Genomic DNA, 1,153,433 nt, shown 5'->3' on the forward strand with positions numbered 1-1,153,433 from the left:
CACTGAGTATTCCTCTGCAGGAGCTGTCCACCAGGAAGTGTGCTCTATGTTGTCACTTGTCACCCGTGTGTGTACTAACAAAATACACTGTTTTTGACCCTGCCCTTGGACCTTTCTCAGCCGTGGGCACACTGGCAATCAGCCCAGATGTCCCAAAGAAACTGTGCTCACAAAACTGTCAGCATGTCTTCTAAAGTCTGACACCCAAACGTGCCATGGAAGCTAAAGGAATTAGTCCAGACCCCAGCCCCGCCTCCATGTGCATGCACCCACAAAGCCTGCAGCTGCTGATACTGGACCCACCCCATCCACGGGAGTGCCAATAATCTGCTCGAATGTCCCTCACGCACTGTGCTCACAAATCTGCTGGTGGCATAAGTTCACACAGCCACCAGGAATTGGCTCAGATCTCAGTCCTGCCTCTGTGTGTGGGCAAACTGCTGGTGCCTGTGTGCTCCCAGAGATGGTAGTGTGGAGTCACGGCCACTGTGAGCACACCGAGAATGAGGCTGCTATAGTGGGGCCATAACCCTAATTTCACACAGGTTAACAATGGGGCTTCTGTGGTGGACCTGGGCTCCACCCTACACACACCCCCAGATGTGTTCCAGACCACACTCCAGGCCCTTTGAGCTGTCTTAGAGCAGCCAAGCCCAGTCCTCTCCCTGGGTCTGTCCACTGAAGCCCAAGTTTCAGCACCCAGCCCCCCTGTGCAACAGTAGGTGTGCGTCTCAGGCTAGGGAGTGCAGCAAGGTAGCCAGGATCATCTGTGCTGGTCTCTCTCTGTTCTGCCTGCCACAAGCCAGGGGCTGAACTCTCCTATGAGCCTGTGTAGCTCCCTATATGTCACAGTTGATCTGCCAGCTGGTGAAGGGGTTCCCAGGGTGAGGGAGCCTTTCCTCTTTCACAGGGACACAGTTCCCATCCCAATTCCTTTTTTTTTTTTTTTTCTTTTCTTTCATCTAAACTTAGTTACATGGTGATCTTTCTTTCTTACAGTTTTGGTTGTTTGAGATCTTCTGCCAGAGTTCAGTAGGTATTCTGTGAGACATGCAGATGTATTTGTGGTAGGAGGTGAGTTCCATGTCCTTCTATTCTGCCATCTGGATCTCCCTCTACAGTATATATTTTTTTAATTTATGAATATGTAAACTTCAACTCCCTTGCCCATTCTTAGCAACATCTCAAAAGAGGTCAAGCCCCACCATACTGGCAAAACACCTTTGTCCCTACTTTCTGCCACATTACGCTATGGTTCATACACAGTTCATCACTGCAGTTATATTATACAGTTAAACTCTTCTTACATATTCATCTCCTCCCATCACACTCCAACACACATTTTCCAAGGAAATAATTTGAGCTTTAGAGAGTGCAGAGGGTCAGAGAGAGATTAGCTTGAGAAGAACCAGCCTTAAGGAGATGAAGTCAACTTCTTCCTTCTAAAATCAGAGACTGAAGTCCTCTCATTTTCCTACTTTTCACCTTAAGCACACATCTCTCTGCTGAGCTGGGCAATTCTGTATAATCCAAAGAAAGTGCTGTGTCTCTAAAAAGCCCCATGGTCCTTCCCTGCACTAGAATAGTCCTTTCTTCTCCCTCCAGAGAGCATCAGGAAACTTTCTACATTAGACTGGAAGCGGTGGAAAGGCCCTTGCTGATGCACACCAGCAATTTCTCTGATGTGCTATGAGGATCAAAAGGAGGTGAACCTGTGACTCATGATTTATGTAAGGCTGAAGTCCTGTTGCACTCAGATATACAGCTGAGTTTGTTTCTCATTTTCATGAGTGTACACTGTGTGTTGACTGTGAAGAAATGTGTGCTAGCACAAGTGGGGTGGGAAGGGACAACAAGGATGAATTGTATGCAGATGAGTTTTTATGCAGAACACGAAGCTTGAGCTGAATCTTGAAAGGTGAGGAGGAAAGTGCAGATGATGAAGGATCTAGAGATAACTTCTTGGTAGAGGGAGCAAAAGGAACAAAGGAGGGGCATAAAGGAACAGTATGATATGTAAGGAGAAGAGTGGTTTCACTAGTGTGGTATTTGGCCTAGGTGTTGGGGTGGAAATGGGAGAGCAGAGAGAGCTAAGATAGAAAGATGGGAAAGGATTTAGGTTTAGACTTTATCTCATGGGTGATAATGGGGAGGGACCACATTTCATGGCTTTGCATTCCATTTTATTTTCACTTTGAGTATTTTTAAAAATCCATATTCTATTTAGATTGAAATACATGATATAAAATCATTGAGCCACATCAAAAATCATTGAGCACACCTTTCACAGGGGAGATTTATTTTCTGCTTTTGAGGAGACAGAAAGGAGGGTCAGAGTGTCTCTCTTGCATTGGCTGTTTCTTAAGTAACTTTAATTCAAAATAATATGCCATTGCTACATACTTGGGGGCAGCCTACTCTGGGACCTAACAATGTCTAGAGTCACGGGTGATAAGACCACTCCGCTTTTTCTTCTCATCTCTTGGAAAAAGTGTCCTATTTATACCTCATTTCTTTCCATCCTCCTTCCAGCTCAAGTAGGATCAATTCCACGGGTACAATTTGAACAGGTACATAACCCAACATTATACCAGGAAACAGTGTAATGTTTTGCAAAGAATCCACCCAAGCCTTGTAATCAGACAAACCTGTGTTCAAAGGCTAGGCCTGCCTCTGTGTTCTCAGTCCAGTTACTTCATCTCTCTGTGCTGATTTTTTTATCTGTCATAACTGTGGACTGTACCCTAGGACTGCTTCATGGACATATGATCTGTCATACAGGAACTTGCACTTAGATGGGTCTCTTGGTTTAATGCTCTGCTGTTGCCATCTTGAAACTCTTAAGAACTTTTTAACAGGAGCCATTCATTTTCATTTTGCATTGGGCCCTGCAAATTATGCTGCCAATTCTGTCTAAACAATCAGGGTAATGTGAAAAGAGCCACATGCAAGTGAGTGAGATTGATCAGCTGTCACAGAGTACTTACCATGATCTGTAGATGAGAAGATTCATAATATCTCATTTCAGAGACAGATGGTAACTTCTGTTAGCATGCCACGTGTGAAGGGTCAGACTGCCCTTTTCATCTGTGCCACCTTGGGAAATCACAATGCCTCTGATGCCCTCAGGGTCATCACTTGTAAGTTGTAGATAATAAAAATATTTACCATGTGGGATTTGGGAGAGGATTAAATGAGGTAATATATGAAATGTGCCTAAAACAGTGCTTAGCACCTAGCAAGCTATTCATATTCTTCTTATTATGTATTTAAAGTTATTTTGTCTGAAACTTGTTTTAGTTTAAATATTATACTGTTCATACAGAGCAATTGTTGTAGACCTCTTAAGAAACTTTCAGACTAAGATTGCATAGAAACAGACAATTGACAGAAAAAGGAATACAAATGGCCAATAAAGATTTGAAAAGATGTTTCGCATTCCACATAACTAAAGAAATAAAAAGTAAATTAGTTATGGGATGGTTATTGTTTACTCATCTCACTGGGGAAAATTTTTTAAATGATAATACTCTATATTAGCCACGATGTGGGGGATAGTTACTCTGGAGCATTGCTGATGAGGAGTACAAACATGTTTACCATTTGAGGACAATATGGCAACGTTTACCTAAATTTCATGCCAACAATCCCAATCCAAGGAGATACAATACTTGCAGAGGTAGTAAAAATATATTCATTCATTTATTTATTCATCAAATATATGTTGAACATCTATTTAGTGTCAGCTGAAGTCACTGATTCACAGACTCCCTTAAAGGAGATAATCAGCTGACATGATTTCAGGTAATTATAAGTAATATTAAGACAAAGAAAGTCAGCTCTTGATTAAAGGATGATGAGATAGGGAGCAGGGTATTCTGTGGATGAACAAGGAAGGCCTTGCTAAAGAAGTGATACTGAAGCAGAGACCTAAAGGAGGACCTGCTTGCTCCCTCTATAGGAAGGTCATCCAGTGAAGGCAACAAGGGCAAAGAGGGCCCAGAGGGAAAACAGTGGCTCTTCAGGGCCCTTCAGCAGGAAGGGAAGTGTAACCAACAAATAACCATTAATAAAGGGGTAAAAGAGTCCTTTCTTGGTGTCATCTGTACACTGGAATATTACAGGGAGCTGCAAAAAAGTGAGAAGACCTACTGGTACAAATCTGGAAATGTATTTGTGATATATTAAGTGGAAATAAAATTACATAAAACAATATATTAATAATCTCATTTCTATAAAAAGATTGAAATGTATGTATGTCTTTTTGTGTAAACATTTGAAAAGATCTAGAGTTACAAAACCAAGTATTATGTAAGGTTGTAGCAAGGGGGTTAGATAGCTGATAATTGGTCTAAAAGGGTAAAAGAGAATGTGACAAATCAGTGGAGTTCCAATGTCATTCCCAAGGTTTCTTAAGTATTCTGCTTCTCTCCAGAGTATAACTGGAAGGTGCTAATCCCATAATTTGCAAGAATCTTCTTGTTATGAAGTGGTTTCCCATGTAAATAGGCCTGCAGGGAAAGAATGTCCAGATCACATTGATGACTTACTTGCCTTTAATTAGTGCATTGTTTTGTGTTATGGTTTTCACATTGGCCTGTTGTAAGCCCATCAGTGAGCAATAGATTCTGGGTGTCCTGCTCTGACTTAGCTCACAGACACTTGATCCAAGGACAGGCATAGGAGCAGCCCCTCCCCACCCATCCCAGGCTCCCTGGGCAGGCTATGGGGCATCCTAAGGCCCCTCCAAGGCAACACCACTCACCCTCTTAGGCTACTGTCAAATTAGATAAACTACCAGGCATAAAGCACCTGACAGTTCTCCTGGAAATATTGCTGTGTGCTAAGCAATATTTATTCTGTCTGCCCTCCTCTCCTTACATCAAAGAATTCTGTACTCACAGAGGTTGTTTTCTGGTTGTCCTGTTCTCCTCCCCTTCCTTCTCCTTTCCTGCTTTCTTTTGGATTAATTAAGCATCATTTAGAATTTCTTTTTAAATTATTTATTGACTTTTAGCTATACCTCTTGGTGTTATTATTTTTAGTGATTGCTAAGGATATTGAAACATAGACCCTTAACTTTTCACAGTCTACATAGAATTAATAATGCACCCTTTCACATAAAATATAAGAACCCTGCAACTGTGCGGGACCAGTTCCCACCCCCTTCTCCTTTATTTTGTAATTGTCATATGTATATATCTGCATATATCCTACACCCCACCACATAGTCATATGTACTTTAAAGGAATGAGGAGGAAAAAGTAGTCTTTTATACTTACCCACATACTTACTATTCCCAACACTCTTCCACAAGAGGGTTATAATGCACTCTGAGGGAAGGGACATAGTCATGGAAGCCAGAGAATAATCGAAGACAACACACAAATACTGTAGAATTTATAGGTCATGAGAAAACATCCTCAAGAGTTGAAGGAATTAACTGGGTTATTCAGATACTGACCTTCACTTTTCCTGTGTTGGATTTTATTCTCTGATAAATTATTCTAAAAGTCATGTGGAATTTTATTTTTCCTCTTTTGCTTTTATGAGATCAGATCTAATAAAAGCACCTGTACTTTCTGTCCTTAAACATTTTACAGTTTGGTTCTACTTTATGATCCCATCTTAGAGGAAGAGTAGGGTTTTTCTGGGTCTCTGTTCCATCACCTGAACATTGTTACCACTTCTCTTAAATCTCCCTTGAGGGACCCAATTTGCTCTGAAAAAATACACCATTTTGCTCTCCTTTTTGGAGACATTTTGCATGAGGGAGGGAGCAGCCTAGTCTCTTCAGTCTCCAGTCCCTCACTGCCTTCCCTGCCTATCCCCTATAGCCACAGGAATATGCTGCCTTTGTTCTGAGAACTGAAAGTCCAGGAGGTTGGTGCAAAGGGAAGAAGGGGAAAAGTAGAAGAGGTGGAGAGGTGGGCAGGGGAGAGATCGGGCAGAACCTTTATTTTCTTAGGATTTTATTCTAAATATGATAAGAAGTCATGAAAGTGTTGCAAGCACCAGGGTGAAATGATCCAATTGACACTTTAAGGTCACTTCTGTGACTGTGCAGAGAAGGGATGGAAGGCAGGAGTAGATGTAGGTGGTCCAGGCTAGAGCATGTGGTTTGGATAAGGGAGTGGCTGGGAAAATGGAGAGCAGTGACAGATCCAAGGGCTAATTTGGAGGTTAAACTGTCAGGGCTTCCTGAGGCACTGGGTGTGGGATTGGGGGAAAGAGAGAAATGCAGGGTGAAGCTCAATGTCAGGCCTGATGCACTACATCGATGGACACTGCTGCCATTTACTGCAGAAGAAAGACCTGCAGGATGAGGCAGTGGGAAGACTACATTTTAGAGAAAACCAACACTTCTTTTTGGACTTCCTAGGTTTAAAATGTCGACAACATCCAAGGGAGACTCCCACCTAAGCAGCTGGGTTTAAGAGTACAGAGCTTGGGAGAGCCCTTCCTCCCCTTTTGTCTTGCATCTTCCTCTGTAAGCTGAACTGCCCTCACCTCCAGCATCACTCACATCTGAGCACTGCAGCAGATTAAAGTCAACGCAGATCCTGAGGGTCTTCTGCACGTGGGGCTGCCCCTGTGCAAGGCCCAAGTCTCCAGCTGGGGAACCTCCCACTCCTCAGGTGCACAGATTTTCCCTGTAGTTGGAGCTCAGGGATGGCTCTCTGACTCATGCTGGGGTATGGACTAAATTGTGCTGGGGGTGGGGACACACACTGGAGATGGTGACCAATCATCAGCATAAGAATCCAAATAATAAGAAGGAGGTAGGGAAAGTAAAAATGGAAGAAACAAAAATCATGGGAATCCACTGAGACACATATCTCCAAGCTATCATTTGAATTGAAACTTGGCATAATTGAGATTGGCTTCTGCCCTCTGACAAGCCCTGTCCTCAGCCCCACCTTTAGATCTGGGCCAGTAAAGCCCTTTCCCTGGCCACTGACTTAAAGCATACTGCTCTGAGCCTCTCTAGCCACAGCCCTCCCCATGGGTCCTAGTCCACGGTGCCCACCTGGAACCCTTGACCCTTCTGAACAGTGCTAGGATACTGAGGCCCCAGAATTACCTACACAAGTTGGTACAACCCACTTCCAGGGCCTGCCTGGACCCTTCCTTGTCTAAGTAAGGCACCTCATGTTATTGGTTAGAGCGAGGAGAGAGACCAAATCTGTGAACCGGGACAGTATCTCCCCCACACATCCCTCTCACCACCACATCATGATGCAGGTTACTAATGGGTCAAACAATTCCAAATTTGAACCTGGCTTTCAAGGTTTTATGAAGGTACATTGTTCAAGGTAGGAAGATGGTATTCCAGAACCAGGTTTGTTTGCCCCCACACAACAAGCCAATCACTGAGACGCCAAGTTTGCAGCAGAGAAAGGATTTAGTCACGAGGCAGCCAAGCAAGATAGGAGAACAAATCTCAGGTACGCCTCCCCAAAAAGATAAAGAAGCAGGGTGGTCTTAGGCATGGGGAAGGGCATACCTGAGTTACATGCTTCTTCATGGGATGTATGTTCAAAACTGGAGGCACTTAGCATGATCTAAGGGTGGAGTTTTCAGCCCTCTGAGGTCAAAATGTCATACATCAGCAGTTCAAAAAATACTTAAGGTGAGCTTGGGCAGTGAAGGCAGATTATAAGCTGAGGGGTTTTTAACAACCTGTTCCCTTACCTGTTGTTCTGTAAGACACAAGCTCAAGAATTCCCGTTTCTATTAATACTATGGGGTACAGTTTCAATAGAACATATTTTTATTTAAATTTTTAGTTTGATTTAAACAATTAACTATTTAAGTATGTGGTATGTAGGCCTTCATTGGTACTTTTACCCTCATTATTATTATGTCTGGATCCAGGTTAAAGTCCTTAAAATTCCTATCTTGGTCAGGCTGTAGGGGAACACAAAGGGATGGTATGGCAGAGGGGAAAAGAGCAGGCAGTCAGTCTTTGGAATCAGGATGAGGTGGGCCCTAGAGTCCCCACTGTTTTCCAGCCCTTCTCTCTCTAGAACCACTGTAGGTATCTGGAAAGTTCCAACTTGTTACAAGAACCCAGAATTTTCTCCATGAGTAAGCTAGTGTCAACCACCACTACCAATTGGCACCAATCTAGCTTTTAACGTCTAGAAGTGTGGGAAGCATTGGATTGTTGTCCAATAAACATGTAAAGATCCAAACCATTTCAAATGTCTTAGTGGGTGTGTATTTCAGAGGAGAGTCCTCTGAAAGGCTGGCATGGGGGAGGCGTGATTACATATAGATGTGGGGGAAGTGTAGCTAGGAAAATTAAATGAGTGTCATTGATGTAAACACTAACCAAGAGGATCCTGAATTAGTCATCCAGAGAAAAGAATAGCTGAGACCTTGAAAGTAACAAAACTTCCTAAAAGAAAGCACAGTCCTCCCAACTCCTGGCATTGCCATGGCAACTGGGGCCCAAATGAGGTCATCCCAAAGGCGGGGAGTGGCCCAGGTGACTGGTGGGGGCAGGGACTGGGATGAAGGCTCAAACCACCAGGAGGGAAATGGAAACCATGGGAAGAAAACAGAGGGAATTTCTGGTAACAGAATAAAATTAGTCACAGCTATTAAGCTACAGCCACAAAATCTTGAACAGAACTTTTGGCTGAAAAAGAAGGGAAAAGACTCGGAATTTATTTTACTCTTGCATATGTCTTTTATGAGAGGATATTAAAACACTTCACTCACACAAAGCACTTTGTTCAGGGAGCAGTTGCATCCAGTTTATGAATATTGCAGTCAAGTCAGTGATTCATGCTAATGGAGAACATGGAATGTATGAATAAAGATATTTCATGGGAGTTGGCCCTGGTATTAAATATTTGCAACTCATTTGGGCCCCCAAGATTAAGCCTCCTGTTTTATCAAACTTGTCTCTAACCTCATGAATAAAAAGATAAGGTTAAAGGAAAATTACCTCTCAAAAACTATATTGATTGTGCAAAACCAAAAAACTAAAACTGAGGGTTTATAATGAGGAAATGGTGTAGATCTGGTTTAACTAATGAGAAGGACAAAGCCAGGACTATAGCAGAGATGACTACCTCAAGTCTACTCCGCAGCTGAAATCACAAGGTTTCTTGGAAAACATAAATAACTGAACTACCTTCCCTAACAATGCTCCTCTACTGCTTGATAGTTTTCAGCTGGAGAAAGAGAAGAGCAGCTCCTCACACAAGCCTAAACCCTTAAGTCTTTTCTAACCCCTCCTACTGGAATGCCCTACAGTTCTTCATGATGTGAGTTCTCCTTTGTTGTAAGGAATTAATAAACTCAACTTTAACTGCAGGTGTGTTCCTGGATGATACTGATAAGACAATTAATTTACTATTCCATATGGTTGGGTGGAGATGGTCACTATTCCATAGACTCCAGATTTGCTTTTATAAAACCCTGCCTTCCTTTGCTCAGAGACTCATCATGGTTTTATCCTCTGCCGATTAGAACATTTTATTATATCTCCCTTTATCTCTTATAATGTTTTTTGTCTTAAGGTCAATTTTGTCTGATATTAACATAGCTATACAGATTTGGGGAAATCAGTGTCTGTATGGTGTATATTTTTCTACTCTTTTACTCTCAGTCTATATGTATGCTTTAGATGTATCTCTCTTTATTGCATAATAGTGACACATTTGGGTTTTACCATAAGGCTTATGCTTTTTGTTTTCCAGTTTTTTTTTCTGGTCTCCATTTATAGTTTATTTGACATCTATTATATTTTATTAATCTACCTTTCTCCACTTTATTAGCTTAGAAGTTATGTGTTTCTGTTCTTTTTGTGGTGGAATGAGAAACTACAATGTGCTTTATTAATTCATTAATGTCTAAATTTAATTTATTTACCTCATTGTAGATAATAAAAGAAATTTAGAACACTTTAACTCCATTTACCACTTCAGGTTACTTCTTTATTTCATGTCTTTTAGTTTTACCCTTTTTAAAAAACTCTCCATTACATTATTTTTCTGTTTGACAAAGTCGACATCTGTCTAGATTTTCCCACATATTTACCACTATAGGTTACTTCTTTATTTCATGTCTTTTAGTTTTACCCTTTTTAAAAAACTCTCCATTACATTATTTTTCTGTTTGACAAAGTCGACATCTGTCTAGATTTTCCCACATATTTACCACTTTCTTTAGAATTTCCTTCAGATGAGAGTCTACAGGTGATGAACTCTCAATTTTCATTTGTTCTGAAAATGTCTTTGTTTTGTTCATGTTCTTGAAAGATATTTCATCCAATATAGGATTGTAGATAATATTTTACTTTTTCTTTGACTGCTTTAAGATATTCCCATTAACTTCTATTTTCTGCAGGTTTACTATGATATATCTAGGTATTGTTTTTAAAAAATTTACTCAACTGGGGATTTATGAGGCCTTTTGAATTGAAATCTTGAATCTTTTATCAGTTCTGGAGAATTCACTGTCATTATTTCTCCATATATTGCCTTTGTCAATTCTCTCTCTTCACTCAATTAAATTGGGACTTTAATTAAATGTATATCAGATCATCTATTCCATCATTCACAACTCTTATACTTGCTGCTGAGACCATGCACCTCAGATTGGGACTTGAACCCATGCTGCCGGGACTCAAACCCAGCCAAAACCCACGATCTTCCAACTGAGGTCACACACCCGGTATCAGGACTTAATGAAGCTCAGGTTCTTGATGTCTCATCACAGAAAGAATTCAGTGAGAGACAAAGTGATAGGTAAGAAATGGATTTATTTAGAGAGAAACACACTCCACAGACAGAAGGTGGGTCAACTCAGAAGGTGAGAAAGGCACCAGGGTATGGGGTTGTCAGTTTTTATAGTGGTGGGTAATTTCATTGGCTAATGAGTGGGAGGAGTATTACAGCTATTTTGGGAAGGGGCAGAGATTTCCAAGAATTGGGACACCACCCGCTTTTTGATCCTTATGGTTGCCTTAGAAGTGTCATGGCACCTGTGGGTGTGTCATTTAGCTTGCTGATGTGTTACAGTGAGCGTATACTGAGGCTCAAGGTCTAGTAGAAGTTGACTTGTCCACCATCTTGGACCCATTTGGTTCTAATTCGTTTATGTCAAGTCCTCAGGCTATGTCATTCTTTCAAAGGTTGTGCCCTGCCCCCTTCCTTCCTGTTTCACTATCATATTTTCCATCTTTTTGTCTGTGTGGCATTGTTCCTTCTGACTTATCTTATAAATCTGTAACTTTCTCTTGTTTTCCAAACTCATTTAGTACATTAATTTTGAATTTTAGTTATTGAATTTTTTCCTTTGTAGAAGTTCCTTTTTCTTTCTTTTTCAAATGTGCTAGAATCCAATTTATAATTTTCTGTTTCTCACAGATATTTTTAGTATGTCTTTTATTTTTTTTAATTTATTTTATTTATTTATTTATTTATTTTTGGCTGTGTTGGGTCTTCATTGCTCTGTGTGGGCTTTCTCTAGTTGCAGTGAGCGGAGGCTACTCTTCATTGCAGTGCGTGGACTTCTCATTGCAGTGGCTTCTCTCATTGCAGAGCATGGGCTCTAGGCATGTGGGCTTCAGTAGTTGTGGCACACGGGCTCAGTAGTTGTGACTCATGGGCTCTAGAGCACAGGCTCAGTAGTTGTGGCACATGGGCTTAGTTGCTCCACGGCATATGGGATCTTCCCGGACCAGGGCTCGAACCCGTGTCCCCTGCATTGGCAAGCGGATTCTCAACCACTGTGCCACCAAGGAAACCCAGTATGTCTTATATTTTAAATACTACAATCATCCTTTAGAATAATTTATGTCTTTTCATTCCAATTGTCAAAGTCATCGGAGGTCAGTGTATGTCATCCATTGTTTTAGCTGATTCCCATTCAAAATGAATTTAGTTATCTTTGATGATAAGCTTCTGATAGCTCTGGAATAGTTACTGGTGTTCCTAGAAGCATAGGCTTATTCCTCTATTGAGGTTTTACATTTGTATTTCTTAAATTCCTGGGGCATTACCAGTCTGCAACCACTTTAAATTCACCATTTGATTCTGATATGAATGGGATACAATTCCCAGGAAAGATGGGCATTATGTTTATAAACTCTCAGAGACACATTTTTCACCCATGCTTCCTCCATCTCTCCCAACAATGAGAAAATTCTTGCTACAACTCTAGAAAGATGGGAAAGGGGAATGGCTTTCTGCTCTTTTGTCTGATTTTTGAGGGAGACATCTGTAGTCTTTCCTCTCTGTAGTGTGCCTTTGGCTTTTACCTCTGTTAGCCTCTCCTCACTGTCAATTTAGCAGCTGTTTTCATCTAGATGAGCAAATGCCCAAAGGGCAAAAGTCAACTGTGGAGTTCCTGTTCTCCTCTCTGTTCTTCCTCCTCCTAGATTTTGGCCTGCATTCCTCACTATATTTTAGTATGCTCCTTCTATGCTTTAAGAAGTCTTCAGATGTCTTCCAGCATTTTCATCTCTTTTCAGTGGGAATGCTGATCTGAATAAACGAGACACCCCCCAGTCCCCATTACCTGACATGGAAGTCCCTCAAATTATATTTCTTTCCTGGCTCCCGCTTTTGTGACCTGCCACAACAGCTGCCAAAGTCATGGCGGTTCACTGGCTTTAGTTTCCTCAACTATAAAGTGGGGTTAGTGATTTTCATTACCTTGTAGAATTATGCAACTCGAATAACAAAGTTCTCAACAAATCATAAATACCATATATATATAATAATGTTTATATATAATAAATTATGTAAATGATAACCATATTATACATAATAAAGATATTTATTTTATCGTGTAGGGGAGGAAAAATATTTTTTTCTTACTTTTCATTGTTCTTGGCTGAGATCCCTCTGTAAAAAGACAAATTAGAGGAGAAAAATTTAATTACAAGCTGTTAAAAGATAAATTGAGGCACATTGGGCTTCCCTGGTGGCGCAGTGGTTGAGAATCTGCCTGCTAATGCAGGGGACACGGGTTCGAGCCCTGGTCTGGGAGGATCCCACATGCCGCGGAGCAACTAGGCCCGTGAGCCACAACTACTGAGCCTGAGCATCTGGAGCCTGTGCTCCACAACAAGAGGGGCCGCGATGGTGAGAGGCCCGCACACCACGATGAAGAGTGGCCCCCGCTTGCCACAACTAGAGAAAGCCCTCACACAGAAACGAAGACCCAACACAGCAAAAATAAATAAATTAATTAATAATTAAAAAAAATTGAGGCACATTAAAAATGTTAACAGGGGCTTCCCTGGTGGCGCAGTGGTTGAGAGTCCGAGGGGATACGGGTTCGTGCCCCGGTCCGGGAACATCCCACATGCGGCGGAGCGGCTAGACCCGTGAGCTATGGCCACTGAGCCTGTGCGTCCGGAGCCTGTGCTCCGCAACGGGAGAGGCCACAACAGTGAGAGGTCCGCGTACCATAAAAAAAAAAAAAAGTTAACAGTTTATTTGAGCAAAAATCAATTAGAATTGAGCAACACCCAATCAAGCAGACAGAAAGGAGCTGTACCTAATGAAAAACTTTTATAGGCAGAAGAGGGTGGGAACAGGGAAGTTATACCAGGCAAAAAAGCAGCTCGGTTATTGCAAGGTCACTTTCCTTTAGGAATGGCAGAGGGTCTACCAGGCAGATTACCCCACTAATCTGCTGATCGGATGATTCCTGATTGACTGGTTTAAAATTCCATTTAAAATTACCTTTCTGGGAGAGCCAACTAATTAAGTCTTGGTTTGGTGATCTGGGGCTTAACATAACTCCATTTTGGGCCTGTTGCCTTATTTTTAAGAGTACATATGTTTTGGGACTTCCCTGGTGGTCCAATGGTTAGGACTCTGAGCTTCCACTGCAGGGGTACAGGTTCAATCTCTGGTCAGGGAACTAAGATCCCACATGCCACGCAACACGGCCAAAAAATTAAAAATTAAAAAAAAAAAGGAGTATGGGACATCCATACTGGCACCGTGGTTAAGAATCTGCCTGCCGGCGCACGGGACACAGATTCAATCGCTGCTCTGAGTTGATCCCAAATGCTGTGGAGCAACTAAGCCCAAGTGCCACAACTACTGAGCCTGCACTCTAGAGCCCGTGAACCACAACTACTGAGCCTGTGTGCTGTAACTACTGAAGCTCACATGCCTAGATCCCATGCTCCTCAGCAAGAGAAACCACTGCAATGAGAAGCCCACACACCACAAAGAAGAGTAGCCCTTCCTTGTCGCAACTAGAGAAATCCCACGGGCAGCAATGAAGACCCAACGCAGACAAAATAATTAATTAATTAATTTTAAAAAAGAGAGTACATATGTTTGTACAGGAGCTGCACAAAGATGTGAGACTCAAAAGGCGGCCAGATGATTGAAGCTTATATAGCATCCTGAGCTAAGGAAAGGGATAGGCATCTGGGGCTTCAAAGTAGGGGAGGCAATTCATAGGAAGGTGAGAGGAAGACATATTTGGAAAACAAATGTTGCCCTGCCAAGCAGGTAAGTCTCTCAGGTGAAGAAGTTGTCTCTGGTAATAACTCCCTTTGTGGCAAGGTCCTAAATTTCCCTTGCAAAAGGGTAACTTCTACTCTGTTTTCATAGCTTCTTCTGTGTCTGTAGTTTCTCAAAATAATCAGCTCAAAGTAATTCTTATGCCAAGGAGGCATATTTTGGGGAAGCACTTTCTGCTGCCTTCAACACACACACACACACACACACACACACACACATTTTTTACAACAACTTTTGTAGTAGCAGCAGTAGTGATAAACATAGTAGTAGGAGAGATATAAGCAGAAATTATGTTGTCATTATGTTCCTTACAGTTCTTTTTAAAAAAATATTTATTTATTTTGGCTGCACTGGATCTTAGTTGTGGCTTGCGGGATCTTTGTTGCGGCATGCAGGATCTTCGTTGCACCACGTGGGATCTTTAGTTGTGGCATGCAGACTTAGTTGTGGCATGTGAACTCTTAGTTGCAGCACGATCTAGTTCCCCGACCAGGGATTGAACCCAGGCCACCTGCATTGGGAGAGTGGAGTCTCACCCACTGGATCACCAAAGAAGTCCCCCTTCCAATTCTAAGATTACAAGATTCCCTTCCTCTGCATGAGTACGCCCCATCTCTGCCTGCTGATTTATAGGACTCCTGTTCATATATTCCCATGCCCTTTCAAAGCACTTTATTCCTCTTTTTTTCTTCTTATATGAATTTACTGATATTTCAAGACCAGATGCAGGTACATCTTCTATCTGTGTGTTTCTCAACGCTGAATGCATTCTGGATCACCTAAAGAGCTTAAGAAAAATGCAGATTCGAGATCTCAAACCAACCAATTAAATCAGAATCTGGGGCTGCCAACAGAAAATTGTCACTTGCCATCTGATTCTACAAGGATTAAGTCACTAGCCACTGCAGCCATTGACTTTCAACATACTCTGAAAGGAGTTCAGGGTTGAGATCAGGAATGAGCCACTCTGTGCCCTGCGAAAAGCTGGAAGAATAGGCCTTCAGTTAGCTAGATATTTTCAGGAGAAGATTTTATGAGCCCAAATTTTCGCATCTCCTCATATCTAGAAAAGCACTTAAATCATTAATGGTGACATCTGCTCCTCATGACTAGCAGCAACCCTCTGCCTAAATGTGTGCTTAGTTGCATGTATCCCCCTTCACCAAAATCACATGATAATACTGACCTTCCCCCCTACTTCTCTGGACGAGATCCTCAGATCTATCTGAGATGTTGTCTCCCTAGCTATTGTCCTCATTTTGCCCCATATAAAACTTAACTCACAACTCTCATGTTGTGCATTTTTTTTCAGTCATTAGTCAATGGGAGGCATTTTTGTTTTTTAAAAGTCCTCAGTGGTTTTTTTTTTCTTTTTGGCTGTGCTAGGTCTTTGTTGTGGCGTGTGGGCTTCTTTCTAGTTGTGGCGTGCAGGCTCCAGAGCGTGTGGGCTCAGCAGTTGTGGCACACAGGCTCTCTGGTTGTGGCCTGAGGGTTTTGTTGCCCTGTGCATGTGGGATCTTAGGTCCCCAACCAGGGATCGAACCCATGTCCCCTGCATTGGAAGGCGGATTCTTAATCACTGGACCACCAGGGAAGTCCCCCTCAGTGATTCTAATGTGCAGCCAGAGTTAAGAATCACTAGTCATGTCTTTCTCCCATTTTTCTTTTGGTTGTTTATTTTTCTAATTGATTTGTAGAAATTCATTATATATTCTGATACTAATCTTTTAACTCATATGTGTTTACAGGGATATCCTATACAGCTAATGATGCTGTCACTTGATAAAATCTTTCAGGGAAGACTATTAGCACAGAATTCCAAAAGAAATTCATAGTCTTTAACACTCTTGCTGCACACTTACCCTAGGACACACACACACACACACACACACACACACACCCCCCTAAATATATTAAAAAATTAAGAAGAATATAACATAAAAACATTGTATAGTTATTGATGAGCTACAGTGAGCTCCTTTTGACAAGAACTAGATTAAGCATGAGGCCTTAGATATAGCAGCTTCAATAAATGTTTATTAAATAAAAATAATCTTTTGAAGTTTTTTTAAAAAAGAAAGGAAAATTATATTCTTAATTATTTTTTTAGAGTGGTCAAGTTTGCATAACTGTGACTAGAGGGGAGAAGGAAAGAATTTTTAAATAAAACAACCACTAGTAAAAGTAGAATAATATACCATCATGTAGTCAGAAAATCTGAATACTTCAGGTTTAGCACTTCATTCATTCAATTATTATTTAATGGGAAAACTGCTGTGTGCCAGGTACTGGGATTAAAGTATCCACAGAAGACAAGGTGACTGAAAATTTTAATACTGTACTTGAACAGGGCTCTCAAGGAAAAAATATGTATTTTTTTTATAATGCCCCTCCTAGAAATCCATCAAGCAAATTTATAGGAAGGGATCTAAGACTGGTGCTGGCCAGGACATTAGAGTAGAAAAAGAAGTACTTGATGAATAAGATTTTCAAACTATCCTTAAATCAAAAGACATCTCAAGAAATGTCAGAGGAAGAGACAAAAGCTCCAATGTATGTCTCCTGTTGCTCTGTCTCAGGATTTGTGTTGGATTTGGCAAGTCCATTTGTCATTGCCTACAGCAGAGGCAGTGAGTCTGCACGTGCTTAGTGGTCTCTGTCTACAGACCAAAAGAACAGTCAGGATTGGGAAGACATCAAGCATGGCTTTTTACAATCCCTGGGCCTCCCTCCTGCTATTTCACAAGTCAACTCAGTTTGTGTGAAAAACGGCTAGACAGAACGAGGACCCTAAACCTACTTGTCAATGTGTTTATGAAACATGGGAACTACAGAAGCACTAAGGTAAGCTTTTATTAATATGAATTTCCCTTATAATAAGGATTAAATGCTGTGCAAAATTTTGAATTACTCATAATCATGAGTTTCTGTTGAAAGTGTTACTGAGTCCAAGCTCATACTGCTTGCAGCACAACAGGTCAATAAGTTGAGAGACAAGGTGTTGAGGCAAGGAATAGCAGCTTTATTTGGAAAGTCAGCAAACTGAGAAGATGGCAGACTAACATCTTAAAGAACCATTTTGTTTGGGCTTGAATACAAGCTTCTTTTATGCTGCGGAGGGGAAGACAGGAGGGAATGAGATCAAGAGGTGAAGGGTTGTTGCAGAATTCTTGGCGCCGGCCAGACCTTGAAGGGGACATGTTAATTCTTTGATATTGCATGTGTTCAACAGAGGCCTGGTCATGATACTCCTGTAAGTCTTCAACAAGTGTTATTTCCTGTCCTAAGACAAATGTTCTTTCCTGTCCTGTAACTCCTTATCTCTATGTGGATACGTGATCAATAAGCAAAGGAGAATTATCTTTCTAATAATTAGGATACCTGTGAGCTAAGCAAAGGCATTTTACCTTTAAAGGTTAAGCATCGGAGGCAGAGTTTCTGGAAGGAAAGGGGCAATTATGTATACTTCAAGCTATAGGTCACAATCCTTTTATAATTAATGTGCTTGAGTGCAGAATTAGCAAGGTAATTAGCTATAGAGTGCAAAGATTAGAGCTTTAAAAAAATAGATTCAATATGGAATCAGATTAGTTCTTCCCTGTTACAAGAGGCAATTGCAAAATAATTATTTATAGAGTAAAAGTAACTTGTTTACAGATAGTGCAAACCAGTTTACATTGTCTACTATTGAGGGAAACAGCCAATCTTTGTAAATTCTGCTTTTGGATGAAAAAAAAAGCTAATTGCAGGGACTTCCCTGGTGGTGCAGTGGTTAAGGCTAGGTGTTCCCAATGCAGGGGGCCTGGGTTCAAACCCTGGTCGGGGAAACTAGATCCCACATACATGCCGCAACTAAGAGTTCACATGCCACAACTAAGGAGCCCGTCTGCTGCAACTAAGGAGCCTGCCTGTTGCAACTAAGGAGCCTGCCTGCCGCAACTAATACCTAGCACAACCGAAAAAAAAAGCTAATTGCAAAAGATCAAAAAGAAATAGTCCCCAAATACTTGGTTACCATTTGCTACTTTTCTGTCGATAGGGAAATGGAACAAGTTACATATAATAAGCACCGTATAGGACAAAGGATGGCTCTGTCATCCTTGAAGAAAAATAAAATTCACATTAAAGGATACCTCTATGGACACGGAGATACATAAATGTGTTAAACGAGAAGGTTAGCGAAGTCTCTGATCATTCAATTCCAATGTGTGGTGGATTTTCACCACCAATAAGCAATTCTTGGGCACCACCCTAGTGTCCTATAATTCAACTCAGTTATGACACTATCTGCCTGGAGATAACATCAGATCCCATGGGTTATGGGCTCAGTTCTACAAGTCTGCCTCTCTCCCACTTCAGATGCCAATTCCAAGCCCAGGTTGTTAACTCTGCTTCTGACACAACTGGCTATAAGTCAGAGGTTCCCAAAACCAGCTTTCTGGTTCAATTAATTTGCTAGAATGGTTGACAGAACTCAGGAAAACGTTTTACTTACTAGATTGCTGGTTTGTTATAAAAAGATATAACTCAGGAACAGCCTGATGGAAGAGACACCCAGGGCAAGCTAGGGGGAAAGGGTGAGGAGCTTCCATGCCTTCTCCGAGTGCATCACTCTCCAAATCTCCACATTTTCACCAACTCAGAAGCTCTCAGAACCCCATCCTTTTGGGTTTTTAATGGAGGCTTCATTACAGAGGCTTGATTGATTAAATAATGATGGGCCACTTGTGATTGATTCAAGCTCCAGCCTCTCTCCCCTCCTCAGAGGTCAGGGGTGGGACTGAAAGTTTTAACCCTCCAATCACTTGGTTGGTTCTCTTGACAATTAGCCCCCATCTGTCAATGTGATTCAAAAGTCACTTCATTAATATAACAAAAAATATCTTTGTCACTCTCATCTCTTAGGAAATTCTAAGGATTTTAGGGGCTCTGGGCCAGGAATGAGGTTGAAGACCAAATATATATTTCTTATTATAAATCACCACATTTATAGAAAAGAGAGCAAACACTTGTAAATCGTTACTTGGGGGGAGGGGGAGGGACTAAAGGTAGAGGATAAAGAAAGGGGTACTTTCCCTCTGTCTTCCATTTCCTCAAAATACTTGAATTTTCTGTAGTGTTAAGTATTTATATATTATTTATGTGATAAAATTAAGGCAACATTTTTTTTAATCTTTTTAACAGAATTCAGCAGTTAATAAAAAAATTATACTTGCTTTTCAGATTTGATGCAAGGATGCACTCATTCACTCAATCATTCATTTAAGTCCCTAATTATTAAGCTCATAAGGTGCCAGGCATAAGGGCCTCAGCAATGAACAAGCTGGATCTACTCCCTAATGTGAGAGAGCCCAAATTCTAATGGGGAAAGACACAGGATAAACAGCTAAGCTACAGCTCAGTTGGGGTAAAGGTGCTCTAACCTAGGTGTACCTGAGGAGCCTTGCTTACACAGAATGGCCAGGTAAGACTTTGAGGATGTGAAATTTAAGCTGAGGCCTGAAGGCAGTCATCTGTGCTTGAAGAGCCATCTAGGAAAAGGAAAGAACTTAGCGTGTTCTAGAAAGAAGAAACTTCCCAATTCTGCATAACTAAGAACAAATAGATTCTGACCCAGGCACAGGCTGTGTGAATTCCTAGACATTAGAGCAGCAGGATAGGGGAAGTAGACCCTTCCTTTAAGCCCTAAAGACACTAACAAAGAAGTTTCTTAGTAGACCACAGGGCCATATTCAACTTCTCTTGGAGCGAGTCTGACCCTGGATGCAGTACATTTGGAAAACAGAAAAGTTACTCAGGCTCTTTGAAAAATATACTTGAAATACCTTTTCTGGTTGACTCCATGAAATCCTGCTGTCCTTCCCCAGCCAATTACCAAACAGCCTTTCCATTCCATGTTACATGGTTTTCCTTTTCCTACTTTCCACTGGTAAGGGACTAGTAAGCCCTGCAGTTCTTCTCCATGCCAGAGCATCATTTTTCACCCCTGAGAGTCACACACAAATACCTGCAAGCATGACTCATGAAAGCAAAAGAGCCATGGCTTCCTGACAGAAGAATGTAGGATCTGTGAGGTAGGGTCATATTGTTTTTATTCTCTCTAAAGGTATTGGAAGCAGTCTGACCATCTGTTAGCTGTGATGCCACTTTGTGGTCTATTCCTAACTATATTATGTATGTTTGGCATATAGGGAGAAGGGAGAGAAGAGGCGGCCAGCATCTGAGCATCTGAGGCTGCTTTGTTTATATAGAACTCATATTAGGACATCTGCTCAGTGGAAGAGTCTGAGACTTTTATACCTAGGGTTACTGGAGGCATGTTCAGTTAACATTTTCTCTAAGACCACAGTTCTATGCTAAGTCAACTTAGCGCACTTTGCTCATCAAGGACTAGAGTTGTTATGTTTTACTGTAAAACATGTTTTTTTTTAATATATTTTATTTATGTATTTGGTTGCAGCAGGTCTTAGTTGTGGCACGTGGTTTCCTTAGTTGCAGCAGCCAGGCTCCTTAGTTGTAGCATGTGAACTCTTAGTTGTGGCATGCATGTGGGATTTAGTTCCCTGACCAGGGATTGAACCCGGGCCCCCTGCATTGGGAGCATGGAGTCGTAACCACTGCACAACCAGGGAATTCCCTGGAAAGCATGGCTTTTGATGTCAAATATGCCTGGGCCTAAATCCCAGCACCTGAGGGATTCTGATATTCACCTTTCTGAGATTCTGTTGCCTGTTTTCAAAGGACTAAAATGAGAAAATACATGTCAAGTGATTAACACTGTGTCTATTAATCAGATTTTGCTGTGATAATAATCCCCCAGTTTTAGTGGCTTACAACTCAAGCATTTATTTCTCAGAGTTTTGCAGGTAGGTTATGGTTGGGTTCTAGATGTCTTCTCATCTGGGGACCAAGGTTAAAGGAGCAGCTCCTTTATGGGATATGCTTGTCTCATGAGGGAGGACAGGAGCAGAAGAGGGTTAGCAGAAACCTGGACTTGGTACTAGCATGTTGTCACTTCAGCCCAGTCCATTGTACAAAATAAGTCCCTATGTGGAGGGAGGGAAGGATGAATATTTGAGCAACAGTAACACAATCTATAAACTAAGCTGGGAACATGACAGGTACTCAACAAATGTTAGCCTCCATCCTTTTCCCAGTGCCTGTAAGGATTCAATAAATGAATGTGATAATGATAAGCTAACTCTGTAGCCAGCCCAAACTTTTGACATAAAGTTGGCTGGCCGCCCTCCATGCTGGCCCCAAATACCTTTGCCTTCATCAGTCTTATTGCCCAGAACTGTTCCACCATTTCCAGATCTAATCCTGTATTCCTCACTCTGACCACTTGTTTCACTCTCCCCTGCAGCACCTCACTTAAACTTGTGCCCTGACAACTGGTAGAGACCCCTCACTTTCCACCTTCTCCATAATTCCAACAGTCCTGGGACCACACAGGATCCTGCCACTCTAGGCTCTGTTTGCTGGGCACATCGTGATGATGTGACCCAGAATTTGGCATCAATCACCAACATCTTTGCCATTGAAACAGTGTGTCAAGCATAAACACTTAGCCCAAGCTACCCAAATAATTGAAAACATAGTCTATAGTCATATGGTCATATCACATAGTTATTTTTGGATGTAAGTCTGTACATTTTAATAAACTCTGGGTTTTAAATGACTTTTCAGTGATATAGTTATGGGTGGAAGGAGAGAGTTTGAGGTGGGCACAAGAACTAGTTGGTAACCCTAACTAAAAGAAATGAAAAAGTTATACACAACTGAGGTTAAGAAGACTTTGAATATCACTTGCTTCAAGTCCCTTAGTTTACAAATGAGAAAACTGAGATGGACAGATAACTATTTGCAGCAAATTATGAGCAGAAACCAAGTTTCCTCAATTAGAGAAGAGCTAACACCTATCCTTCTCAAACTCTTCCAAAATATAGCAGAGGGAGGAACACCCCCAAATTCCTTCTACGAGGCCACCATCACCTTGATACCAAAACCAGACAAGGATGTCACAAAGAAAGAAAACTACAGGCCAATATCACTGATGAACATAGATGCAAAAATCCTCAACAAAATACTAGCAAACAGAATCCAACAGCACATTAAAAGGATCATACACCATGATCAAGTGGGGTTTATTACAGGAATGAAAGGATTCTTCAATATATGCAAATCTATCAATGTGATAAACCATATTAAAAAATTGAAGGAGAAAAACAATATGATCATCTCAATAGATGCAGAGAAATCTTTTGACAAAATTCAACACCCATTTATGATAAAAACCCTGCAGAAAGTAGGCATAGAGGGAACTTTCCTCAACATAATAAAGGCCATATATGACAAGCCCACAGCAAACATCATCCTCAATGGTGAAAAGCTGAAAGCATTTCCACTAAGATCAGGAACAAGACAAGGTTGCCCACTCTCACCACTCTTATTCAACATAGTTTTGGAAGTTTTAGCCACAGCAATCAGAGAAGAAAAGGAAATAAAAGGAATCCAAATCGGAAAAGAAGAAGTAAAGCTGTCAGTGTTTGCAGATGACATGATACTATACATAGAGAATCCTAAAGATGCTACCAGAAAACTACTAGAGCTAATCAATGAATTTGGTAAAGTAGCAGGATACAAAATTAATGCACAGAAATCTCTGGCATTCCTATATACTAATGATGAAAAATCTGAAAGTGAAATCAAGAAAACACTCCCATTTACCATTGCAACATAAAGAATAAAATATCTAGGAATAAACCTACCTAAGGAGACAAAAGACCTGTATGCAGAAAATTATAAGACACTGATGAAAGAAATTAAAGATGATACAAACAGATGGAGAGGTATACTATGTTCTTGGATTGGAAGAATCAACATTGTGAAAATGACTCTACTACCCAAAGCAATCTATAGATTCAATGCAATCCCTATCAAACTACCACTGGCATTTTTCACAGAACTAGAACAAAAAATTTCGCAATTTGTATGGAAACACAAAAGACCCCGAATAGCCAAAGCAATCTTGAGAACGAAAAAAGGAGCTGGAGGAATCAGGCTCCCTGACTTCAGACTATACTACAAAGCTACAGTAATCAAGACAGTATGGTACTGGCACAAAAACAGAAAGATAGATCAATGGAACAGGATAGGAAGCCCACAGATAAACCCACGCACATATGGACACCTTATGTTTGATAAAGGTGGCAGGAATGTACAGTAGAGAAAGGATAGCCTCTTCGATAAGTGGTGCTGGGAAAACTGGACAGGTACATGTAAAAGTATGAGATTAGATCACTCCCTAACACCATACACAAAAATAAGCTCAAAATGGATTAAAGACCTAAATGTAAGGCCAGAAACTATCAAACTCTTAGAGGAAAACATAGGCAGAACACTCTGTGACATAAATCACAGAAAGATCCTTTCTGACCCACCTCCTAGAGTAATGGAAATAAAAACAAAAATAAACAAATGGGACCTAATGAAAATTAAAAGCTTTTGCACAGCAAAAGAAACCATAAACAAGACCAAAAGACAACCCTCAGAATGGGAGAAAATATTTGCAAATGAAGCAACTGACAAAGGATTAATCTCCAAAATTTACAAGCAGCTCATGCAGCTCAATAACAAAAAAACAAAAAACCCAATCCAAAAATGGGCAGAAGACCTAAATAGACATTTCTCCAAAGAAGATATACAGACTGCCAACAAACACATGAAAGAATGCTCAACATCATTAATCATTAGAGAAATGCAAATCAAAACTACAATGAGATATCATCTCACACCAGTCAGAATGGCCATCATCAAAAAATCCAGAAACAATAAATGCTGGAGAGGGTGTGGAGAAAAGGGAACCCTCTTGCACTGCTGGTGGGAATGTGAATTGTTTCAGCCACTATGGAGAACAGTATGGAGGTTCCTTTAAAAACTACAAATAGAACTACCATATGACCCAGCAATCCCACTACTGGGCATATACCCTGAGAAAACCAAAATTCAAAAGGAGTCATGTACCAAAATGTTCATTGCAGCTCTATTTACAATAGCCCGGAGATGGAAACAACCTAAGTGCCCATCATCGGATGAATGGATAAAGAAGATGTGGCACATATAAACAATGGAATATTACTCAGCCATAAAAAGAAACGAAATTGAGCTATTTGTAATGAGGTGGATAGACTTAGAGTCTGTCATACAGAGTGAAGTAAATCAGAAAGAAAAAGACAAATACTGTATGCTAACACATATATATGGAATTTAAGAAAAAAAAATGTCATGAAGAACCTAGGGGTAATGCAGGAATAAAGACGCAGACCTACTGGAGAACAGACTTGAGGATATGGGGAGGGGGAAGGGTGAGCTGTGACAGGGTGAGCGACAGTCATGGACATATACACACTAACAAACGTAAGGTAGATAGCTAGTGGGAAGCAGCCGCATGGCACTGGGATATTGGCTCGGTGGTTTGTGACAGCCTGGAGGGGTGGGATAGGGAGGGTGGGAGGGAGGGAGATGGAAGAGGGAAGACATATGGGAACATATGTATATGTATAACTGATTCACTTTGTTATAAAGCAGAAACTAACACACCATTGTAAAGCAATTATACCCCAATAAAGATGTTAAAAAAAAAAAAAAAAAGAAAGAAACCAAGTTTCCTGAATCCCAGGCCAGAGCTTTTCCTACTATATCAAAACAGAGTAGAAGAAACCAGCTGGCTACCAACAGTCCTAAACCCCAGAACCGGGATGAAAGAAGAGGGTAGTTGTGTTAATTTAGTCTTAGAGAGAGGAAAGATATGTTTAATGGAGCCCATGGCACGGAGGAGAACATCAGAAGCAGTGGGTAGATTGTCGGGGGTGTCAGCATTTGGGTTTCAGCTAGTTTGGCCTTCTATATATTGTCCTGCCTGTGAGCATTCACCATCTTGACAGGAGCTACGTTAGGTCATCAGGATGAGAGCCGCCTCCTGGGGAATTTCCTCTCCCTGATAATGACTATAAGGATGGTAAGGACAAAGTCCTTGAGGTAGGAGATAGATGAGCCCCAGGCTGAGCAACTGCAACAGGTCTCCTGCTGAGGCTCCAAGGTATGACACTAGCAGGAACATCAGGCCCTGACTAGGTAAAAGACAAAGTGACCACATTTTCCTCATTCTTGTGGTCAAGAGGATTTCCCAGCCCACACATGCACAGGGAAGGTCCTCAGTCTAGGGAAGGGGTCAAAAGGAGGGAGGGGCTGCCAGTCCATAACATGTCCTGCCAACCTCCCAGAAACCTTCATGCTGGAATCTATTTTGGCTGAGAGATGCACATGCTCCCACCAGGAAGGACCCTAAGTCAGGCCAAATATGGGCACAAACAAGATGATTGGCTGGAGACAACCCAGAATACTGCCCCCATATAAGCAATCTATGCCACCCCTATTGCACGTAACTCAGAATTTGTCTGTGTGCTCTTCCGCACATACTTTCCTTCTGATAAATGCTTTGTTTGCTTCACAATCTCTGTCTCTTTGCTGAATTCTTTCTTCAAAGAAGATGAGGACCGAGGTCCTGCTTTCCAGCCATCTTGCCCCCCTCCCCTCAAAATCTGCCTGAGCCTAAATATTGAGGATGGTGCATTCCCTGTACAGATAGCCAAGGGCTTTGGGAGTGTGTGATCCCCACAGTTCCCTTGTGAGGTAATGGATGTGTCATCAGGAATATCTAAGGGCCTTTCTTGTGAAAGGGATGAATAATCTGGTACAGGCAATAAAAACTTGATTCCCAGACCCTTAGTCTAATTATCAAATTATTATGATTTCTAAAAAAAAGAATTACCAACACAGTTGGCTGTCCATATCCATGGGTTTCACATCCACAGATGCAATCAACCGAGGATCAAAAATACTCGAAAAAAATAATTCCAGAAAGTTCCAAAATGCAAAACTTGAATTTGTCACCTTGGCAACTATTTACATAGCATTTACATTTTATTTGGTAGCATAAGTAATCCAGAGATGCTTTAAAGTATACGAGAGGATGTGTTTGGGTTATATGCAAATACTGTGTCATTTTTTTGTAAGGGACTTTAGCCTCTGGGGATTTAGGTATCCACAGGGATCCTGGGTCTAATCCCTCGTGGATGTTGAGGGATGACTGTATATTTCATTATAATGAGATGTATGGATTATTTGACTGGAGTCATGAGTCATGGTGTCTAGAAGCCCTTCCATAAGAAGGGGGAAAAAAAGAAGAAAGGAAGGAAGGATAAAATGGAGTCAAGATGTTTCAACAATATTCTTAAGAGGTATATAGTTCAGCGTAGGGGTAAATATACCAAATGCCATTTGCTGAGATCTGTGGATGCAAGTGTCAGTGCCTAGGTGAAAGAGGAGTCAGTCTTCACAGGTAGATGGTCATGGAAGAAAATTCTGACCTTCATTTGGTGTTGAATTCCAATTATGAAGAGTTAATGATCTGTAACACATTAGCCAACAATATACTTCTAGGAATTCTGTGAATGTTTTTTGCAAATAAAGAATATTTGTTTTAGATGTACAATTTCCTCAAGTTAGCTCTGTTGTAATTTTATACTTTACTTTTACAGTGGTGGGGCCCAGAGTAGGCTGCCCCAAAATATGCCTCAATGGTGTGTTGATTATTTTGAATTAAAGTTGCTTAAGAACTTAAGGACTGTACACAGCCAGTGCAAGAGGAACACATGGACCCTCCTTTCTGTCTCCCCAAAAGCAGGAAATAAATTTCCCCTGTGAAAGAATACCCTTATCGCCAGAGATAGGGAATTGGTGCTGAGAAGCCTCTATAAACAAGCCTTGTTACATTTAACATTTACTACCACAAGCCCCAACTCTGTTTAGATTCTTCACTGATTGAGCACCCAAAACCTAAGTTTCTTTGTCCTGTCAATTCCTCACAAATGTATTGTTTCTTTGTCTAAAAAGTTTAAAAGCTGCCTGCTTTGGCCACTTCTTAGGTCCCATTTCTATAGATCTGTGTGTGCACAAATTAAAATTTGTTTACTTTTCTCCTGTTAAACTGTCTTGTGTCAATTTAATTATTAGTCCAGCCACAAGAACTCAGGAGGGGTAGGGGGGAAATTTTCCCCTCCCTGATGATGGCACGGTATTAGAAATGAGTAGGGAGTGGCAGAAGGTGGGAGCTATAGTCCCTCAGTCTGAGCACTTCCGAGCACTGATGGCATGGGAATTTTCAATGATTTACTGAGCACTTAACCCACACACTGTGCCAAGCAAGGAGGGTGCTCAGTGTACTTTGCCTTGTCCATATACTGGAAACCGCTTCGTAGCTGTTGTGAGCAACATTTAATTGCCAGCATTACACCCATTTCACAGAAGTTAACTAAGAAGACTGAGAGCTTAAATGACTTCCTAAATCAGCAGCTGACCTGGGACAGAAAGCCAGAATCTTGGCTCTTTTGATGGTTTGAGTCTTAAAGAAAATATTTTCATTCCAGCTTGATCCAAATAACTTATCTGGAGTCTTGCTAGCAAGGAGACCTTGAAAGGACACCTGGTTAGTCTGAAGCAAAATAAAATGAAATAAAGCTTAAAATCCTTTTCAAGATTTTTTTATGTGAACCATAAAGCTAGCCTCCCCTGTAATTATGATCATTGCCTTTTTATTCTGCATGAGTCACATCTGGGCCCCCCGAGGTCTCTGGCCTCTGCAGCAGCAGAAGTCCTTCCTCAGACACTTTGCATGTCCCACACTCAGTCTGTGGAGGTTTATAAAGGAAACGGGACATTCAAAGGCCCATTGGACAGGGCAGCCTTGAGGTTTTTTTAAATTGTGGTAAGATATATAACATGAAGTTTCCGATTTTAATCATAGCAAACAGAGGTATATTTGGGTAGTCTTTTTGAGCTGTGAATTTTTTTTTTTAGTTAACAATGAGATGGCCTTGCACTTTGAGCCCAGCTGAGAGTCCCAGGACATTTTAAATCTCCAGGAAAATGAACAACATTTCAGTCAGTTTCTTTTGTCTTTTTCTGTCTTTTTTTTTTTTTAAGACCTAATTGGATTTATTAAATGATTCATGAATCGGGCAGCATCCCATCCAGCAAGTAGAAAAGTGCTCTTCAGCCAGTTTCTAATAACTCTCTTACTTACTGCCGAGAGACAGCTGCTTTAAGCAGGTCCTTTAATTTCTTTTATTATTATTTTATTTTTAATTGTGATAAAATACCACCTTAACCATTCTTAGGTATACAGTTAGGTGGTATTAAGTACATTCATATTGTTGTGCAACCATTGCCACTGTCCATCTCCAGAAATTTTTATCTTCCCAAACTAAAACTCTGTCCCCATTAAACACTGACTCCATAATATTCTGACACCATCTAGGATTATGCTCCCAATCACAGTGTGTGGGTCCTTTCCTCACCAAGTAATTCTGACACCAGCTGCATGTCCTACAATTCAACTCAATTCTTATACTATCTACCCAGAGATAGCATCAGATCCCACAGGTTAAGAGATCAGTCCCAAAAGGCAGCCTCCAGCCCCCCACTTCAGATGCCAATAGCAAGTCTTCTTGTCACTTGTGCTTCTGACACGTTGCCTATACATCAGATGTTCCCAACTTCTAGAGGATGCTTCTATAATGGATTGATTTGAGGCATTTCAGAGAGGTTATGAGGGCTAGAAGGACCCTTGACTAGCTGTTCAACCTCTCTTTACCTTAATGCACTTCCAGTCTTCCCATCTCCCAGGAATTTTTGAGGTTCACACACATAGGATAGTGGTGAAGAGCTAAGTGGTAACAAGTGTAAATTACCAATTTCAGCCATGACAGTGACTGATTAAGTGGGGTTTGAAAACTACAGTGAAGGGTGGCCAGCGGGAGGTGTGTTTCCTTGCTAGAGCAAAGTCCCTCAGCATGAAGTGCAGTGCAGCACAACTGCCTCGTGTGCTTAAACTGGTAAGGTCCTGGACCACACTTCAGTGAGTCTGCAGGAAGGCTTCCTGCCCCCGCCCTGAGCCTCTCCTGGTGTGGTTGGCATGCTGCTTCCTGCTGGACACTGGGAGAGAAAGGCCCTATGACTTTACGCCCCTTACTGTGGTCTCCATTTAAGACTGTGTTCTTCTGTGTGCGTTTATCTTATGCTCCACTCCATCAAGTCAATAACTGCGGGTTAGAAGTCCACAAGGGTTTTATTTCAGAACAAGTACTTCTGGCTAACATAATGTGCTTACTTGGGTGGTTGTCTATGGAAGTCAACATACTTGTAAAGTTTTTTGTTATTTGCTCTTTTATGTTACGTAAATGCTTGGCGTATTAATCTCTGGCTGAGCTGATGGCAAAATACATAACCTCCAAACTACATTATTTGGTGTGATTTGTTAATTAAACTAATATATTTTCCATGTATGCCCATTACATGTATGCCCATTACATTACTATGTGATAAAGAATGTGAAATGTGTCATCAGAACAGAAAGCCTAAATTTGGTAGTCAGGGAAGGCTTCCTGAAGGAAATGACACCTAACCCTAAAGGATGGGTAGAAGTTATCCAGGTAAAGAGGGAAAGGAAGAGTGTTCTAGTCAGACGGAACAATAAGAAATGTTGGAAGAACTGAAATTCAGTTATTATGCAGGAGTACATGGTGAGGGTGGCAGGAAATGGGGAGAGGAAAAGCTGGAAAGATGGGCAGAGGTCTTGGTGTCAGGTTAAGATGATTAGACTTTATCTTAAGATAAGGGCATTAAACATTTTAAGGAGGTGTCCATGATCAGATTTTAGTTTTAGAAAGATTACTCTTTAATGTTAAAGGAGGAGTAAGATGATCAGCTTTTCTTTTTAGAAAGAGTCACTTGTCTATAAGGAGTTAAGGGAGGTCTAAAAGTATCTAAGGAGGGTACCATTGTAACGTTTTTAGGACAGTGACAAGATGAGATATGCATTTGAAAAGAATCTCTCCTCTAGAAAGAGTTTTAAAAGGTATAAAGGGTTAATTCCCTGGCGACCGAGGGAGGGAACAGTGTCAAGGTGAGAGTCAAGACCTCCACCATGTCCTCCCTCTGCTTCATTTGCCAACGCTGCAGCCAGCCCCTGAAACTGAATCAGTCCATGGAGACCTCCCAAGAACCTGAAGCTTTGATGCTCATCTCAGCTCAGGGGGAGCCAGGAAAAACCCAGGAGGGAGGCCCTCCTTCCAGGGAGGAGGCAGATTTTGAAAATCTACAGGAAGGTGCCTCTTACAGGACTCTTCCTGGCCTCCCTGGTGGCAGAACGTCCTGGGACAATCCTGACAGCTTCACCCTGCTTGGGAATTTGGGCTCCCTGAGAACTCTCAGTAGCATCCAGAAGGCTGCAGGCGACATGTTTGACATCCTCTCTGGTGAAACAGATGTGGACCACCCCATGTGTGAGGACTGTACTGACAATCTTTTAGAGCAACTGGACGTCCAACTCACCATCACAGAATCCGAGATTCAGAGCTACAAACGCTGTTTGGAGACCAGGGAGTTGATAAGTGAGGAGAGGGAGTCGCTGCAGGAGAAGCTGAAGGGCCTGGAGCTGGAGGAAACGAGGCTGGTCCAGGAGCTGGAGGAGGTGGAAAAGAACCGAGAAAGAGCAGCAGCAGATCTCGAGGCAGCCCAGGCAGAGACTGAGATGCTGGACCAGCGAGAAAAGCAGTACCAGAAGGACTACAGTAAATTGAAATGGCAACAACTAGAACTACATGACGAGCTGAGTAGTGTGGAGAAGCGGCTATGGTACGCCCAGATCCAGTGGCACCAGCTGGAGAAAACCAGTGTCTTTAATGCCACATTTGAGATCTGGCATGATGGCCCCTTAACTACCATCAATAACTTCAGATTGGGCTGCCTCCCCACTGTCCCTGTGTGCTGGAATGAGATTAACATAGCCTGGGGACAGACAGCCTTGCTGCTCCTTGCCCTGTCCAATACAATTGGACTGGAGTTTCAGAGGTACCGACTCATCCCCTGTGGAAACCATTCCTATCTGAAGTCTTTAACAGATGACTGCATTGAGCTGCCATTGTTCTCTAATGGGAAGCGGAATGTTTTCTTGCATAACAAATTTGACCAGGCTATGATGGCTTTCCTGGACTGCATGCAGCAGTTCAAGGAACTGGCTGAGAAAGGTGGGTCAGGTCTCTGTTTGCCCTACAAGATTCATGTGAAGAAAGGCCTGATGGAAGACCCCGGCAGCAGTGGTGGATTCTACTCCATCAGAACCCACTTGAACACAGAGGAGGAGTGGACAAAAGCACTCAAGCTTATGCTTATAAATTTTGAGTGTAGTCTCACTTGGGTCTCCTTAAGATATTGTCAAAAATAACTTTTTTTCTATGAGAGAGAGATTTTTTTTTTTTGCTTTAAGATTTTATTTGTGAAATGTTATCAGATAAAATTTAAAACTGAAGAATATGTTTATAATTTAAAAAATGGATGGCCATACAGGCACTAATTTAAGATTATTGTCCAGAGCAAACCAAAAGACTTTGCTTTGTCCTCCCTCTCCCTTTCTTCCCAGACAAACATTCAAAATGACAAAGGTGAAATCATAGGTTGACAAGAGTATTCCTCCTTAAGAAGGGATAAAGATTGCAGAGAGAACTGAGGGGTGGGTGGGGGGTGAGAGGATGGGGTAGTAAGGAGAGAGGTGGAGGTCTTTAATTTTTTATGAGGAAAGTACTTGGACCATTTTATGTAGTGGAACTTTGGAGTCAGGAAGTAAATGTTGAAAGATTATTACATTTCTGCTGTGATATACAGTGTAAACCCTTCCTCTTCATCCCAGAAAAACTTTCAATAAAGTTCAACACTTTCTTCAATGATTTAAAGTGAAACGTGTGTCATTGGGCTGTGCCATTATGTTGAGACTAACCTGGAGGTGAGGGGCTGTGGTGGCCAGAGAGGACTGGTAACATTTCTGCTGATCAGTGGTCAGGTAAGAGTCACAAGGTAAGCCCTTACAGAGAGCTGAAGGTTGTAAAAGCCAGAGGACTTTTTAAAAATGCAAATTGTGGAACTTCCCTGACAGTCCAGTGGTTAAGACTCTGCCCTTCCACTGCAGGGGGCATGGGTTCCATCCCTGGTTGGGGAACTAAGATCCCACATGCCACTGCGCCGTGCAGTGAAGCCAAAAAATTTAAAAAAAAAAAAATCAAATTGTGTCATGTCATTTACTTGCTTCTCCATTGCTCTCAGAATAAAGTCCCAAATTCTTACCATGGCTTTCAGCCTGGGTGATCTGTCCTGCCTGCCTCTCTAGGCTCACCTTATACTGCTCCCAGCTCCTTTCTGTTCCCAAACATGCTAAGTCCATTCTCCATCTGGTCTTTGCCCATGCTCTTCTGTGTGTTTTCTAACCAAACTACAAACTTCCTGAGAGCTACTTTAGCTTAGTAGTCCAGATGGTGCCTAGAACAGCCTCTCATACATACTCAGCATCTGTAAATGGAAGTCATTGCTGTGGAAAATGTGAACAGGAAGTTGACTAATTTGTCACAGGCTCAGAGGTGATAGAAAACTCCTAGGAGATTGGTTAAATGAATTAAGGTCCAAACATATAATGGAATACCATGTAGGTATTAAGATGTTACAGAAGAATATTTACATAATATTTAATGAAATTGCTTACCATATATTAAGTAAAAAGATTAGGTTATAAAACATGTAATATAAACTGAATATTTAAAAGTAGTTAGAGAAAAAATAACTCCAAGAATATATATTCCTTGAATATATGAAGTATTTCCATGAAAATTTTGTATTTAAAAAAAAAAATCTTTCCACTTGAGATTAGGAAAGGTACAGAATATTAGTTATCAGTATTTCTATTTAACATGTGTTGGTGATCCTAGATAGTACAATAGATTAGAAGTAAAAGGTATAAAGATTAGAAGGGAAAAAATAAAATTTTTATTTGCACATGACATAACTGTGTAATGATATCCCAATAATCAACACATAAATGATTAGAATTAATAAGTGAATTAAGAAATTCACTGACTACAAAGTCAATTACAAAAACCAAATGTATTTCTATATATAAGTAACAATTAGAAAGAGAATTTTAAAATAGTTCAAACTGTTAAATTCCTAAGAATAATGTAACAAAAAGCCTTTTGCACAGAAAACTATATTATCAATTGTTCTAGAACAGGGGTTTGCAAACTTTTTATGTAAAAGGCCAAATAGTGAATACTTTAAGATTTTTGGTCCATGTGGTCTCTGTTGCAATTACTAAATTGTAGCAACTATTCAGTTGTGCTGTTACAGCATAAAACCAGCCACAGAAAATGTGTAAATGAATGGGCATAGCTGTGTTGTAGTGAAACTAATTCATCAAAAAAGATAGCAAGGTGGATTTGGCCTGTGGGCCATAGTTTTCTGACCCCTGCTCTAGGCCATAGTCCATCAAGTCATGGACTATGTATATCGTGTTTGTAGTTATGTCCCCAACAGTTTGCACAATGCCTGCCACATAGTAGATCCTCAATGAATAATTGAATGAATAAATCACAGAATTATTCTGTTTCATTTTGTGACTATCTCCACTCCCTCTCTCCATCTCCAAACTTCTCACATAGGTACATATTTTCCATTGGAGTCATTTGAGTGTCAGAAACTACTAGGCTAAGAGATTTTAGGCACCTGAAATAAAAGGTAAATCAGTTTTATTTATTCACTCATTCACTCACTCATTCATTCATTCATTCAGTGTTAAGAACACTTAACATGAGATTCAACCTCATTAGATTTTGAGTGTACAGTATAGTGTTGTGAAGTATAGGCACAATGTTGTACTGCAGATCTCCAGAACTTAATCACCTTGTACAATTGAAACTATACACACTGAATAGCAACTCTCCATTTCCCCTTTCCCTCAGCCCCCAACAACCACCATTCTACTCTGTTTCTATGTGTTTGACTATTTTAGATTTCTTTCCTTTTTTTAAATAAATTTATTTATTTATTTATTTTGGCTGTGTTAGGTCTTCATTGTTGCATGTGGGCTTTCTCTGGTTGCGGTGAGCGGGAGCTACTCTTTGTTGTGGTACGTGGGCTTCTCATTGCAGTGGCTTTTCTTGTTGCAGAGCACAGGCTCTAGGTGCAGGGGCTCCAGTAGTTGCAGCACAGTAGTTGCAGCACATGGGCTCCGTAGTTGTGGCTTGCGGGCTGTAGAGCACCGGCTCAGTAGTTGTGGCACACGGGTTTAGTTGCTCCGTGGCATGTGGGATCTTCCCGGACCAGGGCTCGAACCTCTGTCCCCCGTGTTGGCAGGCAGAGTCTTAACCACTGCACCACCAGGGAATCCCAGTTTTAGATTTCTCATGAGTGGAACTGTGCAGCATTTGTCCTTCTGTTACTGTCTTAGGTAAATCACTTTTAGAGAAAAAGAAGTTCCAGGCTGTGAAAAGTAAAATATGGAAAAAGGTGTACCAGCATCACTTAAGACTTGTAAGAAATGAAAACTGTCAGGTCCATTCCAGACTTCCAAAGTCACAATCTTTTTAACAGGGGGAGCATTTGGAACAAAGAGAGAAAAGCATAGACAGGCCACCAGCCAGGAGCTGCAGGGCTGCAACTCAGTGTATTTCAGTGGGAGTGTTGCTGTTGAGAAATAAGATGGAGACATAAGAAAAACCATGGTCTTGGAGGGTCATCAATACCACACCAATTTTGAATTTCTAGGCAGTACAGAGCCTTGAAAGCCCACCCCTACACACCTTGGCCACAGTAGACAAATCACCAGAAGTCACAGACTTGCATTTTATAAGTGTCACAGCAGAAGCAGTGTAGACTATAGTGGACGGAACACTCGTTAAGTCAGCAAGTTGGAAGGTGCGGTGTCCCCATAAACACCAGCCCTAGAGAAATTCATGAAGGAAATAGCAGGTGATAGTTAGAGAATTAGGTGAATAAACAGAAGTAAGCAAGAGAAAAGAGAAAAATCTTCCAGAAAGTTATGAGAAGAGAGTGAAGAAAAGTAGGAGATTTTTGTTGCTTTTGATAAGAGAACTTTCAGCGTGATGATGGCAAGATCCAGCCGGCAGTTGATGGAAGAGTGAAAGGGAAGTAAAGAAGAAGAGATAGTGGATGTGGACAATTCTTTTGAGACCTTTGACCAATGGGGAAGAATATAGATAAAGCAGAGGATTCTAAAACTGAGACAAATCTGACAATTTTTACAGTATAAAATTAAGGGTGTATGGGACTTGCTTGGTGGTCCAGTGGTTAAAAATCCACCTTTCAATGCAGGGGATGTGGGTTCGATCCCTGGTCAGGGAACTAAGATCCCACCTGCCACGGGGCTATTAAGTCCGCACTCTAGAGCCCACATGCCACAATGAAGAGCCCATGTGCTGCAACTAAGACCCGATGCAGCCAAATAAATAAATAAATATTTTTTAAAATAAGAGTATAGTAGAGAAAGATTAAAAATACAGTGTGTGCATAAGGGTGGGGTAGGGGTTTACAAAAATTGACAGTGTCAGAGGAGAAATAAACCTAATCATGAAGGAAGTTGAGAGGACTATTCAGAACAGGAGAAAATACAGCTCTTGGAGACTAGGGAGAAAGTGGGAGGAGATGCAGATATGGATAATTTATAACAAAGCTGCAGGTTGTTGGCAAGAAGTAGCAACTTTGAGGAGGTACTGGGGAGAGAATGTGCACATGGTGGTGAGGGGAACTGGGAAGGAGAAGGAGAACAAGTTCTGAAGCCTGAAGTGAATGAGGGAGAGTAAAAGGGCACTGAATAGTGGAAGAAGTTCAGGAAGTTTATCATGGAACAGGGTTACAGGGACCATAGAGAAAGGACTGCATTGAGATTCAAGATCAGAAGGAAGAATCTGAAGAAAAAGTATGTGAAAGGAGAGCTCTCAGAATGGGCTGGTATTTGGCCCGGGGTCAAGGATGACAGAGATGAGAGCCATGTCTGGATTGCCTGTTCTCATGTTTATGACCAGTGCAGATGAAGGCTTCCAGTGGTTGTAGCAGTGCCCAGTTTTGCTCATATTTTCTTTATTCCATTGCTCTAACGGGAAGCTGCTGAGAAGAAAGTCTGGGACCCCTGAAGAGAAGTCTCACTAGAAAGTGAGGAGGATCACTTTGTTCCTGGACATTTATCACCCCAGAGGAAGGTCAACTCTTAGAATTGAAGCTTTGTAGAGAAGAACCAAAGACACTTATTGCCACTTGAGAGACAAAGCCTTTAAGTAGAGTTTTCTGAAAGCAGTTGGGAGCAGACTCATTGAATCCTGGATGGTTGCCTCCTGATGAAATCACAGTGACCCTCAGTGACCAGTAAATAGTTCTATCTGTGGCTACACAGGAGAATCTTGGGCCAGCTTCTAGACAATGGTCTTTGAGCAGATCTCTCTACAGGGAACTGTGCAGGAAGCTGAAAGTCAGTGGCATGGCTAGAAAGCCATGGCTACTCTGCAGTAGAGGGGAAGCAACCCTGGAGTAGAGTTCTCCTCAATCTGGGTCATCTTGGGAAGGATACAAACTCTGGAGAGCTGCACACTCAAGTATCCTTAGCTATAGCCAAGAAGGTAGAAATCTGGCCTCCTAAGAATGTGGCAAACTGGAAAGTGCATGAACTATCTATAGGGGTTGAGGGCTCTGCAGCTTCAACCAATTCCATCCTGGAATCCTGGGTCCCTGCTTCAAGATTTTCCAACTTTTCAGGGGAATCTGGGTATCTAGATTTTTATAAGACGTTTCTTTGTTTCTAAATCACAGTATCTAATCAAAATATTTGAAAACATTTTGAGTCAAATAAAACAGTTATGGGGGCCACATTTGGCCCTTTGGCCAATTTGAAACCTCTGGCTTATTTCACATGGTTTCTCTGAGAACTAAATGAGATACAGTTTATGAAAGAGTTTTATCAATGCGAAAATCCTGTAAAAGCAATGTTATTTGTTCCTAAGTAAATGAATTGGAGTGAGGAGGAGAGACATCTATGCATTCTTGCAAGTGAGGAATTTGATCTTTAGTAATGTTTGGACTTCAATCAGCAACTTGAAATAAGTAAGACACAGCACAACTTCAAGATCTCATTGAAGAGTTCTCTTAAAATAGAGGTTGGTAACAATCTTCTATTTTTCTTAAGATCTTTTTTCTAAAAAAAAAATTATTTATTTATTTTGGCTGCGCTGAGTCTTAGCTGCAGCATGCGGAATCTTTCAGTTGCGGCATGTGGGCTCATGCAGGCTTATAGGCTCATAGTTGAAGCATGCGGGCTTCTTAGTTGCAGTATGTGAACTCTTAGTTGTGGCATGCGTGTGGGATCTAGTTCCCTAACCAGGGATCAAAGCTGGGCCTCCTGCATTGGAAGCGTGGAGTCCTACTCACTGGACTACCAGGGAAGTCCGGTATCAATCTTCATTGGGCATCAGGTAGAGAGGGCCAAGTTGATCATATTTCTGACTTCTTTTCTATTATTTTATAAATTGAGACCATTCTATATGCACTGATTCACAAATCTTTATCACTCTTTTTTGAATGTCATTTTATATCTACATAACCCCAATATCATAGCCATACTAATAAAATTATCATTTATACCTTGGTTTCACCTAAAACTCGAGGAAGAAACTAATTTTACCAATTGTCTCAAAAATGTCTTTCAGCAGTGGTTTTGTTCAATTTAGGTTACCTATTGGAGAAGGAGTGAAGTGGAAGGGATAGAGATGGATGTAAGACTTTTCTGAGCATATTTTTCACAGAATTTTAACTGTTAAATAATGTTTTATATATTCAAAAACTTTTTATTTTATTTTGTTTTATTTTATTTTATTTATTTATTTTGCTTGTGCTGGGTCTTTGTTGAGGCAGGCGGGCTACTTAGTTGTGGCTCATGGGCTCCTTAGTTGCGGCTTGTGGGCTCCGTAGTTGTGGCATGTGAACTCTTAGCTGTGGCATGCATGTGGGATCTAATTCCCTGACCAGGGATCAAACGTTCATACCCTGCATTGGAAGGCAGATTCTTTTTTTTTTTTTAATTTATTTTTGGCTACATTGGGTCTTCATTGCTGCTTGTGGGCTTTCTCTAGTTGCAGTGAGGGGGGATACTCTTCGTTGCGAAGCCTTCATTGCAGGCTTCTCATTGTGGTGGCTTCTCGTTGTGGAGCACGGGCTCTAGGAAAACTGGCTTCAGTAGTTGCGGCTCATGGGCTATACAGCGCAGGCTCAGTAGTTGTGGTGCATGGGCTTAGTTGCTCTGCGTCATGGGGGATCTTTCCGAACCAGGGCTCGAACCTGTGTCCCCTGCATTGGCAGGTGGATTCTTAACCACTGCATCACCAGGGAAGCCTGGAAGGCAGATTCTTAACCACTGTGCCACCAGGGAAGTGTCTCAAAAAACTTTTTTTTTTAACATCTTTATTGCACTATAATTGCTTTACAATGGTGTGTTAGTTTCTGCTTTATAACAAAGTGAATCAGTTATACATATACATATGTCCCCATATCTCCTCCCTCTTGCATCTCCCTTCCTCCCACCCTCCCTATCACACCCCTCTAGGTGGTCACAAAGCACCGAGCTGATCTCCCTGTGCTACGTGGCTGCTTCCCACTAGCTATCTATTTTACGCTTGGTAGTGTATATATGTCCATGCCACTCTCTCACTTTGTCACAGTTTACCCTGCCCCCTCCCCATATCCTCAAGTCCATTCTCTAGTAGGTCTGTGTCTTTATTCCCATCTTGCCCATAGGCTCTTCATGACATTTTTTTTCTTACATTCAATATATATGTGTTAGCATACGGTATTTGTTTTCCTCTTTCTGACTTACTTCACTCTGTATGACAGACTCTAGGTCCATCCACCTCACTACAAAAAACTCAATTTCCTTTTTTTTAAATGTCTGAGTAATATTCCATTATATATATGTGCCCCATCTTCTTTATCTATTCATCTGTTGATGGACACTTAGGTTTCTTCCATGTTCTGGCTATTGTAAATAGAGCTGCAAAGAACATTTTGGTACATGACTCATTTTGAATTATGGTTTTCTCAGGGTATATGCCCAGTAGTGGGATGGCTGGGTTGTATGGTAGTTCTACTTTTAGTTTTTTTTTTTTTTAACATCTTTATTGGGGTATAATTGCTTTACAATGGTGTGTTAGTCTCTGCCCTACAACAAAGTAAACCAGTCATACATAAACACATGCTCTCATATGTCTACTTTTAGTTTTTTAAAGAACCTCCATACTGTTCACCATAGTGGCTGTATCAATTTACATTCCAACCAACAGTGCAAGAGGGTTCCCTTTTCTCCACACCCTCTCCAGCATTTATTGTTTGTACAGATTTTTGAATGATGACCATTTTGACAAGTGTGAGATGATATCTCATTGTAGTTTTGATTTGCATTTCTCTAATGATTAATGATGTTGAGCATTCTTTCATGTGTTTGTTGGCAATCTGTATATCTTCTTTGGAGAAATGTCTATTTAGGTCTTCTGCCCATTTTTGGATTGGGTTGTTCGTATTTTTGATATTGAGCTGCATGAGCTGCTTGTAAATTTTGGAGATTAATCCTTTGTCAGTGGCTTCATTTGCAAATATTTTCTCCCATTCTGAGGGTTGTCTTTTGGTCTTGTTTATGGTCTTCTTTACTGTGCAAACTCTTTTAAGTTTCATTAGGTCCCATTTATTTTTGCTTTTCTTTCCATTTCTCTAGGATGTGGGTCAAAAATAATCTTGCTGTGATTTATGTCAGAGAGTGTTCTGCCTATGTTTTCCTCTAAGAGTTTGATAGTGTCTGGCCTTATATTTAGGTCTTTAATCCATTTAGAGCTTAATTTTGTGTATGGTGTTAGGGAGTGATCTAATCTCATACTTTTACATGTACCTGTCCAGTTTTCCCAGCACCACTTATTGAAGAGGCTATCTTTTCTCTGCTGTATATTCTTGCCTCCTTTAACAAAGATAAGGTGACCATATGTGCATGGGTTTATCTCTGGGCTTTCTATACTGTTCCATTGATCTATATTTCTGCTTTGTGCCAGTACCATACTGTCTTGATTACTGTAGCTTTGTAGTATAGTCCGAAGTCAGGGAGTCTGATTCCTCCAGCTCCGTTTTTCGTTCTCAAGACTGCTTTGGCTATTCGGAGTCTTTTGCATTTCCATACACACTGTGAAATTTTTTGTTCTAGTTCTGTGAAAAATGCCAGTGGTAGTTTGATAGAGATTTCACTGAATCTGTAGATTGCTTTGAGTATTACAGTCATTTTCACAATGTTGATTCTTCCAATCCAAGAACATGGTATATCTCTCCATCTATTTGTATCATCTTTAATTTCTTTCATCAGTGTCTTATAATTTTCTGCATAGAGTTCTTTTGTCTCCTTCGGTAGGTTTATTCCTAGATATTTTATTCTTTTGTTGCAATGGTAAATAGGAGTGTTTACTTAATTTCACTTTCAGATTTTTCATCATTAGTGTATAGGAATGCTAGAGATTTCTGTGCATTAATTTTGTATCCTGCTACTTTACCAAATTCCTTGATTATCTCTAGTAGTTTTCTGGTAGCATCTTTAGGATTCTCTATGTATAGTATTATGTCATCTGCAAACAGTGACAGCTTTACTTCTTCTTTTCCAATTCGTATTCCATTTATTTCTTTTTCTTCTCTGATTGCTCTGGCTAAAACTTCCAAAACTATGTTGAATAAAAGTGGTGAGAGTGGGCAACCTTGTCTTGTTCCTGATCTTAGTGGAAATGGTTTCAGTTTTTCACCATTGAGGACAATGTTGTCTGTGTGTTTGTCATATATGGCCTTTATTATGTTGAGGTAGCTTCCCTCTATGCCTACTTTCTAGAGGGTTTTTATCATAAATGGGTGTTGAATTTTTTTTTTTTTTTTTTTTTTTTTTGCGGTACGTGGGCCTCTCACTGTTGTGGCCTCTTCCATTGTGGAGCACAGGCTCCAGAAGCGCAGGCTCAGTGGCCATGGCTCATGAGCCAGCCACTCTGTGGCATGTGGGATCTTTCTGGACTGGGGCACGAACCCATGTCCCTTGCATCGGCAGGCGGACTCTCAACCACTGTGCCACATGGGAAGCCCGGGTGTTAAATTTTGTCGAAAGCTCTTTCTGCATCGATTGAGATGATCATATGGTTTTTCTCCTTCAATTTGTTAATATGGTGTATCACATTGATTGATTTGCATATATTGAAGAATCCTTGCATTCCTGGGATAAACCCCACTTGATTGTGGTGTATGATCCTTTTAATGTGCTGTTGGATTCTGTTTGCTAGTATTTTGTTGAGGATTTTTGCATCTATGTTCATCAGTGATATTGGCCTTCAATTTTCTTTCTTTGTGATATATTTTTCTGGTTTTGGTATCAGGGTGATGTTGGCCTCGTAGAATGAGCTTGGGAGTGTTCTTCTTTCTGCTATATTTTGGAAGAATTTGAGAAGGATGGGTGTTAGCTCTTCTCTAAATGTTTGATAGAATTCGCCTGTGAAGCCGTCTGGTCCTGGGCTTTTGTTTGCTGGAAGATTTTTAATCACAGTTTCAATTTCAGTGCTTGTGATTGGTTGGTTCATATTTTCTATTTCTTCCTGGTTCAGTCTAGGAAGGTTGTGCATTTCTAAGAATTTCTCCATTTCTTCCAGGTTGTCCATTTTATTGGCATAGAGTTGCTTGCAGTAATCTCTCATGATCCTTTCTATTTCTGCAGTGTCAGTTGTTACTTCTCCTTTTTAATTTCTAATTCTATTGATCTGAGTCTTCTCTCTTTTATTCTTGATGAGTCTGGCTAATGGTTTATCAATTTTGTTTATCTTCTCAAAGAACCAGCTTTTAGTTTTATTGATCTTTGCTATCATTTCCTTCATTTCTTTTTCATTTATTTTTGATCTGATCTTTATGATTTCTTTCCTTCTGCTAATTTTGGGGTATTTTTGTTCTTCTTTCTCCAATTGCTTTAGGTGTAAGTTAGGTTGTTTATTTGAAATGTTTCTTGTGTCTTAAGGTAGGATTGTATTGCTATAAAATTCCCTCTTAGAACTGCTTTTCCTGCATCCCATAGGTTTTGGGTCATCGTGTTTTCATTGTCAGTTGTTTCTAGGTATTTTTTTATTTCCTCTTTGATTTCTTCAGTGACCTCTTGGTTATTAAGTATTGTATTTTTTAGCCTCCATGTGCTTGTATTTTTTACAGATTTATTCCTGTAATTCATATCTAGTCTCATAGCGTTGTGTTCAGAAAAGATACTTGGTATGATTTCAGTTTTCTTAAATTTACCAAGGTTTGATTTGTGACCCAAGATATGATCTATCCTGGAGAATGTTGCATGAACACTTGAGGACAATGTGTATTCTGTTGTTTTTGGATGGAATGTCCTATAAATATCAATGAAGTCCATCTTGTTTAATGTATCATTTAAAGGTTGTGTTTCCTTATTTATTTTCATTTTGGATGATCTGTCCATTGGTGAAAGTGGGGTGTTAAAGTCCCCTACTATGATTGTGTTACTGTCAATATCCACTTTTATGGCTGTTAGTACTTGCCTTATGTATTGATGTGCTCCTATGCTGGGTGCATAAATATTTACAATTGTTATATCTTCTTCTTGGATTGATCCCTTGATCATCATGTAGTGTCTTTCTTTGTCTCTTGTACTAGTATTTGTTTTAAAGTCTATTTTGTCTGATATGAGAATTGCTACTCCAGCTTTCTTTTGATTTCCATTTGCATGGAATACCTTTTTCCATCCCCTCACTTTCAGTCTGTATGTGTCCCTAGGTCTGAAGTGGGACTCTTGTAGACAGCATATATATGGGTCTTGTTTTTGTATCCATTCAGCCAGTCTATGTCTTTTGGTTGGAGCATTTAATCCATTTACATTTAAGGTAATTATCGATATGTATGTTCCTATTCCCATTTTCTTAATTATTTTGTTATTGTAGGTCTTTCTGTTTTCTTGTGTTTCCTGCCTAGAGAAGTCCCTTTAGCATTTGCTGTAAAGCTGGTTTTGTGGTGTTGAATTCTCTTAACCTTTGCTTGTCTGTAAAGATTTTAATTTCCCCATCAAATCTGAAGGAGATCCTTGCTGGGTAGTGTAATCTTGGTTGTAGGTTTTTCCCCTTCATCACTTTAGATATGTCCTGCCAGTCCCTTCTGGCTTGCAGTTTCTGCTGAAAGATCAGCTGTTAACCTTATGGGGATTCCCTTGTATGTTATTTGTTGTTTTTCCCTTGTTGCTTTTAATATTTTTTCTTTGTATTTAATTTTTGATGGTTTGATTAATATGTGTCTTGGTATGTTTCTCCTTGGATTTATCCTGTATGGGACTCTCTGTGCTTCCTGGACTTGATTAACTATTTCCTTTCTCATATTAGGGAAGTTTTCAACTATAATCTCTTCAAATATTTTCCCAGTCCCTTTCTTTTTCTCTTCTTCTTCTGGGACCCCTATAATTCGAATGTTGGTGCGTTTAATGTTGTCCCAGAAGTCTCTGAGACTGTCCTCAGTTCTTTTCATTCTTTTTTCTTTATTCTGCTCTGCAGTAGTTATTTCCACTATTTTATCTTCCAGGTCACTAATCTGTTCTTCTGCCTCAGTTATTCTGCCATTGATCCCTTCTAGAGAATTTTAAATTTCATTTATTGTGGTGTTCATCATTGTTTTTTGCTCTTAGTTCTTCTAGGTCCTTGTTAAACGTTTCTTTTATTTTCTCTATTCTATTTCCAAGGTTTTAGATCATCTTTACTATCATTATTCTGAGTTCTTTTTCAGTTAGACTGCCTATTTCCTCTTCATTTGTTAGGTCTGGTGGGTTTTTACCTTGCTCCTTCATCTGCTGTGTTTTTCTGTCTTCTCATTTTGCTTAACTTACTGTGTTTGGGGTCTCCTGTTTGCAGGCTGCAGGTTCGTAGTTCCCGTTGTTTTTGGTGTCTGTCCCCACTGGCTAAGGTTTGTTCAGTGGGGTGTGTAGGCTTCCTGGTGAAGGGTACTAGTGCCTGTGTTCTGGTGGATGAGGCTGGATCTTGCCTTTCTGCTGGGCAGGTCCACATCTGGTGTTGTGTTTTGGGGTGTCTGTGGTCTTATCATGATTTTAGGCAGCCTGTCTGCTAATGGATTGGCCTGTGTTCCTGTCTTGCTAGTTGTTTGTCATAGGGTGTGTAGCACTGTAGCTTGCTGGTCATTGAGTGAAGGTGGGTCTTGGCATTGAGATGGAGATCTCTGGGAGATTTTCGCCATTTGATATTACGTGGAGTTGGGAGGTCTCTTGTGGACCACTGTCCTGAAGTTGGCTCTCCCACCTCAGAGGCACAGCCCTGACACCTGGCTGGAGCACCAAGAGCCTTTCATCCACATGGCTCAGAATAAAAGGGAGAAAAAATAGAAAGAAAGAAGATAAATAAAATAAAATAAAAAAGGTATTAAAATAAAAAATAATTGTTAAGAAAAAATTTTTAAAAAGAAAAAAAAAACGCATGGACAGAACCGTAGGACAAATGGTAACAGCAAAGCTATACAGACAAAATCACACACAGAAGCATACTCATACACACTCACAAAAAGAGAAAAAGAGGGGAAAAAAATGTATCTTTGCTCCCAAAGTCCACCTCCTCAATTTGGGATGATTCCTTGTCTATTCAGGTATTCCACCGATGCAGGGTACATCAAGTTGATTGTAGAGATTTAATCTGCTGCTCCTGAGGCTGCTGGGAGAGATTTCACTTTCTCTTCTTTGTTCGCACAGCTCCCGGGGTTCAGCTTTGGATTTGGACCCGCCTGTGCGTGTAGGTCGCCTGAGGACATCTGTTCTTCGCTCAGACAGGACAGGGTTAAAGGAGCAGCTAATTTGGGGGCTCTGGCTCACTCAGGACGGGGGGAGGGAGGGGTACGGAGTGCGGGGCGAGCCTGCGGCGGCAGAGGCCAGCGTGACGTTGCAGCAGCCTGAGGCGCGCCGTGTGTTCTCCCTGGGAAGTTGTCCCTGGATCACGGGACCCTGGCAGTGGCGGGCTGCAGAGGCTCCCCGGAAGCGGGGTGTGGATAGTGACCTGTGCTTGCACACAGGCTCTTGGTGGGGGCAGCAGCAACTTTAGCGTCTCATGCCTGTCTCTGGGGTCCGCGCTGTTAGCCGCGGCTCGCGCCCGTCTCTGGAGCTCCTATAAGCAGCGTTCTTAATCCCCTCTCCTCGCGCACCAGGAAACAAAGAGGGAAGAAAAAGTCTCTTGCCTCTTCGGCAGGTCCAGACCTTTTCCCGGATTCCCTCCTGGCTAGCCGTGGTGCACTAACCCCCTGTAGGCTGTGTTCACGACGCCAACCCCAGTCCTCTCCCTGTGCTCCGACCGAAGCCTGAGCCTCAGCTCCCAGCCCCGCCCGCCCCAGCCGGTGAGCAGACAAGCCTCTCGGGCTGGTGAGTGCTGATCGGCACCGATCCTCTGTGCGGGAATCTCTCCGCTTTCCCTCCGCACCCCTGTTGCGCTCTCCTCCGTGGCTCCGAAGCTCCCCCCCTCAAAAAACTTTTAAATACATCAAAGAGAAATAAAAACGAAGTGTAAAACTGGAAACACATAATATACCAAATTTAACATACTCACTTAGAGAAAGGGATTATTTTATGTACTTTTGAAAATAGTAATCTGACTGTATATATACTTTAAGGACAAAAAGTACTATATTGAAATATTAAATATTGCCTGGTAGTTCTATCAGTAGTAGTAATACTGATTTATAATTTTAAATTCGTTTATGTATATTGTAAGATAAAACCATCAACATTTGAATTGGAAATATTAGTATGAATTCTTGTGTGTATTTTTTTTTTTTAGCTGTGTTTACTGAAAGGACCTAGAAGCAATGACAATCCAGTAACCATAAATACCTCCAGTAACTAGATCTTAATTTCTAAATACCTTTCCCCACTAAAATTAAACTTCTTAGAGGAATGGTTAATTCCAGATCTGAGGGGGAAAATAGTACAAGTAAACTTGACATTTTGTTTTTCCATAAATTAAGGAAGCTATTAAAGACTAATGGGGCATTTCAGAAGAATATAGTAGCCCACTTCAAGGAGTTCCACTGACCAAATTTGGGACAATTTGAGCATCAAGAAGGAAACTAATTATAATTTCTTGTAAAGCATTGAATAAGCAAAGATCCACGAATTCTTAGTGATACTAGAAATGGACGTGGAAAAACACTCATTTGTCATGATTTGACGTGACTAATATGGCTAATTCTTACCTTAAAATTCATCATTGAAGGGGAAAAGGATGAAATACACCTTCCTTTTTTAGGAGGAACTGCCATTCATCCCCTAGACCATAAGGAAACATTCTTTATAGAAAAATGCCATCCAATACATGTAGAAGGAACAATAGAATTAGAAGAATAACCATTTTGCAATCCGTGATAAATAATCATCTCAGGTAAGGACAGTCAAAAGATGCTGAGGAGGATTTGGGGAGGAGGATATTTGCACACTACCAAAATATCATCCTACAGACTAATTGGCTAATGAACATACCTTTATAATGGAGAGATTTGCTGTCCACACTTTAACCAGTTATCAAATTTAACATTTCTAATGGTGAGATGAGCTAACATTATGTATCCCCTGATAAGATGCATTATCCTCGTTGCATCACCTCTAAAGTATTATTGCTCAAAAAGTTTAATTTAAATCTTGCCAAGTGGACTTCCCTGGTGGCGCAGTGGTTGGGAGTCCGCCTACCAATGCAGGGGACACAGGTTCGATCCCTGGTCCGGGAAGATCCCATATGCCGCAGAGCAACTAAGTCCATGTGCTGCAACTACTGAAGCCCGTATGCCTAGAGCCCGTGCTTCACAACAAGAGAAGCCACCGAAATGAGAAGTCTGTGCACCACAACAAAGAGTAGCCCCTGCTCGCCACAACTAGAGAAAAGCCCGTGTGCAGCTACAAAGACCCAACACAGCCAAAAATAAATACATTTTAAAAAATAAATCTTACCAAGCCCTCGGACCTATTTACCAGTTTACTGGAACAAGTTAAATGCCATCACAAAGAAATAATCAGATTTGTCTAGAAATGTGGCTACAAGACCAGTGGCCTAGGTTTCAAAAAGTTGATTTTTTTTAAAAAGCAGGAGGTATGTATTAGATTAAAAGAGAAAAATGAGACCTAACAACCAAATATAATGTGAATCCTGAGAAGAAAAAAATCAGCCCCTGACGGCTGTTGGCTGAGCTGGCCTGACTCTAACAGCTGGGTCATGGGGTTCTCCTGGTGAACATAAACGCTTCACAGAGCACCAAAGTCCCTTCACTCTGTGACTTTGATGGAGCAAGACAAGAACAAGACTACTCTGAGGTCCTGTCTAACAGACAAAACAAGAACATTTTCCAAACCACAAAAGGGCCAAACGTTCCTCTTTCCTGCTGTGTTCTTCCTGCTTCCAGATAAAAATCCAGAAAATCCTAGAATTGTCCTTGCTTTTTGACCAGTCCAAGCAAAATCCCCAGGCCCCACACCTTATTGAGATGCCACGTTCAGCCCTTCCACGTGGCAGCTCTTTCTTTCCTTGCAGAGAATCAATCAATCCATATTTGTTCACATATGTTCCTAGTCTTTGGCTGGAGGGCATCACCACTTTGATTAGATCCTGGCTTGAAAAAAGCAAAAGAAAACTCTAAGACATATTGGGAAGAATTATTGAAATTTGATCATATAGTATTTGTCTTTCTCTGTATTATTTGTATTATTATTTGCCTTTCTCTGTATTATTCTTTAACTTTTGAAAAGAAATAGTACAATAGTCAGATATATACAAAACTTTTTTTTTTAATTTGAAAAATGTCATTATCAGAAGTTAAAAAAAATCCCATCTCCCCAGCTTTACTACTTATAAACTAAGTAAATAGAAACTAGGTATTCTTTTTAAACTTTCATCTTATCTTCTATAACATGGAAATAATGGAAGTAATTTAATATAATTGGGGGGGATTCAGTGACAATATTTTAAGTTATCAGTAAAGTACTTGGCACATTTTATTATCATTTATTGTTATAATTATGAAGATGTTATAAACACCTTTGTACATAAAAGTGTGTGTACTTATATGACATATGAGTATTTCCACATCATAAATTTCTGAACAGGGAATTTCTGGGTTAAATGAATATGAATATTTTCTAAATTAAAAAATTTATTTACCAAATATTGCTCTACAATGATTGCCCATAGACCCACCCTGACACCCGTGGAACCTAGAGCAGATGCACAAGTGGAGTATGCACAAATACTTAAAATAAACCAAGCTACAAACTGTTTAATGACATACTTTATATCCTCCTGCCTTGACAAATACACCTTCATTACCACCTGAAAGGCTAGCTTCAACTTTAGAATTCTCAGACACCTTGAAGTTCCAGGATGTTTGAGATGATGTGTGGGTCCACAGCCCATGAACCATCTCCCCTCTTCTTCCCAACCCTGGCTCCTTTCCACAAGGCAGAGCCTTTCATGCTTCCCTGTGAATACCTCAGCTTCAGGCTTTATCCATAGCTCTGCAAGCAGCCATACTTTGGTGGCCCTTTCAGGCCAAAGGTATTAGCAGCACAATCCGACCTTAGGAAAATAGACCAAGGAGAGAGGTCTGTGTAGTTTATGATATAGGCACTGGGCCACTTGTGCAGAGAAGTGAAGGGTCCTAAATACTTGGAGTATGATCTTGAAGGGGAGGGGTATGGGCGCCAGGTGGGTCTGTTGTCTTAACCGCATAGAATCTTACTCCAGTGTGGAGGTATGCAGCAGATGAAGGCCAGAATGGGGTTCTATAAAGTACAGAGAGGCCCCTCTTTGCTCATGTTTAAGGGAGTACTGATTTTATTTTATTTATTTATTTATTTATTTATTTATTTATTTATTTTTGGCTGCGTTGGGTCTTCGTTGCTGCGCGTGGGCTTTTCTCTAGTTGTGGCGAGTGGGGGCTACTCTTCGTTGTGGTGTGCAGGCTTCTTATTGCAGTGGCTTCTCTTGTTGTGGAGCATGGGCTCTAGGCGCACGGGCTTCAGTAGTTGTGGCACGTGGGCTTCAGAAGTTGTGGCTCGCGGGCTCTAGAGTGCAGCCTCAGTAGTTGTGGTGCATGGGCTTAGTTGCTCCGTGGCATGTGGGATCTTCCTGGACCAGGAATCAAACTCGTGTCCCCTGCATTGGCAGGCGGATTCTCAACCACTGCACCACCAGGGAAGCCCCTGACTTTATAAATTTATATTCCCATTGAATTTGCCTATTCCATCACAACATAATAATGCTGGATAATATCCATTTTTGAAAATATTTACTAATTTATTACCTAAGAAAATCTCAATGTTGTTTCAACATGAATTCCTATAATTACTGTTAAACATTTTGGTGTTTGCATCCATTTGGGTTTCCTCCTTGGTGAACCAAGACCATTTTAGTTTTTAATATTTTCCTATTGAATTGCAAGACTTTCTGTATGTTAGGGAAATAAGCAGTTTGTCATATGGGTTGCAAACTTTTCCCCTCTCCCCCTCCCCAGTTTTTCTTTGATCATATTTGTAATAGAGTTGGTCATCTAGAAGTTCTTAGTTTCAACCTTTATGTAGTCAAGATTAATAGTCTTTTCTTTACGGTGTCTGGGTTTTGTGTCATGGTGAGAAAGATGGTCTCCATTCCAAGATTTTGAAGTTATACACCCACACTTTATTTTCATCTAGCACAATACATTTTCATTGTTTTTACATTAAAATATTTGATGCATCTGGAATTTTTTTTAATGTAAGATTTGATTTGGGTCTCATGTTCTCTTTTATTCCAAATGGCAAGCTCATTGTCTCAATTGTATTTATTAAATAATCCATCCTTTGGCACGGATGGTCTGACTTGTCCCTGCTGTAATCATGTTTTATCTCCTTAACAACACTCTAAACTCAAGACAAAGACTGTCTTTCTTCTCTTGGGACCCCCGTGTCTTTGGACAGGTCCTAAGCATTCAACAAATACTCGGGATAAATTGGAGAGCTTTCTGTCATCTAGTGAGAAAATGGTTATTGCAAAGATTAAATGATATAGTACCTGTAAGGTACTACTACTATTCTTTTGTTTAAGTTAAAAAATTATGTCTAATATTATATTTAGACAATGGTATTAACAACGTACTGAGAGAAGAATTTTTATCATTTTGGTCAAGAGACTCTTCATTTCTTACCAACTGCAATGCATGAGTCACTCCTTACCCTCCTATTCTCTATCATCCCCAAAGCACACAGTGGTTAGCAAGACAAATAGCTGTACGTGACAACTGACTTGGTGTTCCCAGCTGACCTCAGATTCTCTTTTGTTTTTTAATTCACATGGTTTACTATCAAGATCAAGATATTATGGGGGAGGAAGGAGTAAAACACAATAGTAATGTGGTTTTCTGTTTTGTTTTGTTTTTTTGCTTTTGTTGTAAATATAATAATGAAGAAAAAAGATTTTTCAAAGCCTGTGTTGAGTTCATATTTACCAATATGTAATTCTAGCTGTGTTAATTTCCCCAGGTCTATTTCCTGCTATGTCTTTGCTTTTTGGTCTCTAAGCCTTGCATATGAGATTTCTAACCAGGTACTGACACTTCACAAAGAGCCTACTTCCCATTTATTTCCCACCAAACTTCCTGAGGGCAGAGCTTCTCAAAGCAGACTGATAGAGTCACATGAGCCAAGTTCTAGCTTCTAGACAGCCCTGGGCAGTATGAACACTGCCCCCCCCCACCATTGAAGAAATGTCCTAATTATGGTGAATCTTTGTCCATTCTGCTTCAGCTCTAGTAAAACCAACTTAACAAACATGTTCTGAGCAAATACTTTGGCCCAGCATTGTCCTGAGTGGCTGAAGTGTCCTGAAAAGAGCACGAGTTTTGTAAGCAGACAGATCTAGTTTGGAAAGATGAGCCTACTGCTTTGGGCCCAGTGAAGTTACTTAATCTCTCAGTTTCCTGATCTATAAAACTTGATCATGTGATTTGGAACAATCCGCATGCAAATGGGTAAGGTCTGTCAACTGTAGCAGAGTAATCCACCCAAGCAGTATCTGGAACCCAGAAGTTCCAGAGAATAAAGACCACATGATGATGTCACTAATTACTAGCAATACTGCTACTCTGCACTGTGCTCTTTTCACCTGAACTCTGTACCTCTTTGGTTATCTGTAAAATGGGGATCACAATTGTACTTACCCAAAGGGTTACTGAGAGGATTAAATGAGATAATACAGAATAGAATTGCTCTGGCACATAGTAAGGAACTCTATTACCATTTCTTTTGTTTGTTTTATTTCTATTTTAGATAATGGGATTAACATGACTAAAATATTAAAAGAGAAATAGCTGTTAATTTACCTTTTGTTTCAGAGGCTCCTTTAAGAATGTAATAGCATGGAACAAGCAAGTCACAAATGAAAAAAGATTAATAATCAATATAATTAAACAGATATTTACTTACTCAAAACTACTTTGTATTTGAAGAAATAATTTGTATTTTAAGAAATACAAATTAAAACAAAGTTAAGTAACCATTTTCCACTTAACATAAGGGAAATATGATACTTAATATAAGTAAATTTACTGATATTTACTGTTAGGATGTGTGAGAAAAGATGGTCTCACACATTTTTAAGCAGTATGAATTAGTGTAACATTTTAGGAGAATAATTTGGCAGTGTCTGTCCCAATTTGAATGAACTTTCTTATATACTAATTATCCTAATTCTAGGACACATGGAATATTTGTAACAAAGTGTGAAAATTAGACATTCACTCATCAAATACTTTCTGAGTGTCAACTCTGGACTAGGATCTCTTCTAGGCACAAAAGGAAAAACTGCTCTCAGGACTCAGAGCTAAGACAGAGAATAAGCACAGATAACACTGTAACTTCTGGTTGCTTTAAAAAGTTATGAAGAAAGTTATGAAGAAAAAGAAAGCAAGTTAAGGAAGTCGAGTATGGGGAGAGGGATGGTTGATTTTGATGGCGTAGAATGGTTTCTCTGAGGAAACAGAGCACAAGGGCACCATCCAGGGGAAGGTCTAGGGCAAGAGATCTCCAAAGGTCTGAGGCAGGAAATTGTTTGACACTTTAGAGAAACAGCATGAAGGACAATAACAACACAATTCAACATAAATGGACACATGGATAAATAAAGATAAACCAATTCTATAGTATACTGTGTAGTTGCTACAAAAAATGTCAAAAAGATGTCTAAGATATAGGAAAAATACATATTGAACAATATATGTATAGTAATTATATATAGTATAATTGCATTGAAAATATAAATATGTACATATATTTGTTATATATATATTTTGTTTGTTTGTTTGTTTTTGTTTTTGTTTTTGTTTTCGCAATACACGGGCCTCTCACTGTTGTGGCCTCTCCCGTTGTGGAGCACAGGCTCTGGACGCGCAGGCTCAGCAGGCCCAGCCACTCCGCGGCATGTGGGATCTTCCCGGACCGGGGCACGAACCCGCATCCCCTGCATTGGCAGGCGGACTCTCAACCACTGTGCCACCAGGGAAGCCCTGTTATATTTTTTAAAAATTAGAATCTGCCACTATGAACTTACGCTACATTACTAATTTTTAAAAATTATATGTGTATATATTTCAAATTCATTGTATAGTACAAACTCTTTCTCTAGTATATACAAAATATGCACAAATTTTGCATGCCCTTTTTGGAGCCTCCTATATTAGATTAAGAATTCCTGAGGCAGAGGTTAGGAAAAGGAGAAAAGAGAGTGAGGCAAATCATGTGATGTCAGCTTTGTTTTTGAGTTGTTTGGAGGGCAAATCACAGTGTATATTTTGGAGTTAAATCTCTTGGGAAGACAGGGCTTCCCTCTTGGTGCAGTGGTTAAGAATCTGCCTGCCAATGCAAGGGACACGGGTTCAAGCCCTGGTCCAGGAAGAGCCCACATGCCGTGGAGCAACTAAGCCCATGCGCCACAACTACTGAGCCTGCACTCTAGAGTCCACAAGCCACAACTACTGAAGCCCATGTGCCAAAACTACTGAAGCCCATGCGCCTAGAGCCCGTGCTCCACAGCAAGAGAAGCCACCACAATGAGAAGCCCGCTCACCGCAACAAAGAGTAGTCCCTGCTCTCAGCAACTAGAGAAAACCAGCGTACAGCAGTGAAGACCCAATGCAGCCAAAAATTAAAGAAAAGAATAAATAAATAAATTTATTAAAAAAAAACTCTTGGGAAGAATTCTTGAGGCTGCTAGCTCTGGAGCTTAATAATCGTACAATTTGACTTTTGCTCTGTATTCATTAGGCAACCCTCTGAATATGACTTATCTTCTTGTGTGAATCAGTTTCCAGGGAAAGATTATGCTGATCACAGTGGTCACTTGACAGTTCTTCTTTTAAAAGATGTTCATTAGTACGGGGGTTTCTCACTGGTCTTCTGTGAGTTTAGTGGCATGAAATTGTCAATAAGAGATGGCCACGTACTGGAGCATGGACAAATATAGAGTCCAGGAACATAAAACTGAAGACCAGTTCAGGGATCAGGGTAACCCAACCCCTTCCCCTTGGGAAGAAGCAGCCAGAGGCGTACTGAGCATCCACAATATTGCTCCAACATTCACCCTTTCAGGCTGATGTGAACATTAGATCAAATACCACATGTAAAGTGCCAGGTGTGGGACCTGGATAGACAATGGTGTTAATGTTGTCTGCTCCTCCTCGACTATACAGCACTCAAAAGAGTTTATAATATTTTCTGAGAGAATGAATTATTTACTGGAAACTAGAGAATACACCACAATGCAAGGTTAGAAAAATATAAGAATTCACAAAATTTATAGTAGTTGAGGAAGTTACAAGGGGCCAATGGAATTTTCCGGATAAGTCAAATTCTAAACTTGACTTACCCTGGATTTGATTGCATTTCCTTGATTAAAAATTCCAAAATTGTGGGATTTTCCAGGCTTCAGAACTGTGAGAAAAAATTTCTATTACTTAAGCCACATAGTCTATGGTATTTTGTTAAAGCAGCCTTGAACAGACTAAGATACCTATTGTTGCTATCATCTCCTTCCCCTTCAGATTCCTAGGTTTGAGTTGCTGTCGAGGAATCTGCCATTTTAACCAGGTAATTCTGAAATGGGGGGGTGGGGGGTGGGGGTGGTCTTCAGAAGACACTTAAAGCACTGAGGGTGGTCCGTTCATACACTGCAAAATTGGTGTCATGCTTTATACCCATCCTGTATCTTTCCACCATGTGCACTCCCACCACTGGACAAACTCTCCTAATGATGCTGCTATTCTGGCTATCTCTCAGGAGGCTCTGACATAAAAAATATAACACTACCACCAATCGCTTTAAAAGGTTGGGGAAAAAAGTTATTTTAAGATCATAATATTTGTAACTTTCAGAAAAGCAAAGAATGTGATCGTTATAAGGGTTTAAAATACATTATAGAAAATTAAAAGAGAGTAATATGATTTAAATAAACAAATAAGGTCTTGCTAACATTTTAACACTGAATTTTTAAAAAATATATATATATAAGCAGACAAAGGACATCTCCATCCCTCCTGTGAAAAGGAATAAAGCTCTGGTCACAGCTGTTTCTAGGTTGTGTTTCCAAAACTAGCTACACCAAGTCTTTATCTTCAGTGGGTGCCTGTCCAGACTACTTTTCCATTTAGCAAAGTAAACTTTTCTCACTGCCACCTCAAGTTTCTTCTTCTTATTAGTTCATTCATTCAAAAAAAAATATGAGGAAGCAAAGGTGAACAACCCAGAAATGGTACTGAAACTGTGTAACTCAGGTTGGGAATTGAACCCACATGGCCTGGACTCCAACCCAGCCAAAACACAGATTGGGACTTAAGCCCATGGTCTTTTAACTGAGATCACATACCTGGTATCAGGACTTAATGAAACTCAGGTTCTTGATGTCTCATCACAGAAAGAATTCAGTGAGAGACAAAGTGATTGGTAAGAAGAGGATTTATTTAGAGAGAAACACACCCCACAGACAGAGTGTGGGCCATCTCAGAAGGCAAGAGCAGCCCCAGGGTATGGGGTTGTCAGCTTTTATAGGCGTGGGTAATTTCATAGGCTAATGAGTGGGAGGAGTATTCCAGCTATTTTGGGGAAGGGGTGGGGATTTCCAAGAATTGAGCCACTGCCCACTTTTTGATCTTTATGGTCAGCCTTGGAACTGTTATGGCGCCTGTGGGTGTGTCATTTATCTTGCTGATGTGTTACAGTGAGCGTATACTGAGACTCAAGGTCTAGTGGAAGTCGACTAGTCCACCATCTTAGACCTATTTGATTCTAATCAGTTTATGTCCTCAAGCTATGTCATTCTTTAAATGTTGTGCCCTGCCCCTTTCCCTCTTGTTTCAGTACATGCCTTCATGGATCTTCCATTCTGTTGGGAAGACAGATGAAGACCAAGATGATCTAAAATTGTGATGAGGTCAATAAAACAAATATAACAAATATGAGATGAGGCAGGATGGGAAGAATAGAATCTGTTTTGTAACTTTTACTATGGAATATTTCAAACATATACAGAAGTTGATAGAAGTATAATAAATACCCATATCATAAAGCTTCACCAGTCTCCAACACATGTCTGATCTTGTTCTGTCTCTAGCCCATTCATTTATTCCTCTCTTAAACCATTATCACACCTGAAGAAAAATAGTCTACTTTTTCTATTTTCAGTGATGGAACCTACTTTTCATAAATTGGTCTAAGAAGTCCTTACAAGCAATAATGAGTGCAAAATCACAGACATGGGAAGAGATTGGCATGGCTTTGGCTAGAAGAGTTGATGGCCATAGGCAGGGTTCCCATATATGGGTATCTTTTGGCCTACACAGTGGTTTAAAACAAATTACAATTCTGTACCAGTATTTTTGCATGGAGTGATTACTTTAAAACCTGGATTTCTGACTTCTTTTGAAAAATCTGAAAATGTGGCAATCATGGACCCACATAGGGATTCTATAATCATGGGGCCAAGAAGCATCTTCCTGTTGGAAAGGGTGCATGTGAATACACTGGTCTACCCCACCTCCCCCTTCATTCACCAACAAAACCTACCTGCCCCTGTAGGCATCAGAGTTTGTGACTCCTCTTTTGTAGCTGACAGGAAGTCAGGGGTCTGGAGCAGAGTGAACAAGGGGAGGAAACCATTTGAAGAGGTAAGTGGGGATCAGATCTTTCAGGACCGATAGGCCCTAAGAAAGAGATTAGGTGCGACATGATGGAAGAGTTTTAAGTAAGGGAGAAAATTTGCATTGTAAGGTCAATCTTTTGGTTATGTTGATGAGACTGAGGGCAAGCGTGAAAGGAGAATGGCTGGGAAGCTATGGCTAAACGCTAGGGAAGAAATGACAGTCTGGACTAGAGATTGGCAGAGGAACTGGGAAATTCAAGTTGTATTATGTAGGAAGAATCAATAGGACTTGTTGACATATTTGAGTTGGGGCTGGAAAAAGAGACAACTCAAGGGCTGAGAATGACATTTGGTTTTCCGACTTGATGCAATGGCTGGGCAATGTGGCCATTTATGACAGGTGAGGACTGGCAGAAGGAGGCAGGGAGATAATGTTCAGGAAGAATCCCAGAGCACAATTTTGGAATCCATGTGAACTGTCTGTGAAAATCAGAAGTGAAGCTGCCACATGGGCCTTTGGCTAGAAGAGTGTGAAGGTTGGCAAACAGGCATTCCTCTCATCTAGTCTTAGAGGAAGAAGCCCAGTCCTTTTTAAAAATCACCACCCTCTGCCCCACACTTTCCCACCCTCAACTTCAACCAGCCACTGCAGCAAATGCAAGAAACATTCAATGAAGATCTTCTTTCTATAAGGTAGTCTCTGATGAAGTCCAAAGATATGAGGATTCCCTACCCTTACAAAGATCACAGTTTGAGGAAAAATTCTAGGCTTTTAACCATGCATAGTTTAATTCTGAGCATGGGTACTCAGCTAACTCCATCACACTTAAGTCAAAGAAATGGTCTGGGAGGGTGGGTACTTGTGTTGGAGGTTGGAAGGGTGGGTGTATGAAGAAGTGGTGGAGGAGGCAGGGGAGTTTGGCTCAGTGCCAGCAGACAGAATCCAAAGAGTACAAAAGAGGTAGGAAGACCATACATGGGAGGGGAGTCCACAAGTGACAGGGGAGGCTGCTCAAAGAAGGGCAGTCCAAGCACAGTCCTTTGGTGGATGACGTCTGTAATGCCAGACACTTCATTCTCCCTCTCTGGCCTTCTGGACTTCAGTTTTTTTCTTATCAATAAAATGAGGATTTAGACTAAATAGATGGTGGTTCTCCATCTCACTGGGGAAATGTGGCTATGGTGGGATCCATTATGAGGTTTGTATCAATTAATATTTTTAAATTTTACAAAGTATTGGATTGGCCTAAAAGTTCATTTTGGGTTTTCTGTAAGATGTTAAAACCCGAATGAACTTTCTGGCCAACCCTATACTAAATGATGCCAATCATTTCTACTGTGTATAAATTATATTGGAATGAATTGCGTTTGTTCTTCAGTAGGAAAAGGACAGGTAGGAATTACAGATAACCTTGAGGAGTTACTTATGAATCATCATCAACGACCCCTCTCATCTGCTTCAGCCCCACTTACCAACATTGAAGAGTTATGGTGATTTTGAATCATCTTTTTTTCTTTTAACCTAATCACTAAGGTTTTAGAGTACTGTCAAAATCTAAGAATAGGTCCTACATGTGACCAACATTCATCATATTCATCATAAATATCTTTTTTTAAAAAAACTAATAATAAAATCTGTGTACCAGTACTGGTACCCTTTATTCAGTGTGGTAACTAAAACAAGTTCCCAACTCCACTGCTAGACTCTAAGTGCCTCGAAACCTGCGGGAAGGGAACAGGTACCCAGGGCATCAAGTCTCATTCAGCTCTGCAGCATGCAGCATATTCTCTGGCACATAATAGAAGCTAAAAAAAGGTTTGTTGAATTCAGTTGACTGATTTGGTCGGAAAAGTTCACATAGCAGTGATGAGAGCCATAAGATACTCCAACTGCTCCAAACTGTAGTCTTTTGCTATGGTGTGTTATTTTGTGTGTATTTTGATTTTTTTTAAATTGTAGTCAATAAATTAAAATGTGGCAAGTTCCCACAAAATACTGGGATTCCAGATTCCACTAAAGTTTGAGAGACCCGGCAACTCTAGGTCTTGTTCTGGAATCGTGCTTATGGACAGGGGTGAGTAGTAGCTGTCCTTGTTGGTTGGCCTTTGCTCTGCACCTGACATTTCCCACCAAATCCCGGGCATGGATATGTATGATGATGTCTCTTCTAATAGAAGAAAAATCCTTGGCCTTTTTTCCATCAACAGTGAGAAAACGGGGGTGCAGGACTTCCAAGAATGATGAAGTGAGGATGTCTGTAAATCTGCTCTTCCATAGAAGCAACAAAAACACGTCTCAATGTGGCTTCTCCTTTGTCTTTGGATGTGGGGTATCTTTTTTGGTGAGTTCCAGTGTCTTCCTGTTGATGATTGTTCAGCAGTTAGTTTCCGGTGCTCTCGCAAGAGACAGTGAGCCCACGTCCTTCTACTCTGCCATCTTGAACCAATCTCCGCATCACAAATATCTTGATGAAGGAGAAGTTTGTAAAACCTCTAAACTAGACCATTTTAAGCCTTCTTCCAACTTTAATATTATATAATTTTGAAATGCCTATGTATGGAAAGCTGGAAGAAACTGTCTCTTCCAGAATCACAGCTAATTATTTCTGTATTAAATTAAGATATAAATTAAAAGTAACACATGAGATTACTATCTTTTAAATTCTCATCGCTATTTTTTAAGTTCTGAAATTCCTATTTGAGAAAGAGAAAAGTGCATACTCTCACATCAAGGAGCTGGCCTGATACTTACAGATATACCACAGTGTCTTCCTGGTGAACATAACAATTTCATAGAGCAGCTACATCAGACAAGTCCACTCTGTGACTGTCATGATGGATCAAGACAAAAACAAGACCTCTCTGTAATCATGTCTGAACACAGGCAAAAACATGAGCATTGTCCAAGGTACAAAAACTATCCAAACCACAAAAATGACCAAACAGCTAGCCATACCTGACCAGTATGAGTCACTGCTTCTTCTTTACCAATCACAGTGTTAGCCTTATTTCATTCTTCTTCTTTTATAGATAAGATTTATTAAGATACCTAATTATGGAATTTTCCCTGCTTCCTGACAGCATCCATTTCAGAGCAAAGCCGTTTTGCTTTAAACCCTCCCCAAGTCACCAACACAAGACCAAATCCTATAACACCTTTCTATCACCTCTTACTGAGACCTGTGGTTTCCATAGGGTGCATTCCCCTTCACTCTAATGGGCAATAACCTAACTTGTTTAATGATAGCTGTGTTTCTATGGCTTTCAGCTGGAGAGCATTAACGCATTCACAGCTGAACTATTCTCCAGAAAATTAACCAAATGACCAATTTCAAGTGCTTTTTGTCTCTCACCAAGAAGCCCAGGGACTTCCTGAATCAGAATATAGTTCAGCTTCATATTTCTGCAATTGTAGAGCATTTAACTCAGATTCTTAGGGCTTGGAAATACCCAAGCAGTACTTGTCCAATACATATCATAAGGCCTAAGAGACTTTAAAAACTTAAATCTGTGTGTTGTACATATGAAACTAATATAATGTGGTAAATCAATTATACCTCAGTGAAAAAATATTTTTTTAAAAAAGATTTAAGAGAAGCCTAAATGAATGAATCCGAATTGTCTGAAAACACCTCAGTCAGTTGGGAGTGAGGGTGGGGTTTGATAGGGCAACAGTGTACAGTGTGGAGGAAAATGGACTCCAAAACTGTGCAGGAGGGGTTCCCACTTCCACTGACCACCATGAGAATAGAAGCCCCTGGAACTGTGTAACATGGCAATCCTGGATTAAAATGTTAGGTGAAGAGTAGCTAGAAATGTTAAAGAGTTTCATTTGACACAAAGATTAACCAAAGGGCATCTAAATTGTCAATCAGATCAGAATGCTTAACTGCTGAGAGTAATGAGATGAGGAATGCAAAAAAAAATCTTAATAAAAGAAAACACAACCTCCAAATCCCTCATGCTGCCATGGCAACTGGAGCTCACAAATGGTGGAATTGTAAAGGCAGCTGGATTTGAGCACATGTAACTGTTGGGAGTTGGAGGGTGGGGAGGAGGATGAGGGCAAGATTCCACCATGAGGGAAATGGAAACTGGGCAAGGGAAAATGTACACTAATTCTGGTAACAAAAATAAAATTGGTCACAGCTGTTAGCTGTAAGAGAGGGAAAGGGGAATAAGTGGATTTTACTTTTGCATGATGTTTTTCATCAGAGATTGTTAAAACACACTTAACTCTCATTAATTCATTCCTTGAGCACTGCACTAAGGGTGCAGTCACCCATTTTATGGGCAATATGGTCAGCTCAGTGACTGATGATTAGGTGGAAAAGGAATAAAACATTCCATAGCAACTGGCTATGGTACTAAATATGAGTTTACAAACTCATTTGAATGCCCAAATTCCCCTTTACCAAAATTTCTCTAACTTTATTCAGTAAAGCTTAACATTAAAAGAAATTTTTTTATCTCAAAATGGGGCTAAATGAAATTCATTGTTGAATCTTGGTAAAGGGCATGGGGGAGTTCCTTGTGCAATTCTTGCAGTTTATCCATACATTTGAATTCTATCAAAACACAAAGCAACAACAAAATAATTAGAGCAGCTGTGTCTGGTGCTTTTCTGAGGGCAGGGCTTTCTAGCTGTTGTGTCCATAGTCATGGCCCAGTGCTAAGTGTAAGGCTTTGCGCACAGTAGGTGCTCAATCAGTGCTTGTTGACTGAATGAGCATTCAGTGAATGGTAGCAACTGTTACTAAGTGTAGTTTGCCAATGCATTCTCACTAAAGTACCAACTAAGCAGCTCCAACAAGTCAAGTATCATGGCGATATTCTCTGATGACTTCCTTGGTCACTAATATTCTTTCATTCATTCCACACATATTTTCCAAGTGATTCTAGGGTGCTGGGAACTGTGCCAGATGCTGGGTATTCAGAGCTGATGAATTTCCAGCATATGTACTCATTGAATTTATAGTCTGGTTGAGGAGACGGACATGAAACAAAAAATTCACAAAAGGGAATTGGCCTACAATGGTGACAAGGATTATGAGAGGAGGGTACAAAGTGCTCAGAGTGCCTGGGGTAGGGAAAAAGAAGAGAATAGAAAGAATGAGCCATGTGTAATGATCAAAGAAGAAAGTGGTATAACATCAGCCTGGAGAACTGTATGGAGATAGGTGTGGGGGAGGAAAAATGAATTTCCCTCTACCCTTCTGAGTTCATGGCTGAGATCCCTGTAATAAAAGACAGATTAACAAACAAAAACAATTATTAACATGAATACATGGGAGATACCTAGGAACAATTAATAACTCAAAGAGGTGGCTTAGAATTCAAGATTAAATACCATCTTAAGAGGAAGGGGAGGGGAGAGGTCTGTAGACCTCTTAAGGGAAAGTAAATGAATTTTAGAAAGGTGACTGGTCCCTTAGAAGAATAGATGGGAGGTATGATAGTTTGTTATAGAGTTTGTCTGGGTGTGGCATTGATGTCTAGTCTCTGCTCCTGTGATAAGAGTCAATCTTCCCTTGGTGATGAAACTCCCAGGGAGGAGATTTATACAGTTGAGCTCCTTTCAGAGGATCTGTCTTTAGGCAGGTTAGGGGAGTTGAGAGAAAGCCCCTGCCTGCATTTGCTGTTTTTCAAGTGCCTACAGCTCAAAATAATCAATATGCCAAAGTGGTGTATTTTGAGGTAACATATTCTGCTATCCTTCACTGGCCACTTCAGACCTTGTAGACAAAGTATGGACTTGAGTTTTACTGTGAGAGCAGCAGGAAGCATGAAGGATGCCAGTCTTAGAAGGAAACTGATTGGACTCTCACCTTCTAAAGATCTCTCAAGCTATTGTCAAAGTCTGAAGTTCTTTCCACTGAGTCTCACTGCCATACACTATGGAGGGACCAAGATGGAATTTTTAAAACCTAACAGAAAATAAAGATAGCTTATCTTTATACAGCCAAGTGAGGATTCTTATGCACTGAAGCTCAGCAGGCCAACTGGCTAATGATAGTAGTTTATACTTATTTGTGCTTAATCTTCCTCAAGCATTATTTGAAACTCATTACACAAAATAACTCATTAAATTTTCATTAAGTCTATGAGGTAGTTATCTCCATTTTTACGGATGAGGGTTTTGAGACTTAGAGAATTTTAAGTAACTTTACCAAAGTCCCAGAGTAAGCGGGGAAACTTTAATCATATCCCAGCAGGCTGGCTTCCAAACCAGTGGTGATGATATTGAAGGGCTCAGGATATGCCACCCCAAAATATGTCATAAGTCTTATTGCTATAAGGATTATTTTGAGCTGAAGGCAATTGAGAATCAATAGATGCAGGAAGAGTTCTCTGCTTTCCCTTATATACCTAAAAGCATGCCATAAATTTCCCTATGTGAAGGTGCTCCCCTGTACCAGGAAGAGTAGAGCAACTCCTCACCAGAGGTGGAGAGAGGAGGTTGCCTAAACAGTCCTTACTAAAATAAAACTTCTCTTCCATTAGTTTCTTCATATACAATTGACCCTTGAACAAATGCAAGGGTTAGGGGTGCCAACACTTTGCAAAGTGGAAAATCCACGTATAACTTATAAATGAGCCTCTATATCTTCAGTTCCACATGCCTGAATTCAACCAGCCAAAGAGTCAACCAACCGTGGGTCATATAGTAGCGTAATATTTACTACTGAAAAAAATCTGGAGAGGACAGACAGCAAAAGCAAGAACTACAATTCTGCAGCCTGTGGAAGGAAAACCACATTCACAGAAAGATAGACAAAATGAAAAGGCAGAGGACTTTGTACCACATGAAGAAACAAGATAAAACTCCAGAAAAACAACTAAATTAAGTGGAGACAAGTAACCTTCCAGAAAAAGAATTCAAAATAATGATAGTGAAGATGATCCAGGACCTTGGAAAAAGAATGAGGCAAAGATCAAGAAGATGCAAGAAATGTTTAACAAAGAACTAGAAGAATTAAAGAACAAACACCTAGAAGAATTAAAGAACAAACAAACAGGTGAACAATACAATAACTGAAATGAAAAATACATTAGAAGGAATAAATAGAATATCTGAGGCAGAAGAACAGATAAGTGACCTGGAAGACAGAATGGTGGAATTCACTGCTGTGGAACAGAATAAAGAAAAAAGAATGAAAAGAAATGAAGACAGCCTAAGAGACCTCTGGGGCAACATTAAACACAACAACATTCACATTATAGGGGTCCCAGAAAGAGAAGAGAGAGAGAGGACTCGAGAAAATATTTGAAGAGATTATAGTGGAAAATTTCCCTAACATGGAAAAAGAAATAGGCATCCAAGTCTAGGAAGTGCAGAGAGTTGCAGGCAGGATAAACCCAAGGAGAAACATACTGAGACATATAGTAATCAAATTGACAAAAAATAAAGACAAAGAAAAATTATTGAAAGCAGCAAGGGAAAAATGACAAATAATATACAAGGGAACTCTCATAAGGTTAACAGCTGATTTCTCAGCAGAAACTCTACAAGCCAGAAGGGAGCAGCATAATATATTTAAAGTGATGAAAGGGAAGAACCTACAACCAAGATTACTCTACCCAGCAAGAATCTCATTCAGATTCAACAGAGAAATCAAAAACTTTTCAGACAAGCAAAAGCTAAGAGAATTCAGCACCACCAAACCAGCTCTACAACAAATGCTAAAGGAACTTCTCTAAGCGGGAAACACAAGAGAAGAAAAGGACCTACAAAAACAAACCCATAACAGTTAAGAAGATGGTAATAGGGACATACATATTGATAATTACCTTAAACATGAATGGATTAAATGCTCCAACCAAAAGACACAGGCTCACAGAATGGATACAAAAACAAGACCCATATATATGCTGTCTACAAGAGTCCCACTGCAGACCTAGGGACATATACAGACTGAGAGTGAGGGGGAGTAGATGGAAAAAGATATTCCATGCAAATGGAAATCAAAAGAAAGGTGGAGTAGCAATACTCACATCAGATAAAATAGACTTTAAAATAAAGAATGTTACAAGAGACAAGGAATAAGACTACATAATGCTCAAGGGATCAATCCAAGAAGAAGATAAAACAATTATAAATATATATGCACCCAACATAGGATCACCTCAATACATAAGGCAACTGCTAACACCTATAAAAGAGGAAATTGACAGTAACACAACAATAGTGGAGGACTTTAACACCTCACTTACACCAATGGACAGATCATCCAAAATGAAAATAAATAAGGAAACACAAGCTTTAAATGACACAATAGACCAGATAGACTTAATTGATATTTATAGGACATTCCATCCAAAAACAGCAGATTACACTTTCTTCTCAAGTGCACATGGAACATTCTCCAGGATAGATAACATCTTGGGTCACAAATCAAGCCTCAGTAAATTTAAGGAAATTGAAATCATATCAAACATATTTTCTGACCACAATACTATGAGATTAGGAAATATTTACAGGCAGAAAAACCGTAAAAGACACAAAACATGGAGGCTAAACCATACGTTACTAAATAACCAAGAGATCACTGAAGAAATCAAAGAGGAATTCAAAAAATACCTAGAGACAAATGACAATGAAAACAAGCTGATCCAAAACCTATGGGATGCAGCAAAAGCAGTTCTAAGAGTGAAATTTATAGCTTTACAAGCCTACTTCAAGAAACAAGAAAAATCTCAAATAAACAATCTAACATTACACCTAAAGGAACTACAGAAAGAACAAACAAAACCAAAAGTTAGCAGAAGGAAAGAAATCATAAAGACCGGAGTAGAAATAAATGAAATAGAAACAAAGAAAGCAATACCAAAGATCAATACAACTAAAAGCTGGTTCTTTGAGAAGATAGACAAAATTGATAAACCTTTAGCCAGACTCATCAAGAAAAAGAGGGAGAGGACTCAAATCAATAAAATTAGAAATGAAAAAGGAGAAGTTACAATGGATACCACAGAAATACAAAGCATCCTAAGAGACTACTACAAGCAACTCTATGCCAATAAAATGGACAACCTGGAAGAAATGGAGAGATTCTTAGAAAGGTATAACCTTCCAAGACTGAACCAGGAAGAAATAGAAAATATGAACACACCAATCACAAGGAATGAAATTGAAACTGTGATTAAAAATCTTCCAACAAACAAAAGTCCAGGACTAGATTCCTTCACAGGTGAATTCTCTCAAACATTCAGAGAAGAGCTAACACCCATCCTTCTCAAACTCTTCCAAACAATTACAGAGGAAGGAAAACTCCCAAACTCATTCTATGAGTCCACCATCACCCTGATACCAAAACCAGACAAAGATACTACAGGAAAAAGAAATTACAGACCAATATCACTGATAAATATAGATGCAAAAATCCTCAACAAAATACTAGCAAACAGAATCCAGCAGCACATTAAAAGGATCATACACCATGATCAAGTGGGATTTATCCCAGGGATGCAAGGATTCTTCAATATACACAAATCAATCAATGTGATACACCATATTAACAAATTGAAGAATAAAAACCATATGATTGTCTCAATAGATGCAGAAAAAGCTTTTGACAAAATTCAATACCATTTATGATAAAAACTCTCCAGAAAGTGGGCCTAGAGGGAACCTACCTCAACATAATAAAGGTCATATATGACAAACACACAGCAAACATCATTCTCAATGGTGAAAAATGGAAAGCATTTTCTCTAAGATCAGGAACAAGACACGGATGTCCACTCTCGCCACTATTACTCAACATAGTTTTGGAAGTCCTAGCCATGGCAATCAGAGAAGAAAAAGAAATAAAAGAAATTCAAATTGGAAAAGAAGAAGTAAATCTGTCACTGGTTGAAGATGACATGGTACTATACATAGAGAACACTAAAGATGCCTCCAGAATACTACTAGAGCTAATCAATGAATCTGGAAAAGTTGCAGGATACAAAATTAATGCACAGAAATCTCTTGCATTCTTATGCACTAACAATGAAAGATCAGAAAGAGAAATTAAGGAAACAATCCCATTCACCATTGCAACAAAAAGAATAAAATAGCTAGGAATAAACCTACCTAAAGATGTAAAAGACCTGTACTCAGAAGACTATAAGACACTAATGAAAGAAATCAAAGATATCTCAAACAGATGGAGAGATATACCATGTTCTTGGATTGGAAGAATCAACATTGTGAAAATGACTATACTACCCAAAGCAATCTACAGATTCAATGCAATCCCTATCAAATTACCAGTGGAATTTTTTACAGAACTAGAACAAAAAATCTTAAAATTTGTGTGGAGACAAAAAAGACCCTGAATAGCTAGAGCAGTCTTGGGGGAAAAAAACGGAGCTGGAGGAATCAGACTCCCTGACTTCAGACTCTACTACAAAGCTACAGTAACCAAGACAATATGGTACTGGCACAAAAACAGAAATATAGATCAATGGAACAGGATAGAAAGCCCAGAGATAAATCCAAGCACCTATGGTCAATTAATCTAAGACAAAGGAGGCAAGGATATACAATGGTGAAAAGACAGCCTCTTCAATAAGTGGTGCTGGGGAAACCGGGCAGCTACATGTAAAAGAATGAAATTAAAACACTCCCTAACACCATACACAAAAACAAACTCAAAATGGATTAGAGACCTAAATGTAAGACTGGACACTATAAAACTCTTAGAGGAAAACATAGGAAGAACACTCTTTGACATAAATCACAGCAAGATCTTTTTTGATCCACCTCCTAGAGTAATGGAAATAAAAACAAAAATAAACAAATAGGACCTAATCAAACTTAAAATCTTTTGTAAAGCAAAGGAAACTACAAAGAAGATGAAAAGGTAACCCTCAAAATGGGAGAAAATATTTGCAAACAAATCAATGGACAAAGGATTAGTATCCAAAATATATAAATAGCTCATGCAGCTAAATATAAAAAAACAAACAACCTAAACAAAAAATGGGCAGAAGACCTAAATAGACATTTCTCCAAAGGAGACATACAGGTGGCCAAAAGCACACAAAACCCTGCTCAACATCACTAATTATTAGAGAAATGCAAATCCAAACTTCAATGAGGAATCACCTCACAACAGTTAGAGTGGGCATCATCAGAAAATCTACAAACAACAAATGCTGGAGAGGGTGTGGAGAAAAGGGAACCCTCTTGCACTCCTGGTGGGAATGTAAATTGATACAGCCACTATGGAGAACAGTATGGAGGTTCCTCAAAAAACTAAAAACAGAATTACTATGACCCAGCAATCCCACTACTGGGCCTATACCCAGAGAAAACCATAATTCAAAAAGACACATGCACCCCAATATTCATTGCAGCACTATTTACAATAACCAGGTCATAGAAGTAACCTAAATGCCCACCGACAGGTGAATGGATAAAGAAGATGTGGTACATATATACAATGGAATATTATTCAGCCATAAAAGGGAACAAAATTGGGTCATTTGTAGAGACGTGGATGGATCTGGAGACTGTCATACAGAGTGAAGTAAGTCAGAAAGAGAAAAACAATTATTGTATATTAACGCATATATGTGGAACCTAGAAAAATGGTACAGATGGACCGGTTTTCAGGGCAGAAATAGAGACACAGAGGCAGAGAACAAACATGGACACCAAGGGGGGAAAGTGGCAGGGATGTTGGTGGTGGTGGGATGAATTGGGAGATTGAGATTGACATATATACACTAATATGTATAAAATGGATAACTAATAAGAACCTTCTGTATAAAAAAATAAATTCAAAAATTAAAAAGAAAAAGAAAAAATTATGCATGTCAGTGAACCTGAGCAGTTGAAATCAATGTTGTTCAATGGTCAACTGTATTTCCTAGCTACTTCATGGTTTATCATTCCTTGAAGCCCAAACCCTTTTCCTTTGTTAAAATGATGTATAAACTCCAGAGTCTAACCATTTCTTTGAGTTTCACTTCTCCTCTGTGAGCTCATCCTGCACATAAATATGAATGAAAGTTGCATGCCTTTTCTCTTGTTAATCTGTCTTTTGTTAGTTTAATTTGCAGGCTCCCAGGGATTGAACCTAAGAGAGTATGGAAAAAGTTTTTCCTCCTTTACAGTAGTAATGGGAGTCTAGATCACAGAGGGACTGAGCATGTCACATAACTATGTGGTGCTCCAAAATTCAGTTACACAGGTCCCTGGATTCCAAACCACCATGAAAGCACTTTGGTGACAGAAAAGAACCACAAAGTAAAACATACATCAATCACATTTTAAAAACAAATAACTCCCCCAAACCCACTTGGATTCTGTTTTCACATAATCTGGTGAAGAAGGTTTCTGCAGAGATCAAGGGAAGTTCAGTCCCTGGTCCCATACACCCCCAGACTTCATACTCTTCCAGGGCCTACTCCCTAACTCTCCACCCTGTTGGGGCTAGGGTTCCTGGACCTCAGTGACAGGACTCAAGTCCCATACCAGGTTTAAGAGATCTCTTCCCAGGCACTCCTAGGAACCTCAGGCTCTCCCAGAATCAGCGTCTTACTCTGTTCTCATCTTGCTGCTTGGCCTGGATATGAATTCTTTTTGTCTTGTCTCCCTCTTGCCCCAAGCCACCTCTGGTGGACTTCTGCCCAGACTTTCTGGACCACAGTCAGAGCTGATCCAGCATGTGGATGACAGCTGTAAGTCATCACACAACAGTGACTGTCAGCAGGGCTGAAACTCTCAGCCCTTGAATAAAATGAGACAGCGGCCTTTCTAGCAGTCTAGACCAGTGTTTCTCAAACTGTGTGTTGACCAGACCTACAGCAACAAATCCCTCAGGAGCCTGTTAGAAGTATTTAGGCCCCTCCCTCAATTTTCTGAATTGGAAATTGTCAGGGTGAGGCAGTTTAATCTTGTTTAATGAGCCCTCCAAGTGTGGTTGATGAGGGCCGAAAGCAGAGTCACTAATCAGCCAGGTTCAGCAAACTGTGGCCCATGGCCAAATTCAGGCTTCCACCTGTTTTTCTACTACTCACAAGCTAAGAATGGTTTTTACATTTTCAAATGGTTGGGGAAAAAAGCTAAAAAAGAATGATATTTCAAGATATGTGAAAAATTATTTTAAATTGAAATTTTGGTGTTCATAACTAAAGTTTTATTGGAACATAGCCATGCCCATTCATATACATATTGAGCTATAATGGCAGAACTGTGACAGAGACCATAGGCCTAAAATATTTGCATCTGACCCTTTGAGAAAAATTTTGTTGACCCCCTGCTCTAGGCAAAGCTGTTTTGGAATCCATAATGTTTGGCAAGGTGTGGCAACTGTCAGCTGAACCCCCAAACACAGGCTAGTTACACAGAGTGGAAGCAGTCATCCCGGACTTTGCTGCATAGAATCTATTTCTGTGCCATGCGGTTAAATTAGTTTATGTCTCTAAAAAATGATAAAAATGGCACTAGGATTTGGAAAAGTTTCCAAAGGCCCATCCAGTCCCATATCCAAATAAATAAATCTGTTTTCTTGCAGCCCAAAACTTCTGCTTTCATGGCTGGAAATTTTGTCAGATATGCCCAGCTGGTATTTACTATGTGTCTGCAGGACAACTATTGGGCAGGGAGCTTTATTTTCTTGGGCTAATTAGGAGTGTCCATGGAAGAAGACTAGTGAGCGCAGGAATTCTGAGAGTCTGAGGAATGTTAAGCTTGGCTTGAGCTGGAACTCAACTATACTTGGCTTAGAGTGAATTGAAACTCCACATACAAAAGCACCATTCACTGAAACAGGCTGTGTGCACAGGGCACAGGCACACATGAAGACACTTCATAAAACATAAATAAAATCTGTAGCTTCTGGTGTAAAGAGTCCCAAGAAACGAGGCTAGGCAGGTAGTTAGATCATTGAGAAACTTGTGTAACACACCATGGAAGCTAGGATTTATCCAATATGTAACTGGGCATAATGGAAGTGTTTTAAGAATGAGGATGTCTGTTTCTTTAATGCCAGGTTGTATTAAACTCCAGGTATACAAAACAATGTTCTTGCTGTAAAGAAATGTCTAGTAGGAGAAACATATATGTAAACAAAAAATGTTAATACTTAAATTTAAAATTTTTAACTTAATGTTAGGATTTTTAAAGTTTGTGAATCCAAGAGCAAGACACCTCCAATTTGGACATGCAGGTTCCCAAGCTCCCCCAACTTCACTGTGGATTTAGTGGGTCTGAGTGGTCCACATGGGATGACTATGATATAGGGATTCCAGGCCAACCACCAGGGAAACCTGCCCCCAAAGGAGGGCACTTCAGAGAGAAGGGTCAGCAGTAACAAGGCTTTGGGCAGGAGATGTGCGTCTGTTCAGGGAAAGTCAAGTTGTTCAATTTGATTGGAATTTAAGACCCTTGCAGGTGATGACAGGGGGGATGTTTGTGATGGAGACTGAGTTCTCGAGTCTGACCAAGTAGTGTTCAATTCCCGGCTTTCTTCTTGTTTGCCAGGTGACCTTTCTTAATCTCACCTCTCAGTTTCCTCATTGCTAAAATGGGGATCATGATTGCTCCTACTTCATAGGATTATTGTGAGGTTTAAATAAAACCTTTCATGGAGATAACATAGCACAAAGCTTGGCTCATTGCTTTCAGTAAATGTTTGCTACTTGGATTTTAAATCATTATTGTATATGAGTCCAAAACATTTAAGCCAAAAACAAATTCTAACTACATTAACCTTGGTGGTTGCCAGAGGTGGGATGTGGGAGGTGGGTGAAATGGGTGAAGGTGGCCAAAAGGTACAAACTTTCAGTTACAAGATAAATAAGTTCAGGGATGTAATATAGAGCATGGTGACTATAGTTAACAATACTGTAGAGTATATTTGAAAGGTTCCAAGAAACTATAGCTTAAAAATTCTCACCACAAGAAAAAGTCATGATTATGTGAGGTGATGGATGTTAACTAAATTTACTGTGGTAATCATTTCACAACATATACATTTATTAAATCATTTATTTAAGGTTGTACACCTTAAACTAATACAATGTTATATCTTAATTATTTCTCAATAAAATTGGAAAAAAAAAATCAAACAGGCCAAGTGCTTCCCTCTCCCCTGGTCAGGTATGACCACACCCATCAGAGTCCTTTCTTAGTGCACACCTGGTACATACATTTATCACTACATTTTCTAAATTATTTTTCTTTACTTAAGTCATCATCATCACTTAGCACATTGACTGTGATGTGGTCAGTATTGAAATCAAGGTTTACTCCCTTTCTTAAACATTAATAGAAAATGTTTCCCAGACTTCAACAGTGGCTGTGCAGAGGCCAGTGTAGGAGATGTGAGATCACTAGGAAAGATTTCCACCTGCTGCAGAGGCAGAAACAACCATCTTGGGATAAGAAAGCACTGCTCATAATTACATTTCACATTAAAAGTTGATTTCAGATTTCATTTCATTTTGTTTTGTTTCAGGTATTTCTTAGATATCTTACTTTTCAATAAGACTACAGACAAGCTAATTTGATCAGGGAGGGAATGAGATAGTTTTCTTAAAGGATTCTGGTTCTCAATCTGGTTTCCTCTTAAATTTAATGTTTTGTTAACCATGCCAAGGATCACACAGTAAAAGATACCCTCAATCCTTTGCCCTTGAGGACTGCAACCTCTATTTAAAAAGTAAAACAGTGTCAACAAAAAATTAATCAGTCGATCTAAGAAAGAAATGGAAAAATTTTATGCCAGCCAAATTTGAGGATTATAACCCAGGAAGAGCATCTCAGAGAACTCTGAGAACTGTTCTGCCCATTAGAAGTCAAGGCACAGTGATATAAGTTTTCTGAGACAGAGGGCTGTACGTTAAACAACGTATTATTGACAGTTTACACAATCCAGATCTAAGCAGTCCCTTGAAAGATCAAGAAGGAATGTTATTTTTTAAGGAGTTGTCTTGTTCGTGCTAGGAAGATGTTGCTCTTTATGGCTGAGCAGGTGATTCTGCCAATGAGGGAGTTTGGTTGATGCATATTACAGATACACAGTGCACAGTGGGGAGCAGAGAGGAGGCCAAAGGGCAGAGAAATTTTTTAAAATAAATTTATTTATTTTTGACTGAGTTTGGTCTTTGTTGCTGTGGTGGGTTTTCTCTAGTTGCGGTGAGCGGGGGCTACTCTTCGTTGCAGTGCACAGGCTTCTCATTGAGGTGGCTTCTCTTGTTGAGGACCACAGGCTCTAGGCACATGGGCTTCAGTAGTTGCAGCACACAGGCTCAGTAGTTGTGGCTCACAGGCTCTAGAGCACAGGCTCAGTAGTTGTGGTATACGGGCTTTGTTGCTCCGCCGCATGTGGGATCTTCCCAGACCAGTGATCAAACCATGTCCCCTGCATTAGCAGGCGGATTCTCAACCACTGTGCCACCAGAGAAGCCGAGAAATTTTTTTAAGTTTAAATTTTCCTTGTCTTGCCATAAAATATGAACTTTATTTCACACCAGAAATGAAGAAGGAAATGAAATGAAAAAGGAAAAGGAAACAGAAAAAATTGGGATTGCCGTCAAACTAGAAAAAAATATTCCATAGGGAGTGGAATAAGATACCACTCATGATTGTCACTCTGGGGTCCACAACCCCCGCCCCCTTCCTGGGCTTCCTGATAACACCTACCCACAGAGACACTGGTCTATAGTCCTTTCCCTACTCCTCTGAGAGATGGGCAGGTTGAAAGCATCCCCAACCAAGCTCGAGGGCAGTTTCTGCCTGACTCCTGGAGGTTTTACTGAGAACTTCAGTTTTTCTCAACTGGCTTCCTACTTTCTGTGGAGACTGATACTTTTTCCTGCCTTCTACCACTTAGTCCATTAATCCAAGTTGAGTTGAAGTCCTGGCTGGCTCACAGCCCTCTGAATGGCTGGTCTATCAAGTCCAAGATTCCCTAGTACTTGTAATCAAGTTACCTGATATGGTCTAAGGAGTCAAAAGTTACGTGGGCAGTTTTTAGCTCTGTGTCAAACACCTACTGGTTATTAAGAAAAAAGAAAAAAGGATGCCAAATTGTCTGAAACTAAGTCAAACTAAATCAATTTTTCTCTGAGTCAGGTAAGATGACAAAAAGTATTTTAAATGGCCCTGATACGTGGGGAACGCTTCCAAATTATACCCTAGATCATTTAGTCCCTTCAGCTGCTCATCTCTCCCAACTGAAATAAGTGACGCACTCAAGGTTTTCATCACTGCTGGGTGCAGGTGATGCCAAAATCTTGGCTGTCTGTACACCAATGCTGAAATGAGATACGGAGACAGAGTTTTGGAGGAGAAAGAAAAGGTGGCTTTATTCTTTGCCAGGCAGAGAGGGGAACACAGCAGGCTAGCGCCTCAAGAACTGTGCCCCCCTCTCTGGGGCATAGGGAGAGGACTATAGTCGGGATTCGTGGTCCGGGGTATGCATAAAGATCAAGGCAGTAACAGTCTTGCATTCTTCTTTCTTCTGCAAAGTTTCAAAACAGCCACAACACTGGGTCTGGTTGTCTCTAAGGTTGCTGACAAGATTGGGGTGTGTGCAGGGTCTCAGGTGATCAGTCTCCTAATCTTGATGAGCTTCTCTGGTCCCTTTAATGTTGCCTCAGGTGGTTTCAAGAGTCTGCTCCTCTCTTGATTAGCAACTGTTGAATCTGCCCTTTGGAACTCAGGGAAGGTCATGGAAGCTTGAGTCTTGCCTACAAGGAATGGGAGATAAAAAGGCCTCCATGCCTGGAAACCCCACAGGGCCCTGCATGGTTTCACAGGGAGGGGTCCCAGCTCTGGCCAGTTGGGGCTTCTCTGTGGCTCTGAAGGTTGGACTGGTACAGGGATCTCAGTGACTCAGCTGAATGACAGGGGGCATCCATATTAAGAGATGTCCACAACTCTGATTTGGGGGAAGTTGTAGTTTTTCAAAGGTTGAGGGTAAAGTCATAAGATTTTAACCTCAAAACCATTTAAGGAATGATAGCCCAACCTTGAGTCAAGACTTAAAGCGGCCCTTGAGAACTGCAGCTGGAAACAGAGTCAATCTAAGTGACTCAGTAGCTAAAGGCAAATATCCATACAGTACTTTGAAGTCAGTCATCCCTTCCTTCCCCACCCCCCATAGGAGAATAAAGTCACTAAAAGGCCTTTGTCTCAGGCCAAACTCAGAAAAGCTCTCTTCACAACTGTGCCAAAAAATCTCTTCACATTTGTACCCTAAAACTTGGCTTATCTTAGAAGGGATTTGGAGTTTCCAAACTCTGGAGTTTTCAAGACACCCAATTCTAATATAATTAATTCTGAAGAATAAAGGGAGGTGCAGCTCTGCTCTCTTTTCCACCCCCACCCACTCCCACCCTCTTACATGCAGAGCAACACCTGCTCTTCGCCCCTCACTCACCTGGTTAATTTCTTCAGGTTTCAACCTGAAATCACCTTTTCTGAGAGGTCTTCAGAAATCTGAGTCTATATACAATCACTAAAACTTGTAGTTATTCATTAGTTTTGCCTTTTATTTGATCTGATTTTCACGAATTAAATATTTGTTTTTTTGTTAGTCATTTGTCTGAAGGTGCTTTGGACACCAAAGTCCTGGTCTGTTATGACGTCTTCATTGTTTTCCAGTGTCTTCACTTCTGTTTTTGTATTTCAACAACCTCCTTGCTATCTTCAAATGAATAGGAATCTTTGAAAAAGTAAATGCAAAGAAGTTGAGGATGTGTTCACTGTCTTAATAATGACTTATTCATTCATTAATTCATTTGTTAATGACACTTAGAGGGAACCATGACACTTAAATTCACAAGATATTATCCATTTTGTTTTATGATTGGGGCTGGTCATTTTCAATGACTGGAAATCTTTTGTTCTCCATCCAGAGCACCCCTTCCAAGGTATTATGGAAGCTGCATCAATTCAAGGAAGATTCTTGCCCACTGACCCCCAGTCCCACTCAGATTCTTGTTTCTTGGTGACCCAGAAATCTACACTGTTGATTTTCAAATGTTAATCTGATTTTGGTCCCTGAAAAGCCATTCTAATACCATAGCTTAGTGTATGAGAGGCATGGTGGTGGATGAGCTATCTGAACTAGGTTCTCGGGGATGAATATTACTCGTGCAGTGCTTGTTTTTTGGTAAAAGGCATCATATAAAGGTAAAATAGTATCAACATCTTGGACTTGTTTTATTTCTGCTTCTAGAAATTCTCCCTCTCCTGACTTCCTTGGCCACATTGTAGTCTGTGATCCTCACTCCCCAACACTGCTCCCAGAATTCACCAGGGCCACTTGTACCTTTATGACGGCTCCAGTTGCCATGACAACACCAGGAGCTGGGAGGACTCTGCTTTACTTTATGATGCTTTGCTGTTTTCAAGGTCTCTGCAGTTTTTTTCTGTGGACTGGTCTGTATTCATGTCAAGGAGATGCATTTAATAGTCTATCTACTTTTTCCTCAACATTTATATCTGATCGCCCCTTTATCTAGACCTAGACTTTTCAGAACTTCTAGATACACCTATTAGGAACTTTAAAATTTGGGAGATTTATATTTATTAGCAACAAACTACTTGGCCATTTCTCAATCAATCAAAGTGGTGTTGGTGCCACCTGGTGGTATTTGTCAACTCTGACTTCAATGCCAATGGAGACCACTGGGGTTCTGAACTAGCTGGAGTCCAGAGTGTAAAGGAAGCAATTCCAGGTATGGTCCTGTTAGTTGGAAACTTGCTGCATCTGTGATTTCATCACTTGTGAGAATCTTATATAAGTGAGTTTAAATTTTGAAAAAGTCTGCTGATCTTTTTTTTTTCACATCTTTATTGGAGTATAATTGCTTTACAATGGTCTGTTAGTTTCTGTTTTATAACAAAGTGAACCAGCTATACCTATACATATATCCCCATATCTCCTCCCTCTTGGGTCTCCCTCCCGGGTCTCCCTCCCACCCTCGCTATCCCACCCTTCCAGGTGGTCACAAAGTACTGAGCTGATCTCCATGTGCTATGGGGCTGCTTCCCACTAGCTATCTATTTTACATTTGGTAGTGTATATATGTCCATGTCACTCTCTCACTTCGTCCCAGCTTACCCTTTCCCCTCCTGCGTCCTCAAGTCCATTCTCTACATCTGTGTCTCTATTCCTGCCCTGGCCTTGGTTCTTCAAAACCATTTTTTAAATTCCATATATATGTGTTAACATACGGTATTTGTTTTTCTCTTTCTGACTTACTTCACTCTGTATGACAGACTCTAGGTCCTTCCACCTCACTACAAATAACTAAATTTCGTTTCTTTTTATGGCTGAGTAATATTTCATTGTATATATTTGCCACATCTTCTTTATGCATTCATCTGTCGACGGACACTTAGATTGCTTCCATGTCCTGGCTATTGTAAATAGAGCTGCAATGAACATTGTGGTACATGACTCTTTGAATTATGGTTTTCTCAGGGTATATACCCAGTAGTGGGAGGGCTGGGACATATGGTAGTTCTATTTTTAGCTTTTTAAGGAACCTCCATACTGTTCTCCATAGTGGCTGTATCAATTTACATTCCCACTAACAGTGCAAGACGGTTCCCTTTTCTCCACACCCTCTCCAGTATTTATTGTTTGTAGATTTTTTGATGATGGCCATTCTGACTGGTGTGAGGTGATACCACATTGTAGTTTTGATTTGCATTTCTCTAATGATTAGTGATGTTGAGCATCCTTTCATGTGTTTGTTGACAACCTGTATATCTCCTTTGGAGAAATGTCTATTCAGGTCTTCTGCCCATATTTGGATTGGGTTGGTTTTTCTTTGATATTGAGTTGTATGACCTGCTTGTAAATTTTGGAGATTAATCCTTTCTCAGTGGCTTCATTTGCAAATATTTTCTCCCATTCTGAGGGTTGGCTTTTGGTCTTGTTTATGGTCTCCTTTGCTGTGCAAACTCTTTTAAGTTTCATTAGGTCCCATTTGTTTATTTTTGCTTTTCTTTCCATTTCTCTAGGATGTGAGTCAAAAAGGATCTTGCTGTGATTTATATCATAGAGTGTTCTGCCTATTTTTTCCTCTAAGAGTTTAATAGTGTCTGGCCTTACATTTAGGTCTTTAATCCATTTTGAGTTTATTTTTGTGTATGGTGTTAGGGAATGTTCTAATTTCATTCTTTTACATGTAGCTGTCCAGTTTTCCTAGAACCACTTATTGAAGAGGCTTTCTTTTCTCCATTGTATATTCTTACCTCCTTTATCAAAAATAGGGTGACCATATGTGCATGGGTTTATCTCTGGGCTTTCTATTCTGTTCCATTGATCTGTATTTCTGTTTTTGTGCCAGTGCCATACTGTCTTGATTAACGTAGCTTTGTAGTAGAGTCTGAAGTCAGGGATCCTGATTCCTCCAGCTCCGTTTTTCTTTCTCAAGATTGCTTTGGCTATTCAGGGTCTTTTGTGTTTCCATACAAATTGTGAAACTTTTTTTCTAGTTCTGTGAAAAATGCCTTTGGTAGTTTGATAGGGATCGCATTGAATCTGTAGATTGCTTTGGGTAGTATAGTCATTTTCACAATGTTGATTCTTCCAATCCAAGAACATGGTATATCTCTCCATCTGTTTGTATCATCTTTAATTTCTTTCATCAGTGTCTTATAGTTTTCTGCATACAAGTCTTCTGTCTCCTTAGGTAGGTTTATTCCTAGCTATTTTGTTCTTTTTGTTGCAATGGTAAATGGGAGTGTTTCCTTAATTTCTCTTTAAGATTTTTCGTCATTAATGTATAGGAATGATAGAGATTTCTGTGCATTAATTTTGTATCCTGCTACTTTACCAAATTCATTGATTAGCTCTAGTAATTTTCTGGTAGCATCTTTTGGATTCTCTATGTATAGTTTCATGTCATCTGCAAACACTGACAGCTTTACTTCTTTTCTGATTTGGATTCCTTTTATTTCTTTTTCTTCTCTGATTGCTGTGGCTAAAACTTCCAAAACTATGTTGAATAACAGTGGTATGAGTGGGCAACCTTGTCTTGTTCCTGATCTTAGTGAAAATGGTTTCAGTTTTTCACCATTGAGAACAATGTTGGCTGTGGGTTAGTCATATATGGCCTCTATTATGTTGAGGTAGCTTCCCTCTATGCCTACTTTCTGGAAGGTTTTTATCATAAATGGGTGTTGAATCTTGTCAAAAGCTTTTTCTGCACCTATTGAGATGATCATATGGTTTTTATTCTTCAATTTGTTAATATGGTGTATCACATTGATTGATTTGCTTATATTGAAGAATCCTTGCATTCCTGGGATAAACCCCACTTGATCATGGTGTATGATCCTTTTAATGTGCTGTTGGATTCTGTTTCCTTCTATTTTGTCGAGGATTTTTGTATCTATGTTCATCAGTGATATTGGCCTTCAATTTTCTTTCTTTGTGATATATTTTTCTGGTTTTGGTATCACGGTGATGGTGGACTCATAGAATGAGTTTGGAAGTGTTCCTCCCTCTGCTATATTTTGGAAGAGTTTGAGAAGGGCAGGTGTTAGTTCTTCTCTAAATGTTTGATAGAATTCACCTGTGAAGCCATCTGGTCCTGGGCTTTTGTTTGTTGGAAGATTTTTAATCACAGTCTCAATCACAGTGCTTGTAATTGGTCTGTTTATATTTTCTATTTCTTCCTGGTTCAGTCTCAGAAGGTTGTGCTTTTCTAAGAATGTGTCTTTTTCTTCCAGGTCGTCCATTTTATTGGCATATAGTTGCTTTTAGTAATCTCTCATGATCCTTTGTATTTCTGCAGTGTCATGTGTTACTTCTCCTTTTTCATTTCTAATTCTATTGATTTGAGTCTTCTCCCTTTTTTCTTGGTGAATCTGGCTAATGGTTTATCAATTTTGTTTATCTTCTCAAAGAATCAACTTTTAGTCTTATTGATCTTTGCTATCGTTTCCTGCATTTCTTTTTCATTTATTTCTGATCTGATCTTTATGATTTCTTTCCTTCTGCTAACTTTGGGGTATTTTTGTTCTTCTTTCTCTAATTGCTTTGGGTGTACTGTTAGGTTGTTCATTTGGGATGTTTCTTGGTTCTTGAGGTACAATTGTATGGCTATAAACTTCCCTCTTAGGGTTGCTTTTGCTGCATTCCATAAGTATTGGGTTGTCATGCTTTCATTGTCATTTGTTTCTAGGTATTTTTTGATTCCTCTTTGATTTCTTCAGTGATCTCTTGGTTATTAAGTAGTCTGTTGTTTAGCCTCCATGTGTTTGTATTTTTTGCAGACTTTTTCCTGTAATTGATATCTAGTCTCATAGCATTGTGTTCAGAAAAGATACTTGATACTCTTTCAATTTTCTTAAATTTATCAAGTCTTGATTTGTGACCCAAGATATGATCTATCCTGGAGAATGTTCCATGAGCACTTGAGAAGAAAGTGTATGCTGTTGTTTTTGGATGGAATGTCCTATAAATATCAATGAAGTCCATCTTGTTTAATGTATCATTTAAAGGTTGTGTTTCCTTATTTATTTTCATTTTGGATGATCTATCCATTGGTGAAAGTGGGGTGTTAAAGTCCCCTACTATGATTGTGTTACTGTCAATTTCCCCTTTTATGGCTGTTAGCATTTGCCTTATGTATTGAAGTGTTCCTGTGTTGGGTGCATAAAGATTTACAATTGTTATATCTTCGTCTGGATTGATCCTTTGATAATTATGTAGTGTCCTTCTTTGTCTCTTGTAATAGTCTTTATTTTAAAGTCTATTTTGTCTGATATGAGAATTGCTACTCCAGCTTTCTTTTGATTTCCACTTGCATGGAATATCTTTTTCCATCTCCTCACTTTCAGTCTATATGTGTCCCTAGGTCTGAAGTAGGTCTCTTGTAGACAGTCTGCTTATCTTTTGATGACAACCTCCTCAGAAAATCTTCACATTCTGAAGTACAAACCAGAGATTTTTCAGATAAGGACACTGACACAGAGATTAAATAATTTCCCTGACCCACAGGGACAGAACCTTCTTTTGAACCCAGGTCTGTCTGATGACAAAAACCTTTCTCTTCCCAGGTCAGCACACTGTCCTTTAATACAGTACTGGGCCAAGGTATGTGCTCAAAACGTTGAAACCAAGTAGACATTAAGGAAGCAGAGTTACTACACTTTACGAAGGAGTGGAAGGAGAAAGCTGCAATGTTGTTACACCCAAAATGTCTAGACCAGGGCTTCTCAAACTGTTATGTGCTTAGGAATCACCTGGGGGACCTTGATAAACTGACGACTCTGATTCAGCAGTTCTGAGGAGGAGCCTGGGATTCTGCATTTTAAAGAAACTCCCAGGTGCGGTTGATGCTGCAGGTATACAGACCACACTGTTTCTAGGGTAGACTCTGTACCAATGGTTTTTCAGCCCTCCCAGGGGACATTTGGCAATGTCTGGAGTCATTCTTTTTTTTTTTTTTTTGCTGTACACCGGGCTCTCACTGTTGTGGCCTCTCCCGTTGAGGAGCACAGGCTCCGGACGCGCAGGCTCAGCGGCCATGGCTCACAGGCCCAGCCGCTCCCGCGGCATGTGGGATCTTCCCGGACCGGGGCACGAGCCCGTGTCCCCTGCTTCAGCAGGTGGACTCTCAACCACTGCGCCACCAGGGAAGCCCTGGAGTCATTCTTGTTATCACTATTGGGGGTGGGGAGCAGTGCTACTGGCATCTAATAGGCACATGCCAGGAATGCTGCTAAACATCCTAAAATGTATATGGTAACCCTCACAACCAAGAATTATTTGCCCAAATGTCAATTGCACAGAGGTTGGGAAACCCTGCTCTAGGCATAGTCTTACATGACTCAAGCCTATCTGCTTGAGAAGCTAAAGTTCTCTAACCTAGAGAGAGTTTGCTGGAAAATAGGTGTGAATTGGTTCCTTTTGTTCATAAAAGAAAACAAAACACAGATATCTTCCACACATATTGTAGAAGCAAACAAAAGATGAGGGAGCATGGATGCAATGCTTGTGACAATGGAGCCATGATTAACAACACCATTTGACCTATGAAGAACTCTGTATATGTGTCTATATTAAAATCCTCCTGTCAAGGAATTGTTAATAAAAAATCAGTGATTCCAGTATAATTGGAAATGCTTTTCTTCTTATCTCATGTAGGACCAAAACCACAACATAATATAATTATTTCTACTTCGATTTATCCCTCAGGATATCTTTTTAAAAATTCATTCATTCATTCATTCATTCATTTATGGCTGCTTTTGTTCTTTGTAGCTGCATGTAGGCTTTCTTTAGTTACGGTGAGCGGGGGCTACTCTTCCTTGCAGTGTGTGGGCTTCTCATGGTGGTGGCTTCTCTTGTTGCAGAGCATGGGCTCTAGGCACACGGGCTTCAGTGGTTGTGGCACATGGGCTCAGTAGTTGTGGCTCTCAGGCTCTAGAGCACAGGCTTAGTAGTTGTGGTGTACGGGCTTAGTTGCTCCGCAGCAATGTGGGATCTTTCTGGACCAGGGCTTGAGCCTATGTCCCCTGCATTGGCAGGCAGATTCTTAATCACTGTGCCACCAGGGAAGTCCCATATCCCTCAGGATATATTTGATAAAATTATTACTGTAAACCTATAGTAAGAGGTCAGCAAACTTTTTCTGTAAAGGGTCAGAGAGTAAATATTTTAGGCTTTGCCTATGTCACAGCTACTCAACTCTGCCACTGAAGCACAAAAGCAGCTAGAGATAATAGTAAACAGATGGGTGTGACTGAGTTCCAATAACATTGTATTTACAAAATGGGCCCCAGGCCAGATGGCCCATGGCAGTAATTGCTGACCTCTGGTCTAGGCAGTCAAAGGAATCTAGGGTCCCTTGTTAGCTATGACACAAACAGCTTCACTTTTTATCTGGCCCTTTTTTCTGGTTGAGGAGAGGGTGACTAATGCATTGCAACAGGCACACACGCACAAAAAGTTTTCCCTGCCTGACCCAATCACTGTGAAAACTGCTGCTAGTCTACAGACAGCACAATCCAACAATCGAATCATTCTATTATCTCCCTCTGAAGTTGACACAAGGTTTTCTAGTTTATCACTGAGTATTAATTAACCACCTAAGATGTGTTTAGCATTACTGGAAGCCATAGAGAATCCAAAAAAGAAGTTACAGTCCATGTTAAGTTTTTTGTTTTTATTATGTTACCAAGTACAAGTTTGTGTGCCCAACACAGTGAGGTCATACAAACTGAAACATTACAGTGAGACCAAACAAACAAAAACATTGGCATTTGGAGCAGAGAAAGGTTTACTGCAAAGAGAAAGGGGGCTCATGCTCAAATATCCTGAATTCCCTGATGGTTTGGGGGGGAAAGTTTTTATAGGCAAAATTTGGGGTGAAGTCTGCAGGGTGTGTGACTTTCTTCTGATTGGTTGGTGGTGAGATAAAAGTGCTCCAGGAATCTTGTACTCAGCCTCCACCTGCAAAAGAACTTTAGTTCCTGCAAAAGAACTCAAAGATATTATTATGTATATTCCTTGAGGAGAAACTAGAACCCTGTCCCAAGGCTGAACTATTGTTTCTTGACTGCTCCTCCCTTGTCTCTGCATCCCCTCCCTTCCCTGATTAGCAACTGTTTGAATCTGCCCTTTGGGACTCAGGGAAGGACAAGGAGGCTGGATGAAGCCTATTTCCTACATACAAGAAATGGGACACAAAGGCTTTTGTGTTCAGGAGCCCCACAGGGTCCTACTTGATTTCAATAGACATAGACTCACAACCCCAGCAAATTCAAATTCCCATGGATAGATTATTCATTATAGGCACATATGACAATTGGTTAAGCATTTGGGAAAAAAAAAAAAACGGAACCTAGGTACTTTCTTCTGTTAACAGAATAAATTCCAGTTGGTTCAAATACTTAAACAAAATGAAACCATAGTGCTAGAAGTAAACACAGGATTTTAAAATTATTTTATATAGACTTAGAGTTGGGATAGTCTTTGTTACCTGCAAAACTGGGTTTGCTTCTTGGTAGCTGTCAAGCCAAAAGACACAATCAAGCCAAAGATGAAGAGAAGGAAAGATTTATTATTACTTGCAGCAAGTGAGGAGAGCACTGGCAATCTTTCCCAAAGCAGTGTCTCCCTGTACAGCAAAACTGGAGAAGCTTACATTTCTATTGAGACAATGAACCTCAAAAATGACAAAGGAAAAGACCACATAAAATAAAATGCATCTATACATGAGAAAGTCTGCCATAAATAAGATCAAAAGGAACTGGGTATTTTTAATACATATGGCATACAAAGAGTTAATATACTCAACCTGTGAACTTGTAAAAATCAATAGAAAATGATGAATGGCCTAAAGGAAAGGTGGTCATAATTTACAGAAGTAAAAATTGCTGATTCATTTTAAGCACCTGATTGGAGGTCAAGAAAAACCCAGACAAAAATCTATTGAAATTCATCATCTATGGACAGGTCAGTTTCAGCCTGGTTTTCTTGGATCACATGCTCTCCAGCTGCTCCTTCTGAGGATGCTGTCTCATGGAACCCATGGGGAGAGTGGCCACAGGGAACCACTACAGTCCACAGTTCCAGCTGAGTCCAACATTGAGTCATCCCAGCCCTGAGATCAGACAAGAGAATGAAGAAGCCTGCAGATGATTCTGACTTTCAGCTGTTCAAGTCACTCCAGTCTTTCAGTTTTTCCAGATTGAGTTCCCAGATACAGTGGAGCAGAGACAAGCTGTCAATTGACACTATGTGTTTGTCAGCTCTGAAATGTTTACCCACAGATTCCATGAGCATAATAAAGTCACAATGGTTTTATACACTGAATTTTAGCTGATTATACAGCAGTAGGAAAGTGAACACTGCTGACCACAAACAGGGCAGCTGGAGCCACCCTGTTCTAGTCACAGGTTGATATAGGAGGGAAGCTACATCAGGAAGGATCTTGCAGACCAAACAGAACACAGCAGCTTACCCAGGGCAGGACAATCTTAGATAATGAGATTTCAAAAAGACCAAAGGCTTAGTCTAGGATGACCAGCACTGGGCACAGGTAGTTAGGTCAAACTGTATTCATTATTTATGCTGTTGCTGCTAAACCAGACACGACACCATTACTGCCTTTGTGGAACTCAGCTGCACTCCCTGGCTTACACCTGTCCCCGGTGTGGGCTAAGTGACGGTACCTGGGCTCTGCTGCTCAGGATCCAGTCAGTCCACATAGAAAGGGTAACTTCACCTGAGATGGGGAGTCAGCAGAGGGCTAGAATCCTTGATCTCAAATCCCAGTAGTCTGTGTTATGTGAATTTGAAAAATGTTTTTGGTCTTTTCTGGACTTCATTTTCCTCATCTGTAAAATGATGGTAACACTAATTAACCATATAGAGTTGTGATGAGGCACTAATTCATGTCAAGTGCTTAGAAAAATGTCTGCCATGTAGTGAACACTCACATGGGTTAAATGACTTTATATGGAGAAGACAGTCTCTTCAATAAGTGGCACTGGGAAAGTTGCAAAGCTACATGTAAAACAATGAAATTAGAACATTCTCTCATACCATATACAAAAATAAACTCAAAATGGATTAAAGACCTAAATATAAGACTAGAAATCATAAAACTCCTAGAGGTAAAACATAGGAAGAAAACTTTGACATAAATCACAGCAATATTTTTTTGGGCCTGTCTCCTAAAGCAAAGAAAATAAGAGCAAAAATAAGCAAATGGGACCTAATTAAACTTAAAAGCTTTTGCACAGCAAAGGAAACCATCAACAAAATGAAAAGACAACCCACTAAAGGGGAGAAAATATCTGTAAATGTTATGGATAAGGAATTAATATCCAAATAAACAGCTCCTACAATTCAACACCAAAAAACAGAGCCCAGGACTTCCCTGGTGGTGCAGTGGTTAAGAATCCGCCAGCCAATGCAGGTACACAGGTTCGAGTCCTGTTGCAGGAAGATCCCACATGCCACGGAGCAACTAAGCCCGTGTGCCACAACTACTGAGCCTACACTCTAAAGCCCGCAAGCCACAACTACTGAGCCCGCATGCCACAACTCATGAAGCCTGCATGCCTAGTGACCATGCTCCACAACAAGAGAAGCCACTGCAATAAGAAGCCTGCACATCACAACAAAGAGTAACCCCCTCTTGCCGCAACTAGAGAAAGCCTACATGCAGCAACGAACACCCAATGCAGCCAAAAATAAATAAATAAATAAACTAATTAATTAATTAATTTTTAAAAGACCCAAACAGCCCTATTTAAAAATGGGCAGAAGAACTATAAGACATTTTTCCGAAGAGGAAATGCAGATGGCCAACAGGCACATGGAAAAGATGCTCAACATTGTTAATCATCAGAGAAATGCAAATGAAAACCATGATAAGATATCACCACACACCTGTCAGAATGGCTACCATGAAAAAGAACACAAGTAACAAATGTTAGCAAGAATGTGGAGAAAAGGGAAGCCAAGCCTTTTACACTGTTGGTGGGAATATATTCAATAAGTTGGTGCAGCCGCTGTGGAAAACAGTATAGAGGTTTCTCAAAAACCTAAAAATAGTACTACCATAAGACCCAACAGTTCCACTCTTGGGTATATATCCAAAAAAAAGAAAAACACTAACTTGAAAAGATACATGTACCCTAATGTTAATAGTAGCATTATTTACAATTGCCAAGGTATGGAAGCAAACTATAAGTCCACTCACAGATGAATGGATAAAGAAGATGTGGTGTATGGATATGAAATACTACTCAGCCATAAAAAAGAATGAAAATTTGCCATTTGTAGCAACATGGAGGGACTTGGTGGGCATCATGCTAAGTGAAATAAGTCAGACAGAGAAAGACAAACACTGTGTGATCTCACATGTGGAATCTAAACAACACAACAAACCAGTGAATATAACAAAAAAGAAGCAGTTCACAGATACTGAGAAAAAACAAGTGGTTACCATTGAAGGGGGGGCGGAGGATGGCAATATAGGGGTTGGGGAGTGAGTGGTACAAACTATTGGGTGTAAGATAGGCTCAAGGATGTATGGGAAATATAGTCAATATGTTGTAATAACTGTAAATGGAAAGTATATTTTTCAATTGAATAAAATTTTTAAAAAAATTTTTAAAAAGAGTTCTTAGCATTCATAATAAAATCAGTAGTGATGTAGTCAAACAGCCTAGGTCTGGGCCAAGGACTCTGGAGTGGTGAAACTCCACATGCTAAAGGCATTTTTGTACTTCAGTAATGAGCTGTCTTGAAGGAAGGCCAAGATGGATTCAACTGCTGCTGAAATAAGCTGGATAGTTCTTGTAACGTTCCTTGCTATTTTTTTTACAGAAAGAAACCTATGATCAGAAAGGTTAAGGAATTTGCCCAAGGTTCCACAGCAATAAGAGGGGCAGTTGAGATTAAAACCCAGATTTGGTACAAGGTGGTATTACATTCCAGGATTTTCTGTCATTTTATCTTCTCCACATTAAAGGAGAGAAGGAAACACAGTTAGCCCCAAGATCTATCTCCCTTTAAGAGATAAGAAATGGAGACCCATAAAAGTTAACTGATTTGCCTGGGATCAAATGACTGGTAAGAGGCAAAACACAGATATCCTATAGCTCCCAGAGTCCAAGGCTTGCCTCCAGATCATCTGCCCATCCAGGTAGACTTTCAGACTTCATGAGCAGGTTTACTTGATTGATTTCTCAGCAGAATCATTCAACACTGGAGTCTCTGAATGAGCAGAGAGTGACATAAAGGAAGGTGATGGCACATTCCCCACATTTGTTGGGTGAATGGTTTATAAGTTCTACGCCAATGATCAGGGATGGACATCAAGTGATTAAATGATGGCATCACTGAAGAGAGAAATGGCCTCATCCTCTCTCTCTCTCTCTGCTGTCCTTTAAAATGTTTTGTGTGCAGGGGGGGAGGGGGGCGTGCCCTCGTGTGAGGTAATAAGGGGCAGGTATGTAGTGCACTTCTGTAGTCAAGCAGCTTTCAAGTCCATGATCTCATTTAAATCTTGATTACCTGCAGGAAGGAAGGTACACTTTGCAGATTCACATCCAGCCAGAATGCACTGAGGTGGGGGCCAACCCATACTGTCTAATTCCCAGGAGCGGGCCTAGCATCCAGGACCAGGCCAAGCTGGTTCCATGCCTGGCCCTTTCTTCTTCTTCTTCTTCTTTTTTTTTTTTTTTGGCCATGCTACCCGGAACGCAGGATCTTACTTCCCCAAACAGGGATCAAACTCATGCCCCCTGCAGTGGAAGTACAGAGTCCTAACAACTGGACCACCTTCTAATCTTGGCCCTCCTTCTAATCTTGGATAAATCGCTTCACTTTACTAAATATGGGTTTCCTTTTTGCAAAATGATTCTTTTTACCTTAATTTAAATGGTTAGTTTTGCCTAACTCAGAGTGTGTATGTGAGACTTAAATGACCTGGCTTATACACAGCAGCTAGACCCACATCTGATGTTCAGTGTATGTATCCTCCTCTCACCTCTCCCCCCACCCCCCCAAAGCCCCCAGGATCCCAGCAAAGTTTACATGCATTCAGGTTTGAAGGCTGAAGGAAATGTCACTGGGTGGGGCCAGGGTAAAGTAAATCCTAGTTGCAGCATTTGGTCGATCATTCCTATGGCTGTGAGATGTTTCTTAACTGTCCTGAGTTTGGCTGACTGAGCTGGCACATGGGATTATTGTCTCAGCCAGGTCTACCTCTTAACATAGAATGGTGGTGAAGGGGTTAATGGAATGAAGAACTTGGGGGAAAAAAATTGGTTATACTTATAGAATGTGTAATCACTCAGCAGAGGAATGGGTTAGATTGTTTTTCCTTGATTCAAAAGTTCCTTTTTTGAAGGGAGCAGGGTATCCATAGGTGCAGTGTGACCCCATCACATTCCTCTGGCCAAGGGGCAGGACCTAGTCAGCCAGAAGGTGACCAAAGCCACATAACGTCGATGCCATGTGAACTGTGGGGAAGGAGATAGGAACAGCACTGGAGAATATGGCTGGAGCAACAGTGCCCAGACTTGATCTGGAGTCCCAGCTACCGATATCTGAATAAACGGAAATGAACTTTGCTCATGATGTGAAGTGAGAACTATTACACTTCTTAGAACTTTATCTGCCCCTAAGACAAAACATGGGAAACACAAGCTGGCTGAGGTCATTTTGATTCCCCACACTCTCACCCCACTGAGCCCTTGCTCTGTCTTCTCAGACCCACATGTTGCACAGAGGGGTGGTGAAAGGACACTTCGAGTTCTGCTACTAGAGAGAGTGAGACGGTAAAATTAGAGCTGACAGAGAGAGTGGGAGTATGCAGTTGGGAAGAGAGGATTTATTCCTTTCTGCCCAGAAACATGCCTATGCCTTCCCCTTCTTAAAATAACAACCAGCCAGCCTTCCCTTGACTCTATCAGACATAGGATTGTCATGGAAAGAACAACTTTGGAAACAAACTTGGCTTCTAAATCTAAATCTTGTAAGTTACTTAACTTCCTTGAGCCTCATGTCATTCATCAGCAAAATAATATGCTTTTCACTCATCTCATAGAGTTGTGTGAAAATGAAATGTGGAAATGGGTGCGATGTATGCATATGTATGGAACGACACAGTAGGAACTCAATAAATGAGTTCTCTTACACTAGCTCACTCTGCTCATACTTCCTGAACTGTTTTCAAGAGTCGTCTGACTTCACTCTTTCCACTTAGCTCACTGCTTCTCCACTCCTTAAACTACTGTAGTCTGGGGTCTGTCCCAACACTAAAGCATGCTCTTGGGAGGTCAGCAACAACACATACAAGCACCTCTTAGTCCTTCTCTTATTTGATCTTTAATCCTTCAGAATTGTGAAATTGTTGTGTGTTTTCTCCTTCTGAAAACTCTCATCTTTTGGATTCCAGGACACTACTTTGTTGGGATTCTTCTCCCCTTTCTCCTCCCTTCTCCAGATACCTCTCTCTCATTTGCAGAACTAGTTTTCCTTAGGGCTCCTAAGGAAATAAATGGAATATCCATTTAGCCATAATACATTCACATTTATTTATGTGAATTAAAACCTTCACACAACGTTCCTATATTTATTATCTGTAGCAATCTCTATTGATTGCATGCAATCTTATGTAAAAGCAGCATACTTGCTTTGAGTTTCCCCACCCCACCCCAAGACCACTATCCTTCCAAACCCATTGCTGTCTCTCGCAGGGCATAACCCATGCTCTGTAGAAAGTTTAGAGCCACTAGTGCCCCTTCTCCTGCCCCTTGATCTTGGCATTTCCCCAGGTTAACCCCAGACATCTTCTTCCTCCATATACTGTCTTTCCTGGGATGACTTGAACCATTCCTGAGGAGTTTCCTAAGGTAACTCAGTTCTCCAATGTGATTAAAAATAAGCCTGTCCCTTGGCAAATGTGTGTGTTTGGGACCAAGCAGAGATTAGGACAAATCTATGTTGCTCCTGTCCTGTCCTATTGTGGTTGTCATTCATCCTTCCTGGCTACAAGCTCTGATTATAGTGGGAAGCAGGTTTGGCAAGTCATAACAACATGGAAGTGAAAAGTGTGCATCTAAAACAGGAGGCCGTGGGACTTTCCTGGTGGCACAGTGGATAAGACTCCAGCTCCCAATGCAGGGGGCCCGGGTTCGATCCCTGGTTGGGGAACTAGATCCCACATGCATGCCACAACTAAGAGTTCACATGCCACAACTAAGGAGGCTGCATGCCTCAATTAAGGAGCCCGTGAGCCACAACTAAGGAACCCTGGAGCTGCAACTAAGGAGCCCGCCTGCCTCAACTAAGCCCCGGTGCAACCAAATAAATAAATATATTTTTTAAATAAAATAAAATAAAATAGGAGGGTACTGCAGGCTGGAGGGCTGTGTAGAAAGAAGTCTTTATCAAGGTGTGCATTTCAGAGAGGATGGAGTTTCTCAAGGTTGCCATAGGATGCACCTGACTCCTCAAGGTAGAAAGCCTAAATTTAAACTTTATTTCATTCTATTTTATTTCTTGCTTTTATCATCAAGTGCCCTTTAAGATGTTACTTACCAGTAAGACTTGTTTATATGATCAGCATGGGATGAAAACATTTTATCAATATTTTGAGACCATCAATCAAAGGAATAAAAGATTCTGGTTCTCAGTCCCAAATTAGCCACTGAATTATGAAGTCACTTAAGCTCACAAATTGCCTGTGACATGGTGTTAATGCTGGCTGTTTTGCTGTCTTGTTCCAAGGGTAAAAGCAACTCACAATAGTTATTAAATGACTGAGGGTAAAACCTTGCCTGTTTGTACATCCCCGGTAGCTAGCACAATGCCTGGCCTATAGTTATGCTTTATAAAAGTTAAATGGATTGTTCTGCATGCAAACTGCTAACACAGAAAAGTGCCCAGTCATACAATGATGTTGCCTGAAACCCTGCATGCAGGAAAGGCAAACTCATATCCAGAATATGTGTTGGTTACAGTCAGGTTGAATTGCAGCTCCTTCCAGCAATAAAATGGGGCCAGTGTTGTCTGTTGTCACTGAGTGGCTGGTGGTCTCCTTGAGGACTCTGTTATATCAGGGTGTCAACATTGGTTTCTTCTGACGGGTGATTGGACATTTGCCAACACTGCAGTGGTAGCTAGACCTGGTGAGTTGGAGTTCATGCTGCTAGGCCCATGCATAGCCCAAGAAGCATCAGTTTATCAGGCATGTTTAACAGTCACTATATGTATCAAACATTGGGTATGAGTTCCTTTAAGGAAAGAACGCAGTGCCAAGTTGTTCTTTCCTCTAGCTTCTTCAAAAATCTATATCTAATATAGAACAAGTCTCTTTATGTCTGCGCAAAAGTTTTCTATATATGTACTGGTAGAACAACACTATGCTCAATGCACCTTGATGGTAGCTGATAGACTCTCCAGGTGACATGACTCACATATAACTCACTACAAGAATTAGACATTGTGGATAAGTCCCAATACCTTAAATAAAACTTACATGAAATCGCCTTTGAGGCAGATTTTAACAAACATTGCCATTAAGAGTATGAGTAATGCTTCAGTGTATGCTGCTGGAAAGGGCTTTTTCTTACATTCACAGATAGAAGTCTGAATGGAGCACAGTATCCAAATAGCTAATAGAATCACTAGTTTCTCAGGCTAGATTCAGAATTAACTACCAGTATTAAACTTTGGGCATCATTTTCTGGAGAATAAGAACATGGCGCCAGTATCTCTTTCATTCAGCTTCACAGAATATCTGTATTGCCTATATAGAAAATTGTCTCTAATTCAGATGCAAAGGTTTCAGTAATATGCACTTCTAGAAGAATGTTCTGAATGCATCGTCAAAGGAGCTTTTAAAAACAATAGCACTACAGAACTTTTAACCAGTTCTCTAGAAGCATGAACCATAAGGTAAAGAAAACCATCACAAAACCATCTTTCAAGTAGGTTTTTGTAAATGTTGGTTAAAAATAGTATGGCAAACGCTTCCCCTAAGGCCTTCCCTTAAGTTCCGTAAGAGAAGTCTGAAGTGGGCACAGCTCCAGACAGCTACAAAAAGTACCAGTTTATTTGGACTATTTAAAAATGCATTATATGAATCAATATTCAGAATGAGTTCCTTTAAGGAAAGAACACTGCTCCAAGTTGTTCTTTCCTCTAGCTTCTTAAAACTAATCTATATCTAATATGGAACAAGTCTACGTGTCTCTGCAATGGTTTCCCATATATTCCCATAAGACAGAGAGTTTATTGCAGCTTGACATTAAACTAAACAGTAGTATTGCAGGGCTTTCAAACAATTCAGGGCCTGCTGCAGATATAAGGTGTAAGACTCATACAGGAAAGCAACATTACGTATAAAATTGCTTTCTAACAAACTGATACTTTTCCTATATGGAGAAAAAGTAACTGCATGCAGTCTGGAGAGCTTTCACTCCAGATATCCTTAGAAATCAAATACTGGAGCTTAAAAGTTCCTGTAGTATGTGATAGTATTACAGGTCTCTTCAACCAGTCACTTCATGCATTTGACGTCAAGTGTGTCTTCCACCCAGTGAAAAAACACTGTGTGTAGAATTATTTGGCCTAGAAAATAAAAACATATATATATTCCCTAAAAGAGACATATGTGTACTCAGGTCCTCTGAAAGACTTTTCTGTCCATTCGCCTGGAGCCCAGTGAGCTAAGGTCAAATTCAAAACAGCGGTTAGAAAGTGTAAAGAGACAACTTTATGAAACGAATCACTACATGAAACACACAACCAGGAATAATTTCCCTTCCCTGAAAGAACACTCTCAGGAAAATATTTTGCTCTAGTTTTGTAGAAAGGTCTTCTGCTTAGTGTACGAATCTCCTCACACTATGCGGGATGAAAGGGATTTTTTGCCATTCTCAGGTGGAACCCATACAGAGCAGACTTTCAAAGTAGCTCAGAGACAGAAGGAAGACTCCTCTGTTAAATAAGGCACTACCTGCATGGGTCATTGGGGGTAAGTTCAATATCTTGAAAGAATGCTGTGTGTAATATTTCTTTCATAGAGCTTGTGAAAGCTAACACATTTACAGTATGGGACACATCTTTCTATGCTGTTTGAAAGGATTTCAAGCAAAGTCACCTCAAGAACACAGGGCTAGCACAGCTTTGCATTAAATGGGGAGGAGTAGTATTGCAAGTATCAATAACAACTCAGAACCTGATGCGGACTTTGCCTAATAAGTTCTCAGTAGAGAAAGAACACAATGTAGTCAATTTCTTTCACCTAGCTTGTAAAAATCACATACAGTCAGTATAAGGAAATAAGACTTTCATGCCTTATAAAAAGCTGTTGCTCCAATTTGCCTTTGGACACATATCTAAGGCAGATTTACCTTAACCTGTGAAAACACTAGCAATGAGGGATTTCAAAAAATGCAGTACCAACAGCCAACTGTGAGTATAAGTTCTATATAGAAAAATAACATTGTATATCAAATTTCACTCATCAACCTTCAAAGAACAAACACGTAAAATGTATGGGAAACGAGACTTTTTCCATGTGGTAGGATTGACTTTCTCTGCAGTTTGCCCTTACAACCCACAAATTAGCACAGCTTTCAAGGAACTTGAAGAAACAATGGTATTGCAGGTCTTTCTAACAAGTCAGGGCCTTGTGAAGATTTGGGATATATGCTCCTGTAAGGAAGCAACACCGTATAAAAATACTATCCTCTAACTTGTAAAATTCCATACAATTCTTATACTGGGAACAGGTACCTTAGCACATTCTGAAGAGTGCTCCCTCTAGATGGTCTCAGAACTATGAGCTTAATAAACCTTTAGTAATCGTGGATGAGAAAGTATTACAGGTTCTTTCAAAAAGTTACTCTGTGTTTTGGATATAGAGTGTGCCTTCTAGGCAAATAATTCTTCTTTCATTGTCTGTAGAATTCTTTTAGCCTAGAAAGTAACAAAAATATAATTCCCCTAAGGAGATACATGTGTAACCAGACCCCATGAACCGTCTTCTCTTTCAGTTCCCCTGGAGCACAGTCAGCTAAGATGAAACTCAAAGTAGCCTTTAGATTCCCTAAAAAAACAACTCTGTGAAAAATCACTAGGGGAATCACACACTGGGTCAAAATTCCCGTCTTGAAAAAATAGACTCAGAAAAAGTCTTTCCGGGAGCGCTCTTCCAAAGTCTTCCAGTTTCAGTTGGAACCCATATTAAGCAGACTTCAAGGTAGCCCAGAGAGAACACAGGAAGATTTCTCTGTTAAATAAGGTACTAACTACATGAGCCACTGCAGTTACCATCATTATCCAGAAAGAAAGCTGCAAAAACCACTTCTTTTATTGCACTTGTAAAAAATTCATACATTAACAAAATGAAACACAGGACCTTTTACTCTGTCTGAAGTTCCTTCAGGCCAGGTCACATCTAGAACACACAGGGAAGCGCACCATCCATACGCTGGGGTGCAGTAGCACTGCAGGACTCACAAACACTTCAGGACTTGCTGTAACCTTTGGCTAGAAATCTCCATAGAGAAAGGACACTGCACATCAACCTCCTTTCAAGGAGGTTGACAAATCACATCCACTATGGTAATGGAAAGAACCCTTTCATGTCTTGTGAAGGGCTCTCACTACCCTTTGCCCTTGGCAAACACTTCTAAGGCAGCGTTCCTCTAACATAAGAAAACACTAGTGCTGCACATATTTCACACAATGCAGAAAGAGGCCTAAGCCTTGGATGAAAGTTCTACATAGAGAAAGAAAACCATGCATTAAACTTCCCTACCTACCTTCAGGTAAACACACACATATACTGTATGGGAAATGAGCTTTTCTGTCTGGTCAGAAAGGTTGTTCTCCAGTTCACCCTGACAACCCACAGAGCATAGCACACATTTCAAGGGCTGAGGGGAATCAGTAGTACTGCAGGTCATTTTCACAAATCAGGGCATGCAAAGATTTGGTCTGAGTGCCCATAGGGATGCAACACTATATATAGTACTTCTTCCATGTAGCTCGTGAAAAATGATGACTACCTATAAGAACAACAAGTCGCTGCATGCTTTCTGGAGACCTTTCTCTCTAGATGTCCTTAGAACTCTTAGCCAAGCTGTAAAGTGTCCGTGGATGAGAAAGTGTAAAGGTCCTTTCAACAAGTCACTCCATGGTTTGTACATAGAGTGTTTTTCCACGCAATGAATTGTTCTTTCCTGTGTGCAGCATTTCTTCAGCTGAGAAACTAACAAGAACAGACTTTCCCTAAAGGAGACACATGTAGTCAGACCCTATGAACGTCTTCTCTTTCCATTCCCCAGAGCACAGTGAGCTAAGATGAAACTCAAAGTAGCCTTTAGATTCCCTAAAAAAACAACTTTGTGAAGAAATCACTAGGGGAATCACACAATGGGTCCAACATCCCTTCTCTGAAAGAACACACAAAGAAAAATGACTTTTCCAGAGCACTCTTCCAAGGACTTCTAGTTACCATAGGAATCACTTTGTATGATGTGGGTCGAAAGGCATTCTTGCCTTTTTCAGTTGGAACCCATGTTGAGCAGACTTCAAGGTAGCTCAGAGAGAGCACAGGAAGATTCCTTTGTTAAATAAGGTACTAACTGCATGAGCCATTGCAGTTACCCTCACTATCCAGAAGGAACACTGCAAAAAACAGTTCTTTCATTGCACTTGTAAAGAACTGATACTTATCTAAAATGAAACACAGGACCTTCTAGGCCGTCCAAAACTCCTTTTGGCCAGGTCGCCTTTGGAACACAGAGGGAAGCACACCTTCCATACACTGGGCAGTGGTAGCACTGCAGGACTCACAAACACTTCAGATGTGCTCTAGCCTTTGGCTAGAACTCTCCACAGAGAATGGACACTGCACATCAACCTTCTTTCAAGGAGCTTGACAAAATCACATCCACTGTGGGAATGGAAACAAGCCTTTCCTGTCTTATGAAAGGTTCTCACTCCCCTTTGCCCTTGGCACACACTTTTAAGTCTGCTGTTCCATAACCTATGAAAACACTAGTGTTGCACATCTTTCACACAATGCAGAAAGAGCCGCAAGCCTTGGGTGAAAGTTCTACATAGAGATGGGGGCCGGAGTCAAGATGACGGAGTAGGCGCTCATGGAGTTCACATTTCCTCAAAACTAAGGCCCTTATCGGGCACTGCTGGGGGACCTGGGACACTTACGGTGACAGGAGGAAGCCCCACACAACAAAGTAGGATGTGGGGGTGAAGGAGGGTGGGAGGAAAAGTGGAAGCAGGACGGGATCATTGCCCCTGAGGCACAGCTCAGGGAAGGGATTGGTTCCCATGCTCAAAGGGGCTCACTCAAGGGGAGGGGTTCAGCAGGGATGGGGAGAGACCTTTGGGTGATTGGGGGATCAGAAGGGAATGCAGCCAGTGTCTCTCTCACCTACTCGGGCCCTGTGAGTCTGCTGGGGTACTCAGCCTGAACCTCTGCCCTCCAGGGCCCCCTCCTGCTGCACGGGTCCTGAACATAAGCTCTGCCCCTCACCCCCATTCACCCCTCACTCCCCACTACCAAGACATTTTCTTTTTTTGGTTCTTTTTTTTTTGCTCTCGTGTTTCTGTTTTGCTTTGTTGTTCTTGTTTCATTTTTATTTTTTCTAAAATATTTTCATTTTTCTAATTTCATATGTATTTTTTATTGTTCTACTCTTTTTGTTTGCTGCTTTTTTTTTTTTTTTTTTTTGCTGTGCCATATGGCTTGTTGCATCTCGGTTCCCAGGCCAGGGGTCAGGCCTGAGCTCCTGTGGTGGAAGTACCAATTCCAAGCTGCTGGAACAACAGAGAACCCAGACTTCAGGGAATATTAATCACTCTGAGATCTCCTGGAGGTCCTCATCTTGGCACCAAAACACAGCTCCACCCCACTGCCTGCAAACTCCAGTTCTGGATGCCTCAGGCCAAACACAAGCAAGACAAGAACACAGCCTCACTCATCAAAAAAAAAAAAAAAAATGAGACGACAAAAAATATGTAATAGATAAAGAGGCAAGATAAAAACCTACAAGATCAAGTAAATGAAGAGGAAATAGGCAACCTATCTGAAAAAGAATTTAGAATAATGATAGTAAAGATGATCCAAAATATCAGAAATAGAATGGAGGCACGGATCAAGAAAATACAAGAAATGTTTACCAAGGACCTAGGAGTACTAAAGAACAAACAAATAGTGATGAACAACACAATAACTGAAATGAAAAATACACTAGAAAGAATCAAGTGAAGAATACTGAAGCAGAAGAATGAATATGTGAGCTAGAAGACAGAATGGTGGAAATAACTACCAAGGAACGGATTAAAGAAAAAAGAATGAAAAGAAATGAGGACAGTGTCAGAGACCTCTGGGACAACATGAAATGCACCAACATTTGCATTATAGGGGTCCCAGAAGAAGACGAGGAAGAGAAAGGGTCTGAGAAAATATTTGAAGAGATTATAGTTGAAAACTTCCCTAACATGGGAAATGAAATAGCCACCAAAGTCCAGGAAGTGCAGAAGGTCCCATACAGGATAAACCCAAGGAGAAACACACCAAGACACATAATAATCAAACTAACAAAAATTAAATTCAAAAAAATATTAAAAGCAGCAAGGGAAAGGCAACAAATAACATACAAGGGAACCCCCATAGGGTTATCAGCTGATTTTTCAGGAGAAACTCTGCAGGCCAGAAGGGAGTGGCATGATATATTTAAAGTGATGAAAGGGAAAAACCTACAACCAAGATTACTCTACCCAGCAAGGATCTCATTCAGATTCGATGGAGAAATTAAAACCTTTACAGACAAGCAAAAGCTAAGAGAATTCAACACCACCTAACCAGCTTTACAACAAATGACAAAGGAACTTCTCTAGGCAGGAAACACAAGGGAAGAAAAAGACTGACAAAAACAAACCCAAAACAATTAAGAAAATGGTAATAGGAACATAAATATCAATAATTACCTTGAATGTAAATGGGTTAAATGCTCCAACCAAAAGACACAGACTGGCTGAATGGATAAAAAAGCAAGAGCAAGACCCATATATATGCTGTCTACAAGAGACCCACTTCAGACCTAGGGACACATACGGACTGAAAGTGAGGAGATGGAAAAAGATATTCCATGCAAATGGAAATCAAAAGAAAGCTGGAGTAGCAATACTCATATCAGATAAAATAGACTTTAAAATAAAGAATGTTACAAGAGACAAGAAAGGACACTACATAATGATTAAGGGATCAATCCAAGAAGATATAACAATTGTAAATATTTATGCACCCAACATAGGAGTACCTCAATACATAAGGCAAATACTAACAGCCATAAAAAAAGAAATTGACAGTAACACAATAGTAGTGGGGGATTTTAACACCCCACTTACACCAGTGGACAGATAGATCATCCAGGCAGAAAATAAATAAGGAACCACAAGCTTTAAATGACACAATAGACCAGACAGACTTAGTTGATATTTATAGAACATTCCACCTGAAAGTGGCAGAATACACTTTCTTCTCAAGTGTACACGGAATGTTCTCCAGGCTAGATCATATCTTGGGTCACAGATCAAGTCTCAGTAAATTTAAAAAAAACTGAAATCATATCAAGCATCTTTTCCAACCACAACACTATGAGATTAGAAATCAGTTACAGGAAAAAAACTATAAAAACCACAAACACATGGAGGCTAAACAATTTGCTACTAAATAACAAAGAGATAACTGAAGAAATCAAAGGGGAAATCAAAAAATACCTAGAGACAAATGACAATGAAAACAGAATGACCCAAAACTTATTGGATGCAGCAAAAGCAGTTCTAAGAGGGAAGTGTGCAGCAATTCAATCTCACCTCAAGAAACAAGAAAAATCTCAAATGAACAATCTAACTTTACATCTAAAGCAACTAGAAAAAGAAGAATAAAGAAACCCCAAAGTTAGTAGAAAGAAAGAAATCATAAAGATTAGAGCAGAAATAAATGAAATGGAAACAAAAAACAATAGCAAAGATAAATAAAATGAAAAGTTAGTTCTTTGAGAAGATAAACAAAATTGATAAACCTTTAGCCAGACTCATCAAGAAAAACAGAGAGAGGACTCAAATCAATAAAATTAGAAATGAAGAAGGAGAAGTAACAACTGACACTGCAGAAATAAAAAGGATCATGAGAGATTACTACAAGCAACATATATGCCAATAAAATGGACAGCATGGAAGAAATGGACAAATTCTTAGAAAAGCACAACCTTCTGAGACTGAACCAGGAAGAAATAGATAATATAAACAGAGCAATCACAAGGAATGAAAGTGACACTGTAATTAAAAAATCTTCCAACAAACAAAAGTCCATGACCAGATGACTTCATAGACAAATTCTATCAAACATTTAGAGAAGAGCTAACACCTATCCTTCTCAAACTCTTCCAAAAACTTGCAGAGGGAGAAATACTCCCAAACTTGTTCTATGAGTCCACCATCACCCTGATACCAAAACCAGACAAAGATATCACAAAAACAAAAGCTACAGACCAATATCACTGATGAACATAGGTGCAAAAATCATCAACAAAATACTAGCAAAGAGAATCCAACAACACATTAAAAAGATCATACACCATGCTCAAGTAGGTTTATCCCAGGGATGCAAGGATTCTTCAACATACACAAATCAATCAATGTGATACACCATTTTAATAAACTAAAGAATAAAAACCATATGATCATCTCAATAGATGCAGAAAAAGCTTTTGACAAAATTCAACACCCATTTATGATCAAAACTCTCCAGAATGTGGGCACAGAGGGAAGCTACCTCAACATAATAAAGGCCATATATGACAAACCCACAGCCAACATCATTCTCAATGGTGAAAATCTAAAAGCATTTCCTCTAAGTTCAGGAACAAAATAACGATGTCCACCTCTCGCCACTATTATTCAACATAGTTTTGGAAGTCCTAGCCATGGCAATCAGAGAAGAAAAAGAAATAAAAGGAATACAAATTGGAAAAGAAGAAGTAAAAGTGTCACTGCTTGTAGATGACATAATACTATGCACAGAAAATCTTAAAGATGCCACCAGAAACCTACTAGAGCTAATCAATAAATTTGGTAAAGTTGGAGGATGCAAAATTAATGCACAGAAAGCTCTTGCATTCCTATACACTAATATTGAAAGACCAGAAAGAGAAATTAATGAAACAATCCCATTTACCATTGCAATGAAAAGAATAAAATACCTAGGAATAAACCTGCCTAAGGAGGCAAAAGACCTGTACTCAGAAAACTATAAAATACGGATGAAAGAAATCAAAGATGACACAAACAGATGGAGAGATATATCATGTTCTTGGATTGGAAGAATCAATATTGTGAAAAAGACTATAGTACCCAAAGCAATCTACAGATTCAATGAAATCCCTATCAAATTATCCATGGCCTTTTCCACACAATTAGAACAAAAAATTTCACAATTTCTGTGGAAACACAAAAGACCCCAAACAGCCAAAGCAATCTTGAGAAAAATACTCTTTGACATAAATTACAGGAAGATCTTTTTTGATCCACCTCCTAGGGTAATGAAAATAAAAACAAAAATAAATAAATGGGACCTAATTAAACTTAAGAGCTTTTGCATAGCAAAAGAAACCATAAAGAAGACAAAAAGAAAACCCTCAGAATGGGAGAAAATAGTTGCAAATGAAGCACCTGACAAAGGATTAATCTCCAAAATATGCAAACAAGTTAGGCAGCTCAATACCGAAAACGCAAACAACCCAATCAAAAAATGGGCAGAAGGGGCTTCCCTGGTGGCGCAGTAGTTGAGAGTCTGCTGCTGATGCAGGGGACACGGGTTCATGCCCTGGTCCAGGAGGATCCCACATGCTGCAGAGCGGCTGGGCCCGTGAGCCATGGCCGCTGAGCCTGTGCGTCCGGAGCCTGTGCTCCTCAATGGAGAGGCCACAACAGTGAGAGGCCCGCATACCGCAAAAAAAAAAAAAAATGGGCAGAAGACCTAATTAGACATTTCTTCAAAGAAAACATACAAATGGCCAAGAGGTACATGAAAAGATGTTCAACAACACTAATTATTAGAGAAATGCAAATCAACACCTCACACCAGTTAGAATGCCCCTCATCAATAAATCTACAAACAATAAATTCTGGAGAGGCTGTGGAGAAAAGGGAACCTTCTTACACTATTCCTGGGAACATAAACTGATATAGCCACTACGGAGAACATTTTGGAGGTTCCTGAAAAAACTAAAAATTGAACTACCATATGACCCAGCAATCCCACTACTGGACATACACCTTGAGAAGACCATAATTCAAAAGCACATGTACCCCAATGTTCATTGCAGCACTATTTACGTTAGCCAGGACATGGAAGCAACTTAAATTTCCATCGACAGATGAATGGGTAAAGAAGATGTGGTATATATATACAATGGGCTATTACTAGGCCTTAAAAAGGAATGAAATCGGGTCATTTGTAGAGTTGTGGATGGACCTAGAGTCTGTCATACAGAGTGAAGTAAGTCAGAAAGAGAAAAACAAATATTGTATATTAATGCATATACATGGAATCTAGAAAAATGGTACAGATGAACCTATTTGCAGGGCAGGGATAGATGTACAGAAGTAGAGAATGGATGGGTGGACACACAGGGGAAAGGGGAGGGTGAGATGAATTGGGAGATTAGGACTGACATACATATACTACCATGTGTGCAATAAATAGCTAGTGGGAACCGGCTGTATAGCACAGGAAGCTCAGCTCGTCGATGCTCTGTAATGACTTGGATGGTGGTATGGGGGCATTGGAGGGAGGTCCCAGAGGGAGGGGATATATGTATACGTATAGCTAATTCACTTCGTTGTACAGCAGAAACTAACATAACATTGTAAAGCAATTATAATCCAATAAAAAGAAAAAGAAAGTTCTACATAGAGAAAGACACCATGTATTAAATTTCTCTACCTACATTTGAGGAAACACACACATTTACCGTATGGGAAATGAGCTTTTCCGTGTGGTCCAAATGGTTGTCCTCCATTTCACCCTGACAACTCACAGAGCTTAGCGTGTGTTTCAAGGGCTGAAGGGAAACAGTAGTACTGCAGGTCTTTCTCACAAATCAGGGCCTTGTAGAGATTTAAGGCATATATATATATATATATATATATATATATATATATGATTTTTTTTTAAGGTAAGAAGTAGATTTATTTAGAGAGAAACACACTCCACAGACAGAGTGTGGGCGATCTCAGAAGGCAAGAGGGTATAGGGTTGTCGGTTTTTATAGTGGTAAGTAATTTCATAGGCTAATGAGTGGGAGGAGTATTCCAGCTATTTCGAGAAGGGGTGGGGATTTCCAGGAATTGGGCCACCACCCACTTTTTGATCCTTATGGTCGGCCTTGGAACTGTCAGGGGGCCTGTGGGTGTGTCATTTAGCTTGCTGATTTGTATACTGAGGCTTAAGGTCCAGTGGAAGTGTTCACCATCTTGGGCGCATTTGGTTCTAGTCAGTGTATGTCATGTCTTGGGCTATGTCATTCTTTCAAAGATTGTGCCCTGCCCCCTTCCCTCCTGTTTTATCCCCCCTTCAGAGATTTTACTCCATATTCTTATGGGAAGAAGAAGTGCAATGGTCCATCTTCTGTAACTGCTTCAAGGCTGAGTAGGGGCGTCGGCCCCGCCTGTCAGGGAGTAAAAATCTCTGGATGCCTGATCTAGGGGCCCCAGGGGCAGGACAGCTGCTTGTTTTAAGTCAGTATGGGCTCGCATAGCCATCATCTTGGTGTGGAACTATTGTATCTGCTTTCATAGCCTTTCTATGAATCTCCTTGATGATGAAGCACTTTTTGTAATAGCATCAGAGTACAAAAATATCTATAAATGACAAAAGAGATTTTAGATGCTATCCCTTCCAAGGTAGTCTCCCAACCAGGTGTTAGTGTCCACAAAGAAATGGAACAGAAGACATCCCCAATGGTGTTGACAACGAGCAGGAATTGGTCTAGCTTATCACTGTCCTTTCATGGTCGCCAGGTGAAACTGTGCACCTCAGACTGGGACTCGAACCCAGCCAAAACCCACAGTCTTCCAATTGGCATCACACACCTGGCTTCAGGACTTAATGAAGCACAGGATCTTGATGTCTCATCACAGAAAGAATTCAATGAGAGACAAAGTGATAGGTAAGAAGTGGATTTATTTAGAGAGAAACACACTCCACAGAAAGAGTGTGGGCCATCTCAGAAGGCAAGAGTGGCCAACACTACATATTGTATAAAACTTCTTATATATATCCTGTGAAAAATTAATACCTTACGTATATGGGTAGGAGGTCACTGCATGCCATCTGGAGAGCTTTCCCTCTAGATGTCGTTAGAAATCTGAAGCTTCTGGGGCTTCATAGTGTTTGTGGATGAGAAAATATTACAAGTCCTTTCAACAAGCCACTCCATGCTTCGGACATCAATTGTTTCTTTTAAGCAATGAATTGTTCTTTCATTGTGTGAAGAATTTCTTTGGCCTAGAAAGTAACAAACACAGACTTTCCCTAGAGAAGACTCATGTGTAACCTGGCCCTATTAAATGCTTTTTTTTTCCCCCATTCTCCTGGAATCTAGTGCACTAAGGTGAAACTCAAAGCAGCCTTCAGAAACCCAAAGGAGACAACTTTACGAAACAAATCAGTACAGGAATCACACACTGGGTCAAACTTCCGTTCATTGAAAGAACCCTCTCAGAAAAACTTCTTTCACTTGGTGCTCTACCAAGGCCTTCTGGTTACCGTCGGAATCTCTTCATACAATGTGGGTGGATAGGCTTTCTTGCTATTCTCAGTTAGAACCCATAATGAGCCGTCTTTCAAAGTAGCCCAGAGAGAAAGTATGAAGACTCGTTTGTTAAATAATTCCCTACCTACATGAGCCAATGGAGTTAAGCTCAGTATTCTGAAGGAAGCTGGGGAAACCATTTCTTTCATCAAACTTGTGAGAAGCTCATACATTTACTGTATGGGATACTAGCCTTTCTATGGTTTCTGAACAGCTTTCACACCAAGTCCACTCTAGAACACAGAGCATATTTCTGTTTTACATTAACTCGGGATGCGGGATGCGGGATGCGGTAGTATTGCAGATCTCATGAACAATTCAGGACTTGCTTGTGGCTTTGTATATAATTTCTGTATAGAGAAAGAACACTGTGTATCTACTTTCTTTCATTTAGCTTATAACACTTCCTTCTGTGTAAGGAAACAACCGTTCATTCCTTCTGTGTAAGGAAACAACCGTTCATTCCTTCTGAAGTGGTTTTCCTTAACCTGTTGAATACCGTAGTTTTCTAGTTCTTTCAATCAATGTAGAACCAGCAGCAGACTTGGATGTCAATACTACAGTATATACTATCTAGCTTTAGAAAACACATACATTTTCTGTTTGGAAACAAGTCTTTCCATGCAGTCTCAAGCACTTTCTCTGCAATTTGTCCTCAGAATTCATAGTTTAGCACAGATTTATTTCATTCTAGCAAGTGAAACCTTTGTTTCTCCCAACTGAGGCTTGTTTCCTATATGAACAAGAGAGAAGTATCTAAGAAGTAATATGAAACATACCACTGGAATACTATTTCTTTCTGATCAGATCTTGTAACTTCCGATGAGCTGTTTCACAGATTCGTTAATCTGGAAGTTCTACTGTCTATTTGGGAGCTTTTTCAGGTCATACTTCTATCTGTGAATGTAAGAAAAAGCCCTTTCCACTCGGCATATGCCGAAATATTTTTCGTAATCTTAATGGCAATATTTGTTAAAATCTGCATCAGGGCTTCCCTGGTGGAGCAGTGGTTGAGAGTCCGCCTGCTGATGCAAGGGACACGGGTTCGTGTCCCGGTCCGGGAAGATCCCACATGCCGGGGAGCGGCTGGTCCCGTGAGCCATGGTCGCTGAGCCTGCGCATCCGGAAAAAAATCTGCATCAAAGGCGATTTCATGAAAGTTTTATTTCAGGTATTGGTACTTATCCTCAACGTCTGATGCCTGTGGTGAGTTGTTTGTGAGTCCTGTCACCTAGACGTTGTTTCTATCAACTACCATCAAGTTGCGTTGAGCACAGTTTTCTAAGCAGTGCATATACGGGAATCCTTTGAGCAGACATGTAGAGACTTGTTTTATATTAAAGATTTTTAAAGAAGCTAGAGGAAAGAACAGCACTGTGTTCTTTTCCTATAGGAACTCATACCCAATGTTTGATGAATATGTGACTTGTTAAATAGATCTGATAAAGTAGTGCTTCTTGTAGGTCTCTGGAACTGCACCCAAGTCAGACTTCTCTTAGGGAACATAAGGGAAGACCCTTTCTTTGAGCATATTAGAACTGTCTCCCATATTGTCCTTAATAAGGTTTGCAAAAAGCTACTTGAAAGACAGTTTCATGACAGTGTCCATTCCTGAAAGGCACTATTGGGCAAATGAAGTTACCTCACATCACTTTATGAGTCAATTCTTCAAATTTAGTAAATGACAAATCTCCACAATGACCAAATTTCCTGAATTTTTCAAAACATAATTTTAAAACTGTAGTTTTAACAGCGCTGATTCAAATGTTCAATTTTTAGTTACTGAAAATGAAATTCTGAATATCAACTAAGCTAATTAATACTCCTAAAAAGTGCTGTAAAACTGGTAAAAATTCTAAGCAAAAATTAGTATGAAATTTAACATTCCCAGGACATTTTCCAACCTAAAATTTGGCACTTCATATAATAATATTAATTCCAGACATCTCTTATTTCATTTGGAATTTTTAAAATGTTATTTCTACTTTTTTAGTACACATTTATTTATTTATTTATTTATTTTAATGACCTATAGTTAACTTACAATATTATATTAGTTTCAGGGATACAACATAGTTATTTGATATTTTTAGATTATACTTCATACTAAGTTATTATGAAATATTGATTATATTCCCTGTGCTGTACATTACATCCTTATAACTTATTTTATGCCTAGTAGTTCTCCCTCTTAATCCCCTTCACCTATTTTGCCCCTCCCCCAAACCCTCTCCCCTCCAGTAACCATTAGTTTGTTTTCTGAATCAGTGAGTCTGTTTCTGTTTATAATTGTTCATTTGTTTTATTTTTTTAGATTCCACATATACATGAAAACATACAGTACCTGTTTTTCTCTGTCTGACTTATTTCACTAAGCATTAGAACTTCCAAGCCCATCCATGTTGTCAAACATGGCAAATTTTTATTCTTTGTTATGGCTGAGTAGTATTCCTTTATATATATATATATATATATATATATATATATACCACATCTTCTTTATCCATTCATCTGTTGATAAAGTTGCTTCCATTATCTTGGTTATTGTAAATAATGCTACTTATGAACATTGGGGTGCATGCAAGTTTTCTGTGAATTAATCTTGTATTCTGCAAGTTTACTGAATTCGTTTATTAGTTCTAATAGTTTTTTGGTGCAGTCTTTAGAATTTTCTGTATATAGTATCATGTCATCTGCAAATAGTGATGGTTTTACTTTCTCCCTTCTAATTTGGATTCTTTTTTTTTTTTTTTTCAGTATGCGGGCCTCTCACTGTTGTGGCCTCTCCCGTTGCGGAGCACAGGCTCCGGACGCACAGGCTCAGTGGCCATGGCTCACGGGCCCAGCCGCTTCGCGACATGTGGGATCTTCCTGGACTGGGGCACGAACCTGTGTCCCCTGCATCAGCAGGCAGACTCTCAACCACTGCGTCACCAGGGAAGCCCTTTTATTCCTTTTTAGTGTCTGATTGCTGTGTCTTGGACATCCACGTGTTAAATAGAAGTGGCAAGAGTGGGCATCCTTGTCTTGTTTCTGATCTTAGAGGAAAAACTTTCAGCTTTTCACTGTTGAATATATTGCTATCTGAGAACATAGACATTTTTAATGTATTTTTTTCCAATTTCTGAAACAGTTTGTTAGGGTTATTTTCTTTAATTTCCAGAAACACCAAGTTTAAAATAAAATAAAACAAAATAGTTTTAAATTAATGATATCAAATGAAAATTTAACATATATTAGCCATATAAAATATTTAAATATATTTTAATTTGATTTAATTTAAATGAATTAACTTTACATATTCCTTCAAAAGCATCCTAAAAAAATCAGAATTAAAATTTAATTACATTTGGGGGCTCCAATCAAGATGGTGGAGCAGAAGGATGTGGAACTCACCTCCTCCCACAAATACATCAAAAATGCATCTACAAATGGAACAATTTTCACAGAACATCTACTGAACACTAGCAGAAGACCTCAAACACCTGAGAGGACCAGAAATATCTCCATGTAACTGGGTAGGACAAAAGAAAAAAAAAAAAAAAGGAAGCAGGATGCGACCTCCACTCCTGGGAGGGAGCTGAAAAAGAGAAAACTTTCTTGCACCTTGGGAAGCTCCCTCACTGGTGGGGAGATCAGCCAGAACACAAAGGAAGCTTCAGAGCCTCAGAGGACAGCACAACTGGTTTGTGGCAGACAGAACAGAAAGAGAACTGCATAGACAGTCGTGCCACCACCCTGCATGTCCCAGCCTGAGACATGCATCCACTGGTATGGGTGGGGAGTGGGTGCTGAAACTCGGGGTTTAGAGGACAGACCCTTGGAGAGGACTGCTGTTGGCTGCATGTGGAGACATCCTGAAGCGGCTGGAGTGTGGTATAGTTGCAACCAGGGCTGTTTGTGGAAGAAGCCTGGGCCAATCACAGAAGCAAACACCATTGTTAAGTGGTATGGGAAGGGAGGGGTGGGACTGCCATTACAACCTCTTTATCCATGTACTGTCCCCCACATCCGTGGACTCCAGGAGAGTGCACGCCAGCCACTGCCTCAGGGGCTCCCATCTAGGTGGGCTTCTGTGCCCCAGCTGCTGCCTCAGTGGGCTCCAGGAGCAGATGCCAGTGGGTTGCCCATGCATAGAGGCAGGGTTGAAACAACAGCTGAGCCCCAGGGGTGACTTAAGGCTGAAATCTCTCCCTGCAGCTGCACAAGCTGTGGATTCACACCTTCACCGGCTTTGTAAATTCAGTGCCTGCAGGACATCCAAGTGGATAACGGGTGCCCTTTGGCTGGGGCGGGTCTGACCTTAGCAGCTGTGGGCTTTGTGGGCATGTGCATGCAGGGCCTGGGACAGGCCAGGGTCTGAGCTGCTTCCATAGCTCCCACTGTGTGTCCGGGTGCACAACTACTGCAGTCCTGGGACCTGACTTCAATGTATCTCTGCTAGTGGCCTTGTGAAAACAATGTCCAACGGAGACCAGGGCTGATTGTTGGCATTCCCAAGGTTGAGATGGGGCCAAGGGAAGTGCCAACAACAGTATAATTTGTGAGCCCACACAATGGGTGACAGGTGACACACAGAGCACACTCACTGGTGAACAGCTCTGGCAGAGGAATAATCAGTGTCTCCTCTCCCAGTGGGAGCACTCCTATCCACCTACCTCACACCACAGCTCAGAAACTGATCTGGGGCTTCTACTCACAACTAAGGAACAGACCCACCCCCTTACAGGGCAGTGACAATGACAGAGAAAAAGAGGAGGTCCTGCTCAATAACCAGTGCAGGTTCTGGTCACCACAACACGGGACACACATCCTGTCAAGGGGATAATATCCATATACATTGAGGAAAGAAGTAGCAGGCATCCACAGTAAAAACAGCCCTCACACCAAAATAATATTAAATCCACACAGGCTACACAGGGATACTCTCACATAAAAATAGCCCTTCAAGACCCCAGCAGATAATTGTTTCTCCTAAATTCATAGAGCAAGAGAAATATAAGTAACATGACGAAATGGAGGAACCACTCCCAATTAAAAGATCAAGAGAATTCCCCTGAAAGAACAAACAATGAAACAGACTTCTTCAATCTAGTAGACACCAAGTTCAAAAAGGAAATAATGAAAATTATTTTCATTAAATAATGAAAATGAGGGATGAGGGAATTAAGGACTATTGGTAGAAATGCAGATTACTATAAAAAGGAACTAGAAACTATAAAAAGGAACCAAGAAAAATTATAGAACTCATTCACCAAGACATAAGCGGAGCTAAAGCAATAGCAGAATGAATAATGCAGAAAAACAAATAAGTGATCTGGAAGATAGAATAATGAAAATTACCCAATCAGAACAGCAGACAGAAAGCCAAATGAAAAAAAAAAGAAACAATATAAGAGACCTATGGGATAATATAAAGCATGCCAATCTATGCATAATAGAAGAGAGAGAAAAGGGGATTGAAAATGTATTTGAAGAAATTATGGCTGAAAACTTCCCAAACCTAAATAAGGAAACAGATAACCATGTACAGGAAGCATAGACAGTCCCAAACAAGATAAACCCAAACAGACCTACACCAAGACATATCAAAATAAAAATGGCAAAAGTTAAAGATAAAGAGAAGATTCTAAAGGCAGCAAGAGAAAAAACAAAGAGATAATTACAAGAAAATCCCTATAAGGCTATTAGATGATTTCTTTACAGAAATGATACAGGTCAGAAGGGAGTGGCAAGATATATTCAAAATCCGGAAAAGGGAAAAATCTGCAACCTAGGACACTCTACCTACCAAGATTATCATTTAGATGAAAGAGAGATATAAGAATTTTTCAGACAAGCAAAAACTAAAAGAGTACAGCAATACAAAACCTATTCTAAAGGAAATATTGAAAAGTCGTCTCTAAAAAGAAAAGGAGTAAGAATCTACAAGAAAGAGAAAATCATAATTGGAAAGTAAATCACTTAAATAAACCAGTACACAGAATTTTTTAAAAATCAAAAAATTCTGTGAAAACAGTGATAACCACAATGAACAGCAAAAGGATGAACATATCATAATAGCACTATTTACAATAGCCAAGACTTGGAAACAGCCTAAATGTCCATCAAAAGATGAATGGTTAAAGAAGGTGTGATATACACACACACACACACACACACACACACACACACACACACTGGAATATTATTCCGCCGTAAAAAAAAAAATGAAATATTGTCATTTGCAGCAGCATGGATGGACCTAGAGACTATCATACTAAGCTAAGTAAGTCAGAAAGAGAAAGACAAATACCATATGATATCACTTATATGTGGAATCTAAAATATGACACAAATGAACCTATCTATGAAACAGAAACAGACTCACAGACATAGCAGAATTGTGGTTGCCAAGGAGGAGGGGAAAGGGGGAGGGAAGGACTGGGAGTTTGGGATTAGCAGATGCAAAGTAGTATATATAGGATGGCTAGACAACAAGGTCCTACTGTATAGCACAGGGAGCTATATTCAATATCCTGTGATAAACCATAATGGAAAAGGATATGAAAAAGAATATATATGTATAACTGAGTCACTTTGCTATACAGTGGAAATTAACACAACATTGTAAATCAACTATACTTCAATAAAATAATATTTTAATTACATTTCAATTTCAACTAAGTTAATGTTAAATTTAAAATAATCAGAAAAAGTCCAGAAATTGCCAAAACTCTTCCGCTACTTATAAGATACTGATATTGATTTTGAACAAGAAACATGTGAAATAGCCCAGCATGGTCAGTTTACCCAAAGATTTTAATGAATCAGTAATTCAAAGAAGCAGAAAGGAAGGGATTATGATAAAGTCTATGAGTGGTAACTCAAATTTGAAAAACAATAGCTATAAACATAAAGTTGTGAGAAACCAAAAATTAAATGAAAAACGTGAAACATGTAATACCTGCCCAAATATCAGCAAGTCAGAAATTAACATAAAAAAGAATTGAGAAACAAAAGAAACAGAAAAAAAATTCCATCTGAAGCAATGAACTTACAAAATGTAATACAAATTCTGGAAGAAATACCTATCCTTACATGTAACCAAAGTGAAAAATGTTAAAAACCTTTTAGGTAAATTGATATATTTAGTAAATTGACCTAGATGCTCTTCCTGGCCACTTTATGGCCTGGGGTTATGATTTTAGGTTAAAAGCATTTCCTTTAGGTTAAAGCATTTCCTTTGTACAATTTGCCTCCTGGCTGCTCACCTAATATAGACACTCTATATGAGTGTAGTACTTTATGGGTTAAAAATCTCTTTTGCACACATTTTCTCAGTTGATCTGCACAGAATTTCTGTGAGGTGTTTTGTAATCCTGTTTTTCAATTAAACAAGCATCTCACAGAAGGTGAGTAATTTTCTCAAAGTTAACCAAATTATAGCCATGTTAGAAACAACACCCAAAGCTTACATTTCAGCCATAATAAAATATGTATTTGCTAGCATCTGTGATTTAACGCCTTATCATTTTATCAAACCCAGGAATTTCTATTCAGTTAGTAGCTGGGACTTTCCTGGGTTCCCCTATTGCTATCACAGCATTTAGAATGCTCTTTAATAGTAGTAAATATTTATTGAGCTACTAGTCTGTACCCGTTGCAGTGCTAAGTATTTCTGTTTGTGGCCCACACTCTAGTCTCAACAATGACCTGTTCAAAGGTGGATCCCAAATTTATGTCTCCAGCCCAGGCCTCGTTCATTTCCATCTGGTTGCCAAACACCTGCTTAAAGGTGGGATAGTTCCAGCTCTAGCAATGCAGTACTAGAATATCTGAATACTTATCTTCCTCCCACACTCTTTGAGTCTGTAAGCTCCAAGGAGAGCAGAGGTAGCACATTTTCACCTCTGAACCCTCCCTTTAGTCCTTAGTTTTGCATTTTACACACAGCAGTTACTCAGTGTTTATCGGTTTCAGTGTGTATTTTATCACTAGTGTCTAAGTCAAGCCAAAGAAGAAAAGGAAATTGGTAACTTTGGCCACTAGATGTCGCACCACATTTAATGGTTAATAGAAAATTCCAAATTTTACTTAGGATGAAAGCAAACCTTGTGTTACTGTAGTCTCTAATCTCAAACAAAATATTGAATAGACTTTTCTTGATGTTAGCATTATCTTTTAATTACTCACTTATATGGGGAGGAGAGGATGTCTGGGGGTAATGTAAAAATAATTTGTAATCGACTTTGGAATGTCCCATGTAATATTTTCCCAGCCTTTTTTTCATTTTTTGTTGTGTCTTTTTAATATTAATTTGCACTTCTGAGTACTGTGTGCAATAAAATAGGTGGAAAAAGGTAGGGAGTCAATCTGGGAATAACACTGTACTAAGCAAACTTCTGATAATGCCAACCTCAAGCTGAAACCTTTCAGTGCATTCCCATTGCTTCTAGAATGACCAGTATGCTGAATGCTGCCTAACTGGTCCTTTCTCTTCAGATACCTGCTGAGCTCATCCACCTCCTCTGACATCATGCCTCCTCTCTCTGCTCTAACTTCATCTGGCAGGTCTGGTTTCCTATTGCTGATGTACAAATCACTCCAACGTGCCACAGATTAATGGTCTAAAACAACACACATTTATTCACTTACAGGTCTAGAGGTCAGCACTCCAAAATGGGCCTCACGGGGCTAAAGTCAAGGTGTCAGCAGGTCTGCATTCCACTTGAAATCTCTAGGAGAGAATCTCTTTTCTTAACGTTTCCTGCTTCTAAAGGCTCCCTATGTCTATGGTACCATTTCCTCCCCTGACTCTACTGACCCTTCCCAAGTTAAGGCCCATGTGATTGCTTTGGGTCCACCCAGGTAATTCAGGGTCATCCCCTTAATTAAAAGTCAGCTAATTAGTATCCATAATTCTATCCAGACCCTCAATTCCCCCTTGCCATGTATCATAACAATAGTCAAAGTTTTAGGGGATTAACATGTGAATGTCTTAGGGGCCATTATTCTGCCAGCCATAGCCACCGAAGTTGAACACTCAATTTAAGCTTTTTCACCACTTCTTAAAGTTAATCATATATATATGTACCTAATTAACAGTAAAAAGTGTGGGGCAACAGTTCTTAGTTGTGTCACATTCAAGTGATGGCAAGCTCAACCTTTTAAGGAAATATATATATTACATCATACATAATATATAGAAAATATATTAAATATTTTAAAATATTTATATATAATATATAGTAAATATAATTATATATAAATATTAAATATTCATATGTAAAATAATACATATTATATAACATAAAATAATATAATATTTATACATATATAATATAATATAAATATAACATGTGAATATTTATATGTATAATATAATATATAAATAATATCATAATATATATTATATTAATTATTATACGTTAGTTATATAATATATTAACATTACATTTTATATAATATATATAATGCATATTATATATAATATATATTAATATAATTATAATATATAATATGAATTATATATTAACAATATTAATGTATAATTAATATATCCTATATATTACATATAATATATAGGATATAATAATATAAAATATAATATTAGATATTATATGTAATATAATAATATTATAAAATATGTAATATATAATATAATATAACATAATATGAATAATGTATATAATATAAAGTATTATATAACATATATTATATATAACATTATATGTTACATATAATATAATTATTATATATTATATAGCATATTGTATATTATATATAATATATTATTAATGTTTATTACTATTATATTATTATATATGTTAATATATAATAATATTTTAGTAATAATAATCAAATTATTATTATATATTCTTTATTACATATTATATAATATATTATATATTTAATATATTTAGTATTATAATATATATTATATATAATATACTTAGCCTATTATATTTATAAATATTTATGTTATATATAATATATACACTATATATAATGTATGTTTTTATATATTATATATAATATATTATATTATACATAATGTATGTTATATAATATATAATATAATATACTTAATATATTATGTATTATATATTATATATATAATATATAATACATATATAATATATAACAAAAATATATAATAAATATAATGTATAATATTATAATAAATATATTTATATTTATTATATATGTAATATATATAATTCATGTACATTATATAAATAATATATTATATAAATTATATATAATGTATATAAATTAATATATTAATATCATAATATATATCATATATGTTAATAATATATAATATAATCTACAATATGTAAAATATAATATAATATATATAAATATAATATAATAATTATATATAATATAAAATATATTATATATTAATAATATATAATATATTATTATATATTACATTTATATAATTATATAAGATTAATATTATATATAATATATTAATATATTAACATAATATAATTTGGTAATATTAATGTTATATAATTATTTTAATAAATATAATTAATATTATACACATAGACATATTAATATATTTTAACATATAATATATTATATACAAATATACAATATATTATAGATTGTAGTTATAATTATTATTTCATTATATATTATATTATTAATATAATATATTATTAATATAATAAAATGTAATTATATTAATAATATAAGTACAATTTATTATATTTTATATTATATTATATATATAAAAATATATATGTACGTAACCCCCCATATTTATTTGTTGTTGTTAGAATAATGACACTCTTCCTTCCTGGTCACGAAACTGCAGATTCCCTTTCTGATCGTCATAGTATCTCCACCTTTTAGCACTCTGCTCAAATAACTTCCAAATATAAGGTTGACCAGTGGGATACATAATGGTTTTGACAGCATTTTCTAAAAAAATAAATTCATTTTATTCCCTTTGACTCCCTCGATCCTTATTTCTCAGTTTAATGAACTTCTAAAAATCTTTAAGTTCTTAGAAGCCTTCCTAAATCTCTGGCAGGTTAGTCACTCTCCTGCAGCATCACACATGTAAGTCAGGCTTGGCTGTGCACACTGGCTCCTCACTGTTATCTGTGTACGTTTGAGCAGTAACATAATCTTGTGAGACTTGCTTTTCTCATCCATCATGTGGGGAAAAGAACACATAATAATATTGTGATGAGGACCAAATGAGCTATTAATACTTAAATGGTGTAACAACATACCAGGCATATAACAAATATTGGTGTATGTCACTAAATGTAATATCCTTCCTCTGGGTAATCTTACTCTTCTTTTTATTCTCAGGCTCTAGAGTGTGAACATGTAAATAAGCTCTAGAAGTGTTGATTGCATTAAAGAAGTATCCCAAATTATAGAGCATCTAGGAATTTAAGAGTTAAGGGTGAAAACGTGGAGAAAGTTAAGAGGAGCTCCAAGCAAAGGGCTCTGGGCCCCAGATCAATGAATAACGGCACATCACAGAGCACCGTCAGTGAGGAGTTTGTTGCTCTTAGATAAGTGTGAGTCAGCCATCCTGCCTCAGAATACCCACATGCTCTCAATTAATAAAGAGCTTAAGTTTTTCTGATAGGGTTCTTTTTTTTTTTAATTTATTTATTTGTTTGTGCCGAGTCTTAGTTACAGTAGGTGGGCTTCTTAGTTGCAGCTTGTGGACTCCTTAGTTGTGGCTTGAGGGCTCCTTAGATGCAGCTGGAGGGCTCCTTAGTTGTGACTCACAAGCTCCTTAGTTGTGGCATGTGAACTCTTAGTTGCAGCATGCATGTGGGATATAGTTCCCTGACCAGGGATCAAACCTGGGCCCCCTGCATTGGGAGTGCCCAGTCTTAATGATTGTTCCACCAGGAAGGGTCCTTAGTGTCCATTTCTTAAGGTTAGTATTGTAGATGCTGTCAACTGCTTAAGCCCAGGCTTTCAGGAAATGCACAGTGTGCCTTTAATTTTAGGCTAAAGAAATCACCTTTCCATCGTGGGAGATAAGCACAGTTACTACTGAGGTGGCTTTTTGCCCAGAATATATGCACAGATCCTTTCTCTCTGGCCAACTTTCCCCAGGTAGTACCACATTTTCTACTGTGAACTAATAGATCAAATCCCACACAGTTCATTCTTTTCCTGTGAAGGGCAGGTACTCACCAATATTTCATTAGCTCTTTACTTCATTTTGTGGTTGGAGGAGTTGCAGGATGCTACTGATTACTTCAATGAAGATTACACCAATTTCACATATCACTTAATAGATGTTAAATAACTCTCTCATTTCATGTAGCAAAGACTTAAAAATAACTTCTCAGACTTTTTCTTTATAGGAGCAATAGATATTTAACATAAAACTTTAGAAATAACCTCTAAAACTAATATTCAGAAGTAACAAGTATTAGCATTTTCCCCCAACTTTGAGGTATAGTCGACAAATAACAACTCTATATATTTAAGACATACAATACAATGTTTTGATATATGCTTACATTGTGAAATGATTTCCACAATCAAGCTAATGACATATCCACAATCTCATATATTTACATTTTTTTGTGTGGTAAAAGTATTTAAGATCAACTCTCTTAGCAATTTTCAAGTATACAGCATAGTATATTAACTATAGTTACCATGATCTCTAGAACTTATTCATCCTGCATAAGTGAAACTTTGTACCCTTTGACAAAAATCTCGGCATTTATCCTACCCACCACCCCTGAAAACCACCATTTTACCCTCAGCTTTCATGAGTTCAACTTTTTTAGATCCTACATATAAGTAAGATCATGCAATATTTGTCATTCTGTGTTGGAGGATTTAATGTAGCATAATGTTCTGCAGGTTTACCCATGTTGTCTCAAATGGCAGGATTTCCTTCTTTTTTGATTGAAGAATATTGGAACACTATTTCATTGTATTTAAATATAGCACATTTTCTTTATTCATTTTGTACACTTGTACATTGAACATTTTAAAACATTGATGAAAAAATTAAAGAAGAAACAGATAAGTGAAAATACTTTACTTTTTCTTGAATTTGAAGAATTAATTTTGTTAAAATGTCCAAAGTGATCTGTAGATTCAATGCAATCCTTATCAGAATCCCAATGGAATTCTTTGCAGGAATAGAACAAAAAATATCCTAAAGCTATCATGAAACTATCACAGGCATTGGGCATCATCAGACATCACACTTCCTGATTTTAAAATATACCACAAAACTACAGTAATCAAAACAATATGATCCTGTCATAAGGAGAGACATAGAGACCAATGGAACAGAATAAAGAGTCCATAAATAAATCTAAACATCTACAGTCAACTGATATTTGACAAGGGTGCCAAGAACATACAGTGGGGAAAAGATAGTCTCTTCAGCAAGTGGTGTTGGGAAAACTGAATATCCACATGCAGAAGGATGAAATTAAACCCTTGTCTCCTACCATATACAAAAATATACTCAAAGCAAATTAAAGACTTAAAAGTAAGACTTGAAACTGTGAAACTACTAGAAAAAAAATAGGGGAAAACCTTCTTGACATCGGTCTGGGCAATGGTTTTTTGGATATAACACCAAAAGCACAGGAAACAAAAGCAAAAATAGGTAAGTGGGATTGCATCAAACTAAAAAGCCTCATACACAGCAAAGGAAATAATCAACAGGGTAAAAAGGCAACCTATGGAATGGGAAAAAAATTTGTAAAGTATAAGTCTGATAAAGAATTAATATCCAAAATATGTAAGTAATTCCAACAACTCAATAGTTAAATAAATAAATAATGTACCTGATTAAAAATGAATAGATATTACTCAAAAAAAGACATACAGTTGGCCAACAGGTACATGTAAAGAAGCTCAACATCACTAATCATCAGGGAAATTCAAATCAAAACCACAATGAGATAGCAAATCCTACTTGTTACGATGGCATTTATCAAAAAGAGAAAAGATAATAAGTGTTGATGAGGATCTGGAGGAAAGGGAACATTTTGTGCACTGTTGGTGGGAATGTAAATTGGTGCAGCCACTGTGGAAAACATTACGGAGATTCCTTAAAAAAAACTAAAATTAGAACTATGATATTATCCAGCAATCCTGCCTCTAGATATAGATTTTTTAAATAAAATTTGTATTTCAAAAAGATATCTCTACTCCCATGTTCATTGCAGCATTATTCACAATAGCCAAGATATGGAAACAACCATTATTAGCATTTTAGTGTGTAAATTTTGCCTTTGCATATAGAAGTCTATTTTCTTGTAACAAAACTAAGATCACAAGGCATATATTATATTTAATTTATTTTTTGATAATCATAATATTGTGAACATTATTCTATGTAGAAAATTTATTATTACATCTCTTTTACAGATGGCCTAGATATTCCACATTTCAATTGCTGCTCTATTTTTGGAGTGACTTTTAATTTATATATATATATATATTTTTCTTATTAGTCATCAATTTTATACACATCAGTGTATACATGTCAATCCCAATCTCCCAATTCATCAGACCACAACCGCCTCCCCCACTTCCCCCCTTGGTGTCCATACTTTTCTTCTCTACTTCTGTGTCTCAATTTCTGCTCTGCAAACCAGTTTATCTGTACCATTTTCTAGGTTCCACGTATATGAGTTAATATACGATATTTGTTTTTCTCTTTCTGACATACTTCACTCTATGACAGTTTCTACAAGTGACCCAACTTCGTTCCTTTTTATGGCTGAGTAATATCCCATTGTATATATGTACCACATCTTCTTTATCCATTGGTCTGTCGTTGGGCATTTAGATTGCTTCCATGACCGGCTATTGTAAATAGTGCTGCAATGAACATTGGGGTGCATGCGTCTTTTTGAATTATGGTTTTCTCTGGATATATGCCCAGTAGTGGGATTGCTGGGTCATATGGTAATTCTATTTTTAGCTCTTTGAGGAACTTCCATGCTGTTCTCCACAGTGGCTGTATCAATTTACATTCCCACCAACAGTGCACGAGGGTTCTCTTTTCTCCACACCCTCTCCAGGATTTGTTGTTTTGTAGATTTTCTGATGATGCCCATTCTAACTGGTGTGAGGTGATACCTCATTATAGTTTTGATTTGCATTTTTCTAATAGTGATGTTGAGCAGCTTTCATGCGCTTCTTGGACATCAGTATGTCTTCTTTGGAGGAATGTCTATTTAGGTCTTCTGCCCATTTTTGGATTGGGTTGTTTGTTTTTTAATACTGAGCTGCATGAGCTGTTTATGTATTTTGGAGATTAATCCTTTGTCCAATGATTCATTTGCAAATATTTTCTCCCATTTTGAGGATCGTCTTTTCATCTTGTTTATGGTTTCCTTTGCTGTGAAAAAGCTTCTAAGTTTCATTAGGTCCCATTTTTTCTTTTGTTTTTATTACCATTACTCTAGGAGGTGGATCAAAAAAGATCTTCCTGTGATTTATGTCAAAGAATGTTCTTCCTATGTTTTCCTCTAAGACTTTTATAGTATGTGGTCTTACATTTAGGCCTCTAATCCATTTTTAGTTTATTTTTGTGTATGGTGTTAGGGAGTATTCTAATTTCATTCTTTTATATGTAGCTGTCCAGTTTTCCCAGCACCACTTATTGAAGAGACTGTCTTTTCTCCACTGTATATCCTTGCCTCCTTTGTCATAGATTAGCTGTCCATAGGTGCATGGGATTATCTCTGGGCTTTCTATCCTGTTCCATTGATCAATATTTCCGTTTTTGTGCCAGTACCATGTTGTCTTGATTATTGTAGTTTTGTAGAATAGTCTGAAGTCAGGGAGTCTGATTCCTCCAGCTCCATTTTTTTCCCTAAAGACTGCTTTTGCTATTCAGGGTCTTTTGTGTCTCCATACAAATTTTAAAACTTTTTGTTCCAGTTCCGTAAAAAATGCCATTGGTAATTTGATAGGAAATTCACTGAATCTGTAGATTGCTTTGGGTAGTATCATCATTTTCACAATATTCTTCGAATCCAAGAACATGGTATATCTCTCCATTTGTTGGCATCATCTTTAATTTCTTTCATCAGTGTTTTATAGTTTTCTGCATACAGGTCTCTTGTCTCCCTAGGTAGGTTTATTCCTAGGTATTTTATCCTTTTTGTTGCAATGGTAAATGGGAGTGTTTCCTTAATTTCTCTTTAAGATTTTTCATCATTAGTGTATAGGAATGCAAGAAATTTCTGTGCATTAATTTTGTATCCTGTAAATTTACCAAATTCATTGATTAGCTCTAGTAGCTTTCTGGTGGCATCTTTAGGGTTCTCTATGTATATTATCACGTCATCTACAAACAGTGACAGTTTTACTTCTTCATTTCCAATATGTATTCTTTTTATTTCTTTTTCTTCTCTGATTGCTGTGGTAGGACTTCCAAAACTAGGTTGAATAATAGTGGTGAGAGTGGACATTCTTGTCTTTTTCCTGATCTTAGAGGAAATGTTTTCAGTTTTTAACCATTGAGAATGATATTGCTGTGGGTTTGTTGTATATGGCCTTTAGTATGTTGAATAGGTTCCCTCTATGCCCACTTTCTGGAGAGTTTTTATCTAAATAGGTGTTGAATTTTGTCAAGAGCTTTTTCTGCCTCTATTGAGATGATCATATGGTTTTTACTCTTCAATTTGTTAATATGGTGTATCACATTGATTGATTTGCGTATGTTGAAGAATCCTTGCATCTCTGGGATAAATCCCACTTGATCAGGGTGTATGATCTTTTTAATGTGCTGTTGGATTCTGTTTGCTACTATTTTGTTGAGGATTTTTGCATCTATATTCATCAGTGATATTGGCCTGTAGTTTTCTTTTTAGGTAGTATCTTTGTCTGGTTTTGGTATCAGGGTGATGGTGGCCTCATAGAATGAGTTTGCGTGTTTTCCTTCCTCTGCAATTTTTTGGAAGAGTTTGAGAAGGATGGGTCTTAGCTCTTCTCTAAATGTTTGACAGAATTCATCTGTGAAGCCATCTGGTCATGGACTTTTGTTTGTTAGAATATTTTTAATCACAATTTCAATCTCATGACTTGTGATTGGTCTGTTCATATTTTCTATTTCTTCCTAGTTCAGTCTAGGAAGGTTACACCTTTCTAAGAATTTGTCCATTTTTTCCAGGTTGTCCATTTTATTGGCATAGAATTGCATGTAGTAGTCTCTTAAGGTGCTTAGTATTTCTGTCATGTCTGTGGTAACTTCTCCTTTTTCATTTCTAATTTTATTGATTTGAGTCCTCTCCCTCTTTTTCTTGATGAGTGTGGTTGATGGTTTATTAATTTTATTTATCTTCTTTTTTTAATTTTATTGATTTATTTATTTATTTTTTGCAGTATGTGGGCCTCTCACTGTTGTGGCCTCTCCCGTTGCAGAGCACAGGCTCTGGACGTGCAGGCTCAACGGCCATGACTCACGGGCCCAGCCACTCTGCGGCATGTGGGATCTTCCCGGAGCGGGGCACAAACCCATGTCCCCTGCATCAGCAGGCGGACTCTCAACCACTGCGCCACCAGGGAAGCCGTAATTTTGTTTATCTTCTGAAAGAACTAGCTTTTAGTTTTATTGATCTGTGCTATTGTTTTCTTTGTTTCTATTTCATGTATTTCTGCTCTGATCTTTATGATTTATTTCCTTCTGCTAACTTTGGGTTTTGTTTGTTCTTCTTTCTCTAGTTCCTTTAGGTGTAACATTAGATGGTTTATTTGAGATTTTTCTTGTTTCTTGAGGTAGGCTTGTATAGCTATAAACTTCCCTCTTAGAACTGCTTTTGCTGCATCCCATAGGTTTTGGATCATTGTGTTTTCATTGTCATTTGTCTCTAGGTATTTTTTGATTTCATCTTTGATTTCTTCAGTGATCTCTTGGTTATTTAGTAATGTATTTCTTAGCCTCAATGTGTTTGTGTTTTTTACGTTTTTTTCCCTGTAATTGATTTCTAATCTCATAGCATTGTGGTCAGAAAAGATGCTTGATCTGGTTTCCAGTTTCTTAAATTTACTGAGGCTTGCTTTGTGACCCAAGATGTGATCTATCCTGGAGAATGTTCCATGCGCACTTGAGAAGATAGTGAAATCTGCTTTTTTTGGATGGAATGTCCTATAAATATCAATTAAATCTATCTGGTCTATTGTGTCATTTAAAGCTTCTGTTTCCTTATTTATTTTAATTTTGGATGATCTGTCCATTGTTGTAAGTAAGTTGTTAAAGTCCCCCACTATTATTGTGTTACTGTCGATTTCCTCTTTTATAGCTGTTAGCAGTTGCCTTATGTATTGAGGTGCTCCTATGTTGGGTGCATATATATTTATAATTGTTATTTCTTCTTCTTGGACTGATTCCTTGATCATTTTGTAGTGTCCTTCCTTGTCTCTTGTAGCATTCTTTATTTTCATGTCTGTTTTATCTGATATGTGTGTTGCTACTCCAGCTTTCCTTTGATTTCCATTTACACGGAATATGTTTTTCCATCCCCCCACTTTCAGTTTGTATGTGCCCCTAGATCTGAAGTGCATCTCTTGTTGACAGCATATATATAGGTCTTCTTTTTGTATCCATTCAGAAAGCCTGTGTCTTTTGGTTGGAGCATTTAATACATTCATGTTTAAGGTAATTATCTATATGTATGTTCCTATTACCATTTTCTTAATTGTTTTGGGTTTGTTTTTGTAAGTCCTTTTCTTCTCTTGTGTTTCCCGCTTAGAGAAGTTCCTTTAGCAGTTGTTGTAGAGCTGGTTTGGTGGTGCTGAATTCTCTTAGCTTTTGTTTGTCTGAAAAGCTTTTGATTTCTCCATCAAATCTGAATGAGATCCTTGCTGGGTAGAGTAATCTTGATTGTAAGTTCTTCCCTTTCATCACTTTAAGTATATCATGCCACTCCCTTCTGGCTTGTAGAGTTTCAGCTGAGAAGTCAGCTCTCAACCTTATGGGACTTCCCTTGTATATCATTTGTCATTTTTCCCTTGCTGCTTTCAATAATTTTTCTTTGTCTTTAATTATTGCCAATTTGATTACTATGTGTCTTGTCATGTTTCTCCTTGCATTTATCCTGTATGGGACTCTCTGTGCTTCCTGGACTTTTGTGGCTATTTTCTTTCTCATGTTAGAGAAATTTTCAACTATAATCTCTTCAAGTATTTTCTCAGGTCCTTTCTCTCTCTCTTCTCCTTCTCAGACCCCTATAATGTGAATGTTGTTGTGTTTAATGTTGTCCCAGAGGTCTCTTAGGCTGTCTTATTTCTTTTCATACTTTTTTCTTTATTCTGTTCCATAGCAGTTACTTCCATCATTCTGTCTTCCAGGTCACTTATCCATTTTTCTGTCTCAGTTATTCTGCTATTGATTCCTTCTAGTTTAGTTTTCATTTCAGTTACTGTATTGTTCATCTCTGTTTGTTTGTTCTTTAATTCTTCTAGATCTTTGTTAAACATTTCTTGCATCTTCTCAATCTTTGCCTCCATTCTTTTTCTGAGGTCCTGGATCATCTTTACTCTCATTATTTTGAATTCTTTTTCTGGAAGATTGCCTATCTCCATTTAATTCAGTTGTTTCTCTGGGTTTTATCTTGTTACTTCATTTGGTACATAGGCCTCTGCCTTTTCATTTTGTCTATCTTTCTGTGACTGTGGTTTATGTTCCACAGGCTGCACAATTATAGCTTTTTTTGTTTCTCTCTGGGGTGAATTTTTCAATTTTCTTGATTAAAAACAATATTGTGATCAACATTTTTATAGCCAAATCTCTATTAATAGTCCAAATTATTCCCATAAGTTTCTATTAGCTCAAATTGTATTTGCATATTAAAATTATTGATACAGTGGCTATCCAGAAAATTTGCCCAGACATATATCTGTGATGCTTGACCTACACACTTACCAATGCTATTTTGGTATTGGCCATGTGGTAAAAATTTCGTAGAGTTAGAAGGGACCTCAGAAATCATCTATTCCAAATCTTTCATGCTGTAGTTTACATCTGGCCTCAGTGAGGGGGAGGGGAAGAGGAGTCATTTATTGATGACTACTTTGTGTCACAAATATCTAGGCAGTTTCACAAACATTGTCTCACTTCATCTTTTTATCACCTCTGGAAGGAAAAGTTATGATTTCAATCTTATAGATAAATAAGTCCAAGCTCAATGAAATTAAGAGGCATGCACAAAGCCACATGCCTTAATAGTGGGAAGACAGTATTGAACTCTGGTCACCTGAAAGACAGCCCAATCTCTTGCCTTAACCACAGCGGCTCTGTACAATTTAGTCTATTGTAGCAACTATATAATAAGTCCTTTTGAATCAATAAGAAGGACTCAGTGGCCTGTCTGAGAATAAGATTTTAAAATATAAAAATCTGTAAGAATATTATTTCATTGTCATTTTCAGAAATAGGAGAATTTATTTATACTAGACTGAATCTCCTAAAACATACTGGCTCAAAAACATAATAACAAAGCTTTTGGAGTGTTTAATTTATGGGTTACTGCTCAGAGGAGATCTCTGAGCTCACTCTCCAGTACTAACCTTGTCCCATTGTGACTTTTGGCACTTGCTATGACCTTTATAGCCCTTGCCATAATCTTAGCCTTGAATTTTATACTAGCTATTGCTCCTAAGTGTTCCATGTGTGTAAGTCTAGATTCTGTATCAGAAAAACTAAAACTCCTAAGGGGTTATCTGATAAACACATTTGTTGGCAATCTAAAATACTTTTTGCTTTATTATTGCTTTAAGCCTGATACTTGAATAATTTCTAAGATTTTATTTATAAAAAATAAAATAGCAGGAAATCCCTGGAGGTCCAGTGGTTAAGACTCAGGGCTTTCACTGCTGTAGGCCGGTGTTCAATCCCTGGTCAGGGAACTAATATCTAATTCAGGGAACTAATATCCAGCCAGCCATGCAGCACAGCCAAAAAAATAAAAAATAGCAAGGAGAGACAAATCACAACCTGAGAAAAAAATATTGCCACAAATGCTCATAGCCTTAATATATAAAGTGCCTCTACATATTTCTAAGAAAGATATTATGACTCCATAGACATGCTAAGAGCATGAAAAGTTTATTCACAAATGAAGGAATAAAAATGGTTAATATACAAGAAAATATCTGAAAGTTCTTTAATAATACAGTAAATGCAAAATTTAACAATAAAGATTCAATTTCTGACAAACTGACAAAGATTTTTAAGCTTTTTTAAAAAATTAGAGATACTGAGTAAAGGCAGTTTATACATGGAGGGCTCGAACAGGACCTGTAACTGGCCATAAAATATTTTCCACAAATTCTCCTATAGTGGGTTGAATGGTGTCCCCCAAAAGATATGTCCATTCAGAACTTCAGAATGGGACCTTATTTGGAATAAGGGCCTTCACAGTTGTAATTAAATAAAAATCTTCAGGTCATCCTGGATTAGGATGGCCCCTAAATCCAATGACAGGTGTCGTTATAAGAGAAAGGAGAGAGAGAACTGAGACACAGGGGAGGAGGCAATGTGACGCCAGAGGCAGAGACTGGGGCAATGCATCCACAAGGCAAGGAACGCCAAGGATTGCTGACAGTCTCCAAAATCTAGGAGAAAGGCATAGATTGTCCTTCAGAGCCTCCAGAAGGAATTTATCATGCTGACAGGTTGATTTTTGACTTCTGGCCTCCTGAACTATGAGTGATTAAATTCCTGTTGTTTAAGTCATCCAGTTTGTAGTACTTTGTTACAGCAGACCTAGGAAATTATTGCACCTACACTCTATTTGCCTGACTAAACAGAAAGGGTTTTTATCAAGCATGTTACATATAAGACTTGGAAATGTTAACTTAACAAATATAAACTGCACACTTACTATATGGCGGCTATTTTTTTCTCACAGATGAAATCTATTTTTACTCAACCTTATTGGGATATCATTTACATATGACAAATGTACAGTTTAGGGAGTTTGACAATTGCATACACCACACACAACCTCCATTAACATAAATACATTTCCAGCACTCCATAAGTTTCCCTTGCATCCCCATCCAGTCAATTCCACCCCATCAACAATTTAGGCTTCCATGGATCTGATTCCTATCACTGTAGATTAACTGTGCCTATTTTTAGAACTTCTTATGAAGGCAACCATTTACTATGCATCCTTTCTTGACTGACTGCTTTCCCTTAAGATAATGTTTTTGAGATTTGTCTATGCTGTGGTATGCATCTACTACTGTCTATTCCTTTTTATTTCTAAGTAATATTCCATTATATGACTATGCTACAATTTGTTTATCCTTTTATCTGTTTTTTTAAAAATATCGGAGTATAATTGATTTACAAGGTTGTGTTAGTTTCAGGTGTACAGCAAACTGATTTAGTTATACATATACATGTATCTATTGTTTTTCGGATTCTTTTCCCATAGGTTATTACAGAGTAGAGTTCCCTGTGCTATATAGTAGGTCCTTGTTCATTATCTATTTTATATATAGTAGTGTGTATATGTTAATCCTAAACTCCTAATTTATCCCTCTCCCCCAACATTTCCCTTTGGTAACTACAAGTTTGTTTTCTGTGAGTCTGTTTCTGTTTTGTAAATAAGTTAATTTGTAACATTTTTTAAGATTCCACATATAAGTGATATTATATGATACTTGTCTTTCTCTGATTTACTTCATTTAGTATGATAATCTCTAGGTCCATCCATGTGGCTAAATGGCATTATTTTATTCTTTTTTATGGCTAATATTCCATTGTATATATGTACCACATCTTCTTTATCCATTCCTCTGTTGATGGACATTTAGGTTGCTTCCATGCCTTGGCTATTGTAAATAGTGCTGCAATAAACATTGGGGTGCATGTATTTTTTGAATTATGGTTTTCTCCAGATATATGCCCAGGAGTCGGATTGCTGGATCTAATGTAGCTCTATTTTGAGTTTTTTTAAGGAACCTCCATAATGTTCTCCATAGTGGCTGTGCCAATTTACATTCCCACCAAGAGTATAGGAGGGCTCCCTTTTCTCCACACCTTCTCCAGAATTTATTGTTTGTAGACTTTTTGATGATGGCCATTCTGACCAATGAAATGATACCTCATTGTACTTTTGATTTGTATTTCTCTAATAATTAGTAATGTTGTGCATCTTTTTATGTGCTTTTTGGCACATCTGTATGTCTTCTTTGGAGAAATGTCTATTTAGATCTTCTGTCCATTTTTTGATTGCATTTTTTGATATTGAGCTGCATGAGCTGTTTGTATATTTTGGAGATTAATCCCTTGTCAGTTGCATCATTTGCAAATATTTTCTCTCATTCTGTGGGTTGTCTTTTCATTTTTTTTATGGTTTCCCTTGTCGTGGAAAAGATTTTAAGTTTAATTAGGTCCCATTTGTTTATTTTTGTTTTTATTTTCATTACTCTAGGAGGTTGATCCAGAAAGATATTGCTGTGATTTATGTCAAAGAGTGTTCGGCCTATATTTTCCTCTAAGGGTTTTAGAGCATCAGGTCTTACATTTAGGTCTTTAATCCATTTGGAGTTTATTTTTATATATGGTGTTAAACAATGCTCTAATTTCATTTTCTTACATGAAACTGTCCAGTTTTCCCTGCACCACTTATTATAGAGCCCATCTTTTCTCCATTGTATATTCTTGCCTCCTTTGTCATAGCTTGGTTGATCATAGGTGCATGACTTATTTCTGGGCTTTCTATCCTGTTCCATTGATCTATAAGTTTTTCTTTGTTCCAGTACAATATGGTTTTGATTACTGTAGCTTTATAGTATAATTTGAAGTCAGGGAGCCTGATTCCTCCAGCTACATTTTTCTTTCTCAAGATTGCTCTGACTAGTCAGGGTCTTTTGCATTTCCATACAAATTGTAAAATTTTTGTTCTAGATCTGCAAAAAATGCATTTTGGTAATTTGATATGGATTACATTGAAACTGTAGATTACCTTGGGTAGTATAGTCATTTTGACAATATTGAGTCTTCCAATCCAAGAACATGATATATCTCTCCATCTGTTTGTGTCACCTTCAATTTTTTTCACCAGGGTCTTATAGTTTTCAGAGTACATGTCTTTTGCTTCCTTCAGTAGATCTGTTTCTAGGTATTTTATTCTTTTTGATGTGATGGTAAATGGGATTGTTTCCTTAATTTCTCTTTCTGATCTTTCATTGTTAGTGTATAGAAATGCAACAGATTATTGTGTATTAATTTTATATCTTGCAACTTTACCAAATTTATTGATGAACGTAATAGTTTTCTCATGGCAACTTTAGGATTTTCTATGTATAGTATCATGTCATCTGCAAACAGTGACAGTTTTACTTCTTCTTTTCCAATTTGGATTCCTTTTATTTCTTTTTCTTCTCTGATTGCCATGACTAAGACTTCCAAAATTATGTTGAATAAAAATAATGAGAGTGGGTATTCTTCTCTTCTTCCCAATCTTAGAGGAAATGTTTTCAGCTTTTCACCATTGAGTATGATGTTAGCTGTGGGTTTGTCATATATGGTCTTTATTATTTTGAGGTATATTCCCTCTATGCCTACTTTCTGGAGATTTTTTTTTATCATAAATGGGTGTTGAATTTTGTCAAATCTCTTTCTGCATCTATTGAGATGATCATATAGATTTTATTCTTCAGTTTGTTAATGTGGTGTATCACACTGACTGATTTGTGGATATTGAAAAATCCACACATCCCTGAGATAAATCTCACTTAATCATCTTGTATGATCCTTTTAACCTATTGTTGGATTTGGTTTGTTAGTATTTTGTTGAAGATTTTTGTGTCTGTGTTCATCAGTGATATTGGCCTGTGAATTTCTTTTCTTGTGTGTGATATCTTTATCTGGTTTTGGTAATAGGGTGATGGTAGCCTCAGAGGATGAGTTTGGGAGTGTTCTTTCCTCTGCAATTTTTTGGAAGAATTTCAGAACTGTAGGTGTTAACTCTTCTCTAAATGTTTGATAGAATTTGCCTGTGAAGCTATCTTGTCCTGAACTTTTGTTTGCTGGTAGTTTTTTAATCAAAGTTTTGATTTCAGTGCCTGTGATTGATCTACTCATATTTTCTATTCCTTCCTGGTTCAGTTTTGGGAGATTGTATCTTTCTAAGAATTTGTGCATTTCTTCTAGTTTGCCCATTTTATTGGCATAGAGTTGCTTGTAGTAATCTCTTATGATACTTTGTATTTCTATGGAGCCCATTGTGACTTCTTTTTCATTCTAACTTTATTGATTTGATCCCTCTCCCTTTTTCTCTTGATGAGTCTGGCTAAAGGTTTCTCAATTTTCTTATCTTTTCAAAGAACCAGCTTTTAGTTTCATTGATCTTTTCTATTGTTTTCTTCATCTCTATTTCATTTATTTCTGCTCTGATCTTTATGATTTCTTTCGTTCTGCTAACTTTGGGTTTTGTTTGTTCTTCTTTATCTAGTTGCTTTAGGTGTAAGGTTAGGTTATTTGGTATTTTCTTGTTTCTTGAGGTAAGATTGTATTGCTATAAACTTCCTTCTTAGAACTGTTTTTGCTGCATCCCATAGGTTTTAGATTGTTGAGTTTTTCTTTTGCTTTGTCTCTAGGTATTTTTGATTTCTTGATTAATTTCTTCAGTGATCCATTGGTTGCTTAGTAGCATATTGTTTAGCCTCCACATGTTTGTGTTTTTTACAGTTTTTTCTTGTACCTGATTTCTAATCTCATAGCATTGTGGCTGGAAAAGATGTTTGATATGATTTCAATTTTTGTCAATTTATTGAGGCTTGCTTTATGGCCCAGCATGTGATCTATCCTGGAGAATGTCCCATGTGCACTTGAAAAGAATGTGTATTCTGCTGCTTTCGAATGGAATGCTCTATAAATATCAATTAAGTTCATCTGGTCTAATGTATCATTTAAGGTCTGTGTTTCTTTATTAATTTTCTGTCTGCATGATCTTTCCAATGATGTAAATGGAGTGTTAAAATTCCCCACTATTATTGTGTTACTGTGAATTAGCCTTTTATGGCTGGTAGCATTTGCCTTATATATTGAGGCACTCCTATGTTGGGTGCATATATGTTTACAGTTGGTATATCTTCTTCTTGAATTGATCCCTTGATCATTATGTAGTGTCCATCTTCTTTGTCTCTTGTAACAGTCTTTATTTTAAAGCCTATTTTGTCTGATAGGAATATTGCTATTCCAGGTTTCTTTGGATTTTCGTTTGCATGGAATACCTATTTCCATCCCTTCTCTTTTAGTCTGTATGTGTCACTAGATATGAAGTGGGTCTCTTGTAGACAGCATATATACAGACCTTTTTGTGTGTCCATTCAGTCAGTCTATGTCTTTGGTTGGAGCCTTTAATCTGTTTGCATTTAAGGTAATTAATGATATGTATGTACTTATTGCCATTTTGTTCATTGTTTTTGGTTTGTTTTTGTAGGGTTTTTTTCTCCCTTCCTTTTTTGTTCTCTTCTCTTGTGATTTGATGACTATTTTTAGTGTTGTACTTGGATTCCTTTTTCTACAAAATATTGTAGTTATTTTGTTTGTGGTTACCATGAAGTTTGGACATAGCATTCTGTATATATATATATACAAGATTGTTTTAGGTTGCTGGTCTCTTAATTTCAAATGCATTTCTAATATCTTGCATTTGTACTCTTCTCTTCTCATGATTGCTGGTTTTGGTATCATATTTGTTTGTGCATGATTTCCTACCTTTACTATATGTCAGCCTTTACCAGTGAGCCTTCTCATTTGTAACTTTCTTGTTTCTAGTTGTGACCTTTTCTTTCCTGTCTAGAGAAGTTCCTTTAGCGCTTTTTGTAACACTAATTTGGTTGTGCTGAATTCTTTTAGCTTTTCTTGTCAGTAAAACTTTTGGTTGTAGGTTTTCCTTTTTTATCACTTTGAGTATATCACTCTGGCCTGCTGAAAAATCAGCTGATAACATTATGTGTATTCCCTTGTATGTTATTTGTTGCTTTTCCCTTGATGCTTTTAATATTTTCTCTTTGTCTTTAATTTTTGTCAGTTTGATTACTATGTGTTCCTCTTTGTGTATGGGGCTCTCTGTGCTTCCTGGACTTAGATGAGTGCTTCCTTTCCCATGTTAGGGAAGTTTTCAGCTATTATCTCCTCAAATATTTTCTCTGGCCCTTTCTCTCTGTCTTCTCCTTCTGGAACCCCTATAATGTGAATATTGGTGCAATTAATATTGTCCCAGGTCTCTTAAACAATCTTCAGTTTTTTCATTCTCTTTTCTTTATTCTGTTCCATGGCAGTGATTTCCACCATTCTGTCTCCCAGCTCACTTAGCCATTCTTCTGCCTTATTTTTTCTGCTCTTGATTCCTTCTAGTGTATTTTTCATTTCAGTTACTGTATTGTTCACCTCTGTTTGTTCTTTAAATCTTCTAGCTCTTTGTTAAAATATTCTTGTATCTTCTCAGTCTGTGCCTTCATTCTTTTTTCAAGATCTTGGATTATCTTTACTATCATTACTCTGATTTCTTTTTCAGGTAGATTCCCTATCTCAGCTTTATGTAGACGTTCCTCTGGGGTTTTATCCTATTCCTTTTTCTGAAACATATTCCTCTGCCATCTCATTTTGTCTAACTTTCTGTGTTTGCATTCCCACAGGCTGCAGGACTGTAGTTCCTTTTGCTTCTAGTGTCTGCTCCCTGGTGGGTGGGGCTGGTCTAAGAGACTTGTTCAGACTTCCTGATGGGAGGGACTGGTGCCTGCCCACTAGTGGGTGGAGCTGGGTCTATTCTTCTGGTGGGCAGAGCTGTGTCAAGTGGTGTGTTTAATGACAGCTGTGGGGTCAGGAAGACTTTAAGCAGCCTGTCTGATGATGGGTGGGCCTGTTGGTTGTTTGGCCTGAGGTTTTCCAGCACTGAAATCTACAGGGGGGGCCAGTTCTTGGTGTCAAAATGGAAGCCTTCAGGATAGCTCACACCAATGAGTACTCTCCAGTACCTCTTCCACTAGTGTACTTCTCCCCACAGTGAGCCAAAGTCACCCCCTGCCTCCACAGGAGACCCTCCAAGACCAGTAGTTATGTCTGACCCAAGTTCCTATGAAGTTATTGCTTTTCCCCTGGGTCTCAGTGCACATGAGACCTTGTGTGCATCCTTCATAAGTGGTGTTTCTGTTTCCCTCAGTCCTGTAGTGTTCCTGCAATGAAGCCTTTCTGGCCTTCAAAGCCAAATGATCTTGGGGGCTCCTCCTCCTGATGCCAGGCCCCAAGACTTGGGAGCCTGAGGTGGGGCTCAGAACTCTCACTCCTGTGGGAGAACATCTGCAATGTAATTATTTTCCAGTTTGTGTGTCACCTACCTGGCGGGTACGGGATTTGACTGTATCACAAATGTGCCCCTCTTACCATCTGGTTGTGGCTTCTTCTTTGTCTTTGGAAGTAGAATATCTTCTTTGGTAGGTTCCAGTCCTTTCTTTGATGGTTGTTCAGCAGTTAGTTGTGATTTTGGTTTTTTCATCAGTTGAGCTCAAGTCCTTCTACTCCACCAAATTGTCAGGAGAGACTATATGGCAGCTCTTAAACCTGGTAATGGAGACATGAGAAATAATAAGACACACGGGAAAAGAATGGAGTGGGATGAAAAGAGACTGGAAATGTTCTAGGGGCCAGATCTTGAATGGTCTTCAGAGTGATGTTAATGAGTTTAAAATTTATCCTCAAGCAGATTCTGGTGTCATCAAAGGTTTTAAGCAGAGGAATAATTATATAGCTTTATTTTGGAAAAACCATTCTGGTTGCAGTATGGAGAATCTGAAGGGACAAGACCAGAGACAAGAGATCAGTTAAGAAGTTGCTGGAATGATATTGGCAAGAGATGATGGTGGCGAAATCTATGGTTGTGCACATACGGAAGAAGAGAAGTGAGAAGATTAGAGAGATAATGAGGAATTTGAATCAGTAATACTTTTTGATTGATTGAAAGTTTGAGGGAGAAAGAAGAACTAAAGAGTTGAGGAGGAACTGTGGATTTCTAGCCTCAACAGGAGAGTGTTGGAGATGGGCAGGGAGCAAGTTCCTGAGGGAGGGGAAATTCACTTTGGGAGGTTTGAGCAGATGATGGGATATCCAAGTTCAATAGGAAGTATAATATGAGGGTCTGGAAATATCACTGAAGCCAGGAGAGTGAATAAATTTGCCTAGAGAGAACAGGTATAGTGAAGAGAGCAGGGGAAATGAGAGGAGAGAGCCCAGGGAAGAACCCTGAGAGGCACTGACATCTCAGTGATTTAGAGTAAGTTGGGCTTGCAAAGGAACCTGATACAGAGTAGCCACAGAGTTAAGAAGAAATCTAGGAGCTCATAACGTGGTGAAAACCAAGGAAAACCAAGAAAATAGAGAATTTCAAATGAGAAATAGTGGTGGATTTTGTCAAATGCCACCAAGAATTTAAGCAAGATAAAGTCTTAAAAAGAGAGATGTTTAATGAAATTGGTACCAGCAATGTCAGTGGAGTGACTAGGATTGGAAAGCCACATTGAACTGTTGAGAAGCACATAGAAGGTGAAGATTAGAAATTTGGCTATGAAAGAAGAAAAATGCTAGAGCAATAAATGGAGACAAGATGGAGTTAAGGACTGGAATAAACCTGTGGAGTATAGCAATCTACTGAGGATGCAGCACTGCTTCTAACCAATGTTGCAAGTCCTTCTGTAGCTACTATGTACCTAAATCTTGTATTGTGTCCAATTTTTTTCTCGTTCTGATAATGTTTCCTTGCTTTTGTTCCAAGCATTTTAAAACCTTTTTTTTAAATTTAATATTTCTATTGGAGTATAATTACTTTACAATGTTGTGTTAATTTCTGCTGTATAACAAAGTGAATCAACTATATGTTTACATATATCCCCATATCCCCTCCCTCTTGCACCTCCCTCCCACTCTCACTATTCCACCCCTCTAGATGGACACAAAGCACTGAGCTGATCTCCCTGTGCTATGCAGCTTCTTCCCACTAGCTATCTATTTTGCATTTGGTAGTGTATATATGTCAATGCTATTCTCTCACATTGTCCCAGCTTACCCTTCCCCCTCCCTGTGTCCTCAAGTCCATTCTCTACATCTGGGTCTTTATTCCTGTCCTGCCCCTAGGATCTTCAGAACCTTTTTTTTTTTACATTCCATATATATTTGTTAGCATCCAGTATTTGTTTTTCTCCTTCTGACTTAACTTCACTCTGTATGACAGACTCTAGGCCCATTCATCTAATTACAAATAACTCAATTTTGTTTCTTTTTATGGCTAAGTAATATTCCATTGATTATATGTGCCACATCTTCTTTATTCATTCATCTGTCAATGGACACTTAGGTTTCTTCCATGTCCTGGCTATTGTAAATAAAGCTGCAATGAATATTGTGGTACTTGACTCCTTTTGAATTATAGTTTTCTCAGGGTATATGCCCAGTAGTGGGATTGTTGGGTCGTATGGTGGTTCTATTTTTAGTTTTCTAAGGAACCTCCATACTGTTCTCCATAGTCTTGGTATCAATTTACATTCCCACCAACAGTGCAAGAGGGTTCCCTTTTCTCCACACTCTCTGCAGCATTTATTTTTGTAGATTTTTTGATGATGGCCATTCTGACCGGAGTGCGGTGATAACCTCATTGTAGTTCTTTATTTTTTAATAGATCTTTATTGGAGTATAATTTCTTCACAACACTGTATTAGTTTCTGTTGCACAACAAAGTGAATAAGGCATATGCATATACATGTCCCCATATCCCCTCCCTCTTGAGCCTCACTCCAATCCTCCATATCTCACCCCTCTAGGTCATTGCAAAACACTGAGCTGATCTCCCTGTGCTATGCTGCTCCTTCCCATCAGTAAACTATTTTACATTTGGTAATATGTATATGTCAAACTTCTCTCACCTAGCTCCAGCTTCACCCTCCCACCCCATGTCCTCAAGTCCATTCTCTATGTCTACCTCTTTATTCCTGCCCTGCAACTAGGTTCACCTTTTTTTTTTTTTTTAGAGTCCATATATATGTGTCAGCATATGGTATTTAGTTTTCTCTTTCTGACTTACTTTGCCCTGTATGACAGACTCTAGGTCCATCCACCTCACTACAAATAACTGAATTTCATTTCTTTTTATGGCTGAGTAATATTCCATTCTATATATGTGTCACATCTTTATCCATTCATCTGTCAATGAACATTTAGGTTGGTTCCATGCCCTGACTATTGTAAATAGTGCTGCAATGAACATTGTGGTACATGTCTTGTTTTGAATTATGGTTTTCTCAGGGTACATGTCCAGTAGTGGTATTGCTGGGTTATATGGTAGGTCTATTTTTAGTTTTTTTTTTTTTTTTGCCGTATGCGGGCCTCTCACTGTTGTGACCTCTCCTGTTGTGGAACACAGGCTCCGGACCAACGCGCAGGCTCAGTGGTCATGGCTCACAGGTCCAGCCGCTCCGCGGCATGTGGGATCTTCCCAGACTGGGGCACGAACCCGCGTCCCCTGCATTGGCAGGCGGACTCTCAACCACTACGCCACCAGGGAAGCCCTATTTTTCGTTTTTTAAGGAAACTCCATTCTGTTTTCCATAGTGGTTTTATCAATTTATATTCCCACAAACAGGGCAGGAGGGTTCATTTTTCACCACACCCTTTCCAGCATTTATTGTTTCTAGATTTTTGGATAATGGCCATTCTGACTGGCATGAGGTGATACCTCATTGTAGTTTTGATTTGCATTTCTCTCATAATTAGTGATGTTGAGCATCTTTTCATGTACCTCTTGACCATCTGTATATCTTCCCTGGTGAAATGTCTATTTAGGTCTTCCACCCATTTTTTAACTGGATTGTTTGTTTTTTAGATATTAAGCTCCATGAGCTGTACGTATATTTTAGAAATTAATCCTTTGTCAGTTGCATCGTTTGCAAATATTTTCTCCCAGTCTGAGGGTTGTCTTTTTATCTTGTTTATGGTTTCCTTCGCTGTGCAAAAGCTTTTAAGTTTAAATCCCATTTGTTTATTTTTGGTTTTATTTCCATTAGTCTAGGAGCGAGTCAAAAAAAGATCTTGCTGGGCTTCCCTGGTGGTGCATTGGTTGAGAGTCCGCCTGCCAATGCAGGAGACACAGGTTCGTGCCCCAGTCTGGGAAGATCCCACATGCCGTGGAGCGGCTGGGCCCATGAGCCATGGCCACTGAGCCTGCGCCTCTGGAGCCTGTGCTCTGCAATGGAAGAGGCCACAACAGTGAGAAGCCCACGTACCACAAAAAAAACCCCACAAAAAAACCCTAAGATCTTGCCGTGGTTTATGTCAAAGAGTGTTTTTCCTTTTTTCCTCTAAGAGTTTTATACTGTCTGGTCTTACATTTAAGTCTTTAATCCACTTGGAGTTTATTTTTGTGTATGGTGTTAGGGAGTGTTCTAATTTCATTCTTTTACATGTAGCTGTCCAGTTTTCCCAGCACCACTTATTGAAGAGACTGTCTTTTCTCCATTGTATGTTCTCGCCTCCTTTGTCATAAATTAGGCACCCATATGTGCGTGGGTTTATCATCCTATCCTGTACATTGATCTATATTTCTGTTTTTGTGGCAGTATCATGCTGTCTTGACTACTGTAGCTTTTTGGTATAGATTGAAGTCAGGGAGCCAGATTCCTCCAACTCCATTTTCCTTTCTCTAGATTGCTTTGGCTATTCAGGGTCTTTTGTGTTTCCATGCAAATTGTAAAATTTTTTCCTTCTAATTCTGTGAAGAATGCCATTGGTAGTTTGATAGGGATTTCTTTGAATCTGTAGATTGCTTTGGGCAGTATAGACATTTTCATAATGTTGATTCTTCCAATCCAAGAACATGGTATATCTCTCCATCTGTTTCTATCATCTTTAATTTCTTTCATCAGTCTCTTATAGTTTTCTGTATACAGGTCTTTTGTCTCCGTAGGTAGGTTTATTCCTAGGTATTTTATTCTTTTTGTTGCAATGGTACATGGGAGTGTTTCCTTAATTTCTCTTTCAGATTTTTCATCATATTAGTGTATAGGAATGCTAGAGATTTCTGTGCCTTAATTTTGTACCCTGCTACTTTACCAAATTAATTGATTAGCTCTAGTAGTTTTCTGGTAGCATCTTTAGTATTCTCTATGTATAGTGTCATGTCATCTGCAAACAGTAACAGTTTTAGTTCTTTTCCAATTTGTATTCCTTTTATTTCTTTTTCTTCTCTGATTGCTGTGGCTAGAACTTCCAAAACAATGTTGAAAAAGAGTGACGAGAGTGGACATCCTTGTCTTTTTCCTGATCTGGAAATTTCAGGAAAGTATTTCCTGGAAATACTTTCAGTTTTTCACCATTGAATATGATGCTTGCTGTGGGTCTGTCATATATGGTCTTTATTATGTTGAGACAGCTTCTCTCTGTGCCCATTTTCTGGAGAGTTTTTATCATAAATGGGTGTTGAATGTTGTCAAAAGTTTTTCTCCATCTACTGAGATGATCATATGGTTTTTATTCTTCAATTTGTTGATGTGGTGTATCACACTGATTTATTTGTAGATATTGTAAAATCCTTACATCCCTGGGATAAATCCCACTTGGTCATGGTATATGAACCTTTTAATGTGCTGTTGGATTCTGTTGGCTGGTATTTTGTGCAGGATTTTTGCATCTATGTTCATCAGTGATATTGGTCTATAATCTTCTATTTTTGTGATATCTTTTTCTGGTTTTGGTATCAGGGTGATGGTGGTTTCATAGAATGAATTTGGGAGTGTTTCTCACTCTGCAATTTTTGGAAGAGTTTGTGAAGAATGACTGTTAGCTCTTCTCTAAATGTTTCATAGAATTCACCTGTGAAAACTGGTCCTGGACCTTTGTGTGTTGGAAGATTTAAAATTATGGTTAAAATTTCATTGCTTGTGATAGGTCTGTTTATGTTTTCTAATTTTTCTTGGTTCTGTCTTGGAAAATTTACCTTTCTAAGAATTTGTCCATTTGTTTGTGGTTGTCCATTTTATTGTCATATAGTTGTTTGTAGTTGTCTCTTATAATCCTTTGTATTTCTGCAGTGTCTGTGGTGATTTCTCCTTTTTCATTTCTAATTTTATTGATTTTCGTCCTCTCCCTTTTTTTCTTGATGAGTCTGGCTAATTGTTTATCAGTTTTGTTTATCTTCTCAAAGAACCAGCTTTTAGTTTTATTAATCTTTGCTACTGTTTTCTTTGTTTCTATTTCATTTATTTATGCTCTGATCTTTATGATTTCTTTCCTTCTACTGACTCTGTGTTTTCTTTGTTCTTCTTTCTCTAGCTGTTTTAAGTGTAGGGTTAGATTGTTTTTGAGATTTTTCTTGTTTCTTGAGGTAAGATTGAATTGCTATAAACTTCCCTCTTAAAATTGCTTTTCCTGTATCCCATAGGTTTTGGGTCATCAAGTTTTTGTTGTCACTTGTTTCTATGTATTTTTAAATTTCTTCTCTGATTTCTTCAATGATTTCTTGGTTATTTAGTAGTGCACTACTAAATATAGTAGTGTATTTGTGTTTTTTACACTTTTTTTTCCTATAATTGATTTCCAATCTCAAAGCGTTTTGGTAAGAAAAGATGCTTGATACGATTTTAATTTTCTTAAGTTTTCCGAGGCTTGATTTGTGACTGAAGATGTGATCTATCCTGGAGAATGTTCTGTGTGCACTTGAGAAGAATGTGTATTCTGCCACTTTGGGGTGGAATGTCCTATAAATATCAATTAGATTTATTTGGTCTATTGTGTCATTTAAAGCTTGTGTTTCCTTATTTATTTTCTGTTTGGATGATCTGTCCATTGGTGTAAGTGGGGTGTTATTGTCTCCTACTATTATTTTGTTACTATCAATTTCTCCTTTCATGGTTGTCAGCATTTGCCTTATGTATTGAGGTGCTCCTATTTTGAGTGCATAAACATTTATAACTGTTATATCTTCTTCTTGCACTGATCCTTTGAACATTATGTAGTGTCCCTCTTTGTCTCTTGTAACAGTCTTTACTTTAAAGACTATTTTATGTGATATGAAAATTGCTACTCCAGCTTTTTTTTGGTTTCCATTTGCATGGAATATCTTTTTCCATCCCTTCACTTTCAGTCTGTATGTGTCCCTATGTCTATAGTGAGTCTCTTTTAGACAGCATATATATGGGTTTTGTTTTTTTATCCATTTAGCCAGTCTGTGTCTTTTAATTCGTACATTTAATCCATTTACATTTAAGGTTATTATCAATATGTATGTTCCTATTACCATTTTCTTAATTGTTTTGGGTTTGTTTTTTTCAGTCTTTTTCTTCTGTTGTGTTTCCACTTAGAGAAGTTTCTTTAGCATTTGTTGTAAAGCTGGTTTGGTGGTGCTGAATTGTCTTAGCTTTTGCTTGTCTGAAAAGATTTTGACTTCTCCATCAAATCTGAATGAGATCCTTGATGGGTGGAGTACTCTTGGTTGTAGGTGTTTCTCTTTCATCACTTTAAGTGTATTGTTCCACTCCCTTCTGGCCTGCAGAGTTTCTGTTGAAAAATCAGCTGATAACTTTATGGGGATACCTTTGTATGTTCTTTTTTGTTTTTCCCTTGCTCCCTTTAATATTTTTTCTTTGAATTTATTTTTTTTTAGTTTGATTAATATGTGTCTTTGTTTTTCTTAGGGATTATCCTGTATGGAACTCTCTGTGCTCCCTGGACTTGGGTGACAATTTCCTTTTTCATATTAGGGAAGTTTTCGACTATAATTTCATGAAATATTTTCTCAGACCTTTTCTTTTTCTCTTCTTCTTCTGGGACCCCTATAATTCGAATGTTGGTGTGTTTAGTGTTGTCCCAGAGGTCTCTGAGATTGTTTTCAATTCTTTTCATTCTTTTTTCTTTATTCTGCTCCTCAGCAGTTATTTTCACCACTTCGTCTTCCAGCTCACTTATTAGTTCTTCTGCCTCAGTTATTCTGTTATTGATTCCTTCTAGTGTATTTTTCATTTCAGTTATTTTGCTGTTCATCTCTGTTTGTTTTTATTTAATTCTTCTAGATCTTTGTTAAACATTTCTTGAATTTTCTCAATTGAAGCCTCCATTCTACTTCTGAGATTGTGGATCATTATTACTATCATTACTCTGAATACTTATTCAGGTAGATTCCCTATTTCCTCCTCATTTATTTAGTCTTGTAGGTTTTTACCTTGCTCCTTCATCTGTGACATACATTTTTCCAACTCATTTTTTTTTCTTTTTATGAGTGGGATTGTGTTCCTGCCTTACAGGTGGTTTGGCCTGAGCCTTCCAACACTGGAGTTTGTATGCTGTTGGGTACAGCTGAGTCTTGTTGCTGAGATGAGGAACTCTGTGCGACCTCACTTTAATGAATATTCCCTAAGGTCTGAGGTTCTCTGTCAGCCCAGTGGTTTGGACTTGGAGTTCCCACCACAGGAACTTTGACCCAAACCTGGGTTCGTGAACCAAGATCTTGCAAGATGTCCTCCAAGTGCCACAAAGCCTAAAGAGGAAGATGTTTGCTCAAGTTATTTTTCAGAGACTTGGAGTCAGCAGCATCAAATTCTAGCTCCAGCCAGCTCTCATTTTAGTTTTGATTTGCATTTCTCTGATTATTAATGATGTTGAGCATCCTTTCATGTGTTTGTTGGCAGTCTGTATGTCTTCTTTGGAGAAATGTCTTTTTAGGTCTTCTGCCCATTTTTGGATTGGGTTGTTTGTTTTTTGATATTGAGTTGTGTGAGCTGCTTGTATATTTTGGAGATAATCCTTTGTCAGTTGCTTCATTTGCAAATATTTTCTCCCATACTAAGGGTTGTCTTTTCATCTTGTTTATGGTTTCCTTTGCTGTGCAAAAACTTTTAAGTTTCATTAGGTCCCATTTGTTTATTTTTGTTTTTATTTCCATTTCTCTAGGAGGTAGGTCAAAAAGGATCTTGCTGTGATTTATGTCGAAGAGTTTTCTTCCTATATTTTCATCTAGGAGTTTTATAGTGTCTGGCCCTACATTTAGGTCTTTAATGCATTTTGAGATTATTTTTGTGTATGACGTTAGGGAGTGCTCTAATTTCATTCTTTTACATGTAGCTGTCCAGTTTTCCCAACACCACTTACTGAAGGGTTTGTCTTTTCTCCATTGTATATTTTTGTCTCCATTATCAAAGATAAGGTGGCCATATGTGCATGGGTTTATCTCTTCTCTCATGTTCCATTGATCTATTTTTGTGCCAGTACCATACTGTCTTGATTACTGTAGCTTTGTAGTATAATCTGAAGTCAAGGAGTCTGGTTCCTCCAGCTCCATTTTTTTCTCTCAAGACTGCTTTTGTTATTCGGGGTCTTTTGTGCCTCCATACAAATGTTAAGATTTTTTGTTCTAGTTCTGTAAAAAAAGCAATTGATAATTTGATAGGGATTGCTTTGGATCTGTAGATTACTTTGGGTAGTATAGTCAATTTCACAATGTTGTTTCTTCCAATCCAAGAACATGGTATATCTCTCCATCTGTTTGTATAATCTTTAATTTCTTTCATCAGTCTTATAGTTTTCTGCATACAGGTCTTTTGTCTCCTTAGGTAAGTTTATTCCTAGGTATTTTATTCTTTTTGTTGCAATGGTAAATGGGAGTGCTTCCTTAATTTCTCTTTCAGATTTTTCATCATTAGTGTATAGGAATGCCAGAGATTTCTGTGCATTAAGTTTGTATCCTGCTACTTTACCAAATTCATTGATTAGCTCTAGTAGCTTTCTGGTAGCATCTTCAAGATTCTCTATGTATAGTATCATGTCATCTTCAAACAGTGACAGTTTTACTTCTTCTTTTCCAATTTGGATTCCTTTTTCATCTCAGATTGCTGTGGATAAAATTTCCAAAACTATGTTGAATAAAAGTGGTGAGAGTGGGCAACCTTGTCTTGTTCCTGATCTTACAAGAAATGGTTTCAATTTTTCACCATTGAGAACAATGTTGGCTATAGGTTTTTCATATATTGCCTTTATTATGTTGAGGTAAGTTCCCTCTATCCCTACTTTCTGTAGAGTTTTTATCATAAATTGCTGTTGAATGTTGTCAAAAGCTTTTTCTGCATCTACTGAGATAATCATATGATTTTTATCCTTCAATTTGTTAATATGGTGTATCATGTTGATCGATTTGAGTATATTGAGGAATCCTTGCATTCCTGGGATAAACCCCACTTGATCATGGTGTATGATCCTTTTAATGTGCTGTTGGATTTTGTTTGTTAGTACTTTTTTTTTTTTTTTGCAGTACGCAGGCCTCTCACTGTTGTGGCCTCTCCTGTTGTGGAGCACAGGCTCTGGACACGCAGGCTCAATGGCCATGGCTCACGCGCCTAGCTGCTCCATGGCATGTGGTATCTTCCTGAACCGGGGCATGAACCCCTCTCCCCTGCATTGGCAGGCAGACTCTCAACCACTGCGCCACCAGGGAAGCCCTGTTTGTTAGTACTTTGTTGAGGATTTTTGCATCTATTTTCATGAGTGATACTGGCCTGTAGTTTTCATTTTTTGTGACATCTTTGTCTGGTTTTGGTGTCAGGGTGATGGTGGCCACATAGAATGAGTTTTGAAGTGTTCCTCCCTCTGCTATATTTTGGAAGAATTTGAGAAGGATAGGTTTTAGCTCTTCTCTAAATGTTTGATAGAATTCACCTAGGAAGCCATATCGTCCTGGCTTTTGTTTGTTGGAAGATTTTTTAAAAATAAATTTATTTATTTTAATTTTGGCTGCCTTGGGTTTTTGCTGATGTCTGTGGGCTTTCTCTAGTTGTGCTGAGCGTCACCTACTCTTCATTGCAGTGCACGGGCTTCTTACTGCAATGTCTTCTCTTGTTGTGGATCACGGGCTCTAGGCGTGTGGGCTTCAGTAGTTGTGGTACACAGGCTCAGTAGTTGTGATGCATGGACTTAGTTGCTCCACGGCATGTGGAATCTTCCCCTACGAGGGCTCGAACCTGTGTCCCCTGCATTGGCAAGTGGATTCTTAATCACTGCACCACCAAGGAAGTCCTGTTGGAAGATTTTTAATCACAGTTTCAATTTCAGTACTTGTGATTGGTCTGTTTATATTTTCTATTTCTTCCTGGTTCTGTCTTGGAAGGTTGTGCTTTTCTAAGAATTTGTCCATTTCTTCCAGGTTGTCCATTTCATTGGCATATAGTTGCTTATAGTAATCTCTCATGATCTTTTGTATTTCTGTAGCGTCAGTTGTTACTTCTCCTTTTTCATTTTTACTTCCATTGATTTGAGTCTTTTGTTTTTCTTGATGAGTCTGGCTAATGGTTTATCAATTTTGTTTATCTTTTCAAAGAACCATCTTTTAGTTTTATTGATCTTTGCTATTGTTTCCTTCATTTCTTTTTCATTTATTTCTGATCTGGTCTTTATGATTTCTTTCCTTCGGCTAACTTTAGTGGGTTTTTTGTTCTTATTTCTCTAACTGCTTTAGGTGTAAGATTAGGTTGTTTATTTGAGATTATTCCTGTTTCTTTAGGTAGGATTGAAAGTCTTCTTGAAAGAGCAGCTGGAGAGAGGAGGATGTGGGAACTTAGGGATCCATTGGGCCACTGTACCTTGCCCTATTGGTGTAATCCCTCTGGTGCTCTACATGATGCCTATGAATTCCTAGGGGCTTATATTCTCCTGCCTACTCTGTCCCTAGGCTCCTGCTCTTATCAGATTATATTGTCTCAGCATTTTTTGTTTATGAGTGTGGATGACATTAAAAACTGGTGGTAGCAGACAGATTTATGTCACAGCTTCATAAACAACTGAAAATGCAATGTTAGCTAGTCCTTTTCAAAAATCATTCAATCCTTTCTTGCCAATTTATGCACAGTTCAGTCCTTCTCTCTACTAAGAGCTCCTTTTCTCTTGCAAACTCTCATTCACATCCAAAGTGCTTTGCTTTCTTTGGTTGCCTTGACTCCTGCTGATGTGTTTCATCAGAGCTTCACCTTTTACCTCCAAGTTGCCTGTGAAGGTATTTTCCTAATAAAAATGGTTCCCTCCATAAAAGAAATTCTATTGATAATGTAATGTGTTTTCAAGTCTGATGCATAATTCAGAAAAGACTAAATACCTTCCCCAGCTCATTCAGCATCAATATATTCTCTGGTCACCTCCACCTGGAGGCATGATCAAAAGTAAAAATCATATCTACCATTTGTATGGAGAATGTGGCTCTTTTACCTTCCTGAGCCCTGTATGAAAATGGGTGCTTTTTTCTGTTTAATGATAAATAACATTTGTGTAGGGATTTCAAACGTATTATCTCATTTTCACAGGAAGTCAATACCAAGACAATATTATTACCTCTTTACAAATGAAGTATCTAGGGCTCAGAAAGAATTGACTTGCCCACCAGCAAGTGGCTGATAAAGCAGCAAGGCCAAGGCCAGCTTCCAAGGCCCCTCTTCTTTCCACTGTAACACCATGCCTGTCTGATTTCAGTGTTTCTACTTCACAATTACAGGTCTTTTTCAATACTGTTGCTTAATTTTGATATCTTAATTGGTTCCTTCCCTTTATAACCACAGTGTGATGCCTGACTTCCTACCTATAGTGGAGTCATACTTGGCTTCATGAGATGTTTGGTTTGACATGGGTTTTCTAGACTTCCTACATAAAATTCACCAAAAGATCACCAATTCTGCAGCTTCTGCTTTAAGTTTTTGAGGGTTAATCATGGGCGACTAGGTAGGAGGATCTTATCCTCAGTTCTCGTCTCCTAAATAATGGATTTTCAAGGATAACATTGATAAATACTGGCAGAATTTGAAATCTGTATTTCCTTTGCTGACTGACTCTCAGTGTGCATCACACAGATGCTATAGCATCATTTGCTATCCACAGAGCAGAGACTCCTAGTATAGGAGCCAAGTGCATTTAAACATTTGTCTACCAGTGCTAATGTATTCGCCTTCATCTCATTCATCTTTGTTAGTAATCAGGCAAGACATCATAAATTGTTTCTTCTCTAATTTTCCTTTTTCTCTAAATAACATAGTGCATATTGATGCAGCCAAGAGTTCAGTGAGTAGGTGTGATGGATGGTTATTAGGAGAAAAAAAAAATCAATGTAGTATAACCTCAAGACTCAACTTGAATTCCACTTTAGGAAACTGTTTTGTGGTTTGGAAAGAAATGATTTTGATACCAGCTGTCTGACTTGACAAGAAAAGAAAAACAAAATGATCTGATGACAGTTCTGTTCAAAACATTAAATCTCAGACAATGGAAGTTAGAAATAGTACAATCTCTGGATGGAGCTTTTGGGACAGAGGTCTCCTTCTGCAATGCTAGATTCTCCTAGTAATAAGGAGATTCATGGCGAGAAGCTGTGTCATAGGGGACAAAACATGGACTTGAAAGTTAAAGCTGGATTTGAATCCAGCATCAAAAAGTGTAACATTGTTATATGAATTTTACCTCAATTTAAAAAATAAAAAGAAAATTGTAAACATGACACAGTGTTTAACTGTTCTGAATCTTACCTTTTCTACCTCTATAGTAGGGATAATAATGACTACTTTGCAGGTAGTGATTATCAATAATGCATGTGCAGTGTCTGACATAGACATGTGCTTAGTAGAGAGTAGCAATTATTCTTACACTTCCTATCAAGGGATCATTTTGTAGAGACATTATAAGATTATTTTCTTACTGATTCACAAATGAATATTTTTACATATGATTCACTCAAGAGCAAATGGTAGTATAAAAAGTCCCCCTGTCCTTCTTCTTAATTAACCTCTCTGAGATCCCTGGTCTTAATCTACAAAACTGAAAGGATAATGCTAATAATAATATCTACCTTAAATATATACCAAGATTTCTGTGAGAGCAATTGAGATGTAATATGCAAAAATACTTTGCAAGATGTAAAATGTGTTGCAATAGTATTTTTAGGCTTCTTTTCTCAATATTGAATGTTAGTACTTTTAAGAGACTCAGTCTTTTGAAAGACTGATAGCAACACAGATGTGCCTTTTTCTACATGTGGATTTTGTAGCAGACCCCAAACTGGTATAGGTAATGGCCAGGAAAAGGTGTTTCTTATAGGAATTTGTCATGTCTGACTAGGTCTTCTTCCCTCATTTGTCTTCTAGTCACTCTGTTATAAGTAAACAGCTGTCTGCTCAAACATCATTGAGCAGTGGAGACAAAAACTGACCAGCAGAATAGTTAATAATAATCTGGATAGCTTGTGATGGAAAATGACAAGGTAAAAAGCTACAAGAGCATAGTGGGTACTTCCTTATTTTTAACCAGAGTCTAACACTTTATATGGCTTTTATTTCTAATACATTTATATGGCTTTTATTTTTAAGTTGTGAAGGCAGTGGTGGGGATGGGTGTCATTCATACTTGTTATAATAAGCCAAATAATACAGGGTGTATAAAAAAATAAATGCTCTTCCCTTCTCTTTTTTAATCCCAACTTTCAGAGGTATAAAATATTGACAATTAGATGTGGCTTCTCCCAGATATAAATGAATTTTTCAGCTATAGTGAAAGCCATTAGTAGAGTGACTTTGAAAGCTGAGATAAGGAATCAATATCTGTATTCTTCAGAAATAGAAGCTCCTGCTGTCAGGCTTTCAAAACAGTCACGAGCAGATTATCTGGGAGAAAAACGATTCTTGGAAACTGTGCATAAGAATACAAACATGACTAAATACGTATGGTATATTTGAAAGCTGTTAAGAAAGTAAATCCTACAAGTTCTCATCACAAGGAAACTAAACTTATTGTAATAATCATTTCACATTATATGTTAAGTCAAATCATTAAGCTGTATGCTTTAAACTTATACAGTGCTGTAGGTCCATTATATCTCAATCAAACAGAAAGATAAAAAGAATGCAAATAATTATTTTTCCAATGGCATAATCCTCCTATACACACATATGGAAGATAATTTATAATCTGATGATGACACTTTTTTTGCAGAAAAAAATTGAAGATTCCCTACCTTGATGCCTAAAAAAAGTCCTTACTCCTTAGAACTGAATTTGATAGTCTTCTGATTTAACTCCAATCTCCTTTTCCAGTTTCACTTTCCACCACACACAAAACCTTAGGTTTGGGAACTCCAAAGATCATCCATCCACAGCAATGTTTCTCAAACTGCAACATGTGTACAGATCACCTGGGGGTGTTGTTTAAACCCAGATTCTGATTCAGTAGCCTGTATGGGGATTGATTTTCTGCATTTCTAGCAAGTCCCCAGGCCTTGAGTAACCACGCATTGAGTAACAAGTTTTGAATTTCCTTGGACAGTGCTTCCCTCTATTCGTCTAAGGTGTGTCTCTGTAGTTATTTTTCCATTAATCTTAGTTCCAAACATGTCAAGGTTGAATCCCTTTTCCACCTAAAAGATCTATAAATATTTGAAGACAGTTATCAGGTCACCTCTAGGTAAACATCCCCATTGCCTTCAACCATTCCCTCATGTCAGGGCATTGCCATCCTTACATACCCAGTATTTCATCCCTACTTCAGTGACATTGCTATTCAGTTTGTTCTGGGTCAAAGACCTTCTTCTCCATCTCATTTGCCAACAAGGGAGGTAGGGTATGAAGAATGGATCGTTGTTTTGTTTTGTTTTTTTAAATAGGCAGATGGAGAAAGAATTCAGAGGAAAAAGTAAATGGAAAAATCCTGGGTCAAGAATGTGCTTGACCTCTGAGAAACATCAAAGAGCCAGAGTAGGTGGAGTGGAGTGAGCAGAGGCAAAGAAAAAGGTGGGGGATGACTGCACAACAGGTAAGGCCACTTGACTTTTACTCTAAGGGAGATGGTTGTAAGGAAGAAATTCAAACAGCTGGCCTTTAATTTAACTTTTTGATCCATTCTCTTGATTATTGGGGTGGAGGCTTCCAGAGAAAGAAAGAAAGAAGGTAACCAGTTTAACATCCTTGTAACGTGCTGTTAACTAGACCTTTTGGTAAATAGACTTGTGGTATTTATTAAAAGAAGAATCCTTCTTTACAAAAGGCTCATAGCAAGATATCTCTGGTTTAGGATTGCTTAGGGTAAACAAACCTAGAACCTATGGGTTTATGAGGCATGGCTCTCTGGAAAAATGTCACAAGCCCTATGATGATAGGAGATTAAAATAGAGAAATTTCATTACCTAAATACTTCCTCCTCTGTGAGGTGACCCACAAACCTTAGTTAGAGACTTTATGTAACATCTGGGCCAGAGGTCATGTGCTTGTTGTGGGAAGAAAGAAGCTGGGAAGCCACATGGTACCCCAGACCTTTCCCTACTTTGCTTGTGTCTTTGAAACTATTAGGAAAGCATGATACTGAATAAGATTACTTGTTTGTGTTAGTCTGATTTGGGAATCCATTTTTTTTAATACAGGTAATTTATTTCAGAGATTCCCAGAAACACAAATGAGGGAGTATGGAAAATGAGACAGAGATGGGAGAAAAGCCAATGAAGAATACAATAATGTGTGAATTATGCTGTAATAATTATGTACATAATCCTTTAGAAGACTTTCTGAGAAACAGGAATCCAATTCTTTAGTTAATTCATATGGGGAGCCATTGAAGAGCTGAGTAGAATGTCATGTTTAAGCTGATGTTTTACAAGGATCACCCTGGCTGTTGTTTTAAATATAAACTCTATAAGGGCAAAGATAGAAGCAAGAAGACCATTTTTGGGCTATTTCAGCAATCTAGATGAGAATTGATGACTTGGACCACTTGGGAGTGATGAAAGGAGGTGCAGAGGACTTTGGGAGGAGATTAGAAGTTTCCTTTAGACATGTTACCATTGAGTTACCTATTGGTCATGTAAATGCATGTGCTACATAAGCAGGCCCATAGTTCAATGGCGAGATCTGGTCAGAAGATATACATTCTGGAGTCAGCAGCATATACATGCATATTGTAGAAGAATGAATACAGAGAAAGAAAAGGTCAAGGTCTAAGCTCTGGAGACCTCTAAAATGAAAGAGATGGGTGAGATGAGAAGGAAGCAGTAAAGGAATCTGAGGAGAAAAACAAAGGGAGAGTAGTATTCTAGAAGCCCAGTGATGACAGTCTTTCCAGGAGAAGCAAGTAGTTGGCTGGGCTAAATGCTGCTTCAAGATCATGCAAGGTGTGACTAAGAATTGGCTCTAAAAATGTGCAAGTCATTAGGGCTTCGGTAAGAGCTGTCTGGTTGGAGAAGTGAGGGTAAAGGTATGATCGAGGTGAGCTCTAGGGAGAATTGGAGGACAGAAATGGGAGATGCAAAAGAAAATTCTATTCAGGAGTTTTGCAATTAAGGGAAGCAAAGAAATGGGGGAGGTACTTGGCAGAGAGTGTGGGTGTGAGAGAGGATTATTTGTTATTATTGTGTGTTTTCCTAAGATGGAACTATAACAGCATGTTTTAATACTGGTGGGAGGGGAGAACTTCAAGATGATGGAAGAGTAAGACGCGGAGATCACCTTCCTCCCCACAAGTACATCAGAAATACATCTACATGTGGAACAACTCCTACAGAACACCTACTGAATGCTGGCAGAAGACCTCAGACCACCCAAAAGGCAAGAAACTCCCCACGTACCTGGGTAGGGCAAAAGAAAAAAGAATAAACAGAGACAAAAGGATAGGGACGGGACCTGCACCAGTGGGAGGGATCTGTGAAGGAGGAAAGGTTTCCACACACTAGGAAGCCCCTTCGCAGGCAGAGACTGTGGGTGACAGAGTGGGGGAAGCTTTGGAGCCACGGAGGAGAGCACAACAACAGGAGTGTGGAGGGCAAAGTGGAGAGATTCCCGCACAGAGGATCGGTGCCGACCAGCACTCATCAACACGAGAGGCTTCTCTGCTCACCTGCCGGGATGGGTGGGGGCTGGGAGCTGAGGCTCAGGCTTCCCTCGGATCGCAGGGAGAGGACTGGGGCTGGCTGCGTGAACACAGCCTGAAGAGGGTTAGTGCACCACGGCTGGCCAGGAGGGAGTCCTAGAAAAAGTCTGGAGCTGCCGAAGAGGCAAGAAAGTTTTTCTTCCTTCTTTGTTTCCTGGTGCGCGAGGAGAGGGGATTAAGAGCGCTGCTTAAAGGAGCTCCAGAGATGGGCGCGAGCTGCGGCTAACAGCGCGGACCCCAGAGAAGGGCATGAGATGCTAAGGCTGCTGCTGCCTCCACAAAGAAGCCTGTGTGCGAGCACAGGTCACTATCCACACCTCCCTTCTGAGAAGCCTGTGCAGCCCGCCACTGCCAGGGTACTGGGATCCAGGGACAACTTCCCGGGAGAACACACGGTGCGCCTCAGGCTGATGCAATGTCATGCTACCTTCTGCTGCCGCAAGCTCGTCCCACATTCAGTACCCCTCCCTCGCCCTGGCCTGAGTGAGCCAGAGCCCCCAGATCAGCTGCTCCTTTAACCCCATCCTGTCTGAGCAAAGAACAGGCGCCCTCAGGCAACCTACACGCAGAGGCGGGTCCAAATCCAAAGTAGAACCCCAGGACCTGTGCGAACAAAGAAGAGAAAGGGAAATCTCTCCCAGCAGCCTCAGGAGCAGTGGATTAAATCTCCACAATCAACTTGATGTACCCTGCATTTGTGGAATACATGAATAGACAACGAATCATCCCAAATTCAGGAGGTGGACTTTGGGAGCAATGACATATATATATTTTTTCCCTTTTTCTCTTTTTGTGTGTATGTGTATGCTTCTGTGTGTGATTTTGTCTGTATAGCTTTGCTTTTACCATTTGTCCTAGGGTTCTTTCTGTCCTTTTTCCTTTTTTTATTTAAAAAATATTTTTTCTTAATTTTTAAAAATTATTTTATTTTACTTCATTTCATTTTATCTTCTTCTTTCTTTCTTTCCTCCATTTTATTCTGAGCTGTGTGGATGAAAGGCTCTTAGTGCTCCAGCCAGGTGTCATGGCTATGCCACTGAGGTGGGAGAGCCAAGTGCAGCACACTGGTCCACAAGAGACCTCCCAACTCCATGTGATATCAAATGGTGAAAATCTCACAGAGATCTCCATCTCAACGCCAAGACCCAGCTCCACTCAACGAACAGCAAGCTACAGTGCAGGACACCCTATGCCAAACAACTAGCAAGACAGGAACACAACCACATCCATTAACACAGAGGCTGCCTAAAATCATAATAAGGCCACAGACACCCCAAAACACACCAACAGACGTGGATCTGCCTAACAGAGAGACAAGATCCAGCCTCATCCACCAGAACACAGGAACTAGTCCCCTCCACCAGGAAGCCTACACAACCCACTGAACCAACCTTAGCCACTGGGGACAGACACCAAAAAAAAACGGGATCTACCAACTTGCAGCATCCAAAATGCAGACCCCAAACACAGTAGTTTAAACAAAATGAGAAGACAGAGAAACACACAGCAGATGAAGGAACAAGGCAAAAACCCACCAGACCTAACAAATGAAGAGGAAATAGGCAGTCTACCTGAAAAAGAATTCAGAATAATGATAGTAAAGATGATCCAAAATCTTGGAAACAGAATGGAGAAAATAAAAGAAACATTTAAAAAGGACCTAGAAGAACTAAAGAGCAAACAAACAGTGATGAACAACACAATACCTGAAATTTAAAATTCTCTAGAAGGGATCAATAGCAGAATAACTGAGGCAGAAGAACGGGTAAGTGACCTGGAAGATAAAATAGTGGAAATAACTACTGCAGGGCAAAATAAAGAAAAAAGAATGAAAAGAATTGAGGACAATCTCAGAGACCTCTGGGACAACTTTAACGCACCAACATTCGAATTATAGCAGTCCCAAAAGAAGAAGAGAAAAAGAAAGGAACTGAGAAAATATTTGAAGAGATTATAGTTGAAAACTTCCCTAATATGGAAAAGGAAATAGTTAATGAAGTCCAGGAAGCACAGAGATTCCCATATAGGATAAATCCAAGGAGAAACATGCCAAGACACATATTAATCAAACTATCAAAAATTAAATACAAAGCACAAATATTAAAAGCAGCAAGGGAAAAACAACAAATAACACATAAGGGAATCCCCATAAGGTTAACAGCTGAACTTTCAGAAGAAACTTTTGCAAGTAAGAAGGCAGTGGCAGGACACATTTAAAGTGATGAAGGAGAAAAACCTACAACCAGGTTTATTTTACCCAACAAGGATCTTATTCAGACTTGATGGAAATTAAAAGCTTTTACAGATAAGCAAAAGCTAAGACAATTCAGCACCACCAAACTAGCTTTACAACAAATGCTAAAGGAACTTCCCTAGGCAGGAAACATAAGAGAAGGAAAAGACCTACAACAATAAACCCAAAACAATTAAGAAAATGGTAATAGGAACATACATATTGATAGTTACCTTAAATATAAATGGATTAAGTGCTCCAACCAAAAGACATAGATTGGCTGAATGAATACAAAAACAAAACTCGTATATATGCTGTCTACAAGAGACCCACTTCAGACCTACAGACACATACAAACTGGAAGTGAAGGGATGGAAAAAGATACTCCATGCAAATGGAAATCAAAAGAAAGCTGGAGTAGCAATTCTCATATCAGACAAAATAGACTTTAAAACAAAGGCTATTACAAGAGAGAAAGAAGGACACTACATAATGATCAAGGGATCAAACCAAGAGGAAGATATAACAATTGTAAATATTTATGCATCCAGCATAGGAGCACAACAATACATAAGGCAAAAACTAACAGCCATAAAACTGGATATTGAGAGTAACACAATCATAGCAGGGGACTTTAACACCCCACTTTCACAATGGACAGCTCATCCAAAATGAAAATAAATAAGGAAACACAACCTTTAAATGATACATTAAACAAGATGGACTTCATTGATATTTACAAGACATTCCATCCAAAAACAACAGAATACACATTTTTCTCAAGTGATCATGGAACATTCTCCAGTGTAGATCCTATCTTGGGTCACAAATCAAGCCTTGGTAAATTTAAGAAAATTGAAATCATATCAAGTATCATTTTTGACCACACTTCTATGAGACTAGATATCAATTACAGGAAAAAATTTGTAAGAAATACAAACACATGGAGGTTAAACAACAGACTACTTAATAACCAAGAGATCACTGAAGAAATCAAAGAGGAAAACAAAAAATGCCTAGAAACAAATGACAATGAAAACACAACCCAAAACCTATGGGATGCAGCAAAAGCAGTTCTAAGAGGAGAGTTTATAGCAATACAATCCTACCTTAAGAAACAAGGAACACCTCAAATAAACCATCTAACCTTACATGAAAGCAATTAGAGAAAGAACAAAAAAAATGCACCCCAAACTTGGGCTTCCCTGGTGGCACAATATTTGAGAGTCTGCCTGCCGATGCAGGGGACACGGGTTCGTGCCCCAGTCCGGGAAGATCCCACATGCTGCGGAATGACTGGGCCCGTGAGCCATGGCCTCTGAGCCTGTGCATCCAGAGCCTGTTCTCCATAATGGGAGAGGCCACAACAGCGAGAGGCCCGCGTACCACAGACAAAAAAACGAAAAAAAACCCCAAAACAACAAACTTAGCAGAAGGAAAGAATTCATAAAGATCAGGTCAGAAATAAATGAAAAAGAAATGAAGGACATGATAGCAAAGATCCATAAGACTAAAAGTTGGTTCTTTGAGAAGATAAACAAAATTGATAAACCATTACCTAGAATTATCAAGATAAAAAAGGAGAAGACTCAGATAAACAGAATTAGAAATGAAAAAGGAGAAATAACAACTAATACTGCAGAAATACAAAAGATCATGGGAGATAACTACAAGCAACTATATGCCAATAAAATGGACGACCTGGAAGAAATGGACAAATTCTGAGAAATGCACAACCTTCCAAGACTGAACCGGGAAGAAATAGAACATATGAACAGACCAATCACAAGCACTGAAATTGAAACTGTGATGAAAAATCTTCCAACAAACAAAAGCCAGGACCAGATGGCTTCACAGGCGAATTCTGTCAAACATTTAGAGAAGAGCTAACACCTATCCTTCTCAAACTCTTCCAAAATATAGCAGAGGGAGGAACACTCACAAACTCATTCTACGAGGCCACCATCACTCTGATACTAAAACCAGACAGATGTCAAAAAAAAAAGAACTACAGGCCAATATCACTGATGAATATAGATGCAAAAATCCTGAACAAAATACTAGCAAACAGATTCCAACAGCACATTAAAAGTATCATACACTATGATCAATTGGGTTTTATCCCAGGAATGCAAGGATTCTTCAATATACGCATTCAATTAACATGATACACCATTTTTTGAAGGGGAAAAACCATATGATCATCTCAATAGATGAAGAGAAAGTTTTTGACAGAATTCAACACTCATCTATGATAAAAACCCTGCAGAAAGTAGGCATAGAGGGAACTTTCCTCAACATAATAAAGGCCATATATGACAAACCCACAGCCAACATCATCCTCAATGATGAAGAACTGAAATCATTTCCACTAAGATCAGGAACAAATCAAGGTTGCCCACTCTCACCACTATTGTTCAACATAGTTGGGGAAGTTTTAGCCAAGCAATCAGAGAAGTAAAGAAACAAAAGGAATCCAAATGGGAAAAGAAGAAGTAAAGCTGTCACTGTTTACAGATGACATGATACTATGCATAGAGAATCCTAAAGATGCTACCAGAAAACTACTAGAGCTAATCAATGAATTTGGTAGAGTAGCAGGATACAAAATTAATGCACAGAAATCTCTTGCATTCCTATACACTAATGATGAAATATCTGAAAGTAAAATTAAGAAAACATTCCCATTTACATTGCAGCAAAAAGAATAAAATATCTAGGAATAAACCTACCTAAGGAGACAAAAGACCTGTATGCAGAAAATTATAAGACACTGATGAAAGAAATTAAAGATGTTACAAATAGATGGAGAGATATACCATGTTCTGGTATTGGAAGAATCAACAATGTGAAAATGACTCTACTATCCAAAGCAATCTACAGATTCAATGCTATCCCTATCAAAGTACCACTGGCATTTTTCACAGACTAGAATAAAAATTTTCACAATTTGTATAGAGACAAAAAAGACCCCAAATAGCAAAAGCAATCTTGAGAAAGAAAAACGGAGCTGGAGGAATCAAGCTTCCTGACTTCAGACTATACTACAAAGCTACAGTAATCAAGGCAGAATGGTACTGGCAAAGAAACAGAAATATGGATCAATGGAACAGGATAGAAGGCCCAGAGATAAACCCACGCACATATGGTTACCTTATCTTTGATAAAGGAGGCAAGAATATACAGTGGAGAAAAGACAGTCTCTTCAGTAAGTGGTGCTGGGGAAACTGGACAGCTACATGTAAAAGAATGAAATTTGAACACTCCCTAAGACCATACACAAAAACTAAGTCAAAATGGATTAAAAACCTAAATGTAAGGCCATACACCATCAAACTCTTAGAAGAAAACAGGCATAACACTCTATGACATAAATCACAGCAAGATCCTTTTTGACCCACCTCCTAGAGAAATGGAAATAAAAACAAAAATAAATAAATGTGACCTAATGAAACCTTAAAGCTTTTGCACAGGAAAGGAAACCATAAACAAGATAAAAAGAAAACCCTCAGAGTGGGAGAAAATATTTGCAAATGAAGCAACTGACAAAGGATTAATCTCAATAATTTACAAGCAGCTCAACATTAAAAAAACAAACAACCCCATCCCAAAATGGGCAGAATATCTAAATAGACATTTCTCCAAAGAGGATATACAGATTTGCAGCAGACACATGAAAGAATGCTCAACATCATTAATCATTAGAGAAATGTAAATCAACGCTACAATGAGATATCATCTCACACTGGTCAGAATGGCCATCATCAAAAATCTACAAACAATAAGTGCTGGAGAGGGTGTGGAGAAAAGGGAACCCTCTTGCACTGTTGGTGGGAATGTAAATTGATACCAACACTATGGAGAACAGTATCCTTAAAAAACTAAAAGTAGAACTTACATACGACTCAGCAATCCCACTACTGGGCATATACCCTGAGAAAACCATGATTCAAAAAGAGTCAAGTACCAAAATATTCATTGACAGCTCTATTTACAATAGCCAGGACATGAAAGCAACTGAAGTATCCATCAACAGATGAATGGTTAAAGAAGATGTGGCACATATATACAATGGAATATTACTGAGCCATAAAAAGGAATGAAACTGAATTATTTGTAGTGAGGTAGATGGACCTAGAGTCTGTCATACAGAGTGAAGTAAGTCAGAAAGACAAAAACAAATACTGTATGGTAACACTTATATATGGAACTAAAAAAAAAAAGGTCATGAGGAACCTAGGGACAAGATGGGAATAAAGAGGCAGACTTACTAGAGAATGGACTTGAGGATACGGGGAGGGGGAAGGGTAAGCTGGGACAAAGTGAGAGAGTGGCATGGACATATATACACTACCAAACGTAAAATAGATATCTAGTGGGGAGCAGCTGTGTAGCACAGGGAGATCAGCTAGGTGCTTTGTGACCACGAAGACGGGTGGGATAGGGAGGGTAGGAGGGAGGGAGATGCAAGAGGGAAGAGATATGGGGACATATGTATATGTATAACTGATTCACTTTGTTATAAAGCAGACCTAACACACCACTTTAAAGCAATTATACTCCAATAAAAATGTTAAAAAAAATACTGGTAGGAGTGTTACAATGAGTGGGAGAAAATGATGATATGGAAAATGATGAGAGCAAATCTTGCAGTGATGTTCTTGAGATGGAGAAAGAGGATGAGATCTAACTCACAAGTGAAGGGATTGGTTTTAGATGAGAATGTAGGTGATTTACCAGTAGGAAAGGAGGGAATGAATAATTTTTTTTAATATCTTTATTGGACTATAATTGCTTTACATTTTTGGGTTAGTTTCTGCTGTATAACAAAGTGAATCAGCTATACATATACATATGTCACCATATCTCCTCCCTCTTCCATCTCTCTCCCACCCTCTATATCCCACCTCTCTAGGTGGTCACAAAGCACTGAGCTGATCTCCATGTGCTATGCACCTGCTTCCCACTAGCTACTGATTTTACATTTGGTAGTGTATATACGTCCATGCCACTCTCTCACTTCGCCCCAGCTTACCCTTCCCCCTCACAGTGTTCTCAAGTCCATTCTCTACATCTGCATCTTTACTCCTCTCCTGCCCTTAGGTTCTTCAGAGACCTTTTTATTATTAATATTTTTTACATTCCATATATATATATATATATATGTGTGTGTGTGTTAGCATACAGTATTTGTTTTTCTCTTTCTGACATACTTCACTATGTATGACAGACGCTATGTCCATCCACCTCACTACAAATAACTTAATTTTGTTTCTTTTTATGGCTAAGTAATAATCCATTCTATATATGTGCCACATCTTCTTTATCCATTCATCTGTTGATTGACACTTTGGTTGCTTCCATGTCCTGGCTATTGTAAATAAAGCTGCAATGAATATTGTGGTACTTGACTCTTTTTGAATTATGGTTTTCTCAGGGTATATGCCCAGTATTGGGATTGCTGGGTTGTATGGTATTTCTATGTTTAGTTTTTTAAGGAACCTCCATACTGTTCTCCATAGTGGCTGTATCAATTTACATTCCCACCAACAGTGCAAGAGGGTTCCCTTTTCTCCACACTCTCTCCAGCATTTATTTTTGTAGACTTTTTAAATGATGGCTATTCTGACCACTGTGAGGTGATATCTCATTGCAGTTTTGATTTTCTTTGCTCTAATGATTAGTGATGTTGAGCATCTTTTCATGTGTTTGTTGGCAATCTGTATATCTTCTTTGGAGAAATGTCTATTTAGGTCTTCTGCCCAGTTTTGGATTGGGTTGTTTGTGTTTTTGATATTTTGCTGCATGAGCTGCTTGTATATTTTAGAGATTAATCCTTTGTCAGTTGCTTCATGTGCAAATATTTTCTCCCATTCTAAGGTTTGCCTTTTCCTGTTGTTTATGGTTTCCTTAGCTGTGCAAAAGCTTTTAAGTTTCATTTGGTCCTATTTAATTATTTTATTTTTCCATTTTTCTAGAACATGGCTCAAAAAGGATCTTGCTGTGATTTATGTCATAGAGTGTTCTGCCTACAGTTTCCTCTAAGAGTTATATAGTGTTTCGACTTACATTTAGGTCTTTAATCCATTTTGAGTTTACTTTTATTTGTGGTGTTAAGGAGTGTTCTAGTTTCATTCTTCTACATGTAGCTGTCCAATTTTGCCAGCACCACTTATGGAAGAACCTGTCTTTTCTCCATTGTATATCCTTGCCTCCTTTATCAAACATAAGGTGACCATATGTGCGTGGCTTTATCTCTGGGTTTTCTATCCTGTTCCTTTTATCTGTATTTCTGTTTTTGTGCCAGTACCATACTGTCTTGATTACTGTATCTTTGTAGTATAGTTTGAAATCAAAGAGTCTGATTCCTCCAGCTCCATTTTTCATTCTCAAGGTTGCTTTGGCTATTAGGGTCTTTTGTGTTTCCATACAAATTGTGAAATTTTTTGTTCTAGTTCTGAGAAAAATGCTTGCGGTAGTTTGACTGGGATTGCATTGAATATGTAGATTGCTTTGGGTAGTAGAATCATTTTCACAATGTTGATTCTTCCAATTGAAGAACATGGTATATCTCTCCATCTATTTGTATCATCTTTAATTTCTTTCATCAGTGTCTTATAGTTTTCTCAGTACAGGTCTTTTACCTTCTTAGGTAGGTTTATTCCTAGGTATTTTATTCTTCTTTTGCAATGGTAAATGGGAGTGTTACCTTAATTTCTCTCAGATATTTCATCATTAGTGTATAGGAATGCAACAAGTTTCTGTGCATTAATTTTGTATCCTGCTACTTTACCAAATTGATTGATTAGCTCTAGTAGTTTTCTGGTAGCATGTTTAGGTTTCTCTATGTATAATATCGTGTCATCTGCAAACAGTGACAGTTTTACTTCTTTTCCAATTTGGATTCCTTTTATTTCTTTTTTTCTCTGATTGCTGTGGCTAAAACTTCCAAAACTATGTTGAACAATAGTGGTGAGAGTGGGCAAACTTGTCTTGTTCCTGATCTTATTGAAAATGGTTTTAGTTTTTCACCATTAAGAACGAGGTTGGATGTGGGTTAGTCATATATAGCCTTCATTATGTTGATGTAGCTTCCCTCTGTGGCTACTTTCTGGGGGGAGTTATTATAAATGGGTTTTGAATCTTGTTGAAAGCTTTTTCCGCATCTATTGAGATTATCATACATTTTTTATCTTCAATTTGTTAATAAGGTGTATCACAGTGATAGATTTGTGTATATTGAAGAATCCTTGCATCCCTGGGATAACCCCACTTGATCATGGTGTATGATCATTTTAATGTGCTGTTGGATTCTGTTTGCCAGTATTTTGTTGAAGATTCTTGCATCTATGTTCATCAGTGATATTGGCCTATAGTTTTCTTTCTTTGGGACATCTTTGTCTGGTTTTGGTATCAGGGTGATGGTGGCCTTGTAGAATGAGTTTGGGAGTGTTCCTCCATCTGCTATATTTTGGAAGACCTTGAGAAGGATAGGTGTTAGCTCTTCTCTAAATGTTTGATAGAATTAGCCTTTGAAGCCATCTGGTCCTGGGCTTTTGTTTGTTGGAAGATTTTTAATCACAGTTTCAATTTCATTGCTTGTGATTTGTCTGTTCGTATTTTCTATTTCTTCCTGGTTCAGTCTTGGAAGGTTGTGCATTTCTCAGAATTTGTCCATTTCTTCCAGGTGGTCCATTTTATTGGCATAGAGTTGTTTGTAGTAATCTCTCATGATCCTTTGTATTTCTACAGTGTCAGTTGTTACTTCTCCTTTTTCATTTGTAATTCTGTTGATTTGAGTCATTTTCCTTTTTTTCTTGTTGAGTCTGGCTAATGGTTTATCAATTTTGGTTATCCTCTCAAAGATCCATCTCTTAGTTTTATTGATTTTTGCTATTGTTTCCTTCATTTATTCCTGATCTGGTCTTTATGATTTCTTTCCTTCTGCCACCTTTGGGGTTTTTTTGTTGTTGTTCTTCTTCTTTCTATAATTGCTTCAGGTGTAAGGTTAGGTTATTTCTTTGAGGTTTTTCATGTTTCTTGAGGTAGGATTTTATTGCCATAAACATCCCTCTTAGAGCTGCTTTTGCTGCATCCCATAAGTTGTGGGTCGTCGTGCTTTTTTTGTTATCTGTTTCAAGATATCTTTTGATTTTGTCTTTGATTCCTTCAATGATCGCTTGATTATTTAGTAGTGCATTGTTTGGCCTCCATGTGTTTGTATTTTTTCCAATTTTTTTCCTGTAATTTGTATCTAGTGTCATGACATTGTTTATTTTAAAGTCTATTTTGTCTGATATGAGAATTGCTACTCCAGCTTTCTTTGATATCTATTTGCATGGAGTATTTTTTTCTATCCCCTCACTTTCAGTCTGTATGGGTCTACAGTGGGTCTCTTGTTGACAACATGTATATGGGCCTCATTTCTGATCCATTCAGCCAGCCTGTGTCTTTTAATTGGAGCATTTAATCCATTTACATTTAAGGTAATTATAGATATGTACGTTCCTATTACCATTTCCTTAATTGTTTTGGGTTTGTTTTTGTGGGTCTTTTTCTTCTCTTTTGTTTCCCACTTAGATAAGTTTCTTTAGCATTTGTTGTAAAGCTGGTTTGGTGGTGCTGAATTCTCTTATCTTTTGCTTGTCTGTAAAGGTTTTAATTTCTCCGTCGAATCTGAATGAGGTCCTTGCTGTGTAGAGTAATCTTAGTTGTAGGTTTTTCCCTTTCATCACTTTGAATATGTCCTGTCACCCCGTTTTGGCTTGCAGAGTTTCTGCTGAAAGATCAGCTGTTAACCTTATGGGGATTCCCTAGTATGTTATTTGTTGCTTTTCCCTTGTTGCTTTTAATATTGTTTCTTTGTATTTAATTTTTGATAGTTTGATAAATATGTGTTTTGGCATGATTTTCCTTGGATTTATCCTGTATGGGACTCTCTGCTCTTCTTGGACTTGATTGACTATTTCCTTTCCCATATTAGGGAATTTTTCAACTATAATCTCTTCAAATATTTTCTCAGTCCCTTTCTTTTTCTCTTCTTCTCCTGGGACCCCTATAATTTGAATGTTGGTGTATTTAATATTGTCCCAGAGGTCTCTGAGGCTGTCCTCAATTCTTTTCATTCTTTTTCTTTATTCTGTTCTGTGGTAGTTATTTCCACTATATTATCTTCCAGGTCACTTATCCATTCTTCTCTCTCAGTTATTCTGCTATTGATTCCTTCTAGAGACTTTTTAATTTCATTTATTGTGGTGTTCATCATTGTGTGTTTGCTCTTTATTTCTTCTAGGCCCTTGTTAAACATTTCTTGTTTTTTCTCCATTGTATTTCCAAGATTTTGGATCATCTTTACTATCATTACTCTGAATTCTTTTCCAGGAAGACTGACTATTTCCTTTTCATTTGTTTGTTCAGGTGGATTTTTACCTGTTCCTTCATCTGCTGTGTTTTTCTCTGTCATCACATTTTGCTTAACTTACTGTATTTGGAGTCTTCTTTTTGCAGGCTGCAGGTTCATAGTTCCCATTGTTTTCATTGTCTGCCCCCAGTGGGTAATGTTGCTTCAGTGAATTTGTAGGCTTCCTGGTAGAGGGAACTTGTGCCTGTGTTCTGGTGGATGAGGCTTGATCTTGTCTTCTTGGTGGACAGTACCATGTCTGGTGTTGTGTTTTGGGGTGTCTCTGAACTTATTATGATTTTAGGCAGCCTCTCTTCTAATGGGTGGGGTGTGTTCCTGTCTTGCTAGTTGTTTTACATGGAGTGCCCAGCACTGGAGATTGCTGGTCATTGAGTGGAGCTGGGTCTTAGCATTGAGACAGAAATCTCTGGGAGAGCTCTCAGCGATTGGTACTATGTTGGGCTAAGAGGTCTCTGCTGGTCCAATTTCCTGAACTCAGCTTTTCCACCTCAGATTCTCAGTCCTGACACCCAGCCAGAGCACCAAGACCTTGTCAGCCTCACAACTCAGAAGAAAAGTGAGAAAAAATAAGAAAGAATAATAAAATAAATAAAGTTATTTAAATAAAAATTTTAAAAAGTATTATTAAAATAAAAAAAATTAAAAAAAATAAAAGGAAAATTAAAGAGAACCAAAGCAATAAACAAATCCACCAGTGATAACAAGCACTAAAAACTATACTAAGATAAACATAAAAGTCAGAAACTAGTCAGTCACATATAGCAAACCCCAATTTTGGGATGATTCGTTGTCTTTTCAGGTATTCCAGAGATGCAGGGTACATCAAGTTGATTGTCACGATTTAATCTGCTGCTCCTGAAGCTGCATGGAGAAATTTCCCTTTCTCTTCTTTGTTCACACAGCTCCTGGGGTTCAGCATTGGATTTGGTGAGTAGGTCGCCCTCTGGTGTCTGTTTTTCGCCCAGACAGGAGGGGGTTAAAGCAGCTGCTGATTAGAGGGCTCTGGCTCACTCAGGCTATGGAGAGGGAGGGGTACGGAATGCAGGGCTAACATGTGGTGACAGAGGCTGGTGTGACTTTGCAACAGCCTGAGGCATGCTGTATGTTCTCCTAGGGAAGTTTTCTGGATCACAGGACCCTGGCATTGGTGGGCTGCACAGGGTCCCAGGAGGGGAGGTGTGGATAGTGACCTGTGCTTGCACACAGGATTCTTGGTAGCTGCAGCAGCAGCCTTAACATTTCATGCCCGTCTCTGGTGTCTGTGCTGATAGCCGTGGCTCACGCCTGTCTCTGAAGATTGTTTAGGCGATGATCTGAATCTCCTCACCTCACGCACCCTGAAGCAATGGTCTCTTGACTCTTAGGCAGTTCCAGACTTTTTCCCGGACACCCTCCTGGCTAGCTGTGGTGCACTAGCCCCCTTCAGGCTGTGTTCATGCAGCCAACCTCAGTCCTCTCCCTGGGATCTGACCTCTGAAGCCTGAGCCTCAGCTCCCAGTGCCCACTCATCCCGGAAGGTGAGCAGACAAGCCTCTCAGGCTGGTGAGTGCTGGTTGGCATTGACCCTCTGTGCAGGAATCTCTCTGCTTTGCCCTCTGCACTTCTTTTGCTGCCCTCTCCTCCGTGGCTCCGAAGCTTCCCCCGCCCAACCCCTATCTCCTCCAGTGAAGGGGCTTCCTAGTGTGTGGAAACATTTCCTCCTTCACAGCTTCCTCCCAGAGGTGCAGGTCCTATCCCTATTCTTTTGTCTCTGGTTTTTCTTTTGCCCTACTCAGGTACGTGGGGAGTTTCTTGCCTTTTGGGAAGTCTGAGGTCTTCTGCCAGTGTTCAGTAGGTGCTCTGTAGGAGTTGTTCCACACGTGGATGTATTTTTGATGTATTTGTGGAGAGGAAGGTGATCTCCACATCTTACTCCTCCACCTTCTTGAAGGTCCTCTTAGGAATACAGAATTTAAGGGCACAGTGCAAGTGGGCGGGTAGATAGATTTAGTGGTGAGAGCAAGTAGAAATTTTCTTTTGGTTGTTTCTATTTTTCTCAGTGAAGTAGAAAGCAATTTTCTGGCATCAAACTCATCTAAGTGTAGTCCATAGAATAGTAACACCATGACATGTGGGAGCTTATTGAAAATGTACACTCTTAGGCTTTACCTGAGATCTCATGAGTTAGAACATTTATTTTAATAAGAAACCTTAGGTGATTCTTACACCCATTAAAGTTTGAGGAGTACTGGTCTAGAATGGTGCCGCTCAAAACCTTGTTCACACATCACTGCCAGTCTGCTAATAATATATGCCACTGGCCTGCAACAAGATTTGTAAGACAAATGAGAGTACTCATTCAGAATCTTTTGTAGGAATTTGACATTGCTGTGACATTGAATCATGTGATCACAGGACTCATCTTGAACAGAATGTAGAACACTTTGGGTATTATGGAACTCAAGAGGTAAATCACATGATGCAAGCTATGTCCTAGGTATAGGGCAGTTAAGACCATGTTACAATGTGTGATATTTCAAATTAATTTGCCAGTTTTAAAGTTCCTTAAATGTAGAATCCATTTTTTTTCATTGAAAGATAATTTAAATTGAATGATAACTTATAGAGTGAATTGTTCAAACTAATGATGGATTGAAGATAATTTTTAAAATAAACTATTCAGATGCAAGCATCTACAGCAAAAGGCAATGAGATATCTCCCTCTTATGATCTGTGATTTTCTGTCCCCCCACTCCATGCTCCACCAAACCCTCTTTCTTACTCCTTAGAGAAAAGAGGGGAGCTCTGTTTGTTGTACAAATGCATCTATATGAGACTGGAAAAGGATGCTTTAGTCTTTGCATCAGGTGATGATGTGTGTATATGTACTGAAGTGAGTCTAACATTGATTCACTAAATGGGAATACATAGTAAAGAATTTGGCCTTGGCCAAAGTGAGGTCTGGCCTTTGCTCTTGGCTTTTAGAAGGTAATCTAAGTCATACCTGATAGGAGTGTCTTGTTTAGGCTGGCCACTCTGACAGTCTTAGGGTGGAAGCTGGCTATGCCAGAATGACCAAAACATGTTATTTAGGGTGAGGGATTTGGCGTCATGTGGTATCAGTCTACCTAGAAGTTAAATTGCACCATCTGGAAAATCAATGTTAGTCAATCCTGCTTACATAATAAAGCTCCAATAAAATCTCTGGATGCTCTGGAATTTCAGGTGAGCTTCGCTGGTTGGCAATACTCCATACATATTGTCACACATAAAAGCTGGGAGGGTAACATGTCCTGAGGACAATGGAAGCTTCATGTTTGGAACTCTCCCAGACTCTGCCCCATATATCTCTTCCTTTGGCTGATTTTAATTCATATCTTTTCCATGTAATAAATCATAATTGTGAGTATAATAGCTTTCAAAGAGTTTGGAGAATCCTTCTAGCTAATTACTGAACTGAAGTAGTTTTGGAATGCCCCTGATCTTGCAGTTGGTGTCAGGAGTGAGGGGATTCTGTAAGGACTCTTTCCCCTAATTTGTACTTGGACACTGTCTTAGTTTGCTCAGATTGCCATAAAAAATACTATAGACTGGGTGGCTTAAACAATAGAAATTAATTTTCTTATAGTTCTGGAGGCTGGAAAATCCAAGATCAAAGTGCTGGCCAGTTTGATTCCTGGTGAGAACTCTCTTCCTGATTTGTAGACAGCTACCTTCTCTCTGTGTGCTCACATGATGGAGACAGAGATATCTCTGATATCTCTCCCTCTTTTATAAAGATACCAGTTTTATTGGATCAGACGACCTCATTAAATCGTGTTAATCGCCTCCTTAAAGGCCCTATCTCCAAAACAGTCACATGGAGGCATTAGGAATTCAACATATTTTGTATTTTGGGGGAACATAATTCAGTCCATAGCAGACTCTAACTCCTGGCAGTGGATTTAGAAGTCTTGAACAGACTTGGCAGTCCCAGGATGTGCCCTTAACCTCAAATTTTGACTGACTCTGGGTAGGAAGGATAATATAGCAAGGTGTTATTTTTAAAGTGTATGTGAAACATTAAGTGAAATAAGCCAGGCACAAAAGGACAAATGTTGTGTGATGCATATGAGATACCTAGAATAGACAGCACAAAGAGAGTAGAATAGAAATACCAGGGGCTAAGGGGTGGAGTGAATGAGAAGTTATTGTTTAATGGTTAGAAAATTTCCATTTAGGATAATGGGAAATTTTTAGAGATGGATGGTGGCAATGGTTGCACAAAAATATGAATCTATTTTGCTACTGAATGGTATACTTAAAAAATGTCAAAATGGTAAGTCTTTTGTTATGTATATTTTAGCACAATTTTTTAAAAGTACATCAACCCATTATAATTTTTCTCATTTCATGGAATTGGAATTCAGCCAGTAGACTGCTAAGACTGTAGCAAAGGGAGCAAGACCATTTCTCCCCTTCATGATCTAGTTCACTCCTCCTGAATTACTGGCACATATTCAGCCATTCCTGTCACTCACTGGAACACAGACTGCTAATGTCCACCAAAATCCATTTCCTTTCCCTTCTGGGCATACAGTTAGATTAGATTTCTAAGTTAGGAGAGACCACATCACTAAGATCTGTGCCATATTCAGGTCCATCTCCCCTGTAGGTGAACTTCTTTTTCTCTGTCTACTGTGAGAATGGAGAGAATTCCAAGGACCCAGAGGAGGGTGAGAGGAGCTCAGTCCAATACCTGCACTGGATTCTCATCGGTCAAGAAATAGATTTATGCATTGTCAAAGCCATGGAGAATATTCTAGTTTTTTCTCTTATGGGAGATTAGGTTACTTTACCTTAAATATCCACTCTTTGGGGAGGTTGTTTCTAATAAGATGTGTTGAAAGAAAAAAGCTAGATGTCCAGGCACTTTTATTATAGAAGTATTGCTATGATAAGAAAATCTTCTGTTCTCTCTCAAAGAAACAAATAGAAATCTTTTTCTTGAAATACATTTCTAAAAAAGTTTACATTAGAACATACCCAGTAATAAATTTTAACAGCTATTACATAGTAGGCTATTAAAGTAAAATGTGAGATACAGGCCCAGTTCCTGCATGGACACAAAAATAGTGTTATGGTTTGTCATAATATAAAAATGTAACATTCTTTAAAAAACAAAGTTAAAAAAAACACAGCACTTCAAACTCATATTAAATTATGTGTACTGCCTCAGCATTTGTATAAAAATTTGTCATAACAAAATATTTCAAATATATAAGGAAAGCACATAATTACTGAATAATATATTTCAGTGTGTGGAAAACCCCAAATAGATATTAGGTATTAGAAATTAGATAATTATGAAACTGGGTTTTTTTCTCTTCCCTATTTTGAATCTATTTGCATACTCAAAGTGTCCCACCACAATATTCCAATGAGATTCTTTCGCATGGGAAAAGTATCCTTTTTAAAAATATATTTTATTTAAGTATAGTTGATTTACAATATTGTGTTAATTTCTGCTGTAACAGAAGAGTGATTCAGTTACATATATACATTCTTTTTCTTATTCTTTTCCCTTATGGTTTATCACAAGATATTGAATATAGTTCCCTGTGCTATACAGTAGGATCTTGTTGTTTAGCCATCCTATATATACTAGTTTGCGTCTGCTAATCCCAAACACCCAATCCTTCCCTCCCCCATCCCCTCCTCCTTGGCAACCACAAGTCTGTTCTCTATGTCTGTGAGTCTGTTTCTGTTTTGTGGATATGTTGTTTTGTGTCGTATTTTAGATTCCACATATAAATGATATCATATGATATTTGTCTTTCTCTTTCTGACTTATTTTGCTTAGTATGATAATCTCTAGGTCTGTCCACATTGCTGCAGATGGCATTATTTTATTCTTTTTTATGACACGTATATATACCACATCTTCTTTATCCATTTATCTGTTGATATACATTTAGGTTGTTTCCATGTCTTGGCTATTGTAAATAGTGCTGCTATGAACACAGGGGTGCATGCATCTGGGAAAAGTATCCTTGATCCCTGAGTATCTTTAAGATATGGTTAAGATATGGTTAACCTCTATGGTTAAGCCATGGCACATTTTCATTGTTTTTTTTTTTAATGTCTTTATTGGAGTATAATTGCTTTACAATGTTATGTTAGTTTCTGCTGTCCAACAAAGTGAATCAGCTATATGTATATATATATATCTCCCCATATTCCCTCACTCTTGAGCCTCCCTCCCACCCTCCCTATCCCACCCCCCTAAATTGTCACAAAGCATCAAGCTGATCTCCCTGTGCTATGCAGCAGCTTCACACTAGCCATCCATTTTACATTTGGTAGTGTATATATGTCAATGCTACTCTCTCACTTCATCTCAGCTTCCCCTTCCCACCCTGTGTCCTCAAGTCTGTTCTCTACTTCTGTGTCTTTATGCCTGCCCTGACACTAAGTTCATCAGTACCATCTTTTTAGATTCCACATATATGCATTAGTATACGGTATTTGTTTTTCTCTTTCTGACTTACTTCACTGTATTTGACAGACCACCTCATTACAAATAACTCAATTTCATTCCTTTTTATGGCTGAGTAATATTCCATTGTATATATGTGCATGGCACATTTTCAGTCTTCATACTCAACCCAAGCATAGGGGTGTACACCACAAGATCTAGAGAGGATATTCTGGGAAAGAAGATACAGTCTGTTTCCATAATCATCTCTTTCCATAAAAGACCATGCTTTAGGTCAACACCCTGGTGTAGCATCCTTCTACATTAGGATGCTCGTGAGTGGTGTAGAATGGGCCCAACATTTGAGGGGTCCAATTTAAGTTGCCTGTGAAGATTAGAATTCAGTTTTCCTGAAACTTACTGTAGTTGGACAGGAGTTAGTGGGAAGGGAAAGGGGATAGAAAAAGAACTGGAAAAGTGTTTCCCTCTCCTTTCTTGTTCCATGTTCCCCATACACTCCATTTCCATTGGAAAGAAAGGAAGTAGGGTAAAAACGACCAGAGAAACAGGATGGAAAATAAGGCATTGCTTTCTCTGGAGTAGCCATCATCCTTATGAGGGCAGGAGGATAGGACCTGTCATGATGTTCCCCACATTTCAAGCACTTAAAATGTAGATTTGAAGTGACAAATGAGACCAAGGACTCTGTTAGTGATATGGCTCTGAAGGGCAGAAAGATGTTTGCCCATAGCATATTGTGACAGGAGCTGAGACTAAGGTGTCTGTATATGTGTTTGTGAAAATGACATTCAAAACTGAATCAATCTCTGAGGTAAAGGACATACTTTTAGTTAGTGAATGGGAGGCTAAAGTGAAGTGTCTAGCAATTATCTGGGAATAAGTTATCTGATAAAAAATAAACTAGTAAAACTGATCACAGAATGTGTGACTATACATTTGTAGAAATTGCTCAAGGGATCATTTATGAATAATAGTGGAAAAGACTTAAGAAAAAGCACTCCAGTCATAGTGACTAGCTTGTGGTCTCAAGAAAGCATGACTGTACCACACAAGAGATGCTGTGACCTAAGCATTTTTGAGACCACAGACTGAACTTGGACAAAATTAAACCTAAAATGAATCCAATAGGTAGTAAGGCCCAGGCACTGTGCTGATACTCAAAATTACCCTGAGAGGTATCTCTTATGATGCCTTTGTTTCAGATGAGGAAACAGAGCTTCTGAGATATTAAGATGCCCAAGATCACACAGTGAATAAGTGACCAAACCAATATTCAAGTCTGCATTTTTCTAATACCATAGTTCTGGAATACTTTTCACTGACATTTACACATTTATATATTAATTTACTCCACAAATATTTATTGAGTCCCAGTCAAGCAGGGATAAGACAGCACTACTATCAAAGACCCCACATTTTGCTGGTACCCACAAGAGGTTTTGAGACCACAGACTGAACTTGAACAAAATTAAACCTAAAATTAATCCAATGTAACTGCTCATTATGTTACAGTGAACCCTGTGGTGAAGGCTGTGGTGGGGGAATACAATGAGCATAACTGGAGAGGACCTGGATCAGCTGGGGGAAAGAGGAAGGAGATCAGGGAAAAAGGAATGGGTGCCTGGGGAAAGTTATAAACACAAGTAGGTATAGACACAGGAAAAGGTGCTTCAGCTGAGGAAACAGCCTGGAAGTGTAAGAAAGTGAGATAAATCTAGGGAGCAACAAAGAGCTGGGGGGAAGGGCAACACTGGAGGCCTGTGGGGAAGGTCAGGGACAAATGTGAAAGGTGCAGGGGCCAGATCTGAGCTCCTCACATGTCAGGCTAAGGAAATAAGATTTTATCCTGCAAAAAGCTTGTCTGTGATTGGGTGAGCATATTGGGAGAGCCCCCAAGCTGTTCTCGATGCAGGCAACACTGGAGACAGGAAGATTGGCTTTTATGCCAGGAAAAAGATAATGGGAAAGTAAGGTTGTAACAGGGGCATCAGGGATATGCAGGAGTAGATTTGGAAATAATGTGGTGGGAGGAGTTAAAATTGCTAATTGTCTAATTGATAGTAGGTAAGAGTGAGAGGCAATAGTAACTCACAGGTTGTTGGTGTGGGTGGTTATCAGATTTGAATGGTGATGCCCATTACTGTGATAGGAAGTACAAGGTAGGATGGTTAGAGGAGGTGTGGTTAAGCATGAACATGTGTGTGCATGTGCACCTGTGTAAGACAGAGGAGGAGAATTCTCTCCGAACACTGATTTGAGCTACCTCAAGTACAGAAGAGCAGACTTGCTCAACTCTACAACTAAAGCAGTTGTACCTGAAGGAAGGCTGTGAATAAAAAAGAAAACCCAAGAAGTAAAACCTCATCAGTGTGTTAAATAACTATTCAGGAGAGGAGCTTAAGGCTCCAGGCAGCTAGCAGAGTTGCTCTGATTCCTTGGCAAGTATGTCCCTATATCCACACAAGTCTCTTGACTTGGATTTCCATGCTCACCAATCAAGCTTATGATTACAGCAGGTTCTCCAGATAGCCTTCCCCATGAAGACAGAATACAGACAGGTGGATACCAGCAGTAGAATTTCTCACAGTAAATTAGTTAGGATTTGCTTATACATTATTCATTTGAGTTTGGTTATTCTGGGTGAATCCTCCTTAAGCCCAATCACTGCAGGGTGTTCTGTCAAATGGGATCTGAACTTTGCTGGCAGCCCAGTTATAGCAGCCAGATGGTCTTTCTAGTTCCCAAATTCAAGTGATTTCAACAACACCTACCAAGGCCAAGAGAGCAGAACAAAGAAACTCTTCAAACACCACATGCTATTGTGGAAACTGCCTGTATCCAACCAGCAGGTTTCATCTGGAACAGTAACTTCTGATCTTTAAAAAAGGACTGTTCAGTTAGCACTACTTAGGGTTTTCAAACCTCAGCTGATCAGGAATCCTGAATCCTGAAAGGCTCTTCCATAGAGCATACAGATGGATTAGCCAAAAACACATCATGGCTTAAAAGGTAGATTTGTTTATGAACCATTCACATATAGGGATGGAAGATGATGTTATGACATGTTACTGATTCCTCTGTAGACTCTTAGTTTGGATCTATAGTTTATCCAGAAAGCTATTTTCCTACCAATGTCCTAGGAACCAGATGCCAATACTCAAGATTTACCTTGTAGAATCATGGAACCTTTCATAGCTCTTTGCATCTTTGTTTTTAAAAATGTCAATTCAAGTTTGTGTTTAAGTGCAATCAATGTCCATATAAATGTAACTACTCAGTTCAGCTACTTATAAGCATCAGACAGGAGAGGGTGTAATCCCTAGGTACAAATAATACTCCAAACTGTATGTCTATATTACATGTTGAAATTTTTTTAAATTTAGGATCTTTTGTCAAATATTATAAAAGAATTTAAAAAGTGGTCCACACATAATGTATATGTTTATTTGAAGACAAGAATAGCTAGGCTGAAAATTAACTTATAGCTAGGAAGCAATGTTAAGATGGAAGAGTAGGAAGACCCTGAGACTCCTCCCACAAACACACCAAAATTACAACTATTTACAGAGCAACTATTCATGAGAGTGACCTGAAGAATAGCAGAAAAGAGCTTCTACAGCAAAAGATATAAAGAAGGAACCACAAGGAGACAGGTAGGAGGGGTGGAGATGCAGTATAGTCAAGACCCAACCCCCAAGTAGAATTGTAGAGGTTTCGTCCAAGGAGTGAGGGGTCCAAGCCCCATATCAGGCTCCTCAGCCTGGGATCCTGCACCAAGAAGATGAGCCCCCAGAATGTTTGGTGTTGAAGGCCTGTAGGGTTTGCTTTTGCGAGAGCCAAGGGGCTGTGAGGAGTAAAGACTCCACTCTTAAAGGGTGCACACTAAATCTTACACAGTCTGAGACCCAGGGAAGAAGCAGTAATTTGAAAGGAGCCTGGGCCAGACTCACTTGCTGATCTTGGACAGCCTCCTGGAGAGGCAGGAGACAACTGAAATTCACACTGGGGCATAGACGCTGGCAGCAGCCATTTGGGGGGAACTTATTCCACCATAGGACACAGGTGCTGGCACACACCATTTTGTAATCCTCCCTCTACCTTATTAGTGCCAAAATCTGGCCCTGCCCACCAGCTAATCAGCATCAGTCCTGGGATGCTCCAGGCCAGGTAGCTACCTGGGTAGGAACATGGCCTTAACCCACCAGCAGGCTGGATGACTTAGGACCCCCTAAACCCTTAACTACCCTGGAACTTGGCCTCACCCACCAGTGGGCCAGGACTAGCTCCCAGACCAGACCTCATCCAGCAGAGAGTGGGCACCAGCCCTGAGATTCCCTGGACACTAGCCCACATACCTCTAGGCTGACACCAACTCCAGGGCCCCCAGGGCCCTGCAGCCGGACTTCAGAACACAGCTCTGCCCATCAGTAGACCAGCACTAGCCCCAGGACCCAGCCTCAACCACTAGTGGGTGGGCATCAGTCCTGGGAACCCCTGGGCTCCAGCCCATCCATCAGCAGGCTGGCATCACCTAGAATACCCTGAGCCCCAGCCCTGCCAAACAGCAAGTGAACACCAGGCCTGGGGCACCATGGGCCCCTCAGCCAGCCATATCAGGGTACAGCCCCACCCACCAGTAGGGGTCACCAGATTTAGGTCACACTGGACCCCATAGCCAGCCATGTTAGGAATCAGCCCTGTCCATCAGCAGGCCAACACTAGCTCTGGGACATCCAGCCCCACAGTCAGCCACCCTGGGACCTGGTTCCACCCATCAGTGGGCCAGCACTAGTCCCAGTAACCCCTGAGGATCAGTAGCCAGTTGCCTTGGTACATGGCCCCAATGACCTGTGGGCCAGCACCAGGAGTGAAACTCCCTTGTGCATGCGGCCAGCCAAACCAGAACCCAACTCCACCCACCAATGAGTGGCTGGCAATCTCTGTACATGGCAGGGCCTCACAACCAACAAAACTAGGGACCCCCCACACCCCCCACTGCCCACAGTAGTCATCACACCATAGCAGAAGGACCCACACAGCCTACATAGAGGGTACCTCTAATGCATATGGCTCTGGTGACCAGAAGGAAGTGTGCTGCTGGGCCCCATAGGACATTTCCTACATAAGGCTACTTCAAGCCTGGGAAATGTGACCAATCTATAAATACAAAGAAATAAAAACAGCAAATTAAGCAGAATGAGGCAATAGAGAATTTGTTCCAAATGAAAAGAACAAGATAAAACCCCAGAAGAAAATCTAAATGAAGATAAGCAATCTATCCAATAAAGAATTTAAGGTAATGATTATAAAGATGCTCAAAGAACTTGAGAGAAGAATGGATAAACAGAGCGAGAAGTTAAAATTTTTAACAAAGAGTCATAAATTATATAGAACCAAACAGAGCTGAAGAAAACAATAACTGAAATAAAAAATACAGTAGAAGGAATCAACAGTAGATTAAATGATAGAGAAATGGATCAGGGAACTGGAGGACAGAGTAGGGGAACTCACTCAAACTGAACAGAAAAAAGAAAAAAAAAATTAAATGAAGACAGTTTAAGAGACCTCTGTGACAACATCAAGCACACTAACATTCACATTATGGTCCCAGAAGGAAAAGAGAGAGAGAAAGAGGCAGAGAACATATTTGAAGACATAATAGTTGAAAACTTCCCTAATCTGGGGAAGGTAACAGACATCCAGGTCTAGGAAGCATAGAAAGTCCCAAACAGAATCAACCCAAAAAAGACCATACCAAGACAAACTGTAATTAAAGTGACAAAAATTATAGATAAGAAAATGTTAAAATCAACAAGTTATTTACAGGGAACTCTCATAATATAGTCAGCTGAATTTTCAGCAGAAACTTTGTAGGCTAGAAGAGAGTTGTATGATATATTTAAAGTGATGAAAAGGAAAAACCTACAACCAAGAATACTCTACCTGGCATTCAGATTTGAAAGAGAGATCAAAAGTATTACAGACAAGCAAAAGCTAAAAGAGTTTAACACCAAAAAACCAGCTTTCCAAGAAATATTAAAGGAACTTCGCTAAGATAAAAAAGCTGCAGCTAGAAATATGAAAATTACAAAAGAAAAAAATCTCATTGGAAAAGGCAAATATGCAGTAAAAGTAGTAGATTAACCACTTACAAAGGTAGTAGAAAGGTTAAAAAACAAAAGTAGTAATATAATCTGTATCCACAATAAGTACTTAAGGGATACACAAAACAAAAGAATGTAAAATAAGATGTCAAAAAAAGTAAACATAGTGAGGTGGAGTAAAAATGAAAGGTTGTTAAAATCTGCTCAAATTTAAGAGGCCAGTGACCTAAAATAATCATACATCTCTATCTATCTATCTATCTAGCTATCATCTATCTATCATCTATCATCTATCTATCTCATGGCAACCACAAAACAAAAATCTATAATAGATACACCTGAATAAAAGAGAAAAAGGAATCCAAACATAACACCAAAGATAGTCATCAAATCATAAGGAAGAGAGAAAAGAAGAAGAAAAGAACAAAAAAGAACCACAAAACAACCCCCCAAACAATTACCAAATGACATTAAATACACATTTATCAATAATTTCTTTAATGTAAATGGACTAAGTGCTCCAATCAATAGACACAGAGTGACTGAATGTATGAGAAAAACAAGACCCATGCTGCCTACAAGAGATTCATTTCAGATCTAAAGACATACAGAGACTGAAAATGAGAGAATGGTAAAAGGTATTCCATCCAAACATAAACAAAAAGAAAGCAGCGTAGCAATGCTTATATCAGTCAAAATAGGCTTTAAAACAAAGACAGTAAGAAGAGACAAAGAAGGACATTATATAATTATCAAAGGATCAATCCAAGAAGAAGATACAATAATTGTAAATATATATGAACCACCTAAATACATAAAGCAAATATTAACACACATGAAGGTAGAAATTGACAGCAACACAATAATAGTAGGGGATCTTAAACACCCCACTTACATCAGTGGACAATTTATCCAGACAGAAAATCACTACAGAAACACTGGCCTTAAATGACACATTAGACAAGATAGACTTAATAGATGGAACATTCCAACCAAAAGTAGCAGAATACACATTCTGTTCAAGTGCACATGGAACACTCTCCAGGATAGAACACATGCTAGACCATAAAAAAAGTCTCAGGAAATTTAAGAAGATTGAAATCAAGCATCATTTTGACCACAGCACTATAAAACTAGAAATCAACTACAAGAAAAAACCTGCAAAAAGCACAAACATGTGGAGGCTAAACAATATACTACTAAACAACAGATGGGTCACTGAAGTTCAAAGATGGACTCAAAAAATACCTGGAGGCAAATGAAAATGAAAACACAATGACCCAAAATCTATGGGATACAACAAATGCATTTCTAAAAGGAAAGTTTATAGTGATACAAGCCTACTTAAGGAAACATTCAAAATCTCAAATAAACAACCTAATTTTAAACCTAAAAGAACTAGAAAAAGAACAAACAAAACCCAAAGTTAATAAAGGGAAGAAATTATGAAGATCAGAGCAGAGATAAATGAGATGTAGGCTAAAAGAAAATGAAAAAGATCAGTGAAATTAAGATCTGGTTCTTTGAAAAGATAAACAAAACTAAAAAAAAAAAAAAAACATTTAGCCAGACTCATCAAGAAAAACAGAGAAAAGGGTCAAAGTAAATAAAATCAGAAATGAAAAAGGAGAAATTACAACTGACACCACAAAGGATCATACAAAGGATACAAAGGATACAAATTACAACTGACACCACAAAAAATCAATACAAAGGATCATAAGAGATTACTACAATTATACACCAATAAAATTCACAACCTAGAAGAAATGAATAAATTCCTTAAAATGTACAGTCTGCCAAGACTGAATCAGGAGAAACAGAAACTATGAACAGACTGATTATCAGTAATGAAATTGAATCAGTATATATATTAAAAAAAAACTCCCAACAAACAAAAGCTTAGGACCAGAAGATTTCACAGGTGAATTCTACCAAACACTTAGAGAAAAGTTAACACCTATCCTTCTCAAACTATTCCAAAAAATTGCAGAGGAAGAAACACTTCCAAATTCATTCTACAAGGCCCGCATCACCCTGATACCAAAACCAAACAAGGACACCACAGAAAAGAAAATTATAGGTCAATATTACTGATGAACATAGATGTAAAAATCCTCAACAAAATATTAGCAAACTGAATTCAACAATACGTTAAAAGAATCATAGATTATGGTCAAGTAAAATTTATCCCAGGGATGCAATGATGGTTCAAAATCAGCAAAGCAATCAATGTGATACACCACATGAACAAATTGAAGAATAAAACTCATATTATCATTTCAATAGATGCAGAAAAAGCTTTTGACAAAATTCAACATTCATCTCTGATAAAACCTCTCAAGAAAGTGGGTATAGAGGGAACATACATCAACATAATAAAGGCCGTAAATGACAAACTCATACCCAACATCATAGTTAATGGTGAAAAGCTGAAAGTATTTCCTCTAAGATCAGGAACAGGACAAAGATTCCATTCTCACCACTTTTATTCAACATGATGCTGGAAGTTTTAGTCACAACAATCAGACAAGAAAAAGCACAAAAAGAAATCAAAATTGGAAAGGAAGAAGTAAAACTCTCACTGTTTGCTGATGACGTGATACTATTCATAGAAATCCCAAAGATGATGCCAAAGAAACCAAAAAACACTATTAGAACTCACCCATGAATTTAGTAAAGCCACAGGATACAAAATTAATATACAGAAATGTGCTACATTTCTATACACTAATAATGAACTGTGAGAAAGAGAAACTAAGAAAACAATTCCATTTACAAGTCCATCAAAGGGAATAAAATATCTAGGAATAATTCTAACCTTGGAGGTTAAAAACTTGTACTCTGAAAACAATAAAACATGGCTGAAAGAAATTGAAGATGACACAAACAAATGGAAAGATATACCATATTCATGGAATGGAAGAATTAATATTGTTAAAATGACTATACTGTCCAAGGCAATCCACAGATTCAATTAAATCCTTATCAAAATACCAATGGCAATTTTTCACAGAACTAGAACAAATGATTTAAAATTTTTTATGGCAACACAAAAGACCCTGAATGTCCAAATCAATCTTGAGGAAGAAGAACAAAGCTGGAGGTATCACATTCCCTGATTTCAAGATAGACAACAAAACTACAGTAATCATAACAGTTTGGTACTGGCACAAAAATAGACACAGAGATCAATGGAACAGAGTACAGAGTCCAGTAATAAACCTATAAGTATATGGTCAATAAATCTACAAAGGATGCAAGGGTATACAATGGACAAAAGACAACCTCTTCAATAAATTGTATTGGGAAGACTGGAAAGCTACATACAAAAGAAACTGGACTACTTTCTCACACCATATACAAAAAAACCACAAAATAGATTAAAGACTTAAATGTAAGACCTGAAACCATACAACTCCTAGAAGAAAATATATGTAGTATGCTCTTTGACATGGGACTTAGCAAATATTTTTTTGGATATATCTCCTCAGACATGGGAAACAAAAACAAAAATAAATAAAGGAGACCAAATCAAGCTAAAAAGCTTTTTCACAGCAGAGAAAACTGTCAAGAAAACAAAAAGACAGCCCACTGAATGGGAAAAGATATTTGCAAATGATATATCCTGTAATGGGTTAATATCTAAAATATACAAAGAACTCATGCAATTCAACAACACAAACAAACAAACAAACAATTAAAAATAGGCAGAGGGGGCTTCCCTGGTGGTGCAGTGGTTGAGAGTCTGCCTGCCGATGCAGGGGACACGGGTTCGTGCCCCGGACCAGGAAGATCCCACATGCCGCAGAGCGGCTGGGCCCGTGAGCCATGGCTGCTGAGCCTGCGCGTCCGGAGCCTGTGCTCTGCAACGGGAGAGGCCACAACAGTGAGAGGCCCGCGTACTGCAAAAAAAAAAAAAAAAAAAAAATAGGCAGAGGACTTGAATAGACATTTTTCCAAAGACACACAGGTCGCCAACAGGCCATGAAAGGACATTCAACATCACTAATCATCTAGGAAATGCATATCAAAACCACAATGGATACAACCTCTTACCTGTCAGAGTGGCTGTCATCCAAAAGACAACAAAGAACAAGTGCTGCTAGGATGTGGAGAAAAGGAAACCTTCGTGTGAATGTAAATTGGTACAACCATACGGAAAGAAGAATGGAGGTTTTCAAAAAAATTAAAAGTAGAACTGCCATATGATTCAGCAAGTTCACTTTTGGGTATTTACTCAAAGAAAACAGAAACACTAATTTGAAAGATATATGCACTCCAATGTTCACAGCATTATTTACAATAGCCAAGATGTGAAAACAACCTAAATGGCCATCAATAGGTACATGGGTAAAAAAGATGTGGTGTGGTGTTTCCCTGGTGTTTCCCTGTTTCCCTGGTGGCGCAGTGGTTGAGAGTCTGCCTGCCGATGCAGGGGACACGGGTTAGTGCCCCTGTCTGGGAATATCCCACATGCTGAGGAGCGGCTAGGCCCGTAAGCCATGGCCACTGAGCCTGCGTGTCCGGAGCCTGTGCTCCGCAATGGGAGAAGCCGCAACAGTGAGAGGCCTGAGTACCACACACACACAAAAAAAGATGTGGGGTGTGTGTGTGTGTGTGTGTATATATCATATACATACAATGGAATATCACTGAACCATAAAAATGTAAATTCTGCCATTCGTGACATGATTGGACCTAGAGAGAATTATATGAACAAGTTAAGTAAGAGAAAGACAAATACCTTATGATCTTACTCATACATGGAATCTAAAAATCAAAACAAAATAAAACAATATTAAAACAGACTAATAGATACAGAGGACAAATGAATCGTTGCCAGAGAGGAGAAGACAGGGATGTGGGTGAAACAGGTGAAGGGAATTAAGAGGTACAAACCTCCAGTTATAAAATAAATAAGCCAGAGGATGTAAAATATGACATGAGGAATATGGTCAATAACATTGTAATAATTTTGTAGGGGGACAGATGGCTACCTGAATTATTGTGGTGATCATTTCATAATGTATGAAAATGTTTTTTAATTAATTTATCAATTAATTATTTATTTTAATACAGCAGGTTCTTATTAGTTATATATTTTATACATATTAGTGTGTATATGTAAATCCCAATCTCCCAATTCATCCCCCTCCCCGCTTTCCCCCCTTGGTGTCCATATGTTTATTCTCTACATCTGTGTCTCTATCTCTGCCTCGTAAACTGGTTCATCTGTACCAGTTTTCTAGATTCCACATATATACATTAATACATGATATTTCTTTTTCTCTATCTGACTTACTTCATTCTATATGACAGTCTCTATGTCCATCCACATCTGTACAAATGACCCAATTTCATTCCTTTTTATGGCTGAGTAATATTCCATTGTATATATGTACCACAATTTTTTTTCCCTTGGTGTACAACATAGAGATTCTCAAATTTTTATATGACCATATACCCTCCCTCTTGCGTCTTCTTCCCCCTTCCCTTTCCCACCCCTCTAGGTGGTCACAAAGCACTGAGCTGATCTCCCTGTGCCATGCAGCTGCTTTCCACTAGCTATCTATTTTACATTTGGTAGTATATATATGTCAATGCCACTCTCTCACTTCGTCTCAGCTTACCCTTCCCCCTCCCCGTGTCTGCAAGTCCATTCTCTATGTCTGTGTCTTTATTCCTGTCCTGTCCCTATGTACAACAACTTCTTTATCCATTCATCTATTGGTGGGCATTTAGGTTGCTTCCGTGACCTGGGTATTGTAAATAGTGCTGCAATGAACATTGGGGTGCATCTGTCTTTCTGTATCAATTTACATTCCCACCAACAGTGTAAGAGGGTTCCCTTTTCTCCACACCCTCTCCAGCATTTGTTGTTTCTATATTTTCTGATGATGGCCACTCTGACCAGTGTGAGGTGATACCTCATTGTACTTTTGATTTGCATTTCTCTAACAATTAGTGATGTTGAGCAGCTTTTCATGTGCCTCTTGGCTATCTGTATGTCTTCTTTGGAGAAATGTCAATTTAGGGCTCCTGTCCATTTTTTGATTGGGTTGTTTGTTTTTTTAATGTTGAGCTGCATGACCTGTTTATATATTTTGGAGATTAATCCTTTGTCTGTTGATTCATTTGCAAATATTTTCTCCCATTTTGAGGACTGTCTTTTCATCTTGTTTATAGTTTCTTTTGCTGTGCAAAAGCGTTTAAGTTTCATTGGGTTCCATTTATTTATTTTTGTTTTTATTTCCTCTATGAGGTGGGTCAAAAAGATCTTGCTGTGATTTATGTCAAAGAGTGTTCTTCCTATGTTTTGCTCTGAGTTTTATGGTGTCCGGTCTTACATTTAGGTCTTTAATCCATTTTGAGTTTATTTTTGTGTATGGTGTTAGGTAGTGTTCTAATTTCATTCTTTTACATGTAGCTGTCCAGTTTTCCCAGCACCACTTATTGAAGAGACTGTCTTTTCTCCATTGTATATCCTTGCCTCCTTTGTCATAGATTAGTTGATGATAGGTGGGTAGGTTTATATTTGGGTTTTCAATTGTGTTCCATTGACCTATATTTCTGTGTTTGTGCCCATACCATATTGTCTTGATTACTGTAGCTTTGTAGTATAGTCTGAAATCTGGGAGTCTGATTCCTCTAGCTCCATTTTTCTCCACTCAACCCTGTTTTAGCTATTAGGGGCCTTTTGTGTCTCCCTACAAGTTTTAAGACTTTTTGTTCTAGTTCTGTTAAAAAATGCCATTGATAATATAGGGATTGCATTGAATCTGTAGATTGCTTTGGGTAATATAGTCATTTTCACAATTTTTTTTGAATTTTTGAAATTCATTTTATTTTTTATACAGCAGTTTCTTATTAGTAAATAATTTTATACACATCAGTGTATACATGTCAATCCCAATTGCCCAATTCATCATACCCCCCCACCCCACCCCACCCCGTTTTCCCCCCTTGGTGTCCATATATTTGTTCTCTACATCTGCATCTCAATTTCTGCCCTGCAAACCAGTTCATCTGTAGCATTTTTCTAGGATCCACATATATGCATTAATATATGATAGTTGTTTTTCTCTTTCTGAGTTACTTCACTCTGTATGAGTCTCTATATCCATCCATGTCTCTACAAATGACCCAATGTCATTCCTTTTTATGGCTGAGTAATATTCCATTTTACATATACACCATATCTTCTTTATCCATTTGTCTGTTGATGGACATTTAGGTTGTTTCCATTACCTGGCTATTGTAAATAGGGCTGCAATGAACATTAGGGTGCGTGTGTCTTTTTGAATTATGGTTTTCTCTAGGTATATGCCCAGTAGTAGGATTGCTGGATGATATGATAATTCTATTTTAAGTTTTTAAGGAACCTCCATATTGTTCTCCATAGTGGGTGTATCAATTTACATTCCCACCAACAGGGTAAGAGGGTTCTCTTTTCTCCACACCCTGTACAGCATTTGTTGTTTCTAGATTTTCTGATGATACCCATTCTAACTTGTGTGAGGTGATACCTCATGGTAGTTTTGATTTGCATTCCTCTAATAATTAGTGATGTTGAGCAGCTTTACATGTGCTTCTTGGCCATCTGTATGTCTTCTTTGGAGAAATGTCTATTTAGATCTTCTGCTCATTTTTGGATTGGGTTGTTTCTTTTTTTAATATTGAACTGCATGACCTGTTTATATATTTTGGAGATTAATCCTTTGTCCATTGATTCGTTTGCAAATATTTTCTCCCATTCTTAGGCTTGTCTTTTTGTCTTGTTTGTAGTTTCCTTTGCTTTGCAAAAGCTTTTAGTTTTATTAGGGCCCATTTGCTTATTTTTGTTTTTGTTTCCATTACTCTAGGAGGTGGATAGGAAAAGATCTTGCTGTGATTTATGTCAAAGAGTGTTTTTCTTATGTTTTCCTCCAAGAGTTTTATAGTATCTGGTCTTACGTTTAGGTCTCTAATCTATTTTGAATTTATTTTTGTGTATAGTGTTAGGTAGTTTTCTAATTTCATTCTTTTACGTGTAGCTGTCCAGTTTTCCCAACACCACTTATTAAAGTGATTATCCTTTCTCCATTGTATATCTTTGCCTCCTTTGTCATAAATTAGTTTACCATAGGTGCTTGGGTTTATCTCTGGGCTTTTTATCTTTTTCCACTGATCTATATTTCTGTTCTTGTGCCAGTACCATATTGTCTTGATTATTGTCACTTGGTAGTCTAGTCTGCAGTCAGGGAGTGTGATTCCTCCAGCTCTGCTTTTTTCCCTCAAGACCACTTTCGCTATTTGGGGTAATTTTTGTCTCCATACAAATTTTAAGATTTTTTGTTCTAGTTCTGTAAAAAATGCCATTGGTAATTTGACAGGGATTACATTGAATCTGTAGATTGCTTTGGGTAGTATAGTCATTTTCACAATATTGATTTTTCCACTCCAAGAACATGGTATATCTCTCCATCTGTTTGTATCATCTTTAATTTCTTTCATCAGTGTCTTATAGTTTTCTGAGTACAAATCTTTTACCTCCTTTGGTAGGTTTATTCCTAGGTATTTTATTCTTTTTGCTGCAATGGTGAATGGGATTGTTTCCTTAATTTCTCTCTGTGATCATTTGTTGTTAGTGTATAGGAATCCAGGTGATTTCTGTGCATTAATTTTATATCCTGCAACTGTACCAAATTCATTGATTAGCTCTAGTAATTTTCTGTTGGCATCTTTAGGATTATCTATGTATAGTATCATGTCATCTGCCAACAGTGACAGTTTTACTTCTTTTCCTATTTGTATTCCTTTTATTTCTTTTCCTTCTCTGATTACTATATCCAAGACTTCCAAAGCTATTAATAATAGTGGCAAGAGTGGACATCCTTGTCTTGTTCCTGATCTTAGAGGAAATGCTTTCAGGTTTTCACCACTGAGAATGATGTTTGCTGTGGGTTTGTCATATATGGCCTCTATTATGTTGAGGTAGGTTCCCTCTATGGCCACTTTGTGGAGAATTTTTAACATAAATGGGTGTTGAATTTTGTCAAAATTTTTCTGCATCTATTGAGATGATCATATGGTTTTTATTCCTCAATTTGTTAATATGGTGTATCACATTGATTAATTTGTGTATATTGAAGAATCCTTGCATCCCTGGGATAAATCCCACTTGATCATGGTGTATGATCCTTTTAATGTGTTGTTGGATTCTGTTTGCTAGCACTTTGTTGAGGATCTTTGCATCTATATTCATCAGTGATATTAGTCTGTAATTTTCTTTTTTTCTAGGATTTTTGTCTGGGTTTGGTATCAGGGTGATGGTGGCCTCGTAGAACGAGTTTAGGAGTGTTTCTACCTCTGCAATTTTTTGGAAGAGCTTGCGAAGGATGGGTGTTAGCTCTTCTCAAATGTTTGATAGAATTCACATGTGAAGCCATCTTGTCTTGGACTTTTGTTTGTTGGAAAATTTTCTTTCTTTCTTTCTTTCTTTCTTTCTTTCTTTCTTTCTTTCTTTCTTTCTTTCTTTCTTTCTTTCTTTCTTTCTTTCTTTCTTTCTTTCTTTCTTTCTTTCTTTCTTCTAGTATAACTGTAACATAGCCTCAAAATACATAAATCAAAAATTCACAGAAATAAAAGGAGAACTGAACAAATCTACACTCACTGAGGGAAATTTTTTAAACTACCTGTTAGTAATTCATAGAACTAGATAAAATATTAGTAATGATGGGGAAGATTTGGTAAGGTTTGGGAAGATTAACAAAGTTAGTCTAATGACATATATTACACATGGCAGCCAGTAAGTGGAGAACACACATTCTTTTTATTATATTATTGAAATGTAGTTGATGTAAAATATTATGTTAGTTTCAGGTGCAATACATAGTGATTTAATATTTTCATACAGGAGATTGGTTCAAGATGGCAGAGTCGAAGGACATGTGCTCACTCCCTCTTGTGAGAACACCGGCATCACAACTAACTGCTGAACAATCATCGACAGGAAGACACTGGAACTCACCAGAAAAGATACTCCACATACAAAGACAAAGGAGAAGCCACAATGAGATGGTAGGAGGGACACAATCACAATAAAGTCAAATCCCATACCCACTGGATGGGTGACTCAGAAACTGGAGAACAACCTTACAATAGAAGTCCAGCCACTGGAGTGAAGGTTCTGAGCTCCACCTCAGGTTTCCCAACCTGGGGGTCTGGCAATGGGAGGAGGACTTCCCAGAGAATCAGACTTTGAAGGCTAGTGGGATTTGATTGCAAGACTTCCACAGGACTGGGGGAAACAGAGACTCCATTCTTGGAGGGCACACACAAAGTAGTGTGTGCATCAGGACTGAGAGGGAAGGAGCAGTGACCCCAGGGGATACTGTACCAGACCAACCTGCTAGTGTTGGAGGGTTTCCTGTAGAGGCAACGGTTGGCTGTGGCTCACCGTGGGGACAAGGACACTGGCAGCAGAAGTTCTGGGAAGTACTCCTTGGAATGAGCCCTCAGAGTCTGCCATGAGCCCCATCAAAGAGCTTGCAGCCTCCAGTGCTGGGTTGCCTCTGGCCAAGGAGGGAACTCAGTCCCACCCATCAGCAGACAAGCAGATTAAAATTTTACTGAGCTCTACCCACCACCAGTCTGTCCCATCAGGAAGCTTGCACAAGCCTCTTAGATAGCCTCATCCACCAGAGGGTAGACAGCAGAAGCAAGAAGAACTACAATCCTGCAGCCTGTGGAATAAAAACCACATTCATAGCAAGATAGACAAAATGAAAAGGCAGAAGGCTATGTACCAGATGAAGGAACACATTAAAACCCCATAAAAACAACTAAATGAAGTAGAGATAGGCAACCTTCCAGAAAAAGAATTCAGAATAATGATAGTGAAGGTGATCCAGGACATCAGAAAAAGAATAGAGGTAAAGATCAAGAAGATGCAAGAAATGTTTAACAAACACCTACAAGAATTAAAGAACGAACAAACAGAGATGAACAATAGAGTAACTGAAATGAAAAATACACTAGAAGGAATAAATAGCAGAATAACTGAGGCAGAAGAATGTATAAGGAACTAAAGAAGAACAAACAAAAACCCAAAGTTAGCAGAAGGAAAGAAATCATAAAGATCAGAGCAGAAATAAATGAAATAGAAACAAAGAAAACAATAGCACAGATTAATAAAACTAAAAGCTTGTTCTTTGAGAAGATAAACAAAATTGATAAACATTTATCCAGACTCATCAAGAAAAAGAGGGAGAGGATTCAAATCAATAAAATCAGAAATGAAAAGGAGACATTACAACAGACACTGCAGAAATACAAAGCATCATAAGAGACTACTACAAGAAACTCTATAGCAATAAAATGGACAACCTGGAAGAAATGGACAAATTCTTAGAAAAGTATAACCTTACTAGACTGAACCAGGAAGAAATAGAAAATATGATCAGACCAATCGTAAGTAAAGAAATTGAACCATGATTAAAAATCTTTCAACAGGACTTCACTGGTGGCACAGTGGTTAAGAATCCACCTGCCAACGCAGGGGGCATGGGTTCAAGCCCTGGTCCAGAAAGAGTCCACATGCTGTGGAGCAATTAAGCCTGTGTGCCACAACTACAGAGCCTGCGCCCTAGAGCCCATGAGCCACAATTCCTGAAGCTCATGCATGTAGAGCTCATGCTCCACAACAAGAGAAGCCAACACAATGAGAAGCCTGCGCACTGCAATGAAGAGTAGTCCTCACTCACCGCAACTAGAGAAAGCCTACACACACAATGAAGACCCAACACAGTCAAAAATAAATAGGTTCTTCCCTTTCATCACTCTAAATATATCATGCCACTCCCTTCAAGCTTGTAGAGTTTCTGCTGAGAAATCAGTTGTTACCTTATGGGAGTTCCTGTGTATATTATTTGTCATTTTTCCCTTGTTCCTTTCAATAATTTTTCTTTCTCTTTAATGTTTGTCAGTTTGATTACTATGTTTCTTGGTGTGTGTCTCTTTGGGTTTATCCCTCCTTGGACTCTGCATTTCCTGGATATGGGTGGCTATTTCCTTTCCCATGTTAAGGAAGTTTTTGACTATAATCTCTTCAAATATTTTCTCAGGTCCTTTCTCTCTCTCTTCTCCTTCTGTGACCCCTATAATGTGAATGTTCTTGCATTTAATGTTGTCCCAGAGGTCTCTTAGGCGATCTTCATTTCTTTTCATTTTTTTTTTTCTTTATTCTGTTTCGTGGCAGTGAATTCCACCATTCTGTCTTCCAGGTCACTTATCCATTCTTCTGCCTCAGTTATTCTGCTATTGATTCCTTCTAGTGTATTTTTCATTTCAGTTATTGTATTGTTTCTCTCTGTCAGTTCTTTAATTCTTCTATGTGTTCGTTCTTTAATTCTTCTTGGTCTTTGTTAAACATTTCTTGCATCTTTGCCTCCATTCTTTTTCTGATGTCCTGGATTCCCTTCACTATCGTTATTCTGAATTCTTTTTCTGGAAGGTTGCCTATCTCCACTTCATTTAGTTATTTTTCTGGGGTTTTATCTTGTTCCTTCATCTGGTACATAGTCCTCTGCCTTTTCATTTTGTCTATCTTTCTGTGAATGTGTTTTTTCTTTCCCACAGGCTGCAGGATTGTAGTTCTTCTTGCTTCTGCTGTCTGCCCTCTGGTAGATGAGGCTCTCTAAGAGGCTTGTGCAAGCTTCTTGATGGGAGGGACTGGTGGTGGGTAGAACTGGATGTTGTTCTGGTGGGCAGAGTTCAGTAAAACTTTAATCTGCTTGTCTGCTGATGGGTGGGGCTGAGCTCCCTCCCTGTTGGTTGTTTGGCCTGAGGTGACACAACACTGGAGGCTACAAGCTCTTTGGTGGAGCTAATGGTGGACTCCAGGAGGGCTCATGCCAAGGAGTACTTCCCAGAACTTCTGCTGCCAGTGTCCTTGTCCCCACGGTGAGCCACAGCCAACCGTTGCCTCTACAGGAAACCCTCCAACACTAGCAGGTTGGTCTGGTACAGTATCCCCTGGGGTCACTGCTCCTTCCCTCTCAGTCCTGATGCACACACTACTTTGTGTGTGCCCTCCAAGAATGGAGTCTCTGTTTCCCCCAGTCCTGTGGAAGTCTTGCAATCAAATCCCACTAGCCTTCAAAGTCTGATTCTCTGGGAAGTCCTCCTCCCATTGCCGGACCCCAGGTTGGGAAGCCTGAGGTGGAGCTCAGAACCTTCACTCCAGTGGCTGGACTTCTATTGTAAGGCTGTTCTCCAGTTTCTGAGTCACCCATCCAGTGGGTATGGGATTTGACTTTATTGTGATTGTGTCCCTCCTACCATCTCATTGTGGCTTCTCCTTTGTCTTTGTATGTGGAGTATCTTTTCTGGTGAGTTCCAGTGTCTTCCTGTCGATGATTGTTCAGCAGTTAGTTGTGATGCCGGTGCTCTCACAAGAGGGAGTGAGCACATGTCCTTCGACTCTGCCATCTTGAACCAATCTCCTGTATGAAAATATTAAATCACTATGTATTGCACCTGAAACTAACATAATATTTTACATCAACTACATTTCAATAATATAATAAAAAGAATGTGTTCTCCACTTACTCGTTGTCATGTGTAATATATGTCATTAGACCAACTTTGTTAATCTTCCCAAACCTTACCAAATCTTCCCCATCATTACTAATATTTTACCTAGTTCTATCAATTACTAAGAGATATTTAAAATTTTCCCTCAGTGAGTGTAGATTTGCTCAGTTCTCCTTTTATTTCTGTCAATTTTTGCTTTATGTATTTTAAGGTTATGTTGCGGTTATACTAAAATTACAGCTTTTATATCTTTCTTGTAAATGTAACTGCTCAAAACTCTGAAATACCATTCTTTATCTTTAATAATATTTAATATCTCCTTTATTTGATATTAACATAGAATTTGAATATGCATTATTTTTCCATCTCTTAATTTTCAAGTTCTTGGTGTCCTTATATTTAAGGTAAGTCTTCTTGAAGCAGCATAGAGTTTGGGTTTTATTTTAATTCAGTTAGAAAATCTTTATCTTTTAAATGGAGTAGGTATATATTCTATTGGAAATTAAGATGATTATGTATAATTTTGTTTTAATGTACCATCATATTATTGCTTTGTATGTGTCTGGCCTGTTCTGTGCTTCTTTGTCTCTCTATTGTTGCTTTCTTGTGAATTATTTTTCAAATGTTTCCCCTCCCATTCATTAGCTTATTGGTTATACATTCTTTTATTATTTATTTAAGGATAACCCTAGAGATTATAACATGCATTCTAGACTTACTAAAATCTAAGATAAATAAATACTCTCATTTTTCCTGGACAATACAAGGCCCTTAGAACCATTTAGCTACATTACTCCTCACCTACCACTGCTCACCAACTTGTATTTCATTGTTGGTATGTGTTTTAATTCTCTCTATATCCAAATATTTTTACATTAAGCTATAAAAAATATTTATCTATAGAGTGCAAATTTGTTTGGATGATCCCACATATTAACTCTTTCTGTTAATTTTCATTGTTGTTTTGCATCTCTGAGCTTCCCTCTGGGTTCATTTGCCTTCTGCATGAAGAAGACCCTTTAGTGTTTCCTTTGGTGAGGGACAAAAGCCTCACTTTTGTTGCCAGAAGATTATTTCAATCATCATTCTTTGAGAACATTTTTTCCTGTGTAGAGAATTCTAGGTTGACAGCTCTTTCAGCACTTTGAATTTATTGTTTATTCCACTCTTTTCTGGATTCTGTTGTTTCTGTTGAGAAAGCAACCACCATTCTTATTGTTATTTCTTTATAGGTAATATGTTGTTTTTAAAAAAAGTCTGTCTAATTTCATTGCCCTTGGTATTTAGGTGTTTTATTATAATGTGCTTTGGAGTGGTTTTCTTTGTATTTATCCTTCTTGGGATTCATAAAAGTCTTGAATTTATGGGTTCATGTCTTTCATTGTTTTTAAAATGAAGGTGGCTAAGCTAGGAGCAACAACAACCCAAATCATCTGAATTCAGAGAGAAAAATGATTTGAAGCTACCTGATAGGGCTTCTCTGTTTCCAATTCATCCTTACTCCTGTGTATTATCCTTTAGAGTCCCAACCCCAAACCTGGGGCTTTTAAGGGCCCATGTTCCTTAGTGGATCTGATTTCCAATACTGTATTTCTAAACCCTTGAGCCTTTTGAAAGTTCTGCTCAGCATCTGTGCTTTTGGAATCAGCAGAATGCCTCTGAGGAAAACTGGCTGCAAATTGATTCACTTCTAGGCATTTCTCTCTCAGTTCCTGACCATGCAATTTTCCTCCTTGCTTTGGTATATCTCTTATGCATTCAAACAAATGTGGTATCAAATATTTTTTCCAGCTTTTCTAGTTTTATGCAGATGGATTGAGCAGTACTACCTACTTGATTATTGTAGGAAGGGAAACATTCTTAAAGTTTTAAATATAGCATTTTACTATTTTTTCTTTTTTTTCCCCCCTAAAACCTGAGAGGAACTATCTTATTCATCTTGAGATGCCCAGCATTCAGCACAGAACTTGCAGTGTAACACAGGATTTTAAAGATTTGTTGAATAAGTGAATAAACACATTTTCTGCTTGGGATTTGTGGCAATAATTTTTTTCTTTTTACCCATTACCAGAAATTGAGAAAAGAGTGTCACTCATAACAGTAGTATACAAAGAGCAGGGCAGTGGGAGCTGTACCCCCTAGATGTAGTCAGTTGGTTAGAACTTAGACCAATATATTTTTTTCCTCAAGGAGGAGTATTTTGTCCTGACATTGTTTAGAATTGCTGATGCATAGTGATAGTAAAAAATAGGTGATTTTAGTTAGCTATTTTATTATTTAAAAATTTCTATATAAAAGGTGACCTTATTGTCTGCATCTAGGAGGAGTTGGTTTGGATGGCTTCCAAGGTATCCTGTAAACCCGAGATTCAATATGGGTTTGCTGAGCAGACACCAGGTGTATCTGATTATGATTTGTGCCTGGAAAGAATAGTGTGGTAGGTAAGTACAGGAGGTAGCTGAACTCCATCCACAAAGGCCTTTTCTGTCACTGGGCCCAAGTGTAGAGCCTGGTCACTGCAATGATTTCTTCATTTTAAAAAAGTTCATTTATTTATTCAAAACCCGTGCCTATTGGAAACAAACTCCTTTTTAAAAAATAGAAAAAGGAATACTGTTACAATGATGCCTTCTTGGGCAAATATACAAAATGGTGGGACTGTAGACACCAGGTCAGCTGTGTTCACATCATTCAGTACATAAAGTACAGCTGGGTACTGATGAGAGATCGTTTGTTTCTGAGATCAAGCTGAGGAGAAACATAAATGCCTCATCTTACAGAATGAAAAAAACATATAACATTTACTTCTGAAAATATTGAGCATTTGCTTATATGAAAGGGTTTAAGAATTTTAATGATGCTCCTAAATTTAGCCCTTTAAAAACACCAATTTATTTAGGGATCTTTAAGTTAATAATATAGATATGTCCAGCACAACTTTATCCTATTTACATAAAGAAGCATTAAAAATTCAAGGTCTCTTTTGTAACAGAATTAGTAGTTTAGTAGTTGAACATAACAAAAGAAAATGCAAAATAACCTATTAAATCTCATCTTTCTTTTCATAAAATTGCCAAAAGAAGCATAAGTGATCAGTAACCTTTTTTAGAACTCTAAGTACAAGACTGCTAATGGGTCAAAAATAAGAAAATTTTTTTACAATTTCAGGAAACTTCTGTAGTATACCTATCTAGTCACCGTAAAACACAGTATCTTTATAATTCAGCCAATGGTAGGAATTCTCTCAAATATGAAAGGTAGGCTATGAACTGGGGTTGACTTCAGGACTATTAAAAAGCTTCCATGAATTTAAATCAATAACATAAAAATAATAAACTGCTATTTGGTTACTGACATGTAAAAAGGAAAGCAAAGATGTTAAATCACAGTGAATGGAAAAATGCTGAATATGGATTAATTTATCCAATGTACCTTAGGCCAAATGGACATTATGATAATTTCTCCTTCAAAATGCTTATAATAAACTGCACCAGTTCATTGAGAATAAGTACAGTAAACCAAAGAATCGAACATTCATCCACAATATATGGGGCTGTTTATAAGGCTCTGAGTTTGAATAACCCATAGCAAAGTATCTTTCATTACAGAAGATAACTGCTCTACTGAGAGTGAAGGTAGCTTTTTACATTCCTTAAATTTTGAAACTAACGAAATGATTTTTGGACAGAGAAACTCACATAAGTGGTACACATATGAAAAAAAAAAAAAGGCAGATTCTGGGATAGAATTCCTGAGACAGATGGCTCTGGGTCTGATCTTATCAAGAAATTCTTATAGTCTTTTTAGTTTTTCCACCTGTAATTTATCTCAATAAAAGTTTCTAAAAACAAACAAAACTCAGAATGAATCAAAGTCACTTGAGGATAGCCGTAGGCTGGCGGAAAATGAGCTTCTGTCAGTTCCAGGTTCAGCAAGGCACTTTTAACAAACCAGTAACTGCAGTAAGAAAACACAGTTTTCAAGGGGTAAGATCAAACAAAACTATGATCAGACCCATCTCACCAAGAACCCAATCAGAAATGAGACAAAGAGACAAACAGCAGCACAAACACAGTCCAAATGGGAAAAGTGGTGCCCAGAGCTACACAGACGCAAAGCTTTCCCACAGCCCTTTCATTTACTTAGTGCGCTTTGACTTTTTAAAGATGTTAGATTTATTCTGTTCCACCAGACTTTGGAAGTCCATGAAGCATCTCTTTACAAAGTGCTTTAGAGACAGTAGGGACATTTTCAGTGTGCCTTGTTTCTATCATTTTCAGGTACTCAAAGTGTGGCATTTATAGAGCATGGATAGAACCCAGAATGTTCCACTTCCTCTCCAGTGGTTTGATAAGCTGTGATTCAATTATCGGATATACTAGTGGCCAGTGGCAGTGCAGTGGAGGTCAACAGTATTGATATTTGACAGTGTGTGTCAACGATTTGATTTGGGAGTGATCAAAGTTGTGTGGTTTGGGAGGACGGCAGGCTGCATAGAACCTATTGACACTCATATGCAAGTTTTCAACCGGAAGGTCCATCAGAAGGTCTACTGGATCCACAGTAAACAGAAGTATTCTAATATAGTGAATCACTATTTTAAATCAATGCTTGAGAACCAAAAAGGCACTAGGTTAATGCTAGCAGCACAGAAACCTAAAATATGGTCTCAAATTGTGCCTGCTTCCCTTTTTTCCCCCTTGGGAAATAATTCCTGGAATGTTTATGGAGAAAAAAATGGATGTTAGTAGTCACCCTCCTCATAATTTCTGACATGGATATCTATCAGATAGATAGTCTTGAATTAAAGTGCTTTTGTTTTGCTTTCTTTTCCTCTTGGGAAATAATTCCGGGGTTGTTTGTTGGTGGGGGAAGATGGAAGTTGGTAGTCTATTTAGCACAGGCACAAAGTATAAAAGAGAGGAAGAATACTTATAGAGGGGTAGACAAAGCACTCAATGAGAAAGTTCTGCAGAAGTAAATTTTCTCTTGGGAGACATGAACCCATTTTTATGACACTTTCTGAACAGGGGCTGTTTTCCTGGCTGCCACTGAAGGTTAACTTTGCTTCCTGGAAACAGGGGCCTGGTTGCTGCTGACTGGACCACCCTGAGGAGGTGGCCTGCTTGGCCAGTTAGGGTTCTGCTGCTGGTGGTGCATGGCAGAAAATCCTGGACACAGTTCCTGGAGCTACCTTTTTGATGGGGCTCAGAGGGAAAAGGCAATAATGGTCATTTCATAAAGGACAAAATTCTCTTCTCCTGTCATATGCAAAAGATAGCAACAGTGAAGGGGTGCCATTATGCCAAGCCTGTGCTTGTCCCATGACTATGACAAATACTGGAGGCAACTTGGGAATGAACAAGGAAGCAACTGACTCTCCAATCTTTAGATGTCCTTTTCAAATTCAGCCCAGTTGCTTTTCCTTGCCCAGGAGTGAAATTATTACGTTTGTTTGTCTCCATGTCAACTATTTTGCTTACTTTCTCTTTTTAATCATCATTAAAACTACCTTTACTGAGATGACTGACAGGATAACTTCCTACTCAAACAAGGATGGGCATATGGTAAATATTTAGAGTCTTATGGGCCGGCCATTACTGATGCAGAATTTCATTAAGAATCCCTTAGTCATTCATAAAAACATGTTACTCTTAAAAATACGTCTCTCGGGTCTTCCCTGGTGGCGCAGTGGCTGAGAATCTGCCTGCCAATGCAGGGGACACGGGTTCGAGCCCTGGTCTGGGAGGATCCCACATGCCGCGGAGCAACTGGGCCCGTGAGCCACAACTGCTGAGCCTGCGCGCCTGGAGCTTGTGCTCCACAACAAGAGAGGCGGCGACAGTGAGAGGCCCGTGCACCGCGATGAAGAGTGGCCCCCACTCGCCGCAACTAGAGAAAGCCCACGCACAGAAACGAAGACCCAACACAGCCAAAAATAAAAATAAATACACAAAATTAAAAAAAAAAATACATCTCTCGTCCAACTCTCTTCACAGCCTGGTTAGATATCCAGTAAAGCAACACTTGGAAACAACAAGAAAGGAAGTTATGGTATCACTAGATGACCAACAATAGCCATTTTCCAACAAGTAAACCCACTGGACAAGACTTGTGGGTTCCTACATCACTCTTTCTGGCATATTAGAAATCAAGTCTCTAGATATAAAAAAATTTGAGATTGCTTTTTCTTGCTCTAAAAACACATGTATATGCCAGTCTTAAAGAAGAACACCAAGCAAACGGTCTAGTTTTGTTTTGATGTTATTTATGCCAAAGTGACCCGACAAAATGTTCCATCAAAACGATGACAATCCAGATCTCCAGCAGGGCTTTTGCGTTGCTGTATTCACCCATATTTGCAGCTGGAAGCTGTGGATTTGTTTTCCCTTGTGAGTTCTCTGGGTGAACCTGTTATTGATTATATCAGGATACCACAAACATTATTTCAAGAAAAAGATTATGCTTCATAATGTTTAGCATTTATATAGGTTCTTTTGATTTCAAAACAAGTTATAAATATTTTCTACTGTGACAACATCTTTCGAGGTAGGTGATTATTACTGTCCCTACATTACCAGTAGAAACCTGAGGCCAAGAAGTACAGGACTCTGTTCCCAGGCCAGGGAGAGTCAGGAGCAACATTACGACTAGACGTCCTGAAGGGCACCTGCTCTGGGTTCTGCAGAGGCCACGCCTCTCTCTAGTGTAGCAAGTCTCCATTAATATAGGGTTATATATTGTATAGATATAAAACAACAACACACAAGGACATCATAGAACAATAATCCAATATTTTTGTTTCTTAGTAAAATATGTTAAGCACAGTATTTAAATTGCATTTCTCTGAAAAGCATTTGGTATATTAAATAGCAGAAGGTATATTAAATAGCTCTATAAATGCTTGCTGGCATACTCTTAACTGCATAAGGATTCTAAAGAAATTAAAATCCACTTATAAACACCATAAACTAAACAAAAATGTGAAAAACTACTTTATTCTTATAATGCAGACTTAATAGCTTGCTGGATATTAGCAGGTGGCTACATAATTTTTCTGAGTTTGAGAGAAAGGATACACATTGTTGGCTGTGGTTTTAAAATATCAATTCGGTAGGGAAAATGCAGTTGAAAGTGAAAATTAAAGACTGCTCTTTACATTTTGCATCCATTCTGAACAATTCATACATATAAAAGATACAATCGCACTTGGAGCTAATGTTTAGGTGAATATAGGGATGCTATATAATATTTTGTGAGAAGAGAAAGTGATAGAAAATAAAAGCTATGGTATTGGAAAAAATGCAGAAGGAGGCAAAAAGGGTATTTTTCAACTGTGTTGAAGATGGGCATGAGATGTAAGTTGTTCATGCTTACATGACTATATAGGTCTTGGAAATGGTTTTCAAGGAAAAATATTTGGTTCAATCAGTCTCTTCTCCAGGGCAAAATCCTCACTCTCCTCTCTAAGTCAGTAGTTCTCAGAATGGTATAAAAGAGCTTACCACATGCTAAGCTTCCTAAGAACTGACCAGGTGGTCAGCAGAAAAAGTTCTAAAACTAGAAAGGAAGAGGCATCAAAGTCTTAAAATTTGTATGCAAACGTAAAAACTAACTTTCAAGCCAAAATGACATTCCCTGTCAGAAGTAACAAATACAAAAGTCTTAAATTTAGTGTACACGCAGCTAAGATATTGTTAGATAAGATATTACATGTCATTCAGAGAATATTTTTTGTGTGCTTTTTCCCTAAAAAAGACATATTAAATTATTTTTCTCTCCTCAGGTCTTTTTTGTATAAATGTGAAATATAAGGTGTCTTGTAAGTTTGTTCATTCAGACTATACACTCTAGGGGTCCTTTCCACTTGCGTTGTAGGTGACAGTTTTATTTGAGGAGGGTCTGAGTTTGAAGAGGCTTGAGCAGTTCGGCTGCTTGGTGGGCTGCAAGGTTCTGGCATAGGGCGAGTACCAGTCCCTTTCAAATACATCCTTAAGTTGCTTAATGATGCTTGTGTTGTTTCTCACATCTGCTTGGTTGATAACAAGGCCTGTGCCAGCATTCTGGGTAAAATCATTCCCTACCCAGTCAAAATTTCCTGCAAAAGACAAAGGAAATGATGGTAAAGAGTTAAGATCCACCAGGGAATATTCTCCATTTAAAGAAATATAGAGCAGATTCTATTAAAAAAAAATACCCGGGAATAGTGACAGGGAGACTGAATTGTGTTGACAGCTCATAAAAAGAAATCCAAGAAGGCTTACATATGGCATATTAATATTTGCATATTATTTTGGCATTTTCTTCAGCTTTGCTCAACTTGAAACTCAAAACAGGAAATCTGATGTTCTTTTTTGGTAAATGTTATTTCTTATTGACATTCACAAGGCACACTAAATACAGCAACATTTAAAATATATAGGAATACACTTAAAAATCCTGTGAACAATTACTACCTTCTCAAAGAGACAACATGTAATCCATACGTACAAATGAGAGATTCTAATTATAATGCTCAGAAGCTTTCACATCAAAGAAAAAGCTGAAGCCAGAGAAGGAGAATCAGTTTTTAACTAAACACACAAAACACTCCTTGCTTGGGTGGTAAGTCATTCCCAGTTCCAGGATCAGGCTTCTCAGCCTAGGAATCAGGGCAGTTGCTGTGACAGCAGGCTCCCCAGAGTGACTGCTGGTATAGGTGCTATATTAGTTTGCTAGGTCTGCCATCACAAAGCACAACAGACTGGGAGCTTAAACAACAGAAATGTATTGTCTCACAGTTCTGGAGGCTAAAAGTCTAAGATCAAGATGTTGGCAGACTGGTTCCTTCTGAGGGCTGTGAAAGCAGGATCTGTGCCAGACCTCTCTCCTTGGCTTATAGATGGCCATCTCCTCCTTGTGTCTCTTCACATCATCTCCCCTCTACACACATCTCTATGTCCAAATTTCCCCTTTTTATAAGGACAGCAACCAAACTGGATGAGAAACCAGCCTAATGACCTCACCTTAACTTGATTTCCCCTGTAAAGACCCTGTCTCCAAATAAGGTCAAATTCTGAGGTACTGGGGTTAGGACTTCAACATACTAATTTTGGGGGGCCGATAATAGGTAGTAAGGCTGGGATCCACCCCAGAAAGGGATAATCATGTCTATGCGACTTGCATGTAGTCCATTTTCAAAGTGGGAGTAGATAAAAGGACCAGACTACCCAAAACTCCCAGATGAATCTCTCGTCTTTGGTATCCAATGGGGAGAGAGTTCCAGTAGGAGAGCAAAGGTACTCTCAGGAGGGTATAGCACCATTTATTTCTTTGCTTTTCTTTGTCTTCATTTACGCATATTTACTGAGTATACAATGTCTACCAGGTACTATATTAGGGGCCATGATATAAAACTTAAAATCACAGTCTCTGCCTTCGAGGAGTCCGGGAGGAAAACACAAAAAGTATAATACAAGGCATATGAGATGGTACAAGAGATGTATGTATACTATGCCATGAGGGCAGGAGAAAGCAATTTCTAATTCTGACTAGATGTGTCAGGAAGAGAGCATTTCACTGAATAATAAGAAAGGCACAGAAACCTATCAATTAGGAAACTAATTCCATAGGGAATATAACATATTTATGCACAAAAAAGATCTGATGAGGATCTTAGAGCGTGAAGGGGAAGAGTCAGGAATGAGGTCGGGACATAAGGAATGTAGAGGGCAGAGGAACTATCAGTTAGTCAGTGCCTAATATGAGCAAAGCACTATGCTTTCTATTTGCATACATTATCTCATATGGTTGGTAGGATTTATGCTCACTTGACAGAAGAGGGCTGTGAGGCTCAAAGAGGTGAATAAATTTGCCCAGCTTCACATCGTTAATCAATGGTCAACCCAGGTCTGTAGACTCCATGAACTATCTTCAATACTATAAATGAAGAATCATTCTAATAAAAATTTACCCATGTCAAGACTGACAAAATTATCTAATAAATTACCACCATCCTCTTTGGTTCAGAGCTGGTTCCATAAGGGAACTGAAGGCTTTTAAGCATAGAGCTTGATTTTCCATTCCCTCAGTGGCTCCTCAGGCATCCTGCAGGAATATTTGCTGAAAGATGCTGAGATCATGGTCCCTGGGCATCCTCGACCCAAGGCCCTGCAGTCACCTGTGGGAGAAGCTGCTGGGAGAAGGGACATCTGTAGGGAAAGCTAATATCTGTTCCTTTATAGCTCTCATTCTTTGGCCCTCCTCTACTCTCTGGAGCCCCCCCTGCACATATCAACTCCCTTTTCCATATGGCACTGCCTGGAATATTGGAAGGTGGTTCCCTTGCCCCTCATTTTACTCCTTAAGTTTATTCCTCTAAGTCAAATATTATCAGCATAGAGAAGGAACTCCTCTCTCTCTCTTTATATCTCACCCCAACCCACACAAACACTACAATGATGCTGTCAATGACTTCATGATAGACATAGTTTTGACTGAATTTTATTGCTATAAATTAGCAAACTGCTTGCTAAGTGGTTTGTAATACTGTGTTAGAGTCTCTGCACAGAGACTCCTTTTGCTGTTGCTGTGTTCCCAACCATGTGCTCTCAGACATGTGGCCATGCTCAGAGGCTCCGGCTTTGTGCAAATGCTCAGTGCCAGGTGAACACCAGCTTGAACCTCTAAACAGAGGATTTGTAGCTACTGCAGGTTGAGAGTTATTCTGGAAACTGCTGGTAGGTGGCACCTTCTATTCATTCCATAAACAGAAGACAGCACACTTTTCAAAGACTTCTTGATAAGACACTAAAATCTCATCTTATGATTAAGTGCAAGGCATTAGACCAAGGGCAGTAATTTTTTATGAGCTATCATAACATTATCTCCTTCAATATTCACTGCAATCCTATGAGGTGACAATATTAACTTCACTGTATTGATGAGGAAATTAAGGCTCAGAAAGGTTAAGTAATTTGTCCAAGGTGGAAGTGAAAAAGTCCCACAGTTGAGGTTCAAAGCCAGGTCTGACTCCGAAGCCCACACTGGTGTACTCGCTTTGTGCTAAATGTGCTCTTCACCCTAGACGTCATCAGCCCCCAGGGCTGGAGCATCAGGCCACACTGAGATCTCTGCTCCATTCATTTGCAGACTTCACTCTCTGAAGGAAACACATATCCTTTGGGGGAAGCATGGAGAGAGGGAATGATGATGGGAGAGAAGTGACAAGATTATGAAGTCTCATTCTGTGAAATTCAGCTTCTTTCCTTTGATACAATGGATGGAGCCAAGATCCTCCATCTTTATTGATTCTCAAAAGTTTCAATTAGTCTGTTCTCAGGAATCATAGCCCTAGGCATCTTTCACAGGACTACAGGGCATTCCTACACCAGAGTGATTGTTTTCCTACCTTTATTTCCTGATGGCTGGGCTAAGCCTCAAAATCATGTATATGCTTCAGTCATTTTTCAATTGGGAAGCAGTTTTACCCAGCTCTTTTTGAGACTGCCATTTCAGCTTCTAGAATGCACATTTAGGCCCCAGATGCCAGGAGAGCTGTAGTGCTACCCTCAGGAACACCCTGTGAGGGTGTAGGTGAACTCACTGGATATAATATATAAATAACCAAACCACCTTTCAGACAACTTTGCCAAGCTTGACTCAAATGTACTCAGATCAAAATTAGAGAGATGATACTGTCTGAGGATTCTTCTGTAAGTCTTGTGAACATTTAATGGAACTATATTTCCATGCAAGGTCTAGTGTGGATTTTTCTTTATTCAGCATTCTCAGCAGGTATCTGAGTGACTTCTTAAGAGATTTCCAGAATATGCTGATAATTATTTAAATTATCAATGAATTTTCCCTCTTTATGCTCTTTAAGTATTTTTATATTAGAACTATGCTTCACTCTAGGGAACTAATGTTTTGCTAAAATGCTATGTGTAAAATGTACTCATTTAAAAATGTATTATAATAAAGAACCCAGAAATAGACCCACATAAATATAGTCAACTGATCATGACAAAGGAGCAAAAGCGATACAATGGAGCAAAAACAGTCCTGTCAACAAGCTATGCTAGAAGAACTAGGCATCTACATGCAAAAGAAAAAGAATCTAGACACAGACCTTACACCCTTCACAAAATGTAACTCAAAATGTGATCATACCTAAATGTAAAATGCACAACTACAAAACTCCTAGAAGATAACATAGGAGAAAACCTGGCTGACCTTGGTTTTGGTGATAACTTTTTAGATACAACACCAAAGGCATGATCCATGAAAGAAATAATTGATAAGTTGGACTTCATTAAAATTAAAAATTTCTGCTCTATGAAAGAGAATGCAAAGATAAACCACAGGCTGGGAGAAAATATTTGCAAAAGACATATCTGATAAAAGACTGTTATCCACAATATACAAAGAACTCTTAAAAATGAACAGTAAGAAAATTAAAAATCTGTTTAAAAAGCCCTTAATAGACACCTCACCTAAGAAGATAGATGGCAAATACACATACGAAAAGATGCTCCACATCATATGTCAAAGGGAAATGAAAACTGAAACAATGAGATGTGTGTCATACACAGCTTTTAGAATGGCCAAAATTCAGAACTGACAATACCAAAGGTTGGTGAGGATGTGGAGCAACAGGAACTCTCACTCATTGTTGGTGGGAATGCAAAATGGTACGTCCACTTTGGCAGACAATTTTGCAGTCTCTCATAAAACTAAACTTGCTCTTACCATATGATTCAGTAATCATGCTCCATGGTATTTACCCAGTGGAGTTGAAAACCTATGTCCACACAAAAATATGCACATGGATGTTTATAGCAGCTTTATTCATAATTGTCAAAACTTGGAGCAACCAAGGTGCCCTTCAATAGATGAGTGGATAAAGTGTGAATCAATAAATAATATTCCAGACAATGGAATATTATTAAGCACTAAAAAGAAATGAGCTATCGAGCCATGAAAAGACATGGAAGAACCTTAAATGCATATTACTAAGTGAAAGAAGCCAATCGTAAAAGTCTACACACTATATAATTTCAACCATATATTTTGAAAAAGACAACACTACGGAGTTAGTTAAAAAAGAAATCAGTGGTTGCCAGGGTAGGGGGAGGGATAAATAGATGGAGCGCAGAGGATTTTTAGGGCAGTGAAACTACTCTATGTGATACTACAATAGCAGATACATGTCTTCATACATTTGCCCAAATCCACAGAATGTACAACACAAAGAGAGAACCCTAATGTAAACAATGGATATTGGGTGATAATCATGTGTCAATGTAAGTTCATCAGTTGTGACAAATGTACCACTCTGGTGAAGGATGTTGGTAATGCGGGAGGCTGTGCACATGTGGGGTTGGTGGGTATATAGGAAATCCCTGTGCCTTCTGCAGTTCTGCTGTGAACTTAAAACTGTTTTTTAAACAAAAGTCTATTTTAAAAAATGCATTACAGGGAAAGAAGAAGGGAGAGAGTCAGGAATCAATATTTAGTAGGAATCTGGCAGAGAGATCAGTGACAGTGTTGGGAGCTTCTCATATATTATCTCATTTAATCCTTATACCACCACCAAAGGATGGGTGCTGTTATCCCTATTTTAAAGATAAGGAAACAGAGGCTCCTCAGAGGCTCAGAGAGATTGTGTGACTTTACCGTCTTCCAGCTTGTAAGTTTCAGTGCTTGAAATCAAAAAAAGGTTTGTCTGACTCCAGTACACTTACTTAATTCATTATAAAGAACATTTGGATATAAGCACATATCACTGCTGAATGTGCACCTAACAACTTACTTTAAGTAAACCCTGCAGGTAGAATATTCAGATTTGAGTCCTTAAATCCCACTGTGCCCAAAACTTAATCCACCCCTATTTTTCCCAATATTGAAGCAAAAGTTCCCATTTTTGACTAAACAACTTTGAGTTTGCTTTTGCCACTTGTTTAAAAAGAAGCTCATTTCATTCTGTTCTCCATGCATTGATGAACATGAGAAAATCTAAATGCCACCTCTTGGGTCACTGAGAGGGACAACATGAATAAAATACTATTGTCATATTCTAGAACTGGAATGATACACATTTTTTAAAATTTCAATACTCTATTCTATTATTCTTATTATTCTACTAATAAGACACACACCTATTTGAAATGGGAAGAAACAGAACATCTCCATGCTGAGAGAGGAGGTAGTAAGTGTTTAATTCATTTCATATCTTATGGCCCAATTTCCTTATTTCTAAATTGCAGGTGATAAAAGCTGCCTTCCCTATTGACAATGTTGCTAAGAGAATCAAATAAGATAAGGTGCTTTACAAAGTTAAAATGGCATATTTTTTTACTCACTGAATTTAGAAAAAATAATGCAGATTCCATATTCCTTCATCCCAGACACATTTTTCTTTTCTGCTTTGAGATTGCTACTTCATTTGTACAGTGGAATAACCATCCTGCTGCTTTGTGATCTATGCACTTTCATTTTGTAGATAATAACTTCCACTCTGCCTGTGACAGCACTAGTAAAGGGGTTACTCTGGATTCATGCACACCATGGGAAAGTGGAATAGATTTAATCCGTTAGTAAGAAATATACCAACACATATTGTTTCTGTATCTGGAGCTTTACTGCCTTAATAATAATAGCTAACATGAATCTAGTATTATCTATGTGTTAGGAGCTTTCATTGTGCAAGGTGCTTTGTACATATTATCCCAATTAAACTTTACCCTATGAAGTAGAAACCATTATTAACTCCATTTTACATATGAGAGAACTGAGGTTTTTAGACAGCTTAAGTAAATTGCCCAAAGTTAGATATTTTTAAAATGGCAGAGGTAGGATTATTGCACAGGTAGTGTTTGTTTGGGCGTCGAATTTCAATGATGTCTGCCTCCTCATTACTCATGACAGGCTGGCTGTGGTACAGTGGGTAGGAAATGAGCACTGGGTTCATTTAAGTGCCAGGACTGGCCTTTCATGAGCCATCCAACTCCTCACCTATAAAATGAGACAAATGGACCATGGAATTTCTGCAAAACATTTACAAAAAGACATCACATATGGTCTCCTAGCATATGAACCAAGCCACAGATGAGATGCTCTGTTAAGGAGCTCTTTGCCCTCACCCTCCTGTTTCCTGACCTCAAGGTCTCCCACTCACTGGCGGGAGCTTCCTCACCATGGGGTACAGAAGAGTACAGCTAGATCACCACTAACCTGCATGATCCCCTAAGGAGCCTTACAGCCCTGACACCTACCAATATAAGCTGCGCCATCCGTCACCATGTACTTGTTGCGATTTAATCTAGGGAAGGTGTGATTCTTTTGTTCTTTTGTAACACAAGCGTTCTCTCTTTCCAGATCAAAAAATTTCTGTAAGACAATAAATAAATAAATAAAGCAGGTGAATATAGAGATCATTTTTGGTTTTGTTCAAACACAAAAGGGTTTCTCATTCAAGTATCAACAATAGACCTCATATTGAGTTATTAAAACCACAATCTTGTTACTTCATATAGATGAAGCTATTTTTGTTCTCAAATCCATATAGGCAACAAGAGAGAAAATTATCATGCTCACCTAGGTCTATAATTAACACTTTTAAACTATAAAATGAACATAAAATTCATTCTTTTAACGGGGAAAGGGCCAGAAGTTGTCTAATTCTTTCGTCTTATTCATCAGAGTGTGCTGGCATTTTAAGTATGCCTCAGGGTGCTTTCTGTCAAGCATGCCAATGAAGTGAATTCTCACATGTGGCATATATTATAAGAAGCAGCAGGTCCATGTCAATGACTAGCTGAATTAATTGGGGATTTGCAAATGTCAAAAAAAGATTTTGCCAAAAGAACAAATATTTCCATCTAAACACCTAGGTCTACAAGCTCTTTTAATAAGCAACTCAAAAAAAATCACAACTTCAAACCATAAATCCTGAATTTCAACTTTAATGTGATCCAAAAAGCAGCATTCCAGTTCACCTGGAATGGGGATGGGGGAGCTAAGAGAGGTAGGTGACATCAGGAGTGGCTTCAGGAATCTGCTGAAATTGGCAAGTGCTCAGATGAGGCTTAAACTGTGACTGAGTTCACAGGAAGACACCATCAAAGGTGAAGACCTCAGGTCTCCTCCACATTGAAAAACGTGGAAAATTTTCAAAACTGCATGGAATATTTCCAGAATGTCTTACATCTGTAGAATCATGTGTGATTGAAGGAAAGAAGAGGCAGTGAGAAAAATAGGATGATACCTCGAAATGGAGATATCATTTACAGTTTTAAAACTGTAAGTGTTCAAATTTGGTTTGGGGAAATAATAAGAGTTGGTTTTTCCCTCCCCTCCAGGTTGAGAAAGGAGTGATAAACCAGTGATCACTAAGGTCTCTTCCAGCCCTGAAAATTCTATTCTGATTTTTTTTTTTTTTTTTTTTTGTAGAACCCTTGAGATCAATGGTACACAGGCCAAAATCTACCACCTAAGAACTGTCTATTGTACATCCCAGAGGAATGTTCTCCCATTGCCATATTTCCATGATTATAGGCAACGCAGACTGGATCACCTTATTTCCTCAGTTCCTATCTTCTGCAAAATCTGTGTCAAGTTTGATGGGTTCACATAGAGCCTTTGTGGACTCTTCAAGTGGACTTAATAAACTGTGAATGCTCTTAAGTTGTGGTTTTATACTTGTGAGGTCACACGAATACTGATAACAGCCAGCAGTCATCTCGCTTGAACATTCTATCACCATACCTGTCTACACACTTGCTATTTCCTTTTGAGGAAGATATTATTGCAGAATCAAGACAAATTTGAAAAAGAATAAATTATACATTCTAATTTAAGTCAATGATGGCATCACAGCTTGAGGCTTTACTGAGAACCCATTTCCTCTAGAAAGTTGAAGATGACCCTAAAGAGGGAAAAGAGCCTTTTCTGGGAGACTAAGACAACAGCAGAAATCACATTGTATTCACTGACATACTATTAGACGCCTAACGTGCCGCAGGTGACAGCAAAGATATTTCAAAAGTGACTTGTTAATTTATTTTTTACAAACCCCAGTTAACTAGGAAAACTTGGTGAGTGCAGTCTCTTTCCACGAGCCTCCTCATGGATACAAACCCACAAAGCCAGGGGGAAGGTGCCTATTCCTCTAAGGACAGAGATTACCAGGCTATCTGCTTTATCAGTGCTCCCAGGCTCCTGAAAACATACTATATGCAAGATTCCAACTCCCACTCTTCTTGGAAAAGCTTTTCATCCATCTGTGGTCTAGATGTCGAGGCCATAAGCTTCCTTCTCCTCAAGGCTTATCTTGATGCTTAGAAATGCATGGCCTGGCTTAAATGAAGATTGGAGTCTCTGTTTTATAAAATGTCCAACAGTGAACTATTAATGTTTGGTTTGTTCGAGTAATGTGACCATGAGTGTTTGAAAAAATGAAGCTGAGTAAATACTGTAGAGGTTAAAATGATGGATTCTACTTTCCTTGTAATTTCTTGTAAGTCTTCAATGAGAGCCTTTAATATTTCATGACACAGATTTCAACTGACAGTGCCTTAGTAGCAGGTGTGCTGTGGGGTCAGGAAACAGTGGGTGGGTGGAGACCACTGAGTTGTTCTGAGGGGAAGTTAAGAGAAGAGATAGGAGCAAATGCATCATGTGTCACAGGCCCCAGATATTCTCCTCTCTGCCTCTGCTTGTATTAAACACGTCTTTTTACTTTCTGTATTCTGGTGCTTTGACATCTAGGCCCTTGCTGAGCACAGAGGGACTGTCTTCCAGAGAATTGAAGGCTACAGGGATATTCACCACCTCTAGGCCTAACTCATAAATGCCTCTTGTGCACTCCTCCACTCTCTCTTCTTCTGATTGGCCTTGGGATATTGAGGCTCAAGGCTATCTTGGAAGCCATGTGTCAAAGTTGACAGTGGAGCCCCTGTCATCCTGGGTCCCTGAATGTTTCATGGAGCACAATTTTATCACCTAGAAGAGAGCCTGGCACAGAGCAGAGTCAGGTCTCAGTGTACATTTGTTGAATGACTGCAGGGGAGGTTGGTGGAAGCTGAGACCTAAAGGATTAGTGGGCTTTAGTCAGGTAATGCATGGAGGAAACTGTTGGAGGAGAGGAAAGCACATGTACAAGGGCCCTGAGGGGAGGAAGAGGATGTTCCATGTGAGGACCAGAGGAGATTCAAAGGCGAGCTAGAGAGTTAGCACGTCTAGGGTAGTACGAATCCTCAACCTTGCCTCCCTCAATGTATGCAGACACGGATTAGGGTGCAGCCCAAGGGACCTGGAACAAGTACAGAAACCCAGGCTGGGGGTTCTTTAGGGCTGGGGGAGTCTGTGCTGGTGCATGTTCCAATGTGGTCACAGTCTCACAAATAAGAATAGTAGGTGAAGGAGGAAGTTCAAACAAAATGGATAGGATGCAACTGAAAGTGTATATAAAGAGGGTTATGCTGGCACCAGGAAACTTGGGTTCTAGTCTCCTTTTTGGGGGGATACGGTTGTTTTGAAAAATTAGTTAACCTACCTTTTGAGGTATTTTTCACTATCAAAGATTGTTGTCCTGGTTCTGACTGGAAGTTCATGTGTATGTGTGCGCTTACAGCTTTCACAGATGTATGAAGGAAATAAACTTTTTTATTTATTTATTTTTTATTTATTTTTTTTTTTGCGTTACACGGGCCTCTCACTGTTGTGGCCTTTCCCATTGCGGAGCACAGGCTCCGGACGCGCAGGCTCAGCGGCCATGGCTCACGGGCCCAGCCGCTCCGCGGCACGTGGGATCTTCCTGGACTGGGGCACGAACCCGTGTCCCCTGCATCGGCAGGCGGACTCTCAACCACTGCGCCACCAGGGAAGCCCGGAAATAAACTTTTAATTTAATAACTCAGTCAATATAATACTTACAACTTTCAAACTGCAGTTGGCTATTTCAGTGCAAATAGCTTTAAGAGATGAAATAAAGTTAAATGTGAGGGGGTCAGTTTCCTTCCAGAAGCTGATAAGGAGTCGAACTTTAACGCTTCGCAAAACTAACGCTTCTCTAATTTTCCCATCCAAGTCTGGCCAGTAAGTCCTGTAGAAATAATATCCATACAGATAAAATAAAGAAGATTAGTTAGTTTGGGGAAATAAATTTTCTAGACTATAGAGAACACTGATGTTAACTTGATCATTACTTTTTTCTGTAATATAAATAACCTTGTAGGATATGTTGAAAAAATGCCAGTCTCCTGGGTTAGGACATTGAGAAATGGTGCTTTACTGGTCCTGTCCAGCCTAAAATGAGGTCTCCTACCACCAGGGCCTCAGGTTGTGTGAGCAGAGGGCACAGACAGACCGACCACCACCACATGTCACCCTCACTACACCTCCAACTCTACCTGGGTCTCAGTTCATATGTGCAAGGAAAATCAACTTTCCAACAGAATTCCAGTTAGGATCCTTGAGCACCCCTTTGTCCCCAAATGCTTCTCAAACCTCTCTTCTTTGGTAAGTGTCACCCCCAATGAGATTTTGCTCTAGTTATCCTAGCTTTCCCACACTCTTATTTCCAAACTGTCTTCATCTCTCCTTACCAAGACCCCCACTACTCTGGGGCCCTAGAATCCTCCATCAGGCTGTTTCCCCTATAGGCTTAGCCTTTTCCCTGAATTCTTAACCTTTTACTTTGACTAAATCTGAACTCTTCCCTAAGGCTATAGCTTCTCTTAAAGTCCTGCTGTGTATTTTCCACCAGATTGTGCTGTCCACTTGATTTAGGATGGAGGGCCAGCCACTGCCCCCCACCCCCTAAAACACAATGTTTCTTTCAGAACTGTAACTTAGTTCTCATGTTAAAAACAAAACAAAAAAAAACAATAAAATTTCACACGTTAAAGACAAGTCTCAAATTGCTCTATCTCTCTGTAGCCCTGTAATTTGTAGACCTTTTTTTTATTCATACAAATCTTCCCCTAATTCTGGACCAATTCATTATTTGGACTAATGATATATTATTCAAAATATATAAGTTTCATAATAATTGCACCTCCAAAGGTCTCCTCTTTATATCTGACCCCAGCTTCCTGTCCTTCACGTTCCTCTACTCTCTTATTTGTACCTGCTCTTTCACCTGTGCGGGCCCCAGATCCAAGGTCCCTCTACTTTTTCCTGGTCCATCAGCTCCTCCTGATCTCCTTTCCCTGACAAGCCTAATATCAGTTCTGATCACATGAAGGACAGTTGCCCCTCTCCCTTCCTTTAGCTCTTGGCAAAATCTGAATCCTAGGTCAGTGCTGTAATACCTTTGGTGTATTTCTATAGCTATAAAGCAGAGGACAACTGGAAAAAGGCATCTCAAGCTTGTGCAGACTGGAGAAAACACAAATGCATTCAGGGCTCTCAATACCATCTGCCAATCCCTATCCTTGTGTTGGGTCAGGTCTACCTCTTGTACCTTTTGTAATTATTCTAAATGTTGCCCCACTCTAGAGAAATTTACTTTTTCCTTCATTCACAAAATTGGGGGTCTTGGTCATGGTCCTCCTCAATGTTCTACCCTGATAGCCACACACATCCTTATCCCCTTCCCTCTAATTCAGAGGATAAGGCATCCCCCCCTTCTCCCCAAGCTGTTCCCTTAGCCCCCTGCAACTGCATTTGATTAGTCATTCCTTCCCGAAAATATCTTCAACTTCTCCCTCTCTGGCTTCTTCATTTGAGAAAAAAACATAAATCTCTCCCATTCAGAGACCTCTCCTTTGACTCTGCATTGCTCTGTGGCTGGTGTACAGTCTCTTTCCTCTTTGAACAAAACTTCTTGATAGTAGAATCTTGAACCTCTGACTCTACTTCATCACCCCCCATTCACTTATCAGCCTACTGATCCCAGCCTCCAGCCCATGAATCTTTTGCAAATTTTCTCAAAGTCAGCAGTGATTATCTTAACTGCCAAATCTAATGGACATCATTCAATTCTTACTTTACTGTTAAACCAGGCTACATGTGGCTATGCTGATGTTTCCTTTTGTTGACCTGAAACAAACAGACTGCCAGGTACTTTTCCAGCAAAGATGGGTTTATTTGGAATCAGCATAGAATTGCAATTCTGGATCTGCAATTATGGGCAAGACACATGCATGACAAGGGAGGGAGAACACTTTTACAGAGGGGAAAAGGAAGTTGGGAGGGCTATGGTAAACAAAGTGTCATGGCCTTTCATTGGCTGAGTCCTTGCCAGGAAAGAAGAGGAATCTGTCTTTTTCCTGTTAGGCTCTGCTATCCTAGCAAGGTGTGAGAACTTCTCCTTCTGGTCTCTCAACTCTGTTTAATTGAGGTTTCTGTTTATTAATTTTTTACACTTTCTTTTTAAAATTGATTCCATTGGCTTCTTTTTCTTTTGCTAGCAATCATCTTTATTTTTTTGAATTTTATTTTTTTTATACAGCAGGTTCTTATTAGTTATCTATTTTATACCTATTAGTGTATACATGTCAAACCCAATCGCCCAATTCAGCACACTACCATCCCCACCCCACCGCGGTTTTCCCCCCTTGGTGTCCATATGTTTGTTCTCTACATCTATGTCTCTATTTCTGCCCTGCAAACCGGTTTATCTGTACCATTTTTCTAGGTTCCACATATATGCATTAATATACGATATTTGTTTTTCTCTGACTGACTTCACTCTGTATGACAGTCTCTAGATCCAACCGTGTCTCTACAAATGACCTAATTTTGTTCCTTTTTATGGCTGAGTAATAATCTATTGTATATATGTATCACATCTTCTTTATCCATTCGTTTGTCGATGGGCATTTAGGTTGCTTCCATGACCTGGCTATTGTAAATAGTGCTGCAATGAACATTGGGGTGCATGTGTCTTTTTTTTTTTTTTTTTTTTTTTTTGCGGTATGCGGGCCTCTCACTGTTGTGGCCTCTCCCGTTTCGGAGCACAGGCTCGGGACGTGCAGGCTCAGTGGCCATGGCTCACAGGCCTAGCCACTCTGCGGCATGTGGGATCTTCCCGGACCGGGGCACGAACCCGTGTCCCCTGCATCAGCAGGTGGACTCTCAACCACTGCGCCACCAGGGAAGCCCTCATGTGTCTTTTTGAATTATGGTTTCCTGTGGGTACATGCCCAGTAGTGGGATTGCTGGATCATATGGTAATTCTATTTTTAGTTTTTTAAGGAACCTCCATACTGTTCTCCATAGTGGCTGTATCAATTTACATTCCCACCAACAGTGCAAGAGGGTTCCCTTTTCTCCACACCCTTGCCAGCATTTGTTGTTTGTAGATTTTCTGATGATGCCCATTCTAACTGGTGTGAGGTGATACCTCATTGTAGTTTTGATTTGCATTTCTCTAATAATTAGTGATATTGAGCAGCTTTTCATGTGCTTCTTGGCCATCTGTGTGTCTTCTTTGGAGAAATGTCTATTTAGGTCTTCTGCCCATTTTTGGATTGGGTTGTTTGTTTTTTTAATATTGAGCTGCCTGAGCTGTTTGTATATTTTGGAGATTAATCCTTTGTCTGTTGACCTGTTTGCAAATATTTTCTCCCATTTTGAGCGTTGTCTTTTCATCTTGTCTACAGTTTCCTTTGCTGTGCAAAAGCATTTAAGTTTCATTAGGTCCCATTTGTTTATTTTTGTTTTTCTTTCCACTACTCTGGGAGGTGGGTCAAAAAAGATCTTGCTGTGATTTATGTCAATGAGTGTTCTTCCTATGTTTTCCTCTAGATTCCATTGGCTTCTATGACTCTATGGCTTGCTGGTCTGTCCCTTATCTCTTGGACTGTAGCAAATAGTCCTTTGATTAAAACACAGTGGAGGCTCCTCAAGGTCACAAGACTCCCCAGTAGTCAGGCCCTCTTACTCCTCGTCCTTGCCCTGTCTCCAATTTGGTCTCTCACCACCTTATCTTGGGCTCTATGTTCCTGCACTGAACTTGTTATAGATCCTGGCATGGACCAGGCTATTTTTTTCCATTTGAAACTTTGCTCAAGCTCTCCTTTCTACCTGGATAACTCCCTTTCTCACACTTTTTTCTAACTCATGCATATGTTTAAAGTAATTTGGGTAGCATTTCCTCTAATAAGCTTCTTCAAACCCTGAAACTGCCATAGAAGCCTTTTCACCAAGTATCTATAATATTCTGTACACATATCTATTGTTCTATCCACCCCACTATGCTATGAAAATCTATTCTGTGTCCAATTTACATTCCCACCAATAGTGTATAAAGGTTCCCTTTTCACCACATCCTTCCTAGCAACTGTTATCTCTTGTCTTCGTCAAGAAGAGTCATTATAACAGTGGGAGGTGATATCTCATTGTGGTTTTGATTTGCATTTCCCTGATAATTAGTGATGATGAGCATTTTTTCATGTATCTGTTGGCCATTTTGATATAGTCTTTGGAGAAATGTCTATTTAGTTCTTTTGCCCATTTTTAAAAATCAATTTTTTTTGTTATTGTTGTTATTGAGTTGACTGAGTTCTTTATATACTTTGGATATTAACCCCTTATCTGATATGAGGTTTAAAAACTTTTCTCCCATTCTGTGGGTTGTCTTTTCATTTTGTTAATTGTTTCTTTTGCTGGGAAAAAGCTTTTGAGTTTGATGTAGTCCTTTTTGTTGATTTCTCTTTTTTACTGTTTGTACTTTTGGCATTATGCTGAAAAATTATTGCCGGGACCAATATCAATGAGCTTCCTCCCTATGTTTTCTTCTAGGAGTTTTATAATATCACGTCTTATGTTTAAGTCTTTGATCCACTTCAAGTTAATTTTCGTGGATGGTGTGAGACAGGGCCCAATATCATCTTTTGGCATGTGTTTCTCCAGTTTTCCCAGCACTATTTGTTGAAGAAACTATCCTTTCCCTGTTGGGTATTCTTGGCTCCCTTGTTGAATATTAGTTGACTGTATATGCTGGGGTTTAATTCTGGCTCTCTATTCTGTTCCATTGTTGACATGTCCATTTTTGTGCCAGTACCATACTGGTTTTATTACTACAGCTTTGTGGTATAGTTTGAAATCTGGAAGTGTGATATTTCCAGCTTTGTTCTTTTTTTCTCAGGATTTGTTTGACTATTCAGGGTCTTTCTTGGTTCTACACAAATTTTCAGATAGTTTCTTCTATTTCAGTGAAGAATGCATTTGTTATTTTGATGGGGATTGCACTGAATCTGTATACTGCTTTGGATAGTATGGCCATTTTAACAATATTAATTCTTCCAATCTATGAATGTGGATGTCTTTTCATTTGTTTGTGTCTTCTTTGATATCTTTCAGCAAAGTTTTGTAGTTTTCATTGTACATATCTTTCACCTACTTGGTTAAATTTATTCCTAAATAGTTTGTGGGGTTTTTTTTATGGTATTGTGAATGGGATGAGTTTCTTTATTTCTTTCTAAGATACTTCATCATTAGTGTAAAGAAATGCAATTGATTTCTGTATGATAATTTTGTATCCTGCCACTTTACTGAAATTATGAATTCAAATATTTTTTGACTGATTCTTTGGGATTTTCTCTATTTAAGAACATATTATCAACAAATAATGGAAACTTTAAATCTTCCTTTCTGATCTGAATGTCTTTCATTTCTTTGTCTTGCCTAATTTGCTCTAGCTAGGACTTCCATTACTATATTGGATAGGAATGGTAAGAGTAGGCATCATTCTTTGTTCCAGATCTTACATTTTCAATTTCTCTCCATTAAATATAATGTTAGCTGTGGGTCTACCATATATGACCTTTATTTTGTTGAGGTATGTTCCTTCCACATCCAGTCTGTTAAGAGTTTTTATCATGAAAGGATGTTGTATTTTGTCAAATGCTTTTTCTGCATTTATTGAGATGATCATGTGATTTTTATCTTTTATTTTATTGATATGATGTGTGTAATAACATTTATTGGTTTGTGTATTTTGAACTATCCTTGCATCCCAGAAATAAATCCCACTTGGTAATGGTGTATTATCTTTTTAATGTGTTCTTGAATTTCGTTTGCTAATCTTTTGTTGAAAATTTTTGCATCTATAATCATCAGGGATATTAATGTATAGTTTTCTTTTTTTGTGCCATCCTTATCTGGCTTTGGATTCAAAGTAATGATGGGCTTGTAGAATGAGTTTGGAACTGTTCTCTCCTCTTGGATATTTTGGAAGAGTTTGAGGAGAATTGGTGTTGTTTTCTGAACATTTGGAAGAATTCTCCAGTGAGATGTCTGGCTCTGGAGTTTTTGATTACTGATTCAATCTCTATACTCAATATTGGTCTGTTCAGATTTTCTATTTCTTCCTGATTCAGAGTTGATAGGTTATGTGTTTCTAGAAATGTATCCATTTCTTCTAGGTTATGTAGTTTGTTGGCATATAATTGTTCATAGTAGCCTCATAGATTCTATGTATTTCTGTAATTTCAGTTGTAACATCTTATCTTTCATTTCAAATTTTACTTATTTGAGTCTTCTCTCTTTTTTTCTTAGTCTAGCTAAAGGTTGGTCAGTTTTTTTAATCTTTTTGAATAACCAGATCTAAGTTACATTGATCCCTTTTATTATTTTTCTAGTCTCTATTTCATTTATTTCTGTTCTGATCTTTATCATTTCCTTCCTTCTGATAACCTGAGGCTTAATTTGTTCTTATTTTTCTAGTTCCTTGAGGTGTAAAGTTAGCTTATTATTTGAGATCCTTCTAATTTTGTAATATATATGTTATATTAAGCATGTATGTTCCTCTCAGAACTGCTTTTGTTGTATCCCACAGTATTTGATATGTTGTCTTGTCTTTCCTTTTTTTAATTGAGGTATAGTTGATTTATAATATTATTGAAGTTTCAGTGATTCAATATTTTTATAGATTATACTACATTTATAGTTATTGTAAGATATTTCATGTGGTGTACAATATATCCTTATAGCTTATTTTATACAGAGCAGTTTGCACCTCTTAATTCCCTATCCTTATCTTGCCCCTCCTCCATTTTCCACTCCCCACTGGTAACCACTAGTTCGTTCTCTATATCTGTGAGTCTGTTTCTCTTTTGTTATATCCACCTATTAAGTGATATCATACAGTATTTGTCTTTCTTTGTCTGACTTATTTCACTAAGCATAATACCCTTCAGGTCCATCCATGTTGTTGCAGATAGCAAAATTTCATTCACTTTTATGACTGAGTAGTATTCCATTACATATATATACCACATCTTCTTTATCCATTCATCTGTTGATGGACACTTAGGCTGCTTCCACATCTTGGCTATTGTAAATAGTGCTGTTATGAATGTTGAGGTGCATGCATCTTTTTGAATTAGTGTTTTCATTTTCTTCAGATATATACCTAGTAGTAGAATTGCTGGATCATACGGTAGTTCTATTTCTAGTTTTTTGAGGAAACTCCACACTGTTTTCCACAGTGGCTGCACCGATTTACATCCCAACCGACAGTGTACAAGGGTTCCATTTTTTTCCACATCCTCACCAACATTTGTTATTTGTGGCCTTTTTGATGACAGCCATTCTGACAGGTGTGAGGTGATATCTCATTATGGTTTTGATTTGCATTTCTCTGATAATTTGTGATGTTGAGCATCTTTTCCTGGCCTGTTGGCCATCTGTATGGCTTCTTTGGAAAAACATCTATTCAGGTCTTCTGTCCATTTTTAAATCAGGATGTTTAGGGTGTTTTTGATGTTGAGTTGTGTGAACTGTTTATATATTTTGGATATTAACCCCTTATTGGCCATATCATTTGCAATATAATAATTTTCATGTTTCTAGTTGTGGGCTTCTTTTTCCTCTTAGAGAAGTCCCTTTAACATTACTTTTAAAACTGCTGCTCTTAAAAAAAAAAAAAAAAAAAGGAAAAAAAAAAACTGCTGCTCTTTTAGCTTTTGCTTGTCTGTAAAACTTTTGATCTCTCCATCAAATCTGAATGAGAGCCTTGCCAGGTAGAGTATTCTTGGTTGTAGGTTTTCCCCTTTCATCATTTTATATCATATCATTCCTTTCTGACCTGCAGAGTTTTTGCTAAGAAGTCAGCTGTTAGCCTTATGGAAGTTCCCTTGTATGTAATGTGCTGCTTTTCCCTTGCTCCTTTTAATATTCTCTCTTATCTTTAATTTTTGCCATTTTAATAACAATGTGTCTTGTTGTGTTCCTCTTTGAGTTGATCCTGTTTGGGACTCTCTGTGATTCCTGGACTTCTATGTCTGTTTCCTTTCCCAGGTTAGGGAAGTTTTCAGCTATTATGTCTTCAAATATGTTCTCTGTCCCTTTCTCTCCCTTCTCATTCTGGGACCCCTATAATGAAAATGTTAGTATTCTTGATGTTGTCCCAGAGGTCTCTTAAACTGTCCTCATTTATTTTTTTTCTTTTTTCTGTTCAATGTCAGTGATTTCTACTACTCTGTCTTCCAGCTTGCTGATCCATTTTCCTCTGTATCATTTAGTCTACCGTTGATTCCTTCTAGTGTATTTTTCATTTTGGTTATTGTAGTCTTCATCTCTGCTTGGTTGTTCTTTATCTTTTCTCTTTGTTAAAAACTTCTAAATTCTCACTGTTTTCATCCATTTTTCTCCTGACTTCTTTGATCATCTTTATGATCATTACCTTGAACTCTTTCTCAGATAAGACTGCCTATCTCCACTTCACTTAGTTCTTCTGGTTTTTAATCTTGTTCCTTAATTTGGAACATGTTCGTCTTTTATCTTTGCCTTCATCTGATATGAACTGAATGATTTTTGCTGATTCAGATGTTTAATGATCATGAGACCCCCTCAGGGGAGGAATAATCTCTGGTGCCTGTCAGTGCAGACATGCTTCTCCCTTAGTAGTCAGTCCTATTTTTACCTTTGGCCCCTTTAAGTCCCCCTGTGCCCCTTTTGGCAGTATGGAGTGCAGCTGAGAATGCCTCTATATCTCCATCTGCCCAATGCTGCCTATATGTAATTTACCCACAATAAACTTCATAATTGCTTGTTTTTTGGTGTCAAAGTTCCTTCCCAGTTTGGAGAATATATTCAATATGTCTGCCTACCAATATCAACCATTTCTAATTTGGAAGCATGTAGAATTTTTCTCTTTCATTTTATGTTTACTGTGCAGACTAAAATTTAAGTTTGTAGGTTATTAACACACTGATAATTTAACACACTCTTTAAAATCTTTTTTCATTCATATGATTGAGAAGAATTTAATTTTAACCTTGATCTGTGAACTACTTCTTATGTCTCTGATGGCTTTTCATTTAAAATGCTAGAGATATTAACAGGTTTGAAATACCATCAGTATAATAAAAGAACTGCTCTTTGAATAATAACAATAATGGTATTTTAATAATCAAAATGCAAGACTTCAGGTCAGTTTCTAGTTCTTTTAGTTTTCTCTAATTTTTGTATTTCCAAGATATTTTAGATTATCCATACTAACTCCTTCCCCCTTGTCTATGAAGGATTCTAATTTTATTTGTTTGAAGGGACTTCATGGAATGAAGGTTTTTCCAATCCTCTGAAATTATCATCCCATCCTAATAAGTCCATAAACTTGAACTTATTCTCCCAAATAACAGGAAAATCAGGTAAAACCTATCATGTTTCAAACTCTTCCCAAAGTGAAGCTGAAGTCTAAGACAAAATCTAAAATCAAATAAACAATAAATGGAAAAAAATAAAAAAGAGGGATTGTAAAAATGAAAGCATGTGGAAAAAATCCATGAATGTTCAAAGGGTGCACAATATTTTAAAGTAAAGGTGTCCTAATAATGTGCATCTTGCAGCCTAAAATTGTTTTTGACAATCATTAGGAGTCATCACTTTCTGGGAGAAACACATCTTTTGCAATCTTAAAGTCATTTGCATAGAGAAGTTGTATATTATGCATATGTGAGGTTGGCAATATGAAAAATATTCAAGCAGTATAGGGCACATCACATTATTTAACCTCAGTAAATGGTTATTCTGAAACTGTAATTTTCCAAATTAAAAAGGTTTCAGGTTGTACCCTTAGAAATTTGCACTTTGGAAACTTTTCCTGGATTAAATAGATTATTCAAAACATTTACAAGCACCCAAATCTCTGCATTCCCTGCAAGAAAGCAAAAGTGGGAAATACTTGGGGCCTAGCCATGCATTCATGACTTAGAGACATAAATTCTGCTCCTAAGTTGATTCTAAGTATTTCCATACTTAAACAGTGATGAATATTAAAAAATAAATCTCCATTTTAAGATACTCTCTTCCTCTTACAGATGGATGGATTGACTGAGAACATACATATTTTAAGTTCCTTTCTCCTTAAGTGGAAAAGATAGTATGAAAATTTAGCATTTAATAAGACCTACATGAATACAACAAAGTGATACCTCCTTTAAGGAAAATCTTGCCAGACCTACTCAGTTTCAGTACGTCCTTCAGGTACCTCTCAACTGATAATTTTCAAAAAATTTTTTTTCAAATAACTTAAATTTATTTACTTATTTTTCCAAATAATTTTCAAGTTGAAAACAACCCAATCTTTATTCTAAAGTTCCTCTCATGCTTATAATGTAAACTACTGAGGTGGTTCTGTGGGATGAGACCCTGAGTCCTTAAAGTGGACTGAGAGAGGAGATGAACCATGGGTGAGCTGCAAATGTACACTGAGATGTGAATGGTGTGCAACCTAATGTGACCTGATAGCATCTCAGTGTCCACGGTGTTTTCTCCTGTGGTCTCCAGTTTAGTGTCTGGCCCTGGAGCCCAGGATCTAAGCTGAGATTGCACACTCACTGACCTTTTGGTGCTTGTGCTGGAGATAGGCAGGTAGTCCATGACTGCGATGTACACGTATTGCTTGGCATCATCTATTACACTGTAGATGGCGTCTATGTCAAAGCTTCTGTTTTTAGGGCAAAACAGTTTGGGAGAATTCTGTGAAGACACAAAAACCAAACTTTTAGAGTATTAATTTTTGCAATCTGGGAATTTCTCTTTTTTGTTGTTATTTAAAATTTTTAAAAAATGAATCTTGGCTTTTAACCAATTTTTGCAAACCTACTTTCCAGTTCTTTATGAGATTAAGACAAATACATTTTCAGTTCTATCAAAGTTGAGGCAAGTAGAAAACAAGGTGTATGGGTCTCAAATCTGTCCTTTAAGTCAGTTTTGGGAGGGAATTCTTGTTTTCAATACACACACCTCTTATTTTTATAAGAGTGCTCTAACTCTAAACTTAACGTGACTCTGGTATACATCCCTGTCATACATAGTTAATTTTCTCAGACATTACCATATATAGTGTATATATGCATACAGCAAGCCATTTATGCTAGAAGTTATTTCACTTGAAAGGTAATGTGGCCATAAAGATGTTCAAGATACATGGTCTAAAAATCTTGTGGTTTTTTTTTTTCCCCAAATCTTTCATCGAGTGAGGAAGAGGAGTGTTGATTGTTGAGAAAGGGTCATCAGTAATTCTAGAGGAAAAACCAAGTGACTTATTAAGATGCCAAGTTCATAAGGAGAGACAGGGCCTTAAGAAAAATGAAAAAAGAGGCAAATTATACTTGAGGTATTTTTCTCATGTTGCTCGAAGTGGTTTCCATCTTACAGAAGTATGATGTTTTTAGATAAAGTTGCTATAGAAAGGGAAAGATGTACTTTGGTTTTCTCATTCGTTTTCCACTGGACAAGACTGAAAGGAGCATTTCTGTAGTTCCTGCATTACTCTGACAAGCAAGAAACCAAGTGAAGGAACACAAAAAAATCAATGGGTGCTTAGTACCAAAGCCCATATAAACAGTTTCTGGAACTGCCTGGAATGGCAGTACTGGGTCCTTCATCAAATGTTCTACCAGTAATGGTGGTCAGGGTCCCTGACAAATGTTTGGGAACAACTCCCCACACAGTGCTGGTGGGAATCCCTATCCCAGCTTAGAGAGAGGGAAGATGAAGCTCTTGGACTGGATGCCCAACTGGGGAGGAGTGTGGAACTGAGAAAGGAGCCTGTTTAAGGGCCAAACCCACCAGGCGTCCCTACTCAGAATGTTGTCTTGGCAGGTGAGTATCAGAATGAGTTTTTGATTTAAATTACTTTCCTTCTGGAATGAGGATGAGCTTTTAAGTATTAAAAAAAAAAAACCCTAATGCTAAAAGAGAGAAATAAACCACAACAAAAAAGCCCAAAACAAAACAATAAAAAATAAATTAAAAAACAAACAAACAAACAAAAGCCAATGCTCATCCTACACTTCTTCCCCAGCACACACATATGCAGATACCCCATCTGTCACCAAGATAGATGGCTTGGGCTTCTGCAGTGTCTCTCATGTTGTCCCTGCCTCTTACTCCAGATTGCTGTTTCCCTCATTCAGGCACTGGTGCTGTTTGCTGGGGCTTTTATATGTCTTCTGAACTCATTTCCTTGTCTCCTCGATGCTTAAAAGACAAACAAACAAACATGTGTCACTCTCAGGACTCCTGGTTTCTTGGAATCCAGTCTGATCTCATTGGGAGGGATGGATCCATGTATCCTCTGAGTTTTGGCCCTCCCATTTCTCTGCCTCCTTCATTTACTGGCTACCATGCCTTCTGTGCCCCAAAATAAAATAATCGTCAGCCCATGGCTATGTTCTCATCTTGTCTGCCTCTGTGTATTTGCTCCTGCCAGCCCCTCCGGCTGATGTGTTTTCCTGTCTCTGCCTATCAGAGTCCTATACATTCTCAAAGTTCTAGCTCATATACTATCTCCTCATGAAACTTTTTAATATTGTCACCTAGAGGCTACTTCTCCTTTTCTGTCCTCCCATAATATGATTTATTTGTTATATTGTTTAGTGTATTCCAACTTATAATTACTCACACTTGTCTCATGTCCTTGCTTGGACTGATATACCTTGATTTTAGGAATTGCATTTTACTCATTTTTCTATCTCCATTAATAAATTAAATATTCAAATTCATTAATTTCCTCAGCCTATTGGGTCTGCTTTAAACATTCTTTAGGTTTAACATGAAGAATCTAAGGATCTTAGCTCTAGACAGGAGCCTAGGTCAACTCTGAAATGTGTCCAAATGCCCATGTTTTTGCTTCAGTTAGGAATTTCCTGAATTTCCTTGCATGTTCCCAAAACTGGATTTTGGTTTCAGGGAGGAACAAATTTAGACACAGAGTTGCTGGTCTCTTTACATTTGCTATTTTCTAATAAGTTTGGATACTGTGCCTTTGGTGATAGAGCATTTATATGCTCGTGATGTGCCAGGTTCCAGCATTTATAACCTGTAGCATGCTAGGCATGTCCCTTACACTTCCTGAGCCTCTGTTTCCAATGAGATAAGAACAGTAACAAATCTTTCACACTGGTTTGCCTTGTGGCTTAAATAAGAGAATGGCCTACTCCTGGCTGGGTCTGCTCCTCTTCTGTACTTGCTTTCATTCATTCATCAAATATTACTAAGTACCTGCCACGCACCTAGGTCTAGTCTAGGCACTTGGCATACATCAGTGATCAACATAAGATTCCTGCTTTGTGCAGCGTCATTCCAGCACATGCTACATTGTACTGCATTCGTCTGTGTGATTCTCCACCAGCTTGTGAACTGCTTGGTTGCATGTCTCTGGCACCTTGTGCCATGCCATACTTAACACATATTATACGCTCAATAAATATTTGTGGAATGAATGTGAAAGTGCTTCTTAAATTAGTAAGTGTTGGAGGCTTGTATGACCCCCAACCTCTACTCCTAGCTGGAGTTGCTTCACTCTAGGTATTTCCATCCATGTGTGAATAGACCTTTATTTGTACATACCTTTTTCTTTCCTATGTTCCCATTGCCAACCCAATGCCTAGAGCATGGCAGATGCTTCATGTGTTTATTAAGGAAATGCATGACTATTTGTATGAGTACCTCTGCCCCTGCGGTCATGGTAGTACTTGACTGTGTCCTCTGATTTGTCAGAGGAAATTAACTAGTTCTGATTGTTTAATTACAGAGAAGGCTGTTAACTTCCCTTTTTATCATTCCTGAATTAATTTTCTGAGCCTTGCACTGTGTACTCCTTTATTCCATAGCAAAATATAAGGAGAAGGAAAATACAGATCCTTTTCTTTATTTCAGCTCTGTGATGATCTTTTACCAATCAAGTGCTCTTGAGACATCTTGATAATAAGTAATCTATGTTTCTTTCTTACATCTATAAATGCCTTATATTTGCATGTACCTTGTTTTGCATATTCATTAAATACTTGCTTTAGTAGGGTTTTGATTTATTTCATAACAGTTTCCTGGTTTTTTTAAAAAATTCATACTCCATTCCCAGAATATATATGTTAAAATGTAATTAAACATGAAAAGACAACCCACAGAATGGGAGAAAATATTTGCAAATCAAGTACATTCTTGTATCTAGAATGTATAAAAAACTCTTACAACTCAATAACAAAAAAACAAGTAATCTAATTGAAAAATGGGCAGAGGATTTGACAGACAGTTCTCTAAAAAGATATACAAATGGACAGTAAGTGTATTAAGATATACAAATGGCCAGTAAGTGCATTAAAATATGTAAATCAAAATCATAAGACAAATTTCACACCTGCCAGGAAGGCTAAAATAAAACAGAAAATAGCAGGTGTTGGCAAAGATGTGGAGAAACTGAAACCCTCATTTATTGCTGATGGAATTGTAAAATGGTGCAGCCAATTTGGAAAAGTTTGTCAATGCCTCAGAATGTTTAACATAGAGTTACCACAGTACCCAGCAATTTCACTCCTAAGCATAAACCCAAAAGAACTGAAAATGGATATTCAAATAAATATTTGTACATGAAGGTTCATAGGAGTACTATTCACAATAGCCAAAAGGTAAAAACACTCAAATGTCCATCAGCTGATGGACAGATAAACAAAATGTGATATATCCATACAGTGGAATATTATTTGGCCATAAAAAGGGAAAAGTACTGAGTCTTGCACTTCAAAAACATTATACTAAGTGAAAGAAGTCAGTTACAAAAGACTGCATATTGTATTACTTCATGTATATGAAGTGTCTAGAAAAAGGCAAATCCTTAGACACAGAAAGTAGATTAGTGGTTTCTAAGGGCTGAGAGAAGGGGAAAATGGAGAGTGACTACTAATGCTTTTTCCTTTGTGGTGATGAAAATATTCTAAAATTAGAAGGTGGAGAAGATGGAGAAGGTAAAACTCTGTGACTATACTAAAACCCACTGAGTTTTATACTTTAAAAGGATGAATTTTATGGTAGTAAGTTATATATCAATAAATCTATTAAAATGTAATTAAAATATATAGCAGAGATTATAAAGGGGTATTTAATTATATTTTTCAGAGTAGCACCAAGTTCTATTCAATGCCTGCCCTCACTCACTAAATAAATCTCAGTTTAATGATTGGTGGATGAATGCACTAAACAATAAACAACAAGAAATGAAATCTGTCTAGCACCCAAATTGATAAAAACAGACCTTGAACTAACTAGTCTTTATCTTGGAAATCAAATGCATAATCTCAAGAGCTCTAAAAAGAACTCCACCAAATAGGACAAAAACTCAGCCTATTGTTCCTATCTTCTGATTTCAATGGGGAATGTAAGAAAATTAGAATGATCTGGCCCCAAGTTATTAGAAATCACATACTTAAATCTAACCAAGTGTCTCTTTGTGTTCCATGAGAAAATTAGAAATAATTCATATCTATATCATAACTTAAAATTTATATTTAACCATGCTAAGTTATTATCACCTAAAATCTAATTTTGGTAATGATAATTCTTAAGGCCTTCAAATATATATATTTTGTGTGTTAATTTAGTCGGGACTGTCAGCTTATAAAAATATAATATACTATTTTAAGATATTTTACAACAAATATTTTGAACTTAAATAAATTTGTCTTGGCATTTGTTAGGCACATATACTCAGAAAACTATATGTATCCTGGAACTTCTTATTGATATTACTACTAGTAGAACCAATCTAACATTTATTGCTGCTTTAGGGAGGCTTGAGGGAGGTACCGGGAATAACAATAATGAAGAAAGTACAGTATATAACCTTCAGAGCCTGATAAAATAGTGGGAGAGATAATAAATAAATAGTTACAAAAATGTGATAAATGCTATAAAAGAAGCGATATCAAGGAGCTCTAAGTAAATGATACCAATTCCAATATTGGGAATATTGACTTTTATTTATCTTATACCTGTAAGATTTTATACCTCTGTAAAAATGGTGTTCAATTAATATCTGTTGAACTGAAATTCAAAGGTAGGCTTGAGATATTAATAAGAAATGGAAAATAAAATAATTTAAATTAATAAAATAAATAAAAATAGAAAACAAAGGTGCTGTATGGTTTAAAAGACTATACTTGAAGGACTGTTAAAAAAGCTCAACTTATTTTGTGGCAAACCATTTAATAAAAATCAGTTTATAAATTTGCCCTGGAATACAGCAAAGCCCTTGCATTTTCATACATTTTATTAAAGGCTTGGGCCCTCTCTCTGAAGTAGAGATGTTAACTTTGGGATCAACAAAGGAGGACTCCCCCACTTTTTTAAGGGTCAGAATTTAAATTTATGCAACAATGACATTCACTTATCTCTAAGATTCAAACTGTAAATTCAAAATCCAGCAACTATCTGAAATTTGCTTATAATTCATCTATTTCTTGCTGCTTCAATCTGTTCTACTGGACTCCTGGGGTGTGATGTTACCATATGGATTAGTGGTTCCTTGGCAAATTTCTTATTGCAACTAATCTACAAATTGAGAATAATATCTGGTTTTCTTGTCTTATAGGGTTGTCTTGAGAGGAAATAAAATTGAATATATGCATTTTATTAGTAAAATGCCCTATATGATATGCTACATGCTACTGTATTATTGACCTCCACACATACCAAAAAAAGGGTTTTTTTTTTAGTTCTACTTGATGAAAATCTTTCATAGTCTATTTTATATTATTCACACTTATGTGAATTTGTTTAAGACAAGCAACTTCAATTTTCTCTCCACTGCTAGATTTCTAAATTTTCAAAATGTGCTTTCATTTTAATAGGCAAAAAGGCTACTATCACTCTTCCATGAAACGCTCTTCAGTGACATAAAAGTTGTTGGCATAGAAGCACAGCTTGACAGTGGAGAAACAGCCATATTAAATTGGGAGAAGTTTACCTGAGCATCAGGATCATTCAGAAGCCTGATTCAAATCAAAATTCTAAGGTCTCACCCAGGTCCAGTGGATCAGATCCTGGTGAGGATGGGGGGACTGTAAGCTTGCATTTTAAACAGGTTCCCCCTCTGGTTCTTAGATACTTTAAAGTTTGAGGACCAGAACTGTAGGTCCAGATATTTACATTGCCCACTCTCAGCAACACTGGGGATAACTGTGGTGTGTGGGCAGGGGGGGATGGTTTTCAAGTGTAATCAGAGGCCTGGAAACAGTGCCCTGCCCTTTTGGATGGGCCTCTTGCCCTCCAGCCCCAATCAAATACAATAGTTCTGCTTTTGTCTGTTTTACACACTGGGGTTCCCTCAGATTTGTTTCATCAGAGGGTTCTACTGCTAAGATCAAGTCTGAAAATCATTGATGAAAGGCATCAAAAATAGCGTCTGGTGTCAGAAGACCTGGGCACTTGTGTTTCTCTTGGCACCTGCCATCTGACAGTCTTTGTGCTAGTAGATAAACTTCAATATCTTCATTTGTAACACAGTCATAATCCTGGGTCTACCTTAAGGGGTGACTGGGGGGGATCAAATCAGATAATGCAAAGTATCTGAAACTAGGAATGATTATTCACATGTATTGTTATTATAACTAGGGACAGCATATGATTGAGTATAAGAATGGATATATTTTAACTCTTCAAGGGATGTGTTGAACTGATCTGTCAAATTCATTTTTGCCCAACACAAGATCACACTTGAACATTGCAACATAATAAAGGGCCTTTGGAGGAAGGAGGGAGGAGGAGAAGAGGGCAAAACTCACCGACACAAATGCTTGAGATTTGGTTTCATTCAACTGAAGCTGCAATTTCTTTTCATTGTCATAGATCCCATAGAGCCTCTTGGACCAGGTCTGAGGTACTCTGCTCTTGAATTTTAATGAACTATATAAAGCAAATATCCTTTGTAAATCTAGGACCAGACAGCTGCAGTTGTAGAAGATGACACCAAGTTCTTTCATCTGTGAAAGTAAAACGAAAGCATCAATGCCATGTACATGTGATGGTGTTACTCTCAGAGAAAAAAATGTAGTATTCTCAGAGAAAAGACTGCAATAATAGCAATAGCGATATTTTCTTCTTGCAATTGTTATACTCTAACAACTATATATATACACTGTATCTGTAAGTATGTAGATACAGTCACATTATGGTATACAGAAATGATGCATCATTAAAATGCTTAAATATTTAAGGAAAACTTTTGCTGGAGTTTTGCATTTGAGCTCTTATGGATAATTTTTCCATATTCACCTACACTTTTTATATCAGCTCTTCAGATTGTTTTCTTCAACATTAAATTTTTTGGTATGAATCCTTAGATCGTGCAGCAATATAAAGATTGACTTTTAGTTGCAACATAACAGAATGGTTTAGATCATGGATTCTGGAATCAGATTGCCTGAAATTAGGTTCCAACTCTACAAATTTCTACTGTGTGACTTTGTGTGACTTTTTTTAAAAAATAAATTTATTTTTGGCTGCACTGGGTCTTTGTTGCTGTGTGCAGGCTTTCTCTAGTTGTGGCAAGCGAGGGCTACTCTTCGTTGTGGTGTGCGGGCTTCTCATTGTGGTGGCTTCTCTTGTTATGAAGCATGGGCTCTAGGGCACAGGCTCAGTAGTTGTGGTGCATGGGCTTAGTTGCTCTGCGGCATGTGGGATCTTCCCGGACTAGGCCTTGAACCCGTGTCCCCTGCATCGGCAGGCGGATTCTTAACCACTGCGCCACGAGGGAAGCCCTGTGTGACTTTTAAGATACTTAATCTCTGGGCATCATTTTCTTCTTCCATAAAAAGGAGACAATAGTATTTATTTCATACAATTGCTATGATGCATAACACGGTTAATATATTTTATGGGCTTAGAATAGTGCCTATCACATCGTAACCATTTAAAATATATTAGCAATTATTATTCTTATTAACATTGCACAAGCCTCAAGAGTAAGAGACCAATAGAATCTTGCAACAAAGATATCATAGAGATTATTTTGTCCACCTCCCTCGATGCACAGATGAGGAAAGTAAATCTTACACAGGTAAGCAAAAATATATCCCCCCGAGTGAGAGATCTAGTCAGGAGTAGATTCAGAATTTGATGCAGGTTTTCTCACCCTTGATCAAATACACCCAGGAACGTAGCAGCACTGGCTTCAAGTCTATTATCACTTTGAAAAATTATAGATGATTTCTGATTTAGTCAATGAAAGTGAAAAAGTGAAATTTTGGTCTTAACAGCATAAATACACATGCCTCATGGTCTGAACACCCAGTGAGGGGTTTGTCAGGGACACCTTGGAAGGTGTTTAACTTCATTCCTTTCCTCCACCCCCCTACTCAATACTCTTCTCAGGATTATAGGAGAGGTCACCAGCTGTGTAGGGGCCCATCTCTCCTTTCCTATTAGGACTCCCTAATACAGTGCATCATGGAGATCTTTTCACATTCATCTATACCTGGCTGGCATCATTTTAGCAGCTCCACAGCGACCACAGAATAGATGGACACAAGTTATTTAACCTGCTGATGGACTTGTCCTTATTTTTCCTCTAATACAAAATATAAAGCAACGAGCACCCTTGTACACACATCTCTGTGCGCCTGTACAAGGATTGCTTTAGTACAGATTTCTAGAATTGAATGGACACAAACATTAAGGACAATTAAGAAAGGTTAAGAAAGTGGGAGGAACTAGAGTGGGGAGGGCGTATCAGGTATGTGCAAAGGCACTGAGGTCAGTGGGATAGAATCAGAGTTGTGCAGCTGAAGCTGAGGGAGATAAGGGAGAATGTGTATGTGTATGTGAGTGGGTAAATAATTTGATGGCAGGGGGTAAAACTGGTGGGACAGGTGTGTCAGATTCCCAGAGGCCTCTGTGCTGGGATGGGCAGTTTGGCATTTATGCCAAAGGACATGGGGAGGGAGGTGGTGAGGCAGAGGGGGTGTGGACAGGCTATGAACTGGAAAGGTCCCTTTGCCTGGCTGTGGAGAAAGGATGAGGGAGTTGGAGGCAGGGTCTTCAACACCCAGGCCTTAACAGTGGCAAGGGGAGAGACTTACACATACTTATGTGTTTTCTAATCTCAGGGATTTTCAAAAACTGTGTAGCATAACTGCTAATAATTGCTAATCCCATTCCAGGTTGAGACGGGGCCCACCTTGCTGTTTTCACAGTCTCTGCTGATAGAATCTCAGGAATAGCAGGCTCTGCATTTGACCTTCACACTTCTGTGCCTTTTCCCAGATTGAGTCAATGCTGCCACATTATCTTCTCCAAGGAAGCCTTGATCATTTCAGGGTTTTCAACTTTGTATCAGTTTAGCTTTATAAATAGGCTCTTTGTCTGGTGGTGGCAGTGGGGGCAGCAGAGCTGAGACTCAGGTTGCCACATAAGTAAGCAGCTGCCCCTCCCAGACACGCTTCCTTGCCTGCCAGACACAGGCAAGGTTAGTGCATGTCCAGGGGGCTGGCCTGGCCTGGGGCCATCCTCAGGAAAAAGGGACAAACAACAATGACCTGAGGCCAAAGATGTGGACTGAACGCTAGGCTCTTTCACCAACCAGATTATAGGGTCTCGGGCAAGTCATCCAATTCTGAGTCCTTTTTTTCCTTTTCTGAACAATGAAGGGGTTGGGCTTATAAAGTCTACAGGGGTCTTCCAGCCTTGCCATCTATGGCTTTGGGACATCAATTTCCTGCCCACCATGCATTCCCTTCTCCCTGCCCAACCTGCCTCTCAATACTGACCAGCGACTTCTGTTTGTGTGTCAAGATCAGCTCCTTCTGGCTCCTGCCTGAATGTGGCTGGCGACCCTCCCAGGTTTTAAAGTCAGATGAGGCAGATTTGCATCTTGGTTCTGCAGCTTACTTGTTGACTAGCCTTGGGTAAATTACTTAACCCTTAAATTCTAGTTTATTGTTCGATGAGGATAATATCTATCTACAAGTTTTGCTGTTAGAATTTAATAATAATCCTAATTTTAATAGCTAGTATTGACTGAGGGCTCACTTGTTGTGGGCACTGTGTTGAATAGTGTCCCCTCGTCCCATTCATTTCTACACAGAACCTGTGAATGTGACTTTATTAGGAAATATGGTGTCTGCAGATGCAATCAAGATGAAATCACACTGAATTATGGTAGGCCCTAAATCTAATATGACTGGCATCCTTATAAGAAAAGGAAAATTTGGACACTGTGCCACATACACACAGGGGAGGTGAACATATGAACATAGGCACTGGAATGATGCATCAGCAAGCCAATGTGCCAAGGATTGCTGGCCACTACCAGAGGTTAGGAGGACAGGAAACATTCTCCATTAGCACCTTCAGAGACCTGTGAGAGAAAAGGTCCTGCTCTTTTAAGCCACCAAGTTTGTGGTTTAGAAGCCCTAGGAAACTGGTGCAGTGTGCCTTTCACCTTGATAGTAGATATAATGGTATTTATTCCTTCCACTTTATATAGAAGGAAACTGAGGTTTGGATGGTTGTTTGCTAAATGATACAGCTAAGATTTGAGTTTTGGTCTAACTTCAAAGCCTGTGTGCTTGGTCCCTTATGCTATACTGACCTTAGCACATGGCTAGTAAGCAACCCATGGGTCTACTGCTGTTAATTCTATGAAGCCTTTTCTGGCCATGTTTCCTGTTTTGTCTAGTACCGTACTTGCACATATTTCTGATGTGGCACATTTTTACGCGGTATTATCGTTTTAAAAAATATTTTGTGTCTGTTTCCCCTAAGTGACTCTACAGTCTCTGAAGGCATCAAGTTCATATTTCTATTTCCAGTGCTGGGCTATAGTGCTTGCTTGGAAAATGTTTAACAAACGAATACCTGGCCTTCAAGATGAATTTATGGTGGTCAGAGATGAAAACAAGCTTCCTTCTCAACCCAGAAGCCCTGGTTCTGGGTCAGCCTGAGGGCCTCTGATACTGAGCACCCAAATCTAACAAGAACCTCTCTTCTGGTGCCAAGGGTCCTGGAGCAGCAAACCTGGACATGGACACATAAAACCTGTGGCTGTGCTGGCCCCAGAGATCCACCTGGAATACTTTCACAAGCACGGTGCTCAATGATGGCATCAATGACAGTTCTTGTATTGGTCAATGAGCCAACTGTCCTCTAACCATGTTTCCTGCACCTACCAACAATGGGGTACAGAACCTGACACAGTCTTTTGAGTGGAAACTGCCTTATCCACAGCTCTATCCAAGCCCAGTAGAGCCAGAGGCAGAATGCCATGAAAGTACAAATCCAGGGAATCATTTGATTTTTGTGACCAAAAGTTGAACTCGGTGGCCATGATTGGCTTTCAGTATGTTTGGATCTCTTTGGTATCCTTTGTTTTTCCACATCAGACCTTTAGAGATTTCAGGTTACTTGCAACACATGGCAAACAAGTATGTTTGGAGTCTTCTGTTCAAAGGCTGGACAAGAATACGGTGCTCTCCTGTGTACCTCTTTCCTTGGGAACATCTGTCCCCTAGTCTCCACACGGGGGTTACATCATCTCTGCTGTCATTGGGGAACAAAGCCACTGCCCCCTGTCATTGTCTACTGACTCTTTCCTAATACACAGAATAATGTTAAGTGAAGTACTCACTACACTAGTGCAAGCTCCCCATACCTAGTAAGAAAGCAACCACTCTGCAATACGGTATGGCGTGAATAATCTGGGTAAGTGTTAATGTGAAATTTGAAATCTAGAAGGGTGCCAGGGTAGCAGCTCTGAAAGCTTTCCCCTGCAGAGGAACAGGGGAGAGAGAGAGAGACCTCTCCATATGACCTAACAAGACGCAGGAAGTCATCTCCCAGAACAGGCTCTGAAGACAGACTAACTCCGCCAAGGGCAAGGTACTTAATCTGTTTGCTTCCTTTATCTGTAAATGGGTATTTATCATAGAATTGCTACAAAGAATAGATGAAAACATGTATGTAAGACATTTAGCTCAGTGCCTGGCTCAAACAGTGTTAGCTTGAGCTATACCAAGGTCCACCTTTCTTCTCTGCCTGCTGAGGATGCTTCTACTACATCCTTTGTTTGAATCAGGAACAGATATGGCAGAATTCTTTATCTGTGAACGATTTTACTGTAACTACCAACAGATTCCACACACTCAGTCAAGTGTGAGGGCATAAAATTCATTCCTCAGAGACTGTTTGTGGCTAGGTTGAGTTGGTGCCGGAATGGTCACATGCCGGGTTCTGAGGCTGCAGCAGGGAATAAGTCAGACCCGGTTCCTGCCCTTGGGGGCTCAGAGCATGGACCATAGCAGGGGATACAGACAGAAACCATAAAGTTACATGTTAAGGTTTGTTATGTTAACAGTACACGTTTTAAGGTAGATGTTCTAATTCCCATTTTAGAGTTAAGAGCACTGAGGCCATGGTCACTAATCTTGCCCAAGGTAACTGCAAATACGTAGCAGAGCTTATCTCTGCACTCTGTTTTGTCTCCTTAGTCTGTTTTTTTCACGGCTTCACCTGCCTTAGGCTGTCTGTACCCCTATGTCCTTGAGGGAAGTTTCCTCAGCACTTTCTACCATACTAAAAGAATATTTAAAAAGGGGTTCACTTTATTAACCTCAAGACACTTCTATCAAACTGAGTGGCTGGAGCTAAAAGGCAGGAGATCACCAACTAAGGGTGTTTCTAACCATACACATGAATACTTGAACAAGATCTGATTTCTGACAAAGGCACAGAAGGAGGACGGCAAGAGACTGTCATTGAAATAGATTGTGTTTAGGTCACATTAGACTTGGATCCTTACTGAAGTCAGTGTTGCTCTCCAGACTCAATCCAATTCATTCCACAGAATATGCCAGGAAGCTTAGCTGGATTCTCCTGGGAAATCCAGGAAGGTGAAAATGGATGTTTCATAAAAGCTGAATGAGGGCAAATCGTTTGTAAGTGTTTGGGCTTAGGGACCAGATTGAGTTGTATTAACATTATGCCTCTTCAACTCATGAGCTGTATGACTTTGGCCTAGCTCTTCAACTTCTTAACACCGCTGAGAATGATAAATAGCCCTTGACGCCCGGAAGCTGGTACGGGACTGTCAGCTTGGCCTTGATATTTCTAAGAACTCACCTGGCATTCAAGCTATGCCCTGGTTATCTCCTGTTAAACATGAACTCTTTCACAGAACACTGGCATCAGACCAGGCCACTCTGTTGACTGTCCAGGATGAAGTTGAGACAAAAAAAAAAAAGACGTCTCTGTAATCGTGTGTGAACACAGACAAAACATGAGCATTGTCCAAGCCACAGAAATGACCAAAGACCCCCCATCCTGGCTAATATGGGTGACTGCTGCTTCTTTACCAATCACAGTTTTAGCCTTGCTTCATCCCCCTCCCATACAGATGACTTATTATTTTTTTAAAAAATTTTAATCACATTGCATTTAAAAATTATTTATTTATTTACTTTTGGCTGCATCACGTCTTAGTTGCGTCACACAGGCTCTTTCATTGTGGCGCACGGGCTTCTCTCTAGTTGTGGCGCGTGGGCTCAGTAGCCCTGCGGCATGTGGGATCTTAGTTCCCCTGATCAGGGATCAAACCCGCGTCCCCTACATTGAAAAGCAGATTCTTAACCACTGGACCATCAGGGAAGTTCCCAGATAGCTTATTAAAACACCCAATCACAAAGTTGCCCTGCTCCTGATAGCACCCAATCCTGAGCAAAGCCCTTGATTACTTATACCCTCCCCAACAGAACCTTGCACAAAGTCCGAACCCCATAAGGCCTTCCTAAAACCAGCTTCCTTACATCCTGCAGGTGGCCACAGTGTCACTCTTCCTCCTTGTTATGAGCAACTTGCTCATCTCGAGCATGCAGGCTGGCTTTTGGCTTGAGGGCAATGACACCTCCTTATCCCCAGAACATTCACATCACACGGTTGTGAGTGCAGTAAGCAGACAAGTTAGTGCAGGAAGCACAGTGACCAGCACTCAATGTGTGTTGTCTGCTGCTCTTCTATCCTAAGTCACACTGTAGAGGGAGTACTAGGTAGTCAACACGGTTCCAGTTGAAACAGGAAGTGGCCTAGGCAGCAAAGCAGGAAGCATTTAGGGGGAATGAACGAATGAAGGCAATAATGGCTCTGTGTAAAGGCATACAGAAAGGCTGCATTTGGGGAAGAGACTTCGCCCATTAAAACCTAAGGCCAAGTGGTGCTCCTGAAACATTTTCCATGTTTCTCTGTCTTCCAGTTGCTGAATCTGTTATGTATCTTGTGTTGGAATGCATACCATCACACATTTTAATCTGGAAATCTGATGAACCAATTCTTTAAAAGCTAATGGAAAACCTGGAAGCAATAAAATAAACAGGTTTATTTTAATGACACCATAATTATGAATGATGTTTGTCCCTTTAGGTATGATCAGATAGGGGGAAACATATTTATAAACATTCTCAGCATTTATCATCCCCAGGGCTCCCCTTATGTACCATTTATCATCATCAACATGCAAGTGGTCACTTCACTTAGATTTTCTCCAGCAACAAATATTCCCAATGACCATATTCTAAACAAAGATTTAGTGTTCCTTTCCCCCTGTTGTGTAAGCTGCTTTTTGTGACCTTTTATCTGCAATCTCTGACATCATTCTGCTGTGACTACATTACAGCTTTAGAATCGAAAGGCAATGGAAGAAGCCAAGCTTTGCCCTCTAGAGATGTAAAGAGAATTTTACTTCCTCTCTGTATCATTCTCCCAATCTTAGAATGACTCAAAACCATTTCTAAATATACATATTTGGTTTAGGCTGGTATCAAGTGAAGATGGAAAAAAAAAAGAAATTGGCTTTTGTTTTTTCAACCAGAGCAAAAATTTTCTGAAGTGTTGGGTTTGAGACAATCCAGCAGATACTATAACTTACTGCTTAGGGAGAAATAACAACAGAGGTAGTACTAGTTTACTATAGTGCTTACTGTGCACCAGACACTGTTCTAAATGCTTTACAAGTCTGTGTTCATTTAAACCTCACAATAACCCATTGCATGGGTAAGGAAACTAAGGTATGGAGAGACTAAGGGACTTTTCCAAACACACAGCTAGCGAGCAGGGAAGCTGAAAGATTAGTTTAATATTTCATCTTCGGGAAGAATTACAAAGAGGAACTAGAAGTTCCCCTGGGTGAGGGTTAAGTCCTACTGTTTATATGCATGTCCTCTTTTTTTCTGCCCTGGAATTTCTGTTTATATTAGCAGTCTCCATTTCAAAGCAAAATAAGAATCAGGGGAAATGTAATTATACCAAAAGAACATTTTTCTTTATTTTCTCAAAATTAGTGGAAGGGAGTTATGAAAGGAAATGCAGTGAGAGAAGAAAAGAAACCCCTTCTACTCAGGACATGAGAGGCAGCATGAAGGGAGACAGGCTTGGTTTCCTGGGTTTTACTGGTGATGCAGAAGCCAAAGCAGGCATCTGATGGATGCTCTTGTCAGCAGAATAAGGGGAGGCATTAGCATTGTTCTTTGCTGTAACTCAGAATAATTAATTCAGATTAGCCTAACCACAGCTCAATCTATCATTTATGGATGTCTGGTTTGTTGTTTTCATGGTTTTATAGAAATGTGAACAAGTATTTCTTTAATTTTCTTGACAAAGACGAACTTGCAACTGTAAGCAACTCCCATGCATCCAGTTAGCTGCTGATTTATATTCTGAGTTACTGCAGGAAACTTAATCACTAGGAGCTCTAACTTGATTTTGTTTCTGCCCTCAAGGTGAAATTTTTGTTACTAGGGATGGCAAATAAAAATTGAATCTCAGCAGCTCAAAGACAGCCTCCTGCCCAGAAATGTGCTCTCTAGCCCCTTCACTTCCACAGTGGGTGGTCTATACCACTTAACTTCCTGATGTCTTATTTTCTTTGTTACCAAGTGGGAATAAAAATGCTTGCCAGAAGGAACGTGACTAATTGAAAAAAGGAGAATGTAAGATCCTTAGAGAACAGCTAGTTCAACCTTATTTCAAAATTAAGGAAACTGAGCTCCCCAAAGGGGAAGTGACTTGCAAGATCACAGAATAATGTCCGGTGATTCCAGTCCTGGCTCTTTTGCCCAATAATGCTGTGTAGATACCTCACAGTGTTCCTTCATAGTGTGGATGAAGAATGTTGCCTGCCATATAAGTAGACAAAGGATGTTACTTTCCAAAGTACCACTCTTCACTTGTCATCTTTGACTTTTGGCTGTAAGGAACTCACAAATCAATTTCTTGCCTGCAATCACCCCAGACTGTTCACCCAGAGGGCTTTCAGGATGGAGAAAAATAGGATACTGGCCCTAGATAAGGTGCATATCAAAGGAATGATTTCAATGAGCCCAGACTCTTGCATCTTCCCATACTAGAAAGGTGCTAAATTCATTAACTTGAAATGTTTGTTTTTTCTTTAGTTAGCAGAAATCTTTTGATGTTCAACTACCTGGTTTGTTTTTGCAAAACTCCTATATATCCTGGCTCCTCCGTTACTTCTCAGAGCTATCTGAAAACCTGTCTCCCAGGCTTAAATCTTCAGTATGTCCATCTGACAAAACATATTTCTCAACTTCTAGGTTGTGCATTTTTTGTCAGTTGACAGTAGAATGAATGAGGGTGTTGCTTTTTCTTTTCCCCTCCTTCCCTCACTTCCTTCCCTCCCTGCCTTCCTTCCTTCCATCAGTGCTTCATCTTTTATAAGTACCATTATTCCTTTGGCATCTTTGACTTTTGGCTGTAAGGAATTCATACATCGATTTCTTGGCTAGTCAAAGGAAAATCAATAGATAAAACAGTGAGCAGAGAATGTTAATGGGAGGAATTTTATTTTATTTTATTTATTTATTTTAACATCTTTATTGGAGTATAATTGCTTTACAATGGTGTGTTAGTTTCTGCTTTATAACAAAGTGAATCAGTTATACATACACATATGTTCAATGGGAGGAATTTTAAAAGAATGGGGCTGAGAGTAGAAGGGGATGAAACAAATTGGAAACACATTTCAGTTATTTTTTGGACTACTTTAATTTTATCCTGCTTCTTTAGAAGAGTTGAAAATGATTCCAAAATGTTACTACAGCTTCTCCTATCATTCCTGTTTAATCTCTTGTCTTCTAAATGAGCAGTGAGGAAGCTGAGATCATGCCACTTTCAGTTCATTGCATTTGATCCCCTTTTCAAACCCTCCAAGGATCTACTCTCTTTTGACAAAATGTTGGGCCAGACCTGAGTGACTGTATCTACCTTTCAGGCTTGTACAATAAACACCTGGCCCATGTATGTACCAGGATATTAATATCAATGTGAATTGCACCCATTTGCCCCCTTCTTATTCATGCAAAGATGAAATACTTAAGGAAATTGGAGAGAAAATCTTTTCTAAAAAAAAAACCCACCAAATGTATAAATCTCATGCTACTCTTCTTCGCAGCCAAGTCATCCAATTGTGGGAAGAAGGGGCAAGTGGATAGAACTTAGTGGGTTTTCATTTGTATATTATAATTAAACAAACTCTTTTAGTATTCAGGGTCTGCTTTGAGACCTTGAAGTACAGAAAAGCTCTGAAATTTTTCAAAACAAAGGATCCCCTTCTTGTTCCAGAGAAATGCTTTGCCCTCTGTCTGGTCCCTTCCTCCTGATTCATTCCTTGGTAGCTTGGAGCAGAGGTTCCCAGGTTTCCCCCATCCGTGATTCCTTCATGGGCAGCACTGTGACACTTTTCTGACACCACAGTGGTGGAACAACGAGGGCGGGAGGCTACCTAGCTTTTAAAATGAAATGTTACACCTATACTCGCAGCCCCGTTGGTTCTCATCTCCTCCCTGTCTGTGTAGCTCTAGAAACATCTCAGAATGGTGAAAAGACACTGTTCTCCTCTGGTCTGGGCCACCACTGGGCTGGCTGTCAACCCTGAGTGCAATGGCCATCCAGTCAGGGTGATTATCTGCTTTAGAGGGTACAGCAAGGACCCAGGCTCAAATTCTAGTTCACACAACCTTCTCCAGTATGACTCTGGGCAAGTTCCTTAACCTTTTGTGTCGGTAGCAGACCAGTTCCTTAATCTCTCTGTCAAGAAGGGATGATAATAATGCTCATAGGGTTGTTGCAATGATTAAATAAACATTTAGAATCTGCTTAGGACAGTGTCCCTCACGAAGAATAACAAGTGTTTGCTGTTATTATTATTATCCAATTTTATGCACACTTCTGACACACCTACACTCTTCAGAGAAGGTTCCAGGCCATGAAGTGACCTGCTGCACTTTACATAGGAACATTATGAATGCACTTGCCCAGCTCTGCCGTGGTGTGTGGCTCAGGCAGATTTCCCTCGCTCCCTTCCTTACTGTCAGCAGGAATTGTATTGAAAAGGGTAACTTCTATCTTCTTTCTACCACCCGCTCCCTCACTCCTCCCATGGAAGAAAGAGTGACATCCCTAGGGAATAAATACAGCAGCAGCAGCAGCAGCAGCAGCAGGCCCAGTGCAGGCCTGTCCTCATCAGAGCAGCTTAGTCTCTCCCTGGACATTTGGCTTCTGCCCTCCATGGGGCATGCACAGAAGCAGCCTACAGATTTGCAGTGGCCATGCCTTGAACTTGGGCATGTTTAATTCTTGGGAAAGTAGCAGGAGGCCCAATTTTGACCACATATCTAAACTACGTTTTCCATTCTGGCTTCATCAGTGATAAAGCTGACAGTTTAATCACCATCTGTCTGATTCCTGGAGGTATTTTAAAAAATGGCCTGGAGCTCAGGTGGGTAAGAGAAGGGTGTTTTTGTTTTTGTGGTACGCGGGACTCTCACTGTTGTGGCCTCTCCCATTGCGGAGCACAGGCTCTGGACGCGCAGGCTCAGCGGCCATGGCTCATGGGACCAGCCGCTCCGCGGCATGTGGGATCTTCCCTGACCGGGGCACAAACCTGCGTCCCCTGCATCAGCAGGCAGACCCTCAACCACTGCGTCACCAGGGAAGCCCAAGGGTGTTGTTTATTGGCTTCCTAAACTTCCACGAATGAACTCCCACATCTAATGACCTCAACTGCATTCTCCTATGGCTATTTCCATGGATTTGAATCAGGAATGAACACCCCAAGCTGCTTCTGCCCTGCCTTTCATAAGGGAAACATTCAGCCAGAATTTTTGAAAGATATTTCTTTTTGTTCTGTGTCATAATGTACCTTTGACTCATCTATGTTGTTCACAGACCTATTGTGTCTTTCATCTTAGCATTCACCACACTCTCCTTACCTGATGCTTGGAATAGAACATTGCTCAAGGTGTTCCAACATTGTTTAATGCATTGCTTTCCTAACTTTACAAACATGGACTGGGGTATGAAGATACAACTTTTATGATTCAGTTAGTTCCCAGAGCTTAACTGCCACAAAAACTCAAAGCACAACTCTATTGAGACTATGATGTCATGTCTGTGTCCCTTTGGTGTTTCTGATTCCTTTCAATACATATGCAACCAACATCTCTCTCAAGTTTGTGAGATAGGATGCTATAGAAAGTGTGAATATTCAAAAATAGAGTAATATTTGAAATGTGGAAATCCTATCATGTAACACCAATGGCATCAATTTATTTGCAAATTGTTTGGCTCAGTTTTTCAGCTCATGGGAAGTCACCTTCTTAAAAATCTGGAGTGGGAAGACCCTCTCTAAGGAAGTGGGAGGCAGCCCAGCCGTTGCTGCTAACTGGCTAGTCAAAGGCCATAAACTAGGAACCACGGTGTGGGCTTGCATGGGTATAGGCAGGTGGGTGAGAATGGGAAAACTTACTGCAGTAATTAGTATGGTTTAATAATTTAGTATTGTTTCACCCTTAAATATATAATTTAGTTTTTTTCCCCCAAGAATATGACCAACATTGACTTGAAAGACCACCACAGTAAAAAAGGGCTTTAAGGATATCTTATTTGGAACCAGACTGGCAATCTTATAGGGTGGAGATGTTTCAAACTATTGTATAGGTGAAAGTGTTGTGAGGATGATCCATTAGCTAGCCCAGTGTGTTTTGAACATGACAGATTCTTTAACGTTTTCCTACAAAGTGTAGCCAAGTCTAGCATGAGTGGGAGAGCAGTAGGATCTGATCAACCATGAATGTGGCCTGTGAGCTTCTTAAAAAATGCATCAGAGCCACTAAAACACCAAATACCAATGACAGAGAAAACTGGTCAGTAAGAGTGACCTGATGGAAACAAACGAATGTAATGTCACTGAACGTGAAAATAAATAAATTTTTAAAAAGGCCAGATGTTTCATTCACCAACTTCAACATTCTTATTTGGACCTGAAATAAAAGTTAAATTACTCAATTCTTTCCACACATTTTTTGCATTACTAAGATATGGCTGTCATAAATAATTCAAAAGAAATAAATGTGTAAGGGCAGTTATAGCACAGAAAACAGTCTGGCAAACAAACATTACCAGAAAGGTATGTTTGTCCCTTGTATAATTTATAAAATGACAAATTTCTCCAATCTTATAAGTAATGCAATTTTGTAAAATAGTAACTGCTTAGTCAGGTCACAGACTGGTATCCAGGCTTTATAAATAATTCAGTTCAATTCAATAATTAAACACTGAGCATATCTGATGCGCAACTATGAGCATGGGTGGGCTGGGGTGTGAAGGAATGGTGGCAGTTGGGAGAGAACAAAAACAAGCTATAAATCAAGGTAGAAACTGTAAGTAGCGTAAGGAAAAGATCACCAACAATCTGTAGGATTCAAGTAAGAGAGATAGATATTGCATCTGATTAGAAGGGATTCTTAACCTGTGGATCATAATGGAGTTCAGCAGGTGTGGTGTATATCTGCTGGTTTATAAGGAGATTTTTCATAAGTTTTAGCAAAATACTCTGTGATGAAAATAGCTAATAACTTGAGTGGCAGATGACTGCCAAATTAGGTGGATGTGGAATGGCCTCATGGGGGTAGAGAAATTTGAAAAAGATCTTGAAGGATCTTGAGACTCTACAGTTTCAACAAGCAGAGTTGGGAGGACAAGTCTGGCAGAATAAAGGGTGTGAACAAAGACAGGGAGGTGAGAAATGTCAGGAGCATAAGCTCTGAGAGAATGAGTGGTAGGAGGGGAAGGTCTGGTAAGTGGTGGGATGCAGATCTGAAAGGCTGGTATAGTAAGGAGTGGGCCCATTACCCTTCATGTTAGAGGTCAGAAACCCAACTGTCTCGGGCACCAGAACAAACATGTGACGTAAATGCATGTAAAACCTTATGAATAGAGGAGACTGAGGCTGACCTAGGCAGTGTATGCCCCACATGATGGCATTAAATTTAAATTTTATTGTTTAGTATTGCTGGACAACCCGAACATCTGCCTGGAGTTGGCCTTCAGGCCACCAGTTTGGGAATTGTGCTTGGAATGTTAATGAAGTGAAGTGACGTTACCCAATTCCTCTGACACTGAACTGGTGGGAGAGAAACAAGGAAACAAGCAGCAGGGCCAGGAAGAGATGATGAAGTCCTGAACCACAGAAATAGGAGGTAATTGTTGCAGGACCTGGGGGAGGATTGAATGTGTGGGGACGGGGAATGGAAAGAGACAGAGCTGACTCCTGGGTTTCTAAAGTGGGTGACTAGAGTGAACAATGAACAGAGCACATCTGACTGCAGACCCCGTGAGTTTGAAGTTCATCTGAGAACTGTATCTGAGAAATTCAACTGGTGAAAACAGTTAACATTTATTGAGGTCTTACTGCTTTAGTCTTCAGAACAAGTAAGTCAGGCAGGCACTATCATTATCCCCCTTTAATACACAGGGGGACTGAGGCACATAACAATTAAGGCCAAATACTTGGTAAGGAGTGGAATTAGAATATGAGCACAATCAGAGCAGGATCCACACTCTAAACCACTACGCTCTGCATAGTGGTCCAGTGGGTTGGCAACTCTGAGTCTGAGCCGGTAACAGAAATGTGAGAGCCATCATCACAGAAATGATGGGTGCCACTACCAGAGTAGATGATTATTGCAGGAAGAATAGGTAGGCTGTTCAGAATGGATTATAATGTGAGTGCTTTTGTCTTTTATATAGTCCCTTATCAAGAACAATGTTGACTGCTGTATTTCCAAGGGCCTAATAGATTTTTTTTTTTTTTTTGCGGTACGCGGGTCTCTCACTGCCGTGTCCTCTCCCGTTGCAGAGCACAGGCTCCGGACGCGCGGGCCCAGCGGCCATGGCTCACGGGCCCAGCCGCTCCGCAGCACGTGGGATCCTCCCGGACCGGGGCACGAACCCGCGTCCCCTGCATTGGCAGGCGGACTCTCAACCACTGTGCCACCAGGGAAGCCCCCATAATGGATTTTTGATAAGTATTTCTTAAATGAATGAATGGATGAATGAAATCACAGGGAACACCATTAATTAAGGGAAGAACTCAGTACATAAGAAGAACCCACAAAAGGATACAAAGGACCAATCAAAAAGGCAGGAGATGAACTGAAAGTATTCATTGTCATAGAAGAAAAATGTTTGAAAAATTAAAGAACCGAGGGGCATTTCAAGAAGGAAGAGATGAACATGGTCCATGCAGAAAAGAGGTTCATAAGATGAGTAACTGAAGTGTCTCTTTTGTTGATGTTGCTGTTGGTGATTAGGAAACCTTTCCCCTCAGACCTTTGCCAATTTTCTTAAGTGTGTATAGGAAAGTTTTCTATCCTTTTGAGAGGATCTTCTTAAAGGAAGTTGGGCAGGAGATAGTTGAGCAGGGACTAGATAGGAAGTAGTCTCTCGTGAATTCCTCAGTCAAGCCACGCTTCACCAGCATTCTCAGTGCTGTTTACGAAGCCCAAGAATGAGCACAGAGCGTGGAAGGGTGGGTAAGGAAAGAAATAGCTTCTTACTTGTGCCTTGTTTCCCCATAGTTCAGTTTCTTTTCTTCTTCCTGCCATTAAACATTTCTATTCAGTTTTTAACAGTTTTTAACAGTTCAATAGATTTCACTTTTTGATCCCAAATAACCTTTTTACTTGTAAATTAGAGGTGAAATTAACAAAAAGGTGATACAACCAGCACATGCCTGAACATTTAAATGAAAGGGCAGAGTAATTTTTCTATATCTGTTACATTACCTTTATGCAAATACAGACAATATGGTAATAGTGACTAAATCTAGGTCTCTACTTATTTAAAAAATCCTACTTTGATTTTTACAGGAGAGATGGCTTCAATTTCTCCTTCTCAGATAATTTCACATTTTTCTACAACATGCACTTAAATTTGTTTTTAGAATGCAGCAATTTTAGAAGCGTTAAGAGCAACACCTCAGATATTATTTTTTTCTCTAGTTATCTTTGTGACATAGAAAAATTGTGATCCTATATACATATTAAAAGGCTCTTATGTTAAAATGACAGCAAGAAACATAGAGCATAATTTATATGAGCAGCTCATCAATATTCACTGAGGTGACTCAGGCTTAGCACATGTACAACAGAACGTTGAAACTCAGCCATGTTTTATCCTATTACTAGTTTTGTTTTCTCCTTAAGAATCATGGACCTACAAGAAGCCTGTTCTAAAATCCTGTGATCGATTATCCAGAACTACCAGACTGTACTGCATTACTAAATAGCTGACATATTTAAGACTATGTTTAGTTTACTGATAGTTTTTGAAGCCAATACCATTTTAAAACCACAGGTTTTAAAAAATTATTTTCCATTTTCATTAATGTACAATTTACCTATAGTAAAATTCACCCTTTTTAGCATACAGCTCTTTTTTAAAAATCCAGGAATAGTTAATTGACAATGTTTTGTTTATTTCTGTTGTACCACAAAGTGATTCAGTTATACATATATATACATTTTTTACATTCTTTTCCATTATGGTTTATCACAAGATATTGAATACAGTTCCCTGTGCTACACAGTAGGACCATGTTATTTATCCATTCTATATATACTAGTCTGCATCTGCTAGTCCCAAACTCCCATTCCATCCCTCCCCACTCCCCCTTCTCCTTGGCAACCACAAGTCTGTTCTCTGTGTCTGTAAGTCTGTTTCCGTTTCATAGATAGGTTCATTTGTGTCATGTTTTAGATTCCACGTATAAGTGATATCATATGGTATTTGTCTTTCTCTTTGACTTATGTCACTTAGTATGATAATCTATGTCCATCCATGTTGCTGCAAATGGCATTATTTCATCGTTTTTTATGGCTGAATAGTATTCCACTGTGTGTATGTACCGCATCTTCTTTATCCATTCATCTGTCAATGGCCATTTAGGTTGTTTCCATGTCTTGGCTATTGTGAATAGTGCTGCTGTGAACAGAGGGGTGCATGCATCTTTTTGAATTATAGTTTTGCCTGGATACACGCCCAGGAGTGGGATTGCTGGATCCCACTCTATTTTTAGTTTTTTGAGGAACCTCCATACTGTTTTTCACAGTGGCTGCACCAACTTACATTCCCACCAGCAGTGTAGGAAGGTTCCCTTTTCTCCATACACTCTTCAGCATTTGTTATTTGTAGACTTTACAATGATGGCCATTCTGACCGGTGTGAGGTTTGATTGTAGGTTTGATTTGCATTCTCTAACAATTAGTGATGTTGAGCACCTTTTCATGTGCCTGTTGGCCATCTGTATGTCTTCTTTGGAGAAATGTCTTTTTAGGTCTTCTGTCCATTTTTCTATTGAATTGTCTTTTTGTTGTTGAGTTGTATGAACTATTTGTATATTTTGGAAATTAAGCCCTTGTTGGTCACATCATTTGCAAATATTTCCTTCCTGTCTGTAGGTTGTCTTTTCATTTTGTTTATGGTTTCCTTTGCTGTACAAAAGCTTGTAAGTTTGATTAGGTCCCATTTGTTTATCTTTGCTTTTATTTCTATTGCCTTGGGAGACTGACCTACAAAAACATTTGTATGATTCATAGCATACAGCTCTTAGAGTTTTGATATACAGTCTGTAACCACCACCATGATCAGTGTATAGAACAGTGTCATCACCCATAAAAGTTACCCCGTGCCTCTTTGTAGTCACCCCTTCTTCAAACCTCAGCTTTTGGAAAGCACTGACTTTTTGGTCCCTATAGTTTGGCTTTGTAAGAATGTCATATGTATATATTTCTTGACTCTCTATTCTGTTTTATTGATCTAGATATCTATACTGTCTCTAGTACAATACTGTCTGGACTTTTTTTTTTAACATCTTTATTGGAGTATAATTGCTTTACAATGGTGTGTTAGTTTCTGCTGTATAACAAAGTGAATCAGCTATACATATACATGGGGATATATGTCTGGACTTTTTAGCTTTTATAGTAGGTCAGAAAATCAGGTAATGTGAATCTTCCAACATTGTTCTTCAATTTCAAATTGTTTTGGCTCTTCTAATTCCTTGACTTCTATAAATAAATTTTAGAATCAGCTTGCCAATTTCTACAAAAGTCTTGCAGGGGTTTCGGATCAGAATTGCACTGAATCTGTAGATCAGTTTGGGGTGAAGTGACATCATAAAAATACTGCATCTTCCAAACCACAAATACAGCATATCTCTACATTTTTAAGATCCTTTTTTATCTCTTTCATCAGTGCTTTGCAGTTTTTAGCATAAAGATCTTTCACATATTTTAAAGAGATATTCTTAAATATTTCATGGTTTGGATACTATTTTAGATGGTAATTTTTTTTTAATTTTAATTTCCACTGTTCATGCTATTATATAGGAATGCTGGCTTTTATAATGTTTCTCTTTTATATATAAAAATATTGTATATAGAAAACCGATAATGTTTCTATAGATGGAATCATTCCTTTTTTATGTTGACCTCATATCATGCAACTGTTATAAATTGCCCTATTAGTTTTTGTAACTATTTTGTAGAGTCTTTGGGAAATTTTACATAGACGTTCATGTCATCTACAAATAGAGTTTTATTTCATCCTTTCCAATCCATATGCCTTTTATTTATTTTCCTTGCCCTACTGCACTGGCTATGATTTCCAGCACAATATGCCTTAGGACTGGTAAGAAGAGATATCCTTGCCCTGATATCCTTGCCTTGTTGTTGGCCTTAGGGGGAAATCATTTAGTGTTTCACTATTAAGTATGATGTTAGCTATAGGTCTTTTTCAGATACTTTTTATCAGGTTAACAATAGTTCCTTTTATTCCCAGTTTTCTGACTGTATCATAAATGAATGGTGAATTTTGTCAAAGGCTTTATCTGTACCCATTGCTATAATTCTATGGTTTATACTTTGTTAGTGTTTTGTTATAATGTATTATGTTGGTTGATTTTTGAATAGTGAAATAGCCTTGCATTCCTGGGATAAACTCTATTTGGTCATCATGTATTATCTTTTTATATTGCATTTTATTTGCTATATAAAATGTTGTTGAGCATTTCACATTTATGTTCATGACAAATATTGGTCTTCCTTCCTTGTATTTGTCTCAGTTTGGTATTTGGGAAATGCTTATAAGATTGGTTAGGAAGTATTTCCTTCTTTTTTAGATTCTGGAAGAGTTTGTGAAGAATTACTTTAATTCCTTAACTATTTAGAATATTAAATGAAGCCATCTGGGCCTGGAGTTTTCTTTATGGGAAGTATTTACTACATATTCAACTCCTTTAATAGATAAAATACTATTAGTGTTATCTTTTTCTTATTGACTGAGCTTTGGTAGTTGGTATTTTTGAAGGAATTTATCCATTTCATTTAAGTCATCAAAATTATGGCCATAGAGTTGATTATGGTATTCTGTTATTATCTTTTTAATGTCTGTATAATCTGTAGTGATGTTCCCCTCTTGAATTCCTGATATTTATAATTTGTGTCTTCTCTCCTTTTTTCTTGGTTGGTTAGGCTAGATGTTTATCAATTTTGCTAATTTGTTCAAAGAACCAGTTTTTTATTTCATTCATCTGAAATATTCTTTCTAATATAAGTATTTTGTGTTATAAATTTCCCTCAAGGCACTGCTTTAGTTGCATCCACAAATTTTGAAATGTTGTATTTTCATTTTCATTCAATTTCCCTTATGATCTACTCTTGACTTAGTCAATATATATTTTCCAGATATCATTTTTTTAAATTGATATCACTTCATGACATTTTTTTATTAAATTCCATATATATGTGTTAGCATACGGTATTTGTCTTTGTAAACCAATTATACTCCAATAAAGATGTAAAAAAATTGATTTCACTTTTTCATTTATAGATTCATAGATTTCATTATGATATGGGAACATATTTTGTATAATTTCAATTTTTGAAAGGTTCAAGTTTTGTTTCACAGCTGATGATTTGAGATATATTGGTAATTGTTCCATGTACACTTGAAAATAATATCAGTTCTACTGTTTTGGGATAAAGTGTTCTATAAACATCAATTAGGTCAAGTTGTTGATAGTGTTTTTCAAGTTTTCCATATCCTTACTGATTTTCTCTACTTAGTCTATCAATTACTGCAAGGTGAATGCAAGTCTTCAATTATAACTGTGGATTTGTTTATTTCTCTGACAATTTTTGTCTTTTAAGTGGCATGTTTAGACCAATTATATTTAATGTAATTGATAATATGGTTGTATTAAAATATACCATCTTGATAGCTCTTTTCTATTGTTTTTTTTTTTTTTTTTTTTGCGGTACGTGGGCCTCTCACTGTTGTGGCCTCTCCCGTTGCGGAGCACAGGCTCCGGACGCGCAGGCTCAGCGGCCATGGCTCATGGGCCTAGCTGCTCCGCGGCATGTGGGATCTTCCTGGACCGGGGCACGAACCCGCGTCCCCTGCATCGGCAGGCGGACTCTCAACCACTGCGCCACCAGGGAAGCCCTTTTCTATTGTTTTTGACCTAAATTTTGTGTTTAAAAATTTTCCTTCCTTCTTTTGAATAAATTATTATTCAATATTCCATTTTTATCCCCATCCTTATCTCATTATTTATGCATTTTTTCAAATAGTTTTAAGTGGTTTTAATTATTGCCCTAGACATTAAAATATAATTTATTTATTTATTTTTAAATAAGAGTTTTGATATTTATTGCCTACTTTGTCCCATAATAATTGTGGGGGTTATCAAACTATTTAAAAATTTAGTTAGCAAAATTTTATACCACTTTATACATAATATAAGGACCTTACAATAATATACTCTCAACTTATCCTTCCCATCCTTTGTGTTATTGTCATACATTTTACTTTTACATGTGGTAAAACTCAAAGTACATTGCTATTTTTTCTTTATAGACAGCAGTTGTTTTCTAGAACAATTAAAGTGAGAAAAAATTACATTTACTTTATTTCTTTTCCAGTGTTCTTCATTTCTTAGTGTAAATTCAAGTTACTTTTATCATATTTCTTCTTCCTGAAGAACTTCTTTTAACATCTCTTGTTCAGTTCTGCTGGTAAGGACTTTTCTCAATTTGGTTTGTCAGAGAAAGTCTTTATTTCTTCTTCAATACTTCTTTCTAATTTTGAAATACATTTTCATTAATTACAAAATTCTGGATTGACAGTTTTCTTCTCCAGCACTTTAAAAATGTCACTTCATTGTTTTCTGGTCTGTACAGCATTTGACAGGAGTGTTCTTTAATTCTTGTTGTTCCTATATGTAACATGTCTTTTCTATTTTTCTCTTTGTCTTTGACTCTTTGGTTTTCAACGGTTTGAATATGATATGCCTAGTTTCTATTTGTTTGCTTGTTTTTTTTTCTGTTTTTTTTTTTTTTTTTTTTTGTATTTCTAATGCTTGGTATTTTCTGCACTTCTTGTTTCTGTATTTGGTGTCTGTCAATTTTGGAACATTCTTGGCTATTATCTTCAAACATTTCTTTTATTCTATTTTCTCTCCTCCTTCTGGTAATTCAATTATACATATGTTTAATTTTTAATATTGTCTTACAGCTTTTGGATTCTGTTATTCTCACTGCTTTTTCTTTGTCCTTTCAGCTTGGGTAATTTCTATTGACCTGTCTTTAAGTCAGTTGATTCTTCCCTTAACTGTGCCCATTCTACCAATGAACCTATTGAAGGCATTCTTTATTTTATTTTTCATTTCTAATGTTTCCATTTAATTATTTCTCATATATTCCATCTCTCTACTGAAATTGACCATCTGATATTGCATGTTGTCCACTTTTTCCATTAAAATCTTTAATATATTAATCATAGTTATTTTAAGCTCCTTGTCTGATAGTTTCAATATCTGTTTCATATCTGAATCTGGTTCTGCTGATTGCTTTGTCTCTCTCTTTTTTTTTCTTGATATGTACCACAATTTTTGGTTGTTGTTGAAAGCTTGTCTCATATAGGACAGTATAGACTGAGGCAAATAGTTTTTATGCTTGTAGATGATGGGAATACCTTTCTTTCTTCCAGGGCTTGGGAATGGTGGAAAGGTTAAGTCGATCTAGTTAGAATTTTAATTGATTTTAGATTTGTTGTTTCTGTGGTTACCCTTGGGTCATCAAGGGCTTCAGATTCCCTAGTGGTTGCCTTGTATTTGGGGGATGGATGGTTTGCAAGGTGGGTATTTTCAATGTATGCTTCACCCTCAGCTTAGGTCTCTCCTTTGCACTGCACCTCAGGGGTGGGCTCTGCTTTTGCCCCTCTCCCAGCAAGAAAATACTGTTAACTTGTTATAGAGAAATTGTTTTTCTGATTAAACTTTAATATTAGGTACACACTGTGTGTCTGGTTTCTCAGAGGTGGGGCTTTCTCAGTGATTCTATTCCCACCCCGCTGTAGGTCTGTGACTAACAGGTGGATCTGCCCTTCCCCAAAGGCAGAGGGTTTTTCAGTTCCCTTCCCCCAGCTTCATTGGGTTTTTACCAGAAAGAAAGCATAGTGTTTTACGCTTTTCCTAGTACTTTGAGGATTCTGTCCCATAGAAGAAATGGGAGAGAAATCCAGGTAGAATTTCATGCCTTTTCTGGAGGCTTACACAAGTAGGGAGGCTTTCTTAGGAATCTTGCCAATTGTTTTTGTGAGTACCTAGTGAGGTTCATGGAGAAAAGCCTAAGACTGGGTGCTATTTCTCCTTTTCTTTTGCATTCCACAGAAACTCTATATTCTCTTGGTAGACAACACTTGCTTTTAGCAATTCATTTAAAAAATTCTAGCTAAATTCTTCTTTACCAATGTATGGCAGACTCTTCCTTAGGTGAGTCAGTGCTTATGTCCTGTCTCTTCCAAGAGGCAACTGTCTTTTCTTGGATTTTGGATTAGTTGTTTTCCCTGTAACGTGAACTTTATGATGTATTCAAGAAAAGTTGTGAATTTTTGGATTGTATGGTTTTCTTTCTTTCTTTCTTTCTTTCTTTCTTTCTTTCTTTCTTCCTTCCTTCCTCTCTCTCTCTCTCTCTTCCTTCCTTCCTTTTTCCTTTCTTGTTTTTTTCATCTTAAGCAGAAGCCCCACAGATTTTTAAAAGCAAGTTTCCTTAGAACTAACTATTTGAAACCTCTCATTTTAAAAATTAAGAAGTCAAAACCTACAGAAATCACATCCCTAATTCAACAGTCATTGAGCTGTTCAACACAGCATTCATGAGATAATAGGTACAAGTTAGAAGAGCAGAAAATTAGAAGTAATCTAAATGGCCACTAGGATATTGGTTAAATAAATTACAATCTACCCATATATGTTAATATACTAATGATTATTTCATAGTATTGTAAATATGTACTTATTGAGACTAGAAAATGTTCATTTCATAGTTAAAGTAAAACCAGCATACTACAAAATACTATGAATAGTAGGATTGCTTTTTATTGTAAGAGAAAAATAAACAGCAATGTATAGGGGCTTATGGTCTCTATTTTATCAGTATTTTTATTAATATTTTTAATTTGGTACAATAATATTTGTTGTATTTTCAGTAAGAGAATAGTTAAATATATATTTTTGTGCATTTTAGATATGCTCTATTTGTGGCCAAAAAAAAGTATATGTACCTATGGACAATGATTGGTGGGAACAGAAAAAAATAGTATTAAAGTGGTTAGATTTTGGATGTATTTTTCCCTTTTCAGTCTCCCATATTATAATAATGAACATTATTTGGGGGGAATAGACATTGTGCATATTTAAGATGCCTCCCTTAAAGTTTATCCAGAGGTCTTGAGGTAGGTGAAAGGAGATGATTATGCATACTGTAGATACAGTTTATGCACACACGGTTAGAGCAGTTGATTCTTAGGAAGAGTTCACCCTCTGGTTATCCTTCCCTTCCTTCTTTCCTTTTGTTGTCTTTGCTCATTTTAGTGACGAAGATCTCTTCTAGAAGTAATATGCATCAAGGAAGAAGAAGTTATAAATTTCTATCAAGGACTCTTAGAAATATACTTGGAGGGCTTGATGATTTCTCAAGACGATGAACACTGAGGTGCAACCACATGGAGAATCAGAGCTACCAAACAAAGGAGGAGAACTTCCTCAGCTGGTTTATGGCTTGGATCCTTGCCAGGACAACATACACAGCAGCTCAACCTTGGCAGTGGAAAAAACACTGTCATCTTCTGCATGTTTCAAATATTTGGCATAATTAAAAAATATATATAAAATGAATTCAGTCACAAAGAGAAGGACGACATTTATTTAACTAACAAGTTGGGACTGGAAGTTAAATTCTCCTCTGAATCTTACACAAAATTAAATTTCCAAAGATTGACATCACTGAATGAAAGAACAGGGAACACAGACACAGGAATCTTTGTTTTTTATTCAGTAGGAAGGAGCTTTCTTTCTCCTCTGAATAAACTGAATGCTTTTTGCTGAGTACTGTCACTGCTAAAGTGCTTTTTCATTGTTACACTCTATCAATCATTTTCCTCAGCAGGGCACTAATTTATCAGTTGAAAGCCGCTATGCGATGACTGCAACCATTACCTTGGAAGCAGGTCAATATGATTGTAACTGAGAAAGCTAAAACGCACAGAAAATTGTCTAGCCCTAATCCCCGGGAATCCATGTGTGTTTGTTTCTCAGGCTTACGTATTTCTTGTTTTCAGTCCTATAGGCAACTTTAATGTATTAAAAAATTGCACAAAGGATGAGAGCCCAACAATTAATTATACAGAATGTTACTGTATGTTCATTTGAATATTTCTAACAAACATTTAGTTCTAGCTTCTCTTTTAGGATCAAGGTTGTGGTACTAAAAAGCTACAAGGAGCTTTGCTCTGGCTCACTTAAAATAATAAACCTTGCAAAATAGTTTTCTGCTAATTTGGAAAGAATAAACAGCTTAAGTCATACTGGAATCATAAAGCATATACATTATTTTTAGGTTAGAAATATTTGCGAGGGAGGAGGAGATGGCAGCATGGCAGCAAAATTACCCACCAACCTGGCAAGATGAAGAAGAAGCATGAGGGTTGCCCATTTATGCTTGGAACACAAAAGAAGAAGGTAATAAATGCAAGAAAAATCATGTTAGCAATAATCAATACCATTCTTCCCAGAAATAGTCAGCATAGAACCTATGGTTTTCTGACCCAGTTCTTCCTAATCCTTGTGTCTACTGGTATCATCAGATGTGTTTTGGTTCTGCATGCCATAAACATCTTACGACTATGCAAAGAATTAAGGAATCCATAGAAATATAAGCAAAGAAAAGGAGAGAGGGAAGTATTTTTCTCAAGTCTTAATTGTTGTCATGGAGAGGGCAGAGATCCTGTGTGGATTTTTAAAGAAGTGAACTAGAGGCTTCCCTGGTGGCGCAGTGATTGAAAGTCCGCCTGCCGATGCAGGGGACACGGGTTCGTGCCCCGGTCTGGGAAGATACCACATGCCGCGGAGCGGTTGGGCCCGTGGGCCCGTGGGCCATGGCCGCTGAGCCTGCGCGTCCGGAGCCTGTGCTCCGCAACGCGAGAGGCCACAATAGCGGGAGGCCACAACAGGGAGAGGCCCGCGTACGGCAAAAAAAAAAAAAAAAAAGAAGTGAACTAGAATTCAAACAATCAAAAAAAAAAAAAAAAAAGATGGAAATTAGGGGGTAAGGATCTTGATCAACATATCAAAAAAAGTAAGGAAATTCTTTCTCTTAAATCTGAACTTGGACAGTTACATCTCTTAATCTTTGTAAGTATTTCATGTGAAAGCTGCTGTTTATCCGTTTTTTTCTCCCAGCATTCTTCCTTTCCTCTTGTATCTCAATACTTGGGCCAGGTTGAATTTGCATTCTCTACCACTCAGCAAGGGGAGGAGAGGAAGAAAAAGGTGAAAGAAGATGAGGTTTAAGAGGAGGCTGAGGAAAGAAGTAGAAGAGAAGATGAGGAAAGGGTAGGAAGAAGAGGGACATTAGAACAGCAAAGGACAACTGTCTTCATCTGAAAAAAAAACCCAATATCCTTTATTTTATTTTGGCAGGGGACCCTCTAAAGAAAACTGTAATGGAATACATATATATATTCATATATATATATTCACATTCCAGATGTGAATAAATCTCCAAGTGTCTACAGGTAATTTCATCATTCAATTCATTGATGTTGGCAAAGTTTGAGGCTTTTTAGGGAGTCAATTTAGAAGACCATATATAGGCAAGGGATAAGTCAGTGTCTGTAAAAGCCATTATCTTTTAGAGAAAAAGAGGTATTTGGGTAAAGGAGGTAAAACCCACACTACCTATACATTGGTCATGTATCTGAAAACAGCAAAAAAGAAATTCATGCAGTTATACACAATTATTCAAAGTACAGAAAAATCATCTGTTCTTGGAAATCAAATTCTCTCAACCTCATCGATGTCAAAAATCCAAGTGAGGGGCTTCCCTGGTGGCGCAGTGGTTGAGAGTCCGCCTGCCGATGCAGGGGACATGGGTTCGTGCCCCAGTCCGGGAAGATCCCACACGCCGCGGAGCGGCTGGGCCCGTGAGCCATGGCCCTGAGCCTGCGCGTCCGGAGCCTGTGCTCCGCAACGGGAGAGGCCACAACAGTGAGAGGCCCACGTACCTCAAAAAAAAAAAAAAAAAAAAATCCAAGTGAATGTTGGGGAGGTAGTGAAAAATGTCTATACTTTATGCAAGTGAACCTGTATACACCCCAGGAAGTTTCTATCAAATTTATCCAGCAAGTTACCAAATATTTTAGAAATTTAAAAATGCTCTCCAATATCATTTTTGAGACATATCTACTTTACAAATTCAATGATGTCTTGCAAACACTGAGCCATGTCAATTATCAGTATTTGGCTATTTCACTTGCAAATAGAATTCGGGGCAAGAGAAAGAGAGTAGAAGAAAAGAAAGGAAGTTTTAGAAATGTCTATCTTAAGAACCCAAATTCAATTTATTTGTCTGTTTTTGCATGTAGAAGCAAATCAAGCATTCAGTAAGTTAATAAATCTATTTGACAGCTATGACGGGTTTATGATGGGTGTGGATAAAAAGGTACTTCCCATCTCTACATTACTTCAGGTTTTCATTTTCAAAGCTTCATTACTTTTGGTAAGCTCTGCTTAAGTTATCTCACTTGAGTCTCCAATTTTGTCTGCAACCTATTTTATATAGCTGCTTAGTGCTTCTATACTTGGCACTTTTCTTTAGTGGATCTTATGCTCTGTCTAAAATGCAAATGCTGTTTATATCCTTCCACAGACCCAATGTCTGACTGTTTTCTTACCTGCCAGTATCAACCTAGCCTTAAGAGAAAATTTATCAACCTACAAAGGGCTTTTCCCTAAGGAGGAGGAAGACTATAGGGTAGCATATACTAGGGGTAAGAGATCTTTCTCAGTTGAAATAGCTGCCCACCTCCTCTTCTTCTCATTCTTCTTTTTACTTACATTTCTTTTACAGAAGCAAAATGTTCATTTTTGAGAGGAAGCAAGAATAGGCCTCCATATTTTACTTAAACAAGAAAAACAAGTGATTGCAGTCTGAACAGTGTTTACCATACACAGTAATCTTTCAAGGACAAGCTGCTTTCACTACCTTGAGGTTTTAATGTCCTTTTGCAAGAGGGCATCTTCTCCAGTACAAGTTGTAACTTTTATTTATGGAAAATTAAGTAAAGCCTTTTCCATCCATAGCCTAATATATAGGTTGTGCGTGGCCTTAAATAAAATGAGTGCCTGCCAGCAACCAGCTGGAAGTGAAATATAGACTATGAAAAAAAGTATTTTTCAAATCTTTACAACAGTAAACACTTGGAAGCCAACCAGAACCCCTGAGATCCTTGCCTGAGTGATGTGTGTAATTAAGGAAAAGATGAAAGCTAATGCTATTCTAACACTTGCCTCTCTTCACACATGCCCATGTACCCATGTACACATACTCTTGCACACAGGCCCTAATGGGCACTGAATACCACCAGGCTTTTCCCTTTAGCACAGAAGCATCATTAATTTCCCAAGCCCCGACAACTTCCAAGATCTAATGAAAGTGGATGGCATGTCAGGAGAGACACTGATTTTATTCAGCAAGTGATCTTCCACCTCTTCAGGTACTAAAGGTTTCTTGAAATCCTTCCTAATTTTCTTTTCTAATGGAGAGAGAAAATTAAATAAGGTTTCCTCAAAAAATTGACTAAATTTGACTTGAAGTTATTGACTGAATAGGTGTTGGCTGATAACAGTTATTTAGGAAGGAAGCCACTTTGGGGAAAATGGAAGAATTCACTCTTTTTTACGATTCACAGATTAATGATATATTTAATGGACTCTTGTGGCCAGTGTCACGATACGCTTGCATGTCTCGTTGGGTTGTTAGTTGTACATAAAACTCTGTTACTGATAAAATACAAGAACCAAAGACTGAAACCTATTTTGGCTTAATAAACCAAATAAATTAAGAATGGATTTAAGATTATCTTTATTGTAGAGTCACTGTCACTCGCTTGCTTTCTGGCATCCTTTCTGGAGTGGGATACAAAAGGAGGTAGACTTACAGCTAGTTGGCTTGAGCAGGAGCCTGGTCACAGTGGTGACAGTAGCAGTAGCACTCTCAGGGACAGCAGTAATAACTAACATCAATAATGCTGACAGAGCTCTAAGTGTTACCTCGTTAAACCTCACAACACTCTGTTTTCTAATCCCCATTTTACCGATGAGGAAATCAAGGCAAAGAGAGGTGCAAGTACTTACCTAAAATCACACATCTAGTAAATACATCCATGGCATGCACTGCCTACATGAATGCAATCTGTGAAGGGTATCATGGCAGCTATAAAAACAAAGTCATTTGGCATCTATTAGACACCCATTTGTGCAAAGATTTAGGTAGGGTTAGGTAACTTGCTCGTGCTTTTTTGTTGATCTGCTATTTGCCTTTGGAATATTTCAATAATTGTTACTCAATCACTACTGAATATAAAGACGTAAAATTCACATCAGTGTATGTTGCTACATATAAACACTGGGAAATGTTCCCTTGAGGAGGAAGTGGGTCCTCATCAGGTTGCACAGAAGAATATACTGGGAAAGCATTTTCAAAATGCATATGCTAAGGTGCAACCGCAAATCTATGGAAACAGAATATCCAGCATTTACAAAAGCAATCAAACAAAGAAAAACCAAGTGAAAATGATACAATAATTAAGAATAGCTGATATTTTAATAACTTTACAGATGTTTGTTTATCCATCTTATTATCATAAATAACTGAACAACAGCCTTTAAAAAAAGCCTGTGGTTGAATACAAAGAATAAGTGAACTGGGCCAACAAACCAAATATGCATGTCTTTATAATACCAGAGTAATATAAATATGCCACTGATGAAAACAATTTCAAATTTTGATTTTGACTTAATAAATACTTTTTGCTTAGAATATAGTATGGTAACTATCAATGTATCAAAGATGATGGGAAAAGACGCACACTGAAGCTATAACAACTCCACTGCTATCTGGGCAGAGGGGAGATGACAGAAATTGTTGGCCAAAATAGTCTTAAGAATGAGAGTTTTTCATTTTCATGTCCAAGTTTATATGAGAAGTAGAATATGTACAATAAGTCCTTATTAATTTTAAACAACACAAATTTAAGATTGTACTTGTACTGAAACTACAGTATACTTTTCCACTATTTATTAGCCGAGAGGATTTTAAACGTTTTTAGGAGTATCACTTTAACCTGTTTAAATGTACAAACTCATTTTGAGTACCACTGAGCAAACCATGCTAGTTAAACATAAGTTATCTGCTCATTAAAGAAACAACTGAGGCTAAACATCTGCTTGAAAATTACATCTATAGCTGGTTTGATGTTTTATATATGCACTTAATAAATAGCACTTCTTTAAATGAGACCACTCATTCACACTGAGTTTCTATGTAATCATTTTGAATTAATGAAGTTTTATAGAATAAAGTTCTGGGCCTCTGCTACTTATTATAAAGCCAAAGAAAAGAACGGGAAGATGTTCTAATGAATTTAGGCCCACTATGTAAGTAATAAAGAATTTCAAACCACTTCAGATGGCTGGGACTGCCTTAATTCCCTCATAAGAAGCACCGTTTAATACTGGAAAGACTGCCCTAATATACACTAAAGCTCCCTTTCTTGTCCAACCATTAGTAGCTCCAAAAACACAGGATACAATTCCAACTAAATGGTTTTAAATTAGAGCAGGTTAACCTAATTGGTTTCCTCTGTTCAGACTGTAAACTCTTGAGAATCTCGTAATTTTCCATAAAATCTATGAATAAATATTCCTTTCAAGAATAGGCCATTTCCATATAAAATTCTGGGCCCCACAGATATTTGTAGCATAATCTAAATGATTAGTATTATATAGGACATGCTATTATTGATAATACATAGTCCATTAAGTCAAATCACTTCCAGTCAACATGCTTATCATAACCAATGACCAGTGCTTAATCACCAGGCCTCAAGAAACAAGCAACCAGTCCACAAATGTGTTTCTCTTCTTACTCTGGGCCAATGGCACGTGGCGGTTTTTAGCAATGAACTATATCTGGCACCTGATTCTTACTTCAGGACCATCTCACCTAAAATCGCCCACTCTTTCCTCTTAAATAAGACATCTTGGTGAACTAATAATGACTACTCAGCCCAATGCTCATATATAACTGTGCTGTCATATATTTGGTATTTTTATATTTGGGAGGATACTGTGACTCAGCATTTAAGGCCATCAAAGGCCTTAAAGCAGTCAAGCAACTTGTAGCTGAGTGCATGCTAAATATTCACAAACAACCACTGGGTTCAAGGTGCCAGTTGCTGATGAGGCCTTGAGACAGAGGACTCCGATGAAAGACCAACATATGGACTTCCACTAATCCATTATCACTACTGAGACAAGGAGTTTGGGCAGAGGGGTATCACACAACCTTCCAAAGGGTCTACAAACCTGTTCAGAATACATGATGGGAGACTTCCCTGGTGGGCCAGTGGGTAAGACTCCATGCTCCCAGTGCAGAGGGCCTGGGTTCGCTCCCTGGTCAGGGAACTAGATATCACATGCATGCCACAACTAAGAGTCTACATGCCATAACTAAGAGTCCACATGCCACAACTAAGAAGCCCACATGCCGCCACTAAAGATCCCACATGCTGCAATGAAGAGTCCGCATGCCGCAACTAAGAGCCTGCATGCCGCAACTAAGAGCCTGCACAGCCAAAATAAATAAATTAATTTAAAAAAAAAAAGAATACATGACAGAGACCAACAGGTAGAGTCTGGTGCAAATGAAGATGCAGGTTTTTTACACTGGGGACCCAGACAGGATCTAACTACCTATCCCTCTACCACTGAGCTTGTGCTCACTTCTTGAGATAGGCATTAATCAATTGTCTGCATGCAAATAAAAATGGGTTAATTGAGGAAAACTGTTATTCCTGAGCCCTCCTTGGTGTTGACCAGTGCTTTCAGGCAGCCTTCCAAATTAAAGGCTATCTAGCTTCTAAAATCAACTCTTCATCCAGTCTCTACATACTGAAATGCTACTGTGATTGCCCACATCACAGACCTGCCATATATATTCATTATAAACCCCCAAATATTCTACTCCTGTGTTGGTATATTATTGGTGTCCTAGCCTAACCTATGTTCCACCTTCCAATGTCCTGCTCAAATTAGAGTAGAGCCCCTTTCCCATTCATCACAACTCTACACGTCTTAACTCATGCAGTTGAGCATCTTATTTAGTTGAAACTAAACACTCGCTTTTTCTCTTATCTGTGAGGTCCATCACTCTGTCTTGGAGAAAAATGAACTCAGTAAAGTCGGAATTTTTCGTAATAAACCCGTGATAGGGCCATCTTTTTCTTACTAGATACTTTCCAATTACTATTCTGGTACTGAATTTCCCAGGCTATTTTCAAGCACAGGTTTTTAAAGCAAGACAAGATGTCATTTCAATGATTTTTCCCTGCGTAGAGAGTAGGATGTTCATAATATGCTGTCAGCTATGAATGCATTAAACACTCAAATCACAATGTAATCTCCACAGAATTACAAACTGCTGCCATGTTGCAGAATCTGTGTTATTACAGAATGAAACAAAAATAACTGACTTTAGAAAATGAGTACTAAATCTGACCCTATCAAGAAGCCACTGATCTTCACATATGTATAGCAAGGACACAACATTTTATAATTCAGGAAAATAGCTTTCATGTTCCACTCCAGTGCAAATATACTTTGCTGGGGGACTGAAAATTTGAAACTAATTGTTAGAGTTCTCTTCAGTACTCTAAGACATCCAGACATTACCCAGGAAATATACAGACTACTTCTAAGGGGGAGCCAGATATTCAGGGGACTCAAGAGAATATATGAGTTGTTGTATACAATAGTTGATATAATCATTTTATATAAATGTACGACCTGCAGGTGGGCCCTCACACAGGGTTGTGTGAGGTGTGATAGAGAGGCTTGTGAGGGATTCTCTTTTCTCTTGAAGATTTTTCAGAGTATATTTCTTACACCCTGGTCAGCAGAACATCCCATACCCTGGGAAAGCACCAGAAATGTCACATTATTATCCGAGGCAGTGGAATAGCAAGGGGGAAGGAGGGGTGGGAAAAAAATCTGCCCCAGGGTAGGCAATAGGGGATGCACTGTCTACAGAGAATTTGAAAACAGTACGAAAACTGACAAAAAGTCAGTTTGGTCCACCTTGTTCCAGCAATTTTAAACAAATTCCGTGATCATCCCTCTACAGGGATGGATTTGGGAGGATTTTATTTATCCTTCCCCTTCCCATTTTATTCCCTTATGCCCCTATGCTGAGCCACTGTTGCACTGCTCTGAGGATACTGAATGCTGTGTTGCCCTGTCTTCTTTGGATCTGTCTATGTTTGTGCTGCCCTGGGCTGTGATTTCTAAACTGAAGTCAGTGTAAGTAGGTAGAAGTGCATGTGCGTGTGCGTGTGCATGTATAGAGGCAGAGCAGCTCATAGTTAACCTGTGAACTCACTTCAGTGTTTCAGATATCACACATTCACTGTTCAGGACAGGTTCAGTAAAATCTCCAGTTCTGTTGCTTTCAGTTGAAAATATTTAAACTTAGCAGGATAATGCTAAGGCAGGGAGGTAAGTGGTATGTACACAGGCTTTGGTGTCAGACTGACCTGGGTTGGGTCCTGGCTCTGTCACTGACCAGATGCAGGCCCTGGGAGATGTGGCTATTCATGCCTACTTTGCAGAGAGTTTAAAGAGGATAAGAGAAAATATATGTAAAATACCTAATATAGGGCCTAAGACATGGGAGACGCTCAGGTTTTACTGTATGTATACTGACCAAAAGTTCTTATTGAGAGTTATTTATTTCAAAATTATATATATGTATATATATGACTTCCTAGTGGACTATATTGGTTCCTTAACAAGTGGAATTTATTAGAAAAAAATTCTCTCAAAATATAAGACCCATGGGGAAAAATATAATGACATCTTTGCTAGAGAAAGATATTCTAGTATAATGGTTCTTAAACTTGAATGTGCATCAGAATCACCTGGAGAGCTTGTTAGGACTCAGATTTCTGGCCCCAGAGCTTCTAATTTCAATGGATCTGTGTTGGAGCCCAAGAATTTCTCAAGTGATACTGATGTTGCTGGTACTGGTGCTGGTCCAAAAATCACATGTTGAGAACCATTGTTCTAGAAGACAGTGATTTTCAAACTTTAACATGCACACAAATCACATGGGGCACTGTGTTAAAACTTAGACAATGATTCAATAGGTTGGGGGTGGGGCACGAACGTTCTGCATTTCTAATAAGCTCCTAAGTGATGTTAATACTGCTGGCCTGCAGATCACAGATGGAGTCACAGGGTTCTTGGGCTGCCTTGCCCAGAAAGGTAGGTTATAACCACGTGTGGCTACTGAGCACTTAAAATGTGGCTAGTCCAAATTGAGAAGTGCTCGTAAGTGTAAATTACACACTGGATTTAGAAGATTTAGTATGAAAAAATGTAAAATATCTCAATAATTTTTCATATTGGTTATACATTGAAATGCTAATATTTTAGGTGTATTGGGTTAAATAAAATAGTGATATTTTTACATTAAAAAACTTTCTTAATGTGTAGAAAATTTGAAATAACATAAGTGCATTTAATGACATTTCTATTGGATAGCACTGCTGTAGACAACATTAACTTATCCTCTGCCTCCTGGGACCAACATTATTCTTGAAGCAGCTCCATTGAAGGACTTTCAAGTACTACTGACTTTATGTATAAATATCTCCTTCATGCTGTTTTTAACTTCATCTCTCTAAAATACTTCTTTCATTAAGTCAGGGTCAAAAATCTTCAATGGCCCTCCACTGTTTAAAAGATAAACTTCAAACTTTTAAATTTAGCATTCCAGGCCATCCACAGTCTCTCTAATCTCCTTTTCCAACTTATGTATAATTGCTTCCCTAAGCACAAGGCTCAAAAGTATTTGCTGATTGTTTGATTAAAGATGATTTTAATCAGTACTGAAAAAGTAGACTTCTCAATTGGCCTTGCCTAACATTGGTCCTTTAGGGTATATTCTTCAATCTCTACTCAGTGGTAAAAGTCTAGATGATAATTTCTACCTTCAAAGGTTGATGTAAGGATTTAATGACATATATATGTATACATATATATGTGTGTGTGTGTGTATATATATATATATATATATATATATATATATATATGCATAGTGAGTTTCCATTCCCCTCCCTGTGATATCAATGAAGATATGAAGATAAATGCAGGATCAAATCTTATATGTAAGATGCTCTTCTTGAGGTGGTGCCTGGTCTGTCGCTCATCCTACCCAGTTGTTCCCTATAGGTCAGGAAGCCCTATAGTTTGGGAAAATAATGAATCCTCTTCTAGTGGCATGTAACTCACAGCTGGTCTGTCATGCAGGTTAAACTCAGCAAGTTGTGCTTTTGACACTAGGCACTGTGTATCCCTAAGACTCCAGAGAAACTTACAGAGGTTCCCCAAGGAAGTTTTCCAAATGGTTATAAGTTTTAAGTGTTTCTGTAAAATTGTTGACTTTTTAAACATGCTGAGATTACCATTTCCATATATCTATATCTCTATCTGCAGGGCTTTTTCCTATCTTTCTTTATACCCACTGATTATATGTCATTTCACTCTGTGATGGTCTTTTCCCCCCACAAATTCTCAAATAAAATTAAGGGGTAATAGAAATCCACCACAGTACCATCTAAATGGAAGGGGTAGTGGAGGTATTACTTTATTTTACCTTATCTTGGATAATAAAAATAGCAAAAGGAAGTTGAATATTAATATATGGTCACTAACTCCATCCCTAATACAACTATTCACTTTTTAGCATAATTTGTCATTTCCCCTAATGAGGGCAGCTGGTTATAAACTACAGTATGTTTTGATTTACTATGGTTTAAATATTTCATTAAAACATTATTTTTAATGTCAATAAATAGGTGTCTACACTAGATGTACTAGTTGAACTCTAAGGCAGAGGTTCCCAAACTTTTTCAGATCACAGCACACTTAGTGTCTCAATAATTGTTGCACACTACCCCTAGTCCAAAAGAAACACCTAAGAGTTTGATTTATTAAGTAGTTAGGTCCAAATGAGTTCATTTTTCTTTATCTCCTGACAACTTAGTAGCCTAAGAAAAAACATTGTTTTTTTCATTCTCAAATAACTACAATTACTTATTAATGGTATATGTGCACCTGTTTGGCACAGCTTCTCAAACCTTGGAATCAGATTGGATACTGCCTTATTTCCTGCTCCACAAAGATCTTTGCCCACCAAAAACCGAGCTTCACAAAGAATGTTAAATTATGAACTATTTCAAGATAGTAACTTCTGTGGTGACCAGATCAACAATTTTGCTGTGTTTCCCTTGAAAATTTAAACTATGGTGTAACAACTTCAGGAATTTGCGGCAGTGTTCCAGGGTGCCTCAGTGCACAGTTTGGAAACCACAGCTTCAAGCTCTCTTCTGACTAAGAAGTTATGATTCAAAGGATTTAAAAGGTTGAATTTTGAAACTCCTTATTTCCCCCCTTGTTGAGACTCAAATCCCACTGCACTGTCAAAAAAAAGCAAGAGTGTCAGAACAGACTGGGACAGTGTGCAGAAGCGCAGGGAGCATTGGAGTACTTGCTGTTTTTCATATGGTATAGGCGAAATGGATTCTTGAGATGAAAGGCAATCAACAGATGTTATCCAGAGCTCAGACCCTGGGGTGGACCACAAGAACTTCCCTACCAAGCCCAAAGACTCCCTCTCCTAATTCCCACTTTTCTTCTCCAACTTGTAGCAGGCTTCTTAAGCCAAAGTAACTTGGCTGACTTAGCACCACAGTGCATGAAACAGTGACTGAAGACTTGGGCAGTCTTCTTGATGATGCACTAAGACAGCTGGCTGCCCATTTTTATGTCATGTGGAATCCATCTGGGGACACATACAATGGTCGCACAATATGTTCATGAAATGAATGAGGCTGTATCCTCACTGGCCCCAAATAATCAAAGCAGTCCAGCCCCACATTGCTACCATAACGAGTAATGCTTTATTTGCCAAATGCAATGAAAACCCACCATAGGCTGTGTGCTTCTGAAAAATGAGGAACTAAGGAGAATAAGGGAGAGAGAAGCTGAGTAAAAAGAATTATCAATATATCATACTCTAAACTTCTAAAACTGAATATCAGATGCATGTATTATTTAGGAGAATTATGACTAGGAATATTAATAAAACAAACTGAATACTGTGTGTTCTTTCCATAATTTTGATTTGCGGGTAGGAGGACAAAAAATAACTGCAGCTATTTTCTAGATGGCCATAAACAAGATTTTGGTTTTATTTCCAGATAAGACAAGAACAATGAGAAGACAGCTCCACAAGGCTTGCCTGGGGCATAGAGATATTATAGAAGGGAAACTGCTTATTTGTCAGAGAATCATTCTCATGATCCCTTAAGGGGAGGCCCTTAAGGGGCCTCTAATTAGAACTTTAATGGGTCTCTCTTTTTACTTTCTAACATGTTACATTGGCTAGATTGTTGAAATGAAATTCAAAGAATAAGCCTCTCTGCTTTTTTTTTAAAAAACAATGAAAATTTAAATTTAACTTGAGATTCTTTTTCATTTTTCTTGGAAAGAATGGAAAAGTTTCATAGCTTGCGGTGTTGACAGTATTCTAGAAGACCCTAGACCCCTGTGCTTTCTTGATGACGACTGTGGAGCCACCATCTGTCAGCACAACTCAGAGTGATTACCCATAAACAGGTGCTTGGCGACAATTCCAATTCATTATCCACATCAGAACCCAGAGTGCGAGGAGAAAGTGATATGATTGGTTACTTGGCAGTTGTCCTGGGATGGATAATTCGAGTATTTTTAATAAAATATGAATTCAATTTCAATATACTGGTTGATCATATGCTATGTGGTAGGCACTATTCTATATTTTATAAGGAATTTTTTAACAATTAGGTATATAATCACTGCCCTTCATTAAGGGAAAGCTGGGAAATGAAAAACTACACAACAGCTAAAACAGCAAAAGGTAACAGGAGAAAGACACAGCATTTTATGAATATTCAGGAGAAAGAGTACTAGTTACAGAAAAGCTATTCAGTCCTTTCTATGTTTTTTCATATAATTTCATGTAATCTTTGCAAAAGCCCCATAAAATAGTGTAATTACAATTTTATAGATTAGGTAGCAGGTTTCAAAGATTATGCAGTTTAATCATGGACACATAAGGGATCTGAACTCATGGTTTCCCAACTTTGAAATCTCTCTTCTTTCCATATCCTACTTGAGATAAAAAAACAAACAGAAACATATTATCCACTTATTAAAATGAAGGCTTTAAAGAGGAGATGGCATTTGTGATAAAATATAAGGGACAGAGTTTCTTATTAAAAATGTCAATTTTTCATGAATATAAAAGTAACATATATATATTTCTAGTATCGAGGAGAATAAACTCAACCCTTAAATTAATCCTCCAGACACATCCACTATGGCAAACACTCTCGGTTGGTTGACCCAGCACCCAGCCTCAACTCCTTCTCCCCAGCCAGGGCTACCAAGGAGAAGTAAGAAAAGTACCTGGGTAGCACCTCCCTTCCCTACCTTTCCAAATAGTAGTCTCTAGTAGGAGAACCCCCTGTTCTCTGCCTTTTGTACTGTTGTCTTCCCCACTATTTGCTTGCTGAAACTACAGGTTTTCAGCTACCTTTTGACCGTGATGCAACAAACATGAGGAGGAAGGTAGAAAGGCAGAAAGACTCAGGATCCTTGAGCCACCAGGTCAGCTCTGAACTGTTTCCCCATGGACTTTTTGTTTTGTAAAACAATCAAACTCTGATGTATTTAAGCCACTGTGAGTTTTTTTTTGTTTTTATTTGTAGCTGAACATATTCATAATGGATATATACACTATTAACACTATCTACTTGTATATATGCACATATATATCCTCTGCATATAGAATTTTGAAACTTGTTCTTTTCATTAAGTATTTCTTGAAGACATAATATTTAGTGCCTTCATGGTATTTCATAAAGTGCATGTAGCATAATTTGTTTTACCATTCTGTTGTTACAGTCATAGGACTTCTTTTTCTTTCTTTTTTTTAAGCCATTATAAGTAAACCTTTGTATATATTTCATGGCTTACATCTCTAAGCATGGGATGGGTAGAAATGTCCCCAGGAAGTATGAGCGGGGAAGGCATTCCATGTAGAGGGAAGAGTATGTGCAGAGACACAGAGATGAGAAATGTGAATACTGCCCAGGGAATAGTTAGTAATGTTATTTGGCTGGTGTATAAGTCCATGGATGTTACAGCTGGAAAGACAGGTGCGAATGAAACTGAGGAAAGCTTTGAATGTCAGGCTGAGGAGAATCACTGGAGATTTGGAGTGTTGAGGGCTGGAGGGGTATGATTAATTCAGGAACATGAATCTGTGTGTGGAGTTTAGGACTGATGACAATGGCGAGAGGCCAGAAGCAGGAAGACCTGACTGTGGGCTAATCAGTCCCAGGACAGACTACTGAGGGCATTCTCCAGTGTACACATAATTGTAAAGATGACTATATTTGTGGGAGGCATAGTGAAGACTGAAGCTTCATCACTTAGAAATCAATTGGATGCATGCAATGGAGGGAGAGAGTGAGAAGTTAAAGATGATGGCAGTTTTGGGTTTCCCTGGTGGCGCAGTGGTTGAGAGTCTGCCTGCCGATGCAGGGGGCACGGGTTCGTGCCCCGGTCTGGGAAGATCCCACATGCCGCGGAGTGGCTGTGCCCGTGAGCCATGGCCGCTGAGCCTGTGCGTCCGGAGCCTGTGCTCCGCAACGGGAGAGGCCACAACGGTGAGAGGCCCGCGTACCGCCAAAAAAAAAAAAAAGAAGTAAGTCAATGTACGTAGTGATGACAATGAAAAAAGGAGCACTTAGGGTGGGGAAAAGACAGTGCAGCCATGTTTATTTTTAAGACAGAGATAAGGTTTCATGGTGGAGCATGCAGAGGGTAGAAGTGTATGTTTGCAAATAGAATCTAGAGTTAGGAATGAATTTGAACCTAGAGATGCTTAGATATAAGACAACACTGGCATAGAGATAAGATATCAAGTTGAAGCAGTGAGTGTGATCATCGAGGTAAAACTTAAGGCAGAGAGAGGCTGAGAAATATAACCATGAGAGCAGCTACAATTAGGAGGACTGCTGTATACAGTTGGCCACAGTGAGGTGGTCTCAGAAGATGAACACTGATGGAAGCCCACAGAGTGCAATGGTTTGAAGGGAACTTTGGGCTACTGGGTAAACAGTATCTAGCTATTTTGATATGGGGTTGTAGAAATACTTCATAATTCAGACAGATTGAAGGTGCCGGTTTGAATTGTGGAAAGTTGTAAAGTAACTATCAGTTTGCAACTCTCAAGTACATAGAGAAACTGAAACTGATTGCAGAGCATTTCCAAATAGATATCCTGGCTACATTATCAAGTGAAAAGAAAAATGTCTTTTATAATCAAAAGCATTAATTGGCAAAAAAGAAAAGCACTCTGAAGAGAGCTGGGTTGGTCTGACATGGTCTGTGGTGAGCAGGCAGGGCAGGACAAAAGATGTGGCTATAGTTTTGTTTGATATTGAGCTGCATGAGCTGTTTATATATTTTGGAGATTAATCCTTTGTCAGTTGCTTCATTTGCAAATATTTTCTCCCATTCTGAGGGTTGTTTTTTCGTCTTCTTTATGGTTTCCTTTGCTGTGCAAAAGCTTTTAAGTTTAATTAGGTCCCATTTGTTTATTTTTATTCTTATTACTCTAGGAGGTGGGTCAAAAAAGATCTTGCTGCAATTTATGTCAAAGAGTGTTCTGCCTATGTTTTCCTCTAAGAGTTTTAAAGTGTCTGACCTTACATTTAGGTCTTTAATCCATTTTGAGTTTATTTTTGTGTATGGTGTTAGGGAGTGTTCTAATTTCATTCTTTTACATGTAGCTGTCCAGTTTTCCCAGCACCACTTATTGAAGAGGCTGTCTTTTCTCCACTGTATAATTCTTGCCTCCTTTGTCATAGATTAGGTGACCACATGTGCGTGGATTTATCTCTGAGCTTTCTATCCTGTTCCATTGATCTATATTTCTGTTTTTGTGCCAGTAAATAAACTATACTCCAATAAAAATAAATTTAAAAAAAGAATAGAGTTACAGATGTAGAAAATAAACTATGGTTTCTAGGGGGGAAAGTGGGGGGATAAATTGGGAGATTGGGATTGACATATGCACACTACTATATATAAAATAGATAACTAATAAGGACCTACTGTATAGCACAGGGAACTCTACTCATTACTCTGTAATGGCCAATATGGGAAAAGAATCTAAAAAGAGTGGATATATGTATATGTATAACAGATTCACTTTGCTCTATACCTGAAACTAACACAACATTGTAAATCAACTATACCCTAATAAAAATTTTTTTAAAATGTCAAAAAAAAAGATGTGGCTATAGGATTTCAGAGTTCTCTCCAGACTGGGGTGGAGTGTTCATTAGTCAGTCAATATGTATTTATTGAGCACTGTTTAGGTGTCACTGCTCTAGGTTCTTGGGGATATGTCATTAAACAGTAGAGAGAAAGCAAGTCACTGTCCTGAAGGAGGACAGTTTAATTCTAGAGGAGGAAGACAAGCAATAAACAATGGCATAAGATAATGTCAGGTGCTGATACATGCAAAGAAGGCAAAATTGGGTCATGTGTAGAGAGTGACTAAGTAAGCTGGGGAGGTGAGGGATGGCTGCTTCAAGGAGGTGGCACTGAGCAGGATAAGTGATGGAAGATAGGGGAGAAAAAGTGCCAGCGGGACGAGGGGCAGATGCCAGACACTGAGAAGGGAGCAAGCTTTGTGTGTTCAAGGAGCAGAAGAAAAAGGCCAGTGTCTCAGGAGTGTAGTAGATGAGGAGGAAAGTGGATCAGGTTGAGGTGAAAGAGATAGGTGGGGGGGCAGAAGCTGCAGGGATTCCATGTGGAAGATTCAACTCAGATGTACTGCTCCATGAAGCACTCTCTGGTCTCCCATGCAGCACTGGGCATTTCATCCTTCACTGTGCTCCCTCGGACCCTGTCTCTATTCCTATTTCAGGGTTCTTCACAGACCAGGTGCACCTCAAGGACAGGAGCGTGATCTATTATCTTTGTGCTAGCAGCAAACAGTGCCTGGCATACCACAAACATTCATTTGATATATGTCCACTAATGGAAACTTCCAGTTATTTAGTCTAAAACCATTACAAGACAGAAGATGGCTATATCTGCTTGTTGTTATAGAACCCAGAGGAAGCTTTAGTACAAGGTCATCAAGCACCAATTACGTTAGTACCTTAGGAACAAGACAGTCATGAATTTTGGTCTCTGCTGGGTTTTCACAGAGTCTAATCCAAGCATCTCTGTGAAAAGCTGTGGACTTAACTTCACATGGAGTCTACGGATTTCCAAAGGAGTTGAAAAGTGGACAAGTGACATAACCAATGGGGAAATGCGTGGGGCAATGGACTGGAATAAGATGCACCAGTAATAATGAAATTAACACCCAGTGGTGCCAGCCAAGGGCTCCTCCTGATAGCTTTAATCCGCAGTCACTGACCATGGGAAAATTTCCAAGGCAGAGTAAACTGTGTTAACTTTTTTCCTGGAGGAACGGTAAGCATTCATCTCATCTGCTTTTTTAAATTAGGATTAGGAAACTAAAATATAGCTTATTTGCAAATTCAAGAAAGTTAAAAGAATTTTTTTTTAAAGGAGGAAAGAAAAGAAACAGCCATGGAAAAAGAAACAAACCCAGATATGTGTAGAAAAAAGAGGAGAGAGAGAAGAGGTGCAAGACAGATGAAGAAGAACGAGAGAGCTAGAGCCAAAGGCTACAGACAGAAAGGAGAAAGGAGAAAGTGCAGGCTTAACATGGATTTCAAAAGAGAAGAGAGAGAGTAAACGAGTGAACAGGAGGTCCAGAAAGGAGGAAGGGAGGGAATCACAGACTAAACACACTGAGGGAGACAACATTCAGGGTGGGGGACAGTGAGGAGAGAGCCAGAGGGAAAAGGAGAAAGAATGAGAGAGGAGACCCCCACCTGCAACACCCTCACAGGAACATCTGTGAAGTATGGCGTGGCACTGCCAAACAGGGCAAGGTGCATCTGCTCACGCCAGCTGCCTACCAGCCTGCGTGAGTCACAGATTTAGAGCCTACCTAATTGACATTGCCTCTTGGATTCTTTGTAGGTATCTTAAAAGTACAATGTACAAACCTGTGCCTGCCACCCAGTTTTCTCATCACCATTGCTCATGGCTGTCACCGCCTCTGTTTCTCCAGCCCAAGCATGCCATTTCAGCAGGTCTCTCGAGGCAGGCTGCAAACCCATTCTCTTTTCCCACCTCCACTGCCACCATGCTAGCGAGAGTCTCTTTACTGGTCACAGATTGTTCCTGTTCTTTCCCTTTCTCCATGTGGAGGCCAGAGTGATCTTCTTACATGTAATTCAGACACTTCATTATTTTGACTTAAACCCTTCGCAGCGCTTTCAACGAAAGCTCCGAGAAGGATGTCTTCAGGAAGAAAAATGAAACTAATAAATCCCTGCAGTGTCTGATCATGTTTGGGGAAAAAGTTCTTCTCAAAAGCAGAAAAAAGTTCATAAGAACTAGGCAAGTGAGAAAGGATGGTAGTTTTAACTTTGGGCTATGTAATAAAGACCAGAATGCTTAGAGGAACAGAAAAGGCAGTTAAGTGGGTTGCCTAAAGTACTGAAGATGCTGAAGTCCTTGAGCAGGAAGGAGGTGGTAAGATACGAACCACAGAATCTTGAGGAGGTAAAAGAATTTAGAAGAGGGAATGCTTGAGGTCCCTCCTGCCCCTCTGGCCTGTTGTACTGGGTCTTGTATAAGCCAAGCTACAAAAGTTTTCCAGGCATCCTGCGAGTCATTTATTCTTCCTGGAATTCTCACTTTGTCCCCACTATCTTCCCCTCCCATTACCTTGTGTCACAACACCCTGTTTGTTCCTCTCTCAGTATCTGTAACTGTACTTATTTTATTTCTTTGTTTATTTGATCTACAGTCTGACTCTCCCATCAGAGGGTAAGTTCACTGAAGTTAGGGGCAATTTTTTTTATTGGTCTCTTTTTATCTCCAAGGTCTGGCATGATCTGGATAAAATGAATGATTGAATAAATTAAGGTAATGCAGAGCAAAGCAGGCATAATTTTTCACTGCTTCTTCCTTCTGGAATTCTCATAAAATATCACAGTGTTTTGGGAGAGTTTGAGAATTCAGGGAGGTTTATTTGGCTGGATCCCTAGGATGGTGAGAGACAAGTTGGAGGTTTAGAGTAGCTGCTGGAGAGTGAGACAAAATCCCACCAAGGAGGGCAGCCACAGCCAAAGCAATCTCCACAGAGGTGCTCGTCTTGCAGAGAGCATGCAGCAGGGGCAGATGCTACACAGACCAACAGCTCCTGGGAGTGGAACCAACAGACGCATTTGCTTAATTGCTCATTCATTGTAGACAATGTTTGATAATCAGAACAATAAGCCATTATTCTAAGTACCATTCATCAGTGTGTCACCTGGGTGAATAATATCAGGTTCCTTTTCAATAGAGGAGACTAGAACAGTTGCCTCAGTTTAGCTATTTCCTAGCACCATGTCTTTGGGCTGATCATTTAGTGTTTCTGAATCTCAGTGCCACGTTTGTGACCTCAGGAGAGTAACAGAGGCCTCTGTCTCCTTCAGCAGTCCAGGGAGAATCAGACAAATTAGTGCGTAAGAAAGTGTTTTGTAAACTAAGTGTAGACAACTGACAGCCATGATTATCCTTCAAAAGACTTCATTGTCAGGATATTTGCTGGAAAAGCATTTCATCTACATTTTATCTCCTGAGGAGCTGAAAAGCTGTGGAAGTACTTAGCAAAAACAAAATAAATTTCTTGAATATTTAATCAAAAATAGCTCCTATGCCCATCTGCAGTGAATTCTTGGTCTTAGGGATACATGGCCACTCTCCACCACGTGAAATCTAGATATGGCACCAGCAGGGTGGAATGAAAGTGAGCACCCCTGGGAACACCCAGCCCCAAGGGTCACGGCTCTCACATTTCTGTTCTCTGAAGGGGTGGACACTCAATGCTCACAAGTTCTTTAGCATATATTGTCATAATTTTTGTGAGGGCCTAACCAAATTTAGGGAGACTTTACTAATAAAAGAGAAATTCAGAAATAAACTGCTAAGGCAGAAGTAAGCCTCTCATCATGTGAGAGATGCTTGTCACTGGTGACAGATGCTGTCCGGGAGAGTTCTGCAACAGTTCTTTTGTTTTTTCCCTTTACCACCCCTGAGCATTCTATGTGGGGTTTCTGGTAGGCAGAAGAAGGCCAATAGAGGAGAGTTCCCCCAAATGAAGTTCTTTCTCTCGGAAAATGTTCCAGGGCCTTATTTAGCTGTCCATTAGCTTCTCCTACTTTGGTGCTTATGTTTTAACTTATGAAACATGTATTCTCTTTAGCAACTTCTCTCACTTTTTTCTTGGTGCTGAGTATAAATGCCAAGTGACACCAAGAAACTGACAATGCCAACTAAAAATAACTTAAAAATGTTTAAGCATGCCTTAAACATGGTATTTTACATCTGTTTTAGATGCAATCTCTGAGACCGACTGGCAGGCATTTCAGAGTTAGAGAAGGATCCAGGGCCAGCTTCTCAGTCCCTTTCCTGCCCTGTGTGTCTCTGCATTTCATGAGGATTCCATCTGGGGACCTCTATACAGTCATGGGCCCAGAGGGAATTCAAAAAAGTCTGCCTTCCTTTCCCTCCCAAAGAAAAATGATTTCTGAGAAGATCACTGAATATGAGATAAAGGGAAGAGGACTGATCATCTTGTGATAAATCCTATGCTATGCTCAGGAATTTACGTTTAGGAATGGATAAATAAGGATTCAAAGGCAAGAGTTAATACCTGTAACTCAAAGATGAGTGGAAACCCAAGTGAATGAGGCCAGGGGCCAAGAGAGAAAAGGGGTAAGTGAGAATTTATCTTATGTAAAGGGGATGGGCAGAAGTAATTTAAATGAGAACCAGACAGGCTTTGAGGTAGAGAATAATTTGCAACAGAATGTTTAAATGGTCTGAGCTATTTTTGCTGTTGTTATTTGTTTGGTTTGGGGGTGAAAGTTGGCAAAAGCAAAAATGTTACCTGGACAGAAGCAAGTGAATTAGAGTTAATTTGATCCCTACATTTAAAAAATAATAGATAGAAGGCAAATAAAATCTTTGAAATTTTATTAATGAACAAATCCAAAGAAATATGTGCCTGTGTTTATACATGGTGAACGCATCACAAGAATTTCCATGGAATCTTGTCCTCACACACTGTTAGTAATTTATGGTGGGCTGGGGCAGTACCACAAGGAGGTAGGTGGATGATCTCAAAGCCACTTATAATTGACACTCACTAGGGTCAGGCCTGAGTGACCATTTATTATTTAGGGGCTCAGAAGATTAGAAGGTTTTTTCCCTAGATTTATTGAAATGTAATTGACATATAACATTGTGTAAGTTTAAGGTGTATATTGTGATGATTAGGTATACTTATATATTGTGAAGTGATTACCAGAATAAGGTTAGTTAAAACATCCATCACCTCACAGTTACCTTTTTTGTTGCATTTGTTTTTGTTGTAAGATCTACTCTCTTAGCAACTTTCAGGTATATAATACAGTACTGTTAATTATAGTCACCATATGGTACATTCTGTCCTCAAAACCTATTCATCTTATAACTGGAAGTTTGTATACTTTGACCATAGAAAGGTTTTTGATGATGAACCCTAGGTACAGGATCAGGGCCCTAAATATTTCTAATTAGGTTGGGTATAGTTCTATTGTGGTTTGATCTGTCTCTATACACACACATACACATATACATATACATACATGTACATATATATACACACATATACAGATGTACAAATACATATATTGTAAATGCTTATGTTATATATGATATATTGAATTAAAACTAAATATATTAAAAAATATAACTATTTAAATATACATGTTTACTATACACTTACAAAGGAGCAGTGTGGAAGTCTCTAGAGCAGGAAGCGGAAGCTCCCTCTCCACAGGTGATCACCGTGAATAGATTGACATATGTCCTTCCAAACTCTACTCTGTGTCCATATGTATACATGCTCACATATGTGCACCTACGTGTTTTGGGGATTTCTTTGTTTACAAAATTGGGATGATGCTATATCCTTCCAAGCAGGAAGTAAATAGGCTGGTATGACTCAGGACACACTGACTCACCTGGGACTTCCTTCAGGGGAAATCTGACAATGAGGAACCTAAAGCAGAGACAAGGAATGAGCCAGACTAGGGGGCTCAGCCAGTTCAGGAGAGACCCTCCCTTCCCACCCTTCCTCACTGCTATGGACTTAGTTCAGGTACTCACCCTCTCCAGTGCCCCCTTCTGACCCATTTCTGCAACAGCTTCCTAAGCTTACTCCAATCCAATCAATTTCTCCACAGCTGTAGCTCTTCTGCCTAAAACCCTTCACAGGTTTTCCCCAAATTTCAGGCTAAATTCATGTTTCTCTGCATGACATCTGAGGCTCTAAGACCTTCCATCTCCTGCACTCATGGTGGAATTGTGCGTAACAGCCACTTGGGTGAGCGCCTTTTCTCTGAATTACCATGCCTTCTCCCACCTCTATGGAAAGGAAAACCTTCCTCCCTAGTTCCTCTATACTTATCTTCAAGTTCAGCTCAGGCACCACCTCCTCCATGGAACTGTCCCTTCTCTTAGTCTGAGTTAATTGCACATGCATCAAACTGTATTCTAAATATTTGTTTACTTGCTTATCTTCTTAAGGAAAGAGAGCTGGCTTCTGCATCTTTGTATACCCCCTAGCAATTTCAGTGCAGCCTGGCACAAAGGAGATGCTAAACAATGTGTGCTGAATGAATGACTGAATAAATGAACAAATTAAAATAATGTGGCAGGGAAATGACACTAGTTTCCAGCAGGCAAAGCATGTTTTAGAGATGTTCCCTGCTGAAAGCTTTTGGCAGATAAAGATGATAGATATTTAACTTCTGAGAACAACATCAGTATCATTTTAGAAGGAGGCAGAGCCTAATCCATAAATTTGGAAGTAAAAATAAGCAATTTACATCAGCGCCATGTGTTGAATGGCCTGAAAGGCTTTTGCAGCTTTCAAAGTCCTGAAACTCTTACAGCTCCATGGGCAACCTGACTTCTGGAGGTTCTAACTCCACAAGGACCAGTCCTTCCAAGTGAAGTTGGTTTGTTTGCCAGATATAAAACTAGCTTTTCAGAGTAAAAGTCTTAGTTCTTCAGGCTTGTGTATTAACTTAGCAAAAAACCATATTCTGCTTCCTAAAGAGAGAGCAAGAGATGTTCCAGACCTGCGCAATCAAGACTGCCACTAGTCAGACATGGTTATTGAAATGTAACTAGTCTGAACTGAGCTGTGCTTAAGTGTGAAGTGCCCACTAGTGTTTGAAGTCTTGCTACCAAAATAAAAGGTAAAATATCTCATCATTAAATGTTTTATACCGATGACAGGTTGAAATGATAATATTTAGGATATATGAGATTATATAAAATATATGATTAAAATTAATTTGACCTATTTCCTTTTTACATTTTTATGTGGCTACCAGAAACTTTTAAATCACATATGTGGCTCACGTTAGTGGCCTGCAGTACATTTCTATTGGACTGTGCTGCTTTAGAGATCTGAACTGCCAAGAGCTGAGAGTTGACTGCTTAGTGGACTAACCCTACAGCTGTTCTGATGGACTGCTTTCTCAAAAGTTTAAGCACATTTCTTGTGTCCTGAACAGGAAGCAGTGATTGGACAGTTTTCCCTTTTCATAGAGGTAAAGTCATAGTCATCCTGAAGGCCAGGATCTCCATAGCTGGCTGGGATGTATATAGGTTGGCTAATGCTGATTGGTTCATGAATACTAGAATTTTAGAATTCATGTGTTGCTTTCAATGATTGGTGTCCACTCTTCCCCTGTGGACAGCTCTCACTTGTCTGGACTGTCAGTGTTCTTCTCTGACATGTGACTTCTTACTGGCCATAGCTTGGAAATTAATTAGACCCATCGTGAGCCTAAGAATAAACAGATTTTGAATAAGGCCCAATGAGGTGCTCCAATAAGTAAAAGGCTGCAGCTTTGGGGAGTTTTGCCTGTACACAGTCTTTTTGCATATTTTTTGGCTCTTGGTTGTATTCCAGTTAGAGAAGGCCCTCAGATATCTAGTTTCTAGATCTGTGGGAAATCACTGTAAATGTGGGACGTCTGGACCACTGATTCAGGCACAGGTAAAAGGAGTGTTGCATAAAAACCGGAAGTTTGGGTTTCACTCCCAACTCTGACATTAACTGAAGGAATAATTCCAGGACATTCTTCAATTTCCTGATTTGTAAAATGAAGCTTCTAAAGCCTGTCTCATGTATCTCAGGGCTGCTGTGGGGATTAAACAAATCAGTGTTCACGGGGAATTTCTAAAAAGTATAAAGCTCTTACTGAAAACTATGAACCTATTTGCATTTCTATATATTGTTTGGTTTATTTTAGTCCATGATTTCTCCCACAGGTTTCTGAGAATGAAATTAGAATAGAATACACATAACCAGCACCACAGGCCAAGTCAGAAGTAGATGAGTATTTTTAGACAGTTCTTAAGGTCCAAATATTGTACATTCAACCTGACTAAAACAACATAGAAGTAATTTAGTAGTTTGTGGGTGGGGTTAGGAAGGCCATGTTACAATGGTACAAGGCAATGGAGCTAATTTTTTATACTTAGTTTGCTGAGAGAATTAAGCTTCAGAAAAGGTTTTTTAAAATATGACAGTTACATTTTGTTGAACTCAGCAATAAAGGACTGAAGTGACAGCTAATTATAATAATAGATAGTTGAGCTGTAAACTTGAAGTATGCAGAATGATTTATGGGTATAAGAGTAGTATTTTAGCAAGACATTGTATCAGGATAATACATTCCATGTTTTTTCAATTAAAATATGAAAGTCATAAAGTAGGAAAAAATGGGGCGATAAAATTTACCTAAGTGAATCTTTGTTAATATATTTGTTAAAATAAATGAATTTCCTAGGTCTGACTGAGCCCTCGAGGTAATCCAGTGAAACATATTTAATAAACTTTTATTGAAGGAAACAAAATCTGTATGTATATATTCAACAAGCTTTACCAATTAGTTTACTTCCATAAATTTTTATTGAAGGAAACAAAATCTGTATGTATATATTCAACAAGCTTTGCCAATTAGTTTACTTCCATATTAAAAACAAAACAAAATAAAACTCCATGGTTAAAATTGATCTTTTTCTGCATATAAAAATTTATTTTCATAATGAATAGCATATTCTTAACAATCATGAAGGAGATGTTAGAAATGTTACTAAATTGGTGTGGACCAGCTTTTGGTGGAGGTCACTGCTCTGTCACCAAGCCCAACATACAAACTGAGTATGTGTGGCCAGGCTTTTGATATGACTCATTTCTCCTGTAATTTCCAGTCCTCTCATATGTTATGGCTTTAAGACTTACATGGTTAGTAAACACACTCTAGTTTGTTAATTCATGCATTCATTTGATATAAGTTTTTTAAGCAACTAACCTATAGATGCTGGGATTTCATGTAATAACCCATAGGCAGGTGACTTCCCAACCCGGTTCTCAATACAGGCAGCCAGACGCCTATCTGGGATTCTAAAACCAGCCTTTGGGAAAGTGGATGGTAGGAGTGGGGGATTAAGAAGAAGGCTTTGTTCATTCCTGAGAGGTTGAATATACAAATGGACAATGGCCAGACCATATATAAAAATACAACTCTGACCCACAACTTGTAGCAACCAGCCAGAGAGCCAAACAATAACCCCTGTACTTGATTAACTTGATTACCAGTTACCCTCATTTTGTCCCGTTTCCAATTTAGGACCAACCAGAGAAAGCCAAATATGTACCCCTAACCAATTACATAGGATACCCTACTTCTAGTTAGTTCTCCTACAACTTCCCTATGCTAACAGCCTCCAATCAGCTTCTTCCCCTTTTTCACTATAAAGTATAGTTTTCCCACTCCTCTGTCTGCCTTTGAGTCTCTGGCAAATGCAAGTGGTAGTGGCTGACTACCTTGCTTGCTTATTCTCATTTGGGTGGTCTACATTTATGTCCATGCCCCTGTTCACCTTCCTCTTGTTAGTACTGTTCTAACAACTTGCTTAAATCTCTCTAAGGTCTTGTTTCTGAAAACCAAGACTTTAGCTCTATCTCCCAGATTTGTGCTACGTGTAAATTTGGTCAGTTGCCTTCTAGCTATTACTATTGATGATAACCTTGAACAGCACAGGATGTAGAATAAAGCTCTATGGCTAAGATATGAGAGACCTCCCTTCAGAGGGAGACAACCCCTAGCCCATGCCCCTTCTGTGCCGCTGCCCACCATGCCGTACTGTTAACCAGACCATGTGTTAGGGAGATTTACAAAATCTTTGCCAAAGATAACAAACGCTAACACCTCTAAGCATTCCCTTGATCTACTGATCTAGATAACTTATCAAAGAAGGAAAACAGTTTCCTTGTCATCAACTCTACTGGCTACTGAGCAGTAACCAGGCTGCAGGTCCAGTGCTCGGGTGTGTGAGATTCCATCTGATCCCTAACAATTGTATGAGGTTGGTATTATTAGTCAATTGCTGAGATAAATTTAAGCTCACAGAAATAAAAAAACTTGCCCACAGTTATATAATTATAAGAGATAGAAAAAAATTCAATTTTAGTTCTATCTGACTCCAACTACTATGCTATATTGCCAAGCAATGCTCTTAGTAACGACCAACAAAAAATAATGAGAACGGCAAAACATTAAATCCAGGTTTACCTTCTATTTTCAGAAGTATAGTGCTCACATGAATACAAGCCAAAGTCTACATGGGAGGGCTACTTTTGAAGTACCATATTGAATTTTGGACATTGTATTTTAAGAGAAACTTTAACCAAATGGATTATATCTAGTAAAAAGAAGTGGCCAGGATAGAGATCTCAAGACATGTTACCTAAGGGGCCATTACAGATACCTGGGTTTATCACATCACTTAGGACAGACTGAGGAATCAGGTATTGCAGGGACATATGAAGGAAAAATCTGGCAGTAAATTTCACTTGAGAATGACCTACTAACTGAATTTCATCTTTGGAAAGGCAAACAGGAGAGAGCAAGTGTTGCTCTTATTTCTTCACTTAATTGCACAAACTGAGACTATTTTACAATAGACAATAAACTGGCTTTGTGAGAATGTCTCTCAGGGCAGATTAGAAAGGCAGATTAGAAAAATTCCTACTTATGCCTCTTTTGAACAGTATTTCTGCCGAATTGTTACTTTGAAAATTGTAGAAAATAAGCATGGCTTTGTTACTGAAAATCTGTCTGCAAATACATTTCTTTTACATGAAATAGGGACTTCCAGCTCCTCATTTACTTTAGAATTCATATGCAAATAAAAGTGACCTTCCTGAGCAGGCCAGGTAATCTTCTAAATCAATACTGGAAGAATTAATCCTTTGTTTTCCTTCATTACATGTTGTCTAAGGCATATTAATTTTTTCTATTGCATTTGCTATTGAATTGTCTTTTGCTTTGGTTCGTTTTCATTTTGGTTCTGATAACTGTTACTTGCATTACCAATGCCCATTTCCATAGGAGCTAAAACATGTCTCTAGAAAATCATAAATTCTGAAAACGTCAGCTCAGTGCTAGCACTGAACAGTGGTGACAGGATAAGCTACAAAGCAGTGCCCTCCTTTTGCCCTCTGGCACAGCCACTCAGTCTTCAAAACTCTACCTCAGTGCTTTGTTCTTTTAACTGAAAGAAAAGGGGACAAGAGGGAATCAAAGACACTTTAAGCCTCAGCACCCTTTCTCATCGCTAACGTCAGACTATGATTTCAACCCACAGGGAAACTTGAAAGAAGTGACCAGCCTGGCGAGGCAGAAGGAGTGCAATTCTTGTCAACATCTTACCAAATGGTTATTGTCAGAAATAGCAGCTATGATGAAATCAGGAGCTTTAGGGTCAATCAAGAGCTATCACTATTTGGGTACTCAAGCTATTAGATAAAAAGCATCAATATTGGCCAATTTCTTTGCTGTTTTTCCAACTGCCCATTGGACATCAGAATGGCCCCTGGCCTCCTGATATTCCCATTTCTGCTGACAGTATGGTCCTTCTCCCTGTTGGCCCAGCTCCATCCAGATGCTGGAACAATATACACTGTTCCCTCTGACTCATTCCTTATAACCCATGAGTCCTTATGACACAGCTTTGCCGGCAGGCTGGCAGGCTGGAAACTCAGGTAGGATTTCTATGTTGCAGTCTTGAGGCCAAATTCCTTCTTCTGAAAACCTCAGTCTTTGCTCTTAAGGCCTCCAATTGGTTGGATGAAGCCCTCCCATGTAAGGGAGGATAATCTACTTTACTCAAGTCTATTTATTTAAATGTTAATCACATCTAAAAAATACCTTTGCAGCAATATCTAGACTGGTGTTTGAATAGACAAATGGGCACCATAGCCTAGCCAAGTTGGTATATAAAATTAACCTTCACACCACCATAATTCAATCCTGTTGCTTCCCCCTTTAATCTTGGCCATAGTCTATCTCCCTACTTTCCTCACTCCTCAGCTTGTACACTTTCTCTAGATTTGTTCCAGTGTTGTCAGGTCCTGGCCCCATCACAGATCTTCAGTGTTTCTCCCATAGCCTGCAGGACTCAATCCACATCCTACCCCAGGTTGCTGCCTCTTTTGATCACCAACACAGTCACTGGAATACCTCATCATAGAGCTCCTGTGCTCCTTGCCCCAACAGCTGGCCTGTTTTAAGAGATACCTTTCAGGTCTATTCAGAATAAAGGTGGACTGAGATTAAAATACATATTAACAGAGTAGGCTTATTCCTCTTTATTATAATTATATTTTAAAACATTATTTAAATATTTCCCCTCTACAGAGTTGCCAGAGTCTTGTGACCAATGAACCCATTGAACCTTGCCTCCAACTCCAGGCTAGTAGTTCATTTAAGAGGGTATGCTTGAAAAATTATAAAAGTAACTTTTTCTAAAAGCATGATTTTTACATTTTCCTTTTCAGCTTCTTCTACTTCAGCACCATGCCCCAAAGCCCTGTGGTTTGAAGACTGTTGTGCCCTTTTCTTTCTACTTCACACGCTGGCTAGTCTTTTGTTTGCTTTGTTTGTGCTGTTTTTTTCATTTCCTCTATATGTTTTTAGGAGCTCCTAAGATTCACAAATCAAAACCTCTAAGTGCAAAAGCCTGTGATGGTGTACTTTTCTCTCCCACAGGACTCCCTGTGGCCACGGATTCTAGGGGAGCACCCTGAACCACTGCAGGAGAATACAGAAGCACACACATTGACTTCCTAGTCTTTGAAATTCAACCCAGAGGTTAAGTGAGTTTGTAGATCTCAAACACTGAGCAACAGTAGGTATCATTCTGTGGCCATCATGTCATCATGGGTTTGCAATCAGAAAGATGTGAATGGAAAGACAAATATCATATGATATTGCTTATATGTGGAATCTAAAAAAAGGGTACAAATGAACTTATCTACAAAACAGAAATAGAGTTACAGATGTAGAAAACAAATTTATGGTTACCTGGGGGTAAGGGCTAAGTTAGAAGATTGGGATTGACATATATACACTACTATATATAAAACAGATAACTAATAAGGACCTACTGTATAGCACAGGAAACTCTACTCAATACTCTGTAATGGCCTATATGGGAAAAGAATCTAAAAAAGAGTGGATATATGTATATGTGTAACTGGTTCACTTTGCTGTACACCTGAAACTAACACAACATTGTAAATTAACTATACTCCAATAAAAATTAAAAAAAGAAAGATGTGACTGAGTGAAGGTGTCTAGATGAATAGTGTTGTTAGTTTTTCTTAAAGAAAAAGAAAGAGAGAGGAGATTTACTGTTTAGCATCACAGCAAAATCATGAAAGAAAATGATTTTTCATAAATGTAAATATATAAAAATAAATATATAAATGTAAATATATAAAATAAATGTAATTTATTTAAAAAACTTATTAGCAGTAAAGTAAGAGTGAAGCGTTTGGAACTGGATTGCTTTGGTTTGAATTCTTGCTTTGCCACTTCTTGGAAGGTGACCTTGGGTAAATTACTGATTTGTGTCTCAATTTCCTCCTTTGTAAGTAAAGTGATGATAGTAGTATTTACAAGAAAGAGTTATTGTGAAAATTAAATGAGTTCATACTCTTTAATGCTTAGAAGAATGCCTAGCATAGAGAAAGCCCTCAATACACTGAAGCTGTTATTATCATTAGTTTTATTTCTCTTAGTATAGATTTAAGGCAATCATTGATAGCAATAATCTGATTTCACTAGAAAACTTCACAAAATATAAAGCTAATGGGTTGGATTGAGTCTGATACTTATAATTCTTCATGTAACCATTAGCCTCACCCACAACTTTGCTCAAATGAAAAAATCTGTTCTAACGCACGGAACTTGTTGTGCGATGTGTTATGTCTCATGAGATAAACCAAAAGAAAGGCCCACATAATCCAGCACAGTTGAAAGGAAAACTAATTTAAAGTAGATGATTTAAGTGTAACAACATGATCCCAAATAGCAAGAACTAAGGGGAAAGGGTGGACAAAGTAAGAGACAGCATTTGTGCCTACGTGTAAAGAGGAGACAGCGAAATGGTGGGTGTTGATGTAAGAGAAGTAGGTGAGCAGTTGACATATAGATGCAGGGGAGCTAATGGGTTGCTAAACGTTCTTGCAGAAGAGTTTTAAACTCCACCCCCTCTCCAGCTATGTCTCTTCTCTAGCCCATCAATGAATATAGTCTCTTCCAGGAGGAAAATAGGAAAGACTGTTAAGAGAAATTAAAATGAGACATTTTAGTTTTTAAGAGTTTGGTTTGGCAGTGAAAGATGAGAAAATGGCAACTTTGGGTTAATTCATACATGAATCCCAAATTGCCAGAAGTGAAATGAAAGTTTCAGACTCTGCCAACTTAATCGTCAATCTAAAGAATATGAGAATCATCACCAAATGCCTAATTCCTCTACAGGTTAGTGAGTATTCTATTTTATAAGACAGAAGAGCAGCAATAGGATCTGTTCTAGTTTTATTTTTCAATATTATCTTTATTTGGAAGATGGAGATTATATCCATCCTTAGGTAGCTATGAAAAATGAAGTAGTGTATATATAAAGCTATTACCACAGTGCCTGGCACAGAAATAGAGTAGCCTTTTGGAAAAATTGACACAAAGATATCTTCCTCACCTCTTCCCAAATCCCTGACCTCAACGGAGTCTAACCTGCTATTAAGTTTACAAACAACAGAAGAAAGCAGATTTCCACAAAAGAAGTCCACGTGGGAAGTCCTTGGTGCCTTACTCATTTTGTTAAAGCCTGCAACCTTCCCCCCAACCCACCCAAGGCTGTCCTCCCCCAGAGACTGTTTCCATGGGCAGCTGGCGAGTGTGACCCTTCACCAATCCTCACTTTAAGGGGCTATTTGGAAAGCTCAGCACTTTTTCACAGTTTCCCTCTCCGTGAATGTATTATGAATTATAAAATGAGTTTAGTTTTAAGTTCTTATACAACATTTATTCCATACTTAAGAAATAGTATGTTAATTCATTTAGGCTTTTAAAAGCATAACTTTGCTGGTATATTTGAGCTGAAGGAGAGAAATCTAAGAATCCACTTTGTTTACTCTCCCTCTCATTATGTGGTTCAGGAGCTGAGAACAAACCAGCATGGGACAAGGTCAGAGGGATATCTCTTCTAGACAGACCTGGAGGGCTCAGTGGCATGCAATGGCAATAGTGGAGAGGTTGTAATTCTCCAGCTCCTACTGAGAAGGACATTAAAGGAAGCATAAGGAGTTGACTTGTCCTTAAGAAAGGAGCTTGATGAGTCATGAAACAGAGAACCAGGTCCAGGTACTTGCCCACTTCTTCCTCTGGTCTTCTCTATAACTGAAGGGAAACCAGCTACCACTTAGGAATGTGTAAACAGGGAAAGATCATAAAATAGCTTGTATTCTTCATATGAATAATAGGAAATAACTTGAACCTTATCTTTGCTCTGTATTTACCATGTTTAAAATGGGGAAATTTTCATATTTTATGATGATCCATTTCAAAAGGAAATAATATCCAAATGGCTACACAGATTGAGAACAAACATTTAAAAGATCAACCTACTTTCCTACAAAACAAACAACTACAAAACAAACAACTACAAAACAAACAACTAACAGCAAAGACAAAGGAAGGATCCTCATGCAGAGAAACCAATACTTGAATATATGTATGTATGTCTATCTAAGGGAAGGAGTAGAAGGAAATAAAGTAAACAAAGATAACTTGTTCAGAAACTTGGAGAAAAATGTCATTAAACCTCAATAATTCAAACCTCACTCAAGTGAAATTCATAGAAGTTTAAACCCTATCAGTTAATAACAGTTAATAATAAAGAAAATAAAATTTAGTGGTGGGAAGATGCATTTTCTTTAAAAAAAAACAACAACAAATGATGCTCAAGTTAAAAACCACTTAGCAGGGTGGGGGGGAGGAATCAAGATGGTGAAATAGGAGGATGTGGAATTCACCTCTCCCTCCAAGTACATTAAGAATACACCTACAAATGGAACAAGTCTCACAGAGCACCTGCTGAACACAATCAGAGGACCTTGGACACCTGAAAGGACAAGAAAAATCCCCACACAACCAGGTAAGACAAAAGAAAGACAAAAAGAAAAGAGGAAATGGGATGGAACCAGCCCCCCTGGTGGGGGAACTGAAGGAGAGGAGAGGTTCCTGCACACTGGGAAGCCCCCTCACTGGTGGGGAAATCAGCTGGGACAGAAGGGGAGCTTTGAGGGCTCAGAGGAGAGCACAGCAACCAGTCTATGGCAGGCAGGACACAGTAAGACCTACACGGATGGTCTGTGCAATACCCCTGTGTGCCACAGCCTGAGACATGTCTGCTGGTGTGGATGGGGGCTGGGTGCTGGGTGCTGGAAAGTGGGGTTTGGAGAGCAGACCCAAGGAGGGGACAGCTGTTGGCTGTGAAGAGACAGCCTGAAAGGATGAGAGGAAGGAGCTCCACAACTGGGAACGTTCGTGGAAGAAGCCCAGGCCGCCATAGAAGCAGGGTGCCACTGTTGAGTGGCGCGCAAGGGGTGGGGCTGCCACTGCAGCCCCCTTCCCCATGTGCTGGCCCCTGCCTCCATGGGCATTAGGAGGGGTGCCCACCTGAGCAGGCTTGCGTGCCCCACCCATTGCTGCCTCTGCTCTGCCTGCCTGGGCAGGTGCGTGTGCTCTGTCTGGGTCAGCTTTGGTAGAAGCTCCTGGTGGGAGGCACACATGCAGAGGTGGGGCTGAAACCACAGGTGAGCCCCAGGGGCCATGCAACTAAGGAGGAAGAGCTGAAATTTCTCCTTGCGGCTGTGGGAACCGTGGATTTACAGCCTCGCTTCTGGCTTTGTAAACTCAGTGCCTGTGGGGTATCCAAATGGATGAGTGCTCCCACAGCTGAGACGGGTCTAGCTTTAGTGGCTGTAGGCTTTGTGGGCACATACATGTGGGGATTGGACCAGGCCAAAATATGAGCTGCCTTCATAGCTCCCACAGCAGGTCCAGCTGCACAATTACTGCAGTCCTGGAACCTGACTTCAGTGGATCTGCACAGGTGGCCTGGTAAAAACAATGCCTGAGATACACCAGGGCCAATTGCCAGCATACCCCTCGTTAGGCGGGGCTGAGAGCACGTCCAACAACAGTGTAATCTGTGAGCCAACACGGGGTGAAAAGTGACAAAACAGAGTACACTCACAGGTGAACAGCTACAAAGGAGGAAAACTCAGTGGCTTCCCTCCCAGTGGGAGTGCTCTAATCCTACCTACCTCGCACCATAGATCAGAAACACAGGTCAGAAACAGATCTTGGGGCCTCTAGTCCAACAACTAGGGAGCAGACCCCACATCTGACAGGGCAGTGACAACCACAGAGCAAAGGGGAGGCCCTGCTCAATATCCAGTGCAAGCTCTGGTCACCGCAACATCAGTCATACCTCCTGTAAAGGGGATAATGGCCAGCATACACTGAGGAAAGAGGTAGCAGACGTTCATTCTAAAAACAGCCCTCGCACCAAAAAAATATTAAACCTACACAGGCTACACAAAAACTTTCCCACATAAAAGTAGCCCTCCAAGAGAGTCTGAGGGTCAAGCATTGGGAGGAGGAACCCCCAGAACATTTGGCTTTGAAGGGCAACTGGGTCTGAGCATAGGAGTTCCACAGGGTTGGGAGAAATAGACTCCACTCATGTGCACTGGGACCCAGGACAAAGCAATACCTCCATAGCAACTGGCACTAGACCTAAGTAGGGGTCTTAGAGGGTCTCCTGGGGAGGCAGAGGTTGGCTTTAGCTCACTATGGAGGCAAGAACACTGGCGGTAGAGGCCCCAGGGGATATAGATCAGTGCCGAAATGGAGGTCCCCATTTTGGCACTAAGACCCAGCCCCACCCAACAGCCTATAGGCTCCAGTGCTGGGACACTCAGGCCAAACAACCAGCAGGTTGGGAACACAGCCCCACCCATCAGCAGACAGGCTGCTTAAAGTCATATTGAGCTCACAGCTACCTCAAAACACACCCCCTGACATAGAGTGTCAAGAATGAAAAGAAATGAAGAAAGTCTCAAAGACGTCTGGGACAATGTTAAACGTACCAACATTTGCATTATAGGGGTTCCAGAAGGAGAAAAGAAAGAGAAACGACCTGAGAAAACATCTGAAGGTGTTATAGCTGAAAACTTCTTTAACATGAGAAAGGAAACAGTCACTCAAGTCCAGGAAGTGCAGAGAGTCCCATATAGGATGAAGCCAAGTATGAACACACTGAGACACATATTAATCAAACTGACAAAAATTAAAGACAAAGAAAAAATATTAAAAGCAACAAAGGAAAAGCAACAAATAACATACAGGGGAATCCCCATAAAGTTATCAACTGATTTTTCAGCAGAAACTCTTCATGCCAGAAGGGAGTGGCATGGTATATTTAAAGTGATGAAAGGGAAAAACCTACAACCAAGAACACTCTACCCAGCAAGGCTCTCATTCAGATTCGATGGAGAAATCAAAAGCTTTACAGATAAGCAAAAGCAAAGAGAATTCAGCACCACCAAACCAGGTTTACAACAAATGCTAAATGACCTTTTCTAGGCAGGAAAGAGACCAGCAACTTAAAACACCTTGTATATATACAAAATGCTATATCAAAACCTCATGGGAGGGCTTCCCTGGTGGCGCAGTGGTTGAGAGTCCGCCTGCCGATGCAGGGGACGCGGGTTCGTGCCCCGGTCCGGGAAGATCCCACATGCCGCGGAGCGGCTGCGCCCGTGAGCCATGGCCGCTGAGCCTGCACGTCCAGAGCCTGTGCTCCGCAACGGGAGAGGCCACAACAGTGAGAGGCCCGCGTACCACACAAAAAAAACAAAAACAAAAACAAAAACCTCATGGGAACAGCAAACCCAAAAACTACAGTAGATGCACACACAAAACAGAAAAAACAACCCAAACACAACACCAAAGATAGCCATCAAATCACAACAGAAGAGAACAAAAGAGGAAGAAAAGAAACCTACAAAAACAAATCCACAACAACTAAGAAAATGTCAATAGGAACATACATATTGATAATTACCTTAAAAGTAAATGGATTAAGTGGTCCAACCAAAAGACATAGACTGGCTGAGTGGATACAAAAACAAGACACTTACATATGCTGTCTGCAACAGACCAACTTCAGATCTCAGGACACATACAGACTGAAAGTGAGAGGGTGTAAAAAGGTATTCCATGCAAAGGGAAGTCAAAAGAAAGCTGGAGTAGCAATACTCATATCAGATAAATTAGACTTTAAAATAAAGACTGTTAACGAAAGACAAGGAAGGACACTACATAATGATCAAGGGACCAATCCAAGAAGAAGATATACCAACTGTAAATATATATGCACCCAACATAGGAGCACCTCAATATATAAGCCAAATGCTAACAGCTGTCAAAGGGTAAATCAACAGTAACACAATGCTAGTGGGGGAATTTAACACCCCACTTACACCATTGGACAGATCACCCAGACAGAAAGTCAATAAGGAAACACAGGCCTTAAATGATACATTAGACCAAAAGGACTTAATTTATATTTATAGAACATTCCACCTGAAAGGAGCCAAATACACTTTCTTCTCAAGTGCACATCGAACACTCTCCAGGATAAATCACATATTGGGCCACAAATCAAGCCTTGGAAAATTTAAGAAAACTGAAATCATATCAAGCATCTTTTCTGACCACAACAATAGATTAGCAGTATACTACAGGAAAAAGAAAACTGTAAAAAACACAAACACTTGGAGACTAAACAATATGTTACTAAACAACCAATGATCACTGAAGAAATCAAAAAGGAAATAAAAAAAATACCTAGAGACAAAAAAAAAAAAAAATACCTAGAGACAAATGACAACAAAAACATGACAATCCAAAACCTGTGGGAGGCAGCAAAAGCAGTTCTAAGAGGGAAGTTTATAGCAATACAATCTTACCTAAGGAAACAAGAAAAATCACAAATAAACAACCTAACCTTACACCTAAAGCAACTAGACAAAGAAGTACAAACAAAGCCCAAAGTTAGTAAAAGGAAAGTAATTGTAAAGATTAGAGCAGAAATAAATGAAATAGAGATGAAGGAAATAATAGAAAAGAGCAATAAAACTAAAAGCTGATTCTTTGAAAAGATAAACAAAATTGTTAAATCTTTAGCCAGACTCATCAAGAAAAAAAGGGAGAGGGCTCAAATCAATAAGATTAGACATGAAAAAGAAGTTACAACCAACACCACAGAAATACAAAGGATCATAAGAGACTACTACAATCAACTATATGCCAATAAAATGGACAACCTAGAAGAAATGGACAAATTCTTAGAAAGGTACAACCTTCCAAGACTGAACCAGGAAGAAATAGAAAATATGAACACACCAATCATAAGTACTGAAATTGAAACTGTGATTTTAAAACTTCCAACAAACAAAAGTCTAGGACCAGATGGTTTCACAGGTGAATTCTATCAAACATTTAGAGAAGAGTTAATACCTATCCTTCTGAAACTCTTCCAAAAAATTGCAGAGGAAGGAACACTCCCAAACTCATTCTACAAGGCCACTATCACCCTGATATCAAAACCTAACAAAGACACCACAAAAAAAGAAAATTATAGGCCAATATCACTGATGAACATAGACTCAAAATTCCTCAACAAAATACTAGCAAACGAAATCCAACAACACCTTAAAAGGATCATACACCATAATCAAGTGGGATTTATCCCAGGGATGCAAGCATTCTTCAATATACGCAAATCAAGGGCTTCCCTGGTGGCGCAGTGGTTGGGAGTCCGCCTGCCGATGCAGGGGACGCGGGTTCGCGCCCCGGCCCGGGAGGATCCCACATGCCGCGGAGCGGCTGGGCCCGTGAGCCATGGCCGCTGAGCCTGCACGTCCGGAGCCTGTGCTCCGCAACGGGAGAGGCCCGCGTACCGCAAAAAAAAAAAAAAAAAAAAAAAAAAAAATACGCAAATCAATCAATATGATACACCATATTAACAAATTAAAGAATAAAAAACTTATGATCATCTCAATAGATGCAGAAAAAGCTTTCGACAAAATTCAACACCAATTTCTGATGAAAACTCCCTAGAAAGTTTGCATAGAGGGAATCTAACTCAACATAATAAGGGCCATATCTGACAAACCCACAGAAAACATCATTCTCAATGTTGAAAAACTGAAAGCATTTCCTCTAAGATAAAGAACAAGACAAAGATGTCCACTCTAGCCACTTTTATTCAACATAGTTTTGGAAGTCCTAGCCGCAGCAATCAGAGAAGAAAAAGAAACAAAAGGAATCCAAGTTGGAAAAGAAGTAAAACTGTCACTGTTTGCAGGTGACATGACACTATACATAGAAAATCCTAAAGATGCTACCAGAAAACTATAAGAGCTCATCGATGAATTCAGTAAAGTTGCAGGACACAAAATCAATACACAGAAATCTCTTGCATTACTATACACTAACAATGAAAGATGAGAAAGAGAAACTAAGGAAACAATCCCATTTACCATCACATCAAGAAGAATAAAATACCTAGTAATAAACCTACCTAAGGAGGCAAAAGACCTATATTCAGAAAACAATAAGATACTGATGAAAGAAATCAAAGATGACATGCACAGATGGAGAGATATACCATGATCTTGGATTGGAACAATCAATATTATCAAATGACTAAAGCAATCTACAGATTCAATGCAATCTCTGTTAAATTACCAATGACATTTTGCACAGAACTAGAAAAAAAAAATCTTAAAGTTTGTATGGAAACACAAAAGACCCTGAATAGCCAAAGCAATCTTGAGAAAGAAAAACAGAGCTGGAGGAATCAGATTCCCTGACTTCAGAGTATACTGCAAAGCTACAGTCATCAAAACAGTATGGTACTGGCACAAAAACAGAAATATAGATCAATGGAATAGGATAGAAAGTCCAGAGGTAAACCCACGCACCTATGGTCAACTAATCTATGACAAAGGAGGCAAGAATATACAATGGAGAAAAGACAGTCTTTTCAATAAGTGGTGCTTGAAAAACTGGGCAGTTATATGTAAAAGAATGAAATTAGAACACTCCATAACACCATACACAAAAATAAACTCAAAATGGATTAAAGACCTAAATGTAAGGCTGGATGCTATAAAACTCTTAGAAGAAAACATAGGCAGAACACTCTCTGACATAAATCGAAGCAAGATCTTTTTTGATTCTCCTTCTGGAGTAATGAAAATAAAAACAAAAATAAACAAATGGGATCTAATTAAACTTTTGCACAGGGCTTCCCTGGTGGCGCAGTGGTTGAGAGTCCATGGGCTGATGCAGGGTATATGGGTTTGTGCCCCGGTCTGGGAAGATCCCACACGCCGTGAAGCGGCTGGGCCCATGAGCCATGGCCGCTGAGCCTGCGCGTCCGGAGCCTGTGCTCCACAATGGGAGAGGCCACAACAGTGAGAGGCCCGCGTACCGCAAAAAAAAAAAAAGTTTTGCACTGCAAAGGAAACAATAACAACATGAAGAGCAACCCACAGAATGGGAGAAAATATTTGCAGATGAAGCAAATGACATGGGATTAATCTCCAAAATATACAAACAGCTCATGCATCTCAATAACAACAACAACAAACAACCCAATAAAAAAATGTCTGGAAGATCTAAATAAATAGACATTTTTCCAAAGAAGATGTATAGATGGCCAAAAAGTACATGAAAAGATGCTCAGCATCACTATAATAATGATAAATTATTGCACTACAATAATCAGATCTAATAATTTGCATTATTAGAGAAATGCAAATCAAAACTACAATGAGGTTTTACCTCACAGCACTCAGAATGGCCATCACCAAAAAAATCTACAAACAATAAATGCTGGAGAGAGTGTGGAGAAAAGGAAACACTCCTACACTGTTGGTGGGAATGTAAATTGGTACAGCCACTATGGAGAACGTTATGGAGGTTCCTTAAAAAACTAAAAATAGAACTACCATATGATCCATCTGTTGGGCATACACCTGGAGAAAACCATAATTTGAAAAGATACATGCACCTCAATGTTCATTGCAACACTACTTACAATAGCCAGGACATTGAAGCAGCCTACATGTCCATCGACAAAGGAATGGGTGAAGAAGATGTGGTACATATGTACAATGGAATATTACTCAGTCGTAAAAAAGAACAAAATAATGCCATTTACATCAACATGGATGGACCTAGAGATTTTCATTCTGAGTGAAGTAAGCCAGACAGAGAAAGACAAATATCATGATATTGCTTATATGTGGAATCTAAAAAAATGGTACAGATGAACTTATTTACAAAACATAGAGTCACAGAGGTAGAAAACAGTCTTATGGTTACTAGCGGGGGAAGGGGGAGGGATAAATTGGGAGATTGGGATTCACATATGCACACTACTATATATAAAATAGATAACTTAATAAGGACCTACTGTATAGCACAGGGAAATCTACTCAGTACCCTCTAATGACCTATATGGGAAAATAATCTAAAAAAAAGTGGATATATCTATATGTATAACTGATTCTCTTTGCTATATAGTAGAAACTAACACAACATTAGAAATCAACTCTGCTCCAGTAAAAATTTTTTAAAAACTACTTAGCAGAATTTACATATAATTAATATTGTTACAGAACCAATTTTATCTATTTAATATGGGAGATCCAGATGAAAATTTCTGGGCAAAAGATACTTATTGGTTAATTTTTTGTAAGTACAAAAAAAGCAAAAGATAGACCCAGAGATTTCCATAAATTAGACTATTTTTCTCTAAATACTCTAAATTATTGAGGCTTTATACTATCTTTGCCTTACTTATTTCTGAGGTGCTGATGTTGCTGTAATCACTATTTTTATACGTGTGTTTGAAGGGCCATCAGACACAAGATAAACAGAATCAAAATTTATATTTTTCATATCAGAATTAATATTGGAAGAAATTTGCTTAAAACATTCAATACTGAAACTCAACTCTGAGCTGACGTCTACTTTTCTTTAAAATAGATGCAATAATAGCATTTACCTCATAGGATCATTGTGAGGTTTTAATTAAATAATCCATTTACATGGCTTAGAACACCTTGCATTCAATATAAGCTAGTTATTGTTGCAATTATTATTATTTATACTATTATTTTATTCAGAATCATTTTTATATCAGTAGGTAGCACCTAATTTTCTGAGCAAATATAAAATAAACAATGTTTTGTCATAATCTTTGATGGTGCTTTCAATTCCAAAATGAATTATGGCATTTTCTTTCAGTGTCCCCTCCTCTGCTGGGGAGGGAGACTGTCTTATTAGAGATACCGAGTACTTGGCCCTTGAGACTGGGCTACTGACTGTGACTCCTCCTCACATGCAAAACTAGAAAACCACCTTAGATAAGTTGTGCTTTGGCTCCACACTATTCCATGGAGAGGGCAATAATTGGGTTTTTAGTATTTCATTTGCCCATTTCTTTTACAGCTGAGCACTTTTATTTGCCTCACACATTAAAAGAGGAAAACTAGATGGAATATGTGTGCATGAAAGATGGTAGTTTAAGAAGGAAAAGAGTGGAAACTGGGAGGCAAATGGTTAAAGGCCTGAAGCTAACAGTACAAATATAATATTACCCTCTCTCAGATTTATCCCACGTGGTGTTTTCTTTCAAGCTATGGCCATTGTGTGTCTGCACATCAGTGCTTTTTTCCCATAGGAATAAATAGAAGTGCAGTAGAATTCAATGTCATTTCAGGGATCCTAATATTAAAAGAGCTCAGGTAAAACATTGTGTATGGGCTCTGTGCATGCATGGTTGACTGGTCAGTCTTCTTATGCATCCAATGATGAAGAACTTCCAGCCACTAGATGACAAATGGGAAGAAGGTGATTTGTAATCCTCCATGGATCACCTTTGGCACAAATAAATACATGAAAATTAAAAGACTGTTCAAGTATATTTTCAAGATATTTGAAGTTAATTATTTGCAAAGGGAAAGATGAAGACATCTTTATCTTAAGATTTTTTAAAGGGATAAAACTATTATTCTACAATATGTGATCCTAGACTGAATTTATGTTTTCCTGTTTCTCATAGATTATGTGATCTCATCCTGAAAATTTACCTTTGTGTAATATAAATTACACACAAACATGTTCTAAAGAATCTTGGAGTAGCATCTGAGTTATAAAAGTGCTGAAGCAATGGCAGTTCTTTTGGTAAAATGATTCTGACAAAGAAAGGTTTATCATTTCATTTTAAATGAAGGTGAACCTACTAAAACTATGCAAAATAACAAAAGCTGTAGGTTTAATTTCCCTCAACCACAGTAGAGGTGACTGAATGCTTTATGGAGGTGGTAGGTTTTTTTGTTGTGTTTATTTTTTTTTTTTTTGGAGGTGGTAGTTTTGATGCTGACAGAACACTGACTTTATGTAATGAAAAGATTACCTGTCCCAGGGACTGCCAGTCCAAACCAGCACTGCCGATGTAAACATGCTGTTTGTCCACAATCCAGAAGGAGGACTGCAGCCGGCCCTTGTTGTAGGCAGTCATGTTCATGTAGGTCACCTCAGCTCCTAGGAGTTCAAGGAAATCCCAGTCAGCCTCTGTGTCAAGGCCATGAACATGCAGTCAGTCACGTACCGGCAGAAATACTCATGGTTTGCATCCATCACAGTTGGCATTCAGGGAAGCCAAATATTTACATTAGTTAAGTGCAGAGAGGACCCTCAAGGAGTTACTTTATTCCCAAAGAGAATACAAAGGGAAAAAAAAAAGAATAAGTTTTTCCCTATGTATAGCTCCACATGGTGACAAGATCATGGCTTCTCAAGTCAGATCTGACTCAAATCCCCGCTCCTTGATTTATCACTCACATGGTGAGATAGGTGTGCCATGCTCTTTTTTCTTTTACTTTTGGGATAATTTTCATACAATTTTGCAATCAATAAAAGATCAGTCTTGCTGAGTAATATGCCTTTCCTCAGTAAGAAACTGGCCTTCTTTTTCTTTATTGAAGTATAGTTGATTTACAATATTGTGTTAGTTTCAGGTGTACAGCAGTGATCCAGTTATGTATATACATACATATATATACATACATACATATATATAGATATAGATATATATATATATTTCAGATTCTTCTCCATTATAGGTTATTATAAGATATTGAATATAGTTCCCTGTGTTATACAGTATATCCTTGTTGTTCATAGGAACTGGCCTTCCTATACTTTCTGTATGTTAGTTTCACCTTTTACCCTTTCACTTGCCTTAACTTCTTTGTTTCCCTCTTCATTATTTAATTTGGATTTGGTTTCTTCCTAGCCTTTCTTTATCTGATAATTCTTAATATCAGCAACGGGGTTGTTCAAGACTGACAGAAATGTAAGGTCAACTAGGTCACCCAGACTATTGTTAAAACCAAAAAATTCACTTTAAGATCTGAATTTAACCAATTGTTCTATGCATCATGTGTCATAATCAGTTGTCAAGCTGCTATGTACTGCTGCCTCAGGACTATGTGTTTACAGCTTCTCAAAAGGAACATATACGGGGGGACCTTCAAGATGGCAGAAGAGTAAGACGTGGAGATCACCTTCCTCCCCACAAATACATCAAAAATAGATCTACATGTGGAACAACTCCTACAGAATACCTACTGAACGCTGGCAGAAGACCTCAGGCCTCCCAAAAGGCAAGAAACTCCCCACGTACCTGGGTAGGGCAAAAGAAAAAAAGAAAAAACAGAGACAAAGGAATGTGAATGGGACCTGCACCTCTGGGAGGGAGCTGTGAAGGAGGAGATGTTTCCACACACTAGGAAGCCCCTTCACTGGTGGAGATAGGGGGTGGGCGGGGGAAGCTTCAGAGCCATGGAGGAGAGGGCAGCAAAAGAGGTGCAGAGGGCAAAATGGAGAGATGCCCTCACAGAATATCAGTGCCAACCAGCACTCACCAGCCTGAGAGGCTTTCTGCTCACCTGCTGGGACGGTGGGCGCTGGGAGCTGAGGCTCAGGCTTTGGAGGTCAGACCACAGGGAGAGGACTGGGGTTGGCTGTGTGAACACAGCCTGAAGGGGGCTAGTGCACCACAGCTAGCTGGGAGGGAGTCCGGGAAAAAGTCTGGAGGTGCCTAAGAGGCAAGAGACCATTGTTTCGGTGTGCGTGAGGAGAGGAGATTCAGAGCACCACCTAAATGAGCTCCAGAGATGGGCGCAAGCTGTGGCTATCAGCGCAGACACCAGAGTTGGGCATGAAATGCTAAGGCTGCTGCTACAGCCACCAAGAGGCCTGTGTGGAAGCACAGGTCACTATCCACACCTTCCCTCCCAGGAGCCTGTGCAGCCTGCCACTGTGAGGGTCCTGTGATCCAGGGACAACTTCCCTGGGAGAACACTTGGAGCGACTCAGGCTGTTGCAACATCATGCTGGCCTCTGCCACCACAGGCTCGTCCCGCATTGCATACCCCTCCCTCCCCCGGCCTGAGTGAGCCAGAGCCCCCTATTCAGCCTCTCCTTTAACCCACTCCTGTCTGGGCGAAGAGCAGACACCAAAGGGCGACCTACACGCAGAGGCAGGGCCAAAACCAAAGCTGAACCCCAGGAGCTGTGTGAACAAAGAAGAGAAGGGAAATTTCTCCATGGAGCCTCAGGAGCAGTGGATTAAATCTCCACAATCAACTTGATGTACCCTGCATCTCTGGAATACCTGAAGAGACAACAAATTGTTCCAAAATTGAGGCGGTGGACTTTGGGAGCAACTGTAGACTTGAGGTTTGCTTTCTTCATCTAATTTGTTCCTGATTTCATGTTTATCTCAGTTTAGTATTTAGAGCTTACTATCACTGGTAGATTTGTTTATTGACTTGGTTGCTCTCTTCCTTCATATATATATATATATATATATTTTTTTTCTTTTTCCCTTTATGTGGGTGTGTGTATGTATGCTCCTTTTTGTGATTTTGTCTGTATAGGTTTCCTTTTACCATTAGTCCTAGGGTACTGTCTGTCTGGTTTTTTTTTTTTTTTTTTAGTATAGTTTTTTAGTGCTTGTTATCATTGGTGGATTTGTTTATTGGTTTTGTTGCTCTGTTTTTTTCTTTTCTTTTTTTTTTACTTTTTTTAGTTTAATAATGTTTTTTATTTTAATAACTTTATTTATTTATTTATTTTCCTTTTTCTTTCTTTCTTCTTTTTTTCCTCCCTTTTCTTCTGAGCTGTGTGGCTGACAGGGTTTTGGTGCTCTAGCTGGGTGTCAGGCCTGAGCCTCTGAGGTGAGAGAGCCGAGCTCAGGACTTTGGTACACCAGAGACCTCCTGGGACCATGTATCAATCGGTGAGAGCTCTCCCAGAGATCTCCATCTCAACACTAAGACCAAGCTCCACTCTACGACCAGCAATTACCAGTGTTGGACACCCCATGCCAAACAACTAGCAAGACAGGAACAAAACCCCATCCATTAGAAGAGAGGCTGCCGAAAATCATAATAAGTTCACAGACACCCCAAAACACACCATCGGACGCAGTCCTGCCCAACAGAAAGACAAGATACAGCCACGTCAACCAGAACACAGGCAGCAGTCCCCTCCACCAGGAAGCCTACACAACCTACTGAACCAACCTTACCAACTGGGGGCAGACACCAAAAACAACGGGAACTATGAACCTGCAGCCTGCGAAAAGGAGACCCCAAACACAGTAAGTTAAGCAAAATGAGAAGACAGAGAAAAACCCACCAGACCAAACAAATGAGGAGGCAGTCTACATGAAAAAGAATTCAGAGTACTGATAGCAAAGATGATCCAAAATCTTGGAAGTAGAATGGCAAAAATACAAGAAATGTTTAACGAGGACCTAGAAGAACTAAAGAGCAAACAAACAATGATGAACACCACAATAAATGAAATTAAAAATTCTCTAGAAGGAATCAATAGCAGAATAACTGAGGCAGAAGAATGGATAAGTGACCTGGAAGACAAAATAGTGGAAATAACTACCACAGAGCGGAATAAAGAAAAAAGAATGAAAAGAATTGAGGACAGTTTCAGAGACCACTGGGACAACATTAAATGCACCAACATTCGAATTATAGGGGTCCCAGAAGAAGAAGAGAAAAAGAAAGGGACTGAAAGGGAAAAACGTACAACAAGATTACTCCACCCAGCAAGGATCTCATTCAAATTCTACGGAGAATTCAAAAGCTTTACAAACAAGCAAAAGCTAAGAGATTTCAGCACCACCAATCTACCTTTACAACAAGTGCTAAAGGAACTTCTCTAGGCAGGAAACACAAGAGAAGGAAAAGACCTACAATAACAAACCCAAAACAATTAAGAAAATGCTAATAGGAACACACATATCGATAACTACCTTAAATGTAAATGGATCAAATGCTCCAAAGAAAAGACATAGACTGGCTGAATGGATACAAAAACAAGACTCGTATATATGCTGTCTACAAGAGACCCATTTCAGACCTAGGGACACATAGAGACTGAAAGTGAGGGGATGGAAAAAGATATTCCATGCAAATGGAAATCAAAAGAAAGCTGGAGTAGCAATTCTCATATCAGACAAAATAGACTTTAAAATAAAGGCTATTACAAGAGACAAAGAAGGACACTTCATAATGATCAAGGGATCTATCCAAGAAGAAGACATGACAATGGTAAATATTTATGCACCAAACATAGGAGCACCTCAATACAAAAGGCAAACGCTAACACCCATAAAAGGGGATATCAACAGTAACACAATAATACTAGGGGACTTTAACACCCCACGTTCACCAATGGACAGATCATCCAAAATGAAAATAAAGAAAGAAACACAAGCTTTAAATGACACATTATACAAGATGGTCTTAATTGATATTTATAGGACATTCCATCCAAAAACAACAGAATACGCTTTCTTCTCAAGTGTTCTCCAGGATAGACCATGTCTTTGTTAAAAATCAAGCCTCAGTAAACTTAAGAAAATTGAAAAGGTATGAAGCATCTTTTCCAACCACAACACTATGAGACTAGAAGTCAATTACAGGAAAAAATATGTAAAAAATGCAAACGCATGGAGGCTAGACAATACACTACTCAATAAACAAGTGATCACTGAAGAAATCAAAGAGGAAATCAAAAAATACCTAGAAACAAATGACAATGAAAACACGATGATCCAAAACCTATGGGACACAGCAAAAGCAGTTCTAAGAGGGAAGTTTACAGCAATACAATCCTACTTCAAGAAACAAGAAACATCTCAAATAAACAACCTAACCATATACCTAAAGCAGTTAGAGAAAGAAGAACAAAAAACCCCCAAAGTTAGCAGAAGGAAAGAAATCATAAGATCAGATCCAAAATAAATGAAAAATAAATGAAGAAAATGATGGCAAAGATCAATAAAACTAAAAGCTGGTTCTTTGAGAACATAAACAAAATTGATAAACCATTAGCTGGACTCATCAAGAAAAAAAGGGAGAAGACTCAAATCATTAGAATTAGATGAAAAAGGAGAAGTAACAACTGACACTGCAGAAATACAAAGAATCATGAGATATTACTGCAAGCAACTATATACCAATAAAATGGACAGCCTGGAAAAAATGGACAAATTCTTAGAAAAGCACTACCTTCCGAGACTGAACCAAGAAGAAAGAGAAAATATAAACAGACCAATCACAAGTACTGAAATTGAAAGTGTGATTAAAAACCTTCCAACAAACAAAAGCCCAGGACCAGATGGCTTCACAGGTGAATTCTGTCAAACACTTAGAGAAGAGCTAACACCTATCCTTCTCAAACTCTTCCAAAATATAGTAGAGGGAGTAAAACTCCCAACAAAAACCAGAAAAAGACTTAATAAAGAAAGAAAACTACAGGCCAATATCACCAATGAACACAGATTCAAAAATCCTCAAGAAAATACTAGCTAACAGAATCCAACAGCACACTAAAAGTATCACACACAATGATCAAGTGGGGTTTATCCTGGGAATGCAAGGAATCTTCAATATAAGCAAATCAATCAATATGATACACCATATTAACAAACTGAAGAATAAAAACCATATGATCATCTCAACAGATGCAGAAAAAGCTTTTGACAAAATTTAACACCTGTTTATGATAAAAACCATCCAGAGAGTAGGCATAGAGGGAACTTACGTCAACATAATAAAGGCCATATACGACAAACCCACAGCAAACATCATTCTCAATGGTGAAAAGGTGAAAGCATTTCCATGAAGATCAGGTACAAAGCAAGGATGTCCACTCTCACCACTATTATTCAATGTAGTTTTGGAACTTTTAGCCACAGCAATTATAGAAGAAAAACAAGTAAAAGGAATCCAAATCGGAAAAGAAGAAGTAAAACTGTCACTGTTTGCAGATGACATAATACTATACATAGAGAATCCTAAAGATGCTACAAAAAATCTACTAAAGCTAATCAATGAATTTGGTAAAGTAGCAGGATACAAAATTAATGCACAGAAATCTCTTGCATTCCTATACAGTAATGATGAAAAATCTGAAAGAGAAATTAAGGAAACATTCCCATTTACCATTGCAACAAAAAGAATAAAATACCTAAGAATAAACCTACCTAAGGAGAAAAAGTCCTGTATGCAGAAAACTATAAGACACTGATGAAAGAAATTCAAGATGAAACAAACAGATGTAGAGATATACCATGTTCTTGGTTGGAAGATTCAACATTGTGAAAATGAGTATACTACCCAAAGCAAACTACAGATTCAGTGCAATCCCTATCAAACTACCAATGGCATTTTTCACAGAACTAGAACAAAAAATTTCACAATTTGTACGGAAACACAAAAGACCCCGAATAGCCAAAGCAATCTTGAGAAAGAAAAACGGAGCTGGAGGAATCAGACTCCTTGACTTCACACTATAATAGAAAGCTACAGTAATCAAGACAGTATGGTACTGGCACAAAAACAGAAATATAGATCAATGGAACAGGATAGAAAGTCCAGAGGTAAACCCACACACATATGGTCACCACATCTTTGATAAAGGAGGCAAGAATATACAATGGAGAAAAGACAGCCTCTTCAATAAGTGGTGCTGGGAAAACTGGACAGGTACATGCAAAAGTATGAAATTAGAACACTCCCTAACACCATACACAAAAATAAACTCAAAATGAATTAAAGACCTAAATGTAAGGCCAAACACTACAAAACTGTTAAGAGGAAAACATACGCAGAACACTCTATGACATAAATCACAGCAAGATCCTTTTTGACCCACCTCCTAGAGAATAGGAAATAGAAACAAAAATAAACAAATGGGACCTAATGAAACTTAAAAGCTTTTGCACAGCAATGGAAACCATAAAGAAGACAAAAAGACAACCCTCAGAATGGGAGAAAATATTTGCAAATGAAGCAACTGACAAAGGATTAATCTCCAAAATATACAAGCAGGTCATGCAGCTCAATATCAAAAAAACAAATAACCGAATCGAAAAATGGGCAGAAGACCTAAGTAGACATTTCTCCAAAGAATATATACAGATTGCCAACAGACACATGAAAGGATGCTCAACATCGCTAATCGTTAGAGAAATGCAAATCAAAACTACAATGAGGTATCACCTCACAGCAGTCAGAATGGCCACCATCAAAAAATTTACAAACAGTAAATGCTGGAGCTGGTGTGGAAAAAAGGGAACCCTCTTGCACTGTTGGTAGGAATGTAAATTGATACAGCCACTATGGAGAACAGTATGGAGGTTCCTTAAAAACTACAAATAGAATTACCATATGACCCAGCAATCCCACTACTGGGCATATACCCTGAGAACACCATAATTCAAAAAGATTCATGTACCACAATGTTCATTGCAGCTCTATTTACAATAGACAGGACATGGAAGCAACCTAAGTGTCCATCGACAGATGAATGGATAAAGAAGATGTGGCACACATATACAATGGAATATTACACAGCCATAAAAAGAAATGAAATTGCTTTATTTGTAGTGAGGTGGATGGACCTAGAGACTGTCATACAGAGTGAAGTAAGTCAGAAAGAGAAAAACAAATACTGTGTGCTAACACATATACATGGAATCTAAAAAAAAAAAAAAAAGAAAAGGTTCTGAAGAACCTAGAGGCAGTACAGGAATAGAGATGCAGATGTAGAGAATGGACTTAAGGACACGGGGATGGGGAAGGGTAAGCTGGGACGAAGTGAGAGAGTGGCATGGACATATATATAGTAGCAAATGTAAAATACGTAGCTAGTGGGAAGTAGCCTCCTAGCACAGTGAGATCAGCTCGGTGCTTTGTGTCCACATAGAGGGGAGGGATAGGAAGGGTGGGAGGGAGATGCAAGAGGGCGGGGATATGGGGATATATGTATACGTATAGGTGATTCACTTTGTTAACAGCAGAAACTAACACATCATTGTAAAGTATTTGTACTCCAATCAAAATGTTAAAAAAAAAAAAGGAACATATAGCTCACTGAATACAAAGCCACTTAAGTGAATTTCCGGTAAAGGTCCATTTCTTTTTTTTTTTTTTTTTTTTTGCGGTACGCGGGCCTCACTGTTGTGGCCTCTCCCGGACTGGGGCACGAACCCGCGTCCCCCTGCATCGGCAGGCGGACTCTCAACCACTGCGCCACGAGGGAAGCCCTAAAGGTCCATTTCTTTAAAAGAAAAATCTACATGTATATATTTAATGTACTAAACTATTCAATTTTCACATGTTCAGTATTAATAAAGAAAATGTATTCTGGTGGGCCTTTTCTTTGTCAAAATCTTCACTATAAGAGGAAGACGTAATATCATATGCCTAAGGCTACATTCCAGGATACAGAAAGAAGATTGATTTACACTATGAACTTAATCTGTAACTCTTGGGAAAATGTATGCATCTGGGGTCCTGTGGCAGGAGGATAAAAAAAGAGGCCATGGGGCTGGGAGAGGATGTGTGGTGAAGAGCGCATCCAGGAAGTTTTTCTCTGTGGGTGGAGCAAGTTCATTATCCTAGATAATTGCAGGCACATGTTCCTTAGCCTTCAACCATCCTGGAAGAGTAACTTCCCAGAGGTATGGAAGAATGTGAATGTCCAAAGTGGGTAGTTACCATGGCAATTATGGAGAGACCCAAATCTGCACAGAGGGTGTGGTACCCCCAGAGACAGCTGCCAGTGCTCCTAAGTGGATGAAGAGCAGCCTTTGTCTTTGGAGAGTGCTGCCATTGCAAAGTACCACAAACCGAGTGGCTTAAAACAACAGAAACTTGTTCTCTCTTAGCTCTGGCGGTTAGAAGTCGAAAACGAAGATGTCAGAAGGGCCGTGCTCCCTCTGAAACGTAGAGGATAATCCTTCCTTGCTTCTTCCTAGCTTCTTGTGGCCATCAATCTTTGGCATTCCTTTGCTAACAGATGCATTACTCCAATCTCCCCACTTCTGTTGTCACATGGTGTCTTCTTCTTATGTGTCTTTGTTTTCTCCTCTTCTTATAGTGACACTAATTATGCCGGATTAAGGGCCCATCGTACTACAGTATGATCCTATCTTAATTAATTATACCTGCAAAAAACCTATTTCCAAATAAGGTCATATTCTGAGGTACTAGGGGGTAGGTCTTTAACATGTCTTTTGGGGACACACAACTCAATCCATAACAGAGATCTTGGCCACTTTAACTGGCTATGCTCTTCAACAGCACTAGGCTCACCAGCACTAACGGAAGCATCTTCTCATCTCTGGAGGAAGAGAATCAAGGTGATCTTGGATTTGCTTCAGAGTCTACCTTCAACATGTGCCTCTGTCAGGCCTTCACCTGCCTTCTCATTCTGCCTAGAAACTCTAATCTTCTGTGACATTGGCTGGCTCTCACTTCCTGGCCTGGGATATGTGCATTGGACTATTTATTAGCTCTTAGACTCCCCACATATTCTTGCTCAGGTCCCGAGCCCCAGCCCACTGGCCCACCTGAGTGGACACTGAGCCTATCTGAAAGACTCACTGAGGATTATCCCTTTCAACCTCTTCATCCCACACTGCATAGCCATCTCCCTAAAAGTACTATGTTAATTTACTTGGCAGTTTAGCCTAAAGAGTGTGATTTCAGGGACCACAGGCCTGTGTATCCCTGCAGTCAGAGTATCTACAGTTACTTATTGATGCCTAAAAGTATTCAGTAAACCTTTACTGAATATCTAGTATATACCAAATGTTACGTGAAATTATGGACAAAAGAGCAAAAGTGGCTGATTCAAATTCAAGCATACCAGGGTGTGGCCACAATGGTGGGAAGACCCTGAGCTCAGCTCCTCCCAAGGGCACACCAAAATTACAACTATTTACAGAGTAACTATTGATGAGAAAAATCAGAAGGCCAGCAGAAAACATCCATAACTAAAAATATAAAGAGGGAACCACAGTGAGACTCGTAGGAGGGGTGGAGACACGGTACAGTCAAGACCCATACCCTGGGGTGGGTGACCCACAAAAGGGAGGATAATTACAACTGCAGAGGTTCTTCCCAATGAGCAGGTGATCTGAGCTCCGAATCAGGCTCCCCAGCCTGGGGGTCCTGCACCAGGAAGACAAGCTTGCAGAGCATTTGGCTTTGAAGGCTGGAAGGGCTTACTTTCAGGATAGTCAGAGGGCTGTGGGAAATAGGGACTCCACTCTTTAAGGGTGCACACAAAATCTCACATGCTCTAGGACCCAGGGCAGAAGAAGTGATTTGAAAGGAGCCTGGTTCAGATCCACCTGCTGATCCTGGAGAGTCTACAGAAGAGGCAGGAGGTAACTGGAGCTCACCCTGGGGACTCAGACATTGGTGGCAGCCATTTTGGGGAGCTTTATCTGCCACTTGGGCACCACTCCTGGCAAGAGTCGTTTTGGAATCCTCCCTTGAGCTTATTAGCACTGGAACCTGACCTCACCCACTGGATGGTCAGCACCAGTACTGGGATGCTTCAGGCCAAACAACTAGCCAGGCAGGGACATAGCTCCACCCACCAGGAGGCCTGCTGTCTTAAGTCCCCTGAGCCCAGAACCACCCTGGGACCCAGCCCTGTCCACCAGAGGCCCCAGGACTCTAGGACCAAAGCCCTGCACACTAGCCTTAGGACTGCCAGGGCCCTGCACCCAGAGACACCAGTTCTGCCAATCAGTGAGCCAGCACTAGCCCCAGGATCTGGCCTCACCCACCAATGGGCAGGCACCAGCCCTGCAATCCCCTGGGCCTGGCCCTGCCCACCAGCAGTCACACACAAGTCCCAGGACCATCACATCCCAGCAGCCTCCTGTATCAGGACCCAGCTCTACCCACCAGCAGAACAAAACCAACTCCAAGACCTCCAAGGCCCTGCAGGCAGCAGCCTCATGGTCCCCCCAATCAGCAGCCAGTAGTTTCTGCACAAGGGAGGGCCTGGCAACCAACCAAACTGGAGGCCAGACACCTACCAGGCTGCCCACAGTAGTCAGTCTGCCATAACAGAAAGACCTGCACAGCCCACATAGGGAGAACCCCTACAGCATTTACCTCTGGTAACCAAAGGGGAGTATATTACTGGGATGCACAGAACATCTTTTATAAAAGGTTACTTCTCCAAGGCAGGGAAACATAATCAACCTGCCAAATACATAGAAGTACAAACACCAAATTAGGTAAAATGAGGTGACAAAGGAATAAGTTCCAAATGAAGGAATAAGATAAAACCCCAGAAGAACTAAGTGAAGTGGAGATAGGCAATCTACCCAAGAAAGAGTTCAAGGTAATGGTTGGAAAGGTGTTCAAAGAACTCAGGAGAAGAATGGATGAACACAGTGAGAAGTTTAACAAAGGTTAGAAAATATAAGAAAAGAACCAAACAGAGCTGAAGAATATAATAACTGAAATGAAAAATACACTAGAAAGAATCAGCAGTCGATTAAATGATACAGAAAAACAGATCAGCAAGCTGGAAGACAGAGTAATGGAAATCACTGAAGCTGAACAGAAAAAAAGAATAATAAGAAGTGGGGACCATTTACAAGACACCTAATGTTCACATACTAACGTTCACATAATAGGGTTCCCATAAGGAGAAGAGAGAGAGAGAAAGGGGCAGAGAACATATCTGAAGACATAATAGCTGAAAATTTCCCTAACCTGGGGAAGGAAACAGGTTTCCAGGTCCAGGAAGCACAGAGGGTCCTAAACAGGATCAACCCAAAGAGGACCACACCAAGACAAATTGTAATTAAAATGGCAAAAATTAAAGATAGAGAGAATATTAAAAGCAGAAAGGGAAAAGCAACAAGTTAGTTACCCACAAGGGAACTCCCACGAGGCTATCAGTTGAATTTTCAGCAGAAACTCTGCAAGCCAGAAGGGAATGGCACAATATATTTAAAGTGATGAAAGAGAAAAAGCTACAATTAAGAATACTCTACCTGGCAAGGCTTTCATCAGATTTGATGGCAAGATCAAAAGTTTTACAGACAAGCAAAAGCTAAAAGGGTTCAGCACCACTAAGGCAGCTTTATAGTGAAAGGTTAAAGGGACTGCTCTAAGAGAAAAAGAAAAGGTCACAACCAGAAACATGAAAATTATGAAAGGAAAAATCTCATTGGTAAAGGCAAATATATAGTAAAGGTCGTAAATAAGCAATGTATAAAGGTAGTAGGAAGGATAAAAGACAAAAGCAGGGGGGACTGGATGAAGGTAGTCAAAAGGTACAAACTTCCAATTGTAAGATAAATAAGTACTAGTGATGTACAACATGATAAATTAACACTGTTGTATGTTAGAGATGAAAGTTTTTAAAAGCGTAAATCCTAAGAGTTCTCATCACAAGAAAAACTTTTTTTATTTCTTTAATTTTGTACCTATATGAAATGATAGATGTTTAGTAGACTTACTGTGATAATCATTTCATGATGCATGTAAGTCAAATCATTATGCTGTATACCTTAAACTTATACAGTACTGTATGTCAATATGTCAATAAAACTGGAAGAACAAAAAACAAATTCAAGCATACCAAATAAAGTGCAAATTTTAAAATGATCAGGATCTGCTCCAGCCCTGCTGTTCAGATAGCAAGGGGGCACTGAATATCTGAAAGATGAAAAAGGGGTGCCCCCATCACTCTATTAGGGAACCCCAAGTGAAGGCCGAGAGCGTGAAAGACAGTGATGGCTTCACAGTTCTGCTAGGGCCAGAGCTACAAGGCCAGCAGAGCTGTGTGTAGAGATCAAGCAATATGTAATAACAATAACTCCCATTTACTGAACACCTCTGTGTGCCCAGGGCCAAGACAGCTATGTTACAATGACCCCACATGGTATATCGTTTTTTCCCTACAAACTACTGCACATGGTATAAGAAAATCAATTGAAAATATTTGATGATACATCTGGAAAAATATTTGTCTACATATGGTTTGTGAAATATCACTTTCACATTAAGAATTATCTATTCATCTCTATCTAAATCTAATCCCCATCTATCTCTGAAGATAAATGCTTTATCTTAATTTATACCTAAATTTACATCTATAGTTACATAACTATAATTTATATATTTATAAATATATATTTAGTCATATCTAACTGTCCCTCATTTTATTACAAACATATTATTCAATATTTTACTTAATTTGTTTTACATGCACTTCTAAATTATCCTTTTTGTTGGTTATAGAAATTATCCTCATCCTATTGTTTTTATATGTATTAGAAAGAGATGGTTAAAATCCAGTATTTTCTGACTATAAAACACATTTAATTACAAAAAAAGTTCTTAATACACCATTTATTGCAGTGGTAGGATTAAGTGCACAAACCAAATTTGAGTTTATTACATGGTATTATGCTAGAATTTTAATTGGCAAAGATGGTTACACACATTTTTATGAAGTAAATGTTATAGACTTATAAGACTACAAAATATCTTTAAAATATCTTTATTGATTCAAATAAACAAATTTTTTCAACAGCTTTGAAAAGGTATTTGTTAAGTTTGATTAATCAATTTTCATTCTCCTATGTTTCATTTTTAATAGAGAAAAATATTGTTGGTCTCTCTGCGGCCAATGATCCACTGTGCAGATGCCTCAGGATGCCAAGTGAGAGATGCACATCACAGCAACAGTGACACACCAGGACCACTGGCTGGTTGCTGTGCAAGGTTGTTGTTGGTAGGTCTGGATTTCTGCAGTTCCTCCTGTTTTCACCCTGATCGTTTATGTGTTTAACTGATGGTTAACAGAAATTATTAGCAATTCAAAAGAATGTTTTTATTTATTTATTTTGTTTTTAATTTTTTTCCAAAATATTTAAAAAGAATTTTTATTTTATTATTTTATTTATTTATTTATTTATTTTGGCTGCATTGGGTCTTCATTGCTGTGCGTGGGCTCTTCTCTGGTTGTGGTGAGTGGGGGCCACTCTTCACCAGTGCACGGGTTTCTCATTGCAGTGGCTTCTCTTGTTGTGGAGTATGGGCTCCAGATGCGTGGGCTTCAGTAGTTGTGGCATGTGGGCTCAGTAGTTGTGGCTCATGGGCTCTAGAGAGCAGGCTCAGTAGTTGTGGCACGTGGGGCCCAGTTGCTCCATGGCATGTGGGATCTTCCCAGACCAGGGCTTGAACCCATGTGCCCTGCATTGGTAGGCAGATTCCCAACCACTGCGCCACCAGGGAAGCCCCTCAAAATAATGTTTTTATATGCAAACATGATAAATCAAGAGGATGTACTTGTTTCTATAATCGCTTTATCAATTACTTTTACAATATGTAAGAAGTCCAATTAAATCTTTAAAAAAGCTACAAATGTGCTGACGTGGTGGTGGTAAAGTCCTAATCCACTGCATTAATCAAGATAAAGTGGTGTGGATAATCCCCTTGTTTTACTTCCTTCTTGAGAAGTAAAACATTAAGAATCAGGAAATCCCAAACTACTTATTAATCCTTTGAGCTTTAATAGAGATGCTCTTTTGACATTTAATAGAGAATGCTCCTGGTTTTAGAGCAGTTCTATTTCTTTACTGTTATTCTTATGGTATTAACCAGATAATATTGTACTTTATTTTGTGCATGCATAATGTCAATGAAGAAAATAATCCATTGAAATTTAACAGAGAAAATGAAAATATTAACTAAAAGTTATTTATTAATTAAAAAATACTTAAAGAAAAGAAGTATAATGTCACAATGAATTGGAAATTAATGTCACTACCTTGGGGAATCAAGTTGACTGCATATACGCATATTTAAAAATGTGGATCCTCCTCTAGAAAGACTTTCCAGCATTAAACTTGCTGTCCTATACCTTGTTTAGTGGAATTAATAACTAACTCACGTATAGAGAGCATTGTTCTTTTTCAGGGATCCTAATGTTTGCCTTAGTCAGACTTTGGAGCACCTCACTGTTCCTCATGTATGATGCAGCTGTGGATGATAGTACATGGATGAGCTCAAAGTCACCCCCACCTGCCTACAATGCAGACCCTTGGCAAGCAGCCTTCCTTCTGTGTCTACCACATGATTTTTAGGACATGACTATGTTTGTGATTCTGCTTTATTACCATCAACAAAAAAATCCTTATACTCATATTTTGATCAGAAATAGATTCACAAATAATATATATGTTGAACAGTAGCTAATTCATCCCCTCAGGATACTCATTCCAATCTAAAATTGCTAAAATATTATTTATTATTTCCATTTTGAAACTTCAGGAATGTGTTTTCTCTCTAGATTAACTGAACACCAGAGATTCTGAAGAGGTTTAACATTGGAATGTTCACACACACTTACACATAAGGAAGATAACTCAGGGGGAAAGTGAACAACATCAGACGACATCTGGTTGAAGAATTTAATCTTTAATTCCAGTGTAGATAAGAGAGTTAAATTCTACCTATGCTCAGATTTATATACTCCAGATGTATCTTCTCTACATCTAACAGTTCCCTCTCTGTCTCTTTCATGAAGGGGAAACAAAATCTTTATAGGCTATGTCTGTTAGTTGATGTTACATGTGGTTTAGATGTTCATCCTTTATTCTTGGACAATGCCCTCTTCTTAGAGTGCTAGATGCACCCACATGATGCAGAATGGAAAGGTCTAGGCACCATGATAATCTGTTTAGTCTCTATTTTGCCACAGCTGACTGAACCAAATGTAGACATCTGACCTAAGCTAAGCCAATAAGATTTCCTCTGAAGCTAATTAAAAGAAGCTGTGCTGGAGAGTCATAAACAGATGGAGGTTGCCATGACTATCCAAGTCCACATAAATGAAGGGGAGGAGAAGGCAAGCTTCAGAGAGTGTGAAAGAACCAGATGCGTGAGAAAAAGAGATAAAAAGACAATGTCCTCCCAGGAGAGGAAAAGGAAGAGGGAGGCAGTGGTAGAGGAGAGTGCTTGGCAGCCTCGTCTCCTCAGACCAGCTCCACTTCAGACCTTGAGTTCCTCTAAATCTTTAGAATCAATTACTTGTTATTTAAACTTGGTTTAGAGGGTTATGTTTCTTTACTAACTTATTCTTATGATATTGATCAGATAAGATTGTACTTTATTTTGTGCACACATAAGTCCTACAACCTTTATATGCATATCTTTAATGTCTGACTAAAAATATTCAGTTCTGGGCTAAAAATCATGCAATTTTTAGCAACGAGCCAGTTGCACAAATTGCATGATTAAATATTTCAAATTTAAAATAAACATTCTGTCAAAATACTCTTCATAAGACACAAAAGGAAGTATGTTAGTACATTGTGGTTAAAAGTAGAAAATAAAGTTCTATATTCCCGTTGACTATCATGAAAAAAATCAAACAAATGTATCTCCAAGTTTATTTCCAGAAAGTCACCTGTTGAAAGTATATTACTAAAGCTTTAGTAAATTTCAAGAGCACATATGTAACTTACAAGAAAATTATGAAGCACCATATACAAATGGATACCTGTGAACCTTCCTTCTTACTAAACATAAAAACTAAAACCTTGCCAATCTGATTAAAGCAGTGCTTCCCAGTCAGTGATGATTCTGTCCCCCTTCCCCCATGGGACATGCAACAATAACTGGAGACATTTTTGTTTGTCAAAATTGCTGACAGGAACACTATTAGCATCCAGTGGGTAGAGTTCAGGGATGTTGCTAAACATCCTGCAATACACCAGGCAGTCTCCCACAACAGAGACTTATCCTGCCCCAAATGTTGACAGTCTCGAGGATGAGATATCCTGCATTAAAGTTGTTTGTGTGCTTATGCTTGATCCCATATCCCTACCATTTTTCTCTGATGCAACCATGATCCTGAATTTAGTGTTTACCATTGTCTTATTTTTAAACAGTTTATCACATGTTAATATACCCCTAATAGCATTATAAAAATAAGTGTATCACCAGTTTTTGAACACAGGTAATTAATGAGCCTTAAGCATGTATCAAAGGGAAATACATCAGTATTAGTAATTATAGATTTCTGTTAAGGCTTATAAGTGTTTCCTGAAAGCAAAGTTTGCAGCAGAAGTCTATCGTACCAATCAAGTTTTTCTTCTTCTGAATGTATTGATTTGTATGAGCAATGAAAAAGGCCATAGCCTATTCTTGGGAGCTTTAATAAAACCGATACAGTTTAATCCATTTAATTAGCAACATTCTGGAATCCATTGGCTTGAAGACTAAAGGGAACACCAAAGGGTAAAAATCACCAGTCATGACATATCTCTGTTTTCAAATCATTCAGTGAGTGATATTCAGAAAATTTTTTAGATAATCAGTTACATGTTCCAGTTGTAGAAAAAGTGAATCTAAAGTACACATTTCATTTTTAGTTTTAACATATCCATTCAAACATTGTCAAAACAATGTTGTGGAATTTTTCACGGGTTGTCTTTGATACTTTGCTTTTAGTCTACAGATTTGGACTCACAGGGTCCATTTCTAGCGAAATGCCACACTTTGATTATTGCCTCATAGTTCAATAATTAAACTCTCTATAGGAATGGTTGATTTAAGGAACCATTAGCCTTTAAAATAAAGTTATACTTAAAAATAAAATTTTCTCTAATAAATGTTGGAGAGGGTGTGGAGAAAAGGGACCCCTCCTACACTGTTCATGGGAATGTAAATTGGTGCAGCTACTACGGAAAATAGTGTGAAAGTGCCTCAGAAAACTAAAACTAGAATTACCACGATCCTGCAATCCCACTCCTGGGCATATATTTGGAGAAAACTCTGATTTGAAAAGATACATGCACCCCAGTGTTCACAGCAGCATTATTTACAGTATCCAAGACATGGAAGCAACCTAACTGTCCATCAACAGATAAATGGACAAAGAAGATATGGTATATATACACAATGGAGTATTAATCAGCTATAAAAAAGAATGAAATAATGCCATTTGCAGCAACATGGATGGACCTAGAGATTATCATATTAAGTGAAATAAGACACACAAAGAAAAAATATCATATAATATCACTTACGTGTTGAATCTTAAAAAATGACATAAATGAACTTATTTACAAAACAGAAATAGACTCACAAACATAGAAAACAAACCTATAGTTACTAAAGGGGATAGTGAAAGGTGGGGGAGATAAATTAAGAGTTTGGGATTAATAGATATATACTACTATATATAAAATAGATAAGCACCAAGGACCTACTGTATAGCACAGGGAACTATATTCAATATCTTGTAATAACCTACAATGGAAAAGAATCTGAAAAAGACTATATATAAATTGAAGTGTAGTTAATTTACAATGTTGTGAGATAATACATACATATATATATATATCTCACTTCACTGTACACCTGAAACTAATACAACATTGTAAATTAACTATACTTCAATTTTAAAAATGGTTAAAAATAAAAAAAATCGTTGCAAAGAAAAAAATAAAGTTTGCTTAAATTATACATCCTCAATTATGCAAAAAATTCCACACTCAAAACAGATAAGTAAAACATGATCTAAAATGGCTCATCAGTTGTAATAAAATATGATAAGGTCTGGGATGTTGGTGGCCAGAGCTGAGCCCTGCCCCATTCTGCAAAAACTCCACTGCATGAGCATCTTGCACCCAGCCCACCCCAGTCAGCAGCTAAGCCACAACCACACCAGGTGAGTGCATCCTGCCCAGCCACAACCCTGCCACAAGCAGTGAGGTATTCCACATAAGAGACATCCCTTGAGAGCTGGCTCTTAAAGCCAGGGGAGGTTGTGTTTCTGGGCTCTATGGATCATCTCCTACGTAAGACCATGTATTCAAGAATGGGAGAGGGAGCTGTTTTGCCTAGTACATAAAGACAAAGACAGTCAGGCAAAATGAGGATACACTGGAATGTATTCCAAACCAAAGAATATGAAAAATCCCCAGAAAAGGATCTTAACGAAACAGAGATGAGAAACCTAACTGATAAAGAGTTTCAAAGTAATGGTCAAAAATAAGCTCACTGATCTTGGGAGAAATGGATGAACACAGTGAGAACCTCAACAAAGAGAAAGTACCAAACAGAGGTTATAACTGAACTGAACTAAAAAATACACCAGAGGGGTCAACAGAAGAATGAATGAAGTAGATGCACAAATCATCAATCTGGAAGAAAAGTACTGGGTTTCATCCAGACAGAGCGGCCAAAAAAAAAAGAAAAAAGAAAAAAGAAAAAAATTTAAAAAGCAAAGGATACCTTAACAAACAACACCAAGCATAGTAACATTTGCAATATGGGGATCCTGGAAGGAGAAGAGAGAGAGAAAAGGCCAAAAAATATTTCAAGAAATTATGGTGGAAAACTTCCCTAATCTGGGGAAAAAAATAGACATCCAGGAAGCCCAGATAATTCCAAACAAGATGAGCCCAAAGAGAACCACACCAAGAGACATCATAATTAAAATAGTAAAATTTAAGCATAAAGAGAGAATCTCAAAAGCAGTTAGAAAGAAAATAACAATTTATTATGTACAAGGAAAACTCCATAAGGCTATCAGCAGATTTTTCAGCAGGAACTTTGCAGGTCAGAAGGGAGTGGCATGATATATTCAAAATGGTGAAAGGAAAAAAACTTACAACTAGGAATACTACTTGGCAAAGTTATCATTCAAAATTGAGGGAGAAATAGAGTTTCCTAGACAAGCAAAATCTAAAGGAGCTCATCACCAGTAAACTGGCCTTACAGGAAATGTTAAAGAGACTTCTTTAAATGACAAAGAAAAGGCCATATCTAGAAATAAGAAAACATATGGAAAAAAACTCACTGCTAAAGGCAAATATACAGTTACGGTAGTTAATCAACTACTTATAAAGCTAGTTTGAAGGTTAAAAAACAAAACTAGTAAAATCAAGTATAACTACAATAGTTAATGAAGAGAAACAAAAAATGAAAAGATGTAAATTATGTAGAGCTTGTAGAATACGTTCAAGGTTAAATGACCATGAACTAAAAATATATATACATATATACTATATTTATATATATATAGTATATATAATATATATATATACACACACATAGATATGTATATTTGTATGTATGTATATATATGTTTGTTGTCATATATGAACCTCATGATAACCACGAGCCAAAAACCTATAATAGATATACAAAAAATAAAGAGAAAGGAATCCAAACACAATACTAAAGAAAGTCATCAAAGCACAAGGGAAGAGAGCAAGAGAAGAAGAAAGGAACAGAGAACTACAAAAATAGCCTGATGACAATTAACAAAATGCCAATAAGTACATAGCTATCAATAATTATTTTAAATGTAAATGGACTAAATGCTTCAATCAAAAGACAAAGAGTAAATTAATGGATAAAATAGGAGACCCATACATATGCTGCCTACAACAGACTCACTTCAGATGTAAAGACACACACAGACTGAAGGTGAAAGACTGGAAAAAGATATTCCATGTAAATAGAAATAAAAAGAAAGCTGGGGTAGCTATACTTATATTGGACAAAATAGACTTTAAGACAAGGACTGTAACAAAAGACAAAGAAGAGCATTACATAATGATAAAGGGGTCAATCCAACAAGAGGATATAATATTTATAAATATCTATACACCTTTCATGGAAGTATCTAAATATATAAAGTACATATAAACAGACATAAGGAGAGAAACTGACAGCAATACAATAATAGTAGAGCACTTTAACACCCTACTTACATCAATGGATGGACCATCTAGACAGAAAATCTTTAAGGAAACACTGACCTTAAATTAGCAGTCCCCAACCTTTTTGGCACCAGGGACCAGTTTTGTGGAAGACAATTTTTCCACAGATGGGAGGGAGATGGTTCAGGTGGTAATGCGAGTGATGGGGAGTGATGGGGAGCAGCAGATGAAACTTTGCTCGCTCGTCTGCTGCTCACCTCCTGCTGTGTGGACTGGTTCCTGTACGGGTTCGCGGACTGGGGGTTGGGCCTTAAATGACACATTAAATCAGATAGACTTAATAGATATATATGGAACATTCCATACCAAAAACAGCAGATTACACATTCTTTTCAAATACACATGGAACGTTCACCAGAATAGATCACATGTTAGGCCACAAAGCAAGTCTCAATGACTTGAAAGAGTGAAATCATATCACGCATCTTTTGTGATCACAATGGTATAAAACTAGAAATCAATTATAAGAAGAAAACTGGAAAAAACAAACACATGGAAACTAAACAACATGCTATTAAACAACCAAGGGGTCAATGAAGAAATCAAAGAGAAAATTTAAAAACACCTTGACACAAATGAAAATAGAAACACAATGCTCCAAAATCTATGGGATGCAACAAAGGCAGTCCTAAGTGGGAAGTTCACGGTGATACCTACCTCAGGACATAAGAAAAATCTCAGAAAACAATCTAAATTTACATTTAAAAAAACTAGAAAAAGGGGCTTCCCTGGTGGCGCGGTGGTTTAGAGTCCACCTGCCGATGCAGGGGACACGGGTTCGTGCCCCGGTCCGGGAAGATCCCACATGCTGTGGAGCGGCTGGGCCCGTGAGCCATGGCTGCTGAGCCTGTGCGTCTGGAGTCTGTGCTCCACGGCGGGAGAGGCCACAACAGTGAGAGACCCGCGTACCGGGGGGGAAAAAACTAGAAAAAGAAGAGCAAGCAAAGCCCAAAGCTAATAAAAGAAAGGAAATAATAAGATCAGAGAAGAAATTTATTCTTCCTCTTCTATTAGTTCATCTCCCTAGACATGCTAGCATCTGATAGGCTCCTGACCAACTTCTGGTTCATTTCTTTCTCAGACTCCAGTTCCATTAATAAACTATCACCAATAAACTAGAGATTGGAAGGGAGACAGTGGGAGGGGAAGAAAGAAGGTGGAAGAAAAGCTCCAGAAGAAAAGTTCTACAGGGCTTCCCTGGTGGCACAGTGGTTGAGAGTCCACCTGCCAATGCAGGGGACATGGGTTTGGGCCCCGGTCTGGGAAGATCCCACATGCCGTGGAGTGGCTAGGCCTGTGAGCCATGGCCGCTGAGCCTGTGCATCCGGAGGCTGTGCTCCGCAACGGGAGAGGCCACAACAGTGAGAGGCCCGTGTACCGCAAAAAGAAAAGTTCTACAGAAGACATTGCTAGGTAATCCCTAGTGTAAACTGGATGGCCTGAAAATCTGACTGTGTGGTTCAAATCCTGCTTCTTCCATTTGGTAGCTGAGTGTCCTTGAGCAAGTCATTCAGCTTCTTGTACCTCAGTTTTCTCTTCTATATGATTGGGATGGAAAAAAAAGGACCTCTTTTACAGAGTTGTTGTGAGTTCTAAATGAGTTAATAGATTGAGGCACCTACATGAGGGAAATGCTGGGGAATGTAAATCTCTGTGAAGTTCCCTTTTAGACATACTCATCATAAGAATCATTTCTTGTTTAGCATTTGTCTTCCTTGCTAGGTTGTAAGCCTTATAAAGGTAATAAAGACTTCTGACTTACCCCCACTCAGAGGCATTCAATAAGTATCTGTTGAATGAATGAATCAATGAATGGATCACCTTTAGACGTGTTTTTCCTTCAAAACTTACTAAGAAATCAGACAATTCACTTAAGCATATGGCAAATCGATCATGTGACATAACCCACAAAGAATATTCAGCTTTTAATGTTAAAATCTTCATGATTAATAGTGGCGTACTGTACCCATCAAAAACCTCAGTGTGTAACATAATGAGGCCCCTAATATTCCTTCAGTATGAGAAACTTGGAAATTTGAAATGGGAACTGTTCCAAGACCATGGAAAGAAAATGAAAGGCAGGAATAATAAGAGAGAAGACATCAGGATCTTGGAGACAGAGAAAAAGAAAGCAGGTATAATTATGTGTTATGAAGGAAAATGGAGATATTTTTTAAAAAGCATCTCCTCTAATTAATAAAAGAAAATGCTTCAGGCAGTGATTACAAGAGAAGAAAAGTAATATAAGTTAAGTGATATTTGGTCCAACTACTTTCCAGTATTAAAAACATATGGATGAAAGAGAATAGAGAGCCCAGAAATAAACCCGCATATATATGGTCAACTAATTTATGACAAAGGAGCCAAGAATATACAAAGGGGAAAGGACAGTTTCTTCAATAAATGGCATTGTGAACTGGACAGCCAGACATAAAAGAATGAAACTGGACTATGGACTTTATACACAAATATGAACTCAGAATGGCTTAAATACTTTAACGTAAGACCTGAAACCATAAAACTCATAGAAAAAAACACAGGTGGCATGCTCCTAACATCTGCCTTGGCAATGATGTTTTGGGTTTGACGCCAAAAGTAAAGGCAACAAAAGCAAAAAAAACCCAAGAGGGACTACATCAAACTAAAAAACTTCTACATAGTAAAGGAGATCATGAACAAAATGAAAAAGCAACATACCAAATGGGAGAAAATATTTGCAAATCATATATACAATAAGGGGTTAATATCCAAAATATGTAAAGAACTCATACAGCTCAATAGCAACTCCTGTCACCAACAATCTGATTTAAAATGGGCAGATGAGTTGAATAAACATATTTCCAAAGAAGATACGTAGATGGTTAGTAGCTATATGAAAAGATGTTCAACATCACTAATCACCAAGAATATGCACATAAAACCACAATGAAATAACACCTTACACTTGTTAGAATGGCAATTATCAAAAAGAAGAAATAGCATGTGCTGGTGAGGATGTAGAGAAAAGGAAACCCTTGTGCACTGTTGGTGGGAATGTAATTTGGTACAGTCACTATGGGAAAGAGTATGAAGAGTTCTCAAAAAATTAAAAATACAACTACCATATGATCCAGCTATTTCACTTCTAGGTTTTTTCTGAAGGAAACAAAAACACTAACTACAAAAGATATCTGCCTCCCCATATTCACTGCAGCATTATTTACAAGAGCCAAGATATGGAATCAACCTAAGTGTCCACTGATGGATGAATGGATAGAGAAAATGTGGTATATATACACAATGAAATATTTTCAGTCAAAAGAAAGAAACCCTGCCATTTGCGACAACATGGATGGACCTTGAGGGCATTATGCTAAGTGAAATAAGTCAGATAGAGAAACACAAATACTGTATGATCTCACTTATATATGAAACAAACGAAAACATTCCCAAAAAACAAAAGCAAAAAACTAAGCTCATGGATACAGAGAACAGATTGGTGGTTGCCAGAGGTGGATGGATGGGAGGTGGGCAAAGTGGGTGAAGGGGGTGTAAAGGTACAAACTCCCAGTTATAAAATAAATAAGTCATGGGATGTAATATATAGCATGATGACTATAGTAAATAATGCTGTATTGCATATTTGAAAGTTGCTAAAAGAGTAGATCTTAAAAGCTCTTAACATGAGAAAAAAAATTGTAGGTATGTCTGGTGATGAATGTTAACTAGACTTATTGTGGTGATCACTTCACAACACAGTTGACACTTGAACAACATGGGTTTGAACTGTGCAGGTCCACTTATACTCAGATTTTTTCCAATAAATCCTACAGTACTACATGATCTTCAGTTAATTGAAACCACAGATGCACTACCATGGATAAAAAATACTGACTGTAAAGTTATACACAGATTTTCAACAGCAGAGGGGTCAGTGCCCCTAACCCTGGAGCTGTTCAATGGTTAACTGCATCAAATCATTATGTTGTACACTTGAAACTAATATAATGTTATATGTCAATTATATCTCAATTAAAAAAAGAAGAAAAGAAGAAAAACATATGGAATGAGAACTAGAGCTTCATGCAACGACACACAGTCTGTATAAATCAGTGAGGATTGGCTGCATGACTTAGAACGGGTTAAAAGCAGAAAGATTTTTAACATTGCAGAGGGTTTTTTTTGGTAACAAAAGAAAGCTGTTCATTTTTTGTTTGGTTTGGTTTGGTTTTTGTTTTGGAAAGGCCCATTGAACACTAATGGTGATCTGGGTGGTGGGCAATGGCTGTCCTGCTTGGTGCTATATTTGAAAGTTGTGGGTGTCCTGTTTACCCTTCCATGAAGGACAGTACTGACCATTGACCCAGGGATATCTGTCATACACTTCCCACATAGGCACGTTGTTAAGGATGCACTATGTCTAATTCAGATTGTGGCTACCAGCGGGGAGAATGGGAAACACTTATTCAGAAAACCCCTACTGTATCCTGATTTGTGTGGAAGAAAATATTTAAACCAAGATTCAATTTTGCATAATTTTGACTTTCAGATTACACATATCTTCAAGCACATGCACAAGTGCCTTTTTGTGATGGGTTAAAAGAAATGTCTCAGAGGGCTTAAAATCTAACCCTAGAGCTTCCAGAAAATACTACTTATCCTGAAAAACTCTGACAAAATCTTTTCTTCTACAACTAAATAGAGTTTCTGAAAAAAATTTTCATAAACTGTTCTATGACAAAGATAAAATACCCTGGGATAAACATCACCTGCTTATAAAAATATGGGTTAATCATTGGTTGATGGGGGGTGGACTGGCTAACCTATACATATGCTCTAATGACCATTCTTTTTTCAATAAGAATACCTTCATCTCAATGCTTTTATTAGAAAAATGTTATCACAGTTGTGAAATATCCCCTGGGTTAAAAACTGACAAGAATTTGGCTCACACAACCTATTGAAACTTCAAGTTGACAGCATTGATACCCCAATCAAAACATTTTAAAAAAGAATCCAGAATATAGAAAAGTTGTTGTTGTTCTTTTTACACAGGCAAGCAAGGGTCAGATGACCCTTCCAACCATTAACCATAGAACAGGGTGAAGCTGAGTAGACTTCTCTTAAACTTATTTCTCCAACTTTTGTTTTCTTTTAAAATTATTGAAATAAAAATAACAAGGGAGTGGGTAAGCGAATTATAACATTGTCTGATCCTGCAAAAATAATGAAGACTCCCAAATACGCCACTTTGGGACGTGTATTATTATGAGCTGAAGGCAATCAAGGCCTAACAGACTCAGGAAGAATTGTTAGGCAAAGAAGTAGAGCAAGTATTGATAACTCATTCCAAACACTTTGCTATAAGAGAAACAAAGAAATGGGGAATTAACTATAGAGGAAGATAGAAACTAAATTTTTCAGAGAAAGTAAAAAGTCTATCTGGTAAGTTTTTTTATTTTTATTTTTATTTTTGCCTCTCCCTTAATTGCCTAAAAGAATTTAGACAGGGAGCCTGTGCTGGGAAGGGAGCTATTACCAGAGAAAACTTTTTATATTAGAAAGGCTTATCTGCATGGCAGGGCAAGCATTTGTTTAGTAAACATTTGCTCTTCCCATCTTCCTGTGATTTCTCTTCCTTCCCTATGAATTACCAGACCCTTACATTCTTCTCCTTAGTTCAGGATGGCTTTTGGGGAGCCTCATATCTCTGGGGTTCCCACATGTACATTTTCTCCTGTTAATCTGTCTTACGTCAATTTAATTATTAGACTAGCAAAAGAAGGGAAAAGATTTCCTTACCTAGAGTTTTGGCATCCACTGTGGGGCTCCCAACTGGCTGGACACTGCTGGCCTGGGGGTGCTGCAGCTGAGAGATCCTGGGACCTCTGACAGATAATCAGAATTCATGCCAAATCAGTCTCTCTCCTGGATCTCTCTCTGCCTATAGGGTCTGGTGGAAGCAAGAGTGGTGGGAGTCCTTTTCTTTTTCTAAATTTAAATTAGCAGAAGAAAATATTTGTGTGAACTAGTTCCTTTGGTTTAGTGACTTTGGAAAAGATTTGTTATGAGTACTCTTGTTTCCTACTGGTCTCTTTCCTCCCAGAGATGATCAGTGTTTTTATTTTTCTCTGATTTGTGTAATTTGTCATAAGGAGGAAAACATAAGTAGAATGCAGATGTAGGCCCTATAAACCTGCTGTTCAAGCTGGCCTCACAGAGTTCATGATTCTCCCAAGATTGACGTCTGCTTAGACAAACTCTGCTGTGAGTCCCCCATGTAAAAACCGGATAAGGTTTTCCTTTTGTCTTGTTATACATCGAGAAAGCTTTGTGACCAGTGGGAGTATTTTCTCTTGTCGTCTCCATATACAGAAGGTGTATGTGCCGGTGTGTGTCTGGGGACCACAGTTGAATAGACTGGGATTCTAAGACATAATTCACAAGCAGCCTCCCCTTTGTCTGGCTGTGCCTGCTCTCTGGGAAGTCTGTCATAAGTGGTCCCAGTCCACAAGGGGTCTTTGTTATCTCAACCTTCACTGCCTTTCTTTTTTTTTTTTTTTTTTGCGGTACGCAGGCCTCTCACTGTTGTGGCCTCTCCCGTTGAGGAGCACAGGCTCCGGACACGCAGGCTCAGCGGCCATGGCCCACGGGCCCAGCCGCTCCATGGCATGTGGGATCTTCCCCGACCAGGGCACGAACCCGTGTCCCCTGCATCGGCAGGCAAACTCTCAACCACTGTGCCACCAGGGAAGCCCCTCACTGCCTTTTTAGTGCTGGAAAAATCCCATTCCAGTAGCGCCTGCCTGGTGTCATAGATTAGTGGGTCTGTGATTTGTTCCGCCTCATGTTCCTGTAAGACACTGGAGACACCATTTGCGCTACACCATTCTTAAATCTCTGACAACAAAGGTCTTTGTTTTTGTAGACTAACTCTGGAAGTGAACTTTCTGGATTTTGGGAGGGCTGCATCTTTTGCACTTTCTTTAGGATGCCTCTTGCATTCATGGTTAAGCCATAAAAAAGGTCTACTGGCTTGAGTCCCTATCAAGATTAATATAAGATTCTACTCATTTAATGACCAGACAATGGATTCTTTAAATTGGCTATATTTAAAAGAAAGTTTTTAAAGGGCTCTCTTCCTAAATAATTATCTTATTGGTACCTGTGGAAAAACCAAGTTGAAAAGTGTATACAAAGGAGTACTGCAGCTAGCCGCAGGGACTCCCTTAACAAGATGAAAAAACAGAGATTAGATGTAGAACAAAATTTAAAGTCCACATCCAACATAAATTCTTCTTGAAATCTGGGCCTGTCTTCTCAGCAAATTCCCTTAGTTCCCCAAACTCCTCCACCTTCCGCAGAAAAATTCCATAAACACCCAGCTGCCTATATTAACTTCCCTCTTCTTACAAGATTTACAGAGAGCACTCCAGCCTAACTTCTTAACCCAGAGTATACAGGTTACTCATGTAAATACTGAAAACCAGGAAGTGAATTTAGCAGAAGCACCTGAGATGGGCAGTAAAGCTTGCTTTGTGGGGTCCTATAATCAGGCTCTGCCACCCTCAGGCTTTCCTATTCAATGTCCTTTGCAAATAAATCCTTGACCCCCACCCAAGGAATTCATGTCCCCTGGCCAGAAGCAGATCTTTTAAATTATAAAGTCCTTTTTACCTCCACTTTTAGAAGATCCTACCAAATTTAAAGAGAAATTTAAAATATGAATGGCTATTCACAACCTAATTCACAGGGACTTTGTTTGGCAACTAAGGGGTGTTCTTAGTTTCCTTTTCAGGGGTTTCCTGCAAATGATCAGGAAATAGCTCAGCTTGAGGCTGATATTCAGGGGTTGATAAAAACATTAGCAGAAGCTTTCCCTTCTAAGATGAATTGGTCCAAGGTTGAAGTGTGCACTCAGAAAGAAGGCCTTTGTTAAAATGCTTTATACAGACTTAACAAAGGCATACTGCATTAAACCCTGAGGCTCCAAGATATAGAAATTTTTTGGTTTCCATTTTAGTTGAAAAACTTCTCCATGATATAAAGCAGCAAATTGAAGATAATGCAGTTGGTTGGCCAGATAAGCCCCTTGATATTATGTATGCTGAAACCCAATTCTTGAGGAATTAAAAGCAACTGTACTTACTTTACAAATCTTTACAAAACCAGAACTGCAGTTCAGAAACAATTCAAAAGCTACCTGTATTTACCATACCCCAAAACTCCCCTATTCACTTCAAAATGCTTGTAGATATTGTAAAAGATTGGGACATTGAATTGTTCTAAAATGAAGGAACAATTTTAATAGTGATTACCCTGATAATAAAGAAATGTACCTCAAAACTCCTAGGAAAAAACTTACATTATCTCTTGGTTCTTTGAAGATGTAAATCTTACCATGTCTTTAAAATGCAAACAACTCAGGAAATAACTAAAACAAAGCCATACTTGCAAGAAACCAAAGACAAAAATGGGAGGGAAAGAGGCTTTTTAAAATACAAACTGCTATAAAAGCTCCCTTACCCCAAGCTCATCCACAGCCTCCATTAGATTACTTGTCAAGGCAAATACAAATCTTAAAAATCTTCACAAGTAGTAAAAAGCTTTAGCCACCTGAGTGGGTAAACAACTTATTCCAACTGCTGTTTATCTAAACTAGTGAGTTTTATATTGTTGTACCTGATTCATAGCTAAAATTTTGGAACAGAAGCTATAGGATCTCTGTTTCTGTCTGCATGTTTACGTATGTCTATGTGAAACTGAGCAGAACACTGTGCCCCTCCCTGCAAGCACAAAGGCCCCTCCACGTCCCCTGCCTCTTGTTTGTAGAAAAGCTGAATTCTCCCAGGCCTCCCTGAATCACAAAAGAGCAGGCTCAAGTAGTTAATAATTAGGACAAAGAAGTCACAGACTTTAGCCATGACATAAGCTGCTCCATCTTGAGCAGTACTGAATCTATGGCTAGCACAGTTCCAAGAACTGGACTCAAGAGAATGGGATTAATATTATTGCTCATAATAATCTATATCTTTGTGAGCATCAAAATAATTATAGCTTGCTCTGCCCACATGTGTAAGCAGGCAACTAAAACTGTCAGCAAAGAGAGCATGTCGACATCTTTCACTCTGAGAATACAGCACCCTATGTCAGCATAAAGCAGTTACAGAAGACAGACCTTCACCCCTAGTCCCATAGAAATGGAATGACATTTGACAAATGGGGATTGGTAAGCAGCTTTTTTACCCCTTTCCTATTTGCCCATTTATGTTCCCCTCAAAACTTACAGAAATGAAATCACTGGGCAACATTTAACCTAACTCCTGCCTTATGCTCTACTGAATGCACACAATGCCTTGCCTAACCTGTTGATTCTTTTCCTAGATTAAAAGAAGTAGGAATGAAGAGTTAAGTAAAGAATGACTAGCTCTTTACTCCCAGCAGGTCCCCTTAGCAATGCTGCAGGCTGACCACACAGAAGAGATAACATCTGAAGAAAGATCATGAGGCCTCATTGAGCCTGCCTGCACACAATAGAAAAGGCAGAACCTAACCTTCTGCCTCAATGGTTAACTGAGATTACTTCCCCTTTTTTCCCTTTAAAAACTGTCATGGCTGAACAGAATCTCTGAATTTGGTTTGGGGACATGAATCCACCTTCTCCACAGAATGATGTCTCTCCGACTTCAGCAACTTTCCTTTCTACCAACACTTGCCTCTCAAGTATTGGCTTTTGAGTGGCAAGCAGCCAAACCTGAATTCAGTAACATATGCATGCGTGTGTGTGTGTATGTAATTTTATATGCATATGTATAATATGCCAACATTAATTTGTAAAAGAGCTCTATTTAATTGGCTTAAAATTAAACACTTATGAATTAAGTATTCCTAAAATTTTCAAAAATATAGAAACTAACCCAAATGTTTTTCAAGTTCACATAATCTAAGATAATTTTCAGTAAATAAAAGCTAGTTTAAGTATGTTAGTTTAATTAATACAGATAAGTCTTTAGAGTTATCAGCATTAGTACTTTTATTCTACCAAGGTTAAATAAAAGTCAAATAAGCTCATGTTATCTGTATAAAATTTGTCAGCAAGAAAAACAACTTAAGATGATGGCTAACTGCTTTAATGTCTCATGAAATTTTCATGAGTAATCAAAGTATAATTGCTGAAAACAAGTGAATTAGATAGATGTAGGTGAGATAAGAATTTAAAAGTGAACTTTTTCTACAGTAACTATGTTTTATGATACGCCTATTTAAATGGTTTCTCAAGTCTCTTTGGTAACTTACACCTTTGGAATTTTTCTAAGTTAAATTAAATGGAGAGAGATTCATTAAATATCTAGATCATTTTCAAATAAGATAAAACACAGAAATATTAATTATTGTACATAGATTTGTCCACTTTTGGTTTCCTTTTAAAGACAAACTAAAGATATTTGGATATATTAGTAAACATGTATTTTGCCATATTGAAAAACTGTACTATGAAGAAGAATTCGTTTCTAGAAATTATAAAATCTATTCATAAATTTGCCAATCTAAAGAAGGTGAGTGTAACAGTTTACCATTGCTAGCATCTTAGTTTTCACTAGAAATTCAGGTCTAAGGGCTAAGAATTCTAATTAATACAAGTAATTAAAACTACTAGAAATGATAAGAAAAATTTTTATATGCAAAAAAGTATCTCTATATGTGTGTTTTTGGCTAAAAGAAAGGTATGACAGATGGAGATGAATTTTTGTTGAGGAAAAAGAATTTTGTCCTAAAGTAAAGTTGTTATTTCAGAATGGAAAAGAGAGCAAGGTACAAACTAAAATGGACATAGAAAATTGTACAAAGTTTATGAAAAAGGAATCTTGGAAAAGGAATTTTATGTGTGATCAAGCTGGCTATGATTGAAATGGACTTAATTAAGTTAAAAGTTAAATAAATTTTACTATCAAAAGTACACTGGTACAAAATTAGAATTTGATTTTCTCTCTCTGTAAAAAGGACAAGTGTTCTCCAATTATTGGTCTGCTCTTAATAAAACATTGAGTTTTTTTGTTTGTTTGTTTTCTTTTACCTTTTAAGTAATATGCCTAGGAATCAAATATTTTGTGTTTTATAAAAATGATTTCCTGTCCTTCATGTTACTTTTATCATCAGGTCTTTGATTACTTAAGTAAACAGAGACTTCTTGATATTAAAATAGCTAGTTTTTGCTCAGAACAATGTAAGCTTTTATATTTGCCTTCTAAATCTTTTTGTCATTTTTGTAAAATGGATAATTAAGTACTGTGATCTTATTTGGTCAAGTGTCCAAAACCTTTTGGTATTTTTGACAAACTTCTCAAAATCAAATTATAAATAAAGTTTAAATAAAGATTTTCGACCTCAAACTAACTTTGGGATTATCTGGAAGGCACCTGGAACAAAAGATTTGTTCTCTCTGCTTATTAAAAAAAGACGAAGGTCAAGGAGAGATGCTAAGCTAACTAGGCTTATTTGATATGCTCAATTACATGGAAAACATTGTCAAATAAGTGATGCTAAGCTTTCTTTATGTTTTCTTTGTATAGGTACATATTATAAGTGTTCTAGAAATTATATGAATTTCCTAAAATTCTGATATGTCCTTGTACAATATTATCACTTGTAATTCTGGTTATTATCTTGGAATGTGTGTCATAGAAATAACCAAATTTCCTTGCTACTGCATTGTAAAGAACTCTAATCAGATTTTTAACCATGCCAAATTTTAAGTCTTTTATCATTTACAGACAGTTATTGTTTTACTCTGATGCATTTGCAAAAGTGTTCTGCAAAAGTGCTTCACCTTGAGAGATTCATGAAAATAACTCTGACAAGTACTCTAGAATATAGGTTTCTGGTAACTTGAAAATCATTAAATTTAACTGGGTAAGAATTTCCAGAGCTAATGGAAAAACTAGATTCAATCAGAACAAATATTAACTACATGGAGCTAAATGAACTGAAGAGGATGATTATAATATTTATGATATTTTTGTTTGAAACACTGCTGGTTCTTTAATGTGTTATTTTCTCAGATTTAAGGACACTTTTTTTCTCTGAAGCTACCAATAACTTAGAGCAACTTGGTAAAGTATACCTTTATGAATGAAGATGAAACAATTGCTTTTTCTCCCTACCTGATCCCTCTGGAATTTAGAAACTCTCAGTGAGAATTCTTCTTTTCATAGCAATATAGTTATTTGTATAAGTTCAAAAAGAATTTGTTCTCCTTGTAACAGGACTCAGTTGGAAACACTGGTTTTATTACCAAGGTTTTGACTGGAATGTCACATTTGAGAGAGATACACACAGACTCAGATATGATCAGCTGGCTTTCAGGAACTAGAAAAATTGACTTGATATATTGCTTACAGGGTTCCTGGCAGCCTTACCAGGTAGGTAAAGAAGATCATATCCCAGCAGGCCCAGGAACCTCAGGATATTTTCGGGACCTCAAAAAGAGAGGAATTCACCCATATCTACAGATATTAAAGGTGAAGTCTGATGACAAGTCCTGGGCTTGGCTTACTAACCTTGAGAGGCTTTTAAAAGTTCAATCTGGAGATTCCTTATGAAAAGTTCCAGCAAAGCCAACTTAAAAGAGCCTATATGGTCCATCACTACTCCTGCTGCACTTATGTAAATAATGAGGACAAATTTATTGAAGTTAGACTTAATCTGCAAACAAACTAGTCTTAATGTAATTATCTTTTATAAAAATGGGGTTAATTATAGAGAGAAAAAATTAAGTTTCAGTAATACAGTAATCTTTTATGGATATCAGATTCTGGTGCTGCTGCTTATCTGTGAGGCTTTGTTTCCTACCTGTGAACTAACTGGATCCTGAATTCTTCTTCTCACCAATATTTGAATACAACTGTCCAAATTAATATTTCCAATTTTTCTACTACTCTTCTGATTTGGATTCATTAAGAACTAAAACTTCTATTTTTCTGAAGCCACACAAGTTGAATTTGGACAACTTGATAAACTTCAGAGAAATCAACACAGCTCACATATAGACAATTTTCATGCCTGTTGTTGTGTGGGTCACTGAGAAAGATCACCAGAGACATTAAAACTGCAAACCAGAAGAATCTGTCAGATTGCCACTGTCTGCCCTGTCTCTACCTGAAGACGTTTTGAGCATGACAGTTAGAAATATTCTTGACTGGCTACCCTCAGAAATCAGAAACTGGGATTATAGTCTGCTCTAATCAATAACTACTCTTTTTCTTTTATTTACATAGAAATGTCTCTAATTAAATACCTGACTGCTTGTCTGAAGTGAGTTTAAATGATCTGACCTATTGTAAAGGCTAAGAGACTGGTTAAATGAGATGGAGCAATCTACCAACTCAACTTCTAGACTATGAAATATCTTGGGAAAATTTCAAAGGCAGGACACAGGGAACAGAATATGTGATCACAAAATATGCTACTTTGACATGTAAATTATTTTGAACTAAAGGCAATAAAGGCCTAACAGATGCAGGAAGAGTTTTTTTTGTTGTTTTGTTTTTTTACCTTTTCCTTAACTACCTAAAAGAATTTAAATAAAGAGCCATACTAGAGATAAATTTTTTTATGACCGAAAACAGTTACCTGAAGACTATACTATCAGAGATCATTTCTATAGCTCATTACTAGAGAAATTTCTCTGAATGAGTAGAGCACCAGCAAAGATAACCCTAAACAAAGTAATCAAATCACAATGGAAGAGAACAGAAAGGAAAGAAACAGAGAACTGCAAAAACAATTAACAAAATAGCAATAAGCACATACCCATCAATAATTACTTTAAATGTAAATGTACTAAATGTTCCAATCAAAAGAGATAGGGTGGCTAAATGGATAAAAACTGAATATATATATATATGATATATATATGATATATATCACATATATATCATATATATGATTGATATATCTCATATATATGATATACATGTGATATATATCATATATATATGACATGTATGATATATCTCATATATATGAGATATCTCATATATATGAGATATATATATATATATATATATATTATACATATGCTGCCTAAAACTGACTCACTTCAGATCTAAAGACACATACAGACTGACAGTGAAGGGATGTAAAAAGATATTCCATGTAAATGGAAATGAAAAGAAAGCTGGGATAGCAATATTTGTATCAGACAAAATAGACTTTAAAACAAAGACTGTAATAAGAGACAAAGAAGAGCATTACAAAATGATCAAGAGATCAATCCAAGAAGATATAACAATTGTAAATATATATTCACCTCAAATAGAGGCATATAAATACATGAAGCAAATATTAACAGAGATAAAGGGAGAAATTGATAGTACAGCAATAATAGTAGGGAACTTTAATCTCCCAGTTACACCAATGGCTAGATCATCCAGAGAGAAAACCAATAAGGAAACATTGACCTAAAACAAACAGTAGACCAAATTAACTTAATAAATATATAGAGAACATTCCATCCCAAAAAAAACAGAAGCATACACATTTTTTCAAGTGTTCACTGAAAATTCTCCAGGATAGATCACATGATAAACCACAAAAAGTCAATAAATGTGAGAAGATGGAAAGCATACCAAGCATCTTTTCCAACCACAATGGTATGAAACTAGAAGTTAATTACAAGAAGAAAATGAAAAAAACACAAACAAATAGAGGCTAAACAACATGTTACTAAACAACCAATGGGTCAATAAAGAAATCAAAGAGAAAATTAAAAAATACCTTAAGACAAATGAAAACAGAAAGACAACATTCCAAAATCTACGGGTGGCAGTAAAAGCAGTTCTAAGAGGGAAGTTTAGAGCAACACAAGTTTACCTCAGGAAATAATGGAAATCTCAAATAAACAATCTAACCTTATACCTAAAGGAACTAGAAAAAGAAGAATAAGCAACGCCCAAAGTTAGTAGAAGGAAAGAAATAACAGAGATCAGAGCAGAAATAAATTAAATACAGGCTAAAAGAAATAGAAAAGATCAGTAAAAATAAAGGCAGTTCTTTGAAAAGATAAACAAAATTGATAAACCTTTAGTGAAACTCACCAAGAAAAAAAGAGAGAGGGCCCAAATAAAATCAGAAATAAAACAGGAGAAGTTAAAACAAACACCACAGAAATATAAAGGATCATAAGAGATTACTACAAAAAATTATACATCCAAAACTGGACAAGCTAGAAGAAATGGACACATTCCTAAAACAATACAATCTTCTAAGATTGAATTGGGAAGAAATAGAAAATAAGAACAGATGAATTACTAGAAATGAAATTGTATTAGTAATCAAAACCCTCCTGACAAACAAAAGTTCAGGACCAGACAGCTTCATAGGCAAATTTCACCAAACATTTAAAGAAGAGTTAATACCTATCCTTCTCAAACTACTCCAAAAAATTGAAAAGTAGGGAAGCCTTCTAAACTCCTTCTCCAAGACCACCATTACTCTGATACCGAAACCAGATAAAGATACCACAAAAAAAGAAAACTACTGCCCAATATGCCTGTTGAACACAGGTGTAAAAATCTTCAACAAAATATTAGGAAAGCAAATTCAACAATATATTAAAAGAATCATGCACTATGATCAAGTGAGATTTATTCCAGGATGCAAGGATGCAAGGATGATTCAATATCTGCAAGGATGATGCAAGGATGATTCAAGGATGCAAGGATGATTCAATATCTGCAAGTCAATCAGCATGACACACCACACACACAACAAGAAGGATACAAATTATAGGATCATCTCTGTAGGTGATATGACAAAATTCACCATCTATTTATAATAAAAGTTCTCAACAAAATGGGTATAGAGGGAACACACCTCAACATATTAAAGGCCATTATGAAAACCCACAGCTAACATCATACTCAACTGTGAAAAGCTGAAAGCTCTGCATCTAAGATCAGGAACAATACAAGGATGTCCACTCTCACCACTTTTATTCAACATAGTATTGGAAGTCCTAGCCACAGCAATCAGACATGAAAAAGAGATAAAAGGTAACCACATTGGAAAGAAAGAAGTGAAACTCTCAATATTTTTAGATGACATAATACCATACATTGAAAATCCTAAAGACTCTGCCCCAAACGATTAGAACTAGTAAGGGAATTCAATATAATGAGGTGGCCAAAAAGTTCGTTTGGGTTTTTCTGTAACATCTTATGGATAAACCTGAATGAACTTTTTGGCCACCCCAACAGTTACAAGATACTAAATCAATATACAGAAATCAGTTGTATTTCTATACACTACAACTTTTCAAAAAGAAAAGTTAAGAAAACAATTCTATTTACAATTTCATCAAAAATAATAAAATACCTAGGAATAAATAACCAAGGAGATGAAAGACCTGTACTCTGAAAATTATACTACATTGATTTAAAAATATTGAAGATGACTCTAATAAATGGAATGATATACTGTGCTCATGGACTGGAAGAACCCATATTGTTAAAATGTCCATATTACCCAAAGCAATCTACAGGTTCAATGAAATGCTTATCAAAATACCCATGGCATTTTTCATAGAATTAGACAAATAATCCCCAAATGTGTATGGAACCATGAAAGACCTCAAATGGCCAAAGAAATCTTAAGAGAGAAAAACAAAGCTAGAGATATAATGCTCTCTGATTTCAAACTATATTACAAAGCTATAGTAACTAAAACAGTATGATACCGGCACAGAAACAGATGCATAGATCAATGGAACAAAATAGAGAGTCCAGTAATAAACCCACACTATATGGTCAATTAATTTATGACAAAGGATCAAAAATGAACATATTTTCTCTTCAATAAATGGTGTTGGGAAAACTGGACAGCTTCTTGCAAAAGAATGAAACTGGACCACTTTCTTACACCATATTAAAAAATAAAATAAAAATGGATTAAAGACATAAATGCAAGCCCTGAATCCATAAAACTCTTAAAAGAAAACAGGCAGTGTGTTCTTTGACATCAGTCTTAGCAGTATTTTTTGGATATGTCTACCCAGGCAAGGGAAGTAAAAGCAGAAATAAACAAATGAGACATCAAACTAAAAAGCTTTTACCCAGTGAAGGAAACCATCAACAAAACAAAAAGGCAACTTACTACATGGGAGAAGATATTTGCAAATGATATATCTGATAAGGGGTTAATATCCAAAATATATAGTGAACTCACACAACTCAATATTGGAAAAACAAGTAATCTGATTAAAGAATGTGCAAGGAATCTGAATAGGAATTTTCCAAAGAAGACATACAGATGGCCAACACACATATGAAAAGAGGCTCAACATCACTAACTACCAGGGAAATGCAAATCAAGTCACAAAGAGATATCACTTCACACCTGGTAGAATGGCAATTATCAAAAAGACAAGAAAAAGTATGTGTTAACAGGTGAGGATGCAGAGAAAAGGGAACTCTTGTGCACTGTTGGTGGGAATGTAAATTGGTGCAGCCACTATGGAAAACAGTATGGAAAGACCTCCAAAAATTAAAAATAGTACTATCTCTTACAATCTAGCAATTCCACTTCTGTTTATTTTTCCAAAAGAAAGAACTAATTTGAAAAGATATGCATACCCCTATGTGCATTGCAGTATTATTTACAATAGCCAAAATCTGGAAGCAACCTTATGTTTCCATCAATATCTGAATGGATAAAGATGTGGTATATAGAAAATGGAATATTACTCAGCCATTAAAAGATGTTGCAACAACATGGATGGACCTAGAAGGTATTATGTTAAATAAGTCAGACAGAAAAGACAAATACTATAGATTTCACTTATATGTGGAATCTAAAAATAAAACAAATCAAGAAACAAAACAAAACAGAAACAGACTCATAGATATAGAGAAGAAACTGGTAGTTGCCAGAGGGGATGGGGATGAGGGGGATGAGTGAAATAAGTGAGGGAGATTAAGATTTACAAAACTCGCGTCTTCCCTGGTGGCGCAGTGGTTGAGAGTCCGCCTGCCGATGCAGGGGACACGGGTTCGTTACCCGGTCCGGGAAGATCCCACATGCCGTGGAGCGGCTGGGCCCGTGGGCCATGGCTGCTGGGCCTGCGTGTCCGGAGCCTGTGCTCCGCAACGGGAGAGGCCACAACAGTGAGAGGACCGCGTACCATTAAAAAAAAAAAGAAAAGAAAAAGATTTACAAAACTCCAGTCATAAAATGAGTAAGTCACAAGCCTGTAATGTGCAGCATAGGGAATATAGTCAATAATATTGCAATACCTTTATATGGTGACAGATGTTTACTAGACTTATCATGGTGATCAATTTGTTATGTAGATGAGTGTTGAATCACTATGCTGTACACCTGAAATAATATAATATTGTATGTCAACTATTTCAATAAAAATTCAAAAAATTTTAAATTAAAAAAGAAAGACTTATCTGTGTGGCAGGACAAACATTTGTTTACCAAACATTACTCTTCCCATTTTTTTTGTGACTTGCCGTCCTTCCCTTTGAAGTCCCAGACCCCTATCCCCTTCTCCTTAGCTCAGGATGGCATATAAGCCTCAAATGTCTGACTGTTAGGGAGCCTCATTGGGGTTCCTGTACGTACAAAATTAAATTTGTTTTTTTTCCTTCCTGTTAATGTCTTATGTCTAAAAAATTTAATTATTCAACAAGCCAAGGAACCTAGAAATAAGAAGGAAAAGTTTTCCTCCCCTACAATACCTAAGCTAGTATCATATGTCTGTGGAAGCTGCATGACTAACCTGAATTGAATGGGACCTTATAAAATGGGTATTGAAAAAAAAATTTCCGTAGTTGGTAGGGAAAAGAACAAAGCTTCATGTGCCAGTTATCAATTTATTGTCTCTTAGATCCAAATTCATCCTTTAATACCTGCTCTATGATAATGGAGGGAATTCCTTTTAAGTATTTCTCCTGCACAATGAACAGGTGGTTAAACTTTCTTAATAGAGGCACTGCAAGGGCAGTACAGGAGGTGGCCATTCCCCAGCTATTTGCAGCTGCTGCATGGTGTGGCATGATGTTAGGACATCAGAGGTGCTCAGCTCCAGGAACACACCTAGAACACACGGTCCCTCAGCAACTTGCAGCCACAGCCTGGCCTGATTATAATTTCCCATGGCCCTCTCTACATAGACATAATGCCCCCAGAGTTCCTACCTATGCCAGAACCCCTATTCCTTCTGCTTACCTGCATGCCTGGCAACCTTCTATGACTCACCTGTGCTTTGCCTGTTCCCAACAATCCTGCCTGCAAGAGGTAAGATTGCCAGATTTAGAAAATGGAAATAAGACTCCCAGTTAAATTTTAATCCCATATAAACAACTAATATTTTTAAAGTATCAGTATATCCCATGCAATATTTGGGACATACTATACTATACTATACACTGAGGATCTTGTATTTTTTCTGGCGACCCTTCCTAGACAAGAGTCATCACCAGGCCCCCACTCCCTCTGCAGGCCTACACCCTGGCCACCACATGAAGATTGCTGACACACTTCCTGCATTCTGGAGCACTGGTTTCTACTTGCCCAGACTACACACCAGCTGGGCCCAGGCAAACCAGCAGACTTCTCTGCTATTCAGTGCCTGCAACCACACATTCTTCAGTGCATCTGACCCACAGCCTTGGGTATTCTCCCCCAACCGCAGGAAATGTATAGAATTGTCTTACACCTTAGTAACGTTTGAATCAGAGGTACATAATTCTTTATATTAAATTTCCCTATTTTAAGTTATTGTTTGTTTTCTACCTCCCAACTGAACACAGACTGCATACTCAGTAGAGACGAGAAACTAGGGTTGTGAAACTCTCTGTGCGATAATCAGTTAGTGAGGAAATCCTAGTTATGTCCATTTATAACCACAAAAGAAACATCTGGTCATAACAATGAAGAATCCAGACAATAGTAAAGCATCTAATGCCAGAACTCACTCTGATTTCAGGGATTCAGGATTTGTGGTGTAAAACACTCGCCACACCCTTCCTGCACATTAAAGATTCTCTGCCTTCCACTGGCCCTTTAGCCCAGCTTGCAGATGGCTTGAGGCCTGAGAATACACCCTTTGATAGAAGGGAAACTGGTGGTCCTCCTTGGGAAGTGATAATACACCTATGAGGTGTTATGGAGTGGTATTCAAGACATACTCTAACCAAATGGAGGAGTTTTTGTTCATCTAACTAAAAAAATTGGATGCTTTGAAAAAAGAGATGAATGTTGAAGAGAAAATTAATTATTAGAAACACTTTGAAAAAGAAACCAGCTTCTGAGGAATTCTCTTTGAGGATTCTCTGGGGAAATCAAACGTTTTCAAGTCATAGAATCCCTATACTAAAAAGTGAGCCCCAGGGACATTAGCTAGGATAAAAGTGGTGGAGTCCTTGGTGGGCTCCTGGTACAGCTGATGGAAGGACATCATGAAGGTCCTGAGGTGGCCCTCTCCATCTGGGGCTTAACTCCCTGGGATGCTTGCAGCAAACGTCACCTCAGGTAGGCCACCTGGAGCTGCCTCAGGCAGGCCACCTGGAGCTGCCTCAGGCAGGGGATCTGTTTGCCCTAATGGCACATTAGCTCTTGGATTCATGAAGCAAATATCATGAAGCAAATTGCAATAATTCAAAACCCATAACAGTCTAAGGAACAAATATCCCATCCTTCCTGATATGGTAGCTATTCATGTATCTTGCATTTGTCCCACTGGATTATAAACCTGAAAATAGGGACTTGAGCTCTATTCATCTGAAATTCTCCCAGGGCCCGATAAAGCTGTAGAATCTTTGTGTTCCAGGAAACACTGTTTGAGAAACAACAATAGTAGGCACTGGATCACTGCTTCTATGTTCTTTAGTCACTGTGGGTGCTCAGGAAAAACTAAACAAACAAACAAACAAAAAACAGGAAAACTCAGGATAGACACGGTCCTTGCTGGGGAATTGAATGACTGGAATGCCACAACTCTGAAGGAGTGAAAGTTTATCTTGTATTGATCTGTACTCTATTCACTTTTTACATTATCAGTAATAATTTAGAGTTTTAAAGAATCTGTTAAGACAAAGTGTTTTATTTTATAATCATCACAATGATCAGAGACAGTTGTTCTAGTCTTTGCAGATCTTTCTCTTACTTGAGTGACCAGGGAAATATGTTGTACGTACTTATGGCTACTCTGCTTAATGTCACAATTATGTAAGACCAGATACAGAGCATGTAAAGAAACCCTTCTTCTGGTCTCTCTCAGAACCTCAATCTTACAACAGGCAACTGAAGCCATGTGACTCAGCAGCAAGTTCTTATGAAATGGAGGGTCTTTTTTAGTCAGACAATCTGTACATCTACCACTTAATAATTTGTCACCTTGGGTGAGTCACTTTATCTCTCAGTTTCGTCTGCAAAATGTAAATGATAATAGAACAGTTTTCTTAAAGCTGTTGAGAAAAGTAAAAGAAATATGGGTAAAGGATGTCGCCTGCCATTTCCGTAAACAAAGGATGTTGCAGGCATCAAGCCTTCGGCCACTGTAGCCACCCCCAACAGTGCACCCTGAAGGGAAATCAGGATGGAGAAAAACAGGATACTGGCCCTAGATAGTTAAGGTACACATCAAAGTTAAGGAATTTAGCGTTTTTCTAGTATGGGGAGATGCAAGAGTCTGGGCTCACTGAAATCATTCCTTTGATATGCACCCCAGTTACCTGGGGCTAGTATTCTCTGCTTTCTCATCCTGAGTCTCCTCAGGGTGCAACATCGGGGGTGGCTTCAGGAGCTGACTGCTAGATGGAGAGCATCCTGTTTCCATCCTGAGTTCCCTAAGGGCTCGCCATCGTCATCAGCGTAGTTGTAATGTGATGGCTTGATGGCTGCAGTATCCTTTGTTTACTGATATGGCAGGCAATATTTTTTCATTGACACGTCTTTGCAGCATTAATGTGACACGGGTCACACAGAATCCTGAGGTAAAGTCTTTATCATGTTGAAAAACACTGCATTTAAATCCCTGCCAAGATAGTGCATCTGCCGCCACAGCTGCCACTGCTCCAGCCTCTCTGTCTAGGGCTCGCCTGCCCAGGACTTTCCCCCAGGGCCAGGGCTGGGCAAGAAGGAACCAAGGAGCCTTCGCTTGGTCAGCCAGAGAGTCTGCTCAGCTGGCCTGCCTAGGCCAGGCTCCTGCTCTGCCCTGATGCAGAGGGACACACCCAGAAAAACAGACAGACAGACAAACAAACAACTCTGCAGATTATCTTTTTAGACTCCCCAGAAGTCATAAGATCTTAAAAGTCCCCAAACTACTGTTCAATTCAAACACCTAAAAATGAAGGAGCAAAATGTCAGAACATGATATTCTTTTCTTGTGCTAGCTGTCATTCCCAGCTGACAACTGATCTTTTTCAAATCTTGCTGGAGAAGCTCATAGGCAAATTCCTAGACTTTGTAGCATGGTTATTTAGGTGTGCAGAAAATGATAAAATAAGGTGATTTGATAAAATCTGCCATTATGTTGAGTATAGTAAATAAACTGTGGAATTAAGCTTTGTGGAAAAAAGAATTCAAAGTAGACCTGGTGGTCCCAAGGGGCCACTTGGTTAGAAGCATGCTCAGCGGGGTTAAGGTACTGAGGGGACTGCGTTCTACTTTGGTGGGAATAGGACTGAATTGACGCCCTGCATTCAGTCTGTGCTTTTCCTGAAGTTTCTTTTCTGTTCTTTTCGGAGGAGAAGGGCCGAGAAAGGGCCATTCCAGGGCGCGGTGCTGGGTTGCCACATTTGGGAGCGCCGCCTGGAGTTGGGCGCACAGCCTCCCGCCGCCCTGCCGTTGGGCTGGTGGAGGCCGCAGCGCTGCTAGGGTTGCATCAGTTTTCCTGTTTGCACTATTTCTTTTTGTAACCATGGCCCCGTCTTAAGTATTTCCAATTGAGAAACGAAACCTCAGGAAACCGAAACTTAACCAGCCGCTTTCGCTTCTGTAACTACGCTTGCTGACCCCCCCCCCCTTGTAATTATCCAACCAATCAGACGGCGACTAGTGTCTTTGTTTAAAGGTTGACCAATCAGTACTCCCCACCCTTGGAGGGTCCCGAACTTGTTTGTACCTGTCTATAAAAGAGCTGAACTAAACTCCATCGGGACCTCTTAGCGCCACCGGCAACGAGTGCGCGGAGGTCCAGGTTCGAACCTGCAATAAATGACCCTTGCCGTTTGGCTTTGACTCTCAACTCTGGTGGTCTTGTGGAGGGGTCTTGCGACCGTGGGCATTTCAGTACTGACTTCTCTAGCTACAGCCAGCCCATTATTCACTCATATATGTAACTAACATATGCCACAAAATTAACTTATTCCTATTATTTATCTCTAGGCCCTCTGCAAGTATCAAAAATATTGGAGAGGGCCTTGAAGAAAAAATCAACACTTTACATACATTACGCACATATACAAACACACACACACATATACCTCTCTTTCTCCCTCTCCCTCTCTCTCTCTTTCCATCCACATATATGTCATTCTCTATTTTTTAAATGAGAAAACAAGAGCCCTGAGAAGTTGAGTGAGTTGTCCAAAATCAAGTAAGATCAAATCTGACAGGTAAAAAAATTGCATCTGCTTGTTGTTTTAATCTGTATTTCTTTAAATGTGAGTGCAGTTGAGAATCTTGTTTTATATATTTTTATCTATGATTTTTTCCTTTGAATTTTCTCTTCATATCCTGGTCCCATTAAAAATTACCTTTTTATACTCAAGAAAAAAACTCTGAAACATCAAGAGAATTAATTAATATTTTAAGCCATGTATGAAGGTAGCTATGTATTAATTTCTAAGGATATATAGGAACAAATGAACAGGTCTTCATTTTAGAACTGTAACATAAATGCTATAACTATCTTTCCTTTATATTCATTCCATTCATTCCAAGACTGTTGCTGGTGTATTTTTCACACCAGTGTGACATTCTTAATGGATGGAAAACATGGTAACTGCCCCTGACTGTGATATTTCTGTTTCCCACCACTGGGCACTATCCCTGCCATCTTCTCCTCCCAGGTCTAACCTGTGCATGGGGCTCCACTTTGGCATATAAATTCTACAGGACTCTTTCTAACGCTACGACCCTTGATATTCACAAAATGATGCCAGTGGCCTGAGAACCTACACTATTGATCGTTATCCGACAAGGATTCTCTGACTGTGCTTCTACTATCTATAATGATTCTAATCATAATAGTCATTTATCAAGAGCGGAATATATGCCAAACCAATGAGAAGTTCTTTACATAGATTACCCTCCAATTCCCCATTTCATGAGAGTACTCTATTTCCTATTGCTTCCTGTGTCAGTTTGTTAAGCAGTTTTCAAGGCATTTGTCTATTCCATCAAAATTTTCAAATTTATTGGTACATAGTTGTTCATGACATCTTCTTACTGTTTCTCTAATGTCTCTAATATCTACATGATAGTCTTTTTTCATTCCTGATCTCAGTAAGTTTTGTCTTCTGCCTTTCTCTCTTGACCACCTTACCCAGGAGTTTATAAAATTATTAATCTTTTCAAAAATCTACTTTTGGCTTTGTTAAATTTCTCTATGATGCATTTGGTTTTTTATTTCATTAATTTCTGCCCTCGTGTTTAATATTTTGTCCTTTCTACTTTCATGGATTTAAAATTTTCTTGAGATGGAAGCTTAGGTGATTGATTTTAGCTTTTCTTCTTTTATAATATATGCAGTTAAGATTATAATTTTCCTTCTAAGAGCTACTTTAGCTGCATGCCATAATTTTTATTTATTATATTGTTATTATGATAAAGTTTTTGAAGTTCTTTATCTCATTCATGATTTCATTGTTGATCCATCATTACTTAGGATAAGTAATGGAATATTTCATTTCCAATCATTTGGAGATTTTCTACTTATCCTTTTGTTACTGTTTCTAATTTAATTTAATGTAGCCAGAGAGCACACTCTGAATGATTTAAATCCTCTGAAATGTGTTGAAGATTTGCTTTGGGCCCTGCATTATTCCATTCAGGCAAAATTCCATTCCAGTTGGAACAACTGTATATTCTACATTTGTTAGCTGTAGTGTTCTATATATGTTACTTAGGTTAAGTTTATTAACTGCTCAGATCTCTCTATCTCTACTGATTTCTCTATGGTTGTTCTATTAGTTATTAAAAGAACTGTGTTCAAATCTCAGTGATCATAAATTTGTCACTTTTAGTTTAGCAAGTTTTCAGCTTTTATTGTTTGGTAATGTTTTTAGGTCTACATAAAAATGAGCATAGTTATATCTTACTATTGTATTGACCTCTTAATCATTATGAAATGGCCATCTTAATCTGTGATAATTCTTCTTGCATCAAAGTCCACTTTATTATTATTAATATTTATTAATATTATAAAAGAATATTGATAAAGCTATACTAATAATAAACAGTACTATACTAATAACATACTATTGCATGTAAGATATTTTAAATTTCTTTTGCTGTCAAACTTTGTGTCTTAATATATAAAGTGGGTCTCTTGAGAGCAGTATATATATATTTTAAATCCAGCCTGTTAAGTTTGGCTTTTAGTAGGAGAATTTAGACAATTTATATTTAATTACTAATACATTTGGATTTAAAACATCATCTTGCAATTAGTTTTTAATTTATCCAACTTATTCTTCTAGTGATTATAGCAAACTCTATACCCTTGATTTACCAGAATCATCTTAAATGGGTACTTTTGCAATATCCTGGACAATGCACAGACCCAAAATATTTTAACTCCATTTACTCTCTTTTCATTTTTGTGCTATTTTAATTCTACTTTTATTTTAAATCCCAGAATACATTATTATTATTGTTGTTTTTTTAAACATCTTTATTGCTGTATAATTGCTTTACAATGGTGTGTTAGTTTCTGCTTTATAACAAAGTGAATCAGCTATACATCTATATATATATATCCCCATATCTCCTCCCTCTTGCATCTCCCTCCCACCCTCCCTATCCCACCCTTCCAGGTGGTCACAAAGCACCGAGCTGATCTCCCTGTACTATGTGGCTGCTTCCCACTAGCTATCTATTTTACGTTTTGTAGTGTATATTTGTCCATGCCACTCTCTCACTTTGTCGCATTATTATTGTTTTGTATGGTCAATATTTATTTATACTTGCCAACACATTCACTCTTTCCAGTGTTTTTCATTCTGTCCTTCCTTATGTTGCTTACATCTAGAATACTTTTCTGACTAAAAAGTTTACCTTACAATTGTTTTTTTAAATGAATCTTCTGCAAATAAATTCCATAAATTTCTGATTGTGTCAATATACCTTTGCTTTCATTTTTAAAAATTTTACTGAAGTATACTTGATTTACAATGTTGTGTTAATTTCTGCTGTACAGCAAAGTGATTCAGTTATATATATACATATATTCTTTTTCATATTCTTTTCCATTATGGTTTAGCACAGGATATTGAATATGGTTCCCTGTGCAATACAGTAGGACCTTGTTGTTTAGCCATCCTATATATACTAGTTTGCCTCTGCTAATCCCAAACTCCCAATCCTTCCCTCCCCCACCCTCTCCTCCTTGGCGACTGCAAGTCTATTCTCTATGTCAGTGAGTCTGTTTCTGTTTCATGGATAGGTTCATTTGTGTCATATTTTAGATTCCACAAGTAAGTGATATCATATGGCATTTGTCTTTCTCTTTCTGACTACTTTGTTTTGTATGATAATCTCTAGGGTCATCCATGTTGCTGCAAACAGAATTATTTCATTCTACTTTATGGCTGAGTAATATTCCCTTGTATATACCATTGTATATACCACATCTTCTTTATCCATTCCTCTGTTGATGGACATTTAGGTTGTTTCCATGTCTTGGCTATTGTAAATAGTGCTGCTATTAACACAGTGGTGCATGTATCTTTTCGATTTATAGGTTTGTCTGAGTATATGCCCAGGAGTGGGATTGCTGGATCATATGGTAACTCCATTTTTAATTTTTTGAGGAAATTCCACAATGTTTTCCATAGTGGCTGCACTGATTTACATTACCACCAACAGTGTAAGAGGCTTCCCTTTTCTCCATAACTTCTCCAACATTTATTATTTGTAGACTTTGTAATGATGGCCATTTTGACCTGTGTGAGGTGGTACCTCACTGTAGTTTTGATTTGCATTTCTCTAATAATTAGTGATGATGAGCATCTTTTCATGTGCCTGTTGGGCAAATGGTATGTTTTCTTTGGAGAAATGTCTATTTAGGTCTTTTGCCCACTTTTCTAATGGGTTTTTTTGCTGTTGCTGTTACTGAGTTGTATAAGCTGTTTGCAATTTTGGAAATTAAGCCCTTGTCAGTCACGTCATTTGCAAATATTTTCTTCCACTGCATAGGCTGTCTTTTCGTTTTGCTTGTGGTTTCCTTCGCTGTGCAAAAGCTGTAAGTTTGATTAGGTCCCATTTGTTTATTTTTGTTCTTATTGCTATTGCCTTGGGAGACTTACCTAAGAAAACATTGTTATGATTTATGTCAGAGAATGTTCTGCCTATGATCTCTTCTAGGAGTTTTATGGTGTCATCTTTTGTGTTTAAGTCTTTAAAGCCATTTGAATTTATTTTTGTGTATGGTGCGAGGGTGTGTTCTAAGTACATTGATTTACATGTGGCTGCCCAACTTTTTCAACACATATTACTGAAGAGACTGTCTTTTCCCCATTGTATATTCTGGCCTCCTTTGTCAAAGGTTAAACATCCATAGGTGGTGGGTTTATTTTTGGGCTCTCTATTATGTTCCATTGATCCATACATCTGTTTTGTGCCAATACCACACTGTTTTGATTACTGTAGCTTCGTAGTATTGTCTGAAGTCTGGAAGGGTTATGCCTCCTGCTTTGTTCTTTTTCCTAAGGAATGCTTTGCCAATTCTGGGTCCTTTATGGTTCCATATAAATTTTAGAATTATTTTTTTCTAGTTCTGTGAAAATGTCATGGATAATTGGATAGAGATTGCTTTAAATCTGTAGATTGCTTTGGGTAGTATGGTCATTTTAACAATATTAATCCGAGAGCAATCTGAGAGCATAGGATATCTTTCCATTTCTTTGAATCAACTTCAATTTCCATTATTAATGCTTTGTAGTTCTCAGCATATAAGTCTTTCACCTCCTTGCTAAGGTTTATTCCTAAGTATTTTATTTGTACTTTTTACTGTGATTTTAAAATAAATTGTCTGTTTACATTCCCTTTCTGCTATTTCATTATTAGTGTAAAGAATGCAACCGATTTCTGCATGTTAAGTTTTTTTAAAATACATTTTTAAATTAATTAATTATTTATTTATTTTTGGCTGCATTGGGTCTTTTTTTTTTTTAAACATCTCTATTGGAGTATAATTGCTTTACAATGGTGTGTTAGTTTCTGCTTTATAACAAAGTGAATCAGACATACATATATATATATATCTCCATATCTCCTCCTTCTTGTGTCTCCCTCCCGCCCTCCCTATCCCACCCCTCTAGGTGGACACAAAGCACTGAGCTGACCTCCCTGTGCTGTGTGGCTGCTTCCTACTAGCTAGCTGTTTTACATTTGGTAGTGTATATATGTTCATGCCACTCTCCCACTTCGTCCTAGCTTAACCTTCCCCCTCCCCATTTTCTCAAGTCCATTACTGTATATGGGCTTTCTCTAGTTGTGGCGAGCAGGAGCTACTCTTCGTTGCAGTGCATGGGCTTCTCATTGCAGTGGCTTCTCTTGTTGCGGAGCATAGGCTCTAGGTGGGTGGGCTTCAGTAGTTGTGGCTCGCGAGCTCTAGAGAGCAGGTTCAGTACTTGTGGCATATGGGCTTAGCTGCTCCATGGTATGTGGGATCTTCCTGGACCAGGGCTCAAACCTGTGTCCCCTGAGTTGGCAGGTGGATTCTTAACCACTGTGCCACCAGGGAAGTCCTTGCATGCTAATTTTGTATCCTGATTTTCTAATTCTCTTAAGTGGTGGGTTAGGTTGTCTACTTGAGATTTTTCTTGTTTTCTAAAGAAGGCCTGTATTGCTATCAACTTCCTTCTAAGAATTGCTTTCGATGCATCTCATTGATTTGGTATGGTTGTGTTTTCATTGCGATTTGCCTCAAGGTATTTTTTAGTTTCTTCTTTGATTTCATCGTGAACTCATCGTAGCATGTTGTTTAGTCTCCATGTAACTGTTTTTTCCTTGTTTCTTTTTCTGTGGTTGATTTCTAGTTTCATGCCACTGTGGTCAGAAAATATGTCTGCAATAATTTCTATACTCTTAAATTTGTTGAGGCTTGTTTTGTGTCCTAGTATGTGGTCAATCCTAGAGAATTTTCCATGTGTACGTGAAAAGAATGTGTATTCTGCTTTTTTTGGGGGTGTAATGTCCTGAAAAGTATCAATTAATTCTAACTGTTCTATTGTATCATTTAGGATCTCTGTTGCCTTATTGATTTTCTGTCTCGAAGATCTCTCCATTGGTGTGAATGGGGTGTTAAACTCTCCTAATATTATTGTATTCCCATCAATTTCTCCCTTTATGTCTGTTAGTATTTGGTTTACGTATGTGGGTGCTCCTAAACTGGGCATATATATGTGGATGAAAGTAATATCCTCTCCCATATTGATCCTTTTGTCATTTACAGTTTCCTTCTTTATCTTTCTTTATAGCCTTTGTCTTAAAGTCTATTTTGTCTGATACGAGTATTGTGACCCCCACTTTCTTGTCATTTCTGTTTGCATGAAATATCTTTTTCCATCCCCTTACTTTCAATCTATGTGTGTCCTTTGACCCTAAAGTTGGTCTTTTGTTGGGAGCATATGGTAAGCTCTTTTTTTTTTTTAACCAATCTGCCATTCTGTTTCTTTTGATTAGAGCATTTTGTCTATTGACATTTAAGGTAATTATTGATAGATATGTATTTATCACCATCTTAAACCCTGTTTTCCATTGATTTTATATTTCTTCTTTGTCTCTTTTTCTTTTTCCTCTTGTGGTTTGATGATTTTCTTTTTTATTATGCTTATTTTTTTCTTCTTTTGTTTTTTGTGAATCTATTGTATGTTTTTGATTTGTCGATACCCTGTTTTTCAAGTATATTAACCCCTTCCTATATGTACTTGCTTTAGACTGGTAGTCATATAAGCTCAAACACATTATAGGAAAAAAAATCTACATTTTTTAATTTACTCCCCCACATTTTATGATTTTGCTGTCCTCTTTTTACATCTTCATGTTAATCCTTTTGCCCTGCATTGTGTTTGTCACCACTTTCACAGAAATTTTTTGATTTTTAAAAAAATCTCTATGCTGGCTTATTTAAGCAATTTACTGTCCAGTTATGATTTTTCTCTTTCCTATGGATTCTTACTTCTTTTCTATTTAGAGAAAACCTTTCAATGTTTCCTTTAGGATAGGTATTCTTTTACTTTTTGCTTGTCTGAGAATTTTTTTTTTATCTCTCCTATTCTAAATGATAATCTTGCTGGGTAGAGTATCATAGGTTGCAGAGTTTTCCCTTACAGGACTTTGAATATATCTTGCCACTCCCTTCTGGCCTGTATCATTTCTGTAGAGAAATAAGCTGATAGCCTTATGGGGGCTTCCGTTGTAATGAACTTTGTTTTTCTCTTGCTGCCTTTAGAATCCTCTCTTTAACTTTTGCCATTTTTATTATAATATGTCTTTATTATAATAGGTAGGTCTGTTTGAGTTTATCTTGTTTGGGGCCCTCTGTGCTTCCTGTACATGGATATGTTTCCTTATTTAGGTTTGGTAACTTTTCAGCCATAATTTCTTCAAATACATTTTCAATCCCCTTTTCTCTTTCTTCTATTATGCATATATTGGCATGCTTTATATTATCCCAAAGGTCTCTTATACTGTTTCTTTCTTTCTTTTTTTTTTTTTTTTTCTTTTGGCTTTCTGTCCGCTGCTCTGATTGGGGATTTCATCTTGCAGATCACTTATTTGTTCTTCTGCATTATCCATTCTGCTATTCATTGCCTTTAGCTCAGCTTTTGCCTTGGCGAATGAGTTCTCTAAGTTTTTCTGGTTCCTCCTTATAGTTTCTAGTTCCTTTGATAGTAATCTGTGTTTGTATCAATAGTCCTTCTTAATTCCTTCAGTATTTTCATTATCTCTTTTTTTAACTCTATGTCTATTATACTGAAGAGGTCTGTTTCATTGCTCTTTCAGGGGAATTCTCTCGATCTTTTAATTGGGAGTGGTTCCTCTGCTTCTTTATTTTACTTATATTTATCTTGCTCTATGAGTTTAGGAGAAACAATTATCTACTGTGGTCTTGGAGGACTATATTTATGTGGGAGCATCCCTGTGTAGCCTGTGTGAGTTTAATATTTTTTGGTGTGAGGGCAGTTTTTAGTGTTGATGCCTGTCACCTCTTTCCTCAGTGTATCCTGATCATTATTCCCTTGATAGGCGGTGTGACTGGTGTTGTGGTGATGAGAGCCTGCACTGAGTATTCAGTGGAGCCTCCTCTTTGCTCTGTGGTTGTCACAACCCTGTCAGGGGGCAGGTCTGCTCCCTAGTTGTTGGAGTAGTAGCCACCAAAACCATTTCTGAGCTGTGTTTCTGAGCCGCAGTGCGAGGTGGGCAGAATTGGAGCACTCCCATTGGGAGAGGTGTCACTGAGTATTCCTCTGCCAGAGCTGTTCACCAGTGAGTGTGCTCTGTTGTGTCACCTGTCATCCACTGTGTGGGCTCACAAAGTACACTATTGTTGGCACTGCCCTTGGCCCCATCTCAACCTTGGGAATGCCAGCAATCTCTCAGGTGCTGTTTTCTCAAGGCCACCAGTGAAGACCCACTGATGTCAGGTCCCAGGACTGCAGTAGTCATGCAGCTGGATCCATTGTGGGAGCTATGGAGGCAGCTCAGACTGTGGCCCAGCCCACAAAGCCCACCACTACTAAGAGCAGATCTGTCCCACCCACGAAAGCACCCACTGTCCCCTCAGATATCCTGCAAGTGCTGAATTTACAAAGCCAGTGGCAGAGGTGTAAATCCATAGCTCACGCAGCTGTGGGGAGAGATTTCAGTCCTGCTTCCTATGTTGCACAGACCCTGGCCCTCAGCTGTGGTTGCAGCCCTGCTTCTGCATGAAGGCAACCCACTGGCATCTGTTCCTGAAGCCCACCAAGGCAGCAGCTGGGGCTTGGGAGCCTACTGAGGAAGGGGCCCCTGAGGCAGTGGCTGGGGTGGACTCTACCAGAGCACAAGGAGGTGGGGGCTCACATGTGGAGAAAGAGGCTGTTATGGCAGCCCCTCCCTTCCCTTTGTGTTCTACTTAACAATGGCACTTTGCTTCTTTGGTGAGACTGGGCTTCCTCCACAAACAACCCTGGTTGCAACTGTACCACACTCCAGCCCCTTCAGGCTGTCTCAATGTAGCTGACAGCAGTCATCTTCCCGGGTCTGTCTTCTAAACTCCGAGTTTCAGCACCCAGTCCCCACCCATACCAGAGGATGTGCATCTCAGGCTGGGGCACACAGGGTGGTGGCATGACCGTCTATGCAGGTCTCTCTCTGTTCTGTTTACCACAAACAGGTTTCTGTGCTCTCCTCCGAGCCTTTGAAGCTCCCTTTCTGTCCCAGGTGATCTCCCCACCAGTGAGGGGGCTTCTCAGTATGTGGGAACCTTTCCTCTTTTTCAACTCCCTCCCAGGAGTACAGGTCTTGTCGTGCTTCCTCTTTTTTTTTTTTTTTCTTTCATCCTACCTAGTTACCTGGAGATCTTTCTTGTCCATTCCAGGGTTTGAGGCCTTCAGCTAGTGTTCATTAGGTGTTCTCTTAGAGTTGTTCCATTTGTAGATGTATTTTTAAAACATTTATGGGTGAAGGTGAGTTTCATGTCCTTCTACTCGGCCATCTTGATTGGAGCCTCTTGCTTTCATTTTTGATGCATAGAATTTCAGGTTAGTTATTATTTTCCTTCAGCACATTACAGATGTCATTATATTATCTTTTGGCTTCCATAGTTCTGTTGAAAAATGAGTTATCATTTTCATTGTTCTTTGGACGTAATAAGTCATTTTTTCCTGTTGGTTTAAAATGTTTTTCTCTTTCTCTTCAGTTTCTATCAGCTTTTCTATAATATGGTTAGGTACACTTTTCTCTGTGTTTATCTTTCTTGGTGTTTGTAGAATACCTTGATGTCATTTGTTAGTTTTAGAAAATTTATGAACAGCATATCTTCACTTCATCCTATTCTCAGTTTCCTAGAGTTCTTGAATACTAATGTTAGACTTCTTAACCACGTTTTATATATCTCTTTTGCTCTCTTGTGTGTTTTCCATCTGTGATATACATCTATGGATATGTTCTACTGACTAATAATTCATTAATCCTCTCTTCTTTTGTGTCTAATCTGAAAACATTGCTAAGTTAATTCTAAACTGCAGCTTTAGTAGTTTTCAGTTCTAGAATTTCCACTTGATTTTTTGGGAACAGATTCTAATGCACTGGTGAAATTCTCCATCTTGTTACCTATTTCTTTAAACACACTAATCATAGTGATGTCAAAGTCCCTCTCTATTATTTGGATCTCTGTAGATTTGATATCAATGTCTTTTTCTTGTCTTGGCTCTCAGTTATTTGTCCCTGTGCCTGGAATGTCTGGTAATTTCTGATTGAACAATGGACTTTGTGTAGAAAAATTCCACTTTTGTCTCCTCAGTCCAGTGATATGCTAGCAAAGTCTAGGCCTCTGTTTTCTGTTTGACCTCTATTCCCTGAGCTGGTAATTGACAAATGCCTAAAAAAAAAAAGTTGGTAGTAAATACAAGGTTCATTATGATGGAAATTTCTTCTCTCAGATCTAGGCCCCACAAGGACTGGGTGCCTTAATTGCTTTATGACACATTCAAATAGCTTTCTTATTTGTGATTGCTTTTTATCCAGCCCTCATATGAAACATAATTTCCTCATTTCTGAGGCCCTTCTTCTTTTTAAGGAGTTTATATCTAAAGGCTCTAACTTTGGAGATAATTCTAGTCTCTGACCAATTATTACTATTTGTGTTGCTTTTAACTTTCATTCTTGCTAAAAACAAATTCAATTACCTGCTGCAGAGTATTAAAAACACTCATGTACTGGATGGCTACACTTTCTGCCTCCTTCTGCAGGAAGTAAAGATAGTAGACTCTTGTACATACCTTTCTACAGGGGTATGTTTTAGTGGGTGTTCACTGCTGAAGGGATATTTCTGTGGAAGACTGTAGTGTTTTGAAAGAAAGATATGAGGTGGCAGAGTAAAGCTGTTGGGCAAAATCAGTATTGCATTAAATGACGAGCTCTTACTGTATCTAGGAACACTTCCTGATGATGTGCAATTCTGAGCTATTTTATTTTTAAAAAATATTTTGTTATTTAAACAAAAACAAACAAAAAAACAAGCCAGATCATTCATTTCTCCCACCCTCTGCCACCCAGAAGTGAAACTGCTGGGTCCTATGGTAGTTCTATTTTTAATTCTTTGAAGAGCCTCTGTACTGTCTTCCATAGTGGTTGCAACAATTTACATCTCATCCACCAGTGTTTGAGGGTTCCCTTTTCTCCATATCCTTGCCAATACTGGTTATTTCTTCTCTTTTTGATAACAGCCATTCTAAGGTATGGGGTATCTCATGGTGGTTTTGATTTGTATTCTTTTATGATTAATGATGTGGAGCATCTCCTCATGTACTTGCTGGCCATCTCTATGTCTTCTTTGGAAAAATGTCTATTCAGATCTTCTGCCCATTTTAAACTTATTTATTTATTTATTTTTGCTATTGAGTTAAGTCCTTCACATATTTTGGATATCCACCCCTTATCAAGAGATATGATTTGCGATTATTTTCTACAGTTCAGTAGGTTGCTGTTTCACTTTATTGATGGTTTCCTTTGCTGTGCAAAAGCTTTCAGTTTGATGTAGTTCCACTTGTCTATTTTTGCTGTTGTTGATTTTGCTTTTGGTATCAGATTAAAAAAAAGTCATCACCAAGACCTATGTGAAGAAGCTTACCACCTATGTTTTCTGCTAGGAGTGTTATGATTTCAGGTCTTATGTTCAAGGTTTTATCTTTTGCATGTGGCTGTCCAATTTTCCCAATACCATTTATTGAAGAGGCTGTCTTGCCCATTGTATATTCTTGGCTCCTTTGAAATTAACTGACCATCTATGTGTGGATTTATTTCTGAGTTCTCTACTCTGTTCCATTGATCTATGTGTTTGTTTTTATGCCAATACCCTATTGTTTCCATTACTATAGCTCTGTAATATCATTTGAAGTCAGAGAGTGTAATGTCTCCAGCTTTGTTCTTCTTTCTTAGAGTCTTTGTGGCTTTTTGGAGTCTCTGTGGTTCCATACACGTTTTAGAATTGTTTGGTCTATTTCTCTGAAAAATACCATTGGAATTTTGATAGGGATTGCATTGTACTTATAGATTACTTTGGGTGATATGGACATTTTAACAATATTAATTCTTCTAATCTATGAACATGGATTTTTTTCCATTTATTTGTGACTTCTTCAATTTCTTTCATTACTGACTTTCTAACTTTCAATATACAGGTCTTTCACCTCCTTGGTGAAATTTATTCCTAGGTATTTTATCCTTTTTGATGTAATTGTAAATGGGGCTGCTTAACAACTTCTCTTTCCAATAGTTTATTATTACTGTAAAGAAATGCAACAGATTTTTCATACTGATTTTGTATCTTGCAACCTAGCTGAATTTATTAGTTCTAACCGTTTTTTTTTGCTGGAGTTTTTAGGGTTTTCTATATATAATATCATGTCATCTGCAAATAATGACAGTTTTATTTCTTCCTTTTCAATTTGGATGCCTTTTATTTCTATTTCTTGCCTAGTTGCTCTGGCTAGGACATCCAATATTATGTTGAATAAAAGTGGTTAGAGTGGACAACTTTGTCTTATTCTTTATCTTAGAGGACTTTCAGCTTCTTACCATTGAGTATTATGTTAGCTGTGGGTTTGTCATATATGACCTTTATTATGTTGAGGTATTTTCTCTATTTACTCGTTTGTTGAGAGTTACCATAAATGGATGCTGATTTTTATTAAATGCTTTTTCTACATCTATTGACATGATCATATGTTTCTTATCATTCATTTTGTTAATGTGGTGTATCACATTGACTAACTTGCCAATGTTGAACCACCCTTGCATCCTTGTAATAAATCCCACTTGATCATGGTGCATGATCTTTTTAATATAATATTGAATTTAGTTTGCTAATATTTTGTTCAGGATTTTCGCATCTAGTGTTCATCAGGGATATTGGCCTGTAATTTTTTCTTGTGGTATCTTCATATGGTTTTGGTATCAGGGTATAATGCTGATTAGTTGAAAGAGTTCCATCTTCTATTTTTTGAAAGAGTCTGAGAAGAACTGGTATTCATTCTCCTTTGAATGTTTGGTAATATTCACCAGTGAAGCCATCTGGTTCTGGAATTTTGTTTGTTGGGAGGCTTTTGATTACTGATTTAATCTCCTTGCTAGTAATTGTTATGTTCATATTTTCTATTTCATCATGATTCAGTCTTGGTAGGTTGTTATATATTTCTAGGGATTTATCCATTTCTCCTAGCTTGCCCAGTTTGTTGGCATACGATTGTTCATAGTAGTCTCTTATGACCCTTTGTATTTCTGTGGTATTGGTTATAATAGCTCCTCTTTCATTTCTGATTTTATTTGAACCTTCTTTATCTCTTTTTTTTTTTTTTTTGGTGAGTCTAAAGATTTGTCAGTTTTGCATATCTTTTTGAAGAACCAGCTCTTAGTTTCATTGATATTTTCTATTGTCTTTTCATCCTCTATTTCATTTATTTCTGCTCTAGTATTTATTCCCTTCCTTCTACTAACTTTGGGCTTCATTTGTTCTTCTTTTTCTAGCTCCTTGAGGTGTACAGTCAAGTTGTTTGAGACTTTTCTTGTTTCTTGAGGTAGGCATTTATCACTATAAACTTTCCTCTTAGAACTGCTTTTACTGCATTTCATAAATTTTGGTGTGTTACATTTCCATTTTTGTTTGTCTTAGGGTATTTAAATTTTTCTCTTAATTGCTCTGTGATACATTCAAATAGCTTTCTTTTGTGTGATTGTATTTTTATCCAGATTTTATAGTTCTCTGCAGGAAGATTAGTCTGAAACAAGCTAGTCTCTCAAAGTCCTTCTCAGTGATTCTAAGGCTATTAATTCTTTTGCAGCCCCATTATTGGAAGGCTGTTTTATCTCTTATACTTCCAGTACCTCAGAGCTAGAAAGTAAAGTGTGCTCCTTACTCTCTTTTGTTACTTCCAAACTATTTTTCCTTCAACTCAAAATCTCAAGCTACACTGAGATGATATAAGCTACACTATTCATGATATTTGGCTATATTCCCCATTACTAATGCTTGCTGCTATCCTTTTTCAACCTCCTTGTTCTGTCATCCATTAAAGGCTCTAATTAATTGCTTTCTCTATTCCTCACCACCATCACTCCTGCACTATTGTCACCGATTTGAACAACCACAAAGATAACTCATGCAGTGCTCTTAGCTACTTTGTCCTCATACCTCCATTGATCTTTTCCTTTTTTTCCTTTAGTAATAACCCACTCCCATAGTACCCTAGACTTTATTACCAGTAACTGTACATTTGAAATGACGATTTAAGACTCACAGCTTCTGTCCTCTTCTTCCTCTCTTTCCAGCTCATTTGCATTAGCCCACCCTCCCCACTTCCTGCCACTGCTTTGCCCTCATGAAGATTTCCAAATCATTGACCTTACCACTTTTTCACTGTCCATCACACAACTCTTGTGGTTACTTCCCTCTTTATCAAGTTTATCTTTCATGGTCATCTCTCTTTCTGTAACATTTCCCTGGTAAAATCTCAAACTGAGATGAATTCAACTGTTTGCCTTCCTTATGCTTTCACCCAAGCAGCTAAAGGTGGCTGGAGAAAATCTCACAATCATGGTGAGCCATTTAAATTTAAAATTATGATTACAAACCTCTAATGGACACTGAATGCTACCAGACAATCCTTTTAGTTTCTCTGAAAAGTTTGATTTCTATCTCCCCCTCTAGCCACCTCTCCATTTCTTTGTTTCTCCTATAGCAAAATGTTTGGAATGAGTTATCAGTACTTGCTCTACTTCTTTGCCTAACCTCTCATTTTTAATCCACTTCAATCTGGCTTATCTTGACCTTGTTAAATTCACCAAAGAACTCTATGATGTCAAATCCAATGGCTCCTTTTCTATTCTTAGCTAACTTTAGTTCTCAGCAAGGTTAAACAAGACCTTTCTCTCCTTCTTCTTTCTCCTACCTCACTTGTTCCTCCTACTTGTTCCTAGGTCCCATTGCAAAGCTATACTCACTCTTGTGAGAACCTTATCCAGCTCTATGGCTGTAAATATTATCCTTATACTGATGACTCCTCAAATCATATCAGACTCTTCTTTGAGCTTTAGACTCATAGGAGAGGTCAGACCTAAAATAATGTCTCTACTTGCATTTTAATAAGCACAAAATAGAGTATATATGCCCCAAACAGAGCTCTCTATGTTCCCCAAATGTCACACTTATTTTTTCTATTACCTTTCTCATCTCATTAAATGGTAACACCTTCCATTCAGTTGCTCGGCCTAAAACCCTCAGGGTCATCCTTCATTTCTCTTTCCCTCAACCCCATTCCCACAGCCAGTGCCTAATCAAGGTCTTCCAGTTCTAGATGCAAAATATATTTTGAATATGTTTATTTCTTTCTACCTTCATTAGTTCAGGCCATCTTTATCTCTTGCTGCGGGTAAACCAACAGTCCCATTAACTTGTTTCCCTGCCTTAACAACAGCCAAAGTGATATATTTAAAAATCCAAATCAGATCAAGTCATATGCATCATTGCCTCATTAACGGTACAGTGTAAGAGCACAATAAATATTTGTTAAAAGAAGGAAACAATAAATAAATGGATGATGGAGAAAGCAACTTGCTCGAGGTCCTAGAGGTAGATTAAAACTTGAGTCTGTCCTTTTTCATCATGATAAACACTTTTACCTGGGAAACAGGAATGGTACCAGCCTTCATTCTTCAGCTTGTCTTGCTAAGAACAAACAACGATGCTTTGCCAAATTTCAAAATATTATAGATATTATAAAATAGCTACATTTTATTCATTGCAGTAAAGCAATCAGATTTCTTAGAATTTTTTTCATTTAATTTAATTTAGGAGGCATGGGAGCTAAGCAGAAGAGGATGGATGTTTTTGTAATTTTTTAAGGTCTCTGCCAAATATGTAGTTTACAAAGATTCAACAATATTAACTAAAATCACATGCATGGAGCTTTCTGCCAAGAATTAGCACAATAAATATCTCTTATCGCTGACTAACCATGAGGCCTTAGGCACATGATTTTACCTTTCCATGTCTCAGTTTCCTTATCTGAAAAGTGGAAATAATAATAGCATCTACGTCCTAGGGATGCCTGAAGGTTAAACGAGAATACAGTTAAATTACTTAGAACACCACCTGATTGTTAGTTGCAACTACTATTATTAACTATAATTACATTGCAAATGTACCTAAGGTTTTTTGGTTTGTTTCTTACAGTAAATGTTTTGATAAGTGAAGGGACTTTTAATAAATCCTATTATTACCCTCACTCTGGAGGTTTTCTAGCATGTCAACAGTTTAATACATATCCCATCTCTTGGTGATTATAAGCAGCTTTTCATTATTGGAGAGTCTGTGCCTCATCACTTTTTCTTTAGCCCCTTAAAAGCTCATTCCCCACTCTTTCACTCACCAAAGAATCAACATAAATGTGGCAAAAATGGCTTCTCAAGCAATTTGATCGTGGTAACCAAACAGAGTCCTGAAAGAGTAAAAACAAGGAAAGGAGGCATCTGAGGCTGCCAGACAGACAGCTTGCTGGTGGATCTGCACATGCTGAACACATATGGCAGGTGCCTGCTGGTGACTTATGAGAAGTCTGTAACTGGGCTGGGGGAAGGTTTGGAGGGAGCGGGGGTGGGAGGCTTAGGTGGAAAAAGGCGGTTTAAAGAGTCTGTGGCCAAATCAGTCAGAGAAGCAGGGACCTAGAGTACGTAAAACTTTTGTCTGGAATCCAGAAATGGATGACATCCTCAGTTTCTCCTAAATGGCAAATAAAAGGAGGTAGATTTTAACTGCAGCCATGAAGACAAAGGGTGTACACCGGGGTGTACAGCTTAGAGCTAAATCAGAGGACATAGAAATGCATAATTCAGGAAGAGATGTTTATTATTACAGGAGCCCACTCTTAGTTTAGGAGAGCTAAAATCAATTCTTGTCCATAAATTCAAGTAAATATTTACTGAGCACTAGCAGTTTTATACACACCAGGGAATTCAACTCAATTCACCAACCCAATGCCTTCCAGTTCAGGGCACTGTGGAAGGGATGATAGAAGAGGGGCATGGAGTTTTAGGAACTCTTCCTGGGCCAGCTTCTATCCATTCTGGACCTTCTACAGATGAAGGCCTCTCTGCCACCCACAAAATCAAAAGGCAGGTGTACATGTCAGAGCTCTTCCGTTTCTCTGCCCAAGGCAACACTTACTAAAAAAGTAATTTAGTACATCCTAAAACTCTTCTGTTAAAGATTCAATAGAGTTTTTGCTTTTTAAACTGAAACACTGAAATATTGTGTCTATTCACATCCCATGTACTTCCTGGATTGTAAAACTAATATATAAGTTCCTCAAAACTGTAATTTTTTTGAACATCAGCTGGTATTTCCATTTTCTGATCTTAATATAGTTGAGGAGACAAAGGAGCAGCTTTTCTCTGTTCCTTAAAGCTCCCAAATTTTCTGGACCATTTTCCAAGTCTCACAACATATTCAGAATGAGTATGTTTTTCATTTGAGATTAAATATATGCATATTTTACCTGATATGGTGTGTCAGCCTCTGGTTGGGCACGGGATGTCTTGGGAGAGAGAAAATGCTCATTGACGCCATTCTTTATGAGAGCATGGGAAATAAGGGATATACTCTGCACCCCTAACCTGCAGTTTAATATGATGATGTACCCAGCAGAGGAACTTCATCAGTAAGCACTTAAACTGCCCCAGAGTACTCACAATGTGGCAGAGGTGATCCAGGAAGGTTTGGTTCCTGATCATGGAAACAGGAGACATACATGGGAACAACTAGGAGGCAGAACAACAGCATCTAATTAAGTTATAGAATATGTGACTTGGATTAAATACTGATAGAAATACAAACATAGGAAAAACTCACAGGGTACTTAAGCTAGCAAGAACAGATTCACCCTGCCAAGTGTTGGCTTTAAATAAGTGCAGATACACACAACTCTCTTATAGAATCATGGGTTTAGAGAACATTGAGGGGATAAGTATAACCAGGGTGTGATTTCCACCTGCTATTAGGGATTAAGGTATTGGAAGGGAGTGTCACTTCCTTTTGGAGAATGGGCTACTGAAAATTCAGCATAGCTCAACATTGTTCTGAGATTTCAAGGGTCAAGACCTCAGCTTCTCTTGATGCCTTAGTAGGTGGTCAAGTACTGTCTGTTGAATGCACATTACTTCTGAGCTATGAGCAGTTCCAAACAAAGATATCTTTTCCCATGTGTGGTCTCAGTGACAGCCAATCAGAAAATAAAGTTCTAGCTGAGTCTCCAAATCAAAGAAGATGAATACCAAAACTCAGAAATTCAAATGAAACTCAGAAACTTAATTAACCTCATATTACTTTCAAAATGTTATTGAGTTATTTTATAACCTCAAACTAATCATGTAAAACTCCACTCAGTTTATCAATAAGTTTTGTCGTTACTAGTTATGCTAGGAGCCTCAAGAATTGTTCCAAGTAAATTTCCATGCTGTTATTTTCCCAACAGCATATAGGACACTCTTGTTTTTCAAACTTGAATCGCTATAATGTTGATCTGTGTGGACAAGCAAAAGAAAAAAAGAAGTCTTTTTAGAGAAGGCTAATTTGAAAGATAAGCATAATTTGCATTCAGGGAAAAATAAAACCAGAGTAAAGATGCTATGGAAACTTTTTCAACAATGCTGTCCCCAAACTAAGGTGTGAGCCATTTTTACTTAGGCACAGTCACAGGAAACAGACTTCAAGGAACAAAGCAGTAAACAATGCTGTCCCCAAACTAAGGCGTGAGCCATTTTTACTTAGGCACAGTCACAGGAAACAGACTTCAAGGAACAAAGCAGTATAGGCTCTCCATTTTCATAGGCTGCTGTTTGCCTTCTCGTCAGCTTTGCTTTGTGAGTAATTAGATTCATTCCTCAGCCTCTATGTTGAATGTAGCAGACTCAAGTCAAGGGCTGCTGCTCAGTGCAGTGTGTGGGGACTCCCTGGTGTGAGCTCCTTGGGGAATGCATAGTCTGGCTTCATAAGGAAGCACAGACCCATTTTCAAGCCTGTCAGGATGAGTTAAAGCCTGTCTCTGAAAACCTCTTCCTCAGAACCACAGGAGAGATTTAGCCCCTACTGGTAGTTTTAACTCATTCTCATCCAATGTTTATAAGCACTGGCATTTTCAGCTGAGAAGCCCTTTAGGGTATAGATGAGACAGTTTCCCTGGGAGACTAGGGGATGGGGAGGGGGGATTAGTTCTTTAGGCCACATGCCCCAAGTGGAGACCTGCTGAGCAGAGAAGTCTGCTCCGACCCTGCTGGGGCCCAGCTCTGTGGCCCCCACCACAAGGTCCTGGCGCTGGGTTGGATCTTAAGGCAGCTTTTGCAGAGTGAAATAACTTCTCCCCTCCTTCCTTCTTCCTTCCCTTTTTTGACAGCCTTTCCTCCTTCATAAAATATGATATATTTTTTGGAAAAATATTTTAAAATACTTATTTTGTGCCAGGTACACAATACCTCATTAATGTTTGGAACAATTCTATACAGTGGCTACTGTTATTGGCCCATTGTAGAAATCAGGAGACTGAGGTTCTGAGAGGTTAAATAACTCAAAGAAGTCATCCAGTGGCAAAGCCAGGGACAAATTCCAGCTCTAAAATCTGTTTTTAGCCTATACCCTATAGTTATGTAGGAAAGACACAACACACACACACACAACACACACACACACACACACACACACACACACACACACACACACACACACACACACCCCAGAACAAAATCACCTATAATCTCTTCACTCAGAGGTAACCCCTATTAGAGCTTGAGATCTTTTCACATATATAAAATTAGACTAACCTTGAAGAAAAATGGAATAATACAGTAACTTCTGTTTTGTAGACTGCTACTTTTCACTGAGCAATATAATCTGAACATTTTTCTCATGTCAGTAGCTACTCTCCCTCAACATGATTTTTGGAGGACGACTGGCATTCTATCATGTGGATGTCCCATTGTTTACTCACCCCAATCTCTTTCTAATTTTAGGAACTGTTTTGCAGTATACATATTTGTACACAGTTTTTGTTAACCTACCTCTGAGCAGCCATTAGGGCAACCTGAGGTGACAGGCCTGGAGAAGAAGAAGCTGTTGGCTGCAGCAGGACCCCATCCCAAGTGGGTCCCATCTCTGCTGAGGCTGTGGTCACCCACTGGTACAAATCCCGTTGTGATGCACAGCACCTCTGGTCCTGCTGCTTTCTATCAAGTTGTTATAGCTACTGTTAAAGCTCTTAGTAAACTAAGATACTGGGGTGGGGGAGGGCTGGTTGAAAGATACCAGAGTTTGCTCAGCTGAAGGAGACTGAGTGGTATGGGCTGAGTGGTTAGGCTGATCTAACACTTTTCCTCAATTCGGCTGCCTTAGTAGAATTTGTCAGGATAAAAAGGAAGATATTACATGAGAGCTTTCCTCTGAAGAAGAGGGACAAGATTCTTCCTGGTTGGTTTCAGCTTTCTGAGGCAACTAAGAGATTTATGGGAGTGGTGGAGGCAGAGTCCTAATACTGTGCAGTGCTCCCACAGGGAAACCCACTCATTAATTAAAACACTTGCTCATCCGGGGATCATGTATAAGAATTGGCCATTCAGTGATCTGAGCACCCATGGTGGTCTTAGACCAGGGGAACCAAGCTACATAAGAGGGCTGAAATGACTCTAGGGTGATGCCTAGAGGAGTTAAGCTCACAAGCAGCCCACTGGCCCATCATACAATTTCATTAGTAAATTTTATCCCTGACAAATTCAACTTTAGAATGGGAAATAGAGAAGTGAGGGACATTGGAAAGCCAGCCTCTTAACACCCCAGACAGTTTTATGTACCTACAAAACTTGTGCTTGCAAGTACCTATATAATTGGGAATTAAAGGGAAAACCTGCCCTTAAAATAGCCAAAATGGGCTCTTATATTGAATACACAGTTATTAGAGAAAGCTAGCTTGAAAAAAAAATCTTTTCAGAATTCTGAAATTGAGGGAACAAGTCCTTCTAGGAGAACTTGCTTTTCTCTCCCTGTGCCTTGAGACCAGGGCTCTCAGGAATACTTATCTAGACCATCTCTAATTCCTGAGACTGAGGGAAAAAAATGGAAAGAGGACTTTTAAATTTAACTTATTCCAACTGTTATAAACTCGTGAGTTTTATATTATAATACCTGATTCATGACTAAGTTTAGAAAATGCAGCTATGAGATCTCTGGTTGTGTCTGTCTATATGTCTATGCATTATATATGTCTTTAACTTTGGATGGTATTACCAAATTTGTAATTTGTAAATAAGGTCTACTTAATTGGCTTAAAGGAAATCAAATGCTTATATAAATTCTCAGAAATATAAAAGGAAACTGGCCAGAATGAATTTCAGGTTCACATGAACTAGGAATTCAGTATTAAATTAATACCCTATATTAAAGTCAGTTTGCTGATTTAATTAATATAGATGTGTCTTGAGAGTCAACATTAATTATAACACCTTTATTGTACCTAGGTTTAATACAAATCAAATAAGATCTTATATTTGTTGCAAATTTGTCAGCAAGAAAAATAACTTGGTATGATGAAATTTTTTTATAACTAAATCAAATGTAAATGAGATAAGAGCTTTTGTGTGCACTCTTTAGGAATAATTATTTTAGGAATGTCTACTTAAGAATAATCTCTGCAGGGGCTTCCCTGGTGGTGCAGTGGTTGAGAGTCCCCCTGCCGATGCAGGGGACATGGGTTCGTGCCCCGGTCCGGGAAGATCCCACATGCCGCGGAGCGGCTGGGCCCATGAGCCATGGCCGCTGAGCCTGCGCGTCCGGAGCTTGTGCTCCGCAACGGGAGAGGCCACAACAGTGAGAGGCCCAAGTACAGCAAAAAAAAAAAAAAAAAAAAAGAATAATCTCTGCAGATATTTGGTAACTTGAAATTTTAGAGTTGTGTGAAATTAAGTTAAATAATGGAAGTTTATTGAGTAGCTAGGTCATTCCAGAATAAAGTAAGATACTGAAACATTAATTATTGAACAGTGGCGTCCTTTTACAGAAAAAAACTAAAGGTATTTAGCACTATTAATAAAATTGTTTGGTGCTGCACTGAGATATTTTCTATACAAAAGCACATGTTTTTAGAAATTATTGTTGGTGTTTATGTTTGCCAATCTACGGAAGGCTAACGTAAAAGTTAATAATTGATTACTTCTTAGTTTTCACTAGAAATTAAGGTTTTTAAGTGTTGAGGATTCTAACTTAAATATGTAATTAAAGCTACTAGAAATAAGGGAAACATTTCAGTATACAACAGGAAAGTAGGATGTGTGTTTTCAGTAAAACAAGGTATGAGGAATGGACTTGCATTTTGTTAAGGGAAAAGAAAGTAATTTTTGTCCTAGAGCTGATTGTTTTTAGATGGAAAAATAAGGGACAAACTAACATGAATACAGAAACTGACAGAGGATGGTGAAAAAGAAACCCTGAGAAAAGAGTTTTGTGTACAGTTGGGATTGGCTAAGTTTAGAATAAATTTAGTTGAATAAATGAATTTTAAAAGTAAGCTGATGCAAAACTTGAATTTAGTTTTTCTGTCTGTTAAGAGGACATGATTTCTTGAAATGTTGAGCTGCCTTTGATAACAGATTTTTAGTTTCATTACCTTTTAAGTGATTGGTTCTGTATTTGGCTTTGAAATCTTTTATTGTCACCTTGGTTAAGTGAATAAGTATTGTTTCACAGTGACCTATAATCCTATTTGAACAAGTGTCTTAAAACCTTTTTGATATTTTTTGACAAACTTCCCATATTAAATTCTAATGAAGTTCCTTTGACCTCTAGGTAACTTTGGGATGCTTCAGAGGCTCCCTGACACATCCCAAAGAGAGATATTAAACTAAGTCCATTTGGTATGTGAAATTACATGGGAAGTATTGTCAAATGAGTAATATATCTTTTTTTTTGTAGGTTATGTGATTCAATATATATATATATTGAATATCTTTATTGGAGTATAATTGCTTTAAAATGTTGTGTTGGTTTCTACTGTATAACAAAGTGAATCAGCTTATGTATACATATATCCCCATATCTCTTCCCTCTTGCGTCTCCTCCCTTTCACCCTCCCTATCCCACCCCTCTAGGTGGTCACAAAGCACCGAGCTGATCTCCGTGTGCTATGCGGCTGCTTCCCACTAGCTATGTATTTTACATTTGGTAGTGTATATATGTCAATGCTACTCTCTCACTTTGTCCTAGCTTACCCTTCCCCCCTCTCCATGTCCTCAAGTCCATTCTCTACATCTTCTTAGGTTATATTGCATGGGTAAATGTTATTAATACAGCTATTCTAGAAATTATATGGAATTCCTAAAAATCTGATATGTCCTGGTAAAATGTTATCAGTCATAATTCTAGTTAGTATCTTAAGCTGTTGTACATTGAAGCAGTAACCAAGTTTCTTTGTCAACTGCATTATAATCAGGTCTTTAACGGTGCCTTCTTAAGTTTTTTGTCATTCATAGACAGTTATGAAAAAATGAAAAAAATGTTTTCTCTTCAGGAAGATTTAAGGGAGGACTTTTTCACAAATACAGCTTTCTGATAACTTTCATATCACACTGCTGAGCTGGGTAAGAAATTAAAGAATTCTAATGGGAAACCTGATGGTTTCATAATACCGTTAACAAAAAAGGATTAGTTATATAGGACAGAGTGAACTGGTGAAAATGGTTATAATTTTTATGGTTTCTGTCTGAAATATTACTGGCTTCTAACCTGTATTTTCCAGGTTTAAGGAAACTCTTCCCCTCAGCTAATTATGACTTAAAACAATTTGGTAAATTATACATTTGTAAGCAGAACTGAAACATTTATCTTTTCTCTCTACCCAATCCCTCCAGAGATTGGAAACTTTTAGGTTCCCAGAGGTTTCCAGGTTCCTAATTTATCAGTTAAATTAGGAAGGCCACCTCCTAACAGGCGCAGGAATCTCAAGGTATTTTGGGGATCTTGAAAAGGGAGGAAAGGAGTTCAGGGTGGAGATCAGGAATGAGGCTCTCTGTGCTCTGGGACAAACTGGCAGAACAGGCCTTCAGATAGCTATTTTCATGAGAAGATTTTAGAAGCCCAAATTCTTGCATCTTCTCATATCTAGAAAAGCTATAAAATCATTAACGGTGATATTTTCTCCTAGTGACTAGCAGCAAACCTCTGCCAAAATGTGTGCTTGACTGCATGTACCCTCTTCACTAAAATCATATATAATACTGACCTTCCCCCAACTCTTTTGGAGCAGTTCCTCACAGCTATCTGAGATGCTGTCCCTGGGTTATAGTTCTCATTTTGCCCCAAATAAAACTTAACTGACAACCCTCACATTGTGCATTTTTTCAGCTGACACTATAGTTACTTTGTATAAACCCTTTCCTCCAGAGGAACCGTAATTTATTAGTTTCCTTAATAATTATAAAATACCATGTATCTCTACACTCCCTGAAGCCCTTTTCCAAAAGAGATGAAAAATAGTAAAAAACTATGAGCAGGGTAGTCAAACATTAATACTCAACTTTGTGTTGAGAAGGAAATCATTTAATGCTTCTGCCTAAATATGGGTTAATTAGCCTTATGGAATAAATGAAGAACTCAGAACACTCCAGCAAACCATACATGCTCTTCTGAGTCCCTACCCTATCTTCCAGCTGGGTAAATGACCAAATAGAAAAGAACATTCAAAATAGTGTTCCCACCTCTGATTTCCACAGGAGCTTATTAAAGGAACAGAAATGCAAATCAAAGGAGCTTGAATTATATCAATCTGTCAAATGCCATTTTCACTATTTTCTATCAGAAGAAAGGTACCATGTAAATTTCAATGAAAGTTAGCATTTACATAGCATTTATATTTTCAAAATGCTTTTACCATCATTTACTAGTTAGCATAACATTTGAGAACTATCATAAGCTTTAAATACAGGGAAATTCCTTTTTTAGTATAGTTCCAGGAGTACAGAGAAAGTCATCCCCTCACCACCCGGCAGGTTTTAATCATGTGATACAAAATTGTCAGCCCTTCTAAATCTTCTGATTTTAAATTTAGCAACTTGACACATTGCCTAGTACTTTCCACAGAAAACTAGAATACTCAATGTTACAAAAATCAAGACTCAATCTGAAATCTGGAAAATCTTAAAGCTGCTATATGTGATGCCTCACACACCCAAAGCATGTGTTGTTTATTCAACAAACATTTATTTATTGCCTACATGTGTCAGGCATCAAGTCTCTGTCTTTTCTTTATTGAGATTAAAATCTAGAAGTAAAAACATTGCATTACAGTGTGGTGAATGTTAGGAGAGTGGGAAGTCCTGGGGGCTAATGAAAGAGGGTATGGCTCAGGTTGAAGGGATGTGGGAGAGGTCTCCTGAAGGAACCCAGATGAGGGGCTTCTCTTCTAAGCTGCCATGTGAGTTACAGATTGTCTTTTTTTTAAAAAACTAAGTCAGTCTCTCACCTGTGTTATTATTTACTTAATTATATTTAAATCAAATTTTGAGTCATTATTTTTTTAACTTAGCTTTGCCTTAAGCATTAATATCCATAAAATAATGAGTCTGATGTGCTAGTTATTTTATCCTAACACACATTAAAAGAGTATATTAAAAAAAATCCAGGAAGACCTAAAATTAACTAACATAATACCATCAATGGCATATGAGCCCTATGTTGGCACACGTTACTAAAGGTGATGGCCAGCACTGACGAATGTTAAGCAATGAAGGGGCAGGGGGATTTTTAGGAGCATCATTCTGTTAAATTGATTAAACAAGGAGGCCATTTGACCAAGGTGGCTTTACTGCTGTGGTGGCTACATAAGCAAACAAAAACCCAAGACTGTAAATGTCTAATGGTTATGAAATCAAGATGGTAAGGACCACCAATCACAAACAGCCAGCCAGACTTTAAGCCATAATCAACCAAATAATGTCCTTTCTTTGCTTCTGTACTTTCTCTCTTGTCTTCCCCCTGGCTCCTGCTGGCAGAACGCTCCTACCACTGCCAGTTTGGTGCTGCTCATTTCCAACTGATTTTTGCTCAGTAAACTCTTAAAATGTTTAATATGCCTCAGTTTATCTTTTAATAACTTGTATGGTGAATGATATATAGTAAGAATGGGGGCAGGAAAAACTGTTAGAATGTCATTAACAACCTTTTAAGAGAGAAATGATAAGTTAAAGTGGTAATTGTAGAGAGAGAAAAGGGAACAGTTTCCAGAGATGTAAGTTTGTACACCTGTGAGAATTTCACACAGATTTGATTTTCGAGGGTAGGGGATAAAAAGAGTTAAAGATAAATCTAGGTTCCTTTTTGGGGCCAGTGGAAGGAAGGATGGTTGTGCCTTTTATTGAGATACAATATAAAGGAAAAAGCACATTGAGATCAGGGCAGGGGTGTTGCATTGATTTAATTTGGTACACGTTGACTTTGAAGTATTTCAAGAATATCCAAGCTGAAATGTTAAGTTTGTAGTTGAATATTTGAAAATGGGGCTTAGGAGAAATAATGAGTGGGCTATCAACATACAGGTGATGAATGAAGCCACAAATATAGAAGCAATCAATACAGGAGGAAAATGGAAATTGAAGGGAAGGGAAAGAAAGGGAAGAGGATAAGAAAGAGAAGAGAAGAGGCCAAAATTTAAGGATAAGGTAGAGTATTCAATGTCAGCAAAAGAGACTGAGAAGGAATAGCCAGACAGAGGAGAGAAAAGTAGAGTGAATAGTGTCACGAAAACCAAGGGATTAGACAGTTCCAAGGGAAAGAAAAGAGCAGCACACAGTGTTCACAGCTGCAGATAGGTCATAGAATGTAAGGTCTAACATGGCCCCACAGAGTGTAATAGCCTGAAGTCCCTTGTGACTTTGACAAGGTAGTTTCAGTGGAGCTGGTGCAGAAGCCAGACTGCTGTACTCTGAGGACTGCATAGGGTGGGGACGAGAAACTGGGGACAGCATGCAGAAGCTTGAACGTGGAGAAAAGGGAAGAAGAGAGGAGAAACAGCAGGCAGAGGGGTCTGGGGTGGATGTTATTGAGTTCTTGTTTTTTGTTTGCCCCCAGTTACCTTGAGCATATTTATATGCCAAGAGGTAGAGAAGCACTTAAAAGGCAGAATGTAATTATAAAGGCAAGAGAGAGGGAAAACAGATAGAATGAAATCCCTGAGAAAGTGGGACCAGATGCCATTTGGTAGGGTTAACATTAGAAGACAAAGATCCCCCTCTTCGGACACTGAAGGAAAGGAGGTGAAGATGGGCATGAATACAGGTACGTTTACTGGCACAAAGTATTGTGTTGGGAGATCCCCAATTTGGCAGCCTCCAGTTTACTTGTTTGCTGGGATTAATAAGAAAAAGATTTGGGGGCTTCCCTGGTGGTGCAGTGGTTGAGAATCTGCCTGCTAATGCAGGGGACACGGGTTCGAGCCCTGGTCTGGGAGGATCCCACATGTCGTGGAGCAACTGGGCCCATGAGCCACAACTACTGAGCCTGCGCGTCTGGAGCCTGTGTTCCGCAACGAGAGGCTGCGATAGTGAGAGGCACGTGCACTGTGATGAAGAGTGCCCCTGCTTGCCACAACTAGAGAAAGCCCTCACACAGAAACGAAGACCCAACACAGCAAAAATAAATAAATTAATTAATAAACTGCTGTTGTCATAAATACACAATCCACCTATGTCATGAGACTCAGAATATTTAGAAAATTAACTTTGGGGCAGAGCAAAATTCACAAGAGTTCTGTACGCATACTTTGCCAACATAATTAAAAAGAAAAAGAAAAAGAAAAAGATTTGGTTAGAAGACTTGAGAGGAGCTGCGAATATATGGAATAACTTGCTGTGGTTGAGAGAGGAGAAAGTTAGCAGAATTACTAAGGCATGAGGAAGGGCTGGGAGAAAAGTAACTTCAAAAAAAGTTAAAACATGGTAGGAAAGAAGGGGGGCACATAAATAACAGTTCATGCTGAGCAGAATGCTGGAAACAACAGAAATGGAGCTTTACATCTTAACTCACACTGCTTTTTATAGTGTTGATTTTAAAAGCAGGACCTGGATATTATCATACTAAATGAAGTAAGTCTTACAGAGAAAGACAAATATCATATGATATCGCTTATATGCAGAATCTAAAAGATGATGCAAATAAACTTATTTACAAAACAGAAACAGACTCACAGACTTTGAGAACAAACTTATGGTTACCAGGGGAGAAGGGCTGTGGGGGAGGGATAGATTGGGAGTTTGGGATTGACATTATCACACTGCTATATTTAAAATAGATAGCCAACAAGGACCTACTGTATAGCACAGGGAATGCTGTTCAATATTCTGTAATAATCTAAATGGGAAAAGAATTTGAAAAAGAACAGATACATGTATATGTATAACTGAATCACTTTGCTGTAACCTGAAACTAACACAACATTGTTAATCACCTATGCTCCAATATAAAATTAAAAAATTTTAAAAAGCAGGTGTTTTTAGGATGTCAAAATTGAAAACAGACACAAAGTCACAGAAGTAAAATATATCACTCACTAATGCATGCAATAGCTAGTCTCTATACAGCTACTTCAAGCACAGCAGGCACTGCTCAAAGTCAGTGAGTAGCAGGCCAAAGAGGAAAACCTGTGTCTCGGTTTCCTTCAGAGCACAGATACATCAATGGCTAGAAATGATGGTCATAGGGTCCCTAGGAATCATGAGGCTTTCAGGAACATTTTAATTTATTCTTTTAGTTATAGCTACATAAATTCCTGTACTCTTTTCACCTCTTAAAGGATCTTCTCCAAATTCTAGTATCTCTTGAATAGAAATGCATAAAGTCATCACTAGATTGAATAGATAAAATCTTACTTTTGTAATATTACAAGGCTGAATAGGCATATAATTTCCGTTAAAAATGCCATGTCTGCCAAAGTTCTTACGTATTAGAGATAAAAATAAAACTTCTAGCACAAGATTTTATATTTTTAGAGCGAGTGTATGACTGATACAACTATATTATACGTGTCAGATGATCCCTTCTGAAAGTTTAAACACGTCAAATTGCAAACTATTTGAGTAGATTGAAAAGAGACTAAAAATACACATTGGGTGGCATTGGTGTCACCAGCTGGAAAATTCCTATTACAAACTGAAGCCAGCTAGAGTTATTGCACAGGCATAAAGGCAAATGAATCAGCCGCATTTCCAATGATGATTTGTACCATGTGATAAGAACCAGGTCTTCCTTTCGTTAGAAAATCATAGGGCTGGGAGTGTACTTTAGGGGAAAAAATGAATTCTATCTGGACTAAGGGGAGATGACAGGTCAAACACAAAAATAACCCACCTGGGTAAGAGACAGAGGCTATAGTGGATGTCATTTATTAACTGTTTATTATGATGCTTTTATCTAATTTATTTCTCATAGCCCTCAAAGAGTTAATATTATCCCCATTTTACTTAAAGAGACATTGAGGTTCAGAATTTGCCTAACGTTAAATAACACAGTAAATGACAAGTCCAGATTTCTAACACAAGTCTGTATGACACCAAAGTACAAGCTCCTAAATGCTATGCTAATTACTATGCTAATTATTATTAAAGAGTAATGTGTCCAAAGAAGCCCCTGCCTTGCCGGTATTCTGTAAAGGAAGGTAGAAGACAGATTCCTTCCAATGAATTTTGACTGCTGTGAATAAAACAAAGGCACCATTCTTCACGCACTCAAGCATAAGCCAAAGTGGCATTCACTTTGAGAAGGTGTGAAATGAAAGCAGAATCTGATGGAAAGCACACCTGGGTGACAGCAAGGGCATCTTGACTTTTGTCTCAGCTATTACCAGAGCACCTTAATCTGCTCTTCTACCAAAAGGACCCCACACTCAAGGTATTCACTAGGACAGTCCTTCACCTTGACAACAAAAGACCTTATGAAATGTTCAGGTTTCTTAACAATGGCAACCTCTCAAAGGGTGGAAATGAAAGCCAGAATAATATAAAGTTTTCTATGATGAAGTTCCTAAAATACACTTGTTAATGTTACCTGAAATTAACACATATAACCGTATCTACTTGTACAATTAGGCTCTGGAATAATTATAAACCAGTAAAACCTAAGTAAAAAAACCTCAGCAAGCATAAAAATCTCAAATTATGCTACACTTATTTGGAGCAAGCAGTTAAAAGATCACCTTGTAAAACTTCCAAGTTGGAAACAGGGGCAGCTTGTATTAATTTTAAAATTTACAAATGCCCCTATTCTCATATTTAGGCATATATATTCCTTTTAGGTTTTGTTAAACCTAATCCATGAACGTAAGAATAGAAACATGGATTATCAATGATGAATGAGTATAGCTTTCTTGAATTCAACTAACCAATGGCAAGAATCACATTTAGGATGTGACAGAATGAACTTAGCATCTCCTCCTCCTTTTTTAATAATGTGGCTAAAAGAAAATCTGAACATAATAATTAAAAAATAGCGGTATTATCAAAAGAATGAAACTGGACTCCTATCTTAACACCACTCACAAAAATTAACTCAAAATATATTAAAGACTTAAATGTAAGATCTGCAACTGTCAAATTCTATGGAGAAAACACAGAGAAAAAAATCACCTTGACATCGGTCTGGGCAATGATTTTTTGGATATGACACCAAAAGCCAGGCAACAAAAACAAAAATAAACAAGTGGGTCAGCATCAAACTAAAAAGCTTCCTTTTGCAAAGGAAACAATCAACAAAATGGAAAGGCAACCTACAGAATGGGAGAGAATATTTACAAACCATACATCCAATAAGGGGTTAATATCTAAAATACATAAATAAGAAACTCACACAACTCAGTTAAAAAAAAAAAAAACAAATAACCTAATTAAAAAAATAGGCAAAAGACCTGAATAGACATTTTTCCAACGAAGACATACAAATCATCAGCAGGTACCTGAAAAGGTGCTCAACATTACTAATCATGAGGGAAATGCAGATCAAAATGACAAAAAGATGTCACTTCACACGTTAGGATGGCTTTTATAAAAAAGCCAAGAGATAAGTGTTGGTGAGAATGTAGAGAAAAGGGAACCCTTATGTACTGTTGGTTGGAATGTAAATTGGTGCAACCACTGTGGAAAACAGTATGGAGATTACTAAAAATAAATTTAAAATAGAGATACCATATGATTCAGCAGTCCCACTTCTGGGTACATATCCAAAAGAAACAAAAATCAATATCTTGAAGAGATATCTGTACTCCCATGTTCTTTGCAGCATTATTCACAATAGCAAAGATATCAGATCAAACCTAAGAGTCTGTCGATGGATGACTGGATAAAGAAGATGTGTGCATGCACACATACACACACAAACACACAATGGAATATATTATTCAGCCGTGAGCAATAAGGAAATCCTGCCATTTGTAACAACATGGATGAATCCAGAGGACATTATTCTAACTGAAATAAGCCAGAGCAAGAAAGACAAATACTATGTTGTCTCGCTTAACTCTGGAATCTAAAAAAAAATTAAAAAGTCAAATTCATAGAAACAGAGAGTAGAATGATAGGGACTGGGCAGGTGGTTGTGTTTGGGAGAGATAGGGCAATGGTGGTCAAAGGGTACAAACCTTCAGTTATGAGTAAGTTCTAAAGCAGGTGGCATAACCCTCCTAGAATTCAGACAATGCTACAAAGCTACAGGAATCAAAATGGTGAGGTACTGGCACAAAACAGACATACGGATCAATGGAACAAAATAGAGAGCCCAGAAATAAACCCACACACCTACGGTCAATTAATCTTCAACAAATGAGGCAAATATATACAATGGGAAAAAGTCTCTTCAGCAAGTGATGTTGGGAAATTTGGAGAAACGCAAATAAATCAATGAAGCTAGAACACACCCTCACACCATACACAAAAATAAACTCAAAAAAGCTTAGGGCTTCCTTGGTGGTACAATGTTTGAGAATCTGCCTGCTAATGCAGGGGACAGGGGTTCGAGCCCTGGTCTGGGAGGATCCCACATGCTGCGGAGCAACTGGGCCCGTGAGCCACAACTACTGAGCCTGTGCGTCTGGAGCCTGTGCTCCGCAACAAGAGAGGCCGCGACAGTGAGAGGCCCGTGCACTGCGATGAAGAGTGGCCCCTGCTTGCCACAACTAGAGAAAGCTCTCACACAGAAACAAAGACGCAACACAGCAAAAATAAATAAATTAATTAATCAACTCCTACCCCCAACATCTTCTTTTTAAAAAAAAAAAAAGCTTAAAGACTTAAACATAAGATATGACACCATAGGGCTTCCCTGGTGGTGCAGTGGTTGAGAGTCCCCCTGCCAATGCAGGGGACACGGGTTCGTGCCCCGGTCTGGGAAGATCCCTCAGGCCGCAGAGCGGCTGGGCCCGTGAGCCATGGCCGCTGAGCCTGCGCGTCCGGAGCCTGTGCTCCGCAACGGGAGAGGCCACAACAGTGAGAGGCTCACGTACCGCAAAAAAAAAAAAAAAAAAAAGATATGACACCATAAAACTCCTAGAAGAAATCATAGGCAAAACATTCTCTGACATAAATTGTACCAATGTTTTCTTATGGCAGTCTCCCAAGGCAATAGAAATAAAAGCAAAAATAAACAAATGGGACCTAATCAAACTTACAAGCTTTTGCACAGCAAAGGAGACCATAAACAAAATGAAAAGACAACCCTCAGAATGGGAGAAAATATTTGCAAACGATGCGACTCACAAGGGCTTAATTTTCAAAATATACAAAGAGCTCATAAAACTCAATAAGGACAACAAAAAAAACAAAGCCCAATCAAAAAATGAGCAGAAGACCTAAACAGACATTTCTCCAAAGAAGAAATACAGATGGCCAATGAAAAGATGCTCAACATCACTAATTATAAGAGAATTCAAATCAAAACTACAATGAGGTACCACCTCACACCAGTCAGAATGGCCATCATTAAAAAGTCTACAAATAACAAATGCTAGAGAGGGTGTGCAGCAAAGGGAACTCTCGTACACTGTTGGTGAGAATGTAAGTGGGTGCAGCCACTGTGGAAAACAGTATGGAGGTTCCTCAGAAAACTAAAAATAGAATTACCACATGATCCAGCAATCCCACTCCTGGGCACATACCCAGACAAAACTATAATTCAAAAAATACGTGAACCCCTATGTTCATAGCAGCACTATTCACAATAGCCAAGACATGAAAACAACCTAAACGTCCATCAACAGATGAATGGATAAAGAAGATGTGGTACATATATACAATGGAGTACTTCTCAGCCATAAAAAAGAATGAAATAATGCCATTTACAGCAACATGGATGCAACTAGAGATTTTCATACTAAGTGAATTCAGAAAGAGAAAGACAAATACCATATTATATCACTTATATGTGGAATCTAAAATACGACACAAATGACCCTATCCACGAAACAGAAACATACTCACAGTCATAGAGAACAGACTTTTGGTTGCCAAGTTGGAGGGGGGCAGGGGAGGGATGAATTGGAAGGTTGCAGTTAGCAGATGTAAGCTATTATATATAGAATGGTTAAACAACAAGGTCCTACTGTATAGCACAGGGAGCTATATTCAATATCCTATGATAAACCATAGTGGAAAAGAATATAAAAAAAGAATGTATATATATATATATATATATGTATAACTGGATCACTTTTCTGTACAGCAGAAATTAATACCACATTATAAATCAACTATACTTTAATTAAAAAAAATAAGATGAGTAAGTTCTGTAGATCTAATGTACAGCACAGTGACTACAGTTAATAATACTGTATTGCACACTTAAAATTTGCTAAGAGAATAGATCTTAAACATTCTCACAACAAAAAAGAAAAAAAAGTAACTCTGTAAGGTGATGGATGTTTTAATTAACCTGAATGTGTAATCATTTCACAGCATCAATGTATATCAAATCATCACACTGTACCATTCAAATATATACAATTTTATTTGTTGACTATATCTCAAAAAAGCTGAAGGAAAAAAAAATAGCTTTCACTGACAAATAGAAATGTTTGCATATTTCTTCTCCATAGGTCAAGCTCTGCATTGTGAAGTATTCTATGAGCACGTTGATGAATAATGAGAAATTGGTACTACTTGTACAATATTTACAATGTGCAGATTGCATTCCTATGAGATACCGTCTCAATAGCTAGCATTTGTGGCATTAGAAAAATAGTATCACCCAGATGTAGTTCTATCAACTATTAAACTATTCTGTAGTAATTTTTTTCTAAAATTTTTAGCAGATAATTGGAAATTAAAATCAGGCATTAAGGGATAACGTTTAATTTCAAAGCTGTTTGCCCTTCTGATGTGAAACAACCTCTACATTTTACATGTTTATAAACCTGAAATCAAAGTATTTTCTCTTTGTTAAAACCATATTCTCTTCATCAAGCAATATTTTAGAGTTATATCAGAGTAGTTACTATGTAAAGCTTGATCCCCAAATCTGAACCATTTTGAAAAGTATAAATGATATATTTAATACACATAATTGTTAATTTTCACCTCTTGTTTTACAACAGGTTATTAAACAACCATGGAGACATAAAATATAATTATTTATTTAAAAAATAGAGTTATTAAGAAAAATGAAAGTGCAATAGTCATTTCAAATATTAAAATTCTGACTTAAATGAATAAGATTTAGGCACAAGGACATGCCAATTAAATATTTACTGTTTGTTCAATGCTTTGTGGGGAGGAAGCCAAAATGACCTGAAGATGCCCAAAGGGTATGCATTAGGATCCTGTTGCTATTGTTTATTCACCAACATGGGGTAAGGCTATGTCTAATTAGTTCACCTGCTTGGCATAGGGTGTTAATGAGGGAAAGTTGGGGTCAGTTTCACTCAGAGCACAGACTGTTTGAGCCAGTTATGCAGTGAGTCTATGACTTTATTTACAAAGGTAGCAGATGAGGGAATGTGGAGGGCTGAGGGCTATCAGAGTGGCTGAGAGTCCTCTCAAAGGGCATACTTCGTATTCCCTTCACAAAGAATAACAGAAATGAAACAATGTGGATGAAAAGCTTGAGAAATCTAGAAGTTTAATTTTTAAATCTCACACAGAAGATTGGAAGGTTATTTATGTATCTAGTATCTATCTATCATCTAAAGAAGCCAAAGAGGAAAGAAAATTCCAAACATATTAACGTTCTGGCTAATCAAAACAAAAGCCCATGAAATAGTTCTGTTATGAGCTCCTCAGAGATGTTGCAAGCATCTATAGGCAGCATAGTCTAAGCTCTAGGTTTCATCATCCAAGGTTTGCACGCTCAGGAAAGAAGGGAGTGGGAGGAAAAGACATGTTTGATTCTAACAAACTGAAAGCTTGAAACACTAGCTGAACCAGGGCTGGGGTAAGACTCTGAAGCCTAGCGTGAGCCTGACATCAGAAAAGACAGGCATGGTAAGGGGGTGCCCCCAAGCTCTAAGATGAATTTCTTTCTGTTGCTGTATAACTGGGCTGGTCATCAGCAATGAGGAAAATCAAAACAGCATTTAGTGACAATTTAGCCTACGAGTTAAAGTTGTTATTTATATGGGCAATTTCTTAGCAAATGTCAGTAGGAAAAAATCACCCCAGCCTTTGCAGGTCCTTTTACTTTTACCACCAAGTGTTTTCTATTCCTCTGCTTTTCAAAATCAAGCTTTCATGACTACCTCTTCTCTTGTCATTTGGGTTGCAATTTCATCATGCTGTATATCTAGAACTATGATTCCTGGTATCTTCTATGTTGACCTCAGGAGACTGTCTCTTCTCCAGTGTATTTCAGGTTTCTGATTTCATTATATTGTTTTCCTATAGAACCTTCATATAAAAAACTGATTTGCGGGGGCTTCCCTGGTGGCGCAGTGGTTGAGAGTCCGCCTGCCGATGCAGGGGACACGGGTTCGTGCCCCAGTCCGGAAAGATCCCACATGCCACGGACCGGCTGGGCCCGTGAGCCATGGCCGCTGAGGCTGCGCGTCCGGAGCCTGTGCTCCGCTACGGGAGAGGCCACAACAGTGAGAGGCCCGCGTACCGAAAAAAACCCCCAAAAAACCCACAACTGATTTGCATAACCTCTTTCCCATTTCAGGTAATAGAGCAGGGTTTTTCTTGTTTGTTTGTTTTGATAGGAACACTTCCTATCATTGGATGCTCTAGCCATGAAGAGTTCTGTTGAAGACATCCCTGTTTCCTAATAGCCAGTCCAGCTTGGATTTTCTGAATTTCTACTTACTGAGTATGCTCACTGCACTACAAAGAAGCCCCATTAAAAGAGGTTTGGTTTAGAATCTATCTCCCTCGGTGTGGTATTAGGAGAGGTCGAGTTTAACTTAATTATTAAAGGGTTTCTAAGTTGAATTTTCTTTTTTTTGAATTTTCTAATTTATTGTTGAATTCTGAAGTAACCCTCATTACTGTACTGCCACTGATTCTGAAACAGTTTTCACATTTTAACATCTTTGACATTGGGATGCATCTTATGATTGTTTTAGGTGGGGTGGCAGTTGTGACAGAGTTGTCACTTCATAGTCTTGGTTGTTATTCCTGGTGGCATGACAGAGGCCGCAAAGGTTTATCAATATTCAGTCAACAAACCACTTAAGAGCCTTTTGAGGAAGGAGTATGAGGCCTGCTTACTGTCAGAATATCTTCCTTTGACATTTTTGAGTAAGCTTTGAAAACAAGCAGAATGAACATCTACTTAGAAAAAGAGACATTAGTAGAGAATCTGTTTCTTAAAGTTACAGAGTAATAAACATCAATGCTTTTTATGGTGCAGAGATAATAGTGAGTAGAAAATATGGGCATCAATGACCCAGACACAGAAAGTGATTCAGAAAAACTGGACTCTGTGTAGATGTTTTAAGAATTCCTTGATCAGTTTATTTCACTTATATCAGTCTTCTCTACCAAACTGTGAATTCTCTGAAATCAGGAGGGCTCATGCATTATCAATTAAAGATAGAAAATTAGTCAATTTTCTATCTTTAAAGTCCAGCTTGCTCGCATCTGTCAGATATTCAAGGAATGGTTGTTGAATAAATACTGAATGAACAATGGAAGGAAAAAATGGTAAGAGCAACTAGGGAAAAGAAAGGAAGTCTAAAGGAAAATATTAAGGGTAAGGCTTATAAGGGACCTTGAAGGATGAAAAGGAGCTTGAGGGAGGGTATTTCAGGCACAGGGAAAAGCATGTTTTAGGAAACAGCCCTGAAAAAGTACATGTGTTTAGGAAATCACAACTAGTTTTCACATACTTGGAAAATAAACAACAAGAATGGTAAGAATGAAACTGAAAAGGGAGATTTCAGATCCTGAACGATTTCAAATTTTTTTTTTTCTTTTTTAAAGAAGTGTAGACTTTATTTCTAGGTCACTGATTCTAATCTTTTATGCCTTTAATTTCACTAGTCATTTTATTAAAGAATTATGTGATAACGAACAAGTAAAAGCCTGTCTTTTTCCTAAAACAAAATAATTTTCTGACTTTATTTATTTTTAATATTTGGTAGACTACTGGCAAATATTTTAATCATATATATAAAGTACACTGAATTGCTATGGTTTTGTAAGACAAACAAAAAATGATTCTTCCTAATTATAAATTTCATTGCAACAAAGCTATAAAATACAAAGTAGGCAGGGGGAGATGAATGGGTGGAGCACAGATGATTTTTAAGGCAGTGAGAATACCCTGTATGATATTACAGTGGTGGATATATATCATTATACATTTGTCCACATTCATAGGATATATAACACCAAGATTGAACCCTAAGGTAAAATGGATTTGGGGTGATCATGATGTGTCAATACAGGTTCATCCTTGGTGAAAAATATACTGTTGGGAAAGTGATGTTGATAATGCAGGAGGCAATGCATGTGTGGGGTACAGTGGGCAGTACACAGGAAATCTCTGTACATTCCTCTTAATTTTGTTGTAAACCTAAAACTCCTCTAAAAACAGGCTTCAAAAATACAGTAGTATTGTTGAGCAATATATTTTGCTTATGACTAAAAGACATAGCCAAAAATAAAAATTTTACTAATAGTATAAATTTTCAGTAATATTGCCGTGATGTTACAAGTATCAGGTTTGATGAAAAACGGGACATCAAAGGCATTTGCTGGGAGGCATGAGCAGGGGGAACAGGACTTAAGAGAGATGTCACAGTTACTTCCTAGCAAGCTAAATGTTGGTAGCAGAGGGCATACCCCACTTGAAGGTGGATATGGAGAAAGAAACAGAGGATTCCAATGACAATATTACACCTTATTTAGCTTGTCTTTGAGGCCTACCAGTTAGGATTATGCATTAGGCAATGAGAAGCCACTTTACATATACTCCACTTTTGGCTATGATGAAGTAGCTTTTAGACTGACACTCTGGCCAAGACAACTTTAAGAGCTGATGAAATACAGAAACAAAACTGAAAAGTTATATAATGGCATCACTTTAACAGGCCTAAAGATTTATAAAGTAAATTTATTTCTACAAATAAAAATGTATAAAGTAATTTTCCACAAATTTCAAATGTTTGAAATCATAGAGTATATTCTTCTGACCATAGTGAAGATAACAAAAAGATAAATAGAACAATCTTTCAAATGTTTAGAGATCAAGGATTACAATTCTAAATAAACCATGGTTCAAAGTAGCAATTAAAGTAGAAATTAGAAACCTTTTTGAACTGAAAAATACTTTAGTAATTTTGTCATATCAAAAACTTGAGAGATGTAGCTAAAACAGTAGTAAGAGGCCTTGCCATGTTTATGGAGTAGAAGACTCAATACTGTCAATGTCAATTCTCCCGAAGTTTATCTAGTCAACATAATTCTAATAAAAATTTCAGCATTTTTGTGATAAACTGATTCCAAATTTTATTTTTAAATCTGAAGGGCCAAGAATAACTAACACGGTTTTAAAGATGAAAAACAAAGATGAAAAAATTACACCACCTGATTTAACATGTATTATAAAGCCACAGTAAATAAACAATGTGGTATTTGTCCTAAGATAGATAAGTAGACTAACTGGAATGTAATACATAGGGAATATAGAAACGGACCCAAACACATAGTCACCCAATTTTCAACGAGGATGCCTCTGAAATGCAGTGAAGAAAAAAACTTGTTTTTAGTAAATGGCTTTCCATATAAATAAAAACTGATCTTCAACCCTGCTTCACCTCATATATAAAAAGTAAGTCCAGATCTAAATAGAATTAACTCTGAAAGGTAAAACAATACAGAATTTAGAACACAACAAATGAGAATATCTTTATGACTTTGTGATGACAAATATTTTTTATACAGGATGCAATGAGCACCAACAATAAAGGAGTACTTAATAAACTGGATTTCATTAAAATTAAGACCTTCTATTTATCTAAAGACACCATTAGAAGAGTGGAAAAACAAGTTTCAAATGGGAGAAGATAATTGAAATACATATAGCCAAAAAAGGATTCAAATCCAGCCTATTAATCAAGAATAGGCCAATAAAAAAACAAAAATAAAATAACAACGGGCACAATACTTGAACAGGCACCTCAACAAAGAAGATATAGAAATGGTCAATAAGTATATGAGAAGATGCTCAACATCATTAGTCATCAGGGAAAAAAAAAATAAAGTCACGTCATGCTACATATCCATCAGGATGGCTAAAATAAAAAAGACAAAGAATGCCAGATTTTGTGAGAATATGGAGCAAATGAAACTTTCATGTGTTGTCTGTGGTGGTGTAAACTGGTATAACCACTTTGGAAGCTGACGGGCAATGTCTATCGAAGTTGAACATACATAGCCTGTGATGTCGGCAATTCCACTCCTGGTAAATATCGAAAGAAATGAGTATAAACAGGCACCAAAAAGACATACAAGAATGGTCATAGCACCATATTATTTACAATAACAAAAAAGTGGGAAAAATCCAAATGTCCATCATCAGTAGAATACATAAATTATATTTACATGATGGAATACCATATAAAAATGTAAAAGGGCAAACTACTTTTATACACAACATATATGGATCTTATAAAATTGAGCAAAAGAATCCAGATATGAAAGAGTATGTACTTAATAAGTCAATTTATATAAAATTCAAAAAAAGCACAAATATAATCTATAATGGCAGAAGTTGAAATAGTGGTCAGCTGTGCAGAAGATACTGACTTCAAAGGGTAATGAAAAAATTTCCTGAGACATCTGCAATGCTGTACATCACGATCTGTGAAGGGATTATTCAGAAGTGTTTACTTCATAAAAATTCCTAGAGCTATACACTTAATACTGTGCTCTTTGTTGCAGGTATGATATTTCTCAGTTAAAAGGTGTATGTAACACTCGGGCATACACATACATACACCCGATTTAGGTGGGGAGGTGAGCTGATAATAATCATGTTGTGGAGGATCCCTTTGGTAGCTGCATGGAGATCAGATGGTGGGAGGGTGAGAAGATCAGAAGTTGGGAAGAGAGAAAGTAGCTGTGGCTAGGTCTGGGCAAGGTATTAAATACCTGCACTAGGGCAGGTGTAGCTGAGAAGGGACTGTAATATCTAGGAGAGAGACTCAGGGGCAGATCCTATAGAATCTGGCCTGTTAGATGTGAAGAATGAGAGTGTGGAGTGAGTGGGCGGTTGGAAATTCAGGTAAAGGAAGCTGCTGAGTGAGGGGAAGGGGTATGCAGGTTAACACGCTGCCTATGAGACGCTATTGGGGGATACAAGTGGAGATAGTGAGCAAGTGAAATTAGGAAAACTGATCAGTGAAACTCTGAATTTACAGGGAGACTTGTCTAGAATGAAATCCCTGCCGGGGTTTAAGGACTTCAAGGAGGTTGGGTTTCAAAAGCACCCCACCTTCCAGCCACAGGGTGAGACCTTGGAGGATTATCTTCTGACTTCTGAGTCAAGGAGTGGGGAGCATGTGGCACAGTGACTAACCTGCAATCTCACCCCACCCATGGAGGGCTCTGTGGCCTTGGGCCACCTCACATCTCCAGCCCACTGCGCCTTCGCTGGGCCAATGTCTGCACTAAATCTTTACCATTTTCTGGGGAAGCCTCACTCTTGTTCTTTTTCACAATAAATTTGATTAACTTCTAAACTCAGTAACTCCTTCACAGCTGAAGTAGCTCATGGCTAGTCTCACACTTATCTGTTTTTTTGTGGTATATTTCTGGACAAACCTTCCTGGAACTTTACCAAAAGACTAGGAACTCTCCCTAAAGAAATTTAAAGATAACCCCAAAGCAAAGTATTCCAGCACAGATTTAAAAGAGTTTCATAAAAATATCAATTTTTCTTAAATGCACTGTGATTATATACTATGTCTCTGCCACAGGGTGAGAGCAGAGAAATACAAAAACTGCATTTTAAAGATGTATATATATTACACCTATGTGCATTAATAAAAGCCAGATAGGCTCACTCTAGGTACATAGGGAATAGCTGTGAGAACCCTGGGTCCTGTTTATTGTTCTCCTATTGTGAAGGAAAACCATTTTCTTATTTTGATAAGAATTCCTATTAGACATTAACAAAGCCTGAGCTGTAGTGACATATGCATATACTTGTGAAATTCAAACACTTCTTTTGTGTGAGAAGCACTGACTATAATGAAACTTTAATTCATAGTTCACAATAGAAATGTAAGCAAGGGCTTTATCTATAAATTCATTAATTGCTATTCCCTGTCTAAAGTAGCCAAATACTCAGCAGCAACTAAAAAAGGCTGTCATACCCCCAGTACTGCCTAGTTTTAACTTTTGGTTGAGTTTATAAGGTTTAGAATGGCTACGGCAAGGAACAGAACTATGGATGTACAGTCAAGAAGCAACTGAAGTCTCAGGCTATATCCCTCTCTTCCTAACTCATCTGCTTTTTACCCTTCTGGGGTAATCAAACCCCGAGGACATGCAAGTAGCTTCCATGAGAAAAATCATCTGCAAATACAGGCAAATACAGGCACTCAGAGTTAGCCTAAAGTAATCCACTCCTAAATATGCGTCAGATAACAAATTTTCAGATAGAAATTCAATTTACAGTGGGAACCCAATTTCATATTTTTTAAACAGTTTAAGTATTCATACATTTCTAATCCATGTTGGTTGTATCTGTCAATCCACTGAACTAGGTATTTTCTAGTTTTTCAAGTATATTGTGCTGTGCTCAAGTAGCAGGGTGAAGCTTTCAGACCTAGCAATAACTCATGTAAGTTTTCTTTATTTTCCCATGCATAGAAAACAGAATGTGCATGGTGGTAAGCCCATATGCCTGGCCAAGCTTTTGTCTTCTCTATGTTATTTTCTTTTCATAGGCTTTATCATTTTTCTTCTGCAGAAGGAAAGGCCACTTGGGCTCACTTACTTGCCTCATAGTCTGTTCCATTTTTTAGAAAGTATTTTATTTTCACTTACTGATGTAGGGAAGATGACAAGCAAAAATGCCCAATATGTTTAAACAGCACACATGTGAGATGTAGTATCATCAGGTGAAACACTGACACTCACTGGGGCCAACACCTTGTCCTCTCCCGGGGACACCCAGCATCTTGAACATTTTCACTGGCTCACACCTGCCAATTTCTTTCATAGGCTTACAGTTTGGATAGTAAATTCAGGGTGAAATTTTTTGATAAATCAGTAAAAAGTTTTTGTGAGAGTTCAGTTAGTAAAGATACAGCAAAATTAAGAAATTTATTTTATAATTATCCTCAGTGTTGTGAGACAAATTGCAAAGTGGCCATACAAATGATGATCTCCTGTGGAATTGTCTTAAAAGTTGTGAATTAGGCAGTGTTTCATAGACTCCTACATCTGACTATATTATTTCAAAGAATATATGTAGCATGAGGAGAATTTCCATTTGATGGTCAAGAGAAAAGCAGAAATACAATGTTTGTTCTGATAAGAAGTGGCTCTTCTCTCTAATCACATCACTGAAGTGTTCAGAGAGGGAAAGATTCTTCTTTCCAGTTAATTATCATCTAATGGCTAGTAAATTATTTTGCATAAGCTAATATGCAACAACACTATTTAAAAAATCCCAGTAGAATTAACTAATTAGTTCTCTCATTTAAAGGCTTTAATCAAGCTGTTTTTCCAAGGAGAAATAAGAAGTGCACTAAGTCAAGTGTGTTGATTATAAAGAAATCATGTACTGCTTTATGTAGAATTAAAGGTACCGGAACAGAACACCCAGAGGTAGAGTACCATGTCAACCTTGGCCTTACCCTTTGATTTCAAGGCTTCTAATACCTTTGAATCAGCTGTTACATCACTCACTAGCTTGATTTCAACATTTTGAGAAGTCAGTTGGAGCAACTTTTCGAAAAGACGTTGACCCTAGAAAAAATATTCAGAACCAAAGTCAGAAAACCTAAAAGTATGCTATTTTAAATAGGAATAAATAAACATTGAAAATTAAAACTATTCATTCAAATTTTAAAAGGCAAGCACTTCAGCCCTTGGCAGCACTTCATAAATTCAAGAGTTTATGGAAATAGAGTAGTAGTAGGAACACAGATTACATTGTTTTTTTGAGTATTGTGCAATTCAACAATTATTGCAATAGTCATTTCAATGCTACAATGCAAATCTACTCTTCTTTTACTTTTTCATGAACTCAAATTATCTACACGTGAAGAGGCAGAGAATATTAAACAGTTTTGATTGGACCCAGAAAGACCTGGATTCCAGCTGGTTTTCCAATTTACAAACTCCATTTCTTAATCTCATTAATTTCCAGTTTCTTCTTCAGTAAAAGATAGATAATATTAGTATTTACTTTAAAAGGTTTTTGTGAGAATTAAGAGATAGTAGTAGGTAAGTATCCTTTAAGTGTTAGCCATTATGGGGGGAATCATGACTACTTATCAGGGATTTGCCTAAATTCACCTTCTTGTTTAAAACGTATTTTACTGAATTCAACTTATGGTCTGCCTAGAAATCTATAATTATTAGCCCAGCATAAAAATAACTGAAAAAAATAAAAAGTAAAGGCTTTCCTTATAAGATTTTCACAAACATAATTTTTATAGTAAAATTTTTTTTTTAATCTCAGGGACACTCTGAATAGTGGTAGGTCCATAGCTATTATATCATCTTAGGTGAGTGGATTGCAACATTATCCTTTTTATTTTCTCTTGTGTGTTTTCATAGACTCCTCATTAGCATAAGAGGGAACTGGTCTTCTTTTATTGGTTCTTCAGAATGTTGTTATTCAGCCACAAACTCAAATGCCTTCGGAGGCTAAACAGGCAATAAGGCTTTGGTATTAATGGCCCCAAGTGGCAGAGTCTTATCTTACTTTGATAAGAATGGATTATTGATAATGATCATGTAGAAAGTATTTGAAGACTGAAAAGAGAAAATGGATGAAATGTAGATGTACAGCAGTGATTCCTGCAATTCAGCCTTAGAAAAGAAAGAAGCCAAAGATCAAAACCCTAAAGCTTTGGAATATTAAGGAGGAGGGAGCTGGTATGCCAGTGCTAGGGCGACAGCTGACAGCAGGGAGGAGCGTCTGCATAATCCAGCCATGCTCCTGCCTAGAGCTGGTGCAGTATAGCCTAAGCTCCATAATCCTTGGAAGTTAGAGAAAAGAGGAGTTGCACCCCATGTCAGGCATGGAGGCTTCCTTTTTGTCTAACTAAGTGTGCTGATAAAGGTTGCCCAAAGTAGAACTCACCAAAAGTGACCAAATTACTTTGCATGCAAAGCGTGGAGGCAGCCTCCCCACAAAGCAGGTATTCCTATGAGGTACGTAGAATGACTGCATCAGGCAGTTGCAAATTACTTTTTTAATAAAGAGGTGAGAGGGAAAGAGGGAAGGAGAGAGAAAGAGAGATATGAAGAGATAGAGGGAGAAGGATAAGGAAAAAAACAGCTGCTGATTTGCTGATTTCAGGGTCTACATAAATTTCAAATTTACTATGGAGAAATGAGGGCTTGGCAGTGAGAGGCTCAGACACTGGATGTGAGGGAAGATGCACTTGGTGGGGCTTTGTGGATTTTCCTGCAGAGCTGCCACCAACACAACCTCCTCCCTGTGAGCTTTGTCACTCTGCCGAGTTGTGCACTATACTCCTGTCACACACCCTTGAAGGTTTGGTGATGCCTACATAGTCCAGATTTCTAGAGCCCAGACTCATGGTCATCTCACAGTCACATAAATCGTTTGTATTTTTCACTTTCACAAAGGGAAAGGACGTATGTACTTTGTGTGTTATGTAAGTCCCCACAGTTAGTGAGCCAGTATTTTTAAAGACTTTCTTTTTTTTTTTTTTTTTGATGTGGACCATTTTTAAAGTCTTTATTGAACCTGCTACAATATTGCTTCTGCTTTATGTTTTGCTTTTTTGGCTGCAACGCATGTGAGATCTTAGCTCTCGGACCAGGGATCAAAACCACACCCCCTGCATTGGAAGGCAAAGTCTTAACCACTGGACCGCCAGGGAAGTCTCGAGCCAGTATTTTTAAACAAATGCTTTTATTTTTGCTCTTAGTTAACAATAAATTTAGCACAAATGAAACATAAGAGATCTTCTAACCTATCTGTACTTCTGGCTCTGAGCCTTAAATTTATCTCACTGTGTTATTTTTGTGAGATTTAAAATGAAGACCAGAACTATCAAACATGAATGAAAATAGAAACTCCAAAAGCTACAGATAGTAGCAGACTGTCATTAAATAAAGCTTATTTTTACTTCAATATGTGCTGATTACTTACACCAAGGAGTCTTAAAATTTTTAAATATAGTGCTCACTGTAATGAACTTGTGCTCGGGTAGAACTTCTATACTTGGGCTTGAGGCAGAACTTCTATTAAATTTCCCCTGTTTTCAGTGTCTTACCTCCCAGTCCACCCATTTTTGCTAGGACATTCAAAATGTAATTATTTCAAAGGTATGAAACACTTATTCTATGCTGAGATCTGCAGTAAGGCCCACTGCTCTCTGAGTTAAATTTACTCATCATGTTTTCGTAAAGGAATAACAAAAGCCCCTTGGCTTTTAAACATCAGCAGTTTAAATACTTGCTCTTTCTGGTGAGAAACATTAGCTAACATTTTAAACTTAAATAAATCATCTTGAAGTTAGCTAGTGGCTCAGGCACATTGACCTACTTTAAGCCATTTTTTTCCAATGTCTGCAAAAACCTTATGATAGACAGTACAATCCTGGACAGAGAGCTGTACCGCAAGGAAAGAGATCCAGCTCAGCCCCTTTGTGACTCTGAAGAGGCTGCTTAACCTAAGAGAGTAGGGGTTATAAATACTGCCTATTTCTGTTGACCCAAAACAACTCATAGGCAGGATGAAATGCCACAATAAAATGTGAAGGGGAAAAACAAAAATACCAAAGAGAAATCAGAAGATAGTCCTCTGATAGGACTAAAAAAAAAAGTCCTCTGGCTGGACTAAAACTCTACGATTTTAGAGCTAAATTAGAAGAGTAATTAAAGAACACTGTTGAGGCCCAAATTAGTGGCCCAAAGACCAAATGGAAGAAATATCTCAAAGCACAAACATGCATGCGCACACACATACACAAAAGTATAAGGGTGACGAGGGGAGAAAAGGGTGATCGATAAATTGAAGATATATAACATGTGGCTAATAGGTGTATTAGAAGAGAAAAAGAGACAAAAAGAATACGTTTGTAAATAACAGAAGAAAAAAGTGTCCAACTTGAGGAAAGACATAGATTTACATGTTGGAAAGATAACTGAAGATGGAGGCAAATGTAATGTGGAAAGTCACATCTAGGCACATTCTGTAGAATTAATCAACACCAAGGAGAGAGAGGAATTCTTACAAACTCCCGGCCCAAAACAGAACAAAACAAAAAGGTACCTATCAAGGAAAATGGATCAGACTGGCGTGGAGCTAACCATCGGCAACACTAAACCAGCACTTGGTGGTGACAGACCGTGGAAGAAAAAGAGTGAAGCCCAGGAGTGCTTTACCCAGTCAAGGATTTTACCTGCCAGCGGGAAAGAAAAAAATATTTGCAGATATATACAGGTTTAGAGACTGTATTACCTACATAACCCATATGAGGAACATATTCAATGAAGAGCTCTAACCAAACAGTAAATAACACTAAAAGCCATCAAGGAGGATGAAGGAAAGAAGAAATAATTGGTTATCAATGTGATATGAATATGTGTTTGATGTACTTGCTAGGACACTTTATAGGGGAAGGCCTACTAAGAATCTATTACATGGCATTCCCAGTGCTATTACCCTAAAGGGACTGAAAATTGATTCTTTCCGGTGTGAGTGTAGAGATGTGTGTGTAGATGAAAGTTACTCTTTTTTATTAATAAAACATAGATATACATACAGTAAATATGCAATATATCTCTGGTATTAAAATTTCATGGTGGGGGCAGGATTAGGAAAAAATGTCTAAACATTTCCCAAGTAAGGTGATAATGAAAAAAAGGTTGAGAAACACTGATCTACAATAAATTGGATAAAGGATCTCAGTAAAAATTAGAATAAGAGCTGAGGAGGGCTTAAAAGGACTAGATGGGAAAAAGGTCATAGTAATGGAACTGACAGTTATAAACTGGTATGTACCAAACAGCATAGTGGCTAAATACATAAAGCAAAAGATAATAAAAAGGCAATTAAACTACCAACTACCACTGGGCTTCCTTGGTGGCGCAGTGGTTGAGAGTCTGCCTGCTGATGCAGGGGACACAGGTTCGTGCCCCGGTCCGGGAAGATCCCACATGCCGCGGAGCGGCTGGGCCCTTGAGCCATGGCTGCTGAGCCTGCGTGTCCAGAGCCTGTGCTCCTCAATGGGAGAGGCCACAACAGTGAGAGGCCCGCGTACCGCAAAAAAAAACAAAACAGAAACAAAAACAAAAAAACAAACACTACCACTTTAAAATATGTCTTTCAAGCCTGGGTAGATCTAATAGAAAATAAATGAGGATATATGAAAATTAAATAATACAATCAATAAACTTGATTATGTGTACATTTATATATTTTTCATTTTATATATCAAGCCCCTCAAAACAATATTTGTCTGTGGAACATTTATAAAAAAAACCTTCGTGTAACTGCCATTAAGAAAACTTGAACAATGGTTAAAATGAAATATTCTACAGGCTTCATTCTCTGCTCATAATGTAACAAAATGAGAGACACACCATTAACATGTAACTCATAAAACAAATCTTAACTACTTGAACATTTTAAAACTCACTCTTAGATTATCCTTACATCAAAAGAGAAAAGAAATGTGAATTTTTCTATTCTCTAGGAAACTATGAACAGTTGAGCTCTTCATAGCAAAACCATGAAATGAAGAAATATTTGGTGTCAGAGAGAAATTTTTAACTGTAAATGTCTTCAGTATTATTAAAAATGAACCATAGAGTCATAGTAATCATATTAATATGGTAGTGGCATAGGAATGGATAAACAGACAAGGGGACTTACAGAGAATCCAGAAATAGTACTACACATGATTTTTATTTAAAACATGCTATTTTAATTCAGTCTGAAAGAGGTGAAGTGGTTTAATCTGGCACAAGTGGAAGATACCCCTATATTACACTACATAGAAAAATATATTCTCAGGAAGAATAAGGATACACCAACACTTTCAAGAAAATCTGGGCAACTACATCTACAGTCTTGGAGTGGTAAAAACCTTAATCACGCTGTAGGAGGCTAAATAATGGCCTCCAAAGATGTCAGGTCCTAATCTGGAAACTGTCAACGAAGGAGAATCTTTGCAGATGTGATTAAATTAAAGGTTTTGAGATGAGGAGATTATCCTGGATTATTTGAGTGAGCCCTAAAGGCAATCGTAGTAGAGATAGGCAGAAGGGACTCTGACACACCCAGAGGAGGAGGGAGTGTGAACACGGAGCAGGCAGATTTGAAGATCCTGGCCTTGAGGACGGGGGTGACATAGCAGCAGGCCAAGGGATGCCAGCAGCTACCAGAAGCTGGAAGGGGTAAGGAGTGTATTCTCCCCTAGAACATGGTGGCTACCCTCTGGAGGGAGCACCCCTCTGCTGACACCTTGGCTTTGGCCCAGTAAAACTAATTTCAGACTTCTGGCTTCCAGAACTGCAAGAGAATAAATTTCTGTTATTTTAAGCCACAGTGTGTGCTAATCTGTTGCACTGGCCACAGAAAACTAATAAACAAGCCAGCTATATAGAAGTAATAAAAGATATATAGAACTATAAAAGTAAAAAAAAAATTATAGAGCAAAAGATACCACAAAGTTAATGAAAAACAGTAAAAGTCTGGAATAAATATTTGTTATGCAAATGAGAAACAAAGAGTTAACAGCTGTACCCTACAAAAATAAATTAAAAATTAGTAAGAAAAGGCCAATAGCCCAACCAAACGTGGGCAAAATATAGATTAGACAAGCCTAAGAAGAGCAAGCCTACATGGCTAGCAGACATAAAGAGATGCTTTATGTTGACGAGAGAAGCATGACACAAAGCAATATAGAGATCTCTCTTTGCACTCAAAGAGACAAGAAATAATTTATGAGTGGCAGCATTTACTCTTGTCAACGATTTGGGGAAAGAGTACTCTAACATATTGCTTCCTTCCACACAGGAATCTCACATCTAGAGGCCCATCCCAAAGAAACAAAGGCACCAAAATATGCATGTGCGCTTATGATTATATATCTTAGGTATGCTATCATGATACACACACACACACACACACACACAGGATAAAAAGTTTAAATCAGAGTAAAAAGGGACATAAGGACTGATTAAACACTTGATGATACAGTCATGAGAAAACAAGATTTAGCATTTATTTGAAGATACAGTGTCCTTTTTTTTTTTTTTCTTGCAGTACGCGGGCCTCTCACTGTTGTGGCCTCTCTCATTGCGGAGCACAGGCTCCGGACGCGCAGGCTCAGCGGCCATGGTTCACGGGCCCAGCCGCTCCGCGGCATGTGGGATCTTCCCGGACCGGGGCACAAACCCGTGTCCCCTGCATCGGCAGGCGGACTCTCAACCACTGCGCCACCAGGGAAGCCTGATACAGTGACCTTTTAAAGCAATACACTTGCCTTGACTTTTTTTAAATTTGTGACTTAACAGACAAAACCACACATGCATCAACCCCTCTTGACTCAATTTGTTAGTTCATTTATTTAACCAGTCAGTATTATCTATAAGATTGACCTCTTATTTATTTACTATATTTACTGAAATTTTTTGTTACTATACTTACTGAAAAAAGTTTTCTTCAGTTTAGAACACATACTAAAATTTTCTTATTTACTTATTATATTTACTGAAATACACAAAGTTTGCCAAGGGTATAGATATATTACTTACTTATATATTTTTCAGTGTCAACTTTTACTCTCAAATACCCCCAGGACAAGGAAAAATGTCTTTTGAGCAAATTTATTCAACACATTTGCTGGATGCCTGCTATGCGCCACAGACTTTAATAAGTATTGGAGATAAATGATAAATAAGCAAATACAGCAAATGTGTCAGATGATAGGTAAAGGAGGTACAGGCCTAGGGAAAATACAGCAAGGGCCCTAATAACCCAGTCCAAGGCACTCAGGGAAAGTTCCCCCAAAAAGGGGAGGAAAGAAAAAATATTCAGGTGGAGATCTGTGGCAGAGACATAAGTAGGAGCACATCATGAAGGGTCTTGTAAGCCTGGACAAACAGTCTACACCTCACCTGGAAAACAGTGTGGACCTCTGAAGGATTTTACATAGGGAAGGGCATAATCAAATTTTTGTTCTGAAAGAAAACTCTTGACTACAAATTGGAGAAGGACTGGTACAGGGCAAGGCTGCAGGCTGAAAGAGAAATCAGAAGGTTGGTATGTGGTTTGGTGAGAGATGATGTGATCTGAGCTAGTGTCAATGGCAGTCAAAAAGAAAAAAAAAAAAGGAAGGATCTCGGGTATTTATGAGACAGTACAGTGATGAACTGGATGCTTAGGCTTGGGCTGAGGAAAAGAGAAGAGTTGGGGATGGTGGCCAGAGTCCCCAGCTGTTTTCAGAACATGCCAATGGAATATGGAATTCCTTATCTGAAGCCAGAAGATGTTGGCCATTACATCAGTTCACAAATGTCCTGTGGTCATGGATCAGTCACAGTTTCAGAACTCAGACCGTGCCACAGACCCAGTAACTTAATTGAGAATATCCACTTTTGGGGTAGCAAGCAATAAGGATTATTTGCTTGATATCAGCAGAGAGTATCTGCTATGTAGGCGTGCAGGCTGCCAGTCCATTCATTAGTCCAGGTTCCATCCCATTAAGGGATTTAATTATTTTGAAGAGTTAATCCCCAAGACCTTGCCTAATGATGGTTATTCACAATTATGCACCCCATGGGTATGAAAAAAGCCATCCCTGTCAGGGGCAGATGAAAAGAGATGAATAAGCTCATCATACCCATGAAGGGACAGGAAATAGCAAGGAATTAATATCAGGAGCAGCATGCTTATTACAGGGATCTGGGCAGCTGGATTCCTACAGTACTAGAAAGTAGCTTTAAGGCTGCTCCAGTGTCCAGTCTGGCTGCAAAAGGTGGGTGGACAACGTAATCTTGGCAGTGCATTCAGCAGTACTTGGAAGAGTGTGCATGGCACTGCAGGAGATGGTGGCCTGTGATGTGACTGGGGCAAGGGAGGAGTACCAGGAGGTGCCAAACACTCCAGCTCTTCCACAATCACTTATTCTGGGTGGGCAGAGAGCCCCACACAGAATGGAGGCAGAATTCCTTCACATACTCTCTCCCAGTGGTCCCAGCTTCCCCAGGAAGCAACCATGAGGATTTACTACATTGCTCCCCCAAAACCCCATGGCCTTAAGAAACAGCTCAGACTCTTTAGCCCTCTAATCCTACTTCTGAGAATTGATGCTGAGTGAATGAGCAAAAAGAAGACAATGGTTTGGGGCTTCCCTGGTGGCGCAGGGGTTGAGAGTCCGCCTGCCGATGCAGGGGACACGGGTTCGTGCCCCGGTCCGGGAATATCCCACATGCCGCGGAGCGGCTGGGCCCGTGAGCCATGGCTGCTAAGCCTGCGCGTCCGGAGCTTGTGCTCCACAACGGGACGGGCCACAACAGTGAGAGGCCCGCGTACCGCAAAAAAAAAAAAAAAAAAAAGAAATATTTACTGCAGTAGAATTTACTTCTGAAAAAAAGAAATACTTAAATGTCCAATAATAGAGAAATATCAAGTTATCTACATTTAATCTGCTGTATATGCTACATTGTATATTATGCAACCAATTTAAAATAATGTTTACCAGGGTTTCTAATAACATGGAAAGATGCTTATGGTGTGACATTAAGTTCAAAATTAAGATACAAATTTCTTTATATGAGCCTATGTATGTAATTATGCATAAAATATCAAACCATTAAAAAATTTTTGTTGATGATCACATGGATGATTTTCTCCTCTTTCATTTCTCTGTAGTTTTCAAATTTTCTATAGTAAGAAGCTATTGGTATTATAATGAGAAAAAAATCCAACCTATTCTTTTTAAAAAAAAGTTCCAAAAACATCAATAGACCATAGGAAATACAGAGCGAATGTCTAGAGAGAAAACAATCAAGCGTATAGGTAAACAAAACTAAGACAACTTTAAAGAAAAATTATTTAATGAAAATAATTGAGAAGAATGTCTTCGGGTTCATGATTTATTCATGTCTATATGATTGGATTCTAAAAGAAGCAAAGAGGTTAAACTCTTGCTAATCATAGTGTTTATGAGTTTATATATGAATGACGATTTTCCTTAGAAATATATTGGAAAGCAAGCAAGAACATAATTAGAATTACTCAACAGATGGGGGAGCAAAAGCATACAGAAGCAGCAGGAATTCACTAAGAACTGCACTGAGGGAGGACCAGAAGCCACAAGAGTCAGGAGGGCTCTGCTGAGAGCGGAGAGAAAGCTGCACAAACCTGTTCGCTGACAGCTCCTTTCATCACTGCTCTACCACTCTGTATTCTTATCACTGGTTTTTCTGTCTCCCCCACTACTCATTGCTCATTTGATTTTGTGTCCCCAGCAAACAGCACAGTACCTTGATAAATGTTTGTTCAGTAAAGGCACATTCAAAATTAGTCTATGGCCACATTTCAAACAGGAGAATGCTAATTTATAAGCATGTGTCAAGTGTTGATTTTGTGGAACAAAAAAGATACTATTTTGAAAGAAGGGGACAGTCTTTTCATAAGATGACACTATTTTCATGTTGATACTGACCAGGAGTTATTCAGTCTGGAGATGAGAAGGCTGAAGAGAACCTACTGTTTATGTGGAACAGTGAAATAGAAGCTGTCACCCTTTTACATCATCAGTGAGAGAACAACTGGAATAAACAGGATTAAACCGAAACAGGTAAAATTAAGTTGACTAAGCAGAAAGGGACCAACTTGGTTCTATCCTGAAATCTATAAAAATCACACACTGTTTATTAGACTGGGATGGTTTAGAGCAGTAATTCTCAACCCTGGCTGCACAATGGAATCCCCAAGTTATCTTTTAAAAGGTATCAGACCCTAAGCCCCTCTCCAAATATTCTAATTTAACTGATCTGAGGTGAGCTTGGACATAGGTATATTTCAAAGGCTCCCCAGATGATTCTTACTGGTCGTTATGGCTGAAAGTTGCCATACTGGGACAGAAGGGTAAGAATCTACTTGAAAATATGCACATTTTTCTTTCTCTTTTCTTCACCTAAACTTTGAAGAACCACCTGAATTATTATTCTGGGAAGAATTATCTTAACCTCCTTTAATATAAGTTGAGAACTTGATGGACAGCTGAAAGTTATTCCTGCTGTAAAATGATAAAGTAAATTCCTGTATGGAATTTGAAAGTAAATGTCTTGCACTAGAAAAACAAAAATCAAATGAAAACAGCAACTATCTTTTATGAGCTCCATTATTTGCTGTTTCACAAACTATCTAATCAAATTTACAAAGCAATCAAATGAGACAGGCATTATTAAATCCATTTTATAGATGAGGGAATTGATGATCAGAGGGATTATGACATTTGCCCAGTGTGACCACAACTACTAAACTGCTGGTCATGTCAAATATGGTTGATGCCAAACCTGTGGTCTTTCCACTGTAGCAAATGCCTCCTAGATAGTTTGCCTTTTCCATAAAACCAAATTTTGAGAACTGAAAATAAAAAAAATAATGGATTCTAAACTGAGCCAAATAACAACAGAGCATCAGTATGTACCCTAATTATGTTCTAATTAATTTATACGTTTTATTTTTCCCTATAATTCCATAAAAGCACAAAATAGACTATAGGAAGTTTGCCATAATATAGTAAAAATGTATTCAAGTCCTCAGATCTACATCAAAACAAAGGATGAAATGTGCATTTTCCATGTTGTATCATAATATCCTACCTTCTCTGGCTGTCTCACTCCAACCTACTAATTACAATATACCAACCTCTTAATTACAACAGGTTGGAAGAATTTCAATTATTTATAGGACCCCTCTCCACCAACTATGCTCATCTCCTTTCAGGCAAAATGAAAAGCAGGAACTATTGTGATTTTATTTTTCCTAGATTACAAAATAGTAATAAAGAAAAGAAATTCTAATTAAATATTATGATGAGGCTGCAACATTTCTGGATACTTTTATCAGACTCTTACATGGAAACGACATTGTCAAAAATAGGATTCTCCCGGGTTCCAGAAATACCCGTGTTGCAGAGTAGATGCTGACCATTTGCACGATGAATGAGTGTAAAGACTACTTCAGTAGACTTGGAGAGGGAATGGAACAGCAGGGATGGGAAAGAAAGGAAGAGTGGGCTTAGAAGGGCATTGAAGATGGAGAATCAATAAGATGGTGGAGACTGGGAATGAGAAGTACTGGAGTGTGTGGAGTCCTAGCTGACTCCACCAGACTGCAGGCTCCCTGAGGATGGCTAAGAGATATTACAGGTCAAAGTATGAAGTGATAGTAACAGAAAATGTTAACAATATCATTTATGAACAAATCATGAAGATAGCTATGAAACAAACATCACAAGGAAAGGGTTTATAGTTGGCTGAAACAAAATCTCTCTTCTATTGCTTAATCTACATTGATAGTCAGTTAGGAAGAATATTGCTAGGAAGGAATGAGTGGGCTACAAGACAGGGCCTGGAGACCTGAGTCACACAGGGATGCAGCTGCCTAATCAAGGGATGGCAGGATGCATCCCACCAAAGTGAGATCACTGAATGCTGCCTGGCCTTAGGGGACTTCAACTTAAACAAAAACAAGGAGCAAAACACCAACCAACTGACCAACTAACAAAAATCAGAAGTGGCTGTAGGTTGGATAAGATCACATTACTTCCTGCGTATTCAAGATTCAAGATGTCAGTTGTCCAGAGGGATATATGTGTATGCATGTACATATGTATACATAGATAGACAGACGGGTGAGAGCAAGACACTGTGTGTGTGTTTGTGTGTAAAAATTTGTAATAAATAAAAGTTAGAATTCCATATATAATGATAATTTTCCTAATCCTTCTTATCTACCCAGAGTCTCACATTTGTAGAAATTATATTCCTCTTTTAATTTTACATGGTAACCATCTTGGATTCTAGCGTAAAGTACGCAGTAAGAACTCATTATTTGTTACTACAATTAAACTGACTCGAACTAAAGTTGCAGTGTGCACCTAAGTAAGTAAATGTGAATGATAACATTCATGAATTTAACAATAAACACTTATATAGGCACTAAATGGTCAAAGATTGTTCTATACCCTTTACATGTATTAACTAATTTAATCTACACAACAACCTATGAGGGTAGATTCTGTTATCACCTTGATTTTGCTGATGAGAAAACTGAGGCACAGAGAGTTTAGCGTCTAGCTCAAAGTCACACAGCTAATAAGTAGATAAAAAGAAATATAAACTATACTCCTGACTCATTTCTATAGTCTGTCTACCACTGACAGTCTGCCTACCACTTACTGTGTAGAGACAGGATCCTGGCTTATGCTTTCCAAAATAACCTCTTGGATCACTGAACTTTCAAACATGCTAGTTACTAAACTGAGCAAATACTGTTCAATTTTAAAAATCATAATTTTTCAAAATTAAACAATTGTGATGTATCATCCACTGGTAATCGTGGCTCACTGTAGACCAGTAACTAATTGATTTCATATAAATACATCTCTTTAAGATTCAGTTGTTGTAGCTCATTCATTATTTTATTTGGTTTCTTCCAATGAACTCATAGAGAATAGGACTTTTTTGCTCAGTGAATTAGGTAGCTCTACTAAGAAGCCTTTGTCAAATCATATTTCCTGGCTTTTCCTAAAGAGTCTTGATTTCATAAATCTCCGTCATTTTATCCCATAAATTAGCAATCAAGTTGTCCTAGAAATTCAATGTTTCAGGGTCTAAACTCATCATTAGGACAGAAAGAAACAAAACCCTTAGCCCAACCATGCCTTTTGATTAAATATGAAAATATAATTTCCATGGAACTGTAGACCTCACTAGCCCTTAACATGACTGTGATCCAGAACAAGGTCACTGCCCAGTTTCTTTCAGCACAGAAGGAAACAACCACAAAAAGATTAACAACACCCAGGGCGAAGTAGGAAAAACAAGATGAGTTTTTCAGAGCGGGAATTAAAATAGCGACCCTTTGGCAGCACAGATTAAAAGTGCATTTTTAATGAATGTGTCTATTTCCAGGCAAATGAAAAAAAAAATGTAGGCATTCATCATCCTATTAATAATGACCATAGCTCACTCTTACAAAATGGCATCCGGAGAGGACACAGACATCCAGAGAACACACAGATGTCATGTGCCATGTTTATTTGTGTCCCTTTTCTGCTGAGCTGGGGCCTGCCTGCCACTGGCTATACCATTCCTTGGTGTATTTTGCTTACAGCTGCATTATGATAAGTAGATGGGCTGCTTTTCAGTTATAATTCCTACTTATTTATTTACCATTTATGGTTTCCGTTTAGGACTTTTCAGGCTCTGTTGGTTTAGAAGTCTGTTAGAATAGTCCTGTTTGACTATTGTGCCTCTCAAAATAAAAGTATTTTCTTTTAAAAATATATTAATGGAAAATAAGCTATGAACCTGAGCCAATTTTCTGAAACATCTTTTAAAAATGTTAATTAGCTCACTTGAGTAATTACAGTGTGAATTTCATTTTCTTAACATTCTTTTTTCTGTGTGCAATAAGTCAATCAATGACTATATCCCAATATTTATGAGGGCTTGGTAAAAATAAAACATGCTCCAAGGTCCAAAGATTAGCCATCCAAAATTTGAAAGGTTGGGTAAAGTCTTTAATTTCCTATTTCCATTTGAAAGATAAAATCAGGTAAAATTTAAATCAAATAGGCTTTCAGCCAGTACCTTCCTTGGTAGAAATGGTAAAACTTGATGGCCTGGAGAGAACAGGATATGAATCTTTAAAGTGTACCTGAAGAGAAAAAGCTGGCAGCAAGGACCTGCTTTCTTTTTTCCATTCCTGATCTCTGTACAATTACCCCTATGGTGTGGTGAGAGGGCGGGAAGGAGTGAGCCAGGCTCTTGAAAAATAATCTCTGAAGGCCCAAGACATGTGGTATTTAGACAAGTTCTTCTGGGCCATTGAAACCTAAGTCCTTTTGCAAACACTGCTCTAGGGCTTGAGGGTCAGGGAGGGGAGATGGGAAATGGAGCAAACCAGGCACCAAGCACTCTCCTCCACACGCTTGTTCTTTCTTTAAAGACTACACTCCATGCCTGGTATTCAACTAGTGGCAGTCACTTGGCCACCAGTGGACCAGAGGAAGAGGACAGGAGAAAGGTTACTGTCTTGTTGAAGTTGCAACCCTCCGAACTCCGCTGTCAACCTCCCCCCTCCCTCCTGCTCACCACTCCTTCCAGGATATGGTACTGAGGGCCAAGAGCAGACAGGAGTAGGGAGAGCTGTTCATGAGAGATGGGTCTCACATCCTGCTTGAGTCCGTTTAATTTCCTAAGCAGGTAAAGCCCCTCTATCCTTCATGTCTGCAAATGCAGCTCTCTCCTTGTAAAGAGGCAAAGTGAAATTAGCTCAAAACTCTGAAGAAAACCAACTGGTGTTAAACTGTAAAGGAGCCTGGTGCTGTTAGGGGAATGAGAGGCAGCAAAAAGCCATCGCTGGTGGGCGCAGAATGACTCTACTGGAAGATATCAGTTCACACTGGGGTCTCCTCCTAAAGGACTGCTGGGTGAGTTCAGTAATAGCCAGGTTACTGACAGCAAATTGAAAAATTCCATTTCTTGGCAGTAGGCCAGCTGTTAGAGAGTGACTTGAATTAAGCTAAGTGTTACCTTCTTTCTGCATGTGTAACATCAACCTTAATTCACTCTAAAGCCATGCAACTGACAAATACTTTTTCCCTGACCAAACTCTAGCCAGGATCCTCTGAGTCTACTTCTCTACCAGCCCTCAACCTTGGCCTATGAAGACTGTAGACTCTCAACACAAATCATTTCATCCACCCTGCTCTGCCCTACCTCTGTCTCTCCTCCCCCATTAAAAGGCTTGAACAAACACTAACATGGTTTCTAACAGCTCAAGGCCACATCTCTAGGATGACCTTAGCCCCCATTAAAGTGCCTGCCTAAGAAAGCTCAAGATTGCCAAAGAATAGGCTGTTCTGCCAACACCTGAAGATAGGCCCCTGTCTCCCAGCCTATGTGGGAGGGTAGGAGCCTAACTTGGAAAAGCACCAGCTAGCAATCCCAGATGGGGTTCACACATGGACCATTTTTTATAAATTTCTACTTCCCTGACCCTGTTCAGGCCCCTGTCACGCCCTTCCATCTCCCTCATTCTTCCTATATAAAGTACCCGGGCATCTCTGTACAAATCTAAGTTGAGTTCCCTTCACCTGGACCTCTTCCCTACTGCAACAGTATTACTGATTAAAATCTGTCCTGACCACTTTAACTAGCATCCAGCTTTGTTTATCTTTCCATTCAACAAATATTTACTACTCAACAAATATTTACTGAACACCCAGTATGCATCAAGCACCATGCTAGGCACTGTTAGGCAAAACAGACCTAGAGCCTCACGCATCCATTTCATCACTGCCCTGTGAGCAGTACTGAATACTGACCATGATGTGACTTCAGGAACCGTGACGCAGAAAGGCTGTGCCATTCTCTGATGACCCATCTTCTCCCAGAGTCTGAACACCAGGAGGGTTTGCTGGGCTCAGAGAGCAAGAGGTCAGAATGGTTTGGTTCAGCTCTTTTCAAAGGTTTGTGAGTATACAAACCACCTGGGAATTTGGCTGCCAACAATTCCTCCCATTCCTGTACATGTACGTTCGTCCTGGAGTCTCTTGTCCCTCCAGTGATTGTGGCCTGGCCATGTGACTTTTTCAGACTAACAGAATGTAGCAAAGTAAAGTTCTGGGAGCCCAGGAATTAAGAGGTCTTGTAGTTTTCATTTTCACTCTCCTGGGATCCAGCTGCCTTATAAAAAGCTTGGGTTAGATTACTGAATGATGAGTATCCACATGCAGAGAATGAGATGTGTCCAGCCCTCAGGCAGTCCAGCTTCAGCTACCCTCCCACCTAAACACAACCTCATAAGTAATCCCAGCCAGCACTACTGAAGCAAAAGAACTGTCAACCAAGTCACAGAATCATAGGAAATAATAATGAATACGTTTTGGAGTTGTTTGTTATACCACAATAAAAAATGAAATAGAAACGACTGTTGCGAAAACTTAAAGCATGTGGCATTGTCTCTGGGACTCGGTGGTGGTAGGGGCTGGAATCTCATTCTGTTACTCAAGGCTGGAAGAACAGTGAAGAAATTGCTTTTGAGGCCTTGAGAAAGTAATGGTAGAAAGTTTGGCAACGCTACTGCCTGCTGTAGAGTAGGAGATAGAAAATATGACTAGTGGATTTGGAGATCTGGCTAAGGAGACTGTTCAGGCAGATTATCAATCAAAGTTTTGGTGGTATATGATAAGAAGAAACGATTTCATTTTCATGCAGAATTTTGAGAGAAATGTAGAAAATCTAGGACAGTCTCTCAATTGAGCAAAAACATTCTCAAAATGAGAAATGACCTCAGGGTAAGGATCAAATCAAAGCTGTGGCTGTACGATTCCATGTTGAGACCTCTGAAGGATTAAAAGCGATAGTGGTGGTGGGCTGCCTCTCAAAAGGGCTCCTGGAAAATTCAAGGGTGAGGTTCCGAAGCATCTTGAGTCACAGCCCAAAGTAGAAAAAGACCACCTGTGAGTTTTTTGTGGTGTGGCCTTTTGCTAATAGAGTGGATTATAACTGGATGCATAGAAAGTCTACAGAAGTTTTTAAGGGGTTGTTCCATTTTGGACTAAAAAAGGACAGAGGTGGTTTAAAATGAAAAGAGGTCTCTGGGGCCTCAGATTTCTACTGGTAGAAAGCCAACCAAGGAAATAAGTCTGAAGCAAGCACAGGCTATTTCTTATGAAAAAGAAAGAAAAACACAGAGGGTGGAGCAAAGAGTTTCTGAGAACGGCAGATTAGGAAAGCACCCCCAGGAAGCAGAACTAGATCCCAGTCTAGAGACATTCCCTGTTCTCCAAGTTCGGAAAACCGGTGATGTGTGCCAGGTTGGCTTTTAAAACTGCTGTGGGTTCAATGACTAATTTGTGCTCTCTATTTCCCCCTTTTGAATAGAAGTATCTATCGTAGTTATCTCATCTCTATTTTGCCATTGTATGTTGGGGGTGTGCATTGGGGGGCATGTATCTTGTCTTTTTAGTTCACAGGTTTCCAAATCAAGAGAAGCCCTCATGAGGAGTCCTATTCAGATCCTGTTCTGATGCAGATGAAGAGATCCTAGACTTTGAGCCTTTTCTGTAATGGGATACAAGTTTTGGGGGATGAGAAGTGCATTTTGTATGTGGGAGAGACAGATGGATTGCTGTGGCCAGAGTGCACTGTGGTATATAATTTCCAAAGATGCCTGCCAACAATTCTCCACATTCCCATATGGATGCTACCCCTCTCATCTTGGATTTGTGACTTGCTTTGACCAATAGAATAGGGTGGAAGCAATTGGGATTCTAGAGCTCAGGTCTTAAGAGGTCTCACAGTTTCTGCTTTTGCCCTTTTAGGATATAACCACAGGTAAATAATTCAAGCCGCTTTACTGAATGATGATAGACACATACAGAGAGAGAGAAGTCCAGCCAGCTGCTAGACATTCCAGCCATCTGAGGTAAGATGCTCATATGTGAGGAGTTATCTTGCACCCTCCAGCCCCAGGTAGGCCACCTCAGCCAACACTATTTAGATCAGAGACAAGTTCTCTGACAAACGCTGCCCAGAACCATGAATACAAAAATAATTGTTATTTTTATAAACCACTAAGTTTTGGGATGATAAATGCTGCAATAAGTACCTGAAGCACCTGCTTCCGCAGAGGTAGAACAGTGCAGAACATAATTAGTAAAATTATCCAATTCTTCTTAGTATAGCCTTTATGGGATTTTTGTTTATTTGTACCTATTTTCTAATATCTTTTGACTTTAAAATAGTATAATTGAAGCAAATCAAAGCACCAATGAGGTAATGATTATAGGCTTAATGCCAACACATTTTGTATACAAACAGACAAAATTAATTTTATCCTTGACCCCCCCATAGGACATTTAAGTATAGGGCAATGGTCATATACTTGATAGCTCAGTGCTATCATGGTTGTACCAACATAAAGAAAAACATGTTAAAGATTACCAGGATCGGGGTGGTGGGGGTGGTGGTGTGATGAATTGAGCGATTGGGATTGACATGTATACACCGATGTGTATAAAATTGATGACTAATGAGAACCTGCTGTATAAAAAAATAAATAAATTCAAAAATTTAAAAAAAAAAAAGATTACCAGGATCATTTTCTTATCTCCAGGACATTTCATTCAGAAATCATTCAGATCATTTAGTCAGTTTTCTAAAGGCTGTTCTTATAACTAGTAAATTTCTTTTTCCTCTTCACTCAAATATGACAGAGTCAAGAATATACAGCTATACCGGGAAGTGTGACTCCACTATTAAAAAAGTTGGCTCTGAGCCACAAAGACAAATTAGGACACCAATTAACCAATTAAATGTCTCAGTAAGCAGTTACGGAATGGAAACTGTAAACATGCAGGTTGTGCAAAGCAGAATTCTGGGGTGTGCCATCAATGGACACCACAAGACACCTCTGAAGTTGCCCGATACAGCAGTGCTGCATAGAGAGCCTCTTGTTTGCAAACATGAGATGTGATTTTGCCCTTGAAAGCACTGCATTCTAGTAGAAGCTGAGCAACCTACGATTAACAATGGCACATACATATAAATGTAATAATGGACATGAACTATGGGTATAGATAGACTGAAAAAATGAGCTTGAACTTGAGGAGGGGAAGCAAGAATACTGAGTATAAAATGCACATAAGTAAAATTGTCACACACATTAGAGGATGCAGCTTACCTGACATGCTGATGGATGACTGTGGTTGAGATCCCAATGGGAAGATACTATGTCAACAGACTTTTTGGCCATGCTGAGTAAATTCATCCAGCCTTGGAAAAGTGATAAGTGAAATGGTGCATTTTCTGAATAGGTAAGGCCTTCAGGAATATTTTCCACCAGGGCAATTCTTAGAAAAGATTTTGAAAAACAAACAAACAAAATCTAGTCAAATTTGAAGCCACAGATCTTTACACATGCATACAGAGACATCTGAAAAATACTCTTTACTCTTTCTGAATGTATATGTTCCTCATAATTTACATTTTTCAACAAAGGCATTTAACATTTCCCCTATGCTAATCTACTGTGTTCTGAGAGTTTATGTTCAATTTCTCCTCAGTTAGCACTCATATTTCAGAAAATCATGGTATATGTCCCTAATGTCCAGTGCCAAACTAGCCTTGAGAAAAAGTCCAGAGCTTCCTACACAAGCATCTTCCTCTAGTAATATCTCCAGTTTCTAGTACAATGTTGGACATATATTAGAACTAGTTTAGAAACTAAAATATTATGTTTTATTACTACTAGAAAATAAAAATAGTAAATGCTATTACTATTGCTTAAAACCTCTCTTAGTGCTTCCCAGCCTAAGGCATAAAATGATACTAAGAAGGAAATTTAAAAACCGGCCTGTTGGGCTTCCCTGGTGGCACAGTGGTTGAGAGTCCGCCTGCCGATGCAGGGGACACGGGTTAGTGCCCCGGTCCGGGAAGATCCCACATGCCGCGGAGCAGCTGGGCCCGTGAGCCATGGCCCTGAGCCTGCGCGTCCGGAGCCTGTGCTCCGCAACGGGAAGAGGCCACAACAGTGAGAGGCCCGTGTACCACACACACACACACAAAAATAAATAAATAAAAACCGGCCTATTGCAGGGCTTTATTAAAGTTGGAGATAGGGAATATATAAAATAATAGTAATAACCAAGCCCTAAATAAACTACAATCAGCAATAACCTAATAAATGTGTCTTTTCTTTTTATACTTCCTTATTTGTTGACAACATATACACTGTGGCTTGCGTTGGTGCTGCAGCTATGGCTGTGTGGTTTTCACTTCTGAGTTAGCCAGGTGACACATAACATTTTAGTTTTTTAAATTTATTTTTTAAATATTATTTATTTATTTTTATTTTATCTTATTATTATTTTTAAAAATCTGAATACCATGGGGCATCCTTGAAAGGTCACTGGCATGGAAGTTCAATATCTTAGTTCCCTGACGAGGGAACGAACCTGGGCCCTCAGCAGTGAAAGCTCAGAGTCCTAACCACTAGACTACCAGGGAATTCCCTGACTTTTCTTTTTATAAATTTATTTATTTATTTATTCTTGGATATGTTGGGTGTTTGTTGCTGCATGTGGGCTTTCTCTAGTTGTGACAAGAGGGGGCTACTCTTTGTTGTGGTGCGCAGGCTTCTCACTGTGGTGGCTTCACTTGTTGCAGAGCACGGACTCTAGGCACGCGGGCTTCAGTAGTTGTGGCACATGGGCTCAGTAATTGTGGCTCACGGGCTCCAGAGCACAGGCCCAGTAGTTGTGGCGCACGGGCTTAGTTGTTCCGCGGCATGTGGGATCTTCTGGATCAGGGCTCGAACCCATGTCCCCTGAATTGGCAGGTGGATTTTTAACCACTGTGAATAAACCACTGAATAAACAGGTTTTTTTTTCCAGTTTAAGAAATGTAAATTCTCCTGCAACTCTTGACAGGAAACTCCAAACTCTTATGAAGACAGGGTTAGGGTAAGGGTGTAAGCCCTTCTAGAACAGATCTTTTTATTCAAAGCTATGCATCCCTAGTGCTGGATACATAATTAGAGCTCAAGAAATACCTATAGAATGAATCTCAGCTTCTAATACAGAATCCAGAACTTCTCACTAAAACTGTTAACTGTTTATTTTAATGAGACTTGTTCCATTTAGCCAATTTTAGAAACAAAAACAATACTCTCAGTAATATGTTTGTGTATTTGATGAATATCATAGCCAAAATGGGGTTGGGTATATGTCTTAGAGACATTCACAATTTTAGGGTCCAATCATCCAACCACTACCCACAAATGAATTAAGTCTGGTTGAGACCTTATGAGCACAGGACAAGCAAGTCATTTACTGTACCTAACACAGAAATGACTATGACAAAACTCCCTAGTCCTCTGGAATTTATAATCTAGTGAAAGAGCCAGTCTCATACGTAATGATTTAAATAGGAGGTAGGCTCTAATAAATGGCAAAACAAGAGTAAGAATTAATTAGATGGATAAGGCACCATCTAAAGTACCACTGGAACGTGAGCAGTGAGGAAAAAATAATTAGGTTGGGAGCATCTGGAACTGGAGAAAGTGGGACTTGAAATGAGTCTTCAAAGATATAATTTTTATGGGTCAGCTGGAAGAGAAAGATATTCTAGGTGTATTTGGATACTTGAGAGTTGGTTGGCCAAGGGAAGTGTGAGGTAAGAGAGTTATGGCAGGGGCTTGCCATGGTGGAGAAGACTGGCAGTGTCGTAGGGACCACACTGTAGAGACTGTGAACCAGGAAGAGAAGTCTGGACTTAATTTTGATGCTTTTGAGAGCAACCAAGTACATTTTAGGGGTCTAACTCTGACAGCACACATGTATACCACTGGAAGGGAGATGACAATCAGTAGAGGGTAGAGGGTCCATTAAAACGGACGAGGAACACGGGAAAGGGGTGAGCATTGAGAGAGATTATCAAGGGGAAAAAAAAGAAGAGAAAACGAGCCCAAAGCCTAATGTGGGGGGAATGCCTACATTTTTCTGGTTGGTAGAGTGTGAAACGGATGAGGAGATTCAGAAGGGACCAAAAGAGAAGCAGGAAGACAAGAGAGGCCCAGGAGAATGCAGTGTTTGGGAAACCAAGGAGAGAGAGGGTCAAAAAGGTGGAGAGAGGGGATTTTTTTTACCTACTTCAAAACCTTTGAAGGCAACAGACAGAAGTTGAAGTTGGATATTTTAATTCTATCCACACTTAAAGTCCAATTATCTATGTAGATAGAAGGTAGACATAGCATGAAGAAATGATCCCAAATAATCAGCAGTTTTAGCCTCCCCTATGACTAAGGAATATGTTTAAAAATCAAACAAAAAAAAAGAATCCGAGCAAACAAAAATAGAACACCATTTAACAAACTGAACTAACTAGTTTCAATTTTACTTCAATATAAAAGCCATGCTGAGAAAGACAAAGAAGAATCAAGAAGCCCAGATAAACCAAACATACAAAATAAAGGATATAGAGTAATTGTACAGTTGTAGGTGGCTCTGCACCACCCCTTCCTTCATACCACCTACATGGTTTCTGATAGGCATACAATAAGGATTCCCGATTTCTTTCAGAAATCTTTAGACCAGATATTCCTAACCTTGGATCCATGAATAGAATTTAGGGGGACCTATGAGCTTGATCTTTATTTTCCCTCATTTCTAACTGAAATTTAACATTCCTTTCAGTTATGGACATAGGCAAAAAATGACAGGAATATTAAAAGAATCTGTGATTCTGTCACCATTTAGAAAATTTACTAACATCGATCCATCCATTCCTGAGGGTCAATCCCGGCTGGGACAACATTTTATCTGCCAGTCTGACCCTGGTATTAGGTGGAAACTCCGAAAGTTACAATTAGGCCCACAAATCCCGATGCCCCAACTCCTAGAGGTGGCCTTTGGGGTATTTGATAATTGAGATCCAGCTGAGAAGAAGAGAAAGCCCGATGTGAAAACACTCAGGCCAGGGCTCAAGTTAAACTGATGGCCATAGCTGTCAGCCATGCCTTGCAACCTCAGGACAAACCAAGGGGGCAAGGAAGTTTAACCAACCACCTGGAGGTAAAACGAGCAAGGGGAAACGCTTCAAATGCAAGTCAACTGGCCAGTGGGCCCCAAAATGCCAAAAAGAACCCCTTGGTCCATGCCCAGTCTGCAAACAAACAGGTCATTGGAAGTGGGACTGTCCCCAATCCTGAAGGGGAAGGGGGGCTCCTGCTCCTAAGATGGCCATGGATGACTGAGGTGGCCTGGGCATTCTGGGAGCTTCCCCTTCGCGAGATGTCTATCTCCTTCGAGGAGCCCTGGGTGGTCCTTGACGTGGCAGTAAGAAAACCAGTTTTTTAATTGATACGGGGGGCCACTTACTCTGTCCTGATCTCTCACGCTGTGCCTCTTTTCTCCAAAAGCTGTACTGTGACTAGTGTCAAAGGAAAGCCTCACACCCGTTTCTTCATTGGGCCTCTCACTTGTCAATTTGAACAGCATTTGATCTCACACACCTTTTTAGCTGTGCCTTGAGTGTCCTAACCCACTACTGGGAAGAGACTTTCTGGGCTCCTTCAGAGTCATATTACGATTAGGAGGACCCGAGCAGCCCCTTTTCTTGATTCTGACTAAGGCAAATCAGCTGGAAGAACAAGGGCCTATTCTCAGTCATATTCTACACAGAGTTAACCTTCCTTAATTTCCTTGGGACAAAGGAATCCCTGGGAGGCTATAAATGCCCAACCTGTAAAAACTAGCCTTAAGCCAGAAGTCACTTATCCTAACAAGAGACAGTACCCTATAAAGTTGGAAGCAAGAAAGGTGTGCAACTGCCCATAGATCATTTCTTAAAACATGGCCTGTCAGTATCCATGCAATGCCACTATTCTGCCAGTTGTTAAGCCAAATGGGGAATACTGTTGCAAGACCTTAGAGCAGTAAATGATGCAGTAGTCCCTATACATCCACTTGTGACCAATCCTTATAATATATTAGTCCAGATTCCTGAAGATGCCAAATGGTTTACTGTGCTTGACACAAGGATGCCTTCTTTTGCATCCGAGTTCATCCCTCATCTCAGTATCTGTTTGCCTTTGAGTGGACGAACCCCCACTTGGGCCAAATGCAACAATATACCTGGACAGTATTGCCTCAGGGGTTTCAGGACAGCCCATACTTGTTCTTCCAGGCCCTAGGAAAGGAACTAAGGGAAATATACCTAAAATAAGGGGCCATTCTACAGTATGTAGATGACATACTAATATGTAGCCCCACCATGGAGACCTCAGATCAGAATACCATTAAAGTCCTTAATTTCCTTGGGACCTAGGGCTAGAGGATCTCCCAGAAAAAAGCACAAATCTCAAAGCAAGAAGTTAAATATCTGGGATATATAATAAATCCTGGAAGAAGACAGTTATCTCCAGATAGAAAAGAGGCTACATTAGGCTTAAGCCGTGGGCACCAAAAGGAAAATTCTCAAATTACCCAAGGGAACAACAGGGCAGATCGAGAGGCAAAGAAAAGAGCCCTGATGCCCATACCAGGTAGCAGCCAACAGTGAGAAAATTTGACAACAAGCCACTTGGCTTCAGCAGACAATCAACCACCAATCCTCACTATCAAATATGGGCAGGGGAACTGAAAACTGGTTCTCTAGTTTGTTCTCTTGAATCCCACAAGGTATAAAAGACTTTCTGGCAGGAGGCTGTCATTTTCTTATAACCTTTTCTTTTCAGTCATACTGATCTATGCCGTATTTCGTCTAGTACTCCATTGTCTTCCCTACTGTTGTAAACCTGTGACTAAGACTTTTTGGTCCAAGGAGACCTGGGACCAACAGGTCCAGACCTTCCATTCTAAGAATAAGGAAAATTATTAAACTTTAACCCTGAGATTAACAAAATATACATCCAAGCAGAATGGCTTCTTGGCGGGGGCAACATTGCCCCCCCTGTCTGGTCAACAGTTAAGGAAACCCTCCCAAAGTTAACCTGGTTCTTTCCCTTTCTTCGCACTTTAATGGCTATTGTTCTTCTCCTATTTAGCCCTTGTTTGTTTAAGCTTTTGATTAAGTTTGTGTCTTTTATGCTCCAATAGTTTAAAGTAAGGCTCATGATGACTCAAGGAATTCAACCCTTTCCAGCAGAGAGTGGCCCAGGTCCCTACAGGTCCTTGGGACAGTCAGCGAGGGACTTCTACACCTCTGGGGTCAGCTAGGGTCTGCGGCCCCTGTCCAGCAGGAAGAAGTTTCAGAAGAAAAGACTTCTGGCCCTTGACCCCTTAAGAATAAGGGTGCAGAGTCTCTTAGGGGGGAATGAGACAGGCTGGGACTTGGGACCGTTTGCTGCAGTGCTGCAATGCTTGTATCTGGACACACCTCTCCTTGAGCAACAAAATACAAATAAACTATATGGGACTAAAAATAACTGTGTTCATGTGCAGTTGGGGCAAATTCTGGACAAAAGATACAATGAGACCAGAAAACCCAACTGCCACTTCTGAAGAGCCTGGAGCAGAGCAAAAACAGGGTGTTGGGAGCAAAAGCAGGGTACTGAGCATGCTCCCTACACTCAACACCACCAGAGGGGTGGGCAAAACACCTAAGCCACCCCTCTGGCCTGACACCTGGATACACCTCCAGCCTCACCCCATATAAGGAACAGGCTTGTCCCCCACAGCGAGCAAGTGAGTGAGCAAGGGAAGCTGTTGCCTGTTCTTGCTCCCCGCTGCTGCAGCGGGGACCCGATAAAGCCTTGCCTGAAAAAAAAAGAATTTTCATACCATGGTACGATAACTATTGCTGATATCTCCAAGTATTTATCACTACTTTGAAATTATGGTAGTCATCAGATCTTGTTACTTCATGAATAAGTAGAGCAAAATATACATTACTATATCACAAATTTGTTTTTTTATATTTTTGATAACTTTATTTCATTACTGGTTTTCTTTGCAATCCTATGTATTTCAATTTATGCGTTTAAAACATTATTCAAGGAAGGAGTCCACTGGCTTCATCAGACTGCTAATAGGGCCTGTGGCACAAAAAAGTTAAGAAGTTACTCATCAGATGGATAATATATCTATTCCTTTTTTTTCTACTTCACACGCATTCTTATAAGATTTTTTTCCATTATTGAAGCCTTAAAGGAGGTAAGATTATCAAGAGAGATTTTCAAGAGAAGAGAACTGGGTTGAAGCCTAATATGGAAAATATCTAATCACTTCTGGTTGGTAGAGAAAGTGGGGCAGGTAAAGAAGACAGAAGAAAGTACTGGAAAGATTGGAAAAGTGAAATTCCCTGGAAGCCAAAGAAGACCAATTTTATCATTATTTGGTTTTTTACTAAACAGAAAAGTAAATTAGGAATTTATACTAAAAATAGAGACACCACCAAAGGTCTGGAGACCACACCTATGTTTGGTAACGAATTCCGGGGAAAACCTGCTCACCTCCTCACTTTCCTCCTTTCTTATTTTACCTGGAGATCTTGATTGCTCCTTTTGTAACACAATGCTTGTTTCCTATGCCCTGCTAAAAAAGGCCTTTAGAAATCAGTCTTGAAATGACTTATTTCTACGACCTATCATTTTATTTCCTTTAACAAGCAACAGCTAACTACACTGCAGAGGCCTGATCTAATTAGCATACATGCAGAGCTCATTTCCATGGACAGCAGCTCTTGTTATACTCTTCTTTCTCAAGCAAGGAAAAAAGTAGGCAGAACTCATTAAAATTCACCTTTGGGCAAATTTCTGGAATGCCTGCATGCCTTTTTTCAGTTTTGATTTTTCTTTTGGATCCAAGATCCAATCAATGTTTACTTGTTGCACTTAGTTGTCTTATCTAGGGGAGTTCCCCAGCCTATTCCTGTTTTATTTGCTTACCAAGATGTCAACAATTCAGAAGAGCCCAGGTCAGTTGCTTTGCTAAATACTCCTGGATTTGATTTGCTTGGTTGTTGCCTCATAGTTAGATTTAGGATAAGTATTTTTGGTAGGAACAGTACATAGGTAATGTGTCCTTCAAAGTGCATCATATGAGGTGTCACATGATAGTGGGTTGTCCCACTACTGGTGATGTTAAGTTTGGTCACTTGGTTAAGGGGGTATGTCAGATTTTTCAATTGAGCAGGACCTTCCTTCCCTCTATAATTAACAAATGATTTGTACAGACGTATTTTCAGATGGCATGAATATTCCCTAACATTTCACTCACTGATTTGGCTTCTATCTATTTATGATTCTTAACTGAATCTATTTTTATTATACTTATAATTTGCTATCATTTCTTTTATATGTGTTCATTGGTAATATTTTGTAAGGAAAATCTTTTTCTTCTCCCATTATAACTTTTTACATTTTTAAAGATATTATTTTATCAGTATGGATTCTTTTTTTTATTTCAAAATGTTATCATCTACTTTGTGATGCCCAAATTGTTGCATACATTGCCAGTGGAGGCCCCTAAAAGTTGTCTCCTGTGTCCTTTTGATATGTCTTTCAGTTTTTGAATACTTTCTTATTTTTTGTCACCAGATGTTTCAACTACGTAACTTCTAAACCAACTTTCAAAGACAACTGCAGAGAACAGGATGGCAAGTTTGAGTTGACAACAGCAGATCCCTGTTTGTATAAATCTAGAAAGTTCAGACTAAAGCCTCATTAATTCCTGGTCTATAATTGTATTAAGTGAAGGACAACTATGCTTTTCTTTATGGAGAGAGGCAGTATAGCAGTAGAAATATTATTATTGTAGCTAGGATCCTTTCTTTGTATATTAAAGTTTAAAAGTACTTTCACAGGTATTATACACATCATCATCACCAAGAAACACAGTGAAATAGGCATGATCTCAATTTTGGAGGCAAAGAGAGCAAGGCTCCCAGTGGTTAGGTGTCACCCAGATGGACAGAGTGCTACAGAGCAGGGATTTAAATTCAGGTTTGTCTGAGCTCATGTGCATTTCACAACACTAGGTTAGGTCCTGGTCTTATCTGAGAAGGTTCTCCACATACTTTGGGTCTATGGAGGGAACAGGTAGAGTGATGCTGAAGAGCAGAAGCTGCTGCACTAGAGGGAAGGTCAGCTTGGATTGAGATCTGAACTTTGGAGAAGAGGGGAAGGTGCTCCTCACTCTACTCTCCACTCTGTCCATGTCAGCAAGGACATCTACAGTGACAGAAAGACACACTTGTCCTTGCCTCAATACTTCCTGATACTGGCCTAGAAAGGAAAAAACCATCAGAGGAGAAAGGAGCCCAGAGAGGATGAAGACAAAAGAAGTAAGAAAAAGGTACAACTCGATGCATCTACCTTTTTGATATTTTACCAATATAAAACGTGAACAAAGAAGTAGGAGTTCATGGATGAAAAGACCGTGACACTGTCCTCAAAGAGCTAAAACACACTAAGCCAGATGATTGAAAACAAATGGCTAAAATGCAAAAGGTCTAATGGAAAAACATCTGCATTCAAGGTGGTTATTACCCTCTGACATCTGGCAAAATAGTAATTACACTATTACCATTAATACTTTAACTGAACAATATTTATTGAGTGCTTATTTTGTGTCAGGCACTATGTTAAGAAGATTCACTGACTACGTTAATTAATGTTTACAAGAATTCGTAGAAGCAGGTACTATAACTATTCCCATTTTAGGGATGAGGAAACTGAGACATAAAGGAGTTTAAGTAATGTGTCCAAGTGCTAGTGACTGATGGAGCCCAGATTGAAGCCTGGGTAGTATGACTGCGGACTATATCCTCTTAACCACTATGCTCCACTGTCACTTCCAATTTTCAAAGCAAAAAACACAGGCAGAGGTACAAAATGCAATTTCCTTCCTATATTCTCAATGTATCTTTGATAAATCAGGTGCATAAATACCCTGGGGGATATCCATGACAGTAAATGCTAGAGTCCCTTTCTGTTAGGATTTATTCTCTTACCGTCAGTTTTTCATTTGTTTTTGTTTTTTTTCCGTTTGCTTGTTTGTTATTTTACAAAACAAAATCAACTTCAACCATAATTTTAAAAAAATTTTATTTTATATGGGAGTATAGTTGAGTTACAATATTGTGTTAATTTCAGGGGTACAGCAAAATGATTCACTTACACATATACATATATCTATTCTTTTTCAAATTCTTTTCCATTTAGGATATTAAAGAATATTGAGCAGAGTTCCCTGTGCTATACAGTAGGCCCTTGTTGGTTACCTACTTTAAATACAGTACGGTAAATATGTTAATCCCAACCTCCTAATGTACCCCTCCCCCCCAACTTTTCCCTTTGGTAACCATAAGTTTGTTTTCTAAGCCTGTGAGTCTGTTTCTGTTCTGTAAATAGGTTCATTTATATCATTTTTTTAGATTCCACATATAAACAAAATATGGTATTTATCTTTCTCTGTCTGACTTCTCTTGGTATGATAATCTCTAGGTCCATCCATGCTGCTGCAAATGGCATTGTTTCATTCTTTTTTATGTCTGAGTAATATTCCATTGTATATATGTACCACATCTTCTTTATCAATTCCTCTGTTGATGGACATTTAGGTTGCTTCCATGTCCTGGCCACTGTAAATAGTGATGCAATGAACACTGGGGTGAATGCATCTTTTTGAATTATGATGTTCTGTGGATATATGCCCAGGAGTGGGATGGCTAGATCATATGGTAGCTATATTTTTAGTTTTTTAAGGAACTTCCATACCGTTCTCTATAGTGGCTGTACCAATTTACATTCCCACAAACAGTGTAGGAGGGTTCCATTTTCTCTACATCCTCTCCAGCAATTATGGTTTGTAGATTTTTTTTTTTTTTTGCGGTACGCGGGCCTCTCACTGTTATGGCCTCTCCCATTACGGAGCACAGGCTCAGGACACGCAAGCTCAGCGGCTATGGCTCACGGGCCCAGCCGCTCCAAGGCATGTGGGATCCTCCCGGACCAGGGCACGAACCCGTGTCCCCTGCATTGGCAGGCGGACTCTCAACCACTGTGCCACCAGGGAAGCATATAGATTTTTTGATGATGGCCATTCTGACCAGTGTGAGGTGATACCTCAGTGTAGATTTGATATGAATTTCTCTAGTAATTAGTGATGTTGAGCATCTCTTCGTGTGCTTTTTGGCCAGCTGTATGTCTTCTTTGGAGAAATGTCTATTTAGATCTTCTGCACATTTTTTGATTGGGTTGTTTGGGTTTTGTTTGTTATTGAGCTGCATAAGCTCCTTGTATGTTTTGGAGGTTAATCCCTTGTTGGTTGCTTTGTTTGCAAATATTTTCTCCTATTCTGAGGGTTGCCTTTTAATTCTTTTAATGGTTTCCATTGCTATGCAAAAGATTTTAAGCTTACTTAGGTCCCATTTGTTTATTTTTGTTTTTATCTTCATTACTATAGGAGGTGGGTTAAAAAAGATGTTGCTTTATGTCAAAGAGTGTTCTGCCTATGTTTTCCTCTAAGAGTTTTATAGTATCTGGCCTTATATTTAGATCTTTAATCCATTTTGAGTTTATTTTTGTTTATGGTGTTAGAGAATGTTCTAATTTCATTCTTTTACATGTACCTGTTCAGTCTTCCCATCACCACTTATTGAAGAGACTGTCTTTTCTCCATTGCATATACTTGCCTCCTTTGTCATTGATTAGGTGACCATAGATGTGTGGGTTTATCTCTGAACTTTTTATCCTGTTTCACTGACCTATATTTCTCTTTTTGTGCCAGTACCACACTGTTTTGATTATTGTAGTTCTGTAGTACAGTTCAAAGTCAGGGAGTATGATTCCTGCACCTCCATTTTACTTTCTCAAGATTGGTTTGGCTATTTGGGGTCTTTTGTGTCTCCATACAAATTTTAAAAAATTGGGGCTTCCCTGGTGGTACAGCAGTTAAGAATTCGCCTGCCAATGCAGGGGACACAGATTCGAGCCCTGGTCCGGGAAGATGTCACATGCCATGGAGCAAATAAGCCCGTGTGCCACAACTACTGAGCCTGTGCTCCAGAGCCCATGAGCAGGAACTACTGAGCCCCATGCCACAACTACTTAAGCCCGTCTGCCTAGAGCCCACGCTCCACAATGAGAGAAGCCACCGCAATGAGAAGCCCGCGCAGCACAATGAAGAGTAGTTCCCACTCAATGCAACTAGAGAAAGCCCATGCACAACAACGAAAACCCAATGCAGCTAAAAATAAAATTAATTAATAATATTTTATTTTGTTCTAGTTCTGTGAACAATGCCACTGGTAATTGGAGAGGGATTGCACTGAATCTGTACATTGCCTTGGATAGTATAGACATTTTCAAAATATTGATTCTTCCAATCTAAGAATATGGTATAGGTTTCCATTTGCTTGTGTCATCTTTGATTTCTTTCATCAGCATCTGATAGTTTTCAGAGGTACAGGACTTTTTCCTCCTTAGGTAGATTTTTTTTTTTTTTTTAACCTCCTGACATTTGACACTTTTTATCTCCACTGACCACTCCCCCTTCCCTGAAGTTGAATTCTTTTTTTTAAATTTTGAATTTTATTTATTTTTTTTATACAGCAGGTTCTTATTAGTCATGAATTTTATACACATCAGTGTATACATGTCAATCCCAATCACCCAATTCATCACACCACCATCGCCAACCCCCTGCAGCTTTCTCCCCTTGGTGTCCATACATTTGTTCTCTACATCTGTGTCTCAACTTCTGCCCTGGAAACGGGTTCATCTATTCCATTTTTCTAGGTTCCACATACACGATATTTGTTTTTTTCTTTCGGACTTACTTCACTCTGTATGACAGACAGTCTCTAGATCTGTCCACGTCTTAACAAATGACCCAATTTTTTGCCTTTTTATGGCTGAGTAATATTCCATTGTATATATGTACCACATCTTCTTGATCCATTCATCTGTCGTTGGGCATTTAGGTTGCTTCCATGACCTGGCTATTGTAAACAGTGCTGCAATGAACATTGGGGTGCATGTGTCTTTTTGAATTATGTTTTTTTCTGGGTATATGCCCAGTAGTGGGATTGCTGGGTCATATGGTAATTCTAATTTTAGTTTTTTAAAGAACCTCCATACTGTTCTCCATAGTGGCTGTATCAATTTACATTCCCACCAACAGTGCACGAGGGTTCCCTTTTCTCCACACCCTCTCCAGCATTTGTTGTTTATAGATTTTCTGATGATGCCCATTCTAACTGGTGTGAGGTGATACCTCATTATAGTTTTGATTTGCATTTTTCTAATAGTGATGTTGAGCAGCTTTCATGCGCTTCTTGGACATCAGTATGTCTTCTTTGGAGGAATGTCTATTTAGGTCTTCTGCCCATTTTTGGATTGGGTTGTTTGTTTCTTTAATATTGAGCTGCACAAGCTGTTTATATATTTTGAAGATTAATCCCTTGTCCCTTGATTTGTTTGCAAACATTTTCTCCCATTCTGAGGGTTGTCTTTTTGTCTTGTTTATGGTTTCCTTTGCTGTGCAAAAGCTTTGAAGTTTCATTAGATCCCATTTGTTTTTGTTTTTATTTCTATTACTCTAGGAGGTGGATCAAAAAATATCTTACTGTGATTTTTGTCAAAGAGTGTTCTTCCTATGTTTTCATCTAAGAGATTTATAGTGTCAGGTCTTACATTTAGGTCTCGAATCCATTTTGAGTTTATTTTTGTGTATGGTGTTAGGTAGTGTTCTAATTTCATTCTTTTACCTGTAGCTGTCCAGTTTTACCAGCATCACTTATTAAACAGACTGTCTTTTCTCCATTGTATATCCTTGCCTCCTTTGTCATAGATTAGTTGACCATAGGTGTGTGGGTTTATCTCTGGGCTTTGTATCTTGTTCCATTGATCTATATTTCTGTTTTTGTGCCAGTACCATATTGTCTTGATTACTATAGCTTTGTAGTATAGTCTGCACTCAGGGAGTTCTCATTCTTCCAGCTTCGTTATTTTCCCTCAAGACTGCTTTGGCTATTTGCGGTCTTTTGTGTCTCCATACAAATTTTGAGATATTTTGTTCTAGTTCTGTAAAAAATGCCATTGGTAATTTGATAGGGATTGCATTGAATCTGTAGATTGCTTTGGGTAGTATAGTCATTTTCACAATACTGATTCTTCCAATCCAAGAACATGGTATATCTCTCCATCTGTTTGTATCATCTTTAATTTCCTTCATCAGTGTCTTATAGTTTTCTGCATATAGGTCTTTTGTCTCCTTAGGTAGGTTTATTCCTAGGTATTTTATTCTTTTTGTTGCAATTGTACATGGGAGTATTTCCTTAATTTCTCTTTCAGATTTTTCATCATTAGTGTACAGGAATGAAAGAGATTTCTCTGCCTTAATTTTGTATCCTACAACTTTACCAAATTCCTTGATTAGCTGTAGTAGATTTCTGGTGGCATCTTTAGGATGCTCTATGTATAGTATCATGTCATCTGCAAACAGTGACAGTTTTACTTCTTCTTTTCCAATTTGGATTCCTTTTATTTCTTTTTCTTCACTGACTGCTGTGGCTAGGACTTCCAAAACTATGTTGAATAACAGTGGTGAGAGTGGACATCCTTGTCTTGTTCCTGATCTTAGAGGAAATGCTTTCAGTTTTTCACCATTGAGAATGATGTTTGCTGTGGGTTTGTCGTATATGGCCTTTATTATCTTCAGGTAGTTTCCCTCTATGCCCACTTTCTCCAGAGTTTTTATCATAAATGTGTATTGAATTTTGTCAAAAGCTTTTTCTGCATCTATTGAGATGATCATATGGTTTTTATTCTTCAGGTTGTTAATATGGTGGATCACATTGATTGACGTGCATATATTGAAGAATCCTTGCATCCCTGGGATAAACCCCACTTCATCACGGTGCACGATCCTTTTAACGTGTTGTTGGAGTATGTTTGCTACTATTTTGTTGAGGATTTTTGCATCTATATTTATCAGTGATACTGGTCTGTAATTTTCTTTTTTCATAGTATCTTTGTCTGGTTTTGGTATCAGGGTGACAGTGGCCTCATAGAATGAGTTTGGGAGTGTTCCTTCCTCTGCAATTTTTTGGAAGAGTTTGAGAAAGATGGGTGTTAGCTCTTCTCTAAATGTTTCATAGAATTCACCTGTGAAGCCATCTGGTTCTGGTCTTTTGTTTGTTGGAAGATTTTTAATCAGAGTTTTAATTTCATTACTTGTGATTGGTCTGTTCATATTTTCTATTTCTTCCTGGTAGTCTTGGAAGGTTATACTTTCTGAGAATTTGTCCATTTCTTCCAGGTTGTCCATTTTATTGGCATAAAGTTGCTTGCAGTAGTCTCTCAGGATGCTTTGTATTTCTGTGGTGTCTGTTGTAACTTCTCCTTTTTCATTTCTAATTTTAATGATTTGAGTCCTCTCCCTCTTTTTCTTGATGAGTCTGGCTAATGGTTTATCAATTTTGTTTATCTTCTCAAAGAACCAGCTTTTAGTTTTATTGATCTCTGCTATCATTTCCTTCTTTTTTTTTTCATTTATATCTGACCTGATCTTTATGATTTCTTTCCTTCTGCTAACTTTGAGGTTTTTGTTCTTCTTTCTGTAATGCTTTAGGTGTAAAGTTAGGTTGTTTATTTGAGATGTTTCATGTTTCTTAAGGTATGATTGTATTGCTATAAACTTCCCTCTTAGAACTGCTTTTGCTGCATCCCATAGGTTTTGGGTCATCGTTTTTGTCATTTGTCTCTAGGTACTTTTTGATTTCCTCTTTGATTTCTTCAGTGATCTCTTGGTTATTTAGTAACATATATCTTAGCCTCCAGTGTATGTGTTTTTTACGTTTTTTTCCCTGTAATCCATTTCTAATCTCATAGCGTTGTGGCCAGAAAAGATGCTTGATATGATTTCAATTTTCTTAAATTTACTGAGGCTTGATTTGTGACCCATTATGTGATCTATCCTGGAGAATGTTCTATGCGCACTGGAGAAGAAAGTGTAATCTGCTGTTTTTGGATGGAATGTCCTTTAAATATCAATCAAATCTATCTGGTCTATTGTGTCATTTAAAGCCTGTGTTTCCTTATTTATTTTCATTTTGGATGATCTGTCCATTGGTGTAAGTGAAGTGTTAAAGTCTCCCAGTATTATTGTGTTACTGTCAATATCCTCTTTTATAGCTGTTAGCAGTGACTTATATATTGAGGTGTTCATATGTTGGGGACATATATATTTATAATTGTTATATATTCTTTTTGGATTGATCCCTTAATCATTATGTAGTGTCCTTCCTTGTCTCTTATAATATTTTTTATTTTAAAGTCTATATTATCTGATATGAGTATTGGTACTCCAGCTTTCTTTTGATTTTCATTTGCATGGAATATCTTTTTCCATACCCTCACTTTCAGTCTCTATGTGTCCCTAGGTCTGAGGTGGGTCTCCTGTAGACAGCATATATATGGGTCTTGTTTTTGTATCCATTCAGCAAGCCTGCGTCTTTTGGTTGGAAAATTTACTCCATCCCGTTTAAGGTAATTATCAATATGTATGTTCCTATGACCATTTTCTTCAGTTGTTTTGTGTTTGTTTTTGTAGGTCCTTTTCTTCTCTTGTGTTTCTCACTTAGAGAAGTTCCTTTAGCATGTGTTGTAGAGCTGGTTTGGTGCTGCTGAATTTTCCTAGCTTTTCTATGTCTATAAAGCTTTTGATTTCTCCATCGAATCGGAATGAGATCCTTGCTGGGTAGAGTAATCTTGGTTTTAGGCTCTTCCCTTTCATCACTTTAAGTATATCATGCCATTCCCTTCTGGCCTGTAGAGTTTCTGCTGAGAAATCAGCTGTTAACCTTATGGGAGTTCCGTTGTATGTTATTTGTCATTTTTCCCTTGTTGCTTTCAATAATTCTTCTTTGTCTTTATTTTTTGCCAATTTGATTACTATGTGTCTCAGCGTGTTCCTCCTTGGGTTTATACTGAATGGGACTCTCTGCACTTCCTGGACTTGGGTGGCTATTTCCTTTCCCATTTTAGGGAAGTTTTCGACTATAATCTCTTCAAATATTTTCTTGGGTCTTTTCTCTCTCTCTTCTCCTTCTGGGACCTCTATAATGTGAATGTTGTTGCATTTAATGTTGTCCCAGAGGTCTCTTAGGCTGTCTTCACTTCTTTTCATTCTTTTTTCTTTATTCTGTTCCGCAGCAGTGAATTCCACCATTCTGTCTTCCAGGTCACTTATCCGTTCTTCTGTCTCAGTTATTCTGCTATTGATTCCTTGTAGTTATTTATCATTTCACTTATTTTATTGTTCATCTCTGTTTGGTTGTTCTTTAATTCTTCTAGGTCTTTTTTAAACATTTCTTGCATGTTCTCGATCTTTGCCTCCATTGTTTTTCCGAGGTCCTGGATCATCTTCACTTTCATTATTCTGAATTCTTTTTCTGGAAGGTTGCTTATCTCCACTTCACTTAGTTGTTTTTCTTGGGTTTTATCTTGTTCCTTCATCTGGTACATAGCCCTCTGCCTTTTCATCTGTGTATCTTTCTATGAATGTGGTTTTTGTTCCACAGGCTGCAGGATTGTAGTTCATCTTGCTTCTGCTCTTTGCCCTCTGGTGGATGAGGGTATCTAAGTGGCTTGTGCAAGTTTCCTGATGGGAGGGACTGGTGGTGGGTAGAGCCCTTAGGTAGATTTATTCCTAGTTTTTTTTTTTTTTTTTTTTTGCGGTATGCGGGCCTCTCACTGTTGTGGCCTCTCCCATTGCGGAGCACAGTCTCCGGACGCGCAGGCTCAGTGGCCATGGCTCACTAGCCTAGCCACTCCGTGGCATGTGGGATCTTCCCTGACCGGAGCATGAGCCTGTGTCCCCTGCATCGGCAGGCAGACTGTCAACCACTGCACCACCAGGGAAGCCCTATTCCTAGGTTTTTTATTCTTTTTGATGTGATTTTAAATGGGATTGTTTCCTTGATTTCTCTTTCTAATCTTTCGCTGTTAGTGTATAGAAATGCAACAGATTTCTGCGTATTGATTTTGTAACCTGAAATTTTACCAAATTCATTGATGAGCTCTAATAGTTTCTGGTAGCATTTTTTGGAGTTTTTATGTCTAGTACCATGTCATCTGCAAACAGTGACAGTTTTACTTGTTTTCAAATTTGGAATTCCTTTTTTTCTTCTGTGACTGCTGTGGCTAGGATTTCTAAAACTATGTTGAATAAAAGTGGTGAGAGTGGATATCATTGTCTTGTTCCTGATCTCAGAGAAAATGCTTTGAGTTTTCCACAGTTGAGTATGATGTTAGCTGTAGCTTTGTCATATATGGCCTTTATTATGTTGATATATGTATGTTCCCTCTATGCCCTCTTTCTGAAGAGCCTTTATCATAAATGGGTTTTGAATTTTGTCAAAAGCTTTTTTTCTGCATCTATTGAGATGATCATATGGTTTTTATTCTTCATTTTGTTAATGTGATGTATCACACTGATTGATTTGCTGAAATTGAAAACTCCTTGCATCCCTGAGATATGATCCCACTTGATCATGGTGTATGATCCTTTTGATGTATTGTTGGACTTGGTTTTCTAGTATTTTGTTGAGGATTTTTGCATCTATGCTTATCAGTGATATTGGTCTATAATTTTCTTTTTTTGTGGTATCTTTGACTGGTTTTGGTATCAGGGTGATGGTGGCCTTATAGAATTAGTTTGAGAGTGTTCCTTCCTCTGTGATTTTTTAGAATAGTTTCAGAAGGATAGGTGTTAACTCTTCTCTGTTTGATAGAATTTCCCTGTGAAGCCATCTGGCCCTGGACTTTTGTTTGTTGGGAGTATTTTAATCACAGATTCAATTTTATTTCTTGTAATTGGTTTGTTCATATTTTTTATTTCTTTCTGGTTCAGTCTTGGGAGATTGTACCCTTGTAAGAATTGGTCCATTTCTTCCAGGTTGTCCATTTTACTGGCGGTGCTTATAGTAGTCTCTTGCGATCCTTTGTATTTATGTGGTGTCCACTGTAACTTCTTCTTCTTCATTTCTAATTTTATTGATATGAGCCCTCTCCCTTTTTTTTCTTGATGAGTCTGGCCAAAGATTTATCAATTTTGTTAACTTTTCAAAGAACCAGCTTTCAGTTTCATTTATCTTTTCTATTTTTTCTTCATCTCTATTTCATTTATTTCTGCTCTAATCTTTATGATTTCATTCCTTCTACTAACTTTGGGTTTTGTTTGTTCTTCCTCTAGCTGCTTTAGGTGTAAGTTTTGATTGTTCATTTGATATCTTTCTTGTTTCCTGAGGTAAGACTGTAGTGCTATCAACTTCCCTTTCATAACTGCTTTTGCTGTGTCCCATTTGTTTTGGATCATTGTGCTTTCATTTTCATTTGTCTGTAGGTATGTTTTTATTTATTCTTTGATTTCTTTAGTGATCCATAGGTTGGTTAGTAGCATATTGTTTAGCCTCCATGTGTTTTTGGTTTATTACAGTGTTTTTTTTCCTTGTAGTTGATTCTAATCTCATAGCATTGTTGTTGGAAAGCATGCTTGATATGATTTCAATTTTTTTAAACTTACCTGGAGAATGTTCAATGTGCACTTGAAAAGAATGTGCATTCTGTTGGTTTTGGATGGAATGCTCTACCAATATCAATTAAATCCACCTGTTCTAATGTATTATTTAAGGGCTGTGTTTCCTTACTGATTTTCTGTCTGCAAGTTCTGTCCATTGATGAAAGTGGGGTGTTAAAGTCCCCTACTATTATTGTCAGTGTTGATTTTTCTTTTTATGGCTGTTAGTATTTGCTTTATATATTGAGGTGCTCCTATGCTGGGTGCATATATATTTACAATTGTTATATCTTATTCTTGGATTGATCTCTTGATCATTAAGTAGTGTCCTTCCTTGTCTCCTGTAACAGTCTTTATTTTAAAGTCTATTTTGTAAGATATGAGTATTGCTACTCCAGCTTTCTTTTGATTTCCATTTGCATGGAATACCTTTTTCCATCTCCTCACTTTCACTCTATATATGTCCCTAGATCTGAAGTAGGTCTCTTTTAGACAGCATATATATGGGTATTGTTTTTGTATCCATTCAGCCAGTCTATGTCTTTTGGTTGGAGCATTTAATCCATTTTTGTTTAAGGTAACTAACAATATGTATGTTTTTACTGCCATTTTGTTAATTCTTTTGGATTTGTTTTTATAGGTCTTTTTTCTTCCCTTCTTCTTTTGATCTCTTCCTTTATGATTTGATGACTAAGTTTATGTTGTACTTGCATTCTTTTTTCTTTTTTTGTGTTTGTATCCATTGTAGATTTTCAGTGTGCAGTTACCCTAAGGTTTTTATATAACAGTCTATATATAATCAAGATTTTTTAAAGTTGCTGGTCTTTTAATTTCAGATGCATTTCCAATATCCTATATTTGTACTCTCCTCAAGATTGCTTGTTTTGAGATCATATTTGTACGTGGATGATTTCCTACTTTTACTGTATGTTTGCCTTTACTGGTGAGGTTGCCCATTTGTAGTTTTCTTGTTTCTAGTTGTGGCTTTTTCTTTTCCACCTAGAGAAGTTCCCTTAGCATTTGTTGTAAAGCTGGTTTGGTGGTGCTCAATTCTCTTAGCTTTTGCTTGTCTGTAAAGCTTTTGATTTCTCCATCGAAGCTGAACAAGAGCCTTGCTGGGTAGAGTATTCTTTGTTGTAGGTTTTTCCTTTTCATCATTTTAAATACATTATATTACCCCCTTCTGGGCTGTAGAGTTTCTGCTGAAAAACCTGCTGATAACCTTATGGGAATTCCCTTGTCTGTTATTTGTTGCTTTTCCCTTGTTGCTTTTAATATTTTCTCTTTGTCTTTAATTTTTGTCAATTTGATTACTATATGTCTCAGCATGTTCCTCCTTGGGTTTATCCTGCCTGGGCCTCTCTGTGCTTCCTGGACTTCGGTGACTGTTTCCTTTCTTGTGTTAGGGAAGTTTTTGTCTATAATTCTTCAAATAGTTTCTCAGGCCCCTTCTCTCTCTCTTCTCCTTCTGGGACCCGTATAATGTGAAAGTTGGTGTGTTTAATGTTGTACCGAAGGTCTCTCAGACTGTTCTCATTTCTTTTCATTCATTTTTAGTTATTCTGTTCTGCAGAAGTGATCTCCACCATTCTGTCTTTCACCTCACTTATCTATTCTTCTGCTTCATTTATTCTGCTATTGATTCCTTCTAATGTAGTTTTCATTTCAGTTATTGTATTATTCATCTGTGTTTGTTTGTTCTTTATATTTCCTATCTCTTTGCTAAAATATTCTTGTAACTTCTTGCTCTGTGCAGCCATTCTTTTCCCGAGTCCTTGGATCATCTTTACAATCATTACTCAGAATTCTGTCTCAGGCAGATTGACTATCTCCACTTCACTTAGTTGTTTTTCTGTTGTTTTATCTTATTCCTTCGTCTGGGACACATTCCTCTGTCATCTCATTTTGTCTAACTCTCTGTGATTCTGGTTTCCGTTTCACAGGCTGCAGGGTTGTAGTTCCTCTTGCTGCCACTGTCTGCCCCCTGGTGGATGACGCTGGTCTAAGAGGCTTGTGCAGGCTCTCTCTTGGGAGGGACTGGTGCCTGCCCACTGGTGGGTGGAGCTGGGACTTGTCTCTCTGGTGGGCAGGTCCATGCCAAGGGGTGTGTTTAGTGGGCTGCTGTGGACTCAGGAAGATTTAGGCTGCCTGATGGGTGGGGTTGTGTTTGGCCTGAGGCATCCTAGCACTGGAGTCTACAGGCTGTTGGGTGGGGTCAGGTCTTGGTCAGAAAATGGCAGCCTCCAGGAGGGCTCACACCAATAAGCACTCCCCAGAACCACAGCCACCAGTGCCTCTGTCCCCATAGTGAGCCACAGCCACCCCCCTCCATCTCTCCAGTAGACCCTCTAAGACTAGCAGGTAGATCTGGCCCAGGCTCCTATTAAGTCACTGTTTCTTTCCTGGGTCCTGGTGCATAAAACACCTTGTGTGCACCCTCCAAGAGTGGAGTTTCTCTCTCCCCCAGTCCTGTGGAGTTGCTGCAATCAAACTCTGCTGGCTTTCAAAGCCAAATGCTCTGGGGGGCTCCTCCTCCTGATGCCAGACCCCCAGGCTGGGGAGCCTAACATGAAGCTCAGAATTCTCACTCCTGTGGGAGAACTTCTGTGATATAATTATTTTCCAGTTTATGGCTCATCCACCCAGCAGGTATGGGGTTTGATTTTATTGCAACTGTGCCCCTCTTACCTTCTCATCTCTTGTCTTTGGATGTAGAATATCTTTTTTGGTAGTTTGCAGTGTTTTTGTTGATGGTTGTTCAGCAGTTAGTTGTGATTTTGTTGTTTTCATGAGAGGGGTGAGCTCACATCCTTCTACTCTGCCCTCGTGTTCCTCTCCCTTGTGGGTAACACTATCTTTTTTTTTTTTAAAAAGGGTGAATTCTGAAGGCCAAAAGTTAAGGTGAAGGTGCCAGCAGGGTTGGTTATGGTGAGTTCTCTTCTCGGTTTGCAAATGGTGGCCTTCTCACTGTGTCTTCACATGGCCTTTTCTCTTGTAGCATTCCCTGGAACACTCATATCATTCCTACTTAGGGTGGTCAAAGGCTCCTGTCCCAAATTTCTGGGGAATCATATTTGGAATCTGATTGGCCTTGAAGAGATTTGATGCTCTTTTCCCTTTAGGTTTCTTGTCCTAACTCTTCTATATATAAGATGTAACCTGAGCTAGGAGTGCCCCAAGCCACACACAGCTGGGCCCGCACTGAAAGTTTGCCTCCCAGGAAGCGCAGAGTGCCAGAGGTGGGGAGTCACCTGTGTGTCAGGCAGTGGAGGGCAGCTCACTCCCACCTGGGCTGAACCTCCCAGGCCCAGTGAGGGTGGGGTGGGAACAGGCTGCAACAGGTCCTAATTCATGTCACACTGAAGCCTGCACAGCCAGCCAGTGCCCTGTGCGAACTCAGAAACTCAACCCTCTACCAGCAAATCAGAAAGCCCTTCTTTCCTGTCCGCCTTTTGGGCTACCCAGCAATGACAAGTCCCAACATCTCGGCCAGGCAAGCAGAAGCCAGAGGGCTGTGGTACTCACCTGGGTAGCAGGGGGGTTCACAAACATATTTTTTGAATCAAATTTCAGGACATAGTCTGTTCAATGATACAGATTCATTTATTCATGCCCCACTCAACTGATATTTATGGAGGAAATATTTGCAAATGATGTGACCAACAAGAGATTAATTTCCAAAATACAAACAGGTCATACAGCTCAATATCAAAGAAACAGTGAACCCAATGAAAAAATGAGCAGAAGACCTGAACAGACATCTCTCCAAGAAGACATACAGATGGCCAATAGGCAAGTGAGAAGATGCTCAACATTGCTAATCGTTAGAGAAATGCAAATCAACGCTGCGAGGTATCACCTCACACTGGTCAGAATGGCCACCATCTAAAAGTCTACAAATAATAAATGCTGGAGAGGGGGTAGAGAAAAGGGAACCCTCTTACACTGTTTGTGGGAATGTAAATTGGTATAGCCACTATGGAGAACAGTATGGAGGTTCCTTAAAAAACTAAAAATAGAGCTAGCATTATGATCCAGCAATCCCACTCCTGGGAATCTATCTGGAAAAAATAAAAACTCGAATTCAAAAAGATACTTGTACTCTAATCTTCATAGCAGATTTATTTACAATAGCCAAGATATAGAAGCAACCTTATCAACAGATGAATTGATAGAAGATGTGGTATATATCTACAATGGAATACTACTCAGCCATAAAAAGGAATGAAATATGCCACTGGCAGCAACACGGATGAACCCAGAGATTATCATACTAAGTAAGACAGAGAAAGACAAATATCATATATCATTTACATGTGGAATCTAAAAAAATAATACAAATGAACTTATTTACAAAACATAAACAGACCCACAGACTTAGAAAACAAACTTATGGTTACCAAAGGGGAAAGGGGTGGGGAGGGGTCAATTAGGAGTATAGGATTAACAGATACACACTACTATATATATAAATTTGAAAACCAACAAGGACTACTGTATAGCACAGGGAACTATATTCAATATCTTGTAATAACCTATAATGGACAATAATCTGAAAAAGAATATATATGTGCATATAACTAAATCACTTTTTGTACACCTGAAACTAACACATCATTGTAAATCTCCTATATTTCAATTAAAAAATACACTACTTCAATCATACTGTTTGAATCAAATTTCAGGACATAGTCTGTCCAATGACACTGGTTCATTTACTCATGCCCCACTCAACTGATATTTATGGAGGGTCAAATTTCTGATCAGCTCCATTCCAAGTGCTGAAAAGCACACCAGCCATGTACCTGCTCTACTGAAATCTCTCAGGTTAGTACTCTAGACATCTACTAACAACTGGTATTGAAGATTGTATGAAACTGAAGTTACAATTTTGAAGCAAACTAGGGAATGAAGCTAATTACATTTTCTGATTACCCCAAACTTATCCAGAAAATCATTGTTATTTCAAACTTTGTTAAAAATATCTCTAAAACGGATAAAAACTATTTTCTAAAACTGGAATACACTGAATGGAAATTTTTAATGATTTTAAATTTTGCCTTAGGACTACCAAACACTACTTGGTAAAAGATACAGGACATTGATCCAACTCTGTAAAATTCAGGATTTATCTCCAGTTTTATTTTAAAATAAGTTCTTGACTCAAACACTTTTTAGATTCAACTTGTCTCTTTAATTTAAAGCATAGTGAAGACTTATCATCAATGATTTCTAGTACTAGTTTTCAAAGTCAGGGCCAAGGAAAAGAGGAAAATCGCTCAAGTCCTTAATCCTAGATCTTACCTGGTAAGCACAAAGCAGCTAAACTTTGCTCTATCATTGTTCAGGCCAGTGGTGTTTATACAATTTTTTCCCCCTTTCCTTCCTCCTCTAACTTGAATTTCAGAATTTTTCAGAATTTGAGGGCACATTAATAAATCCCATTATTTGGCAAATTCTTCTTTGCCCACCATGGGCTATGGCAGATTGACGTGTACCCCACAGACACTAACTACAGGAAAAGCTGCCTGGTGGCCACTGAAGAGCCCAACCCTGTGTTTGGGGTGAATCTCTTATGCCTAAGTGAGACTCCTTAAATCCTTGCAAGAAAGCAGACCTGGGAAGGAGTTCTCAGAGGGACACAGCAGCTTCTTGTTTAGGAAAGTTGTATATAGCTGACACTTCTTCTAGAACCAAAAAATGTTTTTGAAAAGTAGGGAAAGTGTCAACTAAGTGGCCCTTTTGGAGCACAGCACTCGTAAGTCACAATCTTAAATCATCATTTCTCTGCAGGGGACCCTGCTAGTTGCAGAGTGTAACCACCCAGCACAGAAGACAATTTTGGCTGCTGTATTTCAGGTCTGCCAAGGGCAGTCAGCATCATCTGGCAGAACACATGCCATTTCCAGAGGTTTAAAATAGGTTTTCTAAATGTGTCTTTTCACAGTCCAAATATGGCTTAAGTTTCTTCTGTTGAGATACTAAAGGATATGAGACAATTCTGTAATGACTTCTGTGGGGAAAAGGCTGCTGGGGGATAAGAGTCACTGTAGGAGACTGATTAGAAGACCACTGCAATAGTCTAGGGCCTTGGTGAAAAATGACAGTGACTTTATTAACCTTTTTTCTTTTTAAGATTCAAGGAAACTTCTAGATATTTCAAAAAAGCATTACATGCATAGGTTAAAAATTCAAACAGTGTAGATGATCCCTAGTGTAAGTAAGACTTGCTTCCACTCCTGGTCATTCTGTCTTCCAGCTTCCCGCCCCAGGATCGACTACTGTCACCAGTTGATATTGGTATAACAGCTTCACTTTGCTGTACACCTGAAACTAACAAAACATCGTAAATCTACTACACCCAAATAAAAATTTTAAAAAATAAATAAGAAATAAAATGTTTAAAAATTAAAAAAAACTCTAAATACCAAAATAAAATTTCCTTAATAACTTGTGGTGGCAAAATCTTACCTAAATTAGCAATTGGCTACTAAAGGTCTTTATCCTGCTTAGAGTGAATATTTATATTTTCACTGTAAAGATATGAATGTATTTAATTACAGGGGTTGCCTCCAACTCAGCTGAGGTTACTTTGTTTATAGTAAATACGCTGTAAGCAAACATGGACCTAGGAGTTTAAAATAAAGATTATGGGTCAGTTTGGTGAATAAAGAACACTGGGCAGCAGTTCTGGAAGCCTGAGTTCAAACCAGTCCCAGGTCTGCCAATGGCTGGCCCTGCTACCTTGAAAAGCAATGAGATCTCTCTCTACCTCGGTTTCTTTCCTATTAAACTAGGGATTGAAGTAGTAAATCTCACAATCTCTTCCATCACTAACTATCAGTGGGGGCTATATCCTGAGCACGGATTCGTAGTATTTTCTTGATCCTTATATTTCAGTTGCAGATTACTCATTATTTGACACGAAAAGGCTATCCACCTGCCCCTTCTTGTCTTGGTTTATAGAAACTAAGTGTTCTGACCACATTTATTCATATGAATTGAAAAAAGGAAACTTTTTGCTTCCCTAGAGAAGCAGTCATTATTGTTTGTGTTATAGGGCTAAGAAACAGATGTGACACATTTTTTAAAGGTACTGTTACAACCCAATAAATTCAGGAGGATTTGGTTCCATTAAGTATGCTAGAAGAGAAGAGAAAGAATCTCATTGGTCTCTCTGGAAAGATATCAAGAGACAGGCACCACATATGTCTGTGCACCACTTGCAGAAGAAAAACTGCGAGACAGGTATCAAAATTATGGACTATATGCTCACAGTATGTGTGTTTGGGGAACATGAAACTAGGTTGAAAATCTTGCTGCAATGGAGTCTCTAATACTTCACAAATCCTGCTGCAATTACTGCTGCTGCCTTATGCCCCAGCCACACAAGAATACTTCTGGTTTAGAGACCCTGCTGAGATTGACTTTTTGCAGAAAAAAATCAATCCTATAACCAAGTAAGCTTTGATATTTAAGTGTGGACACTAAAAGAACCACTAAGTGTTATTATCCTGATTTAAATTTTGCATGGTACATTTTGCCTTTTATTATGGCAAGATGTTCTCTTTGATCTTTTCCAGGTAAAACATTTTTCCACATTATAAGATTTTTTTAAAAATACCATATTAAATAATAATAAAAGCCTTGTAAATTTCCATTTTCATCCTTAAACTTGACCAGTGTCAGAGAGGAAGCAATTTATCCTCTACCCTTTTAGGTTCTTCTGATTGGTCTAAGAATTAAATTGACAGATTAACAGGAGAAAATCAAACGAAAGTTTAACAACATGTATACATGGAAGAGACCCAGAAAAACTGAAAAACTCATCAAAAATGGCTGATATCTTCCCCTTAAATACCATCTTCAGTTAAGGACAAAAGAGGATGTTGGGGTTTGGAACTTCAAAGTGGAGGAAGGCATTTCACATGGAGATGGAAAAGCAAATGTTTGGTAAATAATGTTTGCTGTGACATGCAGAGACAATGGGATACAGAGTGGACTCTGGTCTCTGGGCCCTGCCAAGTTTTTCCAACCACACCTACCCCATATTCTTTGCAGATACCTCTAGTGATAGCTCTATTTTGGTAACAGGCCCTCTAAAATTTTTTAGGTAGTTACAGGGAAAGTCAAACTTTCTTTTATTTTTCTGAACTTGAGTGATTAGGCTATTATTATTTTCCTATTGGATAAAGATTAGGGAGTACGTTAAAAGGTTTTAAGTACTTAAAAAAGACTAATTGCATAAGCGATTCCTAGTAGTAATAGTTTGAAAACATTAAGATGTTTAGAATTTCATGTTTTTTTACCTCATTTGCATACTTTAAACTGGAAATATATTGCTCACATTTAACTGTGATTTCATTATATCAGCAAATTATTTCTGATATTACATATAATACAACTTGTAATAAGATTAATGAGTTCAAATAGCTTTCTGAGTTTTAAAATATATAATTTAGAATTTTAATTCTCGAAGGGACCTTACATTGTATCTCTGGGCCCCTCATCATTTTATAGGTGAGTGAAGTTGTTTTCAAAGAAACAATTTGAGTAGAAGACAGACTCTTGCCTAGAACCAAGTTCTTGTAACCCCTAGTTCAGCATTCCTTTTCCTAAACACTAATGTCTCCTATGCAGATTCTAGTTATACCTTATGAATTAAACTTCCAAGATTAGAGAATTTCAATATTGTAGTTTTTCATAGACTAGTTGTAATGAGAGCAAATATAAATTAGAAGGTGACTGGAGCCCAAATTTATAGCTTCTAGGATGCTACTTTTTAAATTAAAAAGTTAATTATAATGTAAATATTAGTGAAAGGTTTATTGCTCATTATTTAAAATATTTACATATTTATAAGAAACTTAATAGAAAGCACGTTGATGTTCATTTTTCTTGTGTCTATAATACCTAATGACTATCATAATTTATAATAGAACTCATAAGTTTTAATATATATCTAAACTCATCAAGAGTTCAAGCAGAGAAATTATACCCCTTGGAGCATTGAACACTCTTTTAAAGGACTGATAACAGCTGCTGGAGAAAACTGAAGCTAGATTTGGTTAATTAATGTGGTCCTTTCAGAATTAAAAATCCATCAGTGTATTAATGGAGTAAAGACAATTATTAGTAGTGGTAATAAATATGTATTTGTTTATTTATTAAAGGAGGATGGAGGAGAAGCCCAGCTCGCCAATGTTTCCTAGTGATAGTACTTCACTCCTATCCTTACCCGGTCAGCACCAGGGCTGGGTTTGCACTGTTGTCTTTGCACAGTCATATGCACACACACGAGAGAGGCTTCCAAGGGGTACATGTTGAGTGGGGCAGATTTTGGTGCCAGAGGAAACAAGATTTGAAAACTGATTCTGCTCCTAACATGTGACTTTGGGCCTCTTACACTATTTCCCCAAGCCTCACTGTCTTCATCTTAAAGAATAGAAGCAGTAATACCTGTGTAACAAGGTAGTATGATCATGTCTGCAAAGTACTTAGCACATGGCAGCATTTACTATCATCATCATCATCATCATCATTTTTTGCCACTTTTCAATGTATGGATGTATTACGAAAGAAAACAGTCCCTCCTGTGTGTCTCCTTTACTACTCATACAAAACACTTCACTTTCGGTCATCAAATGTATGGGGTTTCCCCACATGCAGCAACTCTGTGTGACATCAGCTTGGTGTTCTATAATTTAACTCAACTCTGACACTATCTACCTGGATATGGCATCAGATCCCACAGGTTAAGGGCTCAGTTCCACAAGACTGTTCCTCATTTCAGATGCCAATAACAAGTAGTAGGTCCCCAGGTTACCCACAACTTTTGTCCAACTTGGCTACATATCAGAGGTTCCCATGACCTCTTCCCCCTTGGATTGTATTATTTGCTAAAGCAGCCCACAGAAGTCAGGGAAACACTTACTTACGTTCACCAGCTTATTAAAGGATGTGATAAAGGATGCAGATGAACAGCCAGATAAAAAGATACAAAGAGTTCTGAGAGGGTCCCAAGTACAGGAGCTTCTGTCCATGTGGGGTTGTGTTGGGCCACTCTCCCTGTACATGGATGTGTTTACCCACCTGGTGAACGTACCATACCACTGGGATTTTTACTGGAGGCTTCATCACATAGACATGATCAATCATTAACTCTATTTTCAGCCCTTATTCCTTCTCAGGAGAATGGAGGGCAGGGGTGAAAATTCCAAGCTTCTACTCATGGCTTTGTCTTTCTAGGGACCAGCCCTCCTCCAGACACCCACCAAGAGTCACCTAATTAGAACAAAAAACACTACTGTCACCTATCCTATCACCCTACAAGGGTTTCAGGAGTCCTGTGTCAAAAACAGGGGGCAGAGGCCAATATATATATATTTCTATTATTTCACAACAGATATATAGATATTCATGTGCATATTGTAATAGTTTCAAATGTTTATGATTTTGCCCATTTCCTAATTTTCACCTTTTTCTAAGTTGAGCACTAACATCTTTTTGGCAGATAGAGATCAGCTACACAAACTAGAAGTTCATTCAGCTCCACATGGTGCTGCATGTTGCTAAAATATTTGAAACATAGGAAGATTTGGCTTAATCTTTCATGGCCAGACCACATGCACCATTAGCACCTGGAGTTTCCTTTTTCTTTTTCCTTTTGTGGTACGCGGGCCTCTCACTGTTGTGGCCTCTCCCGTTGTGGAGCACAGGCTCCGGACGTGCAGGCCCAGCGGCCATGGCTCACGGGCCCAGCTGCTCCGCGGCATGTGGGATCCTCCCAGACTGGGGCAGGAACACGTGTCCCCTGCATCTGCAGGTGGACTCTCAACCACTGCGCCACCAGGGAAGCCCTGGAGTTTCCTTTCAGTGACATTTTAATCTCTCACCAGGAATGAATCAGCCATGTAACTTAACTTTGCCCTATGAACTGATAATGGTAAAAGAGCAAATGGTAGCTTAGCCAAGAGCCCACATCTCATAAACTCCTTGATTCTTCCTCTGGAAAGCTTAATGTGATTTCTCTATCAAAAATTAATGGAAAATGCCATTTCCTGACCAGGAAGTGGGTGTGTAGGTGTCATATAAAGGGTTTCATGGGATGAGTTAAGCTTTACATGGACTTAATGTTTTCAGTCTGTACCTTTTAGGTATCTATGTTTGTGTGTGTGTGTCTCTCTCTCTCTCTCTATATATATATACACACACACACACACATATATTTTAACAAACAAACTTAAATCACCCTTGGTATGAGTGGGGTTTTCTGTTTGTTACACAGTGGATATATTTGAATATTTGAATATTAATTTTGTATGTTCTTCTCTTTGACTGAGGAGCAAATGCTTATTTGTGCAGGCAGAGAGGCATGGGTTACATTCAAAATAACACTGGATAGAGGCCACTACTTCTTGCTTCCAGAGCAGTTTCACAACTTGGCCTCTGATCCCTGCCAAAATGAGCCAGTTGCAGCTAAAGGATGTTCCATGTGAACCACAGGGAATTCTTTGAATGTAAGCTTTGTGGGCTGGACGTAGTTCAGGATCGCAGTATCTGTCTGGCCCATTGTAAGATCAAGTGCCACATTTGTGTATGGGTACAAGTCTCAGCCCCAAAACTCAGATTTATAAGAAATTCTATTTATGTTACTAAATCAGACCCCAAATCCTCACTGACCTGCCAGGTTGAGGGCTGGCAGGAATTAGCCTCAGCACTGACTGCCCAAGGCTATACGAATCTTGGATGATCTGGAGGACCCTCTGATAATGCGTTTGTCTGTGCTGGTTACCACTGGAATCCATTGGCACAGCCTCATGTCCCTTCTATTCCTGGAACTCATACAGATGGAGCCCCAGGGCCTAGGGTCAAGTCTCCCTGGGTGCAGAATGCTACCTTTGACTCCTGGGAGTTTGCTGTCTTCCCAGGCAGGTCTGGGACCAGGTGGTGGGTCTTCTGCTGTTTGCAAGACCCTCGGGCTTCTCCACCCTCTGCAGGCATGGGGACTTTCTCTTCTCTACCTCAGTGCTGCTCAGAGTTACTCCTCTGTCCCCTCCCCTACCCCCTCAGGGACACACAGCATCATGTCTTCATTAGCTCAAGATTTTGGATAACAAAATATAAATATATATACATATATCCACTCTTTTTCAGATTCTTTCCCCATATAGACCATTACAGAGTATTGAGTAGAATTCCCTGTGCTATATGATAGGTCCTTATTAGTTATCTATTTTATATATAGTAGTGTGTATGTGTCAATCCCAATCTTCCAATTTACTCCTCCCCCCTCCCTTTACCCCACAATAACCATACGTTTATTTTCTACATCTTTAACTCTATTTCTGTTTTGTAGACAAGTTCATATGTAGCCTTTTTTTAGTTTTCAAAATTGCAGATAATGTATTGTGGTTCTATACAACTATGCTTCCATTATAAAAAGGAGAGGAAAAAAAACCCCTTCAAACATTTAAAAGCAGTACATCCATTATAATACAACGGTTAAGAGAAGTTCAAATATCTAGAGACCTAATTAAAAGATAGATTGCTGCATCCTACTCCCACAGTTTCTGATTTAGGAAGTCTGGGTTGAGGCAGAGAATTTTCATTTCTAACCAGTTTATGAAGATTTGTTTTGTTCCTCAGGCCTTTTCTGAGTGATGCTGATACTTCTGGCCCAAGACCACACTTTGAGAACCACTGGTTAAGAGAACAAGCCTTATATTGATGGATCTGCGTTCAAGTCTACCATCTGTTAGTCATTTATTTTCAGACAAATTACATAATGCCTACTGAGAAATCCACTGATACTTTTCTCTTGTTACTTTCAAGATTATATGTCTTTCGCTTTCAGCTGTTTGAGTATAATGTGTTTTGGTTTCAGTCTATGAGTTTATCCTACTTGGAGTTCATTGAGCATCTTGTATTTGTATATCCACATCTTTCCTCAAATTCAGGACATTTTCAATCATTATTTCTTCAAATGATCTCTCTGTCCCTGTCTTTCTTTCTTCTCCTTCTGAGATGCCCATAATACACATATTGGTCCACTTGATGGTTTCCTATAAGTTTCTCAGGATCTGTTCACTTTTCTTCATTCTTTTTACTTTTTGCTCCTCAGACTTAATAATTTCAAATGACCTGTCTTTAAGTTCACTGATTCTTTCTTCTGCCTGATGAAGCCTGCTGTTGAACTCCTCTAGTGAATTTTTCAACTCAGTTATTGTATTTTTCAGCTCCAGAATTTGTTTGATTCTCTTTTATAATTTTTCTCTTTTTGGTGATATTCTCAATTTGTTCATATATCATTTTTCTGATATCCATTAGTTCTTTGAACCTATTTTATAGAGTTCTATTAATGTCTTTGTCTAATGACTGTTTTTCTTCAGGGATGGTTTCATCTGATCATCTAAATGAATCATGTTTTCCTGTTTCTTTGTATGCTTTGGGATATTTTGTTGAAAACTGGACATTCGAAATATGAGACACCTCTCCCAGTCTTTGCAGACTGGATCCAGGCAGGGCAAGAAATTCACAAATCTGTCCAGTATGAAGATTCAATATTTTCTCAGGCCTTCTCTGGAACACATCATCCCTGGGCCTGTGTGTATGATTTTTTTGTTTTGTTTTTTGGGTTTTATTTTCTGATTCCCCTATATAAATGGCTGGTTTTAAATGTCTCGATTTCCCTAAGGGTCTCATCCCTGCTTCTTCTTTGGGCCTTAGCTGTTCTATTGTATTATCTCTTGCCCAGGTGCCTGTGGGTCTATAGTCCCCTTGTGGTTCTCATGAGCCATGCATGCTGTTTCCTGTGGCTTCCTTTAGCCTGAGATCTGAGTGGTACTGCTTTTAGCTTGCTGAGCTTCTAGTTAGGCAAAACAGAGACCATCCCTCAGGCAGCTCTCTGATAGTTTAGAACATTGCAAATTCAGTCCACTGTGCTATCTCTAGTTTGTGAAAGGAAACTGGAAACTGGGCTACCACTTCCCCCAAACTACACCATGCCACACTGGGGACAGGGTGGGGCAAGGGTGACTTAAAAATACCACAAAACACCCTACTGGTTTTTTTTTTTTTTTTGCGGTACGCGGGCCTCTCACTGTTGTGGCCTCTCCCGTCGCGGAGCACAGGCTCTGGATGCGCAGGCTCAGCGGCTATGGCTCACGGGCCCAGCCGCTCCGCGGCATGTGGGATCTTCCCGGACCGGGGCATGAACCTGTGTCCCCTGCATCCGCAGGCGGACTCTCAACCACTGCGCCACCAGGGAAGACCCCCACCCTACTGTTTTGAATGTGGATAATTCTTGATTGGGCATTCACTTGGTTGCTGTAAATAACTTGATTTAGAGAGCTCCTATAAAATTATTTTAGCCAGTCTCTAGTTATTTATTTGATGTTTCCATGGGAGCTTCCTATGGAAACTGGAGGGCCTGGAGTTCCCTAATCTGCCACTTTGTTGGTGTCCTTATTGCATAATTCCTTAAGCCCCAGTTCCTTACAGAAACTACTCCACAGGGTTGTTAAGATGATTAAAAGAGATGATGCACTAAAATATTTAGCACAAAACTCTGCATACAGTAAAAGCTCAATAAATTTTGGCTCACTATCATTGTCATAAAAAAAAATAGCATAACCACAGACTACATTCCTTATCTTCCTTATCTCCATTGCTGGGAGACTTCAAGGTGAGTAGCAGAGTGTTGTGCTTTACATGACCCCCACCTCCCCAATATTCCTACAAATATTAGTTGCCTAATCTATGCCTATCTTCTACAATGCTATTTTGTATCCATTATCCATTAAAGGTAGATGTTACCAAATACCTGAAGCAGACTTTTTATTCTCGTGTTTTAGGTTTTCTAAGTCATGCTTATCCACAACTTTTAAGAGAAGTTTTCACTCCCATCACCTATCTAAAGGTGTAGAGAAGTGGTGTGATTTGGTCAAGCATTTAGTTACCTACTTGAGGATTTTCATGACTGAAAATCCCAGGGATGGTGCTTTTCCCCTGCTCACAGTCAGCAGCTATAGTCTAGACTCTATGTTGCCATGGTTTTCTTACAGAAGAAAACAAAAAACTGTAAGGCAGGCCCCCAAATTTAACTAATTAGTTGAAACCAGATGACTCAAATAAAAATTGTACTGGAAAGGATGGCACCTTAAATTCCTTTTGGAAATAGATGGAACTTAACAAATAATATTGGAAAAAAGTAGTAGTGTAATAAATTGTAAATTTCTTGGTAGATGTATTTGTTGAGTCAACAAACATTTAGTGAGTACCTACAGTGGGTCAAGAACTATACTAGATTGGGAAAATGCAGATGAAAATGCAGTTCTGCTCTTCAGGCTGACTCAATTACCTAGTATATGGAGAGTCTTCAACACTCCTTGTAGCTCTAGGAGTCATGCTTCTAATTTGAAATAATGCAGTTCTAATGGGCACTGAGGTGCTCAGGTACTCAACTCCAGCTGCACTGACAATTTTTTGCATGTATTATTTAACTTTCATTCTCTTTGATTCTCTCTGCTGATTTCATGTTGAATTACTCTGGCATAAAGTGTAGGCTTTAGAATCAGAGGGACCTCCTTTAAAATTCCACTTACCCTGGGAAAATTACTTAGACAAGGGAGCCTCAGTTCTTCTTTGCAAATTGGAATTCAACACTTGCCTAATAGGTTCGAGGTGAGAAGTACAACCAATGGCTAAGTCACAGTCGCTTTCTACCAGGGTTATCTTGGTACCTTACTTACCTCCTCTATGTCTACGCCTATTTCCTTATGTGTGAAAAGGGGAAAAAATCATCTCCCCTAGGACTGATGTAAGGAGTAAATAACATAAGATATAAAGTGTTTAACACAGTGTCAAACATATAGTGATCATGTAATAAATACCAGTTACTATTTGGTCATTAAATGACTTATTGTATTTTAAGAACTTAAGCACACTTAAAATCAATGCCTTATTTTTGGGCAGCAAATTCCAAAGATACCATTTTGTTTTCAATATAGTTTATAATAGAGGCATCCAACAGTGGAGATGCCTGCCTCAGGAAACAGTGTGCTCTATCACTCTAGACAGCCAAAAAGACATTCATGGCTTTCAGTTAAGGTTGGGAAGAAGGGTCTCCTGTACTGGGAAGACCTTGGATGAGATGACTTCTAAGCTTCTTCTCAACTTTAGTTTTCCTCATTCTATGACTTATATTTATCTCTGGTTAGAAATGCTACTATTATTAACATTGAGGTAACATTACAAACTTTAAACTATTTTTATAAAGAACTAATAATTGGGAAATATTCAACAATTTGTCCAATACTTTTTCCTCCAGAAAAACGTAAGTCCATCCTCCTTCCTGCTTCTCTTATTCTAACAGTTATAAAAAAAGCTCAAAGTGAAGTCAGCTATGTCATCTCAGAATATACTGATTTTCTGTAAAAATCTTTATGTCCTGTTCATTTTTCAGTCTTATGAAGCAAGAACCATGTTCTTGGTTAGCTCTGATTCTGGTGATTATATTATGAACTAGGTCAGAAGTTAGTTAAAAAAATACGTCCACAGCTAAGAATCTCATATCAAAAAAAAAAACCCCAAAAAACTTGGCCATGTTTCGCGTTCAAAATAAACTCTTTCCTCTATTCTGGGGCAATCATGAGATGTTTCTGAGAAAAGTGCCATCATGAATACTAGCCAAGGAAATGTACCACGGAGAGAATAAGAGTCAAGGGCCTGACCACCTGACTATTATGCCATCCCCTTTGATAGAGGACCAATGACAAATCACTTTCCACTTGTTTCTCAGTGCTTCTGAATAAATTGTTAATGGGAAAGGGGTCCTGGGTACCTGGGTCAAGGAAATATTTAAAAGCTTGCTTTTCCTGGTGCTTTTATCTGAAGCTTGAGAAAGGGGGCTTTGGGATGTGGGTATTGGAATATCCTTGAGAAGTGGCTTACCTAAGAAGAAGAAAAACTTAAAAAGGAATAATATTGGCACTATCTGGGACAAAAGGATGTGTCCTGGGGATGTAAAGAAAAGTGTGAGCAAAGAAAGGCTGGGTCCAAACCCACCCTTTGCCAGATAAAGGAGAGGTCAGGGGAGGTGACTCACAAGAAGCGTATTCTGTACAATGCTGGAGCCTTGAGTGTTACTTTGGGGGTAGGAGAGGTTTGCAAGGTATTTTTCAGATTCCTCTGTTGTCCTGCCAAATGCTGCCAGTGAGCACTGCCAAGACCTGGACACTCTTGGGCCAGTTCCCAAACAAGTGTGCTGAGGGGCAAAGACAGCTCCATGACCAAATGGCCCTTATGCTTTGCTATGGAAGCTGTTTATTTTTGCATTTGATTTATATGGAATTACTTTCGTACATTGCAAATCTCTAAGTAGGATTGTGGGGTACCTGCCATAGAAAAGTGTTAAATGTACTGGTAAAGAAAAAGAAATTTATCCTTTTTTTTTTTTTTTTTTTTGATAACAGTGGGAATGTTGGTTTTAGTTAGAAAATGGGGAAAACAGGCATTAAGAAGAAAAAAGGGAAGGGAAGGATAGAGAAAAGTAATGTTTTTCAGCACAGAATTAGGAGAGATTTAAAAAGTAAAATCATACCTAGTCTTGGGACATCCTTGGGGGTGGGAGTGGAAGCAAATGAGTCTATTCTGCTGAGCTGAATCCCCTGGGTGGCCCTGAAGGGTTCAGACTCTGAACCAAGAAGTCCCTGGAGGGGCTCCAGAGAAACCCTCCTGGAATGCAGAAGGCTTCAGCCCTAACTTGGAGTTACTAGGTTTTAATATCATGCACAGTAAAATTAAAGAAAAATAACCTTGGGGTAATACTGAATTGCCCACTTTTTATTTTGTCAAGGAAAATAATCTTACAAGTTCAATATAATATCATTTTAACATCCCTCCTCCCCAATAAAAAGAACACAATCCCAGGATAAAAACAGTCTTTCTCAAGAAAGGTCAGCTGACCTTCAGACTAATTTATATTTGCGGTGATTATAGATGATTTCTATAAATATACACTAACACAAATACATATACGTAAGTCTGTATATATGTATATACCTGCTATAATATATATGTGTGTGTATATATATTTTATAAATATATACTATATACAAAGATGTATATGCACACACACTGATATGTATGAATATGTTTGAGATGTAAGTACCAAAAATTTAATATACCCTTTATTTATGGTATTACAGTGTAGGTGATAATTTTTTATTTTAAGTGGGTCAATTGGGGGTTCATGTTGAACAGTGTCACTTGAAATAAAGCTCCAATATGTAACTCGTGGACAATTTTTAAAGCACATTCTAAATCTATACTTATACATAGAGCTGCTGATGAAAATGGAAGCATTATGCTTAACTGACGTGAAGGAAGTGGTGGAGGCAGTGAGGCAGAGCTGGCCAAGACTTCGGGGATGAGTGTGCTGACATACTCCTCGCTCAGCAGCCCCTCATACGGATATCTCAATAGTTATCTCCCAACCTGAGCATCTGAGAAAGATGCCACACACAGACGAAAGCTTGTTCACGAACCAGCTCTGGCTCTGAACCAGAAGTTTGCAACCCAGTCATAAATTAAGCTGGGATGAGAAGACTGAGAAGAGTCGTGGGTAGAAAGTTTTCAAGGTCTTCTGATCTTGGGAGGCAGGATAATCCAAAGAGGTAAAAGCCAAAGCATAAGACAAAAATAAATATACTTGGCGCCAACCTATAGGTCCCTTGAATAGGAGTTCCTGTCCCTAGTGGCCCATCAGAATCACCTGGGGAGCTTAAAATAAAATCTCTGGGATTTAATTGGCTTGGGGTGGGGACTGGATAGCAGTTATTTATTTATTTAAGTTCTCCAGATGATTCTACTGTGCAGCTAAGTTGCGAACCACTGCTTCAAAGGCTGACAAAAGGCAGCAGGAAAAATTCTCTCTCATTAGAGATTCTCAAACTGATTCATTTGCACTACTTGAAGTAGGATAAAATATTCCATAATCAGACAGTTAGGGGCTCTCTTTTGTCACTATAAAACCTCACTGTGGTTAACAGGCAGAAAGACACTCTTCTCGTCAAAATATGGATGAGATCGCCTGTGCAATGTAAAGTGACAGAACACAGACACTGTCATGACAAATGCCAATGTCACAAAGAGCCTGGGAAACCACCTAGAAAATCAACAGACGACATGGATTATCTTAGAAAGTGTCTATACTTATGTTGAGTGGGAAAAGGGTAAGAGCTGGCTGATGGCAGAGTGGAGTTTTCACAGCTCTGGAGCTTTGATTATGTGCCAGGGACTGCTACACATTTAGTATAAATGATCTCATTTAATGGACGTGTTAGTTCACCCAACTCTGGCCACACAATCTTGCTACTATTTCTCAAACATGCCAGGTGTGCTTCCACCCTCTCCTTCCACCTGGAATCCTTTTCCTCTAGGTGTCCATCTCCTTCAGGTCTCTGTCCAGCATTCACCAACTCCATGAGGGCTGCTTGAGGAAAGCTGTCACCAGCACCTCCCTCTCCTTGTTCTCTACTGCTCTCATCCTGCTGTGCTCTCTTCTTGCCACAGCCTTCATCAGTTTCTAACAATTATCTATCTATCTGTCTGTCTGTTTGTCTATCTATCTGTCTTGTTGTCTTCCCTCTAGAATCTAAGCTCCACTAGGGCAAGCCTCTCCCTTTTCCCCTCTCTCTCTCTGTCCCACTGAACAATGCCTAACCATCCCTGACAGTTAATAAGTACTCAATAAATAGTTGTTGAATAAGTAAAAGATTTGATACTATAGTAAATTGCTGTTATTAGTATTTTGATTAACAGAAATCTTTTTTTGTGTGCTAAAAATAATTGCTTTATTCTTCATTTAATAAAGAGAAAACTGTTGATAAAGGAGGAAACTGAAAAAAGGGAGAAGGAAAAAAACTTAGTTGGCTGTTAATGACACTGGTACCTTCACAAAATGAAGGGCTTTTCACTTCCTTGAAATATAAAATATTAAATATATACAGCTTGCAAAGGTGAAGCTGGTTGACTTATATCTTCAGTTATCTTCATTGCTCTCCCTTTAACTTAGTGTTCTTTTGTAGTTTCCAAAGGTGGTACCTGATAGTCACCTGCCTCAATTTATCCATGGGTTCTGACATCCCAAGGCTAATGGCATGTCTTTTAAAACAGAAACCCATTCCTAGGGTTGCCAAACACACACCAGCAGGGCACTCTGCTCCCTGGGAGAATAAACATGCCTTCCTGATCTCCAGCAGGGTTGCTGGATGATGAAGAGAACACACAGATTGTTTCCTCCCCTCCCTTGTGCTGACAATGCCTATAAGCCTTCCTGGAATTCCTCTAGGCGTGTTGATGCTGCTGTGCCCATTCAGAATTCTATATGCAAAGTCTGTTAACTCTAAAATCCTAACGCAGCAGGAAAGCACATGAAAACATTTATTTTTCCTCCCAGTGTAATAGTACAAAAATTTACATTTTACAAGGTTTCCACTCTTCTAGCCCTAAAATATTTAAATGGACTCTGCACATAGGATCAGAGGCTTCCCAGATGGTCAGAAGATAATGACGCAGGTAAGGAGAAGGCACAAAAGCCAGAGGACTTGATGATAAAAGAAGTTAAGTTGACAAATGCAGTGCTCAAGGCAGGATACTGTGAAACCATTATGTTTCAACAAGAGAGTAAGTACACCCCTGCAGAGTCAGATCTTTGCACTCAAGCATTAAAATCTTTATCTTCACCACATGCATAAAATGAAAAGAAAAATCTGAAAGAGAGAAGCAACCATGACCAATTTCAAAGTCACTCTCTCCTTCTCAACACAGCAATTCACTGTAGATGCATTTGAAGCAGCAGCCCTCACCATTACTATTAGGCCAATGAGAACCAGTTAAAATATAAAAAGAGCTCTCAGTCCAAATCCAAGATGTGGGAATAAATCTAGATAACGTCAGATCAGGTGAGTAAAAAGCAAGATGGTTTCATTACAATGATCAAATCCAGTACTACATTTCCATTAAAAAGCTAACCTGCATGCTAAGCAAAAAGGATTCAATGGCTCTTTGCTTAAAACAAATACAGTCATTCCAGGACCTGCCTGGTACCAAAACCTGTGGATGCTCAAGTCTCATATATAAAATGGTGTAGTACTTGCATATAGCCTACAAACGCCTGCCCATATATTTTAAATAAACACTTAATATACTATAGATGTTATATAAATAGCTGTGAATACAATGTAAATACTATGTAAATAGTTGCCATTGTGGGGACTTCCCTGGTGGCGCAGTGGTTAAGAATCAGCCTGCCAATGCAGGGGACACGGGTTCGACCCCTGGTCCAGGAAGATCCCACATGCTGCGGAGCAACTAAACCCATGTGCCACAACTACTGAGCTCACATGCCGCAACTACTGAAGCCTGCGCACCTAGAGCCCATGCACCTAGAGCCCGTGCTCCACAACAAGAGAAGCCACCACAATGAGAAGCCCGCGCACCGCAGCAAAGAGTAGCCCCCTCTCACCGCAACCAGAGAAAGCCCACGCACAGCCATGAAGACCCAAAGCAGCCAAAAATTAATCAATTAATTAATTAATTTTAAAAAATAGTTGCCATTGTGCTGTAAAGTCAAGTTGCAATTTTTGAAACTTTTTGGAATTTTTTTTCCTTTCTGAATATTTCAATCCTTGGTTGGTTAAATCTGCAGATGCAGAACCTTTGGATATGGAGGGCTGACTGTAAGTGAATTTGTGGAGTACATCCGTAGCGCTAATAAAACATTTACTGAGCATAAAGCTGGAAAACATCTTACACGTCTAAGATGTCCTCCTGAATCCTTCATAAAACAAGCACAAACTCTAGTTTATTATCTGCCAACCCTCTCTAAGTTCTGAATTAACTTCCTTTACACACCAACTTGCTCTAACCGGGAAGCAAGAATCCAAGTAATGGTCTATGGGTCTGACTCCATACAGGAGGACTGAATGGTGTTTTTTAAAAAATAACACATTTGAATCCTTTCACGCCAGCAAGCACGGGCTCTGGTTCTCCACAAACCCCACCCCTTGCTATCATTTACACATTTCTTTAGTCCAGGACTCAAGGCTCTTGTGCCCTGGAATTGTTAGGGGAACCACTGAATGAAACCACCTGCCCTGGCCAGGCACGATAGTAACCACTTGCATGAGTTATCTTACAACAGGAGGTCCTGGTAAGGAACACGGAACTAACAAGCTACCACCAACCGGAATAATTCAGGAAAGGTCGAAAGGAGAGAGGAGTCTCCAGTCCATATGTCCTACCAACCTCCCAGAATCCTTCTCTCTGGAATCCATCTTGGCTGAGCAATGTGTGTATCACCAGGAAAGACCCAGAGTCAGAATGATGGGCCAGAGACAAGCTGGAAACTAACCCCATCACCATAAAACCTGAGATTGCAAGCCACGTGGCAGAGCAGTTCTCCTGGGTTCCCTCACCTTGCTGCTCTCTGCCCAGGCGCCCCTTCCCAATAAACTCTCCTGCTTTGTCCGCACACGTGTCTCCTTGGACAATTCATTCCTGAGTGTCAGACAAAAGCCCACTCTCAGGCCCTGGAAGGGGTCCCCCTTCCTGCAACAGAATAACCAGAGTGATATAGAGACCAACAGGCAGAATACATGCACACACCTACACTTTGGGGAGCTGCACCCCTTACCTGCCTATTCTGAAACTCTCAGAACTTTCTGGGAACTCTTTTGACATAAGAGCCGAATGTAAGCCAGAAAAGTCATTATAGTCATAAAGCATTTTTGATCAGAAATCAAATTACTCTTATTGTTCATGCCCTGCTTTTTCAAAAGTGTTTGCTGGAAAGGACTTTTACTGGTTTCTGAAAGACAAAACCATCCGCTAAGTATTTGCAAACTAGGGATAAGACTGTGGTAGCTCAAAACTGGTCTTCCCTGGGCTAGAATCATGGGGTGGTTCTGGAGTCCTAAGGGTCAGGGATAAGTTCCTTGACTTCTCTCAGCCTAATCCCATTGGGAAATATACTGTTTATTTACACTCCCTGACATACACCAATGTTAGATTAATGTTAGATCCTTCCCCATCCCTTATTCTAGCTTGGGGAAAAAAATAACAAAACTAAAAAGTACAGTTCATCCTCTGCTTAAAATTTTGCACAATTAAAACAAGTGACATTTGCTTATATTCTCTTTTCATTATTAGATATCTCTTTCCATCTTTTATACAACTTTTTTTTAATTAATAAAGGTTTTCAACATTTCTGTTTATTATTGAAATACAGTTGACTTACAATATCATGTTAGTTTCAGGTGCATAGCACAGTGATTCAGTTATATATATATATATTCCTTTTCAGATTCTTTTCCCATATAGGTTATTTCAAAATATTGAGTATAGTTCCCTGTGCTATACAGTAGGTTCCTGTTGGTTATCTATTTCATATATAGTAGTATATATATGTTAATTCCAACCTCCTAAATTTATCCTTCCCCCCGACCCCCTTCGGTAACCATAAGTTTGTTTTCTATGTCTGTGAGTCTCTTTCTGTCTTGTAAATAAGTTCATTTGTATCATTTTTTTTAGATTCCACATATAAGCAATACCATATGATATTTGTCTTTCTCTGTCTGACTTACTTCACTTAGTATGATAATCTCTGGGTGTACCCATGTTGCTGCAAATGGCATTGTTTCATTCTTTTTTATGTCTGAGTACCATTCCATTGTATATATGTACCACATCTTTACCCATTTCTCTGTCATGGACATTTAGGTTGCTTCCATGTCTTGGCTATTGTAAGTATTGCTCCAATGAATTGGGTCCATATATCTTTACGAAGTATGGTTTTCTCTGGGTACATGCCCAGGAGTGGGATTGCTGGATTATATGGTAGCTCTATTTTTAGTTTTTTAAGAAATCTCCATATTGTTCTCCATAGTGGCTGTACCAATTTACATTCCCACCAACAGTGTCGGAGGGTTCCCTCTTCTCCATATCCTCTCCAGCATTTATTGTTTGTGGACTTTTTGACGATGGCCATTCTGACCAGTGTGAGGTGATACCTGATTGTAGTTTTCATTTGCATTTCTCTAATAATTAGTGATGTTGAGCATCTTTCCATCTGCCTTTTGGCCATCTGTATGTCTTCCTTGGAGAAGTGTCCATTTAGGTCTTCTGCCCATTTTTTTATTTGGGTTGTTTGTTTTTTTGGATATTGAGCTATATGAGCTGTTTGTATATTTTGGAGACAAGTTTTTTTAAAAATATGACTGCACATAGCTCATTTACTTTATAAGTAGTTCTTGAGTAAATAAGTGAGTGAATCAAATAATCTCCTGACAACATAAATTAGACTTCTTTAGTATCTACTATTTCAAACTTGAAATATAGTGAGTTGTAATTCTTTGTATTACCACTTGAACAGCACGATGTCTAACAATCTCTCAGTATTTGTTAACAGTTTTAAATGAATTAACTCAGAATAATAAAACTCAAGATAGGGAATTTCAATATGCTGACTCATTGAAAATGCTCATTAAAGCTACATATTTCAAACTTAATAGGAGGCAAAAGAACATCATCCTTAGAATTGCAAAGTGATGAGTTTTAACATGTACTACAATTGTTATAAACCACTATATGGAGTTCACATACTCAGAATTTTAACTTTCCTAATGTAAATTCCTTTATCCCCAAATGTTACTACTCCATAGAAGGATGCCTTCCCTCAGTAAAAATTTATCAAGGAATAAACATGTAAGTGACTACTCCATCATTAATAACTAACTAAAGAGGAAATCATTAGGAGTGGGTCTTGTTTTTGTACTAAAAACAATCATTTTGATTCTCCAGAGGACACAGACTTCTCCAGATACCAATATCAACTCTTTGTATAAAATAGTTCTCAAGAACAAGAGATGGTTGGATGTATTCTTCCCACTCAAGGAGCAGTAAACAACCAGTTGCTGCCTCTGACGCTTCATGGGGTATTTCAGGTACAAGTATAAACCCAAAGACACCAATGTTTCTATTGAATCAATGCACCAGGTGACCAACTACCATGACTTGAGCACCCAGCATTGGTAAGACAAGTTTCCTGCTTTAAAGAAACTTTCAGTTTTACCTGATTTCACTGTGGGGCAGTCTCTCTTTTGTTTGTTTCTAAAATGAAACCCTCTCCTGTTTCTCTTCCTACTCTCATTTCTTTTCAATTTTCTTAACTTGATATTTTTCTGAAAACTTCAGGGTTGACATGGAGGTGAGCCATGAGGCCCATCTTTATCCTCCATCCCATCCCTGGGGGATCATGCCACCACCGATAGCCTGCTCTTTATCACCTCCCCAGGCTTTCTCCTGAGGCCTTTGTCCACTAGTGAGCACCGGTTTCTAAACATCTCCACTTAGATGACCCATAGACACCACCATGTTCAAAACAGAATTGCATTCTCCAGCTGTGTTTGGGCACCACCAGCCATTCAAACTAAAAACTTAAGAATCACTTAGACAATTCCTCTGAATCCTGGATATTGTCTCTTCTAAAAATCTCTTAAAATTTCCCATTTTTATACCTTCACTGTCACCACCTTAGGGAAAGGAGAGCTAATATATTCTGTTTGATTCCTATTGGTTACTAACCAAAATCATCTGGGGAGTTTCTTGAATCCTTTATAATCCATGCCAGAATCTTAGGGAGCACAGAGTTTGAATAACTTTTCCAGGTGATTCCAATATGCCTCCAAACACGTTAGTGCCTGACATATGTTATCTCAGCTATTATTGACTGAAACCCTATGAAGTAGGTACTTTTTTTTTTTTTTTCGGTACGCGGGCCTCTCACTGTTGTGGCCTCTCCCGTTGCGGAGCACAGGCTCCTGACGCACAGGCTCAGTGGCCATGGCTCACGGGCCCAGCCGCTCCGCGGCATGTGGGATCTTCCCGGACCGGGGCACGAACCCGTGCCCCCTGCATCGGCAAGCGGACTCTCAACCACTGTGCCACCAGGGAAGCCCGTGAAGTAGATACTTTTAAACCCATTTATAGAAGGAAAAACCTCAGCCTCAAAGATGCTAAGTAACTTGGCTGTGATAAGACAACTACTAAGTGACAGAGCTGAGATTCAAGGTTTATCTGACTCCAAAATCTGTGTTCTTCTGAGTTCCCTGCCATTTACTCTCGATTTATGTGGCCAGTGGTTCCTACACTTTAAGCTGCATATGTTGTCAGAGGGTTTTTCTTTAAATGTCGGTTTCCAAGTCAAACCCACAGAAATTGATTCTATAGGATTAGATTCCAACCTAGGAACATGCATTTTAACAAGCACCCAGGGGGACTCTAAAACAGGCATCTAGGATCATGCTTTGAGTAAAAATTGATTACTCATTGGACATATTAACATTTTCCCCCCAGAATGCAAATGTAGTCATGTCTATTTGCTTGTCAACATTAAACGGATACCAATTAGTTTCATAATAAAGTCCAAATTCCTAGTCATGGTGCATATGACCTCCACATGGTGGTCACAGTCTTATCTGTCTCATCTCCTCCTCTCCCTCACTTTCATTCTGCACTCCAGTCATACAGAACCAAATGCTTGCGCCAGTGACAAAGTCATGTTTTTGTTTTGTTTTTTTTTGTTTTTTTTTTTTTTTTTTTTTGCGGTACGCGGGCCTCTCACTGTTGTGGCCTCTCCCGTTGTGGAGCACAGGCTCCGGACGCGCAGGCTCAGCGGCCATGGCCCACGGGCCCAGACGCTCCGCGGCATGCGGGATCTTCCCGGACCGGGGCACGAACCCGTGTCCCCTGCATTGGCAGGCGGACTCTCAACCACTGCGCCACCAGGGAAGCCCCAAAGTCATGTATTTTTTTAAAAAAAATTTTACTTTATATTGGAGCACAGTTGATTAACAATGTTGTGTTAGTTTCAGGTATACAGCAAAGTGATTCAGTTATACATATACATGTATCTATTCTTTTTCAAATTCTTTTCCCATTTAGGTTATTACAGAATATTGAGCAGTGTTCCCTGTGCTATACAGTAGTCCTTGTCAGTTATCTATTTTAACTACAGCAGTATGTACATGTCAATCCCAAACTCCCAATCTATCCCTCCCCCCTTAGTAACCATAAATTCATTCTCTAAGTCTGTGAATCTGTTTCTGTTTTGTAAATAAGTTCATTTGTATCATTTTTTGATTCCGCATATAAGCGATATCATGTGATACTTGTCTGACGTACTTTGCTTAGTATGATAACCTACAGGTCCATCTATGTTGCTGCAAATGGCATTATTTCATTCTTTTTAATGACTGAGTAATATTCTACTGTATACATGTATCACATCTCCTTTATCCATTCATCTGTCAATGGACATTTAGGTTTTATCTTCAAATCTCTGTGCATGCTGTGGCCCTTATTTGGAAACCCTGGAATTGTTTAAACTCGGTTACTTGCTCTGTCATTCCTCCATAGTTAGCTGCTCCTTTCTGTGACTTCCTAACAGGAAGGGCATCGCTCATGTTAGCATTTTTATGCCCCAGTGCACTTATTTCTTAACTTGTCCACCTCTCACCACATTCTTGGTGTTAAAAACAGATAATTCCTCTTTGTATCTTCAGTGTTAGCACAGTCCTTACACAAAGTAGGCCATTAAATATTTGGCCAACTGAAAAAAATAATAATCAATTGAACTTTGGCAGATAATCCTAAAAGTTTAAAAATTCTGTGGATATACTGGGTTGGCCAAAAAGTTCGTTTGGATTTTTCTATAACATATTATGGAAAAACCTGAGTGAACTTTTTGGCCAACCCAATATTTGGGCATTTTTCATACATGTTAATGAAATATATGATCAACTATATCAATCTTTGCCAAAAGATTTCATAGGCGCATATAACTGCTAGAGGAAGAGAAGATTTTGGAAGTCATGTTAGATGATATCCCCATTTTACAGATGGAAAAATAGAAACCTGAAAGAATTAAGTGACTTTCTCAAGTTTATTCAGCAAGTTCAGTGGAGACTGAAAGCTTTTCTTTCTCTGGTCTAGTTCTGCTTTTGCTCTCCCATATTGCTTGTTTTTTCTTCCATTTATCTACTTTACCAGGAATTAACACTTATGTGAGCACCAACTGTGTTTAAGGCACTGGGCCAAATATGTTATCTCAGCATTGCATTTCTTCTCTCCTTCCATCCTCAGAACTTGGACATTTGATAGGTACCAGCACTGTGCCAGTTGCCACAAATGTAAATATTCAGAAGACAGAGTTCACCTTCCAACAAGCTTAGAGTCTAGAAGAAAAGACAGATAAATGTGCAGTGATTTAAGACTTGGTATCTCAAGTGGGCACTCCATGACATCCTTGGGATTAAACATGGAATGAAAGTTTGGTGACTATGTATTCAAAGGACAAATGTCACTGCTCCCTTCTTTACCAGATTTGTAGTAAGGACCAAAAACACCAATCAGAAAAAAGTAATAAAGCACACACTTGAGAAGTCTCATCCTAACTAACCTGTCATAGAACTGCCAAAAAGGAGAGTGTTCTCTGAAGGGGACCTTTTAATATCCCCTGACTCCCAAGAGAGAATAAAAATTGAGACCTCTGAGGCTATAATTATTAATGCCTGAATCTGAAAAGAGACACAATAGACATGAAGCAATGTAGTCATCCTTTAATATCATACTTTCAGGCTAGATTGACTTACACATAAATTGGGAGTGTCTTACATTTTTAAAAACACCCCTCAACTCAACTTTCATTAATTTTTTATCATGAACCAAAGTCCAAAGTCAATATTCATTCATCTAAGAATACTTACAGAGATACATGATACTTGGTGTTAATACTTTTGGAACTCTAGAATGCACTGTGTCCTATATTCCCAATATGTTAAAACTAGGTGGGGCTGGGTATAGGAGGAGTTGGGGGAAGAGTCCCTCTCTTAGCTATGGCTCCTAACCCTTTTCTAAAATATAACAATACAAAAAAAAAAGACAAACTCACAAAAGCTTTTATATAAAAGAGCTCAGCACAACACTATAGACTAAGTTAAACTGATGTTTATAGTTCACTTGGCTAATAGGGATTTTCAGTGACTTCGAGATGCTAATTTCATAAAATAAGCCTCCTGTGGAGATTGGATAAATTAATATTTGGTATTTATCAGTAGATAATGAGTATTATATAGGAGCAGTCAGCTCTGGGCATTGTAGGTCCACTCAGGATGTAACCTAGCAGACCCAGGTGGCTAGGGCAAACTTCCTGCGGGAGGGGTGGCCTTAGGTGAAACCCAAGAAATGGAGACAAGAAGGAAGGCTGTACCCAGGAAAGGAAGCAAAAGGTAGGAAGACCCTAAGGCCCAGGAAAGTGTGCTGCTTTTAGGTCCCAGGAAGACACTTAGACTGACATCACAGCATGGAAACTGGTAAAGGAGGGGATGTCAAGAGATGGCAGGCAGGGGACTTGAATCTCATGCATATCAGAAGTTTGTACAGAACTGCCTCAGGTCCTCAGGAAAGTTAGTCTCTATATTGTGTAGAAAAATAATTCCTGACCCAAGCCAGAATTTTGTTAAAAACATGCAGTACAAGGATTTATACCTTAAATCTTTGCAAAATTCAGAAGCAGATTTTTTTTCAGGAGTGAAATTAATGGAGAGGTTTCAGCAGGCAGCAATATGTTCCCCAAAAGCACCCATCCTCTATATGAAGCCTACTATAGGTCCTGGAGGAAGCAAGCTGAGACCTCAGGACCAGGGTCTGCTGGGAGGAAGGTGGCAGGAGAAGACCAGGGCCTGCTTAGGGGATAGTTCTGGAGTAGGGAAATCCAGAGAGGGAAGCCCAGAGCTATGGGCTGGGACACAGAATTAGGCGGGCAAGCTTTGTGAGAGACTGGTGATTCAGAATTTACATGTCATCCTGGGGCTCATTGCTAGGGAACAAGATACTTAGTCTGTTGTCATAACTCTTAATCTAAACATTGCCACCCCATTCCAGTCTGTGCAGAAAATAAAGGTGGGTCTGCATCAGCAGCTGAAGTCTAGTGATGGAAGATACTCATGTTATTGGATAAAACAAGGGCAAAGTACGGAGGCAGAGGCTGATAGCAAGTAGGGCACTGGAGGAAACAGCTACACAAGCTCACCCATACTGTGGAGGGGTTGGACAAGGTATGCGAATGTCATGGCACTGCTCCCCACTTAGGTGGGCAGCCCTTACTATAGCAGCCCTAACCTGGCCCTTGGAGCTAAGAATAAGAAAAGAGTAAGCAAGACCTGGATTTGAACCCAGCTTGACCCCTTACTAGATGAGTTGATTATTTAATGATTTTGAACCTATCATTTCACCTGTAAAGTACGGATAATAACATCTGCTTTAGTGTAAGAGTCAGTGAGATAACATTAAATACCTTACATAGTAGCTGGCATATTTTGGTATATAAGAAGTGATAACTGCAATAAAAAAACCAGGTAATATCTAAAACCAGTCATTTGTGAAGGGTCACAAATAGTGACAGTAGTCATGGTCCACTACGAGCCGTAAATGTAGTTCTAAGTCCTTTCTGTGACAAGAACTGACTACCAGGATAATGAGACAATCAAATGAAAATAGAATAGCTGACTCTATCCTCAGTTACTAGTAAATACCATCACTGAGAACTGCATGCTACAAACAAGAAAGCATCTGCATAATAGCTAGATAATCTAATATCCCAGACTGCAATATTTCTAAAAGAGTGCTCAGAATAAAGTACTTCACTTATAACAAGGGACAAGCCTGGTTCATCTCATGTAGTAAATGTCATGGTTATTGAAGTAAAGAGATCACAGTGAAAGTTCATCTTATAGATAAAAACATGATCCATTTTCAATGTTCTATAAAAGTAAAACACAATAGTTATTTGAGAATATGTCCTACAACTTGTTATTTCTAATTTGATGAGAAAGAAAGGATCAAAAATCTGATTACAACTCTCTGATAAAATATATCTGCTCTGTATGTGATGTCATTTATTTTGTTACTATTACTATTATTATGATGATTACTGCATTGGTATCAGATATTTTGCTATGTTTTACTGGGCCCTCTATCAAGCCACACTTTTCCTAACTATGCTATACAAAAAACATGAACAGTCAAATCACGGATAAGAAACAGACATGGTTCATAAACATGGGTAAAGATTTTCAACCTAACTCATAATTTTAAAAAAGATAATAAATACCACTCTTTTTACTTGATCAGATTGGCAAAGATAAAGAATTTGGTAATACACAATGTTGGCAAGAATGGATAAACCAGGGCTTCCCTGGTTGGCACAGTGGTTAAGAATCTGCCTGCCAATACAGGATACACAGGTGCGTGTCCTTGGTTGGGGAAGATCCCACATGCCGCAGAGCAACCAAGCCTATGTGCCACAACTACTGAGCCTGCGCTCTACAGGCCGTGAGCCACAACTACTGAGCCTACATGCCACAACTACTGAAGCCTGCATGCCTAGAGCCCGTGCTCTGCAACAAGAGAAGCCACCGCAATGAGAAGCCTGTGCACCACAACGAAGAGTAGCCCCCGCTCGCCACAACTAGAGAAAGCCTGTGTGCATCAACAAAGACCGAATGCAGCCAAAAATAAATAAATAAATAAATTTATATATAAAAAAAAGAATGACTAAACCATAATTTAAAAAGACATATGTGGAGACTGGCTCAAGATGGCAGAGTAGAAGGACGTGCGCTCACTCCCTCCTGCGAGAGCACCAGAATCACAACTAACTGCTGAACAATCATCGACAGGAAGACACTGGAATTCACCAAAAAAGGTACCCTACAGACAAAGACAAAGGAGAAGTCATAATGAGATGGTAAGAGGGGCGCAATCACAATAAAATCAAATCCCACAACAGCTGGGTGGGTTACTCACAAACTGGATAACACTTATACCACAGAAGTCCAGCCACTGGAGTGAAAGTTCTGAGCCCCACGTCAGGCTTCCCAACCTGGGGGTCCGGCAATGGGAGGAGGAATTCATAGAGAATCAGACTTTGAAGCCTAGCAGGTTTGATTGAAGGACTTTGACAGGACTGCGGGAAATGGGGACTCCACTCTTGGAGGGCACACACAAAGTAGTGTGTACATTGGGACCCAGGGGAAGAAGCAGTTACCCCATAGGAGACTGAACGAGACCTACCTGCTTGTGTTGAAGGGTCTCCTGCGGAGGTAGGGGGTGGCTGTGGCCCACCGTGGGGACGGGAACACTGGCAGTGGAAGTTTCTGGGGGAACTCCTTGGCGTGGGCCTTCCCAGAGTCCGCCATTAGTCCCACCAAAAAGCCAGGTGGGCTCTGGTGTTGGGTCACGTCAGGCCAGACAGCCAACACGGAGGGAGCCCAGCCCCACCCATCAGCAAACAAGCAGATTAAAGTTTTACTGAGCTCCTCCCACCAGAGGAACACCCAGCTCTACCCACCACCAGTCCCTCCCACCAGGAAACTTGCACAAGCCTCTTAGATAGCCTCATCCACGAGAGGGCAGACAGCAGAAGCAAGAAGAACTACAATCCTGCAGGCTGTGGAATAAAAACCACATTCACAAAAAGATAGAAAAGATGAAAAGGCAGAGGGCTATGTACCAGATGAAGGAACAAGAGAAAACCCCAGAAAAACAACAAAATGAAGTGGAGATAGGCAACCTTCCAGAAAAAGAACTCAGAATAATGATAGTGAAGATGATACAGGACCTCGGAAAAAGAATAGAGGCAAAGATCGAGCAGATGCAAAAAATGGTTAACAAAGACCCAGAAGAATTAAAGAACAAACACCTAGAAGAATTAAAGAACAAACAAACAGAGATGAACAATACAATAACTGAAATGAAAAATACACTAAAAGGAATCAGTAGCAGAATAACTGAAGCAGAAGAACAGATAAGTGACCTGGAAGACAGAATGGTGGAATTCACTGCCGCGGAACAGAATAAAGAAAAAAGAATGAAAAGGAATGAAGACAGCCTAAGAGACCTCTGGGAAAACATTAAACATAACAACATTCGCATTATAGGGGTCCCAGGAGGAGAAGAGAGAGAGAAAACATTTGAAGAGGGAGAAAGTATTTGAAGAGATTATAATCAAAAACTTCCCTAACATGAGAAAGGAAACAGCCACCCAAGTCCAGGAAGCACACTGATCCCCAGGCAGGATAAACCTAAGGAGAAGCACACCAAGACACAGAGTAATCAAATTGACAAAAATTAAAGACAAAGAAGAATTATTGAAAGCAACAAGGGAAAAATGACAACATACACGGGGACTCCCATAAGGTTAACAGCTGATTTCTCAGCAGAAACACTACAAGCCAGAAGGGAGTGGCATGATATACTTAAAGTGATGAAAGGGAAGAACTTACAACCAAGATTACTCTACCCGGCAAGGATCTCATTCACATTCGACAGAGAAATCAAAAGCTTTACAGACAAGCAAAACCTAACAGAATTCAGCACCACCAAACCAGCTCTACAACACATGCTAAAGGAACTTCTCTAAGTGGGAGACACAAGAGAAAAAAAGGACCTACAAAAACAAACCCAAAACTATTAAGAAAATGGTAAAAGGAACATACATATCAATAATTACCTTAAACATGAATGTATGAAATGCTCCAACCCAAAGACACAGGCTCACTGAATGGACACAAAACAAGACCTATATATATGCTGTCTATAAGACACCCACTTCAGACCTAGGGATACAAACAGACTGAAAGTGAGGGGATGGAAAAAGATATTCCATGCAAATGTAAATGAAAAGAAACCTGGGGGGGAAAAAAAAAAAAAAAAGAAACCTGGAGTAGCAATACTCATATCAAATAGACTTTAAAATAAAGACTGTTACAAGAGACAAGGAAGACACTACATAATGATCAAGGGATCAATCCAAGAAGAAGATATAATTATAAATATATATGCACCCAACATAGGAGCACCTCAATACATTAGACAAATGCTAACAGCTATAAAAGAGTAAATCAACAGTAACACAGTAATAGTGGGGGACTTTAACACCTCACTTACACCAACGGACAGATCATCCAAACAGAAAATTAATAAGGAAACACAACCTTTAAATGACACAATAGACTAGATAGATTTAATTCATATTTATAGGACATTCCATCCAAAAACAGCAGATAACACTTTCTTCTCAAGTGCACGCAGAACATTCTCCAGGATAGATCACACCTTGGGTCACAAATCAAGCCTCAGAAAATTTAAGAAAATTGAAATCATATCAAGTATCTTTTCTGACCACAGTGCTATGAGATTAGAAATCAATTACAGGGAAAAAAACGTAATAAACACAAACACATGGAGGCTAAACAATACGTAACTAAATAACCAAGAGATCACTGAAGAAATCAAAGAGGAAATAAAAAAATACCTAGAGACAAATTACAATGAAAACGCAAAAACCCAAAACCTATGGGATGCAGCAAAAGCAGTTCTAAGAGGGAAGTTTATAGCAATACAAGCTTACCTCAAGAAACAAGAAAAATCTCAAATAAACAATCTAACCTTACAACTAAAGCAATCAGAGAAAGAACAAAAAAACCCCAAAAGTTAGCAGAAGGAAAGAAATCATAAAGATCAGGTCAGAAATAAATAAAACAGAAACAAAATAAACAATAGCAAAGATCAATAAGAAGAAAACGGAGCTGGAGGAATCAGACTCACTGACTTCAGACTATACTACAAAGCTACAGTAATCAAGACAGTATGGTACTGGCACAAAAACAGAAATATAGATCAATGGAACAGGATAGAAAGCCCAGAGATAAACCCACGCACATATGGTCAAATAATCTATGACAAATGAGGCAAGGATATACAATGGAGAAAAGACAGTCTGTTCAATAAGTGGTGCTGGGAAAACTGGACAGCTACATGTAAAAGAATGAAATTAGAACACTCCCTAATAAAATAAACTCAAAATGGATTAGAGACCTAAATGTAAGACTGGACACTATAAAAGTCTTCGAGAAAAGCATAGGAAGAACACTCGTTGACATACATCACAGCAAGATCTTTTATGATCCACCTCCTACAGTAATGGAAATAAAAACAAAAATAAACAAATGGGACCTAATGAAACTTAAAAGCTTTTGCAAAACAAAGAAAACTTCAAACAAGACGAAAAGACAACCCTCAGAATTGGAAAAAATATTTGTAAACGAATCAAGACAAAGGATTAATCTCCAAAATATATAAACAGCTCATGAAGCTCAATATTAAAAAAACAAACAACCCAATCCAAAAATGGGCAGAAGACCTAAATAGACATTACTCCAAAGAAGACATACAGGTGGCCAAGAAGCTCATGAAAATCTGCTCAACATCACTAATTATTAGAGAAATGCAAATCAAAACTACAATCAGGTATCACCTCACACCAGTTAGAATGGGCATCATCAGAAAATCTACAAACAACAAATGCTGGAGAGGGTGTGGAGAAAAGGGAACCCTCTTGCACTGTTGGTGGGAATGTAAATTGATACAGCCACTATGGAGAACATATGGAGGTTCCTTAAGAAACTAAAAATAGAATTACCATATGATCTAGCAATCCCACTGCTGGACATATACCCATAGAAAACCATAATTCAAAAAACATATGCACCCCAATGTTCATTGCAGCACTATTTACAATAGCCAGGTCATGGAAGTAACCTAAATGCCCATCGACAGACGAATAGATAAAGAAGATGTGGTACATATATACAATAGAATATTACTCAGCCATAAAAAGGAACAAAATTGGGTCATTTGTAGAGATGTGGATGGATCTAGAGACTGTCATACAGAGTGAAGTAAGTCAGAAAGAGAAAAACAAATATTGTATATTAACGCATATATGTGGAACCTGGAAAAATAGTACAGATGAACCGGTTTGCAGGGCAGAAATAGAGACAAAGATGTAGAGAACAAATGTATGGACACCAAGGGCGGAAAGTGGCAGTGGGGCGTGGTGGTGTGATGAATTGGGAGATTGGGATTGACATATATATACAAATATGTATAAAATGGATAACTAATAAGAACCTGCTGCATAAAAAATTAAAATAAAATTCAAAAATTCAAAAAAAAAAAAAAAAGACATGTACCCCAATGTTCATTGCAGCACCATTTACAATAGCCAGGACATGGAATCTACATAAATGTCCATTGACAGATGAATGGATAAAGAAGATGTGGTACATATATATATAATGGAGTATTACTCAGTCATAAAAAGAAATGAAATTGGGTCATTTGTAGAGATGTAGATGGACCTAGAATCTGTTATACAGAGTGAAGTAAGTCAGAAAAGATAAACAAATGTCGCATATTGATGCATATATGTGGAATCTAGAAAAATGGTACAGATGAACCTATTTGCAGGGTAGGAATAGAAATGCAGACATAGAGTACTGATGTGTGGACACAGGCTGGCAGGGCAGGGTGGGATGAATTGGGAGATTAGATTTTACATAAATATACTATCATGGGTAAAATAGGTAGCTAATGGGAACCTGCTGTATAGCAAAGGGAGCTCAGCCCGGTGCTCTGTGATGGCCTAGTTGGTGGGATGGGAGGGGGAGGTCCAAGAGGGAGGGGATGTGTGTGCATATGGCTGATTCACTTCACTCTGCGGCAGAAACTAACACACAACACTGTAAAGCAATTATGCTCCAATAAAAAAGAAATAAATATAATCATTTGATAACAAAAAAAAGAGTGGATAAAACAAGTAATCTTACATCTTAATGATACAGACCCTTTGTAATACAATTTGTACTAGCTATCCAAATTTAAAATGCATATACCCTGTGACCTAACAATTCCATTTCTAGGAATTTAAAGATATCCTCCTACATATGCTTAAATATATATACATATCCATTGTGGCACTGCTTATTAAAATAACAAAACCCCCAAAGAACATAAATGTCCATTAAATCAATAAAGAACTGATTACATTAACTATATACCCATATAATGAATGCTATGCAGCCATGGATCTATACATCTTAATATGTAAAGAGGTCCAGAAAAAAACTGTTTAAAGCACAAAGACAAGATGCAAAACCACCTCTATATGCTCCCATTTGTGAGAAAAAGGGAGAGTTATACAGATATATACAACACTCATAAATATATGTATATATATGAATATATACATATACACACATAGGCGTATATAAAATCATAATTCTGGAAAGATATACAAAAACATGGCAGCAGTGTTTGCCCCGAGCAAGGAGATCCAGGGTCTGCAATAAGAGGGAGATTATATTTCATTTTAAGACTCTGCATTTGTATATTTTTGTCATCTGTATATATTAGTTTTTCAATTGCATAAACAGTTGCTTAAAAAGGCAAGAATCTAATGGAATAACTTGGAGATATGGGAGCAATAAGACAAGCAAAATTGACTGAGGTAAATCTAAGATGATGAGTTTTGTAGATTAATCTTGAGGGAAGAGATCTTCAACCTACTGTAGAGGTCTCTCCCTGTTAGTCAACCAAGTCACACATTTTAATTCATTTACTTTTTATAAAACTCTATGGTATATGTACTATTATCATCACTATCGCTTTACAGATGACACAGGCAGGTTAAGTGACCAAGATGGCATAGTGGGTGGCCAAATGGAGACGCATACTCAGGTTTCTTGGATGCTAAGCCTGCGCACACTCTTGGGCATCACACACACAACTGCACCTCGACCTTTGCTACCAGGGCTCTGAAACGTCTCAATGGCTTGTATGGCTTTGGCAAACTACAATTTCTATTTTATTTTATTTTTATAAAAGTCAAAGCCTCACCAGATGTGGTTTATACCAAAAAAAGATATTTCTGGCACTGGGTACTATCTGTCTTTGTGAATGTGACTCAAAAAATAAGTGAACGATATAATGTTTCACTTGGTAAAGCGGCTTGCCATTTTCTACATATATATTAACTGACTTTTATGTCACAACAGCCTGGAAGAAGAGTCGTCATCAATTTATAAATGAGAATACTAAGGCTTCATTTAGGGACATGCTTTCCTTGAAGGGGAAGAAACGGGACTGATCCCGGGTCTTTTGAACCTAATTTTAGTGGTCCAAACACACTGCTACATTGAGTGTGAATAACATCTGAAAACTAGCTTAGAGCATGCAGGTGAGGTTTAATTGCAGACTCTTTGCTTGCAGCAGCCTTTTCTTTTAGATTCACAGTTCAAAGTTCCTACTCTGTAATATGACCCCATTCTTCAGCAATGCTTTCTAAATGTTCAAGCTGTTGTGAATTTCAAGTTTTGCAACTTCGGAAGCTGAGTTCCAGTGAATCCTTCAGCAGGTTTTTCTTTTAAAACTTTGTTTTTCTCCATATACTCTTTGTAATCATGGCAATTACTTTAATTGAAAGTTCCAATTACAAAGTTTTTCTAATTACAGATCTATAAACAAAATATAAAAATATCCATTAGGCACATCCAGCTAGGTTTTCTTTTTATTTATCTCCCCTCTCCCTTTGTCAGTGTTCCCCTTGCCTCAGGTTGAGGGCTGGGCTCTTCACTATTATTGTGAGATGTCCTTCCTGCAAAGGCAGCTGAAACAGGCTATCTGTGGAAAAGAAAAAGACAGCTGTGCTTTCTGTGCCCAACGCCATTCATGATGATCAGATATGGCTGTGCCTGGAAGGGTTCAATGAACTTTTTAAAAAATATATACCACATTCAAATAATGTTTTTGCAAAAAAAACCTGGCAACAGGAAATGTCAACATCGTTAATCATATATTAAGTTTCATTAAAATTAAAACTCTGAAATAATTAGCTTCTGCTGCTTCCCAAGTGGTAATTATAGACCATCAGGAAGTATCACACTCTCTTGAATTTCCTCCTTTAAACATTAAATGCTAAAGATAAAACATTATTTAAAAAATAATCTTTTAGATTTTAACTATGGGAATATAAACAATACTTCCTGGGCACTGGGCTAATCAAATCTCTCATAATTCAGGAAATTTGAAATTTACTTCACTCAGTGGTGAAATTAAGATGTTAATTGTAAGGCCAACTGGCCCGAGGCAGGGGAACACAATCAGATTCACGGGTTGCATCAGACCGAAACTCTCCGGACCACCCAGTCCCAGAAACTGACCGGGGACTTTCCGGACCACCCAGTTCCAGGAACTGACCTGGGGACTTTGCACCCGGCCCAGCCTTCCCGCCTTTCGAGGGGCGGGACTAACGGTCCCCCAGGATACCCGAAAAGACCACCAAATAAGGAATACCCTGTGCCCTCCCAGATTCACCACACCCCTTTCCCTTCGTCCCCTATAAAATCTTGCCCAACCCTCGCCCAGGTACGACTTTTCTGGCCCCTTTCTCTCGGACCGGTGAACCTCGCCCGGGAATGCTCCCTAATAAAGCTCACTTGAAGCTTTCCTGTTTCGTGGTGCCGTTTGTTAAGATCCGACCTTACATTAATAAGTGACATTTCAAATGAAAGAGTTCAGAAGCATAAAAATATCTATATTTAAATTTTTGAAGATTTTTCTTTCATTTAAAATTCAGCATTTATCTTCCATTCCCAATTATTATTAAACATTATTTATTCAACGCTAGTTAGAAAACATATGTGTTAGATTATTATATTTTAGGAATCCTTCAGCGGGTTTCTTTTTCTACCCCACTTCCATATCTTTAAGTATATAATCTATAACCTTCAGTTTCTTCTCTCATGATCCCCAGTTACTCTCGCAAAATGAATTACACCATGGGGGGATAATAAATTTATCAAGATGGTACATATTATCTCAATGAACAGTGTATTGTTAAATAATACTAAATAGTATTATAACAGTATTAAAAACAACATTGTTTTTACATGGAAATTATTGCCCATTAAAAAAGAGTAGCTGCTCAGTCCTGATGTGTGAAACACTATAAGACACAAAGAGAGAAAAACAGATTGTGACCCTTGTTCTCAGGGAGTTTTTGATCTTTGATGGGACAACATAAAAATAGAAATGCTGATAGCACCAGCAGAAGGCCAAATCTGCCATTAAAGAGATGAAATGGCCTTGAATTTGTGGAAAGGGGGCAAAGGAGTGAGATGCAGGTGGGGTACCTCAGCCCAGGTCCCTGGGAAAATGCAAATATCCTTACAATGAGTAAAGGCTCAAAACAGAAAGAAAACAGCATATAGTGAGTGCCTAGCTGATATCAAGCAAGGTTCTAAGTGCTCTACATTAACACTGTGTGGGTAGAAAGAGCTAGACTAGTTGGTGCACAAGGAGAGAAGACGACAAGAGAGGAATCATGGCCTGAGCTAGGGATTTTGTAATCACTTGACGAGAGGTAGAGGTGAAATCATAGGAATGACTCTCTGCCAAAGCTGAGAGTAGGAAATGAGAAAGAACAAGATTTGAATATTGCCTGTCTCTGTAAGTGGGCAATGAAAAGGGTACGAGAAATTGAATATATGAATGGACAAAAGCCAGATCATATATAAAAACAGAATTCAGACCCACAAAGTGCAGCAAGCTGACCAAAAAACCAACCTCTTATCTATGATAACTAGCCCAGGAATCCAGCCTGTACAGGTCAGACATATAGAAAGTGAGACTACTATCTCTAGTGACCATCCACAAAGCCAAACAATAACTTCTGCCACCAAAACAACCAGGACTTGATTAATAACTGATAGCTTCCCTAATTTTTGTCCATGCTTCCAACTTAGAATCAACCAGAGAGAGATAAATATGCTCCCTTAGTCCATCACATAGGATGCCTCACTTCTAACAAAGTTAGCTCACCTCCAGCATCCCCAGGCCAACAGCTTCCAATAAGGGCACACCTGAAGCCTTCCTTTTTCCACTGTAAAGCTTTCCCCCTCCTCTGCTTGACTTTGAGCCTCTACCAAATGCAACTGATGGTGACTGACTCCCTTACTATAGTAAGCTCTGAATTTGGTTGGTCTTAATTTATTTCCACAAGATTATTGGCATAGACAGAGATGGTTAGCTTTGGAAAAGGCAAGAGAAATCTCTTCCTCTGAATAAAAATGGGAGGAGGGAAGGATGAGTGAAGACACTTGGGAATTCTGCGTTGGCAAGAAAGCTGAAGGAGTTTTACAGAGGTGGATGCCATTTCTCAATTAAAGTAATCTCTAAACAGATTCAGGAGAAGTAAGGTTAGGGCTGTAAGTGAGTGAAAGGAGTTTAGAACTGGGGAAAGACAAGGGAGAGCCAATAAGAAATGGGTAAAATGCTCAGAGCAATCTACAGACTTAATGCAATCCCTATCAAAATAACCATGGCATTTTTCATAGAACTAGAACAAATAACCCTCAAATTTATATGGAATCAAAAAATTCCCTGAATAGCCAAAGTAATTTTGAGAAAAAAGTACAAAACTGGAGGTGTAAAGCCCCCAGAGTTCAGACTATACTACAAAGCTACAGTAATCAGAACAGTATGGCACTGGAACAAAAACAGGCACATAGATCAATGGAACAGAATAGAGAGCCCAGAAGTAAACCCACACAATTGTGGTCAATTAATCTATGACAAAGGAGGCAAGAATAAACAACGAGGAAAAGACATTCTCTTCAGTGGGTGGTGCTGGGAAAACTGGACAGCTACATGTAAAAGAGTGAAATGAAAACATTTTCTTATACAATATACAAAAATAAACTCAAAATAGATTGGAGACCTAAATGTAAGACCAGATACCATAAAGCTCCTAGAAGAAACCATAAAGCTCCTAGAAGAAAACATAAAGCAGAACACACTTTGACATAAATAGATGCAATATTTTTTTGGATCTGTCTCCTAAAGCAAAGGAAACAAAAGCAAAAATAAACAAATGAGACCTTATTACACTTCAAAGCTTTTGCACAGCAAAGGAAACCACTGACAAAACAAAAAGATTACCTACTGAATGGAAGAAAATATTTGAATGTGATATGAACAATAAGGGGTTAATATCTGAAATATATAAACAGCTAATACAACTCAACATCAAAAAAAAATAACCCAATTAAAAAATGGGCAGAAGTCCTGAACAGATATTTTTCCAAAAGGACATGCAGATGGCCAACAGGCACATAAAAAGATGCTCAACATCACTAGTCACTAGAGAAATGCAAATCAAAACCATGAGACACCTCACACCTGTCAGAACAGTTATCATCAAAAAGAACACAAATAACAAACATTGGCGGGCTTCCCTGGTGGCGCAGTGGTTAAGAATCCTCCTGCCAATGCAGGGGACACGGGTTCGAGCCCTGGGTCCGGGAAGATCCCACATGCCACGGAGCAACTAAGCCTGTGCACCACAACTACTGAGCCTGTGCTCTAGAGCCTGAGAGCCACAACTACTGAAGCCCGTGCGCCTAGAGCCCGTGCTCTGCAACAAGTGAAGCCCCCGCAATGAGAAGCCTGCACACCTCAGCGAAGAGTAGCCCCTGCTCACCACAACTAGAAAAGCCCGCACGCAGCAACAAAGACCCAATGCAGCCAAAAAAAACCCCCCAAAAAACATTGGCGAGGATATGAAGTAAAGGGAACCCTTGTACACTGTTGGTGGGAATGATGTAAATTGATGCGGCCACTATGGAAAACAGTATGGAGGTTTCTCTAAAACAGAACTACCATGTAACCCAGCAATTCCACTCCTGTGTATATATCCAAAGAAAACTAAACCACTAATTCAAAAACATACATGTACCCCAGTGTTCACAGCAGCATTATTCAAAATAGCCAAGATACAGAAGCAACCTAAGTAACCATCAACAGATGAATGGATAAAGAGGATGTGAGATATATATATATATCCCATTATCCCATTATATATATAACTCAGTCATAAAAAAGAATGGGGTTTTGCCATTTGCAACAACGTGGACAGACCTGGAGGGTATTATGCTTAGTGAAATAAGTCAGATGGAGATAGACAAATACTGTATGTTATCATGTGGATGTGGCATCTAAAAATTAAAACTAATGAATATAACAAAACAGAAACAGACTCACAGATATAGAAAACTAGAGGTTACCGGTGGGGAAAGGGAAGTGGGGAGGGGCAAGATAGGGTTAAGGCATTAAGAGGTACAAACTAATATGTATAAAGTATATAAGCTACAAGGATATATTGTACAACACAGGGAATATAGCCAATATTTTATAATAACCTTAAATGGAGTATAATCTATAAAAATATTTAATCGTTATGTTGTATACTCAAAATGAATATAATATTGTAAATCAATTATACTTCAATTAAAAAAATGGGTAAATTGGCTCTTTTTTGTTTAATATAGTGGATTAAACGTAAGTGCTATCTCCTCTCTTTCTAGAGATTCTAGAATATTCTGTAATAAATGGATATTGGCATTAAAAAAGGAAAAAAACACATCAAGAAAGTTATAAAGGAAATAGGTTCACTGTGAGCTAAAACAGAGAAACTAGGAGAGAATGTAAAATAAAAGTTCTAGAGCCAGTTTTTGCTTTTACTCCACATTTCATCATTACTGTTTGTTTAGTACATTAGGAATCTATTTGTAGTACCAGGTGCTCTAGGCTTTTAAATTCTTTCATGTTTCCTTGGGGGTGGGGGTGTAGAAAAACTTTTCTCTTTCTCTTTAGACAGTCAGAAAAGTGCTCAGATGTCAAATATGAAGCCAAAAACCAAGTCTTCTAAATTTGGGAGCAACACTGATTTAGAAACACAGTTGGGCTTGTCAATATAAACCATGGTAGATCAAAGTGAATATAAATAAAGGAAAAAACTTGTAGTTTAAGGAGAGGATAAAAAATGGATGAAAAACTTCCTTATTTTGGAGCAAAGTTAAATGGAACTTAAAAGGGGACTGCAAACACCTGCAATGAACTTATGTCCCTTAATAAAAAGAACAGTCAAAAAAAAATACTCTGTTATGGCCTATATGGGAAAAGAATCTAAAAAGGAGTGGATATATATATATGTATAACAGATTCACTTTGCTGTACACCTGAAACTAGCACAACGTTGTAAATCAACTATACTCCAAAAAAACCTAAAATTTAAAAAAGAACAGTCAACATTTATTGTGCATTTATTATATGACAGATATGAAAGGTACTTGTATTAACATATTTAGTCCTTACAGAAACCTTTCAAGTAGGACATAATAACTGTCTTCATTATATAGCTGAAGAAAATGTGGTATAGTAAAACTGAGAAACTTGCCCAAAATTGCAATTCTCCTAAGTAATACAGCCAAATTCAAACCCAGGAAATTTGGTTCCTACAGTCCATGTTCTTATTCCTATAATATGAAAGGAAGGAAAGGAAAGAGGGTGAAGGAATATTGCTCAGTCACAAAAGCAATTTAAAAAGCTTTTCCTCTAGTGTCATTGTTATCTATCACCAATACCCTTGGGGGACAATCTAATGACACCCTTAGAGCTTGGGTTTTGACATTTAATAGAATCCTCCATGAAAGGAACCATGGCTCATTAGAGAGTAGACAGTACCATGTCCCAGAGCCAGAAAATTCAAAATGGGACTAAACAGCTTCTTGCTGCCAGAATGCAAGGCTGCTCTCAGAGATATCTGGAATAATGTCCAAAAGACATTGCACATGTACAAAAGACAGCTCCTACTAGCCAAGAATAAAAATTGGGGCATTAAAAGGGAAAACAATGATTAAAGTCTATTGGAACAAGTTGTATCTGTTAAGATAGCTCTAAGGTCATGACACTAAATGAGAAAGTACAAAATACTAGGAGGTGATTGTCAGTGCCTAAAGAGGTCTCACAATACTATCTTCTGGAAATGTTGTATATTGATGATACAAATGATATATGTCCTATACTGGAGCTGCAACTGAGTTATTAATAGAAATATAGATATAGCTATGGATATAGTGTATTATTTTAAGTAAGTAAATAATGGATCAGAGGAAGAAATTCAGAAGATGTGAAAAACATAAAATAGAGAAGCCAGCTTTGTAATAGAGAAATTGTAAAATTTAGAAAATATACATAAAGTGTGTGTGTGAAGGGATGCCCTATTACGGCCCTTACTATACTTTCTGTAGCCAAACCTTGGTGGTCTAGGCCACCCCTTATTAGAGAACCACTGTGGTAACTTATACATTAATTACCCAGCCTAAAATATTACACGTGTTACATTTTAAACAGACCCAAGTCCATTCACATTAGGGTGAAAGGAAATTACTGGGTTCAGGAATAGTGGGGATTATATACATAGACCAAGTTGGTCCATCCCCTTCATGCTTCAGACCAAATGGGCACAGGCTAAAATGGATAGGCAGATTTCTGGGCAAGAGTGGGCCCAACCAGGGCAGTAGTCACCCAGACACAGAACTGATTTAGAAGGATGACAGGCAAGTGGGAGGAAGTCCAGGAGCAAGGACTGCTGTAATTATCTGGATAGAATAGGTGGCAAGCGTCCATCAATATGTTTAGAAGTCAATGACAGCCCACCCAAAATTTTATGTTTACTCAGCTTGTTTAATGAGGGTTTACAGAAGTTAGTTACCATGTTATGGGAATTGGGCCTGAGATGGAAGAGAAGCAGGGTGCAAACTCGTTCTGTGTGAATTTATCCAGGAGGTGTGGTAAAGAAAAGTCCTTTTCTAGTAAGTGTCTAATGATCTCTCTAATAAGTGGGCCAGTAACAATCCAAAACAACTGACGTAGGATTTCTCCAGGAGAGGAGAGACAGATGTAGCTGTAAAATGAAAAATGGAGGCCTGTCATCTGAATGGGTGAACGTCCCATGGTAAGCAGGTGTTCTGTGTGGGAGCAGCAGTGAGAGGTAAGCTCCAGCATCTCTACTGGTCCCTGAGGATGTGACACGTGGGCAACTTCACAGTGCATGGTTACCTCTTGCAGGAATGGTGTAAAATAATAATTAGGGGCACTAGTGAATCATAAAATAGCCAAAACACAGGATGTATACAATCTAAACTGGCAGTTGAAGCCATTCTTGACTCTCCAGTGTTGCCCCAGAGGCCAATGAAATATAATTTCTTAGTGAAAACTAGAAATTTTGCCTTTTACTCCTTCAGGTAATCAAGTGACGTGGAGGTTTATATTTATAAAGACTGAATCAGCAATTAAAAACACACTGGGAAATGATGGAAAGTACACATAAATTCAGTACAGAGAGACAGAGAAATTGGTCAAAGTCACTTACTGAGGTCAAAAAATCTTGCTTCTGGGCATAACAACCGAGGTTGGTTGAAACGCACTTTGGAAGATAAGTTTAGAGCAGTTATTTTATTGATTTGTATGGAAAACTATAATCAAGGGTATCATTATTCTACTAATAGAGTATTATCGAAGCTAAGTAATAAAAAGAGGAAGAGAAATAAAATAAGAAGTCAGGAAAAAATAAATCACAAATAGGACATTATTTATAAGGAGATACATTTTTTTAGAAAGACATATAAAAGTTGGGAAAACACTGAGTGGGCAGTATGATTTGGAGTGGGAATCTTTCAGAGGACAGAAAGGTATCTAGGCTAGTTAGTAGAGACAAAATGAATTAAAGTAATATATTTAGAAAAGAGTACACTGGATGAGGAGACCTTGGAAAGAGGCCGTCAAAACAGTGTGAAGCCACGAACAGACTGCAGAATGTCTTGTACTCTTTCAACTTTCAGGAGTGAGGAGAGGTACAAACACAGAAGGAGCTTAATTACAAGGTAGTTAGATCTCAGCAAAGGTTGCACCGAGCAAGCAGCACTTGCTCAGCAAGGAGAACATAAAGAGAAAACTCTGTGAGTGAAGTAAATGGTAATTGGAAGCTGAGCACCATGTGACCTCCTCAGTGCCACCTTGAGGGTAGATAGAGTCTAGAAAGGTTATGACGGGAAAAGGTCATGAGAGGAGGACTGCAACTTTGTACAGAAGGAGTAAGTTGAGACTGGCATGCTAGAGCTTCTGCAGATTGGCAGTTTTGCCTTCTGGTCTATGTCAGCTCCAGCGTACTCAGTGGGTGCATCTCCAAATGACGTCACTTATTTTACTGGGGGCATTCCTGCCTGGAGGAACCTAGGACTGAAGAACATGGAACTCACTCTCTGCAGGCTGCTGGGGGGTTGGAGCAATGGTTGAGGCTGCCCTGTGGGCAAGGATGGGTGGAACTAGGAGTCAACCAGTTTAAGAACTGGCAGCATGGTTGAGACACAAGATCCAAGGAGGCAAGTAAGACTACATCATGCTTCAGGAAGTATCACAGACACACTGGTCATGGTCTAGCAAATGGATAAAGAGAAAATTAAAACAGAAGGGGCTGATAGTATAGGAGGAGGTTTAGGGAAGTGGGAGACTGAATATGCAAATCAGTAATGGCCAGTCCATATATATATTTGTGTGTGTGTGTGTGTATATATATATATATATATATATATATATATATATATATATATATATATATATATATATATAGTAGAACTCTGAGTCACAACCTGCAGCAACATGCCCAGGAAACCAACTTCTTGTCTCTAATAACCAGCCCAGACTGCTATAAGGCAGACTTGTAGGAAGTAGGACTGCTATCTCTAGTAATAATCCAGGAGGCTAAACAATAACTTCTGAAACCAAAATGGCCATAACTTAATAACTGCTAGCCTCCCTAACTTTTGTCCCTACTTCCAATTTAGGACCAACCAGAGAAAGCCAAGTATGTACCCCTAACCCATCATGCAGGATGCCTGCATCTAGTTAGCCCACCTCCAGCTCCCCCAGGCCAACAGCCTCCAGTTAGGCCACACCACTATGAAGCTTGCCCCCTCCTCTGCCTGCCTCTGAGTCTCTGCTAAAGCACAAATGACTGAGGCAAACTGACTCGCCATAGCAAGCTCTGAATAAATAACATCTGTTTTCATGTTTACTTCGCTCATTCTCATATGTTTGTCCTCTTTGTTTACCTCCACAGAACCAAAGACTAACTAAAATCAAGATAAAGAGTAGATTCAGGATAAGTGCCAAAGTGGGAGGAATAGGAAGCTAGCTGTGAATAGAGAAGGGGGATTCTGCACTCTTAGGAACGGACAGGGAGAGGGCTGACATTTATATATTGCTTGTTATGAGCTTCCTGCAGCTTGGTTATGGGTTTATACAACTTACTGAAGCCTCATAAAACCCTGTGAGAGAGATTTTTTTTTAATCCACCACTTTTAAGGGAAATAAAACTAAAATAGTTTTCATAACTTATCAGGAGTGGAGCGGCGTCCAAGGCCAGGTTTCCTCTTTCCACTCTGTCAGGCCACTCCCCCAAACCTCCTCTGACTTACCCACTGCACTTCTGACCACAGAAAATCACTATGTTTGTCTCATGAACTATGGTGTAACTCCTTGTTCAGCCCTTTGTTGTTCTGCAAAAAGGTGATGAATGACATAATTATGTTAATATCTTGCCCAAGTTTACAGAGTCAGTAAGTGGTAGAATATAGATTTGAATCCAGATCTTTCAAATTTCAAAGTCCATGGTCTTTCACTACATTAGGCTACCTGGGAGGTGCAGTAGTTTGCTAGCAGGTGCAAAGGCAAAGTGGACATTAAATTTATTGACCTGAGGTGGTTAAAAACAGTAAGGTTAGGGTACTGGAAGTAAATTTTACAGTTACTAAGGACAGTGGCAAGGGATGGGACTGGTCGCTGGAAGATCTATTAGCCAGGCACAAAAGAAGGAGATAGAGAGTCCTGGTAGAAGGTAACGTTGCCTATGGTGATAAGGAGACAGTGGCTGATGTAAGAAAAGTTCATCAAATTAAAATGAGAATGACTGAGGGAAGATGGTGGGGCAATGGACTGTCCCACTGGAGACTGGGACTGGATTGGGGTGTAAGGAATTGCAGTTGCCCTGCCTCCACCCTGTGCTTTGGATAGAGGAGAAAAAGCAGAAGCTTCTCAGGATGTTAGGAGGAAGCCAGATGCCACCCGGGCAGATATACAAAAGTGCCTATTACAAGGCTGAGAATGTAGGAGAACAGAAATGCAAGACATAGGGGAAGAGACTGTAGAAGAGAGGAAGATCTGGAGGGGCTGCAAGTTCTGGAAAAGACAGTTGCATGTAGGGGTGCAACAAAGTAATCAGGGTAGTGATTCCAACTACTCAGGGGAAAGGAAGCAGGAGCATAGTTGGTAATTGGGACAATATGTTCTAGATGGAGGGAGAAAGAATGTTGGGTCATCAGGATTTAGTTATTGACTGAGATAGAAGAAATAAGCAGACTGATATTCCAGTTGTATGAGTTAAAAAATCAAAATTAGATTAAATTATAGCTTCCCCCAAATGAAAAGAGGCATAATTCGAAGGCCTCCAACTTTTTTGTTGAAAACTACCAATATCTGGCAATGTTTGCTAAAAGGCCCTGGGTATTTTGTCTTCAGGAAGTCATCATAGTTTGACCTTTACAAAATTACTTTCTAGGTTCTGGGGTTTGCCATTTAAAGTACTCAGCAGTCTTCATTACAGGTGACGTGAGAGAGAGGGGCAGAGGCATTCCACTGAGGAAGTATGAGTCACTGGACCCTTGCCCACAGAATGTTTATATTTGTCATGTAACAGGATTAGCACAAGGTATTGATGAAGATGGAGTGATCAGGAGGAAGATGATGATGACCTGCTGTTTTTCTACTGCTTTCCTTATAATCCCAATATAATTTTTCTCCCAAATTCAGTCTGGGAAACAAACATATTTAGGAACACCTATCTAACATGAAGGAAAAAATCTAAAATGTATACTGATTTCTCTCTTGTATCCTTTGTTCTGTATAATACTGTTGCCTGGTAATTAAACTATAATGTATCATGGGTTAAAACCCCCAAAATTTCAATTGTCTTTTCCAGATTCTTTTTTTCTGTCAGACATTGAACCCTCAAGGCAAAATATCCAGGATAAAAACTCACATATACATTAGGAGGTTGTGGTTGATCTTTGAAGCTAGAAAAGAGGGGCACTTTGACTAATGCTTTCCAAAGGGAAAAATAACATTTAAAATTCATTATAAGCTCTAAGTTATAATAACCATTGTAATTTTATGGCCTCACTTCGGCTTTACAGCAACATGTACATAAAAATAAGCCTCTTACTTCTCTGCCCCCTCTTGGTACTTTTCTACATTCTCCTACCAACCTCAAAAAATAAAGTAGGGCTCAGGGAAGAGTTGGATGAGGAGATTTATGTGGATAAAACCATGCTGTGACTGCTGTGCAGGCAGAAGTGACCCTAGGGAAATGTTATTTAATGTACTTGAAGAGAAAAAATATAGAAATATAATGGTAAAGTTGTTGTAATTTCTGGATTAAAAATAAATTTTGTGCTAAATTGGGACAGATTGAGGAGACCTGTGTCTTCTCATAGACATGCTTATTTATTTAATCCCTAATTTTAAGTGGGAATTTTTCCTGAGATGTGTGTTTAACTTCTAATTGAAATAACAACTAGCATGGTGTCCTTTGTCCATTGGGGCCTTCATTTTTGCCAAGCTCATTATGGAACAAATCAAAACCTCATACACAGTGGTGTCCAGGATGCAGATTGTTACAAAATTTCATTTTGTCAACCACTCCTTTGTACAGAATATGCCCAAACTGTAAAGTGAATTAAATCATTACTCATTTTTATTCCCTTGGTCTAAATAAAAGTAAGAGCATCAGTGGACAGTGAGTCATGTCTCAGTTTAACCCAGTGGGAAGTTGGGTGACCATGTGTGTTTATGATATTTTTCTCTCCACTCTCCAGGACCCTCTTTAACTTTCTCACCCACTCCCTAAAAGAGAATTTTTAAATTTTTGTTTGTTACCTCTTACCGACATTTATTTTGACAATTTTTTTCTGAGAGCCCATCCTCATCCTCTCCCATGATGTCCACGGCTGAAAATATCAATGCAACGAGAATGGCAAAGCAGCACACCAGTGCAAAGATGACGATGCACTTCTGCTGGGACTGCAAGAGAGAAAGAAGAAAAAGAAAAGTAAGTAAAGCACCTTTTGCTTAGGAAACTCAAGATGTGGCAGCTTTTCAAAGTTCCAGGCAAAACCCTTTGGGGAATAATTAGTTTTGTCACTGCCAGAGAAGGGCTGCTCTCTGGGTGAAATGCCTAAGACCTTTATGCTTATTCCTCAACATAGCTTTCAAATCCCTGCCAAATATGTTAGAATCTATTAAATAATTTAGATGCTGCATCAAGATTTCCAAACGAATTTGCTCTTCTTTCTAATCAAAAGTAGTCCAGAACAGATCACTACAAGACCCATTATTGCAAATTAAACATGAAACACAGGGTGGCTCAATAATTATTCTCTGTCCCCTGTTATTACCACCATTTTCCAAACTCTATGCAAACTGCATTCAAACTCTGTATCTTCTTGCTTTTCCCATCTCATCTTGCTCTAAGATATTTATGGCATGATGACTTCAGGAAAGATGCCCTTGTGGTCAGTATGAATTCTGTACTTTGATCAGAAAATTAAATCTATCAGATCCCAGCATCATGGGTCATTAGGCAACATCATTCATTTCAAAACACTGAATAAAATCTTAACCAACATTCACACTCTTGATATGGTTTTCACTTAGAAACACAAGCTCAAGTTCCAGGTGGTCAAAGAAAATCACATCCTTATCTTTAGGCCCAAGTGTTGGAATTCAAGACATCCCTATCTCCAGGGGTTCACGGTCAAAGGTGGCGTAAGATAAGGCCATGTTAACTAGGCAAAGCCATGACCACTGGGACAAATAATTTTGCCTGTTTTCAATTTATTAGGTAAATCTGGATGGGGAGGAGAGGAGAAAGAAGAATTTTTAAGTCTTTGTGCAGCTTCTAGGAACTATTTTCAGAAGGGGTAAGGGTGACCTTTGACCAGGCAGCCAGAAGCACTTTCTTAGTGATAGGATACATACATACACAGACATGCATGCACATGTGCGCGCGCGCGCGCGCACACACACACACACACACACACACACACACACACACACACACATTTCAGAGCTTTGTTAAAACCAGCTGGCTTTGTCTCCTCCTACCACCCTCTTGCCCTTCATCCCTGTAGCCACATAGTCTCCAAAGAATCAAGGAACCTCCTAAAGTCCAGTTTGTCCAGGGGCAGCCTCAGGTTACAGATTACAGAGAAAGACGTAGTCAGGAAATAATGTCTGTGATCAGGCACTACAGATCAAATGGTTGTTTCCTTTTAGTGTTTTCTCATCCTCCCTCAGGTCTTCTCTCATAGTAGAACCTATTCCAAGTCCACTCCTGCCTGTCATTATGCTCTTCTCCGACTGGCACACTCAGAGAGGAAGTGGGGGAAAGTCCAAGGAAGATACACCATTGTTCTTTAACCCTAGGCTCTGGGTTTCTCTAAGGCATGGATTGTTTTATTCTTTCCATCCACACGCAACTAGCAAAGAGCCTAACAAACAGAAGGTGCTCAAGAGATAGTTATTGTATAAACAAATACAGAGTGAATGAATGAAATTTAAATCACAATGAATATTTCTCAGGATGGAGAGCAACTAGAGGTATTTCTCTCAGTGACCTTCCTGAAAATGGGTTTATTTCCACATTTTGGTGACTGTAAATCTTATAGCTCATTCTTTTTCACTCTTTGTGGGAGCTAGAGGCAATTCATGGGCCATGCTTACCAACTCTGTAAAACTCTGCAGAATAGGTTTACTTGGCATTCATCCCCAATTCTTCACTAATTTTATCTAATTTTATCTTTAAGAAGCAGCACAGTAAACTAGCTGAAGGCTCAGACTTTGGAAAAAGATTGCCTGGACTCTGCCACTTACTGGTTGTATGCATTTGGGCAAGTTATTTGGTCTTTATGCTTTAGATTCCTCGTCTGTAAAATGGGCATCATAATAATAATAACAACTACCTTTATGGGGCTGTTACTAAAAATGAAATTAAATGAGATACTTTATGTAAAGTACTTAGAACAGTACCTGAAAAATAGCACTAAATGAGTGTTTGCTGTTGTTAGTATATTGTTGTATATGCACCTCTGTAAGCTGCCTCAAATATTTTGGGGTAACAAGGTAAAAATATGAATAAACAAAAAACATACAACAAAAAATGCAATTATGTGTAAGAGAGAGGCTGAGAGACAGAGAACGAGAGGAAGAAATAAGACAAAAAGAGAGAAAAGAAATGTGAGATGGACGTTTTCTAGGATAAAATTCAGAAATTGTTCTGTATCAGTCTCAGAATCCAAAACTCTAAAGCAGCATTTCTCAAACTTAAGCATGCATCTAAATCACCTGGTCTGGGGTGGGGTCCAAAAGTGTGCATTTATAACAAGTTCCCAGGATATGTTGATGCTCCTGGTCCAGGTGCCACACTTGGACGTATCAAAGTGTCATCTCTACTAAACGCTACTTAATACATGTTCATCCTTCAAATTCACCTGCCTGTAGTAGTTTATTTTCAAACATTAAAGGGATCATGATAAATACACTCTATTAATCTAAATGTAAATCTTGTGATTTATTTTCTTTGTAGGGGCTTAAACAATTATTTAAACAAAAAATTTTTAAATTTTGGAATAAACTGTCTTCTGCCCTTTACTTTTTATTTATTTAATGATACTTATTACTTGTACGATCAGAAAATGTCTGCTATTAACTGTTTTGAGAAAGTATATAGTATGAAAAAGAAAATAAGTCACCCAGATTCCCACTCAGACATAATTGTCATTAACATTTTCTTCTGGTTCTTTCCTATACTACATCTACCTATATAACAATCTGATAATATTTATAGCATGCTATATATAGCTTTACATTCTACTTTTTGCACATAATCATGTTTTAATATATTAAATATTCTTTTAAAGCATAGTTTTAAATTGTTGTATAGTATTTCATTGCATGAAAAATCACTGTCTCCCTTACTCACAAAACTTTCCTTCAAAGCCACTCATTTTACAACAGGAAAAAAAAAGATTAAACATTTTCCCCATTTTATCCATTTCTCTATATAAATTATAAATAGAAACAAACAAAAAGCTTTTAGAGAGATTTGAAATAATGTGATGATATTCACATTAATCCAGTCCAGAAAAGCCTCTAACCTAGGACAATATAATTAAATATTTTCTCAGAAAGAATCCTAGAGAGAGCAGCATGAATATCCCATGTCAGATACATAGTGGGTACTCAATGAATGAATCCTACTGAAGTTAATACTAAATGCTTCCTCTATAACAACATTGATTCCTTTCCCTCTATTCTGATTTTTATGATAAAACAGTAAATAAGAATTGTAGTTAATATGTGTGCTATTGAAGTACTTTGATGTAATAACCCTCACAAATTTCTATTCACTTCTATTGATTCAATTCTATATTATCAACTTTTATTAAAATGAACAATTGAACTATTTTCATTTTATTTTCATTTATTATTTTCATTTTAGTTTGTCAAATAAGAGAAATTCAGACTCTGATATTCATTTTCAAACGTCTCCTTGAAACAATGTACTATAACAATAAGAGATCATACCACTAATTTCTTTAGTCTCATTTATTTTCCAACTCATCAAAAGTGAAAGATTCTGTTCAAATGACAGCATAGGAGTCTTGTAAATGAGACCAAACTCCAGGTTACTAAGAGATTTATTCATTTTAAAATCCTTAACAGATCATTTCAGATCATTCAGGAATTGATTTGAAACACACTTTTTTGTTTGTATTGAATTGAATCAAGGGAAGCAAAGTTTTAAAGAGAACCCATAAACATGATTACAACCTAAACTTCACTGATGACTCAACCTATTAAAAGAAAACAATATTTGAAATGCTATTATTAGTGACAATCAGTTCTTTTCACTGTACTTTACACTGAAGCTATTTTGAAAAGACTTATTTGTTTGGTTAAGAAATAAATCTAATTATGCTAACTTTGAAAATATTTGAATACCATATCCTTATCAAATACATTTTATCTCAATGCAGAAAAGAGGTGTATAACCTCTAAATGAGAAAAGAATATTAAATTTTAAAATTAGAAGTATTATGTTTCCAACTTGGGGCTTATATACCATTTGACAAGCTCTTAAAATGAATTTTTACCTAGGCAAAATGTAAATAAGCAAAAATTAACCATAAATTAAAATCATTCATATTATTTTTCATTCATTTACCATGACTAGTTTTTTTTGAACAAGATCATGGCAAAGTTTTAAAAATAACCACTTTTATGTATGTAGATTTTAATGCCCACAAAGCTGGAAGTTCCGGTACAATTATTTTCCATGTGAAAGATGTGCAAACTAAGTCAAAGATGTTTAGTTACCGAGCTGTCCAAGGTGACCCAACCAGTTGGTTGGAGACAGTCCAGGGATTTAATTTAGGTCTCAAAACCTCAAGTCTCTAGATCTGTTTTCTAGATCCAAATTTTTCTTTTTTTTTCTTTTCTTGACTTCATTTTCTACTTAGCTATGGTTATTTTATTATTACTGTTAGTTTTTGGTTCACAAATTCTCATGGTGGTCCATTAGTGTAGAAATGAAGATTGGACATTTGACTCTAAGCTGTGGACACAAGGCATTCCTGAGTCTGTAGGACTTTCCTATGATTCTAGATGTGTTCCTATCCTGAGTGCCTAGATATGTGCCCAGAAAACAGGATACTCAGAAGATCCAAAGTAATCTTAGCTAATGACTTATCAACTCCTAAGTAATGGCCATACTTTGGAACAGTATCAGAAACTCTAAACTCTAAGTACTTAAGGGCTTTGCTTTGAAAATCACTTTAGAAGAATTATCACTTAACTCTCCACATATATTTTGTTGCTCCTTAGGGTTCTAGCTTAGGATTTTCTCTTTTCCCTCTGTAACCCCTTCCTGAGGTATTTTACTTCCAGGTCTGCACTGGCTATATATACCAATAACTTCCCAAAGTATATCACCAGCTCAGAGTGCCCAACTGAGTATCAGAACATACTGAATGAGCTTCCACACCATGGCACAAAAAGGGGAACACTGGAAACACTCAATCTCTCTAAGTTGAGGAGACAAAGTTGGGATTTTAGAAAGGCCAAATCAGCTAGAGTCCACAGGACAGAGTACTAACGAGAGGAGATCTTCACAGGAGTTGTGGAAATCTTCAGGGTCTCCTTGTGTATAAGGAAACTACCTGAGGACTAGAAAAGAATCACTTGAAAGGAGCAGGTGGAACAATCGCTAACCCAGCATGGGTCCAGGAAGACTTGGTGTTCCCAAAAAAAAGAGTGGAAAAATCTCAAGTGCACATGAAACATTCTCCAGGATAGATCATATGTTACACCAAAAAACAAGTCCTAATAAATTTAAGAAGATGGAAATCATATCACACATCTTTTCTGAGCATGATGGTATGAAATTAAAAATCACTAACAAGAAAAATGGAAAATTCAAAAATATCTGGAGATTAAAAAACACACTAGTGAATGGAAAAACAATGGGTCAATGGAGAAACCAAAAGAGAAATTTAAAAATACCTTGAGATAAATGAAAATGGAAATACAACATACCAAAGATTATGGAATGCAGCAAAAGCACTTGTAAGAGGGAAGTTCATGGCAATAAATACTTAACTCAAGAAACAAAAATACACAACCTAACTTTACACCTTGAGAAACTAGAAAAAGAACAAATGAACTTAAAGTTAGTAGAAGGAAAGAAATAACAAAGGTCAAAGCAGAAATATTGATAAATGAAATAGAGATTAAAAGGATAATAGAAAAGATCAATGAAAATAAGAGTTGGTTCTTTGAAAAGATAAACAAAATTGAGAAACCTTTAGCTATACTCACTGAGGAAAAAAAAGAGAGAAAGTTCAAATAAATAAAATCAGAAATGAAAGAGGAGACATTACAACTAGCACCATAGAAAAACAAAGGATCGTAAGACTAACATGAACAATTATACACCAACAAATTGGACAAACTAGAAGCAATGGAAACTTGTAACACTGAATCATGAAAAACAGAAAATGTGAATAGACTAATTACTTAGTAAGGCGATTGATTACTAATCAAAAACCGCCCAACAAACAAAAGTCCAGGACCAGAAAGCTTCACTGGTAAATCATGCCAAATATTCAAAGAAGAATATGAATCCTTCTCAAACCAAAAAACAGAAGAGGAAGGAATACTTCCAAACTCATTTTACAAGGCCAGCATTACTCTAATACGAGAACCAGACAAGGATACCACAAGAAAAGAAAATTATATGCCAATATCCCTGATGAATGTAGATTCAAAAATCCTCAACAAAACATCAGCAAACAAAATTCAACAATACATTAATGTACACACTGCTATATTTAAAATGGATAACCAACAAGGACCTACTGTATAGCACAATGTTATATTTAAAATGGATAAACAACAAGGACCTACTGTATAGCACTCTGCTCAATGTTATGTGCAGCCTGGATGGGAGGGGAGTTTGGGGGAGAATGGATACATGTTTATCTATGGATGAGTTGCTTTGCTGTGTACCTGAAACTATCACAACATTGTTAATCAACTATTCTCCAATATAAAATTAAAAGTTTAAAAACAAAACAATACATTAAAAGATCATACACCATAATTAAATGGAACTCATTCTAGGGATGCAAGGATGGTTCAACATCTGCAAGTCAATGTTATATGCCACATTGACAAAATGAAGAAAAAAATCATATGATCATCTCAATAGATGCAAAAACATCACATGACAAAATTCAACATCAATTTATAATAAAAACTCTCAACAAAGTGGATACAGAAGGAACATACCTCAAAATAATAAAGACCATACATGACAAGCCCACAGCTAACATACTCAATGGTGAAAAGCTGAAAGCTTTTTCTCTAAGATCAGGAACAAAATAATGATGCCAATTCTAACCAATTTTATTCAACATAGTATTGAAAGTCCTAGTCAGGGCACTTAGGTGAGAAAAAAAAATAGAGGCATACAAATTAGAAAGGAAAAATTGAAACTCTCACTATTTGCAGATGGCAAGATATTAGATATAGAAACTGAAGATTCCACCAAAAAAAACCTGTTAGACTTAATAAGCAAATTCAGTAAAGTTGCAGGATACAAAACCAATATACAAAAACCTATTGTGTTTCTATACACTAATAACAAACTATTAAATAGAGAAATTAAGAAAACAATCACATTTACTATTGCATCAAAAAGAATAAAATACCTAGGAATAATATTAATCAAGGAGATGATAAATCTGTAAACTGAAAACCAGAGGCATACCTCAGAGATATTGTGGGTTCAGTTCCAGACCACTGCAATAAAGTGAATATCACAATAAAGCAAATCACACAACTTTTTTTGGTTTCCCAGTGCATATTAAAGTTATGCTTACAGATAATTGTATCCTACTGAGTGTACAATAGCATAATATCTAAAAAATGTACATACCTTAACTAAAATGCTTTATTGCTAAAATTTCTAATCATCATCTGAGCTCTCCAGTAAGGTGATTGATTAGTGAGTCATGATCTTTTTGCAATAGTAACATCAAAGATCACAGATCACCATAACAAATATAATAGCAATATAAAGTTTGAAATGTTCCAAGAATTACCAAAATGTGACAAAAGGCAAGAAGTAAGTATATGCTGTTGGAAAAACAGCACTGACCAACTTGCCACAAATCTTTAATATGTAAAAAACACAATATCTGCAAAGCACAACAAAGTAAAGCACAATAAAATGAGGTATACTGTATAAGACATTAATGAAAGGAATTGAGGAAGACACAAAAAAATGGAAAGATATTCTCTGCTCATGGAATGGAAGAGTGAATATTGTTTAAAATGTCCATACCACCCAAAGCAATCTACAGATTGAATGCAATCTCTATCAAAATTGCAATGGCATTTTTCACAGAAGCAGAACAAACAATCCTAAAATATGTAAGGAAACACAAAAGACCCTGAATAGTCAAAATAACCTTGAGAAAGAAGAACAAAGATGGAAGCATCATGCTCCCTGATTTCAAACTATATTACAAAGCTGTATTAATCAAAACAGTATCTACTGACATAAAAACAGACACATAGCTCAATGGACCAGTACACAGAGTCCAGAAATAAATCCACATGTATATGGTCAATTAATACACAACAAAGGAGCCAAGAATACACAAGGGGGATAGGACAGTCTCTTCAATAAATAGTTTGGGAAAATTGGGCAGCCATATGTAAAAGAATGAAACTGGACCACTACCTTACACCATACACAAATATTAACTCAAAATGGGTTAAAGAGTTGAACATAAGACCTGAAACCACAAAATCCTTAGAAGGAAACATAGGTGGTAAGCTCCTTGACATCAGTCTTGGTAATGATTTTTGGATCTGACACCAAAAACAAAGACAACAAAAGCAAAAATAAACAAGTGGGACTGCATCAAACTAAGCTTCTGAACAGGAAAGAAAACCATCAACAAAATAAAAAAGCAATCTACTGAATAGGAGAAAATACTTGCAAATCATATACCTGATAAGGGGTTAACCTCCAAAATATATGTAAGAACTTATACAACACAAAAGAAAAAGCAATTTGATTAAAAAAATGAGCATAAGATCTGAAAAGACATGTTCTTAAAGAAGGCATACAGATGGCCAATAGATAAATGAAAAGATGCTCAGCATCACTAATCATCAGGGAAATGCAAGTCAAAACCATAATGGGATATCACTTCACACCTGTTAAAATGGCAATTATCAGAAAGACAGGAAATAGCAAGTGTTGCTAAGGATGTGGAAAAAAGGGAACCCTTAGGCACTGTTGACGGGAATGTAAATTGGTACAGCCACTATGAAAACAGTATGGAGAGTTCTCAAAAAATTAAAAAAAAAAAGCCGCCATACAATCCAGCAGTTCCACTTCTGGGTATTTATCTGAAGAAAATGAAAACACTAACTCAAAAAGATATATGCAACCCCCATATTCATTGCAGCATTATTTACAACCTAAGGGTCCATCAAAAGATGAAGGGATAAAGAAAATATACATATATTTCAGCCATAAGAAAGAATGAAATTTTACCATTTCTGACAACATGAATGGACCTGGAGCACATTATGTTAAGTGAAATAAATCAGACAGAGAAAGACAAATACTATATAATTGTACTTATATGTAGAATCCGAAACAAAACAAAACCAAGCTCATAGATACACAGAATAGACTAGTGGTTTTCAGAGTTGGGGAGCAGAGCGTGGGCAAAATGGGTGACGGAGGTCAGAAGGTACAAACATCCAGTTACAAAATAAGTAAGCCATGGGGATGTAATGTACAGCATGGTGACTACAGTTAATAATACTGTACTGCATATTTTTAAACTGCTAAGAGAGTAGATCTTAAAAGCCCTCATCACAAGAAAGAAAAATCTGTAACTATGTATGGTGTCAGGTACTAAGCAGATTTACCTTGGTGATCATTTTGTAATATATACAAATACTGCATCATTATGTTGTATACCTGAAAATAATATAATATTATATGTCAATTAAAAATATAAAAATATTTTAAAGATAATATTTCATGATAAGATGAAAATGCACATTTCATCCACTAGTAATAAACTCAAAGTTTATAATCTATATTTTATAATATATGCTTGGAAATATGACAAAACTCAGGCACAACAAGCCATATCCAAATATCAATTAATTTTCTAAATCAGTTTTTGCTCACTGAATTATATTAAAGTATATGAGAAAAAATCCAGTCATTTCTTTAAAATTTACTATGTATGAGGAACTAACTGAACATCTAAACATATTATCTCATTTATGTTCACAATTCAATGATAAAAAATTAAAGTACTGAGGTTACTTGGAGAGCCAGAATTGAGATCTAGGTATTCTAATTCCAGACCATGCTCTTTTAACTACTATGGTATACAGCTTACTACCATATAGTTTTTCAAAAGAGAAAACTGGGTTAGCACAAATATATTGCCCAAGAAAAACCATATGACATTGGATAACTTTCATAATCTGCCTAACTAGCCACTGGACAAAATGTGTTTACTACTTTAAAATTTGTATTTGAGTGGATTACCCATGCATCTATAGACTCTTTTAGCCAGGGTGAAAATGTGACCGTATTAGCCACTGTTATATTCTGAAAAGAGAAACTAAAATAAAACAAAATTCTAGAATTGAGAAATACATTGGATGGGATTAATAGCAGATTAGACACAACATAAGAAGAGTTTAGTAAACTCTATGAAAACACTGTGAAAAAATAGTAGAAGAAAAATGAACAGAATACCAGTGAGCTGTAAGACAACTCAAGAGACAAGCTCGAGAGACAGGCGTAAGCCACGGCTATCAGCCCTGACACCAGAGACTGACATGAAACGCTAAAGCTGCTGCTGCAGCCACCAAGAATCCTGTGTGCAAGCACAGGTCACTAACCACACCTTCCCTCCTAGGAGCCTGTGCAGCCTGCCACTGCCAGGGTCCCGTAATCCAGGGACAACTTCCCTGGGAGAACACATGGCATGCCTCAGGTTGTTGCAACATCATGCCATCCTCTGACACCACAGGCTTGCCCCGCTTTCCGTACCCCTCCCTCCCACCAACCTGAGTGAGCCAGAGCCCCCGAATCAGCTGCTCCTTTAACCCCATCGTATCTGGGTGAAGAACAGACGCCAGAGGGTGACCTACATGGAGAGGCAGGGCCAAATCCAAAGCTGAACCCCAGGAGCTGTACGAGCAAAGAAGAGAAAGGGAAATTTCTCCATGCAGCCTCAGAAGCAGTGGATTAAATCTCCACAATAAACTTGATGTACCCTGCATCTGTGGAACACCTGAATAGACAACATCCCAAAATTGAGGTGGTGAACTTTGGGAGCAACTGTAGACTTGGGGTTTGCTGTATGTGACTGACTAGTTTCTTATTTATATGGTTATCTCAGTTTATTTTTTCTACTTGTTATCATTGGTGGATTTGCTTATTGATTTGGTAGCTCTCTTCTTTTCTTTATTACTTTTTAATTTTAATAATATATTTCTTAAATTTTTTATTTTAATAACTTTATTCTATTTTCTTCTCTTTCGTTCTTTCTTTTCTCCCTGTTTTTCTGAGCTGTGTGGCTGACAGGGTCTTGGTGCTCCGGCTGGGTAAAAGGCCTGAGCCTCTGAGAGGGAGAGCCGAATTTAGGGCACTGGTCCACCAGAGACCTCCTGGCCCCACGTAATATCAAACACTGAGAGCTCTACCAGAGATCTCCACCGCAATGCTAAGACCCAGCCCCACTCAACAACTAGCAAGCTCCAATGATGGACAAACGAAGCCAAACAACTAGCAAGGACAAAACCCAACGCATCAGCAGAGAGGCTATCTAAAATCATACTAAGTTCACAGAAACCCCAAAACACACCAACGGATGCAATCCTGCACACCAGAAAGAAAAGATCCAGCCTTATCCACCAGAACACAGGCACTAGTCCCCCCCACCAGGAAGCCTACACAACCCACTGAACCAACAATACCCACTGGGGGCAGACACCAAAAACAAGGGGAACTATGAACTGCAGCCTGTGAAAAGGAGACCCCAAACACAGTAAGTTAAGCAAAATGAGAAGACAGAAAAACACACAGCAGATGAAGGAGCAAGGTAAAAACCCACTAGACCAAACAAATGAAGAGGAAATAGGCAGTCTACCTGAAAAAGAATTCAGAGTAATGATAGTAAACATGATCCAAAATCATGGAAATAGAATGGAGAAAATACAAGAAATGTTTAACAAGGGCTTAGAAGAAATAAGGAGCAAACAAAAAACGATGAACAACACAATACATGAAATTAAAAATTCTCAAGAAGGAATCAATAGCAGAATAACTGAGGCAGAAGAACAGGTAAGTGACCTGGAAGATAAAATAGTGGAAATAACTACCACAGAGCAGAAAAAAGAAAAAAGAATGAAAACAATTGAGGACAGCCTCAGAGACTTCTGGGACAACATTAAACACACCACCATTCAAATTACAGGGTCCCAGAAGAAGAAGAGAAAAAGAAAGGGACTGAGAAAATATTTGAAGACATTATAGTGGAAAACTTCCCTAATATGCGAAAGGAAAAAGTAATTTAAGTCCAAGAAGCACAGAGAGTCCCATACAGGATAAATCCAAGGAGAAATATGCTAAGACATATATTAATCAAACTATCAAAAATTAAATACAAAGAAAAAATAGTGAAAGCAGCAAGGGAAAAGCAACAAATAACATACAAGGGAATCTCCATAAGGTTACCAGCTGATCTTTCAGCAGAAACACTGCAAACCAGAAGGGAGTGGCAGGACATATTTAAAGTGATGAAAGGGAAAAACCTACAACCAAGATTACCCAGCAAGGATCTCATTCAGCTTTGATGGAGAAATTAAAACCTTTGCAGACGAGCAAAACTAAGAGAATTCAGCACCACCAAACCAGCTTTACAACAAATGTTAAAGGAACTTCTCTATGCAGGTAACACAAGAGAAGGAAAAGACCTACAATAACAAAATCAAAACAATTAAGAAAATGGTAATAGGAACACACATATCGATAACTACCTTAAATGTAAATGGATTAAATGCTCCAACCAAAAGACACAGACTGCCTGAATGGATACAAAAACAAGACCCATATATATGCTGTCTACAAGAGACCCATTTCAGACCTAGGGACACATACAGAAAGAAAGTGAGGGATGGAAAAAGAAATTCCATGCAAATGGAAATCAAAAGAAAGATGGAGTAGCAATTCTCATATAAGACAAAACAGACTTTAAAATAAAGACTTTTACAAGAGACAAAGAAGGCCACTACATAATGACCAAGGGATAAATCCAAGAAGATATAAGAATTGTGAATATTTATGCACCCAACATAAAGCACCTCAATACATAATGCAAATGCTAACAACCATAAAAGGGGAAATCGACAGGAACACAATTATAGTATGGGACTTTAACACCCCACTATCACCAATGGACAGATCATCCAAAATGAAAATAAATAAGGAAACACAAGCTTTAAATGATACATTAAACAAGATGGACTTAATTGATATTTATAGGACATTCCATTCAAAAATAACAGAATACACTTCCTTCTCAAGTGCTCATGGAAGATTCTCCAGGATAGATCATATCTTGGGTCACAAATCAAGCCATGGTATATTTAAGAAAATTGAAATGATAACAAGTATCTTTTCCAACCACAATGCTATGAGACTAGATATCAATTACAGGAAAAAATCTGTAAAAAATACAAACACATGGAGCCTAAACAATACACTACTAAATCCCCAAGAGATCACTGAAGAAATCAAAGAGGAAATAAAAAATACCTAGAAACAAATGACAATGAAACACAACAGCCCAAAACCTATGGGATGCAGCAAAAGCAGCTCTGAGGGAAGTTTATAGCCATACAATCCTACCTCAAGAAACAAGAAAATCTCAAATAAACAACCTAACCTTACAGCTAAAGCCATCAAAGAAAGAAGAACCAAAAGAGCCCCACAGTTAGCAGAAGGAAAGAAATCATAAAGATCAGATCAGAAATGAACGAAAAAGAAATGAAGGAAACAATAGCAAAGATCATAAAACTAAAAGTTGGTTCTTTGAGAAGATAAACAAAATTGATAAACCATTGGCCAGACTCATCAAGAGAAAAAGGGAGAAGACTCAAATCAATAGAATTATAAATCAAAAAGGAGAAGTAACAACTAACACTGCAGAAATGATCATGAGAGACTACTACAAGCTACTATATGAGAATAAAATGAACAACCTGGAAGAAACAGACAAATTCTTAGAAAATTGAAACCTTTCAAGACTGAACCAGGAGGAAAGAGAAAATATAAACAGACCAATCACAAGCAATGAAATTGGAACTGTTATTAAAAATCTTCCAACAAACAAAAGCCCAGGACCAGATGGATTCACAGGCAAATTCTGTCAAACATTTAGAGGAGAGCTAACACCTATCCTTCTCAAACTCTTCCAAAACATAGCAGAGGGAGGAACACTCCTAAACTCATTCAATGAGGCCACCATCACCCTGATACCAAAGCCAGACAAACATGTCACAAAGAAAGAAAACTACAGGCCAATATCACTGGTGAACATAGATGCAAAAATCCTCAACAAAATAATAGCAAACACAATCCAGCAGCACATTAAAAGGATCATACACCATGATCAAGTGGGGTCTATCCTAGGAATGCAAGGATTCTTCAAAGCATGCAAATCAATCAATGTGATACATCATATTAACAAACTGAAGGATAAAAACCAGATGATCAACTCAATAGATGCAGAACAAGCTTTCAACAAAATTCACGACTCATGTATGATAAAAATTCTCCAGAATGTGGGCATAGAGGGAACTTACCTGAACATAATAAAGGCCATATATGACAAACCCACAGCCAACATTGTTCTCAATGGTGAAAAACTGAAACCATTTCCACTAAGATCAGGAACGAGACAAGGTTGCCTACTCTTACCACTATTATTCAACATAGTTTTGGAAGTTTTAGCCACAGCAATGAGAAACAGAAAAGAAATAAAAGGAATTCAAATCGGAAAAGAAGAAGTAAAACTGTCACTGTTTGTAGATGACATGATACTATACATGGAGAATTCTAAAGATGCTACCAGAAAACTACTAGATCTAATCAATGAATTTGGTAAAGTTGCAGGATACAAAATTAATGCACAGAAATCTCTTGCATTCCTATACACTAATGATGAAAAATCTGAAAGAGAAAATAAGGAAACATTCCCATTTACCATTGTAACAAAAAAGAATAAAATACCTAGGAATAAACCTACCTAAGGAGACAAAAGACCTGTATGCAGAAAACTATAAGACACTGATGAAAGAAATTAAAGATGATACAAACAGGTAGAGAGATATACCATGTTCTTAGATTGGAAGAATCAACATTGTGAAAATGACTATACCACCCAAACCAACCTACAGATTCAACACAATCCCTATCAAACTACCAATAGGATTTTTCACAGAAGTAGAACAAAAAATTTTACAATTTGTATGGAAACACAACAGATCCCGAAAAGACAAAGCAATCTTGAGAAAGAAAAACAGAGCTGGAGGAATCAGGCTTCCTGACTTCAGACTATAATACAAAGCTACAGTAATCAAGACAGTATGGTACTGGCACAAAAACAGAAATATAGATCAACAGAACAGGATAGAAAGTCCAGAGATAAACCCACGCACATATGGTCACCTTACCTTTGATAAAGGAGGCAAGGATATACAAATGAGAAAAGACAGCCCCTTTAATAAGTGGTGTTGGGCAAACTGGACAGATACATGTAAAGGAATGAAATTAGAACATTCCCTAACACCATACACAAAAATAAACTCAAAATGGATTAAAGACCTAAATGTAAGGCCAGACACCATAAAACTGTTAGAGGAAAACATAGGCAGAACACTCTATGACATAAATCACAGCAAGATCCTTTTTGACCCTCCTCCTAGAGAAAAGGAAATAAAAACAAAAGTAAACAAATGGGACCTAAGGAAACTTAAAATCTTTTGCATAGCAAAGGAAACTGTAAGCAAGATGAAAAGATAACCCTCAGAATGGGAGAGCATATTTGCAAACGAAGCAACTGACAGGGATTAATCTCCAAAATATATAAGCAGCTCATGCAGTTCAAAACCAAAAAAACAACCCAATCCACACATGGGCAGAAGACCTAAATAGACATTTCTCCAAAGAAGATATACAGATTACCAACAAACATAAGAAAGCATGCTCAACATCACTAATCACTAGAGAAATGCAAATCAAACTACAATGAGGTATCACCTCACACTAGTCAGAATGGCCATCATCAAAAAATCTACAAACAATAAATGCTGGAGAGGGTGTGGAGAAAAGGGAACCCTCTTGCACTATTGGTAGGAATGTAAATTGATACAGCCAGTATGGAGAACAGTATGGAGGTTCCTTAAAAAACTAAAAATAGAACTACCATATGACCCAGCAAAGCCACTACTGGGCATATACCCTGAAAAAACCATAATTTAAAGAGTCATGTACCACAATGCTCATTGCAGCACTATTTACAATAGCCAGGACATGGAAGCAACCTAAATGTCCATCGACAGATGAACTGATAAAGAAGATGTGGCACATATATACAATGGAATATTATTCAGCCATAAAAAGAAACAAAATTGAGGTATTTGTATTGAGGTGGAAGGACGTAGAGTCTGTCGTACAGAGTGAAGTAAGTCAGAAAGAGAAAACAAATACTGTATGCTAATGCATATATATGGAATCTAGAAAAAGAAGAAAATGGTTCTGAAGAACCTAGGGGCAGGACAGGAATAAAGATGCAGATGTAGAGAATGGATTTGAGGAGACAGTGAGGGGGAATGTTAAGCTGGGACGAAGTGAGAGAGTGGCATGGACATATATACACTACCAAATGTAAAACAGATAGCTAGTGGGAAGCAGTTGCATAGCACAGAGAGATCAGCTCATTGCTTTGTGACCACCTAGAGGGGTGGGATAGGGAGGGTGGGAGGCAGACGCAGGAGGGGGGATATATGTATACGTATAGCTGATTCACTTTGTTATACAGCAGCAACTAACACAACAAAGTAAAATAATTACACTCCAATAAAGATGTTACATAAATAAATAAACACTGCTGTAGCTGCTCCCCGCCCAAAAAAAAGAACGCAAAAAGACAATTAGAAAACAATTTTAACTGAATGAAAATAAAAATACAGTACATTAAAACGTGTGAGACGCAGCCAAAGGAAATGCAGCAGGGAAATATATAGCACTAAATACATATTTTAGAAAATAAGTAAGGTCTTAAATAATCTGTTTCTACCTTAAGAATGTAGAAAGAAAAAAGAGCAAGTTAAACTCAAAATAGAGAAATGCAAATAATAAAGAGCAGAATTCAATTAAAGAGAAAATAGAAAAACACGAAAAAAAATCAATGAAATCAAAGTCTGTTTTTTTTGGAAGATCAATAAAATTGAAAACTTTTAGCTATACATATATGTAAAAAGAATGAAGACACGAATTAAAGATACCTCTATAAAATCACAGAAAATAAAAGCATATTAAGGGAATATTAGGAACAAATTGAAATTAACCAGTGTAGATAAAATGAACTTTTGCAAAATAAAATTACTAAACCTCACTGAAGAAGAAACAGGTAAACTGAATACACCCTTATATCAATTATAGAAAATGAAATTTTGGTTTAAAACCTTCCCACAGAGGAAACTCCAGGTTTAGGTGGCATCATTTGCAAAATAAATAATATTAATTCTATTAGAAATCTTCCAGGAAATGGAAGAGAGGGAGAATCTTCCAACACATTCTATGAGGTCAGAGTTACCCTGATACAAAAACAAAATATTTAAGAAAAAACAATTTTTTGCCCTATTGTTTAATGATGCACTACCTAGCAAACCAAGGTACTGCAGTCATTTTTCAGATATTTATTTAATGTCTACTCCATGCAAAAGGAGTGCAGGGATCTGCAATGGCCTTAACCTCAACAGGGAACAGTTTTCTTCTTCAAAATCCTTACAACTACTGCAAAAGTCCTCTATCCACCTCAGCATGCCTTGAATTGAAAGACGAATCTTCAGCTACACAGTCTGCTTTTTTTTAATGCCTACTAGAATTGTCCCAGTGGTATTAAGGGTGTCCCTCTTTTAGGAAATTTCACTATTTAACCAGACCAGTAATAAAAATTATTTCGACAGCAACCTAAAGGCTTATTTCCCTTTCAAGGACATGTAAATTCATTATCTGATCATGCATTAGTTTTCTACCTTTTGGTCTCTTTCACTAAATTGAGCTCTTTGAGTTCTAGAATCTTGCCTAGATCCATAGTGCCTGGCAGACATGGTCAATAAACATTTGCTGAATAAGTGATGAATAAATAATAAAGGGAAAAAATGGTAAGGGCTAAAAAATCAAAATGGTGATTTTTTTATAATGCTGTATATTTATTTATTATTTATACACCTTCCCATGGATTCCCATCACAGAAGCACATTTATTTGTAAAATCGAACATGCAAAAAATTAAATACTATGAGATCAAAAATAGCTATCAAAGAGGATAACAATGTAGTAGAGAGGACATCTTTTCTAAAATATCAGGACAGAGAACAAAAATTCAAGTTTGAATCAACATTTTAATGGAGCACAAGAACCTACTCCCAATATTATACAAAATTCTTAGAAATGAAGAACAGAAATCTTATAATAATGATAATGATAATTCTATAATAGTGTTTGACAACTAAAAGTTACCATCTATGGACAAAAAATTTGAAGATTTACTGTAAATTAGATTCATCAAGGAAATCAAAGCCCAAGACACACAAAGGAAAACACAAACTGCTATAAAGGAGAGCTCTAAGTATAGAGGTAATAGAAGAAACTGGCAGGAACTTTGGAATGACAGACACTGTACAGGCATACCTCAGAGATATTGTAGGTTTGGTTCCAGCCCACTGCAATAAAGTGACTATCACAATAAAGTGAGTCCCAAATTTTTTGGTTTCCCAGTATTTATAAAAGTTACGTTTACACTATAGTGAAGTCTATTAAGTGTACAACAGCATTATGTCTAAAAAAAATGTATACATCTTAATTAAAAATATTTCATTGCTAAAAATGCTAACCATCATCTGAGCCTTCAGTGAGTCAATATTTTTGCTGGTGGAGGGTGTTGCCTTGAAGTTGACAGCTGCTGGCAGATCAGGGTGGTGGTTGCTGAAGGATGGGGTAGCTGCAGCAGTTTCTTAAAATAAGATAACAGTGAAGTTTGTCATATCCATTGATTCTTCCTTTCATGAAAAATTTCTCTGTAGCATGCAATGGCAATGCTGTTTGATAGCCTTTTACCTATAGTACAACTTCTTTCAAAATTGGAGTCAATCCTTTCAAACCCTGCTGTGGCTTAATCAACTAAGTTTATGTAATATTCTCAATCCTCTGTTGTCATTTCTACAGTCTTCACAGCCTCGTCACCAGGAGTAGATTCCACCTCAAGAAACCACTTTCTTTGCTCGTTCACATGAAGCAACTCCTCATCTCTTCAAGTTTGGTCACTGCAGTAATTTAGACGTATCTTCAGGCTCTAGTTCCAATTCTAGTTTTCGTGTTATTTCCACCACACCTGCAGTTACTTCGTCCACTGAAGTCTTGAACCCCTCAAAGTAGGCTAAGAATATTCAGTAAACCATGTTGTAAACAGGTGTGCTGTCATCCAGACCCTGTTCCATTTACAGAGCACAGGCAGAGTAAATTTAATGTAATTCTTAAGGGCCCTAGGATTTCTGAAATGATAAATAAGCATTGGCTTCAACTTAAAGTCACTGGCTGCCCCTAACAAGAGAGTCAGCCTATCCTTTGAACCTTTGAAGTCAGGCATTGACTCTCTAGCTGTGAAAGTCCTCGTTGGCACCTTCTTCCAATAGAAGGCTGTTTTGTCTACACTGAAAACCTGTTGTTTCATGCAGCCACCTTCATTAATTATCTTGGCTAGATCTACTGGTAACTTCTTGGAGCTTCTACATCAGCACCTGCTGCTTCACTTTGCACTTCTGTGTTATGGAGACATCTTTCCTTAAAGTTCATGAACTAAGCCTCTGCTAACTTCAAATTTTCTTCTGCAATTCCTCAGCTCTCTCAGCCTTCAAAGAATTGAAGAGAGTGTCACCTCAAGAGAAATTTTCAACGTAAAAGTTGCATCTTCCCATACATAGAAAAGTGCTAAATTAACTCTGTCCTTAAGGCCCTCATACTTGCAGTCCGTGGGTCTGGATTGTGGAGGATGGACAATGAAGTATAATCCAATGTGATACCTGCCAATGGTCTATACCATTGGTCTATACCACTACAGGGTTGGGGGTAGGGGTGTAACTGTGACCCATTTCATGGAAGAGTTCCATCTGAGCAGGCCAATTCTGGTGCCACCTACCCTTCCTTCTATGCACATCTAATTTTTGGAATACAGAATTATAGGGATTTCCTCTATACTCACCACAAAAAGAAATGAGTTACTGTGAAGATTAGTGAATGAACAAGAATGCTCTGTCAAAGTCGACTGGAAGCAGCCAATGTTTAATGGCTAAAATGTTATATTTTCATGTCCTCTGTGTCCCCACTTCCATTATAGATAAAGTTAAATGAAAAGTGACAACAAATTGACAACTGCTCTTTGAAAAGCGGAGGTCTTATTCCTCCAAAGCCCTGTATTCTATACTCTGCTTTTAACAAGCTGAGAAAAAGCTCTGAATCTTTCAATATATCAAAGTAAGTCCAAGTCCTTTCAACTTACTGTGATTGGAGATTTTTTTCTGATGTCAGTTGGCTAAGATTGTTTTATGTTTCTTATATAAATTATTTGTTTCCTGATCACCGTAAAGGTTGATATTTCATCCAACTGGGGGCAAAAAAAACTGCTGACAAAACTCAACAATCTTTATTTTAAACTAATTTAAAAAGCAAAGAAAAGCCAGGATTGACTTTGGGTATAAGAGTGAAGTGAGCAAAAAAGCAAACTTTATCTTTTATCCCCAGTGTTCAGTTTCCTCTTATTTGAAAAAGGAACACACACACACACACACACACACACACACACACACACACACACACACACACCACAGTTATAAAAGGCTGCGTTCAGGAAGCTTGGAGCTGGAGTGGGACGGCACTTAAAGCCTTCTAATCCAACTTGCCAGTGCAGGGATCTCACTGGCCAACAACACCATCCTTCTCTGCTTGGACACTTCTAGCTACCAAAGTCTCTCTACTTAATGAGTCAGCACTAGCTTTTGAAAGTTCTTATTGACATGGGAAGACATCCAGTGAAGAGAAGCATATCTTGAATCGCCACGACTAACGTCTACCCAGATGGCCCTTTTCTCTCTTACTTCTTCCTAACTCCCTTCGCCTCCTTTCCTGCCCCTCCCCTCCCAATTCCTTAGTCTCCCTCCTTAGTCTCTCTTTTTTGGACTTCCTTCTCTCCCTTATCCCTTCACTGCTTTCCACCTCTGCCACTGTTCCTGCTCTCTTTCAAAACTCCCAGTGCACATCCCAGTCTCCTCTTGGTCCTCTGCTCCCATCTCCCAATCCACTCCTGAGCTTGTGCAGGGTTTTCCCACAGACATCACTCTCCTTCCTCCCTGATTACAAGGAGTCTAGAAAAAAGTACAAATAATAATATCCTGAGGCAATGGATAAGGAAATGCAATTTTATAGTACAGAGAGAGAAGGGCAGAGGTAAATATTTTAGTACATATTTTAACAGATATTTAACAGAATTCAAATCTTGTCTAATTAACAGCACTGTAGGAAAAATGTTGTCTACTGGTTTTACATATGCCAACATGCCCCTTTCTCCACACCATTAATTTATTTATCAACCTTCTTTTTCAAAGACTGAGGAAAAAGCCCATCACAAGCCATGCACGTGGCACAGCTACTTCCATACACCTAGCAGGATAATCCGTAAGAACACTGTTTTGTGAAGCCAGGTAGAATGTAACAATATCTGAACAAAGCACCACACTGAGCCATGGAACAATCACTTTCTTCAAGGACAGTGTCATGGACTGTGGTCTCAGGCTGAAAGGAGGCTGAGCTGAGTTGCTGTCAGGGTATATATAAATCTTCCTTTGGCTTAGCCGTTAATAGCAATTGCTCTTCAATCCTTCATGCCTTCTTACCACAACATATTTATCACTCCCTCAAAAGCAAAACAAACCACCTTACAAACTCCTAAGCCACAAAATAAATTATTAGAAGATCATATGAGAACATACTGTATAGCACAGGGAACTCTACTCAGTGCTCTGTGGTGAGCTAAATGGGAAGGAAATCTAAAAAAGAGGGGGTATATGTATACGTATAGCTGACTCACTTTGCTGTACAGCAGAAACTAACACAACATTGTAAAGCAACTATACTCCAATAAAAATTAATTAAAGAAAGAAGATCATGGAACTGGGAAGAGAAAAAGTAAGCATGGTTTTCATGTTCTTTTTTTCTTCCTTGGAGCAATGCTCCATCAATCTTTCCATTTATCAGAGAGGCTGCTGTGGGTTCTACTTCTTCACCAAGGTTCCATATACATGGACAGCAATAACTAGCATCTATCTACATATGGCTTTACAGTTTACAAAGCCATTTTGCATACAAGTCTGTCATTCCCTGCTCTCTCCTTTCCTGATCTTCTCTCTCTGGGTCAAAGTCCCTGAGCTGCCTGACTCTACAAAGTGCATCCTGGCTTTTCCCTCAGAGTCTGCAGGCAGTGGAATCAGGCTAGAGGTTTGTTTAGGGCTGTTTCTGGGCAGAGAATGGTCATGGGTGATGGAACCAAGCCCTAGAAGCTGTGCTGTCCAGTTTTCTAAAAGGTCTAAGTAGTGCTCCTTGCACTGCAAGGACATCAACAAATCACCTGCTTGCCTCACAAAGGAGAGTTTAATTATTTACAGTAAACACAGCTTCTTCCCACAAAAGCATCTGAGCATGGCTGCCCTGCTATTCATTCTAAGCAATGGAATCTCATATTCTACATTAGGGACTTGACCCCAGGACAAGGTTGTCCCAGGACAACCTCACATGGGAGGCTTGATATCCTGGAGAAAAGATGTAAATAAATAAATAGATAAATAACTGAAAAGCAACAAAAAATAACTCAAGAAGTGGGCAAAGGGCTTGAATAGGCATTTCTCTAAAGAAGATATACAAATGGCACTCAACATCGCTATAGGGAAATGCACATCAAAATCACAATGAGATACCACTTCATACACATTAGGATGGCTAGTATCCAAAACAAACAAAGACAAACAAAAAACAAAAACCAGTGTTTGTGAGGATGTGGAGTAACTGGAACCCTTGAGAATTGCTGGTGAGAATGTAAAATGGTTACAGGCCCTGTGGAAAATGGCATAGCAGTTCCTCAAAAAATTAATAATAGAAATACCATATGATCCAGCCATTCCACTTCTAAACGGAAAAGAATGGAAAGCAGGGACTCCAACAGAGATTTATATACCCATGTTCTTAGCAGCATTATTCATAATAGCCAAAAGGTGAAAACAATTCAAATCAACGGATGAATGGATAAACAAAATGTTTCTACAGATACATCTGTTCATTTGGATGTATATATACAATGAAATATTACTCAGCCTTAAAAAGGATAGAAATTCTGATACATGTCACAACAATGGATGAATGTTGAAAACATTATGCTAAGTGAAATAAGCCCAATACAAAAGAATAAATACTGTATGATTCCACTTATACCTAGAGTAATCAAATTCTTACAGAAAGTAGAAAGTAGAACAGTGGTCGCCAAGGGCTAGAGGGAGAGAGGAGTGGGGAACTGTTGTTTAATGGGTACAGAGTTTTAGTTTTGCAAGATTAAAACTGTCGTTTAATGGGTACAGAGTTTTAGTTTTACAAGATTAAAAGGGCTCTATAGACGGATGGTGGTGATGGTTGCACGACAATGTGAATATACTTAATACCACTGAATCATACACTTAAAATGGTTAAAATAGTAAACTTTGTTATGTATATTTTACCACGATAAAAAATATTAAAAAAAAGAAAAACCCAACGACCAACACCTGCTAAGTTTGGACTTTATTAGCTTTTCTTCTCTACCTAGGACTCTCTCTAAATAGTTCAAAGCCTTCATCTTGGCCCCTGACTCACTCTCATTTCACTCTTGGGTCTTCCACACTTCAGAACCTTTCTTCCACATTCCAGGAAGTCAACACTTGCCAATTTTAGATGGCACTCCTTGTTTCTCCTGCCTAGGAGATAACTAGCTAAATCCATTAGTCCAGCAGTGGGAGATATGTGATAAAAAGGCTTCTGCTCCTGGTAAGAATACCAGGCACTTTTTTTTTTGGGGGGGGGGCACTTTGTATATAGTGTTCATGAGGTCACTTATGTGCACAAGGTGGAGTTCCCAGGTGAAATCTGTGTTCTTGCAGCCACCCTTCAGATGGTCCCCATGCCAGAATACACTGGAACCCACCAAGGCACTTGACTGCCTACCCTTTAGCCCTCAGTCTATTCCTGTCTGAATGTACCTGGTTTCAGCTCCCACTCAAATAAATATCAGCTTGTTCCCTACTGTCCAAGAATTGTACAAATAAAACCATCTGTGTTTGCCAGGGTGGGGGGAGCACAATCATCCATTGCTACAATATCACAGTTGACTTATAGTTAAGCCATCTTCCTTTCGTTGTTTTTGTTTTCTACTTTTATAAAAATTTTTGTGTGTATTTTACAATGTCTTAAATTAAACAGGGGCACGTCTTATGTTTCATACTTTTTGTAGCTCCTATTTCTTTTTCTGACAGGTCTACTTTTCAACAGTTATATTATTTCTCCCTATAGTAAGTTCAGGGAGGTATATGTCCCCACCCACTTTCCACTGTCCTACCCACCCCATATATTTAGGCAAAAGGTCATGCTTAAAGGTAAGACCCTTTACTTCTGTCCTGTTTACAGTCTCCAACATCTGCTTTTATTCTGTCACCAAATTTACCTTTTGGCAGATCCATCTTTTCATCAATTCCCAACAAACACAAATAAAACCACATTAATATATTAATGGATGTTAATAAATCTACACAACACACTTAATTTGTCATCTGTGGTTTTCATGAGGACCCTTAAGAACACTAGGGCTTTTGGGGTACTATAGCAAACTGATGGGATGACATTTCTAGACAAAAGATGAAAGAGAGCTAACATTTATTCAAGGTCTTCACTGATTCAAATATGATGCGCAATGAGACTACTAAGAAACTTCTCACTTATATGGGTACGCCCTCAAGCTCTGAGAGAAATATGTGCTCTTTTCTGCCTTTGGAATATTTCAGTGGAAAGGCTTAATCCTTTCAACAATACTGCTTAGCCGCGGTCATTCTTACAAAGTAGGAAACAAGAGATGAGTAACTTGCCCAGGGACCAGCATCTGGTAAGTGGCAGAAATTGAATGCAAACCCAACATAGAGCTCACCAAACCACAACCAAGCAGCAATATCCTCAGAAAACATTTCAAGGGCTCCAAAAAATCTCCTCCATCCCAAATACCCTTCCTGAAAATTTCTCTTTGCTTTGTCCTACCATCCTAGAGCCCCATACCAGCCTATGCATTTCTTCATCCAAGTTCTAAACTGCTTATTAAAGCTCAGCTAACTGTTGAACAATTTTAATTTTTAGCTCCCATGACTGAAGCAAGTTAGTTCTTCTTCAAACTTTATCACTACCTTATTCAAAATACCTTGAGGAGCATGCCCTGGGAAATCTTTTAGATCAACTCGTTTCTCCCCTTCTGCTATCTGCTATTCCATAACATTTTCCATTCAAAACCTTTGTGATAATCCACTTTCTATCATCATATTCATCCCAGGGCCTATGTTCCTGCTGCTTTGGGGAAGGAGGTGTATTCTGTACATCCATGGCTTTGCTTTATTTCCAACACAAATTACATACTATGACCTTGTGATACAAGTCAAATGCTGGCTTGTGTGCAACGCCTGCCTTCTCTGTTGAACTCCAGGTGTATGTGAACTGAAGAATATGCATTCCTCTAGAGGGTACAATACAACCAAATCCTACTTCCAGCCAAAGTTCACTGCTACACACAAATTTTCACAAAAAGAGGGAAAAAAGAACTAAAAAGAATGAGAGAGAAAGTTTTTGCCTGCTGCCAAAGGTGTCAAAAAATAAGACCAGATGACGTCCTTGGGAATTCTAAAGATGGGATGAAAAGTACATTTTCTTTTGTGTTGTACAATTGCTTTAGAATATACCTGGGGTTCATTTTACCCAGGAATAGTAAGATGACAGACAAGGAGACAACTGCTTTCTTAAGAGTTGATCACTTACAATTCCCAAGGGGAGGGGGGATGTGCTACACCATACAGGGCCACATGGGAACGCACCAGCACTAGGGTCAGTCAGGAGGCAGCAGGAGTGAGAGGAAAGCTTTCGCCAGAGCCTTTGTTGTGGTTTCCAGGGAAAGGTATGGGTGATGCCGGGTAAGTAAATTTGAGCAAGGATTGAATAATTAGGATTGGATAGTTTGAATAATTATGGTGGGCTCTGGGATATACACGGTGGTCTCTAGTTGTCTGGTGGCTGGCCCTGGGTGATTTAGGGCAAGATAAATGTTGGCTTGGTGTGTGAAAGTTAGATAAAATAGGTGGTTGGGGATTTGAGCTTTGGATTGGTTGGTTTATATATGAAAGGTGTGCCCATAGGCAAGCTGCTTGCTCTCTCTAGAAGTTAGCTAGCCCTGGGAAGAGCAGTCTCTCCAGGATGAGCAGGGTTCTGAGATGTCAAAGCATCATAAAATACAGGAAAAAAAAAAAAAAAAAAAAAGAAAGAAACCATGATTAAAACTATAATGCAATAGACTTTCAATTTCAACTCAGAAATAGTTTAAACCAAAAGAAGAGCTGGAAACTAATCAATCCCAGTGAGTCCCTAGTCCCATTGTTGGTGGCCTAAAAATTCACAGCACCCACTCTCACTAAAGGATACTGCATCTTAATGAAGGCCAAAACTCTCTCCAGAGTTGTGAATTAGATATCATCTTGTTTAACAGAATATTCTATATTATCTTATATGCTATTCTTAGCATTAATAAAAGATTTTCTGTAATGATACTAAATGGAAAAATAATTATTTAAACGAAAGGCTCTTCTTACTATTGATAGTAAAACTCTTAGTCTAATTTCAGAGTGGAGGTTAGGGTTGCATAAGAGACAGAAAGGGTCACTAGTAGTAAGGTACCTCTCCTTTGAAGGTCCAGTGAAGGTTCCCCACAGTGAAACCAAGACCTTTATTGGCATTACCTATCATTTCATAATAAGCACTGAGGTCCTCAGATAAGAACTTGTCTTAGCAGAGAGGAGCAATAAAATAATGAATGAAATATGTTTGGGTATACTGTAGTTTCCCCGAACTAATTAAGTCACACATAATGGGATATTTGACATAGAAAAATTTTGGCATGAATTTTTCAGTAGTCTGACTCTCTAATGATTAAAATTCAGGGTTGAACAAAATTCATTCATGGAACAAATACTTATTCAGAGCCTATCAGTCTTAACAATATCCTAGGCCCTGGAGATTTAGCAGCAAACGAGACAGATATGGTCTCTCCTCTTGGAGCTTCCATTCTAATAGGAAAGGTAAACAATAAACAGGTAACCAAATAAAAAGCAAATTGATTTCCAATGTAGAAAATGAACAGGCTGATATGATGATGACTGAGAGTGAGCACTTTTGGTGGAGTGGTTAAAGAAATCCTCCTTGAAGAAGTGACATTTTATCTGAGAACTGGAGGAGCTAACCAAGTGAAGTCGAAGGAGAAGGATACCAGGGAGTGGGAACAGCACACGCAAAGGACTTTAGATGCAAATGCTTTAGGTTGGTATCCAGGAGATAAGACCAGAGAGGAAGTTGGGAAGATCATAAGGATCATGGCTAATGATATGCATTTTATTCTTAGCAAAATAGAAAAACACTGAAGGATTTAAGGCAGGAAACTGGCATGCTATAATTGAACTTGTTTTTACTCTGAAACATTTGAGAACAGGTTGCAGACATGATGTCCCATTGCCCTTGAAATATTTCCACAATACAAGAACACTCTCCTACATAACCACAGTTCATAACCAAAGCACAACCATGTAAATCAAGACATTAACATTGATACAATATTACAATCCACAGACTCTCTTCAAATTCTGCCAATCTATAACAAACGGATTCAATCCAGGACCATGTACTGGCCCTAGTTGTCTTGTCTCCCCAGACTCCTTCAATCTAGAACAGTTCCTCAGACCTTTCTGGACCTTCATAACATCGTTATTTTTGAAGATTACATGCCAGCTATTCAATAGAATGTCGCGCAACATGGGTTTGTCTAATATTTCTTCAGGATTAGGTCCAGGTTATGTACTTTTGGCAAGAATATCATAGAACTGATGCTAAGTTCTTCTTACTGCATCCTATCAGGAGGTACCCAATTTTGATTTGCCCCATTACTAAATATGTTGGCTTTAGTCATTTGATCAAGGTGGTGTCCATCTATAAAGTCACAACTTTCATGTTGTAACTAAGTATTTCATAGGGATATACTTTGAGAATATGCAAATATCCTGCTCTTCAGCAAATTTGCACTTGCTAGTTTTAGCATCCATTGTTAACTCTTACTTGAATCAACTATTACTATTTTGGTTGCTAAATGGTAGTTTTCCAATTCCTTCATTCCTTCTACATGTACTAGTTGGCACTGTATTGTAAGGAAAAGCTTTCTCTTCTCCTTCCTTCCTTCATTTATTTATTTACCTATATTAGTATAGACTCATAGATCCTTATTCTTTCAACGTATTATAACGATATTTTCACTACTTATTTTGATGCTAAAATTTCACCAGCTATGGCTACTGGGAGCACCTCCAAGCTGGCTTCTTTGTCCTCTTGCATGTCCCCATTTATATTTGAGAGCTTCCCTATTTTATGGCACAATGAAATGTTCCAGGCACATCTTGTATTATCTCTGCCCCAAAGCTAGAATCAGGGTTCCTGATTTCTTTTGGTAGAAGCCTCTAAGGATTCCTGTTTTCTTTTAGTAGAGAATAATATTTAGAAACCAAGAACTAAATATAAGCATGCTCATTGTTATTGGGGTGTTGTTTCTCCTAGAACTTCCCAGTGCCTAAAGTTAGGAAATAAACACATACATACATTCTTCTCTCTCTCTCTTCTCCCTCTCTTCTCTCCCTGTCTCTCCTTCCCTCCCTCCCTCCTCTCCTCTATTTATTTTGACATCTATCTTTATATATTAAAAACCATGAGTTCACTCCAACATCTCAAATTCCAATTCACACCCAGTTCATTATTGCTTTTCCCTTTTATATCTGTAACTCCCTTTGCTGACAGTGAGAAACCTGGCTCCCATTATTTCCAATATACATATTTGTTCAATTCTCCTGTGTGTAACTAATCTCCCAACCCTGTGGACCACCACCTCCCTCAGACAATTTCTTTACTTAGCTCAAATGTTGTCTCCAAGAAATATTAGGGAAAAGAAAAATGGTCGGTGCTTTGTCACTTCAAAAATATTTCTCTGGCTGCTGTTGGAGAATAGATTTTATTTAATAGGGCAAGAGTGGAATCAGGGGGAACAGTTAGGAGGCCACCTATTCACCAATTTAGTCAAGAGACAAATGACTTTTTTTTTTTTTACTTTCTTCTCCCAGTTTTATTTCTTTCTTTCCTTATTTTTTTATTGGGGTATAGTTGCTTTAAAATGTTGTGTTAGTTTCTGCTGTGCAATGAAGTGAATCAGCTATAAGTATACATATATCCCCTCCCTCTTGCACCTCCCCTCCCACCCCCCATCCCAACCATCTAGGTCATCACAGAGCACCGAGCTGAGCTCCCTGTGCTATACAGCAGGTTCCCTCTAGCTATCTGTTTTACACATGGTAGTGTATGTATGTCAATCCCAATCTCACAATTCATCCCTCCCATTTCCCCGCTGCCATGTCCACACATCCGTTCCCTAGGTCTGCGTCTAGATTCCTGCCCGGCAAATAGGTTCATCTGCACCATTTTCCTAGATTCCACACATGTGTGTTAATATACGATATTTGTTTTTCTCTTTCTGACTTACTTCACTCTGTATGACAGACTCTAGGTCCATTCACATCTCAATAAATGACCCAATTTAGTTCCTTTCTATAGCTGAGTAATATTCCACTGTGTGTATGTACCACATGTTCTTTATCCATTCCTCTGTCAATGGACATTTAGGTTGCTTGCATGTCCTGGTTATTGTAAATAGTGTTGCAATTAAATTTGGGGTGCATGTGACTTTCTGAATTATGGTTTTCTCAGGGTATATGCTCAGTAGTGGGATTGCTGGGCCATATGGTAGTTCTAATTTTAGTTTTTTAAGGAACCTCCATACTGTTCTCCATAGTGGCTGTATCAATTTACATTCCAACCAACAGTGCAAGAGGGTTCCCTTTTCTCCACACCCTCTACTGCATTTACTGTTTGTAGATTTTCTGATGATGCCCATTCTGACCAGTGTGAGGTGATACCTCATTGTAGTTCTGATTTGCATTGCTCTAACAATTAGTGCTGTTGAGCATCTTTTCATGTGCACCTTCGCCATCTGTATGTCTTCTTTGCTGAAATGTCTATTTAGGTCTTGCGCCTATTTCTTTTTCTTTTTTTTTTTTTTTACCATATTTATTGGAGTATAATTGCTTTACAATGGTGTGTTAGTTTCTGCTTTATAACAAAGTGAATCAGTAATACATATACATATATTCCAAAATCTCTTCCCTCTTGCGTCTCCCTCCCTCCCACACTCCCTATCCCACCCCTCTAGGTGGTCACAAAGCACCAAGCTGATCTCCCTGTGCTATGCGGCTGCTTCCCACTAGCTATTTTATGTTTGGTACTGTATATATGTCCATGCCACTCTCTCACTTTGTCACAGCTTACACTTCCCCCTCTCCATATCCTCAAGTCCATTCTCTAGTACGTCTGTGTCTTTATTCCCATCTTACCCCTAGGTTCTTCATGACCGTTTTTTTTTTTTTTCCCTTAGATTCCATATATATGTATTAGCATACGGTATTTGTTTTTCTCTTTCTGACTTACTTGACTCTGTATGACAGACTCTAGGTCCATCCACCTCACTACAATTAACTCAATTTCGTTTCTTTTTAAGACTGAGTAATATTCCATTGTATGTATGTGCCACATCTTCTTTATCCATTCATCCGATGATGGATACTTAGGTTGCTTCCATGTCCTGGCTATTGTAAATACAGCTGCAATGAACATTTTGGTACATGACCCTTTTTGAATTATGGTTTTTTCAGGGTATATGCCCAGTACTGGGATTGCTGAGTCGTATGGAAGTTCTAGTTGTAGTTTTTTAAGGAACTTTCATACTGTTCTCCATAGTGGCTGTATCAATTTACATTCCCACCAACAGTGCAAGACGGTTCCCTTTTCTCTACACTCCAGCATTTATTGTTTCTAGATTTTTTGATGATGGCCATTCTGACCAGTGTGAGATAACATCTCATTGTAGTTTTGATTTGCATTTCTCTAATGATTAAGGATTGTTGAGCATTCTTTCATGTGTTTCTTGGCAATCTGTATATCTTCTTTGGAGAAATGTCTATTTAGGTCTTTTGCCCATTTTTGGATTGGGTGGTTTGTTTTTTTGTTATTGAGCTGCATGAGCTGCTTGTAAATTTTGGAGATTAATCCTTTGTCAGCTGCTTCATTTGCAAATATTTTCTCCAATTCTGAGGGTTGTCTTTTGGTCTTGTTTATAGTTTCCTTTGTTGTGCAAAAGCTTTGAAGTTTCATTAGATCCCATTTGTTTACTTTGTTTTGATTTCCATTTGTATAGGAGGTGCATCAAAAGGGATATTGCTATAATTTATGTCACAGGGTGCTCTGCCTATGTTTTCCTCTAAGAGTTTGATAGTTTCTGGCCTTACATTTAGGTCTTTAATCCATTTTGAGTTTATTTTTTGTATGGTGTTAGGGACTGTTGTAATCTCATACTTTTACATGTACCTGTCCAGTTTTCCCAGCACCACTTATTGAAGAGGCTGTCTTTTCTCCACTGTATATTCTTGCATCCTTTATCAAAGATAAGATGACCATATGTGCGTGGGTTTATCTCTGGGCTTTCTATCCTGTTCCATTGATCTATATTTCTGTTTTTGTTCCAGTACCATACTGTCTTGATTACTGTAGTTCTGTAGTATAGTCTGAAGTCAGGGAGCCTGATTCCTCCAGCTCCATTTTTCATTCTCAAGATTGCTTTGGCTCTTCGGGATCTTTTGTGTTTCCATACTAACTGTGAAATTTTTTGTTCTAGTTCTGTGAAAAATGCAAGTGGTAGTTTGATAGGGATTACATTGAAACTGTAGATTGCTTTGGGTAGTAGAGTCATTTTCACAATGTTGATTCTTCCAATCCAAGAACATTGTATATCTTTCCATCTATTTGTATCATCTTTAATTTCTTTCATCAGTCTCTTATAGTTTTCTGTATACAGGTCTTTTGTCTCCTTATGTAGGTTTATTCCTAGATATTTTATTCTTTTTGTTGCAGGGGTAAATGGCAGTGTTTTCTTAATTTCACTTTCAGATTTTTCATAATTAGTGTATAGGAATACCAGATATTTCTGTGCATTAATTTTGTATCCTGCTACTTTACCAAATTCACTGATTAGCTCTAGTAGTTTTCTGGTAGCATCTTTAGGATTCCCTATGTAGAGTATCAAGTCATCTGCAAACAGTGACAGCTTTACTTCTTTTCTGATTTGGATTCCTTTTATTTCCTTTTCTTCTCTGATTGCTGTGGCTAAAACTTCCAAAACTATATTGAATAAGAGTGGTGAGAGTCGGCAACCTTCTCTTGTTCCTGATCTTAGTGGAAATGGTTTCAGTTTTTCACCATTGAGGATGATGTTGGCTGTGGGTTTGCCATATATAACCTTTATTATGTTGAGGAAAGTTCCCTCTATGCCTACTTTCTGCAGGGTTTTTATCATAAATCGGGGTTGAATTTTGTCGAAAGCTAGCTCTGTATCTATTGAGATGATCATATGGTTTTTCTCCTTCAATTTTTTAATATGCTGTATCACGTTGATTGATTTGCGAATATTGAAGAATCCTTGCATTCCTGGAATAAACCCCACTTTATCATGGTGTATGATCCTTTTAATGTGCTGTTGGATTCTGTTTGCTAGTATTTTGTTGAGGATTTTTGCATCTATGTTAATCAGTGATATTGGCCTGTAGTTTTCTTTCTTTGGGACATCTTTGTCTGGTTTTGGTATCAGGGTGATGGTGGCTTCGTAGAATGAGTTTGGGAGTGTTCCTCCCTCTGCTATATTTTGGAAGAGTTTGAGAAGGATAGGTGTTAGCTCTCCTCTAAATGTTTGATAGAATTTGGCTGTGAAGCCATCTGGTCCTGGGTTTTTGTTTGTTGGAAGATTTTTAATCACAGTCTCAATTTCAGTGCTTGTGATTGGTCTGTTTATGTTTTCTATTTCTTCCTGGTTCAGTCTAGGCAGATTGTGCGTTTCTAAGAATTTGTCCATTTTTTCCAGGTTGTACATTTTATTGGCATAGAGCTGTGTGCAGTAATCTCTCATGATCCTTTATTTCTGCAGTGTCAATTGTTACTTCTCCTTTTTCATTTCTAATTCTATTGATTTGAGTCTTCTCCCTTTTTTTCTTGATGAGTCTGGCTAATGGTTTATCAATTTTGTTTATCTTCTCAAAGAACCAGCTTTTAGTTTTACTGATCTTTGCTATCATTTCCTTCACTTCTTTTTCATTTATTTCTGATCTGATCTTTATGATTTGTTTCCTTCTGCTAACTTTGGGGTTTTTCTGTTCTGCTTTCTGTAATTGCTTTAGGTGCAAGGTTAGGTAGTTTATTTGAGATGTTTCCTGTTTCTTCAGGTAGGATTGTGTTGCTATAAGCTTCCCTCTGTGAACTGCTTTTACTGCATCCTATAGGTTTTGGGTCGTCGTGTCTCAATTGTCATTTATTTCTAGGTACTTTTTGATTTCCTCTTTGATTTCCTTCTTAAGTGATCACTTCGTTATTAAGTAGTGTATTGTTTAGCCTCCATGTGTTTGTATTTTTTACAGATCTTTTCCTGTAATTGATATTTAGTCTCATAGCATTGTGGTTGGAAAAGATACTTGATACGATTTCAATTTTCTTAAATTTATTGAGGCTTGATTTGTGACCCAAGATAGGATCTACCCTGGAGAATGTTCCATGAGCACTTGAGAAAAATGTGTATTCTGTTGTTTTTGGATGGAACGTCCCATAAATATCAATTAAGTCCGTCTTGTTTAATGTATCATTTAAAGTTTGTGTCTCCTTATTTATTTTCATTTTGGATGATCTGGCCATTGGTGAAAGTGGGGTGTTAAAGTCCCCTAATATGATTGAGTTCCTGTTGATTTCCCCTTTTATGGCTGTTAGGTTTTGCCTTATGTTTTGAGGTGCTCCTATGTTGGGTGCATAAATATTTACAATTGTTATACCTTCTTCTTGGATTGACCCCTTGATCATTTATGTAGTGTCCTTCTTTACCTCTTTTAATAGTGTTTATATTAAAGTCTATTTTGTCTGATATGAGAATTGCTACTCCAGCTTTCTTCTGATTTCCATTTGCATGGAATATCTTTTTCCATCCCCTCACTTTCAGTCTGTATGTGTCCATAGGTCTGAAGTGGGTCTCTTGTAGACAGCATACATATGGGTCTTGTTTTTGCATCCATTCAGCCAGTCTGTGTCTTTTCGTTGGAGCATTTAATCCATTTACATTTAAGGTAATTATCAGTATGTATGTTCCTATTCCCATTTTCTTATTGTTTTGGGTTTGTTATTGTAGGTCTTTTCCTTCTCTTGTGTTTCTTGCCTAGAGAAGTTCATTTAGCATTTGTTGTAAAGCTGGTTTGGTGGTGCAGAACTCTCTCAGCTTTTGCTTGTCTGTAAAGGTTTTAATTTCTCCATCAAATCTGAATGAGATCCTTGCTGGATAGTGTAATCTTGGTTGTAGGTTTTTCTCCTTTATTACTTTAAATATGTCCTGCCACTCCCTTCTCACTTCAGAGTGTCTGCTGCAAGATCAGCTGTTAACCTTATGGGGATTCCCTTGTATGTTACTTGTTGTTTTTCCCTTGCTGCTTTTAATATGTTTTCTTTGTATTTAATTTTTGATAGTTTGATTAATATGTGTCTTGGCGTGTTTCTCCTTGGTTTTATCCTGTTGGGACTCTCTGTGCTTCCTGGACTTGATTAACTATTTCCTTTCCCATATTAGGGAAATTTTCAACTATAATCTCTTCAAATATTTTCTCAGTCCCTTTCTTTTTCTCTTCTTCTTCTGGGACCCCTATAATTCGAATGTTGGTGTGTTTAATGTTGTCGCAGCGGTCTCTGAGACTGTCCTCAATTCTTTTCATTCTTTTTTCTTTATTCTGCTCTGCAGTAGTTATTTCCACTATTTTATCTTCCAGGTCACTTATCCGTTCTTCTGCCTCAGTTATTCTGCTATTGATCCCTTCTAGAGTATTTTTAATTTCATTTATTGTGTTGTTCATTGTTGCTTGTTTCCTCTTTAGCTCTTCTAGGTCCTTCTTAAACATTTCTTGCATTTTCTCTATTCTATTTCCAAGATTTTGGATCATCTTTACTATCATTATTCTGAATTATTTTTCAGGTAGACTGCCTATTTCCTATTCATTTGTTAGGTCTGGTGGGTTTTTACCTTGCTCCTTCATCTGCTGTGTGGTTTTCCGTCTTCTGATTTTGCTTATCCTACTGTGTTTGGGGTCTCCTTTTTGCAGGCTGCAGGTTCGTAGTTCCCATTGTTTTTGGTCTCTGTCCCCAGTGGCTAAAGTTTGTTCAGTGGCTTTTGTAGGCTTCCTGGTGGAGGGGACTAATGCCTGTGTTCTGGTGGATGAGGCTGCATCTTGTCTTTTTGGTGGGCAGGTCCACTTCTCATGGTGTGTTTTGGGGTGTCTGTGGCCTTATTATGATTTTAGGCAGCCCCTCTTCTAATAGGTAGGGTGGTGTTCCTGTCTTGCTAGTTGTTTGCCATAGGGTGTCCAGCACTGTAGCTTGCTGGTCATTGAGTGAAGCTGGGTCTTGGTGTTGAGATGGAGATCTCTGGGAGATTTTTGCCATTTGATATTACGTGGAGCTGGGAGGTCTCTCGTGGATCAGTGTCCTGAAGTTGGCTCTCCCACCTCAGATGCATAGCACTGACTCCTGGCTGGAGCACCAAGTGCCTTTCATCCACACGGCTCAGTAAAAATGGAGAAAAAGTAGAAAGAAGAAAGGAAGAAAGGAAGAAAGGAAGGAAGGAAGGAAGGAAGGAAGGAAGGAAGGAAGGAAGAAAGAAAAGGAAGGAAGGAAGGAAGGAATAAAGGAGGAAGGAAGGAAGGAAGGAGAGAGAGAAAGAAAGAAAGAGAGAAAGAAAGAAGGAAAGAAAGGAAGGAAGGAAGAGGATAAAATAAAATAAATATAAAATAAAGTTATTAAAATAAAAAATAATTATTAAGAAAAAAATTTTTTAAAAAGGATGGCCAGAATCCTAGGACAAATGGTGAAAGCAAAGCTATACAGACAAAATCTCACACAGAAGCATACACGTGCACACTCACAAAAAGAGGAAAAGGGAAGAAAATAATATATCTTGCTCTCAAAGTCCACCTCCTCAATTTGGGATGATTTGTTGTCTATTCAGGTATTCCACAGATTCAGGGTACATCAAGTTGATTGTGGAGATTTAATCCTCTGCTTCTGAGGCTGCTGGGAGAGATTTCCCTTTCTCTTCTTTGTTCGCACAGCTCCCAGGGTTCAGCTTTGGATTTGGCCCCGCCTCTGCATGTAGGTCGCCTGAGGGCGTCTGTTCTTCGCTCAGACAGGACTGGGTTATAGGAGTAGCTGATTCGGGTGCTCTGGCTCACTCAGGCCGGGGAGAGGGAGGGGTATGGGTGCAGTACGAGCCTGCGGCAGCAGAGGCCACCGTGACGTTGCACCAGCCTGAGGCGTGCCGTGCGTTCTCCCGGGGAAGTTGTCCGTGGATCACGGGACCCTGGAATTGGCGGGCTGCACAGGCTCCTGGGAGGGGAGGTGTGGATAGTGACCTGTGCTCGCACACAGGCTTTTTGGTGGCTGCAGCAGTAGCCTTAGCGTCTCATGCCGGTCTCTGGGGTCCGCGCTGTTAGTCGCGGCTTGCGCCCATCTCTGTCTGGAGCTCCTTTAAGCAGTGCTCTTAATCCCCTCTCCTCACGTACCAGGAAACAAAGAGGGAAGAAAAAGTCTCTTGTCTCTTCGGTAGCTCCACACTTTTCACCGGACTCCATCCCAGCTAGCCGTAGCGCACTAACCCCTTCAGGCTGTGTTTACGCCACCAATCCCAGTCTTCTCCCTGCTATCCGACCGAAGCCCGAGCCTCAGCTCCCAGCCCCTGCCCGTCCCGGTGGGTGAGCAGACAGGCCTCTCGGGCTGGTGAGTGCTGGTCGGCACCAATCCTCTGTGTGGGAATCTCTCCGCTTTGCCCTCCGCACCCCTGTTGCTGCGCTCTCCTCCATGGCTCCGAAGCTTCCCCGCTCCGCCACCCGCAGTCTCTGCCCGCAAAGGGGCTTCTAGTGTGTGGAAACCTTTCCTCCTTCACAGCTGCCTCCCACTGGTGTGGGTCCTGTCCCTATTCTTCTGTCTCTGTTTTTTCTTTTTTCTTTTGCCCTACCCAGGTACATGGGGAGTTTCTTGCCTTTTGGGGGGTCTGAGGTCTTCTGTCAGCAATCAGTGGGTGTTCTATAGGAGCAGTTCCACGTGTAGATGTATTTCTCGTGTATTTGTGGGGAGGAAGGTGATCTCCACGTCTTACTCTTCCGCCATCTTCCTCAACTCCCCAACAAATGATTTTAGAATATAAAAATAAGTGGAAGAATCCAAAACATGTTTTGGAGTTAGAGCTGGAGAAGTGTGGGTTTTGGGCTGGTTACTGTGGGTGGGTTGAGGGGAAAAAAGGACTGATGGATGATGCCCAGGGTTGGACTTGAGCAACTAATGGTGGGGACTTTCACAGACATAAGAAAACACACAGACAGAAGTTTGCAGTGAGGTGGAAGTTATCAAGAGTCATATTTTGGAATTTTAATTGACGATTCTTGTTAATATCCAAGGGGCAATGCCAAGTAAGCAGTTGAATATATGAGTCTGGAGATCAGAGGAGGGGTTGGGACTAAAGATATACAGACTGACATCAGCAGCATCATTAAAAGTGGCATTTAATATCATGGGGCTAAAAGAGATGGCCAAGGAAAAGAATAAAGATAAAAATGAAAAGAGTGCCTGCAGCCAAGCCCTACAGCTCTGTAACACTGAGAATATGTCAGAGGAGAATGAGTCAGTGAGAAAAAGATAGAAGGGGGAGCTGTGAGACAGGAATGTACTCAGGAGATGACAGTGTCCTGGAAACCAAGAAAAGAAAGTGTTTAAAGTAGGAGGAAACATCTGACTATGTCAAAAGTTGCTGACATGTCCAGTAAGTCAAGAAAGAGAAGTGCCTAAAGGACTTGGTTCCATGGAAACTGGGGAACTTGGATAAAAGCACTTTACTATTGTAGTAAGGATGGTTGGAGAGGGTTGAAAAGTGAGTGAACACTGTCTTTCCAGCAATAAGGACAACTAGTTATCAGGAGGAACTTTCCTGATAGAAAACATATAAAATGGTTCATAAAATATTTATTACATATTAGTGTCTTTATATTAAAAACAGACATTATTCATCCATAATTCATCCAGGAAAAATAATATCCTTAATCATATGTGTTCCATTAAAAGAAATATTGACATTTATTAATTATATTCAAATAGATTTTATATCTCTTCAATTAAATTTCTTCAAGGACTGATGTCTTTATCAAAATATTCACAGGTGTAAAATTTCTCATAGGTCTTAAGTGATAGCTTTCAGGGCAGAATTAGCTTCTTCAGAGGAGTTTTGATTTTCAGTGGAAACGAATGTCAGCTGTCTTCCAGATTTGGGTCTAGCACATTGTTCTCTAGCACTTTTCTTTCCCTCACATAAAGCAGCTGCTGAAACGGAATCAGCAATTCTCTCCCAGGCTTGAGAGTCCCACAACTTTTACCTTGAATTTTCTTTTGCAACTTCTTAGCAAGCTCTTCTCAATTTTTTTCCTTCACTAATTCTATGTCTCTTTTAAACTTTCAAATCTTTTGTATCTTTAAGAAGTTGACCTATGTCCTGATAGTTGATGTCAAAACCCCTTTCTCCCTTTTCCTTGTTTTTCACTTACTTTTTTCCCATCTTTTCCTGTTTTGGAGATTCTGCTTTGCCCAAGGTTTATTTTTATAAATTTTTTCTACTTTCCTTTTTTATATATTTTCTTCTCTATACTACTCCAAAAGTTTCTGCCTCTGCTTTTGTCCAGTTTTATCTTTAAATGGAAACTGTATCATTTTCATAAACATAAAACCTGCAGACTACTTTCCTCTTAGTTCTAGCATTTTGGGCAACCTTAGGAGGGAAAAACCTTGCCAAGCCTAGAAAATTTAAGATTCTTTAATTTGAAGAAGAGGTTGCATTCATGCTTTGCATAGTCTTAAACATATGATACAAAAAGCTTTCATTCCCCTTTGAAACAGAGCTCTGTCTTCTAGGGTCATGGACTGGCAGAGCTATAGAAGAGATCCACTGTGTTTTTCTGAGGTTTCTTTCATGTAATTTTTTTGCTTGCTTGTTTGTTAAAATACAAGGAACCTGATGTATGACTCTTTCTGGAAAGTAAAAGTCCCAATGTTTGGCTTCCTCTGTCATATTGGGCTATCCAGCCACAGGGGTGTATCACAAAAGCATTTGCACTGCTAGTGGAATCCACTGCAAAACCAGTTTACCTCAGGAATGGCTATTTCCTGAGCCACCACATCAGTGAACTTTAAAATTCCACTTTGCAATTTCTAGAATGTATGCTTGTATTATATATTACCTTTACAACCTTTCCAGGTACTCCAGGGCCTTTCCACAATATTCCAACCAGCTGCAAGTATTAAACTACAGCAAAATGGTTTTCCTGGTTCTGATTCTGAAGAAAATGCACCATTAAATTATCTTCTCTTCTCCCACACATACCGGATAGTAAGGGAGAAACTGTACATGGGTGGGGATCTCCAATGCTGTCGGCTGCAGCCCCCTTCACAGAGGTCCAAAGTAGATCCCAGATTCTCCATTCCTGGGTCCTGAGTGGCTGGGAAAGATCTGTTCCCTTTGCTTTGGCAAAACACTAAAATAGTATTTATATCCACTTCAAATTGCATGTCCAAACGTCTTTCTGCTTCATCAAACACCAGGATATCAAAGGATTTCATCCAGTGGCTAAATCCAATCACTCAGTCTTTTAGAACATGCCCTCCAAGTGGCTACTTTGAAGTTTTTAACCCTCCAATGTCCTCTCTGAGATTCCCATCTCCAGTATAAATAATCTAAGCAAACAATGGCAACTGCCTTGTCTGTTTGAATAGCCAGTTCTGTTGCTACAACCTGTTTTTCTTTAACACCCTTTTTTCTTAAAAAGAATTTAAAGAAAAATGTTAGTTACCTTTTGACCCAGAAATATTCCCTCTGGAATCTACCTTGAAAATATGCCTTCACACACACAAAAAACCAATAATAACACACATGGATTGTTCTCACATTCCTTTTCAGTAATAAAATATCAAAGGGAAAAAAACCTAGTAGTAGCAGACTGATGAAATAAATAATGATATAATCACACTAATACTATGCAGCTTTAAAAAGAAAAAGATTTCTCTGTACTGATTTGGAGAGATCTCCAAGACATATCATACCATGGAAAAAAGCAATGGGCTATACATTTCATATGATATGCTAACATTTTTTGTATGAGAAGAAGGTGAATAATGGATAGAGGCATAATATTGTAATTCTGAAACTATCTCACATATATTGTAAGAATAAGTAAATAAGAAAATATGTTAATTTTAGTAAGAACCAAGATTTTTGTTGTACGAGAAAAGAGAGGTACAAAACAAGTGAAGAAAAATTTTTGTAACGTTAAATTTGATATGGAAATATTAAAATGAACTTATAAGTTCTGAAAATAACACACTTCCTGGTTTATCCAATGAAAGGGCATAAAACAAACACATCCCACAGTATCTTGGACAAATGGCTGATTACAGGTATGAGACAGGCAAAGAACATGGTGAGCCTGGGATGTACTGCTGTGCCAAAGCAAGGAAGCCTTCGATGACCAATGGTGGCATGGCTAAAGAACCCAAGAACTGGAGTGATGTCACCAAGATGGTTACATAGGTCATTGCTGACTTTGCTCCCCCTCACAAGAACAACTAACAATTATTCAAGAACAAGACACCCCTGAGAGAATCCTAGGACATGAAGGTGAGGCTGAAGCACACCCCGCATCACAGAGACCAAGAGAGACTGCAACAGAAGGTAAGAGAAGAGGCTACATGTTGACTGCCTTGTTCCTCCCCCAGGGCAGTACAGCACGATGCATAGAGGTCTCCTCTGAGTTTCTTGTTCCTCCTGTGGGAAAAGTGAACCCAGGGGGGACAATTGATATCCCCCCAGCATTGTGGGTTGCTTTTTGGGAGCACCCACTCTGATCATGCACCATAGGGAAATCTGCAGGGCTCAACCACTGGAAATATGACTGTGACAGAGAAGTGGGGAGAGGCTTGTAACAACCAGCACACAGATCTTAGCAGACTGAGTTCATACCTGCAGTGCCCCAGTAGTAATCCCAACCAGCAGATTTGCTCATCCACAGAACCAAGTTGGGGCATGCTCTGACCAGGGAACTAGGTGGGGCACAGATACACCTGATTCAGATTCTCAAACAAGGAGTCTTGCCAATCCTAGAGCCCAGTTTGACCACGCCTAGAAAATGTGCTGAATCACAGGCCCAACTGCTATAGAGAGAGAGTTGTCCAGTCCCATCTGACCAAAAGGGCTGGTGACAACTCCTGGAAGCTGTATGGCCCAGTGGCTCTCGAGCTGAGAGAAGGGCAGACAGAGCCAGTGGTTTGCAGAGCAAAGCCAGTGGTCTTGTTTGGCCAGGGAACTTTGGGTGTGGGTCAGCTTGAGTTAAGACAACAAACAAAGAGTTCTGACTGGTTTTAGAGCTGCTTCTCCCACTGTGCCCAGACAAAGAATCTAATTCATAGCCCCCTTCATTGCTGAATACAGCCTTCAGCCAGTCCAAACAGGAGACCTAATGAGAGCACACAGGAAGATGCATAGCCCATCCAACAGCCCTATATACAGTGATACTTGAACAGAAAGCAGAGCCCATGGCTTCCCCCATCTGCAGAGCAAAACCAATGGCCTCACCTGGCCAGAGAATTCAGTGCACACTCAAGCCTGATTCAGGCTCCCAACCAATGAGCTGTACAGACCCTGGGACACAACCTGCTGCCCTGCCAGGGAAGGGAAGCTAATTCACAACTCCATCTTGTACTGAATACAGTACCTAGTACACAGTCCCAACCATCAAGTAAGCCTGAAGTACACAGTCCCAACCATCTAGTAAGCCTGACCGAAGAATTCAGGCAATCATGGAGCCCGTCCAGCAGCCTCACTTGGGTAGGAAAGCAAGCTAGCAACCCTGCCCATCTGTTGTCAGCCAGTAGCATACCCCCGCCCTCATCTTTGTCCTCAGACCTTACACAGTTGCCCTTGCCCCAATATACAGCAGGCCCCTAATGCCCAAAGACATTACCAGCAGACACACCCGAAACCCAAACTGAGCTTACTAGTTAAGAACTGTCTCTGCCAAAGCAAACCTGTAGTCTGGAAAAGGAGCCCAATTATTCAAATATGTAGATACAAACATAAGGAATCACAAAATATCATGTAAAATGATACCACCATAGGAAACTAATAAAGCTCCAATAACTGACATTTAAGAAATGGAGATCTGTGAATTGTCAGACAAAGAATTCAGAATAGTCCTCTTAAGTAAGTTTAGTGAACTACAAGAATTCACAGACAGACAACTAACCAAAATTAGGAAAACAGTGAATGAACTAGATGAGAAATTTGACAGGGAAATAGCAATCGTAAATGAAACCCAAAAATCCTATAGTTGAAAAATACAATCACTAAACTCAAGAATATAAAAGAGTCTCAAGAGTCTCATATGTGAATTCAAATGCGTAAGAAAGAATCAGTGACCTGGAGGCTAGGACATTGAAAATTACCCAGTAAGAGGAACAAGCAAATGGTAACCAAAAAAAAAGTAAGAATAGCTACATTTACATCAAACGAAATAGACTTTAAACTAAAAATGGTAAAAAGAGACAAAGAAGGTCATTATAATAATAAAGGGGTCAATACATCAAGAAGATATAACAATTGTAAATGTTTACGTGTCCAACATCAGAGCACCTAAATATATGAAGCAAAAATGACTAAAAGGAGAAATAAATAGTAATACAATAGCTGGGTAATAGTTGGGGACTTTACCCCACTCTCAACAATAAATAGATCATCTAGACAGAGAATCAATAAGGAAACTGCTGATTTGAACATCACAGACCAAATGGACCTAACAGGCATATAAGGAACATTCTATACAACAACAGCAGAGTACACATTCTTCTCAAGTGCACAGGGACCATTTTCTAGAATAGACCATTAGGCCTCAAAACAAGTCTTAGCAAATTAAAGAAAACTGAAATCATACTAAGTATTTTCTCTGACCACAAAGGCATAAAACTAGAAATCAATAATAAGATGAAAACTGGAAAATTCACAAACACATGAAAATTAAACAACACTCTCCTGAAAAATCAATGGATCAAAAATTTAAAAGGAAATTTTCTTGAGACAAGCAGAATTGGAAACACAACATATCAGAACTTACGGAATGCAGCAAAAGTTCATAGCAATAAATGCCTGCATTAAGAAGAAAGAATGATATAAAAAAAGTAACCTAACTTTATGACTTAAGGAATTAGATAAAGAAAAAACTGAGCTCAAAGTTAGCAGAAGAAAGGAAATAATAAAGATTAAAGTAGAAATAAATGAAATAGAGAACAGAAAACCAACAGAAAAGATTAACCAAATAAAGCATTGGTTCTTTGAAAGATGAACAAAATTGGCAAATCCTTACATAAGGGTTGGTGTATACGGACTAAACAAGAAAAAAAAAAAAAAAGGACACAAATTAGCAAAATTATAAATAAAAAAGGAGACATTACAACTGATACCACAAAAAATTCAACTGTACCACAAAAAACTGAACAACCTTGAAGAAACAACCTTAGAAACAAAACTTATAAAAACTGAATCAGGAAGAAACAGAAAAATAAAAAATCTGAATAGACCAATTACTGGTAAGGAGGTAGAATCAAAATCTCCCAGCAAAGAAAAGCCCAGGTCCAGATGGCTTCACTGGTGAATTTCACCAACATTTAAAGAAGAATTAACACCAGTCCTTCTCAAACTCTTCCAGAAAATCAAAGAGGTGGGAACATTCCCAAACTCATTTTATGAGGCCAGCATTATCCTGATACCAACACAAGAAAAGGACACTACCAGAAACTAAAACTAAAGCCAATATCCCTAATGAAACAGATGCAAAATTTCTCAATAAAATACTAGCAAACGAAATTCAGCAGCACATTAAAAGAGTCATTCACTATGATCAAGTAGGATATTTTCCCTGGGATGCAAGGATGGTTCAACACATGCAAATCAAACATCACATTATTAGGATGAAAGAAAATAATCACATGATCATCTCAGTGGATGCATAAAAAGCATTTGATAAAATTCAACATCCATTCATGAAATTAAAAAAAAAAAAACTCTTAACAAAGTAGGCATAGAAGTAACATACCTCAACATAATAAAGGCCATATGTGACAAGCCCACAGCTAACATCAATGGTGAAAGGCTGAAAGCTTTTTCTCTAAGATCAGGAACAAGATAGGATGTCCACTCCTACCACTCCTATTCAACATAGTACTGGAAGTCCTAGCTATAGTAAACAGGCAAGGAAAAGAAATAAAAGGTATCAGACTTGGAAAGGAAGAAGTAAAATTGTCTCTATTTGTAGACAACATGATTTTATATATAGAAAATACTAAAGACTCAACCAAAAAAAAAAAAAAAGCTAGATCTAATCAATGAATTCAGTAACATTGCAGGATACAAAATTAACTTACAAAAGTCAGTAGTATTTCCATACTCTAACAATGAAATTTTTGAAAAAAATAAACTGCATTTCATTCATAATAACATCAAGAACAATGAAATACTTAGGAATAAATTTATCTAAGGAATGAAAGCTCTCTATGCTGAAAACTAAAAGACATTGATGAAAGAAATCAAGGAAGACACAAATGGAAAGGTATTTTGTGTTCATGGATTGGAAGAATATTGTTAAAATGTTAATACTACCAAAAGCCATCTATAGACTCAATGCAATCCCTATCAAGATTCCAATGGCATTTTTTTTACAAAAGTAGAAAAAAGTCTTAAAATTTATACAGAATCACAAAAGACCCTGAATAGCCAAAGAAATCCTGAGAAAAAAGAAGAAAGAAGAAGGTATTACACTTCCTTATTTCAAGCTATACTATACAGCTATAGTCATCAAAACAGAATGGTACTGGCATGAAAACAGACAAAAGGACAAATGGAATAGAATCAAGAGCCCAGAAATAAAATACATTCAACTAATATTTGACAAGGAAGCCAAGAATACTCAATGAAGAAACCAGTCTCCTGAATAAATGGTGCTAGAAAAATTGGATATTCATATGTAAAAGAATGAAATTGAACCCATATCTTATACCACTCACAAAAATTAACCTGAAATGGATTAAAAACTTAAATGTAAGACCCAAAACCATGAATCTCTTTAAAAATAGGAACAAAGATCCTTGATGTGAATCATAATAATTTTTTTGGATATGATATGTAATGCACAAATCAAAAATAAATAAGTGGGACTACATCAAACTAAAAATCTCTGTACAGCAAAATAAACCATCAACAAAGTGAAAAGACAATCTCTGGAATGGGAAAAAACATTTGCAAACTATATATCTGATAAGGGGTTAATATCCAAAACACATTAAATACAACTCATAAACCTCAATAGCAAAAAAAACAACACAATTAAAAAATGGGCAAAGGGGGCTTCCCTGGTGGCGCAGTGGTTGAGAGTCCGCCTGCCGATGCAGGGGACATGGGTTCGTGCCCGGGTCCGGGAAGATTCCACATGCCGCAGAGCAGCTGGGCCCGTGAGCCATGGCCGCTGAGCCTGCGTGTCTGGAGCCTGTGCCCCGCAACGGGAGAGGCCACAACAGTGAGAGGCCCGCGTACCGCCAAAAAAAAAAATGGGCAAAGGACCTGAATAGATATTTCTCCAAAGAAGATATATGAAAGGCCAACAGGTACATGAAAAGATGCTCAACATCACTAGTTATTAGGGAAATGGAAACTAAAATGAGATATCACCTCTGGCCTATAAGAATGTCTATCATCAAAAAGACAGATAACAAATGGTGGCATAGATGTGGAGAAAAGGAAATCCTTGTGTACTCTTGGTGGGACTGTAAATTGGTACAGCCACTATGGAAAACAGTATGGAGGATCCTCAAAAAATTAAAAATAGAACTACCATATCCACCAATTTCACTTTGAAGAACATATCCAAAGGTAACAAAAACACTAACCTGAAAAGATATCTACACCCTCATGTTCAGAGCAGCATTATTTACAATAGCCAAGACATGGAAACAACCTAAGTGTGCAAGATAGATGAAGAAAGAAGTTGTGGTATACATATATAATGGAATATTCACTGTATGTGAATATTCAGCCATAAAAAAATGAGGAAATCTTACCATATGCAACAACATAAATGGACCCTGAAGGCATTATGCTAAGTGAAATAAGTCAGAGAAATATAAATACTGTATCATCTCATTTTATATGTGGTATCTTTAAAAAACAAACTCATAGAAAAAGAGGTCAGATTTGTGATTAGATGCCGGGAGTGGGAGAAGGGGGAACTGAAGGAAGATGGTGAAAAGCTACAAACTTCTAGTTATAAGATAAATAAGTACTAGGGATGTAACGTACAACATTGTTAGTTAACACTGATGTACAATATACAGGAAAGTTGTTAGAGCAAATCCTAAGAGTTCTCATCACAAGGAGAAAATTCTTTTTTCCTTTACTCTTTCTTTCTTTTTTACTGTATGTATATGAGAGTATGGATGGATGCTAGCTGAACCTAATTGCTAATTATTTCACTACCTATGTAAATCAAACCATCATGCTGTATGCCTTAAACATATAGAGTGATGTATGTTAATTATTTCTGGAAAAAAACTGGAAAAAAAAAGAACGCAAGAATCATCTTAAGCGGTTCTCACTGACCAAATCAATTCCTTACTCCAAAAATTAATAAAGGGAAAAAACAAGCATTTACCCTAACTTTTTAGGAGGAATAGTAGTTTACGTCCAGATGATGAGGGAAAACAGGAGACTATCAAAATAATAAATGTAGAAGAAATGCTAGAATGAGAAAATGATGGCCAGTGAGAGATTTTCATGGTACCAAATATCATTGCATTTGTTTTCTAGAGCTGAGGTAGCAAAGCACCACAAGCTGGGGTGGCTTAAACAACAGAAATTTTTTGTCTCACAGTTCTGGAGGTTAGAAATCTGAATTCAAGATGTAGGCAGCACCATGCTCCCTCTGAGGGAAGGGTTTGTTCCAGGTCTCTCTCCTTGGCTCATAGATGGCCATCTCTACGTGTGTGTCTTCACATAATCTTCCCTCTATGTGTGACTGTCTCTGTGTCCAAATTTCCTCTTTGTATAAGGACACCAGTCATGCTAGATTAGGGCCTACCCTAAAGACTTCATTTTAACTTGATTACCTCTGTAAAGACTCTGTTTTCAAATAAGGTCACATTCTGAAGTACTGGGATTTAGTACTCCCAAATCTACAACAAACCTTATTTTTGAGGGGAAACACCTTAGGGGTTAAGGTGATTGCTCACATTAAGGGGAAAGGCGTACTCTTACCATGGAAAAATTTGGTGATCACTTAACCAACTGACCCATGTTAACATACTAACAGTGGGACAACTTTGCTGCATGCACCATCTGATGTAATGCACTGGAAAGAACACACAGCGCTACCTATGACGTCTGCTGACCAAAGGTACCTAATCAGAGTCATGTCAGCCAGTGGACTTCAATTTACGGAGGGAGAAACAAGGCAAAGGGCATTCACAGGATCACAAGATCATATTCAGACAAATTCACGACACAAAACATTCTGCAACACATCTGACCTGGAGAAGTCAATGCCTTGAAAATAAATGTGTCATAACTTCTCTAGAATATAAGAGGTTAAAAAGACATACTAATAAGAAACGATACATGGTCCTTGGCTGGATATTTGTTAGGAAAGAAAAGCTCTATAATACAATTTGGAGACAACTGAGGAGTTTGAATATAGACTGATACTGGATAATATTAGAGTAGCAGTGGGGTATGTGCTTCCTGATGAAATAGAACAGATATGGTATTTTGTTCTATAAAGAATTCCTTATTTTTAAGGGAAGTGGTTAGAGGTGAAATCCACATATTGTCTGCAATGTATTTTCAGTTAAACTAATTTGGGTTCAGTTAAACTAATTTGTCATTGCTGGAAGAGATTGTTACACTAATTCCTCTGAAAACTGATAACCAATGGGAAAAAATTAAGCATTTACCCCAATTTTTCAGGAAGGACAGTTATATTCATAACAGATGTAGCAAATGTTAACAATTATTGAATTTGGGTGGTGAGTATTTACTACTTTTGAATAATTTCACAATAAATATTTGAAAGATAAAAAAACTAACTGAATAGAGATGCACATGTTCATAAGGAGGGCCTATATATTTGATACAATGTCAATCAAAATCCCAGCAGAGTTGAGTATGTGTGTAACTTGATAAATTAATTCTCAATTTGAATGTAAAATTTTAAAGGATTAGAAATAACTAAGACTCTCCTGATGAAGGAAATTAACAATGTGAGATGTGCCCTACTGGATATTAAGATTTCTAATAAGGGTAAAGTGATTAAGACAGTGTGGTATTGGTGCAGGAAACTGAGAGTCTAGAAGAACAGAATTCAGGATGGTGGTTTGGAGGTGGAAGGAGGCAGGGTGAGAAGGGATATGATTGGAGAGACACCTATACTAGAACGTTCCATTTTTTAAGCTGGGTGGTGTGTATGAGTGTTCAAGCTATTCTTTAAACAGAACATATATATTATATATTGTGTTCAATATATATCTCAATAAAAAAAAGAAAACATGGTATAAAGTGTCAAAAAACTGCCAATGGGAGTTAGGTGGCAATAAAAAACAAAGAAAATTCATTTACAAATTTTTGTTGTAAAAAAAAAAAAGAGTATATAAGGACAGTATTTGATGGGGTGAGAGAGTAGAGATTGGTTTGTTTGCTTGTTTGCATGTTATTTACTGCACAAAAGATCCTGCAGAAGGGGAAATACTGATAATGCAGGAGGAAAAGGCAATGACTGCAAGAGTGAACAGGAACCAAAGCACAAATGTAGGGGTTGCCCTGGGTCAGATCAGGGACATTTCAGGAGGGGCAACAGAATATGTCACAGAGGTAGACAGTGTTTTAGATTTGATGGTGGAAGTACAGCTCTGATCTGATGGCTTCTCCCTCAGTGAAGTAGCAGACAAAGCCAGGAGCCGAAAAGGTAGAGTGACTGCAAAAGGGGAGAGAGGTTTAAGAGAGGAAGGAAAGCAAAGGCCTTTCCAGTGAGTAGGCAAGTCAATGCTGTAGGAAAGTGCAGTAGGATTGCTGTACTGTAATGAGCACCTTTTAATCCTGTGTGATCATGAACTTAAAATAAAATAGATCAGCAGGGCTGTGACATTTTCTCCAGCTACTTCCACCTTAGAAGATGCTGAGGGGGCTTCTGCCAGGTTTAGGACTCATTCAAGGATACAAATATAAGGATGCACCATGAATCAAGGCTGGGCAAGGTAGGAAGAGAAGACTGAAGTGGGTAATGGATAATTTAAGAAAGCAGTGTAGGTCATCATGGGATCTAAGAATTATTGAGGTGCTGTAAATAAGCTGAAAAGCTAGCAAGCAGAATATACAGAATGCCTGGTATCCCAGGTAATGTTGTTCCCACTAATAATAAAACCTAAAGTGTAATCATGGGAATGGGTGACAAATGGAATGGAAGAAATTATTATTAAAAGTCATTAAGACGTTGGGGTGTTAGATAGGGCCTCCAAATGAGGCTGAGGTCACAAGGGATAATGACATGAGTCTGGGAAAAAAAGAAATTCTGAGAAACTGAATTTTCAATTCAGTTTCAACAGTTTTGAATTTTTAGTAGTCACTAATGTCCTAACCTTGTAAGTAAATGAATATTTTTAAAAGGGTGAAAATATACTTATTCACAAGCTTTAAATTCTCAACCCCTGACATACATGCTACACTGTGGCTAATTTTCTACTTAATAAAAAAGAGCATTTGCAATTTCATGCACATGTTATAATTGCTTACACTCTCCATAGGTTTTAATTATCTACACCAACAGCTTCATAAGTTGCGTCATCAATATAGTAAGTCTGTATATCTCTTCCAAAGGACCCTGTTTAGATATTATTTATGATACTACCATGGTAACACATGGCATCTAAAACAATGTCTAATAAAATCCCAAAAGACTGAGCAATACCTCACTGTGCTATAACTTAAAAATCCTTCAAGTACTCTTTGAGAAAAAAGATAATCTGTTCAAGATTTTCTAATCTGTATCTAAACAGAAGACTGAGAATAAATATGCCACTTAGACTTTTAATGCCCTTCCTTGGATAATATAAAATGATGTAAGACTCAGGCCAAACCGCCTTGAATAATAGACATCCATTCCCAAGGCCCCTCTACAGTGTGTTTCATGGAAGGTTAAGATAAACAGTGGCCCCTAATATACATAAGCATCCCCTTAATAGCTCCATGAATTTATGTGGAACTCAATAACCCTGAATGTAGGTTACCCTTCTACATGAGCTACAGAAGCTATATAATCTCATCTCTGGTACAAGTTTGGTGTTCTACAGGACGCTCTTAGCACCTGCTGTATACTATTGCTGGAGTGTATAAAAGGTTTGATGTACTCTACTAGGAATGATGATACAAATTATTGAAGCTCCTGCTTACAGTAACCTGCCCAAATAAGGAGAGACCGACCTTGGCCAACTGAAAAACCTTAGCATGGTACCACTTAAGCTGGAGTTAGGCAGAGAGAAACAAGGATAAATATACTAAAAACCTATTTCTTTCCTTGTCCTCTACTTGAACTTGTTCTTTCAACACTAACTCAATTCTTAGATTCAACCTTTACTCTGTTGGCAAATGAAAGAATATGTTTTTAAAACAATTCCCTGAGCAAAACCCTGCAGAGCATTAGTTATTTGATGCCAAGGTCAAAATGACCCTGATGTAATTGTTTATTCCAATTACGGAAAGGTTGAAAATGATAGAGATGGTGTTCACAGCTGAGGAATGAAGTAACAGAATAAAAATATCTGATACCATGTTTGTGCTGTCACAGTGAAAGTACAAAGTTTCTGCATTTCAAGATACAGTCTGCCACAAAATCAGTCCTCAGTCAGACCAACCAGAGTATACCCGATGAGCCTGCAGGAAGATTAGGTTCTTCCTAACAACAAAGATGATATCCTTGCCTCCTGTAAAAGACACTGAGAAATGACAAGGAAACATGGCAGTACCTAGAATGACAAGCAAAGAATGAGGTCGAAGTTTCCACTGTGGACAAAGGTCATGGCTCTGGCTATAGTATTTATGCCTGGTTACAGTCATATCACCTTATAGAAGAAGAAGGGTCTTGGCAGTAGATTTTTTTACAGTTTAGTATGGGGGTTTATTGTAATAGGGTGATCATTATTTCAGTTATTACTATAATGCAGCAAAGTAATACAGATTTTTTAAAATGAACAAATGGGGAATTTTAAAAATTGATTTTGAAACATTAGGTATGGGAGATAACTAAAGTTAGGGGAACAATAAAAGGAAAGTATTGCTCCGAGAGGAAGTTTGGATTATAGGAGGAGGGTAGACGTCAAAAAGTTCATTGTAGAAAGGTTTGCATTCTTTTAACCACACATGTGAAGGTAACTAATAACCAAGAAGCAATCTAACCAAAGATTTCCACAGGGTTTCCCAGAACCTACTCACATTTGGTTGTCCTAGAAATAGGGTGTCCACCTTATGAAAATGGAAGTTTAATACAAATGAAGCAAATAGTAATCAGAGGCTCTGCCTTGGAAAATGTTTGGGGAGAAGTTAGGGAGAAATCTGTCTTGCTGTCAGAAAGCATGCTACACAGGGAAATACAATACTAAAACATATCATTTAAAAATGAACGTAAGTCTTCAAAGCTCCGTGATTGTGCTGACCACGGCTTCTGCTGCTCAGCATTGAGCAAAGAGCTCCATCTGCAGTGTGGACCTCAGTGTCTCACCTGGTTGATGGCAACATTGTCATTCAGTGGGAGACCAGACTTGGGGTCTGACTGGGACCAGCAGATGGCCTCTCTCAGTGCCTCATGGGTTCAGAACAGTCTAGGTGACCTGCTATTTAAAGGGCTCTCCCTGACCTGACCTTCTCCTTGTAGGGCTGGAGGCCACGGTAGGTGAAAGGGAGGGAAGTGAGGCAGGGAGAGAAACAGGAAGTCACTTAGGGGGTTTTGGTAATTAAGAGTTCTGTCAGAGAAGTCTGAAAACATAAATTTGGGGGACATTTTGCTTATATTTTCTCTACTTAATTAGAGGTTTACAATGAAGAAATTAAACACATGTACAAAGTTAGCAATAAAAATGTATTTTTATTAAAGTATTTTCAAAACAAAAATATCTGAGAAATGGGTTTTCATTTATATAACTCAAAATTAATTTTAAAAGTTTCACTTCATAGGCAACAATTAGCTTTCATTATGTTCAACTTGGCATGAGATACTATATCTTATTTCCCTTCTCCTATAGGACATTGGTTTTTTATCTGTTTAATAAATGAATTCCACTTCTTAACTAATTACATGCTAAATACAACCAGACATTAGCCAGAACTGTAGACAAGATGGAGATTCATATTGAACACTGTCATAATAAGTAGTTACTTGCTATTTTTTCTGAGGAATCATTAGAGAATTAAGTAACAAGATGAAGGAGATACGCCCAAGAGATATGGCTGAATGGGAAGTTGACTATTAGTAAACAATCTGTACTGTTGAAGATATGTTAGGGCTTAAAGAGCTAGAAAAGAAAAGAAGTAGTAGTATCAAAACTTTAGGGTGATAAAACAATAAGGATGACTATAGTTAACAGGACCACAGAACGTAAAGAAATGTAACCTGGGAACCCAGAAAAAGGAGATTAAGTATGGTTTGCACACCAAGCAGGGTGGACTGGTTGGGTAAGAGGAAAAGTTATTAAAATAAGTATAACATACAGATTTGTAATGGATGGGGGGGGTAAGTAGTTGGGTGTTGGACAGTTAATAACAGAAATGTCTATACAGGGCAAACGTTTATAAAAGAAACACCCTTCCATTGCTTGAACCATCCTTGACTTCTCTTCTTTTTTCCCTTGCATCGCAATTGGTCAAGTCCTGTTTGTTCTAACTTCAAACCACATCTATAATCTAATCACTTTTTATTATCCCCAGTGGTATTACCAATCACATTATAGAAGAAACATGAAACAGAAAGCTGTAGTACATGCCTGATAGATTAAGAAACTATGAACATCAAGGCCAATAAGTACTAAGACTAGCAATTCCTCCATGATATGTGCTCTGTTTCAGTAGGGATTAGAGAATAGTGATTCTACTAATAGGTAGGGTTAAGGCTTAGGAGATAGGAAGTCTTTCCACAACAATATGTTCCCTAGGTAACGGATCTAAACCTAGATCCTTTAAGGCCATTCTAACATCACCTTTTCTATAAATATTTCCCTGACCTTCTTGACATGTCTTTTTTTTTTTTTTTTTGTATCCTCAACATCTTGCAGAGTTCTTAGACTAGAGCAGGAATGTACACAAATATTTACTAAAAGTTAGAATAAACACATTAAGAATTGTGTCAGCCAATGCTTCAGATGTTCACCTCAAGTCATGGCTTCAAAGAAAAAAGTCCCAATTCTAGATATATTTAAACTTAAGCACCTTTCCTGAGAAAACATTTGGAAATGTATTTTCCAAAATTAGGACCTCCCTACTTACTGCAGAAAGCAAAGATTACATGGATTTACCCGTTTCTGGGGCAAATCAAGGCCATATGAAGGAAGTTCAAATAAGATGTAGAGAGAAAAGAGCTGCTGAAAACTTCTTATGTATTTATAGAGGTGCAGAGAGGACCCAGCAATATAGCATTTTCAATGTTCAACCCTGCAATACCGATTATTATACGTGGGCCAAGGAAAAATTTAACATTCCATTTCCATAGACTTATTAATGCAGCTCATATATACTAAACTCTTAAGGGCTGTGTTTCTCCAGGTAAGCTTCTCATTGCTCAATCAAAAACCAGGAAGTGTTTCACAATACAAACAAGCTGTTTCTGCTGAAGATACTAACCTCTTGTTGAAAACACCTCCAGTGTGATCACTCAGCTGGTGGCAAGAAAGAATGCGCTATCTTCTTCCACGAAACCTCACCCACCTCTAGCATATACTGATGTCTTGCTCCATATTCTCTTTACACAATTTGTTTAGCTATCAATCACTAAACGCTTTCTGGAATTTCTTGTATTGCAACCATAGATGCCATTGTTTGGTAGAAAGAACATATATTTTTGGAGTTTCAACTTCGTTTTAAACTTTTGTTATACAAGCTGTGTGATCTTGAGCTTAGTTACTTAACTTTGCAAACTTCCAACACCGCAAAAATGCAAGTTATTAAAACATAAGGCCATTTAGAGATCTTCAAATTTTTGTAGGCATGGCATATGACAGAAAGATCAGATGGAAGCCACAGAGAAGATCTCTATACAATTTCAGGACATAATTCAAAATTGTCCAAAATTCCAACAGCAAACTGAGGGAGGTGGTGAGCCCTCTCACTAACAGGGCTCAACCAAGGGAGATGACACTTGCAGGAGCTATAGAAGGGGCATGTGCATTGAACAAGATTTGGAGTGACAGCATCCTAAGGTTCCTCCCAGTCTGAAGTTTCTCAGAGAATTTTCCTTTCTCACATAGCTAAACCTCTCAATAATTAATTTACAAGCTGGAGAACAACACTGTGCATGATTCTTATTCACATTCCTCACATGCTTAGCACTGTGTTCTACACATAGTAGGGGCTCAATAAATATTTTATAATTGATTGAGAAAAGCTATAATAAATGCCACTGTTCTGGAGGTTTTCTCAGCATGAGTAGAGAGAATTTATGTGAAAAGAAACAACTAAATTGCATGCATCCAAAATGAACATTATCAAATCCAATTTGTGTTTGAAAAAGATGTTGACACTCACTTGTACATGTCTTGGAAATGTTTCCAAATTAAATGCATCATAGACAAAAACATGAGACACAATTAAGAAAATGAAGGGTATAAAAAATTAGCCAAGCCTATTCATTCTTTCCTAGAAGTAGAAACCATACTACTAGGGAATGAGGCTATATTTTGTCTCAAAAACATTTTTTTAATAATCATGAAGCAGAAAGAATTTTTCTTGATTAGTTAGTTTTAACTGTTGCCTTGGTGGGCTAGGTAATGGTGGTTAAAATATTTTTTTTAAAAAATCCACACTGATTATCATGGTTTGTCCAATAAATACTAAATGCCCAAATATTGAGGCTCCATGTAGGACAAAATGAAGAAACTCATGGTACCTGCCTCTAATGAAAAACAAGCTTGTCAACAGGTCTCGATTGTGGAGTTAAATGCATAATCTCTACACTCTGGATAAGGAGATTAAAATTCAGTTTTAACTACATTTATAAAGCACCTACTATATACTGAGTGTATTTATATCCATGCAATTATACACAAAAAGTCTCAAGTTATCATATGAGTTGAATTACCCTATTTTTCAGATAAGGAACTTGAAGCTTGAGGCAAGAGTGGCTCATCATGAACCTGAAGCCAGTGTTCTCTGATTCCAAGTCCCAGGATCTTCCCCAGCACCAGGATGCCTTCCAGCCCCCCGACAGCTTCCTGTCAAATACGTTTCCTGTGCATAAGCCTTTTCTGTATGTAGTACAGGGAAGAAAGACCCAGCCAAAGCATGAGCTAGTCGGAACCCACATTCAGGGAGCAGAAGGAAATTCTGGAGTTAGCAGAAGCTACTAAGTAAGAGTAGAGTGAAGAGAACCAATCCTGTACGTTTAACTATCATCTTTATGTTTATGATGCCTAACTTTTTATTTCTGGTCCTGCCTCCTCCTCTGAGTCCCAAACTGTTATCTTTGCCCACCCAACATCGCCACTCCCATGTCTAATAACCATCTCAAATACACGAGCAAAGCATGATTCTCAATACCCCCACCCTAAAGCCCCTACTCCTCTCCTCACTTGTCCCCATCTAAGGTAATGGCATCAGCATCCATCCTTCTGGAGCTCCAAACCTGGGGTTCATTCTTGATTCCTCTCTGTCTCTTCCACCCACACTGATTACATCATTGAATCCCATCAGCAATATCTCCAAAATGTATTCCAAATTTGGTCTGTGTTTCTGCCCCCTACCACTGGCAGCCACATCCAAACCGCCCTCACCTCTTGCTCAGACAGCTACAACAACCCTCTGCATCTACTCTTGCCCCTTCAATCTACTGTCCACCCGCAGCAGCCAGAGTGGTCTTGTGCAACCAGAAATAGAATCATGTTGACCGCTCCCTCCCTTCACAGACATCTCATTACACTTAGGATAAAACCCAGACTCTTTTATTTTGGCCTGTGAGAGGCAGCATGATCCAGCCACTGCAGGATCTTCAGCCCCACATCCTGTCAAGTTTCCCCACCTAAGGATTCTCTGGCTTCCTGGGTCTTGACATTATGTTACCTCCTCCAGCCATTAACACCTCCTATCATCTCAGTCTGAAATGCTGTCCTTTTCGACCCTGGCATGTCATACTTATTGCTTCTGCAATGTCACCACCTCTGAGAAGTCACCCTTAACAGTCCTTTCCAAAAAGGAGAAGCCATGTGATCTGTATCGCTGACCTGATTTACTCCCTCCAGGGCTGTTATTGACTTGAAAGCTCATTACTGACTAGCCCATTGCAACCTTCTGCTCATGAGGTCCCATTAGGAACTATGAGACCCTGCCTCTCCTGTTCACCACTGTATCTCCCATGGCTAGAGCAGTTCCTGGCAGTTCCTAGGGGTGTTTAATAAACATTTGTTGGCTGAATGAATGAATGAATGAGAGTCATGTTCCAAGGTCAAGGGAAAAAAACGTATTTGTTTTCCACTTAGAATATTCTCAACATAGGCTTTAGCCTATGTTGTACTTCTATTCTTTTCCAATGTTTTAGTAATTTCTCTGCTATGAATGTTGCTGAGAAAATGACTAGGAGACTTCAAGTTCACGCATGCTGAGAGAATGGTATAGAATGCATTTCAGGAGCAAGGTTAGTCAATTATGTTTGTGACAGGATAACTACAGGATATAATTTATATAAACTTGAGATTAAATGGAACAAATAGGATTACTCATAATTTTATAACTTTTATAATAAAAATAGAATATGGATATATTTTTTGCACAAATCTTCACCACATTGACCTTCACTGAATAAACCAAAAGTTATCCAAAGAGCTGGTTTTTAAATTTGTGCTGTCTTGTGCATTGCAAAAGATGTCTTGTGCATCGTTAAAAGATGAAAAAATAAAGTGTTATAAGGAAAATGATTATAGGTTTCAAGGTACCTCTACCTATATGACACAAAGAAAATAATTTAAAATGTGAATAATTAGACAAATTACACAATGGCCTATTTTATCTAACACTGACTTACTGAAACTTTATGGCATGAATTTATTATATAGCTGGCTATAGAGAAAAATATATATTTTTGGTGGTACTATTCTATAAAATATGGATTTAATGTGTCTATTAAAGATATATTTTTATTTAGTATGCTCATACATGAGATAATCTTTCCCCATAAACCAGCACATTTTGTTCTTTAATGTCCAAGTTTATTTTTTCCTTCTAATATGAACATTTACAAGAGGAAGTTTCCCTTAAAAGTGAAAAATAGCATTGCATATAGTAATCAATGAATATGGGGAAGACTGGAAATTGTGGGGATGACTATAACCCCTGTTGTGTGAAGTAGTAAAGCTACACTATGATTAGCAAATGGAGGTAAAGTCCTTTAAGATCCATAAATTACGCCAGAAGCTACAAGTACTTTCCAATAGTAATAAATTACACTGTGATGAATGCAAACTCAGGAGAGAAAATTGAAGGCTCCTTTTCCCTACAATTTCTACACAGTGTCTTTTGGAAATCTCCCCTCATCTTACCAACCCAGCCCTCTAGTACCAGACTGAGGAACAGAAGACACACAGAAGTACGCTTCTCTTTCTGAAAGATGTTCAATCTCTCCTTTAGGGCAAATGAGACAATACCTTTGGCTTGGTGCTGTACCTGACAGTTCTGGGGTCAGACGGCCATTTGCCAGGGTGGGTTGAAGATGATTCCCTGCACTCTCCCAGAGCCCTGGCTCACCTGCTATCAGTGCCTGACTGGCGGTGGCTGTTGAGGCCAGGTGTCTGTGTTTTTTGACTCCCTTTGACTCACTTCCCACTGACAGCATCTCCCCTCAAGCACACGAGGTATCTTCTGCTTTCTGCCCTGAGAGTCCACCCTATAGCACAAAGGCACAAGCCAGAAGCAAGGGGGAGTGATGCCCCAGGGCCAGCTCTGCACCCAGGGAGACAAGAGGCAGTGGGTTCATGCTTCTCCCCATGATCCTTGAATGGGCCAGTCTGAGAGGCATCCTACACGTCCAGAAGCCCATGGGTGGGCATAAGACCCAGATGTTCCTCCTTTCTCCTTCTCCTCAGTGGGAGTTTGAATTAGACAAACGTGAAGGTCCTTCCAATTCTGCTTGTTATAAAAAAAAAAAAATATGAAAGTCACATTCCAGATGTGGAATCTAGTGTCTCCAACCTCACGTGGCTTCTGAAAAATACCAGAATTGGGAGAGTTGGTCAAATCTCTTTCTTGAATGCCTATAAATGGTAGGCACTATGCTAGGTGTTGGAGGTAGAGTAGGGGCAAGATAAATAGGCTCCTACCTTTAGGGAGCATAGAGTCTAGAGGGGAGAGACAGTAGACAAATGATTATGAAGAGGTAAATAAATCCTTAACACTGCAAAATACTGCAAGAAGTACCAGATGCTAGGAAAGAATACACAGGGAGATGTAATCTAGTCCTGGGGTGTGCGGAGAGATCCTGGGTTTTTTTCCTGATGAAATTATTTTTAAGACTTTAAGAAAAAGGGTAGATAAAGAGAGGTGGGAAGAGCTTACCACCTGGAAGGATTAGTCCAGGAGACGGCCTTTGATGGGAAAGAGCACGGCATATGCGAGGTACTAGGAAAACTAATCTTTTCCAATTCTAATCAAATATGCAGAGTCTAATCATGTCAAAAATTATCTATGGACATATGGAATTGGTTTCTACATGGTGACAGTTCACACTCCACCAAACATGGGTAGGGAGGGGGTAGCAGCACTGAAGCTGGTATTCCTGATCTTCCTCATGAACACTGTCATTCGTTACCTCTCTAACCTCACATACAATTTCCTTATAAGATCAGGTCACTGATTTTGCCACTTTTGTCCTCGTAATTACTGCCAGCCATTACTCATTTTACCCTCTCACCCTCTCACTTTCTGTTGTGGCACCATGATAAAATCCTTCTTTTTGGGCTTCCCTGGTGGCACAGTGGTTGAGAGTCTGCCTGCCGATGCAGGGGACACGGGTTCGTGCCCCGTTCCGGGAAGATCCCACATGCCGCGGAGTGGCTGGGCCCGTGAGCCATGGCCACTGGGCCTGCGCGTCTGGAGCCTGTGCTCTGCAACGGGAGAGGCCACAGCAGTGAGAGGCCCACATACTGCAAAAAAAAAAAAAAAAAAAAATCCTTCTTTTTACTCACCTCCCCAAACCCCACACATTCACACACACACATACACATAACTGTTTCCAAACCTGTGAGATCTCCATCCTTCTTGATACCTCTGAATCTCTCCCCTTTTCCCATCACACCTTTGTCTGTTTATTGCAATAGCTCCAGAAGGATTCATGTCTCCTCTCTGTTCCCTGCTTTCTGTCAGAGTAAATCTGATATTCTCAATGAACAGTGTCAATGCTTTCCCACGGTTTTCAAGGTTATGTTCAAAATCCCTAACTCAGTGTTTCCCAGCTGGGGCAGTTTTATCCCCAGGGGACATGTGATAATGTCTGAGGCAATTTCGGTTGTACAACCAGGGGTGGAGGCTACTGGCATCTAGTGGGGAGTATGCGCCAGGGATGCTGCTAAACATCTTACAATGCACAGAACAATCTCCCCCAACAAAGACTTATCCGGCACAAAATGTCACTAGTGCTGAGGTTGAGAAACCCTGCCTTCGCTAGTCACAGAAAGCTCCTCCACATCTGGTCCTGCCCATCACTCCCAACTCACCTCCTGCTATCTCATCCCAAACCCCTTTGCTCTAGTCATAAAGAACTGTTAGGTTGCACCAATGAAATTGCCAGTATTTGACAATTTTGACCTAAAAAACCTCAGCAATTTTACAATTTCATGATTCAACCAAATGTTTGTCGTTTCTTGGGTGCAACTGTGTTTCTTATGTCTAAAATGCAATCCTCGCACTGCTTCTTCCTACTGATCTTCCAAATCCCAGATCAAGTTCCACATTCCTAACAGTCCTACCTTGAGTTTCAAGCATGATGTACACACCTGTCTGCTGTGCTTGTAGGCATCCTCTCTGTACAATCACACTCTCCTGGAGGTGTTTGATGCCTGGTCAGAACAGTAAGCGACTTGTGGCCAAGTGCCACATCTCGTATACCCTGGACACCTAGGACCCAGCACAGGTGCTGGTATGTAGGCATTGCTCCATAATTACAGTATAAAGGATAACTAAATGAAGAAACTCACCTATACCAAACTTTCAATTGCATCCATGTCTCCACTGGAAGAGGTGACAGCAGTACTGCCCTGCTAAGAAATGTCTCCCACTGTAATTCCAGTTATGTAAAATAACCAATATTTCCCAAAGGCTAATGAAAAATTTACTTCACATGCACAACCAGCAATTCTGTGGTCCCTAGGTGCTGATTTGGCACAAGGTGGGTGTTAAGTATAATAAACTAACCATCTGTGGTCCAGGTTTCTTCCTGACTGCCAAGGAAGATTTTGAGAAAAAAAACTTAGAAAAAGCTGGGAAAGGTTCCGAGAAACCAGATGTGACATGAGTTTTGAGAGAGACGCTCAGTTACATCAAGATCTTGGACAAAGACCTAACTTCCTCCCAGGACTGTGTTCAACACTATTTCCAAATTGAGGACTTAACACAACCTAAAAATAAAATTTCTTTTACAAAATTTAACCAAAGTTATTGAACTGGGATTAGAAAAAGAAAAGACTGAGAAACTCTTCTGGTTGGCTAACAAATCAAAGACCCTTCGATTAACCATTAGTGGATTATAAGAGAACTTCTAAATTGGAACAGGCATTTAACAGAAGGTATGTGTACTTGCTGGGCTTCTGCTGGTAGTGGGTTTAAAGATTTTTGCCTACTTTCTGGTTCTACAATGATTGTTTTTAATTTCTCAAGTAGTATATCATACATTTCTATTTTTAAATACAGTTCTCAAATATAGACTAACATATAATCTATACCAAAATTCCTCCTACCCCATCACTACTCCTCTCTCCAGAGATAATCACAGCTAACAGTTTGCTATATTTCTATAGAGATTTCCATGTAGTTTTCTACACCAATGCACCCGTGTAAATACATAGTTTTGCTTGGTTTTGGTTTTTTTTAAAAAACAAAATGGAATTAAATCTTATACATTTTTTGCTTTTTTTATTTAATAATTCTTTGAGATTCTTCTACATCAGTACATATAGCTATTCTTTATTCCTTTAAGAGCTATTTCAGAGTATAATGGATCTTCACAGTTTCTTTTAAAGATCAAAACATTTAAAAATAAACATTCTCCAATGACTAACATCTTGTAAACTTATTAAAGACATAATTTGTGTGGAAGTTAAAAACTCTGCTGTTTTTACTAGAAGAGGATTAATGTGTCTTGGTGGAGGATGTGGGATTGTCCTCAACCAGGTTTCAGAGAAGGTGGAGTAAAGGATGAATTAAGTCTTAAAGTTGAGAGGATTTTCCTCTCAAATTATTTGAGAAAGAAGTATTAATTATTATGGAGACTAGTCAGGAAAACAATGGTGTTTCCATACTTTGAAAATTTTAGGAAAAGTACGTTTCAGCCAAGGCTTACATGTAGGGAAGTTCTAGCCAGGGGTTCCAGACCCACCTTTGTTACTACTAGCTATTGGCTTTGGTAAAACAACCTTCTCGTGCCTGTTTTTTCTCCCTTACATATCTCAGCAGTTTTCTACACATCAAGTACAGTAAATACTTGGAAAAAATATGAGTCCTCATACAAGTTTAAATTGGGGGCGGGGCAGGAAATTGAACTAGATGATTCTTGGGGTCCATTTCATTTAAGATGATGGCAAATCCCAGCAGGAATTGGAGAGGAAGAAGTTTCACATTCTTGTTTATCACATTAGGAAAAAATTGCTTGTATCACTTATCGGTGCAAGCAGAAGCTGAAAGCATCTGGCAGAGAGGCAAAGCTGAAACAGCACTTTCAGGACGCATAGTTAAGTACCTAACTGAGGTACCTAATGGAGAAACAAACAGGCAGCTGAGGGTTATCCAAGGTCTTGTAAGAATTGTCCCAAACTTAGTACCCAAGGGGATCTGCAACTATATAAATAGGTCTGCTTGGACAGACCCCAGAAAAAACCCCACTCACTTTCTGAAATATATTATTTGTAAGATTATGTCATCATTTCCAAATCCGTAGAGATACTGCTTTGTGCCTCATACCATATCTCAAACGAAAGAAAGATACAACTAATTGACATGATGGAAGAAAAGAAATTTGGAAAACTGTTTAAAGATTTTTAAATTGTTATTTTAAAACAATTTATTTCACTCAGTAAATAAGGAGACTCAAATTAATCCTACTAAATAGTCATCAGTAAGTTATAAACACCTGACTCAGATGCCTGGCCTGCTGCAGGTATTTGGTAAGGGCCTGTACCAAGGACTCCTAATGTCCTCTTCAATGCTGAGCCTATGATCCTGTGCTGTATGTCTCAGGTGGTCAAACACCACTGACTAGCAGGGAATGAAAATCTATGGATCAGAGTTGGATTATTCACAGTGTTTTGTTCTGTGCCCAATGCTATTTTTATCAATAACCTAAAACCAAATTTTTTAAAAGGCCACTGAAGGATGCAAATTACCCCAAGACGGAAATGGGGCAGACCAGCATTTTGGCAGACAAAATAAAGATTAAGGTAACTTTGACAAGTAAGAGAAATAGATTACAATTAATGTAAAGAATCATAAAATAATAGGTTCTTCAAATGGAAGGACAAGTGAGGGTCACACACCCAACTCTAATCTATCCATGTGCTCTCCCCAAAGAATCCCTGAGAAGGGACTGCTCAGTTGCAGTTTTCTTCTCCTTTCAGCATTGTGATTTAACGAGAGGATGAATTTCAGCTCTTAATGTGGAGCATCAATTCAGAATAATACAATTTATGAATTATTTTAGGGTTTTTACTGGATAATTTAGACTATTTGTAATGGGTTTTTAAATTTTATTTTATTTTTGCGGTACATGGGCCTCTCACTGTTGTGGCCTCTCCCGTTGCGGAGCACAGGCTCTGGACGTGCAGGCTCAGCGACCATGGCTCACGGGCCCAGCTGCTCCATGACATGTGGGATCTTCCCAGACCAGGGCATGGACCCGTGTCCCCTGCATCGGCAGGCGGACTCTCAACCACTGCGCCACCAGGGAAGCCCTGCAATGTTTTAATTGAAATTTTTATTGAGATAATTGTCGATCTGCATGCAGATGTCAGAAATAATACAGAGACATTTCTTGTACACTTTGCCCAGTTTCCCCCACTGGTATCATCTTATAAAATTATAGTATAATATCACAACCAAGATACTAACACTAACATTAAAACAATCCACCTATCAGGTTCAGATTTCCCCAGTTTTACTTGTACTCGTGTGTGTGTGTGTGTGTGTGTGTGTGTGTGTGTGTGTGTTACAATTTTATCACTTTTGTAAATTCATGTATCTATCATCACAGTCAAGATATGTAACATTTCCTAATTTTGTCATTTCAAAAATATTACATAAATGGGATCATGCAGTATGTAACCTTTTGGGATTGGCTTTTTATCTCTCAGAATAATTACCTCAAGATATTTCCAGGTTGCTGTCTATATGAACTGTGTTTCTTTTTATTGTTGAATAGTATTCCATGGTCTGATGGTTATGTATCAACTGAACTGGGCTGTGGGGTGCCAAGACATTTGGTCAAATGTTATTCTAGGTGTGTCTGTGAGGGTGTTTCTGGATGAAAACATTGGAATCCATAGACTGAGTAAAGCAGATTGTCATCCCCATGTGGGTGGGCCTCACCCAATCATTTGAAGACTTAAATAGTACAAAAAGGTCAAGTAAGAAGGACCTTCTCTTGTCTGACTGCTTGAGCTGGGACAATGGTCTTTTCCTGCTTCTGGACTTGAAATGAACAACTAAATCATCTGCTCTTCTTGGGTCTCAAGCCTGCAGTTTTCAGAATGGAACTATACCTTCAGCTCTCCTGGGTCTCCAGTTTGCCAATTTAAGATCTTGAAACTTCTCAGTCTCCACAAGATTTATTTTTATAATAAATCTCTTGTATTGGTTCTGTTTCTATAGAGAACCTTGAGTAATATAAATGGTATAAATGTACCATAATTTATTTAACCATTCATCTTTTGGGCTGAATGAAGTGCTTTACTATTACATATAAAGCTGTTATAAACCTTAGTGTATAGGTTTTTTGTTTGTTTTTATTTTTTAATTCAAACAGAAAGTCACAAAAATTATAATCATCCTCATCAGTTCACTCAGTCCCATGTAATTAATTTTTTTTATCTTGATCTTTTGTTAGCACTTTTATGATTTCATCAGTTTTCCATCAGAGTTCTGAAAATGCTTATTCATTCAGTTCAGCAGTATAGTCAGTTACCAGAAACCTGTACTTGCCAGAGTCTTTTCCATGAATTCCTTGAAGATGAAACCCTTTTATAGGAACATTTTTGCGAAAGCATCAGAGTACACCCAGAATGTCTTTAAATGACAAAAGACTTAAAAATGACCACGGTTAAAGATTTGATGAGGGTTTCCCTGGTGGCGCAGTGGCTGAGAATCTGCCTGCTAATGCAGGGGACACGGGTTTGAGCCCTGTTCTGGGAGGATCCCACATGCCGCGAAGCAACTAGGCCCGTGAGCCACAACTACTGAGCCTGCACATCTGCAGCCTGTGCTCCACAAAAGAAGAGGCCGCAATAGTGAGAGGTCCACGCACCACAATGAAGAGTGGCCGCCGCTTGCCACAACTAGAGAAAGCCCTCGTACAGAAACGAAGACCCAACACAACAAAAATAAATAAATTAATTAATAAACTCCTACCCAACATCTTCTAAAAAAAAAAGATTTGATGAAAGTTCATAATAATGAAAATGACAAGGAAATTTAGTTATTTCTGAGATATACATTTTAAATAACTAGAATTATGACTTATAACATTATACCATAACATATAAGATTTTTAGAAATTTCATGTAATGTTTGTAACATCTATATTAACATACTTCCATACAAATAAACCAAAGAAAGTTTACTATTAGTTGGTTTTTTGTTTGTGTGTTTGTTTTTTTATACTGCAGGTTCTTATTAGTCATCAATTTTATACACATCAGGTACACATGTCAATCCCAATCGCCCAGTTCAGCACACCACCATCCCCACGCCACTGTGGTTTTCCCCCCTTGGTGTCCATACGTTTGTTCACTACATCTGTGTCTCAACTTCTGCCCTGAAAACTGGTTCATCTGTACCATTTTTCTAGGTTCCACATACATGCGTTAATATACGATATTTTTCTCTTTCTGACTTACTACACTCCGTATGACAGCCTCTAGATCCATCCACGTCTCTACAAATGACTAAATTTCATTCCTTTTCATGGCTGAGTAACATTCCATTGTATATATGTACCACAACTTCTTTATCCATTCGTCTATCGATGGGCATTTAGGCTGCTTGCATGACCTGGTTATTGTAAATAGAGCTGCAATGAACATTGGGGTGCATGTGTCTTTTTGAATGATGGTTTTCTCTGGGTATATGCCCAGTAGTGGGATTGCTGGATCATATGGTAATTCTATTTTTACTTTTTTAAGGAACCTCCATACTGTTCTCCATAGTGGCTGTATCAATTTACATTCCCACCAACAGTGCAAGAGGGTTCCCTTTTCTCCACACCCTATCCAGCATTTGCTGTTTGTAGATTTTCTGATGATGCCCACTCTAACTGGTGTGAGGTGATACCTCATTGCAGTTTCGATTTGCATTTCTCTAATAAATAGTGATGTTGAGCAGCTTTTCATGGGCTTCTTGGCCATCTGTATGTCTTCTTTGGAGAAATGTCTATTTAGGTCTTCTGCCCATTTTTGGATTGGGTTGTTTGTTTCTTTAATATTGAGCTGCATGAGCTGTTTATATATTTTGGAGATTAATCCTTTGCCCGTTGATTTGTTTGCGAATATTTTCCCTATTCTGAAGGCTGTCTTTCCGTCTTTTTTTTTTTTTTTTAACATCTTTATTGGGGTATAATTACTTTACAATGGTGTGTTAGTTTCTGCTTTATAACAAAGTGAATCAGTTATACATATACATATGTTCCCATATCTCTTCCCTCTTGCGTCTCCCTCCCTCCCACCCTCCCTATCCCACCCCTCCAGGCTGTCACAAAGCACCGAGCCAATATCCCTGTTGTCTTTCCGTCTTATTTACGGTTTCCTTTGCTGTGCAAAAGCTTTTAAGACTCATTAGGTCCCATTTGTTTATTTTTGTTCTCATTTCCATTACTCTAGGAGGTGGATCAAAAAAGAACTTGCTGTGTTATGTCAAAGAGTGTTATTCCTATGTTTTCCTCTAAGAGTTTTATAGTGTCCGGTCTTACATTTAGTCTGTAATCCATTTTGAGTTTAGTTTTGTGTATGGTGTTAAGGAGTGTTCTAATTTCATTCCTTTACATGTAGCTGTCCAGTTTTCCCAGCACCACTTATGAAGAGACAGTCTTTTCTCCATTGTCTATCTTTGCCTCCTTTGTCATAGATTAGTTGACCATAGGTGTGTGGGTTTATCTCTGGGCTTTCTATCTTGTTCCATTGATCTATGTTTCTGTTTTTGTGCCAGTACCATGTTGTCTTGATTACTGTAACTGTGTCTGAAGTCAGGGAGTCTGATTCCTCCAGTTCTGTTTTTTTTCCCTCAAGACGGCTTTGGCTATTTGGGGTCTTTTGTGCCTCCATACAAATTTTAAGATGATTTGTTCTAGTTCCATAAAAAATGCCATTGGTAATTTGATAGAGATTGCATTGAATCTGTAGATTGCTTTGGGTAGTATAGTCATTTTCACAATATTGATTCTTCCAATCCAAGAATATGGTATATCTCTCCATCTGTTGGTACCTTCTTTAATTGCATTCATCAGTGTCTTATAGTTTTCTGCATACAGGTCTTTTGTTTCCCTAGGTAGGTTTATTCCTAGGTATTTTATTCTTTTTGTTGCAATGGTAAATGGAAGTGTTTCCATAATTTCTCTTTCAGATTTTTCACCATTAGTATATAGGAATGCAAGAGATTTCTGTGCATTAATTTTATATCCTGCAACTTCACCAAATTCATTGATTAGCTCTCGTAGTTTTCTGGTGGCATTTTTAGGATTCTCTATGTATAGTATCATGTCATCTGCAAACAGTGACAGTTTTACTTCTTCCTTTCCAATTTGTATTCCTTATATTTCTTTTTCTTCTCTGATTGCCGTGGTTAGGACTTCTAAAACTATGTTGAATAACAGTGGTGAGAATGGACATCCTTGTCTCGTTCCTGTTCTTAGACGAAATGCTTTCTGTTTTTCACCAATGAGAATGATCTTTGCTATGGGTTTGTCGTATATGGCTTTTATTATGTTGAGGTAGGCTCCCGCTATGCCCACTTTCTGGAGAGATTTTATCACAAATGGGTGTTGAATTTTGTCAAAAGCTTTTTCTGCATCCATTGAGATGATCATATGGTTTTTATTCTTCAATTTGTTAATATGGTGTATCACATTGATTAATTTGTGTATATTGAAGAATCCTTGCCATCCCTGGGATAAATCCCACTTGATCATGGTGTATGATCCTTTTAATGTGTTGTTGGATTCTGTTTGCTAGTATTTTGTTGAGGATTTTTGCATTTATATTCATCAGTGATATTGGTCTGTAATTTTCTTTTTTTGTAGTATCTTTGCCTGGCTTTGGTATCAGGGTGATTGTGGCCTCATAGAATGAGTTTGGGAGTGTTCCCTCCTCTGCAATTTTTTGGAAGAGTTTGAGAAGGATGGGTGTTAGCTCTTCTCTAAATGTTTGATAGAATTCACCTGTGAAGCCATCTGGACCTGGACTTTTGTTTGTTGGGAGATTTTTAATCACAGTTTCAATTTCATTCCTTGTGATTGGTCTGTTCATATTTTCTGTTTCTTCTTGGTTCAGTCTTGGAAGGTTATACCTTTCTAAGAATTTCTTCAGTTCTTCCAGGTTGTCCATTTTATTGGCATAGAATTGCCTGTAGTAGTCTCTTAGGATGCTTTGTATTTCCGTGGTGTCTGTTGTAACTTCTCCTTTTTCATTTCTAATTTTATTGATTTGAGTCTTCTCCCACTTTTTCTTGATGAGTCTGGCTAATGGTTTATCCATTTTGTTTATCTTCTCAAAGAACCAGCTTTTAGTTTTATTGATCTTTGCTATTGTTTTCTTTGTTTCTATTTCATTTATTTCTGCTCTGATCTTTATGATTTCTTTCCTTCTGCTAACTTTGGGTTTTGTTTATTCTTCTTTCGGTAGTTCCTTTTAGATGTAAGGTTAGATTGTTTACTTGAGATTTTTCTTGTTTCTTGAGGGAGACCTGTATAGCTATAAACTTCCCTCTTACAACTGCTTTTGCTGCATCCCACAGGTTTTGGATCATCGTGTTTTCATTGTCATTTGTCTCTAGGTATTTTGTGATTTCCTCTTTGATTTCTTCAGTGATCTCTTGGTTGTCTAGTTACATATTGTTTAGCCTCCATGTGTTTGTGTTTTTTACATTTTTTTCCCTGTAATTCATTTCTAATCTCATAGCGTTGCAGTCAGAAAAGATGCTTGATATGATTTCAATTTTCTTAAATTTACTGCAGCTTGTTGAGACCAAGATGTGATCTATCCTGGAGAATGTTACATGGGCACTTGAGAAGAAAGTGTAATCTGCTGTTTTCGTATGGAATGTCCTATAAATATGAATGAAATCTATCTGGCCTATTGTGTAATTTAAAGCCTGTGTTTCTTTATTTATTTTCATTTTAGATGATCTGTCCATTGGTGTAAGCGAGGTGTCACAGTCCCCCAATATTATTGTGTTACTGTTGATATCCTCTTTTATGGCTGTTAGTAGTTGCCTTATGTATTGAGGTGCTCCTATGTTGGGTGCATATATATTTATAATTATTATATCTTCTTCTGGGATTGATCCCTTGATCATTATGTAGTGTCCTTCCTTGCTTCTTACAACATTCTTTATTTTAAAGACTATTTTATGTGATATGAGTATAGCTACTCCAGCTTTCTTTTGATTTCCATTTGCATGGAATATCTTTTTCCATCCCCTCACTTTCAGTCTGTATGTGTCCCTAGCTCTGAAGTGGGTCTCTTGTAGACAGCATATATATGGGTCTTGTTTTTGTATCCAATCAGCAAGCCTGTGTCTTTTGGTTGCAGCATTTAACCCATTCACTTTTAAGGTAATTATCGATATGTATGTTCCTATGACCATTTTCTTAATTGTTTCGGGTTTGTTTTTGTAGATCCTTTTCTTCTCTTGTGTTTCCCACTTAGAGAAGTTCCTTTAGCATTTGTTGTAAAGCTGGTTTGGTGGTGCTGAATTCTCTTAGCTTTTGCTTGTTTGTAAAGCTTTTGATTTCTCCAATGAATGTGAATGAGATCCTTGCCAGGTAGAGTAATCTTGGTTGTAGGTCCTTCCCTTTCATCACTTTAAATATATCATGCCACTCCCTTCTGGCTTGCAGAGTTTCTGCTGAAAAATCAGCTCTTAACCTTATGGGAGTTCCCTTGTATGTTATTTGTTGTTTTTCCCTTTGTTTTTAATAATTTTTCTTTGTCTTTAATTTCTGTCAGTTTGATTACTACGTGTCTCAGCATGTTTCTCCTTGGGTTTTTCCTGCCTGGGACTCTCTGCACTTCCTGGACTTGGGTGGCTATTTCCTTTCCCATGTTAGGGAAGTTTTCGACTATAATCTCTTCAAATATTTTCTCTGGTCCTTTCTCTCTCTCTTCTTCTGGGACCCCTATAATGCGAATGTTGGTGTGTTTATTGTTGTCCCAGAGGTCTCTTAGGCTGTCTTAATTTCTTTTCATTCTTTTTTCTTTATTCTTTTCTGCAGCAGTGAATTCCACCATTATCTCTTCCAGGTCACTTATCCATTCTTCTGCCTCAGTTATTCTGCTACCGATTCCTTCTAGGGTAGTTTTCATTTCAGTTATTGTATTGTTCATCTCTGTTTGTTCTTTAATTCTTCTAGGTCTTTGTTAAACATTTCTTGAATCTTTTCGATCTTTGCCTCCATTGTTTTTCCGAGGTCCTGGATCATCTTCACTATCATTATTCTGAATTCTTTTTCTGGAAGGTTGCCTATCTCCACTTCATTTAGTTGTTTTTCTGGGGTTTTATCTTGCTCCTTCATCTGGTACATAGCCCTCTGCCTTTTCACCTTGTGTATCTTTCTGTGAATGTGGTTTTTGTTCTACAGGCTGCAGGATTGTAGTTCATCTTGCTTCTGCTGTCTGCCGTCTGGTGGATGAGGCTATCTAAGAAGCTTGATGGGAGGGACTGGTGGTGGGTAGAGCTGACTGTTGCTCTGGTGGGCAGAGCTCAGTAAAACTTTAATCCGCTTGCCTGTTGATGGGTGGCACTTCGTTCCCTCCCTGTTGGTTGTTTGGCCTGAGGTGACCCATCACTGGAGCCTACCTGGGCTCTTTGGTGGGGCTAATGACAGACTCTGGGAGGGCTCATGCCAAGGAGTACTTCCCCGAACTTCTGCTGTCAGTGTCCTTGTCCCCATGATGAGCCACAGCACTGCGCCCCCCCCCCCCCGCCCTCCACCCGGCCTCTGCAGGAGACCCTCCAACACTAGCAGGTAGGTCTGGCTCAGTCTCCTGTGGGGGTCACTGCTCCTTCCCCTGGGTCCCAATGCTCACACTACTTTGTGTGTGCCCTCCAAGAGTGGAGTCTCTGTTTCCCCCAGTCCTGTCAAAGTCCTGCAATCAATTCCCACTAGGCTTCAAAGTCTGATTCTCTAGGAATTCCTCCTCCTGTTGCCGGACCCCCAGGTTGGGAAGCCTGACAGGGGGCTCAGAACCTTCACTCCAGTGGGTGGACTTCTGTGGTATAAGTGTTCTCCAGTCTGTGAGTCACCCACCCATTAGTAATGGGATTTGATTTTACTGTGGTTACACCGCTCCTACAGTCTCACCGTGGCTTCTCCTTTGTCTTTGGATGTAGGGTATCTTTTTCGATGAGTTCCAGTGTCTTCCTGTCGATGATTGTCCAGCAGCTAGTTGTGATTCTGGTGTTCTTGCAAGAGGGAATGAGAGCACGTCCTTCTACTCCACCATTTGTTTCCTCTGCAGTGTATAGGTTTTTATGGGAATATTAATCTTCCTTTTTCTGGGATAAAGACCCAAGTGTGCAATTGCTGGTCATATGGTAACTGCATGTTTAGTTCATAAGAAAGTATCAAACTGTTTTCTAGAAAGACTGAAGCATTTTACATTCCCACTGGCAATGTAGAGTGATCCAGTTTATCTGCACCCTCACATGGATTTTTTTTGTGTCACTATTTTTTATTTTAGCCATTCTAATTGGTGTGTAGTGATTTCTCATTGGGATTTTTGCCCAGCCTTTTCTGAAACCCCATGAGTCCCCAAAAGAGCTCTTACTCTATATGAAGCTGGGATCTACCTTTCTGTCACTTCCCTGCACTGTTCCGCTCTCTGGAAGCCCATGCCTGCTGTCTGTGACCACCCCTTTTAACCCCATCTTGGAAATGCTCTTTTTTTCTGTTGGCATTCTCAGTTATTTCAATTATTTCTTCAAAATTATGTTCTACAGGGCTTTTGTCATCATGATCTCTATTTTTCTTTAACTCAACAACTCTTACTTCTTGAGGTCCTATTCCATGTAACAGACTCCATCTAGGTTTAGGGGTACATAGACAAGTGAGATAAGGTTCTGTCTTTCAAGATGTTCATAATCTAGTGGTGGAACAGACATATAAACCACTCTCTACACTATACAGTAAATGTTATTGTACAATTAACATTAACGTTAATAATAATATAATTTAACAAAATAATAAAAATTAGTATTATCACATTGTTCATTGAAGACCAATATTCATGAAGATTAATTCCCACTCACAAGACTTAGAGTAAAATGAAGGATAACTTCATCAATGTAATTTTAATACAATGTGAGACTGGGGGTAGGGCTGGAGCAGGGGAAGGTTGTCAGGGAAGGGCAAGTCATGTGGAAGAAGTGATGCCTTAGGCTGGAGATATAGGAAGAGGCAGGCATTCCAGGCAAAGAGACTAGCCTGAGCAAAGGAGGGAGGTTTGAAGTAATCTGAAGCAATTTGGAGCACCTGATAGCCTACAAATGGTATGAGACTGCTGAAGCCTAACTCATGAGGGACAAACGGCAGAGAATGAGGTAGGAGAGTGAACAGGCAGGTCTTGTAAGACTTGTTAAGGAAACAGGATTTTGTCCTACAGATTATAGGCTATTCACTGGACGGAGGGTGAGTCAGGTTGCTATTTGAAACAGATCTTTTTAGTAGCTGTGAAGAAGGAGAATCTGAGGGGAACAGGATTGCAAGTAGGAGTAAAGCTATTAAAATTGTCCAAATGAGACATGCTTAGGGTAGCAACTACGGCACTGGAAGTAAGAAAGGAAAGGATGGGAAGGTTTTGAGAAATAATTAGGAGGCAAAAATGTATGCTGTTTAAATGTGAGAAATGTGGAAAAGGGAGTTAAGATTAACAAGAAAATATGATCTAGGAAATGTAAAAGGGTAAAATTTATAATTGTTTAAAGGTTGCAGGGAGAGAAGAAAGAAATTTTAGAACGTAAGGTTAAAATTTGAGATTATTAAATCTAAAGGGCAATTGTATTCTGACCTTCATTCCTATGGAAAAATTCCAGATTTATAATTGTAGCCACATCTTCCTCCACTTTTTCCAGAGAAATGGCTCATATGGAAGCAAAAATAATACAGGTCAAGTATGTGAATAATTTTCAGTGAATAAGCATTGGAAAGGACTACTAAATTACAAATGCAAATTTAGGGTACAATAAAGGCTGCATCTCAGACCAGTTTGGGGAAAGGAAAAGACTTTATAATAAGTTTTATTGGAATAACAAGAAAGTTATATAGCAAAATTCTTAAATTGGTTCTTTTCCTTACTGGATACACTAGTATAAATTCCAAATATATCGAAAATTTTGCTGTAAATAAACCATGTAAGAACTGGATGAAAATATGTGTGAATCCCTTATAATCTGGGAGTAGGGACAACTTTTCTAATAGTAACTCAAAATCCAGAGGAATAGGAGAATGATAGATGAATTTTAACTACATAAAATAATAATAATACACTATTGTTGGTAAAAGGTATCATAAGCCAAGTAAACAGACAAATGACAAATAGGGAAAATATTTGCTACTTGTATCACAGTTGAAAGATTAATAAAATAGAAAAGGAAAAAGTCCAATCACCCTATAGTAAAACAGGCTGGTTGAAAACATAGTTCATGAGCAAAGAAATGCAAGTGTCTCTTCACCATGTGGAAAAAAACATTCAGTTGCACTCAACATAAGAGAAATTGAAATTAGAACTACCCTGAGGTATACAGTTTTTTCACCTACTGGACTGGTAAAAATCTCGACGTTCGGTGACATACTCTCTTGGTGAGGCTGAGAGAGCAGTCATTCCTATTGCTGCTGGTGGGAATGAAAAATGGTACAATTCCTATGGAGAATTTGGCAGCATCCAACAAAATTTACATATGCATTTAGCCTTTCAACTCTTTAGTAGGAATTTAGTAATCCCTCTTCTAGGAACATGCCAAAGATTCACTGGTAAGAAAATACGAAAATATGAATGTAGTATAGGACTCAGCAAAAGACTGGGAAGTCCATCAGCAGAGGACTAGTCCATTCAATTTTGGAACATTCACCCAATGGATATACCCTCTCTTTAATCAATATGATTGACCACAGCCCTCTCATCAAACATAATGCAGCTATAAAAAAAGAATTTAAAAAATGTAAGAATAAACCATAAAGTTTAAAGTTACCTATGGGAGAGGAAAGTTCCAGGATAGAGTGGTCAAGATTAGAAGTTAGACTTCTTTGAAAATACCTTGTTTAGTGAATTTGACTTTGGATCCATGTAAATATTTACATAATTGTAAAGCAAAATTAAATTTTAAAAAGTAATGCCTAAACAATTAAAATAAACCAAAAGAAATTAACCTACATGTATATACACTTGTATGACTACACTACGAATGACTATTACAAACCACTATTACTCTGTTTTGGTCTGTGCACCTCTAGAAGGATGTGTCCTAAGGACAAGTAGAACTGCAGCTCTTAAACTTTAGGAACTGTATTGTTGTTTCCTGAGACTGTTTACGGTATATTTGTTGGACAGAGCAAACAAGTAATTATGTAATATTCTAATTATATCATTCCTAGTATTATGGAGAAATGAGATTCTCAGTGTAAGATAAAGACAGATCATATTTACATATGTGAAGGTTTCAGTATACTCTTTCATTATACTTTTCTATCTATCATATACTTTGGTATATGTTTGAACTTTTCTATATAAAATGTTAAAAAAAGAAAAAAGAAAAGAAAGGAAATGAGACTACAACACATGGAGGAAGTATAATTTCCTATGGGTGTCTTAAGGAAAGGATTCAGGTAACGTTACTTGACACAGATTATGTAAATAGATATTGCCATAAGAAAGCTGAAGGAAGGCTAGGCTCTCTTAGTTTCATGAATCTAAAATCAGTACAGTTGAAACTGCAAGAAGTCAAAAGATTCAAGTAATAACATGAACCATAAAAGATGGAAAAATAAATATAATTGCCCTATCAGAAATAATTACTCTACCTTCTGCTGAAAAGAGCAATTTCTTGGTTCTTGGTCATTGACTGGTTGAAAACTGCTATTTTACTTTTTCTGATGGCCTAATAAGATCGATATCATGAAATTATTCTTGAGCTAGAGACAATTCTGGATCTATTTAGACAAGGTAATTTACACCTTTAACAAGCTGAAACAAGTCAATAATGTATCCCCTTTCATTTCTGGGGAATAGCTTCCTAAATGGACTCTTAATAAGCTACAGCTTTGGCAACCCTGAAACTAAACACCCTCTGCTGAATTAAGTGAACCTTTATTTTTTAAAAAAAACACCACTGTTGGACTGTACGAACACAAAAATTCCATTTGTGAAAAAAGGCATTGATTCAATATATTCTCCTGATAACTCCTCTGGTGAAGTTTACTTTTGAAGCCAAAATGTCAGCTGTATTAGTACACATCAACTTCACATCGAGGTAGCACTCATGTATATTTGACCCTTGAAGGACATGGGTTTGAACTGCACGGGTATACTTAGATGTGGAGTTTTTTCTTCAATAGTACATACTACAGTACTACACGATCCACAGTTGGTTGAATCCGTGAAAACATAAAAATGCATACAGAGAAACTGCAGATAATGGAGGGCTAACTTTAAGTTATATGCAGATTCTTAACTGCATGGGGGGGGCATGCCCCTAACTCCCACATTGTTCAAGGATCAACTGTATATTCATTCATTCATCCATCCATTCATTCATTCAATAAACACTTATTGAAGCCCCTGTTATATGTCAGACAGTGGATATATATATAGCAGCAAACAAAACAAGCAAACATTTCCGCTCCCTTCTTCTGGGAGATGAGAAAGACAATTTTTAAAAGTCAATAAAATACATAGTATTTCATATGGCTGTAAGTGCAACCAGAGGGAAGAGTTGTAATTTTACAAGATGGTCAGGCAACAAGTTCAGGACATTGGTCCACAAGAGACCTCCCAGCTCCAAGTAATATCAAACAGTGAAAATCTCCCAGAGATCTCCAGCTCAATGCTAAGACTCAGCTCCACTCAACACCAGCAAGCTATAGTGCTGGACACCCTATGCCAAACAACTAGCAAGACAGGAACAAAACCCCACCCATTAGCAGAGAGGCTGCCTAAAATCATAATAAGGCCACAGACACCCCAAAACACAACAACAGATGTGGACCTGCCCACCAGAAAGAGAAGATCCAGCCTCATCCACCAGAACACAGGCATTAGTCTCCTCCACCAGGAAGCCTACACAACCCACTGAACCAACCTGAGCCACTGGGGACAGACACCAAAAAAAATGGGATCTATCAACTTGCAGCCTCCAAACAGGAGACCCTACACACAGTAAGTTAAGTAAAATGAGAAGACAGAGAAACACACAAGAGATTAAGGAGCAAGGCAAAAACCCATGAGACCTAACAAATGAAGAGGAAATAGCAATCTACCTAAAAAAGAATTCAGAGTAATGAGAGTAAAGATGATCCAAAATCTTGGAAAGATAATGGAGAAAATACAAGAAATGTTTAACAAGGACCTAGAAGAACTAAACAGCAAACAAACAGTGATGAACAGCACAATAAATGAAATTAAAAATTCTCTAGAAGGAATCAATAGCAGAATAATTGAGGTAGAAGAATGGATAAGTGACCTGGAAGACAAAATAGTGGAAATAACTACTGCAGAGCAGAATAAAGAAAAAAGACTGAAAAGAATTGAGGACAGTTTCAGAGACATCAGGGACAACTTGAACACACCAACATTCGAATTACAGGGCTCCCAGAAGAAGAAGAGAAAAAGAAAGGGACTGAGAAGATATTTGAAGAGATTATAGTTGGAAACTTCCCTAATATGAGAAAGGAAATAGTTAATCAAGTCCAGGAAGCACTGAGAGTCCCATACAGGATAAATCCAAGGAGAAACACGCAAAGACACATATTAATCAAACTGTCAAAAATTAAATACAAAGAAAACATATTAAAAGTAGCAAGGGAAAAACAACAAATAACATACAAGGGAATCCCCATAAGGTTAACAGCTGATCTTTCAGCAGAAACTCTGCAAGCCAGAAGGGACTGGCAGGACATATTTAAAGTGATGAAGGGGAAAAAACTACAACCAAGATTACACTACCCAGCAAGGATCTCATTCAGATTTGATGGAGAAATTAAAACCTTTACAGACAAGAAAAAGCTAAGAGAATTCAGCACCACCAAACCAGCTTTACAACAAATGCTAAAGGAACTTCTCTAGGCAGGACACACAAGAGAAGGAAAAGACCTACAATAACAAACCCAAAACAATTAAGAAAATGGTAATAGGAATACACTTACCGATAATTACCTTAAATGTAAATGTATTAAAGGCTCCAACCAAAAGACACAGATTGGCTGAATGGATACAAAAACAAGACCTGTATATATGCCGTCTACAAAAGACCCACTTCAGACCTAGGGACACATACAGACTGAAAGTAAGGGGATGGAAAAAGATATTCCATGCAAATGGAAATCAAAAGAAAGCTGGAGTAGCAATTCTCATATAAGAAAAAATAGACTTTAAGACAAAGATTATTACAAGAGACAAAGAAGGACACTACATAACGATCAAGGGATTGATCCAAGAAGAAGATATAACAATTGTAAATACTGAGGCACCCAACACAGGAGGCACCTCAAAACATAAGGCAAATACTAACAGCCATAAAAGGGGAAATCGACAGGAACACAATCATAGTAGGGGACTTTAACACCCCACTTTCACCAATGGACAGATCATCCAAAATGAAAATAAATAAGGAAACACAAGCTTTAAATGATACATTAAACAAGATGGACTTAACTAATATTTATAGGACATTCCATGCAAAAACAACAGAATACACATTCTTCTCAAGTGCTCATGGAACACTCTCCAGGATAGATCATATCTTGGGTTACAAATCAAGCCTTGGTAAATTTAAGAAAACTGAAATCGTATCAAGTATCTTTTCTGACCACAACGCTATGCGATTATATATCAATTACAAAAAAAGTCGGTAAAAAATACAAACACAGGGAGGCTAAACAATACAAACACAGGGAGGCTAAACAATACACCAATTAATAACCAAGAGATCACTGAAATTATCAGAGAGGAAATCAAAAAATACCTAGAAACAAATGACAATGAAAACACGACAACTCAAAACCTATGGGATGCAGCAAAAGCAGTTCTAAGAGGGAAGTCTATAGCAATACAATCCTACCTTAAGAAACAAGAAACATCTCAAATAAACAACCGATCCTTACACCTAAAGCAATTACAGAAAGAAGAACAAAAGAACTCCAAAGTTAGCAGAAGGAAAGAAATCATAAAGGTCAGAACAGAAATAAATGAAAAAGAAATGAAGGCAACTATAGCAAAGATCAATAACACTAAAAGCTGGTTCTTTGAGAAGATAAACAAAGTTGATAAACAATTAGCCAGACTCATCAAGAAAAAAATGGAGAAGACTCAAATCAATAGAATTAGAAATGAAAAAGGTGAGGTTACAACTGAAACTGAAGAAATGCAAAGGATCATGAGAGATTACTACAAGCAACTCTATGCCAATAAAGGACAACCTGGAAAAAATAGACAAATTCTTAGATATGTACAACCTTCCGAGACTGAACCAGGAACAAATAGAAAATGTGAACAAGCCAATCGCAAGCACTGAAATTGAAACTGTGATTAAAAATCTTCCAAAAAACAAAAGCTGTGGACGAGATGGCTTCACAGCCAAATTCTATCAAACATTTAGAGAAGAGCTAACACCTATCCATCTCAAACTCTTCCAAAATAAAGCAGACGGAGGAATACTACCAAACTCATTCTATGAGGCCACCATCACCCTGATACCAAAACCAGACAAAGATGTCACAAAGAAAGAAAACTACAGGCCAATATCACTGATGAACATAGTTGCAAAAATCCTCAGCAAAATACTAACAAACAGAATCCAACAGCACATTAAAAGGATCATACACCATGATCAAGTGGGGTTTATCCCAGGAACGCAAGGATTCTTCAATATACACAAATCAATCAATGTGATACACCATATTACATACTGAAGGAGAAAAACCGCATGATCATCTCAATAGATACAGAGAAATCTTTCGACAAAATTCAACACCGATTTATGACAAAAACTCTCCAGAAAGCAGGCATAGAGGGAACTTACCTCAACATTATAAAGGCCATATATGACAAACCCACAGCCAACATCATCCTAAATGGTGAAAAATTGAAACCATTTCCACTAAGATCAGCAACAAGACTAGGTTGCACACTCTCAGCACTATTATACAACATAGTTTTAGAAGTTTTAACCACAGCAATCAGAGAAGAAAACAAATAAAAGGAATCCAAATCAGAAAAGAAGAAGTAAAACAATCACTGTTTGCAGATGAAATGATTCTATACACAGAGAAGATGCTACCAGAAAACTACTAGAGCTAATCATTGAATTTGGCAAAGTAGCAGAATACAAAATTAATGCACAGAAATCTCTAGCAATCCTACACTCTAATGATGAAAAATCTGAAACTGAAATTAAGAAAACACTCCTATTTTCCATTGCAACAAAAAGAATAAAATATCTAGGAATAAACCTTCCTAAGGAGACAAAAGACCTGTATGCAGAAAATTATAAGACACTGATGAATGCAATTAAAGATGATACCAACAGATGGATAGATATACAATGTTCTTGGATTGGAAGAATCAACATTGTGAAAATGGCTCTACTATCCAAAGCAATGTACAGATTCAATGCAATCCCTATCAAACTACCAATGGCATTTTTCACAGAACTAGAACAAAAAATTTCACAATTTGTATGGTAACACAAAAGACCCCGAATAGCCAAAACAATCTTGAGAAAGAAAAACAGAGCATGAGGAATCAGGCTGCCTGACTTCAGACTATACTACAAACTACAGTAATCAAGACAGTATGGTACTGGAACAAAAACAGAAAGATAGATCAATGGAACAGGATAGAAAGCCCAGAGATAAACCCATGCACATATCGTCACCTTATCTTTGATAAAGGAGGCAAGAATATACAGTGGAGAAAAGACAGACTCTTCAATAAATGGTGCTGGGAAAACTGGACAGCTAAATGTAAAAGAATGAAATTAGAACACTCCCTAACACCATACACAAAAATAAACTCAAAATGGATTAAAGACCTAAATGTAAGGCCAGATACTATCAAACTCTTAGAGGAAAACATAGGCAGAACACTCTATGACATAAGTCACAGCAAGATCCTTTCTGACGCACCTCCTAGAGAAATGGAAATAAAAACAAAAATAAACAAATGGGACCTAATGAAACTTCAAAGCTTTTACACAGCAAAGGAAACCATAAACAAAACAAAAAGACAGCCCTCATAATGGCAGATAATATTTGTAAATGAACAAACTGACAAAGGATTAATCTTCAAAATTTACAAGCAGCTCATGCAGCTCAATATCAAAAAAACAAACAACCCAATCCAAAAATGGGCAGAAGACCTAAATAGACATTTCTTCAAAGAAGATATACAGATTGCCAACAAGCACATGAAAGAATGCTCAACATCATTAATCATTAGAGAAATGCAAATCAAAACTACAATGAGATATCTCCCACCGCTCAGAATGGCCATCATCAAAAAATCTACAAACAATAAATGCTGGAGAGGGTGTGGAGAAAAGAGAAACCTCTTGCACTGTTGGTGGGAATGTACATTGATACAGACACTCTGGAGAACAGTAAAAAAAAAACTAAAAAAACTAAAAATAGAACTACCATACCACCCAGCAATCCCACTACTGGGCATATACCCTGAGAAAACCATAATTCAAAAAGAGTCATGCACCACAATGTTCATTGCAGCTCTATTTACAATATCCAGGACATGGAAGCAACCTAAGTGTCCATCACCAGAAGAATGCATAAAGAAGATGTGGCACATACACACATACAATGGAATATTAGTCAGCCATAAAAAGAAAAGAAATTGAGTTATTTGTAGTGAGGTGGATGGACCTAGAGTCTGTCATACAGAGTGAAGTAGGTCAGAAAGAGAAAAACAAATACCATATGCTAACACATATACATGGAATCTAAAAAAAAAAAAAAATGGTCATGAAGAACCTAGGGGCAAGACGGGAATAAAGACGCAGACCTACTACGGAATGGACTTGAGGATATGGGGAGGGGGAAGGGTAAGCTGGGACAAAGTGAGAGAGTGGCATGGACATATATACACTACCAAACGTAAAACAGATAGCTAGTGGGAAGCAGCCGCATAGCACAGGGAGATCAGCTAGGTGCTTTGTGACCACCTAGAGAGGTGGGATAGAGAGGGTTGGAGGGAAGGAGATGCAAGAGCAAAGAGATATGGAAATTGATATATATATGTATAACTGATTCACTTTGTTATAAAGGAGAAACTAACACACCATTGTAAAGGAATTATACTCCAATAAAGATGTTAAAAAAAAAAAAAAAAGATGGCTTCGCAAAGCTCACTAAGATGTAACACAGGTGTAAAGACCTCAAGCAGGTGAGGAAGTTAGCCATGGTGTTAATCTGGAGGAATAATATTCCAGGCAGAGGAAAGGCATAAACTATAGGTTGTGGGAATATTTCTGGCATTTTTGTGGAAGAAGGAGGCCAGTTGGGGTGAGGGGGCAGGGAATGAGGGATGGAACAAGAGAAAGAGCATTAGGAAAAAGATCAGCAAGGTAATGAGAGGCCACATCCTGGAGGCCATTATTAAGAACTTCAGCTTTACTCTGACGGAAACGAGAAACCAACCACTGAAGGACTGTTGGCAGAAGAATGACGTGGTCTAAACTAGTCACCACTCGAAAGGACACTTGGTGAGAACAGCCTTAGGGGACAAGGGGAGACACAAAGAGCTTTTGCCACAGTACAGAGGAGAAACGGGATGCAGCTTATTCATGTTGAGACATAGCACTGGAAGTGATGAAAATGGTCAGATTCTGAGTATATTGATATTTTGAAAGTAGATTCTATAGTATTTGTTTACAGACTTAAATCTATAATTTGAGAGAAACTAACACAATCAAGAATAACTCTAAATTTTTGGCCCGAGAAACTGGAAGGATGGAAATGCCATTAAAGAGATGGGAATTACTACAGGAAAACCTAATTTGAGGAAGAAGATGAGGAGTTTTGTCCTGGATGTGTTAGGGCTGAGACACCCATTAGACATACAAATCAAGCATCAAACAGGCAGTTGGATGTGAATCTGAAGTTCAGGACAAGGTCTAAGCTAAAGATATAAATGTCAGAGTCATCAGTGTGTGAACAGCATTTACAGAGAAGATTTTGGATGGGATCACGGAGGCAATGTGCAATGAGAGAAAAAGAATGTATTCTGGGGCACTTCAGTATTTTGCTGTCAGCAATATGAGATGAGTCAGCAAAGGAGACCACAGAAAAGCCAGGCGAGTGAGGTATCCTGAAAACTCAGGAAAGACAGTGCTTTGCGGAGGAGGGGGTGATTTACCATATTAAATTCAAATGCTGTTGACATATTAAGTAAAGTGTTAACTGAGAACTGTGAGGTCTTTCTTGGTCATTGACAACTGAACGTGACACTCTTTAAACATTTACCCCACATCACACCCTGTAGTCCCCTCCATCCAGCAAAACCCGTGCTGTGTCTGAGGCTATGGCCACATGCTCTTGACTGAGGATCCATGGAGGTGTTCTTAATCCCAGAGTCACGTGGCAAAACCAGCCCCAAGCTGGAATTGTCTCCAAATAAAAAGACTCACTGTGATCTGGATATTATCTTAAGAACCAGTATTTTAGTTCCCTAGATGGAACTTGATGCAGGTCCTCCTTCCTTTCAATGAGTGAGACTTCAAACAAACATGTGGGTACCACAGCAGAGGTAACACTCGGGCAAGCTTTAATGCCACCACCTATGGTCCTGAGATACAGGGGGGAAGAAAAGGATGCTCTATACCCAAAGAGATTAATTAGAACCTCACCGCTCCAGGCAGGGTTTGGCTCATGTGCACTGTGAAGATGGGTGGCTGGGGTATTCTCAAAGCCTGTGGGACTTTCCTCATGCCCTGGAGAAGGACATAGAGGACACAAAAGTCATGGAAAGGATAAGGTGCATGACTCATGGTCTCAAGCTATCTTAGGAACAAGCCATTTCACAGTGCAAGTTGAGTGGGGTCCTGAATTTTATTACAAGCAGCCAGAAATACAGAGCTCAGGCTGCCCAAGTACAAAATATTTCATCATCCCTTTAAAAATATAAAGTGAAAAGCTAACCACACTCCTACGTTTCAAACACAGCACTGGTGCCTCAGTTCACACCACTGTATCAGAACAGAATTACATCAGCCAGATTTTTACCCAAGGCTTATAGGCTTCAACTACTAAGGGTTCTCACAACAAAATAAAGTACCATTAAAAGGTGTCATTTGCTCAGGGAGCCCCAACCCAGAAGGAAGACTGTTTCAGGGACTCTTACAAAATTCTTCACTAAATTTTATTAAATCTAGGACTCCTACTGCAGAAAGATCTTCTAGCACTTCTACAATAGTTGCAAATATTATATTGATCACTTGCAATGAGCCAGGCACCATTTCAAATGGCTTATGTGCATTATCGCATTAATGTCCACAAAGCCTTTATGAGTGGACACATCATATGGATGAGAAAACTGAGACAGAATAAGATTGTTACTTGACCAACCTCTTATAATTACTAAGCACTAGAGTCAGGATCCATACCCATGCACTGAGACTTCAGTCAACATGTTACATGCAATTATCTCCTGGGATGATTTCTCGTGGTCAAAGTCTCTTGCAGCCCCAAACTCCACAACCAGGTTATAGAATTCTGATGTTATGCAACTTTCTACTCCTACGTCATTAATAAACTTTCTTTAGATACCAAAAATAATATCTTTAAGCATACATATCCTAATAATTCTCCCCTAAAGTTTACTTCTGCACCTACTTCTTATGATGCAACTGGATGGAAACTTTAACTCCTTTTATAGTTTCTTCTCCTATGTAAGTATAACTATTTCAGCATTGGAAGGAGTGACATATACATTTGAATTCTCCAATTTCCCTATCTTTCTACTTCTGCTTTCCTGGGCCTCATCTCATACTTACATCTTCCAGTCAGTGCTTCCGTGCCAAAATAATCATAATGGTATATATCTCAGTGGTTTATTATGATGTGGACCATCAGAACTGTGAAAGTTCTTAGCATTCTAATACTTGATCTTTAAAAAAATGCATGTCAATTTTGATTCTATAATTTATTCATAGTTATTTTAGTATTAAAGATGAGATTTTAAATTACTTAATTTTAACCTGAATGAGAATAATGACCATGTGTTTTTGCTCTTTATTATAACACCAGTGCCTAGGCATGTCCTAAAAATTTATTGAAAAAAAAAAACAAGTAAATAACTGGTGTTTCAGGCTGCAGGCTGGGTTTGGGTCTACTACAAGCATCTTCTGGTTCTGGGATCAAGGTTGAAAGAACATATGCTGTCCAGATAAGGCTTCTTATGGCAAAAAGTACAGGGGCACTGGAGGCTGATCTAAACTTGGTAATCACAATTAATGCTTCTATGACACACACTACTGAGGTTCCATTTGCTGAAGCAAATCACATGGTCAGGCCTGACCACAGGATGTAAGAGATCACAGGGCAAGGAGTGAGGAAATATAAACAATTACGCAGTCCCTGCATACTATGTAAGTGTAAGCTGGGAGGACTTCTGCAAGCTCTGGGGGAAGCTTCTAGAAGGCAATGATCTGGAGGATTTAGTGTCACTCAATTGCAAGTTTCCTCAAAGGTCATTTGTGCATAATTTTGTTGATGTTGCTTCCAGTAAATTTAAATATATTCAGAATGTATTAAAGGATTTCAGCTTTAAGGAAAACAAGACACATCTTCTGAGAAAATGAAGAATCCTAATGAAATGCAAATATTTTCTTCAGTGAGTGCTTTAACAGTTTGGATTTGAGTGATACCACATTTTCCTAAAGCATACCCTATCCTGTCTTTAAAAGTTCAATTAAATTCAACTGAAGAGAGGGGAAGCAAAGTGACTGATTCAAAAGATTCACCATCAACAGATTCTCACACCCTATTCTAATTCAGGCTGGTTCTAGAAGGTCCTCATTTTTCGGTCAGCTTCCTAAGTATTCTTAGGGGAAAGTCTGTCCCTTTTTGCTAGGGACACTCAGTTTTCATGCAAGGCACAAATCTTGTCCCAGATAAATGGAAAGCACTAAATATACATGTTCTGCTCCCTACATATTTTCCATGGAGAAGGAAGGTAGGAGAGAAAGAGCATGCATAGAAAGAGAACATCTGCTACAAAGCAAACTGCCAAATTCATGGCAAGAAACGCTTGGCTGGTGCATTCCATGTGTCAGGTTCATCTTCCTGTGACAGGGAAGAGAAAATGCAGCTCACAACTAGACAAAATTTAAAAAAATATTTTTATAAATGTGGATAAGCATTGCAAATTATTATAAGGTAAATTTCCTAGTAATGGCAGGATTTTCACAGGGTACTCCAAATAGAAAAATATAAATTTATATAATACATATATTATATATAATATATGTAATTTATAGTAAAAATTAATAATATATAATTTTCTTTAAATAGTAACCTCGGTATTTCACCAGGTAAAAGTGTAATTTATTTAGGAAAATTGGAATTGAGTTTTTCTGAAAATTACCTTACGTTCTTGTAATGTTTTTTTTTTTTAATATTTTTTTAAATTTTATTAATTAATTTATTTCTTTTGGGCTGTGTTGGGTCTTCGTTTCTGTGCGAGGGCTTTCTCCAGTTGCGGCAAGTGGGGGCCACTCTTCATCGTGATGCGCGGGCCTCTCACTATCACGGCCTCTCTTGTTGCCGAGCACAGGCTCCAGACGCGCAGGCTCAGTAGTTGTGGCTCACGGGCCTAGTTGCTCCGCGGCATGTGGGATCTTCCCAGACCAGGGCTCGAACCCGTGTCCCCTGCATTAGCAGGCAGATTCTCAACCACTGTGCCACCAGGGAAGCCCTTGGAAATGTTTTTGTAATGACAGATAACAGTTGGACACCTGGCATCCATAGAACAGGACTGAGAATACAGTTTTGGGGGTATAATGTTGGCTATAGACAATCTAAGAATAAAAAATTACTCCAGTTTCTGCCTTTCTGTACTAAGCACTTTGGGCAAAGAGGAGTAAAAGCTGAAGTTTGTGTCCACAATAAGGTGACAATCTACGAAGGCAGATAAAACATTATTTCAAAACAATTAGTAACCAAGAGTATCTGTGAAAGGCTAAAATATGCATCAACAGCAAATCAAAACTAAGAAAGTAGAAAAACAAAGAGTGGCTGTACATGGCAGACAATAAATGCAAATGCATCAGAAAAACCAGAGATGAAAAATGTGTTCTAGAGGAGAAGAGCCATGTGGTGATCTTGAAGGTGATATGGAGTACAGAGATAAAAGTGGTGTGGGGGCTTCCCTGATGGTGCAGTGGTTGAGAGTCTGCCTGCCGATGCAGGGGACATATAGGTTCGTGCCCCAGTCCGGGAAGATCCCACATGCCGCGGAGCGGCTGGACCCTTGAGCCGTGGCCGCTGAGCCTGCGCGTCCGGAGCCTGTGCTCCTCAACGGGAGAGGCCACAACAGTGAGAGGCCCATGTACCGCAAAAAACAAAAAAAAAAAAAAAAAAAATTGGTGTGGGATTGAAGGGCAGGAAGGGAGGACATATCTGCCCTCCTTATACCTGGGAGGACAGGATAGCATGGCAAAATGTCTGAGTGACCAGATGTACCCTACAACACTTTACACTCAGACACTCAACACTAACTGGTGACCTTGGACAAGTCATTTAGACTATTTGGTCCTCAGTTTCCTCATCTATAAAGTGGGAATAAACCCATTAGCCATCTCACCAGGTGATTATATCAACAATACACTGTATGTAAATGCCTTATCAGAAATCCAGCCCTCACACACTGACATTCTACTATTTCTTAGAATGCTAGGTTCCATGAGGAGGACACTGTCATGTTTGCGGCTCCACCCCCACTGCCTAGCAGAGTGCCCAGTACATAACAAGAGTTCAACAAATATCTATTAAATGGAGCCAGAAAAAGGTACTCTATCACACAAGTGAAATTGTTTCTTCTTCCACTTCCATCATTGACAGCACAGTCCTCTTCTCACTTTTTCCTGGGTGAACTGAGCTTATCCCATGCCTTCAAAGACCTGGTATTCAAAGACCTTGGGTCATTCAGATGACCCAAGCCACTTCTCTACCATGAATTACAGATTTAATTTCCAAATGTTTCCAGAACATTTCCTACAGTGACCTCAAATTTCATATGTGTAAACCTGAGGTCATTATTCCACCTTCTCTTTTTCCAAAACTTATTCCAGATGTCTGCTCATTCATGGGAAGAATTCAGAATGACCCTGGACTCTTCTTGCTCCCTGACACTTCAAATCCACTGGGACATGAAATCCTGAATTTTCACCAGAGAAATTTCTCTCAAATTGGGAACCCTCTCTTAGACCCATTGCATTGCCTTAGTTTAGAGACTAGAATTGCTAATAACTTTTTAAAAGTTATAGAATAAGCTTGCTGCTTCAGGATATTTGTATAGCAGTTCACAGATATCTCTTTTTTTGATCTCTATAGGAATTAAAACTTCACATAGCAAAATGTTTAATATTTTAAAATAACTAATAGTAGGCAAATCGATTTCATTTAAAACTAACGAAATGCAATGAAAAAAACCAACAAAACACATACATTTTTGTAGCTTACACAGATCTATTCTTGGATTATGAGGGCAGAGACTAATTGTTAACCAAACCTATTTTCTCTTCTGCTTGGAAACACCATTTGGATATATTTCCCAAGCAGAAGAGCTAGTTAGGTGTGCCCACGTGCCTGAGTTCTAGCCAATGGGATGTGAAGAGAAGTGACAGGGATGCACCACTTTCTCTGCATGACCAGCCTTGCTTTTTACCCTTTCAGGGCTTAATGCAGTTTAAGTACCATGGAAACCATATGTTAGAGGAGACAGAGCAACAAGATGGAAAGAGCCTGGGTCCTTGAATTACTGCTCAGAGGGAAGCTAATTGCCAATCAGGAAACTCACCTTGAACTTCAGTTAAGCAAGAAATAAACTTCTTTCCTGTGAATCTGTAATTGGTTCAATATAATAAATTGATTTTTAAAAATTTACATCATATTTCAGCATGATAATAAATTAACCTCAGGAGGAAAAAAGGAACTAAACTTCTACTCTTTAAATCACTGAGATTTTGACTTTTATCTGTTACAAGAGCTAGAATTTATTTAATTAACACATAATTACAGGGGGGAGCTTCAAGATGGCGGAAGAGTAAGACACGGAGATCACCTTCCTCCCCACAGATACACCAGAAATACATCTACATGTGGAACAGCTCCTACACAACACCTACTGAATGCTGGCAGAAGACCTCAGACCTCCCAAAAAGCAAGAAACTCCCCACGTACCTGGGCAGGGCAAAAGAAAAAAGAAAAGACAGAGACAAAAGAATAGGGACGGGACCTGCACCAGTGGGAGGGATCTGTGAAGGAGGAAAGGTTTCCACACACTAGGAAGCCCCTTCACTGCCGGAGACTGCGGGTGGCGGAGGGGGAAGCTTCGGAGCCGTGGAGGAGAGCACAGCAACGGGGTGTAGAGGGCAAAGCGGAGAGATTTCCGCACAGAGGATCGGTGCCGACCAGCACTCACCAGCCTGAGACGTATGTCTGCTCACCCGCCGGGGCAGGCAGGGCTGGGAACTGAGGCTCGGGCTTTGGCTGGATCACAGGGAGAGGACTGGGGTTGGCTGCGTGAACACAGCCTGAAGGGGGCTAGTGCGCCACGGCTAGCTGGGAGGGAGTCTGGTAAAAGGTCTGGAGCTGCGGAAGAGGCAAGAGACTTTTTCTTGCCTCTTTGTTTCCTGGTGCAAGAGGAGAGGGGATTAAGAGCACCACATAAAGGAGCTCCAGAGATGGGCGCATGGACACCAGAGATGGGCATGGGACGCTAAAGCTGCTGCTGTGGCCACCAAGAAGCCTGTGTGCAAGTGCAGGTCACTCTCCACACCGCCCCTCCCGGGAGCCTGTGCAGCCTGCCACTGCCAGGGTCATGTGATCCAGGGACAACTTCCCCAGGAGAACGCACGGAGCACCTCAGGCTGGTGCAACGTCACAACAGTCCCTGCCGCTGGAGGCTCGCCCCGCATCTGTACCCCTCCCTCCCCACAGCCTGACTGAGCCAGAGCCCCCGAATCAGCTGCTCCTTTAACCCCGTCCTGTCTGAGCAAAGAACAGACACCATCAGGTGACCTACAGGCAGAGGTGGGTCAAAATCCAAAGCTGAACCCCAGGAGCTGTGCAAACAAAGAAGAGAAAAGGACATTTCTCCCAGTAGCCTCAGGAGCAGAGGATTAAACCTCCACAATCTACTTGATGTACCCTGCATCTGTGGAATACCTGAATAGACAATGAATCATCCCAAATTGAGGAGGTGGACTATAGGAGCAAAGATATATATATATTTTTCCCTTTGTATCTTTTTGTGAGTGTGTATGTGTATGCTTGTGTGTGTGATTTTGTCTGTATAGCTTTGCTTTCAACATTTGTCCTAGGGTTCTGTCTGTCCATTTTTTTTCTTGGGTTTTTTGTTTGTTTGTTTACTTTTAAAAAATTATTTCTTAATTAATTATTTTAATAAATTTATTTTATTTTACTTTATTTTATTTTATCTTCTTTCTTTCTTTCTTCCTATTTTTTCTCCCTTTAATTCTGAGCCATGTGGATGAAAGGCTCTTGGTGCTCCAGCCAGGCATAAGGGCTGTGCCTCTGAGGTGGGAGAGCCAAGTTCAGAACACTGGTCGACAAGAGACCTCCCAGCTCCAAGTAATATCAAACAGCGAACATCTCCCAGAGATGTCCATCTCAATGCCAAGACCCAGCTTCACTCAACGACCAGCAAGCTACAGTGCTGGACACCCTATGCCACACAACTAGGAAGACGGGAACAAAACCCCATCCATTAGCAGAGAGGCTGCATAAAATCATAATAAGGCCACAGACACCCCAAAACACACCACCAGCCATGGACCTGCCCACCAGAAAGAGAAGATCCAGCCTCATCCACCAGAACACAGGAACTAGTCCCCTCCACCAGGAAGCCAACACAACCCACTGAACCAACCTTAGCCACTAGGACAGACACAAAAAACAATGGGAACTACGAACCTGCAGTCTGCGAAAAGGAGACCCCAAACACAGTAAGTTAAGCAAAATGAGAAGACAGAGAAACACAGCAGATGAAGGAGCAAGGTAAAAACCCACCAGACCTAATAAATGAAGAGGAAATAGGCAGTCTACCTGAAAAAGAATTCAGAATAATGATAGTAAAGATGATCCAAAATCTTGGAAATAGAATGGAGAAAATACAAGAAACGATTAACAAGGACCTATAAGAATTAAAGACCAAACAAACAGTGATGAACAACACAATAAATGAAATTAAAAATTCTCTAGAAGGGATCAATAGCAGAATAACTGAGGCAGAACAATGGATAAGTGACCTGGAAGGTAAAATAGTAGAAATAACTGCTGCAGAGAAAAATAAAGAAAAAAGAATGAAAGGAATTGAGGACAGTCTCAGACCCCTCTGGGACAATATTAAACACACCAACATTCGAATTATAGGGGTTCCAGAAGAAGAAGAGAAAAAGAAAGGGACTGAGAAAATATTTGAAGAGATTATAGTTGAAAACTTCCCTAATATGAGAAAGCAAATAGTTAATCAAATCCACGAGGCACAGAGAGTCCCATACAGGATAAATCCAAGGAGAAACAAGCCAAGACACATATTAATCAAACCATCAAGAATTAAATACAAAGAAAAAAAATATTAAAAGCAGCAAGGGGGCTTCCCTGGTGGCGCAGTGGTTGAGAGTCTGCCTGCCGATGCAGGGGACACGGGTTCGTGCCCCGGTTTGGGAAGATCCCACATGCCGCAGAGCGGCTGGGCCCGTGAGCCATGGTCACTGAGCCTGCGTGTCCTGAGCCTGTGCTCCGCAACGGGAGAGGCCACAGCAGTGAGAGGCCCGCGTACCGCAAAAAAAAAAAAAAAAAAAAAGCAGCAAGGGAAAAACAACAAATAACACACAAGGGAATCCCCATAAGGTTAACAGCTGATCTTTCAGCAGAAACTCTGAAAGGCAGAAGGGAGTGGCAGGACATGTTTAAAGTGATGAAAGAGAAATACCTACAACCAGGATTACTCTACCCAGCAAGGTTCTCATTCAGATTTGATAGAGAAATTAAAACCTTTACAGACAAGCAAAAGCTAAGAGAATTCAGCACCACCAAACCAGCTTTACAACAAATGCTAAAGGAACTTCTATAGGGAGGAAACAAAAGAGAAGGAAAAGACCTACAATAACAAACCCAAAACAATTAAGAAAATGGTCACAGGAACATACATATCGATAATTACCTTAAATGTAAATGGATTAAATGCTCCAATGAAAAGACACAGACTGGCTGAATGGATACAAAAACAAGACCCATATATATGCTGTCTACAAGAGACCCACTTCAGACCTAGGGACACATACAGACGGAAAGTAAGGGGATGGAAAAAGAAATTCCATGCAAATAGAAATCAAAACAAAGCTGGAGTAGCAATTCTCATATCAGACAAAATGACTTTAAAATAAAGACTATTACAGGAGACAAAGAAGGACACTACATAATGATTAAGGGATCGATCCAAGAAGAAGATATAACAATTGTAAATATTTATGCATCCAACATAGGACCACCTCAAAACATAAGGCAAATACTAACAGCCATAAAAGGGGAAATCGGCAGGAACACAACCATAGTAAGGGACTTTAACACCTCACTTTCACCAATGGACAGATAATCCAAAATGAAAATAAATAAGGAAACACAAGCTTTAAATGCTACATTAAACAAGATGGATTTAATTGATATTTATAGGACATTGTATCCAAAACAACAGAATACACATTCTTTTGAAGTGCTCATGGAACACTCTCCAGGATAGATCATATCTTGTGTCACAAATCAAGTCTTGGTAAATTTAAGAAAATTGAAATCATATCCAGTATCTTTTCCAACCACAACGCTATGAGACTAGATATCAATTACAGGAAAAAATCTATAAAAATACAAACACATGAAGGATAAATGATACACTACTTAATAACCAAGAGATCACTGAAGAAATCAAACAGGAAATCAAAAAATACCTAGAAACAAATGACAATGAAAACACGACAACCCAAAACCTGTGGGATGCAGCAAAAGCAGTTCTAAGAAGGAAGTTTATAGCAATACAATCCTACCTTAAGAAACAAGAAACATCTCAAATGAACAACCTATCCTTACACCCAAAGAAATTAAAGAAAGAAGAACCAAAAAAACCCATAGTTAGCAGATGGAAATAAATCATAAAGATCAGATCAGAAATAAATGAAAAAGAAATGAAGGAAATGATAGCAAAGATGAATAACACTAAAAGCTGGTTCTTTGAGAAGATAAACAAAATTGATAAACCATTAGCCAGACTCATCAAGAAAAAAAGGGAGAAGACTCCAATTAATAGAATTAGAAATCAAAGAGGAGAAGTAACAATTGACACTGCAGAAATACAAAGATCATGAGAGATTAGTACAAGCAACTCTATGCCAATAAAATGGACAACCTAGAAGAAATGGACAAATTCTTAGAAATGCACAACCTTCCGAGACTGAACCAGGAACAAATAGAAAATATGAACAGACCAATCACAAGCACTGAAATTGAAACTGTGATTAAAAATCTTCCAACAAACAAAAGCCCAGGACCAGATGGCTTCACAGCCGAATTCTATCAAACATTTAGAGAAGAGATAACACCTGTCCTTCTCAAACTCTTCCAAAATAAAGCAGAGGGAGGAACACTCCAAAACTCATTCTACGAGGCCACCATCACCCTGATACCAAAACCAGACAAAGATGTCCCAAAGAAAGAAAACTACAGGCCAATATCACTGATGAACATAGATGCAAAAATCCTCAACAAAATACTAGCAAACAGAATCCAACAGCACATTAAAAGGATCATACACCATGATCAAATGGGGTTTATCCCAGGAATGCAAAGATTCTTCAATATATGCAAATCAATCAATGTGATACACCATATTAACAAACTGAAGGAGAAAAACATATGATCATCTCAATAGATGCAGAGACAGCTTTCAATGAAATTCAACACCCATTTATGAGAAAAACCCTCCAGAAAGTAGGCATAGAGGGAACTTTCCTCAACATAATAAGGCCATATATGACAAACGCACAGCCAACATCATCCTCAATGGTGAAAAACTGAAGCCATTTCCACTAAGATCAGGAACAAGACAAGGTTGCCTACTCTCACCAATATTATTCAACATAGTTTTGGAAGTTTTAGTCATGGCAATCAGAGAAAAAAACAGAAATAAAAGGAATCCAAATCAGAAAAGAAGAAGTAAAGCTGTCCCTGTTTGCATATGAAATGATATTATATATAGAGAATCCTAAAGATGCTACCAGAAAACTACTAGAGCTAACAATGAACTTGGTAAAGTAGCAGGATACAAAATTAATGCACAGAAATATCTTGCATTCCTATACACTAACAAAGAAAAATCTGAAAGAGAAACTAAGGAAACCCTCCCATTTACCATTGGAACAAAAGAATAAAATATCTAGGAATAAACCCACCTAAGAAGACAAAAGACCTGTATGCAGAAAATTAAAGACACTGATGAAAGAAATTAAAGATGATACAAACAGATAGAGAGATATACCATGTTCTTGGATTGGAAGAATCAACATTGTGAAAATGACTCTATAACCCAAAGTAATGTACAGATTCAATGCAATCCCTATCTATCTACCACTGGCATTTTTCACAGAACTAGAAGAAAAAATTTCACAATTTGTATGGAAACACAAAAGACCCCGAATAGCCAAAGCAATCTTGAGAAAGAAAAATGGAGTGGGAGGAATCAGGCTTCCTGACTTCAGACATTACTACAAAGCTAGAGTAATCAAGACAGTATGGTATTGGAACAAAAACAGAAATATAGATCAATGGAACAGGAGAGAAAGCCCAGAGATAACCTCACGCACATATGGTCATCTTATCTTTGATAAAGGAGGCAAGAATATACAGTGGAGAAAAGACAGCCTCTTCAATAAGTCGTGCTGGGAAAACTGGACAGGTACATGTAAAAGTATGAAATTAGAACACTCCCTAACACCATACACAAAAGTAAACTCAAAATGGATTAAAGACCTAAATGTAAGGCCAGACACTAACAAACTCTTAGAGGAAAACACAGGCAGAACACTCCATGACATAAATCACAGCAAGATCCTTTAGATCTACCTCCTAGACAAATGGAAATAAAAATAAACAAACTGGACCTAATGAAACTTCAAAGCTTTTGCATAGCAAAGGAAACCATAAACAAGACGAAAAAACAACCCTCAGAATGGGAGAAACTATTTGCAAATGAAGCAACTGACAAAGGATTAATCTCCAAAATTTACAAGCAGCTCATGCAGCTCAATACCAAAAAAAACCACCCAATCCAAAAATGGGCAGAAGACCTAAATAGACAGTTCTCCAAAGAAGATATACAGATTGCCAACAAACACATGAAAGAATGCTCAACATCATTAATCATTAAAGAAATGCAAATCAAAACTACAATGAGATGTCATCTCACACTGGTCAGAATGGCCATCATCAAAAAATCTACAAACAATAAATGCTGGAGAGGGTGTGGAGAAAAGGGAAACCTCTTGCACTGTTGGTGGGAATGTAAATTGATACAGCCACTATGGAGAACAGTATGGAGGTTCCTTAAAAAGCTAAAAATAGAACTACTATACAATCCAGCAATCCCACTACTGGTCATATACCCTGAGATAACTATAATTCAAAAAGAGTGACGTACCAAAATGTTCACTGCAGCTCCATTTACAATAGCCAGGACATGGAAGCAACCTAAGTGTCCATCACCAGATCAATGGATAAAGAAGATGTGGCACATAGATACAATGGAATATTACTCAGCCATAAAAAGAAATGAAATTGAGTTATCTGTAGTGAGGTGGATGGACCTATAATCTGTCATACAGAGTGAAGTAAGTCAGAAAGAGAAAAACAAATACCATATGCTAACACGTATATATGGAATCTAAGAAAAAAAAATGGTCATGAAGAACCTAGGGGCTAGATGGGAATAAAGACACAGACCTACTAGAGAATGGACTTGAGGATATGGGGAGGTGGAAGGGTAATCTGTGAAAAAGTGAGAGAGTGGCATGGACATATATCCACTTCCAAACGTAAAATAGATAGCTAGTGGGAAGCAGCCGCATAGCACAGGTAGATCAGCTCAGTGCTCTGTGATCACCTAGAGCGGTGGGATAGGGAGGGTGGGAGGGAGGGAGACGCAAGAGGGAAGAGATATGGGAACATAGGTATATGTATAACTGATTCACTTTGTTATAAAGCAGAAACTAACACACCATTGTAAAGCAATTATACTCCAATAAAGACGTTAAAGAAAAAACCACATAATTACAAATTAGAACTAATATCCAGTATATTAAGTCATCTATTTGGGGTATCAAAAGTCTCAAGGATACTACAGAAAATTTCTAGAGTTTAATTCCAGAGGATATTGTCAACATTAATATTTTTACTACTAACAAAATTATTAACATTACCAAGTAATACTGTCACCTTGGTGCCTTTCTTCATACTTTCACCGGTGGAAAGCATCATGTCTTCTAAGCTATCCCAACTATCATTCTTCATATTTATTAACAAGCATAGAAATCTTGAAAAGGTTCATTCCACAGTGATTAAATAACTACTTTCATACCATGGTAACTATATGAAAAGTCCAAATCACAATGATGGCAGATGGGAACATGAAAGGTTTTCTACTTCACCTTAATACTTTTGAATCCAGCAGATCTTACACTCCTGGAAAGTTTACAAAGCTGAAAGTCCATCGTCCCATATGGAAAACTAATTGCTTTCTTTTTTAACATATTTATTCCTAGACCAGTCTGTGCATCATTCCGAGCAGAATGATGATTAGTTGACAAAACTGTTTCATGCTGCCTACTAGAATCAATAGACAGTAGAGACTTTGCCTCTCCAAACCAGAAATGGACAGTTGTCTTTTTTTCCCATTCTTTCCCCCATTTTAATGAGCAGATCTGGTTAACAGACATTCTTCAATGCTCTTGATAAATAGTTTTACTCCAGTCTAAATAACAGAAGTATGAGTTTAAAGATGAGAGGACGAGGGAAGAAAATAATTGCAATCAGACTAAAAACGGAGCTAAATCCATATAAACTTCTCTAGCACTAAAATGGTAGAAGTTTTATCCTAAAAAAAATTCAGAGACTTCCAAATACCTTTCTGTGATTTTTTTTTATCAGCTTATTGTCTCCATTTTAAGCAGATATACTGAATTCCAGCAGACTGTTAGAGAAAAGTAGGGTGCCACAAAAACCTCTTCCAAGAAACAACTATTTTAGACTGTTTGACACAGTAAGCATTTAAAAAAAAATGAAAATGCACTTCGCTGAAATCTGGTAGATGACAGAAATGAAAGCCAAAACCACTTCCTATTTTGGCTTGGCTTATAAACCAATTGCAGAATATCACAGTTTTGTTCTATATGAGGACATGTTTACTCTCTGGATAGAAAAGTAGCTCAACTACTCTTCCAATATTTATTCTAAAACAAAAATTATTTTACTAGGTACGGAGTTACCAGTGAACAGTGGTTAGAAAAGGAGATGGGCACTTCTGCCTTAGTTTAGAAACTCCTTAGAATGGTTAATCAGGCAAATCTATCTGTGCAAAATATCAGATTATCTTTAATATTCAGAAGCATAACACATGGCCTCAATCAGTTCAGCTCTCAGCTGCAAAGCTGTCTGTAAATTAAAAGTCATATTTAACTTAAGCAGCTGCTCCCATAACCTAAAGTTTCTTATCCCTTATTTTCCCAGTACTTTATAATCTCATACTGTAGTTCTACACTGGGAAAAAACTTGTGGAATAAACCTTTAATTGTACTAATTTTAATTGTGCTAGTTTTAGAGGTGGCAAGGAGGAAAAGGAGCAGAGAAGAAGAAGCTACAATGATAAAAATATGCTGGTACAACCGCTGCGGAATGTTTCAGTATGACAAAAATGACAGAACTGCCAGTTTAGTCAGGGTGGCAGTCATACTCTTCTGTGATGGATATCGAGGCTTCCAGGCAAAGGTACTCACTGTCTCAGGCACAGGCAGCCACCCTCCTCTGAAGACGGATATGGTCCTGCCAGGCTGGATGACATTTCACAGTCCCTGCAAGCCTTATGATGCCATGGCTCTGTGAACAGCAAGCTACAGTTCAAAGGTGAATGACCTCATTGATGAAAAAGTCATCCAATGAGAAATAAGATATCACAGTAATATTAAAATGAAAAGGAAAACTTGATCTTGAAGAAGTTCGAATAACTCTCAAAGCCAAATGGAATTTCCTTTGGTGCTGATCCAACATTTAAGTCTGCCAAAAGCAGTTTAATTTCAGTTTGGCAGAAAATGTTGCATATAACTCAGGAGTGAGACCACAAACTTTCCTGAAATCATTTAACCCACAGAAAAGCAAACCAGCAGCCTAAGTTTAACTGCAGGGACTGTAAACAAGGAGGGAAATATTCTCCATCCATTTACCAACATGTCTCCAGATACCAGCAACAATCCCAGGAAATTGTATGAAATATTTTCATTGGTTTTCTTCTTACTGATTACCAGTTCTAATTATCATGAGTACATTCCCAATAGCATCTAAATCATTGTTTCCTTTCTATATTCAAGATCAACCACTACTTCTGCATGTTTAAATCACCGTGGGGATTTGGTCATAAAGTAAAAGCAGAAATCTGAACTTATGGATTAAAATGTTCATTGGCCACACTCTTCCTCTGACCAAATAAATTTACAGATGCAATAATGAGTGAAAATATTTATGATATGAATACAATTTTCTTTCTAAGGAAAATTCAGAATTCCTTAGAATTTTTAAGTAGTTTTTACTTAAATGTAAATTTTTTACATTTTTAAGTAGTTTTTTTTTAACCAATTTATCCTCCCACCCCTACTTCCCCACCACCTTCAACACACAAAGACACACAGACTTCCTTTCTCCACTCCCCAGCTTGACCATGTAAAGCATCAGCTATGGCTCAGGCCCAGCTGCCTAGACATTATTTTAGTACTCTCTTACCACTTTAGGCTTCATGAGTCTCTTAGGGACTGGAAATCCAGGAACAACACTGTAATCCCATATATTATAGTTCCTCCAGTCTCCTGAATGGACCTCGGGCCCAGTACATAGCATCCCCATATTTTAGTCTGCTCAGGCTGTACTAACAAAACACCACAGAGTGGTTTAAACAACAGAAATTTATTTTCTCATAGTTCTGGAGGCTGGGAAGTCCCAGATCAAGGTACTGGCTGATCTGATTCCTGGTTAGGGCTCTCCTGACTGCAGCCAGCCACCTTCTCACTGTGTCCTCCCATGACAGGGGCAGGGTGGAGCAGGGAGCACAAGCTCTGGTCTTGTCTTCTTATAAGGACCATAAACCCATCATGGGGGCGCATGCTCCTGGCCTAATTACCTCCCAAAGATCCCACCTCTGAATACCATCACATTGGAGATTAGGGCTTCAATATATGAATTTGGGGGGATAAAAACATTCAGTCCATAACACCTAGAAATGAACACAAATCATCCACGTGCTCGCCACACACACCCCACTTACTTCCCACTCCTGGTGCTGGCTGGTTTCCCTGTGTAGACTCTCTGTCCTTTGCTACAACAGGGTCCCTGTCCTAAACTTCCCAGGAGCCAAAGCCTGGTGGTAGTAGTCACTCACAGGCACATGTCTAACCTTCTTGTCCTGAGTTTGCTGCTGGGTTCCCCATCATTGTGCTCTAATCAATAGTTGGATCTAGATGAACTCTGAAACGGCTGGACCCATAAGCACTGTGCCCCCGTCTGTCCCACAGCAGCTCCAGAGTGTGCCTCTGAAGTTGGGTCTCTGTGCTCATTCCTCATCACCTCATGAGCCAGATCTTGTACTTGGATCCTGCACTTTCTCTGGCCCTTTCTTCCCTGTTGTGCCCTTAAACTGACCACAAACCTCACATCTTAGCCCTAAGTATTTCTCCATGACTCCAAGAAATGCAGTTTTGATTTAAAAGTTGCTACATAGGGCTTCCCTGGTGGCGCAGTGGTTGAGAGTCCGCCTGCCGATGCAGGGGACACGGGTTCGTGTCCCGGTCCAGGAAGATCCCACATGCCGCGGAGCGACTGGGCCCGTGAGCCATGGCCGCTGAACCTGCGCGTCCGGAGCCTGTGCTCCGCGACGGGAGAGGCCACGACAGCGAGAGGCCCGCGTACCGCAAACAAACAAACAAAAAAATGTTGCCACATAAAACAAGTCTAAATCATCCCATAGACTGTGAAGAGCACAGACATTTGTTAAAGGTTTGTGTAGCCATGATCACTTTTAAAGGAGAAGAGAGGTTCCCTTCAATGATCTTTTCTAGGGAATTATGATAAGCGGTAAGTCACTTCCACATGGTAATTAAATCTTTCATCCACGTCACCCACCCCCGAAAGCTCTTCATATTTCACTCTCACTAGGATCTCAAACGATGCACTGTGTGGTGCACGTGGCCTCTGCTCATAGTGTGCCGTGATCCTGCTCTATTTCTCATTCATGGTTTATTTCTTTTGTTTTACTTACTTTAAGAGAAAACAAACACCAGAAGAACAACACTGATCAATGCTGGCTGTCACCAGTCTAACAGATGGATTTAACTTGTCAAGGGTAATAGAAATGCAAGTCACAAATATCTGAAGAGTCAAGCATCTGTTTATTTAGGAGATAGCCTTTATTCTTTCAGCTGTGTTAATTTTGGTTCCAATAGTACTAGGAAGCCAGGTATCTTAGGTATCCCTTTTTCACTCTGTACTAGTGAAGATCAGACCACGACATCATAACTGTGTTAGAAGATCACAAAGTCAGAGGAGTTTCAAGTTAGAAGGCACAGAGAAGCTCTCTGTACCAGCCGCTGCTTAGGCTCATGTAAGTACCCTCATCCCACCCTCAGAGGGAAGTCACAGGAATGTGACTTTCCTGTGATGGTCACAGGAATCCTACAAGCAAATCTGAGAAACCACCTGCTATGCTTGCCATGAGCTAAAATGAAATGATCCCATGTCACCAGCAACATGAAGGAAGAATATAGAAGTGGAAAGCGGGCATTCATGGAACAGTAAAAGTGATAAAATTAACATGCTATAATTATACTGCCTCACAACCGATAAACATTTATTGGGCACCACTTACTGTGGGGTAAGGAACTATGGGGAACTATGGTGGTAACCTTATATCATAATATTTTTGTGTGTGTCACATTTTCTCAATTCATCCACCCTATATACAATTCCAAAGACATCAGTGACTTTTGGGCAAGACAGAGGGAAGGAAAGGGAATAACATTAGTGGCAAATACTGACACTGCCAAGAATAAATATCAGAAGTAAGCTATTGATTCCTACTGGAAATCAAAGCAGAAAATTAGCTCATTGGAAGACAAGGTCCAATGGAAGCTGCCAATTGAGAGGATTCCTCGTGAAGTCTAAGGAACCACTTAATAATAAAGGAGGAGCCTTCCCCCACATCTTTGTGTGGCCTGTGCCCCAGCTCAGTGCTCGTAAGTGGAGGTGTATCTTTAGAAATCTGTTGTCCAAAGCCAAAGCTTAAGACCACTGATAGACCTCTGAGACCTTCATCCAGCAAGACATGCAAGTTTCTGTACAGCCACACAGGAGCAAATGAAATTCTCCTCTTTTTCCAAGATGAGCCTAGGAAAACTCACCCTGGCATAAAGCCTAGCGGGCATGGAGTGTTTCAGGTGGGGTCCCATGAGTAGGTACCACGGACGGCCCCAGCAAAGGACAGGGCTGATGAAGGCCACCCTCCTGGGCATTACTGTCCATTTTTCTCAATTAGATTTGTGGTACAGGAAATCCAAATGGAAAACCATAAGGGAACAGCCACAGTGGGTAAAAGCCAAAGAGACAAAAGGCAGACTTTTCAACAGGAAAATGTGGCCTCTTAAAATAAGACAGATACAGCCTTGGAATTTTTCAGATTAAAAAATCACACTAAATGTTGCCAGTTTGACACTGTGCCTATCTCATCCCCATGTCAAAGATTCTGTGGCAGATGGCAAGGAGCAAAATGACTCAAAAATGTCAGTCCTTTTGCTTCTAATAAAGAGAAGCTATCAAAAATACACAAAACATGGGGCTTCCCTGGTGGCGCAGTGGTTGAGAGTCCGCCTGCCGATGCAGGGGACGCGGGTTCGTGCCCCAGTCCGGGAGGATCCCACATGCCGCGGAGCGGCTGGGCCCGTGGGCCATGGCCGCTGAGCCTGCACGTCCGGAGCCTGTGCTCCGCAAAGGGAGAGGCCACAACAGTGAGAGACCCGCGTACCTCAAAAAAAAACAAAAAACAGCAGAGAGAAAAAGCAAAAAGGAACTGTGTGAGTACCCTTGTTTTGCAGGAATGGAGCAACACATACTAGTTCCCTGAAATTCAGATTCCTCCCCAAAATAAGGCTTAGGCTTAATAGCGGGTTTTTAAGTAAAATTTTCTAATTTTTTTAGTTGGTTTGCTTTGGGGGAAGATATTGCATGCACACTGTATAAAACATACAATATATAGTGAAAAGTACACATCTCCTCCTCTCACCCCTGATGGAGTTCTCATTCTCTGAAGCAACCATTTTTACCAGACTTTTGTGTGCCCTCAGAAATTCATCTCTAATCCTAGGATAGAGGTATGTACGTGTTTGCGTTGCCCCCTCTTTTTACACAAATAGAGCAATCTAAACGTATTGTCAGCATCTTGCATTTTCCAGTTAATATATTGAGGATATTATTCTATATTTATTCTTTCATTTAGTTATTCCACAAATATCTATTGGGTACCCACTATTTGCAAGGCACTGATCCAGGCAGTTGGACCAGCAGTGAATAAACTAACGTCCTTGCTCTGAGGAAGCTTATGTTTAGCAGAAAGAATTGTGTCAAGAAAACAATGTCTAATAAATATATATTACATCAGATGTATTATTTTTTTAAAATAAAGCAGGGTAACGGGACAGAGTAACAGTGTTGTGATGGGGAAGAGAAAGGCTTTCTTTGAGTGATGACATTTCAGTAGTGACCTCAAGAGAAGATCATGTGGCTATCAGAGGAATAACTGTTCAGACAGCAGGAAGAGTACATGCAAAGGTCCTGAGGCAGGTGTGTGATGATCACAACTGAGGAGCAGCAGAGAGGTCACCATGGTTGTCGCACAGTAAGCAAGGGAGAGAGTGATAGGAAATGAGGTCACAGAATGAGGAAGACAGCCAGATTATGCAGACTGTTGTAGCCCTTGGTCAAATATTGGGCTTTTACCCTGAGTGAGATGGAAAGTCACCAGTGAGTCGGGAGTGACATGCTAGACATACATTTCAGAATGATTATTCTGACTGCTATGCTGAGAAGTTTCAGGCAGCAAGGCTAGAAACAAGACCAGTTAGGAGACTATAGCAATAGTCCAGGCAAAAGGTGATGCTGGCAGGGACCAGGGTGGAGCAGTGGAAACAGTGGATGGTGGTCAGATTCTGGATGCCTTGTGAATATTGAGCTGTCAGAAGCTGCTGATGAACCGCATGTGGAGAGTGGGAAAAAAGAGAAGTGCCACGGATGACACTGAGAGTTCTAGCCTGAGTCCTGAGAGTTACTGGAAAGATAAAGTTTCTGTTTATTGAAATGAGAAGGCTATGGGCAGAGCAACGCTGGGGAAGGAGAAGCAATCAAACCCTGATTTTAGACATGGCAGGTTTGATATGCCTGTGAGATCTCCAAGTGGAAATGTCAAGGAGGCCATAAGATATATGAGTCTGGAAGTAATGGAGAGGCTGGAGACAGGGAGAGAAATGTGGGAGTTGTCAGCATGTGTGTGGATGGTGTTCTAAAACACGTATTTATTAAAATATTTATGTTACATATATTCTACTCACACTTTGCCTGAACACTTTAAACAGCTGCATAATAGGGAACTTTTTATATTAAATTTAAATGAAGATCAATGCTTTGTGAAAAAGTCAGATACACAGTTGGTCCTCGTTATTCACAGATCCCATCTTTGCAAATTTGCCTACTTGCTAAAATGTATTTGTAACACTAAAATCAATTCTTGCCTTCGTGATAAACCATAGAGTGGTGAAAACCTTAACTCAGTCAACACATGTTTTCCCAGATGAGCTGTCTTCATGTTTCTGCTTTCATACTATAAAGTGTCCACTTGGTGGTCTATTCAGTGTCACGTGTTTTTTGTTTTGTGCTTTTTGTTGGTGATTTCTCTTTAAAATGCCCCCCAAGAAGCTGCTGTATAGCACAGGGAGATCAGCTCGATGCTCTGTGACGACCTAGAGGCGTGGGATAGGGAGGGTGGAAGGGAGTCTCAAGAGGGAGGACATAGGGGGATATATGTATACATATAGCTAATTCACTTTGTTGGACAGCAGAAACTAACACAACATTGTAAAGCAATTATACTCCAATAAAGATATTTAAAAAACTAAATAAATAAAAAATAAAATGCTGAAAAAATATAAAATGCCTCCTAAGCATAGCACTGAAGTGCTTTCTGGTGTTCCTAAGTGTAAGAAGGTTGTGATGTGACTTACAGAGAAAATACGTGTGTTAGATAAGCTTGGTTCAGGCATGAGTTATAGTGTCTTGGCTTGGAGTTCAAAGTTAAAGAGTCAACAATATATATTAAGTAAAGTGTCTTTAAATAGAAACACACATAGGCCAAGGTTATGTATTGACTGACTGAAGAAAATGTTGTGACCAGAGGTTTGTAGGAATCTAATGCTGCGCTTCCTCTAGAAGTAACAGGTTAGTTTTCACTAATTCAGTGTTTATGGTGACTTTTTAGGCTATAACTGTCACAAGTAATGAAAACTGACTGATTTGTTTTTAGACCTTTTCTACCCTTGACATTGGGAGCAAAAGATTGAAATTACTTAGAGAAATCATCTACCACTACTCCATGCCTTAAAGTAAAACCTCATAGAAGCCAACCCAGAAAGGTGAGGCTATGACCTATTTTTAAGAAGTAGTAGAGAAGAAAAACCAAAAACAACAATGACAAAAAACCTTCCATTAATAAGTGCAATGATCTACACACAGTGAACCTTAATAAATGTCATGACTGACAACTTTCAAAACCCGTTAGAGTATCTAATGGCTTTCCTTGTCAGAAAAGTATCTTTGTATCCTACCCAAATCCCAATGCAGTTTAAAAACCCATCTACTCTTTGTGTTCACAGTAGGAATGAAAACTTGTTAATCACCAGCTTCTGCTATAAGTCCTTCATACACTCAAACACATTAAATTGCCCCATGCTCTTCCATTCTCTAAGTAAAATAATTCCATTTACTTTAAAATTTCTTTCTTAGGGATTATTTTCCATCCTCTAATCAGCTGAATAGCACTCTTTCTGCTTTGAAACACTTACAATCAATCCTTTTGCCCTGTTAAATGATGAATTACAATTTCCATATTGTTGCCTCCCGAGCCCGCACTGTCCGTCATAAATGTTTAACTGGTAAGGTCATTTCCTATCAAGATCTCCATGAGCAACTGTTTTAATATGTAATTGTTCTTCCGACCTTTCTACTTAAGGACTCCCCTTCTTTTCTTATAAAAATATTTTTACAGTGAAACCATGTTAATTATTAAAGACAGCAGGTCAAATGCAAAGACAGAAAAGGCTTTTTATTCAAAAGAAAACAAAGAGTATAAAGTAACACTGAAGACAATCAGCCTATAAATGTGAGCTAATTATAAAGAGGTTTAATGTTTATTGACCCAAGATTTTAGCACATGTCCACCTTGGGGGTTTGGGGATTTGGGTACAGGCTCAGGTACCATTCCTTTTCAGTCCTCATTGGCAACATATCTTGTCACTGCCCTACTTTTGAAAAAAGTATTTCTTATAGTTTGGATCATCAGGAGTTTGCACCACATTCTACTAACCACCACATGATTTCTATTACATTTAACATTGATTTTAAGAAATTTTCTAAAAATTTGTCCAGGCATTAAAAGAACAAAACTCACTGAATTACAAAGCTAAGCCACTAGAAAACATATGACTGGACAAAGCAAGAGAATGAGGTATCAGGATACTAAACTAGGAGTCCTGAAAATTGAACCCCATGGCTAGAAGGCTATATATATGTGACCTCAGACTAGTCATTTGACCTGCTGGGATTTGAGGATCCTCATGAAGTGCAGGTACTAGACTATCTCTAAGATCTCTACTATTTCAAAATTCTGTGTTTACAGTGAGCACAATTAGTTGGGGCTAGAGGAAGATCAGTGACAGCACAGATTACACACATGGTTAAATCTAATTAATTAGGGTGGATATAGTATTATATTTGCATGATACACACAGGCCACTCCTATCAAGTGACCAGTAGGACATAAGACACACACTTTAAGTCTGGAGATCAATTCTAGGCTTGCCTCAAACAAGATGCTAGGTCCTTTTCCAACACCAAATATGTCATTCCAACACCAGCTGGGTATCCTATAATTCAGTTCAATTCTGATACTAACTACCTGGAGTTAGTACAAACCCCACAGGTTAAGGGCTCAGTCCCAGAGGACTGCTCCCACTTCAGATGCCAATCAAACGGGGTCCCTAGGCCACCTGCACTTCTGCTTGATCTACTACCAATAGGAGGTGCCCACAAACCCCTTTCTCCCACCTCCATTCAATAATTCTCTAGAACAACGCACAAAACTCAAGAAAGCACTATACTTATAATGACAGTTTTATTATAAAGGATATAGCTCAGCACCAGCCAAATGGAAAAGATGCTTAGGGCAAGGTACTGCAGGGGGAGGTGCAGAGTCTTCATGCTCTCTCAGGGCATGCCACCCTCCAGCACATAGATGTGTTTACCAACCCAGAAGATCCCTTAGCCTGCCTTAGCCTCATTGTTTCAGAGTTTTTAGTCAAAGCTTCATAACATAGGTACGATTGATTAAAGCACTGGTCATTGGTGACTGAGCTCAATCATTAGTCTGAAAGTTCTAACCCTCTAATCTAATGCTTGGTCTTTCTGGTAATCAGGCCCTATCCTGAAGCTATCTCAAGGACTTGCCTTGAGTCTTCTTATTAGCATAACCTCAGGTACGGTGGAATGGAGCTCCTGATAAATAACAAAAGACACTTTTATCACTCAGGAAATCCCAAGGGTTTTAGGAGCTCTGTGCCAGGAACCAGGGACAAAAACCATTTTTTAAAATTATACACATGGGGTTATTATTATATACAAGGTTCACAAGGTTATTATTCACAAGGGTTGTTGTTATTATTCACAAGGTTATTATACCCAAAGATTCAGAGTCCTAGCTTCATGAGCAGTTCTCAGGCCTAAAGAATAAATATGACTTCGGGCACAACCATGCATGGGGAAATCTCCCCCAGTGCCCCTCTCAGAGATGGCAAAGAAGAACACTGGAGAAAAACCTCTTAATATAATCTTCCCAGTGGACAGAAACGGAAGTGCTTAAGATTTTCTAACCACCCACCTCAGAACCCCTGCCAAGGAACTGGCTCAAAGAACCCATGCTCTTATGATTTACTCATCCTCATGACCTACCCTCCTCTCCATTCTGTAAGAATTTAGTTTACAAACATCTATATAAGTACTTACTCCTCTCTGCGGTAGTTATGATTATGCAGAAACTGAGGCACTGAGAAGTTAAGCAACTTACTCAAGGTCACACATGTGATTGGCAGAGCTGGTATTCAAATCCAGAGTCCATGCCCTAAGCACTGTGCTGCTACATAAACTCTGGACTCATTAACTGATAAATGGTGCTATCACGAAGGAATGTTATCTCTCTCTTCATTTTGAAAAGGAAAGATTTTTTGATTCATGGTAAATGGGATTGTTTCCATAATTTCTTTCTGATAGTTCATTGTTAGGGTATAGAAATACAACAGATTTCTGTATATTAATTTTGTATCCTGCAACTTTACCAAAGTCATTGATGAGTTCTAGTAGTTTTTTGGTGGTGTCTTTAGAATTTTCTATGTGTAGCATCATGTCATCTGAAAAAAGTGACAGTTTTACTTCCTTTCCCATTTGGATTCCTTTTATTTTTTTTTCTTCTCTGCTGGCTGTGGCTAGGACTTCCAAAACTATGTTGAATAAAAGTGGCAAGAGTGGGCATCCTTGTCTTTTTCCTGATCTTAGAGGAAATCCTTTCAGTTTTTCACCTTTGAGTATGATGTTAGCTGCAGGTTTGTCATATATGGCCTTTGTTATGTTGAGGTATGTTCCCTCTATGCTGAATCTAAAAAATATAACAAACTAGTGAATACAACAAGAAGCAGACTCACAGATATAGAGAACAAACTAGCAGTTACCAATGGGGAGAGGGAAGGGGGAGGAGCAATATAAGGGTAGAGGATTAAGAGGTACAAACTATTAGGTATAAAATAAGCTACAAGGATATACTTTACAATGTGGGGAATATAGCCAATATTTTATAATAACTATAAATGGAGTATAACGTTTAAAAATTGTGATTCATAAAACTGTAAACCTGTAACTTCTATAATGTTGTCCATCAACCATACTTCAATAAAAGAAAAAAGAAAAAGAAAAAACTTTTAAATTGCACTTGTTTCTCCCCTTACCTTTTTTTTTTTGTTTGTTTTACATTTTTTTTTACATTTTAGGGGAGTTTAAGTTATCATTTAGTCCATTGATTACAGAATAGTGAGGAGGATTACAAGAGTTTGGGAGCACTCTTAGATACCCTTGATTAGAGAGTCTACGGAACTTTGTAAAGAGCCCCCAGATTCCTTCGCCATGTGCCACAGAAGGCACAGCACCACCTAAACAAGCTCGAGAGTTGGGCACAAGCTCGTCTATCAGCTCGGACCCCAAAGATGGGCATGAAATGATAACGCTGCTGCCACTGCCACCGAGAATCCTGTGTGCAAGCACAGGTCACTAACCACAACCCAACCCCCTCGGGGGCCTGAGCAGCATGCCAATGCCAGGGTCCCAAGATCCAGGGACAACTTCCACGGGAGAACGCTCAGCGCACCTCAGGCTGTTGCAATGTTACACTGGCCTCTGCCGCCGCAGGCTCACCCCACATTCTAATTATGACTACCGTACCCCTCCCTCTCCCTGTCCTGAGTAAGCAAGAAAGCCCTAATCAGCTGCTGCTTTAACCTCTCCTGTCTGGGCAGGGAGCAGACACCTGAGGGTGACCTACACACAGAGGCAAGGCCAAAACCAAAGCTGAACCCCAGGAGCTGTGTGAACAAAGAAGAGAAAGGGAAATTTCTCCATGTAGACTCAGAAGCAGTAGATTAAATCTCCACAGTCAATTTGATGAACCCTATATCTATGGAATACCTGAATAGACAACGAATGTTCCCAAAATTGAGGTGGGAGCAATTGTAGACTTGGGGTTTGCTTTCTGCAACTGATTTGTTTCTGATTTTCCTGTTTATCTTAGCTTAGTTTTTAGTGCTTGTTATCATTGGTGGATTTGTTTATTGGTTTGGTTGCTCTCTTTTTTTTTTTTACGTTATTTTTTGTTTTTTCCTTTTTTTTTTTTCCTTTTCTTCTGAGCTGTGCGGCTGACAGGGTCTTGGTGCTCCAGCCAGATGTCAGGCCTGAGCCTCCAACATGAGAGAACCAAGTCCAGGATACTGGACCACCAGGGACTTCCTGGCCCCATGTACTATCAATCGGCGAGAGCTCTCCCAAGAGATCTCCACCTCAACACAAAGACACAGCTCCACCCAACGGCCAACAAGCTCCAGTGGTGGATGCCCTAGGCCAAACAACTGACAAGACAGGAACCCAACCCCATTCATTAGTAGAGAGGCTGTGTAAAGTCATACTAAGTTCACAGACACCCCAAACCACACAACCGGATGCAGGCCAGCCCACCAGAAGGACAAGATCCAGCCCCACCCAACAGAACACAGGCACCAGTCCCCTCCAACAGGAATCCTACACAAGCCACTGAACGAACCTCACCCACTGGGGGAAGACACCAAAAATAATGGGAACTATGAACCTAAAGCCTGCAAAAAGAAAACCCCAAACACAGTAAGGTAAACAAAATGAAAAGACAGAGAAATATGCAGCAGATGAAGGAGCAAGGTAAAAACCCACCAGACAAAAAAAATGAAGAGGAAATAGGCAGTCTACCTGAAAAAGAATTCAGAGTAATGATAATAAAGATATACAAAATCTTGGCAATAGAATGGAGACAATACAAGAAACATTTAACAAGGACTCAGAAGAACAAAAGAGCAAACAAACAATGATGAACACAACAATAAATGAAATTAAAAATTCTCTATAAGGAATCAATAGCAGAATAACTAAGGCAGAAGAACGGATAAGTAACCTGGAATATAAAATAGTGGAAATAAATGCTGCAGAGTAGGATAAAGAAAAAAGAATGAAAAGAATTGAGGACAGTCTCAGAGACCTCTGGGACAACATTAAATGCACCAACATTCGAATTATAGGGGGCCCAGAAGAAGAAGAGAAAAAGAAAGGGTCTGAGAAAATATTTGAAGAGATTATAGTTGAAAACTTCCCTAACATGAGAAAGGAAATAGTGAATCAAGTCCAGGAAGCACAGAGAGTGCCATACAGGATAAATCCAAGGAGAAACATGCCAAGATACCTATTAATCAAACTATCAAAAATTAAATATGAAGAAAAAAATATTAAAAGCAGCAAGGGAAAAGCAACAAAAAACATACAAGGGAATCCCCATAAGGTTAACAGCTGATCTTGCAGCAGAAACTCTGCAAGCCAGAAAGGAGTGGCAGGACATATTTAAAGTGATGAAAGGGAAAAACCTACAACCAAGATTACTCAACCCAACAAGAATCTCATTTAGATTTGACAGAGAAATTAAAACCTTTACAGAGAAGCAAAAATTAAGAGAATTCAGCACCACCAAACCAGCTCTACAGCAAATGCTAAAGGAACTTCTCTAGGCAGGAAACACAGGAGAAGAAAAAGACCTATAAAAACAACCCATAACAATAAGGAAAATGGTAAGAGGAACATACATATCAATAATTACCCTAAATATAAATGGATTAAATGCACCAACCAAAAGACACAGACTGGCTGAATGGATACAAAAACAAGACCCATATATATGCTGTCTACAAGAGACCCACTTCAGACCTAGGGACACATACAGACTGAAAGTGAGGGGATGGAAAAAGAAATTCCATGCAAATGGAAATCAACACAAATCTGGAATAGCAATTCTCATATCAGACAAAATAGACTTTAAAATATAAAGACTATTACAAGAGACAAAGAAGGACACTACATAATGACTAAGGGATCAATCCAAGAAGAAGATATAACAATTGTAAATATTTAGGCACCCAACATAGGAGCACCTCAATACATAAGGTATGGGGCTTCCTTGGTGGTGCAGTGGTTGAGAGTCCGCCTGCCGATGCAGGGGACACGGGTTCATGCCCCAGTCCGGGAAGATCCCACATGCCGCAGAGCAGCTGGGCCCATGAGCCATGGCATCTGAGCCTTCGCACCTGGGCCCGTGAACCATGGCTGCTGAGCCTGCATGTCCAGAGCCTGTGTTCCGCAACGGGAGAGGCCACAGCAGTGAGAAGCCCGCGTAACGCAAAAAAAAAAAAAAAAAATAAGGTATTAAGGCGCTCAATACAAATACTAACAGCCATAAAAGGGGAAATCGACAGTAACACAATCAGAGTTGGGGACTTTAACACCCCACTTTCACCAATGGACAGAGCACCCAAAATGAAAATGAGTAAGGAAACACAAGATTCAAATGACACATTAGACCAGACAGACTTAACTGATATTTATAGGACATTCAACCCCAAAACAACAGGGTACACTTTCTTCTCCAGTGTTCATGGAACATTCTCCAGGATAGAACATATCCTGGGTCACAAATCAAGCCTCAGTAAATTTAAGAAAATTGAAATCATATCAAGTATATTTTCCAAACACAACGCTATGAGACTAGATGTCAATTACAGGGAAAAAATGTAAGAAATACAAACACATGGAAGCTAAACAATATGGATATCACTGAATAACCAGGATAAATAACCAGGATATCACTGAAGAAATCAAAACAGAAATCAAAAAATACCTAGAAACAAATGACAATGAAAACAGGACACCCAAAACCTATGGGATGCAGCAAAAGCAGTTCTAAGAGGGAAGTTTATAGCAATACAATCTTACCTCAAGAAACAAGAAAAATCTCAAATAAACAACCTAACCTTACACCTAAAGCAATTACAGAAAGAAGAACCAAAAAACCCCACAAAGTTAGCAGAAGGAAAGAAATCATAAAGATCAGGTCAGAAATAAATCAAAAAGAAATGAAGGAAACAATAGCAAAGATCAATAAAACTAAAAGCTAGTTCTTTGAGAAGATAAACAAAATTGATGAACCATTAGCCAGACTCATCAAGAAAAAAAAGAAGACTCAACAGAATTAGAAATGAAAAGAAGTAACAACTGACACTGCAGAAATACAAAGGATCATGAGAGATTACTACAAGAAACTATATGCCAATAAAATGGACAACCTGGAAGAAATGGACAAATTCTTAGAAAAGCACAACCTTCCCAGACTGAACAGAGAAGAAACAGAAAATTTGAACAGACCAATCACAAGCACTGAAATTGAAACTGTGATTAAAAATTTTCCAACAAACAAAAGCCCAGGACCAGATGGATTCACAGCCGAATTCTATCAAACATTTGAGAAGAGCTAACACCTATACTGCTCAAACTCCTCCAAAATATAAAAGAGGGAGGAACACTCCCAAGCTCATTCTACGAGGCCCCCATCACCCTAATACCCAAACCAGAAAAACATGTCACAAAAAAAGAAAACTACAGGCCAATATCACTGATGAACACAGAGGCAAAAATCCTCAACAAAATACTAGCAAACAGAATCCAACAGCACATTAAAAGGATCATACACCATGATCAAGTAGGGTTTATCGCAGGAATGCAAGCATTCTTCAATGTACGCAAATCTATCAATGTGATACACCATATTAACATATTGAAGGATAAAAAACATATGATCATCTCAATAGATGCAGAAAAAGCTTTCGACAAAATACAACACCAATTTATGATAAAAACTCTCCATAAAGTGGGCATAGAGGGATCCTATCTCAACATAATACAGGCCATATATGACAAACCCACAGCCAACATCGTACTCAGTGGTGAAAAACTGAAACCATATCCTCTAAGATCAGGAACAAGACAAGGGTGCCCACTGTCACCACTATTATTCCACATAGTTTTGGCCACGGCCATCAGAGAAGAAAAAGAAATAAAAGGAATCCAAATCGGAAAAGAAGAAGTAAAACTGTCATTGTTTGAAGATGACGTGATACTTTACATAGAGAATCCTAAAGATGTTAACCAGAAAACTACTAGAACTAATCAATGAATTTGGTAAAGTAGCAGGATACAAAATTAATGCACAGAAATATCTTGCATTCCTATACACTAACAAAGAAAAATCTGAAAGATAAACTAAGGAAACCCTCCCATTTACTACTGTAACAAAAAGAATAAAGTACCTAGGAATAAACCTACCTAAGGAGACAAAAGACCTGTATGAAGAAAAGTATAAGACACTAATGAAAGAAATCAAAGATGATACAAACAGATGGACAGATATACCATGTTCTTAGTTTGGAAGAATCAACACTGTGAAAATTACTCTACTACCCAAAGTAATCTACAGATTCAATGCAATCCCTATCAAACTACCACTGGCATTTTTCACAGAACTAGAACAAAAAAATTCACAATTGGTATGGAAACACAACAGACCCCGAATAGCCAAAGCAATCCTGAGAAAGAAAAACAGAGCTAGAGGAATCAGGCTCCTGGACTTCAGACTGTACTACAAAGCTACAGCAATCAAGACAGTATGGTACTGGAACAAAAACAGAAATATAGGTCAATGGAACAGGATAGAAAGCCCAGAGGTAAACTCACACACATATGGTCACTTTATCTTTGACAAATGATGCAGGAATATACAATGGAGAAAAGACAGCCTCTCCAATAAGTGGTGCTCAGAAAACTGGACAGCTACATGTAAAAGAATGAAAACAGAACACTTCCTAATACCATACACAAAAATAAACTCAACATGGATTAAAGACCTAAATGTAAGGCCATACACTATAAAACTCTTAGAGGAAAACATAGGCAGAACACTTTATGACATTAATCACAGCAAGTTCCTTTTTGACCCCCTGCTAGAAAAATGGAAAGAAAAACAAAAATAAACAAATGGGACCTAATGAAACGTCAAAGCTTTTGCACATTAAAGGAAACCATAAACAAGACCAAAAGACAACCCTCAGAATGGGAGAAAATATTTCCAATGAAGCAACTGACAAAGGATTAATTTCCAAAATTTACAAGCAGCTCATGCAGCTCAACAACCAAAAAACAAACAACCCAATCCAAAAATGGGCAGAAGACCTAAATAGATATTTCTCCAAAGAAGATATACAGACTGCCAACAAACACATGAAAGAATGCTCAACATCATTAATCATTAGAGAAATGCAAATCAAAACTACAATGAGATATCATCTCACACCAGTCAGAATGGCCATCATCAAAAAATCTAGAAACAATAAATGCTGGAGAGGGTGTGGAGAAAAGGGAACCCTCTTGCACTGTTGGTGGGAATGTAAATTGATACAGCCACTGTGGAGAACAGCATAGAGGTTCCTTAAAAAACTATAAATAGAACTACCATATGACCCAGCAATCCCACTACTGGCTATACACCCTGAGAAAACCATAATTCAAAAAGAGTCATGTACCATTATGTTCAATGCAGCACTATTTACAATAGCCAGGACACGGAAGCAACCAAAGTGTCCATCGACAGAGGAGTGGATAAAGAAGATGTAGCACATATATACAATGGAATATTAGCCATAAAAAGAAACGGAATTGAGTTATTTGTAATGAGGTGGATGGACCTAGAGACTGTCATACAGAGTGAAGTAAGTCAGAAAGAGAAAAACAAATACCGTATGCTAACACAGATACATGGAATCTAAAAAAAAAAAAAAAAAATGGTTCTAAAGAACCTAGGGGCAGGACAGGAATAAAGACACAGACATAGAGAACGGACCTGAGGACACAGGGAGGGGGAAGGGTAAGCTGGGATGAAGTGAAAGAGTAGCACTGACATATATACACTACCACATGTAAAATAGATAGCTAGTGGGAAGCAGCTGCATAGCACAGGGAGATCAGCTCGGTGCTTTGTGGCCATCTAGAGGGGTCAGATAGGGTGGGAGGGAAGCGCAAGAGGGAGGGAATAAGGGGATATATGCATACATATAGCTGATTCACTTCACCTTGTTATACAGCAAAAACTAATGCAACATTGTAAAGCAACTATACTCCAATAAAGATGTTAAAAAAAAAAAGCTCCCAAATCCTCCTCTGGATGCACTAGGTATGTGTGGTCCACTGGCATAATCTCATAGTCAGAGAGGGTGTGGCAATATTTATGGTTGTTTAGGCATTAGCAGGATTAGGAAAGTATCTTTAGAATAGAGTGTACAGGAAGAATGGGTTGTGCAAATGCTAGTCTCAGCATGGAAGGTGGCTGGCATATTATTCTTATTTGTACTGATGCTTTCCTTTCTCTAACACTCTTCACATGGCCTACGTCAAGTACAAGTTGGGCCATACAACCTGCCCTCTGGACGTGGCTGCTTGAATCAGGGTCCACAACTGAAGGCTTCGGGGTGTGCCTTTTGATGCTTACCACTGGAAATTTGGGATTGGGGTACAGACACCTCAGTCACTGAGTTGAGGCTGCCATTTGGAAAAGTATGCAGTGAAGAGGCAGTCTTATATATTGATATATTACTGAATGAGCTCATAAATGAGACTTCAGAGATAAACACAAGAATGGAGTAGACATTCTGAAGCAGAGATGTGGCCAGAGACTGAAAGGGAAGAAGCCACCTGATTTCTCTCTACAATCAGGTCCAGCATCACAGGAAGCATGGCTGTACTTCCTGCTGGGGTTTTAGGGTCCCTTGGTTGCTAGTAACAAATTTTTCTTTAAGTCAGCTTGAGTATGTTTCTGTGTGTTGGGTACAAAAAAGAAAAAAATCCATGATTAAGACTTTAACCTATAACACCGATAAGCTTATAATTTCAACAAAATGTCAAAGTGCTGGTGTTACCATGCTGTGAGGGATATTGAGATGAGGAAAAAGAACCGCCTTTCTCCACTCCAACTTCCGGCATCACAAGGGCTAATTTAAACTGAAAAATAATATCAATAATATTGAAGTCCCTTGGATAAGTCAATGATATTTTTCTTTTGATCCTTAGAGGCATCAAAAGGCACAAAATCAATGTGAAGTCACCTGGGGCCACTAAGTACAAACCTCTGCTTCTGAGAGCTTTAAGAAAACTGAAGGACCCATCCTGCCCTAATGCTTTGATAGTCTTCAACTAATCAGAGCAGTATGGTCTTCAGAATTTTTTTGGAATTCTTTAGGGAATTCCTTACCACTCATGGAAGCAGTGGGAATAGGTTTAGAAGGGAAGTCTGTGGTGCTGTCATGGTTTCTATGATTTTCCTATACCCTCCTTTAATTGACAGTCATTTTCCCACTTTCAGAAATTAAACATCAATCCCTATTTAGAGCTAAGAGCTACACATTCATTCAAAGCCCAGTTTATAGTCAGTAGTCCCCTGTCCAGTGTGATATTCTTATCACCCTGCTAATTTCCTTCATAGCTCATATTTCCATACGTAAAGTTCTGGTTTCTTTGTTTACATGTTTACTGTTTATCTCCCTCATCAGAAACTAAGCAGGGGGCAGGGATCTTATCTGCCTTGGTCACCACTGTATCCCCACTACCTGGTATATAGGGCCTAAAACCTAGTAAAAGCTTGATTAAATTAGGCTAGCTCACTGCTAACTGTTCTAAAAACTAGACCAAAATGTAGAATGGCTCAAATACAAGCAAAGTGCATTTCTTACTCACGTAGAGTCCAAGTCAGTGTATGTGGGGAAGGGAAAGGGGGCTACGCTCAACAGGGTCATTCTGAGACCCAGGTTGACAGCATCTTTGCCATTTTCAAAATGTGGCTTTCTAGTAACCCTAGACATTAACGTTCAGCCAGCAGAATGGGAAAAATCATGGAGGCACATACATGGGACGTTTTTAATGGGCAGGTTTGGAAGTAGCCCACATCATTTCTGCTCACATGCAATTGGGCGGATCTCACTCACATGGCCACACCTAATAGCAGGGAAAGCTGGGAAATGTAGATGCGTTGTGTTCCCGGGAAAAAGGAAAGCACAGAGTCGGGTGAGCAGCAGCTGGCAGTCCATAAATAACTGCTGAAGAGCAGATGAAAGTGATGGAAGCAACGAGGGAACAAAGGCAGGCTTTTCCCACCACAACAGAGAAAGACTCTTTCTTCTAAATGCTGACTGCTCCATCTGACCATCCAATTGACTGTGAAGCATGCACATGGGTTGTAGGTTTTAATGTGTACATTTGCCTTGTCTTCCCGTAGATTACAAACTCCGCGAAATTAGGAGCTTTTTCTCAAACTCCAGTTTCCTGGAATAAGGTCATGCCTGCAATAAATGCTAAATAAATGTTTGAAAACAAAACAAAATCCTCCAGCTTCACAAGTATTTTTAAATTAATTTTTATTGGAGTACAGTTGCTTTACAACGTTGTGCTAGTTTCTTGCTGTACAGCAAAGTGAATCAGTCATACATACACATACATCCACTCTTTTTTAGATTTCCTTCCCATTTAGGTCACCACAGAGCACTGAATATACAGTTCCCTGTGCTATACCGTAGGGTCTCATTAGTTATCTACTTTGTACATAGTAGCGTATATATGTCAGTCCCAATCTCCCAATTCATCCCACCCCCCTTCCCCGCTTGGTAACCATAAGTTCTCTACATCTGTGACTCTATTTCTGCTTTGCAAATAAGTTCATCTCTACCATTTTTCTAGATTCCACATATAAGTGATATTATACGATATTTGTTTTTCTCTTTCTGACTTAATTCACTCTGTATGACATTCTCTAGGTCTGTCCACGTCTCTGCAAATGGCACAATTTCATTCCTTTTTATGGCTGAGTAATATTCCATGTATTGAAAGAAAAGCAGGGATAATGCAAGCCACAGCAGCTAAAAGTGCTCCACTGACCAAGGTTCAGTTCAGGTGACTCCAATTCACAATTAGATCCTGAATACCTACTGCGTGCTGGGCCCAGTATTGGGTGTGTTTGTATATATTTAAATCTTTTAAATACCAATGTGAGTAGTGATTGTACACACCAAACACTTAGGAGCTCAATGGAGCCTGTTTCCAGATACTGGCTAGCAAAAGCAGTTCAGAATACAGTCCAATTTGAGAATTAGTCAATCCCCAATTACTTGAAAGGAGCTTTTAAAAAAGGATTTTTATCTTTTAAAAGTAACATTTTTATTCATCCATCTTTAGGCAATAGTGTGATTTTGAGTCACCCTAGAGGAAGGAAATGAAGCTTGGTTGTACCAAGCATCTAGAAGCTTGAAAGCAGTTCACTGGTCCCAAGAATTGAGCCCAGCCAATTCTGTTGTCCTGAATGGGTGGATAGAAATGACACCTTAGTGTCCCAGGTGGGGCACGCACTGCCCACCCAAGTGCTGTTCCTAAAACATTAGTGCTTGATGTAGAATGATTAAAGAGTGAGGATTATTTACCTGAGGCTGAGTGTATAACAAATCTGATCAAGCACAGACTATAAGCCGTTTTTCAAAGTCTATATATTTGACCAATTATAAGGGGACCATATGAAGAGCAAAAGTGAATTGGGAGACCTCTGCCTAGCTCTCATATTTCAGAGTCACAGAGATTTTAGCTCAAGGGAGCTGATATATTGCCTTGCTAGACTCATTCACATGCTTCTCTTCCTTTACTTCCAGCTCTCTTCTCAACCCACAGACTAAGCCAAGAACACTACATTCGTTCTGAAAACACTCTCCCACCTCTCCCTCCCTGCTTCCTCCCACCGCTCTGTCCATTACTTTACTTAACACTTCTAAAATTAGATCATTTACCCCCTTGATGCTGTATGAGTGAAAGAGCAAAAGAAACGGACTGGCAATTGCTTCAACTTGAATGTACAAAAATGCTCACTCAGCATCATTATAAACAAATTTTGCAGGAAAATTGGAAATAACATCCATGTCCATTAAAAAGATGACAGAGAGTTAAATGTATTGGCATGGAATGATGGCCACAATAAATTAAGCAAAAAATTCAAGACCAAACAGCACGTTTATGAATAATACTCATAAGTGAATGTTTACTTATACATATAAATAAAATAATATTCATTTTTTGTTCTTTCAACAAATATTTAATGTGCCATGCACTCTTCTAACGATCAAGATTATGATAGGAGATACAGTTCCTACTCATGGGTGTTCACAGTCTGTTGGGGAGGTAAACATTAACCAAATAGTAGTAGAAATAAATAAATACATAAATTAAAATAGTGATAAGTACTATGAAGTAATATGCAGGATATTGCGAGTAAATAATTGAAAGAAGACTTAACCTACTATCTTTAGTAAAAATTGTATGTGTGTGGTGTATATATGCATACAAGTGAGTGTGATATTTATACAAGAACAAAGGCTACAATCATATATATAAAACCAATAGGCATTATCCTTGAATGATCTTTTCTTCCTTCATTTTCAGCATGTTATACATCTTCTACAATTGCTATCTGTGTCTTTTGTAATCAGAATAAAACAAACGAACCAAAAAATTAGTTGGATTTACTCAGTTTGTCTTAGTTTCCTCAGGTCTATGTCAGGCTACCTTTAGATTTAGATTCATCAGTTCTCTTCTGTCTTTCCTTAAGATAAAAAAAGGAATGTATATTTCCTGACTTTAGAAGGCATAAGAGTATACTGCTTTGACACATGTGAAAGCAATAGTAATATGAAGTAATTGAGAAACAATGAGTCAGGCAGACATCATTTTCCCAGAAGACATGGTTGGCCATCCAAGGCAAGGGAGCCATCAGACCCATCTTCTACTAGGGGCCCAAGGGAGCTTACACTTACTTGTACTTGGCAACGCTTTATAATTGATCCTCTGCTAAGGTTGAAGCATCAATTATATCTTAACATGAAAGTCCTAGAAAGACTATTATTTCCGATTAGACTTATTTCTTACAAAGATCTACAGATAAATAACTTCTAACATATTATACTATTTGCTATTTATAATTTATCTCTGCTTTATACAACTGTTTCTAGCACTTTTAGTAGCTCAGCCTTAAACTTCAGTATGAAGTAAGAGTGAAGGATCTTGTCTGCCATCTCTTTTGACATTCAGAGAACCTCTGACGGGACCACAGAACTCTTCCCCACTAAAGGCTCAAAACATCACAGGGACTTGGCCTCCAGGTGATTGGAAAATGACCTGGCCAATGTCCATCATAAAAGATTCCAAAGACTTACTGTGAAGCACCCTAGTTCCTTTAAAAAGTTGCTGACATATTTTTTTGTAAATGGCACACACTAATGTTTATAAAGAACATTGTTCAAATGAGGAAAAGAAGAACGTTTGAAAATATACCCCAAATTCCACAACTGTTAATGTGGTGAGCATATTCCTCTATATCTCTATCCATGCACAGAGATCTATTGATATAATATTATATAAATAGGATTATTTGTTTTTAAAAAAAACAAAAATAAAGGAGGGTATATAAAAGCTTAAATAAGTACAACTGGGCTTCCCTGGTGGCGCAGTGGTTGAGACGCCTGCTGATGCAGGGGACACGGGTTCGTGCCCCGGTCCAGGAAGATCCCACATGCCGCGGAGTGGCTGGGCCTGTGAGCCGTGGCCGCTGAGCCTGCACGTCCGGAGCCTGTGCTCCGCAACGGAAGAGGCCACAACAGTGAGAGGCCCGTGTACCGCAAAAAAAAAAAAAGTACAACTGAATTTGGGGGGTTATAAGCCAAGATCATGAGATGCCTCATGAAGGGGGCTTCGGGTGCCAGTGATGTTCCACTCTTTGAACTAGGTGCTGATTATAAGACTGTGTTCATCTTGCAAAAATGTGAGCTGCACATTTGTGATTTACGTACTTTTTCAGTTTGCATCTTATACTTGAGTAAAAATTTTTACTTAAAAGTCCTTGATTAAGTAAATCAGTACTCCAAGCAAATGAAGGAGAAGGTCAAGGAGAGGAAACATATATAATCCTAGAACAAATTAAGTCCATTTTCATGCAGTCTTTAATTTTCAGTATCTTAAAAAATTTATCTGTTATTTTTTAATGCTCTTTCACACAAACTTAATAGGAAATTGTGAAGTCCTAGAATGGGTAAATGGTCTTCATTTTCTTCAATGTTACTAAACATAAGTTACAAACATAGTTTTGCAAAGAATCTTCATGGTAAGTGAACACAAATTGGAGAAATCTTAAGTGTAGCAACATATTACAATATAGCCTGCCCTTGCTATGACAGAACCCCTCAGCCAATGAGCCATACTTTCTATGAACTGATTAATCAACCACAGTCAGTCAGAAACATTAAAGTCATATAGATGCAGCATAACTGTTAGTTATAAAGTAAGATTTATTAAGTATATATAGGTATAATTTCCCCCTTTCCCTTTATTTTATCCATTTCTTAAAACACTTCTATACATGTTTTACTATATTTTGATGTCACTTTTGAAACCAAAGTAAACACAGCAATTAAATAAATGAGGAAATTAATCCAAGCACTTTTGACAAGCTATAAATCCAAACACAGTAAATTTCAGAATGCAAACACCAAATTTCTCCAAATAGATATGCCTGCCCTGCAAGGGTGGGGCCACAAGGGGGGCTGACTCAGGGTGGTGGGTTTTGAGGAGTCTGGGCCCTTCACAGACCCAATAAGCAGATGTTTATAGCCGAGTCCTTAGGGGTCCAGGATGTCTGGGAAGATTATCCACACATAGCACTGCTAAATCCAAACAGTAAAATAGGAAGTAAAAGATGAGTGACAAAGACAAACACTAATGGGTACCCAGGAATGTTCATGGATAAGGAGTATTCGAGCAAGAAAATGAAAGGGAGGAGAGAGTGAACTTGGACTATCAAAAGCTCCCCTGGAAGCTGAGAATAAAAACCTAAACTATAGGGCTTCCCTGGTGGCGCAGTGGTTGAGAGTCCGCCTGCCGATGCAGGGGACACGGGTTCATGCCTCGGTCCGGGAAGATCCCACATGCCGCGGAGCGGCTGAGCCCGTGAGCCATGGCCGCTGAGCCTGCGCGTCCGGAGCCTGTGCTCCGCAATGGGAGAGGCCGCAACAGTGAGAGGCCCGCGTACCGCAAATAAATAGATAAATAAATAACCTAAACTATACCATTTTTCCTGCAAGCCTCTGAGCATCTATCTCCCCAGAGACTTCGTCCATCTTGAACCTATTTAATTTATAGGTTATCCAGCTAATTAGTTTTCTTACTCTAGGTCTTCCATCTATCACATTGATTTACAATTAACATTAGGCTTAATCAGCAACAACTTCAATGGTATTTAACCCATCGTCCCATAGAAACTTGCTCTTCGTCTTCTCACCAAATGGAACCTGTCCAGCATCCATCATCTGTACCCCTGAGGCTGATCAACAGGATGAAAATTTGAACTGAGTTCATATTTGCTTATTTTCAGGTTTGCAATTCCTTTAGCTATCAAGTATAGCTCACAGAAGACCACAGACAAATGAATGAGAGAGACCATTTACCTTCATTATACTGTTGATACGTGTAATTTATAATCTCTAATGCTCTTGACACCATCCTCAAGGAGAAACTCAAAGCTAACCAACACATTCAATTCCCCACAACTCGTCAGCACAATATCCTTTTCAATCAGTATCTTACCCATCCTAATTAATAAAATTATTTAGACCTTTATTATATGTGTTTGATTTTTTTGAGAAGCAGTTTTATATCCACTCATCCTCCACATCTTCCTTCCCATTCACCTTATCAATGTGACGACCGGTTATCAATTATCAAGAAATTAGCACTGTAGCCATTAGTAATTTCAAGTTATATCCAATCTGTCCTTTTCACGTCACCTTCAAACTTCTAGAATCTGTGAACATATGGCTGTAGGTACAGATAACCTCCTCTAATCCTCTGAAGCCACCTTCTTCTCCTGAGGAACATAATCAAAATACCACTTTGTATCTTCAGCCTCTATGTTCTTCGCAGAACACAATGCCTTGTCACTCACTTCTGAATACATTATTGGACTTTGGGTAACAGGCTATAGCAGTCAACTGTTATATATTTGACTCTAAGACTTCTTCTTCCTTGATATATGCCTTTATTCATTCAACAACACACAGAACTTACTATGTACAAGGTACCATGCCAGGTAATGTAGGAATTGCAGCCAGTGTAGTTTATTCACTTTTCTTGAGCTACTTGCTTCAAGTGTGAGGGTCTTTGCTTTGCTTTTTCATATTTCACATCTAATCAGTGGCCAGTGCATGTGAAGTTTTCTTTCACATTATCTCCTCCTTTTTTTTTTTTCACTTTCTCCCCACCATCTTATTTTAAATCCTTATCATCCTGTACCTAGATAATTTCAAAAGCTTCCTTCTAATTTGTCTCTCTGCATGGTCTCCAGACTAATCAAACATCTTACTTTATAGAAACACATTAATGTAATTATCACAATGACACAATGGAGGTAAGAATCATTCGCACTTTACAGATAAAAACATGAATTGTTAAAGAGTTTGTTTAAAAAGTCCAAAATCACACAACTAATGTGTGGCTAACAGAAATTTAATTCTAGGTCTGAATACCTTTTAACACCCTTACCATAACATTAGACTATCTCCCAGTTTAAGGGAATTGTTTAAGGCAAATCAGCCAGAGTGGGAAGAAAAGATATGAATTATGTTGGCATGAAAAGAACAGGAAACCAAACAAGTGACATGGAGTGGGAAGAACAGACCTATCATGGGAGCAGATTGGCTGTGAGGAGGAAAGAGAAACGCCCAAGATTTTTGTAGTTTTACAGAGTGGGTCACTGAAGGTTTGGTCTGGTTCCCCTTCCTCTTTATCTTGGAAGGCTGTATGATGAGGTAGTTTAAGAAATAAGGGCCCTGAATTTGTTCCCACCCGGGCACTACCCCTTACTAGCTGTATGTCCTTAGGAATGTACTTAACTTCTCTGTGCCCTATGTCAGTACAATGGGGATAATAATAACACCTGCTTAAAAGGAAGGTTGAGGATTATTAAAGTGCTTAAAATACTTGGAACGCAGCACATATGCCCTCAATAGTTATAAAATATTATTTGCATCCATATATTTCTTTTGCTTTCAAATAACTTAAAACTTATGTAAAATGGATTTAATTATTTGCATTTCCTTTAAATTTGTAAATAAAACAAACAAAAAAAAGCAGTAAGAGGCCAGGGCCCAAGCCAGGCTGACTTATTTGGTATAACACCCAGCAAGCCCTGACATGTTCCAGATTCTAACGAGGTCAAGGAGAAGGTTTTTCACACAGTGAGTGTCTTTTCTCTTGGATAAGTAAGAGAACTGATCACATTTGCATGATGAGAAACAAAATTGGTTTCCTTTCATCATGGAAGGGACTTAATGAAAATCTAATCTATAGATTCACTATCCTTACAATCAAAGACTGGTTGTTCAATCCACTGTTCCCTGCACAGAGCTCTCACTAAAAGGAAAGGTGAAATACTGTTCCCTTTGCAAAAGCTGGCCAGTTAGGATGCCTTCCCTACAAAAATGTTACCATGTTAGTGTTTGCAGTTAAGAAGAGTTCAGTTAGACCAAAGCATTTATTTTAATGTACAATTGGGTAATTTTTCCAACTCTCTAAATAATAATTAATCAAAATAACCAGAGGATGGCCTGAATGCAAACATGCCAACAGTCTGCAGTCACTCTCTTTGTTGCCACCGTCCCTTCCCCCTACTCAAAAGGAAAGTTTGCTCCTTCAGAGGTCTGTATGCTTTCATCAGGTTGTGCTATTACATTTAAGTGATCTCAGCCCCTGGCTGAATACTGTACACAGTTTTCTCCCTGAATACCGTACACAGTCATCACTATGTTTATGTTTATGCCCACACTTAAAGCCTGTTGGCAAGGGACTCTATCTGCATTGTAGTCCCTTCCTTTTTAATCCTTAAAGGAATGTTCTCAGGCTAATTAGAAGAACAGAATTATGATGCCCCAAGAATTCAGGCCAAACATTCCCAAGCACTAAGGAGCCCTATTTAATCCTCCTGCTGGATACGTTGATTTTTAGCCACCCTGCTGGTCTAGGAGAAATAGGTAAGTCTGTGATGTGAAGTTTTCTTCACGGGACAGGAAAGCTTCTAAAATGGATGAGATGATAAACGGTACCAGATTTTAATTAAGGAAGGGAGAATCTGACCCTCATCTTTGCAGCTTTATTTCTGGGGTCGGTTTGCTTATGAGTAAGTGATCTAGGATGGATGATGAGAGCAGAAAGAGAAATGAAATATTCTTATAAATCCAGCTTCCAGTTTCCCCTTTTCTGAATTGTTAGAAAGGCAAACTTACTTCTAAAACTTCCCACATTCCTTTCATCAGCACTTTCTTCATTCATCTGGATTATAAACGGAATAATCATTTCCCACACATCAGCTGTGCAGTCAAATAAGTGTATTTCAGGCGTTCTCTCTATATAGTAATAGGTTTTATTTTCTCCCAAATGTTATGTAATCATATTATTACCAATGTCCTTCATCCCTGAATTCCTTAAAGAAAAGTTTAGTGGCTTCCTTGTTACACCAGCTCTTCCCCCTTGTATCGTGCGTGATGGAGAAGCAGCAGTTGGAGAAGGCACACAGAGAGCAGAGACCTGCACTAAGCACAATTTCCATGGCAACTTCTAATGCTGAGGCCTCATTTCCATTAAGGTGTCCCTAACCCTGGCAACACTGGCTTTGCTAGAGTGAATCAAACAAACTTCTTCCAAACAAAGTCACAGAACACTTTCTTTTCAACATGGGCTCCTGCTGTCACTGCCTGCATATGATAACTTTAAAATGAAAAAAAAATCTCTTAGAAGTTTGCTCTACTAATGTTTAATGTGCAAATGCCTCCAATCAACAGTAAAGCTCAAAGAACTGTGACAATTCACTAGTCAGAAAAGAAAACTGCTTCAGTATGCATGGGTTTGTACCCACACATGAAAATATCAAGAAAACAGGCAACTATTTCCATGAAGCAGTCTCCTGGAAATTACAATTACATTCAGAGGAAAGAGTACAATTCAGAGACTGCATTGATCAGGGCTGCATTTGAGGTCACCGTGGGGACTGTCCTTCCCTGGCAGAGCAGTCCTTATTAACTACAAGGCAGCATTACTCCTGATACAAAAGAAATTATTTTTCAAAAATCAGTGTGCTGGTAGCAAGGGTGTTCCTGCCCTTCTACTGAAAAACCGACAGTGCCCCAGAGCTCAAGAGACTGTTCAGTCAGTCTCATGCCACCAACAGCCATTTTCAACAGCACATGCTAAATATTCTTTCCCAGGTAGCAAACTAGATCTGCTGAAAACTCTAGAGTTTCTTACCATTGTGATCCAATCTTCCCTCCCGTCGGACTCCGGAAGCCAGGAGCTGTTGCTGGTGTGCTGCTCCCCCAGCCACTGGATCCTTTGGAGGCTGAGAATGTCTCATGTGGTGTGAATGTGTCGCCACCGATTATATTTCAGTCCCTCAATTGCTAGCCTTGATGCTTTGGAAATCAGCCGAACCAAGCGCACAGAGGAAGGGCTGCAGCTTGCAATTGCAGAACTTCCCCTAGAATATGCTCTTAAAAACATGGGCCCCTCAGTTAGCACTTTAGCAAATACCAAGGGCTACTACATTCAATTACATTTCTCTCTTTTTCCTTTTAAACTGGGTTGGGTTTTGCTGCTAGTGGAATGAAATTATAGCAAGAGCTCAAGCTGACCCACGGGATGCAGGCACTGTGCAGACTTCCACGCACCTCAATCCTGACTAGAAACGGCTGCTATTCCAATCAGAGAGGAGAATCCTGCCTAGATGAGGAGGAAGGTGGAGGGACAGTGCTGGCGAGCTGTCCAGTGTTACAGCCTTCTGGTAAGTAGTGGGAGTCTGCAAAGTGCTCTGAGGAACAACCACAGGTCCGAAGTCTGCTCTAAACCATTTGGTATAGCACGGTCAAATCCAAAGAGGCAGAAAGAGAAGTTCTATCAAAGGAATCTATGGAGCATAGCCTTATCTTGAAGAATAAACTAGAAGTTCTTCAAAGGCAGGGACCCTATCTGCTAAGACACTTCAAAACTAGCTGGCTTGCTCAATCATACTAAACTATTAGGCTCTTGCTTTTCCTACATTTTCACAACATTTTACTTCTTAAAAATTTTATCTCAGAAGAATTTATTCACACAAGTAGCACATAGCAGAGGCAAGACCTCAACTGAAGCTCAGGCCAGGACTCTTTAAAACAGCAGTGCCCATGAGCCAAAACATCTGTCAATCGCCAAATTGTTTAACTGCCTTTCCTTCCCTCACTTAGTGTAAACTCCAGTAGGCAGTTTCCATGTTAGTTTTGTTCACTTCTTTACCCCTAGTATGGCATCCACTCCACTGTAGGATATTTATTGGCTGAATTAATAACTTTCCATAATCGTTGGAAGTGTTGGCAGAACCCCACAGATTGGTAGAGTTCCGTTTGCTTGGAGCCTGATGTGTTGTAGGCTTGGGCTGCGTTCCTTTCATGGCTGCTTTTCCTCTCACCAGAAAGGTTCATGCCCCCTAACATGACCAACTTCCAGCAAAGCTAAATACTTGTTCTAGAGAAAATTCAACCTAAGGAATAAAATTCATGCTGATAGCTAAGGGTTCTGATTTGTTAGAAGAGTACAGGCCTTTATTAGGCCTGACAGCATCAAGAAGTAGCTGTGAATCAACAGAGTCCAAGAAAGCTGTTCACAATTCCCTTCCCTGTAGGCAATAGTCATTTAGAACACAGAAGCAGATATGGCAGGCAAGTCAGGCACCCAGGTGAGACAACAGAGTCTACTTCAGTGGCCAAGATGTAGCTCAATCCTTGCACACACTAGTTCTAGATACCTACTGAATTCATATAAACCCTTAAAGAACTGCTCTGGAGCTCAGGAATGTCAGACACTTGTCCTCAAACAGGAAGGAGCCAATGCTGCCTAACCTGAGGGTCTCAGCTCATAACCCCATCTCTAGGTCCTCTTCCTAGAACACTCCACCAAACTGCTCCAACCATTCACTGCTCTGTGCCCAATTACACTGTCCTCAGATGGACTGAAGTGTTGACATCAACTGCAGTGTGACCAATGAAAGAGTCCTTGCCCTCCTTTTTCCACTAGCCTTTGTCTTTGTAAACAATAGAAACCCCCTACTTTGGCAGTAATAAAGTAACTCCCTTTTCTTCTCCGTGTTCTTCAAGATGTAGCATTATTCCTTCCTCCATCAAGAAGACTCCCCTGATGGCTACAACCCAGAGCAATTTCTCTGCCCCATGACTGGCACTCACCTCTGTCCCAACCATTTTAATATGTAATCATATACTGTCTTCTGACACTTCTTGGATATCATTGTTTTTATTTTATTTTTATTTTTAGCTCTATCTTACCATTTAACCAGATGGTAAACATGCTATTCCTGTATAAAATTTATGAATGGCATCTCACTGACTAGAAGATGAAACTAAGACTACTCACCATGGCATTTAATGTCCTTCACGAATGGGCCCCTTAAAGTTTCCTTTCCCACCACATCCCTGCAGGTACAGTCTGCTTTAGTCACAGAGAACTCTTTTCAATTCCCTCCAATCGCTGTGCTCACTCATGCCTCCAGGCCTTTGCACACTCCAGGTCTGCAAAGGAGCTCATTGCTCCCCCTGGGTCTTCACTGTTTGTGCCATCTCCTCTGGTTCTCCTGAAAGAACTGAATAGTAAGCTGAAGTCTGGAGGCCACTAAATGTCGGTGTGGACCATCCTTATGTTTGTGTCAGCCCTGCACAAACCTAACTAGATTCAGAATCAGTGATTCTCCTGCAGTGAGTGTATTGGCATTATTTTTCCCTAAGAAAAATGAACTTTTTCTCAAATAAATTACCATTTGGCAGAAACCACAAGAGAATATGAAGAAGGATTTATGAATAATTGTCTGCCTGTTGACTAAATCAGGTTTCTATTGACATTAAGAGTTGTTTGGACACTTGTGCTAATCAAAATTGTTAGACTTAGCTTGATTTTTGTCAGAACAAACTGAATCAGTGAACCACAGCTACCTCATTGATACACAGCCCCAGACACCATCAGCAAAAATGTCAGAAATTTCTGGAGAGTTAGAGGCAGAAAAGAATTGACATCTTTCTAAAAAACCGTAGTTTGTATATTTTTATTTAAAAGTGTAAACATCCAAAAAGTCAGTCCTTTCTTCTTGAATCACCCCATCCATCCTCCCACAAACCCCCTAACAGCTAGAGTATTCAGGTACAGCAATAAAGAGTCTCAGACCCAGGGGCAAAAAGGCCCAGTGGAGAGCTGCCCGCACCCCTTTGAACCTGAAAGAGTGTAAGCAAAGAGAAATTCTTTTCCAAATATGTACAAATAGTTCATATTTTGTGTTTTCTTACAGAGCAAATCCATTTTCTCCTTCTAGTGAGACATTTATTGCACCTTTAAAAGATATTTAAAATGTATTTGAGAAGCCCAGCGAGACAGTATCTCCTTCCGAAGAATGTTCATTTACTTGTCTACTCAGTATTTTTACATGTTGGCCCTGCATTAATAAAAAGTTTATTTGGCATCCAAAACAGCCAGTAGAGACTCGAAGCTTCCTACAGCTACTGTGACACCCATTCTCTGCTACCACAATCCAGGGCTCCCCTGTGGGTGAGAATCCAGAGGAAAAGAAACAGCAGACTCCTAATTATTCCACAGCAGCAGAATTACACCCGCCGACCCTCTCAAAAGAACAGAGAGAAATGTGGTACCTCTTTCGGTAATTTTGTTGTAAGCATCTTTGTCACAAGCATTTTTCTGCATAGCTTAAAACAATTTTGCCGTGAAAGGTTGACAATTTTGCCGTGAAAGATTTACAATCTGGTTTCAACTGGTTGAAATGTTAACATTTCTTCCAGTTATTGATGGCTTTAATGAGCTGACGGATGATGATGATTTGCCCTGGGAGTTGGTTTCTTATTTTGAAACACACTACACTAGAGGAGAAAGAAGCTGAGAGCCTCAAAGGCACAGAGTTGAACCTACATTTCCCATAGAACTTTGGGATATCTACCAAAGCACAGGTGACAATATGCCAAGCGCAAACAACAGTGTAGAGGCGTTCACAAAACAATACAAAATTCAGTTAAAAATATGCATCCTGGTGTTTGGAAACTGATACCTCTCTTAATGAAGGAAGAAATTTTAGCAAAATAGAATAAGTGTGAAACTGAATGAGGAGACAAATCAACAGGAAATATATATATATAAAATCCTGTGAACAAAAGACTCCTGAGAAAAAGTGCTTAGGTACAACCCACAAAATAAAATCAATTATTTGCAAAGTATTGCCATGAATCTTCATACATTTTAAATGTATTCAAATATTTTGTATTTCAGAATAAAGTCTTTTTAATTTTATTATTTATGTCTCATGTTTCCTTTGGTCCTTTTTAATGTCCTTCTTTTGTTTTTCATTATTTTATTTTTTACTGCAAAATTGCCTTACTGTCAATTAGTTATGCAGTGAAAATGTCTGCGGCAAAGATGCCTATGGTGAAAGTACCTAGAACTGTTGGGAATCACTTATCTTTACCTCTTTCTCCCATCTCCAGGTTTAACCCGAAGCCCCATCTTCCGGTATTGCCTCGATGTTTTGCTCTGTTATTGAATGAGTTTAGCCTCACCTACCTACCCTTGCCCAGCCCCAAAGCTGTAGCCCATTCAGGCGGCAGAGCTAAAGGAAAGTTCAGCTTAAACCAGTGACTACAGAATCCCTTAGAAATAACAGCGTGGGCAAGATGGTGCTTTCAAATTTAATCTCAAGCAAACCCACTCAGTCGAAGACTCATAGAGCATTTAGGGATGCCTTTCAGTTTCTAATAATGTTTCAGAGGTCTCTGTTTCAATAGACTGAAATTGATGTTGGCAGAGGAAAATTAGGTCAAGGCCCTGAGAAAAAAAACCATCACTTCTTAAAACCACCCAAAGATTGCCAAGTATTTATATTATGAAAACAGTTACACAGGGAAAAACACATTTTTGCAGTAACATATTTACATTAATTTCAATTATGGGATTATTTATGAGATACAAAATCATACAAGATAGCTTCTAACCATGAAACGTGGATACAGTAAGGAGAAAATTAAGGCAAGAGCAATAAAATGTGAGTGCCCTCGGGGAGGGTAGCAGCAATCACATATCAGAATCCTTTGCGGGGTGTAAGCTATCTAGTAAAAGACATGGAGCCTGTTTCCTAGACAATCCTGAATTATAGAGACAACTGGCTGGAGGCCGTCTCAGTTTATTCTTTTCTTCAACTGTCACAGGTTATGGTCCTGTTCTCCTTTTTCACCACAGGAGGGAGCTGCAGCATAATAAGGGCAGAGTTCTCCAGTCTTCTCTGAGTGGTAACAATAACTTTCATTACCACATGCCAGCTACAACACTGAATAAATGCCTCCAATTAGAAAAGAATGTGATCTTAAAGTTTCCAAAGCTGTCCTCCAACTGAACCTGCTCAAGTTTTTCACACACACACACAAACATGCATACAGTACAACTCTTTTTTATTACCCTAATACCAGAATTTATAAATCATTTGTATGTTATTTAGATGAGGATAATCCATATACACATCCTAAGCATTAAGATATCTGATGTTTTAACCGACTTTAATCACACAGAACTCATTAGGTTGATTTATACATGGATTAAAAGCAATCTGTAATGTATCTTCCACTCCCTGATTCTTTTGGCATAAATGACTGCCCCAAGAAAAGTCTTCTGAGGCATAGTGCTGAAGATGACTTAGTGATGCAATAGGCAGTTTAATGAAGATGGTAAATAGGTAGCTTAATGAGGTGAACTCTCCTTATTAACCTTTGGCCAAAGTCACATCTGTACCCATTCCTTGTTTCAGCTCTTAAATACTCTTTAAAAGCAGCGGCCAAGTTCAGTTATATTTTACCTCTAAAGAATTCGGGACAAACCCATTTAGAAAAGTGATTATCCCTCAGTTTGTAGGTGATGGGGTAGGAGCTTACAAGGGGTTCCAAAAGGGATCAGTCAGATCATAGAGCTTGTCTCAGAGGGAAGGTCTATGCCCAAAGCAACACAGGATTTCACTTTATATTGCAATTCCACAAAGCTGTGTACAATGTATTAAAGTTAAATGCAGCTACAGCCAAAAGGGAGGAAAGGTAGAACATGCCATAGGAATAGCAGAAGTGTTCCAAATATAGTCTTTGATCACTGGTTATGTAAAGTTCCACTCTACCCAGGCTTGCTGGTCAGGCCACTTGTGATGCAGGGTGGATTGGGGCTGGGGACAGAAGGGCTAGCTTTCCTCATACCATTATGCTCCAGGGAAGAAGCCCTAGGAGTCCAAGTATTCTGTGAAGCTGGTCTTCTAGGCCCTAACAAAAGGAATACATGTTGAGGTGAGAGGAATACATTTTCCTTAGCTTGGTTTATGTTTCACATTTAGGTGTATGAAATTTTGCCCTGGCGCCGCCACTGTTGGCGTGAATTTGCTCCCTTCTCTCCTTACTACACTTTGTGAGTCAAAGGTTTATCTGGATTTGGGTGAATCAATTCAGTAACTCTTAATTGGGTTTCTGTGAGGATAAGAGTTGTGCAGAGACCAGGAGGTATGGCTTGGTAGCCACTGCCCACATATGGCTATTTAAGTTTAAATTAATTAAAATAAAATAAATTTTTAAATTCAGTTTCTTATTCACACTAGCCTCATTCCCAGTGCTCAACAGTCCCATGTGGCTAGTGGCTCCTGTATCAGACAGCACACATACTGAACAGTTCTATCATTGCAGAACGTTCTATTGGACAGTGCTGGCCTACAGGGCCCTAAACAGAGCAAATATAAAATGGGCAAGACTGGAACATCTGCACAATGAGGGTACAAATCCACAAGTAAGTCTGCATCTTTGGAACTACAGCCTGAAGTGACCACGGCAGTCACAAAACATTATAAATGGTATCACTGGTTTGGTGATGGTCTGTATCAGAGATCTCAAACTACCTACCTGTAGAATGAATATTTTCCTTGGCTTCACTGTAAACATGACAGAATCAGTTTCCAACATTTAAAAAAATGCAAACTCATTAAAAATCTAGTTTTCTGATTTCATTTGAAAAATGAGAAGATCTGGCCCCTCTGGACCTGCATCCCCACCCTATATAACATAGACTTGGAGTCAAAGAGCTGCAGTCCCCTCAGAGAAGCCTGTGCCCTTCACTTTACCAAATCCCTACTAGCCACTGCATCCAAGGTATTTCCTCTCTAATTTCTGCTGCATATATATTCGAATGGGAAAAAAATAATGTCTCTAGCAATGCAAAAAAAAGACATATCTATAATGAAAACCATAAAAGATACCTAGAAAATTCTTGCTTATTCTTTATCTTTAAATAAATGTATTCCATTCACTTATCCAAATGGTATTCTTTCATCTATAGAAAAAGGATTAGTAAATTACATAAGAAGGTTAAGGTAAACTTAACATTTTCAATAATTCTGTACTCAACACTCTAGGCTTTCAAATTTGATGGAGGGAAGGAGGGCAAGAAGAGGGGAGAGATGATAGATACGTGATTCTTTTCTCCTTTGTGTACACACACACACACACACACACACACACACACACACACAAAACCTGTGTCCCTTAGTTGTGGTGGGGCTGCAAAAACATCTCATTATGTGTAAATAAAAATGAGCCCACTTCTGAATAAAATTTTAAATAATCTTTGGGCACCTAATGGAAAAACATCTCAATCATGCACAAGTCTCTTCATTCAAAAATCCAGTTTTATGCTCATGAGTTGTACCCATTTAAATTTAAGCTCTGTTAAAGATGGGACCTTATCTGTCCTGTTCAATACCAGGATGCAGCAGATACTCACTTCTCAATAAATATTTGTTAAATGGAGTAACATAATCCTCGGAGGGAACAGAACATTCCTTTAGAAATTTTAAGCCTCTGCCATATTCCTTTTGATCTCAAACTGACATGATGATATTTATATTCATTTATTCAACAAAGCCTTTTATGTGCTGGATCTCTGTTGGAGATTATTTTAGTATGCAGCTGTTGACTCTCTAAGTTATAGGTCATATGTGTAGGAAGAGAACTACAGGGAGAGAGTGACCAAGATAGCAGAGTAGAAAGACCCTGAGCTCACCTCCTCTCACAAGCACATCAAAATTACAGCTGTCTGCAGAATAACCATCAATGAAAAAGACTGGAACGCACCAGAAAAGATCTTCTACAACCAAAGATATAAAGAGGAACCGCAACAAAACGAGTAGGAAGGATGAACTCAAGATATAATCAAATCCCATACCCTACGGGTGAGCAACCCACAAACAGGAGAATGATTATATTGCAGAAATTTTCCCACAGGAGTGAGAGTTCTGAGCCCCATGTCAGACTCCCCAGCACTGGAGCCCAGCACTGGAAAGATTAGTCTCCACAGTATCCGGCTTTGAAAGCGAGCAGGGCTTAATTGCAGGAGCCCCACAGGACTGGGGGAAATAGAAACTTTACACTCTTAAAGGGGGCAAACAAAATCTCAATGCACCAGGACGCAGGGCAAAAACAGTAATTTGATAGGAGCCTGGGACAGACCTACCTGCTGGTCTTAGAGGGTCTCCTGGGGAAGTAGGGGGCAGCTGTGGCTCACCCTGGGGACACAGACACTGGTGGCAGATATACTGGGGAGGATTCATCTGCATGAGCTCTCCTGGAGGCTGACATCTTGGCACCAAGACTTGGCCCAGCCAACGGCCTGTAGGTGCCAAAGCTGAGATGCCTCTGACCAAACAACAAACTGGGCAGAAACATACATACTAACGTAATGAAAATGACAATAATTAAAGATAAAGAGAGAATCTCAAAAGCAGGAAGGGAAAAGCAACAAATATTATACAAGGGAACTCCCATAGGCTATCAAGCTGATTTTTCAGCAGAAACTCAGCAGACCAGAAGGGAGTGGCACAATATATTTAAAGTGATGAAAGGGGAAAACCTACAACCAAGAATATTCTACCCAGCAAGGCTCTCATTAAGATTTTTTGTGTGTGTGTGTTATGCGGGCCTCTCACCGTTGGGGCCTCTCCCGTTGCGGAGCACAGGCTCCGGACGCGCAGGCTTAGCGGCCATGGCTCACGGGCCCAGCTGCTCTGCGGCATGTGGGATCTTCCCAGACCGGGGCACGAACCCGTGTCCCCTGCATCGGCAGGCGGACTCTCAACCACTGTGCCACCAGGGAAGCCCCTCTCATTAAGATTTGATAGAGAAATCAAAAGCTTTACAGACAAGCCAAAGCTAAAAGAATTTAGCACCACCAAACCAGCTTTACAACAAATGCTAAAGGAACTTCTCTAGGTGAAAAAGAAAAGGCCACAACTAGAAACAAGAAAATTATGAAATGAAAAAGATCACTGGTTAAGGCAAACATATAGTAAAGGTAGGAAATCATCCACACACAAAGCTAGTAGAGAGGATAAAAGACAAAAGTACTAAAATAATCTGTATCCACAATAAGCAGTTAAGAAATATACAAAACAATTAGATGTAAAATATATCAAAAACAGTAGTTGTGAAGGAAGGAGAGTACAAATGCAGGGTTTCTAAAAATGCATTTGAAATTAAGAGATCAGCAACATGAAAGAATATATATATATATATATTATATATATGTGTGTGTGTGTATATATATATATATAGAGAGAGAGAGACTGCTATATAAAAACCTCATGGTAACTGCAAACCAAAAACCTATTATAGTTTTACACACAAAAAGAAAAAGAAATCAAAACATAGCCTAAAGACAGTCATCAAATCATGAGAGAACAAAAGGAGGGGGAAAAAAGATGTAAAAAACAAATCCAAAACAACTAACAAAATGGCAATAAGAACATACATATCGCTAGTTACCTTAAATATAAATGGACTAAATGTTGTAACCAAAAGACACAGACTGGCTGAATGGATACCAAAACAAGACCCATATATATGCTGCCTACAAGAAACTCACTTCAGATCTAGAAACACATACAGACTGAAAGTAAGGGGACAGAAAAAGGTAGTCCATGCAAATGGAAATCAAATGAAAGCCAGAGTAACAATACTTACTTATATAAGACAAAATAGACTTAAGAGACAAAGAAGGACACTACAATAATGATCAAGAGGTTAATCCAAGAAGAAGATATACTAATATCTTGCACCTAACATAGGAGCACCTCAATGTATTGATATAAGACAAATACTAACAGACAGAAAAAGAGAAATCAACAGGAACACAATAATAGTAGGGGATTTTAACACCCCACTTAACGTCAATGGACAGACGATCCAAACAGTAAATCAGTAAGGAAACACAGACCTTAAATAACACATTAGACCGAATGTACTTAACTGATATATAGAGAGAGCATTTCATCTAAAAGCAGCAGAATATTCTCCAAGATATTGGCACATTCTCCAAGTGCACGTGGAACATTCTCCAAGATAGATGACATGCTAGCCACAAAACAAGCCTCAGTAAATTTAAGAAAATTGAAATCATATCAAGCATCTTTTCCGACCACAATGCTAGGAGATCAGAAAAACAACTACAAGAAAATAAAAACTGCAAAAAAACACAAACACGTGGAGGCTAAACAATATGTTACTAAACAAAAAATGCATCACTGAAGAAATCAAAGAGGAAATCAAAAACTACCTAGAGACAAATGAAAATGAAAAACGATGATCCAAAGCCTATGGAATGCAGCAAAAGCAGTTCTAAGAGTAAAGTTTATAGTGATACAAACTTACCTCAGGAAACAAGAAAAATCTCGAATAAACAACATAAAGTTACACCTAAGCAACTAGAGAAAGAAGAACAAACAAAACCCAAAGTTAGTAGAAGGAAAGAAAACATAAAGATCAGAGCAGAAATAAATGAAGTAGAGACTAAAAAACAGTAGAAAATATCAATGAAACTAAAAGCTAGATCTTTGAAAAGATAAAATTGATAAAACTCTTAGCCTGACTCATCAAGAAAAAAAGGGAGAGGGCCCAAATCAATAAAACCAGAAATGAAAAAGAAGACATTACAACAGACACCACAGAAATACCAAGGATCATAAGGAAGGGAACCGCGATCATGTAAGAAAAATTTGATTTTGAATACTACCCTGCCTTTTAAAAAAGCTGTATATACACAAAACAACACTATAGTTCATGTATAATATTGCTTACTATAATATCCATATTATCTACTATACAATATTTCCTGTATTATATTATCATATTATCTATTCCTCAACCTTTTCCTCACCTCCTTGCCTCAACAGAAACTTGGCTTTCCCTGGGACCACTGCTTTCCCTCCAGTCCTTTCAATGGAAAGTTGTATTTCTCCCTTTGTCCTCGTACCACTGGATAAGGAGATGGAAGTAGATATCCTCTGTCCTCCTCACTGCCACTTTGAGACCATTCATTCTCTCTCTTTTCTCCCCCCTAAACACCCCAGCTTTGAATCTCATGTCATCAGACTAGATCACTCAATACTAAGTGTCACCATTATCTATGGACCCCCAGGTCAGTTCTCTTCTCCTTCTTTCTCACTGTGATGGATCATCTCCATCACTACTCATGTCTTAATCTTGAAAAAGTAAACATATATGTGAATGAGCTTTCCAGTACTCTGGTGTCTCATTTCCTTGAACCACCCCTTTCAATAATCTTCTGCCTCAGCCATTCACTCCCATGTCGTTACCGCTAGCTTCAAACGCTTCATTATCTCAATTTAATGCATCCCACTCTCTGCCCACAAGCCTCTATCTTTTCCTCTCACTCTCGACTTCAATGATTTTTTATCCCTCCTGGGATCAGCAATCCATTGATCATAGTACTGTGTCACTATATCTAAGCCCTCGATGTCTCCTCTTTCATGCATATCCAGCTTAAAATCAAAACCAATCAGTAAAATCACTCTCTATTCCCTTGCCCTTCTCCTGCTTTGTTATGCCTCCTGGTCCTCCAGCTCTCAACCACTCTCCACCCCTGCACCTGTGCAGCCAGCATGGCCAAAGAAAAACTAACTTCAAATTCATGCCTGCATCACAAGTGGATCCCAAACATTCACAAGAAATCATTCTCATCTCTAGTCCATTTATTCATCCACCATCCCAATAGGCTATTTAACATTTTCTTATCTCTCTCCAAATTACCAACATCTTTTTCCTTATTCCCACTCTCAGCTTATTACCTTTGTTCTCGCTTCACTTCCACAGATCCCACTGCCTTATTTTCCCACCTTCCTTTATCTGAATACATGGAACCTGCCTTCCCACCTATTACCAAGGATGAACTAGCTATGCTGCTGTCTAAACTCCCTCTGTTTGTACACTATATCCCAGCCCCTCAGGTCGATGGACATCTCTTTTAAGTAATTACCACTTCTTCTTTAAAAAATCAATTTTTTGCTCTATACTGACTTACTTCCATCAGCATACAAAATCCTATTATCTCTCCTACCTTAAAAAGAAAAAGACCTTCCCTTCTCCCCATTTTTCCCACCAGCCATTGTGTCATTTTTTACTTCCTACAACAAAACTTGAGAAGCATTATCTATATTGACTGTCTCCATTCCCCACCACTCTACTGACACTGCTGTCATTCAAGTTGGCAATGACTCCACATTGCCAAATCTAATACCCAAGTCTCAGTTCTAAGAATACTTGAGCTTTGAAACCTTTCACACAGTTAATCATCCTCATCCTTTATGAACTTTTCTCACCTGGCCTCTAAGTACATCTAACTCTCTTGATTTTCTGCCTACCTCACTGATTGTTCCTTCTTTGCCTACTTTTATGCTCCTCCTCTTCTACCCAACTTCTTAATTTTTGGAGTGTCTTTGGGCTCAATCCTTGGTTTTCTTCTGTCTATATTCTAGTCCCATAGCTTTAAGTAGCAATTAAATGCCAATGACTCCCAAATTATATCGCCAGCCCAAACCTCATTTTCTAACTCCACACTTATCCATCCAATGTCTACTCAACAATGCCACTTGGATGTCTAAGAGACATCTCAAATTCAACCTGTCCAAACTGAACAATAATTATTCCATCCTAACCTGTTTAACCCACAGCCTTTCTCATGTCTCTCACAGCAACTCTATTCTTGTAGGCCAAAAACTGTGGAAGCACACTCAGGGGAATGGCTATAATAAAAAAAAAAGTTTTTAAATAATAGAGAAAAACAAATGTGGCAAGAATATGGAGAAACTGAAACACTCACATATTGCTCATGGGAATGTAAAATGGTGCAGCCACTTTGGAAAAAGTTTGACAGTTCCTCAAAAAGTTAAACATAGAACTATCATATAACCAAGCAGTTCCACTCATAGGAATATACTCAAAAGTAAAAATGGATATTCAAACAAATACCTGTAAGTTAATATTCACTGCAATACTATCACAATAGCCAAAAGGCAGAAACAACCCAAATGTCTGTCAATGGATGAATGGAAAAACAAAATGTGGTCTATGCATTCAAGGAAATATTATTCAATTGTAAACAGGAATGAAGGATTTTTTATTTTAGATTGGAGTACAGTTGATTTACAATGTTGTGTTAGTTTCAGGTGTACAGTAATTTGGTTATACAAATACATATATCCATTCTTTTTTAGATTCTTTTCCCATATAGGTTATTACAGAATATTGACTAGAGTTCCCTGTGCTATACAGTAGGTCCTTGTTGATTATCTATTTTATATATAGTAGGGTGTATATGTTAATCCCAATCTCCTAATTTACCCCTCCCCCCCCAGCTTTCCCCTTTGGTAACCATAAGTTTGTCTTTTATGTCTGTGAGTCTCTTTCTGTTTTGTAAATAAGTTCATTTATATCATTTTTTTAGATTCCACATATAAGTGACATCATATAATATCTGTCTTTCTCTGACTTACTTCACTTAGTATGATAATCTCTAGGTCCATCCATGTTGCTGCAAATGGCATTATTTCATTTTTTTCTATGGCTGAGTATATTCCATTTATAAATGTACCACATTTTCTTTATCCATTCTTCTGTCAATGGACATGTAGGTTGTTTCCATATATTGGCTATTGTAAATAGTGCTGCAATGAACATTGGAGTGCATGTATCTTTTCAAATTATGGTTTGCTCCAGATATACGCCCAGGAGTGGGATTGCTGGATCATATGGTAGTTCTATTTTTACTTTTTTAAGGAACCTCCATACTGTTCTCCACAGCAATTGTACCAATGTTCCATGTGCACTAGAATGTTCCATGTACACTTGAAAAGAATATGTATTCTGCTGCTTTTGGATGGAATGCTCTATAAATATCAATTAAGTCCATCCGGTCTAATACATCATTTCATGCCTGTGTTTCCTTATTGATTTTCTGTCTGGATGATCTGTCCATTTATGGCTGTTAGTATTTGCCTTATGTATTGAGGTGCTCCTATGTTGAGTGCATATATATTTACAATTGGCATATCTTCTTCTTGGATTGATCCCTTGATCATTATGTACTGTCCTTCTTTCTCTCTTGCAACAGTTTTATTTTAAAGTCTACTTTGTCTGATATGAGAATTGCTACTTCAGCTTTCTTTTGATTTCCATTTGCATGGAATACCTTTTTCCTTCCCCTCACTCTTAGTCTGTATGTGTCCCTAGATCTGAATTGGGCCTCTTGTAGATAGTATACAGGGCTTTTTCTGGTATCCACTCAGCCAGTCTATGTCTTTCAGTTGGAGCATTTACTCCATTTACATTTAAGGTAATTATAGATATGTATGTTCTTATTGCCATTCTGCTAATTGGTTTGGATTTGCTTTTGTAGGTCTTTTTTTTTCTTCCCTTCCTCTTATGTTCTCTTCTCTTGTGATTTTAACGATTATATCTAGTGTTTTATTTGTATTTGTATTTTTTGTGTGTGTATCTATTGCAGATTTTTGGTTATCAGTTACCATGATGTTTTGATATAGAAGTCTATATTTATACAAAATTGTTTCAAGTTGCTGGTCTCTTAATTTCAAATGCATTTCCAATATCGTGCATTTGTACTCTCCTCTTCTCACAAATGTTGGTTTTGTATAAAATTTGTGTGTAGGTGATTTCCTGCCTTACCTGTATGTTTGTCTTTACTGGTGAGCTTTCGCATTCATAATTTTCTTGTTTCTAGTTGTGACTTTTTCTTTTCTGCCTAGAGAATTTCCTTTAGCATTTGTTGTAAAGCTGATTTGGTTGTGCTGAATTCTCTTAGCTTTTGCTTGTCTTTAAAGCTTTTGATTTCTCCATCGAATCTGAATAAGAGTCTTGCTGTGTAGAGTGTTCTTGGTTGTAGGTTTTCCCCTTCCTACACTTTAAGAACATCATGCCACTCCCTTATGGCCTGCAGAGTTTCTGCTGAGAAATCAGCTGAAAACCTTACGGGAATTCCCTTGTATGTTATTTGTTGCTTTTCCCTTATTGCTTTTAATAATTTCTCTGTCTTTAATTTTTGTCAATTTGATTAATATGTGCCTTGGCATGTTCCTCCTTGGGTTTATCCTGTATGGGGCTCTGAGCTTCCTGGACTTGAGTATTTCCTTTCCAGTATTAGGTAAGTTTTCAGCTATTAGCTCTCCATATATTTTCTCAGGTGTTTTTTCTCTCTCTTCTCCTTCTGGGACCCCTATAATGTGAATGTTGGTGCATTTAACGTTGTCACAGAGATCTCTTAGACTATCCTAATTTCTTTTCATTCTTTTTCCCTTATTCTGTTCAGCGGCAGTGATTTCCACCAGTCTGTCTTCCAGCTCACTTATTCCTTCTTCTGCCTCATTTATTCCACTATTGATTCCTTCTAGTGTATTTTTCATTTCAGTCATTGTATTGTTCATCTCTGTTTGTTTTTTCTTTAAATCTTCTATCTTTTTATTAAATATTTCTATATCTTCTTGGTCTGTTCCTCAATTCTTTTATTATTTCTTATTCATAGACTTTTTGATGATGGCCATTCTAACTGATGTGAGGTGATACCTCACTGTAGTTTTGATTTACATTTCTCTAATAATTAGTGATGGTGAGCATCTTTTCATGTGCCTGTTGGCCATCTGTATGTCTTCTTTGGAGGAATGTCTATATAGATCTTCTGTCCATTTTTTGATTGGGTTATTTTTTTGATATTGAGCTGTATGAGCTCTTTGTATATTTTGGAAATTAAGCTTTTGTTTGTCACATCATTAGCAGATGTTTTCTCCCAGTCTGTAGGTTCTTTTTTTTTGTTTATGGTTTCCTTTGCTGTGCAAAACCTTGTAAGTTTAATTAGGCCCATTTGCTTATTTTTCCTTTTATTTCTTTTGCCTTCAGACACTGAGCTAAGAAAATATTGCTATGATTTATTTTAGAGAATGTTTTGCCTATGTTCTGTTCTGTGGGTTTTATAGTATCATGTTTGATATTTAGGCCCTTTAAACCATTTTGAGTTTATTTTTGTATACGGTATGAAGGAGTGTTCTAACACTGATTGATTTACGTGAGACTTACATGAGACTTGATTGATTGATTTACATGATTGATTTACATGAGACTACACAGTTTTCCCAACACCACTTGCTGATGAAACTGCTTTTTCTCCATTGTATATTCTTGCCTCCTTTGTTGAAGATTAATTCTGGACCCTCAATTCTGTTCCATTGATCTACATATCTGTCTTTGTGCCAATACCACATACAGAATGTTTTCTTTCTTTTAGTTAAAAATAATGACTGTGTTCAGTATTACAAAATGTTAACACATCTCAATTCTGGATATTCTGTGGGTATGGTTATAGGATTCTGTGCACCTTTTTCTGTACCGATTAAATTTCTCAAAATTTTAAAGGCAAGTAAGAAGAAAACCCTTTATGGTTTTTATAGAAAAGAATTCCTTTGCTCTTTCTAAAAGAATAGAAGTAGTCATATTAGAATTTCTGTAACAACGTCCTTTCTTAACTAAATACAGTCATCTGGCAACTGCCCCATTCATCTCTTATCACTGGAGAAAGGAACCATCAGAATTTTGAATACAGAAATATAATTTTCATTAACTTGACCTCCTCCACACTGTGTGATGACAGGGGACAATCCAAGTTGGAACAGAACTGTGTCCTATGGCCACTCACTGAAGTTACCTCCAGGGCCCACCAGGTGGTATGCGTCTGTGGACATCACAAGTACTGACCAAGCCAGGCTCCAAAGCAACCCCAAAGAAAGACCTTCCCAAAATATCCTCCTTCAGAGAATTTTAAAGCTGTTGCCTCAGCATGTCTGTGATTTAGGCACTCATGCTTAAGTCTAGAGATCTCAAGCAAGCCCCTCTCCCACACTTCCCTACCATCTCCCTTCCAGGTGATATCCTGATGTTGCAGCATACTAGAATCTCTAGGCAACATTTAAATGCATTTATTTTAGAAAATAAAACTTGGTGTGTACACTCATTTCCTTTTCAAATGTTTCACAGCAAAACAAAGATTGTATTGCCAAGGGTTACAAAATTAGAGAAGAAATGAAAATCTGTTATTTTCATAATAAGGTCTTTTCACTTAGCCAAAGTATTCTGAGTTCCAGAACAACTCACATACCCAAATGGTTGAGCTTTCATAGTGATTGACTCATTTTAGGCATTTTTAGTAGGCTCTAACTTAACTAAATTTTAAACACAGCAATTTTTAAGCTATCCCTGGAACTACTAGATAACCTTTACAGTATTGTAATTAGCTCAGTATCTAATAAACATACAAGCTTTACACAATATGCTCATAATATGCTGATCAGATATGTATGATATCCTTATTTTTTCAACACAAAATTAATACAAGTTTACAGTAAATAAAATTCAAGTACTTTAGAGGCATATAAAATAAACCATTTCTATAATGCTTACTATGTGTCAGACTTTAAGTGCTGTAGCTGTCTGAACACAATCACTAATGGTGCCCCATTAGTACCATTAATAGGTACTATTTATTATCCCCTTTACAGATGAGAAAACTGAGACATAGACATGATAAATAAGTTGCTCAAGGTCACAGAGCCAGTTAAGAGGTGGCACTAGGATTCAAACTCAGGCAATCTAGTTCCAAAGCCCATGGCCTTCACCACCAGACTAGACTGATTAGGCTACAAATTGATTAACAATCTCTCTGGAAATTGGTATTTAGATTGTTTATTTGCTATTTTAACCAATGCCACAATAAATATCCTTAAAATGTATATCAGTATTTCCTAAAGATTTACTTCTGTAAGTGGGATTGCTTATACAGGCATTTAAAATTTGGTAGGTAATGCCTAGCTGACTTCTAAAGAAGCTAAGTCTACCTATATTCTCCCAAACAGTGCTGTTTTCTTGCTCCTTACTGACCCTAGATGGTATCCGTCATTTTCCACTATTGATAAGCTGATAAACACAAAACAAATCATGATGTTGCTTTAATTTGCATGGCCCTGAACACTTTTGAGTCTGAACAACGTTTTAAGTATTTATTTGTATTTGTGGGTCTCTGAATTTTGTCTTCTCACATTTTGGCCCGTTATTCTATTGAGGTACCTTTTCTTATGGATTTGTAGAAGCTCTCTACCCCCACACACCTTGCCCCAGTGAACAGGCACTGATCCTGCTGGAATCCCCAGCCAGCACTTAGAGCAGCTGCTGCACAATCACAACAAGCTCCTGTCCAGAGGCAAAGGGGTGAGAAGAGACACATGAAATTTCAGTTTCTTTTCCAAAGCAAAACTGCCAGCATAGTAAAGAGATGACAAAGTTTATTTGAGGCTATAGCTCAAAATATGCCCATGAAGATCATTTTCGTCTGTGGCAAATATTGTATTGATTCAACGTGATGCATTAGAAAAAGCAAGTAAGATGGCTGCCAGAAAAACCCAAGAGATGCTATAGAATTGGACTGGCCTGGGTTTGAATTGTGGAGCATTCATTTATTTAGCTGGGTGTCTTTGACTAATTTCTCCCAGCATCCAAGCCTCCGAATAACAAGAATCATGATATCTACCATGCAGAGTTATAAGAATTGAGGAAAGCATCTGTAAGCATCTATAATAGAGTCTGGCCACATAATAGGTATAGAATTACTAATACTAAAAATAATATTTATCATTTCTACTATTAATAACACTAATATTACTGGTAGTGATTAAGCAGAGGCAAATCTTCTCATTTGCCACATGTAACTGACATGATCGGCTTTGCTAACTTAGCTATGGATAAAATTAGGTTATATTCTTTTACTTTCCAAATTAAAACTCACCTCTACCTCCATTTACCCACTGAGTAGGAAATCTGTCTTCGCTTTCTTTCCTTCTCTTCTCTTTCCATGTCCAGGTTGCTCAGGAGACCAACCCTACTTTTTCCTATGTTGCAGTGCTAGTGCCAGACTCAAGCACTTCCTTTGAGGTTAGCAGGCTCCTCTACCACCAGTCTTTGTCTAAGCCACTGTGGCCAAGCCCCTGGCACTGACAGCAGTGCAGGTCCCCTTCCAAGCCATAGTGATTCTTAGGGCAGTGTGGGAGTCTGGGCACCATCCCTAATAGGCCTCAACTGATTCAAGGGCTCCTTGGTAGAGCTGGCCTGGGCTCTCAACTTTTCATCTCCTTGGGCTCACCCGGATGCCCGTTTCCCAGACTGCTGGCTTCCCCCAGGGGTCCGTCTGCCACCTCACCTACCCAGGAGCATTTACTCTTTACACCTCTCTTTGTTCCTGTCCTTGATATGAAAGTCCCTCCAAGTCTGCCCCAGCCCATTTCCTTTTTCTGTTGCAGAATGGAAGCAATTATTTCAGGGAAAAAGATGCTGGTCACTCTAGGATATCTTTTACTCTTCTCACTTTACAAGGGAGCTTCCTCAGATCCAGGCAGTTGCAGATGATTCAATCAAGCCTCTAGTCACTTATAGGCAACAGGAAGTGAAGGAGGTGAAGGCCCATAACTGTAATTAAACTTGGAGCCAAGGAAGTTCATTCCTAAACAAAGTAGATATAAAATATATCCCCTACCCTACAGGAACTTCCAGGTTCAGTCTTTCTTCTGTATCTAGCACCATAAATGCCACCCAGACACAATAAACAATGACACTCACTGGATGTCTAAAACAGAGTTTTATATAAACTATGACTGTTTTGGTGGCAACATTCATTAGGGGAAAAAAATGTGTTCTGACTTTGAAACCAATCAATTTTGTTACATAATGGGCTGGAGAAAAACTAAAATTATGATTTTTCTTCATGTTCCTACCCTGAGCCATCTCAGTTAGCAGAAGATTTTAAAACAATTTGCTTTAATTAAACTAGTAAAGTGATGGAAACTTATTGAAATCAGTCACATAACTGCTTCCACAGATCATCTTTTTTTTTTTAAATTAAAGGACTCTGACAGACCAGCTTCATGGAAATCAACAACCCACAAGATTGTGTATTCTCCCTGGTGTTGCAAAAATATCTAAGCACACTGAACTTAAAATCATCGAAAAAGAAATGAGAGCACTGCTTACTTGTTCATGGAAGAACAGGTGTTCATACTTAAGTGAGATGTGTTCATAGAGCAGAAAATGGAATATGGAGTCTGCACTCATTTCCCACTGCTGAACTGCTTGGCACTGAGTGCATAATGGGTTTTGATAAACTGAAGATGTATGGGCTCAATAACCTCACAGTTTCCAAAGATATTCACAGGAGCTCACTTTGTTTGCTTAGATGTCTTTGGATGTATCTAAGTGACCAGACATCTGGTTCAATGTCAAGGGGGGCTGACAGAGCAGAAGATGAACCCTGCTCTTCATCCCTGTGAGGCTGGAGATGAATCCTAGATCTATCCTGCAATGTCCAGCTCAGTGGCCAAACTACACACGGTAATCTGGGTACGTCTCACTGTGCAAAAGTCCACTGTTATTCACAGGCTGTTGGAATTAGAATGGAGTACTGTTTTCAGCTGTGTAAACCTACAGCCAAAATATGAAGCTCTCTATGGATATTCTCAATTAGAGACTAGTTTAGTTTGTTAAATTCAGCAGTCCCTTTGGCTAGAATAGAATCTATCAGTGATTTTTATTTCATCAAATGACTAAACCTATACTTTTTTATAAAAATAAATAAATTATACATATTTTTATGCCTACAACATTTTATTTTTTCTCATTAAAATCTCCACTTTACGAAATTCATATGTTCCAAGCATGTATGGATTTCAGATTACGGAGCCCATCTAAAAAACAACTTAGATGTACCCAAGATAAAAGTTCAGGTCTGACTAAATTTTTAAACAAAACAGTAGAATCATTTTTGAGTTTTTAAAAATATTTTAAAAGAAATTCAAAGAGAAGAGAGAGAATTTTATTTTATTTTATTTTATTAATCTCCAAATTCTTTGACATCTTATGAGAAAAGAGAAGGGAGTATTTTTAAAAATTAGTAAGAATGTTCAAGTATAAGCTAACATATAAGTCTAAAATTGGATATTAGCATTCAGGAGTACCATGATGTTTAATAAGAGCCCCCAAATGATATTTCAATTAGCAGTACATCTCCATGCTGTCAGAATTCCCAGGTCTAAATTTAAAGAGTAAGATATCATTCTTTTGGGTTAAAAATAAGCAAAAATGATAGAGAAGTTTAAAACAAGTAGATAAACATAGAATTGGGAAGACAAAGAAACTGTAGTCTGGACTTCGTTTCAACACAAATTTGCACTATGTCCTTGAGTAAAACTCAACCATTTTACTTTGGTTCAATTTCCAAATGGGAATGGTACTGATTCCCTTACACAAGGCCAGTGTGAAGATAAGACAGGGCACAGCACATACAAACAGTGTAAAAGATTGATGTTACACATCTACCTGTAATACTAATGCTACTAGAAAAAGATAATTTGCTTTGTTATTCCAGTATTATCAAATAAGAGCACAGGTACGTTCTATAATATAGCATGGGATCTATTGAAAAAGATAAAAATCATGTAAAAGTTTTTCTCCCCAGAGGTAAAATAATCTTGCAAAGTGTATACATAAAGGACTGTTATTAAAATCCATAGATTAGCTCTAGTAATTAGGATACCAGCAAGAATGTCTATAATCTTCCTGGAAACATCAAGGGAAGAATATAGAAGGTTGCTTGTGTGCATTAAAAGGATGTACAGGGATAAGTTGAGCTAGTATTTCATCAAAGTGCTGAGAAACACATCCACAAAACAGTAAGAACTTGAAAGAGGCAACTATAGAAACTAATGAGTGCTATTTGTTTTTTTAAAATAAGTTTTAACTACTGGGGAACATTCCATTTCCCAAGACAATAATTTTATGGAGTATAACTACCTGTAAGTATGTCGAGTTACAAATACAAATAAACTCAGCACCAAATAAACTGTTAAACCATGTGAAAATAGCTTTATTATTTAGGCATTACAGAATTAATTTCAGGAAGATGCTTTCCTAGAATTAGCACCTTCAGGAAAGTAAGTCAGAGCTGAGAAATCAAAGAGACACACAAGCCTTACTCTCTCGTTCCACTGCCACTGGCCATCTCCACTGGATTCCTGCAGAGACCTATAGTCCACATGTGTAAGAAAGAATTCATCATCGTCCCTAAAGATGCTCCTCCTCTATCTCCCATGCTCAGTTCATGGTGCCACCACACTCCTAGGACTCAAGTCATGAACCCAAATTGCTCCCCATCACTGCCGCATATTAAGTCCCTGCAAAATTACTTCTTAAAGAGTCTTCAAGTATGTCCCTCTCTCTCAAGTCCCACTGTCATGGTTTTCATTTATCTTCTCATTATCCCTTATCTAAAGTACTGCAATGGAGAGGCAGAGATGAAGATGGTGGAACAGAAGGATGTGGAGGTCACCTCCTCCCACAAATACGTAAGAAATACGTCTACATGTGGAACAATTTTCATAGAATACCAATGGAATGATGGTAGAAGATCTCATACAACCAAAGCTGCAAGAAAGATTACCACATAACCGGTAGGACAAAAGGAAAACAAAAAAAAGAATCTGGACAAATCCTGCAACCCTGGGAGGGAGTTGTGGAAAAAGAAAGCTTTCCTCACCTGGAAACACCTTTCACCAGCTGGGAGATGAGCCAGGACAGACAAGGAGCTTCAGAGGCTCAGAGGAGAGTGCAGCAGCCAACTTGCAGCAAGCAGAATAGAGAGAGACCAGCACAAATAGTCCTGGCCACCTCGGTGCACCTCCCAGCCTGAGATGACCACCTGCTGGTGTGGGCAGGACTGGGTGCTGAAACTTAGGCTTCAGCTGACAGACCCCAGAATAGGACTTGGCTTGGCTTCTTGGAGACAGTCTGAAGGGCCTGGAGTGTAGAGCCACACCTGGGGGTGTGCACAGGATGGAGCCCAGGTCCTCAATAGGAGCCCCACTGTCAACAAGGGCAAAGGGAGGGAAATGCCCTGCCATATAGGCCTCATTCTCAGGGTGCTCACAGTGGGTACAGCTCCACCACTGCAATCTTTAGCAGTTGCCCACACACAGAGGCAGGGCAGAAATCTGAGCCAATTCTGAGCAGGTGTGTGACTTCAGCAGATCTACACCAGTGGCTTTGTAAGCACAGTGCCTGGGGGGCATCCAAGTTGATTACTCGCACTCCCACAGCTGAGGTGGGTTCAGTGCCAGCAGCAGCAGGCTTTATAGATGCACACATGTGGAAGCAAGGCTGAAATATGAGCCAATTACAGATGCCCCCACAGCAGAAGAACAGCCGAGGGCAATGCCAACAACAGTATATTTCCTGAGTGCATGAAATGGGTGACAGATGATGTCACATGGCGCACATCCCAGAGGACAGCTCCTGGGGCATAATATACTGTGGCTCTTTCCCAGCAGCAGTGCTCCAGTCCCACCCATCTCACACTGCAGCTCAGGAACAGATCAGGGGGCTTCTATTTCAACAACTGGGGAGCAGACCCTGCCCCCAACAGGGCTGTGACAACCACAGAGCAAAGAGAAGGCTCTGCCCGACATCCAGTGGAGGCTCTGGTCACCACAACACCAATCTCACCCCCTATCAAGGGGATAATGACTAACACACCCTGAGGAAAGACATGGAAGGCATCCATACCAAAAAGAGCCCTCAAACCAAAAATACTGGACTCACAGCAGGCTACACAGGAATGCCCCCACATAAATACAGCCCTTTAAGACCACAGTAGATAACTGTTTCCCCTAAATTCATAAAATCAGAGAAATATAAGTAAAATGAAAAAAGAGAGGAACTACTTCCAATTAAAAGAACAAGAGAAATCCCCTGAAAGAACAAGCAATGAAATAGACCTCTCCAGTCTTCCAGACCCCAAGTTCAAAAAGGAGGTAATAGGGCTTCCCTGGTGGCGCAGTGGTTGAGAGTCCACCTGCCGATGCAGGGGACACGGGTTCGTGCCCCGGTCCGGGAAGATCCCACATGTCGCGGAGCGGCTGGGCCCGTGAGCCATGGCCACTGAGCCTGCGCGTCCGGAGCCTGTGCTCTGCAACGGGAGAGGCCACAACAGTGAGAGGCCCGCATCCCACAAAAAAAAAAAAAAAGGAGGTAATAAAAATGCTGAAGGAATTAAGAAAGGCTATCAATAGAAATGCAGATCACTGTAATAAAGAACTAGAAACTATAAAGAGGAGCCAATCAAAATTAGACAACTCAACTGCCAAGATGAAAACCGAGCTAAACGCATTAAATAGCAAAGTAAATAATACAGAAGAACGAATAAGTTATTTGGAAGAGAGAATAACAGAAATCACCCAATCAGAATAGCAGAAAGAATGACAAATGAAAAAAAAATGAAAGCAATAGATGAGACCTGTGGGATAATATAAAGTGTGCCAATCTAAGTATAATAGGGATCCTGGAAGAAGAAAGAGAAAGTGGACTGAAAGTGTATTTGAAGAAATTATGGCTGAAAACTTCCCAAACCTAAAAAAGGAAACAGATATCTAGGTACAGGAAGTACAGAGGGTACCAAACAAGATGAACACAAACAGACCTAGACAAAAACATATTATAATAAAAAATGGCAAAAGTTAAATATAAAGAGAGGATTCTAATGGCAGCAAGAGAAAAAGAAAGAGTAAAACACAAGGGAATTCCCATAAGGCTATCTGCTGATTTATCTACAGAAACTTTGCAGGACAGAAGGGAGTGGCAAGATATATTCAAAGTCCTGAAAGGGAAAAACCTGCAACCTAGGATACTACACCAAGCAAGATTTTTAGAATAGAAGGAGAGAGAAAGAATTTCTCAGACAAGCAAAAACTAAAAGAACACAGGAATAATAAACCTATCCTAAAAGAAATATTGAAAGGTCTTCTCTAAATAGAAAAAAAACAAAAACAAAAAAAACAAGAATCTATAAGAAAGGGAAAATCACAATAGGAAAAGCAAATACAAAAAGTACTTTAGATCTCTTAATTACAGTATACAGACTTAAAAAATAATTAAATACTATATATAGAAAACCCTAAAGCACACAAAAACTACTAGAACCGATAAACTCAGCAAGGTAACAGAATACAAGATTAACATACAGAGGTCAGCTATATTTCTTTATGCTAAACATGAAATACCAGAAAGGGAATGTAAAAAAAAATCCCTTATAAAATCACATCCAAAAAAATAAAATACTTAGGAATAAACATCATCAAGGAGGTGAAAGACTTCTATGCAGAGAACTATAAACCATTAACAAAGGAAACTGAAGATGATTCAAAAAAATGAAAACATATCCCATGGTGTTGGACTGGAAAAATTAATATTGTTAAAATTGCCACACTATCCAAAGCAATCTACAGATTTAATGCGATCCCTATCAAATTACCCATGACCTTTTCCACAAAACTAGAACAAATAATCCTAAAATTTTTATGGACCCATCAAAGACCCAGAATTGCCAAAGCATTCCTGAGGAAACAGAACAAAGCAGGAGGCAGGCATAACCCTCCCAAACTTCAAACAATACTACAAACCTACAGTTATCAAAACAGCATGGTATTGGCACAAAAACAGACATATGGATCAATGGAACAGAATTGAGAGCCCAGAAATAAACCCACACACCAATGGTCAATTAATTTTGACAAAGGAGGCAAGAATATACAATGGAGAAAAGACAGCCTCTTCAGCAAGTGGTGCTGGGAAAGTTGGACAGCAACTTGTAAACCAATGAAGTTAGAACAGGCCCTCACACCAGACACAAAAATAAACTCAAAATGGCTTAACAACTTAAATATAAGACATGACACCATAAAAATCCTAGAAGAAAACATAGGCAAACATTCTCTGACATAAATCCTACCAATGATTTCTTAAGTCAGTTTCCCAAGGCAACAGAAATAAAAGCACAATGGGACCTTTTCCAACTTACAAACTTCTGTACAGCATAGGAAACCATAAACAAAATGAAAAGAAAACCTACAGACTGAGAGAAAGTAATTATAAATGACACAACTGACAAGGGCTTAATTTCCAAAATATACAAACAGCTCATACAACTCAACAACTACAACAACAACAACAAAAAAAACAGCCCAATCGAAAAATAGACAGAATACCTAAAAAGACATTTCTCAAAAGAAAACATACAGATGGCCGATAGGCACATGAAAAGATACTCAATATTCGTAATTATTAGAGAAATGCAAATAAAAACTACAATGAGGTACCACATCACACCAGTCAGAATGGCCATCATTTAAAAGTCTACAAATAATAAATGCTGGAGAGGGTGTGGAGAAAAGGGGAACCCTCTTACACTGTTTATGGGTATGTAAGTTGGTGCAGCCACTGTGGAAAATGGTATTGAGGTCCCTCAGAAAACTAAAATTAGAGCTGCCATATGATCCAGCAATACAACTCCTGGACATATACCCAGACAAAATTAATTCAAAAAGATACATGCACCCCTATGTTCATAGCAGCACTATTCATAATAGCCAAGATATGGAAACAACCTAAATGTCCCTCGACAGATGAATGGATAAAAAAGATGTGGTATGTATATACAATGGACTACTACTCAGCCATAAAAATGAATGAAATAAATGCCACTTGCAGCAACATGGATGGAATCACAATTTCTCATACTAAGTGAAGAAAGTCAGAAAAAGAAAGAAAATACAATATGGTATCACCTATATGTGGAATCTAAAATATGACACAAATGAACCTATCTAGAAAAAAAAAAAGAAACAGACTCACAGACATAGAGAACAGACTTGTGGTTGCCAAGTGCATGGTGGACAGATGGATTGGGAGTTTGGGGTTAGCAGATGCAAACTATTATATATAGAATAGATAAACAATAAGGTCCTACTGTATAGCACAGGGAACTATATTCAATATCCTGTGACAAACCATTAGGGAAAAGAATGTAAAAAAGAATGTATACATATGTATAACTCAATCACCCTGGTATACAGCAGAAACTAACACAACATTGTAAATCAACATTCAACAATAAAAAAAAAATTTTGTGAAAGCTATTATAACCGTAATGAACAACAAAAGGATAAACATGAAGATGTAAAATAGCACATCAAAATCGTAAAATATGGGGGAGGAGAGTAAGAAAATGTAGATTTTTTAGAATGTGTTTGAGCTTATATGACTACCAGTCTAAAGCAAGTAGATACAGTAATGAGTTACCATACTTGAAAACCAGGGTAACCACAAATCAAAAACATACAATAGACTCACAAAAACCAAAAGAAGAAAACTCAAGCATAATACAAAAGAAAACCATCAAACTAGAAAATGAAAAACAAAAATGGAAATAAAGGAACAAAGAAAAAATACAAAACTGGAAAACAAGCTTTAAAATGGCAGTAAATACATACCTATCATAATTACCTTAATGTCAATGGACTAAATGCTCCAATCAAAAGACAGAGAGTGACAGATTAAATAATAAAACAAGAACCTGCGATATGCTGCCTACAAGACACCCACTTTAGGGCAAAAAAACACACATAGATTGAACGTGAGGAGATGTTAGAAGCTATTTCATGCAAATGAAAATGACAAGAAAGCTGGGGTAGCAATACTCAGACAAAATAGACTTTAAAACAAGGCCATGAAGAAAGATAAAGAAGGACACTACATAATGATAAAAAGACCAACAAAAGAAGATATTATACTCATTAACATATATGCACCCAATATAGGAGCACCTAAATACACAAAACAAATACTAAGAGACATAAAGGAAGAAATTGATGGGAATATAATAATAGTAGGAAAATTTAATACCCCACTGACATCGATGGACAGATCTTCCAGAAAAACAATCAATAAGGCAACAGAGATCCTAAATGATACAATAGAACCGTGAGATTTAATTTATATTTTCAGGACGCTACACCCAAAAAACCCAGAGTACACATTCTTTACAAGGGCACATGGAACATTCTCTAGGATAGATGACATAGTAGGACACAAAACAAGTCTCACTAAATTTAAGAGGACAGAAATTATTTCAAGCATCTTTTCTGACCACAAGTGCATGAAACTAGAAATCAACCACAGAAAAAGAAATAAGAAAAAAAAAATGAGTACATGGAGACTAAACAACATGCTACTACAAAACCAATGGGTCAATGATGAAATCAAAGAGGAAATTAAATACCTTGAGACAAATAACAATGAAAACACAACTGAACAAAAATCTATGGGAAGAAGCAAAAGCTGTGTTAAGAGGGAAGTTCATAGCGATACAGGCCTTCTTTAAGAAACAAGAAAAATCTCAAAGAAACAATCTAACCCACCACCTGAAAGAATTAGAAAAAGAAGAACAAGCAACCTAAAGTCAGCAGAGGAAGGAGATAATAAAGATCAGAGAGGAAATAAATAAAATAGAGATTTAAAAAATACAAAAAAAATCAAAAAAACATAAAAGCTGGTTTTTTTGAAAGGATAAGCAAAATTGACAATCCTCTGTCCAGGCTCACCAAGAGAAAAACAGAGAGGACCCAAATAAATAAAATGAGAAATGAAAGAGGAGAAATAACAACTGATACTGGACAAATTCAAAAAACCGTAAGAGAATACTATGAACAATTATATGTCGACAAATTGGACAACCTAGAAGAAATGGACAACTTTTTAGAAATATACAGACCACCAAAACTGAATCAAAAAGAAGTAGATAATTTGAACACACCAATCACTAGAAGTGAAATAGAATATGTAGAAAAAACAAACAAACAAAAACTCCCAGCAAACAAAAGTCCAGGACTAGATGGCTTCACTGGGGAATTCTACCAAAACACAAAACAAAACAAAACTTATAACAATTCTCAGTCCTTCTCAAACTTTTCCAAAAGACTAAAGAGGAGGAAACACTCCCGAAGTCATTCTATGAAGCCACTATCACCCTGATACCAAAACCAGGCAAAGACACTACCAAAAAAAATTACAGGCCAAGATTTTTGATGAATATGGATGCAAAAATCCTCAACAAAAATTAGCAAACCAAATCAACAAAAAAACATTAAAAAGATCATACACCATGATCAAGTTGAATTCATCCCAGAGTCACAAGGATGGTTCAACATTTGCAAATCAGTCAATGTGATACAACACATCAACAAAAGAAAAGCCAATAACCACATGATCATTTCAACAGATGCCTAAAAAGCATTTGATAAAATTCAACATCCATTAAACCCACACACATATGGTCACCTTATCTTTGATAAAGGAGGCAGGAATGTACAGTGGAGAAAGGACAGCCTCTTCAAAAAGTGGTGCTGGGAAAACTGGACAGCTACATGTAAAAGTATGAGATTAGATCACTCCCTAACACCATACACAAAAATAAGCTCAAAATGGATTAAAGACCTAAATGTAAGGCCAGAAACCATCAAACTCTTAGAGGAAAATATAGACAGGACACTCTATGACATAAATCACAACAAGATCCTTTTTGACCCACCTCCTAGAGAAATGGAAATAAAAACAAAAATAAACAAATGGGACCTAATGAAACTTCAAAGCTTTTGCACAGCAAAGGAAACCATAAACAAGACCAAAAGACAACCCTCAGAATGGGAGAAAATATTTGCAAATGAAGCAACTGACAAAGGATTAATCTCCAAAATTTATAAGCAGCTCATGCAGCTTAATAACAAAAAAACAAACAACCCAGTCCAAAATGGGCAGAAGACCTAAATAGACATTTCTCTAAAGAAGATATACGGATTGCCAACAAACACATGAAAGAATGCTCAACATCACTAATCATTAGAGAAACGTAAATCAAAACTACAATGAGATATCATCTCACACCAGTCAGAATGGCCATCAACAAAAAATCTAGAAACAATAAATGCTGGAGAGGGTGTGGAGAAAAGGGAACCCTCTTGCACTGTTGGTGGGAATGTAAATTGATACAGCCACTGTGGAGAACAGTATGGAGGTTCCTTAAAAAACTACAAATAGAACTACCATATGACCCAGCAATCCCACTACTGGGCATATACCCTGAGAAAACCATAATTCAAAAAGAGTCATGTACCAAAATGTTCATTGCAGCTCTATTAACAATAGCCTGGAGATGGAAACAACCTAAGTGTCCATCATTGGATGAATGGATAAAGAAGATGTGGCAAATATATACAATGGAATATTACTCAGCCATAAAAAGAAACGAAATTGAACTATTTGTAATGAGGTGGACAAACCTAGAGTCTGTCATACAGAGTGAAGTCAGAAAGAGAGAGACAAATACCGTATGCTAACACATATATATGGAATTTAAGGAAAAAAAAATGTCATGAAGAACCTGGGGTAAGACAGGAATAAAGACCCAGACCTACTAGAGAATGGACTTGAGGATATGGGGAGGGGGAAGGGTAAGCTGTGACAAAGCGGGGGAGAGGCATGGACATATATACACTGCCAAATGTGAGGCGGATAGCTAGTGGGAAGCAGCCGCATAGCACGGGGAGATCAGCTCAGTGCTTTGTGACTGCCTGGAGGGGTGGGATGGGGAGGGTGGGAGGGAGGGAGACATGGGAGGGAGGAGATATGGGAACATGTGTGTATATATAGCTGATTCATTTTGTTGTAAGGCAGAAACTAACACACCATTGTAAAGCAATTATACTCCAATAAAGATGTTAAAAAAAAAAAGGAAGGAAACTTATAGACAAATCTCACTCAAGGATTTAGATGCAAAACCTAAAACAAAGTATGAGAACATAAAGGAGCAATTTTTAAACAGTTGCATAATGTGTGTGCTTTCTTTTCTCTCCACAGAAGGCATCAGACACTAATGTCTACTCAATCAAGAAGCATTTATTGAACAAGTCCTGTCAATTTTGCTTTTATAGTATCTCTTGCATCTTTCCTTTCCTTTACATTTTCATGATTGCTAATGTCATCCTCTCTCACCTGACAGTCTAAGGTAATTGGAAGGACGCTGCATTCAAATCTCTCTCCCTAACCCTTGGCCAGCACCTTGGCCCGCACCTTGGCCCAGGACACCATCATTTCTTCTTACCTGCATTTCTGTAGAGGTCCCTAACAGGTCTCCTGCTTCCTCCTGGGTCTTAAACTCTCCAGCACGAACCAGGGAATCTTTGGAAAACTCAATTCTTTTTTTTTTAATTAAAAAAAAATTTTTTTATTGAAGTATAGTTGATTTACAATGTTGTGTTAGTTTCAGATGTACAGCGAAGTAATTCACTTATACATATATTCTTTTTCAGATTCTTTTCCATTATAGGTTATTACAAGATACTGAAAATAGTTCTCTGTGCTATATAGTAGGTCCTTGTTGGTTATCTATTTTATGTATAGTAGTGTGTATATATTAATCCCAAACTCCTAATTTATCCCTCCCTTCCTTTTCCCTTTGGTTATCATAAATTTGTTTTCTATGTCAAAAAAAAAATTCAACATCCATTCATAATAAAAACTCTTGCCAAAGTAAGTATAGAGTGAACGTATCTCAGCATGATAAAAGCTTTCTATGACAAACCCACAGCCAATGTAACACTCAGTGAGAGCTGAAAGCCTTCCCGTTAAATTCTGGAACAAGATAAAGATGCCCACTCTCACCACCTCTATGCAACATAGTGTTGGAAGTCCTAGCCACAGTAATCAAACGAGAAAAAGAAATAAAATATCAAAATTGGAAGGAAAGAGGTAAAACTGTCGTTACATGAAGATGACATGATACTGTATATAGAAAATCCCAAAGACTCCATAAAAAACTACTGGAACTGATAAATAAATTCAGCAAGGTATCAGAAAACAAGATTAACATACAGAAATCTGTTGCATTTCTTTACACTAACAATGAAATATCAGAAAGAGAGAGTAAAAAAAAAAAAAATCACATCCAAAAAAAATAAAATACTTAGGAATAAACATCACCAAGGAGGTGAAAGACTTATATGCTGAGAATTACAAAGCATTAATAAAGGAAACTGAAGATGATCCAAAGAAATGGAAAGATATCCCATGCTCTTGAACTGGAAGAATCCATATCGTTAAAATGGCCATATTACCCAAAGCAATCCGCAGATTTAACGTGATCCCTATCAAATTACCCAGGACCTTTTTCACAGAACTTGAACAAATAATCCTAAACTTTATATGGAACCAAAAATGACCCAGAATTGCCCAAGCAATTGTGAAGAGAAAGAACAAAGCTGGAAGCATAACCCCCTCAGACTTCAGACAATGTTACAAAGCTACAGTAAGAAAAACAGTGTGATATTGGCACAAAAACAGGCATATGGATAAACAGAACAGAATAGAGTCCAGAAATAAACCACCACACCTATGTTCAATTAATCTTCAACAAAGGAGGCACAAAAATACAATGGAGAAAAGACAGTCTCTTCAGCAAGTGGTGTAGGGAAAGTTGGACAGCCTCATGTAAATCAATGACATTAGAACACACACTCATACCATATACAAAAATAAATTCAAAATAGTTTAAAGACCTAAATGTCAGACATGATACCATAAAACTAGAAGAGAACATAGGCAAGACATTCTCTGACATAAATCAGAGCAATGTTTTCTTAGGTCATTCTCCCAATGCAAAATATACAAAAACAAAAATAAACAAATGCAACCTAATTAAACTTATAAACTTTTGCACAGCAAAGAAAACCATAAACAAAAAGAAAAGAGAACCTACAGACTGGGAGAAAACATCTGCTAATGATGTGACCAACAAGAACTTGCTTTCTAAAATATACAAACAGCTTATACAGCACAATATCAAAAAAATAACCCAATCAAAAAATGGGCAGGAGATCTAAATAGACATTTCTCCAAAGAAGACATACAGGTGGCCCACAGGCACACAAAAAGATGTTCAATATTACTAATTATTAGAGAACTGTAAATCAAAACTACAATGAGGTATCACCTCACATCAGTCAAAATGGCCATCATCAAAATGTCTACAAATAATAAATGCTGTAGAAGGTGTGGAGAAAATGGAACCCTCCTACTCTGTTGGTGGGAATGCTAACTGATGCAAACACTATGGAAAACAATATGGAGATTCCTTAAAAAACTAAAAATAGAGTAACCATATGATCCAGCAATTCCACTCCAGGACATATATCTGGAAAAGACAGAAACTCTAATTTAAAAAGGTACATGCACCCCTATGTTCATAGCAGCACTGTTTACAATAGCCAAGACATGGAAGCAAACTAAGTGTCTATCAACAGAAGTTGTATTATGTATTATGTATATACACAATGGAACATTACTCAGCCATAAGAAAGACTGAAATATTGCCATTTGCAGCAACATGGATGAACCTAGAGAATATCGTACTAAGTGAAGCAAGTCAGACAAAGACAGATAAACATTACCATATATAAAATAGACAGAAACAAAGGACCTCCTGTATAGCACAGGAACTATATTCAATATCTTGTAATAACCTATAAAAGAAAAGAATCTGAAAAAGAATATATACATACACACACACTTTGCTGTACACCTGAAACTAACACAATATCGTAAATTAACTATACTTCAATAAAAACATAAAAATTAAAAATAATAAAAGAAGTCTAAACAATTAAAAAAATACTGCAATGGAGTCTCAACTGGTCTCCCTGTTTTCCTCTACACCCATGTCTGCCTCATCACAAGAGCTATCTTGCAAATACAGAACATGGTTAGGTTATTCCTCTGCTTAAAATCCTTCAGTGAAAGCATGGCATAAGCCTGATCCGGCTACTTCCTTTCTCTGCAATATCATCACTTCTGCTATTCCTCATCTTTGATTTATATCCATATATACTGCTGTTCTTGAAATACATCGTATAGTTCCCACTGCATCCATCTGACCAATTCCAAATCATCTTTCAAAACCCAAACCCGAAATCACCTTCTTTGTGAAGTCTTCTCTGCCTGCCCAGATTCACTGCTACCTTCTCTGTGCTACCTCTGTAATTTTCTCAGACTTCTATTATTGCACTTAACACATTGCATTATAAATATTTATATGTGCACTGTCCCATAATTTATGAGCTCTCAGGGCACAGCTGTTGCTTAGTCATTCCTATGTCCCTCATGCCTAACACAGTGAGTAGAAAAAAATAGTGCTCAAGAAATAGAGGTTGAATTGAAAAGCTAGCGCCTCCAAGTTATCTCCACTGGGTATCAAATAAGAGAGACCCACCATCAAGCCCAAGTGACAGTTAGGGAAGCACACACACACAAGAAAAAGAAAGAAAGGAGAGAGATAAAAGAGAAGGAAAAGGAAGATCAAGAAAGGATGAAAAGAAACGCTTCACATTGAGAGCAAATGTAAATAGCTACCAATAATTTTTCAAATAAACCTATAACCAAGATTACCTATCCTTGTTCACCAAGGTATCCTGCCCAAGAAAGTTCCCTGGAGCATCCCCAGAGAGTAAACAAAAAAACAGCAAGGAGACTATAACCATACTATTATGGGCTTAATTGGGCTTTCAAAATTCATATGTTGGAATCCTAACCCTAGTATCTCAGAATGTACCTCCATTTGAAGATAAGGTCTTTAAAGAAGTGATTAAGTTAAAACAGCGCCATTAGGGTGGGACCCTAAAGAATAGGACTGAAGTCCTTAAAGGAAGAGGAAGAGACACCAGGGGTCAAGGGCATGCATGCATAGAGGGACCATCATGTGAAGAGGCCATAAGAGGGGGCCTGTCTGCAAGCCAAGGAGAGAGGCCTGCAACAGGTCTTTCCCTTATGGCCTTCAGAGGAAACTAACCCTGCCAGCACCTTGATCTTGAACTTCCAGGCTTCTGAACTGTCAGAAAATAAATTTCTGTTGTTTAAGTGACTCAGCCTGTGGCAATTTGTTATAGCAGTATAGGAAACTAATAATCATACCCTATACGGGGGTGCTGGTAAGGAAAAGAGAAAACCTGAGGGGTCTGAGGGCTATCTACAAGTATGTGAAAAGTTGGCAAGTAGAAAAGAAACCATAGTCATCTTTCCCAGGATTACTGCATTCCAGCTCAGAATAAGGAAGGACTAATACCAGGATTCGTTAACTTTAAAGATACCTTCCAGGACTGATATCCTATGATCATTAAAAAAGACATTCCTCTTAAAGGGACATTTAATCAGTCAGGACTAAGATCTGCCTTTTTAGAGCTCAAAACACTTCCATAAATGGCTAATAATTTATGTGATACTTCATCTAAAATATCATAGTATGGCAGACATCAAGGTCAGACCAAAACTGTAATTAAGATACTTCTTTTATACCTCCGGGTCTCTCCTCATGCAAATCTCTTTTCCTCTGCTGAATGGCATGCAGGTTGAAGGACTTCCTGGGAAGAGAATTCAAACACATCTATTAAGGAGGTTCACACAAACATAGGCATGTATGAAAACTTGGTGTGCTATATGTGGGAGGAGCAAGAAAAGAAATACTCTACGGAAAGAATGAGGAATCTCTGAGAAAGACATTCTAATCAGGGTCATAGAGAGAAGGGCAGTGCTGCAGTGCTGGTCCAGGTACTACATGGTAGTTGTTGGCTGAACCACATGAACATGGTGCTTCTTACCAATCACGTGTACGTCATGGAGAGAGCAGGGGAAGTTGCAGATCAGTAAACCTGCCGTCCTATATTCTGCACAACGTTTTGACCTAACAACGTGGTATAGGACCATTCTAAAACAAGAAGAAGGAGCAGAGGAAAAAATTCCCAGTAACTTTGGGGAAGTACATATTATACACCAATATCTCCCTGGAGTGCTGAGCTCTACCCACAGTTGAGCAGAAAAGTAAAATGGCATCCTGGAGAGGAATAATAGCAGCTCAACAGTGAGGGGCTTGGCAGCAGGGGCAGAGTTCAAGCAGCAGAGCTTTATGGACAGTCCAGGCTGGGCAACAGTGCAGGTACAGCATTAACTGGTGGTCAAGGGAATGGCAAATGGCAGCGTTAGCCAGTGCTCAAGGTTATCAGGTTTAGGACAAGCAAAGAATGGTGTGGGTACAAATAGTAGCCCAGGTGGAGCATTAAGAATAGCCTGGAATTAGGGGACAGCAATCTTGGAAGGATCTGTAAAAGCATATGAGCTGCACCCCAAGTTCACAGTTCTACCAAAAGATATGGGGAATGTTCAAATGTGGTCTGAGTTCGTTCTGTCATATAAGTGGAGAGTATAAAGCTCTGGATATTGAGTTTTAAATGCAAAGGTGTCCTTACTGGTATCCACAGCTGGTGAGGTCTGGGAACATTTACTATGCAAAAGCTCTATATTAAGAATATGTTCTTTAAAGCACATTTCACAGCATATATTTATAAAGCAACCCTGTAGAATGCCATTATATCTAGGCACATTGCCAAATGGAACATGACAGAGAATAGTGGGTCTGGAGATATTCAAGGGCAGCCAGAGCATTTCCACTAATCACATTGATGGGTTCCCAAGAAGGCTCTGACCCCTAAACCCAGTTCCCAGAGGAAAGCTTTGTCTTAAGAAGGCTTTCAGAGCTCATTCTGCCACAAGGACACTGGTGCTGGAAAGTATCACTTTGGAGTCCTCGCTCTAGCCCTCCCTCTAGCCTGTTAGTGCTGGGGACTTACGCACCCACCAGGCAATCAGCACCAGCCATCCTAGACCCCCCAACCAGCTGCCCAGGGACCTGACTCCATGGGCGGGCAGCCTCTGCGTGAGTGAAGCAGAAGTCTGGAAGCCAACAGGGCTGGGGGCCAGCCCCACTTGCCAGCACCCCCACAGTAGTCAGCCCCACAACAAAAGAAGGGCCCATGCAGCCCACGTAGGGTACACCCCTAGAGTACATACCTCTGATGAGTGTGGGAATGTTCTGAGTAGGAGTGTCAGAAAACAGAGGGTAACGTGCTGCTATGCCCCAAAGTACACTTCCCACACAATGCCACTACCCCAAGATGAGGAAATATAACCTAACTACCTAATACATAGAAATAAAAACAGAGAATTAGACAAAATGAGGTGACAAAGGAATAGGTACCAAAGGAAGGACCAAGATAAAACCACAGAAGAAGAACTAAGTGAAGCTGAGATGAACAATGAACAATCTATCCAATAACAGGATCAAGGTAATGAACACAGAGGTGCTTAATATACTCAGGAGAAGAACAGATGAACACACTGAGAAGTTTAACAAAGAGAAAGCATAAAGAACAACAAAACAGAGCTGAAGAATAAAATAACTGGAAAAAATACACTAGAAGGAATCAAGAGTAGTTTAGATAGCACAGAGGAACAAATCTGTGAACAGGAAGACAAAGTAGTAGAAATCAGTGAAGCAGAACAGAAAAAAGAAATAATTTAAAAATAAGGATCGTTAAAAGATCTCTCAAACAATATCAAGCATACTAACATTCACATTATAGGGGTCTGAGAAGGAGAAGAGAGAGAAAAGGGAGCAGAGAACATATTTGAAGACATAATAGCTGAAAACTTCCCTAACATGAGAAGAGAAACAGACATCTAGGTCCAGGAAGCAATGAGAGTTCCAAACAAGATGAACTCAAAGAGATCCACACCAAGAAACATCACCATTAAAATGGCAAAAATTCAAGATAGAGAATCTTAAAAGCAGCGAGAGAAAAGCAATCAGTTACATGCAAGGGAACTCCCATAACATTATCAGTTTACTTTTTAGCAGAAACTTTGAAGGCCAGAAGGGAGTTTCATGGTATATTTAAAGTGATTAAAGGAAAAAAAAAAACTACAAGGCTATCATTCAGATTGGAAGAAGAAATAAAGAACTTTACTGATAAGCAAAAGCTAAAAGAGTTCAGCAACACTAAACTGGCTTTACAAGAAATGTTAAAAGGACTTTTCTAAGGGGAAAAGTCCACAACTACAAATATGAAAATTGTGAAAGAAAAACTCTCATTAGTAAAGGCAAATACACTGCCTTTATAGCAGTAGATCAACCAGTTATAAAACTAGTAAGAGGGTTAAAAGACAAAAGTAGTAAAATCATTTGTTTCCACAAAGAAACAGTTAAGGGATACACAAAACAAAGTGATGCAAAATATGACGTCAAAAACATTAAATGGTGGAGAGGGAGAAAAATGCAGGATTGTCAGAAGGCATTCAAACTTAAGAGATCAGCAACTTAAAAATTTATATACATATGAATGTAGATATATATCTATTACATTCATATATACATATATATATATATATATATATATATGTTGTCATATATGAACCTCTGGTAACCACAAACCAAGAACTTATAACAGATACACACACATTTTTTTTAAAAAAGGAATCTAAATATAACACTAAAGATAGTCATTAAATCACAAGAAAAGAGAGCAAAGGAAGAAAGGGAAAAAAAGAACACAAAAGCAATTAACAAAATGGCAGTAAGTACATACCTATAAATAAATACTTAAATGTAAAGTCATTTAGTAAAGAATAAATGTTACAATCAAAAGACATAGAGTGGATAAATGGATAGAAAAACAAGATCCAAATATATGCTGCCTAAAAGAGACTTATGTCAGACATAGAGACACACACAAATAGAAAATGAGGGGATGGAAAAACTTATTACTTACAAATGAAAACAAAAAGAAAGTTGGGGTAGCAATATTTACATCATACAAAATAACTTTAAAACAAAGACAGCAACAAGAGACAAAGGACACAACATAATGATAAAGGATTAATCCAACAAGAAGTTATAACAATTAAAATATATATGCACCTAACATAGAACCTAAAAACATACAGCAAATATTAACAAACATAAAGGGAGAAACTGACAGAAACACAAAACTAGTAGGACAATTAAACATCCCATTTACATCAAAGAACAGAAAATCATAAAGAAATACTGGCTTTAAATGACACACTAGACCAGGTGGATTTAATAGATATATATAAAATATTCCATCCAAAAGCAGCAGAACATACATTCTTTTCATGTGTACATTGAATATTCTCCAGCATAGATCACATGCTAGGCCACAAAACAAGTCTTAGTCAATTTAAGAAGATTAAAATCATATCAAGCAACTTTTATGACCTTTCTGACAATACTATGACTAGAAATCAACTACCAGATAAAAACTGCAAAAAAGACAAACATGTGGAGGCTAAACAATATGCTACTGGACAGCCAAAGGGGGACTGCAGAAATCAAAGAGGAAATCAAAAAGAAAACAGAACAAAATAGAAACACAATGATCCACAATCTGTGGGAAACAACAAAAACAGTTCTAAGAGAGAAGTTTATATTGTTACAAGTCTACCTCAGGAAACAAACAAATAAAAAATCAAATAACCTAACTTTACACCTACAACTAGAAAAAGAAGAACAAACCAAACCCAAAGAAGACATACAGATGGCCAACAGACACATAAAAAGATGCTCAACCTCACTAATGATCAGGGAAATGCAAATCAAAATCACCATGATATCACCTCAAACCTGTTAGGATGGCTATTATCAAAAAGACAGACGATAACAGGTATTGGCTAAGATGTAGAGAAGGGGGAGCTCTTGTGCACTGTTGGTAGGATTGTAAGTTGGTACAGTCACTATGGAAAATGGTATGGAAGCTCCCCAAAAATTAAAAATAGAACTACCATACTACCCAGCAATTCCACTTCTGGGTATTTTTCCAAAGAAAACAAAAAACACTAATTCAAAAAGATATATGCACCCCTATGTTCACTGCAGCATTATTTACAATAGCCAAGATATGGAAGCAACCTATGTGTCCAGTAACAGATGAATAAAGAAGTTATTTTATGTGATATATATATATATATATACACACATATATATATATATATATCAGCCATAAAAAAAAAGAAATCTTGCCATTTGCAACAACTTGGATGGACCTAGATGGTATTATGCAAAGTGAAATAAGTCAGACAGAAAAAGGCAATTACCATATGATTTCACTTATACATGGAACCTGAAAAACAAAACAAATGAACAAACACAACAAAACATAAACAGACTCATAGACACAGAGAACAAACAGGTAGTTGCCAGAGGGTAGGGCAGTGGGGGCATGAGTGAAATAGGTGAGGGAGATTAAGAGGTACAAACTTTCAGTTACAAAATAAATGAGTCACCGGGATGAAATGTACAGCATAGGAATATAGTCAATAATATTGTAATAACTTTGTATGGTGACAGATAGTAACTAGACTTTTTGTGGTAATGATTTTGTAATAGATAGAAATATTGAATCACTGTGTTGTGCACCTGGAACTAACATGGTGTTGTAGTTCAATTATACTTTGATTTTTTTTTTTAATGAGAAAAAGATCTGAACAGACCCCTTACCCACCTCACCAAAGAAGATCTACAGATGGCAAATAAGCATATAAAAGGATGCTCAATATCATATGTCATCAGGGAAGTGCACATTAAAACAATAAAATACCAATGCACATCCCTTAAAATGGCTAAAATCGAAAAGAATGAAAATACCAATACCAGATACCAATGAAGATTTAAAGCAGCAATAACTTTAATTCGATGCTGGTGGGAATGCAAAATGGCACAGCCACTTTGGAAGACAGTTTGACAGTTACTTACAAAACTAAACATTCTCTCACCATACAATCCATCAATTACACCACATGTAATTTACCCAAATGAGTCAAAAACTTATGTCCAGGGCTTCCCTGGTGACGCAGTGGTTGAGAGTCCACCTGCCGATGCAGGGGACGCGGGTTCGTGCCCCGGTCCGGGAGGATCCCACATGCCGCGGAGCAGCTGGGCCCGTGGGCCATGGCTGCTGGGCCTGCGTGTCCGGAGCCTGTGCTCCACGACGGGAGGGGCCACAGCAGTGAGAGGCCCCTGTACCGCAAAAAAAAAAAACTTATGTCCACACAAAAACCTGTACAAAGATGTTCATAGCAGCTTTATTTATAATTGCCCAAACTCAAAAGCAACCAAGATGTCCTTCAATAGATGAATGGATAAACAAGCTGGTACATCCATACAATGGAATATTATTCAGCACTAAAAAGAAATGATCTATCATGCTGCAAAACGACATGGAGGCACCTTAAACACATATTGCTAAGTGAAAGAAGGCAGACTGAAAAGGCTGCATACTGTATGATTCCAACTACTGTATAAGACATCTGGTAAAGGCAAAACTATCTATCTAGACAGTAAAAAGATCAGTGGTTGCCAGGGGCTCAGTGGGAGGGCAGGGGAGTAGGAATGAATAGATAGAGCATAGCAAATATTTAGTGAAACTACTGTATGCAGTTTTGTAATGGTGGATACATGTCATTATACTTTTGCCAAAACCCATGGAATGTTCAACACAATGAGAGAATCCTAACGTAAACTATGAACTTTAGTAAATAATACTGTGTCAATATTGACTCATCACTTATTATAAACGTACCAACCTAACAGATGTTAATAATCAAAAAAACTGTGTTGGGGAGGGTAAGGGACTACAGTTGACCCTTGAACGACACAGGTTTGAACTGTGCAGGTCCACTTATATGCAGATTTTTTTCACTAAATGTACCACTGTTACTACATGATCCACTGCTGGTTGAATCCACAGATGTGGAACTGGAATACAGAGGGCCAACTGTAAAATTATAGGCAGATTTTCTACTGCTCAGGGGTCAGCACCCCTAATGCCCGCATAGTTCAAGGGTCAAATCTACATGGGAATGTTCTGTACTTTCAGCTTGATTCTTCTGTAAACCTAAAACTGACCTAAAAAGTAAAGTTTATTGATTAAAAAAATTTAATAGTATTAATGATAAAAATTCAAAAATGAATTCCAATAATAATAGCACTAAGAATACGAAAGCAGTAAAATATTTGTGAAGTAAACATTTCTGAAAAACAAAAGTAATAAACTACTGATGTCTGCGTCAATACAGGTCTATTTCAAAAATATCATGCTGAGTGAAAGAAGCCAGGCACAAAAGAATACATGCTGCATGATTCCATTTATCCAAAGCCTAAAACAGGCAAAACTAATCTTAAGTGGAAGAAACCTGATCAGTGGTTATCTGTGGCAGGGAGCTGAGAGGGGGTATATTTCAGAGGAGCATGAATGGGTCCATCACTTATCACTTCTTGCGGTAATGAAGATATTATACATCTTGATTGAGGCATTAGTTATAACCTGTGCAACGGGTGCATTTTGTTGAATATAAATCATATCTGAATATATTTGATTTTTTAAAAACTAGAGAGAAAAAAACAGATAAGTTTCAATTAGAGAAAAGGAAGGAGAGAAGGAGGAAAGGGATAAGGAGAGGGAGGGAAGGAAGGAGGGGGAGAAAGACAGAGACAGAGAGGATTAGACATAAGTTGCAATGAAATATTAGTAATGATTCCTTTAGAAAATGAGACTGTAGGTACTTTTTATTTCCTTCTTAATATGTTTCTGTATTTCCATTCTCTAATATTGAGTATTATTCCTTTTACAATAAAAATGTTATATTAAAAACAATACCCACAACACTGTAAGAAGAAAGAAAGGAAGGGAAGGAAGGAGGGAGAGGAAGGCTACTTAGCTGTGGGAGTTTGGAGTGAAGAGCAGTCAAGGAACTACTTACAGAGGAGGTGATATTCATATTGAATCGTAAAAGAATCAGCAGAATTTCATAGGATTTCACCAAGCATAGAAGAGAGGGGAGATGAAGAAACAATTTCTGCAGAAGTGCGTGTAGAGAATGCACTGGTAATATGCTAAAATAAGCTTTCTCAAGACAGAATATTTAAGTTGCAATGTAGAGGATGAAGTTTCTGTCACCAGATTTTTGACTAAAACAGAGAAAGTTTCCACCTAAATCTGGTATTTCAGTAATTGAGAGACCTCTGATTCAGAATGTTTTAAGGGATTCACTATAATGACTGAGCTCACCTCTGCAAGGAGAAGCATCTGCACCTTCCTCTGCACGAGGGAAGTGTGACATCAGTGAGTTCTGATGCCCATCACTGACAAACGAGAAGCATGGCCCCAGAAACCGTCTCTGGTTAGGCCTGGGTCTTATCGGTGATCCTGTACCATCTGTTCCCAGAATTTCACTTCTTACCTCAAGGCTTTTATGTATCCATTTGTAATAAACCCAGAAAGGCAAAATCAGCAAGCTGTTTCATGGCTCTTTAGAGACCATTGCTTTGCTAACATAAACCAAGTATATTTTTTCTTGTATTGCAATTATGTGTGTACCTATAAATTTTCTTTCAATCTTTCTTTTAAATGTAAAATTTCAAAACTATAACCTGAATATAAAATTATTATCTATGACCTTCAATTTTGTACAGTTATACTTTCTCTTAATAATACATGTTTTTCTTCTCTTTAATAGCCTAAGTTCCTCACTGGCTGGATCAAACAGCTCATTTATTCTTGAGGATCTCATTAATCCTCATTAATCTTGAGGATCTCAATATCCTCCAAAAGCTGTCCATCAAACCTACTGCTATTTAATGCCCTTAGGAACAGTGCTTCTCAAACTCAATGTGTTCTCAAATCATCCTGCAATCCTGGTGACTGCAGACCCTTATTCAGTAAATTGGAGGGAGGTGCCTGAGGTCCAAGAGCCCAGGGGATGCTTGTGCTGTGATGCTGTGGACCAAACTTTGAGTAACAAGGCTTAACGAGAGCTTCCTGTACACCAGGCTTTGGACCTTCCCCATGTAAATACCTTTGGGACATGGCAATCTCTTACCTTCAGAAACATTTTATTTCCTTGACCTTGGCTAAGAGATTCTTCAGGCTAAATGGATCTAAATTATATTCCTAATTCTCACTGGTAATTGTGCATGCTTAAAATTTCCTAGTATCTTCCTTATCGTTCATATTCTTTCATTTTCATATTTTAGTTCAGTATGCTTGCATATAGCACCTTCTTTTTCTGTATTAGACCTTCCAAATTCATTCATTAATCTTTTCATGTCTCCTAAAAATTTAAAATTTTCCTCTTAGTTGTTAATCATGATTCTAAATGAGAAAATTCAAAATACCCTCCGTCCTCTTTTCCGTATTATTTATAGACAGAGAGAGAGATAGACAGACAGATATAGGTATAGATATATAGAGATATATATGCACACACTGACCTGCTTAATAAAATAAATAAAACTCCAAAGACTGTCAAATCTTGAGAAGACAAACATTGGATATGGTCTAGCTCCACTGGGCTCATAAAATAGAAAATTTTTAAAAGTAGTAATCCTGTATTATATCTAAACACTTCAGCTATTTAAATCATTTCATGAATTGAGCTCTATTCCACAAAAAAATCTCCAGATAGCCCATTGTTTTATTTTGCTCTCAATCTCCTCTGATCTCATTTGCTAGTTTTATGTAGCCTCATTATTTCTCCTGAAACTCTGCCTTAAGGGTTTTATAAGACCTCATTCTATGGTTTCCACCCTGAAAATTTACTTCAGAACATCCTTTGGTGACCCAAGGCTTCCCTTGCTGTTAACCAGACTTTGTCTCCATGAAACGGTTGGAGTAAACTTCCATACACATTCTTAATATATGGCTTATTTATACTTTCCCTTTCCACTCCATTCATACTGATTTGCGGTTGCCAAACTTTTACGGACTTTGTAGCACAAGAACTCTAAACAGTTATCATAGGCTTGAAATTCACAATCCCTCTCTTTGCTAGTCACTATCATTTTTATCTGTGTAAGCAACATATCAAGCTCAGCAAGTTTATTTCTTATTATCTCACAGTCTACTGATTTTCAATATACTGTATAGTATCTTATGAGGGTATCTACCATCAAGGCGTATAGCTGAGGATTCTATGAATACCCCCACTCTCCTCTGTTACTTGGTCTCTCCTACTCAGCCACCAACATGAACACACAGTATAGAGACAGTATACACAGTATAGTAATCCAATCTATCTGATGAATTTGCAAGACAATCTACATGTTTACCATGTGCCTTAGTCAGTTTGGGCTGCTTTAACAGAATACCATAGGTTGGGTCATCTCTCTCATGTTTAGACAGAGAGTGATCCCATTCATGCAGGCTCCACCCTCATGACCTAATCACCCCCAAAGGCTCCACCTTCTAATACCATTACATTTGGGGTTAGGATTTCTACATATGAATTTTGGAAGGGAAACAAAGATCCAGTCCATAACACTATATATATGACAAAAGAAAGAAACAAACCTGATCTATATAGATTTCTAAATCAAGCTCACTAGAAAAACAAGTTAGAAATACTTCTTCAATTCTTACTATCTTAGAATATCTCACTTTTATTTTTAGGATTCAAAAATGTTAGCAATTTTCCTAAATTTTATTCAGAACTTCTTACTTGGTCAGTTCACCATTACTGTCATACATGTCTTGACCCTGGTCTCTTCCTGAAATGAGAGAGAAGAGCAATCTATGGACTTGACTAGGGAAAAGATGGGGAACTCCACAGGGATAAAGGGGTTGGGCCCTTTTCCTGGAGTTCAAATCCAAAGTCAAAAGTGCAGAGGACATATAGCAAACCCTACTTTGGTTCAAGCATCAACATGCAAAGGTTGGAACAGAAGGAGAGAGGTAAGCATAGGGTCACATTTCTGGGCAGTGTCAGTTCTAAGGGTCAGAGGGAAATATTCAGATAGTGGGATGGGCAGGTCCAGAACAAAGGAGAAACCTTAGGCAGAAAGGACTGACAGAAGCCAGGTAAGAGAGGTTAGACTCCCTTCCCCACCTCTAAGGCCTGAGGCTCCCACATGGCCACCAGAGGTAGATGCAGAGAGGATGGGCCTGTCTGAGAAAGCTGGCCTAGGGAGCTGCCAGGATGGGCCACAGGGGAGCCCAGAACTTGCTGCTCTCACCCCCCCACACACTCCCCCTGGAGCCTCCAGCACAGGACAGTTACAGACTGTTCATTCTCATCCTACCCTCATGGCACGGAGGAGCTCCTACCTACAGTGCAAAGCAGGGCATCATCTCCTTGGAACCAGCCTTTGGAGCAGCACTCAGTGCTAAATCTTTTAAATAATATCCCCCATGGCTTCCTTCTTAGCATTCTCGACTACAGAAGTCTCTTCTCATAGTTAAGCTCTGCCAGAAGGGACTCAAGCAATGAGTTATTCTAACTTAAAATGTGGTCCTTAAGAGTGAGCTCAAGTATCCCAGAAAAACCTCTCTTATCGCTCATCATAGCTAATAATTACATTTGCCCTTGCATCTGTACCCGCCCCTGCTTCTCTCTCTGGATTCTAAAGTCCTTCCCGACTTCTCTTCCTTCCCAGTTTTTACTCTGGCCAAATGGCACTCCCATACCCTTTCTACAGGTTATGCAGGATGCTATTTCTGCCCTGTGCCTTGTAGAGCCCCTGTTCTGTACATGAGGCACACTTAGGCGTGTGACAGCCCTATTTAAATGTTCCACAGATCTGCCTTAGTTGCCTGCCACATGCAGATCTGCAGCAGCTTCCTTCTGCTTGCAGGTCACAAGCTTTAAGGAGATGGTTCACGCCCATCTCCCTGGACATGGTTTCCCCACCGCTTTTGCCATCCCCTCTCCATGCCTCGAGTCTGTCCCAATCACCAGAATTACCTAATCACTGAGTGAACGCTGGACCACACACCTCCACATCTCTAGCCAGCATGTCATCGCTGAACCAGGCTTTACGTAACAGAGATGGCTGTGATTTGGAGCTGTTGGGTGCATGCTACCTTACCCCTCAGCCAAGGTTTATTTTATATTCCAAAATGACTATAAACCGTCCCAAACTCATTTCTGGCTCTCTCATCCATGGAATCTCAATAGCCGAAAAAAAACATCACCCCGTCATCACCAATTATATCTTCACGGGGGTTCTTATATAATAATCTATGTCTCAAAGTCTTCTTTTTTCCCTTCTAAAAACATTCCTTTCATTGGACTATTTGAAAATCAGCTAACACAACCATAAATTTACTTAAATATTTTTTGCCTTTATGGGTAAATACATACAAGTTGCCCTTCCTTGCCTTCCTTATTTTTAGTCCTCTGACCTTTTATCTTTGCTCCATTAACTCCTCCTGAGCTGTGTTTTACTTCACAACTCTGCTAAGCTGGAAGTGTGAAGAAAGGCCCAGGATGATGTGCTCCCTTGTCAGCCCTTTTTTGTCAGTCCCTTGCCACACTCCTGCTTTCCTGGGTTGCCCATGAACACTCCTGTTTTGTCCTATGTAGTTTTCTTTCCTTTAATCACGTCCCAGTGCCCCCTCGAAAGTGGGAGCCTGTATTGTCGTCTAAGTGACCACATTCCTAAAAGGCAGCAGGAAATGGTGCTATTACTCCCTCTTACAAAATGCTAACACTCACAAACCAAGTAATTCACCAAGTCAAGCAGACACTTCTGCCTCAACTAAAATCCAGACTCAGCAGGAAATTATACAAACTGGATTTTGTCTCTTACTCTGAAGCAGGCACCATTATCTTTATTATCTAATATGCAAACCCTGCTCCGGTCTCTGACTGTGATCTCGGCAGGTGCTCAGTAAATGCTTGTTCACCAGCATCCAGCACTCACAGGCCCAGTGAGGTGGTCTTAGCTACTAACACCACTTCCTCCAGAAGGGGGCGTCCATTGATTTTTTTTTTTCCAGGCACAGAAAAAGAAAAATTTTAGAAGAACTGGATTTCAAACAAGTTCATGAATGAAAACAGCAGTGAAGATATAAGCTATAAGCAATATCCTCGGGAGAAACACATACAGATACAGCAATCCTTCTAAAATTAGAAGGGAAATAATATTTTCAATATTACTGAGATGTTATTTTTACTTTAGCATAACTTAATTTGTTACAGACATATTAGTGTTCAAGGGAAATTACTGAATGAATAAATGAGTGAGGGAAAAAAATGAGATGTTAACCAGAAGAGAAGAGGCCTAGAGGATAGAATATGACTAGCATGATTCCCAATCTCTAACAATCATTGGTTTAAAATCAAATACATCTGGGGCTTTAACCTCATCTAGGGTTAAGGTTTGTGACGTTAAGAACACTTATTTACATCAACATTATTTTGATTATTTATTCAATTAGAAACTACAAGGTCTTCCCTGGTGGCGCAGTGGTTGAGAGTCCGCCTGCCGATGCAGGGGACACGGGTTCGTGCCCTGGTCCGGGAAGATCCCACATGCCGCGGAGCAGCTGGACCCATGAGCCATGGCTGTTGAGCCTGCGCGTCCGGAGCCTGTGCTCCGCAACGGGAGACGCCACAACAGTGAGAGGCCCACATACAGCAAAAAAAAAAAAAAAAAAAAAATTAGAAACTACAAAAGTACCACATACATTATTTTTAATCAGGCCCCTATGGTTACTTAATGTATTATTATAAACTATAGATGAAACATTAGCAGGAGGTCCTAAGCTTCCACATTTTGTCATGTTTTATGTTTAATTATATAATCTTAATACCCCCATTAATTTTTTTTTTTTTTTTTTTTTTTTTTTTTGCGGTATGCAGGCCTCTCACTGCTGTGGCCTCTCCCGTTGCGGAGCACAGGCTCCAGACGCGCAGGCTCAGCAGCCATGGCTCATGGGCCCAGCCGCTCTGCGGCATGTGGGATCTTCCCGGACCAGGGCACGAACCCGTGTCCCCTGCATCGGCAGGCGGACTCTCAACCACTGCGCCACCAGGGAAGCCCTCCCCCATTAATTTTTGACACATTGGTATAATGTAAACTAAAGAAATTATTTTCAGTATTTACATTTGAATATTACATTTTGTTTTTGCAATTATCATTGAAGGGAAAGCAGTTCTTTCTTTAATATCTCTGTTGTATAGTCAAGGGATACTTTGCAAACTACAATAATAACTCAAAACACTGGATTACATTCCAACTAAAAAATTTTTGCAATGGGCAGAAAAAGTCAGAGAACTAAAATAAGCTTAATTCTCCTTTAAATTGCAGAAGGGAGATAAAGCCAGGAAAAAAAAAAAAAAAAACCTGTCTTGCTTGAATTTTTCCTCTCCTAGGATGGAAGGCAGCTTTGAAGAAAATAATACTCCATACAATTAGTCTTGAAAAAGGCAGTTCAACTTCAGTAGGCATAGACTGACACCCTTTTCAATAATTTTTTTAAATGGAGTTTTTTGCTATTTAATGTCATACAAGGTAAGGATTTAATAGCTTCCACTAAAGCCTTACCAAACATCACTCAATTACGTTCCTATTGGCAGTTTTTAAGAAGCATTTCTGGATATCACTTTCTTTCATTTCATCAGACTTTGAGAGATTGTTTCTATAAGAGGACTAAGTGAAATGACAGTTTAAAAATTACCAATATCATCATTTACAATTCTTTTTCATTTTTTCCCCATATATACAACACACACATCAAAATAATTTATAAAAGTGGTGTTTTTAGGGATACCTGAAGAATCACAGAATGCTAGAACAGCCATTAAAAGACTGTGGCATAGATTTCTAAGTATCCTCCAATATCTGTTGTCTCAGAGAACCCCTAAATGTTAGCTGGTCAAATGGCTGCCCAGAATAAGGCTTACCTGTGTCAGCTTCCCTTGCAGCTAAGAATGACATGTGGAAATGTGCAGCATATGGAAATGTGATGGTGCAACTTCTATGTTATGTCCTTAAAGGGGAGGGGAGGATGCCCCTTCTCCCTACTCCTCCATCCCAAGACTGGGAAAGTGGGTGGGAAGGTAGGTGCTCCCCCTTAGACTCTGAGAAGGAGAGGAATCAGGGCCGAAAACTGGGAGGGGACTGGGTCCCAGGGGGCTGTAGAGCCTTCACACAAGCCGAAGAGCTGCCTACGATTGGACTTTCATTTAAGAGGAAAATGAAGTTCTATGTTTTTAACAACAGTTTTGGGAACTCTGTTTCATGCACCCAAAACTATATCTAATGCATAAAGGAATCACAGATGAGGAAACTGAGCTGGGACTAAAACCCAGACCTACCAATTCCACAAAATCCAGGGTTTTTTCATTTCTGTCAGACAGTCTTACCTAATGTTGTCCCCATATTTTTAAAAACTATTAATAATATCTTAATATTTTATTAAAGTCCAGTTGGACCTCATTCTTTCTTGCTTATACTCTTGCTAATAAAGGAGAAAATGACCTTTCAGACACAAAGCACCTACCTAAAAAGACCTTTCTCTTCCTCTAAATTGTCTTCATTTATGGGCCACATCCTCTGTGTGGGGATATGGGGGGCAAGGGGATAGAAAGTGAGAGGCAATAAAATGGAGACTCTTCTGGGTTTGAATACCAGTTCTCCACAGTCTAGCTGTTTACCTTCTCTAAGCCTCTGGTTCTAGTCATGAAAAACAGCTCCACTGTTCCTTCACACCATTGCTATAGAAATTAATTAAAATAACATATTAGAGAATGGACTTGAGGACAAGGAGAGGGGGAAGGGTAAGCTGGGATGAAGTGAGAGAGTGACATGGACATATATACACTACCAAATATAAATAGGTAGCTAGTGGGAAGCGGCCTCATAGCACAGGGAGATCAGCTTGGTGCTTTGTGACCACCTGGATGGGTGGGACAGGGAGGGTGGGAGGGAGACGCAAGAGGGAGGGCATATGGGGATATATGTATATATACAGCTGATTCATTTTGTTAGAGAGCAGAAACTAACACACCATTGTAAAGCAATTATACTCCAATAAAGAAGTTAAAAAAATAAAAATTAAAAATAACATATTTAAGGCACCTAGCATTATACCTGGCACATAAGAGGCGCTCAACAAATGTAATTCTCTGCTTTCTTTCATGTCTTTATGTACTTATTTATTCATTCAATAATTATTTATAAAGTACCCATATACCATGTGCCAGACACTATGCCAGGTACTGGGACAGGAAGAGGATTCCTGCCCTCATGGTAGATAGCAAAGGAATATAACAGGGGCAGAGGGAAAGCAGTTTGAAAATAGGTTTTTAAATTTTTCTTAATGCCTTTTTATGAGACAATGCATGTTGACTATAGAGCTTTTAGGAAAAACAGAAAAACAAAAGAATGAAAATTATTCATAATCCCACTACTCAGAAATAATCACTGTTAATATTTCGTACTATGTCATCCCTATCTTTCATTCTATCTATGTGGTTTATAGTCCTCTTTTATAAACATGCAGGTTATACAACATGAATTGCAAATAGTTTTCTTAACTTCTTTTCTCACTTGAAATTCATGAAAAAATTTGAATGTCATTACTATTTCAGTTGTTGTATGGAATTCCCTCATCTGGATGTACCAAAATTCATTCAACAGTCTCTATTTCGGGATAGTTAAGGGTTTTGTGGGGTTTTTTAAACAGCTTTCTTGAGGTATTATTGATATACAAAAAACTGCACGTATTACAAACACCTGTGATGCCATCACCACAATCAAGGTAACAGACATATCCAACACCTCCCTCAAAGTTTCCTTGGGCCCTTTTGTTAGTGTTTTTTCTACTAAAATTAACACTGCTAAAATGACACCTTAGAGAGGCTTTCCGTGATGCCTCTAATTAAAACAGCTCTCACTCTCCACAACTGTTCCCTGTTTACTTTTAATACACTTATAATTTTTAAAGTAATATATATGTGGACAGATTTATCCCCTATTCCCACACCAGAAGTGAAGCCCAATACAACCACAACTGTGTCCTCTTCATTGGAGGACTTTCAAGGCCAAGAACTCGGTCTGGCATAGGGTAGATGGCTGTGATATTGTGCCTTATAATAAGAAATACAATTGTCCCTCGGTATCCAAGGGGGATTGGTTCCAGGACCGCCACCACCACCAACACACCCCTCTAGCCCCAAAGATACCAGAATCCATAGATGCTCAAGTCTCTTACATAAAGTGACTTGGTATTTGCATATAACCTATGCACATCTTCCCATATACTTTAAATCATCTCTAGATTATTTATAAAATCTAATACAACATAAATGCTGTGTAAATAGTTGCCAGGACATGGCAACTATTCAAGCTTTGCTTTTTAGAACTTTTCGGACTTTTTTAAAAACTATTTTCCATCTGAGGTTGGTTGACTGCAGACTTGGAACCGGTGGATACAGAGGGCTGAGTGTATATATTTGATCTCATCCCCAGTCCTGGAACAGAACTCCTAAAACCTTTGGAATTTCCTGTGATGAAAGTAGTAAAGGTGTCTTTTGCTACGTTAATGAGGTTACTTTTGGAAATCAACTAAGGGTGGTAGCTGGTTGCCAGAGGAGTCAACCTTGTGATTAGAAGGCTGGAACTTTCAGTCTTACCACCACCCCCCACCTCTGGGGAGGGGAGGGGCTGAAGGCTGAATCAATCACCAATGGCTAATGATTTAATCAATCAAGCCTATGTAATGAAGCCTCCATATAAACCCCAAAAGACAGGGTCTGGAGAGCTTCCAGGTTGGTGGTGGTTTGGGGAGAGTGGCGTGCCCGGTGAGCATGGAAACTCCGAGTCCTTTCCCCATACCTTGCCCTATGTGTCTCCTCCATCTGGCTGTTCCTGACTTGTATCCTTTTATAATAAACCAGTGATCTAGTAAGTAAAAAGTTTCCTTGAGTTGTGAGAGGCTCGAGTAAATTAATCAAACCCCAAGGAGGGTGAGAACCTCTTTATAGCAGCCAGTGGGTCAGAAGCAGACTTCTGGCATCTGAAATGAGAGGGACAGTTTTGTGCAACTGAGCCCTTAACCTGTAGGATCTGACATTATCTCTAGGTAGATGGTGTTATGATTGAGTTGAATTGTAGGACACCCAGCCAGTGGATGTCGGAGATTGCTTAGCGAGGAAAGAACCAACACATCAAATTGGTGTCAGAACCATAATGTCAATTAGTATCTGTTGACTAAATGACTGAAAGAATGAATGTTGTGACAAACATCCTTAAAGAAAATTTTCATGCATATATAACAGTTTCCTTAAAATAAATTTATTAAAGAAAAAATTCTGGGTGAAAGCATATTAACAGTGTTAATTCTTTTGATGTTGCCAAATTACTAGACAAAAGTTTTTACAACTTACTGTCCCCCCAAAGTTAAAAGTTTTACTATTCTTTTGACTTGTATCTATTTGATTGTTAGTGAAATGAGCCATTTTCATGTGTTTACTGCACAGTAATATCTGAGAGAAGTCAATTAAGGGGAAAGTTTGGACATACTTGCTTCTTTGCTCAGGCTCTAATACGAGTAGGTTCCATGGAGAAACAAAAATTAGCAAGAAGAAGAATAATTGCAGCAAAGGGCTTAACTATGTAGATTTGATGTTACAAAGAATTTGGAAAGAAGATCTACTAATAAAGAGTTATGCTAATAATGTACCTGAGGCTCTATCTATCTATACCTACATCTTTGTAGTTATCTATATTTATCTATGCTTCTATACCTACATCTATATCTGTATCATTGTATCTTTGGCCTTTTCTTTCTGCCCTTTTTCTCTTTTTTTCAAGATTTTCTCCTTTTCTTTATATTTTGGTCTGTTTGCTTTTGGGGGGGTGGCTTATTTGTTCTAGTGTAATGGAAGTGGCAGTAAGATGGGCTACACAGGGGATGAACTATGAAGATTTATGACCTCTTTTTAAGTAAATGTTCCAGTTATCTATAGCTATGCAATAAAATACCCTGAACTCAGAGGCATAAAGTAACAACCATTTTATTATGATCATGGATTCTGTGGGTCAGGAATTTCGGCAGGGCACAGCAGGAATCTCTCCTTAAGTATATTTATCGCCTCAACTTGGGAAGACTTGAATGGCTGGGGGTGACTTGAGTGGCTAAACAGGAGAATCATCTAGATGTCTTTTCACTCACATGTCCGGAACCTTGGCTGGAATGACCAAAGCCTGGGCTCACCTGGGACAGGCAGCTGGAGCTCTTACATGTGTCTGGGCTTCTTTACAGCATGCCAAGGCAGTCATACTTCTTAGACTGTGGCTCTGAGCTTCAAGAATGATGTTCCAGAAGCTGTATGGCCTTTGAGGATCAAGCCTTAGAAGTCACACAGTGTAGCTTTTGCCATAGTATATTGGCCAAAGCAGTCACAAGGCTACCCAGGTTTAAGGGATGGGGACAAAAATTTGTGGCCATGTATTAAAACCACCGTATTAAAAAACAAAACTCATCCTTTGGGGCACTTCTATGTGCAAGACCAGTTTTTAGAAAATGCAGAGTTTATTTGGTCAACCAGTTAAACATTCATTTCTCATGATCTAGTCTAACATTGTGCTAATAAGCACAGTATCCATAGGCAAGTATACAATACTATCTCTGTCATCAAGAAACTTATGCTACAACTTGGTGGTTACAGAAAAATACCTGAAACAATGGGACCGAAAGTGATCAAAGATGCAATAGAAATTTCATAAAAGCAACAAAGTTCTGAGGGTTGGTGCAGGCAGAGACTAAGGCACTATAGTAGGGCTTAGTCATATGTGTGGGATTTGGAATCTAACTCCTGCAGTGAGCAGGTCAGGAGAAGGAGGTAGAAAAGAATGAGCAAAGGTTGACAGCCCAGGAGTCTTGGACATCTAAAGCTGAGGTAGTAGACTAGGATGTCATCAGTAATAAGGTAGGTCAGGTGGAGGATAAACTATTAAGGGTCCATGAGCTGGACTCCATTCAAGAGATGGTTACTGTGGAATCTTTATCTGGCAAGCCATCTGGAAGATTAGGGACAGTTACTTGGGGCCACATTCACATACCACCTATAGTGTTGCTATTTTATACTTTTCTTTAAGTCAACTCGCTTTTTTAACTGAAATATATTTATGTAAAAAGGAAAAGAAATTTTGTATCAGTACCGTAAATGGAAGATGAATATGGCTATGGGTGTGTGTGTGTGTGTCTGCCTGCCTCTTTCTCCCTGTCTTACTATAAAATGGCTTTAGTAGTAGACAGTTGTTTAAGATTCATTAGCACTGAACTGAGATTTCCTTCACTAAATCAGTCAAATTACAAGAGGATTTAAGAAAGAATCACTTACTTACCAAGGGATTCAAAATTATACCATACTATGTCTGAACCTCCTAAATTCCCTCACTCACCACCAGCTTGCTCAGAAATCTCAAACCAGAGGGCAAAGCAGTTGGACTGGATTATCTCTGAGTATACTGCACACTTCTCCTCTGTACCATATTAGGCATAATAATAACTCATATTATTTTAATGTGTTATTATTATTATTACTATTATTATAAACCCCACAGGTTTTCATAAGACCTTCATCCTCCTCCCTCCTTAGTTTGCCATATTTATAGTTCTGTCTACTTTAGGGCAGACATCTATCTCTGTTTCATTGACACAAACACTGTAAATTCTTCTTTATCAATGTTAATAAAGAAAAAGAATTAAAACCAAATCCATTTGCATATGCCATGGGACCAAGTACTTCTTGATGGAATTCAAAGATACGTAAGGTGGCAGAATAAAGCAAGGAAAAATCCAGAAAGAACTTCTTTTGAGCTTTGGAATGTATAATATGGTGAAGGGAAAAGAAGTAAAAAAGATTTACTTTCCTAATACTTATTTGTTAATTTAAAATTAAGATATATTAACTTTGAAAATATCAAACAAAAGAGGGGCAGGATAGAAACCTGGAAGTAGTCTAAGATACTAAGGCACAGGTTACTTGCCAATCTCATCTACTCTCATGATTTTAGCTACCACCAATTACTAATGACTCCTAAGTCTATCTCTGCTACCCAGACGTCTCCCCGAATTTCAGACAAACATCTAACTCTCCACTAGATAACTCCAGCTTCACAAGACGTTCAAATTTAACATATTCAAAACATAACATTATCTTTCCCCTCAAGCTCTGTGTTTGTCCCTGGGCTTACAAAGTTGGTGGCCACCATCTAGGAAGTTACCTAACAGAGGAAACTGAGCAATCCAGGGCTAGTTCTCTTGAGTACTCCCCAAATCTAATCAATAACCAAGCACATATATTGCCCCTTTCAAGGATTTCACGTAAAACGTTTTAAGTAGAGTCTGTTTATGCAGAACAGTAACAGAATAGAATTCTATAACCAAATATCTATTCTGATTACCGTTAACAAGACTGTTAATTTTCAAATACTTAGAGGACAACAAAACAACACTGCTAAATATAAGTCAGTCCTTCTTGGACTTCTTAATTATTTCAGTCAAGTCTCAAGAAAATTAAAAATGACTCGTTAAATCATATATAACTGTATGTTTGTGGGTACGTGCATGTGTGTGAGCATGTGTATCTCCCGTCTTATGCACATTTAAAATGGAGATGTAGGATAAAGGGCTGTGTGACAGGTCTAACTGCCCACCCAATAACCACTCCCCTCTCTTCCTCCATCTTATTGAGAAAGAGGCCCCCACTTTTGATCAGTTGTAGAGCAGGCAAGTGCTTCAGGGAAACCCAGATCACCCAGCCTTAGGATGGGAAGCTTTCCATTTCCCCTGCCAGTGACTGGTTTAGGAGAAGCCCCAGGCCAACAACACATGATGGTAAGCTCAATGGGGAAAGAACTTTTGAGAAATATTTCACTGCTCTTAAAAAGGGACATAGAGACATTGCTCTCTTCTGACCTTTGAATATTTTTTATGAGGATATGATTCCTGAAACTGTTGATGGCATTTTATAACCTAAGACAGAAGTCAGACATTGGGGATTCAGAGCAAAAAGGGTGAAAAGAGCCCAGGGACCTTGACCATGTTGTTGGGCTGCTGAATTATTCAGCCCTTCAAATTGTTTATGTGAGATAATAAACTTCCTTAGTATTTAAGACATTCTGACTTATGTATTCTCTTACTTAAGGTTGAACTCAATATAAGTGATACAGACTAAATAAGCACGTGTTTTCTAGTTTTGTGTTTTGTTTCCCTTTTTTAAAATATTACATGCTTCCCATTTCTTCTCTCACAAAAGAAAACTACACAAAGTAATTTTATGTAGGCCTTTCTGATGTAGGGTAAACAGAGGTTAAACAAATCAATGTGGGAAGAGGAGGAAGGTCTAATTGCCTTAAAGAAGAAGTTCAAACCAACTGTAGTCTAGAGTGCCTCTCAAAATGTATTGTTATAGTTACTCCAGTCTTTAAAAAAGTTCTGTCAAAAGTAGCCAGTTGATTTGTCTTCAACATAGCAATTCTGAACCAGCAATTCCACTACTGGGCATCTACCCAGAGAAAACCATAATTCAAAAAGACACATGCACCCCAATGTTCACTGCAGCACTATTTACAATAGCCAGGACATGGAAACAAATTGAATGTCCATCAACAGAGGAATGGATAAAGAAGATGTGGCACACATATACAATGGAATATTACTCAGCCATAAAAAGGAATGAAACTGTGTCATTTGTAGAGATGCAGATGGACCTAGAGACTGTCATACAGAGTGAAGTAAGTCAGAAAGAGAAAAACAAATATCATATGTTAACGCATATATATGGAATATGAAAAAATTGGTATAGATGATCTTATTTACAAAGCAGAAATAGAGACACAGACATAAATAAAAAACATGAATACCAAGGGGGATGGGGGCGGGTGAATCAGGAGAATGGGATTGACATATATACACTACTATGTATAAAATAGATAACTAATGAGAACAGGTTACTCTACTCAATGCTCTGTGGTGACCTAAATGGGAAGGAAATCCAAAGAAGAGGGGATACATATATACATATAGCTGATTCACTTTGAAACAGTAGAAACTAACACAACACAGTAAAGCAACTATACTCCAATAAAAATTTTTTAACAATTGTTTTTTAAGTGGGCAAATATGGGGGTCAACTAGTATCATTCAAGAGCCTGTTAAACTCCAACAAGCATGAGAAACCAACCTGTAGTTTTCTGCAATCCATAGGGTCCACTTCGGATTCATCATTCTAGAGTAGAGCAAGAAAGTTCTTCAATTCATTTTCAAACTAGACAAACTAAATCTGTAACTGCAGGGCAATTATCAGCATGGTGTTCTTTTGCAATTACTGTCTCCATCTATAAAAGTACTTCTTATACTGTAACATCTAAAAATAAATTCTAAATTCTCACCCAAAACAAGGTTATAGCTTAATTTTACTTTTTAGCATATGTTTATTGACCTTTACTTTAGAAATTTATCTCTCTAAAAAAGCCATTTGAATACTTGGGGAAAACAACTTTTTCCCTAGGTGAAACATGATTTTCCTTATGTTTCAATTTTTCATACAGACTTTTTTAAAACTCATTTTTCTAATTATTATAAATTTTTTAAATTTTCTTACAAATCATAATTCTGCTGAAATGCAGAGTGATGTCTATGACTTAAAATTTGGAGAATTAACATTTAATATGAAATTAAACTGATATTTTGATGCTTTTCCCCATTAAGAAAAACTACTGTCAATAGTCAATACTTTTCATTCTGTACTGAGGAGGAAAGAACAATGGGGAAATGGGTTTATTTGTAACAAGAAGATTTAATTAGTCATCAGAGGAGCTTTCTGAATTAAGATGCATTTCTATGGGAAGCTGTGAAGGGCACATTTTCTTCATACACTTATGATTGTATTGTATTCCGCACACATCAAATTAAGATGCATTTCTATGGGAAGCTGTGAAGGGCACATTTTCTTCATACACTTATGATTGTATTGTATTCCGCAGACATCATGGAAAGGTTCTGGGGCGTTATCTCTTTGGATCCTATGGTTCCATGTAATGGACAAGAGAAAGAGTTACCTACTAACTGAGCTGTGAATTTAAAATGGCATCATCTGAAAAATAAAATAAAATAAAATAAAATAAAATAAAATGGCATCATCTGACCTCAAGATGAAAGTTAAGGTGATACGTGAGGGTATTTTCTTATGGTTATACAACCCAATCACTTCCACACCCACACACCAACCAATCTGCTGAGAAATCATTACCTTTCTCAGCCTTCTGCTACCTGTACACTAAACTTAATGATGGCATAATAAAAGCAGTACAAACGGAAGTGTAAGAGTTAAAAATGAAAAGTAGTAAAGAGACTTTAAAAAAAAATGGAAAACAAACATATAGCACTTGCTTGAGACAGTATAAAAGTTCCCATTTTTCCTCAAGAACTCATGAGAGATGCCGTTACCATTCATACAAAAATAATAAAGTTCTGGAGCACTAGAATCAACTGGTAAACAGCAAATATGGTGCAAGCATTTACATATAGAATTTTAATGCTGGGAACAACCTCTGGTGGTTTGAAGCTTTTCTTTGGTAAGTTAATAATCCTGTAACTTCTCACTGTATACAGATATTAAATCTAAATTAAATGCTATCTGTTCTCTCTTTGGAGAGCCCTGGGTATAGGAACAATTTGACTGGGAAATCTCACTTTACTGAGCCATTCACGTTTGTTGCCCAATGAAGATTTAACTTTAATGAAGAAAATAAAATTCTCAGACAGTGGCCTGAGGGAGCTTTAGGACTGAGCTCAGGCAGACTGTAGAATTTGTACATACTAGGGAAGGGCCAAGGGCTGGAGCAGAAGGACCAATGAGCTTCCCAGGAAGGAATTCATCCAAAAATGAAGAATAAGAAATCAGGATATACCCTGGGCCCTGGAGAAGAGGGGCAATTGTGAGAAAGACACACTTTCTGTCCCTCAGTTCTACTTTAAGGCTTCATCTCCATGAAGTAACAGGGTCCTAGGGAGAGAAGGGGGCAGTAAGAGTAAAGTTGATGTTTCCAGAACATCTCAAAGGCACTAGAAGCATAAAGCAGCACTACTTTGAAACAAGGGCTCAGTGTGGAGCACAATACTGAGATGAAGAGAGCCTTTGCCACTTACCAGAGTAGCTTTAGTGAAATGACATAAGTCAGCTTCCAGGAAGTTGGTACATTAAGTCAGGCAATGCCAGGCTCAATGCAGCACCAGCTTCAGTATCTAGAAGTGTCTTTGAGAAGAGCAGAGCAGCATCACAGTACAAAGATCACCTCAATGGGGGCTGCACCAGGGGTAAGCGGTGAATCCAGTGGCTTTGCGGACAGCAGAAAATAGTAGTACCCTTGGCAAGGGCACCATCTCCCAGATAGAAAAGTCTGCCTCTGGAGTTCATTATCTCTCCTCAGACAGTCAAGCTACTTAGAAGAGTGAGCTTTTAGCAAAGCTAATGTCTAAAATTCTTTTTATCCCTGACTACCACATTCTTAAAACTCAAAATTTCGCTTCTGATTAAGAAAAGCTGTAAGAACAGCAAGACATTGGCATTTAGGGATTTAATATATTTGGACTAAATTTTTCACAAGCAACCCTGAAATTCAATTTTTTGTGGTAATTTATAAACTTTTGAGACACAACTCTTAACTGTGGGTGTTTTGTAGAAGGCCAGTTAGCCATCCAGCCTCTACATTTCAACACAACTTTGCTGTAACTCCCAGCTCTTTTTGGGGAGGTGCTGTACTAGAAATACCCTTCCTTGTTAGAATGATAGTCCTTTCACTATAGAGATGGTGACAGTGAATAAAATGTTAAATTATCCATGTGATTGTCCCTACCTTGTTGATACCTACCCCGAGTTATAGAAATAAATGTTAATGCAACAATAAATCCATTCACCTAATAACTTCCTGAAATTGGACAGCTACTTGGAATTGTATCTGGCGAAGATCATATTAATAAGTCTCTTTCTCTTTCAAACAAGTCCACTGGCTGAAACAAGAGAGTTCTAAATGTAACTAGAAACCTACTCTGCTCATACCAAAAAGGAAATGTCTTTCGGGATTAATAAAACAACCAACCATCCAACAGTGTTATCCTAAAGCCCATTTATCTTCTTGCGTGTTAGTGCAGAAACACGGAAGCAAGAGATCCAGAATAGGTGCTAGATTAGATACTGGTCTACTTATTGTAGTGGGAATTAAATTTCATGAATGAATATAAGGAGTCGTTATTCTCTCTCCATAAAAGTCACTTAACTTTCCTTTTTAGTAATCTTATCAATGAAGAATTTTTTAATCCATTTCCTTTAACTGTTGACCAGCAATTCTATTCAAATATTTTGTTACCAATAGTAGGTTTCTAAGCAAAGGAAATATAGGTTCATTCTCACAAACCTTTTATTATGTGAACAAATGAAAATAACCAAATGTATCATTTGAAGCTCCCAATCAGAAGCACTGAGACCCTTTAAAAATTGCCACTTTGGCAAGATTTTCACATGCTCTGTGCCTTCAAGAAGCATCTGTGGGCTTCCCTGGTGGCGCAGTGGTTGAGAATCCACCTGCTGATGCAGGGGACACAGGTTTGTGCCCTGGTCCGGGAAGATCCCACATGCCGCGGAGCAGCTGGGCCCGTGAGCCATGGCCGCTGAGCCTGCGCGTCCGGAGCCTGTGCTCCACAACGGGAGAGGCCACAACAGTGAGAGGCCCACGTACCACAAAAAAAAAAAAAAAAAAAAGCACTGCCATTTTTAAGAAAAGGAAAGAGATAAGAGACTAAATTAAGGTGAATACGTTTTCCAGCCCCAGTAGTTTATCTCAATCTGCAAACTTTTCTGCCTTACTAACCCCTCAACACATGATATTCTACCCAGACCTACCAACTTTCTTCCCTTGAACTGAATGCCAATTCTGTGACAGTTTTTCTAAACCCAATATAAAATTAGGTAAAGTGAAGTATCTAAGTAGAAAAAGTTATCCTAATATAATAAGACAACTATATATAAGTCATAGCGAGCAAGGGCTTGCCTCTTTTGAATGCCTGCCTGAACACTGCTCATTGTTGATGCTCCATCAGTATTAACGCCAATTCATTTGCATCTGCTCCATATGGCCCCTGGGCAACTACTTTTCTTTCTTCCTCCTTTACACTCAGAAGATATACGGTCTCCCTATTGATCTTTGTTTTTGCTAAAGAAAATGGGCCAAGTGATGGTAAAGCACTTCTTTCACAAGCCACTTTCAGCAAAGCCCTAGGTATTGTTACCTTGCCGTTACTCCACTTTTTCGTAATATTTTCTAGAGTGAAAAAGCTATAACCACAATGATAATTTCATTTAGGGGTTTCAGGGATACCCTATGAATAAGCAACCAATATGCCTACATTTGTGGTGTAAATAGGAACTTAGAAGGATGAGAAAGAGGAATTACTTGCTGGCTTGTCAGGAGCAGCGCGGGTATGCAGGCTGACTAGAGTGAGCAATACTCACCTTGAAATGAGAGATGGGAGGCTCCAAAGACAAAGGCACATGCTTCACACTTTCACACTCCTGAGATACCACACCAAAAGTGTGTCTGCCTTGGAGTGCTACAATTACCAAGCATTTCAATGCCTATCTCACCATATTTCCTTTTCTTTTTGCCCATTCTTTTTTTGGTTCTGCTTGGAGATGTTTTCTTAGTGTGAGTGGGCTGATGTTGAAAAGATTCCAAGTAAATTTTCAAAGGGGATTTAAAATCTCAGAAGATTGTATCTTGGCTCAGAAAATAGGGAACCACGACGTTGACAACGGAAGACCCCTTTTCTACACACAGGTCCAGTATCTAAGCATGAAAAAACAAGTTGGAAAAATAATGCCGAATTGGAAACCAGGGGAAGGAGTTATTGATGCCCAAGTGCAGAACTTGATTCTCCAACAACAGACCACTGACCTTGGAAAAAAGAAAGAATGAGAATATCTGTATACACAAAGAGGTGTGTGTGTGTGTGTGTGTGTGTGCACATACATACACACATATACATCACACACAATATTAGGATATGACATAAAGTCACTGTACCACTCAGCGTGCCCTATCATTTGCTTAGTGTAAGATTTCTTTCCATCATCTGAATGAGAATTTATGGGTGGGGTTATAAATAAGATATTTCAGGACTTTGATGAATATTTCAAATGATGATGTTCATCTTTATCAAAATATGTGTCTTGAACTTTCGCTTATATATAAAACTACTAAGTAGTTCTCTTATTAGAGCCTTTTAAGAGTGAACCTAGTTGGAACTAAAAATGAAACATCTCCTTTTTAAACATATATATGAAAAAATATCTTTAAGAATATATTAGGAAGAGACAGGAAAAATACAAGATAAGCTTGTAGCATTTTGTAGTATCAGAAGGGAAGTACTCAAAAAATATAAAGATAGGGACATTTCCAAGGGACACAGGAGACAAACTTAAAGAGCTCCCAAGAGCCAAAGCAGGAACAATTTATGGAATAAAATTAAAAACATAGAATTGGATTCTACCCACAGTATAAAATAAATATCCAACAGATCTACTGATAAAATAAGTGGCCGAACAATAAATATTGGAGAAGAGATACATCTTCCTTACAGAAAAATTCCAAATAATAAATGCAGCTACTCCCTAGTCTAGGAGTTGCTGAGTATGGGGATCTGGCATTGAATGCCTCACTTACAAATATTAGTGCGTGGAAAGGGGAAAACAATAACTTTACAGTGGAGAAGCCAGGAAAGCACTACCTTAACCAAGTGATCAAAATTAACGTTACCAGTAATGTCATGTGGATAACATATACCCCTTGATATGATGAGAAAGGCATTTCACCTATGAAGTATTCTTTCTAAAAACCCATAATCAGTCTGTTCAAGAAAAAAAAATCAAACAAACCCAAAGTGAGGGACATTCTACAAAAGAACTGAGCAGTGCTCCTTAAATCTGTCAAGGTCATGGGTTCCAGTCCTAGATGGCAACATATGAGGCTCCTGAACTCACCTCCTCCAATTGCCACACCAAATCTGTAGCTACAACACATGGAACAATTGCCTTTGAAAGAATCCAGAAACAGCTGAGCAACTCCTTCACACTGGGCAAATGAGATAAAAACCACTATGAAATGGTAAGAAAGTCTGAGACACACTGATCAATCAGGAGGAAACTCACAACTCCCAGCTTCAACTGAGGAGTGAAGGGTTTGGACCCAGCATCTACCACCCCAACTTCTAAGACTTACACCAGAGGGACAAGCTCCCAAAACACCTAGCTCTGAAAGCCAACAGGGCTTGCATCCACGAGACTCACAAGGCTATAGCAAACACAAAAGCACTTTTTAACAGGCTCATGAGAACTCACTATGGCTAGGGCTCAGAGCAGAGGCAGCAGAGAGAAATACCTATCTTCCAGTCTTTCCCTGAAAGAGACCAATTTTTATATCTTAAAAACTGCAGTCTGAGGGCTTCCCTGGTGGCGCAGTGTTTGAGAGTCCGCCTGCCAATGCAGGGGACGTGGGTTTGTGCCCCGGTCCAGGAGGATCCCGCATGTCGCCGAGCGGCTGGGCCTGTGAGCCATGGCCGCTGAGCCTGTACGTCCAGAGCCTGTGCTCCACAATGGGAGAGGCCACAACAGTGAGAGGCCCGCATACCACACACAAAAAAAAGAACAAAAATAACTATAACTACAAAAATTTATTAATGGATACATAAGATAAAAAAAGTAAATAGTGGCATCAAAACCACAAAACTTGCAGGGGACGTAAAACCACAGAGCTTTAGTATGAGTTCAAACTTAACTGAAATCAGTTTAAAATAGACTATTATAAATATAAGATATTTCATATATTCCTCATGGTAATCACAAAGCAGAAACATATAATAGATACACAACGATCACAAGAAAGAAATCTAAGCATTACCATTACTGAAAATGAATAAATCACAAGTGAAGAAGCAAAAGAAGGAAAGAAATTTAAAACAACCAGAAAACAATTAATAAAATTGCACCAGTAAATCCATATCTATCAATAATACTTTAAATGTAAATGGAATAAATTATCCAGTGAAAAGACATGGAGTGACTAAATGGATACAAAAAGCAAGAGATATACTGCCTAGAGACTCACTTCAGATGTATGGACAAACACAGGGTGAAGGTAAAGGTATGGAAAAACATATTCCATGCAAATAGAAACTGAAAGAAAGTAGGGGTGGCTATATTTATATCAAAATAAATTTTCAGCCAAAGATTGTAATAAGAAGCAAAAAAAAGTCATTATTTAATGATAAAGGGGTTAATCCAATAAGAGAGTGTAACATTTGTAAATATTTCCAAACCCAGCATAGGAGCACCTAAATATATAAAGCAAATACTTACAGACCTGAGGGGAGCGCAAAACAATAATATTAAGGGACTTCAATATCTCACTTTCAAAAATGGACAGATCATCCAGACAGAAAGTTATTAAGGAATTATTTAATTTAAACTATGCACCAGAGCAGATGGACTTCACAGACATTTACAGAACATTCCATCAAACATTAGTAGATATACATTCTTCTCAAGTGCACACGCACATTCTCCAGGATAAATAATACATTGGACCAAAAAACTAGTCAATAAACTTAAGACTGAAATCATATCAAGCATCTTTTCCAACCATAATGGTATGAAGCTAGAAGTTGATTACAGGGAAAAAATAGGAAAATTCACAAATATGTGAAGATTTTTAAAAAGCACTGAATAACCAATGGGTCAAAGAAGAAATCAAAAAGGAAATAAGAGAACATGGTGGGTCCAGCAACTGGCAGGCATAACAGGTGGCATTCCCCATGGCCAGGTGCCTCAGCCACTGCCCACAGGAGCCTAATGTTCCTGGAGGCTCTAGGTGGAGTCCTGGGAGCTGAAGGGGACCGGCAGCCACTGCTGAAGCATGAAGAATGGATAAGGCAAGAGCCCCTCAAGGTTTCTCATTTTTCTGTTTAAGATTGTTGCCATAGCCCTCTCAGTGAAATGGAAATGCACACAGGCATTGCATAGGCAGTTGTTTTAAGTAGATCCCTGAGAGGCCAGCAAGATGGCAGGGTAGAAGGAGGTAAGCTCACTCCTTTTTACAAAAACACCAAATTAACAACTAACTGCGAACAACCATAGACAAAAAAATTAACGCTGGAACCTACTAAAAAAAGATAACCTACACCCAAAGACAAAGAAGAAGCCATAACAACACAGTAGGAGGGTTGCAATCAAGATAAAATCAAAGCCCATACCCACTGGATGGGTGACCACAAACTGGAAAATAATTATACCACAGAAGTTCTCCCACAGGAGTGAAAATCCTGAGCCCCACATCAGACTTCCTAGTCTGGGGGTCTGGAAATAGGAGGAGGAGCCCCCAGAGAATCTGGCTTTGAAGGCCAGTGGGGTTTGACTGCAGGAATTTCACAGGACTGGGGTAAACAGAAACTCCACTACTGGAGGTTGCACACAAGGTCTAGTGCACAGCAGGACCCAGGGAGAAAACCAGTGACCTCATAAGAGACTGGGCCAGACACACATGCTAGTATTGGAGGGTCTCCGGCAGAGACGGGGGGGCTGCTATGGCTCACTATGGGGAAAAAGACAATAGCAGCTGCAGCTCTGATGAGTACTCATTAGCATGAGCCCTCCTGGAAACTGCCATTTCGCCCCAAGACGTAGCCCCACCCAACAGCCTGTAGGCTCCAGTGTTGGGATGCTGCAGGTCAAACAACCAAAAGGGAGGGAACACACCCCCACCCACCAGCAGAAAGGCTGCTTAAAGTCTTCCTGAGCACAGCTCTGCCCATCAGAGGGAAAACACGGAACTCTACCCAGCAGTGGGCAGTTACCAGTCCCTCCCATGAGGAAGCCTGAAAAAGCCTCTTAGACAGCCTCACCCACCAGAGCACACACAGCAGAAGCAAGAAGAACAACAAGGCTGTAGCCTGCAGAACGGAAACCACAATCACAGAAATTTAGACAAGATGAGACAGCAGAGGAATATGTCCCAGGTGAAGGAACAAGATAAAACTCCAGAAAAATAACTAAGTGAAGTGGAGATAGGCAAACTACAGGAAAAAGAATTCAGAGTAATGATAGTGGAGATAATCCAAGATCTCAGAAAAAGAATGGAGGCACAGATTGAGAACATACAAGAAATGTTTAAGAAAGACCTGGGAGAAATAAAAGAACAAACAGAGAGGAACAATAAACTACCTGAAATGAAAAATACAGTTTTTTTCTTCTACAGCTAGAAGAATTCAATAGTAGAGTAACTGAGGCAGAAGAACAGATAACTGAGCTGGAAGACAGAATGGTGGAAATCACTGCCACAGAACAGAATAAAGAAAAAAGAATGTAAAGAAATGAGGAGAGTCTAAGAGACCTCTGGGACAACATTAAATGCACCAACATTCACATTATAGGGGTCCCAGGAGGAGAAGAGAGAGATAAAGGACCTGAGAAAATATTTGAAGAAATAATAGCTGAAAACTTCCCTAACACGGGAAAGGAACCAGTCACCCAAGTCCAGGAGGCACAGAGAGTCCCAGGTAGGACAGACGCAAGGGGGAACACATCAAGACACACAGTAATCAAATTGACAAAAATTAAAGGCACAGAAAGATTATTAAAAGCAACAAGGGAAAAGCAACAAATAACATAGAAGGGAACTGCCATAAGGTTATCAGTGATTTCTCAGCAGAAACTCTCCAGGCCATAAGGGAGTGGCATGATATATTTAAAGCGATAAAAGGGAAGAAGCTACTACCAAGAATACGCTACACAACAAGGCCTTCATTCAGATTCAACAGAGGAATCAAAAGCTTTACAGACAAACAAAAGCTAAGAAGATTCACCACCACCAGGCCAGCTTTGCAACAAATACTAAAGGAACTTCTCTAATGGAAAAGAAAAGGCAACTAGAAACAAGAAAATTAAAAGTGGGAAAGCTCACTGGTTAAGGCAAACATAAAGTAAATGTAGGAAACTGTCTGAACAAAAATATGATATCAAAACAAGCAATTCTGAGAAGAAAAGAGCACAAATGCAGGATATTGGAAATGCATTCAAAATTAAAAGACCAGCAACTTAAAACAATCTTTGATAGACTGCTATATCAAAAACTCTTGGTAACCACAAATCAAAAATCTAAAATAGTTACACACATAAAAAAGGAAAAGAAATCCACAAACAGTACTAAAGTTAGACATCAAATCACAAGAGAAGAAAACAAAAGAGGAAGGAAAGATAAAAGACCTACAAAAAAAAAAAATCCAAAAGGGCTTCCCTGGTGGTGCAGTGGTTGAGAGTCCACCTGTCGATGCAGGGGACACAGGTTCATGTCCCAGTCCGGGAAGATCCCACATGCTGTGGAGTGGCTGGGCCGGTGAACCATGGCTGCTGAGCCTGCGCGTCTGGAGCCTATGCTCTGCAGTGGGAGAGGCGACAACAGTGAGAGGCCTGCGTACCGCAAAAAAAAAAAAAAAAAAATCTAAAACAATTAAGAAACTGGCAATAGGAAAATACATATCAATAATTACTTTAAATGTAAATGGATTAAATGCTCCAACCAAAAGACATAGGCTGGTGGAATGGATACAAAAACAACACCTGTATATATTCTGTCTGCAAGAGACCCACTTCAGATCTAGGGACACATACAGACTGAAAGTTAGGGGATGGAAAAAGGTATTCCATGCAAATGGAAATCAAAAGAATAGTAATACTCATATCATATAAAATAGACTTCAAAATAAAGACTGTTATAAGAAACAAAGAAGGACAGTATATAATGATCAAGGGATCAATCCAAGTAGAAGATATAGCAATTGTAAATATGTATGCAGGCAACAGAGGAGCACCACAATATATAAGGCAAATACTAACAGTCATAAAAGGAGAAATAAACACTAACACAATAATAGTGGGGGACTTTTAAAGCTCTACTTTCATCAATGGACAGATTATACAGATAGAAGATCAATAAGGAAACACAGGCTTTAAATGACACATTAGACCAGATAATGGATATTTATAGAGCATTCCATCCAAAAGCAGCAGTATACATATTCCTCTCAGGGGCACTTGGAACATTCACCAGGACTGACAATATGCTGGGCCACAATGCAAGCCTTGGTAAATTTAAGAAAATTAAAATCATATCAAGCATCTTTTCCAACCACAACACTATGAGATTAGAAATAACTTACAGGGGAAAAAACGTAAAAAACACAAATACATGGAGGCTAAACAATACGTAACTAAATAACCAACAGATCACTGAAGAAATCAAAGAGGAAATCAAAAAATACCTAGAGACAAATTACAATGAAAACACAATGATCCAAAATGTATGGAATGCAGCAAAAGCAGTTCTAAGAGGGAAGTTTATAGCAATATAATCCTACATAGAGAAACAAGAAAACTCTGGAATAAACAATCTAACCTTACACCTAAAGGAACTAATGAAAGAAGAACAAACAAAACCCAAAGTGAGTACAAGGAAAGAAATCATAAAGATCAGAGCAGAAATAAATTAGATAGAAACAAAAAACAAGAGCAAAGATCAATAAAATTAAAAGGTGCTTCTTTGAGAAGATAACTAAAATTGATAAACCGTTAGCCAGACTCATCAAGAAAAAGAGGGAGATGACTCAAATCAATAAAATTGGAAATAAAAAAGGAGAAGTCACAACAGACACCACAGAAACACAGGATCATAAGAAATTATTACAAGCAAATATATCCTGATAAAATGGACAAGCTGGAAGAAATGTACAAATTCATAGAAAGGTAAAACCTTCCAAGACTGAACCAGGAAGAAATAGATAATATGAACAGACCAATCACAAGTAATGAAACTGTGATTAAAAATCTTCCAACAAACAAAAGTCTAGGACCAAATGGCTTCACAGGTGAATTCTTTTTCTTTTCTTTTCCCAGGAATATAGTACTTTATGAACACTATGGAGAAGTATTTTCCAAGACAAATATAAAAGACATAGTTCCTCTTTAGTGACTATAAAAGAAAGCCATCAACTTAACTTCTGTATTTACAGTAAAAAAAATTTTTTTTAAACTAAGTTTAAGAAGTCTTTACTAAGAATCAAATATATGTCCAACATCACAGTACACACAGGTGAATTCTATCAAACATTTAGAGAAGGGCTAACACCAATCCTTCTCAACCTCTTCCAAAAAACTGCAGAGGAAGGGACACTCCCAAACTCATTCTACAAGGCCACCTTCACCCTGATACCCAAACCAGACAGAGATACTACAGAAAAAGAAAATTATAGACCAGTATCACTAATGAATATAGTTGCAAAAATCCTCAACAAAATACTAGCAAACAGAATCCAGCAACACATTAAAAAGATCACACATCAGGAACAAGTGGGATTTATCCCAGGGATGCAAGGATTCTTCAGTGTATGCAAAATCAATCAATCTGATACACCATATTAACAAATTGAAGAAGAAAAACCATATGATCATCTCAATAGATGCAGAAAAAGCTTCCGACAAAATTCAACACCATTTATGATAAAAAAACTATCCAGAAAGTGGGCACAGAGGGAACCTACCTCAACATAATAAAGGCCATATATGACAAATCCACAGCAAACATCGTTCTCAATGGTGAAAAACTGAAAGCATTTCCTCTAAGATCAGGAACAAGACAACGATGTCCATTCTCACCACTATTATTCAACATAGTTTTGGAAGTCCTAGCCACGGCAATCAGAAAAGAAAAAGAAATAAAAAGAACACAAATTGGAAAAGAAGAAGTAAAACTGTCACTGCAGATGACATGATACTATACATAGATAATCCTAAAGATGCCACCAGAAAACTACTAGAGCTAATCAATGAATTTGGTAAAGTCGCAGGATACAAAATTAATGCACAGAAATCTCTTGCATTCCTATACACTAATGATGAAAAATCGGAAAGAGAAATTAAGAAAACACTCCCATTTACCACTGCAACAAATAGAATAAAATACCTAGGAATAAATCTACCTAGGGAGACAAGAGACCTGTATGAAGCAAACTATAAGACACTGCTGAAAGAAATTAAAGATGATACAAACAGATGGAGAGATATACTATGTTCTTGGATTGGAAGAATCAATATTGTGAAAATGACTATACTGCCCAAGGAAATGTACGGATTCAATGCAATGCCTATCAAATTACCAATGGCATTTTTTACCAAACTAGAAGAAGAAATCTTAAAATTTGTATGGGGACACAAAAGACACTGAATAGCCAAAGCAATCTTGAGGGAAAAAAACAGAGCTGCAGGAATCAGACTCCCTGACTTCAGACTATACTACAAAGCTACAGTAATCAAGACAATATTCTACTGGCACAAAAACAGAAATACAGATCAATGGAACATGATAGAAAGCCCAGAGGTAAACCCACACACCTATGGTCAACTAATCTATGATAAAGGAGACAAGGATATACCATGGAGAAAAGACAGTCTCTTCAATAAGTGGTGCTGGGAAAACTGGACAGCTACATGTAAAGGAATGAAATTAGAACACTCCTTAACACCATACACAAAAATAAACTCAAAATGGATTACAGACTAAATGTAAGACCGGACACTATAAAACTCTTAGAGGAAAACATAGGAAGAACATTCTTTGACATAACACAGCAAGTTCTTTTTTGATCCACCTCCTAGAGTAATGGAAATGAAAACAAAAATAAACAAATGGGACCTAATGAATCTTAAAAGCTTTTGCACAGCAAAGGAAGCTATAAACAAGATGAAAAGACAACCCTCAAAATGGGAGAAAATATTTGCAAACGAATCAACAGACAATGGATTACTCTCCAAAATATATAAACAGCTCATGCAGCTCAATATCAAACCAACAAACAATCCAATCCAAAAATGGGTGGAAGACCTAAGTAGACATTTCTCCAAAGCAGACATACAGATGGCCAAGAGGCACATGAAAAGATGTCCAACATCACTAATTATTAGGGAAATGCAAGTCAAAACTACAATGAGGTATCACCTCACACTGGTTAAAATGTACATAATCAGAAATCTACAAACAACAAATGCTGGAGAGGGTATGTAGAAAAGGGAACCCTCTTGCACTGTTGGTGGGAATGTAAGTTGATACAGCCACTATGGAGAACAGTACTGAGGTTCCTTAAAAAACTAAAAATAGAATTACCATATGACCCAGCAATCTCACTACTAGGAACATACCCAGAGAAAACCATAATTCAAAAAGACAGATGCACCCCAATGTTCACTGCAGCACTATTTACAATAGCCAGGTCATGGAAGCAACCTAAACGCCCATCGACAGACAAATGGATAAAGAAGATGTGGTATATATATACAATGGAATATTGCTCAGCCATAAAAAGGAACGAAATTGGATCATTTGTAGAGACGTGGATGGACCTAGAGACTGTCATACAGAGTGAAGTAAGTCAGAAAGGGAAATACAAATATCATATATTAACGCATATGTGGAATCTTAAAAAGTGGTAGAGATGAACTGCTTTGCAAGGCAGAAAGAGAGACACAGATGTAGAGGAAAAACATATGGACTCAAGGGGGGAAAGCGGGGTGGGGGAGGGGTGGTCGTGGGATGAATTGGGAATTGGGATTGACATATATACACTAATTTGTATAAAATAGATAGCTAATAAGAACCAGCCGTATAAAAATAAAATAAAATTCAAAAAAAAAAGAAATAAAAGAAACCCAAATTGGAAAAGAAGAAGTAACACTGTCACTGTTTGCAGATGACATGATACTATACATAGAAAATCCTAACGATGCCACCAGAAAACTATTAAGAGCTCATCAATGAATTTGGTAAAGTTGCTGGATATCTGTAGCATTTCTATAAATCAACAATGAAAGATCAGAAAGAGAAATTAAGGAAACAATCCCATTTACCATCACATCAAAAAGAATAAAATACCTAGGAATAAACTTACCTAAGGAGACAAACAACCCATACTCCGAAAACTGTAAGACACTGATGAAAAAGGTGGAAGATGACACAAACAGATGGAGAGATATACCATATTCTTGGATTGGAAGAATCAATATTGTCAAAATGACTATACTACCCAAGGCAATCTACAGATGCAATGCAATCCCTATCAAATTACCAATGGCATTTTTCACAGAACTAAAACATAAAATCTTAAATTTGTACAGAGACACAAAAGACCATGAATAGCCAAAGCAATCTTGGGAAAGAAAAATGGAGCTGGAGGAATCAGGCTCCCTGACTTCAGACTACACTACAAAGCTACAGTCATCAAAGTAGTATTATACTGGCATAAGAACGGAAATATAGATCAATGTAACAGTATAGAAAGCCCAAAAATAAACTCAGGCACCTATGGCCAATTAATCTACAACAAAGGAGGCAAAACTATATAACTGAGGTAAAACAGTCTCTTCAATAAATGATGCTGTGAAAACTGGACAGCCACATGTGAAAAAATGAAATTAGAACATTCTTTAACACCATACACAAAATAAACTCCAAATGGATTACAGACCTAAAAGTAACACCGGATACTATAAAACTCTTAAAGGAAAACATAGAACCCTCTTTGACATAAATTGCAGCAATACCTTCTTCAATCCACTTCCTAGAGTAATGGAAATAAAAACAAAAATAAACAAATGGAACCTAATTAAATGCAAAAGCTTTTTCAAAGCAAAGGAAACCACAGACAAAACGAAAGACAACCCACAGAATGGGAGAAAATATTCTTCAAAAGATGAAACTGATAGTGGATTAGTCTCCAGAATTTACAAACAGCTCATGTGGCTCAAAAATAAATAAATAAATAAATAAATGGGCAGAAGACCTAAATAGGTATTTCTCCAAAGAAGACATACAGACAGCCAAGAGGTACGCGAAAAGATGCTCAACATCACTAATTACTGGAGAAATGCAAATCAAAACTACAATGAGATATCACCTCACACCAGTTAGAATGGCCATCATCCAAAAGTCTACAAACAATAAATGTTGAAGAGGTGTGGAGAAAAAGGAACCCTCCTACACTGTTGGTGGCAATGTAAATTGGTACAGCCACTATGGAGAACAGTATGGAGGTTCCTTAAAAAACTAAAAATAGAGCTACCATATGATACAGCAATCCCACTCCTGGGCATATATCCAGAGAAAAACATGGTTTAAAAGGATACATGCACCCCAATACTCATTGCAGTGCTGTTTACAATAGCCATCGAAAGATGAATGGATGAAGATGTGGTACATATACACAATGGAATATTACTCAGCCTTTAAAAAGAATGAAATAATGCCATCTGCAGCAACATGGACGGACCTGGAGATTATCATACTAAGTAAAGCAAGTCAGACAGAGAAAGACAAATATCATATGACATCACTTATATGCAGGATCTAAAAACAATGATACAAATGAACTTATTTACAAAACAGAAATAGACTTACAGACTTAGAGAAGGAAGTTATGGTTACCAGGGAGGAAGGTTGGTGGGGGGAAAGGATAGATTGGGAGTTCGGGATTGACATGTACTCACTACTATATTTAAAATAGATAACCAACAAAGACCTACTGTATAGCACAGGGAACACTGCTCAGTATTCTGTAATAACCTAAATGGGAAAAGAATTTGAAAAAGAATAGATACATGTATAACTGAATCACTTTGCTATACACTTGAAATTAACACAACATTGTTAATCAACTATGCTCCAATATAAAATTAATTTTTTTGAAAAAAAGAAATCAAACTATATTGAGACACATAAAAAGGAAATACAACATATCAAAGCTTATGTGATGCAGCAAAAGCAGTTTTAGAAGGAAGTTCATAACAGTAAATGTCTACATTAAAAAAGAAGAAAGATCTCAAATAAACAACCTAACTTTACTCCTCAAGGAACTAGAAAAGGAACTGAATCCAAAGTTAATAGAAGAAAGGAGATAACAAATAACAGAATGGAAACAAATGAAATAGACACTAAAAAGACAATAGAAAAGATCAAAGAAACTAAGAGCTGGTTTTTTGAAAAGATAAACAAAATAGACAAACCTTTAGGCAGACTTACCAAGAAAAAAGGTAGAGAACTAAAATAAATAAAATTAGAATTGCTCTTTCTTCTAAGAGCAGGAACAGGAATAAAAACAAGGATGGCCACTCTCAGCACTTTTATTCAAAACAGTATTGGAAGTCCTAGCCACAGCAGTTAGGCAGGAAAAAGAAATAAAATGCATCTATATTGGAAAGGAAGAAGTAAAATTGTCTCTATCTGCAGATGACATGATATTATATATAGAAAACTACAGGGACTCCACCAAAAAACTGTTAGAAATAAACAAATACAGTTAAGTTGCAGGGTACAAAATCAACAAACAAAAATCTGTTGTGTTTATATACAGTAACAATGAGCTAACAGAAAGAGAAATTAAGAGAACAATCTCATTTATAATCACAGCCAAAAGAATAAAATACCTAGGAATAAATTTAACCAAGGAGGTGAAACACCTATACACTGAAAACTATAAGACACTGTTGAAAGAAATTGAAGAAGACACAAGTAAATGGAAAGCTATTCCATGCTCATAGATTGGAAGAATTAACATTGTTAAAATGTCCACTCAACCCAAAGAAATCTACAGATTCAAAGCAATCCCTATCAAAATTCCAATAGCATTTTTGAAAGAGAAGAATCCTAAAATGCATAAGGAACCACAGAAGACCCCAAATAGCCAAAACAGTTTGAGAAAGAAAGAGCACACTCCTTGATTTCAAATTATTTTACAAAGCTATACTAACCAAAACAGTATGGTGTTGGCATAAAAGCGGACACATAGATCAACAGAACAGAATAGAGAGCCCAGAAATAAACCCATGTATATGTGGTCAGTTAATTTAAGACAAAGAAGCCAAGAACATAGATCAACAGAACAGAATAGAGAGCCCAGAAATAAACCCATGTATATGTGGTCAGTTAATTTAAGACAAAGAAGCCAAGACTGTACACTGGGGAAAGTACAGTCTCTTCAATAAATGGTGTTAGGGAAACTGGCCAGCCACATGCAAAAGAATGAAACTGGACCACTATACACAAAAATAATTGAAAATGGATTAAAGATTTGAATGCAAGACCTGAAATCATAAAACTTTTAGAAGAAAACATAGGCTGTAAGCTCCACGACATCTGTCTTGGTGATAATGTTTTCGATCTGACATCAAAGGCAAAGGCATCAAAAGCAGAAATAAACAAGTGGGACTACATCAAACTAAAAAGCTTCTGCACAGCAAGGAAACCATCAACAAAATGAAAAAGCAACCTACCAAATGGGAGAAAATATTTGCAAATCATATATCTGATAAAGAGTTAATAACCAAAGAATTCATACAACTCAACAGCAAAGAACAAACAACTCTTTAAAAAATGGGCAGAGTATCTGAATAGACATTTTTCCTAAGAAGACATACAGATGGCCAAAAGATAAATGAAAAGATGCTCAACATCACTAATCATCAGGGAAATGCAGATTAAAACCAGAATGGGATATCACCTAACACCTGTTAGAATGACTATAATAAAAAAGACAACAAATAACAAGTGCTAGTAAACATACGGAGAAAAGGAAATACTACAGCACTATTGGTGGGAATATAAATTGGTACAGCCTCTATGGGAAACAGTATGCAAACTCCTCAAAAAGTTAAAAATGCAACTACCGTATGATCTAGCAATCTCACTTCTGAGTATTTACCCAAAGGAAATGAAAACAGGATATTGAAGAGATATCTGCACTTCCATGATCACTGCAGCATTAATTCCAATAGCCATGATGTGAAAAGAACCTAAGCATCCATAAGCAGATGAATGAATAAATAAGATGTGATATACAAATATATAGAATATTATTCAGCCATGAGTAAAAAGGAAATCCTTTCATTTGCAACAATATGGAGGAACTTGAGGGAATTATGCTAAGTAAGGTAAGCCAGAGAAAGACAAATACTACATGATATCACTTATACGTAAAATCTAAAAAATAAAAAAACTCAAACTCATATACTCAGAGAGTAAAAAAGTGGTTGCCAAGGCCTGCGGAATGGGGAAAATATGGAAAGGTTGGTAAAAGTGTAAACTTTCAGTTATAAGATGAATAAGGTCTGAAGATCAATATAAACATAGTGATTACCAATGACAATACTGTGATATAATTGAACTTTCGCTTACAGAATAGAACTTAAATGTTCTCACACACACACACAAAAATAAATACATGAGGTGATGGATGTTTTCATTAACTCAATGGCGGGAAACCTTTAAATACCTTACAATTTTATTAGTCAATTATACCTCAATTAGGCTGAAAACAAAAACTGTCAAGGCCATAAAAAAATGAGGAAAGTCTGAGAAACTATCACAGACCAGAGACTGACTAAGGACACAGGACAACTAAATGCAATGTGTTATCTTGGATTGGATCTTAGAACAGAAAAAGGACATTAAAAACTGGTGAAATTCTAATGAAGTCTGGAGTTTGGAATTTAACGCTAAGGGAAACTGGGGTGAGGTATGTATAGGAAATGCCTCTACTATCTCTACAACTTTTCCATAAATCTAAAGTTATTCCAAAATAAAAGTTTATTTTTCAAAAAAAGATGTATTAGGAATCTTACAGGACAGGTTTTAAGCAACGTGTGCACAAGTCATGGATTGCAGCGAGAAGAATTTAGGGAATGAAAAAAGTTTGGAAACAGACAAGTCAGGAAGTCATAGTAGGAGATTCTTAATGATCAAGAGTGGCAGGTCTTTAAGGGGATTTTGGCAGTTTTGACACATTCCCTGCTGTAGAGTAATCTCACAATCTCTGATCAAGTGCACTCAGCCAGAACAAATAATGAACCAGCAGATTTAGACACGGCAAAAAGTTAGACCAAAGTACTTGTGAAAAATTTAAAAATTAATATTCTTCTTGACTAATAAAAACAAAGACATATAGAAATAAAAACTAAAAAGAAGAATTCATGTAAACAATAGCATTAGATATTGGAATAGGTCACTAAAGTGTCCCTAAAACTCTCACTTCCCAGGTCTTAAAAAAACTGGATAGGGCTTCCCTGGTGGCGCAGTGGTTGAGAGTCCGCCTGCTGATGCAGGGGACACGGGTTCGTGCCCCGGTCCAGGAGGATTCCACGTGCCGCGGAGCGGCTGGGCCCGTGAGCCATGGCCTTTGGGCCTGTGTGTCTGGAGCCTGTGCTCCGCAACGGGAGAGGCCACAACAGTGAGAGGCCCACATACGACAAAAAAAAAAAAAAAAAAAAAAAACTGGATAGAATCTCAAACAAACTACAGATGGTTTAGATACAGCCTTGTCTGTTATCTTCTCCAGCTGACATTTAATCATAACCCTTTTCAGGAGTTTCTCATGGAGCTTCTGGTGTTTCTTTCCACTGAACTCTTGTTGCATTTAACATCTTAGCATCTGTCTGTCAAGTAGCGTAAGTAGTGTATGCCACCTCATTCTTTCACTTGTGTATAAGTCCTGCCTCCCTAGCACATATTCATTCATTCATTGTTTCAACAGTCAAGTCAGTCAGTATTGGATGTCTACCAGGCACTGTGCTGGGCATTAAGGGTACATTGTTATAAATAAGAAACCACTGTTGTCCTCAAGCTTTTCCAATGAGGTCAAAAGATAGACAATTAATCAGGCAATTTTAAAAAAACAGTGTATTAAGTGCTATAACAGATGCTTGCCCATGATGTTATGGGACAACATAAAAGGGGTATTTAACCAGATTTTAGGTTTAGAAGTGAAAACATTTAAGCTGAGTTCTGGAGAACTAGACCATATGCAACCTGATGTCAAAGGCCCAATCACAGACATTTGAATTTTCTCAAGCCTTAAGCTCAGCTCCTTGCAGAGAGCAGAAATTAGACTGTTAGTTAATTATGATCATAATAATATTGATAATATTGGTCAAGACAATAACAATGGCTTGTGTCCAAGATACAAAGATGAGTAAGGCAGAACTCCAACTCTCAAGGCACCTCTGGAATTTTCCCTGTTCATCCTTGTACCCATCACGCCAATCACAATTCCTGGGACATGCTCGCACTCAATAAATATTTGCTGAATGGATGAGCTTTCCCAGACTCCCCACATTCAGTCAAGCACCAAGTCCCATGAACTCTTTTTTTTTTTTTAATAAGGCTGTTTCATTCGTGTGTTTACTGGAGTGGCAGGTTTTTTTTTTTTTTCGGGGGGAGGGGGGGCATGTGACACGGCTTGTGGGATCTCAGTTCCCCAACCAGGATTGAACCCGGGCCACAGTAGTGAAAGTACCAAATCCTAACCACTAGACCACCAAGGAACTCCCCTCATGAACTCTCACTTCACAATATTTCTTACATCTGTTCCTCGATTTTTCTACTTTTCACCATACTCTTTTGTTACTTCCTATCCCTACCACTGAAAGAGAATTTACATTGGTCCCCCCCCGGCAAGTCAGGCTCTTCTTCCTCAACACTGAGAGCCACCAGCAGGTTTTCTGAAACCCAGACTTGCTAACTGAAGTGCCTACTGAAATACCTCCTGTTTGCTTACAGAATAAAGCTGAACATCATCAGCTTTATTTTACAATTCAAATCCTCAAGTCCTCCGTGGTCTCGTCCTAATCTACCGCTGCGGGTGTTTTCACACGCAACGCTCACTTAAACAAACCCTGTCCTCTAGTCATACTTGTTCACCCACTGGTCTTCCAAACAGGCTTTTTGTTGACCAAATTCCACTCAAAAGCCTTGGTTCAGGCCAGTCCTATATCCAGCAGCTCTTCTTCCTAGGCTCCTAGGACCCAGTACAAAACTTTGCCTAGGGTGAAGCTTTCTTTGAACACCTTTGTGTACAGTGTGAAAGAGAAACCACATTTTTTTAATACAGATATACAACTGACTCAACACCATTTTTTCAAAAAACCATATTTTTCCCAGTGCACTTCTGTGCCTGTCACTTTTGTCATAAATCAAGAACCTGTCAATAATAACATATACACAGGTCTGTTTCTGCACTTTCTGTTGATTGATCTATTCAATTATCCTTACACCGATACCACATTGCTTTAATTAATCTAGATTTGCTATCTGGAAACAGTCGACTAAGTTGTTCTTCATCAAGACTGTCTTCTCTATTCTTGGCCTTTTGCATTTTCATACAAATTTTAGAATCACTTTTCAACATATACAAACTTGTTGGGATTTTAATTGGAATTGTATCTACTCTATAGATCAATCTGGGAGAAAATTAAAAAGAAGTCTTATCAATCTCCTTAAGTATTTGATATTTTTATGCTAATGTAGATGGTAACAGTTTTTAGTTTTATTTTGGAATTGTTTTTTCATAATTTAATTTTGTATAGTAACTTTGTATCCAGTGGCTATGATAAATCCAGTGACATTATTAATTCATTAAGTGTTATCTGTAGTTTATGTTGTTCAGATGTACAAAATAATGTCATCTGCTAATGACACTTTTACTACTTCCTTTGAATTCTTACTCTTGCCTTACTGCATTGGTTATGACCTCCTGTACAATGGTAAACAGAAGTGATGATGACGGACATCTATGCCTCACTATCCAGGGAGATATTTTTAAATATTTCACCATTAACTATGATTCTTTTTAAAGAAACTCTTTATCAGAATAATGAAGTTTCCTTTTATTTCCAGTTTGTTGAGAATTTTATCATGCCTAAGTATAGAATTTCATCAAACACTTTTACTTCATTTATTGAGATATGGGTTTACTTTCATTCTGTTAATGTGATAAATTACACTGACTTTTGAATTTTATATCAACTTTGTATTACTGGAATAAATTTAACTTTGTTACAATATGTAATCAGTATACAACAGGATTCATTACCTATTTTATCCTTGTCTAAACAAGTCCTTTGAAGACAGGGTTTTATGCTACTTTGTATTTTTCTGTATTATTCATAACACTGTAATCATATTATAACTATATTTATAAAATTGTAAGCATCTTGAGAGAGGGCAAAGACTTGCTTTGGTCTTTGTATACTCTCTACTGTTTGGAACACAGTATACATCACATAAATGCTTGTTGAATGAAAGTCCTCATAATCTCCTAACAAAGTGTCTTTCACATAAAAGTCACTCTAAATAAATATCTGTTGATGATGAGTGTGTCAGTTAGCGCTTTCTTTACTTCAATGAGTCCCATTTTCTCAATTTAATTCCTCATGTTATAACTGTAAGAGCCCTAACAACTTATTGGCAGGAGCACAATTATAGCTCAATTCAGAAAAAGAATATGTTCACAAGTTTCACCATCTACTCTAGAGGATAAAAAACCATATTTATCACCCAATTGCCATGACATCCAGTCCCATGATACCCAGTCAGGTAGTCCAGCTTGGGCCCACTTCATATGTTAGGCATCAGTGAGATTTTCCAAAGTACATAAGTACACCTGGGAAAGTTTCCCATGTTCTTCATTCTGCTTCATAAGCCCTGCTTAACAGCTTGATTTGTGATTTTAGAAACTGGGCTCTTTTGTCTCTGTTTCTGAGAAAAATTTAAACATACGTTTTTGGTAAAAAGGTCTGTCTCTTCACAACCACTGTGTGGCATTTCAACTGTAACTCAACATTTATGTTGTACTCTCACAGCACAATTTATGTAGGTATGAATTTGAGACAATCCGTAACTTTAAATGTCCCCAACACATACACTTGAAGCAACATCTCTGGGTTGCTACTTTACCACAAATTCTCTCTCTGCCTAACTATGCCATCTATCAGTCAATTCAGTACAAGAACATAACATATTATAGTTACTGTCTTGTTCCAGAAATTCAAAAGATTCATCAGATTTCTTGACCTTTAGAGCCAGAACAGAAGAACTGGAAACTGTTACATAGGCTCAAACCTGAGACAGATACAGAAATCTGTGAGGAGAAGCGAAAACTTTCAGAGAAACTAGCCAGAGGAAATAGGTAGTGGCTATTACATGGAAGAAGGGAAGAAAAAAGGAATCTTAGCTTCAGTAGTCTTGAGCTTCTCAAGTTAAATATATTTAATATATCACTGACAGTGATTATGTTAAAATAACTCAATAAGCCATACCCAACAGAGTTCAAAGAAGTCAAAGTTTCTTCAAAACAAACTGAAGTGTCAACCCACTGTCCATTAGTAGAATAAATATATGCCACCTAAAGTAATGACAAATACAATAATGGACACAACACTGATGCATTAGAACACACTCAAGAGACATCTAGACTTTCATTTCTTGACGCATGGGTTAGAGAGGCAGAGAATTCTGCCTCAGCCTATTCTGTTTATCTAAAGTCACAGTAAATAATCCTGGTAAATGTTAATGTTCTTAAATGTTTGCCAGACTAAAATTATCCAGTCTGGCCAAAAATACATAAACATAAAAAAGGATATTTTCTCCTTGTTCATTTATTTGTTTCCTTGGTTAGTTGGTTGATTTTCAATGGTACATTTTAAAGATGCATTCCCTTAGGTTGAACTTTGTCTTTTTGTGCTTTACTGATCTGCTCTGTGGAGTATAATTACTTTCATGAATCTGCTCTGTGGGACATAAATAACATTACATAATATGAGCCTAGACCACGGTGACCAAGTTTGCTCCAATCCATTTATTCTTCTTTGCTCATCATGTGAATAATTTATTCCAGGAGGCAAGTGTGCACTTGGCATTTATCTACTATTCACTGGTAACATAAACTCTATTTAAGTGTGAAAATTCACACTTAGAGAAGACAATTTTTTTTTTTTTTAGTGAGGCACTTACTAAACCAAGCAAGACACTAGGACTCACTACAAGTGTGCACATTAAGGATTCTGTCTTCTACTCTTTACAGTTTCTCTCTTCTGCTTTCTCTTTCCATTTTAAATAGGCTTTCTGAGCCACCATGCCGATAAATATCACCACCAGCGCAAAGCTGGGAAGGAAAGCAGAAGTTGGGGACAGGGCAAGGAGTTGGTCTCCACTAGCAGAGCCCACAGAGAGAGTGAGAACAAGAGTCAGCCTCAGAATGGCCAGGCAGGGAACAAACAGGGGCCCACTGGCCCAGGAAAGAAGCCCCCAGAAAATGGACCAGAAGCCAGGCAAAGAGGCAACTTAACAGGCCAGGAATGGTGAGCTGGCCTTGCTGACAAAAAGACCCATACACTTCTGGGTCCAGAACTATAATTCCGGCAGGCTCATCTCAAATATGAAATCTGGAAGCTCTTTGGGTGGAGAGTGCAGGCTCAGCCAGGCAACACCTGAGCAGCAATTATACCTATAGGTATTGTGTGTTGAGCACTGAGCACGGGCCATATGCTGTGCTAAGAGCTTTATGTCTCATGGTCATCCTTACGAGCTAGTCATGGATGTTCTCTTTCTCCTTCTTTTGGGTCTTGGTTGAATGCACCTTCCTCACCCCCTTTCAAGAAAGCCTTGGCCAGGAAACTTTCTTTGGCCAACTATCATGAGTCAAATAGATGCACCACTTCTGGGTAGAAGTACTGAAAGGCATCACATGATTCACCAGCTTCCCTTCAGCTGACTTGACAATCATGAAAACAAGTATCAGGATGGAGCTCCCAGCAGGCCAGGCAACTAAGATGTGGAAAATATCCTGCTGCTACGGATTGGATATCTGGATGCTTATGCCCCCCTCCACCCCAGCCGAATTCACGTGTTGAAATCCAATCCTCAATAGGCTGGCATTTGGAGGTGGGGCCTTTGGGAGGTGATCAGGTAATAAGGCTGGAGTCCACATGAACAAGATAGTCTTCAGAGAGCTCCCCCATCACCATCACCACCACCACCACCACCACCACCACCACCACCACGTGAGGACTCAGCAAAAAGACGGCTATCTATGAACCAGGAAGCAGGCCCTACCAGACATCAAATCTGCCTGTGCCTTGATCTTGGACTTCCCAGCTTCCAGAACTGTGAGAAATAAATGTTTAAAAGCCACCCAGTCTGTTACAGCAGATCGAACTAAGACACCTGCCAACCTGCACAGGTGAGAAGAGTGAAGAAAAATTTATTTTGTAGTACTTACTGAGCCCCTGCCATAAGGGGACTGTGCATCACTGGAGTATAGGCATGGACTGTCTCCTTGAATCACCCAGTAAACCTGCAACTCCTTATGGAGGACTGTGAATGTACATCCTGGTGACTGTGGGTCCTTTGCCCAGGCCTATCTAACCAGAGCCCCACTCTTAACCACACTGTGGCAAAAGCTAACTGAACAAGCAGGAGAGAAAATAAGACACCCCCATCTCCATAAACCGCATCAGGAACTTCTACACACACAACTGACATCAGGCCAGGCGACTTAGCGGAGTAGCCACTGCAACTCTCTAACTTTGTGGAAAAAAAAAAAAGTCAATCAAGGCATATACCACCAAAGGACACCAGCCTAATGTTACACCGTCCTCTGGGATAGCCAAACTGTATTAAATGGTGACTCTCAAAGTGATCCAGCCCCAGGGAGGGCTGACAGAGCAGAGTGGGTTAGAGTTGAAAAAGTGGCCCCATGCTCCTCTTCTTTGCTAGATCATAACCTTCACTTTTACATTATACCTAAAGTAAATATGGGATCCTACAGAGAATAAGACTTCCATTGTTTCCCAAACCTAATGCCTTCTAAAGCCATTGGTGTTATGAGGCTGAACAGGAGGCGAAAGATTCTAAGAACCAAGACACTATTTGCAGCTAATAAGACAACATTCTACGCAGGGCCCAGAAATTTTACTTTTTCCTGAAATTTACAAGTAGAGTTCAAAATCTAGAATTCATGGTATAAACATAACTTCCTTGTATCTTCTAATCATGACTTAAGAATGGGAGAATTCCCTCACATACATTTATTTCTTAATGGGTATTCATCTTAAGTATCAACCAACCAACAACAGGAGACCTACTAGAGAATGGACTTGAGGATATGGGGAGGGGGAAGGGTAAGCGGTGACAAAGTGAGAGAGTGGCATGGACATATATACACTACCAAACATAAGGTAGATAGCTAGTGGGAAGCAGCCGCATAGCACAGGGAGATCAGCTCGGGGCTTTGTGACCACCTAGAGGGGTGGGATAGGGAGGGTGGGAGGGAGGGAGACGCAAGAGGGAAGAGATATGGAAACATATGTATATATATATAACTGATTCATTTTGTTGTAAAGCAGAAACTAACACACCATTGTAAAGCGATTATACTCCAATAAAGATGTTAAAAAAAATTTAAAGATGGGTTGAATGTATTCCAATCCTTAATCATTCAATTTCTGTCACTTTTCTCTGGTCCAATCTGGGGATTTGTCCTGCAGCCTTTAAACTAGAAAAGGAGAGGTAAACTATTCTCATTTTTAGCAAATTGATTGGAAATATATTCTCTAGCTGTCACTTTACATTGTGTTATTGACTTTCAGATTAAGCAATGCCTCTGAAGTCTGGACAGAGTCCACACTCCGTTATTGGGATGACTGAATATGCGTACCATTTGAAGCCATAATTTATTTATGGCCTTAATACTGGATTGGCTTTTAAAGCATGAGCAAAATAACAGTAGGCTGTTCTCATGCATATGATCTCCATTATAATTATTCATTTTTTAACATAATAAAAATGGTAGTCATCCATTTGATTAGACAGATCAAAGGGGTCAAACTACCATATATCACCTTTGAATTTCACATGATACACTCATCCTAATCTCTGCAACATCTAAATCTGAAGGTGTCACATGTGTTCAGAATGTTGTCTATCATAAAGTCAACATTATATTTTCATGCTTTGTGTGGCAATAACATACTGGGTTATATTTGTTATGGGTTTTTAGATTTTAAATATCTAATTAGAAATTAACATCAAACTACTTGAAACATCGTAGTGTAGACAACATAGGACAGATGAGCTTGAATGAAAATAAAATTACATTGTTATGCTAATTTAATTTTCCATAGCACTTTCATAAATATTATTTCACTAAAGTGTTTGTAGATGTTTCAAAGGGGCAAGAGAATATCACAAAAAAATGTCACTGGAAGCAAAGCCCCCTTTCTAACTGAAAGCAAGTGTACAGGAAAATATCAGAACAGAATATGTTTCATGATATGTATTTGAGAAAGCAAACAAAACTGTTACTTTGATTTAAATAACAAAAGAGGTAATTTTTCAAAAAATAAGTACAAGGTTCTATTTTGGAGCATCTGAGTGAAGAAGAAAGCATAGATCCTTATGTGCAAACAACCAGATCTCACTTTCCTTGGTCTCTAACCCTCAGCAGGCACTGAGCATCCTATACTCATCCACAAAGGTGAGGCTGCCGTGGCCCACCCTGTATGACTTAATACTTTCAGTGAAAATCTAAAAGTGAGAAACCATTTAAGTATAATGTGTGCAATGTCTGTGACTCAAGGAGACATAGTCGTAAAAGGTGGCAGTATTGATTTTCAGTAAGAAAATAAAGGAACTAGACCAGCTAAAAGCACAAGCTGCAAATGAACACATATTCAGAGTGACACTGAAATGAAGACATACTCTATCACCATCCTAAGGGCAGACCATTCTCCCTAGTACTCATAAAACGACATCAGGATCCAAATTACAGGAAGATGCTATTTGCCCCTCTTTAATAACCACAGGTTCCTTCGCTAATTGTGGAGCTTGCATTTTTAAACAGATACTGCTGCCTTTCAAACAACTTGCATCCTAGAAATCTCCTTCAGTTACTTCCATAGTCTTAAGGATCTGAGGCATCCATTTGATATTGTCTCTACACACAAGACAGCATGCACCCCAATTCAAATCTTTAAACCTGCACTTTCGGACTTGATCAGGCCCTAAGAGAAAAGGCAAAGACCTTCCTTTCAGACTGGGTAAGAGAAATACTCCTTTGCCCTCTTCCTCCTGGGAAGCTAGTTGCTGCTGAAATGCCCAAGAGAAGAGAAGCGCGCGGAGTAGGGGGTGGGGGGCGGAGGAGACGGGGGAGGGGTAGGTCCTTGCGGCGGTAGATGTGTGAGTTCCAGAAGTTCTTTCTATCATAATTGGCGATGTGACCCAAATACAAGGAAACCTCCACATTCCATTAACAGACTCAATTTGGATTATGCAGCTCCGCGGAAAGAAACGGCATTTTCTCTGTAGCCAGCTGTGCTGCCCTCGAGATAACTCTCTTAGTTTCATGTTAACATTTGGTTAAGGAGATGCTGATGGGTCAGATTTGATACTGTGAATCCACTAAACGCCGTTTTACAGGGACTTTTTCTCTCCTGAATGGCGAGCCTAGTGGCTCGGCCCCAGCGCCAATAACGTTTCCGGCGAAACACGCACTCTTTGGGAGACGGGGTCCCCGCTCGCCAGCCCCCACCCTCCAGCGGCGAGTCCCGGGAGCAGGGCGACCTGCTCTTCCTTTCTCTGTTTCTCCTTGCAATGTGCAAACCCCTCCCTAGCTGGGCGCAAGTAGAGAGGACCGCCACCTGCTCATCCCAGAGGATACGCTGCAGAAAACTCGAATGGATCTTGCGCGGACACAGGCTGGATGCCAGCGGCGACAACTTTACGGATTTGTTCATGTTAGTTCTGGACCGGGTAAAATAGCCCCAAAGACGCGAGCAAACGCCCCTCTGAAGCCCACTACCGTGCAACACCGGCTCCTTGGAGCCACGCTGGGGCAGTTCCCCTTATTGCTCACCCCACAAACGCACTGCGAACGACCCCCCCCCCCCCCCGCCCGCAGTGGAAGCCCGGAGAGGTCGAGGTGTGCGGGGCCAGGCAGTGCGTAAGGGAACAACCCCGCCCCGCCCCGCCCCTCCCCTCTCCGCAGCCCGCTCCTTCCCGGCAGGAAAGTGCCGGAGAGGGCCCGGACGGGCGTAGGACCCAGACGCCCCGGCCCCAAGCCGGGCCGCCGGCGGGGTCCCCGCGCCCGGCCCAGGGGCGCGCGTGTGGCAGGTGCAGGGCCGCGGTCGGGGGAGCGAGCCGCGCTTACGTGCTCCAGCTTGTCTTTCCTCCGGAGCCAGACGCTGGCGCTGTAGTCCTGCTGCTTGACGCTGCTGTAGAAGTTCGCGCCCACTCGGGTCAGGCTCGGCGAGGGCTCCTTGGGGCGGCTTTTCAGCCTCATCTGCTCAAAGCCCTCGTGGGGGGAGGCCGAGAGCCACTCGTGCTGCCGGATCTCCATGCTGACATGACCAGGCGGCGGCCGGCGCGCAGCGAGCTCGGGATGGGCGTGCGAGAAGCCGGCCGGGGCTGAGGGAGGAGCGAGCGGGCGCGGGCAGGGCGCGGGGAGCCGAGCGCGGGCAGGGCGGGGTGAAGCGGACGGGGAGGGAGGGGGAGGAGAAGGAAAGGAGGGGAGGAGGGAGAGGAGAAAGATGGGGCAGGAGGGAGGCCGCGAGCTAGGCGTAGGCGCAAGGTGCGGGCGGCTGCGGTCCCGTGTGGGCGCTCAGCACGCCGGCCCCCGGCTGAGTGCGGCGGGAGGGGGCGGGGGAGTGGGAGTGGGAGGGGCGGCGGGAGGGGGAGGGGCGGCGCGCGCCTGCAGGTTGGCGCAGTGAGGAGGCAGAGGGCTGCGAGTCCGACCGCCGCCCCTCCCCGCGCGCCTAGGCCAGCGGTGGCCGAGCGGCGGACCTGCCTTCCGTAGCCTTCCCTCAGCCGGGCTCCGAGTCGTCCCCTCGCATTTTTACTTGAAAGCGAAGAGCAGCTGGAGAAGTCGGCGCTGTCTCCGTGCCCCCTCCCTCCTTGGCATCACCCCGCCTTTCCCCCACTCGCCGCCTCCGACCTCTGCCTCCCCTCTTTCTCAAAGTTCAGTAACTTCCAGCCTCAGGAGCCCATTTGTCCCACCCTGGGGGACTCCGAACAGAGGGTGTCCAGCAACCCCAGAAAATGGCCCCAAGGACGAGTGTCGAGCCTGGCACGATTTCCTTTGGAGGGTGTAGTGATGCAGACCCTCCCGGTGCGGTAGCCCAGCGGCGGAGCGTAGCTCCTAGCAGCCTAGCCCCTCGGATCCTGGGAGGGCGATTCCGGACCCCTGCTGCAAATACTCCGCCTCCACTCCGTTCTGAAGGCTCTGGGGCCCGAGAACCGTGCGGTTCTCTTCTTGATTCCGGGCTCCCAGGGCCAGGTTTTACATCCCCAAAGCTTTTTACCCGGGCTTTCCCTCCCAGGCCCAGACTTAAGACAGGCTGCCTCGACGATTTTTTAGAAATAAGGCGGCATATTAATAATTAAATCTCTTTATCTTTTTCTATTTTTGAAATCAACGTTTTTCAAGACATTCTTTGGTTTTCCAAAACGCTGAATAACAACTAGTGTTAAGGATTTCTCAGGTCCATTTAAAAGCTTGTTAAATGTTTGAAAGCTGGAGAAGTGTAATGGAGTGTTTAAAGGGAGCCACAGATGGTAAACTGAACTCTCTAGCCCTTGGCAGAACTGTTCCCCAGAACTGTCCACCTTGCATTATAGTTTCAAAGAAAGACATTCCTGGGTTGGAATTTGATGAAGTTCTGTGAGGGCAAGGATTGTGCATCATACCCTTTTAAAGTCTCCATATGAGAGGATGGTATTGTAATAATAGTTGAAATAGAATCCTATGAGCAGTCAATTTGAGGATGAAGCAACTACATATAAACAACACACACAATTCTTGGTTATTCTAAATCGGTTTTCTTAGGAGCTGAATTGCATTGTGTAATATGTACCCCAGTGTGTGGGTTATCTCTAAATCTCACAGTTATTTTGCAAGACACAGGTTATTCACCCCATTTTCCTGGTGAGGGAAGGAACTGAGACTCAGGCATGAATCACACTTCAAAGCAAGGATCTGAACCATGATTAAAAGGCTGCTAACGCTATACATTCCACTGTCTTGTCTCTCACATTTTGCTATTACAATTTAGCTTTCACTGCTTTTGCTTTTTAAAGTATAAACATACAATTTAAATGATTACAAGTATATATATATACATATATATATACATATATATACATATATATGTATATATATATATCTTTTGTAATATTGGTGTTAGAAAAACCAGACTGCCCTTCTGCAAAGGCTACCTCTGCTTTTTGCTCTATAAGATTACACTGTAGGTCATGTGATATAGCCAAACCTTGGCAAGTGACAGATTTCCAATTCAGAGTACTAATGAAATGTTCCACTGTAGTAGAATTTAAACAAATGGTTTCCATATCAAGTCAGGTTTTCATATTGAATAGATTTTTTTTTTCTTTACTATACCTGTTTAGGGGAAAACACTGTAGATACTACTACCATTATTTTTTAAAGGAATAGACTGGTAGTATATGTGTTACAGGCAAACTACTGAATTGAGCATTATAATCAATTCATAGATAATTTTTTATGATCAAAAATATCAGGCAAAGCATAGATTTTGTACTGTTTCACATTTCATCTATTTAGTGTACAGTGCCAGACATCAAAATGGATTCAACAATTTTAAATAAACCTGGGTGCAATCATATTGTTTTTTTCTCTCTTGGATCCCTGTCCAAACTCATTGATTATGACATTCATATGGAATTTTCTGGTGGACCTTCAAAAGAGAATTTTACATGAAACTGAACTCAGTTCAAACTGTTGTAGAGAAAATAGTATTTCTGAAGGTGGCCAATTACAATATGATAATCTTACACTAAAAAATATTATTGAAATGTATAAATATTATTGAATTTGTAATTAACTCCCATAGCACTTTTGCCTATACATTTTCATAGCTCTTATATGTTCTTAAGGCAGCATAGATGTTATGATTATCTATCCTATTAGTACATTGGCTTCTTTGGGAACCGGGACCACACCTGATCCTTTACAGTGCTAAATGATTTTCATTTGATTTCAGTAGGCTTCAAGTTTATCTAATAAATGGAGATTAATCATTACTACCTCAAATGATTGCTACAGGGATAAAATTATATAATACATAAGAAAACACCATATAAAGTATAGAGTGCTATGTTATTGTTATTAGAACATCAAGGCACAGGAATGTTCTTTATGTTATTCTAATGATGTTATTCATTTTCATTGGCAATTTATCAATTAACCTTGATTGCTTCTAATTAATCATAGACACTGCACTCAGCAACAAATTTGCATCTCATTAACATTTATATTTATTTTATAAATACTTTATTTGGTATTGGTAAAGTCACTACTGGTATTTTACATAATACTTTCAAGCTGTATAGAATTTTCAAGTAAAACATATGTGAGCCATCAACATCTATTGATTTCAAACTTAGATTTAGATACCATTGGCCAGAAATTGTTAACATTGTCTGAATTAAGGCTAGAGTAGGCTGAAATTATCAAGACGTAACAGAGTATTTTATTAAGCCTTTCATAATAATAATATGTTACATTTCCATAATATTTACATTTGTAGCATGTTTTCTTTCCCTTTATCATGTTTACTTCATGGAAAAATTATCTGAAAGTAGTCTTGGTAATTGCTAACATCTCCGTTTTTTGAAAGGAGGAAACTGAAGCTCATGGAGATTAAATGACCTGCTCAAAGCCATGTATCTAATAAATCAGAATCTGGTCTACAAGCTGTGTTCATTGACTCTAAATAAAGGATTTTTTTTTAACCACATAAGATCAAAATATCTCAAGTGAATACTCCTTAGTACTTAACGTTTTATTTTTTATGTGTTTATTTTTACTAAGTATTACCAGGTTTTATTAAAGGTTTATTACTGATGAAAAAAATCATTTCAATAATTAGACCTTCCTTGGTAGTGTGCATTATGTCCTCACTAATTACCCTCACACTGTGAAGGATCATATTAAAACATTGACCCAAGAGATACTCTATTCTTTGTTGTCAAGTTGATCCAGCAGCTTAAGATTGCATCACTTTTTTAAAAAAGACTTTATTTTTTAGAGCAGTTTTAGGTTCTTAGCAAAATTTAGGGGAAAATCCAGAAATTTCCCATATCTACCTGCTCTGCACATGTACAGCCTCCCTCATTATCAACATCACTCACTAGAATGGTACATTTGTTATAGCTGATGAAGCTACATTGATACATCGTAATCACCCAAAGTCCATAGTTTACCTTAGGGTTTGCTCTTGGTATTGTACATTCTATGAGCTTGGACAAATATATAAAGACATTATCCATCATTATAGTGTCACAGAATATTTTCAGGGCCCTAAAAATCCTCAGTGCTCCACGTATTCTCCTCCCCCCCAACCCACCCCCATGTAATTAGCCATGTAGTTGTTATTGATTAGTTATAAAATGACAATGAGGATTTTTTAAATGTTAAGTTAAATTATTAACAAAGTGTATTTATCTGCATACAAACTTATTTTAGACTAACAGTTCTCATTTTTTTTTCAGTGCCTACTTTGCTGGTCACTGTCATCAAAGGTATTATATCATTTGTTTCTCACAAAAACCCTGCAAAGTAAACATAACCATTCCCATGTTTCAGATGAGGAAACAAAGACTCAGGAAGATTAACTTGCCCAAGAGACACAGCTAACAAGAGACAACACTATGGCTGAAACTCAAGGGTGGCTCAACTCTCAATACCGTCTCACAACACAAACCTGTCTGGTCTTGCTTGGGCTCCTGGCATCTCTGCTGAGCTGAGAGCCCCATAGTGAGCTGGAAAGAAGCTGGTGAGTAGTGGGAGAAGTTGACTAGCCTCCAGGATGAGACCCTAGTAGAATGAGTTTATACTGTTAGAGGCTCACATCTTATTCACACAAGGAGAACCAAATCAGATACCTCTGATATTTCTGAGGGTTAAAAACATTGGTTCTATTGCCAACTCAGTTGAAAACCAACCAATAGTGAGACTTAATCAAAATGCTTTGCCTAATTGGATCTGTCAAGTTGCTATGGTTTAATCACAAAGTTGACCTTTGCAGTGAGCACTGGACAGATAAATCATATCAACACGTCTGATTGGCTGTGTCACAAAGAATTAGCCAATGTCTATACTGAGAAAAAAGTAAAGAGGATAGTTGAAAAGATTAACTGGATGCTTAGTACAACTAAAAGCTTCTGGGAGGAAAAAAAGTCTGAATTATCCTAATTCATAGTGTGGATGCGTTAAATCAATCAGACAATTGCTTAAATTGCCACTTCATTTGGCCTTCGTGCCTACAGCGATTGAACAGTGAATTAACATTTCAAGATCACCCTGACAGTCTAAATTCAGTTATAAGTACCTGGGACAGTCTTCTATATGTCTCTTATGGTATCCAGTATAAAGTATGTCCAACTCAACAGTAAACAAGGAAATATCTGATCATAATGTAAGTTACACCATAATTCTCACTCATTCCTAGAATCTCAAAACTAAAATCTAACCTTAAATAAAGTGATGTGAGAATGATGTATATTTACTGAATCTGGGCACCCATGAAGAATGTACTTTGTATGGTTTCTTATAATTTTATTCCACCCTGGTAGTGATCATAGCTTTCTTTTACTTTTTGTTCTTTTTAGGAACCCATTGTTATTGACATCAATAATATAGAATTAGTAAATGTCATAAAAGTATTTAGACACCTCTGACATTCCCCCACTTGTTCATCTGTGCTAAAAAGGAATTTACTGGCTTTGTAGATATTCAGTATTCCTGGCAATTAGAGTAGTTTTTTTCTGTAGTAAATCACTTAAACAAATATATGCTGATGTGTACCATCTCAATGCTTGTCCAAGCACTGTTGATAGCTTCTGTACATTATGCAATATCTTTTGAAGGTAAAATGTAACATATTCAGTACCCAACAATGAAATTCAGAAAGGTTGGAGCTAAATTTTGTGCTCAGTTGCTGGAGTTTTTGTTGGTCTTAGGTTTTCTAAGCCCGTAATATCCTTCTCCCACTCCTTATTATGTGGTTCTAGTTCTTTGCCCTTGTTTTAATGATGTTATCTTTCTAATCTTTGTTTTTTTGCAAATGACTTTGTTAAATGTAGGCAGAGAATAAGTAATAGATGAAGAATTAGTTAATCTGTCATGAACCAAGACTGCCTGTCAACATGTCAGTCTGATGGATTGGTTTCAAGTCGTAAAAACTATTAAAGTGATATACAAAGAGGGACAGTGCACATTAAATATCTTTCATTTCCCTCTTTGAACATTTCTATTCTAGTTATGCTCAAGTCACCCCAGTTCTTTCCAAAATTGCATTCATTTTAGCAATTTATGTGTGCTAGGCCATGGAGGCACAAGATAAAACAAAACAACATTAAAAATTAGTTAAGCTTCATCTGGTTGGAGAAGCAGACAGGTCAATGTTATAACACAGCTACAGGTATACGGGAACCAGAAGAAGGATGAACTGGAGAAAATGACCCAAAACAGTATGGAGGTTCCTTAAAAAACTAAAAATAGAACCACCATATGACCCAGTGATCCCACAACTGGGCATATATCCTGAGAAAACCATAATTCAAAAAGAGTCATGTACCACAATGTTCATTGCAGCTCTATTTACAATAGCCTGGACATGGAAGCAACCTAAGTGTCCATCAACAGAAGAATGGTTAAAGAAGATGTGGCACATATATACAATACAATATTACTCAGCCATAAAAAGAAACGAAATTGAGTTATTTGCAGTGAGGTGGATGGACCTAGAGTCTGTCATACAGAGCGAAGTAAGTCAGAAAAAGAAAAACAAATACCGTATGCTAACACATATATATGGAATCTTAAAAAAAATGGTTATGAAGAACCTAGGGGCAGGACAGGAATAAAGACGCAGGCATAGAGAATGGACTTGAGGACACAGGAGGGGAAAGGGTAAGCTGGGACGAAGTGAGAGCGTGACATGGACATATATACACTACCAAATGTAAAATAGATAGCTAGTGGGAAGCAGCCTCATAGCACAGGGAGATCAGCTCGGTGCTTTGTGTCCACCTAGAGGGGTGGGTTAGGGAGGGTGGGAGGGAGATGCAAGAGGGAGGAGATATGGGGATATAGGTATATGTATAGCTGATTCACTTTGTTATATGGCAGCAACTAACACACCATTGTAAAGCAATTATATTCCAATAAAGATGTTAAAAAAATTAAAAAATAAGATTCTAAAAAGAAAATGTCGTTACACATTCAGATGATCTTAGCAGGGAGATAGAGTTTGGCTTTGCTGAATTGAACTCAGAATTTCAACTTGACAAACATTGAATTTCTAGTGTGTACTTAGGGTTTGGTAACCACCATGAGAATTCAAAATTTGGAGAAATCATAAACCCTAATGTAAATGAACTTACAATCTTAAAAATAGACAAACTCTAGTGAAACCACAGGTAACATGAGATTATGATCAAATGTTAAGAAATGATCAAATGTCAAGAAATAAAGTACTAAATCAGTAGTTTCCAATGAGGCATTGAAAAATACACATTCCCAGAGTTTTTATGCTGTGGAAGAATAAACATTCCCAGAGTTTGGGGTATATAACTTGGATGAGAAGGTTAGGAAGCCTTGGTTTGGAAAAATCCAGTAGGTTGTAGGTAGGAAGCTGGTTCCTACTGTCATTTAACAGAGTTAAACCTAAAATAAAAAGGTCTGATTAGAAGAGAGATACTAATTTATTTGATGTAGCTAAGGTGTTAACTGTGGAATAGGTGCATGTTCAGGATATCTTCTGAAAGCTCACCAGCTGAATCTGACACACACCTGGACTGAGGGTTATAATTCAGTTGTACTCCCAGCTTTAGAATGAAAAGGTAAGCTCTGCAGGCTTCAGTCTCTTTATTGGAAATGGATTTGTAAGGAATATGTTACACTTAACATCATAGTAACAGGTGCATGCAGTTTCCTCCCTTGTAATCCTGTTACTGTCACCCAATTATTTATTTTACAGATATAGATGCATAAACTATAATTCTACTATAATAAACCATTAGTATACTTAGGGTTATTCCAAATGATTGTTCAACTAGAATTTTGTAGACAGAAAAAAATGAATTATGGTAATGTATTTCCTAAAATCCTCAGTTACCCCTGAATATGTACACTTCCAAAAGTCTTGACAGAATACATTGGCTTTGAGAATCTCAAAGCCAATTTATACAGTATGAGAGAAAGGCAATCAAAACTTTTAGGTTCTCTAAGAAGAAAGCTCCCTGGCTTACACTCATCAGACATCACAGTGTTCATCTACCTGCAAGTGATGGATGAGGGAGGCTATAAATTCCAGCAAAGGAATAGGAAGGCCGGTGAACCCAGCGGGGAAGGAACAAGTTATAACTAGAAAACCTGGCCAAGGAGTCCCTTAGTGTGCAGGAGAAACAAAAGGACTCACACATCTCCAGACCAGGAACTCAGATAGAAAAGGAGGGGAGGATAGGAAACAAGTTAACAAAATCAGGTATCAGCAGCTAGGTAAGAACCTGCATAGCAAACACAGAAGGAAAACTGATTTTGCTGATTAGTGGGTCTAGTAAATTGAATGTAAATTGTCATGAAACAGTTCAGAAAAGACAAAATTACAACAAGCCAGCTGGAGTTACAAAGAATCATTGCTTCTATTTATGATTTTATTATGAGAAATAAAATGGTATGTGATTTATATAAACTCTCTTTATGATTCACCCAGTCACACTCTTCATATGTGAGAAAAGACAGAGCCCAACCTGAGACATCACTTTCCACACCCTCCCTATCCCAAAAGATCCTTGCCTGGATCTTTCTAAAACCACAGGAGCTCTTTATTCAGGAGGGGAGCAAGGTTTTTTTTTTTTTTTTTAAGTATAGTTAATTTACAATATTGTATTTGTTTCTGGTGGACAGCATACTGAATCAGGGATTTTTTGTTTGTTTGCAGATTGTATTCCATAATAGGTTATTACAAGTTATTGGGTATAATTCCCTGTGCTATACAGTAAATCCTTGTTGCTTATCTATTTTACATATAATAGTGTGTATCTGTTAATCTCACGCCCCTAATTTAGTGTGTATCTGTTAATCTCATGCCCCTAATTTGTCCCTCCCCCACCCTTGGTAACCATAAGTTTGTTTTCTATGCCTGTGAGTCTGTTTCTGTTTTGTATAGACATTAATTTGTAATATTTTTTAGATTCCACATATAAGTGATATCACATAGTATTTGTCTTTCTCAGTCTGACATATTTCACTAAGCATAACATTCTCTAGGTCCATCCACGTTGCTGCAAATGGCAATATTTCATTATTTTTATGGCTCAATACTAGTTCATTGTGTATGTGTATACACCACATATATATATATATATATATATATATTATATACACCATATGTATATATATATATATACCACATCTTCTTAAGCCATTCATCAACAGATGGACTCCGAAGTTGCTTTCATATCTTGGCAATTGCAAATAGTGCTGCTATGAACATTGGGTGCATGTATCTTTTAGAATTAGTGTTTTTGTTTTTTCTGGGTATATAAGGAAGGGAGTAAGTTTGAATGTTTACTCCATGCCAGGCACTCTGCTAAGACCTTTGTATACATTCTCATTTAATCACAGTAATTTACTATTACCTCCATTTCATTTTCTAGAAACTGTGGCTTCAAGAGGTTAAGTGAAGTGCTCAAGGTCACATAAAAGTAAGTGACAGAACTTGGAATCCAACCCAGGGTTCCTAACGTGTATTCTACTGTAATCATTAAATGAGTAGAAAGCATCTGTGCACTTTCTCCCTGTTAAACTCCGACTGTGGAACCGTTCTTTCCTTGCTCATAGAGGACACTTCTAACATGTTTCATAGTTTATTTTTATCATTTATTTTTTTTAATTTTAGGAAGATTCAGTCTTAAGAATCACAGTACTCCAGTTTTGCATGCAGTTGACAGATCTTCCGCTCTCCCTGGAAACCTGCTCTTGGGTAGGGAGGCTGCTCCACCTCCTCTACCACTTGGTAACCACTGCTTGTGGCCCCTCCCGGTCAGGCATTAGAATAAAGAATGTTGCAGGTTGGGTTCCCCAGGACGCAGACTCTAAAGTGGAGATTATTGTGCAAGGACAGCCTTGGGGATTAACATCTGTGGAAGGGAGGGGGCAAAGGGAGGGGCAAATCAATCCCAACAAAGGCTTCAGATGACCCAATGGGGAGCTCTGGAGCTGGGGGGCCCTTCAACTTGGCCTGAGTTGGAATAAGGGGGCTGGGAATTCATTTGTAACCCATGTTGATCAGTCTTTGTATGGGCTACCCCCCTGGAAAGAGCTGTGACCTTGGGCAAGGTAGTTTTCTTCAGCTGAGGTAGTCCCCAAAGAAAGCTGACAGCTGAGGGCCATCTTCAGGTAGCACTCCTGAAAGCTGAGGGAATAAGCCTTTCTTTTCTGAAGAGGGTCTCTATGGCATACCACAGCTTCCACTACAGGGAGCAATGGTAAGAGGGAAGGAACATCTTCCTGGCCAGATGGTTATCTGGCCCTGATGCTCCTTGCATGTAGCAGATACCAATGCTGATTGTTTTCCTCTCATGGGTGAAATTTGGAGGATTCTTTGAAGGTCTTCTTGTCACTAAGGATCTCTCTCCTGCAGTTCTTACGTTGGTGATGAACACTCAGGGAAGCTGCTTAAAACTTCCCTCTGAGCTCCCTTCCATCCTGGCTTCCTCAGGTCCATCCTCTGCTGGGTCATTTCACCTCCCAAGCAGGCTTCTTGGGCAGAGCGTTCACAGATGACCGATGCCAGAAAAACTTCCACCGTTAGCTCATAAAATCAGACATCCTTGTCCCTCCACTCCAGACATGTAGAACTTTTCAGTGTAGCCCTGACTTTGTGTTCCTCAAGAGGAAGACATGACCTTCCATTTGTAGACTTTCCCAGGAAGGGATTGGGTACTAGGTCCATTGTCCCCCAAGCCCCAGGGATCACCCCTCAAGTTCCCAAACTGATTCTCTGAAGACCTCTCACTTGGCTTGAGGGGGCTGGAGAAAACATCCCTTCCCTGATAAATCCTCACCACCTGGCTTCTTTAACCTGTCAATGAATTTTCTGCCTTTTCAAATCTAGTTTAGAAATAGATGATGGGCTAATCTAGAAGAATCGTTTTTGAAGTCAGCTGTTGCAAGGCTGGTCTAGCACCTTAGGAGTCCTTGGCCTCTATGGAATTACTCTTTTTTTTTTTTTTTTTTGCGGTGCGTGGGCCTCTCACTGTTGTGGCCTCTCCCGTTGCAGAGCACAGGCTCCGGACACGCAGGCCCAGCAGCCATGGCCCACGGGCCCAGCCGCTCCACGGCATGTGGGATCCTCCCGGACCGGGGCACGAACCCGTGTCCCCTGCATCGGCAGGCGGACTCCCAACCACTGCGCCACCAGGGAAGCCCCGGCATTACTCTTTTTAAAATTCTTTTTTATTTATTTATTCATTTATTTTGTGTTTTGGCCGCACTGTGTAGCATGCAGGATGGTTCCCTGAACAGCAATCGAACCCGGGCCTCTGCAGTGAAAGTGCGAATCCTAACCACTAGGCCACCAGGGAACTCCCTTTGGCATTATTCTTAATCAATATCTTTGTTGATATTTGGAGACATTAAGACAACCTTTAGCATGCAGTCTCATTAGACTGCCTTTCACTTTTCTGCCCAGGGCCTGAAAACCCTCTTTGGTTCTAATGCAAGGAGGAGTATTTAAAGGTCATCCATAGAAAGGAGGGAAGGAAAGCGGATATCATCGTGAGTAACTAGGGAAAATACATCCCCAACAAGCAGATTTTTCTCCCAAGTGCTGTCCCTACCAAGACTGATGTTATATGCCATGACCAATAGTATCTTGACAAAATAAATGATAAGGCATGACCCAAGTGCTCCATGCTGAATGTAGTACCATGTCATCACTTATTTAACTCAGAATGAACCCCAGCTGTCAAAAATTGTCCCAAACTTCTTAAGCACAGACCTGACAGAAGTTCCTGCAAGCATCACATTCCAGCCAACTACTGGACTTAGTACTGGGTTTGGGAATTAATTCCTATCTAATCTTTATTTAATGTATCTCTAATAATGTCATATTTTTATGACCCAGTTATGAATCAATACAGAAAAAAAAAGTGTCAGTGTCTATTTTTCTAACAAATTATGTCCAAATGTTTTGATAGTGATGTTTTCAGCTTAATAAAATGAGGAGCTTGGACTTTATGTGGCAAAAATATGTATGCTACCATATAAGTCCAGCTCCATTCTCCTCCGATGTCTCCTTTGGGAATGAACCTGGTTGTGTTCTCACTTTTTATTTGAATCCACCAAGGAATGCTTCCATTTTCTAGCCATGAAATGCTTGATCCCAGAAATCTTGTGTGATGCCATACGAAAGGTGACATCCATGCAGGCATCCCTTATGGTGAGGCAGACAAAGACAGAGAGCCCATCTATTCTGCAATAAGATGAACAGGGGTGTGCCTAGGATGGGTACCACATAATCCATATGTTGAGTACTTCTACATTTCTATCCCTTCAAAATAACACTCCCTTTATTTTCACATGTCACACTTTGAAGACAAAGAGCCTGAGCAAAGATACTTATGTGTTCTTTTCACTTGATAATTTGCCCCCAACCACCTGGGCCATGCTTTCACTCTGCATTTTGAGAAGAGTTAAGATCTGCTCTGTACTTTCCCTGGCTGTGACAACCAATTTTCACAAGGTTACACAGTCCATACCAGTGCAGTATAACCAACATCATAACCCTGTTCAGATATATAAGTTTTAAAATATACTAAAAGGAGTGTCAATCCAATAACTGGTAGGGGCTTAAATAGCTTTGAATACCAAGAGCTTATTGCTATTACTAAGAAGTATCTGAGTTTTTATAGTCTCCATTCAATTCTAATAATTCCTCTGGGACTTAGCAGAGAATCAGTTCAATTCTCACATTGTGAATCAGTGTGTTAAAAACACCTGAGACATTGCCCCCAGTCTTCTGGCTTAAGCAGGTGTAAAGTCAAGGAGGATTTGGGGCAACATCTTCTATATATTAGAAAAGTCCTTAAGGGGGAGAATCAAGATGGCAGAGTAGTAGGAAGTGAAATCACCTCCTCCCACAAATACATCAAAAATATGTCTAAAAATGGAACAATTCTCACAGAACACCTACTGAACACCAGCAGAAGACCTCAAACACCTGAAAGGACAAGAAAGATCTCCATGTAACTGGTAGGATGAAAGGAAAAAAAAGAAAAAGAATTAGGAAACAAGACAAGGCCTGTGCCCCTGGGAGGGAGCTGAAAAAGAAGAAATGTTCCTGTACCCTGGGAAGCCCCCTCACCAGCAGGGAGATCATCTGGGACAGAAAAGGATCTTCAGAGGCTAAAGAGGAGAGAGCAACAACCGGTTTGTGACAGGCAGAACAGAGAGAGACCTACACAGATGGTATGTGCTACCACTCTGCGCATCCCAGCCTGAGATGTGCATCCACTGGTGAGGGTGGGCACTAGATGCTGAAACTCGGAGCTTAGAGGACAGACCTAGAGAGAGAGCTTCTATTGGCTGCATGGACACAGCCTGAAGGGGCTGGAGTCTGGTACAGCTGCAACAAGGGGTGTTTGTGGAAGAAGCCAGGGCTTGCCATAGAAGGGAAGCATCATAGTTAAGTGGCTTGGGAAGAGAGGGGTGGGACTGCCATTACAACCTCTTTCTCCCACCTCCACAGTCTCTGGGAGAGTGCACCTCAGCTGCCTCATAGGCAGACTTCGGTGCCAGCCACCACCTCATCAGGCCCCAGGAGCAGATGCCAATAGGTCGCCCACATGAAGAGGCAGGGCTGAAACCACAGGTGAGCCCCAGGGGCCATGCGACTTCAGAAGCAGGGCTGAAATCTCTCCCTGTGGCTGCGTGAGCCACATATTTACACCTCCCCTGCCGGCTTTGTAAATTCAACACCTGTGGGACATCCAAAAGGACAATGGGTGCTCTCAATGACTGGTCTGGCCTTAGCAGCTGTGGGCTTTGTGGGTGCATGCACATGGGGACTGGGCTGGGTTAAGGTCTGAACTACCTCTATAGCTCCCAAAATGGATCCAGGTGTAGGACTACTGTGCCCTGTCACCTGACTTCAGTGGATCTGTGCTGGTGACCTTGTGAAAATGACACCTGAGAGGCACCAGGGCCAATTGCCGGCATTCCCATGGTTGAGGTGGGGCCAAGGATAGTGCCAACAAGAGCGTACTTTGTGAGCTCGCACAATGGGTGAAAGGTGACTCAACAGAGCACACTCATCAGTGAACAACTCCGGTGGATGAATACTCACTGGCTCCTCTCCCAGTGGGAGCACTCCAATCGTGCCTACCTCACACCTCAGCTCAGAAACAGATCTGGGGGCTTCTACTCTAACAACTAAGGAGCAGATCCTGCCCCTAACAGGGCAGTGACAACCACAGAGCAAAGAGGAGGCCCTGCTCAACATCCAGTGCAGGGTCTGGTCACCACAACACCAGTCACACCTCTTATCAAGGGGATAATGGCCAACATTCACTGAGGAAAGAGGTGGCAGGCATCCATACTAAAAATAGCCTTTACACGAAAAATATTAAACCCATTCAGGCTACATGTGAATGTAGGGACATTCCCACATAAAACTAGCCCTCCAATACCACAGTAGATAATTGTTTCTCCTAAACACACAGAGAAAGAGAAATATAAGTAAAAGAGAAATATAAGTAAAATATAAGAGAATATAATAATATAATAAATATAATATATATAATATATATGATATATATATAATATATATCATATATTAATATAATAATATAATAAAATATAATATAAGAGAAATATAAGTAAAACGACGAAGCAGAGGAACCACTCCCAATCAAAAGATCAAGAGAATTCTCCTGAAAGAACAATGAAACAGACCTCTTCAGTCTAATCGATACCAAGTTCAAAAAGGAGATAATGAAAATATTGAAGGAATTAAGAAAGGCTATCAACAGAAATACAGATTATTATAAAAGAAACTAGAAACCATAAAGAGGAACCAAGAAAAACCTAGAAAATTCATTTGTAGTGATGAAAGCTGAACTAAAGGCAATGAATAGCAGAATGAATAATGCAGAAAGACAAATAACTGATCTGGAAGATAGAATAATGGAAATCACCCAATCAGAACAGAAGACAGAAAGCCAAATGAAAAAAAATGAAAGCAATATAAGAGACCTATGGGATAATATAAAGCATGACAATCTACACATAATAGGGATTCCCAGAAGGAAAAGAAAGAGAAAAGGGGGTTGAAAATGTATTTGAAGAAATTATGGCTGAAAACTTCCCAAACCTAAGGAAGGAAACAGATATCCAGATACAGGAAGCACAGAGGGTCCCAAACAAGATAAACCCAAACAGACCTACACCAAGACATATTATAATAAAAATTGCAAAAGTTAAAGAGTGGGTTCTGGGGCTTCCCTGGTGGTGCAGTGGTTGAGAGTCCGCCTGCCGACGCAGGGGACACGGGTTTGTGCCTCGGTCTGGGAAGATCCCACATGCCGTGGAGCAGCTAGGCCCGTGAGCCATGGCTGCTGAACCTGCGCGTCCAGAGCCTGTGCTCCGCAACAGAAGAGGCCACAACAGTGAGAGGGCTGCTTACCGAAAAAAAAAAAAAAGAGAGAGAGAGAGTTCTAATGTCACCAAGAGAAAAATGAAGAGTTAATTACAAGGGAACCCACATAAGGCTATCAGCTGATTTCTCTACAGAAATGTTGCAAGCCAGAAGGGAGTGTGAAGATATATTCAAGGTCCTGAAAGTGAAAAATCTGCAACCTAGGATACTCTTACCCAGCAAAATTATCATTTAGAATAGAAGGAGAGAGAAAGAATTTCTCAGACAAGCAAAAGCTTAAAAAATACAACAATACTAAACCTATCCTAAAGAAAATATTGAAAGGTCTTCTCTAAATATAAAAGAAGTAAGGATCTATAGGAAAGGGAAAATCACAACCAAAAGACACTACCAGAAAAGAAAATTACAAGCCAATATCTTTGATGAATATAGATGCAAAAATTCTCAACAAAATATTAGCAAACTGAATACAACAACACATAAAAAAGATACACCATGACCAAGCTGGAATCATTCCAGGATCACAAGGATGATTCAATGTACACCAATCAATCAATGTGATACACCACATCAATAATAGAAAAGACAAAAACCACATGATCATCTCAATAGATTCAGAAAAAGCATCAATAAAATTCAACAACGATTCATGATAAAAATCCTTACAAAACTGGGTGTAGGGGGAACATATCTCGGCATAATAAAAGTTATTTATGACAAACCCACAGCCAATATAATGCTCAATGGTGAAAAGCTGAAAGCCTTCCTGCTAAAATCTGGAACAAGGCAAGGATGCCCACTCTCACCACTTCTCTTCAACATAGTATTGGAAATCCTATACACAACAATCAGAGAAGAAAAACAAATAAAATTGTATTAAAACAGGTAGGGAAGAGATAAAATTGTCATTATATGAAGATGACATAGAACTATATACAGAAAATCCTAAAGACTCCATACAAAAATGACTAGAACTGCTAAATGAATTCATCAAGGTAGCAGGATACAAAATTAACATAATGAAATTGGTTGCATTTCTTCACACTAACAATGAAATAGAAAGGAACATAAACAAAAAATTACTTTAAAAATCACATCAAAAAAATTAAAGTACTTAGGAATAAACCTCACCAAGGAGGTGAAAGACTTATATGCTGAGAACTACAAAACATTAATAAAGGAAAGTGAAGATGATTCAAGGAAATGGAAAGATATACCATGCTCTTGGATTGGAAGAATTAATATTGTTAAAATGGCCATACTACCCAAAGCAATCTACAGATTTAAAGCAATCCCTATCAAATTACCCATGACATTTTTCACAGAACTAGAACAAATAATCCTAAAATTTATATGGAACCACAAAAGACCCAGAATTGCCAAAGCAATCCTAAGGAAAAGGAACAAAGCAGGACACATAACCCTCCCAGACTTCAGACAATACTACAAAGCTACAGTAATCAAAACAGCATGGTATTGGCACAAAAACAGACATATGGATCAATGGAACAGAATAGAGAGTCCAGAAATAAATTCACACACCTATAGACAATTAATCTTCGACAAAGGAGGAAGAATATACAATGGAGAAAAGACAGTCTCTTCAGCAAGTAGTGCTGGGAAATTTGGACAGCTGCATGTAAATAAATGAATCTAGAACACACCCTCAGACCATACACAACACTAACACAAAGTGGTTTAAAGACTTAAATATAAGACCAGACACCATAAAACTCCTAGAAGAGAACATAGGCAAAACATTCTCTGACATAAATTGTACCAATGTTTTCTTAGGTCAGTCTCCCAAGGCAATAGAAATAAAAGCAAAAATAAACAAATGGGACCCAATCAAAAGCAAAAATAAACAAATGGGACCTAGTAAAACTTATAAGCTTTTGCACAGCAAAGGAAACTATAAACAAATGAAAAGATATCCTATGGACTGGGAGAAAATATATGTAAATGATGCGACTAACAGGAGCTTAATTTCCAAAATATACAAACAGTTCCTATAATTCAATAACAAAAAACCAAACAATTCAATCAAAACAATGGGCAGAATACCTAAATAGACATTTCTCCAAAGAAACATAGAGGTGGTCAATAGGCACATGAAAAGATGCTCATCATCACTAATTATTAGAGAAATGCAAATCAAAACCACAATGAGGTACCACCTTACACTGGTCAGAATGGCCATCATTTAAAAGTCTACAAATAATAAATACTGGAGAGGGTATGGAGAAAATGGAACCCTCTTACACTGTTGTTGGGAATGTAAATTGGTGCAGCCACTATGGAAAACCACTATGGTGCAGCCAGTATAGAGGTTCATCTAAAAACTAAAAATAGAGTTGCCGTATGATCCAATAATCCTACTCCTGGACATATACCCAGACAAAACAATAATTTGAAAAGATACATGCACCCCTATATCCATAGAAGCACTATTTGCAATAGCCAAGACATGGAAACAACCTAAATATCCATTGACAGATGAATGGATAAAGAAGATGTGGTATATATGTATACACACACACACACACACACACACACACACACACACACACACACACACACACACACACACTGGAATATTTCTCAGCCATTAAAAAAAGAATGAAATAATATCATTTGCAGCAACATGGGTGGACCTAGAGATTATCATATAAAGCGAAGTAATTCAGAAAGAGAAAGACAAATACTATGTGATATCATTTGTATGTGGAATCTAAAATATGACACAAATGAACATATCTACAAAACAGAAAGAGACTCATAGACATGGAGAACAGACTTGTGGTTGCCAAGGGGGAGGAGGGTGGGGGAGGGAAGAATTGGGAGTTTGGAATTAGCAGATGCAAATTGGTATACATAGGATTGATAAACAACAAGGTCCTACTGTATAGCCCAGGGATCTCTATTCAATATCCTGCCATAAACCATAATGGAAAAGAATATGAAAAGAATATCTATATATGTATAACTGAGTCACTTTGCTGTGCAGCAGAAATGAAACACAACACTGTAAATCAACTATACTTCAATAAAATTTAAAAAATAAAAGTCCCTAAGTGAAATACAAGACATATTGTATTATAATCACCATTAGAAATAGTGTGGATAATAATACCATACATTGGAGTAGTACTTTAGATTTTAAAATGACTTTTACATATCACTCCACAATGAGTAATTGGGCAGCTCCATAAATATGCTAGAAACCTCCTCCCCAATAATAGTAAACGTGTTATTGGGCAGAGTATGTAGGGGCAACTAGCTCCACCATGTGCCACAGGAAAAAATATCTGACTGCCACTGACCCCATTCAACTAAGAGTCCCAAAGAATCCAAACCTGAGCAGAGGAAACCCAGTCTCTCTCCTATTGTGGCTTTTCTCTCATCCATCAGCGGGAAGTGTCGACCCATTCACCGATGCTTAAGTTTTGTTACATCAGCCTTGCTTACATATGCACAGATATTTCTTGATCCATTCATTTCCTTGGCCAGCAGGAAATAACAAATGGCAAATAAGAAGAAGCTATGTGCAGCCAACCCAGACTATCAAATCAGCAGGGTCAAGAAACAATTAGGTGGTTTGCACTTGCCAAATACCCCTAGTTCTCAAAAGCTAAAACCAAAGAGCAATGATAGTCACAGGTACTGACCACATTCAAGTAAAGCCACCATCTAGAAGTCACAGAAAAACAGATCCCATCTTCTGCCTATTCTCCTAGCACAAAGAAGAAGTGGGGGAAATCCCTATCTATGATAGTCAAATGAATGATTCCAGGTGGTAAAATTGGAACATTTTATCACTCAAGTATTACAATCATCATGAGAGCTACCATGTTGAAACAGGGAGGGAAGGAAAAGTTCACCAGTTGGTGGGACTGGTAGAGATTGCAATACCTCTGTTCTAAACAGTTGTATAAATTTTGACTCAATGTGAAGATAAGTTACAGGTGTATATCCTATTCTCTATAGAAGGTAAAACATGCAGGAGGAGGAGGAAGAGAGAAAATGATGAGAAGGGCAGACAGAATTTCATGATTGATATCATAATAAGTTTTGCATTACGTTATGTTGACCAAAGGGAGTGATATATTCTGTTTTTTTCTAGAAATAGCTCAGGGTAAAGGAAGGCTGCCTAAGGATAAAAGGCAAAAGCAACAAAGACCATATGCCTGGTACAAGCTTATCACATGAAAGATAAGTTCTCTTTCTTTCCTTCCTTCCTTCCTTCCCTCCTTCCTTCCTTCCTCCCTCCCTCCCTTCTTTCCTTCCTTCCTTCTTTCCTTCCCTCTTTCCTTTCTTCCTCTCTTCCTCCCTCCCTCCCTTCCTCCTTCCATCCCCCTTCCCATCCTCTTTTTTTTTGTATTATTAGAAAAAATCTAGGAACCTGTGGATTTTAAACCCCAAGATTTTCATTATTTCCTTTACGTCTCATAGCTTAGAACTTAGAATAATTTTCAAAGATCTCCTTTATTTTCATTTATAAGTCATTTCTTTTTATTTGCCTCTACCTATCTTCTCATCTATTTTTGCAGACCTCTTGGTGAAGCAATTTGAAGTCCATGGGTAGACTATCCAGGGAAAAAAACAATGAAGTTAATTTAAGAGACTCAAGAAAAATCCTCTAGTAAAAATACTTCAAAAGGGATTCCCTGCTAGATTATATTACTTCCTTCTCAGAGTCCCTCTGGGAATACAAATGACACCTAGGAAATTACCACCATTTACCAGAAGAACCTACACAAAGCACCTAATTTTATGACATGCCAGGAAAGCACAGAGCAATGTGTGAATATAAGCAGTGTGAAGTCAGCTTTAAATTGTAGTACTTATTTTTTAGAGTCATTCATAGTGTTCTGGCCCACTTGGACAGGAAATATATATCAAAAATTCAATACTCACTATGATGATATCATAGTAATAACATTTATCTTAGTTTGAATGTAATAGTTCCCCAGGTCAGGACCCAATCATGAAGAATATTGGAGTTCTAACTTCAGGGCTAAATTTTACTTGTAGAGTCTTATTCTCTTGGTTTGGTGTGTAGGCAGTGTCAGGCTAGAGCTCCACCTACAGGCTGGAGGAGTATTTGTGCACATCTCCCAAATCCATGTTCAGTGACTTCAGGCTGGTAACTCGAAATCAGCAATGATGGGAGTATTTACACTATGGAAATCAGCAAATATGGACTCCCCCTACCATCATCTCCCTGCTTCAAGAGCTGGTTGTTAAACATTCACCAGACACCACTGCACACAGAAAAAGAAAAAAAGAGACAAATATGGCTCATTTTCCTACTTCATTACAATGCAACAGTCCTATTTCATCAATACGTTAGTTTATGTTTTGCATGGATATAGCTGAAAACCAGCATGTTGTTTATCTGGCTGGAAGATTTGCTTCTGATGAAATCGCAAAAGAGAACAAGACACTCTCTGGGATATTCTGTTGATAAGGAGGTTAAGTGGCTATGGCATTTACCTTGCCTGTCCCTATGCAGGGGAATCAGTAAAAGAGAGGAGGAAATGTGACTGTTGTAACCAGTGTCACCTTTGCTTCCTGAGAGCTGACCTCAGGCACTGCACACTGTGGTTCTATCCCTGTGTGACACAGGATGCCTTTTCTCAAGACCTTCTGTCACAGCATTGCCCATTTAGCTCCATACTCTTTGTACCTTTGTTTTTATCCCTTCCATTTTCTCTGAAAATAAACTCAGAGACTCACAGATGCACCTTTATCCTGTTAGCATATAACACTTTAACAATCTTCAGCAATGCCCCTGGACTCTAATCTTTTAAGTTTCTTACACAAAAACCTGAAGGCATTTGGAAATAATAGAGACAAAAGATCAGAATCTTGGGATGGAATGGCCAAAATAGATAAATTGGAATTCACCAGTGCTTTAAGAATTATCTGTAAAGAGGATAAGAAAATAAAATACTACAATTGTATTTGGCTTCCAAGAGTTAAACAAATTGCCCTTGGAGAGAGATATAAGGAAGGTTGAGGGCAGGTGATGGTGTGGAGGCCACGGGGGACCCACAATCAAGGTTTATTTGACCTAGAGGCAGTTATCAGTAAAGGAAAACCTGATGTTGCACAACCTCTTTGTCTGAAGCTTAACAAGTAGTTCTCCCTTATGTAAATCCCACTGGAAACAAGTGCAAGGAGTGTGTCTTCACAGATGTCTCCCAAAGCATGGCCCCAGCTCAGGGATCATTAGTCATTGTAGTAGGTAGTTTGGGATTTGCTTTATGTACAAGAACAAAGGTTTTTTTTTCCATTTTGCAAAGCTGAGCCTTGATATTCAAGGACAGTGAAATGTCTCTCATCTATTCCCCTCCTTTATATAAAACCTGCCTTTCTTCTTTTTTTCCTCACTTGTCTACTCATGTATGATGCTTAGCATATTCCATCTCGTCTGTAGATTCTTTTAGATATCTTGCCTGGTGTGTGTGTGTGAGGGGAGAAGGCTGTGTCATATTCATTTTATATCCCTTGTCCCACTAGCATAGAATCATGTTGGGTGCTCATAAACAGTGCTAACTTAAGCTTCTTGTTTACCTTATTTTGGAGATCTTTATCCATCTATTATTAATTTAATAAATATATTAAGCAGATGGAATTAGAGTCGGGTCTAAATAGCATTAAATTCAATAAAAATTTTCTGCTATAGTTTCTCTTACTATTTTAGTTTTCAAAAGACAGTTTGTTTATTATTTAGCTTATTATATCCATTATGTGGTTTATTATTATCTTAAGCTTCTAGCATTCTGCTTGGTATCAAGTTGATTCTCAACAAATGTTCATCTCTTTCTATTTCCCTCATGAACTCAGTTATTTTAGTTGAGTTTGTTCTCTGATTTTAGATAGTCTCTGGGCCATCTTAGTTGCAGGCTAGGCAGAAGATACTGAGCACACACACACACACACACACACACACTCACACACCTTACACCTATTGCCACCTTCACCTCCACCAACACTTGTTTATGGCTATGTGGCTCCAGCATACAGGCAAGTGTGTGGTATGAAGTTTGGATCATGGGCTCTGGGGTCAAGCAATCTTGTTTGCATCCTGGCCCTGTCACTAATTTGCTTTACTTTCAACAAGTTATTTACCTCTCTCTGCCTCAGTTTCCTCATCTGTAAAGTGAGAATAACTAAGATGGTGCTTTGGGGATTAAAATAGATGATGTAGGTAAAAGCCTTAGCACTTCATTATAAACAACAACTGTGGTTAGCATTCCTTATAGAAGGTTTCTCTGGACAGCTAGCTCACTGAGGATGGCTCATTTCCCTGTCCCCTCACCTTGGTGCTCCAGAGGAGTAAGGGATGAGTAGGGTAATGAGGTTGAGGATCCAGTAAAAAATCTAGGGCATTCAAATTTGAATTCAAAGTATTTTTCCTGTTCATGTTCTGTGGCCCTTCCTTGGTTCCCAGAGCCCCTTTGGCTTGGAAGTTACTTCCTCTCTGTCCTGTAATTCCCTTCCCCACATCCTGCGTACACACACCCCAGTTCACCCCAACCAGTTCTCTTCTATCGTCACAGTTTTATAGGGTTTTTAGAATACTTCTGCCATCCTTCCATGCAAAATCTGTTTTCTTTACCTCTGACAATTTCCAGATGTGTATCTGCCACTCTCTCTGCTAAGCTCCAGTATATAAGTCTCCTGGGCCAGCCTGGGCATATAGGTGGTTCTGGAGATGTAGGAAACAGGTCCCACTTCAAGTGAACTTTAATGGGCAATCATAACTCATTAACTTTCTTTCTTAGAAGTAATATCAGTGAGTAGAAGGTACAGGGAGAAGGTCTTCAGAAATTTCCACATTCAAAGATGGATTTTTTGCAGGAGGACATAGTAAATTCCCCAAGACTGAAAACCTTCAAGCACAGGCTGAGAGACCACTGCTATGCAGATTTAAAGACTGGAAGGAGGAATCAGTTAGATAACTAAACCCAAGATACCAAGATTCTATTAAAATTTCATGTTACTTTGCATTATGATTATTATAATATTTTAAAGTTCAAAAGTTTTAGACCAAAGTAGGACAGTCTGTCATACACACACACAGTCACACACAGACACACAGACACACACAGACACACACACACACACACTTCATCCACATTTGGAACTCCTTTTGAAGTTTAAATAAGTTGCAGTGAAAAACTCCAGTGAAGTCAAGACCTTCAAATTTTATTTTTGAAAAGAGCACTCCAGAACAATCAGGGCAAACTCAGAGATTAACTGCAGTTCTTCATTTATTTAATCCTCTTTATCATGTGAAAAGCAGTTCTGCCACTTCCTTTGGAGACTGAGCAGGTACATTTGTTAATAAAAATCTACTTTGCATGTTCCTCTTGCATAAGGGCATTGCTGTAAGCCAATTTGATTTGAATGACAGGAATCTGCTCAAGTTGTGAATGGATCCAATAAATTGGAATACTCTTACCTGAGAGAAAATGGAAATCCCAATGTTGAGTGCATATTTGGAACCAGGCTGGTCTCCTGGGAATAGTGTAAATGCTTTATTACTATGTCTTCAACTTAAAACCCATCTTTCATTTGACACTTGAATCTTTATTCCCAGGGCTTCTTAAGTCTCCTACAATTTTCATGCAAAATATGATTCAGCAAGACTCATTGCATACTTGCTGGGTACAAGGCAGTATGGTAGGCCTTGGGGAAAAGAGAAAAATCAGAAATAGAAAGCTGAATAACACATGGTTCCTGCCTTAAAGGACTTTAAAATCTACTGGGAGAGGAAGTTATGGTTAATACTGTCAGTTAGATTATTGAGATATTTTATCAATTTAACATATTTTAACCAAGGGGTGTAAAGACTATTGAAGAGAAAATTTCTTAAGGAAGGAGACTGGAATGAATGAGATCAAAATACTAATGGTCATTGTGTTAGAGCACTAAAATTCAAAGTGATTCATTTTTCTTTTGCTGTTTCCACATTTTCTTTAATTGATTATAATTCCTTATCATGAATGAAAATACATATAAGTTTAAAAATTCTTCTACAGTATTTCCTTACTCCCTAAAACATTACTATCATGTCTTTAGTATGAGAATTTGCTTTGAGGAGCAAGGAAATGTAAACTTGAAATCAATATCAATATGAATGGAATTTACAAAAGTAGTGGCCTTTATGTGGTGCTGCACATATGTGTGTGTGTGTCCCTTGCATATCTATCTCTATATCTCTCTATATGTATAGAGATAGATAGATAGATATAGATATATAGGCATATATCCCTTGCAAGGGATATATAGATGCATACAAAACACACATACTCATTTCACACACACACATATGTGCATGCACATACATCTATATGTACATACATATATTCATTGCCAACTCTAGAATGTTCACGAACTAATGGGTGTCTTGTGTCCTGTTCCTTGGCTCTTTCATTATCCTTATGATTGAAAAGACAGAAAGTGACCACCTCCCTCCTGCCACTTTCCTTAATACTGACAACCGTGGTGGAAAGTAAAGAATATCCTACTGGTAAGACTTAGCTCTGAGTTCAGATCCTGACTCTACCACATATTACTTCTCCCTTTCTGTGAGTGTATGAATATTCTCTGGTAGAATGGAGGGGTCAGAAAGATCCCTACTTACACCAGTAAAGGCCAGCCCATTGCCTGGGTTAGGGATGAAAAAAAAAATTGAGAAGAAACAGTTTGACCACTCTTGACCTTAGAGAAAAGCTTTGAAAATCTAGCCCATTCCCTCTCCAAGCTTATTGTAGATGAAAATTCTGAGACCCACATACTCCAAACTCCAAACACCATGCTTGTTCACCACCTTCTGACCCTCCATTACCCTTCAACCTTCTCCACCTACTTTATAGAGGGTGTTTCCGTGACACAGTTACACCAAAGATTAGGTGGAGACAATAATAGCTACTAAAAGTAGCTATTTGTTAAAGGTCTATCATGAGAAAAATTCTCACCTCCATCATCTTATTTAATACTCATGAGAATCTTCCCAGTTAGCTATTATTTTCTTTATTTTACAGATGTGGAAATGAGGTTCAGAGAACCAAGTAATCTGCTTAAGGAGGGCTAGTTAATGAGTGAAAGAACAGGTGTATCAATGTGACACAGTGCTGCATTCCAGAAGAACCAAGGGCACACTGACCCCATGGATAAAAAATGATGCCAGAACTGGCTGGTGTTAGGGTTCAAGGAGGACTCTGCAGTAGTATGATCTGATTTTCTCTTTGCCAAAAGATCTTTACTTTAAGGATGGGGACAAATCTACTTCTGTAGCAGCTCTGGTCATGCTTATCATATAAAGAGAGGAGGAAGGGAAGTGGAGAGGAAGGAGACATCCTTGCAAAATTTTACCTTTTAGATGTCTAGAACCCAAAACTGAAACTATTAGATACAGGTTTTTGCAAAAAGTTAGTAAAGTCCATTTTGAGAGCCATAATCAACCATATGCTTAAGTTTTTCTCTTTTTGCTCCAAAGACTCCAAATACAAGTCTCCTGTTTTCAGTATACCCTAGTCCTTCTCTTCCATTTACATGAGAACCTACTGAGACCAACGTTGTTGTGAATGTCAAAGTAGAAATTAACTGGTATAAAATTACTTTGAAAATTTGAAAGAGTAGAGGGGTGTATAGGAGAATAAAATTTGAGGAATTTTTAATAAGAGGTCATTACCTCCAATCCTATACCTAACATGCGTTTACGAAGTGCTTCGTCCTGTCATCTACCGTCTCTCAGCATTAAAGGAGGCTACTATGAGTACAGAGGCAAAGGCTGCATTAAGCTCCACAGGGAAGCTCAGTGGGGGAGCCAGAGGGACTCTGCAGTAAAAGCTGCCCCCACTCCCATGCCAATGTTATCAGTGGAGGCTGAGTCAGTGGAGGCTACATCTCCAGGCACTGATCATCATTTGATAATGGGCTGGGCTCCTGTGCCTGATCCCTTTGGTACTTATGTCATGAGCAATAGACCCCCAAAAGTCCTAGGGTCACCTACTCCAGGTGATTGCATTACCATTTAAGTCATACTGCTCTGAGTTTAGGATTCCTCCTCCTGCTAATCAAATCATTTACCTACTCAAACTGACTCAGGGCCAGCAGGGAAATTTTCTGGAATATGACTCATAGATGATATAAGGCACTGAGATTGAAAACCACATCCCAGTGCTATAACAATGATAGATGGCTCGCTTACATTGTATGGAATATCTCTAGGTTTATTTCCATGAAAATGAATTTGTTAGCCCATAAATTGAAATTACAAAGGAGATTTTTTCCCTTCTCTTATCTTTCCACCCCTTCTTGGGTATATTGGTGGAAATAATGAGGCTAACCAGGTCCTAAATGTCATGGTGAAAAATTTGCAACCTTATCCAACACTCTGATTATTCCCTTTATCCTTCAACTGAAGAGAACCCAGGCCTCGTTATCTTCCCTGTGGACGGCAAGGAGACATAAATACACTTTTTATTTTCCTTCTTGTCAACTTAATATAGGTAAGTTTCACACTGAACCAGGAGTTAATAGTCAATAAATATAATTTGCAGAGATGATCATAGTGGAAAAGACTATAAAAACACTAACAGTTGAAGTTTAATTTTTAGTAAGAAAACAAAATCTACTTTTTGAGTCATAATGTTATATTTAGGTTATAATTCTTTTTTAACTTGCAAAACTTTAGCTTTTTTGACTTGTCATATACAGAGAAGACTATATACAATGTATATCTGTATTTAAAGAATAAAAATAAAGCAATCACCTGTACAACCATTATCCACGTTACCAGACAGAACTTTGACCACTTCTATTCCCCAGCAGACTGCATTTCTTCTCCAACCCCAAGACAATCATTACCCCAACTTCTGCCATTGTCATCCTAGTGCTTGACTCTATGGTTGTTTTACCTGTCTGTGTATCCTTAAACAAATATTGCTTAGTTTCACTGAAACTTGCTTATTCCTTCCTTATTATGTTTCTGGGAATCATCCATGCTCATATGTCTTGCTGCCCTCTCTTCATTTGCACTGCTTGTAATGTTCCATTGTATGAGTCTATCACAATTTCTTTCCTCAGTCCTCTGTATTAGGGATTTGTTTCTTTTTAGTTCATATCTGCATAACATGGCAAAAGGAAACACAAAGATAAACCAGTAGTGAAATTAGTTATCCAGAGGGTGAGTAGGAAGTGCTGCAGGTGAAAGAAAGAAAACTTTTAGTATACACCTTTTAATGTATTTTTTTATTTCAAACCATGTTAGTATGTTACATATTCAAGAAATTTAACATATTTCAATAAGAAATAAAAATAATAAACTACAATTTCATGTCAACAGAAACAAATGAAGCTTGCTGTATCAATTTTTAATACTCAGAAGAAAAGTAGTAATCCAAATAACTTTTAAACCACTATTCTGACTGTATGCTCACTGATGATATATTCTCAGGACAAAAAGAACTACAGTGAAACACCTTTTGGTGTTTTGATTGAGTGACATTGCATTGAATTTATACACCCATTTGAGGAGTCATCTTTAAAATATTGGCTTCCTATATAAAACCATGACATATTTATTTACTTTAGACATCTAATAAAGTTACAATTTTGTCTTTATGTGAGGCACACGTTTTATTAGACTTATCCATGGCTACTTCATACCTTTTATTGCTACTGTAAATAATATCTTCTATTCATTTTCTATTTATTACTAGCATATAGAGATGCAATGTATCTTTGTATATAGATTGTGTATCAATAAATTTGCCAAATTTTAAATTAAGTCTAATAATTTGTTTACAGATTATTTGGGGTGATTTGTTCATAAGCATATCATTTCTGAATTTTATGTCTTATTTTTCTTCTTCCCCAACTGCACTGACTGACTAGAACCTCCAGTGTAGTTCCAATGGGAATGCTATCAATGCTTTATCATTAAATGTGATGCCTTCTGTATGTTTTTTTATGTACCTTTTATCTCATTAAGAAATTTCCCACTTCTTCATAGTTTTTGAAAGCATGAGTGGATGTGAAATTCTCTACCAAGCTTTCTGCATTTATTGAGATTCCTTTATTTTCCTTTAGCTAAATAATGTGGTGATTTAGGTTTATTTATTATTGTTAATAAATAAACCTTACATTCCTATGATAAATTAAATGTCATTACATTATATAATGCATTTTATACATTGCTGGATTTGGTGTGCTCATTTATTATGATGATTTTTTTTCGTCTGTCTTCATAATAAGATTGGCCTGTAATTTCTCTTTCTCATATTTGTTCACATTTGGTTTTGGTATTGAGATTAGTCCAGACTCATTAAATGAGTTGGGGAATGTTTTCTTGTTTTGCTATTTTCTGGAAAAGTTTGTGCAAGATTGGAATTACCATCTTTTTAGTTGTAGACCTCACTGGCAAATTCATATAGTGGTGGATGTTTCCTTGTGGGCAGATTTTTGACTACTAATTCAATTTATTTAAATATTACAGAAATTGTAAAGTCTTTATTTCTTTTGTGCCAGTTTTGTAGTTTTCTAAGCTTTCTCCATTTCATTTAAATATACTGGCATACAATTGTTCATAATATCCTCTTCCATCTTTTTAATATTTGCAACATCTATAATTATGTACCACCTTTCACTCCAAATACTATTTATTTGTGGGTTCTCCCTCATTTTTGATTAGTTACCTTGGGTTGTTTTTAAATGATCAACTTTTAACTTTGTCATGTTCATTGAATTTAATTTGATTTTCAATTTTATTACTTTCTGCATTTATCTTTATTATTTTCTTACGTATGTTTAACTTTGATTTTTCTATTTTTTCCCTAACTCCTTGAGTTGAATGATTATCTCATTACTTTTATCCCTTCTCCCTTCATATCATAAGAATCTAAGGCCATGTATTTCTTTTTTTTCATACTGCTTTACCTACATCCTTCAGAAATTGATAACAGTACCTTCATTACTGTTTACTTTTAAATGTAACCTTATTTGCATTATGATTTTTTTTCTTTTGCCAGTGTTCTATAAGTGTACGTCTTAGTTGTGAAAATGTGGGGCTTTTACTTCTGTAATTTATTTCTGATTTGATTCCCTTGTAGTGAGATGTTGGAGGGATTTATTTCAGTTCTTTGAAATTTGTTGAGACATTGAATTTAAGGTCTAATATATGAATAACTTTTATAAATATTCTCTGTGTGTTTAAAAAGAATGTATATTTAGCAATTTTGCAGTGCAAAATCTATGTATGTTAAATCCAGTTTCTTAATCTGTCATTTAAATATTCTCATATTTTTACTGATTTTTGGTCTGCTTGTTTTATCAATTAATGAAAGTGATGGGTTAAAAATATTCGATGTGATGGTGGATTTTCATATTTTTTCTTGTATTTTTTTTCAGTTCATAACAATATTTTTAAATTGAGATATAATTGACATACAATAGTATATTAGTTTCAGGTGTACAGAATAATGATTTGATATTTTTATATATTGCAAAATGGTCACCACAATAAATCTAGTTAACATCTATATGTAGCTACAAATTTTTTTTTCTTATGACAAGGATTTTAAGATCTACTCTTTTACCAACTTTCAAATAAGCAATACAGTATTTCTAACCATAGTCCCCATGTTGTATGTTACATCCCCATGACTTATTTATTTTATACCTGGAAGTTTGTATCTTTTGACCTCCTTCACCCAATTCATCCTCCATCCCCCACTCCCTTGCCTCTGGCAACCACCAATCTGTTCTCTGCATCTATGAGTTCAGTTTTTGTTTGTTTTAGATTTTGCGTATAAGTGAGATCATATAGTATTTATCTTTCTCTCTCTGACTTATTTCACTTAGCATAGTACCCTCAAGGTCCATCCATGTTATCACAAATAGCAAGATTTCTTTCTTTTTATGGCTGAATAATCATTATACACATGTACTACATCTTCTTTAGTTATCCATCAATGGATACTTCCATTGCTCCCATGTCTTGGCTATTGTAAATAATGTTGCAATTAACATGGGGTGGTGAAGATATTTTTTGAAATTAGAGTTTTCATTTCCTTTGGATATATACCCAGAATTGGAATTGCTGGATCATATGGTAGTTCTATTTTTAGTTTTTTGAGACTCCTCCATAGTAGCAGTACAAATTTACATTCCCACCAACAGTGTTGTAAGGCTCCTTTTCTCCACATCCTTGCCAACACATGCTATTTCTTGTCTTTTTAATAATAGCCATTCTAACAGGTCTGAGGTGATATCCCACTGTGGTTTTGATTTGCATTTTCCTGGTGATTAGTAGTGTTGAGTACCTTTCATGTACCTTTTGGCTATGTGTATGTCTTCTTCAGAAAAATATCTATTCAGATCCTCTATTAATTTTTTTTTTTTTTGTGGTACATAGGCCTCTCACTGTTGTGGCCTCTCCTGTTGCAGAGCACAGGCTCCGGACACGCAGGCTCAGCGGCCATGGCTCAAGGGCCTAGCTGCTGTGCGTCATGTGGGATCTTCCCGGGCCGGGGCACAAACCCGTGTCCTCTGCATCGGCAGGCGGACTCTCAACCACTGCGCCACCAGGGAAGCCCCCTCTATTAATTTTTAATCAGATTATTGGGATTTTGCTACTGAAGTAAGTTTTAAAATATATTTTGGATATTAATACATTATTTTAAATATATATATACATATATTTATATAGAAATATTTTCTTCTGATCAGTTGGTTGTCTTTTTATTTTGTTGATGGGTCCCTTTGTTGAGCAGAAGCATTTTAGTTTGATGCAGTACTGTTTGGTTATTTTCATTTTTGTTGCCTTTGCTTTTGGTATCTAATTAAAAAAATCAGGACCAAGACCAGTGTCAAGGAGATTGTCACCTGTGTTTTCCTCTAAGAATTTTATGGTTTCAGGTCTTATGTTCAAGACTTTATTTCATTTTGAATTACTTTTTGTGTATGGTGTGAGACAGTGCTCCAGTTTCATTCTTTTGCTTGTGGCTGTTCAGTTTCCTTAACACTATTTATTGAAGAGGCTATCCTTTTCTCATTGTATGTGCTTGGCACCTTTGTTGTAAATTAATTGACCATATATGTGTGGGTTTATTTCTGGACTCTCTATTCTGTTTCATTGACCCATGTGTGTGTTTTTATGCCAATACCATACTGTTTTAATTACTATAGCTTTGCTTTGTAATTTTGTTCACATTTTTCTGTATGCATTTTTCAGGTCCTATTACTGGCAAATCAAATTTTAAATTATTGTTTCACTCTGCTGAGCTTTACTCAAAATGATGTGATTTTTTTGCTCCAGATTCTTCTTTCCTTAAAGTTCTATTGTATCTTTTTAAAAAAATATGTGAAGATCTGAGGATACAGATGTAGTTCTTGCCCTTATAGAATTTATATACACAAACATGCAGGTGCTAAATATTAGGGCAGGTCTCACTCAAGCCTCTTTGTAGTAAACATAGAAATCTTCAACTTCAGATATTATGAAGAATTGAACAAAAACTAGCTATTCAAATATTGATTTTTAAATAACACTCCACCCGTTACATTCATGCCTTAGGCCCACAGGGAAAACTCGAGGGCATTTTTTTTGCACTGTCTTATGCACAAAGAATCTTGTAGGAAACAAAACTTATTTATTTATGTATTGTCTGCCAAACAACCTCTTCCTCTAAGAACTGTTACTGCTCACATTCACATGGAAGCTGCTTTTGATCCTGACACACAGAAGAATCTTCTTGCTTTTGACCCTGATACACACAAGAATTATCTAGACCATTTGTGAGCATTTGACACAGGCATGAACAATCAGGGTCTTTCACCTGGAATGGAAATAAGAAGCCAGCTTTAATAGAGTATCCAAATGATAAGATATAAAGCTAGTGATCTGATGCTGGCCACCTTGCTTGTATGGCCCTGAGAATTAGAAGAAGCCAGAATATGAAGAGGAAAATAAGAATGGATATGCACAAAAAAGAGGCAAGAGAGAGTTGAAGAGAGAGTTTTGTTTTCTTTTCTGGTTCTAGTGGTTTCTGAGATCCTTTAAAAACTGATTTTTCTTTCTGCTTAAGTAGTTTACACTGTGCTTCTGTCCCTTGAAACATGTATGTACTTGATAATGCTGTTCATCAAATCTTGCAGCGCTGGACACATGAAAGGATTGTACTTCCTCACTTCTGCCTTTCTGGTTGAAGCGGACCACATGACTAGTTCTGGACAATGTGTTGTGTGCTGTGGTTACAGGTGTCACTTCCAGCACAGAGCATTTTATTCCAGGACAAAGCTCAAGGCATTTGGAGCTCTTTCCATCCACAATGGAGACTGACAGCTATTGAAATGGTCAGTCTGGGTCCTGGTATGAGGTATCCCAGCTGATTCAAGAAGGATGTGTAACGTGAACAAGAAATAAAACTTTGTTATTACAAGCCACTATGATTTTGAGGTAGTTTGCTAGGGTAGCATAAATTAAGTTATTCTGATTGATACACAACCAAAGGATCTTTAACTAATAAAGCCAGCTAACTTCCAAAATAAACACATCAGTCTGAGACCATTTGTGTTACTGAACTCAGGTCCAGCTGCTTGCCACTCAAAAATTAATACTTGAGAGGCAAGTGTTGGTAGAAAGGAAAGTTGCTTTAATCAGAAAAGCTGGCAACCTGGGGAGAAGGTGGACTCATGTCCCCCCCAAACCAACTCTGAAGATTCTGCTTGGCCATGAAAGTTTTTAAAGGGAAAAGGGAAAGTAAGCTCACATAACCATTGAGATAAGGGTTCATACTAGACACCATCTCCCACTGTGTGCAAGCTTGTCAACTTTTTGTGATTTTTTTTTTAGATACTATCTTGTTCACATAGTTTGTTCACGAGATTACTGAAGGAGAAGCTAGGGAAGGGATCTTGTCATCTGTTATTTACTTATTCTTCATTTCTACTTCTTTGACGTATGGAAAGAACCAACAAGTTAGGCAAGGTATTTGTGACCAAAAGATTTGAATGGTGTGCTTAGGCTGAACATGAGTAGAGCATGGGGGCTCCTGATTTAAAATTTAGTTACAATGTAGCTTTGCTAAAGTGACAAGAATAAAGAGGCTTCCTGCTGAAGGCAGTTTCCTGCAAAGAGCTGCTTACATTTGCAGCTTTATTTGAAGGTGTAAGACTGACCTATATATCTGGGTAAGATTTTGTGTTTCTGCCTCTGATTATTGTGAAGCTCATCTTTACAACAATATTTGGCTTCTTATTGTATTAATAAAATCATGCTTTTTAGAAAAAGATGACTATAAATATGATTATTATTTTTTAAAATTTTAATTTGGCTCCAGTTTGTCCCAAGGAGACAATGAAGTCTGAAAGAACAGATTGAATTGAATAGCCTAGCCAGGAATTCTCTGTATGAGGCAAAGAGAAGTTGTGGGTTTAGTGATGTGATACAATAAAAAATAAATGTTTTTTATCCCTGGTTTCTGGCACACAGCTCCTAAAACTCCTCTGGAGTGATAATACTATCTTTTGTATGCTAATGAGGTGACTGGGGCTGTGGATCTGGGTAGCTTCATGTTTGGGACTCGTCAGCATTAGAAAGAGCAAGCCATATGAGAGGGTTGGAGTTTCAGTCCCATTCCCCCAATCTTCTGGAAGCAGAGAAAGGCTGGAGATTGAGCTAATTGCTGGTGTCAAATGATTTATTCAATCATGCCTCTGTAATGGAGCCTCCATAAATAACCCGAAACCACAGATGTCAGAGTGCTTCCTGGTTGGTGAACGGATCCATGTGCTGAGAGGGTGGCATGTCCAGGGAAGGCATGGCAACTCTTGGTCCCTCCCTCCCCCACCCTACCTTGCTTTAAGTGTCTTCCATTTGGCTGTTCTTGAGTCATATCCTTGAAAATAAACCTCTAATAGTAAGTAAGGTATTTTCCTGAGTTCTGTGAGTCATTCTAGCAAATTATTGAACTGAAAGGGCAGGGCTGTGGAACTCCCAACTTTGTAGCCAAATTGGAGAGAAGTGTGGGTGGCTTGGGAACTGAATACTTGAGACTGTTGTCTTACGTGGGGGCAGTCTTGTAAGACTGAGTCCTTAATCTATGGGGTCTGCCCTAACTCCAGGTATCTAGTGTCAGAACTGAGGGGTGAATTATAGGACACCTAGTTGGTGTCCAGTGAATTGGAGAACTGGTTGTTGGTGTGAAAAAAACCCCACACATTTTGTGTCAGAAGTGTTGTGAGTAAAAACAGCTCAGGTGGCAACCAGCCAGCAGGCCTTACCAATTTCCACATGTCCTGGTTCCTGGGTCTGGATTCTCTGGATATATTATGAGTGGAAATTCCTCCCTTGTTTGTTAGGATAAAAGCTGCCCACATGCTCACTTTTATTTTGGTAGCAAAAAATGACATACATTCTTTTTTGAGGGATAATGCACCAAAGTTTCCAAAACCTCCAAGTCACAAAATCCATAGACTTGATAATACTAAAGGTGGAGGTGATCTCAGGAGTTGTCTAAGTTTGGAAAGGACAAAACAGAAGCCCAGAGAAGAGAGGACAGTATCTTGATCCAGGGTGATACCAGTGAAGCTGGTGTTTCAATCCTTGGTATAATTTGAAGGTAGATGCACAAGATTTGCTAATGGATTGTATGTAAGTTACTAGAGAAAGAGAAGAGTTAAAAATGAAGTCAACGATTTTAGCCTGAACAACTGAGAGAGGCATATCTAAGGTCACATAGCTGATCAATGACATCTATCAGAGATCAAAAGACAGGGCCCATGTCTTCTGACTGCCAAGTTAGTGTTCTTCCTACTTCAGCGTGGAGATAGTTGAAAGGGAACTAACAGCAGTTTTTATATATTGGGTATTTTTATTGTACATATTTTCATGAGATTTGTTATGTTTATTTTTATCTCCATAGTACCTTGTAGAACAAAGGCATAATTTCATTCAATTTTAATTTCTGACACATATTACCAGCTACACATTACTTCTAGGTTCATTTTTACAATAGAACTTGCACGGATACCAGAAAACTGTGTGGTTTTCATTCTATTAATGACATAGCATCTGCTGAGAAGGTTTTGTGCTACTCTCCTGGGACCTGCGTGGCTTTAGACAGAGAAGTGGAAGATTGAAAGTTGCCAAGGAAGCAAAGCTCTAATGTAAAAGACTAGATAAGGGCTTCCCTGGTGGCGCAGTGGTTGAGAATCTGCCTGCTAATGCAGGGGACACGGGTTCGAGCCCTGGTCTGGGAAGATCCCACATGCTGCGGAGCAACTAGGCCCGTGAGCCACAACTACTGAGCCTGCGCGTCTGGAGCCTGTGTTCCGCAACAAGAGAGGCCGTGATAGTGAGAGGCCCGCGCACCGTGATGAAGAGTGGCCCCCGCTTGCCACAGCTAGAGAAAGCCCTCGCACAGAAACGAAGACCCAACACAGCAAAAATAAATTAATTAATTAATAAACTCCTACCCCCCCCCCAAAAAAAGACTAGATTAGAGGGGCATCAAAGATAGAGGTAAGGGGCAGGGAGGCAAAAGCATATTCACAGTCATATCTCTGCCTCAGATCCTAACCACTGGCTTCTAGGAAAAGAGAATCAATGAGAACAATATGGGAAATGTTTCTCTCAAATAATACCATTACCTCTCAAAGTTTCATAGCACGTAAAGGGAATAAGTAAGAGGCTGAGTTGCAGAATATAATAGCAAAGATCAAAGCAGGACTCTAACTCATTCATTCATCTATTAAGGAAATATTTCTTGAGCCCCTATTATATGTTGGGCACTCTTCTAGACACTGAGGCTGTAGTGGTAAGCAGAACTCTTGCCATAATTGAGCATACTTATGAATGATTAAGTAAGTATATCATACATCACAAAGGAATTACTGGCATGGAGAAAAATAAAGCAGAAAGGGGGAAGGCAAGTGAATGGGGATTACAGGAGGTGTTACTATTTACATAAGATAGTCAGAAAAGTCCTGTCTAATAAAATAATATTTAGTCAAAGACTTGAAGGAATTTCAAGTTCCACATGTAAGGAGCTTGGAAGTGGGAACTGTCCTAACAACAGGTAAAAAGCTAAACAGACTGAAAAATCACCAACTCTTCTTAGATCCTTAAGAGAAGAAGGACACAGGGCAAACAATGTGTCTAAGATTGGAGAGATGGACAGGCAAATACAGGAAATCATGGTTTACTGAGCAGAGGCTCACAAGCAGAAACTGCCCTAAGAACCAGTGCCTGGATAGGAAAACCTGAACTGTAATTTACAAATTGCTGGAGGCTCAGTGTGTGTCCTCTAAGAGTTAAAAACTCCAGGATGACCCTGTCATAGAGGTTCCCTACAATATTGAAAAATTAACCTCCAGGAACTGGACCAGGTTCCTGTAGTAAACATAGGAGAAAAATCCCCTCATGCTTCCAGCAGGGGGAAGAGAAAAGGAAACATTTTGAGATACCACAGAGCACACTGTTCTTCTTAACAAGTCCTGTCCTCAGGGGAAACTAGTTAACCAGAACCTAGGATATTATCAGATCCTACTGAACCGGGGAAGGGAAATACCCAATTCCAGTCCTATACTGTCCCACCTAAGGGGGAAGAGGAAAAACTGAGAAGCATTTGTGAAGTTCACAGTCCAGAGGCACTTCCAAGCTCACTAAAAGTCTGATACCTAATCACAGGACTCTACAATTCTTCCCTTCCCCACACAGCTCATTACCACATTACTAAAGGCCTATTTACAGCAGTTTATTTTACTTGGTGTGTCATGTTCAGCTATTAAGAAAAAAAATATAAGACATAATAAAATGAAAAAGACAAAATTTAAAGAGACAGATCAAGCATCTGAACCAGATATGGCAGGACTGTTGGAATTATTGGACTAGGAATTTAAAACAGCTATGATTAATATGCTAAAGTCTCTAATGGATAAAATAGAACACATACAAGAATGGATGGGTGGGAATTCCCTGGCAGTCCAGTGGTTAAGACTGTGCTTCCACTGCAGGGGGCATGAGTTTGATCTCTGGTTGGGGAAATAAAATCCTACATGCTGCAAGGCCCTGCCCCCCCAAAAAAAGAAAAAGAAAAGAATGGGTCAGCAGTGTAAGTAGAGAGAAGGAAATGATAAGAAAGAACTAAAAAAGAAATCCTAGAGATAAAAAACACAGCAACAGAAAGGAAGAATGCTTTTGATAGGCTTCCTAAGTCAACTGGACACCACTGAGGGAAAAATATCTGGGCTTGAGAATGTATCAGGAAAAAATAGATGAGTCCACATTATAGCTGGAGTCATCAATACCCCTGTATCAGAAATGGATAGATAAAGCAGATAGAAAATCAATAAGGACATGATAGACCTCAACAACACCATTAATTGAGTGGATATAATTGGCATGTACACTTCATCCAACAACAGAATACATATTCTTCTTGAGTTTACATGGAACATTCCCCAAGATGGACCAAATTCTAGACTGTAAAATATACTTTAACATATTAAAAGGATATACATCACATCCTTTCTCAGACCATGATGAAGTTAAATTAGAAATCAGTAGCAGAAAAACAGCAAGAAAATCCCAAAATACCCGGGGATTACACAACATACTTCTGAGTAACACATGTCAAAAAAATAAATCTCAAGAGAGTTTAAAAAATATTGTGACTAAATGAAAATCTAAACACAGCTTATCAAAATTTGTGCCATGCAGTGAAAGCAACGATTAGAGGGAGAGTTATAGCATTGAATGCTTGTATTAGAAAAGAAGCCACTAAAATTAACAAACAAAGATTTTGCCTTAGGGAACTAGGAAAAAAGAGAAAATTAAATACAAAGTAAGTAGAAGAAAAGAAATAATAGAAATCAGAACTGAAATCAATGAAATTGAAAACAGGAAATCAATAGAAAAAATCAACCAAACTAGACAAGCCTCTAGACCTGTTTCATCCTTCAGAGGGCAGACACCAGAAGGAAGGAAACTACAGTCCTGCACCCTGCAGAACTGAGTCTGCAAACACAGGTCAGAACCTACCCTGGAACCAGTTGATCCCTGGCCCTTGGGTGATGAGAATGGAGTGTACTGCTGGGATACATAGGACATCCTCTACTGAAGGCAACTTCTCCAAGGTTGAGAAATGTAACTAAGCTACTACATACATAAAAATACAAATAGAAATTTAAATAAAATGAGACATCAAAAGAATATGTTCCAGACAAAGGAACAAGATAAAACCCCACAAGATCAACTAAGTGAAGTGGAAATAGGCAATCTACTTGAGAAAGAGTTCCGAGTAGTTATTGTAAAGATGATCCAAGAACTCAGGAAAAGAATGGATGCACAGAGCAAGAAGTTACAAGAATTTTAAAACAAGGAGATAGAAAATATAAAGAACAACCAAAGAGAGTTGAATAAAATAACTGAAATGAAAAAAGTACCCAGGAAGGAATCAATAGAAGAATAAACAAGGCAGAATAATGGATCAGTGCTGCCATGAAACAGGATAAAGTCAAAAGAATGTAAAGAAATGAGGACAGTTTAAAAGACCTCTGGGACAACGTGAAACACACCAACATTTGCATTATAAGGGTCCCAGAAGGAAAAGAGGGAGAGAAAGGGACAGAAAATATTTGAAGAGATAATAGGTGAAAACTTCCTTAACATAGAAATGGAAAGAGTCACCCAAGTCCAGGAAGCACAGAGAGTCCCATACAGAATTAACCCAAGGAGAAACATGCTGAGACAAATATTGATCAAACTGACAAAAATTAAAGACAAAGAGAAAATATTAAAAGCAACAAGGGAAAAGGAACAAATAACACACAAGGAAATCCCCATAAGACTATCAGCTAATTTCTTTTTCTGCAGTCCAGAAGAGAGTGGCACAATATACTTAAAGTGATGAAAGGGAAAAAACCTACAAAGAATACTCTACCCAGCAAGGCTGTTGTTCAGATTTGATGGAGAAATCAAAGTTTTAAAGGCAAAAGATAGAAGAATTCAGCACCACCAAACTAACATTACAACAACTGCCAAAGGAACTTCTCTAAGTGGAAAAAAAAAATGACCACAACTAGAAACAAGAAAATTATGAAATGGGAAAGCTCAACAGTAAAGGGAATTATACAGTAAAGTAGGATATCATCCACATGCAAATATGAAATCAAAACTAGTAATTGTGAGAGGAGGAGAGTACAAATACAGGATATTTGAAATGCATTTGAAATTAAGAGATCAGCAACTTAAAACAATCATGTATATACACAGACTGCTATATCAAAACCTCATGGCAAATGCAAATGAAAATTCTATAATAGATAAACACAAAAAAGAAAAAGGAATCCAAACACAATACTAAAGACAGTCATCAAATCACAAGAGAAGAGAACAAAAGAGGAGAGGAAGAAAAAAGACCTACAAAAACAAATCCAAAACAATTAAGAAAATGACTATAAGAACACACATTTTGATAATTACCTTAAATGTAACTGGATTAATTTCTCCAACCAAAAGACATAGACTGGTGGAATGGATACAGAAACAAGATCTGTATATATACTGTCTACAAGAGCCCTACTTCAGATCTAGAAACACATACATACTGAATGTGAGGGGATGGAAAAGGGTATTCTATGCAAATGGAAATCAAAAGAAAACAAGGGTAGCAACACCCATATCAGACAAAGTAGACTTTAAACTAAAGACTGTTACAAAAGATAAGGAAGGACACTACATAATGATTAAGAAGAGGTATAACAATCGTAAATATATATACACCCAACAGAGATGCATCCTAATTTATATATGCTATAAAATGCTAGGAGCTGTAAAAGGAGAAATTGACAGTAAAACAACAATAGTGGGAGCGTTAACACTCCATTTACATCAAAGGACAGATCATCCAGACCGAAAATCAATAAGGAAACACATGCCTTAAATGGCATGTTAGATCAGATGAATTTAATTGATATCTATAGAGCGTTCCATCTGAAGGCAGCAGAATACACATTCTTTTCAAGTGCACATGGAACATTCTCCAGAATAGATCACATGCTAGGCCACAAAGAAACCCTACAAAAATTTAAGAAAATTGAAATCATACGAAGAATCTTTTCAGACCACAATGCTATGAAATTAGAAATCAACTACAAGAAAAAAAAAACAAAACTACAGAGGCTCTTTGGTGGGGCTAATGGCAGATCTGGGAGGGCTCACTCCAAGGACTACTTCCCAAAACTTCTGCTGCCAGTGTCCTTGTCCTCATGGTGAGACACAGCCACCCCCCGCCTCTGCAGGAGATCCTCCAACACTAGCAGCATTGCTCAATAGTGTAAGTTGGTCTAACTTCATTGCTACAACAATCCTCAAAATCTCAAAAGCTAGGTTGGCGGTGTGAACACGGCCTGAAGAGGTTACTGCACAACGGCTAGCCGGGAGGGAGTCCAGGGAAAAGTCAGGACCTGCTGAAGAGGCAAGATACTTTTTCTTCCCTCTTTCTTTCCTGGTGCGCGAGGAGAGGGGATTAAGAGCGCTGCTTAAAGGAGTTCCAGACATGGGCGTGAGCCACGGCTAACAGCGCGGACCCCAGAGACAGGCATGAGATGCTAAGGCTGCTGCTGCCACCACCAAGAAGCCTGTGTGCAAGCACAAGTCACTATCCACACCTCTCTACTGGGGAGCCTGTGCACCCCGCCACTGCCAGAGTCCTGGGATCCAGGGACAACTTCCCTGGGAGAACGCATGGCGCGCCTCAGGCTGCTGCAACGTGCCACCGACCTCTGCTGCTGCAGGCTCACCCCACATCATGCCCCTCCCTCCCCCCAGCCTGAGTGAGCCAGAGTCCTCGAAACAGCTGCTCCTTTAACCCCATCCTGTCTGAGCGAAGAACAGACGCCCTCCAGCGACCTACATGCAGAGGCAGGACCAAATCCAAAGCTGAGCCCCAGGAGATGTGCAAACAAAGAAGAGAAAGGGGAATCTCTCCCAGCAGCCTCGGGAGAAGCGGATTAAATCTCCACAATCAACTTGATGTACCCTGCATCTGTGGAATACCTGAATAGAGAGCAAATCATCCCAAATTGAGGAGGTGGACTTTGACAGCAAGATTTATGATTTTTTCCCCTTTTCCCCTTTTTATGAGTGTGTATGTGTATGCTTATGTGTGAGATTTTGTCTGTATAGCTTTGCTTTCACCATTTGTACTAGGATTCTATCCATCTGCTTTTTTTTTTACTTAAAAAAATTTTTTTCTTAATAATTATTTTTTATTTTAATAACTTTATTTTATTTTATCTAACTTTATTTTTTCTTTTATTCCCTTTCTTTCTTTCTTTCTTTCTTTCTTTCTTTCTTTCTTTCTTTCTTTCTTTCTTTCTTTCTTTCTTTCTACTTTTTCTCCCTTTCATTCTGAGCCATGTGGATGAAAGGCTCTTGGTGCTGCAGCCAGGAGTCAGTGCTGTGCCTCTGAGGTGGGAGAGCCAACTTCAGGACACTGGTCCACAAGAGACCTACCAGCTCCACATAATATCAAACGGCGAAAATCTCCCAGAGATCTCCATCTCAACACCAGCACCCAGCTTCACTCAATGACCAGTAAGCTTCATTACTGAACATCCTATGCCAAACAGCTAGCAGGACAGGAACACAACCCCACCCATTAGCAGAGAGGCTGCCTAAAACAATAGTAAGTCCACAGACACCCCAAAACACACCACCAGATGTGAACCTGACAACCAAAAAGACAACATCCAGCCTTATCCACCAGAACACAGGCACTAGTCCCCTCCACCATGAAACCTACACAACCCACTGAACCAACTTTAGCCACTGGGGCCAGACACGAAAAACAATGGGAAGTACAAACCTGCAGACTGCAAAAAGGAGACCCCAAACACAGTAAGATAAGCAAAACGAGAAGACAGGAAAACACACAGCAGATGAAGGAGCAAGATAAAAACCCTCCAGATATAAGAAATGAAGAGGAAATAGGCAGTCTTCCCGAAAAAGAATTTAGAATAATGATAGTAAAGATGATCCAAAATCTTAGAAATAGAATAGACAAAATGCAAGAAACATTTAACAAGGACCCAGAAGAACTAAGAATGAAACAAGCAAAGATGAACAAAACAATAAATGAAATTAAAAATACTCTAGAAGAGATCAATAACAGAATAACTGAGGCAGAAGAATGGATAAGTGACCTGGGAGATAAAATAGTGGAAATAACTACTGCAGAGCAGAATAAAGAAAAAAGAATGAAAAGAATTGAGGACAGTCTCAGAGACTTCTGGGACAACATTAAATGCACCAATATTTGAATTATAGGGGTTCCAGAAGAAGAAGAGAAAAAGAAAGGGATTGAGAAAATATTTGAAGAGATTATAGTGGAAAAGTTTCCTAATATGGGAAAAGGAATAGTTAATCAAGTCCAGGAAGCACAGAGAGTCCCATACAGGATAAATCCAAGGAGAAACACAACAAGACACATATTAATCAAACTGTCAAAAATTAAATACAAAGAAAACATATTAAAAGCAGAAAGGGAAAAACAACAGCTAACACACAAGGGAATCCCCATAAGGTTAACAGCTTATTTTTCAGCAGAAACTCTGCAAGCCTAAAGGGACTGGCAGGACACATTTAAAGTGATGAAGGAGAAAAACCTAAAACCAAGATTACTCTACCCAGCAAGGATCTCATTCAGATTTGATGGAGAAGTTAAAATCTTTACAGACACGCAAAAGCTGAGAGAGTTCAGCACCACCAAACTGGCTTTACAACAAATGCTAAAGGATCTTCTCTACACAAGAAACACAAGAGAAGAAAAAGACCTACAATAACGAACCCAAAACAATTAAGAAAATGGGAATAGGAACATACATATCAATAATAACCTTAGATGCTCCCACCAAAAGCCACAGACTGGCTGAATGGATACAAAAACAAGACCCATATATATGCTGTCTAAAAGAGACCCACTTCAGACCTAGAGACACATACAGACTGAAAGTAAGGGGACGGAAAAAGATATTCCATGCAAATGGAAACCAAAACAAAGCCGGAGTAGCAATTCTCATATCAGACAAAATAGACTTTAAAATAAAGACTATTAGAAGAGACAAAGAAGGACACTACAAAATGATCAAGGGATCGATCCAAGAAGAAGATATAACAATTGTAAATATTTATGCACCAAACATAGGAGCACCTCAATTCATAAGGCAAATACTAACAGCCATAAAAGGGGCAATCGACAGTAACACATTCATAGTAGGGGACTTTAACACCCCACTTTCACCAATGGACAGATCATCCCAAATGAAAATAAATAAGGAAACACAAGCTTTAAATGATACATTAAACAAGGTGGACTTAATTAATATTTATAGCACATTCCATCTAAAAACAACAGAATACACATTTTTCTCAAGTGCTCATGGAACGTTCTCCAGGATACATCATATCTTGGGTCACAAATCAAGCCTTGGTAAATTTAAGAAAATTGAAATTGTATCAAGTATCTTTTCTGACCACAATGTTATGAGACTAGATATCAATTACAGGAAAAGATCTGTAAAAAATACAAACACATGGAGGCTAAACAATACACTACTTAATAACGAAGTGATCACTGAAGAAATCAAACAGGAAATCAAAAAATACCTAGAAACAAATGACAATGGAGACATGATGACCCAAAACCTATGGCATGCAGCAAAAGCAGTTCTAAGAGGGAAGTTTATAGCAATGCAAGCCCACCTTAAGAAACAGGAAACATCTCGAATAAACAACCTAACCTTGCACCTAAAGCAATTAGAGAAAGAAGAACAAAAAAACCCCCAAAGTTAGCAGAAGGAAACAAAATATAAAAATCAGATCAGAAATAAATGAAAAAGAAATGAAGGAAAAGATAGCAAAGATCAATAAAACTAAAAGCTGGTTCTTTGACAAGAAAAACAAAATAGATAAACCATTAGCCAGACTCATCAAGAAAAAAAGGGAGAAGACTCAAATCAGTAGGATTAGAAATGAAAAAGGAGAAGTAACAAAAGACACTGCAGAAATAAAAAGATCATGAGAGATTACTACAAGCAACTCTATGTCAATAAAATGGACAACCTGGAAGAAATGGAAAAATACTTAGAAATGCACAACCTGCCAAGACTGAATCAGGAAGAAATAGAAAATATGAACAGACCAATCACAGGCACTGAAATTGAAACTGTGATTAAGAATCTTCCAACAAACAAAAGCCCAGGACCAGATGGCTTCACAGGTGAATTCTATCAAATATTTAGAGAAGAGATAACACCTACTCTTCTCAAACTCTTTGAAAATATAGCAGAGAGACGAACACTCCGAAACTCATTGTACGAGGCCACCCTGATACCAAAACGAGACAAGGATGTCACAAAGAAAGAAAACTACAGGCCAATATCACTGATGAACATAGATGCAAAAATCCTCAACAAAATACTAGAAAACAGAATCCAACAGCACATTAACAGGATCATACACCATGATCAAGTGGGGTTTATTCCAGGAACGCAAGCATTCTTCAATGTACACAAATCAATAAATGTGATAAACCATATTAACAAATTGAAGGAGAAAAACCATATGGTCAACTCAATAGATGCAGAGAATGCTTTCGACAAAATTCAACACCCATTTATGATAAAAACCATGCAGAAAGTAAGCATAGAGGGAACTTTCCTCAACATAATAAAGGCCATATATGACAAACCCACAGCGAACATCGTCCTCAATGGTGGAAAACTGAAACCATTTCCACTAAGATCAGGAACAAGACAAGGTTGCCCACTCTCACCACTCTTATTCAACATAGTTTTGGAAGTTTTAGCCACAGCAATCAGAGAAGAAAAGGAATCCAAATCAGAAAAGAAGAAGTAAAGCTGTCACTGTTTGCAGATGACATGATATTATACATAGAGAATCCTAAAGATGCTACCAGAAAACTACTAGAGCTAATCAATGAATTTGGTAAAGTAGTAGAATACAAAATTAATGCACAGAAATCTCTGGCATTCCTATACACTAATGATGAAAAATCTGAAAGTGAAATCAAGAAAACACTCCCATTTACCATTGCAACTAAAAGAATAAAATATCTAGGAATAAACCTACCTAAGGCAACAAAAAACCTGTATGCAGAACATTATAAGACACTGATGAAAGAAGTTGAAGATGATACAAATAGATGGAGAGATATACCATGTTCTTGGATTGGAAGTATCAACATTGTGAAAATGACTGTACTACCCAAAGCAATCTATAGATTCAATGTAATCCCTGTCAAACTACTACTGACATTTTTCACAGAACTAGAACAAAAAAATTCACCATTTGTATGGAAGCACAAAAGATCTCGAATAGCCAAAGCAATCTTGAGAACGAAAAATGGAGCTGGAGGAATCAGGCTCCCTGACTTCAGACTATACTACAAAGCTACAGTAGTCAAGACAGTATCGTACTGGCACAAAAACAGAAATATAGATCAATGGAACAGGATAGAAAGCCCAGAGATAAACCCACACACATATGGTCACCTTATCTTTGATAAAGGAGGCAGGAATGTACAGTGGAGAAAGGACAGCCTCTTCAATAAGTGGTGCTAAGAAAATTGAACAGGTACATGTAAAAGTATGAGATTAGAACACTCCCTAACACCATACACAAAAATAAGCTCAAAATGGATTAAAGACCTAAATGTAAAGCGATAAACTCTCAAACTCTTAGTGGAAAACATAGCCAGAACCCTCTATGGCATAAATCACAGCAAAATCTTTTTTGACCCACCTCCTATAGAAATGGAAATAAAAACAAAAATAAGCAAATGGGACCTAATGAAGCTTCAAAGCTTTTGCACAGCAAAGGAAACCATAGACAAGACCAAAAAACAACCCTCAGAATGGGAGAAAATATTTGCAAATGAAGCAACTGACAAAAGATTAATCTCCAAAATTTATAAGCAGCTCATGCAGCTCAATAACAAAAAACAAACAACCCAGGCCAAAAATGGGCAGAAGACCTAAATAGACAGTTCTTCTAAGAAGATATACCAATTGTCAACAAACACATGAAAAAATGCTCAACATCATTAATCATTAGAGAAATGCAAATGAAAACTACAGTGAGATATCATCTCACACCAGTCAGAATGGCCATCATCAAAACATCTAGAAACAATAAATACTGGAGAGGGTGTGGAGAAAAGGGCACACTCTTGCACTGCTGGTGGGAATGTGAATTGATACAGCCACTATGGACAACAGTATGGAGATTCCTTAAAAAACTACAAATGGAACTACCATTCGACCAAGCAATCCCACTACCGGGCATATACCCTGAGAAAACCATCGTTCAAAAGGAGTCATGTACCAAAATGTTCATTGCAGCTCTATTTACAATAGTCAGGAGATGGAAACAACCTAATTGTCCATCATTGGATGAATGGATACAGAAGATATGGCACATATATACAATGGAATGTTACTCAGCCATAAAAAGAAATGAAATTGAGTTATTTGTAGTGAGGTGGATGGACCTAGAGACTGTCATACAGAGTGAAGTAAGTCAGAAAGAGAAAGACAAATACCATATGCCAACACGTATATATGGAATCTAAGAAAAAAACTGTCATGAAGAACCTGGGGTAAGACAGGAATAAAGACCCAGACCTACTAGAGAATGGACTTGAGGATATGGGGAGGGGGAAGTGTAAGCTGTGACAATATGAGAGAGTGGCATGGATATATATACACTACCAAACGTAAAACAGAGAGCTAGTGGGAAGCAGTCGCATAGCACAGGGAGATCAGCTCGGTGCTTTGTGACCACCTAGAGGGGTGGGATAGGGAGGGTGGGAGGGAGGGAGATGCAAGAGTGAAGAGATATGGGAACATATGTATGTGTATAACTGATTCACTTTGTTATAAAGCAGACACTAACACACCATTAAAAAAAAAAAAGAAAGCTCATCTGTAACATGTAAACTGTAAACTTGAATTGTAAACATGCTCATATTTTATCCTAAAAAAAAAAAAAAAAGAGAAGAAAAGAACTACAAAAAACCCCAGAAACTTGTGGAGGTTAGGCAATATGCTACTAAACAACAAGTGGAAATTTGTTGAATAAAAAATAAATAAAAGAAATAAAAGAGGAAATCATAAAATACCTAGAGGCAAATGAAAGTGAAAACAGGATGATCTACGACCTATGGAGTGCAGCAAAAGTAGTTCCAAGTGGGAAGCTTATAGCAATACAATTTTATCTCAGGAAAAAAAGGATATCTCAAAAAACAAAATTTAACCTTACACTTAAAGTAACTAGAGAAAGAAAAAGAACCCCACAAAGTTAGTAGAAAGAAATCATAAAGATTAGAGAAGAAATAAATAAAACAGAGACTAAGAAAACAATAGAGGCGATGGAGCAGCAGAAGCAGCAGCAGTAGCAGCTGAGAAACCTGTGGGACTTCCTGTTGGTCTACAATTGGATGATGGAACTCTGCTTCCAGCGCTGCGTGCCCAGTTTGCACCACCAATTTCTGGATGCTGAGGAGGAGGCCTGTCCGCACAGCTCTGCTGGGAAGCTGATCTATTCCAATCACTGCCTCATGGCTGCTTACATTCAGCTCTTGCCTGTCCTGGTCCAGCACTGCATCGCAGACTATGAGGCTGCCTCATCTGTGCCAGTTGGAAGTGAAGATATCATCGGAGAGTAAAGCCAAGGAAAACGGAAGATGAGAAAGTGCAGCAGAAGGTTTCAAATAGACTCCCTCTTGAGAGAGCACTGGAATAACAACTAACTACTGAACAATCATTAAAAGGAAGACACTGAAACTCACCAAAAAAGATACCCCATATCCAAAGACAAAGGAGAAGCCACAATGAGATGGTAGGAGGGGCACAATCACAATAAAGTCAAATCACATACCAGCTGGGTGGGTGACTCACAAACTGGAGAACAATTATACCACAGAAGTCCACCCACTGGAGTGAAGGTTCTGAGACTCACATCAGGCTGCCCAACCTGGGTGTCTGAAAATGGGAGGAGGACTTCCCAGAGAATCAGACTTTTAAGGCAAGTGGGATTTCATTGCAGAACTTCCACAGGACTGGGGGAAACAGAGACTCAACTCTTGGAGGGCACACACAAAGTAGTGTGTGCATCAGGACCAAGTGGAAGGAGCAGTGACCCCATAGGGGACTGAACCAGACCTACCTGCTAGTGTTGGAGGGTCTCCTCCAGAGGCAAAGGGTGGCTGTGGCTCACTGTGAGGACAAGGACACTGGCAGCAGAAGTTCTAGGAAGTACTCCTTGGCATGAGCCTTCCCAGAGTCCACCATTAGCCCCAATAAAGTGCCCAGGTAGGCTCCAGTGTTGGTTTGCCTCAGACCAAACAACAAACAGGGAGGGAACCCAGCCCCATCCATCAGCAGACAAGCTGATTAAAATTTTACTGAGTTCTGTCCAACAGAGCTCTACCCACCACCAGTCCCTCCCATCAAGAAACTTGCACAAGCCTCTTAGATAGCCTCATCCACAAGAGAGCAGACAGAAGAAGCAATAAGAACTATAATCCTGCAGCTTGTGGAACAAAAACCACATTCACAGAAAGATACACAAGATGAAAAAGCAGTGGGTTATGTACCAGATGAAGGAACAAGATAAAACCCAAGAGAAACAACTAAATGAAGTGGAGATAGGCACCTTCCAGAAAAAGAATTCAGGATAATGATAGTGAAGATGACCCAGGACCTCTGAAAAAGAATGGAGGCAAAGATCGAGAAGATGCAAGAAATGTTTAACAAAGACCTAGAAGAATTAAAGAACAAATAAACAGAGATGAACAATACAATAATTGAAATTACAACTACACTAGAAGGAATCAATAGCAGAATAACTGAGGCAGAAGAAAGGATAAGTGACCTGGAAGAACGAATGGTGGAATTCACTGCTGTGGAACATAATAAAGAAAAAAGAATGAAAAGAAATTAAGACAGCCTAAGAGAAAACTGGGACAACATTAAACGCAACAGCATTCACATTATAGGGGTCCCAGAAGGAGAAGAGAGAGAGAAAACACCCGAGAAAATATTTGAAGAGATTATAGTTAAAAACTTCCCTAACATGGTGAAGGAAAGAGCCACCAAAGCCCAGGAAATGCAGAGAGTCCTATACAGGATAAACCCAAGGAGAAACATGCTGAGACACACAGTAATCAAATTGACAGAAATTAAAGACAAAGAAAAATTACTGAAAGCAACAAGGGAAAAACGACAAAGAACATACACGGGAATTCCCATAAGGTTAACAGCTAATTTCTCAGCAGAAACTCTACAAGCAAGAAGGGAGTGGCATGATATACGTAAAGTGATGAAAGGGAAGAACTTACAACCAAGATTACTCTACCTGGCAAGGATCTCATTCACATTTGATGGAGAAATAAAAAGCTTTACAGACAAGCAAAAGCTAAGAGGATTCAGCACCACCAAACCAGCTTCACAATGAATGCTAAAGGAACTTCTCTAAGTGGGAAACATAAGAGAAGAAAATGATCTACAAAAACAAACCCAAAACAATTAAGAAAATGGTAATAGGAACATACATATTGATAATTACCTTAATGTGAATGGATTAAAGGTTCCAACCGAAAGACACAGGCTTGCTGAATGGATACAAAAACAAGACCCATATACATGCTGTCTAAAAGAGACCCACTTCAGACCTAGGGACACATACAGACTGAAAGTGAGGGGATGGAAAAAGATATTGCATGCAAATGGAAATCAAAAGAAAGCTGGAGTAGCAATTCTCATATGAGACAAAATAGATTTTAAAATAAAGAATGTTACAAGAGACAAGGAAGGACACTACATAATGATTAAGGGATCAGTCCAAGAAGAAGATATAACAGTTATAAATATATATGCACCCAAAAACGTTGCACATCAATACATAAGGCAATGGCTAACAGCTATACAAGAGGAAATCGACAGTAACACAGTAATAGTGGGGGACTTTAACACCTCACTTACACCAATGGACAGATCATCCAAACAGAATATTAATAAGGAAACACAAGCTTTAAATAACACAATAGACCAGATAGATTTAATCGATATTTACAGGACATTCCATTCAAAAACAGCAGATTACACTTTCTTCTCAACTGCACACGGAGCATTCTCCAGGATAGATCACATCTTGGGTCACATATCAAGCCTCAGTAAATTCAAGAAAATTGAAATCATATCAAACATCTTTTCTGGCCAGAACACAATTAGATTAGATATCAATTACAGGGAAAAAAACCGTAAAAAACACAAACACATGGAGAGTAAAAAATATGTTACTAAATAAACAAAAGATCACTGAAGAAATCAAAGAAGAAATAAAAAAATACCTAGAGACAAATGACAATGAAAACACGATGATCCAAAAACTATGGGATACAGCAAAAGGAGTTCTAAGAGGGAAGTTTGTATCAATACAATCCTACCTCAAGAACAGCCTGACATTACACCTAAAAGGACTAGAGAAAGAAGAACAAACAAAACCCAAAGTTAGTAGAAGGAAAGAAATCTTAAAGATCAGAGCAGAAATAAATGAAATAGAAACAAAGAAGACAATAGCAAAGATCAATAAAACTAAAAGCCGGTTCTTTGAGAAGATAAACAAAATTGATAAACCATTAGCCAGCTACATCAAGAAAAAGAGGGAGAGGACTCCGATCAATAAAATTAGAAATTAAGGAGGAGATTTTACAACAGACACCACAGAAATACAAAGTATCCTAAGAGACAACTACAAGCAACTGTATGCCAATATAATGGACAACCTGGAAGAAATGGAAAATTCTTAGAAAGGTATAACCTTCTAAGACTGAACCAGGAAGAAATAGAAAATATGAAGAGACCAATCACAAGGAATGAAATCGAAACTGATTAAAAATCTCCCAACAAACAAAAGTCCAGGACCAGATGGCTTCATAGGTGAATTCTATCAATATTTAGAGAAGAGCTAACACCCATTCTTCTCAAACTCTTCCAAAAAATTGCAGAGGAAGGAACACTCCCAAACCTATTCTATGTGGCCACCATCACCATGATACCAAAACCATACAAAGATACTACAAGAAAAGAAAATTACAGACCAATATCACTGATGAATATAGATGCAAAAATCCTCAGCAAAATACTAGCAAACAGAATCCAACAACACATTAAAAGACTCATACACCATGAGCAAGTGGGATTTATCCCAGGGATGCAAGGATTCTTCAATATAGGCAAATCAATCAATCTGATACACCATATTAACAAATTGAAGAAGAAAAACCATATAATCATTTCAATAGATGCAGAAAGAGCTTCTGACAAAATTCAACACCCATTTATGATAAAAACTCTCCAGAAAGTGGGCGTAGAGGGAACCTACCTCAACATAATAAAGGCCATATTTGACAAACCCACAGGAAACATCATTCTCAATGGTGAAAAACTGAAAGCATTTCCTTTAAGATTAGGAACAAGACAAAGATGTCCACTCTCACCACTATTATTCAACATAGTTTTGGAGGTCCTAGACACAGCAATTGGAGAAGAGAGAAATAAAAGGGATACAAATTGGAAAAGAAGAACTAAAACTGTCACTGTTTGCAGATGACATGATGCCATACATAGATAATCCTAAAGATGCCACCAGAAAACTACTAGAGCTAATCAATGAATTTGGTAAAGTTGCAGGATACAAAATTAATGCACAGAAATATCTTGCATTCCTCTACACTAACAATGAAAAATCTGAAAGAGAAATTAAGGAAACACTTAAATTAAGAAATTAAGGAAACATTGCAACAAAAAGAATAAAATACCTAGGAATAAACCTACCTAAGGAGACAAAAGACCTGTATGCAGAAACTGTAAGACACTGCTGAAAGAAATCAAAGATGATAAAAACCGATGGAGAGATATACCATGTTCTTGAATTGGAAGAATCAATATTGTGAAAATGACTCTACTACCCAAAGCAATGTACAGATTCAATGCAATCCCTATCAAATTACCAATGGCATTTTTTACAGAACTAGAACAAAAAATCTTAAAATATTTATGGAGACACAAAGACCCTGCATAGCCAAAGCAATCTTGAGGGAAAAAAACGAAGCTGGAGGAATCAGACTCCCTGACTTCAGACTATATTACAAAGCTACAGTAATCAAGACAATATGATACTGGCACAAAAACAGAAATATAGATCAATGGAACACAATAGAAAGCCCTGAGATAAACCCACCCACCTATGGTCAACTAATCTATGACAAAGGAGGCGAGGATGTACTATGGAGAAAAGACAGTCTCTTCAATAAGTGGTGCTGGGAAAACTGGACAGCTACATGTAAAAGAATGAAATTAGAGCACTCACTAACACCGTACACAGAAATAAACTCAAAGTGGATTAGAGACCTCAATGTAAGAATGGACACTCTAAAACTCTTAGTGGAAAACATAGGAAGAACACTCTTTGACATAAATCACAGCAAGATCTTCTTTGATCTGCCTCCTAGAGTAATGGAAATACAAACACAAATAAACAAATGGGACCTAGTGAAACTTAAAAGCTTTTGCACAACAAAGGAAACTACAAACAAGATGAAAAGACAACACTCAGAATGGGAGAAAATATTCACAAACAAATCAAAAAAGGATTAATCTCCAAAATATAAAAACAGTTCATGGAACTCAATATTAAAAAAGCAAACAATCCAATCCTAAAATAGGCAGAAGACCTAAATAGACATTTCTTCAAAGCAGACATACAGATGGCGAAGAAGCACGTGAAAAGCTGCTCAAGATCACTAATTATTAGAGAAATGCAAATCAAAACTACAGTGTGGTATCACCTCACAGCAGTTGGAATGGGCATCATCAGAAAATCTGCAAAAAACAAATCCTGGAGAGGGTGTGGAGAAAAGGGAACCCTCTTGCACTGTTGGTGGGAATGTAAATTGATACAGCCAGTATGGAGAACAGTATGGAGGTTCATTAAAAAACTAAAAATAAAATTACCATACGACCCAGCAATCCCACTACTGGGCATATACCCAAAGAAAACCATAATTCAAAAAAACACATGCACCCCAATGTTCATTGCAGAACTATTTACAATAGCCAGGACATGGAATCAACCTAAATGCCCATCGACAGATGAATGGATAAAGAAGATGTGTTATGTATATACAATGGAATATTTCTCAGCCATAAAAAGCAACGAAATTGAGTCATTTGTAGTTATGTGGATGGATCTAGAGACTGTCATACAGAGTGAAGTAAGTCAGAAGGAGAAAAACTAATATTGTATATTAACGCATGTATGCGGAACTTCGAAAAATGGTACTGATGAACCAGTTTGCAGCGCAGAAATTAAGACATGGATGTACCGAACAAACGTATGGACACCAAGTTGGGAAAGTGGTGGGGGTGGTGGTGGTGTGATGATTTGGGTGGTTCGGATTGACATATATACACTAATACATATAAAGTGGACAACTAATAAGAACCTGCTGTATAAAAAAATAAATTAAATTAAATTTAAAAAGAGAAAACAATAGAAAAGACCAATGAAACTAAAACTGGTTCCTGAAAACACAAACAAAATTGATAAACCTTTAGCCAGACACATCAAGAAAAAAAAAGGAAGAAGACTCAAACCAATATAATTAGAAATGAAAAAGAAGTTACAGTTGTCACCACAGAAATACAAAGGGCCATAAGAGACTACTACAGGCAACTATATGCCAATAAAATGGACAACTTAGAACAAATGGACAAATTCATAAAATTGTATGATTTCCCATGACTGAATCAGGAAGAAATAGAAGATATGAACATACCAATTATGAGTATTGAAATTGAATCTTTGATCAAAATACTCCCAACAAACAAAAGTTCAGGACCAGATGGCTTCACAGAAAAAATCTATCAAACATTTAGAGAAGAGTTAATTTCTATCCTCTGAAACTATTCCCAAAAATTGCAGAGGAAGGAACACTCCTCAACTCATTCTATGAGACCATCACTGTGATACCCAAACCAGACAAAGATATCACACAAAAAGAATATTACCAGCCAATATCATTGATGAATATAGACCCAAAAAACCTTGACAAAAAACTAGCCAACTAAATCCAACAACACATGAAAAGGATCATACACCGTGATCAAGTAGGGTCTATCCCAATGATGCAAGAATTTTTCAATTAATTTTTCAAAGAATTTTTCAATTAATTTTTCAATCAATTAGTGTGATACACCACATCAACAAACTGAAGAATAAAAACCATATATCATCTCAATAGATGCAGAAAAAGCATTTGATAAAATTCAACATCCATTTAAGATAAAAATTCTCCAGAAAGTGGTCAGAGAGGTAACGTACCTCAACATAATAAAGGCCATATATGACAAACCCACAGCTAACATTATACTCAATGGTGAAAAGCTGAAAGCATTTCTTCTAAGATCAGGAGCAAGACAAGGATGTCCACTCTCACCACATTTCTTCAACATAGGTATGGAAGAAATCCTAGCCACAGCCACCAGAGAATAAAAAGAAATAAAAATGATTCAAATTGAAAAAGAAGAAGTAAAACTGTCACTGTTTGCAGATGGCATTATACTATGCATAGAAAATCCTAAAAATGATACCAGAAAACTACTAGGGCTCATCAGTCAATTCAGTAAAGTTGGAGGATACAAAATTAATACACAGAAATCTGTTGCATTTCTATACACTAACCAAAAAAGTTCAGAAAGAGAAATTAAGGAAACAATCCCATTTACAATTGCATCAAAAAGAATAAAATACCTAGGAATAAACCTACTTAAGGAGGCAAAAGACCTGTACTCTCAAAACTATGAGGCTGTTGAAAGAAATCAAAGATGATACAAACAGACAGAAAGATATACCATGTTCTTGGATTAGAAGAATCAATATTGTCAAAATGACTATACTACTCAAGGCAATGTACAGATTCAATGCAATCCCTATTAAACTATCAATGGCATTTTTCATGAATTAGAACCAAAAATTTTAAAATTTCTGTGGAGACAAGAAAGACCCTGAAGAGCCAAAGCAATTCTGAGAAGGAAAAATGAAGCTGTAGGAATCAGGCGCCCTAACTTCAGACTATACTACAAAGCTACAATTATCAAAACAGTATGGTACTGGCACAAAAACAGAAATATGGATCAATGGAACAGGATAGAAAGCCCAGAAATAAACCCACACACCTATAGTTAATTAATCTATGACAAAGGAGGCAAGAATATACAGTGCAGAAAAGACAGTTACTTTAGTAAGTGGTGCTGGGAAAACTGGACTGCTACATGTAGAAGAATGTAATTAGAACATTCTCTAACACCACACACACACACACACACACACCCAATTCAAAATGGGTTAAAGACCTAAATGTAAGACTGGATACTCCTAGAGGAAAACATTGGCAGGACACTTTAACATAAATTGCAACAATATCTTTTTGGATCCTTCTCCTAGAATAATGGAAATGAAAACAAAAATAAACAAATGGGACCTAATTAATCTTAGAAGCTTTTGCACAGCAAAGGAAACCATAAACAAAATAAAAAGCCAACCTATAGAATGGGAGAAAATATTTGCATTGAAGGGACTGACAAGAGATAATCTCCAAAATATATAAACCGGTCATATAGCTCTATATCAAAAAAGCGAAGAACACAATTGAAAAATGGAGAGAATATCTAAATAGACATTTCTCCATAGAAGACATACAGGTGACCAAAAGGCACATGAAAATGTTCTCAATACTGCTAATTTTTAGAGAAATGCAAATCAAACTACAATGAGGTATCACCTCACAATGGTCAGAATGGCTGTCATTAAAAAAAGTCTACAAATAATAAATGCTGGAGAGGGTATGGAGAAAAAGGAACCCTCCTACATTTTTGGTGGGAATGTAAATTGGTACAGCCACTATGGAGAACAGTGGCTAAAAATAGAGCTACCATATGATCCTGCAATCCCACTCCTGGGCGTATATCTGGAGGAAACCATAAGTTGGAAAGATACATACCCCCAATGTTCAATGAAGCACTATTTACAATAGCCAAGACATTTGCCTTATGTACTGAGGTGGTCCTATGTTGGGTGCATAAATATTTACAATTGTTATATCTTCATCTTGGATTGATCCCTTGATCATTATGTAGTGTCCTTCTTTGTCTCTTGTAATAGTCTTTGTTTTGAAGTCTATTTTGTCTGATATGACAATTGCTACTCCAGCTTTCTTTTGATTTCCATTTGCATTGAATATCTTTTTCCATCCCCTCACTTTCACTCTGTATGTGTCCCTAGGTCTGAAGTGGGTCTCTTGTAAACAAAATATATACAGGTCTTGTTTTGCATCCATTCAGCCAGTCTGTGTCTTTTGGTTGGAGCATTTAATCCATTTACATTAAAGGTAATTATCAATACGTATGTTCCTATTACCTTTTTCATAAGGTTTTGTGTTTGTTTTTGTAGGTCTTTTCCTTCTCTTGTGTTTCTTGCCTAGAGAAGTTCCTTTAGCATTTGTTGTAAAGCTGGTTTGTGGTTCTGAATTCTCTTAACTTTTCTTTGTCTGTGAAGATTTTTATTTCTGTGTCGAATCTGAATGAGATCCTTGCTGGGTAGGGTAATCTTGGTTGTAGGTTTTTCCCTTTCATCACTTTAAATATGTCCTGCCAGTCCCTTCTGGCTTGCAGAGTTTCTGCTGAAAAATCAGCTGTTAACCTTATTGGGATTCCCTTGTATGTTATCTGTTGCTTTTCCCTTGCTGCTTTAAATATTTTTTCTTTGTATTTAACTTTTGACAGTTTGATTAATATGTGTCTTGGCATGTTTCTCCTTGGATTTATACTGTATGGGACTCTCTGCGCTTCCTGGACTTGAGTAGCTATTTCCTTTCCCATGTTAGGGAAGTTTTCAACTATAATCTCTTCAAATATTTTCTAAGACCCTTTCTTTTTCTCTTCTTATTCTGGGACCCCTATAATTTGAATGTTGGTGCATTTAATGTTGTTCCAGACGTCTCTGAAACTGTCCTCAATTTTTTTCATTCTATTTTCATTATTCTGCTCTGTGGCAGTAATTTCCTTTATTCTATCTTCCAGGTCACTTATCTATTCTTATGCCTCAGTTATTCTGCTATTGACTTCTTCTAGAGTATTTTTAATTTCATTTACTGTGTCATTAATCATTGTTTGTATGTTCTTTACTTTTTCTAGGTCCTTGTTAAACGTTTCTTGTATTTTCTCCATTCTATTTCTGAGATTTTGGATCATCTTTATCATCACTATTCTGAATAATTTTTCAGGTAGAGTACCTATTTTCTCTTCATTTGTTTGGTCTGGTGGGGTTTTACCTTGCTCCTTCATCTGATGTATATTCCTCTGTCTTCTCTTTTTGCTTAACGTACTGTGTTTGGGGTCTCCTTTTCACAGCCTGCAGGTTCGTAGTCCTCTTATTTTTGGTGTCTGCCCGCAGTGGGTGAGGTTGTTTCAGTGGCTTTTGTAGGCTTTCTGGTGGGGGAGACTGGTGTCTGTGTTCTGGTGGGTGGGGCTGAATCTTGTCCCTCTTGTGGGCAGGGCCACGTTTGGTGGTTTGTTTTGGGGTGTCTGTGAACTTCGTATGACCTTAGATAGCCCCTCTGCTAATGGGTGGGGTTGTGTTCCTGTCTTACTTGTTGTTTGGCATTGGGCTTCCAGCACTGGAGCTTGCTGGCCATTGGGTGGAGCTGGGTCTTAGTTTTGAGACAGAGATCTCTGGGAGAGCTGTCGCCAATTAATATTACATGGGGCTGGGAGTTCTCTGGTTGTCCAGTGTCCTGGACTTGTCTCTTCCACATTGGAGGCTCAGGCCTGACACCTGGCTGGATCACCAAGTCCCTGACAGCCACATTGCACGGAAGAAAAGTAAGAAAAAGAAAACTCAAAGAACGCCCCCGCCAAATGAACAGACAGAACTCCAGGACAGATGGTTAAAGCAAAACTAAACAGACAAAATCCACAAAGAAACATACACACACACTCACTCACAAAAAGAGGAACAAAAATAAAGGAAGAGAGCAACCTAACCAATAAACAAATCCACCATTGAAAACAGGCACTAAAAACTAAACTAAGATAAACGTAAAACCCCAGAAACAAATCAAATGCAAAAACCAAATCCCAAGTCTAAAGTTGTTCCCAAAGTCCACTGCCTCAATTTTGGGAACAATCATTGTTTGTTCAGGTATTCCACAATTGCAGGGTTTATCAAGCCGGTTGCAAGGATTTAATCTGCTGCTCCTGAGGCTGCACAGAGAAATTTCCCTTTCTCTTCTTTGTTTACACAGCTCCTGGGGTTCAGCGTTGGTTTTGGCCCTGCCCCTGAATGTAGGCTGCCCTCAGGCATCTCTGTTCCCTGCCCAGACAGTAGGGAGTTAAAGCAGCAGCTGCTTAGGGCTCTCTTGGTCACTGAGGCTGGGGATAGGGAGGGGTACGGTAGTCATAATTGGAATGCAGCCTGTGCCTGTGGCAGCTGAGGCCAGTGTGACATTGCAACAGCCTGAGGCACACTGTGTGTTCTCTTGGGGAAGTTGGCCCTGGATCACGTGACCCTGGAAGTGGAATGCTGCATAGGCTTCGGGGTGGGAGGGGGCAGTGTGGGTAGTGACCTGCACTTGCACATCGGATTCTTGGTGGCAGCAGTGGCAGCGGTAGCGGTCCACGCACACCTCTGGGGTCCAAGATGATAGCCTCAGCTCGTGCCCATCTCTGGAGCTCGCTTAGACTGCGCTCTGCCTTCTGTGTGCACACAGAGCAGGAAGTCCCTCTCCTCATGCACCCCAAAACAATGGTCTCTTGCCTCTCCGGCAAGTCCAGACTTTTTCCCGGACTCCCTCCCGGCTAGCCGTGGTGCACTAACCCCTTCAGGCTGTCTTCATGCAGCCAATCCCAGTCCTCTCCCTGGTCTGACCTCCGAAGCCCAAGCCTCAGCTCCCAGCCCCCACCCACCCCGGCAGGTGAGCAGACAAGCGTCTCAGGCTGGTAGGTGCTGGTTGGCACCAATCCTCTGTACGGAAATTTCTTTGCTTTGCCCTCTGCACCCCTGTTGCTGTGCTCTCCTTTGTAGCTCCAAAGCTTCCCCACCAGTGGCTCCTGTCCGCACCAGTGATGGGGCTTCCTAGTGTGTGGAAACTTTTCCTCCTTCACAGCTCCCTCCCAGAGGCGCAGATCCTGTCCCTATTCTTTTGTCTCTGTTTTTTCTTTTGCCCTACCCAGGTATGTGGGGATTTTCTTGCCTTTTGGGAAGTCTGAGGTCTTCCGCCAGCATTCAGTAGGTGTTCTGTAGGTGTTGTTCCACATGTAGATGTATTTTTGATGTATTTGTGGAGAGGAAGCTGATCTTCCCTTCCTACTCCTCTGCCATCTTGAAGGTCTTCTCAAGAACTGAATTCTGCCAATAACCAGAATGAGCCTGGAAGAGGACACCAAGCTCCATATGAGAAACTAGCCCTTGTCATCACCATGACTGCAATCTTGTCCTGGGCAGAAGACCCAGTTAAGCCATTCTCAACTTCCTGATCCACAGAAACTGTGAGATAATAAATGGATGTTGTTTAAGCAATAAGTAATTTATGGTAATTTGTCATGTAGCACTTGAAAAATAACACATCATATTGTTCAATAATAAGACAAACAATTCAATTTTTAAAAAATCAACAAAGTTTAACAGATATTTCACAAAAGAAGACATACAATGGCCATAGCACATGAGCAGATGTTCAACATCATTAGGCATCAGTGAAATAAAGATTAAAATGAAAATTAGGTATTATTACATGCTCACAAAACACCACTTTTTAAAAAAGTAGATTAACTGGGAATGTATGCATATAAAATGTTACAACCACTTTGGATAATGGTTTGACAGTTTCTGATAGAGTTAAGCATATACCTATTCTATGATCAGCCAATTCCACTTCTAGGTATATATTTCCAAGAGAAATTAAAACATATGTCCACAAAAAGATTTATATATAACTATTTATAGAAAATTTATTCACATTAGTGAAAACCTGGAAAGAATATCCACCAGTAGGAGAATGGATTTAAAAAATTGTGAATACTACTCAGCAATAAAAAAGTCACATACTACTGATACATGTAATAATGTGGATGAATCCCAAACACATTGCATTGGGCAGAGAAATCATACACAAAAGAGCTCATATCATGTAATTCCTTACATAAGAAATTCAATAATAGGTGGAAGGAATATATGGTGATAGAAATCAGAATCATAGTTGCCCCTAGGAGAAGAAAGGCTAACTGGAAAGTTGCACAGGAGAATTTTCAAGAGTGATGGAAATGTTCCATATCTTGATTGGCTACCTAGGTAAATACATTTGAAAAAATATTTACCTTTATGTACATTATACTTTTTTTTAATGTTTAAAAAATTATGAAAGGAAAAAGAATGAGTAGCAATAATCATTGGTGTTTTGTTGAAAAAGAGAATAAGGAAAGTAGAAAGTAGCTGGAGCAAGACATGGGGCCTAGTGAGGAATTTTTTAATGTTTACAAATAGAGCAGCATACTTGTACGCTGACTGCAGTGCTCCAGTAGAGGGGGGAAATCGATAATGCAGGAGAGAAAGGGGAGATCAGCTGGAATGATGGCCTTGAGTGGGTGAGAAAGAAGGGGATCTAATGCCCAAAGGGAAGTTTGGCCTTAGACAGAAACATAATTCGTCTGAAGTAAGAAAGCAGAAGGCAGGGAATATAGTAAAGAATGAGAGAGACTGGTGTGGGGCCCAGGGTGCTAGTTTTGGAGTCAATATTCCAGGATTTCTGCAATTGACACTTACTAGATGGATAAAGTAATTACTGCCCTACTTTCCTCACAAGAATGTAGTGATTATTAAATGAGACTAAGTCTGTGAAGTAATAGTGCCTATAAAAATAATAAAACTTGCTACAAATGTTATAATGGATAATGAGACTTGCACTGGAGTAGACAGGCTTATCAGGTCATGGACTCTGCATCTTGGATTGTTTACAGAGGGGATCCCTTTGATGTGTGGAAGGTTGGACTAGGTGATTTCTAAGGTACCTTACCCATCTTGGCTGTTATGAGTAATGCTGCAATAAACATTGGAGTGCACATATCTCTTAGAGATCCTGATTTCACTCCTTTTGGGTATATACCCAGAAGTGGAATTGCTGGATCATATGGTAGTTCTATTTTTAACTTTTTGAGGAACCTCCATAATATATTTTCCATGGTGGCTGCACCAATTTACATTGCCTCCAACTGTGCACAAGAGTTCCCTTTTCTCCACATCCTAGCCATCACTTGTTACCTATTATCTTTTTGATAATAGATATTCTAAGAGGTATCAGGTGATATTTCATTATGATTTTGATTTGTATTTCCTTGATGATTATTGAGGTTGAGCACTTTTTCATATACCTGTTGCCCATTCATATGTCTTCTTTGTAAAAATGTCTATTCAGTTTCTCTGCCCATTTTTAATTGGATTTTTTTTTTTGGCTGTTGAGTTGTATGAGTTCCTTTTATATTTTTGATATATGTTTGGCAAATATTTTCTCCTATTCCATATATTGCCTTTTCATTTTGCTGATGGTTTCCTTTAATGTGCACTACCTAAGTGTTCATCAATGAATGAATGAATGAAAGAAGAAAATGTGGTACACACACACACACACACACACACACACACACACAAAATAGAATACTCTTCAGCCATAAAAAGGAAATCCTGCCATTTGTGATGACATAGTTGAAGCCAGAGGACTATCCTAAGTGGATTAAACTAGACACAGAAAGACAAAAATGCTATATGATCTCACTTATATGTGGAATTTAAAAAAGTCAGACTCATTTAATCAGACAGTAGAGCAATAGTTTCTAGGAGTTGCGGGGGTGTTGAGTGGGAAAAGGTATTGATCAGTTATAAGATGAATAAGTTCTGGGAATCTAATGTACAGCATGGTGATTATAGTTAATAATATTCTGTTGTATAGTCACTGAGAGTGGATTATAAGTGTTCTTACCACACACACACACAAAATGGTAATTATGTGAGGTGATGGATATATTAATGAACTTCATTGTGGTATCATTTCACAATGTGTATATATGTTAAATCATCACACTGTATACCTTAAAATTAAAAATAAATAAAATTTTTAAAAGGATAGAATTTGAAAAAAATTTAAAATAAATAAATAAGATACCTCATTGATCAAAATGAACAAAAGCAAGACCTAAAATGCTAAAATGATGTAAGAGTTTGGTGTGACCACTAACCTTCCTGGGAGGCATCATTTCAAGTAGTCCTGCACATGACTGGAAGATTTCAGGCTGTATATGTCATGGGTTAAACACCTATTCCTCCTGTGCATTATGGCTTTGTCATTCACCAGCTCTATAAGTTTTGGGCAACTTTTGTTTCCTCATCTATAACTTAAATAAATAAATGAATAAATCTCTCTCTCTCTCTCTCTCTCTATATATATATATACACACACACACACACACACACACGTATGTAAATATATTAAATATAAAACAAATAAATCCCAAGTGTTGTAAGGGTTAAGCAGTGCAGTGTTCATAAAGTGTTTGGATTAGAGTTCAGCACAACTAGACCTCAGCATGGGTTGTGATGCTGGACAGAACATGGGAGGACCTGGGGGAGGAAAACTTATAATAAGGTGAAGGAAAGACTAGCAGCTCCCACTCCTTTTTCATTCAGATTCAGCTCCTTGTGATAAATTGCAGAAAAGCATCTTATTGTGAGGTGAAATCTCAAAAGTGGTGGGAAAAATATTCATAAAATTTTATAATCTCCCTTCCTCAGAGAATCTTCTCTATCCACAGCCATACACATCAGAAATTCAACTCCACTGAAGTTTTTGTAAGTCCCAGCTTACAGTTGGTTCTGAGGAAGAAATAAATTCAGAATATTACCTTTGTTATAAATATTGTTCAAAAATTTTCATTTATAAAAAATAGCTATATAAACATCTGTCTGAAAATAACTCTCACCTTCCTGAGTAAAGAAGAAGGGAAAGAAGAAAAATTGATTAATGGATAAATGTAAGTGTGTATATTTATATTAAGGATGAGTTGAGGAAAGTGTAGGTAGATAGGAGGAGTACATTATTAATAACTCAGTTACTGAACCAGGTTCTTCTTGGCCCTAGCATCGCTCTAAGCCAGGGGTCTACAAATGTTTTCCAAAAAGGGCCAGATAGTAAATACTTCAAGCCTAGTGAGCCACAGAACCTGGGGTGTAAGTATTTAAATCTGTCTTGCAGCAAAAGAGCAGCCATAGACAGTAGGAAATGAATGGGTGTGACTGTGTTCTAATAAAACTTGATTTACAAAAATAGATGGCAAGCATGGTCTAAGCTTTGGTGATAGACACCAAGATCAAAGACTGTTTCTGCTATGTGAAGCTTAGACTATTGATAAAGAAGGTGAGGAAATGAGGGTAACTCAAGTCCCTGATAACAAAGGTGTTTTGTAATAAAGCTGGCTTTAAAAAGTCAGATCTTCAGAGGAACACTGTGATGGCAAACAGAAACAATGAATATGAAGAGCTTAGCTTCATCCTTACTATTTACAAAATTATCCATGTGACCTCAGGTAAGTGAAAAATCCTTTTCAAACCTCATAATATTTATCAGTATAAGTAAATATCTCCAGGTTGCAGGAAAGATAAAAAGTGATGACATAAACAAGAGTCACTTTTATTAGAAGAAAAATTTTGAAAAAAGAAAATGAATAAGCTTCAATATATATGCATCCATATGGTATCTGTGATTACTGTTTGATAAATATTTGTAAAAGTGGTGATCTGTGCAAAACACTTGATAAAATATAAAATGATATATAAATATTTAGTATTGTTTTTATTCTCACATTCACCACGACTATTCCCAACATGAAGATGTCCATAAAAAAGATGATCAGAGAAGGACACAGAGTAAGATGATCAGGGACGACATAAAGGCTGATTCCAAGGGAGGGAAGTTTCAAAAAAATAGCAAGTACAGTTGACATGTAAACAACATGGGTTGAACAGTGGGGATCCACGCATACATGGATTTTTTTCAATGAAAACGTATTACAGTACTACCAGATGGGCGGTTGGTTGATTCTTTTTATATGGAACCACCTATATGTAGGGTCAACTGTGAAGTTATGTGGATTTTCAGATGTATGGGAGTTGGCACCCCTAACCCCTGTGTTGTCCAAGAGTCAGCTGGACGTGCTTGTGTACGTATGTATTTATTTTGGTTTTCAACTAATTTTATTTTTTAATTGAAATGTAGTTGACCTGTGATGTTGGATTGGTTTAGGGTGTACAATATAGTGATTCAACATTTAAATACATTACAAAATGATGACTGTGATAAGTCTACTCACCACCTGCCTTCATACAAAGTTATTACAATAATATTGACCATATTCCTTGTGCTATGTGTATTTAATTTTATCAGTCACGTTAAGTAATACTAGAAAAAAAGAGATTGCATTTTTACTAATGTAGTTGTTCATTTATAATACTCTACTGAATGGTCTCTGTTAAAAAATATAAACAAATTGCTCCACATGGCAAAATAGTATTGAAAAGGGAGAGACCAAGAAAAAAAGAGGAGGAAACTTAGAAACTGGGAAAAGACTTCTTCCAAATTTTTATTTTAGAAAAATAAAAGAGAGGTACTTTCTTTAAAAAAAAAAATCATATAGAGCAGAGTTCCTTCATTATCTGGGCAATGTTCTGCTCCAGGACAAAAATTCCTCCCAGTGGAGCCTCCACTGATGTATGCCAGTGGAGGACAAGGGCAAAATCAAGAGGCCCAGGGAGGGTGCTCAGTGTTTCCACTTCCCTAGTAGACAATTCTTTGTGTTTAGGGTCCTGGTTCTTTCCTTACCCACTTCAATTTCCTCTATGAAAAGAAGCCAATGTCTGGTATTGGCTCCTTTTTCCTTATGTTTTCAGTGGCCACCAGCTCCCTTTCATGCCATCTTCTCTGCCAAGACAACCTTATAGGCCTTAAGGCCTTACTTCCTAACTCATTGCCCCAGAAAGATGAAAATTACCTGACATCAGTCAGTCATGGCTGTTGATCCATGTCCAAATTCACTTTAAGATCCACGTGATACCTCAACAGGCACCATCATTTTAAGTTATTTTGTCAAATTGTAGATTTCAACCACCACCTAATGAATATTTGTTATCCCTCACCTAGAAATATCAGGAATCAGTGAACAAGTAGGATTTGAGGGGAATAGGTACTAGGGATAGAATAAGATAGTTACACAGCTAGAAATCCCACTAGGGGATGATAGAGAGGAATTTCAGGACATCACCATAAGCTAGACACCAACTAGAAAATGCCCAGAACATCTGGTAGCTAAGCAACAATCAGAAACTAAGCAGACTTACTTAGGCCACTACCACAGAAAAATGGATACAAGACCTGCATTTGGCCTTGGGAGGTCTAGAAGATCACAGACCCTGAAAAAAACTGCATTCCTGCATATAGCCAAGATAGGAATATCAGTGAAAGGTGACAAAATTAGGGGAATAGGGACATTATACCAAAACCTGAAATGAATGACCATATTTTAGTATATGTTCTCACGCTTGTGCTAATACATATATGATCTAAATAGCACTACGACAGTCCCTGTTAGACCATCTAGGGTTAAAGGAGGAACTAATGATGTGAGCCTTGACATCCGCCCAAGAATGAGGAAGAACGTGGTCTTCTCCCCTTCCTACTTTTTTCTTTGATTATAAAAATGGATCCCTCTTTGTTCCTGGGGCTGTGTTCCCCTGCTAGCCCACTTGTATCTCTCATGATGCTAATAAACTCACTCTTTGCCTATCACTTTGCCTCACACTGAATTCTTTTTTGAGTCAGGACAAAAGAACCTGAGCTTCAGAAAGTCCTGAGACCAGGTGAGTGGTTTCAATTCAAAGACAGTGGGTTCAAGACCCCTCCTAAGTCAGGGATTATGGGTTCAAGTCCCAACCCGAGGTGCGACTGGGTTGGAATCCCATCTGAAGGAGTGCAGTTTCATAGGTAGGTCCTTAAATTTACAATGCTGATTTCCTTCAGACCTTAGAGATGTGAGTGGGAGAGGTAAGGCAGTATTGAAAAGGAAGAGGGTGGAGTACAAATGAATAATCCTTGATACCTCTGAGTCCAGTTTCTCCAGAGGAGCATGGGTGAAGAATGGGACCTGAGCAAACAGAGCTCTAGCAGCTGCAGACATGGAGGGGACACCACCAACATCTTCCAGAGCTTGAAATTGACAACTGATTTAGCTCAGGTCTAACTAAAGGCCCCCTGCCTCTAAGACCTTCCATATATATGAGAGGCTGGACTGGCCCAAATGGTCCCTTCCAGGCTTAACATCTTCTGGTACTGCCTAAGGAGAGGTTGAGTCACCATCCTTGATGTTTCTTCTGCTTCAGGACTCCCTGGCATATAGGAGATAATTTGGGATGCTGGCAGTGTGATGCAGAGAAGACTACACCTCCTCTTACTCCCTGTCCCTTAACTCCTCACCATCCTCTGACACAAGGCTGTACTGGTTGGAACTTTCCTTCATGTTTGGGGGTCTCACCTAGGAAATGGGGAAGTGGTGTAAAAAGAGCACAGCCCAGGTCAGGAGACAACTTAAACTCCAGACATTGCACTTCGGGAAATTTCCTCAGGTATCCCTTTCCCTTCTGGAAATGTTTCACTGACTAGCTTTTCTCCTCTGTCTCTGATCTGCTGCCATGCTGCTGGCCTCTCTCTCTCCTGGGACTTTCTTCTTATGCTTGTCTCTGAAAGTGTTATTAGATTTATCAGAGCCATTCCTAGTGATTCTGAATCTGTCTGTAAATATTTAGAGGCAGGCATCCATAACTGAGCCCATATAGAGCATATAACCAACTCCTGTCCACTGAGCAAAGGTTGACTAAAACTGTCAATTATCATATATGACCCCCATAAGGTAATACAAAGTATAATTATAATTAATGGAGAATCAGTCTCACCTAAAGCAACCTGCTTCTAATGAACATGGAAGCCCCAAAGTTTCAGACTTCAATTTATGACAAAGGACTCTCACACATAATATAAATGGAATGTCTAGTAAGCTAAAGAAAAAGGCCCTATAAAGGGGGTGGGGCAGAGAAATACCCCTTAAAATAATTGGTTTGACCACATTGTGGTTCTAACCAGTGGTGAATATATCCATAGATGGACTTTATGGTGATAAGCAATTTGTCAAAGGTTAAAGTTCATCACTTAGAATGACTAATGTAGGATCTGCTTAGAGGAAGAAAATCTTCCTCGAGTTTTTTTTTTTTTTTAATTTTTTTTTATTTTTAATGACTTATTAGAACAAATACCTATAGATATCATTATATATATGATATATAAATTAATTATACAATATATCATGTATTAATTATTAAAACATACTCTGGTAAATATTATATATTCAATATGAAACAGGAGGAAAGGGGGCAGGGCACAACCTTTAAAAGAATTACATAGCCCGAGGACACAACATAAACTGATTAGAACAAAATAGGTCCAAGATGGCGGACGAGTCTACTTCCACTAGACCTTGAGCCTCAGTATACACTCATTGTAACACATCAGCAAGCTAAGCGACACACCCACAGGTGCCACGACAGTTCCAAGGATGACCATAAAGGTCAAAAAGTGGGCGGTGGCTCAATTCCTAGAAATCCCCACCCCTTCCCCAAAATAGCTGGAATACTCCTCCCACTCATCAGCGTATGAAATTACTCACCCCTATAAAACTAACAACCCCATACCCTGGTGCTGCCCTCGCCTTCTTTTTTTTTTTTTTTTTTTTTATTTTTTTTTATAGGTATACCTGGATTTAATTCTCACTTCTACCGCTTGGTAGCTGGATAGCCTTAGGCAAGTTTCATACCTCCCTGAAATTCACTTAATTCAGTCTGTAAAATGGCATAATAACTTATTATAGCATCCTTTTAGGAATTTTAAATCAGTTCTTGAAATAAAAGTACACAATATATAGACAAGTATGGATTCCTCAATAGATGTTTGACCTTTCATTTCTCCAGTATCCCACCCGCATCAAATAAAGAAAAATACTTTTTAAAATTTACGAATATTTCATTGTTGTAAAGTTAAAGCCATAAAAATAATCAAATGGCCTACTATCATACCGTTAGAAGAAAAAAAAAAAAAAGGTGTTCATGAGAGTTCCATATTAGAATACAAGTTTTCCTTAGGCACCTGTTTATGTATGCTATTCTGCTCTTTACAATAAATAATTAAATTTAAAAGACTTAATTCCTCACTTTTAAGACCTTATTAGTTTACAAATTACATATTGACCTATGCTAAATTTTATACCGACCCATGCTAATGAATTCAGTACAGAAAACAAAAAACACTGCACTCAAGCAAACTACATATATATATATATATATAACTTATATGAGAATTGCTACTCCAGCTTTCTTTTGGTTTCCATTTGCATGAAATACCTTTTTCCATCCCCTTACTTTCAGTCTGTATGTGTCTCTAGGTCTGAAGTGGGTCTCTTGTAGACAGCAAATATATGGGTCTTGTTTTTGTATCCATTCAGCCAATCTGTGTCTTTTGGTGGGAGCATTTAGTCCATTTACATTTAAGGTAATTATCGATATGTGCGTTCCCATTCCCATTTTCTTAATTGTTTGGGGTTTGTTATTGTAGGTCTTTTCCTTCTTTTGTGTTTCTTGCCTAGAGAAGTTCCTTTAGCAGTTGTTGTAGAGCTGGTTTGGTGGTGCTGAACTCTCTCAGCTTTTGCTTGTCTGTAAAGGTTTTAATTTCTCCATCAAATCTGAATGAGATCCTTGCTGGGTAGAGTAATCTTGGTTGCAGGTTTTTCTCCTTCAACACTTTCAATATGTCCTGCCACTCCCTTCTGGCTTGCAGAGTTTCTGCTGAAAGATCAGCTGTTAACCTTATGGGGATTCCCTTGTGTGTTATTTGTTGTTTTTCCCTTGCTGCTTTTAATATGTTTTCTTTGTATTTAATTTTTGACAGTTTGATTAATATGTGTCTTGGCGTATTTCTCCTTGGATTTATCCTGTATGGGACTCTCTGTGCTTCCTGGACTTGATTAACTATTTCCTTTCCCATATTAGGGAAGTTTTCAACTATAATCTCTTCAAATATTTTCTCAGTCCCTTTCTTTTTCTCTTCTTCTTCTGGAACCCCTATAATTCGAATGTTGGTGCGTTTAATGTTGTCCCAGAGGTCTCTGAGACTGTCCTCAGTTCTTTTCATTCTTTTTTCTTTATTCTGCTCTGCAGTAGTTATTTCCACTATTTTATCTTCCAGGTCACTTATCCGTTCTTCTGCCTCAGTTATTCTGCTATTGATCCCATCTAGAGTACTTTTAATTTCATTTATTGTGTTGTTCATCGTTGCCTGTTTCATCTTTAGTTCTTCTAGGTCCTTGTTAACTGATTCTTGCATTTTGTCCATTCTATTGTCCATTCTATCTCCAAGATTTCGGATCAACCTTACTATCATTATTCTGAATTCTTTTTCAGGTAGACTGCCTATTTCCTCTTCATTTGTTAGGTCTGGTGGGTTTTTATCTTGCTCCTTCATCTGCTGTGTGTTTTTCTGTCTTTTCATTTTGCTTATCTTACTGTGTTTGTGGTCTCCTTTTTTGCAGGCTGAAGGTTCGTAGTTCCTGTTGTTTTTTGTGTCTGTCCCCAGTGGCTAAGGTTGGTTCAGTGGGTTGTGTCGGCTTCCTGGTGGAGGGTACTAGTGCCTGTGTTCTGGTGGATGAGGCTGGATCTTGTCTTTCTGGTGGGCAGGTCCACGTCTGGTGGTGTGTTTTGGCGTGTCTGTAGACTTATTATGATTTTGGGCAGCCTCTCTGCTAATGGGTGGGGTTGTGTTCCTGTCTTGCTAGTTGTTTGGCATAGGATGTCCAGCACTGTAGCTTGCTGGTCGTTGAGTGAAGCTGGGTGCTGGCGTTGAGATGGAGATCTCTCGGAGATTTTTGCTGTTTGATATTATGTGCAGCTGGGAGGCCTCTTGTGGACCAGTGTCCTGAAGTTGGCTCTCCCACCTCAGAGGCACAGCACTGACTCCTGGCTGCAGCACCAAGAGCCTTTCATCCACAGGGCTCCTTAATTTGGGATGATTCGTTGACTATTCAGGTATTCCACAGATGCAGGGTATATCAAGTTGATTGTGGAGCTTTAATCCGCTGCTTCTGAGGCTGCTGGGAGAGATTTCCCTTTCTCTTCTTTGTTCTCACAGCTCCCAGGGGCTCAGCTTTGGATTTGGCCCCGCCTGTGCGTGTAGGTCGCCGGAGGGCGTCTGTTCTTTGCTCAGACAGGACGGGGTTAAAGGAGCCGCTGATTCGGAGGCTCTGGCTCACTCAGGCCGGGGGGTAGGGAGGGTCACGGAGTGTGGGGCGGGCCTGCAGCGGCAGAGGCCGGCGTGACGTTGCAGCCTGAGGCGCGCCGTGCGATCTCCCGGGCAAGTTGTCCCTGGATCCCGGGACCCTGGCAGTGGCGGGCTGCACAGGCTCCCCGGAAGGGCGTGTGGCTAGTGACCTGTGTTCGCACACAGGCCTCCTGGTGGCGACAGCAGCGGCCTTAGCGTCTCATGTCTGTCTCTGGGCTCCGCACTTTTAGCCGCGGCTCGCGCCCGTCCCTGGAGCTCTCTCAAGCAGCGTTCTTAATCCCCTCTCCTCGTGCACCAGGAAACAAAGAGGGACGTAAAAGTCTCTTGCCTCTTCGGCAGGTCCAGACTTTTCCCCGGACTCTCTCCCGGCTAGCCGCGGTGCACTAACGCCCTGCAGGCTGTGTTCACGCCGCCAACCTCAGTCCTCTCCCGGCGCTCCGACAAAAGCCGGAGCCTCAGCTCCCAGCCCCGCCCGCCCCGGCGGGCGAGCAGACAAGCCTCTCGGCTGGTGAGTGCCGGTCGGCCCGATCCTCTGCGCTGGAATCTGTCTGCTTTGCCCTCCGCACCCCTGTTGCTGTGCTCTCCTCCGCGGCTCCCAAGCTCCCCCACTCCGCCTCCCGAAGTCTCCACCCGCGAAGGGGCTTCCTAGTGTGTGGACACTTTTCCTCCTTCACAGCTCTCTCCCGCTGGTGCAGGACCCGTCCCTATCCTTTTGTCTCTGTTTAGTTTTTTCTTTTGCCCTAACCAGGTACGTGGGGGGTTCCTTGCCTTTTGGAGGTCTGAGGTCTTCTTTCCTCGAGTTTTTGACTTCATCTGAACTTCTAGTCAAATGTCCAATAATGTTCAGAGTAGGTGGCCTTGATGTCTAAATCTAAGAAAAATAAACCCCTTTTGGTATCAAATGTAATCTAGGTTTGTAGGACCTTGATTACCAGATTCAAAATTGGTAACCACGTCCCCTGGTTTACCAACATTATGGTGTCTGAAAGCATAATTCAAATTTTCCCTCTAGGAGTGATACCATTAGTAGGCTGGAAGGGTTAAGGATATTAAAGCCTTCAGGGTAGAGATATACGTAAAATTTTCCCAAGATTTACACACTTGCTACTTTCTGCACTACTAGGGATCACTCGTATATAAATCTGGTAGAGAAATATCCATCGTTGTTGACAAACACATCCCTAGAGGAATGGCCCATGGGAAAACAACACTACTCCTCCATGACTCCAGGTAGTACCCATCAATTTTGCTGCCAGTCCTGGAAATTGGGGTCCCAGAAATAATTAATTCCATTGCCAGAGTACACCGAATAAATAAAGGCTAAAATTAATCAAAATGATCAGAGTTTCAATCAGGCAGCACAAGACTCAACAAGAGGGATGTAAATGTTACTGCAAAGTCACACCAAACCTGTCAGCAAATGAAATCCACATCCAGAGAAGCTGATTCCTTCTAGAGAAGAAGCTGGAGGAGGGCCCCTGAGGCTGAGGAAGCTCAGAGCAGTCAATCTACTCTCACCTCTAAAATGTTTCAGTGAGAAAAAAAAAATCAAATCTTTACATGTGCGGGAATTAAAATTCTTAAATATATATAATGTATAATGCTACAGTCTTTCAAGCTTCCCTTGAGAGGGATTCATCTTCAGGGTCCCAGCCAATCTTACTCTAGGAGAGAAATCGTAGACATGACAAACCGTACAGAACTTTTTTTTTTTTTTTTTTTTTTTGCTGTACGCGGGCCTCTCCCTGTTGTGGTCTCTCCCGTTGCGGAGCACAGGCTCCGGACGCGCAGGCTCAGTGGCCATGGCTCACGGGCCTAGCCGCTCCGCGGCATGTGGGATCTTCCCGGACCGGGACACGAACCCGTGTCCCCTGCATCGGCAGGCAGACTCTCAACCACTGCGCCACCAGGGAAGCCCCGTACAGAACATTTTGTCTGTCTTGAGGGCGGGATCTGCAGCATCTTATTTGCGCTTACACACAGGAGGCACTTGATGCATGACTGTGAAATAAATGAACCGGTTCAAGGACTTAATAAATCACAATAATAATCAACTCAGTGATAATAAATCAGCTCAGTGCTTTGTGACCACCTAGAGGGGTGGGATAAGGAGGGTGGGAGGGAGACGCAAGAGGGAGGGGATATGGGGATGTATGTATATTATAGCTGATTCACTTTGTTATAAAGCAGAAACTAACACACCATTGTAAAGCAACCATACTCCAATAAACATGTTAAAAAAAACAACACACACACACACACACACACACACACACAAAACCAGACTGCATCAGTGCTCCGCGTGAGGTAGTTCCGCTGCCCATTTCCCTGCTCGTCCCCCTGATCAGGTGGCGGCCAGGAGAAGCTCCTCACAAGCCTCGGTTGACATCATCTGGGAGTCACACTCCCACCACCGGCTGCTCCCAGACAATGCCTGAGCTCTCCAGAACCTGAACTCAGAGGGAGAAACACTCGACCAGAGATAAGGAACTCTTCTGATGACTGACGTTGGCTTTATTGCTTCCCCAGGCTTTGCTGAGCCTTCCTCAGACAGCGAGGCAACAGTCAGGGTGCTTCTACCTCCCTGCCGTCCTCCTTTTCACTTCACTCGGGATCAGACTGATAATTCTCCCAGCTTCTCTGACTCCCTGTTTTCCTTCCCACTGGCATTACACCTAATCGCATCCCTGCACATTTAATCCCATCTTGGCATGCGGGCTAACACACCAAAATGAAGGGAAGACTCTTGGGTAGCGCAGCAGGCATAGCCCATGAGCCTTTTCTCTGACCCTAATAAAACACCCAGGTACCCAGTCTTCCACATGCCCTGCTGTCCCTATAAAGAGATATCAGTTGCTCTTTGATAAAGGAAGATCTATTGCTTTAAGAAAAGGCAGGAACAATATAGCTATTAACATATTATTATATGCATAATATTCATATATAAGAAAGAAATTAATGAAATTTACTTAAGCATAAAATCTGAGCACTACCACTACCATATAAAACAAGAGGGAACACATTTTACATTTAAAAAGGGAACAGATAATTAGAGATTAATATTCATTGCACTGTCTGTGTCACTGTGCTAATTCATGAAAGTACTCGGAAAGCATTTCACTGAATCCTCTCCTCCCCTAGGATTTACTACTGTTATCACCTCAAGTTTACAGATAAAGACACTGAAATGCAGATAGGTTAAGGGACTTGTTCTGGGCCCTACACAGCCTATAATTTTGGATTCCACAATTCTAGCTCCAGGAGCTGCACTCTGAACTCCTCTCCTCTCCAGCTTTCTGTTTTATTAACTGCATCAAGCCAGGTAAATACTTACCTGAGCACCTCTCCAATTCCCAATCTTGGCTTGCTTATCCAATTCCAATTTCCTGATTGGCCCTGGCCATTTATGCCTTAGATTCTGCCTCTCATGATTTATTTCAGTAGCTAAATTTGGAAAGAATAAATTTCAGGGGGATTTTGCTTCTAGGAGTACAGTAGATTCTGAAGCAGTGCCACTGCCCACATAACAGCTAGGTGTATGTGGAGCAGAGACTTTCTAATACATCACTGAACTGATAGGTGAGGACACACTCCAAGTGCCACATCCCAAATAAAAGGAAATCAAAGGGAGGCAGAGTGCACCTTCCTTGGAAGTATGAACAACTCTGGAATCAATTCCTCAAATAAATGGGGATTAGAGATGCTGATGTCTGGAGGACGAGCATTCAGTAGAAGAAATTGCCAGAACAGAGGTCTTGAGGGTGATCTGCCTTGCCTATTCACACTCCATTCTCAACATAGCAGCCAAAGAGACGCTGTAAGTTAAAGTGTAAGTCAGATCATCTCTCATCTCTTCACAAACTTCCCCGGGCTGTGCATCTCATACAGAGTAAAATCCAAAGTCCTTTCTGTGGCCTACAAGATCCTACGTTATCTGCTCCCTGCCACCCCCTCCTCCTCTGTCATTGGCAGTCTCTGACCAGGATAACGTGTTCTCATGTCCTTAGCTTGAATGTTGTAGTGGATCCCAAAGGCACTGCGTTAGAAGCTCTTAGCACATTGTGATCTTTTCAACAGTTCTTTTCTTGCAGAGGGTGTGAGTGTCTCACCCCTATGGCTGTCAGAATTGGCCAGGCTGAATTCATCAAACTCAAATGAACAGCAGATATTTTAACATTTAATTTTTTTGTTTTAGGCTTCATGCATATTCTGTAATCCATTCTCCCATAAATTCAACTTAATTGGGATAAAAGATCTTTTAATTATTAAAAATATAAATTATTAACTATTAAAAAATAATTTGCATCTTTCTCTCATATTCACATTAACTAGCCACAGGGTAACATTATGTTGACAAATAGAGGTGATTAGGAAGAGAACTTAAGTAAAAAATATAGTCTTTTACATTTACCCCATGTTTATGAATTCTAGTACTCTTCATTCCTTCCATTTGAGTTTCTATTTGGTGCCATTTCTATTCAGTCTGAAGAACTTAATTTTAGCTTCTTTAATCTTAGAATGTTTTATTCCATCGTCATTTTGTTTCTACATAAATAAGTTGAATTTTTAGAGCAGTTCTAGGTTTATAGAAAAATTGAGAAGAAAGTAATGGGAGTTCCCATAAACCCCCTCCTCCTTCCCCTCACCTGTTGTTAACATCCTACATTAGTTCAATACATTTGTTATAGTTGAGCCAATATTGATACACTATTCTTAACTAAAGTCCATAGTTTACATTAGAGTTCATTCTTTGTTGTTCGATCTAAGGGTTTTGACAATTGTATAATGACATGTGTCCAAAATTATAGTATCATGTAAAATAGTTTCACTGCCCTAAAAGTATCCTGTGCTCTACCTATTCACTCCTCTCTCCATCCTCCTGAACCCCTGACAATCCTGATCTTTTTACTCTCTCTATAATTTTGCCTTTCCCAGAATGTCATCCAATTGGAATCATACAATGTGATGGTTAATTGTATATGTCAACCTGACTGGGCCATGGGTTGCCCAGATATTCGGTTAAACATTATTCTGGGTGTGTTTGTGAGGATGTTTCTGGATGAAATTAACATTTAATTTGATAGACCAAATGAAGCAGATTGCCCTCCCCAGTGTGGGTAGGCGTCACCTAATTCATTGAAGGTCTGAATAGAACAAAAAGACTGAGTGAAGGAGAATTTACTCTCTCTGCTCACTGTCTTTGAGCTGGGACTTTGGTCTTCTCCTGCCTTTGGACTTGGACTTGGACTGGAACTTATATTATCATCTCTCCTGGGTCTCCAGCTTGCTGAATGCAGACCTCGGAACTTGTTAGCCTCCATAATTGTGTGAGCCATAATTCCTTATTCTAAATCTCTTTCTATTTGTGTGTGTGTGTGTGTGTGTATATATATATATATATATACACATATATCCTTTTCATATTGGCTTCTTTCACTTAGCAATATGCATTTAAGATTCTTCTTTGTCTACTTGTGGCTTTTTGACAGCTCATTTCTTTTTATCAATAAATAATATTCCATTGTCTGAATGCACAACTGTTGTGCCATTCACATTTTGGTTGCTTTCAAGCTTTGACAAATATGAGTTATATTACTATAAATATCCATGTGTACATTTTTGTGTGGACATATTGCGGTTGGCCAAAAAGCCAAAATGTTCATTTGGGTTTTTCCATAAGATCTTATGGAAAAACCCCAATGAACTTTTTGGCCAACCCCCAATACATTTCCAACTCCTTTGGGTATATACCAAGGAGTGAGATTGCTGGATCATATGGTATGAGTATGTTTAGTTTGTAGGAAACTGCCAAGCTGTCTTCCAAGGTGGCTGCATCATTTTTCATTCTCACAGCAATGATCACCTTCATTTTGAAAAATATTTTGTTGGACATAGAATTCTGGGTTGAAAATTTGTTTTCTTTGTATGGAAAGATGTCATCCCCCTGTCTCTGTCCTCCATTGTTTCTTATCGGAAGTCAGCAGTCATTCACATTGTTGTTTCTCTGGGTGAGTTCAAGACATTTTCTTTATCTTTCATCTTCAGTAGTTAGGCCATGATGTGGCTAGTTGTAGGTTTCTTTTTATTGCCTGGATAAATTTCTTGCCTGGATAAACTTCTCCTACAATTAAATGACTAGATAAGAATGTTTTGAAATCATCATGTCAATTATTTTTAGGTAAGTGAATTTATATAAAGCATTTTGAAGCAGCCTTTTCACATAGTACCAGCAGTTATTGTAGAAACATGTTTTCAAGTTACCTTGAAAAATATGCAAAACTAATTATTTCATTTATATATTTTAAACTATAACTAGGAAATATTTATTATGTAATTATTTTTTAAGAAAACATTGTTCCTCATAGAGCAAAGGTAAACTATATAAGAAAGCTATAAACTATAAAGGTAAACTACAGCAAAGGTAAACTAAGCATTACTCATAATTATTACAAATTCCAAATTAAATGAATATAAATTATATGGATTTTTCTGCCCACTAGTTCCGCAAAGAGAGAGGTGCAAATGTAATGGTTTAGTAAAGATTTTAGATGAATAATCTCAGAAAAGGAGGTGAGTGGAAAAGGGTTAAAGCCCAGGAAGAGGCTCTTCACATTCTTTGAAGTAGAAAATACAGTGGCTTTACTGTGAATTGTAGAACACTTGACAATTAGGTCATGGGAAGCACTATGAGGAAGAGAATGTGTTAGTTTTGTTTCTTAGAGGAATGACCTTTCTGATGTCTCCTCCTAGAATTGTTTCCTTTTCTCCAAAATAGTGGTTTATTTTAAGACAATAATAACTAATTTATGTGTGGTGCTCTCCTAGTATATGAAGAATTTTTAACACATTTTATCTCAGTTAATCCTTACAAAAGTTAATAGGATCATTATCTCTCATTTATTTGCAGGCTCTACACACCCAGTTAGTGGCTGATCTGGTCATTGAAACCAAGACTTTCAATGCCAAACCCCATACAGATGAACATCCCACCATATTGCTGTGGCAAATAAATACTAATTACATAGCCTCCCACATTGTGAAGTGAATCCACAATAACTAAATTCCAAACACCAGAATTCAGTGCATTGAGTTTTAACCGAGGTCTGAAGCACTACAAAGAGTTCAAGAGACATAGGAGAGAGTTACAGGTTTAGAGTAAAGAGCAGCAGGACATACAGAAAAGAAAGAAAGCACAGTTTTGTGCAAGTACCCTAAGGGTGGATCCAGAGAAGGAAGAAAGTAAACAGGAGAGAGGGAATGTAATGCAGACCAGAGAATGCAGAGCAGGGGAAGAGAAACTTCAGGAGAAATGAGAGTACAAAGAAGTCATCAGGGGAGAGAGAGAGTAATACAAAACATGAAAGAATGATCACAAATACTAGTTATACTGGTACCACAACCACAACAAAGAAACATTTAGCCCATGACTGTAATATGCATTACTTCCTAATAACACAGAGGGATTGAGTAACAAGTCCCAGAGCCACAGCATTATAAGAGATGATGCAAAATTTAGAACAGGTCTGACTGACTCCAGAATCCACTCTCGTAGCGACCCAGAATTTAGAATTGTTCATGACAGTGCCATCATATCAGGATATTTGGGCGTTGAGTACATCACAGAGCAGGTTTTAAATCCGTGAGTGGGTACAAGAAGAGAGAAAATGAGACGCAGGAGGCCAGGGAGGAAGGCACTAGGGACAGCAGAGTAGCACTGACACACTGACATCTTCACGCCTGACAAAAGCTATTAATTGGGAGAAGCAGGTAGTAAAAAAGTCATTTCAAATCTGGAACTACTGAAACATCTTCAGTAAAGATGTTTCTAGGTTTGCCCAGAGTATTACTGCTACTCTCAAACAACATAATTTTTATTTAAATTTGCAGTAAAAAACCTAGTCTGGTATTATCTGGAGCAGTAATAACATTTAATATTTGTACATTCCTTTTAAAGTTTTCAAAGAGGTTTTGCACACATCATATCATTTGGTTCTCAAAAATTCTGTGAAGAAGTTATTGATTTTGCAAGTTTTTTTAGAAGAAAAAAATAATCATCTCAGTGAGGCACCGTGGTAGAAAAAGCATGGACCAGGCATTAGACAGACTTGTGTTCACATCCCAGCACAGCCTGACAGTTAGTTATTAATTTGTGACACTGGATGAGTTACTAACTTTTCTAGACCTGAGTGTCCTATATGCAAAATAAGGATTATGGTTTATAGTTTGCAATGTTTCTTGTTAATATCATGTAAGATAATGGGTACATGTAAAATACCCAACCATGCCTGAAAAAAAGTGAATGCTCAATAAAGATTTTATTTTAATTTGTCAGGATTCTTAGCTTCAAGTGGCCAAATTCTAACTCATATTATTTATTTATTTTTTATCTTAACCAAACTGTAGGAATAGCAGGGATGCAATTGAACCTTAAAAACTACAATCATCAATATGAAGGCAGCTGAGATATCACTCCATCTTTTCTCCCAACTTTTCTCTGGATGTCATTTTCATTCTTTCTTATTACAGATTGTTTTCCTTCACATGGTGGCAAATATGATGGTGCTAAGTTCTATATCCTCTGCCACTGAATAGAATAAGAACTTAACTCTCTGGGTCCCTGATCTGGCATCAAGTGCCCCCCCCCACCTCCACCCCCATTCCACTCACCTGTAGCCAGAGGGCAGACATCATGTAAGAACATGGCAGCTCCATGCAGCCATGTGGGTGCAGGAGGCCAGTATGGGGGTGCAAGTGCCCAGGAGAAGGTAGTGATGGAAAGCAACCTCTTGGACGTCCACTAAGTAATTACAGTTTCCCAAGGTCCCAGATGAAGTGTTAGAGGTGAGCTTAAACTCAAATCTGACTTCAAGTCAACTTTTTTCTGAGTGCTGATGAACTGATGACAGTTACCAGCTCTCTGGTGACTGGATGACATACAGATAGGGACAGACTCCCTCAAAGTGACTCATCTGGATATCTTCTTGACTGGGAGGAGGAGGTAGAGTTGCCTGACTGGTGAAGGCAAAGGCTCTAAGTAACACTAAAGCAATGACATTTATACCCCCAGCATCACCGCTAAGACAAGTGATCGTCTGGGATCTGCTCTGCTGCAGTAGTGCATAGGGTGTGGTTCACGAGGCAGTGGTAGAGAAGGGACTGAAGGCTGGGGCATTTGTGCACAAGAGCAAGTGCCAAGGGCTCAGCCCACTGGGTGGGGCTGCTCTGCCCTGAACCCGTGTTCTCTACTACTTGTATCTTTAATGACTCCTTTTCCCCTTCAGGGTTGAAATTCTTATGTATCTTGGGGGTCAGGACTCCTTTTATAGTTGCTGCTGCCCTTTGAGTTCTTGAAGGAACTCACAGAAAGATAAAGGCCAATTTGGCTTGCCGTAATTTTGGAGGTTTCATTTTGGGCCAACCAAAATGACTGGGAACCATGACTGGGAACAAGTAAAACAGTGCAACACGACTGTCACGAAGGTGTACAGTTTTAGCCCAAATTTTAGGTTAAGATAACGTCCTCAAACCTACTCTCACACAATCCTAATTGAAGCCCAGTCCCAACACTCCATAGTAATCCCTGTGTACCTCACAGGGGATGAAGGGAAATCTCATAGGAGAGATGGCTTGCTGATGCACCCTCAATCTTTGTTCTAGGAAATGCTAGGATGCCGGGCTTCTGGTATACCTGCTCACAAATGAAAGCTCAGCTGCCCGGCACTTGGGTTCTTCCTCCACCTCTAGCAACACAAGATGCAAATAATCCTATATATCAGCCAGGAAGAGGGAAAAGCCTGCTGAACAGTTAGGGAATTCAGGCTGTTTTTGGGTGGCTAATAATAGATGAAAACATGTAATCTAGAGAGTCAGCACCTGTAACTCTGGACCTTCAGGAGCTTCATCCTATCATAGTAATTTCACCTGGATACAAATGTTGGACTCAGAGCTCACCATGCTTTGCCCTTAATCTCACTAAATTCTGGGAGGTGTTTAAAACAATTATTATACAATTCTAGTGTGTATATTTCAGTTTGGAAAAGCATCACAACAGGCCTTGAGTGACCTTCTTGAATCTTTGTTTTGCCTATATTTCAATAAAGGACTGCTCTACCTCGTGGTGGCTCACCCTGGGGACAGTGCCAATATGTGGTAGATGCAGAGCTAACAAGAGTTGTTTGCTTGGAGCGTGCTTGGATTGATAGGCCATCCCCTGATGTTAGGGTAGTTGGGTGTACCTCATGAGCTACAATCGTGAAGCTCCTTGGAAAGTCTTAATTTGACTTAAGGTATTTGATGCAACTCACTAGATGATTAAAATTCTCTCCACAGCGTATTTTGGAATTTTGGAGTTAGCACCTTTTGTGTGTCCACAGGAAAGGGAAGTAGAACTTTAACAAAATAGGGTTCATTGACATACCTGACTAGCCTTTACTATTAACTCTTCATTTGCACTGTGATTTTTCCCTTTTGGAATTTATTGGAGTTTCCTATCACAGTCCCACAGTAATGCCTAGTTCTATGTTCCATTCCCCTCCTCAAGGTGTCACAGGCCAAAAAAGCGCACCCTAGGAAGCAATGCAGGTGTTCTGCCTCATATCTATACCTGTTCCCATAACCCAAATTTCTAAAAGAAACAAACAAGCCAATGATCTGGGGCCTTGGCCTTGTTCTGCCAAAAAAAAATGCATTCTAGCAGGAATGGCAGTCCATGGTCCCCAGCTACTCCAGAGTTTTTAGGAGGTATGTGGAAACTGTGAGAACAGTTGAACACAGGCTGTAGCGACACATCTGGCCACACACAGTGTAATGAAAAGTCACATCAGTGATGCACTACACCCACAGCCAGCATCGTGATCTGAAAAGAGGCCCACCCTGGTTTATACTCCTGGTTCTCACCTTTAGGGTATGTGACATTGAGCAAAACTCACTTTCTGAGCCCATGTTTCCTTACCTGAAAACTGGGAATAGCAATAGAACCCACTTTGTAGGGTTTCTGTGAGAATTAATGAGTGCAATGCACCAGAAGTGCTGACACCGTGACATTGAGCAATGAATGTCCTTTTGGAGAAGCTGGTGACTGACTGGCTTGTGCTTTTGGTCACAGCTAACAATCAACTTAAGACACATTCTTTGAGAGGCTGTAAGCTCTGTGCTTTGTTCTTCTCTCCTAAATCCTGCCCAAGGGGCACAGGAGGGAAGAAGAAAAATAGACATTAAAGGGACTTTCCACATCGAAGGGAGCTCTGTGGAGAATGTAAGACAACCAGTATCTTGTTAGCTGGTGAAATATGTTTTTCCCTGATTAGAAGGCTTAAGAATGAATTCTACCTGGATGGTTTCTTATGCTCAGGGGGATCATTTTCTTCAAAGAGATGTGTTGCCAATTCACTTTATTCTTAGCTCTTGGGAATTCAAGAAACAGATTTCTTCTAGGAAAATTTCCAAGGTAATGCTTGGAATTTCTTGAATAAACAAATAGTGGTGGGATATCTATGTGTGTGCCTGTCCTTATTTTTTAATCTATTTAATGTCGCATTTTTGAAAATATATCACCCTCTCTTTCACCTGTTTAAGCCAAGTTTGTCTTTGATGTCAGGAATTTACAAGAAGTAAAATACACAGCATGAGCATTTTGACATATCTGGCACACATCACTATTCAACAAAGGAAAATGTATTCTTTGTGATAAGAAAGCTCTATTTCTATATATTAAATATTATTAAGGAATGTTCTTGGGAAAATATGTGTTTCCATGTGTTGTTTTCACTTTTTTTTTGTTTGTTTTGTTTTCACTTTTGATAGTGTGCTTGTAGAGCTGACTCCCACAGATAGTATTTCCTAAGGAACAATGGTGGTTAGAACAATAGACATTATCTTGGTGGCAGTTACAATGAGAAGTGTATTAACTTCCTTATTCCAATGAAGTTTAGTAAATGAAAACTCTTTCATTTGTACTATTCATGACAATGCAGAAAAGAGAATTTATGTGAAGCAGAAAGAGATTAAATATAGGGAAGTAGAAAGGAGCTGATTCCATCTGGGTCTTCAGGACTGTCCTACTAGAGGGGCTGCTACCTCTGAGGACATCCCTGGAGTTGTGCTGGCAGTAAGAGGCTGCTGCCGCCTCAACTGTTTCTCATCTAGTAGGGAGATGGAGAATGGACACCTAAATCCAACCCAGGGATTAAGGAGCCAGATCTTGAAACTGTTGCTGCTTCCACGACTTCCCGACATCCAGGAAACTGGAGAATGCACACAGGGACACTGCTATAGGGAATCCTTCCACTTCCTTGATCTCATGGTCATACCAGCAGAAAGGGCCAATAATTGGAAATGATGGTCCCACCCAATTCTGCCTTCCACATCTCATGAATGCATTTAATTGAGAGTCTAATTTGCATTCAGAATCCTTGTTGCAAGGGAGTCTGAAAAGTGTAATTTTTAGATGTTTAATTTCTCTAACTACCACGAGTGTGGTGTAGTGGTAGAATGAGTCAATTCAGAGTTTCCAGCACTCTATTTACATAGCAGGTGCATCATAGCTACTTCTTTTCCCAATTGCATTGGGCACCTATTTCTGGAATAGCATTTATATTCTAATGTGATTATTTAAGTATGCCTTTCCAGGATTGTATGTACACTCCCTGAAAAGGTTACTTATATCTCTAGTACCTGGCACATAGTAGAGATCAAACAAATGTTTGTTTAATCAATAAATGAGTGAATGAATTATCTTTTTTGCTAGAATTTAGCTTCAAAGGCAGAGTCTATGTCTTATCTACTTTGATATAACCAGCTCGCAGCACGAGACTTTGTCTATATTTAAGAAAAAAGGTGACTTAAATAAATATTAAATATATGTTTTATTATTTTAATACCCAATTGGAATGACATTCTAACTTCTTTGTTCCAAGATTACCATTTCTTTGAACAGATTCCACTTTAAATTCTTGTTATGTACTACCAATACCAGTTGCTAGTCTGTGCTTACTATATTCTAAGCATGTTACTCTATTCCAAGCATGAAAGAGCTTTTCATGTATTATCAATATTTAGCCTCATCCTGGGAGGTAGGGGCTATTACTGACCACAGATCCTTATATACAATTATCTGAAAACCAAATATTCAGCTTAATGAAATATAAACTCCTGTGTAACCACAGCCAAGGTCAAGAAATAGACCATTGTCTGCATCATAGTGGCACACCCTTCTTTCCACCCACTGCCCATTCCTAATCACAGCCCCCTTTTTCACCCCTAATTCAACTACTCCTCCAATATTCATGGTTATCACTTCCTTGCTTTTCTTCAGACTTTCATCTGCTTAATTTTCATTCCTGTAAACTATAGTTCAGCTTTAACTAATTTTGAACTTTATATAAATGGAATCATACTATAGAAATACTATTGTGTTTTCCAAAGTGTTTGGCTGTTTTATTATTGTTGTTGTTCAATATTACGTTTGAGAGAGTTGTCCATGTTGCTGTGTGTAGTTCTAATTTGTTCATTTAATTGCATTGCATTGTATTAATACTTACAAACTACTTATGCATGCTACCCTTGAATGGCATTTGGATGATTTCTGTTTTGACATATTAAAAATAATGCTTCTAAGAACATTTCTGTAAGTCAGTAAGATCTTGTAAGAACTTTCCTGAAGTCAGTAGTATGTTGGTAAATATTTAACAACTGGCTCTTCAGGGAGAAAAGCCCTGCTTGTAGAGTCTGCCTATTTCCATCGTGTAAATACTTCCACCATGGCCACTTTCAAGCTACCAATGTCACTGAATGTGGCACTGGAGAGAGCTGCACATCAACAGCTCTCTTGAACTGGTGCAAGCTGGTTCCAGCACACCCCTGCCTGGAGTTTAATGTGCCTCTATGTCTTTTGGGTGTATACGTAGGGGTGAATTGCTGGATGGAGTGTATATTTAGCTCTAGCAGATAATGTCAGACTATTTCCAAAGTGAGTGTACCCATTTAGCCTCCTTTTGGCAGTGGGTGACAGGTCCAGTTATGCTACATCTTTGCCAACAATGTGTTATTTCCATCCATTTTCTTTTTGCAATTTCTGTCATCTCGTGGTGTTTTTAATTCACATTTTCCTGATATTAATAAGGTTGACATCTTATCATATGATTGTTGGCTATTTGAACATCCTCTTTTAGGAAGTTGTATTCAAATCTCCTGCCAAATTTTCTATTGGATGTCTTACTTTTCTTATTAAATTGTAATTGTTTATATGTTCAGGATATTATCCATTTAGTTGGTTATATATTTTGCAAAAGTTTTTTCTTATTCAGTAGGCTTGCCATTTCTCTTTCTTAATGATTAATTTTGATTAATAGAACTACCTCATTTTAATGTATTCAGTTAATTTTTCCCATTATGTTTAGTACTTTTGTTTAACACTATCTCTTTATCATGAGATTCTAAAGATGTTCTCCTATATTATTCTCCAAAAATTTTATTGTTTTGCTTTTCACCCTTCATTCTGGAACTGATTTTTAGAGTGAAGTAGAGGTCTAGATGGTTGATAGTTTCAGCACCATTTATTAAAGAGAGTTATTCTCTCTCAACTGCTCTGCCATCTTGCATTTGTCATAAATCAAGTGTCAATATATTAAGTGACCTTGTGTTTGGGCCTTCTGCCCTTTTCTATTATTTTATTTGTCTATCCATACAACAGTAAGAGATTGCCCCACTTTTAAAGAACATTGCTATCTAGTGGAACAATTTCTCTCATACTGTTGTTCTTCGGTTTAGTTTATTCTTGGCTGTGTATTTCCCCATGTACTTTCATATTAGTTGATCAAGATATGCAAAAAAACTTGAAATATTAGTTGGGATTACATTGAGTTTATAGGTTAATTTATGGATAATTAATGTCTCTAAAATACTGAGATTTCAATCCAGGGTGGTGGTGTATCTCTCAATTTAATCAGATCATTTAAATTTTACCTTAAAAACATTTACAATTTTCTACATAGAAAGTTTGCCCAACTTTCATAAAATTTACTTGTAGGTATATGATATTTTCCATGTTCTTGAAAATATTTTAAAATTTTATATTTGTTGATAGTACTAATACAATTGAGTTTTATATTGACCATGAACCCATAAATTTTGCTAAACTCACTAATTTAACAATTTGTCACTTTTTATATTTTTTCTATGTGCCCAGTCATATCATTTGTGAATAATATATGGAGTTAGTCTAACTCGAGGTTAAGACTAAGAAGTCCTCCAGACTGCTAAGTCTGGCCAAGATCTCTGACACCTAGTAAAAGTTCAGGAGTTTCCCACAACCAGTTACAGGTTTGAAAATTTGTAGAAAGACTCAAAACTCACTGAAAGCTATTCTACTGACAGTCATACTTATTAAGGTTAAGGATACAAATTAGAATCATTCAAAGGAAAAGACACAATGGGTGAACGTCTGGGAAGGTGTAGAGCTTCTGGCTGTCAGGAGAGCCCTGTAGATCCATTGATGGCATTACCTCCTCCTGGTCATATGAGTAGCAACATGTACAGAGTATTCCTGCCAACCAGGGAAGCTCACCTGAGCTTCTGTGTCCAGAACTTTTGTTGAGGCTTCATTGCCTAGGCATGATTGGTTGAATCATTCCCATGTGGTTGAACTCAATCTCCAGCCTCCCCTCCCCAGAGACTGAGCTGACATTACATGGCCCAAAGGGCCCATCAAGAATCATCACATTAGCACAAATTATCATGTGGTATCTGAGGAGCTCACCATGGATAACAAAGATACTCTAGCACTCAGGAAATTCCAAGTGTTTAGAACTTACCTCTCAAGAGTCTGGGCAAAGGTCAGACCTCTCTTTGGAAGACAAATTCCTTACTACACGATTTTTTTTCTTTCTTCTTTATCTTTATTCGTATTTATTTCTTTTTCTTGATACACTGCACTGGATTTCAGTATATTGTAAAATAATAGTGCTAATCGTGGGTACTACTGTTTTCTTCCTGATCTTACAGGGGATGTTTTTGATATCACCATTAAGATATCCTGTATCAGATTAGGAAACATTTCTTCTATTCCTAGTTTGTTAAAAATGGGGATTTTGTGAAAAACAAAGTGGAATTTTTTACTTTATTTGCATCTGATAAGATAGTTGTATAGTTCTCCTTTAGTCTGTCAATGTATATAATTACATTGATTTTCTACTGTCAAAAACATGTGCATTGACAGAATAAACACAGTTTGGTTATGATTCATCCTTCTTAAATGTTATTAAATTCTGTTTGCTGATTTTTTCCATTTTATTCATGAATTAAAATTTTCTGGAATTTTTTTAATGTCCTTGTTGGGTTTTAGAAACAAAGTTCTGCTGGCTTCCAAATACAAGTTTGGGAGTGTTCCCTTTTAAAAATTTTTCTGGGAGAGTTTATGTATTATTGGTATTAGTTGATCCTGAAATGTTTGGCAGAATTCCGTAGTAAAATGATTTGGACCAAATTTCAATTATGTATGCAATGTCTTTAATCATGATAGGAACACAGATTTTCTATTTCCCTTTATGTCACTTCTATTAAGTTGGTGCTTTAATATGCTTATTTGTTAATTTTAATTTAAGTCCCTAATGCATTGGTATAAAGTTGTTCATAGTATTCTCTTACTATTTTTCAGTGACTGCATGATCTATAGTTATATCTCTTAAGTTAGCAGTTATTTTCTCCCACCATTTTGAAGATCTGAGTTCATTATCTTTATTTATTTATTTATTTATTTTGCGGTACACGGGCCTCTCACTGTTGTGGCCTCTCCCGTTGTGGAGCACAGGCTCCGGACGCACAGCCTCAGCAGCCATGGCTCACGGGCCCAGCCACTCCGCAGCATGTGGAATCCTCCCGGACCGGGGCATGAACCCATGTCCCCTGCATCGGCAGGTGGACTCTCACCCACTGCGCCACCAGGGAAGCCCCTCAGTTCATTATCTTTTGACTTCAATTTCTTTAGTTGAGGAGTCAGGTGACAGTTTTTACTCTTTTTCATGAAATCTGAATATTTTTCTCTGGGTGCTTTTTACATTTTCTCTTTAACTTTGTTGCACTTTAGTTTTACTGTGATGTGTCTAGATTGTGTGTATGTGTGTGTGTGTGTGTGTGTGTGTGTGTGTGTGTGTGTGTGTGTTTATCTTGCTAGGGGTTTACTGGGTCCTTTGCCTTTCAATAATTTTGGAAAATTTTCTCAAATATTTCTTCTCCTCCGTTCTTTGTCTTATTTCTTTCAGGAAGTACTATTTTGTATATATTATACCATTATTACTGTATTCTCTCTGTCTCTGTCTCTGTCTCTCTGTCGTGTGTGTGTGTGTGTGTGTGTGTGTGTGTGTGTGTGTGTGAATTCTTTTTGTCTCCCTATGAGTCATTTTGGATATTTTCCTCTGACCCAACTTCCAGCCTATTCTCTCTCTAACCATGTACGGACTGTAATCCGCAGTTAAACCCACTCATCATTTTTAATTTGTTACTGTATTTTTTAATTTCAAAGTTTCTATTTGATTCTTTTTCAAATCCATATCACTTTTTATTGTTTTTAGTTCTTGGCTAAAATATTCTACCTAAACAAGAACATAGTAAGTATAGTTTAAAAATGTGTGTGTGTGTGTGTGTTTTAATGTGCCTGGTTATGTTTTGTTGTGTCTTAGGTATAGTTATTGGAATTTTATTTGTAAGAAAAATTTAAGGACTAGGATAAATGTGAAGGTTTGGTCTGCTTGTAGTTCAAGTAGTTTGTCTAAATTACCTAGTCTGCTATTACTGGAAAAGGAAGAGCTAGAGTGATCTTTTAAATATATAATTATGCTACTTCCCACTTTAAATCTTTCCAATGGCTTCCCATGAAGCTTAGAATGAAATCTAAGTTCTGTTCATAGTTAGGATAACTTCTTCTTCAACCTCATTAGTTTTATCAGTTTTTCCCAATTCAGGGAGCTTATTTTTGTTTCCATTCATCCCTGGCTCTTTGAACGGCTTGTTCTAACTTATCTATTAGTTTTCAGTGAAATATGACTTCCTCATGGGGAAACCAGACCTAACTAAATTAGCTTGGTCAACTTAATATTCTCTATCACTCTGTTTACATTCTTGATAACATTAACCAAAATCAGTAATTATTTGATTATTATTATTATCTGCTTATTTATTATTTTTTCCCTACCACTTGAATGTACACTTTGAGAACTGGGACTGCTTCTCCAGTAACTAGCATGAAAACTTGCACATAATTCAGTAAACAGAGTTTTAATGAATGAAGGTTGTATTAAGTGCTGAGAATATATTTAAAAATAGAAGTAATCATTGTTTTTGTCATCTTTATAGTAGTAGTAGCAATCGTAGTTGTATTACAGTTAAAAATAGTAATGTGGCTTTGAAAAGCAGTTAGAGTCATACTGACTGACTTTGAATCTTACTCTGCCACTTACTACCTGTGTAACCTTGGACAAGTTAACTAACTTCTCTGTCCTTCAGTTTCCTCAACTTTAGAAGAGTGATAATCAAGTCTTCATTCCTTATCCAAATCCTGAGGCTGAATACATTTTGGAATTCAGAATTTTCCTTATTTTAGAAAAGCAATGTGGTACATATACCATATATTCTATAACAATCACAGTAGTGTCTTAGGCAGCTGCCATAATTTAACACATTAATATTTTTGCAGTAAAACATATTAATCGTAAGTGGAATAACTAGACTATGAGTGGGTTTATATCAGTAAAGATCAGATTTTACTACGCAAACTTTGAAAACTTAGTTTTCAGAGCTGATCTTTGGGAACTTAAATGCACAGAGAACCATAGAACTCTAAAAATGGGAAGAATCCTAGTGGTCTTTTTTTACAACTTCTCCAATTTTAATGATGAGGAAACCTAAGACACAGAGATATCAGACAACCTCCCTAAGATCACATAGCTAGTTTCTTATAGTGTTGGAGACTGACTTTCAGTTTAGTGTCCTTTTTGCCACACCATATTATAAAAAAAAATAGAAAATAATTTTATTTCAGGCTTGAAAACTAGAACTAATGGATTGTTCAAGTGATTCTTTCCAATCTTGAAATTCTAAAATGTGGACTGACTTTCTCATGATCAGTGGATAATTTTTTTGATTACCAAAAAATATGTTTCTTTGTAGATGGTGATAATGAGAAGAAGAAATGCCCTTGCATCAGTACTTACAAGACAGTGAAGAAGACATCTACAGAAAAGGTGAGTAACAAATAGAAGTTAGCATGTGAATTTTCCCAATGGATAATAAATGCTATATTATTGATTTCGTATAGAGAATATTATGATAACCTAATAGGGACGCTAGAGTTGGTGAATTGAAATATCTGTAAAATTCTATGGATAAACCCCTTTTTCAAAATGGTAAAAGAGCTTCCAGTCTTTTTGCTCATTATCTCATATAGCAAATGATATTCTGAAAAATGTGCAGAGTTGACTGACATTTACTTTATCTATTGAGAATCAAGTCATTATTAGTGGTAAACATATCAAGTACTAGATAATCTGCATTCAGTGAAAATACTAAAATTGCCTATGTGGGCAGTTAGAGTATGTTTTTGTAAAGATAAAAGTGCATCTCAATTTACTTATAAAAATTTCAGAACCCCTCATTTTACAGAGAAAGATTTTTTTTTTCTTTGCGGTACACGGGCCTCTGACTGTTGTGGCCTCTCCCGTTGCAGAGCACAGGCTCTGGACGCGCAGGCTCAGCGGCCATGGCTCACGGGCCTAGCCGCTCTGCGGCATGTGAGATCTTCCCAGACCGGGGCATGAACCCGTGTCCCCTGCAACGGCAGGCGGACTCTCAACCACTGCACCACCAGGGAAGCCCACAGAGAAAGATTTTAAAGTTAAACCTGAAATCGCATTTATTGGCACGAACATGCAGTTATAACCTCTTAATTAGTAGTGGCAGTCACAGGACAATTGAAACACTAATGTCACACAGACTGCAGAAATATTTTTCTCTTAGATTCCTTAGAAGCAGATAATTCTCTGAAGATAGTACCACATAGTGATGGGAGGTGTCTGAAGCAGCTGTTCAGAGAAGGTGTTGGTAAAAAGAAAGGGCAGTAGAGTTCCAGAATGACATTGCAATTAAAAAAGAAAAATGGATGCAATTCTGCCTTACAAGTACATTTTTTTTCCTTTTGAAATAATCCATGAGACTTGCCAAAGGCTTCCTGGCATGAGCAGTATGTATATTTGCTTGCATGGAAGGCTGGTTTCTTTTTTTTTTTTTTTTAAGGCTGGTTTCTTGAACACAGAATTTCTCATTTTTATAAGTGTAACTGAAGACATAGTTTCAGTCTCCTTGATGAGCTACAGGAACCTAAAACTGTAGGACAGGTAAAGACTCATCTATACGCGATTTTGCTCATGCTGTACATCTAATCTAAGTTTAATTGTTATCTTTTATTGATAGAATTGTATTTTATTATACAAAAATCCAGAAAAGCATACATTGAAGGTTATCATTGTCTGCATTTTGTTGTACCTTCCAGGTTTTTCTACTCATATATTTGTGATTTTTAAATAACAAACCTTTATTATACCAAGCAAAGTTTTGAAGCTTCTTTTTCATTCAAAATAATAATGTGAATAGTTTTCTATGTCAGTATATATTTTTATGCATGATTTAATGGCTGAAAAAAATAAAATATTTTCTAGAGCCAGCCATGTACTAAGCATTTTAAATTATCTTTTCAAAATTTAATCCTCATAACAACCTTAAAAGGTCAGTATTATTATGATCCTCATTATACAGTTAAAGAAATCAAAGTCTAGCTTAAGTAATATATCCAAGTACAGATATCTAGAAAGTAAGAGAAACAAGGTGCCTGGGCACTCTAACTCCAAGAGTTTATGCCCTGAATCATATCACTCAGTTTTTCCTTTGCATGCACAATCTGCAATATATTTAATGCTTCTCTAACTGTTAGACCTCTAAATCGTTTCCTTTTTTTCTTCTTTTCTTCTTTCTCTCTCTTCCTCCTCCCCTTCCCTCCTTTCTTCCTATTATAAACAGCTCTTTGATGAGCATCTGTGTAGCAAAATCTTAGGTACACGACCTCAAAGTTCAAATGTGAGTAACAACTGGTTCACAAATATCTGGGATCCATTGTCCTCCAAATTCTTACCCTCATGGGCTATGTCACTTCATGGACAAGTGACAGAAGACTCAACTCAGAAGTCTGGCTGAGTTCTCCATGAGTTTTCTTGCCCATCTGGAGAAACTTGAGTGTTGAGATGGCAGAAGCACAGAGCACACAGCTCGCATCAGCCTGGGTCCCTGTGTGATGACACAGCTCAGCATACCTAACTCCCACTGATCTGTTTTGAACCTGAAACTTGAACTACAGAACAAAAATATCTTTAAGTCTCTGAGTTATTAGGTTTAAACTGTTACCACACATAATAGGAATTAGGCAATATGTAGCAAAAATTATATCCATTTGCCTTCTGACTCAGCAATCCTATTTCAAGGAATCTTCCCCAGTCATGCTGGCCAAAAAGAGAAATAATGTATGCACAAGGCTATTAACTGCAGAGGAAATGACTTCTGAATATTTTTGAACAAGCACACATCAAGAACACTTACTTCATCTTTTACTTTTGCTTTTTAGGGATTGCTCTGTCCTCTACTTGAAAAATGAAAATACTATCTACTGAATTCGAGTTATGTTCTTGTTGACATTTGTGTTTATGCTTGCCTGTTTGCTCATTCTTGCATACATGCATGCATCTTCCTGATTCTGAGGGAGGTCAGAGCAGTTTCCTAAAGTTCATACATGGATGTTGAGATAGCCTCAAGGTGAGGTGCATAAGAAGTAGATCAGATCCTGAATTATCTGTGGGAAAAGAAGGTTTTATCATTAGGAACCTTGGAGTGCAGGATAATTTGAAGATAAAAGGGGAGGGAAAAGCATTTGTCCAAAGTCCTTTCATGTGAATGCTTAGTTTCAAGCAAAGGGAGATGTTTGAAGCAACCTAAAACACTTAACTGAGGGGCCTTAAAATGCTTAAGAGGACACTAGAGATTGTGGAGGACTGTAAATTTTGGTTGTTAACACAAAGTAAGATCTCTTTATTTTTACATATACAGCATATAGTATTTTAATTTACTCAAGGAATTTAGCTTCATTTGCATTTGAGAGAGTGCAATTTTGCAAGATTTTTTCTTGGGTAAATATTCGGTGCAAGTGCATTTCTTGAGAACCTTCTGAAAGATAAAGTGCTTTTCATGTTTCTCTCAACGTCTCAATAAACGGAGCATCTGAGGAAATGGGAATCTATAATGACACCCACCTCCTAGCACTCATGTGTGTGTGTGTGAACATTTTTCAGTGAACTACTGCTTTCAGGAGCCATTTCCACGTGAGCGGCCACACCTGGGCCTCATACTGCATTCAGAAAGGGACCCGTGACTGGCACACTGAACTGGAAACGTCGCCAGTGTGATGAGAATGCCTAATGTCCCCAGAGCGGCCATGCGGCAGAAGCAACACTGACAAATCAAAACGTTACTCTGCTGAGCACAGCGACATGGAAATTTTTGAAGAGGGAATCTCTGTCTTACGCAGTTAGTGGCTGGGGCATGAGTGCAATGCAGAAGGAGCCTGCAGCGCGGAGCCAAGGCCGTGCCACACCCTGTGCCTGTACTGCTGTCCATCTTTTCCTGGGCAAAGCTGGTAGCTGAAATGGTAACCATAGGGCAATAATCAAAATGCAGAACGTAAACAGTAAGGCTGCTACCACACGTTTGTAATAAATTATCCAATGCTGGTCACAGAAAGTGTTGTATAAATGGGGATGAATGAAAGAAGGAAACTGCCACCCCAGAAACGGCTGCAGGAGGGCAATCTGCAGACTGCAGAAGAGAAGCTTAATCGGTGGAGGACACTTGGGTCATTTAATCACGTGGGAGTCAGCAGAGATAGAAAGGTGTTGGGAAAAGCTGTGTTTCTCTGCCTCTGCCACGTTTCTGGACAGTCTAATGATTTGCATGCAGAGAAGGAAGCCACCAGGTTACTGCAGGTCGACTGTGGGTCCTGGACCATTCCCAGGTTTGAAGCGCAGCAAATTGGAGTGTCATCCAGTGATGAGGAAATTAGAAAGGAGGAATTAGTAATGAGCATCATTTTGGACATGTACGTTTTAAACTTATTAGGGGACATTCCAATCCAGAGAGGTGTGTTAAAGGGATAGGATCAAAGAGAGGGGGAGAGATCTGAGCTGGAAGTGGCTCAAGTGAGCTCCTTAGGACTTAGAACTAGAGTTCCAGGCTGGTTCCCGAACATAAAGAAGCAATGGTTTCCCAAAGGAAGAGAGTCAGGGAAAGGAAGGAAATACAGACAGGGGGAGATTTCTGAGAGAGGGAAGGGGCAGTGTATTTACAGGAGTGAAAAGGGCTGGAGGTAGAGGCTGTATAGCTTCACAGTCAGGGGACAGGCTTTGCAGAGTGACAATCTGGAGTCAAATCTTCTCATTCTCACCAAGCCTCAGTTTCCTCATTTGCCAATTGGACAGTAATAATGGCTCCTTCACAGAGTTTGGGAAAAGAAATTGAGAAAATATATAAAAAACACTTAGCACAGTGCCTAGAATATAGTAATCCCTCAATAAATAGTAGTTGTTTATGTATTAAAACATAAAAAATAGAAATAAAAAATAGAAGCTTATGGCATTATTTTAGAATGTAGAAGGGAGATTAAGTGTGAAAAGGAGAATTCTGGATAAGGATAAATCCATGGTTGAAGGCACAGGAATACATCAATGGGCTTTGGAAGGAGCAGAGGAATTTTTATATATACATTCTATAGTTCTTTATATTTATGAATCTTATAACCTCTTGAAAACATTCTGTCTTCTATCAAAGGGAGAAATATTTTTATATGCCTTTTCTATATCCACGTATTCAACCAAGATTAACTGGAGAGATTAAGTTTTCTTAATCTGCACACTGCACATTTTCCATTTCCAATGATATCTAGATTGCTTCAAGATTGAGGAAGAGGAGTGTTGGAGTAGCTACATTGCAGCAATATTCCCTGGAAAATTGCTTTTTCATGCACATGGGTGGACCCTGAGCCCTATTCTGTTCTTTAATCAGCCCTAGAATGAAGTCTTTCACCCACACAGTGCCACTCACTCATGCTCAGGAATGTCCCCCAACACTTCTGCACAGATGATGCCCCTTTCTTGGTTTATGTGGGCTACTCTGATTCATGATTTATTTGGGGTTTCTGTCCCCTACTGGAAGAAAATATTAGAGCTGTTGTGTAAAAAAATGGGTTTGAATGATGGATCTACAGTTTGTTAGCTTTGTTATGTTAATTAAACAAGGAGGCCATTAAACTGAGGTGGCTTTACTGTGTTAGCAGCCTGTGTATGCAAACCCAAATCTAAGTCTATAATGCCTCAAGTTTATGAGAAACCCAGGAACAACCAATTACAGACAACCAATGAGGCTTTCCCAAATAAGAGAACCACTTAAACTATAGTTAGCCAAATAATTTCCTTGCTTTGTTTCTGCCTTTTCTCTTTAAAAATCTTTCCCTGAGCTCCTGTCAGCTGAGTACCCTGAACCACTTCTGGTTTGGTGCTGCCCAATCTGAATCAATTTATGCCCAAATAAACTCTTAAAAATTTTAATATGCCTCAGCTTATCTTTTAACAACTTTATGACCTAAACTTTCACTTTCCCACTCTAATATAGGCATAATTCACAGAATTATAAAAATAAAATTAGTGTACATAAGGCTCTTTATAAATTATAATATATCATACAAGTATGGTGGTGTTATTAACATTTTTCTCTTTAATAAGTTAATTCTTTCTTACTCTCTCTCTACTCTCTTGTAGCTACTGAAGAAATGGCAGCATCTAGCAATCAAGTGCATTACCAAATTCATATTGAACAGCCACTAATTCCCAAGATCATGAACCTGTCTTGAATTCTTCTAGAGGAGAAAATTTTGTATGGCTGAGACTATGAACAGAAACTTTCCTCCCCAAACACACACTTACATTTACCCAACACATTTTGTTAGACTAGGAGTCAAATAAAGTCTATTCAATAACCAAGTGTTGAAAGTTAAAAAGAGGGGACAGAGAGAGATAATAAAGTCTGTGGTATTCCTTCCTCACCAACAACCAATTCTCCAATTCTTTGATACCAACTGGATGTCCAATGATTCAATCTTGACACTATCTAAATGAAACTAATGTCAGATCCCATGAGTTAAAGAGCTCAGTCCAACAGGACTGCCCCTACTTCAAATGCCAGCTGCAGATGGGTTTCCCAGTCTACCCACTCTTCTGTCCAACAAACTACAAGTTTAGGGGGTGTGTGTCCTATGACTCCCCTCTCAGGTTTGATAATTTGCTAGAATAACTCAGAGAACCTAATTTGAAGTAATCCTTTTTTCTTTTTATGTTCTGTTTTTAAAAACCTTTTCCTTTATGTAGCCCTTTGGAGCTCCCATCTACCTGCTAAACAGGATGCTTGTCCAATCATGAATCATTCAATAAAGTCAGTTAGATCTTTAAAATTTATTTGGTTGGTCTTTGTTTCTTAACACCGATTTATTATAAAGAATACAACTCAAGAATAGCCAAGTGGAAGAGATAAATAGAGCAGGGCATGGAATGGCGGGCACATGACTTCTATGCGCTCTCAGGGCGCACCACCTTCCCAGCACCTCCATGTGTTCAGCAACCCAGGAACATCCCAAACCTCATGGTTTAGGGATTTTTACGGAGGTTTCATTATGTAGGCATGATTATTAAATCACTGGCCATTGGTAATTGAACTCAATCTCCAGCTCTTCTCCTTTCCTTGGAGGTCAGACGATGGGGTGGAAAGTTCTAACCCTCTAATCATGGCTTGGTCTTTCTGGTTACTAGCCCCACCCTGAAGCAATCTAGGGGCCCCAGCCAGGAGTCATCTCATTGCCTTACAAAAGACACTCCTCACTCAGGAAATTCCAACAGTTTTAGGAGCTCTATGCCAGGAACCAGGGACAAAAACCAGATGTTTATATTTTATTGTATCACACCATCAAACCCGCAGCTTCTCTTTCCCTGATACAGAGGCTTCTTGGCTAGGCTATTCAATTCAATCTGTTCTTTCAGACTTCATTGTCTGAACAAAGACCATATATATTTCTATTATACCATACAAGGTTATAAGACTTCTACCAATATATTGCTCAGAAGGGCAATTTCTTCTTGAGTTTACCCTGAAAATCTTGTCTTTCTGCCTCTTCAGTGCAGTAGATGTGGTTGGTCCTAGTCAAAGTCTAGACAAGCTATGTATTAATTTACAGAAGAAAGTTTTCTTTTTCTGTGATATGAATGCACATGTCTCCCATCCTGATATCATCTTATAATGTCAGAATACATAGAGAGCCAAAATAACAATCAAAAGATTGCTTTGAGAGCGAGAAACTGGAGCAAAAGAAATGGATAGCCTTAAGGGCTATTTTCCTGTTCTGGTGATTTCCGGAGAATCACCTCTGCTCCATTATGGAGTGCATTTCCCCAGTGAATGAAATATTCATGTATCCAGGATTTATTTTCTCTCTTTCTAGGTAGTACTGAATAAACACTGCCAGCATCAGCCTTTTGTACTTTATTCTTCTATGCTGACCAGCCACACCTTCTGTTCTTATGCTTTTTGTCCAAACAGCGTAATTTATAACTTGTGTTGCTATAATTAAGAAATTACAGACTGCCGACTGAAAAAAATGCACAACGTAAAAGTTGAAAATTATGTTTTGTTCGGTGGCTTTATTGAGGACTAAAGCCTGAGATGGCAGCCTCTCAGATAGCTCTGAGGGACTGTTCCAAAGAGGTAAGGGAGGAACCAGGGATATATATAGGAGTTTTTGTTAAAAAAAAAAAAAAAAGAACACAAACATGTAGTCGAACATCAAAAGATTACTGCTAATCACAAAAATCAGATATCTCAAGTTAATGATTTTAGTGCCTTTCTACGTAGGGGAAGGTGCGAGAGTCTGGGCTCAATGAAATCATTCCTTTGGTATGCATCTTAACTACCTAGTGCCAGTATCCTGTTTTTCTCCTTCCTGTATTTCTCTCAGGGTGCACCATTGGGGTGGGGGGCAGCTGCAGTGGCTGATGGCTTGATGGCAGGCAACAGTCTTTGTCCACAAATCTTATTTCTAATACTGTTTTCCTGAGATTTCATCCTACCCACCTTGGACTCTTGAGTGTTCCTAACTCTTAAACTACAGATTTAAACACAGTCTCATGGAGTTGCCCTTCAGTTGTCTCACCATATCTCCTAGTTGTGGGTTCACAGTGCTTCATGCATTTCCAAGTTAATAATAATAGACATTGCTTATTGAGGGTCTCCCATTTGCCTGTGTTTCAGTTAGACTCTTTCAGCCTCAAGGAATAGAGATACACAGATTAGCTCAAGAAAGGAAGGATGAGATGAGAAGGACTACTGTAGATAAGGGATGAGAGGGCTGCTTGGGAGCCAAGGATGGAAACCAAACTTTGACACAGTCTCAGAAAGAGGATGCTCTAAGGAGCTCAGTAGCAAAATGCTGAGAATCTTCTCTCAAGTATTCCACCATTAAAGAAACTCAAATACTTTCAAATGTTTTTTCTAGTCTCCTCTTGCTGGCCTCTTTTGCTTGTATTTCATGTATTGTTTCCTTTGATCATAGCTTGTGGTATTCATAATTTAATTTTGTCATGTTCCCTCATTATCTGGACTATATCTCGTTATCTCTCCCAATTCTGTTATTCCACTGCTGACAGTTAAATCTCTTGGTATTTTCCAAATTAAAATTTCCAAAAGCAAGTACTTGATTGGTTCAAACCATCTTTCTTAGGCATTCTTCTTTTACATCAAGTTAATTTCTGGGTGCTTTGAGTCAGATGCTTGCTCACAATCCCGGGAGCCTCAGCTGATGAGGATATTGCTATAAGGTATGTATATCTTGGCTGCTGAAGACCAATTCATCTACAGGGACAATGAAAAGAACCATCTTCCTTGGCAAAGCAGGAGCCATGGTCAGCCAACTTATTTAAGTATCTTGATAAGGAAGTTGCATACATTAGCTCACTTAATCCTCCCAACAAATATCTATGGGGTAGATATTATTATCCTCACTTTGCAGAAAGCCCCAAATCATGCAGCTTGTAAGTGGCAGAAAAAAGTACTCCCATAGAGATTATCATGCTTTAAATGTCCCCAAAGCCCATAGTTTAATAGCTCAAGTATTTTTTGAGGATAAAGGTCGGTATCATCTAAGAGTAGAAACAAGGTGTTCCCATGGCCTTTCAACACACAGTAAAAGTGCATTCTATAACAAAAGTTAACATTTTCTAAGTGCTTTCTATGGACCAGGTTATTGTTCCTATTGTTATAAATAGATTATTTCCTTGAATCTTCCTAATAACCGTATGACATAGATGGAATTATCATCCTCATTTTATGGCTGAAAACTGATACACAAAAGAAAACAAGTTCAGATGAAGAAAGTGACCCATTGTTAATGACACCTGTGACTCCAATCCAGGTTGATTAAATTCAAACACTTATTAGAGGCAATAGTGAATGAGAAGGACTTCTCAAAGTGTGCCCCTTTTCCACTGAAGGCAGGGCAGTGGTAATGTTTTTTATTAAGGGAAGGATTACGTATTAGCGATAACTTCATGGTTATAAAAACTGAGCTAAATAGAATCACACAAAAAGTCTGAAAATCACTTTTTCTGTATATATTCTCCTCCACCCTTTCTTCTCCCTGTATCCAAAAGCCACCCTCCCCCAAAGGGTAGCTAATTATTTTTCTGAGAAGGTTTTAATGTACTTTCATATGTTTCAGGGCCTGCTTCTGAAATGATAAGAAAAGTCTGATACCCAGGGGGCACAGATACTGACCACGAATCAGGAAGAGGACATGACTTGCATAAGAGTGATGACAGCTGCTGGAGAGCAGAACCTGCTTGAAACTTTGGTGGAAAGGGATTTCCATTCTCTCACTGTCCATCACATTCCCTGTAAGATTCATCTAATGTCATCTGTGATCAGAAATGACAGTCAGTCAGTTCAGTCTTTATTGATCATCAACAGGTTGCTTGCCAATGACTAGGTATTGAAAGAGAAAGACAAATGACCCCAAATCTGAAAAAGACATATTTCATCCCAGAAAATCCAGCAGATAATGGGAAAAAGTTATCCTGTCACAGAAAGGAGAAAGAGAAAGGCTATGCTAAATAGTCTCTCCTTCCTCTGGCTCCCAGTGCTTTGCTGTGCCTCTAACTTAATTCTTGTTACTGGCTGTCTTAGTGTTTAGTTGCTCATGTGCGTATCTGTCACCCTCACTAGACTGTGAGCTCCTTAAGACCAATGTCCATGTGCCTAGGTCAGAGCAGATATTCAATTAATATTTTCTGAATAGAATTTTTAGTATTTTCTCTTGATATAGAGGAAGCAAAATCAGGATATAGAGAACAGTCTTACCCATGATTGTTCGAAGAGTCAATGAAACTCCAGTCTGCTTGCAATAAAATATCCTACACTTCCCAGTTTGGGAAGTCTTTATCTCACCCTGAGGAGCTGAGTTCTAAGGTGTCCGCATTGCTGGGCTCTTTCTTAGTTCCTCCCTCCTGACTTCTCCTTTTCCAGAGTGTGACAGTAAAATATGAGCAATGTGGGGACAACTTTCCTGGGTTTCCTTTCTCCATTTCACACATTTCATATAGGAGGCCATCCGCTGGTGGGGAGGTAATGACTTCTGCCTTAGACACTTTTTCTATGTTTCTTATGGATCTGAATATGACCTGTGGCAGGAAGGGAGAAGGAATGAAATGAAGCCAGTTATTGTTCCACTTTTTTTTGCTGATATTAAACTTGCATAGGCTTTACTTCATCTTCCACTTCTTTTCCCCATCCTCCTTTCACAATCTTTCCCATTTCTAAAATGCAATGAAACAGGTGTCAAAGAGAGGGTGGTCATGGGTGGGGTCAACGTTGGTAGCATTTTAGATGTTTCTCGTACAAATAGCAATGGGAGAGTTTATCTAGTCTAATAACCTCATTTTGCATATAAGACTGCCAAAGGCCAGTGTTCAAATGACTTGCCCAAGATTATTCTCATGGTGAGAATAGGTTGGAGAGAAGAAAATAAAACCATTGTCTTTTGTTCTCAGTTTGGTGCCTTGTTGCTATGGAACACTTTGTTGCGGAAAATAAAATGAGTGGTAGATATATCAGTTTTATTGCCACTTCAGATCTACCACAGAGCTTTGGCCAGAGGTTAATAATACTTTACTTGTATAAAGGCAATATCCCTTGTTCATCTGGAGTTTTAGCAAAGATTTATTTGCCATAATGTGGGGTGGAGAACATTTTACTTGTCAGTATTTTAACGAGTTGAACACAGCAGGATTAATTTTCTTGCATGATAAGAACTGCTTCAGCTTTCATACACAGAGTTAATTGGTCAGTGTTTTCTTCCTGAGGTTTCACTGTATGATTGTTTCCATTTTTAGCTTTTTATACCTTGGGTTCAGTAATGGTGGTAATAAATGCTTCCCATGACTTTGCAGAGTTACCTACATATCCCTGGAGCTGTACTCTGAGAAAGGAATTTAATTAGTTATTATACATTTAAGTAATGGACAGTTGAGCAGTAAAAGCAAGTCTCAAGCCATGAATGGCCTCATCTAGTGTCATTTAGTGAAGTTAATTTAGTAGACATATGGGATGAGCAAGCTTTGGTAAGTTGTGTTAACTTTGATATGTTATGTAGGTGCTTTATTCACAGGTACTTAGAGTACTTAGCTATAGTAGACAGAATAGTGAAGGTATTTCACTTTCAGGCTTTCTAGGAGTTTAGATTAAGAAGAACTAGAAATTAAATATTAAAGCAAAATTCAAATGGCTTGATCACTCTCTTCCCATAGTCTAAAGTTTGCTCCTGAGCTGAGAGAGTTGCTCTGAAGCAATAGTTTTCAAACTACATACTGTTCAGTCCCAGAGGTTGCTTGAATGGGGCTCAGAGGTGAAAGTTAGTAGGAGAATGTGGAATGAAGGGACCTGAATGGGTAGGGCTTCTGGGCTCCAACCTGTGCTCTAAGCAGATAGAGCTGTTCCTTTCCTTCTTTCCTCCCTCCCTTCCTCCCTTCCTTCCTTCCTTCTTTCCTTCCTTTTCCTCCCTTTCTTCCTTCTTACCCTCCTTCCCTCCTTCTCTCCTTCCCTTTTTCCCTCCCTCCTTAACTATTTTCCAAAGTGGCTAATTGTATCTTATTGTGATTTTAATTTGCATGTCCATATTCATTAAGCGCTCTTCATGAGTCTATTTGCTTTCAGGAAGTGTCTACTAATATATTTTGTTCATTTTAAATTGAATTATTCAAATTATTATTATTGACTTATATGAGTTGGCAGATATATGTATAAATAATATTTTCACCCCTTCTTAAGCTTGCCTTTTCATTTTCTTAAGAGTACCTTTTGAAGAGGAGGTGTTTTTAAATTTTATAAAGTTCAGTACATCAATATTTTTTCTTTTATGGTTCATACTTTTTGTGTTCTCCTTAAGAAAAACCTTACCTAACTTAAAATCACAAAGACTTTACATTTTCCTTTGCTTTCTTCTAGATGTTTTATAGCTTTATCTTATATATAGGTCTATGATCCATTTTTCTATGTAAGGTGAGGTAAGGGTTGAAAGTTCTCTCTTTTTTTTTTTCCATATCTAATTTTTCCAGCACTATTTCTTGAAAAAAACTGTCCCTTCCCAATTGAATCACCTTGACGTCTTTGTCCAAAACCAATTGGCTTTGTACATAGAGTCTATTTCTTGATTTTCTACTGTTCTACTATCCTTATACCAGTATCACACAATCTTCATCATTGTCACTTTACAGTGAGTCTTGAAATCAGGTAGTATAAGTGTCCAACTTTGGTCTTAAAATATTTAGGACTACTCTAGATCTTTTTTATATTCATATGCATTTTAGAATCAGCTAGGCAATTTCTACAGAGATGCCTGCTGAAATATTTATTTTGATTGCTTTGAATCTATAGATCACTTTGGAGAGAAATGGTATCTTAACATTACTGAATCATCCTATCCATAACCATGGTACATCTATCTTCTTTAATTTCTCTCAGCAATGTTTTTTAGTTTTCATTATGAAGGCCTTACACATATTTTTGTTAAATTTTACCCTAAGTGCTTTTTGTTTTTTAATGTTACTGTAGATGATATTTAAAAATTTTCCACTTCTAAGTGTTTATAGTTACTACATAGAAATATAATTTATTTTTGCTTGGGGACCGTGTATTCTGCAACCTTAATAAATTCATATATTTGTTCTGGTAGTTTTTATGTAGATTCTCTAGGATTTTATATGTACATGCTTTTTTTTTTTTTTTTTTTTTTTGCGGTACACGGGCCTCTCACTGTTGTGACCTCTCCCATTGTGGAGCACAGGCTCCGGACGCACAGGCTCAGCGGCCATGGCTCACAGGCGTAGCCGCTCCACGGCATGTGGGATCTTCCAGGACCAGGGCACGAACCCACGTCCCCTGCATTGGCAGGCGGACTCTCAACCACTGAGACACCAGAGAAGCCCTGTACATGCTTTTGTCATCTACAAATAAATACAGTTTTACTTTTTCATTTTCATCATTAATTTCATTTGTTTCCTTTTCTTGCCTTCTTGTACTAGCTAGTTCTTCCAACCATTGTTCAATAGAAGTGGAAAGAGTGGAAGTCCTTGCCATGCTTCTTATCTTAGGGGGAAAGCATTCATTATCTCACCATTAAGTATGATGTTAAGTTTTTTATAGATGTTTGCTATCAGTTTGAAGAAGTTTCCATCTATTCTTAATTTGCTGAGAGAGTTTAACATGAGTAGGATTGGATTTTATTGAATACTTCTTTAGATCTATTTAGGTGGTCATATATTTTTTCTTTTATTCTGTTAACATAGTGAACTGCAATGATTTTTTTTGTATGTTAAACCAACCTTACATTCCTAGAACTACTTCCTTTGATCACTATGACTATATATATATGATATATATGATATATTCATAATTTTAGTATATATATTTTGTTAATGATTTTTGCATGTATTTTCATGAGGGGTATTGGTCTTTGGTTTTGTCTGTTTATAATATTGTTTTCTGGGTTTTGGTATCACGGTAACACTGGACCAATACAATGTGTTGGGAATTATTAATTCTCTTCTATTTTCTGGAAGAATTTGTGTTAAATTGGCATTATATCTACCTTAAATGTGTGACATAGTTCACTATTTGAAGCCTCCTGGGTCTGAAGTTTTCTATGTGGAAATGTTTTTCATTAAAAATTCAATTTCTTTAAAAATATAGGGCTATTCAGAAATCAAATATGTGCCATCACTATCTCATTTTCTCATACAATACTTATGGCATAAGCATCTGTTTCTTCTTTAGTGAGCATTGGTAGCTTATTTCTTTCAAGATATATGTCTATTTCATATAAGTTGTCAAAGTAATTATAGTGCAGTTATTTATAATATTTCCTTATTATCTGCTTAATATCTTTGGATGAATATTTATAAATTCTTTTCTTCATTCAGCACATGCTTCATGCAGAGAACTGTGAGGTACAGAACCAACAGTTCTCATCACAAATCCCCTAATAATTCCATTTTTTTGCCAATAAAAATATCTGGTCATAAGTCAAGCTAATGACTCACCTTTTGAACTGGTAGGGAAGAGGAGAAAGCCAGGCACTAGGAAGTAAGGAACTCCCAACCAAGAATTGTTAAGACCTGGCCTGTGGAAGAGACAGCACTAGTGGAACCATGTGCAGTGCAATGGTTGGTGGCAAGGAGGGTGTGCTTAATCCAAGTTGGTCATATCAGTGAAAGGTTCTAGGTGGACGGTGATATTACAAGTGGGTGGGCCTCAGTTTTATGAGTTACAGGATCTGTCTTTTCAGGAGAGATTTTTAGACAGAGACTGACAGGTAGAAGGGTAAGACAAGCTCCAGGCAAGTTGTCAGGATCCTAGTCAAGTGGGTTTAGATGAGGGCAGGAGACTGAATCCAGCATGAAATGGCTCAGAGATTAGTCATTCCCGGAACTCATACATACCAGCTTCCAAGGTTCATTTCATGTCAGAGTCCCCTTAATTATTCAATATCTCTTATTCATCTCCTTCAGTGGCAGAAATAGAATTAAGTATAAATGCAAGTGATCTTCTATTATATGAAAACCTTACCAAATACAAGAGATTGCCCTAGCTCACATTGGTCTCTCCTACCTTCCAGCTTGTCTGAATTTTTGTTTAAGCCATTTGTCCAGGACTTCGTGTTTGCTGTTCCCTATGTTGTTAGCTCTTTATATACGTTCTGTCACTTCAGAAGGATTGTGAACCTGGTTTGTGTTGTATAACCATAGAACGTCCAGTTTGGGAGCAATTTTAATAGCCACATAGTCCCTGAATTATTCATCATTATTGACATGTTCTTTCTCACGCTTCCTTTTCCTACCCTCTCAGTCAAGCAGAGGAAGATGTGTAACCTTGAGGAGAATCATCATTGTTAAAGCTGGAATGAAAAAGTAAATTCAAAGTTATTGTTCTGTTTTTCTGACCTCCAGAACTGATTCTTGAAATTCAAACTAGGAGGCTCTGAAAGGATCATGAAACGGAGTTTATGCCATAAGTATTTGAAGGGAAAATGATATGGTGATGGCACATATTCTTGGAGGAGTTTGCAGGGGGCAGCAATAAGAGAATCAGAACTAGGGGGACCACATAGAGAGAAATGAAGACAGTATTGAGTGCCAGCTGAGCACCATGAGGGACTGACTCTGGCTATAGAAAGGTCGAGTTAATACTTGAAGTCCATTCATTGCCATTGAAGGAAACTCCCTTACACACCACCCACAATAAGGAGCTACTTTTGGTTCCTATGAGGTGAGGATCTCCCATTGACAGATGTGTGTGCATGGCTAGGAGATGTTCCACACCATTGCCCAAGATGTTGCTGAGAATCATCTAAACATCCTACTGTTGCTTCTGTCTCAGTGGCCCAGGATACCTATAAATTAATCCCTCACACACACAAAAAAAAGACTTTGGCATCTTGAAGAAGGCCATATTTGTGTTACTGAACCAAACTTGGGTTCACTCTCCCGGACGCAGTAAAGCCAATCTACTGACACTGGGTTTTGGTGAAAGAAACTGCAGCATTTATTGCAGGGTGCCAAAGCAAGGAATCCAGGGCAGCTAGTGCTCAAAATACCTGAACTCCCCAGTGGGTTTCAGGAAATAATTTTTAAAGGCAAGGTAAAGAAGGGGAGTCACAGGGTGTGAGACCAGCTCATGCACAATTCTCTGATTGGTTGACGGTGAGGTAACAGAGCAGTGTCACACCATTAATCTTCAGGCTCCAGTATAGGTCTGGGGGCTATGTGCTCATGGTCATCAGATAGTTAATTCCTTCCATTTGGTGAGAGTTTTAGCATCTGCAAAACAACTCAGGAAACGGGCATCAGATACTGTTATCCAGGTATTTCCGAGAGGAGTTAAAGCAGAGGATATGTGGGAGGGGGGTCTGTCCAGGGTAGGCCCCATAGGACTCTGCTTGGTTACAACTGGATGGGAAAATCTGTCTATTCATTCCCTTCTCCTGAGTAAACTGCTCCAGTTCCTTCAGTGATGCTTATGGTTGGGGCAAGGCAGGGGGAAATAAGCATTTATTGAATACCATATGACAGGCACAAAGTGTTTTAAGTGAATTTTAAAATTTAATCCTGAGAACAAGTCCATGATGTAAGAAATAAAAAAACCAAATATATATGTATGTATACATGTACACATACATACATATACAGATATCCATTCTAGCTAATTACCTATAAATATGTTCCTCTGGGTATATTCTTTTTAAAGTGGGATATTAATACTTTTATTATTATTTTTTATAGCCCAAGTGACTATCGGTGTCCTAAGTGTCATGACACTCAAATACATTGTTGTTATTGTTGTTGATGATGATAATGATGATGAAGACATTGAAGAATCCACAGTAGGACCATCATGATTCTTATGGTATGTATGTCCCAGTTTTATCACTTAACATTGTACCTCTAATGAACACTGATTGCAGTCAACTCTGCAATTATGTTAGAACTCTTTAGAATAATCCTAAATAGTATCAAGAACTACTATAGAGAGTCTTCTGATGATCTATATAAAAGGCAGAAGGCTGGTTAGGGATTTTTTTCCACTTGATTGTTACCAGTGCTGTCTATGGTGTCTACTGTCTTATTCAAAGGGTGACATGAAGAATTTGTTTTGAGGAGCAGATGTTAACCTAAATCGATGGCTAAATTGTACCTTTGCTTTGTGGCTGTTGTCAACTGAAAAAAAATTCACAACCTAAAAGTTGAGAACTATGCTTTATTTGGTGGACAAAGCTAAGGGCTTAAGCCTAGGACACAGCCTCTCAGATAGCTGAGATACTCCATAAAGGTAAGGGAGGAGCCAGGATACATAGGAGTTTTTGCAACAAAGACCAGGTAGTTGGAACTTCAAAAGATTACCATTAATTAAAGAAAACCAGATAATTCAAGTTAAGGAATTTAGTGCTTCTCTGTGTATGGGAAGATGCAAGAGTCTGGGCTCACTGAAATCATTCCTTTGATAACGTTGCACCTTAGCTATCTAGGGCCAGTATCCCCATTCTTTCCCATCCTGAGTCCTCTCAGGGTCCAACACTGGGGGTGGCTGCAGTGGCTGAGGGCCTGGCAGTGGGCAGTTCATTTATCTCCATCCTGAGTTCCCTCAGGGCTCACTGTCAGAGGTGGCTATAGTGGCTTGATGGCTGTAACATCCTTTGTTTACTGATATGGCAGGTGACATTTTTTTTTCATTGAAACCACAATCTATCCAATCATGGGAAGCTATTGCTTTACCCCAACTAACTCCAGAGTAAATAAGACTATCCACTGCAGATGGCAATATTAAATACATGATTTGAGTGAGTTTCTTTTCATGTTGTGTGTGTGTGTTGTTTTGTTTCCAAGGTATGCCAGGCAGCTCTAACAATCACCCTATCTAATGAACAGAAGTAGGCTACAGATTTAAATTAAAATCAATATTGCACTTAGCTCTCCCTATTCTAGTCCTTACTTCCTGATGTTTGTTTTTAAGCAATGTGGTGGGGCCGCTGCTGTTGTTTTCAGGAAGGACAAGCTCTGGGCAAAATTGTGAAGTGGGCTTAATATGAAATTCCTTCAGAGGCCCCAAGCTTCCCTTCAGAGCTCCTGGATCCTGCTACCTTCTGTCGTTTTACAACCACAAGCCCCTACTGTAGGGTTCTATTAGGCTTTACTTACTTAAAATTATCCCAGGCTCAAGAGAAAATGTTGACATTTCCTCCCCCTGCCCCATCAAAATCTTCTCCTTCGGGCCCACTGCATTACAGCCTAATCAATTTGATGAAGTAAATAGAACAGAGGTATTAGTGGCTGGGAATGACCTAAATTAACCTTCTCAGGTAATTTTGTACATTTTGGGATTGACACATATACACTATTGATACTATGTGTGAAATAGACAACTGATGGGAACATACTGTATAGCACAGGGAACTCTACTTAATGCACTGTGGTGTCCTAAATGGAGGCGATATATGTATATGTATGACTGATTCATTTTGCTGTGTAGTAGAAGCTAACACAACATTGTAAAGCAACTATACTCCAGTAAAAATTATTTTTTTAAAAAAAGAGTGCTTATTGTTTTTATCAGTGAGAAAATTGAGCTACCAAAATGTGATTCTGTATGGAGAGAGTGAACTTTCTTCAGGAACACCTAACACTCATACTGAGTAGGTGTCCTCATGCCAGCCAGGAGAAAGTCATGTCAGTGTAGGTCAGCACCTTAACTTTATTCTGAGGCCACAGACCACAGTCTTAAATTAAGCTAGCTTTTTGACAAATGAGGTGCCAATCCTTTACCACTTTAGTGTTTGCAAGAAATAGGAGGAAAATGATAAATGTGCCAAACTTTAGTTCTGAGAAACATGTCAAAATAAACAATTTTGAAAATAAAAGTATCATTGTGCCTGCATTGCTGGGCTGCTATTTCTAAAAAGCACAGTTTACACAGGTAATGTGTTACAGCGTGACACAAAAGTTCTGGCCCTGAGGCCTTCTTTAGGGTGCTGGGGAAAGAATCAAAGAGCTCTGTTTGAAGAAGAACTTCATTGTCAAGAAAATGAAAAAGAGGCACAGAACTAAGATTAAAAAGAGGAGAATTAAGAAGTAACATTACTTCCACAAATTTAGTTCAAGCCGCTTACCCAAAATACCACTGGGAATGTCAAAATATTTATGCTTTATATTTCTTTTTACTAGTCTAGAAAAAATGGTAATTTTCAGTTGTTTTATCTCACTCATTCAGCAACAATTACCCTAACTTGACAGAGAAGCAGGCCTACCTGCATTTATATTCTTAATTTAGGGATTAGGAAAAAGGAATATTATTTAATCCAAGCATCACACACTTGAAGCCTGCTATGTAGAGGATGGTTGGCTTTATCATGGGGATCAGAGGCAGGGGTTGACTAGAAATATGAAGAAGACAATTCTCACTTTTGAAGAGCCATAGTCTAATGAGAGAGGGATAGAAAAAACAAAGGGTTCTAGCACCGTGAGGTGAGTGTCATGATAAAGACAGGTAGAATATGAATGAGAATGTAGGGGAGGAACAGGGAATCTCAAGAAAATGACTGGGGTACTTCAGTGACCAACCAGGTTTGATGTACAATCTCTAGAGAAGCATTGTGTAACAGCTTGACCTCCTTTTATTCAACTTAAATTTCATTTAGTACTTTAAGGAAGCTGATGCAAATTGGCAAGACATAACCAGCACCTGCTTGGCACTTTGTTAACTGGGGAAAGAGTTAGGTAATCTAATTTATTTTGGTTATACCACCTATATTTTTTGCAATAGGATGGAAATGATTAAAACAAGTTTCCTTAATTGTGTATGTTTTCATTGAATTCAGAGTAATTTCCATGTGTCCTTTTTCAGGATTAGTATTTTCAAATGGGTAGCTCTGGGATCATGCTTTTCTTTAAAGTCTGACACCCAAGTAGAAGTCAACTCTAGAACTAATGGGCAGAAGGTACACAAAAAGAGCAGATTTTTGTCCTAATGTAAGAAAGAAATTTCCATAGACTGTGTTCTCCATAATGGAATGAATGGACTCTCCAGGAAAAAATCCCTGTATTAGACATGCCCAAACATGTGAAAGAAAGTTTCCTCTGCTGGGTGGGAGTTTGAGCTTGATTGTCTTTAAAGACCCTTTCAATTCTAAGTTTTATAAACAGTTCTCTCTTCTAAGTATTGGTCTCTGGCTTACCCTGGGTTCCATAGCAAACAAAGGTTGAGACGAAGCTTATTTACCAAGGCTTTACTGGAAGGTGCATTTCCAGGGTCATCAGTGAGAGGGAAAAAGGGATGTAATCCAAGAAAGAGGGAAAAGCATATTCAAGGTGTTGCCCTACTGAGCTGGCCACATCTTCACAAGAAACACAGCTGGGGCTTGACTAGGTAGAATGTCTTCCAGAGAGGCTGGGCAGAAACACCATGCCTCACTTCACTCTGATGGACGGTAGGAGGAAGAGGCTGGCTTCTTCCCATGTCCTAGTTCTTACTGGTCAAAGTTTGTCCCATGGGATGTTGACCCTCCTGCACTTTTAGGTTGTGTTGCCTGGCCCTTCAGAATAGCCACTAGAAAAACTAGTGTAGTTATTTCTTTGTATCTAGAAGTTGTTGGGGGAGCCATAGTCTGTCTCGCTGGGTGAGGTCAGGTGAGATGGAGACTTTGCCTCTCCTGGCCCTCATCCCCAAGGGAAGCTGAAAATGCCTAAAATGCTAAGAGGCTAGGCTAGGTGGCAGCAATCAGAGCTCTCCATTGAGCAAGTGGTCAACCAGTGGAGCTGAGCAAATCTGAGTAGGCACATAACCTAGATTCAGCAGAGTATCCTATCTTAAAGCCTATTTCCAATGCAGACTCTCTCCTGAGTTTGAGCTTTTTCCCTCTACATTAAAACTTAGGCATATGTTGTAGAGATGGGAGCAGAAATGAGGAAAACAGCGTGAATTAACCAAACACAAAGAAAGAAATGCTGAATAGAAAGATTTTTATAAGACAGAAACAAAAAAGTATTTAAAACAAGAAACAGTTTTGGAAGTGCAGCTTTATCTGAACCCTTTCTCTTCATTCTTCTCTATCTTCCCATGAATGTCACAATTCCAAGGGAAATGTATTTTTCGTGTACTGGGGTGCCTATGAACTTTAGTTCCTGGTGTTGGAGTGCAGTACCTCCAGGACTCCACCAGGATCACAGCCTGGGATCTGCATGCCTGAAGTGGGTTGGGGCTCCAAGGGCTTTTCCAGGGAAATTTTGAGCTGCTGTTGCAGAGTTGTGGGTAGGCAGAAAGGTTGGCTGACTAAGATCTTACTTTTTCACAATTTTAAAAAGTTTCTAAGCCTCTCGTACCTCCCACTTCAGAGACGCTTCTGCTTTGTGACAGTTGCACAATTCTCTTCCACAGCCCAAACTGAAAACTGGCTATGAGTGAGGCATAAAAATAACTCTGTTTAGTATGGAGAACGAAACTACAGGGTAAATCCTTGTGTTGCAAGCTTCTGGCCTCTTCAATCTCAATTCCCATTCACTCCTCAACTCAATGTCAGTTAGCTCTGTCCTCACCACAGATTGAAATAGTTCTGTGACAGTCATTTAGAGCCTCCATGTTACCAAATCAGTTGGCTTCTTCTTAGTACAGTACTCATCTCCTTCAACTATTCATGGTCCTTAATATCTCTGACTATTCTTTTCAGAAATATATTTTCTTGTTTGGACATTATCTCTTTTTTCAGATTCTCCTCTCTCCCCTTGGAGTCCTTCATTAACTCTTCAGATGTTTTCTATTCTTCCAGTAGCTTCTCAAGTGTTAGTTCTCCAGAAATCGTCCATGGCTCACTTTTCCTCAACTGTATTTATAGCTTCAATGACTAATTGAATATCAGTGGCTCCCACATCTGCTTTCCTATCCCAGCCCTCTCTCTTTAGCTCTGGAAACTTATTTCACACTATTAACTGGACATTATCTCCTGGAAGCCCCATTAGATACCTCAAATTTAAGGTGTAACGAGGTCAATTCTGTCTACATTTTGCCTCCCAGAAGTCTTTCCTTTCTTTCATTGTGCAGGTAAGTAAATGATATATTATCATCCACCTAACTGCCCTCAAAAATTGAGGGTCATCCTACACTTTTTTCCCTTATTCAAACATTTCTTGACCCAGGAGATAATGGAATCACTTACCCCTTTCCTTATCCCCATACAGTTGATGCCCTGATGCTGGCCCTCAAAATTGCCCAAATGAACCTTGAACCTTCCCCTCTCCTAAAATTTGTGCAACTTCCACACTCCTGAGATATCCTTCTAAAACATAAATCTGATCACCTTATTCCCTGGTGCCTTTAGTCAGGTTCTTTATAGAAGTGGAGCCTGGAACAGGAGGTGAGGTGCTTGTGATTTACTGAAGGGTCCTCTCAGGAAAAACCTGTAAGGGAGGGAGTGAAGAAGATACGAAAGGGAGAAGAGTGTGTTGTCAGATGAAGTCTAGCCTTGGTCCCATCCACAGGGGAAGGGCTCATAAGCATAAATCACAACACAGAGTTGTTCCCTCTTAAGGTAAAGGGGTTAGCCTCTTGTATCTTCAGTTAACTCCATCTTTGGCTGTGGATTGCCTGAGATGTTGGTAGCGGAGGAGGAGTAACTTCCAAGCCAAAGTGACTTGTCAGCTGAAGACAATTTTCCAAAGAGAGGCAGTTGTTAGCATTCAGCAGCCAACACATACAGCAGCTGGAGGGAGTGAGTGCTGATTCAGTAAAGGGAACACATAGCAGCTACTATATCATGGTTAAAGGCCTATTTTAGCTCTCCGTTCAAACAGAAGAAAATAAAAAACACTCAGCATGACCCTTCTCTGCTTGACCCTTGCCATCCTTATATCTTACCATTATCTCCTCTCTGCCATTCTCATTTGAATTTTCCGTGTAGGCTGAATCTACTATATATATTCATACCCTTGTTCTTTTGCTCTTCCCTCTGCACGGAATTCCCTTCCTACTTTTCTGAAAAACTCCAGCTCAAATGTCACATTTGTGAAGCCATCATTGAAATTCCTAGGCAGAATTGATTACTCCTATGTCTGGTTGCCATTGTATTTTTTGTATAACTTTGTTATAATATCTTTGAATTGTAGATATTTGTCAGAGTGCTTGTTTCTTCAATAGGCTTTTGGAAGACAAGGATCATATGTCTTTGAACCCCTAGCTAAAGGTCCAGCACTTTTGAACTAGCCAAAGGTCTAGTTTTTTGTAAAGACTTCATAAATGTTGATTGAATTGAATCACATATTTGTACACATTATGTAAGCGGCAATTGGTACATCTTTGAGGCATATAGTGCCTCATAAAGTCTTCAACTATGAGATAGTTGCTGAGTTGTTTGCGCTTTTGCTTACTGTTATGAATTCCTTTGATCTTGTAATGTTTATTTCACATCCTCACTTTTATTTCCACCTCCATTTCTTTTGTTATTTTCACTTCAAAAATATTAAAAATAGACATGGTTCAGATTTTATGGATTAAACTTGAGTGCTCCATAGAATATTGGCTACATAAATCTAAAAGACAAATCAATAATGACTGATTAAAGCAAAGATGTATCTTTTCTGAAAGTCATATCAATCAGGTGATATTGATACTGAGGGGAAAAGTTGATGAAACCTCTTGATTCTGTGACTTTGGCATGTCAGGGCATCCAAACAATAGCTCTTTTCTTTATAGTAATTTTCATATATCTATTCACTTTTTTCCAGCTTATTTAGGCATAACTTATATACAATAAAATTCATTCTTTTTAAGCATACATTTTGTACACAGTCATGTAACCACCATCCCCTTCCACAACCCCTTTCCCTAAGCCCTCAGTGACCTGCATTTCTAGTATCATATAAATACAATTATATAAGTTACTTTTTGTGTTTCATTTCTTTCACTCAGCACAAAATTTTTTAGGTTAGTTCATGTTGCTGTGTGTTTAACACCTTATACTTTTGCTGTATGGAATACTCATTCCACAACTTGTTTACCCATTTGACAGTTGATAAACATTTGGGTTATTTTCATTTTCTGGCTATGATGAATAATGATACTATGAACAATCATGTACAAGTCTTTTTTGAGAACATATATTTTCATTTCTCTTGGATAAATACCTAGGAGTGAGTGAGATTGCTGTTGCATGATCAGTGTATGCTTAACTTTGTAAAATATTGCCAAATTGTTTCCCAAAGTGCAATACCATTTTGCATTCTCAGCAGCAATGTTGAGAATTCAAGTTGCTCCACATCCTTGTCAATACTTGGTGTGCTCAATATTTTTGACTTTGATTATTCTAGTGAGGGTATGGTTGTTTTAATTTGCATTTCTCTGATGACTAATGATGTTTCATGTACTTCATGGCTATGTATATATATTCTTGTGTGAAATGTCTCTTCAAATATTTTATCCATTTCTTGGTGGGGTAGAGAGGTTGTTTGTCTTCCTGTAGTTGAGTGGCTTTTAAAATATATTTTGGATAAAAGCCCTTTGTCAGATATCTGTTTTGCAGAAGTTCTCAATTTTGATGAAGTTCTTTTTGTTGTTGTTGTTTGATTTGATTTATGCTTTTTGTATCTTGCTTAAGAAAACTTTGCCTAAGATGATATCACAAAGATTTTCTCCTATGTTTTCTTCTAAAAATATTATGAAAAATTTTAGTCAAACAATAGCCGTCTTTTTAATGGTTACTTTCATTTATCTATCTTCAGTTTTTAAGTATAGTGTCTTTCAGAAGTACCTATTTTAAATGATCAAACACCATATGATATAGACATACAGGGAAAGAATTTACCATTTGTTTTACAGTTGTCAAGTTTATAAAATTATATATGTGTTAAGGTAGGATTATTGAAAAAAGAGTCCAGAAAGATATACATAAAAATGAAAGTGTTCAACTCTGAGTGGTAGAATTATGAGTGATATTTATTTTCTTATTTTGCTTTCCTATTTTTTTATTGTTTTCAGAATCTATGTATGTATATAAGTTGTATATTTTAAAATACTATTAGTATGCATAAATAATAAATAACAAAAAGGAGAGGGTAGGTTTACAGAATTAAGCTCATTTCTGTGTCTTATTTATCTGGAAAATTCAAGAAAAACAAAAATTTGTCTATGGAGCTGCAGATTTCATCTTAATATACCCATTTCTTTGACATGCCCATAGTTACGACATAGAGTTTTCATTCGTATTTTACTGAAATATCTAAAAACTATCTTCATTAACTTTTCCTTATGCTTTAAATTTTTATTCAAGTCATTATATCATAGAGAAGTGAAATAGGAAGATTTGGTTACTCTTGACTCCCTCCTCACTCTATCCTTATTCATTTCCTCCAGCTCACCCTCCTTGGAAGTAGCAAAGGCCAATGAGCATTATTAAGGTTCTAAGTGGCTACAACTGTAAGAAACATAAACCATTTATCAAAAAGCCACTATACCAGGAGAGTGAGTTCTACTATCTTCCATGAGTTTTCTTCTGTGGAGATGTAGACTCCACTAGGATAGTTGATGCAATGTGATTCCTTGAACACTTGTTTTATCTATTCTATGACCACATCTGCAGGAAGAATAAAAGAATCACAGTACCAGGGAATGTCTTGATCTAGCAGTGCAATACAATTCCTTTTATTTACAACTCAAGACAAAGTCTAAATGATCGTGAGCTTCTTCTATTGCATACATTTATTCCAAACTCCCAACAAACCTTCTTCCAATGTTCATCTGGTTAGAACATAGCTACTAACTATTATTTTCTTCATTTACATGTGGCTTTTCTCCTAACATAAGTAATGGGACTTAAGCCTGGTAACAGCTATGGTGACTTCACAGTATAGCCTCAAAAGGGAACACTCACTTTTGAGCTCACAGGCAGGTAATCACCCTGCAGCACCTTCTTTATCTTGTCAGAATCTCCCACTGTCTTCACTGAATTAAAACTATTTCCACTAACTAAAGCTAGTGCATTCTCTTCCAGTTCAATAATTTTCCATTAAGGTCAATGCCAGACAGTAGTTTCTAGAGGAAGGCAAGGAGAAATTGTGGGTCATGATAAGCCTCAGTCTATATCTTGCAGTTCTGTAGCAGCTGGCCACAGGCCTGCAATGCTTCTCCCATTGCTGGTGGTTGAAAGGGAGAAGCACCCATACACTGCTTCAGGGAAAACAGACCTTGGCCCATCCTGCTCAGTCCATGCCCTGGCTCTTAACAAAAACATATGTTATTAAGTATGATCTGTTTCCAAATCATTCATTCAATGGCAATGAATATCACTCATAGTGAAGGCAACCTCTAGTTACCCAAAATGCACATTAAAATTTATAGCAAGAATACATCAAATCAAATAAATTACCCTTTCTTCCTGTTCTGCTCTACTTCCTTAAGCATTTGTAAAAGAGCTCATTAAAACTCTTTGAAGTTGTTTATCATCTGCCTTTCTCTTCAGTTTGGAATGTATGTTTTGGTTCTATAGATTCAAGCTACGTTTTTGAAACATATACAAGCTCTCCTTGAGCAAATCCAGGTTGACTTGGTCCTCCTAGACAGAGTCTGCCGTCTCGTACAGCCACACTGACCACTGAATTAAGCACTGCAACACCCCACACTGTTCCATGCCCCGCACTCCTGAGCCCCTTCACTGGCTCTACTTCTATTTTCTCTAGAGAATTTATGCCCTTTAAACACACTATATAATTTAACTACTAGACATATAATTTAACTTGTAGATATATAATTTAACTATCTACTGCTATTGTATCCTGTAAAAGGTAACCTCTAGAAGGGCATAAATCTTTGTCTTGTTCACTGATCTATCCTAGGTGCCCACAGCAGCCCCGGTATGTAGCAAGCCCTCAATAAATATTTGTAGAATGAAAAAACTCAAAAAATTTTGGAATGAACAAGTTCAAAGGCCCTCAGAAAGCCTCATTTGCCCTCTAGAGTCTATCTGCCTCTCAGGTGGCACAGTGTCTGAATTTCCACCATTAGAGATGTCTGCTTTGGGGTTTCTTTGTCTGTGGCTTTCTTTAGGTTATGATGCATATACATACTTCTATGTGGAAAAACATTCATCCGTCTATTCAATGACTATTTGCTGATTATACACTATGCATAAAACACTGTGTTAGGTATTTGGGGGCACAGAACTGGGTCACACTCCTTCCACGCTAAAGGTTGGCTGACATTTACTGTGTACGTGATATGGTGTCACTCAAGAAAGCTGCACAGAGCACTTCTCTGAGGTCAAGGACTGGTGACAGTGGCTACCTCCATCCCTAGGAGGCTCAGTGTCTCTCTGACCCTGATGAGAGTACTTCTGAAAGTGGGAAGAGTGATGGATGGAAGCTTCCACCCACTCATTATTCATCTTTTCATTAATTCAACATATGTTGAATTTCTTCTATGTGCCAGGCATTTGCTGAGTCCTGGGTTTATGGCAGTGAACAAACAGGAGAATCCTTGTCTCAAGGAGGTCATGGTTAGTATGTTGAGAAGTTATATACTAAACAAGAAATGATTTCTTTTACACGTGACAAGGGTTTTAATAGGGGATATACAAGGAGATATAGAAGTGTATAGAAAGGGCCCCAACTCTAATCTAGCCTAGGGTAGTAGGGCTGGTCATATGGTCTATCTCCAAGAGAACCCCAGGGAACTGTGCAGGTCTGTACCTGAGCCCCAGATTTTACCAGGACAATGCAGAGGTAAATGTGTGAACGTGAGACTAGTGGGTTTTGTATATTGCTATCTTTGTTAGGTTGGTTTTCATGGTTTAGTTGTGGTGGTTGTTACTGCTACATTTTGCTTTGTTGTGTCTGATCGCACAAGTGCCCTGAGATCCTGGTCTTCCTTGATGTGGTGTGGTGGCCAGGGTTCGGTCTGAAGGTCATCACACACATGCTGGGCTGTGCCTTAGAATCACATGGGAGATATAAAAGTACTGTTTCTTGGGGATCACCGCAGAGTGTTGGAATTCCCATCCATGGTAAACAACCTCTCCTACATCCTCATCTTCCTTGTGGTATTCTTTTTCACCACTAGGACTCAAAATAAACATTTTCCCTCAGCACTTACTATTCTCCCTCTCAAGAGGTTGCTGCTTATTCTCCCAAGTCCCAAATATCAAAGGCCTATCAGGTAAAAGCTTATGATTTAAGATTTATCCTTTTTTGGAGTTTTTTTTTTATTGAATATAGTTGATGTATAATATAAGTTAGGGGTGTACAATATAGTGATTAACAATTTTTAAAGGTTTTACTCCATTTATAGTTATTATAAAATATTTGCTATATTCCCTGGGTTGTACAATATATCCTTGTAGCTTATTTTATACATAATAGTTTGTACCTCTTAATTCCCTACCCCTATATTGCCCCTTCCCCTTCCCTCTCCCCACTGGTAACCACTAGTTTGTTCTCTATATCTGTGAGTCTGCTTCTTTTTAGTTATATTCACTAGTTTGTTGTATTTTTTTAGTTTCCACATATAAGTGATGTCATACATAGCATTTGTCTTTCTCTGTCTGACTTATTTCACTTAGCATAACACCTTCCATGTTGTTGCAAATGGCAACATTTCATTCCTTTTTTTAATGGCTGAGTAGTACTCCTTTGTGTGTGAGTGTGTGTGTGTGTGTGTGTGTGTGTGTGTATCACATCTTCTTTATCCATTCATCTGTTGATGGACACTTAGGTTGCTTCCATATCTTGGCAATTGTAAATAATGCTGCTATGAACATTGGGGTGCATGTATCTTTTTGAATTAGTGAGGTTTTTTATTTTTTGGATATATACCCAGGCATGGAATTTCCAGGTCATACAGTAGTTCTATTTTTAGTGTTTTGAGAAACCTCTATACTGTCTTCCACAGTGGCTGTACCAATTTACTTGATATATCATCCTTCTTCATTGCTGACATCTTTCAACTTTTGGGAAACCTCCCAAATTTATAAGTTTTGTCCTAAGTCTTCATACATTCATTTAATCAGATGATGTTAATTCATATAAATTAAGTGCCTATAATGTGCCTAGGACTCTTCTGGGTGCTTGGGACACACAAGTGAAATAAACTGGCAACATACCTATCCAAAGTAATTACCTAATATTCTAGTGAAGGGAGGACAAAATGTAAAATAAATAAATTACGTAATAAGTAAGATGTGATCATAATTCTAAGGAGGAAATAGAGCAGGAAGTAGTTTGCATGGTAAATAGATGGTCAGCACAGCCCTCACCTAGAAAAAGATATATGAGAAAAGATGCTGCTTTTCTCCAGCCTCACTACCACCACTTTAGGAAAAGGCTTCTTATTTTCATGTGGATGCTACCTCTAAACTAGGCTGTCTGCTTCCAAACCAGGCCCCTCAACCCATTCTCCACAATGAAGCCCAAGTAGTGTTTCTAAGCCCCCTGTCAGGTCAGATCACTCTGCTCCCCTGCTTCAATCCCTTCAGTAACTCCCCATTCATAGCTCCTGTGCAGCCTAGCATGCAGGTTCTTTATCCATATTCTTAGCTCTACTGTCATTATCTTTGCCACATCTTCACTCAAAAAACAGACTACTGTCTCCAGGTTTTTGCACATGTAACCATGTCTGCCTAAGACGTGTGCCCCACAGCTCGCTCCTGCTCCCCTCTCAATACCCCACTCAGTGGTCCTCTCCCCAGAGGAATGTTTCCCGGGTCATTCCAGTCTGGGTCAGGTGCCCTTCCATACGTTTCCCTGACAACTTGTGCTTCCCTGTGCGGTAGCCTGTGTTCAATGTCCTGAATCAACAGCCTCATGTCAGACCATTCTTTTGGACTTCTATGAGTAGAGACTGCTTTCATTCACCTTTGTGCTCTCAGGACCTAGCAGAGTGTCTGATCAATGAATTATTGGAGAAAATGTGGTCCCCTCACTGGGGACAATAGAGTGCCGGGAGACACATCTGAAGAGGCAACTTGTGGAAGAGAGATTTGACTAAACATGTGTACCTCCAGGCACATACAAGTTGTTGCAAGTTACAAAGAGATTTCAGCTTGGTCATCCTTGCTTTGGATAAAACAGTAATGGTAACTAACATTGATTTAGTTTAGCTCTCTGTCAGGCACTGTGCTAAGTGCTCAACAAACATCATCTTTATTTATTTATAATTTTTATTGGAGTATAGTTGATTTACAATGTTGTGTTACCTTCTGCTGTACAGCAAAGTGAATCAGTTATACGTATACATATATCCACTCTTTTTAAGATTCATTTCCCATATAGGTCATTACAGAGTATTGAGTAGAGTTAGCTATGCTATACAGTAGGTCCTTATTAGTTATCTATTTTATATATAGTAGTGTGTATCTGTTAATCCCAATCTCCCAATTTATTCCTGTCTCCCTTTCCCCCTGGTAACCATAAGATTGTTAGTGCTGCAATGAACATTGTGGTACATGTGTCTCTTCTAATTATGGTTTTCTCCGGATATATGTCCAAGAGTGGGATTGCTGGAGCATATGATAGCTCTATTTTTAGTTTTTTAAGGAATCTCCATACTGTTCTCCATAGTGGCTGTACCAATTTACATTCCCACCAAGGTTCCTTTTTCTCCACACCCTTCCCGGAATTTATTGTTTCTGGATTTTTTGATAATGGCCATTGTGACTGTTGTGAGGTGACACCTCATTGTAGTTTTGATTTGCATTTCCCTAATAATTACTGATGTTGAGCATCTTTTCATGTGCCTCTTGCCATCTGTATGTCTTCTTTGGAGAAATGTCTGTTTAGATCTTCTGCGCATTTTTTGATTGGCTTTGTTTTTTTGTTATTGAGCTGCATGACCTGTTTATATATTTTGGAGATTAATCCCTTGTTGGTCACTTCATTTGCAAATATTTTCTCCAATTCTGTGTGTTGTCCTTTTGTTTTGTTTATTATTTCCTTTGCTGTGCAAAAGCTTTCAAGTGTAATTAGGTCCCATTTGTTTATTTTTGTTTTTAATTTTTATTACTCTAGGAGTAATAAAAAGATCAAAAAAGATCTTTCGGCAATTTACATCAGAGAGTGTTCTGCCTATGTTTTCCTCTAAGAGTTTCGTGGTATTCAGCCTTACATTTGGGTCTTTAATCTACTTTGAGTTTATTTTTGTGCATGGTATTAAGGAGTGTTCTAATTTCATTCTTTTACACGTAGTTGTCAACATCATATAATTTACTCCTTAGAACAACCCTATGAACTCAGAATGCCTCATGTACTTCCTTTCCTTGTTCCTAGATATTTAATGCCTACAAAGTAATTTGAGACTCAAAGAGATTCATTGCATTATACAAAATGATGTGAAGTGACAATAACATTGTTTTAAAATTTAAAAATGAATTACCATTGTTTGTCCCTTCAGTGTTATCGATTCTTGGAAAATTTAGATCTGCAGAAAAATTCTCATTTTTCAAACAGAACTCCTTTTCATTTCTGTGAGCTAACTAACAAAAGTCCTGTTAATAGCTCACCATGGACATAGTAAGCTCTTAGGACTCTCTTAGAACTTAGAATTAAACAAGAAACAGCTAATTCCATTATGCCTTCAGAATCAAGAATTTGCTGTCATCTATTTGGAATAGATGAGAATGCAAGAAGAATATTTATATTTGTGTATTTCATTGTAAAACTTTAAAAATTTAAACCTGTCTTAAATTCTATTTAGAAAGACAGGGGATGGGAGGTGTTGTGTGAGGTGACCCAGGAAAGGTAATGAATTGTTCCTGATTTGTAAACCCTAAGGTTTTTTTTTAGGGTAGGCTTGTATCACTATAAACTTTCCTCTTAGAACTGCTTTTGCTGCACCCCATAAATTTTGGATCATTGTGCTTTGTTTTCATTTGTCTCCAGGTATATATTTTTATTTCCTCTGAGATTTCTTCAGTGACCCATTGGTTGTTTAGTAGCATATGTTAAGCCTCCATGTGTTTTTTTTTTTTTGCAGTTTTTTTCTTGTAGTTCATTTCTAGTCTCATAGAGTTGTAGTTGGAAAAGGCGCTTAATATGATTTCAATTTTCTTAAATTTATTGAGACTTGTTTTGTGGCCTGGCATGTGATCTATCCTGGAGAATGTTCCATGTGCAGTTGAAATAATGTGTACTTTGCTAACTTTGGATGAGATATTCTCTATACATATACCTATTATGTCCATTTTGTCTAATGTCTCATTTAACGCCAGTAATTCCTTATTAATTTTCTTTCCAGATGATCTGTCCATTGATGTATTAGGGTGTTAAATTTCCCTACTATTACTGTGCTACTGTCAATTTCTCCCTTTATATCTGTTGATATTTGCTTTATGTATTTAGGTGGTCATATGTTGAATGCATATACATTTACAGTTGTTACATCTTCTTCTTGTATTGATACCCTGATCATTATGTAACGTCCTTCTTTATCTATTGTTACAGTCTTTGTTTTAAAGTCTATTTTGTCTGATATAACTATGGCTACCCCAGCTTTGTTTTGATTTCCATTTGCATGGAATACTTTTTTCCAACCCCTCACTTCCAGACTGTGTGTGTCTTTAGAGTTGAAATGAGTCTTTTGTAGGTAGCATATATGTGGGTTTTGTTTTTGTACCTATTGATTGGAACATTTAGTCCATTTACATTTAAAATAATTATCAAAAGGTATGTACTTATTGCTATTTTATTAATTGTTTTGGTGTTGTTTTATAGTTATATTTTTCCTTTCTTTTTCTTTTGCTCTCTTCCCTTGTGATTTGATGCTTATCTTTAGTGTTATGTTTGGATTCCTTTCTCTTTTGTGTGTGTGTATTTATTATAGATTTTTGATTTGTGATTACCATGAAGCTTATATATATTATATATATGTGTATAAATTATAATATGTAAGATTAATGTAAAAAAATATATAATATATATGATTATTTTAAGTTGCTGATCTCTTAAGTTCAAACACATTTTAACAACCCTGCATTTTCACTCCTTCCTCTACATTCACTCTTTTTGACCTCATATTTTACATCATTTTGTTTTGTGTATGCCTTAATTAGTTATTGTAGATGTAGATAATTTTACTACTTTTCTCTTTTAATGTTCCTACTATCTTTATACATGGTTGATACTAATTTTACTGTATATTTGCCTTTACCAATGAGATTTTCCCTTTCATAATATTCATATTTCTAATTGTGGTCTTTTCTTTTCCACTTAGAGAAGTCCCTTTAACATTTCTTGTAAAGCTCGTTTTTTGGTGTGAACTCTTTTTAGCTTTTACTTGTCTGTAAAACTTTTGATCTCTCCTTCAAATATGAATGAAAGACTTGTCAGGTAAAGTATTCTTGGCTGTAGCTTTTTTCCTTTCATCACTTTAAATATATTGTGTCAGTCCCTTCTGGAATGCAGAGGTTCTGATGAAAAGTTAGCTGATAGCCTTAAGGATGTTCCTTTATATGTAACTTGTTTTTCCTTTCCTGCTTTTAATAGTTTCTCTTAATTTTTGATATTTTAATTACAAGTGTTTTAATGTGGTCCTCTTTGGGTTGATCATGTTTGGGACTCTCTGTGCTTCCTGGACCTGGATGTCTATTCCTTTCCCAGGTTAGGGAAGTTTTCAGCTATTATGTCTTCAAATATGTTCTCTGCCCCATTCTCACTCTCTTCTTCTTCTGGGATTCCTATAGTGTGAATAATAGTATGCTTGGTGTTGTCACTCAGGTGTCTTAAACATACTCAATTTTTAATTTTTTTTTCTTTTTTCTATTCATCTTCAGTGATTTCCACTACTCTTTCAGTTCACTGACCCATTCCTCTGTATCATCTAATCTATTGTTGATTCCTTCTAGTATATATATATATATATTTTTTTGCGGTACATGGGCCTCTCATGATGTGGCCTCTCCCATTGTGGAGCACAGGCTCTGGACACGCAGGCTCAGTGGTCATGGCTCACGGGCCCAGCCACTCCGCAGCATGTGGGATCTTCCCAGACCGGGGCACGAACCCGTGTCCCCTGCATTGGCAGGCAGACTCTCAACCACTGCACCACCAGGGAAGCCCTTCCAGTGTATTTTTAATTTCAGTTAGTGTATTCTTCAGCTCTCTTTGGTTCTTCTTTATATTCTCTAACTCTTGTTAAAAACTTCTAACTTCTCAATCTGTTTATACTTTCTTCTCCCAATATCTTTGAGCATCTTTATTATCATTACCTTGAACTATTTATTGGTTAGATTGCTTATGTCCATTTCACTTAGTTCTTTTTTCTTGGGTATTATCTTGTTCTTTTGTTTGGAACATATTCCTCTGTTGCCTCATTTTACCTAATTTGCTATATTTCTTTCTATGTATTTCATAAGTTGATTATGTTTCCTAGTCTTGGGGAAATGGCCTTTTATAGGAGACATCTATGCATCCTGGCAGTGCACTCCCCTCTGGTCACTAGAGCTATATGCTTTAGTGGTTTCCCCTATGTGGGCTGCATGGACCATTCTATTGTAGTGGGCTCACTACTGTGGGTGGTCTGGTAGGTTTGGCTGACTCCCAGTCCAGTTGGTTGCCAGGCCCTGCCTTGTATGGAGTCTGCTGTGCACTGGTGGGCAGGTCCAGGTCATGAAGCAGCTGACTGCTGAGCCCCAAGGCTGCCTGGGTCTTGTGCTGGCCTACTTGTGGACAGAGCAGGATTCCAGGATAGGTGATTGTGGAGGTCCTGGATCTAGTGTCAGCCTGCTGGTGTATGGGGCCGTTTACTGACATGGTTGGCTGTGGTGTCTGGTGTGTCCCAAAGCTTGTGGTGGCCTGCTGGTGTATGGGGCCTCTAACCCAGGTGGTTGTCTGAGGAGCCTGAGGTGTCCCAGAGCTGGTGCTGCCCTACTGGTGGGTAGGATGGATTCTGACACAGAAGGTGTGGGACTGCAGTGGTCCTGGAGCTGGTAACAACCCACTGGCAGGTGTGGCTGAGACCTCAGTGATCTCAGGACTGGGGCCTGCTCACTGGTGTGTAAAGTCTGGTCCTGGGGATAGTATTGGCTCATTGGTTGTTGGAGCTGTGTCCTGGGTTCTCTCACTGCAAGGCCCAAGGTTCTCAAAGCTGATGTCAGCCTACTGGTGAGTGGAGTAGGGCCACAGATGGTCCTGGGGCTAGTGCCATGGTCTCTGGCTATAGGATCCTGGGGGTCCTGGTGCTTTCCCCACTGCTGGGTGAGGCTGGGTCCTGGGCCCTCTGGTGGATGGAGCAGGGTCCCAGGGTCTCTGGATGCAATGTCCTAGGGGTCCTGGGACTAGTGCCATCTCTCTAGTGTGTGGATCACTAGGGCCCAGGTAGTCCCAGGGCTGGTGCCTACCCACTGGTGGATGGAGCTGGGTCCTTGGTTCTCTGACTGCAGGGCCCAGGGTGTCCTAGGGCTAGTTCTCCATATTGGTGGGCAGGGCTGGGTCCTGGGCTCTCTAGTGGCAGTCAGCCTGTGGGTGGTGGGGCTGTGTCCACAAGCAACTAACTGCTTGGTCAGTGGTATCCCAGTACAGTTGTCCACAGCCTAGTGGGTGGGGCCAGGTCTCATTGCTAATAGATTAGACAGCAGACTCCAAAATGGTGTTTTCTAACACCAGTGTCCTCCTTGTAGAAGAGTTCCCAGAAATGGCTGACACAGAGTCTATGTCCCCAGTGTGAGCTCTAGTTGCCTCCTGCCTCTCTGGAAGGCTCTCCAAGACCAGCAGGCAGTTCTGGCTCAGGCTCCTTTCAAATTATTGCTTCTGCCCTGGGCTTGGAGGGTATGAGATTTTACGTGCACCCTTAAGAGTGGAGTCTCTATTTTCTATAGCATGCTGGCTCTCCCCAAAGTAAGTCCTGTTGGCCTTCACAGCCAAATGTTCCAGATGCTTATCTTCCTGGTGCAGAGTCCAACGTGGGATACAGATCCCTTGCTTCTTGGGGACAACCTCTGCAATTGTAAGTATTCTCTGACTTGTGGGTTGCCCACACTTGGGTATAGGTCTTGACTATACTGTGTCCCTGCTTCTCCTACCAGTCTTGTGGTTTCTTCTATATAAAGTTGTATAAGATCTTTTCTGCCAGTCTTCAGGTCTTTCTCATCAGTAGTTGCTCCGTAGATAGTTGTAATTTAGATGTGCCTGTGGGAGGAGTTGAGCTCAGTGGCCCTCTTGGCCACTCCTCCAGCCATTATTTTAAAATAAAACCTATAATCATCTTGCAAGTATCACATACATTGCATTAATTTTTTTAAAAAATATTAGTTTGGTAGATATAATTATTTGAAATACATTGTTACTTCATAACCCTATTTTAGCATTTCTTAACTTTAACTTTTTCTTTGTTCTTTCCTAGAAGCCTCAAAAAACAAAAATAGTCCAGGCCTCACTGGATATCTGAGAGGCTCTGCTGGTGCTGACTACAGATGATCTTCAGGGTTAGCCCCAGTCATAGGAAGAAACTGACCCTCCTCGTGTCTCATCTGCCCCTGTTCTGTGCTCCTTGTTCTCCTCCCCTCATGTCAAGTTTCTGATCCACTCTCTCTCCATGGACCAGACAACAGGTCAGGCTTTCTACTCTGGACACTTGGTGTCCTAAGTCATAGACTGAACTTACCCTTAGATTTTTCTGCTCCACCCACCCACACAACTCCATCCCCCAGAACCCTCTGCAGGTTTTTCCAGACCTTTCCTCCACCCACCTCAGATGGACACTCTTACTTCAAACCTGGTAACCAAACATGCCCATTACTATGACAACACAGATGCTGTAGTGGTTACATAACAATCACTTCATCTAGGAAACAGTGCTGAGGGAAGAAAATGCCAGTCCTCATGTGGAGAAGTCATTGGAAAGGCAGAGGTCACCCCTTCTCCATGGCTCTGCCTGACATAATCTCCACCAACCATTCTGGGACATTTCTGCTCATGCCCAAAGGAAATTTGAGAGAATCCAATACAACTTTCAGACTTTCTAATGTGATTTTGAATCCTCATGGAATATTAGACCATGAAATTTGATTGGGTAGCTGGGAAGGGGTCATGTTTTACTTGGCATTAATTATCTGTTGATGTGTAGAAAATTACATCAAGGTTTAGAAGCTTAAAATGACAAAAATATTTCCTTGCAGGTTTTTTGGTTCAGGAATTTGGGAGTGTTTTCGCTGGGTTGTTCTGGCTCAGGATTTACCATCAACTTGTGGTCAAGATATGAATTGGGACTGTAGACGTCTGAAAATTGGACTGGAATTGGGTGTCTGCTCTCAAGCTGGTTCCCATGCATGGATGAAAAGTTAGTGTTGGCTGTTGGTGAAAGGTCTCAAATATTTACCATGTGAACATCCCCATGGGGTTGCTGGAGTGTCCTCACAACATATTGGCTGGCTTTCCCAGATGAATAATTCCAAAGAGAGCACAGTGAAAGGTGCAACAGCCTCAGAGGTCACACCTCATTGTTACTGCAATATCCTTTCGTTATACAGGTCAGCCTTATTTTTGTGGGAGGAATTTACACAGGGGAGTAAACATTAGGAGAGGAGCATCACTGAGGCCATACTGGAATCTGGTTTCCACAAAAAGAGAGACACAAAGAGAGATTACAGCCCAGCAACTCATTTTAGGGTTTTCTGGATGGAACACAGGATATGAATTTTTGGTAACCTTATGACCACTCCCTGGCATAAAGCCCTGAACTCTCCCACACTCAAAGCCCCCAAGAATCCTCTATGCTGCAGCTTTCCAACTGAGCCGTGTACACTGGCAACACCTTAATTAGTTAATGGTGCTTTGAGATACTGATCTCCTCAACCCATGGGGAAATTGAGCAGGGCTTGAGGTAGATGGATAAAAAAGAGCAAATATTATTATTTTCTATTTGTTCTGTGACTATATGCAAATTATATATGTTTATTATATGAAAATCTACTTTTGACTGTTAGAAAAATCAAAATTCGGATTCCAAAAAGAGCATTAGGCTCTCATGCTGGGCATGCTGCAATGTTTAACATATGTCTATTAGGCCAGTTTGTTAATAATGTAGTTCAAATATTCTATAAATTAGTACTCTGTTTCTTGTCTATGCTAAAAAGTAGTAGAAGATGTATACTTTAATCTACTACTGTGGTTGTAGATTTATTTACTTCTTGCTTTTAATTCTGGTAATTTCTCTTTGTCTATTTTGAAGGTACATTATTTGCTGTTTATGAGTTTAAACCAATTATATCTTCATGGTAAATGGAAACTTTTACCTTTTTGAAGTGAACCTCTTTATCAGTAGGAATGTTCTTTGACTTCAAGTTTAGTTTCACAGATTCTTCATTAGTGTAATTTCTATGTTTTTACATTTAATCTTTCTGAATGTATCTGTTTTAGTATGTCTTTTTTTAATAGATAGAATATTGTCAAATTTTATGTTGTGCTTTATTTTAAAATACTGAGAAGAATAATGTTTTAATTCAACATTATGTTTACATATAATTAATGACCAATATATTTGGATTTATTTTGCTATTCTATTTCAGAGTTTCTATTTGTTCCATACGTTTGGTATTTATTTAACTACCACTTCTTGCCTTTTTTGGATTGACTAAGCATGTTTTATCTTTTGCTTTTTACTTCCACAAGTTTGGAAGTTTTATCCTGTTTTTATTATTTTAGTGATTACCCTAGAAGTATCAATATTCTTACTTATTTATCTAAATCTAAAATTAATCCAGACATTTACTCTCCTCTGAGATAATGCAAGTCCATTAGACTATTTTAATTTTTTACCTTCCTCTCACCTTATGTTATTATAGCTGACGTTCATAATCTATCTTATTTTTATTGCTGTCTTTTAATTATACATTATTATTACTGTTTTGTACAACTCCAAGAGGACAGAGACCTGAAGCCACACAACTCATAATTGTTCATTTCTTTTCTTTTCCCTCGTCTTCTACTTTGCTCAGCCCCAACATGACCTTATCTGCTGTCCTCTGGGGATAGGGTGTGATTTATATCTGGTTTTCCCTTACTCTGAGGGATTCCAGTCCCTTTATCTTTGGTAATCTCTGGGCCTTGTCTTCTGCCCTTGCCTACATACTCCAGGAGCCAGATCCCATATTTCTTGCATCAGCAAATGCACTCAGGGCATGTGCAGCTTTGGGGCTTCAATATTCTGCTTATTTCCCACTTATAGGATTTCATCCAAAAATTAATTAGCCTGGGAATTCTCCTGTGTCTTTTAAACTCTCCAAAGTTTATAAGCACTTTAAGATGTTGATGATTGTTTGCTATATGAAATTACACATAATTATTTTTAAAAGGATTAATTCAAATAATTCATTGGTATTGAACCTGAAACCTCAATAATTATTATATTTGACTTCAAAATGCACAAGGCAATAAGAACTTCCAAGATTTCTTCTAATAATAGCACTAATAATTTAATAATAATAATATATTGAGCATTTATACATGCCGGTCAGGGCATAAGTTTTTTATATGTATTAATTTATCTAGTCTTCATAATTTAGAACAATGCTTGGCATATATTAGCATTCAATAAGTATTAGTTATTATATAATAGTTATTTTTACACTCACTTCTCAGTTGAAAATATTGTCACTTCCACTGTGCCATAAATCCACTGTCCAAGGTCCTTTACTCCCAGTTGCTAGAGTTCTTTATTAGATCACTGAGGTCAATAAAATATGCTACATTGTTATAGCATAGCTGTTTAGTGTGTTGCTTCCCAAATCATTTTTCATGTTTAGGGAGTCTTTGACATCTTAATGTCTAAAGTATGATTTTAGCGTTTGTGTGCCCTCATATTACACCAGGTACCACTAGCTCACAGGAAAAGTCTCACCCTTTTTGATGTCTCCCCAAAGAAGAAAGACTCCTCTCTGACTCTCAGTTTTCTCCCTTCTTTCTGTGCAGACCATATCAAATGTATCATTAGATTAGAATTTGGAGTTTCTCATTTCCATTTCTATCACAGATCTTTGCAAGCATCTTAAAATATAATTATAGCAGGTACAACCAAAGCATTAAGAAAACACACCCTTGACTTTGATTCTGTTTGTTTAAGCTAAATCTCAGTGTCATTTTAACAGACTTGGACTGTAAATAGTTTAAGTTCTGGTGCCAAGAACCAATTATCTACAGTGAGCAAAAATCAAATGATTTTATACAGAATGAGTCATGCAGGAGCTTCTAAATTCTCAGCAGGCAAATTGGCTCAGATAAGATGTAATATTGTTCCTTGATTAGAGATGAAGCAGCCAACTTAAGGTGACTGTTTTTAGGGGCTAAAGGGGATACAAATCAAATAATACTTATGTGGAATTGCCCAAGTTTCATCATGATGCAGGGATTCTATGTACTTCCCTGATTTGGACCTGATTATTACTCTCAAATACACTTATTTTCACGTGCCACAGTATTTTTTCTTCACAGTTTTTCTGATTAGTCATCACTACTTATGGTGCAGTGTAGTAACAGCATTGTCTGAGACTAAAAAGTAAAAAGTATATTCCCAAACAAATAATAGTTTTTCTCTTCTGAATTTATGATTCCAACAGTCCAGTAAACCTGGAGGCTTTACTGGTCCTTTGTTTTAATTGACTTTCTATATTTACATATAAAAAATCTATATAATGTGGTTTTTAAACTTATTAGAATTATGAATTTTTTTAGAAGCTGGTAAAAACCACGACACATCTCTTATTTTAACTTTTTCGTTTTTGTACTATATGTATCCACATTGGCTTTCCAGATGAAACCTGGCTGACAAAACCAGACAACTCTGATTGGACACTTTAAGAGCATATTTACATGGCATAGTGTCAATAAATAGTGATGGGAAACATTGGTCTCAGTGTATTCCCTGAGTGCACAAGAATCCTATTCATAGTTAATTAAGATAGCATCTAGATTTAGTTAATCAGTACGTATTATTAAGAGATATTTTAATTACTTTGATCAACTTGTTCTACATTTATCTCTCAGTTGTTTCAGTCTTATCAATAAACATTAAAAAGAACATATTTTCTGTGAAGAATATTTCTGATTTCTGAAATCTCTGTCATGTCACTTAGATTTTCCACTTAAAAAAGAACTTTAACATGGGAGATATAAGTTTCTGCATTTCAGTCCTTTTGAATGTCTCTTAAAACATGACTACATTCTGTTTCTATGCAGAGCCCTGCTGCTCTGTTGTGCTGTCTGTATTTGGTTGTGAACTTACCACAGGGTAATGAATGTTTTCTACTTAAGTTTTGCTAAGGAACAAAAGGCTGGCACTGGGGTTCTTCTTGTCCACACAGCTGCTCTGGCTGTGGGCCAGTCTACTCCTTCATGAGAAGAACCAGATGGGATTTGCTGACATAATGCCTGGGTCTGGTTTCAGATTATTTAACTGGGCATAGACCTATTCTAACTTAAATCAAACACATTTACACTAAGAAAGAAAACACCTTCCTTTTTCATTTCTTTTTAAGCTCACTTAGTGGAAAATTAGACAAGCTAACAGGTTGTTATTCTCACTTTTAAAAAATGACAACATTCCATTACCCAAGAGACATTTGTTCATAAAAGTGAAATGCCCTCACTCTCCATTCTTTAATATTTACAAAGTAGGTTGTGAACTGTGGCTCAGAGTAGTTGTGATTAGAAGATGCTTCCCACCTGATAAGCTGCCCACCAATATTGCCTGAAGGAGGAAACCTCTAAATTCACAAATGAAAAACTGGAAAACTTGCAGACAATAAATCATCTTTAATTATCTGCAGCTCTCATTTGGCCCTAAAGGAACTAATCCTTTGCTTATGTTAATATTTAATGATTTGAAATTTCCTTAAGGTGGTCCTGGCTTAAGAACCTAAGCTAGTATTTAAACTGATTTTAATTGGTCTTTGCTTTTTATGGAAGAGTAATGCCTTATCAAGCATGTGTTTTGAAGTTGGATTGATCTGTGTTTAAATTCCATCCTCTGTTTATAAGCTATGTGACTTAGGGCAAATTGCTTAACACCTGAGTCTCAATTTTCTCATCTGTGAAAATCTACTTATAAGATTTCTGTGAGGACAACATGAGATAATGCCTATAAACCCCAGGAACAATGCCTAGCACATATGGCATTCAGTGATAGGCATCTCTATGGGAGGACTAGAATCTTTTGGCCAGGTTATTGATGAGATCAGTGGATGGATCTATGTGGATAAAATCCTTCAAACTTAGAACTCAGAAATTCTGGGAATTCTTCTAATGCTTGAGTACATGCCATTTATATACAAGAAACACTCAAACAGTGAAACCTAATCCGTTTTACACCTGAGAAATAGACAATGGTACAGAGAAAAAATCTTTACTATAGGGCAGCAAGATCTTGATTTCATCATTGTTTTCAGCTTATGGTGCTTAAGATGGATCTCTTGGGGCTCCATCTCAGATGCTTGGTGAAAAGGGAAGAAACAGAATCTCTTACTCTTCAGTATCTTGGGGAAGGAGAGGGGTTAGTAGCAAGTGAATTGAACCCACAGGAATGATTAATCTCATAACCAATTAATATTTTCTGAGCACTCTGTGGTTTGATTACACATGAAAAGTGAACTGGAATTATCATTAAGATAACTAATCAAAGGTTTTTTTGGCTCAATTAGGATAACATTTTTGTACTGTCATTAATCTCATGTTGAAAGATAAAATGAGAGTGACTTTCACATACCTCCTCTAATTTAATCTGTTTCTTTCCAACACTATTTTAGCTGCTTTGAAAATCCTGGCTTGATCCCGGAAGAGAGTTAAAGGTTCATTAATGAATGTTTACATAGTTACACACACACACACAGAGGCTGATGTTCATCAAGGCAAATCATTTTTGTTTTTAATAAAAGTAAATGATAATGCATTTGAACTTTTCCCAATCTTGTTTTATAGTTAAACCCCCAATATTAGGTCACATTTAGAGATATTGATGCTAGTAATTGAGGCAACAGATACGCTTACCTTCTAGGATAAAATATAGTCTAGATGGTAAAGATATCTTCATTTTGTAAGGATAAATATGAATTAAAACTAAGAGGCTTAGTTCTCCCTGTTGAAAATAAGGTAAGTTATCCCCCCTCACCTTTTTCTTAGAAAAGTTGCCATGGTAAGTATTTTTCTCCTCTCTTTGAAATGTATATAAACTCTTCTGAAATATGCCCCAATTTGTCAGCTTTATGACCCAGGAATGTCTTTCTCAAGGATCCGGGAGCCTTCTCAGGTCTATAACCCCAGTTCCTGATGCAGAGCAACTAAATCCCTTGGAATTTCCTAGGTGATGAGAGTGCCTTTTGTTCTAACGAGGCAACACTTGATGGGCTCCTGGATAGCTTCAGGATGGAGTTTGGTCACCAGAAAGATCAAGCCATGATTAGAAGCTTGGAACTTTTAGCCCCAACTCATTCCCCTATCCTCTGGGGAGAAGAGAGGATTGAAGATTAATTGTCAATCATGCCTACATGATGAAGCCTACATAAAAATCCCTAAAGTATGGGGTTTGGAGAGCTTCTGGGTTGGTGAACACATCTACGTGCCAGGAAGTCAGTGCACCCCATACTCTGTGGGGATGGAAGCTTCTGCTCTGTGGACGCTTCTTCACCTCACCTTATCTATGTATTGATCTGACTATTTATTTGTATTCTTTATAATATCCTTATAGTAAATTTGTAATAGTAAGTAAAGTGCTTTCCTGAGTTCTGTAAGCCATTGTAGCAATTACTGAACCTAAGAAGGGAGAGGTGTCGTGGGACTGTCCAATTTATAGCAGGTTGGTAGAACATAGGTGATAACCTGGAACTTACAGTTAGTGTCTGAAGTAAGGTGGGGGGACAGCCTTGTGAGACTGAGCCCTTTAACCTGAGGGATCTTACGTAGATCCCTCAGGTTAGATAGATAGTGTCAGAACTGAATTGAATTGTATGATGTCCAGCAGCTGTCAGAAGATTTGTCAGTTTTTGGGGAAAAAAACCCATGATTGGTGTCAGATGTATTCAGTGTGTAGAGAAAAGACAGTAGTTTTTCCTTTTAGTACTTATTTCAATTGAATCCTCTTTAAAACAAAAAAGAAAGCATTCATATAGCTGAAGAACCACATTTATCATTAGCCATAAAAGCATAATGAATAAGTGAACTATTCTGGGCAAAAGGAAAGTGTTTTTCCCGCAGTTTTATTGAGATAAAATTGACAGAAAGTCTTAAATGATGCTGGTGAGGTTGAGTCTCCCTTTGATAAGAAATGGGTAGATGTACAGATAGGATAAATAAATCATAGGAGGGTCTGTAAGGCTTTTTAAAATCCTCACAGTTGCTACTGAATAATCATGCCAGACAGATAACTGAAAATAGGAAATCCACTGTAGACTTCTGATATCTTTAAATCAATCCTCCAACACAAACAGACGATAGGTCTTTCAGGAAAATCTCACAGACCCAGATGCTCAGGAAAATCTCACAGACCCAGATGCTCAGATCAAACACTTCTTCCTCCGCCTTCTGTAAAGATTCTTCTCACGTCAAAGAATCTTAGGATTGGGGGGACCTTGGGAGCCATATGGCTAGTTTTTCAGGCTATGCTTCAATTTAAGGTAACAGAATGTGTTATAGAAACAATGTCAAATTATGACTTCCTTTGTTTTGTTCCCACATAGGGAGAATTGTCTGTGGTTTTTCACTCATCAAATATTAGAACTATCAGAGTTTCTACACATTCATGCATATTTTGAACCTAAACAAAAACTTAATTATCGTAATATTAAAATGATGCTTAATTTATCAGTCATGATCCTTACATTTGTCTGTGTTTTTTTAAATTTCTATTTTATATTGAAGTATATTTGATTAACAGTGTGTTAATTTCAGGTGTACAGCAGAGAGATTCAGTTATACATATACATTTTATACATAATATGTATAAAAATACATATTATTTTTCAAATTATTTTCCCATTTAGGTTATTACTGTGTATTGAGAAGAGTTCCCTGTGCTATACAGTAGGTTCTTGTTAGTTATCTATTTTAAATATAGCAGTATGTACATGTCAATCCCAAACTCCCAATCTGTCCCTCTCCCCAAACTTGCCCCCCAGTAACCATAATTTTCTTCTCTAAGTCTGTTTCTGTTTTGTAAATAAGTTCGTTTGTATCATTTTTTAAAGATTCTGCCTATAAGCGATATTACATGATATTTGTCTTTCTCTGACTTACTTCACTTAGTATGATAATCTCTAGGTCCATCCATATTGCTGCAAATGTTATTATTTAATTATTTTTAATGGCTGAGTAATACGTATGTACCACATCTTCTTTATCCATTCATCTGTCGATTGACATTTAGGTTGCTTCCATATCTTGGCTATTGTAAACAGTGTTGCAATGAACATCGGGGTGCATGTATCCTTTCGAACCATGTTTTTATCTGGATATATGCCCATCATTGGGATTGCTGGATCATATGGTAGCTCTATTTTTAGTTTCTTAAGGAACCTCCATACTGTTCTCCACAGCGGCTGTACCAATTTACATTCCCACCAACAGTGTAGGAGGGTTCCCTTTTCTCCACACCTCTTCAACATTTATTGTTTGTAGGCTTTTGGATGATGGCCATTCTGACTGCTGTGAGGTGATATCTCATTGTAGTTTTGATTTGCATTTCTCTAATAATTAGTGATGTTGAGCATTTTTTCATGTGCCTCTTGGCCATCTGCATGTCTTCTTTGAAGAAATGTCTTTTTAGGTCTTCTGTTCACTTTTTTTGATTGGGTTGTTTGTTTTTTTGATATTGAGCCACATGAGCTGTTTGTAAATTTTGGAGATTCATCCCTTGTATGTAGCATTTTTGCAAATATTTTCTCCCATTCTGTGGGTTATCATTTCATTTTTTTAATGGTTTACTTTCCTGTGCAAAAGCTTTTGAGTTTAATTAAGTTCCATTTGTTTATTTTTGTTTATAATTCCATTATTCTTGGAGACAGATTGAAAAAGATATTGCTGCAATTTATGTCAGCCTATGTTTTCCTCTGAGAGTTTTTATAGTATTCGATGTTACATTTAGGTATTTAATCCATTTTTAGTTTATTTCTGTGTATGGTGTTAAAGAATGTATTAATTTTATTTTTTTAAATACAGCAGTCCAGTTTTCCCAGAACCATTTATTGAAGAGACTGTCTTGCTCCATTGTATAGTCTTGCCTCCTTTGTCATAAATTAATTGAGCATAGGTGCATGGGTTTGTCTCTGGGCTTTCTATCCTATACTATTTATGTATATTTCTGTTTTTGTGCCAAGACCACACTGTTTTGATGACTGTAGCTTTGTAGTGTAGTCTGAAGTCAGGAAGCCTGATTCCTCCAGCTCTGTTTTTTTTCTCAAGATTGCTTTGGCTATTCGAGGTCTTTTGTGTCTCTATACAAATTAAAAAAATTTTTGTTCTAGTTCTGTGAAAAATGCCATTGGTAATTTCATAGGGATTGCAGTGAATTTGTACATTGCCCTGGGTACTATAGGCATTTTGACAATATTGATTCTTCCAATCCAAGAACATGATAGATCTTTCCATTTGTTTGTGTCAACTTTGATTTCTTTCATCAGCATCTTATAGTTTTTGGAGTATAGATTTTTGCCTCCTTAGGTAGGTTTATTCCTAGATATTTTATGCTTTTTGATGTGATATTAAATGGGATTGTTTCTTTAATTTCTGTTTCTGATCTTTTGTTGTTAGTGTACAGAAATGCAACAAATTTCTTTGTATTTCTTTTGTACCCTGCAACTTTACCAAATTCATTGATGAGCTCTAGTAGTTTTCTGGTAGTGTCTTTAGGATTTTCTATGTATAGCATCATGTCATCTGCGGACAATGACAATTTAACTTCTTATTTTCCAATTTGTATTCCTTTTATTTCTTTTTCTTCTCTCATTGCCATGGCTAGGACTTCCAAAATTATGTTGAATAAAAGTGGTGAGAGTGGACATCCTTATCTTGTTCCTGATCTTAGAGGAAGTGCTTTCACCATTTAAAATTTAAGTATGATGTTTGTTGTGGGTTTGTCATATATGGCCTTTATTATCTTGAGGTATGTTGCCTCTATGCCCACTTTCTAGAGAGTTTTAATCATAAATGGGTATTGAATTTTATCAAGAGCTTTTTCCAGATCAATATTGAGATGATCATATGGTTTTTATTCTTCAGTTTGTTGATGTGGTGTATCACACTGATTGATTTGTGGATATTGAAAAATTCTTGCATCCCTGGGATAAATTGCACTTGATTATGGTATATGATACTTTTAATGTATTGTTGGACTCTGCTAGTATTTTGTTGAGGATTTTTGTGTCTATGTTCATTAGTGATATTGGCCTGTAATTTTCTTTTTTTTGTGTGTGGTATCTTTGTCTGGTTTTGATATCAGGGTAACGGGAGCCTCATAGAATGAGTATGAAGGTGTTACTCTGCGATTTTCTTTTGAATTGTTTCAGAAAGATAGGTGTTAAATCTTCTCTAAATGTTTGGTAGAATTCAAATGTGAAGGCATCTGGTCCTGGACTTTTGTTTGTTGGGATTTTTTTTTTTAAATCACAATTTCAATTTCAGTGCTTGTGATTGGTCTGTTCATATTTTCTATTTCTTCCTGATTCAGCCTTGGGAGGCTGTAAATTTCTAAGAATTTGTCCATTTCTTCTAAGTTGTCCATTTTATTGGTATATAGTTGCTTGTAGTAGTCTTATGATCCTTTGTATTTCTATGGTGTCTGTTGTAAATTCTACTTTTTCATTTCTAATTTTATTGATTTGAGTCATCTCCTTCTTTTTCTTGATGAGTCTGGCTAAAGGTTTATAAACTCTATCTTTTCAAAGAACCAGCTTTTAGTTTCATTGATTTTGCTGTTGTTTTTCATTGTTTCTATTTAATTTATTTCTGCTCTAATCTTTATGATTTATTTCTTTCTACTAACTTTGGGTTTTGTTTGTTCTTTCTGTAGTTACTTTAGTTGTAAGGTTAGGTTGTTTATTTGAGATTTTACTTGTTTCCTGAGGTAAGATTGCATTGCTATCAACGTCCCTCTTAGAACTGCTTTTGCTCTGTCCCATAGGGTTTTTTAAAAAAAACTTTTTATTTTACAATGGAGTAGAACTGATTAATAACGTTGTGCTAGTTTCAGGTGCACAGCAAATGGACTCAGCCATACATGTACATGTATCCATTCTCTCCCATACTCCCCTCCATCCAGGCTGTCACATAACATTGAGCAGAGCTGCCTGTGCTATACAGTAAGTCCTTGATGGTTATCCATTTTAAATATAGCAGTGTGTACATGTCGATCCCCAAATCCCTAACTGTCCCTTTGCCCCATCCTTCCCCCCAGTAACATCTAGTTCATTCTCTAAGTCTGAGAGTCTTTCTGTTTTATAAATAAGTTCATTTGTATAATTTCTTTCTAGATTCTGCATACAGGTGATGTCATATGATATTTCTCTTTTTCTGTCTGACTTACTTCACTCAGTATGACAATCTCTAGGTCCATCCATGTTGCTGCAAATGGCATTATTTCATTCTTTTTAAAGACTGAGTAATATTCCTTTGTATATATGTACCACATCTTCTTTATCTGTCCCTCTGTCAATGAACATTTAAGTTGCTTCCATATCTTGGGTATTGTAAACAGTGCTGCAATGAATACTGGGGTGCATGTATCCTTTCAGACCATGTTTTTCTCTGGATATATGCCTAGGAGTGGGATTGCTGGATCATATGGTAGCTCTATTTTTAGTTTTTAAAGGAACCTCCATAATGTTCTCCACAGTGGTGGTACCAATTTACATTCCCATCAGTAGGAGGCTTCCCTTTTCTCCACACCCTCACCATCATTTATTATTTGTTTTTCTAAGCTTAGAGCTTTTTTTAAATTAGTTATCTATTTTATACATATTAGTGTATGTATGTCAACCCCAATCTCCCAATTGATCCCCCCACCCTGCTTTCCCCTCTTGGTGCCCATATGTTTGTTCTCTACATCTGTGCCTCTATTTCTGCCTTGAAAACCGGTTCATCTGTACAATTTTTCTAGGTTTCACACATATGCGTTACTATATGATATTTATTCTTCTCTTTCTGACTTACTTCACTCTGTATGACAGTCTCTAGGTCCATCCACATCTCTACAAATGACCCAGTTTCCTTCCTTTTTATGGCTGAGTAATATTCCATTGTATATATGTACCACATCTTCTTTATCTATTAATCTGTTGATGGATATTTAGGTTGTTTCCATGACCTGGCTATTGTAAATAGCATTGCAATGAACATTGGGGTACATGTGATTTTTTGAATTATGGTTTTCTCTGGGTATATGCCCAGAAGTGGGATTGCTGGGTTACATGGTATCTCTATTTTTAGTTAATTAAGGAACCTACATACTGTTCTCCATAGTGGCTGTATCAATTTAAATTCCCACCAAGAGTACAAGAGGGTTTCTCCACACCCTCTCCAGTATTTATTGGTTGTAGATTTTCTGATGATGCCCATTCTAACAGATGTGAAATGATACCTCATTGTAGTTTTGATTTGCAGTTCTCTATTAATTAGAGATGTTGAGCATCTTTTCATGTGTCTCTTGGCCATCTGTATGTCTTCTTTGGAAAAATGTCTATGTAGGTCTTCCACCGATTTTTGGATCAGGTTGTTTGTTTATTTGATATTGAGCTGCATGAGCTGTTTATACAATTTGGAGATTAATCCTTTGTTCGTTGAATCATTTGCAAATAATTTTTCCCATTCTAAAGGTTGTCTTGTTTATAGTTTCCTTTGCTGTGCAAACACTTTTAAGTTTCATTAGGTTCCATTTGTTTATTTTTGTTTTTATTTCCCTTTCTCTAAGAGATGGGTCAAAAAAGATCTTGCTGTGGTTTATGCCAAAGAGTGATCTTCCTATGTTTTCCTCTAAGAGTTTTATAGTGTCTGGTCTTATATTTAGATCTTTAATCCATTTTGAGCTCATTTTTGTGTATGGTGTTAGGAAGTGTTCTAATTTCATTCTTTTACATGTAGCTGCCCAGTTTTCCCAGTACCACTTATTGAAGAGACTGTCTTTCCTCCATGGTATATCCTTGCTTCCTTTGTCATAGACTAGTTGACCATATGTGTGTAGGTTTATCTCTGGGCTTTCTATCCTGTTCCATTGATCTATATTCCTGTTTTTGTGCCAGTATCATATTGTCTTGATTACTGTAGCTTTATAGTAGAGTCTGAAATCAGGGAGTCGGAATCCTCCAGCTCCATTTTTGGTTTTTTTTTTTCCCTTAAAATTGCTTTGGCTATTCAGGGTCTTTTGTGTCTCCATACAAATTTTAAGATTTTTTGTTCTAATTCTGTAAAAAATGCCACTCATAATTTGATAGGGATTGCATTGAATCTGTACATTGCCTTGGGTAATATAGTTATTTTCACAATATGGATTCTTCCAACACAATAACATGTTATATTGCTCCATCTCTTTGTGTCATCTTTGATTTCTTTCATCAGTGTCTTTAGTTTTCTGAGTACAGGTGTTTTACCTCCTTAGGTAGGTTTATTCCTGGGTATTTTATTCTTATTGTTGCAGTGTTGAATGGGATTGTTTCCTTACTTTCTCTTTGTGATATTTCATTCTTAGTGTATAGGAATGCAAGAGATTTCTGTGCATTAATTTTTTACCCTGCAACTTCACCAAATTCATTGATTAACTCTAATAGATTTCTGGTGTATTCTTTAAGATTTTCTATGTATAGTATCATTCATCTGCAAACAGTGACAGTTTTACTTCTTCTTTTCCAATTTGTATTCCTTTTATTTCTTTTTCTTCTCTCATTGCCATGGCTAGGACTTCCAAAATGATGTTGAATAAAAGTGGTGAGAGTGGACATCCTTATCTTGTTCCTGATCTTAGAGGAAATGCTTTCAGTTTTTCACTATTTAGAATGATGTTTGCTCTGTGTTTGTCATATATGGCCTTTATTACGTTGAGGTATATTCCCTCTATGTCCACCTTCTGGAGATTTTTCTTCATAAATCGGTTTTGAATTTTGTCAAAAGCTTTTTCTTCATCTATTGAAATGATCATATGGTTCTTATTTTTCAATCTGTTAATACAGCATATCACATTGGTTGATTTGTGTATATTGAAGAATCCTTGCACCCGGGGGATAAATCCCACATGATCATGGTATATAATCATTTCAATGTGTTTTTGGATTTTCTTCGCTAGTATTTTCTTGAGGAGTTTTGCATCTATATTCATCCGTGATTTTGGTCTGTAATTTTCTTTTTTTGTAGTATCTTTTTCTGGTTTTGGTATCAGGGTAATGATGGCCTCATAGAATGAGTTAGGGGAGGTTCCTTCCTCTGCAAAATTTTGGAAGATTTTGAGAAGGATGGGTGTTAGCTCTTCTCTAAATGTTTGATAGAATTAACCTGTGAAGCCATCTGGTCCTGGACTTCTATTTGTTGGAAGATTTGTCATTACAGTTTCAATTTCAATACTTGTGATTTGTCTGTTCATATTTTCTATTTTTTCCTGGTTCAGTCTTGGAAGGTTACACTTTTCTAAGAATTTGCCCATTTCTTCCAGTTTGCCCATTTTATTGGCATATGGCTGCTTGTAATAGTCTCTTATGATCCTTTGTATTTCTGTGGTGTCTCTTGTAAGTTCTTTTTCACTTCTAATTCTATTGATTTGAGTCCTCTCCCTCTTGTTCTTAATGAGCCTGGCTAAAGGTTTATCAATTTTGTTTATCTTCTGTAAGAAACAGCTTTTAATTTTATTGATCTTTGCTATTGTTTTCTTTGTTTCTATTTCATTTATTACTGCTCTGATCTTTATGATTTCTTTGCTTCTACTAACTTTGGGTTTTGTTCCTTCTTCTTTCTCTAGTTCCTTTACATGTAAGGTTAGATTGTTTATTTGAGATTTTTCTTGTTTCTTGAGGTAGGCTTGTATTGCTTTAAACTTCCTCTTAGAACTGCTTTTGCTGCATCCCATACATTTTGGATCATCATGTTTTCACTGTCATTTGTCTCTAGGTATTTTTTGATTTCCTCAGTGATCACTTGGTTAGTTAGTAGTTTAAGGTTTAGCCTCCATGTGTTTCTTTTTACATTTTTTCCCCCTGTAATTTCTTTCTAATCTCATACCGTTGTGACCAGAAAAGATGCTTGATATGATTTCATTTTTCTTACATTTACTGAGGCTTGATTTGTGACCCAAGTTATGATCTACCCTGGAGAATGTTCTGTGTGCACTTGAGAAGTACAGCACTTTGTTTTTGGATGGAATGTCCTATAAATATCGATTAAATCTATCTGGTTTATTGTGTCTTTTAAAACTTGTGTTTCCTTATTTATTTTCTGTCTGGATATTCTTTCCATTGGTGTAAGTGAGGTGTTTAAGTCCTCCACTAGTATTGTGTTAATGTCAGTTTCCGCTTTTAAAGCTGTTAGCATTTACCATATGAATTTAGGTACCACTGTGTTTGGTGCATATATATTTATAACTGTTATACTTCTTCTTGGATTGATCCTTGATCATTATGTAGTGTCCTTCCTTGTCTCTTGTAACATTCTTTATTTTAAAGTCTATTTTACCTGATATGGGTATTGTTACTCCAAGTTTCTTTTGATTTCCATTTACATGGGATATCTTTTTCAATCTCCTCACTTTCAGTCTGTATGTGTCCCTAAGTCTGAAATGGGTCTCTTTTAGACAGTATATATACCGGTCTTGTTTTTTTATCCTTTCAGCTAGTCTGTGTCTTTTGGTTGGAGCATTTATTCTTTCACATTTAAGGTATTTATCAATATGTATGCACCTATTACCATTTCTAAATTGTTTTTGGTTTGTTTTTGTAGGTCCTTTTCTTCTCTTGTGTTTCCCATTTAGAGAAGTTCCTTTAGCATTTGTTGTAGACCTGGTTTGGTGGTGCTGAATTCCCTTAGCTTTTGCATGTCTGTAAAGCTCTTGATTTCTCCAGCAAATCTGAATGAGATCCTTGCTGGGTAGAGCATTCTTTTCTAGATTTAGATTTAGATTTAGATTTAGGTTTTAGATTTAGATTTTTTAGATTTAGATTTAGATTTAGATTTAGATTTAGGTTTTAGATTCTTTCCCTTCAACACTTTAAATATATTGTGCCACTCCCTTCTGGCTTGCAGAGTTTCTGCTGAGAAATCTGCAGAGTTTCTACTATTAACCTTATGGTAGTTCCCTTGTATGTTATTTGTCATTTTTCTCTTGTTGTTTTCATAATTTTTCTTTGTCTTTAATTTTTGTCAGTTTGATTATTATGTGTCTTGGTGTGTTTCTCCATGGCTGTATCCTGCCTGGGACTCTCTGCACTTCCTAGACTTGGGTAGAGATTTCCTTTCACAGGTTAGGGAAGTTTTCGACTATAATCTCTTCAAATATTTTCTTGGGTCCTTTCTCTCTCTATTCTCCTTTCGGGATCCCTATAATGCAAATGTTGGTGCATTTAATGTTTTCACAGAGGTGTGTTATGTTGTCTTCATTTCTTTTCATTCTTTTTCTTTATTCTGTGAGTTCTCCCAATTTGTCTTCCAGGTCACTTATCCATTCTTTTGCCTCAGTTATTTTGCTATTGATTCCTTCTAGTGTATTTTTCATTTCAGTTATTGTATTGTTCATCTCTGTTTGTTTGCTTTAATTCTTCTAGGTGTTTGTATTGTAATTCTTCTAGGTCTTTGTTAAACATTTCTTGTATCTTCTCGATCCTTACCTCCATTCTTTTTCTGATGTCCTGGGTCATCTTCACTATCAGTATTCTGAATTCTTTTTCTGGAAGGTTGCCTATCTCCACTTCATTTAGTTGTTTTTCTGGGGTTTCATCTTGTTCCTTCATCTGGTAAATAGTCCTCTGCCTTTTCATTTTGGCTATCTTTCTGTGATTGTGGTTTTCATTCTGCAGGCTGCAGGATTGTAGTTCTTCTTGCTTCTGCTCTATTTTTTGTGCTTTTGAGTATAACCATTTGGACTGGTGTGAGGTGATATTTCATTGTAGCTTTTATTTGCAATTGTCTAATAATTAGAGATGTTGAACATCTATTCATGTGCCTCTTGTCCATCTGTATGTCTTCATGGAGAAATATCTCTTTAGATCTTCTACCCATTTTTTGATTGGTTTGTTTGTTTTAATGATATTAAGCCTCATGTGCTGTTTGTAAATTTTGGAGCCTAATTCCTTGCCAGTCACATCATTTGCAAATATTTTCTCCTAATCTGTGTGTTTTCTTTTCGTTTTGATTATAGTTTCCTTTCCTGTGCAAAAACTTTTGAGTTTAATTAGTTCCCATTTGGTTTTTGTTTGTTTGTTTGTGTTTCCATTGTTCTGGGAAACAGATCAAAAATTATATAGTTGTGGGCTTCCCTGGTGGCACAGTGGTTGAGAGTCCACCTGCTGATGCAGGGGACATGGGTTTGTGCCCCGGTCTGGGAAGATCTCACATGCTGTGGAGCAGCTGGGCCCATGAGCCATGGCTGCTGAGCCTGTGTGTCCAGAGCCTGTGCTCCACAACAGGAGAGGCCACAACAGTGAGAGGCCCACATACCACAAAAAAAATTTTTTTTTTAAATGATATAGTTGTGTTTTATGTCAGAGAGTGTTCTGCCTATGTTTTCCTCTAGTTTTATAGTCCTCTAGGAGTTTCATAGTGTCCGGTCTCACATTTACGTCTTTAATCCATTTTGAGCTTATTTTTGTGTATGGTGTTAAAGAATGATCTAATTTAATTTTTTACATGTAGTAGTCCAGTTTTCACATCATCATTTGTTGAAGAGACTCTCTTTCCACCATTGTGTAGTCTTGCCTCCTTTGTTGTAGATTAATTGACCTTAGGTGTGTGGGTTTATTTCTGGGCTTTCTATCCTGTTCCATTGATCTATATTTCTATTTTTGTGCCAGTAACATAATATTTTGATGACTATAGCTTTGTAGTATAAAGTCAGGGAGTCTGATTCCTCCAGCTCCATTTTTCTTTCTCAAGATTGCTTTGTCTATTCGAAGTCTTTGTGTCTCCGTACAGATTTAAAATTTTTTATTCTAGTTCTGTGAAAAATGCCATTGGTAATTTGATAGGGATTGCATTGAATCTGTTCATTGCCATGAGTAGTTTAGTTGTTCTGACAATATTGATTCTTCCAATCCAGGAACATGGTATATCTTTCCATCTGTTTGTGTCTTCTTTGATTTCTTTCATCAGCGTCTTACAGTTTTGGGAGTATAGGTCTTTTGCCTCCTTAGATAGGTTCATTCCTAGGTATTTTATTCTTTTTGATGTGATGGTAAAGGCATTCTTTCTTGAATTTCTCTTTCTGATGTTTAATTATTTGTGTATAGAAATGCCACTGATCTCTATGTATTAATTTTGTATCCTGCCACTTTGCCAGATTCATTGATGAGCTCTAGTAGTTTTCTGGTAGCATCTTTAGGATATTCTATGTATAGATTCAGGTCCTCTGCAAGTAGTGATAGTTTAACTTCTTACTTTCCAATTTGGATTCCCTTTATTTCTTTTTCTTCTCTGATTGTTGTGGCTAGAACCTCCACACTATGTTGAATAAGAATGGTGAGAGTGGACATCCTTGTCTTGTTCCTGATCTTAGAGGAAATGCTTTCAGCTTTTCACATTTAAGAATGATGTTAGCTGTATCTTTGTTGTATATGGCCTTTATTATTTTGAGGTATGTTCCATCTAAGCAAGGTTTCTGGAGAGTTTTTTTTTTTATCATAAATGGGTGTTGAATTTTGTCAAAAGCTTTTTCTGCATCTATTGAGATGATCATGCATATATTTTTTTATTGGAGTATGATTGCTTTACAATTTTGTGTTAGTTTCTGTTGAACAATGAAGTGAATCAGCTATATGTATACCTATATTCCCTCCCTCTTGGACCTCCCTTCGAACCCCCAACCCAGTCATCTAGGTCATCATGGAGGACCGAGCTGAGCCTCCTGTGCTATACAGCAGGTTCCCACTAGCTATCTATTTTACACATGGTAGTGTATTAATGTCAAACCTAATGTCCCAATTTGTCCCACCCTCTGCTTTCCCCCACCCATGTGTCCACATGTTCATTCTCTACATCTATATCTCTATTCCTGCCCTTCAAATAGGTTCATCTGTACCATTTTTCAAGGTTCCACACATATGTGTTACTATGTGATATTTGTTTTTCTCTTTCCGGTTCACTTCACTCTGTATGACAGAGTCTTGGTCCATCCACATCTCTACAAATGACCCAATTTTTTCCTTTTTATGACTGAGTAATATTTCATTGTATATATGTACCACATCTTCTTTACCCTTTCATCTGTCAATGGGCATTTATGTTTCTTCCATGTCCTGGCTATTGTAAATAGTGCTGCAATGAACATTGGGGTACATGTGTCCTTTTTTATTTTCCCCTTGCGGTACGCAGGCCTCTCACTGCTGTGGCCTCTCCCATTGTGGAGCACAGGCTCCGGACGCGCAGGCTCAGTGGTCATGGCTCACAGGCCTAGCCACTCCGCGGCATGTGGGAACTTCTTGGACCGGGGCACGAACCCACGTCCCTTGCATCGGCAGGCAGACTCTCAACCACTGCGCCACCAGGGAAGCCCTACATGTGTCCTTTTGAATTTGGTTTTCTCAGGTATATGCCCGGTAGTGGGATTACTGGGTCATATGGTAGTTCTATTTTTTTTTAAGGAACCTCCATACCGTTCTCCACAGTAGCTGTATCAATTTACATTCCCACCAACAGTGCAAGAGTGTTCCTTTTTCCACACCCTCTCCAGCATTTCATTCTTCAATTTGTTGATGTGGTGTATCACACTAATTGAATTGCAGATGTTGTCAGATCCTTGTATCTCTGGGATAAATCCCACTTGATCATGGTGTAAGATCTTTTTAAAGTACTGTTGGATTCGGATTGCTAGTATTTTGTTGAGAACTTTTGCATCTATGTTCATCAGTGATATTGGCCTGTAATTTTCTTTCTTTTTAGTATCTTGTCTGGTTTTGGTATCAGGGTGATGGGGGCCTCATAGAATGCGTTTGGGAGTTTTCCTTCTGCTGCAATTTTTTGGAACAGTTTCAGAAGAATAGGTGTAATCTCTTCTGTAAATGTTTAGTAGTATTCAATTGTGAAGCCATCAGGTCCTGGACTTTTTTTTGTTGGGAATTGTTAAATCACAGTTTCAATTTCAGTGCTTGTGATTGGTCTGTTAATATTTTCTGTTTCTTCCTGGTTCAGTCTTCAGAGATTGTACATTTTTAAGAATTTGTCCCTTTCTTCTAGGTTGTCCATTTTATTGGCATATAGTAACTGGCACTAGTTTCTTATGATTCTTTGTCTTTCTGTGGTGTCAGTTGTAACTTCTACTTTTTCATTTCAAATTTTATTGATTTCAACCCTCTCCCTTTTTTTTTTCCTTTTTCTTTTTTTTCTTTTTTTGCGGTACGTGGGCCTCTCACTGCTGCGGCCCCTCCTGCTGCAGAGCACAGGCTCCAGATGCGCAGGCCCAGCAGCCACGGCTCACGGGCCCAGCCGCTCCATGGCACGCGGGACCCTCCCAGACCTGGGCATGAACCCGCGTCCCCCACACTGGCAGGCGGACTCCCAACCACTGCGCCACCAGGGAAGCCCCCTCTCCCTTTTTTGCTTGATGAATCTGACTAAAGGTTTATCAACTTTGTTTATCTTTTCAAAGAACGAGGTTTTAGTTTTGATCGTTGCTATTGTTTTCCTTTGTCTCTATTTCATTTATTTCTGCTCTGATCTTTATGATTCTTTCCTTCTACTAACTTTAAATTTTGTATTTTCTTCGTTCTCCAGTTGATTTAGGTGTAGGGTTAGGTTGTTTATTTGAGATTTTTCTTGTTTCCTGAGGTAAGATTGTATTGTTATCAACTTCCCTCTTAGAACTGCTTTTGCTGCATCCCATAGGTCTTGGATAATTGTGCTTTCATTTTCATTTGTCTGTATGTATTTTTTAAATTTCTTTGATTTCTTCAGTGATCCATTGATTGTTTAGTAGCATATTGTTTAGCCTCCATGTGTTTGTGTTTTTTATAATTTTTTCTCATAGTTTATTTATAATATCATAGTGCTGTGATCAGAAAAGATGATTGATATGATTTCAATTTTCTCAAATTTACTGAGGCTCTCCTTGTTGCCCAACATGTGGTCAATCCTGGAGAATGATCCATGTGCACTTGAGAAGAATGTGTATTCTGCTGCTTTTGGATGGAATGTTCTATAAATATCAATTAGGTCCATCTGATCTAATGTGTTACTTAAGGCCTGTGTTCCCTTATTCGTTTTCTGTCTGGATGATCTGTCCATTCATGAATGTGGGGTGTTAAAGTCCCCCACTATTATTGTGTTATTGTCGATTTCCCCTTTTATGGCTGTTAGCATTTTGCCTTATGTATTGAGGTGCTCCTATGTTTTGTGCATATATATTTACAATTGTTATATCTTCTTCTTGGATTGATCCCTTGATCGTTATGCAGTGTCCTTCTTTATCTCATGGAACAGTCTTTTTTAAAGTCTATTTTTTCAGACATGAGTATTACTACTCCAGCTTTCTTTTGATTTTCATTTGCATGGAAATACTTTTTTCTCACCCCTCATTTTCATTCTGTATGTGTCCTTAGATCTGAAGTTGGTCTCTTGTAGACAGCATATATACAGGTCTTCTTTTTTTGTATCCACTCAGTCAGTCTGTCTTTTGTTTGGAGCATTTAATTCATTTACGGTTAGGTTGTTATCAATATGTATGTTCTTATTGTCATTTTGTTAATTATTCTTGGTTTGTTTTTGTACGTGTTTTTTCTTCCGTTTGTCTTTTGTTCTCTTCTCTTGTGATTTGATGACTACCTTTAGTGTTGTGTTTGGATTCCTTATTCTTTGTGTGTGTGTGTATCTACTGTAGATTTTTGGTTTGCAGTTACCATGAGGTTTTTTTTTTTTTCTATTTTTTAAAAAGTTTATTATCTATATGAGATGATAAATGCTCACTAAACTTGTGATAATCACTTTATGATGTATGTAAATCAAATCATTATTCTGTAAAACCTTAAATTTATACAGTACTATATATCAATTATATCTAAATACAACTGGAAGAAAAACAAAAGTTAGTCCCTTACTGGCAATTTACTTCTTGACTTCAGGGACAATGCATCGATGGAACCAATCCAGAAAAAGATTCTCATTGTCCAGGCCTTCTGGTTGTACAACCACAAGACAGATATGTCATATTTATTTTCCCTTAAAGGCTCGGGCATCATCAGCTTTATACATAAGGGCAGTTCTGATCATAAAACTGACTGCATTTGCATAAAACTGTAGAGTTATTCTAATCCTTCCTGCCTTAAATCCTGATGCACACTTCACTTCCTTACTAATAATTGTCTTTTGTGGAATTATTTTTCCAGAATAGGACACTTTTATCTGCATTAAAAACCTGTCCAGGTAGATATCCTTTCACTTCAATGATTTTCATAGTGATGTCTGGGAATGCACGTACTGCATCCTCATTGACAGAAGGAGCTTCTCCTGTTATCTTGACATTTTTAAAGCCAAACCTCTTTCTAAAATTATTATTATTATTATTTTTTATATGGAGGGGGATATTTATTGACATAGAAAAATGTTTATATATTTTTTTATGAAAGAAAAAGAATATTCATTTATTTTAATGACTTATTAGAACAAATACCTATAGATATCATTATATATATGATATATAAATTAATTATACAATATATCATGTATTAATTATTAAAACATACTCTGGTAAATATTATATATTCAATATGAAACAGGAGGAAAGGGGGCAGGGCACAACCTTTAAAAGAATTACATAGCCCGAGGACACAACATAAACTGATTAGAACAAAATAGGTCCAAGATGGCGGACGAGTCTACTTCCACTAGACCTTGAGCCTCAGTATACACTCATTGTAACACATCAGCAAGCTAAGCGACACACCCACAGGTGCCACGACAGTTCCAAGGATGACCATAAAGGTCAAAAAGTGGGCGGTGGCTCAATTCCTAGAAATCCCCACCCCTTCCCCAAAATAGCTGGAATACTCCTCCCACTCATCAGCGTATGAAATTACTCACCCCTATAAAACTAACAACCCCATACCCTGGTGCTGCCCTCGCCTTCTTTTTTTTTTTTTTTTTTTTATTTTTTTTTATAGGTATACCTGGATTTAATTCTCACTTCTACCGCTTGGTAGCTGGATAGCCTTAGGCAAGTTTCATACCTCCCTGAAATTCACTTAATTCAGTCTGTAAAATGGCATAATAACTTATTATAGCATCCTTTTAGGAATTTTAAATCAGTTCTTGAAATAAAAGTACACAATATATAGACAAGTATGGATTCCTCAATAGATGTTTGACCTTTCATTTCTCCAGTATCCCACCCGCATCAAATAAAGAAAAATACTTTTTAAAATTTACGAATATTTCATTGTTGTAAAGTTAAAGCCATAAAAAGAATCAAATGGCCTACTATCATACCGTTAGAAGAAAAAAAAAAAGGTGTTCATGAGAGTTCCATATTAGAATACAAGTTTTCCTTAGGCACCTGTTTATGTATGCTATTCTGCTCTTTACAATAAATAATTAAATTTAAAAGACTTAATTCCTCACTTTTAAGACCTTATTAGTTTACAAATTACATATTGACCTATGCTAAATTTTATACCGACCCATGCTAATGAATTCAGTACAAAAAACAAAAAACACTGCACTCAAGCAAACTACATATATATATATATATATATATATATATATATAAAACTTATATGAGAATTGCTACTCCAGCTTTCTTTTGGTTTCCATTTGCATGAAATACCTTTTTCCATCCCCTTACTTTCAGTCTGTATGTGTCTCTAGGTCTGAAGTGGGTCTCTTGTAGACAGCAAATATATGGGTCTTGTTTTTGTATCCATTCAGCCAATCTGTGTCTTTTGGTGGGAGCATTTAGTCCATTTACATTTAAGGTAACTATCGATATGTGTGTTCCCATTCCCATTTTCTTAATTGTTTGGGGTTTGTTATTGTAGGTCTTTTCCTTCTTTTGTGTTTCTTGCCTAGAGAAGTTCCTTTAGCAGTTGTTGTAGAGCTGGTTTGGTGGTGCTGAACTCTCTCAGCTTTTGCTTGTCTGCAAAGGTTTTAATTTCTCCATCAAATCTGAATGAGATCCTTGCTGGGTAGAGTAATCTTGGTTGCAGGTTTTTCTCCTTCAACACTTTCAATATGTCCTGCCACTCCCTTCTGGCTTGCAGAGTTTCTGCTGAAAGATCAGCTGTTAACCTTATGGGGATTCCCTTGTGTGTTATTTGTTGTTTTTCCCTTGCTGCTTTTAATATGTTTTCTTTGTATTTAATTTTTGACAGTTTGATTAATATGTGTCTTGGCGTATTTCTCCTTGGATTTATCCTGTATGGGACTCTCTGTGCTTCCTGGACTTGATTAACTATTTCCTTTCCCATATTAGGGAAGTTTTCAACTATAATCTCTTCAAATATTTTCTCAGTCCCTTTCTTTTTCTCTTCTTCTTCTGGAACCCCTATAATTCGAATGTTGGTGCGTTTAATGTTGTCCCAGAGGTCTCTGAGACTGTCCTCAGTTCTTTTCATTCTTTTTTCTTTATTCTGCTCTGCAGTAGTTATTTCCACTATTTTATCTTCCAGGTCACTTATCCGTTCTTCTGCCTCATTTTTTCTGCTATTGATCCCATCTAGAGTACTTTTAATTTCATTTATTGTGTTGTTCATCGTTGCCTGTTTCATCTTTAGTTCTTCTAGGTCCTTGTTAACTGATTCTTGCATTTTGTCCATTCTATTGTCCATTCTATCTCCAAGATTTCGGATCAACCTTACTATCATTATTCTGAATTCTTTTTCCGGTAGACTGCCTATTTCCTCTTCATTTGTTAGGTCTGGTGGGTTTTTATCTTGCTCCTTCATCTGCTGTGTGTTTTTCTGTCTTTTCATTTTGCTTATCTTACTGTGTTTGTGGTCTCCTTTTTTGCAGGCTGAAGGTTCGTAGTTCCTGTTGTTTTTTGTGTCTGTCCCCAGTGGCTAAGGTTGGTTCAGTGGGTTGTGTCGGCTTCCTGGTGGAGGGTACTAGTGCCTGTGTTCTGGTGGATGAGGCTGGATCTTGTCTTTCTGGTGGGCAGGTCCACGTCTGGTGGTGTGTTTTGGCGTGTCTGTAGACTTATGATTTTGGGCAGCCTCTCTGCTAATGGGTGGGGTTGTGTTCCTGTCTTGCTAGTTGTTTGGCATAGGATGTCCAGCACTGTAGCTTGCTGGTCGTTGAGTGAAGCTGGGTGCTGGCGTTGAGATGGAGATCTCTCGGAGATTTTTGCTGTTTGATATTATGTGCAGCTGGGAGGCCTCTTGTGGACCAGTGTCCTGAAGTTGGCTCTCCCACCTCAGAGGCACAGCACTGACTCCTGGCTGCAGCACCAAGAGCCTTTCATCCACAGGGCTCCTTAATTTGGGATGATTCGTTGTCTATTCATGTATTCCACAGATGCAGGGTACATCAAGTTGACTGTGGAGCTTTAATCCGCTGCTTCTGAGGCTGCTGGGAGAGATTTCCTTTTCTCTTCTTTGTTCTCACAGCTCCCAGGGGCTCAGCTTTGGATTTGGCCCCGCCTGTGCGTGTAGGTCGCCGGAGGGCGTCTGTTCTTTGCTCAGACAGGACGGGGTTAAAGGAGCCGCTGATTCGGAGGCTCTGGCTCACTCAGGCCGGGGGGTAGGGAGGGTCACGGAGTGTGGGGCGGGCCTGCAGCGGCAGAGGCCGGCGTGACGTTGCAGCCCGAGGCGCGCCGTGCGATCCCCCGGGCGAGCCGTCCCTGGATCCCAGGACCCCGGCAGCGGCGGGCCGCACAGGCTCCCCGGAAGGGCGCGTGGCCAGTGACCTGTGCTTGCACACAGGCCTCCCGGTGGCAGCAGCAGCGGCCCCAGCATCCCATGCCCGTCCCTGGGCTCCGCACCTCCAGCTGCGGCCCGCGCCCGTCCCCGGAGCTCTCTCAAGCAGCGTTCTTAATCCCCTCTCCTCGTGCACCAGGAAACAAAGAGGGACGCAAAAGTCTCTTGCCTCTTCGGCAGGTCCAGACCCCCCCCCGGACTCTCTCCCGGCTAGCCGCGGTGCACTAACGCCCTGCAGGCTGTGTTCACGCCGCCAACCTCAGTCCTCTCCCGGCGCTCCGACAAAAGCCGGAGCCTCAGCTCCCAGTCCCATCCGCCCCGGCGGGCAAGCAGAAAAGCCTCTCGGCTGGTGAGTTCCGGTCGGCCCGATCCTCTGCGCTGGAATCTGTCCGCTTTGCCCTCCGCACCCCTGTTGCTGTGCTCTCCTCCGCGGCTCCCAAGCTCCCCCACTCTGCCTCCCGAAGTCTCCACCCGCGAAGGGGCTTCCTAGTGTGTGGACACTTTTCCTCCTTCACAGCTCTCTCCCGCTGGTGCAGGACCCGTCCCTATCCTTTTGTCTCTGTTTAGTTTTTTCTTTTGCCCTAACCAGGTACGTGGGGGGTTCCTTGCCTTTTGGGAGGTCTGAGGTCTTCTGCCAGCGTTCAGTAGGTGCTCCGTAGGAGTTGTTCCATGCGTAGATGTATTTCTGGTGTATCTGTGGGGAGGAAGGTGATCTCCGCGTCTTACTCTTCCGCCATCTTCCCGGAAGTCTCTACCATGAGGTTTTGATATAGTAGTCTATACATAAATAAGGTTGTTTTAAGTTGCTGAACTTTTAATTTCAAATGCATTTCCAACATCCTGCATTTGTGCTCTCCTCTCACAGTTGCTGGTTTAGATATCTTATTTGTATGCAGATGATTTCCTACCTTTACTTTATGCTTGTCTTTACCAGTGAGCTTTTCCATTTGTAATTTTCTTGTTTCTGGTAGTAGCATTTTCTTTTTTAGTTAGAGTAGTTCCTTCAGCATTTGTTGCAAAGCTGGTCTGGATTTGCTGAATTTTCTTAGTTTTTGCTTGTCTGTGAAGCTTTCGATTTCTCAAATCTGAATGAACGTCTTGCTAGGTAGTGTATTCTTGGTTCTAGGTTTTTCCCTTTCATCACTTTAAATATATCGTGCCACTCTCTTCTGACCTGCAGAGTTTTGCTGAGATATCAGCTGATAACCTTATGGAAGTTCCCTTGTATGTTCTTTGTTGCTTTTCCCTTGTTGCTTTTAATAATTTTTCTTTGCCTTTGTTTTTGTCAATTTGATTACTATGTGTCTTGGCATGTTCCTCCTTAGGTTTATCCTGCCTGGGACTCTCTGTGCTTCCTGGATTTACATGACTTTTCCCTTTCCCTTCTTAGGTATGTTTTCAGCTATTATCTCTTCAAATATTTTATCAGGTCCTTTCTCTTTCTCTTCTCTTTCTGGGACCCCTTTCATGTGAATGTTTGTGCATTTAATGTTGTCCCAGAGGTCTCTTACACTGTCCTCATTTCTTTTCATTCTTTTTTCTTTATTCTGTTCTGTGACAGTGATTTCCACCATTCTGTCTTCCAGCTCACTTATCCATTCTTCTGCCTCAGTTATTTTGCTATTGATTCTTTGTAGTGTATTTTTTCATTTCATTTATTATATTGTTCATCTTTGTTTGTTTGTTCTTTAGTTCTTCTGTCTTTGTTAAACAGTTTTTGTATATTCTCAATCTGTGCCTCCATTCTTTTTCTGTGATCTTGGATCATCTTTACCATCATTACTCTGAATTCTGTTTTTGATAGATTCCCATCTTCACTTAGTTGTTTTTCTGGGGTTTTATCTTGTTCCTTCATCTGGGACATATTTCTCTTCCATCTAATTTTGTCTAACTTTCTGTGATTGCGCTTTCCATTCCACAGGCTATAGAGTTTTATTTCTTCTTGCTTCTGTTGTCTGCTCCCCTTTTTAAATTAATTAATCTATTTATTTATTTTTGGCTGCATTGGTTCTTCATTGCTGCATGCAGGCTTTCTCTGGTTGCAGTGAGTGGGGTCTACTCATTGTGGTGCACAGGCTTCTCATTGTAGTGCCTTCTCTTGTTGTGGAGCATGGGCTCGAGGCATGCAGGCTTCAGCAGTTGTGGCACTCAAGGTCAGTAGTTGTGGTGCACCAGCTTAGTTGCTCCACAACATGTCAGATCTTCCCAGACAAGGGCTCGAACTCATATCCCCTGAATTGGCAGGTGGATTCTTAACAACTGCACCACCAGGGAAGTCAGTCTGCCCCTTTTTGGATGAGGCTAAGAGGTTTGTGCAGGCTTCCTGGTGGGAGGGACTTGTACCTGCCCACTGGTGTGTGAGACTGGGTCTTGTCCCTCTGGTGGGCAGGGCCATGTCTGGGAGTGTCTTTATCAGGCAGCTGTTTATTCAGGAAGACTTTAAGCAGCTTGTCTGTTGATGGATGGGTGTGTGTTCCTGCTCTGTTGTTTCTTTGGCCTGAGACGCCCCAGCACTAGAGCTATAGGTTGTTGGGTGTGGTCAGGTCTTCATAAGAAAATGGTGTACTCCAAGAGGGCCCACACAAATGAGCACTCACCAGAACTGCCACTGCCAATGTCCCTGTCCCTGCAGCAAGCCATAGTGATCCCCCACCTCTACAGAATACCCTCCAACACTAGCAGGTAAGTCTGTTCCTGTCCCTTAGGAGGTTGCTGCTTTTTTCCCTGGGTCCTGGTGCACATGACACCCTGTGTGTGCCCTCCAAGAGTGGAGTTTCTGTTTTCCCCAGTCCTGTGGAATTCCTGCAGTCAAACCCTGCTGACCTTCAATGCCAGATTCTCTGGGGGCTCCTCCTCCCATTACCAGGCCCTCAGGCTGGGGATCCTGTCATGGGGCTCAGAACTTTCACTCCTGTGAGAGAACTTCTGTGGTATAATAGTTTTCCAGTTTGTGGGTTGTCTGCCTGGCATGTATGGGATTTCATTTTATCATGATTTCACCCCTCCTACCAGCTCGTTGTGGCATCTTCTTTGTCTTTGATTGTAGGGTATCTTTTTTGGTAGGTTCCAGTATTTTTTTGTTGGTCATTGTTCAGCAGTTAGTTGTGATTTTGGTTTTTCCATAAGAAGGGGGTGAGGTTATGTCCTCCTATTCTGCTGTCTTGTCTCCTCTCCTACATTTGTCTGTGTTTTTATGAGTATGCTTCTCACTCTTTGTTTTAAGCATCAGTACTTGGGAGGTTTGGGTTGATTTTTCAAATTTAAACTGAATTATCTTTGTACCATAGCACAATCAGAGTGTCTTCTTTTTATATTTATAGGCAAAAAGATTCCTGTTAAATTCATCTCTGTGACTTTACCTTCCTCCACAATTGAAAAGATTTATTTTTTAAATTATATTCTAGATACTACATATTTCGGATCTGAACATGAAAAGTTAGTAAAATATTAACATAGAGGAATCCCCATGGATTTTCACAATCCAGTTGTTTTTCTTTAATATCAATATTTAGGAGTGAATGTCACCTAAAGACTATTCCATCCCACCTGTCAACTGCACACTTACTAGCTAGTATGGTAGTGGGAGTAGGGGTGGGCTACACAGACAAAAAGCCACACTAGCAGTGAAGTTGGAAGGTTTTACAAGGTGGATGCATGTCTGTGTGACAGATAGGAGAGCCAGAAAAAAGACTTGGGACATAGCAGCACCTGTAATTAGTGAGACTTTGGATATAACCCACTTGTCAAGGCCAATAAGAATTACTCTGTGTACTACAACACTGCACAGGAGTCAGCAATGTTGTATAGCAGCTGGGCTCCCAGAACAAATTTTTGCTATCTAAGGTTAGGAAGAGAAAGGAAGGAGAGAGGGAGGGAGGGAGGGATGAAGGGGAAAAAGTAAGTAATAGAAAAAGCAATGAGGTGAACAGAGAGAACAGACCAGCCAGGAAGGAGAGAAAGGAGAATTTGCAAATCTGTGAATGTTGGGCTTCAAGACTCAGATAATAATTACATACCTGTAATGTCACACAAGTAAGGAAAGAGAATTCAATAGCTGCAGTAGTGTGACCCTGAGAGGGCTCCAATTTCTTGCACTCAATTTCCTGTCCTTCTCCTGCTGGAGCCCTAGAGCCAGTGATATCTTTCTGTTTATCTCCTGTAAGCTCACAGGGCTCTTCCTGCTGTCTTGGTTCCTAGTTATTCCAGAGATGTATAGGATTGCTGGTAGTTTGCAAATGCAGCCACAGAAGACCTTAACAAACCATCCTTGCAAAACAGTCTAAACATTCTGTAATTTGCTCTTTTAATTTGACCAATTGGCAGGAAACACTTCTATCTTCATCATTTGCATTACTGTGTTCCCAGCAAAACAGTCAATATTTAAGATGTCTTGGCTTGACATTCCTGTGTCTTTTTGTGTAGGAATGCTATTTGTGTTACAACCAATCATGTATACAGTAGACCTATTATGAAGTCTTGGACACCAGCCTTATCTGGGCTCCTAATACTCTCTGGCAATCTTTTTATAGTTCCCTATTCAGCTGCTACTTCCAATTCTCTAGAAATATTCCAAGCCTCACCACCTTTTCAAGCCCCCACTTCCGTCTCCCAGCATCAACTCTCGAGTGCATCTCTGGCCAAATTCTTGTGCTTTTCTCCTGTGTTATAGAGTAAATTCAGGTTCTTAGGTATGAATGGTCCTGATTTTCTGCCTCACTGCTTACAAACTTCACACTGCTGCCTACTTTTCTTTATCTCCTGCTTTCAGTTCTCCTATGGGCCTTGCTGTGTGATAACACAGATCTTCATCCATTCCATCTCATTTTAGGCATAGAATACTTGATTATCTGTGTCTAGTGTCTAGTGTTCATTAACCTGTTGGTTAATGAACTTCAGGGATACTTTTCCTGAGATTATTATTTTATAAATTTCTAAATTACGAATACGTTTGATGAATAAAAAAGGAACTTAAATATGGAATAGAAACTTCTCTACAACCTCCTGTAAGTTGAGAGATGTAATTGTGACCAAGTTCAACCAAGAATTTACAGTCAGATGCTCTGTTCTTTTGCAGAACAGATGTTAACTTAGTTGAAGTATAATACTACTAGGTCTTACATTTTTGTAAATCTTTATACTTACATGCTTGATCATTTGTCCACTTTCTTTTCTTGTTTGGGTGTATTGTGTGTTTCCTTTCCAGTATCTCTTCTCTTTTTCTCCCCTTTCATCTTTACTCACATGTTCTGTATCTTTATTCATTCATTAATTCCACATATACAATTCAATACAGTATAACACATACATACAACACAGCAACTACTGTGTAGTAGGCATGTACCATTCTAGATGTAATATTCAATTATGTGAATTTCTCTGTAAGAAAATACTTTTTATAAAGAAATCTTTCATTCAACAAATATTGAGAAACCCTATGTGGTGGCAAGAAATTTTCTTGGTTCTGGGATCTTGTTCTTTCCCTCTTTTCATATATATATATATATATATATATATATATATGAAAAAAAGGCCTATCTATCTACTTATATGTCTCAGACATAATTTCATCTCACTAATACTCATGGATATTTATGAGGTCATTTTATTACTTATTCTCTGCAGGTTGCAATGTAAACAATTGAAATCATACAAACTTGAAATAAATTAAATGAATTTTAGCCTCCCAACATTAAGGCTTTCCTGGAACACAAGATGCCTATATATTTTCTTATCTCATGGTTTTGTCTCAGCCTTTTTTTCCTTTTCTCTAAAAATTCTGTCCAAGTGTTTGCTTGTTTTTCTTTAAATCATGTTCAATACTGGTCTTATTCTTCTCAGTATTCATTACTTAGACTTAAGCCTGTATCCAGCATAACAGTCATTAGTGATGTTCAACAAATATGTCTGGCTCTCTGCTCTCAGAGGACATGTGTGGATGCAACTCTTGGCTACCTTGGTGGGTTCATGTGACTGATCTGCTAAATAAGCTATGAGTGGAAGTGATGAGTGTTGCTTTCAGAACAGAACATTTAATTGCCAGCACAAGGTCCTCTGAAACCTTCTCTCTTTGTCATAGCAACTGTAATATTTGAGATGATGGCTGCTCTGAAAACATTAGTCCTGGAATGAGGAGACAGGAGCAGAACTCCCTGCAAATCTGCATTTGAAACATGAGAGAAAAATAATCCACCCAAGTTTGGAGGTTGTTACCACAGTACAAACTAGTTTATGCTAACTGATACAACAAGAATCCACCATCCAGCATATAGTTATGGACTTGGAAATGAAATTCTGGCATGTGTAAAAGCAAATAAACACAGGCTATGTTGTCTCTATTATAAGCAGAGTTACAAATCAAAATAAATGGAAAAAAACCCTTGGGTTTTATACCTTGAGTTTCTAACCTAGAACTTCAAGGTCACCTTCACCAGAAACTGCAGTTTTGGAAGCTCCTAGAGTTCACTATGTGGGGGACAGTAGTGCCCTAGAAGGTGGCAGAGTTACTGGTGAACATGTAGCACCCAGTGGAGGCTATCTCATCTTGGGTACTTGGAGTGCCAAGTAGAGAACTGAGAGTGATTATAGCTGACACTTCCTGAGCATAAAGTATGTGCCAGGCACTGCTCTAACTACTTTTATATGTAATAAACCCTTTATCCCTCACATGATTACCTATAAAATAAGTTATAATATTACTATTCCCTCATGTGATTCATGATGCTCTGTTGCTGACCAAAGAAACAAATGAAAGAGGATGGAGGTGAAGGAGAGCCAAAGGCCACCTGGACACACTTGCTCTCCCCAGCCTAGCCCTCAGACTCCCTTTCACTCTCTGAGCATAGAGGAGGGAATGCGAGCTCTTACTCACCCCTACACTGGGGACCTGAAGATTTCTAAGTCCAAATGAATGCTGGAGAAAAGCTCCTGGCATGGAGGGGATTACAAGGACTGGAGCACCAGGAGCAATGTAAAACACATAGCATAATGAAAACTGGAGGCTGTGAAGGATGTCCTCAAGGTCTGGGGAAGGAAGTTCCAGGCTTACATTCAGGGTGGGGCTGGTAGCTAGACTTAAGGGTGCCCATAGCATATTTTCACTACCCCTCTCTTGCTGGGTAGTTTGGAGTCCATATACCAGAGCAAATGACTGTTTGAAACTTTGGTTTTCTTTTCTTTTTTTTTTTTAATGTGTGTTTAGTTGCTTGTTAGTGGGAAAGGAAAGGATAACACCCAATTCTGAGAGATCCATGTATGTACTGCCACCAACACTATCAGATGCCAAAGACAAGCCCAATGTTAAGTGATGGAAGGTTATGTGAATCCACCATAGGGACTGATTTTTCTGGCTCCCTGTTCCTTATCTCTGAAAGCCATGGTAGGCCACAGATAAAGTATCTGGTGTGCAAGGTGATGGTTCACAGTTTGAGTCCATCCAGGCAGACTCCCAGACTGAGTGAACAGACATTTTTATTCATCCATCATACTTTTAGGCCTGGCTCAAAGGTCTTCTTTATGAAGCTTTCTGAAGAACTTTCCATCTTTATAATTTCTAGGCAGAATTCCATTTTGTTCTCCCATTGTATTTATTTATGCTTAGTATTATTTTATCTCCATGCAAAATGACCAACAATAATCATTTAGAAAGCTGAGAGGAAATGCATCACCTGGTTTGTCTATTTCTATTCAATTTCAATTAACTTTCTAAAAATAATTTTAGGAAAATATCTGAAATATCAGTCTCAAGTTTTGCAAGTGACAGATAACAGATATTTATTGTAGTGATTTATCTCACACTGCCTGAATGGCGCTATACCTTCATTGTCAAAGTGATTATGCAGTAAGTTTCTTTCCTGTGTTTATACATTCCTCTAGTCTTGGGGGCTCTTTGTCCCTCCTTCATACCATTTCATCCCAACTACCCATTATTAATGGGTTCAAATATTGCCTTTCGGTCAGCACCATGGGACATCTCCTTCTTCCTCAACACCCCATTCCCAGGCACAGAGAGTGCCTGTTTTGTACATGCTGTCAAAGCATTTGTTATCTATCTCTGATAATGCACTTCTCAAAAATAGCACCTTCACTCCCAGGGATGCCCAGTAGTGGGCTAAGTGGTAGCCCTATGATCACATAGAATACCTTCCTTCAATGTCAATTTGACTTGAAGACTTGGAAACTTTTTAAAATCTCTTAAACATTTTTGATGCACCTATACTCAAGTACATATTATATAATTCCACTTTGTAAAAAGTTGGTTGAAAAGAAAACTTAACCCAGTTGCTTATATTACATTTGAATGAGGGCATTGATGTAATGAGCTAGCTCATTTATTGGTTTCTTTGTTCCCTATGTTTATAAAGATGGTGTTTACAAACTGTTTATGTCTGTTCAATGAGGTGGTCAAAATGATAAATTTTATAACATAAAAAAGTGCACTGAATAATCATCTTGTAACCAAAACACAATATAGTAGGAAATGACTTGAAGATTTGCCCACACACTATAGTAGTGACTACTTGAACTGGGAAGTAGGAGGCATCTGTCCTGGGGACAGGCAATATATGAAAGCATTGCCTGTAGAAAATTAAGTCTGCTTTTTATTATCACCACATTTTCCAGAAATTCTAGGTAATTTCAGTATATATATATATGCCTCACAAAGGATGGACAGCACCCATGCACCCCTCCTGTGCCCATCCTGCTACAGAACACTACTGTTATATGAATGAATGCTGACTTATCTATAAGAAGATGCTACTCAGAATTTGTGTACTCAAGCTTTCACTGTTATGTTTCTTCATGAGAAAAAATTCCAGACTGAGCTCTGCCCACCAGGGCAACAATGATCTTTACCCACCACCAGTCCCTCCCATCAGGAAACTTGCACAAGCCTCTTAGATAACCTCAACCACCAGAGAGCACACAGCAGAAGCAAGAAGAACAACAATCCTGCAGCCTGTGGAACTAAAACCACATTCACAGAAAGATAGATGAGATGAAAAGGCAGATGGCTATGTACCAGATGAAGGAACAAGATAGAACTCCAGAAAAACAACTAAATGAAGTGGAGATAGGCAACCTTCCAGAAAAAGAATTCAGAATAATGATAGTGAAGATGATCCAGGACCTTGGAAAAAGACTGGAGGCAAAGATTGAGAAGATACAAGAAATGTTTAACAAAGACCTAGAAGAATTAAAGAACAAACAAACAGAGATGAACAATACAATAACTGAAATGAAAAATTCAGTAGAAAGAATTAGTAGCAGAATAACTGAGGTAGAAGAACGTATAAGTGACCTGGAAGACAGAATGGTGTAATTCACTGCTGTGGAAGAGAATAAAGAAAAAAGAATGAAAACAAATGAAAGACAATCTAAGAGACCACTGGCACAATATTAAATACAACAATGTTCACATTATAGGGGTCCCAGAAGGAGGAGAGAGAGAGAAAACACCCGAGAAAATATTTGAAGAGATTATAGTTGAAAACTTCCCTAACATGGGAGTGAAAATAGCCACCCAAGTCCAGGAAGTGCAGAGAGAACCATACAGGATAAACCCAAGGAGAAACACGCTGAGACACATAGTAATCACATTGGCAAAAATTAAAGAAAAATTATTGAAAGCAGCAAGGGAAAAATGACAAATATATACAAGGGAACTCCCATAAGGTTAAGAGCTGATTTCTTGGCAGAAACTCTACAAGACAGAGGGAGTGGCATGACATATTTAAAGTGATGAAAGGGAAGAACGTACAACCAAGATTACTCTACCCGATAAGGATCTCATTCAGATTTGATGGAGAAATCAAAAGCTTTACAGACAAGCAAAAGCTAAGAGAATTGAGCACCACCAAAACAGCTCAAACAACAAACGCTAAAGGAACTTCTCTAAGTGGGAAACAAAAGTGAAGAAAAGGACCTACAAAAACACGCCCAAAACAATTAAAAAAATCATCATAGGAACATACACATTGATAATTACCTTAAACATGAATGGATTAAATGCTCCAACCAAAAGACACAGGTTCACTGAAAGGATACAAAAACAAGACCCATATATATGCTGTTTACAAGAGATCCAATTCAGACCTAGGGACACATACAGACTGCCAGTGAGGGGATGGAAAAGGCTATTCCATGCAAATGGAAATCAAAAGAACACTGGAGTGGCAATACTCATATCAGATAAAATAGACTTTAAAATAAAGAATGTTATAAGAGACAAGGAAAGACACTACATAATGATCAAGATGTCAGTCCAAGAAGAAGAGATAACAATTATAAAAATATACGCACCCAACATAGGAGCACCTCAATACATAAGGCAACGGCTAACAGCTATAAAAGGGAAATCGACAGTAACACAATAATACTGGGGGATTTTAACACCTCATTTACAGCAATGGAGAGATCATCCAAAAAGAAAATTAATAAGGAAACACAAGCTTTAAATGGCACAATAGACCACATAGATTTAATTGATATTTATAGGAATTCCATCCAAAAACAACAGATTACAATTTCTTCTCAAGTGCGCATGGAACATTCTACAGGATATATCACATCTTGGGTCAAAAATCAAGCCTCAGTAAATTTAAGAAAATTGAAATCATATTAAGTATCTTTTCTGACCACAACACTATGAGATTAGAAATCAATTACAGGGGAAAAAAAAGGAAAACAACTCAAACACATGGAGGCTAAACAATATGTTACTAAATAACCAAGAGATCACTGAAGAAATCAAAGAGGAAATTAAAAAATACCTAGAGACAAATGATAATGAAAACACGATGATTGAAAACCTATGAGATGCAGCAAAAGCAGTTTGAAGAGAGAAGTTTATAGCAATTCATTCCTACCTCAAGAAACAACAGACATCTCAAATAAACACTCTAACCTTCCACCTAAAGGAACTAGAGAAAGAACAACAAACAAAACCCAAAGTAAGCAGAAGGAAAGAAATCATAAAGATTGGAGCAGAAATAAATGAAATAGAAACAAAAAAAAAACAATAGCAAAGATCAATAAAACTAAAAGCTGGTTCTTTGAGAAGATAAAAAAAATTGATAAACCATTAGCCAGACCTATCAAGAAAAAGGGGGAGAGGACTCAAATCAATACAATTAGAAATGAAAAAGGAGAAGTTACAACAGACACTGCAGAAATGCAAAGCATCCTAAGAGACTACTACATGCAACCCTATGCCAATAAAATGGACAACTTGGAAGAAATGGATAAATTCTTAGAAAGCTATAAGCTTCCAAGGCTGACCAGGAATAAATAGAAAATATGAACAGACCAATCACAAGTAATGAAATTGAAACTGTGATTAAAGATCATCCAAAAAACAAAAGTCCAGGACCAGATGGCTTCACAGGTGAATTCTCTCAAACATTTAGAGAAGAGCTAACACCTATCCTTCTCAAACTCTTCCAAAAAATTGCAGAGGAAGGAATACTCCCAATCTCATTCTATGAGGTCACCATCACCCTGATACCAAAAGCAGACAACGATACTACCAAAAAAGAAAATTACTGACCTACACCACTCATGAATATAGATGCAAAAATCCTCAACAAAATAATAGCAAACAGAGTCCAATAACAAAATAAAAGGAGCATACACCATGATCAGGTGGGATTTACCCCAGGGATGCAAAGATTCTTCTATATACACAAATCAATGAATGTGATACACCATATTAACAACTGAAGAAGAAAAACCATATGATCATCTCAATAGATGCAGAAAAAGCTTTGGACAAAATTCAATACTCATTTATGATAAAAAAACTCTCCAGAAAGTGGGCATAGAGGGAACCTACCTCAATATGATAAAGGCCATATATGACAAACCCACAGCAAATATCATTATCAATGGTGAAAAACTGAAAGCATTTCCTCTAAGATCAGGAACAAGACAAGGATATCCACTCTCACCACTATTACTCAACATAGTTTTGGACATCCCAGCCCCGGCAATCAGAGAAGAAAAAGAAATAAAAGGAATACAAATTGGAAAGGAAAATGTAAAACTATCACTGTTAGCAGATGCCATGATACTATCCATAGAGAATCCTAAAGATTCCACCAGAAAATTCCTAGAGCTAATCAATGAATTTGGTAAAGTTTCAGGACACAAAATTAATGCATAGAAATCTCTTGCATTCCTATACACTAATGATGAATAATCTGAAAGAGAATATAAAGAAACATTCCAATTTACCATTGCAACAAAAAGAATAAAATACCTAGGAATAAACCTACCTAAGGAGACAAAAGACCTGTATGCAGAAAACTATGACACTGATGAAAGAAATGAAAGATGATACCAACAGATGGAGAGATATACCATTTTCTTGGGTTGAAAGACACAGTATTGAGAAAATGACTATACTACCCAAAACAATGTATAGATTAATGCAATTCCTATTAAATTACTGATGGCATTTTTTACAGAAATAGAACAAAATATCTTAAAATTTTATGGAGACACAAAAGACCCCAAATAGCCAAAACAGTGTTGAGGGAAGAAAATGGAGCTGGAGGAATCAGACTCCCTGACTTCAGAGTATATGACAAAGCTACAGTCATCAAGGCAATATGCTACTGGCACAAAAACAGAAATATAGATCAATGGAACAGGATAGAAAGCCCAGAGATAAACCCACGCACCTATGGTCAAATAATCTATAACAAAGGAGACAAGGATATACAATGGAGAAAAGACAGTCTCTTCAATAATTGGTGCTGGGAAAACAGGACAACTACAAGTAAAAGAATGAAATTAGAATGCTCCCTAACACCATACACAAAAATAAACTCAAAATAGATTAGAGACTTAAACGTAAGACCACACACTATAAAACTCTTAGAGGAAAATATAGGAATAACATTCTATGACATAAATCACAGCAAGATCTGTTTTGATCCACCTCCTAAAGTAATGGAAATAAAAACAATGGTAAACAAATGAGACCTAATGAAACTTAAAAGCTTTTGCACAGTAAAGGAAACTACAAAAGATGAGAAGATAACACTCAGAATGGGAGAAAATATTTGCAAACAAATCAACAAAAGATTAATCTCCAAAATATATAAACAGCTCATGCAGCTCAATATTTAAAAAACAAACAACCCAATCCAAAAATGTGCAGAGACCTAAATAGACATTTCTCCAAAGAAGACATACAGATAGCCAAGAAGCACATGAAAAGCTGCTCAACATCACTAATTATTAGAGAAATGCAAATCAAAACTACAATGAGGTATCACCTCACACCAGTCAGAATGGACATCATCAAAAAATCTACAACAACAAATGCTGGATAGGGTGTGGAGAAAAGGGAACACTCTTGCACTGTTGGTGGGAATGTAAATGGATACAGCCACAATGGAGAACAGTATGGAGGTTCCTTAAAAATCTAACAATAGAATTACCATATGATCCAGCAATCCCACTACTGAGCATATACCCTGAGAAAACCATAATTCAAAAAGACACATGCACCCCAATGTTCATTGCAGCACTATTTACAATAGCCAGGACATGGAAGCAACCTAAATGCCCATTGACAGATGAATGGATCAAGAAGATGTGGTACATATGTACAATGGAATATTACTCAGCCATAAAAAGGAATGAAATTGGGTCATTTGTAGAGACGTGGATGGAATTATAGACTGTCATACAGAGTGAAGTAATTCAGAAAGAGAAAAACAAATATAGTATATTAATACATATATGTGGAACCTAGAAATATGGTACAGATGAACCAGTTTCCAGGGCAGAAATTGAGACTCAGATGTAGAGGACAAACGTATGAACACCAAGGGGGGAACATGGCAGGGGGGAGGTTGTGGTGGTGGTGTGATGAATTGGGAGATGGGGATTGACATATATACACTAATATGTATAAAATGGATAACTAATGAGAACCTGCTGTGTAAAAAATAAAATTAAATTGAAAACAATAAATTCCAGGAGTTGAGGAAGATGGTGGGAGAGTAAGGCACAGAGATCACCTTCCTTCCCACAGATACATCAGAAATACATCTACACGTAGAACTGCTCCTATAGAACACCGACTGAATGCTGGCAGAAGACCTCAGACCTTCCAAAAGGCAAGAAACTGCCCACGTACCTGGGCAGGGCAAAAGACAAAAGAAAAAACAGAGACAAAAGAATAGGGATGGGACCTGCACCAGTGGGAGGGAGCTGTGAAGGAAAAAAGGTTTCCACACACTAGGAAGCCCCTTTGCATGTAGAGACCACGGGTGGCAGAAGGGGGACGCTTCAGAGCTACAAAGGACGGAGCAGCAACAGGGGTGCGGAGGGCAAAGTGGAGAGATTCCTGCACAGAGGATTGGTGCCGACCGGCACTCACCAGACCGAGAGACTTGTCTGCTCACCCGCTGGGGTGGGCGGGGGCTGGGAGCTGAGGCTCGGGTTTCAGTAGGATCGGAGGGAGAGGACTGCGGTTGGCAGCATGAACACAGCCTGAAGGGGCTACTGTGCCACGGCTGGCCGGGAGGGAGTCCAGGAAAAAGTCTGGACCTGCCGAAGAGGCAAAAGATTTTTTCTTCCCTCTGTTTCCTGGTGCATGAGGAGAGGGGATTAAAAGCACTGCTTAAAGGAGCTCCAGAGGTGGGCGTGAGCCATGGCTAAGAGTGCAGACCCCAGAGATGGTCATGAGATGCTAAGGCTGCTCCTGCCACCACCAAGAAACGTGTGTGAGGACAGGTCACTATCCACACCTCCCCTCCCGGGAGCCTGTGAAGCCCGTCACTGCCAGGGTCCTGGGATCCAGGGACAACTTCCCTGGGAGAACAAACGGTGTGCCTCAGGCTGCTGCATGTCATGCAGGCCTCTACTGCCACAGGCTTGCCCCGTACCCCTCCCTCCCCCAGGCCTGAGTGAGCCGGAGCCCCCGAATCAGCTGCTCCTTTAACCCCATCCTGTCTGAGCAAAGAACAGATGCCCTCAGGCGACCTACACACAGAGGTGGGGCCAAATACAAAGATGAACCCCGGGACCTGTGCGAGCAAAGAAGAGAAAGGGAAATTTCTCCCAGCAGCCTCAGGAGCAGTGGATAAAATCTCCACGATCAACTTGATGTACGCTGCATCAGTGGAATACCTGAATAGACAACAAATCATCCCAAATTGAGGAGGTGGACTTTGAGAGCAAGATATATTATTTTCTCCCCTTTTCCTCTTTTTGTGAGTGTGTATGTGTATGCTTCTGTGTGAGATTTTATCTGTATAGCTTAGCTTTCACCATTTCTCCTAGGGTTCTGTCCATCCTTTTTTTTTTTTTCCTTAAAAAATTATTTTTTCTTAACAATTATTTTCTTTTTAATAACTTTATTTCATTTTATCTTATTTTGTCTTCTCTCTTTCTTTCTACTTTTTCTCCCTTTTATTCTGAGCCGTGTGGATGAAAGGCTCTTTGTGCTCCAGCCAGGAGTCAGTGCTGTGCCTCTGAGGTGGGAGAGCCAACGTCAGGACACTAGTCTACAAGAACCTCCCAGCTCCACATAATATCAAATGGGGAAAATCTCCCAGAGAACTCCATCTCAACACCAACACCCAGCTTCACCCGACGACCAGCAAGCTACAGTGCTGGACACCCTATGCCAAACAACTAGCAAGACAGGAACGCAACTCCACCCATTAGCAGAGAGGCTGCCTAAAAACATAATAAGTCCACACACACCCCAAAACACACCACCAGATGTGGACCTGCCTACCAGAAAGACAATATCCAGCCTCATCCACCAGAACACAGGCACTAGTCCCTTCCACCAAGAAGCCTACACAACCCACTGAACCAACCTTCACCACCGGGGACAGACACCAAAAACAACGGGAACTACGAACCTGCAGCCTATGAAAAGGAGACCCCATACTCAGTAAGATAAGCAAAATGAGAAGACAGAAAAACACACAGCAGATGAAGGAGCAAGGTAAAAACCCACTAGACCAAACAAATGAAGAGGAAATAGGCAGTCTACCTGAAAAAGAATTCAGAATAATGATAGTAAAGATGATCCAAAATCTTGGAAATAGAATAGATAAAATGCAAGAAACATTTAACAAGGACCTAGAAGAACTAAAGATGAAACAAGCAACAATGAACAACACAATAAATGAAATTAAAAATACTCTAGAAGGGATCAATAGCAGAATAAATGAGGCAGAAAAACAGATAAGTGACCTGGAAGATAAAATAGTGGAAATAACTACTGCAGAGCAGAATAAAGATAAAAGAATGAAAAGAACTGAGGACAGTCTCAGAGACCTCTGGAACAACATTAAACTCACCAAAATTCAAATTATAGTGGTCCCAGAAGAAGAAGAGAAAAAGAAAGGGAAAAAATGAAAAAATATTTGAAGAGATTATAGTTGAAAACTTCCCTAATATGGGAAACTTCCCTAATATGAAAACTTCCCTAATATAGTTGAAAACTTCCCTTAATCAAGTTCAGGAAGCTCAGAGAGTCCCATACAGGATAAATCCAAGGAGAACCAGGCAAAGACACATATTAATCAAACTATCAAAAATGAAATACAAAGAAAACATATAAAAGCAGCAAGGGAAAAAAAACAAGTAACACACAAGGGAATCTCCATAAGGATAACAGCTGATCTTTCAGCAGATATTCTGCATACCAGAAGGGAGTGGAAAGACATATTTAAAGTGATGAAGGAGAAATACCTACAACCAAGATTACTCTACCCAGCAAGGATCTCATTCAGATTTGATGGGGAAATTAAAACCTTTACAGACAAGCAAAAGCTATGAGAATTCAGCACCACCAAACCAGCTTTACAACAAATGCTAAAGGATCTTCTCTAGGCAAGAAACACAAGAGAAGGAAAAGACCTACAATAACAAACATGAAACAATTAAGAAAATGGGAATAGGAACATACATATCGATAATTACCTTAAATGTAAATGGATTAAATGCTCCCACCAAAAGACACAGACTGGCTGAATAGATACAAAAACAAGACCCATATATATGCTGTCTAAAAGAGATCCACTTCAGACCTAGGGACACATACAGACTGAAAGTGAGGGGATAGAAAAAGATATTCAAAGCAAATGGAAATCAAAAGAAAGCTGGAGTAGCAATTCTCATATCAGACAAAATAGACTTTAAAATAAAGACTATTACAAGAGACAAAGAAGGACACTATGTAATGATCAAGGGATTGATCAAAGAAGAAGATATAACAATTGTAAATATTTATGTACCCAACATAGGAGCACCTCAATACATAAGGCAAATACTGACAGCCATAAAAGGGGAAATCGACAGTAACACATTCATAGTAGGGGACTTTAACACCCCACTTTCACCAATGGCCAGATCATCCAAAATGAAAATAAATAAGGAAACACAAGCTTTAAATGACACATTAAACAAGATGGACTTAATTGATAGTTATAGGACATTCTATCCAAACAAAAGAGAATACACATTTTTCTCAAGTGCTCATGGAACATTCTCCAGGATGGATCATATCTTGGGTCACAAATCAAGCGTTGGTAAATTTAAGAAAATTGAAATTGTATCAAGTACCTTTTCCGACCACAATGCTATGAAACTAGATATCCATTCCAGGAAAAGATTTGTAAAATATACAAACACATGGAGGCTAAACAATACGCTACTTACTAATGAAGTGATCACTGAAGCAATCAAAGAGGAAATCAAAAAATACCTAGAAACAAATGACAATGGAGACCCAAATCCTATGGGATGCAGCAAAAGCAGTTCTAAGAGGGAAGTTTATAGCAATACAATCCTATGTTAAGAAACAGGAAACATCTCAAATAAATAATGTAACCTTGCACCTAAAGCAATTAGAGAAAGAATAACAAAAAAAGAACAACAGGGGTTTCCCTGGTGGTGTAGTGGTTGAGAGTCTGTCTGCCAATGCAGGGGACACGGGTTCGTGCCCCGGTCTCGGAAGATTCTACATGCCGCGGAGTGGCTGGGCCCGTGAACCATGGCTGCTGAGCCTGTGCGTCCAGAGCCTGTGCTCTACAACGGGAGAGCCCATAACAGTGAGAGGCCCATGTACCACAAAAAAAAAAAAAAAGGAAAAAAGAAAAAAAATACCAAAAGGAAAGAAATCCTAAAGATCAGATCAGAAGTAAATGAAAAAGAAATGAAGGAAACGATAGCAAAGACCAATAAAACTGAAAGCTTGTTCTTTGAGGAGATAAACCAAATTGATAAACCATTAGCCAGACTCATCAAGAAAAAAACGGAGAAAACTCAATTCAATAGAATTAGAAATGAAAAAGGAGAAGTAACAACTGACACTGCAGAAATACAAAAGATCATGAGACATTACTACAAGCAACTCTATGCCAATAAAATGGACAACCTGGAAGAAATGGACAAATTCTTAAAAATGCACAAGTTGACAAGACTGAACCAGGAAGAAATAGAAAATATGAACAGACCAATCACAAGCACTGAAACTGAAACTGTGATTAAAAATCTTCCAACAAACAAAAACCCAGGACGAGATGGCTTCACAGGTGAATTATATCAAACATTTAGAGAAGGGCTAACACCTATCCTTCTCAAACTCTTCCAAAATATAGCAGAGAGACGAACACTCCCAAACTCATTCTATGAGGCCACCATCACCCTGATACCAAAACCAAAAAAGATTTCACAAAGAAAGGAAACTAAAGGCCAATGTCAATGATGAACATAGATGCAAAAATCCTCAACACAATACTAGCAAACAGAATTCAACAGCACATTCAAAGGATCATACACCATGATCAAGTGGGGTTTATTCCAGGAATGCAGGGATTCTTCAATATACACAAATCAGTCAACGTGATACACCATGTTAACAAATTGAAGGAGAAAAACCATATGATCATCTCAATAGATGCAGAGAAAGCTTTTGACAAAATTCAACACCCATTTATGATAAAAACCCTCCAGAAAGTAGGCATAGAGGGAACTTTCCTCAACATAATAAAGGCCCAATATGACAAACCCACAGCCAACATCGTCCTCAATGGTGAAAAACTGAAACCATTTCCACTAAGATCAGAACAAGACAAGGTTGCCCACTCTCACCACTAATATTCAACTTAGTGTTTGAAGCTTTAGCCACAGCAATCAGAGAAGAAAAAGAAATAAAAGGAATCCAAATCAGAAAAGAAGAAGTAAAGCTGTCACTGTTTGCAGATGACATGATATTATACATAGAGAATCCTAAAGATGCTACCAGAAAGCTACTAGAGCTAATCAATGAATTTGGTAAAGTAGCAGAATACAAAATTAATGCACAGAAATCTCTGGCATTCTTATACACTAATGATGAAAAATCTGAAAGTGAAATCAAGAAAACACTCCCATTTACCATTGCAACTAAAAGAATAAAATATCTAGGAATAAACCTACCTAAGGAGATAAAAGACCTGTATGCAGAAAATTATAAGACACTGATGAAAGAAATTAAAGATGATACAAATAGATGGAGAGATATACCATGTTCTTGGATTGGAAGAATCAATATTGTGAAAATGACTCTACTACCCAACGCAATCAACAGATTCAATGCAATCCCTATCAAACTACCACTGGCATGTTTCACAGATCTAGAACAAAAAATTTCACAATTTGCATGGAAACACAAAAGATCCCGAATAATCAAAAGAATCTTGAGAACAAAAAATGGAGCTGGAGGAATCAGGCTCCCTGACTTCAGACTATACTACAATGCTACAGTAATCAAGACAGTATGGTACTGGCACAAAAACAGAAATATAGATCAATAGAACAGGATAGAAAGCCCAGAGATAAAATGATGCATGTATGGTCACCTTATCTTTGATAAACGAGGCAAGAATATACAGTGCAGAAAAGACAGCCACTTCAATAAGTGGTGCTGGGAAAACTGGACAGGTACATGTAAATGTATGAGATTAGAACACTCCCTAACACCATACACAAAAATAAGCTCAAAATGGATTAAAGACCTAAATGTAATGCCAGACACTATCAAACTCTTAGAGGAAAACGTAGGCAGAACACTCTATGACATAAATCAAGCAAGATCCTTTTTGACCCACCTCCTAGAGAAGTGGAAATAAAAATAAAAATAAACAAATGGGACCTAATGAAAGTTAAAAGCTTTTGCACAGCAAAGGAAACCATAAACAAGAGAAAAGACAACCCTCAGAATGGGAGAAAATATTTGCAAATGAAGCAACTGACAATGGATTAATGTCCAAAATTTACGAGCATCTCATGCAGCTCAATAACGAAAAAACAAACAACCCAATCCCAAAATGGGCAGAAGACCTAAATAGACATTTCTCCAAAGAAGATATACAGATTGGCAACAAACACATGAAGAATGCTCAACATCATTAATCATTAGAGAAATGCAAATCAAAACTACAATGAGATTTCATCTCACACCGGTCAGAATGGCCATCATCAAAAAATCTAGAAACAATAAATGCTGGAGAGGGTGTGGAGAAAAGGGAATGCTCTTGCACTGCTGGTGGGAATATAAATTGATACAGCTACCATAGAGAACAGTATGGAAGTTCCTTAAAAAACTACAATTAGAACTACCATATGACCCAGCAATCCCACTACTGGGCATATCTCCTGTGAAAACCATAATTCAAAAGGAGTCATGTACCAAAATGTTAATTGCAGCTCTATTTACAATAGCCCGGAGATGGAAACAACCTAAGTGCCCATCATCGGATGAATGGATAAAGAAGATGTGGCACATATAAACAATGGAATATTACTTAGCCATAAAAAGAAATGAAACTGAGTTATTTGTAGTGAGGTGGATGGACCTAGAGTCTGTCATACAGAGTGAAATAAGTCAGGAAGAGAAAATCAAATACCGTGTGCTAACACATATATATGCAATCTACGAAAAAACAAAAAAAACAAAAAACGGTCATGAAGAACCTAGAGGTAAGACGGGAATAAAGACACAGACCTACTAGAGAATGGACTTGAGGATATGGGGAAGGGGAAGGGGAAGCTCTGACAAAGTGAGAGAGTGGCATGGACATATATACAGTACCAAACGTAAAATAGATAGCTAGTGGGAAGCAGCCGCATAGCACAAGGAGATCAGCTCGGTGCTGTGTGACCGAGAAGGGGTGGGGGGATAGGGAGGGTGGGAGGGAGGGAGACGCAAGAGGGAAGAGATATGGGAGCATAAGTGTATGTATAACTGATTCACTTTGTTATAAAGCAGAAACTAACACACCATTGTAAAATGATTATACACCAATAAAGATGTTAAAAAAATTTCAACAAAGGAGAAGTGCCTGAGAAAGTTAAATGAGCTAATTATTAATCATAACAATAAAGGTTAACTCATAATGTGATAATGCTCATAAAAATCCTTTAAAATATTGCCATTAATAGGCATTTATCTTAGTGGACTTAGATTTTAGAAATATTCTGACATCAATGCAGAAAAAAGAATATCCTGATCCAGTCATCCCCCTTCAATTGACTCCTATTTTCTGGTAATAATAGATTCATTGCAACAATATTTTTGTGAGTCCAAAGGATAAATAGCATTATTTTCATGATGGCAAATTATTAAAAACATACATATATTGAATTACAAATATAAAATAAAGCCTAAATTCACATGAATTTTAAAGATAAAATTTGAAATAGCAAATAATTTCATGCTTTACAGAGGGCCATTTTAAGCAAAACCCCCATTGTTTCCTTCTCTGCAGTTCAAGGATATTTTCATGAAAAATTTGAAGTTGTATTTTTCCAACATAATATTTATCTTGTTGTCTTATAATTATTTGTTCATGAGTATCTTCCTCTTATATGAATTCCTTCAAGGATGTGGATGAAATTGCTTGTCTTTGTATAGTCAGTACCTAGCATATAGCCTAATAAATGCCTGTCCATCCCTAGCCAGTTATGTTTGGTACCACATGACTCTCCGTATATATATGTCACTCTGTCACTTTTATTTTATTTATTGTAACATCTTTTTTTTTTTTTTTTTTTTGCAATACACGGGCCTCTCACTGCTGCAGCCTCTCCTCTTGCGCAGCACAGGCTCCAGACGTCCAGGCCCAGTGGCCATGGCTCACAGGCCCTGCCGCTCCATGGCATGCGGGATCCTCCCAGAGCGGGGCATGAACCCGCATCCCCTGCATCGGCAGGTGGACTCCCAACTACTATGCCACCAGGGAAGCCCTATTTTAACATCTTTATTGGAGTTTAATTGCTTTATGTTGTTGTGTTAGTTTCTGCTGTATAACAAAGTGAATCAGCTATAAGTATACATATATCCTCATATACCCTCCCTCTTGTATCTTCCTCCCACCTTCTCTATCCCACCCCTCTAGGTGGTCACAAAGCACCAAGCTGATCTCCCTGTGCTATGTGGCTGCTCCCCACTAGCTATCTATTTTACATTTGGTAGTGTATATATTTCAATGTCACTCTCTCATTTCTTTCTAGCTTACCATTCCCCTTCCCTGTGTCCTCAAGTCCATTCTCTACACCTGTGTCTTTATTCCTGTCTTGCCCCTAGGTTCTTCAGAGCCATTTATTTTCCTTTAGATTCCATATATATGTGTTAGCATATGGTATTTGTTTTTCTCTTTCTGACTTACTTCATTCTTCATGACAGACTCTAGGTCCATCCCCTTCACTACAAATAACTCAGTTCCATTTGTTTTTATGGCTGAGTAATATTCCATTGTATATATGTTCCACATCTTCTTTATCCATTCATCTGTTGATGGACACTTACCTTGCTTCCATGTCCTGGCTATTGTATATAGTGCTGCAATGAAAATTGTGGTACATGTCTCTTTTTGAATTATGGTTTTCTCAGGGTGTATCTTTTTCCATCCCCTCACTTTCAGTCTGTATGTGTCCCTAGGTCTGAAGTGGGTCTCTTGTAGACAGCATATATACTTGTCTTGCTTTTGTATCCATTCAGCCAGTCTATGTCTTTTGGTTGGAACTTTTTATCCATTTACAGTTAAGGTAATTATCAATATGTATTGATTTTTTAAATCAATACAATCCTATTTCCATTTTCTTAATTGTTTTGGGCTTGTTATTGTAAGTCTTTTCCTTCTCTTGTGTTTCCTGCCTTGAGAAGTTCCTTTGGCCTTTGCTGTAAAGCTGGTTTGGTGGTGCTGAATCCTCTTAGCTTTTCCTTGTCTGTAAAGGTTTTAATTTCTCCGTTGAATCTGAATGGCATCCTTGCTGAGTAGAGTAATCTTGCTTGTAGGTTTTTCTCTTTCATCACTTCCAATATGTCCTGCCACTCCCTTCTGGCTTGCAGAGTTTTTGCTGAAAGACCAGCTGTTAACCTTATGGGGATTCCCTTGTATATTATTTGTTGTATTTTCCTTGCTGCTTTCAATATTTTTTCTTTGTATTTAATTTTTGATAGTGTGACTAATATGTATCTTGGTGTGTTTCTCCTTGGATTTATCCTGTATGGGACTCTGCACTTTCTGGACCTGATTGACTATTTCCTTTCCCATATTAAGGAAGATTTCAACTATAATATCTTCAAATATTTTCTCAGCCCTCTTTTTTTCTCTTCTTCTTCTGGGACCCCTATAATTCAAATGTTAGTGCATTTAATGTTGTCCCAGAGGTCTCTGAGACTGTCCTCAATTCTTTGCATTCTTTTTTCTTTATTCTGCTCTGTGGTAGTTATTTCCACTATTTTATCTTCCAGATCACTTATCCATTCTTCTGCCTTGGTTATTCTTCTATTGATTACTTCTAGAGAATTTTAAATTTCATTTATTGTGTTGTCCATCATTGGTTGTTTGTTTTTTAGTTCTTCTAGGTGCTTGTTAAATGTTTCTTGTATTTTCTCTATTCTATTTCCAAGATTTTGGATCATCTTTACTATCATTACTGTGAATTGTTTTTCAGGTAGACTGCCTATTTCCTCTTCATTTATTTGGTCTGGTGGGTTTTTACCTTGCTCTTTCATCTGCTGTGTGTTTTCCTGTCTTCTCATTTTGCTTAATTTACTGTGTTTGGGGTCTCCTTTTTGCAGGCTGTAGGCTTGTAGTTTCCATTGTTTTTGGTGCCTGCCCCCAGAGGGTAAGGTTTGTTCAGTGGGTTGTGTAGGCTTCCTGGTGGAGGGGACTTATGCCTGTGTTATGGTGGATGAGGCTGGATCTTGTCTTTTTGGTGGGCAGGACCAAGTCTGGTGTTGTGTTTTGGTGTGTCTCTGAACTTATGATTTTAGGCAGCCTCTTTGCTAATGGGTGGGGTATGTTCCTGTCTTGCTAGTTGTTTGGTATGGGGTGTCTAGCACTGGAGCTTGCTGGTCGTTGATTGTAGCTGAGTCTTAACATTGAGACAGAAATCTCTGGGAGAGCTGTTGCCGATTGATGTGACATGGGTCCTGGAGGTCTCTGCTGGTCCAATGTCCTGAACTCGGCTCTCCCACCTCTGAGGCTCATGCCTGACACCCAGCCGGAACACCAAAACCCTGTCAGCCACACAGCTCAGAAGAAAAGGGAGAAGAAAAAAGAAAGAAAGAAAAAATAAAATAAAATAAAGTTATTAAAATAAAAAATTTAAAAAATATTATTAAAATAAAAACAAAAATATGTAATTAAAAAAAAAAAGAAGAGAGCAACCAAACAAATCCACCAATGATAATAAGAACCAGAAACTAAACTAAGGTAAACATATAAATCAGAAACTAGTCAGCCACATACAGAAAACCCCGAGTCTACAGTTTCTCCCAAAGTCTGCTGCCTCAATTTTGGGATGATTTGTTGTCTATTCAGGTATTCCACAGATGCAGGGTACATCAAGTTGATTGTGGAGATGTAATCCACTGCTTCTGAGACTCAAAGAGAAATTTCCCTTCCTCTTCTTTGTTCGCACAGCTTCTGGGGTTCTGTGTTGGATTTGGCCCTGCCTCTGCATGTAGGTCGCCCTGTGGTGTCTGTTCTTCGACCATACAGGACGGGGTTAAAGGAGTGGCTGATTAGGGAGCTCTGGCTCACTCAGGTCATGGGGGTAGGAGGGGTATGGAATGCAGGGTGAGCCTGCCGCAGCAGAGGCCTCCATGATGTTGCAATAGACTGAGGCACACCGTGTGTTCTCCCAGGGAAGATGTCCCTGGATCACGGAACCATGGCAGTGGTGGGCTGCCCAGCCTCCCGGGAGGGGAGATATGGATAGTGACCTGTGCTTGCACACAGGATTCTTGGTGGCTGCAGCAGCAGCCTTAGCATTTCATTCCGGTCTCTGGTGTCAGCGCTGATAGCCACGTCTTATGCCGGTCTCTGAAGCTCATTTAGTCTGTGCTCTGAATCTCCTCTCCTCGTGCACGCCAAAACAATGTTCTCTTGCTTCTTAGGCAGGTCCAGAGTTTTTCCTGGACTCCCTCCCAGCTAGCTGTGGCACACTCCCCCCCTACAGGCTGTGATCATGCAGCCAACTCCAGTCCTCTCCCTGGGATCCGACCTCCGAAGCTGGAACCTCAGCTCCCAGTCCCCACTTGCCTGGGCAGGTGAGCAGACAAGCCTCTCAGGCTGGTGAGTGCTGGTTGGCACTGATCCTCTGTGCGGGAGTCTCTCCACTTTGCTCTCTGCACCCCTATTGCTGCACTCTCCTCTGTGGCTCTGCAGCTTCCCCCCCAACACACCCCCGACTCCACCAGTGAAGGGCCTTCCTAGTGTGTGGAAACATTTCCTCCTTCACAGCTCCCTCGCAGAGGAGCAGGTCCCATCCCTATTCTTTTTGTCTCTTTTTTTTCTTTACTCTTTTGCCCTACCCAGGTACGTAGGGATTTTCTGGCCTTTTGGTAAGTCTGAGGTCTACTTCCATAGAAGTAGTTCCACATGTAAATGTATTTTTGATGTATTTGTGGGGAGGAAGGTGATCTCCATGTCTTACTCCTCTGCCACCTTAAAAGTCCTCCCCACCACTTTGATTTTTACCTTTGATCTGTCACATTACATATATATATATACACAGACATACATATATATACACATACATGTATATACACACTCACACAGACACACATAAAAATATCAGAAAATAAAGATTTTATCAGATATAAACCATTAGCACATTGTTTGGATTTATTTTTTACAGTTCTTTTGTGATAAATTTTTATTTGCTTAAATAAAATTGTGTGATAAGATTATTAGATGTAAGGAGGCAGTCTTTGAATTGGCTTCTCAACACATGTTCCAAATCCTTCCTACTCTTACCTCTTGTGATGTTAATGCTGGAAAATTAAAACTACAGTTCCCAGCCTCTGTTGCAGCTAAAGTTCAGGATGTAACATATTTCATTCATCTGTGGTATGAAACTTGATGTGGAGCAAAACCCACTGCATGTGGGGCATCTATTCAACCGGCCTGAGTTGTGCTGGAAACAGGGTGGCTTGCAATCTGCAGTAGCAGTAGCAGCTTCCTTTCCTACTTGTGACATAAGCAGAATAGTTCCAGGGGCTGAGTTTTTCCTGGAAGCTTAGCCTACAGCCTGCTCCTCTAAACCTTTCAATGATTTTGGAAACATCTTATTAGTCTACAGGTTGTTTGCAATTGAACTATGAACAAAAGAGTATAATAGTGTGTGTTTTGATTGAGAGTAACTCTGTTTTAAAGTCAAGTTTATAAAATTCTAATAATAAAAATCCAGTATAATATCTGGAGATCAGTCCTCAAATAACCTTTTCTTAAATGTAGCTTAACATGAAGATAGATGTTAAAACCTTATGAGCATATGTAATTTCACGTGCTAAATTTTATTAGCTAAAAATGTATGCTTTCCAAGTTCATTTTATATTCATGTCTAAAAACTGGTTTCATTTGCATTATTTCCCCAAAACAAATTAGAAGAGAATGTGTCTGTTGAAGAAGAGTAGACTAATAGCAAGATGTGTTATCTAACTTCCTGACAGTGAAGAATGAGCCAGGAAATTGAGAGAAAAAGTAAGAACAAAGAAAGTTTAGTAGTCTGGTCCATTAGTATAGGTCAGGGGGAACTACATTGGCAACAGCCTCTAGGACATCTCTTACAATACAACAAATGCAGATGCCCGTAAAATGGTGACACCAAATCAAGGGGGAGAGTTTTAAATTATGTTGCCTTTTCTCTCTTTAATAACAGGGAAGTCTGATGTCCAGCAACTATGTGTTCTATCCTTCCCCAGCTTCTTGTCCCCCAGCTTCAAAATGAGGACAGTGGCAGGGACCCAGAGAGAGTTTCCTTTGTGAAGGGATCTCACATCCCCTATCCATGGCTTGTTGTATCCCACAGCATACAAGGACATGAAGAGTTGCCTTAGAGACTTACGCAAGGCCACTGTGCTCTTACTGGCAACATCACATCAGTAGACCACTTTGGTTTTACATTTTATCTATCACATCGACTTTCTCATCTGGGGCAGTGGCATAATGGAGCACAAGAAAAAGATGAAAAGGAGCAATGTGAACAATTCCATTTGGTGTTCTTACCTTGTGGCCTCGTTGATACTTGCACAAGGATAGAAATATAACATGAAAATCAAGTTTCTCTGGAGAGGTTGAGGGAAGGTTGGGAAAAAGAGGGAAAATGTCTTAAGTTTTGTATGAATTTTGATTCCAGCATTTTACTCTTGAAGGAAAATAACAGTAAAAAGTTTAATTTTTTTCTTTTCCAATTAGAAGAGGTTGTTTGATTTCAACCTCCTTCCCTAATGGCAGACCCTCAAGAAAGAGGCAGAATGTATCAATTCTGGAAAGACCTAAGGTGAGGAGTTTGTAAAACTCTCTGGCAAGCTAAATACACACACACACGTATACACACACATGAATTGTATGCCACAGAAGGATATAAGGCTAAACAAGAATTATTAGAATTTCTCCAAGCAGTGTCTCCAGAAATCTACCATGAGAAACATGTGCTCTCCCTGCTCTAAACAATATCTTCCAGATCAACCATACCTCACTCGAAGTACTATAAGAGATTTTTCCAGAGGTTGTCTCTAACTATTATGGTGACATGCTGATAAATGAAATTTATAATGTAAACATCATCATAGCAGTACCTAAAGCTAAATGCGATGAAGCCGTTTCACTGAAAAAGCACCAAGACACTGCTCTCGCTAACATCATAGGTTTTATCAAGAAACTACCCTTCATCTGCTTCAGTAATCTACAGAAGCTTTTCTCCAAAAGGTAACACTGACTTCGTGTCCTTAGAAGTGGGAGAGACTGCAAATTCAAACTGATAGAAACAATTGAAGGTGAAATTGTGCTCAGAACCTTTTTAATATATAGAATTCCACTGTGAATAAAAAACCATGAACTCCTGCTGATGTTAACAGAAACATAATAACCTTTCCCTTTCCAACACCCCTTCACCTCTCCTTGGTGTATTGTGACCTATGCAGGGGGTCTGCCCTTGCCACCTTTCCCAATCATCTCGCCTGGCTCTTTCCTCTTGGATTTAACAGTGCATCAGGACTGCTGTGTAGGAAGTCACAGAAGGAACTATTAGCAACATTTGTTCCTGAGAACAAGAGAGTTCAAAGTCCTTGGTCTTATTTAACAGCAGAAAAAGAGAATGATTTACTATAGTATAGTTCCCCCTTCCATAAAGAAGCACACTTTAAACCTGACACAACTCTTGTTGAATTAATTGCTGCTACTGCTTGCCTATTTTTTTCATATCAAACCAATGAGCTTTGAAGATCATTGGAAAGCCCAGGGAACTTGTTTGAAAGATCCAAAGCACAGGAATATCTTGGGTAACCATCTTCAAAATTTTAGCAAAAAGTAGGATGAGCAGGGCACCCATAAGAAAAAGCATCCTAGGATGGGGTGTTAAAGGACAAACAGGGTGAAGGAAGGCAGAAAAAAGCATGGAACAGGTTGTTAGAACTTAAGCAGAGTAAGGAAAGCATCAACATGAGAGGAGGGGTGGTGGTGATGAGAGTTTGATTACACATGGGAGATTGATCAAATAAGTAAATATGTTAAGGGTAATGGAAGCCAGATTTCTCATCATTAGAGAAGGGAGTTTCAAATATGGAAAGGGAGAAAACAAGAATAAACTCAAGTGTTAGATTGAAAATGGAGGTATTGATATGAATTCATCATGTTTCTTGACACAATGGGGTTATGTCCAATAACTCAATTATAAGTTGAAAATACTGTAAGTTGAAAATGCATTTAACACACCTAACCTACCAAATGACATAGCTTAGGCTAGCCTACCTTCAACATGCTCAGAACACTTACATTATACGACAGTTGGGCAAAAATCACCTAACACAAAGCCTATTTTATAAAAAAATGTTGAGTATCTCATGTATTTATTGAATATCGTACTGAAAGTGAAGAACAGAATGGTTGTCTGGGTACAGAATGGTTGTAAGTGTATCAGTTGTTTACCCTTGTGATCATGTGGCTCACTGCGGCTGCCCAGCATCAGGAGAGAGTATCACTCTCCTGGGGGGAAGTTCAAAGTTCAAAGTATGGTTTCTATTGAATGTGTATCACTTTTGCAATATTGTAAAGTTAAAAAATTGTAAGTTGAACCACTGTAAGTTGGGGGCCATCTGTACAGAAATAAATATAGATGTAAATGTGTCTTGATGTGTGAACATATCTTACTTGTCTCCTGAGAGGACCTGAGAAGAGCAACACAGCAAGAGCAATGAGCAAACATAGAAAACAATGCTTGGCTTCTAAATGCCATTCTTCACTAAAGGGATCCAGGGATCTATAAATTTTAGGACCAGGGCTGGGGCAGGGAAAGTATAATGTGAGTCTGGATCACCTTTCATTATTCAGACAATTGCCAGAACCAGAATGGGGTTTGTTAATTTCCTAATGTTGATGGTTTATTGTGGTTATATAAAAGAAAGCTCTAGGGCTTCCATGGTGGTGCAGTGGTTGAGAGTCCGCCTGCCAATGCAGGGGACGCGGGTTCGTGCCCTGGTCCGGGAAGATCCCACATGCCGTGGAGCGGCTAGGCCCGTGAGCCATGGCCTCTGAGCCTGCGTGTCTGCAGCCTGTGCTCCGCAACGGGAGAGGCCACAACAGTGAGAGGCCCGCGTACCACACAAAAAAAGAAAGCTCTAGTTTGTAAGATATACATACTAAATTAGACAGCAGTGATGGGAACGATGCTGACAACTTACTCTCAAATGGGGCAGGGGCAAAAGTTATTTGTACTGTACTTGCTATTTTTAGATTAATTAAAAATAAGAAAATTAAAGCTGTAAGAATAGAAGTGTACACCAATCCCAATCCTCTGTGTACTTTCTTGATCTCCATTCTTAAGAATTTTCTATGGTGAGAGGCAAATGGTATATTTATAAGAAATTAAGTTTTTACATGAATAATTTATTAATTTTTGATCTTGGGCAATTATTGAATTACTCTAACCAGGAGTGACAAAATTTAGAACGAGACACTGAGGAAGGATATAAATATAGTTAAACTAGGGCATTGGTGGCTTGTTTTCAAAAGCTCTCATTTTAGTTTTGTTCTACAGCTTAAATTGCTTTAATACTTTTGGGAAATAAGGGAATTCAAAAAAGGCAGTCTTCCCAAGTGACTATCTCTGGAAGAAGGGCCAAGAAGAACATTAATCTGTATAAATGAATTCTAGTTGTTTGAACAGAGTTGGAAAATACTGCAAAGATAAGTTTCTCAGAGGTTAGGGGCAGTAAACATGGTATGAGGCTTGGCCTCATTACTTGCTACAATGAGAAGAGTCAAGTCCCTCAATCTGGATGAAGATATGCCTTGTAAACTTATAAATCTGAGTTTGTTGTAAAATCAGGAAATTCCTGTATAATTCAGTTGAGAACTAAACTGTTTCTTCCCTCTTTAAATGCATGCAGAGCATAAAGTTTCTCTTTAAAGTCTGGAAAGCTAAAAATAAAAAGATACAAAGGAGGGAAATTTTACTAGTACATGTATCTATCTTTTCACTGAGAATAGATAGAGGAGCAGACATAAGAGGGTCAGGCAGCAGGTGTGACCTGACAGGCTCTTCAAATTCATAGGTAGTGCAAGTACCTTCTAATAACAAAGTATTCCTAATTCCTTCCTCCTGTCTCATGTATCACTGCTGTCATTCATTTCACTTATAAATAAACTATGATCATTGAATACATTGTTGCTATTATTATTTTAAAACTATTATCTGTTAGATCAATTAAGAGTAAGAAAAATAAAACATTTTATATTACCTTCACTTATTACTTCCCTAATGCTTTTTTTCTTTATGTAGATCCAAGATTCTAACTATATAAGTTTCCTTCTGAACCTCTTTTAACATTTAAATTCTTTATTTCTCATTCACTTCTGAAGGTTAATTTCTCAGATACAGAATTAGAGGTTGGTAATTTTTCTCTCAACACTTCAAATATTTCACTTCGCAATTTTTTGCTTGCATAGTTTCAAGTGAAGTCAAATGTGATTTTTAATCTTTGCTCCTCTATACGTAAGATACCCACCCCCTCCCTGCTCCAGCTTCTTTCAAGATTTTTTTTTACTATCTTTGATTTTCTGTACTTTGAATATGATATGCCTTCATGGAATTTGGGGAACATTAATCCAGCTTGATATTCTCTGAGCTTCCTAGATCTTTTGTTTGGTGTCTAATATTAATTTGGGCAAAATTCTCAATGGTGACTGAGAATTGTACAGTAGCCATGTCTAAGCTACTGAGCCCATGTCTCCTTCATTTCAGTTACAATTTAAAAAAATTTTTTAGCCTTCTTTTTATTCTTTCTTAGACTTTCCATCTCTCTGTTTACATTATTCATTTGTTCTTGGCATGTTTTCTACTTTTTCCTTTAGAGCTCTTAGACTATTAATCATAGTTGTTTTAAATTTAGAGTTGATAATTCTAACAGGTGTGCCATATCTGAATTTGGTTCATATGTTTGCTTTGTCTCTTTAAACTGTGTTTTCTTGCCCTTAGTAAGCCTTGTAATTTTTTTTGTTGAAAAGGGCCAGACATGAATTGTGGGATAAAAGTAACAATAATGTGGTGGTAAGATATGGGGGAGTGGGGAAGCATTCTATGGTCCTATGATTAGGTTTCCGTCCTTCAGTGAATCTGTGTCCCTGGACTGTGACTTTCATCAGTGCTTATTATTTTTCCCCCTTCCCCCTTGTGGGAGCAGTACAATTAGAGGGGCCTGGAGTTGGGATTTTCCTTTCCCTCAGGTCAGTTAGGTTCTGATGAAAACCCCGTAAGTTAGGTTCTGATAAAATAGTTTCTCTTTAAGGAAGGCGTTGTTATGAAGAATACAACCCTCTGGTGTATTTCAAAAAGGTTACTTTCTGCTCCTCTAACCAGAAGTATGAGGGATTATTCTCCAATCTGGATCGTGAGAACCTGGTAGACCTCCTGGATATAAAACTCACAAAAGTGTGGGGTTCCCATAACACTTGCATCCCCCCTCACCAGAATTTTTAACTTTCAGACTTGTCCACACTGAGCCTCCTGAAAGCCGTCAATTACAGTTTAGGTTTTCCTGCCTCAGTACTAGTTCCTGTGGAGGTTCCTGTTTATGGCATTCTGCTCCAACAAGTTGTGATTCTGTGCATTTGCCTAACTGTCTCTCCAATTTGGGAGGCAGCAATTTGCCCTGTAATCTCAATTCTCTGATGGATCTAAGAAGACTTGATTTTTAGTTTATTCAACATTTTAGTACTAGTTAGGATAGAGTGACAACTTCCAAGTTTCATACATGCCAGATGAGAAACTGAAGTCTTCTCTCTTTTTTGCAGAAGAATCAGTGAAAAAGCTACTAGAACAAATAAGTGAATTTAACAAGATCCCAAGATACAAGGTCACATAAAAAAATCAGTTGTATTTCCATACACTAGCTAGAAGCATAATAAAAATTAAATTTAATGCCGCTTACAAATATCAAAAAATACAAAGGGCTTCCCTGGTGATGCGGTGGTTGAGAGTCTGCCTGCCGATGCAGGGGACACGGGTTTGTGCCCCGGTCCAGGAAGATCCCACACGCCGCGGAGCGGCTGGGCCAGTGAGCCATGGCCACTGAGCCTACACATCCAGAGACTGTGCTCTGCAACAGGAGAGGCCACAACAGTGAGAGGCCTGCATACTGCAAAAAACAAAAAGAAACAAAAAAAACCCTTACGGTTAAATTTAATAAAATATGTTTAAGACAGAAAACCATAAGGTATTGCTAGAAGAAATTAAAGAAGAACTAAATAAATGGTAGGGATATACTATTTCATGGAAAAGAATGACAGATCTAAAATACGTGTATAGTTCTAGTATAATCCCACCACTAAGACTGAAATCTTAACAGGCTATTATTGGAGAAAGATAAGTTACTTCTAAAATGTATATGGGATACTGTTAACTTCCTTGCAGGTGGGAGGACATGGAGTTCACGTCTCCCCACAACTAGGGCACCTACTGGATGCTGGTGGGGGACCTCAACACCTAAGGAGATGGGAGGAACCCCCAAGTGACCAGGATCATTGTTCATGAGCTGGGGGTTCGGCCTGAGCTCCTGTGGTAGGCAATCTGAGTCCAAACCACTGGACTAATAAAGAACCTCAGACTCTAGGGAATATTCTTTGAAGTGAGGTCACCCAGAGGTCCTTGTCTCAGCACCAAGACCAGGCTCTACCCAACAGCCTACAAACTTCAGTGCTGAAAACCTCAGGCCAAACAAGAAATAACACAGGAACACAATCCCACCCATCAAAAAAAAAAAAAAAAAAGTAGGATGATGAAAAAATATGTCATAGATGAAGGAGGAAGGTAAAAACATACAAGACCAAATAAATGAAGAGGAAAGAGGCAACCTACCTGAAAAAGAATTCAGAGTAATGACAATAAAGATGATGCAGAATCTCAGAAATACAAGGGAAGCACAGATGGAGGAAATACAAGAAATCTTTAACAAAGAACCAGAAGAAATGAAGAATAAAAAAGAGAGATGAACAATACAATAACTGAAATGAAAGATATACTAGAAGGAATCAATAACAGAATAACTGAAGCAGAAGAATGAATAAGTGAGCTGGAAGACAGAATTGTGAAGATAACTGCCGAGGAGCAGAATAAAGAAAAAAGAATGAAGAGAATTGAAGACAATCTCAGAGACCTCTGGGACAATATTAAATGTACCAACATTTGAATTATAGGGGTCAAAGAAGAAGAAGAGAAAAAGAAAGGGTCTGAGAAAATATTTGAAGAGATTATAGTGGAAAACTTCCCTAACATGGGAAAGGAAATAGTCACCCAAGTCCAGGAAGCATAGAGAGTACCAAAGAAGATAAACCCTAGGAGAAACACACCAAGGCACATATTAATCAAACTAACAAAAATTAAATTCAAAGAAAAATATTAAAAGCAGCAAGGGAAAAGCAACAAATAACATACAAGGGAATCCCCATAAGGTTATCAGCTGATTTTTCAGCAGAAACTCTGCAGGCCAGAAGGGAGTGGCAGGATGTACTTAAAGTGATGAAAGGGAAAAACCTACAACCAAGATTACTCTACCCAAGATTACTCTCATTCAAATTTGATGGATAAATCAAAAGTTTTACAGACAAGCAAAAGCTAGAGAATTCAGCACCATCAAACCAACTTTACAACAAATGCTAAAGGAACTTCTCTAACCGGGCAACACAAGAGAAGAAAGGACCCACAAAAACAAACCCAAAACAATTAAGAAAATGATAATAGGAACACACATATTGATAATAACCTTGAATGTAAATGGATTAAATGCTCCAAACTAAAGACACAGATGGGATAAATGGAAACAAAAACAAGCCCCATATATATGCTGTTTACAAGAGACTCACTTCAGACCAAGGGACACATACAGATGGAAAGTGAAGGGATGGAAAAAGATATTCAATGTAAATGGATATCAAAAGAAAGCTGCAGTAGCAATACTTATATCAGATAAAATAGACTTTAAAATAAAGACTTCTACAAGAGATAAGGAAGGACACTACATAGTGATCAAGGGATCAATCCAAGAAGAAGATGTAACAATGATAAATATTTATGCACCCAATAGGAGAACTTCAATATATATGGCAAATGCTAACAACCACAAAAGGGGAAATCAACAGTAACACAATAGTAGTAGGGGGCTTTTAACACCCCACTTACACCAATGGACAGATCACCCAAACAGAAAATAAATAAGGAAACACAAGCTTTAAATGGCAAAACAGACCAGATAGATGTAATTGATATTTCTTGGACATTCCACTCAAAAGTAGCAGAATACACTTTCTTCTCAAGTGCACATGAAGCATTCTCCAGGATAGGCCATATATTGGGTCTAAAATCAAGCCTTGGAAAATTTAAGAAAATTGAAATCATATCAAGCATCTTTTCTGACAACAATGCTATGAGATTAGAAATCAATTACAGGAAAAAAACTGTAAAAACCACAAATACACGGAGACTAAACAATACGCTATTAAATAACCAAGAGATCACTGAAGAAGTCAAAGAGGAAATAAAAACATACAACAAGTGACAATGAAAACACAACAACCCAAAACCTATGGGATGCAGCAAAAGCAGTTCTAAGAGGGAAGTTTACAGCAATTCAATCTCATCTCAAGAAACAAGAAAAATCTCAAAGAAAAATATCTAACCTTACAATCTAAGCAAAGAGAGAAAGAAGAACAAAGAAAACACAAAGTCAGTAGAAGGAAAGATACCATAAAGATCAGAGCAGAAATAAGTGAAATAGAAACCAGGAAACAATAGCAAAGATCAATAAAATTAAAAGGTGGTTTTTTGAGAAGATAAACAAAATTGATAAACCGTTGGTCAGACTCATTAGGAAAAAAAAGGAGAGGATGCAAATCAATAAAAGTAGAAATGAAAAAGGAGAAATTACATCTGACACTGTAGAAATACAAGGATTGTAAGAGATTACTACAAACAACAGTATGTGAATAAAATGGACAACCTCAAAGAAATGGAAAAATTCTTGGAAAGGTACAATTTTCCAAGAATGAACCAGGTAAAATGAGAAAATATAAACAGACATAACATAAGTAATGAAATTGAAACTGTAATTTAAAATCTTCCAAAGAACAAAAGCCTAAGACCAGATGGCTTCACAGGCAAATTCTATGAAACATTCAGAGAAGAGCTAACACCTATCCTTCTCAAACTCTTCCAAAATATAGCAGAGAGAGGAACACTCCCAAACTCATTCTACGAGGTCACCATCACTGTGATACCAAAACCAGACAAAGATGTCACAAAAAAGAAAACTACAGGCCAACATCACCGATGAACATAGATGCAAAATTCCTCAACAAAATACTAGCAAACAGAATCCAACAGCACATTAAATGGATCATACAGCATGATCAAGTGACTTTTATCCTAGAAATGCAAGAATTCTTCAATATACTCAAATCAATGAATGTGATACACCATAATAACAAATTGAAGACTAAAAACCATATGATAATCCCAATAAATGCAGAAAAATCTTTTGACAAAATTCAACACCCATTTATGATAAAAACCCTCCAGAAAGTAGGCATAGAGGGAAGTTACCTCAACATAATAAAGGCCACATATGACAACCTTACAGCCAACATCGTTCTTAATGGTGAAAAACTAAAACCATTTCCACAAAGATCAGGAACAAGGTAAGGTTGCCCACTCTCACCACTATTATTCAACATAGTTTTGGAAGTTGTAACCACAGCAATCAGAGAAGAAAAATAAATAAAAGGAATCCAAATCAGAAAAGAAGTAAAACTGTCACTGTTTGCAGATGGCATGATACTATACATAGAGAATCCTAAAGATGCTACCAGAAAACTACTAGAACTAATCAATGTATTTCATAAAGTAGTGGGATACAAAATTAACGCACAGAAATCTCTTGCATTCCTATACACTTATGATGAAAAATCTGAAAGTGAAATTAAGGAAGCACTCCCATTTACCACTGCAACAAAAAGAATAAAATACCTAGCAATAAACCTATCTAAGTATTCAAAAGACCTGTATGCAGAAAACTATAAGACACTGATGAAAGAAATTAAAGATGATACAAACAGATGGAGAGATATACCATGTTCTTGGATTGGAAGAATCAACATTGTGAAAATGACTCTACTACCCAAAGCAACCTACAGATTCAATGCAATCCCTATCAAACTACCAATGGCATTTTTCACAGAACTAGAACAAAAAATTTCACAATTTGTATGGAAACACAAAAGACTCCAAATAGCCAAAGAAATCTTGAGAAAGAAAAATGGAGCTGGAGGAATCAGGCTTCAGACTCTACTACAAAGCTACAGTCATCAAAACAGTATGGTACTGGCACAAAAACAGAAATATAGATCAATGGAACAGGATAGAAAGCCCAATGATAAACCCATGCACATATGGTCACCTTATCTTTGATAAAGCAGGCGAGAGTATACAATGGACAAAAGACAGCCTCTTGAATAAGTGGTGGTGGGAAAATTGGACTGCTACATGTAAAAGAGTGAAATTAGAACACTCCCTAACACTATACACAACAATAAACTCAAAGTGGATTAGAGACCTAAATGTAAGGCCAGACACTATAAAACTCTTAGAGGAAAACATAGGCAGAACACTCTATGACATAAATCACAGCAAGATCCTTTTTGACCCACCTTCTAGAGAAATGGATATAAAAACAAAACTAAACAAATGGGACCTAATGAAACTTAAAAGCTTTTGCACAGCAAAGGAAACCATAAACAAGATGAAAAGACAACTCTCAGAATGGGAGAAAATATTTGCAAACAAAGCAACTGACAAAGGATTAATCTTCAAAATTTACAAGTAGCACATGCAGCTCAATATCAAAAAAACAAACAACCCAATCCAATAATGGGAAGAATTTCTAAATTGACATTTCTCCAAAGAGGACATACAGATGGCCAATAAACACATGAAAAGATGCTCAACATCACTAATCATTAGAGCAATGAAAATCAAAACTGCAATGAGGTATCACTTCACAGTGGTCAGAATGGCCATCATCAAAAAATCTACAAACAGTAAATGCTGGAGAGGATGTGGAGAAAAGGGAACCCTCTTGCACTATTGGTGGCAATGTAAATTGATAGCCTCTATGGAGAAAAGTATGGATGTTCCTTTAAAAACTAAAAATAGAACTACCATATGACCCAGCAATCCTACTACTGGGCATATACTCTGAGAAAACCATAATTCATAAAGAGTCATGTATCACAACACTATTTACAATAGTCAGGACATGAAAGGAACCTAAGTGTCCATCAACAGATGAATGGATAAAGATGTGGCACATATATACAATGGAATATTAGCCATAAAAAGAAATGAAACTGAGTTATTTATAGTGAGGTGGATGGACTTAGAGTCTGTCATACATAGTGAAGTAAGTCAGAAAGAGAAAAACAAATAACGTATGCTAACAGATATATATGGAATCTAAAAAAAAAAAAAAAAACCACAGTTTTGATCAACCTAGGGACAGGACAGGAATAAAGACACAGACGTAGAGAATGGATTTGAGGACACCGGGAAGGCGAAGGGTAAGTTGGGACGAAGTGAGAGAATAGCATTGACCTATATATACTACCAAACATAAATTAAATAGCTAGTGGGATGCAGCTGCATAGCACAGGTAGATCAGCTTGGTGCTTCGTGACCACCTAGAGGGGTGGGATAGGGAGGGTGGGAGGGGTTATGGGGATATATGTATATGTATAGCTGATTCACTTTGTTATACAGCAGCAACTAACACAACAATGTAAAGCAATTATACTCCAATAAAGATGTTTAAAAAACCAACTAGTCATTAAAAAAAAATGGGCAGAGAAACTGAGTAGTTTTTCTTAAAATAAGACATACAGATGACCAACAGACACGTGAAAAGATGTTCAAAATCACTAATCATCAGGGAAATACAAATCAAGACCACAATGAAATGTCACCTCAAACCTGTTAGAATGGCTATTATCACAAAGACAAGAAATAACAAATGTTGGTACAGATGTGGAGTAAAAGGAACCCTGGTGGACTGTTGGTGGGAATGTAAATTGGTGCAGCCACTATGGAAAACAGTATGGAGGTTCCAAGAAAATCAAAAATAATAGTATCATATGATCCAATAGTCCCACATCTGTGTATATATCCACAGGAAATGAAAATAGAATATCAAAGAGATATGTTCAATCTTATGTTCATTGCCTTATAATTCACAATATCAAAGATATGGGAACAACCTAAGTGTCCTTCAATGGATGAATGGATAAAAAAGATGTGGTATATATATCCCATGGAATATTATTCAGCCATGAGAAAGAAGGAAATTCTTCCATTTGTAATCACATGGATGGACTTTGAGGGCATTAAGCTAGATGAACAATATTAGAGAAAGATAAATACTGTATGATATCGCTTATATGTGGAACCTACAAAGCCAAACCTACAGAAAGAGAAATTATGGCCACCAGGGAATGGGAGGTAAGAGAATAGGAGAGATGTTGGTCAAAGAGTACAAACTTCCAGTTATAGTATGAATAAGTTCTGGGGATCTAATGTACAGCATAGTATTTATCGTTAATTATACTGTATTATATACCTGAAAGTTTGTAAGAGAGATCTTAATTGTTCTCACTACAGAAAGAAATGTTAATTCTTGATGTGATGCAGGTGTTAGCTAATCATTTTTCAATGTATCAGTGTATCGAATCAACATGTTGTACACTTTAAAGTTATACTATGTTAATGTCCTCATAACATAGAAGTTATTTGTCAATTATATCTCAGTGAAATAAAACCCAAAATATATGATCCTTTAAAAAATATTGATTGGACCTCACCAAAATAAGAATCTTCCCCTCTTTGAAAGTCACATTAATAAAATGAGAAAAACAAGCCACAGACTGTAAGAAAATATTTGCATACACATAACAAACAAAAATTTGTTACAAGACTATATAAGGAAGCTCTACAACTCAATAATATAATTAAGCCAATAAAATTGGGAAAATATTGAACAGACCCTTCACTAAAAATATACAAATGACTAATTGACTAATAAGCACATGAAGAGATGCTCAATATCAGTGCCCATCAAAGAAATGCATATTAAAATCACAATGAAAACTGAGGTGGTCCAAAAAGTCCTCTTTCAAGTGGCAATACTTGAGCAGAGATCTACATAATACGAAAAAAGTAAACACACTCCAATTTGGGAATAGAGAATTTTATATGGAAGTACCACAAAAGCTCTGAGATAGATATAAGTATGATGTGTTCAAAGTTCAAAAAGAAAGAAAGTGTGGTTTGAGTGGAGTGAACAGAAAAAAGGGAAGAGATAAATCATAGACGTGTTTTCCTTCTTGTGGAAAGAAGTCTGGATTTTGTTCATTTCATTATTGGAACAATTGAGGATTTTTAAGTAGGGGAAATAATATGAATTAGATAAAATATAGATATATAAATATAAATCAATCTATGTATATCTATCTATCTACCTATCTAACTAGCTATCTATATATAATTCAGGAAGCTTTATGGAGAATGTACTATAACAGGGCCAAGAGTGAGAATAGAAAATTGAGCTGGGGCTGTTATGATCATTCAGGCAAAAGATGATGGTGGTTTGAACCTGGGCTGAGATATTAAAGATGGTCAGCACTTGAGGTCAGGCTGTATTTTGAGACAGAACTGACTTGTTTATGAATTAGATGATGGTAGGGTAAAAGAACGAATGGGATTATGGTTTATTCCTAGGTTTTTCAGCTCTAGCTACTAGATAGATGACATTGCCATTTACTGAGAGGATTTACTTTGCAGGGAAACATCAAAAACCTATTTTTTTAACTGTTAGTTTTGAGGTTCTTATTAGACATTCATTTGGAAATTCTTTTTTTTTTTAATTAGTTGAAGATCAAGGTCAACAGATACATATGTCGGAGCACTTGCCTGTGGGAGGTATACAAAGACATAGGTCAAGGTTCGATCACATAGGGAGAGAGTATACATAAAGAAGAGGGCCCAACACTGAACCTTAGAGCATTGCAATGTTTAGAAATCACCCCAAAGGAAAGCCAGCAAAGGAAACTGAGAAGGGACATCACCATGGTAGGAAGAAATACAAAAAATTGTGCTGTTTACAAAATCTACAAAAAATGTTTCAAGAAGACAGGAGGTACAACTGTGTTAAATATTATTGAGAGGTCAAATAAAATTGGGGAAAAATTGATTATTGGATTTGGCAACAGGGAAATCACTATTAATCTCAGTAAGAGCTATTTCAAGAGACTTGGGGGGACTGATACCAAAGGGGTGAGTTGAGAGATGGGAAAATAAAAGTTTGTAGAGTTAGTTGTTTATTAGTCTTTGAATGCTGATGTGAACAAGCCAGTCAAAAGGGAGAAAATGATGAAATAATAGAGAAATAAATTGCAAGAGGAAATTTCTTCAGTTGGAAAGAAAGCACGGGATCAGAACAAAAGTGTAAGGGTTGAACCTAGGAGCAGAGATGCATTTTACATTATAACAATAGAGAAGACAGAGTTTCACATAGAGCCAGGTAGACTGTTAGATTGGACAGGGAGAAGATGAGATTATTGACATAAAATTGCATCCATTTTTCTTCAGTGGATTATTAATCAGTCATCAATTGACAGTGGGGTGACAGTGGATGTTGATGGGGGGAGATAGAGAGGAAGGTGTGCTTCAGGCTTCTGAAAGAGTGAGAAAGTAAAGAATTACAAAAATCAAATGGAAATATAGATATCCATTTGAGATTTACAGTAAGAAGAGTGAGAAAGTTTATGTGATCGTCTCCAGCAACCTTTGGGTACTCAGGTACAAGTGTGTGGTTATTGTGCTCAACCAGGGTTGAGGTTTTGCCGGGTGAACATGATGGTGGGCAAGAAGGGAAGTGAAAGTATTTGCAAGACACTTATAATTTCTGCTGGACCTGGTGAAATCTAAGCTGGTTTACTAGAAGCTGCTAGCTGTTTAATAAAATTCACCCCTACCTCTTATTCTCAAAAACTCAACTAGACCTGGAGAGATTTAACCATTTCAGTTTGCCTGGGATTGAAATGTTTCCCTGGATGCAGGGATATCAGTACTAAAAGAAGGAGTAAATTCTGATCACATTCATTCATGTACTTTCAAGGACCTAAGTCATCTTCTACTTTCTATAATTTCAGCCAAAGCAGCAGGGGCTCTCTCACCTAATCCTGAATTATCATAATCTTGGAAGACCATTCAGAAGGTTAGATTCAAAACTTCATCTGGAGAGGTTCAAGTCTGTATACAGAGGCCCAAGTCCTCAGGTCAGTACTGAAACTCATACTGTGGATAACTGATACCTCCTACTGGCCTGAATATTCCAACTCCCTAACCTACTATTTGAGCAAACATTTACATGTACCTGGTATGATGCCTTGCAGCAGAAACCCAATAAATATTTGTTATTTATTTTTTATGTTTCCTAGAAGTACACTTTCTTTTCTGTCAATACAACAAACAGTAGCTGTAATGAATGCATCCACTTCCACCCCAAAGAATATGATTCAAAGCCAAAGTAATCTGTTATTATTGCCATTGTTATTATCATACTTTATTATTGTTATTAAACTATTTTTCTGCCAAAACATAAGGAGGAATTCATATTAATAGCTGTTATAAGTCTGTGCATTCATATAATTGCAATGCCAGTTTGTAAATATTAAATGTTATATAAATGATAAGCAAGATCAATAACAATGGGTTTGAATTTATTTAAATGCCATGCAGCACAAGAAACACATAGATTAACTCCCTTTCAAATCTGAGAAGGTAGTTGAGAATATTTAATGAAAGATCATAGGTTTCCTATAGTCTTCAATACATATTTCCAGCAAACAGTTTTAACATGAATTAACTTACAGTGCAGTAAAAATTATTTATATTGAGAATATAGAGGAGCTAGTACAAGCATTCAAGTTAACTATAAGTCATACGTCTTTGTTCAGGGAGAGTTAGAAAACAGAGAAAGATTCTTAAAGATAGAAGAGACCTTTGGAATATAGTTGAATCCTCTTTACAGATGTAGAAACTCAGACTCACAAAATTGTATGTCTTCTGCTCCTAATTAACACTGAATTTTAAGAGTAGCCTCATGAGCCTGATGGCTTTTGAAAACCATTGAGATCTCGAGAAACTTCATAGAGCACTGGGGAATGTGTGGAGGCAGCATAAAAGTAAACAGGTAAGAAGGAAGTGACCTCACTGGAGACTAGAGTTTGGGTGGTTCAGTGACGAGTGAGATAAACACAGGTTGGAGAGGGGAGGTTGAGTACCCATCATCTTCTGTGACATACTTTACTCAACAAAGGAAGAAGACAGGATCCAAACTTTCCACTGCATGCCCTCTTATCAGTAGCAATTTCCTGGCTTCCCAACAGGTAGGGAAAGTTGCACTTTCTCAACTATTAGAACAGTGGTTCTAAAGTAGGATATGTACAACACTTATGATTCATTAGGGCACAGGAAAAAATGATGAAAGTTGTATATATAGATAATATCCCAAATTATATTAAGTTAAGCCTTGCTACCATTTTATATATGAATTGACACTAGCAATAATGAGTTGCACATTCTTCTTTCTATCAAACACAAGTATTTAAAATGTTTAACTGCTTTGTGATGAAAAGTTAGCAGCATGTTTCCTAACAAAAACTCCCAACAATACAAATGCAGTTAATTTGTCCCTTCATTATAAAGATGACTTTAGAGAAATGAGTGAGAACTAAATTTCAAGAGAAAAAACTTGTGAGATGGTAAGAACATTTGTAAAACTGATGTTTGGAAATATATCCATTGTTTCAAAATGTTGTTACCTAAAACAATGCATGTCATTTACTAGGCCTCTCATTTCTGCTCACTTAAACTTGGAATCCAAATTTTCCAACTTGTTAAAAACAATCTTCCAAGTGAGTTTTAAATTTATTTGTAGGAAATATCATAATGCAGTACCTTACAATTAGTTTGCTTGAATGGTGATTCCAGAAAAATGGAAATTTGTTAAGTGAATTTCAAGAAAAACATGGACATAATTAGAGAAGTTTATTGAAAATAAATATCATGATTTAGTACATTAATCTAACAATGCCCAGCTTTCATTTGAATCTAGGAATCTGTGGGATATCTTTTCCAACATTTAATACTGACCAATGAAATAAAGCAAACTAATGATAACATCTTCAGATTGCTATATAACAAATTTTTAAAACAAGATTTTATAGTGAATCAAAATCCATTGTTCTCCTTAAAAGTGTAATTAATAATAAATAAAACTAATAATAAATAAAATTTTAAAATACTTTATTTTCTTTACCTCATCTCAAACACTTTGAGATAGATCATTTTATTTTGATTTCATTATTATCTACGAGAAAGAGAGACTGGATATTATTAAGTCCATTTTACAGATGTTAAGCACACTGGAAAAATTAAATGCTGGCAAATGTCAGAGCCAGGATTTAAATTCTAATCTTCTGACACCTCCTGAAACACTCTTTTCTCTATACTTCTACCCAGACCAAACATATCAAATAGCCCAAAGCTTTATTCTAAATTACCACGGACCCCCAGATTTACCTTGCATGGAACACATATGGCTTGGTATTTATGTCCAAGAGAGAAAGTGTGTTCTAAAACCAGCCCAGTACACACCTTCCATGCTGTCAGCCTCTCAAGCCATCAGCCTCCAGAGGCAATGGGATCAGAGAGGAAGTGGTCTTAGCATACTCTTAACATCTGGTGAGCTTGGTTTGTTGTGCAAGCCTAAGCCTTCTCACCCCTATGCATGTGCACAGCCTCATCCCTCTGCCTACTTGCCTTTCCTTCAATTGTCTCTCTTCTTCCAGCCCCAGTTCACAGGTCACATCTTTTTGGAAGCTTTTTTTTCAAAGCCAGCTTGGATTACAATCTCCTTCTGAACTCCTTGAGGTAGGCTAGTCCCTTTGCTGACCCAGTCACAGCACTGGTCACCTCGTTTCATAATCTACCACATCTTCGTCCTCAGCACAGCATGAGAGATTCCCAGAACACAGAGCCAGGCATGGAGCTCCGTGTCTTTGCTGAGTTGGATCCATTCACTCGTATTGCCAATAGGGTTAGGCATCTCACTCCTGTGGTAGCTAAAGCATTTCAATCTTTTCAAGCCAAATCTAGGAGGTCCTCAGAGACCGGTATGAGGTGATTATGTGAGTGAAAGCTTATTTGGGCATAACAGCTGTGGGCCCAGTTATTTAATTTACACTCTCTAGGCTCAGTTGAACCCCTTAAAATAGCCTCTAAACTTCTTCCAAGTCTGAGGTAAGCAGAATTTTTTCCCTTGAGTTACACAAAGCCAAATTCTCTCCTTGTCCAAAACCCAGCAGGTCAAATCTCAGAATGCCCAGGCCAACAGCTGCTGAGTGCTCTCACCGCAGTGTCTGACAGAGATGTCCTGGCATCAAGCATTTGGAGCATAAAACAGGGCTGATTCAGGTGCTGGGCTTGGTTCTTTAGAAGCTGCCATCTGGATATGCTCCACCTCAGAGAATATTGCTGAGCTCAGGAGTTCATCAGGAAGGAGGGCTTCCAGGTGCACCTTTGAGCAGCATCAACTCATTACTTTATACTCATTGGATCACAGCAATAGTACATAATGAGAAATGGTCCATCTGTTATTAAGTCTTACCAGGGCATATAATGACATTGTCTGGCATGAATCTGGTGGTTACCTGCAAGGGGCAAAGTGAAAGCAGATAAGGTCCTGGGTTGGAGTCAGAGCTCAAGGTCAAGTCAGTGGATTCAAAGCAAGTGCAATAGAGCTCATCTCCCAAACATGCCTGCTTAATGCTGTGGGCCTGCTTTTCTCCCTCATGGGAAATCTTTTCTGCTCTGTTTACTTAAAAAAGTAAATAAATAAAACACTTGTGGATAAAAGGTAAGCCCCAAATGAGCAATGCAAAGAAGATGTTATGGAATGAATGAAAATTTTAAAATAAAAAGTTTCCTTTACCTCAAGAGACACACACTTAGAATTATTTATGTTTTGACTTAAATCAATACATTAATAAATGAGCTATCACATTTGAAAAAAAAGTATTTGCTTCTTCTGAACTTAAATGCCAAGATTTGTTGGCTTTCATACAAAAATTGGATTTTGCCTCAACTGAACTTATTTCAAACCTTAAATGGTTAGCTCTTGAGTGGATGCAATATTAGTAACAACTCCACCTGATTTTCATATACCTTAGTTCCTAAAGTTTTGCTGAATATTATGTTTACTACACCTCTTTGAAGCCAGGAGATAGTTATAGACAAAAGCCGTAGAGAAGTCAAGTCCAGTTTACTACTCAGGATCCCAGTCCCAAGTAATCCTAGTCCCAGGACCTAGACATGGATTCTCCTCGATCCTTGTCTTTCATGTTGTTCAGGGAGAGCTGATTTTAGTTCATTCCAAAACTCTTCCCATTCTCAGCTCCTTCTGGGCCCCTAGTTGTGACCCAGGAGCACAAATGGAACATGTTCAGATCTTCATCTTTTCATTTCCCCCTCCACTTGCTGATGCTTAAAAATTAGCCAGAATATGGTCATTAATTGTTTTACATAATCATATGTGTTACTATATTAAGCTTAGCCAATAGAAAGGGAAAAGAAATAAAAGCACATACTAATTAATACACTCTATGGTATATCCCTAGCAACTAATTGCCTAGGATTCTGCCCTGATTTGTTTATTATACTGATTCATTCCCTCAAAGAGGTAAGAGTTTCTCTTAGTGCAGGGGGTAGAGTCCATATTACCACTCTGCAGCCTCCCTGCACCCATATCTCCAGCTTTATCTCAGGGCTGTGTACAAGAATGCCTTTCATTCAAAATCAAATCCCTTTTTGGGGTAGAAATAAGTTTTTATTTTCCACCTCCTGCTGGTGAGCCAGGTACACACCTGGTGTGTGCATAGAGAACAGGCAGAGGCATTCTGCTTCTTTCACAGCCTCCAGAGGGACATTTAAGCTACTGGAACAGTTACTTATTAACAAACATCATCTTCATCATTTATTTTAAGATTTCTTCTCTCTCTACTCAATAACAATGGAGAGGCAGAAAGAATGCACTGATAATTAAGTTTTATTTACAGCATTCTTCTATGCTATCAGCAATACATCTTCCATGAGCAATACAGTTACTAAATGGGGATAATTGAGCAAAGAAAATCTAAGTAGTATAGATGGAGAAAACATTTTAAACATTGAAACATTTAATTTAAAAACATTTGAAACATTGTTTCAAAATGATATAAAGTCACTGAAGTGGTGAGATGAATAAAATCCTCTTTGGGACAAAAGTTGCAGTTAGAACCACAAACAAACGGTGGAAGAATGTGATTGTGATGGCCTAGCAAATGCTTATAGGAAAATTCAAAAGAGCCTATGCTGTCTGTGTGGGATGAGAAAGAAGCTTAGAGTAAAAGTTAACACTCCAAGGAATGGACCCAATAGGTTCAACCAAGGACAGAGGTTTGGGATTGATTTATCCCCAGTTCCCACTCTGACCTGAGGCTTTCCTCCTCTTGCTTAATCAGTATCAAATCTTTTACAGTTAATCTTTCAAGGTCCAGCAATGACTCTGATTCCTTTTCCCAGGCTTCTCAGAACACCCAACCTTAAGCATTACCAACATCATCTGAACACCCATGGTGTCCACTGTTCTTAATCATACATTTGATTCCCCTCCCAGTGTTATGTGTTCTTGATGTGTGTGTGTATGTATGTATTTCTTATTCATGCATTTATTGCATCCAAAAATAATTTTTGAATATCTGTTATGTGCAATGCTAAAGACATGATAGAAAATAAGAATCAGTATTTGGCCTCTAGAGGAGAGTCAGAAAGGAAATATATAATTTCAACACAGTATGATAAATAATCTGAAGAGGTAAAGACAAATTTCTGTGGGAAACAAGTTTCTAAAAGGATCTAATCTAAAAGGATCAGAAACTTTTTTCCAGGAAAGGTGAAATTGACGCAGAAATGTGCATTATCCAGAGGAAGAGAATTTCTCCACAGTGACTTGATAGGTGGTCTGGACCCGCTGTGGACTCTCTGATTCCCATGAAACAAGCACTTTTTTTTATGTTCATTTCTTCCCTTCCTTAGCCCAGCCATCTCCATGGAGTCAAAACTTTTCTATATAAATGATAGATTACTGCTAGGAAATCCTAGTAAACTAGCACCTTTAATTATCTGGTGTCAGTTTGTTACATTAAATAACTATAGTTTAGCTATAAAACTACCTTTCTCTTCACTCAGCATGTTTTAAAATTATGTATTTTTGCTTCTATCTATGTTTATTAAGACAAAAGCTCTGGCTATACCTCCATTTATTTGCTTCCTATGGTTCTGATACATGAAGAGTGAAACCGAATCAATCAGCTCTTGGATTCCTTCCAACAAAAAACCTTTCAGCAAGTCCTCTTACTCCAGGGACTCACGTTCAAAGGACAAGAGAAATCACCAGAATCTTTAGATCTTGTTTCCAGATTCATAAATTTGGAATTGAACCCCAACATAGAATCTCTTGTTTTTTCAAATATATTCATATTTTCTAAAATTCAATCTTTGAATAAAATTTGGATATAAATACACAGTGAATTCAAACGAATTAATCAAGACCACACTTACGGTTCACTCCCCTTAGAAACAAACCCAAGAAGGAAATGTCTAACAGTCAGCCAATGCCTGTATCTCCAGACACTCCCACAGCTCAGTCATGTGCTTATTAATCCTTAGCAAGTCCCTGAAGCATGTAGTTAACCTGGAAACTTCCTCTACTGAAACTTTGCCTACCAAGAGGCAAGTTCATTAACATGTGTATGCTACCTCGTGTGTAGATTGATTCTTGCTTTAGGAATAGATTTTGAGAATCAATAGTCATTTAAAAAGAACAACAGAGTAACACACTGTGTACAAATCCACCTGACTATATGTGTCTGAAAAAAGACACACACTTGGTTCTGCAGTTCAGTACACATGAATGAGTCTACATGTCAGCATTGTGGTCTAAATCAGAAAACCTCAGTTTAGTCCGGGTAGCACCACTAAGGAGTTCTGTGACCTAAGGAAATTAATTAACTGCTCTGAACCTCAGATTAGTTATCTAGAGTAGAGGCACTGGAATGACAGCTCACACCACATTACTTAAGACTAAAACTTTGGAATAAAACTAAACCATTGTGATATGGTCCTTTTCTCTTATTTACCAGCCTTGTTAGCTCTTTACTCCATTTTTTTCATAATAGGAGAAACAGGTGAAAAACCCCCACTTGATCATGGTGTATGATCCTTTTAATGTACTGTAGGATGCTGTTTGCTAGTATTTTGTTGAGGATTTTTGCATCTATGTTCAACAGTGGTATTGGCCTGTAGTTTTCTTTCTTTGTGACATCTTTGTCTGGTTTTGGTATCAGGGTTACGGTGGCCTCGTAGAATGAGTGGAGACAAAAGACCTGTATGCAGAAAACTATAAGACACTGATAAAAGAAATTAAAGATGATACAAACAGATGGATAGATATACCATGTTCTTGGATTGGGAGAATCAACATTGTGATAATGATTATACTACCCAAAGCAAACTATAGATTCAATGCAATCCCTATCAAACTACCAATGGCACTTTTTACAGAACTAGAATAAAAAATTTCACAATTTGTATGGAAACACAAAAGACCCTGAATAGCCAAAGCAATCTTGAGAAAGAAAAACAGAGCTGGAGGAATCAGGCTTCCTGACTTCAGACTATACTACAAAGCTACAGTCATCAAAACAGTATGGTACTGGCACAAAAACAGAAATATAGATCAATGGAAAAGGAGAGAAAGCCCAGCAATAAACACTCGCACCTATGGTCAATTTATCTATGAAAAAGGAGGCAAGAATATACAATGGAGAAAAGACAGTCTCTTCAATTAGTGGGGCTGGGAAAACTGTAAAGCTACATGTAAAAGAATGCAACTAGAACATTCTCTAAAACCATATTCAAAAAGAAACTCAAAATGAATTAAAGACCTAAATATAAGTTCAGATAATTTAAAACCCCTAGAGGAAAACATAGACAGAACACTCATTGACAGAAATGGCTGTTATATCTTTTTGGATCTCTCTCCTAGAGTAATGGAAATAAAAACAAAAACAGTTGGGACCTAATTAAACTTAAAAGCTTTTGCACAGCAAAGGAAACCATAAACAAAACGAAAAACAGCCTACAGAATGAGAGAAAATATTTGCAAATCAAGTGACCAACAAGGGATTAATCTCCAAAATATACAATCAGCTCATATAACTCAATATTTAAAAAACCAAACAACTCAATCAAAAAATGGGCAGAAGAACTAAACAGACACTTCTCCAAAGAAAACATACAGGCACATGAAAAATGCTCAACATCACTAATTATTAGGGAAATGCAAATCAAACCACAATGAGGTATCACCTCACACTGGTCAGAATGCCCTTCATCAAAAAGTCTACAAATAATAAATGCTGGAGAGGGTGTGGGGGAAAAGGAACCCTCTTACACTGTTGGTGGGAAAGTAAATTTGTACAGCCATTATGGAGGACTGTATGGAGGTTCCTTTAAAAAACTAAAAATAGAGCTACCATATGGTTCTCCAATCCAACTCCTGGGCATATACGCAAAGAAAACTATAATTTGAAAAGGTACATGTACTGCAATGTTCATTGCAACACTATTTACAGTAGCCAAGACATGTGAGCAACCTAAATGTCCATCAACAAATGAAAGAATAAAGAAGATGTGTTATATTTATACAATGGAGTAGTACTAAGCCATAGCAAAGAATGAAATAATGCCATATGCAGCAACATGGATGGACCTAGAGATTATCATACTAATGAAGTAAGTCAGACAGAAAAAGACAAATATCATATCATATTGCTTATCTGTGGAATGTTAAAAAAAAATGAGACAAGTGAACTTATATACAAAACAGAAATAGACCCACAGACATAGAAAACAAACTTGTGGTTACCAAAGAGTAAAGGTTAGGGGGAGGGATAAATTAGGAGTTTGGAAATGACATATACACACTACTATATATAAAATAGATAACCAAAAAGGACCTACTATATAGCACAAGAGACTATACTCAGTATTTTGTAATAACCTATAAGGGAAAAGAATCTGAAAAAATATATATGTATGTATAAATGAATCACTGCCATACATTTAAAACTAACAACATTGTAAATCTGCTATACTTCAACTAAAACAATCTAAAGTTCTAAATTTAAAAAAAAGATAGGAAAACAGCCTCCAGTTGAGAAAGCAGTAGGCAAAGTGATGCCATTGGAGGTTTCAATCCTGTAAGGAATTCGAGGGAATGTTCTAGTCACACAAGTATATCTAGTCACTGAACTCAGGTCTTCAGACCCCAAATATAGGTCTTTTTCTACTTTATCACAGTTGCTATATGATAAATATACTTTTTCTTTTTGGCTTTTGGCCCTCTTTTGAGGCTTTTGTGATAGTCCTGGAGATAAGTAGAAAATCACTGAAGATGGTCCTGAAATATCTCTAAGGTATATATGAGATTTAAATCTTAATTGCTTTATAATATAATATGCATTTATGTTCTTTTGTCAGCATTGCAAGTAGAAATAAGTTAAAATAGAAATAATTAATTTTTTTTTGTTTAACCTGATTTTGAATTAATGAAAAAGCGTTTAGAAGGCCCAATATTTTCACCTTCCCTTCTATTTCTTTCCTCCTTTAATCCCATGTTAACCCTCTGCTTAGACATTCATATGTGAATCCTTTCTGACAACTTTGGCTGCTCCTAGTCATTTTACTTGCCCCAAAATCCTCATTTTTCTTGAACTCATATTTCACTCCTTTCCAGAACATCTGTGACAAATTCTCCTAACATGATACAATGTTATGTATTTAACAGGCTAAAATATTAGAAATACATGCTCACACATACACATACACATAAATACATGCAAACTCCAAGTTTTGCCACTTGCCAATGGTATGACTTTACCCTAATTTCTTAATTGCTTAACTGGTCTGTAAAATGAAGATAATAAAAGTGCCCGTACCATAGGGTACTTATGGGAACTACATAGGAAAGTGTATATATAGAAGTCAGCACAGAGCCTGAGCCACAATGAGAAGTCAGTAAATGCTAATGCTGATGTGTATCACATATGCACTGCCCAGCAAATTCACACACATGTGCACACCTAAGGAGAGGGATAGACTTCTCCTGAATTACAGATGTACAAGTGAATGCTCTTTTATGCACTTCTGTCTTCCTTCACATCACTATTCACAAACATTCCAATCTGGATATCTTGAACATCAAATCCTGTGTGGGTTTTCACATTCAGAACAACCTATCAGCTCCTCGATTTCTCATCTTTTCTCAAATTTCATTCAAGAGCTCCTTTTTCTTCCTTTCCTCTAGTCCTTAGGATTTTTCCCCTTTGATTTTTAACCATTTAAAATCTGAAATAAAATGCTGTTAGAACTAATGTAATCCAAAAAAACAGTGTTTATTTAGCAATCATTTTTTTAAAAGTTCCTTTTAAGTGAACCACTTAATACTTCAACAAAAATTGAAAATTAATTTCTCTGTTGGTGTTTTCCCCTGACATTCGTTGGTGAACATAGTCATCTAATTAAGTGTATCTTTCTTATTCATATGTCTTGCACTGCAGTCCAGACAGGAAATGAATAGATATAGGGTGGAAGCAAAGCTTGAGATATAAGATCCTCTCAAAGGTGACATGACCATAAGAAAGCTCTCCTCATAGGAATCTGCCAACATGAAATTAAACTTCAAGTTCAATGTTCTAACATTTACTTCTGTGAAAACAACATAATCTTCCCTGGATTCTGTCAGAGATACACAGATGAGTAAATATTCCCTTAAATTATAAGCATCTGCAAGTAACTGATGAATGAAAGGTAAAGAGAACTATTTAGGACATGATACTTAGCTCAATTTTAAACTGGTAAAAGTGGGGTGAAAAAGTATGGCTGTTTCAGAAAGGAGCTGGAATTCTTCTCATTTTCACCTTTCCCTGGGGTTCCTTACCTTGGTCAGTGAAAGTCTTCAGATGAAATATTCCTATAAACTGAGCTATAGGGTAAAAAGGGTACTGAACTAGAAACCAGAACTTCTGATTCAGATGAAATTAAGGTAGGGAGAGTGGAGGGGAAAGGCTAAATGTTTGACCTCCTAGACAGTTTTCCCCTAAATCTAAATCAGGTTAAAAGGAATTCGATTATTCAAATTCAAAATAAATTTTAATTTGATTATTCAAATTCAAAATTCCTTTTGATTCAAAATCAAAAGGAATGTGATTATTTCTGCTTTAGCATCTCTCTATTTGTAATGCTAAAAAGAAGAGAGAGAGAGGATTAGTGTGCATTTTATCTAACGCAGTTAAGATCTGGATCTATTCCCATCATTATTGTTAACTTTATGAGGGAATATAGATTCACTTCTATTTTCTGTAAAATTTGTAGGGATAACTAGATATAGTTAAAACTTCTAAAATTGGCTTATATCTTTTTTTTTTTTAAGAAGAACTGAGATAATAAGACCTGCCTTGACAACAGAGTCAAAGGAGATAATGTATGAGAAATTGCAAACTACATACTGTTAGTCAAATGTAAGTCCCTCTTACTTTTCTAACTGAGCCACATAAGGGTTAGGGAATTTTCTAAGATAACACTGCTAGTGCATGGTATTTCTTCACTTTCCCAAACAGAGTCCAACTCAAATTAAAAACTAAAAAATATATTTTTTGATGAATAATACATTAGCTGGTGTTTGAACCCAGTATATCTGACCCACACCTGGGAGCTTAACCATTGTGCTATGCTGTGCTGCATTTACCACCAAAGAAAGATAAGTTAAAGTTAGCTATGGAGAAGAGATGGAGTAATTCTATGGGGTTAGTACCAACTTAATTTAGAATAATGGAAGCAGAGAGCACCACACTAACTAAGGCATGGGGAACTATTCTACTGGAGAAATACTTTAGAATGAGAATAATTTTCATGGGTTAAATACTTCTGAGAGGTTAGACAATTCCAAAATGTTCCCATTTTTCAGATATTGTGGTACAGTAATGTTCTGCCTTTCCCCTATAAAAGGGAAAAAATATGTAGATTAAACTACAGTTATTTCCCCCAGTACACTGACCCATCCCTGAGAGGTAGTAAGTTTACAGGATGGAAAACAATGCCAGCATCTGCTCCCAGACAGGAGAGGCCAAGGTAATGGCATAGCTAAATAAAGAACAATTAAAGGAAGTTCCATTTTGTCTGACTTAAGCTCAAACCAAAGTTGCTGAAAAGACCAATATGACCTTTGTTCTCCTTCCACACTGCTTACATATACAGTCTGCTTCCATGCCAGTGGCATAAGATAATGAAAGCTGACCTCTCCCCTAGGAGTCAGCCAATTGTCTTTAGCCTAGTCCAAATAAAACCTTTCCTGGTCCCAGACCATCTTCTGAGAATAAAAATGTCTAGTAGCTTAACTTTATGTTAGGTTATTAAATATACTTTGCTAAAGTATTTATTTTAAAAATAAAAGGTCTTTTTCTTAGTGCTAAAGTAAAGTATTGCAGAAAACCTAGAAAATATTGAAAAGCATGTATAATGAAACTGGAATCAACACTATGATATATTTCGTTCATATGCATGTATATATGTATAATCTTAATTTTGTATTTAGTATATAGGTACCATGTATATATCATTCATTTCTTATATTTAAAAAACAAAATTGTGAATCATTTAATATAATATCGTTTAAATTTAATATACTAGGAACAGAGTCTTATATGATGAAACATTTTAAATCATGGATTTTTAGGAATTTCTTCAGGCTGTAATGGAGTAGGTTATATCAAATTAATCTTTTGAAGAAAGCAATTATAAAAGCTGGATAAAATATCAGAAACACAACAGTATAAAGGTTTTGGAGAACTACCAAGACAGACAGGCCTTGAGGGGCCAGTATTCCAGAGAGAGGGGAAATGAAATGTTGTAAGATCAATATTTCCCCTGATTTGCCCCTTGAGGCATTTGTTATTTGTAAGCACTTCAGGGCATATAAGCCAAATAGAAAGCTGGGAAGCAAAAATTTACTATGTTCCAGAGCTTCAGGGGTCAAAATAAAAGAAAGGTGAAAAAAGAAAACTACACTGAAATAATTCCAGCACTCTGCACTGCTTTCCCTCTCAAAGCATATGTCATTTCTTAAGTTGTAAGTCATCAGAGTGAGGTTTTCCAAAAAACCAACCAGGAAGTGGCTAATATAAACATCAAGGACTAAGTATATTCTCATGGTGCTGGTGAAATAAAAACTGGAGTTCAGAAATCCCAGGAAGAGGAGGTCCCAGTAAACAACATAGGCCTTTAGTTGAGACCAAGGAAGAGTCAGATCTTAGGAGAAAAGGCAAACAAGTAAAAGATCAGCCATCACAAAGATTATGAGCCAGTCTCAGACTACCCAAATAGTCAAAGTAATGTGGCCTGACTCTGCCTGCCAGAAGAAAATTAATTTCTATTTCAAAAATAAAGTAGCCAGAGGGCTTCCCTGGTGGTGCAGTGGTTGAGAGTCCGTCTGCCGATGCAGGGGACACAGGTTTGTGCCCCGGTCTGGGAAGATCCCACATGCTGCAGAGCGGCTAGGCCCGTGAGCCATGGCTGCTGAGCCTGTGTGTCCGGAGTCTGTGCTCCGCAACGGGAGAGGCCACAACAGTGAGAGACCCGCTTACCACACAAAAAAATAAAAATATATAAATAAATAAAGTAGCCAGAATCTCTATAATTGTTCATATGCAATGTTGCAACATTAAAACATTACCATGTATCAGAAGATTGGACCAAGTAAATAAAAACTATGAAGAAAACACATGAAGTCATCAGGATAGATTTTAAAATAATTTTGATGAATATGCTCAGCAAATTAGATGACAAGATATGGAGCTTCAGAAAATAACTGGAAACTATAAAAAAAGAATTCAGTGAAAATTCTATAATAGAAAAAAATAAGAATACAATAAATACATAAGAATACAGTAAATACGTTTAACAGTGATTAGACATAGTAGAAGGGGGGATTAGTCTTCTGAAAGATAGGACGGTATAAAATATGAAACCTGAAGCACACAGAGAAAAGATGGAAAATACAGAAAAAAAAATACAAGAAATGTGAGACAGTGTGAAAAGAAAATATGCACATAAGTGGATTCCTAGAATGTGGGTAGAAATAGAATGAGTGAAGAAAAATCCAAGAGATAATTGCTGAGAAGTCTTAAAAATGGATGAAATACACCAAACCACAGAATTAGGTAGCATTACAAACGCTGAGTAGCATAAATAAGAGTAAACAAGATCAGAGCATTTTATAATAATACTGCTGAAACTAAGGAAAATAAGAAAATTTTAAATCAGTCAGAAAAAAGCCTATATTTTTACATAGGACAATAATAATATTGAAACTGAATTCTCAAAAAAATTGTGGAATCAAGAAGAGAATGGAAGAATATCTTTAAAGTAATGAAGGAAACACACTGCCTTTGTAAAATTTGGTATCCAGAGAAATATTCTGGATAACTTAAGGTGAAATAAAGACAGTTTTAGACTAACAAAAACTGAGAAACTGTGTTGTGAGTGAACTTATATTTAAATACATACTAGAGGAAAGTTTTCAGGCAGAAGTAAAAAAATGATCCTATATTGAAATACAGAAATTCAGAAAGAAATAAAGATCACAGATGTGGTAAAAATGGAGATAAGTATAATTTAATACTGACTGTAAAGGGGAATAATAGTAATATTTTGTAGAATTCTAAATATATGTAGAATTAAAATGATAAAAATAGTTTAAAAAAAAGAGGATAAATAAAATTAAACTATCTCAAACAGTTTTTGCACTGTTTGAGAAATGGTAAAAGTGCTAATTTATAGTAGATTAAATTAACAAAGGATGCATGTTTAAATCTTTAGGGTAACCACTAAAAGAAAATGGAATGATAATTTTAAAAACTATTAACACAAAGCAGCTTTAAAAGAAAAGAATAAAAAGGGAAAGAAAAACAAATCAGTCAAATAGAAAACAAATAGTGATTTGTTAGATACAAATACAGCTCTGTAAGTAATTACATAAAATATAAATGGACTACCTATGCTAAGTGGAAGACTATCAGACTGAATAATAAAAGTCTACATTGCTTATAAGAGATACATCTTAAATTCAAGACAGAGAGAAGTTAAAAGTAAAAGGATGGAGAAAGATTTACCATACAAACACTAACCACAAGAAAACAAGGGTGGCTATATTAATATCAAGCAAAGAAGACTTTAAGAGTATTACTAGAAGTAACAGGGGCATCTCATAATGATAAAAAGTTAACATAATAGTAATATATAATGATTCTATATTTTATGTACCTAATAACATTGCCTCAGAATACATAAATGAAACCTCACGTAAGTAAAATAAGAAACAAATTCACAATGATAGAGATTATAATGCACCCCTTTCTGTTACTGCTAAGGCAAGAAGACAAAACATCAATAAGTATACAGAGGATCTGAACAAAATTATCTTTTTATTGGCATAATTCACACACATGTACACACACATAAAAGACTGCACCCAACAACTAAAGAATATGTTTTTCGTAGCATATTATCAAAGGAAGCATTACAGGAAGTATTTACCAAAATAGATCACGTTGTTCTATACAGCAAAGTCCTATGACCATAGTATACTTAAACTGGAAATCAGTAATAATCAGATAATAGAAAATCTTCAAATAAAATACTTGGAAATTAATAATCTATTAGATTAATAATGTGACCAATAATCAGATTAATGCAGAAGTTGTAATGAAAACCATAGCATATTTGAACTAAATGATAAAGAAAGTACAACACACAAACCCTGGAATGGAAGAATTCTGCTTCTGCTTAACATCTAGAAAGTAACAAGGGCACATAGCTCCCATATTAACAATTAAAAAATCCAGCTAATGTACAAAGATATAACTTTAAAAAAATCTTTCAGAGAGCTAAGGTCTTAAGGCTATAGAGTATTCTGACTTCCAGAGAAGGTGAGCCCTTCCAGAAGGAGACAGGACACATCACTTACTTCACCTTTGGAAGAGCTCAGAAAATAGTAGAGGAGGGAAGACTTTCCTAAACTTTTTATGAAACCAGTATTACCCTAATATGAAAACCTTACAAAGACATTACAAAAAAATAATAATAATACACATCAATGTTCTTTATCACCATGTATGCAAAAGTCATTAACAAAATATTAGCAAGTCAAAGCTAGGAATGTAAAAGGAGAGAAAAACTTTCTTTGGTTTATCCCAGGAATTCAGGACTGCTTCAATGTTCAAAAACCAATCAGTGTAATTCATTATATCTACAAAATAAAATAAAATAAACAAATAAAATAAAAACATATAATCATCTCAATGTAGAAAAAGCATTTGCCAAGATTCAACATCCATTCATTAGAAAATCTAAGAGAAAATTAAGATTAGAAGGGAATGTTGTCAAGAAGGCTTGTGCAAAAACCTAAAGCTAACCTTATACTTAATGGTGAAAACTGAATACATATCTTCCCCATAATATCAAGGATAAGACAAATTTGTCTGATCTCAACACTTCATATTTTACTGGAGGTCCTAACATGTGCAGTGATGCAAGACGTAAAAGGAATACAGTTTGGAAAAGAAATAAAGTATTAGTAGATGATATGATTTGTAGATAATTCCACAAAACTCTACAAAAAATCTACTGGAACCAGTAGGCAAATTTAGCAAAGTTGCATGATATAAGAGTGCTACACATCAATCAATTTTATTTCTATATACTAGCAATGAACAACTGGAGACTGAAATAAAAAGTACTATTTACAATACCATAAAAGCGTGAAATGCTTAGGGATATATACAACAAAATATATATGCACAAAGCTTTGCATTCTGAAACTACAAAACATTGATGAGAGAATTTAAAGAAGACCAAAATAATGGAGTGATATATCTTGTTAATGGGTCAGAAGACTCAATAATATTGAGATGTCAGTTTTTCTACATTGATCTATAGATTCAATACAGTCCCAGTCAAAATCCCAGTAGGCTTTTTGGATAGAAATTGACAAGTGATTCTAAAATGTATATGGAAAAACAAAAGACCTAGAATACCCGAAACAGCTTTGGAAAAATTAAGAAAAAATTGCATGAGCTGAATTAAAGATTTTATATATCTAAATAATCAAGACAATAGGTATTGGCCTGAGGATAGACATAGATACCAGTGGAATAGAAAACAGAATACAGAAATATACAGATCTCTACAGTCTCTTCACACCATATATAAAAATAAAATGGATTGTAGACTTAAGAATAAAACCTACAACTATAAAACGTTTACTAGAAATCACAGGATAAAATCTTTGTGACCTTGTGTTAAGCAAAGATTTTTTAGGTAAGACACAAAGAGCACCGTTCATGAAAGAAAAGTATCTTTGAAAGATACTTTTTAATAAAAAGAGAAGCCATAAATTGGGGGAAGATATTTGCAATACATATCTCTAATTAAAATATGTATTGAAAACATATGAAGAAATCTTCTTAGGAAGTCAAAGAACCCAGCAAAAATAAGGTCAAAATATTGAACAGACATATCAATAACAAAGATATGCACGTGGAAAATAAGCATGTGTTAAGACACTCAGTATTAATTAGTTATGAGAGACAAGCAAACTAAATCCACAATGAGATACTAAAAGCTGCCTAGGAAGAGTGTGTTTATCCATATGTGGACAAACAAGTCCATACAATAAAAAGAAACAAATTGTTTAAACATGGAGTAACAAGAATCAATCCTAAATGCTAAATGAAAAACAGCCATACACAAAAGGCTATACATTGTGTGATTCCATTTATATGACATTCTGGAAAGGCAGAGCCAGAGGGACATTAAGTAGATAAGTGGTTGAGAGGGCCTGGAGTGGGAAATGGGAGCTGACTACAAAAGGCATAAAGAAACCTTTTGAGGTGATGGAAATACTCTGTATGTTGGTTTTGGTGGTGGTTAGAGTGATCTATACATATATAGAGTGATTATATATGTGTTAAAACTCATCAAATTGCGCACAAGAAGGGTGAATTTTTATGTATAACTTTTTTTTTTAAAAAGAATAACACTTGTGAAGTATAGATATAAAGTTGTGCTTAAAAAGACATTTATAGCCTCTGACTCATACATTAGAAAAAAGGAAAAATTAATCTTCTAAATACCTCTCTCAAGAAATTAGAAAAAGTAAACAAAATAAACCCCAAGAATGTAGAAAGGAGCACAGTGTAACATGGACCACAATTCTAGACAATGGACCATGGTAGAGATGAGAGTCCAGAAACCAGCCCACACATATAAGTGTACCTGACATATGACAAGGTGTCACTGATGTAGTGGGGAATTAATAATATTTTCAATAATTGGTGCTTGGTCAATTGGACATATAATTTTTTTTTAAAAAACTGGTTATTGGTCTCTACCTCACACTATGTACAAATATCATTTATAGGAAGGTTGTATATATAACAATATAAGATAAAACAAAACTTCTAGAAAATTATATATATCATCTTGACCTTGGGGTGGACAAATATTAGACAGGAAAATTATATTCACCATAAAATATGGAGAAATTGAACTTTATTAAAATTAAGAACTTCTGTTTATCAAGTGATACAATTAAGACAGTGAAAAGGCAAGCCACACAATTGGAGGAGACATTTGCAACACACACACACACACACACACACACACACACACACTCACAGAGTAACATAGTCATTTCCAGAATATACATGGAACTCTAAAATTTCAATAAGAGTAAGTGTCAACCTAATAAGAATGGGGGAAACAACTGACAGGAACTTTAAACCCCACAAAAGGATAAAATGGTCAATAAATATAAGAAAATATCTTAACCTCTTTAGTCATTAAGAAATACAAAATAAAACCACATGAGCCACTAATGATGAAAACTCGGCCTCTGTGCACCAGTGCTGAAATGAGTCTCAAAGACAGAGTTTTGGGTGAAGTAGAAAAGAACAGCTTTATTGCTTTGCCAGGCAGAAAGGGTCACAGCATTCTTGTGCCTCTCAAAACTGTGTGTCCCAACCCAGGAGGATTTTGTGAGGAGTTTTATAGCAATGGTTCAAGAGTGGGGTTGCTGATGAGCATTATGGTGTGTACAGGGCCTGCACTCCTTTAATCTGGCCTCAGGTGGTCTCTTGATGAGCTTCTCTGGAATGAAGAATGCTAATATCTTCCATTAGTTGGGGGTTTTAATTCTGTAAAGAGCTCAAAGATATTGTTATGTGTATCCCTTGAGGCAGAACAAGGACCTGCCCCAAGGCCACATGATTGTTTCTTGACTGCTCTTTCCTTGTCTCTGCATCCCCTCCCTTCCCTGATTAGCAACTGTTCGAAAGGCCTCCATGCCTCCATGCGTAGGAGCCCCAGAGGGTCCTGCTCCATTTCACTTCCCACTTTTCTCTGGTACTCCTCAATCTTGAAGAGAGCAGATGTTGGACAAGAAAGGGAATGATCATTTTGGATAGAGATGTTAATCATAAACTTGACAGAGGAACTCAGTTTTAGGAGGACTTGGTTTTAATGCCCGCTTCTGTTTTATTTTTCCCCAAATCTTTCAGGGAACAGGCTGACGACCACTCTGGCTACTTCTTGCTGGAATGGGGCATAGTCCTGCCTAAATTTTGGGGAATGGATACAGAATTAGAAATATTTGAGTTCCAAGTCCTGGGTCCTAGTCTTGTATGATTAAGATCTCAATCACTTGGTCTACCATTTTGGTGCAACAGATCCAGCTAGAAGTAGGAGGAGTGAAAACTGTAACTTTAATAGATAAAATAGATCTCATTCCCTGAGGAGCTCAGAAGAACAAGCCTGAAACCCAATCTGGAACTGGGACTTCAGGGAGACTTGCTGTAGCCAGTTGTCTAATTTTACCTAAGTAGATTTTAACTTTTGATGTAGCCTTAACATATATTGGGCTGGCCAAAAAGTTTGTTTGGGTTTTTCTGATGTTAGGGAAAAACCTGAATGAACTTTGGCCAACTCAATACATAACAGGAGCTATTGGCTACTACACATATGTCTTATCTTTCTGTTAATATCTGATCTAATTTCATTGCCTAAAAATTTTAAAGGGGCTTCCCTGGTGGCGCAGTGGTTGAGAGTCCACCTGCCGATGCAGGGGACGCAGGTTCGTGTCCCGGTCTGGGAGGATCCCACATGCCGCAGAGTGGCTGGGTCCGTGAGCCATGGCCGCTGAGCCTGCGCGTCCGGGGCCTGTGCTCCGCAACGGGAGAGGCCACAACAGTGAGAGGCCCACATACCGCAAAAAAAAAAAAAAAAATTAAAGTTATGAGAGGAGACCTTGAAAACGTAAGCTTGCAGCTACCAGCAGATATTGTTTTGAGAATGGCTAGTGGCATTCTGAGTCTGACATAGCTCAGAAAATTCAAGCTCTCAACAATACTGGACTGTGTCTGAATCACATCCACAATGGTCATTTAGTTTTACCTTGGATGTCTGAACCATAATTACTCAAATTTTGACTTTTGAATGCATTCCCCTCTTCAATGGCCAAAGCAGATGTACTAATGCATGTCTGAAAGGCCACAGAACAGGTCTCTTTGTTCAGTAAAATTTAAGTTAAACCATTTATAAGCCAGAGTGACTTCAACAATAACTGTCTATAAATGATAGAAAGACTTAAAAAGTCTCAAAGATCTAATTGTCATGTTTTTGACAAAATAAACAGTTACTCCTACAACATGCAACATTTTAAAATAACTAGAAATATGACTGACAACATTTTTTACCAAGACATACTAGATTTTTAGGAATTACTCACTTGACAATGTTTCCCAAGTAATTTAACATGTTAATTTAGTATTTCTCTAAGATGCCTCAAGGTTCCTCTGAAGCATCTCAAAGTTGGCTGGAGATCAGAAGAACTTTTAGAATCTGCCAAAAATATTTATTTAATCAAAGTGAAAAGATTTCAAAGGCAAATACAGACCACTTAAAGACAAAGGAACTCACAAGTTATCAAAAGCAGTAGTCCAAGAAAATTTTAGAGGGAGAAACCAAATCCAGCCTTGCCCTAGCCCACTCCCAACAAAATCCATTTACCCAACTAAATTTAATCCAGTCTTAGAAAATCCTGATCATGCACAGCACTTTCTCAGTATCCCCTTTTCACAAACCTTCCATTACCTCTATCCGTATTATTTTGTCCCTTATTTTCTTTTCCCATTCAGAAAAAAACAGCTGTAGGCAAAATGACTTTCTTTTTCCCTTTAACAAAATGTACCTTCTTTACTGAAAACACATATCCTACTTTCCTCAAGCAACCATGAACTGTCTTCTACATTAGCATTCTATATATCCGTAAACCTAAATACCAACAACTTCTAAAAACATGTGCTTTCTTATAGAGAATATCTCAGGGTGGCACCAAATGTATTTGTTAATAGTCCTAAATACCTTAGGTTTCTCTTTTTGATGTCTCAGTATCTTATTTTATTTGGAAATAACCTAGCTATTCAACAAAGTTCCATCATTTAACTTAATTTAACATAACTCTAAAATTTCATGTTACCAAATATCTGGAGAGATCATCCTCAAGTAGAAATTCCTAAAACATAATTAATCCTGTAGCATTTACCTGAAAGCTCTTGTCATTTACATTTACTTTCTTTAAGAGTTTTTTTTCACATGAATTAGTTTCCTGGTTGACAAATTTGCAACAGGTATAAGGTCTTATTTGATCTCTAATAAACCTAGGTACCATAGAAGTATTGTACTTAACATTGATGACTCTAAAGACATGTGTATATTAATCAAAGCTAGCTTCAATATCAGATATTTATTCAATACTGAATATGTCCCAGGTCTGAAATTCACCCTGGCCAATTTTCTAAATATTTAGATTTAATTTTCAAGAACTTACTTTTAAGTCAATTAAATAGAGCTCATTTACAAGCTAACTTTTACATAAAGAGAGAACCAGAGATCTCAATTTTTCTGCTTGAGTTTAAAAAGGCCTTCTTTCTTCCCTTTTTCATTCAGTCTCAGGAACAAGAGATGGTCTAGATAAAATAAGTGTTCCTGAGGGCCCAGGCACAGGGGGAGAGAAATACCAATTCCTTTACATGGGAGCATAGCTGAAGATCTCCCAATTTTGTAAAAATAACCTAGGGGCAGCTACGAGATGGAACAGAGCTCTGGTAACCCATAACAAGGCTAGTCCAAAAGGGAAAATCCCAACCAATGCTCCACCACAGGTGAAGCCCAATGTAATAGGGAAGGATACTCTGGTGTCATTACACATGAACCCTGTTATTCACCAAAGACTTCTCAGCCAGTCAATACAAGTACTGACACACACATACAAACAACAAACATAGTCCTACAATAAAATATCAGACAAGGTATAGTGCAAAGATTCCAATTCTACTCCCAGACAGAGAACTCAAAGTGGCTCACAATGAGCAGCTAGAATTTTCCCATCCTGACCTAAGCCAGAGTGGTTCACCCTCAAACAATACACACAAAAACACAAATGACAGATAAGCTATGGTCACACAGACAGAAAATCAGCGGTGGTATAGTCTAAAAATTCCACTTCCACCCCCAGACTGAGGCTTCCAAACAGATTGGCTCAGATATTGAAAAAGAACAAACCCAGAGTTGTTCTCTCAGGGAGCCCAGAATGGCTAGCTCAGATGGAGTGGAAAGAATTCCCAACATTTCTATTCCTGTGACAATAAAATTCTAGCTGAAGATAATAATTTAGGCTATCATACAAAGGCCACCTCTCCTCATTTTTAAGAATATATATTATATTGGCCAAACAGATTTACAATAGAATTTCTTTTTTTTTTAGTCATAGGTTTATAACTATATGTCAACCAGTCTGCCAGGAATTTCCCCCAGGGTGTTATCAGATGGAATTGAAGAAGGAGCTCTTCCCATGTTTGACTGATAGAACACCCACATGTTCTATCAGCAATGGAAGCCTCAAACTGAAGGAACCAAAAACCAAACAGAAACCAGAAACCAATATCACAAGGCTCAAATAGGTCTTCAAGTCCCAACTTAGCCCATGACCTCTATCCAAGCAGTGAGCCTTCCAAATGGGATTTCCCAGAATGAAAAATCCCCCAAATGGAAACCAAGATTCCCCCAAATGGACAGGGCCAAAGGGGCCTTGGAATGCATCATGGGGGACTTACCACATGCTGGCTGAGGAGTAGTGATGTCCCAGACACTACTTTTCTCCTTCCCCAAAAGAATTCCTCAGAGTAGGAAGTCCACGGTGGTCCAAGCAGGAGGAAGACAGGAATGTCCTCAAGGCAAAGACGGCCTCAGCAGCTGCTATGGTGGTCCCTCTTCCACCATCTACTCTTGCCCCGGAGTTCCAACTGCTGGGATAGTGAATGGGGTATGACTGGGGTTCAGCCTTTCCAGGCAAGGGTCTCAGGCGATCTGGCCTCTAAAGGAATTCTCCAACCCTCCACTCTCTTGAAAGAGGCTGGTGGGGAGAAAACCAATGGTTCAAGGGTGGGGTTACTGATAAGGATTAGGGTGTGTGCAGGGCCCACACTCCTTTAATCTGGCCTCAGGTGGTCTCTTGATGAGCTTCTCTGGAATGAAGAATGCTAACATCTTCCATTAGTTGGGGGTTTTAATTCTGTAAAGAGCTCAAAGATATTGTTATGTGTATCTCTTGAGGCAGAATGAGGACCTGCCCCAAGCCTGCACTATTGTTTCTTGACTACTCCTCCTTTCCCATATTAGCAACTGTTCAAATGGCTTCCTTGCCCAGGAGCCCCACAGAGTGTCCTGCACCTTTTCAGCACCACCATAACCACACCACAATTGCTATAATTAAAAAGTCTGGCAATATGTATTGACAAGGATATAATATAATTAGAATTCGCAGACACTGCTTGAGAAAGTCTAATTTTAGATAATTCGGCACTGTCAACTAAAGCTTAACAAACACATGCCATACCCCAGCAATTTTACTCCTAGGTACACACCAACAGAAATAAATACACATGGGCACCACAAACATATTTGAGAATGAATATTCATAGCAGCATTATTTGTAGTAATTTAAAAACCAGAAACAACCCAAATGTCCATCAAAAATAGAATACATAAATATAGTGTGGTATATTTACATAATAGAATAAAATGCAACAATGACACGTTACAATATGGGGGAAAACTCATAAATAGTTTATTTGAGCAAAAGAAATGCCTGCTATGAAATTAAACAGTAATGACGTGCTCAGAGAAGAGAAAGCTTTGTTTGTGGCAGAGAAACCAAAAGCATTGGGAATTGGTCTTAACACTAGGGTCTGAGGAAAAGGTGGTGATGTACCACTGCTTCTGTGGAGATTGGGATCTGTGCTTCTCAGGCACATCACTTGACATCTGCAAAGCTCTTACTGATTCTTCAAGATCCAGATCAGTCATTGTTCTGTGTGAAGCCTTTCATGACCTGCCAGAGGAGTTAATCACACCCTTCCCTTGACTCATATGTACTTTTGAATCCAAGGTCCAGAATTTCTGAAGGCCGGGGTGTCAGCTGGCTCCCAAACTACAGAGAGCATAGTAGGACTCCTTAGCATAAACCTTGGAGGAGAATTTGTTTGAGACTCTGAAGAGGGGAGGATGTCTTTGGGGGTCCACATGTATAAAACTGGAGAAAGAGGAAGAGTGGTGAAGCCAATATTCCCTAGATAACCAACAGTCAGGGTTAGCTAACACCAGACCATAGCTCTATTATTGTACTTAAATGGTATAGCAGGACTTCCCTGATCATAAGTAATACTCTCATACTTCTGTTATTGATCAAAAAAACCTTCTCGTAGAAAAGACAAAAGGAGACGGGGTTGGAATATTTAAACATAATTCCTTTAAGAGTGCTCTTTTACAATCAAAGACTGTGATTGCTTTTCTCTGAGGCACCTCTTTCTACAGGGAAGCTTTCTTTCTTGCTTTCTTTTTAAAAGTTTTTGGACTCAAGGGGAAGCTATGAGGAAATGAGTAGGGAAAGCTGAGGACTCTGGACAACATTAAGACTGTAAAACTAAGAGGGTATAATTCTAAGAGCATCACACAGCAAGAGGTAGAGCCCTCAGTCTATGGCGTGGATCATTCATCCAGATGAAGTTCAGTGGAACCAACACTGGTCCATTCATCCCAACAAGGAAGCTGTTTATTCTTGAGCAAATAGGCTTCTCTTGGAGCAAAAATGAAGCCTAAAGAGGAGTAGTAAAAAGTGTGAGAGGGGAAAGGACGTCAGGACACTACCACAACCATGCCCTTGTTCCTATAATGTTCCTTTCTCTACACACACCCCTACCTCATCCCTGCCAATCTCCAACCTGCTCTCAGAAGGGACATTTTCTAGCCACTTTCCTCTCAGGGCAAACTTAAGCCTAAGGCTTTTCTCGAGCAGTTGCATTGCAAATCTTCATTCTGATTGCAAATTATGACTGACCTCTTCATAATGGCATTTAAAGTGTCATGGAGAAGGTGCCACCTTCTCCATTACCGCCAGATACCAGGGTAGGTAATGGCTCATTCCCATTCCACTAGTCCTTTTTTTTTTTTTTTTTCTGGTCCATTTGTAATTTATTTGGTATTTCTTTTTATAAAATTTTACTGAAGTATAGTTGTTTTATAATGATGTGTCAGTTTCTACTGTACAGTGAAGTGAGGTAGAGTTTCCTGTGCTATACAGCAGGTTCTTATTAGTTATCTTTTTTATACATATTACTGTATATATGCCTACCCCAATCTCCCAGTTCATCCCCCCTTTCCTACCTTACTGTGCATACATTTGTTCTCTAAATCTGTGTCTTTATTTCTGCCTTGCAAACCAGTTCATCTGTACCATTTTCCTAGCATCCACATATACGCATTAATACATGACATTTGTTTTTCTCTTTCTGACTTACTTCACTCTGGTCCATCCACGTATCTACAAATGACCCAGTTTTGTTCCTTTTTATGGCTGAGTGATATTCCATTGCGTATATGTACCACATCTTCATTATTCTTTCATCTGTCGATGGACATTTAGGTTGCTTCCATGACCTGGCTATTGTAAATAGTGCTGCAATGAACATTGGGGTGCATGTATGTTTTTGAACTAAGGTTTTCTCTGGATATATGCCCAGTAGTGGGATTGCTGGGTCATATGGTAACTCTATTCTTAGTTTTTAAAGGAACCTCCATACGATTCTCCATACTGGCTGTATCAATTTACATTCCCACCAATAGTGCAAGAGGGTTCCCTTTTCTTCACACCCTCTCCAGCATTTATTGTTTCTAGATTTTTTGATGATGGCCATTCTGAATGGTGTGAGGTGATATCTCATTGCCATTTTGATTTGCATTTCTCTAACAATTAGTGATGTTGAGCACCTTTCCATGTGTCTCTTGGCCATCTGTATGTCTTCGTTGGAGAAATATCTATTTAGGTCTTCTGCCCATTTTTTTATTGGGTTGTTTATTTTTTTGATATTGAGCTGTATGAGCTGTTATATATTTAATCCTTTGTCCATTGATTCATTTGCAAATATTTTCTTCCATTCTGAGGGTTGTCTTTTTGTCTTGTTTTTAGTTTCCTTTGCTGTGCAAAAGCTTTTAAGTTTCATTAGGTCCTATTTGTTTATTTTTGTTTTTATTTCCATTACTCTAGGAGGTGGGTCAAAAGAGATCTTGCTGTGATTTATGTCAAAGGGTGTTCTTCCTATATTTTCCTCTAAGAGTTGTGTAGTGTCCAGTCTTACATTTAGGTCTTTAATCCACTTTGAGTTTATTTTTGTGTATGGTGTTAGGGAGTGTTCTAATTTCATTCTTTTACACGTAGCTGTCCAGTTTTCCCAGTACCATTTATTGAAGAGACTGTCTTTTCTCCATTGCATATTCTTGCCTCCTTTGTAATAGACCATAGGTTCATGGGTTTATCTCTGGGCTTTCTATCCTGTTCCATTGATATCTATTTCTGTTTTTGTGCCAGGACCATACTGTCTTGATTACTGTAGCTTTGTAGTATTGTCTGAAGTCAGGGAGTCTGATTCCTCCAGCTCTGTTTTTTCTTTGTTTTGTTTTGATTTTTTAAATCTAGGTTGCTTTGAATATTCGAGGTCTTTTGTGCCTATAGACAAATTTTAAGATTTTTTTTCTAGTTCTGTAAAAAATGCCATTGGTAATTTGATAGGGATTGCATTGAATCTGTAGATTGCTTTGGGTAGTACAGTCATTTTCACAATATTGATTCTTCCAGTCCAAGAACATGGTATATCTCTCCAACTATTTGTGTCATCTTTGATTTCTTTCATCAGTGTCTTATAGTTTTCTGAATACAGGTCTTTTACCTCCTTAGGTAGGTTTATTCCTAGGTATTTTATTCTTTTTGTTGCAATGGTGAATGGGATTGTTTAATTTCTCTTTCTGATCTTTCATTGTTAGTGTACAGGAATGCAGGAGATTTCTGTGCATTAATTTTGTACCCTGCAACTTTACCAAATTCATTAATTAGGTCTAGAAGTTTTCTGGTCACATCTTTAGGATTCTCTATGTATAGTATCATGTCATCTGCAAACAGTGACTGTTTTACTTCTTTGCAAGTTTGGATTCCTTTTATTTCTTTTTCTTCTCTGATTGCTGTGGCTAGGACTTCCAAAACTATGTTGAATAATAGGGGCAAGAATGGACATTCTTGTCTTGTTCCTGATCTTAGAGGGAATGTTTTCAGTTTTTCACCATTGATAATGATGTTTGCTGTGGATTTGTCATATATGGCCTTTATCACATTGAGGTAGGTTCCCTCTATGTCCACTTCCTGGAGAGGTTTTACCATAACTTGGTGTTTAATCTTGTCAAAAGCTTTTTCTGTGTCTACTGAGATTATCATATGGTTTTCATTCTTCAATTGGGAGATTGAGATTGACATATAATTACACTAATATGTATTAAATAGATAACTAATAAGAATCTGTTATATATAAAAAAAAGAAAAGAAAATGCAAAAAATTTGTTATTATGGTGTATCACATGGATTGATTTGTGTGTATTGAAGAATCCTTGCATTCCTGGAATAAATCCCACTTAATCATGGTGTATGATACTTTTAATATGTGGTTAGACTGTGTTTCCTAGTATGTTCTTGAGGATTTTTGCATCTATATTTATCAGTGATATTGGTCTGTAATTGTCTTTTTTTTGTAGTATCTCTGTCTGGTTTTGGTATCAGGATTGGTGGCCTCCTTGTAGAATGTGTTTGGGAGTGTCCCTTCCTCTGAAATTTTTTGGAAGACTTTGAGAAGAATGAGTGTCAGCTCTTCTTTAAATGTTTGATAGAATTCACCTGTGAAGCCATCTGGTCCTGTACTTTTGTTTTTTGAATGATCTTTAATCACAGTTTCAATTTCATTACTTGTGATTGGTATGTTCATATTTTCTATTTCTTCCTGGTTCAGTCTTGCAAGGTTATACCATTTGTCCATTTCTTCCAGATTGTCCATTATATTGGCATAGAGCTGCTTGTAGTGGTCTCTTAGGATGCTTTATATTTCTGCGGTGTCCATTTTAACTTTTTTCATTTCTAATTTTATTGATCTGAGTCCTCTCCCTCTTTTTCTTGATGAGTCTGGCTAAAGGTTTATCAATTTTGTTTATCTTCTCAAAGAAACAGCTTTTAGTTTTATTGATCTTTGCTATTGTTTTCTTTGTTTCTATTTCATTTATTTCTACTCTGATCTTTATGATTTATTTCCTTCCACTAAATTTGTGTTTTGTTTGTTTTTCTTTTCCTAGTTCCTTTAGGTGTAAGGTTAGATTGTTTATTTGAGATTTTTCTTGTTTCTTGAGGTAGCATTGTATTGCTATAAACTTCCCTCTTGGAACTGCTTTTGCTGCAACCTATAGGTTTTGGATCATCGTGTTTTCATTGTCATTTGTCTCTGGGTATTTTTTAATTTCCTCTTTGATTTCTTCAATGATCTCTTGGTTATTTAGTAGTGTATGGTTTAGCCTCTATGTGTTTTTGTTTTTTGCATTGCTTTTTTCCTGTAATTTATTTCTAATCTCATAGTGTTGTGGTCAGAAAAGACGCTTGACATGATTTCAATTTTCTTAACTTTACCAAGGCTTGATCTGTGACCCAAGATGTGATCTATCCTGGGGAATGTTCCGTATGCACTTGAGAAGAAAGTGTAATCTGCTGTGTTCAAATGGAATGTCTTATAAATATCAATCATATCTATCTAGTCTCTTGTGTAATTTAAAGTTTGTGTTTCCTTATTAATTTTCTGTCTGGATGATATGTCAATTGGTGTAAGTGAGGTGTTAAAAGTTCCCCACTATTATTGTGTTACTGTCAATTTCCTCTTTTATAGCTGTTAGCATTTGCCTTATGTATTGTGGTGCACTTATCTTGGGGTCATATACATTTATATTTGTTATGTCTTTTTCTTGGATTCATCCTTTGATCATTATGTAGTGTCCTTCCTTTTCTCGTGTAACAGTCTTTATTTTGAAGCCTATTTTATCTGATAGAAGTATTGCTACTCCAGCTTTATTTTGATTTCCATTTGCATGGAATAGCTTTTTTCATCCCCTAATTTTCAGCCTGTATGTATCCCTAGGTCTGAAGTGGGTCTCTTGTAGACAGCATATATACAGGTCTTGTTTTTGTATCCATTCAGCCAGTCTGTGTCTTTTGGTTGGAGCATTTAATCCAGTCACATTTAAGGTAACTATCAATATGTGTGTTCCTATTACCATTTTCTTAATTGTTTGGGTTTGTTTTTGTAGGGCCTTTCCTTCTCTTGTGTTTCCCACTTACAGAAGTTTCTCTAGCATTTGTTGTAAAGCTGGTTTGGTGGTGCTGAATTCTCTTAGCTTTTGCTGTCTGTAAAACTTTTGATTTCTCCATTAAATCTGAATGAAATCCAAGCCAGGTAGAGTATTCTGGGTTGTAGGTTCTTCCCTTTCATCACTTTAAATTTATCATGCCACTCCCTTCTGGCTTGCAGATTTTCTGCTGAGAAATCAGCTGTTAACCTTATGGGAGTTCCCTTGTATGTTATTTATCATTTTTCCCTTGTTGCTTTTAACTATTTTTCTTTGTCTTTAATTTTTGTCAATTTGATTACTATTTGTCTCAGCATGTTTCTCCATGGGTTTTTCCTGCCTGGCACTCTCTGTGCTTCCTGGACTTGGGTGGCTACTTCCTTTTCCATGTTAATGAAGTTTTTGACTATAGTCTCTTCAAATATTTTCTTAGGTCCTTTTTCTCACTCTTCTCCTTTTGGGACCCCTATAATGTGAATGTTGGTGTGTTTAATGTTGTCCCAGAGGTGTCTTAGGCTGTCTTCATTTCTTTTCATTCTTTTTTCTTTATTCTGTTCTGTTGCAGTGATTTCCACCATTCTTTCTTCCAGGTAACTTATCCATTCTCCTGCCTCAGTTATTCTGCTATTGATTCCTTCCAGTGCATTTTTCATTTCAGTTATTATATTGTCCATCTCTGTTTGTTTGTTCTTTAATTTTTCTAGGTCTTTGTTAAATGTTTCTTGCATCTTCTCAATCCTTGCCTCCATTCTTTTTCTGAGGTCCTGGATCATCTTCACTATCATTATTCTGAATTCTTTTTCTGGAAGATTGCCTATCTCCACTTCATTTTTTTTTTTTTTTTTTTTTTTTTGCGATACGTGGGCCTCTCACTGTTGTGGCCTCTCCCATTGCAGAGCACAGGTTCTGGATGTGCAGGCTCAGCGGCCATGGCTCACAGGCCTAGCCTCTCCGTGGCATGTGAGATCTTCCCGGACCGGGGCACGAACCCGTGTCCCCTGCATCGGCAGGCAGACTCTCAACCACTGTGCCACCAGGGAAGCCCTCCACTTTATTTTGTTGTTTTTCTAGGGTTTTATCTTGTTTCTTCATCTGAGACATAGTCCTCTGCCTTTTCATTTTGTCTATCTTTCTCTGATTTTGGTTTTTTTTCTGAAGGCTGCAGGATTGTGGTTCTTCTGGCTTCTGCTCTCCATTCCACTAGTTCTGATGAAAGACCATGTTCAAAAGACAACTTCATCCTTTCTGAGGTGTATCCTGATATGTCTTACAGAGCAAGGTCTTTCACTGAAGCTTATAAAACTGCTTTATAAAAGAATACTACAATTTAAAGCAATATATACAAAGTCAAATATTCTTTGAATAATTATATGTGAATATTTTGACCATTAGTTATTCACCAAATTCTATAAGAAAAATGTTTCATTCATTGTTTAATAAGCATTTACTGAGCATGTTAAATGTATGCCAGGTACTGGGCTAGATGCTGGAAACTAATACTTGCCATAACTTAAAGATTTTAGTGTTACTTCATTTTTTAGTAGACTGAAAGGAGTTTAATTCAAATTAAGTAATCAATTTTACCTGGTTCACTGAAACTGTCATATTGCTTTATTCATTCATTTAAACATTTTTGTAAGTTTCCATCATGTCCTGGGAACATAGAAGCTGATTGAGTGGCTTAATGCCTCACAGACTCCAGAATCTACCAAAGGCTCTCCAGTTGAAGTCTGACTTACTAGCTGTTAATGAATTCTCTAACCTTCAATGTTCTCATCTTCAAATCAGGCATAGTGATGGCATCTGTTTCATAGTGGTGTGTTAAATATTTAATGAAGAAATCCAGTATAATGCCTAGCACATGATACACGTGAGTTATTTAGTTGAATGTAAGACATTATGTCCATAGTCATTTGAAAGAAGAACCCTGGAGTTCAATTTATATATCAGATTTAGAGAGATATATTTCAAGAAGAGGTGTAGCCATTGGAGGCTCATGTACTTAGAGAAACAGAAGTTGAACTGCAGTGGATATAGTGAACTCCACACCATCAGGTCTAATGAGCCTCCAGGGAAACTAAGCAACAGCAGCAATAGCACCACACCTTAGATTAATCATTACCACCTCTGCTGCCACAATCACCATCACCAAACACTACCATTACTATTGATACTTCTACTAACTTGAACCAATGCCATCATCTCCACCACCTTCACCAATGCCATGATTTTCACCATCGCTACTATCATCACCATCACAACTACTGTTATATTTCTATTTCCACTAATCTCCATCATTATCAACACCTGTACCACTCCTGACATTACATTTATTGCTAATATACATCCCAGTGTTTCTCAAAGAATGGCACATCACCACCTGATTCAGAATCTCCTGGGATTCTTATTAGAATGATAGCACGCTGTGCCTCACCCCAAACTTATTAAATCTAAAACCTGTTCATGGGGGGTGGAATCAAGATGGTGGAGTAGGAGGATGCAGAATTCATGTCTCCTCACAAATAGGGCACATACCAGGCACTGGTGGGGGATCTCAGACCCCTAAGGGGACAGAAGGAATCCCCATGTGACCAGGTAGGATGTCAGGGGTAAAAGGGGGGGAGGAAAAGTGGAGGCAGGATGAGACCAGCACCCCTGAGGGGAGGCTAGGAGAAGGGAGGGTTTTCCACACTTGGAAGGTACCACTCATGGTGAGGGAAACAGCAGGGATGGGGCGAGAGCTTTGGGGGATCCAAGGATAGAGGGGAACAAGGCCAGCATCTCCCCCACATGCTCAGGCAAACCTGCTGGGGACCTGGGCCTGAATCTCTGCCCTCTGGAGCCCCCTCTGGCTCTGCGGGTATTAAGCCTAAGCCACTCCCCAGGGCCTCTTCCAGTCACGAGGTTCCAGGGCCTGAGTGCCATCCTCCCCACCCCTGCTGCCAAGACATTTTCCAGCCTTTTGTTTGCTTGTTTGTTTGCTGTTGTGGTTTAGTTTTGCTTTGTTGTTCTTGTTTCATTGTTATTTTTATAATATATTTTCTATTTTTCTAATTTTATTTTATTTTTTATTCTTTGTTATTGTTCTGCTCCTCTTTTTTTTTTTTTTTTTTGGCTATACCATGCAACTTGTGGTTCCCAGACTAGGGGTTGGGCCTGAGCTCCTGTGGTGGTAGTGCCATGTACAAACTGCTGGGCCAACAGAGAACCTCAGACCTCAGGGAATATTAATCAGTGTGAGCTCTCCTGGAGGTCCTCATTTTGTCACCAAGACCCAGTTTCACCCAACTGCCTGCAGACTCCAGTGCTGGACACCTCAGGCAAAACAACCAGCAGGACAAGAACACAGCTCCACCCATCAAAAACATGAGACAGCAAAAAATATGTTACAGACGAAGCAGCAAGGTAAAAACATTGCTGCTAAAAAAGACCAAATAAATGAAGAGGAAACAGACAGCCTGTCTGGAAAAGAATTCAGAGTAATGATAGTAAAGATGATCCAAAATCTCAGAAATAGAATGGAGACACAGATAGAGAAAATGCAAGAAATGTTTAACAAGGACCTAGAAGAATTAAAGAACAAACAGTGATGAACATCACAATAACTGAAATGAAAAATACACTAGAAGGAATCAATAGCAGAATAACTGAAGAAGAAGAACGAATAAGTGAGTTGGAAATAGAATGGTGGAAATAACTGTCAAGGAGCAGAATAAAAATAAAAGAATGAAAAGAAATGAGGACAGCCTCAGAGACCTCTGGGACAACATTAAACACAACAGCATTCGAATTATTGGGGTACTAGAAGAGGAAGAGAAAGAGAAAGGTCTGAGAAGTTATTTGAAGAAATTATAGTCAAAAACTTCCCTAAAATGGGAAAGGAAATAGTCACCTAAGTCCAGGAAGCACAGAGAGTCCCATACAGGATAAACTCAAGGAGAACCACTCCAAGACAGATATTAATCAAACTAACAAAAATTAAATTCAAAGAAAAAATATTAAAAGCAACAAGGGAAAAGAAACAAATAACATACAAGGGAATCCCCATAAGGTTGTGAGCTAATTTTTCAGCAGAAACTCTGCAGGCCAGAAGGGAGTGACAGTATATAGTTAAAGTGATGAAAGAGAAAAACCTACAACCAAGGTTACTCTACCCAGCAAGGATCTCATTCAGATTTGACAGAGAAATCAAAAGCTTTACAGACAATAATAAGTTAAGAGGATTCAGTACCACCAAACCAGCTTTACAACAAATGCTAAAGGAACTTCTCTCAGCAGGAAACACAAGAGAAGAAAAACGGAGCTGGAGGAATCAGGGTCCCTGACTTCAGACAATAGTACAAAGCTACAGTAATCAAGACAGTATGGTACTAGCACAAAAACAGAAATATAGATCAATGGAAAAGGATAGAAAGCCCAGAAATAAATCCATGCACCTATGGCCACCTAACCTATGACAAAGGAGGCAAGAATATACAATGGAGATAAGACAGTCTCTTCAATAAGTGGTGCTGGGAAAACTGGACAACTACATGTAATAGAATGAAATTAGAACACTCCCTAACACCATACACAAAAATAAACTCAAGGGCTTCCCTGGTGGCGCAGTGGTTGAGAGTCCGCCTGCCGATGCAGGGGACACGAGTTCGTGCCCCGGTCCAGGAAGATCCCACATGCTGCAGAGCAGCTGGGCCTGTGAGCCATGGCCACTGAGCCTGCGCGTCCGGTGCCTGTGCTCCGCAACAAGAGAGGCCACAATAATGAGAGGTCCACGTACTGCCAAAAAAAAAAAAAAAAAAAAAAACTCAAAATGGATTAAAGACCTAAATGTAATAAACTCAAAATGGATTAAAGACACTAGAAAACTCTTAGAGAAAGACATAGGAAAAAACATTCTTTGACATAAATCACAGCAAGATCACTTTTGATCCACCTCCTAAAGTAATGAAAATAAAAACAAAAATAAACAAATGGGGCCTAATTAAACTTAAAATCTTCTGTACAACAAAGGAAACCATAAACAAGATGAAAAGACAACCCTCAAAATGGGAGACAATATTTGCAAACAAAGCAACTGATGCAACATTAATCTCCAAGGTATACAAACAGCACATGCAGCTCAATATCAAAAAAACAAACAACCCAATCAAAAAATGGGCAGAAGACCTAAATAGATATTTCTCCAAAGAAGACATACAGATGTCCAAGAGGCATATGAAACGGTGCTCAACATCAGTAACTGTTAGAGAAATTAAAATCAAAACTACAATGAGGTATCACCTCACACTGGTCAGAATGGCCATCATCAAAAAACTACAAACAATAAATGCTGGAGAGGGTGTGGAGAAAAGGGAACCCTCTTGCACTGCTGGTGGGAATGTAAACTGATACAGCCACTGTGGAGAACAGTATGAAGTTTCCTTAGAAAACTAAAAATAGAACTACCATATGACCCAGCAATCCCACTACTGGGCTTATACCCTGAGAAAACCATAATTCAAAAAGATACATGTACCCCAATTTTCATCACAGCACTATTTACAATAGCCAGGACATGGAAGCAACCTAAATGTCCAAAGACAGATGAATGGATAAAGAAGATGTGGTACATATATGCAATGGAATATTACTCAGCCATAAAAAGGAATGAAATTGGGTAATTTGTAGAAAAATGGATGGACTTAGAGTCTGTCATACAGAGTGAAGTGGGTCAGAAAGAGAAAAACAAATATCATATCTTAATGCATATATGTGGAATCTAGAAAAATGGTACAGATTAACCTATTTGTAGGGCAGGAATAGAGACGCAGATGTAGAGAACAGACGTGGACACTGGTGGGGAAGGGGAGGGTGGGATGAACTGGGAGAACCTGCTCTATAGCACAGGGAGCTCAACTCGATGCTCTGTGGTGACCTAGATGAATGGGATTGGGGTGGGGTGGGAGGGAAGTCCAAGAGGGAGGGGATATATATATATATATATATATATATATATATATATATATATATATAGCTGATTCACTTCACTGGACAGCAGAAACTAACACAACATTATAAAGCAATTATACTCTAATAAAAAAATTAAAAATTAAAACCTGTGAATATTCTCTGGAAAATTGCATTTAACCAAGCTCCCAGGTGATTTGTAGGGAGCTAGAATAGGAATATCACTAAATCTGGGGACATAGGTTTCCAGGTAACCCAGGTACCTTGTCTATAAACTAGGATTCCTTAAGTTTCTGTTGACGTCTCTACTGGGTGTTTAGTAAACATTAGGACCTGTGGGGTGTTAAAAGGAGAGTTCATAGACATCAATGCCTGATGAAAATTAGGGCAAAACTAAATGTATGGATAAAAGCGAAATTGTATCCAGACCAAGTGCTTATGCATTCTAGGAAGTTATATCTGAAGTTCATCTCTCTGACCTTGAGGTCCGTCACCTGTAAACTAAGGAAATACCCAAAGTTAAATGGTTGCTAATGGCAGAGCTGGGACTAGAAACCATGTCTTCTGACTCTCAGACTGGTTTGGTTGGTTTTCCAAGGAGCTGGTCCAGGAGAAGGGAGGCAGAGGGAGAGAGCAGCAAAAGCAGACTGATTTGGGCCCAGCTGTGCCTCAGCTCATGGACAAGATATAGTGTGTATCATTATGGGAGATAATGATGTGTAGCCAGGGACCAGACCTGGATAGAAAAATATGAGAGGAGAGATTTTCTTTGGAAACTTTGATTTCTCTTTTCCATTTCTGCTTTTCTTTTTAATTCAGCCTCCCGTTAAGTCTCTCCGCTCTTCTATCTAGTGCCCATAGGCTACTTGCATCAGGGTCCACTCTCCCATCTAAATCTGCTTCATGATCTTCTCTCTCCCACCTGTCAAAACTCTGCTATTACTCTTCCCTGGACCTCTCCACTCCAGCCACACCGAACTCCTTGCCATATTCTCAGGGCCTTGACTCTCCCTGGTCCTTCTGCACAGATTGCTGCCTGTTTCTCTCCCTCACTGACTTTCAGTCTTTGTTCCTATGCCAGCTTATTAAAAAGCTCTTTCCTGATAGCCCTGTGTAAAAGAGGTCATTCCTGACTCTATCCCTCACTATCCCTCTACCTTGCCTTATTTTTCACTATCTGACACATCATCTAAATATTTGGTCACTTGTTTCTCTTTCTTCTCACCAAAAAACATTTTTGTCTCTTTTGTTCAAACAGTTCCTGGCACAGAGTAGACATTCAATAGATATCCAGACAAAGGAATCACTCGTGAATAAACAAATGCTCTCTCACTCTGTCGGAAGGCTAAGCTTTGCTAACATAGGTTAATACCTGTTAATACTTTACTCTTTTCCAGAGTATACATTTACATTTGATAAGGACTTTCAGTAGAAAATGTTCTAGTTCAAAGAATTGCACCAATAGCAGATATTGCAACATCTGTGTCCATCCAATGAGGTTGACCTTTTCAAGCACATGCTCAAGCCACCCTATAATTACCCTGCAGTCACCATTCATCACTGTAAACTCAGCACCCTGTGTAGGGCCTGGCACATGGGAGCTGTTCTGTAACTGCCTGCTGAACTTGGCTGCGTGGGAGGCTCTATTTTGCCCACATGGAAGGCCTGCTCTGTGACTAATAATTCAATCATAACTTCCATGAAGTTTTCTCATTGATTACTGCTACCCCTTTTGCTTACAAAACTGTAACCTCATAGTCAGCCTGACAGCCAGGCACAAATTTAGGTCTTGCTTCTCTTTTTGCTGATGACTTTGTGATCTGTTATTGCAAGTTTTGCTACATGTCACTTACAGGCAACATAAGGTGGTGGCACAGAGAAGCCAGACTTTCTTTAGAGAGCAAATAATTGCCTAAGTTCATGGGTATAATTAAGATCTCAATTATAATTGAGATCCAGTTGTATGTTTTGCTTCAGACTTTCCTAGTAAGCCATTTCCCTAAGTGGGAAGGAAACAGTTGTGCCAAGCAATTGTACCTTAACCCATCCTACAGCTCAAGGATTTAGTTTTTAATCAGTGCTAAATTTATCATATCTTGCCTGGATTTGCAATAGAACAGCTGCCAAGCAAACTGTGAAGGAACAGAAAGTGTCAATGTTCAGCTAAAACGAGCAAGGAAATCCTTCCTAATCAAAGCCAGCAGTCACTGTCAAAATGAGCACACCCTGACTGGTTGCTGCTGACAAGTGGAATTCTGCATGCCCAAAGCTTCCGCAGAACACCCTGGACACATGTCCATGAGCAATTTTTCATCTGTAGTAAAGAATTTCCATTCTCTAGACAAAGATGCCAAGATGGGGAGTCCATTTTTTTTTTTTTTTTTTTGTGGTACGCAGGCCTCTCACTGCTGTGGCCTCTCCCGTTGCGGAGCACAGGCTCCCGACAAACAGGCCCAGCGGCCATGGCTCACGGGCCCAGCCGCTCCGCGGCACGTGGGATCCTCCCGGACCGGGGCACAAACCCATGTCCCCTGCATCAGCAGGCGGACTCTCAACCACTGCGCCACCAGGGAGGCCCGGGAGTCCATTTTTAAATGTATCTTAAGTCACATGAATGGATAACTCCTGCTGCTTTTAAGTTTTACCCACTAGAAAGACTTGTTTTCAAGCTCTTATTCATTTTACCATTTATCTCATTTAAATATTATAATTTAATAACTTCTGATTTAACAGTATCTATCTTTATTCTACTCAGGGTTTGGTTTTTCAAATTTAGCTAAAATATCATAGTTGTCACTTGCTTGGTGAAGAACTCTGCTGACCCTATTTAAAATTTTAAGCACCCCCCCAATATTCTTTATGATTTCCATTTTATTGTCCTTCAGAACACTTATCACTGTCTAACATACTATTTCTTATGTACTTATTTTATTTACTTTCTATATTCTTCTTACCCACTCCCCTCAACTAAACTGTCAACTCCACCAGGTAGAGATTTCTGTTTGTTTTCTTTACTTAGAGTATGCCTGACCTAGAGAAGATGCTCAATAAATATTTGTTCAATGAATGAATCAATGAATAAAGGTTAAGAATGTTGGCTTCAGAGTCAGGCTATCCAAAGTTAAATGCAGGCTCTATCACCTGAGGAAGATGTTTAAACATTTTTAAGCCTCAGAAGAGGAAACTCTTCTGCAGAACAGGGATGATAATAATACTACTAATACTGCAACTAATAATAATAATAAATCTTATGGTGTCATGAATAGCAAAGGAATGATGCATGTAAAAAGTGAAAAACATTCTGTACAGAGAGAATCTCCCTGGTAGAGGTAGATGCTATTTCTTGTTTTTGTGCTGCACTGAATATCTCCAAAGCCCTCAAGAGCCAAGGGGACATGACTGGAAGCCTTGGGGGTTGGGGATTTGGGCTCCATTCACAAATCCCTTCAACCAAAATAGCATCTCTGCTTTGTTAAAATGTTTTTCTTTTTAACTGTTTTACTATTACAGGTAAGATTTCATCCGGGGAAAAAAAAAGTGTGTTCTACACTTTTAGTTTGAAATTCATCACCATCAGTAGTTAGAAAAGAAACATTTCACTTTCATTCTTCTGGGATTGAGCATTTGTGCTTTATATTACAGCTTTGCATCTGTCTAGTGGATGTTGTTGTTCACCCCAGTCTAGGAGAGATAAAGGGACTGGAAAGGTAGATAGCATGGAGAAAGAAAAAGAGAGCCAAGTTATATTGCTTGCCAAGTATAACACCTGGCACATAGCAAGTGCTCAGGAAACAACAGTTCCCATCTCTTTCATTGTGGATGCATAGGGTAACCACAAACCCACATCCAAAAGAGCAGCAAACTAGCTTACTCTAGGTTTCAATGCCCATTATGTGAGGATTACCTGTCATTTGGGATCATACACAGCCCAAATCCTATGCATAGTAGGAGCTAGGAGGGCACTTGTGATGTCTTGAGAAGATTTTAGAAACTTAGCCCTGATCTTTGTTTCCACTTGTTTTTTTCTGTATTAACAACCAGAGAAACTGGAGTTTGTCTGCAGGCCCCACAGCAAAAGCCAGCTTAGCCAGTGTCCCAGGAAGAGCCCACCTGTGTACTCAACCAGCACTGGTTAAGTAAGGGAAAACTCCTGGAGTTCTTTCCTGAATAAATGCTTCCAGAACAAAGAAAAGGTCAAGGGTGCATATTTGCTGCAGAAAGACCCTCTCCTGGAATCAGCAGCCATGGCCATTAGTGCATTTCTGTGGCTGCACTCAATCACCTTAGGAAATGATATTGCCAGACTCCCAGGCTGAACCCTCTCCTTCTTTGCCTCCTCACTGCCATATTTCGAGGTTCTAGTGAAAGATCTCTCTTGGCCAATAAAAGACAAGGAGGCAGTGAGGAATTGGCATGGGGCCAGCACATGAAGACAGGACTTGAAGAGACTAACCTGGGGAAAGAACAACAGTGGGCTTTGGAAAATGAGTCCTATGCGTTATTGACAAAGAATGGAGTTCAGGAAATAACTCAGGACTCCTTCAAGCCACTGGCACTAACTCAGGATTGACTTAGAAAGAGAGTGACACTGAGAGTACAGAAAAGAGCAGAATGATGGGAGAGAAAGGAGGAGGGAGAGCCGTGTGGTCTCTTGGACCAGGTATGGTTAGAAATGACAAGGCAGACCGTGAGTTTCAAAACTCAAATCGTAGGTTTTTACCTTCTTCAAGGTCTCTGCCAGATGTGAATCTCTATCCCCAACCTGGCCTGAATTACCTTGACTTCACCCTCAGGGCTCACTTTGAACACTGTTCAGTCCATCTGTATCCACTGACCCACATCATGAACGCCACCAACACGGTCTCCACACCTGGTCTCATAGCAGTGCTTACCTGGGCTGGACTAGCAGGCAAAGCTCCTGGTTCTGATGCTTGCTGGCAGCCCACTCCTTGCTCTGGCCTCTGGTGCCCCCAACTACTTCAATAAGAATGTATTGCGGTCAGTAGTTCAAACCTCGTGATAGGTACTACAGATATAACCATGAATCAGGCTCTTACCATATGTCATAGAAGTTTTAGTCTAGTGCAATGTTTTTTAAAACCTTTAATAACCCCAATTAACAAAAAAGATACTATTTTATGTCATTACTCAATACACATACACATATGTATTTAGGTATGTTTATGAAAATAATCACAATTTCACAAGATGATACTAACTAACGAGCCATAAAACGAATACTGTTATTTTCTATTCTATTCTACTCATTTTTCAATACCAGTAACAACCCGCTAAGTTGATCTTATGATCTGCAGTTTAATAGCCCCTAGATTAGCGAAGGATACAGACAAGAAAACAGATTATTATAACGCAGTTTTGGAGGTGTTATTATAAGGTCACAGCTGGGGTACCACTGGAGCACAAAGGAAAAGTAGTAGCCTGAAGGCAAATGCCAGTAATATGCTTAATGGCAGTCTGGACAGCAGAAACTGTGCTCTGAACCACTGTGCTCCACTACCTCCCAGGGGCTCCAGGAAGGTGACAGCAGGTGTGACTTTTCCATGGCTACAGATGAAAGGAGTTGGAAAATCAAAGAGGAGAATGATTGGAGGAACAGGGAAAAGTCTTGCTGGCTGAGGTGGCAGCAAATGGAATAGTCAAAGTCCTGAAAGCTAGCCTTGTGTGAGAAGGCAGACAGTTGGGTGTAAGTAGAACATAGAATGCTGAGAGGGAAGAGCTTTTTCCTAAGAGCCTTGGGAGAACCTGCAAAGGGTTTTAACTAGATCAGGTTTATGTTTTAGGAAAATCTCTTTATGTGCTGAGTATAAAACAAACTATGTTCCACGGCCACAACAATTTGGAGCAGATACTTTCAGACCAAAATGCTCACAATTTACTCTGTGGTAGGTTTTTGTTTTTGTTTTTGTTGTTTTTCTGCGGTACGCGGGCCTCTCACTGTTGTGGCCTCTCCCATTGCAGAGCACAGGCTCCGGACGCGCAGGCTCAGCGGCCATGACTCACAGGCTCAGCCGCTCCGCGGCATGTGGGATCTTCCCGGACCAGGGCATGAACCCGTGTCCCTTGCACCAGCAGGCGGACTCTCAACCACTGCGCCACCAGGGAAACCCTGTGGTAGGTTTTTAATGTGGTTTTTAATAGTAGGGGAGAGAAAAAGTAATTAAAAGTCTAAGATACAATGGTAATTTGTCAAGTTTCTCTTCCCAACCTTCTACTCTTACTTAAGTTCCTAAAACAGAATGAATTTCAGACTAGAATTCCTCTCAGAATCCACTGGAGAAAGTTGAGGGCAGATGGACACTGACTGTGCAGAGGTCACCTGGCAAAGTAACCGTAGGAAGGGATCATATAGGAGGGCATTTTTGTCCTAAATTTGTCCCTTTGAATTTGTGCTGTTCAATATAGTACTCACAAGATCTTTGTGGCCCTTTATATTTAAATTTAAGTTAATATGAGTTAAATTTGACAAATTTAGCTCCTCAATCATAAGCCACATTTCAAGAGCTCAGTAACCATATGTGGCTGACAGTTACTGTAGTCGACATTTCCATCACCACAGAGCATTCTATTGGACAATGCTGCTTTAGAGAGTCTTATTCAGTCATATGTTAAATCATTCTTCTTATCTCACTACTTCTGTATTCAGAGACAAATCTATAAGTATAGAACCATTCTTGGGGAACCAGGATGTTCTGCTTTACTCCAAATTGTTTCCAGTTATTTCTAGTGACCTTTTGTTTGAACCCAGGCCATAGAATGGACTCTCTCAAGACTTGTTCCTTCTCAGTCTTTTCCTCTCACTCTTGTTCTCAACCTCTCTCTCTCTCTCACACACACACACACAGAAATATGCACAAACACACAAAACAATCTTTTAACTTGAGAACATTTTCCTGTGGGGGGGAAAAACATATTTAGTAATAAGCCAGGCCATATCTAGTAGGATTTGGGCATCTCTTCCCTTCCCCAACAATTAGTACAGAAAAAAATCAGGTTACCATGAGAATTCAGGGCAACCTTGATCAACTGGACTTTCAGAGAATAAATATTAGGAAGAATAATCATTAGGAAGATATGTTACAGAGGGGTAACTTCCCACAAAGAGCCAGGAGGAACAGAATGCTGCTTCTAATTACATTTTCCATAACTGTAATTGGCAGTGTTCCCTCAAAGCTTGCTCAGAGGACAGTCTTACTAAGTCAGCAGGGAAGGCCCATGAGCTTTCAAAGGACCTCCCCAAAACAGGCTGCATCCAGCAAACTCATGGGACTCCCACACACCATGTACACTGCCCCTGCCCCTCACCTTTCCTCCTCATCGGCACCTGGACACGCTGACCTGGGGTTCCACTGGATTCCACTTATTGTCCTCATTTTACAGATGAGGGAATTATAGAAAAGGAACTGTTTGTTAAAGCTGCATGTTGGATAATTGCAAGTCAGGGCTCAGAACCTGGTTCTCCCAATACCTAGCATGGAGCTTTTCCCAGTGAATTTCAGAATATTTCATATTTAGTAAAACTCTATAAAATTATTAATTTTGGAAGAACTGTTTCTTTTCTTCAGAGCCAAAAGAGAATGAGTAAAGTGTAACTTAAAAAATATACATGTGAAAAAATACACGTGTGGTCACAATTAACACTTAATTCTGCCATGCACTGAAGATTTTAAAAAGAAATTGTGCCTAGGTAAGGCTTCTTACCATGTTTTATGGAGTCTTTGACAAACTGGTCATATAAATGGAGATTAAGGCCATTCTTATCTTTGTGACCATGTAGTGGAACTTATACTCAGACAACTGGGTTGAAGTCCAAGCCTGTCCATTTTATAGCTGGAGGCCTTGGAGCAAAACATATTCTAGAAAAAGGTGGTGTAAAAGTACTTATGGGCAAATTTATATTAAATAATGTATGCCCAGAAAGTGAGCAATATAGATTTGCTGTTTTCCTCACTTTGACCTCATCATTAGCATCTTCAATGAGTGATCAAGTGTGAAAGCATATCTATTCTGCATTTAAAACCTTCACAATCCTTGACATGGGTCTTGACAATGATTTCTTTTTTTTTTTTTTTTTTGGATATGCTACCTAAAGCACAAGACAACAAAAGCAAAAATAAGCAAGTGGGACTACATCAAACTGAAAAGCTTCTGCACAACAAAGCAATCAATGAATGAAGTCAACCTACTCAATGGGAAAAAAATATTTGCAAACTATATATCTAATAAGGGTTAATATCAAAAGTATATAAAGAACTATAACTCAACAGCAAACCCCCAAATAATCCAGTTAAAATGGGCAAAAGAAGTGAATAGACATTTTTCCAAAGAAGATGAACAAAAAGCCAGTAAGTACATGAAAAGATGTTCAACATCACTAGTTGTTAGGGAAATGCAAATCAAAACCACAGTGAGATATCATCTCCTACCTGTTAGGATCACCATCATTAAAAAGATAAGAGATAACAAATGCTGGTGAGGATGTGGAGAAAAAGGAACACTTGTGAACTGTTGGTGGGATTGTACACTGGTACAGACAATGTGAAAACAATATGGAGGATCCTTTAAACATTCAAAATAGAACTACAATATGATCCAGCAATTCCACTTCTGGGAATATATCCAAAGGAAATAAAAACATTAACTAAAAAAGATATCTGCAGCCCTGTGTTCATGGCAACATTATTTACAATAGCCAGGACATGGAAACAACCTAAATGTCCATCAGTGAATGAATGGATAAAGAAGTTGTGGTGTATATATACAATGGAATATTATTCAGCCATAGAAAACTAGGAAATCCTGCTATTTGTGACATCAATGGACCTCGAAGTCACGATGCTAAGTAAAATAAGTTAGAGAAAGACAAATACTGTATGAGCTCGCTTATATGTGGAATCTTTAAAACAAAAAGCAAATAAACAAAAAACATAGAAAAAAAGATCAGATTTGTGGTTACCAAAGACAGAGGTGGGGGTGGGAGGATTGGAGAAAGGTGGTCAAGAGGTACAAATTTCTAGTTAGAAGATAAATTAGTACCAGGAATGTAATGTGCAATATGATGACTATAATTAACACTACTGTATGATATGTATGAACTTTAAGAGAGTAGATCCTGATAGTTCTCATCACAAGGACGATTTATTTTCTTTTTTTGCTTTCTCTTTTTGATGTATCTGTGTGTGATGGTGGATGCTAGCCAAACTTACTGTGGTCATCATTTTACAAAACATGTAAGTCAAACCATTATGCTTATGCTTTAAATTTATGCAGTGATGAATGTCAATTATATCTCAGTAGAATTGGAAAAAAATAAATGTTAGACAAAACACAAAAAGATTCAGGACAGCATCCTTAATATACTAGGAGCTGTGCTATTATAAACAATAAATTAAAAGCCCAACTGGTCTCTCATTCCTTCCACATGGCTTTTTCATACATTTATGAGAGTTTTTCATCTTGCTGATGGCACTGATTTATCTTACTGTCTTGCTGTTCTTATAATAATTAGAAGCATCAAATATGTTGTGTACTTTGCAAGAGAATGAAAGGTTTACAACATTTATGTTGTGACTATGATTCTTAAATTCGTATGCAATGGGAGCTCCTGAATCTCCTTCACGGTAAGTCCCTTGGCAGGCATGGTCCTAACTTCTTTTCTCCTAGAAAATGGTATCAGGGCCATCTAGCAGGGAAACATGAATTGCATGCCGATGGCTCTGGATGTCTTATGGTCCTCTGCAAAACAGAAGGAGAACCCACTTCTGCCAGCCTTAATGACAGCACCAGATTGCTGCTGCTCTTAAAATAAAGAAATAAAACAAAATAAAATCTTCTGGTCTTAAAGGGCATGACTCTGAGGAGAACAAACATCTTGGGTTTCTTTCAATGCACATTTAAAGTGACAGTGACCACTTTAACCTACAATCACTGCAGATTGCATCTTATTGAGTCTAATATTCTGGTTTCTCATTACAATCTCCTTACTCTGCTCAAATGTTTCCATTTATTGTGCAAGCTTTTATCTCCAAAGCATATAGAGTTTTCTGTCACTTCTGAGACATGAAAATGATTTTTGCTTCTTTTCTTTGCAGTCACTTTTTAAAGTAAATGAATAAAACCAATGCATTATTTATCTTCTGGAGGGATAGATGGGGGCCAAAGAGCATGCTGGTGCCTGTGGCTTCAGCCTGCCCCTGAAAAGAATGGAAATGAGGGAGGAAATCCGAAGCTCCCCCATCTCTTCTTGTCCCCCACCACACACACACCAGAACTAACTGCAGCAAGGCCTTCATCCAAGTTTTCCAGAGACTTCTACCTTCCAGACTTCTTTTGAATATGGAAAGTTACACCAACAAAAGTAATCTTTGCTGTTAAATTGCTCCTAGGTAGCTTTTTTCAGAACTTCTGAGCTCACTGCTGATGTCAGCAAGTAGATTAGACATTTCTTACTCATTAAAATCTTCAGGAAGCCTGGCATACTGTTAAAGGAGCAATATTTAATACAAGAGTCTTTAGGCTCTTCTATGCCCATCTGTTTATGATTTTCAGACACACAGATCTAAAGCAAGTTTCATTTCACTGTGGCCTGAAGTTTTCCCCTGACTCCACAATTTAAATCCCTAACTAAGGAAGAAAATCAATCACATCAGTTTTATGAGTGCTGACTTTGTTTAAACATAAGGTGCTCATTGTTCTGCAAAAACATCGTGGTCAGAGGGTCAAGAGACCAGGCTTCTGAAAAGCAAGAAGAGTGCTTGCCTTGTTCACCAAGAATCCATGATCCTCTCAAATTGTTTATTCAGAACCTCAACACAGATGGTCCCAGACTTATGATGGTTTGACTTACCATGTTTTGACTTTACATTGGTGCAAAAGTGATACACATTCAGTAGAAATCGTACTTCCAATTTTGAATTTTTATCTTTTCTTGGGTGGGAGCTATGTCCTGTAATCCTCTCTCCCAGTCAGCCATGTGATCACAGGGTAAACAACTGATACACTTAAAACCATTCTGTACCCACACAACCATTCTATTTTTCACTTTCACTACAGTATTCAATAAATTATATGAGATACTCAACACTTTACTATAAAATAGACTCTGTGTTAGATGATTTTGCCCAACTGGAGGCTAATGTAAGTGTTCTGAGCACATTTAAGGAATGGCTAGGCTAAGCCATGATGTTCAGTAGGTTAGGTGTATTAAATGTATTTTTGACATGATATTTTTTAACTTAGGACGGGTTTATCAGGTTGTAACCGCATCATAGGTTGAGGAAGATCAGTATATGAGATGCGTTATGGTGGAATTGCTCCAGTGGGGAGGACTGGGTGTTGGCAGAGGGAGGTGAGGGAGACAGTCGTACCTCTGCCTTGAGTAAAAATGAACCTTTCAGGTGCTCAATGAGGAATCAGTCACTACACTGGTCAGAAACTATAATGGCCTGGGATTGTCAATCATTCCTTCCTTTTTTTTTTTTTAAGCACTGGAACTCTTTTTCCAGAAAAGTTATGTAGCTTATTTTTTCAGCACTTGATCCACATTCTAGCATCGGTGACTACTGAGAGAGTTCCAATCTGTCTCTGGTTTGCTTTTCTATGCTCATTCTTCAGCCCAGTTTTAGTTTTACTCCTTGATGACTGTTTCCTAAAGAACCCAGGAAAAGACTAGGAGGCACTGTGGGATGGAGGCACTCTTGAACCATGTTTCCCATTGAGGAGCTCTGGGAACACAGATTAGGGCCTAGAAACCTGCTGATCCTACAGCACAGAGCCGAGAGAAGGATGGCCTTGTTCAAACAGGCCTGGGGCATCAAGGAGCATTTTAGTAGAGAGGTAGTAAAGGAGGAGGCGGAGGGGGAGGAATTGCGTGTTGCTCTCAACCAGCGTTGCCAGATTTAGCAAAAAGAAAGCATGGAGGTTAGGAAGGAAGGAAGGAAGGAAGGGGGAGAGGAAGGAAAAAGAAAAGAATAAAAAGGAAATAAAAGGAAAAGGACACTTTTGGACATACTTATACTAAAAAATTGTTCATTATTTATCTGAAATTCAAATTTAGCTGGGCATCCTTATTTGACCTGGCACCCATATCCCCAACTTCCCCTTCTCTCTGCCCTCCCACTGGAGCAGCTCCACCATTATCCATTTCATAAATTGATTTTCTACATAAAATTGCTTTAAAAGGGGGTTCTGAGGCTTCAACAATATTTAAATGAGGGAATAGATGAAAATCACCACTACACTCCAACAGATAAGTTTATCTGGGTATTTAGGAAAAGAAAAGTGTGCACATATGCTATAACTTCATGGTAAGAAATTTTATTTTATTATAATTTGACACACTCTAAGAAAAGCTTCCTGTGGTAGACTTCAGCCTTTTCTGTAACCATGCTTGTTGCCCTATGTTTTCACAGTTCCTCCCACTAGGGGCAGAATGTACTTCCCTGCCCATGACTTGGGTTTGGCAGCATGTCTGCTTTGGGCAGTGGGATATGACCTGATGTACTAGCATGATTAGGCTTGTGCTCTTGCCCTCTGTCATCACCACCAGAAGAACATGCCTCAAGGGTTAGTCCACCTGTCCTAGAAAAATGAGATGCTTGGAGCAGATCTAAATTGAACCCATGGCCTTGAGTCAAGCCCAGCTGAGCCCAGACAAGTTGATTCATATATTCATAAGCTAGAAATAGGTACTTTTTGTTGTATTTTGGAGTGGTTTGTTATGAAGTATTAGTGTCCAAAACTGACCTATACATTCCACCTCATCACTCTCAGGGTATCAATCAAGGCTGCCAGTTCCTTTAGGAGCCAAGATTTACAATAGCATGCATGACAGAGATTTTCTATTTAGGTAAGAAATTTTTGAGCAGAAATTTTAGGAGCAATGAATAATAAAATTTCCAAAGATTCACAGAGAAGCCACCTACTAAAGGAAAATTACCATCCAGATTGCTAATAAGATTATCACTAATCTGCTCAGTTTAAAAACTAAATGTGCTTTCCAAGATTTTAAAAAAATATTTCAAAGATGGAAATGAGGACTAGTCACCATGAGAAATTATAAAACTGAACAGCTGTGCAGGCAATGCCTTTATTAGAGTAAACATTTAAACAGGCAAAAGTTGGTGATTGTTATTACCCCTTCAATGTATTTTAGATTCAGGAGGTATGTTTTATTAAACTTGGTATTTGCGGGAGAAATACAATGTGTAGCTGATGGGAAAGTTGAAGAATCATTTTTCATTTTAGTCAGTGGTGTTCTCCAGAGATGCCTGCCACCAAACCTCCTCCCTTTAGCCCCTCCTTGAAAAATATGTCAAAACCCCATTTCAATTTCTATGCTATTTGCCTCCTACAATAACATTTCTCAATGTTATGTGATCAAGCCAAATATTAGTACTAATATTTCTAAGTGCTGTTAGAGGGATTAGACCTCTTCAAAAATCACACTGTCAACTGCATTATGAAATTTTCCCACATTTGGAAACCAGAATGAATTCTTCAAGGAAGCCCTTGTGCCAAAGATTGCATTGGGAATGACATCAAGTGGCCACTGTAAATGAGGAAACTTGATCATTTTTAAACATGAACTGTAAAACTGTGAAAGAACATCAAGTTTACATTAAGCAAAACTACACTGTGTTTCCAAAACTACAATGTGGTTTTCAGGAGTTAGTGCACAGGAGCTTAAAATCTTATTTAAACATGATACCACTCACCCTAATCTATAGTGTCAAGTAAGGAATGGTAGATTATTGAACTGAAATCATGTTGCTCAAATATTTTTACTAAAAATATTCTTTTAGACAGAGAGAAAGGGATTTCCATTGGTCTGATCTCAGTTTATACTGACGTGATGGACTGCAAGTTAGGTGTTTTATTGTCAAAATTCATAATTTTTGCATTCTATTTCATAATATATCCATGTAGTTCAACATAAAAATAACATTTTCAATTACCATCAGGGAAAAGAAACAAATTTCTTCAAGGCTCCTTGGTTAAATAATGAAAGATATTGTGGTAGTGGATCTATCAAAATTGGGCTGCATTCAAGAGCCCTAAATCTGCCTAATGGTTAAAACATCTCTGACTTAGTATCACAGATTTTGAGAATTCACAATCACATAAATATCAAGGTCAAATAGTTCATTTTCTCCTTTAAAAATCCCTCTGGAATGAAGAGGTAATGACAACAGTTTGGGTCCAATTGGCCGCGAGCCACTCTTTCACCTACTCTACTTGAAAGCCCCACAGTTCATGGATTCAAGCTAAGGAGATTATTCCTTCCAGTGCATATCTCCCTGGGACTTTAAAGGTGAAGCCCTGACTTTAGGAGTTGCATGGTGGTGTGAGAGTGAAGGTGGTGATAATTGTGGGTTCTTCTGGTGTTAATAGTTCTCCTAGGGAGCCTTCTGCTTGAACTAACCAGAGATGACACACACTCACAAATTAGGCTTGACCTTGTGTCCTTCCCCCGTATACATTACCCTTAAGGAAATACACATATGGGGGATTGGACTAAGACTTGAGAAAATAAAAAGTTGTGTCCATAGAAAATTCCAAATTAAAAGTCTAGACAATCTATTTAAACAAAGGAGAAGAATGGAAATCAAAGGACGTGAGAATATGCCAATATTTAACAGGTGGAAGATATAGACACCAATTTTTTTTCCTCATCCAATTATTAGGAACTATAATTCACATACCATAAAAGTGGTTGTGAGGTGTACTTCATTGTGGTTTCTATTTCTGTTTCCCTAAAGATTAATAATGCTGAAACTTTTTATGTGCTTACTGGTTATTTATATATCTTCCTTGGAGAAATGTCTATTCAAACCCTTTGTCCTTTTTAAAATTTGATTATTTGTCTTTTTACCACTGAGTTGTAAGTGCTCTTTATATACTCTGGATACTAAATCCTTATCAGGTTTGAGTTTCAAATATTTTCTCCCATTCTGTCCATTGTCTTTTCACATTATCAGTGGTGTCCTTTGTAGTACAAAAGTTTTAAATTTTGATGAAGTCCAATTTATCTATTTTTTCCTTTGGTTGCTTATGCCTTTGCTGTCATGCCTAAGAAATAATCACCCAATCTAAGGGATCAAAGATTTACACACGTCTTTTCTTCTAAGATTTATACAGCTTTAGTTTTTACACTTAGATTTTTGATTCATTTTGAGTTAGTTTTTTTATATAGTGTGAAGAAGTCCAAATTCATTCTTTTATATTTGGAGATGCAATAGTTCCAGTACCAGTTGTTGAAAAAACTATTGTTTCTCCAATTGTCTTGGTACATTGCTGAAGACCAATTAACCATGGATATATGGGTTTATTTCTGAACTCTCAATTCTGTTCCACTGAGCTACATGTCTGTCCTTATACCAGTAGCAACAGCCTTGATTACTATAGTTTTGTAATAAATTATGGTATCAGGAAGTGTGAGTCCTCCAGCTTTGTTCTTATTTTCCAAGATTGCTTTGGTTATTTTGGATCCCTTGCATTTCATATGACTTTTAGGATGAGCTTGTCAATTTCTGCAAAGAAAGAAAAACAGGATTTTGATAGTCAAAATTTGGGGAATATTGCCATCCTAACAATATTAAATCTTCCAATACATAAACACAATAAATAAATAAATGTCCTTCCATTTATTTAGGTATTTTCTTTCAATGATGTTTTACATTTTTCAGTGTTCAACTATTTCACTTCTTTTCTTGAATTTATTCCTATGTATTTTATTAGTTTGATACTATCGTGTGTGGAACTGTTTTCTTATTTAACTTTTGGATTGTTCCTTTCTAGTTTATAGAAACACAATTGTCTTCTGTATATTGATTTTATACCCACAACCCTGATGAACTTGTTTATTTGCTCTAATTGCTTTTAGGGATTCATTAGGATCTTTTACATATATGATCATGTTCTCCACAAATAAAGAGAATTTTACTTTCTCCTTTCTAATCTGGAGGTCTTTTATTTCATTTTATTGCCAAAATTTACTGGCTCCAGTAAAATTTTGACTAGAAATGGCAATAATGGATTTAAGTGGCAATAATTGTCTTGTTCCTGATGTTAGAGGGAAAGCTTTTAGTCTTTTACCATTAAGTAAGATGCTAGCTCTGAATTTTCATAGAGGTTCTATATCAGGTGAGAAAAGTCCCCTTCTATTTCTCATATTTTGAGGGGTATTCTCATAAAAAGGTGTTTGCTTTTGTCAAATGCTTTTTCTGTGTCTATTAAGATGATTATGTGGCTTTACCTTTTTTTTCGGTTTATGTGGTCTATTACAGTGATTGATTTTCATATGTTGAAACAACCTTGTATTGCCAGGATAAATCCACTTGGTCATGGTGTATAATCATTTTTATATATTGCTGGATTTGGTTTGATAGTATTTTATTGAGGATTTCTGCATCTATATTCATGAGAGATGAATATAGTTCTCTAGTTTTCTTTGCTTGTGATGTCTTTATATGGTTTCAGTATCAGGAAAATATTACGAGTAATATTCATTCTAAGTAATGAATGTATAATAATGAATAAATAATACTCATAGAATGAAATGAGATGTATTCTCTTCCAGTTTTTTTGAAGAATAGAGATCAATTTTTAAAAGAAGATGGAATTGATGTACCTTTTTGTATTCCTTCTGCTAAGTACAACTAGAAGCCCTGGACAGTATATTTAAAATAAACATAAGAATATTCTGAGACAGACTTGCTAGGGATCTCAGTATCCAAGGAATAACATAGTGATGAGTTCCCTGGGGTTGTTTTTTATTTTTTGTTTGCCTCAAACATCTCATATTTGGGGCTGAAAACCTGGAAATGCCAATGGACTCAGACAAAATAACCCAAACAAAGGCTTGCCCTCTCTAGCTAAAAGATCAGGAAAGGTGAGGTCTATGAAGACAAAAACTTTAGACAATAACTGCTCTATTCCAGCCAAAGCCACAGAAAAAACTGTGGCCCCATCCTCACCGACATCATCAAAGGCCAAGGGAGGAGCCTAGACTTCTACTTTCATGAGGCTGTAACTGCCTTCAGGGTAGTGTCAGAGAAGGTCAAGTATGGAGTTACACTTTTATCATCTCAAGGCAGTAACAAAATCACCCCACCATGATGTCAGTGGAGAAATGTTAGAATTATCTGACAAGATTTTAAAGCAGCCATCATGAAAATGCTTTAGCAAGCAAATGCAAAATTCTTGAAACAAATGAAAAAATAGAAAGTGTCAGCAAAGAAATATAGAATATAAAGAAGAATCAAGTAAATATTTTAAACTAAAGAATACAATAACTGATATAAAAAACCCAAACAGTTGATTTCAGCAGCAGAATGGAGAGGAGAGAGAAAAGAATCTGTGAACTTGAAGACAGAAAGATAGATATTACCTAATCTGAATGAAAGAGGGAAAATAAACTGAAAAAATGAACAGAGCATGAGAGATCTGCAGAAATATAAAAAAAAATATCTAACTATTTTATCAGTAGTACCTAGGAAAGAGAGAAGAAATGGGGCAGGACTGAAAAAGTACTCAAAGAAATAATGACTGTATACTTCCCAAATGTAGCATAAATAAATAGATAAATAAGTACCCATCAAAATCTGAGCAAGATGGTCTGTAGTTATAAAAAGATTATTCTAAAATTTATATGGAAAAGTAAAGGAACTAGAATAGCTAGTTCTTTTTCTTTTGAAAAATAAGTGGGAAAAAAGCATGTAGCCCATTTCCAGACTTGTTATATAGCTACATTAATTAAGACTTTGTATATTGGCAGAGGGATACACACATATATCAATGAAACTGAAAACAGAGGCCAGAAATTAAGTCATTCAATGGAAAGAAAGATAACCTTTTCAACAAACAGTGCTGGAGCAATTGGATATCCATAAGAAAAAAAAAAAAAAAAGAATTTTAAACCTCACAACTACCACAAAAGTAACTGAAAATGGATCATGGACTTAAATGTAAATTTTAAAAATGTGAAAATTTTAGAAAAAAAAAACATGAGAAATCTTCAGGACCCAGGGCTAGGCAAAGAGGTCTTGAACTTGACACCAAAAGCATGATCCATGAAAGGAAAAATTGATTAACTACACTTCATCAAAACTAAACTTTAGCAAAACTTTGTTCTGCAAAAGTTCCTGTTAAAATGATGAAAAAACAACTACACACTGGGAGAAAATATTTCCAGACCACATACCCAACAAATGATTAATATTTACAATATATAAAGAACTCTCAAAGCAATAGTAAAAATAGAAACAATCCAATTAGGAAATGGGCAAAAGACATGAACAGACATTTCACTCAAGAGGATATACAGATGGCAAATAATCACATAAAAAGATATTCAATATTAGTAACCATTAGCAAAATGCAAACTAAAACCACCATGAAATATCACTACACACCTATCACAGCAACTAAAATTCAGAATAATAACAACACAAAATGCCATCAAGGATGTAGAGAAGCTGTATTATTCACTTACTGCTCATGAGAATGCAAAATGTTACAGCCACTCCAGAAAACATTTTAGCAGTTTTTAAAAAACTTAATATGCAACTACCACATGACCCAGCAATTGCGCTCCTGGGTATTTAACCCAGAGAAAGGAAAACTATGTTCACACAAAAACCTGTACACACAAGTTTATAGCGGCTTTATTCATAATAGTGAAAAACTGGAAACAACCCAGATGTCTTTCAATGGGTGATGGTTAAACAAACTGTGATACATCCATACTGTGGAATATTACTCAGCAGTAAAAAGAAGTGAACCATTGACATACACAGCAACTTGGATGAATCTCCAGAGAATTATGAGTAAAAAATACCCAATTTCAAAAGACTACATACCGAGCTTCCCTGGTGGTGCAGTGGTTGAGAGTCCGCCTGCCGATGCAGGGGGCACGGGTTCGTACCCCAGTCTGGGAAGGTCCCACATGCCGCGGAGCACTGGGCCCGTGAGCCATGGCCGCTGAGCCTGCGCGTCCAGAGCCTGTGCTCCGCAACAGGAGAGGTCACAACAGTGAGAGGCCCAAGCACCACAAAAAAAAAAAAAAAAAAAAAAGGCTACATACCATGTAATTCCATATATTACACTCTTGAAATGATAAAATCATAAAAATGAAAAAGAGATTAGTGATAGCCAGAGGTTGAGGTTGGGGGAAGGGTGTAGTAGGAAAGCTGTGGCTATAAAAGGACAAAATAAGGAATCCCTTTGGTGATGAAACTATCCTGTATTTTACTGTGTCAATATGAATATCTTGGTGTGATAATGTGCTTTAGTTTTGCAAAATGTTACAATTTAGGGAAAGCACAAAGAGTATATGAGAGCTCTCTGTTTCTAATAACTACATGAGAATTTACAATGTTCTCAAAACAAAAAGTTTAATTAAAAACTTCTAACTGCTTCCATTAGGCCAATATAACTTTGATACCAAAATTGGACAGGAACAGCCTAAAAAAGAAAATCACTGGCACATTGAACACATGACTATGTATTAACAAACTTAATCCAGTAGTGTAAAAGGAGATATTACATCCCAAAAAATTGGGTTTATCTTATCTGGTATGTTCACACAATGAAATATTATAGTGAAAATGAACTATAGCTACCTGAAACAATGCATGTGTACGTATTTTTTAAAGCAGGCAATCAATAACCCCCAAATTCAGGATGTTGGGAAGGAGGCAGGGCAATAGCACAGAGAAAAGCTCATTGGTAGATGTAGGCCATTAATAAGCTTCTAGTTTTTTAACTGGTGGTGAGTTCATAGGTGTCCATAACATTATTTAAAGTATTTTAAAATAAATAACATAAAAGTGGTTTATGGGTAAATTAAAGATAGCCATCTAACGTGAAACAGGCTGATGACTCACCAATATTGCAGCCCTGAGGTCCATTTGGGAAAAATAAATTCTGACGAACACTTTCTCTTGGCTAAGCCAGCTTACGTCTTTGCAGTACAGCCAGCTTTCAGAGACATTTCTGGTTTTCTGACAAATTTGTTTTTAAAAGATGAGAATTTTAAGCAATTTATGACTTTTTAGAAAAGTCACAATTTTATGTCCTCCACCCCCATTGAACACTCTGAGAAAGTGGCAGCTTCTGAGGTGAGGTATCTTGGTAAAAGATCCAGTGGATGCTGGTCTTTTCCTGGGTGTACTAACAGTCTTGGTGTGAGGCATTCCTCTTCTCAGCTTTGCCTTTCCAGATTTACTCCATCTGTGCACATGGCCAAGCATTTTTTGGTGTAATTGATACAGTGCCTGCTAAATACCTCATACATCTTGTTGAGAATGTCTTCACCAGTTATTTTGCCAAAAGTTCTTTTCAAATTAACACCTTCAAGGACAACATAACTATAAATACGGTATCTATGACCAATAGAACAAGCATATTATTCATGCCCACACCTTCAGCTATCTATAATGGAAGGAACAAGGTCAACTCCAATCTCCAGCCAGCTGTTTCGGTATGTCTGTTGAGCACATTAAAGTGTACCATAGAAAGTGTCACTTAATAATTGTCTCCTTTAAGCTAGGTAGCTACTTTAGACCCAAAACAGATTCGAGGTTTCATCCAATGGTCTCCTTTTAGGTAAGTGGAACCTAGACATAAGTGCTGCAACTGACTTTATTGGAAGCTTCAAAACACTAAAAAATGTTTATTTAATGCTACTTCTCATTGGATGGTCTAACCAACATCTGTCATATTCAGTTGCAGGTATTTTATTCTAAATTAACATTATAAATTTTTATATTGTGTTGTCCAAATGGTTCGTTCGGATTTTCCCATAAGATGGTCTAGTATCATTTAGTTGTCTTTAACTTCATTCAGAATAATTTTGTTAGATTGTATGTGACAGCTGTCATATCAGCATGCATTTTTAAAAAGACTAATCAAAATTGGTGAATTTTTCTTTAGCCATTTTAATATTGAAGATGGAAGAAAAAAAGCAACATTTTCAGCATATCATGCTCTATTATTTCAAGAAAGGTAAAAACGCAACCAAAACGCAAAAAACAATTTGTTCAGTGTATGAAGAAGGTGCTATGACTTATTGAACATGTCAAAAGTGGTTTGCGAAGTTTTGTGCTGGAGATTTCTTGCTGGACTATGCTCCACAGTCCAGTAGACCAGTTGAAGTTGATAGCGATCAAATTGAGACATTAACTGAGAACAATCAATGTTATACCACGTGGGAGATAGTTGACATACTCAAAATATCCAAATCAAACGTTGAAAATCATTTGCACCAGTTTGGTTATGTTAATCGCTTTGATGTTTGGGTTCCACGTAAGTTAAGCGAGAAAAACCTTCTTGACCGTATTTCCACATGCGATTCTCTGTTTAAACGTAATGAAAACGTTCCATTTTTAAGACAAATTGTGATGGACAATGAAAATTGGATACTGTGCAGTAATGTGGAACAGAAGAGATCGCGAGGCAAGTGAAATGAGCCACCACCAACCACACCAAAGGCTGGTTTACATTCAAAGAAGGTGATGTTGTGTGTATGGTGGGATCAGAAGGGAGTCCTCTATTATGAGCTCCCCCGGAAAACCAAACAATTAATTCCAACAAGTACTGCTCCCAATTAGACCAACTGGATGCAGCACTCGACAAAAAGCATCCAGAATTAGTCAACAGAAGATGCATTATCTTCCATCAGGATAACGCAAGACTGCATGTTTCTTTGATAACCAGCCAAACACCGTTACAGCTTGGCTGGGAAGTTCTGATTCACCTGCCATATTCATCAGACATTGCACCTTCGGATTTCCATTTGTTTTGGTCTTTACAAATTTCTCTTAATGGAAAAAATTTCAATTCCCTGGAAGACTGTAAAAGGCACCTGGAACAGTTCCTTGCTCAAAAAAGATAAAAAGTTTTGGGAAGATGGAATTATGAAGTTGCCGGAAAAATGGCAGAAGGTAGTGAACAAAAGGGTGAATATATTGTTCAATAAAGTTCTTGGTGAAAATGAAAAATGTGTTTTTTATTTTTACTTAAAAAAAGAAGGCACGTTTTGGCTCACCCAATATTATGGGTTTGATGCCATCAGGGCAATAGATTCTTACATGGCTTAGTCTTCTTTGCATCCTTACAAAAATGAAAAACTTTTGTATCAACTGCCACCATGACCATTGATTCTCCAGGAGTGGTTCGGGGTGCTTCTCATTTGCACTGTCAGATGAACAATGGGGAGCTCCTCTGATGATACCTGACCCAGTATGATCTTGGTCATTCCCTCTGTATTCAAACTAACGCCTCTAACTTTCTGCTTTTAGCCATAATTGTATGTTCCCATTAAAAAATATAATTTTGAAAGTTACTTCTCTTTTAGAAGATAAATATTGCCACAAATTTGTGAAAAAATAAAATATTGGGGGATGGAGACCTTATGGTATTGGCAAAATCAGTGAATTGTTAACTAAATAGTTAATTGAAATCAAGGCAAAACATACTGATTTATGGTAGCTAATGGCTTTTTGGTCTAATTGTATGCTTAAAAATCATTTGTTGGTATGGTGAAAAGTGCATTAAGACAAACAAGTAAGCAAAATTCAAACCTACCTTGCCAGCCTCCAGTATCTCTGGGAATGCTGATACTGTAGCACCTCCTCTCTGAAAATACACAGCATGCTGCATGAACCAAACTTCATTTGTCCTCATAGCTCTTTTGTTACTAGCAGGGCTAAGAGCACTAGATTTCCTGAGATTTCAAAACAACCAAATTTTCCACTCACTTGCTCCCCTTGAATTGTCCAACGTATATAATTTGCAGTATGCTGAATTTACCTGCACATTCATTTTACAAAATATTTCAATGTCATAAGAATTCAAATCTTCATTTCCCCAAATTGTCAGATAAAATTAATTCTCCAGGACTGTATACCACTTTCATCCTTCTGTTTTTAGCTACCCTCGACTGAATCAGTATGAGATATGCCAGATTAAAGAACCAGTGCTTATAAAAAGCACTTTGGAAATACAGATAAAATAGAAATTTCCAAAGAAAAATATTTTAAAAAGCTCTTAAAATCCTAAGGTTTAGCTCTTAAGACAAGTAACCTCACCTTATACTGTATATGTTATTGAATAAATTTTAAATTTAATTTTGATAAATAAAATCATATTTTGAATGTACTAGGAATATCACCCTTTAAAACAATGGAATACTTTGGCATCCTAACCAATCACAGCACACTCTCACCGTATTAGTTATCTACTGCTGTGTAACAATATTACCAAAATTTGGTGGCTTAAAACAACACCATTTATAATTTCACAATTCCTGTGAGTCATGCGTCTAGGCACAGCTTAGTTGAGTCTCCTGCTGCAGGGTCCCACAAAGGCTGCAACTAAGGTGTCACTGGGACCATGGTTTAATAAAAGAGTTAGACAGTTATGTATCCCTGAAATAACACAACTGAAATTCAACTGCTGCTCTTCCCTTATCAACTGCTCTTTCTGCATCTTCCTCATTACAGTTGATTACAATTAGACCACAAATGTTGGAGTTATCTTTGACTCCTCGCTTTCTCTTATACCCCTCATTCAAACTGTAACCAAATCCCGATGACTCCACCTTCAAAATGTACCCAGCATCTGATCACTTCTCACCACCTCCACTGCTTCTACCCTTATCTGAGACACCAGCATCTCTCAGGGGGATTATTGCAGCAATCTTCTAATTAATCTCCTAGAATCTATCCTTCAGTCTGTTCTTTACATAGAGGCCCCACAGTGATCCTGTTAAAATGTTAGTCATTTCTGCTCAGAATCTTCTAATATCTTTCCATCTCACTCAGGTTAAAAGCCAGTGTTCTCAGCATGACTGACAATGCCCCACATTTTCTATCTCTCACTTCTGGGTTACAGCTCTGACTGTCCTACAAATGCCCCCTTGCTCACTCTCCTTACTAGAGGACACTGGCCTTCTGGTTATTTCTTGACCCCACCTACTTCCACAGCAGGATTCTTGCATTGAATATTCCTCTGTCTGGAGTTCTCTTCCTCTCAGACAGTCCATGGCTCTCCCCTCTCCTCTTCTGGATATTCTGCAGAGGTTATTATCCCACCTTCTCAGTGAGGTCTTTGTCTATTACCGTATTTTAAATTGCACCACCAATATCTGCCTGAAGTCTCTTCCCACCTCCCTGCTTTATTTATTTGCAGAGCATTTATCACCATCTGATAGCCTATATAGTTTATTTATCAATTTGTTTATCACCTGCCTTCCCCATTAGAATGTAAGCCTCATAAGGGAAGGACCTTAATTTTGTTCAGTAATGTTCTTCCAATACCTAAAACAGTATCTGGCTCATAGATGCATTTTGTTGAATGATGAGTAAACATAGAACCCTATAGAACATGAGGAGGTGTTTATATTCTTAACTAATTGAAATGGGAAGCCAAAGAAGGATTTTAATGAGATAAGGAAATGATAGTATTAGATTTATGTTTTAACAAGGTCACAATGGTTGCTTTGTGGAGATTGATTTGAAGGGGTGAAGACTAGAAGGAAGTGCAGGAAACAGGTTTATTTCAGCAGGCCAGGTGAGAGAGAATAGTGACTTGACCTAGAATTGTAGCAATATGAATGGTGAGAAGTTATTGGATTCAGGCTACTTGTTGAAGTAATGCTCACCAGACTAGCTGATAGGTCAGACATTGGGCATGAAGAAAAGAATGGAATGAAAGATGACTCCTAGATTTTTTTTTTTTTTTTTTGGTACGCGGCCACTCACTGTTGTGGCCTCTCCCGCTGCGGGGCACAGGTTCCGGACACGCAGACTCAGCGGCCATGGCTCACCAGCCGCTCCGCAGCATGTGGGATCTTCCCGGACTGGGGCACGAACCCGTGTCCCCTGCATCGGCAGGCGGACTCTCAACCACTGCGCCATCAGGGAAGCCCCAACTCCTAGATTTTTGATGAAGGAGACTAATAGGGAGAAAGAGAACCTCCTGTGAAAAAACTGACAGAAGGAAAACCAGAAAACTGTGGAGCCTAAAGAAGAGGGTATTTTAAAGAAGACGAGTGTAATCGACTATATTAGCCAAGTCAAATTAGATACAGAGTAAAGGGAAGAACAGAGATTTGACAGTGGAGTCTGTTAAGGTGGAACTTATTAGATACCTCATTAAATGAAATTTCAGTGAAGTGGTCATTGGGATCAACAGCTCTATTGGAATGAAATGAGACAGGGCTATGAAAAGATAAGATAGCTGACAGTCAAATCTCACAAAAGCTTTTACTGTAAAATGAGCAGAAAAAATGGATAGTAGGTAGAGAAACACATGGATTCAAAGAAGTCTTTTTTTTTTAAATAGAAGATATGAAGGCATGTTTATCTACCGATAGAAATGATCAAGAAGAAAGGAAAGACATAATAATGCAGAAGACGGACTGTGGGATAAATTGTAGCATAAAATTCTTGAGAATGGAAGGGTAAATGGGATCCAAAGTACAAATGGAGGAGTCGGCTTTAGATAGAAGCAGGATGCATCTTCCAGTGCAGTGGGTATGAAAGCAAAGCATGAGGGCACAGATGCTGGTGGGTTGCTGGACTATTTGGTGGCAAGATGCAGAATTCTCATTTGAGTGCTTCTATTTTGAGAATTGAGAGAGGCTTAGAGACTTAGAGAGAGAAAAAAAAACGTATGAAATAGTTGGATGGGGAAGGGATGCTAGGATTTTCTGGCAGCATTGAATATATTTATGAAATTTATGATAATAAATTAAAGCTTGGCCAATCAGCCTGGTTTTGTGGTTTTCTTCTGAAATATTTAGCTGCTCAGGTGCACGTACAGGGTAGGAAGATAGTTATTCAAAATCAGAACTGGAATTTTTCCAAGAAAAATATTCCCATTTTCTACTTGGAGGGAGAAAGAGACAGGGGAGAGACAAAAGATGTCAGGAATTGATGTTGCTAAGCTGTGTTGTCTTACAGGGCACAATATGAAGTGAGGACATGAGGAGAGAGATATGGGGAAAAGTGGTGGTGTCAATGGACTGGAGGTCCCGGTGCTTGAGAGATGTCTGGGGACGGGATTCTAGAGCATCTGGGCAGAGTGGTTAAGTGGTAGCAGTCAGAGAGCAGGATGCTTTATATCAAAATAACTCACCTGGAGAGTCTATTAAAAATATAACTTCTTGGGCCAAACGTAGAGAATCTGATTCTGTAGATCTGGGATGTTGACTTGACAACCTACAGTTTTCATAAGTGACCAAGGTGATTCTGAGAGAGTCTGTCCATAAAAGGACATATGGGAACCACTGAGAGGAAATAAATATGACAGTGCCCATAAAAGGATATGATCACTTGGGGCTCAGGTGGTGAAGAAAGCATTCCAAGAAGAGGGGAGCAGGAGGCCATTGGCACACTTACTGACTGGCTCACTTATTCCATGACAAACCCTAGTTGGCCAACATCTTTGGAAATAAGATCCTTGATTATTGGAGCACACAAATTTCTTCAGGGCTGGAGAGAAAAAAATTCAGTACAATACCTGGAAAGGCTAAGAAAGTTGACCAAATTTCCATGGATGGGAAAATATTAAATCATTCATCTATGGTGGAGAGGACAATCACCACTGGAAAACCACTTAAAAGATACTGAACAAAAGCCAAAATATCTCAGGAGAGCAGTGAAATTTTGTCCAGTCTGAGATTCTGTTGACAGTTAAAGGCAAATGCTTTCCTCTCTATGAAGTAATTTCCTCCCTCTGTATTCAGATGTCATGAAACATTTACCAGACCTGTGTTTCTTCTGCCTTACTGGGCTTATTGTTGATGGTGAATGCCATTGAGAAAACAGAAGATAAGCAGCTTTTCACTCTCTGCCAGATGAAGTTGGGAAATATTTTTTTCTGACTCCAAGTATATATGTCAAACAAGCTGCCAGGTTATCAGAAGGGCCAGGTCAATTTAAGAAATTTGTGTGGTACAGAGTGCTGACTTAATAGTATCTAAAAGACGAAAGCTGCATGCCAGCAGGGTTTGAAAGAAATAAACAGGTGTTGTCACTGCCGGAAAGCATGAACCCTGGAGTTATCAATATTGGCCACCTCAGGCTATTATGAATGGGTGTACAAAATTTTAGAGGAATAAAATGATATGAGAAACACATCAAAAATGTGTGAATCCCAAATTTTCCATAACTGCGTCTAGAACACAAATTTTTCCAATGATAATAGGGACTGGTTATAACAAGGGAGGTAGTAGAATGTGCTGAAGAACTCAGATTTTGTCAGTTTAATTCAGACTCTGTGACTTACTGGCTCTGTAGTATTGGTTAAATGATCTATTCACTGCATGTCTCAGGTTACTCATCTAAGGAAGGTTGACTGTCTCAGTATTTAGTTCATAGGATTGTTTTAAAAAAGAAATGAGACAATCCATGACAGATCTTAGCCCAGCTCCTGGCTCAGAGTAAATGTTCAATAAATGCTAAGTATTACAAGATTATTATCCAGTTTAGTAACAATCCCACAGAGTAATCCCAAGCACATTGCAGCAAATTGTGACATCAACATGTACATTTACAGGAGAAAAGAAGTGTAGGCAAATGCTTTATCGAAGACTCTTTAAGGAAAACGCTTGTTTGAGCTGGACGACATCAAGACCAAGATGGAAGGGTAAATAACACACAATATAGGAAAGAGAAAGATTTTTTTAAGAAGAAATGAGAACAAAATGTACTGCAGACTTTTTGATCCAGCAAATGTCCATATCATTAACTGTATCTCAATGACTTAGAGTTCCCACAAAACAGGTGCACATCTTACCATCTAATTCAATGCAGCAAGCATTTTCCCACTCGGCCTAAGTTACAGTCTCAAAAATTGCAGAGAACACAATAAAGAGGGAGGTGTGGGTATAAATAAAAGAATGCAAAAGAATATAGTAATCAAAAGCATACATAGTGGATTCTGGGTCATATTGATATTGGACAACTTAGCCTTTTTAGGTCTCTATTTTCTCATCTACAAAATGGGGATAATAATAGTACTTATTTCTATATAATTTTTATAATGATTAAATGAGATGATAAATACAATGCATTTGTTACAGTGGTGGTTATTATTGTTAATAATGATAAAAGCACATTCCCTGCCTGCAAGTTAGGGCAAGTATAATTGGAGGATTGATGATAAAGAAAACTATCACACAGATGACTACAACATTAATTCATTCAACAAACATTATTGTGCTAGGAGTTGAGAATATGATGGTAAATAAAACAAGTCCTTGAGGTAGTTTTAAGTCTATCAAGAAAGATAGATAAATTAATAGGACAATGTGGTAGATGCTATGATAGGGGCTGGAATGGGGTGCTATGGGAGCATTTAAGAGAAGACTCTAACAAGATATTAGGTAAGTCTAAATTATGATTGAATTAAAGCTGGGAAACATGAGAGAGAAAGAGAAGTCACCCACTGGGTCTGAAACACATTAAATCTTTAAAACAAGGAAAGAAAAAGCTTTTATGTAATGATCAGAAATTAATGGACATTCAACAATCATTTCTAGTGAAACATTTTAATAAATTGGCCCTGGAATGATATTAGTATCTCTTGATAAAGAAAATCTATTTCCAAACAAGAGATAACATCATAATTAACAATATAAGATTAAGGTAAATCTATAAAAATGAGAAGGAAAGCAAAGATGTCCACGACCACCTTCCTCTAGAAGTTCTCTCCAAGGTCACAAGGCATGAAACAGAGAAGAGAAAAGGGTAAATTTTTATTATTTGCAGAGATGATATGTTATTTATCTGGAAAACCCAGAAGTAGAGCAGAAAAATTACTGAATTTGATGTGATCTGTAAAGTGGCTGGATAAAAGACAAGTCTGCTACCCTGCGCATAGAAACCCACTTTCTCACTCTCCAAGATGAGCAGTTCACGTTTTCCTTTCTCTTCAAATCTCCCAGGCCCTTCCCCTCACTTCCCAGCTGATGACTCGCCTCAGAGGTGTTTGAGAGCACAGAGGCAATCACACCTCAAGAGGCTCATATTCTCAACGAACCAGCAAACCATCTTGTCTGTAGCCTCATATTCTGTCTTTGTTCGTGTCCCAGAGGAGTAAACATCCTATTCCTTTCCAGGCCAACTCCCCGACGTGTGCTCAGCATACACACCTCCATCTGCCCCAGGATGCTGCTCTGACAAACCGCCCCCTCTCACTCCTGCCCCATAGGGGTCTTCTGGTAACCAGATCCCTCTTACCTTCACATCACCCATCTTTAAAGAAAAAACCCTCTATGCACCCTATATATGCACCTCTAGCTACCACTCTTACTTTGAGAAGGAAACTCCTTGAAGTTGTGATGACGCTTGTATTCTTCACCTTCTAATATCTCCTCAGCCCACCCCAACTCTCTGACTGAACTTTGCATGTCACCCAAGAGCTCCACACGAACAAAGCTCCCGGTCAGTCAGTTCTCTGTGGTCAGCTCACTGGCTCTCTCCTCAGCATCCCAGCTGACGACTCACGCCTCATTGAACATGGAACACATTGAACCTCCCGTGACCTCCTCTCCCTGTTTTCTTCCCAACTCACTGGTTGCTGACTCCACTGTCTCTTTTGCTGAGTACTCTCTTCCTGACTTCTCTACTCATGTTCCCTCTGTCATTTAGTTTTAAATACTTCAACGTGGCATTGAATCCTGAAGGAACAGGACTAGGATGAGGCAAGGGAGGCACTGTAAGGGATATCAAAGAAACTCAGTAATAATGATAAATAATATTTTAATGCAATATTTATTAAAAGCAAAATTAATGTCCCCCCAGGTGCATCATGAATAAAATATCAACACCAACTGCTAAATAAAGACCAATCCGTATTCCTGATTTTTCCTTCAGCCTCAGGCCCCAACATGTCTCAGCTCTGCACTGCACTCTGTCTGACCTCTATCTCAGTTACAGAATTGTGCATCCGACTCTCTTAGTCTTTTAGGGCTGCTATAAAAAATTGCCACAGACCGGGTAGTTTAAAAACAATAGAAATTTATTTCTCACAGTTCTGGAGGCTGGGAAGTCCAAGCTCAGGGTGCCAGAATGGTCAGGTTCTGGTGATGGCCTGCTCAAACGTTCAGACCCTAGCACCAACTGTCCATTAGACATCTTCACTTTCAAATTTAAATGCCATTGCACAATTAACATGTCAAAAACAGCCGCTGATTCTCCACTACAATCACTATTTCCCCACCCCACCCCAACACAAGCACACATACAACTTCAAATCTTCTAGTCTTTCCTGTCTCAGAGAATGACACCACCATTCACTCAGGCAAAAAACTGAAACCAGAATCCTCCTCGATTTCACTTTTCCTTCACATCCCACAACAATCTATCAGCAAGTGCTGTCAACAACAATCCCAAAATTTATATAACCACTTCTCACATCTCCATCACTATAAACTCTAGTCCCCATCATTTCCACTCTCAGACATCTGCAATAACATCCTAATGTATGCCTGCTCCTGCTCTTACCCACCTCACATAGAAGCCAGAATGGCATGCATAAAATACAAATGGCTTCCCACGCAATTAGAAATAAAAGCCAAACCCTGGCCTCATTTTCCACTACCCTGTTCACCACAGTCCAGCAATAATAGTCTTTCTTCTTTGCATTAAACAGGAAAGAGCAGCCTGCCTCATGGCGTTTGCACTTGCTGTTTCTTCTCCCTGGAATGCTTATCCCCACATGTCCTCACGGCTCACTCCCTACTCATCCAGATCTCTGCTTAAAGGTCGTCTAAGATAGGCCTTCCTTCATCTTTCTTTTTAAAATAGCACCCCACTTTCTCTCCCTATGACTTTATTTTCTCATCTTCTTTCATAGCACTGATCACCACCTGATATATTATATGCTTACTTGTATATTTGGTAATCCTCTATCTCCCGTCAATTGTCTGAGGTCAGGGATTTTGTTGTATGTACTGTTGTAGCTCTGGGGAATATAACAATGATTGTCAGACTTCCCTGGTGGTGCAATGGTTAAGAATCTGCCTGCCAATGCAGGGGACATGGGTTCGAGCCCTGGTCCGGGAAGATCGCACATGCCGCAGAGCAGCTAAGCCCGTTGTGCCACAACTGCTGAGCCTGCGCTCTAGAGCCTGCGAGCCACAACTACTGAGCCCGCATGCCACAACTATGGAAGCCCATGTGCTTAGAGCCTGTGCTCCACAACAAGAGAAGCCACAGCAATGAGAAGCCCGTGTACCACAACGGAGAGTAACTCCCACTCGCCTTAACTAGAGAAAGCCCACAGGCAGCAGCAAAGACCCAATGCAGCCAAAAATAAATTAAAAAAAAAAAAAGATACCTAGAATTCACACAAAAAAGACTTAAAAAAAAATAGTGACTGTCACATGCATGAATATGAAAAGTGGATTTAAAATGATGTTTATTAAAGCTATTTGTAACAATATAAAGTTAAAAACAAGTTAAACAAAAGTTTGTTTAAATCTCAGTCTAAGTGGGATAAATGTTTAAAAATATAGATTAGTACAAACAAGTACACATGATTTAAGTATTTAAAAGGCATAAAATAGATTAAAAATCAATTTAACTATGGCTATCTTTTAATAAGGGAATTTAAAGATGATCACTTTCTCTTCTTTCCATTTTCATGTATTCTCCTTTTTTCTTTATTACTTTTAGATTTTCTTTAGTAAATAATTTATCATTTTAAAGCTTTAGAATAGAAAATATTTCTGATAATGAATAATATCAGTAAAGCTTTGAAAGCCTAATAAGTTATGGATAACTGAGCAGAACTAGCTAGATAATATGAAACAAATCTATAATTTACAGTCACTTGAGTTATGTATTTTTAAAATTTTTTAAACTTTTTATTTTATATCAGAGTATAGTTGATTAACAATGTTGTGATAATTTCAGTTGTACAGCAAAGTGATTCAGTTACACATATACATGTATCTATTATTTTTCAAATTGTTTTCCCATTTAGGTTGTTACATAATACTGAGCAGAGTTCCCTGTGCTATACAGTAGATCCTTGCTGGTTATCTACTTTAAATATATCAGTGTGTACATGTCATTCCCAAACTCCCTAACTATCCCTTCCTCTCCCCACCCCGGTAATTGAGGTATGTATTTTTAATCAGTCAAAACAGAAAATGAATTAGGCTAGTGACTGAAGAATGTGACAGTGTAAGAAGACAGTACAAACTTTGCTCAATGCCACAATTTTCATGCTCTGTCTGAGAGAGAAAAGGGCAGGAACAATGGATTAGTATCAGGAGCAAAATGTTTCTCCCAAGAAATGCCCCATATGGAGTTGCCAGATAAATTTATAATGACCAGATAAATTGAACTTTTATACAAATAACAAATAATTATTTGTTATATGTATGTCCCAAATATTACTTGAGTTGTACTTTAAAATTGTTTGATTGTTTATCTGAAATTCACATTTAATAGGAATTCTATATTTTTATTTGTTAACTATTAGAGGAGTGGGAGGAGAATATAATGCCAGAAACCAGGGCTTCCCATTCCCCACAAATCCTTCCTATATTGGGATCAGGAATAGATATAGCAGAGATTTATTTCTTAAAAAATTAAACACCCATTCTGTGTTGAGCTTGTGCTATGGATAACATGGGGAGTATGAAAAGCATGGTCCTGCCTTCAAGGAGCTTGTTTTCTAAGCAAGAGACATAGGCTCTAGAGTTAATCATGAAGTCAAATTTGCACTGCACCCCTTACTATCTATGTGATCATGAGTAAATTATGGACCATGGAAGTACTGTTCTGTACTTCAGTTTCCTCATATGTGAAATAAATAATAATAAGTAGAACATATCTCATTTGTGTAGAATAAAAATGTAATTCACATAAAACATTTGGAACTGCATTCAATAAATGTTTCTTATTATTTTTAAGTAAGCTAAAAATAATGCTTGTGATAAATGCTAAACTGGAAATGCACAGGTTTCTGGGATAGACAACTGTGGCAGAAGGAGCTGTTATGGATCACAAAAACCTACAGATATTTTTAATTGGAGGAATTTTTTAAAAATTACTATTAATTCAAAAGAGAGCAAGAAAGACCAAAGAGAAAAAGTGGAACTAATGGGAAACAAAAATAAGATGATGAAAATCAAACCAAAATAGCTTTATTAAAATAATCATGGGGCTTCCCTGGTGGCGCAGTGGTTGAGAATCTGCCTGCCAATGCCGGGGGACACGGGTTCGAGCCCTGGTCTGGGAAGATCCCACATGCAACGGAGCAATGAAGCCCGTGAGCCACAACTACTGAGCCTGTGCGTCTGGAGCCTGTGCTCTGCAGCAAGAGAGGCCGCAATAGTGAGAGGCCTGCACACCACGATGAAGAGTGGCCCCCACTTGCCGCAACTAGAGAAAGCCCTCACACAGAAACGAAGACCCAACACAGCCAAAAGTAAATTAATTAATTAATTAATTAAAAAAAAAAAAAGAAAGTTGAGCTCCAAGTCACCCTTAAAAAAAAATAATAATAACCATGACTGGACTATAAAACTCAGATATATCATGTTTAAAAGTGCCAACCCTAGAACATAAGACTGTATATACAAAGGTTCTAAATAAAATTATAGGAAAATAAATATCAGAACAAAGCATACAGAGGAATGAACTAAAATCTTTTACAAGGTTGCAATAATCAAAATCCAGAATATGGGAAAGTATATAGGACAAACAAGACAGTTTTCAATAAATAAAATCCATGGAAAGAAAGAGAGAAGTTGGGAGCAGACATCTTAGATTAAAAGAGACATGAGAGACATATTAAGCTATTGCAATAAAAAGATCTTGTTTGGATTTAAGTTCAAACTAAGCATTTAAAAAGATGAGACAAAAAGGGATATTTGAACAATGATGGATATTTGATGATGTTAAGAAATTAATTTTAATTTTTTAAGTGTAGTAATGATATTATTATGTCTTTAAAAGTGTCATGTTGTTTTTCTGTTTTTTTGTTTTTAATTTTATTGAAATATAGTTGGTTTACAATGTTGTGTTAATTTCTTCTGTACAGCAAAGTGACTCAGTTATCCATATATATATATATATATATATATATATATATATATATAAAATTTATCATATTCTTTTCCATTATGGTTTGTCACAGGATATTCAATATAGTTCCCTGTGATATACAGTAGGACCTTGTTGTCTATCCATCCTACATATAATAGTTTACTCTGCTAATCCAAAACTCCCAATCCTTCCCTCCCCTAACCCCTTGGCAACCACAAGTTTGTTCTCTATATTTGTGAGTCTGTTTTTGTTTTCTAGATATGTTGATTTGTATCATACTTTAGATTCCACATGTAGATGATATAATGTGGTATTTGTCTTTCCCTTTCTGACTCACTTCACTTAGTGTGACAATCTCTAAGTCCATCCATGTTGCTGCAAATGGCATTATTTCACTCTTTTTGATAGTGGAGTAATATTCCATTATGTGTGTGTGTGTGTGTGTGTGTGTGTGTATACATATACATATATATATATATATATATATGACATCTTCATTATCCATTCATCTGTTGATGGACATTTAGGTTGTTGCCATGTCTTGGCTGTTGTAAATAATGCTCCTATGAACATAGAGGTGCATGTATCTTGTTGAATTATAGTTTTGTCTGGGTATATACCCAGGGGTGGGATTGCTGGATCATATGATAATTCTGTTTTTAGTTTTCTGAGGAACCTCCATACTGTTTTCCATATTGGCTGCACCAATTTACCACCAACAGTGTAAAACGGTTCCCTTTTCTCCACACTCTCTCCAGCATTTGTTAATAATGGCCTTTCTGACTGGTGTGAGATGGTACCTCATTGTAGTTTTGACTTACATTTCTCTAATAATTAGCGACATTGAGCATCTTTTCATGTGTCTACTGGCCATCCATATGTCTTCTTTGGATAAATGTTTACTTAGGTCTTCTGCCCATTTTTCAATTGGCTTGTTTTTTTGTTGTTGTTGAGTTGTGTGTGCTGTTTGTATATTTTGGAAATTAAGGCCTTGTTGGTCGCATCATTTGCAAATATTTTCTCCCACTCCATAGGTTGTCTTTTGGTTTTGGTTTTGGTTTTCTTTGTTGTGCTAAAGCTTGTAAGTTTTATTAGGTCCCATTTGTTTATTTTTATTTCTTTTATTGCCTTGGGAGACTGACCTAAGAAAACATTGTTATGATTTATGTCAGAGAGTGTTTTGTCTATTATCTTTTCTAGGAGATTTATGGTGTCATGTCTTATATTTAAGTCTTTAAGTCACTTTGAGTTATTTTTGCGCATGGTCTGAGGGTGTATTCTAACTTCATTGATTTACATGCAGCTGTCCAACTTTCCCAGCACCACTTGCTGAAGAGACTGTCTTTGTCCTTATTTTTAAAGAAAACACATTGAATATTTACAAATGAAATGATAATATACCTGAGATTTACTTCAAATTAATCTAGGGGGAGGGAGGTATGACAGTTGTAGATGAAGTTATAGATGAAACAATATTGACATGACTTAACTGTTGTTGGGTCTGGCTGATGGATGGATGAGATATATATTCAAATATATATAATGTAATATATATTTAAAAGTAAAAAAAGAGAAAGATACACCAAGCAAAAGAGAATAAACGTAGCTATATTAGTAACAAATAAGATAGATATTAAGGCAAAAATCTTATTATAGATAGAAGTTCATGTGACAGAAGGATTAATTCCTCAGGAAACTATAACTATCCTACAACTTTATCCAATTAATAATATAGTTTCAAAACTTTTAAAACAAAAATTGACAAAAATGGGAGAAACTGAAAAATTCACCCAACAAAGTGAGAAATTTTAACACAACTCTCACCAATAAAGGAAAGAAAAACATCAATACATATATGAAAACACAATTACTGGTTTAATAAACATATATAGAATCCTTCCTCAAAAGGGGAATAATACACATTGTCTTCAAGCATACATATAACTTTTAGGAACAGTATCTGCATACCAAGCTATAAAAGAAGTCTTGGGGGAGGAGCTTCAGATGGCGGAAGAGTAAGACGCAGAGATCACCTTCCTCCCCACAAATATATCAGAAATACATCTACATGTGGAGCAACTCTTACAGAACACCTACTGAACGCTGGCAGAAGACCTCAGACCTCCCAAAAGGCAAGACACTGCCCACGTACCTGGGTAGGGCAAAAGAAAAAAGAAAAAACAGAGACAAAAGAATAGGGACGGACCTGCAACAGTGGGAGGGAACTGTGAAGGAGGAAAGGTTTCCACACACTAGGAAACCCCTTTGCGGGCGGAGACTACGGGTGGCGGAGGGGGGGAGCTTCCGATCCACAGAGGAGAGCACGACAACAGGGGTGCGGAGGGCAAAGCGGAGAGATTCCCGCACAGAGGATCAGTGCCGACCAGCACTCACCAGCCCGAGAGGCTTGTCTGCTCACCTGCCGGGGTGGGCGGGGCTGGGAGCTGAGGCTCGGGATTCGGAGCTTAGATCCCAGGGAGAGGACTGGTGTTGGCGGTGTGAACACAGCCTGAAGGGGCTAGTGCACCACAGCTAGTCGGGAGGGAGTCCGGGAAAAGTCTGGAGCTGCCGAAGAGAGAAGAGACTATTTCTTGCCTCTTTGTTTCCTGGTGCGCAAGGAGAGGGGATTAAGAGCTCCACTTAAAGGAGCTCCAGAGACGGGCGCGAGATGCCGCTATCAGTGTGGACCACAGAGGTGGGCATGAGACGCTAAGGCTGCTGCTGCCGCCACCAAGAAGCCTGTGTGTGAGCACAGGTCACTATCCACACCCCCCTTCTGGGGAACCTGTGCAGCCTGCCACTGCCAGGGTCCCGTGATCCAGGGACAGCTTCCCCCTGAGAACACACCGTGCACCTCAGGCTGGTGCAACATCACGCTGGCCTCTGCCGCCAAAGGCTTGCCCCGCATCTGTACCCCTCCCTAACCCCAGCCTGAGTGAGCCAGAGCCCCAGAAGCAGCTGCTCCTTTAACCCCGTCCTGTCTGAGCGAAGAACAGATGCCCTCAGGTGACCTACAAACAGAGGCGGGGCCAAATGCAAAGGTGAACCCCGGGAGCTGTGTGAACAAAGACGAGAAAGGAAAATTTCTCCCAGCAGCCTCAGGAGCAGTGGATTAAATCTCCACAGTCAACTTGATGTACCCTGCATCGGTAGAATACCTGAATAGACAAAGAATCATCCCAAATCGAGGAGATGGACTTTGGAAGCAAAGATATATATATATATTTTTCCCCCTTTTTCTCTTTTTGTGAGTGTGTATGTGTATACTTCTGTGTGTGATTTTGTCTGTATAGCTTTGCTTTTACCATTTGTCCTAGGGTTCTGTCTGTCTGTTATTTTTTCTATTATTATTACTTAAATTTTTTTTCTTAATTATTTTTTATTTTAATAATTTTATTTTACTTTATTTTATTTAAACTTCTTCTTTCTTTCTTTCTTTCTTTCTTTTTTTCCCTCCCTTTTATTCTGAGCCATGTGGAGGAGAGGATCTTGGTGCTCCAACCAGGCATCAGGGCTGTGCCACTGAGGTGGGAGAGACAAGTTCAGGACACTGCTCCACAAGAGGCCTCCCACCTCCATGTAATATCAAATGGCAAAAATCTCCCAGAGATCTCCATCTCAACACCAACACCCAGCTCCACTCAATGACCAGCAAGTGGCAGTTCAGGACACCTTATGCCAAACAACTAGCAAGACAGGAACACAATCCCATCCATTAGCACAGAGACTGCCTAAAATCATAATAAGGCCACAGACACCCCAAAACACACCACCAGACATGGACCTGCCCACCAGAAAGACAAGATCCAGCCTCATCCACCATAACACAGGCACTAGTCCCTTCCACCAGGAAGCTTACACAACCCACTGAACCAACATTAGCCACTGGGGACAAACATCAAAAACAATGGAAACTATGAACCTGCAGCCTGAGAAAAGGAGACCCCAAACACAGTAAGTTAAGAGAAATGAGAAGACAGAGAAACACACAGCAGATGAAGGGGCAAGGCAAAAATCCACCAGACCTAACAAAATGAAGAGGAAATAGGCAGTCTACCTGAAAAAGAATTCAGAATAATGATAGTAAAGATGATCCAAAATCTTGGAAACAGAATGGAGAAAATACAAGAAACATTTAACAAGGACCTAGAAGAACTAAACAGCAAACAAACAGTGATGAGCAACACAATAAATGAAATTAAAAATTCTCTAGAAGGGATCAATAGCAGAATAACTGAGGCAGAAGAACGGGTAAGAGACCTGCAAGATAAAATAGTGGAAATAACTGCTGCAGAGCAGAATAAAGAAAAAAGAATGAAAGAATTGAGGACAGTCTCAGAGGCTTCTGGGACAACATTAAACACACCAACATTCTAATTATACGAGTCTCAGAAGAAGAAGAGAAAAAAGAAAGGGACTGAGAAAATATTTGAAGAGATTATAGTTGAAAACTTCCCTAATATGGGAAAGGAAATAGTTAATCCAGTCCAGAAAGCACAGAGAGTCCCATACAGGATAAATCCAAGGAGAAACTTGCCAAAACACATATTAATCAAACTATCAAAATTTAAATACAAAGAACAAATATTAAAAGCAGCAAGGGAAAAGCAAAAAGTAACACATAAGAGAATCCCCATAAGGTTAACAGCTGATTTTTCAGCAGAAACTCTGCAAGCCAGAAGGGACTGGCAAGACATATTTAAAGTGATGAAGGAGAAAAACCTACAACCAAGATTACTCCACCCAGCAAGGACCTCATTCAGATTTTACAGAGAAATTAAAACCTTTACAGACAAGCAGAAGGTAAGAGAATTCAGCACCACCAAAGCAGCTTTACAAAAAATGCTAAAGGAACTTCTGTAGGCAGGAAACACAAGAGAAGGAAACGACCTATAATAATAAACCCAAAACAATTAAGAAAATGGTCATAGGAACATACGTATCAATAATTACCTTAAATGTAAATGGATTGAATGCTCCAACCAAAAGACATAGACTGTCTGAATGGAAACAAAAACAATACCCGTAGGTATGCTGTCTACAAGAGAATGACTTCAGACCTAGGGACACATACAGACTGAAAGTGAGGGGATGGAAGAAGATATTCCACGCAAATGGAAACCAAAAGAACGCTGGAGTAGCAATTCTCCTATCAGACAAAATAGACTTTAAAATAAAGACTATTAGAAGTGACAAAGAAGGACACTACATAATGATCAAGGGATCGATCCAAGAAGAAGATAAAACAATTTAAAATGTTAATTCACTCAACATAGGAGCACCTCAATACATAAGGCAAATACTAACAGTCATAAAAGGGGAAATTGACAGTGACACAATCATATTAGGGGACTTTAACTTCCCACTTTCACCAATGGACACATCATCAAAATGAAAATAAATAAGGAAACACAAGCTTTAAATGATATATTAAACAAGATGGACTTAATTGATATTTATAGGACATTCCATCCAAAAACAACAGAATACACATTCTTCTCAAGTGCTCATAGAACATTCTCTAGGAAAGATCATATCCTGGGTCAGAAATCAAGCATTGGTAAATTTAGGAAAATTGAAATCATATCAAGTATCTCTTCTGACCACAACGGTATGAGACTAGATATCAATTACAGGAAAAATCTGTAAGAAATACAAACAAATGGAGGCTAATCAAAACACTACTTAATAACCAAGATATCACTGAAGAAATCAAACAGGAAATTTAAAAATACCTAAAAACGAATGACAATGAAAACACAATGACCCAAAACCTATGGAATGCAGCAAAAGCAGTTCTAAGAGGGAAGTTTATAGCTATACAAGCCTACCTTAAGAAACAAGAAACATCTCAAATAAACAACCTATCCTTTCACCTAAAGCAATTAGAGAAAGAAGAACAAAAATCCCCCAAAGTTAGCAGAAGGAAAGAAATCATAAACATCAGATCAGAAATACATGAAAAAGAAATGAAGGAAACTATAGCAAAGATCAATAAAACTAAAAGCTGGTTCTTTGAGAACATAAAAAAATTTGATAAACCATTAGCCACACTTATCAAGAAAAAAGGGAGAAGACTCAAATCAATAGAATTAGAAATGAAAAAGGAGAAGTAACAACTGAACACTGCAGAAATACAAAGGATCATGAGAGATTAGTACAAGCAGCTATATGCCAATAAAATGGACAACCTGGAAGAAATGGACAAATTCTTAGAAATGCACAACTTTGTGAGACTGAACCAGGACGAAAAAGAAAATATGAACAGACCAATCACAAGCACTGAAATTGAAGCTGTGATTAAAAATCTTCCAACAAAAAAAACCCAGGACCAGACGGCTTCACAGGCGAATTCTATCAAACATTTAGAGAAGAGCTAACACCTATCCTTCTCAAACTCTTCCAGAATGTAGCAGAGGGAGGAACACTCCCAAATTCATTCTACAAGGCCACCATCACCCTGATACCAAAACCAGACAAAGATGTCACAAATAAAGAAAACTACAGGCCAATATCACTGATGATGAACATAGATGCAAAAATACTCAACAAAAGACTAGCAAACAGAATCCATCAGCACATTAAAGGATCATACATTATGATCAAGTGGGGTTTATCCCAGGAATGCAAGGATTCTTCAATATATGCAAATCAACCAATGTGATACACCATATTAACAAACTGAAGGAGAAAAACCATATGATCATTTCAATAGATGCAGAGAAAGCTTTCGACAAAATTCAACACCGATTTATGATAAAAACCATCCAGAAAGTAGGCATAGAGGGAAATTTCCTCAACATAATAAACGCCATATATGACAAACCCACAGCCAACATTGTCCTCAATGGTGAAAAACTGAAAACATTTCCACTAAGATCAGGAACAAGACAAGGTTGCCCACTCTCACCACTATTAGTCAACATAGTTTTGGAAGTTTTCGCCAACATAGGTTTGGAAGTTTTCGCCACAGCAGTCAGAGGAGAACAAGAAATAAAAGGAATCCAAATTGGAAAAGCAGAAGTAAAGCTGTCACTGTTTGCAGATATTATACATAAAGAATCCTAAAGATGCTACCAGAAAGCTACTAGAGCTAATCAGTGAATTTGGTAAAGTAGCAGGATACAAAATTATTGCCAGAAATCTCTTGCATTCCTATACACTAATGATGAATAATCTGAAAGAGAAATTAAGAAAAGACTCCCATTTACCACTGCAACAAAAAGAATAAAATATCTAGGAATAAACCTACCTAAGGAGACAAAAGACCTATGCAGAAAATTATAAGACACTGATGAAAGAAATTAAAGATGATAGAAATAGATGGAGAGATATACCGTGTTCTTCGATTCGAAGAATCAACATTGTGAAAATGACTCTACTACCCAAAGCAATCTACAGATTCAATGCAATCCCTATCAAACAACCGATGGCATTTTTCACAGAACTAAAACAAAGAATTTCACAATTTGTATGCAAAAGACCTGAACAGCCAAAGCAATCTTGAGAAGGAAAAGCGGAGCTGGAGGAATCAGGCTCCCTGACTTCAGACTATACTACAAGCTACAGTAATCAAGACAATATGGTACTGGCACAAAAACAGAAATATAGATCAATGGAACAGGATAGAAAGCCCAGAGATAAACCCATACACATATGGTCACCTTATCTTTGATAAAGGAGGCAAGAATATACAGTGGAGAAAAGACAGCCTCTTCAATAACTTGTGCTGGGAAAACTGGACAGCTCCATGTAAAAAAAGAAATTAGAACACTCCCTAATACCATACACAAAAATAAACTCAAAATGGATTAAAGACCTAAATGTAAGGCCAGACACCATGAAACTCTTAGAGGAAAACATAGGCTGAACACTCTATGACATAAATCACAGCAAGATCCTTTTTGACCCACCTCCTAGAGAAATGGAAATAAAAACAAAAATAAACAAATGGGACTTAATGAAACTTAACACTTTTGCATAGCAAAGGAAACCATAAACAAGACGAAAAGACAACCCTCAGAATGGGTGAAAATATTTGCAAATGAAGCAACTGACAAAGGATTAATCTCCAAAACATACAAGCAACACATGCAGCTCAATACCAAAACTGCAAACAGTCTAATCGAAAAATGGGCAGAAGACCTACTTAGATATTTCTCCAAAGAAGGTTTACAGATTGCCAACAAACACATGAAAGTATGCTCAACATCATTAATCATTAGAGAAATGTAAATCAAAACTACAATGTGATATCATCTCACACCAGTCAGAATGGCTATCATCAAAAAATCTACTAACAATAAATGCTGGAGAGGGTGTGGAGAAAAGGGAACCCTCTTGCACTGTTGATGGGAATGTAAATTGATACAGACACTATGGAGAACAGTATAGAGGTTCCTTAAAAACTAAAAAAACCTACCATATGACCCATCAATCCCACGACTGGGCATATACCGGAGAAAACCATAATTCAAAAAGAGTCATGTACCAAAATGTTCATTGCAGCTCTATTTACAATAGCCAGGACATGGAAGCAACCTAAGTGTCCATCAACAGATGAATGGATAAAGAAGAAGTTGCACATATATACAATGGAATGTTACTCAGCCATGAAAAGGAGCGAAACTGGGTTATTTGTAGTGAGGTGGATGGACCTAGAGACTGTCATACAGAGTGAATTAAGTCAGATAGAGAAAAACAAATACTGTATGCTAATACATATATATGGAAACTAAAAAAAAAAAGAAAAAGAAAATGGTCAGAAGAACCTAGAGGCAAGACCACAATAATGATGCAGACCTACTAGAGAATGGACTTGAGGATACGTGGAGGGAGAAGGGTAAGCTGGGACAAAGTGAGAGAGTGGCATGGACATATATACACTACCAAACGTAAAATAGATAGCTAGTGGGAAGCAGCCGCATAGCACAGGGAGATCAGCTTGGTGCTTTGTGACCACCTAGAGGGGTGGGATAGGGAGGATGGGAGGGAGGGAGATGCAAGAGAGAAGAGATATGGGGACATATGTATATGTATAACATTCACTTTGTTATGACACACCATTGTAAAGCAATTATACTCTAATAAAGATGTTAAAAAAAAAGTCAAGGCATTTTAAAAAATTTGCATAATATAAACTAAATTCTCTGACCATAATATAATCAACTTAGAAATGAATAATAAAAGATAACTTTAAAGTTATCCCATACATTTGGACATTTTTTAAAATGCACTTTTAAATCACTTTTATAAGTCAAAGAAGAAATCTGAGTAAAATTTCTAATTTTACAACTAAACCACATATAAAGACATGTGAGATGAAGATTATGAAATAATAGAAAATTTGTATTGGTCTCTGCCACCAGTTCCTGGCACAAAACTACTAAAAGTCTTACAATTTCCTAAGTGAGAAGAGCTCTATTAGCATCTTGTTTTAATATTAGCATTTTGTTCTAATATTTGGTCTTTGACCCTGTTTCCTGACACAAGGCTTTTGAAACCCTTGGAATCTCCTAGTGTTAGGGCATCTTTTGTCCTAATGAAGCAACTCTGGTTGGGCTCCTGGATGAGAACTGGTCACCAGAAAGACCAAGCCACTATTAGAAGCTTGGAATTTTCAGCCTTCCTACCCCCTTTCTCATGAAAAGGGAGAAGAGCTGAAAATGGAATCAATAATGGATCAGGCCTACATGGTGAAGCCTCCACAAAATTCCAAAAGTTTGCAGAACTTCTATATTGATGAACACATGGAAATGCTGGGAAAGTAATGTGCCCAGAGAGGGCTTGGAAGCCCCATGCCTCTTCCCACATACATGCCCTACATATCTCTCCCTTCTGGATGTTCATATATATCTTTTATCATATCCTTTCAGAGTAAACTTGTAAATGTAAGTAAATGTTTCCCTGAGTTCTAGGAGCTCCTCTAACAAATTCAAGAACCTGAAAAGGGCATCAAGGAAACCTCCAATTTATAGCCAAGTCATACAGAAATTATGGATAACTACTTGTGATTGGCATGTGAAGTGAGGTGGGAGGCAGTCTTATGAGACACTACCTCCAGGTAAGTAATGTGAAAATTGAGTTAAATTGTGAGAAGTTCAGCTGGTGTCACAGAAAATTGCTTAGTGTGGAGAAAACCCCCCAAATGTGGGGACCAGAAATGTCAGAAGTGAAGTGTTCTGTATGAATGTGGTAGTAACAGACACACAGGTGAAAGACTGAGTTTTCACCAGTAGGGAGGAACTGAATTTTTCTAAGAGGGAAAAAAATGGGGGAGATTTTTCCTTTTACACAGATAAGGCATTATGTAGAAATTTATAGCTTTACAAGCTCATAACAGAGAAGGAGAAAGGCTGAAAATTCGTGAGCATTCATCTTAAAATATTAGGGAATAACCCAAGAACCTGGAAGAAATGAAGGAATTACTAAGGATAAGAGCAGACACTATGAAATAAAAAATAAAAATAAAACAAAAAGAAGGAACAAAACTAAATTTGATGACTAATAAAATCGCTAAATCTGTAGTAAAAAGGAAAAATAAAAAAGGAAGAAGGCACAGTAACAATTCTAGGCATGGAAAGGGAGATACAGTATAGAGCTAGTTCTAAGTATTTTAGCCATAAGAATCTGCAGCAAGCAGTTTTGCCACAAAACTAATTGCCTGTAAGGATATTTGCCATAAAAGATAAAGTGACTGGTTGATTGACCATTTTGGTTTCATAACTAGAAAATGATAATCTATCAGTGTTTGAAAATTCTTTGGTGTGCATGGTCATCTGCACCCCTTGAAACCAAGCTAGGCAAATATAAAAGAAGCAGCTAATAATTCATAACAGCCTTTGAGGGCATTCATGATCGATTCTTTGGCTAATTTAGATACAATGACTTGTTTTCTCCTGCCATCTTTCCCAAATTTATCATGTAATAATTAGAAGTTGAAGACAAAAGAAATCAAGTTTCTCCTATCTTTCCCCAAAGAAATAGTTGCATGATTACTGACAAGTATAAGTTTCTTGAAAAGGGTGAAATTTTTTTTCTACTTGATAGTGGAGAACATGATGGAGAAAGAATTTTGGTATTTGGCATAGAATCGGCTTAGATGATTTGGTAAAATACAAGGACTGTGGTGTATGTAATGGAACATTTCAACGTAGTCCAAATATGTACTGCCAGTTACATAATGTTATATGTATTGATAAGAAACAGCAGCATCTCTCATCTGTTCGTTTTACTTCCAGGGAACTCTGAAGAGTTTTTCAGCAGATTTTTTTATATACCATCTGACATTAGATCCTGAATCCTAATGATCATCTTTGGAAAAGGAAGTATTATTGATTTCCCTAACATATACAAGGATACAACTATAACCATGAGTCTACAAACATGTTTAATGTGTTCAGACATTTTTTGAATTTTCATTTTTCACAATGAAATCTCTTTAAAATTAATTTTTCATGTTTCATTATGTCCTTTTTAATGTCTCTCTTTTATTTTATTTTATTTTCATGATTTTATCTTTTACGGTAAAATTGTCTTATGGCCAAGTAGTTGTGCAGCGAAACTAAATTCTATCAAATAGTTGATAAAGAGATAGTTCCAGTATTTCAGAAACTCTGCCTTATGATTGAAAAAGAGGGAGTAATACACAACTCACTTTATAAGGCTAGAAAACTTTCACCAAAACAATCATGCATACAACACACACACACACACCATATATAGATACAAAGTACTTGGGGCTTCCGCACAAGGTCAAGGAATGCTAAAGACCCTAGGAGAAGTACTGTTTGGCCACAAGCAGCCTAAGCTCTTTACCCTAATGTGGCATAGAAATACTCCATTTTCTCTGAGTCCTGGTATAACAGCTCTACAAATCAACATGGATAAATCTAGAAAACATAGTGTTGAGGGTAAAAAAAGTAAGTTGTTGGAGAGTAGAAACAGCTTGATGTACTTTACATGAAGTGCAAAACCAGACAAAAGTAAATGGTGCCATTTGGTATAATTACATGTGTGTTAAAATATAAAAAAAATAAAAGTAAACAGTTAACCTAGAGTTCTCTAGACAGATAGTCCTAGAAAGGCAGAGAAAGGGATACATTTATGTAGAACAAGGAAAAGACCCTCCACAGTATTGATAATGTTGTAGCTCAAGTTGGGTGATAAGAATACAACTCTTTGTTAAATCATAATGTTTTATAATTGGGATATTTATTATATTCCATGCTGATTACTTTCTGGGTATAACTTACATAAAGTACAATATACAAATCTCAAAGTTAAGTTTACAGATTGGCAAATTTTCACTTGTGTATATATCCATACCATATCTTTTTTCATCAAATATTTCATAATACAATGAAAAGAAGATTGATTCTGAAGTTAGTCTGTAATTTGGACTTGCTATATTCATTAACAGTAAATCCATTGCCACTTAATTCTTTGCACGAAGGATGTGGCTGCTCTAAAAAGAAACCCAATATTTATGTTAAAATTCCAGCATCACTTGAAATTATGAGCTCAAGAGTGACTTTCTCTGAAAGGAAAACTTTTTCATCGTAAAATAAAATTTGTCTACAAAAGACATCTTTTTATAAATGACCTTGATCCAAGATTGAAATGGAGGAAGTTATAACAAGGCTACACAGCAGCCCACATAAGGAAGAGCACTCAAGCAGTAGAACCCAGTGGATTTTGCAAGGACTACTGAGTTTCAATTCCTCGTACATGCTTCACACACCCTCTGTGGATGGGCAGGCAGGCTTTCTAAATCTCACCCATTCTTAGTCAAGCATGTAATCATTTAAAAAGATTACCTACCATTTAAAATATACTGAATTTAGCATAAACCTAATTTAAAATATTTTAATCTGTGTATTTCTTGAGGAAAAGTTAACTAAAATTTACCCCAACTCTTCCATTCACATTAAACCTGGATTGCATAATTATCATCATGCTGCCATTAGCCAGAAAACCAGGCCATAACCCAAGCAATCTGACAGCCCACAAGACTTGGAGGAAGGCACGAATGACCAATGTAGAGTTTCTTGGCAGCTATGGAAGCCATGCAATGTACAGAATCAGTGGTAGGAAAGAGTAAGTTATTCATTTTTCCAGCGAAATTGTTGCCTCATATGTCAATTGATTCTGCATATAAATAAGCCCATCCAACCCTGGACATTTTTATCATGGAGAAAAATATGTTTTTGTCCAAATGCAGAAGGATGAAGCATGTTTTCCTTATTTTACCACATTGAAATGAGGGCAGACCTCCTGGGGGCTTTAATATCATGGACTGTTCCTATCTTTAATTCAGAGAATTCTTATAAATGGTGTCTTCCTATGAAATTAAGCTGTTTAATATGTTTACATTATAATGTGCAAATACCTTGAGTTCAAGCTCATATTTCCTTGTATTTTCCACATGACATAGAAGACTACTTTTTACATAACATGTGCTTAATAACTATCTTGTTAATCCATTGGAAGATGGCAGTTATAAAAGATGTCTGCTGAGAGATAAAACTCTGATCCCATTTTGTCTTAAGAAAACAAGGGCAGGACAAAAGTGTTAGGAGGAAGAAAAGGAAGCTGACTTGTTTTGTCAGAAATGGGCATGATATCAGGCATTTTTTATTCCTTGTAATTAATTCACACAAATGCAATATGAGGTGGATGTTATCCCATTTACCAGCATTGTTATGACTCTCATTCTTGCTCTAACTGATGAGTAAATAGATATTGAGGGAGGTAAAGTTAATTATTTGAGGCCACTTAATCACTGAGTTCAAACCATGATTTTCTGGTTCCAAACCTCATGCCTTTGTTTTATTTTTTTTCCCACTAAAATGTTGCCTATTTGTTGTCTATGTATATGAAATAGTCTGCATCAGACAACTAATCAAATTCTATTCTTCTCTGGTTTTACCTCGATTGGTTAAGAGCAGGAGATGGTATGGTTCTACTGCTGGGTTTTAGGATTTTTATTTTATGATAAAGTCCCCCATACCCAACTATGTATAAGAACTTCACACAGCTCTAACCAGGCAGGGTGCAAACACTTGATTGCAAGGCCTGCTCTGTCCAGGAGGGGTATCCTGGGAGGAGAGCACCTAGGTTTTGGATGGGGTTTGGTTCCTGGATGGTAGATTTTGCCAAGATAAAGAGAACAGTTATTAAGACAGAGGACTCATTTTATCTGCCTCTTTGCCAGGGTTGAAAATGATTGTTGGTCATTAATACATGAGTCAAAGCAGGGGAAAGACATTAACCCAGGTTCACAAAATCTCATCCATGAGAGCTGGTCTGCTTAGCAATGCATCTGGCATACCTGAAGTCTTCAGAGATGGAAGAAAGTACTTGGAAGTAGTGAGTGGCCTAAGAAATTTGCTCAGAGATTAAGCTACATGTAATTAGATGCAAGGAGAAGAGTTAGCCTGAAGCAGATCAAATAAAGTCTCCTTACTTTAAAAGATGAGGATTGCTGGAAGCCTTACCCCTCCTTTCCTATCCTTATGTATAAAATTACAGCATTAGAGTCTAATTTGTTTGTGTTGGAGTCTATCTTTTCTCATTAGGTCTATTTTAAAATATCTTTTCAGAGACTCTACACTGAGTTTCTTATAATAAGGATGAGTTTGTCAGACCTTTTCGTGATTGGAGGGACAGTCCTCAACCTCAGAGCATAAAAGTGGAGAAAATGACTGGCAAAGGAATGACTGCAGGGAGAATAACTGATTTCCCTGACTTTCCAATTTTATTTAGGGCAGGACCAAATAACAGGTCCTTGACTGTTGTTGTTTTTATTGTTGTTACCAATGAAGTTAATAGCCTAACAGAGCACTCCCCAGTGTAATAGATAACAGCCATGGAGTACAGAGGCAGCCTGGGGTAGGGCTGGGAAGAAATGTTTCTAGTGAAGCAGGCCTTTCAGCAGGCTCCCTGTAACCCTGGGAGCCAGGTCTAGTGGACCTCAAAAGTACCTCTGCTGCCAAGTGGAAGATTTTCATCCAGATACCATTAGCAAAGATAAATGATGGTTACACCACCCTCTTATCTCCCATACCCTTGCAGCTGATTCTCTTCTTCAGAGGGTAATATGTTTTAAAACATCACTTGGAAAAATCTAAAGATCATAAAGGTGACCACAAATTAAATTAACTTTAGATATGCTTTCTGAAAATTGCATTTTTCAATAGCAGAATCACAGAATTTTAGAGCAGAAAAAAACCTCAGAGATTACCAGATCCAACTGTTCTCATTTTGCAAATGAGGTAACCAGCAAAATATTTTAGAACTGTACCAGCTTCATGATCTTTCAACAGAAACACACAATAACTTTTTTCATCCTGTTTTAAACTTCCTACAGAGAAAACAAATAAGAAAGGTAAAAGTCCTGCATGTTATTAATCAGAAAAAAGTCATTGTGCCTCTAATCAGCATTTTATTTTGTATATGAAAAATCTTAATAAAAAGGACTATAATGTTAAACACTTGCTATTATTCTTAGGCATTTTACAGCACACTGGCATTCAGGCCACGTGTGTCTCTGTCTTTATATGGGTTATTTGAGTTGGTCTCTTGGATCATGCTGATTCAGGGTGAGAGGTAGCATTACTTGTCTTTTGCTTCAGAAACCAAGGGCCTCATTGATAACAGTGAAAAAATCTCTATGTTGTCTTGTTCTGATCTCTGAATTGTTGCTCCCAGTAAAAAAAAAAGCACTTGAGATCTATATCTATATTGATATCTACTTATATCTATCTCCACATACATATATGTATGTGTTATGCAGATAAATACACACATACACACACACACACACACATATAAATCATAGCAAAGAGATGGAGATTTCTACATTAACATGGTAGCAAATAAGCAATGCACAGTAGGACTGCTCATGACTTCCTATTTAAATACCAAAGAAGATCAAGGTAAGTGAAGAGTCAAGATGAAACTCTATGAAGAGTATGAGTCTAATTATATCCTAAAACATAACTTTATATATATCTGTGTGTATATGTGTTTGCAATACATATACACATCAATGCTATAATCTTAATCATCATAAAATAGGCTATATATAATAACAATAACTTCAAACTTTCAGTGATTTAACACAATAAAGATTATTTCTCACCCACAAAAGTAATACAAAGATTGCTCAGCCTTCTTTTTTGGCTATATCACCTTGGACACATGGCCTCCAAGATTTCAGTAATGGAGGAAGAACACACAGAAAGAGGCACACAGTTATAAACTGCCTTAGTCCAAAAGCAACCCATGTTGCTCCCACACATTGATCATTAGCTAGAACTGATCACACAGGACAACTCAGTTGGAAGAAGACTTGGAAATGAAGGGGAGCACAGGGATATATGGTGAACCTTACTATCTCTGCCCCTAACCTTTTAACCACAAATCTGGAGGCTCAGAGGTTATGATTCACCCCCACTGACTACTCCTAATTCTGTATTCAGGAGTCCCACTAACCAATAAAACATGTAGAATTCATCTTGATATTGTGTAATGTATAAACTACATTATAAAGTAAATAATCACAGCATACCCTATATTTTAAAAGTGGAAGAAAGGGACAGGAAATAATAATAAAATTAGTTAATCTAGAATACATAAATGGCGCAGCTAGAGATAAAGTATACATCAGTGTTATATCCTTATTTCTGCAGCTGTTCACAAGGCTATAGTTGGTTTAATTGATTTTCTTTCTCTATTCTATGTTCTAAGTTCCTCACCCAGCACCAAAATAGGCCAGGTGTCTATACCTTGCAGGGATACCCAACACTTAATTCCAAGAATTTCAGAGACCCTTGATAGTCTTGTCTGTGTATTACTATAAACTTCAACTAACTTTTCCTTGAGACATGACAATACCAAGAATTGCCCCAGAGGATCACTTCTTCTCCTGACATGTTCTCCTTCCTGCCATTGTATAGGAATAACCCTGTTTCCCATTAGTAATTTGGATGAATCAGTGCATTAATATAGTAACCCTCTCTGTTCCATATTCATGATGTGGCATAAGGACCTCTAAATGGAATGGTAGCAATTTTTAACATTGAACTTATGGAATATTTGTGATAGCCCATAAGACAGCATTTACCCCTTAGAAACTCTGATCTCTAAACCAGCAGAGTTCCAAGTTGCAGAGGAAAAGAAAGTAAAGAAAGAAAGTGAGTGAGTAAGGCATCTCAAAAATAGTATAAGATACCTCTATAATTTATTTTCAACCTTTGGTTGGGCAATGCTTGTATTCTGACTATGGAAGAAATCAGACAATATATTGGCCACCAAAATTGAGCATACTGCAACTTGTAGAACAGTTCCTCAACCTGAAAAAGAGTCTCTTGACCAGTGTCTACTGAGATTTCAGTAAGTCATTCTATTTGCACTAAGGCCAGTTGCTTATAGGAAATAAGTACATGGTAAGATTCATGAAGCCTGTGTGCATCAGCTCATTGCATTACTTATTTCTCTGTGAAATTGGTTCCATTGATTAGGGGACTTATGATTTAGTTCTTCTTGGGGTGTAGTGAACTGGAAATAATGTTTCCCTCATCCTTATAAGAAAAACAAAACAAGAAGCCTGACAAGCTATAAGTCATGACTTCTTAAATCCATCACGAGTCAGAGGTTACCAACTAGTCTGATCTGTAAAGAAAGATAGGTGCCTTCAGGGAGAGATAGAACACATGCACTTGCTTAGATGGGAAGACACATCAGTAAACTGATAAGAAGAAGCTAGAATTGTACACAAAACTAAAAATAGTGACAGACATTAAACCACAGATCCAAGAAGCTCAGTGAACACAAAGATGCTAAAACACTACACACATCATATTCAAAATGCTAAAAACAAAAGATAAAGAGAAATTCTTGAAGTCAGGCAAAGAAAAAAGACATATTGCATAGAAAGTAACAAAGATAAGAATTACAGCAGACCTTGTCTGAAACCGTACAAATCACAAGACAATGGAGCAGTACCTTTAAAGTGCTAAAGGGGGAAAAAATAACCTGTTGACCCAGTATTCTATACGTAGAGAAAGTATCTTTCAAAAATAAAAGATAAAGATATTTTTCTTCAGGCAAATAAAAATTGAGAAAGTTCATTGCCATCAGAACTTTACCACAAAAAAAGGTTAAAAGAATGTTAAAATGTTTATCCACTTGACAAATTCTTAATGAGCAAATATTGACCTACTATGAGTCAGGCATAATTGTAAGTTCTGAGAAAACAATGGTAAGCTGAACAAAGTTTGTGTTGTTAAGGAACTTACTTTCCATTTGAGATTTTACCCAAAACCTGGCTCTGACCTTTGCATTGCTCAATGAACAAAGCACAAATCTCCCTGGCATCTCAGGCCCTCAACCACAAGCCCCCACCTGCTTTTCTCAGCTTTTTATCTCACAACCCCTCTTGATGTGTCTCAGAATATTTCCAGAGTGGAAAGTTCACTATTCCTGACATTTCTCACAATTCATAATGACCTGCTTACTTGCCTTTTCCCAAGTTGTTTTATTTTCCCAGTAAGCGTTTGTCGAGTGGATAATCAAAGGTCAGCCTTTAAATTATTACTATTGTTGATGTTGTCATTTTGCAAGTTTCAAAGTTCCATGGAGTGACATCAGGGACTGCAATTTTAGCTATTTACAATGTAAGAAGTCATTGTTTAAAAGAGGCCCCACTATCAAATAATGATTTTAAAAACACCCATCTAGTTTATTTGTCTCCTTTTCCAGATGAGATGACTGAGACCAAGGGAAGTAAAGGAACTTGCCTCAAGTCACGCACTCAATTGAGGAAAAGTCAAGATAGAACCCAATTGTCTATCTTTCTAATCTTGAGTTCTTTGCACAACCCTCGCTGAGTATGCCACAAAGAATCTGTTGTACCCAACTTTCACTAGATGTAACTATACAGACATTGTGACCCATGTGCACTATTGGTGAAATGTATGTTGGTGCAGCCACTATGGAAAATAATGTGGAGTTTCCTCAAAAAATTAAGATTAGAACTACTGTATTATTCAGCAATTTCATTACTAGGTATATATCGAAAGAAAATGAAATCTGTATCTTGAAGAGATATCTTCACCCACATGTTCATTGCAGCATTATTAACAATCGCCAAGACATGGAAATAACTGAAGTGTCCATCGACAGAAGAATGGATAAAGATGTTATTATTCAGAGATTAAAAGAAGGAAATCCTGCCACTTGCCACAACATGGATGAATGTGGAGGGCAGTATATTAAGTGAAATAAGTCAAACAGAGAAAGACAAATACTGTATGGTATCACTTATATGTGGAAACTTAAAAAAAAAAAAACTCATAGAAACAGAAAATAGAATGGTGGTTGCCAGACACTGGGATGTGAGGAAAATAAGATGTTGGTCAAAGGATACAAACTTTCAGTTATAAGATGAATAATTCTGGAGATCTAATATACCTCATGGTGACTGTAGTTTATAACACTGTCTTGTGTACTTGAAATTTGCTAGAGAGTAGATCTTAAGTGTTCATTATCACCACTGTGACAAGAAAAGAAACTATGTGAGTTGGTGGATGTGTTAACTTGATTGTTATAATCATTTTATAATGTATATGTATATCAAGCCATCATGTTGTATACCTTAAATATATATAATTTTCTTAATTATATCTCAATAAATCTGGGGAAAAATTTTTAAAAGAGTAAAATGTTAAAAGAAGTTCTTCAGGCAGATGATACCACATAAAAATTTAAATTTATAGAAAACAGTGTGTCAGAAATGAAATTAATTAATTTAAAAATAAAATTTATTTTTCATACTTTTTGCTCCAAAAGTATGAAAGTGTGACTGTCTAAAGCAATAATAGTAGAAATATATTGTGTTTTTATCTAATTCAAAAAAACACATGCACCCCAATGTTCTTAGCAGCATTGTTTACAAAAGCCAAAAAATGGAAACAACCCAAGTGCCCATCAACAGATGACTGGTTTAAGAAGATGTGATATAGATATAGATACAGATATAGATATAGATATGATGAAATATTACTCAGCCATAAAAAAGAATAAAATATTGCCATTTGCAGCAATGTGGGTAGACCTAGAGAATATTATACTAAGTGAAGTAAGTCAGACAAAGAAAAATATTATATGTATCACTTTTATAAATGCTATCTAAAAAATAGTACAAATGAACTTATTTACGAAACAAAAACAGACTCACAGACATAGAAAACAGACTTATGGTTGGTTATCAAAGAGGAAGGGAGAGGGGGAAGGGATAAATTAGTTGTATGGGATTAACAGATGTAAACTACTGTACATAAAATAGATAAGCAACAAGGATTTACTATATAGCACAGAGAACTATATTAAACATCTATAATAGTAATAGTCTACAAAGGAAAATAATTTGAATATATATATAACTGAATCACTTCACTGTACACCTAAAACAAACACAATGTTGTAAATCAACTATACTTCAATAAAAAGAAATATATTTTGTTTTCAGACCATATACAAAAGCAAAGTGTATGATAAAAATAGTACAAAAGATAGGAGAGAAATTGGGAATTTGTTGATGTAGGATCCTTAAACTACATGTGAAACAGTACAGCAATATTTAAAGGTAGATTCTGATTGTAAATTGTAAGTTTTATGCCAAACTCTGAAAATATTTTAACAAGAAGTATAACTAACACTTTATCTTATTTTAAATGTAATCATAAAGAATTCTCAATTAACCCAAGGAAAGGATTATATATATATATATATATATATATATATATATATATGATGGAACAAAAAATCTAGCAAGATGGTATATTTTATAATTCAACCATATAAATATATTAAATATAGTCTACACAAGCCAATTAAAAGACACTGATCAAAAGACTGTCATATTGGATTTTTTTAAAAGCATGACTCAACTATATGCTATTTACAAGAACCTCACTTAAGATATAAAGACATAGATAGGTTAAAACTAAAAGGATGGAAAAATATGTAACATAAAAACCCTAAACAAATAAAGTTGGAGTAGCTATATAAAGAGTAGAGAAAGTAGACTTCAGAGCAAGAAACATTTCCAGGTATAAGGAGAAACAATATATAACAATAGAGGTCAATTCTCTAACAACATGTATCAATCCTAAAGGCACATACATCTAACAGGAAAGTATCAAAATACATAAAGCAAGAACTGGTAAAACAAAATAGAAAGAAAAATTCACAATTACACTTGGAGAGTTCATATACCTCCCTCAATAACTGATAGAACAAACTAATACAAAATCAGTAAGGATAAAGCCTTGAGCAGCATTATCAACCACCTTGAACTAATTGACATTTATAGAACAATTTACCCAACTATAGCAGCATACATATTTTTTTCAAGTACACATGGGAAATTCACCAAGATTGACCATGCTCTGAGTCATATACCTTAAAAAAATGTAAAAGTATAGAGGTCCTCCGCAGTGGTGCAGTGGTTGAGAGTCTGCCTGCCGATGCAGGGCACACGGGTTCATGCCCCTGTCCGGGAAGATCCCACGTGCCATGGAACGGCTAGGCCCGTGAGCCATGGCCGCTGAGCCTGCGCGTCTGGAGCCTGTGCTCCACAATGGGAGAGGCCACAACAGTGAGAGGCCCACGAACTGCAAAAAAAAAAAAAAAGAAGAATGGAAATTTGGCAAAGTATGGTCTCAGACCAGACTGGAACTAAACAATAAATTAATCAGAAAGATATCTGGAAAATCTTCAAACATTTGGAATTCAAAAAGGAACATAGCTACAGACCCTGCACACATTTAAAGGAATAAAAGGGAATACTACTAACAAGTCTATTCCCATAATTCAACAATTTAGATAAAGTGAGCCAATTCTTTGAAAGATAAAAACTATCAAAACTTACAAGGAAATAACCTGAACAGTCCTAAATCTATTTTTCCAAGTAACTTTGTGATTTAAAATATGCTAACAAATAAATTCCAAGCCAAGCTGGTTTCACTGATAAATTCTACAAAAAATTTAAGAAAAAAAAATACCTACTCTACATAATCTCTTCCAGAAATTAGAAGACAAAACAATTCATTTCATGAGGTCAGCATTACCCTGATACCTGATACTTTGATACCTTGATATTTTAGGTTTGAAAACTACAGAGCAGCATCCTTATATATGTGGATTTAAATTCTCTAAACAAAAGTTTAGGAAATGGAATCCAAAGGCATATAAAAAGATAAGACATCATGACCAAATAGGTTTATCCCAGCAATAGTACAAGGTTGGCCTTACACTTAAAAATAATTCACTATATTAACAAATTAAAAGGAAAAAGTTTATATGACTGTTTCAAAAGAAACAAAAAAGCATTTGACAAAATTCAGCATCCATTAATGATAAAAACTCTCAACAATCCAGGAATAGAAGAAAATTTTCTTAATGTGATAAAAGGCAACTACAAAAACCTATAGCTAACATCATACTAAAAGATTGAATGTTTTCACCCTAAGATAAAGAACAAGGCAAAGGCTTCCCTGGTGCCGCAGTGGTTGAGAGTCTGCCTGCCAATGCAGGGGACACGGGTTTATGCACTGGTCTGAGAAGATCCCACATGCCGCGGAGTGGCTGGGCCCATGAGCCATGGCCGCTGAGCCTGCGTGTCCGGAGCCTGTGCTCCACAACGGGAGAGACCACAACAGTGAGAGGCCCACGTACCACAAAAAAAAAAAAAAAAAAAAAAAAAAAAGGCAAAAATATCCTTTCTCACCACCCCTATTCATCATTATAATAGAAATGCAGCAAGACAAGAAAATTTTTTTAAAGGCAGCAATATTGGAAAAGGAAGAAACAATATTGTCTCTATTTACAAAATGTTTGTGTAGAAAATCATCCCAAGAAATTCACAAAATGACCTAGAGTTAGTGCTGAATTCAAGTGAGCTCAGCAAGGTCTCAGGACGCAAGATCAATATAAAAAAGTCTATTGCCTTCTTAGTTATCAATAGTGAACAGCAAGGATTTGAATTTTTTAAAGTACCATTTTCATAGCACCAAAAAGAAGGAAGAGGAGATGGAAAAGAAGAAGAAGGGGGAAGAGCAGGAAGAGGACCATCACCAACACCAACACAGGAACATCACAACTACAACTTAGGTTATAAGTCTAGCAAAATCTGGAGAGGATCTTAGTGCTGAAAACTACAAAACAATAATGAAAGGAAACAATGAAGACCTAAATAAAAGAAGATATAAACCATGCAAATAATTGGAAGACACAATCTCCCCACATTAGTCTACAGATATTATGCGATTCCAAAATTGCAAAATCAAAATCCCAGAGGGATTTATTATAGACATCAACAAGTTGATTCTAAAATTTATATGGAAAGGCAAAGGATCTAGAATTCCTAGGAATTAGTATTTGGCAAATAAATAACCAAATTCTAAAACCTTCTAATTATCCTAAAAGAATAGAAATGAGATTGAATTTCTAAAAAAGATGGAAACAATTACATCTTGTAACAGCACTTCTCAAAGTGTGGTTCATGGATGCCTAGTGATCCCCATAATCCTTCAGGAGGTCTGTGAGTTCAAAACTATTTTTGTAGTAATACTATAATATATTCACCTTTTCCACTGTGCTGACGTTTGCACTAAGGTGGGTAAAACTGCTGGTGTCTTAGGATGAATCAAGGTGGTGGCTCCACACCATCCTAGCAGTCACTGTTCTTCACTACCAAGCACACACAGAAAAAGAAAGGTCAGTGTCCCTTAAGGATATCCACAAAGAAGCAGTAAAAAGTGTTAGTTTTATTAACTCATGAAAACATGTCTTTTTAATATTTTCTGTGATGCAATGGGAACTATACATAAAGTACTTCTGATGTGCAGTGAAATTTCATTGTTGTCTTGCAGAAAAGCACTAGTGCAATTGCTCTCATTGTGAGCCGATCTACCCACTTTTCTCACTGAACACTATTTTTACTTGAAAGAACAACTGACAATCAGACTTGGATATTTAAGGACTATTTATTAAAAATAAACAAAGTAAGCCAGGGACTTCAAGAAAACAACTGACAGTATTTATTGCCAAAGATGAAGTTCAAGTTCTCAAGTTAAAGCTGTTATTTGTCATTCTCTAGTTTGCCACTGTTACAGATCTGTATGTTAAAGAGCTAAAAGGTAGTATTAAGAAGGTAACAGTTTTACCTCCAAGAAGGTAAAATCAGATATATGAAGTTTTTTATTAGATGTTGAAGACTAGGGAAAAGTCATTTGAAAGGGTTTGATACCAAGTGTCTTAAAGACATTATGTGCCCTAGAGAAGTTTTTAATCCTCAGAAAAAAATTCAAGTTAGTTATTTTCTCTCCAATCTGGCAATAAAACCATCAACAAATGAAGAATATTGTTATTTTGGTTGGCTTCCCACTTAGCTTCAATACTTTTTTACCATCTTATGTTTTTGGCTGATACTGTAATTTTGTGCAAGCCAACCATGGAGGTTTGCTGATGATGAAAATTACCAACTGGCAGCTGTAATATATTTTATGACAAAGGCGTTTCCTGGGCCCTAACCTTATGAGTAAGGGAGAATTGAGGAGAACGCTGGTCCTGGATATCTTCCAATTTTACAAAGTGACAGACTTCCAACTGTGTGGAGAAATGGTACAAGGTGTTTATTTCTCAGATCATCTATTCATTCAACTTCAGTGGGAATTTGGCAGGACAGAATTGGCTAGGATTGAAGAATTTCAGCTTGTTGATAAAAGTAATTACAGTTAAAGGTTATACAACTCAGCCCAATTTTCTCACTTATGTGGAGAAGAATGTATACATGTACATACTTGGGAAAACAGGAGAAATAAGCAATTTAAAACATTCTTGCCTCCCCTTCCAAACACAGATCTTTACAATCCTTCCTTCTTCTTATAATGAGAAGAATTTCATTTTTATTCCTAACATTTTTGATTTTTCATATGTGGAAACCTCATCTTTGAAAACCTTCCACCAATTTGCCTTATTTCTAATCCTCCTCCAGAATAGGTTCTGTGTCTCCTTCCAAGGAAGCCTTTCCTGACTTTTCACCATAAGTCACATTCCCTTCTTTAGCCCTCATAGGACTCTGTACTTTGCCTTCATGGCACTTAGAATTTTTGTCATGGAGCAATTATTTCTGTAAGTGTGTAGCTTAATGTCTGGCTCCTGACAGAATGTGATTCCTGGAGGGCAGGGACATATCTATCTTATTTACCACTGAATCCAAATATTTTGCACATAATAGACCCAATAAATGTTTAGTACAGTCTTGAGTGTGAGTCCAAGCTCTCAATGAAATTAACTACTGTACATAAAACATTTAGCCCACAAACTGGAGAATAGTGTGTCATTAATAAATGTTAACTTATTGCCTTACATAATCCCTGGAAAATAGGGAATATATCATATAAATTCTCAATTTTCAAATGAGGAAATATAATCAGAGGGCATGTGACTTGCCCAAGACATATCACTTGTAACAAGTGGAGGCCAGATGGAAACTGAAATCTTCTCAATGCATGTCCCACCCTCTTTCTAATGAACCAAAGTCTACAGAGAGTACACCTAGGATGCTCAAGGAGCCCATGCTTCTACAACATCTACTAAACTGAGAAAATCTATCCCAAGTGTTTTCAGTCCTGGTCCAGAAGCAGATTGATGCAGCTTCCTTTCTGCGTGTAGCTGTAAAGTTGTTTTTTTTTTTTAAGCCCTGTTTTGTTTTTATATAAATTTATTTATTTACTTATTTATTTTCAGCTGTGTTGGGTCTTCCTTGCTGCGCACGGGCTTTCTCTAGTTGTGGCAAGCAGGGGGTACTCTTTGTTGTCATGTACGAGCTTCTCATTGCAGTGGCTTCTCTTGTTGTGGAACACAGGGTCTAGGTGTGCGAGCTTCAGTAGTTGTGGTTCGTGGGCTCTAGAGAGCAGGCTCAGTAGTTGTGGTACATGAGCTTAGTTGCTCTGCGGCATGTGGGATCTTCCTGGACCAGGGATCAAACCTGTGTCCCCTGCATTGGCAGGCGGATTCTTAACCACTGCACCACTAGGGAAGCCTGTCAAGTTTTCCAGACACTGTTTATTGAAGAGACTATTCTCTCCCCATTTTATATTCTTGACTCCTTTGTCATAAATTAATTGACAATATAGGCATGGGTTTACTTCTGGGCTCTCTGTTCTGTTCCATTGATCTATGTGTCTGTTTTTATGCCAATAACATATTATATTAACTACTATAGCTTTGTGATATAGTTTGAAATCAGGAAGTGTAATGCCAACAGCTTTGTTCTTCTTTCTCAAGATTGTTTTGGCTGTTCAGAATCTTTTGTGGCTCCATACAAATATTAGGATTATTTTTTCTATTTCTGTGAAAAAATGCCATTTATAATTTTGGTATACATTGCTTTGAATCTGTAGATTGCTTTTGGAAGTAGGGAAATTTTAACAGTAGTCATTTTTCCAATCCAGGAACACAGAATATCTTTTTAGTGCATTTCCACCAAGGTGGTATGCCCCAACTGGCTCTGGGATGATTGGGAAGCCTGGCAGGAAAGGTGGCTCAGGGGCCATATCTTCTCCCCTCTCTCTTTCCAGAGGGTGTTGAGGGGCTGTCGTGGGCCCACCCTCCAAGTGTTACAGCACCCTGGAAGCAGAGCCCACCAAATCCTGGGGCTGAGGGAGCAAGACCGGTCACTGCGCTCTCCCCTCTTCTGGCGCCCACACCCGAGGGGTTTGCCATGTGACTGGGGGCGCTGGGCTGCTCCTCACATAGCACAACCACTCTCCCACACTGGTGTGCCTACCCCTGTGCTCCATGTTGAGGGGGTTGGGTCCGGTGGGTAGTGGAGTGGCAGACTGTCCCCAGTGCCTCCCAGGTGGGTCAAGATATTGGGCCTGGGAGGGTCTCCAGGCATCCATACACAAATGTAATATCAAAACCAGCAACCATGAGAAGAGGAGAGTGCAATAGCAGGAAATGAGAATTGCATTTGAAATTAAGAGAAGGGCAACTTAAAACAACTGTGTGTGTGTGTGTGTGTGTGTGTGTGTGTGTGTGCGTGTGTGTATATAAACACTGTTTTTATCAAAACCTCTTGTGAAATGCAAACCAATAAACAATAGATACACACAAAAAAGAAAGAGCAACCAAACACAACACTAAAGATGGTCATCAAACCACATGAGAAGAGAACAAAACAGGAAAGAAAGAAAAGAGACCTACAAAAACAACCCCTCCAAAATTAAGAAAATTGAAATAGGAACACACATATCAATAATTGCCTTAAATGTAAATGGATTAAATGTTCCAACCAAAAGACAAAGACTGGCTGAATGGATGCAAAAACATGACCCGTATATACAGTGTATACAAGAGACCACTTCAGACCTAAGGACACATACAGACAGAAAGTGAGAGGATGGAAAAAAGTATTCAATGCAAATGGAAGTCAAAAGAAAACTGGAGCAGCAATACTCATATCAGACAAAATAGACTTTAAATAAAGACTGTTACAAGAAACAAGCAAGGAACTACATAATGATCAATGGATCAACCCAAGAAGCAGCTATAACAATCATATATATATATATATATATATATATATATATATATATATATATATATATATACACCCAAGATAGGAGCATCTCAATATATAAGGCAAATGTTAACAGCGTTAAAAGGTGAAATCAACAGTAACACAATAAGAGTGGGGGATTTCAACATCCCACTTACACCAATGGACATATCACACAGACAGAAAATTAATAAGCAAGCACAAGCCTTAAGTGACATATTAGATCAGGTAGATGTAATTGATATTTATAGGACATTCCAATGGAAAGCGGCAGAATACACTTTCTTCTCAAGTGCACATGGAACATTCTCCAGGATAGATCACATCTTGGGTCACAAATAAAGCCTTGGTAAATTTTTAAAAAGTGAAATCATATCAAGCATCTTTTCTGACCACAACATTATAAGATTAGAAATAAATTACAGGAAAAAAAACTGTAAAAAACACAAATACATGTAGGCAAAACATTATGTTATGAAATAACCAATGGATCACTGAAGAAATCAAAGAGGAAATAAAAAAATATTAATACCTAGAAACAAATGACAATGAAAACACAATGACCCAAAACCTATGGAGCACAGCAAAAGCAGTTCTAAGAGGGAAGTTTATAGCAATACAATGCTACCTCAAGAAACAAGAAAAATCTCAACTAAACAACCTAAACTTACACCTAAAGCAACTAGAGAATGAAGAACAAACAAAATCCAAAGTTAGTAGAAGGAAAGAAATCATAAAGATCAGAGCAGACATAAATGAAATAGAGATGAAGAAAACAAGAACAAAGATCAAAGAAACTAAAATCTGGTTCTTTGAAAAGATAAACAAAATTGATAAACCTTTAGCCAGACTCATCAAGAAAAAGAGGGAGAGGACTCAAATCAATAAAATTAGAAATGAAAAAGGAGACGTTACAGTGAACAACACAGAAATACAAAGGATCATAACAGACTACTACAAGCAACTATATGCCAATAAGATGGACAACCTAGAAGAAATGGGCAAATTCTTAGAAAGTTACAACCTTCCAACACTGAACCAGGAAGAAACAGAAAATATGAACAGACCAATCAAAAATGCTGAAACTGAAACTGTGATTAAAAATCTTCCAACAGACAAAAGGACTAGACGGCTTCACAGGCGAATTCTGTCAAACATTCTACAGAGGAAAGAACATTCCCAAGCTCATTCTACAAGGCCACCATCACTCTGATACCAAAACCAGACAAAGATATCACACAAAAAAGAAAAGTACAGGCCATTATCACTGATGAACATAGATGCAAAAATCCTCAACAAAATACTAGCAAACTGAATCCAACAACACATTAAAAGGATCATGCACCATGATAAAGTGAGATTTAACCCAGGGTTGCAAGGATTGTACAATATCCACAAACGAATCAGTGTGATACACCACGCCGACAAATTGAAGAATAAAAACCATATGATCATCTCAGTAGATGCAAAAAAACTTTTGACAAAAGTCAACACCTATTTATGATAAAAACTCTCCAGAAAGTGGGCATAGAGGGAACATATTTCAACATAATAAAAGCCATAAATGACAAATCCACAGCAAACGTCATTCTTGATGGTGAAAAACTGAGAGCATTTCCTCTAAGATCAGGAACAAGTCAAGGATGTCCACTCTCACCACTATTGGAAGTCCTGGCCATGGCAATCAAATAAGAAAAAGAAATAAAAGGACTCCATATTGGAAAAGAAGAAGTAAAACTGTCACTGTTTGAAGATGACATAATACTATACACAGAAAATCCTAAAGATGTTACCAGAAAACTACTAGAGCTCATCAACGAATTTGGTAAAGTTGCAGGATACAATGAATACACAGAAATCCCTTGCATTCCAACACAGTAACAATGAAAGATCAGAAAGAGAAATCAAGGAAACAGTCCCGTTTACCATTGCATTAAAAAGAATAAAATATCTATGAATAAAGCTACCTAAAAATGTAAAAGATCTGTACTCAGAAAACTATAAGATTCTGATGAAAGAAATAAAAGTTGACAAAAACAGATGGAGAGATATACCATGTTCTTGGATTGGAAGAATCAATATTGTGAAAATGACTACTGCCCAAAGCAATCTACAGATTTAATGCAATCCCTATCAAATTACCAAGGGCATTTTTCACAGAATTAGAACAAAGAATTTTACAATTTGTATGGAAACACAAAAGATCCTGAATAGCTAAAGCAATCTTGAGAAGAAAAACATAGCTGGAGGAATCAGGCTCCCTGACTTCACAATATACTACAAAGCTACAGTCATCAAAAAGTATGGTATTGGCACAAAAACAGAAATACAGATCAATGGAACAGGATAGAAAGTCTAGAGATAAACCCACACACCTATGGGGTGTGTTATTGTCACCTCATCTATAACAAAGGAGACAAGGATATACAATGGAAAATAAACAGTCTCTTCAATAAGCGGTGCTGCAAAAACTGAACAGCTATATGTGAAAGAATGAAATTAGAACACTCCTTAACACCATACACAAAAATAAACTCAAAATGAGTTAAAGACCTAAATGTAAGACCAGACACTATAAAACTCTTAGAGGAAAGCATAGGCAGAACACTCTGACATAAACTGCAGCAAGATCTTTTTTGATCCGCCTCATAGAATAATGAATATAAAAACAAAAATAAACAAATGGAATCTTATTAAGTTAAAAGCTTTTGCACAGCAATGGAAACAATAAACAAAATGAAAAGACAACCCTCAGAATTGGAGAAAGTATTTGCAAACAAAACAACAGAGAAGGTGTTAATATCCAAAATATAGAAACAGCTCACACAGCTCAATATCAAAAAAACAATCCAATAAAAAAACAGGTGGAAGATCTATATAGACATTTCTCCAAAGAAGACATACAGATGGCTAAAAAGCACATTAAAAGATTCTCACCATCACTAATTATTAGAGAAATGCAAATCAAAACTACAATGAGGCATCACCTCACACCAGTTGGAATTGCCATCATCAAAATATCTACAAACAATAAATTCTGGAGAGGGTGTGGAGAAAAGGGAACCCCACACTGTTGGTGGGAATGTAAGTTGGTACAGCCAGTATGGAGAACAGTATGAAGGTTTCTTAAAAAACTAAAAACAGATTGACCATATGATCCAGCAACCCCACTCCTTGGCATATATCCAGAGAATACCATGGTATATGCACTGCAAAGTTCATTGCAGAACTATTTACAATAGCCAGGACATGGAAGCAACCTAAATGTCCATTAACAGAGGAATGGATAAAGAAAATGTGGTACATATATACAATGGAATATTACTCAGCCATAAAAAAGAACAAAATAATGCCATTTGCAGCAACATGAATGGACCTAGAGATTGTCATACTGAGTGAAGTAAGACAGACACAGAAAGACAAATATCATATGGTATCGCTTATATGTGGAATCTAAAGAAAGGGTACAAATGTGTGTATATATATACAATGGAATATTACTCAGCTATAAAAAGAAACAAAATTGAGTTATTTGTAGTGAGTTGGATGGACCTAGAGTCTGTCATACAGAGTGAAGTAAGTCAGAAAGAGAAAAACAAATACCATATGCTAACACACATATATGGAATATAAAAAAAAAAAAAGTTCTGAAGAACCTAGGATCAAGACAGGAATAAAGATACATACCTACTAGAGAATGGACTTGAGGATATGGGGAGGATGAAGGGTAAGCTGGGACAAAGTGAGAGAGTGGCATGGACATATATACACTACCAAACGTAAAATAAATAGCTAGTGGGAAGTAGCTGTATAACATAGGGAGATCAGCTCGGTGCTTTGTGACCACCTAGGGAGGGAGATGCAAGAGGGAAGAGATATGGGGACATATGTATATGTATAACTGATTCACTTTGTATAAAGCAGAAACTAAGACACCACTGTAAAACAATTATACTCCAATAAAGACGTTTTTAAAAAAAAGGGGGGGTTACAAATGAACTTATCTAAAAAACAGAAATAGAGTTATAGATGTAGAAAACAAACTTATGGCAATCAGGGTGTAAGGGGGGGGCGGGAGAGATAAATTGGGAGATTGGGATTGACATATACACACTACTATATGTAAAATAGATAACAATAATGACCTACTGTATAGCACAGGGAAGTCTACTCAATACTCTGTGATGGACTATATGGAAAAAGTATCTAAAAAAGAGTAGATAGGGCTTCCCTGGTGGCGCAGTGGTTGAGAGTCCGCGTGCCGATGCAGAGGACATGGGTTCGTGCCCTGGTCTGGGAAAATCCCACATGCCACAGATGGCCACTGAGCCTGTGCGTCCAGAGCCTGTGCTCCGCAACGGGAGAGGCCACAACAGTGAGAGGCCCGTGTACTGCAAAAAAAAAGAAAAAGAAAAAAGAAAAAGGGTAGATATATGTATATGTATAACTGATTCACTTTGCTAGACATCAGAAACTAACACAACATTGTAAACCAACTATACTCCAATAAAAATTTTTTTGAAAGAATATCTTTTTATTTCATTGTGTCTTACTCCATTTTTTTTCATCAATATCTTATAGTTTTCAATGTATAGGTCTTTCACCTCCTTGGTTAAATTTATTCTTTTGATACACTTGTAAATGTTACAATACACTTGTAAATTTAAACAATTATAAATGTTTTCTTAATTTTTGTTCCTGATAGTTCATTGTTAATGTATGGAAATGCAAGTATTTTTGTGTATTGATTTTGTATCTTGAAATTTTACTAAATTTGTTTATTAGTCTAATCATTTTTCAGTGGTGTCTTGAGGATTTTCCATAGATTATACCATGTCTTCTGAAAATTGATGCAGTTTTACTTCTTCCTTTCCAGTTTGGATATTTTTTTTTTCTTTTTTTGTCTAATTGCTCTGACTAGGACTTCCTATAGGATGTTGAATAGTGGGCATTCTTGTCTTGTTCCTGATCTTAAAGACAAAGCTTTAAGCTTTTCAAAGTTGGTATGATATTAGCTGTGAGCTTTTCATATACAACCTTTATTATATTGAGGTGTGTTCTGCTATACCTACTTTGTTGAGAGTATTTAGCATAAATGGGTGTTGAATATTTTCAAATGCTTTTTCTGCGTGTAGTGAGATGCTCATATGATTTTTATCCTTAATTTTTTTAATGTGGTTTATCATGTTGATTGATTTGTGGACACTGAAGCATTCTTGCATACAAGGGATAAATCCCACTTGATCATGGTGCATGATCCTTCTAATATATTGTTGGATTCAGTTTGCTAATATTTTGCTGAGGATTTTTGCATCTATGTTCATCAGGTATATTGGCCTGTAATTTTCTTTTCTTGTGGTATTCTTTTCTTGTTTTGGGAGCAAGTTAATTCTAGCCTTATATTGATAAAATGAGTTTGGAAGTATTCCCCCTTCTGTATTTTTTGGAAGAGTTTGAAAAGAATTTTATTAATATTTTGATATTGTTTGATAGGATTCACCAGTGAAGCCATCATATACTAGACTTTTTTTTTGGGAGGTTTTTGATTACTGATTCATCTTCTTACTAGTCTTTTAATCAGTCTATTCAGATTTTCTATATCTTCACAATTCAGTCTTGGTAGGTTGTATATATCTAGGAATTTAACCATGTTTTCTAGGTTAACCAAGTTGTGGGTGTATAATTGTTCATAGTGGTCTCTTAAAATCCTTTGTATTTGTGTGGTATCAGTTGTAATGTCTTCTAAAAATAAATTTCTAATTTTATTTGTTTGAGTCCTCTTTTTTCCTTGGCAAGTCTAGCTAAAATTCCATTTTGTTTGTTGTTTTAAAAATCATCTCTTACTTTCATCAGTCTCTTCTATTGTCTTTTTAGTCTCTATTTTATTTATTTGTGCTTTGATATTTCTTTCTTTCCTTTTGTTAACTTTGGGCTTAGTTTGGTCTTCTTTTTATAGTTCCTTAAGTCACCAATTTAGGGGTTTTTTTTTTGAGATCGTTCTTTTTTCTTGACATAGGCATTTATCGCTATAAACTGGTCCTTATCTCCAATTGATCTGATCAACTAGTCTGATGTTGAACTCCTCTATTGAATTTTTTGGTGCATTTATTGTATTCTTCAGCTCCATGGTTTCTGTTTGGTACTTTCTTATATATTTTATCTCTTTGTTGAAATTCTCACTTTTTTCATGCATTGTTCCCCTGACTTTGGTGAGCCTCTTTATGACCATTAATTTGATCTTTTTATAGGGTACATCTCTTATCTCTGTTTCATTAAGGTCTCTTTCTGAAGTTTTATCTTTTTCTTTTTTTTTTTGGAACATATTCCTCTGTTTCTCCATTATTCTTTACTCCTGTGTTATAATAGTTTCTGTGTGTTAGATAATACAACCACCTTCTCCAGTCTTGACTTAATGGTCTCATGTAGGGGATGAACATTATCCACCATCCTGGTGCAAGCTTTTGGTTGACTTTTAAACCTTTGCGGTTGTCTAAGACACCTTGTTTATTCTAAGTGGCTCCCAGTAGTTGAAGGTATGTCCAGACCTGTCAGTGTTCCAAAGGGGAGGACTGCAGTTAACACCTAGATATAGGATGACTGGAAGCAGACCCTCAGGTGACAGCTGGGAGAGTCTGTGGATAGGGCCCTTCCAGGGAGAAATTGAGAAGTGAGCATTTTGGCCTGTTCCCTCTGCATTGGACAGCCACAGGGCAGAGGGATGCTTCTGTGCCCATTAAGAACTGATTTTTTACTTGCTAAAGTCTTGAGGGACTTGTGAAGGCAAGCCCCATTGCTCTCAAAGCTAGGTGATCCAGGGACCCATCTTTTGGGTGGCAGCTGCAAAAGTTAAAGTACTCGTTATGGGTAAAATCTCCTTCTAGAGAGATATGGGCAATTTGCAGTGGACTAGAGGGAGAAGGCTGAGGTGTTGTCTGCTGGCTTCCTCTGTCTCTGAGGATCACAGTCATCCCCTAGATGTGTATTAAATTAGAAGCTTGACTCAGGCACCGGCTTTTAAAGTATGCAAATAGGCATCTTTCAAGGAAAGACTGGGTGATGGGCATTTTGTGCCTGCTCCCTCTGTACTAAGTCCTGGGGCATAACCATGGTGAGTCCTCATGAGCCAGTTAAGAACTATTTCTTTGTTTGATATAGTTTTGTGGGTCTTGTAGATGTGAGTCCTATTGGCTTTTAGAGATAGGTGTTTGAAGACTCCTCAGGTGGGAGTCTTAAAAGTGGGGTGCTAGATGTGGGGTTTAAACCCTTTGCCCCTCAGGGAAAATCTGGGAGTGGGAGTTCCCTCCTGATTATATGGCATCTTGCCTGGGGTGCGGTTTATAGAAAGAGTGTGTTTCAGTCTTACCCATTTCTATGTGGGTATTTTCTCATTTGCCCAATGTATAGGAGTCAATGTATAGTTTCTGGATTTCTTTCAGAGAAAATTGCTCTGTGTGCAGTGTAGATTTGGTGTGTCCATGGGAGGAGGGGAGTTAAGGAGACTCCAATGTTGCCATCTTGGACTGGAACCATGAAATCTATTTTAAATCAATAGCTTGAGATTTTGAATTGCAAATATTTCAACATGTCAGCACCATTAAGTCGGTGTGAAGTATGCTATTTCTGAACTCATTAGAGTAAGACTTATGAGATAATTTGGGGTCACATTTGTCTGTTTCAAGCGTTTAATCAGCAGCATTTTTGGAAAAGATTCATCAGAACAGTAAGAGATAGAATTTGAAATAGTTTCTTCATTTGTAGAAGTTATGAATATAGAATTTTAAAGCAAGAAGTTGCCTTAGAAATCACTTAGTCCATCTTTATTTTACAGACAAAAAAAATTGGGGAATAATTATTATAAAGAACATGGTACTACTTTCTCACTACTTTACTTTGCCATCTTCCAAGTCATTGATATGGCCCTTTCACTAGTGAATGGTGTCATATGTCGTTAACAGCCACTCTGAACTCTGAACCAGTAGGGTAGGTCAAGAGATTATCTCTTCTGACTCTTCTTTGAACTTCTTTTTCTGATGAGGCTATGGGTTCATAAATTTGAAACATGCTCTTAACTTATGGGTGGTATGGCCTGCATGCATGCCTGACTGCTGGCCGTGTAACAGCTTCCTCTACTATGGAAACCTGAAGGTAGTAAGATCCCAGTTTCCATTAGGGCAATGAAGGTAGTAACTACTTAGGCCACAGCTTAAACTTTATCCTCTAACCCGGCTTTTACCAGTCATCACCAGAAATATTGGGTGCTGGCTTGGCACCTTGCTTCTTATTTGGTTGCAATTCCTTAAGTGTAACCCCTAAGGCAAGGGAGCTGCAGCTGGGGTGGATGAGGTGGGGCAGGGAGTGGGGGCTGGAGTAGCAATTACTAGCTAGCCAATGTTTGAGCTGTTCAGAATCTCTAATCTCAATATCATGAAACATTTTCAACACTCTATTATTATCTCCCAAATTATGGTGAACATAACTGACTACATGATATTTCATCATTTGAACAAGTCAGTCTAAACAGAAATTGACTGAAATAAACTGTTATAAACCAATATTGACTGAAACAGAATAATATTTTTTAAATATTGCATATTTTCTTCTTGCTTCTTCTAACCTCCTTTTCCACTAATAATGCAGAGGTAAGAAAACTTAGCCAGATTCAATGATTCCCTTCAATATTCACCTCTTTTCTTCCTCATCCTATACTTCCTTTCTCCAATCCACATTTCTTTCTTCTGTTCTTTGTTCTCCCTACATGTGCTCCAGGCCTTCCATGACCCTCCAGCTAAAGTCCTCTGAGCTAATTGCATTGCTGCACCTCAATGGACACTCTGAAGCTTCAGAACTGACTGCCCATGGCCCTTGTCCCACCACTTTTCTGGTCCCTTCCTTGAATGAAACAACTAAACCCTGATGCCATGTCGGTGTCATTCCATCACAATGACTCAGAACACAGTTAAGTTGTTACAGGGATAGGCAGGGATCATCGATGGTCATCAATGCCCTCATTAATCTTAGTCCTCCTCATGCAAAAGATATTTCTAAATGGTCTGCATCAGGGGTCAGCAAAGTTTTATTTATAAAGAACCAGACAGTAAATATTTTAGGCTTTGCATGTCATCCAGTCTCTGTCTTAACTACTCAACTCTGGCATTTTAGCATGACAACAGCCATAGACAATGTGTAAATGATTGAACATGACTGTATTCCAATAAAACTTTGTTTATGGACACTGAAATTTAAATTTTATAACATTTACATGCTCAGACATATTATTATTCTTTTGTTTGGGTTTATTTTTCATTTAAAACCACTAAAAAATATAAAAACCTTTCTTACCTTGTATGCTATACATAAACAGGGCCAGATTTGGCCCATGGACCATTGTTTGCTGACCCCTGATATACATGATATCCTTTGGTAGTCTTTTTGAATGCATTTTCCTTTTTACTTATAAAACAGATTTTTAGAAAGTCACCTATTCTATTGCTACCTTTTACTCATGCTGTATTATCAATTCATTAGCCTTATAAGCCAACTCAAATCAGTTCTGGAGCAAAGGGGATTATAAATAAAATGATATAAATAGATTCATTTTGTGAAGAAGAGTTACTAAATTTAAAGTTTCCATCATGTAAATTTTGGGCACAGATATTCATCTTGGGGATTTCCATCAAAAGAATTGTGGCACACATTGGTCATAGCATGCCACTGGCTTGCTCCATGCTAATGCTAATCCAGGTGCCATTCTTTTAGTTTCCCTTTAAAATATTACTTAATTTTAAACATGTCAAAATCTTTATGGGCTTCAATATACATAACCCTCCCCACCTCTTTCCCAGTAATAAAGAAATGCTAAAGTAGTGTTCAGAACTCTTTGGAGAAATGCCCTGTAGAAACAGATTACACGGTAGACAATTGGCATTCATTAGGAATACTTCCCAAGGCCTTCAAATATCCTAAATGCATAAATATCACTAGAGCATATATTTTCCTGAAAAATTTAACAACAAATTGTTAAAAATTTGAAGTTATTTGTTTCAATCTTTTATACTTAATAAATATAGGATCAAAGTCATTTTTATAAGGCTATTTACTCTTTTCATGAGAGTTGCTATGAACATAAAGAGGAGAAAAAAAATCAAGTGAATGCTGACTTTCTGGATAGGTTGACTTACTAGCTAAGTGACTCAATTCTACAGACGAGCCTAGAGGAAAACATCACGCAAGTTGATGTTCTAATTATGAGTTACGCCATTTCATCAACATTCGAGGACCATGGTGATAGAAATTGGAAATGGAAATTGCTGATGTTAAATCTATGAATGCTAAGGTTCTACTTTATTTGAGTAGTCAAAAAAGAAGTAATGCCTGTAATTGGTTAAGTTATAGAGTGATCATAAAAAGTCATACAAAAAAGGAACCCACTGCCTAGGGAGGATATGAACTCCATCCCAAAACACCCTGACCATTTGATTGAACAAAGAAGAGAAGATCCAGGAACCGGAGGGTTTGGATTAGACTAAGAGCTTCTCAAATATTCTTAGGACAGAAAAACCCCTTTACATAAAATCTTCTCCATGAAATCCTAGGGATAGACCAGGGTTTATAAAACAAAAGACTAGGTGGCCTATAAGAGCCCTTCCAACTCTAAGATTCTGTGATTAGTATTATTTTATGACATGCTATAAATGAGAAGAATTATCTCAAAAGAATTCAACCAATCCTAGAGAGACTTGAGATGCTCCTAATTTTTCCATTCTTTTCCTTCCAGACCTTGACCTAGGATATAGGTACTATGAATGGCCTGAGCATGGCTGGTTCTCAGCAAAACTGTGGAGGAGGCAAAGTCTGTGAAGGTCAGGAGTCAGCTCCTGGGGATGTTGTCCTTTATTTCTAAGGAAAACATGGCTTAAAGCTGGCATCACTTCCAATATCTGCAAGATTTGGGAAAGGTGGAGGACTGAGTGGAAGATTTGCTCCCAGGTACTTCTATGCACCACAGGATATCAAAGAGGAGAGGTAACACCACCAAGGACTTGGCATCCTCTTCTGGGAAAAGGGTTAGTGCATTTTCTGTTGAATGTAGAATTGTACATGATACAATGTAGTTGTATCATGTTAGGAGGAAGTATGGCCTTGTTATTGTTTTTATTTGGCAATTAAATATAGTTTAAGGAGATATGTTTGGGTGCCAAAGTGACAAGGGGTGGACTTGTGATGGTTAATTTTACTTGGCTAGGCCATGGTGCCCAAAAGTTGGTCAAATACTAGTCTAGATGTCTCTGTGAAGGTATTTTCAGATGAGATTAACATTGAAATCAGCAAACTTTGAGTAAAGCAGATTATCCCTCATCATATGTGTGGGTATCATTCAACCAACTGAAGGCCTTAAGGGAAAAAAACTGCCAGGTCCCTGAAGAAGAGGAAATTCTGCCTCCAGATGGCCCTCAAACTCAAACTGAAACATGAACTGTTCCCTGGGTCTTCATCCTCTGGCTGGCCCTGCAGATTTCAGATTCACCAGCCCCAATCATGTGAGTCAATTACTTAAAATAAATCTTTCATGTGTCAATAACATATTGGTTCTGCTGTTCTGGAGAAACCTGACTACTATACCACCCCTCCCAGCTCTCTCTAAATGCTTCATCTCAGCCCCACTGTGTGCCTCTTGCATGTGCAGTTTCTCTTCTGTGCCACATTGATATACCAGCCACTACCACAGGCTATTGCCCGAATCACTTCGTGGCCCAAACTGCCATCAACTCAAATCTGTGTGTGCATAGAGTGCTTTCCAAAAGACTTGAGTTAATGGGCTGGGGTAAGTATGAACCACATGGTACACCCTGGCAAAACAGAAACAAAATGAAAACAAATAGCAATTAGACATGCATTTTCTTTAAAGTCCCTCAGCCATAATAATAACTGGGGCATTATGTTTTGGCTGTCTCTGCCTGTATTATTTGGTTACTCTTATACCTCAATGTACACATCTAAATAATTTTCAAAAGTAGAACAAACATAGGCCAGATTCACTGACTGCTGAGCAATGACACTAAAATTCAATAATAGAAAAGTTTAGGGGAAAAAAGTCATACACTTTGAAATTTTTAAACACTACCTAAACAAATAATAAATAAAAGTATAAATTATGGACTCTTTAGAAAATCCTATGAAAAGCAGCAAAAGAACTATTCATAGGAATAATTATGATCATAAAATGATTTTTTAAGGAAATGTAATAAAAATGAATAAATCGGTATTCAACTCAAAAAACTAGAAAGTGAGCAACAAAATAACCCTTCAAGAAAGTAGAAGGAAAGGATCGATGAAGATAACATGGAGATAAATGAACTCATTTAATTAAAAAACACATAGTTAAAAGCAAAAGCAGTTTCTTTTAAAAGACCAATAAATAAAAAAGCTTATGACAAGTCTGTCTAGGAAGAAAGAAAAAAAAATCAGGATTAAAAATGGAGAAAATACCTGAACTACAAGTAGGAAGAAAATTTTAAAATATGGGAAAATATTAGACAAAAATTTATAACAATATATTTTGACAATCTGCATGAATTGGACAATTTTCCATGAAAGTATAATTTAGTCAAAACTTAATGAAGATGCAAGAAAACCTAAAAATATCATTATTCATAGAATAAATTATAAATTAACCAATGATAATAATATACTAGACCCAGGCAAATTCTATCAAGAAATCTAGAAAAAAAGCTTTTGCTATTAATTAAATTTTTCAAAATATATTTTCAAAGAGTAGAAAGCTTCAAACAGCACAAAAACAATAAAACTAACTCAGCATCAAAGATGCAAATGTATATGAACAACAAAGATGCAAAAATTATTTTTTAAATTGACAATCCAATCCAGCATGTATTATGGCAGTGTTTTTCCTGGCTAACACATTTCTTTCTCACCACCAACAACTAACATTTTGGTAATAGTGGCACTTTCTTTAAGGGATTGTTCTTCCCCCATTCCAAAAGAGCACACAACAACCCCTGCTCAACAATGGACTGGACACGTGACCTAAGTCTGACCAATCAGAATTCTCTCTGCTTGAAATCTTGTTGTTGAAAAAAGTCAAAAGGCAGCAAAGGCAGTCAGGATAAATTATACAATGGTGCCATAGTAGAAAAATGATGCACTACTTTCTGTTGCTCTTGACATAGTCCCAATTCCTGTCCTTTTTGAGCTTTAATCATTCAGCTTCTACTGTGCTTCTGCAAAATACCTTCACTATATTTCCAATACATCCTTTTAAAATTACTATTCAGTGACTATTTTTCATTGTTTGCCACCAGAAAAATTCATCTGGAACAATTAGAATATATAATATTTAGAAATGCAATTCAATTACTTGGATAGATTAATAGTACAGAACTATGAGATATGAATAGAAGTCCCCCCAAAAGCACTTACTAAAATACAATGCTTATTCCTAATTTAAAAAAGAAAATTATTAGTAAAATAAAAATAGAAAGAATTTTTCTCAACTTAAGTATATCTGCCAGAAAACATCATAACATGATGGTGAAACATAAAAGAAACTTCATGAAAGTCAGAATAAGGCAAGGTTTCTATCAATCTTATTATTCAACATTTTTCTATGGACACTGGCTAGTGCACTAAGATAAGAAGAATAGACTTCCGGGAAGATGGCGGAAGAGTAAGACGCGGAGATCACCTTCCTCCCCACAGATACACCAGAAATACATCTACGTGTGGAACAACTCCTACAGAGCACCTACTGAACGCTGGCAGAAGACCTCAGACCTCCCAAAAGGCAAGGAACCCCCCACGTACCTGGTTAGGGCAAAAGAAAAAAATAAACAGAGACAAAAGGATAGGGACGGGTCCTGCACCAGCGGGAGGGAGCTGTGAAGGAGGAAAGGTTTCCACACACTAGAAGCCCCTTCGCGGGCGGAGACTGCGGGTGGCGGAGGGGGGGAGCTTCGGAGCCGCAGAGGAGAGCACAGCAACAGGGGTGCGGAGGGCAAAGCGGAGAGATTCCAGCGCAGAGGATCGGGGCCGACCGGCACTCACCAGCCGAGAGGCTTGTCTGCTCGCCCGTCGGGGTGGGCGGGGCTGGGAGCTGAGGCTCCGGTTTCTGTCTGAGCACCGGGAGAGGACTGAGGTTGGCGGCGTGAACACAGCCTGCAGGGCGTTAGTGCACCGCGGCTAGCCGGGAGAGAGTCCAGGGAAAAGTCTGGACCTGCCAAAGAGGTAAGAGACTCTTTCTTCCCTCTTTGTTTCCTGGTGCGCGAGGAGAGGAGATTAAGAACGCTGCTTAAGAGAGCTCCAGAGACGGGCGTGAGCCACGGCTAAAAAGTGTGGACACCAGAGACAGACATGAGACGCTAAGGCCGCTGCTGCCGTCACAAAGAAGCCTGTGTGCAAACACAGGTCACTATCCACACCCGCTTCCAGGGAGCCAGTGCAGCCCACCACTGCCAGGATCCCGGGATCCAGGGACAACTCCCCCAGGAGAACACACGGCGCGCCTCAGGCTAGCAACCTCATGCTGGCCTCTGCCGCCGCAGGCCCGTCCCGCACTCCGTGACCCTTCCTACACCCCGGCCTGAGTGAGCCAGAGCCTCCGAATCAGCGGCTCCTTTAACCCCGTCCTGTCTGAGCAAAGAACAGACGCACTCCGGCGACCTACACGCACAGGCGGGGCCAAATCCAAAGCTGAGCCCCTGGGAGCTGTGAGAACAAAGAAGAGAAAGGGAAATCTCTCCCAGCAGCCTCAGAAGCAGCGGATTAAAGCTCCACAGTCAACTTGATGTACCCTGCATCTGTGGAATACATGAATAGACAACGAATCATCCCAAATTAAGGAGCCCTGTGGATGAAAGGCTCTTGGTGCTGCAGCCAGGAGTTAGTGCTGTGCCTCTGAGGTGGGAGAGCCAACTTCAGGACACTGGTCCACAAGAGGCCTCCCAGCTGCACATAATATCAAACAGTGAAAATCTCCCAGGGATCTCCATCTCAGCGCCAGCACCCAGCTTCACTCAACGACGAGCAAGCTACAATGCTGGACATCCTATGCCAAACAACTAGCAACACAGGAACACAACCCCACCCATTAGCAGAAAGGCTGCCCAAAATCATAATAAGTCTACAGACACCCCAAAACACACCACCAGACGTGGACCTGCCCACCAGAAAGACAAGATCCAGCCTCATCCACCAGAACACAGGCACTAGTACCCTCCACCAGGAAGCCTACACAACCCACTGAACCAACCTTAGCCACTGGGGACAGACACAAAAAACAACAGGAACTACGAACCTTCAGCCTGCAAAAAGGAGACCCCAAACACAGTAAGATAAGCAAAATGAAAAGACAGGAAAACACACAGCAGATGAAGGAGCAATATAAAAACCCACCAGACCTAACAAAAGAAGAGGAAATAGGCAGTCTACCTGAAAAAGAATTCAGAGAAATGATAGTAAAGATGATCCAAAATCTTGGAAATAGAATAGACAAAATGCAAGAATCAGTTAACAAGGACCTAGAAGAACTAAAGATGAAACAAACAATGATTAACAACACAATAAATGAAATTAAAAATACTCTAGATGGGATCAATAGCAGAATAACTGAGGCAGAAGAACGGATAAGTGACCTGGAAGATAAAATAGTGGAAATAACTAATGCAGAGCTGAATAAAGAAAAAAGAATGAAAAGAACTGAGGACAGTCTCAGAGACCTCTGGGACAACATTAAACGCACCAACATTCGAATTATAGGGGTTCCAGAAGAAGAAGAGAAAAAGAAAGGGACTGAGAAAATATTTGAAGAGATTATAGTTGAAAACTTCCCTAATATGGGAAAGGAAATAGTTAATCAAGTCCAGGAAGCACAGAGAGTCCCATACAGGATAAATCCAAGGAGAAATACGCCAAGACACATATTAATCAAACTGTCAAAAATTAAATACAAAGAAAACATATTAAAAGCAGCAAGGGAAAAACAACAAATAATACACAAGGGAATCCCCATAAGGTTAACAGCTGATCTTTCAGCAGAAACTCTGCAAGCAAGAAGGGAATGGCAGGACATATTGAAAGTGTTGAAGGAGAAAAACGTGCAACCAAGATTACTCTAGCCAGCAAGGATCTCACTCAGATTTGATGGAGAAATTAAAACCTTTACAGACAAGCAAAAGCTGAGAGAGTTGAGCACCACCAAACCAGCTCTACAACAACTGCTAAAGGAACTTCTCTAGGCAAGAAACACAAAAGAAGGAAAAGACCTACAATAACGAACCCAAAACAATTAAGAAAATGGGAATGGGAACACACATATCGATAATTACCTTAAATGTAAATGGACTAAATGCTCCCACCAAAAGACACAGATTGGCTGAATGGATACAAAAACAAGACCCATATATATGCTGTCTACAAGAGACCCACTTCAGACCTAGAGACACATACAGACTGAAAGTAAGGGGATGGAAAAAGGTATTTCATGCAAATGGAAACCAAAAGAAAGCTGGAGTAGCAATTCTCATATCAGACAAAATAGACTTTAAAATAAAGACTATTAGAAGTGAGAAAGAAGGACACTACATAATGATCAAGGGATTGATCCAAGAAGAAGATATAACAATTGTAAATATTTATGCACCCAACATAGGAGCACCTCAATACATAAGGCAAATACTGACAGCCATAAAAGGGGAAATCGACAGTAACACATTCATAGTAGGGGACTTTAACACCCCACTTTCACCAATGGACAGATCATCCAAAATGAAAATAAATAAGGCAACACAAGCTTTAAATGATACATTAAACACGATGGAGTTAATTGATATTTATAGGACATTCCATCCAAAAACAACAGAATACACATTTTTCTCAAGTGCTTATGGAACATTCTCCAGGATAGATCATATCTTGGGTCACAAATCAAGCCTTGGTAAATTTAAGAAAATTGGAATTTTATCAAGTACCTTTTCCGACCACAACGCTATGAGACTAGATATCAATTATAGGAAAAGATCTGTAAAAAATACAAACACATGGAGGCTAAACAATACGCTACTTAATAACGAAGTGATCACTGAAGAAATCAAAGAGGAATCAAAAAATACCTAGAAACAAATGACAATGGAGACACGATGACTCAAAATCTATGGGATGCAACAAAAGCAGTTCTAAGAGGGAAGTTTATAGCAATACAATCCTACCTTAAGAAACAGGAAACATCTCGAATAAACAACCTAACCTTGCACCTAAAGCAATTACAGAAAGAAGAACAAAAGAACCCCAAAGTTAGCAGAAGGAAAGAAATCATAAAAATCAGATCAGAAATAAATGAAAAAGAAATGAAGGAAATGATAGTAAAGATCAATAAAACTAAAAGCTGGTTCTTTGAAAGGATAAACAAAATTGATAAACCATTAGCCAGACTCATCAAGAAAAAAAGGGAGAAGACTGAAATCAATAGAATTATAAATGAAAAAGGAGAAGTAACAACTGACACTGCAGAAATACAAAAGATCATGAGAGATTAGTATAAGCAGCTATATGCCAATAAAATGGACAACCTGGAAGAAATGGACAAATTCTTAGAAATGAACAACCTGCCAAGACTGAATCAGGAAGAAATAGAAAATATGAACAGACCAATCACAAGCACTGAAATTGAAACTGTGATTAAAAATCTTCCAACAAGCAAAAGCCCAGGACCAGATGGCTTCACAGGTGAATTCTATCAAACATCTAGAGAAGAGCTATCACCTATCCTTCTCAAACTCTTCCAAAATATAGCAGAGGGAGGAACACTCCCAAACTCATTCTACGAGGCCACCATCACCCTGATACCAAAACCAGACAAGAATGTCACAAAGAAAGAAAACTACAGGCCAATATCACTGATGAACATAGATGCAAAAATCCTCAACAAAATACTAGCAAACAGAATCCAACAGCATATTAAACGGATCATACACCATGATCAAGTGGGGTTTATTCCAGGAATGCAAGGATTCTTCAACATACGCAAATCAATCAACGTGATACACCATAGTAACAAATTGAAGGAGAAAAACCATATGATCATCTCAATAGATGCAGAGAAAGCTTTTGACAAAATTCAACACCCATTTATGATAAAAACCCTGCAGAAAGGAGGGAACTTTCCTCAACATAATAAAGGCCATATATGACAAACCCACAGCCAACATCGTCCTCAATGGTGAAAAACTGAAACCATTTCCACTAAGATCAGGAACAAGACAAGGTTGCCCACTCTCACCACTCTTATTCAACATAGTTTTGGAAGTTTTAGCCACAGCAATCAGAGAAGAAAAGGAAATAAAAGGAATCCAAATCGGAAAAGAAGAAGTAAAGTTGTCACTATTTGCAGATGACATGATACTATACATAGAGAATCGTAAAGATGCTACCAGAAAACTACTAGAACTAATCTGTGAATTTGGTACAGTAGCAGGATACAAAATTAATGCACAGAAATCTCTGGCATTCCTATACACTAAGGATGAAAAATCTGAAAGTGAAATCAAGAAAACACTCCCATTTACCATTGCAACAAAAAGAATAAAATATCTAGGAATAAACCTACCTAAGGAGGCAAAAGACCTGTATGCAGAAAATTATGAGACACTGATGAAAGAAATTAAAGATGGAGAGATATACCATGTTCCTGGATTGGAAGAATCAACATTGTGAAAATGACTCTACTACCCAAAGCATTCTACAGATTCAATGCAATCCCTATCAAACTACCACTGGCATTTTTCACAGAACTAGAACAAAAAATTTCACAATTTGTATGGAAACACAAAAGACCCCGAATAGCCAAAGCAATCTTGAGAACGAAAAATGGAGCTGGAGGAATCAGGCTTCCTGACTTCAGACTATACTACAAAGCTACAGTAATCAAGACAGTATGGTACTGGCACAAAAACAGAAATATAGATCAATGGAACAGGATAGAAAGCCCAGAGATAAACCCACGCACATATGGTCACCTTATCTTTGATAAAGGAGGCAGGAATGTACAGTGGAGAAAGGACAGCCTCTTCAATAAGTGGTGCTGGGAAAACTGGACAGGTACATGTAAAAGTATGAGATTAGATCACTCCCTAACACCATACACAAAAATAAGCTCAAAATGGATTAAAGACCTAAATGTAAGGCCAGAAGCTATCAAACTCTTAGAGGAAAACATAGGCAGGACACTCTATGACATAAATCACAGCAAGGTCCTTTTTGACCCACCTCCTAGAGAAATGGAAATAAAAACAAAGGTAAACAAATGGGACCTAATGAAACTTCAAAGCTTTTGTGCAGCAAAGGAAACCATAAACAAGACCAAAAGACAACCCTCAGAATGGGAGAAAATATTTGCAAATGAAGCCACTGACAAAAGATTAATCTCCAAAATTTATAAGCAGCTCATGCAGCTTAATAACAAAAAAACAAACAACCCAATCCAAAAATGGGCAGAAGACCTAAATAGACATTTCTCCAAAGAAGATATACAGAGTGCCAACAAACACATGAAAGAATGCTCAACATCACTAATCATTAGAGAAATGCAAATGAAAACTACAATGAGATATCATCTCACACCAGTCAGAATGGCCATCATCAAAAAATCTAGAAACAATAAATGCTGGAGAGGGTGTGGAGAAAAGGGAACCCTCTTACACTGTTGGTGGGAATGTAAATTGATACAGCCACTGTGGATAACAGTATGGAGGTTCCTTAAAAAACTACAAATAGAACTACCATATGACCCAGCAATCCCACTACTGGGCATATACCCTGAGAAAACCATAATTCAAAAAGAGTCATGTACCAAAATGTTCATTGCAGCTCTATTTACAATAGCCCAGAGATGGAAACAATCTAAGTGTCCATCATCAGATGAATGGATAAAGAAGATGTGGCAAATATATACAATGGAATATTACTCAGCCATAAAAAGAAACGAAATTGAGTTATTTGTAATGAGGTGGATAGACCTAGAGTCTGTCATACAGAGTGAAGTAAGTCAGAAAGAGAGAGACAAAAACTGTATGCTAACACATATGTATGGAATTTAAGAAAAAAAATATCATGAAAAACCTAGGGGTGAAAAAAGACACAGACTTACTAGAGAATGGACTTGAGGCTATGGGGAGGGAGAAGGGTAAACGGTGACAAAGCGAGAGAGAGGCATGGACATATATACACTACCAAACGTAAGGTAGATAGCTAGTGAGAAGCAGCCGCATAGCACAGGGAGATCAGCTCGGTGCTTTGTGACCGCCTGGAGGGGTGGGATAGGGAGGGTGGGAGGGAGGGAGATGCAAGCGGGAAGAGATATGGGAACATATGTATATATATAACTGATTCATTTTGTTGTGAAGCTGAAACTAACATACCATTGTAAAGCAATTATACTCCAATAAAGATGTTAAAATGAAAAAAAAAGAAGAATAAATAAATAGAGGCAAAATTATTTTCAATAGAAGAGTGTTTTGGAAATCATTTGCCACCTAATCTTTACCCTAATTGATGAGGGGCAGGTAGGGATAGAAATTATAATTTTATCATACAAAAAGAAAGTATGCAGTAATATTTAGCTTCTAACATGTTAGTAGGATTAGGGTTCTTTTGGGCAGAAAAGATGCCATGTCTTCCTATGACTACAAAGCCATGACAAACAGCAGTAACGGAGGGCAAATTTCGAAGAATCTTTTCTTTGGCCTGGGAGAGGAAAGGGATTCAAGAGAGCAAAGTCCGCAAACGTCGTCCCATTTTTCCCCTCCGGACAAGGAAAGGGAGAGACGCATAAGACAGATGAGGATAAAGTTGGTGCTCTTGTCTCTTGCTCCCCATTTGGCACTCTGAGAGGAGTTCACTTCTTAGGTTGTCCCATACCATGATAGGATTCGAACACATCAAAGCAAATCAAAGATACATGCAGTGTGAGGGATTGACATTTAACTTTCACAGGCCACCATTTAAGACTACTTAAATTACTAGGTTGAACTAAATTAGACTGAATGTTTAGTTAAATACTTTTGCTGCTAACTAGCAAGTAGGAAAATTATGGGCAAGATAAAGAAATTACATTTTTCTCTTTAATGTAAGCTGCAGGGTAATATAAAATTTCTAACTCCATGCCAGCCACCAAGAAACTGTAAGATAATCTACTGGAAAATTATTAGAACAAGAAAGAAAGTCAATCAAAGTGACCAGATATAGGATCTATATATAAAAATCAAAAATTTTACAAGATACTAATAATAACCAACTAGAAGTATAATTTTTAAGATCTCATTCATAATACAAAAAAACTCTCCATATAAGATGAGCCAGATTAGTATAAAGGAAACTGTAAAATTTTACCTTAAAGCATAAAAAAAGTCCAAATAAATGAAAAGAAAGAGCATGATATTGGATGTGAAGACAATTTTTAATGTAAAACAAATTTCTATAGGGATTTTTTGGTTGAAATTGACAGCACCTAGGTTGCTGGACTAAAGAGAATTCAATATAATCATATAAGACCAGTGTCTAGTGCAATTTCTGGCAAATAACGTATATTAAATAAAAGATATACCAGTTATAATTACTACGATTATTGTTATCTCATTGTTACTATTATTATTTGGCCAATATTGTTACAATCTCGCAATAGAGAAGGACTCAAAAAGAATGAGGACAAAAGTAGAACCCATAAAATATTTATAGATTTAATTATAACAATTTTTCTTATACAGCAGAGAACATCATAAACAAGATTAATATTCAAACATAAATATCTATAACATATACAAAACATAAAAGTTACTATCATTAATATATATTTTAATAGATCTTTATTGGAGTATAATTGTTTCACAGTACCGTGTTAATTTCTGTTACACAACAAAGTGAATCAGCCATATGCATACACATGTCAACATATCCCCTCCCTCTTAAGCCTCCCTCCCATCCTCCATATCCCACCCCTCTAGGTCATCACAAAGCACCTAGATGATCTCCCTCTGCTATGCTGCTGCTTCCCACCAGCCAACTATTTTACATTTGGTAGTGTATATATGTCAATGCTACTCTCACTTCACCCCAGCTTCACCCTCCCACCCCATGTCATCAAGTCCATTTTCTATGTCTACCTCTTTATTCCTGACCTGCAAACAGGTTCATCAGTACCATTTTTTTTTTAGATTCCATACATATGCGTTAGCATACGTCACTGGTTTTTCTCCTTCTGACTTCCTTTTATGACAGACTCTAGGTCCATCCACCTCACTACAAATAACTCAATTTTGTTTCTTTTTATGGCTGAGTAATATTCCATTGTATATATGTGCCACATCTTCTTTACCATTCATCTGTCAATGGACATTTAGGTTGGTTCCATGTCCTGGCTATTGTAAATAGCGCTGAACTGAACATTGTGGTGCATGTCTCTTTTTGAATTATGGTTTTCTCAGGGTGTATGCCCAGTGGTGGGATTGCTGGGTCATATGGTAGTTCTATTTTTAGTTATTTAAGGAACCTCCATACTGTTTTCCACAGTGTTTGTATCAATTTACATTCCCACCAACATGAGGGGAATGTAGGAGGGTCCTTTTCACCTGACCCTTTCCAGGATGTTTTTGTTTCTAGCTTTTTTGATAATGGCCACTCTGACTGGCATGAGGTAATACCTCATTGTAGTTTTGATTTGCATTTCTCTAATAATTAGTGATGTTGAGCATTCTTTCATGTGCCTCTTGGCCATCTGTATGTCTTCTTTGGTGAAATGTCTATTTAGGTCTTCTGCCCATTTTTTAACTGGATTGTTTGTTTTTGATATTTAGCTCCATAAGCTGTTTGTATATTTTGGAGATTAATCCTTTGTCTGTGGTTTCATTTGCAAATATTTTCTCCCATTCTGAGGGTTGTCTTTTCATCATGCTTATGGTTTCCTTTGATGTGCAAAAGATTTTAAGTTTAATTAAGTCCCATTTGTTTATTTCTGTTTTATTTCTGTTACTCTAGGAGGTGGGTCAAAAAAGATCTTGCTGTGGTTTATGTCAAAGAGTGTTTTTCCTATGTTTTCCTCTAAAAGTTTTATGGTGTCTGGTCTTACATTTAAGTCTTTAATCCATTTGGAGTTTACTTTTGTGTATGGTGTTAGGTAGTGTTCTAATTTCATTCTTTTACATGTAGCTGCCAAGTTTTCCCAGCACCACTTATTGAAGAGGCTGTCTTTTCTCCGTTGTATGTTCTAGCCCCCTTTGTCATAAATCAGGTGCCCATATGTGTGTGGGTTTATTTCTGGGCATTCTACCCTGTACCATTGATCTATATTTCTGTTTTTGTGCCCGTACCATACTGTCTTGATTACTGTAGCTTTGTGGTATAGTTTGAAGTTGGGGAGCCTGATTCCTCCAACTCCGTTTTTCTTTCTGAAGATTGAGTTTGCTATTCGGGGTCTTTTGTGCTTTCATACAAATTTTAAGGTTTTTACTTCTAATTCTGTGAAGAATGCCATTTGTAGTTTGATAGGGATTGCATTGAATCTGTAGATTGCTTTGGGAGTATAGGCATTTTCACAATATTGATTCTTCCAATCCAAGAACATGGTATATTTCTCCATCTGTTTATGTCATCTTTGATTTCTTTCATCAGTGCTTTATACTTTTCTGAGTACAAGTCTTTCACCTCCTTAGGCAGGTTTATTCCTAGGTATTTCATTGTTTTGGTGCAGTGGTAAATGGGAATGTTTCCTTACTTTCTCTTTTGGAATTTTTGTTGTTGGTATATAGGAATGCCAGGGATTTCTGTGCATTAATTTTGTATCCTGCAACCTTACCAAATTCATTGATTAGTTTAGTAGTTTTCTTCTGGCATCTTTAGGATTTTTTATGTATATTATCATGTCATTGGTAAATAGTGACACTTTTACTTCTTCTTTTCCAATTTGTATTCCTTTTATTTTTTTCCTTCTCTGCTTGCTGTGGCTAGGACTTCCAAAACTATGGTGAATAAGAGTGGTGAGAGTGGACATCTTTGTCTTCTTCCTGATCCTAGTGGAAATGCTTTCAGTTTTTCACCACTGAGTATGATGCTTGCGTGGGTTTGTCATATATGGCCTTTATTATGTTGAGGTAGGTTACCTCTATGCCCATTTTCTGGAGAGTTTTTATCATAAATGGGAATGAATTTTGTCAAAAGCTTTTTCTGCATCTCTTGAGATGATCATATGGTTTTTATTCCTTAATTTATTAATGTGGTGTATCACATTGATTGATTTGCATTTATTGCATCCCTGGGATAAATCCCACTTGATCGTGGTGTATGATCCTTTTAATGTGCTGTTGGATTCTGTTTGATAGTATTTTGTTCAGGATTTTTGCATCTATGGTCATCAATGATATTGGTCTATAATTTTCTTTTTTTGTGATATCCTTTTCTGGTTTTGGTGTCAGGGTGATGGTGGCTTCATAGAATGAATTTGGGAGTGTTTCTCTCTCTGCAATTTTTTGGAAGCGTTTGAGAAGGATGGGTGTTAGCTATTCTCTAAATGTTTGATAGAATTCACCTGTGAAGCCATCTGGTCCTGGACTTTTGTTTGTTGGAAGATTTTAAATTATGGTTTCAATTTCATTACTTGTGATAGGTCTATTTGTTTTCTTATTCTTCCTGGTTCAGTCTTGAAAAACTGTACCTTTCCAAGAATTTGTCCATTTCTTCGTGTTTGTCCATTTTATTGGCATATAGTTGTTTGTAGTAGTTTCTTATAATCCTTTGTATTTCTGAAGTGTCAGTTGTGATTTTTCCTTTTTCATTTCTAATTTTATTGATTTGCATCCTCTTCCTTTTTTTCTTGATGAGTCTGGCTAATGGTTTATCAATTTTGTTTATCTTCTTAAAGAACCAGGTTTTAGTTTTATTGATCTTTGCTATTGTTTTCTTTCTTTCTATTTCATTTATTTCTGCTCTGATCTTTATGATTTCTTTCCTTCTACTGACTTTGGGTTTTCTTTGTTCTTCTTTCTCTAGTTGTTTTAAGTGTAGGGTTAGATAGCTTATTTGAGTTTTCTTGTTTCTTGAAGTGAGATTGAATTGCTGTAAACTTCCCTCTTAGAACTGCTTTTGCTGTGTCCCATAGGTTTTGGGTAATTGTGTTTTTGTGTCATTTGTTTCGATGTATTTTTTAATTTCTTCTTTGAATTCTTCAGTGATATCTTGGCTATTTAGTAACACACTGTTTAGCGTCTATGTATTTGTGTTTTTTACCATTTTTTTTCCTGTAATTGATTTCCAATCTCATAGCATTGTGTTCAGAAAAGATGCTTGATACAATTACAATGTTCTTAAATTTTCCGAGGTTTGATTTATGATCCAAGATATGATCTATCCTGGAGAATGTTCCATGTGCACTTGAGAAGAAAGTGTTTTCTGCCACTTTTGGGTGGAATGTTCTATAAATATCAATTAGATATCTCTGGTCTATTGTATCATTTAAAGCTTGTGTTTCCTTTTTTATTTTCTGTTTGGATGATCTTTCCATTGGTGTAAGTGGGGTGTTAAAGTCCCCTACTATTATTGTGTTACGATCGATTTCTCCTTTCATGGTTAGCATTTGCCTTATGTATTGAAGTCCTCCTGTGTTGGGTGCATAAACATTTATAATTTTTATATCTTCTTCTTGGATTGGTGCTTTGATCATTATGTAGTGTCCCTCCTTATGTCTTGTAACAGCCTTTGTTTTAAAGTCCATACTATCTGACACAAGTATTGCTACTCCAGCTTTCTTTTGGTTTCCATTTGCATGGAATATCTTTCTCCATCCCCTCACTTTCAGTCTGTATGTGTCCCTAGGTCTGAAGTGGGTCTCTTGTAAACAGTATATATATCAGTCTTGTTTTTGTATCCATTCAGCCAGTCTGTGACTTTTGGTTGGGGCATTTAATCCATTTACATTCAAGGTTATTATCAATATGTATGTTTGTATTACCATTTTCTTAATTGTTTTGGGTTGCTTTTGTGAGTCTTTTCCTTCTCTTGTGTTTCCAGCCTAAGTAAGTTCCTTTAGCATTCATTGTGAAGCTGGTTTGGTGGTGCTGAATTCTCTTAGCTTTTGTTTGTCTGAAAAACTTTTGACTTCTCCATTGAATCTGAGAGAGGTCCTTGCTGGGTAGAGTAATCTTGGTTGTAGGTTTTTCTCTTTCATTACGTTAAGTATATCCTGCCACTCCCTTCTTGCCCACAGAGTTTCTGCTGAAAAATCAGCTGATAACCTTATGAGGATCACTTTGTATGTTATTTTTTGTTTTTCCCTTGCTGTTTTTAATTTTTTTTTTTGAATTTAGTTTGTGTTAGTTTGATTAATATGTGTCTTGGTGTGTTTTTCTTAGGCTTTAACCTGTATGGGACTCTCAGTGCTTCCTGGACTTGGCGACTATTTCCTTTCCCATGTTAGGGAAGTTTTCCACTCTGATCTCTCCAAATATTTTCTCAGACCCTTTCTTTTTCTCTTCTTCTTCTGGGACCCCTATAATTTGAATGTTGGTGCGTTTAGTGTTGTCCCAGAAGTCTCTGAGATTGTCTTCAATTCTTTTCATTATTTTTTCTTTATTCTGCTCCCCAGCAGTTATTTCCACCATTTTGTCTTCCAGCTCACTTATTCATTCTTCTGCCTCCGTTATTCTGTTATTGATTCCTTCTAGTGTATTTTTCATTTCAGTTATTGGGTTGTTCATGTCTATTTGTTTGTTCTTTAGTTCTTCTAGATCTTTGTTAAACATTTCTTGTATTTTTTCAATCCATGCTTCCATTCTATTTCTGAGAATCTGGATCATCTTTATTATCATTACTATGAATTCTTTTTCAGGTAGATTGCCTATTTCCTCTTCATTTATTTGGTCTTGTAGATTTTTACCTTGCTCCCTCATCTGTGCCATATTTTTTGCTGTCTTATTATTATTTTTTTTTATGAGCAGGATTGTGTTCCTCTTTTACTGATTGTTTGGCCTGAGGCTTCCAACACTGGAGTTTGTAGGCTATTGGGAAGAGCTCGGTCTTGGTCCCGAGATGAGGAATTCTGTGAGACCTCACTCAGATGAATATTCCTTGGGGTGTGAGGTTCTCTGTTAGTGCAGTGGTTTGGACTAGGAGCTCTCACTGCAGGAGCCTCTGCCCCACCCCATGCTCGCAAATCATGATTCCACAAGCTGTGTGGGGTAGCAATAAATAAATAAACAACGAAATAAAAAAATAAAATTAGGGTAGGGAATTAACAGGTATGTTAGAAAGAATGTGAAAATAAAAATATAGATAAATCAACAACCAGAATGTACATCATACCCCAATAGTACAAATATATATTTTTAAAGTCTTACAAAGCAGTAGAAAAAAGAGAGAACTTTAAGAGAAAAACAGGTAAAGGATATAAATTGGAAATTCACAATAAAAGAATGAAAATGCCAAAAAAATCAATGGAGATAAAAATTAACTTCACAAGGGCTCAAGATACAAATTAAAATGAAAACCATTTTCACAACAATTTAGCAAACATTATAAAAAGTTGATTTGGATATATTTCAATTTACTTTTAATAGAATATACTTACGTACTTTGCAGTTACTTCCATGTATAGGTAAGTTTTCTTACCAGACCTTATCTGATGTGGCTGATTCCCAGGGATACTCCTAAAGCACTCTGGGCAACTCACCCACATCATGACATAAATATTTGGATACCTGGTCAGTGAGTGTCACCAATTTAGAGCATTTAGGAGCAGTCACTGAACATGAGAGTCAGAAGTCCCCAAAATCTGGCTATTCATATATTAAAATAATTTTATAGGATTTTTCCAAATTTGACCATAATTCTAAAAAATTAGCAAGACGTCAATAGTGAGTTGTGAAGCTGAGCCTTTTCTAAGGTATAAGCATTATTTTAAAAATTTTGTAGTTAGGTATGCAAGAGAAAAGACTGAACTGTCTATCCTCTTGGTAAAAATACTATAAAATTGTCCTCTAAAGACATGATCATAGAAAACGCAGATTAAAAATGCAGGACAAACAGTATTAGAGGTTTATCAGGCATTCATTAGTCATGTTCGTTTAATATTTGAATATCATCTTTGAACACTAGGATAGGAAAATGTTGAAGGAGTTGTTCAAAGGATGCTGCTTTGGGCAAGAATTTTAAGTCCTCTTTTTCCAAATCGGACCCATTTCTCCACCCACTTTTCTTTTCTTTTTCCAGGTTTATTGAGAAATAATTGACATATAATGCTGTGTAAGCTTAGGGTGTATGATGTGATGGTTTGATACACATATTTTTTTTTGTTGAGGTATAGCAGTTTTACAATGTTGTGATAGTTTCTACTGTACAGCAAAGTGGAGTTCCCTGTGCTATACAGCAGGTGTTCATTAGTTATCTATTTTATACATATTAGTGTGTATATGTCAATCCCAATCTCCCAGTTCATCCCACCCACCCCCCACTTTCCCTCCTTGGTGTCCATACATTTGTCCTCTACATCTGTGTCTCTGTTTCTGCCTTACAAACAGGTTCATCTGTACCATTTTTCTAGACTCCACATATAATGTGTTAATATATGATATTTGTTTTTCTCTTTCTGACTTACTTCACTGTGTATCACAGTCTCTAGGTCCATCCACATCTCTGCAAATGACCCAATTTCATTCCTTTTTATGACTAATATTCCATTGTATATGTGTACCACATCTTCTTTATCCATTCATCTGTCAATGGACATTTAGGTTGCTTCCATGACCTGGCTATTGCAAATAGTGCTGCAATGAACATTGGGTTGCATGTGTCTTTTTGAATTATGGTGTTCTCTGGGTATATGACTAGGAGTGGGATTGTTGGGTCATATGGTCGATTTTTAGTTTTTTGAGGAACCTCCATACTGTAATCCATAGTGGCTGTCAATTTACATTCAATCAATTTACATTCCCACCAACAGTGTAAGAGGGTTCCCTTTTCTCCACACCCTCTCCAGCATTTATTGTTTGTAGATTTTTTGAGGATGCCCATTCTAACTGGTGTGAGGTGATACCTCGTTGTAGTTTTGATTTGCATTTCTCTAACAATTAGTGATGTTGAGCATCTTTTCATGTGACTCTTGACCATCTGTTTGTCTTCTTTGGAGAAATGTCTATTTAGATCTTCTGCCCATTTTTTGATTGGGTTTCTTGTTTTTTTGATATTGAGCTCCATGATCTGTTTATATATTTTGGAGATTAATCTTCTGTCTGTTAATTCATTTGCAAATATTTTACCCCATTCTGTGGGTTGTCTTTTCATCTTGTTTATGGTTTCCTTTGCTGTGCAAAATTTTAAGTTTCATTAGGTCCCATTTGTTTATTTTTGTTTTTACTTCTGTTACTCTAGGAGGTGGGTCAAAAAAGATCTTGCTGTGGTTTATGTCAAAGAGTGTTCTTCCTGGACTTTACTGGTTGTGCAGTGGTTGAGAGTCCGCCTGCCGATGCAGAGGACATGGGTTCATGCCCCGGTCCGGGAAGATCCCACATGCTGCGGAGAGGCTAGGCCCGTGAGCCATGGCTGCTGATCCTGCGCGTCCGGAGCCTGTGCTCCACAACAGGAGAGGCCACAACAGTGAGAGGCCTGCGTACCGCTAAAAAAAAAAAAAAAGAGTGTTCTTCCTATGTTTTCCTCTAAGACTTTTATAGTGCCTCATCTTACATTTAGGTCTTTAATTGATTTTGAGTTTATTTTTGGGTATGGTGTTAGGGAGTGTTCTAATTTCATTCTTTTACATGTAGCTGTCCAGTTTTCCCAGCACCACTTATTGAACAGACTGCCTTTTCTCCTTCGTATATCCTTGCCTCCTTTGTCATAGATTAGTTGACCATAGGTGTGTCAGCTTATCTCTGGAATTTCTATCCTGTTCCATTGATCTATATTTCTGCTCTTTTTCCAACACATACTGTTTTGATGACTGCAGCTTTTTAGTATAGTCTCAAGTCAGGAAGTCTGATTCCTCAAGCTCCACATTTTTTTCCCTCAAGATTGTTTTGGCTATTCAGCATCTCTTGTGTCTCCATACAAATTTTTAAGATTTTTTGTTCTAGTTCTGTGAAAAATGCCATTGGAAATTTGATAGGGATTGCATTAAATCTGTAAATTGCTTTGTGTAGTATAGTCATTTTCACAATATTGATTCTTCCAATCCAAGAAAATTGTGTATCTCTCCATCTGTTTGTGTCATCTTTGATTTCTTTCATCACTGTCTTGTAGTTTTCTGAGTATAGGTCTTTTACCTCCTTAGGTAGGTTTATTCCTAGGCATTTTATTCTTTTTGTTGAGATGGTAAGTGGGATTGTTTCCTTAATTTCTCTTCCTGATCTTTCATTGTTAGTGTGTAGGAATGCAAGAGTTTTCTGTGCATTAATTTTGTATCCTACCACTTTACCAAATTCATTGATTAGCTTTACTAGTTTTCTGGTGGCATCTTTAGGATTTTCTATGTATAGTATCATGTCATCTTCAAACAGTGACAGTTTTACTTCTTCTTTTCCAATTTGGATTTTTTTAATTTCTTTTTCTTCTCTGATTGCCATGGTTAGAACCTCCAAAACTATGTTTAATAAAAGTGGTGAGAGTGGACATCTTTGTCTTGTTCCTGATCTTAGAGGAAATGTTTTCAGTTTTTCAACATTGAGAATGATGTTTGCTGTGGGTTTGTCAGACATGGCTCTTATTATGTTGAATTAGGTTCCCTCTATGCAAACTTTCTGGAGAGTTTTCATCATAAATTTGTGTTGAATTTTGTGAAAAGCTTTTTCTGCATCTATTGAGAGGATCGTAGGTTTTTATTCTTTAATTTGTTAATGTGGTGTATCACACTTATTGATTTGCTTATATTGAAGAATCCTTGCATCCTTGGGATAAATCTCACTTGATAATGGTGTATGATCCTTTTAATGTGTTCTTAGATATGGTTTGCTAGTATTTCACTGAGGATTTTTGAGTCTATGTTCATCAGTGATATTGGTCTATAATTTTCTTTTTTTGTAATATCTTTGTCTGGTTTTCGTATCAGGGTGATGGAGGCCTTGTAGAATGAGTTTGGGAGTATTCATTCCTCTGCAATTTTTTGGAAGACTTTGAGAAGGTTGAGTGTCAGCTCTTCTCTAAGTGTTTGATAGAAATCACCTGTGAAGCCATCTGGTCATGAACTTTTGTTTCTTGGATGATTTTTAATCACAGCTTCAATTTCATTACTTGTGATTTGTCTGTTCATATTTTCTATTTCTTCCTGGTTCAGTCTTGGAAGCTTATACCTTTCTAAGAATTTGTCCATTTCTTCCAGATTGTCCATTTTATTGGCATAGAGTTGCTTGTAGTAGTCTCTTAGGATGCTTTGTATTTCTGCCATGTCCATTGTAACTTCTTTTTCATTTCTAATTTTATTGATTTGAGTTCTCTACCTTTTCTTCTGGATGAGTCTGGCTAAAGGTTTATCCATGTTGTTTATCTTCACAAAGAGCCAGCTTTTAGTTTTATTGACCTTTGCTACCATTTTCTTTGTTTCTATTTCATTTATACCTGCTCTTACCTTTATGATTTCTTTACTTCTACTAACTTTGGGGTTTTTTGTGCTTCTTTCTCTAGCTCCTTTAGGCGTAAGGTTAGATCATTTGAGATTTTTCTTGTTTCTTGAGATAGGATTATATTGCTATAAACTTCCCTCTTAGAACTGCTTTTGCTGTGTCCCGTAGGTTTTGGGTCATGGTGTTTTCACTGGCATTTGTCTCTAGGTATTTTTTGATTTCCTCTTTGATTTCTTCAGTGATCACTTGGTTATTTAGCAGTGTTATTGTTTAGCCTTCATGTGTTTGTGTTGTTTACAATTTTTTTCCTGTAATTGATTTCTAATCTCATAGCATTGTGGTCGGTCCACCTACATTTTGAGTGCTAACATTTGCACCATTATGACTAGTAAATGGCTTCATGAAAAAGGAGCCAAGGATTCAGATTCCTTGTCTTGGCTTTAAATCATAGGAGTAAAAGGCAGCCTTAGACCTCATTAGTCTAAGAGACCATGATGCATTCAGGACCAAATGCCCAACCAGGAGGACAATGTATATTCTCTTCGAGTGTCACCTTAGAATTCAGGAATTTGATGATACTGATCTTCAGTGCATCCTAACATATTTAGTTGTCTTAAAGTAATTTTTCTAGGATAAGAAATAGAAAGTCAGCTCCTAATTTCTGTTTAACCTGATCTTTGGCCATGGAGTTTATCCAAATCACTTTGGTAGCCATGATAGTTTGTCATCAAGGATGTAGAACATTAGAGAGAGCTCACCTCCAAACACAGAGTGAAAATATTATTTTCTATCCAACTGCCAGTAGATGAGGGGCATTTAAGACTTTAAAAAAATAAGAGGATAAGAGTGTCACACACAATTTATCTTTGCCAATTGTCTTAACTGCTTTTTCCCACAACTGAGAAGAATGTATCTAGCCTCTTCTAACCACCTGTAACTCAATGAATAATGTAAAAACCACCAAGGTAGAAAATACATTTCATTCAAAGGTTATCTGGGGATGCTTATATTTTTATATGTATGGTAGATAGAGGAGAATATCATTTTTTAACTTTAGTATAAAATAATTATGGACTTATAGGAAATTGTAAAAATAGTTCATAGAGTCCTGAGTCTTCTTCATCCAGCTTCTCCTAATATTGACATTATAATTAACCATAGTCTAGTTAGGATTAGGATTAGGATATTTGGTTAAATTTGAATTTCAGATAAACAACGAATAATTTTTTAGTGTATGTCCCAATATAATTTGTCATTCATCTGAAATTCAAATTCAACTCAATGTCCTGTATTTTTATTCACAAAATCTGACAACCCTACATATAATATCACAACCAGGAAATTGATACTGGTACACTACTGAAACTACAGACCTTATTCAGTTTTTCAGTTTTCACCATTTTTACGTGCATTCATTTGTACGTGTATATATAGTTTGCTTTAAAAAAAAAAAAAAAAAAAAAAGAACCAAAAGAATCTGAGGACTTTGCAATGCAGAACCCAGCACAGCTTCATCTAGCTGCTGCCTGATTGGCCATGGAACTGGTGGCTCGCCCAAGAGCTTGGCTGAATTAACAGACTATGAGCAGCAGAATTGGAGGAAATCAATAGGTTTGGGTTTTGCTCTAGTGTAGAGGCCTCAATTAGCTCTCCACCTACCTGGGAAAGGTTTTCCATTTGTATTTCCTTTGGTTTTTTATTGTCCCTAGACCATGATTTCCTGTGTGAATAGCCAGTTTCATGTTTCATAACAAGAAAAATAGGCAAATTCTTTCTCTTTGGCTATAATTTGTATTCTGCAACTAGCGATTTGATATTCAGTCTTTCTGATGATTATTTTCTTTGGGAACAGTGGTGCTAAAAATAAAGGAAAGTAATGTGGGAAAAGCAAATCAAACCTCACACTGCCTGAGCCATGCTGATCAGGTGGCTTTCATTGAGGACCAGTGGTCAGAAACACACTGGATGTCAGCAGCCAAAACCACCAAATGAAGCCAGGAAACAACTCGTTCCGTTTAGGTGCACTCACATCCCCCCTTGTAGGACCTCCATCAGGCTATTTCAGCCTCTCAAAACAGCACACTTTCAATGCAAGTAGTGTTGCTTGCCTTTTGAAGAGTTAAAGAAAGGCGATTTTTATTAAAGATGTATTACACCAAAATCGTACCATGAAATACAGGAAACGAATATGCAGGAACTTTGACTCATGCATAGCTGAGGAGATGAGGTAAATCTTCTGGGGAACCCATGCCTAAACCCTTCTCTTATGTGAAGACTCCTTCTAGTTATTCCTCGGACTGCCATAGTCAATGACGACATTTTCACAGGTACCATTAAAAAATGAGGAAAATGAGAATTCTGTAATTTGTTTTTCATAGATTTAAATATTTCAGCTTAAAGGGATGTCCTTTACTATAAAATATGTTCTTTCTGATTTTTAGTAATAAGATGTTCTATCTACTATAAAATGATGATAATAATAACAAAAACTTTTGTCCTTTGCTGTTCCTGTTTGGTAAGTAATAGAAAATGTTGAGTAGCTCTTTTAGTTATAACCACAATAATTCTCTGTAAAACACTATCCCAAAGCTCAGCAACAAATAGAAATAAGAATTTGTTTCTTGGTCATTTGTCTAAAGATTGGCTGGGGCAGCTCTGCTGTATGTGCCTTGTATTCTCCTGGGGCTACCGGGCTATTGAGATGTGTTCTTCCCATGACAATGGCAGAGAAGCAAGAGAGCAAACCCAACCATTCCTTTGGCCAAAATGAATCACGTGGTTGAGCCCAAAGACCAGGGTACACTCTGCCCTCCATAGGGCCAAGGCTGTGTGAAAGTAGAACCACACTACAGGGGAGGGGAAAATTGTGAATAATGGCTCTATCTGCAACATGGTGGCAATTATATCAACCTTCATTTTTTCCTGATATTTTCTGACCTGAGAAATACAATGGCGAGCACCCAACTTCGAAGGTCATCTTTGATCAGGAAAAAAACCTTAACATAATTAAACAGTAGTTTAGAAAAAATCAGAGGTTTGAAGTATGTGATTAGAACTTATCACCACCAAGGCTACGGGCCCTCTTTAGGCCTTGATTAGCCCAGCTCTCATTTTGTGAAATATGATATTAATCTGAGCACTTTACAATGACTGTACTGTGCCTATCACATTTTTAAGACATCTTTGATAGAGTGTTTAGGTGTTTTGTTTGTTATGACTGTTGGAAAGAAATGAACTCATGAGAATTCTGTGTGTGATCATAGGCAGTTGATTAATTCACCTTGTACAACTTTTCTTGTGCACATGCAGTGGATCCAGTTTCTATCCTAGGAAAATATCATTTGTTCATTATTAATTCATCATCCAAACTGTCCCTTCAGACAGATTATATTCTAACTTTAAAGCCTATTCAGTGTCAGTTTTGCCTGTGAAATACTCAGTGCCTTTTTAACTTTAAAAAGTTACAAACTTTTTATATAAAGATACTTTTAACTTTAAAAATTTATAAATTTTTTTAATAAGAAGAAATCCTAGAAATCTATCACCATGGCCTCCAGTGAGAAAGTTTAATAAAAAAAAAACAAACGTTGAAAATGCCAAGAAATGGTTAGAGCATTTTGAAATTTTTCTGCTCATTTACACAATCTTCCTAGCAAAACCAGGGCCTCTGGAAGAGTCAGCTAAGACAAAGGGCCTGAACATTGTTCCAGAATCTATCTCTGACTTGTGGCTTTATAGTGGGCATGTTGCTTAAGTCTCTGGTTCTATATTTACAAACTGGGGGGTGGGATTTGGATTTAAATACATGTGTGGATATGTTTCAGAGCTCTTTGGAAGAAAAATGATACAAACCTAGAAATCATCTCATCCTCCAAAGCAGGATGTTGCTAGAGCCTCAGCACAAAGTCAGGGAGGACAGCCTTCCTCTTAACAGGGACCCCAACATCCCAGTTTTGCCTTCTCAAGAAAAAGCACAAAACACATGGCCGGCCATCTATTTCCCAGCAAGCAAGCTGGATGCAGTCACACAAGCAGGGGACAAAGCCTTTTGTTTTCCAAGCAGCTGCCTTGACGCACAGGTCTGCACCCATTAGAGAGCTCTGCACACCAGTGTGTGCACACAGCCTCTTGCCGCACAGCTGGGCTTCCTGGGTTCTTTATTTTATAGGGTCCAGAGATTGTGTCACTTTAAGAACAAGTCATTTGGACCTTATAACATTCTCCACCTTCGCCAAGGTTCAATCCGGAGAGAGTCTGCTCAGTTTGCATCAGGCAAAAGCACTTTTATGGGACTGAGAGGGAGAACGAGAGCAGAGGATGCCGAGTGGCAGGAAGTGGGGACTCCTGCAGCTGGTCAGTGTCTCTGGGGCACTCCCCGTTTTGTTCTGTTGTTCACCACAGCCAGGTGAAGTGAGTTCCTCTCATCAGTGGGTGTGGCATTTCACATAAATATCAGGTAGGTCAGGCACTCAGCTGAGAAGCCTCGGCCCAGATGCCTAATCTCTGAGGGAAGCAGAAATGGCTTTTCCCCAAAAAAGACCAACAGCAGGGAGCTGAAGTTCTCTAGCCCCACAAAAGGACATAGAAAAGGAGAAGAAAGCACACTAAAATCTGGAAGCTAGGAAACAGATGGATGAATGGTGGCGACTTTTAGAAGTCACAAGAAAGCTGAAGAGGAACAAGCAAAGAAGCCGCAGGATTTCCTCCACAAGCTCCGCAGTCTCAGAAATTGGCAGCTCGGAGTACGTCTAGCGTGCGGTGACTATGAGTCTGAAGCACGAAGACTGAGCCAGGGTCTCTGAAAAAATCTAGAACCATGTGTATCCCCCCAACTCTGGTTAGTCAGAGTAACCTGGGGCCCCTCCCTGAACCCAGAAAAATGACCGGACATTTAATTAATAGTGTAAAACTGAGTCTCTGGGCTTAGGGACATGCAGGTGTGGTGTATGTTGGGGTGCCCCAATAAAAACGGGGGATTATGTGGAAATTCTGCATATTCTATTTGGAAAACCCCCTTCAACACCTCCGCTGCACTTTTCCTCCACTTTTCTGAAAGCAAGCAGCTGATTGATATCCTCCAGACAGGATACTCGAAGAGACTTCTTGGGAGAATCTGATGCCCTAAGTGAAGAGATTTTCAGATGCGGACATGGAGGACTGCCCGGTGACCCAAACCACCAACCGTCTTATGAGGCACCTACAATCAGGCAATCCTCCCCTACACACACAGCTTCCAGTCTTAAAATGTATGGGCACACAGAAGAGACTCACCAGACATTTGAGTAAAAGCTTCTAATAAGAAAGGCAGAAGCCAAGACACACTAAACATGAAAAGGCAGTTGGAAAAAATGACTGTGCAAGGGGAACCCTTGCAAACCGTTGTTTCTCCACCACCTGAGTGGGGAGAGGGTGGATTATTTAGTAGATTGTGTTGGAAAAATCTTCTTGTGGTTTTGAGAATTCGAAGTTGGATGACTACCTAATGCTACAAATAAGGGCAGATGCTAGAAGGATTAAAAGTCTAAAATTGAAAGGTGACGTTATAAGTTTAATATCATAGGAGACTATATCCATGACTTAGAGGCACGAAAGCACCTTTTTAAACAAAATTCAAGAACTATACCACAGGCAAAACGTTAAAAAAATAGACATTTCTGTTCAATGAAGAATGCTAAGGACTAATGATGGAACAAGAGAAGGTATCCTCAACATGTAAAAGCAATGAATTTATATCTAGAATATGAAAGGAACTCCATCAAACCAACAAGCAGCAGGCAGCAACCCCGCACACTCTCTCACCTACTCAAGGACATCTCTGAAGCACGGATACACTTTCCCTCCTGTACCATCAATGTTTCCCTCTCAGCTGGATCATTCCCATCAGCATGTGCACATCCTTTTGTTCATTATTCAATTTTTAAAACACCCTTTCTTAACCCCACTTCCATTATATTTCTCTGTTCCTTGTCACAGAAACAACCCCCAAAATTGTTGTCTAGACTCCCTGTTTCCAATTCTTCTCATCCTCTTTTTAATATTTTATCGTGTAATATTTCATTAATACAAAATATATGCAAGTTATGAAACATTGAAAAATGACCACCGATGAACCTTCTACTCCACTTGAAAACTGGAACATCACCAACTTCATTGCATTAACCTATGTGTTCCTTCTCTGTGCTATCACTCGGCCCTTTCTCCCCCAAATGGAGAAGAAGCCACCTCCTTAAATGTTGTGTGTATCATTTTATTTTATTTTGTCAACTTTTATCATACATATCTGTATTCCTAAATAATGCACACTAAAATCTGGGGGAGATCATATTTTGTTAGTTTTCCCTCCACATAGTAAATATTCCAAATTTAACATGTTCAGAAAGAAACTCCTGACCTCGCACCTCCTACAATCTTCCCAATCTCACAGTGTCATCCTTCTAGTTTCTCAGACAAAATTATTTTAGTCACTTCTGGCTCCTCTCTTTCTCTTGTAATACCTGTCCAATCTATCAGTAAATCCTGTTGGTTCTACCTTCAAAATACACTTAGAGTCCAACCACTTCCCATCTCTGCTTTCACCGAGATTCAAGCCACTGTCACCTCTCATCCTGATGATTGAAAGATCCACATATCTGTATCCTTGCTTTTGCCCTTGCCCCCACCTCCACCCACAGTCTACTCACAGCATAGCAGCTAGAGTGATTATTTGAAAATCCACATCAGATCACATTACTCTTCAGTTGAAAAATCTGCAGCAGCTTCTATGTCAGGCAGAGTAAACGTCTACAAGGCACATCACGCTCTGGACAGCCCCCAGAACTTCACACAACATGTGGACTTCCTTTCCTACAGTCTTCCTTGGGTCCACTCCCACCTGCTTCCATGAGCAAGCCAGAATCCTCCTGACACAAGGCCTTTGTCCTCTATCTTGGGTGAAGCTCTTTTCCAAGAATATCCCCTCTTCCCAAATGGCAGGCTCTCCCTCACCTCCCTTACTGCTTAAATGTCATCTTACCAGTGAGACCTTCCCTAACACTCTATTTAAAATAGCATTAGATCACCATCAGCACTTTTAATCCCCCCTTTCTGATTTATTTTTCTCCACAACTCTTATCACATTCTGACAGGTATATCTTTTGCTTCTTTGTTTACTGTCTAGCTTCCTTCACTAAAATATAAGCTCCTTGAAGGTACAAGTTTTTTTCTGTATTGTTCACTGCTCTATCCCCAGCAATGCCTAGAATGTACTACATCTCAATGAATATTTATTGAATGAATAAATGGATGGATAAATAAGTGAATGAATAAATGAATATAAACAATCTTTTCATTTACCTCACTTTTACCAGCTACCAATATACCATTCCCAACTCCATATACTACCATCCCTTACCTACCCCTAACCAAACTCCAGGCCAAACCAAAAATGGTTAGCTCTCAGCCCAGTGACTTCTAGATGGTAATTACAGGTTCTCTCTCTGCCTCTTCTCAGAGCCACAGGAGACATGCCCCACAACTTTTGCCTCTTTCTCCTTTAGCATCCCTAAAGGCTGTCATAGCACTGGAAGCTTCAAAATGCATTCTTCCACAACTGAAGGTAAAATGGTATTTCTCCGGAAGTCATTACCTATTTGTCTTCCACCACTGACATAAGCCTACTGTCGATTTTAGGGATATTAAAGCCTAAAGCCTAAAAGCCTATGAGCAAAACATCCAGTTTTTCAGTTTTAAGAGTCTGTGTGGCATATTTGGGTTTAATATTACACTTATAAAAATAAAAAGCAATAGATTCCATTTACTCTACATCCTTCCTCTTTCTTGGAAAATCTTACATCAGATCAGAAAAACCTAAATTACATGAAGTTTATAAAATTAGTTGCCTCATGAATAAATGGAGTTATTATTCAAGATGCTGGGAAGCATATTTTATTATTCAATATCATTGGCACAAAATATTTGAAGTGTGAGATGAAATATTTTCCAGCTGCTTCACTAAATTCAGGCAGACCAAAAAGAACATTTGCACATTAACATAAAACATTCATCAAGAGGTCTGTCGGCAGTGTAGAGGGAAATGGCCGAATATTTTTGTTGCTAATAATTTCCCTTAAATATGTGGCTTGTGACCATTTTTACTGTATTGTATTCTGTAACTTACCTCAGGTAATAGAGGCTATATCCGAAGGTCTTATAAACTATTCACTGCAAAGAAATAGAACCTTCCAGAAGTTTTCTTAATGATTGAGAAGATATGAATGACCAAATAACTTAAAAATCAATTGGGGGGGGCTTCCCTGGTGGCGCAGTTGTTAAGAATCAGCCTGCCAATGCAGGGAACACAGGTTCGAATCCTGGTCCGGGGAGATCCCACATGCCACAGAACAACTAAGCCCTTGCACCACAACTACTGAGCTTGTGCTCTAGAGCCCACAAGCCACAACTACTGAAGCCCGCATGCCACAACTACTGAAGCTGTGCACCTAGAAGCCATTCTCCACAACAAGAGAAGCCACCACAATGAGAAGCCAGCGCACCGCAATGAAGAATAAACCCCGCTCGCCGCAACTAGAGAAAGCCCGTGCAGCAACAAAGACCCAATGCAGCCAAGAAAAAAATAAATAAAATAAATACATATAAAAAAATCAATTGGGTTAATTTCATGTTTTGCTCAATAATTGAAGTTCAATATTTCTAGAACTCATGAACTTTTAACAAATATAGCAAGTGAGAAAAAATGTTTTCAATTTTTAATTAAGCTGTTCAATTCAAATTTTGGGGCTTATCTCTGAGTTCCCCTCATCTCCTCCCTCTGAGTCTGTTTCTGATGCACTGTTTTATCAAGGTCAAATTAGAAAGGCTATTCACCTGCCTCAGCATTTGCTGCATAATATTTTCAATAAATGTTGAACCCTTAGGTTCTTAAAAGTAATGCAAGATACATTTTTCTAGGTTTACTTTAGAGAAAACTTGCAGGAGTTTCATGTATCACTGGTTTTAGAACTAAGTATTATGAAGGGGGAAATAGCTTGAATAATAGAATATTCAAGCTGGAAGAAACTTGAGATTTTCCAGTTAACCCCTTCCTTTCATAAGGAAACTCAGGAGGTAAAGTTGTTTTCCTTGTCCAACAGCCAGTTTGTTGCAGCACTGGACTTGGAACTGAGGTCCCTGCCAGCCAGCCCTGGTTTTCATCACCCTCTTTTGAAGTCACTGTCTGCATAATTTGTCTATATCTTCTTTTTCCCTGAATCCAGTCAGGCACCAAATCCCACCCTTCAGCCTTAGAAATGTCTTTATTTTCTGGCCTCTCTGCTTTCCTGTTGTCACTGTCTCGATCCAGCCTCTCACTCTCTCTTGTCTGGACCACTGCATGGTCCTTCTGTCCAGCTGTCCTGCTACCCTCCCACCAGCTCGTTCTCTTTGCGGCTGCAAAATCACCCCATCCAAAATAATAGCTTGATTACACTATGTTCCTGCATTGGCTTCCTGCTGTCTCTGAAATCAAATCCAAGCTCTTCACCCTTGGGTACAAAGTTGTTTTTGCAATTGTCTGGAGCCCTAGCTCCCCCTATCCTAACCCCATGAACTCTACTTTAGTCCCAGGGAATATTTCATGTCACTTTCCACTGCCCAAAATGATTGTTAATGTTCCTTATCACCTGGCAATAAATCCTGTTTGTTTGATTATTGAGAAACTCCTAGTCATCCTTCAAAAGCAATTCAAATGTCACTTCCTCTCAGTTTTCATAACACTTCATGAAAGTGTGGAGCCCCCCTGGTCCCTTTAATCACCTCTGCCAGTCTGCAGTCCCACTCCCCACATATAACCTCATCCAGCCACTTCCACAGCATAGGCCTTGCTCTTGATTCCAAATTTGGTCTCCCACTTCTTTCATCCTTCTCCTGCCCCTCTCCTACACTCAGACTTTTGATTTCCAGATTCTCACATCTGTCTTTTCTTTCTGACATAGGTTCTCCAAAGACTAGGCTCTCTACAGACTAATGAATCAGATGTTATGACCCCTCCCTTATTTTCCACCTAAGATGAGGGTCGTAGGTGACCCACACCAGGATTCTGACCCCAAAGGCAGCTCATAGCAGGCATGACCAATCCCCCAGGTGCACCAAACAGTAAAAAGATTTAGGTAGAACTTCTTACACTGTAATTGGATAAGTAGCTTACATGTTTGTCTACCCCTTTAGACTATGAGTTACTTCAGGTCAGAAACTGTCTTTTTTTCTTTAATTGCTAATACCTAAAACAGGGCTGGTATACAGTTGGCATTGAATAAATATATGAATGAGTGCAAGTGATAATAATAACAATGGAGCTCAAAGAATTGAACAGAAAGTTAGATAGGGAGTCATGACACAAAACACTTTCAGTCTGAAGAATAAAGTGTTTGTGGAATACTAGAAATTGAATTCAGATACTTATTTCTTTTATATTATTATAATAGAACACAATATTTAGAAAGATAGACCACTGAGTTAGATGCTTGTACTATGTGTCAGGATCAGCTAGATTATGCTGCAGTGACAAACCCCAGATCTTAGTGGCTTAAAGTAGCAAGGATTTACATGCATTTCCAATGTGGAGATAAGCAAACTCTGACCATCAGAGTCAGTCTAGAAGGCAGCTTGATGAAGGTTTATCTCAAAAAGTGTTTCCATGATGGCTGGAAAGTCTTGAGCCAATAACCAAAAGCACATCATTTCTACCCAAACCCATCTGCTAGACCCAGTCACGTGACTATGCCTGACTTCAAAGAAACCAGGAAGGACAATCCTAAAATGCACCTGGAAGGACAGGGACACTGGGTATCAGTGGAGGTGGCGATATCTACCACATACCATTCCTCTGGCCACATGTTCAGTTCCTCTTCACCCCTTATGCAGGGTACAGTCTCCTACTGTAGCCCTGTCCCAGCACTGTACAATGTGTATATATGTGTTGGGGAAAGAGGGTAATCAATAACATATCTTTTTAGTTGACAGGTTTTTAGTTCAAGAGGAAATATATCTGACCTAATGTAGAAACAAATGTTTATGACCCATAAGCATTAGTTTCCTAGGGCTGCCATAACAAAATGTCACAAACTGAGTGGCTCAAAACAGTAGATGTTCATTGTCTCACAGTTTTGGACAACAGACGTGTGAAGTGAAGGTGTCAGTAGAGTCACATTCTCTGTGAAACCCGTGTGGGGAGGACCCTTCTTTGCCTCTTCATAGCTTCTGGTGGTTTGCCAGTGATCCTGAACGTCCCTTGGCTTTTGCAGCAGCAACACTTCAGCTTCTGTTTCTATTGTCACATGGCACACGCCTCTCACATCTGTCTCTTCTCCTTTTCTTATAGAGACACCAGTTGTATTGGTTTAGGGCCCACCTTAATCCAGTATGACCTCATCTTAATTTGATTACATCTGTAAAGATCCTATTTCCAAGTAAGGTTACATTCACAGGTCCCAGAAGTTAGGACGTCAACATATGTTTTTAGGGGAACACAATTCAACCAATAACACCATTCACCTCCTCAAAACCCTCATATAGACAGAGTTGCCCATTATCCAGAAGTCATGAACTTTGAGCTCAATGCCATGACTGGTTAGGACTCTTGAGTTGACTTCCTTAGGAAGGTCATTTATGTATTGTGCAAGGGGGAAGGAGAGTGAACCAAATATTTGGTGTCTAGAATGGTGGATTATAGTAGACATTAGAGCTCCTACTATTCAGGAGAAGAGATTTCCAGTTATTTTCCAACCAAACAGTTGGATTCCCTGCTCTTATGAAACTAGGTGTGATCACGTAACTTGCTTTAAGCCAATGAAATGTGAGCAGACTTGATATGTGTTATTTCCAGATGCTAGAATTTAAGAGCCAAAACACAATTTTCCACCTTTCTTTATCTTCCAGGTTGAAAGTAAATTTCCAGGTGGTGAAAGTTCTGGAATGAAGGTCCTGGTATAAAGACAGCATGAAGTAAAAACACCACCATACTGACCTGTACTTGGCATGTATCATACCCTGTGACACAGCAATTTATATTTTATATATATATATATATATCACATATATGAAAAATTTCTGTACCTATTCATCAGGGAAACATATACAGGTATTTTTAGCAAAATTTTTGCAGCAAAAAATGGGAATCACTCTAAATGTTCATCAATTGTAGTTTGAAATAAATAAATAACTACATCTATAATCTGAATAATATATAACAATGAAAATAAGTGAATTACAGCTACAAAAATCAATATAGATAAATTTTTAAGACATAATTTTAAGCAGTCATAGAAGAATACATAGATATGATTCCAATTCTATAATTCCAAGAATTAATCAGTATTTGTATATGGGTACAAAAATGTCTGATAACAGTGAAGAAAAACCAGGGAACAAAATTCAGATAAGCAACTACTTCTGACAGATGTGGAGTATAATGTGATTGGAGAAGGCACACAGAGAGCACCTAGGGTGTGATAATTCATTTTCTGGCATGACTGTTGGGCACATGATGTTCATTTTATTATTGGTCTTTAAACTCTACATATATATTTTTTATGTACTCTCTTTACAATGTGTATCTTGCAACTATTAAAAAAACAAATCTTGGGCATATATATATGAAGGACATGAGTTATAGAAATAATTCCATTTTTTTAATGTAAAATGAAGAACACTTTTTGTATAAAGTCTTTTGTTTCTTTATTTTTATAATCCTTTCTTTTATTGCTTTAAACATTTTATACATAATTATTTTATATTCTGTATTTGTTAGTTTTGATGTCCAGTCTTTGAGATCTAAATGTTTTATGTTCTGCTTATTCTGTTTCCCTGTGTATTTGTTGATGAGTGATTGTGAGCTAATATTTGGTTGATCTCTATCCATGGGAATCTTGGAAGCATTTTCTCTAGAAGGATTTGTGTTTTCTTCTGCCCAGCTCCAGTGAGATACGACTGACCTATTTCAGGCCCGTTCATGATCCCAAGATAAATGTGGGGCCTTCTGGCCAAGCTCCCACATGTTGTTGCTGGTACAAAGATTAGTCTCTCAATCATGGTGCTGATACTGAAATTTGCCCTCAAAAACTTTACCATCTGTATTCATTTACTGCTTATCCCTCATTTCTCTAGTTAACTAATATTTTTGGTCAGGAAAGTAGGGATCTTCAGAGATTTCTTTAATTTCTTGTAAGCCCGGTAATGTATTAAAAAGTATGGGTTTTGTTTTGTTTTGTTTTTTGATGCTATTTAGCTCAACAGTTCCCCACAGCATAACTTATTCCAGTATGCTGCTCTCCAAATGTGTTCATTTGGCTTACTTTTCATCCCTATAAAATTAAAAAGTGAGCTAGTTTATTTTGCTTAATTTGAAAGTATGAGAAGCTCATAAATTTTTTGGCTTTTGTATCCAAGTGGGCTTAGTCCAGCAGAATTGGATTTTTCACCTGTTTAATACCTTCCCTTTGACCTCCAGGATGATCTGTGTGCTGGACACTTTTCCTAGGGCACAGCATTGGCAGTGACCTGAGATTCATAAATGTTGGATAAGCATAATAATGTGGTTTAAAATAGTAGCTATTTTGGGGCTTCCCTGGTGGCGCAGTGGTTGAGAGTCCGCCTGATGATTCAGGGCACACAGGTTCGTGCCCCGGTCCGGGAAGATCTCACATGCCGCGGAGCGGCTGGGCCCGTGAGCCATGGCCGCTGGGCCTGCGCATCCGGAGCCTGTGCTCCGCAACGGGAGAGGCCACAACAGTGAGAGGCCCGCGTACCACAAAAATAAAAAAAAAATTAAAAAAAATAAAAATAGTAGCTATTTTTAACATTGTGACTACTTATTTTTCAGTCACAACCAACAGATATCCAGGCCTTAAACAATAAAATGTACAAAGCTTTTCTGCTGGTACTCCCTGCTGTATTTTCTCTTTCCAACATCACTTTGATAAACTCAATTTGTAACTAGAAAGCAAAACCCTAAAGTTCACACAGGACATTTGGCTCGGAGCTCAAGAGATTTTTTTCTAAGGAAAAATGACTAGGCTTCTGTGTTGTATTTATTTAACCTACAATAAATCCTCTGGATCCTTTCCCCTTACCACAGATGACTTCCATCCCAACCTTGAAGTATATAAAGATTGGGGTCTGCTGCTCCTCTGAGCTGAGTTTGAGTAATTTTTCTGGAATGTTTGGTTTTGACAAATGTACCCGTCACATTCACCTTACATTTTCAGAGCCACTTCACCTGTCCCTCCTTCCTAAATTAGACTCTTTCTTGTTCTCCAGGTCTACTTAGAAATACACTAGACTTGAGGCATTACTTGGTAGCTTTAGCTGCTATTATACCAAGGGCAGAAAAAGATTTCAAGGATTTAATGGAAGGTTCAGGGCTGACCCCAAGAAAGTTTTGGAGATGTTCAGGTTTGTATTTTAGAATTCTTTTTCCTCCCTGTTATTCCCTCTCCTCCTTACCCTCCAAGCTCTAACAGTGTACAAATCTGAGTGCATCAATAGTCTCAAAGACCCTTCCTAGGCTAGGTAGTACACATGCTCCAAAGATCTTTCTTATTTCTCTCAACCAAATTTTCAGTCTTTCAATGATGCTAGCCTTGAATAATCTGAGAAAGAAACGCACTTAGCAACTAAATCACCTCAATGTGGAAATAAGTAATAACTTTTAAGTTACCAGAAGTTTTCTCATTTTAAAACTGAATGTCCCTTAATCTAAAGAACTGTCTCATCAGTAGGATTTTGGAATATGTAGGAGAATTTTTTTTCTTTTTTTCCACCTCTTCACATCTTTCCCCATCCTGTTAAACAAAATAGCATGGATGGATAGGTAGATAGTAGATAGATAGATATGAAAAAAGAAAGGAAAAGAATAGCAAAAATATTATGATTAGATAAAGCAATGTTACTATAATTTAGAAGAGAGCTTAGAAAGTGAGAAATAATCAGTAGACATTCAGGGATAACAATAACAATGGAGGGTGGGGAGGCAGCTGTTAGGATGTTATAAGTTAAGATAATAGTGTAGGTTAATACTTGAATACTAGGTTATAAATGACTTTAAGTACATCTTATTTCCCCTAGTTCAGAGTCTATTTGATCAGAAATTCAGAAATTGTGTTTCTGTACATGATCTGCCTCTATGACCTTCAGAATCAGAATGATATATCAGAGGTCCCTGAGAGGAAGGTACCAAAATAAAACTACATTATTAACTAAGTGGAAAGAGATGAAATTGAAATAAACTCATTTTTTAGAAATCACCATCCAAAGTAGAAGAACAAGAGCAAGTTAAACATGGAATAATGTACGCTTGTTTATAATATTTAAAAAAATTGGATTTAGCTGAAATGCCCCTCATTGGGGATTGGTTATATAAATTATAGCACAACCCATCAATGGACCACTATGCCTCCATCAAAAAGAACATGTTAGAACAATGTGCACTAATATGAGAGAGAGTCACAATAGTAAGGTAAAACAGATTACAGAGATGGCTAAGACCAAAGTTTAAAAAAATTCCAGAGAAAGCCAGAAGGAGAGAATATTCTGCAGCTCATCTTGTAGTGCAGGTATATATATTTAACATATAATCAAAACAAGATTTTTACATAAAAGAAAAGTTGTAGGCCAATGACACCCACACAAAGACATAAAATGCAATGTTACATCACACTTGTTAGGTTGGCTTTTATCAAAATGACAAGAAATAACAAATACTGGCAGGCTTGTGGAGAAAAGGGACCCCTTGTTCATTGTTGGTGGGAATGTAAATTGGTGCAGCCACTGTGGAAAACAGTATGGCGGTTCCTTGAAAAGACTTAAAATTGAACTACCATATGATACAGCAATTCCACTACCAGATGTATAACTGAAGGAATGGAAGTCAGTATCTCAAAAGGATATCTGCACACCCACGTTCATTACAGCATTATTCACAATAGCCAAGATATGTAAATAATCTAAGTGTCTATCAACAGATGAATGGATAAAGAAGATGTGACACATATATACAGTGGAATACTATTCAGCCATGAGAATGGAGATCTTGCCATTTGTGACAACATGGATGGACCTTGAAAACACTATGCTAAGTGAGATAAGTCAGACAGAGAAGAACAAATACTGTATAATATCACTCATATGTGGAATCTTAAAAAACTGAACTTGTAAAAACAGAGAGTAGAATGATGGTTACCAGAAGCTGGGGCTGGGGGAATTGGGGAGATGTGGTTTTAAGACTGAAAACTTATAACTTGTAGATAAATAAGTTATGGAGACCCAATGCACAACATAGTGATTATAATAAACAATACTGTATTATAAACTTCAAAGTTACTAAGAGACTAAATCTTAACTATTCTCAACACAAAAAAGAAATGATATTTATGTGACATGATATAGGTGTTAACTAACACTACTGTAGTAATCATATCATAATATATAAATGTGCCAAGGTCTTCCCTGGTGGTGCAGTGGTTTAGAATCCACCTACCAATGAAGGGGGCACGGGTTCGAGCCCTGGTCCGGGAAGATCCCACATGCCACAGAGCAACTAAGCCCGGGAGCCACAACTACTGAAGCCCGTGCACCTAGAGCCTGTGCTCTGCAACAAGAGAAGCCACCACCATGAGAAGCCTGCACACCGCAACAAAGAGTAGCCCCTACTCAGCACAACTAGAGAAAGCCCGTGCACAGCAACAAAGACCCAATGAGGCCAAAAATAAATAAATTTATAAAATAAAAAAAAATGTGCCAAATCAGCATGTTGTACACCTCAAACTTACACAATGTTGCATGTTGATTATTTCTCAATTTGAGCAAAGAGATGAATAAGAACTGAAATGGGCCCTTACGAACACTCCTGCTTAGGGAGAAAATAAAACAAAAACTTTTTTAAAAAAGGTATTAAGACAAGAAAGATACAAAACTATATTTACAGATCAGATGATGGTTTATGCAGAAAACTAAAACTCAAAAAGAAATCCATAGTTAATAATGGAATTTGGCAAGGAGTGGAATAGAAGATGAATATTAAAAATGTATTACATTTCCATAACACAGCAATAATCAGTTAGAAAATGTAGTTTTTAGTGTATCATTTACAATAGCAACATAAAGATAATTTGGAATAAACCCTACCAAATATAGGTAGGACATTTATTGAAAAAATTTTAAACTTTGGTATATTATTTTATTCTTTATATAGGCACTTTAAAATTGCTTAATGAAATGTTTCATAATACAAAATTTTAAAAAAACGATGTTTTAAATTATTATAAAATTAGCATGGATAAAAATTTTTATACATAAACTCACCAAAAGGCAAAACATAAGACAAAATCTTTGGAAACAAGCCTATTCATTTAAAATGTGTTTGTATAAATTGCATCTGTGTGTACATAGAAAAAGTCTGGAATTTTATAAACAAAAATTTTAACTCACTTTTCTGGATACCTCATTTATTTAACAAAAACATCTAATTTACTATATGGCAGACACTGACAAGTGCTTTACAAATGTTTACTTATATAATTCTTATAACAGCCCTCCGAGACGTGCATCATTATCCTCATTTTACTGATGAGCTCACTGAGGCACAGACAGACTCTGTGACCTGCACAAGATCATAGAGCCAGCGGTGGTAGAACCAGGGTTTGAACCCAGGCAAACCCAGGGTTTGAAACCAGGGTTTGACACCAGAGTCTGGGCTCTTCAGAACTACATTAGGCTAAAGTTTATATGGTCATTTAAAATTTTTTCTTTATACTTTTGAATTGTACCTTTTATAATAAGCACATTTTATAATTAAAATCAAATATTAGGTCAATCCATTTTGGAAAGCAAAGTAATGCATTTTTGACTTGGTTGTGGGATATGAAATTCATATAAATATAAGGGGAAGAACAAAAGAGTTTTTCAAAAGCCAATATAAACTCATTCCACAACATATAACTTATATTTTGGTATTAGGTTCTGTATATTTAAATGCTGCAAGTAATGCTGCTTCCACAGAGGAAAAACATACTCTGATGTTACATCTTAAATCCTTTATCTAACCATTTTTTAAGATTGAAGTATAGTTAATTTACAATATCGTGTTAGCTTCATGTGTATAGCAAAGTGATTCAGTTATATATACATATCCTTTTTCAGATTCTTTTCCATTATAGGTTATTATAAGACATTAAATATAGTTCCCTGTGTTATATAGTAGGTCCTTGTTGCAAGGATTCTTCAATATATGTGTCAATCAATGTGATACACCATATTAACAAACTGAAGAATAAAAACCATATGATCATCTCAAGAGATGCAGAAAAAGCTTTTGACAAAATTCAACACCGATTTATGATAAAAACTCTCCAGAAAGTGGGCATAGAGGGAACCTACATCAACATAATAAAGGCCATATACGACAAACCCACAGCAAACATCATTCTCAATGGTAAAAAACTGAAAGCATTTCCTCTAAGATCAGGAACAAGTTAGTCCCAGAATCTGGGCTTTCCACGCACCGAGCTGCCTCTTCTTACCCGGGGAAATTGAGCTTCAGAGTCAGATAACAGCCTATCTGACTACAGTCAGTACACGCTGGCAGGAATACTCTTCCTCAGCATTGCTCTCATTCTGACTCATGTAGCCTCAGCCCCTATTTGATCCTTGAATTGGGGCTCTCTACCTTCACATCCATGATTCAGAAACAGGGACACTGGTGATCTAGTGTTTTTCTTTTTCTCTGTCTAGCACATTGCTGCCATGTAGGGGCTTTTAATTGCTTGTGGAGTTAAATTAATCCTAATTCTCACTGCCACCTGGGAAAGGTAATCTGAAATAGAGTAAAAAAATGTGTAGCATTGGGCAAGGCATTCTGTCTCAAAAAAAAGAGGAAAGATAAGCCAACAATGAGACATTATTCTCAACAGTGCTACATTGAATAGCATATTAGATCATCTGAATGCTTTTCACAATTTAGCAATTTATTTCCTACTTTTGCTTCTAGTTCATAGCTCTAATTCTGTTATAGATCATTCATACTCTGCTAATCTGTCACCAGATGGATAAAGCAAGGTGCTCTTGGGATGGGAACATGAACACCTATAAACCTGAAACCATGAGGTATTGAGATGTCAGGTACCAAGCATGCCTGTCCTCACCAGAGTTGAGGCAGAGGGTTGAATCTGACCTGGTTTTGTATTGCTTGCCTTAGCTTTCTGCCCTCAATACAGAATGCTCCTTTTTAAAATGAAATATTAATAAGATTAAGTAAAACTATGATCTATTGAGTACTTGCTATTTTCTAGGCACTGTGCTAAGTGTTTTACAGATATTATTTCATTTGTGTTCAATATAACTGTCTGAGGTAAACTCACTTTAGATATGAGAAAATGGAGCCTCAGAGAGAATGTGACTTCCCCTGTCCCACGAATAGCCTGTCAGAAAGATGTAGTGGCTAAGAGTGCTGGTTAGACTACCCAGATTTAAATCCCTGCACACTTACTCTGTGTGTGACCACGAGCAATTTACTTAATCGTCTGTGTCTCAGCCCTGCCCTCAAGTTTTGTTGTAAGGATTTAATAAGTGAGTACAGAGCATTCTGACTAGTAGCTTGTCCCTACTAAGCCCTCCATAAACATTAAAAAAATCAGGAAATTGTAAAATGTAGAGCAAGGATTTCAAACCCAAGTCTGTTTGATTTTGAAATTCATGTTCTTTTTTTAATTGAAGTGTAGTTGATTTATAATATTATATTAGTTTCCGGTATAACAAAACTCATATTCTTAATCATTATTGTGTTTGCATCCCATATAAATGATTTTTGGAAAACCTAAACACTTGGGCTTAGGAAACTTTTCTCCAGGAATAATAGAAGCCATCAATGCCATGCTCCCTGTGTTGTTCACTCAGTGGTCCCAGTCTCTCAGCCTGCCCCCCACTTACATTGTAAGGGCAATGCATGTCTCCCACTTACATCTTTGTGGAGTGTTCTTCCATTCTGAGGGTTCTCATTGTAAAAGCACCCATTGCATTTGCAGCCAGAGTCTCCCCTTGTGAATTAGACACAATCCTTACACACTAGGAGTTACTCACCTAAAATCTTAGGTAGATTAATCTCGTTAATTTTCATATTCATTGGTCAGAACCTTCTAAAATGCCAGAAAGTAAATAAGTTGATAATTTATACCATATATTTGCCACATTTAGTCACATGGTTATCTGAGTTTTCCAGCTTTTAGGTTCTTCCTCACTCATCCTAACCTGGAGTGATGTTAAAAATTGCTGCAGATATGTGTGTAGAGATTTCCATATCTATAAATCTATATCAATATCAAGTGTTTTCATTTGTGATTACAAACATCTCAAATTTTAACATCTCCATCTCAACAGATCCATTCTCATTCTCCTTGTACTCCAGGTTCTGTGATTGTCTTTTGCTACATTGGCATTCCCAGGTGGCCCTCTCATTCTATGCACATTCCTGGAGTGGTCTTGCATGGTGTCAGATTCCCACATTCTTAAATTGCTATCCTAAGCTTCAGACCCTTAAATTTAACTTTCTGCTAGACAGCTTCATTTGTATGTTTCAGAGGTTCTGCCAACCAAACATGTACCAAACCAGATTTGTTACCGCTCCTTTTCCCTGCCCCAAATTTATCTTATGTCTTTAGTTTCAATTGGTCATACTATCACCCACTCAGTCATCCAAACCAGCAATCTAGATTCTTTTTAAATGCCTTCATCTGCCTCACTCTCCACTTTTGATTAGTCACAAAGTTTTAGATTCAGTGCCTTAGCTGGGGACACCTGGAGCTCCCATCAGTCTCTTAATTAACACTTGCTGCTTTGACTTACAGTTCTCATTCATTCTCTATCTTGCTGCCTAAGTGATAATTCTAAAAGCAAGTTTGATTGTTTTGTTCCCTTCTTAAAATTCTTTAGTGACACCCCACAAAACTTTAGGGACAAAGTTCAAACTTCTTTGTCCTACCAGAGATGAGCTCAGCCACTAGTGCTGTGTCATTTCCTGTCACTTCCCATTCAGCCTCTCTGCTCCAAGCATATTGAACATTTATAACTTCTGTTTCTCCTCACCCCTTCCTTCCCACACTCATATTTCCCTGTGTTTACCTCTCATCTGAGGCATGGCTTATGCTATTCCGCATGCCTGAATGTCATCCCCTCTGCCATTTATGTGCATAATCTGTGTTAGAGCTCAAGGCTCAATTCAGGCCTAACTTTCTCTGGGGAGACTTCCTTGATTCTTTTGCTGTGTCTGACTACATATTGATCCCCTATTGGTGTCAGAAGCTATATTTAAAATATCATATTTAATCCTCACCAAATCCCTGTGAAGAAGGTCTTACTATTGTCCTAAATTTTCCAGTAGGAAACTGTACCAAGAGGTAAAGTTATTTGCATATACAAAGCAGGGAATTGAATCCAGATCTCTGTGGAGGGCAGGGCCTATATTTAAGCCATCTGTAGTATTAGTGTTTAGCTAAGCCTGGCAGATGTTATTGCTTAATAAATGTTTGCAAATGAAATTGATCCTCAGGCTTGGTCCTAGACCCAATTTGAAGTAAGGAAATATATTTGGAGGTTCATTAGCCTCCCTTTTAGGACACCAGTTGAAACTACAGTGTCTCAACTCTCTCAGTTCGTATGAGACCAAATCCCTCAGGTTTAATGAGCACCAACGTGTTTTAATGTGCTCACACTTTCTGACTTAAGTGAGGTGTATACTGACTTAGGGGTCTCTGTAAGCACACTGCCCTGGGACCCAGTGCTCTTACACTTGGATAAGTTGAAGATAGAGGTTATATTGGGCTATAAGAAAGGTTTGAGGACAGTTTTGGGAGTGATGATAACTTCCAGAAAGCCTCAACTCACATTTCTAGGTGACTTCTTCCTTAGAGCTAGAAGCAACTTTGCTTCTGACTAGAAGAGTCCCATTCATTCACTTCCTGTTTAATGATGAATGAAGACTCACACCTTAGAGGCATTTTAACCCCAACTGTAAAAAACAACAACCAGTTGTAAGTCCTGAAACTGTGAGCTAATAGTATTTCCCTCAGTTTTGTAGGAGGCTGGGAGGTTAGCTCTGTTTTCCCGACTTCCAATATTGTGCCCCTGATACACTGTGAATACAATTACAGTCTAAATCTGTCATCCTCCTACGTTGTTTTTAAAACCCAAATGAGTTCTTTGACATAATTAGGATGAATAAGGTAACTTAAAAAATTAAATGAGACTGAAGGTTTTTGTTGACTGATGAGAGAGAGAGAGAAAAAGAGACCCAGAAATATCTTCCCTATCTACCTCTGCTGATATCACTTCCTACCCACATCCTCTATGATGCCACTTTATTACAAATTTGCAATCATTCTTCCAGCCATGCCATCTTTTTCCAAAATTTTTGTTTTCTTTCCCTCTGCCTTGCAATGGGAATCCAACAGTCATTTGAGTAGGTTTATGATGACTAATTCAGTATGAAATAAAAATTGAAGGTAAGAATGCTCCATTAGATTTTTATGTTTCCCCCACTGCAGTGTTTATAAGATTTCAAAACTGGAGGAAAAGTGAAAAATGCCATTCATCTGGTAATTTTGTGAATATAATGAAAAACAACTGTTTGATGCTTTGCTCCTTTGAATTATAGCCTCTATTTAAGTCTAAGGTTTTAGTGTGTGTGTGTGTGTGTGTGTGTGTGTGTGTGTGTACGTGTGTGTTGGTAAACACATAGGGCAAATATTCTTTTGAAAATAAAGGAACCTTGACCTAAACCTTACACCTTACAGCAACATAAACTGAAAATGGATCTTGGACTTGAATGTAAAATGTAAAACTTTAAAACAACATTTAGAAAAAAATAGGAGAAAACTTCTAGGATCTAGGCCTAGGAAGAATTCTTAGACTTGACACTGAAAGCAGGATTCATAAAGAAAAAACAGACAAATTAGGCTGCATTAAAACTAAAAACTTGGTGTCTGTGAAAGCCCATGTAAAGAAGATGAAAAGACAAGCTACAGTCTACGAGACGATATTTTCAAACCACCATATCCATCAAAGGACTAGCATCTAGAACATGAAAAGAACTGTCAAAACTCAATATTAAAAAAAAAAAATCCAGTTAGAAAATGGGCAAAAGGCATAAACCTACATTTCACCAAAGAGGGTATCCAGGTGGAAAATAAGCATGTAAAATGAAGTTCAACCATTAGTCATCATGGTAATGCAAATTAAAACCACGAGTTAGGCTTAGCCACACCTAAATATTAGCTTATACTAGAACAGCTAATATAAAAAAATAGTGAGTATACAAAACCTGGCAAGGATGCAGAGAAACAAACTCTTCCATTGCTGGTGGGAATGGAAAATTGTACCACCACTCTGGGAAACATTTGGCAGCTTCTCATACAACTAAAGATGCAATTACCATATGACCCATCAATTATGTTCATGAACACTTATCCCAGAGAAATAAAAATCTCCCTTCATACAAAAACCTTCATACAAATGTTCATAGCAGCTTTATTCATAATAGCCAAAACCTGAAAACAGTCCAAGGCAGAAAATGGTTAAGCCAACTGTGGTACATCTGTGGAATAACTCAGCAATGAAACTCAGCAATAAAAAGGCACGCGCTATTGACACACACCAACAACCTGAATGAATTTCCAGATAATTATGCTGAGTGAAAAAAGCCAATATGCAAAGGTTACATATTGTATGATTCCATTTACATAAATATTTGAAATGGGGAAACATTAGAAATGGAGAACAGATTAACAGTTTCCTGGGGTAATGGGTGGGAAAGGAGTTAGGAGGGAGTGTAGTTATAAAAATCAACACAGGAGAACCCTGTGGTGTTGGAAGTGCTCTGTATCTTGACTATGGTGGTGGATACATGAACTTAACCCAGGTAATAAAAGTGGATCATACCTAATACACACGTGCACACACATACATCAACACACTCATGAGTATAGGTAAAACCGGGGAAATGTGAATCAGATGAATGTAGATTACATCAGTGTCAATATCATCGTTGTGATGTTATACCATAGTTTTGCAAAATTTTACCATTGAGAGAAACTGGTAAAAATTGTATATGGGATCTCTATTATTTCTTATAACTGCATATGTGAATAAATTCCATGTTCCAATTATGTCAACAAAAGAGAGGGTTTATTTATACTCCTTATATATTTCCTCCAGCAACTTCTGTCTTTTCTTAGAGAAAATTTGTCAGAGAAACTTTCAAAGAAAACTGTGTTCATCTCTATTAAATTAGAAATCACAGAAGCTGAGGAGAATGGTGCCTGTCAGAATTTGACTGAACTAGAATATAGTACTGGGAGAAGGAGATTGTCTTTTACTTAAAACTTCCTTTATCTGTGGCTTTAGATCTGTGGCACAAATTTAATCCCAGTATTATGTTTATGATACAAGCAGAAGATTGGTGTTTAGAAACTTGGAGTGACCTTGGTTTATCAGACTCTCAGTGACCTAATTAAAATCTCTTTCCTGATAATAAGAAAGACAAAACTCCTCTTATTCTTAGAAGTAATAAATAAACATCAGAATTGGGTTTAACTGTACTTATTCAATCAATGATAGGCCTATAGCCACCATAACAAATAAACACCAGAATTGCTTTTAAATCTCTCTATTAAATCAATGGCAACTCACTTCAGCAAGAACACCTCTGAAACCCGGCAGTGACACAGCCCCATGCTTTGAAAGGCAGCCAGTTAGTATCACACTCACTCCAGTTAATATGCTTCTAAAGGGTGATGTTGACCCACTCCCTCCTCCATAACTACACAAAATATGCTCTGTAACCAACATAATCACCAACCTCCTCCTGCATCTGTAATCATCACTACCTAACGTAAATGTCCCAAAGAACCTTACATATGAGATGAGTAAATTTTCTTTGCTTAATGATATTATACCTGACCAGCATAACTGCCCCTTTCTTAAGTAAACAATAAGTTCAGCTTCTTGGTTTCATATATTAAGCTATGTTTTTCTCCTTCAACATTTACTTGTTTTAATCAACTGTGTATAGATAGTCATTTTACCTTATCCAGAGAGCAAGCGCCAATCTATAGTTAGCAATAATTAATATAGCTTCCAGGAGCCCTCAACTTCTACCCCACTCCCTGCCCCTAGAGACTGATTCAATGATTTTCTTGACTTGCATGTCTTCTCTTATCTGGCAAGTAAATAAGCTCTTTATCACTCATTATAGTGGTCACTGTCTTTCTTTTAATACAAATATTTCAATGAACAATCATTTACATGTCTTCTTATTTAGAAGTAGAAATGCAGAAAGGAACATAGCTTTACCAGAAATTGTCAGATTGCTCTCCAACATAGGCATTTCCAATTTATAGTCACTCTATTAATAGTGTTGTTCTTACCAACACTTTGTATTGTCAGACTTAAAAATTTTTGCCAGTCTTATGAGTATGAAATGGTAGCTTAATGTTTTAACTAATGTTCCCTGATTACCCAAGTGTGGTTGAGCTCTTTGGCTGTTTATTAGCAATTAGGGTTTTTCCCTATGTGACGTGCCTGTTCTTAAACTATTTTTCTATTGCATCATTTACCATTTTTAAAATGAATTTTGGGAGGCAGAGTCAAGATGGCAGTGTGGGAGGATATGGAGTTCACATCTCCCCACAACTAGGGCATCTGCCAGATGCTGGTGGGGGACCTCGATGCCCAAGGAGATTGGAGGAACCCCTGAGTGACTGGGTAGGATGTGGGGGAGAGCAAGGGGAGAGGAGAAGTAGAAGCCAGACAGGACCAGCACCCCTGAGGGGTGGCTGTGAGAGGGGAGGGGTTCCAATGACCAGAGGGACCCTTGGGGACTCAGAGGGTCAGGGGGGAGCACGCCTAGCATTTCCCCTGCCCAATCGGGCTGGGGAAGGCTGGTGGGCTCCTGGGCTGGGTCCTCCACCCTCTGAGGCCCCCTCTTGGCCATGTGGGTCCTGGGGGCCTAGGAGGGAAGTGGGGGGAGAAGAAGAGGGTGGATCGGGAGGGGCCCTCCAGGATTGGAGGATCAGGGGAGGTGTGGAGGTCATCTCCCCCACCCATTCAGGCCTCAGGAAGTCTGCTGGGTTCCTGGGCCTGGTCCTCCAGTCTCTGGGACCCCCTCCAGCTGCGTGGGTCCTAGAGGCATGGGAGGGAGGGAGGAGGGGGGAAGAGGAGGAGAGGCAGATGGTGCGGGGGACCCTTCATGACCAGAGGATCAGGGGAGGCATGAAGGGCATTTCCCCCACCCACTCGGGCCCCAGGAAGCCTGCTGGGCTCCCAGGCCTGGTCTTCCATTTTTCGGGGTCTTCTCTAGGCCACGTTGGTCCTAGGAGTGTAGAGGGAGGCAGGGGAGAAGAGGAGAGGTGGACAGGGATGGGCTCTCCAGGATCCGAGGATCAGGGAAGGCACAGAGGGCATTTCCCCTGCCCACTCAGCCCCAGGAAGCCAGTGAGCCTTATGGTTCTTGTCCCCTGCCTTCCAGGGCATCCTTTGGCCACGTGAGTCCTAGGGGCATGAAGAAGAGAGACCAATGGGCAGGAACCCTCTGTGATCAGAAGATCGAGGATTGGGGGAACACACATAGAGTTTTCCCCACCCACTTGGGCCCAGGGAGCCTGCTGGGGTCCTGGACCTGGTCCTTCATGCTCCAAAGCCAGAGGCACTCCTGGGCCCCTCCAACCACAATGAGCCTAACCCCCACCCCTGGCCCTGCCCCCGGGCCTAACCAGCCCTGTGGGCCTTAACCATAGGCCCCGCCCACTGCCTAAACCCCGCTTCTTCCTAAGCCCAGTCCCCCATAGTTAAGGCATTTTCCAGCTTTTTTTTTTTCCTCCTCTTTTTGGATTTTGTGGTTCTGTTTTATCTGATGGTTGTTGTTTCATCTATATTTTATTTTTTAATTTTTGCTAACATATCTTAGTTTTCTAATCTTATTTTATTTTTTACTCTTTGTTATTGTTCTGCTCTTTTCTGTTCTTTTATTCCTTTTTTTTTTTTTTTGCCACCCCACACGGCTTGCAAGATCTTGGTTCACAAGCTAGAGGTCAGGCCTGAGCTCCTGCAGTGGGAGCTCCAAGCCCAATCCACTGGACTAACAGAGAACCTCAGACCTCAGGGAATATTCATTGGAATGAGGTCTCCTGGAGGTCCTCATCTCAGCACAAAGACCCAACTCTACCCAAAAACCTACAAACTCCAGTGCTGGAAGACTCAGGCCAAACAGCCAGTAAGACAGGAACAAAATCCCACCAATGAAATGAAAAAAAAAAAAAAAAAAGATAAAAAACTATGTCACAAATGAAGGAGCAAGTTAAAACCTACAAAACCAAAAAAATGAAGAGGAAATAGGCAACTTACCTGAAAAAGAATTCAGAGTAATGATAGTAAAGATGAAACAGAATCTTGGAAATAGAATGGAGGCATGGATTGAGAAATTACAAGAAATGTTTTAAAAAGATCTACAAGAACTAAAGAACAAACAAACAGAGAAAAACAACACAATAACTGAAATGAAAAATGCACTGGAAGGAATCAATAACATAATAACTGAGACAGAAGAACAAATAAGTGAGCTGGAAGACAGAATGGTGGAAATAACAGCTGAGGAGCAGAATAAAGAAGAAAGAATGAAAAGAATGAAGATAACCTCAGAGACCACTGAGATGACACTAAATGCACCAACATTTGATTTTTAGGGGTCCCAGAAGAAGAAAAGAAAAAGAAAGGGTCTGAGAAAATATTCAAAGAGATTATAGTGGAAAATGTCCCTAACATGGGAAAGGAAATATTCACCCAAGTCCAAGAAACACAGAGAGTCCCATACAGGATAAACCCTAGGAGAAATACACCAAGACATATATTAATCAAACTAACAAAAATTAAATACAAAGAAAAAAATATTAAAAGCAGCAAGGGAAAAGCAAAAAAAATATAAAAGGAATCCCCATAAGCTTATCAGCTGATTTTTCAGCAGAAACTGTGAGGGCAAGAAGGAGTGGCAGGATATACTTAAAGTGATGAAAGAGAAAAACCTATAACCAAGATTACCCAGCAAGAATCACATTCAGACTCGATGGAGAAATCAAAAGCTTTACAGACAAGCAAAAGTTAAGAGAATTCAGCACCACCAAACCAGCTTTACAACAAATGATAAAGGAACTTCTCTAGGCAGGAAACATAAGAGAGGAAAAAACCCATGAAAACAAACCTAAAACAATTAAGAAAATGATAATAAGAACATACACATCAATAATCACCTTGAATGTAAATGGATTAAATGCTCTAAACAAAAGACACAGACTGGCTGAATGGATAAAAAAACTAAACCCATATATATGCTGTCTACAAGAGACACACTTCAGACCTAGGGACACATACAGACTGAAAATGAAAGGGTGGAAAAAAGATATTCTATGCAAATGGAAAACAAAAGAAAGCTGGAGTAGCAATACTCATATCAGATAATATAGACTTTAAAATAAAGACTTTTACAAAGAGCTAAGGAAGGACACAGCATAGAGATCAAGGGATAAATCCAAGAAGAAGAAATAACAATTATAAATATTTATGGACCCAACATAGCAACACCTCAATATATAAGGCAAATGCTAACAACCATACAAGGGGAAATCAACAGTAACACAATAATAGTAGGGGACTTTAACACCCCACTTACACCAATGGACAGATCATCCAAACAGAAAATAAATAAAGAAACACAGCTTTAAATGACACAATACACCAGATAGATGTAATTGTTATTTATAGGACATTCCACCCGAAAGTGACAGAATACATTTTCTTCTCAAGTGTACACAGAACATTCTCCAGGATAGATCACATATTGAGTCACAAATCAAGCCTCAGAAAATTTAAGAAAATTGAATCGTATCAAGTATATTTTCTGACCACAACACCATGAGATTAGAAATCAATTACAGAAAAAAAAAAACTGTAAAAAACACAAATACATGGAAGCTAAACAGTGTGCTACTAAATAACCAAGAGATCACTGAAGAAATCAAAGAAGAAATTTAAAAAATACATAGAAAAAAATGACAACAAAAACACAACAACCCAAAACCTATGGGACACAGCAAAAGCAGTTCTAAGAGGGAAGTTTACAGCAATTCAATCTCACCTCAAGAAACAAGAAAAATTTCAAATAAAGAATCTAACCTTATACCTAAAGCAACTAGAGAAAGAAGAACAAAGAAAACTCAAAGTCAGTAGAAGAAAAGTAATCATAAAGATCAGAGCAGAAATAAATGAAAAAGAAAGAAAGAAAACAATAGCAAAGATCAATAAAATTAAAAGCTGGTTCTTTGAGAAGATAAACAGAATTGATAAACCTTTTGCCAGACTCATCAAGAAAAAAAGGAAGAGGATGCAAACCAATAAAATTTGAAATGAAAAAGAAGAAATCACAACTTACACCACAGAAATACAAAGGATTATAAAAGACTACTACAAACAACTATATGCCAATAAAATGGACAGCCATGAAGAAAGGGACAAATTCTTGGAAAGGTATAATTTTCCAAGACTGTACCAAGAAGAATTAGAAAATATAAACAGACCTACCACAACTAATGAAATTGAAACTGTAATTAAAAATCTTCCAACAGGGACTTACTTGGTAGTTCAGTGCTTAAGAATCTGCCTACCAATACAGGGGACACAGGTTTGAGCCCTGGCCCAGGAAGATCCCACTTGCTGTGGAGCAACTAAGCCTGTGTGCCACAACTACTGAGCCTGCACTCTAGAGCCCATGAGCCACAACTACAGAAGACCGCATGCCCTAGAACACATGCTCTGCAACAAGAGAAGCCACTGCAATGAGAAGCACATGCACCGCAACGAAGAGTAGCCCCCACTCACTACAACTCGAGAAAGCCCATACGCAGCAACAAAGACACAAAGCAGCCTATATATATATATATATATATATATATATATATATATATATATATATCGCCCAACAAGTAAAAGCCCAGGACCAGATGGCTCCACAGGTGAATTGTATCAAACTTTTAGAGAAGAGCTAACACCTATCCTTCTCAAATTCTTCCAAAAAATTGTAGAGGGAGGGACACACCCAAATTCGTTCTACGAGACCACCATCACCCTGATACCAAAACCAGACAAAGATATCACAAAAAAAGAAAATTATAGATCAATATCACTTATGAATATAGATGCAAAAATCCTCAACAAAATATTAGCAAATAAAATCCAACAACACATTAAAAGGATCATACACTATGATCTATTGGGATTTATCCCAGGAATGCAAGGATTCTTCAATATACACAAATCAATGTTATATACCATATTAACAAATTAAGTAATAAAAACCATATAATCATCTCAATAGATGCAGAAAAAGCTTTTGACAAAATTCAACATCCATTTATGACAAAAAACTCTCCAGAAAATGGGCATAGAGGGAACCTACCTCAACATAATAAAGACCATATATGAGAAACCCACAGCAAACATCATTCCCAATGGTGAAAAACTGAAAGTATTTCCTTTAAGATCAGGAACAAGACAAAGACGTCCACTCCCACCACTCTTATTCAACATAGTTTTGGAAGTCCAAGCCACAGCATTCAGAGAAGGAAAAGAAATAAAAATAATCCAGATTGGAAAAGAAGAAGTAAAACTGTTACTTTTTGCAGATGACATGACACTATACATAGAAAATCCTAAAAATGCCACCAGAAAACTTCTAGAACTAATCAATGAATTTGGTAAGGTTGCAGGATACAAAATTAATGAGCAGAAATCTCTTGCGTTCCTATACAATAACAAAGAAAAATCAGAAAGAGAAATTGAGGAAACTGTCCCATTTACCATAACAACAAAAAGAATAAAATACCTAAGGATGTTATAGAGTGTACTCAGAAAACTATAGGATACTGATGAAAGAAATCAAAGATGACACAAACAGATGGAGAGATATACAATGTTCTTGGATTGGAAGAATCAATATTGTGAAAATGACTATACTACCCAAAGCAATTTACAGATTCGATGCAATTCCTATCAAATTACCAAGTGCATTTTTCACAGAATTAGAATTAAATATTTTACAATTGGTATGGAAACACAAAAGACCCCAAATAGCCAAAGCAATCTTGAGAAAGAAAAATGGAGCTGGAGGAATCAGGCTCCCTGACTTCAAACTATACTACAAAGCTACAGTCATCAAGACAGTATGGTACTGGAACAAAAACAGAAATATAGCTTAATGGTACAGGATAGAAAGCCCAGAGATAAACCCATGCACATATGGTCACCTAATTTATGACAAAGGAGGCAAGAACATACAATGGAGAAAAGACAGCCTCTTGAATAACTGGTGCTGGGAAAACTGGACAGCTACATGTAAAAGAATGAAATTAGAGCAATCCATAACACCATATATAAAAATAAACTCCTAATGGATTAAAGATCTAAGTGTAAGACCAGACACTATAAAACTCTTAGAGGAAAACATAGGAAGAACACTCTTTGACATAAACCACAGCAAGAGTTTTTTTTGACCCACCTCCTAGAGTAATGAAAATAAAAACAAAAATAAACAAATAGGATCTAATGAAACTTAAAAGCTTTTACACAGCAAAGGAAACCATAAACAAGAAGAAAAGACAACCCTCAGAATGGGAAAAAATATTTGCAAACGAATCAACAGACAAAGGATTAATCTCCAAAATATACAAACAGCTCATGGAGCTGAATATCAAAAAACAAACCACCCAATTAAAAAATGGGTGGAAGACCTATACAGATATTTCTCCAAAGAAGATATACAGATGGCCAAGAGGCACATGAAAAGGTGCTCAACATTACTAATTATTAGAGAAATGCAAATCAAAACTACAATGTGATATTGCCTTACACCAACCATAATGGCCATCATCAAAAAATCTACAAACAATAAATGCTGGAGAGGCTATAGAGGAAGGGGAACCCTCTTGCACTGTTGGTGGGAATGCAAACTGATACAGCCACTATGGAGAACAGTATAGAGGTTCCTTAAAAAACTAAAAATAGGGGTTTCCCTGGTGGCACAGTGGTTGAGAGTCCACCTGCCTATGCAAGGGACACGGGTTCGTGCCCCGGTCCTGGAAGATCCCGCATGCCGCGGAGCAGCTGGGCCTGTGAGCCATGGCTGCTGAGCCTGCGTGTCCGGAGCCTGTGCTCTGCAATGGGAGAGGCCACAACAGTGAGAAGCCCGTGTACCGCAAAAAAAAATAATAAATTTAAAAAAAAAAGGACTACTCTTACAAAAACTAAAAATAGAACTACCATATGACCCAGCAATCCCACTAGTGGGAATACACCCTGAGAAAACCATAATTCAAAAGGACACATGTACCCCAATGTTCATTGCAACACTATTTACAATAGCCAGGACATGGAAACAATCTAAATGTCCAATGACAGATGAATGGATAAAGAAGATGTCATATATATATATATATATATATATATATATATATACACACACATATATATATACACACATATATATATATATACACATATATATATATGTATATATATACAATGGAATATTACTCAGCCATAAAAAGGAACAAAATTGGGTCATTTGTAGAGATGTGGATGGACCTAGAGTCTGTCATACAGAGTGAGGTAAGCCAGAAAGAGAAAAACAAATATCGTATATTAATGCATATACGTAGAATCTAGAAAAATGGTACAGATGAACCTATTTGCAGGGCAGGAATATAGACGTAGACATAGAGAATGGACATGTGGACACAGGGGGAAGGGGAGACTGGGACGAACTGGGAGATTAGGTTTGATATAAATACACTACTATGTGTAAAATAGATACCTAGTGGGAACCTGCTATATAGCACAGGGAGCTCAGCTCAGTGCTCTGTGCCGACCTCGATGGGTGCGTTTGAGGGGTGGGGGGGAGATCCAAGAGGGAGGGGATATATGTATACATATAGCTGATTAAGTTCATTATAAGCAGGAACTAACACAACATTGTAAAGCAATTATACTACAATAAAATAAAATAAAATGAATTTTGTAAGATTTTTTAAAATGAATTCTGGGTAGTAATCTTTTGCTATATATGGAGTATCTATTGTCACTTGTCTCATAACACTTTTTTATTATAGTTGACAGTTTAAAATTTTATATGATCAATTCAATCATTTGTGATTATTTTTGTGTGATTTTTCATCTTGTTTAATAAACACTTCCATATTCTACAATAGCTTTTTCCCACATTTAGCTTTTAAAAATTAATCTAGAGTTATTCTTGAATAGGGTGTGATATTTTGAGATTTAAATTCATGTTTTTATATCAAAACATAATTTTTCACTGCATGAACTGTAGCTATGCACAATACGAAAATATCTTACAAAGTTGATGTTGAGTGAAAGGAGCAGGTAGCACTGACAGAATTTGCTAATATATTGGATTTAGAAGCACTAAGTAATTAAAAATAAAAGAAAGATGTTGAGGTCCATATTACAGTATATATAAGATGGACTGTAAAATAGTTATTTTAAAAGCACATTCCTTGTTTATTAGTATTATTATTATCATATTTGAATTTATGTAATTCTTTATTATTTATAAAGCACTTTCACAAGAATTATTGCATTTAAAAACAATGCTTACAGTAGTGATTTGCAAACCATGGACTACCAATATCACCATTACCTGGGAGTTTGTCAGAAGAGCAGAATTTGAGGATCCAACCCAGACCTATAGAACCAGAATCTGAAGTTTAATAAAAATCCCCTGGGGATTATTATGTTCATTGATGTTTGAGAACTACTGGGCTGGGAATTTAAGAGGCTCCCTGGCTGTTCCTAAAGGTGAGCCACACCTAGGGACAGCTGCCCTAAGGCACCTCCTTCCAGGAAGTTTAAACATTTGACATACATTCTATTAATCTTCAAAGCAGCTTTTTTTGCCCACTTCTCTCTTCTGTGGAAGATAAAGTGGCCATGTCTGCATGCACACCAAGACCGATGCTTCAATACAGTGTGAGTAGGTTTCTGTGGTCAGCTCTTATATTCCAGTAAAAAGTTCTCATGGTCCTGGTGGAGGGAATACCCTTAACTGGAGAAATGTATCTGGAAATCAGCTCCTTTACAAATTAACCTACACCTAAAATTTCCCAAGTGTTCCAGATAAGTTAGGTTGCCTCATGATCCAGTGTACATAGGGTGGACTTTGTTGATAAAATATTTGGGGGATTAGTAATAATCTGGGAAATTTGCAAACTCTATGAAGTCCTGAGATGTTGCCTAAAGACCCATCTTTTTAAACAGAAGAAATGTTTCATTATTGCTGTCTCACGTAGGTCAGTTTTTTGATTAATAAATACTTTGAAGTTGGACTTAAAAGGGGAAGAAGAGACAGCTAATGGGTGTTCTTTTGGGGGTTTTCTTGTTCATTTTGATTCAGATCAATCCTGAATTACACTCTTGATATTTTAATGTATCACTCACTGTATTGACAAATCATTAAACAATTTAACTTGGTCAATTCCTTACTTCTAATTATTCTTTTGCCTAAAGAAGAGACCCGTTGTCTTCTCATTATTCCCAATGCTGCATGTAAAAGAACATCCCAGTTAGCCAATTTTCAGCTACCAGCCAGAACTGATTTGCTAAAATGATGACACCAATGATACATTGGGGCTGATGACTTAGTACCCACAAGAGACAGCACTTGTTTGGTAATGAGGAAATGGAAATCCACTCTCTGGGCTATCACTTGCGCCTAATTAATATCACATTATTTAGTGAAGTGCACCTTAGAAAAGAGATGCTGCATGAAAACTTGTAATGAAATGCAAAACCCAACATTAGGTGGTTAGAGAACGGCTCTATTCTTATTTCCTTTTGTGGTTTGGCAGACCAACTCTAAATACAAGCCTGTTGTTCCTGTACCTTGAGTGTTCCTTAGCACATTTAATCAGTGTCTTCCTAGTGTCTCTTATGTCCCACCACCATTTAATTTTTTCTCCCAGATTAAAGGAAAAAACTCTAATAAATTAGGCAAGAAAGCAAGTATTTGGCATTGTTATTTTTAATACTTGTACACCTTCCTTATTTTTGATGAAGGAGAGGAATATCAGATTTAAAGTTTTAAAATGAAGACATTGGCTTCTTGAGGACAGGAACCTATAGACCTAACTCAGAGAAGAAGAATACAAGAAGAGGTAAAAAATATTGCTATGACTTCATCCATGCCTTGCTTGCATAAAAAGTCCCTTCCTCCTCACTGTTTATACAGATGTCTGTAGGAAATGAAGCAAGTGAACATGTGACTTAGTTTTACAGATAAGAGATATGTCATTTGGAAATTAATAATATATTCTTATATAGTCTTATTATATATTATTATTATAATTACCATAAAAATGATTTATTCTACATCACCTCACAGAGAATGTAAAACAAGCAATATTTGGGTAATATATAGGAAATATGGGCAAAGCATCCAGATTCCTTTGAAAAATTAGAGCTATGGAAACACTAATATCACTTTCTAGCATAGATACAATTTGCTGGAGATGAATAATGGCAGCCCCCTTGCACGATGCATGCTGAATTACTCTCTCCAGCCTCTCCTTCTCCCCCAGAGTGCTACTCATGTCATCTGCATGTTCTGATTTTATGATCCCAGAATTAGAGGATTAAATCATCTCCTGTACTGTTGAGAACATGAACCATGGTCATTTGCTGCCATATTTTTGGTGTCTAACACAGTTTCTGGCACATGATAGATACTCATTAAAATATGCATTAAATCCATAAAGTGAGCTAAGATGGAACAAGATGAGGTATCTCTCTCTCTCTAGAAAACACTGGATCAAGGTCAAACTTTGGGGGTTGTCAGTCACATCTGTAAAGCTGTTCAGTTAGGGCTTGAAATTACCATTCCCCCAACTTGACATTAAGATGACCTTGGAAGAATTGAATAAACTGAAGGTTTTGGTGCCATAGCCAATTTACCTGGACCTTGTCAAGAAAACTGGCAGTTTTGCTGGGCAGTTACCAACATAAGTAGGGTAGAAAATATATTATACACAGTAAAAAGTTTAAACAGTTTCCTTGTTCCAGCTGTCTTCTCAGAAAGAACCAGGGTGGAATTACAACAAAAAAGAATTAAGATACCTGAGGAGACAAAAGACCTGTGCTCCAAAAACTATAAAATGTTGATGAAAGAAATTGAAGACCACACAGGCAAATGGAAAGATATACCATGTTCTTGGACTGGAAGAATCAATATTGTTAAAATGATCTTAATACCCAAGGCAATCAACAGATTCAGTGCAATCCCTATCAAATTTCCAATGGCATTTTTCACAGAACTAGAAAAATTTTTTAATTTGTATGGAAACTCAAAAGACCCCAAATAGCCAAAACAATCTTGAAAAAGAAGAATGCAGTTGGAGGAATCATGCTCCCTGACTTCAGACTATACTGCAAAACTACAGTCATCAAAATAATATGGTACTGGCAAAAAAACAGATATATAGATCAATGGAACAGAATAGAAAACCCAGAAGTAAACCCATATACTTATGGTAAGTTTGACCCCTCTATACACACTACTGTAAATCTTGTCTGTGGCCTTATATGGGGGATGAGCCTGACAGACAGGCCCTCAGATGTTGTGAGTCTATATTCATATGCCCATCTAGATAGTTTAGTGAATCATGATTTGTTCCATAAACTGTGACTTGAGGTGTTCAATCTGCAGGATAAAGTCAGTCAGTGGGAAACAATAATAAAATCAGTTTTAAACTTGGCACATGAATAGGTAACTGTGGAGGTGGAGCCATCCTGGAAGTGGTAGGATATCTGTGTCTGGAGGTCGGGAGAAGGTCTCAACTAAAAGTACTAATTTTGAAACCATGCAACTCAGATTGGGACTTGAACACATGGGCTGGGACTTGAACCCAGCCAAAACCCAGGTTGAGACTTGAACCCACAGTCTTTTAACTGAGATCACATACCTGGCCCCAGAACTTAATGAAGCTCAGGTTCTTGATGTCTCATTGCACAAAGAATTCAGTGAGAGACAAAGTGATAAGTAAGAAGTGGATTTATTTAGAAAGAAACACACTTCACAGGCAGAGTGTGGGCCATCTCAGAAGGCAAGAGAAACACCAGGGTATGGGGTTGTCAGTTTTTATAGGGGTGGGTAATTTCATAGGCTAATGATTGGGAGGAATATTCCAGCTATTTTGGGGAAGGAGTGGGGATTTCCAGGAATTGGGCCACTGTCAAATTTTTGACCTTTATGGTCAGCCTTGGAACTGTCATGGCACCTGTGGGTGTGTTACAGTGAATGTACACTGAGGCACAAGGTACAGTGGAAGTCAACTTGTCTGCCATCTTGGACCTTTTTGGTTCTAATCAGTTTATGTCGTGTCCTCAGGCTATGTCATTTCTTTTAAAGGTTGTGCCCTGTCTGCTTCCCTCCTGCTTCAATTTGGGAATAATCAACTTAGTGGCAGACATGACATGGATAAGAAGAGAAGAGAGCTAAGGTGGAATCCTGGGGAACACCCACATCCAGGGGCAGGAAGAATAATAGTACCCTGTGAAGGGGAGTAGAAAGCAGTGAAAGCAAGCTGGATTCTGCAGGGCCTTCCTGGGTACAAAAGTCCCTCCATGTCCCCTTTTTCTTGCTTGTAGAAAAAAGGTTTTAGACTTCTAGGCCTTCCCCAGTTCCAAAGAGCAGACTCAAGAAGTTAATGATTAGGACAACAGAATCACAGGACTCCTAGTTCCTCCTGAAGGGATATAGATAACAATCTGATACATATCTTTGAGTTGTTCTGCAGAAACTAAGCCCCCCATCCAGGTGGAGGATGGTGAGTACATGCTGACCACAAGCACGTAGACCCCAAACTGGTTAGGACCAGAAGGTTGATGATCGAGACATCCAAAACATCACTCTGTTATCTCACCACCAGCTAACCAATCAGAAGAAGGTACATGAGCTGATCAGGCATCCTATGAACTTCTCCCCTAACACTGTCTTTAAAAACCCTTTCCTATAAACCATCAGGGAGTTCAAGCCTTCTGAGCATAAGCTGCCCATTCTCCTAGCTTGGCACCCTGAAAATACACTCTTGCTTTGCTGCAAACATCCACTGTCAGAGTTTGGCTTTCTGTGCCTTAGGCACATGAGCTCTTGCTTGGTAACTGTAAGAAGTAGCAATTTAAATGTGGGAAAACTATGAAAGTCTTCCATTCTGAAAATATGGTGGAGTAGATCATCCAAAAACTTTCTGTTACAAAACACTTGGATAAGCTGCATAACATATAACAAAAATATTTCTAATCCATAGCTGAGAGGGGTGAGCAAGTGGCAGTGGCTCTCTGGTGTGAAGACATTGTGTTGATCTCAGGAAGAAGCAGCTTGGATACTAACTGCCTTGTGGAGATTGGTGGGAAGGCTTTCAGCCTCTGCAAGGCATAGAACTGAAACTGAGACTCTTGCATGAAGCTATAGTGTTTCACATTTTTCCTATATGTTTGAAATTTTTCACACGCATAAGAAAAAGGTTTTTATAAAAGAAATGGGCACCATGAGTGAACTCTAACATAAACTATGGATTTTGGGTGACAATGATATGTGGATGTAGGTTCATTGTAACAAATGTACCATCCTTGTGGGGGATGTTGATAGTAGCAGAGGCTCTGTGCCTTTGTGGGGGCAGGGAGTATATGGTAACTCTGTACTTTCTGCTCAATTTTTCTGTGAAACTAAAACTGCTCTAAGAAATAAAGTCTATTTTAAAAGAAAAGAAATGGGGCTCTGGGTTTCCTCGCAGAAGCAGATGCAAAATTCTTATGGAGGATGGATATAGGCAGCACAGGATTCCCACGATTACATGCTGACAATTACATAATTGCAGACATGGAGAAGCAAGGTTGCATGAGAATCAACAGATTGAACAGTAAAAGTACTGCCTCTGAACTTCAAAAATATATAACTACTTACTATTGAACAGGAAAATAAATGTTTTATATTATTAAAAAATAAAACGAGAAATAAAAACCATAGAAAAAGAACTATTTGTTTCTTAAGAAAAAAAAAGTATCTTAAAAGAAATGATGAAACTTACAAAAATAAAAACTCAGCAAGGAAAAAACCCTCAGTGAGTTAAAAAGCAGGTTAGACATAACCAAAGAGATAAGTTTTACACCTCGAGAAAAATCTGTGGAAAATATGTAGAAAATAGCACACGGAAACCAAGATATAGAAAATGTGGAAAGGGAGTAAAACAAAAATTCTTATATACTGCAGAAGGGAGCAGAACTTGGTATAACCAATTTGGAAAATAATTTATCAACACCTACTAAAATTGCGGAGGTACACACTCTACTATCCAAGATTTTTCTCTTAAAATTTGCCTGTGGGTGCTATGGTGCACCATTTGTATCCTGCCTCTTAGGACCCAGGCACTAATTTCCTTTCAGGAACCTGCCCTTACTGAACGGAATGGCCTCACCCAAGAATAAATAGATCCCCTCCTGGGGCAGCCTATTCCCAAATTGGGGCAAGGAGGCTTGGTCCCTGTACACCTATGTTGGAATAGGTGCCACATTTTTTTCCTGTTCAATAGTAAGTAGTTATATATTTTTGAAGTTCAGAGGCAGTACTTTTACTGTTCAGTCTGTTGATTCTCATGCAACCTTGCTTCTCCATGTCTGCAATTATGTAATTGTCAGCATGTAATTGTGGGAATCCTGTGCTGCCTATGTCTATCCTCCATAAGAATTTTGCATCTGCTTCTGCGAGGAAACCCAGAACCCCATTTCTTTTCTTTTAAAATAGACTTTATTTCTTAGAGCAGTTTTAGTTTCACAGAAAAATTGAGCAGAAAGTACAGAGTTACCATATACTCCCTGCCCCCACAAAGGCACAGAGCCTCCGCTACTATCAACATCCCCCACTACCTGAAGATGCCATCCCAGCTGGAGAGCTGAGGCTTCTTTTGTAACTACACCTCAGTTTAACTTCTCTCTCTACCCAATCATTTCATTCAGTTCTCCACAGGTATTGTTCTTCTGGAAACTTGCAGGGTCCCCCAAGTACAAAAGCCCCTCTATTTCCCCTGTCTCTTCTTTGTAAAAAAGCTAAAGTTTCCCAGGCCTACCTGAGTCACGAAAGAGCAGCTTCAAGCAGTTAATGATTAGGACAATAGAGTCACAGACTCAGTGTTTGATGCACATTCCTGAGTTGTTCTACAGATGCTATAACTGCCACCAGAGGGAAAAACTACCTGCATGGTGACCAGACTGCAGCCATGACATAAGCTGCTCCATTTTGAGGAGGACTGAATCTATGCCTAACACAGTTCCAAGAACTGGCCTTAAGAGAATGGGATTAACACTAAAATAACAATAATCTATATCTTTGTAGGTATCAACATAATTGTAGGTTGCTCTGCCCATATATTTAAGCAGGCAACTAAAACCATCAGCAAAGAGATATTTCAAACCCATGTTGATATCTTTCACTCTAAGACCCTGATGTCTTTTCTCAGCATGAAGGAATTTCTGGTAGCAGTGAAAATGGTAAGAAGTGGTTGGATCCTGTATGTATATTTAAGGTGGAACTATGGGATTTTTTGAATAAATGATATAAGAAGTGAGGAAAAAGAATTCAGGTGGTCAGCTTGATTAACTAGAAGTATGGTGTTGTCAGCAAGTGGAACTGAGAAATGGAAGGAGAAAAAGGAAGTCTTGGTCCGTATTTTTGGAGTCAAGAATTAAGCCTTTTTTTTGAAATCTATACCTGTTCAGTTATGTGAGCCTATAAATTCTCTTTTTTGCTTAAGCCAGATTCTCTAGATAGTTTTATTCCTTTTTCAGGAATAGGAACATATACATGAAAACCAGCAGTCTTCTTGTTTTCTTCTTTATCCAGGCCCTTCTCCCTAGATACTTGAAGGTCTCAGAGTCAAACCTGACATGAATTCAAAAAGAGTTTCTCCTTGGCCCTGAGCTGACTTCCTCCATATCTCTTTGAAAATTTGCATTTATCACACAGACTTGGAGGGGGCTTATTTAGAACAGGGTGGGACATAATAAAGCTAAGACATGGTATGGTGTGGGGTCCAAAAGTTAGCTTCGTTTGGAGCAATGTGTCCTTAAATGTACTTTGTTAGTCTTAAATTTAAAGGGGGGGGGGGGAGAAGGAAGAAAAAGAAATGGGAATTTCTCCAGAAGAAAAATGTTTTTAATCTTGGATATGTCTTTTTTATTTAAAGTTTTTAGATATTCTAAATACTTTATCACTTTTGAAAATGTCTATAAATATAGAAATATACTTATCTAAAATTTGGATCTTCGGGGGGAAAAAAATCACAAAGCTGGTTATGTTAGCGATTCTTATATTACTTGTAAGGCAATCAGAATGTATGAGTTGTGCCCTGGCTGTTTAGTTCATGAGTTAGGAGATAGAGTCCTTCCCCTAAACTTCCTTGTAGTATTATGGAGTAATTGGCCTTCAACTACATAGAACATTTAGAAATGCAAGAACTATGAAAACAAAGAGAGAATTAGATAGTGGGTCAGCAGTGGCTTGGCAGATGGGAGGCAGAGATAATTTAATTTTAAGGAGGTAAAGCATGAGCTAATTCTTGAAGGGGGCAGATGCAGTATGAAAAACAGAAGGAAGACTTGAGGGGCCAATCCAGTAGGTCCTGGAGCCCAAGGTATCGATAGGGCTTGGTACCTGTCTTTTGCAATGTCTCTCCTACTTAGTGTTCATCTCACTTCCTACCTCCACCACTCTGGCATAGAGCATCATTCTCTAATGCCCAGATGACCATGCTGAATTCCACAATGACCTCTGACCATGTAATCCATTCAAGCATGCTCATGGATCATAAAGGTTACAAATTTACAAGAGCTATGAGGCTCTGACACTTAGTAATCCAAATATTTATGTAGCTAATAAGGAGAGAGGTATACTGATTTAGATAACGAGGTGCCAGGAGGGAATGTGTGGACCAGCATTCAAAACCAGTGTTCCCCAGAGTCTCTCAAAGCCAGAGATGTACTCAGGCCCTGACCCTGCTGACTGACAGCCTGCAGGAAGTGGGCCATGCTGGGTCTGGAGAGCTGGCTAGTTTTAGCATCCTGTGTTGTTTATAGTTGGCAATTACTTGATACTGTGTGTGAGTTTCCTCACAGAGTTCAGATGAATCATTTTTCCCCCTCACAATTCTGAAACAAACCTTCTCTTACAATTTTGTGGTGGACAGAAATTTCATTAAAAGTTTATCCTCAGGGTGTGTGCTTTGACCGACATTCCTTACAGGCTCAGCTCTGGAGTTAGAACCCTGAATTCTGGTTCCTGCCTAGTCTCCTAAGAGCTTATAAAAGAGCTGTATCCAATTCCATTTCTCCCTCAGCACCAACAGCATATGTCTCACTCAAAAGAGCATCAAGAAGTCTAGGAAATAGGAACTACATTTCTCTCCTATATATATATTTTTTAGTTACTTAAATATTTACAAATACTCACACACACACACCCCAACAGAAACAAAAAGCAAAACAGATGTACGTCCGGTAAAACATTCTTAAAACCCTGCTATACACTTCCATTTTCTCGCCTAGAAGACATGTTATATGTTTTGAACTCTAATGGAAATTTGGCTAAATTCAAAATTATAATATTTTTTAAGAATCCTGATACTTCTTTGTTTTAAGGTTGATTTTAGGGTTATTGAGATGCGTACTACTCCCAGAAGACTAGGAAAAATACATTAAATCATTTATTTTATTTAAATATTTCTTGACTACTCATCTTCATAAAATACATTCAAAGCATTTTAAGAGCATTTCGAATAAGAGAATTTTATCCCCTTTGTGCAGATGGGATGCCTCTACAGACTAGAGGTAGGCTGGATCAGCTCCTATACCAATCCTTTAACCAAATCCTTGAAAAAAAACCCAGATGGAGTTTCAGACTTTGTCTATAGAAAATAGTCCTGTCGCCATAAAGTCTTAGCCTTAAAATACCAATATATCTTTCTCTCTATAGCTCTACATCACTTTTGCTTTCTGGGTTTAGGTACAACTAACATACCTAACATTCAGAAAGATACAAGTTAGATATAGATAGATATAGATGGGAATATAGATTAGTTTTAGATATAGATATGTATACACAGAAAAGGAAAAACAAAGAATATACAGCAAAATGTTCATTACTGGATTATCCCTGGGATATTGTTACCAAACCAAACTTGGGTCCACTCACCTGCAAGCAGTGACACTGAGTTGTGGTGAAAGAAAAGTGCAGTGTTTATTGCAGGTGCCAAGCAAGGAGTCCAGGGCAACGTGTCTTCAAAAACACCCAAACTCCCTGATGGATTTCAGAAAAGCATTTTTCAAAGGCAAGGTGAGGGAGGGGGGTCCAGGGTCTGTGATCAGCTCCTGCACAATTCTCTGGTCGGTTGATGATGAGGTAACTGGGCAGTATCACAGCGGTATTATCAGTCCTTAGGCTGTAATAGGCCTGGGAGCTATGTGTTCAAGGTCATCAAGTAGTTAACATCTTCCATTTGGTGGAGATTTTAGCATCTGTAAAACAACTCAGGAAATGTGCATCAGATACTGCTATCTAGGTACAGTACTTCAGAGAAGAGCTAAAACAGAGGATATGGGGGAGGGGTCTGCCCCTGGGAAGGCCCCTTAGGGTTCTGCTAGGTTACAGTATCTCTGGATGTTGTGATCAATTTGTTTTCTACCTGTAACGTTTTTTGTTTTTACATATTTTTAGTAAATTATAATAAAAATTTTTAAAGTGCTTCCTCTTTTCCTTTTCTTCCTGAACAACCCAGTTCTCAGGATGTTGATGAAGGCAAAGCAAGATAGGCTGGCAGGGGTGGGATGGGCCACAGTACCTCAAAGCAGGGTATCAAAGCCCATGTGCAGGGAGGAGGGCACCATAGAGGAGGGAAACCTGATGCTGGAGCCCAGGCAAGTGGAGGAGGTTACCAGTGAGGTGGGATGGAGTGATATGGGGAATCAGTGTCCCAGTAAGAAGAGAAGGGCACCTCTGTGGACGGCAGTCTAGTACAGGGAGTCATAGCCTGAGTGGGGTGAGGGGAGTGTCCACACTAGGAGGCCACACCTGTGCAGGTTGGGACACCAAGTAAAGTTAGGAGCAACCTGACAGGGAGTGTTGGAGTCCAGACAGAGTGAGAGGGCATTCACGCATGGGTAAGCCTGGCACAACATATTAAAGACCAAGGGAATGAGGAGAATATCCGAATGGGAGGGAAGGTGGGCAGTTGGCAGCATAGAATTGGGTGTATGACCTAAGTGGGGTGAGGAGAGCTCCACAGAAGTTGTTCTACTTGTCCCTAGAAATCATATAATGTCTGACAATGCTAATATCTCAGCATCTAGATCATGTCTCACAAAAAAGAAAGACAGGGAATCTAGGTGAACAATAATGCTATATTGATGCCATTAAAAAGAAAGAAAGAAAGAAAGAAAGAAAGAAAGAAAGAAAGAAAGAAAGAAAGAAAGAAAGAAAGAGAAAGAAAGAGGGAGAGAGAGAGGAAGGAAGGAAGGAAGGAAGGAAGGAAGGAAGGAAGGAAGGGAGGAAGGGAGAAAACCTGATACAGAATCATATTGTGGCATACTTTTTTAAAGTTGTTTAAGAAAAAGTCTGCCATTTGTCACCCGGTTTTATTGGTCACAATGTCTTCCTCATCTCCCTGGGCTTGAAGCACAGACACCTCAGCTGCGTCTATGTGACGAGGCTTGTGAGCTCAGTTGTATTACTCTTGGCCTTCACAGTCCAGCAGAACAAAGGCAATTTTGATGCTTGATTCACCACCCAGGACTCTGATTCAGGAGCTGAGCCTTGAAAAATGGTAGAAATTCAGCAAACACAAGACAAGCATACTATCCCACGTTGATTCTCATATCCCTAAAATATATTAATAATTGGGCAAATACTCTTTCCCACCAGGAACAAATGCCTCTGAATCTTTTTCAACAGAAGACTCCAATTTTCCATCACCAATCAAAAAAATTGGTATGAAAAATGAAATGTATTTGCCAACCTTGATATAAAAATAACTGCAGTTCTTGACTAACATGTGTTATATTTTATATTTAAGAAAAGGAAGTGTAGCAAGATATCAAAATTTGCTCCAGATCTGTGAGGAAGAGCAAGATGGGGACTAATAACTGTGTAAACATTTAAAAATCCTAGAATTTTGAGATGAACTTTTGCCAAACCGAGCATTAACCCTACCCAGCCTCAAGAAACTTTTAAAGTGACCTTTAGCTTATGTTGGAGCAATGCAATTATCAAGGGAGTCAGAACCATCTGAAGGTCTCACATCATGTCCAGAGTGAGGCCCACACAACTTCCCCAGGAGCAAGGTGGCCTTTGCAAAAACCAATGATGTAATACTGTGAAACATGCATGGAGGGAGGTCCTGCATGCACAACCATTTCTTTCAAAGCTCAGGGAGGCACAGAAGAATTCAGGAGGTTGGGAGAAAGGAAGCATGTAAAATTTCTGATGATTCTCTTTGTGAAATGCAAGAGAATGCATGTCAGTAAAAGCTGTGAGTAATAATGGTAATAGCTTACATTTATAGAAAACTTCTAGCAGTATGGACAGAGTGTGAAGCACTCTATGAACATTACCTTATTTAATACACAAACAACCCTTTGGGGTAGGTAGTATTTATCCTTATTTTAAAAATGAAGTACCACAGCTTAAAGGAATAATTAATTTGCTCAAGGTCACACAGTGCTTGGATTCAAACTTGGGCTGTCTGGCTTGGAAACATGGGTCTTTAATCTTATATAAAATTACCCCTTAATCCCATGCAAAAATACAGTGACAAGAAGGGGTATTTCAGAGAAGGCAAACGCATTTGAATATTGGGATATGAAAGCTCTGTTGTTCACAAAATCAAGCATTTCTTGGGCAAGCTTTTTTTTGTCATTAGAAATTATGTACTAATTCATATGAACCTGTCAGTTGGACAAAAGAGAATGGTAAACACTGCATTTAAGAAGAAAAATATTCTCATGGGGGAATGGAAAGGGTTTGTAACTAACTCTATCTGAAAGGTAGAGAAAACGAAGTCAGCTTCTGGATCCACAGCAATGACTCTCAGTCAGTTGAGGCAGCTTTATAACCAGAGCTTCCCAAAGGAATGTGAGCCAGCACTGGCTCTTCAATTGGCTCATAACTAGTTAGAGAAATCAAACAGAGGGAGTGATATGAGAATAAAACTGGGTGTCGAGCAGAATAAATATCGCAATAAGCCTGATTCAAGTTCTGAAGTATGCAAAGTCCAAAGGCATGCTCACTTATGCTGTGTGACCCAGTGATTCCAAGAATCACTTCTGAATCCAGAAGCAGGGTCTGAGTTGGATTATATTATGAGACAGACTTAAATATGGATCAGAGCAGAAAAGCTAAGTATAGGGAAGAGGAATGAGCAAAGGCACAAAGAAGGGAACTGGGACAGCAGTCTAAGAAGGGGGGCTTCCCAAGAGGGGGACCCCAAGAGGTAACATTGGAGAATAATGAAGAGGAAGTGGGATGTTAGAGAAGGGTTGCTCTGGCTTTGATGCAGCCATTAATGCTTCCAACAAATTAAAGAGGAGCTAGGCAGAGTGAAGACTGCAAGTAGCCCCTTTGTATCAGCAGGCCTTTATTTGAAGTATTTCAAGATACTGTAAATACTGCACTTCTGTCAGAAAGTGTTAAAAGTGCTTTGCAAATATTATCTCATTTAATCCTTATAATAATCCAATCTTATAAGGTAAGAAGTATTGTTAACCCCATTTCACAGATGGGAAAATTGAAAAACCTTGTCAGTGTCACACAGGTGGAAAATGGTGGAGCTAGGAGTCACACACTGGCAGTAGGGAGTCAGAATACAGTGGACCTAACTACTACCCCTTGTTGCCATTCTGATTTATTACAATAAGGAATAGGACACAATCCTTTGAGCCCAAGGCATTACATTTCCAGATATAACATAAGGGGAATTTTTTAATTATTTGAAACCATCCATCAAAATCAAAGAGAATCTGCTATGGACTGAATGATGCCCCCCCAAAAAGTCATATGCTACAGTCCTAACCCCAGTACCTCAGAATATGACAGTCTTTGGATATAGGTCTTTAAGCAGGTAAGTTAAAATGAGATCTTCATGATAGGCCCTTATACAATATGACTGGTGTACTTATAAGAAGAGAAGACAGGATACAAACATGCACAGAAGGAAGACCATGTGAAGACATAGGGAGAAGACAGCCCCCTGCAAGCCAAGGAGAGACACCTCAGAAGAAACCAACCCTGCTGACACGTTGATCTCAGATTTTCAGTCTCCATAATTATGAGGAAATAAATTTCTGTTGTTTAGACTACGAAGTCTGTCTTACTTTGCAAACCCTAGCAAACTAATAAAATAACCACCAAAATTACTGATTGTTGTGATTTGAGCTGACTACAAAAAGTTCTCTGAAAAAGGTAAGTCCAATGATATGCAATACAGATTCAGAGGTATTCAAGTTAATAGTTGGAAGGATAATTATTTATCCTCTTATTTATGTAAACTAGGACAGTAATAGCACAAAGGCAGAGAGAGAACACATGGACTTTAACTGTGGTAAGATGCTGTATTCTTTAGGAAGTGGTATATGTAGTAACTGAAATTTAACGAAATTACATCAAAGATGCATGTTGTATTCCACAGTAGCCGCTGTAATACAAAAAGATGTAATTTAAAGCTTGCAAATGAGACAAAAATAAATAATTTTTAAAAAGGAAACACTTGCTTATTACAAAAGAAGGAATAAGGAGGCAAAAAAGGTACAGAGAGCAGGTGGGACAAATAAAACCCAAATAGCAATGTGGTAAACCAAAATACAACTATAGTATGTAATTATGATTACATTGAAATTGACAAAACACTCTAAAGAAAAAGCAATAATTTTCAGACTGGACAAAAATATAAAACCCAATTATATTTTGTTTACAAGATACCTTTTAATTAATTTAAAAACAAGGATACCCTTTAACTAAAAGAACAGGAAAATATACACTTTAAAAACATTAGCCAAAACCAAAAACAGACATATAGCTCAATGGAACAAAATAGAGAGCCCAGAAATATATTCACATACTTAAAGTAAATTAACCTACAACAAAGGAGGCAAGAATATACAATGGAGGAAAAGACTTTCTGTTCAATAAGTAGTGCTGGGAAAACTGGACAGCTACATATAAAATAATGAAATTAGAACATTTTCTCACACCATATACAAAAATAAATTCAAAATTGATTAAAGACCTAAATGTAAGACTGGAAACCATAAAACTCCTAGAAGAGAACATAGGCAAAACACTCTTTGACATAAAATGTAGCAATATATTTTTGGATCTGTTTCTTAAACCAAAGGAAACATTCAATAAAAGCAAAAGTAAACAAATGGGACCTAATTACACTTAAAAGCTTTTGCACAGCAAAGGAAACCATCAACAAAATGAAAAGACAGCCTACTGAATGGGAGAAAATATTTGCTAATGATATGATCAATAAGGGGTTAATATACAAAATACATAAATAGCTCATACAACTCAACATCAAAAAAGCAAATAACCCATTAAAGAATGGGCAGAAAACCTGAACAGACATTTTCTAAAGAAGACATACAGATGGCCAACAAGCACAGAAAAGATGTTCAACATCATTAATCATCAGAGAAATGCAAATTAAATGAGATATCACCACATGAGATATTTATAATTGTCATTATATGGAATCAACCTAAGTGTCCATCAAGCAACCTAAGTAGTCCATCAATACTACTCAACCATAAGAAAGAATGAAATTTTGCCATTTGTAACAATGTGGATGGATGGACTTGGAGGGAATTATGCTCAATGAAATAAGTCAGACAGATAAAAACAAATACTGGATGATGTCACTTATATATTGAATCTAAAAAATAAAACATAGTGAAAATAACAAAAGGAAACAGACTTACAGACATAGAGAACAAACTTGTGGTTACCAGTGGGAAGAAGGAAGGGGGAAGGGGCAAGTCTGGGGGAGGAGATTTATTTTATACTATGTATAAAATAAATAAGCTACAATGATATATTGTACAACACAGGGAATATAGCCAATATTTCATAATAACCAAAAATGGAGTATAACTCTTAAAAATTGTGAATCACTACATTGTACACCTGTAATTTATGTAATATTGTATGTCAAATATATTTCAATTTTAACAAGTTAAAAAATGATAGCTATAAAAAATAAAAATAAAACAAAACAAAACATTAGCCAAAGGTAACTGGTATGACTATACTTATAACACAGTACACATTAAGCCAAGAAGTTCTACAGATGATTAAAGAGGGATATGTGATAGTGATAAAAGGATATGACATGAAGCTATCATCCTAAAACTGTATGCACCTAATAATATAGATTCAAAGTATATTAAACAAAAATTGACAAGTAGAGAGAAAGAGGCAAATTCAAAATGGTAGTTGGAAATGTAAACCCACCTATCTCAAAAACTCATAGAAAATGCAGCTAAAATATCAGTAAGCATACAGAAGATTTCAAAATAACAAGTAAACAAATTGAGCTAACCGAATTTTATAAAATACTACATCCAACAACAGTAGAAAACATATTCTTTTCAACAATATGCAGAACATAGAACTAAATAGATGATAAAAAGCCATAAAGGTAGTCTGAACAAATTTCAAATGATGAAAATCACACAGAGTATATTTTATGACCAAGTGGAATTAAATTAAAATTCAATAAAAGAGAGATAACTATGTTATTCCCCAACTATTTAGAAATAAAACACCTAAAAATAAGAGTGGAATTGAGAAAATGTTCTCAAATAAGTGGTAATGAAAATTCAACATATCAAAAGTCAGTGTTGGACTTCCCTGGTGGCGCAGTAGTTGAGAGTCCGCTTGCCGATGCAGGGGACACGGGTTCGTGCCCCAGTCTGGGAAGATCCCACATGCTGTAGAGCAGCTAGGCCCGTGGCCACAACAGTGAGAGGCCCATGTACCTCAAAAAAAAAAAAAAGTCAGTGCTTGGAGGGAAATTTATAGGATTAAATAGTATCTTTAAAAAGAAATAAAGTTTAAAATCATGGATCTACCTTTTATTACTAGAAGAAAGGAGGAAAAACCAACAAATCAAGCCCAACGAATTTAGAAGAAAAAAAGCATAAGTGCAAAATTAATGAAATAGAAAGCAGAGGTATAAAGGTTTCTTTAAGTTGGTTTTTTGAAAAGGCTAATAAAATTGATAAACAGCAAGGCTGGTCAAGAAAAAAGAGAAGATAAAATTAGCAAAATCAATAATTAAACAATGTTATTCTCTACAAATTTTACAAATATTAGAAAAATATAATATTAGCAATTTGAGGCCAATAAATTTAACTACTTAGATGAAATGTAAAGTTTTCTTGAAAACACAACTAAGTATAATTGACACAAGAAGAAATAGAAAACCTGTGAAAGATATTAAGTCCATTATTTAAAACTTTCACACACACACACAACTCCAAGCTTAGATGGCTTTACTGTTGAATTCTACCAAACTTTTAATAAAGAAATAATACCAACCTTACACAAACTCTTTCAGAAAATAGAGAGAAAACTTTCATTTTGAGACCAGAAAAGACAAAACTATACAGTAATAAAAAACTCTAAACAAAACATTAGCAAAGCAAATACAGAAACATATAAAGTTGATGATAAATTATTACTAAATAGGGTCATTCCAGGTATTTGAGGTTGGTTTAACACTTGAAAGTCAGTCAATGTAATTCATTTCATTAGTAAAAGAAAGATTATATGATCATCTCAGTACTTTCAAAAAACAGTTAGTTAATAAAATCCAACATCCATGTAAGATAACTTTCAGCAAACTGAAAGAGAAGGAAAATTTATTAACTTAACAAAGCAGTCAAGTAATATACACATTCTCCCTACAGTCACGAATAAGACAAGCATCGCTCCTACTCAACCTCTATCACTATTGTTCTGAGACAATGCAATAAACAAGAAAAACAAATAAAAAATTCAGAAGTGAAATACGTTAAATAATGTCCACCCAAAAATATCAAATTCTAATCCTGCAACTTGAAAATATTGCCTTATTTGAAAAGGAGTCTTTACAGATGTAATTATGATAAGGATTTTTAAGATAAAGAGATTACCCTGGATTATGTGGGTGGAGCCTAAATGCCATCACAAGTGTCTTATAGGAGAGAAAGAAAAAAAATAAAGATAACACAGACACACAGAAGAGAAGAAGATGTGAAGACAAAAATAGAGATGTAATGATGTGGACACAAGCCAAAGAATGCCAACTAGCCACTAGAAGCTGGAAAATGCAAGAAACAGATTCTTCCTGAGAGCCTCCAGAGGGAGTGAGACACTGACAACACCTTGATTTCAGACTTCTAGCCCCCAGAACTGTGAGACAATATATTTCTGTTGTTTCAAGCCACATAGTTTGTAATAAGTTGTTACAGGAGCCACAGGAAACTAATAGAGAAAGTAAGAAGTAAAAGTTTTCACTTGTAAATGGCATTATTTTGTATGTAAAAATCCAAAAGAATCTATCAAAAAACCTCTCTTTGAATTAATAAGTGAACTTAGCAAAGTTAATGTACAGAAATCAATTGGATTTTTAAATATATTTATATACTAACAAAAAATAATTGGAAAATTGAATTTTAAAGCAATATTATTTAAATAGCTCAAAAATTTTCAACTTTCTAGAAATAAATCTAACAAAATATGTGCAAGACCTCTACACTGAAAACTAAAAATTATGGTTAAGATAAATTAAGGAAAATCTGGAGAGAATGTGGTATACAATGGAATATTAGTCATAAAAAAGAATGAAATTCTACCATTTGCAACAACATGGATGGACTTAGAGGGTATTATGCTTAGTGAAATACGCCAGCCAGAGAAAGACACATACTGTATGTTATATATGGAATCTAAAAAATGAAAAAAAAGAATGAATACAACCAAACAGAAACAGACTCAAAGATACAGAAAACAAACTAGTGGTTAGCAGTGGGGAGAAGGAAGGGGGAAAGGCAGAACATGGGTAGGAAATTAAGAGGCAAAAACTACTATGTATAAAATAAATAAGCAGCAAGGATATATTGTACAGCACAGAAAATATAGTCAATATTTTATAATAACTTTAAATGGAATATAATCTATAAAAACATTTTTTATGTTGATGTGATATTGACTATCACCTCTACCTACCATTTATCTTATCTCCCCACAAAATTATAACCCTGTCTAAAAATTCACAAGTAAGAGATTAAGTAAGTTACTGGCCAAGACGTTCAAATATCTCTCAGGAATTAGTCAGAAAAGAAGAATTTCTTTTCTGTGAGGTCACCCACCTAAGGAATAGGGACATAAGTTCATCTTGAAAAACTAGCTCTACCCAGGTTAAAAAAAAATATCATCTTCTTAATTCAGTATTCTATGTTTCCCGATCCATGCAGTATTGAATATGTTAACATAACAACATAAGGAGAGATTCATTTTACTTATAGCTATAGTTTATCTATGGCAAATTTCTTCCTTTTATATGAAAAAAACTTCTTTAGAAAATGGATTTTATAGTATTTTTAAATTAATTTTTATTGGCGTATAGTTGTTTTACAATGTTGTGTTAGTTTCTGCTGTACAGCAAAGTGAATCAGCTATACATATACATATATCCCCTCTTTTTTGGATTTCCTTCCCATTTAGGTCACCAGAGAGAATTGAGTAGAGTTCCCTGTGCTATACATTATGTTCTCATTTGTTATCTATTTTATATATAGTAGTGTACATATGTCAATCTCATTTTCCCAATTCATCCCAGCCCCTTTTCCACCCCTGGTAACCATACGTCCATTCGCTGTGCCTGTGTCTCCATTTTTGTTTTGCAAATAAGTTCATCTGTATCGTTTCTCTAGATTCCACATATAAGTGATATTATATGATATTTGTTTTTCTCCTTCCAACTTACTTCACTCCATATTACAGTCTCTAGGTCTATCCACATCTTTGCAGATTGCACAATTTCATTCCTTTTTATGGTTGAGTAATATTTCATTGTATATATGCACTACATCTTCTTTATCCATTCTTCTGTTGATGGACATTTATGTTGTTTCCATGTCTTAGCTGTCAGAAATAGTGCTGCAATGAATATTGGGGTGTATGTAAGTTTTGAATTATGGTTTTCTCCAAGTATATGCCTAGGAGTGGAATTGCTGGGTCATATGGCAGTTCTCTTCTTAGTTTTTTAAGGAACCTGCATACTGTTCTCTACAGTGGCTATACCACTTTACATTCCTACCAACAGTGTAAGAGGGTTCCCTTTCTCCACACCCTCTACAACATTTATTGTTTCTGGAATTTTTGATGATGGGCATTCTGACAGGTGTGAGGTGATACCTCATTGTAGTTTTGATCTGCATTTATCTAATAAATAGTGATGTGAAGCATCTTTTCATGTGTTTGTTGGCCATCTGTATGTCTTCTTTGGAGAAATATCTATATAGTTTTTCCACCCATTTTTTAATTGGGTTTTTTGTTTGTTTGTTTTTTGATATTGAACTGCATGAGCTGTCTGTATATTTTGGAGTTTAATCCCTTGTCAGTTGCTTTGTTTGCAAATATTTTCTCCCATTATGAGGGTTGTCTTTTCATCTTGTTTATGGTTTCCTTTGCTGTGCAAAATCTTTTAAGTTTAGTTAGGTCCCATTTGTTTATTTTCATTTTTATTTTCATTATTCTAGCAGATGGGTCAAAAAAGATCTGCTGAGATTTATGTCAAAGAGGGTTCTGCCTATGTTTTCCTCTAAGAATTTTATAGTATTCATCCTTACATTTAGGCCTTTAATCCATTTTGAGTTTTTTTTTTGTATGATGTTAGGGAGTTTTCTAATTTCATTTTTTAATATGTAGCTGTCCAGTTTTCTAAGCACCACTTCTTGAAGAGACTGTCTTTTCTACATTGTATATCATTGCCTGCTTTGTCATAGATTAGGTGACCATATGTACGTGGGTTTCTCTCTGGGCTTTCTATCCTGTTCCATTGATCTATATTTCTGTTTCTGTGCCAGTATCATACTGTTCTGATGACTGTAACTTTGTAGTATAGTCTGAAGTCAGGGAGCCTGATTATTCCAGCTGTTTTTCCTGCTCAAGATTGCTTTGGCTATTTGGGGTCTTTTGTGTTTCCATACAAATTGTAAAGTTTTTGTTCTGCTTCTGTGAAAAATGCCCTTGGTAATTTGATAGGGATTGCATTGAATCTGTAGATTGCTTTGGGTAGTATAGTCATTTTCACAATATTGCTTCTTCCAACCCAAGAACATGGTATATCTCTCCATCTGTTTGTGTCATCTTTGACGTCTTTCAATAGTGTCTTATAGTTTTCTGAGTACAGGTCTTTTGTATCCTTAGGTATTTTATTCTTCTTGTTGCAATAGTAAATGGGATCGTTTCCTTAATTTCTCCTTCTGATCTTTCATTGTTAGTGTATAGGAATGCAAGAGATTTCTGTGCATTAATTTTGTATCCTGCTACTTTACCATATTCATTGATTAGCTCTAGTAGTTTTTTGGTGGTATCTTTAGGATTTTCTATGTACAGTATCATGTCATCTGCAAAGAGTGACAGTTTTACTTCTTCTTTTCCAATTTGTATTCCTTTCATTTCTTTTTCTTCTCTGAATGCTGTGGCTAGGACTTCCAAAACTATGTTGAATAAAAGTGGCAAGAGTGGACATGCTTGTCTTGTTCCTGATCTTAAGGAGATGATTTCAGTTTTTCACCAATGAGAAAGATGTTTGCTGTGGGCTTGTCATATGTGGCCTTTATTATGTTGAGGTAAGTTTGCTCTATGCCCACTTTCTGGACAGTTTTTAATCATAAATTGGTGTTGAATTTTGTCAAAAGCTTTTTCTGCTTCTATTGAGATGATCATATGGTTTTTATTCTTCAGTTTATTAATATGGTTTATCACATTGATTGATTTGTGTATATTGAAAAAATCCTTGCATCCCAGGGATGAATCCGATTTGATCATTGTGTATGATTCTTTTAACGTGTTGTTGTATTCAGTTTGCTAGTATTTTGTTGAGGATTTTTGCATCTATGTTCATCAGTGATATTGGTCTGTAATTTTCATTCTTTGTGATATCTTTATCTGGTTTTGGTATCAGGGTGATGGTGTCCTTGTAGAATGAGCTTGGGAGTGTTCCTCCCTCTGTTATATTTTGGAAGAGTTTGAGAAGGATAGGTGTTAGCTCTTCTCTAAATGTTTGAAAGAATTCGCCTGTGAAGCTATCTCATCCTGGACTTCTGTTTGATGGAAGATTTTTAATCACAGTTTCAATTTCATTACTTGTGATTGGTCTGTTCATATTTTCTGTTTCTTCCTGGTTCAGTCTCCGAAGGTTATACCTTTCTAAGAATTTGTCCATTTCTTCCAGGTTTTCCATTTTGGGGGGCATATCATTGCTTGTTGTAGTCTCTCATGATCCTTTGTATTTCTGTGGTGTCAGTTATAACTTCTCTTTTTCATTTCTAATTTTATTGATTTGAGTCTTCTCCCTTTTTTTCATGATGAGTCTGGCTAAAAGTTTATCAGTTTTGTTTATCTTCTCAAAGAACCAGATTTTTGTTTCATTGATCTTTGCTCTTGTTTTCTTTGTCTCTATTTCATTTATGTCTGCTCCGATCTTTATAATTTCTTTCTTTCTAGTAACTTTGGGTTTTGCTTATTTTTCTTCCTCTAGTTGTTTTAGGTGTAAGATTAGGTTGTTTATTTGAGATTTTTCTTGGTTCTTGAGGTGGAATTGTATTGCTTTAAACTTCCCTCTTAGAACTTCTTTTGCTACATCCCATAGGTTTTGGGTCATTGTGTTTTCATTGTCATTTGTTTCTAGGTATTTTTTAAATTTCCTCCTTGATTTCTTCAGTGATCCATTGTTTATTTAGTAGCATATGATTTAGCCTCCATGTGTTTGTGTCTTTTACACTTATTTCTTTCTGTAATTGATTTCTAATCTCATAACATTTTCTTCAGAAAAGATGCTTGATACAATTTCAATTTTCTTAAATTTACTAACATTTACATTTAAGGTAATTATCAATATGTATGTTCCTATTCCCATTTTCTTAATTGTTTTGGGTTTATTATTGTAGGTCATTTCCTTCTCTTGTGTTTCCTGCCTATGGAAATTCCTTTAGCATTTGTTGTAAAGCTGGTTTGGTGGTACTGAATTCTGTTAGCTTTTACTTGTCAGTAAAGGTTTTAATTTCCCCATCAAATCTGAATGAGATCCTTGCTGGGTAGAGTAATCTTGGTTGTAGGTTTTTCTCCTTCATCACTTTAAATATGTCCCGTCACTCGCTTCTGGCTTGCAGGGTTTCTGCTAAAAGATCAGCTGTTAACCTTATGGGGATTCCCTTGTGTGTTATTTGTTGTTTTTCCCTTTATGCTTTATCCTGTATGGGACTCTGCACTTTCTGGACCTGATTGACTATTTCCTTTCCCATATTAAGGAAGATTTCAACTATAATATATTCAAATATTTTCTCAGCCCCCTTTTTTTTTCCTCTTCTTCTTCTGGGACCCCTATAATTCAAATGTTAGTGCATTTAATGTTGTCCCAGAGGTCTCTGAGACTGTCCTCAATTCTTTTCATTCTTTTTTCTTTATTCTGCTCTGCAGTAGTTATTTCCACTATTTTATCTTCCAGGTCACTTATCCATTCTTCTGCCTCAGTTATTCTGCTATTGATCCCTTCTAGAGATTTTTTAATTTCATTTATTGTGTTGTTCATCACTGTTTGCTCTTTAGTTCTTCTAGGTCCTTGTTAAATGTTTCTTGTATTTTCTCCATTCTGTTTCCAAGATTTTGGATCATCTTTACTATCATTATTCTGAATTCTTTTTCAGGTAGACTGCCTATTTCCTCTTCATTTGTTAGGTCTGGTGAGTTTTTGCCTTGCCCCTTCATCTGCTGTGTTTTTCTCTGTCTTCTCATTTTGCTTAACTTACTGTGTTTGGGGTCTCCTTTTCATAGTCTGCAGGTTCGTAGTTTCCATTGTTTTTGGTGTCTGTCCCCAGTGGCTAAAGTTGCTTCAGTGGGTTGTGTAGGCTTCCTGGTGAAGGGGACTAGTGCCTGTGTTCTGGTGGATGAGGCTGGCTCTTGTGTTTCTGGTGGGCAGATCCATGTCTGGTGGTGTGTTTTGGAGTGTCTGTGGCCTTTTATGATTTTTAAGCAGCCTCTCAGCTAATGGATTGGGCTGTGTTCTTGTCTTGCTAGTTGTTTGTCATAGGGTGTCCAGCACTGAAGCTTGCTGGTCATTGAGTGGAGCTGTGTCTTGGCTTTGAGATGAAGATCTCTTGGAGATTTTCGCTGTTTGATATTTTGGGGAGCTGGGAGGTCTCTTGTGGACCAGTGTCCTGAACTTGGCTCTCCCATCTCAAAGGCACAGCCCTGACACCTGGCTGGAGCACCAAGAGCCTGCCATCCACACGGCCGGCCCACAGTCCCCAGGACTGTCATGGCTTCAGCTGCTGGGGCCCTTCCAGAACCGGCAGCCTCAGTGAGGCTGTCCTCCTCACGGGCTCTGGGGCAGTTCAGTGACGGCAGAGGGAAGCGACCCCAAGCCAGGAGTTCCACCTCTGCAGAAACGCAGGTTCCATTCTAGAGAATAGATTTTAAGTGTTGTACACACACACAAAGTGGTGACTATGTGAGATGATTGATATGTTAATTAGTTTGACTGTAGTAATAATTTCACAATATATGCATAACAAAACATCACATTGTACATTTTTTTTTTTTTTTTTTTTTGTGGTACACGGACCTCTCACTGCTGTGGCCTCTCCCGTTGCGGAGCACAGGCTCTGGATGCACAGGCCCAGCAGCCATGGCTCACGGGCCCAGCTGGTCCATGGCATGTGGGATCCTCCCAGACGGGCACGAACCCGTGTCCCCTGCATCAGCAGGCAGACTCTCAACCACTGCGCCACCAGGGAAGCCCACGTTGTACATCTTTATTTTTAATTTTTTTTTTCTGTACGTGGATCTCTCACTGCTGTGGCCTTTCCCGTCATGGAGCACAGGCTCCGGACGCGCAGGCTCAGCAGCCATGGCTCACGGGCCCAGCCGCTCTGCAGCATGTGGGATCCTCCTGGACTGGGGCATGAACCTGCGTCCCCTGCATCGGCAGGTGGACTCTCAACCACTGCGCCACCAGGGAAGCCCTAAATTATTTTTTAAATTAAAAAATTAGGAAATAAAAAGTGTTCAGTCCTTTTGACGGGTGTATTCAATTAACAGTAGACTCAGAGACAGAAAGCTCTCATAGACTGTGCTACTGGTCCAACCAACTCCCCTTTCTCTGAATGTATGCTTAGCAAGAAATCTTCTGATTATACATTTACTCCTGTAAATATACCTGCAGGGAAAGATTATCCTGATAAGATGGTTCTAGTATCTCATCTATTCAATAATTATATTTCCAGTTATAAGGTAGTATATTGACCTTCTGGTTTATATCAATTTCACATGAGTTTATCTATGTTAGAGTCAGTGACCCACAGCCCCTTCAACACTTGGCTTGGTCACATATGGAATCAGAACCTACAAAGCAGAGAAACAGGTTCTAAAGACTTAATGAGGTGATGGCAGCCCAAGAAGCCTGGCTTTAGTTGCCAGAAGTCTCCTTGACATGTGCTCTGTTTCATTGCTCCCCACCAGCTTACTCCAATTACTAAAAGGTATATGGTTGAGGCATCCCAATATCTACTCCAGAACACTTTCATTTGAAACCCTCATTGTTGTTATAAGTCTGGGTTTCTCAACCTCAGTACTATGGACATTTTGAGTCAGATAATTCTTTGTTGGGGAAGGGGACTATCTGTGCATTGTAGGGTGTTTGGCAACATCCTTGACTTCTCCCCACTATATGCCAGTAGTACCAAGTTGTGACAACCAAAAATGTCTCCAGACATTGCTGGGGTTGGGGGGAGCATCACCCTCAGCGAAAAACCACTGTTCTAATTGAAGGCCCTAGAATCAGGGAAATTATTCCTTATACACTCTCCAAGGGAAGTGGGAGGTGACGCTGCCACAGATTACTATATAGTTGGACATTTCTCCCATGTAGCTTTAATTCTGTGAGGAGTTTCATCTCATTTACCAAATGGTAAATAGTTCCTAAGAGGTGTTACAACATTTATGAGTGCTAATTCTTACTGGAATAAGAAATAATATACCCCAATAAGAAGCACTCCTCTACATATAGCAGTCCACGTAGGCTTTTCAGAGGAAGTTACATCTGAACTTGGTTTTGAAATATGATGAGTTTTCCAAGCAGTCAAGACAGAAAAGGGGACTGAAAGCAGAAAAAAGAGCTGTTGTAAAATATGTGGGTCTGAATTTTAATTACAGATACAATTAGATTACTCCTGCCAATTTCAAACAAATCATTCAATTGATCGTTTTTAAGAAAGTTGAATTAACAAATACATTCTTCCAAAACTAACGGCCCCATCTAACCCCATGTCCTTTCTACACAAAATGGGAGAAAAGAGAAGTTATCAATGAGAAGGTGTTATTGAAGCAGTAACTGTAAACACCAACTCATCTCCACAGGTAAGAGTTGTCCCACTATTATTATTGCTGCTTGGTACTTAGGAGGAAACATTTTTAATAACTTTATTAATGTTGACAGGTTTTCTTCCCTAATCTAACTTCTTTAGTGCTTATTGAAAGTATTTGAAAGTATTTATTCTGGTCCTGGTGTGCTGTAAAGGAATCTCATTACCTTTCTGTAATAAAAATCTTAGTCAGGGACAAATGAGTTTTCCCTTACTGTTTTAATAAGATAGAAAAAACTGACTGGTTTCAGCCCTAATGTATGCTTGGGGAGTTGTTGATCAAAATGTGACTTCAGATACTGACTACAGTATGGAATGTGTGCCAGTAATACTGCATATGAGTTGTCTTGTCATAAATTCCCTATTCAGAGCTACAAACAACCGGTGCTTTTTCCCCCAGACGCTAGCTCCAGAGCACACACTGGAAACAATAAGGTAATAATCCCAGAAGCTAGAATGGTGACTCAGTACTCACTTATCCTTCCATGATGGTGGCTCTTTGCTGCCAGACATCCACAATGCAGGATTTGACCTCACAGACTTGGTACCAGTTCAGAGAGCTGGACTTAAATACCATCCTTTAGCTGGTCTGCTATGAGCCTACATGAGATAGACCATTTTTAACTTTCAGGGCAGAGAAGCATAGGCAGGGCAGATGTCTGGGAATCAAACAGTTGTCATGAAATTTATCTTTTGTTGCCCTCTTACATATCAGTAAGAAAGATGGGAGATTAAAGGAAAAATTTATTCAGGCAACTAAAGCATTTGAGCACATCATGATTTATAAACTTTATACATATACTCTCTCTCTTTTTTTTTTTTTTTTTTGTGGTACGTGGGCCTCTCACTGTTGTGGCCTCTCCCGTTGTGGAGCACAGGCTCCGGACACGCAGGCTCAGTGGCCATGGCTCACAGGCCTAGCCGCTCCGCGGCATGTGGGATCTTTCCAGACCGGGGCACGAACCCGCGTCCCCTGCATTGGCAGTTGGACTCTCAACCACTGCACCACCAGGGAAGCCCCTATACATATACTATTGATTTTTCTAGCTCAGCACTTTTCTAGGAGCAGAAAGAGCCCAAACAACATAGTTCTTTGCTTAAAAGGAATTAGTTTCTTTAACTCCATGTCCAAGCTTAATAACAAACATTATAGCCCTCGTTCTTTCATAAAATACCTAATGTTTAATTTAATTGAAATTAAAGAAAACCCAAAAAACTCAAGTTTTGTTATGATTTAACAAAAGCCTTAAAAGAAAAATGGTGTTGACCCAAGATCTTTTGATAATTCAGTAATGAGGCAGTCATGGCTTTTTCTCATACTGTTTGAGGAAAAGAGTAGATAGTTCATCCCAAAGTGAATTTAGTGTGCAGAATCTCATCATCAAGTCAGACAAAGACAAATATCATATGATATTGCTTATGTGGAAGCTAAAAAATGGTACAAATGAACCTATTTACAAAACAGAAATAAAGTCACAGATGTAGAAAACAAATTTATGGTTACCAAGGGGGAAAGGGGGTGCAGAGATAAATTGGGAGATTTGGTTTGACATGTACACACTACTATATATAAAATAGATAACTAATAAGAACTTACTGTATAGCATAAGGAACTATTCAATACTCTGTAATAGCCTACATGGGAAAAGAATCTAAAAAAGAGTTGATATATGTATATGTATAACTGATTCACTTTGTTGTACACCTGAAACTAACACAACATTGTAAATCAACTAAACTCCAATAAAAATTAATTTAAAAATATAAAAAGAAGCTTAGTATCAACCTGAGAAAGAAGCCTAGACTTGGTCACAAATTTAGGATATGGAGTGCCAGACATGTTGGGGCATAAAGCTCTGTTATATCTACCTAGCATCAACACATCAATTATTTCAAACGAAAGATTGAAAATGAAAGTCAAATTGATTGTTTCATTCCATGCAGATAAAATAACTAACTCACTGATTTTTCATATTAACTAGTGGCAGGTACAATATTTTGTGCTTGGATCCTCAACAGATTTTCTGATGATCATGATGTCACTAAATGTACCTTCTTTTATCCCCATTAGTATCTTCCCCAGTGATAAAGACTTTTCTGACATTCAGCACCTGACAGATTGTTTTCCAGTTCCAAATTCAGGATATAACACCTCCTGCTTTAAATCCCACTGTGCATCCACATGGCCCATTCAGTGTATGTGCATCCCTCTTCTGCTAAAAATTTAATTAATCCAGATGCTCAAAGTATTTTGGCTAACTTAGTGTTCTGATTAATTCTGGATTAAACAGAGAATTCCTTTTGTTTCAATCTGTGTTGTTAGAAACATTACTAAACTGTGTTAGTTTGCATTCTTGATTAAACATCAAGACTTATAAAAGCTCTGCCCTGGAAATAAACTTTCTTTTTGGCATTCCAGAAAGAGAAAGTTTCAATTCAGGCTTCAGTAAGGTAACTTCTTTTCTGAAGACCTATTTTTTAAGTAGGGGTGCTGTCCAGTGCTGAAAATCTGAATGCTGTCATCCAAGACTTTATTCAGTTTTAAACATAAACCTAATTCAATCTCCCCACTCTCATCCCAGCATTACCCTCTGGCCATCTTTCAGTTCTTGTCTCTTCTGGATCTATTTATGCAGTGACCTTGCCTAAAATACTGTTGATAAGGAAAGATCAAGTCAGACAAGTTTGGCCTTCTGAGTTTTTTCTCTTTGCATCCTGTCCATAAACCTAGGCTTAGATATATCAAACAAGTGTAAATGAGAGAGTGGAGTTTACTGAAGTTCATGTAGAGACCATCCTATTTTAAGTGAAGAATAAACATGTGTGGGAAGACAATTAGTCTGGAGGTAAGAGACTTAATTTCTTGTCCCAGCTACTTATTAGGTTTAGGATCTTGTACAAGTTATTTAACATCAATCTTTAAGTTTCCTGATATAAAAAGGAAAGGGTTTATGATTTTCTTGAAGTTCCGTTTTTTCCTCTTCCTTTTTGCGAACCCATGAACTTCTTCAGAAGTATTCAATCAAATGGGAAAACACTGATTGCTGATTAAGACAAATTTCCAGGAATGATTTTAATCTTTTTAAACCAGTGTCTTATCTGACACACAGAACACATTACAATTTTTATTCCTCTCTTACATCAGCCAGTAGTATCTTGTCAACTAACCTTTATAGTCAGCAACTCCATAAACCCTAGTGATCAGAGACATAATTTTTCTATAAAGTAAAAGTTAGATCACTTCATCCTTCATGTTTAAAACATTCCATAAATTTGACAAAAGCATAATTGCATTTGAAAGGAGCCTAATTGGCAGATTCCACTGAGTACTGAGAATCTGAAATCATTTATACCCCATCTGCCATCAGAATTTGGAAGAATCAGTAGAAAAATGGAAGATCCATTTTTAAGTTACTGATAAGCAAAGATCATTAAAAATTATTATGGAGCAAAAGTATGAAGTTATTTTTCAGTCCAACCAACAAATTTAGAAAATTCATAAATCAGAAGATAAGAAATAGCATATAAGTGCATATAATGATTCAATTCCATAACCATTATATTCCTTAGAAAAACCATTTTTGCCATCATTTTCATTTTCTATATATATTCTTGGATCAGAAGTTGGTGATTTGTTATTAGTTAAGTGCAATAATAAATGCTTTAAGGGAATATCTAGACTATATAGACTATAACGAATAAATGATACAAAGCCCAAATGTTTGAGTTTTCTGGCTAGTATCTTGGATGTTTTTTATTTAAATCCTCAAATTTATTGATGTTTTTGCGTGTAGTTATATTCACAGTGTCACAGTGATTTTCTGGCCAGAATTCAACATTATACTCCTCTAAGGGTATTAACATTTTTCTCAAAGAAGATTCCTGATAATAAAATCTCATTCCAATCCTCAGTCACACACACACACACACACCCCCACACACACACACACATATACACACACTCAATTAATCACTCTTATACCACACTTTCACATCTGCATAAAGATAACATTTGGCGACGAGGGGAAGATGGCCTAAGAGTAAGACGCGGAGACCACCTTCCTCGCCACAGATACACCAGAAATACATCTACACGTGGAACAACTCCTACAGAACACCTACTGGACGCTGGCAGAAGACCTCAGACCTCCCAAAAGGCAAGAAAGTCCCCACGTACCTGGGTAGGGCAAAAGAGAAAAGAATAAACAGAGACAAAAGGATAGGGACGGGACCTGCACCAGTGGGAGGGATCTGTGAAGGAGGAAAGGTTTCCACACACTAGGAAGCCCATTCGCGGGCGGAGACTGCGCGTGGCAGAGGGGGAAGCTTCGGAGCCGTGGAGGAGAGCACAGCAACAGGGGTGCGGAGGGCAAAGCAGGGAGATTCCCGCACAGAGGATCGGTGCCGACCGGCACTCACCAGCCCGAGAGGCTTGACAGCTCACCCGCCGGGGTGGGCGGGGCTGGGAGCTGAGGCTTGGGCTTCGGTCGGAGCACAGGGAGAGGCCTGGGGAGCACAGGGAGAGAGGCCTGGGGTTGGCGGCGTGAACACAGCCTGCAGGGTGTTAGTGCACCACGGCTAGCCGGGAGGGAGTCTGGGGAAAAGTCTGGACATGCCAAAGAGGCAAGAGACGTTTTCTTCCCTCTCTGTTTCCTGGTGTGCGAGGAGAGGGGATTAAGAGCACTGCTTAAAGTAGCGCCAGAGATGGGCACAAGCCGCGGCTAAAAGCATGGACCCCAGAGACGGGCATGAGATGCTAAGGCTGCTGGTGCTGCCACCAAGAAGCCTGTGTGCGAGCACAGGTCACTATCCACACCTCCCATCTGGGGAGCCTGTGCAGCCCGCCACTGCCAGGGTCCCGTGATCCAGGGACAAGTTCCCCGGGAGAACGCATGGCGCGCCTCAGGCTAGTGCAACGTCACGCCGGCCTCTGCCGCCGCCGGCTCGCAGCACATCCGTACCCCTCCCTCCCCCCCAGCCTGAGTGAGCCAGAGCCCCTGTATCAGCAGCTCCTTTAACCCTGTCCTGTCTGAGAGAAGAACAGACGCTCTCAGGTGACCCACAGGCAGAGGTGGGGCCAAATCCAAAGCTGAGCCCAGGGAGCTATGAGAACAGAGAAGAGAAAAGGAAATCCCTCCCAGCAGCCTCAGAAGCAGCGGTTTAAAGCTCTACAATCAACTTGATGTACCCTGCATCTGTGGACTACATGAATAAACAATGAATCATCCCAAATTGAGGAGGTGGACTTTGAGAGCAATATTTATGATTTTTTCACCTTTTCCTCTTTTTGTGAGTGTGTATGTGTATGCTTCTGTGTGAGATTTTGTCTGTATACCTTTGCTTCCACCATTTGTCCTAGGGTTCTATCCGTCCGTTTTTGTTTTTTTGTTTGTTTGTTTTTCTTTAAAACAATGTTTTTCTTAATAATTATTTTTTATTTTAATAACTTAATTTTATTTTATCTTCTTTCTTTCTTTCCTTCTTTCCCTCCTTCCTTCCTCCCTCCCTCCAATTTTTCTTCCTTCCTTCCTTTCTTTCTTTCTTTCTTTTTTGCTTTCTTTCTTTCTTTCTACTTTTTCTCCCTTTTATTCTGAGCCGTGTGGATGAAAGGCTCTTGGTGCTCCAGCCAGGAGTCAGTGCTGTGCCTCTGAGGTGGGAGAGACAACTTCAGGACACTGGTCAACAAGAGACCTCCCAGCTCCACATAATATCAAATAACGAAAATCTCCCAGAGATCTCTATCTCAACACCAGCACCCAGCTTCACTCAACGACAAGCAAGCTACAGTGCTGGACACCCTATGAAAAACAACTAGCAAGACAGGAACACAAACCCGTCCATTAACAGAGAGGCTGCCTAAAATCATAATAAGTTCACAGAGACCCCAAAACACACCACCAGACGTGGACCTTCCCACCAGAAAGACAAGATCCAGCCTCATCCACCAGAACACAGGCACTAGTCCCCTTCACCAGGAAGCCTACACAACCCACTGAAGCAACTTTAGCCACTGGGGATAGACACCAAAAACAATGGGAACTACGAACCTGCAGCCTGCAAAACGGAGACCCCAAACACAGTAAGATAAGCAAAACGACAAGACAGACAAAGACACAGCAGATGAAGGAGCAAGATAAAAACCCACCAGACCTAACAAAAGAAGAGGAAATAGGCAGTCTACCTGAAAAAGAATTCAGAGAAATGATAGTAAAGATGATCCAAAATCTTGGAAATAGAATAGACAAAATGCAAGAATCAGTTAACAAGGACCTAGAAGAACTAAAGATGAAACATGCAACGATGAACAACACAATAAATGAAATTAAAAATACTCTAGATGGGATCAATAGCAGAATAACTGAGGCAGAAGAATGGATAAGTGACCTGGAAGACAAAATAGTGGAAATAACTATTGCAGAGCAGAATAAAGAAAAAAGAATGAAAAGAACTGAGGACAGTCTCAGAGACATTTGGGACAACATGAATGCACCAACATTCGAATTATAGGGGTTCCAGAAGAAGAAGAGAAAAAGAAAGGGACTGAGAAAATATTTGAAGAGATTATAGTTGAAAACTTCCCTAATACGGGAAAGGAAATAGTTAATCAAGTCCAGGAAGCACAGAGAATCCCATACAGGATAAATCCAAGGAGAAATATGCCAAGACACATATTAATCAAACTGTCAAAAATTAAATACAAAGAAAACATATTAAAAGCAGCAAGGGAAAAACAACAAATAACACACAAGGGAATCCCCATAAGTATAACAGCTGATATTTCAGCAGAAACTCTGCAAGCCAGAAGGGACTGGAACGACATATTTAAAGTGATGAAGGAGAAAAACCTGCAACCAAGATTACTCTACCCAGCAAGAATCTCACTCAGATTTGATGGAGAAATTAAAACCTTTACAGACAAGCAAAAGCTGAGAGAGTTCAGCACCACCAAACCAGCTCTACAACAACTGCTAAACGAACTTCTCTAGGCAAGAAACACAAGAGAAGGAAAAGACCTACAATAACAAACCCAAAACAATTAAGAAAATGGGAATAGGAACATACATATAGATAATTACCTTAAATGTAAATGGACTAAATGCTCCCACAAAAAGACAAAGATTGGCTGAATGGATAAAAAAACAAGACCCATACATATGCTGTCTACAAGAAACCCACTTACCCAGAGACACATACAGACTGAAAGTAAGGGGATGGAAAAAGATATTCCATGCAAATGGAAACCAAAAGAGAGCTGGAGTAGCAATTCTCATATCACACAAAATAGACTTTAAAATAAAGACTATTAGAAGAGACAAAGAAGGACACTACATAATGATCAAGGGGTCGATCCAAGAAGAAGATATAACAATTGTAAATATTTATGCACCCAACATAGGAGCACCTCAATACATAAAGCAAATACTAACAGCCATAAAAGGGGAAATCGACAGTAACACATTCATAGTAGGGGGCTTTAACACCCCACTTTCACCAATGGACAGATCATCCAAAATGAAAATAAATAAGGAAACACAAGCTTTAAATGATACATTAAATAAGATGGACTTAACTGATATTTATAGGAGATTCCATCCAAAAACAACAGAATACACATTTTTCTCAAGTGCTCATGGAACATTCTCCAGGATAGATCATATCTTGGGTCACAAATCAAGCCTTGGTATATTTAAGAAAATTGAAATTGTATCAAGTATCTTTTCCAACCACAATGCTGTGAGACTAGATATCGATTACAGGAAATGATCTGTAAAAAATACAAACACATGGAGGCTAAACAATACACTACTTAATAACGAAGTGATCACTGAAGAAATCAAAGAGGAAATCAAAAAAATACCTAGAAACAAATGACAATGGAGACACGATGACCCAAAATATATGGGATGCAGCAAAATCACTTCTAAGAGGGAAGTTTATAGCAATACAGTCCTACCTTAAGAAACTGAAACTTCTTGATTAAACAACCTAACTTTGCACCTAAAGCAATTAGAGAAAGAAGAACAAAAAAAAACCCCAAAGTTAGCAGAAGGAAAGAAATCATTAAAATCAGATCAGATATAAATGAAAAAGAAATGAAGGAAACGACAGCAAAGATCAATAAAAATAAAAGCTGGTTCTTTGAGAAGATAAACAAAATTGATAAACCATTAGCCAGATGAATCAAGAAAAACTGGGAGAAGACTCAAATCAATAGAATTAGAAATGAAAAGGGAGAAATAATAACTGACACTGCAGAAATACAAAATATCATGAGAGATTACTACAAGCAATTCTATGCCCATAAAATGGACAACCTGGAAGAAACAGACAAATTCTTAGAAGTGCACAACCTGCCAAGACTCAATCAGGAAGAAATAGAAAATATGAACAGACCAATAACAAGCACTGAAATTGAAACTGTGATTAAAAATCTTACAACAAACAGAAGCCCAGGACCAGATGGCTTCACAGGCGAATTCTATCAAACATTTAGAGAAGAGCTAACACCTATCCTTCTCAAACTCTTCCAAAATATAGCAGAGGGAGGAACACTCCCAAACTCATTCTACAAGGCCACCATCACCCTGATACCAAAACCAGACAAGGATGTCACAAAAAAAGAAAACTACAGGCAAATATCACTGATGAACATAGATGCAAAAATCCTCAACAAAATACTAGCAAACAGAATCCAACAGCACATTAAAAGGATCATACACCATGATCAAGTGGAGTTTATTCCAGGGATGGCAAGGATTCTTCAATATATGCAAATCAATCAACATGATACACCATATTAACAAATTGAAGGAGAAAAACCATATGATCATCTCAATAGATGCAGAGAAAACTTTTGACAAAATTCAACACAAATTTATGATAAAAACCCTGCAGAATGTAGGCATAGAGGTAACTTTCCTGAACATATTAAAGGCCATATATGACACACCCACAGCCAACATCATCCTCAATGGTGAAAAACTGAAACCATTTCCACTAAGATCAGGAAAAAGACAAGGTTGCCCACTCCACCACTCTTATTCAACATAGTTTTGGAAGTTTTAACCAAAGCAATCAGAGAAGAAAAGGAAATAAAAGGAATCCAAATCAGAAAAGAAGAAGTAAAGCTGTCACTGTTTGCAGATGACATGATACTATACATAGAGAATCCTAAAGATGCTACCAGAAAACTACTAGAGCTAATCAATGAATTTGGTAAAGTAGCAGGATACAAAATTAATGCACAGAAATCTCTGGCATTCCTATACACTAATGATGAAAAATCTGAAAATGAAAATAAGAAAACACTCCCATTTACCTTGCAACAAAAAGAATAAAATATCTAGGAATAAACCTACCTAAGGAGACAAAAGACCTGTATGCAGAAAATTATAAGATACTGATGAAAGAAATTAAAGGTGATACAAATAGATGGAGAGATATACCATGTTCTTGGATTGGAAGAATCAACATTGTGAAAATGACTCTTCTACCCAAAGCAATCTACAGATTCAATGCAATCCCTATCAAACTACCACTGACATTTTTCACAGAACTAGAAGAAAAAATTTCACAATTTGTATGGAAACACAAAAGACCCCGAATAGCCTAAGCAATCTTGAGAGAGAAAAGCGGAGCTGGAGGATTCAGGCTCCCTGACTTCAGACTATACTACAAAGCTACAGTAATCAAGACAGTATGGTACTGGCACAAAAACGGAAATATAGATCAATGGAACAGGATAGAAAGCCCAGAGAAAAACCCACCCACATATGGTCACCTTATCTTGGAAAAGGAGGCAGGAATGTACAGTGGAGAAAGGACAGTCTCTTCAATAAGTGGTGCTGGGAAAACTGGACAGGTACATGTAAAAGTATGAGATTAGAACACTCCCTAACACCATACACAAAAATAAGCTCAAAATGGATTAAAGACCTAAATGTAAGGCCAGAAACTATCAAACTCTTAGAGGAAAATATGGGCAGAACACTCTATGACATAAATCACAGCAAGATCCTTTTTGACCCATCTCCTAGAGAAATGGAAATAAAAACAAAAATAAACAAATGGGCCCTAATGAAACTTCAAAGCTTTTGCACAGCAAAGGAAACCATAAGGAAGACAAAAACACAACGCTCAGAATAGGAGAAAATATTTGCAAATGAAGCCACTGACAAAGGATTAATCTCCAAAATTTACAAGCAGCTCATGCAGCTCAATAACAAAAAAACAAACAACCCAGTGCAAAAATGGGCAGAAGACCTAAATAGACATTTCTCCAAAGAAGATATACAGATTGCCAACAAACACATGAAAGAATGCTCAACATCACTAGTCTTTAGAGAAATGCAAATCAAAACTACAGTGAGGTATCACCTCACACCAGTCAGAATGGCTATCATCAAAAAATCTAGAAACAATAAATGCTGGAGAGGGTGTGGAGAAAAGGGAATACTCTTGCACTGCTGGTGGGAATGTAAATTGGTACAGCCACTATGGAGAAGAGTATGGATGTTCCTTAAAAAACTACAAGTAGAACTACCATATGACCCAGCAATCCCACTACTGGGCATATACCCTGAGTAAACCATAATTCAAAAAGAGTCATGTACCAAAATGTTCATTGCAGCTCTATTTACAATAGCCCGGTTGGAAACAACCTAAGTGTCCATCATCGGATGAATGGATAAAGAAGATGTGGCACATATATACAATGGAATATTACTCAGCCAAAAGAAATGAAATTGAGCTATTTGTAATGAGGTGGATGGACCTAGAGTCTGTCATACAGAGTGAAGTAAGTCAGAAAGAGAAAGACAAATACAGTATGCTAACACATATATATGGAATTTAAGGGAAAAAAAATGTCATGAAGAACCTAGGGGTAAGACAGGAATAAAGATGCAGACCTACTAGAGAATGGGCTTGAGGATACGGGGAGGGGGAAGGGTAAGCTGTGATAAAGCGAAAGAGTGGCATGAACATATATACACTATTAAACTTAAAACAGATAGCTAGTGGGAAGCAGCCGCATAGCACAGGGAGATCAGCTCGGTGCTTTGTGATCACCTAGAGGGGTGGGATAGGGAGTGTGGGAGGGAGGGAGATGCAAGAAGGAGGAGATATGGGAACATATGTCTATGTGTGACTGATTCACTTTGTTGTGGAGCAGAAGCTAACACACCATTGTAAAGCAATTATACTCCAATAAAGATGTAAAAAAAAAAAAAGAAAAAAGATAACATTTACTTCAACAAAAATATTACTGGACCATGATTTCAAGTCACTCCATCAAATAGGAGCAAGGACAGAAAAAGCATGAAATGTCTTTGGGTAACTTTAATTTATATTCAGCTTTCTTCTTTAGAATATTTCACATCATTTCATTTTGTTTTGTAATTCCCTTAATATATATTTTAAAATGAAGAAGTTCAAATCTCCTTTTTCCATTAATAGATATTTATTCAATTATATATACCTGTTTCTGTCTTCACTCCCAAACATGCTCTTTTGTATAAAAGTGGGTCACAGAAAATTGTTAGTGGCACGCCGTTCCAGATCTATTAATCCACCTCTCAGGGCTTAAGAAGCAATATATGACGTTACCAGAAACAATTTCAGGTAGACTACACTGCTATTTCTTGTGTTCTTCCCTAAGGAAATATCTTTGTTAGAAGAAAATGGGTAATTTCAAATATTGCACTTGTTTTCGATGGCTTAAAAATCTGCAAATTTTAAGCTCAAAGGAGCAGAAATAAAACCTCATTATATTACGTGTTATCTGATTGACAATTTTACAAACTACTTTTTAAAACCTCTTCAGAGGGCTTCCCTGGTGGCACAGTGGTTGAGAGTCTGCCTGCTGATGCAGGGGACACGGGTTCGTGCCCCCGTCAGGGAAGATCCCACATGCTGCGGAGCGGTTGGGCCCGTGAGCCACGGCCACTGAGCCTGCGCGTCCGGAGCCTGTGCTCCGCAACGGGAGAGGCCACAACAGTGAGAGGCCCGCGTACCGCCAAAAAAAACAACAACAAAAAACAACAACAACAAAAACTCTTCAGACCCAGAGCAGTGTGAGGAAATACAAAGAGTACTGATCTCAGAGTCAAAAAAGCTAGGTTTGATACCTGATATACCATCAACAAACTATGGTGGGTCACACATGAATTGGCTGCACTTTTCTATCTGCAAAAAAAAGATCTTTCAGGTTCCATATGACTCTATGACATTTCTACAATTCCCACCACTTCATTCAGTCCATAAACATTTATTGAATTCTGAGTTTGTGCCAGGTCTTGTCCCAGGGGATGGATAATTAACAGATGACAAGGTACAGCCCTGACCATCCAAGAGCCCAGAGGTGTAAAACAGGAGGTGAGTCAATATGAGTACACTCTGGGGTATGGCTGCATCTGCCTAGTATTTTCATCACATCCAGCTCCTATAATTCTCCTCACCTTGCTACACACAAATGTACCTCCATCCACACACACACACACACACATACCCACTCAAGCAGTTTCCCCATCACAAAAATATAGCTCTTAATCTAATTCAGTGAATCAACATCCACGATACTCTAATTTGCATGGCTAAAATGTATAGCTGAATTCTTCAGTATGACCTGGTGGTTAGAAGTGTGAACAGGTGGCTGAAAATTCTCCATCATGACTATAGAAAAGAAAGTAACTTCAAAATTATATCCAACTATATGTTAAAAAGGAGAGACATTTCAGGCTCAGACCAATTCTGGAAGAACATAACCATCTTGCATAAAATATTCCTTCCATTAGTTTCTCATATTATCTTAAATTCAACTATCAGATATTTATTGCATTGGTTTAAAGTACTTATTAGCTCCTGTTAAAAGGTAATCTTCATGATATAGATTATATGCTGTGTTTTTTCCAATCATGTTGCTTGGTGTGAACTAACTTGTCTGTTTCTATTTTACAGTGAATTGAGAGAATAAGTGCAACTTAAATTTTCTAAACCCCTCTGGTATAGTAGGCAACTGTGGGTGCTGACTTTGGCAGAAGTTCTGGGAGGGGGCTGAACTTAGGACTGCGCTAGGCTGAGGACTGTGGAGAATGCGCCCAAGAGAGAATCAGAGTTGGTATCTAGAGGCTGAGGACTGTGGAGAATGTGCCCAAGAGAGAATCAGAGTTGGTATCTAGAGGCAAAGTTATAGCAAGACTCAAGAATAAGAAGCATTAATCCAGGAAGACTGGACAGGAAAACAGAAACCATGAGACCAGACAAAGGGTTAGTAACAAGAAGCCGTAACACAGAGTAATTAGGCTTAGAAAAGAGGTTGAGTGTAGCATTCAAGAAAATTTCTAAGACACAGGAATGTATAGCCACAGGAAAACTTTGTAGAAAGCCATAAAGAGGGCCAAATCCAGAAAGAAATTTGAATAAGAGAAATAAATTAAAATCAAGGAAGGGAGGAGAAATTGGCCAAAGTTTAAGAGGATGTCTTGAATATGAGTTAGAAAGTTTTAATGACTTTGAACTCTTCTGAAGAAGATGAAAAGGAAGAAGTATATCTGCAAAGTCTTGCTTTTAGCCAACAGCTGGTTTAGTCCAAAATCATATTATCTCCCATGGAGATGTGCAAGGGACACCAATCGTCTCCTATACCTTTGGTCTCATTTCTTACCAATGCTGGATCTCCACCTTACATACATTCCCCCAGAGGAAACAGGATGGAGACACAGAGTTTAGGGATTAAAAGGGCAACTAAATTAGTTAAATGGTGCTTTCTTACCACTAGTTTACCCCCAAACATCTGTGAAGCAGATGAGTCAAAACTTCCCTGGTGCTGGACTCTTGCTTTGTTCTCCCCTTAAACACTGACATCACACTCACCAAGCATCATTACTAGTGCTGTTTTGTCTATCGCCTTGAGAAAAATGGTCCATGAGGATAGGGATCTGTCTGTCTGATCTAGTGAGTCCCCTGTGTCTATTAGAGTCTGGGGCGTAGTAGGCTCTTAACATACATTGGTTAGATAAACTATATCAATTAATCAATACAGCTCATTTTACAGAACAACCACCTAGATTTGAAAACAATCCTTTTCTTGGTCTACAATAAAGAACTGCCCAAATCTCTCCAAATACAGGCCTTTTCCTGAAGTTGCTTTGCCTACATGAGATACAAGTCCAGGACCAAGGCATCTGCTTAATAAAAAGCTCTTTGGGGGTAGAAACATAAATCCAGTTTGGGGGCCTTTCAGTGTGAACCAAAGGTTTTCTTTGCTAGAGGATAATTTTTTTCCCTGTCCTTCAGAAGCATACTGCTCCTGGAATCACTTTCTGTTCATACCCTCTTCTACCTTAGAATGCTGTTTTGTAAAGATATAAAAGATAAGGAAACAGGTCTGAAAAGATTACAAGAACGCAGTTTTGTCTTGGATTTTAAATGCTCAGATAGAAATAGACACTTCAGATTAAACTCTGCTTGGAAATTTTAGCTCATTAGTGTTCCTTAAAGCCAAAAAGACCCCAAAGGAGATAATAAAAAATAAGGCTGGTATAAACGAGTTATAGAGGAAATAGAATGTAATCATTTTGTTTTCTCTGAAGGGTGTCCCGCAGGGGCAGACATGGGCATTTTCTAATATAATCTAGAAAGATCCCAATATAAGTGTTTTCAAATTGCTTTGAAGTTTGGAAGTATACAGTGTTAAATTCTCAGGCATCCTAGGAAGCTCACCATCAGAATAATCTAATCCCAGGGTTGCACCTTGTGAGTGCTCAACCCAATTCCAGTGTTGTCTCCTCTTTCTTTCATGTGAACACTGACATTAGCCATACCAAAAAGAGGCCTGCAGAAAAAAGAAAATACGGCCCTCATTTCTACATGTAGAAGTTGCGTAGCCCTAGTAAATTGGAACCAGAATTCCCAGGGCTCAAGTTCTATGCTCACTGGGACAGAACAGTGAGCAGGTTCCCGGGCATTTTGGGACAGGAGCAGGTGTAGAAAGCTACTTCACCTGCAATGCCATAGACTATCTATGCAGCAGTGATTCCTCCAGGGCTTCAGTTTTCCCTCAGAGGGACCTATTCTGATATGTAAAGCATCTTCTCTGACCCTCACTTGGGGATCCATCACAGCCCCCATGTTAGGGTACAGATCTGTAGAGGGCAGATGATGAATGTAGTCCTGGCTCTGGGTCATCCACAGGGGAAATTTCCCCAGTTTCTAAATGCATAGCATTGCGAAGGATAGACACACTGTGTGTATGGCAGAAACCTCACGTTAGTTCCTTGACGTGTGAAATAAGAGCTATCATTAGGAAAAGCCAAGAAAAAGCCCCTGAAATTGTCCCTCTCCTTCTCCCACTAAGATTGCAAGTAAAAATATTACTATCTCTTGAGTGGAATAGCAGAGATTAGTGCCACTCACAAAGACTTAAAGCTTGTAGTGGTGGGGAATCTTGTCTGGACCCTGAAGTAAACAACTGGGTCATAGTGGATGATAGTAGACTACCACAAACCTAACCGAGAAGTGTCCCAGTTGCAGCCGCTGTGCTGGAAATGTTATCCTTACTAGAACATGATCAACGCAGCATCTTACATGGTATATGGCTGTGGATCTGATAATTTCATTCTTTTCAATACCCCGTCAGGAAGGAGGAACAGAAGCAGTTCATATTCAACTAAGATGGACAGCAATATAAATTCAGTCTTGTCTCAGGGCTGTTAACACACTTGTTCTCTTTATAATATTGTCTAAAGAGAACTTTACTGTTCAGACATTTCACAGAGCAGCACACTGGCCCTCTATGTTGATGATAGGCAGGAAAAGGCAGGTACTCTGGATTTCCTGATAAGACACACAATCCAGAGCCAGTAAACACACCCTAGAAAGACTCAGGGACCTAATACATTGGTGAGATTTGGGGGAAGTGGTCTGGGACATGCCAGGATATCTCCTCCAAGATAAAGAATAAGTACTGCATTTTGCACCCCTTACCACTAAAAAAGAAGCACTGCTATGAATAGGCCTTTCCAAATTTTGAGGTAGCATATACCAAACTTAAGACTACTGCTCTAACTCATTGATCAATAGACTCAGAAATCTGACAGTTTCAAATGGAGCTCAGAGCAAAGGGAACTCTGTGACAGGGCCAGCAGATCCCATGGTATTAGATCTGAACTGGGTGTCTGGCAATCTCCAATAGGGTTTCAGCACAGATTCCTAGGATTCTGGAGAAAGATACTTTGAAAGCCATATCCTGGAAGACTAATGGGTCCTCATAGAGACTGAGCTCTGAACATAGATCAAGTGACCATGTAACCAACCAGAGCTTCCCATAATGAGCTGGGTGCTGTCAGACTGACCAAGTCATAAAGTCATGCAGGTACAGCAGTGATCCATTGTACAATGGAAGAGGTACCTCTTGGATTGGGCACAAGCAGGACCATCAGGCATGAGAAAGTTGCAGAACAGGCATCTCGGTTCCAACATTCCCTACCATGTTGTTCCAGCGCTTCTCCCTCAACTCACCCATGGCCTACTCTGGGATTCTCTACAACCACTTGTCAGAGATGGAAAAATCCTGGGGCTGGTTTACAGAAGGGTCAGCTTGATATGTTGGTGTCAGCTGGAAAAGGATTGCTGCAGCACTATGGTTTAACTCAAGGATAGGCCTGAAACACCATGATGAAATGAAACCTTCCAGTGGGCAGAGCTTTAGGAGATGTATGAGGTCATCCATTTTGTTGAGAGAAAGAAAGGATATACAAAGATTATCGCCTACTGAGGAAATGCTTAGCTGGTTTGTCAGAGGTTTGTAATGACCAAAATTACAAGGGGAGAAGAGGTATGTGGATGGAATTATGGTAGTGGCATAAAGTGAAGGACTCTTTGTGCTGCACATTAATGCCCACTAGAGGGTGCCCACTACAGGAGGGGCACTAAACAACCAAGCAGACAGGATGACTCATCCAGTAAATGTCAGCAAGCCTCAGTCTTTGGCCACCCCAGTGCTTGCAAAATGGGCCGATGCAGAGTGTGGCCACAGGGCAACGGATAGAGGCCATGCATGGACTCCCTCTCACCAAAGCTGATCTAGCCACTGCCACTACTGCATATCCAACCTGTAGCAGCACAAGTCAACACTAATATGGTACCACAATGTCCAATTACCTGAAGGGGATCTTGTGTAACATCAGCTCAAACCAAGGGACCTGCCTGTCAGCAAAGGACATGCAACAACCACTGCCTATGGTATTCAGTGGTCCTACACCAAACTGTACTGTACCTACAGAAGCTGCCAGCCCTGGTAGAGAGATGGAACAATCACATAAGGTGCAGCTGAGGCACTAGCCTGTAGGTGACATCCTGTGACATTGATGCACCCTCCTTCAGGATATAGTACATATCTTGAGCCAGTGGTCCTTATATGTCTCTGTGTCCTCCACATGTAGAATACAAGAGTTTGGCCACCAAGGGGTAGAAATAGAAGTGGCCCCACTCACCATCACTGCTAATTTCCCACTGGAGACAAACTTAGTCTCTGAAGGCCTTGAGTAACTTATTCCCAGAAGAGGAATACCTCTACCATAGGACACAGTAAAAGTCCCTCTATACTTAAAGTTATAGCTTCTGTCTGGTCATTTCAGGTTTTTTTATGCTGGTTGACCAGCAGGCAAAGAAGTTATGATATCAACAGGGGTAATTGACCAGTGGTAAGGTCTATTACCCTACTACTGCAAAACGGGGCGGAGAGGACTGTACTTGGAACACAGGTATTCACTAGTACATATCTTGGTGTTTTCATTCCAGTTTTAACTGTAAAGAAGCAATTAAAGCAAACATGGCCTGACAAGGCTATGATAACAGGGGCTCAGATATCTCAGGAGGAAAATCACCCAGCCAGGTGATCTAGGCAAGCTGTCTAGAGCAGCACATGTGTTAGCCACGGTGAAGGGGATCTGGAATGGGTGGCAGATAGGGGAATGGTTCACATCAGTTATAGCACTGTGAACAATTGCATCAGGAGACCAACTGCAGTAGCTTGTCCCACTGCTTTGGGCTGAATTGTATCCACTCCCCTCCCCCCAAATTCATATGTTAAAGGCTTAACCACCAGTATCTCAGAATATGACTGTATTTTGGGGTTAAGGTCTTTAAAGAGGTAGTTAAGTTAAAAATGAGGCCATTAGGGTGTGCCCTAATTCAATATGACTGGTGTCCTTATAAGAAGAGGATATTATAAGGAGAGAGACACCAGGGATGTGTACACAGAGGACACAGCAAGAAGGTGGCTGTACGCAAGCCAAGGAGAGAACCTCAGATGAACTAACTCAGCCAGCACATTGATTGCAGATGTCCAGCCTCCAGACTGTGAAAAGATAAATTTCTGTTGTTTAAGCCACCCAGTCTGTAGTACTTTATTATGGCGGCCGTAGCAAACTATTACACTCATTAACCCTTCACTTATAGAATTTTCCCCAGACAGTATGTCCAAATGCCATCTTAGAGGATTTGTGGCAGGATGGAATGAAATTGTTGATATGTGAGTAGATCTGACAGTAGAAGAGGTGGACACTGATGAATGTCAGCATTCCTCCCTGATCCTCTTGGATCCCTTTTACTGCCTTTGTGCATCCCTCTCCCCTCCTGCTTCAGCTTCAATGCAGTTTTGCTTTTAACAATTCACACCTTCAGTGGTCTTTGGAGGATTGCCCTCAGGAGCCAACTGTTCACACCTGTGGAGAACTGCGAATTTTTCTCCCCAGCCTCATAACTTGTCATTTACAAGATGGTTACTTAGGACTACAGGTGAGCTTTATGACCATGGAACACATTAGGGAGACCCTGGGACAGAAATTTATGTCCCACACATGGAACCAACCTGAAAAGTTGGCCCCCTTTATCCCAGTTAACTACCCAAATATGTTAACAGTCCAAGGAAGGGAAATACAAGTTATCATTTCCTTTGAAAATTATATGCCTAAAAAAGAAAATCTTTTACCAGAAAAAAATTTATATATTGATACAACACCAGTTTCTGCCAAAGCGGATAGTTAGCCAAAAGATATCCCCTTTTCAGGGATTTAACTGTCAAACACAATGAGGTGAATACAGAGCATACATTGACAAACCTTTTGCTCAACTGATTTAAAATAACAGAGAGGAGACATGGGCACCCCTTTATGTCAGGTAAAAATGGTAGCTCCTCTTTGTTCCAGAGGCAGCTCTGGCAAAGGCTGTGTGTTTTGAAACTTTCCTTCTTGGTGCCAAGAGCCTGTGTGCTATCTATAAACGTTGATCTTGTTCTGTGGAAGGCCTAGCAGTTATCTTCAATTTGGTCACTTCTCTTTCATCAAAATATTTCAGTTTCCTTACCTCTGAAATAAGCCATTATGGCTATTTTCTATTTTGGAGGTAGGAGGAGGAAAAACGGCTTATCTTTATTTATTTAAAGATTTATATACTGTGTGCTTCCAGAAGGACCTGGGCCAGCTCACACTTTTGAACGTAGTGCAAAAGCACAATAGGACATAGAGACATAGCGCAAAAAGGACTCCACGGAAGAGAAAGGAAAGAGCTGGTGTTAGCAAATGCATAGCTGAACCAATTTCTACACTTGGGAAATAATTATGGATCTAATATTTCTAACCACTAAGGCAAAAGAGAAATATGTTGTGGTTACCTGCTTTGGTTTTATAACAACACACAGTTCATAAATTTCTCTTCAGAAATGCAATTATTCCTGAAACAACAGAGATCCCTCTGGAAAAAGTGCTTCCCACCATCAAAATGTCCAGAAGACTGGAGATTCTCAGAATCACTTCTGCAGTGAGCACTAAGGAGGGGATGCCCATGGCTGTAGATGCCCTTCACTCACTGATGCGACAGAGCCTGGCCTCCCAGGGATAGAGGAAGAAAACCCAGCTCTCCACAAGGAGTGGTCACGAAGTCACTGAGTAAGTCAATGTCTCTAGGCATCCAAAGAGTCAGAGGACTGTGGCCCAGTTTACCAAAACCAAGAAGAGAAGAGAGAGGCGGGCAGAGCCTCAATAGAGGAGAAACACTGAAACACAAGCTAGGCTTCCTATAATTTTTCCAACTCTGCTAATAAAGTTCTGACAACCAAGTGAGTCATTGAAACTCATCTTCTCTACTGGCTGATTTGTTACTAAAAGCAATAAATGGCTCTTGGAATGGCTGCCCCAGAGATTTCCTCTTCTATGGGGGCAGCCCCTCAGCTGCGGACCTCCAACCGCTTCCTCTGTCTTCCCTGATCTGAAGCAGACACAGGTTGGTCAATCATATTCCCTTTCTTGTGAATCTGAAACTTAGAATGAAGAATCATCATGCTGGAAATTGTACTGATGGCAGTACTCTGTGGGGGAAAGAGGTCTATGAACTCCTACTCCTAAACAAACACCCTGAAGCTCTCACAGGACCATTCCTTCTCTGGTTCCAGCTTGATCATCTTTGTCTTGGATTGTGTGGGCTGCACCGGAGTCTTTCAAATTTTCCTCTCCTTTTCTCCCCCTTTTCCTTTACTTGGCCAGAATTGATTTCTATTTCTTAATTTATAATACATATATGAATCCCTGCATAGGATTCTTACAAATAACACTAAGCGATATAGAAGAAAACATTAGCCTTGATTATAAGTAAGCAATATAATCATATACAATGAAATTAGAAAGGACAGAACAAGAATGGAGGGTGGGTGGTATATGGAATTAGCCAGTATCATGGCTCCAAATTAAAACAGGAGCTGTCATAGGTCTAGTTATCTAGAAGCAAATGCTGAGAAGAGTTTGGGTGCAAAATGTTCACAAGGAATCAACACCTGTGAATGGAAGGGAGAAGAACTAGGACTGTGCAGGGAGAAATCCAATTGTGATGCCCATCCAGAAACTCCTTGCTGTCAGGAGCCCTGGAGCCAGATGCTGAGGCAGCCCCTGAAATGAGCAGACACCTGGAGGCTGCCTTCTGGTCAGCCCCACCACAAGTCCTACCTTGAAGGGAGATATAGGCAGCACATCTCTGTGTCTATCAGAGTCCATGTTTGGTGCCATTTGGATCCCCTTCTCCATATACGATCAGGGAGCATCTCCTCTCAGTTTCCAGTGGGCCTCTCTTCCTCAGGGGACACTTAGAAGAAGAAGATTAGTTAGTGGGAAGAATTATTTCCACTCCACTGCAGTTGATTTCAGGCTGCAATTGATACTCATCATCTCCCTCCTTCACCATCTGTTTTAGATTACCACCACCATTAGCTTCATCTCTGCTGGTCTTGCATAGCAGTCATTGAAGGCAGAAGCCTATCATTCAGAGTTATGAGTCTGGGGGCTGTGAGCCACTGTCGCCACACAAACATCTGCTGTTGCTCCACCCTGGGCTTCCTGCTGCAGGTTCCCTGGGCAACGGCCATGTCACCAGTGAGATGAAGATGCACGACAGAAAACGGTGGCTGTGTTTGGAAGCTTCAGCCCCTCCACTTGAACTGGTTGTTCTCCAAGACTTGGGTCAGTTCTTTCTGAGTACAGGACTTTCTGGGGAAGAAGCAGATGTTTTTTATTCATATTAATAAAACAGAAACTGAGGGAGCTATTCCTCTTAGCTGGGAAATTTTTACTCCCCAGAAGCTTGGCAACATGGATTATTAACGTTTGTGACTTTCCCCTACTTTTTCTCTCTAAAATAATGAAAAAGAATCTCGTTGTGGAAAAAAAATGAATTCTCAGGCTGAGGTTTCTGAGCATTGTTGTCTGTCCATTTATAATCACAATTGTAAAAGAGAGTACCAAGAAGCACCCAAGTGGATCATCTGGGTTCCACACGTATTCCTCCCTATCCCCTTTATACAACAGCAGGTTTACCTCCCCTGGATGCTCAGGGCGAAGGCAATGACACCTCTTCTTTCCTGCCCATGACACAAGTTGCCTAAACTCCTCAGGTGGCAGCCATACTTTATAATTCAATGGGAATCTTCCTGTGGCCTTTGGCAAAAGTATGCCCCTTTGGGGACCAGGACCTCTCACCCTGTAGACTCCAGAGTTACAGGGATAGAAAGCACAATTCATTCAGTGGATTTCTGGGAGTGATGTAATTGTCATTCCAAACAACTGCTAAAACTATTGTAATCAGCATAGAAGCAGTGGTGGCCATTCACTGAGCGTGTGTTAGGAACCAGGTTCTGTGCATGAGTGATTTCATTTGATCCTCACAATGCCTGATGAAGTGAGTACCCTCATTATCTCCATAATGCACATGAGGAGAATGAGGCTTACAAAAGGGAAATTGCTGACTTAGGGTCACACAGTTAATAAAGGTAGAGCTAGGACACTTTTGCTCTTGTTATTTTGTAGCATCATATAAAATAATTAAAATTTAGCTACAAAGCCAAAAATAAATGGGCAAATTCATGTTAATAAAAGAAATAACTTTATAGTGCTTTGTATTTGCCTACTGATGGATAAGTGAAGAACTAGTTTGGCTTTATCATTTTTATTATCAATTAATTATTCTTCATATGTTCATGTTTTAGAATGACCCTGAATCTTTTCTTATTATCATTATTCAATTAGAAATTATGCTCCAGTTTCTATCCTTCAATAAATCCTGGAGTGGTGTCTGTTAGTGAGTGTGTGTGTGAGAGAATGATAAGACAGCTTCTTTTTCTAAAAATACATTGAAGCAGGAGAAATAGGCTGCACATTAATTTTTTTTCTAAAGGAAGCTCAAAATGTCATCTCTCTCAGCTCATTAATTCTAGAAACATCCTTATGAAGATGGCTACAAAGGAGCTTTCCTCTTTCAGAATGAAGGGGCTGTAAGTAGATAGAAAAAAGAGAACTCAAAACTTTAGGAAAATCCATCTTATTAGAAACTAAGTGTCTACCATGAAGGAGCTTAAATCAGATCTTTATTCAAAGCTATAGTTAGGAGATGATTTCTCCCTTTTGGGAGCAGGAGGGAAAGGGCATGGGAAAAGTAATTTTAGAGATAACTTTTTTTTAATTGAGAAAGAAGAACTTGTAGATACATGGATATTCATTATATTATTATTCCTACTTTCCTGTAGTTTTTCAAAGTTAATACAAAAATATTTTTTAGAGAAATCTGAAAAGAAAGAGAAGGAAAGAAAGAAAGAAAGAAGAAAGAAAGAAAGAAAGAAAGAAAGAAAGGGAAGGAAAGAAAGAAAGATGAAAGAAAGAAAGAAAGAAAGAAAGAAAGAAAGAAAAGGAAGAAAGAGAAAGAAAGGAGAGAGCGAGGGAGGGGGAGGGAAGGAGAAAAGTAAAGGAGAAAAAATTCATTTTTCTACACACAGATGTCTCTTGTTCCTAAAAGGAAAAAATAATTTTCAGAATCAATTTATAAAAATAATCATCCCCAGCTTTTCTTCCTCTACTACCTGCCAAATTTTAAAACAATCATGAAGAGCAATATCCCCAACAACAGCAGAATAATAAACTGTAAGAAAACCTTGACCTGATCTTGTTCTTTAAGCAGTTCCTTCTTAATAAGAACAATAAAATGACAACAAGCAGTGGGAAATACTGTGCCTTTGGGCAGTACATGAACAACCATTGGCACCAAAATTATCTCTATTGAATCTGCAGCTCTATCATTTACTAGTGGTATGGGTTTGGCAGGTCATTCAATCTCTCAATACCTTGCTTTTTTTTATCTGCCTTATGGGGATAAGAAAATCTAGCTCCTAGAGTTTCCTTAGGCCTAAATGAGATGATTTCTATATAATGCCTAGCATAAGGTAACAGCCATTAGTAAACCTTCCTGCCCAACCATCATTTACAACCAAACTGGTTTAAGAAGGAAGCTTTGTCTGCCTCAGAAGCTGAGCGCCTCAGGTGATTTTCAGGTGCAGCACTTTCCACGTGAGCCCTTCTCTGCAAATGAGCCAGGATGAGTTTATCCCCATCAGTCAGATGACCAGTCTTACGGTCATAACCAGGGAGTCTCTCTTCCTTAAGGGTGGCATGGGAAGAAGCAAGTACACACCATGACCTGACTTCCTCACAAGCCTCTAACTTGCCTGGCTCTGGGCCTGTTTGTTTTCTCTGACCTGATGATCCCCGAAGCAGCCCTGATGAGGCTGCCATGCCTTCTACCTCCTGGGCTAAGGCAGGTAAACAAAGGGTGGGCTAGGGAGCAGAAAGCAGGCACAAGGACTAGGGGAGGAGAGGGTGGATTCAGAGAGAATGAAAAGGGAAAGGAAGCAATCTGCCAAGGCGATTAGAGTCTGCCTTCCCTAGGGTGTAACTCAACACAAAGTCGATTTTCCTCCTGACAGCATTTTTCATATCCTGCCAGGTTTGCTGTGAGAAGAATCGGAGAGAGTAAGCCCCAATACCTGAAAGGAGGGAAGAAAGACAAATTTTATATATGCTTGAAAGTCTCGGAAATACTCCTGGAGAAAAAGCTAAAAGCTTTTAAACATGCTGCCTGTTAGACTCTCTTGGTTATGAATGGCTTCCACTCTCCATGGAGAGGAGAAAAGCAACTCTGTCTAAAGCAGATTCCTCTCTTGGGACTTCCCTGGTGGTCCAGTGGTTAAGACTCCGTGCTTCCACTGCAGGGGGCACAGGTTTGATCCCTGGTTGGGGTGCTAAGATCTCGCATGCCTCACGGCCAAAAAAAAAAAAGCAGATTCCTCTCTAGTGGCTCTAGTTGCCCCTCACTGCCCAGCAAGCTGAGCACAAGTGGCCCAAACTGGCAGCCAAACCCTGTTCCAATCTGACTCCAATTCCATGTTTTCAATGTGGTCTCCAATAAAGATCCCCTTCCCAAGACTAGATTGGGGCCAGTATTATTTACCTCTAAAACACCTGTGATTTTCTTTCACAGGGATTACATATTCCTTGTGCAATTATTTGTTTAAAAGGTATTTAACCAAAATGCTGGTCAGGCATACACATTCCATGTGCAATTATTTGTTTAAAAGGTATTTAGCCAAAATGCTGATCAGGCAAATTTATTTTCATTTCCACTCACTATGCCTTTACATTTATTCTACGGACCTCTTTTTCTTCTCCACCCTTGTATGAAAATTCAGGCAGTCATCATTTCTTATCTGATCGCTTTAGGCAACAAAAGATCCTCTGGAAAATGCTAGATTAAAAGGGTCAATCTTTTTTTTTTTTTTTTTTTTGCAGTATGCGGGCCTCTCACTGTTGTGGCCTCTCCCGTTGCGGAGCACAGGCTCCGGACACGCAGACTCAGCGGCCGTGGCTCACGGGCCCAGCCGCTCTGCCCCGAGCCACTCCGCTCCGCGGCATGTGGGATCTTCCACAGACCGGGGCACGAATCTGCGTCCCCTGCATCGGCAAGCGGACTCTCAACCACTGCGCCACCAAGGAAACCCCAAAAGGGTCAATCTTAAAACCAGGCTTTCTTCCCCACCTCAGGACTGCTGCAAGTAGGAAGGCTGCCACTGGGGGAAGGATGTCTGGTTGGGTGCTTCTCTTTCCCCTTTTACCATCCTTCTTCCTCCACATTGATTACCTGTATTTCCAACAGAGAAAAGATAAGGGGAACAGAAAAGTTCTTACCTAAATGGTATTTTCTGGGACTTCATCCATGTGTCTTTCAGAGACCTCCATCATTGCCCAGAGCTTCTCCATGGAGACAAGTGTGGTGCTTCTCTGGCTGGTTGGTTACTTCTTCCTTGAGCACAGCTCTTCTCAGGTCGGGTCCAGGGATCCCTGAGGATTCTTGAGACCCTTTCAGGGAGGCTTCAAGGTTAAAAGCATTCTCATCATGATAGTAAGTTGTGGTTTACCTTTTTCACTTTCTTTCTCTCACAAGTGTACAGTGTGTTTTAAAGAGGCTATAGGATGTATTCATAATTATCTGAAAAGGCTATTCAAATATTCCTCCCTTTTCCAACTAGTACATACCTGTATAAGGTTGAACTTTCTTCCCATACTTCAACCAAAACAGCGCATTGAATGCAGAACAACAACAGGTTGAATGCAGAAGCAGAATCCAGCTTAAACCAGACATTAAAGGGATTTGCAAAAATGTAAAACAGCTCTGAATTATTTTTGAAAACTTGTTATTTTCACATAAAAATGTTATTTATGCTAATATATAATATTGCCGCTATTTTTAATGAATTTATAAATGAACATTTTAATTTTTTTCAGGTTTAATTTCTAATAAGAATTGATAGCTATACCCCATATAAACAAAACCCCCTCAAGGTCCACAGTTATTTTTAAAGGTGTAAAGAGATACTGAGACCAGAAAAACTGGGAACCACTTCTCTATCCTCAAGTATCCAGAATCTCCACATTTTCCTGCTGAGACCAGGCCCCTCCAGGGAGTCCCATGTAACGATAGATATCAGATAACGTCATGCTGCCTCCTTCCACGATGTGTCTGGCCTATTAATAACACTTTGCCTCAAATAATCAGTAATGCAGGTTGTATTTAGACTTCTCAGGGTGAATCAGACACGTGTTCACTACCCCTCAAACTGCTCGTGTGTCAGGCACACAACTTGAAGGAGAAAGCACTAGCTTCAACTTTCCTTGTAGGTAAGGGATGGTGACTTAACCCAACAGCTGTGTCCAAAAATTCTCTCCCCTCCTCCAACAACTCTCAGTTCAATATCCACAAGGTGGGGAGGGGTTTAAGAATACTGTAAATTCTCAACCCTGCCTCTTCTGAACCCCTATGATACATTGATTATATTCCTGTTATGATTTTAAGATCTGATTTGCTTACGGCTGTTCATAGTCATACGGTCATACACAAACCTTGACCAAAAGAATGTGAGCTACTTCAAGGTCCGATTTATTCATCTTTTAATCCCCAGTACTTAGAAGAGTAATGCTGATTACATATAGGTGGAATTTATAGAGGCTAATTCTAACCTCCTAAAAGGAGATCATCAGAAGGGAGGATCACTCTAAGACTGAATTCTTGCTCATTTTTTGGCATCTATTCTTTTAGATTTCTTCTATATTGCTGGTAAGGAAATTGAAGTGATATTACAGGAAAGATAAATCAGAGCCTGCCTGGGCTGAAAGCCCAATCCTTACAACCTACGTGAAACTCTCTAATGAGGCTGTGGTGATTTAGGAACATCATGAGCCTGCTCCAGGGGAGACAGCTGTTCAAGATAAATTATTGACTGTAGCCATTTATGTTACCCTTCAAAACACCCCAGAAACAGTGACACAATGATCTACAATTTTGCACACAGATATGGGCAGTTCATAGAACTGTTGAACTTCTGTGCAAGTAGGAACCTTCAGACATCTTATCATTTGCAAATGAGTTATGTAAATTGCTCAAGTCCACTGGGCTAACTAATGGTGGAGCTCTTTATGACATCTCTATGACCCTTTCAACTCCACTGATTACAAATGCACATGGCTATAATACAGAAATATATCATGACAGAAGCAGAGATCAAATCTTACTAGGAAGAGAAACTTCAAAGGAAGATTTATAGAGGGAAGAAGAGAAGGTGGAAGAAAGGAAGAGAAAGAAGGGTGGGGGAAGAGGAAAGAGAACACAGACAAGGACACACAAAAAAATAAAACCATGTTTACTGTTTTAAAAGGAACAAAACAAAGCAAACAAACCTGCCATTTCCCAGGATTCTTCCACTAGAAGGCTGTGTATATCGTTTTCTACTGTTATGTAGCAAATTAACACGAACAGCAGCTTAAAACAGCTCTCACTGATTATTTCACAGTTCCATAGGTCAAAAGTCCCAGCGGCACTCGACCAGCTTCTCTGCTCAGGCATCACAAGGCTGCAATCTTGTTTCTAAGGGTCGGTCAGGCTGTGCTCCTACTGGACCTTGGGGTCCTCTCCAAGCTCATTCAGATTGATGGTAGAATTCAGTTCATTTTGGTTGTAGGACTCATAGGAACTTGTCTCGTCAAGGCCAGCAAGAGAATATTCCTACTACTTTGACTCTCTCTGACTTCAGGAGATGCCCAGTACCATGCCTTATAAGGATTCACCTGGTTAGGTCAGGCCCAGTAAGGATAATCTGCCTTTTTCATTAACTCCATCAACTGATTAGTGACCTAATCATAAGAGTAATGTCCCATCACATTCTCTAGCTCCACCTACACTCAAGGCAAGAAAACTGTAGAGACTGTGGCACACCAAGGGTTGGGAGTTTGGAGGGCCAGAGTAAAATTCTGCCTGCCATAGCCTACCCTCTGGCCCAGTGATTTATCTTCCTAACAAATACAAAATATAGTCACCTCCTGCCAAGTTTCTCAAGAGTCTTATCCCATTACAGCATCAGTTCAAAGCCCTAAATCTAGGTTTATTTTTCCTTTCAATGATTTTCTAAAGATGACAGCAACAATTCTAGCCACTTATGAGTTAAACAGAAGTAGGTTTATTACATTAAAATAAGAAAACATTTATTACGTAGGAATACGGTATCCATCTCAAAAGATTCCTTCTGGTTTGCAGATCAGATGTGATTTACTAATTCTGCACAATCATTAGTGGCTTGGAATTCCCCAGAGTACAAAAAAAAGAAAAAAAAAGGATATCAGAGGCTGTTCTCTAGGTGACATACACATCGAGTCTCTGGTCTTATAATTCTACCTGCTACTTTGGTTTGGTTTCATAATCTGTGGAACTAAAAGGATGTCACTACAAATGGTCTCATATACATTGGCAAATCTAAGCTTATGATACAATAGTTTCTCCAGTTCCTCCTGTGAAAGGAGAAGGTGGCAGGGAAGTGAGCTGGTCAATAGACCACACCGAAGGCAGCAGGGAGAGCCTGGGATTGGCTGCTGCCATTTGCAACCCGTGTTGGGACTCAAAGCAGGCATGAGAGAGAACAGGGAGTTAATGGAAAATAACTTTCTGTACTTTATCTTTTCCAGACACATATCCCTTAGATCTGTCTGGACTTCACTAGTACCTCTTTCTTAAATATTATGGCATTAAGAGAATTATGAAAGACACTACTTAATTTCTTTTCAAATAGTAACATTCTGACATTTTTGGTTTTAATTTTCATGGCTGTTATTACATATTTATTTTTTAGGATGAATGTTACAATCATTTTTCAGAGTAGCAAAAGAAATACTATTAGAGTTTATATTAGGACTGCATGAGATTTATCAAAGTTTATTAGATTAATTTTTGGAGAAGATGCACCATGAAAATGTTGAACCTTCTCCAAATAGAAGAAGATATGTCTCTCCATTTATTTAAATCTTTGTTTATATCCCTGGAAGGAGTTTTATTGTTTTCTTAATATAGATCTCATTTAAATTTATTCACAGATACTTTATGAATTACTTTAGGTGGAGTCATTTCTTAAATTTCAAACTAGTTTTTGTTGTTAAAAACTAGAAATCTGTTGACTTTTTGTGTCCAATTTTTAACCAGTCACATTATTGAGCTCCTTTATAGTTTATACTAAAGTTCTCGTTGGTTTAGTTCTTCCTGGTATATAGTCATGTCATCTGCAAATAATAATTTTAAAATTCTTTCTCAACTTGTATTTCTTTCATCTAATAATAGTGGCCAGTACTTCTAGAATTAGTAGCTAAATAAAAGTCAGATGGTGATTGGCCTTGTCGAACAACTTGAGATGTACATTTTTAATTGAAGTGAGGAAATACTTTCTTATTTTACTTTATTGTAAAATCAGAGCTAGATGATGAACTTAAATATTATTCTGCTATCTGTTGGATAATATAGTTTCTTTCCTACACTGAACTATTAATACGTGAAGTATAGTGATTTATTTCTATGTATCAAACCATACTTCCATTCTTGGAATGAACTCCATGTGGTGACAGTATGTTATTCTTTTAACGCATTCCTGGATTCTACTGGCTTATATTTCGTTTAGGATTTTTTCACCAATATCCAAAAGTGTGATTCATCTGTAGCTTTCTTTTCTGAACCACCATTTTTTCTTGGTAGTATGTTTTTATGCTGAAATTATATTAATAAAGAAGATTTCTTTCTTCCTATAGACTCCAGAAAGGGTTGAATCACACTGCAATTATATACTCTAAAGTTGGAAGGAACTTAATTATGAAGCTTTAGAAGCCTAGTGCTTTTTGAAATGGTAGATCTTAACAACTTGCAAAATCCTTTTCACAATGATTGGTTTATTTTGTGTGCAGTAAAGGGTTAACTCGGCAGTCCTAGGTTATCCAAAACCTTCATATTCCAAAGGTCTTTAGCAATAGCCCTTGACCAGCTCCCCAGAGATAACCTCTAAGTCCTTTAGATACCCTGCCTGAAAAGAGTGTCTCTGCATGTCTGAGTCCTCAGGCCAAGCCAGACAATTTATGTGATTTATGGTGAATGCTTATTTTGGCCCTGGGCCATGCTGTATCAGTTTGAGCTCTGAAGGGGCTGAAAACTAAGTAGCAAAAGTCAGTCCCACAGGCAATCCAGGCCTATGTGACTGAGCCTTCATGAAACCCTGGACATCTAGGCTCAAGTGAGCTTCCCTGGTTGGCAACACTCAGCTTATTTCCACACAATGTTGCTTTGTGTTTGTGACTCTGCTGGGAGAGGACAAACTTGTGAATGATTTCTCATGGGCTCCATGAGAAATCCTTTTTCCTTTGCTGATTTTAACCTGCCCTTTCACTGTAATAAACAGCTTTTCTATGTTCTGTGACTTTCCAGCAAATCATCAGTCTAAACCTGGTCTTGGGGAACCCTGACATATTTAATTTATTCTTGAGTCAATTTTGCTTATTTCTAGTGTCCTCAAAAGTCTTCCTCCTCATTCAGTTCCAAATTTATTAGCATAATATTTCTTATAATTATTATTTCTTTTTTCAAAACTGCAATATTTTTTTCTCTAATTCCTATTTTGTATATTTGTGTTTTCGCTCTTTTTTTGCTCTTAGGATTATTCCTCAAATCTGTGGACTTGTCTCTTTGTTTTTTAATTCATTAATTTCTGCATTTATTTAAATTATTTTATTCCTTTTACTTTACTTATGTAAAGTAAACATAAGTAACAAAAGTAAACATAAGCTTGAAACGGAGCTGGACCCTGTGGGGCTCCTGGGCATGGAAGCCTTTCTGTGTCCCCCATTTCTTGTTTGTAAGGAATAGACTCCAGCCTCCATGACCTTCCCTGAGTCCCAAAGAACAGATTCAAACAGTTTCTAATCAGGGAAGGGAGGGGATGCAGAAACAAGGGAAGAGAAACAATAGTGCAACCTTGGGGCAGGGTTCTGGTTCCGCCTGAAGGGATACACATAACAATATCTTTGCACAGGCTGGGTCAGGGAAAGTGGGGAGGTCGTTGCAGACTGAGAGGCGGGGGGGGGGGGGCATCACAGGGCGGTCCGTCTGGCCCCTTTCCCAGGGAGCGAGCGGGGCTGGAGGGGCGGCGGCACTTGCATGCCACCAACGGCATCCATGTCCAGGTCCTCTGCCACCCCTGGTGTGGGAGGTGGGCCAGGGGGCCCTATCAGTTGCAGCCCTTGCACTTTTCCTACAAAAAAAAAAAAATCTTTGAACTCTTCACAGAACTAAAAATCCCCCTACGAATGAAAAGTGTTCGTATTCTTCATTCCAGATTAAAGGAACCAGAGAAGCTCATCAAGATCAGGAGACCACCTGAGGCCAGATTAAAGGAGCACAGACCCTGTACACACAGCCTCTTATTAGCAACCCCACCCTTGAACCATTGCTATATGAACTCCTCACCGAATTCTCCCAGGTTGTCAAAGGCAGGAGCCCACTGTGTCCCGATTTCCCTGACTAGCAATAAAGCCATTCTTTTCTATTTCACCCAAAACTCTGTCTCTGAGATTTGATTTGGCACCAGTGTACAGAGGCCAAGTTTTTGACATCAGTCTTTTTCCAAATTTGTGAATTGAGTGCTTAATTAATTGACTTCCACTTTTTCTTTTTTTAAAAAAGAAAATGTTCAGGGCTCTGCATTTTTTTCTGATTATACCTTTGGTCACATCTACAGGTTTTGCTATTCAGTATTCTTGTTACCATTATTTTCTAGCACTTTTGAAATCACAATTTTTATTTTTTCTTTGATCCAAGAGTTATTTAGAAAAGTTTGTTTAAATTTTTGATTAGGAATATGAATTCTATTTTTGTTATTTCTAATTTCAATTAATTACATTAAAAGTGTATAGCCTATACTATTTTTACTTTGAGGAAATTATGAACTAGTTTTATCTAATATATGGTCAATGTTTGTAAAAATTTAATGAGTGGTAGAAAAGAATGTGTATTTTCTGTTTGCAACATAGAAGGATTGATATGTATCTTTAAAAATCAGTATCAATAATTGTATCATTCGTATCCTGTATTTTCTTTTGTCTACATATTTATCAAGGACTGAGGGGTATATTAACATCTGCCATAACTATTATGCTACTATCAATTTTAACTTATATTTCCAAAGATATTTCCTTTTTGTATTTCAAATCTTTTATTTGGTTTTTAGAATTTCATTATTTTAATAGTCTCATTGAGGATTAAACCCCTCACTTTCAATGACCCTCCTGACTGTTTAATATCTTTACTTCGTATTTATCTGGCAAACTTTTGCTCATTGTTTTCAAAGTTTTTGAGTCACTCCATTTTAGCTTTGTCTCTTTTAGACAACATATTGCTAAATGTGTATTTTTAAATCCATTCTAAGAGACTTTTTCTCTCAACAGGTAAGTTCACTCCCTTCTGCTGTTAAAACAAATACATTTAGTTTTGGTTTTCATTTTATAGTTTTCATTTCTTTTATATTTCTAATGCCTTTTTGTTACTTTCTTTGTATTTTATTTTTGTTTATATTATTTTATATTTTCTTTGATTTTTTTTTTCTTTAGATCTTGAAGTTATATTCTGTCTTGGATTCTACATGGGTTTAGATTTATAACTTTAAGTTATATGCCTGAAGCTACATGACTCAGTACCTCCACTTCTGATACAGGATTAAAAACAAGGAAACATTTAACACAAAATTCAGGAGAGCAATTGTCTTTGTGAGGTAGGCAGTAGGATGGGATCAGAGTGGAGTACATAGATGGACTGAATGAATATTTGATCAAAATCTAACTTAGGTGGTGTCATCGTTGTACTTTTATGCGTTATGGCCTACATATATATTTTTATATTGTCATGTATATACCAAATGTTACTTAAAAACTAAACATCATCCAAAAAATTCATAAGTATTGACTCCCTCTACTCCCTTCCCTGTTTTTTTCCCGCTATCAACACCCTCTCGAATTCTCAGCATACCATTTTTTATTGCTATTCTCTTGACTTCATACCCTTTTTGTTTTAGGTAGACTATTATTTTGACACTATGTGGCTTTTAGTTAAAAATTACAAAAACAAAATGGCATGCATACAATGCCTTCAACAGTACCAAGAAAAATACTTACAAAGCATATGAACAAGGCCTAAAGGATAAGACACAAAAATGAAAATATGTTATGTTAGTGTTGTGGGATTATGTATGACAATTCTTCCCTGGAATTGTTCTTTGCCACCTCATCATTTGAATTAAAATGCTAAAAAGAAACAACAAATGTAGCAACATAGTCTTATATATGCAGTGATGAAAATATCATATTACAAAAGTTTTTACATTTTGTATATTGTATTGCTTTCTGAAGTATTTTAAATTTTCAGAATAGGAAACAGTCTCTTTTGATGAATGGCTTTAGCACATTATAAAAAGCCTAAAATTGTTGGCAAACTTGCACCTAATAAAGTAATTTGACACTAATTAGTTACTTAAACATTCAGAAGATGGGCGAAATGAGAGAACAGCAGAGAAAGTCAGAAGTGTCTCAACAGTAATAACACACAGAAATACAGAATACTTCAGAGCTGGGGAATTAAAGTATTCCTCCATCTCCTCACAAAGCAAAAGGGAGAAAATACTCTGAAGTCTTTGTCCCAATAGCATGGAAAACCCATGTTTGAAAGAGCTTATCTAGCAAAGAAATTGTATTTTTAAAATTAGCTCACATTTTACCAATCAAGTTCAAATTAGCATAAGAGTGTTCCTACCTTAAGTGGATCTAATTCCAATTTAAAGGAAAAAACACCTGATATTTTCGTTAGCCTGAGCAGTCTGACAAGGGTAAATATGAAAGTTCCTTTAGGATTATTGAGATATGAAAAACAGCCCTGGACCCCAGAGCCCAAGGCTGGAACTGGAGCTCAAAGTGGACTTTGCAAATAAACTTCCATCAGCAACAGCAAATGTTACACAGACCCTGAGCCCCTGGAGAGAGCAGAGTGCATATGGCTCACATTACATTTACCTGAACCCCCTCTCCAAATACCAGTGGCCCCCTGGTGGGGGGGTGCCAAAATAATTTAAATGCTCCTTATAAAAAAGCTTAGATCATTTTTGTCATTGTGTTCAACGTCAGAAATGTAAAAGTCTCCATCCTCTTGGGCTTCTTCATCCTCCTTGAGACTCAGGGTCACATTCTTTTTCTTCCCAGAACAACTCGGATCAAGAGATAACAGGGCATAATGGAGCAGGACATAGGGATCTGGCTTTGGCTCTCTTTCTCACATCTTTCCCTCCCTCCCAAAGGGCAGGAATATGTCAAAACTCTGACATTTCTAATGCGTCTTTGGCTCAGCACCTTTTCTTCCATGTGTTAGTTGTGGAACCACTGCCTCAGTCCCAACATCACTCATCCTCGTGTGCATCCCCGTGGTCCCAGCTCTCTGTCTCTCCCACAACCGAGCAGTGCCTCCTTCGCTGCTCACAGCTGCTGGAACCATGCACATTTGCAGCATTCATGCCACAATCTCTTACTGGGCACCTACTAGACACAAGGTACTGGGCTAGGGATTTTAAGGTGCATAACATACAAACAATAATCTCCACATAAAGTAGATAATGAAGAGAGGATTGAAGAAACTGCTTTGTACTCATAGAAACAGGAAGAGATCATTGCATGGAAAAACAGTGAACTTCCATGTAGGAAGCTCTATTTTAGAATGGGAAGGACTCAGAGAAATAGAACACTAATGGATGTTTTCCAAGGCAACCATATGGAAGTATAAAAGTGAGAATGCTCAGGATGTGACTGAGAAAGAATGAGCAGCCCGACTTAGCTAAAGTATAGGGAGCTCAGTGGGAAAAAATGAGAAGGGTGTGGCATAAATTTTTCAGTGGCCTGTTTTCTATATCTTCCAAGGAATACAGTTAGGCAGTTAGTCCCATGGAAATTCTAAGCTACTTCTCCCCTTTATCTGAACAGTACCACTTTTCTAGGGTCTTATTTTTAATTTTCTTCAAAGGAAATGACAACTGTGGAAATGACTGGTCAGCTTGTAGGGGTGCTGCATGACTCTCTCTCACTCACTGCACTTAACCTAATTTGATTTAGCACTCTTTGATCACTCTCCAGCTCTGATGGATTAAACTGACCCCTTTATAGGAGATAATGCAATATTCAGGGCTGAACTTCAGAATCATTATGTTATTAACTGCCCTCACAACCAAAATCAAAAGACAGACCAGTCATAAGGAAGATCAATGGTGCAGGTTGATCTGTGGAAATATTCATAAAACGTTATTCAATGTGATAGCAAACTATGTGCTGGAAGAACATGACTCTGTACCAACAGTGAGGCTTCCCTTAGTAGAGGGGAAAATAACTGTTTTAGGGTTTCCACTTGGTAATAGGGACTGGGAAGGTGATGTAAAAATGGAGAACAATAAAAATGGCTGCTTGAGAAATGATAACAACTGAGAGGATAGTTTAAAATGAGACACGGGAATGGGCTACATCATTGAAAAAAAAACTGAAAAGATACTACTTGTAGTACATTAATTCCATCTCTTTCTCTTGAAAGACATAGAAACTGGCCAAGCTCTTTCCATTCACTATTGGGTATTTGTAAAGTATTAATAATAATGAAACTTTAAAATTTTTCTCTAAAGAAACATAAGAAGAATTCTGACAGGTTTTTTTGTTTGTTTGTTTGTTTTCTTTCTGCGGTACGCGGGCCTCTCACTGTTGTGGCCTCTCCCGTTGTGGAGCACAGGCTCTGGACGCGCAGGCTCAGCAGCCATGGCTCACGGGCCCAGCCACTCTGCGGCATGTGGGATCTTCCCGGACCGGGGCACGAACCCGTGTCCCCTGCATCGGCAGGTGGACTCTCAACCACTGCGCCACCAGGGAAGCCCTCTGACAGTTTTTTTAAAAATGCTTTCCTATAATAAGGATGGTGGTGACTCATTCATTTATTCATTCCACATGGATTTATAGAACTTATATTTTGTTAGGCATTAAAAACATGAAACTAAGAAAAAAATGTCCATTCCCTACTGTACAGCAGGAAAACACTTAGAAAAACAAAAGATTGTACAATACAGAGTGCCAAGTGGCACGATAAAAATATATACAAGATGTCCTAAAAGCATGAAAAATATTTGATCTGTGGTGGTGAGAAAATGATGAGATAAGACTTCTAGATGAAGTGTGTCCTAGGCCAAGTGTTAAGTAGTGGATAGAAATCATCCAAGCAAAGATGAAGAAAAAAAAGTACTTTTTGGACATGTAGTTACAAAAGATACCCACAACACTCATGAAATCGCCAGTAGTGGAGTAAGCCTGAGAAAATTGGGCAAAGAGAGACTGAGGCAGGGCATCTTAAATGTCATGGCCAGAAGTCTGGACTTTGCCAAAGTCCATGAGGAACCAACGAACAACTTTAAATAGTTAAACGTCATGACCATAAGTGTTTCAGATCAAGTTTATAGAACACTGAGAATGTACCAGAGAAAGTCAAAAGCATACTTAGAAAAACACGGTAGGAAGAAGAATTGTAATCCTAACAAGAGATGAACTAAGTCCGTGGCAATGAAGATAGAGAGGAAAGAATATGTTTAAGAAATATGAAAGAGATAAATCTAGAAGACTTGGTTTGAATATGGAGAGTAGAAGAAGGGAACTTGGGATTAGGGAAATAATTGATGGTGGCGTGGCTCATCACCCACAAGGGATCCTCAGTACGACTATCTCTGGATTTCTCGGCAGAAACCTTTCAGACCAGAAGGCAGCAAAATTGATATATTTAAAGTGCTGTGAGAAGAAAAATGTTAAACAAGAATTCCATATCTGCAAAACTGTCCTTCAAAAATGAGGGAGAAATTAAGACATTCTCAGTCAAATGAAAGCTGAGTTTGTTAGCACTAGACCTGCTCTACAAGAAAGGTTACGAGAGGCCTTTGGGTTGAAATGAATGGGGAGTTATTGTTTAATGGGTACAGAGTTTCTATTTCAAATGATGAACAAATTCTGGAAATGGATAGAGGTGATGGTTGCACAAAAATGTGAATATACTTAATGTCACTGAAATTGTACAGTTGACTGTTAAAATGGTAAATTTTATGTTATGTATATTTTAGCACAATAAAAAAGAAGCCATGGAGTGTTTATTACTTGCACCTAAACGTTGATTGGTATACAAGTCAACCAGCTGATTCTCTTAATTCAGTCAAATAAACCATCATCCATTTCATTTTTTAAGCTCTATCAATGGCCTGAATAATCAGATAATTAAAAATACTTGCTCTTCTATTTCTGTGTGCACAAGTCTGCATGTAGCAGCAAGATGCCACCAATATTCAGAAAATTCTTTAAATAAGATTACTCTAAATGACCTTATACCACTGTAGGACTTAAATCTCCAAATAGGCCACATCCTTTTTTTTTAGCAGTTTCTACAGTACTACTGACAAATTACAATGCAACTGTAAGAGTTATAAATGACAATTCTTTATGTGACATGATTTTAAGGAGTCTCCCTTAAAACTGTTCCCTCCTGTCTGCCTCATGGTCAACACTTTGTATCTTTAGAAGTAATCTGGGGTCATAGGCATTTTTAGTTATATTAGGACCTCGTGCTCCCTCACTGCATATAAATTGTTTTATTAAGGCATGAATATCAACTATTGCATGGCACCAAGTAGATACCTAAGGACTCAGGCAAGTAAAATGTGTTTACTAGAGGTAGGAACATGGAAGAACCAAGACGCCCCATTGGAGGGCCCTTATGGGAAAGACATCAGCTGGACATGAGAAAGTACCTATGACAAAACTTTGCCCGAGATACCAAATAAACAACCAGGACTTAGGGCTGTGAACATGAGCAACATCTTCAACCTTGGGGACAAAAAAAAGCCTTAGAGGTCTCACGCTTGAACCTCAGATTCACTGTCGATGTCTCCTCTCCTGTATTCCCGACAGGAATAAATCCGTTTTCAAACAAACATTGGGAGCCTACTGGAGCCACGCACTGTACCAGGAGCTGAGGATTCAATAGTGAACAAAAGAAAGTCCCTGCTCTCATGGAGCTTACAGTCTAGTAAGGGAGACAATGGGAATAAGCAAATAAATACATGTCAGGTGGTGATGAGTGCAGGGAGGAAAAATACAATAAAGTGACAGAGAATCACAGGAATCAGTAAGCTGAGCCAAGATAGAGGAAAAGGCATTGAGCCACAGAGACGCACTGAAACAGTTATTGAGGGGTCTAGCTGAAGCAGGTGCAGTCCTAAATCCTCATGATAATCACATGCTATGGGAGCTGTGATTATCCTCATTTTGCAGATGAGGAAACTGAAGCGCTAAACTAAAACTACTTTTTAACTAAAAGCTAAATAACTTGCCAACACTCTCTATCTATCTAGCAAGTGGCAGAGGTGGGGCTGGAACCCAGGCAAGCTGGCTCAAGCCCATGTGCTTACCCACCAGACCACACCAACTCTGAGGTTGGAGGATTTCAGGGAGAGGGAACCTGAGCGGAGGCAAAGGCCCTGTGGTGAGGAGAGGGCTTGCCATGTTGTAGGAGCAGCCAGAGTAAGAGAGGGAAGATTTATAGAGCTAAGGTCAGGGAGGTGGCAGGGCCAGAAACTGTAGGGTCCTGAGGAGTACTCAGAGTGAGACTGAGGCCATTGGAGGGTTTTGAGTAGAAAAGTATCATGATCCATCCAAGGTTTTCAAAAGTTCCCTCTGGCTGTCAGGTGGAAAATACATAAGGTGAGTGTATTAGTTTTCTATTGTTGCTATAACAAGTTACCCAAAACTTAGTGGCTTAAGACAACAAGAATTCATTATCTTATAGTTCTGTTGGTAAAAATATCAACACAGGTCTCACTGGCTTAAAATCAGGGTGTAGGCGGTGCTGCATTTCTTTATGAAAAGGTCTAGGGGCAATCCATTTTCTTCCTTTTCTGGCTTCTAGAGGCCACTTGAATTTCTTAGCTCCCTGTGCCCTTCCTCCATCTTCAGAGACAGCAATGGTGGGTAGAATCCTCACATCTCATGGTTCTGACCCTTCTTCTGCCCCCCTCTTCCACTTTAAAGGACCATGTGATTACATTAGACCTACCCAAATAATCCAGGATAATCTCCCCATTTCAAGATCCTCAACTTAAATCACATCTGCAAGATCCCTTTTGCCATGTGAGGTAACACATTCATAAATTCTAAAGATTGGAAGCTATTACAATAGGGCAGGTGAGTAATGCCTGAATAATTATCTTGGACATTTATTCTTGAATAATGCACATTCTGTATTTCATTATATCATATCTTATAACAATTCCAAGTCAGTATAACCATCATCCCTGCTTTACAGTGGAAGAAATCAAGAGTTGCAGCTTGCCCTGAATCATGTGGCTTGTATGCCAGAGAGCTGGTCTTTACATGCAGGCCAGCTTGCCTCCTTGTCCCTGTGCCTTTTCTACTGCACTATACCACCGCAATAATAGAAGCAAGGATAAAAAGTAATAATTATTTTAAATGTTTTTTTTTTTTAACCTGTTAGGCTATGGGAGGTATGTATGGTGGGAGGTGGGAGAGCCTAAAAGTCTTCACAGAGGAGCTGATTTTTCAGCAAGATTTGAAGTCAGATACAAGAATCTCCACAAAGAAATCAGCCTGATTCCCAGCACACTACACTTCCAGACATTTCGGTCATGTTGAAAGTCATTATCTACATATGTCAGTGTTGTTTGTGTTAATGCTCTAATGGTAATAAACCACAGAATTAAAACTTTCTAGATAACAAGCTGGACACAAAGGATGGATGGAGAGTGAAGATATAAATATATTTTTTCCTTGACCTATTTCTAAGAAGCCATTTAGAGGCAATTTCAATAGAAAACACATTAAGGATTTTCTTTCTTTCTGCCTAGCCTACCCTGTTACTCTAATTCACTACTGCTTAATGTGTTCAGGCTTCAAACTGTAGCAATACTCAAATCAGATCAAATAATGCCTCAATCACTCATTTTCGAAACTTTCCTAATTAGGATACTTATCTCGTCTCCACAGAAAAGCACCATTAGCAGATTTATTTCTTCTCCCATCGAGTAAGCAACACAGGTGAGTCTGTGGGCTAGAGTCCCTGCAGGGCCGGCTCCTCAGGTGCGTGGTACGGCACTGGTGTGTGTGTTGATATGGGAGGACTCGGGGACAAGGGCATTTTATCTTATTCTGTTGTGTGTTACTGTTTATGCTGTGGGCAGAGAGAACACAGTTCATCTGCAGCCGATGCTGCTCTTCATTTACATCTTTCCACCCAAGCAGGAGTTTGGGTGGGAGGGGATGAGGTGCTGTCTGAATATCATGGGCACGGCTTCCATGGTTTGAAAACCCACTGTGAATGATGGTGAGAGCCCTCCATTCCTACTATGGAGTCCTTATCATTCCTGAAACTTAGATGCCAGCCTGAGTGCATTCATGAGGTGAGGCTCTTTGAGGATTTCTTTGGAGGGGGCAAGATCAATATTCAGCATTCTTCTTTGTGTTCTCTTGGGAGGACCACTTGCAAAGTTTCCCAATCACAGCCAGAGAGGGGAACAAAGTTCCCAGAGCTAGCACCCACCGAGTGACCACACAGATTCCGTCACTCTGTTACCCTGGGCTGCTTCCTTCCTTGGTCACAGAAGATGCCTCTGAAGCTCAAGGTAGGGGGGATGTTGAAATTCACTACCTTCCCCAACAGTAAACCTAATGCTGGGAGAGAGTTCGGTCTTCCAAGTTTTTTTTTTTTTTTTTTTTTTTTTTTGACTCAGACCAAACTATAAACAAAACCTTCCAAAAGATGTTTGCTTTCAGTTCTAAAAAAATCGAGAACTATAACCTAACAGAAAGCTAGGAGACAGAGAAGCTCAATTCTGTGTGTCTGAAGAGAAGCCCTAAGTTCACACTCATTGGAATACAGTGGATTGTTTTTGATTTTCTCTTATCTCGTTCACTGGACTGAAAGAGTGAAAAGAAAGGTAATTGCTTCATGGAAGCCTGTGCTTGAAAGGAAAGAACTCTGTCACCTGAGGTCTGGCAGGGGCCAGCAGGAGGCTGCATCTATTAACCTATTTTAGTTACAGGAGGTTCCTTCCTAGAGGGAGAGCCAGTGGAAAGGTGTTTTAACTTTTCATTTCTAATATGTTACCAGTTTCCATGGAGACCAAGGTAAAGCTGCTGCACATATTTTTCTTGTAGAAGCCAAAGTGACATTATTATGCCTGAGGAGGAACTCATGCCTCTGTCTTCCTGCCTCCTTTTCAGTCTACTGCCCTTTGTAGCACCCCTCCCAGGGAGCTGGTGCTGTGTTGGAAGCTTGAGATTCAGACACCATTAGAATGGGAGCCGGGACAGGGCCAGCTATGTAATTTGCAGGACCCAGTACAAAATTACAATTTCTTGTTCAAAAAGCAAGAAAAAAAGGGGTTAAAGATGCTAAAATAAAAAGTTTTATCCTTCCTTCCACAGTCTCTCTCAACTTGTCATGGTGCTTTTTATTTGCAATTTAATGTTGTTCTAAGTAAGGCAAAATTTAAATTTTAAATTAATAGGATGAATTTTACTGTTCACCTTTATATTGTTCACCTTTAGAATGCAAACATAAGAGCATTTAACTAATGCAGAATCACAGAAATTACACAATTCCTATTTCATAGGTCAGGCATGCATATGTATTTTGTCTTACCAGAACAACAGAAATGCTGCACAAAACTAATTCAATGTTTGTTTTTTTTTCAACCTCTTGATATACACTCATTCTATCTACATGCCCTACCTTCTACTTACTGACGAGGAATAAAGGACTGAAAAGAAAAGGAACTGTGGGTCACCCTCTTCGCCTTTCCTTCTATGGCATCACTTTCAGTGTAAGTGGTTGGCTAATACAGGGAAGTAACAAGAGTAAGAAAGGATATGGTAGGCTCCTTTGTCATATGGACTTCTTTTTTTGGTCATATGGACTTCTTAAATGCCATTTCCTTTCTATGTTGGGAGCAAATTATGGTTCAAATGGAAAGGACGGCCTTTGGGGGCTCTCAGGGACCCTGTTTAATCAGACATGAACCTTCCCACTTGCACTCATTTTGAGACTCATAGCCCCCATGGGTCGTGGGCCCACCAGAATACTCGTGCTATACTACAGACACTGTATGTCAGTGGTGTGGCACAGGACAATGGATCTGGATATTGCGTTCCTCCTCTGTCATGGGCGTGCTCCATCACCTCATCAGACTTCACTTGCAAAACACAAATTCAAAGATAAAATTATTAAGAATTTCAAAATGCTGACGGTACAGCATTAAACCCCACACTTAGAGCCCTTTAGAGCACAAGGCCTGTCCTGACTACACAGCCCTGAGTTAGTGATCCGAGCTCGTCCTCTGATGCTTTACACGAACAAGTTATTGAAGCTTCAGTTTCCTTCTCGGTAAACTGAGGGCAGAACTTTCGCTCCAGGGATGCCTTCCAACATAAAAACTTTGTCTTCTGGACTTATGACTAACCCAAGCCCTAAAACTGTTTTAGTTGGCCCAGTGCAGAGGATTTGAGGGAAACACTGCCCAGCAATAGCCTTGAGCCCTTTTACCATCCAGACATTAAAGCGATTTACTAACGTCTGTGCTTTCCCTTCCCACCATCCAACTTCCATTACAGTTTGACAAACTTGCCTGACATAAGACCCGTCTGGGATATTTGTTTAAAATAGGATCCCGAGTCTTCATCACCACCATCCCTATTCCCCACCCCACCCCCACCTGCTACCCCACCTTAACACCCCCCCTACCCCGTCTCGAAGAATCACATTCAGTGCTATAGATGTAGTGCTATTTTTATCTTCAGGTAAGTTTGAGAAACCTAATCCTCTAAATAAAAGACTCTTGCAGTAAGAAATAGAAAATTATTTAGAAGATGTCCATTTTAACCAAAAGCTGACCTCTCATCTAACCCAAAGACATAATTCAGCTTAAAGTTGATTTTTGCGTTGCGTAGTGATCTTTGCAGCGCACAGTGATCTTGCGGCTCGCAGTGATCTTTGTGGCGCGCAGTGCTAAAGGCGGCAGGCTGAGGGTAGGCAAGGCTCAGTGGCAGAAATGAGTATAGCTTATTAGCAGGACAGTAAAGAGACTGCCTGCCTCACAAGGAGGTTCAAGGTGAAGGCTAGCCTCACTGTGGATCACAAAGAAAATATAAAACCATGCTGTCGCTCAGACTAGCCTCTGGCATCAATAGCATCAGCGCCTGAAAAGTGTGTTACAATCAAAACAATACTCAAGTGAAGTTTCTTCCAGGTAAACCTGCTACACAGTCTAATCACTCAATTTCTTTTCCCCTCTCTTTGGCAAAAGCTGCTCTGTCTTAAACCACTAGCTCATTCATGCAAAATTTAAGTTCTTCAGCAGAGCTAAGTCAATAAAGTGGGTGGTTTGGTTCCTTCTTTTAACGATAAATGCTGATTGACTGCATGTTTCCCGTTGAAACCAGTTGTAGAGACCTCATGTAGACACAGCTTAGGATTGTCCTTTGCTAATGTCCCTCTCGGCTGGCAATGCCTCCAGAATACTGAAACCTATTTCCAAACAATCAATATCGAAAAATGAAAAGAACAGTGCATTCCCCTCGTACAGCTCCTGATCAAAGCACACACAGACTTGAAACTTGATCAGCGCCTTAAAAGTATCTGTGGCTGCCCAGCTTCCCCAGATAATGATTCTTCCTGAAGTCATGTGGTAGAAACCACTGTAAGAATACTTCCTACCAATTTGGCAATAAAGATAGTGTTCATTCCTTAAAAGAAAGAGAGCTATGCTGTCTGCCCAAATGTGTGTTATGTGAGTTAAACGTGGGACAAGTTGGTCATAAGAAAATTTGTAGCTCAGGGAAAAAAACAAACCCCAGGTAAACTCTTTTTGTATGCATTTTGATGATAAAATTTGTGTAGTGGGCCAAACATAAAATTCATCCGTGAAACCCTGTTTGTGTTACTGTTAGCACAGGTTTACCTTTTAGATAGAATAGTGACTCCTTTTGCACCTCTGTGCTTGTTCTTGGAGAAGAGAAAATCAGTAGTTAACTGTCAAAATTATAGCCATAATTTGCTCATCATGCTATAAGGTTTGACCTTCATTCACCTATCTACTGACTTAGAGCTGAAATTGATGGGAAGAAGAAACTCACAATAAAAAGAGAAGTTTATTTTTGTAGCATGATTTTTCTACATTCCCCCCAAAAATGAAAGTTATTAACTCAGTAAATTTCTGCAGTTTGGTTTTAGTATTAAATATTAAATAAATATTATGAATTTATACATACTGATTTTCACAGAACCTTCCACAGCCTCGTACTTAGCTTATATTCAAATCAGCTGATTTCACTATGAATTTGTTCTTTTGGAGAATAATGTTATATAACTACACTTACTCTATTTCTGGGCTTGTAGTAGCAGCTTAAAATAATTAAGGATTTATTTTATTATCCTGCCAACAGCTGTTGGATTATTTCACCTACTCAGTGCTTGAATTTTACCCCAAACCCTAACCCAGTTTCCTATCCTTGCCACTGCTTTCTGAACAATAAAGAGGGCTCATTCTTTTAACAAATAAAATAGCACTATGTAGCAGGTGCTGTTTGAGACATTGCAGGATATACAAGGATGAACAGAATAAAGTCTGTTACATCCTAGTTAAGGGAGTGAGAAAAACAAATTTGTTAATTTCAGATAGTCATAAATGCTTTTGAAAAAATAATACAGGGTGATGTCAGGAGTGATTCCCAAGTGTGTTCACTTGATGATATGCATAAAACTTGATGGCATCTGCAGAATACTGGAAGACAGGCACGAGGCTGTGCATAGCTGAAGGCAACCAGCCCTGGACTCTGGCTACCACAGACTTTCTTAGGGGTGAGCACCCTTTATCCACTAGCAACACACCAGTATACTGAGGCACACTGGCTGAGAAGCTCTGCTACAGGTGGTGACTACGGTGGGGAGGCCGTGCCCTGCTGGACAGCATCATCAAGGAAGGTCTTTCTGAGGAGGTGGCATTTGAGCTAAAACGTAAATGGAAAGGAGGAGCCCGTCATATGTAGGTCTGGGGGGAAGAGCATTCCAGGCAAAGGAAACGGGACGTTCAAAAGCCCTGAGGCAGGAAAGCCACTGGCAAGTTGGGAAAGGAAAGACCAATGAGCTGGGGATGGTGAGCCAGAGGGAGAATGGAAGGCGAAGAGGGAGAGAGGTAGCCAGAGGCCGGTTCACCCAGGGGACTGTGAGCCACTGCAAGGACTCAGGATTGGTCAGATCAGCAGGAGAGTGACAATATCTGACTTACATTTTTCAAAGGTCACTCTTGCTGCTCTGTGGAAACTGGGGGACCAGTTAGTGAAAAAGAATACTTAAGTCAGATTAGGTATTTTTTTAATTGAGGTATCATTGGTTTATAACATTACATAGGTTTCATGAGTACAACATTACATTTCTACTTCTGTATACACTACACCATGCTCACCACCAAAAGTTTAGTTTCAATCTATCATCACTGCAATTGACCTCTTTTGCCCATTTTGCCCTCCCCCTCCCCCACCTCTTCCCTTCTGATAACCACTACTCTGTTCTCTGTATCTACCTTTTGGTTTTGATTTGGTTTGGTTTGTTCATTTATTTTTTTTTTTGTTTGCTTTTTTTTTATATTCCACATATGAATGAAATCATACAGTATTTGTCTTTTTGTCTTCCTAGGTCTGAGTTATTTTACTTAGTGTAATACCCTCTAGGTCCATCCATGTTGTCACAAATGGCAAGATTTCCTTCCTGTTTTAAGGCTGAGTAGTATTCTATTGTGTGTATTTATACATGTATACATATATATATCACACCTTCTTTCTCCATCCATCTGTTGATAGGAACTTAGGTTGTTTCCATATCTTGGCTGTTGTAAAAAAAAAAAATGCTTCAATGAACATAAGGGTGCATATATCTTTTTGAATTAGTGTTTTTGTATTCTTTGGATAAATATGCAGAAATGGGAAAACTGGATCGTGTGGTAGTTCTATTCTTAATTTTTTGAGGAATCTCCATACTGTTTTCCACAGTGGCTGCACCAATTTACAGTCCCACAAACAGTGCACAAGCGTTCTCTTTTCTCTACATCCTCTCCAAACTTGTTATTTCTTGCCTTTTTGATAATAGCCATCCAACACGTGAGAAGTAACATCTCATTGTGGTTTTGATTTTCATTTCCCTAATAATTAATGATGTTGAACACTTTTCATGTACCTGTTGGTCATCTGTGTATCTTCTTTGGAAAAAAATATTTTTTTAATTTTTAAATTTTATTTTATTTATTATTTTGTACAGCAGATTCTTATTAGTCATCAATTTTATACACATCAGTGTATACATGTCAAACCCAATCGCCCAGTTCATCACACCATCACCCCCAAACCCCTGCCGCTTTCCCCCCTTGGTGTCCATACATTTGTTCTCTACATCTGTGTCTCAATTTCTGCCCTGCAAACTGGTTCATCTGTACCATTTTTCTAGGTTCCACATATATGCATTAATATACGATATTTGTTTATCTCTTTCTGATTTACTTCATTCTGTATGACAGTCTCTAGATCCATCCACGTCTCAGCAAATGACCCAATATCGTTCCTTTTTGTGGCTGAGTAATATTCCATTATATATATGTACCACATCTTCTTTATCCATCTGTCTGACGATGGGCATTTAGGTTGCTTCCATGACCTGTCTATTGTAAACTGTGCTTCAATGAACATTGGGGTGCATGTGTCTTCTTGAATTATGATTTTCTCTGGGTATATGCCCAATAGTGGGATTGCTGGATCATATGGTAATTCCTACTTTTAGTTTTTTAAGGAACCTCCATACTGTTCTCCACAGTAGCTATATCAATTTACATTCCCACCAACAGGGCAGGAGGGTTCCCTTTTCTCCACACCCTTGCCAGCATTTGTTGTTTGTAGATTTTCTGATGGTGCCCATTCTAACTGGTGTGAGTTGATACCTCATTGTATATTTGATTTGCATTTCTCTAATAATTAGTGATGTTGAACAGCTTTTCATGTGCTTTCTGGCCATCTGTATGTCTTCTTTGAAGAAATGTCTATTTAGGTCTTCTCCCCTTTTTTGGATTGGGTTGTTTGTTTTCTTAATATTGAGATGCATGAGCTGTTTATATATTTTGGAGATTATTCCTTTGTCCATTGATTCGTTTGCAAATATTATCTCCCATTCTGAGGGCTGTCTTTTCGTCTTGTTTGTGGTTTCCTTTGTGGTACAAAAGCTTTGAAGTTTCATTAGGTCCCATTAGTTTATTTTTGTTTTTATTTCCATTACTCTAGGAGGTGGATCAAAAAAGATCTTGCTGTGATTTATTTCAAAGAGTGTTCTTTCTATGTTTTCCTCTAAGAGTTTTATAGTGTCTGGTCTTACATTTAGGTCTCTAATCCATTTTGAGTTTATTTTTGTGTATGGTGTTAGGGAATGTTCTAATTTCATTCTTTTATATGTAGCTGTCCAGTTTTCCCAGCACCACTTATCGAAGAGACTGTCTTTCCTCCATTGTATATCATTGCCTCCTTTGTCATAGATTAGTTGACCATAGGTGCGTGGGCTTATCTCTGGACTTTCTATCTTGTTCCATTGATCTTTGTTTCTGTTTTTGTGCCAGTACCATATTTTGTTAATTGAGGTAACATTGGTTTATAACATTACATAGGTTTCATGGGTACAGCATTACGTTTCTATTTCTGCATACACTACAGAAGTTTTACTTCTGATTACTGTAGCTTTGTAGTACAGTCTGAAGTCAGGGAGTCTCTTTCCTCCAGATCCGTGTTTTTCCCTCAAGACTGCTTTGGCTATTCGGGGTCTTTTGTGTCTCCATAAAAATTTTAAGATTTTTTTGTTCTAGTTCTGTAAAAAATGCCATTGGTAATTTGATAGGGATTGCATTGAATCTGTAGATTGCTTTGGGTACTATAGTCATTTTCACAATATTGATTCTTCCAATCCAAGAACATGGTATATCTCTTCATCTGTTGGGATCATCTTTAATTTCTTTCATCAGTGTCTTATAGTTTTCTGCATACAGGTCTTTTGTCTCCCTAGGTAGGTTTATTCCTAGGTATTTTATTCTTTTTGTTGCAATGGTAAATGGGAGTGTTTCCATAATTTCTCTTTCAGATTTTTCACCATTAGCATATAGGAATGCAAGAGATTTCTGTGCATTAATTTTGTATCCTGCAACTTTACCAAATTCATTGATTAGCTCTAGTAGTTTTCTGGAGGCATCTTTAGGATTCTCTATTTATAGTATCATGTCATCTGCAAACAGTGACAGTTTTAGTTCTTCTTTTCCTATTTGTATTCCTTTTATTTCTTTTTCTTCTCTGATTGCCGTGGCTAAGACTTCCAAAACTATGTTGAATAATAGTGGTGAGAGTGGACATCCTTGTCTTTTTCCTGATCTTAGAAGAAATGCTTTCAATTTTTCACTATTGAGAATGATGTTTGCTCTGGGTTTGTCATATATGGCCTTTATTATGTTGAGGTAGGTTCCCTCTATGCCCACTTTCTGGAGAGTTTTTATTATAAATAGGTGTTGAATTTTGTCAAAAGCTTTTTCTGCATCTATTGAGATGATCATATGGTTTTTATTCTTCAATTTGTTAATATAGTGTATCACATTGATTGATTTGCATATATTGAAGAATCCTTGCATCCCTGGGATAAATCCCATTTGATCATGGTGTATGATCCTTTTAATGTGTTGTTGGATTCTGTTTGCTAGTATTTTGTTGAGGATTTTTGCATCTATATTCATCAGTGATATTGGTCTGTAATTTTCTTCTTTTGTAGTATCTTTGTCTGGTTTTGGTATCAGGGTGATGGTGGCCTCATAGAATGAGTTTGGAGCGTTCCTTCCTCTGCAAATTTTTGGAAGAGTTTGAGAAGGATGGGTGTTAGCTCTTCTCTAAATGTTTGATAGAATTCACCTGTGAAGCCATCTGGTCCTGGACTTTTGTTTGTTGCAAGATTTTTAATCACAGTTTCAATTTCATTCCTTGTGATTGGTCTCTTCATATTTTCTATTTCTTCCTGGTTCAGTCTTGGAAGGTTGTACCTCTCTACGAATTTGTCCATTTCTTCCAGGTTGTCCATTTTATTGATATACAGTTGTCTGTAGTAGTCTCTTAGGATGCTTTTTATATCTGTGGTGTCAGTTGTAACTTCTCCTTTTTCATTTCTAATTTTATTGATTTGAGTACTCTCCCTCTTTTTCTTGATGAGTCTGGCTAATGGTTTATCAATTTTGTTTATCTTCTCAAAGATCCAGGTTTTAGTTTTATTGATCTTTGCTATTATTTTCTTTGTTTCTGTTTTATTTATTTCTGCTCTGATCTTTATGATTTCTTTCCTTCTGCTAACTTTGGGTTTTGTTTGTTCTTCTTTCTCTAGTTCCTTTAGGTGTAAGGTTAGATTGGTTTTTTTGAAATTTTTCTTGTTTCTTGATGTAGTCTTGTATAGCTATAAACTTCCCTCATAGAACTGCTTTTGCTGCATCCCATAGGTTTTACATCGTCCTGTTTTCATTGTCATTTGTCTCTAGGTATTTTTTAATTTCCTCTTTGATTTCTTCAGTGATCTCTTGGTTATACATATTGTTTAGCCTCCATGTGTTTGTGTTTTTTATGTTTTTTTCCCTCTAATTCATTTCTAGTCTCATAACATTGTGGTCAGAAAAGATGCTTGGTATGATTTCAATTTTCTTAAATTTACTGAGGCTTGATTTGTGACACAAGATGTTGTCTATCCTGGAGAATGTTCTGTGTGCACTTCTGCTGTTTTTGGATGGAATCTCCTATAAATATCAATTGAATCTATCTGGTCTATTGTGTCATTTAAAGCTTCTGTTTCCTTATTTATTTTCATTTGGGATGATCTGTCCATTGGTGTAAGCGAGGTGTTAAAGTCCCCCACTATTATTGTGTTACTGTCGATTTCCTCTTTTAGAGCTGTTAGCAGTTGCCTTATCTATTGAGGTGGTCCTATTTTGGGTGAATATATATTTATAATTGTTATATCTTCTTGGATTGATCCCTTGATCATTATGTAGTGTCCTTCCTTGTCTCTTATAACATTCTTTATTTTAAAGTCTATTTTATCTGATATGAGTATTATTACTCCAGCTTTTTTTTGATTTCCATTTGCATGGAATATCTTTTTCCATCCCCTCACTTTCAGTCTGTATGTGTCCCTAGGTCTGAAGTGGGTCTCTTGTAGACAGCATATATATGGGTCTTGTTTTTGTATCCATTCAGTAAGCCTGTGTCTTTTGGTTGGAGCATTTAATCTATTCACGTTTAAGATAATTATCAATATATATGTTCTTATGACCATTTTCTTAATTGTTTTGGGTTTGTTTTTGTAGGTCCTTTTCTTCTCTTGTGTTTCCCACTTGGAGAAGTTCCTTTAGCATTTGTTGTAGAGCTGGTTTGGTGTTGCTGAATTCTCTTATCTTTTGCTTGTCTGTAAAGCTTTTGATTTCTCCATCGAATCTGAATGAGTTCCTTGCCGGGTAGAGTAATCTTGGTTGTAGGTTCTTCCCTTTCATCACTTTAAGTATATCATGCCACTCCCTCTGGCTTGTAGAGTTTCTGCTGAGAAATCAGCTGTTAACCTTATGGAAGTTCCCTTGTATATTATTTGTCATTTTTCCCTTGCTGTTTTCAGTAATTTTTCTTTGTCTTTAATTTTTGACAGTTTGATTACTATGTGTCTCGTGTGTTTCTCCTTGGGTTTATCCTGTATGGGACTCTGTGCTTCCTGGACTTGGGTGGGTATTTCCTTTCCCATGTTAGGGAAGTTTTCTATTATAATCTCTTCATATATTTTCTCGGGTCCTTTCTCTCTCTCTTCTTCTTCTGGGACCCCTATAATGCAAATGTTGTTATGTGTAATGTTTTCCCAGAGGTTTCTTAGGGTGTCTTCATTTCTTTTCATTTCTTTTTCTTTATTCTGTTCCACAGCAGTGAATTCCACCATTCTGTCTTCCAGGTCACTTATCCGTTCTTCTGCCTCAGTTATTCTGCTATTGATTCCTTCTAGTGTAGTTTTCATTTCATTTATTTTATTGTTCATCTCTGTTTGTTTGTTCTTTAATTCTTCTAAGTCTGTGTTAAACATTTCTTGCATCTTCTCGATCTTTACCTCCATTCTTTTTCCAAGGTCCTGGATCATCTTCACTATCATTATTCTGAATTCTTTTTCTGGAAGTTTGCCTATCTCCACTTCATTTAGTTGTTTTTCTGGGTTTTATCTTGTTCGTTCATCTGGCACATAGCCCTCTGCCTTTTCATCTTGTCTATCTTTCTGTGAATGTCTGGAAAATCTTTTATTCAACTCCACTGTCCATTTTTTAATCAAGTTGTTAGTTTTTTCATTGTTGAGTTGTATGAGTTCTTTATATATTTTGGATATTACCTCCTTATCAGATATATGATTTGCAAATATTTTCTACAAATCACGAGGTTGTCTTTTTGTTTTGTTTATTGTTTCCTTTCCTGTGCAGAAGCTTTTTAGTTTGATGTAGTCCCATTTGTTTATATATGCTTTTGTTTTCCTTGCCTCAGGAGATATAGCAGAAAAAGACTGTTGAGAATGCTGTCAAAGAATGTACTGCCTATGTTTTCTTCTAGGAGTTTTAAGCTTTTAAGTCTTACATTCAAGTCTTTAATCCATTTTGATTTGATTTGTGTGTGTGTTGTGAGATAATGGTATAGTTTTATTTATTTTTTTGCATGTAGCTGTCCAGTTTTTCCAACACCATTTATTGAAGAGACTATCCTTTCTCCATTGTATGTGCTTTTCTGCTTTGTCATAAACTACTTGTGTATATGTGTGTGTGTGTGTGTGTGTGTGTATGTCTGTTGGTTTATTTCTGGGATCTTAATTCTCTTCCATTGATCTATGTATCTGTTTTTCTGCTAATAGCATGCTGTTTTGATTACTATAGCTTTGTAAAATAGTTTGAAATCAGCGAACATGATACCTCCAGGTTTGTTATTTTTTCTCAGGATTGCTTTGGCTACTTGGGGTCTTTTGTGGTTCCACATACATTTCAGAGTTTTTTATATTTATGTGAAAAATGTCCTTGGGATTTTGATAGGGATTACATTGAATCTTCAGATTGCATTAGGTAATATTTAGCACATTCTAACAATGTTAATTCTTCCAGTCCATGAGCATGGAATATCTTTCCATTTGTTTGTGTCTTCAATTTCTTTCAATAACGTCTTACAGTTTTCAGTGTACAGGGCTTTCACTTCCTTGATAAAATTTATTCCTAGATATTTTATTATTTTCATTGTGATTGTAAATAGAATTGTTTTCTTAATTTCTGTTTATGCTAGCTCAATGTTAGCATATAGAAACACAACAGATTTTTGTATGTTGATTTTGTAACCTGCAACTTTACTATTTTATTATTTCTAATAGTTTTTTTGGTGGGGTCTTTTGGGTCTTCTGTATATAAAATCATGTCATCCAAATATAGTGACAGTTTTACTTCTTCCTTTCAAATTTGGGTGTCTTTTATTTCTTCTTCTTTCCTAATTGCTCTGGCTAGGACTTCCATGTTGAATAAAAGTGGCAAGAGTGGGCATCTTTGTCTTGCTCCTGATTTTTGAAGGATAGCTTTCAGTTTTTCACCACTGAGTATGATTTTAGCTGTGTGCTTGTCATACATGGCCTTTACTATGTTGAATTGCATTCCTTCTATACCCACTTTATTGAGAGTTTTTATCATAAGTGGGTGTTGAGTCTTGTCAATGCTTTTTCTGCATCTATTGAGATGATCATATGGTTTTTATCCTTCATTTTGTTTAGGTGGTATATCACATTGATTGACTTGCACGTGTGAATTATTCTTGCATTTCTGGAATAAGATTATGTGGGTTTTAATCCTGTCTCCTCTACAAAACTTGCTCAGGTTCCTTAACTACTAGGTATGTTTTATTATCAATAAAATGGGGACAACAACAATTAACTTACATATCTGCATGAGGTACTGTTAGAACCAAATGAAATCTTATAAGTGAGAGGACTTTGAAAAGTACAAAGCATTTCATGCATTTTAGGATTAAACCACCTTTTCTAGTTTCCCTAAGTTCCCTGAAACATCACATCTGACACTGCTTCTTATTCTACACATCTTTAGTCCCCTACCTGTTAATTCTTTTGGAGATGCCATTATGTACTCTAATATAGTTTATAGTATAAAGTATTATGCTGGAAATGCATAATCATGAAACACAGTCCCAATTTGCATTGCTTGAAATATATGTCTCTATCAGAAAGATTATTATGTTTGCTTTGCCATATAGAAATTCTTTGGCTGATGGTAAAACACCATTCTCCACCATGAAATATGGGAAACATAAACACACACAATATGTACATACACCTTACATACAGAAATTTCTTAGTGATACAGAAAAATCTGTATTTCAATTAAGAAATCAGATAATTGGTCTCTGGGCAACCAAATTCAACTGTGTAAAGAAACAATTCAGCAATCAGGAAGAAATTCATAATGACTTGCCTTAGGTCTGTCATTAAACCAAGCTCAAGGCTCACTCATCTGCAAATTTACTTATTCAACCAACATTTAACTTGGTGCCCATTTTGAGCACAATGTTTTCTTGTTTAACTTTCACACAACCCTGTTGTGTGACATAATTGTCATTTTCCTCATTTTACAGATGAGACCACTAAGGCTTTGAGAAGATAAATGACTGCTAGTTAGTATACTACTAGTTAATGGTAGCACCGAGATTCAATCTCAGGTACTCAAAACCCAGCTCCAGTGTTTAACCCTCTCTACAGTCTAGATGACACATGTGCTGCTTCTAACTGCTGCTGGTGGGGTAAGGTGATGGCAGAAAAGCATTTGAAAATGAATTTCAAAACAAAAGAAGAATCCAGACCAGAGGAAAGCTAAGATAAAAAAGTTAGTCTTTGAAAAACATCATTGTATATTTTTCCTCCAATATGCAGGGGTAACTGTAAGAATCTGAAAAGGAATCCAGCACATTACTCAGCTATAAAGAAAATGTAATTTAATTCATATTTCCTGTACTCTCCTTTCCAAGTGAGTGGACACAGGGAGTAGCTTAGTGAAGCAATCCAATAGAGTTTGGTTTGAAGTTGTAGGTGGGTATTGACACAGCCTCTCAGGACAGAGGAATTTGCCAGCACAGCCCTGCACCTCCTGGCCTGACCTCACACCTTCTTCAAACATCCAGACTGAGAAGCTCACAGGCCCAGAGGCAAATCCAGAAGTAAAGTTCAACTTCCATAACCCTGCTGCCCTTGCCCAGTTGCCTCTTCATCCCTCTGCCCAGGACCAGGGCCTTCCAATTCAATGTGATTGCAGGAAGGACTGGAAGTTCATTTGAACAGAAGCTTCAGTGACTTATTAAGTCTTAAAACATGAGGCCTCAGCAAACCTCCTTTCTCAATCTCTGAAGAATCAGAATCTTAAGAGAAATGTCCTGCTTGACCAATGAAAGGGGGAGAAATTGCTCAGCCTGACAAAATTCTGAGAAAACCCTGAGGACACTCTTGTGCAGCAACTGCTCTTGACAGGAATACATAAACCAGCCGTTTCTGAGATGCCCATTCAGGGAGGCAATTCCAGGATTACACAACTCCTAACATCTGTCTAAATCTGCCTGTATAGTTCCCTCCCTTGATCCTTCAGGAAAACAGAACAGCAGTTCCCTTCCCGCCTCTCTCTCCTCTCCTCACTCTCTCTCATTCTCCTTTTCTCTCTCCCCTTCTCTCCTCCCCTTCCTTCTCCCCTTTTCTCCCTTCCTTTCTCCTCTTTTCTCTCTCTCTCTCTTCTACACACATATAAAACCACAGATACCAAAACTGTTTCAAGACCATCAGTCTGTCCTTCTCCTGGTCCAGGACAATTAATTGAATTTATCCAAAGAAGAAATTACTGGGATTCCGTGGTGGCGCAGTGGTTGAGAGTCCACCTGCCGATGCAGGGGACACGGGTTCGTGCCCCGGTTCAGGAAGATCCCACATGCCATGGAGCAGTTGGGCCCGTGAGCCATGGCTTCTGGGCCTGCGCTTCCGGAGCCTGTGCTCTGCAGTGGGAGAGGCCATGACAGTGAGAGGTCTGTGTACCACAAAAAGAAAAAAAAAAACAAAAAACAAAGAAGAAATTACTTTCTTCACTCCTAAATTACACACATGGATATTTTAACCCCTACATGCCCTCGAAGACAGCATCACTACTCTGGGCTGCCGCAGTCTTAGAAGGCTAAGTCAAAGTGCTCTTTGAAAGTTTGCTATTAAGTTCTTGTTTTTGACCCACCTTTATCACTAGTACTTAAAAAGGAAATGAAAAGTATGAATAACTCCAAAGACTCAAGAGGCTGATAACTTAATTTTGCAGCAGTGTGTTGGCCTGGGGACTAAATTTATGAATTTCTTGCCCCTGTCATTTAAAAGGGCACATCTTTCGATGAGATGTGTTATTAGTTATATCACCTGAGATAATCACATGAGAGAAGTTAGTCCTAAGTATTTATGTCACTTATGTGACAAACATTTCTGGATAATGGATATGATATGCTCAGTATTCCTTCCCACCCTCTCTCATTCTATTCCAGCATAAAAGAGGGTCATGTCCAACACATCCACAGATGAGCACTTATGTTGAATGTATTTTAAAGTTGCTTTCAGTCGCTTTTATTGCCACATAGAGCCATTTTGAAAGTAGTTGCTTTCCCTTCTCCTCCTAATTCAAAGACATCAACTTTCAAGATGAGGTTTTAACCAGAACAATATACCACAGCTCCTTGGATCCTGTTTCTTTAAGCCCTCCTACTACCCACGCCTCCCACCTTGCTTGGCTGACCCTTTCATTTATTTAGCAAGTTGTTCTAAGAATCATTTTATGGGTACCTGCCATGTGGTAGACCATGGACAGTCCCTGGGCCATGAAGATGAATCATCTCTGCCCACCAGAAGCCCATAGTCTAGCTGGGAATGGACTGAAACTACCAAACTGACACACCATCATGTGAAAGAGGGAGGTGCCATGGGATGCCACGGGAACACACTGAAGGAGAAATCAATTCAGCATGCATAAGTCAAGAAAGTCCCCTCAGAGAAGATGGTTTTAACTGTGGGACTGAGGAAAGCATAGATGTTTACCAGGTAGAAATACAGAGAGGGGAGAGGGAATCAGCACTGACTGATAACTATAAGTATCAGGTGCTAGGCATTCTCACCCCCTCAATTCCAGCATTCGACCAAGATTTAGGTGCTCCCCACCAGGGGTCTACACTTGTCTTAGTCTCTGTACATTGAGAATCACAGATTTGCCTTTTCAGGAAACCCCTTATTTAAGCAGGAAAGGCCTGCCTTACCTGCAAGGCCACCAGCATACTTGGTTTTAGTTCTTCCCCCTTCCACCCCAAAATAAAACAGACCCTTTGTGAAAGCATCCTGTTCTTCACTTTAAAGTTTCCCTTGCTGAAAGAAAAACACCCAAACATCAAAGATTTGTAGGAAACAATAGAAACATCATCTCAGCCAGTGATACATGTGAGCTATTACTAACTCTCATAGTGGTAATCATACTAGCTCAGGCAGAAATAAGTAAAACTTAAATGTAATGAATGTGATCCTCTGTTTTTGTTCAGAACCACTAGTACATGTTCAGTAGCCAACTAATATCATATAGGAGACCACCCATGGCCAGAGAGTCAAGTTCTAAGACAGCAGTTCTCAATACTGACTCCACTCCACCTGGAGAGCTCTTTATGAAAGAACTGATGCTACAGAGCAATGGAAACCAGGGTCTTGAGTTGAGAGAGCTGGTCCTCAGGCAGGTGGGGAGCCACTGGTCCCAGAGAATGCTGGCCCAGCAGTAAGAAGACCAGCGACCCACTGCCTGTGGATTGATAGTGAATAAATTGTTCCTCTCTGCTGCTTAACACTGGTTTCCTGATCTGTAAAATGGGAAGAAACCTTATGGTTTATGAGATTATAGTCTGAGTTGTGGGAGATAGTTTAGGTACAGATGCTTCAAAACTGTCAAGAATACTTCAGAGAAAAGGGAAGGCCATTCATCCGTAGCAATCCTTTTAATTTGTGAATTGGGTTTAGGGGACATGAATTGTTATGTTGCTATTTCTAGTAGTTGTTTACTTCAAACATCTTGAAGGAAAGGGTCCATTAATAAAAAATTATCAGTGCAGAAGAACACATTTGTGGGGGGAGTTACTGACTTCAATTTTCATCTGTTAATTTTGAGGTACAGGAAGAGAGGCTAACCAGTCAGTTGGACAGGCAGATTGCAGTTTGAGAGAGATTAGGGCTAAAAATATACGTTGGGTCAATATCTGTGTGGAACTTGGGTTAAGACTGTTCCTCGTAACCCACAAGTCTACTGCCTAATTGTCTTCTAAACCTGCCTTGAATAATTAAGAAAAATGACTCAAGTTTCCATCTCATATACTGTGGAAAATTCAGGGAGCTCACTCAGATTTATGTAGATTCCCAAGAAATAAGGGATGAAGGGGTGCAGATTTCATCCTTCTTACACCTTTTCCTTCCACTGAATTTTCTATGACCCATGTATTTGGCCCCTTCCGACTCCCCAAACACCACTAACACAATGTTCCATAATTTTATTACATGTGACAGTAATGAAAGAAAGTCAAGACCAGAAAAAACTTCACCTTGAAAGTTGTACATTCCACCCCACCCCCTATCACAAGAAATTTTTCCCTGGATGGATTGCTCTTCAACGCTTGCCTGGTTGCCTATTGCTAGCTCGCTCTGCCACCTCCGTCTATAGACTCTTCAGAGCTCTGCAATTCTTTGCATATCCTACTGTTTTTTTCACTCCTTTCTGCGTTGCCCACCAAAACTCAAAATTCTTCTTTCTCTACTGTGCAGATGAATTCAATTCTAACTTATACATAATGTTGCCCAAATAGGCTATGTCAAAGGGAGCTTCACTTTTCCTCCCATAAAAGTTTCTTCAAGCTCCATCAAGGCATATTCTTAAACACTGGAAAAACGTGCCGTGCTATTTATGTAGATGACAAAAGCAGCAGCAGCTATCTTTGAAAAGACATGTTCTCTTCCTACTACACAGAGGAAGAAGAGAAGGCTGGCGTTATTAACAATTATGTTAGCCATATTTTTAAAGCACATTCCATGTGATGAGCTAAGAATTGTGATCAGTGGCTTATATGCATACCACTATTTGATCCTTACAACAAATTTATTTTACAGACAAGGAAACTAAAGCTCAGAGAGACTAGGCATCTCACCCAAGGTGAGATAGTTGTTAACCAGAGGTGCAGAGCCTGCCATGTCATTCTCCTGTGGCTATACCTGTGCTAGTAATGTTTAGCAGGTGGCTCTACAGAGAAAAAATCTCTGCTTTGTGTAGCTTACCAATTTCCATGGTGAAAATACTCCCACCAGGGCCGACTTCAATCTAATGTGAATCTAATCACTGCACACAGAATTGGGAAGATATGGACAGAAGCACACCATAATATAGTAATTCCATCAATAGACCAATAATCCCAAGAGCATAGATAACAGTAGCAAAAGGTAGTAATTACAAAGTGATGTTTTACATATTTATTACCTGCTTTTAATATGTTATTTAATTGTAAGTTTAAATAATTTAAGTTTTAATAATGGCTGTATCTAATAACCAGCTTGCAAAAATTCTTGAAAATTTAAGTTAGCTCCAGCAAGCCAGTATGAGCACACACACAACTGCTCTTGAGTATACCTTAAATATAATCCATACTTAAAGAAATTAGGGAAGGAAATAAATCAAGATGGAAAGTAAATCAGAAATGTGTTCCACGATGAAAGTTAAAAAATTCAAGATGCTGGGACTTCTTGAAGTTCTGGAGGTTAGGGAAGGCAAACATTTGCTGTTAAATAATATGATAAGGTTTGGAATTCAGACACATTTTTCATGAGTCTCAGAATTTGGTTCAATAGATAAAATGATTAGGGGGAACCACGTGGTTGCTTGCTTATTGATCATTGTGAAGTTATAAATAAAATATGAGCCTGATGACTTCTTAAAAAAGAAAGAAAACATGAAATAATGAATGTTATTACTCTGGATTTAGGAAATGTTTGGCTTGGTTTTGGGAAATAGAAAGATATCAAGTCAACTCCAGGTATCTTTTAATTCATTATCAATTTTAAAATATTTTCATATTGGAACATTCATACAAGGGTTTCACAGCAGCTAAAGACAATAATTCTCCAAAACTATTCACATCAGTCCCCTTATGTGTGGGGAATAGGAACAAGGTGCCACATCTGCAACTCCCGTCCTGTCTTGTAGAATAAGGACAGGCTCAGAGACATGAGCCCTGGGTTCCAGCCTCTGCTTTTTCACTTATTGGCTTTTTAACTTTAAGACAGGTAAGTTGACTTTTTCCTGCCTCAGTTTACATGCCCCCCAAATATTGATAATCATATCTGCCTTATCTGGCTATTTAGTTGTATATAGTGATTACAATGGAAATAGAAGCCAAAGCTCCTGGAATCCAGTTCATATTGATAAATACTGGCTGAGTAGAGAACTTTTTGCCAGGCACTGGGGCTACAATAATAAGCAAACAGGCAAGGTCCCTGTCCATGAGGAACATTCAGTCTACTGGTAAAGCAAAGCGTGCTTAGAGAAGCAGAAATCTGTAAAATATACACATTTCTGTTGCCATTTCTTATTCAAGAACATTCATTGCAAAGTTGAGAATTTTTAAAAAATCTACGAACATGCAGAACTTGCAGAATTTTCTACACTGCCTCTGAAATCTATTCAGTGCTACACCTTCAGGCTGGATGAACTGTGTTTATTTAATTAAAAGAAAAGGACAGAGTTACACTGAGATAATGATTTTCATAATTAAGAAAACTTATAATCAGTATCAGCTCCAAATCCAAGACAACTTCTACTTCCTGACAATGCTGTCTTTTTTTTTTTTTTGGTTTTAAGATACTAAATAGTTTCATTACAAACAGAAAACATCTAGAAGATAATTATATGGTGAAAAAAAGTCAATGTAAATGCCTAAAAGCCTTTCCATCCTCTCTTGCAAGGCTGATGTTGGTGATAAGGTAAGTTTTAAGTTGGATGCTTGGTATCTAACCTTGAATGTCTGGTTTTCACATAGCAATAAGTTCTGGCTATTGTACACTGTCCAAAAATCTAAAAATATGTCTTGACTTAATGGCCTGTGTAACCTAATTTAAAATGGGAAAGTGAACTTCAGGTTTTCTCTCTTCAGTTTACTGTGAAGTAAGTATTAGCCTATTATTGTTTGTCTTCTTGCTATCATTTATCATTTATGTTTTCTTCCAGCAAGCAGAACCTGCCACATCATGGTGTTTGGTTCAAAGGTAGCTGGGTACACCTGCTCAGAGGGACACCAGGGAACACAGTAGACTGTGGATGGAGAGATTGTAGGCTTGAAAAGGAACAGAAATTTACATTTTAATCTAAGTTCTATGTCTCAATGATGACTCAACGTGACCTTGAACACGTAACCTAACATATCTGATGTTTAGTTAGTTGCCTCATCTGTAAAATGGGACTACTGACTGCAGTAGGCAGCTCCTGCAAGGTCTGTCTTCTCTGTAAACACAGTGATATGGGTTCCTGTGGGCCATGTCTGTACCAAATAATCTTCCCACCTCTGCCTCACCCAACTTAACCCAAAGTGACACCTGGCTCAATATAGGCAGCTCAGTTCTTTTCCTTGGAAATTGATGTTTGCACAGAGACACAGGAACCTGGATGTCTCTGGTAATAATAATAATAATAAAGCAAACACAGATAGAGTTTTCTGCCTGGCACTGTTCTAAGCTCTCAGAACCAATCTATGTACATGTACTGTTACTATTATCACCTCCATTTAACAGATGAGGAAACTGAGACCCAGAGAGGTGACCCTATAGGGAGAAGATGCAAAAAGGCCTGCTTCTCAGGACGTTATCATTTTATCTCAACAATCCAGGTCATCTAGCCCCCGAATATAGATACAATACTACTAATAATAATAGTTATTGAAAGAATGCCCTGTGCCTGACACTGGGTCATGGGTTTTGCTTACATTATTTCCATATGATCTTGGGGAAGTACCTATGAGGCAAATACTTCCATTGTCTTTATTGTACCTGTGGAAGAATGCAGTTCTGGCTCCTTTCCCCTTTCCCCTCTCCTCCCCTTCCTCACCTCTGAGTAGAAGGAAGGTCTGACTTGGTGTAAATAGCCAGAACTTCTGGGCATGTTATTGGCTGAGGATCTGACCAACATCAGCAGGAGAAAAGCTGGCTTGTCTTGCAGATGCTACAATTTACAGAATGTGAAAGCCCTACAGCCATTCATACATAGGGTGTCTGAAGCTAGAAACACTGCTCATGGAGACTGGAAGCAACAACCAGAGGGAGATGGGACACTGAAATGGATGGAGTGGATGGAGGAGAAGAGATGGGGGTGGGGGGAGGTTTCAGGGAGAGAAGGGGCTCCCCAACACTGCCCAAGTCCAGCCTGGGGACTCGATGAGGAAAGAAGGGACATTGGATGCTGGAGTATCCACCATCGGCCAAAGCCAAGATGGTTTCCAAGCTGGTCATGAATGGGCAAAACCTACGAGATGCTGTGGGCAGTGCTGTGGGTTTCCATATAAATGAGGACACCTCAGCTGAGAGAAGTGAAGTAATTTGCTCAAAGTTACAGAGCAGGAGTGGCAGAGGCAGAACTGGAACCCCGGCTGTCTGGTTCTGGGGTACATGCTCTTAGCCCACTACTCCATTTGTGACCTCCCTGGCTATATAGAATTACTGATTCTTCTAGGTTTTATACCTTGGAGCTTTTCTTGGACTGAGTTTGTTCACATCCATCCCCAAAACCTCTTTCAAATCTGGCTCAGCCTTCAAAGCCAGGCACAAATCCCATTTCTTTCCATGCTAAGCTTTTCCTAGCCCCACAAGCCTCAGTACCCTCTCTCTTTCTGATCCCCCAGAGCATTTTTTCCTATCTAACCATACAAAATGGATTCTGCTTGGCACAAGAGCTGGGTAGGCATGTGCAATCTCTTCTACTAACTGAGGTCCTCAAGGCCAGAGGTATTTTATACATCACCTGCTTTCCCCCACTTCACCCAACACACACACCACCACCACCAGGATATTGCCTTGCAGTAGCACTGAAGTAATATGTATTACGAATAAGTTCTGGGGATCTAATGTACAGAACGATGACTGTAGGTACTAATACCATATTGTATACTTGAAATTTGCTAAAGAGAATAGATGGTAAATGTGCTCACCACAAACAAAACCTTACGTGAGGTGATGACTCTGTTAATTAACTTGGCTGTGGTAATCATTTCACAGTGTACACATGTATAAAATCATCATGTTGTATACCTGAAATGCAATTTTTATTTATTTTATTTATTGAAGTCAATTATATCTCAATAAAGTTGGGGAGAAAAAAGAAATAAGTATTGAAGGAGGCAGACGTTCAAAGGATTAAAACAACCACAAACACAACACAGCCTCAGAGAAATGTCAGTATTGAGTATCTGCTCTAGCTCCACCCCTCAGGCTGAAAGGCCAGCTTGAGTCTTTGAGTCAATCAGTTTGGGAAAGCTTCTTCCAAAGATGGGGATATGGCATCATATGAATAAGTCATCTGCTGACTCTCTGTACAGGAAGAGTTAATTTGTTATCTAATTTAAATGCACAAAAAAGAAATCAGAACGAAAACAGGACCTGTGTTCTCCGAGTAGAATCAATGGAATTTACCACATTTACTCGGGTGCCAATTTGGTGCAGGAAATACTTTGAGAACTTCGCATGCCTCCCAGGTCAGGGCCTGAGGTCAGCAATGCCCAGCGCACCATCCTGTCCACCTGGTCAGGGGTCGCCACTGCGGGATGTTACTGCAGCTTTTCAATGTGCCACACTCTGAGCATCGGCCCCCAGAGCAATCTACCTAGTTTGGGGGGTAAAATATCTCACAAAAGGAGTGTGGAGGAAGAGAGGATAGTATAAGTGAAGACCACACCATAACTCCTTATCTTAAACCACCACAAATTGTTGTCAATGGGCTGCCAGCATCGTGCCTCAGAGAATCTATTCCACAAGCCTGAGTGAAAACCAGCTGGGGAGCAATCTCAGCTTCAGTTTGCACCTTTACACGTGCTGCCCTTCAATTCACATACCAATTTGTGGGGGGTAATTGCAAAGCAAGAGAGAAATGAAGAAGTGGTGTGAGCCTTCTCCCTAGCGGCCAGGTCTGGGTTTTTACAAGGGCAGCAATATCCAGGGGAAAGTCAAGACGGTTGCGTTCATCCTTCTTGCTCTGCAAATCTCCCTAGCCCACAGACAAAACAGGGAATATCTGCTGTTGATGGGGTTGTTATTTTCTGAGAGTTTAATGAAACATCTGTGCTCAAGGCTCTTCAGATGGATTGTATTATTTCATTTTCTTCCCACTTATTTTCTACCTGGTGCAGGCAGGTTTACTGCAGAGATTAAACTCTCGTGTTTAGAGATTTCAGGAAGTAATCTGCCCTCTTCAACTCATATGGCTGTTAGTCTATGGCTAACCCACAGGTTCCAAATAAAACCACTCTCTATCTCATGTCTCTTTTGAGCTCTACTAAAAAAAAAATCACCTCAGAGCCCAGTATCTCGATCTCCACTTCCTTGAAAGAGCACTTTTCATAGCCCACTCTCAGCATCACCAAGAAACCACCTCTCCAGCCTAGGATTAGCTACAGGCAGCCTCATTTTATTATGCTTCACTTTATTGAACTTTGCAGATAGATACTGTGTTTTTTACAAATTGAAGTTTTGTGGCAACCTTGCATCCAGCAAGCCTATTGCCCCATTGTTACAACAGCATTTGCTCACTTCAGATTTTTGTGTCACATTTTGGTAATTCTAGCAATAGTTCAAGATTTTTCATTATCATTATATTTGTTATGGTGATCTGTGATCACTGATCTTTGCTGCTACTATTGTAATTGTTCTCAAAACCACAAACCTCACCCATATAAAATGATGAACTTCATGGATATATGTTGTATGTGTTCTGACTGCTCCGATGACTGGCCGTTCCCAACTCTCTCCCTCTCCTTGGGCCTCTCTATCCTCTGAGACACAACACTATAGGAATTAGGCCACTTAACAACCCTATAATGGTCTCCAAGCAAAAGGAAGAGTCACATGTCTCTCAGTTTAAATCAAAAGCTAGAAATGATTATGCTTAGCAAGGAAGGTGTGTAGAAAGCTGAGATAGGCTGAAAGCTAGTTCTTGTGTGCCAAACAGTTAGTCAAGTTGTGAATGCAAAGGAAAAGTTCTTGAAGGAAATTAAAAGTGCTACTTCAGTGAACACATAAATGCTAAGAAAGCAATACAGCCTTATTGCTGGTACAGAGTAAGTTTTAGTGCTCTGAATAGAAGATTAAACCAACCACAACATTACCTTAAGACAAAGCCTAATCCAGAGCAAGGCCCTAACTCTCTTCAATTCTATGAAGGCTGAGAGAGGTGAGGAAGTGGAAGAAGAAAAGTTTGTAGCTAAGAGTTGATTCATGAAGTTTAAGGAAAGAAGCTGTCTCCATAACAGCAATTGCTGATGCAGAAGCTATAGCAAGTTATCCAGAAGAACTAGCTAAGACAATTATAATGGAGGTGACTACACTAAACAACAGATTTTCAATGTAGATGAAACAGCCGTTCTTGGAAGAAGATGCCCTATAGGACTTTCATAGCTAGAGAGGAGAAGTCAGTGCCTTGGCATCAAAGCTTCAAAGGGCAGGATGACTCTCTTCTTAGGGGCTAATGCAGCTGGTGACTTTAAGTTGAAGCCAATGCTTACTTACCATTCTGAAAATCCTAGGGCCCTTAAGAATTATGCTAAATCTACTCTGCCTGTGCTCTGTCAGTGGAACAGTAAAGCCTGGATGACAGCACATCTGTTTACAGCAGGTTTAGTGAATATTTTAAGCCCACAGTTTGAGAACTACTGCTGAGAAAATAAGACTCTTTTCAAAATATTTCTGCTCATTGACAATGCACCTGGCCATGCAAGAGCTCTGATGGAGATGTACAAGATAAATGTTGTTTTCATGCCTGCTAACAACAATATCCATTCTGCAGCCCATGGATCAAGGAGTTATTTTGACTTTCAAGTCTTATTATTGAATAAATACATTTCATAAGGCTACAGCTGCCACAGTGATTCCTCTGCTGGATCTGAGAAAAGTCATTTGAAAACCTTCTGGAAAAGACCCACCGTTCTAGATGCCATTAAGAACATTCAAGATTCATGGGAGGAGTCAAAAAATCAACACTAAAAGGAGTTTGGAAGAAGTTGATTCCAGACCTCATGGATGATTTTGAGGGGCTCCAGACTTCAGTGGGAGAAGTAACTGCAGGTGTGGTGGAAAGAGCAAGAGATATAGAATTAGAAGTGGAGCCTGAAGATGTGGTTGAATTGCTGCAATCTCATGATAACACTTGAATGAATGAGGAGTTGCTTTTTATGAATGGGCAAAGAAAGTGATTTCTTGAGATGGACTCTACTCCTGGTAAAGGTGTTGTGAAGACTGTTGACATGACAACAAAGGATCTAGAATATTATATAAACTCAGTTGATAAAGCAGCAGCAGGGTTTGAGAGGATTGACTCCAATTTTGAATGAAGTCCTGCTTTGGGTAAAATGCTATCAAAGAGCACTGTGTGCTACAGAGAAATCATTTGTGAAGGGAAGAGTCAATAGATGTGGGAAACTTCACTGTTGTCCTATTTTAAGAAATGGCCACAACCACTCCAACTTTCAGCAACTACCACCCTGATCAGTCAGCATCCGTCAACACTGAGGCAAGACCCTGTACCCTCAATAAGATTATGACTCATTGAATGCTCAGATGATAGCATCTGAGCAATAAAACATTTTTTAATTAAGGTATGTACATTTTTTAGACATAATGCTATTGCATACTTAATAGACTACAGTATAGTATAAACATAATTTTTATATGCACCAGGAAACAAAAAAGTTAATGTGACTTGCTTTATTGTGATATTAGCTTTATTGCAGTGGTCTGGAACTGAACCCACAATATCTCTAAGGTATGCCTGTACTTAGGGGATATTCCTGTATTTGCAACAGTTCCGAGTAATGTGTCTAGTCCTCTTCTAAGGAGAAAGAAAGCAAACCCAGGTGCAATTATGGTATATGGTTCAAATCAACCACAAGAAGTGCTAAGCTGCAGGTTCCAGGGGCTACATAATTTAGAGGAGAAAAGGAAATAAATGAAGTCAAGTAGTCAGGGATACACGGGTGGAAGATTGGACTTGAGCTGGAAATAGAAGATGGATAAACTATAGATCAACAGAACAGCATGAGGGGAGAGCATTCTAGAAGAGGGGGAGACATGAAGATGGATATGACCCCAGGGAGCTCATGAGGCTATGAGAACATCTCAGTGAGAGTTGAAGAGAATGTTGCTCCATTGTAGAGAACAAATTTTGGAAAAGGAGCAAGATAGTAGAAGGATCTTGAAAATATTCTTGGTGATTTAAAGTTGATGTATAGAGTTTTCAAAGATTCCTCACCTCTCTTCCCAAGTGGACCAGCTGGCTACTTTCTATACTTTTAGATATATCTTTTACTTAAATGCCAGATGCTTAACTAAAGCTTTAGCAAACATTTATTGAGTGTCAGCTGTGTCAGGTGCCCTGCCTGGGGCTGGAGATTCACAGATGAAAGCTTTAATCACAAGCTCAAGTTCTCATGTGTATGGAGGAGATGGCGCCACCCAGGTCCAAGCAGTGGCTATCTTTATGTGGTGGAATTATGGGTGGCTTTTATTTTCTTATTTGTAATTTTCTAATTTTTTCCAACTTTCTGCAAGGAGAAAAGATTTCATTGTGATTAAAATAATAATAATATCTATATAAAATATGATGTGATAAATGAGATAATGGAGATAAGAAACAGGGTATTTAGGGAAAGAAATGAGATTTCCCTTGTGCCAGGAAAAACACAAAAGCTGAAAAATCTAAGCCAAACTACTTTGGGGCTGACATTATTTTCAAATATATTCACAGAGAATTACTATACAGATAGGTTCTGAAGTTACACAAGAGAAAATGACTAGGGTGGATGTTCTAAATACACAGGTCATTCCTGTTTGAGACAGTGCCCTGGGATCAGCTATATGAAATGTGCAACTCTTTAGGCCTCTTTTTTCACTCTGAGAAGGCAACATTTGAAGGCAGAGACTCAGTCCTAGTTCCCTTTCTTCTCTCAATAGCTCTGGAGTGGCTCCCTCCATTCATCTGCCCTCCTACAGCAGTCTGTAAACAGAGAACTCTATAAATCACATCAGCCACAGTGTCCCCCTGGGCAACACCTAGAGTCACAGAAGATAGAAACAACCTTCAAAGAACATCTCATTTGTTCCTCTTGTCTGTTGCCCACTCCTTTCACTCTTTCCTCTCACTTGCTCTTTTAGGGCAGCAAAGGAGAGTGATCAGGGGCTCTGGTGTTAGAGTCAGACTGCTTTCTGGCTCCTCCCTCTGCTGGCTCTGTGATTTATTAACTTCTGTAAGTCTCTTGGCCTCATTTTCACCTTCTGTAAAATGGATATACGAATAGATGGATAGACTGACAGATAGACAAAGATACATTCCTATCTCCATGCCTCCACTGCTACCTCCAAACTCATTTTAAACTTCATCAAAATTATACTTGCACATACTTTTAAAAAATCAAATAATTCTACAAGTATTCTTACAAAAAATGGCATTCAATCATCCCTTTACCTTCCATTTCCTCCTCCCTAGAATAAGCCACCTTCAAATATTTTGATCTATTTACCTTCAGATCTCTAAATAGATCATGATTGGTCAGTTTTAGGCATTAACTATTGACTTTTCAAGGTGGAGAATGAAGATTTGGCTCTCGTATGCACCCCTCCTTTGTCTACACACCCTGTAGTCATTCTGTATTCACAGTTCAATTTTGATTTTATTTATAATTAGGACTTACATTATTATGACTCTGTAAACTAGTGATTTTCAACGTGGCTCAGTAATACCACTTAAAAGGGAATTTGAAATGTGGGGCAGCATTTGGTTTGTCAGTGTTAGGGGGGTTGGGTGGGAGGGGCTGGGTCAGTCAGTGGCATTTAGTGGGTGAGAACCAGGTATGCTAAAAGTCCTGCAATGGGCAGGACATTGCTGCACAACAATGCCTAAAATGCTACAAAGCCCTCCTGAGAAGCAGTGCACACTACTTACTACTAAGTCATGCAGTGTACCATGGTTACTTTCTTTCTTGGGCAACTTTTTGTTTTCCCTGGAGCTAATAATTGTCTTAATGTTTTTATTTTTCTTCTCTGTAATCTTTTATGATTGGCTCTTTGCTCCTCAGTATTCTGATATTTCACAATGATGTGTCTTGATCTGTTTTCATCCACAGTTTTGGGCATCTAAGGGGAACTTTCAACCTGGAGATTTCTGTACTTTAGTTCTGGATTATTTTCTGAAATTATTTCATGAATGGTTTTCTTCCTTCTACTTTCCCTGACTCATTAATTCATGTTATTTAAGTTTTGGGATTTCTGATCGTCAAGTTTTTCTCTTTTTCTCCTGTTCTTAATCTTTTTGCTTGCTCTATTTCAAGGAAGATTTCCTAAACTTTTCCCTCCAACCCTTCTACTGAGTTGATTTTTGTATTGTTGCATTATGTTTTGATCACAGTTACTAGTTTTTTTGGTCCTAAGATTGTTTTCCAAATGTTTTATCTTATAGCATTCTATTACTGATTCATGGATGTAATACCTTTTAAAAATATGTTCTTAAGGAAATTAATAATAGAGAAAATTCTCTTTGATTTTAAATTCTCTTTTCCTTTTACAGAAATCTTCCCCATGCCACTTTATTTTGCTTGCTTGTTTGTTTGTTTGTGACTCTGGCTTTTATATTTTGTATGATGATATTAAAAAATAGAGCCCAAATGTCTGATGATTCTTAGCACTCTGAAACTATTTAAGTGGGTACTAAAAAGCTGGTTAGAAGCTCTTTGCACAAAGACAAGAATTTAACTATGCAGAAAACTATGGACTTTCCCACAAGATGATTTATCTGGGCTATTTCCTTGAGAACTCCCATGTCAATATCTTATGTCTCTTCTTTAACTAGTAAAATCCCCCAGAGAGAGCTTTTCCAATATCCATCCTTTCCCAATATCCATCCTGAGCTTTTCCAACTTATACCTGAGAGGTATAAGTTTGGATGTCAACTTTCTGGGAACTCAGTGGGGTCCCAATATATTGTATGTAAACTTTCATTTAATTCCCCTCTTATTTGTACCACAACTGTGCCTAAGTAATTCCAGAGACCCTCAATTTTACCCTTTCCAGAGAATGGATCACCAGTCTCCTGTAAGAGTCAGGGTCGGGGGGCAATCACAAGCTTCATGGAAAGGGGGAATCAATTTGAAGTGCTGTTTGCTTCTTAAACTGACTTTCGACCAATGCTTCTGTAACTTCACTTTGACCTCCCTTCTAGAGGTACCTGATCATAGTGATCCCTAAGTCTTAAAAGGGTCTTTGGGAAGGGGATTGTCTACACTGTAAATCAGACTTTTCTCTGCTTCCCTCATTTCCAGTTTATACCTGACAGTCAGATACCACTCATCTGTCAGGTTTTAGCTTCCAATTCCTGTTGCTGTCACATCCTCTTGCATTATCATTGTATTTGTGAGCTTTGCCTCTTTATTTACATTTCTTTATAATCATTTTGTGGGGCACTTGGGAAGAAGCAGAAAATGGGTAAATGGAACCCACCATCATTTTGGAAGTCCTATGATTCATTCTCTAGACAGCAACCAGAGAAATCTTTTAAAAAATCCAAATCAGATCCAATTACTACCTGGAACCCAACCTTTCAATGGCCTTTGCTTGTCATTATAATAATATTCAAACTCTTTCTCTGGTTTACAGTTTACAAAACCCATTGTTACCTGACAAATCTTTGATTTTGTCTTCTACCACCTTGCCTCTTACTCACTAGGGCTAATCATGCTGGCCTTTTTGTTACTCATACCATGCTTGTTTCTACCTCAGGGCCTTTGCGCTTACTATTCTCTCTGTTGGGAAGGCTTTTCTCCAAGGACTTTTGTCAAGCTGCTTTTTGTCACTCAAAACTCAGTTTAAATGTCATCTCCTCAGAAAGACCTTCCCTGACCACCCAACTTAAAAGAGTCATCCAGTCACTTACTATCACACCATTTTGTTTGAATTCTTCTGTAGGAATCACAGTCTTGATCATAATAGTCTTTCTTGTTCACTTGTTGTGTTTGTTTGTTTGCTTTGTTTATTATCTGTCTCACCCAACAAGAATGTAAGATCAGTTAGACCAGGGGCCATTATGGAGGCTAAGAAGTTAAGACTCTAGAGAGTCAGTGGTATAGTTCCAGTCCAAATCTAAAGACCTGAGAAGCAGGAGAGCTGATGGTGTAAGTTCCATTCAGAGTCCAAGTCTAAAAGCAGGAGAAAACCAAAAAGTCCCAACTTGAAGACAATCAGGCAGAGAGAAAGAATTTTTTCTTACTTAGCCTTTTATTCTATTCAGGACTTCAGTGGCTTGGATCAGGCCTACCCACATTGGGGAGGAAAATTTGCTTTACTCTGTCTACCTATTCAAACATTAATCTCATCTAGAAACACCCTCACAGACACATGCAGGATGTTTGACCAACCCATGACCCAGTCAAGTTGACACTTGAAATTAACCATCATAATGCCTGCCATTTGCTGAAAGAACAAATAAATAAATTCTCTGCTCTTAACAGAGGTAGACCCTCTTCAGATATACTTGAAAATGAGTGGAGACTGTCCCTTTGTCCTCCCTCAACTCCACCCATTGACTTAATGCTTCTATCAAGTATCCCCAACTGCTAGCAAAATTATTTCTAAGCCTCTGCTTAGCATCAGGGCCAACCAAGGCCTCTCATCTCCCCAGGCTCACAGCCTCTGCCTTGGCACCATCACCATAGTAAACTCTTGAGAACCTGCCCCAGAGTCTAGCTTAGTTAGAGGCTGTCAGTTCCAGCTCAGTAATCCCCTGCTCATGCTTGGCATATAGAGAAGATCACTGGAGAAGAGCACATAGAGGGAGGATTTGGTACCTCTGAGTTTCAGAAGGAGGCTTCTGTAGGGATGGAAGGAAACCTGAACATAAGAGATTTAGAACAATTGAAAACACTTCCTCCATCCTACTGTGGACCACAGTGTGACCTTGGACGGTCCACCCCCACAGCCCTTACCAAAACTATTACCAAATGACCTTCCCTCCATAATCAAGGGGTAAGAGTACTTCTAGGGAATCCTCTGATTGACAGGGCAACTCTCTTCCAAGATGCTTTCCAACTGATGTTCCATATAGCAGTTCCTTTCTCTGGTGTCTGTCTATGGAATTCTAACTCCTAAGCTTGGGTGAGCACTTGATCAAAGTAGTACCATTTTAGATATAGGGATACTATGGAAGAAATAAAACATCATTACAGCTGCAAGTCATAACTTTTCTGTTTGGCAGGACACAATCCATCGCTAATGCAGTGGTAGATTATGCGCCTGCTATTTAACTTTTCAGCCCACGTTTCTGGGCGTGGGGAGGATGGAAGATTGTACAGTAGGGAGAGGACTTCATGCATGTGATTAGTATGTTTAATAGACATGTATCCAAATAATTAATGACTTCAATAATCCCCCAAGTCCTCAGGTCTAAGCCCTTGGTGAGGAAGCATTACACTCTAGCATCACATCCCTTGATATGGAAATATTCTTCCCCAATGACCCAGGTATTCCCATGCCTGTTTTCTACAGAGGGTTCCAGTCCTTCAGCTGGAAAAAAAGTCACAGGGAAAAAAGTCACAGGGAAGCACCTCCTGTGCCTTTTCCCTTGACCAGCACTCTATCCACAGCATTTACTCCAGAGCTTTGTCATTAGTTGTCTATTCCTTTGCCTCCCACACTAGGCAGTGAGCCCCTGAGGACACAGGCTGTGCCTTATTCATTGCAATGTCCCAAGTGAATGTTTCAGAATTCATTAATAATCAACTGCCACAATGAATCCAGGCACTAGTCATCATAAAACTGTAGAGAATAAAATTGTTGGCTATCTAGAAATAAAGTAGTAGTATATAGAGTCAACTATTTTTATTCATTCTTAGAAATAATAAGTAGCTATTAAGCAATTTTAGCAGTCATGTTCTAGGCACAGAATGGAAAACTGAAATAGCATAGAAACAGTGCATTTTATTAAAAATTGCTTTAGAACTTTCAGGAACTACTGATGATTTTGAGAATGGAAAATATACTGGGGCAGCAGTGAATTCACTGAGGTTTCACTCTGCTGTATCAGCCTCCCCAATGGCAGCCCCACACACGTCTGAACAACAATAAACAGCCACACATTTAGAAGGCTTATAATCATTTCGTGATCTCTTCCTACCTCCTCCTTCCCCTCCAACACACAAACTAATTAGAAGGGATAATGCCCACCTTGACAACATCAGGTGTTGGGCAATGTTTTTGGTGTACTTTATGGTTACTGTGCGGCCCATATCCCACTAAATGGAGAGTCAGTTAATGTGCAACCTCTCCCAGGAAACTCCTAATTCGGGCATACTTTCTTCAGTTGCCAGAAGTAAAAATGTTTTTTATTTTAAAAATTTAAGAAGTTTCTCATTTTAGAATGTGCACATTTCACAAGGAAACTGCTGATAGCCATTCAAAAAGAATGCCTTATTTTCCCAGCTACTTACTTCCTAAGGCATCTGCTTTTTCATACCTGAAGACTCAATGCCATTCATTATTAGATGACATCCAATCAAGCTTGAAATCCATGGGAGTGCTAGAAAAGTGCAATTTGGGACCTATCAGCTCCTACCTTAAGCTTGGAGTTTACGAATCTTATCCAGTTCAGGCAGCTGAGTAGTTTCAAAGGAATGATATAACTTGATATCCAGTCCCCAGGTATGAATTCTGTGTGTAAAGGCAGTCTCTTCTGTATTGCTGATAAGGCTTTGCCGTCTATTTTGACAAGAAAACAAGATCACTAGACTTGAACCTAAGAGTGATGGTATAGACTTCCTGCTCAGAGCATCACCTTCCATCTCACATACTTCCTAAAGTCAACCGAGGTCAAGCCAGCCACATTTCAACTTACACAGAACAGAAGTAGAGCCTCTCAGCATGTAAGAGTTTCTCTGGGAAAAGTAAGCCATGCAGCATGCACACAGCAGCCCACACCCACGTGGGGAGCCAGACTTCTCCAGTCCAGCTGCTTGTTACTGCTCTTCATCATCTATACACATGAAGCCTAGAAGTCAGGGTTCTTTCAGAACCCTGGCATGTGTCTCAAGTTCTACTCTGCAGAACATTTCACCTAAGCAAGACTAAGCAAGATTTGCTGTTCTTTTCCTCTCCCTTAACCTTTATTCAATGGTGCTAACAAATTCAAAAACAGCCAAAAGTGGGCTGGTAGAAGGAAATAGAGGAAAAACAAGTTCAAATGAGAGTAGTTGGTTCCTTACCCCTCTAAAAAGTTATTCTCTCAATGAGTGTAAATATTGATACTAAATGACTTTACACTCATTCACTGATTGCACCTTACCTGGCATCTTCCCTCAGAGACCTCAACTGACATTTCAAAAAGTGATACCCACAGATCTGTACAGGATTCCTATTGCTGCCCTTTCTCAGAGAAAGATCCCAAGATGGAAAGATTTAAACATAAGAGAGACATGGCAGATCAGAAAATCATCTTCAATCAAGTGAACTTTCTAAGTCAGCCTAGGCTGTCCCAGAGTGGATTTCAGTTTTGACTGAAATTTTCTTACCAACTTAGAGGAGAATAAGCAGGGGAACTAGGGAAAGCAGTCTGCCTCCTCTATTTATGTGAAATTAGGGCACCAACCTCTGACTGTTGTGCAGAGGTATCCGGAATGCCAGGGAACTCCCAGAAGGAGTTCGTCTGTAGAGAAAGATATACTTACCTTGGCCAAGGCGTGAAAAGAGTTCTCTTTGCAGAACTTGCAACTTAAAGGCTAATTTGGTGCTTGATACACAGAAGACAATCACTCAATAAATGCCGTTGACTGGTTGACTGCAAATAACTTGAAAAGCAGTCTGAATGCTACTGGAATTGATTTCTTAACCCTTTTCATCCTGTCTTCGGGTTAGCGGTTGAAGCATCATCCTCAGGGATTCTGTTTTAAAGAACAGAGTCATTGTGGATTCTTTTAGATCCTTAATATGTCTTATAATTTTATTGACCTCAAAGGCTTGGGGTCAGTCCACTTAGATGACTAATGTAAATGGAGGAGTCATGCTTTCTAAGATTTAAAACAATTCTGCTTCAAACTGGGGTGACAGTCACCACCAAGTACACAGAGAACTAAACCGCCCTTCTCCTACTTCCAACTGATGTTCTGGCTGCCCTGGTAAGTAGAAGATTCTTGAAAGCACAGAGGTGTGCTCACTTTCTCTTCCTACAAGCCTTAAGCTGTCACCTCTAATTTTTAAATATGTCAGGCAACATAACCAGAAAAATAACATTATAACCTCACACCCTCTTTTGTCTGTTAAAGTGGATTCTGTCTTTGTGACCTTTCTTGCATAGAAACAGGGTGGTGTGTGAAAGGGAGAATTAGAAGTTATTAAAATGAGCTGAATAGATTTACACACTGTTAATGACAGAGAACTGTTGGCCAGTGAGTGCAGACTACACATAGAAGATGAGATGGGAGGGAAAGAACAGGAGCAACCAGGGCAGGATTGGAAAGAGTTTGTTAGAAGGTAAAGAGAGATGAGTTCTGATAAGAGAAGAGGGAGTTATTTGGGTAGTTGTCATGTTCATGAGTTGCTGAGAAAGAGAGCAAGAGGGAAAGAGATTTCAATAGGCTTGCTCTGTATTAAGAATGCTTTGCGAAATTATCCATAATATTTAAATTGCTTTTCAAATATCGTTGCTGGATGTCAGCCTGATGTTCCTGTGAATGCCACACTGTGCTAAACCTGGGCCACCAGGGAGCTTGGCTTTGTATGAATTAAAGAGGTTGTTACGGTTTTGTCCAAATCTACTCTCATCAGTTGGAAATGTATTTAAATGCATCATGTGGTTTTACTTCTCTCAACATTGGCTAAAAGGAGGCTCCTCCTTAAATATTATTTCCATAGAATCTGAGTGTTGTTCAGGACTTTAGAATAACTCAAATCTAGTCCTAATAGACTTGATTTTTTTTTAACTGAAGGAGAAAACTTCTGTGATTTCTAAAGGTTTTATTGATTAATTTAAAACTTGGATATGTACTTTATCTCTTTATCTATTTGTGTGATAGGCTTTATTCAAATCCCCAAACTCTCAAGTTATTAATTCATTCTCTTTTTTTGGTAACAGCTTTATTGAGATAAAATTCACATACCATGTAATATAGAGTGTACGATTAAATTGTTTTTGGTATATTTACAGTTGGGCAACCATCACCTCAATCAGTTTTAGAACATTTTCATTACTCCAAAAAGAAAACCAGACCCTTTAGTTATCATTCCACAACCACTCCATTGCCCCCACCCACAGGCAACCACAAATCTACTTTTTGTCTCTATAAATTGACCTATTCTGGACATTTCATATAAGAGTAATCATAATATGTTGTCCTTCATGACTGATATCTTTCACTTAGCACAATGTTTTCAATGTTCATTCATGCTGTAGCATGTATTAGTAATTTGTATGTACCTTTTTGGCCAAATAATATTTCATTGTATGGATATACCACTTTTGTTCATTCATCAGCTCATGGACAGTTGGGTTGTTTCCACCTTTTGACGATTTCAGCACTTATGAATAATGCTGCTATGAACATTCATGTATGTGTTTTTATGTAGATACATGTTTCATATCTCTTGGGAATATACCTAATAGAACTGGAATTGCAGGGTTATATGGTAACTCTGCGTTTAACTTTTCGAGGAATTTTCAGAATGCTTCCAAAGTGGCCATGCCATTTCACATTCCCATTAGCAGTTTATGAGGGTTCCAATTTCTCCATATCCTCACTAACACTTGTATTTATCTGACTTTTTTATTATAGCCATCTTTGTTGGTATGAAGTGGTATCTCATTGTCTCATTGTGGTTTTGATTTGTATTTCCATGATGACCAATGGTGCCAAGCATCTTTTTGTTTGCTATTGGCCATTTGTATATCCTCTTTGGAGAAATGTTTATATAGATTATTTGACTGTTATTTATTTGGGAAATTTTTTTCTTATTCTTGACTTGTAAGAATTTTTTATATATTCTGACGTAACTCCCTTATCAGATACATGATTTGCAAAATTTTTTCCCATTCTGTGGGTTGTCTTTTCAGTTTCTTGATAGTGTTCTTTGGAACACAGAAGTTTTTAATCTTGATGAATTTAATTTATCTTTTTTTTTTTTCTCTTTGGTTGCTTGTGCTTTTGGTCTACTAAGAAACTTGCTAATTCCAAAGTCAGGAAGATTTACCTCTGTTTTTTTTCTAAGAGTATTATAAAATTAGCTCTTACCTTTAGTCATTTGATCCATTTTGAATTAATTTTTTTTTAACATCTTTATTGGAGTATAATTGCTTTACAATGGTTAGTTTCAGCTTCACAACAAAATGAATCAGTTATATATATACATATATTCCCATATCTCTTACCGCTTGCGTCTCCCTCCCTCCCACCCTCCCTATCCCACCCCTCCAGGCGGTCACAAAGCACCGAGCTGATCTCCCTGTGCTATGCGGCTGCTTCCCACTAGCTATCTACCTTACGTTTGGTAGTGTATATATGTCCATGCCTCTTTATCGCTTTGTCACCGTTTACCCTTCCCCCTCCCCATAGCCTCAAGTCCATTCTCTAGTAAGTCTGTGTCTTTATTCCTGTTTCACCCCTAGGTTTTTCATGACATTTTTTTCTTCTTAAATTCCATATATATGTGTTAGCATATGGTATTTGTCTCTCTCTTTCTGACTTACTTCACTCTGTATGACAGACTATAGGTCTATCCACCATTACAAATAGCTCAATTTCGTCTCTTTTTATGGCTGAGTAATATTCCATTGTATATATGTGCCACATCTTCCTTAGCCATTCATCCGATGATGGACACGTAGGTTGTTTCCATCTCTGGGCTATTGTAAATAGAGCTGCAATGAACATTTTGGTACATGACTCTTTTTGAATTATGGTTTTCTCAGGGTATATGCCCAGTAGTGGGATTGCTGGGTCATATGGTAGTTCTATTTGTAGCTTTTTAAGGAAACTCCATACTGTTCTTCACAGTGGCTGTATCAATTTACATTCCCACCAACAGTGTAAGAGGGTTCCCTTTTCTCCACACCCTCTCCAGCATTTATTGTTTCTAGATTTTTTGATGATGGCCATTCTGACTGGTGTGAGATGATATCTCATTGTAGTTTTGATTTGCATTTCTCTAATGATTAGTGATGTTGAGCATTCTTTCATGTGTTTGTTGGCACTCTGTATATCTTCTATGGAGAAATGTCTATTTAGGTCTTCTGCCCATTTTTGGATTGGGTTGTTTGTTTTTTTGTTATTAAGCTGCATGAGCAGCTTATAAATTTTGGAGATTAATCCTTTGTCAGTTGCTTCATTTGCAAATATTTTCTCCCATTCTGAGGGTTGCCTTTTGGTCTTCTTTATGGTTTCCTTTGCTGCACAAAAGCTTTTAAGGTTCATTAGGTCCCATTTGTTTACTTTTGTTTTTATTTCCATTTCTCTAGGAGGTGGGTCAAAAAGGACCTTGCTGTGATTTATGTCATAGAGTGTTCTGCCTATGTTTTTCTCTAAGAGTTTGATAGTTTCTGGCCTTACATTTAGGTCTTTAATCCATTTTGAGCTTATTTTTGTGTATGGTGTTAGGGAGTGATCTAATCTCATACTTTTACATGTAGCTGTTCAGTTTTCCCAGCACCACTTATTGAATAGGCTGTCCTTTCTCCACTGTACATTTCTGCCTCCTTTGTCAAAGATAAGGTGACCATATGTGGGTGGGTTTATCTCTGGGCTTTCTATCCTGTTCCATTGATCTATATTTCTGTTTTTGTGCCAGTACCATACTGTCTTGATTACTGTAGCTTTGTAGTATAGTCTGAAGTCAGGAAGCCTGATTCCTCCAGCTCCATTTTTCGTTCTCAAGATTGCTTTGGCTATTCGGGGTCTTTTGTGTTTCCATACAAATTGTGAAATTTTTTGTTCTAGTTCTGTGAAAAATGCCAGTGGTAGTTTCATAGGGATTGCATTGAATCTGTAGATTGCTTTGGGTAGTAGAGTCATTTTCACAATGTTGATTCTTCCAATCCAAGAACATGGTATATCTCTCCATCTATTTGTATCATCTTTAATTTCTTTCATCAGTGTCTTATAATTTTCTGCATACAGGTCTTTTGTCTCCTTAGGTAGGTTTATTCCTAGGTATTTTATTCTTTTTGTTGCAATGGTAAATGGGAGTCTTTTCTTGATTTCACTTTCAGATTTTTCATCCTTAGTGTATAGGAATGCCAGAGATTTCTGTGCATTAATTTTGTATCCTGCTACTTTACCAAATTCATTGATTAGCTCTAGTAGTTTTCTGGTAGCATCTTTAGGATTCTCTATGTATAGTATCATGTCATCTGCAAACAGTGACAGCTTTACTTCTTCTTTTCCGATTTGGATTCCTTTTATTTCCTTTTCTTCTCTGATTGCTGTGGCTAAAACTTCCAAAACTATGTTGAATAAGAGTGGTGAGAGTGGGCAACCTTGTCTTGTTCCTGATCTTAGTGGAAATGCTTTCAGTTTTTCACCATTGAGGACGATGTTGGCTGTGGGTTTGTCATATATGGCCTTTATTATGTTGAGGAAAGTTCCCTCTATGCCTACTTTCTGCAGGGTTTTTATCATAAATTGGTGTTGAATTTTGTCAAAAGCTTTCTCTGCATCTATTGAGATGATCATATGGTTTTTCTCCTTCAATTTGTTAATATGGTGTATCACGTTGATTGATTTGCATATATTGAAGAATCCTTGCATTCCTGGAATAAACCCCACTTGATCATGGTGTATGATCCGTTTAATGTGCTGTTGGATTCTGTTTGCTAGTATTTTGTTGAGGATCTTTGCATCTATGTTCATCAGTGATATTGGCCTGTAGTTTTCTTTCTTTGTGACATCCTTGTCTGGTTTTGGTATCAGGGTGATGGTGGCCTCGTAGAATGAGTTGGGGAGTGTTCCTCCCTCTGCTATATTTTGGAAGAGTTTGAGAAGGATGGGTGTTAGCTCTTCTCTAAATGTTTGATAGAATTCGCCTGTGAAGCCATCTGGTCCTGGGCTTTTGCTTGTTGGAAGATTTTTAATCACAGTTTCAATTTCAGTGCTTGTGATTGGTCTGTTCATATTTTCTATTTCTTCCTGATTCAGTCTTGGCAGGTTGTGCCTTTCTAAGAATTTGTCCATTTCTTCCAGGTTGTCCATTTTATTGGATTAGAGTTGCTTGTACTAATCTCTCATGATCTTTTGTATTTCTGCAGTGTCAGTTGTTACTTCTCCTTTTTCATTTCTAATTCTATTGATTTGAGTCTTCTCCCTTTTTTTCTTGATGAGTCTGGCTAATGGTTTATCAATTTTGTTTATCCTTTCAAAGAACCAGTTTTTAGTTTTATTGATCTTTGCTATCGTTTCCTTCATTTCTTTTTCATTTATTTCTGATCTGATTTTTATGATTTCTTTCCTCCTGCTAACTTTGGGGGTTTTTTGTTCTTCTTTCTCTAATTGCTTTAGGTGCAAGGTTAGGTTGTTTATTCGAGATGTTTCCTGTTTCTTAAGGTAAGATTGTATTGCTATAAACTTCCCTCTTAGAACTGCTTTTGCTGCATCCCATAGATTTTGAGTCGTCGTGTCTCCATTGTCATTTGTCTAGGTATTTTTTGATTTCCTCTTTGATTTCTTCAGTGATCACTTCGTTATTAAGTAGTGTATTGTTTAGCCTCCATGTGTTTGTATTTTTTACAGATCTTCTCCTGTAATTGATATCGAGTCTCATAGCATTGTGGTCAGAAAAGATACTTGATACAATTTCAATTTTCTTAAATTTACCAAGGCTTGATTTGTGACCCAAGATATGATCTATCCTGGAGAATGTTCCATGAGCACTTGAGAAAAATGTGTATTCTGTTGTTTTTGGATGTAATGTCCTATAAATATCAATTAACTCCATCTCGTTTAATGTATCATTTAAAGCTTGTGTTTCCTTATTTATTTTCATTTTGGATGATCTGTCCATTGGTGAAAGTGGGGTGTTAAAGTCCCCTACTATGAATGTGTTACTGTCGATTTCCCCTTTTATGGTTGTCAGTATTTGCCTTATGTATTGAGGTGCACCTATGTTGGGTGCATAAATATTTACAATTGTTATATCTTCCTCTTGGATCGATCCCTTGATCATTATGTAGTGTCCTTCTTTGTCTCTTCTAATAGTCTTTGTTTTAAAGTCTATTTTGTCTGATATGAGAATTGCTACTCCAGCTTTCTTTTGGTTTCCATTTGCATGAAATATCTTTTTCCATCCCCTTACTTTCAGTCTGTATGTGTCTCTAGGTCTGAAGTGGGTCTCTTGTAGACAGCAAATATATGGGTCTTGTTTTTGTATCCATTCAGCCAATCTGTGTCTTTTGGTGGGAGCACTTAGTCCATTTACATTTAAGGTAATTATCGATATGTGTGTTCCCATTCCCATTTTCTTAATTGTTTTGGGTTCGTTATTGTAGGTCTTTTCCTTCTTTTGTGTTTCTTGCCTAGAGAAGTTCCTTTAGCAGTTGTTGTAGAGCTGGTTTGGTGGTGCTCAACTCTCTCAGCTTTTGCTTGTCTGTAAAGGTTTTAATTTCTCCATCAAATCTGAGTGAGATCCTTGCTGGCTAGAGTAATCTTGGTTGCAGGTTTTTCTCCTTCAACACTTTCAATATGTCCTGCCACTCCCTTCTTGCTTGCAGAGTTTCTGCTGAAAGATCAGCTGTTAACCTTATGGGGATTCCCTTGTGTGTTATTTGTTGTTTTTCCCTTGCTGCTTTTAATATGTTTTCTTTGTATTTAATTTTTGACAGTTTGATTAATATGTGTCTTGGCGTATTTCTCCTTGGATTTATCCTGTATGGGACTCTCTGTGCTTCCTGGACTTGATTAACTATTTCCTTTCCCATATTAGGGAAGTTTTCAACTATAATCTCTTCAAATATTTTCTCAGTCCCTTTCTTTTTCTCTTCTTCTTCTGGAACCCCTAAAATTCGAATGTTGGTGTGTTTAATGTTGTCCCAGAGGTCTCTGAGACTGTCCTCAGTTCTTTTCATTCTTTTTTCTTTATTCTGCTCTGCAGTAGTTATTTCCACTATTTTATCTTCCAGGTCACTTATCCGTTCTTCTGCCTCAGTTATTCTGCTATTGATCCCATCTAGAGTACTTTTAATTTCATTTATTGTGTTGTTCATCGTTGCTTGTTTCATCTTTAGTTCTTCTAGGTCCTTGTTAACTGATTCTTGCATTTTGTCCATTCTATTGTCCATTCTATCTCCAAGATTTCAGATCAACCTTACTATCATTATTCTGAATTCTTTTTCAGGTAGACTGCCTATTTCCTCTTCATTTGTTAGGTCTGGTGGGTTTTTATCTTGCTCCTTCATCTGCTGTGTGTTTTTCTGTCTTTTCATTTTGCTTATCTTACTGTGTTTGCGGTCTCCTTTTTTGCAGGCTGAAGGTTCGTAGTTCCTGTTGTTTTTTGTGTCTGTCCCCAGTGGCTAAGGTTGGTTCAGTGGGTTGTGTAGGCTTCCTGGTGGAGGGTACTAGTGCCTGTGTTCTGGTGGATGAGGCTGGATCTTGTCTTTCTGGTGGGCAGGTCCACGTCTGGTGGTGTGTTTTGGGGTGTCTGTAGACTTATTATGATTTTGGGCAGCCTCTCTGCTAATGGGTGGGGTTGTGTTCCTGTCTTGCTAGTTGTTTGGCATAGGATGTCCAGCACTGTAGCTTGCTGGTCGTTGAGTGAAGCTGGGTGCTGGCGTTGAGATGGAGATCTCTCGGAGATTTTTGCTGTTTGATATTATGTGCAGCTGGGAGGCCTCTTGTGGACCAGTGTCCTGAAGTTGGCTCTCCCACCTCAGAGGCACAGCACTAACTCCTGGCTGCAGCACCAAGAGCCTTTCATCCACAGGGCTCCTTAATTTGGGATGATTCCTTGTCTATTCAGGTATTCCACAGATGCAGGGTATATCAAGTTGATTGTGGAGCTTTAATCCGCTCCTTCTGAGGCTGCTGGGAGAGATTTCCCTTTCTCTTCTTTGTTCTCACAGTTCCCAGGGGCTCAGCTTTGGATTTGGCCCCGCCTGTGCGTGTAGGTCGCCGGAGGGCGTCTGTTCTTTGCTCAGACAGGACGGGGTTAAAGGAGCCGCTGATTCGGAGGCTCTGGCTCACTCAGGCCGGGGGGTAGGGAGGGTCACGGAGCACGGGGCGGGCCTGCGGCGGCAGAGGCCGGCGTGACGTCGCAGCCTGAGGCGCGCCGTGCGCTCTCCCGGGGGAGTCGTCCCTGGATCCCGGGACCCCGGCAGTGGCGGGCTGCACAGGCTCCCCGGAAGGGCGCGTGGCTAGCGACCTGTGTTCGCACACAGGCCTCCTGGTGGCGGCAGCAGCGGCCCCAGCGTCCCATGTCTGTCTCTGGGCTCCGCACTCCCAGCCGCGGCTCGCGCCCGTCCCTGGAGCTCTCTCAAGCAGCGTTCTTAATCCCCTCTCCCCGTGCACCAGGAAACAAAGAGGGACGTAAAAGTCTCTTGCCTCCTCGGCAGGTCCAGACCTCCCCCCCGGATTCTCTCCCGGCCAGCCGCGGTGCACCAACGCCCTGCAGGCTGTGTTCACGCCGCCAACCCCAGTCCTCTCCCGGCGCTCCGACAAAAGCCGGAGCCTCAGCTCCCAGTCCCGCCTGCCCCGGTGGGCGAGCAGACAAGCCTCTCGGCTGGTGAGTGCCGGTCGGCCCGATCCTCTGCGCTGGAATCTGTCCGCTTTGCCCTCCGCACCCCTGTTGCTGTGCTCTCCTCCACGGCTCCCAAGCTCCCCCACTCCGCCTCCCGAAGTCTCCACCCGCGAAGGGGCTTCCTAGTGTGTGGACACTTTTCCTCCTTCACAGCTCTCTCCCGCTGGTGCAGGACCCATCCCTATCCTTTTGTCTCTGTTTAGTTTTTTCTTTTGCCCTAACCAGGTACGTGGGGGGTTCCTTGCCTTTTGGGAGGTCTGAGGTCTTCTGCCAGCGTTCAGTAGGTGCTCTGTAGGAGTTGTTCCACGCGTAGATGTATTTCTGGTGTATCTGTGGGGAGGAAGGTGATCTCCGCGTCTTACTCTTCCGCCATCTTCCCGGAAGTCTGAATTAATGTCATAAACAGTGTGAGGCAGGGCTCCAACTTCATTCTTTGGCACATGCATATCTGATTATCCCAGTACCATTTGTTGAAGACTATTATTAATTAAATGGTCTTCACACCTTTGTTGAAAATCTATTGACCATAGATGCATAGGTTTATTTCTGGACTCTCAATTCTACTCCATTGATCTATAGACCTATAATTATGCCAGGACTATACTCTCTTGATTACCACTGGTTTATAGTAAGTTTTGAAATCAAAAAGCCTGAATCTCCTACTGTGTTCCTCTTTTCAAACTGTTTTGGCTATTTTGGATCCCTTACAATTTCATATGAAATTTAGAATCAGTTTCTACAAAGAAGCCAGTAGGAATTCTGATAGGGATTGTGTTGAACCTGTAGACCAATTTGGAGAGGTTTGCCATCTTAACAACGTTCCAATCCATGAAAATGGAATATCTTTCATTTTATTGAGATCTTCTTTAATTTTTTTCAACAATATTTTGTAGTTTCCAGAGTATAAACTTTGCATTTTTTCTGCTAAATTTATTCTTAAGTATTTTATTCTTTTTGATGCTATTGTAAATGTTTTCATTTCACTTCATTTTCAGATTGTTCATTGCAAATGTATAAGAATATGATTAATATAAGTGTATAAGAACATGATTAATATTTACATAGTGATCTTAAATTCTGAACCATTGCTGAACTCATTTATTAATTCTAATAGTTTTTTAGTGGGTTCCTTAGAATTTTCTATATACAAGATCAGAT

General features: G+C 38.4%; 2 protein-coding genes across 3 annotated transcripts; one reads left to right on the forward strand and one right to left on the reverse strand.

Annotated features, from left to right (window-relative positions):
- The first annotated feature begins 30,558 nt into the window (after window positions 1-30,558).
- BECN2 (beclin 2) lies at window positions 30,559-31,860 on the forward strand. Its single transcript, XM_004283492.3, has one exon. The coding sequence runs from the start codon at window positions 30,562-30,564 to the stop codon at window positions 31,858-31,860; it is 1,299 nt and encodes a 432-aa protein (XP_004283540.1). The 5' UTR covers window positions 30,559-30,561.
- A 162,878-nt stretch (window positions 31,861-194,738) lies between these two features.
- Window positions 194,739-684,421, reverse strand: PLD5 (phospholipase D family member 5). Of its 2 annotated transcripts, XM_004283493.4 has the most exons (10): window positions 684,030-684,421; window positions 469,267-469,403; window positions 399,062-399,230; window positions 379,770-379,881; window positions 292,231-292,358; window positions 224,753-224,950; window positions 217,534-217,670; window positions 206,673-206,841; window positions 203,012-203,126; window positions 194,739-195,855 (listed from the first exon to the last, which is right to left on the reverse strand). In XM_004283493.4, exons 1-10 carry the CDS (start codon window positions 684,216-684,218, stop codon window positions 195,608-195,610), a joined length of 1,602 nt encoding a protein of 533 aa, XP_004283541.3. In that variant the 5' UTR covers window positions 684,219-684,421; the 3' UTR covers window positions 194,739-195,607. The 2 variants fall into 2 exon arrangements, with proteins under 2 accessions (XP_004283541.3, XP_049569578.1); XM_049713621.1 differs by lacking the exons at window positions 469,267-469,403; window positions 684,030-684,421 and having other exon boundaries at window positions 379,795-379,881; window positions 399,062-399,081.
- Between the last annotated feature and the right edge of the window lie 469,012 nt (window positions 684,422-1,153,433).

Source organism: Orcinus orca, chromosome 1 (genome assembly GCF_937001465.1).
Source record: "Orcinus orca chromosome 1, mOrcOrc1.1, whole genome shotgun sequence".
NCBI classification, from domain to species: domain Eukaryota; kingdom Metazoa; phylum Chordata; class Mammalia; order Artiodactyla; family Delphinidae; genus Orcinus; species Orcinus orca.

What these genes read in the sequence shown, in the direction of transcription:
- BECN2 (XM_004283492.3), top strand. Translation starts at nt 30,562, where the DNA reads ATGTCCTCCCTCTGCTTCATTTGCCAACGCTGCAGCCAGCCCCTGAAA.
- PLD5 (XM_004283493.4), bottom strand. Translation starts at nt 684,218, where the DNA reads ATGGAGATCCGGCAGCACGAGTGGCTCTCGGCCTCCCCCCACGAGGGC. An exon ending in ACTGGCAGTCCCTGGGACAG is followed by an intron (nt 224,951 to 292,230) that starts GTAATCTTTTCA and finishes TTACTTTCACAG; the next exon opens with ATGAAAGAACTTGGTGTCAT. An exon ending in GGATGGCGCAGCTTATATTG is followed by an intron (nt 195,856 to 203,011) that starts GTAGGTGTCAGG and finishes TGTCTTTTGCAG; the next exon opens with GAAATTTTGACTGGGTAGGG.